Raw genomic sequence first — 1,120,773 nt, forward strand, 5'->3', positions numbered from 1 at the left:
CTCACTTTATGTACCGATTTTTTTATGTGGAACTGTATCAAATGCCTTGGAAAAGTCCAGAGATCCCCGGGTCCAGTCTAGAACTTAGCTCCTCGTAGAAGCTGATCAAATTAGTCTGTAGGACCGATCCCTCATAAATCCATGCTGATTTTGAGTTATAAAGTTATGTACAGTCAGATACTCTAGGATAGCATCTCTAACAAACCCTTTAAATATTTCCCCAACAACTGATGTTAGACTCACAGGTCTGTAGTTTTCGGGATTGCTCTTTGACCCTTGTTAAATATTGGTCCCACATTTGCTATGTGCCAGCCCTGTGGAATAGAACCTGTAATTAAAGGGACATTCCCACATGACAAGAAAATATTATTTTGTCTATTTCAGATACAGTAGATTTGAAAGTCAAGTTGTTTTACTTCTGGAAATTCTGCCCATCTTGGTTTGAAACTCTCTAAATATTGTTTGAACTCCTGCAACATTCTCTATGTGGTCAGCCTGACAGAGATCGACAGAAAGCAACCCACCACCTAAATCAATTTGTCAGTCTGGTACTTTTACCACAGACCGATCAGGTAAACAAAAAAAGTGGAAAAATTTGCCACAAACCTCACCAGGGTGTTAAATACAGCACACACAAGAAACAAGGGAAAAATATGAAATCATTTTATTTCATACGCTACAGTAAATGAAAACATATATAAAAGAGATGTAGAAAACACAGAGCTCCCACCCCCAATAAATACTACATCTTACTATAGACGGGGCAATGGTATTACTGTATTTGCTTCTTTGGAGATGCTTTATTGCTATTCCAGTGGGATCATCCTATGGGCAAACATTTCCATTCCTAGAGGTTTTCTTTTGTCATCGGTCGACACTTGCCACATAATTGGTTGGAAATAAGCCTGTCTTCTGCCCCAGTTTTCCCATCCACCAGGAGTCATTAGAGGCTTCCAAAACTTCAATGGTGTCGTTAGCTTGGAAGCTCAGTTCATCAGACTCTTGGGCTTTGAAGTCATAGAGAGCTTTTACCAGCCGAGTTCTTCTTGGTAGTGATGATGCCTACAAATAAAGATCAGAAAATGAGAAAACTTTCTTATGGATGTTTCGTGGTCGATACTGACATATCTGGTTTAGTACTTCTATTCACCAACTGGTAACACCTAAAATTCAAATGTATTTATAAGTCTCTAACAGAGGGACAGTGTAAAAATTTGTTGCAAGAAATTATCCTCCATAATTGTTGTTGTTGTCCATGTCATAGGTATTGTCCCCACTGACTCAATAATCCATGTAATAGGCACGTTCCCTGCACAAAAACTTAAGGGTGGCCGTGATCTGGCCGCATAATTTGTGGCCGAATCACGGTCTTCATGGTCCAGTCCATGTGGACTGTTATATGTTGGGAAGACTATCCAACACATTAGGGATAGAACATCCAAACGTAAGTATGATATTAGATGCAGATTATTGTTGCACCTCACACAGAATTTTTTCGGAACCAAACACTCACTATCACAGCTAGAATTTCAAGTGCTGGAACAAATACCCCAGAACAGAAAAGGCGGTGATTGAAAATGAGCCCTTCTCAGAAGAGAGGCTTTTTGGTTCCATCAACCGGATACTCTAGCGCCAAAGGGTCTTAACAGAGAATACGAGAGATTGAGTTTCCTAGGTTAATTAATATATGCTGGTGTTAATGTAATCATATTTTACATTGTCCAATACATTACATTGTATATTAACCATCTTCTTTCTTATTTCAGATACGTTAGAACACCAGAAACTGGGCAGGTATATCCTATCACATCTATTCTTTACTCTTTTCTCTTTCTCCCTTACTCCTCTGAACACTATTATACTTACATATTGGCTCCTGCATGTCTCCTTGGTGACTCGCTGGACCGGAAGTACGTTTGGCACAACATCACTTCCGGCTGAGTGGTTGGCAGCATTTTGCAATCCAGAGCCAGGCCATCCATAACAGACACACCACCAACATCATGTTACGTCACCTTCTTTCCTCTATTTCCTCTCCAGCCCCCACAGCGACCACATCATTTTTCTCCATTGCAGAGAGAGGCCTCTCATCCCCAATATGCTCTAACACATTGCACCTGAGGGCTGGCTACTTTTACTTTTACTCTACTTTATGCAATCCGGTGCATGTATATTAATACTGTTTGCCTTATATGAACATTTCTTATGTGTAAATACCTTATTTTACTTTTTTCTTTATATACCTTTAGTGTCTGATGAAGGTCGGATAGACCGAAACGTCATGTGCATTAATTGTGGATTGTTTTATTGAACAATAAATTGGAATATTATTTTTCAATACATTTTTGGAGTGCTGGGTTATTCTGATTTGATTAAATTGGGGGGGTACCCTACCCGCAGCACCCTGTAACCAAAAGGAGTGACGTATACTACATAAAAAATTCATAGATATCTATGGCACCCCAGTAATGAATATACCCCCTCCTCCCAGTATTTAATATACAGCTTCCCCAGTGAGGAATGTATACAGCTCCCAGTAATTAATAAATATATGGCCCCAGTAAATAATATATACAGCCCTCCCCATTAACTAATATACAGCACCCAGTGATGAATATATCAAGCCACCCATTAACTAATATACAGCCCCCCCAGTAACTAATAAATATACAGCCCCCAGTGATGAATATATCCAGCCACCCAATAACAAATATACACCCCCCCAGTATCTAATAAATATACAGCCCCCAGTGATTAATATACCCAGCCCCTAGTAATAAATACATATTCAGCCCCATTAACTAATAAATGCACAGCCCCTCAGTAATGTAATGTATAGCCCCCCCAGTAATTAATAAATGTACAGTCGCAGTAACTAATAAATATACAGCCCAGTAACTAATTAGTATACAGCCCCCCAGTAATTAATAAGTGTACATACCCTTGGAAATTAATAAATATATAGCCCCCAGGGGGGGCATTATACAGTGTGTGTGTGTGGGGGTTATACAGTGTGAGGGGGGGGCGTTATACAGTGAGGGGGGGATGGGCAATATACAGTTCAGGGGGGATTAGCATTATACAGTGTGGGGGGCATATACAGTGCGAGGGGGATGGGCATTATACAGTGTGGGGGTTAAACAGTGTGAGGGGGACAATAAACAGTGCAGGGGGGATAGGCATTATACAGTGCCAGGGGAATGGGCATTATACAGTGTGGGGGCGTAACGATCGCGGTCACACGGTGCACCAAGAAACTAACTTCAGCACTCAGCTGCTGCTACTTGATTGAAGTTGCCCCCCCTCCCACCTTGTTCAAATAAAAAAAAATTGGTGTAAAACGTTTGTACTACGTTTGTGCTGGTTTGTGCAGCTGACATTTTTGTTTGTGCTGTTATCGTTTTAAACATATTAATCTTGTTAATATATCAACAAAATTTTAAAGGTCAAAAGGTCAACCAGCCCCCCCCCCCATATTAACTGAATCAAACAAAACTGGTTTCAAATGTTAGTGCTACGTCTGTGCTGATTTGTGCAGCAAAAATTTTTGTTTGTGCTGCTAACATTTTTAATATATTCATAAATTTTTCCAGAGGTCCAGTTGCACTTGCGTTACAATTCTGGTGGTTTTGCACCAAAAACACTGTCTAAAATGCCTTGCGCCATATTTATCAAGACTTTTAGACATTTTTTTTTTTGGAACTTTCCCGACTTATCTGACTAAGGGGGCATGAAAACTGTGAAAGGGGCGTGGCCTGTAGAAAATCGTCTGTGCGCGGAAAATTCTGGCGCACAGTTTAGATCAACTAAAAGTAGGTCTAAAGTAGTAGCCAACAGTCTTATACTGCACCAAAATTCATAACCGTAGTGATAAATCTAGTGTTTTCCATCTAGAAACTGGCGGAACCTGAGACACTGCGGCAGATTTACTTACCCGGTCCTGTCGTGATCCCACGGTGCATTGTCCGACGAGGATTCGGGTCTGCCGTGATTCACTAGGTCGTGTGTCCAATTTCCTGCATGTGTCGCTTCCGCGCCGAGGTCTGTTTGAGTTCACCTTCTTCTTCCCGGTGCTTGTAAGTGCTTGATCATGCGACACAATTCTAAATGTTAAATCTTGCGCGTTGTCCGAATCCAACGGCCCTCCCCCGATGCTGTCCCCAGTCCCCTGCTGAAGTCCTGTCAGACATGTAAGTACGTATGTGAATTATTAATTTCAAGTGTATATATTGTATTTGCATGTGCATATTGTATATGTTTATTGTACTGCATATGTTTATATCTAAATTGTGTGTATTGCATATATTAATGTGTACATTAATGTGTTTTATATGTTCATGTGTATAATGTGTGCGCCGTATCTGTTCATGTGGAAATTGTGTGTACTGTGTGTTAATATGTTTGGTTTCTATTGTATATTGCATGTATATGTGGATATACATGTATACAGTAACCGGTACCCTGTAACTTGCATTGCTTAGGGTGTGGTCACACATGCCGCTAGCGCACAGGGGATGAGCCTCAGGGTGATGCCACACATGGCATTTTGAATCCGTTTTTGCTCCGTTTTTAAGCAGTCCGTCCAAAAACGCATGCGTTTTTTGAGAAAGCATCTGATTTTACCAATTATTTTAATTAAAACGGGTAAAAAAAGGATGCGTTTTAAAAAAACGCATGCGTTTTTTAATGGACTGCTTAAAAACGGCCCAAAAATGGGTTCAAATCGCCACTTTTCCCACACTATAGTTTTGTCCGTTTTTAATTAAGAGCATTGGAAAAAGCAGACAAAAACTGATGCGTTTTTTAAAGCGTGCATTTTTTAGGAACTGAAAACGAACGACTAAAAACGAGTTCAAAACGCCAGGTGTGCCACCACCCTTAGGCCGTCCCTATTGTTTTTAATGCGTTTGTTTCAAACCACAGTGCAACAGCTGAAGAGAGATTTGCCTAATTAAATTGATGTTAACGTTTACAAAATGCTAATGTTAACACAATGTTAATCATTTAACACATTCCAATGGGTTCCGTCATGATCACAATGTGAAGTAACATTGCTTTTCCATCACTTTTGGCAAAATGAAAACTTAAAGGGGTTGTCCACTTTCAGCGAATATTTGATATTGTTTGTGTAATGAAAAGTTATACAATTTTTCAATCCACTATCTGTATCAATACCTCACAGTTTTCTAGATCTCTGCTCGCTGTCCTTCTATAGAAAGCATCTATGTTAATTCAAGGGAATAGAAATCTGTCCCTGGTCATGTGATGGACATGAAGGTGCATGAGCCGTAATTATCAAATAACTTCTATTACTTTCTGTGATAATAATGGCTCATGCACCTGCATGTGCATCACATCACCATCAACAGGTTTCTATTCACTTGAATTAACATAGATGCTTTCTATAGAAGGACAGCAAGCAGAGATCTAGAAACCTGTGAGGAATTAATATAGAAAGTATATTGGCAAATTGGATAACTTTTTCTTAAAATATCAATTATTTGCTGAAAGTGGATAACCCCTTTAATGTTACATCAGCTTGTGATCACAGTTGGAGACTTTGGATTGCGTCTCAAAATGCACGTTGTTAACGCAGCCATATTGTTGTTCACGGTTAGGGGTAGAAATTTTGCCCTGGGGCCCAGGTGAGTCTAGTTACGCCACTGACGGGCAGTGGAGGAGCTGCTACAGTAACACAGACGGCAGCAGGAGCTTCTCCCTCAGCTCAATACTGCTGAGTGCCGATGCCTCTATCCTCCGAGTGTAGGTTGCCTGCCTCCTGTCTCCTCTGCTTTGGGTCATGTGACTGGAGCCTGTACGGAGTAGCTGAGCTCCGGTCACATAATCTTCCATTGGGCCAGGAGGTACAGCAGTGACATGAAGAGGCTGCAGCTCACGAATCAGACATAGATATTTGAGATGCGGATTTATATGTGCGGCAGATATGCTTGTAGAGGCGTTAATGCATTCTCTATATTGTACAATATATCAGCCCCCCCAGTAACTAATATACAGAACCCCCAAATGCATGTCCAGCCCTCAGTGTACAATATATCAGCCTCCCAGTAACTAATAAACAGCCCCCCAGCGACTAGTATACAGCCCCCCCAGTGACTAATATACCTATTGTACAATATATCAGTCCCCCCATAACTAATATACCCGGGGCATCGCTTGGTAAAAAGATTTGGGACTTGTGCCCTGGATCTTTTGGTCGGAGCCCTGGATCTCCCCTGGATCAGCAGGTCACTGGTCCCGCTGTTCGGGGAGATTTTTCCACTCTCATCCCTATCTGTGTCATCAGGACACCGATACAGATGGATAGTGTAATGGTGCACGGAGCCTTCAGTTGCTCGCAGCACTACACATGAGCAGGAGACGCGATAATGTGACTACATCGCATCTCCTGCTTCATGCAGCTCAATACAGCAGCCGGGAGCAGGAGACGCAATGTGATGAGGTCAACCACCAATCGTCCTGCACAGAAGGGAAGACAGAGGTGAGTATATGAGATTTTTTTTGTTTATTAGTAAACAGTGTGGGTATTTACTTTATAAAGGGGATTACTGTGGACTGGGGGCAGGGCCCCATAGCACAATTCTGAATGGGGCCCAATACTATAAAAATATTTGTATACCCACACGGTTATACACTATACACATAAACACACTGTTGTCCCCTACCTCTCCCCTACATTATTTTTGTAAATGAGTGGATTAGCTGTGTACAGTGGAAGGTGTGCACTGTTATATACATATAATGCAGTACAATGTGTAGCATAATATGTTTATAATATTGCAAATCCACCATTCTTGTGTGTTTCAGGTCGGACACTGTGGCCCCTTGACACTGTGGGCCCCATAGCTGTAGTTATGCCCCTGCTGGGGGCATTACTGTGTGACTGGGAACATTGCTGTGTGACTGGGGGCATTGCTGTATGACTGGGGGCATTGCTGTGTGACTGGGGGCATTTCTGTGGGCAATAATCTGGGCATTACTGGGGAGTTTGGGGGCATCACTAAGGAATGTGGACTTATTTAGAGGGAAGGCACTTTTAGGTAAGGGCTCCTTTCAGTGGGCAATGTTAGGACAGGAACCACAATTGGGGAAGGAGAATTATTAGGAAGGAGAAACCAATGGGGGAGGGGGCCACAATTATGGGGCGTAAAGTGTAGGGTCTTTGAGGGGGCATTCTTTAGTGTTAGGAGTCACAGTGAGATGGAATAAGTGGGGTATACAGGGATTAAGTGGGTGACATTATAGCACATAGGTCCCATTTATGTAACATTTATTGGGAGGGTGGCACAATGGTTGTCATTAAGTGACCTACGAGAGAGGGATAATGTAATGTATGGGACCATATACGAGGATGGTTCATTATAAAATGTGGCTAATGTACAGTGTCTAAACGTGAATGTGGAGTTTAAAGAGGACCTTTCACCAGATTTTGTCCCCCCTGACTAACAATGTATGCTGATAAAGGGTTACAAGTCCCCCTTTCCCCATATCACCTAAAATTAGCTGACATTTTTCTGAAAGAAAAGAATAGTCAGAAATATTAGTGAACCCCACCCCATTATTGTGACTGACAGCTCTGTGTCTCTTCACATCCCTTCTCTGCCTCCTTGTACTGAGGGACGGTCTGCTAATATTCAACTACAGACATATAAAGCTCTATGTAAAGATGGGAAATATTGTGTCAATTTTTTTTCACAGTGCTTTTTTACATTCACGTCATGTGATCAGTGAAATCATCGCTGGCCCTTCAGACTTCTAACAATCGCAAACTGTACTCCAAGTATGTGATTACATGAAATCACAGCAGCCTCCATGGAGGATGGAGAGAAGTAGAAGTCCATGGAGGCTGCTGTGACTTCATGTAGTCAGAAACATGCATGGGGTACAGTTTGTTATTATCAAGAAGGACCCGAGATGATGTCACTCTGGTCAAATGACATGAACTGTGACCAGTAAGGAGGCATAAGGCAGGAGGAGGAGTAGATGGGAGGGACCGGATGATGGCAGGCAGTCTAAGATAAAAGGTGATTTATGTGGATGCAAGGGCACACAATTTTTAATTGTGACAGGTTCCTTTTAATGCTTGTGGGTCATTACTAAGTTTGGGAGCCAAAATCAGGAACGTATACTGCCACAATGTCCCGCATTATAAGTCAATTGTAAAAATGGAATGTCGGGGGCTACCAAGTCACCCGACTAGAATGTCGGCACTGCCAGACCAAGACGCAATCAATTAATGGAGAGGCATGGACACAATACTTGGGGCCGGGTAGATGAGACTGTGTGGGTGGTGCACTGCTGTTTACACCAGATAGAAGATCCATACAAATAAAGACAAGAGATAGCGGCACTCACCCAGGAATCTTCTTTATTCTGCTTTATGCATGTGACAGGGAGGTGCAGTACAAGAAAGACTTCGGCGACGGGCCGTTTCGTGCACTCCTGCGCTTCGTCAAGCCGTATGAGGGACGCCGGTGGAGGCGGGATTATAAACGTCCTCCCTCTGACGTCACTCATGGGGAAATCATGTGATCCAGGAAGTCATGTGATCGGGAACAAACAAAAAAGGGTGTGTGTGGAGGCGTGGGCGGCGCCCGCCCGGGACCGCCAACTGGCCAGTCATGGTGTGGGCGTCGCCACAACGCGTCAACAACCCAACAAAAACGCCCACAGAAAGGAGAAAAAGGAAAAAGGTAAATAAAACATCAACCTATTAGCATCACATGGTTAAAAACTATTTCTTCACAGTGTGATGTATCAAAGAGAGTTACAATAAGCCACATAGCCTGAAATATACCTTATGATGTACCTAGCAGACTATAGGAAAACCGCCATGTCATTTTTATCATTTAGTCCTGCAGGACCTTCTGCTTCAGTCTTAAGGATCCATCTAGCCTCGCATCGGAGGAGTTCCCTATGTCTATCTCCTCCATTGGTGTTCACTGGTACCCTTTCTATCCCTGCAAAGGACAATACATCAGGGTTGCCTGCATGTTCAGCGTGTACATGTTGTATCAGTCTTGGGGATCCTTTACCTGTGATCACCGAGCGATGGTGTTCCCTAAACCTAATGAAGAGAGGTCTGATGGTTTTTCCTACGTAAAATCGTCTGCCGACCCATTGTCGCGGGGATTGGCTCGGTGACTGAATCATTGTCACAATTTTTGGATTGGTTACTCAGACCCATTCTAGCTGATATTCCTTCATATTTGAAGGACACCAACTCGTTCCTACGGGCTGTTGAAGGCATCTCTTGGCGTGAGGACCTCAAGCTCACATCTATCGATGTTGAGAGCTTGTACACTAGGATCCCTCACCAGGAGGGGGTGGAAGCCATTTGCCTTGTTTTACGTAAGACAGAGAAAAGTGAAGCTCTATTGTTTATTCTTACCCACAATTCGTTCCTATTCAATAACCAATGGTTTAATCAAATTACAGGAACGGCAATGGGCACACCTGTTGCATGTACTTTTGCCAATATCTTTTTGGCTGTTTTTGAGAGTAGGTACATTCTAAGCACGGCCAATCCATTTATTAAATATATACATACGTATTTAAGATACGTGGATGATATTTTAATAGCCTGGTCCGGGTCCGAGCACGATTTCAATGGGTTGGTAGACTATCTCAATAAGGGGAATAAGATGAACATGCGCTTCACCAGCATCTTTGGTAATACACACCTTGAATTCTTAGACGTTCAGGTAGATGCGGTACACGACCACATCCAAGTAAGCGGCTTTCGTAAATCCACAGCAACCAACGCATTACTGCACTATGATAGCGCCCACCCAGATCATGTTAAGAGAGCCATCCCCTACGGCCAGTTTGTTCGCCTAAGACGCATTAATGACACACACCAATCTTTTTTGAAACAAGCAGTGGAACTAAGGGACAGACTTAGAGCCAGAGGATACCCCGATGACATCATCGGGAAGGCCTTCGAAAGGGCCTCACACTTAGAGAGGAGTCAACTTATTCATAAGGGACACAATAAGGAACACAAGAGAAATAGATTCACGTTTACCTTTGATTTTGGACCCAATGAGACCAATATCTGAAAAGCCATTCAGAATAATTGGAACATACTAGAAAGAGATCCAGAACTCAAAACACTTACGGCCAACAGACCCATAGTGGCCTTCAGACGCAACCCCACTTTGAAAAACCTCCCCGTCAGAAGTAGATTCGGAGATGATAGGACCACATGGCTAGACAAAGCGACTCCACAAGGTAACTTTCCCTGCCACCACTGTAATTTCTGCAAATTTCATATAAGGGACAAGAGTCTCCAGATAGGAGGTGTCACAACCACTGTCAAATAGTTTATCAGTTGCAAAACAGACCATGTAGTCTATGTCATCTTCTGCCCCTGTAGACGATTTTACGTAGGAAAAACCATCAGACCTCTCTTCATTAGGTTTAGGGAACACCATCGCTCGGTGATCACAGGTAAAGGATCCCCAAGACTGATACAACATGTACACGCTGAACATGCAGGCAACCCTGATGCATTGTCCTTTGCAGGGATAGAAAGGGTACCAGTGAACACCAATGGAGGAGATAGACATAGGGAACTCCTCCGATGCGAGGCTAGATGGATCCTTAAGACTGAAGCAGAAGGTCCTGGAGGACTAAATGATAAAAATGACATGGCGGTTTTCCTATAGTCTGCTAGGTACATCATAAGGTATATTTCAGGCTATGTGGCTTATTGTAACTCTCTTTGATACATCACACTGTGAAGAAATTGTTTTTAACCATGTGATACTAATAGGTTGATGTTTTATTTACCCTTTTTCCTTTTTCTCCTTTCTGTGGGCGTTTTTGTTGGGTTGTTGACGCGTTGTGGCGACGCCCACACCGTGACTGGCCAGTTGGCGGTCCCGGGCGGGCGCCGCCCACGCCTCCACACACACCCTTTTTTGTTTGTTCCCGATCACATGACTTCCTGGATCACATGATTTCCCCATGAGTGACGTCAGAGGGAGGACGTTTATAATCCCGCCTCCACCGGCGTCCCTCATACGGCTTGACGAAGCGCAGGAGTGCGCGAAACGGCCCGTCGCCGAAGTCTTTCTTGTGCTGCACCTCCCTGTCACATGCATAAAGCAGAATAAAGAAGATTCCTGGGTGAGTGCCGCTATCTCTTGTCTTTATTTGTATGGGTCCCGCATTATAAACTGTGGGGGCCACAATGAGGGAAGGGGGTATTATACAGCTCAGGAATCGTAAAGAGGGCTTTTTAAAGAGCGTGTTATACTAGGAAGCATTATTTGTATACTGATACTTAAAAATACTTTTAAAGAGTTTTAGGGGCAGCAGCAGGGTGACACTGTGGGGGCCGTGATGAAGGGACAAGAGGAACTGAATAATATAAGATGTGTTTGTGGTAAATCACACAGGGACGGCATGTTTCTGAAAGAGGAGACATTGATATGCCGCACCCAATGGAGAAGATAGAGAACAGGTACAATGCGAGGACATAACACTGGCGTTCAGTGAATGGAATAGGTAGGGATTTTGCCTCTGTTTCCTGTAACTGTATAAGTACAGTTATTGTTGGTGCAAGAACATGTATGGGGGTTGTGTACAGGAGTGGACACTTCAGAAAATTTGGTACAAATATATTGGGGCCCGTGCCCCGGATCTTTTGCTACCCTAGCAACGCCCCTATAATATGCAGTACCCCCTTAATTCATATCCAGCCCCCAGTGAATAATATATCAGCGCCCAGTAAAGTAATAAAACTTTCCAATTCCCCTGATGCGCAGCAACCACCTCCTCTTCTTTCAGGAAGTTTGGATGCGCTCTGAGACTATGGAAGAGCGGGAACTAATTGCTCCTTAAGTCTAACAGGACAGAGAGCTGGACCATGTAAATGGCCATGTAAATGGCCGAATTGCCCACACTTGGCATGCACCTCAGTAGCCCCCCCCCTATAATCTGGCTCTGTGTATATCCAGTGATGATTGACAAAAAATTGCAGAAAAAGTAAAAATTTGTCAAAAAATCTTGGTTACAATTGACAAAAGGATTTCTTTTCCTTTGCACATTGATAATCCAAGAGCTAGTACTACACTACTGTTCATGAACGTGAAATATTATCATTTTTAAATAAATTGGCAAAATGAGAGAATCTTCTTCTGCTTGTATTACTAAACATATTCAATACCAGAGATACATATGGTACATATGGTACATATGAAGATACATATCTTCAAGACTGGGACTTTCTATACCTGATCTGATATGAATTCTGCTTGTGGAGAATACATCTTATCTATGACATGGGGCATGTCTAGCTATAAATTAACTGCATGGCACCAGTTCATGTGACTAAAATATAATCTGTGTCTGGAGGAAGTTTTTTTGCAACTTTTTACTATCGGTGAAACTTCTGTATTAGAATGTGCACTCCCCCCCCACTTTCTTATTGCAATGTTATTATTATAAGATAATATACACTCACCGGCCACTTTATTAGGTACACCATGCTAGTAATGGGTTGGACCCCCTTTTGCCTTCAGAACTGCCTCAGTTCTTCGTGGCATAGATTCAACAAGGTGCTGGAAGCATTCCTCAGAGATTTCGGTCCATATTGACATGATGGCATCACACAGTTGCTGCAGATTTGTCGTCTGCACATCCATGATGCGAATCTCCCGTTCCACCACATCCCAAAGATGCTCTATTGGATTGAGATCTGGTGACTGTGGAGGCCATTTGAGTACAGTGAACTCATTGTCATGTTCAAGAAACCAGTCTGAGATGATTCCAGCTTTATGACATGGCGCATTATCCTGCTGAAAGTAGCCATCAGATGTTACAGGGTACATTGTGGTCATAAAGGGATGGACATGGTCAGCAACAATACTCAGGTAGGCTGTGGCGTTGCAACGATGCTCAATTGGTACCAAGGGGCCCAAAGAGTGCCAAGAAAATATTCCCCACACCATGACACCACCACCACCAGCCTGAACCGTTGATACAAGGCAGGATGGATCCATGCTTTCATGTTGTTGACGCCAAATTCTGACCCTACCATCCGAATGTCGCAGCAGAAATCGAGACTCATCAGACCAGGCAACGTTTTTCCAATCTGCTACTGTCCAATTTCGATGAGCTTGTGCAAATTGTAGCCTCAGTTTCCTGTTCTTAGCTGAAAGTAGTGGCACCCGGTGTGGTCTTCTGCTGCTGTCGCCCATCTGCCTCAAAGTTCGACGTACTGTACGTTCAGAGATGCTCTTCTGCCTACCTTGGTTGTAACGGGTGGCGATTTGAATCACTGTTACCTTTCTATCAGCTCGAACCAGTCTGCCCATTCTCCTCTGACCTCTGGCATCAACAAGGCATTTCCGCCCACAGAACTGCCACTCACTGGATGTTTTTTCTTTTTCAGACCATTCTCTGGAAACCCTAGAGATGGTTGTGCGTGAAAATCCCAGTAGATCAGCAGTTTCTGAAATACTCAGACCAGCCCTTCTGGCACCAACAACCATGCCACGTTCACAGGCACTCAAATCACCTTTCTTCCCCGTACTGATGCTCGGTTTGAACTGCAGGAGATTGTCTTGACCATGTCTACATGCCTAAATGCACTGAGTTGCCGCCATGTGATTGGCTGATTAGAAATTAAGTGTTAACGAGCAGTTGGACAGGTGTACCTAATAAAGTGGCCGGTGAGTGTATACAATAATGTTCTTGAAAAGTCTAAATTTACAAATTTGCCATCTTTTAATTTATCAGCTGTTGTTGCGGTAGGTACTTTAGCTATTTTGGTTGTCACTACACTTCCACTATTGCATGCAACTGCAGGTGAAGTAGTTAAAACTGTGATAGAAGCTGTTTCGACACAGAGGTAAGAAAGTATTATACAAATATAATTGGATGGCCTGTACTGCCCTCTGTTGGTAGTATTTGATATCTATCAGCTGAAACATTTTCTGTCATTTTCTGTCATGCAGAAAACGCACAAAGTGCACAAAGAATCGATGATTTCAAAGTACACTGCTCAAAAAAATAAAGGGAACACTCAAATAACTGAAGATCTCAATGAATGAAATATTGTCATTGAATATTTTGTTCTGTAAGTTTAATGTGCTGGAAACAAATTCACAAAAAAATCATTAATGGAAATTAAATTTATTGACCGATGGAGGCCTGGATTTGGAGTCACACACAAAATTGGAAAGTGAAAAACACACTACAGGCTGATCCAACTTTGATCTAATGTCATTAAAACTAGTCAAAATGAGTATTGACAATCCTGGTGTTCTCTGGAAAATGCCAAGCATCCTGTATGGTGTTGGGCTGTTAGCACAACCCCCATCTCTGGATGTCGGGCTCTTATACCATCCTCATGGAGTTGGTTTCTAACCATTTGTGCTGACACATGCACATTTGTGGCTGCTGGAGGTCATTGTACAGGGCTCTAGCAGTGCTCCTCCTGTTCCTTCTTGCAAAAAGGTGGAGGTAGAGGTCTTGCTACTTGGTTGTTGCCCTCCTACGGGCCCTCCACATCTCCCAGTGTACTAGCCTGTCTTCTGGTAGCACCTCCAGCCTCTGGAAACTACCAAACAGACACAGCAAACCTTCTTGCCACAGCTCGCATCGATGTGCCATCCTGGATGAGCTGCACTACCTGAGCCACTTCTGTGGGTTGTAGAGTCTGTATCATGCTACCACAAGTGTGAAAGCACTACCAACATTCAAAATTGACCAAAACATCAGCCAGAAAGCATTGTTACTGAGAAGTGGTCTGTGGTTCCCACCTGCAGAACCACAGGTTGATTGTACCTTGCTAATTGCCTGTGTCAACCAGTGTTGCTTCCTAAGTGGACAGTTTGATTTCACAGAAGTTATAACAAAAAAGGTCTCACATGAGGCCTCACTAAGACCCATTGGTCAAAAAGAAAAGTTTGTGTATTAAGACAAAAATCTTTATTTGTATACTTTAAAAAGAAGTAACACAACCGAATAACACTACACAAAAATGATTAAAACTCTACAGTCAATAGAACCCATAATATACAAATTATTTATTACAGGTATGTAATTGTGGCTGGGGTAGTGTGTGTTGTAATGATTTGTTCTTCATTTACTTGGCGTTATATTTTGAGCAGTATATATGTCATTAAGGTTGTATTTCTCATTAGGCACTTGAGGCATCCAGCTATTTAGGGATCATACTCATAGTATGTTTAATATACTACAAGAGAGCCAGCCAGGGGAGCTATACTATAAAGGAACGGTGTAATGGGGTCAATAGTATAAAGGGGTGGGAGCAATGAGACAATTCTTGGCTCATTTGCTCACTGTTGAGTAGAAGCAGCTTTTGAGCTAGTGCAGCCATGAGTCTTCTTGGATGAAACAAGTTTTTCAGACCTGGATTTGGGGATCCTCTTCCTTGCAGATTGTCTACAGTTCCCTCAGGTTGGATGGTGAATGTTGGTGGAAGCTATTTTCTAGTCTCTCCAGAGATGCTCAATTGGGTTTAGGTCAGGGTTCTGCCTGGGGCAGACAGGAATGGTCACAGAGATGTTCTGAAGCCACTGCTTTGTTATTTTAGCTGTGTGCTTAGGGTCATTGTCTTGTTGGGTGGTGAAGCTTTGGCTCAGTCTGACGAGCAGAGCACTCTGGAAGAGGTTTTCATCTAGGATATCTTTGTACTTGGCCGAATTCATCTTTCCTTTAGTTGCAACCCGTTGTCCTGTCTCGCCACCATAAAACATTCCCATAGCATGATGCTGCCACCACCATGTTTCACTGGGATTGTATTTGGCAGGTGATGAGCAGTGCATGGTTTTCTCCACACATACCGCTGGAATTCACACCAAAAAATTAAACCTCTGTCTCCTCATACCAGAGAATCTTATTTCTCATAGTCTGGGAGTCCTTTGTGTGTTTTGTTGCAAACTGTATGCGGCTTTCATATTTCTTACACTGAGGAGAAGCTTCCATCGGCACACAATGCCATAAAGCCCTGACTGATGGAGTGTTCTTTTTTTGCTCATTATTATACACTCTGCACCTCATCTTGACAGAAAAGAACAGAACTGTAGATATTTTTGCTAATTTATTAAACAAGAAAAACTGAAATATCACATGGAATAAGTATTCAGACAGTTTCCTGTGACACTCATATTTAACTCACATGCTGTCCATTTCTTTCTGATTTTCTTTGAGACTGTTCTACACTGTCATTGGAGTTAATTAATGTTTAATTAATACTGATTGGACTCGATTAGGAAAGGCACACACCTCACAGCTCACAGTGCAAGTCAGAGCACATGAAAATCAAGAGGTCTGAAGAACTGCCCAAAGAGTTCAGAGACAGAATTGTGGCATGGCACAGATCTGACCACGGTTACAAAAGAATTTATGAAGTGCTCAAGGTCCCCAAGAGCACAGTGTCCTCCATAATCATTAAATGGAAGAAGTTTGGGACGACCACAACTCTTCCTCGACATGGCCATCCAGCCAAACTTAGCAATAGTGGGAGAGAGGTAAAGAAGAACCCCAGGATCACTGAGGCTGAGCTCCATAGATGCAGTAGGTAGATGGGAGGAAGTTCCACTAGTCAACTATCACTGCAGCCCTCCACCAGTCAGCTCTATGACAGAGTATACCGATGAAGCTTCTCCTCAGTGCTTGGTATTAATTCTAAGCAGTATGTGTGGTGAAAACCAGGCACTGCTCATCACCTGCCAAATACAATCCCAACAGCGAAACTTGCTAGTCCTCAGGCGTATAGTCTGTTGGGCTAACAACTGCTCAAAGGTGGCTAGCAGCCGGAATACAATAAAGTGTATGTGGCCCCTTTAATTGGTGGTTGCTCCTTCCTCTGTCATCTTCATGTATGAGAGGGACGTGCTGGAGGTGGGGCTAGTAATGTGGGTGGTACAAGTGGTGAGCACAAGATTAAATACTTTGAACAGCAGTGACTCGCCCTCTTCTTCATCGGTCCACCCCCCCCCCCTTTAGCATTTTTTTTCCCGTTAACTTTTGTCACAGTAGGCGGATTTCAGGGGTAACACTGGCCTACATGCCTTTAGATTAGGGGGCATACAGGGTATTATCTAGTGTTCTGTAAAATTGAATTGTTAAATGTGTATATATTTGCAACACCCTCGCCGATGCAAGGCAGAGGAGTGGTTGCGAATACGTCCCACCATGTAGCTTTCAGCCTGTGTAGGGTCTGACTAGCCCCACAGCATGTCACTACATCACACTACATAGTCCTTATAGGATACAGGGGAACATTGCAGTGGTAGATCCTGCCTGGCAAGGCAGGAGTTAAGTGTTTTGTCTGATGTAATATGTGTCATCCAATCACATGTGTTACACACTGTCTCTGTAAGCTGAGAGGTAATTGGAGGAGCAGCCACCACCTGACCAGTGGGGAGTAACCAAATCCCTGGCCAGGAATGTTCTAGAGACCAGTTCTACCCAGACCTTGGAGTAACTCCAGTCTAAACTCTATACAGCTAGCATACCAGACCAGAGCAGGAAGAGCCTAGCCCCTGCCTGAAGAGTGGAGCTAATAGCTAAGAGTTAGTGAGGAAAAGGGGTTTCATCCTACCTTTAAGGGTGATACCTGAAGCAACCCAGGACAAGCTGAAGCATCCTATTAGAACACAGCTACCTCCCAGCCTGCCCTCTGCATCCAGGCTGGCGCTCTACCTCCTGTGGCTCCCTCCAACTGCATCTCAGCACTCCACTACTCTGTTAAAGGCACGTTGCTGCGATTCCTGTCGGTTCCAATAAAGAACTGTAAGTTGTTTTTGTTCAACCTCTGCCTCCGTCTGGTCCCTGCTACTACAGCTGCCATCATCACAGGCACCCTGTCCACTACACAGAGACTCATACTCTAGACACCAAAGGGTTGCCCCAGGGAGAACCGCTATAGCAGCCTCTCCCTCATCATTTCTTGCCAACACCACCCTACTGGAGACCTGCCAGGCTGTAGGACAGCCCTCCGGTTCCCCATACCAAGCACCGTGACACTAGCATGCCTCGGCCGCAACCGCCAGCCACTCAGGTACTGTGGGCCCCGGCTGACTCCAGGCCCCCCGAGAAAAGTCTAGGCCCGGTGGGGGGTGTTGCATATTCAAATAATAAAATGGTGTAATTACTTATGGTTTCATAAAGCTGTGGCCGACCCTGAGTTAATCCACAATTGAAAATGGTTAAGCAATGCTTTTCTGTGTTGTTATTTATTTTTGGACTATGCGGTATTAACCCCTTAGCGACGTGTGACGTAATACTACGTCACATGTCAGGGGTGGGTGCATGGAGAGGGCTCACGGGCTGAGCCCTCTCCATAGCTGGTAAGTCACGGGTGTTTTCCCGCTGATCGCCGCCGCCGGCTGCAAAAAGATGGCAGCGTGTGGGCGCCGCCATCTTTCCGAGGATCGTCGCTCTGCGTGACGTCTCCTTCCAGAGACCCGAGGCTACTTCAGGTTAACCTATTCATTACAATGTGCTATGAATAGGGAACTCCGGTCATTTCATCGAGTCCTGTCCTATCAGACCTCCGGTGAAGAAGCATTAGCATCTAGGTGATAATCGAGGATGTCACGTGCCCAGGTATTTCAGAAACCTCAGTTGAGGTCAACTGTTGTTGGTTCCTTGACTAAGGATAAGATGTCTGACAAGGCCATTGTTGACTCTAAGTCCAAGCACTACAAGTCCATTAATCTCGAGTTATGTGGTATACAAAACCCTGAACCTGTGTCTGTTTTGCCCCCTAAGGTGTCTTCTAGTGAGCCAGATTTATTTATTGTCATCTGTGATTATCAGCATCTGGCTCCTGATAACACCCCTGAAGATAAGCTATTTGTACCTACCCAACACCGGGTCATGGTTATGGAGGAATGTCATGGTACTGCACTTGCTGAACATTCTGGAGTCACTGCTACTAGAAATGTGGTTTCTGAATCATATTGGTGGCCTAAATGGTCACATGAAATATATTGCAGTGTGTAGTAATTGTACTAAGGCCAAGGTTTCCAGAGATTGTCCAGTGGAATCCCCTGTTCATCAATCTATTCAGTCTAAACCATGGACACTTGTATATATGAATTTTGTCAAGAATTTGCCTCCTCAGGGAATTTGGGTAGTTGTAGACCTCGTATATAAAACGTGTCATCTCTTTCCACTAGAAAAATTGCCTAATGCCAAGAAATTTGCCACTCTGTTTATTGACAATGTTCTGCATGCGGTACCTGAATCTGTTATTTTTGATCAGGGTGAACCATTTGTATCTGTGAGTTCTGTAAAAAGTTGGGGATACAACTGTCTGGAACACCATCCTGTCATCCTGAGACTGCTGCACAATCTGATCAAGAAAGTTTGCGGGTTGAGCAGTACCTCAGGAACTTTGTATCTGACTGGGGTTACAGATAGACAAGGAAAATCCCAGCACTTCAAGGTAGGTGAAAATCAAGTATTCTTCTTTTATTTAACAAAACATCATTAATAAAGTATAACACGCAATGGGAAAAGGCGTTTCTTCGGCTCCGCCTGAGCCTTCATCAGCTGGCATCTTCCTGGAAAATTATGATTCTTAAACAGGTGAGCGTCCAATGAATGTGTTGCCCTACCGGAACACGTCACCAGTCCGCTGCGTCATCAATCATGTGATCATATCACATGATTTGTCATTAACCATGTGATCGTGTCACGTGATCAGTCTGAATAGACTACAATAGTATCTGCTAGTGCTTGGTTTTTTTCGTCTTGCAGGGAGATGCAATCGGACAATGACACAAGGTATGTGCATAATAATGAAACATTAATGTAAACATAACAACAATTTTTTGGACATTACTGTTTCCAGCATAGTATAAGTAATATTTTACATTTCAGCAACAATTTAAGTACCATATTATCAAAATTGCTACATTGCAACATCTATTGTTAGGAATATTTAGTATAGAAAAAAGGAAAATTAGTAATGACGATCTCTTATCTGGAGACAAAATACATTATTCCACAGGTGTTAGCATGAGGAAAATGAAAAGTTAGTATTGAAAATAGAAAAGTAATGGGTTTTGTTCTATACCATGTCTTCTCTCCCATTGTCAGATGTACTCATGGGTTCAGGAAGACGCCAGCTGATGAAGGCTCAGACGGAGCCGAAAAAAAACGTTTTCCCATTGCGTGTTATACTTTATTAATAATGTTTTGGTAAATAAAAGAAGAATACTTGATTTTCACGTACCTCGAAGTGCCGGGATTTTCCTTGTCTAAGCACTATCTGTCCACGAGCATGAGGCGAAGGTGACCGAGTGCCGAACCATTACAACCAAACAAATGTATCTGACTGGGGTACACATCTAGCTGTTACTGAGTTTGTGTACAATCACCAAGTCTCCCCATCTACCGTCAAGTCCCCATTTCTCTGCAGTTATGGTTTTTTTCCCGTTTTTCTTGTGTGTCTATTGATCCGTCCAGTAATCCGCAGGCAGATGCCGTTGTGTACAGCCTATGTTCTGTTTGGCACAAGCCTGCAAAAATCTCCTAAAGGCCCAAGATCTTATTTTCATGGGAACAGATAGAGCATCTTTAGTTGAGGATTCAGTGACCCCTCATAAAAAGGGGGGGGGGGGTACTGTCAGAACTCGCAAATTGTTCTGATGGCATCAGGTTTCAGGATTTTTGCCAGAAAACCACACCCAGAGCTGTCTGTGATTGACAAGTTCCCTTTCTGATCTTTGGGAAAGCTGGGTGTGTCCTTGAACTTGTTTTGCCTGCAGCTGCGGTTTGAGTGATGGACGGCTGAGCCAGTCAGTGCTGGAGGTAGTCCATTACTGCCTTATATTCTGCCCAGCTCCTTCATTGGTTGCTGGTTATTCAGTCTAATTTGTGTATCTAGTGCTCTTGCCATCTTTGTTTGATATTCTGTGTTTTGACTCCTGCTTTGCCTACCCACCATTCTTTTGCTATATGATTCTCTACCTTTGCTGCCATCTTGGTTTTCACCCTGTTCCGTCCAACTCTGCTTGTCTGTCTGCATCTATTGTTTGTCCCTCCGTGTTGGGTCTCTCCCGGTGTTATCCTGCTTACCTGTCCGCTCCACCATCCAGAGGCTGCCAGACGATGTAAGTCTTCCCTGTCATCTTGTAGGGTCACTCAAGGACCGTCTGTTAGGTTCCTGATAGTGGGTTTGCCCTTGCCATGGCGGTTTATTTACTGTAGGCAGGGACGTCGCAGGCTGAGTACGCCAAAACTTACCTAGTCTGAAAGTTAGCACCAAGCCTGGTTGCTGTTGCTGGGCAGGTACTGACAGAAACATTTGAAGGGATCTGAATCATACAGTATCATACAATATGTAAATGAAAGTACAAACAATATTTTTAATCAAAATGTATGCAAATGCATTAAGCTATAGACATACTGTACATACGTGTACATATACACTCACCTAAGTATATACACATACATAAATTCTAACTGCACATAAACATAAATACAATTACCATACATACACTCAAATTGTACATACACATACACAACCCTAATAAATACAGACTTACACCCAAGTCCTACCCTGTTGCAGCAAAGGTAGTGCTGTCTGCCCTGTAACTATATGAACGGTTTAGAGTGCCAGAGGCCACAAAAATAGCACCATATATGTGATGCAACTATAGAAGGTATAGCATAGGTCTGCATGCAGGGCCCCTGACTGGAAGATTTTTATGCCCCCGCTTTAATGAAATGTCCTGCCGGCTCTGGCAGCGGGACATCACAGTCTAAGGGCCTGTGCGGCACATACATTATGATGTCACACGGCACCGCCGTGTCATACTGATGCGCCCAGGCCAGAAGAGCAGAAGATGTGGCAGGGGAGAAGAAGCAAAAGGTGAGTACAGATTTTATTTTCCTCATATAGGCCGGGGCTTGGCCCCCCCTTTTGATAAGAAAATGGGGGACCCTTGAGCACATTCCCACTAGACCCCGCTGTCTATATGCCATGATGCCCACACAAGTCTATTGCCAGTTAAGCACAATATGTGTGACAATGACCCCAAGTGAGACCAATTCAGGTGTAGTCCATCTAATTGGTGAGCCTCTATATCCAAGGGTTCCATATTTTTAGGACTGTTCTATTATTATCCCAAGAAAAAAAACTCATTGAGGTGGTTAAGCTTATCAATAATTCATTTTATCACTGGAAAATTGGAAATAGAGTCTTTCTCCATTATCAGCAACTGAGGTTAATCGACAGCTTCATAACTTATAAGACTAAGTATTTTGCCGGACTAAGCTGAAAGGAGCCATAAAAAGAGAGACTCAGTTTGGAAGGTAAAATCTACTTGCCATATTTCATTGTATTCTGCATGAACTGCACCCTTAAGGGGTGCAGTTTATGGCAGCAGAACCAATATGACATATTGTGCCCACTTCCTCCCCACATTTTCAACACCCATCTGTCAGAATGAGCCCAATTATTGGAGCAATGCAAGTATTCCAGATCAGTGGAAAAGTAACTTTAAGAAATTTTCTTTGATTTTGACCAGTGCTACATCTTCGTCATGAGGTGGGTTGAGGCTTTGACCTCAGGATGGCACAGTTCAATAAACCAGAGGAGGCAGCATGAGCGAAGTCCTGCTTTTTATGGTCTTCTGAGCATTTAAGATACTGTCATTTGTGCAGCCACAAGGAAAAGAGCATTGTTTTAGGCTTCGTCCTACTTAAGTAAGTCCTTACTTAGCATCGGATTGGAGCCATTGGTAACAGTGGAGGAAACAGACGGGGGAAAGTGGGATACCAAAGGCAATAGGTGATTCTCCAGATATATATTGATTGAGAATTGTACAGTAGAAGTCTGCTCTGGTCATATACCTAGCTCTAAAGCTTGCTAAGTAGGTCATTTAGAAAGAAATCGCTATTGTTTCCCCTGCCATAGTAACAAAATGAATAGACCCCTGGAGTCGACAAAAAAGGAATCTTGTATTGATGAATGGACAGTTTTGAGGACCTTAGAATTCAGAAGTAGATCTATGATTGGTATTAATAATCTATGTTGTTAGACATTGGCACATAGCAGAAATCATCCTGATATAAAACTAAGTTTTTCCATAGGCGCCACCTGAATCCTCTTCTCTTCTCGGGACATGTGCTGGTGATAGTAAGCAAATAGCATTGTTCGGTCCTGACATGTGCAGGTTTGGGAACCTATTGCCACCCACCCATTCCCACTCACATAGGATGAGGAGTGTGCCTCCTATATGTAGTCTGTACAATCTTGTACATGTGCAGTCGTCAGCTACTTTGTATAGGCAGTTTCATTTGTTAGGAAGCAGATCTCTGTGTCAGCGGATGCACTTTTGTTGGACTCTCCGACATTTTCGGGTTTTGCGCGGCTGTGACTGGTATTTAGCAGGGGATTCTGTGCGGCTTTCATGCATCAGAAATCGGGGGGCAGGCCGTTGGACGACAAGAATGATTCGGACTGAGTTCTGGATTTAACTTTCAAATTGTGTCGCACGATCAAGCACTTACATGCACCAGGAAGAAGAAGGTGAACTCCGGCGGACCTAAACGGGGAAGCAACACATGCAGGACATCGGGTGCACGATCTTAGTGAATCGCGGCACAGTGCATGATCGTCGGACAATGTAATTTCTGTGAACTCCTCCGGACGGGTAAGTGAATGTGTCCCTATGTGTGTGATTTGTGCAGTGGGATTTCAACACACAGAAACTAGATGTGGATGACAAAAGGGGTGGAAGGAGAGGAAGGATGACCAAAGGGGTCACTTCCTGGCTCATGAACACCCGACTAACTCAATTTTCACAAACTGCACAGGGGAAATGTCTGGGTGCTAAATGACAGAAGGAAAAAATGGTAGTAGACCGGCACAGCATGGAGACCATCACATGGGTACAATGCCAAACTTTCTTCTTTATTGATTTAAAACGTCACAAACACAGAGAAACAGATGGGTTAACGCGTTTCGACGGAGACCGTCTTAATCATAACCTGCCTGACATCTCAAACCAGCCGCCTTTTAAGCTGATTGGCTGAGTGATGGAGGGGAGGGAACTCCCTCCTTACCTGACGTCACTCCGGGTCCCGGTCGCGCCTCCGAATCACATGATACAACTCCTCCCCTCACGTGACCGGGAGCGCGGCTCGGGACCGAGTAATGAAGGTAAATAAACAATTCATTCAAAACACTTATGAATATGTAAAATGTACAATATACAAATACCTAATGCTATAGTTGAAAACAACAACTATATTAAAAGGCACAAATAAAAATACACTGTTGGGAACAAGGACTGATCTATGTAATGCACCTCACATTAAGCATATACTTCTCAGTTCATAATGCATATATAATGTTGTTGGTACTAAATGAAAAAGGAAGAAATACTCAAAAATGCAACAGTATTAATTGACATGTGGTATTACACACAAATAAGATATCAACGCGACCGCGGCATTTAACATGACTTCTGGGGGTCTTTACCCCATGATCGCCCCCCCCCGCGCCGTTTTCGTGGGGGCCGATCGCTGCTATGGCACCTCTGGGGTCCGATCGGGACCCCAGAGAAGCCTGAAGGCAGTGCCTTTAAGATGGCATCTGTGACGTCATCTTAAAGGCAAAGTGTCAGCCTATGCATCTGCATAGGCTGGCACTGCTAATACCCTGCAATACATCAGTATTGCAGAGTATTATCATGAACAAGCAATCAGATGATTGCTTGTTCATATCCCATGGTGGATCAAGTAAAAAATGTAAAAAAAAATGTTTTTCAATAAAAAAATAACTTTATAAATCACTAAAAATGCCCATAAGCCCCAAAACATATAAAGAGACATATAACGCTCAAAAAAGTATAAATTATAACACAAACCCCACATATATAGTATCACCGCGTCCGTAACAATCCATAGAATAAAACTAAATAACTATTGAACCCATATGATGAACGCCGTAAAAAAAAAAAGGTTAAAAACCTGCCAAAAATTATGATTTTTATCTATTATATCCCACTAAAAATGCTATAAAAAGTGATCAACAAAACATATGTACTCCAGAATGATACGGTTGCAAAGAACAACATGTCCCACAAAAAACAAGCCATCAACCAGCTCTGTAGCCAAAAACGTAACAATGTTATGCTACTTGGAAGACGGCGGTGCAAAAATGAGATTTTTCCCCACATTAGGGTTTTATTTGGCAAATTTAGTAAAACATAAGAAAAAATATTCATGTCTGGTATCCCCGTATACAGTGAACACGAAAAAAAAAAAGGAAAAAATCCAGTACAGAATTGATGCTTTTCTACTCATGACCTCAAAAAAAGTTCCTAAATTTTCAACAATGGGGATACCAACCCCAAAATGGTAACACTGGAAAAAGCATCTCATTGCGCAAAAAAAATGCCATCACATGGCCCAAATAACGGAAAAGCTAAAATTTTATAGCCTTCAAAAGGGGGCATCGAGAAAACTAAAATCCTGGCAGCTGCAGGGCGCTCCTTCTCTTCTGCGCCTCGCTGTGCCCCCATAACACAAGTAATGTCCACATTTTGATTCAATTACTATGAAGATCTCAAGGGGTTAACAATCTTTGTAAATGCTGTTTCTGATAGTTTGTGGAGTGCAGATTTGAAAATGGGTTGGTTATATAGGGGTTTTTTGATGCTAAATATGTAAAATTTAATTTCAAACATTATTTATCCCCAAAATAGTCAATTCTGAAAATACGGAAAATCGCTATTCGATTTGTAGGCCGCGTGACGTCAAAATAAATTATCCAAACATTTCAAAAAATATGAAAATGTAAAGTAGACGAATGGGAAATGTTATTCGGCAAGTTATTTAGGTGGTAAATCTATCTGCCTGAAAACGCGGTGATTTTGAATTTCGAAAAAAATTTTCTTTTTTTTTGTAAATAAACGCAAAACTTATCAGCCAAAATTTACCACTAAAATGAAGTACAACATGTCGGGAAAAAACAATCTCAGAATCGCTTTGATAAGTAACAATGTTCAAAAGTTATAACCATATAAAGAGACGCAGGTCAGAATCCAAAAAATGGGACTGAGCCTTAAGCTGTAAAATGGCTGCGGCCTTAAGGGGTTAATCACACCAATTACCCAAGTAGGTTACAACACCATCCATTTTCACAGTAGTATTTTTTTTTTATTCAGGTTAATGTAGAATGACAATCCAAACAATAAATGCAGAGTTTCGGTCAATATTCATCAGACCTTCCTCAGGCACGGATTGCGAGGCATAGGAGATAAGAAAACACCACCCTACTGGAGACCTGCCAGGCTGTAGGACAGCCCTCCGGTTCCCCATACCAAGCACCGTGACACTAGCATGCCTCGGCCGCAACCGCCAGCCACTCAGGTACTGTGGGCCCCGGCTGACTCCAGGCCCCCCGAGAAAAGTCTAGGCCCGGTGGGGGGTGTTGCATATTCAAATAATAAAATGGTGTAATTACTTATGGTTTCATAAAGCTGTGGCCGACCCTGAGTTAATCCACAATTGAAAATGGTTAAGCAATGCTTTTCTGTGTTGTTATTTATTTTTGGACTATGCGGTATTAACCCCTTAGCGACGTGTGACGTAATACTACGTCACATGTCAGGGGTGGGTGCATGGAGAGGGCTCACGGGCTGAGCCCTCTCCATAGCTGGTAAGTCACGGGTGTTTTCCCGCTGGGCGCCGCCATCTTTCCGAGGATCGTCGCTCTGCGTGACGTCTCCTTCCAGAGACCCGAGGCTACTTCAGGTTAACCTATTCATTACAATGTGCTATGAATAGGGAACTCCGGTCATTTCATCGAGTCCTGTCCTATCAGACCTCCGGTGAAGAAGCATTAGCATCTAGGTGATAATCGAGGATGTCACGTGCCCAGGTATTTCAGAAACCTCAGTTGAGGTCAACTGTTGTTGGTTCCTTGACTAAGGATAAGATGTCTGACAAGGCCATTGTTGACTCTAAGTCCAAGCACTACAAGTCCATTAATCTCGAGTTATGTGGTATACAAAACCCTGAACCTGTGTCTGTTTTGCCCCCTAAGGTGTCTTCTAGTGAGCCAGATTTATTTATTGTCATCTGTGATTATCAGCATCTGGCTCCTGATAACACCCCTGAAGATAAGCTATTTGTACCTACCCAACACCGGGTCATGGTTATGGAGGAATGTCATGGTACTGCACTTGCTGAACATTCTGGAGTCACTGCTACTAGAAATGTGGTTTCTGAATCATATTGGTGGCCTAAATGGTCACATGAAATATGTTGCAGTGTGTAGTAATTGTACTAAGGCCAAGGTTTCCAGAGATTGTCCAGTGGAATCCCCTGTTCATCAATCTATTCAGTCTAAACCATGGACACTTGTATATATGAATTTTGTCAAGAATTTGCCTCCTCAGGTAATTTGGGTAGTTGTAGACCTCGTATATAAAACGTGTCATCTCTTTCCACTAGAAAAATTGCCTAATGCCAAGAAATTTGCCACTCTGTTTATTGACAATGTTCTGCATGCGGTACCTGAATCTGTTATTTTTGATCAGGGTGAACCATTTGTATCTGTGAGTTCTGTAAAAGTTGGGGATACAACTGTCTGGAACACCATCCTGTCATCCTGAGACTGCTGCACAATCTGATCAAGAAAGTTTGCGGGTTGAGCAGTACCTCAGGAACTTTGTATCTGACTGGGGTTATAGATAGACAAGGAAAATCCCAGCACTTCAAGGTAGGTGAAAATCAAGTATTCTTCTTTTATTTAACAAAACATCATTAATAAAGTATAACACGCAATGGGAAAAGGCGTTTCTTCGGCTCCGCCTGAGCCTTCATCAGCTGGCATCTTCCTGGAAAATTATGATTCTTAAACAGGTGAGCGTCCAATGAATGTGTTGCCCTACCGGAACACGTCACCAGTCCGCTGCGTCATCAATCATGTGATCATATCACATGATTTGTCATTAACCATGTGATCGTGTCACGTGATCAGTCTGAATAGACTACAATAGTATCTGCTAGTGCTTGTTTTTTTTCGTCTTGCAGGGAGATGCAATCGGACAATGACACAAGGTATGTGCATAATAATGAAACATTAATGTAAACATAACAACAATTTTTTGGACATTACTGTTTCCAGCATAGTATAAGTAATATTTTACATTTCAGCAACAATTTAAGTACCATATTATCAAAATTGCTACATTGCAACATCTATTGTTAGGAATATTTAGTATAGAAAAAAGGAAAATTAGTAATGACGATCTCTTATCTGGAGACAAAATAAATTATTCCACAGGTGTTAGCATGAGGAAAATGAAAAGTTAGTATTGAAAATAGAAAAGTAATGGGTTTTGTTCTATACCATGTCTTCTCTCCCATTGTCAGATGTACTCATGGGTTCAGGAAGACGCCAGCTGATGAAGGCTCAGACGGAGCCGAAAAAAAACGTTTTCCCATTGCGTGTTATACTTTATTAATAATGTTTTGGTAAATAAAAGAAGAATACTTGATTTTCACGTACCTCGAAGTGCCGGGATTTTCCTTGTCTAAGCACTATCTGTCCACGAGCATGAGGCGAAGGTGACCGAGTGCCGAACCATTACAACCAAACAAATGTATCTGACTGGGGTACACATCTAGCTGTTACTGAGTTTGTGTACAATCACCAAGTCTCCCCATCTACCGTCAAGTCCCCATTTCTCTGCAGTTATGGTTTTTTTCCCGTTTTTCTTGTGTGTCTATTGATCCGTCCAGTAATCCGCAGGCAGATGCCGTTGTGTACAGCCTATGTTCTGTTTGGCACAAGCCTGCAAAAATCTCCTAAAGGCCCAAGATCTTATTTTCATGGGAACAGATAGAGCATCTTTAGTTGAGGATTCAGTGACCCCTCATAAAAAGGGGGGGGGGGGTACTGTCAGAACTCGCAAATTGTTCTGATGGCATCAGGTTTCAGGATTTTTGCCAGAAAACCACACCCAGAGCTGTCTGTGATTGACAAGCTCCCTTTCTGATCTTTGGGAAAGCTGGGTGTGTCCTTGAACTTGTTTTGCCTGCAGCTGCGGTTTGAGTGATGGACGGCTGAGCCAGTCAGTGCTGGAGGTAGTCCATTACTGCCTTATATTCTGCCCAGCTCCTTCATTGGTTGCTGGTTATTCAGTCTAATTTGTGTATCTAGTGCTCTTGCCATCTTTGTTTGATATTCTGTGTTTTGACTCCTGCTTTGCCTACCAACCATTCTTTTGCTATATGATTCTCTACCTTTGCTGCCATCTTGGTTTTCACCCTGTTCCGTCCAACTCTGCTTGTCTGTCTGCATCTATTGTTTGTCCCTCCGTGTTGGGTCTCTCCCGGTGTTATCCTGCTTACCTGTCCGCTCCACCATCCAGAGGCTGCCAGACGATGTAAGTCTTCCCTGTCATCTTGTAGGGTCACTCAAGGACCGTCTGTTAGGTTCCTGATAGTGGGTTTGCCCTTGCCATGGCGGTTTATTTACTGTAGGCAGGGACGTCGCAGGCTGAGTACGCCAAAACTTACCTAGTCTGAAAGTTAGCACCAAGCCTGGTTGCTGTTGCTGGGCAGGTACTGACAGAAACATTTGAAGGGATCTGAATCATACAGTATCATACAATATGTAAATGAAAGTACAAACAATATTTTTAATCAAAATGTATGCAAATGCATTAAGCTATAGACATACTGTACATACGTGTACATATACACTCACCTAAGTATATACACATACATAAATTCTAACTGCACATAAACATAAATACAATTACCATACATACACTCAAATTGTACATACACATACACAACCCTAATAAATACAGACTTACACCCAAGTCCTACCCTGTTGCAGCAAAGGTAGTGCTGTCTGCCCTGTAACTATATGAACGGTTTAGAGTGCCAGAGGCCACAAAAATAGCACCATATATGTGATGCAACTATAGAAGGTATAGCATAGGTCTGCATGCAGGGCCCCTGACTGGAAGATTTTTATGCCCCCGCTTTAATGAAATGTCCTGCCGGCTCTGGCAGCGGGACATCACAGTCTAAGGGCCTGTGCGGCACATACATTATGATGTCACACGGCACCGCCGTGTCATACTGATGCGCCCAGGCCAGAAGAGCAGAAGATGTGGCAGGGGAGAAGAAGCAAAAGGTGAGTACAGATTTTATTTTCCTCATATAGGCCGGGGCTTGGCCCCCCCTTTTGATAAGAAAATGGGGGACCCTTGAGCACATTCCCACTAGACCCCGCTGTCTATATGCCATGATGCCCACACAAGTCTATTGCCAGTTAAGCACAATATGTGTGACAATGACCCCAAGTGAGACCAATTCAGGTGTAGTCCATCTAATTGGTGAGCCTCTATATCCAAGGGTTCCATATTTTTAGGACTGTTCTATTATTATCCCAAGAAAAAAAACTCATTGAGGTGGTTAAGCTTATCAATAATTCATTTTATCACTGGAAAATTGGAAATAGAGTCTTTCTCCATTATCAGCAACTGAGGTTAATCGACAGCTTCATAACTTATAAGACTAAGTATTTTGCCGGACTAAGCTGAAAGGAGCCATAAAAAGAGAGACTCAGTTTGGAAGGTAAAATCTACTTGCCATATTTCATTGTATTCTGCATGAACTGCACCCTTAAGGGGTGCAGTTTATGGCAGCAGAACCAATATGACATATTGTGCCCACTTCCTCCCCACATTTTCAACACCCATCTGTCAGAATGAGCCCAATTATTGGAGCAATGCAAGTATTCCAGATCAGTGGAAAAGTAACTTTAAGAAATTTTCTTTGATTTTGACCAGTGCTACATCTTCGTCATGAGGTGGGTTGAGGCTTTGACCTCAGGATGGCACAGTTCAATAAACCAGAGGAGGCAGCATGAGCGAAGTCCTGCTTTTTATGGTCTTCTGAGCATTTAAGATACTGTCATTTGTGCAGCCACAAGGAAAAGAGCATTGTTTTAGGCTTCGTCCTACTTAAGTAAGTCCTTACTTAGCATCGGATTGGAGCCATTGGTAACAGTGGAGGAAACAGACGGGGGAAAGTGGGATACCAAAGGCAATAGGTGATTCTCCAGATATATATTGATTGAGAATTGTACAGTAGAAGTCTGCTCTGGTCATATACCTAGCTCTAAAGCTTGCTAAGTAGGTCATTTAGAAAGAAATCGCTATTGTTTCCCCTGCCATAGTAACAAAATGAATAGACCCCTGGAGTCGACAAAAAAGGAATCTTGTATTGATGAATGGACAGTTTTGAGGACCTTAGAATTCAGAAGTAGATCTATGATTGGTATTAATAATCTATGTTGTTAGACATTGGCACATAGCAGAAATCATCCTGATATAAAACTAAGTTTTTCCATAGGCGCCACCTGAATCCTCTTCTCTTCTCGGGACATGTGCTGGTGATAGTAAGCAAATAGCATTGTTCGGTCCTGACATGTGCAGGTTTGGGAACCTATTGCCACCCACCCATTCCCACTCACATAGGATGAGGAGTGTGCCTCCTATATGTAGTCTGTACAATCTTGTACATGTGCAGTCGTCAGCTACTTTGTATAGGCAGTTTCATTTGTTAGGAAGCAGATCTCTGTGTCAGCGGATGCACTTTTGTTGGACTCTCCGACATTTTCGGGTTTTGCGCGGCTGTGACTGGTATTTAGCAGGGGATTCTGTGCGGCTTTCATGCATCAGAAATCGGGGGGCAGGCCGTTGGACGACAAGAATGATTCGGACTGAGTTCTGGATTTAACTTTCAAATTGTGTCGCACGATCAAGCACTTACATGCACCAGGAAGAAGAAGGTGAACTCCGGCGGACCTAAACGGGGAAGCAACACATGCAGGACATCGGGTGCACGATCTTAGTGAATCGCGGCACAGTGCATGATCGTCGGACAATGTAATTTCTGTGAACTCCTCCGGACGGGTAAGTGAATGTGTCCCTATGTGTGTGATTTGTGCAGTGGGATTTCAACACACAGAAACTAGATGTGGATGACAAAAGGGGTGGAAGGAGAGGAAGGATGACCAAAGGGGTCACTTCCTGGCTCATGAACACCCGACTAACTCAATTTTCACAAACTGCACAGGGGAAATGTCTGGGTGCTAAATGACAGAAGGAAAAAATGGTAGTAGACCGGCACAGCATGGAGACCATCACATGGGTACAATGCCAAACTTTCTTCTTTATTGATTTAAAACGTCACAAACACAGAGAAACAGATGGGTTAACGCGTTTCGACGGAGACCGTCTTAATCATAACCTGCCTGACATCTCAAACCAGCCGCCTTTTAAGCTGATTGGCTGAGTGATGGAGGGGAGGGAACTCCCTCCTTACCTGACGTCACTCCGGGTCCCGGTCGCGCCTCCGAATCACATGATACAACTCCTCCCCTCACGTGACCGGGAGCGCGGCTCGGGACCGAGTAATGAAGGTAAATAAACAATTCATTCAAAACACTTATGAATATGTAAAATGTACAATATACAAATACCTAATGCTATAGTTGAAAACAACAACTATATTAAAAGGCACAAATAAAAATACACTGTTGGGAACAAGGACTGATCTATGTAATGCACCTCACATTAAGCATATACTTCTCAGTTCATAATGCATATATAATGTTGTTGGTACTAAATGAAAAAGGAAGAAATACTCAAAAATGCAACAGTATTAATTGACATGTGGTATTACACACAAATAAGATATCAACGCGACCGCGGCATTTAACATGACTTCTGGGGGTCTTTACCCCATGATCGCCCCCCCCCGCGCCGTTTTCGTGGGGGCCGATCGCTGCTATGGCACCTCTGGGGTCCGATCGGGACCCCAGAGAAGCCTGAAGGCAGTGCCTTTAAGATGGCATCTGTGACGTCATCTTAAAGGCAAAGTGTCAGCCTATGCATCTGCATAGGCTGGCACTGCTAATACCCTGCAATACATCAGTATTGCAGAGTATTATCATGAACAAGCAATCAGATGATTGCTTGTTCATATCCCATGGTGGATCAAGTAAAAAATGTAAAAAAAAATGTTTTTCAATAAAAAAATAACTTTATAAATCACTAAAAATGCCCATAAGCCCCAAAACATATAAAGAGACATATAACGCTCAAAAAAGTATAAATCATAACACAAACCCCACATATATAGTATCACCGCGTCCGTAACAATCCATAGAATAAAACTAAATAACTATTGAACCCATATGATGAACGCCGTAAAAAAAAAAAGGTTAAAAACCTGCCAAAAATTATGATTTTTATCTATTATATCCCACTAAAAATGCTATAAAAAGTGATCAACAAAACATATGTACTCCAGAATGATACGGTTGCAAAGAACAACATGTCCCACAAAAAACAAGCCATCAACCAGCTCTGTAGCCAAAAACGTAACAATGTTATGCTACTTGGAAGACGGCGGTGCAAAAATGAGATTTTTCCCCACATTAGGGTTTTATTTGGCAAATTTAGTAAAACATAAGAAAAAATATTCATGTCTGGTATCCCCGTATACAGTGAACACGAAAAAAAAAAAGGAAAAAATCCAGTACAGAATTGATGCTTTTCTACTCATGACCTCAAAAAAAGTTCCTAAATTTTCAACAATGGGGATACCAACCCCAAAATGGTAACACTGGAAAAAGCATCTCATTGCGCAAAAAAAATGCCATCACATGGCCCAAATAACGGAAAAGCTAAAATTTTATAGCCTTCAAAAGGGGGCATCGAGAAAACTAAAATCCTGGCAGCTGCAGGGCGCTCCTTCTCTTCTGCGCCTCGCTGTGCCCCCATAACACAAGTAATGTCCACATTTTGATTCAATTACTATGAAGATCTCAAGGGGTTAACAATCTTTGTAAATGCTGTTTCTGATAGTTTGTGGAGTGCAGATTTGAAAATGGGTTGGTTATATAGGGGTTTTTTGATGCTAAATATGTAAAATTTAATTTCAAACATTATTTATCCCCAAAATAGTCAATTCTGAAAATACGGAAAATCGCTATTCGATTTGTAGGCCGCGTGACGTCAAAATAAATTATCCAAACATTTCAAAAAATATGAAAATGTAAAGTAGACGAATGGGAAATGTTATTCGGCAAGTTATTTAGGTGGTAAATCGATCTGCCTGAAAACGCGGTGATTTTGAATTTCGAAAAAAATTTTCTTTTTTTTTGTAAATAAACGCAAAACTTATCAGCCAAAATTTACCATTAAAATGAAGTACAACATGTCGGGAAAAAACAATCTCAGAATCGCTTTGATAAGTAACAGTGTTCAAAAGTTATAACCATATAAAGAGACGCAGGTCAGAATCCAAAAAATGGGACTGAGCCTTAAGCTGTAAAATGGCTGCGTCCTTAAGGGGTTAATCACACCAATTACCCAAGTAGGTTACAACACCATCCATTTTCACAGTAGTATTTTTTTTTTATTCAGGTTAATGTAGAATGACAATCCAAACAATAAATGCAGAGTTTCGGTCAATATTCATCAGACCTTCCTCAGGCACGGATTGCGAGGCATAGGAGATAAGAAAATGTGGTACTATGACGGTCAATTAACCCCTTAAGGACGGAGGGTTTTCCGGCTCATTTCTCGCTCTCCAACTTCAAAAATCCATAACTTTTTCATTTTTACGTGTACAGACCTGTGTGAGGGCTTATTTTGTGCGTAACAAATTTTACTTTCCCGTAATGTTATTTATTTTAACATGCCGTGTACTGCGAAGCTGAAAAAAAATTCCAAATGTGGAAAAATTGAAAAAAACCCGCATGTGCGTCACGTTCTTGTGGGCTCAGTTTTTACGACTTTCACTCTTCGCTCCAAATAACACGCCTACTTTATTCTTTGGTTCGGTGCGATCGCGGTGATACCAAATTTATATAGGTTTTATTGTTTTTTAATACATTTTCAAAAATTAAACGAATGTGTACAAAAAAGAAAAAAATTTTTTTGCCATCTTCTGACGCTAATAACTTTTTCATACTTTGGCGCACGGAAATGTTTGAGGGGTCATTTTTTGCGAAATGAGGCGACGTTTTCATTGCTACCATTTTGAGGTCTGTGTGACATTTTGATCATTTTTTATTTCATTTTTTATGTTATGTAAAAAGGTGTAAAAGTCGCATTTCGGACATTTGGGCGCCATTTCCCGCCTCGGAGGTCACCGCCGGCCGTAACAGTTTTTATATTTTGATAGATCGGGCATTTTGGGACGCGGCGATACCTAATATGTCTGTGATTTTTACTGTTTGTTATGTTTTATATCCGTTCTAGGGAAAGGGGGGTGATTTGAACTTTTAATATTTTATTAATTTTTTTTATTTTTTAAACTTTTTTTTTTCTTTTTTTTTTCACTATTTTTTAGACCATCTAGGGTACAATAACCCTAGATGATCAGATCGCTCCTACCATATACTGCAATACTACAGTATTGCAATATATGGCGTTTTTGCAGGTCTTACATTACAATGAGCCACTGGCTCATTGTAACGAACCTGCATAAACCATGTAGCCTCGTGTCAAGAGAAGACCCGAGGCTACCATGGTAACCGATCGCCGCCCCCCGATGACGTTCGGGGGCGTGGCGATCGAAAAAAAGATGGCGGCGCCCGCGCGCCGCCGTCTTTTAAACGCCGCCCGCGACTTTGCGGGCGGCGTTTAGAGGGTTAATAGCCGCGATCGGTGCAAGCACCGACCGCGGTTATTAGCGGTGGGGGTTTTGTGCAAAATGCAAAAACCCCCACCTCTGTATGAAGAGGACTCAGCCCGTGAGCCCTCTTCATACATCCCTTATACCTCTGCTCCGTAGAGCTACGGCGCAGAGCGTTAAGGGGTTAAAGACAATGTTTTGTTATAGTTAGAGCAGTTATTTACAATACCCTCACAAAACCTCTCCTTTTTTACCTGAGGTTGAGGAGATCCTTCTTTTTGAAGAAACACTAGATTCTATTGAGAGATGAACACGCTTATATTCCCCAAGTTTTGGCCAAATATGATTAAAATTACAAGTGAATCACAATACTTGTTGAGTATTGATGGGTCCTTAGTGCCTAATAATAATAATTCCTTTATTTATCTAACGCTGCACAGATCTTGCCAAATCGGTCCCTGCCCCCAATGGGGCTCACAACCTACCAGTATGTTTTTGAGTGTGGGAGGAAACCCAAGCAAACATGCTAGGGCAGTGATGGCAAACCTTTTAGAGGCCGAGTGCCCAAACTACAACAAAGACCCGCTTATTTATCGCAAAGTGCCAACACAGAAATTTAATTTGTGATTTATACTTCCTTCTCTGTCACAGTTTTCATTGATACCAGCCCCTGAGGACACCAATAAAGCAGAAAATAGTCCCAGGTACAGCTGTCACTTTAATATAGCTCTGTGCACAGCAAGTCCTGGGCTGTCTGACTGCAGGAAGATACCTGGAGTCATCTCTGGTGATGGCCTGAGTGCCCACAGAAAGGGCTCTGAGTGTCACCTCTGGCACCAGTGCCATAGGTTAGCCATCACTGTGCTAGGGCAATGTGAGATGCAACTGTGGCCTGTGTGCCATGCAGCTTCCATGCACATATAATTTGCATGAACCTCACAAAAAAAGCTTAATGGTAAATTTAACCTTTGCTTTTTACCTGAGGTTGAGGAGATTCTTCTTGCTGAAGAAACGCTTGATTCTGTCATGAGAAAAATATAGTTTTACTCCACAAGTTTAACACTGACCAAATACATGTAGCCGCGGGTTACGTACAAGATAAGTTCTGTAGGTTTGTTCTTAACTTGAATTTGTATGTAAGTTGGAACTGTATATTTTATAATTGTAACTCCAGCCAAAACCTTTTTGTCTCTGTGCCAATTGTATTTTAAAAATGTTAGGTGTCATAAGAACCAGGATTAACAATAAATCTTAATTGCAGAAACCTGTGATAAGTGTTACAGCTGAGCATTGTAGCCTGGAGTTAAAGTAAATTACCAGCATCCAGAGGTCCGTTTGTAACTAGGGGTTGTGTGTAAGTTGGGTGTTCTTAAGTAGGGGACCACCTGTATCATTAAAATTACAAATACCGTATATACCGAGTTTTTCAGCACAAAAAATGTGCTGAAAAACTTCACCTAGGCTTATACATGAGTTAATAAAAAAAAATAAACTTGCATACTCACCGTAGGGTGAGTATGTAAGTTTTTTTTTTTTTTCACAGCCCACAGATAAAAAATAAACTTCGGGCTGGCTGGCTGTATACTACAGGGTGCTTGCTGTATACTTGGGGGGGGGGGGGGGGGGCAGGGCTGTGACCAATGCATTTCCCACCCTCAGCTTATACCCGAATAAATAGGTTTTCACAGTTTTTGGATGTAGAATTAGGGGTCTCGGCTTATACTCAAGTCGGCTTATACTTGAGTATATACGGTACATCATGATACTTATTGAATATTGATGTTCCCTTAAGAGGGCATGTCCCGGCTTAGCGCCTAGGGCAACGTGAGCTGTAACTTTGGTCTTGTGTGCCATGCAGGTCCATGCACTTGGCTCTATCATTTTCTTGAGCCCCTACATCTTCTTTATGGGAAGATTAACCTCTGCATTTTACCTGTGGTTGAGCAGTCCCTTCTTCCTGAAGAAACACGTGATTCTGTCGAGAGATGGACACGCTTTTGTAATATTCCACAAGTTTGTTGAGTGACTTGAATTTTTCTGACCATAGGCTGTAGTTTCCTGATTTGTCTCTCATTACTTTGAAATGTTGCACATCTTCCTCGTGTCTATGGGAAAAATACAAATATAAACCAATATCTTACAAACTTTGGGATGAATAAAAGAGCAACAAAAGTTAGAAAAATGACTGTACATATATTTGGCCCTGCCCTAAGCCTTCCCACTACAGTATAATCCTCTCTTTAAAGTTCTTTTTCTATACCCCCTCAAAATAAATTGTCATCTCCCTATTACTTGACCCACTTCTAATTCTCTACTTATTAATATTAACTGATTTTATGTTATTAAAACATTCATCTATCATTTCATTCTTATTTACAAACTTCCTGTGGATGCAAGATAATAAGTGATAATATCCAATATTGAAAACTTGACAATTACCAAACACTAAGCTTGAGAAAGTTTAGACCTATGCAGTCCCAATAATTACCACCAGATGTCTCTCTTTCACAGTAAATAATTTTGGTCAGGAAAAAAAATAATTTTATTTTTTTGAGCATTATCATTATTCATCCTTCATGAACGCAGCCCTGTGATGCATCATGACCCTGTCTCGTTCTATGAACCAGAGTCTTAGATTGATCTGGCAAGGTCACTAGCTTAGGAAGTAGGAGAGTGTTTATTAACTCCTATAGGGCATTAGTAATATAAGACGCTCACGAATGCTTTACCAAGCACTCAAGTGAACTGTATAATAATTCTTATTCGCTTTGCTTTAAGTTTCTGAATCCTTTGAGTCAGCCCGAAGACTGACAAATATCTATCAGCAATGGCCCTGGAAGATATTGGAGTTTGGGAACTCAAATGATGTGGCTCTTACTAACATTATGTAAAAATGTCTGCTTTGTATTTTCTGTTGCAGCATTAAAGCTAGAAATAAATATTAAATAATCAAGATAAAATGTATAAATTGGTTCTCGTATGACCTGACTGAGATGGACAAAGTGGAATTTGTTGTTGTTGACAGTGGCGTTACGAGAATCCCCTGGGACAAAATATTTAACGGGGACCCTACATTAATGCAACAACCCCCCCCTCCAAAACTACCATCAATATGAAAAGAAGCAAAAATCGTATGTATCCTGTGCCAGGAGCAATGATTAGTATCACCTCCATAGAGTAATATTAAGAGTATTGACAATTTACCAATGATAAGGATGTATAAGGCCCAAATAATACCGCTACACCATGACTGCTTCTATAAAATGTTATTAGCACCAACAAATATACTGGCAGTGTACCCCAATATACCACAATGCTGTGAACTGCGCAAAACGGACGTGATTATCCATCATCATAGTTTATCTACCCTTCTATCATAACCCTTCAGAATAATAATACCATGTTGGTTTACCCACGCTGCATACATTCAGTGCACCCTCTGCCCTCTTGTTACTTTAGGGCCCATCTACTTTTTAAGCTAAATGGCCACTTATCTGCTTCCCCCATCAGGTTAGGATTCTCCTTTCCCCTTTAATTTTATTGGTTTCTTTTTCCCCACTGTAGTGTTCCTTTTAAGAATGACTGTCCACTTTCATCTCACTTCCATCTTATCCCAATGTTCTTGCCCCCTTTCTTCTTAAGTGCACCTTTTATTTGCTCACATTCTTAACCCCTTAAAAACATTTCTCTTTTTTGCATTTCCATTTTGCCATTTACATGAGCCGTGCAAGGGCTTGTTTTGTGCGTAACGTATGGTGATGGCATTAAATATTCCATGCTATGTCCAGGGGAAAAAATCTCAAAAGCAGTGAAAAAAGTAAAAAAATGTGGGTGTTGCCAGTGGGTGTTTTTTTGCAATGAGTCCTGCTTGTATGGCGAGGGCTCAGCCCATGAGCCCTTCCCATACTACCTTAAGCCACTTGTGACATACTAATACGTCACAAGCTGATAAGGAGTTTAAAAATTCCTTTTTTTGCCTATATTCTTAATTAAAGCCTCCATTTACACCCATTCTTTATTTATGCCCCCTTTTTCCCCATTGTATCATCATTCATTTTGCCCCGTCTCATTATATCCCCATCTCACTTTGCCCCTTTTTATTCTGCCACCTCTCTTTATACCCCAGATCATCTTGCCCCTTATTATTTTGCCCCTTTTGAATCTGCTGCCGACCATTCTACCCCTTTTCGTTCTGCCCCTTGGTCATTCTGCCCCCCAGTAATTTTGCCCCTTGTCATTATGCCTCTCCATTATGCCCCCTGGTCATTATGCCCGACGGTCATTAAGAAATGGCCCCCTTAGAAGCTTTCATAAACCGCTGAACTGAGGAATAAGGAAGGAATGAAGAGGGAAAAGAAGGGAATAGGAACAGATTTCTTTAAAAAAGTATATTTTTATTGTTTAATGGACTGTTGATTTATGCTATTTTGTTTCACTTTTGTTAAAATTTACTTTTATTATATCTTTATCTTAATAATAATAATTCCTTTATATAGCGCACACAGATTACGCAGCGCTGCACAAAGCAGGTCAAATTGGTCCCTGTCCCCATGGGGCTCACAATTAAAACAACCTAACAGTATGTTTTGGAGTGTGGGAGGAAACCGGAGTACCCGGAGAAAACCCACGCAAACACGGAGAGAACATACAAACTCTTTGCAGATGTTGACCTGGGTGGGAATCGAACCCACGCTACTCACTCAGCCACCGTGCCGCCAACATTAAACACTACAAACCTCCCTGTCAGGGTCCAGCAATGGACAATTCTCCCTCTACACAGTCATAATGGGACATCATTTACTAGGCCCAGACTTTAGGCTTCAGAACAAATTGTAACCCAAGATACCACATTCCCTTCCCTTGGTGGTTCTGTGTAGCTTCTGTAATCCACTATTATAGACTGGCGTCTTGAGGGTAGACTCAAGTTACCAGGTTCAGGCATTGGGACGCTTGCTTTATTCTCCAGTTAACCAAACCCGGCTCAGAACCCACAATGTCACATAAATGTATGATAGATGGCAGTCTCACTTTTCTCTTGGTGATTCCTGGTTTTATGATCATTGGGAAAGGAGAAGTGACTATGAGTGTGTAACTTTATTCTTTCCAAATTGCCACTTGTTGGGTACATCTACCAATCCCTGAAAGAAGATTACTCCCTAAAAAGCTAGATATCTTACAGTTTTACAATTTCTTAGTAGCTTTCAATTGAACAGCTGTAACATGCCTGAAGGTCTAGTTTCTATAGATATATTGCCTAACAACTAGTCTTACAGGCCACATATCCATAGCCACCAACCGGTCTGATCCTGATGGTCCAGACAGGGGAAAAGTTGGAGAAGACAATCATGGTACTTGTTTTACAAAAGTCAAATTTGAGATCCCAAACTCACTTTTTTTTGGGGTGGGGATTAGAAGGAAGAAAATCTATCACGAGTATTATGATTCTCTATACCAAAATATTACATTGCTCTGAAAAAACTTTTATGTGTTTATTTATTTTGTTTTGCAGGAGCTTTATTTTATTTTTTAGAACTAGCATTTTACTTTTATATCTGTTTATAATTGTTTAAATTAAAAGAAAGCGATTACACAGGTTTCTGTATTGTACAGTTTGTCTCCTCTGAGGTGTGGATTTTCCCTGTATGATCAGGAGATGGGATCCCTCCCCCCACAAGGTTTTCTCTGATTCAACCTGAATTTGCCATTAGAGCAGTGCAGTAACCAACTCAAGCTCAGGACAACAGAGAGAACACCAGTAGCCCAACTGAAAAGTTGGAACCATGCTGCGGATTCTATTCTAAGCTTTCAAGTATTGAAATTTCCATTCTACTCCATGCCTCAAACACTAAAATGCAAAAAATATTACAGTAAAACCACTTTACGAGGCTGAGATGATGCATTATGTCAGGTATAAATACTACCACTATAATGATATTGAATAATATTCAAGATATGAATACATATTCATACAAATGAAAACAAAAACAACAAGAAACAAGGACAATAATACAACCATAAAAAAAAGTACAAGATTTTTTTATTTTTTCTTTACTGAGAGAAATTAACTCACCTGCTCATTGTCCTGCTGGTCATAGCAGGAGGGCGCTAACCAGGCAATGGCCAATGAGTGTCTTGGACAAATTGACCAATGAGTGAGGTGGACTCATTATTTAAACCTGACTGGTTCTCCTGCTCACTGCAGTTATTCCTATTGTTTAGTCTTTACGTAGTTTGTCACCTGGGTTGCCAGTGACTACTCTCTTCTCTTGACCTTTGGCCCGATTAGTCTTCTCTTGGTTCAATCCAGCTCTTTCACTGTTTTTACTTTGATGCCTTTCTACATTCTGGTTTGACCTCTGTACTATCCATGTCTGCTGCCAGCAGCTGCCAGGGGAAAGACAGTTTCCTTCACTCAGGGTTTGCTAGCAGTTTCAAGAGGGTTTAGGCAAGGCCCTAGTCTGCAGGGATGTCACCGGGCAAGATTGCTTAGACTCGTCATGTCTGGCAGCTGCTGCCAAGTCTGGTAGAGGATGCGCCTTTTGCTAGACAGATTCTGATAGTACAAGGGGTTACAGTATCATTTTTTTGTGTGTGATTGATGGTTGACTTCTCCTATTGGATTATAGTAACCATAGTATTGACATTTTTTTATTTACAAATTGCGCCTTTAATGGTGTTTTCAATCTTGCCCTAGATCACCACATATAAATATACATACTGTATATGAAATCATCTGTTTTTCTCGTCCACACAGTTTGGCAGCACAGGGAGCATTGCACTTCTATATGGATTTATATTCCTTTCCCTGCACAATTCCCGAGAGTCGGAGAGTTGTTATTGGGGCTTATGTCTTATAGTTGCCCACGCGTTCCAGAATGTGAAGATCACAAGAAGATCTCTTTATAATGAGAAGAGAAGCTGCCTGCTGAGTAGAGTGAAGCAGGGAAGGGATTAACCCTTCTGCTGCCAAAGGGTAAACGCTATTTTGGCGTAGTGTAGATAGAGATTTTACTGTAATCAATTCCAGATGCAGTATTATTTTATATACTGTTTTCAAATCTATGTTTTCATTGTCCAGGGTTCCCACAGGCAGAGAGGCTGCCAGGTCCCAATAGAAAGTATGAACTAGATCCCCACTTATAATGTATTTATTGCACTGGTCTCTTCATATTGAAAAAAGACACAATAGGCATCCCTGAAGGTTTTGGGCACCTTTGGATGCACTCAAATTGCTCCCCTGTCATGGAAAGCATTGTGACATTGAGTTCTACACCTAGTAGGAAATGTGGATTCTAGATAGCAGTGGTATAGAATATAAAGCTAATAGGACAGCTGTGTACAATGGTTGCACAAAGGGTGGAACGTCAATTATAATTTATTACAGCATGGTGATATAGGATACTATTAATTTAGACCCACAGTCAGGTGAGGAGCTGCAGCCATATTACAAGGTTTTATTTGTATCTCCTCATCAGCAATGTCTCTTGTAGATAATTTAGCCAAATTTGCTGGTAATCTCTTATAAAGTTTCTGGATCAACATCAAATATATCTTCAGTAGAGATTTTTTCGAACTGTCAGGATCAGTGGAAGTGGATCCTCTGTACCACTGCAGACGATGACGAAAGCCGACACCCGGGACGGAGTCTAAGTGGCACCTGGTCTTCACCAGAGCCCGCCACAAAGCAGGTTGGACTTGTTGCGGCGTGGTATCACCAGGTCATTCCACTGGCACGACTTTGTCCGCAGTGGCAGCCAAGGCATAGTACAGAATTGTAAGGCAAACTTGTGGTCGGGAACAGGCAGAAGGTTGAGAATGGCAGCACAGGATCAGAGTTGGGGACGTAGCGGTAGGTCAGGACAGGCATCACGGGATCGGAGTCCGGAACGGAATCGAGGTCACAACTGGAAATCAGGATAATCGCAGAGGGCATGAAACAAAGCTTTCTCTTAGGCACAGAAACACAAAGATCCGACAGGGGACACAGGAAGGGGCTGGGAATTTATGAGGGAAGGTGTCAGGCCAGCGCCAATTATCGGCGCACCAACCCTTTAAATCTTTGTGAGCCGGTGCGCGCACGCCCTAGCAGACTGGGACGCACATGCCAGACTGCAGGAGCCACTGAGACCACCGCTGGAGCCAGGAGAGGTGAGTACTCCCGCAGGCAGGCTCTGGTGCACCGGGAGGCACACGGGTGCACCTGCGACCCAAGATACGGGTTGCAGGGGCACCTGTGATACGAACTTCGGGTGTGTACTACGTGACCCAGACATATTGCTGGATTGGTCGTCGTGCAGCCGATCCAGTAAACTGATTCCTCCAACCATAGCTTTGATTGCTCAGGAAGACACCCCTGGCCAATCACAGCCATGGTTAGTAGCTAGGAGTGTCAATTTGCCAGATTGGCTGAATGGCTACCTGCAGATTGGCTACCTCTTACAACTATAAGAGGTAGCGGCTGCCAGAGCAAACACCATTAATTGCTTAAAGCATAGACTTCCATTTATTGTGGCAAAGTGAAGCTTTGCCTACATACAGTATGGTGGAGCTGCAGTATATCCAAGTAATATCCAAACAGCCTTTGGTATGTGTGAGAAACTGAACATTACATTTCCTGATGTCTCTCTTTCTCTCAACTCAATTTCTTTCTATATAAAAGTCTCAATAAAAATGTAGCCATTACAAAAAAATAGGAAGACAGTGCAGTGTGCTTTAAATTAATTCATTAGAGGCAAACGTTGGGGGGCAATGTAGCTGGAAATCTGTCTGGTCTTTAGCTGGCACTTAGCTGTTCACTACTTTTAGCAACTCCAACATTTTCTAGCACTCAATATAATAAATAATGGTAAATATTATTTTCAGGTCTCTACTGTCATATGGGCATAGCCAGGCTGTCTACCTCGGCCCATGTTTATTGGCAAGTGAAATCGCCCTGAAATGATGCTTTACCTTGTCAGATGGGTGACTCTGGGTTTGAGTTGACAACCTTTTTACTTGATTTGCCTCAGCTCTGTGTTGGTCTCTCGGTTTCTCTTGTTTGTTTGTTTCACTGTTCTGTATGTGAACTCAGGGTAGGGACCATCGCCCAGTTGTCTGTGGTTTAGTGCGGGTAGGGTCAGAGGTGTTAGGAAGGGCAGGGCTTGCACTTCCATGTCTTTACATCAGCATTCAAGACCTTATTATTGTGTTGAATGCAACCCAAATAACCATAGAAACTTTGAAGAGCAAAATAGAACTATGTGGAGTCTAAATGATATGACCATAATATAAACCTATAACATACTATGCTTAGGGAAACTAGTCTATAGGCAATACACATTTGATGCTTATTTATGTCCTGAATAAATTAATCCAACCATACAATGTTGGGTCACCCCCTTCAGTCTAATGTGTAGGATCACCTAACTTTTATAAATTGTTAATTGTATTTCATGCTCTAGGTCCTAGGTGGGGAACCTATGGCACTGGTGCCAGAGATGGCACTCGGAGGCATCTCTGTGGGCACACGGGCTATCTCCCAGGCACAGAGTTTGCCAGACATGGCATCTTCCTGCAGTCTCAGGCAGTCCAAGTAGTGCCCTGCTATTTTAAAGTGACCCATCCTGTGCTGCTTGGTCCTGTCCGAAGAGTGAAAAGGTGTCGGATTGGAGCTCAAAGATTCTGGTAGCAATAAGTTTGTTACTGTCTAAATTGCCGTGTTGGCACTTTGGGAAAAGCTAGTGGTTTTTGGGTTTCATTTTGGGCACTCGATCTCTAAAAGGTTCGCCATTACTGCTCTAGGATTTGTAAAGTTATAGAACAAACATACCTGACTGAGATGGAAAATTCCCCTTTGGAGGTTTGACTGGCACGCATGATGAAATATCCAACTTGCTTACTCATCAGTACATTCTCTGCTTCATTACGGGTAAGCTTTTCACAATACCAACTGCCATGTCAGAAGGAGAAGAATATTTATACATATGAAAGATTCCTGTTCATGAATATAGTTTAATTTAGCAAAGATGTTAAAGATGTGTGTGTATATATATATATATATATATATATATATATATATATATATATATATATATATATTATTATACACACACCTACAGATTCAGCAGATCTACTACATCTACAATTCATATATTAACTTTCAAACATTTTGCACATAGATACAGGCGGTCCCCTACTATAGTCCTAGGCTGCAATGATCAGCTGCAAAGTGTCTGTAATGAAGCTTTATTAATAATCCTTGGTCCCATCACAGCAAAAAATGTTTAAACTCCAAATGTCATTGGGGCCAAAATTTTTTTGTCTGGATCTACAATTATAAAATTTCAACTTACATACAAATTCAACTTAAGAACAAACCTCCGGACCCTATCTTGTACGTAACCCGTGGACTGCCTGTATATATTATGTTGCAGCATATTTTAGTTCAGTTTTAAGAAATTCTGCCAATATTCACCAGTATTTTAAAAAGAGGCTTTTCATCCATAATTCACTAATTTAATACATGACACCTAATGATTCATCAAAGTCATAACAAAGCCCATTTTACTGCCTAGGGAATTTCTATTGAAAAGGCATAGAAATACATTTACTGAAATCTGAATTATAATGGATATCCATAGACCGAAATTATGAAATACACTATAAATTGTAGGCCCCTCGTGTGTTTTATACATGGTCCAGCTGTATACCCCTTCACTTTTTTCCTATTCCCATTTGTTAAAGGAAACCTACCATTAGGATGCTACTATCAGAAGTAGACCTAATGGTAGATGCCTCCAGCCTGCCTCTGCACTAATCTGAAATTTCTGGAACCTAACCTAATTTATTACCAAAATATAGTTTTTAAACATAAAAATTAACTGTAGAAGCTACTGGGGTGTGTACTAGCCTAGCCACGCTCCAGTAGCCTCTGCATTTAATTTACATATTACTAAAATAAGTTTTTAAAAAATTAGGTTGGGTTCCAGGATTATTAAATTACTGATGAGGGCAGAGGTGGCAGGAGGAATCTACCATTAGATCTACTTCTGATAGTAGATGCCTCATGGTAGGTTTCCTTTAAAGCACCATTGTCAAACACAAGGCCCGAAGTCCGATGTTATCTGGCTCGCCATTTGTGTCGTCGGGAGCACAGAATAGAGGCAGAATCTGATAATCACCTTTCCTCCTTGCGCACATCACGTGTGCCGGCTCCAGAGCCGGTGCGTACAGTGGAAGAAAGCAGAAGGAAGAAAACGGCCGCTGGCACTGATTCATGGAAGCAAGGCAAGGTGAGTAAAATGTTGTTGTTTTTTCTCTCAGTCGGACAGGAGAGTAGGAGTGCTTGCTTAAGGGAGGGGTGGATAGTGGGGGCACTGTGGCTAATGGGGGGCACTGAAACTGCTGGTGGGGGCATTATGGCTACTGCGGGGCACTGTTACTGCTGATGGGGGCACTGTTACTGCTGATGGGGGCACTGTTGCTGGTAGGGGCACTGTTACTGCTGAAGGGGGCACTGCGGCTACTAGTTTAAAATGAATTTGTCAGCAATGTAAAGCTGTAGACTGTTAGTTAGCAGGGCTAGATAGTTTTGTGTGTTATTAGTGCTGAAGCAGCAGGACTGGTTAGTGCAACACCCTCGCCGATGCAATGGCGAGGGAGGGTTTGCGAATACGTCCCACCTGCATGTAATCACCTTACACTACATGGTCCTGATAGGACATAGCGGTATTGCAGTGGTGAATCCTGCCTGGCAAGGCAGAGGTTAAGTATTTTGTATGATGCAAGATGCTGTTGTCCAATGATATGTGTTACATCCTGTGCTCTGTAAGCTGAGATGTGATTGGAGGAGCAGCCACCACCTGACCAAAGGGAGGTAATAAAACCCCCTGGCCAGGAATGTTCTGGAGATTATTCTAGTAAGGGGAACTCTGAGAGAAGTCTCTCTCAAGAGAGGAGTTCTTTCAGAGAGGATTCTAGTCTAGAGAGATTCTAGTGTAGGAGAATCCTAGAGTGAGTGAGTAATCTCTGTCTAGCCCATACCAGAGCAGGAAGAGCCTAGCCCCTGCCTCTGAAGAGTGGAGTCTAAGACTAGAGTTAGTGTAGTGAGGAAAAGGGGTATCATCTTACCTTTAAAGGTGATACCTGAAGCCCTACAGGACAAGCTGAAGCTTCCTACCAGGACACAGCTGCCTCCCAGCCTGCCCTCTACATCCAGGCTGGTGAACTATCTCCTGAGGCTCCCTCCAACTCACATCTCAGCACTCCATCTACCTGTTAAAGGCACGTTGCTGCGGTTCCTGCCGGTTCAAATAAAGAACTGTAAGTTGTTTTCTTCAACTTCTGTCTCCGTCTGGTCCCTGCTAATACGGCTGCCTTCATCACCGGCACCCTGTCCATCACCCAGAGACTCACACTCGGGACATTAAGGGGTTGCCCCAGGGAGATCCGCTATAGCAGCCGCTCCCTCATCTTTTCTTGCCAACACCACCCTGCTGGAGACCTGCCAGGCGGTAGGACAGCCCTCCGGTTCCCCCGTACCAAGCACCGTGACCATAGCGTGCTTAGGCCGCAACCTCCAGCCACTCCGGTACCGCGGGCCCCGGCTGTCTCCAGGCCCTGGAGAAAAGGTTAGGCCCCGGTGGGGGATGTTGCAAGTGGCGTCACGAACAGGATTGATACTTCTGTGCCTTATTACGGCATTAAAGACTTTCCTTTATTAAAAAGACTGTGCTGCCTAACCCTGCTGCCATCCAGGTTTAGGCCCAAGTAATTGTGTGTTTCTGGATTGAACTGTGGTAATGCTGCCACGTGCTGTCGAGCGCCGCTCCAGCACTCAAGAGGTTAATCCCTGCAAGAACTGTACCAGCTCTGCTACATCCGGCGCTGCCGCGCCTGAAGATTTTTACCTCAGAATACTGTTTCAGCTTGTGCACCAGGGCCTGCTGGTATTCATGCATTCTCACACTCCTTTCCTCTCCAGGGATGAGAGTGGAAAGATTTTGCTTGTACCGTGGGTCCAGAAGAGTGAATACCCAGTAATCGGTGCTGGAATAAATTCTTTGAACGCGAGGGTCACGGGATAGGCAGCCTAGCATGAAATCTGCCATATGCGCCAGAGTCCCAACGTGCAAGAATTCACTCCCCTCACTGGCCTGACTGCCCATTTCCTCCTCCTCCAACTCCTCTTCTTTTGCCCATACACGCTGAACAGTGAAGGACTGAACAATGGTCCGCTCTTCTGTCTCGCCAACATTCTCCTCCTCTTCCTCCACATCCTCCTCCACCTCCTCCGATATGCGCTGAGAAACAGACCTAAGGGTGCTATGGCTATCAACAAGGGAATCTTCTTCCCCCGTCTCTTGTGACGAGCGCAAAGCTTCCGACTTCATGCTGACCAGCGAGTTTTTCAACAGGCCAAGCAGTGGGATGGTGAGGCTGATGATGGCGGCATCGCCACTGACCATCTGTGTTGACTCCTCAAAGTTACTCAGCCCCTGACAGATATCAGACATCCACGTCCACTCCTCAGTGTAGACTTGAGGAAGCTGACTGACATGACTACCAGTTTTGGTGGAAGTTGACATCTGGCAGTCTACAATCGCTCTGCGCTGCTGGTAAACTCTGGATAACATGGTTAATGTTGAAATCCACCTCGTGGGCACGTCGCACAACAGTCGGTGAGCGGGCAGTTGGAGGCGGCGCTGCGCTGCCCTGAGAGTGGCAGCATCTGTGCTGGACTTCCTGAAATGCGCACAGATGCGGCGCACCTTCGTGAGCAAATCAGACAGATTGGGGTATGTCTTGAGGAAACGCTGAACTATGAGATTTAACACATGGGCCAGGCATGGCACATGTGTCTGTCTGCCGAGTTGCAGAGCCGCCACCAGGTTACGGCCGTTGTCACACACAACCATGCCTGGCTTCAGGTTCAGCGGTGCCAGCCACAGATCAGTCTGCGCCGTGATGCCCTGTAGCTCTTGGGTGGTGTACCTTTTATCGCCTAGGCTCAGCAGTTTGAGCACCGCCTGCTGTCGCTTAGCGACGGCACTGCTGCTGTGCCTAGAGCTACCGACTGATGGCGCCATGCCCACGGATGGTAATTCGGAGGAGGAGGTGGAGGAGGGGTGGGAGGAGGAGGAGGCATAGTAGGCCTTTGAGACCTGGACCGAGGTAGGCCCCGCAATCCTCGGTGTCGGCAGTATATGACCAGCCCCAGGGTCAGACTCGGTCCCAGCCTCCACCAAGTTAACCCAATGTGCCGTCAGCGATATATAGTGGCCCTGCCCGGCAGCACTTGTCCACGTGTCCGTGGTCAGGTGGACCTTGTCAGAAACGGCGTTGGTCAGGGCACGGATGATGTTCTCTGACACGTGCTTGTGCAGGGCTGGGACGGCACATTGGGAAAAGTAGCGGCGGCTGGGGACCGAATACCGAGGGGCGGCCGCTGCCATGAGGTTTTGAAAGGCCTCGGTCTCTACCAGCCTATAGGGCAGCATCTCCAGGCTAAGCAACTTGTAGATGTGGACGTTGAGGGCTTGGGCGTGTGGGTGGGTTGCGCTATACTTCCTTTTGCGCTCCAGCGTCTGGGGTATGGAGAGCTGAACGCTGGTGGATGCTGTGGAGGATCGTGGAGGCGAAGATGGGGTTTTCGCATGGGAGGTTTTTGGGCCGTGGTCCTGGGCAGGGGGCTGACTAGCAGATGACACAGGGGAAGGAGCAGTGGTGTGCCCGGCCGGAGGTGAACGGGCTTGATGCCATTGAGTGGGGTGTTTAGCATTCATATGCCCCGGAGGTGAACGGGCTTGATGCCATTGAGTGGGGTGTTTAGCATTCATATGCCACTACTGGTGGTAGTTAAGCTAGTAGTTGTGGAACCCCTGCTGATCCTGGTTTGGCACAGGTTGTACACCACAGTCCGTCGGTCATCCGGTGTTTCTTTAAAGAACCTCCAGAATTCTGAAAATCTAGCCCTCGCTACGGGAGCTTGACTACGGGAAACATTTGGCGCTGATGCACCAGCTCTGGCCCTGCCTCTCCGTCTGGCCCCACCACTGCCTCTTCCAACTTGTTCAGCTATAGGACTCGCCTCCGTCTCAGAAGCACTGTGTTCACCCGGCCTATCAACCCAGCTTGGGTCTGTCACCTCATCATCCTCCGATCCCTCAGTCTGCTCCCCCCTCGGACTCCCCCCTGACAACCGTGTCTCCTCATTGTCCGACACCTCTTTACACACTTCTTCCACTACGTCAATAATGTCATCATCACCCACAGACTGCGACCGGTGGAAACCTGGGCATCGGAAAATTGCTCAGCAGCAACCGGACAAGTGGTTTGTGACTGTGGGAAGGGTCCAGTAAACAGTTCCTCAGAGTATGCCGGTTTAAATGCCAAATTTTGCTGGGAGGGGGCAGACTGCGGGGAAGGAGGCTGAGGTGGAGGAGCTGGAGGAGTGCTGATTTCGGTGACATGGGTGGACTGCGTGGAAGACTGACTGGTGGACAAATGGCTAGAAGCATCACCTCTTCGCACTGTTCTGGCCTCAACAGTGCTTTACCACAAGTCCCAGTAACTTGAGACATGATGAACCTAGTGTAGCTCTGCGGCGTTCCCCTGCTCCCTCATCAGCAGGTGGTGTCTCATCCAGCCCACGTCCACGCCCTCGTCCTCTACCCCTAGCCCTCGGGTTAAACATTTTCCAAATTAAAGTGTAAACTGCTATCGACGTGTAAGGGTACCACGTCATGCTGGGTGGAGTGCAGAGTCTCCTGGCTTGTGATTGGCTCTGTTTATGGCCGCCAAAAATCACAACGGCGGGAGATGCCATTTTCTCAAGCGGGCGAAGTATTCGTCCGAGCAACGAGCAGTTTCGAGTACGCTAATGCTCGAACGAGCATCAAGCTCGGACGAGTATGTTTGCTCATCTCTAGTGCACATACATTTGAGCATTGTTGGGTAGCAGAAGCTTGCACCCACTCTGTGCAGTAAAGTAGCACATGCCCACTGAGAGCAGGTGAAAGAGGTGCCGGGACTGATATGTATGAGGTATATTAAACTGGGTACCATTAATGGACAGCTACCATAAGATAAGATGATGGTAGATGCATAAACTTGCCTCCCCATCCTGTCCCGATTGTCAATAACCCTCTTTGATCATGCGTAGCCGGAGAACAGCAGAGAGCGAGCCGGTAAAGAGCCGGTGACATCACCAATTGTTCGAGCATAGTGTCGCTGTGCCAATCCCCTGGGGTTGTGCATAAATTACTCATCGGTGGAGTCAGGAGGTGCTCAGTAGAGCACCCCAGGCACATTTGTATACATTATAAAGCTTATTTTCTTTGACAGCAGGCCTTTCTAAAGGATAAAAAAGAAGTTATTTAGTTATACACAGTTATATACTTCTCTAATAAATAATGTTCCTAAAATGTAAAAAAATCACCTACTCAATAAAAATAAGCGATCAAACATATGCAAAAACGTATAAAGCTATTTATATAAACAACTATACATATCACATGTGCAGACACATACATGCAGACATATATATATATATATATATATGTGACCCAGTCATGTTCCTACACTTTTCTATTAGGGAATACTCTCTCCTTCTCACGTGTATTTGAGGCGATTAATATTTTTAGTCTATAAACCAGCACACGTTCAGAAAGACATATATACAGGCAGACACACATGCTGGCAGGTTCACATACATAGAGGCAGACAGATACATATACACAAAGACACACATGCATGCATGCAGGCAGACAGACACCGATACATGCACATGCATGCATGCAGACACATGTTGGTACACATAGATGCATGCAGACACACCCAGATACATACAACTAACAAACATACTGACAGGCAGACACATCATCACACATACAATACACTTATTATATTGATCTGTAATACATATCCATACATGTCATCACAAGCCCTGTGGTGTCTGCAGCAAATCCTGGTATCACACAGAGCAGTCTCCACTGTTCCCCACCTCCACCTTTTCGTCCCGATTTCTGAGCTGCCATATTTCAGCTTCTGCATCTCCAAGTGAAGAGGTGATGGGGGTGGGGGGGGGTGGTGGTGGTGGAGGGTGTTAAACTATAATGTACTACCTTCTGCCTCACATAGGGCTCTGAATAGTTAAGATGAGTGGAGGAAGAACAGTTCAGGACACAGCACATCCCCAGTCCTCCAGTGACCTGATGGAAGTAAGTGAAGATGTGCAGAGCAGCTATGATATTGCTCCACAGCATGTGAGGGCCCCTCAGCAGCTCTTTGGGCCCCCGCACTTGCCCAGGTATGCTGGGTGCTGGAGCCTGCCCTGTTTGGGTTATATTATTTAGTATATATGGACATGTTAACAGCTTTTTTAGCCACTCAGTATTGAAACATAACGAATAGCTATGTTAAGATAGAGCAGGTAGTTTGTTATGCCTAGATCCCTTCTAGTGTTTCACACCCCATTCCTAATCTGTGCTACTACTGTATAATGACTTCATCAATACAACATCTGTTTTGAGCAATTCCCCTTTGGCAGGAACTCCACTCTTTAGAAAGTATATCTTTAGAAAGTTTTGAGGGCTTTCTGGCCCTCAAAACTAACTAGCTATTCCTAACCTCATTAATTTTGGAAATATGCCTCCATCATCCAGTGCCATGCTCCCTGTGACTATACCCTAGTACAATTTAAATAGTGCAGTAACCGTAACTTTAGGAGACAACACACATCATAATCATTACAGGACATCTGATATAACAACAATTCTACTTGATGACTGCCAGTTCTGTGTCAATAAAAATTCCTGGCATTTCTTTGTGAATGTTTTGGATTTAGCTCCCCAAACTACAAACCTTGGAGTCTGCATGTCCACGTAGTTTTTTGGAACATATCCCTCATTGCCTCTTAGTTCAGCTTTAAACCAGTTATCATTTGCACCAAGGATCTGTCAAGAAATAAGAAAAAATATCTGTCATCTTCAAAGCCTACTAAAACGAATACATAAAATAATACACCTCAAAATAATTACAAAAGATTTATGAATGTGAAAGCTCCAAAAAATGTTCCTTGGGGGACAAAAAAACTTTGTTGAAAGGGGTAGACCTGGGAAACTATAGTAACAATGTAAGATGAGAATAAACAGCAAGAAAAACACTCCAGGCAGTTGACCTAGGGGAAATATAAGAAGAATTTAGAACATTTTATTCAATGTTGTACCAATCAGATTTAAGTTTCTCAAAGGGTTGGATAATTATTTTAACCCCTTAACGGCATGGCCCTTTTTTGTTTTTTCATATCCATTTTTCACTCCTCACCTTCAAAAACCTTTTTTATTTTTACACATAAAGAGCTCTGTTATGGCTTGTTTTCTGCGTAACAAATTGCACTTCATAGTGATGGCATTGAATATTCCATGCTGTGTACTGGGAAGCAGGAAATAATTTCCAACTGCAGTGAAAATGGTGAAAAATGCATTTGCTCCATTTTCTTGTGGGCTTGGATTTTACAGATGTCACTGTATGCCCGAAATGACATGTTACTTTATTCTTTGGGTCGGTACGATCACGGGGATACCAAATTTAAATAGGTTTCATAATGTTTTCATACATTTACAAAAATGGAAACCTCCTGTACAAAAAAACCCCTTTATTTTACCATCTTCTGGCGCTTATAACTTTTTTGTACTTTGGTGTATGGAGCTGTGGGTGATGTCATTTTTGCGACTAGGACTGAACGACCTTTTGATCACTTTTTATAGAATTTTTTATATTTTTAAAATGGGAAAAAAGTGCCATTTTCGACTTTCAGTGCTATTTTCAGTTACTAGGTTAAACGCAGTGAAAAATGTTATTATTTTTTGATAGATCGGGCATTTACGGACGTGGCAATACCTAATGTGTTTAGGATTTTTACTGTTTTTTTAAATTTATATCAGTTCTAGGGAATTTTTGGTGTTTTTTTTAGACCCCTAAGGTACTTTAACTCTAGGTTGTCTGATCGATCCTACCATATACTGCCATACTACAATATGGCAGTATATAAGGAATTTTCCACCTCATTCATTAAAATGTACAAATCTCACATGAATGGGTTAAAACGAGACAGCCTCTGGTCTTCGGAAGACCCGATGCTGTCATGGCGACCGATGACGTCACGGGAGCGACAATCATCACCAAGATGGAGGTGCCCATCTTTTTGAAGCCGCTGGCAGCTTTGCCGGTGGCGATTGATGGGATAACACCCGTGATCGGTGCTAGCAGAATGCAGCAAAGACTTACCAGCTATGGAGAGGGCTTGGCCCGTGAACCCTCTCCATGTACACGCACATGAAGCGCGCCATACTTTTACAACGCAAATCGGTAAGGGGTTAAGGAGATTTACTTCCCCAGAATAACTGAAGAAGAGAAAATTAATCTAGAAGGCCCTGTTACCAGGGAGGAAATTGAGGGCTTAAAACCCTCAAAGAACACAATGCCAGATCCAAACAGATTTTCTTTTAGCCGTATAAAGTATATGAAAAAGTGGTGGTGCCCCTTCAAAAATGAGATTTGCCAGCTACTGATGTAACTGGCAAATCAATAAATGCAAATAAATGAAAAAAACAAAACTCAATGTTATTAATCACTAAATGGAGCTTAAATAGTGTGCTGTTATAGTTCACAAAATATTATGGGTTTTCTAAAGAAGGCAGAGTTTTCTCCAAGATGGCTAACACAGGATACTGCAACTCCCATGATCCCTCAGTTCTCAGTAACAGCTCCCAGTGATGTCCTGTTCTGTTACCATAGTAATGTTGTGTGTATAAATGTCATTACTACATATTACTTCAGCCTCCCTGAGATGTCTTCCCATCACGATACTGGCATTACTTACTTTGGAATCATCACATACTGTATAATACAGCCAACATCCACCGTTTGTGAAGAGGGCTCAACCCGTGACCCCTCTTCATACATCCTTAACAGCATTTATATTTTCAACATGTATGTCAAAATGCATTTAAGGGTTAAAGCCTTCCTTAGATTTTTATTTTGCCAGGCCATACAACAAACAGGCAGCATATGACATCCTGATCATTCCAGAATGATACTGTCGCAAAGTACAAACTGGCCTGCAAAAAACAAGCCATCAACCAGCTCTGTATCAAAAAAAGTAAAAATGTTATGCCACTTGAAAGAGATTTTTCCCACATTAGGGTTTTATTTGGTAAATTTTGTAAAACACTGGTAAAAGCATCTCATCCCGCAATAAAATTGCCATCACATGGCCCCAATAACGAAAAAGCTAACATTTTATAGCCTACAAAATGAGCCAATGAGGAAACTAAAATCCTGGCAGCTGCTGATCCCTCCTCCTGTTCTGTGCCCCGCTGTGCGTCCATATAACAAGTAACGACCACATGTGCGGCATCTCTGTACTCGAGTGAAACTAGAAAAATTTAAAGATGGGTTTTGTCTTTTCATCTTTTGGAAATGTGTAAATTTTAGAGCTAAATGAACATATAATCGGCAAAATTTGACCATTCTAAAACACCCCTATTTTTATTTAATTACTATGAAGATCTCAAGGGGTTAACAATCTTCCTAAAAGCTGTTTCTGATAGCTTGAAGGGTGCAGATTTGAAAATGGGTGATCATATAGGGGTTTTTTAATGCTAAATATTTAAAATTTTATTCAAAACAGTATTTATCAATTCTGAAAATACAGAAAATCGATATTCGATTTGTAAGTCACATGACATCAAAATTATCCAGACTTTTAAGAAATTATGAAAATGTAAACTAGACTGTCACGTCTGCACCTGCTGTCTCCTCTATCCGTGCTGGTACCATTAGGAGACACTGAGTTTTTCGACATCCTGCAGTCTGAACTAGGCTCTATGGCTGTCTGACCTGATGTCTGCCACTCCCCTCACTGATTCTGTCTGGCAAGAGTTAACACTGTGGAACTGTAATTGCTTGGTCCATCCAGCTGTGGCAGGACCTAGGTTCCCTATAAGTGTCCAGTTTAGCTTTGACTCCTTGCTGGTCAAACTGCTATCTTGCTGTGTTCACTAGCTTCTCTTGCATTCAATAGTTCTGGTTTGTGATCATTACATAGACATACGGTTAATGTTATTCAGCAACTTATTTAGGTGGTAAATCTATCTGCCTGAAAACGCGCTGATTTCCAATTTTCAAAAAATTCATCATTTTTTCATAAGTTTTGCATTTATTTGCAAAAAGAATCAGCCAGAATTTGCCACTAAAATGAAGTACAACATGTGAGGAAAAATCGCTTTGATAAGTAACAGTGTTCAAAAGTTATAAACATAACAAGTGACGCAAGTCAGAATACAAAAAATGGGACTGAGCCTTAAGCTATAAACTGCCTAAGTCCTTAAGGGGTTAAAGGAAATCTACAATCAAAATCCATCATGATAAACTAGGGACACTTGCTCATAGATCCCTGCGGTGTGATTGTGGTAATCATCTTATATTTATTATCAATTTTATGTACTTGCACCCGGTGTTTACCTTCTTTACATTTCAATAAACCAGAAATTGGGAAGCTGGGGGTCATCCAGTGGCTTAGCCCCACTTGCTATGGTTCATTCAAAGACCCCTAGGGTTAAAAACTACGAGATTGGATGAAGAAAACTCACCCTTTTCTTTACTCCACTGATGGTGCTGTTATTCCATATATATTTAATATATTTTAAGTTGTTAAATCGAAACCAGAAATAAAAAACATACTAATGGCACATTTACTAAGAACAGTGCAATCTGCGCTATGTGCAGGTTGTATGTGTATAATGCAGAGTCAGGATTTCTGGCACACGTTCTGCATGAATCTGGCGCCCTCTGCCCTGCCCGACAGAGTGCTCCACTTATTTTTGGTGCACATTTAACATAGGGTGTGCAACACATTTCTGTCATTCTGTCGACTGAGCCCCGGAACGCTCCCATCAATGCAGAAATTTGTGTCACATGATGCCTAGTGCAGCTGTGCCACAAAACAGTCGCGTGTGACTCAATTGTGGCACGGACACTTCTTAAATATCTGTGCAAGAAGTTTGCACCTAAAACAAGTCCGACAGAAAATTGGTGCATGGCCCTTAGTAAATGTGCCCCATAATCTTTCTTTTGTGTGTCTGTAGGATTTGCTCATCTTCACTGCAGCCAGTTGTATTACAGGCGAGTCACATTCAGAAGATTTCTTGCCTCAGTTTTCATAATTATAAGAGCCAAAAGAAAAATCAATGGATCTTTTTAAATGGTTTGGTGGCACTGGAGTCACTGAAATATCCTTGTTGTCTATTCTATGGATGCCCAAGCTCCAGGTGGTTTTCCACATGTGACAATAAAGGCTTTGACTGTGAACGTAATGAGAGTTTTATGTATCACCATTCATTTCTTGATAGAGATTTTTCCTTTTTAAAGGATGTGAAAAGAAGTTGAAGGGTCAAAAAATACCTAATGATTCAGAACCAGAAGAAAAGGGGCAGGTCAGGTGGAACCAAGCTCCTGTCATTTTCAGCTTCTAAACCAAGGGTCATATCATCCTGATTATAAGGATTCCGATCTATTCTTGGCAGAGTGAGATGTGATAACCTTTCCTAGGCAAACAGTTCTGTATTACTTGTATTATTGCTACTGTATATCGCAGCAGATCCACTCTGATTGTCAAGACATCTTGTAGACCTTCCAGAGGAGAAAGATTAACAAATACGAAGCTTTGAATAAAATACTTTGTGAATAGTGTGTGGGTTTTAGTAGACACAACAGGGTCAGTTACTGAATAAAACAGGTCGTAAAATAACAAGTGTGTTTATGTCGAGTCTATTGGATCAGCATACAGGTCCCTGTTCCCAGTCTTAGATAACTGAATGGCAGAATACAAAAAAAAATCCTATTAAGTTACCTTCCCAGAGCACAGAATAACAGCAAGGCCAGTTTATCGGTATCCTCTATGGATTACACAAAGGGTTCTGTCTCTATGTTAATTGACTGAAGCTTTCAGAGCGTGGATGGAGAGGTGAGGAGCTGGCAATTTCATTTTATCCCTGCAGCTATACATTGCTTTGCTCTCCAGGGAAGAAAAAGGCGCAAGGAGGGTAAAACCTGAAATTGTATTTATTTAAAACATTTTGGAGAGAGAACAATCTTGAACTTGCCTCTGTCTAGGGAAATTATAGCAGTTTGGTTACGGAGTCTCATTGTGAGGACCAGCACAAGGCTTGAATATCTGTATAATTTAGAAATGTAAATGTGAAGCAGGAAACTAAAACATAATTTTAGCTGAAGAGAACCATTTTTATCACACAAATCATTCTAAATGAGATTTTAGCTGACTATTCACATGAGTTAGGAGGGACCTCCACTCCTAGATGACAGACACTCCCCCGACAGCAGTTCTATGGGAAGAGGATGATCTGGAATGTCAGATTTCCATGTGCTCACTCCATTTGTCCTACGGTGAGATACACCAACACCAAAGGCGTAACCTCCCCTACCTATTGAGAATACTTTTGCACTCTTTTGGGATGATTTGCCAGTATATCAATGCAATACTTTACATGTTTATTTTCCCTTTAGAGTTATAATCGTATGGGAATCCAAAAGGTTTCTAAGACTTGTGGTAGTGCAAGGTTCAATAAGTTAGTAATAACTAACTGTTAAATTGTTGGTATTTGCTATAAGGAGTGAGATTTGGAATACAGTTTGGGAACGAAAAGGTTTGCCGTAGGAATTGGCCTAAAACATTTGTGAGTAACCTTAAAGGGAACCTGTCAGCAGAAATTGTCCTAACAAAACACTACTAGTATGTCGTCAAGCAGCTGAGCACCTTCTAGATCTATGGTGGCGAACCTATGGCATGGGTGCTAGAGGGAGTACTCAGAGCAATCTCTGTGGGCACCCAGGCCTTTTCCCCTAACACAGAGCTTCAAAGACAAGTTGAGTGACTCTAGGCCTCCTCTTGCAGTTCTGGGTACCCCAGGATATGCCACATACAGTTCTATTTAAAGTATAATCCAAATTTCTCCTACTTTCTAACGTATTGGTATCCTCAAGATGCCAATACAATTAAAAACTGTGGCAGAGGAGTGAGCAATAAGTTGCTGATTAAATAGCCTTGTCGGCACTTTGTGATAAATAAGTGGTTTTTGGTTGTAGTTTGGGCACCTGAACTCTAAAATGTTCACCATCACTGCTCCAGATCATGTCTATTTCATGGCCCATCGCGGTGGCATCATCCAGAAAATCAGCTTTGAAGCGAGATGTAATTTGGTTACATAAAGTCAAGGAGGCGAAAAGTTTAACACTGAAGTCAAGCTCTCCCCACCTCAGAATGCCCTCTTCTCTGTAATTGGTGACTCTGAATCCAGACACATCACTAACCAGATCTCCAGAAGTCTGGTTTAAGATGTCATTCACAGGGCAGGAGGCATTCAGTGGCAGGGAGAGCTTAACTTGAGTGCTGAGCTCTCCGACTCCATTACTTTATACAACCAATTTACATTGCACTTCAAAGTTGATTTTCTGGATGATACCACCAACCTGGGCCATAGGAAAAAGACATGATCTAAAAGCTGCTTCACAACATACTGGTAGTGGTTTAGTAGGTAACTACCATATTTATCGGACTATAAGGCGCACAAAAAAATTGTTTGATCCTCTCAGAAATCAAAGGTGCACCTTATAGTCCAGTGTGCCTTATATATGAACCAGACTTACAGACAACAGCTGCCTTGAACTGTGCACAGGTCATTCATTCTTATAATCAGGTGCGCCTTATAATCCGGTGCGCCTTATATATGAACCTAGACGTTTTAGCAGGCATTTATTGATGGTGCGCCTAATAGTCCTAAAAATACGGTACTTGTCTGTTTCTAAAAGGTACATATATTTCATATATATTTGTCATATATTTCCCAGTGCTTGTCGTTTCTTCTTCCTTTCGTTATTTATTCATATAATCCTTATTATGACTGTTGTACTTAAACAATATTTGAACATGTCAATCTGTATAAGTGCATCTGTTATAAATAGGGCAATGTCTTACCATCTATTATTTGCTCCCAGGTGCCAACATTTAGCGAACATTAGCATCATATATGCTAAAGCTGTAAACTTCACTAATTGGTTTGTGGTTAATTGGCTCAGTCTATTAAAATAATGATTTAAGCACAAAATGGCTTCCTAGGAATTGTAGACAACGGATAATAAATGACTCTTTATGCGAAGTGGCATCAAAATAAGTATAATAAAATAACTTGGTTATTCTCCCACCCCGGCTGATTATTATAAAATGAATCCAATGGAAGTTCAGACAAGAGACGCTCCTTCCATTGATTACTGCATTCGCAAAGAGCAAAAAAGGCGCCCTATTAATTTAGCCAAGTGTAAAAGTAATCATAAGAATAAAAGCAAAACAGATTATGATATCTATTGTGCCTGCTTCAAGGTGGCAAAGATTAACAAGGCTAATTTAAGCTTTTAACATTCAGCGTTCACAGCATAGTTACCATAATAAATATAACACATAAATCATGGCAGTTGTATAGTAAAATCGTGCTTAATGCAAAATCCATTTCCAAGAAAAGATTAGGGACTATTAAAATTGCATACCTTTAAACATAGCATTATATAAGCGTACGCCACGTTAAGGCATTAATAATATATTGTAATGCTTCACAGCAATATGCACAGAAAGGCTTAGGTTGTTTTTATATTTAGATTTTTTTTTATTACCGTTATGGGTGATTTGAAGTTTTCTGTTTTTCTGAAGAAATCACTAGTGCAAGTGTGTGATCCCATTATTTTACTTTATAGGAATTCCTTTTGTATTGTTGTACATGGTGAATATGTTTTAGACAACCATATTTATAATAAATTTGGCCTCACTGTAATCTAGAGATCAGCTTTTATTTCTAGGGAAATTGTTGGCTGCATACAGCAAAGAAATGGAGAGGAAATATGCACTGTTTCACAGCTTACTGCTAGGATAATAATCCTTATTTATATAGCACCATCATATTCTGTAGCGCTTTACAAAGGGGGCACTTACAAATAAAAAACTGCATTACAGAGTAGACACAGTGGAACAATAGGAGTGAGGGCCCTGCTCACAAGAGCTTACAGTCTATGAGGAAGAAGGGATGACACATAAGAGCTTGTATAATGGTCCAGCTATTCTTTATAAGGGAAAAGAATGAGATTATTCAATAAATAAAAATTCTGCTGCTTGAACCAGCCAATATCTTGTATACAGATTCCAGGGTCAAAGAGACGGCAGTGAAGTCTGTAGCCTAGTATCTGGTGTTTGTTGGATAACGGACAGGAGGACACAAGATGGTTTAGTAAAAGAGAGTTTTATGCAGTTAGGGAATGTGATAGGCTTGCCTAAAAAGATAATTTTTAGACCATGTTTGAAGCTTTGGAGGGTGGGGATTAGTCTGAGAGTCATTCTGGGAAGGGCATTCTGGAGAATTGGTGCAGCTCAGGAGAAGTTCTGTACACGTGAGTGAGAGGTTTGATGGAACAGAATACTCTAATATCGCTGGCAGATCAAAGAGCATGGGCTGAATGATAGAGAGGAAAGGTTGGGAGGTGCAACATAATGAGGAGCTTTGTGGATGAGTTTAATTATTTTAAACTGTATTCGGAGTGTTCAGTTACATGCAAAAATTGCCAATTGTAGGTAATCCCCAACCTAAGAACAAGAGACTTACAGACTACTCCTAGTTAAAGATGGACCTCACTGTGACTAAACTTTAACCGCAGGCAGCAATTATGAACTTTAAGAGTTATCAAAGTTATGTACAGTGAAGCTTTATTGTAAAGTGTTCTAATGACAACACAAATTTTGAAAATCCAATTGTCACTGGGAAACATTTTTTTTTTCTGGAATTATACTTACAAAACATACCTGTTCTGACTTGTATAAAATTCATTTTAGGAGTAAATCGACAGAACTTATCTTGTTCATAACCTGGGTACTGCTATAAGGAAATGTAGCCGTAATTGCCACCTCCTGGGGCAAAACTGGTACGTTCGAAAATAACTCATTAGGTATTTAAGAAGTGCCTGAGACACATTTCTGGCACATGCACATTTTTTTCTGGCACACATATTTTTTGGTGCACCCTGCATTGTACACAGGCAAGCACGCTTTTCTCTTAGTAAATGTGCCCCAACGTCGCTCAAAAATTTCAAATTCTTCTATAACGCCTTATAAACCTTTGCCAGGCTGGAGTTTTATTTGAGGCAAAGTTGTGACTTTATATTGTTGTTTGAGCCTTTCATACGTCTACATTTGGAGTCTGCAGTTCTATCAGGTGGAACACGGGAAACTCCGATGCACCGAACTTTGCTATAATAGTTGCACATTATGGTCAAAATATGCAAATGCAGCAAAAAGATGCAAATATTGAAGAAGAAGAAAAAAAGAAAAGCTTAAGATAAATTACCTCCTTGTATCTTTGTTTTGCATCAGTTTTCTAGAAAAAGTGTAAATGGTTTCAGAAAAACCGAACAAAATTGGAAGATACAATTTGAAATGTTGTCTGATGGACATTTTTGCTTAAGGCAAATAGTAAGAAAGTCAATGTAGAAACAGATAAACCCCAATGTACATTAAACATCGCTTCGTTAAAAGTACAGTTTTAGAAAAGTGACATGTCCTCTTACTGATGGGGTTTACGGCTCCAAATCTGGGGACCCCAGTTCCATTTATTGCTGCGTTCAGTAGAAATTGAGTTACCGTATATACCGGCGTATAAGACGACTTTTGAAGACAGAAAAATCTTCTGTCTTCTCTGGGGTCGTCTTATACGCCGGTAATCGTCTTATACGGCGGGTCCCGGTGCATGGAGAGGGCTCACGGGCTGAGCCCTCTCCATAGCCGGTAAGTCTTTGCTGCATATTGCAGCAAAGGCTTACCGGTAACACCCGCGATCAGTGCTAGCACCGATCGCGGGTGTTTGCACAGCGATGGCTGCCGGCAGCCTGAAAAAGCTGCCGGCAGCCTCAAAAAGACATCGGGGCGCATACTCACCCTCCGTTGGCCCCGATGTCCGCGCTGTGCTGTCTTCAGTCTTCCGCGCCGTCTTTATTTTTCTGCTGGGCGCCGCCATGCTTTTCCCTGGGGCGGCGCCTAGTATGACGTCAGCAGCGGCGCGTCATACTAGGCGCCTGCCGGGGAAGATCAATGGCGGCGCCCGGCAGAAGAAAGAAGACGGCGTGGAACACTGAAGACGAGCCGCGCAGACATCGGGGGAGCATCGCAGCACATCGGGGCCACCGGAGGGTGAGTATATAAGTTTTTTTTTTTTTTTTAATGCTGGGCTGGGCTGTATACTACTGGGGGCAGTGCTGTATACTACTGGGGGCAGTGCTGTATACTACTGGGGGCAGTGCTGTATACTACTGGGGGCAGTGCTGTATACTACTGGGGGCTGTGCTGTATACTACCGGGGGCAGTGCTGTATACTACCGGGGGCAGCGTTGTATACTACCGGGGGCAGCGCTGTATACTACCGGGGGCAGTGTTGTATACTACCGGGGGCAGTGCTGTATACTACCGGGGGCTGTGCTGTATACTACCGGGGGGCTGTGCTGTATACTACCGGGGGCTGTGCTGTATACTACCGGGGGCAGTGCTGTATACTACCGGGGGCAGTGCTGTATACTACCGGGGGCAGTGCTGTATACTACTGGCGGCAGTGCTGTATACTACTGGGGGCAGTGCTGTATACTACTGGGGGCAGTGCTGTATACTACCGGGGGCAGTGCTGTATACTACCGGGGGCTGTGCTATATACTACCGGGGGCTGTGCTGTATACTACCGGGGGCAGTGCTGTATACTACCGGGGGCTGTGCTGTATACTACCGGGAGCTGTGCTGTATACTACCGGGGGCTGTGCTGTATACTACCGGGGGCAGTGCTGTATACTACCGGGGGCTGTGCTGTATACTACCGGGGGCTGTGCTGTATACTACCGGGGGCTGTGCTGTATACTACTGGGGCAGTGCTGTATACTACTGGGGGCAGTGCTGTATACTACTGGGGGCAGTGCGGTATACTACTGGGGGCTGTGCTGTATACTACTGGGGGGCTGTGCTGTATACTACTGGGGGCTGTGCTGTATACTACTGGGGGCTGTGCTGTAATGGTAATGTTGCTGTTGTATGCCTTATGTTTATGAGCGACAGTTTTCCTGCTATATACCTGCATGTCATAAGAATTTACATTAAAAAAAGGACCATGTTAAATTCAAATCTGTTTTTTTTTTTAATTTTTACCGGTGTTTTGTATGCGTTGGAAAAGGGGTAGTCTTATACGGCGAATATATCTTAAACTCTATATTTTAAACAGGAAAGTAGGGGGGTCGTCTTATACACCAGGTCGTCTTATACGCCGGAATATACGGTATATTCTGCTAAAGAGGGGTCATGACTATAGTGTATGTGCTGATGGGGAACACTACACTTCATTGCAAATGTCATCCATGAACTCAAGGGTATTATGGGAGCCTGCTGTAGAAGATATTATGGAAGTCTGCTGCATGAGGCCATTCTGTACTGGAGTACAACCCTATTCTGCCTTATAAACGTTTATCCAAAATATACAGCTGCTCCAAATTTCCGGCCAGTTTTGCTGATGTGTGCGTTTTTGTAATTTTTACTAATTTTATTTAAAATTCACTGATACATCTTGTGTCTTTTAAGTTCAACATTTCTTTCCTGAGATGTTAATCTACTTTGTGGATCCCCACAGCCCCTATGTGGAATAATACACTAGGGTGAAAACACTATAAAAAGCAGAAGAAATAAAGGACAGAGGGCAGAATTCTTAATTGGGTTTAGGGGACCATGAATATGCCTTCCCATTTGTGACATTTTTTATACATTTCTGAATAGTTCCAATGAATTGGTATATAATAGGTGAATTGTCTTGTAATGATAGTTATTTTATTGGTTCATTTATTAAGAAATCTAACTAATGCATTTTTACTCACTTAATGGAATTGTACGTATAGATGTATTTAAACATTCATTTTTCATGGTGATGAACCTTTTTTGTAATGCATTCAATACTTTCTAATACATTTTTCATGTTAGACGACTATTCCATTTTATTTAATCTCATCCAATATATTTCTGTGTACTTCTAAATTAATTTTGGACCTGTTTACATATATTTATATTACATTTTTTATTACCTGTACATTCATTATTTTTGATTATTTACATTTAAATATATTATTTGTGTTCCTATGAATTATATTTTTGATACTCCTCCTCTTTTCCATTCTGTTCTGAAATGCTTTTACACCATATTGAATATATTTCTGCTTGAGACCTTGAACTATTATACCATTGGTGGCAAACCTATGGCACGGGTGCCAGAGGTGGCACTCGGAGCCCTCTCTGTGGGCACCCAGGCCATCACCAGAGAGAACACAAGGCATCTTTATGGATTCTCATACAGCCAAGGACTTGCCGCGCTCAGTGCTATCCTAAAGGGGTTGGCAGGAGGTTGAAAAACTTGGCTGCTTCCAAAAACAGCGCCACACCTGAACGTGGTTTGTGTAGGTATTGCAACCCTGCTGGATATAGATAAATGGAGCGGAGTCCCAATACCAGTACGAACCATGGTCAGATGTGGCGCTGTTTTTGGAAGAAATCAATTAAGTTATTCAATCTCTGGACAACTCCCTTACAGCAATAGCGCTGACTGATACTGCTGGAGGGATTGGAAGGGGTGGGCAGATCTGCATTATCATTGTATTTCCGACTCCAGGCCTTCCTGTTCAGGGGAAACCTGAATTTGTCCTCCTTCTTTTTACTGGTTATCCGTATGGTTATCATATCCGTCAGGATACGGATATGATTGAAAATTATGACAGAGAAAGGAGCAAAAAGCTTACTGTTTAAATTGCAATGTTGGCACTTTGCGATAAATAAGTGGCTTTTGCTTGTAGTTTGGGCACTCAGTTTTATAAAAGGTTCGCCATCACTGTATTATACTGTATACAGTATATTGGCATGCATAGCAGAATGATTTAAGAAATCTTATTATTGGCAATAATATGTCACTTCATTGCTGATTTGTGCCTTGTGTACAGTGTTTGATGGTGAATTCCCCTATATCTTCCATTAACTTCATTTTGTAAACAATTTTATCTTATGTTTGTCTCCAATATTGCTTCCAACGTACCAGTATAAAAAATAAGATTGGGAAGTATAAGCTCTCCTTACGTATTGAAGGCGTGGGGACATTTACGGCCATTGCAGCTCCACTGGGGGATTGTGGGGAAATATGCAAATATGTTTTTTCAGTATGGAATAAGAAAAACAGTGCCTCTTCGTTACGTAGTGAGGCAGCTCCCTTGACATCAAGCATGTCCTTCAGTCAGCCTTATGACATGATGGGGGATAAAAGCCAAACCAGTATATCTATTCCAGAAGGAACGGATTCCCAACTGTAGACAGCGCTGTTAATAGAACCGTGATGGAATAGGTTTGCAACATTTTTTAAGACTTTTTAAGATCTGAGAAAGATCAGGTGTGAAGTACATTCACTTCACAGGTTAATCAGTCCAACTCTACCATTCATTCTACCACCAGATTAAGCCAGAAGACCTATTTTTGTAACAATTTTGCCGGAATGGCGGTCCTTTTGAGTCACACGCAGCTCGGCCTTGTGCATAATGCCTTATTAGTTTGGCCCTTATATGTAAGCGATACATTAGTATGTTTTTCATACTTAAACAATGTGGCCATACAAGAAGCAAGCCTTGTATGTTGAGTGATTGGCGAATATTAACATGTGTGCGGTTCCTGAGAACTACCAGGGTCTGGTGTCAGGGCCAGGGTTGGTTTTAGACAAAGTCGGGGGGGGGGGGGGGGGGCTGGACAAAACTAAAAGTGAGGCTCCAAAATAAAACTATTTTATGAACAGTTACATTCAGTAAGTGACTCCCTGTATTCCTGCATAATAATAACACTTAGTAGTTTACCAACAGTAGTGTGGTAAGGGAATGTGTAATATGGGACTGTAGGAGAATTTTATAGGAGCTGATAGATAGATAGAATTATAGATAGATGATAGATAGACGTATGAATATAAAGTCTATATATATATATATAGCTAGATAGATGAGAGAAAATAGATGCATATGAGAGATTGATTGATAGATGGATAGATAATAGATAGGTAGATAAAAATATATAGATAGACAAAAAGCTAGATAGATAAATGGCTAGATAGACAGATATATTGATAGGAAATATACAAATTATGCGCTGGCCCTGGTCAGGGAAAAAGCCTCTGGGTGTCATGGAGCCTAAGCCCTAGTGGTATGGAGGAAAATCCACATTAGACGTATTACTGTTTCCCAGGTATCTCTCCTGGCCAGGGTTAAATGAGGATGCCATTTGGTAGAATCCCCTGTACACACTCCAGAAGGCTGTCAGCAATCCGACTAACCCTGAGCTCATTTTGGGAGATTCATGATCGCTTCTCCAACAATTTTCTGGAGGAGAAGCTAAGCAAATCCCCCCCCCCCCCCCCACGCCCAGTTTCTAGAACCCGCATGCCACTATGGGTGTGTCGGGGCACAGACCGGGAGGTGATCGGGGGTGGACCGGTAGGGTAGGCGGAAGCACAGATGGCCGGCCTTGGCATGAACCCTGGCGGAGACTATAGTAACAGCCTCTGCCAGTTCAGATTTGGTTTAAAGATCAAAACTGGTGGAGTTTCTTAGTGAATATGGGCGCAGGATCACCTGTGGCAGGAAATTTAAGACTGATGTTCTAAAAAACAGTTTTAATGAACTCCACCCCCCCCTCCCCCATAGTGTGGTGGTTTCAGACCTTTGCTTCCCTCACCTGGAGCATACTCTGATATAAACCATGTGTGTTCTAACTGTCTGCTTTGCTAGCTCTCTTTCAGTGATCTTGCTATTCGTTTGTACTTCTGGTTTTTCAATATGGGCTTTCTTTTCTCGACAGTTCTCTTGTGTATCAGAATATGTACTTTACTTGCTATCTTATTGTGACGTGTTGAAATTCTGTTTGTTGTTTGTCTTTGGGTTCACCAAGTAAGCAGGCAGAGGCTCTTTGGGGGCTCAGAATTAGGGCTCACTGCCCTTGTCTGTGTCCTTTCCCTTACAAGAGCATTCTAGAATGTTCTATAGCAGTGGTGGCGAACCTATGGCACTGGTGCCAGAGGTGGCACTCGGAGCCCTTTCTGTGGGCACTCAGGCCATCACCAGAGAGGACTCCAGGTACCTTCCAGCAGTCCCAGATACCCCATGACTTTCTGTGTACAGAGATATTTTAAAGTGAAAGTGCTATCTGGGACTACTGGAGGAGTGGGAAGGTGTGGACGAATCTGGATCATCATTGTAGCGCCAGCTCCAGCCCTGACAATTCTTCCTGTTTATGGGACCCTGGAGGGAAGGTACAATGATCATCCAAATTTCTTCTATTTTATGCTTTATTGGTGTCCTCAGGGGTTGGTATCAATGGAAGCTGTGACAGAGAAGGGAGTATAAATCACAAATTAAATTTCTATGTTGGCACTTTGCGATAAATAAGTGGGTCTTGATTGTAGTTTGGGTACTCAGTCTATAAAAGGTTCCCCATCTATAGTTTAGCCCAATATAGATTAGTTTCTCATTTCTTGGTTGTATCAGGCAATACCATTAGTTAAACAATTAACATATTAATTAAGGACAATTACAACTTTTCACCACTAGATGGTGGCAAAGCACACTTAAACCATTTTAGACTTAGGTCTAGTTGAGGCCTAGTATTCTGGATTAGACCAGAAGCTTTTAAATTTAACCAAATGAGGAATGCTGTTAGAAGGAATGCTCAAGGGTGAACACCACCATAGCCATATTTACTTATTTACTTGTCCACTTTAAGCACATTACACAAACAATAACAATTATTTACTTTACAGAAACGTTATAAAACTTTCAAATATAATTTCTTTATCAATTCTTCATGGTTTTTTAGATATCTGCTTGCTATCATGCAACAAGACGTTTCATTGTTTACTTCCTGTAGATAAACACCAGTTCATGGTCATGTGATGTCACACAGGTGCATGGCTTATTATCATCATGCATGTTTGATTACACTATGGGGCAGATTTATCAAGCAGTCTGAAAGTCAGAATATTTCCAGTTGCCCATGGCAACCAATCACAGCTCAACTTTCATTTCACCAGTGCACATGAATATTTTAAAGGGAAGCTGTGATTGGTTGCCATGGGCAACTGGAAATATTCTGACTTTCAGACTGCTTGATAAATCTGCCCCTATGTGTTACAACCGTTGTCCATGCGACTTGTCTGTGCTGCAGACTTCTCAGCTCTTGCCCCCCACCTTTGTGCTTCTGTACAGATCCTCCATCCTGCTCCTTTACAGAGCTCAGTCTGGTGAGCTGACATCAGTGGGAGAGCGAGGAGCTGTACAACAGCACAAAGGTGGGGGATGCGAGCTGAGGAGTCTGCGGCACAAACAAGTAGTTGCATCCAAACCCCAACTCCTAGGAGTACACAGAGGATTTTATGAAAGTGCAAGGTACAATTATACAATATTGTGTAATATATTGTAATGCTTATATGCTGCAATGCAGCTGTAATGGGCTTGTGTATCCTGTCTTGAGTGAAAATGAGGTCCATGGTGACAGGTTCCCTTTAAACACTGCTCTCTATTCCTTTGAGAACATTTTACTTGTAGTTGTGTGATTTGTTTAGCTCGCTTCTTCATGTATAATAATGTCAAACAGTTGCTGTACTTGCACTCTGACCTAGAGCTCTGTGTTTAAAATGGGTATCATAACCTTTTGGGGGTTTACTGTTTCTTTTTAGAAACAGTTGCGTACTGTCAGCTAAAATTAATTCATGTGAGCCAGTGCGTTATTTCCTTTTATATTTTCTTGTTATATCAGCTTAAAATTGAACGATGGGTCACAAAGTTGATTCCCTGACACAGCCTGGTTCCCTGCCAAGAAATACTCGCGGCGTCTGGTCTATTATTGAATAGTTTTGGCTCTGAAATACATATACTGTTCTGTTCCAAAATGCCAGTACAGGGTAACATCCCTTGCCTTAGTTATAATGGGCCACAACTACACGTGGCTGAGCAGTAATTCACAAGCTGCTCTGTAGCAGCAGCAGCTGAGATCTTGCATTTCCTACAGTCACCTCCAATTTTCCACTTGTCCTGGGTGAACAGTCTGAGTTTTTCAGCGACGCTTATTTATACAGTGGGAGCCTGGGGGCGTGGCCTGATGCCGGACTGAGCGGACGTGCGCCGCGGAGCTCCCGGGACCCGACACCCTATCTCCCTTCCCAGGCAGCCATCCCTCACCTGTGCCACCTCTCTCCTGCTCCGCTGTGCCCCGCGCACCTGCCGCTGTCCACCGGCACCGATCTTGAGGCGGCTGTGGACTCCGCACCGCTCCCCGGCATTCCCCTGCAGCCGGCCACGTGACCAGCGCGGCGGCCCGATCCTAGCCGCCCGGTCCCGCGGCAGGTACACAGCGCTGCTGATCACCGGGGATATCATCCTCCTCCCCTGCAGCCCGGAACAACGCTCCCACCACCGGAGGCACCGTGACAGCTCCAGCCAGCACTGCATCCTGCTGGAGGCGCCATCTTGTGGGACTCCCCTGCGCTGCCTGAGGCCTAGGCGCGCAGGGTTAACCCTGACACTGCCAGACTGAGCCGGGACCAGGTAGGGAAGTAATTCCCCTGTTGCTGCCCACCTCTGCCCTGGGGACCCCTAGTTGTGCAGCCCAGCACTGAGTCCTCCATACTCCCAGTGATCCCCTGCTCCTGGGTTCTGCTTTATATTAACCCTCGCAGTGCCGCTGCAATACTCCACGTGGGTTTGTACTGTATCTCTGCTAATTACTGGACGCTAGGCTCCGCGATTATTTATCACTGGCCCCCCCCTGCCCAGACGCCATGGGTAACCGGAGGAGAACGGCTAAAATGCTCAAAGCAGCGTCTGCGCCTCCATCGGATGATGAATCCGTCCATGAAGATCCTCCATTCCAGTCCCTGGAACCCCTGGACGCGCAGGATTGCTCCACATCCCAAGCAGTTCTTGCGCAGATACAGTCGAATGCTGCTAAAAAGTTGGGGAGATTCTCCCGCACACAGCCCTGCTCTCCTCAGGGGTCCCCAAACTCCTCTCCCTCCCTCTTTGAAGGCTCCCAGAGCCCGCCGCAGCTTGTAAGTTATGAAGAGGGCGATGATCCGCCTGACGCGGCCACGGAGCTGGATCGAAAATTTGCAGAGGTGCTGGCGGCCATTAACGGATGCCAATCCAAACTGGTTACCAAGGTGGATGAGCTGCGACAGGATTTTGTTCTTTTAAGACATGATGTCCACAAAGCCAAAGAGCGAATCACCGAAACTGAACGCAGAATATCTGAGGTGGAGGATGTCCAGAGGCCTATGCCGACACAGATCAGAGAGCTTCAGCGCCAAATGTCTGCATCCATCGACAGAGCTGACGACCTCGAAAACCGCCTGCGACGGAACAACGTCAGAGTGGTTGGCCTCCCCGAAAAAGTGGAGGGGTCTGACCCGGTATCCTTTTTTGAAAATTGGCTCAAAAATATGCTGCCTGCAGATACCTTTTCCCCGTTCTTCACAGTGGAGAGGGCCCATCGTGTGCCATCCCGCCCTGGCCCTCCAGGGGGCAATCCAAGACCCTTCCTGGCCCGGCTGCTGCACTTTAGGGACAGGGACTCTATCCTCAGGGCTGTCCGTACCAAGGGAGAAATCCTCTATGCCAACAGCAGAGTGTCCTTCTACCCTGATTTCTCTGCATCCGTCAGGAAACAGCGAGCACAATTTACTGAGGTCCGTGCCCGTCTCCGTGACAAGGGGTATAAATACTCCATGATGTATCCTTCCAAGCTCCGAATTGTGGACGGACCGAAGACTCGTTTCTTCACCTGCCCAACCGAAGCACTTCACTGGGCTGATGCAGCTCCACGGGCCCCAGCTGGAAGGCCCGCACCTCCTGAGTGACTGGACTCACATATCCTTTTATCTGATATGCAATGACAATGCTGGACTTAGTCCTGATTAGATATTTAGGGGTCCCAGATCACTATTATAGGTTTTTACTATCTGTTTACATACTACGTGCCTCACAAAATGTACCCTGTGACTGATTGCGTTCTATTTTTTGGTCATATCGACCAGTGCGCCACACATGGCACTTTTCCCTCTCCCTCCTCCTCTCCCTCCGCCCTCCTCCCTCTCCCTCCTCCCCCCCTTTCCTGTTACCACTACCTCCCTACGTCTCCCTCCTTTCTCTCCCCCCTCCCCTATCTCCTCTTTGGTTCTCGCAAAATATGGCTGCCTAATAACCTCCTGATCACATATACATTAAGGGTTGAAGGTCCCGGGACAAATGGTGTAGGTTTGTCTTAAGTTAGGGACCACTGTTCTGCTATTTGACTGTTAGTGGGTCTAGGTCTACACTACTGCTGTTAGGGTGTTAGACAGGGGGTTTATATTCTTGGGATTGTTAGTACAGTTCTGGTTATATTTGTTATGCTCACTGTTGTCTGTCTGTCTATGTCTCTGTGGTATGAAAGGATGAATGCTTGGTTGCTCACGTCTCCTTCCCCACACCCCTTTCCCTTCCGCTAAGATGTCTTCACTTAAGGTAATGAGCTGGAATGTGAGGGGACTTAACTCCAAATTCAAGAGGGCTCTGATGTTAGATGTCATTAAGCGTCAGGCCCCCCATATTGTATGTATCCAAGAGACACACCTTACGGGTCAGAAGGTCCTCTCCCTGAAGCGGGCATGGGTGGCTAGAGGTTATCATTCCTCTTACTCTGTCTACGCCAGGGGAGTATCCATACTCATATCCAAAGCGCTTCCCATAGAAGTCATACAGGTAGCACCGGATCACTTTGGCCGTTTTGTGATCGTACATTGTGCCTTGTGGGGCTTTACCTTTACTATAGCGTCTATTTATGTCCCACCTCCCTTTGATCCAGCTGTATTGCACCTAATATCCAGTAAACTTGCTGCTATGCCTCCAAGTCCGATACTCTGCATTGGTGACTTCAATGCTGTCCCTAATCCCTCCTTAGATCGTACAAGTGGTCTGGACACAGGCTCGGTCCGTCTGAATGAGTGGCTCACTTCTCTAGACCTCGCCGATGTTTGGCGTAGTAAACACCCTCAAGAGAGAGAATATTCATTTTATTCCTCTGTTCATAAGAGCTTCTCTCGGATTGATCTGGCCTTTGTTTCCCCAGATATGTTGCCGCACGTTGATCAGGTATCCTATTGCCCGCGCAGTGCATCAGACCACTCCGCCTTGTTCATCAGTCTCCTTATAGGCCCCCCCAGCGACTCCCGCTTATGGCGCCTGCACCCGGCTTGGCTCCTATCCCCAGCGGTCCAGAGTACTGTTAGGGAAGCGCACAGCGAGTTCTGGGACGTACACTCAACTCATCCTGATCCTCTTCTAGTCTGGGACTCGTACAAGTCCTCGGTGCGGGGAGCATTCATGTCGGGGGTAGCTGGCCATAGGAAGTCCTTAAATGCGCAGGAGGAGAGGTTGACCGCTGCACTGGTGACCGCAGAAAAGGAATATCTAGATAAACCTACTCCAGGGAATAAAAAGACTTGGGCTCAGGCGCAGAGGAACCATTTAGCTGTAGCGAAGGAGCGCACCAGCAAGCGCCTGCAAGCCAGGGAAGCGTCCATCTTTGAATTCGGAGATAAAAACGGGAAGCTGCTTGCGTATCTCTCGCGGGCTGAACGTCCTTGTGCTTCCGTTCCCTCTATTATTGATGGTAACGGAGCCTTGATTACAGAACCCCGGGCCATTAACATGGTATTTTATGAATTCTATTCCTCTCTTTACAGCTCCAGATTGTCCGCCTCTTCCGTCGAGATTTCCAGATTCCTTGACAGTCTTCCACTATGGAGGCTCACACCGGCACAGTCTTCGGAGCTTGATGCCCCGCTCTCGGCGGAGGAGGTGGAACTGGCCATCCAATCGTTGCCCCCCGGTAAGACTCCTGGACTTGATGGGCTGGGAGGTGAGTGGTATAGGGATAACTGTGAGACTCTGGTCCCCCTTCTACTTAGCCTGTACTCCGATGCGTTTGACAGCGGTTCCCTCCCCGACTCCATGCGAGAGGCCCTTATTGTAGTTCTTCCCAAGCCTGGCAAGGACCCTCTGCTTCCCGACTCATACCGTCCAATTTCCCTCCTAAACTCAGATGTTAAGATACTAGCAAAAATTCTGGCGACAAGGCTTAACAAAGTAATATTATCATTGGTTCACCCAGACCAGACAGGCTTTATGCCTGGGAGGGGAACTGACATAAATATACAAAGACTACACCTGAACATTGCAGAAGCAGAGCGGTCTCCAGACCCTGGGTTTATATTATCCTTAGACAATTGTAAGGCGTTTGACTCAGTAGAGTGGACATATTTATGGACCCTCCTGCCTAGAATGGGTTTTGGCCCTCGATTTACAGCATTAGTTAAACTACTGTATAATGATCCCAAGGCTAGGGTACGGACTAATCTTAACATCTCACCTACTCTCCCTATGGCCAGGGGCACTAGACAGGGTTGCCCACTATCTCCCCTCCTCTTCGCACTCGCCATTGAACCCCTTGCTGTGGCGATCCGCCACTCTGAGGGCATTAAGGGCATAACTAGAGGTACTATTATTGAGAAGGTATCTCTCTATGCTGATGATACACTTGTATATCTTGGAGATGTGGGCCCCTCTCTGGAATCCCTTCTGTCCTTGATAGAACGCTATGGGGGGTTCTCAGGCCTTCGGGTTAACTGGGACAAATCAGCCCTCTTTCCCTTATCTGATGTAGGGGTACACTCCCTCCCCGTCCCAGTCCAGGTGGTGTCCACCTTTAAATATCTGGGAGTCCAGGTGTCACGCAAGGTCCAGGCATTTACAGAGTTAAACATTACACCCCTGATAACTGCAACTGAATCGCGTCTAAAAGCCTGGTCCACTCTCCCCTTGTCTCTGTACGGGCGTATTAACATATTTAAAATGATTTTTCTTCCAAAATTCTTATACCTTTTTCACGCTTGTCCTATACTGCTTCCAAAGAGCCTGTTTAAACGCATAGACGGCATTCTCAGGTCCTTTTACTGGCAGTGTAGTGCCCCACGATTCAGTTTAGCGCTGCTTCAGGCTCCCAAGGCTAGGGGTGGACTGGCTGCCCCGGATCTGTATCTTTATTACCTGGCTTCCCAGCTAGTATATGCCCAGTGGTGGATAGATATAGACATGGGTAATGCAGCTACTGCACTGGCTGGTGCCCTGGTAGGTTCCTACGAGGCCCTTACAAACTTGCTGTACAGATACAAGTCCCCATCTGATACCCCACTTCCCCTACGTACGGTAGCGGTGTGCTGGCGTAGGGCGCAATCCCTGGTAGAACCGAGCAGCTCTCCCCCTCTCTCGCCCAGGACTCCATTGTGGCTCAATCCGTGGCTTTCTCACTTCCTCTCCCTCCCGGGCTGGACAATGTGGGGGGCGGCGGGGGTGAAATTTGTAGGCCAGCTATTATCTCCGGAAGCAGAATTACTCAGCTTTAACGAAATAAGGGAGAGACATACTGTACCCACTACGGCCAGCTTCCATTACACGCAACTGCGACATGCATTCAAAGCCCAATTCGGCTCCTTCAGCCTGACAGTGAAATTCTCCAAACTAGAGACTCTGATGAGTACCCCGGACCTCCCTAAGCCACTCACTCAGTGCTATGCTCTCCTGCAAGAGCAAAAGTCCAGACCATTTGATAGAGCCCGTGAACGCTGGAGACAGGATATCCCTGACCTGTCAGATGATGACTGGAGGGAGGTCGAACTGTCCTACTTCACATCTGTAGTGAGCGCGAGGGACTTCCTGATCCAATCTAAATTCCTCCATCGAGTATACTTCACCCCTGCTAGACTATTCCGCATGGGAGCAATGCCCAATGATCTTTGCTTTCGCTGTCAGGCTGAAGTCGGATCCTTCCTGCATTGTGTCTGGTCCTGCCCTAGGGTCCATGTCTTCTGGTCCGAAGTGCTGGAGTTCCTAAATGTACACTTTGATTTCCCACGATTACTGTCTCCCTCTGTGTGTCTCCTCGGTATCATAAATGAAGTTATCAATGGCCACTATGACAAAATTTTCTTTAGGTTTGTATTATACTACGCCCGAAAAGTGGTGGTGATGACCTGGAAGGACCAGGAGCCCCCTCCGTTAAAAAGATGGATACTACTTATTAACAGTGTCATTCCCCACTACCGGTCCCTGTATACCAACAGGAAGTGTCCCCAGAAGTTTGATCGCATCTGGTCCAGATGGTGCGCGACTCCCCATACAGCCTTATAATCACATGTGATTTATATTCCTCTCCATGATGAAGGAGACTGAGCGTGCTGGTGTGTGTGTGTGTGTGTGACTGATTGTCTATGTGTCAATAGTTATTTGTGTTGTATCAGGATGTCTGGCTGTAGTATCCTGCTGTCATTTACTGTAATATCCCTCGGTTAGTTTTGAAACGCAGTAAGAACCTGATTGTTACCATGGTTGTTGCTTAATAATCCTGTAATGGGGGGAAAGAAATATGTGACAGACAATCTTGTTCTTCGATTTTGTTTATTTTAATTGTATAAAATTTCAAAATTGCAAAAATAAATTCTTTTAAAAAAAAATACAGTGGGAGCCTACGGAGTAAATGATGGCCTGATTTCTATGACAATCGGAGTAATTGGTTCCTGAGTCAAATGGCAGGAAGTCTACTCTTATTCTTATAGTGTGACATGATTGTGCAGACAATGATATTTTTCTATAGGAACTCTCCTTTAAGTAAACACATTATGTTTTATCTTATGGGATTCCTCCAAATGTCATAATAAATTTGAGAGCAGTAAATAATTTTCCATAAAATGGGTTCCTGGAGCAGTAGGGAATAGAGTGCACATTGAATTGTGTAAGTGCAGAGACGTGCTGCCTGTCTATATATAACCGGATTACACAGTAAACATTCAGTGAAGTACTTAATGCAGAAATCTATTCTTTATGATTATGCTTGATTAGCTTGATATTTTGTTGCACAGCAGACTTGTTAAAAGCAGGTAAAGCTGCCCTTTAGGAGATGGAGATGACTGGAAAAGGCTTTTGCAGTGCATTCTGGGTATTCCAGCAGGTGACAAAGGGTCAGCAGCACAGAGCGAAGTTTTTATTGTGGATGCCTATTTTTGGCACGCTGCAAAACAAGCTTTCTTTTTTGTTGAAATAAACAAACAGTGGATATAATAAGACTAATAAAGACATAACTCAGGGATACAATCTGGAGAGTGAGCCAAAAATTATACAGTTCTCCTAATGAGGCCATCTCCTAAATGCTAAGGTCTTAATAATTTATTAGTTCTAAAATCTGTATGCACATTTTTTATTAAAACAGAGAAGTTTTATAGAGCGTGCAAAATCTATTCTGTATAAATAATATTGAGGATAGATGTAATGATTTTCAATTAGATAGGAAAGACACATCGGCCTAAAGACAACATATTTAGTGTTACCACCAAAGGTACAGTTTGGTACGCTTTTAAAATTGACAGTCCATCCTTATCCAACATAAGTGCAAACACATATGCATTTTGGCCAAGCCCCTCCCCTCCGAGTTTGAATTTTGTTTAAAGATAGGACTGATTCATGAATCTGGCACCTTCTGCATGAAATTTTAATAAACTAAAGATATCTCATGAAATTTCCATCCAAAAAAGAGTTAATAAAAGTCGAAAGAATGTATGGGATTAATTATTTCATTTATTACGGGCCACAGGAGGTAAAAAAATTTAGAAAATTAGAAAATATACCCAGGTAACCCCTTTTAATTGATGAGTTTTATGTACCACAATTATTATGCCATCAAACTCTACAATTTGTCCAATAAAAAACATGCCTAAAAAAAGCATCATATTGATGGAAATAATATTTTTATCACTTTCAAATGTGCAGGGCGCGCCAGATAATTGAATACTGTCCTGGAAGTGTGCACCAGCATTTTTTAGGTGCACCTGTAGCAGACAGTGTCTGCTCAATTTGCTAAGCACTAACACACCCATAGGTGTCTTATCCGCACTGCGCAGTCGCGACACAAAACTGGTGCAGATGCCAGACCTTCTTTTCAGTGCAAATTCAGACATAAAACTTGCACAGCCAGTATTATAGATTGGAATTGGACAGGTTAATTCCCCATCAGAAACCACTGCTAATATTTCAGTAGCAAAAACTGTAATCCTTTGAAAGGGCATTATATACATTTAGGCTGGACAAAGAAGAAAAGGAACTTTAATCAGAGACATCACCTGTGAGGTATTGTATTTTTTATTTTAAAAAAACCACAGGGGTGATGTAGAAATTTAAAATAAAGTATGTTTTCCCTGTTAGGGCCTTTCTTTGTTTTGTGGCTTCTTGGGCATGCTGGAAATCATATTGGTCAAGAGGCCACTGATTAGTGGCAGTGCCGACTGACACTTCCAGCCCAACTATGGGTGTCAGTGTACTAAAGGATGCTATAGTTCTGGATTTGGGTGCCAGAGTGGGCAGGACCTCATTTGCCATGAGGCCAGAAGATCTTGCCTCAGACGGCAAATGGCAAAGCCCTTTTTGATGCGGCAAAATATTGGAATATCATAGTATCATAGTATATAAGGCTGGAAAAAGTCCATCAAGATTCGGGTGCCTTTGGCCGTCCAAATTGCCCACCAGAAATTTCAATCTTATATATATACACTAACCGGCCACTTTATTAGGTACACCTGTCCAATTGCTCGTTAACACTTAATTTCTAATCAGCCAATCACATGGCGGCAACTCAGTGCATTTAGGCATGTAGACATGGTCAAGACAATCTCCTGCAGTTCAAACCGAGCATCAGTATGGGGAAGAAAGGTGATTTGAGTGCCTTTGAACGTGGCATGGTTGTTGGTGCCAGAAGGGCTGGTCTGAGTATTTTAGAAACTGCTGATCTACTGGGATTTTCACACACAATCATCTCTAGGGTTTACAGAGAATGGTCCGAAAAAGAAAAAACATCCAGTGAGCGGCATTTCGGTGGGCGGAAATGCCTTGTTGATGCCAGAGGTCAGAGGAGAATGGGCAGACTGGTTCGAGCTGATAGAAAGGCAACAGTGACTCAAATCGCCACCCGTTACAACCAAGGTAGGCAGAAGAGCATCAGAATTTGGCGTCAACAACATGAAAGCATGGATCCATACTGCCTTGTATCAACGGTTCAGGCTGGTGGTGGTGGTGTCATGATAGAAAGGCAACAGTGACTTAAATCGCCACCCGTTACAACCAAAGTAGGCAGAAGAGCATCTCTGAACGCACTTTGAGGCAGATGGGCTACAGCAGCAGAAGACCACACCGGGTGCCACTCCTTTCAGCTAAGAACAGGAAACTGAGGCTACAATTTGCACAAGCTCATCGAAATTGGACAGTAGAAGATTGGAAAAACTTTGCCTGGTCTGATGAGTCTCGATTTCTGCTGCGACATTCGGATGGTAGGGTCAGAATTTGGCGTCAACAACATGAAAGCATGGACCCATCCTGCCTTGTATCAACGGTTCAGGCTGGTGGTGGTGGTGTCATGGTGTGGGGAATATTTTCTTGGCACTCTTTGGGCCCCTTGGTACCAATTGAGCATCGTTGCAACGCCACAGCCTACCTGATTATTGTTGCTGACCATGTCCTTCCCTTTATGAGCACAATGTACCCAACATCTGATGGCTACTTTCAGCAGGATAATGCGCCATGTCATAAAGCTGGAATCATCTCAGACTGGTTTCTTGAACATGACAATGAGTTCACTGTACTCAAATGGCCTCCACAGTCACCAGATCTCAATCCAATAGAGCATCTTTGGGATGTGGTGGAACGGGAGATTCGCATCATGGATGTGCAGCCGACAAATCTGCGGCAACTGTGTGATACCATCATGTCAATATGGACCAAAATCTCTGAGGAATGCTTCCAGCACCTTGTTGAATCTATGCCACGAAGAATTGAGGCAGTTCTGAAGGCAAAAGGGGGTCCAACCCGTTACTAGCATGGTGTACCTAATAAAGTGGCAGGTGAGTGTATATATATATATATATATATATATATATATTATATATATATAATATATAAAATGTGTGCTACTGCGGTGCCACTGATGCAATTGATATACAGGGTTCGGCTTACTCGCTTGGCTGTCTGGGCCGCTCTTATCTTCTTCCAGTTCTTCTGCCGGGTCACATCTCTGCGCAGGTTCATGTCTCTGCACAGAAGCCGCGGTCCAGCGGAAGAGCCAGAAGATGGACTGCATGAAGGACAGCAGCAACCACGGAGCACAGACTGGATCGAGGTAAGTAGAAGTTATTTGATGCCCAATTATTTATTAGTTACATTTCTGTAGTTTTATTCATATATTAAGCCATATGTGTGTTGGGGAGGGGGGGGGGGGGGTTGTAAATTGAACATGGGGCCAGATATTTATTAAACTGGTAGGGAAGGGATCTACTAATGGAGTCAGAATGTATTAAACTGCAATATGGCGAGATATTTTGATGAATATTTTAATACACATATGGGGCCAGATATTTTATTAAACTGGGGGGGGGGGGGTTATATATGTGGCCAGATATTTATTCAATGGGAGGGGGTCTATATAAGGGGTGAGATATTTATTAAACTGGGGTATCTACATAAGGGGCCAGATATTTAACTGGGGTGTCTATATATAGGGCAATATATTTCTTATATTGAAGGGGGAAATTATACGTTGGGGAAATTATTTAAATGTAAATATTTTTAAACTGAGGGGGGCTGCATATTGAGGGTTCTGTAAATAAATGAATGGATCAGAGGGAGACTATATAAATTATGGGATATATATATATATATATATATATATAATATTATACAGTATAATTTCGTTAGGGGGTGCTTTAGATGTTCATTAGGGTTGCGCTGTATATAAAATCATTAGTGGTTGTATACATTAGGAGGGGGCTGTGTGTAACAATAACAGGGTGTTTCATATTAATTAGAGGATACAATATACTATTTATACGGTGCGTTTGCTTTACGTTTTGAAATGGAATGCAAACACATGGGGCAAAACACATCAGCAAACGCATAGTGGTAGCCTGTGTTTTACATTGTTAATCTAATTGTTGTTATTTATAGAAATAATGTGTAAACAAAAAACATTATTATGGGGGCTTTATGTTAGTGGATCCGGTATTTAAAGGGGTTATCCGAGTTTTAAAAATTACTGAGGGCCAGGCTGGGGTGGGCTAGTTAAACATAATAAACATGTACTTACCTCCTCCGGCGCCACCGATGTCCCGCGCCGTGGTCCCTTCGATCCGTGCCCCTGTTTGTTTACAGGGGCACAGAAGGCGCGCACAGGGAGCTTCCGGTCCGTGATGTGGCCGGCTCCTCCCATCCGTCCCTATCTCTCAGCGTTGTAAGCGCTGGGAGATTGTGTCGTATGGGAACTTCCGGCCGGCCGGAAGCTCCCTGTGCGCCCCTGTATACAAACCGGCGCACAGAGGACATGGACCGCGGTGCAGGACATCGGCAGTGCCCGATGAGTTAAGTAGATGTTTATTATGTTTAACTAGCCCACCCCAGCCCGGCCCTCAGTAATTTTTAAAACTCGGATAACCCCTTTAATCACTACAGGGGTTTCAATATATAATAAATGGGGACACTGTACATGCTACAATTAATTCAAGGGGACTATATATACAGGACCATCAAATGTTATATATATATATACATATATATATATATATATATATATATTTAGAAGTTGACATTATACCGTAATTGACTGTGGTATTTCTACTGTCCCAGTGTAGAGATATGCTGCACTGTGGATGGTATCAGCAGTAATGGCTGGGATAAGTCATGATGAAGTCCTCTTCCTGATGGAGGAGATCAACCTCTATAAGGTACTATTTGCCACCAATGTCTGTGGCAATGACTAACCTACTCATGTGTGTTAGTGAATGTTAGTAAAGTTTTCAGTATTTTCTGATGAAGGTGTTGGCAATTATTTAAACTTTAACATCCATGGTTGATCCAGCTCACAGAGGGTAATGATTATCCTCACCTGGTGCCCAGAAAAAGCCTGAGGATACTACGGGCTGCTACAGCAACTTCAAATGGAAAAAGCATCTGGCACTCACGATTTAGGTGAAGAAATCCTTTTCTTTATTGGTTAAAATCCGATCACAAAATAGAGATCACAAATTCAGGTACATCTTCACCTAAATTGTGAGTGCTGGATGCTTTTTCCATTATTTAAGATTTGTCTATTTATTTGATGAGGCATATAGCAGGGGATCAGGGTTAGGCTGCTTGGGGGGAGGGGGGTGGGGCGCGTTTTAATTTTTTTGCCTCAGGCAGCAAAAAGGCTAGAATCGGTCCTGAGAGCAGGGTGAGCATACTTATATTAAAGGGCTTTAATTAAATTAATGAAAAACCTCAAGATTGTTCTGATAAAGGCCTAAAAAATATATTATGGGGCACATTTACTAAGAATGTTGGAAACTGCACTAAAAGTGCTCTGCCTGTTTATACTGCTATGTGCAACAGATTCTAGTCCCAGTAGTTGGGCTTTGGTTTGGATGCATTTGATGCATCAAAAAAACATGTGGCTTGTCTCTGTTTCTCACTTTTCAGCTCTTGGCCCACGCATGTGTGCTCCTGTACAGCTCCTCCCTCCTGCTCCTTCACAGAGCTCACAGCCTGGTGAGCTGACATCAGTGAGGGAGGAGCTGTACAGGAGCACAAAGGTGGGGGCTGAGAGCTGAGGAGTGAGCGGAACAGACAAGTCACATGTTGTTTTTTTAAATGCATCCAAACCAAAGCCCAACCCCTAGGTCCTTAGTAAAAATGAGATTCCCCTTAACATGTTGACAGAGATAAGACATTCTTGTATGTAGCTCGGAATACATATCATATGCAGATCATGTCAAAGGAATAGAAAGCTGCCTTAACTATAGACATAGGGAATGCAATAAAAATCATTTGCAATATACATTGTATTTTATTCTACAGTTATTTTTTTACTTAGCCCATCTACCTGATACCATTTAAGAATTTGTTAAACATGTAAACTGTACACAACCATCTCCTATTAATAACTTAAAAAAGAAAATAAAAGTCTAACAGCCTAACAATACAAGTAGGGAAAGATATTCTGCCTACTACGTGTTCTCATGGCAATGGGTTTCACCGATGATAAGGAAGTGGGTAAGGTGCGGGAAGATGGTTTATCACTTGTGCTACACTTTATATTTGTATTATTTTATAACTTGACCACAGATAATGCAGTCATGTAGCCTGAAACATTTATATACATAGCTCAATAAGGTTGTCCCTTATTCAGGGCAAATATTCACTTTCTCACCACCCCCAAGTTTGAAGCCTAACTCAAATAATGAGGAAGCTATCCACCACCAACACAGAAGGTCCACCTCATACCCTAACTTGAAGATGCTGGCTGTACTACATCAAACTTTTTCCCACAAACCAAGTTAGGCCCTATGAACAGGATACGGTCTTACTTGGTGATCGGTGGGGATCTCATTGACGAGACCCCCACAGATCACGAGAACAAAGGGTCCAATGGGGTCCAAGGTACCTCATTTGGACCCCTTGTCGTTCTCTGAGATTATTGGAACAGACGGTTGAGCATGACCGTTCTGCTCCATTCATCTCTATGGAGCTGACAGATATCGCCGAGTGCGGTGTTTGGCAATTTTCGTTGCCTTCATTGAGATGTATGCAGCAGGACGGTCATGCGCAGCTGCCTTCTCCATTACTCTCCCGGAGCAACAAGAGCTCCGACTGAATTACCTGGGACCCTATTGGATCCCTAGTTCTTGTGATCTGTGGGGGTTTCATCACTGAGACCACCTGTGGATAGGGCCTAACTTGGTTTGTGAGAAAACCCCCTGTTGACATGCAAAAGTGGCTTAATCCTTAAAACGATTGTCTTAAAATGTCTTTGTCTTTGTATGACCTAAGGTAACAGATCCCTGTTCCTACATGGCTGCATCAGGTGAACTACTTAACTCCCATTGTGTCTCCACTACTTCACAAGTAGTTCCAGAGAGGTTAGTATCCTAAATGTATTCGTCCAAAAGCATATTACAAAAAGGAGATTAAAAACCGTCACATGGAGAGACACCTTTAATGCGCTTCACATGCAGCGGCGTTCTTAGTCATAATGATAGTGAGTCATTCTATGCACAACATTTAAATGATAGTGGAAATTGAAATGAAGTGATACTCCAACTTTTTTCTCTCACAATTACAGGTGAGAGGAAGGAGATTGCAGGAATAATTTGCCAGAAGGTAGGACTGTGTTCACACTTACAGCGATATTAAAGGGCATATAAAAGTGAATATGTCTAATGAACAAATGACCATGCAAAAATGATATAAACATCTGTTTTCAATAAAATGTAACAAAACTATTCTATATTTTAATCTTTTTGGCACACAGGTGAAAATCCAATAAATCCTTTTTCAGTAGAGCATTACTATTTGTTATCAATAAAATGTTGATAAAATGTCTATAACAACAGATGTTGAACTTTTATTGCATCTTATGTTTTCTCTAAATAGATTTAGAATGATCAATAATAACATGTTTTTTCATGTTTTCACCCCTTAAAGGGAACTCTGCAACACTAAATCACTAAGTGGGACAACACCATTGACCCTTTAATTTTAGGCACTGAGTGGATAGAGCACGAATACAACACTTACATTTTCAAAAAGTCGCCCGGCTGACGACCAAAAAAGCCCTTTTTAAATCCACCAGGGCACAAATTAGGTCTATTAAAAATTGACTTTTATTCTATCTGCTTTTAAGGACAGTAACAAGTGCATTAAAAACACAAGTGGACAGCCGGGCGACTTTTTGAAAATTTAAAGGGAACCCGTCACCACATTTTTCACAAATTAAGGTAGTGACAGGTTCCTATAGAGCCCTAGTAACTAACTTACACCTTTATTTTAGCTAAAAATTGTTCCCCTGAGATTCCCATACATTCAACTTTATAGTTTTACCTGGTATCTAAGTATGGCTACAGCGAGTCAAGGTGGGCGTGGCCTCCTCAGGCTAGATCCAGCAGCTCCTCTGCATCCTATATCTGTATGCATTTGAAAACTGTACACCAAGCATATATCTCATGAAATGACAGCATATTGCATCACATGATATCACAGCAACATGCATGCAGAGGAGTAGAGGTCCTTGCAGGCTGCTGTGATTGTTTTATGTGGTCAGATATGTAAATGGGGTACAGTTTGCTAATGTTAAGTAGCTTAAGGAACTGTGATGATGTCACCCTGGTAAAATGACATTGGGCCACACCCCTTTACTCACTCCAAAGATGCATAGATATCAGGCAACAGTATAACTCTGATTTTATGGGGATCTGAAAAACTATTTTTAGCTAAAATAATGATGTCAGATAGTTACTAGGGCACTATAAGAACCTGCCACTACCTGTATTTGTGAAAAACGTGGTGACAGGTTCCTTTTAAGAATGAGCTTAGTTTGGACCATTATGACACGGTAAGACTGGAGATGCTTGTCCCACGTTTAATCATTTGACCATCCAGCAAGTTATTTCATTATAGTAATACCACATTTAACTATTTTTTAAAAGAATTAAAAATAGTAACAAAAATAAATTTATGCTTGTGTTTCTGTTAGTCATAATTATTTTTACCATAAAGGGATTTATGAGGGCTAATCATTTCGAGGGTAGTTTTTATTACTACCATTATGTTTTTTTCCTTTTTTAGAATGCAGGATCAACATGAAAACGGACATTAATGTTTATATGTGATTTTATGGTTTTAAGGTATTAACCTTAAAAATATTGCAGGGAATTTATTAAGACTGGTGGGCCCTCATCGCTCTACACGCTGGATTTATTCTGTTAGTAGGAGGAAATTTCTTCCAGGTTTTCCAGTGGAGACTATAGTGAATACATAGGGAGAGATCGTCCACAAACCTGCCTCACAAAAATGTTAGAAATTGGGATTTTTACAAGAAATCCAGACCAAGCCACTCTAGGGCTTCTGGACCAAGCTCGATCTTTGAAATCTGCCCAGTATCACTATAAGTGGTTAGAACATTCAAATGCTTTAACATATGCCTTGTTGACAAATGCCTTGGTTTGCAGAATATAAAACTCAATTGTTAAGAAATGTGCTTGTTTTTGCATCGCCATATTCTAAAATTTTACAGGACATGCTGTACTTTTTATTGATATCATGTCAGGGTAAATGTTACTTTTTGATCACTTTTTATCCTTTTTTTCATGCGTTTGGATGTGAAAATATTATAATTTTTCATATTTTGTTTTAACCACACAGGTTCAGTATCAATTTCATTTTATTCTATGGGTTGTTACAGACGTGGTGATACCCAATGTGTCGTGTTTTGTGCTGATTTTTCAAGTTTTTTAATGTAAAATTTTATTTTGATATGTTATGGGGCATTAGGGGACCTTTATTTATTTATTTTATTATTTTTTTTTATTTACACTTTTTCAAAAAACTTTAAAACTTTTTTTTCACTGTTTTACTTTGTCCTAGGGTGGGACATGAACAAGTGATCATTTGATCACTTGTTCAATGTAATATACTGCAATACTAATGTATTGCAATCTATTACATAGCCTATGCATTCTACCCGTACTGTCACGTTCCAAGAAAGTGCATTGTTTGACAATAATGCACTGTGCCACTTCTCGCTCAGGTCCGCCGGAGTTCACTTTCTTGTTCCCGAGGTACGTTAGTGCATTGTCTTGTAACATAATTTGAATCTTAAATCCTGCGCTCAGTCCGAATCAGTTGGATCGTATGACGGTCCACCCCCCCCCCCATTTCTGTCGCATGAAAGCCAGCGCAGCTGCGCCACAATTCGAGAGCGTGCGACACAATCCCCAGTTAAATACCTGTCACAACTAACCCAATTTCCCAATGTACATGTACGTCATATTGCGCTAAGGGGTTAATGAAGCACTATGTAAATGTAGTAATAATTGACCCTTGAATTTTTTTAATACATTTCTGCCAGGTTTTCTACTGGTTTTCCAGTAAATACTATAGAAAATACGGAGGGACAGGTCGTCCATGAACCTGCCTCACAAAAATGTTGGAATTTGTCTGAACCCATTGGCTGTGAGCACAAGGTGCCGTAGACATATTACTGATCCTAACAGTTAGAGCTGGGTATTCACTTAAATGAAACTACATCTTCAGCTTTCGGCATCTTGTGTTCAACCTATCAGGCGTATCTCATTGGTTCCCAAGTCACTGGTTGGGTCTGACTGGTTCTGAGCCAAGAATTGACAAAAATGTGTTTTCACTAGTTGACTTTTATGGGAAGTCTGAGATCCTGAGGAGTCTTCTTATTGATGAGTATGTTAAAGGGAAGCATATGTGAGCCTTGCAGCATCTAGAAACAGCAGAAGGATCTCCGCTGGAGAGGAGCCTGGTAGATTTGTGCTGATTGTCTAACTAGCATTAAAAACAAGGGAATTATCTTGTTACTAATTGGAAATCTAGTGATTCTGGCTACATGCATGTTTTCGTTTGGTTATTGTTCTAGTTCCCTTCTGTGCTTCATGCTAGTTTTTGGCAGGAACGGACAACTATTGGAGAAATATCTCCGTGGGCTGTGATATTAATGTGCTATGAGTGATTCCATTGTGAATTTCTGATTCTTGTTGACCTCCCTGCCCAGAACCGAGGCGTGAACTTCTACCGCATACTGTTTTAATTTCTACAAAAAAGATGACAATATAATAGATCCTCTACAAAATATAGGACACATGAAACAACCAGGAATATGTTTTTTGTGTAATATAAAATGAGTCTAAATAAGGGAATCCATAAATAAAAGAAAATACTTCAAAGAATTAAAGAATATACATATAATTTGCCGGTCCAGATTGTAATAATAGTCTTCAAGTAAAGGAAAAGGCGCTTCATGTTGTGTATTAAGTCTTTGTAACTAGCCAATAACTGATTGCACTGACAAGGTCCAGAGACCACTCCGACAATGACAGGCTCCTCTGATGTCACAAAAGATATTTGTATTTCATTAGGTAACAGAGATATATTAGATAATTACTTTTCTCATTAAGTAATTACTTCTATATTAGGCTGATAATAACATAATAGATGTGATGCATCACTTTGATCATTGCCGAGGTTGTAGAGCAAGAAAACAATGCCTGTCGGCTATGTTACCGAGAAAATAAAAGGCAGCTTTTAACCCTTTCACGTATCTCTACTCTTATGACTGTGATTCATAAATAAGATTAATCATTGAGAGACATTTTTGATGGGGAAAAACACAATTTTTCTTTACTCAAAAAATGCACCAGGGCATACCCATTGCTTATTCTGCTTTGTAATAGTTTTTTTTTCTATATACTTTTATTTTTATTACAAGATTGGGTAGCCATCTTCTCACAACAGAGGTCTTACAATATGGATCAGGGGTCAAGAAATGTGTTTTTAATAGGAATATGGCATGAGCTAGCAGAAGAGAGGACATCCTGACATGTGCCTATTGCTATAGTCAATTTTACGTGCCTCAGGCTTGTTGTGATCATCAATTGACATTGCCCATGTAAAAAATCCTGTTTTTTTAACTGGATTTGTTACATGATCCTGTTGACTTATAATAGGTTCTATTAGTTTTCATTATAGTATACGGTACTATTCTTTAGGTCATACTTGTTGAGACTTTTGCATGGCCAAAGCTTTAGGTATCACTGCCTTGAAGGGGTATTTCCATGAAGATTCTTAAATAAACTCAGGATAACAAAATAAGACATTCTCTAACAAAAATATACAAATATAATTCCAACCTGTCTCTCTCAGGCCTGGTATATACAATTTTGGTTGTTCGTGGATATGATCGCAAATCTTCTGACTCTGGTCAGATTCTTCTCATGTATAGCTTCTCTTATCTGCACACTGCAGTGCTCTCTTCCTCCTGCCCCTCCCCCCTGCATTACAAGACCAGCTCAGACACAGGTACTTCCTGCAGCCACCAGCAGTGTGCAGAGACTTACCCTACAAGGTCTATATAGTGTTTTATTGATTAGGTGAGCTAGCTGAGCTGGGTGTGTCATCGTGTTTTATATCTCATAATCTCTCATCTCTAATCTGTCTGATCTCTCTTTTTCTATGTGTCATATACAAGTAGAATATTAAGAAGCAAAATAAAAAGTAGATAAATAGTAAATAAATAAACCCTGAACGATGATAATCTAAGCACATTGTCAGCACACACCATTTTACATCACTGAGGAATCAAATGTCTGCACTAAAACAGTAAAATTTAAAGTAAGGGGTCAAAAATGACCGTTATTGTGGGGGATTAAAATTTAAGAACATTCTTTCATGGGCAAACCCCTTTAAAGTATTCTTTAAGCTAATTATTTAACTAATGTATCTTGTTGGTTAAGTAGAATAACTCAAATGAAATTATAATATTATATATTATACAATATATATTTTGGTTTATTTATAAAATACTATGAAACATATCTTTGTTTAAAAAAATAAAATAAAATACCATATATACTTGAGTATAAGCCGACCTGAGTATAAGCCGAGACCCCTAATTTTAACACAAAAACTGGAAAAATCAATTGACTCCAGTAAAAGCTGAGGGTGGGAAATGCATTGGTCACAGCCTCCCCAGTATATAGCCTGCCAGCCCCCCGTTGTGTATATAGCCTGCCAGCCCCCGATTGTGTATATAGCCTGCCAGCTCCCCGTTGTGTATATAGCCTGCCAGCCCCCCGTTGTGTATATAGCCTTCCAGCCCCCCGTTGTGTATATAGCCTGCCAGCCCCCCGTTGTGTATATAGCCTGCCAGCCCCCATTGTGTATATAGCCTGCCAGCCCCCCATTGTGTATATAGCCTGCCAGCCCCCCGTTGTATACAGCCTGCCAGCCCCCCAGTTGTATACAGCCTGCCAGTACCCTGTTGTATACAGCCTGCCAGCCCCGTGTTTTATACAGCCTGCCAGCCCCCTGTTGTATACAGCCTGCCAGCCCCCTGTTGTATACAGCCTGCCAGCCCCGTGTTTTATACAGCCTGCCAGCCCCCAGTTGTATCCAGCCTGCCAGCCCCCAGTTGTATCCAGCCTGACAGCCCCCAGTTGTATCCAGCCTGCCAGCCCCCAGTTGTATCCAGCCTGCCAGCCCCCAGTTGTATCCAGCCTGCCAGCCCCCAGTTGTATCCAGCCTGCCAGCCCCCAGTTGTATCCAGCCTGCCAGCCCCCAGTTGTATCCAGCCTGCCAGCCCCCAGTTGTATCCAGCCTGCCAGCCCCCAGTTGTATCCAGCCTGCCAGCCCCCAGTTGTATCCAGCCTGCCAGCCCCCAGTTGTATCCAGCCTGCCAGCCCCCAGTTGTATCCAGCCTGCCAGCCCCCAGTTGTATCCAGCCTGCCAGCCCCCTGTTGTATCCAGCCAGTCAGCCCCCCGTTGTATCCAGCCAGCCAGCCCCCCGTTGTATCCAGCCAGTCAGCCCCCCGTTGTATCCAGCCAGTCAGCCCCCCGTTGTATCCAGCCAGCCAGCCCCCCGTTGTATCCAGCCTGCCAGCCCCTTGTTGTATCCAGCCTGCCAGCCCCATGTTGTATCCAGCCTGCCAGCCCCATGTTGTATACAGCCTGCCAGCCCCATGTTGTATACAGCCTGCCAGCCCCATGTTGTATACAGCCTGCCAGCCCCCCGTTGTATACAGCCTGCCTGTCCCCCGTTGTATACAGCCTGCCAGCCCCCCGTTGTATACAGCCAGCCCACAGTAGTAAATAGCCTGCCAGCCCTTAAAAATAATAAACTCAGTACTCACCATTCTGACGGCCCGGGCAGCTTCGCTTCCATCTTCATGTCCGCGGCAGCTGTCTTCAGCGCCTCTTCTTCTTCAGGCCGGCGCTGACGTCACAGTTGTGTTGCTGACGTCACAGTTGTGTGGCGGCCGGGCCGTGTGCTCGGAGATGTTGCGGTCCTAGTGCCGGCCTGAAGAAGAAGAGGCGCTGCAGATGGAGCTGCCGCGGACATGTAGATGGAAGCGGAGCTGCCCGGGCCGTCGGAATGGTGAGTATTGAGTTTAATTTTTTTATATACCCGAGTATAAGCCGAGTGGGGAATTTTTAACACAAAAAACACAAAAAAACTTGGCTTATACTCTAGTATATACGGTAATAGATTGTCTTAGCATGTGTTAGGATGTCATATTGAATCTGATTATTAAATATGCACTATATATTATATCTTATTAGACAAGTCATGTCTATTCTATCCTATCTGTTATCATTTCCAAAGCTAAGTCCACAGGATGGCTAAGCAAGTTCAAGGTTCAGAACAAATGTCTCTTTGCCTTGCTGTGTTCATGTAAGTACAAGAATTCTATTGTATAACATTACATTATAGCTTGTGGCAATTTTAAATACACGCAAGCAGGGTGGTGTATAGTAAAATCTCTCAAAGCTAATAGCTAGTTCAGTTAGTTACATAAATAGAGATTTTTAGAAATGCAGATGTCACCGGGGGGGCCAGGCGAACGCGGTTGGAAGCGTTCGGGTGCTCGGCGGCAAATGAAGTGGGCGGGCCTGTTGACCGCAAATGAAAAGGCCAAGTCAGGCGGCTGCAGATGAGGTGGGCAGACAGGGACAGAGGGATGGCACAGGGGCCCATATTACTGAACATTACCACAGGGAGACCTGAGAAAATTGCTTTATAAATTGTTCAGTTCTAAAATGCCACCTCCACAACTAGCAGGGGGGGCTGCCGCCCTGAGGCGAGATTCTCAACTTGCCTCATGGTCAGCGCGCCCCTGGAAGTGGGTCCCATGTTCTTCAAACTTTGATCTCAGGGCCCAGAACCAGAAGTACCTTTGCAATGCAACAACTGGAAGCTGGAGGGTTTAGTATGTGTTCTTGTTTGTCTTATCTGTTGTCTTTTTTCATATTTGTGAAAAACCACTTTAAGTACTGATGCAGCCACAGGTTTAAAGCAGTTGTGCTACAAATTACAGAGTTAGACCCAATTATCTGATATAGATGGCCCAGCTCAAGGAATGGTCAGCAATATTGTACAGTTGAAACCAGAAGTTTACATACATTATACATACGTATGCACGTTTTAATCACTATCTAACATGAAATCAGAATAAACCTTTCCCATTTTAGGTCAGTTAGGATTACCAAAATTATTTATATTTGCCAAATACCAGAATGAGAGAGAGAGATTTTTAAAGGCATGCATGTGCATGTATATAACATTCGGTGGCAGCAAAGAAGCATGGGTCTTACTGGTGAGGGTTCCGTACCTGAACCCAGAATTTTAAAAATGTATGTTTGGCCGAACCCAAATTTTAACGTGTCCACTCATCATGATCCTGGAGAATAAGAGGAGGAAACACTGTGTTGGCTTTCTGCTTTCTATAGCTTCTTTGAGGGTTCTCCGTTGTGAAACAAATATAATTCTCAATTTCTAAAATAAAAGTTTTTCTACTGCTGTTGGCCTTGTAAATGGTGGTGGAGGGTAGGAATGGATCTGTGTATAGGAATATAGTAATTTTACTTATCTCACTGTATATTTTTTCTTCCATCACCAACATTATAACCCATTAACCCCTTAAGGACGCAGCCATTTTGCAGGTTAAGGCTCAGCCCGATTTTTTGGATTCTGACCTGCGTCGCTTTATATGGTTATAACTTTTGAACACTGTTACTTATCAAAACGATTCTGAGATTGTTTTTTCCCCACATGTTGTACTTCATTTTAGTGGTAAATTTTGGCTGATAAGTTTTGCGTTTATTTACAAAAAAAAAGAAAATATGATAAATTTTTTGAAAAATTTGCCATTTTCGAAATTCAAAATCATTGCGTTTCCAGGCAGATAGATTTACCACCTAAATAAGTTGCTGAATAACATTTCCCATTTGTCTACTTTACATTTTCATAATTTTTGATATGTCTGGATAATTTATTTTGATGTCACGCGGCTTACAAAAAGAATATCGCTTTTCCGGATTTTCAGAATTGACTATTTTGGGGATAAATACAGTTTGGAATGAAATTTTACATATTTAGCATCAAAACCCCCTATATAACCAACCCATTTTCAAATCTGCACCCCTCAAGCTATCAGAAACAGCTTTTACGAAGATTGTTAACCCCTTGAGATCTTCATAGTAATTGAATCAAAATGGAGGTGAAATTTAGAATGGTCAAATTGTTCCCTTATACGTTCATTTAGCACTAAAATTTACACATTTCCAAAATATAAAAAGAGAAAACCCACCATACAATTTGTTCTGCAATTTCTCCTGAGTACAAAGACCCCCCACATGTGGCCGTTACTTGTTTTATGGGCGCACAGCGAGACGCAGAAGGGAAGGAGCGCCCTGCAGCTGCCAGGATTTTAGTTTTCTCGTTGCCCCATTTTGAAGGCTATAAAATTTTCGCTTTTTCGTTATTGGGGCCATGTGATGCCATTTTTTTTGCGCGATGAGATGCTTTTTCCATTGTTACCATTTTGGGGTTGGTATCACCTATTGTTGAAAATTTAGGAACTTTTTTTGAGGGCAGGAGTAGAAAAGCATCAATTCTGTACTGGATTTTTTACTCTTTTTTTTTTGGTGTTCACCGTATAGACTAATAATCATGTTATCTTTATTCTATGGGTCGATACGATTACGGGGATACCAGACTTGAATATATTTTCTTACGTTTTACTAAATTTGTCAAACAAAACCCTAATGTGGGGAAAAATCTATCATTTATGTATTGCCGTCTTCCAAGTGGCATAACATTGTTACTTTTTTGGCTACGGAGCTGGTTGATGGCTTATTTTTTGCGGGACATGTTGTACTTTGCACCAGTATCATGTCGGAGTACACATGGTTTTTTGATCGCATTTTATAGCATTTTTTGTGGGATTGAATAGCTAAAAATCATAATTTTTGGAAGGTTTATAGCAGTTTTTTTTTACGGCGTTTATCGTGGGGGTTCAATAATGATTTACTTTTATTCTACGGGTTGTTACGGACGCGGTGATACTATATATGTGGGGTTTGTGTTATGATTTAGACTTTTTTTTTAGTTATATGTCTCTTTATATGTTTTGGGGGTTTTGGGCATTTTTAGTGATTTATTACTTTATTTTTTTATTGAATAACATTTTTTTTTTTACTTTTTCACTTTTATACCATGGGACATGAACAAGAAATCCTCTGATTGCTTGTTCATGATAATATTCTGCAATACTCATGTATTGCAGAGTATTATCAGTGTCAGCCTATACACTTGCATAGGCTGGCACTGTGCCAGTAAGATGACGTCACAGACGCCATCTTACCGGCAATTCTTGCAGGTAACTCTGGGGTCCAGATCGGACCCCAGAGTTGCTATAGCAACGATCGGCGCCCCCCGAAAACGGTTCGGGGGGGGCGATCGTGGGGGAAAGACCCCCCAGAGGCATGTTAGATGCCGCGGTCGCGCTGACCGCGGCATTTAACGGGTTAAGCACCCGCTATCGGAGTCAACTCCGATCGCGGGTGTTACACTGGGGTGCCGGCTATCAGTCACAGCCGGCACCCCGTGTTTCCCGATGCCGGTTCGGCTCAGATCTTGAGCTGAACCGGCATGGGCTCAGCGTCCGATATATCGGACGCTGAGCGCTAAGTCATTGAGCTCAGCGTCCGATATATCGGACGCTGAGCGTTAACGGGTTAATGAACACATGGTTGTCGATAGGAAAGCAATTTATGCTACTATCGTGAAAGGGTTATTCAGGCCACTTTGTAAAAGCTGTCATTATGCAATGGAGGCTGTCATTGGACATTTTGTATAATTGACACATGACAACTATGAATAGTATATGATGGATGATGGGTGAACATGGCAATTTGAAGTTCTGAGAAAACCCTAGCTCATGTGCAGTGGTTACATTGCAATCTGCCCATAACATCCTGCAAGCTTTGCAGAGTGTCTATTCTATGAATTGCTCGGGTTTAGTCATCTTACAGCTGCTGTATTACTCATAGACCACAAGGAAGCCACACTCTTGACTGAAAGCCACAGCCTCCCTAGACCCCAGCATTAGACGGGGACAGACACAGTAATAACATCACATCTGCAGCTTTCCCTTGGCCTAGTACATAGTACAGCTGACACTCCACTATAAGTTATAAGAGACAGCAACATTCAGATGAGTTGTGTATCTTGTCCACAGTCCGCCATACATTGTATAGTGGTCTTGCTAGGAATTGCAGCACAGCCCTATTTTCTTGATTGGGAACGAAAGACAAATGTGTTCTCCAATGGAGTTTATTTGAGAGCTACAACTCCTTCAAACATCAGTGGGGTGCACAGTTCAAGACCCCAATAATTTTCGTCAAAGTTTTATTGATTGAAATCAGAAAAGGCCTTATAATCAGAACAAAATGTAAACCCATCGCAGGGGGACCATATACAAGTCAATTGTAATTGATGCATAGCCAACTACTGTACCATTCAAAGCAAGAAATATGGGGGAAGGAGAGGGGCAGGGAAGGGGACAGGGGTGTGTGTGTGTAGGAGAATAAACTTGTACAAGTCACAAAATCGTTTCAGGCAGTAATGAAGCATAGACACTGAGTAAGGATATAGATGAGCCATGTTGCCTCATTGGGATAATTAGGGGGATAAGGCCAATGGTCTCTCAAGGATTGGGGAATCTCGTGAAACAATCCACGGGTTCCATACTCCTTTGAGTAATGAGAAAGTGTCTTTCCTAGTTGTCTCAATTCTCACAAACAACATCAGGAGGTTGATTTTATTCTTAACTGCTATAAATGATAGATCAGACATTTTCCATTTTGTCGCTATATGGATTCCGGTTGCTAAACCTATAAATCGGATTAATCGATGTGCCTTGTTCTTGACCTTTGCTGGCTTACCTCCTAGAAGGAGTAGTGATGGAGTCAAACGTGTTGTATTACCAAATAGGGAATGTTTGAGAGTGTTTACAGTATTCCAGAGGGAGGCAACTATAGGGCAGTGCCAACAAATATGAACCATGTAGCTCAGGGCATTACAGCCTCGGAAGCAACTGTTAGGTAGATGAGGGTATAAATTAGCTAGGAGAGCGAGAACATAATACATTCTGTGTAGCAACCAAAGTGAGGTTTCTGTTAATGAAACCCGCTGGCTACCCTTACCAAGATGGAGGCACTGATGTACCACACTAGCTAAGGAGAATTGGCAGCCCACTGTTCCATTAAGCGAGACTTGACATCGGGGTGGGGAGCATTGAAGATGGAGGATAATTTAAGTTTTTTTGTGCCTTATTAGGCGCATATTTAAAAAAATATTTAAAGCTATTTTAAAATTTGTTGTGCAAATCATACCATTGCTTTTCCTAAGCATGGTCAGGATTGGTGTGTTATTGCGCAATTATTTGCGCCCATATAGGTGCAATAGTCTAATAAATCGGGCACAAACATCTGTAAAGAGGCGCAATGTAATGAGAAATGGGGCTCAAAAATGGTGAATTGAGGCATAACATTACGCAGCAAAAAGGCGCAAGACACCAACGGAAAGAAAAGATAAATGACCCCCTAAGTCCACCTTTTGTCCATTCACTTAGGGCATATCAAAGCATTTTCAGGCTTCTGTTCTTGTTAGGGGTACCAATGTTGGACCCCCATTGATCAGATGCTTATCTTGTAGGGGATAAGTGTAATTCCACCCCTATCAGTGCGATACCACCGTTACCATTAGATAGATTAAGTGCATAGGTTCTCCATTCATATTGGGCATTTGAAAGGACTTTCAGGACTCAACACTAGGTACTGCTAGTGGCACAACCACTTTAATAAATTATATCTCATAAAGCAATTTAATTGTACCTAGTTATTTATATGTTAAAAGCTGTTTATGAAAATGTATTTGCTTCTAGGTCCCCATGACAACATTTTTTGTTCCTGCTCTCTTGCAGCTCATTGCTTTTGAAGAATATGGGTTTAATAGCAAATGATCAGAATTAAAATGACATGTTCCTAGCATTTAAATGGTAGTCGATATCTGCCAAATAAGTGAAACAATTGATTAATATGAGATAATAAAACTGTGGCAAAATTGTGAAGGGTTTTTTGCATTTTTTTTTTCAAAAATTGGTTGGTTATTTTGGGTTCTTTTGCGTCAAATTGTGCAGCAAAATGTGCACCAAATTAACAGACTTTTTCAAAGACACTTATACATAGCCCCATGCTGCAACTTATTCAACATTGCCTTTTTGATTGATCTATTGATTTGTGCCAGTTTGATACTTTCTGTTTAGGTGCGCAATTTGTAAAAAAAATAAACTACTCCTGGCTAATGTGCTGAGACTTTCTATGTGTTTTGCGTTTTTGCGTTTGTCACATAACCTCATCCAGAAACAACTTGCCCTCCTCGATTTTGAATTAAAAAAACCCTCCCTACATTGCTTCTTGCACAGCCTCCTTGCATCCTCTTGTGGACTGAGCAATCGATTCTTACGCTTGTGATTATGGACATGTGCAGATAAAGTGGAGTTTGGCGGCGCTTTTCCACTCCTATGTACCACGTCGAGCACAGGAATGGTGGATCATGAAGTGGCGGCAGGTGCGCAAAATCCAGCTCACTGACCAGAAACCCTGTGCTCGATGCAACGCATGAACAGATTAGCAAAAGAATGCATGGAGACAGAGGCAAGAAGCGATGTAAAATGGAGGCAGGGGTTTTTCAATTCAAAATTGAGGAGGACAAGCCGTTTGTGGAGGAGGCATACTTACTTTGAGCCAGGATGACCAAGCCTGGGGACCAGTGACCAGGCAGGGAGCCAGGTAAAGTTTTATATAAGTTATTGTTTAAAATAAAGAATGCAGAATTCTGATAAAAAAACTGTTTTAGGATATGCTTGGTATTGATTTCGGGAACATGGGGGAGCCTAAAACTGCTGTTCTGGTGACAGGTTCCCTCTAAAGAGTCAAAAGCCACTCTAAAAAATCTGATGTGTAGCGGAGCTTTAAATACAGTTTTAGAACTGTCCCTTATGATAAATGACCCCCAGTGTTCATACTCTGTTTTTTACGATTTTTTTTTTTAGGTTGCAGACAGCAAAGCATATACGTCAGCAGGGCACTGGAGTCGATTTTAGACAAATTGTGCGGTAAAAGTCTCAAATTATACATCTGGTAAAAAGCAATAGATTGATCGTAAAAAAATGGGTGAATTTGTCACAGCATGGACTGACAGTGTTATGTGTGAAAAAGTCTGTTAATTTCATGCATGTTTTGGCGCAAAAGGAGAATGTGCCAAAACAACACCAAAAGAAGACCATAAATGTATGGCAAATGATAGATCCCCAGGATTCCTATGATCACACTGAACTTCTATAGTACAAGTGTAGGGTTTCACCTATGTCATATTGAGGATTGTATGTTGTCTCCTGGTCTGGTTATGACATCTGCCATAGAACTTGAAGATCATAAATCTTTGGCAGTAAATTCCTTCTGCATATTACACTTTTGCTGGAATGTCCCTTTAAATTATTAGGATCATTAAATGTCAGTGGTTTATGACTAGTCTCTTTGTATCATCCTTTAATATAAACAAAAACTAGGTCATGTATAAATGTAAATGTATAATATAATTCTGACTTACCTTTAGTACGTCTCCTTTTTTAAAACTGAGCTCATCTTCCCCTGATGCAATAAACTCGTACAGAGCACGGGCCTCCATCCTCAGCTCTGCTAAGAAGTTAAAAAAAAAAAAAAACACAGTCAGTGCAAGTAATAGATAAGACACCTCACGATAAGCCATCAATCTCTGATCGGTGAGTGGTAAAAAACCCAGTGTACCGATCCCCACCATGCCGTCAGATGTTCTGTCCAAGTGTAAATTTAAACTACAGAGCTGGAAGCAATTTGCTCCATCTGCAATTATTGTGATTGCAGTTGAGTATTAGGCCTCTTGCACACTAGCGTTGCGTTTCACGTCAGGGTGCAATGCGTGAAAAACTGACGTTTTTGCTGCGTTTTTGTTTCATTTTTGTTCGCGTTTTTTTGCGTTTTCGTTGCGTTTTTCACGCGCGTTTTTTAAGTCAATGGGACTTTTTCAAAGGGACCAAGGTTCGGGAATAAAATGTTTTATTTAATTGAAAAATAATGTCTTCTGATAAGTTGCAAACATCTGCGATCTATTCTTCACTGTTCCGCGCGCGTGTATTATCTCCCGACAAGTTAGCAGATGTGAAGAACAGTGAAGAATAGAATAAAAACAGTGAACACAGTGAACACAGGATCATTTAAGATAAAAACACATTGCAGAACACAGTGCAGAATAGATTACAGATGTTCGGCACATCTGCTTACTTGTCGGGAGATACGCGCGGAGCGGTGCGAACAAAATAGCATGTGAAGAACAATATATATGTGTGTAAAGAACACATTGCAGATGTTTCCATACATCTGCAATGTCTTCTTCACACATATATATTGTTCTTCACATGCTATTTTGTTCGCACCGCTCCGCGCGTATCTCCCAACAAGTAAGCAGATGTGCCGAACATCTGTAATCTATTCTGCACTGTGTTCTGCACTGTGTTTTTATCTTAAATGATCCTGTGTTCACTGTGTTCACTGTGTTTACTGTTTTTATTCTATTCTTCACTGTTCTTCATTGTGTTTTTTTAATTAAATGATCGTTCGCGAGCAGGGGAAATACTGTTATACTGGTCACCTAGCAACCCTTACGTTTAAAACGCATTGCACTCGCATTGCACTTGCAATGTTTGCGAGTGCAATGCGTTTTTGATACGTCCCCATAGACTTGAATGGGGCGTGAAAAATGCGCGTGAATCGCAAAAATAGAGCATGCTGCGATTTTGACGCGCGTGCAAACGAACGCAAGCACGCGCGTTGAAAACCACGCAAATGGAGAAAGACCCATTGAATACAATGGGACAGAGTGCAATGCGAGTTCTGAGCGTCAAATGCACGCGCAGAACTCGTGCGTGAAAAGTGCCAGTGGAGAAGGGGCCTTAGCCTCTAAACACCACAGCCCTCTTTCATTTTTGGTTTTCCTTTTACTTCCCACTTTCTAAAAGCCATAACTTTTTAAATATTTCCCCAGAGCTTTATGAGGGTTTGTTATCTGGTGCCAAACTTATATTTCCTATTGGCAGCTTTTAAAACTCCATGCAATGTACTGCGAAGCTGGAAAATGTTATAGAAATGCCATGTGGCCATATTCTGACTTCCAGAACTTTGATATACTGCAATGTATTGAGATGTGTAAGGTGTAAGGCCGGCGCCACACAGGGCGCTTTGTCTGCGTTTGCAAACGCAAACGCAGACAAAGTCGCGCCCACCGGGGCGGGCCTCGGCTCGATCGCATCGGCGTTTCTATGGAAACGCCTGCGATCGGGATCGAGCCGCCGGTGTTTTGCGTTAATTTAACGCGAAACACCGGCGGCTCGTTCCCGATCGCAGGCGTTTCCATAGAAACGGCGATTCCACACTTGGGAGTGTGATGCGCTGAACTCGCATCACACTCGCAGCGAGTGCTGGCTATATCACCCGGCCCGAACGCTGCACACCGGAACTGAACTGACATGCGGAGTTCAGTTCCGGTTTGCAGCGTTCGGGCCGGGAGATCTGGGCAGCACTCGCTGCGAGTGCGATACGAGATCAGCGCTTCATACTCGCAAGTGTGGAACGGCATTACTTTTTGCAGAGAGGCTGACATTTTCATTGATACTTGAGACCTGTTTGGACCTTTTGATCAGTAAATATTCTAATTTGTTTATGTGCTGAACAAGGCCCTTGTCACGGGCACACCCATGCTCTTCTCTGTGCCCCTCCATGCCAGCAGTCTGACTATCCGGTGGCGGCTCCTGCGTTCTGGAGCACTCATCGGCTCTGCGAGATTGAAAGGGCCATTGCACCATTAATTGGCACTGGCCACCTGCCACTTAATAACCAGCCTCTTCCCTTATACCCCGCCAAATCTATGTGCCTTGTCCGCTTGTTCCTTGTATCCTGCAATTGTTTGGTAAAATTCTGTTGTGACCTTGGTTCTGTTCCTGACTGCGCTTCTCCGCTGCCTGCCCTGACCTCCTGCTCTGCCTCTGACCTCGATCCTGTGCTTCCTGTCTTGATCTCCTGCACGATTTTGCCTCACGACTCTGTACTTCACCATGGCCACCACCGCGGACAAAGCCGTGCCTGTGAAGCGACCTGGTGGTACCAAGCCACAGAAAGTCCAACCCGCTTTGCGGTGGGCTCTGGTGAAAACCAGATGCCACTTAGAATCCGTTCGTCCACTGTATATAAACAGTATATACTGTATATAAACGGATGCATGACAGTAGAGAGCATTTCATGCATGCAATGTATATGGGAGCTGATGGAAATGGAAGGGTTTTCTATTATTGCCTTTCCTGTTCAATGACTTTCAATTCAAATGAGCTTGATTCTGTTACAATATCTACTGTATACTGAAAGCTTGGTTCTGTAACCATATCCATATAGTGATCTTGATTCTATTATTATATACAGGAGGTCCCCTACTTAAGAACACTCGACTTACATATGACCCCTAGTTACAAACGGACCATTGGATATTGGTAACTTATTGTACTTTAGCCCTAGGCTACAATAAACAGCTGTAACAGTTATCAGAGGTGTCTGTAATGAAGCTTTATTGTCAATCCTGATTCTTATGGCAACCCAACATTTTTAAAATCCAGTTGTCACCGAGACCAAAAAAGTTCTGGCTGGGATTACAATGATAAAATATACAGTTCTCACTTACATACAAATTCAACTTAACAACAAACCTACAGACCCTATCTTGTATGTAACCCAGGGACTGCCTGTATATACAGTAAGCTTTGTTCTGTAACTGTGTCTATACAGTTAACTTGGATGTGTACAGTAAGCTTAGTCATGCAATCCTATCAATAGAGCATGTGTGTGCCTGTTACCATATCTACATGTAAGCTTGGTACTGTTACCATATATATATATACAGTAATCTGGATTTTGTTACTATATCTATACTGTAATCTTGGCTCAGTCACTAAATCTATACAGTAAGTTTGGTTCTGTTACAATATTTATAAAGTAAGCTTGGGTTTTTTTTATCATATCTATACAGTAAGGGTGCATTCACACGACCAGAAATTTGCGACCAGATATTTGCCCCCCATAGATGGCTAGGGCACCAGGGCTCAGTATGGTGAGCACAACGCGCGCCGACCCTAAGTTTGATTAGAAATAGTGTGGAGTATTAACTGGAAAGGATCACTAGACTCTCTCTCACGCATTAGCCGATTAAGCAAAAAACAATGCCATAAACTGAAAAAAAAGTTCAATAAAACAATAAATCCCTCAAATCCCTCAAAAACAGTTCTTACATTCTGTCAACTTATGAACTAACTTATTATTGAGTACATTCATGTGAAATTTTAAGAACAAAATTTTTTCAGGCTCAAAATTCTGATTGTCCATTGATGGTTTTGACATTCATGTTTGTCCTCAAAGCCCTATTAATTTGTAGCAAAGCCACTACGCATAATAATGGTAACGTTTAGCTGCTAGCTGTCACAGATGTTTCTCCTAGTCATGTAGCTGTGCACCTGTTTTACAGCAGAAGGCTGTGTAAGGGGTTAACACATCCTCTATTGCAATATGTAGGACCTGGCTGCTCCGCCACAGAAACTGTGTCATGGGAGAGTATCCGAAAGATCTTTATTCTGTATTCAATTTGTTCCGAAAATGTTTTAAGAACATTGTCCCCTTTCATTAGGGGATGAGTATCTTTGCCTGAGCCCCGGGGCCTAGCAGCAATCTAACCGAACGCCTGGTGCCTGATTAAACAACCATTACTGGCGTCTACTTTCTTCCTTATACTCCCCCCACACCTCCTTTCTTGCATGACTTCTCCAGAAATGTATTTGTGCTCATGAAGACAGCCGGATCCTTTCCCCTGGCTTTGATTAAGAGGCTGAGAAAAGAACGGTTAATGAGCCCGCCCTAACAAGCGCTGATCAGTTTGCTCTGAAATCCTGATGTGTGCACGCTCCACTGAGCCCTCCATGTCTGAGCGAGCTGAAAATGAAAGATTAAAAGAGGCGGGTTTATAGAGCGGCGAACAAAGCCTTTGCTTCTTAGTGTGAGACTGTGCTTACAATACAATAGGATCCATTTACCAAGCCAATTGTTATACCAAAATGATGAAGAGGTAATTGTATCAGGGTATCCAGTTCTCAATATTTGATCCGTCTTTTTATTATTATAATTTGGTGCTCTGATTGGTAACAAAGAGAAATATGGTGCAAATAATACGTTTAGAAAATGTATTTCATACTTGAAAGATAGGATTCCATCACCTGGTTCCAGCAGAATATAGATTGTGCAGGTAAGTTTCTTTAAGCAATATCAAAGGTTTGCATTTGTGCCCTTACAGTGAATAAGCAACCTTTTATTTTTTCATCATATTTTTTTTAATATCCTTCATAAATGACATTTTCAATGCAACCTGCAGCCACCAGTAAGGAGTGATTATTGTATACTATAAATGATAGAGGATCTATCACCAGGATACATGATACAAACTGGATGTATTATTCATTAGATCTCTTAAACTTGATGAACTGGTGTACTTACTTTGAAAATCCATGTTAAAATGGATTGAAAATATCTTGATATTCAACTTAATATTTTATGAGTACAGCTAAGAACTGCCCCAACACGGGTCCAGTGTATATTTGAGCTAAACTCAAACTACATCCACACAGCCTAGAACACTAGGGGGCAGATTTATTTTAGCCTGATATTTTAGTGACTTTTTGAACACATTGGGGTATTTGTGCAATTTTTTGTCCCTTTTTCCAGCAGTTTGCAGGAGTTGACCATATAGCTGTGATCCTGGTTTGTGCCTAATTTGTCTTTGTATTTTTCCTGCTTTCAGATGCTTATGCCTTTTTTTTTTAAATTTGCACCTAATAAGTCTGCATTTGACAAAGAGCCAAAACGACAAAGACAAACGAGAAATACATTTACAAAAGGTGCAAAAAGAACTCAAAGAAGGGGGAAATAAGATAAAAAACCCCCTAGATATTTGCAAATCTCCACCACTAATACACAGCAATGGTGCAAGCACCAATCGCAGGTGTCAACTCTTGATTGGGTGGGTGCTGCCATCTTTGTAAAGATCGTCGCTCCCTGTAACATCATTGGGAAGCGGGCATCAGTTGCCAAAAAATTCAGACCTAAAAATTCAAGTCACTACTTAAATAAACAGTAAAAATCACACATGTTAGGTAATCCACTTCCCAAAATGCCAGATCTATCAAAATATAAGTATGGTTATTTGGAATATAACAGTTATAACAGAAAATGGCGCCCAAATGTCCAAAATGCCACTTTTATATGATTTTGCATCACATAAAATGTTTTTAATAAAGATTGTTCAAAAGGTCGCATAGTCCTCAAAATTGCAAAAAATGAAATTTTTTTTCTATACATTGTTTTCATTTTTGAAAATGTATTAAAACACAATGAAATCTATAAAAATTTGGCATCACCGTGATCGTACCAATCCAAATAATAAAGTAGATGTATCATTTGGAGCGCAAAGTTAAAGTTAGAAAAACTAAGCCCACAAGAAAATGACGCAAATGTGTTTTTTTTCGCAATTTCACTACATTTGGAATTTTTTTCCAGCTTCCCAGTACATGGCATGGAATAATAAATAAAATCACTGAGAAGTTAAATTTGTTGCACAGAAAATATGCACACACAGCTGTGTACACAGAAAAATATAAAAGTTATAGATTTTTGAATTTTGCAAGCAAAGAAATTACGAAAAAAATGGTGCAACACGAAGGGGTTAAAGGAAAACTACCATCAAAATATTTATGGCCTCCTTCCTTCTAAAAGATGAAGTTTCAATACACAATGGGAGGGGGAATTTATCTACGCTCCACTATCACCAAATAGGCTTAGGTCTGGTGTAGAAATATACGGAGCTGTGTCGGCTGTGCCCACCATCACGCCCATCCATGCCCCTTTGGCATGGAGCTGGCGTACAGAGAATAATATTCGTAATTGATTGTGGTTTACTAGTAATTGAGGTTATTTTGGGGCTTCAACATCTGTTTTCTAGCATAAAAGCCCTGATAAATGCCCCTAAAAGTGTCTGGATCTTTGAATAAGTGTCCCTGGTTTATCATGCTTGATTTTGATGGTGCATTTTCTTTTAGGGTGCAGTCACATGTTCAGTTTTTTTTTTCAAATGCAATTTTTAAAGCCAAAAGCAGGTGTGGATCATAAAGGGTTGAGACAAATAATTGAAATGTGCTGGTCCTACTCCTACTTTTACTCTATCCCAAGTTTGGGCATAAAAAACTGCAAGTGAAAAACTGAACGTGTGGCTGCACACTTAGAGAGTTCTGATAAAGTCATCCAAAAAACACTATATTCATCGTTAGTTAAAGGTGGCTCTACAAGTTACTGAGTTTTGGTTTTATTTCATTTTGCCATGTGTTCATATGAGTTTGTATTCACCTAATTTTAAGACCTACTAAGGAGCAAATATTTTTTATTGAGCCCTAATAAAAACCATAAAATTCAGAACTGTCAACTTTCTTTTCTCATGACTGTACATATACATAATATAAGCTTGGTTATATCAGACAAATTCTTGGATCCCTGATTTTGCCTTTTTTGGGAGGTAAAATTGTATAATTGAATTAGAAGTGTTGTTTTTTCGCACATTCGACACCTGACACCTGCTGGATATGTGAAAGAAAATTGTAGCATCACACAAACTCATGTGTGAAGCCAACTAACCAGTACTGGAAACTCTCCAACTTTTTTTATGAGCACTTTGGCCTAGATTAATCAGAAGATGAATAAATGTTGCAGCCATAATAGTTTCAGTCTTACAGCGTGACAAAATGAAACTGGTTAACGTTGGATTAAATGCCAATTGTAGCTGCAGAGCTTTAGTATCTGTGTGAAATTCTCATAGACTCATAATTTATGCCTGGGAGAAAATGGAGATTAAATAGTCATGTAAAGAAAAACAATAGTTTAATTTTTACCATAATGAATACCCAAGCTTTTTATTGCCCTATTGGCATATTAAAGGGATACATTCATATGCTGATATGTAGACATGCACTGGTGCCAGGATTGAAAGAATTTTTTTTACCACCTCTAACAGCAACTTGTGAACTTTTTATAGGTATCAGCCCACTAATGCCACAGCAGTTCTAATTTTCTCTAGCCCCTACCATTCCCAAATACGTATTACCAGCCTCTGCTCAGGCTGAGGCCGGATATAGGCTCAGGATTTCAGATCCACCAAAACAGAGTGTACCCTGTTTCCCCGAAAATAAGACAGTGTCTTATATTAATTTTTGCTCCTAAAGAGGCACTAGGTCTTATTTTCAAGGGATTCTTATTTTTCCAAGAACAAGAATTTACATTTATCGATGAACAAAAAAATCTACTTCTCTTATGACTCTCCAAACTCTGAATTTCATGCTGTATTTCTTGTGACTCCATTTCTATTAGAATCATTGGCCCCAATCTCTCATGTTTAGTAAAAGCACTTTCCATAGATGACCCTTCTTATCCTGGTAGCTGCTGGTATCACAGTTGCAGCACAACAGTCAGTGATTTTATTCCATTAATTCTTCCCCATGTCACAACCTTCTGCAGCATCTAAAAGATCCACTAATACTAATGTATGTCCCGGGGGGAACTGCAGCAATGACTGCCGCTAGGTCTTATTTTCAGGGGAGGCCTTATATTTCTAAGACGGAGCAAAATTGTACTAGGTCGTATTTTCGGGGGATTTCTTATTTTAAGGGAAACAGGGTAGTACTACAGGTAACAGGAGAAAGTATAACCAGCCCTGAGCGAACTGGAAATAAGTAGATAAAGATGGCAGACCCAATTATGAACATAAACAGAATAATTTTAAAAAATGTCAGAAAAAAATGATTACATGTTTTCAAAAGTAGGAAATTTCTGCTGGAAAAAAATCTTTATTGGGTCCCTTCACCACCAAGTGTCAGTCATATTACTGTGCTACCTGTGCACCTCCTCTGGCATATTTCCTTATTTATTAACTGACTGCATGTGAATAATTCCTCTGCAGGTTCCCATTAAGTTTATCTTCACCTCCCACATTGAGCCTTGGCAGTATTATGTGCTTTACAAAAATGCTACTGAGAGACGAGAAATGATGGACTTTTGATAATTTGTTACAAGTGCAGTGCTGCATATGGCACACAATGTAGTATTCATTTTGCTGTATTCACTCATTTCATATAAATTATCATATCATATCATATCTTTCATTTGCAACATACATCTTGAGTTTAGATTAAGGTTTTTTTATTGGGATTCCTTTCTAATAATACCTTATTTTTTTTAAGAAATGGCGAATTGGCAGTTTGCACTTTGAAATGCATTGATTACATTCATAAACAGCAGTCTCATAAACTATGATACATTTACTAAGAACAGTGCAAACTGAATTATGTGCAGTTTGCCTGTGTATAGTGCAGAGAGTGCCAGATTCAGGATTTGTGGTGCACGTTCTTCATGAATCTGGCGCCCTCTGCACCATTTTTTTTGGTGCACCTTTAACATGGGTTGTGCAACACATTTCTGTTGGACTTTGCATGATAAATGTGGCGCAAGGTCCAACTGAGCACTGGAACGCCCATTTCAGTGCCGAATTTTGGGTCGCATCGGGTATAGTGTAGCGTGCGCTGGAATTGTCGTGTGTGCTAGAAATGTGTCTCAGACACTTCTTATATATCTGTGCAAGCAGTTTTCACTGAAAAGGAAGTGCAAAGTCCGCCAGAAAACTGGTGTGCTGTCCTTCGTAAATGTAGGACACTACGTTTTTACAAGTTCCAAGAGACACAGATGTATTCATTTAAAGCACATCCAGCATTGCATTTAAAAAAGGAACCAAACAATAAGAAAACGCATGTGTTTTCAATGCATTCGAAAACGCAACAAAAACGCAACAAAATGCCACGTGTGTCAACAACCTGACCGCTTTTTAAAGTTTATCAGATTCCGCTCCTTTTACCACAGTGGTTCCCTTGGATCTGCACATGTACACTCACTCACATGTACACTCACACTCACCGGCCACTTTATTAGGTACACCATGCTAGTAACGGGTTGGACCCCCTTTTGCCTTCAGAACTGCCTCAATTCTTCGTGGCATAGATTCAACAAGGTGCTGGAAGCATTCCTCAGAGATTTTGGTCCATATTGACATGATGGCATCACACAGATGGCCGCAGATTTGTCGGCTGCACATCCATGATGCGAATCTCCCGTTCCACCACATCCCAAAGATGCTCTATTGGATTGATATCTGGTGACTGTGGAGGCCATTTGAGTACAGTGAACTCATTGTCATGTTCAAGAAACCAGTCTGAGATGATTCCAGCTTTATGACATGGCGCATTATCCTGCTGAAAGTAGCCATCAGATGTTGGGTACATTGTGGTCATAAAGGGATGGACATGGTCAGCAACAATACTCAGGTAGGCTGTGGCGTTGCAACGATGCTCAATTGGTACAAAGGGGCCCAAAGAGTGCCAAGAAAATATTCCCCATACCATGACACCACCACCAGCCTGAACCGTTGATACAAGGCAGGATGGATCCATGCTCGAACCAGTCTGCCCATTCTCCTCTGACCTCTGGCATCAACAAGGCATTTCCGCTCACAGCACTGCCGCTCACTGGATGTTTTTTCTTTTTCGGACCATTCTCTGTAAACCCTAGAGATGGTTGTGCGTGAAAATCCCAGTAGATCAGCAGTTTCTGAAATACTCAGACCAGCCCTTCTGGCACCAACAACCATGCCAAGTTCAAAGGCACTCAAATCACCTTTCTTCCCCATACTGATGCTCGGTTTGAACTGCAGGAGATTGTCTTGACCATGTCTACATGCCTAAATGCACTGATTGGCTGATTAGAAATTAAGTGTTAACGAGCAGTTGGACAGGTGTACCTAATAAAGTGTCTGGTGAGTGTATATTTAGCTGAGTTCACAATAGTTTAAACATGATTAATTACTTTACAAAACCTTGATCTGAAAAAGTAGACAAAATTTGAATGGCACAATAATTACGGTAACATGGCTACACAAATGAAGCGCTGGAAACCTAGCAGAATCACGGAGTTTGGAATGCAGCTTCTGTTAAGAGTAAGTATAAAAGATTTGTAATTTAATACCTTGAATATCATCACTCTGCACATTTGGTTTAGTCCACTAAAAGAATAAAACACAGCTCAGAACTGGAATATTTACTCAGTTTTTACAATCTCTTTTTCAATTATCACTTTCTGGAGATTTAACCTGGCAGGGAGATTTGGCTATTTCTATCTAGTGGCAATTATTTACCGACTGAGATTCAGACACTTCATTAATTTTGGCTTTAAATATCCTATGTGGTTGATAAATCCCTTTAAGTGAGGAGACCAATAAATATCAGTTAAATTAAAAAAAAAAACACTGTGAAGCAATACACATAGCAAATGTGCGGGCTGAAAAATTAATTACAATTTGCAATAGAAAAAAATAAAAAAATTGTGTTTTTTGGCATTTCTTAGGCTGCGGCTGCTCAAACACTTTTTGTAGCTTAACAGCTACAGTCCACAGCTTACTAATTACTATTTACCTATCATTGAAGAGTCTAAAAGGGGCATTCCGAAGAAGACAGGATTCTTAAATATACTCAGGATAAAACAACACATTCTCAAATTCACTGTTATTTCACAGAATTTTGGTTGCCCTAGTATACGACCATAAATATTCTATGATCGGAATTTTCTCATGAATAGCTTTTCTTGTCTGCACACTGCAGTGCTCTCAGCCGTCAGCCCCTCCCCCTGCATTACAAGACCAGATCGGGCACTTCCTGCCGACAAGCAGCGTGCAGAGACTTACTCTACAAGCTACAGACATCTAAGGTGTTTATCTGAGGGAGACTTATAGCAGGGCTGACTCTTTGTGTTATAGGTGAGTTAGTATGTTGAGAAAAGTGTAAAGTACAGTGTTAGCCAGGAAAAATAAAAAAATCTTCTATGATGTTAAATACTTGTGTAAAAACTTAAAGGAAATTTCCATTTGATTTGATACTTTATGAAACAAACATATCTTGAGACTGCTGTAGCTACACTGATGCTGAATCAAATCTTGTTAAATCCCTGTGCTGAGTGGTTTTGCTGATAAAACAGATATAACATTATGATAATGAAGCTCTGTCGCTTCTATGGCTCCTTCAGTGCTTGGTTCAGCACTTCTCCTAGCCCTGAGTTTGATGAGGATGATGTAATCCATGGTTTGTGTCTGAAGGCAGAATAATCAATTGCTGCACCATCCCCCAGCTGCTGTGTATGAGTGATCCAGCTCAGGGTGATTAGTCATGCTTGACTAACCTCCCTTTGTTTAACGTGAATATAAAAATGGGGAGAAAAGAGACACAAGGGGCACTCCTATAGTGTAGTACCCTTTATGAGATTGCAGTAAGTTGGTGTAATGATACACTAACCTGAAGGGGTTGTGCATGAAGGGCACAACACCTCGTTGCGTTTCTATGGAGACTGGATGCCGCTGCCGTGTTCTGTTGCTCTATCCTCCAGTGTTGAATAGGCAGATTCCAGATGATCCACGTCTATGACACCCATGTACGTTGTACGTTCTTTTATAAATAAATCTTATTAAAAAAAAAAATCTTTTTTTATTTATGAAAGTTCCATAAGGATAAAAAAGTATATTTACAACAACGCGGTTTGCACTTGTACCAAGCGCTTTATCAGGTTCAATATACTTTTTTGATCCTTATGATAAGGATAGTCTAACCCAGCTTTCCTAAGATCCTGAATGTTATAATTGTTTTTTTAGCAAAACCCCTGAGCTCATGGATTAACCATGCTGTAGCTAGAGCATTCTCAAGGTATGTTTGCTTCATAATGCATCAAATCAAATGGTAGGTTTCATTCAAGGAATTATACCTTTATTGGCTATTTACACTGAGAGTTTGTACATATGGAGAGACACAATTATGGTAAGCCGGACCAATAAAACAGGAGTTTATGGAGTCATGGTGTGTGTGTGTGTGTGTGTGGGGGGGGGGGGGGGGTTGGGCTAGGATGGCAGCGGTCTGAAGTCGGTCTCTCGTGGGGTTTGAAGTCCATGTAATGGGCCATAACACAAGGCCCCAATATTGCACCTACAAAGGTATTTAACATTATAGAAGATTTATAGGTGACTTAGCAGCGCTGAGATTATCATTGTGTTTTATATCCATCTCATGGATCTCATAATCTCTCATCTCTTTTTTTCTATGTGTCAGATACCAGTAGAATGTTCAAAGCTAAAGAAAAGTGTAGATAAACCTGTATCCTAATAATCTAAGCACATTGTCAGCACACCACAGCATCTCACAGCACAGAGGAATCATGAAGTGTCTGCATAGAGAGTCCCTGCCCAAATTCTGGAATTTTACACTGACCATCACTGAGTTATAGGAGCTAAAACTGCAATAAACTGAGATAAATTGTAACATAAGGGGTTACACATGATCTTTATTCTGTAAACATCACTAGGAGATTAAAATTTGAGAACTTTTCTTCATGGGCAAACCCTTTAATGTATCACAGTGATATAATGGGAGTCCTTACTGATCATCTGTTTGAAGGGGGTCACATTGCATGAACTGTGTGTGATGGGAAACTCACTGTTGACTGCAGCAGCAAATATTTGCACATGACTCTCTCTTATTAGGCTTGTGTCCCTCTTCACACATGTATGTGGGAAGGGTCGGTTTTAGACAACGTAGGATCCTGGGCATATTTAAAAGTGGGGCCCCAAAATAAAACTATTTTATGAACAGTCACAGTCAGTAAGAAGCTCCTTTAGCCCTGCACAATCATTTTGTAGGTTACAGACAGTAGTATGGTAAGGCAATGTGTAATATGGGACTGTTGGAACATTTTATAGAAGACAGATGATAGGTAGATTGATGATAGAAGATAAATATGAAAGGTGATATAGATTTATAGATAGATGATAGATTAATATATGCATAACTCTAAAGTACATTATAGAAATAGATAGCTTGATAGATGATAGATAGATAGGTAGATAGATAATAGAGATAGATCACTTGTTAGATGGATAGAAGATACATAGATAAATAGACCAAATTATAGGGTTCGACCGTGGCACTTAACAGGTGAACTGCCTCAATTGGTGCCAGCACTGACTGTGGCAGTGCTAGGCGGGTGTCAGCTGTGTTATACAGCTGACACCAGCCGTGTATGGAGAGTGCTAAGCCCGTGAGCTCTCTCCATACATTCCCTGCAACAGCACCCAAAGGAAATAAAAGAGATGAGGCATCACTCCTGGAATAGGCTAGTTGTTTATTCACCCAATGTGGAAGGTGTGACGTTTCAGCCCCTCAATGGAGCTATTTTTAAAACACCTAGCCTTTTCCAGGAGTGCTGCCTCATCTCTTTTATTTCCTTTGGCAATCGTTTGCTTACCTTGAGTCCAGTCAGTGGAGGCTTGCACTCACACTGGGACCCTAGTGCCCTCCTTCACAGTGCTGCTCTTCCTTCACAGTTGTACCCTGCAACAGCAGGGTGTAATAGTATGTCCTGCTGTGCAAAGGGGTTAAAATGGGGCAAAAGAAAACAAATGATGTATTTGCCCTAATATATTGTATTCCTGCAATGCATTTTGTGCATACAAAATCTGCTGCATTTGGGACCTATGTGCAGTAGCCCTGAGGTGGTCTTATTACACGTGCGTGCAGGTATAAAACAGTGATGATACAAGATGCTGGACTGTCCGCATTTTGGACAGTTTGAATCTGGATTGTTTTTCCCAAACCTCTAAAGATCCAGTAGAATGCAGCATTTCCACTGAACTGTCCCACAGCTTCATATGTTTAGGCTCATCTCCATTGTTGTTAAGCCGCATAACACTGATATGGATCATCAATCATCCAATCAAAAATTAGCTCCTCATCAGACAGCGCTGGAGAACAAAGGAGGAAGAGAAGCGTATCGGCAACATGCTCACTAGAGCTCAATAAGGCACCTGCTCAGCGTAGCACGGCCAGCCAGCTGTGTAATGCATATTAATTACATGGCTCAGGTGGCCTGTCCCCTTCCTTCTGTGAGTCACCAGGAGCAAGTGGCAATTCTCTCACAGTCTGAGATAACCTGGACAAGTGCATTTGTGTGAGCCAAAAATAACTACACAATCAAAGTCAGATTTTAGATTTAGAAGTAAATGCATTACACAAATAGAAGATGATGTATTTGTGATAAAACCTGAAGTTCAATTATGCATCTGTATATTATAGTGAGCAATGTGAATAGGTTTGTAGTAAAGCACATATGAAACTTAGTTATTTAGTTTTGACAACATGCAAGTTATTTTATCCACACTGCATATTTCTTTCATTTCCTTCTGAAATATAGACATTACAAATAACCTCTAACTTGTCATTGAAACTTGTTCGCTTTTGCCTTCCCATAGCTCAAGAGCAATACGGCTTTCACAGCAGTCCTGTAGATATTGGCAGAATATGCATTGTGGGGAATTGCTCTGGTAGATACCTTGTAGCAGTGCAGGAAGCAGAGACACGGGTTAAAGTCCAAAACAAGTGTTTATTAACATTTCCTTGACAAAACACAAATTCAGCCTTGGCTTAGGCACATACAAAATACAAAATAAACCCTGCCCGGTTGGGCACTGCCTAGTATAATAACAGCACCTAACTATACATGTACCAGGCTGCCTGGCACACGCTCTTTGCCAGCAGAATATCAGGAGGCACTCAGTTACCTTTGCTGTGTGAACATGGTCCAGCCTTCAGCTCTCCAGGTAGTGCCTCACCTACTGCTTCTGGCCTGCAGTCTACATCAGGCTCTAACGAGGTCTGTGACCCCGCACCTGTGGGCTATATAGAAACTCAGGACCGAAGCCCGGATGGAATAGGAGTCCCACTACCAGCCTACCCCTACTCCATAATAAGCAGGCCCAGTACGGACATTACAAAGGTGTCTATGCTAGGTGTCTATGCATTCGTTGCATCTTGTCTCTGTTGTGTCTCCATTTTTTTTCTATTTCGTCTCCATCATGCATCCGTTTAGTCTGCGTGTCCACAAATAAAAAAACGAAGGTATAACATTGCTTTGAAAACATCACACCTGGTTTTGCAGTCTCTTCAGATTTTTTTTTCCCTTCCGTGATCCGCATCCGTGAAAAAAAGTTACATAATTTATTCCATGAACAATGGATCAGTGAAAATACAAGCCAATTAGAAAACACTCATAGAAATCAATGGCTTTATGATGTATCCATGAAAATCACTGGACCAGAGACATTTATAAACGCCAATGTGAAAGAGCCCTAAGACTGTGGAGTCAGACTTTAAACCAGCCATTAATTGGTCATGTTTATACCAGAATTTTCTGCTACACGGTTGGATTATTCTGGCCCATGGGCTAGGCCACGGCCCTTTCCCAGGGCCATACCTTTTTTTCAGACAATTTAGAAAACTGTCTGAAAATGGTCTAAAACCCATAATAAATTTTAGCAAAAATTAGAGCAGAATTCTGGAAGAGACAGGTTGATGTGTCTCCCCCTCTAAGCCACCCTACAGGGGATAGAGCTCTCTGCCTCCAACTCTGTCCAATGTGTAGCAGGCTCTGGTAGTCGCTCTACTATCAGCTGGTTAGCAGGTCTTGCACCCTCATCCATCTCTCAAAAAAGATCTAGCTTACACCATGAACTGGAAAATCCCTTTAAACAAACAGAAGAAGATGCTGAAATATAAACCAATGATCTGATGTTTAGCTTACTTTGGTAACGAAAGTCAGCCAGTACTGGTACACGTCAGACAAGCACTGACCCATTTTCTGGCCTGCCTTGTCACTTTAATAGGTTTGGCAGAGGGTAAGATAATTAGCTTGATTCTGGACAGATTATTCATGATGTATGCATTGTAGATGCCAGTTTTTTCTATTTTCAGGGGGGTTTCCAGCACTGTAAAATGATTCTACAACATTTAAAACAGTACCTACTACTTTCCTGATACTCAAGTAGCTCCGCTCCCGTTCCCTTCACACTCCACCTCAACTGTGTCTCCCGACACCACAGGAAGCATTAGGAGATGCCGTTAAGCCAATCAGTGGCTCGTCAAGCGTTTTTTATGTGGTGTGGACAGAAGAGGTGCCATTGGATTGGTGGTGAGGAGGTAAGTACAATTTTACTGTGCTGCCACCCCGCTCAGCAGACTCGTTCAGGTTCGCCAAGTTTCTGAATCTGAACAACTGGCACCCTTTAAAGGTCGCAGCTGAACCATTTAAAGGTCACGGGCATCTATAATACTAATATGTATGAAACATTTGGTGACTGTCATCCTAGAAGAAATATTTTCTTCTTCCAAGTTTACCTGCAGCAGTAAACACAGTACAAATGAATCCGTGTGCGCTGACTTCATCCTTTTATTTGCACTCATCGCTTGAGCTTGAGTTCATGTGGCAGCTCTCTAAATTAATATCTAAGTGTACCAGCTGCACAAATGAACGAACAGGCCGAATGTGAGGTAAGTCAAATAAAGTTATTGTACAGCAATATAGGAACCTGACACCTTAACTGGGTTATAGGTCATGACTTATTTATAGATCTTTAACTAAATGAAGTTGTAACTTGAAATGAAATTCACTTATGTCAAGAGCGTAAGGAAAATAAAGTTATGCAAGACTGAGCATCAATTTGGATGAATACGCAATTATATACCTCTAAAATATAGAATGGATTTATACGTTGTGTTATTTATTAATCATGGATATATCTGCAAAGCTGGAAACAGAACATACTTGATTTACAATATTAATTCATTGGAGGATGACCAGTAAAACTTAACCCCTTCCCAGCACAGCCCTTTTTCGTTTTTGCATTTTAATTTTTCACTCCCCACCTTCAAAAAACTATAACTTTTTTTATTTTTCCATGTACGGAGCTGTGTGCTTGTTTTCTGCATAACAAATTGCACTTCAAAATGGTGGTATTTTATATTCCAATGCCATGTACTGGGAAGCAGGAAAAAAAAATCCAAATGCAGGGAAATTGGTGAAAAAATGCATTTGCGCCATTTTCTTGTGGGCTTGGATTTCACGGATTTCATTGTATGCCCCAAATGTCATGTCTACTTTATTCTTTGGGTCAGTACAATTGTCATGTCATGTCATTGTCATGCACAATTGGATTGTGGCGCAGCTGCTTTCATGCAACAGAAATTGGGGGGGGGGGGCTTCTTTTCTCCCTCTCCTGTCTCTCCAGCACTGCCAGATTCTATGGGGCTTCAGGGGACCCACAGGTATCAGCTACTAATTTGCTCTAAATGCTCTTAACAGCCCCATGCTCAACGCACACACTATATGGTAACTGTGCCTTTAACACTTTCACGCACTGTGACGGATATATCTGCTGCAGAGCTATGAGCCCTCTTCATACAGAGATGGGCTTTGCTGCATATGGCAGCAAAGACCCATCACTATCACCCGCGGTCGGTGTTTGCACCGATCGCTTGCCACCATATTTCCTCCGATCGCCGCTCCCCCGAACATTATCGGGGGGTCGGGAATCTGTTGCCATGACAGCCTTTGTCAGACCCGAGGCTGAATGGTTTCAGAAGATTCGTTACAATGAACCAATGGCTCCTTGTAATGAATCATGTGCAAAAACTCCATTTACTGTAATACAGTAGTATTGCAGTATATGGTAGGAACGATCTGACTATCTAGGGTTAATGTACCCTAAAGGGTCTAAGAAATAGTGAAAAAAAAAGTTTAAAAAATGTAAAAAATTTATAAAATATTAAAAATTCAAATCACCCCCTTTCCCTAGAACTGGTATAAAACATAATAAACAGTAAAAATTACAAACACATTAGGTATCACCGCGTCCCAAAATGCCTGATCTATCAAAATATAAAAACGGTTATAACCGGCAATGACATCCGAAACGGGTAATGGCGCCAAATGTCCGAAATGAGCAGTGTAATTCAAATTTAGAGGAAGTGTAGAGGGAACAGGTGGTGTAATTTTTTATAGATGCACTGTATAGAGGACAGGGTAAGGTTTAATTCATGTAAAGAGACAGTGTACAGAGGACAGGGGATGTAAGTCATGTATAGAGGACGGGTGGTACAATTTCTGCATAGAGCCACTGTTTAGTGGATGTGGGGACTGTATTAAGAGGGCAGAGGATGTGCTCTATAGAGGCTTTGTATAGGCGAGTTCACTGTATAGATGAAATGTGTCATGCTCTTGGGGTCAGTTGTGATATACGTGGGGGGCACAGTGTGGTATGTTGTGGTGTGGGGGATATATATAATATATGTGGGGTTCACAGTGTGGTAAGTTGTGGTGTGAGGGATATATACACTCACCAACCACTTTATTAGGTACACCTGTCCAACTGCTCGTTAACACTTAATTTCTAATCAGCCAATCACATGGTGGCAACTCAGTGCATTTAGGCATGTAGACATGGTCAAGACAATCTCCTGCAGTTTAAACCGAGCATCAGTATGGGGAAGAAAGGTGATTTGATTGCCTTTGAACGTGGCATGGTTGTTGGTGCCAGAAGGGCTGGTCTGAGTATATCAGAAACTGCTGATCTACTGGGATTTTCACGCACAACCATCTCTAGGGTTTACAGAGAATGGTCTGAAAAAGAAAAAACATCCAGTGAGCGGCAGTTCTGTGGGCGGAAATGCCTTGTTGATGCCAGAGGTCAGAGGAGAATGGGCAGACTGGTTCGAGCTGATAGAAAGGCATCAGTGACTAAAATCGCCACCCGTTACAACCAAGGTAGGCAGAAGAGCATCTCTGAACGCACAGTACGTCGAACTTTGAGGCAGATGGGCTACAGCAACAGAAGACCACACCAGGTGCCACTCCTTTCAGCTAAAAACAGGAAACTGAGGCTACAATTTGCACAAGCTCATCGAAATTGGACAGTAGAAGATTGGAAAAACGTTGCCTGGTCTCGATTTCTGCTGCAACATTCAGATGGTATGGTCAGAATTTGGCATCAACAACATGAAAGCATGGATCCATCCTGCCTTGTATCAACGGTTCAGGCTGGTGGTGGTGGTGTCATGGTGTGGGGAATATTTTCTTGGCACTCTTTGGGCCCCTTGGTACCAATTAAGCATCGTTGCAACGCCACAGCCTACCTGAGTATTGTTGCTGAACATGTCCATCCCTTTATGACCACAATGTACCCAACATCTGATGGCTACTTTCAGCAGGATAATGCGCCATGTCATAAAGCTGGAATCATCTGACTGGTTTCATGAACATGACAATGAGTTCACTGTACTCAAATCGCCTCCACAGTCACCAGATCTCAATCCAATAGAGCATCTTTGGGATGTGGTGGAACGGGAGATTTGCATCATGGATGTGCAGCCGACAAATCTGCGGCAACTGTGTGATGCCATCATGTCAATATGGACCAAAATCTCTGAGGAATGCTTCCAGCACCTTGTTGTATCTATGCCACGAAGAATTGAGGCAGTTCTGAAGGCAAAAGGGGGCCCAACCCGTTACTAGCATGGTGTACCTAATAAAGTGGCCGGTGAGTGTATTTGTATATATATAATGTGAGGGGCACAAAGTGGTTAGTTGTGTGATGGATATATATATGATATATGTGGGGGGCACAGTGTGGTCAGTTGTGGTTTGAGGGGTATATATGATTTATTGGGGGGGGGCACAGTGTGGTCATTTGTGGTGTGAGGGGTATATGTAATATATGTGGGGTCAGTTGTGGTGAGAGGTATATATGTAATATGTGGGGGAACAGTGTGGTCATTTCTATTGTGAGGGGTATGTATGATATATTGGGGGCACAGTGTGGTTAGTTTATGGTGTGAGGGGTATATATTAACATAATTAACATAAATAATAAATTAACATAAAGCATATGAAAAAGAGATGTGCACATTAATAGTCCTCACATAGAAAAGAGCTGGTGAAGCAGTAAGAAGTGCAGCACACACAAGAAGTGGAAGAGAACGGGGGCAGCATATGCAGGACTGGTAGAGAACAGTGCAGCACATGCAGGAATAGCGTATAGTTTAGTACATGTTGTACAGAATGTGGGTTGGTCAAAATTTGGGTACAATGGGTTTGTCCAAATTTTGAGACCAAATTTGGTTCAAGACCTGGACACCAACCCCATTGAAGTCAAAGGGGACCTGACTGTAAAATGGGACTAATAAGGCCAAAGGGCTGAAAAATTGTGGGAATAACGAGTGTAGTTTCCCTGCCAACAATGGGTTAGACAAAGTACTTGAAATAATAACATAACAAGCAAATAACAAAAAAATAATGGTCACAATGGTTAAAGGTGCTCTAGGTGTTCAGACCCAGCTAGTCATAAATCATAGCAGTAAAAGAAACAATGGGAAAACACAAACCCTTCCTCTCACTGCGGTAAAAGGCACTATTGGTGTTCAGACCCAGTCATTCAAATGTGGAATTAAAAAGAATATCTAATAATTTGAAGTTCCTATAATCTGGAATTGACACATTTTTGAATTTGAAGTTTCAGGAATGCAGAATTGCAAAATTTTTAGTTAACATTCTAGGAATATGGAACTTTTTCAGACACTCGCAAAACCAAAATGTGTGGGAATCATGCTTTGTTCGTCTTAATAAATGTTTAGATGTCCATGTTGGTTGTAGAGAGGCAGATCCTCTTCTCCGTGATACGTAGAACAATAGTAGCTGCACACCGTATAATGGGTTGGTGCAAGGCATATAGGCCGAGCTCATGCCAGGTGTCCCATTTTTCCACCCAGAATTTGAAGCAGGAGGACCCATCCCTCAGTACCAAGAGACATGTGAAACAGATAACGATCCATTGTGAGTCACTTTCTGTTTCCTGGTACTACAAGACCCATCCGATGGTGATAGAGATAAAGCAGAAGTGAACCATGCATTGTGGCCACGCTCACTGGAACCAGGACATCCTTGCTTCTCCTCATCTGCATCATATTAAATGGAACCTGCCACCAAATTTTCACAAATACAGCTAGTGACAGGTTCCCTAGGAGCCCTATATTATCACACAGCTCTGATAACTCTGTGATAATACCTGACATCAGATGGGGCATGTTCTGCTTGGCCAAGCCCTCCTATCTACTCTTTTCCATCTACCATACCTCTTCTAAGTATTCAACACTTCAAGTCATGTAATGTCATCTAAGGTCCAGTTACATCTGCAACGTCTACCCAATGTACAGTATGTATCTGATTACAGCATGAAATCACAGCATGCCTCCATGGAGGCATAGGATGCTGTACAAGTCCATGAAGACTTGGGTAAGAGTAGAAATCCATTCAGGCATGCTGTGATTTCATGTGATCAGATACATACATGGGGGTAGATGTTGAAGATGTAACAGGAACTCGGATGACAATAGAGCTCTCTCCTAATGTTCCATATAGCAGTATATCATAGCACTGAGACTTGTCAATCAAGAACAAGGATGCAGGGCAATGTAGCAACCACTGGACTCATATGAGTTTCATATAAGTTTACAAACTGATTTTTTAACATTGCAGCTATGGAGAGGAAACATTTAGGGATAGGGCAATGCTTTTTAATCATAGTTTTTAATGAAGCATGTTCTCTTTAACAATTAATGGGACCTTCAGAGTGGAGTCCACAGCACACCAGAGAGGAATAAATATATTACACTTTTCCTTCTCTGTATTGTGGACACAGCTCGATTGTTTGGCTGCATAGTACCCAAAAGCAATTCACATGATAAACATACTGCAGAACTTAAAGAATATTATCTGTCACCGATGAGTAAAATCCGGGCACAGAAAACGGCATGCAAACATTTGATCTAGGTATTACTGTAGACTATTTACAGACAGAAGCATCTTTAAGATCAAGGTATTATAGATATTCTAGGTATTATATGTAAAGGTTGCCAACACTTTTTCAGTAGCAGTAGGACATTATAAAGGTTATAGATGGAATATAAGAGAAAATATGGTTAATTGTTGACTTGTACACTGAGGTAATGTGGAGGCCACACTGTTAGAATGACCCTACTGCCTAAAGTTGAGGGCACTTAAGGTGCTCTGGATTTTGCTGCATTAATAGATATTGGGGCAGATTTACTTACCCAGTCCAGTCGCGATCCAGTGGCGGGTTCTCTGATGCTGATTCGGGTTCTGCCAGGATTCACTAAGGTCGTGCGACCAATGTCCACTAGGTGTCGCTGCTGCAGTGAAGTCCGCCGGAATTCACCTCCTCCATCTCGGTGTATGTGAGTGCTATTTTTGCGATACAAATTTTTTTTTTAATTCTGCGGTTTTTCCGAATCCGTCAGGTTTTCCGATGGCCACACCCCCTGATTTCTGTCACGCGAAAGCCGGCACCGATGCGCCACATTCCGATCATGTGTGCCAAAATCCCTGGGCAATTCGGCACAAATTGGAAACATTCGGGAAACCCGGCGGAAAAACCCGATTCGGACCCTTAGTAAATGTGCCCCAATGTCTTCTACAAGCAATTTCCTTATAATATGTCACTAAATAGATCAAGAAAAAATTTGCACCAAACTGGACAGATACACAGGTACAGTAGGCTTCAAGTCTATAGCTGCTGGCCTAAAGGGGTTTTGCTCCTTAATCAGATAAGTTTACCTCTAGTACTCACTAGTACCAGTTAACATACAAAATGGGAGGCTGCAATACCTCTGAAAAGCCTATATGATTGTTGTACCCACAGATCTGTGAGTAGGGGGCCAGTACCGTGGACAACTTAAAACTAAAATGGTGATCCAACATCTAGGCAGTGGAAAAAAGTCTCTGTTAAAACATCCTAACTTATTAAGTTTACATTAAAACATGGTGCTGCGACAAGAGGTACTTGGTCTGACACGTTTTTGATGATTCACCTCCTTAGCCCTAGAAATCTGTTATACACCAATTTCCAAGACAATTGGAGCAACATCAGTTTGTCCAAAGGAGATCTCTAAAAATTCAGGTTTGATGTGGTGCCAGAAAATTGGCAGATTTGTACCGAATCAAGAAATAGATTTGAATCTCGATTACAGATCTCTGTAACAGCATAAAAAGGCTCTCTAATAGAAGGTACATTGGGTGACACTAGAAGGTTTTCTTCCATCTGTTGGAGAGCTTATTTTCATATTTTTGGGGTAGAAACATTCAATCTTTTTAAGCAGCACAATAGTTACATCTTCTGCTTCAAAATCACAATATGTAAATGAATAGAATTAAGTATTCTTCCACAACAAACACTGTCACAGTTATATGAGTAGTTCTTACTTGAAAACCAGTGACAGACCTCTCTATGTGTCTTGCCATGTCTCACTCATTCAGAGTAAATCCAGACTCTTGCCAATGTGTTCATTTCTTCTGTAATTGGCACCATAGTGTTTATTGAGTGTCACCAGGAGACAGTAGAGAAAGAAACATCAAGTCTCTTAGGTTCTAATACTCTGGCAGTTGCTCTGTATTTATGGACACAAGGAACTTTGAACACGTTGACAAACTTCTATGTGTATAGTGAAAGAAAACCTCGGGAACGGTGACAGACATTGGCATCTTGAAATTCAGAAAATATGTGTAATACGGATTTTATGTTATAGTGAAGTTGTACAAATAATAGGGTAACCATAAAATATACATGGAAGGATTTCCACCTGCCAGGAAATTTCATTACATTTATTGGAATGGTCATCTCAGTCTAACTGACCAATTTTTCGTCTCTCTACATTTTTGGATTGTGTCCGAGAAGCCTTTATTTGCTGACATCTGTTCAAATGAATTGCTTTGTTTTTAGTTTGGCCATGTAATACCTCCCGGAATAATTGAGGTCAAGCTAACCATCCAAGCTGTATGTACCAGCCGAGTAGTGCCAGTCTCGGGAAAGGGTGGAAACAGCTTGTAAAAAGCGGTTTAATTGATTTTATAACATTTCACCAACTGGCTCCCATCCCAAACCATTAGCAGCAGCATGGGCACCTGTCTATTGCAGAGACTGTATTAGTTAACCCTTCCATGGTTACAATACTCTGGGGATAAGGTTATTTGAAGAGCAGACTAATCCTTTGTTTTAGAGTAAAACATAAATTTAGTTCTTGATGTTCAGTGAGCTGGTGCCTTGTGTGTTGGGTAGTTGAGGATGGCAATGGCAAGGTGTTTAAATACAGTAACAATCGACGGTGAAGAAGCACTCCGTTAAATAAAATAAGTGTTTTTAATTCCACCATAATAATGCATTCTCATGCTTGAGGATGCTTTGATTAAAGAAGCAAAACGTAGCATGACTATGGTGGAATAAAAAACACTTTTATTTTATTCAACGGAGTGCTGCTTCACCGTCGTTTGTTACTGGATTTTGGGGTCGGTGTCGGACCCTTTGAGAAGACTTGAACCCAACTTTTCTATATGCACGGTGATGCTCCACATCTACTCTTTTGAACTTGCTGTGTTTCAATACAAGATGTTTAGATATAGGGCAGCAAACTAAAAATATACTCCCATTATAGAAAATCCTATCAGGAACTAAGGAAAAAGCATCATATCAATATCAGATCTGCTAGTATAAAGAATGAGGATGAGTCCATGGAATATATTTTATGACATTAACTAAGGTACAAATTAGTGCTTCTAGCCACCATGGGGCAAACTAAACCTAGCTAAAAATACACAGTATTAAAATGTGGCAGATTATCAAAATATCTGGATAGTAAACCTGGCATACAGTTTTGGAGCATGGAGTCACTATTTCGACCGTGGCCACTTTACATGGTGTGCAGTATAAATAATGCAGGTAGTATGTTTTGTTACTGAAATGTTTTTATTACAACAATTACAACATATTTAAAAAAAATGTAAAAAAAAATAATCATACAGCATATGTATTAAATAATTACACGTTTTATCAAAATGTGAGTTGTATCACTACAAGAACAATTCAGCTATAAAGGCAACAGTGTAACTCACTAGTCTTTCAGAAAAAAAAATCAATACAATATAAATTTGGTGGTGTTACATGTTACTTCTGAAATAACAGAAGTTGGATATTAGGGCACAATGAGAGTCTCAAACTATGAAGAAATGCTTGGATAATATGAGAAGTCACAGTAAATAGCACGCACTGGTGTCAATACTTGCTGATGGATAAAACAGGATATAGTTACATTATGTTGACTTATTGTAACACTACAAAATTATGTTGTATTGGCTTTTTGGCTTCAAAGAGTCAATCGTTTAGATAAATATTAATCTCTGCGATTACCACATTTCATTCTACTGTCGATAGAATTTCCAGTCATGTACGTCGTCGCTTTATAGGATGATAATATATCAGGGTGGAAGAATATTGGATCTCATTTCTAGGTGATTTAAGTTATATTGTACCAGAGTGTACACCTTTGTATATTATTCTGGTAGGGTCAAATATTTCTTATAGCTTTGTTACTTTAATTTAAGTCAGCGGCGTAACTAGGAGAGACTGGGTGTCAGGATCGTGGCAGTGTATCCTCTGGACTACTGCGGACGTGAGACGACACCTGGGACTGGAGTCTAAATGGAACCCAGTTTTCAAAGCGGGTTGTACTTGCTACAGCGTGGTACCACCAGGTCGTTCCATAGGTGCGACTTTGTCCGCAGTGACGGCCAAGGAAAAGTGCAGAATCGTAAGGCAAGCTTGTGGTTGGGACAGGCAGGAGGTCGAAATAGGCAGCACAGGATCGGTGTTGGTGACATATTGGTAGTTCAGGACAGGCTGCATGGGATCTGAGCGCCAATTATCGACGTGCTGGCCCTTTACATTTTACAGAGTCAGCGCGTGCCATAGGAGTCAGGGACATGCGCAACAAGCCACGGGAGATGCCGCTGGAGCCCGGCGAGATGAGTGAGGCAGCTGGTGCGACCCGAGAGAGTACCCCACCCTTCAGCCTCCCCCCTTTTCTTGGCCTGAAGCAATTTCTGAAGAACACTATGATCCAGAATGTTGTTTTCTAGCTCTCCTCTGGCCCGAACACCTTCCAGTCAGTAAGAAGGATGACAGGTTTCAGGAGGGAGACGTAGAAGGAATTCGGGATGCGCATGGTGGGATGATGGCTTCAGCACCTCAAATGGACCTAGATAGCAAACACAAAGCTTGTAGCTGGGGATCTTCAGCCAGACATATCTAGAAGAAAGCCACACCTTATCACCTGGAGAGAAGACTGGAGGGGACCTGCGTCTATTGTCGGCCTGGGTTTTGGTGTGGGCGGATGCCTGATGTAGAGACTGTCGTGTTTGCTCTCAGATTGACTTGAGATCTTGAACCAATTCCTCCACGGCAGGAACATCCGAAGGCTCAGACAGAGGAAGAGGTGGGCGTGGATGTCGTCCAAAATTCTCCCCAAGGTAGGAGAGAAGACCAATCATCCTGGTAAGCAGAGACAAAGTCCTGTAGATAGCAGCCCAGAGTCTGGTTGACCCTCTCCACTTGACCGTAAGTCTGCAGATGATGATCAAACGAGAAATCCAGTTTAACATGCAGTTGACTGCCAGACCGCCAGAAACTGGAAACAAACTGGACCCCATGGTCTGAGACAATGTGCAGTTGAAGTCCATGTAGCTGGAATATGTGCAGGAAGAACAGGCTGTCAAGACATGGAGCTGACGGCAGACCTGGCAGAGGAACAAAGTGAGACATCTTAGAGAAGCAATCCGTTACCACCCAGATGACTGTATTACCGGAAGAAGATGGGAGATCTGTAATAAAGTCCATGGCTATGTGAGTCCACAGGCAACAAGATGAGCAGACCTGCTGGCTTGACACGCGAAGGCGGGAAAGGCGGCTGACCAGCGGCAATTATCAGCACACTGGCCCATTAAATTTACAGAGCAAGCACGTGCGTGCCCTAGGAGGCGAGTCGAGTGAGGCAGCGGCCCGCACGAAGGTACACGGATGTGCCTACGACCCTGGACATGCGGCACAGGGGCACCCGTGACACTGGGCCATTAGCAGATTTTTGAATTCGCCCCCCCCCCTCCCATTACAAAATATATACAAATTTGCAGACTAACATTTATACACTCATATTTTTTTACCACATTTATAAACTAATCTTCACACACATAAAGCTCTTTAGTCACGCACGACGTTTACACACACACGCAGTGTATGCATTTGCACAGCGTATGCAATTCATCCAGTCCTCTAATCCTAGGTGGTGTAGGAGCCCAAAGATGTGACTTCATGGACTTCATGCAAACCACATGGAGGAAGTACACATCAAGAAGTAGCGATCAGTTATTTCTGTTCTGCCGCTCCTCCCCCAACATTTCTTATCTGGCAGGTCGTATGGGGCCCCGTAGAAGCTGATATGGCTGCTACCACTATAGTTATGACCCTGCCTTTAGTGTTTTTTTCCAAATCTGAAACATTTTCAAATGTTCTTAGTATCTCCTGTTCTTGTTGTTATACTGAACTGCTCATAACTTTTTTTTATTCTATTAAAGTGGAGCTTTGGTTAAGAGACTGTAACCATTTTCATTGGTTATTACTCAGGGATCATCTACAACAGGTAAGTAAAAATGAAAAAAATGTGAAATATTAAAAAAACGAGGCCTTAGGGGGGGGGGGGGGATTTCCAGGAAAACAGGAGCAATATCATTTTAGATTTAATAGATGCTGACCTGAACCAAATCTTTGGCATTGCTTCTATAAACCAAATCTTTGGCGAAGCTTCTATTAACCAAATCTTTGGCGATGCTTCTACGAACCAAATCTTTGGCGATGCTTCTACGAACCAAATCTTTGGTGAAGCTTCTTTGAACCAAATCTTTGATGAGTCTTGCTTCTCCATACAAAAAGTAAAGATATCCTCCAGGTTTTAGTATACACACAGACAGCATATAATTATTCCAGCGAATCAGTGCCAGAGCGGTTATTTGCAGTGTCACTGGCATCATGATTCCCTTTACTGGATTGGTGATACCAGTAACATGGTACGTGATTGTCTGTCTTTATGCAGAGTCTAGGAGGAGAGTGGGAGCACCGGCACAGGATCACTTTTGCAGTAGTGACCTCTTTAAAAACTTATATATCGTACATGCTCCTTGAAGCAGTTGTGCAAGTTCTACATAGAACCCTGTGTTGTATCCATATGGCATCTCATTATATCAATGTTTTCTTCTAAAGCAATATTAACATAAACACATAAATAAATTAAATAAATAGTTCTCTAAGTTTGGAGGCTGTAATATAATACTGTGCGTAAGGCATCATTCTGACAACAGGTCCTATGACACCTCTCTATGTGACTGCTGTGGGTGTGTGTAACAGTATTCATCTGAAAACTAGAAAAAATTCTTGTTATTGCACAACACCTGGGATTAGTCATCATCATCAGCTTTATGGCAGAGAAGGAGGGTTGCAGAATTTCTTATTCCTTACTTACTGGTTGCATAAGATCTGTCGTTATATTATTACGGGGTGTTATGTTGCTTACAGTAATATAAAATCTCCATCTAGTCCATTTATATAAGATACCCATAGAGCCAGCATGCATAAAGTAGGTCAGGAGCGAACCCTTGAAGTTACGAACAAGTCAGTTAAATAATATTAGCATTTTTAGCATTGTGCTTGCCAGTATAAAGTGGTGCAATGATATTCTAAAGCTGTCAAGATGTTTTGTAGAAAGTGTAGTGAGTATTATAATTGGCACTTACTGCTAATCTGTCAATATATATCTGTCGCATAGTGATAAGCGCTCATTATACTGCTAGCTGGATTTAACCCCAAGTCACAGTAAAGTGTGGCTCAAACTCCACTATAGCCATGATATATGGAAATGATGCTGTGCTTTAATGGAAATACAGATTACTATGCTAAATATGCCTATATCAGCATACATTAGATCACATTGCTATTACTACTTACTCTGTTATAACATCTAATTCTTGCAGACAGATGGGAAATCTATCAAACTACAAATTGAGTCAGATTCTCTTTGTCAAAAAATGCTTCATTACTTAGCGGTCTCCAAGATGCCTGCACTAAAATTTAATTATATGTCTATGGCATGAGGCTGCTATATTATTTATTGTTGCTCATTATTTTCCACTTCATCCTATGATTCTAAGATTCCAGTTTTTTTAAACCTATTAATAAGGCAGTGGTTTCCAATCTATGACTCCCCAGAAAATGTAGAACTACAACTCCCAGCTGCAGGTTACCGGGGCATGCTGATGGTTGTGGTTTGCAGATGAGGTCCAATTTACTTAGGTATAAATAGGTGATTTTTATTTATTCAATTTAAAGCGCTGCCTTAAAATACATTTTCCTATCTTTTTTTCCATTGTTCTGCACTTTTACATGTGGATCGTATTTTGAATATCCTGTAGATTCTCTGAAAAGGCTTTTTATGTTTAAAACAAGAAATTAAAAGTATGCTTTGATTTTCCTGGAACTTCTGTGAATTTGCATATAAATTATACAGGATACATTTGCATAAAACCCTGGCACACTCACAATAATAGTAACATTAAGGATCCAATTATTTTGTGACGGCCACAGATTGTCACAGCCTGGCATTTACATCTAAGGTCTCAGGTTAGATTCCAGAGCTGCAATATGTTACATTGTCTTCTAATGTCTCCGTAGTGTGAACTTTGCCAGTGAATGATTGTAGGATTCTTCAAAGTTAGGGATTCATCTTTTTTATATCACCAATTTCTTGCTGTGAAAAGGAATATTGGAATATTTTTTGTAAAAAAAAATTGTGCTAGGCTTTAACATGTACATGACAGGTTTCCAGTAAGGTCAAATTGTCCAAAGTAGAAAAGGAAAATCTTTGGACCAGTAAAGTTTTTATTATGGTAATATTGGACAACCCCTTTAATGCATGGGCATTGCTAGATTTTCCAAGCATTATGCGCCTAGTAGTTTTCTTCTCAGGCTTATAAATGGACCTGGATAAATATCATATTAGATTAGGTTTAAAAAGATCCCGGATCATTAAGTCCAGCCAATAATACTGCAGTTTTGTTTCAGATACAGGCAAATTTTGCTATGTGCCAGCTTTAGATCTGAAGTCACATTAGGTATGTGTGGTGTTGTGGTAAGGGGAGGTGAGCCCTTATACTAATCCCCCCAACTACCCCTTCCTATTTGAAAACCACCCTAAATGACAGCCGCCCATCTGGGTAATGTTCCCTATACCAGTGATTTTCAACCTTTTTAGAGCCGCGGCAAACTTTTTATACTTAGAAAATCCTGGGGCACACCACCAACCAAAATAGCACAAAATGACACTAAAACAGTCCTATTATAAATATAGTTACCGTATTTTCTGCCCTATAGGGCGCACCGGACTATAAGGCGCATTAGTCCGATGCGCCTTATATATGTAATAATTACATATATAAGGCGCATCGGACTATAAGGCGCGGGGTCCGGCGGCCGGGGGCGTGGCGGAGGTCCGGGGGCGTGGCGGAGACCCGACGTGACGCGGCGACGGGACGCGGCGCCGAGACGCGACGCCGAGACGCGACGGGGAACGCGGGAAAGGTGAGCGGAGAAGGTGAGGGGGAGGCGGAGAAGGTGAGGGGGAGGTGGAGGAGGGCAGCGGACCATACTTACATAGGTCCCCGCTACCGGAGACAGCAGATCTCCCGCTGGAGATCTCCGGTAGCGGGGACCTATGTAAGTATGGTCCGCTGCCCTGTGCCCAGCGCCATACATAGGGCGCACCGGACTATAAGGCGCACTTTGGATTTCCACGGAAATCCAATGCTTTTAAGTGCGCCTTATAGTCCGGAAAATACGGTAATAATATAGATTCTAAATTTATTTTACTCACTCAGTGTGAAACCTGGGCCTGTTTCGATAAACACAAAAGGGATATCCTGGCAGGAATGGTGGAAAGACATACACGAAGCTCTTCCTCAACAGTTCTCAGTTTCTCCCTGTTTTTAGTATATGGTGCTGATTATTATGTGGCTCATATACTGCAAAATAAAGGGGTACAATGAGAAGTACTATGGCCATGAGGCCACAGTACAAGTGCCAGCTCATATACTCAGCATATGAGCTAGTACTTGTAGTACTCCAGCCTCATGACTATAGTATTTCTCATTTTACATTTCTCATTGTTATATGTAGTATACTGCTGGAGTACTAAAAGTACCAGCTCATATGCTGAGTATTCTGCCAGCAGTTCATATACTCAGGCAAAATCTCATATAGTCAGCATTATTGGTGGGCATTACCTTGCCAGTGGCCAAATGCGAGAGTCTCTCCTCTCTCAGGATGATGCACCGGCCTCGGTGACGTCATTTTGTCGCGCGAGGTTCAAAGCTTGCGCATTTGTTATTGTACACGTCTCCTACATTGTAAGAAGCCGTGACTGCGCATCGCTGCGCATTGCCGGGAAACAAAACACAGGGGGCACCATAGTTTGGGGAACTTTCCCCGCGGCACACCCGACCATGTGTCGTGGCACACTAGTTTAAAATCAGTCTAAAGGAGCCATTTTGGTGATCTGTCTGGGAGGCAGCTGAGCAAAACCACTCAATGTTGTCCTTCAGAAACACTACAAGCCACAAATGCTTTTATTAGAAAAGCAATTACTGTATATACTCGTGTATAAGCCGAGTTTTTCAGCACAAAAAATGTGCTGAAAAACCTCACTTTGGCTTATATACAAGTCAAGTAAAAAATAAAAAACTTAGTACTCACCCTCCGGTGTCCGGATCGTTGGCGCGGGTCCCGATCTTCAGTGAGAGGCTCCCGATCCTCGGCGTAGTACCAGGCGGCGGCGGCTCCTCTTCTCTCTTCTGACGCGATCTGCCAGTGGGCGCACAATAAGATGCAGCGGTGTCGCGGCTAATGACGTCATCAGCCGCGACACCGCGGTATCATAGTGCGCATCCATGCGATCTGCCGGCTACAGAAGAAAGAAGAGAGAAGAGGAGCCGCCACCGCCTGGTACCGCGCTGAGGATTGGGAGCCTCGCGCTGAAGATCGGGAGCCTCGCGCTGAATATCGGGACCCGAGCCAACGATCCGGACACCGGAGGGTGAGTATTAAGTTTTTTATTTTTTTTATACTCTTGGCAGGGGGCAGGCTGTATACCTTATGGGGGCAGGCTGTATACCTTATGGGGCCAGGCTGTATACCTTATGGGGCCAGGCTGTATACCTTATGGGGGCAGGCTGTATACCTCATGGGGGCAGGCTGTATACCTCATGGGGGCTGGCTGTATACCTCATGGGGGCTGGCTGTATACCTCATGGGGGCTGGCTGTATACCACATGGGGGCTGGCTGTATACTACATGGGGGCTGGTTGGCTGTATACCACATGGGGGCTGGCTGTATACCACATGGGGGCTGGCTAGCTGTATACTACACCCTCGGCTTATACTCGAGTCAATAGGTTTTCCCAGTTTTTGGTGGTAAAATGAGGGATCTCGGCTTATACTTGGGTCGGCTTATACTCGAGTATATACGGGTAGTAGCAATATTCATAGATTTATTATATTTATTACATTAGCACTGACTGTGTAATATAACAATATGTAACTAGTGATTTATTAATTTATATGTAGCTAGAAATACAATCCTGGTATTCTCCTTTCAGATGACACCAGAACTGTAATTCTAGGTTCCAATAATCCATGGCTTATGGTTGTTATAAAACCGAACGGATTATATACATTCTTGGTCACTGAAGTGCCACCTTGTGAGGATGTATATTTCCTTGGCAGCAGTGAAAGGAGCTGGCCGGAGGCTGAAAAACATGACTGCTCTCTTCCAAAAAATAGTTCTACAACTGATCATATTTTGTACTGATATAGGAGCTCAGCTATATAGAAATGAAATATGCTTAGGTCAAATATCACACACAAGTTGTGGCACATGTGGTGCATGTTTTAGAAGAAAGCCGCCATGTTTTCCAGATAACCCCTTTAACTGCCACAATCTATGTTGGTGCTGCAATGGCCATTCACATTGTTTTTAACATGATTAGTCAGGGGCATAATTAGGAAAGGCAGGGCCCCATGGCAGGCTTCTAAATGGGGCTCTTTTCCCACTTAAAATATACATATTTGTATACTCACACATGTGAGTTACAGTCACACATTTATCCACTCATGTGCACACATATAAAGCATATACACACACATATAGTGCCATATAAAAACCTACAAGATATATACACACCACAAACATACACTCACCGGCCATTTTATTAGGTACACCATGCTAGTAACGGGTTGGACCCCCTTTTGCCTTCTGAACTGCCTCAATTCTTCGTGGAATAGATTCAACAAGGTGCTGGAAGCATTCCTCAGAGATTTTGGTCCATATTGACATGATGGCATCACACAGTTGCCGCAGATTTGTCGGCTGCACATCCATGATGCGAATCTCCTGCTCCACCACATCCCAAAGATGCTCTATGGATTGAGATCTGGTGACTGTGGAGACCATTTGAGTAAAGTGAACTCATTGTCATGTTCAAGAAACCAGTCTGAGATGATTCCAGCTTTATGACATGGCACATTATCCTGCTGAAAGTAGCCATCAGATGTTGGGTACATTGTGGTCATAAATTGATGGACATGGTCAGCAACAATACTCAGGTAGGCTGTGGCGTTGCAACGATGTTCAATTGGTACCAAGGGGCCGAAAGAATGCCAAGAAGATATTCCCCACACCATGACACCACCACCACCAGCCTGAACCGTTGATACAAGGCAGGATGGATCCATGCTTCCATGTTGTTGACGCCAAATTCTGACCCTACCATCCGAATGTCGCAGCAGAAATCGAGACTCATCAGACCAGGCAACGTTTTTCCAATCTTCTACTGTCCAATTTCGATGAGATTGTGCAAATTGTAGCCTCAGTTTCCTGTTCTTAGCTGAAAGGAGTGGCACCCGGTGTGGTCTTCTGCTGCTGTAACCCATCTTCCTCAAAGTTCAACGTACTGTGCATTCAGAGATTCTCTTCTGCCTACCTTGGTTGTAACGGGTGGCGATTTGAGTCACTGTTGCCTTTCTATCAGCTCAAACCAGTCTGCCCATTCTCCTCTGACCTCTGGCATCAACAAGGCATTTCCGCCCACAGAACTGCCACTCACTGGATGTTTTTTCTTTTTCGGACCATTCTCTGTAAACCCTAGAGATGGTTGTGCGTGAAAATCCCAGTAGATCAGCAGTTTCTGAAATACTCAGACCAGCCCTTCTGGCACCAACAACCATGCCACGTTCAAAGGCACTCAAATCACCGTTGTTCCCCATACTGATGCTCGGTTTGAACTGCAGGAGATTGTCTTGACCATGTCTACATGCCTAAATGCACTGAGTTGCCGCCATGTGATTGGCTGATTAGAAATTAAGTGTTAACGAGCAGTTGGACAGGTGTACCTAATAAAGTGGCCGGTGAGTGTATACAGTATATACACTTCACAGATACAGCATATATGCATCACATATCATGCTGTACAATGTGCAGTACAATATGTATATAAATGTGCACCACCTCTACTCTTTAGTGTGTCAGGTTGGATTATGAGGTCCCCTGACACTGCAAGCCTCATAGAAGCTGCTATGCCTGCTTCCAGGGCCGGCATCAGCACTGGGCATACCTAGGCAATTGCCAGGCTGAATTTTCAATGCCACCACGTGAGTTCACTGCAAAGGGGCCCACTGGGGCTGACACCCAGGGGCCTACTGAAACCTGGAGCCAACCCTGTCTGCTACCACTGAAGTTATACCTCTGTATCTGGTGTAACATGAGAAGTGGAGTATAGTGGGATATGGGAGCCATGGAGAGTAGACCTGCTTCCGACCTAGCTTTGCAGTTTTAGTATTTATTATTTCACTGTATTTATGAAATTACTTTCCTAAAAAAAAAAGGTACAAGCAGAATTACAGGGGGCCTACTACTGCTAGTATTACTACCATCTGCATAAGTTCCATCAGAGCTTTGTTCCTCAGACTACCAAGCAGCTAAGCTGTGTCACTAACAATGGCTTATGGAGTAGAGCTAAATGTCACCCAAATAGCCATCACTGGAGAAGAGAAATAGCAGGTAACCATCACCCTCGAGGTTGTTGCTTGAACTGAATTTCCTGAATTTCTAAATCTGGACTCGAATTCTGCTGTTCGTTCATCTGTATTTTATCATGTTCCAACTTTGTCACTGAGCCAGTATGATGAGGACCACATCTCTAAGGAGATCAGTGGTCCATACCACTGCAGGAGCCAGAATTTTGGACAATATCCAGACATGATATTTATTCCATGAGAATTTTATGTTAATATGAGAGCAAACAAAAAAGAATATGCAGAACCTCATTAATGACTAATGGGAATGAACAGCACTCCCCTATGTAGCACATACATGTAACCTTGATTGCGTGTATTTATATCCGTATTGCTCCAATTTACAGAAAAAGTTGTATTGCAGGTTGAAAAAGAAAATCATCTTTGCAAAAAAATGATAATGAACTAGAATATTGCTGGAAAATGTGAAACCAGCTACAATGAAAAAAATGCACGCAGATACTGAATAAGATTTGTAATGAATCTTGATGATTTACCTAGCAGATAATTAATATAGAACAATAGATTTGAATTTAATTGATTAAATGACAAGTTTAAGGGCTTTATTATTAGCAAATGGGGTAGATTTATCATTTTTTGTCATCATCATCTGTAATTAATATTGCAGACTTCAGTGCTGAATTGTCAGCTTTTCTGTGTATACTGAGACATGGTCAGCAGAGCTTTCTAGTTACCATTAAAGCCTGGAAAGTGTAATGACAGCTCCTCTGTGCAGCCAAAGTGCATCAACACTACACAAAAAATTAAAGCCTTGTATATATGACAACACCAGCTGAGCATGTCTGACGCACACTGGGAGCAATGCCCACTGGTGCTGCTACAGCACATAGCTCCCAGACAGGCAGAGAAAGTCTGCTCGTAGCCCTGCCCCCGAACACTGCTGTGAGCTGACTGCCTCTGGATGGAGTGATGTGCTGCAGCGTTGCTGCAGAGCATTGCTCCCAACTAGAGACCGCTCTCAGTGACCAGCCTTATAGTCCCATGTAACATACACCTCAGGTACACCAGCAATACAGTCCCATGTCAGCTGGTCGGGTGGGGGGGCCATTGGCCCCCTCCCACCGACCACCCTCCTCACCCCGATCGCCCCCCCCCCTACCCGACCAGCTGACATGGGACTACATGGCTGGTGTACCTGAGGTGTATGTTACATGGGACTGTATGGCTGGTGCGAGCTGAGGTGTATGTTACATGGGACTGTATGGCTGGTGCAAGCTGAGGTGTATGTTACATGGGACTGTATGGCTGGTGTGGCTGAGGTGGATGTTACATGGGACTGCATGGCTGGTGCGGACAGAGGCGTATGTTACATGGGACTGTGTGGCTAGTGCGGGCTGAGGTGTATGTTACATGGGACTGTATGGCTGGTGCGGGCTTAGGTGTATGTAACATGGGACTGTATGGCTGGTGTGGCTGAGGTGTATGTTTTATGGGACTGTATGGCTGGTGCGGACAGAGATGTATGTTACATGGGACTGTGTGTCTGTTGCAGTCTGAGGTGTATGTTACACGGGACTACATGTCTGGTGCAGGCTGAGGTGTATGTTACATGGGACTGTGTGGCTGAGGTGGATGTTACATGGGACTGTGTGTCAGGTGCATTTTACATCCAACTGCATGGCTGATGTGGCTGAGGTGTATGTTACATGGGACTGCATGGCTGGTGCGGACTTTGGTGTATGTTACATGGGACTGTATGGCTGGTACGGACTGAAGTGTATGTTACATGGGACTGTATGGCTGGTGTGGACAGAGGTGTATGTTACATGGGACTGCATGGCTGGTGCAGGCTGAGGTGTATGTTACATGGGACTGTATGGCTGGTGCGGGCTTAGGTGTATGTAACATGGGACTGTATGGCTGGTGTGGCTGAGGTGTATGTTTTATGGGACTGTATGGCTGGTGCGGACAGAGATGTATGTTACATGGGACTGTGTGTCTGTTGCAGTCTGAGGTGTATGTTACACGGGACTACATGTCTGATGCAGGCTGAGGTGTATGTCACATCCAACTGCATGGCTTATGTGGCTGAGGTGTATGTTACCTGGGACTGTATGGCTGGTGCAGGCTGAGATTCATCTTACATGGGGCTGTGTGTCTGGGGGGTGGGGGCTGAGGTTTATGTTACATGGGAGTGTGTGGCTGAGGTGTATATTACATGGGACTGTGTGGATGAGGTGTATATTACATGGGACTGTGTGGCTGAGGTGGATGTTACATGGGACTGCATGGCTGGTTCGGGGTGAGGTGTATGTTACATGGGACTGTGTGGCTCAGGTGGATGTTACATGGGACTGTATGGTTGGTGTGGCTGAGGTAGGTGTTACATGGGACCGTATGTCTGGTGTGGCTGAGAAGTATGCTACAGGGGACTGTATGGCTGGTGGGAACTGTGGTGTATGTTACATGGGACTGCATGTCTGGTCCAGGCTGTGGTATATGTTACATCCAACTGCATGGCTGATGTGGCTGAGGTGTATGTTACATGGGACTGTATAGCTGGTGGGGGCTGAGGTATATGTTACATGGGACTGCGTGGCTGGTGGGGGCTGAGGTGTATGTCACACGGGACTGTGTGGCTGATGTGTATGTTACGTGGGACTGTGTGGCTGAGGTGTATGTTACATGGGACTGTGTGGCTGAGGTGTATTTACATGGGACTGTGTGGCTGAGGTGTATTTACATGGGACTGTGTGGCTGAGGTGGATGTTACATGGGACTGTGTGGCTGAGGTGGATGTTACATGGGACTGTGTCTAGTACGGGCTGGGGTGTCTGTTACCTGTGGCTGTGTGTACATTGTACATTAAATGGGACTGCATGGCTGTGCCAGCTGAGGTGTATGTTACATGGGACTGTGTGGCTGGTGCATGAGAGGTGTATGTTACATGGGACTGCATGGCTGTGCAGGCTGAGGTGTATGTTACATAGGACTGTGTGGCTAGTGCGGGCTGAGGTGTATGTTACATGGGACTTCATGGTTGGTACGGACTGAGGTGTATGTTACCTGGGACTGCGTGTCTGGTAGGGGTTTAGGTGTATGTTACATGGAACTACATATCTGGTAGGGGTGAAGGTACATATAAAGGTCTAATACTGGGTGTGACACAGCTGTATGCAGATGTGTTACTGGGGGCCAGGCAGAAAAGTCGCCGGCAGCAGCGAGTGCGCAGGCGCGGGGACAGTAACGCCCCGCACCGGGCCACTCCCAGCCGGCCACGCCCCCCACTCGGCCGGCCGCGCCCCCCCTTCACGCCCCTTCACGCCCCTTCACGCCCCACTGGCGTGAAGGTGGCGGATTGGGGAAAATAATCGCAAAAGCTAGCAATAAGCTAGCATTTGCGATTATTTCAGGGCCTCTGCGCCACTGGCGGTGCGCAGAGGTCCTGATAAATATCCCCCTATTAGTCTATGGAAAGTTATCTGTCCAGTAAATCTTAATCTTTGCAAATTGGCCATTGAATTTTTAAAAGAACAGCAATAATATTAAATTATTAATTATCTAAATATGAAACTAAAATTAGATATTTCTCTTTTAAGGAGTTCACTAATAAACAACTTTCATCCCAAATTTTCAGCATAAATGATTTTCTGAAAACTTGGAATTCTATTGCTGGGACCCTACAGAACCAAGCATAATAGGCCACATTTATCAAAGTGTTTGTGCCAGTTTTTGGTTTAACTTTCCACTGAAAAGAAAAACTGCTTGCACATGTATCTTTAAATTGTCTGCCCCAGTTTTGTGTCACGACTGCCCTGTGCCTGACAAGACAGAAATAATTTGCACCTAAAGGGCTTGTCAGTGCTTAGTTAGAGTTTGCGCCACATTTATTATTGACGTGCACCACAATTCTGTCTGCCCCACGTTCTGCAAAATAAAAAAGTGCACCGAAGAAAATGGTGCCCACTTCCAGAGCGGTGCAGGGGATGCCAGATTCATGATGAACGTGTTCCAGTTTTGATGAATCTGGCGCACCCAGCATACACCACAGGTAAACTGCACATAGTACAGACTGCTCTAGTTTTGATAATTGTGGGACATTGGGGCACTTGTATCATAGTTTTTCGGCTGCCACTTTTTCATGTTTCCTGTAGTCGGACCTGTATCTTAGGTTTTTCCCCATGTGATGACTTGCCTGTTTAGTCTCATTTTTGCAGCTTTTTGTGTTGTCCAACTTTTTCGTTCCAAATAGCAGCTCCCAAAAGTAAGTCTGGCTCTCGCATACTCTGATTTGGGACAAACATCTGGGCTACAAAGATACATCCGGCCACTGCAATACATACTGGAGGCAGATAACTTTGGTACGCTGCTTGATTCTGCACCTAAAAAGTCTCACAAAAAGTTCTACAAAAAAAGAAAGCAATAAGAGTGATACATGTTGTTAGTGCTTAGATAGTGTTTGTACCTCATTCTAATGATCCAAGTATTTACCTTATCTAATATCATAACACAGTAAACTGGATATAATGGAAATCACAAAGAAGTGGTAAACATGGGTGCTGTTATGGCCACTGGAGGTTATCCTATGGTTACATTCGCAAAATACATAAGCCTGAGAGCTCCTTCAACAAAAATCTGCTGTAGAATATTTGTAGTTTTCTCCATGTGGATATACTGTTACATGTGAGAAAATAAGCCTATAAGAATGTTGCTGTAAACAGAATAGCTGGAGAAAAATGTACATTTTTGTAAAAATACAAAGAATTTTTATTTTTTTTTTATCTAAAGCCGCCCCTCAAATTTTACAACCGAGAAGGACCTAAATGTTAAATCAGTTGGGTGAATGGATTTTCTCATTACTGCTGTTTTACATAGGAGCTGACAAGCACTTATGTGAATGCAATGGAGTGCGCTAATCAGCAATCTGCATTCCATAGCTCATCCTCATGGCTGCATCTTCGGCTCCTATCCCTTCCCTCCCCCTTCTATTTCCTGAGACATTTTGCATACACTAACATATTCTTCTGCCTTGTATTTTCAATCTTCCAGCTCCAGTATGTATACAGAGTATAAGATGCCTTCAAATGTATATACTAATTACAAAAATTAACCTCAAACAACATTTGGGAAATCTGCCAACTGATTAAACAGTCGTGTGTACCGTATGGTGCCAAATAATCATGGTTATAGAGGAAACGCTTAATGATAATTATAGACAGCGCTGCCATTGAAACCTATTTTTCTGTATATAGTCTAGTATTTCAGAGCTTACTCTCTGCAAATTCTTTTTAAAAAACCTATTAATGGAAAGCTGCAGGTTGTGCGGATTATGTGTATAAAACCTGCAACTGACTACAATAAAACCAAATCCAAACTGTGTTTGCTGAATGGGTTCATTAGATAAGTTACCTTCTCGCTTTGGCTTTACAGTAAGGTTAGTGACAATTAACAATAATCTAAATGATGCCAAGATGTTATTTCAATGTTTTCACATACAATGAGACATAAAAATAATAATTTATCTATTAGCTTGGTGTAAAAGATTACATACAGTAATGTGGCTGCTCCATATGAGGGTACAGTTAGCTCTACTCAGGGTCCTACATATAAAATTATATACCAAAAATGAATAATAATAATCTTTATTTATAGAGCGTCATCATATTCCGTAGTGCTAGAACAGTGATGGCTAACCTATGACACGTGTGTCAGTGCTGACACGCGTAGCCATTTTTACTGACACGTGGCTGCCTGAGAGTTAAGTTTCATCCTACATGACCAGGTGCAGTAGCCGGGAAGCTGAGAGATTGCACTGAGCTTCCAGCACTCCCCCCTCCTCCTCCTCCCCCGGGCCAGCCCCTCCCCATGTGTGAGCTGTGCCTAGTGTCTCCAGTCAGCACAGGTATCAGGACGGGGCACAGCAAGAGAGGTGACCCAGCCATACATCCAGGAGGCTCCTCTGCAGCTCCTGATAGCTGTGGAGGGGGAGGGTGGCAGCACAGTCAGAGGCCACATTGCTGCTGCCTTGTGTGATGTCCCAGCAGCTGCCACCTCTACACTGACCATCTCCACAGCAGGGACCAGGGAGAACAACCACTCCCATCATACAGTGAGTAAGGTCAGTGCACTGTATGATAGAAGACAGTCATCAGGGCTTGTGTGTCAGTTTTGTGACGTGCAAGCCCTGAAATAATCGCAACGCCTTGCAAATAGCCAGACATTGTGATTATTTTGCTCCTCATGAGGGAGATGCAGACAGTGGCGCCTGCGCCCTCGCTATAACCTACGGTTAAAGTACCCTAGAAGTTAAATAGTATACATATTTGTTATTTAAACTAAAAATATTACAAAATTATGTTTTTTTGTCAAGGTGACACACCACCCGAGTTATGCTTGGTTTTTTGGCGAATTTTGACACGCCAAGCTAAAAAGGTTGCCCATCACTGTGCTAGAACTTAGCGCTTCATCATATTCTGATGAAGGAGGAGGAATCTGATGAAGCGCTAAGTTTTAGCGCGAAACGCGATATTCCATTTTTGTAATTTTAACTACCTTTGATTATTTTAATGCCATTTGGTTTAAATAAAGAAGAAATATTTTTCAAGCAAGCCAGCGCTTTTTTATGTCCCAAATTGGAGGAGAGGATCAACACAACCCAATTGGATGCTCTTGAACATTGCATACTATTTGCAGGAGAGAGAATAGTGGGACCAGGCAGCGGTTTATAGTATCACTACAGGCTTCAAAAGGTGTTGTGCCCTTGATGCACAACCCTTAGAGGTGAGTGGAATACCACAATATCGATAACTATATTATCAAGGGTAATACCCATAGGGGCGCTCTGTCTCTCTCATTGTTTCTCCACTCTTCTTCTACACCCAGTATATATTTGGCACAGCAGAAAATTTTAACAAATGTATACTCACCTACCATTGCTCTTTTTAACCTCCACCTTGCTCCCATGCTGTTTCTCTCTTCCAGAGTCCTCTTTATGACAATGGCAGTGCCAATAACACCACTGCTTAGTTGAAGGCTAACAGTGTATAAGCCGTGGTAACATTGTGCTGCCTGCATCAGGTAATAAGCAGTTTGTGTGTCTTAAAGATGCACATATTGTTGATTACTATTGGTGGCCAGGACAGTGCCCCACAGAGTGGGAGGCAGTGTGGCACCCTAGTACTGGCCCCGGGTCATAAGCAGCTGGTGCAGTGCAGACAGCATCTTGATCCTGACTTTAAGACATACTGCCTGAGCCCCCTTTCCCACTCCTCCTGGGCCAAGAGCAGCAGGAAGCATCAGAGAGATAATCACAGGCTTCAGTCTACAGCATCTTTATTGCTACCAGAGACTTCTGTAAGTTCGGTACCTCTGCCATGCCATGCAGTGTATAAATGCACAAAAGGTTTGTGATCTTGTAGAGAGAGGCGCTGCTATGTCTAATTTATGACATGGTTGAGTGTTCAAGGCTTCGGACTGAAGCCAAAACGCGTAGTGAATTTACCATTATATTGAAACAACTTGAACACTCAACCGTGTCATAAATTAGACGACGCAGCGCCTCACTCTACGAGATCGCAAACATTTTGTGCATCAGTACTTCTCAACAAGCCGCCTTCTGGGAGAGGGGACAGGAATCTCGTGGCTAGCAGCGTTCCAAAGGATATACCAAGGACCCTGAACAGTTCCCTTCATGATCCAATACGCCCAAAACTTCTGACACCAGGTGAGAGACGAACCATTTGCTCTCTTTTCCATCCGTAAGATTCCACTTGAGTCTATTCGCGCTTTTCTCTCTTTCTCCTCAGAATATCCCATCGTGCACAAGTGAGGACCCACTCACAAAGGCACTCAACCCCAGCCCTTCGTACATGCAGTGTATAAAGAAAGTTCTGTCTGCGGTTGCTCACAGGGCAGGCAGATTCTGTGAATAGAGTAATTTGGACAGCCATGTGTCCCCAAGAGTACCTGAGACCTACTTTTAACCCGCTAAACTAGCAGCATCCTCACGTAGGGTATGACAAGTCCTTTCTAGGATTCTATATTTTATGTGAAATCTTGCCAGTTTGGAGTACTAGATGGGGGGAGGTCAATTTAGACCCTTATACGCTCCATAACAGCTTGAATAATGGTTCTGGTATCATATTGCTATGGGGTAGCTAGTGGGGTAAAAGTAGATAACAGGTTACCTTTAAAAACTCTGACAGTATTTAACCAGTGATGACAATTTCAGACAATGCAAGAACTATTTAATATATAGCAGTTTTCATATATAACACTCAGCACTCAGAACGAGCAGGTACAAAGGAATGGATGAGTACAAAGGCAGCACACCTGTTCATGAGACAAATTACTCTTTTCAGAATACATGTTAACTGAAATTTGGTGGTCGCAAAACTTCTACCATAATCCTCACCACAGAAACCTTAAATGTGATCGGAAAAATTGGAATAGACCAAAGAACAAATGCTATTGAACACTGAGGATGGCGTCTTCAAAAATGTCTTTACTATCTTGTTTTAGTTGATGGCTTCTGACTTTGAACATAGCATGTCCAATAGTTCATGCACACAACAAGTAGGTTCCCTCGGAAATGAGGAAGGAGCTTGGCTCTTTTGCTTCCTACTTTCTATCGTGTTAATGTAGTCACTTGGCTAAAATTATTTTCTGTTTCCACAGTTGTTGAGTGTTAGCCTAATAATTTGCATAACCCTTGAATTTACAGAAATATATGACTAACATGAATAATGCTTACTGTGGGTGCATTGCTACTTGGCTACTGTAGGGGGCAGTGTGACTTTTATCTACATTGTGACTATATTGACTACTTTGGTGGGCCGTGAGACTTGGCTATTGTAGGGGGCATTGTGCCTTGGTTACTGTGGGTGGCACTGTGACTAAATTGGCTTCTGTGGGGCTCCTGTGAATATATTTCTACTGTGGAGGCACTGTATCTACATTGGCTTTTGTGGGGGCACTGTAATTATATTGGCTACTGTGAGGCCTATTATTGGCTATTGTGGGGGCACTGTTCCTATATTGGCTTCTGTGAGCTGAACAGTCTTCAGTTTGTATTATGAAGTTACTAAAATACTTGTTTTGCTAAATCTGCAGATAAATCATGGCTGGAAGAAGCTGACATGGTGGCCAGGTAGATGATAACATAGATAAATTCTCTAATCTAAATTTACAGAAAGTGTTGCTATTACTCAATTTTGTAGCATCTCCCCTGTGATGTGACCCTGTTATCTTCACTTATGAGCCATCCTATTGCGCCAGATTTACCATCCAGCAGCAGACACTGTGATAATTCTGCTGAAATATAAGTCCCGTTTCTATGTAGTAATCTTCTTTCTTTTGCTGTATTTATATAGTAATCTTGGTTCTGGTAACATATATATGCAGTAAGGTTGGTTCTGGTAACATATATATTTTGTAAGATTGGTTCTAGCATTTTCACCAGAAAAAAAGGTTCAGTTATGTCATAGTTTCTATGCAGCAAGTTTTGTCATATTACTGCTTTATGCACTTTGGCCTCAGGGTACTTACTAAGAAAGGAGAATTAAACATGAGATTAGTTCAATGCAAAAAGGAAGGGGGAAGTCACCCTAAAAGAGAGGCACTTAAATTAGGACACAACCTAAGGCCTCATGCACACATATGTGTTTTGGGACTGTGTGCCATGGGGCTAACACACTGCCCCAATACTTTTAATGGGCTCATGCACATGGTCACTGATTCCATAGTACCATGCCAACTGCCTGAGCCGTAAAAGAGCAGGTCCTCACTCACCAATTATAGAAAGGTTGCAAAAAAAGAATAACCTCTGGCTTCTATAAAGTATGACACTATAAAACACTGAAATTTGGGAGGGGTGAGTAGGATTCAATGCTACCATGTCTCATCTGCCACTCACTCTAGCCTTGAGCCAACTACAGCTGGGCCTCCACTGCAGCCTGTCCACTATAGATAGAGTGCCACTGCCAAGTGTGGCCTACCCTCCTGATACAATCAGCTACCACAGGTAACAACCATGGGACATCTTACACCAACAGGCCTTGTGACCTACGAGGCCCCTTTCACCAGGCCCTGTGACCTACCAGGGCCTGTAACCCATCAGTCCCTGTGACCTACCAGGTCCCTCTATCAGGCCCTGTGATCTACCTGGCCCTTCCCACCAGACCCCAGGGCCTACCAGACCCCGCACATCCCAGCAGTATCATCCCATGCCACACCAGGGGATTTTTACCAGCACCAGGCAGCTTGGGATGCTCGTCTGGATGCAAAAGAGCCCTGGTTTCAGGAAGACAAGTGTCACTGAGCACCAAAATTCTGAACAAACAGCCACTTGATAGCGAACAGTAATCAGGCAGCTATGGATCCGGGCGCCATCAGAGCAGCATACAGTGTCCACATGGCTGCAGCAAACAGCGACACTTCGATTTATGCCTGTTAATAATCGCATAAACTATGTAACTTGTGTCTACTGTGCGTTGTTTACCTGTAAACCGTATGTATCCTGTAAATATGTATGAAACCCTGTATTGTGTAATCTATGTATATTTGTATGTATCTGATTAACAAGCAACAAGTAAGGATGGAACTAACTAAAAGGAAGCAGGTATAGTAATTTGTTAATGTCTGTTCCTTGAATGTATTGTAGTGCACTGTCTGTAACATATTCATAACCATAAGCCTGTCAAATGTTTGTAACTATATGCTTGTCACTATGTACAATGAATTCCTCTATCCCCCTCCCCGGGATCAATAAAGTTGTATCGTGTAGCATTATTAAATGGGAACCTCATTAGCAATTTTGCCCCTGCACTTGGAGCACTTTCATTACACCACTGAAAAATAGGGTTACATTTATTCTCACATTTCCAGTAGGAGGAACTAGAAAAGGTTAGGATGGTGGGCTGCGCATTAACTGGGTTAGAGATACCGGCAAAAATCGCCAATAAAAACAGAAGTTGAAACAGAAGTTAGAAGTTTCATGACCTATTTGCATCAGTCTGACACAGATCCTCATGAATTATAGTCAATGAGTGATCTGTGAAAAAAAAAGAATTTTACTAGGACATCCTTCATTTTAACGGATTAGACGTACAGTTCGCCCATGGGCACTGATTTAGTGCTGCCACATGCACATTGCCTTTTTTCACTGTTGTGTGCATCTGCCATAACAGGTTTCTGCAATGGTCAGAATCTTTGTATACAGATTTACAAAAAAATCTCCCAGAATGGTTATTTAGATTGTAATTGTACATAGGTATTTACTGTAGGGTTATTTGGGTTACTTTTAAACAGCTCATTTAGTTTGGCCAGATGTTACTGTAACGTATAGCATGGTGATATTTTTTATGATTTTTCATTATATACGGTCCTTTATTAGATCTAAATGTACTTAAAGAATGTTGTAAGTATTAGAATAGCAAAATCACTTTAAAGACAGGACATGACATCATAATCAACAGATTTCTATTCAGGTAAATGATGTAAGTGCCAATGTATATATTATATTACTCCTGACCCACTACCCTATATCTATCCATCTATCTATCAGATCATTATCTTTTATTCAAAAACCAATAGGACACCTGCTACAGTAAAAGTAGTCTTGTAATCTGATCATATGAACAATGTATACATGTTTCAGAGGAAATTGTGGTTAATATTACAGATCTAGGTGTCTGATAACTTCACATTCCATTATTAATTTCTTTGAAAATCACCAGATCTTTCTAAAACTGTACAAAAACCCATCTAAGTAAATTTGAAAATGTGCCTTTATTTTATAGCAATGAAGGCTCCAAAAAATAGTGCACGTACTAAGTTTTAGCAAGTCGGCAGAAATTAATCCACACATTCAGTTTTTCAGATGCAGTTTTTGGAGCCAAATGCAGGTGTGGATCATATTGGGTTAAGACAAATAATTGCATGGAGCTTCTTCCCCTCCTACTTTTACTCCGTTTCTTGTTAGGGCATCAAAATCTGCATATGAAAAGCTGAATGTGTGGTCGCACACTTGGTGGAGGATAAGCCTCATAACAGTCAGATGGTGCCTCTTTAAGTAGATATGATCAGTATTTCTGCGTTGCTGAGAAGGAGCCAACCCTACTTGTTGACATGAGCAGTTATGCAATTGACATAGCAACTGTTTAATTGGAATAGCAGAAGGGGTCAAGATGAAAAGTGGTGACACCACTCCAATATTATACATTGTCTGAGTGCGAGATTCTGAATAAAGTACAATGAATGCTGCATGATGTGCAAATACTCCTTCACCCCAGCTAGTTTGAGAGCCCACTTGGGCTCAGAAAAATTAGACAGATACTAATTTTCAAAAAACAATCCATGTTATGTTGTCTTTTATGACTTCCTACAATGCACCAAGAGTCTGACTCATATCAAATCTGATGTCAGTCTTGACCCTTGTTAATCATCCTCTGCATTGATTTTTTCCACATGCTTATTAGTTCTGCTGCATTTCTATAAACTCTCGGAGGGTCAGGAGATGTGTGACATACTACTCTTACTTTATAAGCTTAACATAATAAAAATCTCAATATTTCATAAATATATCTGTTTATTACGTTTCTCTTACTGTTTTATTCCCAAAATTCTACTTTCCAGCCTTGAACTTAATGATGGAACTGTAGCATGCCTACTTTTTATATATGTCATGCAAATGAAATGGATAACAGATCTGATATTATTAAAAAACACACATTTGTAAATCAGTGTACATTATGCAGAAATGATGAGACTATTTTAACTACAGCTGTGTTTTTTAATTGATTTTAGCTAGCTTGCAGAGGAACTTGCTGCAGAATATGAAATGTTCACGCTGTGTGGTCTCACTGTACACCATCAAAACAACACTGTCTTTAAAGAAACAGTGTTGATGCTGTTGGGAGCTACGTGACGAATATGGTAAGTTGTATGTAAGGAACATGGTTAAAGGTGCAACTCACCTCTTCGAACTCTAAACTACACATCTCTAGATCGTCGAGATCCATGCCATACAACAAACAGGTTGTGATTTCACCCTACGAATAATCAAGGATTTTCCATGTTCTACTTACTTCAAAATAAGATATCATTATTCCGGAGCAGACACATTTTTAACAGAGCAACTCCCCATATTACCATCCTCTACGAATGCACAATCGTAACATGCTTATTTTCGTGACTCAAACTGCTAGAAATAACACCTTTGTCGTGACTTGAATGTATACTCCACCATAATGCCGAAAACATTATGAAGAAGTATACCTACCAGTCTATGATGGTTTTTAAAGAAGCATAAATAAAGATTCAACATTTTATCAGAGGTGACGGGATCCAAACTTTTGTGGACACACTGCAATCCAACAAGCATTGCCTGCACCTGATCTGCTCATGCTAAAGCGATTAATGAAACTGGTGGCTATGGAATCAAGGGTAAGTGAACTGCGTCTTTTAGTATACAAGTGTAAACGTTTAGACAGGCGTTCCACACTACTAGACTAATAATTCCTTTATATAGCACACACAGATTACGCAGCGCTGCTTGGAGCTTGCCAAAGCAGTCCCTGTCCCACAATCTAATCAACCTACCAGTATGAGTGTGGGAAGAAACCAGAGGACATGGAGGAAACCAGCACAAACACAGAGAGAACATACAAACTCTTTGCAGAGATTGACCTGGATGGGACTTGAAACCAGTAGCCCAGCGCTGCAAGGATATAGTGCACTGAGACACCGTGCTGCCCCTATCTTTCAGTGAATACCAAACTGTAACACAGAAAGCAAAAGACATCAAAATTTGAAGGCTACTAGAATTGATTTCATAGGGGATAGAAAGTAGACCCACAATCATTTCATTTGTGGGTCCAATACTGCAAGTTGATTCACTTTTGTAAAGAAAGGTGGACCTGAAATGATCAGTTATTGATGGCTTTTCTTAATAAGAAACCATAAAAATCTTCGTCTCTTAAATCCCATCAAATTGCAAATAAGTAGATCTTCAAGTCGTCTGATGTTGCGGCCCTATCCCTAGCTCTACATTGTGTCCATGTTGCTATTATCGGGTATTATCTAGTATGTGGTAGGATGTGGCTCCACATTTCATATGGAATGAGAAATTACTACCGGTTATGTAATTAATGAACAAATTATTTTTTCCAGTAATGCAAATCACCGGGAAATCCTGTACATTTTTAGAAGTGGGTCTTGCAGGGTAATTACTAAAAATGACCATATGGGTTGGAACAAAACGTAACTATATATGGATGCATTTATATTGTTGTTTTTAATCTTCGTACCAAAATAAATTTGTCAATAAAGGTCCTTCCATTACCACCTCAGTTGGCTGTACACACTGAATTTTCCATTAGGTTTGTGGGCAGCTTTGTGTTAAACAGCAAATGCTCCTTGAGGATGATGCTATGTCTTAGTTCACAAACAATATATCTATGAAGTAAGTGAGGTGGGTGTTTGCAGTAAATGCTTGCACTCCATTCACACACCTCTTATAAGTTTGTGTGTTGTGAAATACGCTTACCAGAATCCTACCAGAGGGCGATTTATGGTGACAGAACCTTGAAATGTGAGTCTGGTTACTTATAATAATATCAATATTAATGACAATCCCAAACTATTTTATGTTTCCTATAAAATATGAAAATTTATTTGGCAAAGTTGCCGTATGGAAGGCCTAATTCCCACACCTGGGTCTGTTAAAATTCCCTTGTCAAACAAACCATGTTTCATCGATGAATATTCTGTCTGTGTTTTCTAGCCATATATAGATGCCATCCATTTATGGTATGTTTTTCCTGTATTGACTTGTATTAACTTTCTTTGAAAAACAGACAAAAAATAGAACATGCTATAGTTCTTCTTTATATAGTGACACAAACCTAGTCAAAGGCCCTGATCTGTTTGCTCCAGTATTCTGGTGTTTTTTGTACATAAATACATGTGCAAACTGCTTACATATGTACTCATGAAGCTTGTGTGCCAGTATTATGTCGAGGCTGCGGTGATACAGTGCGTCTGACATGATTGTGGTGCACACTGTTAAACTGAGTGCACCAGAAAATGCAATTTGTGTGGAACACTCTGGGACACATTTACTTAGCCCATCACCAGAGTTCACAGAAAGTGCATTGTCCGACTCGAATGCACTGTGCCTCGAATTCACTAAGATCATGCGCCCAATATCATCAGTGTATAATCACCATCTTTTTAGTGGTGCATGTTAGAGCTATGACTTGCAACACAATTTGAAAGTTAAATCCTGCACTCAGTACAAATCAGTTGGATCGTCCGATGGCACCCCTTAATTGTGTTGCATGGAAGCCAGTGCAGAAAACAGTCCAGACGATCCACGTACTCAGCTCTACATCATTTTGGTCAATCCAGATTCCCGTAATTATAGTTCCATGTACCTTTTTGGATGCCATATTTGTAGTTTTGTGTGTAGTTCAAAACCCTGCCCTACACTATTATGGTCCATCCAGGCTTCTGTAGTTGCAGTCTCTGTTACCATTTGGACACCATTTTTGTAGTACGGATTAAAACCACAGAAATTTAATAAGTTATTCATTTTATTAATTGTACATATTTTGTTAGTTTCTACTTATGTTTTTTCTTTGAAGTGTCGTAAACTTTTAATATATATACTGTTTTATGTAAACCCGTGCACCTTAACGAGGATTCACATCGAATTCTCGGCAATCATTGAACAATTCTGTTAAATACAGTGTACAAACGGAGGTAATATACTATACTTTCTAATAAACACATCGTTGGAACGAATCGCGATGGATCTTTTGTGGATCAACGGGAGAATCCAACAGATATCCAGATTGGAGAGACCATTTGCCATTTCACTTTGTTGGTGTTCAGACCGGGACCGCCTCCCTGTGGCAGCGTGCCATTCCTACTACTGCTTGTGTATGTGTTGTGCCATCTGCACAACCCAAGAAGGTAAGTGAAAATCTGCACAATAGCTGCATAAACCCTGGGATAAGCTACACATTGAGCTTGTTCTTGTTCTTTCTTTTTCATGTTTTTATGAAGGTAGATAAACTTTCTCGATGCACCAAATAAATATTAGGTTAAATAAGAAATTAGAAAATTCTGGTATAAAAAGAAAGTTTATATTGTGGCATAATGAAATGACTCCTACATTAATTCACATACAAATAATTCCCAATCTAAGTGTGGGCATTTAGGCACTTTGTCAAAAATATTTTTGCAATAAAAAATATATAATTTGTCTATATAGAATAAGTAAAATCCGAGTCAGCACAATCTTATGGACTCCTAATAAGGAGGGGTGCAGCGCCCACAAAGGTTCTGGCTTGATCCTCTTGTAGCTAAATAAAGTAAAAAGCGGGCAGCACTCCATGGTTCAAAATTTCAAAATAAAAGGTGAACTTTATTGAACAAGTGGCGACGTTTCGGTGTGTGCTTGATGAAGGTGTTACACACCGAAACGTCGCCACTTGTTCAATAAAGTTCACCTTTTATTTTGAAATTTTGAACCATGGAGTGCTGCCCGCTTTTTACTTTATTTAATTTGTCTATATAGTTACCACCAATGATGGACCCTGTATAAATGAGTTAATTACGTTGATGCACAGTTTTTATTTCATTTTGTAAATTGTTTCCCCATTTTTTCATATGGCAGATGTTACATTTTGGGGGTTTTTCCATACTTCATAACACTAGAAAATTGTTGAACTATATGAAACCCATAAGCTTTTTACTAAAATTGTGGTGCCATTTACCTTATATATAAATATATAAATATATTGTGCATACACTTATGGTGCAGAAAAAATAGCATCTAGGTGAAAATACTTTCATATTTGTTACTGCAACATATTTGCGGCACATGAACATAAGATTAGAATTCAGAATGTGAAGAAACCCCGACCAGAAACACCAGACTTGCTGACCAAAATTTAAGTGAGGTTATTTTACAAATCCAAATCTTTTATTGATAGTTCCTCTTAAACAACACATATACATACAATACAATACATCATTGACCTGCACTTCAACACTTTAGCTTCCTCTATTGTACAATGGCCCAGATATATTAAACTAAGTTTTGTGTTGCAGCTGAACTAACAAGATTTCACCTAAAGGGCCATTTAATACAGTGACTTGACAGAATTGTGTTGCATGCTGTATATTAAAAAAAATGGTGCACACTCTCCAATGGTGAATTGTGCACAATATAATTCAAGACTGTGCGCCACTATTCAATAACTTGGCGCACCCTCCACATTCGTCAGTTCAGTTTGCCTAACTTTTGATAAATCTGGCCCAAGACAAAACCGGGATCAACTGTTTAGAAGTGCATATTGATATATATTTCTGGATTTTTTTTCTCATCTTTAAAGCTGGTTAAAGATTGGTTACTTTTTTTCATCTGTGGAGTTTACGCCATTAGAGTGAAGAATATACCCCCTGGTGTATGCATACTGCAATTTGCAGATCACTGCCCTATATGAAAGGAAAACTGCTTGCACATGACTGACCAGTGCTCCATTCAGTTCTGTAGTTTTGCCAAAGATAGCACTGGCTTGGAATGTTGCTCATATGGAACGCACAAGTCATGTTTCATAAGTGGCACAACCCCTATAGACCATCTTCGGAACATCCTTATAGGAACTGCACATGGTCCAACAAATTTACAGAGGTTCAACCATCACAGCTGAAATCAACAAAGCAGTTTACTCTAGTTGTATTGGGTTTGGGATGGCAAACTCAGTCAACACATTCTCCAAGTATGTCAGACTGAACTCTATTGTCAGACTGAGCTATATTGAACCACCCTTTATGTCAGGTGGAAGATGGAGATATTTCTGTTGTATGATCTGTGTGCACTATTTCTTCAATGAACTCATATCCATAGATTACCTAGGCCATGAAAACTACCACTTGTTGTCATCTTATAAGGACTATAACTGTACAAAAATTCCCATAAATAAAATCGGAAACATTGGGGCACATTTACTTACCAGGTCACTCGAGATCTCTGAAAGTGCATTGTCCGTCTATAATGCAGCATGAGGTTATTCACTAAGATCGTGCGCCACAAATCCTGAATGTGTCGTTTCCCTGCACTTATCTGAACATCTTTTTTGTGGTGCATTTTAAACATCGGGCGTGCAACACAATTTAAAAGTTAAATACCACACTCAGCCCAAATCGGTCCGACCATCTGATGGAAAGCCCCCTCATATGAGTCGCATGGAGGCCAGCGCAGCTGTGCCACAAAAAGGTTGCGTGGGACACAATCCCAGCGCAGACACTTCTTAAATAACTGTGCAAGTCGTTTTAGCCTGGAAAAGGTGCTGAGCCTGACAGCAGCACAATGTGCCCCCATGTCTAAAAATGTTGAAGCACTGCATTTGTCTGTGTGCTGGATATATATTTTGTTCATCATGAATGTTATAAATCTTCACATTCACAATATATTGGACAACAGCCTGTAGTATAGCAAATTGTTATCAGTTCACTCTTATATCCATCATAGTAGCAGAAACTTGAAGCCTCCTCCAATTTAAATGAAAACATAAGATTTGCATCCTACCTTGACGGCTACTATCTTATATCTTCTGCATTGAATCCAAGACCTCACGTCTAAGATGAGGACATAGTCTTGCGGAGTCGATTAGATCTCATTGAATGTAGCTTTGAGTTACTTTAAATTTCTCATGTGTAGCATTACCCATGATGACCCAATCATAAGTCGTTTAAACCACACAGGAAATCTCACAGAGATCACAGCACTGAGTGGTTAGAGAATAAACACAAAAGTTAGCACTTTTTCTGTTCTTCCGTAATCCCCAGGCAAACATGCTGCAACAACAGCAACATAACTTACTAGAAGGTATGTTTGGTATATAGCAGATGTATACATACAAAGTAAAAAGATTACAGCTGAATACAAGATGTTTTGTAATTATTTAGGTGATACGTGTCTGATGTAGGGTAGCATGTGGCATCAAGTTTTAAAAGGAAATCAAAATGATGCCATCAAAATTAAATATGATAAAAAATGGACTTTACTCACAGACCCAAGTAACTCGACTGTGGTATTCTTCTTATATCTGTTATCTATGGCCTCCTTCTTTCTAAAAATCAACTTTTAAAATTATACCAATGAGCCAGATGGGCTAAAGAGACATTACCAGATTCCCTTCATGCTGGAGCTTCCCAGGCTGTTACACTGTGCAGGAGCACTTTCCCCTTCCACTTTGAGATTAGCACAGGCAGGAAGAGACAGTGTACTTGAAATTACAGCATGGTGGGGTCTGTTAACACCCCTTTACGGTCCATTTGCATAATTGTAAAAGTGGATTTTAGAAAGAAAGAGGCCATGGTTAACAGATATAGATTACCACTGTCACAGTCCCTGGATCTGTGAATAAGTGTCCCTTTTTGTGCTTGATTTTGATGGAATATTTCCTTTAAATACTATTTCATAAGTTCTGGAAGAAAAATAGTGAGTTTCAAAGTTTCTATACTAATCCGTGCCTAGGAACAGGTCCCATTGTTCTCCTCACTACAGACCAGAGATCACAGCCGCTTGTGCTGGTGTCAGATATCTCTACAGGTGACTTCTGCTTAGAAAAAAGTCCTTTGTACATCAGTTGTTTTGCCACAACACCACACTGCAATACTGCCGGTGCAGTGCCCACCACCTAACTCTCTATGCATTAATATCAAAATCCAAATTTTGTGATAATTTCATCTCTTATGGGGCACTGTTACTTTGAAAAAGTGAAGGACAGCAAAGGAGAAGATGTGATATCACATGCCTTCATTGTATTTCTAGAAGGTCCACAGTGTAATTATTTTCTGCAGTATTGTTATGTGAATGGTCATTTGTGCTTTTTTTGTGTATTTTTGGATGATTCAAATATTTGTTATTAACAATATATACAGTATTTGTGTTTATGATGTTTCAAACTATTTGAGGAAAATTTTGATCTACATTTGGATAAGGTTAAAGGTCCTACAGTGGTGATTTTTTGGTAAAATGTAGGGTCAGGATATGGTTTATTTGGTGAAACTAAACTTATTATTTTCTAAAAAAAAAAAAAAGATTGTAATAAAGGAGCTATTTTGTCTTACACACTTTTTCATATGCTCAATACTTTTCATTTCGCAAGAAGGAAAGGCTGGAAGGCAAAACAAATAGTTTAGGCTTTTCCCAGTGCCCTTTTTAGAGCAAAGCACTGCCCTGACACTGTGTGGTACAGAGACAATTTAGCTTGTGCTTTATACATGTTAGCAATGTATTACTTGTTCATAGAATCTAATGAAGTTTATGAGGAAGTTTATGTACTTTTTTCATACTTTCTATTTCAGATAAAGGGGCTCCCAACTTTATTTGCTCATGGAACCAGTGGAGCATATGTAAATTTACCCAATTACTGGAAAGGAGATTTGGCTTTGGTCTGAGGGGGGGTTAGTGGGAGTAGGGCGATCTGAGGCCTCTAAAAGTATCATGATGCAGGAGCAGTTGCTGACTGAAGTGTCAAGTCCAAGCATCTTCAAATCTTTATATAGTGGCTGCTCTTGAACAACCATGTCGTGGATACTTTGCTTATCATGGCACGCTTGAGGTTTATAAATGCACTTGTGAACTGCTGTATTATTTGACCAAGGTTTCACACCAAGTTGAAACCGAATTGTTTAAATAAACACTAGTGTTGAACAGGCTGAACTGCTAAATATTGTGGGATCCGCACCCACAATCCTGAAGCTGAACGTTCAAGCTTCAGTAATTTATGGAAAGTTAGTTGATTGACTGCTGAGTAGCCAATCAACCAGTGTTTAGTCTCTTAGTAACCATAGCTATGCCTATACTGTGCATGGCTATGATTGGCTAGGTGGGATATGTGGCCCTGTTATATAAAAGGCAGGATCACATTTCCTGCCGCCATTACAGAGGTAAGACCTGTCAGTAAAACATCGTAACTAGAGATGAGCGAACATACTCGTCCGAGCTTGACCCGCTCGAGAAAATGGCATCTCCCGTCGTTGTGATTTTTGGCGACCAGAAACAGAGCCAATCACAAGCCAGGAGACTCCACTCCACGCAGCATGACGTGGTACCCTTACACGTCGATAGCAGTGGTTGGCTGGCCTGATCAGGTGACCCTGGAATAGACTAGCCCCTGCCCGCGCTGCTCGGATCATTCTCTGTCTGGATGTCGCTAGGGAGAGAGCTGCTGCTGGTCAGGGAAAGCGTTAGGGTGTTCTATTAGAATAGTGTTAGGCAGGAGTGATTCTACAAGAACCCAACAGCCCTTCTTAGGGCTACAATAACGTTTTATTTTACTTTTTTTTGCCTGTGGCTGGGCTTGCAGTCATTAGTAGTGCAGCTAGTACCATATTGTGAGGAATTTGCAGGGAGACTTGCTACCGTTGTGTTTAGCTCTTAGTGACACACATATCCACCTTAAACACCGAAGTGGGACAATTTATTAGGGGTTTGATTTGAATTAGGCAGAGTCTGCTGATTTATTTTTTTTATGTTTATTTCTTTTTATAACTCAAAGTAATCTGGCAAAGCAGTGTGCTTTCAGTGTAGGCTAGAAAATAGCCATAGGAGAACCCCAATGGCTTATTTAGGCCTACAATAGCGTTATATTTTCCTTTTTTTTGGTTTGCTTGTGGCTGGGCTTGCTGCCATTAGTAGTGCAGCTAGTACCATATTGTGAGTAATTTGCAGGAAGACTTGCGACCGTTGTGTTTAGCTCTTAGTGACACACATATCCACCTCAAACACCGAAGTGGGACAATTTATTAGGGGTTTGATTTTAATTAGGCACAGTCTGCTGATTTATTTATTTTTTACGTTTATTTCTTTTTATAACTCAAAGTAATTTGGCAAAGCAGTGTGCTTTCAGTGTAGGCTAGAAAATAGCCATAGGAGAACCCCAATGGCTTATTTAGGCCTACAATAGCGTTATATTTTCCTTTTTTTTTGGTTTGCTTGTGGCTGGGCTTGCTGCCATTAGTAGTGCAGCTACACTTGTCCGGTTGCTGCTGAGCTATTTTCCGATGCCCAGGTTTTCCACCGGTCGCAGTCTGTGGGTGATGATGACATTATTGATGTAGTGGAAGAAGTGTGTAAAGAGGTGTCGGACGATGAGGAGACACGGTTGTCAGACAGTGGTGAAGTTGTTGTCAGTGCAGGAAGTCCGAGGGGGGGAGCAGACTGAGGGATCGGAGGATGATGAGGTGACAGACTCAAGCTGGGTTGATAGGCCGGGTGAACACAGTGCTTCTGAGACGGAGGCGAGTCCTATAGCAGAACAGGTTGGAAGAGGCAGTGGTGGGGCCAGACGGAGAGGCAGGGCCAGAGCTGGTGCATCAGCGCCAAATGTTTCCCGTAGTCAAGCTCCCGTGGCGAGGGCTAGATTTTCAGAAGTCTGGAGGTTCTTTAAAGAAACACCGGATGACCGACGGACTGTGGTGTGCAACCTGTGCCACACCAGGATCAGCAGGGGTTCCACCACTACCAGCTTAACTACCACCAGTATGCGCAGGCATATGAATGCTAAACACCCCACTCAATGGCACCAAGCCCGTTCACCTCCGGCCGGGCACACCACTGCTCCTTCCACTGTGTCATCTGCTAGTCAGCCCCCTGCCCAGGACCCCGGCCCAAACACCTCCCGTGCGAAAACCCCATCTTCGCCTCCACGATCCTCCACAGCATCCACCATACCCCAGACGCAGGAGCGAAAAAGGAAGTATAGTGCAACCCACCCACACGCCCAAGCCCTCAACGTCCACATCTCCAAACTGCTTAGCCTGGAGATGCTGCCATATAGGCTGCATGGCGGCGGCCTCCCCTCGGTATTCGGTGCCCAGCCGCCACTAGTTTCCCGATGTGCCGTCCCAGCCATGCACAAGCACGTGTCAGAGAACATCATCCGTGCCCTGACCAACGCCGTTTCTGACAAGGTCCACCTGACCACGGACACGTGGACGAGTGCTGCCGGGCAGGGCCACTATATATCGCTGACGGCACATTGGGTTAACTTGGTGGAGGCTGGGACGAGTCTGACCCTGGGGCTGGTCATATACTGCCGACGCCGAGGATTGCGGGGCCTACCTCGGTCCAGGTCTCAAAGGCCTACTATGCCTCCTCCTCCTCCCACCCCTACTCCACCTCCTCCTCATTACCATCCGTGGGCATGGCGCCATCAGTCGGTAGCTCTAGGCACAGCAGCAGTGCCATCGCTAGGCGACAGCCGGCGGTGCTCAAACTGCTGAGCCTAGGCAATAAAAGGCACACCACCCAAGAGCTATTACAGGGCATCATGGCGCAGACTGATCTGTGGCTGGCACCGCTGAACCTGAAGCCAGGCATGGTTGTGTGTGACAACGGCCGTAACCTTGTGGCGGCTCTGCAACTCAGCCTGGCCCATGTGTTAAATCTCATAGTTCAGCGTTTCCTCAAGACATACCCCAATCTGTCTGATATGCTCACGAAGGTGCGCCGCATCTGTGCGCATTTCAGGAAGTCCAGCACAGATGCTGCCACTCTCAGGGCAGCGCAGCGCCGCCTCCAACTGCCCGCTCACCAACTGTTGTGCGACGTGCCCACGAGGTGGAATTCAACATTAACCATGTTATCCAGAGTTTACCAGCAGCGCGATTGTAGACTGCCAGATGTCAACTTCCACCAGAACTGGTAGTCAGGTCAGTCAGCTTCCTCAAGTCTACAATGAGGAGGTGACGTGGATGTTTGATATCTGTCAGGTGCTGAGTAACTTTGAGGAGTCAACACAGATGGTCAGTGGCGATGCCGCCATCATCAGCCTCACCATCCCGCTGCTTTGCCTGTTGAAAAACTCTCTGGTCAGCATGAAGTCGGAAGCTTTGCGCTCGTCACAAGAGACGGGGGAAGAAGATTCCCTTGTTGATAGCCAAAGCACCCTCAGGTCTGTTTCTCAGCGCATATCGGAGGAGGTGGAGGAGGATGAGGAGGAAGAGGAGGAGAATGTTGGTGAGACAGAAGAGGTGAGCATTGCTCAGTCCTTCACTGTTCAGCGTGTATGGGCAGAAGAAGAGGAGTTGGAGGAGGAGGAAATGGACAGTTAGGCCAGTGAGGGAAGTGAATTGTTGCGTGTTGGGACTCTGGCGCATATGGCAGATTTCATGCTAGGCTGCCTATCCCGTGACCCTCGCGTTCAAAGAATTTATTCCAGCACCAATTACTGGGTAATCACTCTCCTGGACCCACGGTACAAGCAAAATCTTTCCACTCTAATCCCTGTAGAGGAAAGGAGTGTGAGAATGAATGAATACCAGCAGGCCCTGGTGCACAAGCTGAAACAGTATTTCCCTTCTGACAGTGCTAGCAGCAGAGGGCGTACTTCTGCGGGACAAGTAGCGAGGGAGAGTAGGCGAGCAGGCAGCTTGTCCAGCACTGGCAGGGTTACGCTTTACAAGGTCTTTGCCAGTTTTATGTCACCCCAGCAAGACACTGTCACCTGTCCCCAGTCTCGGCAGAGTAGGGCTGATCTTTACAGAAAGATGGTGAGGGAGTACGTAGCTGACCATACCTTCGTCCTAAATGATCACACAGCTCCCTACAACTTCTGGGTTTCAAAGCTGCACATGTGGCACGAACTGGCGCTGTACGCCTTGGAGGTTCTTGCCTGCCCTACTGCTAGTGTGTTGTCTGAGCGGGTTTTCAGTGCAGCTGGTGGCATCATCACCGATAAGCGTACACGCCTGTCGACTGACAGCGCTGACAGGCTGACGTTTATCAAGATGAATAAAGCCTGAATTTCTCAGGATTTCCATTCTCCACCAGGTGAAAGAAGCTCCACCTGAATAATGTATGCACTCCTCCTCCTCATTTTCCTCCTTCTCCTCCTCTTTGTACACTAAAGCAGAGGAAACTGACTATTTTTTGCCAGGCCCAACTGGCTCTAGCTATAGTACTCTATTTATTTAATTTTTCTGGAGGGCCACCTACCCGGTCCTCTGTTTTAAACAATTTTTGGGAGTGCCACATACAGGCACTCAATCTATTTAATTTTTCTGGAGGACCACCTACCTGCTCCTCTGGTTTGAAAACTTTTTTGGACTGCCACATACAGGCACTATCCAAATTTAATTGTCTCCATAGCAGCCTCCACACATCGTCTTTATAGCTGCCTCCACACGTTGTCTCCATTGCTACCTCCACACATCATCTCCATAGCTGCCTCCCAAAGTCGTCCGTATAGCTGCCTCCATACATCGTCCCCTTAGCAAACGAGCTGAGTCAGGCAGAATTTTGGGTTGTTTTCATGGCTTCCACATCAAACTTGTTAACTTTGTCGCCACCCTGCTGTGTTATCCACAAAATATACTGGCAAACTTTTATCATTTACCGATATTATTTCAGTGCTTCTTGCGCTTCTGGTTACATTCCTCTCACCCGCCATAACCCAAACTTATAAGAACACTACTACACTTGATCTTATACAAAAGGTTCTTAGAAGTGCTGTTTGGGGAGGAGCCGAGAGACAGGGGCTTGGACAGGCAAAAGCTGTCAGCTCCATCCCAAGATCCAACTAACATAGTTTTAACTGCAGCACCTTTAATCTACTACTACTACTACCATTTTAGTACTCGCTCATCTCTAATAGATATGAGATAGATATGATATAGATAGCTAGATTTGTGTGTACCTTTTATAGACAGTAGGCCCAGACTTGCAGCTTTATGGTGGTGCTCACAGGCAGGAAGCAATTAGCAGCTGCACAGTGCTCAGCTCTTCTGGTTCTGTTGTTTTTGTGTTCCCCTCCCCTCAGCCAAATCCTGACTAACCAGTGTAAGCATTCTTCACAAAGCAGAGCAGCATCTCCTCCACAGAGCTCCTGGATGCAGGTCACACATCCCTGCTTAACTCAGCCTTAGTGCAGGGAGAACACAGACCCCTGCTGACTGCCGCTTCACCACCAATCAGAGAGAGCTCTGCACAAGGAGCGGGGCTCTTCTCCCCCTGCTGACTGTCGCTTCACCACCAATCAGAGAGAGCTCTGCACAGGGGGCGGGGCTCTTCTCCCCCTGCCATGCTGCCGGCCTCATGTGTGTGATTCGGCCTTGGAGGAGAGCGTCCCACTGGGAACTTTCCCGGAAGATTGTGTGGCCAGTCCACCCCTGCCCCTATGTCACGCTAAGAAGTGCCGCTCTGATGTGATTTTAGTCCACAGTTTCTGCTACAGTTATGTGTCTTTTATGGGTTTCTTGGCCATAACTTTATCATCATGGATTCTCCTTAGGTTTTCTATTGGGATTAGTTCAGGACCATGTGCTGGCCATTTCATTGTTTCAACATTTAATGTTTCAAGGAACTGCTTTACTCATTTCGTTGTGTGACAGTGGGCCTTGTCCTGCATGGTTCTTATTGTTAAAGAAGTTTCTGACACTTGCATTCACTCTAATATGTTGCATTCATTCCCCAAACCAATATACTTCCTCTACCACGTTTTGCTGAGTACTTTAACCCGGGTCTCAGTGTGCGCCGGTTACCATGTGGTAACACATGGTCTGCTGAGCATTGGCTATTATCATGGGTTCAGTTGGGGTTGGAACTTTTCCAATCATTGTTAATGTTGAGTTGCGAGGGCAGGAGATGGGTAATAATAGGATATGGTTTTGGTCAGACAATGTGAGCACAGTGCAGGCCTCACAGAACAGTCTCACATCTAGCTCTTTGCCAGTGCTGGCACTGTTGTGTCACCTAGTTCTCTCTTTTTTAAGTGGTGTAATTTGGAGCCTACAGTAAAAACTCTAGAAACTATCGTAAATAAATGTTTCTACAATTTCATTGCATTTGGAATTTCTTTCCAGACTCCCAGTAACTGGCATGGAAAGTTGTCTCCAGGAAATACATTCCGTCAGACAGAAAACTGAAAAATAAAAAAGTTCTGGATTTTTAAAGACAGGGAGTGAAAATGGAAACAAAGCTACTCTTTGTTTTCAATTCAGGGCTTGTCCTCAGTAGGCAATAGTCACAGTGCTTGCCCCCAGCAGCCAATTGTCTCTGTGCCTGGCCCACAGTAGTCAGAAGTCACAGTGCCTGATCCTAGTACTCATTAGTCTATCCCAAGAATCCAATAGTAACAGTGCTTGCCCAGTAGCCAATAGGCATGGTTTTTGGCCCTAATAGCCAAAATTCACACTTTCAGCCCCAATATCCACAGTGCCTTCCTCCAGTAGTTACTGTGCTTGCACACAGTGGCCAGTAGTAATAGTGTCCTTCTTATGCAGCCATAGAGCTTGCCCCCATTAACCAAGTCACAATGCCTGCCTCCAATCACCAGAAGTTAAAGTGCATGCTCCCAGTAGTAAAAGTGCTTAGTTCCAATGTCACAATGCCTGCTCCCAGTAGTCAGGCTGCTTACCAATAGCAGTCATGGTGTAGTCACAGTCATGGTGCCAACAGTCTTGGTGTTTGCCAACAGTCGTCATAGTGCCTGCCAACAGTAGTCACAATGCCTACCCCAGTAGTCATAGTGCCAGCACCCCATGGTCATAGTGCCAGTCCCCAGTAGTCGCAGTCCTTGCCCCCAGTAGTCAAGGTGCCTGCTTCCAATGTTCATGGTGTTGGCCTACAGTAGTCACAATACTTTTCAACAGGAGTCAAAATGTCTGCCCCCAGTAGTCACAGTGTCTGTCCCAAGTAGTCATAGTGCTTGACCCTAGTATTCACAGATCCAGTCCCTAGTAGTCAAAGTGCCAGCCCCCAGGTGCCAAAGCACCTGTCCCAATAGTCACAGTGCCTGCCCCAAGTAGCCACAGTGCCTGTTCACAGTAGTCACAGTGCATGTTAACATGGTTCACAGTGCATTTTGCCTCCACTTGTCACCATGTTTGCCCCCAGTGCATGTCAACAGTAGCCACAGTTCTCCCCTCAGTTGTTACAGTGCATGTTAATAGGATTCACAGTGCTTTTTTCTCGCAGGAGTTACAGTCCTTGCCCCTAATAGTTACATTGCCTACCCACAGCAGTCACAGTTCTTGCCCCCAATAGTCACAGTCCTTGCCCTAGTATTCACTGTGACTGCCCCCAGCAAGTGTAGTCCTTGCCTCCAGTAGCCAATCGTAAAAAAAATAAATAGAAAAAAAACTTACCTTATTCCTCTCCATATCTTCTTCTCCTGGCGCTTTTTTGCAGGATAAACCATGAAAACAGGACTCAGGAGTCTATGACCTGGCCAAGGCTGACGCATTATTACTTGTTGCTTGTGCCCCATCCAACATCACACAGGCCACATGCAGGCCGCCCATGGGTGGGATAGATAGTTAAAAGCACCCATGCTCTGCTGCAGCAAGCCAGGGGAGGGAGCCAGCACTCTGCCCTGCTTCTCCCGACTCAGTGAGCCAGGGTTGATTACACTCCATAGCCCCTACCATCAGGGCCAGATTATATAGGGTACACCCTGGGCACGATCCCCAGGCGCCCCAAGCACTTTACAGTTAAAAGGGGCCCCCACCAAATGTGGGTGATTTAGGTGGTCCTGTACCCCCATAGACTTCAGTCTATTGCAGAGTGAGGGAACCGCTCTGCCATAAACCATTGGAGGTGCAGCAAGATGGCGGCATAGTGACATCACACACTGCACTGCTAATGCCAGTATCCTGAGACCGTGAGGGAAGAAGATGAGGTCAGCTCACATAGGGGGAATGGAAGAAGGGCTGTATATAGTTATTATAGGGAGGCTGTATATATTATTTATAAGGAGGCAGTATATAGTTATATGGAGGCTGTATATAGTTATTATAAGGAGGCTGAATATAGTTATAGGGAAGCTGTATATAATTATTATAGAAGGCTGTATATAGATATAGGGAGGCTGTATATAGTTGTTATGGAGAGGCTCTATATAGTTATAGGGAGGCTATATATAGTTATAGGGAGGCTGTATATAGTTATTATAGGGGGCTGTATATAGTTATTATATAAAGGCTGGATATAATTATTGAAAGGGGGGCTGTGTATATTATCGGGGGCTTGTATATATTATAGGGGCTGTATATTTTTATTACGCGGGCTGGATATATTATATAGGGCTGGATGTAGGTATTAGGGGGACTGGAAATTTTTATTATGGGAGGGCTGGATATATTTACTAGCAGCAACTGGGGGGAGGGCCCCTACCAGTATGCCCCATGGGGCCTCCACCACCCTTAATCTGGCCCTGCGTACAATGCTACAACAAACTATACTGTTGTGCTTGCACTGTGGGTTAAATGTATTGTTAAGGGAGCACATTGCATCACTTACCTTCTTTACCGGACACGTTCAGCGTGGAAGTATGTATGCTGTACGTGTAAATAAATATATGTCTGCTTCCTGCTGTAAAAATAGTGGAACCCATCACAGGCAATGGAAGATGGATGCAACTGTGTGGCTGCTGAGCATATGCTTTAGAAGGAGCCCCAATGATCTTACTGTATATATATATATGGAGGGACTGTGAACATCTGCAACAGCAAATCACTGGCTGCCACCAAAGCTCCCTCCACCTTCCACTTTCAGGGTAAGGGGCTCCAAAGGAGAAAGTATCACACTCTCTTAGCATAGAGTAGGATATGATGTATTTATTTATGTTCTTCACAGCTGAGGTCTGTATTGTGAGGTTCTTCTTCAGCTGAGGTGAGTATTTTAAGGTTCTAAAGCATGTGAGGTGTGTATTGTGAGGTTTTGCAGCAGCTGCAGTGTATATTTTGAGGTTCTGCATCATTTGAGTATTGTGAGCTTCTGCAGCTGCTGAGGTAAGTATACAGCATCTGAGGTGTGTATTGTGAGGTTCTGTAGCAGCTGAGGTATGTATTGTGAGGTTCTGCAGTTCATAAGTTGTGATTTTAATTCAGTATATATGTCAATTCTCAAGGATGCGCCTGCAACCCAAGACATAGGTCGCAGGGGCACCCGTGACAATCGCCACATATACTGTGCCTGTCTGTGCCCCTCCGTGCCAGCCGCAGCCTCATTTGCCTCTCTGCCTGGTCTGCCGCCTTCTCTTCATCTTGCCAGCTTGTTCTTCCTCCACTTCTTCTGGCTTCATGGTCTCCCTCTGCATATTTTGTCAGACCCAGGGTGTCCAGTTTGTTTCTTGGTTCTGGAGTTCCCTCTGCAGCCAACTACAAGTAAAGCTGGATTTATCCTCTCTATCTAATGGACAAGTAGTGAGAAATGCTATCTAAGCCATTTTGTTTCTGCCCGACAGAACAACTGGTCCATTGAATTGGTCCGATATCTCAAATCCATCTGGGAGCAAATGCGTTAGTCTCTACTCCGGACTGACAGGAAAAGCTTCCTCCATGTCTTTTCTCTTTGTGATAGAGTGTGGCTGTCTTCTAGATGCGTCCTGTTTGTAGCTGAAGATTCCCAGCTACAAATATGGTCCTTGGTTCCTGAGCCCATTTGAGGTGCTGAAGCGCACAACAGTTTTATGGTGCAGCTGCACTAGGCATCATGCAACACAAATCCGGTGCTCAGTCAGATTGTGCGCCAGATTTATCATACACAGTCCGACAGAAGTGTGTCTCAAGCCCCGTGTTAAAGGTGCAGCTCAAAAAAGCTCCATGAAGATCCATGAAGAACGAGTTCCATAAATCGTAATTATGCCGCCCCCTGCACACTACACAGTTTTCACTTCTTTTAGTAAATGTACCCCATAAAGTATTATACTGCACGGCGTACACAGTACACAGCATGAAACAACAGCTCAGATTATGTTGAGGAGAGGAACTGGAAATCAGAATGACAGGACTAGGGATTTCTCAACTTTAATTTCTGCCTCGTACTTCCCCCATGTGGTCAGCAGCTACTAGAACAGATGTATATGTAAGAGTGTATAACTGTGTGAGTATACTAATATGTATATTTTCTGAGGGGTTGGCGGGGTCATTCTGAAGTCCCTAAGGGGCCCTGCCTCTCCTAGTTACACCCCTGTTTCCTTTAATTTACTTCTGTGGCCCTGTCAGAAATAGCTGAGTACAACAAAACCACCTCAAAGGACCACACACAATCAGCTGATTTTACCTGAATAGATTTTTCAACAGCTTTTCTAATATGAACAAGAATTTATAATCACTTAATACAAAGGGATTAGCTAACTATCCAAATTGTCTTAAGCCACTCATGGGGGAGCAATTGTTATAAGGTTCTGATAACGCGTGGAAATGGGGTCATTACCAAAGTAGAGATTTGTTTATTCCAAGGATATTTTTTATTGGACCACATATTAGGCACATGTACAGATATGCAGATACATACAGATGTTCTGTTAAGGTAAATGTGCCGTAATGCGGCTCATATTTCTAAAATGTAAAGAAATATTAATATCCAATAGAATAAAAGATGTCGTCTTAACAAATGGTCTAAAAGTAGATAACAATGACATCATCAAACCCCATTTAACCCCCTGTTCTTTTGATCTTTGGGGGTCTCATCACTGATGCCTCCACCGATCAGCAAGTTAGGCCCTATGCTGTGGAAAGGGCCTAATATGCTTCATAGGAAAAACCCTTTAAAAACAGTTTTCCGCACTAATGTGCAGATTATGCGACACAATTCTGTCGAATCGGTCCAAATTGAGGTGCAGCATTTTGTAGCGAGGCGGACACAGTGAAACCGTGACACAAAACTGGTGTAAACACTTCATAAATAAATAAGCACGCACATTCTTTTCGGTGCAAAGTGAGAGAGAAAACTGGCGCAAACACTTTAACCCCTTCCTGACCCGCGCCATAATAGTATGGCGCGCGGCGGGTGCGGGTGCATGGAGAGGGCTCATGAGCCCAGATATGATAAGATCTTTATAACAGGGAAAGGAGGTATAGTAGAACTGACTGTTTGTGTGTTTGTGTTATAGCTGAGATTGTATTTCATATCTATTTCATGGATCTCATCATCTCTGATCTGTCTCATCTTTCTTTTTCTATGTGTCAGATACTAGTGAATGTTCAGAAGCTAAATAAAAAAATAGAGTTTCCACACACAATCTGGGATCTTACATCACTGACCATCACTGAATTATAGGAGCTAAAACAGGAGTAAAATTGTAAACATCATTAGGGGATTAAACCCCTTACCAACATTGGACGTAGCACTACCTCATGGGCGGCAGGGACTTACACCATTGTGACGTAGTAGTACGTCTTGCTTCCATAAGCAAGTTGGTTCCATAAGCTGCAAGTGTCAGATGTATATTATAGCCGACACCTGTGGCTAGATTCCTCCGACCGCGGGTGTTAACCCCTTACACACTACGGTCACGCATGAGCGTGACCAGAGCCGGATCTACATTGGCGCTCCTGGAGCACTTGCGCCGGGCCCCGGGTTCAGCCCTCTCTCTATGGGGCCCCGGCATCTGGCGCTGTAGATCCGGCCCTGTACACAAGAACATGCTACAGGGGCCCCCGCAGGTATCAGCTGCTAAGTATGGGGCTGCTAAACGCTATTAGCAGCCCCATACTGACACGCACACACTATATGGTACTGTGCCTTTAAGGCACAGATACCATAGAGTGGCAGAAGTACAGGCAGAGCGACCTCTGCCTACACTTTCAGTCCTCCACAGACGGCCGATCTATGACTCATAGATCGCGCCGTCTGTGTCTCCACACTGCAGGGAGATGAAGAGCCTGGATGCAGATCATCCTGTCAGCGCTGCGAGGGATCGTCTGGAAAGGTGAGTGAACTTTTATTATTTTATTGTTTTACAGGGGCCCAGAAAGGAAGATAGAAGATAATTTATATATATTAAGGGGCAAATATATAGTGGAGGGGGGTATTTATATATGGAGGAGGCACTGTATAGGGGACGAGGGGGATGTAATTTATATATAGAAGAGTCACTGTATATGGGGGGTGTATTTTATATATGTTGAGGAGCAAATGTATAGTGGAGGGGGGTTATTTATATAGAGGAGCCACTGTATGGGGAGTGGGGGGTGTAATTTATATAGAGAGGAGCCATTGTATAGGGGACGGGAGAGGGTGTAATAGTGTGGTAGTATTATTCAGTCATGATGCAGTGGTAATGGTAGTGGTGTGGTGGTATTATTCAGTCATGATGCAGTGGTAATGGTAGTGGTGTGGTGGTATTATTCAGTCATGATGCAGTGGTAGTGGTGTGGTGGTATTATTCAGACATGATGCAGTGGTAGTGGTAGCGGTGTGGTAGTATTATTCAGTCATGATGCAGTGGTAATGGTAGTGGTGTGGTGGTATTATTCAGTCATGATGTAGTGGTAATGGTAGGGGTGTGGTGGTATTATTCAGTCATGATGCAGTGGTAATGGTAGTGGTGTGGTGGTATTATTCAGACATGATGCAGAGGTAATGGTAGTGGTGTGGTGGTATTATTCAGACATGATGCAGTGGTAATGGTAGTGGTGTGGCGGTATTATTCAGACATGATGCAGTGGTAATGGTAGTGGTGTGGCGGTATTATTCAGACATGATGCAGTGGTAATGGTAGTGGTGTGGTGGTCAGAGGTTGCATTAACGCCTCACCACGCGTCATAGACGCGTGATGAGGCGCCATTACCCCCCAAAATAATTGCCATGCGTAAAAAAACGCATGGCAATTATTCCCTGTAGCGCGCAGGCTGAGCGGTTCAGCGCGCGCTGCAAATGAGGGAAATGTCTATAGAGCGATCGCTCAGCAGGACACGTGACTCAGTGTCAGGGGCGGGCAGGAGAGACCCGCAGCGAGAGCGCAGGCCCCAGGCGAGGCATGTGGGCAGCGGGCTGCCGCTCCCCGTCCTGCTCCAAATGCTGCCTGCGTTTATGTGATCGACGGGACCGGGTGAGTGTGTGCAGTGTCCTGTGTGAGTGTGCAGTGTCCTGTGTGAGTGTGCAGTGTCCTGTGTGAGTGTGCAGTGTCCTGTGTGCAGTGTCCTGTGTGAGTGTGCAGTGTCCTGTGTGAGTGTGCAGTGTCCTGTGTGAGTGTGCAGTGTCCTGTGTGAGTGTGCAGTGTCTTGTGAGCGTAGTGTGTGTGTGAGTGTGCAGTGTCTTGTGAGCGTAGTGTGTGTGTGTGTGCGCGCAGTGTCTTGTGAGCATAGTGTGTGTGTGCGCAGTGTCCTGTGAGCATAGTGTGTGTGTGCGCAGTGTCCTGTGAGCATAGTGTGCGCAGTGTCCTGTGAGCGTAGTGTGCGCAGTGTCCTGTGAGCGTAGTGTGCGCAGTGTCCTGTGAGCGTAGTGTGCGCAGTGTCCTGTGAGCGTAGTGTGCGCAGTGTCCTGTGAGCGTAGTGTGCGCAGTGTCCTGTGAGCGTAGTGTGCGCAGTGTCCTGTGAGCGTAGTGTGCGCAGTGTCCTGTGAGCGTAGTGTGCGCAGTGTCCTGTGAGCGTAGTGTGCGCAGTGTCCTGTGAGCGTAGTGTGCGCAGTGTCCTGTGAGCGTAGTGTGCGCAGTGTCCTGTGAGCGTAGTGTGCGCAGTGTCCTGTGAGCGTAGTGTGCGCAGTGTCCTGTGAGCGTAGTGTGCGCAGTGTCCTGTGAGCGTAGTGTGCGCAGTGTCCTGTGAGCGTAGTGTGCGCAGTGTCCTGTGAGCGTAGTGTGCGCAGTGTCCTGTGAGCGTAGTGTGCGCAGTGTCCTGTGAGCGTAGTGTGCGCAGTGTCCTGTGAGCGTAGTGTGCGCAGTGTCCTGTGAGCGTAGTGTGCGCAGTGTCCTGTGAGCGTAGTGTGCGCAGTGTCCTGTGAGCGTAGTGTGCGCAGTGTCCTGTGAGCGTAGTGTGCGCAGTGTCCTGTGAGCGTAGTGTGCGCAGTGTCCTGTGAGCGTAGTGTGCGCAGTGTCCTGTGAGCGTAGTGTGCGCAGTGTCCTGTGAGCGTAGTGTGCGCAGTGTCCTGTGAGCGTAGTGTGCGCAGTGTCCTGTGAGCGTAGTGTGCGCAGTGTCCTGTGAGCGTAGTGTGCGCAGTGTCCTGTGAGCGTAGTGTGCGCAGTGTCCTGTGAGCGTAGTGTGCGCAGTGTCCTGTGAGCGTAGTGTGCGCAGTGTCCTGTGAGCGTAGTGTGCGCAGTGTCCTGTGAGCGTAGTGTGCGCAGTGTCCTGTGAGCGTAGTGTGCGCAGTGTCCTGTGAGCGTAGTGTGCGCAGTGTCCTGTGAGCGTAGTGTGCGCAGTGTCCTGTGAGCGTAGTGTGCGTGTGTGTGCAGTGTCCTGTGAGCGTAGTGTGCGCAGTGTCCTGTGAGCGTAGTGTGCGCAGTGTCCTGTGAGCGTAGTGTGCGCAGTGTCCTGTGAGCGTAGTGTGCGCAGTGTCCTGTGAGCGTAGTGTGCGCAGTGTCCTGTGAGCGTAGTGTGCGCAGTGTCCTGTGAGCGTAGTGTGCGCAGTGTCCTGTGAGCGTAGTGTGCGCAGTGTCCTGTGAGCGTAGTGTGCGCAGTGTCCTGTGAGCGTAGTGTGCGCAGTGTCCTGTGAGCGTAGTGTGCGTGTGTGTGCAGTGTCCTGTGAGCGTAGTGTGCGTGTGTGTGCAGTGTCCTGTGAGCGTGTAGTGTGTGTGTGTGTGTGCAGTGTCCTGTGAGCGTGTAGTGTGTGTGTGTGTGTGTGTGCAGTGTCCTGTGAGCGTGTAGTGTGTGTGTGTGTGTGTGTGCAGTGTCCTGTGAGCGTGTAGTGTGTGTGTGTGTGTGTGTGTGTGCAGTGTCCTGTGAGCGTGTAGTGTGTGTGTGTGTGTGTGTGTGCAGTGTCCTGTGAGCGTGTAGTGTGTGTGTGTGTGTGTGTGTGCAGTGTCCTGTGAGCGTGTAGTGTGTGTGTGTGTGTGCAGTGTCCTGTGAGCGTGTAGTGTGTGTGTGTGTGTGTGCAGTGTCCTGTGAGCGTGTAGTGTGTGTGTGCGTGTGTGCAGTGTCCTGTGAGCGTGTAGTGTGTGTGTGTGCGTGCAGTGTCCTGTGAGCGTGCAGTAGTGTGTGTGTGCGTGCAGTGTCCTGTGAGCGTGCAGTAGTGTGTGTGTGCGTGCAGTGTCCTGTGAGCGTGCAGTAGTGTGTGTGAGCGTGCAGTGTCCTGTGAGTGTGCAGTGTCCTGTGAGCGTGCAGTAGTGAGTGTGCAGTGTCCTGTGAGTGTGCAGTGTCCTGTGAGTGTGCAGTGTCCTGTGAGCGTGCAGTAGTGTGTGTGAGTGTGCAGTGTCCTGTGAGCGTGCAGTGTCCTGTGAGCGTGCAGTAGTGTGTGTGTGCGTGCAGTGTCCTGTGAGCGTGCAGTAGTGTGTGTGAGTGTGCAGTGTCCTGTGAGCGTAGTGTGTGTGCAGTGTCCTGTGAGCGTGCAGTGTCCTGTGAGCGTGCAGTAGTGTGTGTGAGTGTGCAGTGTCCTGTGAGCGTAGTGTGTGTGCGCGCTATGTGTGCTATGTGTATTACAGAAATTTTCATACTCCTCAAAAATGGTGAGAGGAGTATTTTTACCCTTCTGGAAAAATGTTAGTGCGACCTCTGGTGGTGGTATTATTCAGACATGATGCAGTGGTAATGGTAGCGGTGTGGTAGTATTATTCAGTCATGATGCAGTGGTAATGGTAGCGGTGTGGTGGTATTATTCAGTCATGATGCAGTGGTAATGGTAGCGGTGGGGCGGTATTATTCAGACATGATGCAGTGGTAATGGTAGTGGTGTGGGGGCACAGTGTGGTCATTTATGGTGTGAGGGGTATATATGATATATGTGGGGTACATTGTGGTCAGTTGTAGTGTGAGGGGTATATATGATATATATGTGGGGGCTCAGTGTGGTCATTTATGGTGTGAGGGGTATATATGAAATATGTGGGGGCGCAGTGTGGTCAGTTGTAGTGTGAGGGGTATGTATGATATATATGTGGGGGCACAGTGTGGTCAGTTGTAGTGTGAGGGGTATATATGATATATGTGGGGGCACAGTGTGGTCAGTTGTAGTGTGAGGGGTATATATCATATATGTGGGGGCACAGTGTGGTCAGTTGTGTTGTAAGGGGTATTTAAATATATGTATATAGGATGATGCAAACCATGTCTGTTTTATAAACCTGCAGAGATGAGTCTTGGCTGCAAGAAGTCTCCCTGAAGATTAGACAGGAGAGAAGAGACAACATCAGGGGCGTCACCTGAGGACTGGTATCTACTATATAGTTACTATATGCTGGTACATACTGGTCTGTCTGTGTAGGTTATTACATAGTATTGCAGTATTATCCAGTCATTATGTAGTGGTGATAATCCTGATGTAATGTTATTATTTGGGCCTGTGCCTGAGGTGTCATTAGTGATATTGCCTTTTGCTTGTGGTGTTCATCAAGTTCATCAATAAATGGAGTTTATATGTGGTAAATCATTGGTAATACTGGTCTGTGTACAAAGTCTTGTGTTCAGTATCAGGATGTTGGTATTTTATTTATGTTGTGGTGATGCTGTGGGTTGCAGTTTCGATGATAGTTTGAATTGGTAACAGTATTGTGGTATCATTATCTGGTAGTAGTATGGCGCTGATATTTGTAATAGGATAACTATGTGGTATCTTTTTTTCACATATATTGTTGTGGAAGGGGGCCCCGCGTTGGCTGCCGAGCTGGGGGGCCCCATCTTAAATGAGGTGCTCCATACTGCTGGGACCCTTAATCTGGCCCTGAGCGTGACATGTAAGGCCCATGTGTCTCTCTCATATTTACCTATCCATCCATCTTTTATCTATCTCTATCTTTCATATATCTATACATCAGTCTCATATCTTTATATCTACATCTACATTTGCCTTTACAAACGCTCAAGGGCGGCATGCTGCCCGATCCACATTTCCAGTGAAATGGCATGTAGATTCTTAGGGACAAACAGTATGGGGGACATTAATCATAGTGGGGTCTCATGTTCGCTTATTTTTGCGCCTGGTTTGTTCTTCTTTTTGGCTCCTGATCTCTGATGGATCTAGTTCTGCCTTAGTAAATGCACTTTGGAATTGTCTCATGTCCGATTCATTTGCGCCTAAATTAGCGCCAAATTTGTCTCAAATTGTTAGATCTCTTTTGTGAACAATAATGAAAGTAGACTGAGAAAAGATGACAGAACGTTCAGGGCTTCATCTCAGCACAAAAACCTATCATTGTGATGTAACTGCAGGGACTAAAAGTTACAGAGATGTTAAAAAATAAAAAATAAACACCAAATTAACGAGATGCGCCAGATTTTTGCGCTAAAAAACCCCTCAAAACATTCTAACAGACTTTGATTAATGTCCCCCTATATTTTTTTAAGAAGAAATTTGCATTGCAGCTTGAAGGCCATGTTAACACAAACTAAATCCACATTTATAATAGATGAAGATATGCCTAAAGAAGTCATTCCCATAATGTGCAGCGCTTTACAAAGTAGTTTATAAAGGCTCCTTATCACAGTGGCACCGAGACATCTTGTTGTCTGTTTTTATATCTTTATTTGTAAAATATGACTACAGGCGGTCCCTTACTTAAGAACACCCGACTTACATATGACCCATAGTTACAAACGGACCTCTGGAGGTTGGTAATTTACTGTACTTTAGCCTTAGGCTACAATAAACAGCTATACCAGGTATCAAAGGTGTCTGCAGTTAAGCTTTATTATTAATCCTGGTTCTTATGATAACCCACATGTTTTAAAATCCAATTGTCACAGAGACCAAAAAATATTTTGGGCGGAGTTACAATGATAAAATATACAGTTCCGACTTACATACAAATTCAACTTAAGAACAAACCTAAAGAACCTATCTTGTACGTAACCCGGGGACTGCCTGTATTTTTACACTTGTGTTGAGGGCTCCTTGACTTTTTATAAAAACTAAGAAAATTGCAATGAAACCTGAGTGCACTGCCACGTTAGCATGTCCTATAATGGCAAGATGGCTTGAACTATGTTTATAAAGAAAGGAATAAAGCAGAGGCCTAAAATAGAGCTTAAATGGGTTTGCACATGAAAGAAAGTTCTCAAATTTGAACCCCTAGTGATTTCTACACTATAAAGATCATTTTTAGCCCCTTTCTTTACAATTTTACTTAGTTTTATTGCTGTTGTTGCTTCTATCACTCAGTGATGGTTAGTGTAAAATTCTAGAGTGTGGACCGGGACTTTCTAAGTAGACACTTTATGATTCCTCTAGTGCTGTGAGTTACAGTGTGCTGACAATGTGCTTAGATAATCAGGGTACAGGGTTTATGTAGACATTTATTTAGCTTCTGAACATTCCACTAGTATCTGACACAAAGAGAGATGAGAAAGATCAGAGATGAGAGATAATGAGATCCATGAGATGCACATAAAACACAATGACACAGTTGAGTCCTGCTGCATTTGAGCTATAACAAACGCTGTCAGCTCTACTAAATTTGAGCTATAGCACACACACAGTGCCCCCCCCCCTCCTAGATAAAGACCCTATCTTGCCTTTAGCTGGTAGAGTAAGTGCATGCTGCTTGCCAGCATGAAGTGTCTGTGAGTGTCTGCAATTGGGGACTACACCAGGACTAATAAGATACAGGTTGGAATTATGTCTGTGAAATGCTGTATTTTTAATAATAACTTTTTAATATAACTTTTTATATATATTTTTTTATTAATAACATTGAATGTGTTATTTTGTTGTCCTGAATATATTTAAAGCAAATCTAACATTTGTTTCCAAGCATTGTGAACCAAACATACCTTGAGAATGCTGTCGCTACACTGATGCAGATACATATCTCGTTTAATCCCTGATCCAAGTGGTCTTGCTAAAAAAACAATTATAAAATTCAAGAACTTGGGAAAGCTGGATTGCATACTGGCTGCTGTTCATAAATACATTACACAGAGCTTCCTGAACTGTCCAGACAGGACAAATCAACCTGAGCTGGATGACTCATAAACAGCAGCTAAGGAATGGTGCAGCGATTGATTACTTCTGCCTGTCAGGGACAACACACTGATTACATCATTCTCTGGAGCAGTGCATAATTAGAGTAAGAGGAGAAGCCTCATTAGGATACTTTTATCACTGTTTTTTTTTCAGAAAAAACACTGAATTAAGGGATTAAACAAGATATGTATCTGCATCAGTATAGCTACAGCATTTCTAAGGCATGTTTGGTTCACAATGCATGAAAAGAAATGGTAGATATCCTTTAAGAATCTTGTGGGAATACCCCTTTAAGCTTTACAATCCATAAGGTCAAACAAACTAAGCCTAAAATTCTACAAAGATGTAGTTGTTCCACATACCCTTCCATTTATGTGCTTATATAACAGAGCACTGTGACATCCTCACAGCAGGTTTCATAAAAAACACCTCTTTTGTTAAGTGGATACATACCCATGCAAAATTTAATTACTGATTTCCCCCTCCCTATCATTTTGCATTTGAAAGGCCTTAAAATCAATTAGTTTTTACAAGGTCTGGCCCTTACAATTTAGCTGGAAAAAGGCAATAAATGACCTGGATAAATAGAACACATAACAGCAAGTAGTGATGGGGTTTTATAGTAAGCTGTTATCTAGCATTATGCAAGCGGATCTTCTCTAAGTGGTCTTTTCAAAACGCTGTCCTCCTTGTGGTGCCATCACCACTTCACGTAAATGTTCGCTCCTGCGGCGCGTTCTTCCCGATTCCAACTGATCTCAGTTTATCAGTGAGCAGTCAGTAATTAAAGCAAATATATTTCTACAATCTAGCAAATTAGTCCAGCTTTGTATCCTAGATTTTCACCTTCAGAACTTTCCCCTCTCATTTACTGTCTGGATAGACTTTGGCATGAGTTCAAGTTGTGCTAGTCATCCTCAAATATCCATTTAATCCTCATGCTTTACTATGAATCATTTATGTTTGTCTATTTGCACATTTCTACTTGAAAACCAGAGCACTGGTTACCAATTACAATGCGTGCTTAAAATGATACGGGATGTCATGTTCAACGTTCATCAAGGTTTATTTCATCTCCGGCTCAGTCTGTGTACCGAAGGATTTAGGGATGTGTCTGTTTGACTCTCTGGGCAGCTTGTATTATTATGTCCCTGGCAGAGTTACAGTCTATAGTTTAAAGAGGTCCAGTGCCAAAAATCAAAATTTATTCTGATGGAAAAGAGACCTTAATTTTTCTGTGGTCCTAAGTTTTCTGTCTGTTTTCTGTTCCTGATGACGCATGCCATTAGTCAGATTCTAACAATATGCAGAACTTAAAGGAAATCTACCAAGGGCACTCAAGCTCCTTCTTTTTAACAACCACTTTTAAAAGTATGCTTATACCTTACCAGAGCCCCTCAGTGTTGTAGCTGTTACATTGGGGCATATTTACTTACCCAGTCCTGTCGCGATCCTGCGGTGCATTGTCCGACGAGGATTCACTAACATCGTGCGTCCGAGTTCCTGCATGTGTCGCTGCTGCGCCGAGGTCCACCGGAGTGTTTGATCTTTCGACATAAATACTTTTTTAAATTCTGCGGTTTGTCTGAATCCGTCAGGTTGTCCAACGGCCCGCCCCCTGATTTCTGTCTTGTGCAAGCCGGTGCCGATGCGACACAATCCGATTGCGTGCGCCAAAATCCCGGGGGAATTCGGTGAAAAACAGAAATATTCGGGAAACCCGACGAAAGTGCGGTTTTCGGACCCTTAGTAAATGAGTCCCAGTGTCTAAACCTAACCCTTGCTCCTGTTTAGCAATTCCTTCTACCTGCTGTAATCTCACAGAAGTTTCAGCAGACAGTGGGAAGGTGGAAGTGTAAAAACCTGTGAATTATCAGCAAAGAAGAACTCTGATAAGGCCCACAGAGCACTTGTGGCTTATAAGCATAATTTTTAAAGTTGCTTTTAGAAGGAAGAAGACCATGGATAATACAAGAAGATAATCACTGTCATAGAGTCAGGATCTATGAGTATGGGCCCCTGGTCTATCATGATTGATTTTGATGGTAGATTTCCTTTAATATTTGCCTCTGAAATTAGAGCTACAGAGATGTATTTTAATGGGTTCCTCATAACTGTAATTTTCAAAAAATCTGAAAAGGGTCATCAGAGACATTTTCTTACAATCGACAATGCTTCAGGACAACAGATTATGGATGCTTAGAATTATGCATATGTAAATTTCAATATCTCTAATAAATTTACCCTTTGACTTCACAGGACCTACTGGACAATTCAGAACCTTTACCAATACATGTTTACAGCACATCTGTCCATGTCAAGGATCGCAGGCACACCCATACCCCTCGGTGTGGCCGCGCTCCCCCGAACCCACACTTACCTCTCCACGATCCTGCTCCCGTCCAGGCTAGGCCGCACGCATGTCCCTGCTCCCACAAGCAGGGACACGATGGCACTCGGAGATTTAAAGGGCCAGCACACCGCTGGTTGGTGCTGGCCACTTCCAGGTTTTCCTTAAAGACCGGTCTGCCGGGATTCACTAAGGTCGTGCGCCCGATATACAGCAGGTGTCATTACTGCGCCGAGGTTTGCGGTCACGACCCCCGATTTCTGTTGCGTGAAAGCCTGCGCCGTTGCGCCACAATCTGATCGCGTGCGCCAAAAACCTGGGGCAATTCAGCGCAAATTGGAAATATTCGGGAAAACCTGACAGAATCCCGGCCACAGGACCCTTCGTAAATGAGCCCCTATGTGTTGTCTGACTAGGCACTAGGCACCTGGGAGTGGCTATAAAGGAGCAGTTCCTCCCCCATCCTTGGGAAACTGCTCCTCCGTGTGTCCTTTTTAAATATATGAAAACGCCCATTATTTGTCTTAGCGTCCCCTGCTCCTCTACAGCCAATCCCGAGTGATGGGTGTTATTGGGAGCACACAATAGGTGTACTGAACACTGTTTCTCTCTGTTCACTCTGTCTCTGCAGATTGGACCTTGTGGCTCTGTAGAAAGACCATGAGGTCTAGAGCTTGTGGTGAGACCATGTGCTCCTCCCTGCCCAGGGATTTTATACTTCCCCTAGTCAGGTGGTAGCATCTCTCCAATCACACTCCAGTTTACAATACAGCCAACTCATTGGTCAATATCTTACACCCACTTAACTATTGCCTGCTCAGGCAGAGGCTACAGCTGCAGATTACCTGAGATCTCCCTGCCTTATCCTTTGGGTGAGTTGCTCAGACTCACTCGATGGATCCAGATAGGTAGAGGGTCTTATTTGCAACTACCACCTTGCCCAAACATTGGCAGGTGTTGCAAATGCTGGCTAAAAAAGACCTTGGTACTGTATTGTATTGGGAATTTGTGCTGTAAAAACTAACTTTATCTGGTGACAAATTCTGCAGTGGTAAGCCATGGCTGGGACAAGTGGACATGTTACTTTGTTCCCAAAGCTCATCATATGTGAGTTGCTAGACACCACTTGAAACAAACCTGTTTCAGGACTGTATTGTAATGACTAACCTTTTAGTGTGGGTGACAATGATATCTGGGAAATGTTACATAATGACAAAAGACTGTTTCAGCCATTGTCATAGACAGGGATTATAAACTGTAAGAGCGGTAACACTCAGCATAAGTGCAGTGAGACACTAGGAAAAGAGGCTTGGTTATTGTTCATGCAAGTAATAATATGCTCTTGAAACTAGATTCTCAAAGTGAGACCCAGGAATTTATTCTAACTGCCATATTGGAGTATGGATTTTCCCGATATGGGTGTAACGTCCGTGCCTGAACATCGCTCTATCCGCAGTTGGCGGAATACATGGCATATTTGTGTGTGAATTGTGGCTTAATTCTTGTGTTTGGATTAACTGAGCAACACCCTGTTCCTTGCATTTTAGTTCTGCCCAGTAAGGGTTATTAGCTTGATGGACAGTATCCTCCATTGTGCTACTGGGGGCGTGTCTGGGATCGGCTTTATATACCTGGCTGCTCCCATCTTACCGGGCTGGTTATTTTGAGTCTGACCTGAGTATACTTGCTTGATCTTGATTTTTACCTGACCTGTGTTTATTCCCGTTTGTTCTTGACCTGTCTCGAATTGTCTGCCTGTATCTGTACCTGACCTGTATATTATCTGCTTGATCTTGACCTGACCTGTGTATATCCTGCCTGTACCTGTATCTGGATCTGATCTGTGATTATCTGCCTGAAGACCTGTATATATCTATTGTTTTGTCCCTGTCTCAGTCCTGTGTTTGTATTCTGTGCACCAGTGTGAACACTGGTCTATTCCTGTATTTCCGTTACCTGTCCGCTCCACCATCCAGCAGCTGTCAGACTAAGTAAGTGTCCCCTGTCCTGTTGTAGGGTAACTTAGGGACCGTCAGTTAGGTTCCTGATAGGCTAATTAGAATTGGCCTTGTGGCATTTTTTGCTTTTTTCTGGATCACCACTGTAGGACAATAGGTTGGACTTTAAAGATTTGCATCTGTATACAACCTAATACTATGCAAAACCTTATATATTTTGTGTACAATTGTGTATTCAAGTATTTTTCTATATAGCTCAGTTAAAGGTAAAGTAAGTTATACTTGCCAAGCACATTCCAAAAGTATGTTTTTAACATTCTTACAAGTATGTATGCAGGTTAAAATAAATTGAGTTCCTAGATCTACGGTGAAAGATATGTGAAAGATCAAACCTCCTCCCTTTAATAACAATCCAAGCTACATATCATGCCTGGAAATGGTTAATATCCACCCAGTCTGAAGTAGAGGAAATCCCCCTGCCCCCCCCCCCACAACAAATCCTGATTACCCTCCTAGAATTAAATATAGAGAACTTAAATATGACCCTATGGCAGTGGTGGCGAACCTATGGCACGGGTGCCAGAGGTGGCACTCGGAGCCCTCTCTTTGGGCACCCAAGCCATAGCCCAGCACAAAATTCACCATTCAGGACTCAAAACCTGAATCAAGGAGGTGTGGACAGAGCTTGATTATCATTGTAGCCTCTTCTCTGGACCCATGATTCATCCTGTCAAGGGGACTTTATAGGGAAACTATAATAACAATCCAAATTTCTCCTTATTTCTCTTGTATTGGTGTCACCAGGGCGCCAATATGTTTGAATCCTGTGAATTACCGTAAATTGGCACTTTGTGAAAAATATCTGGCTTTTGCTTGTAGTTTTGGCACTCAGTGCCTCAAAGGTTCGCCATCACTGCCCTATGGTATATCAATGGTGTTCAGATTTTTTTCCTCTTTATTTAAACAAAATATAACGTCTTCTCCAGCCACTGCTTCCCATTATCCATTGATCCAGTTATTACCCATACTTTGATGGCTACCAAACTCATTATCACCAGGCACTGGAAGGAGGCATACTGCCCTAGCATGAGGTGAACACTAACTGCCTATATGAAAAGTACATCTCTGTACAAGAGAATAGATACCTTAACCCCTTAAGGACGGAGGGTTTTCCGGCTCATTTCTCGCTCTCCAACTTCAAAAATCCATAACTTTTTCATTTTTACGTGTACAGACCTGTGTGAGGGCTTATTTTGTGCGTAACAAATTTTACTTTCCCGTAATGTTATTTATTTTAACATGCCGTGTACTGCGAAGCTGAAAAAAAATTCCAAATGTGGAAAAATTGAAAAAAAACTGCACGTGCGTCACGTTCTTGTGGGCTCAGTTTTTACGACTTTCACTCTTCGCTCCAAATAACACGCCTACTTTATTCTTTGGTTCGGTGCGATCGCGGTGATACCAAATTTATATAGGTTTTATTGTGTTTTAATACATTTTCAAAAATTAAACGAATGTGTACAAAAAAGAAAAAAAATTTTTTGCCATCTTCTGACGCTAATAACTTTTTCATACTTTGGCGCACGGAAATGTGTGAGGGGTCATTTTTTGCGAAATGAGGCGACGTTTTCATTGCTACCATTTTGAGGTCTGTGCGACATTTTGATCATTTTTTATTTCATTTTTTATGTTATGTAAAAAGGTGTAAAAGTCGCATTTCGGACATTTGGGCGCCATTTCCCGCCTCGGAGGTCACCGCCGGCCGTAACCGTTTTTATATTTTGATAGATCGGGCATTTTGGGACGCGGCGATACCTAATATGTCTGTGATTTTTACTGTTTGTTATGTTTTATATCCGTTCTAGGGAAAGGGGGGTGATTTGAACTTTTAATATTTTATTAATTTTTTTTATTTTTTAAACTTTTTTTTTTCTTTTTTTTTTCACTATTTTTTAGACCATCTAGGGTACAATAACCCTAGATGATCAGATCGCTCCTACCATATACTGCAATACTACAGTATTGCAATATATGGCATTTTTGCAGGTCTTACATTACAATGAGCCACTGGCTCATTGTAATGAACCTGCATAAACCATGCAGCCTCGTGTCAAGAGAAGACCCGAGGCTACCATGGTAACCGATCGCCGCCCCCCGATGACGTTCGGGGGCGTGGCGATCGAAAAAAAGATGGCGGCGCCCACGCGCCGCCGTCTTTTAAACGCCGCCCGCGACTTTGCGGGCGGCGTTTAGAGGGTTAATAGCCGCGATCGGTGCAAGCACCGACCGCGGTTATTAGCGGTGGGGGTTTTGTGCAAAATGCAAAAACCCCCACCTCTGTATGAAGAGGACTCAGCCCGTGAGCCCTCTTCATACATCCCTTATACCTCTGCGCCGTAGAGCTACGGCGCAGAGCGTTAAGGGGTTAAATTTTAAAAAGATTGGGATTTATGGATAAATAGTCCTAACTACCAAGTGTAATATATACACTCTCGAGTCTCTCTCGGGTAGTTGTTCAAACTGTTTTCTGTTGTTCTATATTGTATCCTGAATTTGTTTTGTACTGTTATGAACTGTTCAATATAACAGAAAGTGTACTCTTATAAAACTCTGATTTCTCTAAGGCTGCATTCACACTAACATTGCCCGCCGTACCGTAGCATGGCGGGCACAGAGCAGCGCGTGGGGAGAGGAGGAGGGGGAGAGCGCACGGTGCCGTATGGCGTGAAAAAATAGGACATGTCCTATTTTTCACGGGGTCAGGAGCGGTACGGTGCCCCTGTTTATGGGGGATGTATATTGGCCATATATACGTCGGCCGTATATACGTCACCCTTGCGTTAGTGTGAATGCAGCCTTAAGCAGAATTTATTTACAGCAGCAAGAAGATGGCTGAAGACACCATTACAATATATGAAGCCACTATTACAATTTCTGTATATTCTTGAAAACATAATAAAAACCATAAATAAAAATTCAAGCCGCAGATTTAAAACAGAGACTGTTGCACCACGGATATCCTACCTCTATATTAGAGGAGGTGCTTGAGAATGCACGTGGTACCCCTGTCAATAGACGTGCCTAGCATAGCGAGAGTAGCAAGGACACTCACACTAAGGGTAGAGGACGCATGGCTTTCTCGTTTGGCTTTAGTTCACATGAGCGAGCCATATGTTCCACCATTCACAAGAATTGGAAAATCTTGGAAATGGATGACCAACTTTCTGAAGTTACTAGACATAGCCCGTCTCTTAGAAACCAATTAGTCTCCAGCCAATTTTCTACATTTAGTTCTACCTGGTTGCAGACGTGTATTGCAGAAAAATGTAACTTCAAATGTGGATCATGTAATTTTTGCCGCATTAATATGCAAACCAAATTCATTAAATTAGTCAGTACACAACATGAAGTTAAATCTTTCATGAATTGTAGATCCACCTTTGTGGTCTATGTAATTCTGTGCCCTTGTGAGCACTATTATATCGGCAAGACCATCAGAAATTTATTTACCAGATTTCGTGAACAATACAATTCGATAGGCACAGGAAGAGGCTTCCCTCGGTTAATCAATCATGTTAGAGATAGGCATGGAGGTAATCCTAAGGTGTTGAGGTTTGCGGGTCTTCAAAAGGTAGAGGTGGATCCCTAAGGTGGTGACCACCCCAAGATCCTATTACGCCAAGAGGCTAGACTCATTTTGAAATATAGTGCACTAGGTATTATGAGGTTAAATGATAGGAATGACTTGAGTGTTTTTCTATAATTCAACGTAGCGGTTCATCAATTTTTGACGCACCGCATGTATAGTATATGTATTATTTGTAGTAATTGTTCTCTGCATATATCTATACAATATTGTTTCTTACGCTGTTTTTCTGTTCCCATCTTTTGCATGGACTTATTATTATCTTTACCTCATCCTGCCTTCTATCATTACTTGCAATATCGTGCTTGGCATTCTCTATTGCTACTGTAGCCACAGTTTTAGTGACTACTTTTACATAAAATGTTTCTTATTCTAACAGTTCGTTGGTCTTAACACTACCTAATGTATGTCACAGTTTTAGTGACTACTTTTACATAAAATGTTTCTTATTCTAACAGTTCGTTGGTCTTAACACTAGCTAATGTATGTCCCGCAATTCACTAAGATCATGTGCCCGAGTTCCTGCATCCGTCGCTTCTGCGCTGAAGTCCACCGGAGTTCACCTGCTTCTTCCCGGTGCTTGTAAGTGCGTGTCTTGCGACACATTTCTTAATTTAAAATTCTGCGCTTTGTCCGAATCTGTTGGGTTGTCCGACCGCCTGGCCCCTGATTTCTGTCGCCAAAATCCGATCATGTGCGAAAAAATCCTGGGGCCATTCGGCACAAAACGGAAATCGTTGGGAAACCCGACGAAAATGCGCTCTGCGGACCCTTAGTAATGAGCCCCATTGTGTTTTTATGTATGTTGTGTACTGTTACCAAGACAACGTGAACCCGGGGTGGGTATTTTACCTGCACTCCGAGGTCTTGCGAGCTCCAAGGTTTGAGAAAATGCATACTGCTCGAAACGACCCGTCGTCTCTGTGTGGCATGCATCTTCCCTGCTATGTATCCCTACGCACAATAAAGCGTTTTGTTTCCCCGATACCGGTGAGTGCTGTCTTCTTTTCTACTGTTTTGGATTGCTGAGACGCACCACGTGCACCCCGGTTTTGGACCTTGTATATGCCAGTTCACACCTACAGCTGCATCTGCTGGACATTACTCCTTTATGCTGTTTTTGCCTTGGAGAAGGTAGTGCCGGTCACCTTTCTCTTGTTTTCTTATCTTATGCAATGTGAACCTTTGCTTAAAAAATGATGAAGGAATGACTGTCCATGACAGCAAACCAAACAATAGTAACATACAGCATAGTTCTAACAGCTGGTAAAGCAAATACTTTTGTGTCCTACACTAAGATTTGTTTTTCATGTTCTTTTGCTTTTTCAATTTCTCTGACTCTTTTAAGATGTCAAATTTTAAAGTGCATTAATTTTGGACACCGTAATGCACTTATTTATTGCACTCTGCTAATCACATAATTGCACAGGATGAAAGCGCCTCTTTTTCCCTAATGAATGTTTTTTTCTGAGGATTGTCTGACAAGTAGCATAGTGCCACTTGGTAAACATTATTATTTCTTCACAAACCAAGCAAAGAATACCACAAAGCACTCACACATACATAAAAGAGACTCAGTAAATGATGTCACTGTACATTTGCTAATTGTTGGTTTGATGCTAGTAATGAGAGACATTATAATCACATGAAAGTCAGTTTCAAAGTCACAGTCTTCGGTATATATATGTGACACATTGAAGCTGGTGGACCCGTATGAGGTGGTAGCGATCCCGGATATGACTCACAACAGGCAGGATTTGCGTAGCCATACGGCGACGAGTTGATTTCCGAACCTGGCAGTTTCTGCTTACCTGTGGATCACCATGCACCGTCCCGTGATCCCCTTCCATGTCCCGTTAGGAGTGTCTAGGTTCCTTTCCAGTTTCTCGCTGTATAGAGTATTCCCAAAAACAAGATGGCCATGTTGTGTTCTCTTTCTTTTCTACGCATGCCTGTACTTCTGATTCCGATTGCTCAGCGAAGAATAATGGACACAACTCCCTGAACAGGAACATTACTGAGTTGTCTCATGCAAATTATGATTGATACATATGTTAATACATTACTGTGTACCCTTGTTTTTAATTTTTGCACTAGCACTTTGTTCACACAATTTGGTTTGTGGATCGTGCCTCTGTTACCAGCTATGGCGTTGCGGTGGTAACGATGGAGACACGATGGAGTTGCCTCTTAGTGTCCTAAACACTTCAGTTTTTAATTTTATTGGAATATGTAACACTTTATTCACTGTATATGGAGTATATGTTACATTGTATAATGTTTTGTGGATTTATACAAGGTCATTGTTTTACACACGTGTCGGTGATTGTTTCACCGCTATTTAAGTCGGCTGACTTTTAACTCACTATGCTTGAGAATGCCTTGATCGAAAAGGCGAAACGTTGCATTACTATGGTGGAATAAAATTATCTTTATTTAATCCCACGGAGTGCTGCTTCACCGTTGACTGTTACTTGATCTTGGGGTCGGTGTTGGACCCTTTGAGAAGATCTGCACCTGATTGTTCCACATACACAGTGCTGCACCATATCTATTCCTGGACCATATATATATATATATATATATATATATATATATATATATATATATATATATATATATATATATATATATTGTGGGAAATTTGGCCCAGTAGAGTCTGAGGTAGCGGGTTTTTCAAGACAGTGACACGAAAATTCAGTCCAAACAAGTCTCGCCTGCGTTTATTCCAACAGCTGGAACAAAATAAAACAGCCTTCACATACAGGCATCAAAACATGAACAAAATCCTACCTGTCAGGGTGCTAGCTAAACAGAGTTCCTCTAACTCACCACTAAAACATAAAGGATGTCGCTGCTCCCGGCACAGAAGTCAGGGCTGTGTGTGCTCTCCAGCCTTTCTCAGAGCCAACTCTCTCAGCTCTGCTCAGCAGCTTTATGCAGCCTGATTAGGCTGCTCCCACCACCTGTGTCCAAGGTGCTGAGCAACACATCCTCCACATTAAGGCCTAGCATAGTAGGAAAACCCAGGGGAAACATACTTTCCACCCACATGCAAAACTGTTGCATGTAAAAGTGTGTATGTACCAACCCAGTTGTTGAATTCCACTTCTATAATTAACTCGCATTGCACAACAATTTCCCCAATTTCTAGTACAGGTATCATATATATATTGCTCTGTACTGTACTATATACACTACAGACCAAAAGTTTGGACAAACCTTCTCATTCAAAGATTATAAAAATTGTAGATTCACACAGAACGCATCAAAACTATGAAATAACAGATGTAGAATTATATACTTAACAAAAAAAGTGTGAAACAAGTGAAAATATGTCTTATGTTCTATCTAGGTTCTTCAAAGTAACCACCTTTTGCTTTGAGTACCGCTTTACACACTCTTGGCATTTTCTTGATGGGCTTCATTAGGTAGTCACCTGAAATGGTCTTCCAACAGTCTTGAAGGAGTTTCCAGAGATGCTTAGCACTTGTTGGCCCTTTTGCCTTCACTCTGCGGTCCAGCACATCCCAAACCATCTCAATTGGGTTCAGGTCTGGTGACTGTGGAGGCCAGGTCATATAGCATAGCACCCCATTCCTCTCCTTCTTGGTCAAATAGCCCTTACACAGCCTGGAGGTTTTTGGGATCATTGTCCTGTTGAAAAATAAATGGTGGTCCAACTAAACACAAACCAGATGGAATAGCATACTGCTGCAAGATGCTGTGGTAACCATGCTGGTTCAGTATGCCTTCAATTTTGAATAAATCCCCAACAGTGTCAAAGCACCCCCCAGGGCCGCATCTGCCATGAGGCGAGATGAAAATCTCGCTTCAGGCGGCAGATGCCCGATCCTTGATTAGAGCGGCACCCTGGGCGTCTGTAATGTAGGTGATTCGGGCGCTCATTGCCGCCCGAATCACCCACTATGAAATTAATCGCGTCTGTTTCTTTAAGAACCCAGACGCGATTACTATACAGAGCGGAGATGGGACAGGGGGCGTGTGTATGTACGCTGTGACCTGACAGCGTGCACTGCAAGCATCTCCAGCCTGCTGACAGGTTCTCCTGTCCTACCGGCCTCCATGTGCAGCTAACAGCAGTGAGGAGCCATGAGTGAAGCTCCCACTCTCAGGACCTTGTGCAGGGAGACCGGAGGACAGGAGGAGCAGCAGGAGACTGCAGGTGGAGGAGCCCAGGAGTGTGCCGAGCCTCAGGACCTGAAGAGTCACTGGATCCAGCAACACACGTGCAGGCCGGGTGTCGGGTGTCACAGGTTTGCAGGCAGGAGCCTCTGAAATGCTGGCTGTAACCCCTGCTGTGCCAGGGAGCAGTAAAGAACAGAGCTCAGGTACTGACCAGAAGCAGAGGGGCTGGATGTGCTCCAATATCAGGTTGTTAACCCTTGGTGTGTGTATGGAGGCAAAATTTCCCCAAAGATTTTATAAACTCTTTACCTCAACTCTTTGTTTACCTATTGATTTTTGCTCAGCTTTGTATAGATAGGCTGAGGATACTGGTAATTACTATATAATTCACTTGCATCAACTAATCCTCCATCCGCTACTGCTTATTTCACCTGTACAGAATGAACTAATTCAGCTACAAATGGTATTCCTCATAGACTGACCTACTGGTACCTGGTATCCGCTATTGTATATTCCAGCTGTATAGCAACTATATTATGCCCCATGTGCAGAAAGTGAACTAATTCTCTACCAAATACTGTAGATTCCACCTGCATAGACTAAGCTAAGCCTTTATCAGATACGAATAGTATTTTCCATTCTTAGCGACTGAACTAATCTGGTGTCTACTGTATATTCTATCGGTATAGCAGTACGCTTCATCTGCAAAAGATCTTTTTATCAACTACAGGTGGTCCCCTACTTAACACCCGACTTACAGACGACCCCTAGTTACAAACGGACCTCTAGATGTTGGTAAGTTACTGTACTTTAGCCCTAGACTACAATAAACAGCTGTAACAGTTATCACAGGTGTCTGCAACTAAGCGTTATTGTTACTCCTGGTTCTTATGACAACACAACATTTTTAAAATGGGAGTCGGGGGGCAGCATTTTCAATTTTCGCCTCAGGCAGCAAAATGGCTAGAATCGGCCTTGGCACCCCCACACGATCACACCTCCTCCTCCATGCTTCACAGTGGTCGCTGCTGCCCCGAGGTCCCCTGGAGTTCACCTTCTTCTTCCTGGTGCATGTAAGTGCGTGATCTTGCGCCACAAATTGTTTTTTAAATTCTGTGTTTTTTCCGAATCCATTGGGTTGTCCAACAGCCATGCCCCCCGATTTCTGTTGCGTGAAAGCCGGCGCCGATGCGCCACAATCCGATCGCATGCGCCAAAATCCCAGGGCAATTTGGCGCAAAACGGAAATATTCGGGAAACCCGACGAAAGTGCGGCGTTTGGACACTTAGTACATGAGCCCCATTAAAACGAAGCACATATTTCCATTGGTCTAATGTCCATTCCTTGTGTTCTTTAGCCCAAACAAGTCTTCTGCTTGTTGTCTGTCCTTAGTAGTGGTTTCCTAGCGGCTATTTTTACTTTGAAGGCTGCTGCACAGAGTCTCCTCTTACCAGGTGTTGTAGGGATGTGTCTGCTGCTAGAACTCCCTGTGGCACTGTGGATCTGGTCTCTAATCTGAGCTGCTGGTAACCTGCAATTTCTGAGATTGGTGACTCGGATGAACTTATCCTCTCCAGCAGAGGTCACTCTTGGTCTTTCTTTCCTGGGGTGGTCCTCATGTGAGGTAGTTTCTTTGTAGCGCTTCATGGTTTTGCAACTGCAATTGGGGACACTTTCAAAGTTTTCTTAAAGTAATGATGGCCATCATTAGCTCAGCTGCTTTTTTTCAAGCCATAATACAAATTCTAACAGTCTATTCAGTAGGACTATCAGCTGTGTATCCACCTGACTTATAATCTTGCCTTTATAAGGCAAGAAATCCCTCTTATTAAACCTGACAGGGCACCTGTGATGTGAAAACCTTTTCTGGTGACTACCTCTTAAAGCTGGTCAAGAGAATGCCAAGAGTGTGCAAAGCAGTAATCAGAGCAAAAGGTGGTTACTTTGATGAACCTAGAATATAAGACATATTTTCAGATGTTTCATACGTTTTTGTTAAGTATATAATTCCACATGAGTTAATGCATAGTTTTGATGCCTTCATGCCCTTTGATGCATATATATATATATATATATATATATATATATATATATATATATATAATATACACTATGCAGGCAGTCCCATGGTTACATACAAGATAGGATCTTTAGGTTTGTACTTCAGTTGAATTTGTCCCTGTGACAATTAGATTTTCAAAATTTTGTGCATCATGGGATTATTAATAAAGCTTTATTACAGACACCTTACAGGGGATCATTGCAGCCTGGGACTAAAGTCTGTATATAAATTATAACATGGATATTGCTACCACAGGATAATTCAAATACGAAAATAATGAACTCCATTTAACCTATATTAACACTAACACATTTGTTAATTTAACCATGAACCCTATAGAACAAATGAATATTACCATACAGGACAGTAAATATAAGACAGTTAAATTAAGTTAATTTCTGCTGAATAAGAGGATGTTAAGGATTTGCAAGAAATTGGAAAGAAGAAATTCTCTGACAGCCTAAGGTACTTCGGTCCAACACTGACAGCTTATCAATTTATACTGTAAATATACTTATACTTATAATCTGCTTAGAATCTGCTAGCCAGGGAACAGACATTAAACACTTCTACTTTGTTTTACTTGTTTTCATCTCAGACTGGTCACTTGCTGAGTCATGTAACTCTAACCGTAGGACACGTAAAAATGATTTTGGAGGAAATTTATACATAATGGGGCACATTTACTTAACCTGTCCTGTTGTGATCCCCAAGGTGCGTTGTCCGATAAGGTTGAAGTCCGGTGCGATTCACTAAGATCGTGCGCCCGATATCCTGCATGTGTCGCTTCCCCCGCTGAGGTCTGCCTGAGTTCACCATCTTCTTCCTGGTGCATGTAAGTGTGTGTCTGCGACACAATTTTGAAAGTTAAATTCCGCCGTTTGTCCGAATCAGTTGGATTGTCCAACGGTCATGCCCACGATTTGTGTTGCATGAAAGCCGACGGCGATGCACCACAATCCGATCGCATGCGCCAAAAACCCCTGTGCAATTCAGGGAAAATATCCGGGAAACCTGGCGGAAATGCGTCCGAAGGGCCCTTATAGTAAATGTGCCCCAATGTGTGTTTCATTACAAATATCTTATACATGTAGGTATGCAGGGAATATATATTCCGCTACTCACTTCAATCATTCCAAGTATATACAAGGATAAACAGAAAAAGGTGGCTTTTTTACTGTGTCACACATCAATTATGACTTCCATTCCATACCATCGTTTAGTGTCCAAAGGCAGCGGAGAAAGTGTTGAATAGCTTTCAGAAGCAGTAGAGTTTCTGCATACTAGTAAATACACTGATACACATGGTAATATATTTTTCTTTACAGGAGTTCATGTGGGTCATAAACCTAGAAAAATTATTGAGCTGCTCACAGATGAAAAAAGCCTGAAATCAAAGCATGACAAAGCACAACACAGAAAAATGCAAATGTACCTCTGTAGGCCCAAGAGTGTGTACATGCCACAACCTACAGGTGATATTATTTTACAATTGTAAATGACTTTTACTAAGTACTGCTATACATTTAGATTGTAACTTCATAGGATAAGAGAAATAAATTGAATATTTTATATTTAAAGGAAAACTACAGTGTGCTTTTGTGCATTATGAACCAAACATACCTTGAGAATGCTGTAGCTACACTGATACGGAAACATATCTTGTTTAATTCCTGATCCGAGTGGTTTTGTTAAAAAAAACAATTATAAAATTCAGCACCTTTGGAAAGCTGGGTGCCCTGGCTGCTGTACATAAAGACATAAAATGGAGCTTGTCCAGAGAGGACTGAGTCGAATCATCCTGAGTTGAATGACTCTTACTCAGCAGCTGGGTCCAGCAATTGATTACTTCTGCCTGTCAGGGACAACATAGTGATGACATATTCTCGGCTTAATCTAGGCTACAGCAGTGCATATTTAGGGTGAGGAGAGCGCCCTGGCGGCCACAGGAGCAACAGAGCCTCATTATCATAAATTGATCAATGTTTTTTCAGCAAAACCACTCAGTTCAGGGATTAAACAAGATATGTTTCTGCATCAGTGTAGCTACAGCATTCTCAAGGTATGTTTGGTTCATAATGCACAAAAGCAAATGGTAGATTTCCTTTAAGGAAAAATGCACTCCAATCTACAAGAATCATGAACTCCCCCTTACTCCCACAGGGAGCAGCCATCAATCTATCTGCAGATAGGACATTATGGGGGTCATTTATCTTAGGCTTTTCTCTTATATTTGCGACAAAATTTGCAACTTTTTCACTAGCCTAGCAAAGGTAGATGCGCGAAAAAAGTGTTGCTCCTGATATATTATAAAATCCAAATGAAGAAGTGTAAAAACAATCTGCTCACCTCCCCTGCTCTATAATATAGTGTTTGCATATAGGACACTATGAGGCACATTTACTTAACCGGTCCTGTCACGATTCCTGCTGTGCGTTCCCGATGATCATGGACTCCGACGAGATATACTAAGATCATGTGCCCGATATCCTGCATATGTTGCTTCCCCGCTCAGGTCCGCCGGAGTTCACCATCTTCTTTGGTGCAATTGCGCCAAAATCCGATCACGTGCACCACAATACCCTTTTAAATGCAGCACAAATCGGTAATCGTCAGAATATCCGATGTTTGTGCGGTCCGCGGACCCTTAGTAAATGGGCCCCTATGTATAATCTGCTCAGCTCTACCTGCACTTCAACATGCTGCCTGAAGATAGGACACTATGCTCCAAACTAATAAAAGTAAAAAAATTTTGTACATGCCTACTGTATATGTGAAAATCCTACAACTTGTCTTTATTCCCATGGCTAATAACTATTCCTTGAGTCTTTCACAAGCACATGCATGCTTGGTTTTCTCAATGGACTGATTGATGTAAGCCCTTGTGTGATACCTCCGGCCATCTGATTCATTCATACTTCATCTTGGCCTCTCATTCTATGTGTGGATATTTTTCAGAGTGTAGTTTTAGCTAAATGTAAAGTTTTTCTAATACTATTTACCATTGTCCTAGTTCAAATTTAACAGCAAAATGTTATTTTAATCCCCGGGGAATGGAGAAAACACAATCAATTAAGAAACTTGTTTGTCGAAGTATAAATTTGCAATCAAATAAAATAAGACAGATTATAGGTGTTCTCTGATTAGTGTATTTGGATAATCAACTGTATGCCCTACATTACTTAGAGTACACAGAATGTTGTCAAATGAACGTGATATACAGTATTTATTGTCTATTAGTAATGCTGAAAAGAACAATTAATGTCAAAGCAACAGGGGATACTGCAGTCTTGCTATGTAATATTAGGCTTCATTCACATATGGACAGTCTGGGTAAGTTCCTTAGAATTAGATCCTGTTAAACCAAGTCAATTTCTGTAAAATACATTACATAGGTGAGGAAGAGATTTGCAAGACACAAGAATTAAAATACTGTAGTTAATAGAATATAAGATTAGGGACAGTCCAAGATTAGAAAAAAAATGTATTTTTCATAGTTTGCACTTTGCTTGCAGGATAATTAGTGGATTCAGGGCAAAGGTTAAAAAGTTGGAAATATTCCTGAGACAAAGACTTTAAGTACTCCCTCTGTCTACATGTTAAATAAGTAACATTTTTTAAAAGTAATTAATATTATACGCTATGTACAGGATTGGTGATAAAATGACGATTGAGGAGGGTTTGTCTATGGGACACGACACCCACCAATGACACAAGAAAAGGGGATATTGATGCTTCAGTTTAATGGATGTGCATGCACAGTACCTTACCATACAATTCCTATGGATATGAAAGTACAGCAGATAATGCCATTAGACGCCATTCATTTTGGCATCAGGGTCTTGACAAATAATCACACAAGGAAAACCAATGGAAATTTAAGAATATAACAATAAACTACTGTACCAAGCAAGAATGGTAACATAGTCCACGGAAAACAGTATCCAGCTCACCTGCCTCTTATGAGGGCATATCTCGGTGCATGGAGCTCTCCCAAGCCTCCTAAGGGTAAGAATTGTATCAATTAAAGAATAGATCCAGCACTCGGAATTCAATGCAGTTCTTTCAAAATGTATTGATGAAAAGCTCTCACAAATCCAGACATAGGAGCAGATTTACTTACCCAGTCCATTCGCGATCCAGTGGCGCGTTCTCTGCGGTGGATTTGGGTCTTCCGGCGATTCACTAAGGCAGTTCCTCCGACGTCCACCAGGTGCCGCTGCTGCGCTGAAGTCCGCCGAGGTCCGCCGGAGTGCACGATCCATTACCGGGTGAAGGTAAGTGCGTGTCTAACGACCCTTTTTTTTTCAAATGCGGCGGTTTCTCCGAATCCGTCAGGTTTTCGGGGGAATCCCCCCGATTTCCGCCGTGTGCATGCTGGCGCCGATGCGCCACAATCCGATGGTGTGCGCCGAAATCCCAGGGCAATACAGGGAAAATCGGTGCAAAATGGAAAAATTCGGTTAACCTGTCGCAAAAACGCGAATCGGGCCCTTAGTAAATGACCCCAATAGTGTAACGCAGTGTGCCATATTTCGGCAAGTAGCCTTAGTCTTGATGAAGACTAAGGCTGACTTCACACAAACATATGCCCTCCCCTCTCCATAGAGATGCACAGCGTATGGCCATGCGCACAGGGAAAGTTAGGACATGTTCTATCTTTTCCCTGTGTACGGAGTGGTATGGTGCTGCACGTGTCCCGTCTATGGGGAATGCATGTATAACTGCAAGCTTGCCGCAGGGGCATCACTAGGTCAAATGACCTGTGTCCCAAATGTCAGCTGTCCGGGAGGATTTCCCCACTCTCATCGCTAGCTATGTCCTCAGGACCTGCGGAGTCATGAAAGGGGGCTGCAGAAGACATGAAAGGGGGCCGCGGAGGTCATGAAAGGGGGCCGCGGAGGACATGAAAGGGGGCCGTGGAGGACATGAAAGGGGGCCGCGGAGGTGATGAAAGGGGGCTGCGGAGGTCATGAAAGGGGACTGCGGAGGACATGAAAGGGGCCTGCGGAGGACATGAAAGGGGCCTGCGGAGGACATGAAAGGGGGCTGCGGAGGTCATGAAAGGGGGCTGCGGAGGACATGAAAGGGGGCTATGAGGACATGAAAGGGGGCAGTGGAGGATCTTTATTGGGGATATGAGGACATTACAGGGGGTTGCAAAGGACATTACAGGGGGCATTTTTTGTGTCATACGTCTGCCATAGGAGTGCCCGGTATAGTGAGCTTTTTGCGCCACTGTGCCATAGCTGGAAAAGAAACTTTCCGGAAATAACAGTCTGGCTGCACGACTTCATATGGAGAGGGGAGGAGTAAGGAACACTCCCACCTCTTCTTCAGCAGTCCTGGACCAGGTGTAGCTTGCATGTGTGTGTGAAAGGGGCTTTACAGTAAAGGAGAAAAAGTGTTTGAACATAAGAACATAACATTTCTGTGTGGTAAACTCCACAGGGGTGACCCGTGGCTGAAGAGGAGACGTGGTGATGCTGGGCTTAATGGAGAAGATCGAGAAACAACTACACATCACCTTGCGATAGAAGTAATAGGTAGGGATTTCTCCTGTGTTTTCAGTAACTATTAGGTACAGTTGTTATAGGCACAACCACACGTGAAGGGGGTTATGTACAAGATACACTACTGAAAATTTGGTACATATGTATTGGGGCCATGCCCCAGATCTTTTGCAACCCTAGCAATGCCCCTGGCTTGCGGCCATACATACGCCCCCCATACGTTCATGTGAATTTGGCCTAATGCTTCTTGCCGAAACGCGTCAAATTGGAACTGAGTCCATTTTATAGACGGAAATGTCTGGCTGATGAGGTAAAAGACAAGATTCTTCACTTTACATATCAAAGCGGTGCAGAACTTTTAACAGATATATATGCATAGTGCATAGTAAAAACGCATCATCTTTAATTTCTTGTCTAGAGAACTTTTCTAGAAAACCAACGACTAGACACTAAACCACCAGTCACCAGGGACCTTCAGTTTCTAATTTCTATGCACTAAACACCTAAATATTGAACCACAAGTGATAAACCACTATACTTCAGGGAATAGGGCACAAAACCGCAGGAGAAACAACTAGAGATATAGGTTTAGCGTGCATTGCTTTACTACAGCTTACCGAAATCCCCTCTGTGATTTATTTTAGATGGGAAATTTCTTCTTTATAGCATTGCCGAGATGTAGTTATTAGTGTATACGTACATAGTGTAATGGACAGCTGCTTGTGGACCCAATGTGCCACCTTACTCCCAAGTGTTCCCTTATCAAGAACAGTTGGATCATTATACGAGCTCTGATACCTTTTGTGTCACCCCATCATCCTCATAGACTGTAAGCTCTTGCAAGTAGGGCCCTCACTGCATATGACTGTTTGTGCTCACTACAGTATCCAGGGGTGTAAAAAGGAGAAGCAGGGCCCTATAGCAGACTTCTAAATGGGGCCTTTCTTCCCCCTCAGAAAATATACATATTTGTATACTCACCCATTTTAACACTTATATGCACAAATTTCTGCACTAATATTTACACACATCTATACACTTACAGAGATCAGTCCCAGTAGTTGCTGACCGCATTGGGGAAGTACACGGCAGGAATCTGCTGATTCATACTGTATACTGTATGCTGTATACTGTGGAAGATGTGCACTCACAGTGCCTTTATGTCCAGAACACAAACTTCAATGTAGGCAACAATTCCACCTCTCCAGGTAGCTGGTTGGATCTATCTGCAGGCTGTGTGTCTGGACAACATTTCAGATACATGTTCAGGAAAGAAGAACCCCAAAAAGATGTAGAACTTTCCAGCCACAAGGGGCTTTATAAACTTCCCTTAGGAGTGGTCAGTTCAGGTCTTATCTAACCAAGACCTTTGTACAATTTGTTATTAACATTACATCACATTGGTCAACATAAATAACATTTTTCCTTCCCAGGCACAAATTAAGCAGCAGCAATAGCAAATATAGACAGTAGATGGCAGACAGACTGTTTGGGACACATAATACTAACACTAGGACACTGCATCGGGCAGGCCATTGCACCTTTTCTGTCACATGGATTGTCTCTGTTAAAGGGGTATTCCTACAAAGACAAGTTTCTTATATGTACTCAGCATAACAAAATAACACATTCTCTAAGTCCATCCTGTCTCTATCAGTCCTTCTGTATACAATTTCAGTTTCCACTAGACACAACCCTGTAACTTCTCACTTATGTTGGGCAGCCATCTTGGATTTATGTGTGAGATCCCAAAGATGAGATTACTGACTGTAGCCACGCCTCCTGCACTGAGTTCAGAGACACTGACTGATCACATCCTGTCAGCAGAAAGAGAGGCTGCAAACTACAAGCTACAAGGAGATGAGTGATCCGGGGAAAGGAGGAGTGTCACACACAGGGGTGTGGGAGAGTCTCTTAGGGAAGAGTCTTGGACCCTCTGGACTACCGCGGAGGTTGGAGTCGCGGTGGCAGCCAAGGTAATAGATGAAACAGTCCAAGTCTGGGATGACAGCAGGGACAAGGGGAACTCTGGTAACAGTCTGAACCTGGGATGACAGCAGGAACACAGTGGAATACTGGTAACGCTGGTATTGGCTGAAGACACCACTGGGCTGGAACCCTGGAAGGGTAACCCCCTCTTCCTCTCCCTAGTGCCAATGTGTGCCCGCCGTGCTACAGTACGGCGGACACACTTTAGTGTGAATGTAGCCTTAATTAAATGACTAGTAAGAGGGCTGAATATGTATACACCTCCCTCAAAAACAATGTTACACCAACTTACAAAGTCAAAGGTATTAGTAGTGTAGGACAAGAGTTTTGTGCTGTGTCCTACAAGGGACACTGTCCCCAGGTTATACCCACAGGAAGGGTATTAAATATCTTTTATAGCATTCCATCTTTCATGTTAAATCTTGCCTGTTTACCTATAAAGAAAAAGCCAAATGTATATGGAAATGAGCTCTAAAAAGTTAAAGAAAGCCTGAGATTAGTCAATTAGATGATTCTCAAGAATCTAAGATTTCACAAAGAAACATTTTATTATTACTCTTGCTAATAATATGCTATCCATGCGGTCACACCCTAGATGAGGAAATTTTGTGCAAATACTGTGAATTATGATATTATAACCTACATTATAGAATCAATCTTTGAACAGGACAAAATCACAAGTATGAATGTGGATTTGATTTAAAATAAGAGCAAACGAATGGATTTCATGTGACATCAGCTCAGGAAAGAATCTACAAAAATCTGAGTCAAAATGCAGGTAATGAGCTCATTTACTGTCATACATTAGAAATGTCTCATTTACTTTTGTGCAGATTGTCATTTGACACTGAAGACCCTTATTCTCTTTGCTTACTTTTGGACAATGCTAAAAGAAAAGGAAGAAAAAAGAGACAAGATGATGGTACCTTATGTAATACAGCTAGGATAAAAATCAAATAAAAGTAGGTAGTGTAAGTAGGATAGGATTGTTGTCAATGCTGTGTGTGGACTGTGAAGGACCAGATGAAGCGCCCCGTTCAAAACCAAAATGCGTTGTTCCAAACAAGTTTTTATATAACTTTAATCAATGTAGAGATGTGCCAATACAAATAAAACAAGGATTTTTTATCAAGAATTTTTTGCAGTGATCTGTAAGTAGACTCCAGCACCAAGATTACTGTATATACTCAAGTCTAAGCTAACCTAAGCTGTGACTTGACAGGCCCCAGTGCAAAGTCTGGACCAGGCCCCCGGCTATAATCTATGGTTTATAATACTTATGGGCCCCTAAGCCTCTGCCCAGTTGCACTCGCACCCTCTGCACCCCCTCAAGTTACGCCCCTGAACCTGAGTATAAGTCAAGGCCCCTAATTTTACCACAAAATTCTGGGAAAACGTATTGACTCGAATATAAGCCTAAGGTGGGAAATGCATTGGTCACAGTAATGAAAAGCCTACGCAGCCTCGCTACCCATTAATGAAATGCTCTGCAGCTGCCTTCCACAGAAATGAAATGCCCCATGCAGCAACCCCCCAGGAATGAAGTGACCCATGCAGCCTCTCCTAGTAAAGAAATGCCCCATGCAGCAACCCCCCCCCCCAGTAATGAAATGTTTTGCTGCTTCAATACCCCTAATTAACTCTCAACCCCTTATAATGAATAAATGCCCTAAATACCCTTAGCTCCTTATCCACCACATTTCTAAATCACTTCACAACCCCTTCTAAATAATACTCCCATCACCTTCTCTGCACCTGCCCAGCCCCACAGCTACTCACAGCATCCAACTGCAAAGTACAGGCATGTATACAGCCTATTCTTCTAGGTTATGTGATTTGAGACTGTCACATGTCCTGATGATGTAATCACAGGTCCTGTTTCTTACATGTCGGGACAGCAAGAAGTGCACAGGTACTTCTCTCATAGAGATGGGTGAATTGCTTTATCAGCACTTCACTAGATCTAAATTACAGAGGTCAGGATGGTTCGGCAGTGCTGTAAGACTATAAGACGCAGGCACTTTTTAGCAAGATATTTTTACAGGTTGTAATTGGAGATGTGTCCAGCAGCATAACTCCATAAAGTTTCATTTATGTTTCCTTTTAAAAGGGTAATACACCAGAGAGAACAAAATTGATGGTCCAGCCAACATCGGTGATCTTTCAGACTTTTATTTCGTCAAATTCCATTTGTCCACAGTGTTAATCCATAGTTCCTACAAGTTTCGAACGAACTAGTCGTTCTTAGTCATGGAATGTCTGTCTTTGTCCATGTTTGCCCTTTTGAACATTTCCTAGTGGAGACACCTGGGAGGTGGTCGGTTACAAATCAAAGTAACTCGTATCGTATTATATTACTGGCGTCCATAGGAAAATGTACAAGAGGGCAGAACATGCAAGTAATTTATAGTGACAATGCATAATACATATTGATAAATACACTTTGGTACAAAAACACGGGTTAAAAACATATTCATAAATTTGGGAGAAAGAAAACCTCTATCAGTGCTTCCGGTTTCCAGGTGGGGCTCCAGCAAATAAGTCATGTGACGACTTGTGATGGTAATCACGTGATCACGTGATCAAACAAGGAGGGTGAAAGAAGATTGCCTAAGGTGGTCCCTCTACGTCAGTGATTTTCAACCTTTTTTGAGTCGCGGCACACTTTTTATACTTAGAAAATCCTGGGGCACACCAACAACCAAAATAGCACAAAATGACACTAAAACAGTCATAAAAGGCCTCCCTTTACTAATAAAAACCCCCTAGCGGCCTCCCTTTACTAATAAAAACCGCTAGCGGCCTCCCTTTACTAATTAAGAGCCCCTAGCGGCCTCCCTTTACTAATATAAAGACCCTAGCGGCCTCCCTTTACTAATTAAGAGCCCCTAGCGGCCTCCCTTTACTAATATAAAGACCCTAGCGGCCTCCCTTTACTAATTAAGAGCCCCTAGCGGCCTCCCTTTACTAATTAAGAGCCCCTAGCGGCCTCCCTTTACTAATTAAGAGCCCCTAGCGGCCTCCCTTTACTAATTAAGAGCCCCTAGTGGCCTCCCTTTACTAATTAAAAGACCCTAGGGGCCTCCCTTTACTAATTAAAAGGCCCTAGAGGCCCCCCTTTACAAATTAAAAGGCCCTAGAGGCCCTCCTTTACTAATTAAAGGCCCTAGAGGCCCCCCTTTACTAATTAAAAGGCCCTAGAGGCCCCCCTTTACTAATTAAAAGGCCCTAGAGGCCCCCCTTTACTAATTAAAAGGCCCTAGAGGCCCCCCTTTACTAATTAAAAGGCCCTAGAGGCCCCCCTTTACTAATTAAAAGGCCCTAGAGGCCCCCCTTTACTAATTAAAAGGCCCTAGAGTCCTCCTTTACTAATTAAAAGGCCCTAGAGGCCCCCCTTTACTAATTAAAAAGCCCTAGAGGCCTCCCTTTACTAATTAAAAGGCCCTAGAGGCCTCCCTTTACTAATTAAAAGGCCCTAGAGGCCTCCCTTTACTAATTAAAAAGCCCTAGAGGTCCCCCTTTACTAATTAAAAGGCCCTAGAGGCCTCCCTTAACTAATAAAAAGTCCCAGCCTCCCTTTACTAATAAAAAAAAGACCATAGCTGCCTTCCCTATATAAATAATAACCTTATATACTTACCCTTGATGTCTTCTTCCGCGTACCTTCACTCCTAATGGCGATCCATCCACCTTCTGTAGCTCCTGCACCGCGCTCCTCTGATCACGTGACTTACGCGACCTGACGTCAGCGGGGGGCGCGGCCGGACGGGAGTGGGCCGGCGTGGGGCGTTACTGTCCCCGCGCCTGCGCACTCGCTGCTGCTGGCGACTTTTCATACGTGAAAAGTCGCCGGCTTTTTTTTTTTTACGCCCTGCCTGGCGTAGGATAAACGCTGCGCTGCTGGCAGCCCGATACATCAAGCACGAGCGCCAGCGTATGATAAATATCCCCCATTGTCTCTACCCATAAGGATTAAATCTAGAAACACTATCTCTTGTGGGTGACTATTAAAAGTAAAACCTAGATTGTAATTGTTATTGTTGAGATACTCTATAAAGAGTGGTATGGCAGGTACTTTGCCTTTCCAAACTATCAACAGATCGTCTATATACCTGCCATACCACTCCAGAGAGTCAGAGAAGGGATTATCATCTGTAAAGATGAATTGTTCCTCCCACCAAGACAGAATTTCGCTCCCATGCTGACTCCTCTGACCTGTAAAAAAAAATTGTTGTCAAACATAAAATAATTGTGCGTTAGTAAATAAATGCAAACATCCACTATGAACTCCTTCAACTCCGGCTTGTAATCACTATATTTGTTTAGAGGAAATTGTAACGCTTTGACTGCTATCTCATGGGGGATTGAAGTATAAAGTGAGACTACATAACAGCTCAAAAAATAATATTGCTTATTCCATATAATATTCTTCAAGGATGTCAAAACATCGTTGGTGTCCTGTACGCGTTGAACAAGTGGTTGAAGTAGAGAATCAACCCATCCACAAAGGTTTTCATTTAAAGATCCTATGCCAGAGACTATTGGCCTCATTGGTGGAGGTGTAAGGCCCTTGTTTTTGTACCAAAGTGTATTTATCAATATGTATTATGCATTGTCACTATAAATTACTTGCATGTTCTGCCCTCTCGTACATTTTCCTATGGAAGCCAGTAATATAATACGATACGAGTTACTTTGATTTGTAACCGCCCACCTCCCAGGTGTCTCCACTAGGAAATGTTCAAAAGGGCAAACATGGACAAAAACAGACATTCCATGACTAAGAACGACTAGCTCGTTCGAGACGTGTAGGAACTATGGATTAACACTGTGGACAAATGGAATTTGACGAAATAAAAGTCTGAAAGATCACCGATGTTGGCTGGACCATCAATTTTGTTCTCTCCTGTATTGTGCCTATGCAAACAAGGTGGGTGCCGTGCCGACTCCAACGTGATCTCGGAGGTGAGCTGGGATACCTTTCTTTTCTCCTGTTGCTAATACACCAGAGAACTGTCACTTTTTCTCCTTGTTTTACTATAAGTAGGATAGTGGGTATTTAGGGATCCCCCTTTTAAAATACACACACCTTAAATGAGGTTAAATTTTCACGCAGTATATAATATGAATATATCAAGGAAGACTCAGCCCACAGTAAGCTAACTTGTTAATCCACAAAATGTAGCACAGTGGTCAAAAATTTATAAAAAAAATGAAAAGAACTAGGAAAACAGGAGCTTGAACAATGATTGAATCTCTCATGTCCATAATGGATGTTGTATGTAGAAGCCCTTCTTCTACTGCAAGGAGTATTTGAGGCAGTGCTTAAAGCCTGAAATGCATTTACCATTTTAATTGAAAACCCAATGGTGTATTAAGACCTATTTTTTGTCTACAGATGGGTGTCTATGGTTTGGCTGGCATTAATAAAGTAGATAAAAATAAGTTTAAAAATTGTAAAAATAGTTTAAAAATGGCTTAGGTTAGTTGTGTTTAAATTGCTGTTGCAGCATTTCAGAACTATGCACATTTACTAAGAAGAATCTAAATTAAAAAATGTAACTTTTTTGAATATAGAATATCTTCTTTTTATAACATTAGTCAAAGGAAAATATTTTAAAATCTCCTGTCTATAGAGGGCTTGAAGGATGGTTTAGCCGTGTACCATAAGAGATTTCTAGGGCAAGTGAAATGTGAAGTCAATAAAATAAAAAAGCAAATCAGACTCTTCCCTGTTCACTTTCTAAGATAACTTGGTAAAGCAAATTGCATGTTTCTATAGCAACAATGGTGGCTCATTGTAAAGGGGAGATCAGCCCTTCATCTGTGTTCTTTTAACATGCGCTCTATTTCTAGAATAAATATTCTACTGAAGCCTAAAAATATGACTTTTTCCTCTTGAATAACACCTAGCTGAGTATACAAATGATTGCTGTATAGCCAATAACCATTACTAATTCAACCCAGACAGCAGATGTACTTCTTTTTTATGTAAATTTGCTATATGCTAAATATTATTAATATTTATTCATGTCTGGGGATTTTAAAGGGGTCAAATGGTTTACAAAACTCACATAAAGACCCCTAACTTAATGGGGTTTTACAACGAACAAAAGTTTGGCCCTATCCACAGGATAGAGCCTAACCTGCTAAACAATGGGGCTCTCGGTGATAGGTCCCCAACAGATCAAGAAAACGAGGGGATTAATGGAGTCCCACGTTCCTCCATTGGATGCTTCGTCACTTCGTCAGAGCAATGGAGCAGACGGCTGCGCATGACAGTTCTGCTACATTAATCTTTATGGAGCTGACGGAAACTGCAGAGCACCGCACTCACTGATCTCCGACAGCTCCATTGAAATTAATGGAGAAGAACGGTCATGAGAAACCGTCTGCACCATTACTGAGACCCCCACTGATCAGCAAGATAGGCCCTATCCTGTGGATAGGGCCTAAGTTCTGTTTGTAGCAAAACCCCTTTAATGGTGGTGTAGCATCTTTTATTTTTATCCCCTATCCACAGGTTAGGCGATAAAAATCTGGTTGGTTGGGGTTCGACTGCTGGGACCACGAATCAGATCACAAGAACACACTGCATGCAGAGTCCATTCTCACTTATTGAATGAAGCGGTAGGTTGTCCATGTGTCCTCTTCAGCACTCTCCCTGACACTTATGGGAGTGTAGGAGAAAGCCAAGCACCATGCCACTCCCATATTATTCAATGGAGTGATAGGACACATGCTCAACCAACCACTTCATTCAATTAATGAGAACAGGTCCCATGTTCTCGTAAAATGTAATGTTCTGTTCCTGTGATCAGTGGGGGTCCCAGCTGTCGTACCCAACAATGACCAGATTGTTATCCCCTATCCTGTGGATAGGTGGAAACTGTCAAAGTTGGTACAATCCCTTTAAAGTTCATTTGCCTTGCAAATTTTTGAAAAAGGACCATCATTATGAACCATTTATACTATTAATGTATTTTTATGTGGCAGAGGAACCTTATAGGAACGGTTTACCCAGGACCCAGGTGCAACTGCTACTTCTACAACTCATGATATATTTATGCTCTTGTTCAAATACTTTTTATATGAAGTTAATAGGGGAGATCCGCTGTATATGGTCTTCATGTGCTTGCCATAGCTACATGCAGTTCAGAGTTCATTTGCCATCTAAAGATAGCTTATAAGTTGTCTAATAAGATTTTAAAAATGAAAAAGAAAATATGCGTATCATTATAATTCATTGCTGGCCTAACGGTGAGAGGCTAAGTGGCTAAGTTGTGTTAGTTATCTTTATAGATGGAGAATCATCATAGAATCTTTACAACCTATGATAAGAATTGATTGAAGCCTCCATTTTTTTTTTTTTTTAATTTCAGGAGATTTTAGGAGCAAGTAATATTCACAGATTATTTGTAAATAAAACAAAATGCCAAATTCTAAACTCCATCTACAATAATGTTCCTTCGTACCAAACCTCCATCAAAACTACATTAACACTCTTCTTGTTCTTCCAGTAAAACACATTTATTAAGAATTACAATACAATTGACTCTTCAGCAAGTTGTATCTCTAGTGATTTAGTGAAATGGGAAAAAGGGACAAGAGTGCAACACAAAATAAAATGGCTACAATTTAAAATAATGGATTTTGGACACAAGAAGATATTTGTTGAATACAAAATAACAACAAGTGAAATAAAGGGTAATGTGTTTTAGGCAGCAACGGAGGAAATTCAATTCAGAGCCATAATTTGTTGTAATATGACAGTAAACAAACACAGACAAAGGAATACGTAAAATAATGTAGAAAACTGACCTAACTTGCATTAAATATCAGTTGTTAAAAGAATGAAGACAATGGGTCTTATTTACTAAGGGTCCCGCGGCCACATTTCCGTCGGGTTTTCCGACTTTTCGGGGATCACGCCGTCAGGACAGGTTTTTAGAAGCGCATTTTGTCGCATGCAATCGGATTGTGTCGCAATCATGCTGGCTTTCATGTGATAACTTTAAATTTGTGTTGCAAGATCAGGCACTTACATACACTGGGAAGAAGAAGGTGAACTCCGGTGGACCTGATTGGGGAAGCGTCACATGCAGGAAATCGGGTGCACGATCTACGTGAATCGCGGCAGAGTTCATTCTCGTTGGACACTCCGGATTAGGGGAACGTGCAGGACCGGGTAAGTAAATGAGCCCAAATGTACTATGTACTCAGTATCAGTCTGACATCAATCGTATTAAAGGAGCTTTTTCTTCAGGGGTAGGTCAGATGTATTTATCTTTAAGGTCTAAGGCTATATTCACACTGCCGTACGGGGACATATATATGGCTGACGTATATTCAGCTGATATGCATCTCCCATAGACGGCAATGGGCACACGGTGCTCTACGGAAGCATGTCCTATCTTTTCTCAGCATACGGCACCGTGCGCCATATACCTCTATGGAGATCGGTGGGTGCCCCGACGCCGCCGTGTGCCCACCGTGCTACAGTACGGCAAGCAACGGCAGTGTGAATGCGCCCTATGAGTCATACTTTTCATCTTCATGGGGCCTTAGTAGTAACCACCACTACAGAAACATCAACTGCCACATCAAAACAAAAAAAAAGTTTAAACAAATCCCTTAAGGACCAGGCCATTTTCGTATTTTGGTTCTCTATTTATTACAATTCTTATTTATTTTTACATTTACAGAGCTATAAAATGGCTTGTTTTCTGTGTAACAAATTATACTTCCTAGTGACAGTATTTTGTATTCCATGACTAGGAAGCTTGAAAAAATTCCAAATGCTATGCAATGTTAGAGAAAAAGCATTTGCGCCATATTCTTGTGGACACGTCTTTCAGTGTGCGCTCTAAATGACATCTCTACTTTATTCCTTGGGACGGTGCAATCACTGGAATACCAAATATATATAGGTTTTATTAGGTTTTAATGGATTTTAAAAAATTAGATACTTTTGTATAAATTTGATAGATCAGGACTTTTGGGACACGGAGGTACCTTATATGTTTATCATTTTATTTGTTTATTTTTATATCAGTTTTAGTGAAAGGAGAGTGATTTGAAATTTTAGTTTTTTTAACTTTTTTTGTACTACATTTTAGACCACCAAAGGTAATTTAACTCTTGGGGGTCTAATCATTAGTACCATATACTGCAATACCATAATAGAATTTGCCAACAGTGTGCACACTGTTATAGATCCTACCCAATGAAAGGTCCTGGAATCTCATACAGACTGCCATGGAAATGGATCATCACTTCCCATTATCCAACCTAAGATGGCAGCGCCCACACTCCACCGGTGTTTACCTGATGTCAGCAGGTAATTCATTAAAGGGGTTATCCGGGTTTAAAAAATGTTTTATGGCCGGGCTGGGGAGGGCTAGTTAAACATAATAAACATGGACTTACCTCCTCCGGTGCTGCCGATGTCCCATGCCGCGGTCCCTTCGATCCGTGCCCCTGTTTGTTTACAGGGGCATGGAAGCCGCGCACAGGGAGCTTCCGGTCCGCGATGTGGACGGCTCCTCCCATCCGTCCCTATCTCTCAGCATTGTAAGCGCTGGGAAATAGTGCGCATGGGAGCATCTGGCCGGCCGGAAGCTCCCTGTGCGCCGGTGTAATGAAACCGGCGCACAGAGAAGACCGGCCGCGGCGCGGGACATCGGCAGCACCGGAGGAGGTAAGTACATGTTTATTGTGTTTAAATAGCCCTCCCCAGCCCGGCCATAAGAAATTTTTTAAACCCGGATAACCCCTTTAACACCAGCCCTGGCTCCTCTTATCCTATGAGTCTTGGGAAGTTAACACATGAGGTTAGTACTCATGGCTCTGCCATTCTCACCTGCTCAGAGCTGCCAAGTTCTGACCATTATCCGCATTACCAGGGGCTCCTGCACTGGTTAGTTATACTGCTCCTGCCTAGTTGGACTAGACACTCTTGTTTCACATATATCAGTTGCCATCATTTTGCATCAGTTTTTTTTATTACCAAATAAGCTGATGAGACTCATGCAAAGATGCTGGTTCACAGTCAAAAGTAACACCCATTTTTTTTTTTAAAGAAAAGATACCAGATACTCATCATGCTGATAAAGGTGAATTCATGAGTTTCCCTTAATCTGGTGGAATTCTCCTGAAAAAATTCTATGTGGAAATCTATTAAACTTATTTCTGAAAAAATAAATACATACATACAGATACAGCACTGGCGAAGATGTCTGAAAGTGTGTTAATTCAATTAGCTGTGACAGAAAAGGTACTCGCTGTATTCACTAATTCTACAGCATTATCACATCTGGTTAACGGGTCAAACCAGTCATTAGAGATGAACAGACCTGAACTTTCAGTTTGGCGTCTTCAATTCACCAGCTTCGCCTAACCTGTTGCTTCATGGGCTACAGAGCAGCCAATCAGGCAGCTTTTTACTCCCCTGACAACTAGGCATTGGTGTGATTGGCCAGATAATAATTATGTAAATAGAAGAAAGCCTCTTTAAATGAGGGGTCAACACTTAAGACCAGCACATGTCCAGCTATCAAATATTAAAGGGGTTGGCCACTTTCAGTAAATAATTGATATTATTTGTGTAATTAAAAGTTATACCATTTTTCAATATACATTCTGCATCAATTCCTCATGGTTTTCTAGATCTCTGCTTGCTTTGCTTCTATAGAAAGCTTCTCTATTTCCAGTGGATAGAATCTGGCCATGGTGTGTATGGGACATGCAGGTGCAAGAGCCGTTATTATCACACAACTCCTATTACTCACAGTGATAATAACGGCTTGTGCACCTGCATGTCCATCACTCACCAGGGACAGATTTATATCCACTGGAAATAAACTTAGAAGCTTTCAACAGAAGCAAAGCAAGCAGAGATCTAGAAAACCATGAGGAATTAATAAAGTATATTGGAAAATTGTATAACCTTTCCTTACACAAACCATATCGAATATTTGATGAAAGTGGACAACCCCTTTAAATTTGGAAACAGCCATGAAAGCAGCAGTTCAATAATTGATGTATTTTCTTAAACACATTCCCACTAGAGTTGCATTTACAGAACTTCAGTACACTGCAATTGGAGATATTCAGTATAAGAGAAAGCATTCTTGATTACTTCTATTTCCTGCAGGCAACATCCTGTGGTATCACCACAAACTAAAAAAATGTTCATATCATTAAATGAACAATTCAGACGTAGCCTCAGTCTATGCTGTATCGCAATATGCAAGCAAACTCATCATTATGTATAATTATTAAAGATGAATATGCACCAGTATTATAAACACAACTGTTTTTGGCTACTGTATGTGCACACAGCCGATTTATTATCTGCTGGAGTCGGTTTCAAATCCTCACAAACTTCTTTTTTTTTATGTATATGAATGAGGTTCCTGTAAATGGATTCCCGTGGAAAAAGTGGCCGGCTAATATTCAAATTAGGGTTAACCCTTATGAAGATCCCAAGCAGTGCAAACTGCAAATGACAAAATATTGGCCTCAAATTTCTGCTTAGAATATTAATCAAATATCTTAAACAAAGTTTTATTTTCTACTATTTAAGATTTTTTTTTCTACTGTAAACCTATGCTAAAAGGCAGTCTGCTAGGCCACTCCCCCACTTACGCCCCTCCACACCCACTCAGTATGGAGCTGGCATAAATGGTATAATAATAACAATGCCTGGCCATTCACTCGGAATACACCAAATAACTGGCATACAAGCCCTGATAAGTGCTCCCCTGTGGGTGTAAAGGTCATCACAATCCTGCAAACGACAATTTACCTAAAGATGGAAAGTGTCCTACTTAACTATGCAGTTTAAGGGTTAGTTACTCTTACGGATTTGTTCTCTGCTAAAGATATTAGCTAGGGGAGACACTGGCTAAACGAGTGCGGTGCTTTATTAGCTATGAAGTAATGAAATGGTGAGCACTAACTGCAGATATAAATCACATTTCACTGCTCCGGGTATCAGCAGAGGTGGCAATTAGAAGCTAAATAAAGAATATCCTTCAATCCTTTACCTCAATCTCCGTACTAATTATTACTAAGGAAGAAGTCTAGAAGGTTATAACTTTATGTCCGATGGAAGCTCGACCAGAAATTAATCTTTTTAAGTGTTATGCTCAGAAATCACAGAAAAAAGCCACCATTGTCCTTGCATATTTTTGAGTTTAAAACAAAAAAACTGTGCAAGGGCAATCACTAAAGTAGTTAAGGATCCAGAGATAAATGAAAAGGCCTGACTAGACTAGTTTATGTAATACATTTGTAAAGTTAAAGTTAAATGCAGATGTGAATTAAGATATGGATGATGGACATTGAACCTTAAGGCCCCTTCCACACTAGCATTGCATTTCACGTCAGGGTGCAATGCGTGAAAAACTGACTTTTTTGGCTGCGTTTTTGTTCCATTTCTCCTTGGAGTCATTAGCGTTTTTGCGTTTTTCACGCACGTGTTGTTCACGTTTTTCTTGCGTTTTTGGTGCGTTTTTCACACGCGGTTTTTAAATCACATCGTCTTGAATAACGAGAGTCAATGGGAGACTCGATAATTTTTCAAAGGGACCATGGTTCGGGAATAAAATGTGTTATTTAATTGAAAAAGAATGTCTTCTGATAAGTTAGCAGATCTATGCAAACATCTGCAATCTCTTCTTCACTGTTCCCCGTGTATATTATCTCCCGACAAGTTAGCAGATGTGAAGAACAGTGAAGAATAGAATAAAAACAGTGAACACAGTGAACACAAGATCATTTAAGTGAAAAACACAGTGAAGAATAGATTGCAGATGTTCAGCACATCTGGTTACTTGTCGGGAGATACGCGCGGAACGGTGCGAACAAAATAGCATGTGAAGAACAATATATAGGTGTAAAGAACACATTGCAGATGTATGGAAACATCTGCAATGTGTTCTTCACACATTTATATATATATATATATGGTGTTCTTCACATGCTATTTTGTTCACACCGTTCCGCGCGTATCTCCCGACAAGTAAGCAGATGTGCCGAACATCTGCAATCTATTCTTCACTGTGTTTTTCACTTAAATGATCCTGTGTTCACTGTGTTCACAGTTTTTATTCTATTCTTCACTGTTCTTCACTGTATTTTTTTAATTAAATGCTTGATCTCGAGCAGGGGAAATACTCGCTCATCTTTATTCATGCCTTTTGTTCATGTCACCTAGCAACCCATCCGTTTAAAACACATTGCACTCGCATTGCACTTGCAATGCTTGCGAGTGCAATGCGTTTTTGATGCATCTCCATGGGGCGGGAAAATCAACGCATGCACGCGCGTGAAAAAAAACGCAAATGAGGAAAGGCCCATTGGAAACAATGGGACAGAATGCAATGCAAGTTCAGCGCGTCAAAAGCACGCACAGAACTCGCGCGTGAAAAACGCTAGTGTGGAAGGGGCCTCACCATTTCTTTAAACTTGCGTAGGTGTATGCCTGGATATTATAGATGAGCAGGGTCGGACTGGGGTGCCTGGGGCCCACCAGTGAAATTGATTTTGGGGGCCCACCTACTACCACATAGAAATATTCTGGGATGAGGGAAGCAGATCCCCCTCACTGCACCCGTAAAAATACCACAGTTACTTACAGTATAATGTCACCTGGATAAAACAATGTCATACACACTGCCCCTCCCCCCAGATTTTATTAAGGCCCCTGATACACACTGCCATCCCCCCCTCCATATTTTATTAATGCCCCCGCCCCATACATGCTGCCATTCCCTCCGGCATCTAAGGTTTGAGTGCGGTGCACGCACTCAGTGATAGTACTCAAGCGGCTGCTTCCGGCCGCATCGAGTAATATTGCAGCCATTGGCCTCCCATGCAGGGGTGAAGAATTTAAGCCTTTATGCTGCCCGAGGCGAGCCATAGAGAGACCCCCCCCCCATATATGTAATATATAAGGGAGTGTCAGGACCAGATCCATCATATTGGTTTGGTGTGAAAATAAAGCAATGCAAAATGCATACAGCGTACCGCCATGTAGTACAAAATACATACAATGTACCACCATGTTATATAAATACATACAGAGTACCGCCATGTAGTATACAATTCATAAAGTACCGCCATGGAGTACAAAACAGATACAGCCAGGACCGGATTAAGGCCAAGCAATCACTATATACAGCTCCTCCAGCAACCAGTGTATACAGCTCCCCCAGTAACCACTGTATACAGCTCCCCCAGTAACCACTGGATACAGCTCCCCCAGTAACCACTGGATACAGCTCCCCCAGTAACCACTGGATACAGCTCCCCCAGTAACCACTGTATACAGCTCCCCCAGTAACCACTGTATACAGCTCCCCCAGTAACCACTGTATACAGCTCCCCCAGTAACCACTGTATACAGCTCCCCCAGTAACCACTGTATACAGCTCCCCCAGTAACCACTGTATACAGCTCCCCCAGTAACCACTGGATACAGCTCCCCCAGTAACCACTGGATACAGCTCCCCCAGTAACCACTGGATACAGCTCCCCCAGTAACCACTGTATACAGCTCCCCCAGTAACCACTGTATACAGCTCCCCCAGTAACCACTGTATACAGCTCCCCCAGTAACCACTGTATACAGCTCCCCCAGTAACCACTGGATACAGCTCCCCCAGTAACCACTGGATACAGCTCCACCAGTAACCACTGTATACAGCTCCCCCAGCAACCACTATATACAGCTCCCCCAGCAACCACTATATACAGCTCCCCCAGCAATCACTGTATACAGCTCCCCCAGCAACCACTGTATACAGCTCCCCCAGCATTCACTATATACAGCCCCACAGCAACCACTATATACAGCTCCCCCAGCAATCACTATATACAGCTCCCCCAGCAATCACTGTATACAGCTCCCCCAGCAATCACTATATACAGCTCCCCAAGCAACCACTATATACAGCTCCCCCAGCAATCACTATATACAGCTCCCCCAGCAATCACTATATACAGCTCCCCCAGCAATCACTGTATACAGCTCCCCCAGCAATCACTATATACAGCTCCTCCAGCAATCACTATATACAGCTTCCCCAGCAATCACCGTATACAGCTCCCCCAGCAATCACTATACACAGCTCCCCTAGCAATCACTGTATACTGCTCCCCCAGCAACCACTATATACAGATTCCCCAGCAATCACTATATACAGCTCCCCTAGCAATCACTATATACAGCTCCCCTAGCAATCACTGTATACAGCTCCCCCAGTAATCACTGTATATAGCTCCCCCAGCAATCACTGTATACAGCTCCCCCAGCAACCACTATATACAGCTCCCCCAGCAATCACTGTATACTGCTCCCCCAGCAATCACTATATACAGCTCCCCCAGCAATCACTATATACAGCCCCGCCCAGCAATCACTGTATACAGCTCCCCCAGCAATCACTATATACAGCTCCCCCAGCAATCACTATATACAGCTCCTCCAACAATCACTATATACAGCTCCCCCAGCAATCACTATATACAGCTCCCCTAGCAATCACTGTATACAGCTCCCCCAGCAACCACTATATACAGCTCCCCCAGCAATCACTATATACAGATCCCTCAGCAATCACTATATACAGCTTCCCCAGCAATCACCGTATACAGCTCCCCCAGCAATCACTATACACAGCTCCCCAGCAATCACTGTATACAGCTCCCCCAGCAATCAATGTATACAGCTCCCCCAGTAACCACTGTATACAGCTCCCCCAGTAACCACTGTATACAGCTCCCCCAGTAACCACTGTATACAGCTCCCCCAGTAACCACTGTATACAGCTCCCCCAGCAACCACTATATACAGCTTCCCCAGCAATCACTATACACAGCTACGCCAGCAATCACTGTATACAGCTCCCCCAGCAATCACTATATACAGCTCTTCCAGCAATCACTATATACAGCTCCCCCAGCAATCACTGTATACAGCTCCCCCAGCAATCACTATATACAGCTCTTCCAGCAATCACTATATACAGCCCCCCAGCAATCACTATATACAGCTCCCACAGTAATCATTGTATACCACTCCCCAGCAATCACTGTATACAGCTCCCCCAGCAATCACTGTATACAGCTCACCCAGCAACCACTATATACAGCCCCCAGCAATCACTATATACAGCTCCCCCAGCAACCACTATATACAGCTCCCCCAGCAACCACTATATACAGCTCCCCCAGCAACCACTATATAAAGCTCCCCCACAACCACTATATACAGCTCCCCCAGCAACCACTATATACAGCCCCCAACAATCACTGTATACAGCTCCCCCATCAACCACCTTATACAGCTTTCATGTTATACCTGTATATACACACACATATACATATATCACATGTAAAACCTGTATATACACATACATGACACCTATATATATATATATATACACACACACACCTAATACATGTTATACCATTATATACACACACATATAGAACACATTACATCTATATATACAGCTATTACATGTTATCAGTCTATATACAAGCACATGACATGTTGTACATATATATATATACACACACATGACAAAACACACATACACAGGGAAGACACACATATACACATTACACTTACCTGATATCCGGCAGCAGGTCCAGGTCAGGCAGGGGATACATCATGGCAGTGGATGGAGCTGTCATCATCCTCTGTGCAGGAGGCCCGGCTGGTGGGCGGGGCTTCTCCTGTCAGCTCTGCCAGGGCCTGCACCTCCAGGGAGAGCAGCAACAGATTTGAATGTGGTGCTCCCGCGCCTCCACCCCCTCGCTCCTCCTCCCCCTCACTCCTCCTCCTGTTCGCTCCTCTGGCTGCTTCTGTGGTAGTGACACAGGAAGCACTAGCAAGGGCTTCCTGTGTCACAGCAGCGCCGCACAGGAAGTCCTGCGCGGCGCTGTAAGCAATAGTACTTGCATCTGAATGATGCAAGTACTATTGTTAGTAGTAGAGGAGCAGCCTCGATTAAAGGCCCATGCCATAGTGACAGGAGTCGGGGCCCACCGGGGGATTCACCGGCTCCCCGGCGGGCCAGACCGACCCTGTAGATGAGACACATTAGAAATTGGGAATATTAGTCCATTATTCTTTTTAGGGTTCTGTGATATTTAAATTATTTTTTAATCAAATCCTTTTCTTTTTATATCAATCCTTAATAATTGGGGAGAATTATAAATCTACATTAAAATGACAAACTTTTCAGATGGTGAAAGAAATTATAATGTGGAGATTAATGGGATGTGGCATTGGCACGTCTGCATGGCACTACTATTGGTAAAATAGTCAGATATTTGTAACATTTCATATTATAAAGATAAGCCTGTAGCCCAGCAGAATTTATATTATTCAATATTATGCAAATATAGTTCAAAAGGCAATAAATAGGCAAAACACTTTTGACATTTTGTGTGGAAAGGCTATCTTTATTTCTGTATAATTTTGCCTAAGTGAAGAGTTAATTGCTTTGTCCTTGATAAAAAAAAAGAAAGTTACCTAAAGATATTGATGTGTTTAGATTAATATATCAGACTTGCACCCTAAGCAATGCTATTTGCTTGTGCTTCGATACAGCTTTACTTTCTAGTTGACTGTGTGGACCATAATTTATTGTTCCAGAGATTGATCCCATTTTACCTGCTCATATTTACCCTTTACCTCCATCAGCTTCATAAGTTTCAAGAAGGATGCAACAATGTGCTATCACTATGCAGCTGTGAATTGTGGACAACTTGAAGAACTTTACAGGCTTTAACAGCTGTGGTAGAGCTGCTTCTGTAGCTTCTACAGAGAACAACCAGGGAGCCTGAGCCACATGGTCTGGGCCCACTATGCATTCACTGCCAAATTTTGAAGGCAATGCATACAATATATTTCATTGGAGGCATTGCATATATTTAATTTGGATGTGCTACACTTGGTTCTGGTGCTGCATTAAGGTACTGAACTTGGTTCTGTTGCTACAAAGAAAATGTTAGGGATCACAAGGGAGCACGCTATGGGTATGATTGGAACCATTGCCGTCGCTGGTATCAGCGGTGTGCCTCTCCACCGCTATTAACTAAAAGAAGGAGCAATAATGAGGTATACCTGCGCTGGCTGAAAAGAGTGAGTGTATGTGTGTTATAAAAAAAAAGAATTGTGCAAGGGGGAAAGGACTGGACTTCTTAACACTGCGATTATCTCTAAAAAAAGACCAGTTGTCATGTTTTGGTGGAACACTAACCTGTAGCACCACTTCTAGCAGGTTTCCGCGGGTCCAGCAAAATTAATCCAACAGTGTGATTTCTTTGGTCCAGGTTCACACTATAGTCCCCGTTGTAGTCCAAGCAATAGTTGAGCAATAGCGAAGCCCCGTCCGGTAGCTTCGCTAAGTCAGACTAGTAAAAATAGATGTACCGGTGACGTCACCCACAAGGTACAGATGGTCCAGAAGGACAAACAGGAATATCCACCGACGCGTTGTCGAAAGCAACGGCTTTCTTCCTCAGGGTAAGATAAGATAAGGTAAGATAAGGTATACCTTATTATTGGTTCTGTTGCTGTATTTACCTACGGAACCTGGTTCTGGTACTTAATTTACTGTAAGCACCAGTACAAAATTAAGTACCTAATAACCAAGCTTAAGGCATCCAAATGAAATACATACAGTGTCTCCAATGAAAATATATTATATACAGTGCCCTCAGAGAAAAAAACATGCATATATGTAATTTTAAGTAGTGTATGTACACTTTTGGTTTTAATTTACAATACTGCACTTCGTCTTGGCTGTCATCATGGACAAAGTCGCACCTATGGAACAACCTGGTGGTAATAACTGGCGCTGGCCACCCGCCCGTTCTGTTAAATTTCCAGCCCCTTAATGTGTCTCACTTGCCGGATCTTTGTGCCTTGTGCCTTGAGAAAGCTTTGTTCCTGATGGCCGATGCTCGTGTTCTGAATTCCCATTGTGACCCTGGTTCAGTGCCTGAATACGCTCCTTTGCTGCCATGCCCTGACCTCCTTCCTGTCCCCGACTACGATTTTGTTCTGCATCTCTGTACTTGCCGCCACCGCGGACAAAGTCGTGCCTGTGGAAGACCTGGTGGTACTACGCCGCAATAAGTCCAACCCGCTTTGCGGCGGGCTCTGGTGAAAACCGGTACTACTTAGGCTCCGGTCTCAGGTGTTGACTTACATCTTCATCCGTGGTTGCCAGTGGGTCCACTACGCCTGGTGCCTGATAATAGGGCCTAACTTGCTGATGTGTGGGGAACCCCCTGTACCCACCCGTGAACTGTGGGGTCTTATCACTGAGACCCCCACAGATCAGCAAGTTAGACCCTGTCCTGTGGATAGGGCTTAACTTGTTTTGTGGGAAAACTTCCTTTAGCAACCTCACAAACCTACCTCACTAAAGATAGTTTAGGGTAAGGAAAATTATATAGCTGATAAGTGGAGTTTAAAAATGTATTCATCAATTATTATTATTTAACTAACCCTAACATTTTACATTACAGGCAGTCCCCGGGTTACATACAAGATAGGGTCTGGAGGTTTATTCTTAAGTTGAATTTGTATGTAAGTCGAAACTGTATATTTTATAATGGAAGTTCTAGACAATTTTTTTTCTTTTGCCCCAGTGACAATTGGAGTTTCAAAATTTTTGGTGTAATTGGACCAAGAATTATCAATAAAGCTTCATTACAGACATCTTACAGCTGATCATAGCAGTCTGGGACTATAGTAAAGCATCCAGAGAGCTTCACCAGAGGTCACAGTGGGCAGAGGGGTCCGTCTGTAACTATGGGTTGCCTGTAAGTCGGGTGTCCTTAAGTAGGGGACCGCCTGTATATGTATTTTACATTATATTGTTACTTTATTGGATATATAAATCCATTGGTGGGCTCTATGGTTCTCATTGAAGGTTCAGATGTTGTTGTAGATTGGTTTTTAAGTGTCTTTAATGCGGTATTGTTATTTACTTCTCTTGGCAATTAATAGAAGAATGCATTTTTTATAGTTAAAGAGCTTCAGAATGTAAATGTATTCCCAGTCTTAGCTTTTGGATATCTATATTGTACATAGAACATGTAGTTGTGCCAAGAATGATAAGATGTGTACTGCAACCATCACTGGCAGTAATGGTTTATGTTTCCTATTGATCATGTAAACAACTGCAGGTCAATTACAAAGTATACAAAGTAGATAACATTTTTTGTTACACTGACAACCCCTTAACACCGGCAACAGCAAATTATCCTGGCAGCGCTACAAGAATTGTACATTTTGGAAATGATGGAGAAGAGTGGAAGAAATAATATTTACATCTGCTCCTAGAATCTTTCTCCTGCATTTAATCAAAGACATTTCTATGCACATCCTCAGAAGTCTGTGAGCTATGAGCTCTTCCGGGGATTGCATCTGTACAATTTGTCTTGTTTTTATTTTTCCACTTTCCATCAAACACTGCAATTTGACTTCATCAGAGCCTGTTCAGGTGCATTATTAGTAATTAGAGATGAGCGAACATGCTGGTCCGAGCTTGATGCTCGGTCGAGCATTAGGGTACTCGAAACTGCTCGTTACTCGGACGAATACTTCGCCCGCTCGAGAAAATGGCAGCTCCCGCCGTTTTGCTTTTTGGCGGCCAGAAACAGAGCCAATCACAAGCCAGGAGACTCTGCACTCCACCCAGCATGACGTGGTACCCTTACACGTCGATAGCAGTGGTTGGCTGGCCAGATCAGGTGACCCTGGGATAGACTAGCCGCTGGCCGCGCTGCTCGGATCATTCTGTCTCTGGATGCCGCTAGGGAGAGAGCTGCTGCTGCTCAGGGAAAGCGTTAGGGTGTTCTATTAGCTTACTGTTAGGCAGGAGTGATTCTCAAAGAACCCAACAGCCCTTCTTAGGGCTACAATAACGTTCTACTTTTTTTATTTTAATTTGCATCTTTTACCATTTTGTGAGGAATTAGCAGGGGGACTTGCTACCGTTGTGTTTAGCTCTTAGTGGCACACATATCCATAGCAAAGACCGAAGTGGGAAAATTCAGTAGGGGTTGGATTTCTATTAGGCAATAACTCAGTGTCATCTCATCTGGCATAGTACTGTGCTTCCTTTGATACTTGGCTAGAAAATAGCCATAGGAGAATACAAACAGCTTCTTGAAGCCTACAGTAGCGTTCTATATATTTGATTTCTGGTTGATCTGCTGGTGGCTGTAGTTTCTGCAGTGCATGTACTTGCCAATTCTGAGCAATTTGTAGTGAGACTTGCGACCGCTGTGTTCTGCGCTTAGTGGCGCACATATCCATAGCAAAGGCTGAAGTGGCAAAATTCAGTAGGGGTTGGATTTCTATTAGGCAATAACTCAGTGTCATCTCATCTGGCATAGTACTGTGCTTCCTTTGATACTTGGCTAGAAAATAGCCATAGGAGAATACAAACAGCTTCTTGAAGCCTACAGTAGCGTTCTATATATTTGATTTCTGGTTGATCTGCTGGTGGCTGTAGTTTCTGCAGTGCATGTACTTGCCAATTCTGAGCAATTTGTAGTGAGACTTGCGACCGCTGTGTTCTGCGCTTAGTGGCGCACATATCCATAGCAAAGGCTGAAGTGGCAAAATTAAGTAGGGGTTGGATTTCTATTAGGCAATAACTCAGTGTCATCTCATCTGGCATAGTACTGTGCTTCCTTTGATACTTGGCTAGAAAATAGCCATAGGAGAATACAAACAGCTTCTTGAAGCCTACAGTAGCGTTCTATATATTTGATTTCTGGTTGATCTGCTGGTGGCTGTAGTTTCTGCAGTGCATGTACTTGCCAATTCTGAGCAATTTGTAGTGAGACTTGCGACCGCTGTGTTCTGCGCTTAGTGGCGCACATATCCATAGCAAAGGCCGAAGTGGCAAAATTCAGTAGGGGTTGGATTTCTATTAGGCAATAACTCAGTGTCATCTCATCTGGCATAGTACTGTGCTTCCTTTGATACTTGGCTAGAAAATAGCCATAGGAGAATACAAACAGCTTCTTGAAGCCTACAGTAGCGTTCTATATATTTGATTTCTGGTTGATCTGCTGGTGGCTGTAGTTTCTGCAGTGCATGTACTTGCCAATTCTGAGCAATTTGTAGTGGGACTTGCGACCGCTGTGTTCTGCGCTTAGTGGCGCACATATCCATAGCAAAGGCCGAAGTGGCAAAATTCAGTAGGGGTTGGATTTCTATTAGGCAATAACTCAGTGTCATCTCATCTGGCATAGTACTGTGCTTCCTTTGATACTTGGCTAGAAAATAGCCATAGCAATAGGATAGCATTGTTTGGTTTTAAAAACTCAAAAAAAAACAAAAAACACAAAAAAAAAAAAAAAAACACAAAAAAAAACAAAAAAAAGTAAAAAAAAAAATAAAGTTATAACTCTCATTTTAAAAATGTTTAACCCGAGGGCTAGGGGTAGAGGACGAGGGCGGGGACGTGGGCGTCCAACTACTGCAGGGGTCAGAGGCCGTGGTCCTGGGCGGGGTGAGACACCACCTGCTGATGAGGGAGCAGGGGAACGCCGCAGAGCTACACTCCCTAGGTTCATGTCTGAAGTTACTGGGACTCGTGGTAGAGCACTGTTGAGGCCAGAACAGTGCGAACAGGTGATGTCGTGGATTGCTGACAATGCTTCGAGCAATTTGTCCACCACCAGTCAGTCTTCCACGCAGTCCACCCATGTCACCGAAATCGCCACTCCTCCAGCTCCTGCACCTCAGCCTCCTCCCCCCCAGTCTGCCCCCTCCCAGGAAAATTTGGCATTTGAACCGGCATACTCTGAGGAACTGTTTTCTGGACCCTTCCCACAGTCACAAACCACTTGTCCGGTTGCTGCTGAGCAATTTTCCGATGCCCAGGTTTTCCACCAGTCACAGTCTGTGGGTGATGATGACCTTCTTGACGTAGTGGAAGTGTGTAAAGAGGTGTCCGACGATGAGGAGACACGGTTGTCAGACAGTGGGGAAGTTGTTGTCAGGGCAGGAAGTCCGAGGGGGGAGCAGACTGAGGGATCGGAGGATGATGAGGTGACAGACCCAAGCTGGGTTGAGAGGCCGGGTGAACACAGTGCTTCTGAGACGGAGGAGAGTCCTCGACCTGAACAGGTTGGAAGAGGCAGTGGTGGGGCCAGACGGAGAGGCAGGGCCAGAGCTGGTGCATCAGCGCCACTGTCAACTAGTGAAGCTCCCGTGGTGAGGGCTCTTGCGGCGAGGGCTAGATCTTCAGAAGTGTGGAGGTTCTTTAAGGAAACACCGGATGACCGACGGACTGTGGTGTGCAACATTTGCCAAACCAGGCTCAGCAGGGGTTCCACCACTACTAGCTTAACTACCACCAGTATGCGCAGGCATATGAATGCTAAGCACCCCACTCAGTGGCAACAAGCCCGTTCACCTCCGGCCGTGCACACCACTGCTCCTTCCCCTGTGTCAGCTGCTAGTCAGCCCCCTGCCCAGGACCCTGCCACAAAAACCCCATCGTCGCCTCCACGATCCTCCACAGCATCCACCAGCGTTCAGCTCTCCATACCCCAGACGCTGGAGCGGAAACGCAAATATAGTGCAACCCACCCGCACGCCCAAGCCCTTAATGTGCACATCTCCAGATTGCTTAGCCTGGAGATGCTGCCCTATAGGCTAGTAGAGACCGAGGCCTTTCGCAACCTCATGGCGGCGGCCGCCCCTCGGTATTCGGTCCCCAGCCGCCACTACTTTTCCCGATGTGCCGTCCCAGCCCTGCACCAGCACGTGTCAGACAACATCATCCGTGCCCTGACCAACGCCGTTTCTGACAAGGTCCACCTGACCACGGACACGTGGACGAGTGCTGCCGGGCAGGGCCACTATATATCGCTGACGGCACATTGGGTTAACTTGGTGGAGGCTGGGACCGAGTCTGACCCTGGGGCTGCTCATATACTGCCGACGCCGAGGATTGCGGGGCCTACCTCGGTCCAGGTGTTTCAGGCCTACTATGCCTCCTCCTCCTCCCACCCCTCCTCCACCTCCTCCTCCGAACTACCATCCGTGGGCACGGCGCCATCAGTCGGTAGCTCTAGGCACAGCAGCAGTGCCGTCGCTAAGCGACAGCAGGCGGTGCTCAAACTGCTGAGCCTAGGCGACAAAAGGCACACCGCCCAAGAGCTATTACAGGGCATCACGGCGCAGACTGATCTGTGGCTGGCACCGCTGAACCTCAAGCCGGGAATGGTTGTGTGTGACAACGGCCGTAACCTGGTGGCGGCTCTGCAACTCGGCAGACTGACACATGTGCCATGCCTGGCCCATGTGTTAAATCTGATAGTGCAGCGTTTCCTCAAGACATACCCCAATCTGTCTGATTTGCTCACGAAGGTGCGCCGCATCTGTGCGCATTTCAGGAAGTCCAGCCCAGATGCTGCCACTCTCAGGGCAGCGCAGCGCCGCCTCCAACTGCCCGCTCACCGACTGTTGTGCGACGTGCCCACGAGGTGGAATTCAACACTGACCATGTTATCCAGAGTTTACCAGCAGCGCAGAGCGATTGTAGACTGCCAGATGTCAACTTCCACCAGAACTGGTAGTCAGGTCAGTCAGCTTCCTCAAGTCTACAATGAGGAGTGGACGTGGATGTCTGATATCTGTCAGGTGCTGAGTAACTTTGAGGAGTCAACACAGATGGTCAGTGGCGATGCCGCCATCATCAGCCTCACCATCCCGCTGCTTGGCCTGTTGAAAAACTCTCTGGTCAGCATGAAGTCGGAAGCTTTGCGCTCGTCACAAGAGACGGGGGAAGAATATTCCCTTGTTGATAGCCAAAGCACCCTGAGGTCTGTTTCTCAGCGCATATCGGAGGAGGTGGAGGTGGAGGAGGATGAGGAGGAAGAGGAGGAGAATGTTGGCGAGACACAAGAGGGGACCATTGTTGAGTCCTTCACTGTTCAGCGTGTATGGGCAGAAGAAGAGGAGTTGGAGGAGTTGGAGGAGGAGGAAATGGACAGTCAGGCCAGTGAGGGGAGTGAATTCTTACGCGTTGGTACTCTGGCGCATATGGCAGATTTCATGCTAGGCTGCCTATCCCGTGACCCTCGCGTTCAAAGAATTTATTCCAGCACCGATTACTGGGTGTTCACTCTCCTGGACCCACGGTACAAGCAAAATCTTCCCACTCTCATCCCTGGAGAGGAAAGGAGTGTGAGAATGCATGAATACCAGCAGGCCCTGGTGCACAAGCTGAAACAGTATTTCCCTTCTGACAGCGCTAGCGGCAGAGTGCGTAGTTCTGCGGGACAAGTAGCGAGGGAGAGTAGGCGAGCAGGCAGCTTGTCCAGCACTGGCAAGGGTACGCTTTACAAGGCTTTTGCCAGCTTTATGTCACCCCAGCAAGACACTGTCACCTGTCCCCAGTCTCGGCAGAGTAGGGCTGATCTTTACAGAAAGATGGTGAGGGAGTACGTAGCTGACCATACCATCGTCCTAAATGATCACACAGCTCCCTACAACTACTGGGTTTCAAAGCTGGACATGTGGCACGAACTGGCGCTCTACGCCTTGGAGGTTCTTGCCTGCCCTGCCGCTAGCGTCTTGTCCGAGCGGGTTTTCAGTGCAGCTGGTGGCATCATCACCGATAAGCGTACACGCCTGTCGACTGACAGCGCTGACAGGCTGACGCTTATCAAGATGAATAAAGCATGGATTTCTCCTAATTTCCAATCTCCAGCAGGTGAAGGAAGCTCAACCTGAATAATTTATCCACTCCTCCTCCTCCTCCTCATTTTCCTCCTTCTCCTGCTCTTTGTACAGTAAAGCAGAGGAAACTGGCTATTTTTTGACAGGGCCCACTGGCTCTACCTATAGTACTTTATGCATTTAATTTTTCTGGAGGGCCACCTACCCGGTCCTCTGTTTGAAACAATTTTTGTGAGTGCCACATACAGGCACTCAATCTATTCCATTTTTCTGGAGGGCCACCTACCCGGTCCTCTGTTTTAAAAAATTTTTGGGACTGCCACATACAGGCACTCAATCTATTCCATTTTACTGCAGGGCCACCTACCTGCTCCTCTGGTTTGAACAATTTTTGGGACTGCCACATACAGGCACTCAATCTATTCCATTTTACTGCAGGGCCACCTACCTGCTCCTCTGGTTTGAACAATTTTTGGGACTGCCACATACAGGCACTCAATCTATTCCATTTTACTGGAGGGCCACCTACCTGCTCCTCTGGTTTGAAACATTTTTGGGACTGCCACATACAGGCACTCAATCTATTCCATTTTACTGCAGGGCCACCTACCTGCTCCTCTGGTTTGAACAATTTTTGGGACTGCCACATACAGGCACTCAATCTATTCCATTTTACTGGAGGGCCACCTACCTGCTCCTCTGGTTTGAAACATTTTTGGGACTGCCACATACAGGCACTCAATCTATTCCATTTTACTGCAGGGCCACCTACCTGCTCCTCTGGTTTGAACAATTTTTGGGACTGCCACATACAGGCACTCAATCTATTCCATTTTACTGCAGGGCCACCTACCTGCTCCTCTGGTTTGAACAATTTTTGGGACTGCCACATACAGGCACTCAATCTATTCCATTTTACTGCAGGGCCACCTACCTGCTCCTCTGGTTTGAAACATTTTTGGGACTGCCACATACAGGCACTCAATCTATTCCATTTTACTGCAGGGCCACCTACCTGCTCCTCTGGTTTGAACAATTTTTGGGACTGCCACATACAGGCACTCAATCTATTCCATTTTACTGGAGGGCCACCTACCTGCTCCTCTGGTTTGAAACATTTTTGGGACTGCCACATACAGGCACTCAATCTATCCCATTTTACTGGAGGGCCACCTACCTGCTCCTCTGGTTTGAAAAATGTTTGGGACTGCCACATACAGGCACTATCCAAATTAAATTGTCTCCATAGCAGCCTCCACACGTTGTCTCCATTGCTACCTCCAAAAGTCGTCCATATAGCTGCCTCCATACATCGTCCCTTTATCAAACGAGGTGTGTCAGGCAGAAATTTGGGTTGTTTTCATGGATTCCACATCAAAGTTGTTAACTTTGTCGCCACCCTGCTGTGTAATCCCCAAAATATACTGGCAAACTTTTACCATTTAGGGATATTATTTCAGCGCTTCTTGCGCATCTGTTTACATTCCCCTCACCCGGCATATCCTAAACTTATAAGAACGCTACTACACTTGATCTTATACAAAAGGTTCTTAGAAGTGCTGTTTGGGGAGTAGCCTAGAGACAGGGGCTTGGATTGGCGAAAGCTCGCCTGGCAGCGGAACGCCAGCTCCATGCGCATCATGCGCTTCTTGCGCATCTGTTTACATTCCCCTCACCCGCCATATCCCAAACTTATAAGAACGCTACTACACTTAACTTGGTGCAGGCTGGGACCGAGTCTGACCCTGGGGCTGGTCATATACTGCCGACGCAGAGAATTGCGGGGCCTACCTCGGTCCAGGTCTCAAAGGCCTACTATACCTCCTCCCACCCCTCCTCCACCTCCTCCTCCTCCGAATTACCATCCGTGGGCATGGCGCCATCAGTCGGTAGCTCTAGGCACAGCAGCAGTGCCGTCGCTAAGCGACAGCAGGCGGTGCTGAAACTGCTGAGCCTAGGCGATAAAAGGCACACCGCCCAAGAGCTATTACAGGGCATTCCACATCAAAGTTGTTAACTTTGTCGCCACCCTGCTGTGTAATCCCCAAAATATACTTGCAAACTTTTACCATTTAGGGATATTATTTCAGCGCTTCTTGCGCATCTGTTTACATTCCCCTCACCCGGCATATCCTAAACTTATAAGAACGCTACTACACTTGATCTTATACAAAAGGTTCTTAGAAGTGCTGTTTGGGGAGTAGCCTAGAGACAGGGGCTTGGATTGGCGAAAGCTCGCCTGGCAGCGGAGCGCCAGCTCCATGCCAAGATCCAACTAACATAGTTTTAACTGCAGCACCTTTAATCTACTACTAGTTCACTGCCTCCATACATCGTCCCCTTATCAAACGAGCTGTGTCAGGCAGAATTTTGGGTTGTTTTCATGGCTTCCATGTTAACTTTGTCGCCACCCTGCTGTGTAATCCACAAAATATACTGGCAAACTTTTATCATGTACCGATATTATTTGAGCGCTTCTTGCTCACCTCCTTTGGTTCCTCTCTGCCACCCATTGGTTTGAAGCCTGAGTCCATTTAGGGTATGTCGCCATGACACTCTCTAGCCTGCTGCCGCTGCCTCTGCATGCCGTCCCCTATAGTGTCAGGGTCAATTATTGGATGTTTTAGATGCTATCTAGCTTCATTCTGTCACTCTGTCATGGCCATGCTGTTGCCCATAATTTTGGCATAATGGTGCGATTATGCAGCCTCAGAGGCATCCATGCATGCTGCCCCTGCTGTTTCCTGTCCATTTCCGTGGTGTTTCCATCCTTTTCTGAGGTTCCCAGGTGTTTGGCCAAGCTTCCCTGTGCAGAGCCTTGGTCCCCTTGAAAAATGCTCGAGTCTCCCATTGACTTCAATGGGGTTCGTTATTCGAGACGAGCACTCGAGCATCGGGAAAAGTTCGTCTCGAATAACGAGTACCCGAGCATTTTAGTGTTCGCTCATCTCTATTAGTAATGTCTTGTCTACAACATACTGGGATTTCTAGACTACAAAAGCCATGCTACAGAATCAAAGGCAGTCTGTAATCATGGATTTCTCCAAAAATGATACGGCAAGGATCGTCTGCTTTGTTCTTAATGATTTAAATGGATATTCTTATTCTCTCTAGAGTAAAAGTAGTTAAGTGGATATATTATAAATATTTAGCATGTAGAAAGGCCTGCCAGAGTTTTAGGACAGGCTTTATAGTCGTGTTGGATTCTTGCTCTACGGGGCGCTACTGAAATTAATTAAGGACACATTTTCACATGAATCAGGAGAATCAACTTGAAATGTTAGATTATGAAATAGTTGCCCGAGGACGGTATTACGAGTTCACAGTTTAGCTCTGAGAATAGACTGGAAATTATAATGATTGTTTGTTATACTGGTATAGAGAGGAATGTAAAAAGCCTTACAGGGACTTTTTGCAGTTTATTAAGAAAATTGGTGTCATTTAAAGAGCAAAGATTTTATTAAATGGCCTAAGCTTTGAGTTATAGCACACAGAACAAGCGGTACAGTGTGTGCCAGATCCATGAAATATAAATATCAGCAAAAACAAAATCACAAAAAAACTCTCAGCATAGCAGTGAGCAAATAAAACCACAAATTTTAATAGATATGTATTAAAAATAACAACACACCCGGAAAGTGAGTGCACATGAGTGTATCTGCACAATGTATCAATATGAGTATGTCTATGATATCAAATGAAGGGATAATAAAAACACCCCGTTGCCGGTAGTAAGTATTTTGTCGCCACAGTGAAGAATGGATATGAATGCCTAGAGATATGTCGCCACAGATATCTAAAAGATGGCATATGACCAACAAGTAATCAAACGTTATGGTCTTACCAGTCTCGACATATAGTAACTGTGTGGCTGACAATCACGACATTCCTGTAGCTTAATATCCTTGGTACTCAGTACGTAATAGGCAATGAGCTCACTCAGGAAACAAAGAAATTCTTTAGAACGTACCTGTATGTTGCAAGGCAAGGTATAAGGATACGGCAGACATCTACCACTCTCCCAGGACATTACCATAATTTCTGCCTAAAAACCCTGCATCTCCCTTCTACAGGGCAGAAATTATGGTACTGCCCTTGTAACGGCGGGAGCTCTTAACCTGGATGTTAATGCGAGTGGTAGGTGTCTTCCATATCCTTACACCTTGCCTTGCAACATACAGGTACAATCTAAAGAATTTCTTTGTATCTTGTGAGCTCTATTATGTACTGAGTACCACACCGTTATTATTTGTTGAGACTGGTAAGACCACAACGTTTGATTACTTGTTGGTCATATGCCATCTTTTAGATACCTGTGGCGATATATCTCTAAGCGTTCATATGCATTCTTCACTGCTGCGGCAAAATGCTTTTGGTACAGGGCACAGTACATTTTGATTATCCATTCATTTGGTACCATAGACATAGTCATGGGTCCGCGGATCGCACTTTCATAAGATTTTCGAGATTTACGGCGCTGTGACAGGTATTTAACTGGGGATTGTGTTGCACACAATCGGATTTTGGCGCAGCTGCGCTGGCTTTCATGTGACAGAGATCGGGGGTTGTGCCGTCGGATGATCCGAGTGATCCGGACTGAGCGCAGGATTTAAGATTCAAATTGTGTTGCAAGAGAATGCACTTACATTCACCAGGAAGAAGAAGGTGAACTCCGGCAGACCTGAGCGGGGGAAGCGACACATGCAGGACATCGGGCACACGATCTTAGTGAATCACGCCAGAGTGCAGAAACACCCCCTTCAGTGCAGAAATATGTGTCGCATGAAGAATAGTGTAGCCGTGGCACAAAACGGTCACGTGCAAACTTCTGTAAGTGGGACCTCTCTAAGAATATACTACTACACCAGCTACTGCTATCCTGCAGTAATTTGATTTGATACACATCCATATCGTGCATATCCAGAATACAGTGGAAATGCCTTTCTGTTAAACCATGTGTAAAGAGATATCAAGATGCTGTATATCATCATTCAGCTCAAGTTTTGGCACCATAAGCAGAGCTATGCAGCCATGAATACAGTAAGATGGGATCAAATTCACAGAGTTAAGGGCTTGAAACTTTGGTTACAGTTATTTGCAATAAAATTTTGTGATATCTGTTTTCGGTGATAAGAAGACATTGCCAAATACGGTATAATGGAAACTAGTTGTTAGGGGTCAGTATGTAACAAAACCATTATTGGCTAATAGTAACATGTTTTATTTTGTTATATTGTGCTGTACCATTAATTATCATATAAATATATGGGGCAGAAATCTACTTCTTATCCAAGACTATAATAATGCTGATGTACATGATGATAAAAAGAAATATGATGATAAAGAAATGTGCAGTCAAGATGACACCTCTACTTTATTCTTTGGATCAGTATGATAGCAGCAATACCACATTTATATAATTCACTTATGTGTTACTACCATTAAAATAATTCAAAAACTTTGCGTTAAAAAAAAATTGTGTAAGGTGTCATTGTTTGCAGGGTAGGGTGATATTTTCATTGATTTCATTTTGAAAAAGTGGCGTTTCGGACATTAAGACACTAATTAATTCTGTAACAGGATTCATCACCGGGAATAATTGTTTTTATATTTGAATAGATCTGAGATTTTGGGATGTGTGAATACCTATTGGGGCACATTTACTAAGAACAGTTCAAACTGCAGTTTGCTTGTGTAGTGTGCAGGGGGCGCCAAATTTATCATTTCTGATGCCTGTTCTGCATTCTGGCGCTCCCTGTAGTGCTCCGACAGAGTGCACCCCTTTTTTTGGGTGCACCATTAACATGGAGCGTGTGACACAATTCTTTCAGACCTTGCATGTTAAATCTGGTGCACAGTCCCTCTGAGCCCTGGAACACTCCCTTCAGTGCAGAAATATGTGTCACATGAAGAATAGTGTAGCTGTGACACAAAACGGTCACGTGCGACAACGCATATGTTTCATATGTTATCTAGGGAAATGTGGAGGGTGATTTGTAGGAAGGTAATATTTTTCTTTTCTTTTTTCAAACTTTTTACATTCTTTTTTTACTATTATTTCAGCCCTCGTAGGTTCTTGAGGGCTCTGATCACTTATACAAAAAACTGCAATGCAACTGTATCACAGTGTGTCTCACAGCAGCGGACCTGATAGGTGTCATGGTCGGGTTTGATCGGGGACAGCACCAACCGTGGCAGTTCCCGACAGGTGTCAGCTGTGTAATACAGCTGACACCGCTGTGTATGGAGAGGGCTCTTTAATGTCATGGACTTGGTCATGTTTGTATACTCATAGCAGAAAAAATGTATACACAGAAGGCACAGTGGGAAGTCGTTGAAAATAAGCAGTTTAGTTCCTACCATCGGCTGTGGTTACAGATACCAGGGGTGCTGGCCATTTGTAGCAGGTGTGAGGCATCTTCCACTGTTTGGCTCTGGTACTACTACTTCTTTATGGAGCCTAGTTCTGCTGCTGTATTTCTGAGCCTAGTTTCTCGTGATGCATCTCTACATCCTATCTGCATCTTATCTGTATCTTAGATATTATAATTAATTAAGGGGAGGTACTATATTATAATTTTGAGAGACTGTACATATTTTAACTAAAGAGGAGTAGCTGTATATATTAACTCAAGGGGGGAGCTGTTGAGTTCTCTCTAAATTTGGGAGCAGAGTTCATTTGTGAAGCTCTCTGGATGTCTGTAAAGAATTTTTATTGACAAACCTTGTTCCTGTGACACCACAAAATTTTGAAACTCCAATTGTTACTGGGACAAAAAATTTTAGTCTGGAGCTACAATTATACAATATAGCAGCTCAGACATACATACAAATTCAGCTAAAGAACAAATCTAAAGAACCTATGTTGTATGTAACCCAGGAACTGCCTGTACTGCAGGAATGCAGAAATGTCAAATATGTGCTTTCATAGAAATGACTTCTCTGTCAGATTAGTCGCTGTAAACTGGAGCAGTAATTACTTCAATGAAATGTATAATGCTTAATTTGAAGTTTGTCAAAACACAAGACAAATAATAGACATGACAATTCATCTCTGCCTCTCAGCATTGTATATGGTAGTTTTATCCTTTCCTATTATCCTTTTTAGTTTATTTGAACATTAAAAAAAATCTATGCAAATTTCCCTTTGCTACTTTTATCTCTGTTACTTTCTGATGATCGAACAGTTTATAACATGAATTGTTTTGATTGTGGCCCTTGACCAAAATTTCATATCTCCACTAGAGAGCGGTAAGCTAGGCAATGGGGCACATTTATGAAGCTGTCTGAAAGTCAGAATATTTCTAGTTGCCTATGGCAACCAATCACAGCTCCGCTCTACAATATTTATGGGCACTGGTAAAATGAAAGCTGAGCTGTGATTGGTTGCCATGGGCAACTAGAAATATTCTAACTTTCAGACAGCTTTATAAATCTGCCCCAATATATACTTAACTGCTCTACATGGGAAATTGAGCATACCGGACTCAGCACACCTGGCGTGGTGGTTATGATGAACACAGTTTCCTGTGGTTTCAGAACTTCCAAATCTCAGTTAGAGGCATACATAATCCTGCCTTTTATATACAATACCTCCACTCATATGCAAGATAATTTCTTGAAAATATAGGACAGTATTATAGAAGTTAACTACTAAAATACTGCCCCCTGTGTACAAGAAAAAAACTACTGTAATACTGACCAATATGAACAAGAATATAACTACTATAACACTACCCCTATGTACAAGAATATAACTACATTAATACCGCCCCCTATGTACAAGAATATAACTACTATAATACTGCCCCCTATAGTATAACTACTATAACACTACACCTATGTACAAGAATATAACTACTATAATACTGCCCCCTATGTATAAGAATATAACTACTATAACACCACTCCTATGTACAAGAATATAACTACTATAATACTGCCCCCTATGTACAAGAATATAACTACTATAATACTGCCCCCTATGTATAAGAATATAACTACTATAACACCACTCCTATGTACAAGAATATATTGCTATAATACTGCCCCCTATGTACAAATATAACTACCGTGTTTCCCCGAAAGTAAGACAGTGTCTTACATTCTTTTTACCCCCAAAAGTCCCACTATGTCTTACTTTCGGGGTATGTCTTATATTGGAAAAAAATTTAAAATTTTTGTGTCAGGACCAGATCCATCATATTGGTTTGGTGTAAAAATACCGCCATGTAGTATAAAATGCATACAGAATATCGCCATGTAGTATAAAATGCATACAGCGCCCCCCCCCCTGTGTAGTATAAAATACATACAGTGTACCATCATGTAGTATAAAATGCATACAGCGTGCATATACACACACACACACACGCATATACATATATACACACACACGCATATACATATATACACACACACACGCATATACATATATACACACACACGCATATACATATATACACACACACGCATATACATATATACACACACACGCATATACATATATACACACACACGCATATACATATATACACACACACACGCATATACATATATACACACGCATATACATATATACACACGCACACACGCACACACACACGCATATACATATATATACACACACACACATGCATATACATATATACACACACGCATATACATATACTGTACACACACATGCATATACACATATACACACACACGCATATACATATATACACACACACACATGCATATACATATATACACACACACACATGCATATACATATATACACACACATATATATATATAAACACACATATATATATATATATATATATATATATATATATATATATATATATATGCAAAGATAAATACCTTTACTTTCTTTTATGTTCTTGGGGTAAGTGCTGCATCGTCCTGCAGCCGCGGCGGGCGGTTTCAGGCCGGGAGCGAGGGTTGGGGGGGGAAAGAATCGGGATCGCAGGAGGGGGGGGGGGTCGGAGCCAGGAGCCAGCAGTGAGGGTTTGGGGGGGGGGTGAAATTGAGAACTGGGACCGCGGGAGCAGGGTCGGAGCCAGGAGCTTGGGTTAAGAGGAGTGGAGCCGGGACCGCTGGAGCAGGGTCGGAGCCGGGAGCCAGCAGCGAGGGTTTGGGGGGAGGAGGGGGGTTGACAGCCGGGACCACGAGGTCAGAGTCGGGAGCCAGCAGCGAGGGTTTTGGGTTGGGGGAAGTGGAGCCGCTGGCTGCTGCGAGGTCGGAGCCGGGAGCTTGGGTTGGGGGGAATGGAACCGGGACCGCGGGAGGAGCCGAGAGTGGAGCGGGGCACGGTGGGTCAATCAGAGCAGCGGAGGAGTGGCGGAGTGTGGGGGGCAGGAGCGGAGGAATGCGGAGAGCGCAATTATTCAGGGGCGGGAGTGGAGGAGCACGGAGGGAGCGGGGGAGCGGCGGAGTGTGGGGGGCAGGAGCGGAGGTATGCGGAGAGTGTAATTATTCGGAGCCGAGAGTGGAGCGGGGCACGGAGGGTCAATCAGAGCCGAGAGCAGCGGGGGAGCGGCGGAGTGTGGGGGGCAGGAGCGGAGGTATGCGGAGAGCGTAATTATTCAGGGGCGGGAGTGTCGGCCAGCGGCCGGAAGAACGGAGCTGGACAGAGCACTGGAGTGCTGGAAGCACGGTGTCGGCGGCAGCGGGGTTTAGGCGCACGGTGGGGAACTCGGTACCGGCCGGTGGTGAGTGGGAGGACGGTGCTGCCCCCTCGTAGAGCAGGAGGCACGCCGCCTGAGGCGAGATGCTCAACTCGCCTCATGGCAGGTGCGCCCCTGGTTATACAGTGTGAGGGGGGGGGCATTATACAGTGTGGTAGGTTATACAGTGTAAGGGGGGGGCATTATACAGTGTGGGAGGTTATACAGTTTAAGGGGGGGCATTATATAGTGTGGGAGGTTATACATTGTGAGTAGGGGCATTATACAGTGTGGGAGGTTATACAGTGTAAGGGGGGGCATTATACAGTGTGGGAGGTTATACAGTGTAAGGGGGGGCATTATACAGTGTGGGAGGTTATACAGTGTAAGGGGGGGCATTATACAGTGTGGGAGGTTATACATTGTGAGTAGGGGCATTATACAGTGCAGGGGGGGATGGGTGTTTTAACACAAACCATAGAACTGTGCAAGCAAACACACTGACACACACTACATGCATACATTATACATGTAAATAAACATGCACACAATGTTCACATATAGATCAGACATCACACCTACATACACACTACACATAACATACATACTTTTCAGTGTCACTGACTGCAGGGCTGAGTAGAGGCTGGTCCAGGCTGACATGTGCTCCCCTGCTCCCCCTCCAGGTCTGACTGATGTAGCAGAGTTTAGCAGCTACATAGGAGGGGGAGGAGCTGCTCCAGGAACACAGAGGCAGCAGCACACAGCAGGAAGCTTCTCCCTCGGCTCCATGCTGCAGAGTCCAAAGTGTGCAGTGCTGTCTCCTCTCTCCTCATGTGAGCGGAGCCTGCACGGAGTAGCTGAGCTCCGGTTACATAATCTTCTATCCGGCAGGAGCTACAACAGTGACATGAAGAGGCTGCAGCACCCGGCTCCCCTCAGCTCTATCTATGTTTTACTTTCGGGGTACGTCTTACATTAGCCTACCCCACTAAAACACCCACTACGTCTTACTATCGGGGGTGTCTTACTATCGGGGAAACACGGTACTATAATACTGCCCCTATGTACAAGACTATAACTACTATAATACTGCCCCCTATGTACAGGACTATAACTACTATAATACTGCCCCCTATGAACAAGAATATAACTATTATAATACTGCCCCCTATGTGATAACTGGCAGGCTGAGTCCCCTATAAATGACCCCCTAAGTCAGAGAACAGACATGTTTTTTTCTTCTGTGGAACAAGAACCTAAGGTTAATAGAAGAAAAATGGTAGAGTTTGGCTCCCTATCGCAGAGCTGGTCTCCATGGTCTTGGGATTTTAAAACCAAAGGAAGACGGTGTAAACTTTTCAGAGTCACTGCACTATGGCAACTCCTATGCTGCAGGTATCATGCTGAAAGCCCCGCGGGGTCACTGTACACCAAGGGGATGCCGTATTAGGTACCTATTTTGTAAACCCCTCTGCGTCACTGCAAAAACATTGGGGCTCTTTTACTAAGGGTCTGTCGGACGCACTTTCGTCGAGTTTCCCGATGATTTCCGTTTTGCGGCGTATTGTCCCGGGATTTTGGCGCACGTGATCGGATTGTGCCGCATCGGCTTTGGCTTGCATGTGACAGAAATTAGGGGGTGGGCCGTCAATAATCTGACCGATTCAGACAAACCGCGGAATTTAAAAACGCGATTGTGTTGCAAGATCAAGCACTCACATGCATCGGGAAGAAGCAGGTGAACTGCGGCGGACCTCGGCAGGGAAGCGACGGATGCAGGAACTGAAAAAGGGAAAAGGACCAGGAAGTCTAAGCATAGACTGTGTAAAGCTTTCTAACAACCATTACCTGAGGACTGGGAACCAGTTGTGTGGAAGGGGTGGACTCCTGAGGCTGATTCCCATTTTTTTTAATGGCTCAAATCTACTTTTTCCCCAGCCGCAGCAGAATCCTCTCTATCTCAACCCAGTAAGTGTAAAAGATAAGCTGCTACAGCGAGATCTTTGTCTGCAGAATCCTCTCAGGAGGAACAGTACAGGTCTGAGGTGGAGATTTTTCCAGTTCCCAAACCTGGAAACAAGTGGAGACAAGTGATCGACTCAACCTTTCTTAACCAATTTCTAGTAAAGAAAAGGTTCAAGATGGAGTCCATATGGTCGGTCATTGCCATTCTATCAGAAAACAACTTCATGGCAACTGTCAACTTGAAGGATGACTATCTCCTTTTGCCGATACTGAAAAGTCAAAGAAAGTTCCTGAGAGTGGCCATCTAGTAAGGTTAAAAGATTCAACACTTTCAACTCCGGTGTCTACCGTTCAGACTGAGTTCAGCGCCCAGGGTTTCACCAAGGTGACAGTAGTGATGACAGCAGCCCTCAAGATTTACATCATTCCTTATCTGGACAAATGGCTGGTAATCGCTCGAACACAAGAACTTCTTTTGAAGCTTGAGGAGATAACACTCAACATGTTAAGAGATCATGGCTTTATTATCAACCTGGAGAATTCCTCACTATGTTCTTCCACCGAGAAGAAGTTTCTGCCATTCATGATCAACTCATCAAAAAAGACGCTCTATTATCAGACTAATGAGGAATCCGTATCAATTCGCAAAGGAATGTCTGTACTGGGGATGATTACCTCATCAATAGAAGCAGTCCCCTGGGCAAAAGCCCATATGAGGAAGTTGCAGACATCCTTCCTCAATCAATGGTCCAGGTACCCTCAGTCATTAGACAAGAAAATAACTTTTCATCTGGCTGCTATTCTAGAACTGAAGTGGTCAATCCATCCAGTCATTCCTATTGTCCTCTTCACAGATGCATCCAATTGGGGCTGGGGAGCCCATGTGAACAGGCTCTGGGTTCAAAAAGAGTGGACCCAGGCGGAGGACATCCTGTGTAATTTATCAACATGGCTGCTTACACCTTTTTACATCACATAAAAAATGTAATGAAAAGTGATCAAAATGTCGCACAGTCCTCAATATGGTAGCGATGAAAACGTCCGCTCATTTTGCAAAAAATGACATATCATACAGCTCTGTGCACCAAAGTATGAAAAGTTATTAGCGTCAGAAATGGCAAAATTTTCTTTTCCTTTTTCGTACACATTTGTTTAATTTTTGAAAATGTATTAAAATAAAACCTTTATAAATTTGGTATGACCGCGATCGCACCGAACCAAAGGATAAAGTAAGTCGTAAAAACTGAGCCCACATGCACTGTTTTTAAATTTTTCCACATTTGGAATTTTTTTCCTGCTTCCCAGTACACGGCATGTTATATTAAATAACATCACAGGAAAGTTAAATTTATTACACAAAATAAGCCCTCACACAGCTCTGTACACATAAAAATGAAAATGTTATGGATTTTTGAAGGTGGAGAGCAAGAAATGAACAAAAAAAACCTGCGTCCTTAAGGGGTTAAAGGAAACCACGGATCTACCTATTACGGTAGATTGGGTGGTAGGAGCCTCTATTGTTCGTGAGGATAGTATCTGTATCTTTTTCTAACTTTTATTGCCATGATATGCTAATTTTCTAAGGAGGCTACTGGGGCGTGGAGTAGTCGGAGCTGAAGTTACTTGGCGTGCCCCAGTGGCCTCTTTGATCCTCCAACCGGCATATCTTCAGCACACAGCTACAAGGAGCTGCGCACCCTCGTCCGCGAAGCCGGAGTTCTGCTTGCACGGAGATATGCCGGTAGAAGGATCAAAGAGGCTACTGGGGCGTGCTAGTCCATGTCCCATTACATAACTTTAGAAATGCCTGTTTCAGAAGAGTAGGAGCAGTGAACCTGGTGCTGCTACATGTGTGGCTCCAGGACCAGAAGTGAAATCCACCGTTTGTGACAGTTTTATTACATTATTACTTTTGGACACTTACCTCATGCAATAAATATTTTTTATGCTATGGGGTCAGTATGGATCTGCAACATCCCCCACCGGGCCTAGCCTTTTCTCGGGGCCTTGAGTCAGCCGGGGCCCGCAGTACCTGAGTGGCTGGCGGTTGCGGCCTTGGCACGCTAGTGTCACGGTGCTTGGTATGGGGGAACCGGAGGGCTGTCCTACAGCCTGGCAGGTCTCCAGTAGGGTGGTGTTGGCAAGAAATGATGAGGGGGAGGCTGAGGCTGCTATAGCGGATCTCCCTGGGGCAACCCTTTGGTGTCTAGAGTATGAGTCTCTGTGTGGTGGACAGGGTGCCTGTGATGATGGCAGCCGTAGTAGCAGGGACCAGACGGAGGCAGAGGTTGAACAGAAACAACTTACAGTTCTTTATTGGAACCGACAGGAACTTCAGCAACGTGCCTTTAACAGAGTGGTGGAGTACTGAGATGCAGCTGGAGGAAGCCACAGGAGGTAGATCGCCAGCCTGGATGCAGAGGGCAGGCTGGGAGGTAGCTGTGTCCTAATAGGAAGCTTCAGCTTGTCCTGGAGGGCTTCAGGTATCACCCTTGAAAGTAGGATGATACCCCTTTCCTCACTAACTCTAATCTATTAGCTCCACTCTTCAGAGGCAGGGGCTAGGCTCTTCCTGCTCTTATCTGGTATGCTGGCTGAATAGAGTCTAGACTGGGGTGAACCAGTCTGCTTCTTCTGATCTGAGCTAGGCTAAAACTAAACTCTTCTGATGTCCTGCAGACCCTCAGGTCTGACCAGGACTGGTCTCTTCTCCCTCCTGGGAGAGACTCCCCTCCTCTCTCTCCTGAGAGAGACTTCTCTAGAACATTCCTGGCCAGGGGTTTTGTAACTCCTCTGGTCAGGTGGTGGCTGCTCCTCCAATCACATCTCAGCTTACATTAGACAGAATGTAATACAGGTGATTGGATGATAGATCTTACATCATACAAAACACTTAACTCCTGCCCTGCCCTGTGTGATGTGATGACATGCTGTGGGGCTTATTCGCAAGCACTCCTTCGCCATTGCATCGGCGAGAATGTTGCAGATCCAAAATTCTATACCTTTTTGGCACAAAAATTGTGAAAATGTACACATTTTATCCATATACTGAGAGCCTTAAAGGGGTTGTCCACTTTCAGCAAATCCTTGCAGTTTTGTAGATTTCTGCTTGCTGTCCTTCTATAGAAAGCTTCTATGTTTACTTCCAGTGGATAGAAATCTGTCCATTGTCATGTGATGTCACACAGGTGCTCGAGACGTTATTATCACAGAGAATTTAGAGCTGTGTAATACTAACGGCTCCTGCAACTGCGTGATTTCTATGCATTGAAAGTAAACCGAAAAGCTTTCTATAGCAGGACAGCAAGCAGAGATCTAGAAAACGTTGAGGAATTGATACAGAAAGTACCGTATTTTCCGGACTATAAGGCGCACTTAAAAGCCTTGGATTTCCGTAAAAATCCTAAGTGCGCCTTATAGTCCGGTGCGCCCTATGTATGGCGCTGGGCACAGGGCAGCGGACCATACTTACATAGGTCCCTGCTACCGGAGACCGGAGATCTCCAGCGGGAACTGCAGACCACGCGCCATGAACAACTTCTGCCGCGTGGTCTGCAGTTCCCGCTGGAGATCTGCGGTCTCCGGTAGCGGGGACCTATGTAAGTATGGTCTGCTGCCGTCCGCTGCCCTCCTCCACCTTCCCCGCACCTTCCCCGCACCTTCCCCGCGTTCCCCGTCGCGTCTCGGCGTCGCGTCTCAGCGTCGTGTCCCGTCGCGTCCCGTCGGGTCTCCGCCACGCCCCCGGACCTCCGCCACGCCCCCGGACCCCGCGCCTTATAGTCCGATGCGCCTTATATATGTAATTATTACATATATAAGGCGCATCGGACTAGTGCGCCTTATAGTCCGGTGCGGCTTATAAGCCGCAAAATACGGTATATGGGAAAATTTGTAGAATTTTTCCTTACGTACAAAATATCAATTATTTGCTGTAGAAAACCCCTTTAACATTTTTGTTGATTTATTATTGAAAGGACTTTCCCCCTTCACTGTTATTTTAGAATTAATTATTTTTTAACATGTTTTCAAATAAGGTACTCCTAGGTCACTGAGGTCAATGTCATGGTATATCTGCCAAGGTCTTCTTTTTTCATGCACCATCCCTCTACATGATGATTGATAACTCTTTGACAAGAAATCCTCTGCATCATCAGACACATCCCAAGCCTGGTAAGGTCATTTGCTGTTGGAAGATGGGATAGTATAATTTTTTTTTTACCAACTTTTATTTTTTTCTGCAATGACTTTAAAGAAAACATTCATGGAATAGTTTTGCTTTTATTTACTTTTTTGTATATTTTGCTGAGAAGCAAAGATAAGTGTGTGCTACTACACGTCTTCTTATATACCGCATTTATGTATGAAGAAATCATACGGTGATACATAAAGTCATTCATAATTGGTTCTGCATAGATTAAAGTTTGGCCTAATACCAACATACTATAAGAATAAACAGCTAAAACCACTAAGAAAAGAAACAAAACTTCAGTATGATTTATGTGTATTTACCGAGGTGTGACTGCTGATGCCCTTAGATGCTTAAAATAATTTAAGGGATGACTACATATTACAACACAGGGGTTTTTAAGTTAGCTGCTCAGGAAGATTATAGATTTTATTGTATGTTTTTTTTCAAAGTTTATAGCTGTAAACAAGGAGATGAGACGTTGAGGGCAATCACCTGACTTGTCAAGCATAAAACCTAGTTAAACATTTTGACAGCCAATAAATATCCTATGAAGTTCCGAACCGTTTTTGTATCTCAAGGCAACGGCATAAAGTAAGTACATTGTGGTACCATTTCTATGTGGAAAAACCTTAGAGGTGTTCACTCATTTGTGAGTTGTAATTTGTTATCTTGAGTGTTCTTTATTCCCATCATTATCAGTAGATCGTTCAGATACGCCCTTTGAGGAAAAGATTGTTGGTGCCATTGTGATATGTCGTCTATATCAATATTTCTGCAAGAACTGCTATTTTATTTCTGTATAATGCATTAATTTGCAGGGTGTGATGACTGTCTCTCAGGTCAATCATCACGTGTCCAGTACTACATAAGGTGATGTTAGCCATTACAATGCTCTGTGACTCAACTTCTAAAAATATCTACATCAAGAATAGAACAAGGACTTGGAAAAGAAAGTTACATCTACATGGTAGGCTATTACAGTCACAGTGTGGCTATGGGTGGGCAGAGTGGCTATAGGTGGGGGGCAGATCTGACTATGGGGGAGGAGGCAGTGTGCCCTATGGGTGGGGGGCAGTTTGGCTACAGGGGGCAGTTTGCCTCATGGGTAGGGGGATGTGTGGTTATGATGGGCGGGGGGCAGTGTGGCTATAGGGTGGTGGGGGAAATATGCCTTATGGCTGGGGGGGCAGTGTGGCTATGGTGGGCAGGGGACAGTGTGCCTTATTGGTGGGGAGAAGGCAGTGGGGCTATGGGGAAAGGGAGCAGTGTGCCTTATGGGTGGGGGACCAATGTGACTATGGAGGAGGGGGCAGTGCGGCTAAGAGGAGGACAGTGTGGCCATGGGGAGGCAGTGTGGTTACTGAAAGGGAAAGGCCCACTAAGGGGCCCACTAAGTCTCTGTCGCCCAGGGGGCCTACTTAAACCTTGACTGGAGCAATCACAGGGTTCCTTCTCTGGGTAAAAAAAAAAACCTTATATAAAAAACAACCTTGTTTTTAAAGCAATATGCACTAACTCTGTACGCCTTGGAGGTTCTTGCCTCTTTGTCTATCTTTGTTTTTAAAGCAATATGCACTAGAAGTCTCTTGATTAACAGGATGCAGATAGTGATGAGAGTAGGGGAAATGCCCGGACAGTGGGACGAGTATCCTGGTGATCTGGTTCACTGAGCAAATGATCTGTTTCATGTTCCCTGGATCTTTTAACCTAGCGACACCCCTTGTCTGTATATTCCATGCTCACATGAAAATGCCTTCATTGAGAGGGTGAATATAACACTTTTGGTAGAATTAACTTATCTAGGATTTGGAAGGGCTCATACTTTGCTGATATTGTAGCTGATTGTATGTTGAGGCCAGGCTATCCTTCTAGAAGCCTGCACACTATATATTTTTTTAATTTGCTGCACCCAAAACATTTTTTAGTGTTACTTTTTGTGTATCTAAAGGGTTGTGTGGGGCAGAGGAGTACCATGACCTGAGGAGTATCAGAGGAGCAGAATGACCTGAAGCATAGGAGGCAAGACTTGGGGCAACACTAGTATGAATTGCAGAGTTGTGTTTATGGTGTAATATGGAGGAACTAAACTACTTAGATGTCTCAGGATTGTAGTATCGAATAATAATTTGATAATGGTCTCACTGTTCTGAGTCTCATATGAAGTAGTAGTTACACAAAGTAGTTGTCTAAAGTTGTTGGATTAATTCCCTGTGTACTAAGCAGTATGAAACATTAAGCATTTAAATGGGATAACAGCATCTATAACAACCTTTATTATTTTGCCACAGCACAATTCCTTTTTCCTAAGAAAATAAGTGATCAATAAGACAAATCAATTAGGAAATTGCTATAGAAACCAAAGCACGTTGTACGCAGTAAATAAGCTGTGACCTTTAACTTTCATTCAGAACGGAGTCGGCTTTTACAGCCAATTAGTGTACTATGACATATTGGCTACTTTTTATGGATGAATTTTATCTCTGCAAGTTGACTTAAATTGACCTACTCAAGGATGTACTATAGAGTCACATAGTTATATTCCCAAATATGCACTGTCAAGAAGCAAAACGTGACCCGGTTACATCTTATGATACCAGTGTATCTATATACTAGTTATATCTGCAGCCATTTTCAGTGCTTATGTTACAGCAAATACCACTACTACATAATATTAATGTATAAGACAACCTGTTTGTAAGCTGTAGGGCTTAAGGGGCACTTCATGCATCTAGAGGGTATTGGCACATCTGCTGTACAGTTGCATGCAGTGCAGTGTGTGATCACAGCCTTGGAAGTACTTTGATGTTTTTTGTTTGAGTTTGCTGAACTTAACACATTGGGGTTCATTTACTAAGGGTCGGACGGACGCATTTTCGTCGGGTTTCCTGGCGATTTCCGTTTTGTGCCAAATTACCCTGGGATTTTGGTGCACGTGATTGGATTTTGACAGAAATTGGGGGCCAGGCCGTCGGACAACCCGATGGATTCGGACAACGCACAGGATTTAACATTTAGAATTGTGTCGCAAGACATACACTTACAAGCAAGGGGAAGAAGCAGGTGAACTCCGGCGGACCTTGACGCAGAAGCAACGGATGCAGGAACTCGGGTGCATGAGCTTAGTGAATTGCAGCAGACCCGAATCCTCGTCGGAAATCGTGACAGGACCGGGTAAGTAAATCTGCCCCATTGAGCCCTCATCGCTCCTTGACATATTATAACTGAATGGAGTGCTGTAACTTAGCGCTCCATGCAGTAATAGTATGCAAAGGAGCCAATGCCAGTTCAACTCATCACAGGAGCAGAACTGGCACGCCGAAATACGCAAAAAAAATGTTTAAAAATAAAAAATAAACTAAGAAATTAATAAAATGCTCCAAACCCCCAATACATATAAAAGTAGCATAGAAGATTTAAAAAAAAGTGAAAACACCATACAAACCCCCACTTATATGTTATCACCCTATCCATAATGACCTGTACTAAAAACAAAATCATTATTGAAACCGCATGATGAACGGCATAAAAATTAAAAAAAAAAACACAAAGAATTATGAATTTAACCTATGTCTCATATAAAATGCAATAAAAAGTGATCGAAACATAGCTATACCAAAATGCTAATGTTGTAAAGTACAACATGTCCTGCAAAAAAACAATCTCTCAACCAGCTCTGTAGACCAAAAAATAAGTGTTATGCCTCTTGGAAAATGGGAATGATAGATTTTTTTTCCCCCACATTAAGTTTTATTGTACAAAATTTGTAAAAAGTAGGAAAATTATAAAAACTTCACTGTTATTTTACTGACCATAGAATAAAGATATACCTTTGGGTATAAGGTAAACCCAGAAAGAAAAAAAAATTCAAAAATCAATTACAGAATTGATGCTTTTTCTCCCTCTATATAAAAGTTAATACATTGTCATCAATAGGACATAGCAACCCCTAAATAGTATCACTGAAAAATGCATCTTTTCCCATAAAAAAATTAGCCCTCACATGGTAATTTAAAGAAAATCTAAGATCTAAATTAAGTGTGATAAACCAGGAGCTCTTGCTTCTAGATCCAGGCACCACCTGCTCATGACCCAGAGGGGCTCTGGGGGATGTTTTCAGAGCTCCTCAGTGATGTCTTTTTACTTGTTACAATGAGCAGAGTAGGTCTCCCCTCCGCCTGCACATCCTGCTGCTGCTATATTACAGAGGCAGGAGGGAAATGATGAAAACATAATTCAAACATGGGAAATGTAAGTTAGTAACTACATAAACTATCTGTCTGAAAAGCCAATTTTATTTTTAAATAAAGAAACGCAAAACATATCAATTAAACTTTATCACTGAAATGAAGTACAATATTTGATGAAAAAAACATTCTCAAAATTTTAGTAAATGAAAAAGTTCAAACCATATGAAGTGACACATGCCAGATTACAAAAAGACGGCTGAGCCTTAAACTACAACATGCTGCAACCTTAAGAGATTAATAGAACGGCCTACTTTTGTCCTGGTCAACTTCAAACAAACAGAACTTTTTTTTATGTGGGGGACCAGAAAAAATGGCACAGCATAAAAAGGATGATAAAACTATTGTGTAGGTTAGAACAATTGAGAAGACACTAAACATATGCACGTTTTCTTATATTTTGCTACTTTAGCAACAAAAAAAAAATCCTTTGGAGGGAAAATTTATTTAGTTTTGTGTTTCCATATTTTAAGCTATAAATTAGTTCCTACATAAAATGTATATGATTATTTGCAAATTATTGTAGACAGGGCGATGCCAGCACTGGGCATACCTGCCGGGGCAAAGAGCTACTGGGGGGCCCACATAAGGAATCCATGGTGATGTTAACACAATAAAGATAATTTTTAACCCTTTACTTCACAATTGTATTCAGTTTTATTGCCGTTTTAGCTCTTATCACTCAGTGATGGTCAGTGCAAAATTCCAGGGTGTGGGCGGAACTCTGTAAGCAGACACTTCATGATCCATCTAGTTGTGTGTGCTGACAGCATGGTTAGATTATCAGGGTACAGGTTTATATACACTTTCATTTACCCTCTGAACATTGTACTAGTATCTGACACATGACAAAATAGCAAGTAATACTCGTCACTGATAACCATGGTCATACACACAGGACAGTTTAATGGCCCAACGCATCAACGGATAAAAGTATCAAATAGCAAGAAGCCACATTAAATAAAACTTAACTCTTAATCACTATTTACAAAAAAATATATATCAAATTACTTAAGATATTGCACAGACCGGTCAAACTTTGCCTAGTACTTGAGGCAATAAAAAATGTCAATCTATAACATGGCATAATAGCCCTTTTTATGCATCACAGGGAACAGATAGTACATTTGTATATAAGAAGAAATAAATGGTTTTATCTCACCAATCTTCAAGAGGGAGTGTTCCAAGGGTCCAGGTATGGGAAGACCTCTCTTTCCCTATTAGTACTCTGATTCCTACCCCCGTGGTTAGTAGCTCCCAGCCCTTACAAGAGCGGTCCCAAGACTGTCCCTGTCGATACTAATATGCCCTATCTCTAGTCGTATTTGTTAACTAGTCGTATTTGTTAGTATTCCCTACGCGTTTCGTGCATCATTAGATGCACTCTTCAGGGGAAGCTGCAAGAAGTCAAAGAGTGACAATTTCCTGACAATAGTCCTCCTTGCTGGTAGCGAGGGGTTAAGTCAGACTGCGTCGAGGCCAGCAGTGGCCTGCACCCCAGCATAACATAAGACGAGCAGTGGCTTGTCTTGTTTTGACCTATGTTACTTGGCATCAGAAGAGTGGCGTTGGCGCCAGATTACTGCGCACGCACCATAAAACGCAATGTTGGTCCTTCTATTCACCTGCTGCAAGCCTATCACACGGCTTGGCAGCGTATATATTAGATAATGGGAGTTTCTGTATGTTGTGAGTGAGAGTGTGGTTGATAGGACAGCCCACACCTCTGACGTCACCAATGATTATCCCCTCCCTTGCTCCGCCTCTCTGTGTTTTTCATTGGGTAAGGCTGCTAATCATCAGGTAGGTGGGGATAAGAAACTTAACCTCTGTTTTTTATGAGCCACAGTATATGAGGTAACTTATATGGAGAACATCATTTGGAGATATCGTGTTGATTAATCCTAATCCCAAGTGATTCTCCCGAGGGCTATGTAAAGCCATCATTGTGGTTTAGAGCAAAGGCTTGATAATAAAGGCAGTGTTTTACCTACAGCATGACTTATTTTTTTAAAAGAGCAACACAGATGTGCTGATATTAACGGTAAGTATTTCAATTAAGGAATGAACATAAATCAGTATCCCATCTAGACATACAGAGAAGGTATCCTACAGGAAACAGGCATAGTTTAACGTCTTATTCAGGCCATTTGGGGCAACAGAGTCCAGAGTCCACTTGGTTTCACGTTGTAGGATGACCTGTTGTAGGGCAGGCCTGCCGTCTGTGCCCCGCTCATGGCCCTACAGCGTAGAAGTGGCTAGTATATGCAATTATTTCAGGCCTTCTACACCACTGGTGTAGCACAGAGGCCTTGATAAATACGCCCCATTACCTGTCCATACACTCAATCAAACACACAAACAAAATTGAAGACCTGTGCAATGTTGGAATGGGCTACAGGACAATAGGCAAGAAGCTTGGTTAGAAGGCAACAACTGTTGGCACAATTATTAGATTTATTATTAATGGAAGAAACACAATATTTTTCAAGATGCTCCATGAAAAATGCTGTTGGTTAATAATCATTTACTGAATAAACCATTTATCTGCCAACTATGGGCCACATTTATCAAAAATGGTGCAGTCTGTACTATGTGCAGTTTGCCTGTGAAAGGTGCAGAATGGGGCAGATAAATCAAAACGATCGCACGGTCTTCATTAATGTGGTGCATCCTGCGGTGCTCTGGAAGTGTGCATGATTTTTTTTTTGGTGCACTTTGTTAACGCCTCAAAATTGTGGTGCACATCAGTAATAAATGTGGCGCAAACTTCGACTTAGCACTGACACACCTTTTAGGTACAAATTTTTTCTGTGTTATCGTTGCAGTCACAACACAAAACTGGCGCAGACCACTTTATAAATACATGTCCAACCAGTTTACACGTTCTTTTTAACTGGTGCAAACACTTGTGTTAATGTGGGTCTATATGCAATGCAATTTATACATACATATTAACCCCTTAACGACTTGGCCCTTTTTTGTTTTTTCATTTCCATTTTTCACTCCCCACCTTCAAAAATCTATAACTTTTTTATTTTTACACATAAAGAGCTGTGTGATGGCTTTTTTATATTTATATCAGTTCTAGGGAAAGGGGGGTGAATTTTTATGTGATGGCACATTGTAATAATTGGGTTAAAACAAGACAGCCCCAGGTCTTTGGAAGACCCGAGGCTGTCATGGGGACTAATCACTGCTCCCCGATGACATCGCGGGGAGCAACGATCGTCACCAAGATGGCAGCGCCATCATTTTTAGTGCACATATATATCGTTTGACACAATTCTTTCCAGTCACAGTAATAAATATGGTGTGCGGTCCGACTCTGAAGCAGAACGCTTCTTTAGGTGCAGAATTTAGTGGCACATCAGGTATAGTACAGCCGTGCCACAAAACTGGTGCAGCCACTGTATAAATACATGTACAAGTAGTTCCATGCTCTTTTCAGTGCAAAGTCAGACAGAAAAATGGTGCGAACACTTGAATAAATGTGGACCACAGTGTCTGTTCTTACAAATATTCATGATCATCTTGTGCTTTACTTTCTTGAAATGATCTTAAGTAATCATATCCAAGCCATTATGAGTGAGGACAGGAGATTCACATTACAGAACAGAAGGTTTAAGAGTCTCAGTGTGAAGTATTTTAAATCTCTGACTCTAAACTCACTGATGTTGTTTCTCATTGAATGGATTAAGTGTTGCTCTATTCTTCATATAGATATCTTACACTGCCTCTTCACTTACTCTTCCAATATGCTTCACATCAGGGTGCTATTATACAATCACAACGATTTGTACTCTCTTCAAGAATGTATAGACATTCATTTTGATGTAACACGTTTTCTATAGATCAAAGATAAATTATGGATGTCTAGCAGAGGAGATTATTGGGCAGAGATGGTTGTTTCATTAGAAAGGTTCCATTAACATTGGGTGTCTAGTTTATATACATTTACAATCATTTGAGCCTAATCCTACCATGCCTGTGAATGCTATGACTTTCTTCTGGTAACTGTAATTACTTTTCTTATGAGTAGGCTTCCCCTGAGGAGGCTACTCAGTACGTATGGAAACTATCGTAATACTGAAGGCATCTTTACACCCATTACATGGCCTCCTGGAGTGCCAGTCACTTGCTATACACGCTTATAATCAGATGTAATAGATCCCTTTGTACATCTTTTAGAACATTAGGCAGAGTTAAAATAGATTTATAGCTCTATTTCCAATAAAAGGAAATAAATCAATTTGAAAAAAAAAAAAAAAAAATCTTGAAACATTCACGTGCGCTCCTCTGGATATTGATCCTGGTGCTGTCCTTTTCTAGTCATGACACGCCAGGATCACCTAGAAAACACTTATAATTAGGAGCACGGGGACAAGATGGCCAGCACTCTGGGCTTCTAATTATGCATGTGCAACACCCTCGCCGATGCAAGGCAGAGGAGTGGTTGCGAATACGTCCCACCATGTAGCTTGCAGCCTGTGTAGGGTCTGATTAGCCTCACAGCATGTCACTACATAACACTAGATAACACAGATGAACTCTGCAGTGGTAGATCCTGCCTGGTAAGGCAGGAGTTAATTGTTTTGTGTAATGTCATATGTGTCAGCCAATCACATGCGTTACACTCTGTTTCTGTGAGCTGAGATGTAATTGGAGGAGCAACCACCACCTGACCAGGGGGAGTTACTCTGAGGAGTCTGCGCAGCCAGCATACCAGACCAGAGCTTGTGAGCCTAGCCCCTGCCTGAAGAGTGGAACTAATAGCTAGTATAGTGAGGAAAGGGGTATCATCCTACCTTTAAGGGTGATACCTGAAGCAATCCAGGAGAAAGCTGAAGCATCCTTCCAGGACACAGCTACCTCCCAGCCTGCCCTCTGCATCCAGGCTGGTGATCTACATCCTGTGGCTCCCTCTAACTACATCTAAGCAATCTACCATCCTGTTAAGGCACGTTGCTACGGTTCCTGTCGGTTCCAATAAAGAACTGTAAGTTGTTTTTGTTCAACCTCTGCCTCCGTCTGGTCCCTGCTACTGCGGCTGCCATCATCACAGGCACCCTGTCCACTACACAGAGACCCATACTCTAGACACCAAAGGGTTGCCCCAGGGAGATCCGCTATAGCAGCCTCTCCCTCATCATTTCTTGCCAACACCACCCTGCTGGAGACCTGCCAGGCTGTAGGACAGCCCTCCGGTTCCCCATACCAAGCACCGTGACACTAGCGTGCCTAGGCCGCCACTCAGGTACTGCGGGCCCCGGCTGTCTCCAGGCCCCGAGAAAAGGCTAGGCCCCGGTAGGGGATGTTGCACATGCCCTTGCTCCGCCCTCTCCCATGCTGGGAGAGGGAGGTGACGTCACGCGAGGGGCGTGTATTCACGTCACCCCGTTCTCCCTACTCACCAGAGAGATGCAGGGGCGTTTGTAATCAGCAGCCCGGAGCACCGGATATCTTGTCCCTTTACTGCATTTTTATGGTGGAATAAAGTCACTATTTTTCCTAATACGGAGTGCTGCTTCATCGTTGACTACGTTGTGCCTTCACTCTGTGCAGCTAATTATAAGTATCTTCTCTGTGTGATCCCATAGAGGACAGCACCGGGATCAACATCCAGGGGAGTGGAGTGAGTATTTTTTATTTTTTTTGCTTTTTTCAAATGGTTTATTTCCTTTAAATCAAGTTTTTCCTATTTCTAGGAGCTCACTCCAGGTATTTACATTTTTTAACCCCTTAATGGCCTGGCCCTTTTTTGTTTTTTTTATTTCCATTTTTCACTCCCAACAATCACAAATCTAAAACTTTTTTATTTTTCCATGTATAAAGCTGTGTGAGGGCTTCATAGTGATGGTATTTAATATTCCTTGCCATGTACTGGGAAGCGGGAAAAAAATTCCAAATGCAGTGAAAATGGTGAAAAAACGCATTCCCTCAGTTTTCTAGTGGGCTTGGATTTTACCGTTTTCACTGTGCACACCAAATGACGTGTACTTTATTCTTTGGGTTGGTCGGGATAACAAATTTGTATAGGTTTTACAATGTTTTCATTGTAAAAATTCCCGTATTTTTCGGCCTATAAGGCGCACCGGACTATAAGGCGCACCTCTAATAAATACCTGCTAAGACATCTAGGTTCATATATAAGGCGCACTGGAGTATAAGGCGCAGGATCAAATGCAGTACCTTAAAATGACCAGCAGGTGGCAGACCTGTGCACAGTTCTAGCCAGCTACAGTTCCCGGGAAACTTGTCTTCAGCGTGTCAGAGAGCTCCGATCTCAGAGGTATGGGCTTCTGGGGGTTAATGCAGGGTGATGCAGCAGGGGTTAAGGTGTCTCCCTCTGCCCCTTCTCCTTCCCTCCTCAGCCAGGGTGTTATTCCTGTGGGGTTCCCTGTGGCTCCTTTCCCCTGTTACAGGGCTGGCAGGTATGGGGGATTGTTTACTGATGATGATGATTGCCTCGTGGTCGGCAATATGGCGGCTCCGGTCTCTCCGTGCTAGGGGAGGGCAGGATGGGCACAATGTTGGTTGTGGTGCCAGGGCACTTCAGGAGCCAGGGACCCTGTATACTGTGTGGGAAGGTGCACTACATTTCTGGGGATGGAGCTATTAAACACTGGTAAATGTACAGTACATCTTGTCTGTAGTACATTTCTGTATAAGTTCATATATAAGGCCTTTTAAAAAGGATTTTTGGTGCGCCTTATAGGCCGAAAAATACGGTACATTTACAAAAATTAAAACCTCCTGTACAAATTTTTTTTTTTATTTTGTCATCTTCTGGCGCCAATAACTTTTTCATACTTTGGTTTACAGAGCTGTGGGTAGTGTCACCTTTTGTGATGTTTGATGACATTTTCAATACTACAATTTTTAGGACTGTACTACCTTTTGATCACTTTTTATAGAATTTTTAAAAAATGACAAAAAAGTGCCATTTTCAACTTTGGGCACTATTTTCTGTTGCTGGGTTAAACGCAGTGAAAAAATGTTATTATACGATATCAATGATTTATGTTTATGATTTTTATTGTTTATTTATATTTATATGACTTCTAGGGAAAGGGGGGTGATTTGAATTTTTTGGTTTCTTAATATATATTTTTTTTACTTTTTTATTTTTCTTTTTACTTTTTTTCAGACTCCCTAGGGTACATTAACCCTAGGTTGTCAAATTGACAGTATATGGGGATTTTTCTCCTCATTCATTACAATGTGCAAATCACACATTGGAATGAATGGGTTAAAACGAGACAACCTCGGTCTTCGGAAGACCCGAGACTGTCATGGAAACCAATCGCTGCCCCCAATGACATCACGAGGAGCGACAATCCTTACCAAGATCGGCGCAGCAATCTTTTTGAATCTACTGGCGGCAATGGACAGGATAACAACCGCAATCGGTGCTCGCATGGTCTGCGGGTGTTACCCGCAAGTGTTTGCTGCAATGAGCCCTCTCCATGCACCCGCATGGGGGTTGATACCTCTGTACCATGTTATGTATCATACAGATGTCCAAATCTAAATGGCTGTACTCATGGTGGAGCATGTGTCAATCTTTTCTAAACCCACAAAGAGGATAGGAACAGGGATTTTATAGGGTTAAAGATGTTACTCCCAGGAGCAACAGGGGTAACATATCATGGCCCCCGCATGAATGTGCCATTAACCACAGCACATAGAGACTAGTGGTTTGTCTAATAGCTGCTGTGAAAGTAGAGCCCCATTGGAGCCCAATCAACCACCTCTCAAGGGATCCCGCAGCAAGATTTCTACAAGCATAGCCAATGGCACCCTTTCCAAAGCTATTGGCTGAACACTGCAACTTTATTTTGCTTCATAAGGCTCCAGAATTTGGCCAGAATTTTTTTTCTCAGAAATCACATTCAAAGACAAATAAACCATGTCACACTCTAAGCAATTGGATTGTTTGCTGGAAATACATTTTCTCTTCATATGTTCTTTAATAACATATTTCTTAAAATTGTAATTGTCCTGTTAAAAATGTACAGTTTGCAATGTAAGGTGATTTGGAACACTTAACCACCCTAATGGACCAGTGGTTTGGTGTCCTAAATCGTCCTTTAGTCCCTATGTGTCCTCTATTAAAATAAAAAATGTTTATCCTTGTGCCGGTGCTCCTCGTGCATGTGCAGTCCCATAGTCTTTCTGGCCTACTACACCCCCAACTTCACTGTGCATAGACCGTGGTTATAGCGCTTGTACAATGAATTTGGGGGGGGGGGGTACTGCTCTGGTTTCATCAAAATACTACACAGGCGTGGGGAGCACAAGGGACCTAGAGACCCATCTCTAGGTAAGTATAACATTTTTTTTTATATTGCCAAAGGGGAACTACCTAAAGGGCAATTTGGGACACGAAATATGGGCTATAAGGACATGTGGGTGGTTCACTGTCCCAAAATTACTCTAACAGGTTCTCTTTAAATGTTCTAATTATGTTAAAAGATGTCTAGCTTTACTCAAAGTATTTTCCTGCCGAGCATCTCCCCCCTGATGTTCATGTACAAAGAGAAGAAGAAGGCATGAGAGAAAAAGTTAAGCTTTATTAACTACAACAAATGGTTTTGGACATGTCAGAATACTGAAGGTGTTGATGAAATTTAGCAAAATGTGAATACTATCTCACACAGAAATGCAGAAATAAATTAACACCAAGGCAAAGCCTCTATTTCCATGGTGATGATAGATACCAAAGTGTAATAGTTCATCATTTTCTAAGGTTTTCTGACTTTTGATATTATATTTTAAACCAGAAAAGGGATGTCCAGGAGTAAAAAAAAATGTTTTTTTCTTGGAACAGTCTAAAGGGGTTAACTAATACGAATGAAATAATGTAAACAATTGAAATTTAGCTTCATTGAAGTAAATACGGCTGCAGTAATAGGCACAGTCCACAGAACAGAATATGGCTAGTTATTGACAAGTAATTTTATGTTGTATGTGGAGTTAAGTTGGTTAGGGGGAACCTGTCATCAGCAAACCACTACCGGAATATTGTCAAGCAGTATAACACCTTCTAGTTATTGTTTCTTTCATGGTCCGGTGTGGTGGCATCATCCACAAAATCAATTTTAAAGTGGTTTTTAAAGAGGACCTGTCACCCCCGAAAAATACCCCCACCAAATATGTTCCCCCTAATCCTGTTCCCAGCCCCTTTATATTTGTACAATTTTTATTAAAATTTGTGTGTGCAAACATAGTTTTAATCGGCAGTCGGCCGTATTCATGAGGGGGCCAACTGACACACCCCCTTCACACCCCTGTCAGTCAGGGACCTGTATTACGCAATTGTATGTATTGTACAATCGCTGCCAGCTCTATGCGATGCGGTGCGCTGACAGTGGCTGCAGAGGGGCTTATTCACAGCGCCGGTTGACCATTGCAGGATATGCCATATATACTTGAGTTTAAGCCTAGTTTTTCAGCACAAAAAAATGTGCTGAAAACTAGTGATGAGCGAGTATACTCGTCCGAGCTTGATGCTCGGTCGAGTATTAGCATACTCGGACCGGCTCGTTGCTCGGACGAGTATTTGCCCTGCTCGATAACGAGCATTTAATTAAAAAAATAGAAGTGAAGAACAATAAAAAAATACAATTAAAACATTTAATTTAATAGATTAATTGAAGAAAACAGTGAAAGAACACTGCAGAATAGATTGCAGATGTTCGGGAACATCTGCGATCTGTTCCGGAGACACGCGTGCAGAACGGTGTTCTCCGCAATAGTATTTGAAGAACAATATGTGTGAAGAACACATTGCAGATGTTTGGCAACCTCTGCAAGTTGGTCTCCGGAGTTGGTCTCCGGAGTTGGTCTCCTCTGCACGGGTGTCTCCGGAGCAGATCGCAGATGTCCCGGAGACACGCGTGCAGAACGGTGTTCTCCGCAATAGTATTTGAAGAACAATATGTGTGAAGAACAACTTGCAGATGTTTCCAAACATCTGCAAGTTGTTCTCTACACATATTGTTCTTCAAATACTATTGTGGAGAACACCGTTCTGCACGCGTGTCTCCGGAACAGATCGCAGATGTTCCCGAACATCTGCAATCTGTTCTGCACTGTGTTATTTCACAGTGCTCGGTCAGTTTGTAATTTTGCTGAAAAATGCTCGGGTCTCCCATTGATTTCAATGGGGCTCGTTACTCGAAACGAGCACTCGAGCATCGGGAAATGTTCGGTTCGAGTAACGAGCACCCGAGCATTTTAGTGCTTGCTCATCTCTACTGAAAACTCAAACTCGGCTTATACTCGAGTAAAAAATATAGGTTTTACCAGGTTTTTGTGGTAAAATTAGGGGTCTCGGCTTATACTTGGGTTGGCTTATACTCGAGTATACATGGTAATCATTTTTTAAATACTTGGTAAAAAATTTTACATTTTTCCCTTTGATTAAGTTCAGTCATATTAAAAGTTGAAATGAATGAACTTATGAACTTTTAGGTGGACTTAATGAACTTATAAATATTTATTTTTATCGTACATGACAACAGATTAGGATAGTAGAGATGTAAAATGCAAATCTCTACCATCCTAATCTGATATCATGTACACTAAAAATAAATATTTTACGCCCCAGTAGCCTCTTTCGATCCTCCTACTCTGAGATCTGCAGCTGCGCACCCTTGTCTGTACCCTGCATAGACTATGTATGCAGAGCCGGCAGCTGTGCGTACTCGGATCCGAGACCACAGCACACACATCCACAAGTCTGCTCAAACGCAGACTAGTGCGCGCAGCTACCAAGAGGATATACCAGCTACCATATAAAGAAGAAGGATCAAAAGGGGCTACTGGGGCGTGGCGCAGCCCGACTACTCCACGCCCCTCTTTCACTAATTTGCATATTAGGGCAATAAAAGATTTACAAACTTATAGGGCACTGAAGGATTAGCCCTAAAGCCCTAATTTTTGCGTGCTGTGTTCTCGGAGCCGAGTACTCCAATGGCATTTATTAGAGGAACCTGCCAGAGGATCTACCTTAATAGGTAGATCTGAGATGGTAGGTTTCATTTGAATATTTTGATAAATATGCAAAAATCTTAATGTAATAATTTTTGCATTTGCATCTGAAATAGTCATGGGTGGCTTAGGTTGTCTCGTCTTGGTCTCCTTGACAAGTTATCTTTGGTCATGAAGGAAATAAATTGTGCTGCCTGCATCTTATTCAAATCCCCAGTGCTTCACAAAGGTAAGTACAATATAGATAAGTGTTCGAGGCAGAAGAATGAGATCAATTTTCAGCTGAGACACATCAGCTGCTGCCTTTATTCCGCTCTTGATTTATGGTTATTCAAAAGGAGGTTTTAAGACAATCTGCGGATCCATTGACCTGCTGGCTAGCGTTTATCTCTGACAGGTGGAACATACAGTTGCAGCTCCAACCGGCACAAGAGAAACTGCTTCATTTTGATATTGAGATACATATTTCCTTTTCTCTTTACTGCCCAGACAAGGCTGAGCCGCTATGCCATGAAATAAATGACCAACTAGAGGTTAACAAATATCCCTATAAATCAGATGTAGACAGTTATACGAGAAACATCTATTATATTTCACTCTAAGCCATCCTGCTTTATGTCTGATAGGTTCTAAATCTTGAATATAAGAACTATGTAGGAGCCAACCAAGTAACAGAGCTGTAATTCTGACCATTATACCCTAAATCCTTTTTCCTGGAGAGTAATCCAGCTTCTGCCAGATAATTCCCAACACTTGAAAATCTTTGACATTCACAAAAACTAAAAGAAAATGAGTTTTATTTAGGATTATAAATAATAATTTCCATCGGGCTAACAAGAAATTGACCGAAGCAAATTCACAGAACTGAAAAGCTTGCCGGAGGTTATGGACCCCAACATTGTGCACAACAACGGGGGCATAAATGATTTGGGGTAAAAATGTTACATTTCTTTGAATGGATAAGCATGGATAAGAATGGATAAGTACCAAATTTGCGGTGGTATTGCAGTATCTGGAATACAGGAATGTTTTAAAATATTGGTGTTTTCGCATTTCAGATTTTCACTCATTTCCATCCAAAGCTAAACGTTTTAGATTTTTCCCTGTACAGAGCTGTATGAGGGATTATTATCTGTAGGAAGAATTGTAAGGACGCAGGGTTTTTTTGTTCATATTTTTCTCTCTACCTTAAAAAATCCATAACTTGTTCACTTTTCCATGTACAGAGCTGTGTGAGGGCTTATTTTCTGCGTAACAAATTTTACTTCTCAGTGACTTTATTTATTATTCCATTCCATGTATTGGGAAGCTGGAAAAAAATTCCAAATGTGGTAAAACTGGCAAAAAAATTGAGTCACTTTTTGTGGGCTCAGTGTTTACGACTTTCACTGTGCGCTCCAAATGATGTGTCTACTTTGTTCATTGGGTCAGTATGACAGCTATAACAAATTGATATAGGTTTTATTGTGTTCTGATACATTTTCAAAAATTAAACCAATGTGTAGGAAAAAATAGTTTTGCCATTTTCTGACGCTAATAACTTTTTTATAATTTGGTGTATGGAGCTGTGTGAGGTGTAATTTTTTTGAGAAATGGGCTGATGTTTTCATTGCTACCACTTTGAGGACTGAGTGACCTTTTGATAACTTTTTATAAAAAAATTTTGTAATGTAAATGGTTTAAAAGTAGCGTTTTGGACATTTGCGCATTATTTTCCATTATGGGGTTCACTGCCGGGAATGACTATTTTAATATTTTAATAGATTGGGCATATTGAGAGGCGGCAATTTGTTTGTGATTTTGACTGTTTATTACATTTTATATAAGTCGGGTGATTTGAATTAAATTTTTTTTATTTTTTACTATTTTTTTAAAACTTTTTTAAAGCTTTTTGTTTTACTATTTTTAGATCCACTGGCTCATTGTAATGAATATTCAGAAGCCAAACAGCCTAGGGTCTGACAAAGACCCAAGGCTGTCATGGAAACCAATCGCTGCTCGATTGCCGATCATAACAAAGAGGAGGTGGCAGAAGAGTTAATACCCGAGTTAATCGGATTTATCAAGCAATTTGTGACACTTTTTTGCAAAGAGACATTAGAGCTGGAGAAATAGATACAAGATTAATGATCCCCATTGAATGTTCTCCTGGGGTTAGTGTGAAAACTGTAATTCTTGAGGATTTCAAGGGGTGGGCAACTCTCTTACATAAGTTACTCATGTCCTAGAGTTCTGGAGAGTTGAAGAATGCAACCAGAAACTTGCTACACTCACAGCAGTTAGGAGGGGCTGAGGGGCAGATCAGTGAAGAGATCTCACAGCAAATGTGAGGATACACCCCCAAAACTCCAAGTCCAGCTACAATCTTGGAATAGAAAGGCATGTTACAAATGCATACAAAGCTATGATAACACAGCTCTCCAAGGCTACTACTAGGCTATGGTCAAAACTGCAGATAGTCTTCCTTTAAAATAAAACACTGATCGAAATGATGTCATTATTTTGATGTTACATCCCCTTTAAATACATTCATTTAATCAACAATAGGAACGAGTAATAGCCCTCTGAAACCTGATACAAAAATGTTTTTTTTCTTAAATGTTTTGTTTTACTTCTTGCACGCTCTCCTACCATTGTTAGCTCCAGGTAAAGAATAACCTTTATCATACGTTCCCAGCTTGTAGCTTCTGTCAGGGAAAGCAGAATACGTGGAATATGGAGAAAGCAGTTTAATTGTAGTTTTTGAGTCTTTATTGCTCTGTAATGTATCTTTATGGCAAAGCTTTTCAGTTTTACCCTGGAGGAGATGGAAAATTTGGTCTATGACGTTAAGCACAACATAAAAAGCTTAACATTTGATGACCTAATTTGTAGAAATACAGGTAAAAAATTGAAATCTTATGTTAGCCGATGTGGTCATTTCCACATTTCAAACATTTCTGGTCCATATTCCCCCGATGGAAGTCAAAAGATTGTAACAACAACAGACCATTGTTTATATTCAGCCTTAGGCCCCTTCCACACTAGCGAGTGTGATGCGATGAACTCGCATCACACTCGCAACGCAAGCTGCCGGGAACGCAGAGCCCGAACGCTGCACAGCGGGAGTGAACTCAGCATGTCAGTTCACTCCCGCGGTGCAGCGTTCCGGCCGTGCGTTCCCGGCAGCTTGCGTTGCGAGTGTGATGCGAGTTCATCGCATCACACTCGCTAGTGTGGAAGGGGCCTTTACACCCCTATTTGTATGTGAGAACGTTTATAACAAATATAGCTGAATAACACAACAAAGAGCCAAAAGATCTCACACCTAACATAACTACTGGGATTCATACAGCTAAAGCTACTATATTTATATTATTCATATGTGTGGTTGGCCCTTGCTATGCAGAGTGCACCCATCCTTAGCTGAGTCTGACACAGCTGTATTCCCACTTATTGTGGGTGTTGTGCTTGCCAGTCAGTCAAATATAACAGAATTCCCTGAACAGTTTGGAACTCTAAGTTTTATAGTATTGTATCACCACACCAGGCAAGAAGAAATTGCTGCCAGTTTCACCTTAATAAAGAATTTAACTATTTACTTAGTCGTTTGGCCAGTCATTTATATATAAAGGTGCGTACACAGATTGGAACTTGTTTATCTTTTAACTTTATAAAAGTTTTATTAAGTCCAATTCTTTTCTTCTATCACCATTTTCAATGTGACATTGGTTTGGACCAAAAAAATTTGGATGTAAACTGAATCTTTGGAAAAATTCAGTGAAGCTTCTGCGAAGCAAATCTTAGATGTTACACACATCTCTAACAAGAACCATGTAAGAGGCCCAGTTTAAGGTGTACCTAGTATTTACCCTCATATGAATTCCCAGATATAGTGTAGAACAAGTTACCGAAACTTTGACGGCATTTGAAGAGTTAAGACCCGGGCTGTGTGCATTTAAATGCCGGTGGCTTTGACAGCATTCGAAGGGTTAATAGCCGTGATCAGTACCATGAGCAAAGGGTGGTATCCAAACTTTTGTTCCAGGTGATGCTGAACTCGATGAACCTGAACCCTCATAAATAGGCTCATATGGTATGGTAAGTAGTGCCTAGATACTAATAAATGCTACGACAATTAATTAAAAATATAATCTATGAAATATAGAGAAATGATAGTATAAAAGTGAATACATCACAAATATATCACATAAATATCACACTTATTTAATAAGATCCAGGTGAGGCCTCTACCACCTTGGAATACGGGGACCTATAAACATGTATGCTACTGAGGAAGACACAAACACTGTATTTAACCACAATTGCACATACCCATTGCAGAAAACACGTTTATAGATGGCATAGCAGGGGCTAAATTCAAATGGGTATACCTTCTGATCTCTGGCACCAAGAACCATAACTTTAACTTGTGCCACTTTAAAGAGGAAAATCTCCCCTTCAATATTGCACCAGGATTGTGTTACTAGGTGCCACAGAACCAGAGATAATCACTGTTCTGAAGTAACACAGTCAGAAGAGTGATTTGTATATATAGATCCCAATTCCAATTGCATCAGAACCAGTGTTTATAGGTGCCACAGATCAGAAGTATCTGTTTGAAGTTTAACCCCTCCAGTCTGTCAACTGAACACTGAATGGAGAAAGAGCTGCAAGGAAGATAAAGCTAACAGTTTAAAGAAATACATGCACACGAGGGGGGATTTAACCCCTTAACGCTGAAGCCACTTTTCACCTTCCTGACACAGCCCATTTTTTCAAATCTGCCCTGTGTGACTATAAATGGTTATAACTTCGGAACGCTTTAACATATACAAGTGATTTTAAAATTGTTTTCTCGTGACGCTTTGTACTTCATGTTAGTTGAAAAATTTTGGTGTTATGTTTTGCATTTATTTATGAGAAAATCAGATGTTTGGTGAAAATTTGGAAAAATTCTTGATTTTCGAACTTCAAAATGTTCTACTTTTTCCATACATAGTCATAACCGCAAAAAACCATAATAACTAACATTCAGTAAATGTCTAATTTATGTGGACATGGTTTTTTATGCATACTCTTATTTTTGTAGGATGTTATGTGCCTTTGAACGTTAGGTGCGATTTTTCACATTTTCATAAAAAGCGCAAAATCTGCTATTGAGGGACGTGCTCAGGTTTTAAATCACTTTGAGAGGCCTAAATAAAAGTAAAACCCCATAAATTACCCCATTATAGAAACTACACCCCTCAACGTATGTAAAAAAAACTTTTATGAAGTTTATTAACCCTTTAATTGTTTTACAGGGGTTAAAACAAAATCGGATAAAATTTTGAAAGTAAACTTTTTTTGGCTAAATGAATGTGTTTTTCAAAAAATTTACAAATTCTCAGTGGATAAAATACCAAAACGCTCCACAAAATTTGATACCCAATCCCCCCCGCATATAACAATACCCCATATGTGGTGGTAACCTGCTGTATGGGCACACGCCAGGGCATCGAAGGGAAGCTGCGCCATTCAGAGCAGATTATGCATTGTCACTTTTTATTGGCTATACAATCTTTATTTTTTTGGCAATTTGGACATATAAGGGCTTATTTTTTGCGACATGAGATGCACTTTACAAATAATTCATTTTCGTGGGTCATTAGCTTATTGATGAGATTTTATTAACTCTTGAATGTATGGGTGAAAAGAAAATTGTCAATTTTGGTTTACTTTTTTTTCGTATTTTTTGGGGGTCGTACACCGTACACTAAAAATACTATAATATCTTTATTCTACAGATCACTACGATTACGGTGATACCTCATTTATATAGTTTTTCATTTATTTTTACAATTTTACTGGATAAAAACTAATATAGAGGAAATCTCATTTGTTTTTGCATCGCCATCTTTTCGGAGACGTAACTTTAATATTGTTTGGTTGACAGAGCTAGTTTTGGGCTTATTTTTTACGAGTTGAGTTGTTCTTTTCAGTGGTACCATTTTGGCGCACATAACTTTTTTTGATCACTTTTTAGAACATTTTTGTGTAGAGATTTTATGAAAAATGTAAATTTTTGGCATGTTTTACGGGTTTTGTTTTTGCGGCGTTCACCGAGCGGGTCCAATAATGTTTCTGAGTTATTGTACGGATTGTTACGGACGCGTCGATACCAAATATGTGGGGTTTTTTGGCGATTTAGTGTTTTTTTCACTTTATTGCATGTGTATAGGGAATATTTGTGTTTTGGGGACTTTAACTTTATTTAATTAATTATTTTTATTAAAAAATGATTTTATGTAGTGTTTTTAACATTTTTTATTTACTTTGACAGGTTAGCTTGAACAAGTGATCCACTGATCACTTGTTCAAGCTCTTCTTCACATTACACAGTGTAATACAGATGTGCGCATGCTCAGTGTGTTACAGCCGGGTCCTGCCAGAAGGCACGGACCCGGCTCACAGAAGAGGATCGCGCAGCCCCGCGATCGGAGCTGCGGACCCCCCCGGTAAGCGCCGCGGGGGGTCCGATTCTTCTCAAATGCCCCTAGCACGCCGCGGTCAGCGCGACCGCGGCGTGTCAGGGGTTAACACCCGCGATCGGAGAAATCTCCGATCGCGGGTGTTAGAGGCGGGTGTTGGCTATAATATGTAGCCGACACCCGCAGCTTCTGGCGCGGGCTCCGTTCTGGAGCCGGCGCCAGAAGCATGACGTACTATTACCGCATTTTGCGGGAACGCACCTCCCGCCATGCAGTAATAGTACGTCAAATGTCGGGAAGGGGTTAATAGAAGTATGTGGGGTAAAACTTCTAGTTCCCAATGGCAACGACTGGATGCAATGGACAACTAGGCCTGTTCTGCTTTCAGACACTTCTCTCTTTTGCATTTTAGGAAAGGGTAACATATTGATTAGAGATGAGCGAACATACTCGTCCGAGCTTGATGCTCGTTCGAGCATTAGCGTACTCGAAACTGCTCGTTGCTCGGAGGAATACTTCGCCCGCTCGAGAAAATGGCAGCTCCCGCCGTTTTGCTTTTTGGCGGCCAGAAACAGAGCCAATCACAAGCCAGGAGACTCTGCACTCCACCCAGCATGACGTGGTACCCTTACACGTCGATAGCAGTGGTTGGCTGGCCAGATCAGGTGACCCTGGGATAGACTAGCCGCTGCCCGCGCTGCTCGGATCATTCTGTGTCTGGATGCCGCCAGGGAGAGAGCTGCTGCTGGTCAGGGAAAGCGTTAGGGTGTTCTATTAGAATAGTGTTAGGCAGGAGTGATTCAACAAGAACCCAACAGCCCTTCTTAGGGCTACAATAACGTTGTACCTTTTTTTTTTTTGTTTGCTTGTGGCTGGGCTTGCTGGCACTAGTAGTGCAGCTAGTACCATATTGTGAGGAATTTGCAGGGGGACTTGCTACCGTTGTGTTTAGCTCTTAGTGACACACATATCCACCTCAAACACCAAAGTGGGAAAATTTATTAGGGGTTTGATTTCAATAAGGCACAGTCTGCCATTTACTTTTTATTTTACGTTTATTTTTTCATAACTCAGCGTCATCTCATCTGGCATAGCAGTGTGCTTTCATACTTGGCTAGAAAATAGCCATAGGAGAATCCAAACGGCTTACTTACGCCTACAATAGCGTTATATATATTTTATTTCTGGTTGATCTGCTGGTGGCTGTCCTTGCTGCAGTGCATATACTAGCCAATTGTGAGGAATTTGTAGTGAGACTTGCGACCGCTGTGTTTCGCGCTTAGTGACGCACATATCCATCGCAAAGACCGAAGTGGGAAAATTTATTAGGGGTTGGATTTCAATTAGGCACAGTCTGCCAGTTTCTTTTTATTTTACGTTTATTTTTTAATAACTCAGCGTCATCTCATCTGGCATAGCAGTGTGCTTTCATACTTGGCTAGAAAATAGCCATAGGAGAATCCAAACGGCTTACTTATGCCTACAATAGCGTTATATATATTTTATTTCTGGTTGATCTGCTGGTGGCTGTCCTTGCTGCAGTGCATCTACTAGCAAATTGTGAGGAATTTGTAGTGAGACTTGCGACCGTTGTGTTTAGCGCTTAGTGAAGCACATATCCATCGCAAAGACCGAAGTGGGAAAATTTATTAGGGGTTGGATTTCAATTAGGCACAGTCTGCCAGTTTCTTTTTATTTTACGTTTATTTTTTCATAACTCAGCGTCATCTCATCAGTGTGCTTTCATACTTGGCTAGAAAATAGCCAAAGGAGAATCCAAACGGCTTACTTACGCCTACAATAGCGTTATATATATTTTATTTCTGGTTGATCTGCTGGTGGCTGTCCTTGCTGCAGTGCATCTACTAGCAAATTGTGAGGAATTTGTAGTGAGACTTTCGACCGTTGTGTTTAGCACTTAGTGACGCACATATCCATCGCAAAGACCGAAGTGGGAAAATTTATTAGGGGTTGGATTTCAATTAGGCACAGTCTGCCAGTTTCTTTTTATTTTACGTTTATTTTTTCATAACTCAGCGTCATCTCATCAGTGTGCTTTCATACTTGGCTAGAAAATAGCCATAGGAGAATCCAAACTGCTTACTTACGCCTACAATAGCGTTATATATATTTTATTTCTGGTTGATCTGCTGGTGGCTGTCCTTGCTGCAGTGCATCTACTAGCAAATTGTGAGGAATTTGTAGTGAGACTTGCGACCGCTGTGTTTAGCGCTTAGTGACGCACATATCCATCGCAAAGACCGAAGTGGGAAAATTTATTAGGGGTTGGATTTCAATTAGGCACAGTCTGCCATTTCCTTTTTATTGTACGTTTATTTTTTCATAACTCAGCGTCATCTCATCTGGCATAGCAGTGTGCTTTCATACTTGGCTACAAAATAGCCATAGCAATAGGATAGCATCGTTTGGTTTTAAAAACTAAAAAACACAAAAAAAAAAAAAACACAAAACAACAAAAAAAAGTTAAAAAAAAATTAAAGTTATAACTTTCATTTTCAAAATGTTTAACCCAAGGGCTAGGGGTAGAGGACGAGGGCGGGGACGTGGGCGTCCAACTACTGCAGGGGTCAGAGGCCGTGGTCCTGGGCGGGGTGAGACACCACCTGCTGATGAGGGAGCAGGGGAACGCCGCAGAGCTACACTTCCTAGGTTCATGTCTGAAGTTACTGGGACTCGTGGTAGAGCACTGTTGAGGCCAGAACAGTGCGAACAGGTGATGTCGTGGATTGCCGACAATGCTTCGAGCAATTTGTCCACCAGTCAGTCTTCCACGCAGTCCACCCATGTCACCGAAATCGGCACTCCTCCAGCTCCTGCACCTCAGCCTCCTCCCCCCCAGTCTGCCCCCTCCCAGCAAAATTTGCCATTTGAACCGGCATACTCTGAGGAACTGTTTTCTGGACCCTTCCCACAGTCACAAACCACTTGTCCGGTTGCTGCTGAGCAATTTTCCGATGCCCAGGTTTTCCACCAGTCGCAGTCTGTGGGTGATGATGACCTTCTTGACGTAGTGGAAGAAGTGTTTAAAGATGTGTCCGACAGACAGTGGTGAAGTTGTTGTCAGGGCAGGAAGTCCGAGGGGGGAGCAGACTGAGGGATCGGAGGATGATGAGGTGACAGACCCAAGCTGGGTTGAGAGGCCGGGTGAACACAGTGCTTCTGAGACGGAGGAGAGTCCTCGACCAGAACAGGTTGGAAGAGGCAGTGGTGGGGCCAGACGGAGAGGCAGGGCCAGAGCAGGTGCATCAGCGCCAAATGTGTCACGTAGTGAAGCTCCCGTGGCGAGGGCTCCCGCGGCGAGGGCTAGATTTTCAGAAGTCTGGAGGTTCTTTAAGGAAACACCGGATGACCGACGGACTGTGGTGTGCAACCTTTGCCAAACCAGGATCAGCAGGGGTTCCACCACTACTAGCTTAACTACCACCAGTATGCGCAGGCATATGAATGCTAAACACCCCACTCAGTGGCATCAAGCCCGTTCACCTCCGGCCGTGCACACCACTGCTCCTTCCCCTGTGTCAGCTGATAGTCAGCCCCCTGCCCAGGACCCTGGCACAAAAACCCCATCGTCGCCTCCACGATCCTCCACAGCATCCACCAGCGTTCAGCTCTCCATACCCCAGACGCTGGAGCGGAAACGTAAATATAGTGCAACCCACCCGCACGCCCAAGCCCTTAATGTCCACATCTCCAGAGCCTGGAGATGCTGCCCTATAGGCTAGTAGAGACCGAGGCCTTTCGCAACCTCATGGCGGCGGCCGCCCCTCGGTATTCGGTCCCCAGCCGCCACTACTTTTCCCGATGTGCCGTCCCAGCCCTGCACCAGCACGTGTCAGACAACATCATCCGTGCCCTGACCAACGCCGTTTCTGACAAGGTCCACCTGACCACGGACACGTGGACAAGTGCTGCCGGGCAGGGCCACTATATATCGCTGACGGCACATTGGGTTAACTTGGTGGAGGCTGGGACCGAGTCTGACCCTGCGGCTGGTCATATACTGCCGACGCCGAGGATTGCGGGGCCTACCTCGGTCCAGGTCTTTCAGGCCTACTATGCCTCCTCCTCCTCCCACCCCTCCTCCACCTCCTCCTCCGAACTACCATCCGTGGGCATGGCGCCATCAGTCGCTAGCTCTAGGCACAGCAGCAGTGCCGTCGCTAAGCGACAGCAGGCGGTGCTCAAACTGCTGAGCCTAGGCGATAAAAGGCACACCGCCCAAGAACTATTACAGGGCATCACGGCGCAGACTGATCTGTGGCTGGCACCGCTGAACCTGAAGCCAGGCATGGTTGTGTGTGACAACGGCCGTAACCTGGTGGCGGCTCTGCAACTCGGCAGATTGACACATGTGCCATGCCTGGCCCATGTGTTAAATCTGATAGTTCAGCGTTTCCTCAAGACATACCCCAATCTGTCTGATTTGCTCACGAAGGTGCGCCGCATCTGTGCGCATTTCAGGAAGTCCAGCACAGATGCTGCCACTCTCAGGGCAGCGCAGCGCCGCCTCCAACTGCCCGCTCACCGGCTGTTGTGCGACGTGCCCACGAGGTGGAATTCAACATTAACCATGTTATCCAGAGTTTACCAGCAGCGCAGAGCGATTGTAGACTGCCAGATGTCAACTTCCACCAGAACTGGTAGTCAGGTCAGTCAGCTTCCTCAAGTCTACAATGAGGAGTGGACGTGGATGTCTGATATCTGTCAGGTGCTGAGTAACTTTGAGGAGTCAACACAGATGGTCAGTGGCGATGCCGCCATCATCAGCCTCACCATCCCGCTGCTTGGCCTGTTGAAAAACTCTCTGATCAGCATGAAGTCGGAAGCTTTGCGCTCGTCACAAGAGACGGGGGAAGAAGATTCCCTTGTTGATAGCCAAAGCACCCTTAGGTCTGTTTCTCAGCGCATATCGGAGGAGGTGGAGGTGGAGGAGGTGGAGGAGGATGAGGAGGAAGAGGAGGAGAATGTTGGCGAGACACAAGAGGGGACCATTGTTGAGTCCTTCACTGTTCAGCGTGTATGGGCAGAAGAAGAGGAGTTGGAGGAGGAGGAAATGGACAGTCAGGCCAGTGAGGGGAGTGAATTCTTACGCGTTGGTACTCTGGCGCATATGGCAGATTTCATGCTAGGCTGCCTATCCCGTGACCCTCGCGTTCAAAGAATTTATTCCAGCACCGATTACTGGGTATTCACTCTCCTGGACCCACGGTACAAGCAAAATCTTTCCACTCTCATCCCTGGAGAGGAAAGGAGTGTGAGAATGCATGAATACCAGCAGGCCCTGGTGCACAAGCTGAAACACTATTTCCCTTCTGACAGCGCTAGCGGCAGAGTGCGTAGTTCTGCGGGACAAGTAGCAAGGGAGAGTAGGCGAGCAGGCAGCTTGTCCAGCACTGGCAAGGGTACGCTTTACAAGGCTTTTGCCAGCTTTATGTCACCCCAGCAAGACACTGTCACCTGTCCCCAGTCTCCGCAGAGTAGGGCTGATCTTTACAGAAAGATGGTGAGGGAGTACGTAGCTGACCATACCATCGTCCTAAATGATCACACAGCTCCCTACAACTACTGGGTTTCAAAGCTGGACATGTGGCACGAACTGGCGCTGTACGCCTTGGAGGTTCTTGCCTGCCCTGCCGCTAGCGTGTTGTCCGAGCGGGTTTTCAGTGCAGCTGGTGGCATCATCACCGATAAGCGTACACGCCTGTCGACTGACAGCGCTGACAGGCTGACGCTTATTAAGATGAATAAAGCCTGGATTTCTCATAATTTCCAATCTCCACCAGGTGAAGGAAGCTCAACCTGAATAATTTATGCACTCCTCCTCCTCCTCATTTTCCTCCTTCTCCTCCTCTTTGTACACTAAAGCAGAGGAAACTGGCTATTTTTTGACAGGGCCCACTGGCTCTAGCTATAGTACTTTATGCATGTAATTTTTCTGGAGGGCCACCTACCCGGTCCTCTGTTTTAAACAATTTTTGGGAGTGCCACATACAGGCACTCAATCTATTCAATTTTTCTGGAGGGCCACCTACCTGCTCCTCTGGTTTGAAAACTTTTTTGGACTGCCACATACAGGCACTCAATCTATTTCATTTTTCTGGAGGGCCACCTACCTGCTCCTCTGGTTTGAAAACTTTTTTGGACTGCCACATACAGGCACTCAATCTATTTCATTTTTCTGGAGGGCTACCTACCTGCTCCTCTGGTTTGAAAACTTTTTTGGACTGCCACATACAGGCACTCAATCTATTTCATTTTTCTCGAGGGCCACCTACCTGCTCCTCTGGTTTGAAAACTTTTTTGGACTGCCACATACAGGCACTCAATCTATTTCATTTTTCTGGAGGGCCACCTACCTGCTCCTCTGGTTTGAAAACTTTTTTGGACTGCCACATACAGGCACTCAATCTATTTCATTTTTCTGGAGGGCCACCTACCTGCTCCTCTGGTTTGAAATCTTTTTTGGACTGCCACATACAGGCACTATCCAAATTAAATTGTCTCCATAGCAGCCTCCACACGTTGTCTCCATTGCTACCTCCAAAAGTCGTCCATATAGCTGCCTCCATACATCGTCCCCTTATCAAACGAGGTGTGTCAGGCAGAAATTTGGGTTGTTTTCATGGATTCCACATCAAACTTGTTAACTTTGTCGCCACCCTGCTGTGTTATCCACAAGATATATTGGCAAACTTTTATCATTTACCAATATTATTTCAGCGCTTCTTGCGCATCTGTTTACATTCCCCTCACCCGCCATATCCTAAACTTATAAGAACGCTACTACACTTGATCTTATACAAAAGGTTCTTAGAAGTGCTGTTTGGGGAGTAGCCTAGAGACAGGGGCTTGGATTGGCGAAAGCTCGCCTGGCAGCGGAGCGCCAGCTCCATGCCAAGATCCAACTAACATAGTTTTAACTGCAGCACCTTTAATCTACTACTAGTTCACTGCCTCCATACATGGTCCCCTTATCAAACGAGCTGTGTCAGGCAGAATTTTGGGTTGTTTTCATGGCTTCCATGTTAACTTTGTCGCCACCCTGCTGTGTAATCCACAAAATATACTGGCAAACTTTTATCATGTACCGATATTATTTGAGCGCTTCTTGCTCACCTCCTTTGGTTCCTCTCTGCCACCCATTGGTTTGAAGCCTGAGTCCATTTAGGGTATGTCGCCATGCCACTCTCTAGCCTGCCGCTGCTGCCGCTGCCTCTGCATGCCGTCCCCTATAGTGTCAGGGTCAATTATCGGATGTTTTAGATGCTATCTAGCTTCATTCTGTCACTCTGTCATGGCCATGCTGTTGCCCATAATTTTGGCATAATGGTGTGATTAAGCAGCCTCAGAGGCATCCATGCATGCTGCCCCTGCTGTTTCCTGTCCATTTCCGTGGTGTTTCCATCCTTTTCTGAGGTTCCCAGGTGTTTGGCCAAGCTTCCCTGTGCAGAGCCTTGGTCCCCTTGAAAAATGCTTGAGTCTCCCATTGACTTCAATGGGGCTCGTTATTCGAGACGAGCACTCGAGCATCGGGAAAAGTTCGTCTCGAATAACGGGTACCCGAGCATTTTAGTGCTCGCTCATCTCTAATATTGATCCTACACATTTTAACATTTATATTTTTACACTTTTTTAGTTATTTGAAAACTAATTCTATAAACATAGTACTGCTACCAAGTTAAAGTCTTCCAACTACAAGTTTATTTAGCAATTTTGAGAAAATGTGCACAAGAAGATAAGTATTATATCCCAGATGGATCACATCAACCCCAGATATATTAATTGTGGGTACCGTAATATAATTACATTAACAGGTCCAAATGTTCAAAAAAGGGGTTAGAAAGTGGATATCTAAGACACCCCAAATGTAAGCGATTGGGAATATCAATTGTAAAGAATTAAAACCATTTCAAAAATCAGATATAATTCTAGAAGAAATGGTTAATTGTTTAATAAAATAATAATGCTGGATTGACCCACCCCTCCCCCCTTTCTTTTTCTCCATTTCTTCTTTTTATTAAACCCTAGCTGGATAATTGGCCAATTTTTTGGGTTAATAAAAGATTATAATGTGATTATAGATAAAAGTATAAACATATATTCCATGTCTATTTGTAAAAAAATAATTCAATAAAAATATTTTTTTTTTTTTTAAAGTTAAAGTCTCATATGTCATGAATAAAACAAAGTAAAAATTGTCGTGATATGTAAATCTGTACCAAAGATAGAATCATTTAAATAAGAACATAACCAAACTGCAAAAACTGACCTGTACTTTTAGGTACCAATGACCCTTGGTCAAGAAGGATTAATGTGAGCTAAAGAATACTCATTGTACTATATGTATACAGAACAGGAAGCTGCAGCAATGAAGAAAAAAGTGGCCAAATGACATTTTATTACATTTAGAGATGAGTGAGCACTAAAATGCTTGAGTGCTCGTTACTCGAGTCGAACTTTTCCCGATGCTCGAGTGCTTGTATCAAATAACGAACCCCATTGAAGTCAATGGGAGACTCGAGCATTTTTCAATGAAAGAACACATTGAAAGAAAACTGAAGAAGAACACATCGCAGATGTTTGCAGATGTTTTCACTGAAAGAACACATTGAAAGAACACAGTGAAGAACACATTGCAGATGTTTCCGTACATCTGCTAACTTATCGGAAGACACACGCGCCGAACGGTGTTCTTCACAATAGTATGTGAAGAACAATATGTGTGAAGAACACATTGCAGATGTTTCCAGTTAGCAGATGTACGGAAACGTCTGCAATGTGTTCTTCACTGTGTTCTTCACTTAAATGATCCTGTGTTCACTGTTTTCATTGTATTCTTCACTGTTCTTCCTTAAGTAAATGCTCAATCTCGAGCAGGCGAGATACTCGTCCGAGCAACGAGCCGTTTTGAGTACGCTAATGCTCGAACGAGCATCATCTCTAATTACATTGTTTTTAGAAAAGAGTTTACTCAAAACTCTGTCCCATTTTTCAGAAAACCACTGCTGTGTCCCTTTCCAGTTTCCATTCCCCTTCCTGCGGTGTACTTCCAGGATAAATGTCATTTGAGGGACAACCTCTTTAACTCTTCCCTCATTTTACAAGTTTTCAGTACTAGTAACTAGTTAAAGAGGACCTGTCACCTATGAAAAAGGCACTAGTGCTCGCCCATTTTTATCAGTGATAAACTGATAGCTTTATCGGAACCTCTGGATAAAGCTAGCAGACACTGCCGTGCAGTACAATAGGAACTACGGACCGTACACAAAGCGGTCCAGCGTATTCATGGGGGGGCAGGACTAGGAGGCAGTGACTGACGCATGAAGACTGGCAGTCACCGCCATCCTATGAAGTGGGAGGGGCGGTCTAGGGGAAGAAGCAGCACCTCTGACCTCCCCCTCATCCTATTGTACTGCGTGACAGTTTATCACTGCTAAAAATGAGGTAGCGCTAGGAGCTGCTTACCTTAGTAAGCAGCTCCTAGTGCTTGTTTTATGGGTGACAGGTCCTTTATAAAGAAGATTTTTATAAAAATATTGTATTTACCAGAAATTCCCATTTCTTTTTGCCAAAAGTGTCCCAAATTGTTTGATAATTCCCTCTAGACCCCTCTTGTTTAAGTTGTAGTTCCACGATGACATCTAAATCCTCATTACTTCACTTTCTTGCAACATATATCATTTAGTCCAGCTGTGGGAGTTTTTATATTAACATCCATTTTGTATATTTTTTGAGACTTAACCTTGGGTTTGCTGTGTAAAGGATCTTACATTTGAGTGCTTGATTCTCTAACAAATATAGCATTACCTTCATGACCTCCATGTTCCCAAAGTATAAATGTATCTTAAATGTAAACATCTCAGGGAGTAAAGGTGAATTTACATTAGCCTGGAAAATGTAGGGTCATTTTTTTCCATCATCAGCAGATCAAGTCCCCCAGGAAATGTAGCGCTGTAAATATTACTGGGGATCAGACGAGGCAGTATAATCACAGAGAGATCAAAGTCATGCGGAATTTAAGATATTCTTTGCTATTTGATTTTCTCAGTTGCATTGAGTATATGCCAGGATGAGATATGATGAAGCTGCAATGCTACAGAAAATAAGCTTCACTGCACAAGTCTCAGTACTGCAAATGTCAATGAAATTCTGCTCCAAAGTCTCCAGCACAAATAATACAAGTTGTGAAGATTAAGCTTAGAAACTTAGAAGTTGACTTCAGCTGGATGGTGTGCACTAACCGTATCTGGGTTTAGAAGGAATAGAAATTACCATTTATAAACGTTTGCCCAATTTGCAAAGCACTGTCTCCAGAAACGGGAAGAAAAATAATTTACCGTACTATTAATTTGAAAAGTATGTGACTAAGCCACTAACTCTTTGCTGCATGGTCTTCTGAGAAATACGAAGAGTATGAAAAAGTCTGCATGTATTCACTCTTTTACTAGCAGAAAGAGAAGTGAGTTTTAAAGGGAAATATAATATGACCCAAATAAATTAAATTACTTGTATATGCTGTACCAACTACATATTTTACCAGGCTAATGTATTCCATAAAGGTGTTCTTTTGATTGGTTTGGCTGAGATTTGCTTTTAACCTGTGTTGACACAAAGTACAATGACATGCCGCAGAACACGAACCGTGGATTATGCTGACATAGATGTGGCAGGTAGTAGGGAGTTTAAAAAACTGCAGCAATGGGCTAGTATTAACAGGGAGAGAGAGCCCATGGTTATTGGTATAAAGAATACCTATAATTGTGTCCAGTGTGTGTGTGTATATATATATATATATATATATATATATATATATACCATATATTCCGGCGTATAAGACGACCTGGTGTATAAGACGACCCCCCTACTTTCCTGTTTAAAATATAGAGTTTAATATATATTTGCCATTTTCTTGTGGGCTTGGATATTACGGCTTTCACTGAGAGCCCCAAATGACATGTCTACTTTATTCTTTGGGTTGGTACGATTACGTGGATACCAAATTTGTATAGGTTTTATAATGTTTTCATACATTTACAAAAATGAAAACCTCCTGTACAAAAATTATTTTTTTGATTTTGCCAACTTCTGGCGCTAATAACTTTTTTATATTTTGGTGTACGGAGCTGTGGGTGGTGTCATTTTTTTGCGAAATTTGATAATATTTTCAATGATATCATTTTTAGGACTGTACGACCTTTTGATCACTTTTTATAGATTTTTTTATATTTTTCAAAATGGCAAAAAAGTGCCATTTTCGACTTTTGGCGCTATTTTCCGTTACGGGGTTAAACGCATTGAAAAAACGTTATCATATTTTGATAGATCGGGCATTTTCGGACGCGACGATACCTAATGTGTTTATGATTTTTAATGTTTATTTATATTTATGTCAGTTCTAGGGAAAGGGGGGTGATTTTAAATTTTAGGTTTTTTTATTATTATTATTTTTTTTTACTTTTTTTTATTTTTATTTATACTATTTTTCAGACTCCCTAGGGTACTTTAACCCTAGGTTGTCTGATCGATCCTACCATATACTGCCATACTACAGTATGGCAGTATATGGGGATTTTACTCATTCAGCACATTGTAATGAAGGGGTTAAAACGAAATAGCCTCGGGTCTTCGGAAGACCCGAGGCTACCATGGAGACGGATCGCCGATGACGTCACGGGGAGCGGCGATCCCAGGTAAGATGGCGGCGCCCGTGTGCCGCTATCTCTTTGAGGCTGCCGGCAGCTTTGCTGGCAGCCCACGCTGTGAAAACACCCGCGATCGGTGCTAGCACCGATCGCGGGTGTTACCGGTAAGCCTTTGCTGCAATATGCAGCAAAGACTTACTGGCTATGGAGAGGGCTCAGCCCGTGAGCGCTCTCCATGCACCGGGACCCAACCGCGGTCGGGATTACCGGCGTATAAGACGACCCCAGAGAAGACAGACAAAAGTCGTCTTATACGCCGGTATATATATATATATATATATATATATATATATATATACACATAAAAAAATTAATAGCACTGTTAATGAACATTATGTGACCTGTAAACATTATTGTCTAGCAGCCCTCCTCTCTACAGTGTATATCAGTGAGTTTGCTGTTGTCTCACAGCTACTGGGATTACACATTTCTCCTGTGTCTCACTGTTCTGTGTATTATCAGGCCCTTCCAGTGCCCTGAAACCTTATGTACTGCCTTAGAGTCTGACTAATACCCTGCCTTGAAAAATATATACAAAAAAGATAGTTTTAATAAAAATGAGCAACCCTGCTAACAACTGTATTGGACCATTTTATTTATATTTGCTTACAATTTCCTAAAAATACACGCCAGAACTGTGTTTCTAGGAGCCACAGATCAAAAGTAATAACTTTAAGAAAGTCTACTCCCTCCAGTCAGTCAGCTGAAGACTAGAATGGAGAATAAGTTTTCATCCAGCATATATCTGTACTTGGCCGCATTCATCTTTCCTTCAATTGCATCCAGTTGTCGTGTCCCTGCAGCTGAAAGACACCCCATAGCAGGATGCTGCCACCACCATGTGTCACTGTTGAGGTTGTATTTGGCAGGTGATGAGCAGTGCATGGATTTCTCCATACATACCGCTTAGAATTACCCCAAAAAGTTCAATATTTGTCTCATCAGACCAGAGAGTCTTATTTCTCATAGTTTGGGAGTCCTTCAATAGTTTTTTGCACACAATGGGGGTAATTTACTAAGGGCCCGATTAGTGTTTTCTCGACGTGTTACCCGAATATTTTCGATTTGCGCCGCTTTTCCCTGAATTGCCCCAGGTTTTTGGCGCACTCGATCGGATTGTGGCGCATCGGCGCCGGCATGCATGCGATGGAAATCGTGGGCCGTGGCCGAAAAAAAAACCAACGGATTCGGAAAAAACCGTCGCATTAAAAAAAAAAATTGGCGCTCAGCACGCGCTTACCTTCACTCAGCCCGGCTCGGTGTACTCCAGTGCGTTCCGATGCTCTTCAGCGCAGCAGCGCCACCTGGTGGACGTCGGAGGTACTACCTTAATGAATCCTGGCCGGACCCGAATCCACCGCAGAGAATAGCGAATAGGCCGGGTAAGTAAATCTGCCCCAATATGCGGCTTTCATATGTCTTGCACTGAGGAGAGGCTTCCATACATGAGTATAAGCCTATTGTGATAAATGTAGCCGCTATTCATTAATAAAATGTTCAAATCAGAGCCACCTCAAAAATGTACAGCCCCCAATAGTACTCTCTCCTGCCAAGCCCCATAGTAATGTCTCCTGCCCTGCCCCTATGGTAATGTCCCCTGCACCACCCCCATAGTAATGTCCCTAGCGCAGCTCCTATAGTACTGTCTCCTGCAATGCCCCAATAGCAATATCCCCTACAATACTGCCATTTAATGTCCTCTGCAATGCTCCCATTGTAATGTCCCCTGCAATCCTCCCTGCAATGCCCCCATTGTAATGTCCCCTGCAATGCCCCATAAAAATAAAAAAAACTTTTTTATTTTAAGGTCTTTTTGCAGTGGCCCAGGACCGGGTGTTCCATGTCCCGGTGGTTGAGGAACACTGCTCTAAGGGATATAAAAATATAGTGAAACATATTTTTTCAAAACCTTAAAAAAAAAAAAAAAAGTACAAATCATAACTAATATAAAAATAAACAAACAATAAAATACTCATAAACATGTTGGGTAGATCCAAGTCCCAAAAGTCCCAAACTATCAATATATAAAAAGGGTTATTCCGGATTGTATGCATTGTATCCCCTAATGCAAAATAGCACTCAAATGTCTGATGTGCCACTTTTTTTCCAAAATGGTATCAATCTAAATGATATCACCTCCTACAAAGAATGACACAGCTCCATATGCCAAAGTATGAAAATGTTTCATACTGGAAGATAGCAAAATGAAGACTTTTTTTTGTATAAAAGGTTATAACGTTCTATAAACGATTAAAACATAATTAAACCTATGCAATTTTAGAATCCCTGTAATCACACCAAAGAATAAAGGGGCAGTGTCATATGGAGTGTACAGTAAAAGGCATTAAAACAGTGCCCACAAGAAAATGGCACAAAAGCATTTTTTCATCAAGTTCATCAAGCCCCTTATAAAGCTCCATACATGGATAAAAAAGTACTCTGTGAAGATCACTAGTTTAATGGGGTCAAATTTGGCAACAGGTTTCCTTTAACCCCTTTGCCTCAAACCAAAATAATAGTACAGTAAGGGGTTATGGAGAAAGCTCAAGGGGTATATGGAGATAGCCCATAGGCTGAACACTCTCCATACAGACAGTGTTAACTCTTTACATGCAGCAAGAGGAGTCCTGCGTCTATAGGAAATTACAGTTGTCACGGGTGCTCACAGGTGCACCCATGTGCCTCCCTGTGCTTCTGGAGCCTGACCGCAGCCTCACTCACCGTCCCTGGCTCCAGGGAGGCGAGGATGCCCGCACCGGCTCTGTGATATTTAAAGGGCCAGCGAGCCGATGATTGGTGCAGGCCGGCCGCCTGCCCTGATAAATAGCCGTCCCCTTCCTATATCCCCTGCCGGATCTTTGTGCCTCAGAGAAAACTTTCCTGTGTTGTTCCTGAGTTATTTTGATTATCTGTTGTGACCGCGATTCGGTTCCTGACTTTGATTCTCTGCCGCCTGTCCTGACCGTCTGTCTTGTCCCTGACTCCGATCCTGTGCCACCTGTCCTGACCTTCTGCCTGACCACGACTTCACCGCTGCCTTCCGATTCTGTACCTCTGAACCTATAAGTAGAAACAAACAGTTTCTAAGATCACATCTCTGCCCTAACAGCGCTACAAAGCCATATATGATCATTGTTATGTCAAAGACTAAACAACTTCTGTCCATTAAAACTTAAATGATGTGTGTAAGATTAGTCTTTGCTTGTGTGTTAAGCATCTATGTTAAAGGGCATCTACCCCTCAGGCTCATTTCCATACAGTCCATACAGTCCTTCATCCTGGTTGTAGATGCCCTTTAAGCATTTTAAAAGTAAATACATATAAAAATGTTAATGATAATAATGAATATTACAAGCTTCTATTTAAATAGGATTTGACTATACAGTACAGCAGTTGACATTCTAGAATTGCACCTTTGGGAGCAGTTTAAGCATCTATAGCTGTAAGAAGGTAAGTATTTTCTATGATGTGCAGTAAGCAATAGAAATATAGTAGGCTCAATATTTTCTTGTATTTTACTGTCACTTAAGCATATTCTTGCTTTAGTGTATATAGTGCATATGCAATGTTTTCGAAAAATAGAAAAATATTCATGTATCCAATAAACTTTTCTTTTTGCCATTCCAATTTTATCATTATTTTTCTGATATGTGTATGATACATTTGTAAATGTAACATGTGTGCCAAAGCCCCTTTATGCAGAGTGTGGCTTAGGTGGAAATTAATTTTCCTTTGTGTTTTTGTGTGTGAACTGTGGCTTAGGTTGCTTCTGTGTTGGGATTGATTCAGCCACACCCAACTCTCTTCAACCCAGCCCAGTCCAGCAAGAGTTACCAGGGTGATGGACAAGGAATACAGTCAGCTGCTGGGGATGGTGTCCAGGTACTCATTTATATATCTGCCAAGATCCATTACACATTGTTGTTTTCCTAGTCATCTCATACTTTTCCCTGTATTGCATGTTATTACTTTGCTATGCCATGTATCTGACCTCTGCTATGTTTACTCGAGCTATCTAGTAATTCAATTCTGTGCCTTCACCACCATCGTGGTTTTGACCTGTTTGTCCCTCTTTGTGCTTGTGTGTATGCTGGTCAGTCTCTGGCTCCATCTTACCTGTCCACTCCACCATCCAGCAGCTGCCAGATTAAGTAAATTCTCCCAATCATGGCATGTTCCTCGAAGTAGGTTTGCCCTTATCAGGGTGGTATATCTGCTTTAGATAGGGCTGTAACCTGCAAGGACATTGCAGGGAATCTGCCAGCATACTTATTTGGTGTTTCTTAGCGGATCCAGCAGAAAGAAGAAATCTAAGTCGTTTAACTGCAACAAAAAGTGTAGTCAAGTTTATCATAAAATGCTGCCATCAAAAGCAGGCATATTAAACCAGGTACACTTACTCATAAAACCATAGATCTTCTTTAGATTATAGTTTTTATAATGGCCTCCTGCCTTCTAAAACCATGAAGAGCTCTGGGACACAATACCAAAATCCCTCCATGCTGTAACTTCACAGGCTGTTATACTGTGCAGGAACACTTCTCCCCCCTTCCCTTGCACTTACTGCAACTGAAACCCCCCAGGGATTAGCCACCAGCAAATTTAAATCATCTTCTCCCTTCAATCCCCTTATACTTTTGCAGCCTGCTCTGGTCCAGAAACAGTTGTGACTGACATTACTGGCCACCAGTTTTAGTAAGATCGAGTAAGAAGGCAGGGCTTTTTGGAAGGCTGCATTTCATGGATCCCTATCCCTTTTGTCTCCCCTCATTAAACTACCTATAAACAGTCTCCCATGTGTCTGATGTCTGTGAAACAATTGGCATATTGGTTACAATTAGATGGGACACTTTCCAGTTCTGCCAGATTTATCATAGTTGCTAACTCTTCTTAACAAATAAAGTGGATCTAGATGCAATTTGAGTATTTGTTGTCTAATTTTACATAAAAAATGCACTAATGGTTGGGTGCATTTTGGTACACTATATAATTAATCACTCTCTTTTCAGATACAAACCACATTATTTTCAGCAAAGTTGGGGAATGCGTCTTATACATGCTGAATCTGGTGCAATTATTATTTTGGTTATTATTCAGACTTATTCTCTTTAGTAAATCTACATCTTGCTTGTTTACCTCTTATAATAAAGACCGAGGAGTCTCTGTAATATGAGAGTCGCAAGAGGCAAATACTCCCCTTCTCTGTGCGCTTGCATTGTACTTACGGTATATAGAGCAGCATGATCTGTATTTTTCTAAACTCTATTATGCACTATGTATATAATTCCCAACTGACAGTAGAACTCAAGATTCAATTTATGATAAGAATTGACTATGCCAAAGTAGGGCATGGTCTCCTATGTGTGTACCAACAGGCATAACATCTGCTAAAGTATAGAATGTATGCAGTGAACCATTAAATCCATATGATCACGGCATCTCATCATAAAGCAACATAAGTCACAGTCCAACTCACATTTCATAACATATATTATTAATTTGTAACACATGGCTCCTGGGGCATAGGGGACAATGTGAATTGCTGATGGGATCAGAATTTACAAGTGCATATGGTAATAAGGTCATAGACCCAATGACCATTTTCGAAGGGGCCAGGTGTCTTTATTACCCATAACTTTCTCTTTTAGGCAACTGTATAAATGTTCGAGGATTAGAGCGTTGTTTAGGGATTAGAGAACATCTTGGCTGCCAGCATGGATTACATGGATTCACTGCTGGGTAAACAGGTGTCAGATTTATGAAATATCAACTTACAAGTACAAATAGCATATAAGCTTTGAAGAATCTGTTGATTCACTTGAGCTCAAAAGCAAACTGATGGTGAACTGTAATAATATGTCTGTAGTTTGTATTACTATAACTGTACCATAAGCAGGAGCTCAGTGACTTGTTTAAGAACTTGTAACTTCAGGGCATTATAATTACCATATATACTTGAGTATAAGCCGAGTTTTTCAGCGCAATTTTTAAATACCCGGCATATACTCAGGTATCTGGTACTCACCATTCTGACGGCCAGGGCAGCTCCTCTTCATCTTCATGTACACGGCAGGTCTGTGGCAGATCCGTAGTCAGTGCCTCTTCTTTCTTCAAGCCGGTGCCAAGTCAGCAACAGCTCCGTGCGCACGGCCCGTCTGGCGCACTTTGTGATATCAGCAGCACCTGAAGATTAAAGAGGAGCTGCCCGGGCCGTTGGAATGGTGAGTAGTCAGTTTATTTTTTTTACAGGCATACTATTTTCTACAGCGGGCTGGCAGGCTAACTTCTACAGGGGGCTGGCTAAATACTACAGGTTGCTGGCTGGCTTTATACTACGAGGAGCTGGCAGGCTATATACTACAGGAAGCTGGCAAGCTATATACTACAGGAAGTTGTCAGGCTATATACTACAGTGGGCTGGCTATATACTGGGGCTATGATCAATTCATTTCTCATCCTCGGCTTATACTCGAGTCAATATTTTTTTCCACCTTTTTGTGTTAAAATTAGGTGTCTCTGCTTATACTCGGGTCGGCTTATACTGAAGTATATACTTTGCCATCTTTGCACTGTGTCCAGCACTACGGGAGTCTGAACTATTGTGAAGTATTGTTATATGTTTAATGAAAATGTTTTTATTTTTCATATACTTGCTAAATGCTGAAAACTAAGATGAGGCCAGACTATGGATGAAGATTGATAACAGAGCCCTGTGCAGTGAAAGAATGTGGCCTTGGCTGAATAACGATACTGCCCACTACAAGAAGAAACTGCCTTAGTTTCTGCGATTATCATATTATAATTTACTAACCAATGAACTATGGACATTACTTCTTATCTTTAGCTAACCACGCCAGGTCCAGCCCACTGAGGGTTTCTGTAAAAATCTTTTGTGACGGGAATAAAGCATCACATCTGCCTAGTAGTTTGCAGAAGTTAAGATATTATACCATACGTTGTTTGGTCTGATTTCTTCTCCTGAGCTCACCTATGATTGTTATCAGTATTAGAGAATCTGAGGTTGTGTGAACAAGAACAAAACTTGACACTATCCACTATAGACCTTATGCACCAAGGTGGTGAGATGAATGATATATTGTTGTTCTATGAAATTTGATTCAGCCCCTTTCTATAGAGCCCACTTGGCTATAGAGTATATACCCACTTAACCCAATAGCCAAGCCCACACAGATCTGCCATCTTTCACAGCCCATGCAGATCTCTCAGAACTGATATGCAATCTGTCACAGTCTTCCTTTGTTACTTTCCCATTATAGAAGGTACTATTATGTATTGTTCAATCACTTTCTACATTGTTGTGATGTAGCATGATTTTCTGTAAAGAGGACATCTGTGCACAATTTCAGCAGGTATATTGTCACCTGCACTGACCCTGAGCCCACTGACGCTCCCAGACATTACACAGTAATAGTTATATAGGTCAAGATGTGGCATGGTCTAATAATATGCCAAATCCCACTCCCATATCCACTCATCCTTGCCTCTATGTAGAAGAATTGTGGTACAACATCACCATGTCAAAGCCAGGTTTATCCTGCCCTTGTTCTGGCAGTAATAAAATAATATACAATACTATGACAGTCTAGTATCATTGCAGCTTTGTCATCTTTTTGCCACTTTTATGGCTTCTTGTTAGGCCACTCCACCTTCAATAGTTGACAATAGAAGGGGTTGCTTGAAGATTGAAAAACATGGCTGTTTTCTTACAAAAATAATACCAAAGAGAAGAGAAGCTGGTTTTGGAAGAAATCAGCCATGTTTTTCAAACTACCGATAACACCCTTAAAATCATTCAACGAATAACATGCAATACCAACAAGAGACGGCTCAGTGAACACATCTATGTATGCAGTCACATTTATTCAGGTATGGTCTTAGCCCTGTATTACTTAGAACATACATTGTAGTCAAAGCTGCATTCACAATTTTGTAGATAAAAATGAAATTCTTGGTTCAACATTAACATTAAAGGGGTATTCCCATGAAGGCAAAATTATTAATAACATTCAAAATAGAAAAATAACATATTTTGATTTAAAAAATCAAATACTTATAACCTGTCTCCTTCAGTTTCCCATGGATACAACCATAAACTCTTCCTGACTATGGTCAAGCAGGTCTTTCTGTCAGGTTGGATTCCCTCACGTGAACGAGCCCCCCCCTTCGTTCATTCGTGGAGCGGGCTTTATTACTATTGTTTACTTCTGTGTCGCTGTCTCGTGTGTTGGGCACGGGCAGTGACAGAAATTGTGGATACAGCAAAGAAAACAACTGTGTACTACAATGGCTTCCTGTCCATGCATGAGGCGAAGGCAGTTCAGTGCCACACATTTCATCTTTGCTGTAGTTGCTGTCAGTGCCATGTTGACTCTGTTCTCCACTGTTGGCTGCCCCGATCCTGCTATGTGTGGAGAGGGAGAGCCGCCTCTGGCCTGAGAGCAATATGAGCCCAAGCCAGAGGAACAAGTACCAGGACACCATGCTCCTCCCAAACAAGACTGGCATTGGCTGCAGCCCCAAGGACACCGGAACCACTAAGCTGCACCTGCAAGAAATTAGGGGCCACACAGGGGTAGTCATGGGAAAAGGGCAGTGGGCACAGGGGTATGCTCGAGTGGTGGTGGTAATGTGTGGGTGAGATCCCTAGCAGGGTGTGAAAGACCAACGGGACGAGAAAGACCAAGACTCACACTCCCAGCATGGGCCCTCTTGTGGCCGCTGGTGATAGCTGTGAACTGGGGTGGGGGTAGCGATACCTGCGGGGTGGGCAGGGTGGCAATACCTGCCGGTTGGGGGGGCCTCGATACCTGCGGAGTCATCGTCAATGCCCGAGAGGGGGGGGGCTGTGTGGGTGTATATAAGAGGGAGAGCTGCTGAACAGTGTATTAACTAATTTAACTAGTGAGAGTAGCTGTTGTGCTGTATATTATCTGGGGCATTGCTGGCTACAAAGAGATTGGTGGGCTGCTTTGCTACTTTAATATTTAGCAAAGCAATTCCCCATAAATTTAAATGGAACCCTGCACCCCATCATTAATTAATGAATGGGAGTAAAACTAAATTAATAATAGGTGTCATGCTGTATGTAAATTAGTGGGTTCGAATATAAATTAGGAGATTTTATCTATTACACTGTAAGTGACTGTGGTGTTTTTGGGGATGCAGTTCTAGGATGTGCTGCACAGAGCTGAAGATATCTTGTCATAAATTCTGTAGCAATAAGTCATGGGTGTAGAAGTTATTAAAGTTGTGTAACTGATGGAGAAGAATTGTCATCTGAGAGGAACCACCAAGATGAAGACCAGGACAGATCAGAGATAGAAGGTTGAAGCTACAACTGAATTATACAGTGATCTCTATATCTCCCTAATGGCATCTTTGTAGTGTAATCATTTTTTTCCACTGTATTGTAATGTAAAGTATATTCACAGCTGGTATATATTTATGTGTGTGGTGTATTCATTACTGCAATATTATTAGTGTTGTACAGGTGTGTATTATGTGTTTGTTATATTTGCTGTCATTGTATCTGTATTTGTGTAGAGTATACAGAGTGCTGTGTTTATTTATGTTTATTTTGCATGTATAGTGTATGTGTGCATTTGTCTGTGGACACACACACATATATATATGTGTGTGTGTGTTTTGAAGTATTACATGTGGGAAGGGGATGGCATTGTGGGTGTAGGTATATGGGTTCCCACGATTCTAAGTTTGCATTGGGTCCCACTGGATTCTTGGTATGCCACTGCCCACACAGCTGACTTTACACTGAGCTAATGCAGGGACAGGAGCAAAAGCAGGCAAAACTGAGTAAAATTGCAAAGTAAGGAGTTAAAAGTTATCTTTATCATGTTAAGATTAGAGATGAGCGAGCACTAAAATGCTTGGGTACTCGTTATTCGAGACGAACTTTTCCCGATGCTCGAGTGCTCGTCTCGAATAACGAGCCCCATTGAAGTCAATGGGAGACTCGAGCATTTTTCAAGGGGACCAAGGCTCTGCACAGGGAAGCTTGGCCAAACACCTGGAAACCTCAGAAAAGGATGGAAACACCACGGAAATGGACAGGAAACAGCAGGGGCAGCATGCATGGATGCCTCTGAGGCTGCTTAAATGCACCATTATGCCAAAATTATGGGCAACAGCATGGCCATGACAGAGTGACAGAATGAAGCTAGATAGCATCTAAAACATCCAATAATTGACCCTGACACTATAGGGGACGGCATGCAGAGGCAGCGGCAGCAGCGGCAGGCTAGAGAGTGTCATGGCGACATACCCTAAATGGACTCAGGCTTCAAACCAATGGGTGGCAGAGAGGAACCAAAGGAGGTGAGCAAGAAGCGCTCATATAATATTGGTAAATGATAAAAGTTTGCCAGTATATTTTGTGGATTACACAGCAGGGTGGCGACAAAGTTAACAAGTTTGATGTGGAAGCCATGAAAACAACCCAAAATTCTGCCTGACACAGCTCGTTTGATAAGGGGACCATGTATGGAGGCAGTGAACTAGTAGTAGATTAAAGGTGCTGCAGTTAAAACTATGTTAGTTGGATCTTGGGATGGAGCTGGCGCTCCGCTTCCAGGCGAGCTTTCGCCAATCCAAGCCCCTGTCTCTAGGCTACTCCCCAAACAGCACTTCTAAGAACCTTTTGTATAAGATCAAGTGTAGTAGCGTTCTTATAAGTTTGGGATATGGCGGGTGAGGGGAATGTAAACAGATGCGCAAGAAGCGCTGAAATAATATCGGTAAATGATAAAAGTTTGCCAGTATATTTTGTGGATTACACAGCAGGGTGGCGACAAAGTTAACAAGTTTGATGTGGAATGCCCTGTAATAGCTCTTGGGCGGTGTGCCTTTTATCGCCTAGGCTCAGCAGTTTGAGCACCGCCTGCTTTCGCTTAGCGACGGCACTGCTGCTGTGCCTAGAGCTACCGACTGATGGCGCCATGCCCACGGATGGTAATTCGGAGGAGGTGGAGGAGGGGTGGGTGGAGGAGGATGTATAGTAGGCCTTTGAGACCTGGACCGAGGTAGGCCCCGCAATCCTCGGCGTCGGCAGTATATGACCAGCCCCAGGGTCAGACTCGGTCCCAGCCTCCACCAAGTTAAGTGCAGTAGCGTTCTTATAAGTTTGGGATATGGCGGGTGAGGGGAATGTAAACAGATGCGCAAGAAGCGCTGAAATAATATCCGTAAATGGTAAAAGTTTGGCAGTATATTTTGTGGATTACACAGCAGTGTAATCAACAGATGCGCAAGAAGCGCTGAAATAATATCGGTTAATCATTAAAGTTTTCCAGTATATTTTGTGGATAACACAGCAGGGTGGCGACAAAGTTAACAACTTTGATGTGGAATCCATGAAAACAACCCAAATTTCTGCCTGACACACCTCGTTTGATAAGGGGACGATGTATGGAGGCAGCTATATGGACGACTTTTGGAGGTAGCAATGGAGACAACGTGTGGAGGCTGCTATGGAGACAATTTAATTTGGATAGTGCCTGTATGTGGCAGTCCAAAAAAGTTTTCAAACCAGAGGAGCAGGTAGGTGGCCCTCCAGAAAAATGAAATAGATTGAGTGCCTGTATGTGGCAGTCCAAAAATTTTTCAAACCAGAGGAGCAGGTAGGTGGCCCTCGAGAAAAATGAAATAGATTGAGTGCCTGTATGTGGCAGTCCAAAAAAGTTTTCAAACCAGAGGAGCAGGTAGGTGGCCCTCCAGAAAAATGAAATAGATTGAGTGCCTGTATGTGGCAGTCCAAAAAAGTTTTCAAACCAGAGGAGCAGGTAGGTGGCCCTCCAGAAAAATGAAATAGATTGAGTGCCTGTATGTGGCAGTCCAAAAAAGTTTTCAAACCAGAGGAGCAGGTAGGTGGCCCTCCAGAAAAATTGAATAGATTGAGTGCCTGTATGTGGCAGTCCAAAAAAGTTTTCAAACCAGAGGAGCAGGTAGGTGGCCCTCCAGAAAAATGAAATAGATTGAGTGCCTGTATGTGGCAGTCCAAAAAATTTTTCAAACCAGAGGAGCAGGTAGGTGGCCCTCCAGAAAAATGAAATAGATTGAGTGCCTGTATGTGGCAGTCCAAAAAAGTTTTCAAACCAGAGGAGCAGGTAGGTGGCCCTACAGAAAAATGAAATAGATTGAGTGCCTGTATGTGGCAGTCCAAAAAAGTTTTCAAACCAGAGGAGCAGGTAGGTGGCCCTCCAGAAAAATTGAATAGATTGAGTGCCTGTATGTGGCACTCCCAAAAATTGTTTAAAACAGAGGACCAGGTAGGTGGCCCTCCAGAAAAATTAAATGCATAAAGTACTATAGCTAGAGCCAGTGGGCCCTGTCAAAAAATAGCCAGTTTCCTCTGCTTTAGTGTACAAAAAGGAGGAGAAGGAGGAAAATGAGGAGGAGGAGTGCATAAATTATTCAGGTTGAGCTTCCTTCACCTGGTGGAGATTGGAAATTATGAGAAATCCAGGCTTTATTCATCTTAATAAGCGTCAGCCTGTCAGCGCTGTCAGTCGACAGGCGTGTACGCTTATCGGTGATGATGCCACCAGCTGCACTGAAAACCCGCTCGGACAACACGCTAGCGGCAGGGCAGGCAAGAACCTCCAAGGCGTACAGCGCCAGTTCGTGCCACATGTCCAGCTTTGAAACCCAGTAGTTGTAGGGAGCTGTGTGATCATTTAGGACGATGGTATGGTCAGCTACGTACTCCCTCACCATCTTTCTGTAAAGATCAGCCCTACTCTGCCGAGACTGGGGACAGGTGACAGTGTCTTACTGGGGTGACATAAAGCTGGCAAAAGCCTTGTAAAGCGTACCCTTGCCAGTGCTGGACAAGCTGCCTGCTCGCCTACTCTCCCTCGCTACTTGTCCCGCAGAACTACGCACTCTGCCGCTAGCGCTGTCAGAAGGGAAATACTGTTTCAGCTTGTGCACCAGGGCCTGCTGGTATTCATGCATTCTCACACTCCTTTCCTCTCCAGGGATGAGAGTGGAAAGAGTTTTCTTGTACCGTGGGTCCAGGAGAGTGAATACCCAGTAATCGGTGCTGGAATAAATTCTTTGAACGCGAGGGTCACGGGATAGGCAGCCTAGCATGAAATCTGCCATATGCGCCAGAGTACCAACGCGCAAGAATTAACCCCCCTCACTGGCCTGACTCTCCATTTCCTCCTCCTCCAACTCCTCCAACTCCTCTTCTTCTGCCCATACACGCTGAACAGTGAAGGACTGAACAATGGTCCCCTCTTGTGTCTCGCCAACATTCTCCTCCTCTTCCTCCTCATCCTCCTCCACCTCCTCCGATATGCGCTGAGAAACAGACCTAAGGGTGCTTTGGCTATCAACAAGGGAATCTTCTTCCCCCGTCTCTTGTGACGAGCGCAAAGCTTCCGACTTCATGCTGATCAGAGAGTTTTTCAACAGGCCAAGCAGCGGGATGGTGAGGCTGATGATGGCGGCATCGCCACTGACCATCTGTGTTGACTCCTCGAAGTTACTCAGCACCTGACAGATATCAGACATCCACGTCCACTCCTCATTGTAGACTTGAGGAAGCTGACTGACCTGACTACCAGTTCTGGTGGAAGTTGACATCTGGCAGTCTACAATCGCTCTGCGCTGCTGGTAAACTCTGGATAACATGGTTAATGTTGAATTCCATCTCATGGGCACGTTGCACAACAGTCGGTGAGCGGGCAGTTGGAGGCGGCGCTGCGCTGCCCTGAGAGTGGCAGCATCTGTGCCGGACTTCCTGAAATGCGCACAGATGAGGCGCACCTTCGTGAGCAAATCAGACAGATTGGGGTATGTCTTGAGGAAACGCTGAACTATCAGATTTAACACATGGGCCAGGCATGGCACATGTGTCAGTCTGCCGAGTTGCAGAGCCGCCACCAGGTTACGGCCGTTGTCACACACAACCATGCCTGGCTTCAGGTTCATTGGTGCCAGCCACAGATCAGTCTGCGCCGTGATGCCCTGTAATAGTTCTTGGGCGGTGTGCCTTTTATCGCCTAGGCTCAGCAGTTTGAGCACCGCCTGCTGTCGCTAAGCGACGGCACTGCTGCTGTGCCTAGAGCTAGCGACTGATGGCGCCATGCCCACGGATGGTAGTTCGGAGGAGGAGGTGGAGGAGGGGTGGGAGGAGGAGGAGGCATAGTAGGCCTGAAAGACCTGGACTGAGGTAGGCCCCGCAATCCTCGGCATCGGCAGTATATGACCAGCCGCAGGGTCAGACTCGGTCCCAGCCTCCACCAAGTTAACCCAATGTGCCGTCAGCGATATATAGTGGCCCTGCCCGGCAGCACTCGTCCACGTGTCCGTGGTCAGGTGGACCTTGTCAGAAACGGCGTTGGTCAGGGCACGGATGATGTTGTCTGACACGTGCTGGTGCAGGGCTGGGACGGCACATCGGGAAAAGTAGTGGCGGCTGGGGACCGAATACCGAGGGGCGGCCGCCGCCATGAGGTTGCGAAAGGCCTCGGTCTCTACTAGCCTATAGGGCAGCATCTCCAGGCTAAGCAATCTGGAGATGTGGACATTAAGGGCTTGGGCGTGCGGGTGGGTTGCACTATATTTCCTTTTCCGCTCCAGCGTCTGGGGTATGGAGAGCTGAACGCTGGTGGATGCTATGAAGGATCGTGGAGGCGACGATGGGGTTTTTGTGCCAGGGTCCTGGGCAGGGGGCTGACTATCAGCTGACACAGGGGAAGGAGCAGTGGTGTGCACGGCCGGAGGTGAATGGGCTTGGTGCCACTGAGTGGGGTGTTTAGCATTCATATGCCTGCGCATACTGGTGGTAGTTAAGCTAGTAGTGGTGGAACCCCTGCTGATCCTGGTTTGGCAAAGGTTGCACACCACAGTCCGTCGGTCATCCGGTGTTTCCTTAAAGAACCTCCAGACTTCTGAAAATCTAGCCCTCGCCGCGGGAGCCCTCGCCACGGGAGCTTCACTACGTGACACATTTAGCGCTGATGCACCTGCTCTGGCCCTGCCTCTCCGTCTGGCCCCACCACTGCCTCTTCCAACCTGTTCTGGTCGAGGACTCTCCTCCGTCTCAGAAGCACTGTGTTCACCCGGCCTCTCAACCCAGCTTGGGTCTGTCACCTCATCATCCTCCGATCCCTCAGTCTGCTCCCCCCTCGGACTTCCTGCCCTGACAACAACTTCACCACTGTCTGACAACCATGTCTCCTCATCGTCGGACACCTCTTTATACACTTCTTCCACTACGTCAAGAAGGTCATCATCACCCACAGACTGCGACTGGTGGAAAACCTGGGCATCGGAAAATTGCTCAGCAGCAACCGGACAAGTGGTTTTTGACTGTGGGAAGGGTCCAGAAAACAGTTCCTCAGAGTATGCCGGTTCAAATGCCAAATTTTGCTGGGAGGGGGCAGACTGGGGGGGAGGAGGCTGAGGTGCAGGAGCTGGAGGAGTGCCGATTTCGGTGACATGGGTGGACTGCGTGGAAGACTGACTGGTGGACAAATTGCTCGAAGCATTGTCGGCAATCCACGACATCACCTGTTCGCACTGTTCTGGCCTCAACAGTGCTCTACCACGAGTCCCAGTAACTTCAGACATGAACCTAGGGAGTGTAGCTCTGCGGCGTTCCCCTGCTCCCTCATCAGCAGGTGGTGTCTCACCCCGCCCAGGACCACGGCCTCTGACCCCTGCAGTAGTTGGACGCCCACGTACCCGCCCTCGTCCTCTACCCCTAGCCCTCGGGTTAAACATTTTGAAAATGAAAGTTATAACTTTAATTTTTTTTTTACTTTTTTTTGTGTTTTATTTGTGTTTTTTAGTTTTTAAAACCAAACGATGCTATCCTATTGCTATGGCTATTTTCTAGCCAAGTATGAAAGCACACTGCTATGCCAGATGAGATGACGCTGAGTTATGAAAAAATAAACGTAAAATAAAAAGTAAATGGCAGACTGTGCCTAATTGAAATCCAACCCCTAATAAATTGTCCCACTTCGGTCTTTGCGATGGATATGTGCGTCACTAAGCGCTAAACACAACGGTCGCAAGTCTCACTACAAATTCCTCACAATATGGTAGTAGATGCACTACAGCAAGGACAGCCACCAGCAGATCAACCAGAAATAAAATATATAACGCTATTGTAGGCCTAAGTAAGCCATTTGGATTCTCCTATGGCTATTTTCTAGCCAAGTATGAAAGCACACTGCTATGCCAGATGAGATGACGCTGAGTTATTAAAAAAATAAACGTAAAATAAAAAGAAACTGGCAGACTGTGCCTAATTGAAATCCAACCCCTAATAAATTGTCCCACTTCGGTCTTTGCGATGGATATGTGCGTCACTAAGCGCTAAACACAACGGTCGCAAGTCTCACTACAAATTCCTCACAATATGGTAGTAGATGCACTACAGCAAGGACAGCCACCAGCAGATCAACCAGAAATAAAATATATAACGCTATTGTAGGCCTAAGTAAGCCGTTTGGATTCTCCTATGGCTATTTTCTAGCCAAGTATGAAAGCACACTGCTATGCCAGATGAGATGACGCTGAGTTATGAAAAAATAAACGTAAAATAAAAAGAAACTGGCAGACTGTGCCTAATTGAAATCCAACCCCTAATAAATTTTCCCACTTCGGTCTTTGCGATGGATATGTGCGTCACTAAGCGCTAAACACAACGGTCGCAAGTCTCACTACAAATTCCTCACAATATGGTAGTAGATGCACTACAGCAAGGACAGCCACCAGCAGATCAACCAGAAATAAAATATATAACGCTATTGTAGGCCTAAGTAAGCCGTTTGGATTCTCCTATGGCTATTTTCTAGCCAAGTATGAAAGCACACTGCTATGCCAGATGAGATGACGCTGAGTTATGAAAAAATAAACGTAAAATAAAAAGAAACTGGCAGACTGTGCCTAATTGAAATCAAACCCCTAATAAATTGTCCCACTTCGGTCTTTGCGATGGATATGTGCGTCACTAAGCGCTAAACACAACGGTCGCAAGTCTCACTACAAATTCCTCACAATATGGTAGTAGATGCACTACAGCAAGGACAGCCACCAGCAGATCAACCAGAAATAAAATATATAACGCTATTGTAGGCCTAAGTAAGCCGTTTGGATTCTCCTATGGCTATTTTCTAGCCAAGTATGAAAGCACACTGCTATGCCAGATGAGATGACGCTGAGTTATGAAATAATAAACGTAAAATAAAAAGAAACTGGCAGACTGTGCCTAATTGAAATCCAACCCCTAATAAATTGTCCCACTTTGGTGTTTGAGGTGGATATGTGTGTCACTAAGAGCTAAACACAACGGTAGCAAGTCCCCCTGCAAATTCCTCACAATATGGTACTAGCTGTAAATAAAAAAAAAAAAGTATAACGTTATTGTAGCCCTAAGAAGGGCTGTTGGGTTCTTGTAGAATCACTCCTGCCTAACACTATTCTAATAGAACACCCTAACGCTTTCCCTGACCAGCAGCAGCTCTCTCCCTATCGGCATCCAGACACAGAATGATCCGAGCAGCGCGGGCAGCGGCTAGTCTATCCCAGGGTCACCTGATCTGGCCAGCCAACCACTGCTATCGACGTGTAAGGGTACCACGTCATGCTGGGTGGAGTGCAGAGTCTCCTGGCTTGTGATTGGCTCTGTTTCTTGCCGCCAAAAAGCAAAACGGCGGGAGATGCCATTTTCTTGAGCGGGCGAAGTATTCGTCCGAGCAACGAGCAGTTTCGAGTACGCTAATGCTCGAACGAGCATCAAGCTCGGACGAGTATGTTCGCTCATCTCTAGTTAAGATCACTAAGGGATGAAGATTTGAACACTTTCTTTCTTGGGCAAACCCCTTTAAAGTCCTCCCGTAATGCATTATGGGATCTCAGCAAACACGTTTGTGACATGGTCACCAGGGGCACCCTTTATTGTGCAATGTACTGGGCCTGGCACATGTATATCTAAGTGGTCCTGCAATGTTAACCTGCAGGGTACAAAATTGAAGATTTGTATAGTGCTCAGCACATTTTTACACTAACCTGTCACTGTCACTGCTTATAGATGATGACATTTTAAGGTAAATCCAAATACAGTAAGTACACACACAGTATGTGACGTCACCGCAGGAACCACACTTCTTTCTTCTGCTGCTCTCTGCATTTTTTCTGCTTTATAAATATGGATAACCTGTATTGTTGTGTTGCACGTCTTCACATACACAGCTCTGTGCTGATACAATTAATGTTGTAGACTTGTTAGGAATCTGCAGAAGTTCTATTTCTGCTTCTTACCTTTAGTCCAACATCTCCTCCTTTTATCCCTCTGGCAGTCTAATTGCTATAGAAACCATAATCCTGGCCTATGTAACCCATCAGAAATCTGCAGCATACTATTTCTGAAGTTCCCTGCAAGCTGAAGGCAGCATTCATTAAATGTGATCTGTCAACCTGATTTTGCATCTTAGCAAACATATTTCTGTTTCCACAATAGCCTTTGAACCGATTTGTTTTGTTGGTAATGGTTTAACATTTTGTGTGCAAAAGCCGTACAAATTCAGTACTAGGGCAGTTTCTAGGTAATGTACTTCATAGGGCAAATTTTAAAAAAGTGCTCCCCCACTCCAACGTGATTAAGTATATAAAATGCTGCTCATATCAATCCTCCTCAAATAAAAAAATATTATATTCAGTGCTGCCGGATGTATAGATTATATTGTATGCAGCGCCATCCCACTGCATTGGTCTAGACATTGCCTTCCCAGAATTCATTTCACCATTTACAGTGACTCCCTTTTTAATAAAAAAATATATAATATACTTCACATTACAATATATTGCCTGCTATAAATAACTGTAATAGTGTAGTACATAAATACAGCACCAGAACAGAGCTGAATACATAGATACAGCACCAAACAATATACAGAAGTACAGCACCTATACCGTGCTCCATTTCAGAGAGATATTGAAACATACTGTGCCCCATTTCAGAGAGATATAGATATATACTGTGCCGCTTACAAAGAGATATAGATATATACTGTGCCCCCTTACAGAGAGATATAATTATATAATTTGCCCTTTATAGATGGATATAGATATTTACTGTGCCCCAACCCAGTCGCCATATATACACTGTGCCCCCCAACAGGGACACTATATACACACTGTGCCTCCAACACCGACACTATATATACACATAGGGGCTTATTTACTGAGGGTGCTGGATCGCACTTTTGTCAGACTTTGCGCTGTATTTGGGGATTGCACAGCTTTGACAGGTATTTAACAGGGGTTTTCGCTGTGATTGTGTCGCATGCAATCAGATTTTGGTGCAGCTGTGCTGGCTTTCATGCAATAAAAATGGGGGGGGGGCGCCATCTGACGATCCGACTGATTCGAACTGAGCGCAGGACTTAACACTCAAATCATGATGCAAGACAATGCCCTTAGATGCACCAGGAAGAAGAAAGGGAACTCCGTTGGACCTGAGCGGGGAAGCAACACATGCAGGATATCGGGCGCACGATCTTAGTGAATCGCGGCAGAGGGCATTATGCCCAATGCACTTTATGTGGATTGGATAAGTAACATGGTCCCAACATGGACACTATGGGGCAGTTTTATCAAGCTGTCTGAAAGTCAGAATATTTCTAGTTGCCCATGGCAACCAATCACAGCTCCCCTTAAAAATATTCATGAGACTGGTAAAATAGAGATGTGATTGGTTGCCATCTAGAAATATTAGCTTGATAAATCTGCCCCAATATATATTTATGCATCGTGTGCCCCAACACAGACAGTGGGGGTCATTTACTAAGGGCCCAATTTGCGTTTTCCCGACGTGTTACCCATATATTTCCGATTCGCGGCGATTTCCCCTGAATTGGCCAGGGATTTTGGCGCACGCGATCGGATTGTGGCGCATCAGCGCAGGTATGCACACGACGGAAATCGGGGGCGTGGCCGAACGTAAACCCGACGGATTCGGAAAAACTGCCGCATTTAAAACAAAAAATGTGTCGCGGAGCTTGCACTTACCTTCACTAGGAATAGGCCGGTGAACTTGAGTGTGTTCCGATGCTTTTCAGCGCAGCAGCGCCACCTGGTGGACGTCGGAGCAACTGCCTTAATAAATCCCGGCCGGACCCGAATCCAGCACAGAGAACGCGCCGCTGGATCGCGAATGGACCGGGTAAAGTAAATCTGCCCCAATATATATAAATATATATATTAATTAGAAGATACATTGTAATCATTGTAAACTTTTCACAGTTCGGTGTGCGCCTAAAAATTAATTATATACATTTTGAAAAAATGTATTTGTCATCAAAGTTACTCAAAACATGGATTGAGTAAGTCAGGTCAGTTGAAGATTTTTTTGATTCATTTTACAATTTCATGAAAAAGATCTTTTTATGTTTGGACTTGTTTGTCGCTTTTTGTTGGCATTTATCATAGTGGTAAACTCAAAAACACTCAACACTGTTCACTCAAAAACAATCATATAAGCAAGTTATTGGGTTAATTTTATATTTCTCATGTTATTTTTCACGAGAGGTAAAGGTTGCACTCCAATATTTTGATATTTTATCCTCTTAACCACCGGTCAATGTAATGAAAGGTTGTCATCAAGGACTAATGGCCCATGAAAATAGCATCTCGCCCCACAAAAAATGACACCTTAGAAATCTCCATAACCAAAGTATAAAAGAATACAGCAAATTTTTGTATATCCGTGATTATACTGACCTACAGAGTAATGGGGAGGTGTTATTTGGACTACAGAGAGTGAAAGCTATAAAAGTCTATAAGAAAATGGGCAACTGCATATTTTTTTATATTTTTTATATATTATTTATATTTTTTTCAATTTTACCACTTTTTTTTCAGTTTCCAGGTACATTGCAAAGAATATTAAATACTGCCATTAGGAAGCTCAATTGTCCTGCAGATAACCAGACATCATACATATATAAATGAGAAAACCTAAAAGAAGTTGCTTTTGAAAGGAGGGGAATGAAACGCACAAACAAAACTGAGAAGGGCTTAGTTCCTACGCGGTTAATATTTTAATATTTTTGTATTTATTTATGCGAACTGAAGGAAAAAGATTCTCTTTTATGATAAAAATACACTATAGAACTTTCATACTTTTTTGTCAATTTGTAATTTTGTCTAGTGTTGCCTGCTACACATTTGCATACTTCATTGACAAATAAATAGCTTTTTAACCTCAGGAAAATGTTATTGTACTAATGTTCTCTACAGATGTCTTTACCGATTGATCCTTGGGTAAAGGCGTCGAGGATATTCTTGATTTTAGCCTTTTAGAGATTCATTAGGGCTGTAGAGCTTGTCTGACACCTATATGATGGAATTAATATTATTTAGAGATTAGAAGAGTCAGTATGAAAGGGAATCAATGGGAAGGTGTGAATGAGATACAGGGTTAATGTAGTGTGAAAAAAATACACAACTTTCCTAATAAGCCCAGAGAGAACCAGCAAAGCCAGTGATGACTCCATTGATTGCTGAATACGATACATTGTTCCTATCCCACCTTGCTGGAAATGAATAAATATTCTGGATGAGAAGCATTTCACTGCTGAGCAAAAGAGATAAAATAGATAGATGTTTCCAGTTACCTTTGTTTTTTTTAGTTCATCACGTTGCTGATCAAAAGGCATTTGTATTATTTCTTCTCACATTTAGGACAAAATATATTCTGTTATAGAAAATGTGTTATAATCTGATTTAACAGTTTTGTTTACGGGAGTCTATTCCCCAATATAAACATATGACCAAATACAAAAAGAGAGAAAATATCCATTGATGCTTTATTGAAATTTTATAACATGGACAAAAATACAAAAATTACACAGGGTAAAACCCGCACTAAGGCCCTTTCACCCTGCCGTTGCAGGGCGCCCATTTAGCCACAATGGCACCCAGCTGCGGTACAGTGCACTCATATATGTGCCACTGTACCGTACCGCCAGGGCCGCATCTGCCATGAGGCGAGATGAAAATCTCGCCTCAGGCGGCAGAATGCGGGTCCCTGTAAAGGGCGGCGAAATTCGCCGCTCTAAAGTGGGCGATTCGGGCGTCCATTACGCCCGAATCGCCCACCAGCTAAATAAATCGCGCCTGTCTCTTTAAGACACAGGCGCGATTTATATGCGGAGCGACACAGCGCCTTTCCGGCAGCTGCGTCGCTCCGTTCTAATCAGTGACACAGGCGTCATGACGTCATGCGCCTGTGTCACTGTGCGGAGCCGCGGCTCACAGGAGAGACGCTTGAAGACCGGGGCCGCGCGCCGAGGGAGCAGCTGCCTGCAGGTGAGTATGATTTTATTATTTTTCATGTACTGTAACTTATTTTATGTGGGGGAGTGGGGAGGTGTCGTTATTGTGGGAGGGGGGAGGGAATACTGTATACATTATATGTGGCCATAATTGATGTATACTGGGGGGGGCGGTAATACAATACATGGGGCCAGAATTGTTTTATACTGGGGGCGGGGGGGGGGTTGGTTACTGTATATATTGTATGGGTCCAGAATTATTTTATACTGGGGGGGGGGGGTTTGGTTACTGTATATATTGTATTATGGGGCCAGAATTGTTTTATACTGGGGGGGGGGAGGGGGGGGTTACTGTATATATTGTATTATGGGGCCAGAATTGTTTTATACTGGGGGGGGGGGGGTACTGTATATATTTTGTGGGGCCAGAATTGTTTTATACTGGGGGGATGCAGTATATATTATATGGGGCCAGATTCATTTAAACTGGGGGGGGGGGGGGGTATTGTGTATATTATATGGGGCCAGATACATTTAAACTGGGACGGGGGGGTGCTCTATATATTATATGGGGCCAGAATAATTTTATACTGGGGGGCTGTATATATTGTATGAGGCCAGATTATTCTTTTCCTGGCAGGTTATATATTTATATGGGTCCAGATTTCAGCTGGGGGGCTATATATGGGATACAGTATATTACTAAGCTGGGGGCTGTATATGGGATACAGTATATTACTAAGCTGGGGGGCTGTATATGGGGTACAGTATATTACTAAGCTGGGGGATGTATATGGGATACAGTATATTACTAAGCTGGGGGGATATATATGGGATACAGTATATTACTAAGCTGGGGGCTATATATGGGATACAGTATATTACTAAGCTGGGGGCAGTATATGGGATACAGTATATTACTAAGCTGGGGGGATGTATATGGGATACAGTATATTACTAAGCTGGGGGGCTGTATATGGGATACAGTATATTACTAAGCTGGGGGCTGTATATGGGGTACAGTATATTACTAAGCTGGGGGGCTGTATATGGGATACAGTATATTACTAAGCTGGGGGCAGTATATGGGATACAGTATATTACTAAGCTGGGGGGATGTATATGGGATACAGTATATTACTAAGCTGGGGGCAGTATATGGGATACAGTATATTACTAAGCTGGGGGCTGTATATGGGGTACAGTATATTACTAAGCTGGGGGGCTGTATATGGGATACAGTATATTACTAAGCTGGGGGCAGTATATGGGATACAGTATATTACTAAGCTGGGGGGCTGTATATGGGATACAGTATATTACTAAGCTGGGGGCAGTATATGGGATACAGTATATTATTAAGCTGGGGGGATGTATATGGGATACAGTATATTACTAAGCTGGGGGCTGTATATGGGATACAGTATATTACTAAGCTGGGGGCAGTATATGGGATACAGTATATTACTAAGCTGGGGGAATGTATATGGGATACAGTATATTACTAAGCTGGGGGATGTATATGGGATACAGTATATCACTAAGCTGGGGGGCTGTATATCGGGTACAGTATATTACTAAGCTGGGGGATGTATATCAGTATATTACTAAGCTGGGGGGATGTATATGGGATACAGTATATTACTAAGCTGGGGGGCTGTATATCGGGTACAGTATATTACTAAGCTGGGGGGATGTATATGGGATACAGTATATTACTAAGCTGGGGGGCTGTATATCGGGTACAGTATATTACTAAGCTGGGGGGGATGTATATGGGATACAGTATATTACTAAGCTGGGAGGATGTATATGGGATACAGTATATTACTAAGCTGGGGGGCTATATATGGGGTACAGTATATTACTAAGCTGGGGGGATGTATATGGGGTACAGTATATTACTAAGCTGGGGGGCTGTATATAGGATACAGTATATTACTAAGCTGGGGGAGCTGTATATGGGATACAGTATATTACTAAGCTGGGGGGCTGTATATCGGGTACAGTATATTACTAAGCTGGGGGGATGTATACGGGATACAGTATATTACTAAGCTGGGGGGATGTATATGGGGTACAGTATATTACTAAGCTGGGGGGGCTGTATATGGGGTACAGTATATTACTAAGCTGGGGGGCTATATATGGGATACAGTATATTACTAAGCTGGGGGCAGTATATGGGATACAGTATATTACTAAGCTGGGGGATGTATATGGGGTACAGTATATTACTAAGCTGGGGGGCTGTATATGGGATACAGTATATTACTAAGCTGGGAGGCTGTATATGGGATACAGTATATTACTAAGCTGGGGGGATGTATATGGGATACAGTATATTACTAAGCTGGGGGGATGTATATGGGATACAGTATATTACTAAGCTGGGGGGCTGTATATGGGATACAGTATATTACTAAGTTGGGGGATGTATATGGGGTACAGTATATTACTAAGCTGGGGGATGTATATGGGGTACAGTATATTACTAAGCTGGGGGGCTGTATATGGGATACAGTATATTACTAAGCTGGGGGGCTGTATATGTGATACAGTATATTACTAAGCTGGGGGGATGTATATGGGGTACAGTATATTACTAAGCTGGGGGGGGCTGTATATGGGGTACAGTATATTACTAAGCTGGGGGCTGTATATGGGGTACAGTATATTACTAAGCTGGGAGGATGTATATGGGATACAGTATATTACTAAGCTGGGAGGATGTATATGGGATACAGTATATTACTAAGCTGGGGGGCTATATATGGGATACAGTATATTACTAAGCTGGGGGCTGTATATGGGATACAGTATATTACTAAGCTGGGGGCTGTATATGGGATACAGTATATTACTAAGCTGGGGGATGTATATGGGATACAGTATATTACTAAGCTGGGGGGATGTATATGGGGTACAGTATATTACTAAGCTGGGGGCTGTATATGGGGTACAGTATATTACTAAGCTGGGGGATGTATATGGGATACAGTATATTACTAAGCTGGGAGGATGTATATGGGATACAGTATATTACTAAGCTGGGGGCTGTATATGGGATACAGTATATTACTAAGCTGGGAGGATGTATATGGGATACAGTATATTACTAAGCTGGGGGGCTATATATGGGATACAGCATATTACTAAGCTGGGGGGTGTATATGGGATACAGTATATTACTAAGCTGGAGGGCTATTTATGGGATACAGTATATTACTAAACTGGGGGGCTGTATATGGGATACAGTATATTACTAAGCTGGGGGGCTGTATATGGGATACAGTATATTACTAAGCTGGGGGGCTGTATATGGGATACAGTATATTACTAAGCTGGGGGGCTGTATATTAGGGGGTGCTATATATTCACATTGGTCAGGGTTGCAGTGTATGTAAAATCATGTAATATAATAACAGGGTGGGATATATTAGTTATAGGATACCATAGATTACTTTGCATAATTTAAACTAAATGTTAGGGGTCTGTATTAATAAATTGGGGGTGTTGTATATTGATTGGTGCTGTGCCTGCTATAATTCCAGTAGAATATATATAATGAAGGGATGTTTTATAAGTGGGGTAGCGTGCGATCAGTTGTGTTGTGAGGGGTATATATTATTTAGGAGCGCAGTGTTGTTATCCAGGAGACTTTATACTGTAAGTGACTGTGGTATTTTTAGGGACGCCGGGTGGAGATGTGCTGCACGGAGCTGAAGATATCCGGCCATGAATCCAGCAGTGATACGTTATGGATTGGAGAACCCGGAATAAAGTTCTCCTGATGGAAGAAATTGTCATCTATAAGGTACTAGATGCCACTAATGCCTCTCAGATCCTGTAGTCAGTCACACAGTGTCAGGGAGCTGTCTGTAGGGTTGTTACTTGCTAGTAAAGTTTTCCGCATTTACTTAACAGGGAGCGGGGGGGGGGGGGGCAGCATTTTAATATTCGCCTCAGGCAGCAAATATGCTAGAATCGGCCCTGCGTACCGCCCACGGGGAAAAAGATAGAGCATTCTGTAACTTTTCCTATGTTTGCAACCAGGTGCCATGCCTTGCCACGGGAAGGGGTAAGTAGCACTTAACCCTTCTCCTCTCCAGTGCCTTGCTGTATGCTCGCCAAGGCTTCGGAGAGGCAAGCATATGGCAGTGTGAAAGTAGCCTAAAGGACACCTGGGTAACATGGCCATATCAGGTTAACAGTAAAATAGAGATGGGTCACTGCTCATTGGATATATAATATGAATGGTATAAATAAACTGGCAATAAAGAACAATAAATAGTAGCTATACAGCTGTAAGCATATAAACGTGTCACACCAAGGAAATACTTTAGTTCCTTCAGTGAGAGGCTGCGCCGCCCAGTGTCCACCTTAACAAGTTTCAGAACACCACCTTCTTCGAGGGGGTCAGTATATACAGGACTGATACAATGCTCCATGTTCATGAACATTGTAGGGACTGAAGGACTGTAGAATTATGGTAATGTTGAGTGAAGCTCAGTTTTGTAGCAGAGGCCAGGGGTCGTGAATGCCCAGGGCTCCTCCACCAGACCTTCATCTGCTCCAAATTTAACAAGAATCCATAGCATCCTAATCTGTAAGATTAACCTCATCTATTCATTTACAAAAACATTCCAAAGGGGATATACTTATTAAATCTGGATCACGCGTCTCTAAATAATATAGGAAAAATGTAGCAGGAGATTTGACTTGAATGTCATTGAGTTTTTGGGTTGATATTTATTTTCTAAAGATACAAATTGGTTTATAAGTAAAGTGAACAGTTGCAATGTCTGGTGGTTGCTCTTTAAATGCACTTTATTCCACATCATGTTACACCCCCCAAACGGACTCGACCGCACATAAGTATTTATTTTTAATGTCAACTTAAGCGAAGTGAATTAAAATGCGAAAGCGCTACAGCCTGATTGTAATCACTGGGTTCCAGTCAACCGCACACTCTGATTATAAGGGATGGCTTTAGACCTTGTCAATCATTAAAATTGCTCATGTCAAGACGCCTCTCCTCGGATAAATGTAAAGCTGTTTATACATGTAAATACATGTCACTTACATTACTGTCTCAATGTCTTTTTCACGCTTTTTGTCCTTTATTTATTTATAAAGTTAGTCATCACAATTAGCGCACTTATATTCATCTTACTGTTTAATTAATGGTGTCCCATAAATAAATATCAATCAACTATAAGGCAAAATTGACACAAATAGAAGATAACTACAGGACTATTCTTTTGGTTAATATTATGAATGACATTTATTTTGAGATGGATGACTTAACTTAGAGGTTCCAGCCAAGTAAATGGAAAGCATTTTTATGAATTGCTACTGTAAACCCCACATCATCCGACTCCGATCTCCTGATATATCCAGGTACTGCAATACAATATAACCTGCTCCAGATACCATTGGTAGTTTGCATGTAAAGCACAGGAATGCACTTCTCATTATTGTGTGCATTGTCCCTATTCTGTTCCATCACTGTTTGCTTCATCACTGTACTGTGACATTGAAGTGCAACACCCTTACCAATGCATAGGCAAGGTAGTTGTTGCGAATAGTGCCCTCTCTATGTTAGGAGCTGTTAGGGAGATTGATCACCTCTCTAGGAGGTCTCTAAGTACTGTAGAAATTTGTAATTGTAGCTATATCCACTGCCTGGCAAGGCAAGAGTTAACAATGTGACATGTTGTCCAATAAGAATCTGTAAATCTCTATACTATTGAAAAGCAGGCTGGAAGATGATTGGAGAGTACTACCACCTGACCAAGGGAGTATAAAAAAAACCAAGTGGGAGGGAGCACATGGACAGAGTCAGTCTGCAGACTCAGTTAGAGTCAGAACTAGTCAGAGTGAGAGACTCCATCTTGAAGCACATGCCAGCTCAAGCAAACAGAGGAGAGTGCAGCTCCCGCAGCACTGCACCAGCCTGTGTCAAAATACCAGGAAGCAGAGGTGCCTCAGGCCACTGCCTAGCACCCAGGGCAAATCAGGAGACTTCATCCCCAGAGCAGAGGTCCACCATCTGGTCTTAGCTCCATCTTTACCAGCCCAGCCTGAAGCTACTACCAGGCTGTGAGCAAACCTTCCTGTTGACCAGCTATCTACATCAACCTTCCAACTTGCTGAATCTGCTGCCACCATTTGGCCATTGCCCGCTGTTTGATTTTGAACAAAGAACTGGAAGTTTATTTGCACAACGTGCCTCAGTGTAATCCTTGGATCAAGCTGTATCACCACCATGCGCTCCTCAACCTCTATCATCCAGTAACTCTTACAAACACCTCAGGCGTTACCCCAGGGAGAAACCCATTACATCAGCCTCCCCCTCCATATTTCTTGCACACTGCCGGCTCGAGACCTGCCAGCCTGTATGCCCGTCCTCCGGTCCCAATACCAAGTACCGTGACCACAGCATAGCCAAGGCCACATAAACCAGCCACTCCGATATTCTGGTGATTGGCAAAGTTGCTATTTGTCACAACCCCACTTATTAGACATTGGTAGTATAGAGGGATGAGAAACTCTTTTACTGGTCACATTGGACAAGCAACTTGGGGAAGTTTGCATGTAATGGAACAAAATATTAATAACTTGACTAGGCAACTAGGAAATACATGGATCTGCTGGGATCTCATTTAGAATCATTTGTGATCATGTGGCTCTTTTTTGTGACCAGTTATGGAGAACTGAAGATGGTAACCATCTGTTTCCCTCAATAGACATATCTACTACTCTATCCGTCTAAAGTTTGTGGCTTACACTTTTATAATTCTTCTAGGAGATGGTAGAAATATATCTATCTCAGAGCAGTCATTCTTATGGGTAATTAAAATGATTGCCTTTACCAAAACAAAATTTGACACTTACCTACACCTACGCACACTGACAGAAGCCCACACAGATATATAGATACAGTAACAGACAGACTGTGATGTATCTGCTCTGCAGAGCTCTACATATTTAGATAAAAACATTAACACAGTGCATTCACATTTTACCAGCAATATACGGTATTTCTAAATACAAACATAAACTGAAGAAAAAGTTATAAAAATAATGTAAGAAACATTTAAGTATGAAATGAGACTCCTTAGTTAACTCCACTCCTACGCAAAGTCTTGCAAGGTTCCCATCATATAAAATATACACAGGTTTCATCTCTTGTCACAGACAAACCTTAAATAGATTAATTCCTTCTCAAAGCAAAACTATTAATAGACAGATTGTTTTTCATCCATGGAAGTCTTGCATTCATTTTATACTTTTGTGAACATTAGAAATTTTCTCTTAAATGTGCACATGGTGAACTGTAATTTAAAATGGAATATGACACCAAACATTTACAATTTTTTTCTGGGATTTTTTTAATAAAGTTTTGTCTACTTTCCATTTAACTTTTCAAATTAAAAAAAAGTACAATATTCTGCAATATTTTGTTTTACTCTTGCCACTTGATCAATAAAAATAGCCTTAATATTTGGGGGGTTTCATTACAGCATGCACCTCCTTTATATCACACATAATACACAAACAGTAGACATACAACAAGGCGAAGTCAGACAGAGCAGGTCAAAAACCAAAATAGGTACAACATTTAAAAAAAATAGCTCAAAGAATTTGGCTTATCAAGAAACCTTTCCAGTGTAACACATAATTCTGCACATACATGCTGGAGATTACTTTTTGCATTGTGAAAGAGGCATAATAGTGTCCTTCGCAATGCAAAAATGCATCCAAAAACCATCAAAAAGCACAACCAAAAATGCATTAATATAAGCATTCAAAAATGTGGCCTGTGCAGAAAGCCGTTGGCCTGGCCTAAGGCCCTTTGTGACCAATGGAAAAAATCTGTATGGGTGGTCATTAAGGGGTTAAATGGGCTCTTTCAGGAATATTCAAAATACCTCCAGAGTCACAATTAAGTTGAAACAAAAATTTACATTGAATATTGGATTCCTAGGATATAGTCAGATACAGTCAGGGGCGTTGGTAGGATCTTTTGCCCCGAATCTTATGGCTGAGGCCTTAAAGGTCCCGGCTCAGCAGGACTCTTGTTCCACTGTCTGGAAATTTCTCCCCACTCTCAATGGTATTTAAGACCTCAGGGCATAGATATGGATGAGTACTGTAGTGGAGAACAGAGCCGTCAGCTCGAGACACTGACTCCATCACACAGCATCTCCTACTTCAGGCAGCTGACTACAGTGTCGGGAGCAGGAGATATGAGGTGATGACATAGCCGTGCAACGCCCGCAGTGCACAGCAAGAAGCGCAAGGGAAAGGGTATTTTTGTAATGTAGTGTGAGGGAAAGGCACATTGAGGAAGCTGCGGGGGACATTACTAGGGGCACATTACTGGGGGCTGTGGGGACATTACTGGGGCAGATTACTGGGGCTGTGGGGGACATTACTGAGGGCACATTAGTACTGGGGGGCTGTGGAGGACATTACTGGGTGGTGGGGACATTACTGGGGCAGATTACTGGGGCTGTGGGGGACATTACTGAGGGCTGTGAGGAAATTACTGGGAGCTGGGGACAAGTTACTGGAGGCAGTGGGGAAATTACTGGGTACTGTCGGAACATTACAAGGGGCTGTGGGCACATTACTTGTGTGGACTGTGTGGACATTATTGTGGGCTGAAAGTAACATTACTGGGCACCGGGGGGGCATTGCTTGGGCCAGTGGGTGGTATTACTATGAGCTATAGGGACAAAACTAGGGGCTGTGGGGACAAAAAGGGTGCTGTGGGGGACATTATTGGAGGCACATTAGTATTAGGGGCTGTGGAGGACATTACTGGGGGAACATTAGTATGGGTGGTGGGGACATTACTGGGGGCTGTGGGGGACATTACTGGGGGAACATTACAGGGTTCTGTGGGCACATTACTTAGGGCTGTGGGGACAAAACTGGGGGCTGTGGGGACATTACTGGAGGCTGTAGAAGAACAATTACTTAATCACAATTACTGGTAGTAATTAACCCCTTAAGGACGCAGGGTTTTCCCCCTCATTTCTTGCTCTCTACCCTCAAAAATTATTATTATTCCATGCTGTGTATTCGGAAGCTGTAAAAAAATTCCAAATGTGGAAAAAAAACCTGTTCTCGTCACGTTCTTGTGGGCTCAGTTTTTACGACTTTCACCGTGCGCTCCAAATAACACCTCTGCTTTATTCCTTGGTTTGGTACGATCATGGTGATAGCTAATTTATGTAGGTTTACTGCGTTTTGTATAGGTTTATTGCGTTTTAATACATTTTCAAAAACTAATGTGTACGAAAAAGAAAAAAAAATTCTACATCTTATGACGCTGATAACTCATACTTTGGTGTACGGAGCTGTGTGAGGTGTAATTTTTTGCGAAATGTTTACATTGCTACCATTTTGAGGTCTGTTTGACATTTTGGTCACTTTTAATTCCATTTTTTATGTGATGTAAAAATGGCGTAAAAGTCACGTTTCTGACATTAAAATGCCGCCCTCAGATTTGCAAGCACCGACCACGGTTATTAGCTTTGGGGGTTTGCTGCAATATACAATAACCTCCACCTGTGTATAAAGAGGGCTTAGCCCGTACAGCTACGGCGCAGAGCGTAAAGGGGTTAATAGTATCTTCTTCTTTATGCCCGTGGAGGGGGCATTAAGGGGACACGCACAGGGGCAGAGTGGTTGGCACACTGCACACTCTCTAAAGGGTGCAAACATACTCGATTTAATATTCACCAGATTTTAAGCAAAACTATAACAATGTCTAGGTATAAAGGCCAAGACCTGTAAGGAGACCATAGAGGAGCCAGAGGAGCTTAGACCCAGATATAAGGGTCCAGAGAAAGTAGAGAGTGCACTGCCACAGGAACAGGGGGTGCAGAAAAGTGACAGTTTGGGGGCTTGGATCTTAACCCCTTAAGGACGCAGGGTTTTTCGGCTCATTTCTCACTCTCCAACTTCAAAAATCCATAACTTTTTCATTTTTACGTGTACAGACCTGTGTGAAGGCTTATTTTGTGCGTAACAAATTTTACTTTCCCGTAATGTTATTTATTTTAACATGCCGTGTACTGCAAAGCTGAAAAAAAATTCCAAATGTGGAAAAATTTAAAAAATTCACGTCACGTTCTTGTGGGCTGAGTTTTTCACTTTCACTCTTCGCTCCAAATAACACACCTACTTTATTCTTTGGTTCGGTGCGATCGCGGTGATACCAAATTTATATAGGATTTATTGTGTTTTAATACATTTTCAAAAATTAAACGAATGTGTACAAAAAAGAAAAAAATTTTTTTGCCATCTTCTGACGCTAATAACTTTATCATACTTTGGCGCATGTGTGAGGGGTCATTTTTTGCGAAATGAGGCGACATTTTCATTGCTACCATTTTGAGGTCTGTGCGACATTTTGATCATTTTTTTATTTCATTTTTTATGTTATGTAAAAAGGTGTAAAAGTCGCATTTCGGACATTTGGGCGCCATTTCCTGTCTCAAGGGTCACCGCCGCCCGTAACCGTTTTTATATTTTGATAGATCGGGCATTTTGGGACGCGGCGATACCTAATATGTTTGTGATTTTTACTGTTTATTATGTTTTATATCCGTTCTAGGGAAAGGGGGGTGATTTGAACTTTTAATATTTTATTAATTTTTTTTATTTTTTAAACTTTTTTTTTAAATTTTTTTTCACTATTTTTTAGACCATCTAGGGTACATTAACCCTAGATAGTCAGATCGCTCCTACCATATACTGCAATACTTCTGTATTGCAATATATGGCATTTTTGCAGCACATTCATTACAATGAGCCACTGGCTCATTGTAACGAATCTGCAGATGCCAGATAGTCTCGGGTCAAACGAAGACCCGAGGCTACCATGGCAACCGATCGCCGCCCCCCGATGACGTTCGGGGGTGCGGCGATTGTAATAAAGATGGCGGCGCCCGCGCGCCGCTGTCTTTTAAAAGCGGTGGGGGTTTGCTGCAATATGCAACAACCCCCACCTCTGTATGAAGAGGACTCAGCCCGTGAGCCCTCTTCATACACCCCTTATACCTCTGCGCTGTAGGGCTACGGCGCAGAGCGTTAAGGGGTTAAAGATATAGGACTGTATTTCAACAAGTGTAAATGTGCCTCCATTTTATGAAAAAATATACAAAGTTTTCCAGGATGGGACAAGGAAAACCATGCCTCTTTTTACTACCTTGCAAGGCAGCTCTCTTGACATCAAACATAACCTACAAGAGGCCTTATGATATGATGCAGGATTAAAACCAAACCAGTATATCTATTCCAGAAGGAACAGACTCCCAACTATAGACAGCGCTGTTTTGACTTGATTGGGTCTCCTTAGTTATAATAGGACATGTAAAGGTTCTCATGATTAGTCGAGGTATTACATCAAGTGAGGAAAATTTAGTTGAAGAAGTTTTCCTGCAGTGAGCAGGGACCATTGTTTTGCCTGTGGGCGACAGTCAGCAAGCCGAATGCAAGACCCCCTGTTATATGAGGTGGCATCTGAGGGATTAACACGGGTACAATAGTGGCCCATGCAGAGACTTTAGGATGGCGGGTGCCTCGAGTGGCATTCTGCATCTTGAGTTGACTTTCTAGCTGTAGGGTCACAGTGGCTAGTGGTTTAATCCCACCAATCTATGTAGTCTGCTGGCTGGTGTGGTTACCCTGTCACTGTAGCGACAGAAGGGGAGTGTGGATTGGTATAACCCAAGGGCATGATCTCCTGGCTTATAGGTGGTGAATCGGGTGCCCTTGATGTTAAAAGATGGACCAGGAGGCAGGTGCGGTGAACCAACAGGCCAGTTTACTTCAAGCTTACAAATGTCCATAAAATGGAGGTCGGGAAGTAAGAGTTCTCCTTACAGAGACTGCCTATTAAGGCTACCATGTAGGGGTGTCGAGTCTCATAGCCATGGATGCTCCACTAGGGGGATTCTGGGAAAATATGCAAAGTTTTCCAGGAAGGGATAAGGAAAACCACGCCACTTTTAGCGACCTTGACCTATCAAGCATGACCTACAAGAGGCTTTATGACATGATGTGGGATTAAAACCAAACCAGTGGGGCTTATTTAATAAGGGTCCGCGGTCACACTTTTGTCGTATTTTCCGGCGTTTTCAGGATTTGCGCCACTGTGACAAGTCGCAGTGCCGTCACACGATCCGACTGATTCCGACTGAGCGCGGGATTTAACTTTCAAATTGTGTCACAAGATTAAGCACTTACATGCAACAGGAAGAAGAGGGTGAACTCTGGCGGACCTGAGCGGGGAAGCGGCACATGCAGGATAGCAGGCGCACGATCTTAGTGAATCGCAGCAGAGTACATTCCAGTTGGACAATGCACTTTCGGGGGAATGCGTCAACGCGGGTAACTAAATGTGCCCCAGTAGATCTATTCCAGAAGGAACAGACTCCCAGCTGTAGACAGCTCTGTTTCAACATGATTGGGTCTCCTCAGTACAGCGAAGGGAAGTGGTTTGGCTGGGTGAGAGGCTTGTGACGGGAAGGGTCGGGAAGTAAGAGTTCTCCTTACGGAGACTGCCAATTAAGGCCACCATGTATGTGTGTGAAGTCTTATAGCCATGGATGCTCCATTAGGGGGATTCTGGGAATATATCTAAAGTTACTTCACGACACTAGTCACAAGCCTCTCACCCAGCCAAACCAGTTCTGTACTGAGGAGACCCAATCAGGTCGAAACAGTGCCATTTACAGTGAGCCCCACATCACCCAGAAGACTACATAGATTGTTGGGATTAACCAGCTAGCCACTGTGACCCTAACAGCTCTCCAAGTCACCCCAAGAAGCAAAAGGCCACTCGAGAGACCCGTCTACCCATTCCTATTGTGCCCGCGTTAACCCCTCAGCTACCAACTCACGTAACAGGGGTTCCTGCATTTGGCCTGCTGACTGTCGCCCACATGCAAAACAGTGGTCACTGCTTGCTGCACAAGTGCTTCTTCAACTAAATTTGTAATATGTAATACCTCAACTGAGAACCTTTACATGTCCTATTATTAATAAGAAGTGTTTCTAGAAAGTTACTCAATTATGACATTACTAAAAACTTTATTCAACTCTTACTGGGGAAAGTGAGTACAAAGCAGACGCTGCCACACTGAGCTTAGCTCTGAAAGAACAGACTTTATATTACATAAGGGATGTCTGGCCAGTCATGACCTCTCTCCCTATCTGTGATGAGATGCAAACAGTTGCTGACCAGGTCACTAAGTATTGAAAGCTAAATATATATGTATCATCCGCTAAAACTTGGTGAAAGACACTTAAACCCCATTACAGCATTTTGTTATTCTCTTTATTCTGATCATATAATGGAGCAAAACAAACAGATGTGAACATGGCTCAGACTAGGAACTTTTTCACATGGTAAAGATCCTGTTATAGTCAATAGACTCTATTGGGTTTTGTTGGGACCTTTCCACTTACCAGACAATGGTTATGCTTTGTAATGCATAGTTGTATCAAGTCCATCAAAGTGAAATCCATCCTTTACTCTAGCTCTCAGCTATAATCTTTGCTAATAGAGGATAGTCCAGGGTGGAGACACCTACTTTATGATCGACAGGGGTTGTCCACCTGGCAATCAATGCTTACCTCAAATTTCTATTTCTTTTCACGTTTTCTGACAGTACTTTACACCATCCTTATTTGTGTCTTTTACTGGTCCGTTTATCCCTCGTTACTGTCCATCAATATTTCTCTTTCTTTCATCGCCTTTTTCTCCCATCTTTATACCTTTCAGCAAAATCTTGTAAATAATTAAAAAAGAGAAGGAAAATGAGTAGAAAATCCCAGAGAGATGACAGAAGGTTTTAGTTTCCATGACTACGTCTTTCCTGGGGCATGCAGGCTTTATTTTAGCTCTGAGCAGCGGGGGGACAGAATCATAGGGGCAGAGAATCATACAAAACCTCTCTGACTGCTCTGTATACCCCATTTCTCCGACAAACCATTTTAGGAAATATTTAGTGGTGCAATCTCATCAGTCTCTGATGGAAGCAAAATGCTTAGTACAAATAGGGACAATCTGTTGTATACTCAAAGGGCTGAGAGAAAATGTTAATCCACATGTTAGTTTGTGGGAATTGAAAGCCATGTCAATTGTAACTCGCACAGTAATACTCTGACAGATGCATTTCTTGTGTACTGTGTTAGTAAACTTTTACATAAGCAGACATCTTAAGTGGTCCAGAGTGACCACTGTCCCCCCAGTTCTGGTCCGGGGTGTAGGAAAGCCCTATAGCTAGGCTACATTTACTCTTAAACAGGCAGAAAAAGGTAAAAAGAAAAGAGACCAAGTAATGAAAAGGTTATTTAATAATACAACGTAAATGCAGAGTGCAAATCTAAGCTTCTTTACTCTTAGCAGCTGTCACAATTCTGCAAGAACAGGCTTAAAAGCTGAGGTTTGTTTATATCCTGCTTGTCTGTGAATAATGCCATTTCTGCATGAAACATTTTCAACTTTTTACAGTGGTTTTGTAACACATTTACCTAGAATGTTCTTGGCTTCTGATATAAGAGACATGGGAACCTGGTGCGAGATGGTCATTGTACAGTGGAGCATCTGCCTCCCTGAGCACTGATATTTTCCATGTCTGATATTTAGAGATTTTGTTGAAATACGATACAGCCCAATTCGCCAAATTTTTCAAAAAAATTTGATTCGATCCGAATCAAAGCATCATGAATCAGATTAAAAAACAGTTATTTCCTGGCTGCAGAGAGCCAGTAGGGTGTTGTAGAAGGTTGTACCATGTTCAAATATGCATAGGGAGCGTGGTTTGGTCTTCAAACAATGCTGTGTTTTAGTATGACACACACATGACAGCCGCGGCTCTTAGAATCGCTTCACTCTTTAATTCCATGGACACTTCCAGAGGCCAACTTTACCAAATAAGTGAAGCATGAACACAGCCTGACAATGTAAAGTCTGTGCCAGCTCATTTCACTGATCATTTTGCCCTTCTTTTCATCTGGAAATCAATCACAGGATGTTCCAGGGAGACAGCGGTCAATTGGCAGCAGCATGAGTAGGCTGCAGAGTGGCACATGACAAATCCTGTAGGTGGCAGCAACATGGTAGGCCACAGTGTGGCACAATGATAGAGTGTGGAGTCAGCAGCAGCAGAAGGTCAGAGAGTGGCACAATGACAAATTCTGGAGGTGGCAGCAACGTGGTAAGCCAAAGTGTGACACAATGACAGAGTTTGGAGGTAGCAGAAGCAGCAGAAGGAGGTCAGAGAGTAGCACAATGACATATTCTGGAGGTAGCAGCAACATGGTAGGCCACAGTGTGGCACAATGATAGAGCGTGGAGGTGGCAGCAGAAGCAGCAGGAGGTCAGAGAGTGGCACAATGACAAATTTTGGAGGTGGCAGCAACATGGTAGACCACAGTGTGGCACAATGATAGAGCATGGAGGTGGCAGCAGCAGAAGGAGGTCAGAGAGTGGCACAATGACAATTCCGAAGGTGGCAGCAACACGGTAGCCCACAGTGTGGCACAATGATAGAGCGTGGAGGTGGCAGCAGCAGCAAGAGGTCAGAGAGTGGCACAATGACAAATTCTGGAGGTGGTAGCAACATGGTAGGCCACAGAGTGGCACAATGACAAAGTGTGTAGGTGCCAGCAGCAGAAGGTCAGAAAGTGGCACAATGACAGAGTTTGGAGGTGGGTGACAATTCCACCTCAGGCCGAGTGGCAGCATCAGAATAGTGGGTGAGGCAGGCAGTTAGAATCCAGACTCATTTCTCAATGTTTGGGAGAGTCGTCATGGCTGATCTGATTTGATGCATAAGGCATTGGTGTGTTGAAATCCTGGCCGATCCACTCCGGTTTCATCTTGACAAAGGTCAGTCTCTCCACATTACGGGTGGACAAGCTGTTTCTCCTTGGGGTAACGATGGCCCCCACTGCACTAAACCCCCCACTCTGATGCCACACTACTGGCCGGGCATGACAGCTTCTCTACTGCAAACTCCGCAAGTTGCGGCCACACATCAAATTTGGCTGCCCAGTAGTCAAGGGGATCCTCTCACTGGGGTGGTAGAGTGCTGTCCAAGGCTACCCTCATTAGCCTACTGCTCATTAAGGACTCCAGACTTAAGCTGCTGCTGATGGAGCTGCTACTGCTCCTACCCGCTCCTTCCCAGCTCCCCACGGCGACCAACTTTCTGCACAGTATTTCTCTATAATACGCCAGTTGTTCCTTCCTCTCATCAGCCGGAAAAAAGTCACCCAGTTTGGACCGGTAGCAAGGTTCCAAGAGGGTGGGGAGCCAAAAGTCATCTCTATGCCGGATGTGGACTATTTGGATGTCACTAGTTAGGCAAAGCAGCATGCTACGGGCAAGTGACTCTGAGGGACTCCCGGCCTCCATCTCTACTGTATACTGCCATGGTGCTTGTGGCTCATCTGCCTTGTCTTCTACCTCCTCCTGATGCTCCTGCTCCTCCTCTCTTGTCACCTGAGCAGAAAAACCACTAATTTCCCCAGACTCTGCTTGTGCTCCAATGTCCTCCTCCTCCTCCAATTCAGCCCCCACCGTACTCATGTGGCCATGAGATGTAGTTGCCACTTCTCTAGTGCCCTGTCCAGGCAGATTTTACAGCATCAGTTCCAGGACATGAAGCAGTGGAATGACATTATTCATCCCGCAGTCCTGGCGACTGACAAATAACGTAGCCTCTTCAAAGGGCCTGAACAAACAGCAGGTATCACACATGACATTAAAGGTACACAGGTCCGCTTGCAGCATCAAAAAATCATTGCTTTTCTATGTTTATACAGGCGGTCTAACATATTGAGGCTGGAATGCCAACGGGTGGAAACATCACATATCAGCACTTCCTCCGTTTGCCCAGGCAAACCAGATGTAGAACTGTGTGACACCGCTGTGCCCTGCACATGTGGTATTATAGGGCAGCACCTAGACTTGTGGAGGCTGAGGTGGTGGTGCAGAAGGAGGAGAAGACGGACATTGGCGCAGGAGCTGCAGTTTGACAACGCGGAGGAGAAAGCGGCGTCTCCTGTTCAAGTTGTTGGTGTGGCTGGACGGGAAGCACATTCACCCAGTAGTAATAGCTCCACACATCCGTGCTGCCATGCACCTTGGAAGAAACCGATAAGCTCAAGGACTAGCCCACCTTCTGTTCTACATATTTGTGAAGGGCTGGTACTGCCTTTCTGGAAAAAAAATTTCGGCTTGGAAGTCTCCACCTCGGTTCGGAACAAGCCATTAGTTCTCTGAAGGATGCAGAGTCCACTACTTGAAAGGGAGGGACTGCAGTACCAACAACTTGGACAGGAGCACGGTCAGCTACTGCACCATAGAATGGCTGGACACATACAGTTGTCCATTTGTAACCGCCTACTTCAACAACTGCTGGTGCCATGCGTAGCGAGGAGCAGGAGCATCTGGACTGGGAGATGATGTCAAAGGCAAACAGCTCCCTGCGGCAGAGGTGCTGGAGCTTTGACTGGCTGCAATGGCATGTTTGCCACTAGGTGCTGCTGCTGTTGATGTGACGGCAGGATGGACCACCACATCTGAGCCATGTTTCTACCAGTACATTGGATGGTGATGCTGCTTGTGTTGACGTAGGGCCGTGCTGCCAAGTTAGCTCCCTGGCCACACCTCACTTTCTGCCCGCAGATTCTACATATACCCACGCTCGGCTCCTCTGGTGTCTTAACAAAAAACTGCCACACCACCGAGTTGGTGATTTTACCGCCAACACGCTGCCTCGCTGAGCCCATGTGCCACTGCTTACTTGGACCTGCGAACCGGGTTTAGTACCCCACTGCCGTTTGGCTCCTGTCCTCGCACTGCTGCCACCCTGCCGACTCATGGCCACAGTAGCGACTTGCTGCCTGTCGCACAAGCTAACACCCTCTTCTCCCGATGGTGATGATGAAGCACTTTCTTCACCCAGCTCCCAAGTGCGATTGTCTACATGATCATCGATTTGTGATTCCCTGTCACTACTATACTCTTCAACGGTCTCAGTATGCACAGCCTGACTACTTGCAAGTGCCACTCTCCACATCTCTACTTTCCCGCCTACTGCACGAAGGAGCCAATCTCTGCCCCACCTCTTCAGCAGCTGACTGTCCTCAAAGAATTTGTCCTCGCTGTATAGTGGTGCTGAGCCCAGACCACCTAGTAGATCTCTGGCTGAGGGAAATGCACAGGACAGAGGCTGGTTGAGGACAGGTTAGGGCCGCTGAACTGCTCCTGGGCCATGCCAACTAATTGTTGTATCTGACAAACCCACTGACTCTAGGCTGGGGTTGTCAGATGTTATTTGGGAGGAAGTGGATGACCTAGTCAACCAATTGACAACCTTCGGGTTGTTGATCAACACACTGCCGCTAGATGACAACGGCAGTTCTGGCCTCACAGACTGACCCCTGCTGTGACGTCCCCTTACTGTGCTCCGACCTCTGCCTGCTCCCCCTGCCACCTTTCTGTCTGACATAGTGGTTAATCAACTTCATGAATTTGACACGAATTTCTTGCTCTCAACTTCAGCAAAAAAAAAAGGACTGCTATTTGGGGTATACAGATACCCCAAAATGGACACCTTGGAGTTAGAGCAAAAATCACCCCAGCCACTATGTGGATTTGACAAGTTTTTCTTCCTATTCACTTCAGCAACAAAAAGAACTACAATTTTGGGCATACAGATCCCCCACATCGGACACCCCGGGATTGGAGCAGAAATCACTAGAGAAAGCATGTGGATTTAACATAGATTTCTTCCCATTCACTTCAGCAACAAAAAAACTTCAATTTGGGTTATACAGATCCCCCAAAATGGACACCCTGGGATAGGAGCAGAAATCACTACAGAAACTATGTGGATTTTAAACAGATTTTTTTCCTATTCACTTGAGCATTAAAAAAAAAAACCCTGCTATTCGGGGTATACAGATCCCCCAAAACGGGCACCCTGGGACTGGAGCACAAATCACTACAAAAACTATGTGGATTTTACACAGATTTCTTCCTATTCACTTCAGCAACAAAAAAACCTCTGATTTTTGGGGTATACAGATCCCCCAAAACAGACACCCTGGGATTGGAGCAGAAATCACTACAGCACAATACAGTACAAACAGCTAGACGCTGGAGACAGCACATGCAGTGTGAAATGCCGCGATTGGAAATGGCTGCCTGTTTTTATAGGGCTGTGTGACATCACATAAGCCTGCCGGTCACTGCTTACAGGTCTGCACATGTGATCGAGGGTGTTCCTTTCTTCTTCCCAGAGCTCTCTGCCCCATGTAGCACGTTGTGCTCGCGGCCATTTTGGTAATAACGGAGAAAATGTGTTCCCACGAAACTTCGGATCTGTGACGGATTGAATTTTCCCAGAAATTCGGACCGAATTCCGCTTCATTAGAGCCAATTCGCCCATCTCTACTGATATTGATACCCCTCTATGAAAATAGTGGCTGGATTAAATGGTATAGCTATTCTGCACTTGTAGGGAATCCTGCAACTACTATGAGAGACTGCTACAAGTAATGTTGTGTCGACACATTGCTCTACTTGCTTTAAAAGCTGCTTGAATATTTAAATCCTCTGGTCTGTCTGACGAACAGAAAAGCCACAGAGATAGAGTCTTGGCCATTCCTCTTTGCTCTGCTCAAGAGGAATAGAGAAAATGAAGCTTGGGAGTTTAAATATTTTCTGGGTGCAGTTTGTTCTGATTTATATCTGAAGCACAGTGAACAAAACCTGACCACCTCCTCCAGGGATTAAAACAATTGAGAAGAGATTTGCTTAATTACATTGCTCCCAACATTGAATTTTCAATTTGCACACGTTAACACGACTTTAACGCATATGTTAATATAGTGTGAACTAAAGCATGTGTTTTAGTATGTGCTTTTGAAAATGCATGTGTGAACGCACCCCAAATGAGGAGTGACATTACTTCTGCCCACCATAAAGTTTGCATTTTTTAGCAGTTTATTCCTCTGCAAGCTTTGTCTATTATTAATAAGTTGCCCTAGAGAAAGAAAGGGCGGACTAGCTGCTTTATGTGTAAATTAAACCATCACTTTTATTAGGTTTGTGTTAACCCCTTAAGGATGCAGCCAGTTTACAGCTTAAGGGTGATGTCACACGTCCAGTTTTTCAGATGCAGTTTTTGAAGCCAAAAGCAGGTGTGGATCATAATGGGTGAGACAAATAATTGAAAGGTGCTGCTCCTCCTCCTAATTTTACTCCATTCCTGGTTTGGGCAACAAAAACTGTATGTGAAAAACTGAACATGTGACATCACTAGAGATGAGCGAGCACTAAAACCCCATTGAAGTTAATGGGAGACTCCAGTATTTTTCAAGGGGACCAAGGGTCTGCACAGGGAAGCTTGGCCAAACACCTGGAAACCTCAGAAAATAATGGAAACACCACGGAAATGGACAGGAAACAGCAGGGGCAGCATGCATGGCACCATTATGCCAAAAATATGGGCAACAGCATGGCGAGGACAGAGTGACCAAATGAGGCTAGATAGCATCTAAAACATCCAATAATTGACCCTGACACTATAGAAGATGGCATGCAGAGGTAGCGGCAGCAGCGGCAGGCTAGAGAGTGGCATGGCGACATACCCCAAATGGACTCAGGCTTCAAACCAATTAAAAAAATTCCTTTTGGCGAGGATAACGTGTAGCACTGTATGTATCAGTATTTTGCCTGGTTAAGGCGGCAGAGAGGAACCAAAGGAGGTGAGCAAGAAGCGTTGAAATGATTTCCTACGGTATATTTAGTCGATAACACAGCATGGTGGCAACATAGTGACCAAGTTCCATAATGTATCTGGTGAAACACCCAAAAAATGAGCCTGACAGCTCGTTTGATAAGGGGACGACATGTGAAGGGAGCCATGGAGACGACTTCCGTGATTAAGAGCGACAGTATGGGGCATCCATATTGCACTACTATGATTGCAACTTCAGGTCTCCAGCATGGCGGCGACAGATGCGCCGAGTTCCATTATGTATCTGGTGAAACACCTGAAAATTCTGCCTGACACAGCTCGTTTGATAAGGGGATGATGTGCTGTATATCCTCTCGCGCTCCAGCGTCTGGGGTATAGACAGTTGAAAGTTGCGCATGGAGAAATTGGTGGACGCTGTGGAGGATCGTGGAGGCGAAATGGACAGGAAACAGCAGGAGCAGTATGCATGGATGCCTCTGAGACTGCCTAATCTTGGAATGGAGCTGGCGGTCCACTGGCAGGCGAGCTTTCGCCTGTCCAAGCCCCTGTCTCTCGGCTCCTCCCCACCCAAAATGGGCCTGGGGGCCAGAAGCGTTTACTTTGAAAAAATTATAATTTTCAAAGCAGGCGGGGTCATTTGAATATTTCATCTAGGAATAATGGAATAGCATAGCGGTTCTATTTTTAATAGTTTTTTCAGAAATGGTTCCATGATTAAGAGCGACAGTATGGGGCATCCATATTGCGCCGCTGTGATTGCAACTTCAGGTCTCCAGCATGGCGGCGACAGATGCGCCGAGTTCCATTATGTATGTGGTGAAACACCTGAAAATTCTGCATGACACAGCTCGTTTGATAAGGGGATGATGTGCTGTATATCCTCTTGCGCTCCAGCGTCTGGGGTATAGACAGTTGAAAGTTACGCATGGAGACATTGGTAGACGCTGTGGAGGATCGTGGAGGCAGGAAACAGCAGGGGCAGTATGCATGGATGCCTCTGAGGCTGCCTAATCTTGGGATGGAGCTGGCGGTCCGCTGCCAGGCGAGCTTTAGCCTGTCCAAGCCCCTGTCTCTCGGCTCCTCCCCACCCAAAATGGGTCTGGGGGCCAGAACCATTTACTTTGAAAAAATTATAATTTTCAAAGCAGGCGGGGGCTACAAATAGCACTTCTAAGAACCTTTTGTATAAGATCAAGTGTAGTACTGTTCTTATAAGTAATTGGCTTGGTTATGGTGGGTGAGGGGAATGTAAACAGATGAGCAAGAAGCGCTGAAATAATATCAGTAAATGATAAAAGTTTGCCAGTATATTTTGTGGATAACACAGCAGGGTGACGACAAGTTTGATGTGGAAGCCATGAAAACAACCCAAAATTCTGCTTGTTTGCTAAGGGGACGATGTATGGAGGCAGCTATATGGACGACTTTGGGAGGCAGCTATGGAGATGATGTGTGGAGGTAGCAATGGAGACAACGTGTGGAGGCAGCTATAAAGATGATGTGTGGAGGCTACTATGGAGACAATTAAATTTGGATAGTGCCTGTATGTGGCAGTCCAAAAAAGTTTTCAAACCAGAGGAGCAGGTAGGTGGTTCTCCAGAAAAATTGAATAGATTGAGTGCCTGTATGTGGCAGTCCAAAAAAGTTTTCAAACCAGAGGACCGGGTGGGTGACCCTCCAGAAAAATTAAATACATAGAGTATCTGTATGTGGCACTCCCAAAAATTGTTTAAAACAGAGGACCGGGTAGGTGGCCCTCCAGAAAAATTAAATAGATTGAGTGCCTGTATGTGGCAGTCCAAAAAAGTTTTCAAACCAGAGGACCGGGTGGGTGGCCCTCCAGAAAAATTAAATACATAAAGTACTATAGCTAGAGCCAGTTGGCCCTGGCAAAAAAAAGCCAGTTTCCTCTGCTTTAGTGTACAAAGAGGAGGAGAAGGAGGAAAATGAGGAGGAGGAGTGCATACATTATTCAGGTTGAGCTTCTTTCACCTGGTGGAGGATGGAAATCCTGAGAAATCCAGGCTTTATATCTCTTGATAAGCGTCAGCCTGTCAGCGCTGTCAGTTGACAGGCGTGTACGCTTATAAGTGATGATGCCACCAGCTGCACTGAAAACCCGCTCAGACAACACGCTAGCGGCAGGGCAGGCAAGAACCTCCAAGGCGTACAGTGCCCAGCTTTGAAACCCAGTAGTTGTAAGGAGCTGTGTGATTATTTAGGACGATGGTATGGTCAGCATTGTACTCCCTCACCATCTTTCTGTAAAGATCAGCCCTACTCTGCCGAGACTGGAGACTGGGGACAGGTGACAGTGTCTTGCTGGGGTGACATAAAACTGGCAAAGGCCTTGTAAAGCGTACCCCTGCCAGTGCTGGACAAACTGCCTGCTCACCTACTCTCCCTTGCTACTTGTCCCGCACAAGAACGTCCTCTGCCACTAGCGCTGTCAGAAGGGAATTACTGTTTCAGCTTGTGCACCAGGGCCTGCTGGTATATAAGCATTCTCACACTCCTTTCCTCTCCAGGGATGAGAGTGGAAAGATTTTGCTTGTAACTTTGGTCCAGGAGAGTGAATACCCAGTAACCGGTGCTGGAATAAATTCTTTGAACGCGAGGGTCACGGGATAGGCAGCCAGACTGTCCATTTCCTCCTCCTCCAACTCCTCTTCTTCTGCCCATACATGCTGAACAGTGAAGGACTGAGCAGTGCTGCCCTCTTCTGTCTCGCCAACATTCTCCTCCTCTTCCTCCTCATCCTCCTTCACCTCCTCTGATATGCGCTGAGAAACAGACCTGAGGGTGCTTTGGCTACTAACAAGGGAATCTTCTTCCCCCGTCTTTTGTGACGAGCGCAAAGGTTCCGACTTCATGCTGACGAGAGAGTTTTTCAACAGGCAAAGCAGCGGGATGGTGAGGCTGATGATGGCGGCATCGCCACTGACCATCTGTGTTGACTCCTCAAAGTTACTCAGCACCTGACAGATATCAGACATCCACGTCCACTCCTCATTGTAGACTTGAGGAAGCTGACTGACCTGACTACTAGTTCTGGTGGAAGTTGACATCTGGCAGTCTACAATCGCTCTGTGCTGCTGGTAAACTCTGGATAACATGGTTAATGTTGAATTCCACCTCGTGGGCACGTCGCACAACAGTCGGTGAGCGGGCAGTTGGAGGCGGCGCTGCGCTGCCCTGAGAGTGGCAGCATCTGTGCTGGACTTCCTGAAATGCGCAATTTTGTGAGCAAATTAGACAGATTGGGGTATGTCTTGAGGAACCGCTGAACTATGAGATTTAATACATGGGCCAGGCACGGCACATGTGTCAGTCTGCCGAGTTGCAGAGCCGCCACCAGGTTACGGCCGTTGTCACACACAACCATGCCTGGCTTCAGGTTCAGCGGTGCCAGCCACAGATCAGTCTGCGCTGTTATGCCCTGTAATAGCTCTTGGGCGATGTGCCTTTTATCGCCTAGGCTCAGCAGTTTGAGCACCGCCTGCTGTCGCTTAGTGACGGCACTGCTGCTGTGCCTAGAGCTACCGACTGATGGCGCCATGCCCACGGATGGTAATTCGGAGGAGGTGGTGGAGGAGGGTTGGGAGAAGGAGGAGGCATAGTAGGCCTGAGAGACCTGGACCGAGGTAGGCCTTGCAATCCTCGGCTTCGGCAGTATATGACCAGCCCCAGGGTCAGACTCGGTCCCAGCCTCCACCAAGTTAACCCAATGTGCCGTCAGCGATATATAGTGGCCCTACCTGGCAGCACTCGTCCACGTGTCCGTGGTCAGGTGGACCCAGGGGCGCACCTGCCATGAGGCGAGTTGAGATTCTCGCCTCAGGCGGCGCGCCACCTGCTAGATGAGGGGGCGGCGTCAGGCTCCCGTGTGCCGGCACGTCATCAAATCACCCTGCCCGCACATTGCCCCGCGGCCCGCCCATCAGATCGATCAGCCCATCGCATCTTGCCGCATGCCGGCACTTCCCCTTCGCGGCCCGCCCCCAACACATCGCCCCGCGGCCCGCCCAACACATCTCCCCGCATCCCGATACCTACCCCGGCGGCCCGCCCCCAACACGTCCACCCGCGCGCACATGGTCCTGTAGCCCGCCCATCACATCTCCCCGCATGCCGGCACTTCCCCTTCGCGGCCCGCCCCCAACACATCGCCCCGCGGCCCGCCCAACACATCTCCCCGCATCCCGATACCTACCCCGGCGGCCCGCCCCCAACACGTCCACCCGCGCGCACATGGTCCTGTAGCCCGCCCATCACATCTCCCCGCATGCCGGCACTTCAACCCACGGCCCGTCCATCACACACACCTGCCCGCCGGCACTTTCTCCCGCCCGCCAGCACAGGTACCTACCCCAGCCCAAAGCCCCCCGCCCTCCAAATGCCCGCCTGCACATCCTCCTGCCGGCACAGGTACCTGCTCCAGCACTAAGTCCACGCTGGTTCCCCCCAGGCTCCGATTCACCCCCCCCCCTCTCCGGACCGATTCCCACCTAACCCGGCAACCCCCCCCCCCCCTACCCCCTGGAGGACAAGGCCGATGATGAAAGAAGAAAAAAGGTAAGGTAACTTCTATGTATGTTTGTATATGTAAGTATATATGTATGTATAGATGTGTGTTTGTATATATGTATATTCTGTAACTGTATGTGTGTGTATATTTGCTGTATATACTGTTTATATATGTGTATTTGCTGTATGTATAGTCAGTATGTATGTGTGTACATTCAGCGTGCCACCATGTAAAATATACTATATGGCAGCACCCTGTATGTATTATATGCTATATGGCGGCACGCTGTATGTATTATATGGTATATGGGGGCACGCTGTATGTATTATATGGTATATGGCGGCACGCTGTATGTATAATATGGTATATGGCGGCACACTGTATGTATAATATGGTATATGGCGGCACACTGTATGTATTATATGGTATATGGTGGCACGCTGTATGTATTATATGGTATATGGCGGCACGCTGTATGTATAATATGGTATATGGCGGCACGCTGTATGTATTAGATGGTATATGGAGGCACACTGTATGTATAATATGGTATATGGCGGCACGCTGTATGTATAATATGGTATATGGCGGCACGCTGTATATATTATATGGTATATGGCGGCACGCTGTATGTATTGTATGGTATATGGCGGCACGCTGTATGTATTATATGGTATATGGCGGCACGCTGTATGTATTATATGCTATATGGCGGCACGCTGTATGTATTATATGGTATATGGGGGCACGCTGTATGTATTATATGGTATATGGCGGCACGCTGTATGTATAATATGGTATATGGCGGCACACTGTATGTATAATATGGTATATGGCGGCACACTGTATGTATTATATGGTATATGGTGGCACGCTGTATGTATTATATGGTATATGGCGGCACGCTGTATGTATTATATGCTATATGGCGGCACGCTGTATGTATTATATGGTATATGGGGGCACGCTGTATGTATTATATGGTATATGGCGGCACGCTGTATGTATAATATGGTATATGGCGGCACACTGTATGTATAATATGGTATATGGCGGCACACTGTATGTATTATATGGTATATGGTGGCACGCTGTATGTATTATATGGTATATGGCGGCACGCTGTATGTATAATATGGTATATGGCGGCACGCTGTATGTATTAGATGGTATATGGCGGCACGCTGTATGTATAATATGGTATATGGCGGCACGCTGTATATATTATATGGTATATGGCGGCACGCTGTATGTATTGTATGGTATATGGCGGCACGCTGTATGTATTATATGGTATATGACGGCACGCTGTATGTATTGTATGGTATATGGCGGCACGCTGTATGTATAATATGGTATATGGTGGCACGCTGTATGTATAATATGGTATATGGGGGCACGCTGTATATATTATATGGTATATGGCGGCACGCTGTATGTATTGTATGGTATATGGCGGCACGCTGTATGTATTGTATGGTATATGGCGGCACGCTGTATGTATTATATGGTATATGGCGGCACGCTGTATGTATTGTATGGTATATGGCGGCACGCTGTATGTATTGTATGGTATATGGCGGCACGCTGTATGTATTATATGGTATATGGCGGCACGCTGTATGTATTATATACTATATGGGGGCACACTGAATGTATTATATGGTATATGGCGGCACGCTGTATGTATTATATACTATATGGCGGCACACTGTATGTATTATATGGTATATGGCGGCACGCTGTATGTATTATATGGTATGTGGCGGTACGCTGTATTGATTTTATATTATATGGCAGCACGCTGTATGTATTATATGGTATGTGGCGGTACGCTGTATTGATTTTATATTATATGGCAGCACGCTGTATTTTATATTATATGGCAGATTGTTGTATGTATTTTGTGCTTTGTAGTAGCTCGCTGTGTTTATTCTGTAATTCGCGGTAGGATGTTCTATGTATTTTTCATTGCTTTATTTTCACATTAAACCAATATGATAGCGTCTGGTCCTGACACTCCATGATATATTACATATATGGAGTCGGGGGGGGGGGCGTCTTTTTATAGCTCGCCTCAGGCAGCAGAAAGGCTAGGTGCACCCCTGGGTGGACCTTGTCAGAAACGGCGTTGGTCAGGACACGGATGATGTTGTCTGACACGTGCTGGTGCAGGGCTGGGACGGCATATTCGGCTGGGAAACGAATACCGAGGGGTGGCCGCCGCCATAAGGTTGCAAAAGGCCTCGGTCTCTACCAGCCTATAGGGCAGCATCTCCAGGCTAAGTTGTTTGGAGATGTGGTTGTTGAGGGCTTGGGCATGTGGGTGGGTTGCACTGTACTTCCTCTTGCACTCCAGAGTCTGGGGTATGGAGAGCTGAACGCTGCGCATGGAGACATTGGTGGATGCTGTGGAGGATCGTGGAGGCGAAGGTGTGGTTTTCGCATGGGAGGTGTTTGGGCCGGGGTCCTGGGCAGGGGGCTGACTAGCAGAGGCAGCAGATGACACAGGGGAAGGAGCAGTGGTGTGCCCGGCTGGAGGTGAACGGCCTTGGTTCCATTGAGTGGGGTGTTTAGCATTCATATGCCTGCACATACTGGTGGTGGTTAAGCTGGTAGTGGTGGAACCCCTGCTGATCCTGGTGTGGCACAGGTTGCACACCACAGTCCGTCGGTCATCCGGTGTTTCTTTAAAGAACGACCAGACTTCCGAAAATCTAGCCCTCGCCACGGGAGCTTCACTACGTGAAACATTTGGCGCTGATGCACCAGCTCTGGCCCTGCCTCTCCATCTCGCCCCACCACTGCCTCTTCCAACCTGTTCTCGTCGAGGACTCGCCTCCGTCTCAGAAGTACTGTGTTCACCCGGCCTATCAACCAAGCTTGGGTCTGTCACCTCATTATCCTCCGATCCCTCAGTCTGCTCCCCCCTCGGACTTCCTGCCCTGACAACAACTTCACCACTGTCTGACAACCGTGTCTCCTCATCGTCCGACACCTCTTTACACACTTCTTCCACTACGTCAACAATGTCATCATCACCCAGACTGCGACTGGTGGAAAACCTGGGCATCGGAATAGAGCTCAGCAGCAACCGGACAAGTGGTTTGTGACTCTGGGAAGGGTCCAGAAAACAGTTCCTCACAGTATGCCTGTTCAAATGCCAAATTTTCCTGGGAGGGGGCAGACTGGGGGGAAGGAGGCTGAGGTGGAGGAGCTGGAGGAGTGCTGATTTCGGTGACATGGGTGGACTGCGTGGAAGACTGACTGGTGGACAAATGGCTAGAAGCATTGTCCGCAATCCACGAGTTCACTTGTTCGCACTGTTCTGGCCTCAACAGTGCTCTACCACGAGTGCCAGTAACTTGAGACATGAACCTAGGGAGTGTAGCTCTGCAGCATTCCCCTGCTCCCTCATCAGCAGGTGGTGTCTCACCCCGCCCAGGACCACGGCCTCTGACCCCTGCAGTAGTTGGACGCCCACGCCCTCGTCCTCTACCCCTAGCCCTCAGGTTCAACATTTTCAAAATTAAAGTGTAAAATGTAAATTTTTTTTGTGTTTTTTTTTTTAGTTTTTTTGTGTTTTTTTTTTTTTTTTTAACAAAACGATGCTATCCTATTGCTATGGCTAGTTTCTAACCTACACTGACAGTACACAACTGGATTTTGTGCTGTGCCTGATGACTACTAGTGCCAGCAAGGCCAGCCACAAGCAAATCAACAAAAAATAAAATATATAACGCTATTGTAGCGCTAAGAAGGCCTGTTGGGTTCTGGTATGGCTAGTTTCTAGCCTACACTGACAGCACACAACTGGATTTTGTGCTGCGCCTGATGACTTTTAGTTTTGAAAAAAAAAAAATAGGCAGACTGTGCCTAATGCAATCAAACCCCTAATAAATTGTCCCACTTAGGTGTTTGAGATGGATGTGTGTGTCACTAAGAGCTAAATAGAATGTTCGCAAGTCTCCCTGCAAATTCCTCACAATATGGTACTAGCTGCACTACTAGTGCCAGCAAGGCCAGCCACAGGCAAATAAAAAAAAAATAAAATGTATAACGCTATTGTAGCCCTAAGAAGGCCTGTTGGATTCTTGTATGACTTGTAGTTTCTAACCTACACTGACAACACACAACTGGATTTTGTGCTTTGCCTGTGATGACTTTTAGTTTTGAAAAAAAAATTAAAGTAAAAAAAAAACATCGTCAGACTGTGCCTAATTCAATCAAACCCCTAATAAATTGTCCCACTTCGGTGTTTGAGATAGATATGTGTGTCACTAAGAGCTAAATAGAACGTTCCCAAGTCTCCCTGCAAATTCCTCACAATATGGTACTAGCTGCACTACTAGTGCCAGCAAGGCCAGCCACAAGCGAAAAAAAAAAATATATATATATATCGACGTACCACGTCATGCTGGGTGGAGTGCAGAGTCTCCTGGCTTGTGATTGGCTCTGTTTCTGGCCACCAAAAATCAAAACGGCGGGAGATGCCATTTTCTCAAGCTGGCGAAATATTAGCATCAAGCTCGGACGAGTGTGTTCGCTCATCTCTAGACATCACCCTAAGGCTCATCCCTATTTTTTGTTTTCTGACCTGTGTCGCATTATATGGCCATGACTTTTGAACACTGTTACTTATCAAAGCGATTCTGAGAAAGTTTTTTCCTCACATGTTGTACTTCATTTTAGTCATAAATGTTGGCTTATAAGTTTTGCGTTTATTTACAAAAACATTGTAAAAATTAAAAAATTTGCCATTTTTGAAATTCTAAATCATCATGTTATCAATTAACCACCTAAATAAGTTGCTGAATAACATTTTCCATATGTCTAGTTTACATTTTCGTAATTTTTTAAATGTCTGGATAATTTATTTTGATGTTGCGCGGCTTATAAATCGTATATTGATTTTCCGTATTTTCAGAATCTACTATTTTGGGGATAAATACTGTTTTGAATGAAATTTTACATATTTAGCATAAAGCCCCCTATATAATAAACCCATTTTCAAATCTGCACTCCTCAAACTATCAAGAACAGCCTTTAGGAAGATTGTTAACCCCTTGAGATCCTCATAGTAATTATATCAAAATGGAGGTGAAATTTTGAATGGACTGATTTTGTCAGTCATACGTTCATTTAGCCTTAAAATTTACACATTTTCAAAAGATAAAAAGAGAAAACCCACCATACAATTAGTTCTGCAATTTCTCCCTAGTACAGAGACCCCCCGCATGATGCTGTTACTTGTTTTATAGGTGCACAGCGAGGCACAGAAGAAAAGGAGCGCCCTGCAGCTGCCAGGATTTTAGTTTTCTCTTTGGCCCCCTTCGTAGGCTATAAAATTTTCGCTTTTTCAATATTGGGGCAATGTGACAACATTTCTTTTGCAGGATCAGATGCTTTTTCCAGTGTTACCATTTTGGGGTTGGTATCTCCTGTTGTTGAAAATTTATTAACTTTTTGTTTAGGTCAGGAGTAGAAAAGCATCAATTCTGTACTGTATATTTAACTTTTTTTTGGTGTCATGGTATCTTTATTCTATGGGTCAATACGATTATGGGGATACCATAGATGAATATTTTTTCTAATGTTTTACTAAATTTGCCAAATAAAACCCTGATGTGGGGAAAAATCTATCATTTTTGCATTGCCGTCTTCCAAGTGGCATAACATTTTTACTTTTTTGGCTACAGAGCTGTTATATTTTTTTTCTTTTTTTGCGTGACATGTTGTACTTTGCAACAGTCACATTCCGGAGTACATATGTTTTTTTGATCACTTTTTATTGCATTTTTTGTGGGATTCAATAGGTAAAAATCATAATTTTTGGTGGGTTTTTAACAGTTTTTTTTAACGGCGTTCATCGTGTGGGTTCAATAATTATTTATTTTATTCTAAGGGTTGTTATGGATGTGGTGATACTATATATGTGGGGTTTGTGTTATTTAGACTTTTTTGAGCATTATATGTCTCTATATATGTTTTGGGGCTTATGAGCATTTTTATTGCTTTATTCATTTATTTTTTTATTGAACAACATTTTTTTTTTACTTTTTTATTATTTCCACCATGGGACACAAACAAGCAATCATCTGATTGCTTGTTCATGATAATACTCTCCAATACTGATGTATTGCAGGGTATTAGCTGTGTCAGCCAATGTACATGCATAGGCTGACACTGTACCTTTAAGATGACGTCACAGACGCCATCTTTCAGACAGTGCCTACCGGCAACCCTGGGGTCCTGATCGGACCTCGGGGCTGCCGTTGCTATGGTCAGCACCCCCAACAACGGTTCAGGGGGCCAATTGTGGGGGAAAGACCCCCCAAAGGCATGTTAAATGCTGCAGTCGCACTGACCGCAGCATTTAATGGGTTAAACACCCGCGATCTGATTTCAGATTACCGCTGACATCCCGCGACTCCCGATGCCGGCTCCGCTCCGGTGCAGGGCCAGAACGACATCGGCTCAGCGCGTCGGCGCTGAGCGCTAATAGCGGGAGCCCGCGCTGTACTGGTAGGGCGCTAAGCCCTAATGGGTTAAAGAGACTAACTAACGAGACTAACTAAAATAAATGAGGTGGTCAGGATTGGGTTGTAAAACAAATTAAGTAGTACTTACCTTGTCCTGTGGTGAGGCACGGAAGCTCCACTCCGACTACTTCCAGCCGTCTGGGCATTCCCATCCATCACCATGTTCCAGCACCTGATACAGCCCTAGTACAGTGGTCGGGTGAGTGTGCCCAGCCGGCCAGAAGCTGGTCCAAGCGGAAATATGGATTTTTTTGCTAATTTATTAAATAAGAAAGAAATGAAATATCACATGGGGATAAGTATTCAGAAAGTTTGCTGGACACTCATATTTACACTCACATGATGTCCATATTCTTCTGATTCTCGCTGAGATGGTTCTTCTGCTTCATTGTAGTCCAACTGTGTTTAATTAAACTGATTTGGACACACACCTGTCCATTCAAGCCTCACAGTGCTCGGTGTTTGTCAGTGAACATGAAAATCATGAGGTCTAGGGAACTGCCCAAGGAGCTCAGAGACAGAACTGTGGCAAGGCAAACATCTGGCCAAAGAATTTCTGCAGCGTTTAAGGTTCCTAAAAGCACAGTGACCTCCATAATCCTTAAATGGAAGAAGTTTGGGACGATCACAACTCTTCCTTGACCTGGACGTCCAGCCAAACTAAGCAATCTTTGGAGAAGACCCTTGTTAAGAGAGGTAAAGAAGAACCTCAAGATCACTGTGGTTGTGCTCCAGAGATGCATTAGAGAGATGGGAGAAAGTTCCACAAAATCACTGCATCCCTCCACCAGTCAGGGCTTTATGGCAGAGTGTGCCATCAGGAGTCTCTCCACAGTGCAAGACATATGAAAACCTGCAAAAAACACACAAAGGACTACAAGATTCTTTAGTGTGATGTGAAGAGTCTGCCTGCAGTAGCCAGTAGTCAGAGAGCCTTTCCCCAGTAGCTAGTATGGTGGCCTGTGAGCTAAAAGCTCCTGTGCTCTGCTGCATCAAGCCAGGGAGCCAGGGAGTTGCTAAGCTTCTCGGTTGGGCCGGCTGCCATTTTAACAACTAACTCGCCTGAGCTGGGGCACATCCACTCAGGTTGCATGCCAGGGTGATGTGACCACTGTACCACTTCAGGTTGATCACTATAAGATTCCTAGGTGGTCACAATACGATTCTTTGGTCCCCGATCCCATAAAGTAAAAATGCTGAGGTAGTCAAGAAATTTAAGGAACTATAGTGCTTTAGTTCTCACGATCACTTTAAAAATGTTGTGATATTTTTTTCTTGGTCACATACTTCTCCTCCTCAATTTATCATGATTCCACCCTTTCAAAAATGGTTTTGGCCATACAGTCTTTTCTTTGCATTTCACCAGTATTAAATATCACCGGCTTGTTGCATTTCATCTTCCCTGCATCATCACATCTGGTGTTGTCGGCAGGATGGAAACAGACATGGCTAATGACTAAGCTACTTCTGTCCACACCCACAGTGACAAAGGGGGTGATATTGAGCCACCTACCCAAGTTCAACTGGGACAACATTTCTCTAGAAGACTGGAAGTAAAGACTTTAAGGGGACGCTCAATGTGTAATATAGCCGTGCATATGAAAGCAGAAATGGCACTTAGTACACTGAAAGGAAAGGCCCAAAAAACTGATGTTGCATCCAGCACACCAAAGAGAAAGATTTAAGCGGACTGAATTCGCTGTTATGAGTTTAAAGAAATCCTGCTTACCCAAGATGGTATGCTGAGATGTCATAACCAGGAATGTGGGAGAAATACAACTACCAGAGAATGAAGTATTATTATTATTAATGAGGTACTGCAAGGATGAGGGGAAGCAAATGGAGGTCCCTCACAAGGTGCTGTCACATTGCTGTCATGCTGCTGACTTCCAGCGGATGGAGGGGTCCATGCAGTCATTACAGTCTTCATGCCTCTCCCATATCACTAGTTGCCAAAGACACTACCTCCCCCTCCCAAAGACATCTACATTCCCCTTCAACCACTGATGGGAGTGTTTATGATGGAAGGGGGCCCACTCCTGCAGCCAGGTGCACCCTCCATCTACACTTATAGCCCAGTTACTTTTTGTACTACTTCACACATTGGCTTATTTTGTTGTTGAACAATATTAATGCGGAATCTGTTACAAGCTATTTGCCATCCTGCATTAGATTTATCTCATAATAAGACTTGGTGAGGGCTTGATAATTATTAATAATCTGTTATAACACCAGATCTGATAGGGGGTGTATTTCCAAATCACTGTATGTTTTGTTCAAATAATTAGAATCAAGCTGAATTTCGTTATTAATTATGTTCGCCGCTGTGATTTCCCTTGTGACCCAGTTTTCCCAAGACAGTTCAGTGTTTCGCAACTTAAATCTTTTACTTCAGATGCATCTTTTATCACAATTCAGGCTGACACACCTGCAATGACATAATTAATGTGATTAAATAAATATCATTTTATTATAGAATTAGGAGCAAAAATCATTCTGATTGTTATGGAGTAATCATATCTCTCCAGGGCATTTAAGTTTATTTTGAGTAAATTGTGGCCTTAGAGAACATCTAAAAAATAAAATTAGTATTCGTAATTGCTAATTGCTGAGGAGAATTTACAATTACTAATAAACTCTTTTTTGCAATGTTCAAAAACTGTAAGTTCATGGCAGCTTTTTTGAGACAACTTTATATATTTTTATACATTTAAAATACATTTTACTTTGGTTTCTGAAACTCAATATATATCATTTTTTTGCTGTAGCTTGCATGTATTTCATCACATTGCAAGCTGCTTTTTCTGTTTGGAAAACCTATTAAAAACCCTCTTGGCTATATTGCCACCACTCACTGCTTGTGTATGACTTAAGTCATTGTAGATCAATCCTGTTCATAATCACTACCTAACAAGATCACTTCAGAGTATGTAGAAAGTTCTGTTCATATCAGTTTACAGCACAATGGATGTGTGACATCATATAGTGACATCATTAGTGAGTACTCGTACAAGGTGACATATATACAGATACTATAAAACATTGAGTGAAATATCAATTACACTAGAGACTGGTTAAAGAAGCCCATTACAGCTGCAGTGCAAATTTGTCTTTCTGCTTCCTCTAAGCATTTGCATTACAATATAACTGTATGTTATAACTTTCGTTACACCCTGACACAATCCTCTTTGTAGTCCTAGGGGTTGGTCTTTGGTTTGGATGCATTTCAAAAAAATGTAGCTCAGCTCTCAGCCCCCACCTTTGTGCCCCTGCACAGCTCCTCCCTCCTGCTCCTTCACAGAGCTCACAGCCTGGTGAGCTGACATCAGTGGGAGAGGGAGTAGCTGTACAGGAGCACAAAGGTGGGGGCCTGAGGAGTCTGCAGCAAAAAACAAGTCACATGTTGTTTTTTGAAATACATCCAAACCAAAACCAACCCCTAGGAGAACACAGAGGAGTCTGTCAGGATGCTAGGTAAGTTATAAAACAGCATTATATTAGCAGAAAGGCAGATTTGCACTGCAGCTGTAATGGGCTTTTGCAGCCTGTTTTTAATGCCTATTTTTTTTTTCCCAAAAAAGTTCAACCTACCTCAATATACAAAAAAGGATCAAATAGCGATCCTGGAAACTACAGACCCGTAAGTCTAACTGCTGTGGTGGGGTTTGTTAGAGATGCTATCCTGGAGTATCTCACTGTGCACAACCTTATAACCCAGCGTCAGCATGGGTTAATATGAGATAGGTCCTGTCAGACTAATCTGATTGGTTTCTACGAGGAGTTAAGTTCAAGACTGGATCTGGGAGACGCTGTGGATGTTGTATATCTGGACTTTTCAAAGGCATTTGACACGGTGCCACATAAAAGGTTGGTATATAAAATGAGACTGCTGGGAATAGGAGAAAATCTGTGTATTTGGGTAAGTAATTGGCTTAGTGATAGAAAACAGAGGGTGGTCATTAATGGCACATTCTCAGTTTGGGTTGATGTTACCAGTGGAGTGCCACAGGGGTCAGTATTGGGGCCACTTCTTTTTAATATTTTTATTAATGACCTTGTAGTGGGTTTACACAGTCAAGTTTCAATATTTGCAGATGATACTAAGCTGTGTAAAGTAATAAATACTGAGGTCGATAGTTTAGCATTACAGAAGGATTTGTGGAAGCCTGAGGAGTGGGCAGAGAAATGGTTGATGAGGTTTAATGTAGATAAATGTAAAGTTATGCACTTGGGCCATGGAAACAAAAAGTATAATTATGTTCTAAACGGTCAATTACTTAGTAAAACTGGAGCTGAAAAGGACTTGGGGGTATTGGTGGATGGTAAACTTAATTTTAGTGACCAGAGCCAGGCGGCTGCTGCTAAAGCAAATAAAATTATGGGATGTATCAAGAGAGGAATAGATTCTCATGATAAAGACATAGTTTTGCCCTTATACAAATCCCTGGTCAGACCACACATGGAATATTGTGTACAGTTTTGGGCACCAGTGTATAAAAAGGATATAGTAGAGCTGGAACGGGTGCAGAGGAGAGCAACCAGGATTATTAGGGGAATGGGGGGGATTAGACTACACTGACAGATTACAAAATTTGGGATTATTCAGTTTAGAAAAAAGACGACTGAGGGGAGACCTCATTACAATGTACAAATACCTGAACGGACAGTACAAGGATCTCTCCAAAGATCTTTTTATACCTCGGCCTGTGACCAGGACAAGGGGGCATCCTCTACGCCTAGAGGAGAGGCGATTTTACCATCACCATAGACAAAGGTTCTTTACTGTAAGAGCAGTGAGACTATGGAACTCTCTGCCACAGGAGGTTGTTATGGCGGACTCTATGTACATGTTCAAGAGAGGCCTGGATGCCTTTCTGGAGAGAAAAAATATCATGGGTTATGGGGATAAAACATTTATTTAATTCTAAAAGGTTGGACTTGATGGACTTGCGTCTTTTTCCAGCCTTATATACTATGATACTATGATACTATATATATTTTTTTTTGTTGTACAAAGAATAACACCCCAAACAATGAAAGAGAGGTGTGCACAGTGACAGCCCAAAATACAAAGCCGGTAAGAAAGTGGTACACTTGCAATTTTTTGGGATTTGTGCTGCATTTGGAATTTATTCTAGCTTCCTGCAATTTGTCCCCCATATAACAGACCCTCATACAGCCCTGTGAATGAAAAAAATCAGAAAAGGGTCAGGTCGTTAAGGGGTGATCGCAAAGCACAATGTTCACAGAAAGGCATTGCGGATATTGAAGATGAGACACACATAATAGTTGTGCAGCCAGTGTGTCTGAATGTGGATATGTAATATAGCCAGAGAGAAGGAATGGGGAAGAGCTGAGATGATGGATCAGAGACACAGTTTAAGAGAAAAACACTAATGGAGAGGGGCGAGGTGAGGAGCACTCACTCCCCCTCCTCTATTCTGGCCATACACGAATCCAGTCCGCACAAGCATAAGGACATGTGAATGAGGACTAATGACCACCACCCCTCCTCACCATTTCTGTTACATAATAACATTATTTCTCTAATTTTACAGTCCAGAAGTACAGCCCTGCATGTTATTATCTAGAGGACCTTTTTATTATTGTTATTCGGATGAAAGTGAGCAGTTCTGTAATTGTACTACTGCAATATGCAGAAGCGATAGAAATTTCTGGAAGCATTATTTTTAATAATAAAAGGGAATTGATGCACCCAGTAGGAATAAAGTGGTTTCAAAGGTTAAAACTCTTTGAAGTAAAATATAGCAAAACTGACTGAACAGTAAAAATTGTTAAGCAAAGCATTGCCTTACAGATCACTGGTAAGAACTTAAAGGACACCTGTCAGCTAAATAAAACGAACGAGCTGCACATACTAATAAAAGTCTCTCCCTAACCCTCTTCCAGTTATGTCATTGTGAAAATCCTAGCTCTGTCAGAACATACCGAAAATCTCTGCCACACTGTGGCACGTAGTGGTCCGATCGATGGACCTATTTGCCAGTGGTGCAGCGTATTCAAGAGAGGGCAGTATTAGGCCGTCTGAGGGGATGGTGACTGCAGCATCAAGCCTGAGAGGGCCCCACCAGTTTGCACTCAGGAGCCTACACTACCAGCATCAGGGATTGTAAACCAAGTACTGGTGTGTGCTCCTCTGCTAGGAACTGCTCTTCTTAAAGCTTCCTATGCCCTTGTTTTAAAGAAAAAAAAGGCTGTAACAGTATGCAAATGAGTCTGAGGGGCTCCACTCTCCATTAACACCTACGGAGCCCAGAGCCCCTAAGGATCATTTGCATAGTTTTAAAAGCCTTATTTTTCTTAAAAACAAGGGCATAGGAAGCTTTAAGAAGAGCAGTACCTGACAGAGGGCACGCACCAGCATGTCAGTGTGCTAGATTTACAATCTTTGATCCTTGTGGTAGATGTGCTTTAACTTATGATTTGAACATTTCTGTGTGGCCTCATTCTTTATGAGCAGGTCCAGATTAAGGGGATGGCTCATGGGACCCCCACCAAGTGTTGCCAAGTCAGGCAAGTGTTGGCTGTCACATGGCTTCCCAAATTGGCAAACATATGTGAAGGGTTCGGCTCTGGTCTGGCTTTTCTGAACTGGCTGTTAAAACAGCAGCCAGCTGGAGAACCTGTCAGCAGCCATTAGATTGTGTTTATGGCAGAGCTAGAAACAATATGATTTATATTACTGAAGGGGGGGGGCTGTATATATATGTATTACTGGGGACATTTAATATGTATATATACTGGGTGCTGTATATATTTATTAATGGCAACATTTACTTTATTGAAAAAAATTGTGGGGAGGGCCTCTCTAGTTTGCACCCACCACCCTTAATCCAGAACGATTTATGGGTGACCTAATTTCATTGTGTGGTCTTTTGTAGATTTTAAGTAATCTATAGCCAGAGTGGCTCTGCCTGTCACCAACTCCCCCCCCCCCTATAAACTACTGGCCCCTCAGGTAGGGTATTTACTGATATAAAAATTCTCCAACAAAGACAAATTAAAATGAGCAGAGAAGAGCAATGTTTTGCCTGAGATAAGTCAATTGCAGGGGGAGTGTCCAACAACCCTTTTTTGGTTTTATAGGGAAATGCTTTTGGTTACATATTGAAGATTAAATTGTCATCTTCCAGGCTTGTGTTTCTGGGAGCTACACAACCACATATATACCATTTTATTTTTTCCATTACTTAGAGCTTGGTGCCAAACAAGCAAAAATTCAATGCTGCTTTTTTCATGTTTTAAATTTATGGTTGTCACAATGTGACATAAATAACATGATATCTTCTGTGAAATCAACTTGTTCAGTAATGAGTCAATGTTGATGGTGAATCAATTTCTCCTGCTATTTTGCAAATGGAACAGACAAAAGCTAAAAGGAGTGGTTCTGTAGGTGGTGACCACAGACCATTTTTCTGTTCTCTTTTTTTGTTTACTTTTTGGCAGTTGTTACTTTTAGCATAAAGCAGTGTCTACAACCTATAAAAGTTACTTGGGTAGTGCCGCTCAGCTCAGGTAGTGTAGTTGCATGGCACATCAATGCAAGCTGTGGCAAGAAGGTTACATGTGTCTGCTAGCACAGTGTCCAGAGCATGGCGCAGATACAAGGAGACAGGCCATTACATTGGGAGACATGGAGAGGGCAATAACCCAGCAGCAGTACTCTAAGATAGTAATTATAAATAAATAATAATATTATTATACTAATATAGATGTGTCTGCTCAAACTGAGAGAAAGGGGGATATTTATCATACGCTGGCGCTCGTGTGCCGGCGTATGATAGCCCCGCTGCTGAATGTTCCCAGTGGGATACATCAAGAGGCTTCTGCCTCTTGATGTATTGGGGCAGCCGGCTGCGCAGCGTTTATCCCATGAAAAGTCGCCGGCAGCAGCGAGTGCGCCAGCGCGGGGACAGTAACGCCCCCCCCCCCCTTCACGCCCCTCTGACGTGAAGGTGGCGGATCGGGGCAAATAATTGCAAAAGCTAGCAATAAGCTAGCGTTGCGCAGAGGGCCTGATATATATATCCTAAAGACTCAATAAGGGTGGTATGAGGTCTTAACGTCCACAAGTCAGTGTTGTTCTCACAGCTGAACACTTTGCAGGGGAATTGCAATTGCCTTGAACACTAAGATTGGCAGATTCTACATTGGCGCCCTGTGCTCTTCATGGTTGAGAGCAGGTTCATACTGACAAGTTTCACAGTGGAACAGTAATGGAGTGTGGAGGCATTTGTTTGGAGGGCCGCACAGCCCTTCATGTGCTGCCATGAGGTATCCTGACTGCCTTTAGATATCTAAGACCCATTGTGAGAACATATTCAGGTACAGTGGGCCCTGGGTGCCTTCTCATGCATGGCAATGCTAGGGTCATGTGGCTGGAGTGTGTTAGCAGTTCCTGTATGATGAAGGCATTGATGCTATGGACTTTGCTGCCCATATCCCAGAATACAAGTAGGCATCATGTCTCATTTAATCCAGCAACACTACTTGCAACACAGACTGTCCAGGAGTAGTGATGAGCAAACCTGAAATACAAAATCCAAGTTCATACCAAATTTTTCATGTTCTGCCCTCTCAACCCCCAAAGCCAAAAGCTAGTTGATTCATTGTTGAGTAGTCAATCAACCAACTTGCAGCCACTTAGCAACTACAGCTATGTCCTCTTTGGGCATAGAAAATGATTAATGGGGCTTGAGATGTGACTCCACAGTTTAAGAGCAGTGTCAAATGTCCAGATGTCATTAGACTCAGGTGAGCGAGGGAGAGGTTGCTGCTGTTCATATTGTCAGTCATATAGACAAGGACTTCTCCAATACCAACAATCACACTTTTTTCAGGAAGCTGTGGTCATTAGCAACATGTGTGAATCAGAAATAAATGCCCTTTATAAGAAACTGAAAAACTCCATTGAGTTACTGATAGTATTAATTCTGGTCCTGCACGATAGTAGCCTATCAACATTTACATCATGATCCTGCAAAATATATGCCTAGCACTGTCACAACAACTTACTATGTACTTGCAAGTATGGAAACTGTTTGTATGTACATCTGTCATTCAATTAATAAAAACAGAATTGATAAAAACTAGAACGGGAATCTAAGTTGCACCTGGTTTTCACCAGAGCCCGCCACAAAGCGGGTTGGACTTGCTGCGGCAGCGTTCCGCGGGTGCGACTAGCCCGCGATGGCACCAGAGGTCGGGGTAACTTAGCAGGAGACGGTCTCAAGGTCAGGTCCAGGCACAATGTCAGGTCCAATTGACATGTCTACTTTATTCTTTGGGTCAATACGATTACGGGGACCAAATTTTTATAGGTTTTTTAAAATTAAAACCTCCTGTATCATAGTATCATAGTTTATATGGTTGCAAAAAGACACTTGTCCATCAAGTTCAACCAAGGAAGGGAAGGGATTCGATGAGGAAGGGATTTAGGGGAAACAATTCTATATAACATAACAATCAATGTTATTTAGGTGTAAAAAGGCATCTAGACCCTTCTTGAAGCTCTCCCTGCTGTGACCAGCGCCTGAGGCAGGCTATTCCACAGATTGACCGTTCTCATAGTAAAAAAGCCCTGTCGCCTCTGCTGATTAAACCATGATTTCTCCAGACAGTGCCCCCTCGTCTTCTGATTTGGTTTAATCTGAAACAACTTACCACCATATTTTTTGTATGGACCATTCATATATTTATATAAATTAATCATGTCCCTCGTAGTCGGCTCTTTTCCAGACTAAATAAATCTAGTTGTTTTAATATTTCCTCATAACTAAGACCCTCCATACCCCTTATCATTTTTGTGGCTCTACGTTGAACCCTCTCCAGCTCCAGGGCATACTTTTTATGGACCGGTGCCCAGAACTGGACAGCATATTCCAGGTGAGGCCGAACCAATGCCTTACACAGTGGTAATTTTACATTCCTATCACGAGAGTCCATACCACTTTTGATACATGACAAGATCCTACTGGCTTTAGAGGCAGCTGATTGACATTGCATGCTGTTATTCAATTTATGTTCTACTAGTTCCCCCAGGTCCTTCTCAACAAGGGACTCTCCCAGATTTACTCCCCCAAGGACATATTTTGCCTTTGGATTATTAGCCCCCAGGTGCATAACATTACATTTATCCACATTAAACCTCATTTGCCAAGTGGATGACCAAACACTCAGTTTGTCTAAGTCACCCTGCAGCCTATGAACATCCTCCATAGACTGTATTACACTACACAGCTTGTACTACTACTCCCATCCTTCATAGACGGTATTACACTACACAGCTTGGTGCCATCTGCAAAAATAGACACAGTGCTATTAACCCCTTCCCGACATTTGACGTAATAGTACTGCATCGCGGGAGGTGCGTTCCCGCAAAATGCAGTACTATTACGTCATGCTTCTGGCCCCGGCTCCTGAACGGAGCCAGGACCAGAAGCTGCGGGTGTCAGCTACTGAGTTTCATTGCCTTGTCTTACATTTCCACTGAAGTGGGATCAGCCTGAATTGTGATGGTCTGATTTCAAAATCCAAACCTCCAAGGTATATTTATTTTTATTGATCATTTTTATGTTTTATTGTTTTATCAACACACTAGGTAATAATTAAAGAATTGCATTGATTTGGGATGTGGTAATTTTTGGAGCAGGGTATTCCAGGTATAAGCATAATTCATATACAAATGGGTCATTAAAATATAAGCTAATACGTGATTAGTTGTTATTTAAAATGTTGCTCTGGTTAACAGAAAAATATTGGGGACATACACTGTAATAAAGAATGAAAATACTACTGGCCCTTTATGCTACTGTCTGTGGAGCAGACACAGGACAGAAGATGGCTTCTGGTCACATGTCCATATCACATGCTTTGCACCTGCCTGAGCAGGTCATGTGATCACCACTATTTTTGGCTGTAGTGGGTTAGTTGCAGTGCATCCATTTTGGCCAGTGTTGTGGTGAGACATCATCTTAGTGATTGCACGACTCAGACAGGTATTTAACAAGTGTCTGCACTGGAATTGTGTCGCATGCGATAGTTTTTGTCACAGCTGCGCTGGCTTCCATGTGACACAAATCAGGGCACGTGCCGTCAGACAATCCGAATGATTCCGTCTAAGCACGGGATTTAACTTTCAAATTGTGTCACAATACAATGAACTTACATGCACCACGAAGAAAAAGGTGAGCTCCGTCGGACCTTCGTGGGGAAGCGACACATGCACAATATCAGGTGCATGATCTTAGTGAATCGTGGCGGACAATGCACTTTCGGTGAACTCTGCGGACGGGGTAAGTAAATATGCCCCAATGTGTAGTGATGACAATCATTACTATGGTAACACAGCAGGACAGTCTGTTAGATCATCACTGGGAGCAGAGAATAAGAGGGAGGAACTATTACCGAGAACTGAGTAATCATGGGAGTCATAGTTGTAAATGGTGCCCATTTTGGAGATAACTCGAAAGTTTAAAAATCCCATAAAAATTTGTAAATCATAAAAACAAACTATTTAAGCTCTATTTTGTGTTTAATGAGGCTGGGGCTTTTTAACAGAACTTCTATGCCACTAAAGTGGCGTGGAAGACCTAAAGTAATTGCAAATGCTAACATACTGCTAGCACTTGTGATTATTTTCCCTTTTCCACAAGGCATGAAGGGGGCACTTCCAGCTGAGCAGTGGGCTGGCGTGGAGCGTTCCTCAAACATGATAACAACTATTTTTGGAAGCCTAAATCTGGGGTGCGTCCCCAGGACATAGTACAAACTGCAATTTGTGTACAATATACTGCAAAACAAAGCTAATAACTTTGGAGACAGCCGTTAATATGAGAACAGTTTGTTCTGCACCTTTCCTGCTCCCCTTAACCCATGAAGAATGTCCTTTAGTCATCCAGTTAATGATAGTTTATTATCTGTCTTCGTACATTGAACCTTTATGTATCTTTGTACTTTGCTTTTAACATTTTTAAATCCCTGAAGCATGCCATTGCATCTGTGAAGTTTTTATAATTAATTTTTGACTAACCTGTAATGCTCTGAACCATGTTTTTCTATATTATATTCATTTGTAAGGCTACAATGGCAAATGGCAGAGGTAACAAAACATTGTTATTCCGAGAAGTAAGCGCGCAGCCCATGGAAATCTTACAAACAGCAGGAGCGCGTACCGCAATTTTCAGCGGGCCACAACTGAATCAGTAATGAATGCAAATGAGTCATGTGCAAATTTCTGTAAACAATACTATGAAAATAATATTTTGTCTACTGTTGCCTTGGCTCTAGAAAAGTGATTGTAAAAGATCTAAAAGGTTTCATAACCCAAATTACTAGGTAAAAATGGAAGATATCTGGAGTACCGGAAATGGACATTCTTTTAAAAATTTTCTACAAATAATATGATAGTTGCAAACATCATTCTTATTTTGTAGGCACATTTCACTATTGGAATTTATATCTAAAGGGATTTCTGTACCTATATCGCCAATAAGCATATAGAAGCACCTAGACAGTCTCCCCCGACTGTATGTGGTTTCACAATTTTTTCATATTCATTAGGTGAAATTTTCAGAATGTGGCCATAGATGGTGTTGTGTTGTTTACCAAAGCAAAATGTTACAGTAATTTAGGCAAAGTAGTAATCCTGAGCCTCATACTGTCCTACTGTAACTCAGGCCCATTTAACTAAACCAATTTCAAGTTTAGATGGAATCTTCATTCTTTATCTATCAGTATTATGTCATTGAGAACTTTTGTAAAGGGTTTGTCCAAAATTAGGGTGATCACCAGTCTCCTTGGTGACACTTGCATGTATGGCACATGACCCCCTTGGCCAGTGATTCGCTGCAGCAGTCAAATGAATGATATCCTTACTGCAGGGATTACCGGGGGGAAGGGGAGCTAAAAGTAGTTAAAATCCATTTATTGTTCACCTTTTAAACTTCCACCTTAGTTACCTCCGAGATAGATAGGAGGAAGGTCGCACTGCATTTTTGAGCCCTTCAGGGCATATTTTTATTCTCTGTCTAGTGAGGTGTACCACAGCTCTGAAATCTGGGGCCCCAATTATGGATTGCGGTTGGTGGCGACACTTCCCCTGGCTTCCAGACCTCCCCCCAAGGATAATTGATTCTCTTGCTACCTGAACAGCTTTGATTTCTGCAGCTAGTGATCTCCGACAGTCCTCCTGTGGCCTACCACTCGAGAGATGCATCGGCCTGGCATACAGAAGTGGACCAGAGGCCTGCAACCCCACAAAGCTGCCTGTCACCACTCATCAAAGGCCCCCACTGAGAACCCTGGCCTGCACCTTAAAGAAGATACTCCACCATCTGCATGACCTTGAACACATATACTAGGCTGGGGGATTGGACTTAAGCTGCCACAGTAGGTTGAAGGTGTGCCCTGTGCTCCCTTCCCTTCCTGACAGTTACCCACTGAAATAAAGTCATCAAGTCAGTGTGGACGAAGCCAGTTCTTATAACACCCTGGGCAAGGCTTCCCTTCATTCCTTCTGACTAGGCCTTAAACATCTACTGGTGCCTGACTTGCCAGAATCAAGTAAGGCCCTCTGATACACATCCATCAGGTCAGAGGGACCCTCAATTCCAGCTTCTCTTCCACAGTTCTTGACGTCTATGCAGCCTTAAAAGCTCACTAAGCATGATGGAGCTCTAGATGTGACTCCTGGGGGATCCCGTCAATTTGTATATAGAAATTGACTAATCTCCATTGCTACAAATCGGCACCTAAATAGCACCACACAACTCTGTAACTTCTATGGTCTACAAGCAAGTGACTCTCATCATAGTATAAAGCAGAAGAAAGAAGAGTCCACTTAAATTGACAAAACCTTTCCCTGCCAGGGAACTTCTCCAATACGGGTTAATACATGTTCATCAAGGCCCTGCAACAAAACAGCAACCCATACCTCCAGCAGCTTCTGATACTGAATATCTCCCTTTATTAATGGTGACCTGCTTCTTCATGATGCACTGCTGACCCCGGAATCGTCAGGGAGCAACCCAGCTTCCACCAGTACCCCAGAACCTGTTGCTCTAGAGGCCGCTAACCGACATGATCCAGCTCCAGACACTTGTAATACTACAATAGGGGTTATGCCATCCACAGTAACACCTCACCCTTGGAGCAACCCATCCAACTTTTGCTCCCTGGTGAAAACAGGGACAGACCGTATGGTTCCTTTGCAGGCCCTGCTAACAATTTCTACCATTAAAGCCCTGCTAGTGGACTTAAGATCTAATATCACCAACAACATCCAAAAGGCTGCTCAGGGTCTAAGGGCTGAAGTTGTATATTGGAGAGAGGGCATCTCTTGTTGAAAACAAGATGGCTGAAATCAAAGCAGCACACAACGACCTGGTAGACGCAGCTAACAACCTGGAGGAAGAAGTGGACTCTCTTAAGGCGAATATGGTGGACCTGGAGGACCATAATAGGAGAAACAACTTCTGCTTCAGAAGTATCCTCAAGGCAGATAAATCCAAATGTTTGGTGGAATTCCTCACAGATCTCTTCACTGCTTACTCCTTTAGTGACCTCATCATTCATAGGGCTCACCGTCTTCTAAAGCCCAAGTTCCTGCCATCCTACACAATGGGATGCTATAGCCAGTATTCACTTCATCCACATCAAGGAGAAGATAATAGCTGCAGCCTGCGTAGGCAAATAATTGCCTGACCATTTCAAGCATATTACAATCTTTGCACACCTCTCAGCAGCTACCCTGGCCCACAAAAGAGCTATCCAACAAAGTACCACAATCTTCAGAACCAATAACATCTTATACCTTTGGGGATTCCCAGTGAAGCAGATAGTGACGAAGAACGGCATTGAATTCATAGCCAACACTCTGGAGAAAGCCCTTCATCTGTGCAAGGACTTGAATCTTCCATACGAAGAGACCGGCTTTGCCCTCTCTTAGCCGACTCAGGAGGAGGGGTCGATTGTTTCCCGCACTGGCAAGCATCCTCCTCAAACCCAAAGCCCCAATGATTCCACTTAACTGGACTGAGTCAGACAAACTGCTGGTTTATTGGTTTTCCTTTTTAGTGCTTCCACTGATCTAGTGCTGTCATGGCATGTATCATTTAGTTAATTACTTTCCTGGATCCACCAGGGGCAGTGAACTCTTTCTTATTGCTCATTGTTTCTTACTATTTGTCCCTTCAGGATGCACCTGCACGCAAGACTTTCAGACAGCTTGATAAATCTACCCCTATGCATTTTCTTACTACTCTCCTATCCCCTGCATGCTAATTAATGGATGTGAACTGTACCTTTCTAGATGCAATTTTTGGTCACTTGTGGGTATAACTGTGTATGTGTGGTGGTGCCACTCAGATGATGCTGGCTTGGCTAGCCTACAAATTGCTTTGGTAACTTTTACATTTTTGTATTAAAAGTTATGTTTTACATTTCCATCTTGCTTTACTCATAATTAAATATTGGATGGACAGTGTTGGTCATTTTGGGACCCATGTGGAAGGACTAACTGGTTTTGTCAAAGTACCCCTGGGTAAAGTGGTGTACTTGGTAGTCAGTGGTCTCATATGTGTGGCGGGTCATTTGTTACTGTGACCATCTATATGTATATCTTGACTATTACTTGCTCATTTATTATTCATCTGTTTTTTAGTTCAGGTTTTCTTCTTCCCTGCTGAAAATGTATACACCTCTACATTTGTGCTATTTATGTGTGGGTCTAAATCTGGGGGACACCACATCTTACTAAATGATAATTTTGGGGAAGCGTTGATGTGTTTTACTCACTCCAGCAGGTGTGGTGTGCCCATAGCCTTAAAGATACAGTGGCTTTCACAATCTATGATCAGTTTATTGATGACAATTCTTTTGTGTCATGTGAACAATATTGACTATACTTTGGTTGTAGTCTACAGTTCCAACACTAAACAACACACTTTAATTAAGAAACTCCTTGTGAAGGTACAGAAAGTTAGAAAGGGATCTATCATCCCCTAACCATCCCCCACACTTTCTTTTCTAATTGCCATAGATCATACACAAGAATAGATTTTTTCCTTGTAGATAGAGAGACCTTGACCAGAGTGTCGGATGCCAACATTGGTTAGACGACACCCCTATTACTGTGGCTTTCAAGGAGCAATATGACTCCCCACCCAACTCGACCTGGCGTCTAAACAACTATATCCTCAAATACCCTGGTTATGCCTCTGCTACAGTCTCTTCTTCTTAACGATAATAGAGAAGTAGACGACACCACCCTATGGTGTGCTCACAAAACCACGGTTCAAAGCCATTTTATTAAACAGGCTGCTTATGTGAAACTTAAGGAGACACAAATATTTGAGCAATTATTTAATTTGCTTATTCCTGGAATACCTCTTTAAGGATAATCAGATGTTGGATAGTACATGCCGGTTTATAGATCTTGTGGCGACTGTGGAGGCATGTCGGATGCCTTTTCTGTTCCTCACAGTGGATGTGAAGAAGGCATTCATATGTCCAAGTTATGGGTATAAATTGCTCTGTTTCCTAAAATGCACTGTAAGGACTGGTTGTGGAAAGCTGAGGTGGACTGGACCTCCTACCTTACAAATCTCCCCACGCTGAGGACATCTCTTTGTGGCAAAGCCTGTTACAATCTCCTGAATTTCTACCATTTAGATATGAGAATATCCCTCTTTACACCATCCAGCACATTATTCCCTTTTTCAGATTTCTCCTTTTGGATCAGCAAGGGTTGTTCGCAGCACTCCATGAAGGGCCTGTAATAAATACCATACAATGGTTCTGTCCATCCTTAAAGAGGAGCTGTCACCAAGAAATTTGGCACTAGGAGCTGCTTACTAAAGTAAGCAGCTCCTAGTGCTAAAACAAATGCCGTAGTGTTAGAATGATAGCGTTCTCAAAGCTTTGAGAGCGGTCCATCGTTTACATTGAACTCCGCTTTAGTAAGCAGCTCCTAGTGCCGCATTCCTTGGTGACAGGTCCTCTTTAAAGAGTACCTCAGATTATTACAAAAAACTTTTTAGCAATGAAGAGAACTTGTAAATTTAAGAAACATTGTATTTGTTATATCTCATCAAAGAAAAATGTTTGTTTATCCATTTATCAGACTACTTTCCTCCCCCACCTTTACTCAGTATGCTCTTATTAAGAGAGCCCAAAGAGTGGAGGATCTGTAAGCCTCACATGCAGGTTAAGTTACAGTTAACACACAAGTCCAGAAGATGGGCAGGGGCTAAGAGCATGTGCTGGAGTAAGAATGGAGTTAGACATCATCTATGATTCATAACAAGTTACTTAAATCACTTACATGATAAAATAAGACAATAAACCATTAACCATCGAGCAGCAGAATGTTGTTCCATTTCTTCTCTCCCTTTAGCAGTGTCCTCCTCCCTACCATCCTCTCCGTAGACTTTTATGTGTGAAGCTGACAGCCTGCTAACATTGTGTTACAGATTGTATTAAACAGAGTTAATGGAGGGGGCAGAAAAACGGACTGATAGACCTAGAAGATTTTTTCTTTAAGAACATATTTTACAATTTTTTATTTTCACTTGTAACAGTGACCAATTTAACTTCTCATGAAACTATTTTTTACAATATTGTGACATGCAAAGGCCACAATATACAACACATACTCTTTAGTGATTCAATATCATATTTTTTTTTCTTCTTTTAAGGCTCCTCTTCTAGTAAGTGATGTCCATAAGGCTCCTCCTCCAGCCAAGAGAGTAGGTGAGAAATGTAGTCTTTTGGGCTAATGTCGCCTTATGGACATCAAAGGGATTGTCTGACTTTATAAAAAAAAATCTCTAGGTAGGCTGATGGGGTTTACCTTCACCGGTGTTCTTGGTCTCTCTCTTCACTGTCTATCAGAGCCAAGCTCCTGTTTGTTTACAGGCGTAGGTACGAGCAGCTCTGACAACCTCCGCCGTGAATCATGCCCACCCATTCCCTGTCCCAGTGCTGTATCAGGTGAAAGGGGACGGGTGGACATGCCAGGCGGGCGGAAGTTGTCGGAGCCATATGTGCCGGCCACTGTAAGCAGACAGTGGCACAACACCGGCTGACTGTGGCGTGGAGCTTAGGGAAGGTAAGTACACATTTATTTTATTTACAGCCCTCCCCCAGCCAACCTCGAGATTTTTTAATAAAATAAATAAAGTCGGACAACCCCTTAAAGTATAAACATTGAAAAAGTTTCTGGTACATATCAGAAACATGACATGAACATAGCCTTAACCTCTTACATTTCCCTGAATTAGCTTCCATTTCGGAATTATAGCAAATTCTGAGAATTGTGTGAACATAGTCATAAACATACTTCACTTCCCAGAGTACACAGTACACTACACATAGATTTCTGTGAAAGATCCTGTAAAATAAATTTTATTTATTTTCAACAAAGACCAAAAAATAAGTCGTAGAAAAACATTTTGTATTTATTGTGAAATGGTAGATTTCATATGAAAACCCAGTAGTTTGTCAATGGAAAAATTAGAACAGCTAATGGACGCTGCAGTCCAGAAGTCACAAGAGAGATGTTTAGGTGAAATTGCTCCTTCATTTTAGACATAGTAAACGTATCATTTGAAGTTCCTTTTTAAACAAAGGTTTAAAAGGGCTGGTTATATGTCCTGGTGGCTGCGGCTTTTATCTGGATCTGCAGGGAACTGGCGCTCCACGGTGCCAGAGGAGGAAAAGGAGGAGAAGGTTAGCTGAAAGTTATTTACCATCTGAAAACCAGGTTGTTCAAAGCCCTTTATTAAAGAACCGCTGAGTAATGGATCAGAGAGTTTACAGACTAGGCATATGGATGCCATCTTTCAAAATGATCAAAAACATTGACTAACATAACATGTGCTTGAGTGAAGCCTCCCTCTTTAAATTCATTTATCTTAAAAATTGATTTGTAAAGCGCTACGGAATTTGATGGTGCTATATAAATAAAGATTATTATTATTAAAAATAATGTCCTGTCACACCAATAGCCTTTGCAACAATATAATTAGCTGGATGTGGATCTCTTCTTTTTTGGTTTGACTAATGTAAATGTAATTTAGCTCAAGAATTACTCCACTTTTGTCACTCAAATGCCCATGGTGGTAAAAAATTCCCTTAATTTACATTCAACCACATGACTGCCGTATTTAAACCTAAGTACTATAGTAACCATAAAATGTATGTGCCATGCTGTTCAATATAGATGTACAGTATGATGTTATATTTGAGTTGACAATGCCTAACTAGAGTTCACATAGATTCTAGATAGTTGTTAGGATGCATTCTTGTGCAGATTGGTTCACACCTAAGAATCTGTGTCCTCTATAATAAAAGAAATCTAACTTCCTATTATTGTAAGGCCGTCAGGGTTAGAAAGTTTGTGCTCAGAAACGTTAGAAAAATTTGTGTCTAGTAATTTTGCAGCACAATCTTTTACAACCCAACTTTGTGCCTACGTTTGTAAAGTGTGTTCATGCTTCAGATGGAATATGTATAATTATAATAAAAATTTAGAATAGGGGAAGTAAAGCTGTCCTTGGTACTCCATTCTAGTCAATTGGGATCAAATACAGTACCAGGTATAGCGCCTAAGGTCTGCTGATTGCTACCCCAAAATCCTAAGGCTAGTTTCCCAGTATGTGTTTTACGAAAAAAAATAAACAATTAGCATATGCATATCTATAGCAGCCATCATTGTATATGCTCCATTTTTTTTTAAATAAATGTGCTTTCTTAGAAGTACAAAATGTGCTTCATAAAAATATATTTGGATCCTCAATCATTATAAGGGGACCAATTAACTCATTAGCACCCATGTAAATGCAGACAATATATAGTGATCTTATTCCATATTAGGCTTGTGTGCTGCATTTGACAGTGGGCCTACAGAAATAGCTACATCATAAATAACTTCATAACGCAACACCCATCTATCCTGAGACACTGAGAAATAACACTTCCATATTTGGTTGCCTAAATGTTTGAAAAACCGGAACACTACGGAACACTAAAGGTCAAAGTGTAGTATAGCACTCAGACAGCAGCTTTACAGAGTCTCGTATGATACGGACTCTTTGTTTCCATTGGGTTCCAATATCTGCAACCTAGTTTGAAAACGCACAATAGTCCATAGCAGCTATAAGTCCTTCTGCATTATTTCTCCAGGGAGCAGTAGAGACATCATGATTTAGCATATGAATATGATTTTGCAATAGATTGTCAGCAATTTGCTCACACTGTCTAAGAGACCGATCAATAGATGGAGTGACCCTAAGCAAATTCCCTTTATGAAAATTGGTAACACAAGTTGATTGTTTGCATGGGATTCACAAAAAAGAATATTTACTTTTAACCAAAATCAAGGTCATCAACTCTCCTCCACCAAATATTTGTATTGCCACATAAAGATAACTTTTATCATACAAACTCTCAAGAAGTCCCAAGCAAGAGTAAAAATAAAATATGTATATAAATAAAATAATATATATATATGCATTATATATACTATAGTGATAGCCCAAGAGGCTGGTTACAGTACAGCGGTTCTTCCACTTCAGAGCCTGAGAGCTCAGCCAACTTTTACCTCTCATCTCTCCAGTTGCATTGCTTGGCTGGCTCACACAGTGAGGTAATGTAGCGTTTCCTGCTGCTCTGTTTGGGAGCCTTAAGGCTGTTCCCACCCCATAACAGAATGAGAAATCATCCTTCAGGAAACTGACCTGCCACCCACCCAAAAACAAAACATATGAACATAAAAAAAATCTCATCTGTTTCTTCGACTATTATTGCCAAAATCCACATTTCCTGAGACACTACTGGTAGGAATCCCTCTTTCCACAGCAGGTAATTTTGCAGAACTGCTACGACTCTCTTGGTTCTCTGAGGGAGAAGAAGTTTGGTAAAAATCCATCACCCATGATGGCATTGAAAGGAAGCCCTGTGGATCAACTGCGTAAAATTGCTTTGCCCCTCTTACCCTAGAGGAGGCAACAGATAAACTATTTACGCTGCTGCATTTTTTCATGACACCGCCAGGTGGTGTTAAGGAGGGAGGTGGTGAAAAGAGGGAGGTTAGGGATAAACTACTAAAGGTCTCTGAGGGCTCACTTGTTCCTCTTAGGCTTCCTCCAGCCCCTTCTTCATCAGAAGGGTCCATAGAGTCATGAAGAGTACATCCAGGGCTAGTGCTACCACCACTACTATGGCTCCGCTGGTGCCTGCGAACTTTCTGAAGTGCAAAGTTAGGGCGGTTGGTTCTCCTTTGTACCATGGTAAGTGAAGAAATAGGAAGGGTGGTACGATGTGATGTAGGAGCAACTCGGAGATCGGGGAGGTCCAAGGTGCATTGGGGAGAGTCACTAAGATTTAAACTATCCTCTAGAGTTGTCTGCAAGCTATCTTCTGAGGTTGGGCTGCCACTTTCAATGGATGAATTGCTTTCTGTTGTCTGAAATAACAGAAATATCAGCAATTTACTGACATGACAATAAACATTCATTTATGCAGATTTTTCCCTTTTTAGAACAAAACCTACCTGCCTAAGAAGTGAGCAATTGACATCAGGTGAACGTAGTGTTGCCCAAGACTCTGGAGGTGAAAGTTTAGGTAGGCTTTTCTTGAGGACTTGATCTTCTGGATCTTTATCTGTGGTGGGTATAGATGGGTGGAAGAACTCTGCGGGAACTGGTAATAGGGGAATTAATGAGTCTGTTGGACATGGCTGAGAAGTAACTGGAGGAGACAAAATTGAGAATATCAGTTATAAAACATACAGTAGAAAAGCAAAATGAAGCTTATATTATAACTAGTATTGCCTCTTGCATTTGTTTTCGTTCAATGATATGTAGGACTGTGTTCCCATTTAAAGGTTTTTTTATTATTGTTATATAATGTTATTATTTGTTAAATGATCCAATTCCATTTTTAAAGTACATACCAAGACATCCTTTTTTGAATCACCATAGTTCTATTTTTGGTAGAATTGAGGAAATGGTGTTCTACATAACAGCTCAGAAAAAATGAATTTATACATGTGTTTGCTGCATACTGCTTAGTGAGCAGGGAGGAGGGAGAGACAATGTAACAGCCAGTGAAGCTACAGCACAGAGGGGTTCTGGTAACACCCCTAGGAGCCCTTCTGGCTTTTAAACATAATTTTAAAAGTGGTTTTAGAAGTGAGGAAGCCATGGAGAACAAATATAAGACGATTACCACAGTCACAGTGCCTGAATCTGTGAGTGATTGTCCCTGTACATATCTTGACATATTATGGGTCATAAATGTTATTTGTAGCAGCAACTTTTACAAGACAATAGTTGTATTATTAAGTCTGAAGGTATTCTTAAAGGGAGTCTACCACATCCACCAAGTGTAATATTCTACTGGCAGCATGTTGTGGAGAAATGTAAAGTGATTTCCAACATGCCTTTATTAGTTCTGTCCAATATGCCTTTTCCAAGATATTCACTGTTTAATCAGTATGCTAATGAAGCAGTTGGTGCACCAAAGTGGTAAAGTCAACCCCAAAACAATGCTGTTCCTGCCTTAATCACAACCATCTTCTACCAGTGTCACCACATGCTTTTCACAGGACATATCTCTTGCTTATCTGACAAAGGAGGCGAGAAAAGCACTGCTCTGGGTACTAAAGACAGGGCATAGCCGCACCAATTACCTCATTAACATACAGATTTAAACATTTCTCAGAAACCAAATAATGGATGCAAAACTTTTTAAATCAAAGTACAAAATGCTGTCAGCAAATTATAATGCTTGGTACTTTAAAGTTATCTTTGTGTATAATGACCTAATATCTGTAGGGTAGCCTATGGTGAACACTACCGAACCAAGAGAGAAACATGTCAGACCCTTGAATGGGACCCAAAATTATACTTTGCTTTAAGAAAAAAAAATGAGGTGAATCTATTAAGACTGGTGTGACATGCCAGAATCCTTAAGAGGTCCTGACTCCAGAAATCGTCTTATCAGATTTATAGTAAAATTGGCTATTCGTCAAAAAGCTACAAATTACACTTACCTGTTACTGTACCAGTACTGCCCCCAAAATACCACACGCTAGTTTAATCACGTTTTTCCACGAATCGTTGAAAACACTTAATGAATAGTGTGCAATAAAGAGGACCTGTCAGGTCAAATTGGGACCCTACATCAACCACAGGTCCTTATGGATCCCAAATCAACCTTTTTGAAACTTTTATAAAAAACTTAGACGTAAAATCGCTTACACTGAAGTCCAATGAGGCACATCAGACTCACATCGGAAGATCCTGCACTGGCGTATATTATAAAAAATACTATAAATATATACTAAAAAGCACAAAAATACTACATGACAGGTTCCCTTTCAGCACAACCGCTTTTCCCTGCAGGACCTTTAACGACATCATTGAAGTTTGTGGTAATACAGTAGGTCAAGAAATAACTGAACATAATCTTGGTAGTCATTTACTATATTGATATATGATGTTTTGTTTTCAATATGTAACCATTTATTTTTATTTGGTGGTTCCATTATGTTTTGCACAGTTTTTTTATTTTTTATTTTCTTTACCTCACCATATATATTGGCCTGCTGACAACCAAGAAACTAGTGTGCTTTTTAGGTTACTATGCTGTTGTGAAATTCGCTGCTTGTAATATAATTCCTAAAATTAATGGGTGAAGTAACAATAACATTCTACATTTGACCGATATAAAGCCTCGAGGCTCTGCTGCAGAACATCTAGGGTCACATGACCCTAGCCAGAATCTTTGCCATGAATTAAGATGTATAAGATGAATAATACTTTTATTTATTATACTTTTATATCTATCCAGAAATGAAACATGTCAGCTTTTCAGCTTGTAGTCTCAATGTAGGAAAAGAAACCTACTACAAATAACCCAATTTATTCTACAAATAATCCATTGTGCTGTGGTGACTGCAGTGTATTAATTTAGACTCTCAGAGAAAAAGCCTGAAAGGATAGAATCCGTATTATTGTATGTTTGCTGGTCAAAATGCTAGAACATTACATTCGTAGAGAAACATTGTTATCGAAAGGTCAGTGCCACTCCACAAGCATTGTGTTAGTTCTACAATTTGCCTGAAAATGAACAGTCATGTTTTTTATCATAGAAATGCTGGGAATTGAAAAAGCATTTTCCTCTGAAATAAATTCTCTGTACCTGGGCTGCTTTCTTCTTTCAGCCAGCTGTCCCATGAATCTGGAGTTAATGAGACTTTGTCGATCTCACACAGGTAGCGATCAGGTATAGGGGAACCTGGGATGCTAGCAAGTGGGAATAAGTTTTCCCCAAAAACTCCAATCCCCAAAGAATCGGGGCTGTCCTGGCCTTCCTGTGAAAAAGATGCAAATGTCAGAGTTTTGCTTCATGTCAAAAAAATTATTTTGCAAATAGAATAATACAAGTTATGTATTAAAGAAGGTAAAATCTCATGATATCATTTAAGAAAACAACACACACTATAAACCCAAATTTTCAGATTGGGGATTTGCTGTATCTAAAAAGGAGAAAGCCACCGGAAACCAATAATAAAATAATAGCAATGCAAACAGTGTAGAAGTCTAGTGGACCATCTACTGAATCATGAAGAAAAGTCAATCTACAAAGTGTTGTAACAATAGGTTGATTTCTTGCTCCGCATTCTAGTTCATTCTTTAGGTTATGGAAATTGGAGAGAAAAAACAGAAATGTAAACAGTGGCTGTGTCCTACTTAATGGAGTTACAAAATAACAACTTTGCCTAGATAGAGGCAGTAATGCTTTAATATCCATCTACAGGTATCACATAAGTGATATATATAACTATCTCTCTCTCTCTATATATATATATATATATATATATATATATATATATATATATATATATATATAATATAAAAATATAAATAAATGTAGATGTCAGTTAACATAGAATTCGTAGAGTCACATGATGACTATGAGGATGATGAGAGTATATGAAAGTCGCATGACTATCCCTAGTTTTGGGAGGAGATATGGTAATAAGATGTAAGCTACCTCTAGACTCCTTCCTACTGTACATGGCCAAAGGTGAATACAGGCAGTCCCCGGATTAAGTACAAGGTACAAGTACATAGGGTAGTGTGTCCTATTTTTCAAAAAAGTATTGTGAGGAATGCAAAAGTGGGATAAATTTCACAATTCACGGCCCATGAGCCAGTAATTTTCACTTTTTAGTTGCTTGTTAACCAGAAAACTGCTGTACAATGAATGATAAGTGCCCCCCAGTTTGCCAAAGTCAGATTGTGGGCTATAAACATCTGCCATAGACTGCACTATACTACACAGCTTGGTGTTATTAGCAAAAAAAAAAATAGGTACAGTGCTATGGATCCTGTCTCAGATATCATTAATGAATAAGTTAAATAGTAGTGGGCCCAGCGCAGAACCTTGGAGTGCACCACTTATAATTTGTGACCATCACGAGTAGGCATTACTCTCTGGATTTGAACCTTTAACCAATTTTCAATCCAATTGCAGAATATTTCTACTAAACCAACAGACCTTATTTTACCCATTAGGCTTTTTTGACATATATTGTTAAATGCCTTTGTAAAATGTATAGTTCTGTCATGAAGAATGGAATTTTGTGGGACTGGGTCACACAGCAGGTGCAGTGGTACATGCAGCAACAGGTACAGTATTAAGGTGGTAGCAGCTTGGGGTGTGTATGTAGGTGAGCAAAATTGCCGAAGATGTCAATGTTTAATACTTGGCAGACACCAGTCATGACACAAAAAAGTCTTTATGGCAATCTTGTCTGATTAAAAGATATAACTCTAAGCTGTTGGCCCCAAAGCAAAATCTGTACCTGAACCTCAGTATCTTTTTGTATAGGGAAGCTATACCATATGGTTTTCCTTATCTCCAATGTACCCTTCAAGTTCCACTCCTGATGTGATACCTACTTTGTGCTGCAAAGTTATGGAATTTTTTGCTCAGAAAGTGTTTGGTAAAAATCTTTCTTACCAGAGTTGAAGTGGGCGGAGGCTAATGTCTGTCAGTCTATTCCCTCAAGCTGAGGCCAGTTAGCTTGCCCACAGATCCCATGATGCCTTGTGTTCTATCTCAAAGAAATTTAGCATTAAATCCATTCAGTTTCCCCCATGTAAATCCACTGAACACTGTGCACATACAGGATGCATATGGTGACAGCCTGGCAGCTTCCATCACATGAAGGAGCAGGAATCATGAAATAAGTGGAATAAATCATAAGTAAACCAGTTACATGAAATCTATAGCCTGTGTTGTGTGAGCTCTAAGAGTTAATAGCTTATCTGCACGGTGCACAAAGTGCCGACTTCAAGATGGCGAAGGGGAGCAGCATGAGGTGCAGAGAGAGACAAAAAATTTCTGTAGAATCACAGACTGGGATGGAGGGACTGATAGTGAACAGGGGAGATCTTGTACCTCACTATTCTGTGCAGGAGACATCTGTATCTACAGTCTTGAACACTCTTAGTTCTGCTACATACACAAAGAATGCTTTGTCACATGACTTCCTCCTTTGTGAGCAGGGAGCAACAGCCCCTCGGTCCTCCAGGAGTCCGACACATAAACAAACTATGGTTTCACAGGGCTGGATATAACAAAGATTATAGGCAAAGCTGTTTTATGTCCCAAGAGCTACTCATTTGTGGGAAAAAAAACTTTACAGTTGCTTGTTAATTAAATACCTTATTTGCTATATCCCTGATTAATTTGATTGTTTTCTAAAAATCCATCTTTTAATTTTATTATCATTTATATTATTTATGTATTGAGCACCATTAATTCCATTCTTCTGTCCATTCAATATGGGGTTCACATACATTAAATTCAGATAAGATTTAATGCAGGTACAAAATACAAAAACTACATTGATTAGGAGCAAGTGCTAGGAGAGTAGATGGACACACAAAACCTCCAAATGTTTGTATCAGAGTTAGCCAGTACGACCTAAGGGCAAGTACATTTTTATTTTCATACAACACACAGTGACGAACCCAAGAAAATTAAAAGATTAATCTTCCCTTGGCTAGTATTAGGTAACTCACGTATAAACTTCTGGTGAAACCTTCTGAGTGGATTTTAAAAAGAAAAACATCCAATTGATATGGAGCACAGCAGAAAATAAATGAGTTATATTCCCAGTGTACACCTGATGTCAACATATCCTTAGGTTAAAGTATGACACAATGCTGCAGCTAGGAGGGGGTCACTTTCAACATATCAAGTAGCCATTAACCTATTCTATTGCAGTTTGTTAAAGTGGAAGCTGTTTCTATCTACCAGCTATGCATATTAAGGACTGTTTTCTTTAAGGGTAAAAACCAGTATTTAAAAAAAAAATCAGGTTCACGGGCTGTTATACTGTTCAAGGAGGAATTTCCTCTCCCACTGTCTGCTAAAATTCCCTACTGCTGTGAGATTTCAGCAGGCAGAGGGAGGAAAGTGCTAAGGGAGCAGGGAAGGGAAGACAAAGTAAAAGGATGTGAAGCTACAGCACTGAAGGGCTTTGGTAACACCTTCCAGAGCCCTTCTGGATGATTAGCATCATTTTTCAAGTTGATTTTGGAAAGGAGGAGGAAAACAAATATAAGGAGATTACCACAGTTACAGTGTCTGGATCTATGAGTAAGTGTCCCTGTGGGATTTTGAAGGTAGTTTTCCTTTAAAAATGAGTATTATGAAGTGGATTTCATTTGCTATATTATAAGCTGTAATGATTGGAGTTTGCTACCTATGTTCTCTTTTGAATTATAGTACTATGTCAAAAAAGTAACTTAACATTTCTGACAACAATTGTTTTGTATAACCAATTCTTGTGACCCAGTTTTGAAAAATACTCTGGTTAACATGTGGCTGCATCTGTTAGGAAACAGTGTGTTCTTATGAAAGAGATGCACTTTCACAGCAGTAATAAAATACATGTCAAAACAGCAAATGTCAAAACCTCCAAAAACGATCTTGACAGCCAAAGTTTACACTGTGGACACTACCATGAATTCTGAGCCAGGCAAAATCTAGTTCACTTGGACAAACATCGGGGAATGTCTGACTTTAGGGAAATAAGGACAAAGCAGTATAAGCAGTTTATGGTTTACACTTTAAGCAGTTTAAGTCTTCCTGAAAATGAGGAACATATTAAGCCTCATACGTGGGTAATCTTTTCACTGCCAGAGGGTAAGAGATTGAGTACATCCCATCACCAACGCTAGAGCTTTTCAATATAGTATCTACAGAATGCTCACTTGAGTTTGTGATCATTAAGTTTTGCTCTGATTTCATATCGTTTCTTTCCTAATTTTTAATTTAAGAGCATTCAGTTTTATGTCTTTTTCGTATTCAATTCTTTAGAAACTGTGGATCTAAACTAAATCTAAACACACTCAAAAATACAAGGTTGAAGATTCAAGGATACCAGCTTTTTGACCCCTGTTAAATTTACCCAATGCTGTTATGAATTAGTTCTGATTTACTTTTTTTCTTGTCTGTACTAACTGGAACTGCATTGCAGAACAATCTAATCCAGAACAAAGCTGTGAAGAAGCTGTTGTGTGATGTTGCTTTAGGGACATATTTAAAGGACATCTATCACCAGGATTAAGGTCTGTAAACCAACCACACTGACATGCTGGTGTATGCCCCCTCTGGCAGGATCTGCTCTTCTTTAAGCTTTGTATGCACTGGTTTTTAAGAAAAAAAGGTTTTAAAAATCATGCAAATAAGCCTGAGGGGCTCCAGGTTCAATTAACTCCTATGGAGCCCAGGCTCATTTACATAATTTTAAAAGCCTTTTTTGTAGAAACCAGGGCTTAAGAAGCTAAAAGAAAATCAGATCCTTCCAGAGGGGGCACACACCAGTATGTCAGTGAGATTGGTTTAGAGTCCTTCTTCTAGGTGGTAGAGGTCCTTTAAAGGAAATCTACCATCGAAATCAAGCATGATAAATCAGGGACACTTACTCATAGATTCAGGCACCGTGATTGTGGTTCTTATATTTCTTATCCATGGCCTCCTTCCTTCTAAAATCAACTTTTAAAAGTATGCTAATGAGCCGGAGGAGCTACCCAAGCCCCTCTGTGGTCTGGCTTTACAGACAGTTACACTATCTCACCCTCCTCCCTGCTCCCTCAGATCAGAGTAACTGTTGCTGGTTTATCATGCTTGATTTTGATAAAATTTCCTTTAAAAAAATTTTCGTGTGTGACAACTGCCGAAGCAACATTAAAGAGAACCCGTCATGCAAAATAACCCCCTAAACTAAATATATTTTCATAAACTGCCATTAGAGAGCATTGCCTCTATCCCTTGATTGTCCCTCTACATGCCTGTAAACCTAAGCAATGAGGTCCTAAAGCTGTATGCAAATGACCTGTGAAATGTCCAATGAAGCATTAGCATATTCAAGCTGTCCACTCTATTCATGAGTGGGAGGCACAGCCACACCCCCAGTGCATGACTGACAGCCTGTATAATGATGTGAGGCTGTATAATGATGTGAGGCTGTATAATGATGTGAGGCTGTATAATGATGTGAGGCTATATAATGATGTGCTTCCTGGTGCTGGTGGCCACGCCCCCTGCAGCCTGTGTGTGCATGTGTGTGTGTATAGGAGAGATACAACAGCTCCAGGCAGCCATGTTACAGCAGAACATGTCACATTCATGTGTAGCTGATGTCTGTGTCTCTGTATATTAGGAGGATGCAGCATGTCAGCAGATGCAGCAAACACACTAGCCATGCTTTACTATACATTACACACAGACATGAGCAGGGGCAGGAGAGGGGAGGGGTAACAGGGGTGACATCACTGCCTCTGATCATGTGACCAGCCTCATTTATATGATAAAGAATAGATGATTTTACAATGAATAATGTATGAAATAACTATATAAAGGCTGGGATGGGATCCTTGTGAGCTGCTCCAGCAGGTAGTAGTGACAGGACTAGTGACAGAGACCTGATGACAGGTGTCCTTTAAAGATATCAACATATTATTAGTTGTACAAAGCTATGGAAGAGGTTATTTCAAAATGGGACCCTTGGGATATTCCTCTATGAGGGACCCAGGTGACCTAAAATAATATAATACAGTTTTCACTAGAAATATGTTTTTTAATAGTGATTAAAAATTAATTTGAAAGAATATGAAATAATGGAGAAATATTGGAGAAATGCTCACAAGAAATAGCTTTGTAAGCTGATTCCAGAGGTAGATTTTAATATTAAATTCTCTCTGAAGATACAATACGATTGAATGGTGAGGGTGTGAAAATCAGTTTTCTCCCTTAAAGTGAACCTGTCATATTTTTAAACCCTGTAAAATCACAAAAAGTTATTTATATGGCAGCTTTAAAGGACATCTACCACCAGGATGAAAGACTGTATGCAAATACCTAAGGAGCCTGGAGCCCCTCAGGCTCATTTTCATACAGTGCTTCATCCTGGTGACAGATGCCCTTTAATTTGTTCTGAAGGTGCCAGCACTGCATCAGAGGGGAGCATGGGTGGCTAGCTTAGACACACACTCGTGGTACCATAAAGCAGCATATCCGCTATGCACCTGTGACTGTGCCTGGGTGTTCATGTAGGAGAAAGGAAACTGAGCATGGCACATCTAAGAAATGGAAGGGGGCCGGGTGCTCCGCCAAGTGGCCAGCAAGAGGCGGGCCAGGTTGACTGCTTAGTCAAGTTCCCCACCTCCTTGACTGCATTAGAGCAAGGAATATAAGTTCCTTTAAGAGGCATGCAGCAGCGCTGGTCTGTTAGAAAGACACCTTCAACATTAAAGCTGCCAGATAAGGTTCTTTTGTGGTTTTACAGGGTTTTAGGAGATGTCAGGTTCCCTATGACAGAAAGATCAGATAACTACTTGTGTCTGTCACCATTTTAAGGAATTTTCCATTCCTTTTAAAGTTCTATGTATTAGAGAAGTCACTTTTAGGCTACATGCACATGTACATTATTTTTGTCCGTGTGCAATCCACTTTTTCAGCCAGCACACTGACACATTAATTTCAATTGACCTATGCACATGTTTTTGATGGATTCATTTGAAGGCTCTAGAAAACTTAGAGCAGATCCTGTTCCTGTTAGTGTTTGTAGCTGGAGCCTTTCTATAGAAGTCTGTGGAAAAATTACGGATGCCACACGGTTGTCATTTGTGTGCCGTCTGTATTAGCAGATCAGTTTCTAGGTAACGCTATCGTGATCTTTCAATCGTGGGACTAACTAGTGATACCATTTCCCAGCCTTCCATTATTTTTTATGGATCTGCAAACATGGATGACATATGGATGACACACAGGCTGATTTTGTAGATATACAGTATATGGCTCAGCAACGGGTCAATGATTATCATCTCTTAGTCAGATTGGAGTGCAATAAAGCTTTAGAGAACATGTCCTGCATTGCAAGGACAGTCTATTTATTTCAATAATCGCTGTATATCGCTGTTAATGATATGAAGGTCCTTTCCTGTTTTTTCATTTCCATTTTTCACTCCCCACCTTCAAAAATCTATAACTTTTTTATTTTTTACACGTAAGAGCTGTATGATGGCTTGTTTTCTGTGTAACAAATTGCACTGATGGTATTGAATATTCCATGCCATGTATTTGGAAGCAGGAAAAATAATCCAAATGCTTTGAAAATGGTGAAAAAATGCATTTGCACCATTTTCTTGTGGGCTTGGATATTACGGCTTTCACTGAGCGCCCCAAATGACATGTCTACTTTATTCGTTGGGTTGGTGTGATTATGGGGATACCAAACTTGTATAGGGTTTTATGTTTTCATACATTTACAAAAATTAAAACCTCCTGTACAAATATTTTTTTTTTTGATTTTGCCATCTTCTGGCGCTAATAACTTTCAATTATATCATTTTTAGGACTGTATGACCTTTTGATCACTTTTTAGAGATTTTTTTTATATTTTTCAAAATGGCAAAAAAAGTGCATTTTCGACTTTGGGCGCTATTTTCCATTACGTAGTTAAACACAATGAAAATTGTGTGAAATATATTTTTATAGATCTGGCATTTTCGGACGGGTCCATAGTTAATGTGTTTATTATTTCTACTGTTAATTTATATTTATGTCAGTTCTAGGGAAAGGGGGTGATTAGAATTTTTAGGTTTTTTTATTATCATTTTTTTAAACTTTTTTTTTTTATTTTTACTATTTTTCAGACTCCCTAGGGTACTTTAACCCTAGGTTGTCTGATCAATCCTATCATATACTGCCATACTACAGTATGGCAGTATATGGGGATTTTCCTCCTCATTCATTACAATGTGCTATCAGCACATTGTAATGAAGGGGTTAAGACGAAATAACCTTGGGTCTTCGGAAGACCCGATGCTACCATGGCGACGGATCGCCACTCCCCGATGACGTCACAGGGAGCGACGATCCTAGGCTTTGCTGTGATAATACCCGCGATCGGTGCTAGCATCAGCCCCATCGGGTATAACATGTCCTTTCTTGAATTCCCTCATTTATTTGAAATCTTCCCTATTAAGCTAAAAAAAATCTCCTCCAAAATAATGTAAAAATGAGCAGAGAAGAGTCACATCGGACAGCAGAACTGTTCTAGTTTAGAGTTCCTATAAAGAGAATCTACCATTTTTTATGCATTTTGAACCAAACACACCTTGAGAATACTGTAGCTACACTGATGCAGAAATGCAGATACAGAGTGGTTTTGCAATAAAAAAACTATTATAAAACTTGGGAAAGCTGGGTGCAGACTGGCTGGCATACATAAACACATTACTTCCACATGCCTGAAGTGTCCAGACAGGACTAATCAACCTGACATAGATACACAGCATCAGTTTATTACTTCTGCCTTTCAGGGACAACACAGTGATGACGTGTTCTTGGCTTATGTTGGGCAGACTGAAGCAGTGCATAATTCGGGAAAAGAAGAGAGTCGGGGCAGCCAGAGGAGCGTCAGAGCCTCATTATCATAATTTTATAGTTGTTTTTTCAGCAAAACCATTCAGTTCAGGTATTAAACGAGTTATCTTTCTGTATCAGTGTAGCTATAGCATTATTAAGGTAGGTTTGGTTTACAATGAATAAAAGGAAAGGGTAGATTTCCTTTAAAGAAGATATGTCACCAGCATTTTACTAACAATGCCTGCTGATAAAGGGTTACATGTCTTCCCCATATCACCTAAAATTTGCTGCCAGTGAGGCCCTGTACCTTAATTATAGATGTTTTTCTGATATGCAAATTAGCTTTTCTGACCCATGTCTCCTGGCTTTGACTCTTCTGCTCTCCCAGGCTGACAGTAAACCATGCCCCATTATTTTGACTGACAGCTCTGTCTTGTCAAATCACTGTTCTGCCTCCTTGTATTTAGAGACCGTCTGGCAATATTCAACTACAGACATATCAAGCTCTATTGTGTCAATTTTTTACACAGTGCCTTGTGTAACATTCATGTCATGTGGCCATCATCGCAGGTCCTTTAGCCTTCTAACAGTAGCAAACTATACACCATGTAAGTGATGACATGAAAGCACAGTAGTCTACATGGAGGATGGAAAGGAGTAGAAGTCCATGGAGGCTGTTGTGACTTCATGTGGTCAGATCATGTCACTCTGGTCACAAGACATGAACTGCTGAATAGTCATAAGGCATGAGTAGGAGTAGAGGAAAGGGGGGGGACAAACCAAGCAGGACACGCCCCCTCTAATACGAGGTAATATAAGATAAAAGGTGATTTATGTGGATGTAAAGAAAACAATTTTTATCTAAAAGAAGAGTATTAGTTAGTTAATAGGACTCTATAGGAACCTGTCACTGGTTGTATATGTAAAAATGTGGTGACAGGTTCCCTTGAAGAAAAAATGGGGAAAAAAAAATACTAACTGGGTGTCATTTATCTTTAATCTGGACATTTGTGAGTGTCTTTTTTTTTCTTTCTGGTTTTGGACCAAGCATCTAAGTCGCAAATTCTTCTAACCATTCTTCAACCCCTTTTTCCCAGGCCTTTTCAGGTGTGAAGTTTAAGTGTGACTTTTTAGACAGTTTTGCGCCAAAATTGTTACTTTTTTATAAGTCCACATTTGGATCTTAAGATATATGAGATTTAACACTGAAAAAATCTGTTGCAGTGAACATTGCAAGGAGTATAGTAAAACATTTGCAAAGATGAATGACCCCCAGTTTTTAATTCCTGCCACCTGAGTGGCAAAGTAAGAATGCATGAGGAGACTAATACATAGGTAGCAGCAGCTGCTCCCCACCCCGGGACACACCACAGGCTGCTGCAGTAATGGCTAACAAAGGCATTTTTAAGAACAGCATAGCATAGGTTATTGGAACCAGTCATCAGCTAAAAATTACATTCCTGGTGACAAGTTCACTTTAAGTTTGCTCAGCTCATTTACTATACAGGTGACTCATGGAATGTTTTATTATATTACCGTATATACACATGTATAAGCCGAGTTTTTCAGCACAAAAAATGTGCAGAAAAACGTCCCCTCGGCTTATACACGAGTCAATACAAGCACGCCCCAAAATACTTAAAAAATAATAAACTTATATACTCACCCTCCGGTGGCCCCGATGCACGGCGCTGCTCCCCCGATGTCCGCACGGGTCCTCTTCTGGCTTCCGTGCCTGTCGTCTTTTTTTCTCTAACATCGAGCTGGCCGCCATGTTTTTCTCCTGGGCGGCGCCTAGTATGACGTCAGCAGCGGCGCCCGGGAGAGAGCAATGGTGGCGCCCAGCACGATGTTACAGAAGACAGGTGCGGAAGCCAGAAGAGGACCCGCGCGGACATCGGGGGAGCAGCGCTGCACATCAGGGCCACCGGAGGTTGAGTATATAAGTTTTTTTTTTTTTAATGCTGGGCTGTGCTGTATACTACTAGGGCAGGCTGGGCTGTGCTGTCTACTACTAGGGGCTGGCTGGGCTGTTCTGTATACTACTGGGGCAGGCTGGGCTGTGCTGTATACTACTGGGGTAGGCTGGGCAGTGCTGTATACTACTGGGGACAGGCGGGGCAGTGCTGTATACTACTTGGGGCAGTCTGTATACTACTGGGGGCAGGCTGTATACTACTGGGGGCAGGCTGGGGTGGCTGTATACTACTGGGGGCAGGCTGTATACTATAGGGGGCTGGCCGGCTATATACTGGGGGGGGGGGTCTGTGACCAATGCATTTCCCACCCTCGGCTTATACTCGAGTCAATAGGTTTTCCCAGTTTTTGGTGCTAAAATTAGGGATCTCGGCTTATACTCGGGTCGGCTTATACTCGAGTATATATGCTATATAAAAAGTCTCGGTTACTATTTTCTGTAGAGACTGAAAGGTGAAAAAAAAGAAAAGTTTTTGATCTCTGAATGGGGGCTTATTTCTGAGTTGTATTGAACAATTAAAGCAAAGAACGATTTAGTGGGCTGAATACTAATTCCCAGATCACTGGGTGTTCAAGAATACGACTGATGCAAATTTAATTATGAGATAATGCTTTTCCATGTTAAAATTATAACCCATTTCCACAGAGTTTACTGATTAAGGATATTATTTTAAGTGGGGCAAGATTAACCAGCCTGATCAGTACAAGTAGATTTAAGCGCTAAAATGGGCCTCTAATTATGATGTAATTACAGATTGAATCAAATGTATGTACACATTTACCACCAACGCTTGTCGTAATACGCTTTAAACATGTATTGAGCCGGTAATGCTTTATTAATAAAAACCCCTAAGATAAATGATTTAACATTTTAAAGAACAGACATTAAATATTGTTCCAACACAGGCTCTGCAGGACGTTTACCGTAATGCAATATTTCTCTGCAAAAGGGAAGAAATCCATATTGCCAATTTTCTTTCTAATAACGTGCAGGGTTGTTTTTCTGGAAATGTGAATTACTCATGACCTTCAGGAACAGCTGACCTTTGCCATAATTATGAACTGTGTTAACCTTACATTAACTGGAATGACAGATGTGGAGCCCTTGACTGCAGTTATTGGTGTACCCCAATAAGACCCAAAAAGACATGTAAAACAAACTGGCTTAAAAATACTAAGTTATATCAATATAATCAATAATACCACAATACAATGTCTAAATTTTACTGCCATACCATAACGTCATATTACAACGAGATTGCAATGACTGACAAACACCAATTGTTGGTGAGGAAAACCACAAAATTTGAATGGTACTACCATATAGTCACAGTATAGCATAGAAACCACTTAATATACAGTTTGCTTATCATATAGGTAAACACAGTTGTTTTAGTAATAGCTTCAATGATCAAGCATTTTTACCCCCAATACCTCTGAAACCACAATAATGCTCCTTTAGCAAGGAAAGTGCATCTTGTGCAGGGAAAATGCCTACTTTTTCTTCCAAAAAAATAAAAGTCAACCATTAATTTCCCATTAAAAATTGCCTGTTTCTACCCCAGTGCAGTAAGAATTCCTCTCCTTGTTCACTAGAAAATCTCAAAACCTGTCACAAAAAAACTTGCTTACAAACCACACACATTGGGACTTATTTAGTAAGGGTCCCGCGGCCGCATTTCCATCAGGTTTTCCAACGTTTTCGGGGATCGCTCCATTGGGACAGGCATTTGTGCTGCATGCAATCAGATTTTGGCGCATCGCAAGGCTTTCATGCGACAGAAATCAGAGGGCGGGCCGTTGGACGATCCGATGATTATGACTGAGTGCGGGATTTAACGTTTAAATTGTGTTGCAAGATCAAGCATTTACATGCACCAGGAAGAAGAAAGTGAACACCAGCGGACCTGAGTGGGGAAGCGACACATGCAGGAAATCGGGCGCACAATCTTAGTGAATCGCGGCAGATGTGCATTCCGGTCGGACAATGCACTTTCAGGGATCTCGCAGGACAGGTAAGTGAATGTGCCCCATTATCTTTTAGATGTCCTTATACACGTTCAACTTATGCCTTTATCCACTGCTATAATGCCTTTATAGCACTCTTCTAAAAAAGACTTTTATTCATTTATCTCTGTTCTAGTCATGGAGGTGGAAGAGCTGCTGTATAAGGTCAATCTACCCCACCTCACTGATGCCGAGGAGTGAGGTTGATTCCTCTAAATATTGCCAGTCATATTGCCAGTCACTTTCAACTCCCAACTTCCTGAGGGAGTGGCTAATGATATAGCAGAGAAAAGTCACATGCAACCACTGTCTCTCTCTCACACCTGCCTCTCTCCCCATCCACAGGAATTCTCTTCAGCCTCACAGAAGGGGAAAGTAAAGGGAACTGTACATGTCTATAGTTGAATATTGACACATGGTCCCTAAGTACTAGTTCCATACCGGCAGCATGGTATAGCAGTGACACCTGTCAATCAGGAAGAGGGAGGCTTGAACTCAACTGAAGTATACAAACTGATTTTTTAACATTGCAACAATAGAAAGGAACCATTTAGGGCTAAGGGCAATGTTTTTTAATCATAGTTTTTAATGAAATATTTATTTTGGTGAGTTAATTTAAATGGCAGGTTGTTCTATGTACGTTGTTGATTTGTTCTATGTACACAATAATAATCCCCCTTTTGGTGGGCCTTAAAGCCAATAATCCCCTTTAGCTGCTCAGAAGAAGTAAATCTTTTACTCACTTAAACATGATCTAATGATGAATACAGTAAGTAACGTTCCCTTTTTACCTGAAATCCTCAACATTCTCAAAGAATTGTGTGACAATAAGAGACTTGGCTCATCATGTTTTATTATTATTTTTTATATTATGTAAAGAGCCTTCATTTTTCATATGCTGGTAATGGGGAACACTTAAACATCACAATATAACTCCAAGTAAATCAAACTTCTGTGAAATCAAACAGTCCACTTAGGAAACAATGGAGTTTGTCAATGAATTTCACATGTTGTTGTGCAAATGGGATAGACAACAGGTGGAAATTATTGGCAATAAGCAAGACCCACTCAATAAAGGAGTGGTTCTACAGGTCAGTACTAATGCTTTCTGGCTGATGTTTTGGTAAATCTTGAATGTTGGTGGTGCTTTCACACTCGTGGTAGCATGAGACGGACTCTACAACCCACACAAGCGGCTCAGGTAGTGCAGCTCATCCAGGATGGCAAATCAATGTGAGCTGTGGCAAGAAGGTTTGCTGTGTCCCTCAGTGTAGTGTCCAGAGGCTAAAGGTGCTACCAGCAGGCAGGCCTGTAAACCAGGAGACATTGAGGGGAATGTAGGCGGGCAACATCCCAGCAGCAGGACCTCTGCCTTTGTGCAAGCAGGAACAGGAAGAGCACTACCAGAGCACTCCAAAATGACCTCCAGCAGCCACAAATCATCTTGTGTCTGCAAGATGATTGTTGTGGTTTACAAACCAACTCCATGTGGATGGTATGAGGGCCTGACATCCACAGATTGGGTTGTGCTCACAACACAACACTGTTCAGGACGCTTGGCATTTGCCAGAGAACACCATGATTGGCAAATTTGCCACTGGCGCCCTGTGCTCTTCACAGATGAAAGCAGGTTCACACTGAGCACACGTGACAGAGTGACATAGTCTGGAGACTTTGTGGAGAGTGTTCTGCTGCCTGCAACATCCTTCAGCATGACCGGTTTGGCAGTGGGTCAGTAATGGTGTGAAGAGAAATTTCTTTGCCAAAGGTAATCTGCATGCCATTCAGTACTGAGATGAGAACCTCAGACCCCTTGTGAGACCATACGCTGATGCATTTGACCCAGGGTTTCTCCTAATGCAAGACAATGCTAGTCCTCATGTGGCTGAAGTGTGTCAGCAGTTGTTGCAAGATGACGTCATTGAAACTATGGACAGGCCCACTCGTTCCCCAGACCTGAATCCGATTGAGTACATCTTGGACATCATGCCTCACTCCATCCACTCACGTCATGTTGCACCAAAAACTGCCCAGGAGTTGGTGAATGCTTTAGTCCAGGTCTGGGAGGAGATAACTCAGGAGACCATCTGCAACCTCATCAGGAGCATGCTGAGGCATTGTAGGGAGGTCATACAGACACGTGGAGGCCACACACAATACTGAGCCTCATTTTGACATTTTCCACATTAAATCAAAGTTGGATCAGCCTGTAGTTTGTTTTCCAAATGATGATTTTGTTGTCAGCACATTTGTACAGAATAAAGTATTCATTGAGAATATTTTATTCAATCAGGTCTAGGGTGTATTATTGGATTGTTCCCTTAATTTTTTTGAGGAGTGTACATGACAAATAGATTGATAGATATATAGATACCAGCATACATGAGTAAATAAATGTTTTGTGCGTTTTTTACATTTTTAAATAAAATATGACATCAATGTTAAAGATAACGTAGGGAAAGTTTACTATATGTACATATATCTTACTATCTGCTAACCACTACATGTTTTGGTTTTCTCTACAGGAGAAGATTATTGAGAAAGACTTTGCCCTGACAAGGGTAATAATGCAGCATTAACAACGGATAGGCAGAAATCTAGTGCAGCGTATAGAAAAAAAATAAGATGTAATATGAAGAGGTCCACAGTTGTTTTTAGTTCTCAAAAAGCAATTACGGGAAATCTACCATTTGTTTTTATGCATTATGAACCAAACATACCTTGAGAATGCTGTAGCTACACTGATGCAGAAACATATCTTGGTTAATACCTGAACTGAGTGGTTTTGCTGAAAAAACTATTATAAAATTATGTTAATGAGTCTCTGTCTCTCCCGTGGCTGCCCCAGTGCTCTCCTCACCCTATTTATGCAATGCTTCAATGTTATCCCACCCAGCATAAGCCTAGAACGCTGTGTTGTCCCTGCACCATCCCCCAGCTGCTGTGTATGGGTCATCCAGCTCAGGTTGATTAGTCCTGTGTGGATGGTTCAGGCAGCTGTTTTATGTACGGCAGCCAGCCTGCACCCAGCTTTCCCAAGGTCCTGAATTTTATGATTGTTTTTTGAGCAAAACCACTTGGGATTAAACAAGATATGCTTTTGCATCAGTGTAGCTACAGCATTCTCAAGGTATGTTTGGTTCACAATACATAAAAACAAATAGTAGATTTCCTTTAAAAACCCATGAACGTGCTTTGTATCCATACTCAGCTGTTCTTACATACAGTCCAGTATTGGCTATCCATTTAGAGATAATCATAGCTACTAAAATATGGCACATGACCAATGTCTGCCCATAAAAAATACATATTTTCTGTTTTACAGTAGACCTTACATGTCTTCTGCAGATCACTTATCAGCTTTGCTGTATGAACCGGATAAACAAAGTCATCTCATACTCACTGATAAGGACCTGCCTAAACACATGGCATTTTTCAAGTAGTCATCTGACGCCTCATACATTCCTCTATACCTTTCAAAGTTTTTTAAAGCAATGTTTTCTAGTATTCCAATATTCATTACATGTATATGATAGGAACGGTTTTCCATCCCATCTACTGTAACTCAATTTAAAAAAAGTGTTTTGTGCTTCTCCATGGTTTGCGTCAGGAAATATGAATGCTTAGAAATATGGAACAACAGAACAAAACATAATGCATTATAGTTTGTCAAACAAAATATGAAATAAATCTCATCATATAGAAATGTAATAACAAAATATGGAAAATTATGCACCTGTACAGCAATGAACATCCAATATGTTATTGTCATGAAGCCACAAAATGAACACAGTGAAATGAATGGTTATCTAGATGGCACAGATGGGTCTAGCCAAGATATTCTATGTAGATAAGGGAATTTATTAAAATCTCATCTACTTAGAATTGAATTTACACACAAAATATGCTTTTACCTTCATCTCCTTTAACTGACTTGTGACACCTTGTTCTTCTGAACTGAGATCATCAGTCAATACTGAAGAGGACTTGTCAGAGGTTAAAGAAAAGGCCTCCATTTCTGCCAGCTGGACCTAAGCAAAACCATTATTAGTGATATGGATTTGTGAGTTGCCTCGTTCAAACATTTTACTTGTTGCGTCCTGCTTAGCATACAATCTCTGATGAGAGAATTAAGCTTCCAGAAGCTTTAGTTAAATCACCCCTGACTGTTTTGTCTATGGGAGAGCAGGTATTTTATGTTAATCCAATATGCTAATCCTCCGGTGCATGAAGTCAATATAACTCATAAGCAATGCATGGAAGCCAGCAGTGTTGTTTGCAGATAAACCCATTCTAGTACCCGCAGGACTCCGCATCTCTGGAAGAGCGCAGTGGCTTACAATGTTTAGGAACGCAAGGCCAGACTAATCAATACACATTGCTGCAACGTTAATTGGCAATTATGGCAACACTTCCCACATTGCTGCAGTGTTTTCCAATGGACCTCATTTATCAAACAGTGGTATTACATTCCAAAACGACAAGGCTAAATGTGACTAATCAGAATCTATCACCTTTGCTCTATGCCTTTTGGGACACTGCCATTTAACTTGATTGGATTGGCTTCTAAATTTATGCAGGTAACAATATATGTACTTTCTACGGACTAGCCAAGAACTCCAGTGTCTGCACTGCAACAAAAACTTTCAGAAGAATGAAAACTCCTATATTGGTAGAGACAGAACTTCACTTTCAAGGCTCCACTGAGATCAGTAGTGAAAGTAATTTTAGGTCAGGTAAGAACACCTTCTTAATTCCTAAAAATAATGTGTGTAAGCTCTAAGCATTCAGTCTATGTCTAGCAATACACTTCAGATGTTCAGTTGTTCTTCTGTAAAGAAGAATATGTATATATTTGAATGGTCTTGTGGAAATATTCAAGCTTTCAAAACATTAAAGAGGTTTTGTAGCTTTAACACATTCCAACACATAGGATAAGTCACAGTTCGGTTCTTTAAGCAATGGTGGATTGTAACATGGGTTTTTTTGGGGCAGCCATCGGGAGCCAGATGCTCCCGATGAGCCCATTGCTGCCTGAATCACCTATATTATAATCTGGGACCTTTACTGATTTGGCCTGTTCTCCCCGGCAATTATGAACTGTCCGGTTCAGAGAATTTGGCGGTAGCTGGTGCAGTGCTTTACTGCACTGGTGTCTATGGGGGTAATACACTCCCTGCTCTGCCACAGACCGTAGAGCAAACATGACATCGGCAACCTGGTGCAGGCAACGCAGTGACATCACTGCACCTGGAGGCTGCACAGCATGCTAGGAGAACGGGGTAAGGCAAGTATAGTTTTATTTTTGTTATTATTGCTGCACTGAAGACCTACTGAATAAATTAGCTGGATGGAAATTTATACTGGGGGTCTGGAGCTATATACTGGAGGCTGGAGCTATATACTGAGGGGCTAGAGTTATATATATGGGGGTCTGGAGCTATATACTTGGGGTCTAAAGTTATATATTGGGGGTTTAGAGCTGTATATTGGGGGTGCTGGAGCTATATACTGGAGGCTGGAGCTATATACTGAGGGGCTAGAGTTATATATATGGGGGTCTGGAGCTATATGCTGGAGGGCTTGGAAGAATATACTGGGAACTGGATATAGTATATACTGGAGGGTTGGAGATATATAGTAGGGGGCTGGCTATGATATTTAGTGTTGCAAATAAATAACAATAAGGGGGTGCTACATATCACTATGCTGAAAATCATACTATATTACTATATTGATTTACAAGGAGGTGATTTATTGTGTATTTTAGGTATAAGGGATATGCAGTGAATAAATTAATAAATAGGTATGTGGTTGGGGGCCCTATATATTATACAATAAATAGAGGGTGCTGTATATATTATTAATCAAGGGATTATATATTAAATTAAGGGCACACTGTATGTATTATTTAACCCTTACAGGTTTTGCTTTTCTGTTTTTTACTCCCCTCATTCCAAATGCAATCTGCAGGAGAAATTATTGTTATCTGCGGGACAAATTGTACAGTTTTATTGGCACCATTTAATAATCCATGTAGTGTACTAAAAAGCTGGAAAAAATTGAATTTCAGTGAAATTGACAAAAAAACACATTTGCTGCATTCTCTTATGGGCTCTGTTTTTACAGCTGTCATTCTCATACCAAATGAGTCTTCCCCTTTTTTTGGGTATTTACGATCACAGAAATGCCAAATTTATATAGATTTTATTAGGTTTTAGAGGATTTTAAAAAATGTAAATCTTTTGTACAAAAAAATATTTGCCATTTTGCCAAATTCTGATCCAAATAAGTTTTTCACAATTTGGTGTACAGACATATTTTCCGTTGTGTTTACAGCCAGGAATAATCTTTTTGGGCATTTTGGGACGTAATGATGCCTTACATGTTTATAATTTTTGTGTGGGTGGAGAGGAGGGTGATTTAAACTATAGGGTTTTTTAAAAATATTTTTTCACATTTTTTTACTATTATTTCAGACCCACTAGGGCATTGATGGCGAACCGATGGCACACAGAGTCCTCTTTTGTGGGCACCAAGGCCATCATCAGAGAGGACTCCAGGTATCTTCCTGCAGGCCAGGACTTGCTGTGCACAGAGCTATTTTAAAGTGACAGTGCTACCTGGGACTACTGGAGGAGTGGGAAGGTGTGGACAAATCTGGATTATCATTGTAGCTCCTGCTCCGGCCCTGACAATTCTTCCTGCTTAGGGGACCCTGGAGGGAATTTACAATGATCATCCAAATTTCTCCTATTTTCTACTTTATTGGTGTCCTCAGGGTGCTGATATGAATAAAAGGTGTGATGGAGCAAGGAGTATAAATCACAAATTAAATTTCTGTGTTGGCACTTTGCAATAAATAAGTGGGTCTTTGGTTGCAGTCTGCGCACTCTGTCTCTAAAAGGTTCGCCATCACAGGGTACTTAAACCCTGCATAGTCTAATTACTTATACTATATATTACAATACTACTGTATTGCAGTACAGGCAGTCCCCGGGTTACGTACAAGATAGGGTCCGGAGGTTTGTTCTTAAGTTGAATTTGTATGTAAGTCGAAACTGTATATTTTATAATTGTAGATTCAGACAAAAAAAATTTTGGCCCCAGTGACAATTGCAGTTTAAACATTTTTTGCTGTAATGGGACCAAGGATTATCCATAAAGCTTCCTTACAGACACCTTACAGATGATTATTGCATTCTGGGACTATAGTAAAGCATTCAGTAAGCTTCACCAGAGGTCAGAGGATTGTGTCTAACTATGGGTTGTCTGTAAGTCAGGTGTCCTTAAGTAGGGGACCGCCTGTATATAGCAATTTTACTGCCATCTGCTGGCTATTGGAGATCACTATACATGGCAATCCTACGAGTCTCTATGGCAACTGATTGCCACCCTCCGAGGATGTCCCGTCAGGGTCAGCGAACGACCACCCAATATAGCCATGCTCGTCAGCAGTGAGGTGCGGTGGTCAGTTTCCACCATAGCACTTAACAGGTTAACTGTGGCATTAACATAAGGGTGTCAGCTGTATTATACAGTTGACACCTGCTGTGTATGGAGAGAGCTCAGCGAGTGAACTCTTTCAATATACCACACACAGGTCGTAATAGTACATCCTGGTGCACAAAGGGGTTAAAGTGTAACATTTTTTCATGAGGTATAATATAATAATTTCCTATTAATATTAATAATATGGTAGTAATATGGTAAAAGTGTGGTCAGTTGTGGTGTGAGGTGCACTGTGAAGTAACCATATGACCATCTAGTATCCACTGCCCTCTACGTTCCGTACTGGACTCCGCACACCTGAGATTTTTTGATTGACATTTTACCTTTTGGTTAATGCATGCTGTTCCACATAGACCGGTATTGATTTAATTAGCATTATGTGTAGATTGGAAAAATCTAGACGTAAAAATTACTACCTTTACAATACAATTGTACTTTAATTATAGCCTTAAAGGGATTGTCCAAATTAGGTTATTGATGGTCAGCTGATAAAGTAACCTTCTGGAATAGAATCTCCCAGAATAGACAGTGGAGTCCATTAGAATTAGGGTGGCTGCCAGTATCTGCTGATCTGTGGTGGTCTCGTATGTCAGATTATATGCAATATTAATGGTCTATCCTTTGGATAAGCCATCAATATCATTATCCCAGCAAACCTCTTTAGATTGCTTGGCCACTTTACCTCATGTTTTTTGTAATGTGTGTATAAGTGTTGGGGGGGATGCAGGATATTAGGTAATTTATCAATATACACTCACCGGCCACTTTATTAGGTACACCATGCTAGTAACGGGTTGGACCCCCTTTTGCCTTCAGAACTGCCTCAATTCTTCATGGCATAGATTCAACAAGGTGCTGGAAGCATTCCTCAGAGATTTTGGTCCATATTGACATGATGGCATCACACAGTTGCCGCAGATTTGTCGGCTGCACATCCACGATGCGAATCTCCCGTTGCACCACATCCCAAAGATGCTCTATTGGATTGAGAGCTGGTGACTGTGGAGGCCATTTGAGTACAGTGAACTCATTGTCATGTTCAAGAAACCAGTCTGAGATGATTCCAGCTTTATGACATGGCGCATTATCCTGCTGAAAGTAGCCATCAGATGTTGGGTACATTGTGGTTATAAAGGGATGGACATGGTCAGCAACAATACTCAGGTAGGCTGTGGCATTGCAACGATGTTCAATTGGTACCAAGGGGCCCAAAGAGTGCCAAGAAAATATTCCCCACACCATGACACCACCACCACCAGCCTGAACCGTTGATACAAGGCAGGATGGATCCATGCTTTCATGTTGTTGACGCCAAATTCTGACCCTACCATCCAAATGTCGCAGCAGAAATCGAGACTCATCAGACCAGGCAACGTTTTTCCAATCTTCTACTGTCCAATTTCGATGTGCTTGTGCAAATTGTAGCCTCAGTTTTCTGTTCTTAGCTGAAAGGAGTGGCACCCAGTGTGGTCTTCTGCTGCTGTAGCCCATCTGCCTCAAAGTTCGATGTACTGTGCGTTCAGAGATGCTCTTCTGCCTACCTTGGTTGTAACGGGTGGCGATTTGAGTCACTGTTGCCTTTCTATCAGCTCGAACCAGTCTGCCCATTCTCCTCTGACCTCTGGCATCAACAAGGCATTTCCGCCCACAGAACTGCCGCTCACTGGATGTTTTTTCTTTTTCGGACCATTCTCTGTAAACCCTAGAGATGGTTGTGCGTGAAAATCCCAGTAGATCAGCAGTTTCTGAAATACTCAGACCAGCCCTTCTGGCACCAACAACCATGCCACGTTCAAAGGCACTCAAATCACCTTTCTTCCCCATACTGATGCTCGGTTTGAACTGCAGGAGATTGTCTTGACCATGTCTACATGCCTAAATGCACTGAGTTGCAGCCATGTGATTGGCTGATTAGAAATTAAGTGTTAACGAGCAGTTGGACAGGTGTACCTAATAAAGTGGCTGGTGAGTGTACATCTCTTTATACTTCTGCTCTGCTTTATTGATATGTAGTGTGAAGCCTCTGGTCTTTTACCTCATCAGCCAGATATTTCTTACCATAAAATGGCCACAGATGGAGGGTCATGTGATCTCTCTCTGTACATGAACAATCGCCAGTTAGCGATCACATGAGCCTCCATCTGCTTTCATTTTACGGACAGGAATCTCTGGCTGATGAGGTAAAAGACAGTAGGCTTCACTTTAGATATCAAGAAAGCAGTGCAGAACTTCTCGTAGATTTATAGTGGTAAATTACCTAATATCCTGCCTCCCACACATTACAAAAAACATGAGGTTAAGTGGCCAACCCATTTAAAGTCTTTAAACTTACAGATTCACAGTATTTACAGTAAAAGAAGTGCAATATGGGAAAAGCCCAGGAGATAAATTGAATAAATGAACAAAATGTACCCTAAAAATAGAGGAGGGAATTATTGGGAAACCCTTTAACCACACATAGTTATGGGTAAAAAAGGGTTAAATCTGCAATTAATGACCCCCGTTTACAGTTTACAAATAAATCATAAATTTAGGAAAAGTGGAATTTGTTTCACTTCTGTCAGCTAGTTTGCAGAGACTCCATTATATACTGCATGCAGTCTTTTGACATAGATCAATGATCCCCGGGTGAATATCTGTCTCCATTTACTTGTCAAAAAAATTGAGCAGCCTAAATGACACTTGTTTACAGAAACCAGACCCTAAAAACGCTGCACACTTCAATCTCCTGCAGTGTGTAAAATGATTTATCTAGATGTGTGGGGATCAGAAAGCCTTTACATTGTATTGTGCAGCAATGGAGATTGTAAGCTCTGCATAGCAGGAATATCCATTATTTATATCCAATCTATGCTTAGGACAGGCCTGCAGGAACAGGGAGGCTAGATCTGGACAACTGAGGGCTGGTTCAAATTTATATTTCTCATATATAGGAATCCAAGGTAATAACTTAAAAGGATGATATTTCAAGCTTTGCCCTTGGTCCCACTGGTGGATTGTGTGTCTCCGATGGGCCCTAAGCTTTGTTTTGAATTGTTCCATCCTATTTACTATTGGGTAGTGAGATCCCAAGCAGGGACCACCTCTCTAAACATGGACAGCATTCGAAAAAAAGGGGTAGAGGAAGTAGCCCAAAGGTGCTGTAATGGGCTAAATGGACCTCATGCCCTTCTGTTCTGAGTAACAAAATCCAAACACAACTAATTTTATTTTGGTTGTGAGCAGGGGCATAGCTAGTAGAGGCAGGGTCCCATAGCAGACTTCTGAATAGGGTCCCTTCTCCCTTAAAATGTACTTATTACACTCACATATGCACACATATTTATATATATATATATATATATATATATATATATATATATATATATATATACACTCTTACACACATACAGTGCATATACACCTCACATATACACACATACAGATGTACAGCCTATATACACACATACAGTATATACACACCATATACACATACAGCATATTTACATCACAGATACAGACATATAAAGAGATTATACACCTCACATATAAACACATACAAACATACAGTCTATTTATACACATACAGTATATACACACCATGCACCACATACACAAACAGCATATATACATCCCAGATACACACACATATACAAATCACATATATGTTATATAAATATTATACTATACAATATGCCAGGTAGGAAGATGGGGCCACCTGACACCGTGGGCCCCATAGCGTCTGCTACGGCTTCTACCATTGTAGTTACGCCCCTGGCTGGGAGTCTCCATGTTATAAGTAAAAAAACAGACATTTTACGACTCCATGAAGCAGTTTTAGTATAATAAAGGAAACCTAAGTTTCAAAGCTTCATTTACATAAATATTCTCAAAAATGCTTCTCTTAAACAAGATTTTACTATTGCCGTGTTTTCAGCTTATATGAGGGTGGTAAATGTAGCCTATAAATGGAGATGAGAAGACTGTGCTGGGCTCTAGTGAAATATATGTAAATGATCCATGAGCTGATAATAGACATGATTTCGACAGAAAATGTGGAATTCTGGGCAGAGTAATAAAGAAAATAGCATCATTAAGTCACTTGCCATAAAAATGTCAATTCAGGTAACTACGGGTATGACCTTGCTCTGTGTTTCTCAGAAGAAAAATCTCAGTATTTTTGCATGCAATTTCTATAATCAGATATAGCAACTTTTCATGAGCATTTACTTCCTAGTAGTCAAATCTTTTTGATGCACAAAAACATCCATAATTCTACTTTGCTGGCACCGACTTTGCTATGTAAAGACTGATGTTACCCTACTGATATAAAGTACAGCGGAATTTGTTATATTATTCATAATTGGCTTCTAAAATCTATATAAAATATTCATTTCACTAACACTTAGCCCATATCTAGCAGGGAATTAAAAATCTCTTCTCTTTCTGTAGTTTAGGGTAAGTAGTTTTCTTCTATTTGAGGAAGAGGAGTCTGCAGATGTAGTTTTCAGAAGGGACAATTCTCCATATAGTGGAAGCAAAGAGAAGATGTCCCCAGTCTGGACTAGAATCCTTTGGGGTTTCTGTAGGTTGGTGACCACTAAGAAAAAGGTTCGATGGGGATTGTTAGCAACGTTTTTAGCAGGCCAGCACAAAAGATTTACTGTTACAGATTGCAGGCCAAAAGATTTAGGAGGTCATAAGGCAAAAATAGTTCTGTAGATATTGCCAAGTGAAACTTTTGGTAGAGAGTATTGGGCAAAAAAGACTGGTGAAGACTGCGAGGCAAAACTTTAGAGAAGAACATTGGGCACAAGGTTTGGTGAAGCCTACTAAGCAAAATGTTTTGAGCAAAAAGTGGTGAGTGGAGTATTAAGAAGAGAGTAATAGTGAAGACTATTTAGAAAAATATGGAGGAGAGCATTGTAACCCCTATCACAAGGGACCTCTGCATTTATCACAGTTTAATTGTGATTATCTTGCCGTTCCCTGCTGCGAGTTGTAATGTGTCCGTCTTCACTTTTTTATGATGAATACAACAAAATCATGAGATCTTTGATCCGTATAATTGCCATGTAGCCTTTTGTTAAAATCTACCAGTTTAGCAACTTGTTTTATATTAAGGTGTTGAAAAATATTTCTTTTATAAATCCGTTTTCTAGCTTTGGCTTGGAAAAAAAAGATTCTGTAAATAGAACGGTGTGGGCCTGGTTTTATTGTGTTATATTTTCTAGTAGTTAATTCCTAGTAGTTTACAGTGTATTTATATTTTAGCTGTTATTATTGGTTATATCATTATTATTGTTCTCCTATATCCATCGCTATTACATTTCTATCATACAAAATAACTCTTTATAATGAATTTATAAAGTTTAAATTGTATTTTAATACAGTATTTAATGTTCCCTCCTTATTTGTAGGGTTGTATTACACTGCACATAATTGAAATGTTTTATAAAGATAGCTACTTTCTTCTTGCCATTTTAGGGGTAGGATGTTGTATAGGAGGTCCTGCTTTTGGAAGGCACTCTGTAAGCATTGAGCCACTGACAATTAAGGGATTCTTCTTGTTGACCCAGTCTATTAATTTATTTCTGGAAGATTCAAACTGGTCCACCAAAATGAGCTTGGGTTCGAGCATAAACAATTGGACAGAAAAATCAATCCAATGATAACCCAATTTAAAATAATGACATGATAGTGATTTTTTTTCCTTAGGGTTATACCAAAAATCTCTTTATTCATGATATGTTGGGGCTTATTTACTAAGGGTCCGCAGCCACACTTTAGTTTTTTAGTATTTTTGCCGCTGGGGCAGGTATTTAACTGGGGATTGCGTCGCACACGCTGGGATTGCGAGTCAGCTGCACTGGCTTTCATGCGACAGAAATCAGGGGGGCGTGCCGTTGGATGATCCGTCTGCTTCTGACTGAGAGCGAGATTTAAGATTCAAATTGTGTTGCAACACAATGAACTTACATGCACCGTGAATAAGATGGTGAACTCTGGCAGACTTGAGTGGGCAAGCGACACATGCTGGATATCAGGCTCACGATCTTAGTGAATCGCGACACAGTGCATGATTGTCAGACAGTGTACTTTTGTGAACTCCACAGGAGTGGGTAAGTAAATGTGCCCCATTCTGTATGTCCAATATCCAAGAGTACAATGCAATTTGAAGTTGATGAAGGTGTTGCTAGAGGATGGGTCATCAGAATCTGTTTTTCTGGGGTGTTTAAGGTATTCCAACTTGACAACGATCACAGGTTTAGACATTAAGAGGGTCTAGCTGGCAATACCGCATATCGGTAGTTACAGTTACCCGGATGTAACACCCTTTGCAACTTCTGATGATGATGAACATAAAGGGGTATCAATAACTGGATACTCACATTTATTTAATTCATCTGCCAAATAGATACATTTCTTCAATTGAATGTTATTTAAAAATATTTACCTGTGTGAAGATTATTTCCCATAAATGTAGCCATGTTGTCTCTTAGAAATGAGAATGTTGTCCTTGCATATATGAATGCAAATTAATTAATAATTGTAATGAGTGATTTTGAACACAGTTATGTCCATGTGTTTGTGCTAGGTCATTGACCATTTGCCTAAAAATAGATATTGTACAACTCTTTGGATGACTGATGTACTTGTACTCTCAGGCTAGATACTTCCCTCTTACTTGCTATCTTTATTATTAGTTGTTCATTCCAGCCTTATCATCAGCTTTACTTAAAAGACTTATATTACATCATGTGTACTCTTATGTCATCTGTCATGTATTCTTGGCCTGTGAGGGGCAGTCCCAGGACTTCATTATAAATGAACATGATTTGCATTCTCTCTGGGGAATGAGATGGATCACTAAGTAACACGTGTCACCTGTGCCTGTCACTACCCCCAGTGTCTCCCCAAGGGGGTGGGGTTCTATTCTCCCTATTGATCTAATTCTCCCATCCAGATATAACTGGTCATAGTCTTTTCAGCATCAGATACGACAACCTCTGCTGCTGATTGCACATTGTCACAAATAGATTTTGTATTTGACATGTCTGGGAGTAACTGCATATCCCACAGCTGTCCTGTGGTTGTGAACACTAAATCCAAATGATCAGACAAGTCTCTATAGCTCATGTGTGGCCACTACTGGAAGAATAATATAGAAAATGCAGACAACATACCATATAAGAGGTGGAGGCTACCCACAGTCCATTAGCCCTAGTCCAGGGTTCAATGTAGATCCAATAAGAAGGCAAAAAAACGCAGCACAGTACAGGAACAGTTGAACTCAAAAGGAGCTCTTTATTCAATCTAGATGCAACATTTTGATCGCTATATGAACTTTGTCTAGCATGCTTGAAAAAGATTGCACAAGGATCGAATGTTGCATTTGGATGGAATGAAGCACTCCTTTTGAATTCAACCGTTCTTGTGCTGTCGTTCTTTACCTTCTTATTGGCACTAGTGGAAGAATGCGGTGATGATCATATCCAAGGACAACTATCTCGTTTCTAAGGGACAACATTGGAAACTATCTTCACACAGGTATATATTTTTTTAATAACATGCAATTGAAGAAATGTATATACAGTGTATGGCTGATGAATTTAAATAAATGTGGATACCCCTTTAAATCCACAGGGATTGTTTACAACCCCTTTGAAGTAGATGACCAGATCTGTAACTTATTTAAAAGTAAAATGTATCTACATAATGATCATAACATATTAAATAAACTGCTTTCTACTGAGCGCATGTTCCAGCCTATGCTAGATTTCAGAGCTGGATTTGTAATTCGCCTGGTTCTCCCTGGAGAAAGGGGGCAAGTTTGGTATCGAACACATCCCCTGAAAGCTTAGATGGTAGGGAATAGTTGTAGTTTTAAGTATATTGCTAATTATTATAACAAGTTCTATAGAGAAACCAAGCCACAATGGAAAGCTGAGAAGTTTTATTTCTTAAACCTGCAGAATAATGAATGCAGCTCTGGACAATAGTATAAGATGGAAATCAGTGCAAGAAGAGTGCTGTATTCATCGATAATTGTAACATGGCAAGTTGTTTTTTCCTTATCTGTATGATATAGACATTCTGTATATATTAGGTGCATATACTTAAAACCGGATGCATATGGAAGAATTCTTTTTTTGCACTTGTAATCAAAGGAGTCTATACTTTGCATTGCTCAAGTGTTCATTATATCAGCTTAGCAAAACTGAGAAACGATTAGCACAAAAGACAAATGTTACCTCCTGCTTGTCGTGGTTGCACTTTTCACACACTGCAGGGGAGGAATAGTGATGGAAAACCGACCCCGAGAGGTTATCAATGATCATCAGTTCTCCTTCAAATGAATCCTTGATTATTAAGGAAACGCTGTCCAGCCACAAGTTCTCCTAAAAATGATAGAGATTGTAGGCTGTGATTTTCCATTATAATATTCATAAAAAGAAATATAGCATAAAGGAACTGTAAAAGTAAATTCATTGTTTCTAACTTAATTAGAACATAAAGTAATATTGAAAGCCTTGGTTGGGATACAAGGCTGTGACCTCTTCTAATTCTGATATTGAAGGGCTCATTATCTAGCACTGTATACCCACTGATGTTTGCCCGCACGTCAGCCGCGATGGAGAGGATTTGTGACCCCTCCCCTCTCCATTTCATTGCATTAGACACGGCCAGTAACACAGGGAAAGATAGGACATGTCCTATCTTTGTACAAAGTGGTATGGTGCTGCATATGTGCTGTACCATATCGCTCTGTGCGGCCATTGCCTTCTATGGGAGACGCATGTACAGCCGCAAGCTTGCAGCCGTACATACGTCCCCCAAATGGTTGTGCGAATGCGGCCTAAGTGATACCTACTTCCCAGTGTGTAGAAAAGTCTTAAATTGGTACCCAATGCTAAATTAAAGATACAGCTCTGTTAGTATTAGCATTAATGAAGGTCCAAGAGGATGGGTACTTACTTACAGTGATGAATATCCATTCTCAAATATTATATACAGCTGGTCCCCTCCTTAAGAACATCTGACTTACAGACAACCCCTAGTTACAAACGGACCTCTGGATGTTGGTAATTTACTGTACTTTAGCCCTAGACAACAATAAACACCCGTAACAGTTATCAAAGGTGTCTGCAATTAAACTTTAGTGTTAATCCTGTTTGTTATGACAATCCAACATTTTTTAAATCTAATTGCCACAAAGACCAAAAAAATTCTTTCTGGAATTACAATTATAAAATATACATTTCTGACTTACACACAAATTCAACTTAAGAACAAACCTACAGAACCTATCTTGTACGTAACCCGGGGACTGCCTGTAGAGGACTTTTAGCACCTATTTTATATCTATGCATCTTGTTTAAGTGTTGCTTTATGGGTTACTATGCTATGGCTGTAGGTACGCACCCTGATACTGGAATCATTAATAGCTTGTGCTGTAGCTTGATAAGGTTAAAAGTATTGTATGCTTATAGCCAACAAGAACTTGTATGTTATAAGCCTGGACATTAAAAGCAGGGTCATAAGTTAAAAACATTTGAAATTTGAAAATTAAAACATAGAAAATGAAAAGTCCCAAGATTAGTAGGCTACCTGTATGAATAAAGCAGTAAGTTCAGGCACAGAGCACCTCCACTTATTGTATTATACTGGGTTGGATTATCTCCATTATTAAAGGACATCTTCTGGGCTATGAGTACATAGAGCCTGTCCCACCCCCAATTTCATAAATAAAATGTCAGGGAGCCCATGTGTGTGGGAGCGTTTTACTGGATCTGAAAATGTACTGGTGAGTTGCCAAAAATTTTTATATCTGTCTATCCATGAAATATTGTAGGTGATAACCTGCTAACCAAGTCAATAGTTTACATTTAGTGTCAAGAAACACAATACTTTACAGGTGGCACCTGACTTAAGAACACCTGACTTACAGATGACCCCTACTTACAGCCGGACCTCTCTGACCACTGTGATTTCTGGTGCTTTACTTTAGTCCCAGGCTGTAATGATCAGCTGTAAGGTATCTGTCATGACGTTTTATTGATAATCCTTGTTCCCATGACAACACAAAATTTTCAAAATCCAATTGTGACATGGACAAAAAATGTTTTCGTTTGCAGTTGCAATGATAAAAAATACCTGTTCCAACTTACATACAATTTCAACTAAAGACCTAAAGAACCTATCTTGTATGTAGCACAGGGATTGTCTGTAAAATGTAAAGACTTTGTTGTACATTTCTCCATGAGAACTTTCAGATATGTTATAGGAAGTACTTATTTTTCTAAGAAAATATATCCTTCTGATAAACCATTTGGACATATTGTAAACAGAGCAATAATTCTATGGCAGACTGTAATGTATACAACAATTTCACCCCTCTCATTTCCACCAACCATAGAGACTTGTAGGAAGTACAAATTCCTTTAAGAATTCAGCAGATTGTAAGGACACGGTACATGGAAGCTGTAGCTGTAGTTGTAGTTTTACATATGAATTCAGATGTGATGTAGTACATTTTATTGTAAAATGGAAGAGACTAGAGTCAGTGCAGATTTAAAGGGAACCTGTCATCAAGCACAGACACAGTAAACCTTATTCCCCTCTCCCATTGTGCTTCCTCCCACAAACTTTTTTCCTTTTGTCTTTATTGACCGCACGCACTACCACGTGCTCCGCCCACCATCAGTTGGCTCTGATTAAAATGGGGAGAAGATCTGCAATTTTCCACACAGTGATCACTGCTAAATTCAACATGAAAATAAGAAATACCGCATTTTGATAAGAAGAGATGGAGGACTTCCTGTCTGCCCAAGCAGAGATTTAAAGAGACACTGAGCTGTCAGTCAAAAGAAGGATGTGTGGTTCTGGCAGCCCAGAAGAAAACTTTTCTCTTCTCTTCAGAGGTTGACTCAAGTTCACTCTTTTGCATATCATAAAAACAGCTGTAATTAAGGTACAGTGCCTAAGTGGCAGATAATTTAGGTGATATGGCCAGGAATTTTAATCCTTTACCAGCAGAAACTACTACTGTGAGGGGTAAAATTCTGGTGACGGGTCTTCTTTAGGAATTGGAAGTGCATTCTCTAAATAATGCAGGGTGCATGTGAATAGGGTTACTTTGGGTCTACAAGGGACATAGTTGCAGAGGATTAGCTGATGCTGCAGGATATTGTACACAGTAGAAGCAAAGGGAATAAAATTAAACAAATTTCTTCTGGTGGATGCACAAATAAACTGCAGCAAAATAGAACTTTCAGATCAGGTTCATTAAAGCAGAATATATTAGTTTATGCAGAAATTATCTTTTCAATTCTGCTGTAAAACCACTGTAATATCTACTCCCTACAATGGTCGGTTATGGATTCTCAGAAGAATTGATCGTAATATCCATGGCATAATCCATTTGTGTTACATACACTGTGGAAATCTGCAACATAAATTTGATGTGGATATCAAATCCTGTCCCACAGGTATCATAGTATAAAACATGCAGGTCCATAAAGTGCAACCTATAAGAAATAAAGCGGTTGTCTGAGATTTTTTTAAAAAAAACAAAGGTGGCCGTGAGGGCGCGGCCTAAAAAAAATAAACATGTACTTACCTCCCGGCACCCGCTGGGTGTCCAGTGCTGCTATAGCTCCGGTCTGTGTCCCATGTAAACAAAAATGGCCATGGAAGCAGTGCTGCATTCAGCTTCCAGCTGGACCCGACACACACCTGCCCCACAAATACAATGCTGTGAATAGGAAAGGATGGGCATGGCCAGCCATCTCAGCAGGAAGCTGAATGCAGAACTGCTTCTGCGGCCATGTTTGTTTACATGGGGCTCTTACAGTAAAGAATCCCCATCTATGGAGATGGTAGAACCACCTCTCCTCTACCTGCCCCCTTGTCCTGGTCACAGGCCTAGGGATAAAAAGATCTTTGGAATGATCCTTCTACATTGTAATGAGGTTTCCCATCTTTTTTCTAAGCGAATCATGTCAAGTTTAGTGATCAGTCATTGTATTCTAGTCCCCCCACTCCCCTTATAATCTTGGTCGCTGACACTTGGGACTCAATTCATGACTTGCAAGCTCAGCCTTATAATATTTATGCTCCACCATTTACCTGCGCCGGGGAGAAGCACCTCAAATTACGATGCCCCTCTGTAGCTGGTCTTCCTCCTCGTCCACCATTATCGTGAGGAGAAACCGGTGATGCTTGAGAACAAAGGCCATGAGCTAACTCCATTTCAATTTCCGCGTCCAGCTCTGCGTCCTCCTGTGCCTCTTTATTGCTGTCATCCAGGTGCTTCATTAATACTGCAACCACCACATTTATTAGAACAAACTGAGCCGTGAGCACAAAGCTTACAAAGTACAGAGGCGAGATGAATTGTAGGTTGCTCAAGCAGCTGCGGTCATCGTTGGTGCAGTCACGTAATGTATCCTGTTGCAAATCAGAGGAATATGTGAGTTTCCAATGCATTATTACAAATATACAAAACATAAATCCTTTTCCATATCACTATTTTTACTTATTTAAAGGGAAATTGTTACCTATCCTACCCTGTCCAATCTGCTGACAGCTTTATATGGAGGACAAGGAGAGCAATAACAATTTTACAGGCTGCATGAATAAGAAATCCGAATTCGAACACCACCTGGTCTGCAATGGCAGGTCCCCTTGGAAGTGGTACCTTCATCTACGGTGACCTGAGTCCTCTGCACTGAACACATATTGTCAATGCTTGAGGATAGATAGAGTTAGGAAGTTAGCATTATCACTCTTCATGAAGAGGGGATCTCTTCTTTCACCTCTGTGGCGGTAGCCAAAATAATAGATAAGCTAGGTGCTGCTCCAAAAAGTAGAAACTGCATTCATTGGATTTAGATTATATATATTCAAATGATATGCCAGAAATGTCTAAATTGTGAATGTCTATTTAAGTATCTAGAGGCAGGATAGTTTAACAGTTCCCAACAGTAAAACATGGATAAATAAACCTACCATTTTGGAAACCATCTGACAAAAAACAATTGTTTAAAGTGGTGAACGCCATATTAGTTTTCCTTGCACAGACTTATATTTTCTAGAGAGTTATATACTTTCAGCTTTTAGAACATTAAGGCCATAATATTGAACATCTTTAACATTATTTGGCATTCAGATTAGAGTTGCTTCTGCCCAAAGAATGACAAGATATAATGCTCTGGAAGCAAGAGCTCTACTTACAGAGACACGTAGGCATGTGGGACTTATAGCCATTGACGCTCCACTAGGGGATTCTGGGAAAATATGCAAATAGGTTAAACAAATCCATACCTCTTTTAGCTACCTTGTGAGGCAGCTCCCTTGGTATCAAGCATGACCTTCAAGAGTTCTCATAACATGATATGGGATTAAAACCAAACCAGTATATCTATTCTAGAAGGAACAGACTCCCTACTGTAGACAGCGCTGTTTTGACCTGGATAGGACTCTTCAATACAGTGTAGGGAACTGGTTTGGCTGAGTGAATCCCACACCATGTCATAAGGCTTCCTGAAGGTCATGCTTGATGTCAGGAGAGCTGCCTTACAAGGTAGCTAAACAAGACATGGTTTTCCTTACTGGAAAACATATTTGCATATTTTCCAAGATATAATGCTAACATGGAGAGTTATACATTACCTTCATGATTCCATTCCAGTTATCTCCGGTAGAAACTTGAAAAAGAGTCAAGAAAGCCATTCCAAAGTTCTCAAAAGTTGCATGTCTACTCATTCCTTCACATGGATGATCATCATTGCATACTGTATGAAGAAGAGCAAAATGTGGATATAACTCTTTAGTTTCACCCTTCTAGGTTCATTCTCAGAAACCATATTTTTTAAATCGCTTACCAAGTTTCCCAAACAGCTCCACCCCCAGAGCTGCATAGATAAAGAAGAGAAGCATGAAGAGCAGACCCAGGTTTCCCACCTAAAACAAACAAAACAAAAAACAAACATACAACACATAATCATCAAGAAACACATGAAATCACATGACAGTAAGAAATGCAAGTTTAATGTTTTAAGGTAACAAATCCTTTTTCTCTATTTCCCAACAATCTGTAATTTTAGAGAATGTTATGTTTTCATATCAAATGGTCTTCACAGGGCATCAGGGGTGGAACCATGTCAGCTACCCACTCCCACCATAGTTGACATGCATTAAGAAAGAAAGTGTAGAAAGAAATCTGGTGCCTGAGGATTTGAGAAAGGGACAGATCACTGGGAAACGAAAACTCATATCTGCAAGACATCTCTAGAGCTGCACCTATTCTCTGGAATGGCCTGCCCAGGATATCAGACTAATACCCAACCACCAAAGTTTCAAACATGCTCTTAAAACCCATCTCTTAAGGCAAGCCTATAACACTTGCTAATTGCATGGAGTTTTCACCTCTTTTTACTGACCCACCCTATGTCCTCCTCCATGTGTTATCCGGTAACCACCATACACCAAGCTCCAGGCTTATCTGCAGTCCCATTCACCTTGGACTTTGTACATAAGATAGCAGCTGATGGCTGGTTCAAGCAGCAGCACCTCTATTTATTATATTTAATTTAATTTACTTATTCTCTTATGAAGAATGGCTGGACCATTATGAAAGCCGTTTCCCTCTCGTGTCACCCTATTCTTCCTCATAGATTGTTAGCTCTTGCGTGCAGGGATGTCACTCCATTTGTTCTATATGAATGTTTGTGCTCAGTCATGTTTTTTATATTATTTGTATATGTCCCCCATGATTTGTAAAGCGCTACGGAATATGGTGGCGCTATATAAATAAAGTTTATCATTATTATTATGTAAAGTTTTACATGGTAATTAGCTGTAGGTAGCAAATCATAAGAAATGGGGAGCTGAACAAATTGAAGAGCCAAAAAAGCTGCGCAGATTGTGCATATCTGTAGATAGCATGTAATAAAGTAGAGGGGGCTATACAGATGGTACATGGTGTCCTTTCTGCAGACAGTGGGGCACATTTACTAAGAACAGTGCAGTCTGTACTATGTGCAGCTTGCCTGTGTATAATGCAGAGGGCGCCAGATTCAGGATTTCTGGCGCATGTTCTGCATGAATCTGGGGACCCCCTGCAATGCTCCGCACTGCATTTCCATCCGGCTTCCCGACTATTTCTATTTTGCGACGCATTCAACAGGGGTTTTTGGCGCACGCAATCAGATCTTGGCGCAATCGCGGCGACAATCTTGTTGAATCGAAGCAGACTTCATCCTCGTCGGGCAACGCACCTCGGGGATTGCGCAGGGATCGGATAAGTAAATGTGCCCCAGTATATTATCTGCAGGCAGCATGTTATAGAGCAGAGGGATCTGAGCATTTTGTATAATGTCCTATCTGCAGATAACATGTTACAGAGGAGGAGGAGTTGAATTAAGATTGTATATATTGGGTCACATTTATCAAAAACAGCGCCTATTTATGTTCAGAAATTTGTGTTGTGTCGGGTATAGTGCAGCCGCGACACAAATGAGTCACGTGCAACACATATGTGATGCGGACACCTCATAAAAACATGTGCAAGCAGTTTTCATATAAAAGAATGAAAGAAAACTGGCACAGGGGCTTTAGTAAATGTGGCCCATTATGTTCTATTTATCAGTGGCAGGTTATAGAGCAGAAGGAGCTGATATTCAATAGCAATATAATATTATTTTCTGGGATTAGGAATTCAGTGAATGGTCCAATCCATATGCTGCCTGTTGGAATCTCAAACCAAAGAATTTGAATATATTACTTGAAGGGGTTTTCACACGCAGACAAGTTAGGCCATACCCACGGGATAGGGCCTAACTTGCTGAGAACAACTCAGATCGCGAAAACGAGGGGCCCGACTGACACCTCGCTGCTCCCCAGACTAATGGAGGAGACAGCTGCGCATGACTGTTTTGCTCCATTAACGGAAAATTGCCAAGCGCCATGATCACCGATCCCTGTCAGCTCCATAGAGATTAAAGGAGCAGAACGGTCATGCACGGGCGTCTGCTCCATTAGTCTGAGGAGCGGCGAGGGGTCAGTCGGACCCCTGGTTTTTGCGATCTGAGGGGGTTTCAGCACTGAGATAGGGCCTAACTTATCTTCCTGGGAAAACTCCTTTAATCTTGTCCACCACAAATGTAGATCAGTCTTCTCAGTTCCTGTTCTATATCACATACAGATCTGTATCTGAACGTGACAATTTCCTTCTAATTGTCAATTACAGTATTGTGAATGACAACATTATAATGCTGAATACAAATTCCTAGATGACGCTGTTGGCAGGAACTTTAACATAGCTGAAAAAAGATAACTATCACAATCTAATCTAATCACATATTTCCATATTGTGGAGCGTCTTGAAAACACAATCAGACAGGCAAATCATCATCTGCCATAGAGCATGATGCTGCTGGGAATAGAGACAATAGTCCTGCAGCTTCAGTACTGATCAGAGAACAAACAGTAAATAGGACAAGAGGGGAAAGAGTGCAGAAAGGTCTATAAATTGGTAAAAGATGCCGGCGTGTGTAGGGACGGCCCCGGGGATTTATCTAATGCATGAGTGAGAATATGAAGTAAAATCTGCTGGCCCGGTGTAGGAGCGCTCATCTGATTTGAAATCAATATCCTTGTTGTCTTTTTCTTGTTCTCTCCTTAATGATCACCTGCCTAAGATTCCCAAGAATAAGGCTCGCTCAGGGCCAACTCATCCATCAGGAGACTGACATAAATCTCATTACACTTTCTGTCATCCCATACTCTTTAAAATGAAATGCATCTGGAGTTTTCATTGTCAATTATGCTGGTGTGGGGAGCCCTGTTCCCTAAGGGGGAAGAGTATGGCTGATTGGTAGCAATCAATAGTAGATGAAGAGGATTATTGATCTAATAGGTGGCAGCTCCGCTCTGATGACACTGCTGAAATAGGGAACGAAGAAAGCAAAAAAGACTAACAAAGAATCCCAGTCGTCGCGGTCATCCACACAAAATGTACAGCCGTAAAAGGCCACATGACACTAGTTCCACATATTACATAGAAATGTATGGGGAATGCTTCATCATGACATGGCAGTAATGAGTAGTCATACACGGCGCTGTCTAGACTATAGGCACAGAAGAGCAAAAAATAAACTTTTTCTCTCAATGTAAGCTTTGTATATTTGTCATTCCAAAACCTCTCTATGGTAGACATGGTCTATCTACAGGTATCTTTCTTTCTTTATTTCTGTCTCTATGGATCCATAATCGATATTATCTATGAATATTGTCGGTCTTTATAAAATATATACAATCAATATATCAATCTAAAATATAGGAGATCAAAAGGCTGCATCTGCCATTAAGCTCTATGATTTAGGGGATTTCCAAGAATGGGCAGCACAGTGGCTCAGTGGTTAGCACTACAGCCTTGCAGCGCTGGGGTCCCAGGTTCAAGTCCCACCTAGGTCAACATCTGCAAAGAGTTTGCATGCTCTCTCTGTGTTTTCGTATTGTGTGTTTGCAAAACATACTGGTAGGTTGATTAGATTGTGAGCCCCATTGGGGACAGGGGCTGATTTGGCAAGCTCTGTGTAACACTGTGTAATCTGTGTGCGCTATATAAATAAAGGAATTATTTATTTATTATTTAGTTTGCCACATACAGGTGTCTTTCCTTTACATTCCCTCTATATACTCACATATTTGTGTCCAAATATAATCAGTCTTTGAGTACCGTAATTATGGTTCTGTATATTATGAAATATAGTATATAAGTGTGGCCAGATCATGATCTGTGGGGGTCCAATCAGTCAAACCCTCACTGATCATCTTGTTATCCCCTATCCTGTGGTACAACACCTTTAAATGTTACAATGCTTAAACACATAGGAGCCTATTTACTAAGGGCCCCCACGCAGCATTTTCGTCGGGTTTCCCGACTTTTCAGGGATCGCACCGGGGATTGTGTCGCACGCAATCGTATTGTGTCACAATCGTGTCGGCTTTCACACCACACAAATCAGGGGTGGGCCGTCGGACGATTCGATGGATTTGTACTACGCAGAGAATTTAACCTTTAAATTTGTGTCGCAAGCCATGCGCTTACATACACCGGGAAGAAGAAGGTGAACTCCGGTGGACCTGAGCGGGGAAGCGCCACACATGCACGATAGCGGGTGCACTATCTTCATGAATCGCGGCAGAGTTCATCCTCGTCGGACAGTCCGGATCGGGGATCGTGCAGGGACCGGGTAAGTAAATAGTATCACAATTCTTTCTAAATGATCATGTTGAATTCAAGGTAAACCATGTCAATACCAATATAAAACACTAGAAACATCATAAAATAATAAAATGTTGATACCACAAGGTGGTTAGGGAACTGAACTATTCTGGAACACTACAAAACAAGAAACGCCTGGTTCCTGAGGCATGTACGGTATACAATAACATGGTTGCTCTGCTGCAGTATCCCTCTGCAGCAGCACAACATCGGCAAGCTCTGGGCTGCGGTTGCACTGCTTTCTTTTATTTGATACGGCTCATATTATGTTTTCATATCAGCATGTTTTACATAACAACACAAGCAAACATTATCGCTTGCAGAAAAAGTGAAAATCCATAATCTACACTGAGAAATCCACTGTGACACATACTGTAGAATTCCCCTATCAGCTGCTTCCACATTGGGAAACATCATTCATGTTCCTCCAGGAGTGTACATTACATTTATTTACACAATGTTAAAAATTCTCTCCAGTCTGACGATGCTTAGGAAGAACATAACTGTGAAAATGTTCTTAGTCAATGGATCTATAGGGGACAGTTAAAGAGGTTCTCTGATCCATGATAATCTCTGCGTATGAAGTTAGGCAACTCTCAAAAAAAATTCAGGATTGCTGACACACATATTTCATGTCCCAAATTTCTGTTACTAAAATATCAGTTCAGTGAATGTGGTTTCTATTTAGATGAATAAGGGCTCATTCACACAGTCTGTTGCATGCTCACAAAAAAGCATATCCATTTTCAATGGCCCACATTTATCAAAAAGTGCGCAGATTCGTAAAATGTGTCGCATGTTGTTCAAATCTGGCGCTCCCGGGACTGCTCCGGCAGAGTGCACCCACTGTTTTTGGTGCAACTTTGACATAGGACATGCAACACAATTCTGTCAGACATGCCCATAAGGCATCATCCATTGATCAGTTTAGTGTAAGGTCCACAAAAGAAAAAAAGTGATGCTTTACAAAAAATAGGAAAAACACCCGGTTACCGTATCAAGAATCATCTGAGAAAATACAGACTGAACATACAGACCCCTTGTCTTCTATTAAAGTTTGTGGTCTGCAAATGGAAAAAATTGGACAAGCTCCAAATATTTTTCGATAGACCACTAATCCATTAAAAAAAAAAAAACGAAATGAAAATAAAAACATAGGACGATTTATAATCCCTTTCTGAGATGCAAGCCTTAAAATGTCGCAATTTTTGGCTCTTGGTCAGGAATTGTGACTTTTTATCACCCAATGCCACTTCCACAACAAGTGGACATAGAGGGGACGTGGAGGGATGGACAGTGGGTTGGAGATGCTCAGCTTGGCGCATTTGCTATAACTTGGATCCTAATGCAGGCATATGGCAGCATTAAGCGCTGGCATAGACTGTATCACGACAGGCGCTTGATGTTCCCAGTTGTGATAAATGCGGGCCCCCCCCCCCCCACTGTCTAAAAAGGGATAAAAATTATGTGTGAATGAGTTGAGTTTCAGTTAAATTCTGCAACATAATCTGCCAAATTTAAAGGCTTCCTACAGTCACATCCGAGTTAGAACAATTTTTTTCACAGATCACTCAAAGACTACAGATGATCATTGAAAAATGGATGGCAATCCAATGCATATCAGCAGTAAAAAATGGATGAAACCGGGAAAAAAAACAACACCAACAAAAGAGAAATGAAAAAGAAAACATAAGTTTTGTGCAGCCCTAGACATTTTAACCCCTTGCCTCTGAGACTATTTTTCACATTAGTGACTGAGCGTTGCTTAACACGGTCCCATTGTTATCTTCCCAAGTCCCTAATTCCTTAGTTTTGTTATTTTGGAATGCTTAATTTTCTTTTGATGATCTTTTTTTTTACCTGATGTATTCATTTGTGCCATTTTGAGTAAAAAGTTTTTTTTTGCTTTTTATCGTGGTTTTTATAGTATTTACACCTGTTATTATAGAGGCAAATATACCCAATTCCTTTTTAAGAAATTGGAAATCTTTTTTGGTACACGTAGTAGTTATCAAGTAATACCCTTGGTTGCCATGTAGAGTTTGTTGCTGTTGAAAGTTACGTTTGCATAAAAGAGGAACTCATGCCATGCACAATCCCTTAGGTTTTACGCTTCCTATAAACTAAGCCATCTAAAGGGTTAAATAATCAAGAACAACATTTCTAAAACCGTCTCAGATTTTGGCTGAGAAAATGATCTATTGCCTATGCTTGGAGGGAACTTGACTGGATTTATAACAAAATTTGTTTTGAGTTTTTAAAAGGTTGTACATCATAAATCTGACATGCACATCTGAGGAGTTAGTAGGTCAAATGAAAATTGGCATAGGTAGGCAAAAGTCTTATTAAAGCCATAAAGCGACCAATGATAGTGTGTGGTCTTAAGATGTTGTTCCGTAGTCCTCGGTACAATGGAGGTCTGTGCTGTTCAAGGGTGGAAACTTCCCAAACTTTTCAGGACACTCATTTAGTTCCTAGAATTGGAACCAGACTTTCGGGACACACATGGTCTCTGGGTAGTTCAGAAGAGGTTACAGAATATGTTTTATCAAAATAAGAAAGATGACCCGAAAAATAAAGTAGAGATGTCATCTGGAATGAACAGTGAGAGCCATAAAAGGAGAACTCACAAGAAAATGGTGCAAATGTGCTTTTTGGTAAATTTTACCACCCCTTTCCAGTTTGCAGCATAAAAGATCAAATACAGCCACAAGGAAGTACAATTTGTTATGCAAAAAGAAGAACTCAAACAGGAAAAATTTTAAAAAGTTATTTTAAGGGAGGAGAGCAAAAAATGGGAAAGAAAAAATGGCCCCTATTTTAACTCCATCCTGCATCGGTGGGACTGTGTTAGTACGGGTAATGAATGCAGAGTAGGAGGAGGTTCTTAAACTAAAACCAACAGGTCTCAGAGAGGCAGAGGTCTTGCTGGTTGGTAGGTGATCAAATACTTATTTCATGAAATAAAATGCAAACTAAATATTTAAAACTCAACTATCTCTCAAAATTGAACTGTATCTACGATACAAATACCTCTCATACAGGAGATACAGGATACTGGAGACCTCTCCATTCTTTGTAGGTGTAAAAACTTGCAAAATTGGCAGTTTATAAAATACTTCTTTTCCCCACTGTAGATATAGTAGTACAGTAGTTATAGTATCTTGACACAATATTAACATGACCAGCACTAAAGAGAATGCTCAACGGCAAATCTTCTATTACCTTCCTTTATTCCAGTAAAAAATGCATATTCCACCACAAAGGGACAACAGGGTACAAAGAAATACAAGAACTTTCCATTGAGCGTTCTCTTGAGTGCTGGCCCTGTTCATATTGTGTCAAGATACTAGAGCGGCTGTGGTCAGATCCCCTTTCTGTGCACCAAAGGAGTTTCGGGAGGTCCTTTGTTCCAAAAAGGTTCCTTGGTGGGGTGAGCTGGTGTTTTTTCCACCTAGTGTGGACACTTGTATAAAGTACGGTTGTAGTATGGTTGAGAAAAGACATATGTACATCAAGATATCAATGGATTTCTGCAAAGCACATTCCGATATACTAAGCCGATAAACTATACCGATATAGCTAAGTTACAGTGTACTGCACAATTTATGGATCAAGCTGCCCCTAGCTGTGTAAACTGTGCAGATCCAAGCCATGATGATCTTTAAGACCCCCAACAATCTGATATCCTTTCTGATAATCTGATTATCTTGCATAAAATGGCCTTCATTATGGTATCAGTTACAATTGAATCACAAGCACAAATAGGCTGCTATTGTATTGTTTTGCATTCTCAGTAACAAAAGCATAATGTAAGAGACGCTTTCTTTCATGCAAGTCAATTGTAACAGATACTCAATAGAAAAGCTTCTTCTTTCAGTATATATTCTTTTTTGCTCTTCTAAATGAAAAATAATAACGCAAATGTAAATTTAGCCATAAAAAAAAATAACACTTCACATAAAAATGTATTTAAAAATTCAAAAAGAAAGTGGATAATAAAAAAAAACTGTTCATAGATCATCACAGTATCATTTCCATAATCACAGACAAAACATAATATTAATGATAAAACGAGGCCAGGTCTTCATTACCTGCGGCAGTGCCTGAACGACAGTGTCTAGTAGCGCCCTCATCCCCGTTGCCATTTTCAGCAGCTTTAACACTGTAAATTGGAGACCATTGAGAACATAATGTCACTAGAGAGTCTGAAAAGGGACAATGTTACATCTTATAATCTGACAGTTCAATAGTTGATAGTATTTTACCTCCTATTATATCGTTAACCATGTAAGAGTTAAGCGGAAGACATTACAAGGTTAGCTTTATGGCTTTATTACCTCTAGTAATACGTAGTACTCTCATGATGCGGATAATGGTTGGATTGATAGGCAAAGCAGCGTTAATTTCGATTTCTTCCAAAGTGATTCCCATCACAGATAGGAGCACAATGGCCAGATCCAACTGGTTCCACCTTTATAAAATAAAAAAAAATTACATACTTATTATTAATCTGTCTATCTTTCCATTATGAAACAATTTTGTGAAGTTTGCTGTCAGCATTGTCGGCCTCTCCCATATACATCCTACATTTGTATAGAAGTCATAGAGTTGAGATCTATACTAAAGCAACACAAAGACCATGTGTTCTGTGCTAAGAAATGCTGTTTTCTCTGTCTTTGACAAATCCAGTATAAGCCTATGGGTACAAAATAGATTTCAGCCTTGGCAGCAGTACTGTCATATGTGATAGCAAGAAAAGCACATCTGGCAAAGCTATTCTTGACACTAAATTGATAGAAGCCATGACAGTCCCCATTATATGTTTTAGGGTTCCATGCATGCTGTTTAGATCCTTCACACAACACACTCAATATTTCTTTAGGTATGACCATGAACTTAAATAAAGATGCGACTATGACCTACTGAATAAAAAAATTTACAGACATTCTTTGTAATCAAGTGGAAACATCAGAAAGGATAGGACCCTCTCAGTGACCAGAAGCAAGAACTCAGTTTATAAAAACAAGTTTAAGGAATCGTGCCATCACAAACAACCCCTTTTAGAATACAGGTCACCTCGGGTCCACTCAATGACAGATATGTGTCCTGATAGGACATATAAAAAGGATTTTCATCTTAGTATGACCCCCGTCGAGAAGTAGACTGACCCAAATATTAAAGGAAATCTACCACCAGGATCAAGGTTTATAAAACCAAGTGCTTTTAAATGCTGGTGTGTGCCCCCTTTATCATGATCTGTACTTCTTTTAACTTCTTATGCCCTTGATTTTTAAGTAAATATGCTTTAAAAACTATACAAATGAGCTTGAGGGGCTCCAGGCTGCATTAACTTCTATGAAGAGTGGAGCCCTTCAGAATCATATGCATAATTTTTTTAACCTTTTTTTTGTAAAAACAAAGGCATAAAAAGCTAAGAGAAGAGCAGTTCCTGAAAAAGGGGCCACACACGGGCATGTAAGTGTACTTGGTTTAGAATCCATAATCCTGATGGTAGATGTCCTTTAAAGAATGTGAAAAAAAGAGATGGGTACTGGCACCTCACCCACCACTACCAAGGTGTAAACAGCTTTGGTTTAAATCAGGGATCGGTTATATTGATGACCAGGAAAACCAACCAAGGAGCTCCTATATGGTCTTGTAGACATTGAAGATTTGAAAAAAGTTACCACCTACTGGCACTGCTTCCCTGGTGAATAAGGAGTTAATAGATTTCCTTTGATGGAATTTGTAGAGTGTATAGTAATACACCCCATTAACAGTGTCTTAATGACCTCATTCTGAGGTTAACACATGCAGATCCAGAGAAATACCCCATTCCCATATTGAAACATGTAGCATAGCCTTCAATAAGAACCTTTTACTTATTACAATTTCTATGCACTTTCTTCTTCACAGAGACATGAGAACAGCATCAGTAGATTCTGTCAATTTGTCATTTTCTTCACTCTCCGACTGATGACTTTAAAACTCTTGCATCGAATTGATTTTGTTCTTAAAAAGAAATTGTTTTAATAAAATTTAGAAACTGCCTTGTCGAGTTTATGACACTATTTAATAAATGTAGCTAAAAAATTGTAGAACATAAGCCCCGAAACATCCTGATAATTTGCTATTATATAGCGGAGCGTTAAAATTTATGTCAGTGTCAGTCTATGAGCCAGAAACTTCTTCATTTTCCCTCAAGACAGAAAACTATTGAGCGCTAAAAAAAAAAGGACATTATGGTGCAGAGTGTACGCTGATAAAGTGGATCTATGACAGAGGCGGTTATATCATTCCACCCCGGTACTGGACATTGTATTAGATCTCTTAATTAGCAGAGTGATTTCGGTCCAGGTGGAGTACAAAGGTGTGATATCATGTCACGGATTGTCCTGGCAGTGTGTGAAGCTCCGCGGGAAAGGCAGCACCTCGGCAAGCCTTACACGTAACATGCCGAGCTCATCAAACAAGCCCGGGGGGAACTTCACTCACAAATACACCTCAGCTAATTACACTATTCACTAAGACTGGGTCATCATTAAAGGAGTCTGCAAAGTAATGTCTTCCGCTACCCATGTACACCCCGCTGATCAGGAGCACAGATGATTCCAGCTTAATTACACGGCTTCCAGTATCTGCTCTCACATCCGACGTTCCGGTTAGTTAGTATAGGCAATCGATAGGCACTGTCAATAAAGCCAATAAAAACCTAATGATGGTATGAATAAAATATGCCGGGACAGGGTAACCCGATGATGAAAAACACCCAGTTGAATTTCGAAAGTAGTTACAGTTAAATAAGTAACATTATTCTGCCTCTGGGCGGGGGGAAATGTGGGAAAAAAACCTAATGGACTTTATATCTTATAATGGTCAACAACAAACAGCTTGTTAATGGGCATTGTAAGGATAATACGCCAAGAATCTGGATTTACATTTTACTTAATAGCCCATGACGCAGTGATAGCATAGAGCCCACACTACTGAGTAAGCATATATTACACATGACTGCTAGGATTGTAATTTGGTCCTTCTATAGGTACATACATGCATAGTATAGGATTTATTGAGGGAAATTCATCATGAGAGCGGCTTATTAATTTATAAATCTGCTGGCAGTGTTTTTTGCTGCGTGGGTTGTTTGCGACAGTCGCATGAAAAGTCGCCAAAAAATCCCAACAAAAGTTGCAACATAGACCAGGGTGGGGACTGGCGTAAATTTGCACCAAACCTTGTGCCCATACAGAAATCTGCGCCAAATCGCAAATAATAAATTCAGTCGTATTGTAAAAACCAGTCTAGGCAAATAATGATTTTGGTGCAAGCAGGGCTTATGTCAAAGGGACTTTGCACTGTCCTATGTTTATGTGGTGCAATGAAAACTGCGCCAAAACAACACCAAACATAGCCAACACCCCCTCCCTCCCCAGCCACCCCCACCCCACAGTATTTATCTATGCAACATCTAAGGATCTCAGCTAACAGCTGAGCAAGTGAAATATTACAATATGTAACTCCAAAGTATATAAGCACAATACAACGTAATATTCATCTATGTATGGATATATACCATATAATTAATATTGTAATCGATTAGGACAGAAATGACACTAAATAGTTTGTTACTGTATCTTGTGCTTTCCTTTTCTTATTGTAACTTATATATTACAGAAGGGGTTGGCAATCAATCAAATTATTTGTTTAATTCATGCATACAGAGGATTACAATTTGATTTTTATCAGAATAGCAAAGCTAATATCAGAATAGCAAAAGATAATCTTAAAACTGAGGTAGAGTTTACTTTGGGATGGTAATATTATATATATATATATATATATATATATATATATATATATATATATATATATATAATTGCCTTTACAGTTCGACACGCTAGATTGATTGTCTAGCAGCTACAACTCTCTCACTCAATGTAAACCACATACAAGCCAGCTGATCTATAGGTTTAGCAGCGGGAAATGTAATTAGTTGTTTAACTGCTTAACGATTTGGCCATTTTGCACCTTCCTGACACAGTCTACTTCTTTCATACAGCCATAGCACGGGGAGCCTACAGCCACGCCATGTTTTCAGAGGCATAACGTTGGTATTTTTCAGTTGACAGAGATGGTTGACTGCTTATTTTTTTGCGTGATGAGTTGTTCTTCTCAGTGGTATGTGTGTACAGAGTTTTTTGTACCTTATTAGATATCTATATGAAATGTTAATGTTTAGGGGACTTTCGCTTTGAATATTTATTTTTATGAAAAAATTTTATTTACTGTTTAATTTTTTTTCTAACAGGTTGGCTCTGATCGATTGAATTTGAATTTCAATTACAGATAACACACTGTAATACAAACATATTACTGTCTTATTTAACGAATGTTCAATGAGTAAGTTGGATCCTGCCTGGAGGCAGGAACTGACATGTGAGGCCTTCAAGCAGCCACAGAGCAGTCATTGAATCCTAGGCTGCTGTAGTAGGATTGAACCCTCCTGATAAGTGGCATGGGGGGGGGTCCAATCCATAGGGAAAGTGTCCACATTTCCCTTACATGCCACAGCCATGTCTGACTGTGGCTTGTAAGGGGTTTACACAGGCGCGATTGGAGGAGTCTCCAGTCATGGGTTTTAGTGGATTCTGGATGGTGCTGGCTCTGCTCATCAGTCATGTGTCTCATAATTAGCAGCAAGATGTTCTGGCGCTCCGGGTTGCTAATTATGCACGCCCCTGCACCTCCCGCCTCTCGTGTGACGTCACCTCTCTCTCCCAGCATGGGAGAGGTAGGTGCAGTTGTGTGCGTAATTAGCAGCCCGGACCGCCAGATCATCTTGCTGCTAATTCTAAGTTTGTTTTCTAGGTGATCCCAGTGTGTCAAGCTTCGCGATGGACAGTGCTGAGATTAAAGAGGTATTCGCATTTCAGCAAATTAAATTTATTGTTTGTGTGATAAAAACTTATACAATTATCCAATATACTTTCGGTATCAATTCCTCACATATTTCTAGATCTCTGCTTGCTATGGAAAAATCCAACCATGGTCACACAGGTGCATGGCTCGTTAGAACCCACAGCTCTGATTACTCTCTATGATACTAACGAGCTGCGCACCTGTGTGACCATGGTCAGATTCCTGTCCACTGGAAGTAAATATAGAAGCTTCCTATAATAAGCAGAAATGTGAAATATTGATACAGAAAGTATATTGAAAAGTTGTATAACTTTTTAAAATACAAACAATAATATTAATTTGCTAAAATGAGAATACACCTTAAAGGTGAAGAGGAGCGAAGGTGAGTATTACTAGCCTTATTTTGATTTTCAGAGGTTGATTTTCTTTAAAAGGATCGGCGACGTTACTTCATGTTTTATGTAACATGTGGGAAGAATATTAGTTAACTTTTATTATACAGGCGGTCCCCTACTTAAGGACACTCGACTTACAGACAACCCATAGTTACAGACAGACCCCTCTGACCTCTGGTGAAGCTTTCTGAATGTTTTACTAAAATCCAAGACTGCAATAATCAGCTGTAAAGTGTCTGTAATGAAGCTTTATTGATAATCCTTGGTCCCATTACAGCAAAAATTTTTAAAACTTCAATTGTCACTGGGGCCAAAATTTTTTTTGTCTGGATCTACAATTATAAGATATACAGTTTCGACTTACATACAAATTCAACTTAAGAACAAACCTCCGGACCCTATCTTGTACTTAACCCGGGGACTGCCTGTACAATACAATATATTCCTTTGGCAGTTTGTTAGGCCTCATGATTCTTCTTTTCTCTGACATGCACTGTGAGGTCTTATATAGACAGGTGTGTGCCTTTCCTAATCAAGTCCAATCAGTTTCATTAAATACATCTAGACTCCAATTAAGGAGTAGAACCAGTAGATCAGACGGAAATGGACAGTATGTGAGTTATGTGAGTTAAATATGACTTTCACAGCAAAGGGGCTGAATACTTATGACCATATGATATGGAAGTTTTTCCTGCCTAATAAATTAGCAAAAATATCTACTTTTCTGATTTCTGTGAAGTTTTTTTCTCTCATGCAGATTGTACATTGATGAGCTTTTTTGATCTTACCAATTGGCTGCAATGAAACAAAGAGTTAAGCATTTCAAGGAGTCTGAATACTTTCTACTTTCTGTACTCACTGTATATGCTCAGACAAATCTAGTGGGGGGCGGTGATCAGCACAAATATCTGTTTCACAAACACATGGATATCTTTGGAATTGGAAATACTGGTCTAAACAGCTAAATATTTTATAGTGTTTCAGTACTACTCCTACTACCACTAAAACTTGTATTACTACTACTATCATTACACTACAATCAAGAAAATACTCCTAGTGACAAACAGACCTCTCTGCCCACTGTGACCTCTGGTGAGACTCTCTGGATGCTGATTTTTTACCGAACTTTAGCCCCAGGCTGCAATGATCAAGTGTAACAGTTAATAAAGTTGAGTCAATGAAACTTTATTGTTGTCGATCCTTGTTCCCATGACAAGCCAAAAGTATGAAAATTCAATTATCAAAGGGACAAAAAATAATTGTCTGGAGTTACACATAAAAAATATACAAATTCCACTTATGAAAAAAACTACAAAACCTTCTTGTTAGTCACCCGGGACTGGCTCTACATATATATAATATAATAATAAATAAAGCTGTAGGAAGTAAATTTCTGAAATATCAGAAGAATTCTATTTCTAGAAGTCTTGGCTTGCAGTAAAAACACTATTTGACCAATTACTTATGTTTCATAGTAGTAGAAAAATAAAATGTCAACAGAAAACCTCTAGAGGTCACAGCCATCATCTTCTGCCTAGGAAATTTTTACCTGTCGATAAAGGCAGTAAACATGAAATGCACTAATGCTCTCCAGCAGAGGCCTGTGTCCTCCGATACAGAAGAGTGAAGCACAGCAACACAAAATATCCAGTATGAAGTGGAGTACAATACCAGATATTGATCCAGGAAAAAGTCAAAAAGTCTGAAATAACTTCATTTATTTCACACAATAAGATAAATAAGTGGGAAAATACAAACTTGGCTCATCCAAAACTGTCAAAAATCAAATGAATACTTATAGGTTTAAAAACCATTTAGTCTAAACAAATTTTATGAAATAAACTAAAAATAAAGTGTCGGCTATTTTGTCAGATTCTTGCAGGTTGTAGCGCAATTTTTTTGCATAAGTAAATAATGGAATGTGTGATGGAAGGGAAACATGAACTACAAACAAATCAACAAGAATGGATGGTAGAAGGAGGGATTTAGCTATCCGTTGTTCTCTCCCATAAAGGAAAATTACATTTTTGGGTAGAAATGTATGCTAGTATACTAAGAATCCCCATTATTAAAAAGTACTATGGAACCTAGAGGTCACATCTGAATGGAAACACCAGAGCAATTATAAGATAGTAAGACACATGAAGAAATGGCACAATTCCCTGAGCTTCCTCCTCTCAGGCTTTAAGATTTAAAGTCTTTCCTTGGAATACCTCTCACCTTTTCAGAGCTTAAGGGGGTGTTAAAATAAAGAGAACAGATGCTGCCCTGGGATTATTTTTACTCGACTTGCAAGCTACAGTATCTTATGGAAACGCATGTACATGTAGGCATCGTGTTATATAGCTATGCTACAGTTTTTGTAAAATATTCGTAGACCTTTTTGTCATCTACAAATGATTGATATATATGGTAAATTGATATTCATGAAAATTTCATGAATCCAGAAACTGGTGGTCTGGAAATCCACAAAACTCTGTGGAAGAAACAAAGGGTTCAACGTAGATTTTGTAACTGCATTCTCTTCTAATCCATGGCAAACATGATCAATACCATCAATCAGCATGAATATTATCTGGATATTGAAAATTGTTCTGATCATCTCTGCTGAATGCAGTAGCCGTCTTTGCAATGATACTACTACCCTCAGCTACATAATTATACTACTCATATTCAGATGCAGAAAAGTCTTCAAAAATATGATCCCATTCATTCAGAAGAAGTTAAGTGATGGCACCTCCTTTGAGCACTTTAAAGTTTCCTAGCCTATCTAATTTTCTGACATAATTTTGCTGTATATCTGGTTTTCATCACATTTTTGGGTCCAATATTTGGATACAAAACTATAATATCATCTCCTCATAAAACCTTACAACATTTCAGTCCATATGTTCACATAATCACAGACAAACTATTTTTACTGCTCCTTACCTGTCCTTGAAAAAACGTCTAAATCCAAAGGCCACCAACTTCAGCACAGCTTCAAGTACAAATACTGTAGTAAACATATAGTTGCAATACTTCAGTGCGACTTCAAGTGACTAAATAAAAAGGTCAAAGAAACATCATAGTGAAAAACATTTCCCATTATTAAAATGATACTATTTAGTGCAAGATAGGTCCTAAATGAGTGTCATAAACGTGTTCTCATAAGGGTATATTCAAATGAATCCATTATCTCCTGTGTTCTGTTCTAGAATAGGAAAATACTGGGGCCTCTAAAACAAATGTGACTATAGCCTTGTGGAAAGGGATAACATGAAGTAGTTGATTCCCAAATAAAATAGATAATTCACAGTATTGGTTTCTTTGTATGGATTAGAGAAACCTTAAAGGGGTTTTCCCACAAAACCAGTGGCAAGGCCCGACTTGCTGATTGGTGGGGGTCTCCGTGATGAGACCCCACAGATCACAAGAATGAGGGGTCCATATACCCCCTTCAAACCCCTCATCGCTCTCACAGAATGTCAGCTCCATAGAGATAAGCACTTCACGACAGAATCAAGCACGAACCATCATCCCCGAACCAACCGTTCTCCACCTGCTTTTGGGTTTTACACCCAGCCTAATTGTATCATCTTGGTGCATAAGTATCCACCACGGACCTGATGAAGGGGGTAGATCACCCCCAAAACGCGTAGTCCTTTTATTATACCAATAAACCTAACCTTGAACCATACTACCTGTGTCGGACCTATTCGGGCAGCGCGTCTTACACCAACCCGGGTTTTTCTAAACTCTATACCTAGAGATAAACCGGGCAGCCTAGCTATGCGTGATCTGCTACTCTTCTTGGGGACCGATGAAGGGGCCGATGGGGCCCCTTTCTCTAGATCTGTAAGGGTTTCATCACTGAGATCCCCAACATTCCTGTAGATCGGGCCTAACTTGTTTTGTAGGAAAACCCCTTTAAGTGAGCCTGAAGGCTAATGGACCAAGATGCAACTACACCAGTTACACATATTCAGGCTAATGAAATATAATGTTGTTTGTGTAATTAAAAGTTATGCAATGTTCCAAAATACTTTTTATATCAATTCTTCACAGTTTTCTAGATCTCTGCGTACTGTAATTCAAGAGGAAGCCTCTTTGTTTACTTGCTGTGCATAAAAAAACGGTCCATGGTCATGTGATGTTACACAGGTGCACGGCTCATTATTACACAAAGAGCCGTCCACCTGTGATATGACCATGGAGTGGTCTTCATTCACAGGAAGTAAACAATGAAGCTTCATATTGAATGACAGAAAGCAGAGATCTAGAAAACAGAGAAAACTTGATTCAGGAAGTATATTGTGACATTATATGCGTTTTCAGTACACAAATAACATCAATTATTTGCTTAAAGTGGACAACCACTTTAAATAAGCAGAGATTCAAACAAAAAAAATGACAAGCTATACTGAAACTTTTCTATCTCCCCGTACTGTATGACATGCTTTCTTACTTCCTAGGGCCTTCTGATGTTGGAGGATTCCCTTTAATTTCTCCTGAGGGGAGGCAGGGGTTAAACCTTTGCTGCTTGATTCTCAGTGTGGAACGAATTGTGCTCAACGTATCATTAGGGGGTCCTCATTACAATAAATACATTCAAAATCATATCAAGAACACACAAAACATGTTAAATCATATAACTCACCTTTGGTTGACTATAGTGCTCCAACGACATTGTGACAACATTAAGGCAAATTATAATTGTAATGAAAATATCCAAGTAATGGCTTGTACAGACTGAGTGAATTAAGAGACGTGCAGGGCAGTACGTGGCGTAATATGGCAAACGTTGGGCTTCTGTTTAAAGGAAAGCAGAAAAAGACATGTTTAAATGCATTACAGGGCATGAAAAAATGACAAATGGGAAGGTAATTTGAGGAGCAGGACCATGGTCTACTCTATGGCCAGAAGTATATGGAAATATTTCTGTAAAACCTCCAACAATCTTGATAATACTCATCCATGTTACAAAATATATTGAATGATGGAAGAGTATCCCTCAGACTAACCACAATAAAACATTAGAAAGGTTGGTCACAGGAAGTGGGTTTCATGGCCCGGGTGACAGTTTTGTTTGGCATTGGGTAGGCCAGTGCATCCAGATTTCATAGCATGTCTGGCTAATGCAAGATAAATAATTCTTCTACTGTATATACAGTACAGGCGTTCCCCTACTTAAGAACACTCGACTTACATACAACCCCTAGTTACAAACGGACCTCTGTATATTGGTAATTTATTGTACTTTAGTCCTAGGCTACAATAAACAGCTATAACAGTTATCAAATGTGTCTGTAATGAAGCTTTAGTGTTACTCCTGGTTCTTATGACAACCCAACATTTTTAAAATCCAATTGTCACAGAGACCAAAAACGTTCTGACTGGGATTACAATGATAAAATATACAGTTCGGACTTACATACAAATTCAACTTAAGAACAAACCTACAGACCCTATCTTGTATGTAACCCGGGGACTGCCTGTATATCCAAAGAATGGGTTAGGCTGAAAATCCAACAGCATTCTTACCCCTAACATGTGCCATTGAGAATGTATAGTGTCTCCCACATTGCATTACATGAGATAGTTGGTGGTCAATATCTAATGCACATGACAACCTAAACAATTTGAGTTTGCATTCTTTTGTCCATCAGCTATTGATAAATGTGGTTGAAATTGATAAATCCCCAAATTAAAATGACAATCCATATACTTTGGCCATGAAGTCTGGGTGCAAATGACTAACAATTACAGCAAATAATGTATTAAACCAAAATTACACCAATGTATACAAATAAAAGACAGCTGTATAAAGGAACAGAGAGAAAATGCAGTCAGACAGTACATCGAAACTTAGAACTGCTCATTTCAGATCAATCCATTTGCTTTTGTGCTCAGAGAAAGCGTAGACTCCTGCCTGTCGTGGACTAACATTATATATCTCCGGAGACTCTCCTGCACTATCATTATGTCCTGTTGAGTTTGTTGAAGACAAAAATGTCAGGTCAAGGCACCCATAATGACCTGTTCTTGTACATTTCATTCTTCAATTTTAAAATATGTCAGTTTGCTGGATGGACAGTACATTTGCAATTATTACATTTTTAAAAAAAATTTGTAGAAATTTTACACATACATTGAAAATGAAGTATAACTCTGGTTTGCCTTCAGAGTTTTTGTGCATACAATAAGGTAACAACAGGTAACAGCAATAAAATAATTTTTGTACTTGATGGGAATGTAATATTCATAGAATGGCTGAATGTTCTACCAAATTTAGATGTGGACAAACAATACCCACACTCGTACATAGCGATGCGACTATGGGAGGTGCTAAGATTGTCATTGCCCCAGGCCAATGTTGCATGAAGGAGAAAAACCCTTAATTCAAAAAGGTTGGGTTAAAATGTGGATTGAGGGCTCTGTTTAAGAGGAGCTGTCACGTTTCTCTAATATATAAAATATTATTATTAATCATGTATTAACCAAAAATAATATTTATAAATAGAGATGAGCGAACACTAAAATGCTCGGGTACTCGTTATTCGAGACGAACTTTTCCCGATGCTCGAGTGCTCGTCTCGAATAACGAACCCCATTGAAGTCAATGGGAGACTCGAGCATTTTTCAAGGGGACCAAGGCTCTGCACAGGGAAGCTTGGCCAAACACCTGGGAACCTCAGAAAAGGATGGAAACACCACGGAAATGGACAGGAAACAGCAGGGGCAGCATGCATGGATGCCTCTGAGGCTGCTTAATCGCACCATTATGCCGAAATTATGGGCAACAGCATGGCCATGACAGAGTGACAGAATGAAGCTAGATAGCATGTAAAACATCCAATAATTGACCCTGACACTATAGGGGACGGCATGCAGAGGCAGAGGCAGCGGCAGCAGGCTAGAGAGTGGCATGGCGACATACCCTAATTGGACTCAGGCTTCAAACCAATGGGTGTCAGAGAGGAACCAAAGGAGGTGAGCAAGAAGCGCTCAAATAATATCGGTACATGATAAAAGTTTGCCAGTATATTTTGTGGATTACACAGCAGGGTGGCGACAAAGTTAACATGGAAGCCATGAAAACAACCCAAAATTCTGCCTGACACAGCTCGTTTGATAAGGGGACCATGTATGCTTACAGTTCATGCCAGTCGCTGCACTGGCTGCCAGTCTCCTTTCGAATACAGTTTAAAATAATAATAACCCTCATCCATAAAGCTCTGTATAATGCTGCACCCCCCTACCTCTCCTCTCTTATCTCAGTCTATCGCCCAACCCGTGCTCTTAGATCCGCCAGTGATCTTAGATTAACCTCTACCCTAGTGCGGACCTCCCACTCGCGTCTCCAAGACTTCTCTAGAGCTGCACCAATTCTATGGAATGCTCTGCCCTGGACTATCAGACTAATACCTAACCTCCAAAGTTTCAAACGTGCTCTTAAAACCCATTTCTTTAGGCAAGCCTATAACACTCATTAACTGCATGAAGTTTTAACTCTTCTACTAACCCGTCCTGTGTCGTCCTCCCATCTGTTATCCAGCAACCAACAGGCACCAGACTTCTCTGCAGTCCCATTCACCCTGGACCTGGTATATAAGATGACGGCTGAGTGGTTCAAGCGACAGCAATTCCATTTATTATATTTTGTTCTATTCCCTAAGAAGAATGGCTTGACCGTTAAATATTCTTTTACCTCGTGTTACCCCATCATCTTCATAAACCGTAAGCTCTGGCGAGCAGGGACCTCACTCCTGTTGTTCCATACAAATGTTGTGCTCTGTTACAATACATTTGTATTTGTTTCCTATGATTTGTAAAGCGCTACGGAATATGATGGCGCTATATAAATAAAGATTATTATTATTATTATTATGGAGGCAGTGAACTAGTAGTAGATTAAAGGTGCTGCAACTATGTTAGTTGGATCTTGGGATGGAGCTGGCGCTCTGCAGCCAGGCGAGCTTTTGCCAATCCAAGCCCCTGTCTCTAGGCTACTCCCCAAACAGCACTTCTAAGAACCTTTTGTATAAGATCAAGTGTAGTAGCGTTCTTATAAGTTTAGGATATGGCGGGTGAGGGGAATGTAAACAGATGCGCAAGAAGCGCTGAAATAATATCCCTAAATGGTAAAAAATTGCAAGTATATTTTGTGGATTACACAGCAGGGTGGCGACAAAGTTAACAACTTTGATGTGGAATGCCCTGTAATAGCTCTTGGGCGGTGTGCCTTTTATCGCCTAGGCTCAGCAGTTTCAGCACCGCCTGCTGTCGCTTAGCGACGGCACTGCTGCTGTGCCTAGAGCTACCGACTGATGGCGCCATGCCCACGGATGGTAATTCGGAGGAGGTGGAGGAGGGGTGGGAGGAGGTATAGTAGGCCTTTGAGACCTGGACCGAGGTAGGCCCCGCAATTCTCTGCGTCGGCAGTATATGACCAGCCCCAGGGTCAGACTCGGTCCCAGCCTGCACCAAGTTAAGTGTAGTAGCGTTCTTATAAGTTTGGGATATGGCGGGTGAGGGGAATGTAAACAGATGCGCAAGAAGCGCATGATGCGCATGGAGCTGGCGCTCCGCTGCCAGGCGAGCTTTCGCCAATTCAAGCCCCTGTCTCTAGGCTACTCCCCAAACAGCACTTCTAAGAACCTTTTGTATAAGATCAAGTGTAGTAGCGTTCTTATAAGTTTAGGATATGGCGGGTGAGGGGAATGTAAACAGATGCGCAAGAAGCGCTGAAATAATATCCCTAAATGGTAAAAGTTTGCCAGTATATTTTGTGGATAACACAGCAGGGTGGCGACAAAGTTAACAACTTTGATGTGTAATCCATGAAAACAACCCAAATTTCTGCCTGACACACCTCGTTTGATAAAGGGACGATGTATGGAGGCAGCTATATGGACGACTTTTGGAGGTAGCAATGGAGACAACGTGTGGAGGCTGCTATGGAGACAATTTAATTTGGATAGTGCCTGTATGTGGCAGTCCCAAACATTTTTCAAACCAGAGGAGCAGGTAGGTGGCCCTCCAGTAAAATGGAATAGATTGAGTGCCTGTATGTGGCAGTCCCAAAAATGTTTCAAACCAGAGGAGCAGGTAGGTGGCCCTGCAGTAAAATGGAATAGATTGAGTGCCTGTATGTGGCAGTCCCAAAAATTTTTCAAACCAGAGGAGCAGGTAGGTGGCCCTCCAGTAAAATGGAATAGATTGAGTGCCTGTATGTGGCAGTCCCAAAAATGTTTCAAACCAGAGGAGCAGGTAGGTGGCCCTGCAGTAAAATGGAATAGATTGAGTGCCTGTATGTGGCAGTCCCAAAAATGTTTCAAACCAGAGGAGCAGGTAGGTGGCCCTGCAGTAAAATGGAATAGATTGAGTGCCTGTATGTGGCAGTCCCAAAAATGTTTCAAACCAGAGGAGCAGGTAGGTGGCCCTGCAGTAAAATGGAATAGATTGAGTGCCTGTATGTGGCAGTCCCAAAAATTTTTCAAACCAGAGGAGCAGGTAGGTGGCCCTCCAGTAAAATGGAATAGATTGAGTGCCTGTATGTGGCAGTCCCAAAAATGTTTCAAACCAGAGGAGCAGGTAGGTGGCCCTGCAGTAAAATGGAATAGATTGAGTGCCTGTATGTGGCACTCACAAAAATTGTTTCAAACAGAGGACCGGGTAGGTGGCCCTCCAGAAAAATTAAATGCATGAAGTACTATAGCAAGAGCCAGTGGGCCCTGTCAAAAAATAGCCATTTTCCTCTGCTTTACTGTACAAAGAGGAGGAGAAGGAGGAAAATGAGGAGGAGGAGGAGTGGATCAATTATTCAGGTTGAGCTTCCTTCACCTGGTGGAGATTGGAAATTCTGAGAAATCCAGCCTTTATTCATTTTAATAAGCGTCAGCCTGTCAGCGCTGTCAGTCGACAGGCGTGTACGCTTATCGGTGATGATGCCACCAGCTGCACTGAAAACCCGCTCGGACAAGACGCTAGCGGCAGGGCAGGCAAGAACCTCCAAGGCGTACAGCGCCAGTTCGTGCCACATGTCCAGCTTTGAAACCCAGTAGTTGTAGGGAGCTGTGTGATCATTTAGGACGATGGTATGGTCAGCTACGTACTCCCTCACCATCTTTCTGTAAAGATCAGCCCTACTCTGCCGAGACTGGGGACAGGTGACAGTGTCTTGCTGGGGTGACATAAAGCTGGCAAAAGCCTTGTAAAGCGTACCCTTGCCAGTGCTGGACAAGCTGCCTGCTCGCCTACTCTCCCTCGCTACTTGTCCCGCAGAACTACGCACTCTGCCGCTAGCGCTGTCAGAAGGGAAATACTGTTTCAGCTTGTGCACCAGGGCCTGCTGGTATTCATGCATTCTCACACTCCTTTCCTCTGCAGGGATGAGAGTGGAAAGATTTTGCTTGTACCGTGGGTCCAGGAGAGTGAACACCCAGTAATCGGTGCTGGAATAAATTCTTTGAACGCGAGGGTCACGGGATAGGCAGCCTAGCATGAAATCTGCCATATGCGCCAGAGTACCAACGCGTAAGAATTCACTCCCCTCACTGGCCTGACTGTCCATTTCCTCCTCCTCCAACTCCTCCAACTCCTCTTCTTCTGCCCATACACGCTGAACAGTAAAGGACTCAACAATGGTCCCCTCTTGTGTCTCACCAACATTCTCCTCCTCTTCCTCCTCATCCTCCTCCACCTCCACCTCCTCCGATATGCGCTGAGAAACAGACCTGAGGGTGCTTTGGCTATCAACAAGGGAATATTCTTCCCCTGTCTCTTGTGACGAGCGCAAAGCTTCCGACTTCATGCTGACCAGAGAGTTTTTCAACAGGCCAAGCAGCGGGATGGTGAGGCTGATGATGGCGGCATCGCCACTGACCATCTGTGTTGACTCCTCAAAGTTACTCAGCACCTGACAGATATCAGACATCCACGTCCACTCCTCATTGTAGACTTGAGGAAGCTGACTGACCTGACTACCAGTTCTGGTGGAAGTTGACATCTGGCAGTCTACAATCGCTCTGCGCTGCTGGTAAACTCTGGATAACATGGTCAGTGTTGAATTCCACCTCGTGGGCACGTCGCACAACAGTCGGTGAGCGGGCAGTTGGAGGCGGCGCTGCGCTGCCCTGAGAGTGGCAGCATCTGGGCTGGACTTCCTGAAATGCGCACAGATGCGGCGCACCTTCGTGAGCAAATCAGACAGATTGGGGTATGTCTTGAGGAAACGCTGAACTATCAGATTTAACACATGGGCCAGGCATGGCACATGTGTCAGTCTGCCGAGTTGCAGAGCCGCCACCAGGTTACGGCCGTTGTCACACACAACCATTCCCGGCTTGAGGTTCAGCGGTGCCAGCCACAGATCAGTCTGCGCCGTGATGCCCTGTAATAGCTCTTGGGCGGTGTGCCTTTTGTCGCCTAGGCTCAGCAGTTTGAGCACCGCCTGCTGTCGCTTAGCGACGGCACTGCTGCTGTGCCTAGAGCTACCGACTGATGGCGCCGTGCCCACGGATGGTAGTTCGGAGGAGGAGGTGGAGGAGGGGTGGGAGGAGGAGGAGGCATAGTAGGCCTGAAACACCTGGACCGAGGTAGGCCCCGCAATCCTCGGCGTCGGCAGTATATGAGCAGCCCCAGTGTCAGGCTCGGTCCCAGCCTCCACCAAGTTAACCCAATGTGCCGTCAGCGATATATAGTGGCCCTGCCCGGCAGCACTCGTCCACGTGTCCGTGGTCAGGTGGACCTTGTCAGAAACGGCGTTGGTCAGGGCACGGATGATGTTGTCTGACACGTGCTGGTGCAGGGCTGGGACGGCACATCGGGAAAAGTAGTGGCGGCTGGGGACCGAATACCGAGGGGCGGCCGCCGCCATGAGGTTGCGAAAGGCCTCGGTCTCTACTAGCCTATAGGGCAGCATCTCCAGGCTAAGCAATCTGGAGATGTGCACATTAAGGGCTTGGGCGTGCGGGTGGGTTGCACTATATTTGCGTTTCCGCTCCAGCGTCTGGGGTATGGAGAGCTGAACGCTGGTGGATGCTGTGGAGGATCGTGGAGGCGACGATGGGGTTTTTGTGGCAGGGTCCTGGGCAGGGGGCTGACTAGCAGCTGACACAGGGGAAGGAGCAGTGGTGTGCACGGCCGGAGGTGAACGGGCTTGTTGCCACTGAGTGGGGTGTTTAGCATTCATATGCCTGCGCATACTGGTGGTAGTTAAGCTAGTAGTGGTGGAACCCCTGCTGAGCCTGGTTTGGCAAATGTTGCACACCACAGTCCGTCGGTCATCCGGTGTTTCCTTAAAGAACCTCCAGACTTCTGAAGATCTAGCCCTCGCCGCAGGAGCCCTCGCCACGGGAGCTTCACTAGTTGACACATTTGGCGCTGATGCACCAGCTCTGGCCCTGCCTCTCCGTCTGGCCCCACCACTGCCTCTTCCAACCTGTTCTGGTCGAGGACTCTCCTCCGTCTCAGAAGCACTGTGTTCACCCGGCCTCTCAACCCAGCTTGGGTCTGTCACCTCATCATCCTCCTATCCCTCAGTCTGCTCCCCCCTCGGACTTCCTGCCCTGACAACAACTTCCCCACTGTCTGACAACCGTGTCTCCTCATCGTCGGACACCTCTTTACACACTTCCACTACGTCAAGAAGGTCATCATCACCCACAGACTGTGACTGTTGGAAAACCTGGGCATCGGAAAATTGCTCAGCAGCAACCGGACAAGTGGTTTGTGACTGTGGGAAGGGTCCAGAAAACAGTTCCTCAGAGTATGCCGGTTCAAATGCCAAATTTTCCTGGGAGGGGGCAGACTGGGGGGGAGGAGGCTGAGGTGCAGGAGCTGGAGGAGTGGCGATTTCGGTGACATGGGTGGACTGCGTGGAAGACTGACTGGTGGTGGACAAATTGCTCGAAGCATTGTCAGCAATCCACGACATCACCTGTTCGCACTGTTCTGGCCTCAACAGTGCTCTACCACGAGTCCCAGTAACTTCAGACATGAACCTAGGGAGTGTAGCTCTGCGGCGTTCCCCTGCTCCCTCATCAGCAGGTGGTGTCTCACCCCGCCCAGGACCACGGCCTCTGACCCCTGCAGTAGTTGGACGCCCACGTCCCCGCCCTCGTCCTCTACCCCTAGCCCTCGGGTTAAACATTTTTAAAATGAGAGTTATAACTTTATTTTTTTTTTTACTTTTTTTTGTTTTTTTTTGTGTGTTTTTTTTTTTTTTGTGTTTTTTGTTTTTTTTTGAGTTTTTAAAACCAAACAATGCTATCCTATTGCTATGGCTATTTTCTAGCCAAGTATCAAAGCACACTACTATGCCAGATGAGATGACACTGAGTTAGTGCCTAATTGAAATCCAACCCCTACTAAATTTTCCCACTTCGGTCTTTGCTATGGATATGTGCGTCACTAAGCGCAGAACACAGCGGTCGCAAGTCTCACTACAAATTGCTCAGAATTGGCTAGTACATGCACTGCAGAAAGTACAGCCACCAGCAGATCAACCAGAAATCAAATATATAGAACGCTACTGTATGCGTAAGTAAGCTCTTTGTATTCTCCTATGGCTATTTTCTAGCCAAGTATCAAAGCACACTACTGTCAGATGAGATGACACTGAGTTAGTGCCTAATTGAAATCCAACCCCTACTAAATTTTCCCACTTCGGTCTTTGCTATGGATATGTGCGTCACTAAGCGCAGAACACAGCGGTCGCAAGTCTCACTACAAATTGCTCAGAATTGGCTAGTACATGCACTGCAGAAAGTACAGCCACCAGCAGATCAACCAGAAATCAAATATATAGAACGCTACTGTATGCGTAAGTAAGCTCTTTGTATTCTCCTATGGCTATTTTCTAGCCAAGTATCAAAGCACACTACTGTCAGATGAGATGACACTGAGTTAGTGCCTAATTGAAATCCAACCCCTACTAAATTTTCCCACTTCGGTCTTTGCTATGGATATGTGTGCCACTAAGAGCTAAACACAACGGTAGCAAGTCCCCCTGCTAATTCCTCACAAAATGGTACTAGATGCAAATTAAAATAAAAAAAGTAGAACGTTATTGTAGCCCTAAGAAGGGCTGTTGGGTTCTTTGAGAATCACTCCTGCCTAACAGTAAGCTAATAGAACACCCTAACGCTTTCCCTGACCAGCAGCAGCTCTCTCCCTAGCGGCATCCAGACACAGAATGATCCGAGCAGCGCGGGCAGCGGCTAGTCTATCCCAGGGTCACCTGATCTGGCCAGCCAACCACTGCTATCGACGTGTAAGGGTACCACGTCATGCTGGGTGGAGTGCAGAGTCTCCTGGCTTGTGATTGGCTCTGTTTCTGGCCGCCAAAAAGCAAAACGGCGGGAGCTGCCATTTTCTCGAGCGGGCGAAGTATTCGTCCGAGCAACGAGCAGTTTCGAGTACCCTAATGCTCGACCGAGCATCAAGCTCGGATGAGCATGTTCGCTCATCTCTATTTATAAACCTAAAATAAAACAGTATAAAATTATTACTATCAGGCTAAATGTACATGAACATTTGCTGTTTAATGATGCAAACAACAGTTCCCAAGTCAGTTTTTGCAGTCGTGATGTCATGTATGCAACAGTCCATGTGTGGAACCACAAAAAAAAGTTGGTAAATGACTCTTGAAGAGTCACTTGACTGTGTTACATAACAAGTGATCCTCAAATATGAACCACATGCAGATGACACCTGCTTATCATATCTGTGTGGCGTCAGTATTTCTCAAGTTCCCATTGACTTCAGTGGGAAGGCTTGAGCTGCAAACATAGGCAGGAATAGGATCTAATCTTGGTTTTATACAATCTCCTCACTGATCATGTGCATGAACATTGAAATTAATGGGTCAGTATGCCATGCTCAAAAGAAAATGGATAGCACACAGATAAAAATAATGTAAATTTGGATGTAGCTTTATATGACAACAATTAGCAGTAAAGACAGGTAAATCTTTTTTTTTTTAAATAAAATTTAAAAAGTAACATTAACATCAATATTCTTAATTTTTACTACCTTAAAAGAATAAATGAAGTTACTAACTTTACTTATACATCTATTACATCTATGCTAGCATAACTATATCCTCATATTCCTTAAAATTACCCAAGCATAGGGAAAATACTTTGACGTCAAATACATTGACGTGTGTGCTCAGCTTCCGTTGCATGTAACATTGCTTTGAAAACATCACACCTGGTTTTTCAGTCTCTTCAGTGAAAAAAAAACAGACGTTTCATGGTTTTTTTTTGTGGACCCATAGACTTCTATTGCCTTCCGTGATCCGCATCCATGAAAAAAATAGGACAGGTTTTATAATTTTTTTCCATGGACAACGGATCAGTGAAATAATAAGCCAATGTGAAAACACCCATAGAAATGAGGCATCCGTGGAAATCATTGAATGTGAAAGAGCCCTAAAGCTCCAAGCGCTAAACTAAATAAAAAATTTTTTCTATAAGAAGTAAGAAATCTGGATTGTTATGAAATTCCCCTATTATTCTACCCTTAACTGGCCAAGTAAATTGCCAACCGGGTGTTCTGGTCGCTTTCCTATACAGTCTGGTAAAGTCACTGATAATTAGACACTCACTCCACCCATCTGGAAACCCCCCCTCCACCCATCTGGAGATACCCGCTCCACCCATCTGGAAACACCCGCTCCACCCATCTGGAAACACCTGCTCCACCCATCTGGAAACACCCACTCCACCCATCTGGAAACAACCGCTTGGCAATTTAGCGTTCATTCTGTAGGAGGAATAACAAAGGAACAGCTCAAAATAGAGTAGAGGTAAAGAGATCCAGAAACTGTGAATTCATGTGAAATAGAAGCATTTACTAAACAGACAAGCAGGGAGTGTAGACAGGTCCACTTTCAGAGCCTTGATTAGAAATTTCTTAAAAACTAGCAGATAAAATAGACGAATAGGATGTGCAATTTTGTCTGAAAAAAGACACCATGGAAGAAACCAGAATGGACCAAATAATGGTCTATGCCATATATTGGATATTATGGTGAAAGTCAGCTTTGTGGCATAATATAGGACTTTTTGAAACCAACTTTCAGAAAGATTCATCTCTGTTCATAGCTTTTCTCATTTGGTAAAGTTTACATGACCCATAATCTAGAATATCTATTTTTGCATTGTTTTATAAATAATGTAATTTATATATTGCAAAGCAAATTTGAAAGCAAAATTGTAAGTTAAAATGCAAGTGATATAGTCTGAAATTGACCCAAAATGTGTCAGAGCCTGAGGCAACCTTAGTAAAAAAAAATGATAGGAATGATCAGGATGAGCTCAAATGTTCCAGTCAATGTCTGTAAAATTCACTTCTTTTTTTTACTGGTGAGGAAAGTCACCTTGAGACCCTGAGGGGCTAAAAAGTGTCTTTCAACTTCTGGCTCAGAACAACAGGAAAGCTTTTGGAAATGCAAAAATACATCAACGGAATAAAACACTGAGTTGTGGATGAATACAAAAAACACATGAACATGACAATGAACTTGGATAGTTAACCCCATTCACTGCCAGAGAAAGTTTGCAGCTGGTTGCAAATTCCTCCAGAAAGGAAGTGGTTAAGGGTAAAGGGTGGGTAAAATACAACAGAAAATATGCAAATTATTGCATTGTTTTTGCATATGATTACAAGCCACCTTCTTCTTCCCTTGTCTATCTTTCTTCACTCCCCCTTGTAATTCTGCACAATTGTGTATATTCTGTATACCGGGCTTCATGGCAACTTTGACTGCAATAGTATAAGTTTTATGGCCAATTATCACACAGCAAAGCACTAAAGAACAGGGATAAGATTTTGCGCTAATCTGCTTTGGTCACAAATGTTGTTGATGGTGTTATTTGGCCAAATATGAGGTCTGTTAAAGGCTCATAGAGCATGCAGGGATGTGTTACTCATCAAAACCTCTTGCAATAAAGAGGTGACTAGAAAGAAGAACTTTACTGAAAGTCACACCTGTCCACATGTTGTGTCACATCTTAATCCCAATAATTTCAAGGAAGCAGAACTGCAGCACTGAGCACAATGTATGGACAGACATTTATTTTAATTGATTTGGAAGGCAATATTTTTTAATATGCCATCACATTGATATAGTATATGAGTAAACTAAGGTGGGTCCATATATCACAACTACCCTGGGACTACCCATGGCTTGATAAATCAATTAAAAACATGAACATAGCCCATGTAATGTTAGTATCTTGAAATTATACAGTACAAAGTACCCATAGTTTCAACAAGGGATGTTGCCCTTTTGTGAACCCACCAGGCCACATGGCCATTCTAGATTTAGTTTCTTCCTTTGTTCAAGTTAACAGGGTCTACAAACTGAAAGTTAAATGTGCATGGTGGATCATGAACACTAATAGTGGCACTGAAGGAAGGAGGAAGAAGATAGGAAGAAGTTATAGTGCCTACGAACCGACCAAACACTTAGGCTTTTTCTTACTCCTTCGTTTTTTTTCCAGTCGTCTCAATCGCTTCTCCTCTCGCCTTCGAGCCTCTTCTGCTTCTTGATGCTGCCGGCACTTGTGGAAGTTTTCTACTACTACACCCACAAACATGTTTAGTACAAAGAAACTAACTATGAGCAGAAAGGAGATAAAATAGAGTAACATCCAGGGGTTGTTGTTGGTGACGGGCTAGAAAAAAAAGAAAAAGAAACCGTCAAAGATTATTCCCAGCCATTTCCTATTTTTCAGTTTACTTGTGTTAAACAGAAGCTATAAGTGTTTTGTGAATAAACTTCTATAGGAAAACTGTGCATTCTGCATCAAAAAGTAGCTGTAAATAGCATATGTTTGAAAAAAGCTAATACCAAATGTTTCTCAATAAGTTTCAGTTCTTTTTAATTTTTTGGATAAAAATGGCCTTGTGAACAAAACAGTAAGCCAAGTGACTATGCAGGGTATCTATAATACAGTTTGTGAAATATTACAGAAAGATCTGCATTTATCATAAGCAACACTCAATGTCAAGCAGCTGTTGCAAAGGCAGATAAAATGTACCTGGATGGGCATATGGCGGCGTACTGAAGAGGAGGAGGGGTGAGCACTGCTCACTCCTTCCCTCTCCAAAGAAAACAGCGCCGCACGGGGGCGTATATGCAGCCACAAATTTGGGTCTGCACGTACATCCCCCAGACGGTTGTGTGAATGAGACCTAAATTTAACTTCTTCATGCACTAAAGATTAGTGATGAGCGGGTGTCATCAGGGTGCAATGATATTCCCCAAAATGGCAGCACCCTGCTAGTGCCAGCACGCATGGCTGCAGCAATTTAAGTGCAGCTTGTATTACCAGCAGGGGGGAGGGTGGATTGAGACGGTCCCAGACCCAAACCTCTGATGAGGTTAGGGGTCTAGTGTGGGGAACACCAACCTGTAAAGTTTGGTACAAACACAAACTTTACATTTTTTGGTCAGCTCAACACTACTAAAGATAATGCTTAATATATTTTACATTAGGGAATCTTTAAACCTTTTACAAATAACTAAGTTAGTATTATTTTACTTATGATTGAGCACAAATTGCATGCTTGGTATCACTATCCAGTTTTTGTACATTATGATTATTGACTCAGATCAATCTACAAGCAATTACATTTGTTGAAAATTCCCCAAACATCTGGATTTTGGTGACTTCTGGATATTTGTTCGATGCTAAAAACAAAAAGTTGGAGCTGGGGACAAGAAACAGTGCTATGTCCCCCGAATAGATGGACGAGGACCACGTACCACAGACCAGGGCCAAATACCTCTGGTTGATATGGTCTAATTTTCTTTGGTCAATGGAAATGGCCAGCATTAACAGATCCAGGCTTCAATCCTGGAACTCGGACATGACATGAGCCCCAGTTTTACTCAATCCTGTGTCTCTTTGACAGGCAGAAAAAAATCTTTAAACTTTAACTTTAATTGATTTTTCTCTAGTTGAGAAATACATTCTACACTGACCTCATTTTTGGATTGTGTTGGCTTTCATAAAAGAAACCTTTACATTACTCACAATGCCTGACAGAGTAACAAACATGTGATTTTTCCAAGCTGGTCATTGCAAAACATTCATGTCATCTGAAGAAAGCTAAGACACAACACATCCAACATTCATTCACTTCCTCCATCTTAAAATACCTCTGAGCTTGCAGTTGGCTTCTGGCAATCAGTAATGACTACTACTGCATTTCTGGACATGAGTGAATTTAAGAATTGCATTGCTGACATTGTTAAGATCATATACCTGTTGGTCCACAGCGACTGCATCGAGTCCATTATACATGATATTGACCCATCCGTCTTTTGAGGCCAAAACAAAGAGTGACATTAAGGCCTAAAATGAAACAAGACAGTTAAATTATGGATAGACTCCTGTAGACAATATTCAAGTAACATTAAAGGGCTTGTTGTTGTCTCCATATTGATTCAGTTTTTACCTGTCCCAGATTATCAAAGTTGTACTTGTGATGCACCCATTTATAATTGGCAGCTTCACAGTCTGACTTGTTGGTAACATTTCGAACATCTATACCAAGGCAGTAGAAAAATTTACCCTTAAAAAGCTAAAGAGAACAAGAGGAAATAAGTTGATATACTATTATAAGAAGGAATACAGGAATACAATACATTTCAGAAATGCATGCTGTCAAGAAGGAGACCTTTGGTTTTGAAGTCAACTTCTTATAACTAAACTGCAATTCATTGGGGAAAGTGTGGATTTAGAACAGAACATTGAATGTAAGCCCTCTCCCAAAAAAATAATTTTATAAAAAAAGTGTCTCATTAAGTTATGCTCATTCTATAACACACAAATAAAGGGACCTTGAAGCTTATACAGTAAATATTGGCAGTGTATGACCTTTTCTCATCATTGTATATAAACTGGAAATCTCAAAAGGGTATGTTCACACATCACAGAAAATTTGTCAAAATTAATTTGGGCTACACCTCCTATTGATTTCACTGTGAGGCCACTTTTAGGTTTGCTGATGTTCTCTCACAAAATGCAAAAAGCAGATTATGGAAAAAATAAAAAGACTTGACCAAATTCTCCCAGAAAAATTCCCATCAATGAATGGGGATGTATTTTTTGCTGCAGAATCAAGTGGAAAATAATGCCTACATATAAAGGACATCTATCACCAGATAAAGAATGACTGGACCATTGTACAATCTCTTTTACCTCTTGTGTCAACCCCTTCATCCTCATAGAATGTAAGCTCTTGGGCCCTCACTCCTATTGTTCCATATGACTGTTTGTACTCTGTAATGTAATTTTATATTAGTATATGTCCCCTATGATTTGTAAACCGCTACTGAATTTAATGGCACTATATAAATAAAGATTATTATTATTATTATTAAGGATTGGAAACAAAACATTCAGACATGCTGGTGTGTGCACCCTCTAGCTGGATCTACTGTTCTTTTAGTGTTTTATGCCCTTGTTTTTAAGAAAAAATGGCTTTAAAAATGATGCAAATGAGCCTAAGGGGTTCCAGACTCCATTAACTCCTATGGAGTCTGGAGCCCCTCAGGCTCATTTACATATTTCAAGAGCCTTTTTTTTTTGTAAAAATTAGAGCACAAGAAGCTAATAGAAGAGCAGATCTTGCTAGAGGGGGCACACACCAGCATGTCAGTGTGATTGGTTTACAATCCTTGATCTGCTGATAGATGTCCTTTAAGACTATCCCCATTTCCTGATGCATAGTTTATACGGTTGAAAAAAGACACTTGTCCATCAAGTTCAACCAAGGAAGGGTGGGGATTAGATGAGGAAGGGATTTAGGGGAAACAATCCTATATAGCATAACAATCAATATTATTTAGGAGTAAAAAGGCATCTAGACCCTTCTTGAAGCTCTCTGCTGTCCCTGCTGTGACCAGCGCCTGAGGCAGGCTATTCCACAGATCGACAGTTCTCATAGTAAAAAAGCCCTGCAGATTTTTTTATTACCCTTTTTAAACATTTCCCAAATTATTAGCCTTTTACCCACTATGGAGTGATCTCAAAACACATTTTGTAAATTCACACAACTTCTATTGTGCATTAATAGATTAATGCTCATAGAAATGTCAGGGGAATGTACCTGTACCCCAAGGATCCCAAAGATAATGAAGAAGGCACAACAGATGAGGACAATATTTCCGATGGGTTTTAGAGAAGATATCAGCGTTTCGACTACCAGTTTCAGCCCTGGAGCTCGACTGATTACCCTACATAACAGAATACAAGAAACAGGGAGTACAGTTATATTCATCCTTATATTAGTAACAGCAATAATAATCATATACAATTCTACATATTCTAGTCTATATGTATATACTGGATATACAACAGAGGTTTCCAACTGTTTGAGCTTCTGAGCCATTGGTAAAGGGAACCCGTCAGGAGATTCGTGCTGCTTGAAAACAACACATGCTTGATTCAAACCTCATCTCCTCATACTGTACAAGAGGTCCATTACAAGGGGGCCCTTTAAAGATTTCAAGCCACTTGTAGTTCAGATAACATGTACTTTTGTCTATATTGTGATTCATTTATACAGAGGCCCCCACCCTATTCAACACTTCCCAGAGTTGAATCTTAATACAATTTCCTTTCCATTCCCTTTAAATTTGTGGTTGCATAATTTCCTAGAAGCCCTAAATATATCAGCCACCAAAACAAAGATGCGCGCTAGAAAGTGGAGAATGGTTGGTGATATCTATTAACCTTAGAGGTCGTAATGTCCTTAACAGGCGTAGAACCCTCAGAACTCCAAGAATTTTTGCTCCACCAGCAGACGCCACAGAGACCACAATGTCGATTAATGACACAAAGACGAGAAACCCATCCAAAATATTCCAGCTACTGCGGAGATACGCCTGGTCCCCAAAATAAAGTCCCAGGGAAACCACCTGAAGAAAACAATGAAAGTCAGAGCAATAAATTATACTGGAACAGAAAGATAAGAAGAACTTCATTTCCATAAGGAGAGGACAAATATGAATAAATACTTGACTGGCTCTGATTTGAATACACAGACGTACCTTTAATGTCATCTCAGCTACAAAGATTGCGGTAAATATGTAGTTTGATATACTGAGAAAAAGCCTCTCCTGCAAACAATAAGGAAATGTCATTAGCAATAGTGGAAGACGTGAAGATATAAAGGGGTTTTCCAAACTATATATTGTTGGACTATATTTGGGAAAGTCATTGGGGTCATTTATCTTTTTATTTTCTCCTAATTTTCTTTTATTCTTGTAATTTTTTAAACATATTTGATTTGCGCCTGAATTTGTGCCTTTTCCAATGTCAGCTGCGCAAGATTTTTTCAGTGTTGCGCCTGATATATTTTTAAAATCAAAATGTGAACGCATGGGTAAAGTCGCAATTTTGGCACAAATCAAGGTCAAAAAGTTGCAAATAGACTTTACTCCAGATGAGGTGTAGAAAAAACTTTAAAAGAAGTTGAAGAAAAGTTTGAGACTTTTGTGTGATTTTTGTGCAACGTTTTAATAAAAAGTCACAAAAACCCTATAGACACGGCTGCCTCATATATCAACCTCTGCGATAAATCAAACAAGTTCCAAAAGTCGGGAAAAATATATAAAGACACACACAAATGTCCCGGCTAAAGATAAATGACCCCATTGTATCAGTTCTGTTGGGGCTAGATATCCTGCTACTCCAGAGGCCTTATCGTGTTGTGTCCAGATGACTATAGAAACACAAAGAGATGTTAGAATAATTTTTGGCACCCATACCCTTGGGCAGCAACACCATTGACAGACAATCACCCCCCCCCCCCAAATTCCTCAAATAACTACTATTTGTACGATTAAAAACAACAGAATGACAGAAGAGTTATAAAACAAATGTTCTAGAATGATTATATCAAGAGGGTAAGAAAAAGAAAACTGGTCTTGTAAAAGATGTTCACATATAAAGTATGGCAGTAAAGATATCCGTAAGGATTCTTAACAGCATGTTCCAAAAGGGTTAACCTTCCAATCCCTGTCACGGCTTACTGACTTAATCAAGTTATATTACTACAGTCACCGCAATAAGAGGCAGGATGCAGCTTCCAGAATAATAAAGATGATTCTCACCGTACTCTTGTGCTCAATCTGAGGCCTCTCCAGAGCAATAGTGATGCAGTTGAGGAAAATAAATGCGAGGACCACATAGTCGAAAAGCTTGTGTGCAATTATTGTCTGACACATGATGCGAAACCTGCATAGAACGTAGACAGAGGCAATCACAGTTCAATCCAGAGAAGTTGCCTGGAAATGCTACCCCACGACACCGGCCTTTGTGTTAACTCTGCATATAAAATAATAACCATTGTGGCCTCAATACGACAGATAAGCGCTTGCATTATTCCTGTCTGTCTGACCAGATTGAGGATTCAGTGGTTGTTGGATTATATTCAAGCTTATGTCGTGCAATACTCCAGTAATTAAAACTTGGTGCCAGGAAGTTAAATTGCATATTTTGGCTTGCGAGTGGTATAATGAATGATCACATTGTAATATACAGTGATTTTGGTGCCACAACATCCTTGCAGCTGCTGTCCAAGGTCCTGGAAAACCTCTCATGCTTGTAAATTTCTCGCTTTAACTCTGAGCACAGTTATTTCTGCGGTGCGTGAACCTCATCTTATAGTTTCATGGTAGTTAGTGAACTAGAAGGAGTGGAGCATCATGTTCCATGAGGTTTTTATCAAACGGATGAAAGAAAACAGCTACTTAGTTCAATCAGACAGAGCCTCGCCACGTTTTCCAGGGCTGTAATGCATCTATATGTATCTATAACCATAGGAGTCCAGAAATTCTAATCTCAAGACAAAAGTTACTGCAATGATCTCTTTTCTGTAAAATTGCAAAAGATCAGAAAGTTATAGTTTTGAATATTATGCCAATTTGGTTCCGAAATCTTATAGATTCCCCAGTAATAATTTCATGATTTTTGTAGTGTGTGTGAGGAGGGGGGGGGGGGATATGAGGTATTTTACCAATATTCATCTATTAATAGTTATGCACCACTTTCTTGATATGTAAAGTGTAATCTCATGTATTTTACATCACCAGCCAGACATTCCTGTCCAAGAAATGGCCAGAGATGGAGGGTCATGTGAGTTGTGGACAAGAGCAATTGCTCTTGGAGGACCTTATGTTAGTATTCATGGATATCAATGTCCTGGCCGGGCAATTGGTCATGGACAATTATAGATACATTTGTGGCTTCACTTTACATATCAAGGAAGCAAAGTAGAAATTTTAATAGATGTATATTGGTAAACTACCTAATATCCTGCCCCCCACACTTACACACACATTGCAAAAAGCATGAGGCAGCACAGTGGCTTAGTGGTTAGTATTACAGCCTTGCAGCGCTGGAGACCTGGGTTCAAGTCCCAGGGTCAACATCTGCAAAGAGTTTGTATGTTCTCTCAGTGTCTGCGTGGGTTTTCGACGGGTTCTCCGGTTTCCTCCCACACTCTAAAACATACTGGTAGGTTGATTAGATTGTGAGCACCATCGGGTACAGGGACCGATTTGGCAAGCTCAGTGTAGCGCTGCGTAACCTGTGTGCGCTATATAAATAAAGGAATTATTATTATTATGAGGTTATGTGGCCAACCTCTTTAATTTTACAATATATAGAAATATTGTATTTCTTGTGTACATTCAGCATTATTTGCAGCAAGTAATTATTTTGTTTTATTAAAAATGTACAAGTGTCAGAAGAAGTTTAACTGGAGTAACAGCCTTGCTGGTAGAAAGTCAAAGACACTTGTGGAGATAACAAAGTAAAGCACTTGGCTATCTTCTACAGTCACATAAACCAGTAACATTCTCATCCTCAGTGGCTTCACAAAACTTCTAGTTCTTGGGCCCTGCAATTCTTAATTGACATTGGTATTTACTTATGTGATAGAGGCGGCTACCTGTGATTCTCTTCAAACTTTATTGAACTAAAGATCCTGGCTACAACTGCTGCACCACCACTCCATTTTACTTTATCCCATTATTCACAACTCCTCTTCAATGCCAATGCAAACAACAAGGGACTGGATATTCAGTATATTAAGTGTTGCAGTCCTTGTAGTGGTGGCCCCATTACTTAGATATTAACCACCTATTCAGTCATTCACCTATACACTCTTCCAGAAACTCATTCCATCCTTCACTTCCTTCATTCTGGTGAATTTGGAATTATTTCTACTGCTGTTACAATTTCGTAACAAACAGTGCCAATGATTTCAACACCAATATGCTAGTTAGGCTATATAATGTTAAATGGGTAGTCCCAATCTGGAGCAGACAATCTAGTTCACTGGCTACCTGAATAAACAGAATTCATTCCTCAGGATAGTGGGGGCTAGAGAAAAATTCTATCTGTGCCAGATTTAGAATGTAGAATGATTATTAAGAATAAAAAGAATTTGAGTTGGTAGGAGAAGTCAAAGGTCCTCTTTGAAGTATCTTTTCTACCTGCCATTCACAAAGGACAATATTCAAAGGAAGAAGAAGACTTGACCACAACACAACTTGGCTTCCTAAAAAAAAATACACAGCATATAATTCTCACTGTGTTACCTGTTTTGAGGTGAGAAAAGAAATATAGACCAGTCCTCTCGTATTTCACACCAATCTGGCCGATACGCTTCAATCATTTTTCTGATTCGGAAACATAGACTCTGTAAGGAGAAGCAATACTACGTTATGAAGGCATACTACTAAACTTTCCTTCCTTTTTATTTTCACTTAGCATTTTCCAAGTCACCAGTTTACATGTAATTGGAGCTGTCATCTGCTGCCACTATTCAGCAATATGTCATTTCCTTTTGGTAAACTCTGTACATGTCACACTGTTTAGTCTACAATCTCCCAAACACCATTCCCCTCTGCTGTCATCAGTCCCTCTCATGTAAAAACTTGGCAAAGATTCCTTGGAGGAGTAATATCAGTCTGATTATGACAAGTCCAAGATCATGTCTCATTATATCATATATCATGTTATATCATATTAGGCTGCCTTTGATGAATACTTCTACTTCATACTTTTACTTTGAAATCACGATTCACCAGTTGCCTCTGTAACTTTATTGTTAACTGCAACATTACATATTATATACTCTAAGTATATTATTTTCTTAATATACCCATTCAAAAGACAATATTAAAGCAAAACAATATTATATGACCTTTTCTCATTTTTAAATGGAGTTGATGCCTTCACATAAACAGGAGTAACTTGCAGTAGCCTAGTCTGACCACTATAGGGAGACCAGAGCTGTCCTTGTGCCATTCACTGCTCAGAACAACTGGTCTTAAGGTGTTACTAAAGACCTATTATGCATATATCTCATACAAGAAAAGGAAGTGTGCTTTATATGAGCCAAAAAGATCATAAAAATAACAATCTTTATTTCTATCAAAAAAAGAGACAAAACACAGAAACATATATGTTTTAAAGCAATTAAAAAATACAAATACCCCCCTCAAAAAAACGGAAACCGTAGGTCTGGTACCCACCATTTCTAGCCCTAGACATAAAACAGTCTGGTAATTGCAGGTAAATGGATCACAATAGGTAGGCATCCAACACAGGAAAATATTGTATAGGACAGTGATGGCGAACCTTTTAGAGACCGAGTGCCCAATCTACAACCAAAATCCACTTATGTACCGTGAAGTGCCAACATGGCATTTTAAGCAGTAACGTATTGCTACCTGTTCTTCAACATCTTTCAATCGTATCGGCCCCCTAAGGACACCAATTCAGACTCTCATTGTAGCTTCTCTCCAGGGTCTCTCTGTAGAGGAAGAATGAAGGGTCCAGCAGGGGGACCTCAAAAAGATACTACAGCCCTGTCCACACCTTCTCACTTTTCCTGCAGTTCCAAACAGGCAATGAAGTGTCGCTTAGAAATAGCGCTTAGAGCAGCATCTCCAAAGTTGCCTGGGACTGCAGAAAGATCTGGTGAATTTGTTCTTGTCTGATGAACTCTGTCCTGGGGTGATAACCTGAGTGCCCACAGAAATGGCTCTGAGTGCCACCTTTGGCACCCGTGCCATAGGTTCGCCACCACTGGTATAGGATGAACTCATCCCTGGTATCACCTTTCAGATAAGAAGCCACATGAGCTCAAGAGAACTATAACAATTTTGTTAGAAATCAAACATAACACATCATAACAGATGAAAATGTGTAGATCTATGCCCTTTTTGTCTCATATATAGCACACTTCCTTTTCTTGTATAAGATTATTGCATATTAAAGTGTGTGAGCATTATTTGTCATTTAGCTGTGGATACCTTTTCTATTTTTGGACAGTCTATTCTATGCATAGGTTATGTGAATATTCTAGATCTGGGGTATTAAAAAAATTAATGCATACTTACCCCCACTCCAGCTCCTGGTTCCTGTATTACAGCAATACTTGACATTGTACCTGACTTGGAGTCCTAGGAGGTCACAGGACCTGCTTCATCCAATGTGTGGCCTCCTGGAACAACACAGCTAGTGAAAACGGTATTGATTCCCTGTGCAGAGGAGGCCACTCACTGGATGAGGCAAGTTCTCCCAAAGAATTTTTATTTGTTTTTTTTTCTTACCCCAGCCCCCGCACTCTGGGCGTTTTCCACATTCAAAAATAAAGGAAATAATGCCTGATTAACCAGGGACACTTACTCATCGATACAGGCACTGTGACTATGGTAACTTTTAAAATTATTCTAATAATCCGGGGGGGGTCCCTGAAGTAATTTCTCTACAGTAAAGGAAATTTCAACACCCAGTCAGAAGGTGACATGCTCCTTGCACAGTGTAAAAACCTGTGAAGCTGTAGCACGATGGAACTCTAGTAACACCTTCAGAGCCCTTCTGGCTCATTAGCATAATTTTAAAAGTTGATTTTAGAAGAAAGGAGGCCATGGATAACAATTATAAAATGAGGTCCACAGTCCCTCTGACGAGATCTATGAGTAAGTGCCCCTGGTTTGTCATGCTGGATAGATTTCCTTTAACTTTTTTCCAATGCCAGGTTGGGGGATTCCCTCACTGGACAAATATTATTGGTCCCATAGATTGAATCCCTATAAATGTCTAAGGAATAATCCATGTTTTAAATGTATTTTATTTTCGAATACAAAAAGAAAAAAGGAAGGCATCTAATGACAAATAGTTTTATACTGTAAAGTGTTTTTTCACTGCCTTGCCAGAAGTTACTTGTACCATCTGGTACATTTTTTTTCCACCTGTTTGTTCATATGATAATTAATAGTGATAATTAAGAGTCTTATGGTGTACTTGATTGGCTGAAAGACATTTCAGGAAATAATAACATTCAGAGTATTTAATTACATTGTATTAATAATGAAATAAGACCTACATACAGATGTCTTTAGGATATCAGAGTTACAAAATGGTCGTGTTTCAGGGCAATATTTTTTTTCACAATATTGTGTCAAGAAGTGATATGTTTTATATATATCTGTGTGTAGCCACTAGTGGATGTTTTTTTATTTTGCAGCCTTTCAAGGTTTTTGTTAGCTGCTGCTAATATTGTATTGAATGAGAATTAAGAGTCCTTGGCCAAACCAGTGTGTGTGCAGGTATTTGCCAATATTGGCCTTATATACTCATTCTATATAGGAAGTGATCTATGAGGTCCAAACGTATCAAAGTCCAGCTGTGACTGAAACTTCTACTTTCCTGATGGATGTGCTGTGTAAAACAGAATCGTACAATTGTAATTGTTTGCCCTGCCCAAATCCATTTACTTACATAGTCAATCTCTTCTTCTTCCTCTTCCTTGTCTTTACGATTGTTCATCTTGGGGAAAACATCTTTCATGATCTGAGAAGCTTTTCCAGACGTATCATGATATTCTCCGGATGAGCAGGTTATTTTGCTGGGCACCTTGTGATTTGTGTGTAGTCCTGGATGCTCTGGGATATCTGGTGAGCCCTTGTTGTCTAGTGACATAGCCCTCCTGTTTTTTAGACTGGATGATCTTCTGGAATGTATTCTCTCTCTATGGTCCTCTCCTCGAGAAAGTAGAGATTCGTGTTCAGCAGTACATGGTCGGGGTTTTATACTGGGACGTCGGCCTAAGCTGTTCCAGCTGGACCTTCGGCTTCCCCATCCGCCGGTCCTGTTCCAGTGAGGTGGGCGAGTTCCTGCCTGCAAACCACATTAACATGGGTGACAAGCGAGGTCAATGCAAAACATTTAGAGAATTTAAACTTAATTGGCTGTGAAAATAAGCTTGGTTGACTTGTATGTATTGTGTACACCTTTATGTTATGTTTGCATTGTGTTTTTATATACATACTATTGGGGGAATGCAGTATTCTGTATAATACAGTGTCTCCCTTTGGCAACCTCTTATCCCTACTCCCTTTTGATTCGTAAATGTGCAAACAAGCAGTGACGTAAAATGTACCCATTAAAATGTAAAAGTAATTAAAATGTTAAAGTAATAAAAATCTTTATTCTTAAAGGAGACTTGTCATCTCTTCAGACATGTGTTTTGTGTGTCCCAGTATACATTTCATGACCTCATGATGCAATGATGCTGCATTATTTTTTCATACTGGGAACAATTGAAAGATCCCTTCACTGTACACAGCACAACCCTTTCGCTTTAATAGTATTCAAGTAGAAGCCTTATACAGCAGAGGGGAGGGGCTGTGCAGTCCAGCTACAATCCTGAAATACACATCTATTTTTCACAGATATGACTACACAGCCCTCCATGACTGCTACATAACAAAATATGCAATTTACATTGCCTATCGAGGGATTCCCTTTAAACCCAAGGGAAAGGTCGCCTAATTTTACCTGAGCTCTTTGGTCATAAGTTGTCCGGCCTAGTGACATCACACTGCTTTTCCTGCAGTCCATGGCCACAAGCATCTGATCTCTTTGTAAAGAATTCCTGGAAGTGTTCATCATGCCTCCTGCGATCTGCTGACTTGTTATAGGGTTGTTTTCAAGGTGTCCATTTGGAGTCATTGGAACAGCGCAAAACTTTGGATCTAAAAATTGAAGTCAATGTGCTGTCATGTTCATTTATGAGGCACATGATTTACTATAGTTAATACTGTTCAAGTTTTATAATCACAATGGCTGGCAATTGCACAGATGAGAACTGTATATGAGCTGGACAGATGTTTTGTGTTCAAGATCAATGGTCCTTGTAGTACCAGCTGAAGTTCCCCCTTCTGGAGACTACAGGGGCTCTGTTAACGCCCCTAAAGCACTTCAGAATCATTTGCACATTTGCATGAAACAAACATGGACAACAATATAATTAATTTGCTTTAGGTTGGGAGACTAAGTTTAAATGATAGATTTCCTTTGTTTGTGTTGGGGGAAGGATAGTAATTTACCAATATATATGTATTGGAAGTTCTGCACTGCATTCTTGATATGTGAATTGAGACTCCTGTCTTGTACCTCATCAGCCAGACATTCCTGCCCATAAAATGGCCGCAGATGGAGGGTCATGGATCAGGGTCTGACTGTCCATGAGCAATCGCCTATCATGGACAGATCACATGACCCTCCATCTGCGGCCACTTTATGGGCAGGAATATTTGGCTGATGAGGTAAAAGACTGGAGGCTTCACTTTACCTATCAAGTAAGCAGAACTTTTAATAGAGTATATTGGTAAATTACCTTATATCCTACCCCGACACTTACATACATATTGTGAAAAACATGAAGTGCCCAACCCCTTTAAGGATAGACATTGCCGTATTGATTTGTTCTGCCATAATGTATTAATATTGTGATATAAGGCACACAGTCCTGCTGACTCGCCTAATCATAGGACACTTTAATAAGAGCTAAGATCTTATTTTTACCTGACCCAGTCTGAATTTCGCGGTATTTATCACAGTCTTCTATGTTCGAGGAGCTCCTATCTTCATCAGAATATGATCTATTGGCATCACCCTATAAATAAAGAAACTGTAATTAAATATTTAAGATAACATTATTCTACATAATTAATATACACTATATCTTACTACATTTTCATGTCATGTCTGAACAATACAGGTGGATGATCACTGAGGATTTTCCATATTGTATCACATCACTGGCACAATCCTGCATATGTTGTACTGTATGTAAAAATACCATAAGATTACAGTGTAATGTTATGTGCATCTATCTATTGTAGCATAACGTTTGTGTTATTTGCACCCTATGACTTTGGCCGCACTTTACTTGGCTTTCTGTTGCACATTAATTCATCTTTTTTCTTACAATATGGACAGAATATTTATTATCCAATAGAATATTTGATATTTATGTACATTTGTCTTATGTAGTTTGCATACTTTTTCAGAATTTTATTTAGGCCTATTATTTAATGTTCTTTACCATACAGGCTCTACTGGGACCCTTATCAATCAACACTGGAATAGAGTAGCAGTCAAAATATGTGTAGAGAGTCAAGAGCGCTCAGTTTTTCTTAGCCTCTCTCTTTGCCTGTCTCATCGAGATGAATATAGAAGCAATGTGCCAGCATGACCACTGCTCTCAGATGGGGTGACAAACGTACTATTTTTTATGCTAACTGGGAGCTCCAGGACCCCTACACATTCATCACCCATACTTCACAACTTTTGCAGGAGAGAAACCACGCTTTTTGCTTCACCCCTTACTTCACCCCCACATAGTATAATTTCCCCTAAGTGCCTCTCCAGCTTCCCTTCACATTGTGTCCTCCTGCTCCCCATCATACATTTTAAAGGCCCCCCAGCAGCTCACCCACTTATTGTATCCTCCTCTTACTGTGCCCCCAAGCAGTTCCCCATCTTGTTGTGCCCACCGCAGTAGCTCACCCTGCTATTGTACAGCCCCAGCAGCTCCTCCTCACATTTTTCACTACCCAACTGCTCTCCCTTATACCGTGGCCCCCAGCAGCTCAACCACTTATTGTATCCTCCTCTTACTGTGTACCCAAGGACCTCCCCATATTATTGTGCCTACCCCAGTAGCCCCCCCCCTGTAATTGTACAGCCCATCCTCTTATTTTGCACCCCCAGAAATTCCTCCTCTTATTTTTCCCCTGCTAGCAGTTCCCCCTCTTACTTTGTACCCTTCCCCAGTGCCCCCCTCTTATATTGGCCCTAACCCTCCTAATGTGCCCCCAAAGTAAAATAGTAAACAGAGATACTCACCTTTCCCTGTTCCCCCGCAGCAGCTCCTCTCTCTTTCTGTTGTACATAGCAGTAAAACTGGCAGGGAGGGATGGCATCATCACGTAATGTCATCACCTGTCTGCTCTGCTACACACATCAGAATCAGAGGAAAGTGTCTGAAGGAGGTTCCAGCACATACCTCCCGCCAGGGAGGACAAAGCTCAAAAATCAGGACCGTCCCGCTGGATCAGGGATGGTTGTCAGGTATGCTGATCGCCTATCCCCAGGGTAAATAATGGATGGTAATTTGGTATAACCTCTATAATATACAGACACACTGACACAGTTAGCACATACACTATATTACTTTTAGTAATAGTAATCCATAATTACAACTTTCATTAACCTATGTCTTATGCATAAATAACTTCTTCACTTATATTTACTTATCTTTATTTATAAATCTTGAAAAATGCCTGTTCATGGTTGGGAAAGCTCAGTGATATTGTGTCCTTCCCTTTCTCTTAACTGCTGTATGTACTATATTACTTTTGTAGCAATTCTTGGGAAATCACTGCACATACTCCCCGATGGTTATTATCAGACATATGTAAGGCAGTGACCAGTAAACTACATGATTTTATTACCGTACAACCCAATATATATTTTTTATATGTGTTATCCTCCTGTAAAGTCAATTTTTCCTTTACACCAGGATGCCACTGTAATGTGATATAGGAGAATGTGGTCAGAATGCAATGTGGCACAGGACTATTGGAGTACAATATATTGTGGATGTGTTCTAAAATGGGAGAGAAGAATTAATAGAAAACTACCAGACACTTTCCACAGTTGCCTATTGCCACAAGAATAAAAAGCATCAACATGTTTTAATTCAGCTAATATTTTAGGTTAGTAGAATATTTTGTGTATGGGCAACTAGCAGAGCAATGAATGTAATCGTAAGCTCTAAAACAAGCATAGTGTTAAAAAATGAATGGAAACTGTGGTGCAGTAACCCCGCCCAGTAACTACCTGACAAATCCCTTTAAGTATACAAAAGTGATACATACCTGAACAACCAGATCATATTTACAACAAAACAGACTTTTTTAGAAAATGTTTTAAGTACAATACCAGATATTGGCAATGTAAGGGCGAATTCACAAGGTCAGTTACTCATGAAATGTGTTGCATCACATACTGACCCAACTTTTGGAGACCCAATATGCAGCAAAGCTGACAGTGTAAGCATTGCAGTTTCACCTCTGCTGCATATCAGGGAACACTACCAAAAAAGAGGGAGAGCATGTTTCATGCCTTGTAACCACCTTGTTTATATGTTCTATTTTTAAATCGGATCTAATAAACTTTGACTATTTTAGTATTATATGCTCTCCCTCTTTTTTGGTAGTGCTTGCTATTTTGAGCATATGAGTCCTTTGTACTCTTTGTGCCCTGTTGCACTTTTGAGCGCTGTCGTGCCGTTGTGCATTTCTTTCAACCCTCAGCCCAATTTGTTTTCATCACCCCCTGAACTTTTACTAAACCAAAAAAAGAAAAGAGAAAATCATTTAACAAAATTTAATTTTGCTTTTGATTTTAGCCCAATGGCTGACAAAATAAGAAACGCCATTTATAAAAATTGGTATATAATTAAATCAGACCCACAATTGAAGGGAATAGCTGAAAATGGTCCCACTGTAACCTTCAGAAGAAGCAAAACTATCAAAGACTTTGTAGTACGAAGCAGATTCCCAGAGAGAAATAATGAAGGAAATTGGCTAAAAAAGATGACCCCCTTAGGGAACTACAGATGTGGTAGTTGTAACCATTGTTCCCAGATGATTCAGGGTAAAACCCTACAAATAGGAGGTATAGACCATAAAGTAAATTCCTTCATTACATGCAGATTACGCTTTATTGTTTATGCCATTTTTTGCCCATGTGGACATTTCTATATAGGCAAAACTATAAGGACCTTATTTACCCGGTTTAGGGAGCACAAAAACTCCATCATTAACGGTAAAGGTGCTCCGCGCCTAATAGAGCATGTTAGGATTGCACACAATGGCAACCCTGAGATTCTGTCGTTTGCGGGTTTGGAACTAGTGCCTGTCCCGGCACACGGGGGCAATAGACAGAAACAACTTCTTAGAAGAGAGGCATGGTGGATAATAAAAACAGAGGCTCTTGGAGCCCTAGGTCTGAACGACAAAAATGATATGGGGGTTTTCTTATGAGGCGAAAATCTGTCTCGAAAAAAGTTATTACAATTATGTGTTGCCGTGTTTGTATTTTTTAAAAAATCCTTTAATTGTGTTTGGAGAAGAATTTATGAAGTTCCCCCGCACCGTACTATCTGGTAAGAATAGATTGTAGCTCCTTCTTAGGTCCACGTCAGTCTCCTCCCTAGTCACCTTCCCTCCAAAATGTATTGGATATTGTATCCTTCAATCTCCTCCCCAAAGCTGTTGCACCACACCTCCACGCCTTTGTTTTAGATGAAGGACTTTTCCTATTTTTATTAAGTCAGAGCACCATCTGTATTTTTTCCCCCCAGAAAAAAAAATGGACTCTCTATAAAATATTACTGTTAACCCTACATGCTAGAGGGTAACACAAAAAATTGAGGATACAAGCAGTGCCCCTATATCCCTTCTGTCGTCTTCCAGTGATACAATTTGTTTTCATAGGTTTTGTGTGCATATCAGGGAAGCAGAAATTATTGATGCATGAAGTTCTGTCTCCAACAGTGTTGTCAATCCATGATACACCAATCTTCAACTTCCGTGATCACGCACAGTCGAAAATGCTTCTGCAACCTCTTCTATCAGTTATTTCCTGATTGGGATTGGAGTTTATTTGTGACTATTTAACCATGATTTGTGCCAAAATTGCAACTATTTTTATAAATTCACATCTGGATTTGAAAGATATATCAAGAGCAACAAATATTCTTGCACAGCTAACTTTGATAGGCTAGTGGAAGAGTCGCACATATACAAATGTGCCAAAAAAGTGACAAATATAAGTGAAATAAAGGAGAAAACTCTAAGATAAATGATCTTCAGTAAATGCATATGACTATTTCTTTGACAGTTTCATTGGTTATTTGGTTATCTTAGCTTGGACTGCCATTGTGGGCATGCCCCAGTCTTCTGGAGTCAATTTGGAGTCACTCAGAGCCCGAAACTTATAATTCAAGAGCTCTTTCAAACTTGCGTGATTCACATTTGTATGTGTTCCATGATTTTTACAGCTAGTATACTTTCACTGCTTTTTATTTCATTAATCACTCATTCGTGTTTCAAAAATTGGATGTTTTAAAAATTGCACAGAATTTTCTATTTTTTTCCAACATGCAGACCACAGAATGTGTTGCTCCTGATTTATCTTTGGAATCCAGATGTTTAAAAAATGTTGCTCAAAAAAATCTCAACCCCCTCTCCCTGCAGGTGAAGGAAAAAGATTAGAAGGGGATTGTGCTCAGATGCAATGTTTATCACCATCGCTGAAGAAGTTATCAAAGTTCTGTAACTGATGGAATAGAATTGTCATTTGTGAGGAGCCACCAAGATGATGACCAGGACAGATCAGAGGTAGAAGGTCGGAGCTACGACTGAGTTATACAGCAAGTGATCTCCATATCTTCCTTATGGCAGCCCTGGTGTGCAGTAATTTTTTGGTGCTATATATTAATGTGCAGTATATTCCCAGCATTTATAGATTGCTGTGTGCGGTGTATTAGTTACTGCAATATTATTAGTATTATACATGTATGTGGGTATTAGTGTGGGTATATATATTTATCTGCACCTGTATCATAGTATATAAGGCTGGAAAAAGACGCAAGTCCATCAAGTCCATCTAAGAATTAAACAAATGTTTTATCCCCTTAACCCCTGATATCTCTGCTCTCCAGAAAGTCATCCAGGCCTCTCTTGAACATGTACATAGAGTCCGCCATATCAACCTCCTGCGGCAGAGAGTTCCATAGTCTCACTGCTCTTACAGTAAATAATCCTAGTCTATGGCAATAAGCATAGAGGATGCCCCCTTGTCCTGGTCACAGGCCTGTATTTGAGTGTTTGTGTATTTCAATGTGTAACCTATATATATGGTGCTGTCTTTATATATGTGTGCTATACATATATATATAGTGTATGGGGAAAATTTATCAGAAGTGTCTGAGAGCAGAACTGTTCTAGTTGCCGGTGGCAGCCAATCAGAGCTCAACTTTTTCCCACAGCTATTTATGAAATCAAGCCAAGCTCTGATTGGGTTCCATGGTGTCTGCTCTCAGACACTTCTGATAAATCTAAATATGTGTGCATATGTCTGGGGAGCGTATATATGTATATTCTCAAGTATTATGAGCAGGTTGGGGCCGGCAGCAAGTGTTTAGGTATATAGGGGCTCTGATTCTAAGTTTGCACTGGGGCCCACTGGTATCTTGTTACGTCACTGTGTAATCTGCAAACGTGAAAAGAGTAAGAAAACACACCACAGACCCATTTAAAAAAATGGACATAAAAATACACATGAAATTCATGGACAGTATTCTGAGCTTAAAATGTGTGTTTATTAAATATCCCTCATACTTAGCAGTATGGACAATAGGGTCTATATATACTAAATACACACATATATATATTTGATATTTGTTTAAGTTTAAGGTTTAAATAAACAGATTTCAGAATTATGTAATTTCCATCCATTTTGGTTGTTAAAGTAGGGACAAAGTGACTCCTATGACTCAAAGGATGAAGATTATTATTAACTGGATACAGTAAAATGTGGTTGACCCTTGAGTACTAAGCACTCTATGAACAAAGTACTTGACCCTGTCACACAATATAAGACTCCTGTATTCGGCATACCAATAAGGTCATTTTAATATTTTCCACTTAAGCAATTGTGGCCAAGATTTGCTAAAAATGCCGGTGGGAAAAGGGACTGAGCTGTTCCCACATAACATATGGTTGAAACTAATTATAATTAGAGCCTTGTAATTGCTGGCTATTTAAACATTAAATCCTTCTAATGCACATTAATATTCTTGTATGCAGCTGTGCCATCAAGCTTGACTTATATCCCTGAACAACGTGGACACAAGTGTAATGTGTTTAATTAACGATTAGGCCATTCACCACTCAAATCCATATACGCTCATTGACAAAAAATAATGCATCCAGATAGTGATGTCAGATGTCAGAACTAAACATGGGCAGATATGCAAATGAATACAGGTGTGATCTGACTGGACACCAAGACGCAAAAGAACATTTTGCTAGGGGACACTCAGTGAGAGTTTGTTAAATGATGTTTACACTTTGATGATGTATTAAGAAGGGTCTAAGAACGTCCAAATCACCTAACAAATTTTATACTGTGAGGGAACTTCATCCATGAAATACTCCCCAAGAAGCTTGATTCTTGTATCATAAGTAGAAAGTGAATATCAGACTTGTAGTGGCTATAATATTCATTCAGCCCATGGCTCATGGCCGTGTCAATCTGCCCACAGTTGAAAGCAGATGTTATGTGAGGGTATGCACACATGGTGAAAAGGCTCCAGAGAGCTGAAGCAGACCACCAGTAGTGGATTTATAGCTCCTACAGTTTTGCTGTCAATCATCTAGATATATGTCTTATTACACAATCTTGTCTATGGCTGCACCATCTCCAGGTGCTTAGAAGAAGGATATGTGATGTTACAGTTACGCTTCCTGCTATTGACTGCCAGTCATTTGAAATGTTGTTTGAGGAAGCAGAACTGCTCAAGACTGAAAACCTATCATCTTCAGCAACAAATCCAGTATTTTCTTGGAATCCAATGATAGTTCTACGAAGTTTGGCCATGTGACGAGCGCTTCAATTACGCTTGGTCCAACTACTGGGGTGATGACATTCAGAGCCATTTCATACTATCTTGTAATCCTACCCGATGAGGGCTTGGGTCCCTGTGCAAAATGTGCTGTATTATTCAATGAAAACAGTCAAATTTTATTTCTAGAAGTAATGTCTATTTGGATCTTCTGGAAAACCGACCCACCTAGGTCATCGTTCTTACTGCATAATTGATTAACTGTGGGAGGTGTTTTTTTACATTTACATTTCGTTCACTTACTCGCACAAGGAGCTGTCGTTTCTAGTATTTGGCAAAAATCATTCACATGTATAAAGTTTAATTTGAACCAAACAACTTGGTATGTTCTTCAAGTAGACAAAGGAAGAATATGAAGAATATTTTCTTTTACATCATGGAATTAGAATTCCGAGTTCGTTCCACTCCAGATAACATGTAAGACACTTATGCCATGTACAAATAACTAACACTAACTACAATGGGCGAGCTATCATACAGTATATGTTAGGATTGTCATTATGAATGCAACAATGCCTGAACATCTGATCTCCATGTTTACGTCATAGCTAAAGCATGACCTTGCAATCAGTATTACAATAGTAATCTGCATCCTATAAGGTAGGCCAGTGCAATAGAACATGTTGGAATGATGAATAAATGTATTCACTTTATTATTTATGAGAATTGGAGATAAAATAAATACAGCCCCGGTTATGCTTTGAATTAGCATAAGATATACAGTAGAAGTGGCATATTTTAGGAAACATAGAGAGTGGTCCTTAAAATAGTAACGCTTGCTGTTTACATATCATTTGGCAGTGTTCCTTTAAACCTCATTACAAATGGATAGACTGGTTAGGTCAGGAAGTTCTTACAGGCTGTCAAATTATATTTGCGATCCGTATGCTTCAAAGATATAAGCATCTCTCTGCAGATTTGACACTCTTTATAAAATGTTAGACATATGTTTGAAATGGTCCCATCCTCCAACACCTCTTATAGGCTTAGACAGTGCTCAATAAAAACTGCAATAACATTTTACCTCCGCTTGAAATCCTTCAACCAAGATAGCAACCAGAAGATTGAAGAGTACGTAATTCCCAAATGTCATCAAGGCCACAAAGTAGAGGGCAGCCCAAGGAGAGGTACTGGCCATCCCATTATACAGCACCACGTTCCAGTCTTCCTGTGTCAGTATCTAGGGGAAAGTTAAAAGATAGTAAAGTATATTTAGAATGGAAAACCTACACAATTAAATCCTATTAGACTTAAGGCGCCTATAAAAAATAAGACTGACATCGGTTGAACCCTTCAATTTAAGTGGGGCTGGCCAACTATTTCATGTGTGTGGGGTCGACCAGATTTTTAACCAACTTTCAACTTTAAGAACACAGGGAAAGGTAGGTAACTCAATGATGGTATTATACCAAAACCAACATAGGCCAAAGTCTAATAAAGATCAACTCCAAGTAGGAGACCAACCCCATGACATGGTTATGCCTTAACAGGGCATATGGTGTGATGTATACTGCATGTAAATATCGATTGGGTGAAATATGTCTTTGCTTGTCCTAAATTGTTACTGTGTCCTCAAGCTTTATTTAAAAATTATGTAATTTATTTTAAAATTACATAAATTTACACTTAAATAATGTAGTAACAAGAGAAATTGGTTTTTTAAAGTTAACAGAACCTTTAATAACATTTTTTAGTAAAATTATGTTATAAATGAAAGCTGGAAAAATAAAGCAAAGCAAAGACTTTCTCACAAAAAGGTCATGTGTTGTGTCTTACGGTTCTTCTCGATACAATTGAACACATTCTGGCACAGACACATTTATCTTTAAATGAGTAATGCTGAATCATGTTTTTTTTTTAAGCTTGCCATCTCATGTCCCTCTCCAAAAGCTTGTAAAGACGACATATTTACTTAAGTTATAGTCTTTCAATACATACATTGGGGTGATAGCTTTGCGAAACACTGTCCTTATTACATATATGATGATGATGTTGAGATCATAGTCATTTTTACACCAACTTTTATTTTCGTTCTATATATACTTTTCAAAATCGCTTAATTTTATCTTATATATTATATTATTCCGACCTGATGAAGAAGTAAGTCTGGCATCGAAATACATTGTCATTAGAAATGAGTGAATACACTCGTCCGAGCTTGATGCTCGTTTGAGCATTAGTGTACTCGAAACTGCTCATTGCTCGGACGAATATTTCGACAGCTCGAGAAAACGGCATCTCCTGCCGTTTTGATTTTTGGCGGCCAGAAACAGAGCCAATCACAAGCCAGGAGACTCTGCACTCTACCCAGAATGATGTGGTACACGTACATGTCAATAGCAGTGGTTGGCTGTCCAGATCAGGTGACCCTGGAATAGACTAGCCCCTGCCCGCTCTGCTTGGATCATTCTCTGTCTGGATGCCGTTAGGGAGAGAGCTGCTGCTGGTCAGGGATAGCATTAGGGTGTTCTATTAGATTAGTGTTAGGCAGGAGTGATACTACAAGAACCCAACAGCCCTTGTTAGGGCTACAATAGCGTTATATATATATATATATATATATATATATATTTTTTTTTTTTTTATTTGCTTGTGGCTGGGCTTGCTGGCACTAGTAGTGCAGCTAGTACCATATTGGGACGAATTTGCAGGGAGACTTGGGAACGTTCTCTTTAGCTCTTAGTGACACACATATCCATCTCAAACTAAGTGGGACAATTTATTAGGGGTTTGATTGAATTAGGCACAGTCTGCTTTTTCTTTTCTTTTTTTTTTTCCTCAAAATTAAAAGTCATCAGGCAGAGCACAAAATCCTGTTGTGTGCTGTCAGTGTAGGTTAGAAACTAGCCATAGCAATAGGATAGCATCGTTTTGTTAAAAAAACAAAAACACTAAAAAAAATTACAGATTACACTTTAATTTTGAAAATGTTGAACACAAGGGCTAGGGGTAGAGGACGAGGGCGTGGGCGTCCAACTACTGCAGGGGTCAGAGTTGGGGGGTGAGACACCACCTGCTGATGAGGGAGCAGGGGGACGCCGCAGAGCTGCACTCCCTAGGTTCATGTCTCAAGTTACTGGGACTCGTGGTAGTGCACTGTTGAGGCCAGAACAGTGCGAACAGGTGATGTCGTGGATTGCGGACAATGCTTCTAGCCATTTGTCCACCAGTCAGTCTTCCACGCAGTCCACCCATGTCACCGAAATCAGCACTCCTCCAGCTCCTCCACCTCAGCCTCCTTCCCCCCAGTCTGCCCCCTCCCAGGAAAATTTGGCATTGGAACCGGCATACTCTGAGGAACTGTTTTCTGGACCCTTCCCAGAGTCACAAACCACTTGTCCGGTTGCTGCTGAGCTCTTTTCCGATGCCCAGGTTTTCCACCGGTCGCAGTCTGTGGGTGATGATGACATTGTTGACGTAGTGGAAGAAGTGTGTAAAGAGGTGTCGGACGATGAGGAAACACGGTTGTCAGGCAGTGGTGAAGTTGTTGTAAGGGCAGGAAGTCCGAGGGGGGAGCAGACTGAGGGATCGGAGGATGATGAGGTGACAGACCCAAGCTGGGTTGATAGGCCGGGTGAACACAGTGCTTCTGAGACGGAGGCGAGTCCTCGACAAGAACAGATTGGAAGAGGCAGTGGTTGAGCCAGACGAAGAAAGGCAAGGCCAGAGCTGGTGCATCAGCACCAAATGTTTCACGTAGTGAAGCTCCCGTGGCGAGGGCTAGATTTTCGGAAGTCTGGAGGTTCTTTGAGAAACACCGGATGACCGACGGACTGTGGTGTGCAACCTGTGCACACCAGGATCAGCAGGGGTTCCACCACTACCAGCTTAACCACCACCAGTATGCGCAGGCATATGAATGCTAAACACCCCGCTCAATGGAACCAAGGCCGTTCACCTCCGGCCGGGCACACCACTGCTCCTTCCCCTGTGTCATCTGCTGCCTCTGCTAGTCAGCCCCCTGCCCAGGACCCCGGCCCAAACACCTCCCGTACGAAAACCACACCTTCGCCTCCACGATCCTCCACAGCATCCACCAATGTCTCCATGCGCAGCGTTCATCTCTCCATACCCCAGACGCTGGAGCGCAAGAGGAAGTACAGTGCAACCCACCCACACGCCTAAGCCCTCAACGTCCAAATCTCCAAATTACTTAGCCTAGAGATGCTGCCCTATAGGCTGGTAGAGACCAAGGCCTATCGCAACCTCATGGCGGCGGCCTCCCCTCGGTATTCGTTCCCAGCCGCCACTTTTCCCGATGTGCCGTCCCAGCCCTGCACCAGAACGTGTCAGACAACATCATCCGTGCTGTGACCAATGCCGTTTCTGACATGGTCCACCTGACCACAGACACGTGGACGAGTGCTGCCGGGTAGGGCCACTATATATCGCTGATGGCACATTGGGTTAACTTGGTGGAAGCTGGGACTGAGTCTGACCCTGAGGCTGCTCATATACTGCCAACGCCGAGGATTGCGGGCCTACCTCGGTCCAGGTCTCTCAGGCCTACTATGCCTCCTCCTCCTCCCACCCCTCCTCCACCTCCTCCTCCGAATTACCATCCGTGGGCATGGCGCCATCAGTCGGTAGCTCAAGGCACAGCAGCAGTGCCGTCGCAAAGCGACAGCAGGCGGTGCTCAAACTGCTGAGCCTAGGCGATAAAAGGCACACCGCCCAAGAGCTATTACAGGGCATCACGGCGCAGACTGATCTGTGGCTGGTACCGCTGAACCTGAAGCCAGGCATGGTTGTGTGTGACAACGGCCGTAACCTGGTGGCGGCTCTGCAACTCGGCAGACTGACACATGTGCCCATGTGTTAAATCTCATAGTTCAGCGGTTCCTCAAGACATACCCCAATCTGTCTAATTTGCTCACGAAGGTGCGCCACATCTGTGCGCATTTCAGGAAGTCCAGCACAGATGCTGCCACTCTCAGGGCAGCGCAGCGCCCCCTCCAACTGCTCGCTCACTGACTCTTGTGCGACGTGCCCACGAGGTGGAATTCAACATTAACCATGTTATCCAAAGTTTACCAGCAGCGCAGAGCGATTGTAGACTGCCAGATGTCAATTTCCACCAGAACTGGTAGTCAGGTCAGTCAGCTTCCTCAAGTTTACAATGAGGAGTGGACGTGGATGTCTGATATCTGTCAGGTGCTGAGTAACGTTGAGGAGTCAACCCAGATGGTCAGTGGCGATGCCGCCATCATCAGCCTCACCATCCCGCTGCTTGGCCTGTTGAAAAACTCTCTGGTCAGCATGAAGTCAGAAGCTTTGCGCTCGTCACAAGAGACGGGGGAAGAAGATTCCCTTGTTGATAGCCAAAGCACCCTCAGGTCTGTTTCTCAGTGCATATCGGAGGAGGTGGAGGAGAATGTTGGCGAGACAGAAGAGGGGAGTCCTTCACAGTTCAGCGTGTATGGGCAGAAGAAGAGGAGTTGGAGGAGTTGGAGGAGGAGGAAATGGACAGTCAGGCCAGCGAGGGGAGTAAATTCTTGCGAGTTGGGACTCTGGCGCATTTGGCAGATTTCATGCTAGGCTGCCTATCCCTTGACCCTCGTGTTCAAAGAATTTATTCCACCATCGATTACTGGGTATTCACTCTCCTGGACCCACGGTACAAGCATAATCTTTCCACTCTCATCCCTGGAGAGGAAAGGAGTGTGAGAATGCATGAATACTAGCAGGCCCTGGTGCACAAGCTGAAACAGTATTTCCCTTCTGACAGCGCTAGCGGCAGAGGGCGTACTTCTGCGGGTCAAGTAGCGAGGGAGAGTAGGCAAGCAGGCAGCTTGTCCAGCACTGGCAGGGGTACGCTTTACAAGGCCTTTGCCAGTTTTATGTCACCCCAGCAAGACACTGTCACCTGTCCCCAGTCTCAGCAGAGTAGGGCTGATCTTTACAGAAAGATGGTGAGGGAGTACGTAGCTGACCATACCATCGTCCTAAATGATCACACAGCTCCCTACAACTACTGGGTTTCAATGTTTCAATGCTTCCACATCAAACTTGTTAACTTTGTCGCCACCCTGCTGTGTTATCCACAAAATATACTGGCAAACTTTTATCATTTACCGATATAATTTCAGCGCTTCTTGCGCATCTGTTTACATTCCCCTCACCCGCCATAACCAAAACTTATAAGAACAGTACTACACTTGATCTTATACAAAAGGTTCTTAGAAGTGCTGTTTGTAGCCCCCGCCTGCTTTGAAAATTATAATTTTTTCAAAGTAAACGCTTCTGGCACCCGGCCCATTTTGGGTGGGGAGGAGCCGAGAGACAGGGGCTTGGACAGGCGAAAGCTCGCCTGGCAGCGGACCACCAGCTCCATCCCAAGATCCAACTAACATAGTTTTAACTGCAGCACCTTTAATCTACTACTACTTTACTGCCTCCATACATCGTCCCCTTATCAAACGAGCTGTGTCAGGCAGAATTTTTGGGTGTTTCACCAGATACATAATGCAACTCGGCCCATCTGTCACCGCCATGCTGGAGACCTGAAGTTGCAATCATAGCAGCTCAATATGGATGCCCCATACTGTCGCTCTTAATCATGGAACCATTTCCGAAAAAACAATTAAAAATAGAACCGCTATGCTATTCCATTATTCCTAGATGAAATATTCAAACGACCCCGCCTGCTTTGAAAATTATAATCTTTTCAAAGTAAACGCTTCTGGCCCCCAGGCCCATTTTGAGTGGGGAGGAGCTGAGAGACAGGGGCTTGGACAGGCGAAAGCTCGCCTGGCAGCGGACCGCCAGCTCCATTCCAAGATCCAACTAACATAGTTTTAGCTGCAGCACCTTTAATCTACTACTACTTTACTGCCTCCATACATCGTCCCCTTATCAAACGAGCTATGTCAGGCAGAATTTTTGGCTGTTTCACCAGATACATAATGGAACTCGGCCCATTTGTCGTCGCCATGTTGAAGACCTGAAGTTGCAATCATAGCAGCGCAATATGGATGCCCCATACTGTCGCTCTTAATCATGGAAGTCGTCTCCATGGCTGTCTCCACATGTCCTCCCCTTATCAAACTAGCTTGGTCAGGCTCATTTTTCGGGTGTTTCACCAGATACCTTATGGAACTTGGTCACTATGTTGCCACCATGCTGTGTTATCGACTAAATATACCGTCAACCTTTTGTTCACATAGGAAATCATTTCAGCGCTTTTTGCTCACCTCATTTGGTTCCTCTCTGCCACCCATTGGTTTAAAGCCTGAGTCCATTTGGGGTATGTCGCCATGCCACTCTCTAGCCTGCCGCTGCTGCCTCTGCATGCCGTCTTCTATAGTGTCAGGGTCAATTATTGGATGTTTTAGATGCTATCTAGCCTCATTCGGCCACTCTGTCATCGCCATGCTGTTGCCCATAATTTTGGCATAATGGTGCGATTAAGCAGCCTCAGAGGCATCCATGCATGCTGCCCCTGCTGTTTCCTGTCCATTTCCGTGGTGTTTCCATCATTTTCTGAGGTTTCAAGGTGTTTGGCCAAGCTTCCCTGTGCAGACCCTTGGTCCCCTTGAAAAATGCTCGAGTCTTCCATTGACTTCAATGAGGCTCGTTATTCGAAATGAGCACTCGAGCATCTGGAAAAGTTTGTCTCAAATAACAAGCACCCGAGCATTTTAGTGCTTGCTCATCTCTAATTGTCATTCATCTTAATCCAATAAATATTTAGAGTCAAATCATCCTTCTGTGTATCTATGTTGACCTGAAAGAACACAATCATATGCTTTTTTTTTTTTTTGCCAATACCATTTAAGGTTTTTTTCGGGTTATATCCTGAAACCAGGGTGGTTTACGCATCGGTTAGGTGAATCCATCAAGGAAACAAGATCAACAAGCTCCCTTTTCTTTTTTCCTGTTCCCTATTAATTTCTCAAGTGGCACCTGCTGCAATATTTTGGACTCCTATTTCTGCAGCAACATATATAATGAGAAAATATCCTTCATCCTTGTACTTGGTAGAAGGAATCACGTCTTTCCCCTTTCCATGGTTACAGTTTCAACACCCAATAAGATGAAAAATTTACTGAAATATATTCGATAACATGATGTAGACATCTGGAAGCTTGGATAGATTCCTATGGAGCATATGCCAAATTACCATCTATCCAAATTATCTCCACATGCAGAAAACAAATATATTACTTGATGGACTGTTTCACTAATGAGCAGTCATCAAAAAGGATTTCAGAAAAAAAAAGCATAAGTTTATGGTATTATGAAGGCAGTGTATTTAAGTAGAAGCATTCAGTGTTTATTTCCTCATTTCAAAAATGTATTTAAATGAAAGCCAATGACAGTGGTGGGTATACCCCCACAAAATATGTCAATATCTCAATAACCTGTCATGTGGCCTTGACAATCAATTATATCTTGACATCTTGGCAGCTCTTGGGTCATAGTGATCCTCATGTACAGTTATGAACCTTTTCATGGGATTCAGCTCTGGAGAAAGTGTAGGCCACTCAATTTTCGATATCATAGTCTCCTGAAGACACTCCGTAATGATGCAAATTTTATGAGTTGGCACATTGTCATCCAATTGTGTTGTTGATGCAGAGGTACAATAACATGCTCACATTTTACACCAAAGGCTTGTCTGTTGACAATAGAGGCTGAAGCATAGAGCTCTCCTTAACGTATCCAATTTCATCGATGGCCATTATTTCTGCACTGCACAAATCGACTTTCATCAGTGGTCTCTCAACTAGCCTAGATCGTCCAAGAGGCAAGAAGAAGACTGAGACTAGTGGTGTGGTACCCCTGCAGGTCATCTAGCTAAATGTGTATAGAGCATTCATCATCTAGATTCTCAGGGCATTGTTCACCATTAAGTGGTTATAACTGTAGAATTTGTTCAAAGGACATCCACTTCAATGCCATTCTGTGACTCTTCCAGTCTCTGCTGATGACATTATGTGACACTCTAATCTCAATGGCCCCCTCTGTCTGAGAACATCATACTTAAACGCTTGCAAGGGCAATGTGCTATTGATCAATTGTTAGATGTTATCTTGGACTTATGATGTCAAAAAGTAAACAGTATGATCAGAAGGACTGTTTAAATACCTATTTTTAACTGAACCACAAAATTTCACATAAAGGACATCAACATCACATCACATTCCTAACTTTTTTTTGAATATTGCTGTTGCGTAGCTGGCGCAGCATTACTTCTTTATGTTATCCCTAGAATGCATGACCTTAAAAATCTACACTTTTACATACCTGGGGCCTTTTAGGCCCGTGTGCAAATAACATGGAATAACTCAAATAAAAATACTTTTCAAAGTTTATTTGAAAAAATGCAAAGTAAGGATGGAACTCGGAACTCGGCCCATCTGTCGGCCCACTAGTACTGGTGTCTGCCGGGAGGGTATCTGTAATGGATCTGACCTCCTGGTGTCCCCAGCTAAGGCTGGTAAAATCCGGGCATTCCGGCAGCCTTAACTGGAGTTACCAAGAGATCATATCCATTATGGATCCCCTCCAAGCAGACACTAGCGCTAGTGAGAATGCATCCTAAGATGTGAATAATTCAAAACATTTTGTGCAAAAAAAACCCAAAGTAACTGAACGGGCTTAAAACGCCCAATATACTCATTTGATATAACTCTGTATAATAATGGTTTTTTGTCTAAAAGTTTTTTTTATATAAAAGTTGCAGTAAACATGCTGCAGGAATTTCCCTTTTCAAAGTTTCCTTTTCGAATTTACTAATAACCGCAAAATCTTTCACATGTTATCTGTTCGGAAGAATGATCCTTGCAGGCATTTTGTCCACAAGTGGTACAGACACGCTCCGATTTCCTGTCCTTCTTTGCTGGACAAATGTAACATCGCTTTCTTTTTTATCTCTTGGCTCTGGATGTTCCTGAAAACGTATACCACATCTGATCTTAGCTTACAGAAAATCTCTCTTTTGGACAAGAAATGTGGAATTCCTACAGTTCCTTGAGCAACTCTTACAATATTATTTGATGGGGTGCATCCAAGAACCCTAGGAGTACTGTCCCAAAAAACATTTGTTTTGGATGTTCTGGTTGTACGTTCTGCTGGATCCATTTCTTCTTCATCATCTGAAGAATCACTCAATGATGAAGTAGGGACATTAGCTGGTGGCATGTACTCTTCATCAGACAAAGAAAGTTCACTATCTTCATCACTATCAAAAATTATGTAGACTCTGCCATTGTAACCTTAGAAGTCAGTAAACTATAATGAAAAAAAATTATTACAATAGGGGTTGTAGACTCTTTGTTAGGCCCCTTCCACACTAGCGTTGCATTTCACATCAGGGTTCAATGCGTGAAAAACTGACGTTTTTGGCTGCGTTTTTGTTCCATTTTTCCTTGGAGTAATTAGCGTTTTTGCGTTTTTCACGCGCGTGTTGTTAGCGTTTTTTTTTGCGTTTTCGGCGCGTTTTTCACGCGCGAGTCAATGGGAGACTCGAGCATTTTTCAAAGGGACCATGGTTTGGGATTAAAATGTGTTATTTAATTGAAAAATAATGTCTTCTGATAAGTTGCAAACATCTGCGATCTATTCTTCACTGTTCCCCGTGTATATTATCTCCCGACAAGTTAGCAGATGTGAAGAACAGTGAAGAATAGAATAAAAACAGTGAACACAGTGAACACAGTGACCACAGGATCATTTAAGAGAAAAACACAGTGCAGAACACAGTGCAGAATAGATTACAGATGTTCGGCACATCTGCTTACTTGTCGGGAGATACGCGCGGAACGGTGCGCCCAAAATAGCATGTGAAGAACAATATATATGTGTGTAAAGAACACATTGCAGATGTTTAAATACATCTGCAATGTGTTCTTCACACATATATATTGTTCTTCACATGCTATTTTGGGCGCACCGTTCCGCGTGTATCTCCCGACAAGTAAGCAGATGTGCCGAACATCTGTAATCTATTCTGCACTGTGTTCTGCACTGTGTTTTTCTCTTAAATGATCCTGTGTTCACTGTGTTCACTGTTTTTATTCTATTCTTCACTGTTCTTCATTGTGTTTTTTTAATTAAATGATCGTTCTCGAGCAGGGGAAATACTGTTATTCTGGTCACCTAGCAACCCTTACGTTTAAAACGCATTGCACTCGCATTGCACTTGCAATGATTGCGAGTGCAATGCGTTCTTGATGCATCTCCATAGACTTGAATGGGGCGGGAAAAACGCGCGTGACACGCAAAAGTAGAGCATGCTGCGATTTTGACGCGCGTGAAAACGAACGCAAGCACGCGCGTGAAAACCAACGCTAATGAAGAAATACCCATTGAATACAATGGGACAGAGTGCAATGCAAGTTCTGCGCGTCAAATGCACACGCAGAACTCGCGCGTGAAAAACGCCAGTGTGGAAGGGGCCTTAGTGTCTGTGCACTTCACCTGTCTCACCTTCAGCAGGTCACCACTTTCTTTTATGTGAAGTGGAAATCTTTGGATTTTTGGAGCTCAGAGTTTCTTTTTCAAGAAACAAGAAAGCTGACTCCTTCCTCCTTCCTGTTCAGGAACTATGATGATGTCAAAGACGCATGACATCATGAGGTAGCCTCCTTCCCAAGATCACATGACCATGTAGTCAGGCACAATCCACACTCTGCGCAGCAACAGCGGAGTCATAAAGACTAAGGCTACATTCACACGACCGCATGGGGGACGTATATACGGCCAATATACGTCCCCCATAGATGGCAATGGGCGCATGGCGCACTACGGGAGCATGCGGCACCGTACCACTCCATACCCGGGAAAAAGATAGGACATGTCCTATTATTTCCCGTAATACGGCACCGTGCGCCATGTATCCCTATGGAGAGGGGCGGGGGTGAGTTGCGCTCACCTCTTCCCTCCACACGCTGCCGTTGCCCTGCTACGGTACGGCGGGCAACGGCAGTGTGAATGCAGCCTAAGTCACAGTTTTCCCCAGCAACAGAAAAGACAAAAAAACTTAGGATCACATGTAAACCTAGTACGGGCCTAAAAGGCCCCAGGTATGTAAATATGGGGTATTCACAAAAAACAGTTATTATACCGAAATGCCTGTAACTAGAGATGAGCGAACACTAAAATGCTCGGGTACTCGTTATTCGAGACGAACTTTTCCCGATGCTCGAGTGCTCGTCTCGAATAACGAACCCCATTGAAGTCAATGGGAGACTCGAGCATTTTTCAAGGGGACCAAGGCTCTGCACAGGGAAGCTTGGCCAAACACCTGGGAACCTCAGAAAAGGATGGAAACACCACGGAAATGGACAGGAAACAGCAGGGGCAGCATGCATGGATGCCTCTGAGGCTGCCTAATCGCACCATTATGCCAAAATTATGGGCAACAGCATGGCCATGACAGAGTGACAGAATGAAGCTAGATAGCATCTAAAACATCCAATAATTGACCCTGACACTATAGGGGACGGCATGCAGAGGCAGCGGCAGCAGGCTAGAGAGTGTCATGGCGACATACCCTAAATGGACTCAGGCTTCAAACCAATGGGTGGCAGAGAGGAACCAAAGGAGGTGAGCAAGAAGCGCTCAAATAATATCGGTACATGATAAAAGTTTGCCAGTATATTTTGTGGATTACACAGCAGGGTGGCGACAAAGTTAACATGGAAGCCATGAAAACAACCCAAAATTCTGCCTGACACAGCTCGTTTGATAAGGGGACCATGTATGGAGGCAGTGAACTAGTAGTAGATTAAAGGTGCTGCAGTTAAAACTATGTTAGTTGGATCTTGGCATGGAGCTGGCGCTCCACTGCCAGGCGAGCTTTCGCCAATCCAAGCCCCTGTCTATAGGCTACTCCCCAAACAGCACTTCTAAGAACCTTTTGTATAAGATCAAGTGTAGTAGCGTTCTTATAAGTTTAGGATATGGCGGGTGAGGGGAATGTAAACAGATGCGCAAGAAGCGCTGAAATAATATCCCTAAATGGTAAAAGTTTGCAAGTATATTTTGTGGATTACACAGCAGGGTGGCGACAAAGTTAACAACTTTGATGTGGAATGCCCTGTAATAGCTCTTGGGCGGTGTGCCTTTTATCGCCTAGGCTCAGCAGTTTCAGCACCGCCTGCTGTCGCTTAGCGACGGCACTGCTGCTGTGCCTAGAGCTACCGACTGATGGCGCCATGCCCACGGATGGTAATTCGGAGGAGGAGGAGGTGGAGGAGGGGTGGGAGGAGGTATAGTAGGCCTTTGAGACCTGGACCGAGGTAGGCCCCGCAATTCTCTGCGTCGGCAGTATATGACCAGCCCCAGGGTCAGACTCGGTCCCAGCCTGCACCAAGTTAAGTGTAGTAGCGTTCTTATAAGTTTGGGATATGGCGGGTGAGGGGAATGTAAACAGATGCGCAAGAAGCGCATGATGCGCATGGAGCTGGCGTTCCGCTGCCAGGCGAGCTTTCGCCAATCCAAGCCCCTGTCTCTAGGCTACTCCCCAAACAGCACTTCTAAGAACCTTTTGTATAAGATCAACTGTAGTAGCGTTCTTATAAGTTTAGGATATGCCGGGTGAGGGGAATGTAAACAGATGCGCAAGAAGCGCTGAAATAATATCCCTAAATGGTAAAAGTTTGCCAGTATATTTTGTGGATAACACAGCAGGGTGGCGACAAAGTTAACAACTTTGATGTGGAATCCATGAAAACAACCCAAATTTCTGCCTGACACACCTCGTTTGATAAAGGGACGATGTATGGAGGCAGCTATATGGACGACTTTTGGAGGTAGCAATGGAGACAACGTGTGGAGGCTGCTATGGAGACAATTTAATTTGGATAGTGCCTGTATGTGGCAGTCCCAAACATTTTTCAAACCAGAGGAGCAGGTAGGTGGCCCTCCAGTAAAATGGGATAGATTGAGTGCCTGTATGTGGCAGTCCCAAAAATGTTTCAAACCAGAGGAGCAGGTAGGTGGCCCTCCAGTAAAATGGAATAGATTGAGTGCCTGTATGTGGCAGTCCCAAAAATTGTTCAAACCAGAGGAGCAGGTAGGTGGCCCTGCAGTAAAATGGAATAGATTGAGTGCCTGTATGTGGCAGTCCCAAAAATTGTTCAAACCAGAGGAGCAGGTAGGTGGCCCTGCAGTAAAATGGAATAGATTGAGTGCCTGTATGTGGCAGTCCCAAAAATGTTTCAAACCAGAGGAGCAGGTAGGTGGCCCTCCAGTAAAATGGAATAGATTGAGTGCCTGTATGTGGCAGTCCCAAAAATTGTTCAAACCAGAGGAGCAGGTAGGTGGCCCTGCAGTAAAATGGAATAGATTGAGTGCCTGTATGTGGCAGTCCCAAAAATGTTTCAAACCAGAGGAGCAGGTAGGTGGCCCTCCAGTAAAATGGAATAGATTGAGTGCCTGTATGTGGCAGTCCCAAAAATTGTTCAAACCAGAGGAGCAGGTAGGTGGCCCTGCAGTAAAATGGAATAGATTGAGTGCCTGTATGTGGCAGTCCCAAAAATGTTTCAAACCAGAGGAGCAGGTAGGTGGCCCTCCAGTAAAATGGAATAGATTGAGTGCCTGTATGTGGCAGTCCCAAAAATTGTTCAAACCAGAGGAGCAGGTAGGTGGCCCTGCAGTAAAATGGAATAGATTGAGTGCCTGTATGTGGCAGTCCCAAAAATGTTTCAAACCAGAGGAGCAGGTAGGTGGCCCTCCAGTAAAATGGGATAGATTGAGTGCCTGTATGTGGCAGTCCCAAAAATGTTTCAAACCAGAGGAGCAGGTAGGTGGCCCTCCAGTAAAATGGAATAGATTGAGTGCCTGTATGTGGCAGTCCCAAAAATTCTTCAAACCAGAGGAGCAGGTAGGTGGGCCCTCCAGTAAAATGGAATAGATTGAGTGCCTGTATGTGGCAGTCCCAAAAATTGTTCAAACCAGAGGAGCAGGTAGGTGGCCCTGCAGTAAAATGGAATAGATTGAGTGCCTGTATGTGGCAGTCACAAAAATTGTTCAAACCAGAGGAGCAGGTAGGTGGCCCTGCAGTAAAATGGAATAGATTGAGTGCCTGTATGTGGCAGTCCCAAAAATGTTTCAAACCAGAGGAGCAGGTAGGTGGCCCTCCAGTAAAATGGAATAGATTGAGTGCCTGTATGTGGCAGTCCCAAAAATTGTTCAAACCAGAGGAGCAGGTAGGTGGCCCTGCAGTAAAATGGAATAGATTGAGTGCCTGTATGTGGCAGTCCCAAAAATTGTTCAAACCAGAGGAGCAGGTAGGTGGCCCTGCAGTAAAATGGAATAGATTGAGTGCCTGTATGTGGCAGTCCCAAAAATTGTTCAAACCAGAGGAGCAGGTAGGTGGCCCTGCAGTAAAATGGAATAGATTGAGTGCCTGTATGTGGCAGTCCCAAAAATGTTTCAAACCAGAGGAGCAGGTAGGTGGCCCTCCAGTAAAATGGAATAGATTGAGTGCCTGTATGTGGCAGTCCCAAAAATTGTTCAAACCAGAGGAGCAGGTAGGTGGCCCTGCAGTAAAATGGAATAGATTGAGTGCCTGTATGTGGCAGTCCCAAAAATGTTTCAAACCAGAGGAGCAGGTAGGTGGCCCTCCAGTAAAATGGAATAGATTGAGTGCCTGTATGTGGCAGTCCCAAAAATTGTTCAAACCAGAGGAGCAGGTAGGTGGCCCTGCAGTAAAATGGAATAGATTGAGTGCCTGTATGTGGCAGTCCCAAAAATGTTTCAAACCAGAGGAGCAGGTAGGTGGCCCTCCAGTAAAATGGAATAGATTGAGTGCCTGTATGTGGCAGTCCCAAAAATTTTTTAAAACAGAGGACCGGGTAGGTGGCCCTCCAGAAAAATGGAATAGATTGAGTGCCTGTATGTGGCACTCACAAAAATTGTTTCAAACAGAGGACCGGGTAGGTGGCCCTCCAGAAAAATTAAATGCATGAAGTACTATAGCAAGAGCCAGTGGGCCCTGTCAAAAAATAGCCATTTTCCTCTGCTTTACTGTACAAAGAGGAGGAGAAGGAGGAGAAGGAGGAAAATGAGGAGGAGGAGGAGGAGTGGATCAATTATTCAGGTTGAGCTTCCTTCACCTGGTGGAGATTGGAAATTCTGAGAAATCCAGCCTTTATTCATTTTAATAAGCGTCAGCCTGTCAGCGCTGTCAGTCGACAGGCGTGTACGCTTATCGGTGATGATGCCACCAGCTGCACTGAAAACCCGCTCGGACAAGACGCTAGCGGCAGGGCAGGCAAGAACCTCCAAGGCGTACAGCGCCAGTTCGTGCCACATGTCCAGCTTTGAAACCCAGTAGTTGTAGGGAGCTGTGTGATCATTTAGGACGATGGTATGGTCAGCTACGTACTCCCTCACCATCTTTCTGTAAAGATCAGCCCTACTCTGCCGAGACTGGGGACAGGTGACAGTGTCTTGCTGGGGTGACATAAAGCTGGCAAAAGCCTTGTAAAGCGTACCCTTGCCAGTGCTGGACAAGCTGCCTGCTCGCCTACTCTCCCTCGCTACTTGTCCCGCAGAACTACGCACTCTGCCGCTAGCGCTGTGCACCAGGGCCTGCTGGTATTCATGCATTCTCACACTCCTTTCCTCTCCAGGGATGAGAGTGGGAAGATTTTGCTTGTACCGTGGGTCCAGGAGAGTGAACACCCAGTAATCGGTGCTGGAATAAATTCTTTGAACGCGAGGGTCACGGGATAGGCAGCCTAGCATGAAATCTGCCATATGCGCCAGAGTACCAACGCGTAAGAATTCACTCCCCTCACTGGCCTGACTGTCCATTTCCTCCTCCTCCAACTCCTCCAACTCATCTTCTTCTGCCCATACACGCTGAACAGTGAAGGACTCAACAATGGTCCCCTCTTGTGTCTCGCCAACATTCTCCTCCTCTTCCTCCTCATCCTCCTCCACCTCCACCTCCTCCGATATGCGCTGAGAAACAGACCTCAGGGTGCTTTGGCTATCAACAAGGGAATATTCTTCCCCCGTCTCTTGTGACGAGCGCAAAGCTTCCGACTTCATGCTGACCAGAGAGTTTTTCAACAGGCCAAGCAGCGGGATGGTGAGGCTGATGATGGCGGCATCGCCACTGACCATCTGTGTTGACTCCTCAAAGTTACTCAGCACCTGACAGATATCAGACATCCACGTCCACTCCTCATTGTAGACTTGAGGAAGCTGACTGACCTGACTACCAGTTCTGGTGGAAGTTGACATCTGGCAGTCTACAATCGCTCTGCGCTGCTGGTAAACTCTGGATAACATGGTCAGTGTTGAATTCCACCTCGTGGGCACGTCGCACAACAGTCGGTGAGCGGGCAGTTGGAGGCGGCGCTGCGCTGCCCTGAGAGTGGCAGCATCTGGGCTGGACTTCCTGAAATGCGCACAGATGCGGCGCACCTTCGTGAGCAAATCAGACAGATTGGGGTATGTCTTGAGGAAACGCTGCACTATCAGATTTAACACATGGGCCAGGCATGGCACATGTGTCAGTCTGCCGAGTTGCAGAGCCGCCACCAGGTTACGGCCGTTGTCACACACAACCATTCCCGGCTTGAGGTTCAGCGGTGCCAGCCACAGATCAGTCTGCGCCGTGATGCCCTGTAATAGCTCTTGGGCGGTGTGCCTTTTGTCGCCTAGGCTCAGCAGTTTGAGCACCGCCTGCTGTCGCTTAGCGACGGCACTGCTGCTGTGCCTAGAGCTACCGACTGATGGCGCCGTGCCCACGGATGGTAGTTCGGAGGAGGAGGTGGAGGAGGGGTGGGAGGAGGAGGAGGCATAGTAGGCCTGAAACACCTGGACCGAGGTAGGCCCCGCAATCCTCGGCGTCGGCAGTATATGAGCAGCCCCAGGGTCAGACTCGGTCCCAGCCTCCACCAAGTTAACCCAATGTGCCGTCAGCGATATATAGTGGCCCTGCCCGGCAGCACTCGTCCACGTGTCCGTGGTCAGGTGGACCTTGTCAGAAACGGCGTTGGTCAGGGCACGGATGATGTTGTCTGACACGTGCTGGTGCAGGGCTGGGACGGCACATCGGGAAAAGTAGTGGCGGCTGGGGACCGAATACCGAGGGGCGGCCGCCGCCATGAGGTTGCGAAAGGCCTCGGTCTCTACTAGCCTATAGGGCAGCATCTCCAGGCTAAGCAATCTGGAGATGTGCACATTAAGGGCTTGGGCGTGCGGGTGGGTTGCACTATATTTGCGTTTCCGCTCCAGCGTCTGGGGTATGGAGAGCTGAACGCTGGTGGATGCTGTGGAGGATCGTGGAGGCGACGATGGGGTTTTTGTGCCAGGGTCCTGGGCAGGGGGCTGACTAGCAGCTGACACAGGGGAAGGAGCAGTGGTGTGCACGGCCGGAGGTGAACGGGCTTGTTGCCACTGAGTGGGGTGCTTAGCATTCATATGCCTGCGCATACTGGTGGTAGTTAAGCTAGTAGTGGTGGAACCCCTGCTGAGCCTGGTTTGGCAAATGTTGCACACCACAGTCCGTCGGTCATCCGGTGTTTCCTTAAAGAACCTCCACACTTCTGAAGATCTAGCCCTCGCCGCAAGAGCCCTCACCACGGGAGCTTCACTAGTTGACAGTGGCGCTGATGCACCAGCTCTGGCCCTGCCTCTCCGTCTGACCCCACCACTGCCTCTTCCAACCTGTTCAGGTCGAGGACTCTCCTCCGTCTCAGAAGCACTGTGTTCACCCGGCCTCTCAACCCAGCTTGGGTCTGTCACCTCATCATCCTCCGATCCCTCAGTCTGCTCCCCCCTCGGACTTCCTGCCCTGACAACAACTTCCCCACTGTCTGACAACCGTGTCTCCTCATCGTCGGACACCTCTTTACACACTTCCACTACGTCAAGAAGGTCATCATCACCCACAGACTGTGACTGGTGGAAAACCTGGGCATCGGAAAATTGCTCAGCAGCAACCGGACAAGTGGTTTGTGACTGTGGGAAGGGTCCAGAAAACAGTTCCTCAGAGTATGCCGGTTCAAATGCCAAATTTTCCTGGGAGGGGGCAGACTGGGGGGGAGGAGGCTGAGGTGCAGGAGCTGGAGGAGTGGGGATTTCGGTGACATGGGTGGACTGCGTGGAAGACTGACTGGTGGTGGACAAATTGCTCGAAGCATTGTCAGCAATCCACGACATCACCTGTTCGCACTGTTCTGGCCTCAACAGTGCTCTACCACGAGTCCCAGTAACTTCAGACATGAACCTAGGGAGTGTAGCTCTGCGGCGTTCCCCTGCTCCCTCATCAGCAGGTGGTGTCTCACCCCGCCCAGGACCACGGCCTCTGACCCCTGCAGTAGTTGGACGCCCACGTCCCCGCCCTCGTCCTCTACCCCTAGCCCTCGGGTTAAACATTTTTAAAATGAGAGTTATAACTTTTTTTTTTTTTTTACTTCTTTTTTTTTTTTTTTGTGTTTTTTTGTGTTTTTTTTTTTTTTTGTGCTTTTTTTTTTGTTTTGAGTTTTTAAAACCAAACAATCCTATCCTATTGCTATGGCTATTTTCTAGCCAAGTATCAAAGGAAGCACACTACTATGCCAGATGAGATGACACTAAGTTAGTGCCTAATAGAAATCCAACCCCTACTGAATTTTGCCACTTCGGCCTTTGCTATGGATATGTGCGCCACTAAGCGCAGAACACAGCGGTCGCAAGTCTCACTACAAATTGCTCAGAATTGGCAAGTACATGCACTGCAGAAACTACAGCCACCAGCAGATCAACCAGAAATCAAATATATAGAACGCTACTGTAGGCTTCAAGAAGCTGTTTGTATTCTCCTATGGCTATTTTCTAGCCAAGTATCAAAGGAAGCACACTACTATGCCAGATGAGATGACACTGAGTTATTGCCTAATAGAAATCCAACCCCTACTGAATTTTGCCACTTCGGCCTTTGCTATGGATATGTGCGCCACTAAGCGCAGAACACAGCGGTCGCAAGTCTCACTACAAATTGCTCAGAATTGGCAAGTACATGCACTGCAGAAACTACAGCCACCAGCAGATCAACCAGAAATCAAATATATAGAACGCTACTGTAGGCTTCAAGAAGCTGTTTGTATTCTCCTATGGCTATTTTCTAGCCAAGTATCAAAGGAAGCACACTACTATGCCAGATGAGATGACACTGAGTTATTGCCTAATAGAAATCCAACCCCTACTGAATTTTGCCACTTCGGCCTTTGCTATGGATATGTGCGCCACTAAGCGCAGAACACAGCGGTCGCAAGTCTCACTACAAATTGCTCAGAATTGGCAAGTACATGCACTGCAGAAACTACAGCCACCAGCAGATCAACCAGAAATCAAATATATAGAACGCTACTGTAGGCTTCAAGAAGCTGTTTGTATTCTCCTATGGCTATTTTCTAGCCAAGTATCAAAGGAAGCACACTACTATGCCAGATGAGATGACACTGAGTTATTGCCTAATAGAAATCCAACCCCTACTGAATTTTCCCACTTCGGTCTTTGCTATGGATATGTGTGCCACTAAGAGCTAAACACAACGGTAGCAAGTCCCCCTGCTAATTCCTCACAAAATGGTAAAAGATGCAAATTAAAATAAAAAAAGTAGAACGTTATTGTAGCCCTAAGAAGGGCTGTTGGGTTCTTTGAGAATCACTCCTGCCTAACAGTAAGCTAATAGAACACCCTAACGCTTTCCCTGACCAGCAGCAGCTCTCTCCCTAGCGGCATCCAGAGACAGAATGATCCGAGCAGCGCGGCCAGCGGCTAGTCTATCCCAGGGTCACCTGATCTGGCCAGCCAACCACTGCTATCGACGTGTAAGGGTACCACGTCATGCTGGGTGGAGTGCAGAGTCTCCTGGCTTGTGATTGGCTCTGTTTCTGGCCGCCAAAAAGCAAAACGGCGGGAGCTGCCATTTTCTCGAGCGGGCGAAGTATTCGTCCGAGTAACGAGCAGTTTCGAGTACCCTAATGCTCGACCGAGCATCAAGCTCGGACGAGCATGTTCGCTCATCTCTACCTGTAACATAAAAATATATGAACAACTGGAAATGACTAACAACTATATAACTGAGGAATACCTAGAGTTTCAGAATTCTAACTAAAGTAATCTTGCAGTAAAAAGAAAACAACTAACAGGGCGGGCCTGCGAGGCCCCAGGTATGCATTCTAGGGTTATACATTACAAAAAACAACTAGCCCATTTTACCTTGTATTCTTCATCACAGATTGTAAGCTCTGGTCCCATACTTATTGTATCAACCTATTACTATTTTTTAACTCTGGAATGTCTCATCTTGTATGTATATGCATCCCATTACCTATAAATAAATAGCATTTTTTCCTTCTATCTATGCTTTTTTGCTGCGTGATATGCTGCAGCATGTTACATTATGCAGACTTTGAATTATTGTAAAATAATTTCCGTGTAAAATTGAGTATAAGCCGAGGCCCCTAATTTTGAACAAATAAATGGGAAAACTTATTGACTTGAGTATAAGTCTAGAGTAGGAAATGCATTGGTCACAGCCTCCCTGAGTAATGAAATGCCCAGCAGCCTCCCCTATAATGAAAAGCCCTGCAACAGCCTCCCAAATAATGAATTGTCCTGCAGTTGCTCCTCAAATAACAAAATGCCCTGCAGCAGCCTCCCAAATAATGAAATGTCCTGCAGTAGCTCCTCAAATAACAAAATGCCCTGCAGTGCCCTATTAATGAAATGCCCATGCAGCCCCCTAAATAATAAAATGCCCTGCAGCCCCCCATTAATGAAATGCTGTGCAGTAAATAAATAAATGTGGCAAATAACAAATTGTAATTAGCCAATATATATTTACATAATTTGCCTTCTCTTTTCTCCCTTAACATATGTCGAAATAAATACATGGCTTAAGATCAGGATACATTGCCACGTTTTTTTTGTTCTGAAAAAAGAAATGTATTTATTTTATATATGACAAAACAGCTGTTGAAATCTGCCAACTGGAATTTAATTCCTTTACAATGTGCTTTAATGCAGATTTAATGAATTTGTACCGTACACACAGAATATATGAACAATGTAGACAATGCTAGTAATTAAACTGTTGTAGCAAAATAATTTGGTAAATTACCTCTGCAACTTCATTAGCTCAAAAGGTTAGAAAAACATCAAAAGAAATAAAGCAACAAGCGGGTGAAAATGGCAAGTTAAATGTTGTCTGCAGATAACATCCATGATAGCGCTTTACTTAACATTCATCTATGGAAGCAATCTATTGGGAACACATTCTTTTATTGTACTAATGTATTTAGCCAGCCCCTGTAGTATATAGCCTACCAGCCACCTGTAGTATATAGCATGCCAGCCCCTGTAGTATATAGCCACCCCCTGTAGTATATAGCCAGCCAGCCCTCTGTAGTATATAGTCTGCCATCCCACGTAGTGTATAGCCTGCCAGCCCCTGTAGTATATAGCCTGCCAGCCCCTGTAGTATATAGACTGCCAGCTCCCTCTAGTATATAGCCCGCCAGCCCCTGCCCCCAATATAATGCCTGTAGGAAAAAAATAAAAGTGTAATCACTTTCCGAAGCCCCACAGGCAGGTTCTCTTCCATATATTGATGTTCGGACATCGACTCAGTGTTCCCGCGCGGTCCATCACAGGCACCATGACGTCAGCCACTCGCTGACATCATAGTGTGTGCCGATGCTGGCGCAAACATTAGAAAGCCAGCGTGCAGCTGACGTCACGATCACTGTGACGGCCCGCATTGGAAGAGGACCCCTGCCGAGGTAGGGAAGAAACGGGGAGGGGCAAAAGTTGAGTACACTTTTTGGTTTTTCAGTTAGGGTTTTTCAGCACATTTCTTTATTCTGAAAAACTCAGTTTATACTGGGGTATATACAGTAACTTGTTGTATGGTTGTCAAAAGGGATGGTCTTTCATTTAAAGGGGTTGTCCACTTTCAGCAAACAATTGATATTTCTTTGTGTAAGGAAAAATTATAAAAAGAATTTTTATAAAAAAAAGTTTCAGCACACCGTAAAAGGTGATAAGTGCTCACGCACTGCTTAATAGTTTGTGAAGCTACAGCACAGAGGGGCTCTAGGGACAACCCCCACATATATATTCTAGCTCATTAGCAAAGTTTAAAAAGTTGATTTTAGAAGGAAGGAGGCCATAAATAACAAATACTATATAAGACTACCATAGTCACAGTGCCTGGATCTAATATTAAGTGCCCCTGGTTTATCATAGAGAAAATAAAGAAAGCTGCAAAGTCCAATAAAAGTTTTATTCCTTTCCTTTAAAAACAGCATCTTCGAGCAAACCAATAGAATACAAGTGGTATGACTGCCTCCCACCTATATGTTTCAGACATAATAAAGGCCTTATTCTTGGCACAGAGAACTACTAGATCTATTTCTACACCAGGTCCTACCACGTGTGAAAAGTTGCTGGGTGCAGTGAGTGCACTGCCTCAGGGTCAGGGACAGGAATGCCCAAGGCTGGACCATTCCCCTGCCAATGGCGCCCCCTTCATGCCCACCCCACCTGGTGTGGAAGTGGCAGAAAGGTGAAAATAATCTGGCAATACACTAGCATTTGTAGAAGTCCTGATAGAGCTTTTGATTTCATGTATTCGATATCCTCAGAAATTACTTATGCCAATTTTTCTCTAACCATAGGAAAAATATAGAAAGATTAGGTATTTCTTTAGGTTTTATAGTGCACATTCAATATTCCAGACTCATACGTGGCATTCTACCAGTAGACAATGATGTTTTTACTACTGAATCCCCTGGTACCAGATGTGAAAGATGTTCTGAAGCCAAAATCTGTAATCAGTTTCCCAGATCATGTTACTTCTGGGCAGTTGTACTCATGTACAGAATGTTTTTGAATATTTCAGAGGTTGTGTCAAACAGTTGAGCTTTTCTAATTGTCCATTTATTGCAGCTGCTTACCCACAAGCTATTTTTGGGGAAGGTCCCAGAAAATGGAGCTCAGAATATAATCACACTGTCCTTCAAGGATAAAACTAGTGCTGAAGTGATTGAATATTATTGTTACAGAACAGAACTGAACAGAAAGGTGCAGCTCATGCACATATTGCAATAATCATAACTTGGTGCAGGATGAACAGGTTTAGTGTCAGTATCAACATTAAATCCTATTCTGAAAGTGGTAGCCGCCTATATATAAAAATGCAGCTTGTTGTGCATTTCAATACAGTTTAAAAAATAGAACGCAAAATATGACATTAAGCTAGACATTAAAATTAATCTACCACCTCCCAAACATTCCTGTCAGAACTCACTGTATTGCCCTACAGTATTCTTCATGGGAACAGGTTTCAGGCTCCTGTGTTTGAAAACCATAGATGTGGCTTGAGTGATGGATGACTCAACCAGTCAGCTGCTAGGGGCGGCGTCTACTATTCCCTTTTTATTCTGCCCAGTTCCATCAAAGAATGCTGGTTCATCTGCAGTCTTTTAACACTTGTGTCTTGCTATAATTACTATTTCTGCTACTTGCTTTGCTTTTCTGTGTATCAGACCTCTGCTTGTTCACTGCTTTTTCCTCACATCGCTTGTTCTGTCTTCTATGTTGTTTTGTCCCTCTGTGTTTGTCATCTTTGCTGTTCACCCAGTAATTGCAGCGGACATTGACCAAGAATCCCAAACCACTAGGGTTTGCAGGTTGCAGGTGAGTTTAGGGCTTACATCCCTTCTCTACTGTGATAATACCTTTATTCTGCAAGAAAGTCCCAGAGTTATAAAGAAAATTAACTTTGAAGATGTACTGTAGATGAGCTGATTTGTACACCCAGTGTGTTGATATAGCTCCTGGAGCACCACTCTGCCACAACGTCCCCTCTTTCAACTGTTTGGCACCACCCAGGCCCCCTCTCACTACTCCATTCCTCCGGATATAGACAGAGGGTGGGGTGTATCTGCAATGCTTCAATTGCTGAGACCAGACAATGCTATCTGCCCTATGACAGCAGATAAGAAGCATTGTGAGAGGACCTGGGAAGCAGCAAACAGTTAGACGAGTTGGATGGAACAGTAAAGTAGTAGTCATGGAGACAGGTCATGGCTCCAGGTGCAGGAGCAATTTCAAATACCATTATATTTTTTTAAATGTTAATTTCTTTATAATCTACCAGCTTGTACATAGCTAGGTAGACTCCCTTTGAGAGTTTATCGGATTAATTTAAGAAAGGTTAAAACAAGCAGTAAGTTCCAGTAATGACATCTTGATCCTGTCCATTTCTAGTCCTGAAGAAAAAACATTTTGGGTCAGGTGACCCCAGCAGCCAATCACCAGCCTCAGAAATTGCTTGACTGCTGAGGATAGACAGTCAGATGATATTTGAGGACTGGTCACCATTGAGGTCAGTTATTGGTTCCAGTATCGACACTCCTATTGCTAGAATATCTAGAATTTTCTGGTTTCATCTTGTGTTTTACAAGTATTTCTCACTGAATCTCATTTGTGGGGTAAATCATCTCGCACAAAGCTCCTTATATTCGAGCCTCAGCTTTATTGCACTTGTGACTTCACATTAACACAATATTCTATCTACCATGGGCTGTTAACCACCTCCTGCTTCCATACATCTACCTGATTTTATGTAGACTTCAAAACCTCTCAGGCGTTTATTAATATGCACAGAATTTCAAGCATTTCACATAAATGGTGCAGTATAAAAATGCATTATCTGACAGTTATAGAAGCACAGACACAGAAAAACAGCTTGTCAGGTAGACAGTGGATTTGGGTACATTCCAAATTTTTAATGATTTTCTATTAGAGTTAGAGAAGAAAGGTAGAAGATGCATTTATATGGTATTACAAGTAGACCATTTTAAAAATGGTTGAGAATTCAGGCACAACTTTGATAGTTGCTCTTGGCGTCAGAAGTGTAGGATGTTGACGTCATTTAATATCTAACAACTTGGTAAATACATTGGTTGAAACTGATAAAAATTGACTGTTAAGAAAGGAAAAAAATGAAAACTACAGTACAAATTTAGTATGTATAAATTTGAACAGGATTTTTTTTATTTCTAATGTTTTGCGCTCTAAAATCAACAGTTAAAGAACTTCTACGACCAGGATGAAGGACTGTATGCAAATGAGCCTGAGGGGCTCCAGGCCACATGAGCCCCTCAGGCTCATTTGCATACAGTCCTTCATCCTGGTGGTAGATGCCTTTAACTTACCACTTTTTCATGAGAATTAGACTTTCCTCTGCAATAGTGGAACAGTTGAAACGCATCTTGGAAAAAAATCTAAAATTTTTGCATTGCCGTCTACAGAGCTGGTTGATGGCTCATTTTTTGCGGGAGATGTTGTGGAGTACATATGTTTTTTTGATCATTTTTTATTGCAATTTTTGTGGGATTGAATAGGTAAAAATCATAATTTTTGGAGGGTTTATAACAGTTTTTTAACGGCTTTCATTGTGTGGGTTCAATAATGATTTACTTTTATTCTACGGGTTGTTACGTACGCGGTGATACTATATATGTGGCGTTTGTTATGATTTAGACCTTTTTTTGCGTTATATGTCTCTTTATATGTTTTGGAGCTTATGGGCATTTTTATTGATTTCTAACTTTATTTTTTATTGAATAACATTTTTTTTTCACTTTTTTTTACAGTTTCCACCATGGGACATGAACAAGCAATCATCTGCAATAATCATGTATTAGCTGACACTCTGCCAGTAAGATGACGTCACAGACGCCATCTTACTGGCAGTCCTTGAAGGTAACTCTGGGGTCCAGATCGGACCCCAGAGTTGCTATAACAATGATCGACGCCCCCAAAAGCGACTCGGGGGAGGGGGGGGGCGATCGTGGGGAAAGACCCCCTCAGAAGCCAAGTTAAATCCCTCGGGTTAACCCGAGTGCCGGCACCCCGTGTATTAGTTACAGCTGGCACCCCGTGTTTCCCGATGCTGGTTCGGCTCAGATCTTGAGCTGAACCGGCATCGGCTCAGCGTCCGATATATCGGATGCTTAGCATTAAGGGGTTAATCAAAGATTTGTGGACTAAAAGTATATTTTGGATTGCACCTCCTTTTCCCAGCTAAGTAGGAATATTACATTTCAAATTGTGATGATTTACACTGTACTTATTGCATACAATAATAATTTCAAAGGGTTCTCTAACTTAACCTTTTAAAGGGGTTTTCCCATGAAAGAAAATCCTCAAATCTCAATATCCCCTAGTGATTTTAACAAAATAAAGATTATTTTAACCCTTGACTTTACAATTTTACTCAGTTTTATTGGTGTTGTACCTCCAATCATTCAGTGAAGGTCAGTGTAAAATTCCAAAAGAGTGGGCAGGGCCTCTCTAAGCAGACACATTATGATCTATCTAGTTCTGTGAGCTGAAAATGTGGTAAGATTATCAGGGTACAAGGTTTATATACATGTTTATTTACCTCCTGAACTTTGTACTATTATCTGACACATTGAAAGAGAGAGAGATTAGACAGATGAGAGATGATGAGATTCATGACATGTTTATTACACACAATAACACTCTGTCATGACTGCTACATATCTGCTCTCACACTATCACATCTGCTGTGCCTGCCTCCCCAGATAAAGAACTTATCTGCCTGGAGCTTTTGGTTTTTCTCTCCGCACAATGTGCTGTGATGTGATCTGTCTGCAGGCAGTAAGTGAGTATCTGTGAGCTCGTTCTGGAATGCAAGGGTGGGGGCCAGAGGCAGAGAGGAGTACATGCAGCGTCAGAGAGTAGAACAAGCTTCCCCGACCCCAAGTCAGAAGATAGTGTTGGAAACCAAGGACAAATGAAATTGTGTACACCAGGACTAATAGATACATGTTGGACTTATATATGTGAAATGCTGTATTTTTGTTAATAACAGTGAATTAAAGAATGTGTTATTTTGTTAACCTGTTTATATTTAAGAAACTTGTCTTGGTCGGAATATGCCTTTATCCCCTTAACGCTACGGCGCAGAGGTATAAGGGATGTATGAAGAGGGCTCACGGGCTGAGTCCTCTTCATACAAAGGTGGGGGTTATTGCATTTTGCAGAAAACCCCCACCGCTAATAACCGTGGTCGGTGCTTGCACCGATCGCAGCTATTAACCATCTTTTTTTACGATCTTTTTTACGATCACCGCGCCCCCGAACGTCATCGGGGGCGTCGATCGGTTACCATGGTAGCCTCGGGTCTTCTTTTGACACGAGGCTACATGGCTTATGCAGGTTCGTTACAATGAGCCAGTGGCTCATTGTAATGTATGACCTGCAAAAATGCCATATATTGCAATACAGAAGTATTGCAGTATATGGTAGGAGCGATCTGACCATCTAGGGTTAATGTACCCTAGATGGTCTAAAAAATAGTGGAAAAAAAAGAAAAAAAAAAGTTAATAAAATATTAAAAATTCAAATCACCCCCCTTTCCCTAGAACGGATATAAAACATAATAAACAGTAAAAATCACAAACATATTAGGTATCGCCGCGTCCCAAAATGCCAGATCTATCAAAATATAAAAACGGTTACGGACGGTGGTGACCTCCGAGACGGGAAATGGCGCCCAAATGTCCGAAATGCGACTTTTACACCTTTTTACATAACATAAAAAATTAAATAAAAAATGATCAAAATGTCGCACAGACCTCAAAATGGTAGCATTGAAAACGTCACCTCATTTCGCAAAAAATGACCCCTCACACATCTCCGTGCGCCAAATTATGAAAATTTTTTTCTTTTTTGTACACATTCATTTAATTTTTGAAAATGTATTAAAACACAATAAAACCTATATAAATTTGGTATCACCGCAATCGCACCGAACCAAAGAATAAAGTAGGCATGTTATTTGGAGCGAAGAGTGAAAGTCGTAAAAACTGAGCCCACAAGAACGTGAGGCTCAATTTTTCCACATTTGGAATTTTTTTTCAGCTTCGCAGTACACGGCATGTTAAAATAAATAACATTACGGGAAAGTAAAATTTGTTACGCACAAAATAAGCCCTCACACAGGTCTGTACACGTAAAAATGAAAAAGTTATGGATTTTTGAATTTGGAGAGCGAGAAATGAGCCGTAAAACCCTGCGTCCTTAAGGGGTTAATGACTTGGCCATTTTGCACCTTCCTGACACGACCCTTTTTTGTAAAATATGATATATCACTTTATTTGATAATAACTTTGAAATACATTAATATATCCGGGTGATTTTGAGATAGTTTTTTGTGACGCATTAGGGGACATGTATTATCATATCTGCGCCTAAAAAATGCCGGGATCCTTCGTGTTTTTGGGTGCAGAATTGTTGCTGATCATTTACAATGAGTTTGCGCCAGAAAGAACAGATGTTTCCGAGCTGAAAATGTGGTAAAATTATCAGGGTACAAGGTTTATATACATGTTTATTTACCTCCTGAACTTTGTACTATTATCTGACACATTGAAAGAGAGAGAGATTAGACAGATGAGAGATGATGAGATTCATGACATGTTTATTACACACAATAACACTCTGTCATGACTGCTACATATCTGCTCTCACACTATCACATCTGCTGTGCCTGCCTCCCCAGATAAAGAACTTATCTGCCTGGAGCTTTTGGTTTTTCTCTCCGCACAATGTGCTGTGATGTGATCTGTCTGCAGGCAGTAAGTGAGTATCTGTGAGCTCGTTCTGGAATGCAAGGGTGGGGGCCAGAGGCAGAGAGGAGTACATGCAGCGTCAGAGAGTAGAACAAGCTTCCCCGACCCCAAGTCAGAAGATAGTGTTGGAAACCAAGGACAAATGAAATTGTGTACACCAGGACTAATAGATACATGTTGGACTTATATATGTGAAATGCTGTATTTTTGTTAATAACAGTGAATTAAAGAATGTGTTATTTTGTTAACCTGTTTATATTTAAGAAACTTGTCTTGGTCGGAATATGCCTTTATCCCCTTAACGCTACGGCGCAGAGGTATAAGGGATGTATGAAGAGGGCTCACGGGCTGAGTCCTCTTCATACAAAGGTGGGGGTTATTGCATTTTGCAGAAAACCCCCACCGCTAATAACCGTGGTCGGTGCTTGCACCGATCGCAGCTATTAACCATCTTTTTTACGATCTTTTTTACGATCACCGCGCCCCCGAACGTCATCGGGGGCGTCGATCGGTTACCATGGTAGCCTCGGGTCTTCTTTTGACACGAGGCTACATGGCTTATGCAGGTTCGTTACAATGAGCCAGTGGCTCATTGTAATGTATGACCTGCAAAAATGCCATATATTGCAATACAGAAGTATTGCAGTATATGGTAGGAGCGATCTGACCATCTAGGGTTAATGTACCCTAGATGGTCTAAAAAATAGTGGAAAAAAAAGAAAAAAAAAAGTTAATAAAATATTAAAAATTCAAATCACCCCCCTTTCCCTAGAACGGATATAAAACATAATAAACAGTAAAAATCACAAACATATTAGGTATCGCCGCGTCCCAAAATGCCAGATCTATCAAAATATAAAAACGGTTACGGACGGTGGTGCCCTCCGAGACGGGAAATGGCGCCCAAATGTCCGAAATGCGACTTTTACACCTTTTTACATAACATAAAAAATTAAATAAAAAATGATCAAAATGTCGCACAGACCTCAAAATGGTAGCATTGAAAACGTCACCTCATTTCGCAAAAAATGACCCCTCACACATCTCCGTGCGCCAAATTATGAAAATTTTTTTCTTTTTTGTACACATTCATTTAATTTTTGAAAATGTATTAAAACACAATAAAACCTATATAAATTTGGTATCACCGCAAATGCACCGAACCAAAGAATAAAGTAGGCATGTTATTTGGAGCGAAGCGTGAAAGTCGTAAAAACTGAGCCCACAAGAACGTGAGGCTCAATTTTTCCACATTTGGAATTTTTTTTCAGCTTCGCAGTACACGGCATGTTAAAATAAATAACATTACGGGAAAGTAAAATTTGTTACGCACAAAATAAGCCCTCACACAGGTCTGTACACGTAAAAATGAAAAAGTTATGGATTTTTGAAGTTGGAGAGCGAGAAATGAGCCGTAAAACCCTGCGTCCTTAAGGGGTTAATGACTTGGCCATTTTGCACCTTCCTGACACGACCCTTTTTTGTAAAATATGATATATCACTTTATTTGATAATAACTTTGAAATACATTAATATATCCGGGTGATTTTGAGATAGTTTTTTGTGACGCATTAGGGGACATGTATTATCATATCTGCGCCTAAAAAATGCCGGGATCCTTCGTGTTTTTGGGTGCAGAATTGTTGCTGATCATTTACAATGAGTTTGCGCCAGAAAGAACAGATGTTTCCGACTATCCCGACTCCTCTGTCTTTTTTTACCGCAAGTGGGCATGGCCTTACTTTCCCACATTATTTGTCACATTTATGTGTATCTTATCTGCATTTTTTTAAACAATATCTTCATTGAACACTAAAATTTGTGCCTTCACAAGGGGTTAAAAAGGAAAATGCATCTCAAAATGTTTGGTGCAATTCCTCCTGAATATGCCAATGCCCATTTTGTCACTGTGCACAGGGTGGAACTTGGAAGAGAAGGAACGTTGTACCGTTTTTTGAGGACAAAAATGGCTTTTTTTTACGTGTCAGGATGCATTTGGAGAGCCCTAGTGGCACCAAAACAGAGGAGAACCTCAACAAGTCACATAATTGTGTAAAGTAAACCACTTGGGGAATTTAGCAAAGTGTAATATGTGTATTTGCCCCTACAGGTGTATAATTCAATTAGGCCCCAAAAAGGAAAACGGTGAAAATTTTCCCAGAAAAGCCACTTTTACCCCAAATTTGTTTGAGCCACAAGGGATAAAAGATGAAACAAAACCCCCTAAAATTTGTAAAACTATTTCTCCTTAATATAAAATTGTCCCAAGTGTGTATATAAAATGTACACAGTACAGGGAAAAGGGGGGATGTTTATCTTTTGGAAGCCAAATTTGGAAGAAATCTTTTACACGTGTCAGGATGCATTTTTAAAGCCCTAGTGTTACCAAAACAGAGGAGAACCCTTATAAGTGACAACATTTTGAAAAGTACACCCCTTGGAGAATTCAGCTAGGTGTAATATGAGTATTTGCCCCTACAGATGTATGATCAAATTAGGCCCCAAAAAGGAAAAAAAGTGAAAATTTCACTTTTACCCCTAAGTTTTCTAAGCAATAAGGGATAATATATGAAACAACCTCCCAAAATGTGAAAGACTATTTCTCCCAGGTGTAGAATGACCCCAGATGTGTATATAAAATGTTGTATGAGCCAGAAATCCTTTACATGTGTCAGGATGCATTTGGAGAGCCCTAGTAGTAGAAAACAGAGTAGTACCCAAAAAGTGACCCCAATTTTGGAAAGCGCATCCCTTGGAGAATTTAGCAAGGTGGTATGGTGAGCATTTTGAACATACAGGAGGTTTTTCAAATATGATGTGCAATGGATGCCCAAGATAGAAATTGCAATTAATTTTGTAAAGTTTGGTGGCCATTATGTGATGCCCAGTTTATGCCCCTATGAAATGTCAGGTCTCTGATTAGGCAGCCATGTTTCCTAAGGTGGAAAGCAACATGTAATCCTAAACACTGGCCAGAAAACACAACAGGGCTCCACAATCATATTGCTCCATGTGTATTTGAGCAGAATTAGGAGAATTACAAAGGATGTGCTAACAATTTCAGAGATTGGAGGAGAAATAGAAAACCTAAAAAAAAAATAAAACCAAGTGACCCTAGTTAGCAAAATACACCCCTAAAGGAAATCATCAAGGGCTATAGGGAGCATTTTGGTTATAATAATTAATTTTATCGCAATGAATTCACAACAAAAGTTAGGCATAGGTAGAGGAATATACCAGGGTACCTTCTTACATTTTATTATTCAGGAGTTATACGGTATGACCTAAAGCACTCTTTCATGCAGAGGCCAGGTTTGTCAGGGCAGTTCTCACAAAGATATATAGTGTCCTTCATAACCTCTCTTTTGGAACATCTTTTTGAGTCCTTCCTTTGGTAGCAGTCTGGGGGACTTCACCAGGAAAATGTTGCCCTTGCACAACACAGGGGACATCTAATCCAGAGGGATTAGCTTTTGAAAATGGAGGAATGATACAGCATGGTCTGCATATTGGAACAGCACGTAAGAGTTGTACGGGGGCACCTATACAATGTACACAGCCAGTGTTTTGTACCATATCATTGTTTTCTGTGGGGCACTGTACTGCTTCAGCACATAATCTGACAGATTAACCCCATGTGTTTATTGTAAGACAGGATGCAGTCTGGCCTGGGGGCTCATACAGGGTTAAGGGTGCTGGAGTCCCCATGAATTGTGGTCAGAACAAGTTTTGTCATTGACCATAGTTGATCAACATCATGTTCTGATTGTTGAGTGCTTTGATGTAAGATGGCATCTGAGTTGCTGCCCAACAGGGGATCCTCTATGGTTTTTGCGCACAATGCCATATGCTACAGTACCTCTGTGGTTACCCTTAGGCCCCTTCCACACTAGCGAGTGTGATGCGATGAACTCGCATCACACTCGCAACGCAAGCTGCCGGGAACGCACGGCCCGAACGCTGCACCGCGGGAGTGAACTCAGCATGTCAGTTCACTCCCGCGGTGCAGGGTTCGGGCCGTGCATTCCCGGCAGCTTGCGTTGCGAGTGTGATGCAAGTTCATCGCATCACACTCGCTAGTGTGGAAGAGGCCTTATCCAGAAGTGGGTGCACCAAATCCCACACAAGCTTCCCAGTAACTCCCAGGGGGAGGTCCTCGGCCAGAACGCACATGCGTTTCCAGAGAAACCTTCCCCTGTGCGCTAGCGTCGCGTTATGACGGACGCCTAGCGGTACGTGTGACCGCGGCCTAAGGGTGGTGAACAAACCGGGTCACACCTGAGATAGCAAGGTACAGAATTGCATACACAATTAGTAACAGTACAGGGACCAAATCTAGGAATCTAGACATGCAGCAGTAAAGCTATAAAGCACGAGCAATAGAGCTAGCAAAAAAATATAACCAGCCCAGAGGATAGCACACACTGGGGGGACATGTATCACTCCTATTGCTTTCTTTTTCCTTTTTTTGTGCAACTTTTTGTGAGACTTTTTGCGTTTTCAACATTTTAGGTGCAGGATCAAGCAGCGCACCAAAGTCAGCTGCCTCCGGGATGTAATGCAATGGCCGGATTTATCTTTATAGCCCAGATGTTTGTTCAACTTGTGAGACTTTTGGGCTCGGAAATTGTCCCATTCTTTCACCTAATAAATTCCAAAACAGAGCATGCTAGACCCAGACTTACTTTTAGGAGCTACACTTTGGGACTAAAATATCTGACAGCACAAAAAGTCACAATAGTGAGACTAAACAGGCAACTCATCACACGTATCAAGGGAAAAACTTAAGATACATTGCAATGATTTAGTAGGACAACTTCAGGAAACTTGAAAAAGTGGCAGCTGAAAAGCTATGAGACATGTGCTCCACAGGGTTGTTTTTAGAGTAGGTCATGTGCTTCAGGTGAATGGGGCAGAACCCTGTGAGTCTGAGCATATTAACCCTTGCTGGACCAGGGCAAAGCTAGCAAAGAGTTAGGTGTGGTAGATTCAATCAGCAGCCCAGCTACTAGAGCAGTGTTCAGACTGCCAACTGAAGTAAACCAGAAAAATTCAGCATGACCATATGAACTGGGGAAGACCCAAATGTAACAGTGGGTGTTTTCTGCGTTATACCTTAAAGAGGATTTCATGGCTTTAATAGTCAGGTCAGTAAAAAAAACGTGCTGGAAGAGTATTGCAGTTTATTGTATCAGATTTCTGACCCCCTGGAGTTTATTTACCCTAGACCTAAAACATTGTAAAAAAATTAAAAAATAAAATAGCCTAAAGTGGCAAATCACCTCCTATCACTTGTAAATAAATATAAATAAACAAACATAATCATGAACATGTTATGTATTGTATTGCCATGTCCCAAAATGCCTGTTCTGTTAAAATATAGAAATTATTATTCCCTGTGGTAAAAAAAAAAAGAAACTTTTAAATATTCAGATTGTCACTTTTTAACCATTCTACATACATATACACTCACCGGCCACTTTATTAGGTACACCATGCTAGTAACGGGTTGGACCCCCTTTTGCCTTCAGAACTGCTTCAATTCTTCGTGGCATAGATTCAACAAGGTGCTGGAAGCATTCCTCAGAGATTTTGGTCCATATTGACATGATGGCATCACACAGTTGCCGCAGATTTGTCGGCTGCACATCCATGATGCGAATCTCCCGTTCCACCACATCCCAAAGATGCTCTATTGGATTGAGATCTGGTGACTGTGGAGGCCATTTGAGTACAGTGAACTCATTGTCATGTTCAAGAAACCAGTCAGAGATGATTCCAGCTTTATGACATGGTGCATTATCCTGCTGAAAGTAGCCATCAGATGTTGGGTACATTGTGGTCATAAAAGGATGGACATGGTCAGCAACAATACTCAGGCTGTGGCGTTGCAATGATGCTCAATTGGTACCAAGGGGCCAAAAGAGTGCCAAGAAAATATTCCCCACACCATGACACCACCACCACCAGCCTGAACCGTTGATACAAGGCAGGATGGATCCATGCTTTCATGTTGTTGACGCCAAATTCTGACCCTACCATCCGAATGTCGCAGCAGAAATCGAGACTCATCAGACCAGGCAACGTTTTTCCAATCTTCTACTGTCCAATTTCGATGAGCTTGTGCAAATTGTAGCCTCAGTTTCCTGTTCTTAGCTGAAAGGAGTGGCACCCGGTGTGGTCTTCTGCTGCTGTAGCCCATCTGCCTCAAAGTTCGATGTACTGTGCGTTCAGAGATGCTCTTCTGCCTACCTTGGTTGTAACGGGTGGCGATTTGAGTCACTGTTGCCTTTCTATCAGCTCAAACCAGTCTGCCCATTCTCCTCTGACCATTCTCTGTAAACCCTAGAGATGGTTGTGCGTGAAAATCCCAGTAGATCAGCAGTTTCTGAAATACTCAGACCAGCCCCTCTGGCACCAACAACCATGCCACGTTCAAAGGCACTCAAATCACCTTTCTTCCCCATACTGATGCTCGGTTTGAACTGCAGGAGATTGTCTTGACCATGTCTACATGCCTAAATGCAATGAGTTGCCGCCATGTGATTGGCTGATTGGAAATTAAGTGTTAACGAGCAGTTGGACAGGTGTACCTAATAAAGTGGCTGGTGAGTGTATATAAATATGAATAAAAAGTGATCTAAACTCACCAAAATGGTGAAACTAAAAATGACAGCTCGTTGGACAAAAAGTGACACCTTACCCAGCTCTGTACATGGCAGCTCAGAAAATTGCAATGCAGGAAACTTTTTAAAAAAATTTAAGCAGAAACAATATAAATGTGGTATCTCCGTGATCATACAGGCCCAAACAATAAAGGGGAGGTGCCATTTGGATCTCATATTAAATGCCATAAATACAAAGCTCCTAAGAATATGGTGCAACTGGGTTTTTTTGTACTGCTTCCTGGTACATACTGTAGAAAATTAAATAAACCAGGTAGTACAATTTGTCTCAAAGATAAAAGAAGTTAAAGAGAGAAATAAAAATGTTATGGAAGAAAGGGAATCAAAATAAAGATGCACAAATAAAGAAGGGCCAGGCCCTAAAGGGCATCTAAAACCAAGATGAAGGACTGTATGCAAATAAGCCTGAGGAGCTCAGGGTCCATAGACGTTAATGGAGCCTGGAGCCCCTCAGGCACATTTGCATACAGTCTTTCATCCTGGTGGTAGATGCCCTTTAAAGTAAATTTAAATCAAGCATCAACAAACCAGGGGCTCTTATGTTTGTTATCCATGGCCTCCTTTTAAATTCAACTTTTAAAATTATGAGAGCCAGAAGGGCTACTGAGGAGGTTCCCAGAGAACCTCCGCGCTGCTGATTCGCCGGCTGCTACAGTGTTCAAAGAACACTTTCTCCAGTATGTGCTTAAACGTCCTCTGCTGCAGTAGGATTACATCAGGCAGAGGTAGGGGGAAGTACTGAGCAGTCGCAGAGGGGGGACAGTCTGTGAATCTGCAGAGCAGAGGGACCCTGGTAACACCGCAGAGCCCTTCTGGCTCATTAGTATAATTTTAAAAGTTGATTTTGGAAGGAAGAAGGTCAAGGATAACAAATGTAAGAAGATTACCACATTCACAATGCTTGGATCTATGCATAAGTGTTCCTGGTTAATCCGTGCTTGATTTTGATGGTAGATTTCCTTTAAAGAGAACCCGTCATGCAAAATAACCCCCCTAATCTAAATAGATTTTCATAAACTGCCATTGGAGAGCATTGCCTCTATCCCTTCATTGTCCCTCTACATGCCTGTAAACCTAAGAAATGAGGTCCTAAAGCTGTATGCAAATGACCTGTGAAATGTCCAATGAGTCATTAGCATATTCAAGCTGTCCACCTTATTCATGAGTGGGAGGTACAGCCACACCCCCAGTGCTTGACTGACAGCCTCTACAATGATGTGATGTATAATGATGTGAGGTATAATGGTGTAATGGCTCCTCCATGTGCTTGCTGCTGGCCACACCCCCTGCAGCCTGTGTGTGTATAAGAGAGATACAACAGCTCCAGGCTGCAGCCATGTTATAGCAGAACATGTCAGGTACTTGTGTGGCTGATGTCTGTGTCTCTGTGTATTAGGAGGATGCAGCATGTCAGCAGATACAGCACACACACTAGCAATGCTTTACTATATATTACACACAGACCTGAGCAGGGAGAGGAGAGGGGAGGGGTAACAGGGGTGACATCACTGCCTCTGACCATGTGACCAGCCTCATTTACATAATAAAGAAAAGATGATTTTACAATGATTAATGTATGAATTGACTAGATAAAAACTGGGATGGGATCCTTGTGAGATGCTCCAACAGGTAGTAGTGACAGGACTAGTGACACAGACCTGATGACAGGTGTCCTTTAAGGATATAACACCATTTTTTGGACAGTTCATCAAGAAGGTATGGTTAAGGTGAACAGTGGTGTGGCTCATCAGAAAAGGGCATGGTTTGAAAAGCAGTTTATCTTTTGCACAAATTTGTCCAAATGATATGTTGTTTAAAGCCTTAAACACCACATTTATTGAGGGTTTAACACCATCGTTAGGCAGTTTTTTCTGACTTGTTACAAAAGGGAGATTGTCCACTTCAAAGCGGGTGTGTCCATGTGCCAGAAAGTTCCATTTTGTGGCACATCCAATAGACCGACTAACAGGAGGTGCACAGTACAACTCGCCAGGCTTACACCAGATTAATTATCCAGATTCAGACACAATGAGTAATTTGCTTCAGCAGCGAACTGTCTAGTCCTACTCTGTATTGGTCTAAAATCTTACACATTAATAAATCTCCCCCATCGGGCACCAGTCTTGATCTTCCCCTACTGATACCAGATATATTAAGAGTCTCCATTACCCAAGGTCAGAGTGTACTGCCCCTTCAAGCTCATGGTGGGGGTGGGGGATGTAAAAATGGCCAGAAATTGCAACGTCTTCCTGCTTTGTACACTGGTTTTCTGATTAAATATGACCGAAAAAAGATTTGTCCATTAATGTCAGCCAAAAAGGTGAAAAGATGTTTGAACACAAAGCTATATAATTACATCAATATCACACTGATGGCCATTTTATTGGGACCAATTAAACCTGCAGAACCATATAATGAATGCTACACAACCCCATACACATTTTAGGGAGGTGGGACGCCACCAGGCACAGGCGTTATCGTCTTGCATGGGCCAGGGAACATGCATGCTGGAAAAAGGAAAAGTGGGTCTCAGTGTTGTTTCACATTGAGTAGAAATTATGGTCACTAAAGATATTTGAGTTGTCATGTGGTTATGCATCAGTATTGTTTGTGTTAGAGTTTGTCCAAGCACCTCATGGACAACATTGCTCCAGCTCACCAGGGTTGCATCATCAGGGAACAGGTCCTGGAAACTGGGATATCTCCAATGAAGTGGCCTACACTTTCTCCAGATCTAAATCACATTTCAAATCTATGGGAATAGCTGATTTGCCTTGTAGAGGCGTGTAATATTGTAAGCCATAACCTCAGTGACATAAGGGTCAACCTTCAAGAAGATTCGAAGGCAATGCCTTAGCAGACTCAACTTGTAAACAGCATTAAACATCATTGCCAAGCTGTAACTGATCCTTAAATTTTGTGTAATAAACTCGCCATTATTGGCTTTGATTTCAATTAAATGTTTGTGATAATAAAAACACTATTGCAATTACTACTGTAATGCTCTTCTTTCATGAAATAATATCATTATGGTGTGAACTTTTTACGTATTCCATAAACTCCAGTGTTACAAATGTATATTTTCATTTGAAGTTCATAAAACATGCTCACTGTAGGCAAAAATGGTGCTGAAAATGTTGAAGCCATGAGAGGTGGCCACACAGTAAGTAACTTCAATGAATGGAGCCAGCAATATGTTGATTCCCAATAGAAGCAATTTTTTTAGTTTTTTTTTTTTAATTTGTGACTATACTGTATCCTTACGGAAAAATTCTAATTTCTATAATATTTAATGCCCATCTTCATCATGGTTACTAAAGATGTGCTTCAGATCTGCAGAATTTGTTGTTCTGATCAACAATAGTAGTTGACTCGAGGTGGGAAATGGTATACTTTACATGAATTTGTAGAGCAATCACAACAGCAGATTTCTAGGAACTAACCTGAAAGACTGTAACAATGGCCCAGAGTAAAGAGTCAAAGTTTTTCCGGTCAGGTACAGTATCTCCAGAGTCTGTTCTAAGACTAAATTTACATCCAAAAATATGCATCCCAAGAATACTGCAAAAAGAAAAAAAAACATTGTTATAGTGCTACCTTTAAAAATACAATAAAAATGTATTGCATTTACCCTGCATTAGTAAAGTCTAACACGCCAATGATTGTTTGCAGGTGTATGCAGGTACGACGGGGGGTATTTATGGGGTCTGGTGACCCAAAGGGCACTTCAACCCCTGAGGAAGTCCCCGTCCGGGGACGGAACGCATGGGGAGCCTTCCCTTTCCAATCCACCGACTGAATCACCCTGATTTTGGACAGTATGGGACCTTGTTCTACATAGTCTTCCGGTCTTACTGACTTGTAATGTATGGGAACCAGACACACATGCTCTTTTTGACTTATTAGTAAGTACAATAGGGACAGCACATTGCTCTCTTATACCATTGCGATACTTATATCATTGTGATACTTATACTAGAGCTTGTGTTGTGTTCATACATATATACCGCCTGCTTGATTAACGTAGTAACAGAGGTGATTCTTATATCCATTTCTTGTTGGTGGAGGAAATGGTTTGTTGGACTGCCTTACGTGGCAGTACCAACTGCATGTTCTGATATGTACTTAGTACATTTTTAAATGTTTCTATAATGTACATCATTCCTATGTTGGGTGATTTGTGTATTGACCCCCATTTTTGAATAAAGATTTATTTGTATTGTCATATGGCACATTCTCTTCTCTTTATATTCATGCATTGCAATATATGTGCCGACAGATTTTGTGTACACTGAAGGTTGTGCTAGGTCCTTCATATAACTTTCTAACATTAAAAACCCATCATGATAAACAAGGGACACTTACACATAGATCCAGGCGCTGTCACTGTGGTAATCTTCTTATATTTGTTATCCATGACCTCCTTCCTTCTAAAATCAATGTTTATGCTAATGAAGGACTACCTGAAGGACTACTCTAGCCCCTCTGTGATCTGGCTTTACAGACTGTTACACTGTCTCACTCTCCCCCTGTTTATTGCACAAGTACCAGTTGTTTGTTATTGAGGCTTGTAAGATAAGAAAATTCTTATTGATGTGGGATACCACTTTTATCAGTTTAATTATGTTAGAAAAGTGTTTCTGGCATCATTTGTAAACATTCTTCAATGTAAAACATATCAAAGCTAACATTTTATCAAATTACCGACAGTCGCTGGATATAGCGGAATTAGTAGTAAAATATCCTCATTGTGTGAAAGACTTAATCATTATTTTCCTGTCCTTTGCCAATTGCTGAGAATGGACCTGACAGGGTTTCCTGCTACACTGGGGGGAATGTATTAAGACGAGCACATCATATGCCAGTCTTGATACTCCCCACACCTGAGCATGAAACGCCAGAATTACTAAAAAGTTCTGGCCTCTTAGTAATTTCTGTGCACAAATTACACAGTAAATTGAATCTAGGCCACTTCCAGCCTGGCTTAGATGTCAGCTACACCCTGCACCAGTATACTGGCACAGGCCATAATAATTTAAGCGGGTCTGTCTCCATCCTTTCTAGCCCTGGAAAAGTTGTAATTCTTGGCTATGTGCCAGGAATTGTGACTTTTCCATGCTTTGTACACCAAACCCCTGGCATACAAGATGATACACTTCCCTTCTGCTCATGTCTGAAAGTAGAAAGGTGCCAAAAACTCAGACAGAGAAGATCTTTTCGGTATTAAAGTATATTACAGAGTGTGCCACTTTCATTTGCACTATTCATTTCTGAAATAATTAAAAAATGCTTAATAGGTTAAAAAGTCTTTAAAAGATTTATGCTGTAGATGTGATAGTTATACATTTCTAGATATTACATAAAAAATAGCTATTTTTTTTTACCTGAAAATGAAGATGAAGAGCATGAGTAACATGCAGAATGTGGCCACATTGTCCATGGTCTTCATCAGGACCACTAGCTGCCTCCTCAGCGCAGGCATAAATCGCACAAGTTTCAGCACCCGCAGGAGGCGAAAAGTTCTCAAAACTGACAGGCCACCGTCATTCTGCCCTATAATCTCCCAGACGCTAGGGAAAAGATACCAGCAGTTATTAAGAGCAATTAGTAGAAAATGTGAGGATTAGACTAGAAATGAACCAATATACATTCCTCAACTTCTCTCTTAAGTTCTGCTTGGATGAGATACTAACTCAGTAATTATAGTGATTTTCAAGGCAGTGAACGAAAGAAGCAAGTTATCGCAGCAATGGCCGATTACACAAGATGTAGACATTAATAATGTTGGGGAATATGAATTGTAAATGATTATTATAGAGAAAAAAAGACTTAATGATTCCTACTTATACATATTTCATAACTAAAAACCCTGTTCTTCAACATGGCTGCTTCTGAGTTTGAAGGGTCTTGTTCTATGTGTGAAAACATCTAATTACAGGCAGGAAAAAAGGCAGAAGGAAAATGATGAAGGCAGTGATAGCAAATGACTGCAACAAGAAAGATAACAGAAGATAACAGAATACATGAAAGCTTAGACATGGTAACGCAAACAAGTGAAGGAGATTGGAAGAGGGAGATATAATGAAAATGGTCCAAAGAATGTCTCATAGAATAAAGAACACACACTGCAAAAAATAGTATAAAATATATTATAAAACGGAATATATCAGACAGGGTGATGCCGGCCATTCATTTAGCTCCTATAATTCTCTGTACTCCATAAAGGGGTAAAATCTTGAAAGTTTTCTCAACTAGGGGAGACCTTGGCTCATATTGCTCAGTTGAGAACAGATTGCAATCTGGCACATCAGATCTTTTTTTCCCCCCAATGTCTTTTGGAGAGTTATAAAATCACCAGATATTTTAAACTTTTGTAAAACATAATAAAAAGAAAAGGGGTGTGCAAAATTATTCAGCCCCCTTAAGTGCCACCTTTTGCTGTGATTACAGCTGCAAGTACTTGGGGTATCAGGTCTCTATCCGTTTGGCACATCGAGAGACTGAAATTCTTGCCCATTCTTCCTTGGAAAACAGCTGGAGCGCAGTTGGATGGAGAGCGTTTGTGGACAGAAGTTTTCAGCTCTGTCCACAGATTCTTGATTGGATTCAGGTCTGGACTGTGACTTGGCCATTCTAACCTGGATAAGTTTATTTGTGCTTTATGTTTGGGACTATTGTCTTGTTGGAAGAAAAATCTCCATCCCTGTCTCAGGTCTTTTGCTGACTCCAACATTTTTTCTTCCAGAATGGTCCTGTATTTGGCTCCATCCATCTTTCCATTAATTTTAACCATCTTCCCTGTCCCTGCTGAAGAAAAGCCCAAACCATTATGCTGCCATGTGTTCAGGGTGATGAGGTGTGTTGCTTTTATGCCAAACATACTGTTTGACATTGTGGCCAAAAAGCTCAATTTTGGTTTCATCTTCTTCCAAAACAAGATTTTTTATGGATATCTTTGAGAAATGGCTTTCCTCTTGCCACTCTTCCATAAAGGCCGGATTTGTGCAGTGTATGACTGATTGTTGTCCTACAGAAACACTCTCCTACCTTAGCTGTAGGTCACTGCAGTTCATCCAGAGTGATCATGGACCTCTTGGCTGCATCTCTGATCAGTCTTCTCCTGGGTCTTGGTAGATTTGCAATGGTCTGTTACTCCTTCCATTTAAATCTAATCGCTTGCACAGTGCTCCTTGGGATATTTAAAGTGTGTAAAATACTGTATTTTTGCATCCAAATCCGGCTTTAAACTTCTCCACAAAAGTATCACAGATCTGCCTGGTGTGTTCCTTGGTCTTTATGATGCAGAACATTTTTACAAAAGTTTAAATACATTTTGTTCCACTTCACAATTGTGTTCCACTTGTTGTCTATTCTTCACCAAAATACAATTTTATATCTTTTTGTTTGAAGCATGAAATGTGGCAAAAGGTAGAAATTTTCAAGGGGGCCGAATACATTTCATTTCAGTTCAATTCAGTTCTTTTTCACTGATCAGTGGTCAGTTTAGTACCTGTTCTTTTTTGTGTTCACTGACAACATTGGATCAGTGAAAAAAAAACTGAAGTGTGAAAGAGCTCATTGAAAAGAATGGCTCAGTAAGACATCAGAGAAAAATCACTGAAGCCAGGAAGAGAAAAGCAATCTGTATGTGTCCATAAGGGAAAAATTTGTTCAGTGAAAAATGACTGATGTGAAAATCAACATCAATGTAATGTCTACCCTTGCGTCGTTTTTGTCCGGTAAATTGTAGCAGGTTTTGTCAGTAAATTGTAGTGACATTTTATTAAACTACTACTACAACTAATAATAATAAATTGAATACAGTTTTCCGACCTGAAAATATTGCGAACATAAGAAACAAAGAATAGGTAACTAGTATCAAAATGGTGGATGAAGAAGCCAAGTATGATATAATTCAAGAATAACCCAACCAATCAGCTGTTTATCAGCATCTAAACAGAGCATTAAACAGTTTGTGTAGTGGTCAGGTTGGGTCACTGCAAATCAGCTCCCAATCATATGAATAGGAGTTAAGCTGCAATTACTTGGTTCAGCTACTTCTCTCTGTTTATCAACTGCTGAGCAAAGCTGATATATGGGGTGCTGGATATCATACCCAAAGAAATCTCACTTTTACGACTTATCTTAGTATAGGTTATAATTTAGGGTTAGAAAGACCATATAACCAAACATATGTCTATCAAAAAGTATTAAAGAGAATTTCTGGTCCATGGTCCAATTTTAGGAAGATTGGCTGGAACTAATGTATGGTGCAGGGTCTCATGGTGGACACCTGCTGATCTTTTACTGGTGGTCATTTAGGAGTATATATCATCAGCATTCAAATTAGCCTTGGAACCTAAAATCCCCTTTAATTTATCTAAGTTCCACATAACACTAATATACAAACTCATTCCCATTATATATACACAGTGGAGGCTGCATTTCATGGAAACTCAATCAATATACTAGAAGTGAACAGCATGTCTGAACCTCGGCAGATTTTAGCAGCAGGTACAGTACTTCCACTGATTACATTAATACTGTAGATGATTCTCTAGTTCCTAGAAATAACAGCACATTAGGGAAATTGTTCCTGAAACGGGGAAATAAATGTGGCATAAAATAAGTAATACCTGATAATGACTATGATGCCATCAAAGATGTTATATGGGTTTCTCAAATAGTCAAAAAGACCAAAAGCAGAAAGTTTCAGCATCATTTCCAGAGCAAACATGCTGGTGAAGACAATGTTGCTGATCTCAAGGATATTGGTGAGTTCCTCTGGCTGTAGGAAGAGACAAATACATTAGCATATATTATATAGTGATATTATATGAATAATAGTGCTAGCGCTTTCTTTAGTTTTAATGGGAAAAGCTGTGGTCAAAATCCATAAAATTATTTCATTTCAAGCATATTCAGCTGTTGAGAATGTAGAATAAAGGCCCGTATACCATTAGAACAGTAGCTTGACCTCTAAGCAAGTGGTCACTGAATCTTGAGGCTACAACTATGAAGATAGAAAAACCTTTAGTTCCCTATGACTACATGTAAAGCTATAACTGAGGGAGTTTAGTGAATACATGATTCTAGGTTATGCCGTCAATATCTAATTGTTGTGGGTCTGTTTAATGTGAACTCAAGATCTTAACATAACACAGTGCCAGTTTGCATCTCCTTGGCACAGCCTTTCAGAGGAGCCTTTAAGGGGTATTCCAGGAATACTCAAATGGGCCATTAAAGTATAAGATAATATGAAATTAGTTATTTATTAAAATTTTGCTCCCCTTAGCAGAAAAATGTTGTGGACATACAACATAATGGAGAACTAAAATGCTGCTGGTCCTTTATACAGTCCTGTGACTTTGGAGGAGGAACAGGACAGAAGATGGCAGCTGGTCACATGTCCACATCACATGTACTATGGTAATAAGCAGGATAGCCTGTTAGATCACCACTGGGAGCAGCTGTCCCTGAAAACTGTAGGCTCATGGGAGTTGTAATTTTAGATGCTGGCCATCTTGGAGACTATTCTGGTTACTTTAGAGAGCCCAAATTTTGTAAATCACAAAAGTAAACTATTTTTTTTTATTGAAAATGCATATTTTAATAATCCATACCATTACAATTTTTTTTAAATGATACAAAGTTTTCAAATTCTTAAATAAATTCTCACATATCATCTTCATAAATTACAATTAATATACCCTATTTTCCTATTTCCTCATCCCCTTACTACCCCAATATCAGGTTTATTAAATCTGTATTAGTCTTAGACCACTTCCATTGTTTTGCTTTGCTTAATATAACAAAGATCATGGTCCCCCGAATGGTGACAAAGAATGTTAAGATGATTACAAGCACATAACAGTTCTACTTAGTGGAGAAGAACTCACTTTCTGTACTGGCAACATCGCACATTTTGGCTGCTTTTCTGAAACCTCTAAAGCTGCAGAAAGTGTTTTTTTTAATTATATGTTTTTGTAACCTTTCATGTTTTTATGCCCTTTTCACAGGTTTCTTGAAGGCTATTCTGATAAAAAATGCCACGACTGATGTGTTAAAATATTTTAAAAAAAAGAAACCACCAAATGCTAAATGTGTATTCATTTGTTTCTATGAATAAACATCATTCAACTACATTGCTTGAAAAAAATAACGAGGAAAAAAACTGCTACAACAAGCACCTACGAGGTGTTAACAGAGGAGTAATGTGTGCTTGAGCATTTGTGGAGTAAATGGAACAAGATTTTTATACAGAAATGGCAGATATTCCATAAATAATCGTAAATGCTAGCAATGATTTTTCCCTTTCCGCCACTCTTATGCTAGGGAGGCGTGATAGCCCACCCGATCAAAGGTATCTGACTACACTGGATGTGCGACAGGGCTACCATACATTGACGCACGAGCCAACTGTGAGCCAACTAGTCCAACATCAGGAGAACTTAACACGTAGAACAGCAAGGGGCTGCACGTCTGCTCAGATTGATATTCAGAAAGGCCTTCTTTATTTAAATTGATTTACAGTTTAAACATTTTATACACGTAGAAATACTATTGGGTGCATAATTATTGGCTACTGGGGGATGCATGATTATTGAATAGTTGGTGTAGCACGACTACTGGTTACAAGGGTTGCTTAAATATTTGACTGTTTCACTACCAGAAAGGATTAGAATCTGTACGTTGCATCAATGTACAGTAATGTGACAGACATATTTACAATTAATCAAACTTTTTGAAGAAAATTCAGAAAAGTGGCCACATTGAATTGATGCTTAGTCATCTCTTAACATTAGCCGTGTTGCTTTGGAGGTAGAGAAGGATTGGGAATTTGTTATTTATAATTAGGAAGGTATATGCATGTGGAGAGTTTAGAGGATTTTCAAAGTATTATTGTACCTTTTGTGTCTTTTCTTTATTAATCACAGTTTGGAATTGCAATTTCAAAGTTTAATCCTTTTTTTTGCATTCTCAATGCTTTTTTTTATTTATAAAATTTTCAAAAATACAAATAAGTTTAGAAAAAAGGTACACAATAGTATTTTTCAAAAATATCAATGAGCGTAAAAAAATCAAACGTTTGTATCCTTTGCGCACCACCCAAATAAACCCATACTGGGAGCACCCTAGGAGGAGGGGAGACACAATTAATCACAAAATAAACTAGTGCCTTTTAAATACTCTTATGCTTCTTTATCATTCGCCCACCCTTCCATAAATATCATATAAAAAACTGAGGTGGGTCAGTGTCATAGCCAGTGCCTAATCAGACATTTACTGGACAAAGGAACTAGAACAGGTGCCAAGTAAGCAGTGGCACTAGATTGGCAGAGTTTTTGTACTATTTCTGTTTACCGTGGGCTGTAACCATAATAGATGCTAGAATGTTAACACTGTATTAAATGATTCCATCCTTATCAGCTGGTCACAATCTCCTGGTGTGATTCCGTAGAATGATTTGTAAGAAAAATAGTAACAGACATGCCGGGTCTTGAAAAGTTCTCAAATTCCCATACACATAAAGAGCAGACTCGCTTGTGCATCCTGATTAAGAATGGGTTTGTGCCAGCTAGAGGTACAAGCAAAAATCTCCATTGTTAGTAATCTGACATTTCATTGGGGGTGTGGCCAACCGTTCCATCCTGTCTATGGATGGAGTAAAGGAGTTTGACATAATGGAGTGGGGGTTCCAATGTAAAGCCATAAAAGCGGAGGGGATGGTTTCATACTCTTTTTTTCTATGACCAGGAAGCTGCATTCAGCTTCCGGCTGGACCCGACAACCTTCCGGCCCCCATACACAATGCTGTGTATAGGGACGGATAGGCGTACCCTGCCACGGCCGGCCGGAAGCTGAATGCAGCGCTGCTCTGGCGGCCATGTTTGTTTACATGGCGCCCGGACCGGAGCGACAGCAGCCCTGGATACCGGAGGGCACCGGAAGGTAAGTACAGCTTTATTGTTTTAGGCAGCCCGCTCCCGGCCACATATATATATTTTTTTTTTAAACTCGGACAACCCCTTTAAGGTCTTGGAGAAGGAGGAAAGTTTTGGATATCTGGGAGTAGATGCGTCTGAAAACCTTGGCAAATTTATTGAATTAAATGTTGTGCTGTTGATATGGAACAGAGGAATATGGAGAAGAGGGTTGTCACCTGGAACAGGATGGCATTTTCTAGGGCTGATTAGATATGGTACCCTCTAAACATGAGCCCAATAATTATCCCACCAAATATATTTAGAAGTATAGAGGGGATAAGAGCTGATCTTGAGTGGGGGGAGTAGGGGATCAAGATTAAAAATATCATCTCTTTATTACCTTAAAGAACAGGATGGGGAGGGTGGGTGGAGTAAGGCTGTTGTGTGTGATACAAATCTTTTCATTCCATTCAATTAATCGATTTACATGTCAATGTTATATTGGACTATTAATAGTGTTTATATGTATAGTGATTTTTGTAATAAAGTTTGAATTTAAAAAAGGAACAATGAAGTTGCAACTTGCAAGAAACTTCCATAAAACATGTTGACATTGAAATCTATGGCTAGTGAGTCAAGGAAGTGTATGACAAGCCTGGAGGGGTTTGGGTGCTCTACAGTCTAGCTCTGTGCTGGTGTGATACTGAAATCAGCAAAACTGTGTGCACAGACCCTGCATGACAGCACATGAAGCGATAACAGGTTAATATTACAGATTAGTAGTTTTTTTTTATTGTGCTACTGCAAGATGCTAGCTGAGGTTCTGTGTTCTCCTTTAGAAACAGTGCTTTAAGGGGAGAATGTGTCCCTAAGGCCTCCTTCGCAAAGAGTTTTTTTAAATTGCATGTATTTGTCTGTAGCTTATAGCAATTTTAGTTTGTGTGCTTTTGTTTGCCTTTTTTAGGCATTTTTTAAAGTTTATAGTAAAACATAAAACATGACAGTGTACTGTGATGCTGTAATATTGCTTATATGAAGGCAAAGATTTTAATTAGTAAAGACTGGGTCCCATAGCAAACTTGTCTTGAGCCTCTTCTACATAAGTGTGAGCATCACAAGCTGAAATGCTCATTGGGGCACATTTTACTTACGATGTCGCTCGAGTTCACTGAAAGTGCATTGTCCGTCTATAATGCACTGTGCAGCGATTTACTAAGATCGTGTAACGGAAATCATGAATGTGTCGCTTCCCTGCTCAGGTCCGACAGAGTTCACCATCTTTTTTGTGGTGCATCTTTAACATAGGGCGTGGGACTCAGTATGAATCAGTAAAACCGCCCAACATAACGCTCCCTAATTTGTTTCACATGGAAGCCAACACAGCTGTGCCACAAAAGGATTGTGTACATCACAATCTCAGCGGACACATCTTAAATACCTGTGTAAGCCGTTTTAGCCATGAAGAATGGGAACAGCCCAGCTAAAGTGCGTCACAAAGCCCTTAGTAAATGTGCCCCATTGTTTCATGCGTGTCTCCTATGAGTGCCCATACACAACCCATCCTTGCGGTTTAAATTACACAAAATTAGCACTAAGTAAATTTAAACAATAGTAAATACGCGCACCACTTGAAGATTAATGCAACCCTCCAGTATTTTTTTTGTCATGTTGGACAACTAACCCTTTTACTTTAATTACCAAAAAGCAGTAATTCCTTTGCTATCCTCCTCAGTTTAGTACATCACAGCAGCAATCTGTCATGTTTTTAATCTCCTCATTCTGTGCTGATTTTCTCCATGAACTCATTGTTCGTTTGCACAAAAAACTTGAATGAAACTGCTGATGGAATGAAGGGGCTGCTGCTCTTTGCTCTATCTGAGGGAAAGGGAAATCATGTGATAGCTTCAGTTTCTGTAGCTATTAAAAAAGCCTTGTGCTCAAAGCCACATTGAGATTTAGTCCTCAGGGGGGTATACTGTAATAAATCAGGGGGAGGGTGAAATAAGCCCTCTTAACTAAGGTCTCTGAACTTTGTAGCTGAAACTTGTGTTGAGTTCCTTTAATGTCTGTGTCTCCCTCTAACAACTTAACAGCTCCGCCCTCCTCACAAGAAGTAGATAATTTTCTGGAAGGAGTAACCAGTAATCGGTCACGCTGCTAATGGCAGAGGTAGGTCTGATTGCTTAACAGTGATACAAGTAAATTTGTGCTCAGCTTTAAAGGTTAGCAGCTAATTAACAACAGGTCTACTATTTGACATCAATTAAACTCTTAGGTTCCTTATCTAATTAAATTATTTATCCCTCCAGTGTCAATATTGTTTACATATGAAACATCCCATGTGCTCCCCCCAAATATAAAAAGGTTAGTAGATCTATTACTATACAGTGGATTGAGATGTATACACCCCAGCTGTGAAAGCTTATACCTACAAGGTCACGATTAAGAATCAATTTTCTGTTTACAAATGCCTCATAGTGGGGTATCTTTACTGCAAATATTTATTGTATGTTGTACTGATATATCAATTTCCAGTATCTTATAACACTTTTAAATATGTGTACTGCTTTAATCTCTATATATTTTTTATATATATATATATTATTGTTCTTTTCCACCTATTAATCTATATGCATTTATACTTTCATAATAGTATAACAACCTTATGTATTTATATATATAATGGAATAGAACTTGATACAATGTTTCTACACATTACAGAAGCTTATGGACCTGAAGAAGGGGTAAATCCGCCCCGAAACGCGCTGTCCTACCTGTTTAATCTAGTCTTTTATGTAAACCAGTTGTGACAATAAATGCTCATTATCTATTATACAAATTTACTTGTATTACTGTTAAGCAATCAGACCTACCTCTGCCATTAGCAGCGCGACTGATTACTGGTTACTCCTTCCAGAAAATTAGCTGTTACTTTCAGGGTTTCCTCCCTGTTAACCAGAGGACGCAGCAGCTCTTGTCAAACTACATCTCTGAGATTCCCATTCACACAATCCAGAAAGGCCCTCATTCAAAAACATCACCTTCCCACACCCATGAAGCGCGGTGTGACCCGCTAAAAACTAGTTCTCCTCACAAGAAGACCCTGCCCTTGAATGTGCACATAGAAAGAGCAGCGCTTCATTCTGAAGAACATGAAGCGGCTCAGTCTTGATTGAAACAGAGAATAAAGTAGCACTAATAAAATGGGACAAGTCTTTGTCTCATTTCTATTCAACTACACATGATTCTTCTGTAATTGTATGTGCCTATGGGTTCAATAGTCTATAACACATAATAGGGGTAGTACAGGAGCTCACCTGTATCCTATCAGTCCCTCATACAAGGTCTGGGAATGGAAGGATGACACAGGGAGTAGGCCCTCATGCTTAAAGCTGCCCGTACCTGATAGCCGCATGAGCCCTAATGGTAAGGGACTACTAGCTGGTCTCACAACAGAGAGAGCAAACAAACTACAAAATCACAGAAACAGCCAAGGTCAGGACACCAGAAAAAAACTTTTTTATCACTTCCCCTCAGTGTACGTTCACACGTTGAAGTTAAAACTGCATCGCAATCAGCTTTGAGGTGGTTTTAGGTGCAGTTTTGTCAATTGAACAGGAGAAAGACATGAACTGAACTAGTGAATGACATTTGTGGAGCAGGTTTCCCCTTCAAAATCAAATTCACTTGTTCACTTCATGTCTTTCACCTGTTCAACTGACAAAACTGCACCTAAAACCACCTCAAAGCTGATTGCGATGCAGTATGAACGCACCCTCATGCTTCATGACTTTAATCCTCTGCAGCCACCATCCAAGCCCCTGATTACACAATACTTTAACCCTTTACATATTGCAGCAAAAATACACCGGTAACACCTGCTGTCAATTTTAGCACCAATTGCGGATGTAAACATTTTAATTGCCACCGGCTAGTCCGTCCATGGCAGTCAAAAGCTGGTGGTGCGTGTGCGCCCTCATATTGGACTCAATCATCGCTCCCCATGACGTCATCGGGGAGCGAAAATCATGACAGCATTGGGTCTTTATAAGAACTGGGGCTGTGTAATTACAAAAGATCTGTTACAATGTGCTACAGTGTTACATTGTAACAGATAATTTACAAAAATTCCATATACAGGCAGTCCCCTGAACTTATAGGCGACCCCTAGTTACAAATGGCCCTTTAAATGTTGGTAATTTACTGTACTTTATCCCTAGGCTACAATGATCAGCTGTAACAGTTATTAAAGGTGACTGCAATTAAGCTTTATTATTAATCCTGGTTCCTATGAAAACACAATATTTTCAAAATCCATCACAGAGACCAAAAGAATTCTGGCTGAAGTTACAATTATAAAATATACATTTCAGACTTACATACAAATTCAACTTAAGAACAAACCAAAAGAACCTATCTTGTACGTAACCCTGGGACTGTATGTACTGCCATACTGTAGTATGACAGTATATGGTAGGATTACCAGGTAACCCAGGGTTAAAGTACCCTAAGGGGTCTGAAAAATAGTCACAATGAAGTAAACGCCCTTTGCTAACACCGATCACAGGCTTAACCCTTCAAATCACTTCCCTTTCCCTAGAAGTCATATAAATATAAATAAACAGTAAAAATCATAAACATATTAAGGTCCAAAAATGCCCGATCTATTAAAATATAATAACAGGTTTTGATGGCACTTCTTTGCCATTTTGAAAAATATAAAAAATTCAATAAAAATGGATCAAAAGGTTGCAGAGTCCTAAAAATAGAAGCATTAAAAACATCATTAAAAGTCTCAAAAAATGACACCACCCACAGCTCTGTACACCAAAGTATGAAAAATTATGAAAAAGCACCAGAAGACAGCAACAGTTTTGTACAGGAGATTTTAATTTTTGTACATTATAAAACCTATACAAATTTGTTATCTCAGTGATTGTACTGACTCTAAGGCCCCTTCCACACTAGCGAGTGTGATGCGATGAACGATGCATTTTCACTGCATTTAGAATTTTTTTCCCACTTCCTACTATGCAGTATAGAATATAAAATACCATCACTATGAAGTGAAATTTGTTATGTAGAAAACAAGCTGTCACAGAGCTGTCACAAGTTATAGATTTTAGAAGGTGGGGAGTGAAAATTAAAGACACAAAAACGAAAAAAGGGCCTGGTCCTTAAGGAGATGCACAATAGAGGAGATGCATCATTTGGGAAGCACAAAGAAACCTGTAAAAACTAAGCCCACAGGAAAATGGTGCAAATGTGTTTTTTCACCAAATTCACATTTGAAATTTTTTTGCCCACTTCACAGTACATTCCTTGGTATACTAAATACTGTCAATTTGAAGTAAAGTTTGATTTTTGAAGGTGTGAAAAATGTAAACACAAAAACAAAAAAGGGCCAATTCGTTAACCCAAGGGGTTAATTACAGAGCAAGGACATTATTAACCCCTATTACTTACAAAGGACAGACTATACTGCTTACTATATAGACTGTGTATGTACAGACTATGCCGAGCTCAGTAAATTTCTTAAGTTCTCAGTGGACTGTCTGCTAATACAACACATCAGGAAGTACGGGCAGCAACTGCAGGCTCAGGTCTAGGGAAAAGCTAGGCAGAAGTTTCTCTCCTGAGAAAAATTTTCACACGTAGCCAAGAATTTAATAACCTCGTAGTATGGGCATCATAGGAATCCAATATAGAAGAATAGAAAAAGGAATTAAAAATTATTATGAAATCCTGAGGTATCTTTAAAGGGGTTTTCCCACAAACTAAACTTTAGTTTTTGGGAAAACCCCTTTAAGGATAATTCCCATGTGTTTACTCCTACAAGGACTCCTTCTGGCCAGCTCCAGAAGAGGAGGACTATGAAGGGAGTCTTGTATACCCTAATGCTGTGCATATTTCACTTAGGGTCCTTCTTGACATCTCGCGCTCCATTAAAGCCACTCTGGCTGCTGCATTGGTAGCCACGGGCATTATAGAAACCCACTTTTCCGGATAATGTCATTATTACAATTGTTCACTGCTTATGTATACAGTTACTGAGAATGTTTGTGTTACTAATTAAGGGGATTGATTATAGATCATTTAGCAGCTTTTATCTTTACATTTACACCTTGATGTGATGAGAAGACAAGCTGTGAATGGTGCTAAAGCCTATTGTAGTAAATAATATACATTAACCAACGTCTACATAACAGTTACAAGAAGAGTGCGTCATTTTGCCAATATTTTTGCTTAAAGGGATCTTATTGAGTCATTCCTGCTGCTGCAATATACAAGTAGATCTACTATATCTAAGAGAAGGATATCATGGAAAATAGATGAACAATGTGAAATGCTGTATATCTTCCTATGTCAAGATTAAGTATCTTATTTGTGTGTATAATGTGTTTACTTTGAGGTGCTAATTTTGGGATACATACGCATTTACGTCCCCATAGACAGCAATAGCGGCCCGGCGGTACAGTGCCACCGATCTGCGCCATACACCATAAAAAGATCTTTTTGCGAGTGTGCGGCTATGTGCCGCTGTTTCCTATGGATGGAGGAGGGGTCACCTCCTCCTCACCTCCAGCACTTGGCGGTTGGCATACTGCGTGTGAATGTACCCTAATATATACATTACAGTCAGGATATCTTGACTTTGTTTTAATAACAAAATGAAGATTCCATCATTGTAGAAGTCACAATTACAAAACAAGAAGAACAAGAGCATGGATCATTTTGTGATAAGTCTCTAGTTTATCTAATAACCCATTGGACTTCTCATTGTTCCAGTATAGTATTTCACCTTCATATTAATGTAACAGTCTACTGTCTCCTGTCACTAGCCTTATTCTCATTAACAAAGCGCCAAACTTTTTTTTTTCCCTTTGCTAATTAGTCTTGCAGTTTAACAACCCTGAACAAATTAAATTAATCTCCTTGGTTTCCAAATTAATTTTCTCTTTCATTCTCCCTCAGTGAAATTTGATGATACTTAAGCTTGTACGAATCTTTCTCAAACACATTTACGATTTAAATCTGCAAAAACCTTTAAAAGCTTCCATAATAGGAAGGAGAAGTACATCCCCCGAAAACCAGAGAATGACTATATACTTTATTCCGGACAAAAAGAGGAGAGAAGGCCACAGCATCCAATATGATGAAAAAAGGTTAAACCTTTATTCACACAGGCATAGAAAAAAGTGCAACGTTTCGATTCACAATGAATCTTTATCCCGACCATCACATCCCATGATCATGTCATAAAGCAGAATTACTGTAAACATGGAACCACTTTGAGCTTCTGTTATGGCCTATGTAAGCTTAAATGGTCACTATCTTATTAGCCAACTTTGCATGTCTGAATAATATTGTAGAATATTAGAAACTTTGGAATATATCTCTTCACATAAGTGTGCTGCTTTTTTAAATTACTTGGACTACTGCTATCCTCCCTTATTTTCTTCCTAATCCAATTTTTCCTTTGAAAATATGCTGAATTTTGTCTTGCCAACAAGATGGACAGAAGCTCACAAGGTTTCAGATTACACATAAGCTCTATTCAGAGGAAAGAAGGAGGCCTGAAACAGGCCTGAAAACGATTGCTAAAGACCTCAGAGTGTAAATGTGTTAAAACATGAAGATTATAAGGTAGATCATGACCATATACACTGTTATCCATCATATTCACATAATGGACCATGAATCACTACAACGTTTAGGTATGTCTCCATCTACATGGTGATGCTTCACAAGAATTGTGCAATGTTTGATTAACATACTATCTAATGTGTATATGTGTCTTATATGAGTTCTTTACTTTATGCATAAATGTATGTAAAATTCTATAAGAAACCTTTACAACAATTTACAACAATTCAGGGCATAACATAGACCTCCCCCTATGGGTAGTGATGTAAACAAGTTTACAAGTTGCAAACAAGTTGTAACATCTATAGATCACATATGTAGATCAAAAAGATATGGGAAAGTTATAGATAGTCTAACGGATCTTTGCATGTCCCGAAAACACAACCACCCTCGTGTGGAGATGCATAATGGATGTGGCTTATTTACATTAATACTTCTGGAAAACACGGGTTTGTTGGTTAATGTAAACCCTGAGGTCATGGTTGTTGATACCATTACATGTTAAATGATATTTTTGCAAATAATGCAGAAGGAGACCCTCCCCTTTAATACTGGCAGAACATGGGATCCAGGTAACAGGATAGATTTCTCATTGAGATGGTCTTCTTGGATTCAAAAGTTATTAAATATTCCTAATGGATCATCAAAAGTTTTTTCAAACCATTTTCATTCTTGTGACCTAAACCCACAGATTGAAATATTTCCAGGCTGTCAGATTCTTTCGGATATATGTTTGAATCAGGCTATTGCATGGGGCTCAGAAAACACCTTTACATCACATTCCACAATACTGATAAAATGAAAGACTTTTAAATTATAATAATTTGACATATTGAAGAAATATTCAGGTTTCCTGTCTGTAATATAAAGAATTATATCTCTCAGCCAAGCCTTCAATAGCCGCACTAACCTTGGCTTAGAGATGATCTTGAAATATGAGGGCAGACATATTGTGTTGTAGGTAATTACAGCTGAATAACATGCAATGATAAGAAATGAGCGGGAGCAGGGAACTATGGAATTGCACTGAGCTAATGACAGTATCACTGAAAACACAACCAGATGCTAAATGGAGGTGACAATTTTCACTTCCTGTTACTGGATGAGATCTGTTTGATACTAAATAATGAAAAACACTGGAGGTTATTTATACGGAATGAATCTTCAAGAGTGTATACATATCCCTGTGTATCCTGTTATAAATAACAGATAAAGCCTGAAGAAAATAGGAAAAAACATTATATTTTGTGTATGTATGCATCTGTCAGCTCATTGTCTACATTTTCTCCATATATAAATCAAAAGTCAGAGAAAAACTACATGAATGAGGAGAATGACCGTACTCAATAGAGTAACATAGATTAACTGCTTTTCTATAAAATGTGTAATTAAAAAAAAAAAGGGTAACTGTAAAGTTACTAACAAAATATAGTTTTTGCACAGCTGGAGAGAGCCTCTGATAACAATTCTAACAATACCTGTATATTCTAGCGTCTTCCTAGTCTGAGATATATATCGGGTATATTTGGGATTATATTCAGATTTAGCTATTCCTGATGTGGTTGGGCACTTGTGACATCAGCGCGGGGCAATGAAGCCAGAACAGGGCAGCATATTTGTAATTGGCCGATCTGAAGCATGTGATGATTCACATGCTTGTGACACCACTGACGGTCTCTTGTCAGAACACTAGTACAGGAGGTCCCCTACTTAAGAACACTCAACTTACATACAACCCCTAGTTACAAACGGACCTCTTCATGTTGGTAATTTATTGTACTTTAGTCCTAGGCTACAATAATCAGCTGTAACAGTTATCAAATGTGTCTGTAATTCAGCTTTAGTGTTAATATTGATTCTTATGACAACCAAACATTTTTAAAATCGAATTGTCACAGAGACCAAAAAAGTTCTGGTTGGGATTACAATGATAAAATATACAGTTCCAACTTACATACAAATTCAACTTAAGAACAAACCTACAGACCCTATCTTGTATGTAACCCGGGGACTGCCTGTACTTTAAAATGATGTTTGTAATTGGACTACCTGAAGCACGTGGTGATTTACATGCTTGTGAGATCACTACAGGTCCCACAGCCCCTTTCAACAAGCCTCCTGTCATCTCTAGCTGTACTATGCGGTTTCCCATGGCAACCAGAAAGCATAGCGAATGGAGATTAGCCTGGGGGCAAGTTAAAACCTCCACTAGCTGCCATTTGCTCAGCCGGGCTATGGCCAGGCAAGCACACTTTGGGGCAGATTTATCAAGCTGTCTGAAAGTCAGAATATTTCTAGTTGCCCATGGCAACCAATCACAGCTTAGCTTTCATTTTAACAGTGCTCATTAATATTTTAAAGGGGAGCTGTGATTGGTTGCCATGGGCAACTAGAAATATTCTAACTTTCAGACAGCTTGATAAATCTGCCCCATTGTGTGAAAGGAGCCTTATTCCAGTGGCAAAAAAAAAACAAGCTGGATGACTCCTATTCTTGTGATGGATAATGTTGCCTATGCAAATCCCAAATGCAAAGCCGACTCACAATTAGGAGATGAGTGGGCAATGCTAATGCCCCCACTGAATGCAGTATGGGGGACTTCTTCTCTGTCTTTCTTTAACGACCCACCGCAATTTTAGATCTAGAAGAGGGTAGCAAGTGGGCAGATAAGAATGGACTGGCAGCATGAACTATTTAGATACCTGGCATCTCTTTGGTTTCAACAGGAGTTTCTTCTTTTTTTATTTTAAAGAGTACTCATGCCTGTACATGGTACACAGAAGCTTAATATAATCTTCTTTTGGCAAATGCTTCAAGCAAATCCATCACCAGAATAAAGGATTGCACACCAAGCACACTGACATGCAGGTGTTTGCCAATTCTGGCCGGATCCACTATTCTTAAAGCCTCTTATAACCTTGTTTTTAAGAAAAAATTGCCTTTTTTGTTAAAACAAAGGCATAAGAAGCTAAAATAAGAGCGGATCCTGCCAGCGAGGACACACCCCATTATGTCATTGTGCTTGGTTTATGGTCCTTTATCCTGGTGGTAGATGTCCTTTAAATAATTGCCAAACGCATAGCCTAATAGAAAGCCTGTCAGTGCTGCGCTGATAGCATAATCCATTGCATTGTAAAATGTGAAGCTGTGAAGCTGCAGCAGGTATTGGACCATAACCATTTACGGTCAACTCCGATATGAATAGGTCAAAACCAGTTATAAAAGTCATAACTCCAGATTTGAATGGAGTAACCATCTATAAAGGGGCTAGAAAACCATTTTTAACTGTTTGGACAGAGAAACTATCTGACAACTTAATTTTATTTTTTATTTTGCATAGAAGAATAGACAATACAGTGATGCTCCAACAGCTACACACAGGGTGCTAGTTAACTGAGATAATAAACTTAATAGTTCCCTGTCTAGTCATGACTTTAGCGGGCAATGGACTAGTCGAAGAAAACTTGATACTGATCTGTGGCTATTAACACAGTAAAACGTGCAGTACTCTTTTCTTAATATGCAGGAAGCCATACGCCACTTGTTACCGTACCTCCTTAATGTCCGTTATAATTGCTGTTTCCTAAACCATTAAATACCTTTCAGCTGCATCAATGACTATTATTTTAGAAAGGTGGCATTTGTTTTCTGGAATGCATAGGTGTTGGTTTTACCACTGCTCCTGTCACTTTTTCTGTCAATTCTTCCCAGTCTAACATTCATCTGGTAATTTGGTCCTAATAGGCTATTAATCACCTGTCACTGCGATCCCACTGAGATGGAATGTGCAGCGGCAGAGACAAGCGGAGAGGTGGAGATAAGAGGAAAGCCTGGCACAGAGCGGCAGGAGGAGGCGGCACACACAGGCAAACAAATAAATGAGCAGATTGCAAGGAAAAAACTCCTCGTTCTCTCTCGTTACGAGAGACGAGCTGGTGATCAGAGGGTTGGGGGCTCCTTAGGGTTATTTCACCCCTTAGTATAAGAAGCACAATGCATATTCAACAGTCATGGACAAATCCAATCATTCCTCTGCCAGGTATAGAAATAAGTCTTTAGCTTTTACAGTTTTTCTGTCTACCTTCTGCAATTATCATCTATCCTATGTTTTTAAGAAAAAAAAATTGTTAAAAGTTTGATAATGTGGAAATGAAGTAAACTAAATTTTCTGGACTTGGACAGTGTTTATGACAGATATGTAACTATTTAGGGGCCTTAAAAAAGTTGAATGGGTTTGTTTTTTTTTATAACTTCCATTGGTGTAAAAATAACAATCTTATAGTTCTGGTCACTGCAAGCCACAAAGGCTGTACGACGACTAAGCGGTGACTTTGTACCGACAGCACCCACAGAGTACAGGCTGCCATCTTTATAAGGGGTAGAGGGGGAGTTCTGTTCACATGAAGTCACTGCTGATCCTCTATATATAAAAAAAAGTTCGACTGAGACACCAGAGTGGACCAGAGGTAAGGACCCAAGTATAAGTTGTTTGTAAATTTTACATTATATGAGCCACATAAAAACTCAAATGAAGAGGACATTGTGCTATCTTTACCAATTTTACCAAACTGAATTCTGTATTATGTGTTCCTTAGCTGATTGCAGAAAATTTAGGATTTTTCTCTAGCCATTTTCTCCACTTAATAACTCAATTTTTAACCCCTTAATAACCCACACAATAATATTATTGTATATGGAGAGGGCTCATAGTCAGGATTATGAAGCAAACCCAGATAACACCCGGGCACCAATAGTACGTGTTAACAATTTAAGTGCAACCATGGCAATGAAATTATGTCGGCACCATCTTGGATCATCATCGCCATCCCCCAACCTCTCCCCCCGGGAGGAACTCATGAAGCTAATTGACCCAGGTCAGTTGCTATGACAGGTGGGACCTTTGCTGAGGATCAAAGTAAGTTCTGCCTTTGGCAGGGTCTGACACAGAATCAGTGAATTGCCGATATACTGCAATATAGCAGTACTTCAAAATATAGTGATAGGAAACTCTAGAGTTCAAGTACATTAGGGGGCCTAAAAAAATTGTAAAAATAAATATTTTTTTAACTCTGCTTTTCCTGGAAGGGTAATAAAAATAACCAAACAGAATCATGTACATGGTAGGTATACCTGTGTACAAAAATATAAAAATGATTGTCCAATTCTGTGAACCATGTAACAGAAAAAAACATTCAAATGACCTAATCCCCACTTTTGGCTAGAGCAAAGATTTCAGCCCTATCATACACCATGGTCAGTTTACAACTGCTAGCACTTCTCTACCTATAGTTGCTGGTGTTTAAAAGTTAAAGTATATAGATAACCTATTGTGCATGAGCAATTACTTGTAAATAAGGACATCAAAATAACTGTTTGTAAATTGCTAACATCTATATAAAAACCCATACATAAATACAATCGGATTGTTCACAATTCAGTATGCTTCCTAATTTCACAATGTTGGTCATATGCTGTTCTGAGGGGAACAATGGAGGACCAGCATTATAACACTGGCGGAGTCTGAAGAGGTAAGTAATGTTTTTGGATGTTTTCTGCTCCAGAGAGTTTACATACAGGTGACAGTTTCATAAATCGAACCTGTCAACAGAAATATCATTTTTAGCCGGTGAGAGGTTTCAATGGCCTTTGAATGGTGATTTTTTTTTTAAAGTTTATAAAACTGTAGTTCACATTACCTGGCTCCCTGCCAGCAGTGTGTGGTGAGGCATTTTTAAAATCAGTAAATCATAGGCTATTGGAACCTGTCACCAGGTAAAAAATAACATTCATGGTGACTGGTTTTCTTTAAGTAGAGCAGTACAATATATATTTTTTTTGTATAAAAAGTTCTAGAATTTTCCAATATACTCTATATATCAAATCTTCATGGTTTACTAGATTTCGGTTTTATATAATTCTACATGAAGCTTTATTGTTTACTTCCTGTGGATAAAAAACAATCCATGGTCTTGTGATGTCACACAGGTGCATGGCTCGTTATAGCACACACCTCTGATTACTCTGTGAAAATGAGCAGTGCACCTGTGTGACATCACATGGCCAAGGACTGTAAACAAAGCAGTTTCGGGTCTGTAGGAAGTGCCGGCGGCGTCATGCTCGTACGGCCGCGCGCAGCGCCGAAGCTGCTTCGGGTCTGTTCATCAAAATTTGTTTAAACCGCGATTTAGCGGTTTAAAACACTAGCAAAGGTAAGCTCCGGCACCAGCTCGCCCTGAGCTGGTGCCCGGTGTTTACATCTAATACCTACCATCAGCAGTGGTAGGTTTCCTTTAAGGAATTAATACAGAAAGTAAATTTTAAAAAATGTATACATTTTCAATACACAAACAATATCAATTAAAGGAGTATTCTCGTCTGGGCATTCACATTCAGTTTCATTAGTCTGCCATATGGAAACATTTCTTCAATTAGATGTTATTAAAAAAAATGTTCCTGTGTGAAGATAATTTTTCATAAATGTCGTCATGTTGTCTCTTAGAAACAAGATAGCTTCCTCGGATACGGCCACCTCTGGTGGAGTGAGTGCACAAAGAAACAAAAGGTTATTGTATATAAAATGTCCAGGAGTTACTACATGTCGCACAGCCACCCTGTGGTAATGATTGCTGAATCCTGGTGGTCCAGCAGGACTTTATAGTGCAAGTCTGACCACCGCTGCCAGAGTGTGACGTGGTCGTATCCGAGGAAGCTATCTGGTTTCTAAGGGACAACATGACTACATTTATGAGAAATTATCTTCACACAGGAACATTTTTTTAATTAACATCCAATTGAAGAAATGTTTACTTAAGGCAAATTAATTTAATTAAATGTAAATGCCCAGATGGGAATACCCCTTTAATGATAAAATAGGACAACGCCTTTAATATACAAGAACTTATCTAATATCTTTCATATTACAAGAAATTTGCATGCAATTCATTACAGAGTTGTCCAACTCAAAACTAGTTCACCATATGAAAATTTCTTAAAAAGTTGGTCATATCTGGGCATATCAAGGCAAGATGAAAGGTCAGAAAGGTCACAATGCTCCAGTGTCATTTTATTGACAGTGTCAATGCAGAATGAAGTAAGGAAAGGAAGTAATTGATTAGTGAAGGGCAATTCCACATAGCAAAAATGATGCAAATGAGACTAAGAGCTCGAGGCTCCATAGGTCTTAATGGAGCCTGGAGCCCCTAAGGCTCATTCTCATCATTTTTAAAGCTTTTTTCCTTAAAAAGCAGGGCATATAAAGATTTAAGAAGAGCAGATCATTTCAGTTAACAGTATGTCAGTGTGCTTGGTTTACAATCCTACATCCTGGTGGTTGATGTCCTTTAAAAAGTAAAGAGGGTTCAAACTCTGCTATAGTGGGCTAGGTGGACTTTTCTACAGTTCTTTACTTTTTGGATAGGGAATCTGATTTGTAATAAGGCGTATGAGAAATTACATTCATTTGTTGCCACTTTAAATGTATTTGTAATAAAGACCATTTACAATATACTACAACATGTAACAGTAGACAAGTCACCAAAACAGACCACAGGAAAAGCAAGGAAATACAATTCTCCTGGGGTCTCTTATCAGTCTCTTATTATATACACCGTGGGGAAGTAACTTGTAATCTGCTAATGGATTTGAAGGGCAACATTTTATATTTTTGACCTTAAAGTGATTTCTGCTCTACATTTATGTTTAATCCATTTTCCGCAGTACCGACCTTTTTCTTATGTTGTCATTATGGACTCTAGGGCTGTGCACGTGAGTAAAAAAAAACTTTTACAAATTGACCTCATGTATTGTATAGTAAAAATTAAAAGTGACATGTAAAATGAATATAAAAAAGGTAGTATTTATAAGTCACATGACAAAAATGCTGTGTAATAATTCAACTTTTTATTGCTCTGACAATTTCCCTGTTCATATGTTATTGATATCATGTTCTAGATTTCAGGATTAAACATTTCAGAATCTATATACTGCCCTACAATGTCCTGGTATATAGTTCTGTGCAGCGCTGCGTAATCTGTAGGCGCTATATAAATAAAGAATTATTATTATTATTATTATTATATCAATATTTAGCTTTCACCACTTGCTTGAGAAATCTGTCATTAGATTGTATTGCATTGATCGTCTATCGCTGTCCATGGTGCTGAAAGCAGACATTGCTGAGTATATCACTACATTACCTTGTAACGGAGATGAATAATAACCATATATCTACAAAATATGCATGTGTCCTTCCTTCCCTGTCCTATTGGCTGGATACATTTGGATATGTATCACAATTTAAGTTTCTTTTTACCTTTTCTGTAAATTATATTTTATATCTGTCTTGTTTCTCTAAACCACCATGATAGCTCCCCCCAGCTCTCCCCCACTATGCGGGGGAATTAGTAATAGTTTAGCAAAACCTTAAGAACAGCAGAACAATAATCTAAGGAGTCAGCAAAGACTGTGCTATGGACAAGATAGATTTACATCACAAACTCAAACATCCCTCTACAGGGTCCTCCAGGGATCAAATGGCAGAATCACTTAACTGCTTTGTATTTTATTAAAGATCCTTAAAATAGCCCTTATGGGACTTGTCAGGCCTGTGATATGGTATTGCAGTGCACTATGTCTTTGAGCCCTCTCCACATGAGCGTTTAATCCTTTAGCCCGGAAAAACACATAATTAAATTGCAATTAACTTTACTTAAGACAATATGTAGCCACCTGACTCACCTGCTCATGATGCTCGATGCCCATACTGATGGTGTTCACAAGGATAGCTATCATGATTCCACGGTTAAAATACTTGCTGTCCACTATGCCTCGGAGCTTCACACGGATTTCTACACAGAGTCTCTCACAAAAACCCTCATCGCCATCTTCCTCTGCCTCTTTGTCAAGCTCTGTCATGCTGCCACCACTTTCCTTCTCGCTGACCTGTGTCTCCTCTTGACTTGATTTGTTGCTTTCTGGTGCTGAGAGTTTTCGTCCATCTTCCCATGTACTTTTGGTACATTGAGGGCAGTTTGAAAGGTCCGATGTTAACGTCATTGCAATGGGTTGTACAATAGCATGAGGGGTATAATCCAATTGACTGTGCTTCTGACATACCCCTAAGAATAGAAAAAAGTCAGTTACTGGTACAGTCTTAGTTAGACCTAACTCTTGGGGCACATTGCTACAGTCAGCATGGTGCCGACAGTCAATAAGCTTTCTATGGAAACCTTCTTTCCCCTTCACATTAATACACCACTGTCCAGTATTTAAAGGGAATTATTATGCTTATCAAGCTATTTTCAGTACCTCATTGGACTTGGACTTGGGATGACTTGAATATCAATGAATCTCTAACATTTAGTTGTGGGCACTGGTTGAAATATAACTTTCAATGCATATGCTAATTAGCTTCTGAAGTCAGAAGGGAGGAGTGCATGTATAAGAAGTCATGCTCTCCTGATAACTCTGCTCCTTTACTCAGCCCCCGCTGCCTGACATAATTGCTTGACTTCATTGAAATTTCATGCAAGCATCAATTCAAGAGCTGGAGAATGTTTAATGATGCAAAAAAATGATACACTGTTATGTAAGAAACTTTGTCCTGCCTGCATTGCACATGCGCGGGAGTCCTGTAACATTGGTGACTTGAATGGACCACGGGCCATGATAGACAGAAGGGGCAAATTCAGGCCTTGGAGAGTTTGACCTCTTACATAACCTTTCCACCCTTTAATTCAAATAACTAATTAAATCATTCATATTCAAGAAATATATCCATGCTAAAGTTTTCCCAAGATCTTTGAGGTAGTGGGGAAAATCATGCTAACAGGTTTCCTTTATTTTCTCAACTGATCAGAAATGGTGTCATGATGGTTGCCATTTCCACAAGTGAAGTTGAAGGCCAATATTTAGTACGGCTGTCCTTTTATATGCATCAAATGTATTATTTACCCCTACACATCTTTATAAATAGGTATAGTATGTACAGTATATGTAATTGAGTGTGCTCTAACTCCAGTGGACCGTTGCCTGTGGCTCCACTCATGTGCCGCTGATAATATTAAAATACTGCCTGCCTCTTTATTTTACCAAACGGGTTGCACACGGGACCGTAGAAAGTATGGCTTAGTGTGTGAGAGCATAACAAGATATGGAGATATGTTCTAGTTTTAGAATCAACGTCAAGCACACATCTAAAATGCTTGTTAATGTGAATAGAGCCTAACTTTGTGTATCCAGTGAGTTTAACCAGCTAAAAGGTTAAACTCGTTATGCCAAAGCCCCAAAGGTCCACCTCCCCCCCCCTTAATGGTCCAGCTCGATTGCCATCAGTCCTGCATGTGAATAATAAATGAAAAAGAATCTTTTTTTTTTGTCTTTAACCCCTTAACAATGTCTGAAAGTGTTAAGCAAACACCCACTAGCAACTCCCGTCATTGGAACTAGCTTTGCCAGCAGCGTAAAAAAACAGGGGAAATCTGGTCATGCACAGACCTGACGCTATCTGGTTTTAACCCTTCTATTACAATGTGCGATTTGCACATTGTAATTGATGATGTGGAAAAACTCCAAACTGTAGTATGGCAGTATATGGTAGGATCAATCAGACAACCTATGGTTAAAGAACCCTAGAGGGTCTGAAAAATAGTAAAAAAATAAAAAAAAAGTTTTGAAAAAATATTTTAAAAACCCCTAAAAATTATAATCACTTCCCTTTCCGTAGAACTGATATAAATAAACTGTTAAAATCATAAACAAAATGTCTGATCTATCAAAATATAATAATGGTTATTCCTGGCGTTTAACCCCGTACTAGAAAATAGCGGCCAAAGTTGGAAATGACACTTTTTCGCCATTTTGCAATATATAATAAATGTCATCAAAAGGTCGTATGGTACTAAAAATGGTAGCATTGAAAATCCCATCTCATCTTGCAAAAAAGGACACCACATCATACAGCTCTGTACACCGAAATATTAAAAAGTTATTAGCGCCAGAAGATGGCAAAATGAATAATTTTTTTTGTACAGATCTCAATTATTGTAAATGTATGAAAACATTATAAAACCTATATAGATTTGGTATCCCCGTGATCACACTGACCCAAAGAATAAAGGAGACATGTTATTTGGGGTGCACAGTGAAAGCTGTAAAATCCAAGCTCACAAGAAAATGGTACGCTTTTGCTATTTTCACCAATTTCACTGCACTTGGAATTTTTTCCCGCTTCCCAGTACACAGCGTGGAATATTGAATACCGTCACTATGAAGTGCAATTTGTTATGCAGAAGACAAGCCATCACACAGCTCTCTACATGGAAAAATAAAAAAATGTTTTTGAAGGTGGGGAGGAAAAAAGAAAACTCAATAACAAAAAAGGCCTGATCACTAAGGGGTTAAACCTGAAAAATTAGAAGGTTGTTGGTCATGACCCCCTCCAAATCACAGTCCTGATCATAAATTTTTATTCAAACAAGCAATCTAATAAAATTGCAACTTTTTAGTAGAATACAAATACTACATTGCTCCCCCAAAATTTAAAAGAATGCTGCTCTCACAAATGCTACCTCTGAACTTGAGGTGTTGTTAATATGTGCAACAAGCTCAACTCAATGAAGTCTAAGAATTAAAACACACATTAGCAATAAAATTAAATTTACCATCAAATTCAAACACGATAAACCAGGAATTTACGCATAGATCCAGCCACTGTGACTCTGGTGATCATCTTATATTTGTTATCCATGGCCTCCTTTCTTCTATTTCAACTTTTAAAATTATGCTCATGAGCCTGTAGGCCTGGGGTGTTACACATGCCCCTATGTGCTGAAGATTCACAGTCTTACAGTGTTACATCCCCCTTCCACTGTGTGCTGAAACTTCCTCTCCTGCAGTGAGATAACATCAGGCAGAGGAGGGGGTTAGTGCTGAGGGGGTAGGGGTAACAGCCTTCAAAGCTACAGCACGGAGAGGCTATGATAATACCCCTCACAGCCTCATTGGCTCATCATTTTAAATGTTGATTTTAGAAAAACAGAGGAAGTTTCAGCAAAAAATGGAAGGGGGATGTAACACTGTAAGTCTGTGAATCTTTAGCACATTAGCAAAATTTTAAAAGTTGATTTAAAAGGAAGGATAGCCTGGATATCAAATAAAAGAAGATTTCCACAGTCACAGTGCCTGGAAGTAAATGCCCCTGGTTTATAATGCTTGATTTTTAGGGTAGATCTTCATTATAGGGGGTTTCAAATAAAATTGCAGTGTTTTTAAAATAACACAGCCAGTTGTAATGAAATAGCTAGTTCTTTTTTATTTTTGAGTTCTGTTCTTCTAAAGTTTTTGACAAAACTCTTATTTGAAATATTCTAAAATGTAAATGTAATACACTGAAACATAATAATATGATAAAATAATAATCAGCAGTAGAATTGGAAGTATCTTCCAGTGTTGCGGCAGGCAGCAGAATTAATGTGCTTCTTACTGAACTGTTCCCTCTCGGTGCTGCCCTTTTTGTCAGCGAAGTTTGATACCTTTGTGTGTTTATCATTTTATCTCCTAATGTTCTGATTAGAATTAATAGATGATAATGTTGGACCTGACAAGGGAATGTACCTTGAAGTTCATCCTATCACATTTAATGGCATTTGGAGACTACTGAACATTTGGAAACCTTGTTGCAATAATTCATTTTAGCACGGGACCTTTTTAGTAACATCTCTGTTTATAGCATAAAAGAACTAGACAGTTCCAGAAATGATGGCAAAATGTCTTTTACTGTTATTATTCCGTTAACCCATAACAGACAGGGGCGTAATGATCGCAGTCACAGGGGGTGTGACCGCAACTGGATACAAAGCTGGAGGGAACCTGCTTTTGCCAGCCAGCAGATCACAGGTCCACCAGGAGGGAGGGAATATCAATGTGTCTTTAAGACACACATAACAATTGATTACCAGAGCAGCACAGGTAGAGACACGTCAGTACTGGGGCACATTTACTTACCCGTCCGAGTTGCGATCCCCAATCCAGACTGTCCGACGATGATACACTGTGCCGTGATTCACGTAGATCCTGCACCCCATATCCTACATGTGTCGTTCCCCGCTTAGGTCTGCTGGAGTTCACCTTACTTCACGAAGCATTCGTGCGAAACGCGCGTTGGGGTGTATCCTTTGGCTTTCCCCTGAAGTGTCCAGTGTCCATCCATTATGTTTTCGGGTAAGTGTGCAATAGTACTGTGATGTTCTTTTACCAGCACTGAATGGTACCTTCAGTGTTGTGTATGGTGTAATTATCCTTTACTGCACTACTGCCACTTTTTGCCCAAGTGTATTTAACTCTAATATTATGACTATATTATATGTACTTTTCACTATATGATTTAGACCTTGGACTCACGGGGGTGGCCACTGGTCTCCTGTATTGCCCTCTTTCCATCTGGGGCTACTTGTGTCCCCTTTATATGATATTTACAATTTTTCCCACTTGGGGATTATATATGCTGTAATTTTGTATTTTCAATAAAGATTATTTTATTTTATACAATTGAATCTACTGTTCCTCTGGTTCTCTTTTTTGGCATTTACAGATGTCATAATACTGATTATTTCACTAGCCCCAAAAGGGGAAATGAAATCCCTTGTACAGGCAGTCCCCTACTTAGGAACACCCGACTTACAGACAACACCTAGTTACAAACAGTCAACTGGATATTAGTAATTTACTGTACTGTAGCCCTAGGCTACAATAAACAGCTCTTACAGTTATTAAAGGTGTCTGCAATGAAGCTGTATTGTTAATCCTGGTTCATATGACAATCCAATTGTCACTGAGACAAAAAACAATCTGGCTGGGGCTACAATTATGAAATATACAGTTCTGACTTACATACAAATTCAACTTAAGAACAAACCTATAGACCCTATCTTGTATGTAACCCGGGGACTGCCTGTACATTATACTGCAATATTTCTTAATTCATCACATGGTTGAGAAGCCTAGTGGTCTGTGTTTGTCCTCATGGTGCATGAGAACTCTTGGTACCCCACATTTATATTGTTGGAAATAAGAGCAGTGGAAAAGAAAAAGTCAGCATCTAAGGGGTCCAAACAATGTTATTTCATGTTATTTTCCTTCATTCTACATGGCATTTCACTTTCTACGTAATAAACCAAGCCAACATTTAGTCTCTGAAAAATACAGCAAGGAGAAGCAGCAGGATAAGAATAAGAATAAGCAGCTAAGAATTGTAGCTTCAGCTGCTTGTTGGTGAAACTACAGTCCTGCTGAGCCTCTGAAACTAGTTGAGTTATATACCATTGGTGAAAGATAGAAGCTTTTGTGCCTTTTCAAAATAATAGTTTTCGAGTATAGAAGCATTTATATAGACACACTGCTCAGTCCCGGGAAGCCCTTTTAATTTCTTTGTGTTTTATCTCTTAAAGAAGACCTTTCACAAGCTCCAACAACTCCAATTTTTTATATTTTTTAATAAGTGATGATTTTGGAAATTTTCAGGATTCCTGGCGCTGTGACAGCTATTTAGATGGGGATTGTGTCACACGCGATCGGATTTTGGCGCAGTGGCGCCGGCTTTCATGAGATTTCAGAAATCGGGGCGGGCCGTCGGACTAAGCTTGGGATTTAATATTCAAATTGTATCGCAACCAATCTACTTACATACACCGGGAAGAAGAAGGTGATCTCCGGCCGATGTTTTTGGGGAAGCGACACATGCAGGAAATCAGGCACACAATCTTAGTGAATTGTGGCACAGTGCATTCTCGTTGGACAATGCACTTTGGGTGAACTCCATCAGCCGAGTAAGTAAATGTGCCCCAATTTGTTAGGATATGCCAGCTGCCCAGTACCCACTCACATGACTATAATTTGGGTGCCAAAACTAAGAGCACAAATTGCTAGGGAGTAGTGGGCCAAGAGAAAAAATATCAATTACACCAGATCAGTTGAATATTAAAGATGCAGAGTTGAAGTTGATGGCAGTGGTGAAGGGTCCTCTAGCTAGCCGTGCTAGCATTTATGATTGAAAACATTACAGGGTATTAAAGCCTTTAAGTGTGAAGATTTATTTGGCAATATCAAAATATGGATTTAGGAGTTAAAGGCTAAATTCATATGGGTTCCTTTTTTAAGTGGTTCTGCAGCAGACAGAGTGTGTGTGTTATAAGGTTCTGCAGATGAGATATATATACTTCAAAATCTGTCTTCTTGTGGAATGTAAAGTTGATGGCTATACGGTAGCAGATTTGGACAATTTACTTCCATAGCAATGAGCAATGCTGTGCTACAGCCACAACAAAATGCACAGTGCTGTGCCCAAAGGAGATGCTTAACTCAAATTTAGTTCAAAGAGTATGTCAAAAAAAAAAAATCATAAAGAGACAAGCTTAGAATTAAATTAGAAACAAAATCCATAATCACCTGTCAGGAGAGGCCCAATAGCTGTAATGGGGGTTCTCTCTGCTTACATATCATATTCTGTCTGCTGATGTCATGTTCATTGTATATGCCAATCTCTGGCCTTGAGGTAAGAGTTCTCCTTATGGAGAGTTTGACAGTTAAGGCCGCCTTATAGGCGTGTGGAGACTTATAGCCATTGATACTCCACCAGCGAATTCCAAAATTGGTCATCTCCCCATAAGGAGAACTCTTACTCCCTGACCCTAGTCAGAAGCCTCTCACTCACCCAAATCAGCTACCTACGCTGTACTGAGGAGACCCAAACAGGTCGAAACATTGCTGTCTACAGTTGGGAGTCTGTTTCTCATGGAATAGATATACTGGTATGGACTGATCCCACATCATGTTATTAGGCTTCTTGTAAGCCATGCTTGGAGTTAAGGGGGCTTTCAAGGTAGCAACATGAGGCATTGTTTTCCATTTCCCACCTTGGAAAGCATATGTGTATATTACCCAGAATCTCTGGCCATGGCAGTCACACGCTGTTCATGAAAAAAAACAACTGCTGGGGCCACAGATTGTGTGTTACGAGAGCAGTACCAAATATCCTGAATGGCACTGGGCTGGTGTGATATGCAGAATCATGAGAAGCAACAACTAAACACAAAGCATTGTGCCTTAAGGAAACACTTACCTCATATTTAGTGAAAGGGGTATTCTTAGAATCAGAGAAAAATTTCTCACAGGGGACAGCTTTTAAATAAACAAAACAAAAGTGTTGCTATGTTTTAATGTGCTCCAATGCGCCAATCCCTGTCCTCAGTGGTCAAGTGCTGTCCATTCAAACATAGCTAGACATCACGTGTACAGTATACATGAATTTAGGCTTCTGGTCACTTGGCATCAGAGGCAAGTCAAGGGTATGTCTGTTTGTTCAAGTTACAACTCTTTTTCCATTTGTTCATAATGGGAGACCTATCAATCCAGCAGCACCTGGTAGGGAGAGTATGGAGTGCACAGCTATTCTAAAACTATAAGGGGATTCATCACAAGTTATGAGCGTTTTTTTGCACAATTTTTAATTCGGTGTAAAGGGATTTATCACAGCTCCAATTGAAATGACGTGTGTATTTTTACAAATTGTGGAAAATTGCACAATTACGGACATGCAGAATTTGGAAAAAAAATGCATGTTACTATCGGTGTTTTGGAGTTGTGATGAACCACCCCCATAACTGCTCTTAAGCATAGAAGCTTTTGAAAGGTAGACATAACTATAATGAGAAGCTATAATGCCTATCTGTTTTTTTATACAGCCTGTGGCTAGATCGCCATGAATTCATTAACCGGTTCAATTTACTACGCTTTCTTTATGAATTGACTTTATCACAAAATAAATTCAATATCATTTCACAACACACTAGAAAAAACTTTGACTCACTACAGATCAACTATGCAGCCAGACATAAACACAAAAGGGACGGTTATTATTTGGAACCATTTTTTAAAAGAAGCTGGCCATCTCAGGATATGGTGAGCCAAGAGAAAAGGTAAGGAAGGACACACTTGTATTTATATTATTGCTCAAAACTTTTTTAAAGGAGTTTTCTGAGAATTTTACATTGATGACTTTAGAATACGTCAGTATTTTAGTAGACCCATCCCCTGGCATCCATGATGATCATCTGATCAATGTGGTTGCACTGGAGTTGGATCTCTGATATTATAGCAAACATTTTTAAGGATGAGACATCAATAGTCAAGGCTCAGAATTCCTTTAATCTGCATTTTTAGATTTAGGCATTGCCTTTAGTAGCAAAGTTGCCTTTAGAAAGAGTGTGTCCATTTCTCCTGCTTTTCCCATGAGATTCTTACACAACTGGTGCTGTTCTTTTCCGTTGATACCCAGCTTTGTGTTGTTGAGCTCCATTCGACTCTGTCTCCGGCTTTGAAGGCTGGTGTAAAGCCCGATTGTACGACGCTTGGCCTTTCGAAGAATGTGGCAGACATATTGAAAGATCTCTTCATAACAATCCCCAGGCTCGGCATAACTAGCGACTGTGCTAGAGGATAAGTACAAAGCCCTCTGCTCCTGCATCAGCTGGTGCTCTCTTTGCTTGGTCTCTGAGAACTGAGTGGCTATAACAACTAGGCACAAATTGATCATGAAAAATGATCCAACCTGCGGAAAAAAGCAAAACAGTATTACTATACTCAACAAGATGCATATTCAGATATTCATGTAGACAATCATAGTAGTTGGTCCTAACTCTTTGTTATCAAGTATTTTTTTGAGGTTAATAATTTAGAAAATCTTTATCACTATCTTAGTATAATTTGTGGTTTTCTTCTTTGGTCATGAGACTACATAAGTCACTGTCCACTTTCTAGGTAAATACTAGTTACAACATATGATAAAGAAAATACCAGAAATTGTACAAATATGGTAAAACTTAATATACCCCAATGATTTTTTATTAAATAATGAAATACAAACAAAAATAAAGACCTGGAAGACTAATTGATAATAATAGAAGTAAGCAGAAGTAAGCAGAAAGTCAAGAATCTGTTATTGTAATAGATATGTAGAAAGTATCTAAGTATATTACTAATTTCGAAAAAACTGAGGATATAATGGAAGCCATAACATAGTTGTGAATTTCATCGGTTTTTGTCAAAAGGTAATGTTTTCCCTGCACATTCTGAAATTGGGAGTTCTAATTGGACAATATTATAATATGCTGGCTTACTCCATTGCCGATATTCAATCTGAAAAAAATTCTTGTACCACATAAAGGAACAGTACTATGTAACATAGAGGTCTACTATAGTCACTCTAGCAGTTCTGAGAACATAATCATGAATCATGATACACAAAATGCAGTGCACTTTGTCAGACATTTATCACTGGGACCAAGACTGAATTTTAGAGTAAAAGTCTAAAGACCTCTCATTTCTCTTCCTTGCATGATTGCACTGAAGCAGGGTATAGAGAGAGAACACTGAAAGTGGCTTTAAAAAGTACATTCATGATCTGATCATCATGTGGAAAAATTTCTCCAAGCCCCATAGTCATTGGTATCCAGTGCCGGACTGGTGTTCCTTGGGCCCAACAGATAAAATTATTCTGGGGGCCCAACGCTCATCAACCCTAAAAAATAAACCCTTGTACCCTTCAAATTTAGATTTCTTCTGCCAGACCTCTAGGGTCGTGTATTGGGCTAGAGTCTGGGCCCACTGGAGGATCCTCTGGTTCTCTGGTGGGCTAGTCAAACACTGTTGGTAGCATTGAATGCCGACATGATGTTACAAGAGAAAAAATATAGGGCTTATGTAACGGCATAACTTGATGGGGTTCAGATTGTTTATTACAAGTGAGTCTCATGTCTCTTATTGGTTTCATATAATTTTTGAGCATAGGTTCCTATTGCTAGGACTATAGTGGCAAAACCAAAACAATCATAAAGCGAGGGGTGTTGGCATAGGATTTCTTGTCACAGATCACCCCCCGCTGTTTACATACAATACAACCAAAATTTTGAATAGAATACAAAAAAATTTAAGTCAAGTAAGTGCCAGACAGATAAATTTTATTATATTAACAAATAAACAGCAATACAAAAACAGCAATAAAAGTATAAAAACAGAGAGTGCCAAATGATCATAAAGTCATAAACTAATTGAGGAAATCAGACCTTGTACATAGATTATGGTGTAAATCAGAGCCAAAATGGAGATCCCATAACTAAAGGGGAAACGTTAAACCTCATATGGAGCTAGCACTGAAGCATAGTTACATATACCAGTAAAGCAGGCACACGCTGTACACCCCGAAACGTGTTTCGCAAGTAGCTTTCTCAAGGTGAGTGTCTAGAGTAGAACTGGGTGAGATTATATATGGGAATCCACCAATAAGCAGAAACATGAATTATAATTGTATACACATGTGTGCCCAAGCGATGTGGGCAGTTTGGAGAGAGCGGGCTGGAAGGCAAGGATCGCGAGACACCGTGACATATCACGGAAGTCCGAAGTATCGCGAGATCTCGGCTGCAGCATCGGGAATAGGATGCGCATGCTCAGTGCCTCCGCAAGACGTCGGACTAGAAATAATTCAGCGCAGCCGCAATATAAAGGAAGGGGATTACAGGTAAGTATTAATAAACAATCGAGAGCAGGGAATGCCATATAATCAGATTTGTAGAACTACAGTGGTCAGTCAAAGGAGGATACCTGATTGTGTAATGTATATAATATGCAAATGATGCTGGCAATAAAACAGCATGACCGTAATAAAGTGAAAAGTGCATCAATCACGACATGATGTTTCAAGAGAAAAAATATAGGGCTTATGTAACGGCATAACTTGATGGGGTTCAGATTGTACAATTAAAAGTGAGTGTCATGTCTCTTATTGGTTTCATATAATTTTTGAGCATAGGTTCCTATTGCTAGGACTATAGTGGGTTCTAACAGGGGGTCCGAGCCATTAGACATTCATCTCCTATCAGCAATGCATGCAATGCATCTGGGACATCAATCTGAAGAAGCTTAAATTAATTATTTTATTATTATTCTCATTTTAGCTAGATACATAGATAGAGTGTTAAATGGTGTGCAGGGTGTTATGATTGATGGCCTACACCTGCTTCTCCACATTGATTAGCTGTTCAATCCATTAAAACATGGGGCAGGCTACTGGAAACAGTTGGTCCCATGCTCCCTTAAGAGGTCTGAAATTTTACCTATAGCCTAGACTGTCAGACTCCACGATCAGACATTGATGGCCATCAATCACAATTCAAGGACAACCCCAGTAAACTGCATGTATTTCGCCAACCATTGCAATCCTTTTTTTACATGGAATAACGGCCTGCAGCAGCTGAAGAGTAGTTATTGCATCTGGATGCAGAATGCTATTGTACATTCCGTATTTATAGGTTTACTATAAGACAAGAATTGTGCTCCTCCATACACCCCTTCTCAAGCTCCATTTCAGTGTTTGTAGAATGTAACCACACGCCACACTATTCCGCTGAGTGTCAGCTGTTTGACCTCTCTCGGGCTCATTAGTGTGGGTCTGTTTGGTGCAGAGTCAAACTGTTAGGAAGCTAAATAGCAGGTAACTAAAACAGTTACAAGATAGTGATGTTCGCCTCTGCAGAAACACACAGCATGTGGAATCACAGTAGGTCAGGAAAAGCTCCTCATTACACCCACTGCTATGTTTAGATTTCTTTTGTTTTACAATGTAACATTTGAAAGCATCTTTTATGGGAATCGGTAAACAACATTTACAGGCTTTTGGGTGAATTTAGAGAGATTTCATTTCCTCAGCTGGATATTATTGCGTAGTTGCTGACTGCTATTTACGCTATATCTATCACCTCCAAGTCCAGTTTCTAGGGGAAACGAGCAGTATATACACAGCGAAGGTTAGATGTTACATACAGTATTTCTGTAGGGACTCTACTTCTGCAGTAATCCAATGAAAAACACATAAATATTTCACAAGTACCCAGTCAATGATATTTTATGTTTAGTATCTTACTCCAGGCACAACCACAATAAAACCTCGATAGATGCAGGAAGGGTGAGAGCAGGCTATAACTGCGGAGGAGGCATTCGGAGTGCAGGGGGCACTCCTGAAGACCTTCTTCAGCTCTGTAGTAATATCAGCCATATTCTTTGGTGTAGCCTTTTGGGGATGCAGCATCTCTGCTAGGGAGAGGAAAGGAGCAGACTGGACAAACTGATAAAAAAAAGCCATCTGGATCCTGGGGGGTCCTCATGACACAGTGCAAGTGGTAGCTGTGAGGAGGACACTGGGGCACATTTACTTACCCGGCCCTGTTGCGATCCAGCGGCGCGTTCTCCGTCAAGGATTCGGGTCTTCTGGTGATTCACTAAGGTAGTGCGCCCGATGTCCACCAGGTGTTGCTGCTGCGCCGAGGTCCGCCGGAGTTTACCATCATATCCTGGGTGCATGTAAGCGCGTGTCAAGCGACACATTTTTTAAATTAAATACCGTGTTTTTTCCGAATCTGACGGCCACGCACCCCCATTTACGTTGCATGCATGCCGGCGCCGATGCACCACAATCCAATTGCGTGCGCCAAAAACCCGGGGCAATTCTGGGAAAAACGGCGCAAATCGGTAGTATTTGGGAAACTCAACGAAAAATAGCGATTCGGGCCCTTAGTAAATGACCCCCACTGTGTAAGTTGAAATCTCTTCTGGAGAATAGCTCTCATCCCATGCATGGATTTTGATGGTAGATTTTCTTTAAGCAACAGATCATATGCAGTTGCTTGTAGCCCATATGACATCAGGCAACATGTCTATAGAAAATGACCTAAAGCACCGCAGATCCGGGATGGAATTGAATCTGCTCTATAATTTGTGGTGTGGTCGATTGGTTAGTTCACAGTGTCCTACTGCACCATGAACATGCCCATGAGCTAGTTTGTGCAAAGACTCACAGCCTCTGCACATAGTCATGTGTATGAGGCTTTAAAGAGAACCCTCAAGTACAGTATGTAATACTATATACACTCACTGGCCACTTTATTAGGTACACCTGTCCAACTGCTCGTTAACACTTAATTTCTAATTTCAGCCAATCACATGGCGGCAACTCAGTGCATTTAGGCATGTAGACATGGTCAAGACAATCTCCTGCAGTTCAAACCAAGCATCAGTATGAGGAAGAAAGGTGATTTGAGGCCTTTGAACGTGGCATGGTTGTTGGTGCCAGAAGGGCTGGTCTGAGTATTTCAGAAACTGCTGATCTACTGGGATTTTCACGCACAACCATCTCTAGGGTTTACAGAGAATGGTCCGAAAAAGAAAAAACATCCAGTGAGCGGCAGTTCTGTGGGCGGAAATGCCTTGTTGATGCCAGAGGTCAGAGGAGAATGGGCAGACTGGTTCCAGCTGATAGAAAGGCAACAGTGACTCAAATCGCCACCCGTTACAACCAAGGTAAGCAGAAGAGCATCTCTGAACGCACAGTACGTCGAACTTTGAGGCAGATGGGCTACAGCAGCAGAAGACCACACCGGGTGCCACTCCTTTCAGCTAAGAACAGGAAACTGAGGCTACAATTTGCACAAGCTCATCGAAATTGGACAGTAGAAGATTGGAAAAACGTTGCCTGGTCTGATGAGTCTCGATTTCTGCTGCGACATTCGGATGGTAGGGTCAGAATTTGGCGTCAACAACATGAAAGCATGGATCCATCCTGCCTTGTATCAACGGTTCAGGCTGGTGGTGGTGGTGTCATGGTGTGGGGAATATTTTCTTGGCACTCTTTGGGTCCCTTGGTACCAATTGAGCATCGTTGCAAAGCCACAGCCTACCTGAGTATTGTTGCTGACCATGTCCATCCCTTTATGACCACAATGTACCCAACATCTGATGGCTACTTTCAGCAGGATAATGCGCCATGTCATAAAGCTGGAATCATCTCAGACTGGTTTCTTGAACATGACAATAAGTTCACTGTACTCAAATGGCCTCCACAGTCACCAGATCTCAATCCAATAGAGCATCTTTGGGATGTGGTGGATCATCATGGATGTGCAGCCGACAAATCTGCGGCAACTGTGTGATGCCATCATGTCAATATGGACCAAAATCTCTGAGGAATGCTTCCAGCACCTTGTTGAATCTATGCCACGAAGAATTGAAGCAGTTCTGAAGGCAAAAGGGGGTCCAACCTGTTACTAGCATGGTGTACCTAATAAAGTGGCCGGTGAGTGTACATGCCATTGCCTATGTAAAAAAAAAATTAATCTAAAAAATAATCACCTCCAAAGTAATATACGAATTAGCTGAAATGAGTCTCATTTTGCTTGAAATGAGTCACAATGAGAGGAATGAGAGAGAATCAGTGTATAGAACTTATTTTGTGTAGGAAATTGAACACTTTTGAAAAGGGTATACTAGGAAAGGTTTTTCCATACCCTACCTGGGGTGTTGTTAGTTTACTGGTAAATGCTGTTGACAGATTCCCTCTAAAGGAAGCCTACTAGTACTAGCCCTACCATAGAAAGATGTAGACAGTGTTAAATTTTACCACTGGAGAGCCGTGTGATCATACCTTTGTGTGAAAAATGTATATATTATTGCTGGATTGTAGATTGACATAGAGAACCCAAAATACCCAAAAATATCTGAAAGCATAAAAACCTTACGGGACTGTAGTCACAAGGGGAGTCAATCACCAAAAGATTTATAGATGACTATGATGCTGGACAATGACGTAGTATCTTACGGACCGTAGTGTTTTATACAGTAAACTCTGTTTTACTTACTATGATCAGGAGAATGAAGTAGATAAAGTTGTAGAAGGAGTGTGCATCCATGACATAATACATGATCTCTACCCAGCCCTCTAACGTAATGACCTAGAAGAGAGAAAACAGTAGTGAATACACCAATATTTAATTTTAAAATTTCAAGTATTAATCATTTTCATTATTTATTTACTGTGCATTATTATCACTTAAATTATTGGTTAAAAGACTCCACCTGGAATATGACAATCCAAGCATAACCAATGTTATCAAAATTAATGGCACCCTTATGTGGATTGGTGTTGCTGGTGCGACAAACATTGTAGTATTGGTTCCAGTTGACACACATGCCGCTGACATTGAACTCCTGACGGATGGAATTGTAGTAATAATAGTCCTCTTTATCCAAGCAGCATTCATGTCCCCGATCTCTAAGGGGTGGGATCTCATGACACCCCATGATTCCATTGTCCCCAGATAATGAACAAATAAATGGCATTTCATCATCTTCTTCTGGCTGGTAATAAGGTGGCAATGTGATATCACCTTGTCTGAAAGAAAAATTCAAATATGACAAATGATAATCTGTAGAAAAGCACACAATAATGCATCGAAACTATCCACAAGGATGTACTGTCCAGTGACTACCAACATACTAGGTATTCTAAACATTACTTGACTGCTATATCAGTCTTAAAGGGGTTGACCACATTACTTAATTTTTTTGTAATATGTGTGTACGTGTGGCATAATATCAGGTAATTTACCAATATTCATATATTAGAAGTTCTACACCACTTTATTGATATGTAAAGTAAAGCCCCTCGTCAAAAAATGACTTTTGCCTCATCAGCTGCCGTCACTGTCCATAAAATGACCGTAAATGGAGGTTCATGTTCATGTAGCTTTTCATGATCAACCTACCTTCCAGGTTCTTGTAATAGCATTCATAAATACATGATTAAAGGACATCTACCACAAGAATCAAGGATTGTAAACCAAGTGCACTTACATGCTGGTGTGTGCCCCCTCTGGCCTAAGCTTTAAATGCCATAGCTATAGCTGTTAATTGAGCCTGAAGTTGATCAGACACACTTACATAATTTTTGAAACCTATTATGTAAAAACAAGGGCATAAGAAGCTCCAAAAAGAGTGAATCCTGCCAGAGGGGGCACCCTGTGTGCTTGGTTTACAATCCCTGATCTTGGTGGTAGATTTGAGAATTTTCTTCCGTGGGAAAACTCCTTTAAGGTCCTGGAAGGGATTTTAGTCATGGATAGTTGGAATCAAATGATCCAAAAGACGTCAGTGGTGCAGTACATTTGATAGATGTAAGTAATAGTAAATTAACTAGTACCCCTACCACCCACAGTTACACACACATAACAGAAACATTGGGTAAACTTGCTAGCCCCTCAACGGATTTGCCGCCACCACATTTTTATTCCTCTTAACTAAGGTGGCATGGTTAGAGATCATTGAAGGACATGAGATTCCCATTCTTATAAATGCTGGGGATCTCTAGCCACAAGTTAATTCTCACTTTTTTTTTCAATTGATTCATTTTATAGAACTTTAGGTGTTCAGTTAAGTTTATACAACCTACTCTGTATTTGGCACAAACATCAAGATAAGTCCCCTTTACCACCAGCCAATCCCCCTTGACAGACCTAAGGGTAACTAATTGTGTACTTTCCCATAGTTCTAGATCAAGAACATTAGTTTCTGTAAATCTTATTTTAAAGTGACTTCCAATATGACTCTTTTCTTGTTCTATTTTTCAATAATGGTCACCACATCATAATTTGTTTCGGCAAATGGCAGTAGGTTTGTAAATAAACTAAATTAAACTTTGGCTGCCTCTATAATTTCTAATTAAGACTAAGTGCACATGCCTCTATATACAGTACAGCATCTGCTGCCTGCTTTCAGACTAAAATCTCCTAGAAGACCAATGAGTCATAATGGGGTTTTTTAGATATAGTTATACATGCATTAACTAAAACCAGAAAACTTTTCATGTCTCAGACACTGGTTACATAGAGCCAACAACAAATATTCCTGTACACACAAGGCCAAGCTGTCACAAAGAGATCTACGCTACTGTAGTTAAAGGGGTATTCTAGGAATAAACATAATTCATATTTAAATGAGTCATTAAAATATAACCTAATATGTAATTAGTTATTATTTAAAATTTAGCTCTCCTTAGCAAAAAAATGTTGAAGGCATACACTAAAATGCTGTCCTTTAATGAAACCATTGATTTTGTCCTAGTGGAGCAAACACGGGACAGGGGAGGGCTGGTGGTCAACTGTCCACATCACATGTCCTGCCCCTGCCTGTGCAGGTCATGTGATCATCAAAATGTTCAGCTGCAGTTGGTTGCTTGCACTAAGTTTGATATCACTGAGAGGGCAGGGCCTGTCATGATTATGGGGCAGTGCCATCAGGGCGCAGAGGCCCTGAAATAACCGCAAATGCTAGCCTATTGCTAGCATTAGCGACTATTTGCCACAATCCGCCACCTTCATGCCAGTGGGGTGTGAAGGGGTGTGAAGGGGCGTGAAGGGGGGGGCGGGGCCGGACAAGCGGAGGGCATGGCCGTCCGGGAGTGGCCCGGCATGGGGCATTACTGTTCCTGTGCTGATGCACTCGCTGCCGCCGCTGACTTTTGAGTTGCCGGCTGCACTTATTTCTACATGCGGCACAGCCTCCTGCCCCGATACATCAAGAGGCTTGCACCTCTTGATGTAACCCGCTGCAAATATCATCATACGCTGGTGCATGAGCGCTAGCATGTGATAAATGTCCCCCATTGTCTCTATCCCTTCATTGTCCCTCTACATGCCTGTAAACTTAAGTATACAAATGACCTGTGAGTTGTCCAATGAGTCATTATCATATTCATGTTGTGTGGCTTATTCATGATTGGGAGGCACAGCCACACCCTCAGTGCTTGACTGACAGTCTGTATAATGGTATGAGGAATAATGGTGTAATGTCTCCTCCATGTGCTTCCTGGTGCTGGCGCCCCCTGCAGCCTGTGTGTATGAGATACTCCTATACACATGACTGACAGCCTATATAATGATGTTAGGTACAATGGTGTAATGGCTCCTCCATGTGCTTCCTTGTGCTGGCGCCCGCTGCAGCCTGTGTGTGTATAGGAGAGATACAACAGCTCCAGGCAGCCATGTTATAGCAGAACATGTCAGATTCATGTGTGGCTGATGTCTGTGTAACACACATGTGTTTTAGGAGGGAGAGCACAGCATGTAAGCAGATAAAGCACAGACATGAGCAGGGGGAGGAGAGGGGAAGGAGAACAGGGGTGACATCACTGCCTCTGACCATGTGACCAGCCTCATTTACATAGTAAAGAAAAGATGATTTTACAATGATCAATGTATGAATTGACTAGATAGAGGCTGTAATGGATCCTTGTGGGCTGCTCCAACAGGTAGAGGTGACAGAACAAGTGACACAGACCTGATAACAGGTGTCCTTTAATGGTGGAGAAATATGGAGGTATGTGTGCGAGTGAAAAGCTGCTATTCCATGTAAATCTTCCACAGCTCGTCCAATTGCAATGTTCAGCTGAGTCCCATTGATTTAAGTTCGGTGCTCGGAGCCCAGGCTGCCTGGACTGAAGCCATAAAACTCAACAGCATAAAAAGATGGGTCCCAGCGCCGCAGTTAAAAATTATAACTCCGTTTATTCGAACATCTTAAAATGCAAAGACATGACTATCTGTACCTAACAGCTGATGCGTTTTGGGCAAAAGAAGTATTACATGCCATTAATCACTAGCTATGATTAAGGGTATGTAATACTTCTTTTGCCCGAAACGCATCAGCTGTTAGGTACAGATAGTCATGTCTTTGCATTTAAGATGTTCAAATAAAGGAAACTATAATTTTTAACTGCGGAGCTGGGACTCATCTCTTCTATTTGCGCTGATAAATAATTGTGGCATCATCTATTGTAAGAAGTGGATGCAATGATGGTGTAATCCTGTCTGTGATCTACATGAGGCGACTGCTACAGGAAATCCCTCACATAATTAGTAACTGTTAGTCTAAAGCTTCCAGCACACGACAAATGGAGTTTCATGGGATGCAGACAACGGTCCATTGAACCATTGTTTGATGCCCGGGTGTCATTGGTAAGCCTGGTACAATACTAACATACAGTTGGCTGGTGCACAGGTTGTGACGCCCATGAGCCCATAGAAACAAATAGGGACGTGCTAGCAAGCTCCCTTACAAAATTCATGTTCATGTGCATGAGCCCCAATATTGTGCCCACTTCCCTCTATTAAAATTATTACTTGTTAAATAGAAATAGTGACATTGAAAGATTTTTTTAAAAAGCAGTTAAAGTTTTCATGTTTAAAACTTTATTAAAAAGGTTAGTTTCTGATGACACCTTCACCATTTAAATAAGTTATGATTTTTTTCCATATGCCCACCCCTTGTGAGGGGACTTAAGAAGTATACTGCCTTCTTTTCTTTTTTTTTTTAGTTTACTTTTAATTTTTTTTCAAAAATTATTAAATAATAAGGATTATGATAATGATTTAAAATGATATGGTATTTGTAAAAAGAGCTACCTGCTAAGCTTTCTAAAAACAGAAGCTGTGCTATTTCCATTAAAGTGTCCTGGCCCTTTTTTGTGTTTCAATTTTTTGCTCCTCACTTTCAAAATTCCATCCCCTTTTTATATATACCGGCGTATAAGACGACTTTTGAAGACAGAAAAATCTTCTGTCTTCTCTGGGGTCGTCTTATACGCCGGTAATCGTCTTATACGCCGGTAATGACGGCGTATAAGACGATCGCGGTCGGATCGCGATGCATGGAGAGGGCTCACGGGCTGAGCCCTCTCCATAGCCGGTAAGTCTTTGCTGCATATTGCAGCAAAGGCTTACCGGTAACACCCGCGATCGGTGCTAGCACCGATCGCGGGTGTTTTCACAGCGATGGCTGCCGGCAAAGCTGCCGGCAGCCTCAAAAAGATGCGCATGGGACATACTCACCGCGCCGTCTTCTTTCTTCTGCTAGGCGCCGCCATGTTTTTCCCCGGGGCGGCGCCTAGTATGACTTCAGCAGCGGCGCGTCATACTAGGCGCCTGCCGGGGAAGATCAATGGCGGCGTGGAACACTGAAGACGAGCCGCGCGAACATCGGGGGCCACCGGAGGGTGAGTATATAAGTTTATTTATTTTTTTAATGCTGTGCTGTATACTACTGGGGGCAGTGCTGTATACTACTGGGGGCAGTGCTGTATACTACTGGGGGCAGTGCTGTATACTACTGGGGGCAGTGCTGTATACTACTGGGGGCAGTGCTGTATACTACTGGGGGCAGTGCTGTATACTACTGGGGGCCGTGCTGTATACTACTGGGGGCCGTGCTGTATACTTCTGGGGGCCGTGCTGTATACTACTGGGGGCCGTGCTGTATACTACTGGGGGCAGTGCTGTATACTACTGGGGGCAGTGCTGTATACTACTGGGGGCAGTGCTGTATACTACTGGGGCAGTGCTGTATACTACTGGGGGCCGTGCTGTATACTACTGGAGGCCGTGCTGTATACTACTGGGGGCCGTGCTGTATACTACTGGGGGCCGTGCTGTATACTACTGGGGGCAGTGCTGTATACTACTGGGGGCAGTGCTGTATACTACTGGGGGCAGTGCTGTATACTACTGAGGGCTGTGCTGTATACTACTGGGGGCTGTGCTGTATACTACTGGGGGCTGTGCTGTATACTACTGGGGGCAGTGCTGTATACTACTGGGGGCTGTGCTGTATACTACTGGGGGCTGTGCTGTATACTACTAGGGGCTGTGCTGTATACTACTGGGGGATGTGCTGTATACTACTGGGGGCTGTGCTGTAATGGTAATGTTGTTGTTGTATGCCTTATGTTTATGAGCGACAGTTTTCCTGCTATATACCTGCATGTCATAAGAATTTAAATTAAAAAAAAGGACCATGTTAAATTCAAATCTGTTTTTTTTTAAATTTTTACCGGTGTTTTGTATGCATTGGAAAAGGGGTAGTCTTATACGGCGAATATATCTTAAATTTTTATGAAATTTTTATGAGTTGCGAAAAAAAGTGGTGGTTTGGTCATTTGGGCCACTACGGGGTTCACCAAAGTGAATAACAGTTTTATATTCTTTTTTTTTTCTAGTTTGTAGAGAGACTTTTTTTTCCACAAAATACACGTATAAAATACTTATAACAGTTATACAGTGTTCATCACAACACAGTAAATCAATATGCCATACAATTTTCACCCCTAGCCCACCCCACCCCTTTACTTTATTATAAGACAACATTAATAAGAGGAAAAAAAAGAAACCTCAACAGGGGCCTATCTCCTCCCCCTTCCGATGGAACCCTGCTGGAGCTGGTTAGGAAAAAAAAATTATTATGACTTTTTAGACCTTTTGGGACACAGCAAATATGATTTTTTTTTGTTTTTATATTCTTTTATAGGAGTTCTAGGGAAAGGGTTGGATTTAAACGTTTAGGTGCAGTATTGCAGTAAATGGCAGTTTGGCTAGCGATCTCTAATTGTCTGCCACTGGGAACCAGAGACCAGGCTAAAAGACATGCCTGGGAGTCAAGCATAGATGACCCCGATGACCTCATGATGAGGCGATCAAATCCAAGATTGTGGCATGCATCCCTGCCAAGGGCATTAAAATGGTTAACACCCTGTATGGAGAGGGTTCTGCATGTGAGCACTCACAATACCTGCTTCCGGAAGCTGTGCTGTATTAGGAGGGCACACATTGGGAACGGGTAAAGTACTGTGTTTTCTGCCCCAAGTCCATTAGCTGCACCTGTGGGCTATAAAGGATAGACTCTCCCACACAAAGATGTCCAAGCAAAGACTTCAAGCTTGCTAGAGTTCTGCTAAGGAATATGCTGTGTATTTATGTTCCTGTTGTATCCATCAGCTTGTTTCTTGAACTTCTCCATCTGCCTGTCCTGACTTGTTGCATAAACTTAATTTTGCAAGAACTCTACATGGCCTGACCATGGATTCTCTGCTTGTCCCCCTGTATCAAGCTTCTTTGCCATCTACTCCCCCTGTGCCAGCCAACACCAGCGCCAAGCCAGACTTGTGGTACTGTGGGTCCACAAACTGTTGTCCATTACACTTAGCTTTACTGTAAATATTGGTAGAGCATGCGGAGTGTCATCTCATTGCCATTATCATGCACAGAGTATAAGAAATTTCTCAGGAGCATAATAAGAACAGAGGTTTGAGTATGAACTAAGCTTTACACATATGTTCTTCAGCAGTAAATGAGTAGCTTAAACAAGCTGGTTTCTGATTTGCTTTAATGCCACATTTTGACTGTGGCAAGGGGGCAGGGATTAAATTCTGCATCGGAATCTGCACCACACAATACAGACATGCTGCAGCATCAAAATCCATAGCGAAAATCCATTTCTGCTGAACATTTTGAACACGGCCTCTGGATGGAATTTTAGTCTTTCAGCTACTAAAGAGCAAAAGGATGTGGAAAAACGCAACCTACCCTTATGATAAAAGAAAAGATGTACTGTAGTGTGTTTTATATTTCACTATAAACTTAATTATTGACATTCTGGGAAAAAAAAACATTCCAATGAAATGTACTAAAGACAGACTATGGAAAAAACGGAAATAAAGTTGAAATCATGCCATTACATAAAAATCTCCTAAATTTGTAATTAACATAGATATTTGGTTTTTGAGCCTTTTCTGCATCTTAAATCTTTAGATATGTCTGTGGTTAGTGTTCTTGTGCTGTGCCTGTAGCATGCAATGTGTGTCTTTACTTGACTTTAGAGTAGTTTCGACTAGACAGTGTGTTGCCATGAGTTATCATATTTATCCCTGAGCTCAGATAATGAACACTGATTTCTTAATAGCTTTTATAATCAGCTAGCTGCACCGCACCGGCTGATAGGAAGACAAGTATAGACACAGTTTTCATCCATTAATGATAATAGAGGTAATATTCCCAGAAATAGCTCACTGGAGGCAACATGCACAAACAACTATGGACTACATTTGGGGTTTTCAGTATTAAGGTTTTTATTTTTTTCTTTCCATATCCAGGTATTTAAACTTTTGTAATTAATGGGAAAATGATACAAAATTTTAAATCCTATATATAGACTGTATAGGCAGAAGGCATTTTCAAATTTGCCTCAAAATAAAGTATTTGCCATTTTAGTAAACTGTAGAGATTTACTTTGCAAAATCAGGATTTTTTTTCTCAATTTGTGCCACAGAATTACTGTATATGGCATGTGCCAAATTTATTATGTACCATGCTTTAATAATACTAAGGCTGGGAAAAGTGTTATAAAAATTATAAAAGAAGGAGTTTTATACCCCCACAAAAATACTCGTCTGAACAAATCAAGTGGAGGCATAAGGAAGAGGAAATATATTTAAAAAATAAATGATAAATGTGTCAAAACTTGTGCAGCATAAGATGCATTTCCCACAAGTTAAAGGGCATCTACCACCAGACTGAAGGACTGTATGCAAATGAACCTAAGTGGTTCTAGGATCAATAGGTATTAATGGAGCCTGGAGGCTCCAACAATTCTTCTTTTACCTGGTGGTAGATTTTAACCTGCCAGGTGTCTCAGGTGTCTAGGTAAAAGACATTGATATCTTATCTTTAGGATAGGTCATCAATATTGAATCAGTGGGGGTCCTACACCCCAACTTATCACCTTTATTTTGTTACTGCAGATTAAAGACACAGGCCCATTCACTTTGTGGAACTAAACCAAAACCAGTCAACCTGATGGACAGACATGACATAACAGGAAAGCTTTTAATGTAAGTTTGTGTGTTTGCTATTGTTTCAAGCCCTTAGATTACTGTGGATGACTACATTTACATTATCTCGGTTAATCTTCCTTTATATTGGTGTCCTTCATTCGATAGTTGGAGCACTTTTACTGTGAAATGATAAAAATTCCTCAAGATAAAGTCCTACTTATACTTTAAAGGTGCAAAAGAAATACACTGAATCAGAACAACCTGACCCCACACAAACTCAATTATACAACCATTGTATTATAAAATAATCACAGACTTTATAGACTTACATAGTAAAGTTTTCTTCTAAGAAGCATCGATTACGAAGTAGTCCAGCCCAAAGCTGCACCCCAATGATTCCGAAAATGAAGAAGACAAAAAAACACAGAAGAAGGACATTTCCCAGCATAGGCAATGTATCCAGCAGCAAGTTTACCAGGATCCTCATACCTGAAAAGGAGCACAAGGAAAAAAACAGCAGAAATGGAAGAATAATTGTGAAGGATTATGTAAAAATAGCATGACAAAGACAAAAACAAGAACAGCATGGGGCAAAGGTGACATGAAGGGGAATGAAAGATGCTCACGGCTAGTAAATAGTTTACGTACATAGGGAAAAGGGAACAGAAACAAAAGAATAAACCCGGATGATGGAATGTTGCAGCAAAAACAAAGGTAGTTCCTCCCATCAGAATGCATACAATAAATGTCTCCCATGCATACAACATAAGATGAACAGAGCAGATGAAAAACAATGACTCAATCACAAGACAGATGAGAAAATTGAACACATCCAAGACGCCACAATATGTCTTTAAAGGGGTTCTACACTTTGGATAATCCCTACTTGATAGACCCCTTGACATATTATAATACTGTGTAGAAGAAGTAGTATTCATAAGAGTGCCACAATCTCTTCCAGCAGCTGATCGGTGGGAGTGGTGTCAGATCTGACAATGACCACCTACCCTAAGTTTATTTTTTTCAACCTGGAATGCACTTTTAAGCTTAACAAATTTTTATTGAATAATTATTGAACTCAAGTAGTTGCCGAGTAGTTGGAAAAGCTCTATGTAACTGCTGATTGATAAAGCAATAGGATAAAGATTATGAAGAGAAGTTGTCCTCTATAAACAAATAATTACAGTATTTTTCGGACTACAAGGCGCACCGGAGTATAAGGCGCACCATCAATAAATGCCTGCTAAAACGTCTAGGTTCATATATAAGGCGTACTGGACTATAAGGCTCACCTGATTATAAGGATTAATGACCAGCAGGTGGCAGACCTGTGCACAGTTCAAGGCAGTTGTTGTCTGTAAGTAGGTTATATATATAAGGCGCACTGGACTATAAGGTGCACCTTTGATTTCTGAGAAAATCTAAGGATTTTTTGTGCGCCTTATAGTATGAAAAATACGGTACATAATAATACAGTACATTAAAAATAGGATTTCAATAAATATAATTTGTATACAGTATATGCATTAATCTAACTTAAAGGGGTTTGCCCATGACATTTCTCAAATTTTAATCTCCTAGTGATCTTTACACAAGAAATATAATTTATAACCCTCTTACTCAGTTTTATTGCTGTTTTTGCTCCTATAACTCAGTGATGGTCCAAAGTGTGGGTGGGCACTAGCTGAGCAGATACATGATTCATCTGTGCTATGAGATGCTGTGTGCTGACAATGTGCTTTGAATATCAGTGTTTAATTTAATCTACACTTTTATTTCACTTCTGAACATTCTACTAGTACCATTGAAAAAAGGGATGAGACAGGTCAGAAAGGAGAGATTATTGGATCCATGAGATAGATATTAAACACAATGACACTCTTAGCTCTGCTAACTCAACTATACCACATACAGAGAGTCAGCACTGCCATATACCTCCCTCCTAGATAAAGCTCTTATCTGTCTGTAGCTTGTAGAGGAAGTCTCTGCACACTTCTGCTTGCCAGCGCGAAGTCCCTGTGTTTGAGCTGGTCTCGTAACACAGGGGGAGGCGGCAGGAGGCAGAGAGCAGTGCATCATGCAGACAAGAGAAGTTATTCATGAGAAGACTCCGACCAGAGTCAGAAGATTTAGCCAGCAGTGCACGGATGCCACTATCTTGGCTTTGATTGTATATAAATATAAATACGGTAAACAGCAAAAATCGTAAAAAAAAGTTAGATGTTGTCCAATCCCAAAATCCATCTGTCAAAATATAATTATGGTTATTCACCATTTTGCAACATTTAAAAAATGTAATCAAAAGTTAATCAAAAGGTTTTACAGTCCTCAAAATTGTAGCATTGAAAATATAATCTCAAGTCACAAAAAATGAAACCACACAGCATGTGCACTGATTATTTTAGTACAGGAGGTTTTAATTTTTGTAAATGTATGAAAAGATTGTAAAACCTGGTATCCCCATGATTGTAAATAAAAGAATAATGTAGACATATCATTTGGGGCTCACAGTGAAAGCCTTAAAATCCAAGCCTACAAGAAAATTGTACAAATGCGTTTTTTCACCAATTTGAATGCATTTGGAATTATTTTCCCACTTCCCAGTACACGGCATGGAATATTAAATACTGTCACTATAAAGTATAATTGGTTGTGCAGAGAACAGACCCTCATACAGCTCTTTACATGGACAAAATAAAAAAGTTATAGATTTTTAAAGGCTGAGAGTAAAAAATGAAAATTCAAAAATGAAAAAGGGCCTGGTTGTTAAGGGGTTAAAGAATGATTTCTAAAATGTATTGGACATTTCTGTAACTTTCCATTGCACATAAATAACATAAAATTTCTAAAACTGACTCACCCTTAGTTATCTGCAACATGTATGAAAAGGTTTACAGTGTAATTCAGATTTCATAATGATTTTTACTAAATTGACATATGTGATTCCCTGTTTAAAAACAAGAGAACAATGCCTATTTTTTGTCGTTTGTACATTTTTCTTTTTTAAGCTCCTTGTCAGAAATCTACCTTAGAGTCAACAGTGAAATGGGCAGAGTATAACCTTTTCCTGTCTTTGCCCTAAAGCTTAGTTATAAACTGATTTCACTTTCTATGTTTTCTCCCATATAGTAACTCCAGTGAGCAGTATCTTGGAGAGAAGAGATTGGGTGTGAAGGGTTGCTGCAAAGGAGTCTATAACATAGCTTGAGGTGCAAAGAGTGAAAAAGAGTTCTGAAGAATCACAGTGGGATGAATGGATGAATAAATACATCAGTATACATCAGTATATGAGGAAATATGATGTCTAAGGTGCTATATCTTTTTGGTCTTAGACCAAAGACTGTCACTGATATTTCTTATATTATGATATAGTGATTCCTCATAAATCTAATTACTTTAGCTGGGTTCACAGTCATAAACTACCTATTTTACAGCACCTACATGGAAATAAGACAAAATTATTAAAAAAAAAAATCTATTGTTTTTTCCTTCCTCGTTAAATGAAAATACATGGATATAACTACTAACAATGGGACTGTAGGTCCTGATATCATCTAATTGGACCATTTTCTTGCTAATGTACAGTTTAGGGAACCAAAAGAATGAAAACAAAGGCAGGAGGAGAGTGCAATGTCCTTAGAGCAGGGGCAGGACATATTTGTCATGGTGGTCAGATAAGAGCAAAAGGAAGATAAGGAAGGCATAAGGAGGAAAAGATAAAATATGAGGGGAGCAAAAAATAAAAGGACAAACAAGTCCTTTATGCAAAATGTGTGTGGTAGAAGGTCATCCGTATGAAGGAAAGAACAATTAGTGGCACAGACTGTGATATTTACCACTGGGTCCAACAAGGAAATCCTGGTCTAAAGTAGTCCAGGGGCATGGTCAAATGTGTCAGAAGTGCCAAAATGGAGGTCCAAGTTTTTCAACAGCCCAGGACCTATGATCTATTTAACCCACACTGTCCCACATTATAGTAACTTATATCACATTGCAGTAGTTTGGTATCTGGAGCTGTTGTTACAAATTTTATGCAATTGGGCTTTGTGCCGATCTTGTAATTTACCATGTAATATAACCCTGGATGCCGCAGTAGGAAAATAAAAACACAAATAAAACTAATAAGAAAGATCAAACACAGCAACCTATAATAATGGATATAAATGTTTGTTCTGCTAACACATTTTAAGTGACTATGATTTATAGGTAACTCTGAGCAACGGGGAGCTGTTTGTTTTAGTGAGGACTCTAAAACATGGAATGTTTTGCTGGTCCTGCTTGTTCTAGAAGTTTATTAAGGGCAAGGAAACGAATTAGGGCATAGATAAGAGTTGTGGTTAGAATATTGTATAAGGCAGCTAAGCAAATTGACACATCGATATATAGGAGATAGGATTAATTCTGACTTAACGCATTGCTGTAGTAAAGTAGCTATTTATCATTGGAAAATTATGTTTAAATAGTTATTCCAGGTTTAACAAATTGATGACCATGCAGGATTTCCCAGAATTGGGATTGGTTACGATTTCATCATATTTTAATTTATATGTATTAATTGTAATATCATAACCTTTGAGCCTTCTAGATAAAGATTAGAGCAAGAGAGAGCTTATCACATGTAGTTCATATGGCTAAACTTCATTAACATTTCAAGGGTGATAAACAGTTGTCTGTTATTTAGCGAAACAATAGATGGTAGTTCCTTTAGTCAATGAACTTTCCGGTTGTGAGAAAATGCTCCTAGAAGCAGTGAATTCCATGATTTTCTATCAATCATCTGAAGAATCTCTTGGAAGTTACTAGAAGCCAAACATAATGCACCAATGGGAATTGGCCAAGTAGCCTGTTGGTCCTTTCTGGATCATCTAAACAAATACATATATATAGAGAGAGAGGGTTTCAAGCTCTAAAGGAGAGAGAAGAAGGAAGGAAAAGGGACAGGATGAAAGGAGGACAGAAGGATAACATCAGGAGTATGCCAGAAAGACCAAACAAGAGGCTTTAGAACAAAAAGGTTTTCTTGCTGAGCATCTTGTTTCATGCAGGATCCAATAAGGAGAGGTATAAATGTAACTTTATCTGCGAGGGACAAAGGCTCGAACAGGTTATTGAACCTCAAAGAATATTTATAATAATATTCTTAAAACCAATCTTTTGGATTGTTGATGAATTTTAGATTCATGAGACCTGCCAACCCCTCCATTTACCTGCCACAGTGTCTGACAATTGGTTGCCTGCCACCAATTGCCTGTTTCACAGATCAGTGACGTAAAATTCATTCATGACATTACCACAGTCCATCTCAATCCCATTTGAGAGAATATGGTGGAGCTGTAGTACCAAGTGCTTGGTAATACCACTTTGATCAGTTGAGCATCATGGCCCCTTCATTTCAAGGATCGTAGACAACTACTTTAACTACAATATTTGTAAAATTTAGAGGGTAGAAAGTGATCATGTATTATCCGCACTGTCCCTATAGTGTATGAGTTATTACGAGAATACATTTCATTCATTCACTACGTTGGTAAACAGATGGTTACGTTTCCAAATGTCATTAATCTGGCAACTTTCTTTGTGCAGAAATGGGCTCAATAATTTTTGATTCTGCTTTAGAGCTCAAACTCTGTTGTCTTACAATCCACCAGAAGGATAATGTTTAGTGTTACTATCATATGAAAAGCTCTTGTCTGTTTAATGTCGGGGACTTTCTAATTTACTAATTAGGATTTTAGAAACTGGTAATTATCTAACAATGGGAGGGGGATAGAAAGAAGAACTAATTGGAATTCTGCAAGTCTTTTTGAGCCATTGGATGATCTACAATTTTTATTTATATCACCAGAAATTGCTTAAATCTCTATATTATATCCAAAGGCTGGAATTGCCCGTTATAACAACAGGACTGGAAATATGATGTATATGATTTACACCACCACAATGTTTTCAATCCATCTCTTCCAGTATATATTATTAAGAAAAGCAAGTTAATAATTTGTCGACTGTATATAGTATCCTAATACAATCCATTAAAAGGTAGCATAACCTGCACTAAATCAATATTCTCAAGGATTTGCAGCAGCGCTGGACGTTCTTCCTTATTGTACATTCCCAACTTTGAGTACAGAGAGCAGAAGAAGATTAATTGGCATTCATGAATAAGAATCACGAAGCGCTGGCAATGAGCCATCTCGTTGCCCAAATCATCAGTATTATCACATAAAGACTTTTTATGAACTTACTCTTAGTCTGTGAAGTCTCTATCATTCAGCCCGAGTCTGACAGAAAGAGGGCTAGTCATTCCAAGAAGTAACAGCTTCATACATAAGAAGAAATTCTTTCTAATCAAGGTCAGAATTAAATAATGTAAAATGTGGTCTATTGGCTGCGGAATAGTAATTTAACTTTGCCTCAGCTACTGATACACTCCTTTCAATCTATTAATTTTATTAGATCCTCTCTATAATTTGTATTACCCTTGAGTCATGACCACAACGAGACAATCATAAATTAGATCATGCTATAGGGAGGGCAAAAATCATAAAGAAAATTTCCAAGACTTCAACAAGTACATTTCCAGAAGCTCCCTGATTTCAAAGCTAGAGCAATAGTACTGTTTTTTGTAATATGTGTGTATAAGTGTGGGGGGCAGGATATTAGGTAATTTACCAATATACATCTATTAAAAGCGCTATACTGCTTTCTTGATATGTACGCCTCCTGTTTTTTTACCTCAACGGCCAGATATTCCTGTCCATGAAATGGCCGCAGATAGAGGTTCATGTGATCTCGAACTGTCCATGACCAATCATGAAAATAAGATTAAGGTCCTTGCAGGGAGGTTTCTGGATAGTTAGAGGTAAAAGACACTTTACATATCAAGAAAGTGGTGCAGAACATTTAATAAATATATATTGCTAAATTACCTAATATTCTGCTCTCAACACTTACAGAAACATTCCAAAAACATGAGGTAAAGTGGCCAACCCCTTTAAGTGATCTGGTCCTACGAGACCAGAAGTAAAGATGTCACAGACAGTTTGCTCATAATGTCTGTGTCTGTGTTTATTTCAGATAAGATAGGTAAAATGGGTAAAGGGTGGAAGGGTTAAAAGGAGTTTTCAAGCACCCATGGTGTTGGGGCCAGTGTAAACAAAATGAAAATACATACTAACATTGCTCTAGTTCCAATACTTCCAGTTTTGTGCCTGTTTCTGACTGGAAGTTCCAGGCAGGTTATGAGACCCGCTTCCTCCATTGAGTTGGCCTCCTCAAACACAGGACGTTAATTCTGTTTTCTTGGGGACTTCACTTTCTGAATGAAGGAGGACTAAGAAGTACCAATTCAACATGGGAGAAGGGAGCTATAATCATAGAAAACCCATTTAAAGTAATGTCTGTAAATGGTCATCATGTTTAAAGCTGCCATATTGGATCAAGGATATTTTAATTAATTAATTTAATTTTGCAATTTTTGCAAAAAAGACGAGAATTGCTGCAATCAAATATACAATGGGGCACATTTACTAAAAAAAGTCGGAAACTTCACTAAAAGTGTTTTTTTGGGACTGAGAGCTAGCACCCCCCCTAATTTGTGTCGCATGGAGGCAACCGCAGCTTCCCCACAAAAGGGTCGCGTGTGGCACAATAGCAGTGGAATGTGTTGTCCATGGTGCTGAGCACAGATCTGAAGGAATTGGAACCCATTGCTAGGAAATTGCATGAGAATCTATGGAGGATCTGTGTTGATAACTTTTCAACCATTTGAGATATTGCAAACCTTTGATATAGTGTACTACATAACCACCCCCCCTACATCTTTTCAATGGATGGGCTGGTCCTCTGATTAATCTTCCATTCAGTATGTGTTTATGTAGAAGTCGTGTCATTTTGTAGAGTAATGCCATCCTTGTTCAACGTATTTGAAAATATGAACCCATGCTGTAAATCTATAGAGCTAAATATTGTGCATTTATTCACAGACATATATTCCAGGATGGCGGCATAAGGAGGTGTATTTTATGTACAGTCCTCACTTGCAATGCATGGAGTGTTAAATGATCTGTTACCAGCAGATTGTGCTTCACAGCATATGTTTAATAAAGCTGTATATGTAACAAGAAATTAATGATATAATAGCCAGATCGGAGCCTCGGCTCTACCCACTCACTTTTTAAATATACACTTTTATGTGGATGAAATCCTCTAATAAGCTTTTCCGTACTTTCTAAATAATGCATAACTTTTTGTTTTATATTACAAACAGCCTGAAAATATGCACAGGAAAGTCTTTCTTTTTTTCTTACTACAGAATTATTGCATAGCTTTTCTGATAAATAACAAGTTTACTTTGTTTTCCATTAAAGAGGTCTTCCCAACTAAGTTTTCTGTGGGACATCCTGTAGATACTTCGTAAATGTCTAGTCTACACTGGTCCAACCTCTAAAAGTGGGTGTCAGCAACCTTCATATACAGCCTACAGTTTAACACATAAAGACGTCTCTCTATGCTCATTTCAAAGGAAAACAGAAAGAATATAGAAAAAAACAGTGCATATATATGTGCAGAATATCTGGAAAACAATGGGGCTTATTTACTAAGGGTCCCGCGGACGCATTTCCGTCGGGTTTTCCCACTTTTTGGTGGATCGTGCCACCAGGACAGGGATTAAGAAGGACATTGTGTCGCAACATGATAGAATTTTGGCGCAATGATGCACTTATATGCACTGGGAAGAAGAAGGTGAACTCCGGCGGACCTGAGCGGGGAGCGACACATGCAGGATTTCGGGCGCATGCTTGTAGTGAATCGCAGCACAATCCATGTTTGTTGGACATTCAGTATTGGGGATCACGACGTGGACAGGTAAGTAAATGTGCCCCAATATGTATGCTGTACGTAGAAATACAGGTTTAGGTGTGTGCTCACTTTCTATTGGTTTTCAGAATGTCACAACCACACTTAAGGTATTGTTTATACTGTTTATCCGGGGCAGCCAGCAAAGGCCCCACTTCCCGAAGTCTTGACTTGGGGGCAGGTAGTTAATGGTGCAAATCCATGTATTGCAACTTTAATAGAAAAATATCTACTTCTAGGAGCTTCTCTGTTTTAAAAAATAACTTTTTCTTAGTATAAGACAGTAGTCATCTAAACAAAGCTTAACTATATGCTTATTTTTCCATTCTATTTTTAATTTCACCAAGAATAATATTAAGTACAATAAAAACATTTTTTTTTATTTCACCAAGTACAATATTATATGCAATGGCGATGCTATATACACGGCTAGCTACCAGAAAAGGCCAATAAGTTTTATGAAAGATCAGCAGTTCAGAAAAATAGCTGTTTTGCCACATAACCCTGAATCATGAGTTTGTCGGCATGGCTTTACTTTCCTGTTATGCAGTCAGTCTCCCTGCTAAGCCCTTGGCTGCCAGAGCAAATCCTTTTCTTCTGTGATAACAAGCAAATCAGTGGAGACTGAAAGATTAAATTGAAACTGATAGAGATGGACAGAAAAAAGAAAGACAAGACAAGAACGAGAGTCGGGAAGGGACAAGTAAGGAGATGAAGGAAAGCAAAGGTTTGAGAAACGTGCTATATAGAAGATACAGGAAATTATGACTTATACGAGAAAAACTTATTCTGGAAAGGAATGAAACGGTAAAATCAAAGATGGGAGTTATGGAGAAAGACATTCACTATATTGGTTTTCTTCATGAAGGGGTTGTCCGACAAATAGTAAATATAGGAAAACATTAGACAAATAAGGAATCTGTGCCAACTATCTTTGTCATATGTATGGGACAGGTAGAGCAGCTGTCGGACAGGTGGTGGTGGGAGCACTGTATGCCACCTGTCTAGTAACATCTGTCAGATTGAAAGGGATTCTGTACCCTGATGTTCTGTGTACATGGAGCTTGCTAGCTAATTAAATCTCTAAAGTTGATTACCCTATTATGATTTGGGCACCATCCTGTAGGCATCATTCGAAAGTAATACAGCAAAAGTTTGAACTAGTTGGGTCGTTGAAAGAATGAACCAGTGTTAATGTAGAAGGTCATTCCTGCTTCATGTGACATCAACATTTCTGCTCTGTAACTTGTTACTCTAGTCAGGTTACATAGTCTACCAGGAATTTATAAAGTCCATCTCCGGTCTTATCATTGGTTCAAGTCAATTCCAATTTCCAATACAGCAAATGCTAAATTATTACAAAGTACTGTACGGACAACATATATATATTTTTTTTAAGTATTAAAATGTAAATTAACCTCTTGCTGCTTTGTGCCATACTAGTGATTCTGGCTAATAGCAGTCGATTTTTTCGATTTGTAAGCCATGAGGCCGTGTGAATTTTGAAAATGGCATATTTTTTAAAAAATTCATAATTTAAAAAAAAAATGAATAAATATATGCAACACTTATCAGCCGAATTTTACTACTAAAATGAAGTACAGCATGTGCCACTAAAAAAATCGCTTTGATTTTAAAAGTGTTCAAAACTTAACCATATAAAGCGAAGCATGTCAGAATATGAAAAATAAGGCTTAGCCCTAAGCTATAAATTGGCTATGTCCTGAAGGGGATACTTTTCAATCGAGAAATTGACCACACTAGAATGCCATCACCTTTGGTTTATACTGGGAACAGATGTTATCCAAAGATTGTTATCCATTGTACTTTTTGTGGTTTTCATTAAGTTCGGAATCTAATGCCCAGGCCTTCCAAAGTTTTCAACATTGCTGTTTTAGTGACCCTTTGCAAAATGCGATTTTGCCAAAAAAATACAACTTATTCAGAGATGCCCATCCACATAAGAGCAAAGTTGTTAAACCTTCTGATTTAGGCAAGACTGGTCAACTATCTAATGTATTGGTGTTTGGGCATATTGCACCACTATTACAGGAGACTGGCAGCGGTCTAGTCTCCTTCTTATTGAAACATCTGAGAACTGAATGTGCCTGGTTATAAAGAAGATGGGTGAATAGATATTTCAGATGAATGGACAGCTATCGAATGTGTTTACCCGCCTTCAGTCGTCTCTTGATATAAGTGGCAGCTACTTGAAAAAGCAACTCATAAGATCAGGACTGGTCCCCCCTTCCATATTGGCTGCACCATTGTCTGCCTACACCTCGTCACTGGATCTCTTGGCCGTGTCCATTGTGCACCAAAATATTTATCTTCTTATTAATAACAATCCATCTGTATTGAACTTTAATCAGCATTGGCATGCTGATGGAGAAGGTGATTTCACCTACAAGGTCACATGTGCTGTTTATGTGTAACCGGACAACTCACTAGTTCTCTATCATTATCTAAATATTTTTGTGCTCTGTTGATCTCAAACTTGTTAGATCTCTTCCAACTTCCCTGTTTGTTTTGTGGAAGGCAAAAGCAGCTGAAGTGTTTTATTCAGATACAATATAACAATCACTGTGTATGGCAGCTTTTGACATTTTGTAAAATACATGTTTAGTCTCTGTGCAACAATCCATAAAGTACTGGTCACACTTCATGAAAATAAAGGGCAAAAATAAACTTGATAAAAATGTCAGTATTGTTGAAAATGTTTAATTAAGCATCACCGTTACAAAGACTGACACCTATACTTATTCATTCATATGCCTAACTACACTACTAGACATTCTATTACGTTTTGGCTATGGTGGGTGTACAGCTGTCTCAAGTAATAGATTTTGAGAAGCACTTACTTTCTCCACCACTGTATTTTTATTCAAATCATATTGCGTACAAAATTTTAGTCTAATATAAAAAACATTTGCCTTTTCTTTGTCCAACTATAGTGCAAGATTGTGTAAAAATAATTGAAATACTCTTACTAGCCAGCAGTCCCCATTCAGGGATCGGTCATCATTGTAGCCAATGTCTAGTATCAGTACATACTAATTCTATGGCATATCATTAACTAACCACAACAGTAATAAAACGGTTTAAGTTGGACAATTCCTTTAAAGGTTAGCCCTCATGAACATTGATTTTTCACAGTGGGTGAGCTTAGAAAGCAGTAATCAATAAATCACATTATGTTGAGATTTATCAACTGGTGTTCATCAGTTTTGTGGTGGCAACAGTTTTCAAAAACAGTCACATTGTGGTTTTTGGAACTCTTGCTGTAAAAAAAATATTGTACAGGAAATTAAACGCCACTTAGACATAAGAGCAGATTGTAACAACTGTAGTAAACTACCGCAGTGTGCAAGGCCAGGTTTAAAAAGTTGCAATGCCACTCCAGTCCCTATCTATAGTATGTGAAGAAATTATGAACTGGAAACTGGGACACACCAAAAAACACACCCATGTTTGTATTTCTTATATCCCAAGTAGCCTTCTTGGTTATACATGAATAACATGCCCAAGTCCATGGGCGGACATGTGAGGCTGGCGTCCCATTTTGTACTTTTGATATGCACATTTTTATATTCATTTTGTGAGTGTATTGTATTTGAATAAATTATAAAGCTATCCATACGCGTATTTCTCCCAGTAATTCATCACCAGGAATACAGGCAATTAAGGAAGAGTAAAAACTCAATGGTGTTGGTCTAAATGGTGGCCTATTTTTTATCAGGGGGTCTGTGGAGTTGTGCTGATCATCGACAGGAGATACAAAGTATCAAACAACGGTTGCTGGTGGACATTGGATCAGAGAAGACATATAGAAAATCTTTGGAGCTCCGGTCAGAGTAAAAAAAAACAACTATTTTTCTCTTTTATTATTTTATGGAGTGGGGAGCACTGTTGGGGATATTTCATTAACGGGGGATTACTTCTGGGGATCTTGTGTTGAGTGGGCTCAGCTGGGAAAATTGTATTGGGTAGGGGGCTTTGCTGGGGACATTTCGTTGTGTGGGGGGAGCAATGCTGGGGATGTTTCATTGGAGGGAGCACTGCTGGGGACGTTGCATTAGGGGTCTCTGCTGCTGACATTTCAGTGAAAAGCCCAAAGACAAGGGGATTTTTGGGGGGAAAACAGGGGTAATCAAGACATTAGAGGGCTACAGAAAAAGGTGCACTAGAGTGTGGAAAAAAAAAATTTTCAATGACCATGGTAACAGGGTTACCCAGACCCACTCTCTAGAAAAAATTTTTTTAGGTGCAGCTGCTCCCCAGATACAAAAAGGTTGGGGAACACTGAGCTAAAGGAAGCTGCACGATCACATTTACAATCACTAAGTTTTGCACAGCTGCTCCCTGTGACTCATGGAACGTCATGGATTAGGATTTGAGTCTAAATTTTTACCACACACTTTACAAAATACACTTATTAACCACTATCTACAGGACCCATTGTCTGGAGGCTACTGTGGCATGTGGCAAGAAACGAATCACAACTCAGCTTCTAGCAATAAATCACAGTTCTTTTTTGCCACATGTCATTAATATGAGCTCAGATGCCTACAGCTCTGCCTGCGACTGGAGTATCAATGTGATTGAGGTAATATGTGAGGTGATATGAGGTAATATGAGATAAATATTCTCAATTCTGATGCTTATATAAACTGTGATTCTCAAGTCACATCCAGAGCTGCAGTCTTATCCTTGCCATTATATACTTCTGTCACATCCAGAGCTGCCATCATCTATCTATCAGATGACTGCAGCTCTTGATGTGACTGAAATATCAATCTGCCATTATCATTCTTAGTAGCTTATGTGTGAGGTAATATGTTTTCAATTTTGACAGAATTTGTTCAATTGATTCTTTTCAAGAGTTGGAACTGCCAAAAACATGTTTGTCTTTGCACTAGAAGGAAAAAACGAAAAATGTTGTTTATCAAAAGGATCTTGAATAGTGAGTTGCAGATAAAGTACTATTACCTGGAAAGTTATTTTGTGTTGTTGCATGTAAGATTTGAAATGCTTCTATTATAGTTTGATTTTTCATGATAAAATATCTGTCTTTGATATGTGATATATGTGCAATATATGTTTTTGTTAAGCCATTCGATTTTGTTATAGCTAAGAGCAGTTATTTACTATCCTGGGCAATGCCAGGGGCTACAGCTAGTCTTTAACCCCTTAACGCTCTGCGCCGTAGCTCTACGGCGCAGAGGTATAAGGGATGTATGAAGACGGCTCACGGGCTGAGTCCTCTTCATACAGAGGTGGGGGTTTTTGCATTTTGCACAAAACCCCCACCGCTAATAACCGCGGTCGGTGCTTGCACCGATCGCGGCTATTAACCCCCTAAACGCCGCCGGCAAAGTCGCCGGTGGCGTTTAAAAGACGGCGGCGCGCGGGAGCCGCCACCTTTTTTTCGATCGCCACGCTCCCGAACGTCATCAGGGGGCGGCGATCGGTTGCCATGGTAGCCTCGTGTCTTCTTTTGACACGAGGCTATCTGGCAGCTGCATATTCGTTACAATGAGCCAGTGGCTCATTGTAATGAATGTGCTGCAAAAATGCCATATATTGCAATACAGAAGTATTGCAGTATATGGTAGCAGCGATCTGACCATCTAGGGTTAATGTACCCTAGATGGTCTAAAAGATGTTGAAAAAAAAAAGAAAAAAAAAAGTTTAAAAAAGAAAAAAAATTAATAAAATATTAAAAGTTCAAATCACCCCCCTTTCCCTAGAACGGATATAAAACATAACAAACAGTAAAAATCACAGACATATTAGGTATCGCCGCGTCCCAAAATGCCCGATCTATCAAAATATAAAAACGGTTACGGCCGGCGGTGACCTCCGAGGCGGGAAATTGCGCCCAAATGTCCGAAATGCGACTTTTACACAACATAAAAAATGAAATAAAAAATGATCAAAATGTCGCACAGACCTCAAAATGGTAGCAATGAAAACGTCGCCTCATTTCGCAAAAAATGACCCCTCACACATCTCCGTGCGCCAAAGTATGAAAAAGTTATTAGCGTCAGAAGATGGCAAAAATTTTTTTTTCTTTTTTGTACACATTCGTTTAATTTTGAAAATGTATTAAAACACAATAAAACCTGTATAAATTTGGTATCACCGCGATCGCACCAAACCAAAGAATAAAGTAGGCGTGTTATTTGGAGCGAAGAGTGAAAGTCGTAAAAACTGAGCCCACAAGAATGTGACGCACGTGCGGTTTTTTTTCAATTTTTCCACATTTGGAATTTTTTTTCAGCTTCGCAGTACACGGCATGTTAAAATAAATAACATTATGGGAAAGTAAAATTTGTTACGCACAAAATAAGCCCTCACACAGGTCTGTACACGGAAAAATTTATGGATTTTTGAAGTTGGAGAGCGAGAAATGAGGCGAAAAACCCTCCGTCCTTAAGGGGTTAATAAGAGGTGCATAGATCTTGTTTATATATGTACTACATTTTGATAAAGCCTTCTATAATCTAGAATGGGAGCTGAGATGCAATAACACAGCCTTACCACTACCCTATGAATGGAGCTCCTTTATATCACTTGGAACAGACGGAATAAGCGGATGATAAGGTGGCCTAGGAGGTCATCACTCTACAGTAAGAATAAAAAAATTCTTCTTGCACAAATTAAAATAATATTCATTGTTCATTGTATTCAATCATTTGAAATAAATTTACCAACTGTAAATAATGTTTAAAATGAACGCCATGTTCAAAACTAGTCCATTTTTTACATATTTGTAACTATTTTGTATCAATAATTTATTAAAACTAAAGTAAAGATACCGTCACAGAGTAGACACAAATTGAACCTACCTCAACAAACATAAATCCAGTATATTTAGTTCTATAAAGGCTAAAATGTCACAGACTGCCTAATGGCATCAAACATAAGAAAATAAAGAGACACGACAGAGAATATATGCATTGATGTGAGCTTTAAAGAGTTTACCTCAGTGCTTATAATTGACCAAAGGAAGGAACAAAAAGAGCATCAACTGAGGGAATCTGACATGAATTATAAAGATATCCTATCAGTCAGTTCCTTGCAATGCCGTTGCCACAAGCACTTTTCATTAGCGTCTGACAGCAAGAGTATTCACTCATGTTGACAAACCTCCTGCAGCGTCCCAAGCTGTGTCAGGTTTATCCTTTTTTTTCCTGTTTATTTTCGGAAGAGTAAACTTGGCCTCTTTTTCTAATGGTAACAAGTTTAGAGGAAGTACAAACTCTTTGAAATGGTTTTCTCTGATCTTTTCCTCAGGGATTTCCAGCAAACACTTAGATCAAAAACTAAGAGGGAATAATGCTTTGATGAGTACCCACCAGTGTTTACAGAAGGATATCAGAGTTTGTCGGAGTAACTTGTATGGCCTAGTGATGGATCTAAATCTATTAAGAGCTTAATACTGATACTAGATGAGAGTTGTTGTTTAGTCAGTGGTGTTAAAGGAAACAATTATTGTCCTCTGCTAAAAATCTTATGTCTCTTTACAGATGTCCGTGTCCTAAAGGAGCTCGTAAGTCAGGTTCTTCACCGCACATTCGGACGGTTCCTCCCTTATTCTTTACAAATAGTTTCATAATAAACTTTCAAATACTTATACTTACCTCTGCCCTTGTCTATGCTCTAGAGAGGCTCCTCCCATCACCACCATCCTCTGTTGGCTGCAGCCAGAAGCTGTAATGGGTACTAAACATTCATGCAAAACTCTGCTAATCCTTTTGTATATCAACAAATGTTGACAATGACAGAAGGAACTGCACAAGGAGGTAAGAACCAATTTAAAAAATTTTTTTCCCCACCTGGGGCCTAAAGTAAAAAAAAAAAAATCCTTTAAGATGTTACAATATGATATTAAATTGGTTTTATGAGAAAATGGAGCACTTAACTGAGAAAGATGTTGAAAAAGGTTGGAACATCTTAAAACCCAGAAACCAAAGAGCTGTGTGATGGCTTGTTTTCTGCTTAACAAATTGAATGGAGCTGTGGGGGGACTCATTTTGTGCGACTTTTGATGATGTTGCTACTATTTTTAGTACTAAATGATCTTTTGATCAGTTTTTATAGAATTTTTTATATTTTTTCAAAATGGCAAAAAAGTGGCAAAAAAAGTTATTATTTTTTGATAGATTGGGCATTTTTGGATGCAGCGATACCTAATGTGTTTATGATTTTTACTGTTTATTTATATTTCCAGGGAAAGGGGGTGATTTGAGTTTTTATGTTTTTTTATTATAATTTTTTTTTCAGACCTCCCGAGGGTACTTTAACCCTAAGTTGTCTGATCAATCCTACCATATACTGCCATACTACAGTATGGCAGTATATGGGGATTTTCCACCTCATTCATTAAAATGTGCAAATTGAACATTGTAATGAATAGTTATAACGAAGACCCGAAGCTGTCATGGCAACCAATCACTGCTCCATGATAACGTCATGGGGAGCAAAAATCGCCCATGTGCTGCTATCTTTTTGAAGCCACCGACAGCTTTGCTGGCAGGGACCAGTGGGATTACACTCGCGATCGGTGCTAGAACCAATTGCTAGTGTTACTGGTAAGTCTTTGCTGCAGCATGCAGCAAAGACTTACCAGCTATGGAGAGGGCTCACCCCGTGACTAATTTATGAACATATCAAAGGTGAATAATGCCATGAGATAAATATCTAGTCCTAAAAGGTGTGAGAAATATTACTGAATTTTATGTTTTTGCACATACTACCATTTTATTTATAAACCAAGTGCACTAAAAGGAGCAAGAAACCTAACAAATATTATTATATATTGAAAGAGTGCTGCCAGTGGCTTTCAAGTAAAATTAGTAGATATGCAAATGTTACTGGAAGTTCTCAGAGCCAGAAATGATTGACATAAACAAAACATGTTCTGTTATAAAGCATAGAAAAAATATTGCATTTTAACAATTAACCTATTATCTTTTAAATATTCTAATATCCAAGACGGAACTAAAACTACGAAACACTAAATGTAGGTTACTATGTACAAAGCAAGCTTTCAGTTTTCAAATAATAATAAGTACATTATCGTGTGTAGGTCCTACATGCAAAATCATTTGTGTATCTGGTCTTAAAAGGCTTTTCCAATCTAACAATATTGACAAATTCTAAAGAGATGTCATAAATCTGGTATTCTACGGATCATGGAAAATACAATGGGAGTTGGGACAGGGATAAGCAAAAAATAAAACCTAAATAAATAACTTATAAGATCTACTTACCCAGCTTTTGCTCCCTGTTCCAGCTTTGGTGCAATCTTCAGTTCCCTGACACTATTCACAGGGCTAGAAGTTTTGCAAAACATGGCCCAAGAGTTGCGGCCAATCAGTGGCCTTAGTGGGACCTGATGACATATGATAACTGGCATCATTTGGGTCCCGGAGGCTCCTGATTGGTTCTGTAACCCCTAATAGTTCCAACCCAACCTCCAGTGCCGGACAAGCAAAGACCAACATGATGCTGGAAAAGGGAGCCAGTGCAGGTTTAGTAGAGGGCTTTCCCTTACCCTTCTTCTTCAATATAGGACTGCTATAAATCCATTATCCAGTGATCCCTATAGCTAAGCCATTCTTAGTTAAAAGTAATTTGGAAGAAGCAGAACAACTCAATTTTCTATGTGGCTGAATCATTATTTTACTTCTGATAAGCTTATTCATATAATCAGGAGCTAATCTACAGTAACCCGATCTGACCACTACACAGAGAATGGCGCTGTTCACTCCCAGGTCCATTCTCTGTGTATAATCTACTGAGACTAGCTGACAGCTGGGGAATGATGGATGTTGTACCCCACTAATCGGATAATAAGCACCTACAATATTCATATTTTAGTCCAGAAAACACCTGTGATATAATGTTAGGTCATAAATCGTCATAAATTGTCATAAATTGTCATAAATCTTTAAGTGGTACATAGTGCTATTGTCACGATTGAGGAAATACTAGACATACAATTACAGTATGTAGAAGATGTTATGAATTCATGGCTATACTAACAGAGACAAATGCTTCAGGGTGATTAATTCTAGTGACTAAACGGCAGATTAAAGCAGTGAAGAGCTTTTTATGTTCGTGCGGAACCACACGTAAGCAATCAAACTCCAGATGATACCTTTACATTGTGCTAATTAAATATGTATAAGACAGGATATTCAAGAGAAACTCACTTTACATGGTCAGATGCCTTCAAAGTGTGAAACATTGCCGTGTAGGTTTAATTAAAGGCAAAATTATAAAATGAAGGTATAAGAAAAAGTGAGGCGGGCATACATCGTGAGAGCAGTGGTGCTAGAAGGACCATGACCTAGCAAAGTTAGCAAATTTAATGGAGGATTGAGAGGAACGAGGTGCCCCGAGTATTCCAGGAAACTAGTAGGTGTTAGAAGAATGACATGTAATCAGATAATGGATGAGAGAAATTGAATGAAATTACAAAACCTGCAAAACTATCTAAGCCTAGCATATAACAATACTTAATAATAATAATAATAATAGCTCCTTTATTTATATAGCACACAGATTCCGCAGGAATGCACAGAACTTGCCAAATTGGTCCCTTTTCCCATGGGACTCACAATCTAATCTACCAGTATGTTTCTGGAGTGTGGGAGATAAACGGAAGACCCAGAGGAAACCCACGCAAACACAGAGAGAACATACAAACTCTTTGCAGATGTTGACCTGGATGGGATTTGAACCCAGGATCCCAGCGCTGCAAGGCTGTAGTGCTAACAACTTTAGCTCAACTTTTCCTATTTAAGCTATTCCACAACATGTAACTAAAAAGAAATTGATATCCTAATTGAAAATATCTTTTTCTAGTAAACCAAAATTATCACCAGATCAAATACAGATTAAGTATTTAGTTTGCCCCCAGTTGTGCAAGTTCTCCCTGTAATTGACATCAACTATAAGAGACAACATGTGAAAACAAATCCAGAAAATCACATTGTCTGATTTTTAAAGAAATTGGCAAATTATGATGGAAAATAAGTATTTGGTCACCTAAAAATAAGTTAGATTTCTGGCTCTCAGAGACTTGTAACTTTTTCTTTAAGATGCTCCTCTGTCTTTCATTCATTACCTGTAGTAATTACTGCTGTAATCGGTATATAAGACACCAGCTCTGTTACAGAATTAGTGAATCAATATAAATGTTATATGAAGGTTACATTAAAGGGGTTTTCCCACCAATCAAGTCAGGTCCTATCCACAGGATAGGGGGGCTTGGGGGGATGATACAAATTGATATTGCTGGGTGACCTAACAAACACCCTGATTGTTTTTCATGTATATGTTGTATGTGTATATATCACAATATATATAACTATATGACCAATCAGGACAGACCACATTATAGTCTATGGCTGCAATGTGGATAAGAGGGTCATTATTGGGTCGCCAATAAGGTAGGAACACCAGGAACTAAGAAGCCGTGTCACATAGCTGTGTAGAAGGAAGACGGCTGGATGGTACATATGATCATATCATTAGAGCTTTAATATTCTGTAAAATTATTTTAAATGTTTTTGTGTGATTTTATATGTTTAGTGTAGTGTAGTCTATACATTGTTGGGGTTTATGTCTGTTATTTCAATGTAATGCATGCTAGTTTAAAACATTATAAGGAGACATATAAGTGTTTACCCTGTGATCTAAGATGACGTGACATTGTTTTTGGAGCTCATTGATGCAGTTCTGAATTCTTGAAAGCCCTTTAGAGCTGTAGGTATCCACATGTTCTAACATATGAATACAGCCATCTATAAAATAGGGTAATAGTCCACATCCTCAAACAGTCACACTCAAAACTCCAGTATGTTGAAGACCAAAGAGACGTCAAAGGACACTACTACCCTGTTAAAACACACACCTCAGCCCTGTAATTAAATATATGCCCATCCCTTTTTAGCTGCTACCTCCAAGTAGTATTGCACAAGGTGCTATCATCAATGTTCAAGCAGTGAAGCGGTGTAACCCAAATATCACCAGCACAGTAGCACTCATACCATTGTGCCCACCACTAAGACTTCTTTTTTTATAACTATGCACACTATAGATAACAATTCATACATTGGTTTTTGACATGAGGTGGAATAAACTTGGCTAGGTAATATAAAGTGTAACACATTTATAAGCTATTATCATTAAAAGACTGGATATCTAGTCATCATTGTCTACTAATTACACAGGATGAACAAAATCTTAGAGATTTCCTCTTAAACTGATATTACTTTGTGGTGGTGTGGTAAAATGCATACTGTCAGGGCAAAGTGAAGTCCTTTAACCCCTTAACGCTGAAGCCACTTTTCACCTTCCTGACACTGGCCATTTTTTCAAATCTGCCCTGTGTCACTATAAGTGGTTATAACTTTGGAAGGCTTTAACATCTCCAAGTGATTTTAAAATTGTTTTCTCGTGACACTTTGTACTTCATGTTAGTTTAAAAATTTTGGTGGTATGTTTTGCATTTATTTATGAGAAAATCAGATATTTGGTGAAAATTTGGAAAAATTCTTGATTTTCGAACTTCAAAATGTTCTACTTTTTCCATACATAGTCATAACCGCAAAAAAACTTAATAACTAACATTCACCAAATGTCTCCTTTGTACCTCCGTGGTTTTTTATGCATACTCTTATTTTTGTAGGATGTTATGGGCCTTTGAACGTTAGGTGCAATTTTTCACATTTTCCTAAAAAACGCAAAATCCTGCTATTGAGGGACCTGCTCAGGTTTGAAATCACTTTGAGAGGCCTAAATAAAAGTAAAACCCCATAAATTACTCCATTATAGAAACTACACCCCTCACCGTACGTGAAACAACTTTTATGAAGTTTGTTAACCCTTTAATTGTTTTACAGGGCTTGAAACAAAATCGGATGCAATTTTGAAAATAATTTTTTTTTGGCTAATTGAATGTGTTTTTCATAAAATGTACAAATTCTCTGTGGATAAAATACCAAAACGCTCCACAAAGTTTGTTACCCAATCCCTCCCGCGTATAACAATCCCCCATATGTGGTGGTAACCTGCTGTATGGGCACACGCCAGGGCATCGAAGGGAAGCTGCACCATTCAGAGCAGATTATGCATTGTCCCTTTTTATTGGCTATAGAATCTTTATTTTTTTGGCAATTTGGACATATAAGGGCTTATTTTCTGCGACATGAGATGCACTTTACAAATACTTCATTTTAGTGGGTCATTAGCTTATTGATTAGATTTTATTAACTCTTGAATGTATGGGTGAAAAGAAAATTGTCAATTTTGGTTTACTTTCTTTTCATATTTTTTTGGGGTCGTACACCATACACTAAAAATACTATGATATTTTCATTCTATAGATCACTACGATTACAGTGATACCTCATTTATATCGTTCACATTTATTTTTACAATTTTACTGGATAAAAACTAATATAGAGGAAATCTCATTTGTTTTTGCATTGCCATTGACATAACTTTAATATTTTTTTGTTGACAGAGCTAGTTTAGGGCTTATTTTTTACATGTTGAGTTGAGTTCAGTGGTACTATTTTTGCGCACATAACTTTTTATGATCACTTTTTAGAACATTTTTGTGTAGATATTTTATGAAAAATATACATTTTTGGCGTGTTTTTCGGGTTTTGTTTTTACGGCGTTCACCGAGCGGGTCCAATAATGTTTCTCAGTTATTGTACGAATTGTTTCGGACGCGGCGATACCAAATATGTGGGGTTTTTTTGGTGATTTTGTGTTTTTTTTTTCACTTTATTGCATGTGTATAGGGAATATTTGTGTTTAGGGGACTTTAACTTTATTTAACCGGTTAAGGACCGGACCCTTTCCTGTTTTTTCATGTCCATTTTTCACTCCCCACCTTCAAAAATCTATAACTTTTTTATTTTTACACATAAAGAGCTGTGTGACGGCTTGTTTTCTGCATAACAAATTGCACTTCATAGTGATGGTATTAAATATTCCATGCCATGTACTCGGAAGCGGGAAAAAAAATCCAAATGCAGTGAAAATGGTGAAAAAACGCATTTGCGCCATTTTCTTGTGGGCTTGGATATTACGTCTTTCACTGAGCGCCCCAAATGACATGTCTACTTTATTCTTTGGGTCGGTACGATTAAGGGGATACCAAATTTGTATAGGTTTTATAATGTTTTCATACATTTACAAAAATTAAAACCTCCTGTACAAAAATTATTTTTTTCATTTTGCCAACTTCTGGCGCTAATAACTTTTTTATACTTTGGTGTAATTTTTTGCGAAATTTGATAATATTTTCAATTATATCATTTTTAGGACTGTACGACCTTTTGATCACTTCTTATAGATTTTTTTTATATTTTTCAAAATGGCAAAAAAGTGCCATTTTCGACTTTGGGCGCTATTTTCCGGTTCTAGTAAGGTTCTAGGAATGCAGTGCAAATTAGTCATGCTCCTCCCTTCAGACCCTTCACCATGCATTATTCAATGAATTAGCTTTGACTTTTGTATTCCTGCAAGAGGACTGTATATGTGACTGTGTATTTTCCTGAAAGGATTTCCAACTGTCTTGATTCGGAATACGATAGGAAAGTTGATGACCAACCTGGCCATGGGCCCTTTTTCTTATCCGACCCTCATACAATGTCAATTTAAAAAAAAACGTTTATTACTTCTCAGGAACACTGCTTTGTTTTTAGTAGTGCTATGAAACAGTCCCAGTTCTTTTTACATACATCCAAGTTTTGAACTAGTCAACCCCCAAAGTTGTGAGCAAAGTTGGAGACATATCTACGGTATAAGCATGAGATAAATATTTGTGATACAGTATTTATTAACCAAAGATGTTAAAAGGCTTTTGATAAAGTATTGTGATAAAGCTTAGGATAATTGCCAGATAAAATAGGTTGGCCTTTGTTATCAGAACCACAGAAGAGATAGAAGGAATCTGTTTGGCTCATCAACAATGGGGGTCATTTACTAAGGGCCGATTTGCGTTTTTGCGACGTGATACTCGAATTTTCCGTTTTGCGCCGATTTTCCCTGTATTGCCCCGGGATTCCAGTGCACGCGATCGGATTGTGGCCCATCGGCGCCGGCATGCACGCAACGGAAATCGTGGGGCGTGGCCGCAAAAAAAAACGACGGATTCAGAAAAACCGCCACATTTTTTTAAAAAAAAGTGTCGCTCGACACACGCTTACCTTCATCCAGGATGGCTTGGTGAACTCCAGTGCATTCCGATGCTCTTCAGCGCAGCAGCGACACCTGGTGGATGTCAGAGGAACTGCCTTAGTGAATCCCGGCCGGACCCGAATCCACCGCAGAGAACGCGCCGCTGGATCGCGAATGAACCTGGTAAGTAAATCTGCCCCAATATCTTTTAGCACTACTTGAACTAATGTCTTCAAAGACAAGCAACTGTACTTCTCAGAGGAAATTCTATTTCTGTGTGAGAAATGGTAGTTTGTCACAGTGGTGACATAAAGATATTCTAAAACCACTCAGGCGTTTCACCATCAATAACCCCAATACAAGCCTAGAAGCTGCAGCCATGTGAGTTGAACCTCATTTGTGGGGAAAATGTTTGAGGGGGTTTATTAAAGAGGCTATCCAGGAGTATCTATCTATACATAACCTTATAACCCAGCATCAAAATGGATTTATGAGGGACTGGTCCTGTCAGACTAATCTGATTGGCTTCTAGGAGGAAAGTCTAGTCTGGACCTTGGGGGAGGCTGTGGATGTTGTCTATCTGGACTTTGCTAAGGCATTTGATACATTGCCACATAAAAGGTTGGTACATAAATTAGACTGCTGGGACTAGGAAAATCTGTGTATTTGGGTTAGAAATTGGTTTAGTGATATAAAACAGAGGATCATCATTAATACCACATTCTCAGATTGGGTTGAAGTTACCAGTGGGGTGACACAGGGGACAGTATTGGGCAGCCTCCTTTTTAATATTTTTATTGACAACCTCATAGGGGGTTTACACAGCACAGTTGCAATATTTGCAGATGATTCTGCAGAAGAAGATAGTATAATATTACAAAGGGATTTGGGGGATTGGATGAAAAATGGATGATGGGGTTTAATGTAGATAAATGTAAAGTTATGCACATGGGAACATGGAACCAAAAAGTACAATAATGTCAATTACTTGCTAAAACTGCAACTGAAAAACAATTGGGGGTACTGGTGGATGGTAAACTTAATTTTAGTGACCAGAGCCAGGCAGCTGCTAATAAAAAAAATACAATTATGGGATGTATCAATAGAGGAATAGATTCTCATGATAAGAACATAGTTTTGATCTTATACAAATCTCTGGTCAGACCAAGCATGGAATAATGTGTTCAGTTTTGAGCACCAGTGTATAAAAAGGACATAGTAGAATTGGAATGGGTGCAGTGGAGAGCAACCAAGCTTATTAACCTCTTCCCAATGCAACATAATAGTGCTGCTCAGTCGAAAGTGACTTGCCGACCCGCGCAGAACTATTACATCATGATTCTGGCCAAGATTCACAAGCGGGTCTGGTGCCAGAAGCTGTGTGTGTCAGCTTTATATTACAGCTGACACCCACAATTGGAGAGAATAAAAATGGCCTGGGTGTGCAAGGAGAATGCAGCTACCTTCTACCCCTTGATTGGCTATATACTACAGGGGGACTGGTTCGCTATATACTACAGGGGGTGGCTGACTATATACTACAGGGGGCTGGCTATATACTACTGGGATCTTCCAAAAAGTATCCAAAGCACCAGCATTCAGCACATCCTATTGGAGCTATATACAATATGAGGAAAGATATGTCTAAAATACTTTCTCTTTAATACAAACCATAAAAAACATAAACAAGACCAGTATATGTAGCTACATACAGATGATAAATTAATTACCCAATCCACAATAAAAAGGAATATGCGGTATAAGATATTGCTTATGAGATCTTATTCCGTTGTAGGTAACTGTTCACATTCCAATCACCAAAAATTCATAGTGTTTTTAAAAGTCACATAGCATAAAGTATGAGTAGCCCCAACTATTTCTATTTTTGCATCTTACTACTGGGATCTTGCTGGCTATATACTGGGAGGCTGTGACCAATGCATTTCCCACCCTCAACTTATACTCGGGTCAATAGATTTTCCCAGTTTTTGGTGGTAAAATTAGAGGCCTTGGCTTATACTTGGGTTTGCTTATACCCAAGTATATATGGTATATAAAATCTGAAATTTTTCTGAAAAAAATCTGAAATTTAAAAAAATAATAATTTTTCAGAATTTTCCCAAATTTTTATAAAGAAATGCAAAGCACATGAACCAAATTTGAGCCATATCAAATAACCATGAAGTACAAGAAAGCAATATCAAATCACCTGGATATGTTAAAAATTTATAACCACTTGTAGTGGCAAGCGGGGGCGTGGCTAGGGTGGTAAAAGATCCGGGGCATGGGCCCCAATGCATATGTATCACATTTTAAGTAATGCCCCCGCTCCTGTACATAACCCCTCACATTTGGTTGTGCCAATAACAACTTTACTGAGGTTTTATACAGCTACAGAAACACAGGAGAATTCCCTACTTGTTCCCTCCAGTGACTGCGGGTGATGTGTCCTTCATCTTTTCCATTAGGCCCAGCATCACCACGTCTTGTTCCTTATTGTCCCTTCATCTTGGTTCCCTGACAGCGTTATCCTGCTGCTGCCCCTAACAATCTCACCCAAATACTGTAAGGCTGCGTTCACACGTTTGTCTTGCATTAAAACAAAACCAGGGGCTGGTTACTCATCACATGTGTTTCAGTGGAAAATATATGAGATCAAACCGAGTAGAGGCCTGTCCTAGTGTTACATGTGAACTTGCCCCAAGAAATGTGCCCCACACAGTTACCCCAGTAATGTGCCCCATGCAGTTACCCCTGGTAATGTCTCCCACACAGCTACCCACAGTAATGTCCCCCTACAGCCCCCCAGTCATGTGCCCCACAGCCCCCAGTAATATCCACTTCACAGCCCCAGTAATGTCCACCACACAGCCCTAGCAATGTCCCCCACACAGCCCCCTAGTAATATCCCTCATACATCCCCCCAGTAATGTCCCCCACACAGCCCCCAGTAAGTGATGTGCCCACACAGCCCCCCAGTAAGTAATGTGCCCACACAGCCCCCCAGTAAATAATGTGCCCACACAGCCCCCCAGTAAGTAATGTGCCCACACAGCTCCCCAGTAAGTAATGTGTCCACACAGCCCCCCAGTAAATAATGTGCCCACACAGCCCCCAGTAAATGTGCCCACACAGACCACCAGAAATTAATCTGCCCACACATCCGCCCAGAAAGTAATGTTCCCACACAGCCCCACAGTATGTAATGTTCCCACACAGCCCCTCAGTAAGTAATGTTCCCGCACAACCCCCTAGTAAGTATTGTGCCCATACAACACCCCAGAAAGTAATGTGCCCGCACAGCCCACCCAGTAAATAGTGTGTCCACACAGCCCCCTAGTAAGTAATGTGCCCACACAGCACCCCAGTAACTAATATGCTCATACAGCACCCCAGAAATGTCCCACACACAGTCCCCCTGCAGTAATGTGCCCACACAGCACCTGAGGACACAGATCCTGATGAGAGAGGGGAGGAGGCCCAGGCAGCGGGGCAGATGTCCTGCTGACCCGGGGAGATCCATGGCTCCAGAATCTTATTTCCTATGATACCTACAGTCCTATGAATCAAAGAGGTACGTTGACCTGTCTTTCGTGGATTAATGGAGAAGTTTCCTGTGACCTTGAGTGAAAAAAAACCTGAGTGAATGACCATGTTATTGATTCCCTTATATGTTTACCATCTATTAAGGGTTCTGAGAGGGGCCATGTGTGACACCAAGTTCTTCAATTGTCAAACATGAGAACAATTTTGATCCTGGTTAACAGAAATGTTCCCCGATATGAGGAAGTCAGTCTCCACAAAGGATGACCTCAGTTACATGTCTAATTAATGTTTTACATTTTGACTTTCCTCACCCTAATGCCCTGGAAAGACTGATAGCAAGTCCTATATGATCCTTACCACAAACCAGCCTAACCCAAAGCATTAATTTGTGTGGAGAAACAGTAATTGCTCTCCACCAGGTAACTACCTTTGCATGGTAAAGTGCCTTCAAAAATATAACCTCTTATTCCCAATTCATAAAGGAATATTAAAATTGCTTGTATTACAGCCAAAACTATTGGGGTGGTAGAGGAAGAGGTCGTGGCTAGGCCCTGGTGCTAGATGACCCTAAGGGCCCTTCCACCAGAGAAGTAGACATCAGAATAACCTACTAAAATCCACAGGTGGGTAATAAATGAATGATTAGTGAGGGTTGAATCACTAAAGTTATACAATTATAGTCATCTTTTACTGGAAGGAAAGCCCTTGCTTGTGACTTTCTGCAGTCATAATGACAATGTGAATAAAAATTATTGCCCTGAATAGCATTCCCACCATGAATGATGCAATTTTTTCAGGTGTAGTCATCCATCTCTGTCTTATGGTTATTTTTTTTTTTTGTGAGAACTTAGCTACAGTTGAAATTTCTATATCTCATTGATGTCAACGGAGGCAGAATATGGTCTGAAACAAGGTCCCAGACTTGCTGCATTTCTTTGTGTCAATCATGAAAGATTACAGAGGGAAATCAGATGGAAGGCCTATTTTTTATTATCATGACGCTCTGATATTTCAGAAGCGACCGTCAAAGGAAGATCGACTAAGTATACACAGAACATAGAATAAAACACAGACGTCTCTGGTGTGTCAGAATGTTTAAATGATTCGTGTCAAGCAAAGGTCATGTCCACATAAAAGAAAACCGGTTTTATAGACTGTAACACAGTGCTGGGAGCCAATGAATATTCAAAGGTCGTACCCAGGTAGGCAGAAGCCTGAGAGCTATCCATCTTCTGTCTCTGCACTTATTTATGAAATGCATTTCCAAAGTAATTCTCGAAAATTGAAAATCTGACTGTTCTGGGTGAAGACTTTTCAAAGGTTGCACAAGTCAGAGTCTTATCAACGGTCCATACTAGTCTGTTCTACAGTTCCAAGTTCCTTCCTTGTTAGTAATTGATATATCTTCTGTGCAATTACGCTGTGCAAGGTCCAATTAATATTCCTGATGTTCCCTGTCTTAGGTACTATATATAGAACATACAGACATTGCATACACTTTCACAGAGCGATTGATTACATTACAGGAACTGGGATATTATATCCTGTGTCAGGAAGCGTTGATCAACCTTTCTTTACTGCAAATGTAACCTTTATACATAACGTTCAGAACAGACAGAAGAACAAATCAACTCTATGGAGCTATATAATGCATATAGGATGAGACATTTGTGCAGCATTATAATAGGATTTCGTGAAGCATTCTGCATGGTTCATGTTATAAAAATATTTCATAGTGATACAATTCTGGGTTAATAGATGGGGGCAAACAAGTCTCGGGCTCATCTCTACTCAAGTTATGGAAAATATAAGGGGGAAATAGTTTAAGTATTTCTGCACTGTGACAATATAATTTCCTTAGGCTGTGATACGTTTTATGTTTTGTTCCTTTGTTGTGATGTCACATGGTGACCATTTTTTAAATATATTTTCCTATGATATCATAAGGTTAAGGTGGGATTGTGATGTGCTTTATTCTATTCTGTACAATAACCGGCATAGTCTAAACTTGCTGTTGAAGACAGTCATGATGGAATGGGTCCCACGTCTACAATTTATTTTACAGAATATTGATAAACTTTATGTATGAGGTCCAGTTCAAACTTGTATAAGGGCTTTCCGTTACACTCATCATTTTAGGAGAATGCAATGAAAGCAAAACAGAAGATCTACCATTTCTCATAGATTTCAGTTGACCTTCTATTACCCTCCATTATGCTGCCCACAGCACCTGGCTAACACATATGTAAGCTTAGCCTAAAAGTGATAAACTTTTACAAAGATGTTCTACCAAACTATTGTGGACCTGTCCAGATATCAAATGACAATAACCAGCTTGTTAAAACAAAATGTGCTGAAAAACCCAAACTTGGCTTATACTCGAGTAAAAAAAAATATATCAAAACTCACCTTTCTGGCTTGCCCCGCTGCTGGCTATATACTGGGGCAGGGGGCTGGCTATATACTAGGGCAGGGGGCTGGCAAGCTATATATTGGGGGGCAGGTGCTGGCTATGTACTATGGGGCAGGGTCCAGCAGGCTATATACTGGGGAGGCTATGACCAATGCATTTCCCACCCTCGGCTTATACTCGAGTCAATAGGTTTTCCCAGGTTTTTGTGGTAAAATTAGGGGCCCTCAGCTTATACTTGGGTCGGCGTATACTCAAGTATATACGCTAGTTTTATTATATTGTGCCACCAAGTTTTATTCTATATGTGGAAATATGTTCCCACCCTGTGATTGTGTCGGAGATTTCACTGAAACATTTTTGCACGCCACAATATTGTATTGATTTAGTTTCATAATATATTGGAGTTCTCAATCATATTTAAGGCTGGGGTGTAATTTTATTTTGGGGTAGAAAAGCATAGAAGACTATGCATTTTACTTGCCATAAACAACTGAAGTCTGACTGTTTCCAAGATTAGCAGGTTAAATGTAAAGGGATTAGACACACAACTAAATTGAAGGTTAAAGCAGGACATGCCATGTCAAAACCTATATAATGGCAGCTGAAGACATCCTAATCTTCTGGGATAAGGCTTTGTCTTTCTAATTTTTTTATACACTTGAGGGTCCAAACAATCATTCTCTCGGGTTGTTTCGTGGTTTTCAGCAGTGTCACATAGGATGTAATCATGTGTCTGGAGACATGTGCAGGTCTCATTAGAGCTCCATTGTGTGCTGATCATTCTCTAGTGACTGGAGTACCATCCTCATCATGATGAGAGCATCTCTAATACCTCTGTAATAGACTGCATTAAGCCTGTAACTATTCAGTCCAAGATATAAAAGCCTCTACAGCATTGCAAGTGATCTGCTAACTCTACAAGTTAATTGAACTTTTTATCCTGACCTAACTAAATCAGAAATGGAAACCCTTAGAAAACTTATTCACTGTCTGCTTGAACACTATAAGAAATCCTTTCTAGCCTTTGCAGAGAAGTTTTATATCTAACCTTGTAAATCTGTAAAATTGTCATAAAAGTCGTTTTTAGAAAAGTAAATGTCTTGAAATTGATACAAGCTATAGTTCTTTATGCAGTCCTTGCTACAACATGACAATGGTGGTTCCCACACCCAGCATATAAGGCCTCTTTCACAATAACGTGTGCTTGCCTGGCTTTAGCCAGGGCAACCGCATGGCAGTGATGGAGGGGAGAGTGCTGCTCACACCTCCCCTCTCCAGAGGGAGTTGTGTGGCCTACCCATACTTATGGGGAAGGTAGAGACTGCTATGTCTTCCCTCCTTTCCCCCCGATACCGTACGGCATTGTAGGCAATATGTATCTCTCATTGAATAGCAAGGGAACATTTGCAACCCATACTACAATGGTACAGTATGGGTTGCATAAGGCCGTTTCACACCTTTGTGTGAATCCACCATAAGCTTGGCAACTACCATTATTTATTATTTGTCATCACCCCTCCAGAACCGCCAACAGAATCCCCTACACCCTCCTCAACTGAGTGAGGTCTGAATGGGGAGAGGGACGCAAGGATCAGACATGTTGAAATTAATTTCCCAGCATCATCCCCCAGGGATCCACATGTACCCATTCCTGGCAAATCTAAAGAAGATTAATTTAAACATACCATGTTTGCCTTTATGAGTACTCTGTTAGTATTGAAAACCTATACCCAAGTCTAACATTTTACATATTCTCTCCTCCATTCATTTAGCCATCAAAACTTAAGTACTGATGAATCTGCACATTTTATTAAATTTCCTAATGTGAACATTGTAATAAATAGTAAAGACTACTTAATACACAGTAAAGATACTACTTACTGTATACCCCTCTTCCCTGCCCCATCATCAAAAGTCTCATTAATGTCCTTAATGGCTTCAGAGGGAAAATTTACTAAAAATGATGGTGTGACATGTCCTGCCACATGTGTCATATTGATATGGGAAAGTTGTTGCTCTAGTCTCTGGCCAACTAAATTTTAAACTAGAATATTTGATATTTCATCACTGAATTCCTAAGTCTGAATATAGGGTTGGGAAGTAAGAGTTCTCCTTGTGGAGACATTGCCATTTAAGGCCACTTTGCAGGTGTATGGAGACTTACAGCCATTGAAACTCCACTGGGGGATTCAGGGAAATATGCGAATACTTTTTCCAGGATAAAATAAGGAAAACATTGCCATTCCCTACACTGTACTGAAGAGATACAGAGACACCGAAACAGTCCCATCTCATTCGGCTTCATGAGAGTCATGATGTTAAGGGAGCTGCCAGGGCAGTTAAAGGCAGTTAAGGCAGTTAAAAGAGGAAATGTTTTTCTTATCCCCTTCTGGATAAACATTTTTGCATATTTCCCAGAATCCCTGAGTGGAACCTCAATGGCTGTAATTCTCCACATGCCTGCAAGGTAGCCAGGTCTTGATAAGGAGAACTCTTACATTTCGACCTTAGTCAAAAGCCTTTCACTCAGATAAGAAACAGTGCTGTTTACAGTTTTGAATCTATTCCTTTTGGAAAAGATAAACTGGTTTGGCTTTAATCCAGCATTATTTAATTTGGCTACTTGAAAGTCATGATTGATGGGAAGAGGGCTGCCTTACAAGGTGGCTAGAAAGAGGATATGTTTCCGTTATCCCATCCTGGAAAACATATTTGAATATTTCCCAGAGTCTGAATATGCTATTTAATACAACAACTTATTCACTAATGCAGCTTCATGTCAATAAATTCTAGATGCTTTGTCTTATCCCACTCCAGTCCACTTATTGGAAGCTGTCCAAGATCCATCTACTGGTTGCCTTAAGTTCTTGAATCCGAGCAATAACTATTTTTGGCTATGATGACCTATTATATTTCGACTTGGTGGTCTCACTTCATGAGAATGATTGATAGTTTCTACATTTATATAACTCTTCTTTTGGATTAATGCTTTATGGTACAAAACCACTGATATTAATGCCACTGTAGAATCTATGGTTTTATGACTTCATATTATATACCCTACATCCGTGGTGGCGAACCTATGGCACGGGTGCCAGAGGCGGCACTCGGAGCCCTTTTTGTGGGCACCCGGACCATCGCCCCAGCACACCAGACAGGACTCAAAGAATCTTCCTACAGTTCCAAGCAACTTAAAAGATGCTGCTTTCAGTCATGTTTTGATACTTACTTCGCTACTTGGGACTGTAGGAAGAGGGAGAATTAGACAGGGTCGAATTATTTTTGGAGGACCTCCTACTGGCCCCATGATTCTCTATGTACAGAGGGGAACTGGAAACAAGCTAAAATTATGAAACTTTTCCATCTTTCTACTGTGTTGCTGTCCTCAAGAGGCCAATATGATTGAAAGTTGTGGAACCAGGAACAATAAGTTACTGCTTTAATTTTTGGTTGGCACCTCATGATAAATAAGCAGGGTTTTGGGTTACAGTTTGGGCACTCGGCTGCTAAAAGATTCGCCAACATTGCCCTACATGATGTTGATGAAATTCCATAATAAAAATAATTAAATAAAAAATAGAATGTTTTGAAGCAGTGAAAACAACCAGCCAAGAGAAACATTAAGGTACATAAAAGAATCAAGCACTTACGTGACACAATTGGACGAGGACGCATGGAATGGGCAGGGCTTAGTAACAAAGGCAAGCCGCTGATTGGCCGGAGAAAGACAGGCGATGGGATGGAGAGCTAAAGGCGGAATTGCCCCTGAGAGAAGAAGTACAGTATGGACAGACAGACAGTACAATAATACAGATAGAGGGGTGGAACATGTAGTGGATTCCATTAGCTCTTAGTCTGAACAACCTAGTTAATACACATACTGTAGCAAGAATAATTGTCAAAGTTATAAAGGGGTGTGAATTGATCCCTTATAAAACTAGGTTCAATATTACCATAATGAAAAGTATGTATATATGCAGACATAGAGCTAAAGGTGGTCCCAAACACAGATAAGACATCCTCATATTCCACCAGCCTCTCACCCACAACAAAAACAAATGAAAACTTTAGAGATATCTGGGAACAAAAACATAAGGAAATTTAGGACTTTCCAGTCTACAATTCCCATAATGCTCCAACAAGGCAAACATGAAGAATATGTTGGGAGCTGCTTTTAAGTAGTGACTGAAAAGGCACACAATACCATACCTAGGGCAGAAAAGGACACTTACTGGGCACTCGGTTGATGGCCTTCAGAGGTCTGAGAACTCTCACAGTACGAATAGCAGACAAGTTAATATTTTGGAGATCCAGGGAATACTCCACCATCCTGAAATTAATAGAGAGTATAGTTAAAGCTAAATCGGGTTCTTTCAAAATGCACTATAAAAACAACAGTTACCTAAACAAATCAAAAAAGTTATTTGAGAAATGCAGTTGGAAGTTCCTTAACACTGGTTACTGATTTTATACGATAGACTGTATACCCCAAACTCTAAATGCTTGCAACCAATATCTGTTCTGGCTATTGGTTAAACAGTGGCTGTAGTACAAACCCATACACTGTCCAGTGGCTTTGAATGGTACTGCAGCTCTTTTCATTTCCTTTAAAGTCCTGCTCCTCAATATTTATGTTAGTCAGAAGACACCTTTAAGTTGGGGGCCCACAATGCCAAATTAATGCATGTGGATTTATGTCCATTTATATTAGTTGAATATTAGGACATTGTGAAAACACATGTAGGTATGTGCGCGCTGCCCCTATGTCTACAATGGATAGATGTACAATTTAGGGTTTTTATTTGAATACCGGACAGCAACAAGGCACTTATTATTTATAGACAATTGTGCCGATTGTGGCTAACAGGGGAAGTGAGCATCCCACTGCACGCCTGAGTATGTATGCTGCAGCTCACTTTGAACACCCACATTTCCATTTGCAATTACCCTCTAGTACTACTCTCAATCGAGGGCGCCATGTGACAATCCTTTTTATTTCATTTATATTAGTGGGATGTGGATATATTTTATACAAATTCCATCCACATACTGCTAAAAAAAAGCTGTACAAATGACCAAAACATGTCAATTGTTGCAGTGGTCATAAGTTGCAGATTTCAAGATTTAACTTTGCCCCGTGCCACAGGTAAATCACAACAGCAGCCTGCCATTTTGGCTGACATTTCGGATCGTTACCCAAAATAAATCCCCAGACTTAAAAAAAAACAAAACACAGAAATATTTAGATGTACAGTACTTTTAAAGTGGACATACTGAGCTATAATTGTCAACAACAGTTTAGAAATCCATAACCTTTCAGGTATAGTTTCTTCTGTACTTCTTGTCACATCCTGTTGTTCAGAATGTTCAACTACTGCTTACAAATGTGTTTGTCTAAAAAGAAACTTTTACATCAAAATGTCCAAACTGATTGTAGACCCATAGTAAATTGTAGATGTTGTATTCAAGTATACTTTTATTTGTCTGCAGTGATGTATACAGACATGTAATTGGACAAATTGGCAGGATAGTTGTTCTCTCTGGTAATAAATGGCACTTTTCTCCACAACAGTAGTCACGATGAATGTAACATTCACTCTATTTATATAAAAGAGTAAGAGTAATCTTCATAAATATAAAAAAAAACAATCTGAATTGTTCAATATCTTATAACATGATGATTATAATACAATGAATATTGTATTTTCTAATTGGAATAGTAATTTGTGGTTTTATTTTTTACCTGAAATTGCATTTTGATTGAATTTTCTTGTGATGAGAGGGATCTCATATATACCATAAACTGATAACTTCCGTGTATGGTAAGCCATTTAGACATGTAAATAATAACTTACTTTACTGAAAAATTGACTCCAAAATCATTAGTCTACCTTGGATTAGGTTTTAATAGGGGCATAAACATAAATTTACCGGTAGATTAATTTCATGGCTTGGTAGGATTCAATAGTTTATTAACACACAGACCCCACCCTTGAAATATTGTTAACCTTTGTTGATCCCCCCTAGATGACTACACATAAGGTAGATCTGGGGCACAATGAGTGCAGTGTGCCAACATTTGCAAATATACATTTAACCCCAAAAACTACCGTAGTAAAATGTTTGATGAATCCAACCATTATATTATTGAAGTCTGAAGTCTGAAGTCTGAAGACAGTCTGAAGACAGCAGAAGAAAATGTGTCATTGGCACTGTTATGGGCTCAAGCTCCCTACACCCAATATGCCAGGTGCATGAGACCTCAATGTATTCCATAGCACCAAATTACATTGAATGTTAAGCACAGCCATATCATTCACCTTACTTATAAAACAGTCACACTACACATGGAAAAAGAGAGTTTCCCCTCTAGAAACTACAGGTCCTTCCTGACCTTTCCATTGGGCTGAAAGTATCTATGTACCCATTCGGGTTCGGCTGGGCAACCCAAACAATTCGCTGGATTGGCAGCCATACAGCCAATCTGGAAAATTAATGAGCCTAGCAACTAGCCATGGCTATGGTTGGATTAATCTCTAGTCATGAGATTCCAAACCTTTCAAGACAAAATAATTAACAGATCATAATTGCAATGAATTGGTTTAATGAGAAATTAAGGTCTAAATAGACATGTGGTTGTAAAGGTGACAGAAGATGGAAGACCCCATGGTATAGAGACAATATGGAAGAAAAAAGTGTCTACAATCTACAATATAAAATACTACACCATAATCTGTGAAATAGTGCAATAGACAATACTACTACCAGATGTGTCAACCATCATTTGTTATGGGGATTATTTATCAGTGTATGATGTATCATGTGCCAGATACATCAGGAGGCTCTAGTAGCCGACATTGCCCATTGGACAGGCAGCCAAACTCTGCCTGGCTTAGAATTGCATTTTACCTGCACCTGTTCAAGGGTCTTCATACCCTTCCATGTCCACTTAAAGGGGCATAAAGGGGGAAATAATTCAGAGAAAAAAATGTCATGCCTTATATGCCAAAAAACTGGCATATAATCCCTGATAAATATCCCCATATACAGTACGTTACAGATTTTAGATCCAGCAAAAGCTGAAAATGTGATGGATGAAGATACTTATAGATATTTGTTTGTTAAAAATCCTGTTACTCCAGTGTTGTATATTTTGCCATAATTACATAAAAATTTGAATAATCCCCCTGGGAGAACAATTGTTGCTAGTACATAATCTATTTTATCGAATGTAGCAACTTTTCTTGATAAGGCGTTAAGACAACTTGATATTGAAGGTGCTTCCTATATGCATGATACATCCGATTTCTTGTTAAAATTTGTGGAGGTTGAGTTATCTGGGTACATTAACTTTACCGTTACAGGCAGTCCCCGGATTACGTACAACATAGGTTCTGTAGGTTTGTTCTTAAGTTGAATTTGTATGTAAGTCGGAACTGTGTATTTTATAATTTAAGAATATAAGAATTTTTTTGGTCTCTGTGACTACTGGATTTTAAAAATGTTGGGTTGTTATAAGGACCAGGATTAACAATAAAGCTTAATTGCAGAAACCTTTGACAACTGTTACAGCTGATTATTGTAGCCTGGAAGTAAAGCACAATAAATTAACAATAACCAGAGGTCCATTTGTAACTAGGGGTCACCTGTAAGTCAGGTGTTCTTAAGTACATACATCGATTATACATCGATTAACCACAGACAGGTCTGTTCAAACTTAATTGCAGAATTCAAATTATTCAGAGAAAAGTGTGAAGTTCCTTTTTTCGATTTATTGGATCTGGTTCTGAATAATAATTACTAATAAATAATAATTACTTCTTATATTCCTACAGTGTCACGGAATAGCGATGGGTGCCACGTACGCTAGTATTTACATGACCAATCTAGAGGAGGGTTACAATCAATGTGTCCCACTTTGCCAGGGTTGTGAAGTGGTGGAGATACATAGACGACATTTTTCTCCTCTGGGTGGGTATAGATTGTGAATTCCAATATTTTTTTGCTTTTTTAAATCAAATTGATGATAATGTCAAATTTACTATGGTTGAGTCGAATAATAAAATATAAAATTGGATGTGTTGATTTCTCTAGAAGGATCTAATATCAATACTATTGTATATACTAAACCTACTGTAAATCAGATATTGAGATTTGAAAGTTCTCGTCCGAGGTCTATGGTCAACTTTTTGCCTTTTAGTCAACTTCTGCGTGTAAAGAGAATAGTGAGTAATCAGGAGTATTTAGTCTTCCAGTTTGAAAAAATGTCAAACAAATTCTTAGAAAGAGGATACCCTAAGGATATTGTCACTCGGAATAGAAGAAAGGCTGAAATATGCAACAAAACAGATGTCAGAGTCAATAATGAACAGAGTTTCAAAAGAATACCCTTTATATCTACTTTTACTAATGAAAGCCAACAATTTGCTAACATAATATGTAAACACTGGCCATTATTGAGTAGTAGCAATCCATAAATACAGGAATGTACTCATCCTCCTCTTTTTTCATATAAGAGATCAAAAAATATTAGAGACTATTTAGTCTCGGCTGATGACGGATCTTTTAAAAAAATTGAAACAAAGTATACTTACAGGTAGACAACGGAAGGGCGGCTTCCCCTGCCTATCCTGCATAAATAGTTCTATGATGCTTATAGAGGAAAGATTTATACATCCAACAACTAGGGAATCATTCTCAATTAGACATTATGTCACGTGCTACAGCACTTATGTACTATATGTTCTTACCTGCCCCTGTAACCTCTTATATTTAGGGGAAACTACATGGGATTTGAAAACAAGGATCAATTGTCATCGATACACTATATCAGTGATGGCAAACCTTTTAGAGACCGAGTGCCCAAACTACAACAAAGACCCGCTTATTTATCGCAAAGTGCCAACACAGAAATTTAATTTGTGATTTATACTCCCTTCTCTGTCACAGTTTTCATTGATACCAGCACCTGAGGCACCAATAAAGCAGAAAATAGTACAGCTAAATAGCTCTGTGCACAGCAAGTCCTGGGCTGTCTGGGACTGCAGGAAGATACCTGGAGTCCTCTCTGGTGATGGCCTGAGTGTCCACAGAAAGGGCTCTTAGTGCCACCTCTGGCACCAGTGCCATAGGCTCGCCATCACTGCCCTATATGATCTAAAAGAAAGGATTTGCCTATTTCTGAACATTTTTTTGAAGCAAAACACACAGAGGTCCGATTACGTTTTTGTATAATTGATCATACCCCTCCCCCTTAGGAGAGGCGGGGACGCACAAGCATGAGATCCCGTTGAAACCTTTTTGTGTGACATATTAGAAGGCATTTTCTACTATTTAGGAGGGGTTTTTTTAGAATGGGAGGCAGCATAGATATTATAGACTCTGCTACTGTCAAAATGTGGTGTGATGTGTGGTTTTGTCCCATTGGCCTTTATACGCAGGGCTGAGTGATTTGTGGGTTTTTCCTACTCTGATCCCTTGATTCTTACTGCATATGAGACTGTTCACTGTTATATAGGGACTGCTCCAAAGCAGGATTTCCTGTTCACTTGCCTGTTGCTTGAGAAAGGCTTCAGTTGAAGCTGATATGTAGCACTATGGAATAAAGTCCACTGATATTTTTCACAACTTTGGAGTGCTGCCATTACTTTCTTTTATTTCTATGTGGAATTTCATCAGGTTCAATTGGTGTGCAACCTTATGTTATTATATATATATAATATTATTAATCCCAATCAAGTGTAATTTAAGACTTTGGCCCAGATTTATTAAAGCCCCAGCACCAGTTTTCTGTCGGACTTTGCACCTTCTTTCATGTGCAAACTGCTTGCACATGTACAGTATTTAAGATGTACAGTATTTAAGAAGTGTCTGAGACATATTTGTGGCGCATTCTGCACTGAAATGTGGCGTTCTGGTGCTCATTTGGACCACACACCACATTTAACATGCAAAGTCCGACAGAAGTGTGGCACACGCCTAAAAAAATGGTGCACGGTGTCAGACCAGTGCAGAGGGCACCAGTTTCATAAAGAACGTGCGCCACAATTCATGAATGTGGCGCACCCTGCACACTACACAGGTAAACTGCACCTAGTGAATGTGGGCCTTTAGGTTTTTGTGTTCTGTTTTTTTGGGGGCAGTTGGTTTCTGATAAATGCGAGGAAAAAGATCTCTGTCCAAAAAATGCCTTCTTTTAAATTGCCACAGCACCATATTGTAGGAGTTAAACTGGACAGACATTGAAAGACAAAGAGCACTTATAAAAATAGATGTCCTGCAAAGAATCAAGCAACACAATACCTATCTGAGATAAAGAATCATATTGACACTTTGTTATGCTTTTCCCCAAGGGCTCCTTGGTTTTTTTGTCCTAAGTCTAAATCCACATTTCGGTACATTTAATAGCGTAGACATGTGATAGACGCCGTCACCCCAGCAGCAATGCTTTCTCCTCTTTTGGAATTGAATTCGACCATGGCAGCATTTTACAATCCAACTGTAGTTACTCCCTTTGTATATTTGTCCCTTGAAATGTGAGGAGGTTCGGCGGCTTTGCCTGATGCTGCAAATGGCAGGTTGCCCCTTATACAAAAAGAACATTCATGTTTAAATTTACAGCTATTTAACCATTCCCATTGTGATGCATTGAATGCCCAGCACCAGCCATTCTTCACCCTCTGATTAACTGGCACCACCTGCTATTGTAGGCTTTGGATTGATTCTACGGTCACATCTTGCTAATTCACGGCTCCAGCTCCTTCATTTCCTATTTTAGGAAAAAGAGCGGTTTTGTCGTCAAATGCATAACATTAAAGTAGTCGCGTGACATATTTGATAAGGAAATAAAATTTTCCAATCAAGTATTTCTTCGTTTTGAAACAATAATCCAATTGTTGGACTAGTTCTATTGCTCCAAATGGCTTCAATTAATTTTCAGGAGAGGATGTGGGGCGCTTGCTTATCTATATTGATGCACGGCTCTAATGAAGGGAAGACACAGAGAATATGGTACCGATAACTGTACCTGCAGCTGCACTCTCATATTGTCCTCCAGTGTCATGTAATTACTTTTTGTCTGACACATACCATATCTTCTGTAATATGCATACTCAGATTGTTTTATACTCTATACAAAATATTTTTTCGCTGACATTGAGCTGCTAAGGTACATGCTGTACACGGTGATGTATTTGCTTGTATCTACCAACTAAGATATTTATTGAAGGATGATTCATCTCTTGGGGACATGGATTTCTACTACCTGTTATCTAGATGAATATGTGGTGGTGAGGAATGAGATATACACAAATAGCTGAAAATAGATGTCTCTTCAAAGGGAACCTGTCATCAGGAGCCCTTTCTCTGGCTCCCTCATATGTCCTCATAGATGATAGTACATGTTGCCAAATTGGTTTTACAGTAAACGTGGCTTTTTCTTATAAGAAGATACATTGGATAAAATTTTATCTTTCTGTATGCAGAGCTATGTCCCTAGTCCCATGGCAGTGGCCAATGAGGAGTGGGGCAGACATGTATGGCATCCTGAGATGGAAAGAAACAGGGTGGGGGAGGAGATATGGGGGGACCTGGGAGGTTTTTTATAACTTGAAATCCATGCATGATGGAGGAGTTTCCCGAGGGTGGGGTGGGGGGGATCACTCCTCACAAGAAAGGTAAACTTTGATCTAATTTATCTTATTATAATAACTATATAAAACTATTTGGCAATATGTACACTATTCTCTATGGGGACATGGGGGAGCCAGAAAAAGGGCTCCTAATGACAGGTTTCCTTTAAAGGTACCAGGTTTTCATGTTTTCCCCTTTACAAAAGATAGGGAATAACAAACTGAACAGTAGGGACCACCACCGATAATGAGTACTGGACCCCTCAGTGATCTGGGTAATGGGTCTCTGTTCTCAGCTATAGGTGGAGCACCAGCTATAGGTGAGCTCTGCCGCTCAATTCAGAAATATGGGAGTGTCATAAATTACAAAGCACAGCATTCAGCCCACCCCCGATTTGTGTCTCATGAAAGCCGGCACGATGCACCAAAATCCCCTTCTAAATCCCTGTTCCAGAAAACGTTGGAAAACTCGACGGAAATGCGGCCGCAGGACCCTTAGTAAATAAGCCCCAATATTTCAGAACAGTACTCCGGGGCCCCGCCACTTGCCTGGGTTAGCTGACGCCGGGCCTGCTTAGGAAGCTAAACATCTGGTGTCCAACACATCTTTACTTGTACTTGTCGAGAGAAGGTAAGGAAGGGAGACAAAGCGGTAGCTGGTCATTATACAGTCTTTATTTACAGAAATTTTAGCTGAAGATATTTTCTGCCTAACTGAAACTCATCTAAAAATCTCTTTGGATAGGATATGGGGATTAGCTTATTGTCAATGGAGCCTAAAACCTAAAAAGATCTTAAACATAGAAAATTTAGCAAAATTTTGCAACCCTGGTTTTCTCCGATGCTTATTGTCAATACATAGAATTGGCAATGCTGAAACACAACACAGATTCTGAGGTATAAAAAGGAGACAATACGCAGATGCTCTCTAATCCAATATATCGATACAGACAAATATGACATTGTAAGCATATTATGACCTAGTAATACCAGGCCTTCTCCAAATGTTTACACTGCAGGTTCATATATAATACAGAACAAGCCATGTGTTCTTTACATTAAATCAGAATCTGAATTCAGTTACAATGACAGAAAAAGTTTCTGTTGCTAAAGTGGTGTGAACAGGTTCATAAATAAGTGAACACATTACTATGTGTATGGTGTTTTCTATAAGGTATAAAAGCTACATTAATATGAATTCCCCGCGCACACTCCGAGAGAAAGCTCCTTGTTTCCCTTCACCTTTATAAAGGCTGGTAATGCATTTTTAAAATGCCTTTGACACCTCTCACAGGCTGCATGATGAATCTGTGGCTTCTTTATCACTCGTAGGGTGTCCTCAAGGGCTATGGAGGAACTTAGTCTGCAATTACCGCCCATGATGTTCCAAGTGTCTAGTTTCATTCTTCAAGCTGACTGTATGTTCCTGCGCCGTAGTGAAGCATACCTAGGAAGTCAGGAAGAAGCAGGTAGCACTGATAACTGACCTAAGCAGACAGCTCATTACATCTGGATGAGAGCGGCTCCAGCAGGCAGAAGCCCTCCGACACCGCTTACAGCAACCCAGCAGCGACTCCAGAGAATTAACACTGCCCATACTTGCCTCAGTAGAAAATCACTTTGTGCTATCTTCTTCAAGTAGACAAAAAGCAACAACATTTACTGCAGAACTAAATTTTCCAGTAAATGATTATGGTCTTATTTAGAATAATACATGATTGGGGTTGGGTCATAATCAAGTCGGTCAGAACCATTGTTGCTCTAATCATCCTGGAAATTTGCATATTGTCTCTTCTAGTCCTCTAGAAATGTTTTTTTTTTTTTTAAATAAAAAGCACCTTTCACATTGCATTTATTTGAAGGAATTTTAAAAAGAATTTCCTTCGCCCCAACCCCACTCCCTAGGCTCTAGGATGAATGACAGTATTAGTTAATCATTATTTTGAAATATTCGTCCAAAACACATCATGAAAAAATTTCATTTCATTTGGTGCCTGAAAAATGCCAGATTCATACCAAATCTATGAAACAATTTATAGATTTTCTATATAGATTTTCACTGAAATGCATGGGGTAGTAAACGCACACCATGGGGGACATTTATCAGGGCTCGTAAGTCAGTTTCTATTTTAAGTCACCTCCATGCCAAGTGGGCGTGAGGGGGCGTGACAGACGGCAGAGTGGGCTGCACACTCTCCACTGTCTGGGACTGTTTTAGCCTCAATTGCCAATGATAATGTCACAATGACCAGACAGATTTGTACACCGGCACAGTCAGCCAGCAGATACATCAGGGGGCCAGAGCCCCCATGTGTTTTGCAGGCCGAGCACCACCACATTGGGTTTGAATTGTGTTTTAAAATGCTATGGCCTCTAAGAGCTGTTTTTATGAAGTCGGATATTTTGCAAGTCCAAAGGAGTTGGAAGTCTTTAGAAGTGGGATCTTCCATTCAGTATCTGCTTTCCTTATTTGTGTATGGATTGGTGGATTACAGATTACATAGCAGCTTTCATATGGGCTTATCACTTCAGAAGAAGATTTTTTAAATAAAATATACAAAAATGGTCAAAATCAGAACTTTTCATTTATAAAATTAAAAAATGTAAAATTTGTATTGGGTCCACCTTATATTGATGGAGGCTATTAAAGGGGTTATCCGGGTTTTAAAAATAACTGAGGCCCGGGCTTGGGAGTGCTATTTAAAAATAATAAACCTGTACTTACCTTGTCTGGCGCCGCCGATGTCCCGCGCCGCGGCCGGCCTTCTCTGTGCGCCGGTTTCATTACAAGGGCGCACAGGGAGCTTCCGGTCGTCCGGAAGCTCCCATCCGACACCATCTCTCAGCGCTTACAACGCTGAGAAATAGGGACAAATGGGAGGAGCCGGCCACATCGCGGACCGGAAGCTCCTTGTGCGCGGCTTCCGTGCTCCTGTAAACAAACAGGGGCACAGAATGAAGGGACCACGGCGTGGAACATCGGCGGCGCTGGAGGAGGTAAGTACATGTTTATTATGTTTAAAGAGAACCCGTCATGCAAAATAACCCCCCTAAACTAAAGATATTTTCATAAACTGCCATTAGAGAGCATTGCCTCTATCCCTTCATTGTCCCTCTACATGCCTGTAAACCTAAGCAATGAGGTCCTAAAGCTGTATGCAAATGACCTGTGAAATGTCCAATGAAGCATTAGCATATTCAAGCTGCCCACTCTATTCATGAGTGGGAGGAATAGCCACACCCCCAGTGCATGACTGACAGCCTGTATAATGATTAAAAATTGGATTTTGGCTGCACACTTAATCAAGTATTCGATGCAGGTGCACTGGAGAGGGTCCCAATCCCATATAGTGTAAGAAAATCTTGGACTCCAGTCACACTGTATAGGTTGCAGGGAGTTTTTTATTAATACAAACTATTATACGTGACGTTTCGGTCAACAATAGACCTTTATCAAACTCAGTCTGTAAAGTGGAATCAGTAAAGGGAGGTATGCTTGTAGCAATGTAGCGCTGCCCAGAAGGAATAGCGGTCTGTGCCGCTTAGTGGAGTGTGGCGCCACACTCCACTAAGCGGCACAGACCGCTATTCCTTCTGGGCAGCGCTACATTGCTACAAGCATACCTCCCTTTACTGATTCCACTTTACAGACTGAGTTTGATAAAGGTCTATTGTTGACCGAAACGTCACGTATAATAGTTTGTATTAATAAAAAACTCCCTGCAACCTATACAGTGTGACTGGAGTCCAAGATTTTCTAGCCTGTATAATGATGTGAGGGCTGTATAATGATGTGCTTCCTGGTGCTGGTGGCCACGCCCCCTGCAGCCTGTGTGTGCATGTGTGTGTGTTTAGGAGAGATACAGCAGCTCCAGGCAGCCATGTTACAGCAGAACATGTCAGATTCATGTGTAGCTGATGTCTGTGTCTCCCACCTGTATATTAGGAGGATGCAGCATGTCAGCAGATGCAGCACACACTAGCCATGCTTTACTATATATTACACACAGACATGAGCAGGGGGAGGAGAGGGGAGGGGTAACAGGGGTGACATCACTGCCTCTGACCATGTGACCAGCCTCATTTACATGATAAAAAATATGTGATTTTACAATGAATAATGTATGAAATAACTAGATAAAGGCTGGGATGGGATCCTTGTGAGCTGCTCCAACAGGTAGAGGTGACAGGACAAGTGACACAGACCTGATGACAGGTGTCCTTTAAATAGCCCTCCCCAGCCCGGCCATAAGAAATTTTTAAAACCCAGATAACCCCTTTAAGCCGTAAAGTGTAACCGTCATTTCAGAACATTTTTTATATTGTGTGCAAGAGGGTGTGTCAAACATTTTTCTAATATACTATATTTACAAATTCTGCTTGGTATGTACAAAAAGTCAAGCCATCCCTCCCATAGAGAACTGTATTCCAGCCTGTACAGTGTTCTCTTTATCCCTTCACTTTTAGGTTGATCTTTGAAAATAATGCTCATAGCATACTACAGCCAAAGAGAGATCAGAAAGGGTTAACATCCACAGCTGTATAACAAATAAGTGAGAAGAGAGAGATCAGTCTTCAATCTGGTAGACAGATTTGCCTTAGCAACGTAGAAGTAACATTGTAACTCGGAGCACATTGCAGTCTGTTTCTTTACAAACTAAGCAGAATTGCTAAATAAAGTACATCCGAAAAATGTTTACAACACCCTTCCCCCACACACAATATCAAAAATCTGAAATGATGGTTACTCTTTAACTGCCTTAAGCTTTACAACAGTTTTTTACAATCGTTTAAAAAAGATAGGGATAGAATTTCTGGCCACGATCAGAAAGATAACACTTTTGCTTAACATATAATTTTGTAATAACCTATAGAGCAAATCTGTTCATACTGGAAATGGCCAATCAAGACAAATACTGAGCAGAGATATTCTATACCAGCTTCTTTTGTAACTATTTATATTATCTCCAACAACTCCTTTAAGAGGGGGATTTAAAGAAACATTCGGTAAGGCACATTATTATTCATTATACCATGATCAGGATACATTTGCATAAAGCTTGAAAACCCTTTTAAGTTATGTAAAATATATTGAACTGCTAGAAGCCAGAACAATGCATGTGATAAATTCTTTAAAGTGTGCAATAGAAATGTATTTGCTTTCCTGAGATTTTCCGCAGCGGCTCTTCCCAAATACAGACTTGACTGGTTAGTAGTATTTCTGAATTCTGTTTCTCAGGGGAATTAACAACATCTACCTGTACATATAGTGAATGTAATGCATAGAATTCATTTTCTGTACAAAGTCTCTTAACCTCCAGGTGAGTGATGTGTGCGCTTTGAGGTGGTAATTGACAGCTATGGGGAGCAGATGCAGCATATTGAAAACAAGGAAAAAAAATTAAAAAGTGTCTGCTCCCCCACAGTTCATATAACTCATGCCACGATGGTGGTGATCCGGTCTGATCACAGAAAAAGAGAGCATATTGAAAAACAAGGAGGATTCATCGGCATCAGGTAAGGGGAAGTGAATACAAATACAAAACTTTTATTGGGGAAACATTAAAAGCGATAATTCCATGAAAGAGCAGGTGACTAGAGATGAGCGAACATGCTCGTCCGAGCTTGATGCTCGGTCGAGCATTAGGGTACTCGAAACTGCTCGTTACTCGGACGAATACTTCGCCCGCTCGAGAAAATGGCAGCTCCCGCCGTTTTGCTTTTTGGCGGCCAGAAACAGAGCCAATCACAAGCCAGGAGACTCTGCACTCCACCCAGCATGACGTGGTACCCTTACACGTCGATAGCAGTGGTTGGCTGGCCAGATCAGGTGACCCTGGGATAGACTAGCCGCTGGCCGCGCTGCTCGGATCATTCTGTCTCTGGATGCCGCTAGGGAGAGAGCTGCTGCTGGTCAGGGAAAGCGTTAGGGTGTTCTATTAGCTTACTGTTAGGCAGGAGTGATTCTCAAAGAACCCAACAGCCCTTCTTAGGGCTACAATAACGTTCTACTTTTTTTATTTTAATTTGCATCTTTTACCATTTTGTGAGGAATTAGCAGGGGGACTTGCTACCGTTGTGTTTAGCTCTTAGTGGCACACATATCCATAGCAAAGACCGAAGTGGCAAAATTCAGTAGGGGTTGGATTTCTATTAGGCAATAACTCAGTGTCATCTCATCTGGCATAGTAGTGTGCTTCCTTTGATACTTGGCTAGAAAATAGCCATAGGAGAATACAAACAGCTTCTTGAAGCCTACAGTAGCGTTCTATATATTTGATTTCTGGTTGATCTGCTGGTGGCTGTAGTTTCTGCAGTGCATGTACTTGCCAATTCTGAGCAATTTGTAGTGAGACTTGCGACCGCTGTGTTCTGCGCTTAGTGGCGCACATATCCATAGCAAAGGCCGAAGTGGCAAAATTCAGTAGGGGTTGGATTTCTATTAGGCAATAACTCAGTGTCATCTCATCTGGCATAGTAGTGTGCTTCCTTTGATACTTGGCTAGAAAATAGCCATAGGAGAATACAAACAGCTTCTTGAAGCCTACAGTAGCGTTCTATATATTTGATTTCTGGTTGATCTGCTGGTGGCTGTAGTTTCTGCAGTGCATGTACTTGCCAATTCTGAGCAATTTGTAGTGAGACTTGCGACCGCTGTGTTCTGCGCTTAGTGGCGCACATATCCATAGCAAAGGCCGAAGTGGCAAAATTCAGTAGGGGTTGGATTTCTATTAGGCAATAACTCAGTGTCATCTCATCTGGCATAGTAGTGTGCTTCCTTTGATACTTGGCTAGAAAATAGCCATAGGAGAATACAAACAGCTTCTTGAAGCCTACAGTAGCGTTCTATATATTTGATTTCTGGTTGATCTGCTGGTGGCTGTAGTTTCTGCAGTGCATGTACTTGCCAATTCTGAGCAATTTGTAGTGAGACTTGCGACCGCTGTGTTCTGCGCTTAGTGGCGCACATATCCATAGCAAAGGCCGAAGTGGCAAAATTCAGTAGGGGTTGGATTTCTATTAGGCAATAACTCAGTGTCATCTCATCTGGCATAGTAGTGTGCTTCCTTTGATACTTGGCTAGAAAATAGCCATAGGAGAATACAAACAGCTTCTTGAAGCCTACAGTAGCGTTCTATATATTTGATTTCTGGTTGATCTGCTGGTGGCTGTAGTTTCTGCAGTGCATGTACTTGCCAATTCTGAGCAATTTGTAGTGAGACTTGCGACCGCTGTGTTCTGCGCTTAGTGGCGCACATATCCATAGCAAAGGCCGAAGTGGCAAAATTCAGTAGGGGTTGGATTTCTATTAGGCAATAACTCAGTGTCATCTCATCTGGCATAGTAGTGTGCTTCCTTTGATACTTGGCTAGAAAATAGCCATAGGAGAATACAAACAGCTTCTTGAAGCCTACAGTAGCGTTCTATATATTTGATTTCTGGTTGATCTGCTGGTGGCTGTAGTTTCTGCAGTGCATGTACTTGCCAATTCTGAGCAATTTGTAGTGAGACTTGCGACCGCTGTGTTCTGCGCTTAGTGGCGCACATATCCATAGCAAAGGCCGAAGTGGCAAAATTCAGTAGGGGTTGGATTTCTATTAGGCAATAACTCAGTGTCATCTCATCTGGCATAGTAGTGTGCTTCCTTTGATACTTGGCTAGAAAATAGCCATAGGAGAATACAAACAGCTTCTTGAAGCCTACAGTAGCGTTCTATATATTTGATTTCTGGTTGATCTGCTGGTGGCTGTAGTTTCTGCAGTGCATGTACTTGCCAATTCTGAGCAATTTGTAGTGAGACTTGCGACCGCTGTGTTCTGCGCTTAGTGGCGCACATATCCATAGCAAAGGCCGAAGTGGCAAAATTCAGTAGGGGTTGGATTTCTATTAGGCAATAACTCAGTGTCATCTCATCTGGCATAGTAGTGTGCTTCCTTTGATACTTGGCTAGAAAATAGCCATAGGAGAATACAAACAGCTTCTTGAAGCCTACAGTAGCGTTCTATATATTTGATTTCTGGTTGATCTGCTGGTGGCTGTAGTTTCTGCAGTGCATGTACTTGCCAATTCTGAGCAATTTGTAGTGAGACTTGCGACCGCTGTGTTCTGCGCTTAGTGGCGCACATATCCATAGCAAAGGCCGAAGTGGCAAAATTCAGTAGGGGTTGGATTTCTATTAGGCAATAACTCAGTGTCATCTCATCTGGCATAGTAGTGTGCTTCCTTTGATACTTGGCTAGAAAATAGCCATAGGAGAATACAAACAGCTTCTTGAAGCCTACAGTAGCGTTCTATATATTTGATTTCTGGTTGATCTGCTGGTGGCTGTAGTTTCTGCAGTGCATGTACTTGCCAATTCTGAGCAATTTGTAGTGAGACTTGCGACCGCTGTGTTCTGCGCTTAGTGGCGCACATATCCATAGCAAAGGCCGAAGTGGCAAAATTCAGTAGGGGTTGGATTTCTATTAGGCAATAACTCAGTGTCATCTCATCTGGCATAGTAGTGTGCTTCCTTTGATACTTGGCTAGAAAATAGCCATAGCAATAGGATAGGATTGTTTGGTTTTAAAAACTCAAAAAAAAACAAAAAACACAAAAAAAAAAAAAAAACACAAAAAAACACCAAAAAAAACAAAAAGAAGTAAAAAAAAAAAAAAAGTTATAACTCTCATTTTAAAAATGTTTAACCCGAGGGCTAGGGGTAGAGGACGAGGGCGGGGACGTGGGCGTCCAACTACTGCAGGGGTCAGAGGCCGTGGTCCTGGGCGGGGTGAGACACCACCTGCTGATGAGGGAGCAGGGGAACGCCGCAGAGCTACACTCCCTAGGTTCATGTCTGAAGTTACTGGGACTCGTGGTAGAGCACTGTTGAGGCCAGAACAGTGCGAACAGGTGATGTCGTGGATTGCTGACAATGCTTCGAGCAATTTGTCCACCACCAGTCAGTCTTCCACGCAGTCCACCCATGTCACCGAAATCCCCACTCCTCCAGCTCCTGCACCTCAGCCTCCTCCCCCCCAGTCTGCCCCCTCCCAGGAAAATTTGGCATTTGAACCGGCATACTCTGAGGAACTGTTTTCTGGACCCTTCCCACAGTCACAAACCACTTGTCCGGTTGCTGCTGAGCAATTTTCCGATGCCCAGGTTTTCCACCAGTCACAGTCTGTGGGTGATGATGACCTTCTTGACGTAGTGGAAGTGTGTAAAGAGGTGTCCGACGATGAGGAGACACGGTTGTCAGACAGTGGGGAAGTTGTTGTCAGGGCAGGAAGTCCGAGGGGGGAGCAGACTGAGGGATCGGAGGATGATGAGGTGACAGACCCAAGCTGGGTTGAGAGGCCGGGTGAACACAGTGCTTCTGAGACGGAGGAGAGTCCTCGACCTGAACAGGTTGGAAGAGGCAGTGGTGGGGCCAGACGGAGAGGCAGGGCCAGAGCTGGTGCATCAGCGCCACTGTCAACTAGTGAAGCTCCCGTGGTGAGGGCTCTTGCGGCGAGGGCTAGATCTTCAGAAGTGTGGAGGTTCTTTAAGGAAACACCGGATGACCGACGGACTGTGGTGTGCAACATTTGCCAAACCAGGCTCAGCAGGGGTTCCACCACTACTAGCTTAACTACCACCAGTATGCGCAGGCATATGAATGCTAAGCACCCCACTCAGTGGCAACAAGCCCGTTCACCTCCGGCCGTGCACACCACTGCTCCTTCCCCTGTGTCAGCTGCTAGTCAGCCCCCTGCCCAGGACCCTGGCACAAAAACCCCATCGTCGCCTCCACGATCCTCCACAGCATCCACCAGCGTTCAGCTCTCCATACCCCAGACGCTGGAGCGGAAACGCAAATATAGTGCAACCCACCCGCACGCCCAAGCCCTTAATGTGCACATCTCCAGATTGCTTAGCCTGGAGATGCTGCCCTATAGGCTAGTAGAGACCGAGGCCTTTCGCAACCTCATGGCGGCGGCCGCCCCTCGGTATTCGGTCCCCAGCCGCCACTACTTTTCCCGATGTGCCGTCCCAGCCCTGCACCAGCACGTGTCAGACAACATCATCCGTGCCCTGACCAACGCCGTTTCTGACAAGGTCCACCTGACCACGGACACGTGGATGAGTGCTGCCGGGCAGGGCCACTATATATCGCTGACGGCACATTGGGTTAACTTGGTGGAGGCTGGGACCGAGTCTGACCCTGGGGCTGCTCATATACTGCCGACGCCGAGGATTGCGGGGCCTACCTCGGTCCAGGTGTTTCAGGCCTACTATGCCTCCTCCTCCTCCCACCCCTCCTCCACCTCCTCCTCCGAACTACCATCCGTGGGCACGGCGCCATCAGTCGGTAGCTCTAGGCACAGCAGCAGTGCCGTCGCTAAGCGACAGCAGGCGGTGCTCAAACTGCTGAGCCTAGGCGACAAAAGGCACACCGCCCAAGAGCTATTACAGGGCATCACGGCGCAGACTGATCTGTGGCTGGCACCGCTGAACCTCAAGCCGGGAATGGTTGTGTGTGACAACGGCCGTAACCTGGTGGCGGCTCTGCAACTCGGCAGACTGACACATGTGCCATGCCTGGCCCATGTGTTAAATCTGATAGTGCAGCGTTTCCTCAAGACATACCCCAATCTGTTTGATTTGCTCACGAAGGTGCGCCGCATCTGTGCGCATTTCAGGAAGTCCAGCCCAGATGCTGCCACTCTCAGGGCAGCGCAGCGCCGCCTCCAACTGCCCGCTCACCGACTGTTGTGCGACGTGCCCACGAGGTGGAATTCAACACTGACCATGTTATCCAGAGTTTACCAGCAGCGCAGAGCGATTGTAGACTGCCAGATGTCAACTTCCACCAGAACTGGTAGTCAGGTCAGTCAGCTTCCTCAAGTCTACAATGAGGAGTGGACGTGGATGTCTGATATCTGTCAGGTGCTGAGTAACTTTGAGGAGTCAACACAGATGGTCAGTGGCGATGCCGCCATCATCAGCCTCACCATCCCGCTGCTTGGCCTGTTGAAAAACTCTCTGGTCAGCATGAAGTCGGAAGCTTTGCGCTCGTCACAAGAGACGGGGGAAGAATATTCCCTTGTTGATAGCCAAAGCACCCTGAGGTCTGTTTCTCAGCGCATATCGGAGGAGGTGGAGGTGGAGGAGGATGAGGAGGAAGAGGAGGAGAATGTTGGCGAGACACAAGAGGGGACCATTGTTGAGTCCTTCACTGTTCAGCGTGTATGGGCAGAAGAAGAGGAGTTGGAGGAGTTGGAGGAGGAGGAAATGGACAGTCAGGCCAGTGAGGGGAGTGAATTCTTACGCGTTGGTACTCTGGCGCATATGGCAGATTTCATGCTAGGCTGCCTATCCCGTGACCCTCGCGTTCAAAGAATTTATTCCAGCACCGATTACTGGGTGTTCACTCTCCTGGACCCACGGTACAAGCAAAATCTTCCCACTCTCATCCCTGGAGAGGAAAGGAGTGTGAGAATGCATGAATACCAGCAGGCCCTGGTGCACAAGCTGAAACAGTATTTCCCTTCTGACTGCGCTAGCGGCAGAGTGCGTAGTTCTGCGGGACAAGTAGCGAGGGAGAGTAGGCGAGCAGGCAGCTTGTCCAGCACTGGCAAGGGTACGCTTTACAAGGCTTTTGCCAGCTTTATGTCACCCCAGCAAGACACTGTCACCTGTCCCCAGTCTCGGCAGAGTAGGGCTGATCTTTACAGAAAGATGGTGAGGGAGTACGTAGCTGACCATACCATCGTCCTAAATGATCACACAGCTCCCTACAACTACTGGGTTTCAAAGCTGGACATGTGGCACGAACTGGCGCTGTACGCCTTGGAGGTTCTTGCCTGCCCTGCCGCTAGCGTCTTGTCCGAGCGGGTTTTCAGTGCAGCTGGTGGCATCATCACCGATAAGCGTACACGCCTGTCGACTGACAGCGCTGACAGGCTGACGCTTATTAAAATGAATAAAGGCTGGATTTCTCAGAATTTCCAATCTCCACCAGGTGAAGGAAGCTCAACCTGAATAATTGATCCACTCCTCCTCCTCCTCCTCATTTTCCTCCTTCTCCTCCTCTTTGTACAGTAAAGCAGAGGAAAATGGCTATTTTTTGACAGGGCCCACTGGCTCTTGCTATAGTACTTCATGCATTTAATTTTTCTGGAGGGCCACCTACCCGGTCCTCTGTTTGAAACAATTTTTGTGAGTGCCACATACAGGCACTCAATCTATTCCATTTTTCTGGAGGGCCACCTACCCGGTCCTCTGTTTTAAAAAATTTTTGGGACTGCCACATACAGGCACTCAATCTATTCCATTTTACTGCAGGGCCACCTACCTGCTCCTCTGGTTTGAACAATTTTTGGGACTGCCACATACAGGCACTCAATCTATTCCATTTTACTGGAGGGCCACCTACCTGCTCCTCTGGTTTGAAACATTTTTGGGACTGCCACATACAGGCACTCAATCTATTCCATTTTACTGCAGGGCCACCTACCTGCTCCTCTGGTTTGAACAATTTTTGGGACTGCCACATACAGGCACTCAATCTATTCCATTTTACTGCAGGGCCACCTACCTGCTCCTCTGGTTTGAACAATTTTTGGGACTGCCACATACAGGCACTCAATCTATTCCATTTTACTGGAGGGCCACCTACCTGCTCCTCTGGTTTGAAACATTTTTGGGACTGCCACATACAGGCACTCAATCTATCCCATTTTACTGGAGGGCCACCTACCTGCTCCTCTGGTTTGAAAAATGTTTGGGACTGCCACATACAGGCACTATCCAAATTAAATTGTCTCCATAGCAGCCTCCACACGTTGTCTCCATTGCTACCTCCAAAAGTCGTCCATATAGCTGCCTCCATACATCGTCCCTTTATCAAACGAGGTGTGTCAGGCAGAAATTTGGGTTGTTTTCATGGATTCCACATCAAAGTTGTTAACTTTGTCGCCACCCTGCTGTGTTATCCACAAAATATACTGGCAAACTTTTACCATTTAGGGATATTATTTCAGCGCTTCTTGCGCATCTGTTTACATTCCCCTCACCCGGCATATCCTAAACTTATAAGAACGCTACTACACTTGATCTTATACAAAAGGTTCTTAGAAGTGCTGTTTGGGGAGTAGCCTAGAGACAGGGGCTTGGATTGGCGAAAGCTCGCCTGGCAGCGGAACGCCAGCTCCATGCGCATCATTCGCTTCTTGCGCATCTGTTTACATTCCCCTCACCCGCCATATCCCAAACTTATAAGAACGCTACTACACTTAACTTGGTGCAGGCTGGGACCGAGTCTGACCCTGGGGCTGGTCATATACTGCCGACGCAGAGAATTGCGGGGCCTACCTCGGTCCAGGTCTCAAAGGCCTACTATACCTCCTCCCACCCCTCCTCCACCTCCTCCTCCTCCGAATTACCATCCGTGGGCATGGCGCCATCAGTCGGTAGCTCTAGGCACAGCAGCAGTGCCGTCGCTAAGCGACAGCAGGCGGTGCTGAAACTGCTGAGCCTAGGCGATAAAAGGCACACCGCCCAAGAGCTATTACAGGGCATTCCACATCAAAGTTGTTAACTTTGTCGCCACCCTGCTGTGTAATCCCCAAAATATACTTGCAAACTTTTACCATTTAGGGATATTATTTCAGCGCTTCTTGCGCATCTGTTTACATTCCCCTCACCCGCCATATCCTAAACTTATAAGAACGCTACTACACTTGATCTTATACAAAAGGTTCTTAGAAGTGCTGTTTGGGGAGTAGCCTATAGACAGGGGCTTGGATTGGCGAAAGCTCGCCTGGCAGCGGAGCGCCAGCTCCATGCCAAGATCCAACTAACATAGTTTTAACTGCAGCACCTTTAATCTACTACTAGTTCACTGCCTCCATACATGGTCCCCTTATCAAACGAGCTGTGTCAGGCAGAATTTTGGGTTGTTTTCATGGCTTCCATGTTAACTTTGTCGCCACCCTGCTGTGTAATCCACAAAATATACTGGCAAACTTTTATCATGTACCGATATTATTTGAGCGCTTCTTGCTCACCTCCTTTGGTTCCTCTCTGCCACCCATTGGTTTGAAGCCTGAGTCCATTTAGGGTATGTCGCCATGACACTCTCTAGCCTGCTGCCGCTGCCTCTGCATGCCGTCCCCTATAGTGTCAGGGTCAATTATTGGATGTTTTAGATGCTATCTAGCTTCATTCTGTCACTCTGTCATGGCCATGCTGTTGCCCATAATTTTGGCATAATGGTGCGATTATGCAGCCTCAGAGGCATCCATGCATGCTGCCCCTGCTGTTTCCTGTCCATTTCCGTGGTGTTTCCATCCTTTTCTGAGGTTCCCAGGTGTTTGGCCAAGCTTCCCTGTGCAGAGCCTTGGTCCCCTTGAAAAATGCTCGAGTCTCCCATTGACTTCAATGGGGTTCGTTATTCGAGACGAGCACTCGAGCATCGGGAAAAGTTCGTCTCGAATAACGAGTACCCGAGCATTTTAGTGTTCGCTCATCTCTACAGGTGACGCGTTTCTGACAGTATGGGTCCTTATTCATATCTAAACTAGAGTATATCTGGAAAAGGGAGGAAATGCGTCAGACGCACCCCTTCCACTCCAGACTGCAGGTAATTACATAAAAAGCGAAACTAAACACAGCCCCCGACGAGCACATATGTCGCTCGGCAGGAGTGAGAACCCGGTGATGCCACTGTCCATATTAGCACAGTGACATCTCCTGGAACACCCTGCTCATGTACACTCCTCCCCCCAGACGTATCCGACTATATAGGCATTCAGTGGGATACATCTGTGTCATACAATGTGAGGACACCTCGGAATCCAACTGATGTGTCCTTACAACATATGACACAAAGCATGAAGAGAACCCAGCCTAAGATATGTATAAATAACTGGTAATTTAGTTGAACACTGCTTAATAAGTTAAATTGGTTTTGCTACTTTGGAGGCTACAGTATCACAGCCCAGGGATACCGCCAGCAATATAGCCAAGGTATCATAGCAGTTCAATCAAAAATTTCTCATAATTTAAGACCCAGGCATTGTGTATTTTTTTGGAATACAAATATTCCACCATAAAATGTTCAAAATAAAAAGATCCATATTATCAAATAATATATCATGTGACTATTGCTAGATCAAACCTTACTCTCCCCAATTTTTTCCTTAGGAGAGGAGCTAACTTGTATGTCACTGGAGAACCCCTTCAAGATATGATTTAAGCTTTCCAGACCTAATATCCCGCCTCCTGAGGGATACACCTGTTGAGGCAACCATAAGCGGCTCAGTTTTGAAATATAAATGTATTTTATTTCACAGTCCTGCTGCTACTAACACCACACACACACACAGATCTCCAGAGCTGCTCTAAAACACTGTCTGAAGTTTGGGTGGTCAAAACTGCTGGTTGACCCTAGGCAACTGGACATTGTCAAATATATCAGTAAGGTAGATGAAACACAAGACCTAGTTCTGGGGAGGGTCCTGTATTAAGCAAAGTATATCTGATGACCAGGGCCGCATCTGCCATGAGGTGAGATGAAAATCTCGCCTCGGGCGGCAGAATGCGGACCTCTTTAAAAGCGGCATTTTGCCCTCCACGTGAATCGCACCTGTCTCTTTAAGAAACAGGTGCGATTTATGTGTGGAGCGACACAGCGCCTTTCCGGCTGCTGGCGTCGCTCCGTACAGTGCAGTGACACAGGCGGCTGATGATGACGTAACGCCGCCTGTGTCACTCAGCGGAGCCGCGGCTGCCAGGAGAGGCGCCTGAAGACGGGAGCCGCGCGCCGTGGGACCACCCTGCCCGTGGGTAAGTAGAAGTTTTATTATTTTTACTGTCTAATCAATTAAATGTGGCCATATATATATTAGGGGGCGATTACTCCGGTAACGGGGGGCAGGGGGGGGAGGGTTCTAGTGGTACTAGTATATCTTCTGTATATGCTTATATGAGGCCAGTGTACATTTATAAAGGGCCAGATCCATTTTTTCGTGGGGAAGGGGGGGGGCTGCTGTATATATTTATATGGGGGGCCAGATTCTGTTTATTCTGGGGGGGCTGTATATATTTATATGGGGGGCCAGATTCCGTTTATTCTGGGGGGGGCTGTATATATTTATGAGGGGCCAAATTCTTATTACACTGGGGGGGGGCTGTATATATTTATATTGGGGGCCAGATGCTGTTTATTCTGGGGGGGGGGGCTGTATATATTTATGTGGGGGGGCCGTATTCTGTTTTTTCTGTGGAGCTGTATATATTTATATGGGGGGGGGCCGTATTCTGTTTATTCTGGGGGAGGGCTGCATATATTTATATGGGGGACCGTACTCTGTTTATTCTGGGGGGCTGTATATATTTATATGGGGCCGGATACTGTTTATACTGGGGGGGGCCTATAAAAATAAAATATATATATATTCATTAGGGGATGCTATATATTTACATTAATCAGGGTAGCACTCTATATAAATTCACATGTAACATAATAACAGGGTGGGATATATTAGTTATAGGATACCATACTTAGGATTACTTTGCATCATGTAAACCAAATGTTAAGGTTCTGTATTAATAAATTGGGGGTGTTGTATATTGATGTGCTGTGCATGCTATAATTCCAGTAGAATATATATAATGAAGGGATGTTTTATATGTGGGGAGAGTGCGGTCAGTTGTGTTGTGAGGGGTATGTACTTCATACTGTAAGTGACTGTGGTATTTTTAGGGACGCCGGGTGGAGATGCTGCACGGAGCTGAAGATATCCGGCCGTGAATTCAGCAGTGATACGTCATGGATTGGAGAACCCGGAATAAAGTCCTCCTGATGGAAGAGATTGTCATCTATAAGGTACTAGATGCCATTAATGCCTCTCAGAACCTGTAGTCAGTCACACAGTGTCAGGGAGCTGTCTGTAGGGAAATTACTTGGTAGTAAAGTTTTCAGCATTTACTGAACAGGGAGTGGGGGGGGGGGCAGCATTTTAATATTCGCCTCAGGCAGCAAATATGCTAGAATCGGCCCTGCTGATGACAACAGCAATCGGCCCTACAGTCCATTTAAGAAGACTACATATGTATTTAAAGAACTGAATACTGGGGCAATGTAGTTAACCAGCAATGGCCAGATGGGGGATACAGAGCATCGTAGGTGGGTACCATGACACCATGTGACAAAAACCCTACACACATGATCTGGAAGTTTTGTGCTAGGAAGTTGTATTGAGCACATATTTGATGAACTGTAGACTTGCATATATTAGCAGGAATTAGCAGTCAATCCAATAAAAGATTGTAGAATAAGATAATAGATTATATTTTAGAGAGTGATCTTGAGTCATCATGATTCATGGCATCCAGTTATTTCCTCTCTGTGGATCTTTCCTGCTCCCTGAAAAATCTTCCGTAGCTTCCAATTATGACTGGACTGAATGAAGTGGACATGGCTAATGCGAACATATTATCTCTCAACATCTTTCTTTGACTTTGCAAGGTGCAGGATTGCACCGAGTAGTGAAATACAGCTTATTTTGTAGAGATTCAGTCGACCGAAAATAGAAAAAATAAACCAAAAAAGAAACCCATAATCTGAAACCAAATCTTTATTTTCCACAGCTGAACCCTGCTGTAGCCTTGACCTGGTATGAAAGCGCATCCTGATTTTAATAATGTTCATAAATGATAGAACATCCTCCCCTACCACTTATAACTGACGGAGACGTAGACTAAAGCTATTGTTCTTCTCGCTGAAGTAGGTTAATAGGGTCCCTGTTGCTTACACTACATCTTGTAGTCAGTTCAATTTAACTCTTTACTAGACATCGAAAATCCATTAAAATCGGTCATCAGACTGTAACGTGTGGGTGCTGTGCTTAAGCAGAAATACATGTGCACTTGCATTTAACTCCCGCGGAGAGATATTTTTATCCTCTATCTGTAAGCATCCACGCCGTAGAAAGGGAAATTTTTAGCAGCGACATTAACCATACAAAGGGAGGAAAATGACGGAATAAAAATAGCAATTTTTTGTTTGTTGCTTTGTTTTACTTTTCCTTTGTTTTATATTAAATGTACTATCCAGAGGGACAACTTATTAGGATTGGCCTATAACTTTCTCAAATGAACATTCCAGTTAAAAATGTGGTTTGCATTTGTATCTCCTACTCTTATACTGTTCAGACCTTGTGACCCTGTTACTTACTAACACTACATTATTATTACTACACACTATCCACTACTACATATTTAACAATTTGTAGCTAACTCTGTAACTCCATGACTCCAAAGCTGTCAAAAGAAACCTGTCATACGGATTTCACATTTTTAACTAATGACAGGTTCCCATAGCCTTTTTAATACTAGCACATACACTCACCGGCCACTTTATTAGGTACACCATGCTAGTAACGGGTTGGACCCCCTTTTGCCTTCAGAACTTCCTCAATTCTTCGTGGCATAGATTCAACAAGGTGCTAGAAGCATTCCTCAGAGATTTTGGTCCATATTGACATGATGGCATCACACAGTTGCCGCAGATTTGTCGGCTGCACATCCATGATGCGAATCTCCCGTTCCACCACATCCCAAAGATGCTCTATTGGATAGAGATCTGGTGACTGTGGAGGCCATTTGAGTACAGTGAACTCATTGTCATGTTCAAGAAACCAGTCTGAGATGATTCCAGCTTTATGACATGGCGCATTATCCTGCTGAAAGTAGCCATCAGATGTTACAGGGTACATTGTGGTCATAAAGGGATGGACATGGTCAGCAACAATACTCAGGTAGGCTGTGGCGTTGCAACGATGCTCAATTGGTACCAAGGGGCCCAAAGAGTGCCAAGAAAATATTCCCCACACCATGACACCACCACCACCAGCCTGAACCGTTGATACAAGGCAGGATGGATCCATGCTTTCATGTTGTTGACGCCAAATTCTGACCCTACCATCCGAATGTCGCAGCAGAAATTGAGACTCATCAGACCAGGAAACGTTTTTCCAATCTTCTACTGTCCAATTTCGATGAGCTTGTGCAAATTGTAGCCTCAGTTTCCCGTTCTTAGCTGAAAGGAGTGGCACCCGGTGTGGTCTTCTGCTGCTGTAGCTCATCTGCCTCAAAGTTCGACGTACTGTGCATTCAGAGGTGCTCTTCTGCCTACCTTGGTTGTAACGGGTGGCGATTTGAGTCACTGTTGCCTTTCTATCAGCTCGAATCAGTCTGCCCATTCTCCTCTGACCTCTGGCATCAACAAGGCATTTCCGCCCACAGAACTGCCGCTCACTGGATGTTTTTTCTTTTTTGGACCATTCTCTGTAAAGCCTAGAGATGGTTGTGCGTGAAAATCCCAGTAGATGAGCAGTTTCTGAAATACTCAGACCAGCCCTTCTGGCACCCACAACCATGCCACGTTCAAAGGCACTCAAATCACCTTTCTTCCCCATACTGATGGTCAAGACAATCTCCTGCAGTTAAAATCGAGCATGTCTACATGCCTAAAGGCACTGAGTTGCCGCCCTGTGATTGGCTGATTAGAAATTAAGTGTTAAGAAGCAGTTGGACAGGTGTACCTAATAAAGTGGCCAGTGAGTGTATTTTGTGATTAGTATAAAGGGTATACCCTGCTTCCTGCCAGCCAGGGGAGATGCAGGGCCCCATAGCAGACTTCTGAATAAAAATATACATATTTGTATACTCACACATTTATACACATACACACATTTATAAAATTATGCACACACATTTATGCACTGATATATACATTTATGCACTTATACTTGTCCCAGTAGCTGTTGACCACAAGGGGGAAGTACACGGCAGGAATTAGAAATGAGAGATGAGCTTCTTTTCTGAGCTGCCAATTCCTGCTGTTTACTGTGGAAGATGTGCACTGTTATATTACATATTCTGCTGCACATCCTCCATTATTTAGTGTGACAAGTCGGATAACGTGGCCCCTGACATTGTGGGCCCCATAGCAGATGCCATGGCTGCTACTGCTGTAGTTACTCCTCTGCTGCCAGAAAACTGTAACTGAGTATTGAAGCGTCTGTGCAATACTGCAATTTCAGTGTCATCACCATCATTCCTCTGCTCTTCTATCTATCCCTACCCCTCTCCTCCTCATATGGACTTAAGTTGACCCTGCGCTCCAACCAAATCTCTGTCAGATCATGTTTTCAGGAGGGAGGAACAGCTAGAAGAGTGGAGATTAGATGACAAAAATGACACAGGGACTCAAACGTCCCCATGACCCGATGCAGATAGCTGTCAGGATCTTATGCTGTATAAGGTGCATCATAACATATATATAATAGTGCACATCCTCCATTCTTTAGTGTTTCAGGTCAGATGTCGGGTCCCCCTGACACTGCGGGCCCAATAGCAGCTGCTATGGCTGCTACCACTGTAGTTACGCCCCAGTTACCAGCAAACTGTATCGCGTCTTGGAGGCATCTGTGCAATACTGCAGTTCCAGTGTCATCGTCATCTTTCCCCTCCAAACAAATCATGTCTGCAAGAGCGAGGCAGGAAGAGTTAGCAGAGTGGAGAGTAGATAATGATGACAACAACAACACAGGGACTCGCACTACCCCATGACTTGATGCAGATAGCTGACAGGGTCACAGGTATACATTTATATACCTTTAAACGTGAGTGGAAGCAGTAATGTTAATTATAAAAACTGTTTGGGAATTAGTACAAAAAAGTCTATGGGAACCTGTCATTATGTGAAAATGTGTAATCCTGGTGACAGGTTCCCTTTAAATATCTTTTCCTTCACATAAATGCCAAGGGATGTTTTACATCAAAAATATATCCATAATCCCTGGTGCCCAGTTATCAGCCTACAGAGGAAAACTCCCTATTGTAGCATCAAGTGTTGTTCTGTGGGTTTATTTCCTTTAATGAATATTAAGTGGTTCAGCACAGAACTCCTCTGTGGCTATGGAAGCATATGCCTTAGCTGTGGTCTAATAGAGATCAGCAGGAAATCTCTGTCACAGCATCATTCAAGTAAATAAAAGTGAAGGGGGATTTTTTTTCCCATGGCTTCAACCAAAAGCTGAATTTATAGATTTTGCCTCACATGACCTTTTAACACTAGACAACAGCAGACCAATTACAGCCGATAGGATGCTCCATAACAGAAATTGATACATATCCTTTCCCAGTGTTTCATTCCACCGCATCATCAGCCAACCTTCAAAAAGAAGCCCAAAAATCCTGTTCCCCAGAATCTCGTTCCTGTATTTGATAATATTTTATTGCCTGTAAGGGTGATTATATGCGCCACCCATAGAGAGAGGGCCAACCTCAGATGAGCTTTATTCATCCCCAGTTCTGCATACAAGCAATTATATTCAAAGGATATTATGCAACTTAGTAGTTACTGTCAGCCGTAGAACATTGAATCATTCATACCTATTCCTTATTGTTATAGTCCTATAGTCAAAACAGTTTGATGAAAATTTTTTAAAATCCTCATGATAATGTGACTTTTTTCAGATTTAGAATTGCAGATTTAGAATTTATGACAAAATAAGGAAATATTTGGTGCCTAATAACTCTGACATGGGTATTCCATCCACTATCTCTGACCGGATGCTAGTGCAGCGCCGTGCAAAGCCAGATCCATGACTTTTAAAAGTTGCATGGTCACTCCAGCCCCCCTGATGTGCTGTTACTTTTGGTGAACTTTGCACCTTTTTGTGCTTTTTCGAAAGAAAAATCCCAGACACATATAAGCGCATAAGAACATTTATTAAAGAGTCAAAGCCGCTTTAATAATAATCGGTCCCTGTCCCTAATGGGGCTCACAATCTAATCAACCTACCAGTATGTTTTGGAGTCTTGGGAGGAAATCGGAGGACCCACACAAATATGGAGAGAACATACATGGAGGACCCCTGTGCTGCAAGGTAGAAGTGCTTCCCACTCAGCCACCATGCTGCCCATACACTTTAATGAATCTGATGAGCAGCGGTGATCCAGAGACAGACATAGAACTGTCCCAAGAAGCTGGTCTATGCAGGGATGGGTTATGTACTACACAGTACATAGGTATTGGGTAGAGATAAGTATATTAGTCTGGCCCTCTAAAAGCATTCCAATTTCTCATGTGACTCCATAGGAAAATGAATTGCCACTGGTGTATTCAGTACACATAATATGGACCATAATGCATCTGTATTTCCTGGACTGAATACTGCCCTGGAAACCCAAACTTCTTTAATCTTATTATTCTATAATGCTAAAGGGTCCCTTCCCACATTGTGACTACAGCTCCATACTTTAATATTGGGGGCTTTATCCTGGTAGTCATCATATTAGATGATTATGAGTCTGGAGCCTGGGACCCATAGCAGTGCTCAGTCTGGGAATTAAGGATACAATGGGGCACATTTACTTACCCGGTCCATTCGCGTTCCAGCGGCGGCTTCTCGGACGAGCGTTCAGGTCTTCCGGCGATTCATGAAGGTCCTGCGCCCAATGTCCACCAGGTGTCGCTGCTGCGCCGAGGTCCGTCGGAGTTCACTGATCTCTTCCTGGTGCATGTAAGTATGGCTCGTGCGACCAATTTTTTTTTTAAAATACGGCGGTTTTTCCGAATCCGTCGGGTTTTCCCACGACCACGCCCCCCGATTTCCATTGCATGCAATGGAATCCGATCGTGTGCGCCAAAATCACGGCGGAATTCGGCGCAAAACTGAAAAAATACCAAAACCTGACGGAAAAGCGCGAATCGGGCCGTTAATAAATGTGCCCCAATGTGTCCCATATTTTGTAAATTTTATTTCTGCCACATATATCCGCACAATTGTTTTGTAACTTGTGTCTATCAATTGCCTTACTCCCCCATTTACTGTCTACTTTGTCACCTACCAACATTGGCTAAGTGATGGAAGCTCCTCTTTAAATTGTAGAATTCATCAATTGCAGTCAATTCAAGAGCATGATTGCGCACAATACTAGAATACAGTACAAAAAGTATAAAAAAAATACCGAATGACTGAGCATTTTAGCAACACAAGTAATGAATGATTGCAACAGGAATATGTTGTTTGATATTTACTATTCTGATTTTGGTATTGGCACTGCTACTGAGACTGCTAAAAAATGAATTATAGCCATGGTGACTCGTATAAGTCAGAGCCTTGTGTTTGGCTGCTAGGTCTCCTGCATGAAAGTTCAAGAAGGTTTCCAACAACTGGCATGACACTTAAGTTTATATGTTATATTATGGAAAAATCCCCTGCCAACACAGAATTTAGATACATTTTTCATGTTAATTTGGCTAAAGTATCCATGGGAGGAAAGTTGACAATCGTTTCCTTTTAGAAATCTGCAATGCAGTCCTCATATCCATGACATTAGTTTTCACAAATCTCCCCAAAAAGGTCAATGATTCCTCCTTGACATAGTAGGAATGAACTTCTAATTTCCCCTGTTAAATTGGAAAAGCATAACGGCAATAGTGACATCACTGCGGAAATGTAATTATAACCAGTACAGTCATTGTCTTTATTCTAAAGTCTCCAGATTCTTACAAAGATGCAATTCTTAGAAATCAGAGACACAACGTGTCCTAAGCTCACAGTAATTAGCATTGTTCTAACGGCAATGCATGCGGAATCTATTCTGACAACTGGAGGGCCTAACTCAGCAGTTCATGTCAAAGCCACTTACTTCACATCTCACCACTGCTTCATAACTCTGGAAAAAAAAGGAGACCGCTAATGAATGTAACACAGAGGGACAGCGCAAAGAGGGCCTTTATACCACTGCGTAATAATGACTTCACCAGGGATAGATGAATATAAAAGCACAGGGAATAAATAACACATTTTAGCTAATTAAAATTAACTTTTAACACTGGAAATTCAGAAAAAGATTTGTTTTATCAAAATTGTATCTATACTTAAAACATACCTGGTGTTCACTTATTAATAGGGGGGTTTATAGTACTGAATGAAGCACCAGTATGCATGCTCGACCTGACCTTTCATTAGAGAGCGTGAGACCCCCATTCTCATAAATGTTGGGTCTTGTGATAAGTTAGAGTCCCTGGAGAACATCCTTCTTATCCCTTAAATTGTGATTAGGAGATAACAATCAATGTTGGTACAACGCCTTTAAAGAGCAACTTGAGTAATCTTTCATCAAACTTTGCAGCAATCAGTAGTCCGGTGTGTAGACAAGCAGTAACACAATTTCTGGACAATATGTGACCTGTTAATTTAATTTTCCAGACTTTGCTCCTATGACTCATTGCTAAACCTCCCTCTCAAAAAGCCTTACACACAATCTGACACCTCAGTGAGCATCTGTCCATCCTGCTAAATTCAAAAGCAGATTAGAAAGGAGCAGAGTTAATAAGAGCCAAAGTAAGTGAGGTAAGTACTTTACTCTAATGAAAGTAAGTATTTAGCGCCCTTTAAATTATTCACTCTTTGTTTGATTGCAGCCAATTGGTAAGATCAAAAAAGCGCAGCCTGTTTGCTGTGACACTAATATTTAAATCGCATGCTCTCCATTTCCTTCTGAGCCTTCTTGAGAAGGTTCTACCCCTTCATTGGAGTCCAGCTTGATTATGAAAGGCACAGACCTGAAGACCTAACAGCTCACAGTGCATGTCAGAGCACATGAGAATCAAGAGGACTGAGCAACTGCCCAAGGAGTTCAGAAACAGAATTGTGATAAGGCACAGATCTGACCAAGGTTACAAAAGAATTTCTTCAGCACAGTTTCCTAAGACCACAGTGGCCTCCATAATCCTTGAATGGAAGAGGTTTGGGATGACCACAAATCTTCCTCGACCTGGCCTTCTAGCAAAACTAAGCAATCATGAGAAAAGAGCCTTGGTAAGAGAGGTAAAGAAGAACCACCCAATCACTGTGGCTGAGTTCCAGAGATGCAGTAGTAAGATCAGAGAAAGCTTCACAAAGTAAACTGCAGCCCTCAACCAGTTGGGGCTTTATGGCATAGTGTGCCGATGGAAGCCTCCCCTCAGTGCAGGACACATGAAAGCCTGCATGCAGTTAGCAAAAATCCACACAAAGCACTATAAGAATTAAGATTAAGGTGTTAATTCTAAGAGATGTGTATGGAAAAAACTAGGCACAGCTCATCACCTGCCAAATACAATCCCATCAGTGAAACATGGTGGTGGCAGCATCAGGCTATGGGGTCTTTTTCAGCTGCAGGGAGAGGACAACTAGTTGCACTTGAAGGAAAGATGAATGTGGCCAAGTACAAAGATACTCTGGATGAAAATCTTTTCCACAGGACCTCAGACTGGACCTGAGATTCACCTTCCAACAAGACAATGACCATAAGCACGAAGGTAAAATAGCAAAGCAGGGGCTTCAGAACATCTCTGTGACCATTCCTGACTGGCACAGCCAGAGCCCGGACCTAAACCCAATTGAGCATCTCTGGAGAGATTTGAAAATGGCTTCCACCAATGTTCAGCATCCAACCGGAGGGAATGGGAGAGGATCTGCAATGAGGAATGGCGGAGAATCCCCAAATCTAGGTGTGAAAAAGTTGTTGCATCAAGGAGAATCATAGCTGTACTAGCTCTACCCTAGCTCAATACTGAGCTAAGGGTCTGAATACTTATGACCATGTGATATTTCAATTTTTATTGTTTAATAAATTAGAAAAAATATCTACATTTCTGTCAAGATGGGGTGCAGAGTGTACATTAATAAGCTAAAAACAAACTTTTTGAGATAACCAATTGTCTGCAATGAAACAAAGAGTGAAATATTTAAAGGGGTCTGAATACTTTCCGTATCCACTGTTTATCAGAAATTTTTCTTACAGAAGCAGTTGCTTCATATCTTTAATTTAGGAACGGTTTTAATGGCAATCAAAAAACCATCATTGTAAGTTACTTCTCTGATTTAACACTCCCCAGTTTCAAGACACATTTATGACAGTGTATTAAGAAATAGACAGAAGTATGTCATGCTTGGGAGGGTTGCCTTGAGAAAGAAGAATGGGATATCAAAGAATATTTTTGCACACTGCACACTAAGCTAACAACTAGACTTCTTGGATAACGACCTTTGGACAGATAAGATGTGCTAGGTCATAATTCACAGAGCCATGTTGGTGGAAAAATCCAATCCAGCATACTCATACAACTCATACCGACTACAGAGCATGGTGGTAGAGGGTTAATGACTTGGTATCTTTTGCAGTCACAGAGTCTAGTCAACTTGCAGTCTTTGAGTTGACCAAAATCTTGTCCCAAACTAGTTAATATATCATCTCGAACAAACTTGTCAATTTACAAGAGAATAATCTAAAAAGAAAAGTCTTCTTTCCAAGTGAAAAACGTGTCACCAGATTTTACCCCATTAAACTAATGCCCCCCCCCCCTTTATCTAGGGTAAGGGTTGTCCTACTTTTTTTTGTTACTTATAACAAATCTCCTTCAGAATCATGTGACAATGAGCAGCAAAGAGTCATATTTATATTATATGAGTCAAGTGTAGAGGCAGTAGGGGCAGTGTCATTTCAGATGCACCTATCTCTGGTTCTTAGTACCTAAAACATGCTGCTAGTTTCATATTAAAGGAGTATTCCAGGTACAGGCAGTCCCCGGGTTACATACAAGATAGGGTCTGTAGGTTTGTTCTTAAGTTGAATTTGTATGTAAGTCGGAACTGTATATTTTATCATTGTAACCCCAGACAGAACTTTTTTGGTCTCTGTGACAATTGGATTTTAAACATGTTGGGTTGTCATAAGAATCAATATTAACAATAAAGCTTCATTACAGACACCTGTGATAACTGTTACAGCTGATCATTGTAGCCTAAGGCTAAAGTACAATAAATTACCAATATCCAGAGGTCCGTTTGTAACTAGGGGTCGTATGTAAGTCGAGTGTTCGTAAGTAAGGGACCGCCTGTATATGTATAATTCATATTCAAATGGATCATTAAAATATAAGTGAATATGTAATTAGTTGTTATTTGAAATTTTGCTCCACTAAGCAGAAAAATGTTGTGGTCATAGACTATAATGAAGAATTAAAATAAATTTATCTTGGTCCTATTAACAGTCCAGTGGGGCAGATTTACTTACCCGGTCCATTCGCGATCCAGCGGCGCGTTCTCTGCGGAGGATTTGGGTCCGTCTGGGATTCACTAAGGCAGTTCCTCCAACGTCCACCAGGTGTCGCTGCTGCGCTGAAGCAGGTAGGCGCGTGTCAAGCGACACTTTTTTTTTAAAAAATGCGGCGTTTTTTCCAAATCCGTTGGGTTTTCGTACGACCACGCCTGCGTGCATGACGGCGTGCGCCAAAATCCCGGTGCAATTCAGGAAAAATCGTCGCAAATCGGAAATATTCGGGTAACACGCCGGGAATACGCGAATCGGGCCCTTAGTGAATGACCCCCATTGAGTTTGTTCCTGTGGAGGAGACACAGGACAGAAGATGGCTGCCAGGCATATGTCTGTTACATTATCACTTTGAGCACAGCATAAGAGGTAGGAGCGGTTACTAAGAACTATGAGATCATGGGACTTCTAGCATCCTGTGGCGGCCATCTTGGAGATAACCCTGGCTCCTGTGTCTCAGATTCTGTAGATCAAAGATGATATTCTTATCTTTAATATAACACCAAAACCATGTTCTTAAGAACTATAGAACTGAAGATAGGGGCATTTGAATTAAAACTACAACAAGCTATAAACTTAACTCATCCTTGGCAAAATACAACTCTCCTTTGCTCATTTTCATATGACTTTGGATATACTTTTTAATGTGCAAGATTTCATATAAAAGAGGGAAATCACATTCCATACTCAACCGAAGGGGACTAGTAAAAAAAAGTTTAATGGGGTAAAATGTGGGGACAGGTTCCCTTAAATATTCTTAAAGGAAATCTACTAGAGATGAGCGAGCACTAAAATGCTCGAGTGCTCGTTATTCGAGACGAACTTTTCCAGATGCTCGAGTGCTCGTCTCGAATAACGAGCCCCATTGAAGTCAATGGGAGACTCGAGCATTTTTCAAAGGGACCATGGTTCGGGAATAAAATGTGTTAATTAATTGAAAAAGAATGTCTTCTGATAAGTTAGCAGATGTATACTAACATCTGCAATCTATTCTTCACTGTTCCGCGCGTATATTATCTCCCGACAAGTTAGCAGATGTGAAAAACAGTGAAGAATAGAATAAAAACAGTGACCACAGGATCATTTAAGTGAAAAACACAGTGAAGAATAGATTGCAGATGTTCGGCACATCTGCTTACTTGTCGGGAGATACGCTGTCCCGGGATCCGCTGCTCTTCTTCCACTGAAGTCTCCCCGATGTCTCCGTGCTGCTCCCCGATGTCTCCTTGCCGCTGCCCGATGTCTCCGTGCCGATGCCCCATGTCTCCGTGCTGCCGCTGCCCCATGTCTCCGTGCCGATGCCCCATGTCTCCATGCTGCCGCTGCCCCATGTCTCCGTGCCGATGCCCCATGTCTCCATGCTGCCGCTGCCCCATGTCTCCGTGCCGATGCCCCATGTATCCATGCTGCCGCTGCCCCATGTCTCCGTGCCTATGCCCCATGTATCCATGCTGCCGCTGCCCCATGTCTCCGTGCCGCTGCCCCATGTCTCCGTGCTGCCGCTGCCCCATGTCTCCGTGCCGATGCCCCATGTCTCCATGCTGCCGCTGCCCCATGTCTCTGTGCCGCTGCCCCATGTCTCCGTGCTGCCGCTGCCCCATGTCTCTGTGCCGCTGCCCCATGTCTCCATGCTGCCGCTGCCCCATGTCTCCGTGCCGATGCCCCATGTCTCCGTGCTGCCGCTGCCCCATGTCTCCGTGCCGATGCCCCATGTCTCCATGCTGCCGCTGCCCCATGTCTCCGTGCCGCTGCCCCATGTCTCCGTGCTGCCGCTGCCCCATGTCTCCGTGCCGATGCCCCATGTCTCCGTGCTGCCCCTGCCCCATGTCTCTGTGCTGCTGCCGCTGCCCCATGTCTCTGTGCTGCTGCCCCTGCCCCATGTCTCCGTGCTGCTGCCGATGCCCCATGTCTCTGTGCTGCTGCCGCTGCCCCATGTCTCCGTGCCGCCTCTGCCCCCGTGTCTCTGTGCTGCTCCCCGGTGTCTCTGTGCTGCTCCCCGGTGTCTCTGTGCTGCTCCCCGGTGTCTCTGTGCTGCTCCCCGGTGTCTCTGTCCTGCTCACCGTGTTCTGCAATGTCTTCTTCACACATATATATTGTTCTTCACATACTATTTTGTTCGCACCGTTCCGCGCGTATCTCCCGACAAGTAAGCAGATGTGCCGAACATCTGTAATCTATTCTTCACTGTGTTTTTCACTGTGTTTTTCACTTAAATGATCCTGTGTTCACTGTGTTCACTGTTTTTATTCTATTCTTCATTGTTCTTCACTGTGTTTTTTTATTTAAATGCTCGATCTCGAGCAGGGGAAATACTCGTCCGAGCAACGAGCCGTTTCGAGTACCTTAATACTCGAACGAGCATCAAGCTCGGACGAGTATACTCGCTCATCTCTAAAATCTAACAGTCTGTTAAAAATAAGCAAATGAGCCTCAGGGGCCTCTGGCTACATCACAGAACCCCCTTTGTCTCTGTTGTCTGCAAACTGTCCATGCCTTTATTCGGCCCTCTGGCTGTTGAGGGAGGAGGCGGGCACAAATGCTGAACAGAGGCATGAATAATTAGTAGACAGGGGCTTCTGTGATGTTGCCTGGGGCCCCTGAGGCTCATTTAAATAGTTTTTTTTCCTGAAAAATTAAGCTAATAGAAGCAAAAAGAAGCACAAATCCTGTTTCATGACGCACACACCAGCATGTAAATGTGTTTGGTTTAGAAGCACTGCACCCATGATGTAGATTTCCTCTAACAGATAGGAGCATAAACATATATCCACAAACCTCAATAAACTGCAGCAATGTCACAAAGAAAAGTGGGTCAGAATCCCTCCATGTCATAGACTGATAAAACCATCCAGGAAACAATAGCTGTGAGTCATTCCTGTAAAGGTGGCTCTACAAGTTATTGATTCATGGGGGCACTTCGGTTTTCACACATGCCTTTTTATTTTAGCTTCATTTTTGATAAAAAGGATACATGGGATCTGGTTAGTGCGTTCTTCTACTGAGGAGGCATTCATCATGTTGTTTTTATAATATTCTGAAATGTAAAATGATGGAATTGGAAGAGGGTGGACTTTCTTGTGATCTATGGCTGTACATATATATATATATATATATATATATATATATGTAACATCATTAATTAATTCAGACCTGGGATTCTTTCCCCGCTTGCTGGCACTAGGTGATGATGCTGGCAGAGATGTTTCCATAGCAACCAAATATTTTTAGTGACAAAAAATGTGAACCGTTGAAATGCGTGGGGTGGAAAGAGGAAAGGAGCTTCCCTATACCACAGTTAGACATCTTAGTTCAACTGTGTCGTCTCTCTTCGCATGGTAGCAGCTGCTACGACGTTTCCCATCCTTTTCCTGCTTAGATACATCTGAACATGTCTGTGCTCAATCTTCCTTTCACACATTCATGCCATTCCACATGAGTGCGCACGCGCTTTGTGCGCTCAGCTCTGGGAGACTTGTTGGCTCCTGGCATCAAAGGAGTTAATGGGCCAACTGGAGGGCATTCACTCATGATGTAAATATGGCATGGAAACCTCATCTACATAACGATGGGAGAACAGAGAAAAAGCTGCAAGCGCCTCCTAGGTTCTATCTGGACTTATAAGATACGGCAGTGTACCTTATTTGGGAACAATTTGCATAGGCCAAGTACTTTTTAGGTTTGTGAATAAGGAGGTAATAATATGGCACCCGCTCCATTCATGTTTGTTTCAGATGTACTTTCATGCATTATTAATGTGATACCAGGCGCTGAGAATTATGTCTGTATACATTGTTTGGAACCTGTAGGATAATGCATAGAGTTACATAGGAACATTGTACCTGTTCCCTACAGATGCGTCCACATTTGGCTTCATTAAACCAAAATAATACAAAACCAGAGACTTTCTGTAACTCACAGCACAACCACTAGGTGTCTGCACATAGAGGGATACAGGACATGCATCTAATCAAGGGGTATGGGTGAGACCATGGGCACATCAAGGGATGTATGGAGCCTAGGGAAAATACATGTGTAATATTGGAGACTCCGAGCTGCATGAAGCTACTATTACTTATTGTAACATATATTAACCCTTAGTGGGAGCAGCCTTTCAAAAACCCATAAATTACATTTTTCCATTTACAGAGACATATGTGGGTTTGTTTTCTGTTCATTTTAGCGGCACCATTTAATATCTCATGCAATGTACTGTTAAGGTGGAAGAATCAAAATGTGATGAAACTAAAAAAAATAAATAAAAACTGAACTTTGTTTTCATAGTTTTTACTGTGCAATCCAAATGACATATCCCCTTTATTCTTTGGGTCACCCAATCACACAGATAATAAATTTGTTTTTCAGGGATGCCTCTGGCAGTCTGTAATAATGTTGGCTAAGTGACCTCAACATCAGCCCCTGCCAATGATAGAGCATTGGAGGCTGTTACCAATTTAGGAGCTGCAGATGCTTTCAGCCGTAGCAAGTTAGAGGAAGGTAATGATAGGTATCTGCTGCAGGGGCGTAACTACAGTGGTAGCAGCCATAGCAGCTGCTATGGGGCCCCAGCATCCAGGAAATGGGTGTGTATATGCTGTATGTCTGTATATGGTATTGTATGTATGTGTGTATTATATATTGCTTTATGTACGTATATATGGTATATATATACTGCGTGTGATTGTGACTCACATGAGTGAGTATAAGACTATGTATATTTTTTAGGGGGAAGGGTGGCCCCATTCAGAAGTCTGCTATGGGGTCCAGCCTCTTCCAGTTATACCCCTGGTCTGCTGTATTTTACAGCCTACACCTGTACTCTACGTATGATTCAGCCTATGATGAAAGTCTGTCCAGTTAACCCATGTCTAGAACGGTCAAAGACCTCAATTATTGGAGCCAGGAGTAGGGAAGGTACACTTTTTTGTCAACGTGGCTCAGAATTACTGCAGACCTCTTTAATACAATTTGGTTAAGGACTTCAATCTGGTACATTAATGCAATCTACCGTTCAAACCGTTGGAAACGCAATGGTTCACATTACAAGTAGTAGGTGGCCAAACACATAGGGGCACATTTACTTACCCGGTCCATTCGCGATCCCGCAGCACGTTGTCCGATGCTGTTTTGGGTCTGCCGGACTTCACTAAGGTCCGTGCGCCCGATATCCAGCAGGTGTCACTGCTGCGCCGGAGTGCTGATCTTGTGACACAAATTCTTTTTTAAATTATGCGGTTTTTCAGAATCCGTTGGGTTATCCGATGGCCACGCCCCCGATTTCTGGCACCGATGCGACGCAATTTGATCACATGCGCCAGAATCCCGGGGCAATTCGACACAAATCGGAAATATTCGGGAAACCCAATGAAAGTGCAGTGACTATGAGCCCCATAGTCACTGCATAGCACCAACTTCCCAACCAAGTTAACTTTGTGGTTGTATTTTCACTGCAGAAAGTACGGTAGCTAGTTATTCTCTCCTTATAGTACCAGATTATATTAGATAAAATATAGATGCAGATCTATTATAGGCAGTCTATAACCCAATAGCAGTGGTCTTTGACAACAAGGAAATGGTCATTTGCAAAACCAATTACCACTCAATGTTAAAACTGCCATCAGTCACTGTCAACGCAGTCACATGTAGTATTTGTATGATGCCGGGGATTGGCTGCAATAAATGTGAATTGGTCTTCAATGTCATTGCGGGGTACTGTATATAGAGGCAGATGCAGAGCTAACAGCTTCTAAAGGAACCAGTCAAGTGTGAACTGTAACCAAGATATAACACAATCTTGGGCCCTTGATACAGTATCAAGTATCACATGGCTCGAGGGTCCCATGCAGAGTCTAGTGCAGTGGTGGCGAACCTATGGCACGGGTGCCAGAGGTGGCACTCAAAGCCCTTTCTGTGGGCACCCGGGCCACCACCACAGGACACCAGACAGGACTCAAAGAATCTTCCTGCAGTTCCAAGCAACTTAAAAGATGCGGCTTTCAGTCATATTTTGATACTGACTTCGCTACTTTGGACTGTAGGAAGAGGGAGAATTAGACAGGGTCAAATTATTTTTGGAGGACCTCCTGCTGGCCCCACAATTCTCTGTGTACAGAGGGAAACTGGAAAGAAGCTAAAATGATGGAAATTTTCCATCTTTCTACTGTGTTGTTGTCCTCAGGAGGCCAAAATGATAGAAAGTTGTTGAACAGGGGGCAATAAGTTACTGCTTTAATTTTTGGTTGGCACCACGCGATAAATAAGGGGGGGTTTGGGGTTGCAGTTTGGGCACTCGGCCTCTAAAAGGTTTGCCATCACTGGTCTAGTGCTATCCGTCTTCACTTTTCTAGCAGTAGTAGTAGCGACCAGAGCTGTCACCCTGAATACTGCAGGATTTCACATAAAAGGGAGGTAATTCTAGAAAATGACATTTCATACCCTATCTGAGGGGGCGGATCATTTAATGGGGTAAAACCTGGTGACAAGTTCCTAATAATGACTCTTATATAACCATTTTCCATGTGTCCCAGGTAGACTACAAACACATGTAATTTAGGAAAGAAGAGTGTCAAGTACTTCCCCCCAGAAAATCTCAATCAAAATGAAGTAGTTAAATGAATTGCCAAGTAACAGGGCAACAAAGGAAGGATAACAAGAAGATTAAGGACTTTATTATTTCCATTCATGTTATTTGTTCACAAGACAATGATCTGATTCATCTATGATCTCTGTTCTAATGTCTCATTAATCCTAAATCACAGATAGGCAAACAACAGTGTTATAACAGATATGCAGAGAAGAGTAGCTGGGGAGCCTTAGGAGTCAAGTGGGCAGTGGGCACTTATGCATACAAAAATGGCTGGAAATCAGCACGTATGACCCCTCAACACAACTATTTTTTTTTCTTGGTATTATATTCTAAAAGCCATATCTTTTGGGGGGATTTTCATGTAGCTAAAAAATGGAACCTGTCAGGGTAATTTGGGGCAATAAATCACCCACAGTTCCTTATGCCCATAAGGACCTCTACACCAAGTGAAACCGTAGTAGTACACCCTGACTTCACACAGCATGCGCCGTGGGTACAGCACATGCACAGTGAGGCCGGACCTGTAGTTGGTTTAGGGGCCCAAATCGGTGTGACAGTTTCTCTTTAAAGAACTTGACCAGCAGGAGGCTCGATTGCTAGTATAATACACCCAAATGTATTGGTCAACAAGAATCTTATTAGACCCTGATTCTGGAGGGAGCCAAGGTGAAAATAAAGTTTGCAGATATAGGCATTCATTAGGGTCACTAATTATACCCTTCAAAGACTTTATAGGGCCACATAGGGTCAGACCTCATTGATGCAGAAGTCACCATTTACTGAGACATCTAAGGGGTTAGTCAGCAAACTCACATGATGCAGATTGGTACCTCTTGTCAATTTCTGTGCTGACCCATTTTGCATCATGTGATTATTGTGTCATTTATAAAGGTACATAATCAACATCAGATTTTTCACATACAATTCCATGCAAAAATCTTCATTCCTGCCCGGTGTGCAGATGACCTTAAACATTGTGCCACTTTTTCGACCCAACTCTGACTTTACATACAGTATATATAAACCGAAATATGACTCCCAGCAAGTGATTTGTATGTTTTTTATGGTAGGATCCAAGATACGCAGACATTTTCCGTGCAGCCTATTCTGCATCAGTGCGTGTCCCTGCTCCTTTGTGTGGCATTTATCTAAATGAATATTGTCAGAATAGAAAAAAAACAGATGGAATGATCAGAAAATAAAGGTTGCAGGTAATAAAAGCTAAATAATCCACCAGCTGATACACTATGCGTCAAAGAGCAGAGACATGAAGGCTTGTAAGGTTCTGTAGCAGTAACTGGGAGATTTAACCCCTATATCACCGGTAGGCCCTTTCCTCAGTAACACTCTGTGCAGACAACACTCTATGCTACGCTCAATACTCTATCAAACTGCTTAGTCCTTCTGGTTCAATGCTTCATTATGCTAATTTATACTTGTTTTCTCTGAATGTACTCTTTGCAGGTGCCTCTAGCGACAAGATGGTTTCCGAAGTCTATAAAAAGCAAAAGCTGAAAGGTTTAAAAATCCAAGTATATGAAGCCGTACTGGCACATTAGACACTGCTGTCCTTTAGCTGTAGGCCACTTTAGCTCCATCATTAGCCTAATCTCTTGTATTACTCCTTCTGAGAATTAGCATCTGTGGGTTTTCATCCCATTGACTTGTCGAGAGAGTTGTCACTTAATAATAACTCTGACCTGCTATCTCTCGTGCCGCAACTGCATTGTTTTTGCTTCTGCTGCCTCCTGTTGTCACTTTCGACAGGATTTTCTCTTGTTTTGCCTCCTGCTGTTTTCACTTCATTGTTATTTATTAATGTGTATCTATCTGTATTGGGTCCAAGACAGCATACGTTTTCTGTTCTCAGTTGGATGTAACAGCTTGCAGCAGCCAATAATCTATTCTGGTGCAGGACTTTAAGGACTGCAGAGGTCTCTACATCCCATAAATTATGAAGAGACCTCTCCATGGCTCCGGTGCTCCAAAAAGCTTCCCGAGATTAAAAAGCAGGGATCATCTTTATTTTTGAGAGTGTTGGACTGATGACAATGAACTTGCTTGGTCTGGCTGTTGTTTGGAGTAAGGAATAAGATAGAAAGAGAAACCGTGGCCATCCAGATTATCTCCGCTTTAATGATTTAATGTCAAAGTACTTTGCTGGAGCGGAGGACTGCAGTGCAGATCCCTTTGTATCAAGGCAAAGCATGAGTGAGATCAATCCTTGCTGAAGAATTCTATAGATATTTTATTTATCATATTGTTTTAAAATCCTTTCTCGTTTTACATATAATCACATCATCCGGCAATAAGACACACTTACCCTAAAAATCACACATCTTCTTATCAAAACCACATCACCTTAAAGGAAACCCATCACCAGGATTTTCATCACTAAAATAATAGAACCTTTCACTTTTTACTTTAAAACTCATCTACTCACTTCAGCACCACTATCTTGGGCTGGGCTCATAGGGCCATATCTACTTACCCTTCCGGAGGAGTTCACTGAAAGTGCATTTTCTGACGATAATGCACTGTGCCGCGATTCACTAAGATCGTGCACCCAATTTCCTGCATGTTTCGCCTGTCAGGTCTGACAGAGTTCACCTTCTGCTTCATGGTGCATGTAAGTGCAGTGGATTGCGACACAATTTGAATGTTAAATTCTGCGCTCAGTCCGAGTCAGTCAGATCGTCCAATGGCCCGCCCCCCCCCCAATTTCTGTTGCATAATAGCCAGCGCATGCGACATAATCCCATGCTAAATACGTGTCACAGCCGTGCAATCCCCAAAAATGATATAACATCCCACTAAAGTGCGGCCGCAGACCCTTAGTAACTAAGCCCCATAAAATGATGTGATTCTGGTGTAATTTATGTAAAGTATGGATGCTATGGAGATGTAGGAAGTTAAAAAAAAACATAGATGGGAATATTATCTGGATCTGTTTTTATTTGCCAGCATCGCTGTCCTACATAAAAGAGAATGGTGATTTTCAACTTAAAAGCACCAGAACCATGGTTGCAGGTGCTATGGAGCCCAAGATTCAATCATCTGAGTGACCCTTCTACGCCAGCATCACATTGATTTTTTTAAAGTTAATCCCTTATCAAGATACCAACTCAAACTAACTAACTGCAAATTAAGGCTATACCCACACGTCCGGCTGCTCCTTCCATTCCAAAAGATAACATTAGAATTATGCAAATCAGGATGAATTGCTTTGAGGGGTGTTAGCAGAGGTTTTCAGGGCTCTACAGTAATAACAACAACCCCCAGTTTCACTTTCATTTACTTGACTCCTGGGTCCAACAAGATGTGAAGCCAGAGCCTTGAGGTGTGGTGCCATATATAGCAGAATCTTTGCCTTATCGGTCCCACTGCACAGCTTCCTATCTCACTGCTATAAGGAGTCCTTAAGGCATCTCCCGCCGTATCTTTCTTTTCACAGCCACGCTCACTGATAGGGATAAGAAAAGGGGAGGGAGCAGGATGAGCCATAACTCTCCTGCTATAGATCCTCCTAGTCAACTGAGCTCAGATATGTAAACAAAGAAGCAAGGAGTCTGTACACAGCACACAAAGTAAGTATCAGTACTGCTAAAAAACTTAATGAGCACTGAGGGATTATCCACAAGGCAGTAAAGGCATATGGGTAATTTATGTAAAAGCGTGGCCAACCTCTTTAATGTTGATCTTGACTAAACCTACAATATATCTATAAGGGTCACACAGTGGGGAGTTTTTTCAGCAAAACTACTTAATTTTAATCTTGTAGGCCCTGGCTGTCAATCAGTACTGTGGACAAAGACTACATTTTCATAGCAGTTTTTACCTCCCTAGGTATATACAACATATCGTATACTTATACAGTTGTTAAGGCTGAAATTAAAATGAAATATACAGGTAGACAACAGAGGATAAGATTTAGTATCCTGCATCAACTTTTTCTGAATTTATTACAATAGGTAACAAGTATAGACGGGCTAGATTACACCCCCGCGTGGCTTACAGCTACAGTTAAAAGGGCAATTAATGATAAAAAGAGGGCATTCAAAAAATATAAAATACCAAAATCTGTAAGAAGGAAATAAAATCAGCCAAAATACAAAATTAAAGACAGGTGGTCAAGATGGCAAAACGAACCCTATGAAATTATAGAGAGTATATCAATGTGAAAAAAATGGGTCAGAACAGGTTGGACCTAGAGATGAGCGAGCACTAAAATGCTCGGGTACTCGTTATTCGAGACGAACTTTTCCCGATGCTCGAGTGCTCGTCTCGAATAACGAGCCCCATTGAAGTCAATGGGAGACTCGAGCATTTTTCAAGGGGACCAAGGCTCTGCACAGGGAAGCTTGGCCAAACACCTGGGAACCTCAGAAAAGGATGGAAACACCACGGAAATGGACAGGAAACAGCAGGGGCAGCATGCATGGATGCCTCTGAGGCTGCTTAATCGCACCATTATGCCAAAATTATGGGCAACAGCATGGCCATGACAGAGTGACAGAATGAAGCTAGATAGCATCTAAAACATCCAATAATTGACCCTGACACTATAGGGGACGGCATGCAGAGGCAGCGGCAGCAGCGGCAGGCTAGAGAGTGGCATGGCGACATACCCTAAATGGACTCAGGCTTCAAATCAATGGGTGGCAGAGAGGAACCAAAGGAGGTGAGCAAGAAGCGCTCAAATAATATCGGTACATGATAAAAGTTTGCCAGTATATTTTGTGGATTACACAGCAGTGTGGCAACAAAGTTAACATGGAAGCCATGAAAACAACCCAAAATTCTGCCTGACACAGCTCGTTTGATAAGGGGACCATGTATGGAGGCAGTGAACTAGTAGTAGATTAAAGGTTCTGCAGTTAAAACTATGTTAGTTGGATCTTGGCATGGAGCTGGCGCTCCGCTGCCAGGCGAGCTTTCGCCAATCCAAGCCCCTGTCTCTAGGCTACTCCCCAAACAGCACTTCTAAGAACCTTTTGTATAAGATCAAGTGTAATAGCGTTCTTATAAGTTTAGGATATGGCGGGTGAGGGGAATGGAAACAGATGCGCAAGAAGCGCTGAAATAATATTGGTAAATGATAAAAGTTTGCCAGTATATTTTGTGGATTACACAGCAGGGTGGCGACAAAGTTAACAAGTTTGTTGTGGAAGCCATGAAAACAACCCAAAATTCTGCCTGACAAAGCTCGTTTGATAAGGGGACCATGTATGGAGGCAGTGAACTAGTAGTAGATTAAAGGTGCTGCAGTTAAAACTATGTTAGTTGGATCTTGGCATGGAGCTGGCGCTCCGCTGCCAGGCGAGCTTTCGCCAATCCAAGCCCGTGTCTCTAGGCTACTCCCCAAACAGCACTTCTAAGAACCTTTTGTATAAGATCAAGTGTAGTAGCGTTCTTATAAGTTTAGGATATGGCGGGTGAGGGGAATGGAAACAGAAGCGCAAGAAGCGCTGAAATAATATTGGTAAATGATAAAAGTTTGCCAGTATATTTTGTGGATAACACAGCTGGGTGGCGACAAAGTTAACAACTTTGATGTGGAATCCATGAAAACAACCCAAATTTCTGCCTGACACACCTCGTTTGATAAAGGGACGATGTATGGAGGCAGCTATATGGACGACTTTTGGAGGTAGCAATGGAGACAACGTGTGGAGGCTGCTATGGAGACAATTTAATTTGGATAGTGCCTGTATGTGGCAGTCCAAAAAAGTTTTCAAACCAGAGGAGCAGGTAGGTGGCCCTCCAGAAAAATGGAATAGATTGAGTGCCTGTATGTGGCAGTCCAAAAAAGTTTTCAAACCAGAGGAGCAGGTAGGTGGCCCTCCAGAAAAATGGAATAGATTGAGTGCCTGTATGTGGCAGTCCAAAAAAGTTTTCAAACCAGAGGAGCAGGTAGGTGGCCCTCCAGAAAAATGGAATAGATTGAGTGCCTGTATGTGGCAGTCCAAAAAAGTTTTCAAACCAGAGGAGCAGGTAGGTGGCCCTCCAGAAAAATGGAATAGATTGAGTGCCTGTATGTGGCAGTCCAAAAAAGTTTTCAAACCAGAGGAGCAGGTAGGTGGCCCTCCAGAAAAATGGAATAGATTGAGTGCCTGTATGTGGCAGTCCAAAAAAGTTTTCAAACCAGAGGAGCAGGTAGGTGGCCCTCCAGAAAAATGGAATAGATTGAGTGCCTGTATGTGGCAGTCCAAAAAAGTTTTCAAACCAGAGGAGCAGGTAGGTGGCCCTCCAGAAAAATGGAATAGATTGAGTGCCTGTATGTGGCAGTCCAAAAAAGTTTTCAAACCAGAGGAGCAGGTAGGTGGCCCTCCAGAAAAATTGAATAGATTGAGTGCCTGTATGTGGCACTCACAAAAATTGTTTAAAACAGAGGACCGGGTCGGTGGCCCTCCAGAAAAATTAAATGCATAAAGTACTATAGCTAGAGCCAGTGGGCCCTGTCAAAAAATAGCCAGTTTCCTCTGCTTTACTGTACAAAGAGGAGGAGAAGGAGGAAAATGAGGAGGAGGAGGAGTGGATAAATTATTCAGGTTGAGCTTCCTTCACCTGGTGGAGATTGGAAATTATGAGAAATCCAGGCTTTATTCATCTTAATAAGCGTCAGCCTGTCAGCGCTGTCAGTCGACAGGCGTGTACGCTTATCAGTGATGATGCCACCAGCTGCACTGAAAACCCGCTCGGACAAGACGCTAGCGGCAGGGCAGGCAAGAACCTCCAAGGCGTACAGCGCCAGTTCGTGCCACATGTCCAGCTTTGAAACCCAGTAGTTGTAGGGAGCTGTGTGATCATTTAGGACGATGGTATGGTCAGCTACGTACTCCCTCACCATCTTTCTGTAAAGATCAGCCCTACTCTGCCGAGACTGGGGACAGGTGACAGTGTCTTGCTGGGGTGACATAAAGCTGGCAAAAGCCTTGTAAAGCGTACCCTTGCCAGTGCTGGACAAGCTGCCTGCTCGCCTACTCTCCCTCGCTACTTGTCCCGCAGAACTACGCACTCTGCCGCTAGCGCTGTCAGAAGGGAAATACTGTTTCAGCTTGTGCACCAGGGCCTGCTGGTATTCATGCATTCTCACACTCCTTTCCTCTCCAGGGATGAGAGTGGAAAGATTTTGCTTGTACCGTGGGTCCAGGAGAGTGAACACCCAGTAATCGGTGCTGGAATAAATTCTTTGAACGCGAGGGTCACGGGATAGGCAGCCTAGCATGAAATCTGCCATATGCGCCAGAGTACCAACGCGTAAGAATTCACTCCCCTCACTGGCCTGACTGTCCATTTCCTCCTCCTCCAACTCCTCCAACTCCTCTTCTTCTGCCCATATACGCTGAACAGTGAAGGACTCAACAATGGTCCCCTCTTGTGTCTCGCCAACATTCTCCTCCTCTTCCTCCTCATCCTCCTCCACCTCCACCTCCTCCGATATGCGCTGAGAAACAGACCTAAGGGTGCTTTGGCTATCAACAAGGGAATCTTCTTCCCCCGTCTCTTGTGACGAGCGCAAAGCTTCCGACTTCATGCTGATCAGAGATTTTTTCAACAGGCCAAGCAGCGGGATGGTGAGGCTGATGATGGCGGCATCGCCACTGACCATCTGTGTTGACTCCTCAAAGTTACTCAGCACCTGACAGATATCAGACATCCACGTCCACTCCTCATTGTAGACTTGAGGAAGCTGACTGACCTGACTACCAGTTCTGGTGGAAGTTGACATCTGGCAGTCTACAATCGCTCTGCGCTGCTGGTAAACTCTGGATAACATGGTCAGTGTTGAATTCCACCTCGTGGGCACGTCGCACAACAGTCGGTGAGCGGGCAGTTGGAGGCAGCGCTGAGAGTGGCAGCATCTGTGCTGGACTTCCTGAAATGCGCACAGATGCGGCGCACCTTCGTGAGCAAATCAGACAGATTGGGGTATGTCTTGAGGAAACGCTGAACTATCAGATTTAACACATGGGCCAGGCATGGCACATGTGTCAGTCTGCCGAGTTGCAGAGCCGCCACCAGGTTACGGCCGTTGTCACACACAACCATGCCTGGCTTCAGGTTCAGCGGTGCCAGCCACAGATCAGTCTGCGCCGTGATGCCCTGTAATAGTTCTTGGGCGGTGTGCCTTTTATCGCCTAGGCTCATCAGTTTGAGCACCGCCTGCTGTCGCTTAGCGACGGCACTGCTGCTGTGCCTAGAGCTACCGACTGATGGCGCCATGCCCACGGATGGTAGTTCGGAGGAGGAGGTGGAGGAGGGGTGGGAGGAGGAGGAGGCATAGTAGGCCTGAAACACCTGGACCGAGGTAGGCCCCGCAATCCTTGGCGTCGGCAGTATATGACCAGCCGCAGGGTCAGACTCGGTCCCAGCCTCCACCAAGTTAACCCAATGTGCCGTCAGCGATATATAGTGGCCCTGCCCGGCAGCACTCGTCCACGAGTCCGTGGTCAGGTGGACCTTGTCAGAAACGGCGTTGGTCAGGGCACGGATGATGTTGTCTGACACGTGCTGGTGCAGGGCTGGGACGGCACATCGGGAAAAGTAGTGGCGGCTGGGGACCGAATACCGAGGGGCGGCCGCCGCCATGAGGTTGCGAAAGGCCTCGGTCTCTACTAGCCTATAGGGCAGCATCTCCAGGCTGAGCAATCTGGAGATGTGGACATTAAGGGCTTGGGCGTGCGGGTGGGTTGCACTATATTTGCGTTTCCGCTCCAGCGTCTGGGGTATGGAGAGCTGAACGCTGGTGGATGCTGTGGAGGATCGTGGAGGCGACGATGGGGTTTTTGTGGCAGGGTCCTGGGCAGGGGGCTGACTATCAGCTGACACAGGGGAAGGAGCAGTGGTGTGCACGGCCGGAGGTGAACGGGCTTGTTGCCACTGAGTGGGGTGTTTAGCATTCATATGCCTGCGCATACTGGTGGTAGTTAAGCTATTAGTGGTGGAACCCCTGCTGATCCTGGTTTGGCAAATGTTGCACACCACAGTCCGTCGGTCATCCGGTGTTTCCTTAAAGAACCTCCAGACTTCTGAAAATCTAGCCCTCGCCGCAGGAGCCCTCGCCACGGGAGCTTCACTAGTTGACACATTTGGCGCTGATGCACCAGGTCTGGCCCTGCCTCTCCGTCTGGCCCCACCACTGCCTCTTCCAACCTGTTCTGGTCGAGGACTCTCCTCCGTCTCAGAAGCACTGTGTTCACCCGGCCTATCAACCCAGCTTGGGTCTGTCACCTCATCATCCTCCGATCCCTCAGTCTGCTCCCCCCTCGGACTTCCTGCCCTGACAACAACTTCCCCACTGTCTGACAACCGTGTCTCCTCATCGTCGGACACCTCTTTACACACTTCTTCCACTACGTCAAGAAGGTCATCATCACCCACAGACTGCGACTGGTGGAAAACCTGGGCATCGGAAAATTGCTCAGCAGCAACCGAACAAGTGGTTTGTGACTGTGGGAAGGGTCCAGAAAACAGTTCCTCAGAGTATGCCGGTTCAAATGCCAAATTTTCCTGGGAGGGGGCAGACTGGGGGGAGGAGGCTGAGGTGCAGGAGCTGGAGGAGTGCCGATTTCGGTGACATGGGTGGACTGCGTGGAAGACTGACTGGTGGACAAATTGCTCGAAGCATTGTCGGCAATCCACGACATCACCTGTTCGCACTGTTCTGGCCTCAACAGTGCTCTACCACGAGTCCCAGTAACTTCAGACATGAACCTAGGGAGTAAAGCTCTGCGGCGTTCCCCTGCTCCCTCATCAGCAGGTGGTGTCTCACCCCGCCCAGGACCACGGCCTCTGATTCCTGCAGTAGTTGGACGCCCACGCCCCCGCCCTCGTCCTCTACCCCTAGCCCTCGGGTTAAACATTTTGAAAATGAAAGTTATAACTTTAATTTTTTTTTTACTTTTTTTTGTGTTTTTTTGTGTTTTTTAGTTTTTTTTTGTGTTTTTTAGTTTTTAAAACCAAACAATGCTATCCTATTGCTATGGCTATTTTCTAGCCAAGTATGAAAGCACACTGCTATGCCAGATGAGATGACGCTGAGTTATGAAAAAATAAACGTAAAATAAAAAGGAAATGGCAGACTGTGCCTAATTGAAATCCAACCCCTAATAAATTTTCCCACTTCGGTCTTTGCGATGGATATGTGCGTCTCTAAGCGCAAAACACAGCGGTCGCAAGTCTCACTACAAATTGCTCACAATTTGCTAGTAGATGCACTGCAGCAAGGACAGCCACCAGCAGATCAACCAGAAATCAAATATATATAACGCTACTGTAGGCGTAAGTAAGCCGTTTGGATTCTCCTATGGCTATTTTCTAGCCAAGTATGAAAGCACACTGCTATGCCAGATGAGATGACGCTGAGTTATTAAAAAAATAAACGTAAAATAAAAAGAAACTGCCAGACTGTGCCTAATTGAAATCCAACCCCTAATAAATTTTCCCACTTCGGTCTTTGCGATGGATATGTGCGTCACTAAGCGCAAAACACAGCGGTCACAACTCTCACTACAAATTGCTCACAATTTGCTAGTAGATGCACTGCAACAAGGACAGCCACCAGCAGATCAACCAGAAATCAAATATATATAACGCTACTGTAGGCGTAAGTAAGCCGTTTGGATTCTCCTATGGCTATTTTCTAGCCAAGTATGAAAGCACACTGATGAGATGACGCTGAGTTATGAAAAAATAAACGTAAAATAAAAAGAAACTGCCAGACTGTGCCTAATTGAAATCCAACCCCTAATAAATTTTCCCACTTCGGTCTTTGCGATGGATATGTGCGTCACTAAGGGCAAAACACAGCGGTCGCAACTCTCACTACAAATTGCTCACAATTTGCTAGTAGATGCACTGCAGCAAGGACAGCCACCAGCAGGTCAACCAGAAATCAAATATATATAACGCTACTGTAGGCGTAAGTAAGCCGTTTGGATTCTCCTATGGCTATTTTCCAGCCAAGTATGAAAGCACACTGATGAGATGACGCTGAGTTATGAAAAAATAAACGTAAAATAAAAAGAAACTGCCAGACTGTGCCTAATTGAAATCCAACCCCTAATAAATTTTCCCACTTCGGTCTTTGCGATGGATATGTGCGTCACTAAGCGCAAAACACAGCGGTCGCAACTCTCACTACAAATTGCTCACAATTTGCTAGTAGATGCACTGCAGCAAGGACAGCCACCAGCAGATCAACCAGAAATCAAATATATATAACGCTACTGTAGGCGTAAGTAAGCCGTTTGGATTCTCCTATGGCTATTTTCTAGCCAAGTATGAAAGCACACTGATGAGATGACGCTGAGTTATGAAAAAATAAACGTAAAATAAAAAGTAAATGGCAGACTGTGCCTAATTGAAATCAAACCCCTAATAAATTTTCCCACTTTGGTGTTTGAGGTGGATATGTGTGTCACTAAGAGCTAAACACAACGGTAGCAAGTCCCCCTGCAAATTCCTCACAATATGGTACTAGCTGCACTACTAGTGCCAGCAAGCCCAGCCACAAGCAAACAAAAAAAAAAAAGTATAACGTTATTGTAGCCCTAAGAAGGGCTGTTGGGTTCTTGTTGAATCACTCCTGCCTAACACTATTCTAATAGAACACCCTAACGCTTTCCCTGACCAGCAGCAGCTCTCTCCCTAGCGGCATCCAGACACAGAATGATCCGAGCAGCGCAGGCAGCGGCTAGTCTATCCCAGGGTCACCTGATCTGGCCAGCCAACCACTGCTATCGACGTGTAAGGGTACCACGTCATGCTGGGTGGAGTGCAGATTCTCCTGGCTTGTGATTGGCTCTGTTTCTGGCCGCCAAAAAGCAAAACGGCGGGAGCTGCCATTTTCTCGAGCGGGCGAAGTATTCGTCCGAGCAACGAGCAGTTTCGAGTACGCTAATGCTCGAACGAGCATCAAGTTTGGACGAGTATGTTCGCTCATCTCTAGTTGGACCCCTTTATTCTGAAAATGGGGAAATGGTGACTGGAGACCAAGAGAAGGCGGAGATACTTAATAGGTTTTTTAGCTCCGTTTATACAATAGAAGAAAGAACTTCTGACGTGGGTGATGCCAGTGCGGGTCGTGCATCCTGTAATATACTAGACTGGAGACCTAATGTGTCTGTGATTTTTACTATTTATTATATTTTATATCAGTTCTAGGGAAAGGGGGGTGATTTGAACTTTTAATATTTTATTATTTTTTTACATTTTTTAAACTTTTTTTTTTCTTTTTTTCCCACTATTTGAGAGGAACCTCTAGGGTACATTAACCCTAGATGGTCAGATCGCTCCTGCCATATACTGCAATACAACTGTATCGCAGTATATGGCATTTCTGCACACTATACATTACAATGAGCCACAGGCTCATTGTAATGGATATGCAGAAGCCATGTAGCCTCGGGTCAAACGAAGACCCGAGGGTACCATGGCAACCGATCGCCGCCCCCCGATGACGTTCAGGGGAGCGGCGATCGGAGGTAAGATGGCAGCCAGCATGGGTTTATTAAGGATATAAGTTGTCAGACTAACCTGATCTGCTTTTATGAAGAGGTGAGCAGATGCCTGGATGGAGGAGCAGCTGTGGATATTGTGTTCTGCAAAGGGCATTTGACACTGTCCCTCATAGACGTCTGATGGGTAAAATAAGGTCTATTTGTTTGGCAGGAATCATTTGCAGTTGGATTGAAAACTAATGAAGGATTGTATCCACAGAGTTGTGGTCAATGATTCCTACTCAGAATGGTCACCAGTTATGAGTGGTGTACCCCAGGGTTCTGTGCTTTGCCCACTACCATTTAATACTAACATAATATTAATGATATAGAGGTAGCACTGTGTCTGATGGCACCAAGCTGTGTCATGTTATACAGCCTATGGAGGATGTTCATAGGCTGCAGGGTGACTTGGACAAACTGAGTGTTTGGTCATCCACTTGGCAAATGAGGTTTAATGTGGATAAATGTAATGTTATGCACCTGGGAGCTAATGATCCAAAGGCAAAATATGTCCTTGGGGGAGTAAATCTGGGAGAGTCCCTTGTTGAGAAGGACCTGGGGGTACTAGTAGATTATAAATAAAATAACAGCATGCAATGTCAATCAGCGGCCTCTAAAGCCAGCAAGATCTTGTCATGTATCAAAAGTGGTATAGACTCTCGGGATAGGGATGTAATATTACCACTGTACAAGGCATTGGTTCGGCCTCACCTGGAACATGCTGTCCAGTTCGGGGCACTGGTCTATAAAAAGGGATGCCCTGGAGTAGGAGAGGGTTCAACGTAGAGCCACAAAAATGATAAGGGGTATGGAAGGTCTCAGTTATGAGGAAAGATTAAAACAACTAGATTTATTTAATCTGGAAAAGAGACGACTACGAGGCGACACGATTACTTTATATAAATACATGAATGGTCCATACAAAATATATGGTGGTAAATTGTTAAAGATTAAATTGTTCCAGATTTCTCCATCTGGAGAAATCAAGGTTTAATGACCAGAGGTGGCATGGCTTTTTTACAATCTGTGGAATAGCCTGCCTCAGGCGCTGGTCACAGCAGGGACAGCAGAGAGCTTCAAGAAGGGTCTAGATGCCTTTTTACACCTAAATAAAATTGATGGTTATGTTATATAGAATTGTTTCCCCTAAATCCCTTTCTCATCCAATCCCTTCCCTTCCTTGGTTGAAATTGATGGACATGTATCTTTTTCCAACCATATAAACTATGATACTATGAACTTCTTTGATAAATTTGGTGCTAGCTGAAGCAATCACCTAACTGTAGATAACAACAAATACCCCTTTATGGGCATGTAGCGATTTCTAAACAATGACTTGGTTACCTATATACTATATACCAGCGGATGTGATTGGTACATCAGACAGGATTTATTTGCTCATACTATGATTTATTTTTCCCTGTACTCCTTTTGACTCTCTTCCGGAAATTTCTGCTTATCGCGCTGCCTAATTCATTGTGCGTATTCTTTTCCTGGTATGAAATGCCGTCTTAACAGAAACAAATTATGCAGGTGAGGAAAGAGATAGGCGATCGAGAGCAGAGACACAGACAGAGCTCAGTCTTTGTATCCAGCTCCATTCACAGAGGCTTAGGTGAATTGGATAAAAACATTGTTAAAGTAATACCATGGATATAATAACCTTTTTTGTACCTCAGCCGTATAATGGCCGACACTGACAGAGAGGTAGATGTATCATCCCATGTGCACAAGGAGTATAAATTGGTTACTATGACATAAATGACAAAGCTGCTATGTGAATTCACATTAAAATTCATTTTGCCACAGCCTGTGGTCCTTAGAGAAGCAAGAATATCTTTCATTTGACTTACTGTTATAGGTGGCATGTAGATCAAACAGCACCAGGATTAAGGTAAAGAAGAGTGGAGGTGAGTATTTATAGTTTTTTATGTACATGGTTGATTTTCTTTAAATCGCAAGTGAACACTCGATATGACAATAATTGTGAATAGACCGCAGGTCATGATAGAAACTATTCTCCTTATGGAGAGGTTGCCATTAAAGGCCACCTTTGAAGGTACAATCTTAAAAGACTTAAAAGAAACCTACCACAAAGGAATCTAATCTAGTCATTTTATTTTTACTAATACTAGAACCCAAAGTTTTTAAAAATGGAATAAAGTAATATGTGAATTACCTGCAGAGGCTACTGGGGCATGGAGTAGCCTAGTCGGCAAATGCTACTCCACGCCTCAGTAGCCTTTGCAGTCCCACCTCCTAGTGTGTCGTCATGCTTGATGCTGTACACAAGCATCATCCATGCTGTTGGCTTTCTATGGAGCTACTGCGCAGTCTCCTGTGCCAAGTTGAGCAAAGAGCATGCACATACATAGTGAAGAGCACACATGCGCCTCTTTGCTCAACGAGAGACAGGAGCATAAACCTTAGCTCCATAGAAAGTCATCGGCATGGCTGGTCCTTGCGTGCAGCCGCAAGAGAACTCGCTAGAAGGTGGGAGTGCAAAGGCTATTGTGGTGTGGAGTAGCTTTTGCTGGTCAGGCTACTCCATGCCCCAGTAGCCTCTGCAGGTAATTTACATATTACTTTCTTAAGGTATTTTTGAAACGTTAGGATAGGGTCTAGGATTAGTAAAAGAAGGATTAGGGCAAAGCCAGGCAGGAGAAATCTACCAGCAGATCTACTTCTGATGGTATATTCCTCATGTGGATTCTGAGAAATATGCAAATATGTTTTTCAGATGTAATATGGAAAAAATTGCTTCAAATCTACCTTGAAGGCAAACCCTTAACATCAAAAAGCCCAGAGACATAATTTAGGATAATAGCCAAACCAGTCCCCTACACTGCGCTGACGAGATGCAAAAACATTGAAACAGTGCTGTCCATTATTGGGAATAGATATATTGGTTTGGTTATTTTATATTTAATTAAGAATTAAAGTACTTTAAATCTGCAATTTTCAGTACTGAGCCTTATAATAGAATGACACTAATTCTGTAGGGGTTTTCTTTGCAGCAGTCAAGATGTTTTTGCATCTCGTCAGCACAGTGTATGGAACTGGTTAGGCTATTATCCTAAGTTATGTCACTGGGCTTTTTGATGTTAAGCATTACACTAGATTATGACACCTCTATAGAAATCACCATCATTAGATCCATTACTGACAGTAGATGATGTCACTGCTTGTGTACACCTCCTATCTGCTCTTAGAACAGCCAGAAATCTCTCCCACGGACCACAATGAGGCACATAACAGAGTAGGGGAGATGCTCAGGATAGAAAGAAGAAAATAAATCTACAATTTAAAAATATTAGAAAAAGTGAGATAGAAAGAAAAAATAAAAAACAAATCTAACTGATCCACTATGTATTGCTTGCCCTGTTAATGCGCCAATTTGGCTTAAAAACAATATTCAGAGATATATGGGCCAATGATTATATTAAACAACTAAACAGTAACACAGCCAGAATGGAAATTACTAATGGCAGCTGCTGGCCATTGGGAATCTGGAATTGTACATAAAAATGTAGGTCAGATGCCACCCAATGAAAAAACACATTATAAAATGAAGTCATTTATTCTAAATGACAGTACATGATTAAAGTAAGAATTATTAGGAAAATGTTATGACTGGTTGGTCATGAGGTCATGATATCCAGCTACTATATATTCTGTGTGTTATTTTATTTTTAGCGAATTATTATTATGTTATAGTGTTACTTCAATTTGGTATAAACCTGAGAAAATCTATCATCAAAATCAAGCATGAAAAATCAGGGAACTTACTCATAGATCAAGGCATTGTGACTGTGGTAATCTTCTGAGAGGGGAATTGCTTCTACACAGTGTAACAGCCTGTGAAGCCACAGTTTGGAGGAACTCTAGTAACGCCCCTCAGAGCAGTTGTGGCTTATTAGCATTATTTAAAAAGTTGATTATATTAGGAAGGAGGCTGTGGATAACAAATATAAGAAAATTACCACAGTAGTGCGGCCTGGTTTTATGAGTAAGTGTCCCTGGTTTATGATGCTTATTTTTGATGGTAGATTTCCTTTCAAGTGAATATATCTCATCATAGTGGTAAAAGTAGTGGTTTTTAGAGAGATTTGTTGGAGCCAGGGTCGTAGGGTTGGGCACAGATGTTGGATGCAAGTGAAGGTACAAGGCACAGAAAAATAGGGAAGTGGCAGGAGGCAGGGGTGGACTGGGAACTTAAAGTGGCCCTGGAAAAAAATGAAAAAGTGGCCCCATTCTGTGAGTGGAGTCAAAATAAGTAGGCGTGACCATGTGATGTGGGTGGAGTTACTAAATTCCACAGGAACTGTTTATAAATGGTGTATACCAACATGTACAGAGCAGAGAAAGAAACTCATATGGCCTCCCTTATACAGGGATAAAGCTTCCTTTTTAAAAGAACACAACTTAATACTGACTTACATATATATATACAGAAAAACTACTACAATACCTTCTCCGATAAACAAAAATGTGACTACTATAATACTGCCCCTAAGTAAAATATATTTTAATACTGCCTCCTATGTACAAGAATATAACTACTATGATACTGCCCCCTACGTACAAGAATATAACTACTATAATACTGCCTCCTATGTACAAGAATATAACTACTATAATACTGCCCCCTATGTACAAGAATATAACTACTATAATACTGCCCTCTATGTACAAGAATATAACTACAGGCAGTCCCCGGGTTACATACAAGATAGGGTCTGTAGGTTTGTTCTTAAGTTGAATTTGTATGTAAGTCGGAACTGTATATTTTATCATTGTAATCCCAGCAAGAACTTTTTTTGGTCTCTGTGACAATTGAATTTTAAAAATGTTGGGTTGTCATAAGAACCAGGATCAACACTAAAGCTTCATTACAGACACCTGTGATAACTGTTACAGCTGATCATTGTAGCCTAGGACAAAAGTACAATAAATTACCAATATCCAGAGGTCAGTTTGTAACTAGGGGTTGTATGTAAGTCGAGTGTTCTTAAGTAGGGGACCGCCTGTACTATAATACTGCCTCCTATGCACAAGAATATAACTACTATAATACTGCCCCCTGTGTACAAGAATATAACTACTATAATACTGCCCTCTATGTACAAGAATATAACTACTATAATACTGCCCCCTATGTACAAGAATATAACTACTATAATACTGCCCCCTAAGTACAAGAATATAACTACTATAATACTGCCTCCTATGCACAAGAATATAACTACTATAATACTGCCCCCTGTGTACAAGAATATACCTACTAAAATACTGTCCCCTATGTACAGGAATATAACTAAAATAATACTGCCCCTATGTACGAAAATAAAACTACTATTATATTGCTCTCTATGTACAAGAATATAACTACTATAATGCTGCCCCTATGTACAAGAATATAACTACTATAATGCTGCTTCCTATGAACAAGAATATAACTATTATGCCATATAACATTGCCAGCCCCCCTAGTTTAAAGCTAGCCCGCCAGAATACAGCCAGACCCCTGTATTTAGCCAGCCCCCACTGTATATAGCCAGACAGCCCCCCCAATACTGTATATAGCAAGCCATTTCCCCCAGTATACAGCCACCCATTGTATATAGCCATCCAGTCCCCCTTAATATTGCAGGCCAGCCCCCCTATATATAGCCAGACAGGCCCCCCCAATATACAGCTAGCCCCGCCCCTGTATATTGCCAGCCAGTCCCCCAGTATACAGCCAGCCCCTCCTTTATATAGCCAAACGGCCCCCCCTAGTATACAGCCAACCAGTCCTCCCAGTATACAGCCAGCCCCCCCAGTATATAGCCCGACACCCCCGCTAGTGTACAGCCAGCCTCCCCTGTATATAGCCAGACAGCCCCCCAGTATATGGCCAGCCAGTCCCCACAGTATACAGCCAGTCAGAACTCCCCAGCGATTAGCCAGCCCGCCCCCCTCCCCCCTGTATACAGCCAGCCAGTCCCCTGCCCAACACATTAAATTAATAAACAATGCACTCAAATTTCCACCGCTTCGGGGACTCACAGACTATGACATCAGCTGAGTGCCGACATCGTAGTCTGTGTGACGACGGCGCACATGGAGCTGTCGTTGACAGCTGGACTGCATCAGTGGAGCTGTGGGGGAGCGTTGGAAAGGTGAGTACTTGTTTTGGGTTTTTTTTGGACCGGCTGCAGACCAGTCCCATATCGGCCGCAGACCAGTCCCAGATCAGCCACAGACCAGTCCCAGATTTGCCCATTGGCTCCAGAGAGATCGTCCCCCCGGGATTTCTTCCAGTGGGTCATATGGCACGAGTTTGTTGCAGCATCGGACCACTTTTCTGGATAAAATCCAGTAGGTATGTATGCAAATGGTTAAAAGAGAATAAATGGGGCAACTTTGTGATGACTACATCCAAGACAAGGATCAGTGTTGGAATATAAAAATGTATTATTATTTTTTAAATTGTAAGACAACGCGTCTACATTGGGTCAAATATACAACGACTATCTGACGTTGTGTCATCTGGCGAGTCAGAGGAGGTAATTTACTAAGGGCCTGATTTGCGTTTTCGCACGTGTTACCCGAATTTTTCCGATTTGCGCCGATTTTCCCTGAATTGCCCTGGGTTTTTGGTGCACGCGATCGGATTTTGGTGCATCGGCGCCAGAATGCACGCGATGGAATTCGGGGGATGTGGCCGAACGAAAACCCGACAGATTCGGAAAAACTGCCGCATTTTTTAAAAAAAAGTGTCGCTGGACACACGCTTACTTTCACCCAGGGTAGGATCGTGAACTCCGGCGGACCTCGGTGGACTTCAGCGCAGCAGCGACACCTGGTGGACGTCGGAGGAAGTGCCTTATTGAATCGCCGGAAGACCCGAATCCACCGCAGAGAACGCGCCGCTGGATTGCGAATGGACCGGATAAGTATATCTGCCCCAGAGTGTCACAAAGTTACACCATTTTTTCTCTTTTACCCATTTGCATATATGTTATCATGAAGCACAGCTGAAACTGAAATTTGACATAAATAGTCGAATCATAGGTTTTTACCCTGTTCAGTACTGCAATGATCATGCTGCATGATGCTGTCTGGTATTAAGTATAATATACAGTGTCCATTAAAGCAATTTCTAAAATATGTAGTGACAAGAGCATTCCAGTTGCTCCATAACAAGCACTGTGCTATACATTGTACAGTGGCTATTTTTGGTATTGCACTTTAATGAGTTCGAAGAGGCCATGTGTTATATGGATGCGAAGATGGAGCACCACAATTGCGTAAAGCAGCTGATTGGTGGAGTGCTGGATGTCATATTTTCACTTTCATGTACATCTGCACTTGGTATGTAAAAATATCTGCTGGGAATTATGTGGTGGTTTCCACAAGAAATATGCAAAAAAGAATAATTTGCTGCAATTGACATGTAACAGACTCAAGATCCACTAATCAAGATTTAGAAGACAAAACCAGGAATGGGTCAAAAACATGATAGAGATAGAGATACAGATCCGTAACCACCACTGTAGCAGCGACAGTGCCAATGGAGCCTAGGAGGAGGAGCAGCCAAAGACATTGGCACAATAATAATGAAGGATGGTCAGAATTACTGTATGCATCCTTATGAAGGTTAAATGGAACCTGTTATCAGAAATTGACCGAATAAACCACTACCAGAGTATTGTCAAGCAGTTTAACACCTTCTAGTTATGGTTTGTTTCATGGTCCAGGGTGATGACATCATCCAGAAAATCAACTTTGGAGTGAGATGTAAATTGGTTGTGTAAAGTCAAGGAGAAGGAGAGAGCAACACTGAAGGCTCTGAAAGCCTCCTCTGTGACTGACGTCATGCTTCAGACTTCAGCAGATCTGGTTTAGGATGTTTCTTGATGCAGGACAGTCAATTACAATGAAGGAGGCTTTCTGAGAAAGATACTGCATGACTTCAGTGTTAAAATCTCCGCCTCCTTGACTTTATACAACCAGTTTACATCTCACTTCAAAGTAGATTTTCTTAATGGTTCCACCACACTGGGTCATGAAAGAAACATGATCTGGAAGGTGTTCAACTGCTTGATAACATACTGTTAGTGGTTTATTAGGTCAATTTCTGCTGACAGGTTCCCTTTAATGCATGCAATTATCTCTATTTTCCAGCTCTACTTGCTATTGCTTACATAATGGGTACAGCCTGGCAATGCATTTACCTCAACAAACAGGAACGGACACCCATAGGCTGCAATCTTGAGAAATCCTTATTGTGCTGTGATATTCTTTCACACCAAGACAGCGCCCTCTGACCCATGCTTGACAATGATATCCAATGTCTGAAGGTTGTTGCACGTAGAGAAATACAAAACATTTTTTGGCCATGCCTTTCTTACTAAACAGCTCTTTTTTCCAAATCAAGTCATGAATTGTAATATTCAGGGTCACTTTCTTTGTGCCTCACATGCCTTATTATTTGTACAGTAGAAATCTTATGATGGGAGATGGTAAAATCAACTCATTGGCTTCCAGCTTTGAAGCAGATCGCTGTTATTAACATTTGGTAGAATCAGTAGAGAGAAGACATTTTAAAGCTTATCTCATGCTTAGATATTGAAGAATACAGGTTTAGGTTAAACATAGAATAGCATAAAAAGACGCTTTGGAACATTTTCTCACTGGTGGTTTATTATAATGTAGTTCAGAGTTATAATGCTGTTATTTGTTGAAAATTATTTCTACAGGTATATTAGATGGTAGGGTGGGCAGGTAGACCCTCACTGAGAACTGTGCAATACATGTGTATAGGATATGGGGGAATGATCAGGAATGGGGAATGAGAATTACAAATGAAAAATATAAAATACTTTGTCTAAAGGATCAAGTGTGAAGAAGGGGTATACAATGAATTAATCCTTCATTTGAGAACTGTGAATCTGTGGAATAGCAGCGCTCAGGAGCAGGTCACAGCAGAGACAGAAGAGAGCTCCATAAAAGGCCTAGATGATTTACAACAAATCAAAAATGATGGTTCTGTTAATAAGTAGAATTGTGCTCCTTTAGCTCCTTTTCCTTTCTTGGTTGAACTTGATGAACGTATGTCTTTTTTTTATTAACTGTATCAACTATGTAACCATATATATTTATTTACTAAGAAGCTCTGCATTAGTCCATTTATATTTTTCCTTGGTTCACTCTGTTCTGAATGTCACCTTCATTACAATCATGCCTTAAACCATAAGAAGTAACATACCTGCTCAATAAATTCAATTTGAGATACTAAAGTATTTACTTACCCCGCCATTACGATGAAGAAATCTAATCTATTCCATGTGTCTCCAAGGTAACACTTCTTCCCAAAAATCCCCAAGGCCACCATCTTAACTACCATCTCCATTGCAAAGAATATAAAGATGAAGTCATCAAAAACCTGTCGTATTTGGAGGAAAAAAAGGATTAAAAAATAAGCAAAATATTCTGTTATATTTGTAACATAAAGTTGTGTAACGATTCAGGATCTGAAAAACATTGGGTGACAAAACAGAAGTAAAACACTTGCGATGTTCTCCATATCTTTTCATATAATTTTGGAGAAACAACAGAAAAATTCCTATTAGTTGACAAATGCAGAATTACTACCAGTACTGTATGGTTAATTTTGGGGCTCCACAGTTTGTACACTACTTAAGAGTTTTTCCCTTTCATATATTGGCAGTATAAACACCTTTCCGATGTGCTCTGTAATAGTGTGGTGTACCAGGAAGGTAGTTCCAGACCCATCACTGTATTACTACAGCACGCAGTATCGCAGCCGTCACCGTATGGAGCAAGTGTCAGCTGTATATTGAAGTAGATGCCTCCATTCATGAATGTTTACCCCTGACACTCCATGGCCAAGTATGACTATGATGTGTAAGGGTATTGTGCCTCTTCTTCCCCTGGATCCCAACTCCCCAGTGCAGCTTAACGGGGGGATCTGATCGATGAGTTCGATGAGTGCCCCGGGGCTGTCCACAGCCTTGTGCTGTGAGCACTTCCTGCTGTATTCTAATTGTGATTAGAATTGTAATTGTCCATGACAGATTACAGAGGGTAGCCTTTAAGGCTCATTAACATAGTTTTAAAAGTTGTTTTTAGAAGGAAGGAGGATATGGATAACAAATATAAGATTACTACAGTCACAGAGCCAGGATCGGTGAGGGTTCCTGGTGTCAGGTTCGCTAGGGAGATTGCTGGGACTTCTGGTTCTTCTGGTGGTACCAGCAGCGTTCTCCGAACCCCGGCGCGTATCCGCGCAAACTCCACCTCTCGTCCTGGGCAGCGGCTGCTAAGATCTCGCGCTGTCTAGGAGTGGCTGGGACTTTGAACCTCTGCTTGGTGCTTGGTTGTTTCTGCACCATGAGGGGTTAATTCCCAGATGCTGTCCAGCACCTATCAGGTTCTGGAGGTGGAGTTCTGGCTGCATAATTTGCAGCTTCACTAGTCACCAGTGCCAGTGTTTGAAAATCCCTTTCTCCACCTGGTTGCTGCTAGTTTGTATTGCTCTGTATCTGTATCTATATTGTTGCTAACTCGGCTAGTTTTGGACTTTGACTCTTGCTTACTGATTCTGCTTTTGACGTACCCTCTAGTTGTGACTCCGGCTTGTTTACTATTCTTTTATGTTTTTATGTTTGTCAGTCTGTTTGTGTTCCCCTTCCCACACTTACCCAGAATATTTCGAGTCTTCAAGTAGTCGCCCCACGGTTTAGCGTGGGGGGGCTATAGGAAGGGACAGAGGTTGGGGCAAGCTCAGGGCACACTATCCCCTGTCTTTTGTGTACCAATCCTAACAGAAACACTGGCCACACATAGGTCTGCATCCTGTATCCGACCTGCTACATTCTCTCCTTCCATGGAGCCTTTGTCAGCTGTGGTCGCTCAGGTCCAGACCCTAACTCAGCTTGTTCAGGATCTAGCTTCCCGTCTCCAAATTCAGGAATCTATGCAGGTTCCACGGCAGACATCACCGCAGGATCCACTGCCACCCATGCCTGAACCTAAGGTTCCTCTCCCTGACGTGTTTTTTGGTGACCGTAAGAAATTTTTTTCATTTCGGGAGGGCTGTAAACTTTACTTTTCTTTACGCCCTCGTTCATCGGGCACAGAGATTCAAAGGGTGGGCGTGGTAATTTCCCTGTTGCGTGGGGATCCGCAAAATTGGGCTTTTTCTCTCCCACCTGACTCTCCATCCCGTTCTTCTCTTGACGCTTTTTTTTCTGCTTTAGGCCAGATTTATGACGAACCTGACCGCCGAGCACTTGCAGTTTCCCACCTTAGATCTCTGTGTCAGGGAAAACGGACAGCAGAAGATTATTGTGCCCAGTTCAGACAGTATGTGACTGACTCTCAATGGAATGACTGCGCCCTAAAAGACCAATTTATGTCCGGACTGTCAGACAGAGTACAGGATTTAGTCTTGGCTTATGCCGAGCCTCAGACATTAGATGATGCTATGACTCTGGTCATCCGAGTTGATCGTCGCCTAAGATCCAGGCGATCACCTCGGGTGTCCTCGGACTGTCAGCCAGCGGCCAGTCCGTCTCCAGGTAGTCCAGAATTGGAATCCATGGAGCTGGATAGCATCTCTCCTGCACAGCGGAAGCAACATCGAATAAGACGCCATCTTTGTTTCTACTGTGGAAGTCCTGATCATCAGATCAACACCTGTTCCAAGAGGCAGCAGCAGGAAAACTTCCGCTCCTAAGCAGTAGTCGGGGGGACTGCTTAGGAGCTCAGGTACTCCCTATTGTGTCTAGAATGTATTTACCTTGTACGGTTAAGTTTCAGTCTGTTTCCTGCACTGGTCGCGCCTTTTTGGATTCAGGTGCTGCGACTAATTTAATCGATTATAATTTTGTCTCTCAGTTTTGCATGTCATTGATTCCATTGTCCACTCCTATCCAGATGTCGGGTGCGGATTTGACCCCTCTACAGGCAGGGTTGATCAAATTCCGAACCCCGCAGATAAAGCTTATGGTAGGAGCTATGCATGAAGAATGGTGTTCTTTTCTAGTTATGGAAAACCTGTCTGAAAATGTCATTCTTGGTCTACCCTGGCTCCGGATCCATAATCCGGTAATTAATTGGGAAACTCTGGAGCTGGTTCATTGGGGTCCTCTCTGTAAGGAGCACCTGACCAGAGTTTCACTATGTACAGTAGTGACGGAAGATCAGGGTCTTCCAGGTTTTCTCTCGGACTACTCAGATGTGTTTTCAAAACCCTTGTCCCAAGTCCTTCCTCCTCACAGGGAGTTTGATTGTAAAATTGACCTTCTTCCTGATGCTAGATTGCCAAAGGGTCGTATATATAACTTGTTGGTACCAGAACGGGAGGCACTGAAGAGTTATATTGATGAGAGTTTGGCAATCGGACATATTCGTCCCTCTGAGTCGCCCACTGGGGCCGGGTTCTTTTTTGTGGAGAAAAAAGATGGTGGTTTACGGCCGTGTATTGACTATCGAGAATTAAATAAGATAACGGTAAAAAACTCAGGTCCCCTCCCCTTGATCCCGGATCTCTTAAATCAGGTTTCTGGGGCCCAAGTTTTCTCTAAATTAGATCTCAGAGGGGCTTATAACCTGATTCGGGTCCGAGAAGGGGATGAGTGGAAAACCGCATTTAATACACCTTTGGGGCACTTTGAATACCTGGTTATGCCCTTTGGTTTGAGTAATGCCCCAGCGGTTTTTCAAGGCTTTATGAACTCCATCTTTCATGATTACATCGGTGTGTTTATCGTGGTGTATCTAGACGATATTTTGATTTTTTCTCCTGATATGGTTTCTCACCAGCAACATCTCCGCCAAGTACTTACCAGGTTGCGCAAAAACCACCTCTTCGCTAAGCTGGAAAAGTGTGTTTTTTGCGTCCAGAAGGTTTCCTTCTTAGGTTATGTTGTGACTCCCTCTGATGTACAGATGGATCCGAGTAAGGTTCAGGCGCTCACGGACTGGCTTCGGCCTACCAATCTTAAGGCCCTACAACGATTTTTAGGTTTCGCTAACTATTATCGGAACTTTATAAAGAACTTTTCTGTGATCGCCAAACCCCTCACGGATCTAACCCGTAAGGGTGCTGATCCAAACAACTGGTCTCCTGCCGCTTGCTCAGCGTTTGAAACTTTAAAAGCGGCATTCTCGTCAGCCCCAGTTTTGGTTCAACCTGACCTCTCTCTACCGTTTGTTGTGGAGGTTGATGCCTCTGAGGTAGGAGTAGGTGCAGTGTTGTCTCAGGGGTCCTCCACTCTCACCAGACTTAGGCCCTGTGCATATTTCTCTAGAAAGTTTTCCTCTTGTGAGAGGAATTATGATATTGGTAATCGAGAGCTCCTTGCCATTAAGTGGGCATTTGAAGTCTGGCGACACTTTTTGGAAGGAGCTCTTCATCCGATAACTGTGCTCACAGATCATAAGAACTTAGTATATTTGGATACTGCTAAGCGTTTGAACTCACGTCAGGCTAGGTGGGCCTTGTTTTTCTCTCGCTTTAATTTTGTGGTCACCTACCGACCTGGGTCAAAAAATGTGAAGGCTGATGCCTTGTCCCGTAGCTTCGGGACTCCTGAGCTTCCAGCGACTACGGACAGTAATATTTTGTCTCCAGGTGTTGTGTTGGCAGCTGTCTCCTCCCACCTCTCCTCTCAAATTTTAGCAGGACAAAAATCTGCACCCAAAGACCTTCCGGAAGGCAAATTATTTGTTCCTCTTTCTTGTCGTTTGAGAGTGTTGGAGGAGACGCATTGCTCAGTATTGGCAGGTCATCCGGGAATGCGGAGTACCTTGGATCTCTTAAAGAGAAGTTACTGGTGGCCTCACATGACTAAGGATGTGCACGCATTTGTCCAAGCCTGTCAGGTCTGTGCGCGAGGAAAGACTCCCAGGAGACGTCCTGAGGGGCCTCTTCTTCCGCTTCCAGTTCCCACCAGGCCATGGTCTAAAGTGTCAATGGATTTTGTCACTGATCTGCCAGCATCTCAAGGCTATACAGTGATTTGGGTGGTAGTGGACCGTTTCTCCAAGATGGGACACTTTGTTCCATTAAAAAAGTTACCTTCAGCTGAAGAATTGGCTGATTTGTTTATACAGAACATTGTACGCCTCCATGGTATACCAGATGATATTGTGTCAGATAGGGGCGTACAATTTGTTTCCAAATTTTGGCGAGCATTTTGTTCTAGACTGGAAGTTAATCTGTCGTTCTCCTCAGCGTTTCATCCTGAGTCTAATGGTCAGTCCGAGAGAATGAATCAGGAGATGATTCAATATCTGCGACTCTTTGTCTCGGACAGTCAGGACCAGTGGGTGAAATTCCTTCCGTTGGCAGAATTTGCTATTAATAACCACTGTAGTTCGTCCACACAGGTATCTCCGTTTTTCTGCAATTATGGTTTTCATCCACGTTTCTCTTTTTCATCTGTGCCTGTCTCTAATATTCCTCGAGCGGAAGCCATTACATCCAAGTTGCGCTCGCTCTGGTCACAAGTTCGGGAGAATATTCAGAGGGCACAAAATTCTATGGTCCAACAAACTGGAAGAAGGCGCACTAAATCTGATACGTTTGTGGTGGGGGATAAAGTGTGGTTATCTACTAAAAACCTTAAATTGAAGGTCCCCTCTTTGAAGTTTGCGCCCAGGTTTGTGGGTCCGTTTGTTGTTACTCATATTGTTAACCCGGTTTCTTTCAAGATTACACTTCCAGCAGGGTGGCGGGTCCATAACACCTTCCATAAGAGTCTTCTGAAGCGCTATGTTGAGCCTGTTTTGCCTCTTTCTGACCCTCCTTCTCCATCTATTGTGGAGGGGAATCTGGAATTTGAGGTGGAAAAGGTGGTGAATTCCAGATGGGTAGGTAACTCCCTGCAGTACCTGGTCCATTGGAAAGGTTTTGGTCCTGAGGATAGGTCTTGGGTTCCGGCTAGAGATGTTCATGCTCCACGGTTACTCAGGTTATTTCATCAGACCTACCCTCAGAAGCCATCTTTAAGATCTAGGGGTCCGAAGGCCCCCCGTCAGGGGGGGGGTACTGTCAGGTTCGCTAGGGAGATTGCTGGGACTTCTGGTTCTTCTGGTGGTACCAGCAGCGTTCTCCGAACCCCGGCGCGTATCCGCGCAAACTCCACCTCTCGTCCTGGGCAGCGGCTGCTAAGATCTCGCGCTGTCTAGGAGTGGCTGGGACTTTGAACCTCTGCTTGGTGCTTGGTTGTTTCTGCACCATGAGGGGTTAATTCCCAGATGCTGTCCAGCACCTATCAGGTTCTGGAGGTGGAGTTCTGGCTGCATAATTTGCAGCTTCACTAGTCACCAGTGCCAGTGTTTGAAAATCCCTTTCTCCACCTGGTTGCTGCTAGTTTGTATTGCTCTGTATCTGTATCTATATTGTTGCTAACTCGGCTAGTTTTGGACTTTGACTCTTGCTTACTGATTCTGCTTTTGACGTACCCTCTAGTTGTGACTCCGGCTTGTTTACTATTCTTTTATGTTTTTATGTTTGTCAGTCTGTTTGTGTTCCCCTTCCCACACTTACCCAGAATATTTCGAGTCTTCAAGTAGTCGCCCCACGGTTTAGCGTGGGGGGGCTATAGGAAGGGACAGAGGTTGGGGCAAGCTCAGGGCACACTATCCCCTGTCTTTTGTGTACCAATCCTAACACCTGGTTTATTATGATGGATTTTAATGGTAGAATAGGCTTTGTCACCAATTTTCACTTAGCTTTGATGATTATGGTATACTCAGTTTTGAAATCCATGTCAGAATATAACCAATAAGGGATTTATCACATGGCATGTTAATGCATCCAGTGTATTTATAGGCTGAACTAAACTTCATCTTCAATTAGGACAGTATGAGAGCAGATAACAGCTGACAGGACATTTTTAGCTACACTCATTTTACAGATTGAGTTTAGCTCCTGAACACATCGGTCACATAAACTCATACAGTAAAATCTGAAAAAATTATTAGTCATTGTAATAGACTAAACCAGGCAGCCTTATTGGTTCGAAGAGATTTATTGCATAATGTATCCAGTATAATTTGCAAACTCTGATGACTGAATGACTGATGACTGCACGTTATGCATATTTAAAATTTTAATACCTGATGTGGCTCAACACCAATGGTCATCTTTGACTACGGCTCCCATGCTACAAAAGGCTGGAAACCTTTGCTGTAGACAATAATGCATGTAATGATTGACAGTTCAGCGTATGCATTGTATGTATTAAAAGAAGAACTTACTTGAAGAATTTGGCAACGGTCAGAGGAACAGTCAACATCTTCACAGGGTTGGAACATTCCCAAAGTCACACAGTTCAGGAGGATTACCATCATGCTCAAACACTCGAACCACGTAAAAGATGGATGGTTAAGGAAAATTATGAGGCTCTCAAATTGGAAATTCATCTTAATGACATACCATTAAAATTAAGAACATTCATATATTCATTATACTCTACACCAGTGCTTTTCAACCTTTTTTGAGCCGCGGCACACTTTTTATACTTAGAAAATCCTGGGGCACACCACCAACAAAAATAGCACAAAATGACACTAAAACAGTCATATTATACATATCGTTAATAATATAGATTCTAAATTTATTTTACTCAGTGTTAAATCTGGGCCTGTTTGGATAAACACAAAAGGGATATCCTGGCAGGAATGGTGGAAAGACACACACGAAGCTCTTCCCCAACAGTTCTCAGTTTCTCCCTGCTTTTAGTATATGGTGCTGATCATTATGTGGCTCATATATGCGAGAGTCTCATTATGTGGCAAATGCGAGAGTCTCTCCGCTCTCAGGATGATGCGCCGCCTTGATGATGTCATTTTGTCGCGCGAGGGTCAAAGCTTGCGCATGTGTTATTGTACACGTCTCCTACATTGTAATAAGCCGTGACTGCGCATCGCTGCGCATTGCCGGGAAACAAAACATAGGAGGCACCATAGTTTGGGGAACTTTCCCCGCGGCACACCCGACCATGTGTCGCGGCACACTAGTGTGCCACGGCACACTGGTTGAAAATCACTGCTCTACACCATGCAGTAAAATCGTTCTGTTTTATTACCAGCATACAAGCATTATGTTTTTTACCATACGATGGAAATTTTCACTACTATTTTGGCCTTAAAACTGTAACAAATCCTTTGAGTTCTTGGATGAGTTGAATGAAGAGACTGCATTGTTCAGATAAGACTGCCTACCAAGCACACCACCATACAGAAAGCAGCGGGTGTGGTAGAGATGTTAAATGTTGAACCCTGAAATTTATCACCTATTGTAAGGATAAGCAAAACTTTTTTAAAACACGGACATCCATTTTAAAGAAAATACATAACTTTCAGCAAGTTTTGGAGTATGCAATGAAAGAAATGTACATTACTCTGATTTATTTTTCCATTAGTGAAACTGTTAAGACAATGAAGAGATGAAGGCCTTGAACTTGCCCAGAGCCTCTGTCCCTACCTATCTTCCAGGCAAATGGGGTAAAAAAACCAAGATGGTGGCAAGGTACAGAATCGTAAGGTAAATAATAGTCAATAACAAAGCAATAACAGCAATAAGCTGCTGAGTAATTACTCAGCAATTAGCTGAGTAATAGATAAAGTAGTGCTAGTAGCAAGAGGTCGATACAAAAAGCCCTGACTGTCAGGAGTAAGTATAAAATGTATGTAGCTCACAGATGCTGCCCTAACCACTGATAGGATCAGCCATCCAACACCTGAAATACATATCCAGCTCCAAGTCCAATATTGAGCTTTGTCATGACCCTATGATCACGATGTATAGAGCGTCGTACGATGTACTAAAACGATTCACTAAACTATATATGACATTAGTTTAAAGGGGTTGTCGACTTTTAGCAAATAATTAATATTGTTTTTGTAAAGAAAAGTTATAAAATTTCCAATATACTTTCTGTCACGAACCCGACTCACCGGAGTTACCACACGGGGATAACTACTCTAAGCTCCCAAACTTCCACAAAATGCCATCCCATCGCTACATTTACTCCGCGCAATCTTGTCACCCAGTCCACACTGCCACCACCTACAAGTTACTTACGCAAAGAAGGCCGTAGGCACCTCAACCACACAGACAATGCACCCTGATAAGTTACACACCATATGCACTCATTACTTATACGATATTACAATGATAAATTCACACAGAACATGCAATCGCTTACTACATGGACTATGCTAAAAATGACCTCTGGTAACGTAATTCCCTTCAGAGACTCAGAATCTTTAAGGCTACAAGCAGAGACTTATTAAAAGAACAATTTAATTTATATAAAAAATGTAGTACCCTCAAATAATAAAATTGTCAGATAAAATGAAAAAGATTTTTAAAAATACACATACGATATTTACAAACAGTTAGTAAAAGGGAAACAAAAAACTCTTGCTAGTGAAATAGGAAGACATTCTTTTGCCCGAGGACAGGGCATAGACATCGATCCAGTCTTCTAGTGTTATAGAGTCCCCCAGACTGAACAACAACATGTGGCTCCTTCACTAATTTAAACACAGGGGCATTTTGACCGCCACCCCTGGCTGTGATGTCACTGTGAGGGGGAGTTTTTCTATCCCCCTCCCATCAGTGAGGTACTTTTTGGGTCTGGGTTTTTATCAAAACCCCATAACTTTTGATTGGAAGATGGCACAATTGTGCCATTGCTTCCAACCAAACAGGTACGTTATTCCCATTAACCCCATAACAAACTCGGGGTGTCTTAGCCTAATATCAGGGGTGTTCTGCTATTGGCTGCCTTCCCCTGGAGCTAAAATTCTGATTTTCGCTCCAGGAGTGTGTCTAGACCGCATAACTGTCCTGTGTAACTGGGGGCCCACAATTATGAATTATGCCCCAGTTATGGACAGCTATGATATTCCCATTGTCTAGGTTTTGGAGGGAAAACCAGAGTCTGCTGGTTCTTTCACCCCCTCCCTTACTGAACCACTCTGGCCTAAGGTGTTAATTTTGTCACCTGGGGAAGTGCACATTTCTCTAATCAAACAGACTCCCTGGAGTGTGGAGATGCACTGCCCAGTGCCTCTTCCTGGCTGGTTGTAAAACTGGTCAAATGAAGTCTAATGACTCGGAATAGGACAGAATGAAACTCCACAAAAAAAACCAAATATAATAAAAATAAAACAAACTGTAGAGTGGTAATATTATTATCACACTTGCAGTATCAATTCCTCATAGTTTCTAGATCTCTGGTTGCTGTCCTTCTATAGAAAGTTTCTATGTTTATTAAGTGGATAGAAATCTGTCCCTGGTCATGTGATGGACACGCAGGTGCATGAGTCGTTATTATCACAGAGAGTTATCAGAGTATAATATTGTGCATCTGTGTGACATCACATGACCATGGACAGATTTTTATCCACTGAAAGTATACATAAAAGCTTTCTATAATAAGACAGCAAGCAGAGATCTAGAAAACTAGATAAATTGATACAGAATGTATATTGGAAAGATGTATAACTTTTCCTTACTCAAGTCATATCAATTATTTGCTGAAGGTGGACAACCCCTTTAAGTATCAAAGTGTATTATTTTTATTGTTTCCTGTGTATCAGAAGCCTCCAGTTCTCAGATTCTAAACGCTGTTATTCTAAAAACACTTTAAAACATATAATTGTTAATTAATGGGATTCTTAAATTAAAACTTTACTTCCACAAATTGTTTGGTTTTTAGAATATGAAATTATGTTGTCAACATCTATCTGATTGAGCTAGCGATAGCCTTTCTCATTGTGTCAGAGCTTATGCAATTACAAAGTTAATTGGTTCTAACTGGATTTCTTTTGCCGTCTTCTAATCGCTGGCAACTGCCCAAAAACATTTAATGTTTCTGCTGTAAAATATGGGAAGTAAATAAAGGAGAAACTTTAAGACCTTGTCCTGGCAGCAACTATTTTTCATAGTGTTTAAAACATTCCATTTTATTTTCACTCTCTTTCTGCCTATGGACAACTAAAAGAGCACCCCATAGCTTATAGGGATCTGGGCTATTTATGGTGGGTTTCCGGGTTTCTATGTACTATGTTTTATTTTCTACAGAGTTTATGTAAAAATGTTTAAATCTTCTCTCTGATGGTTCAGAAATCTTTACTTCGCTTAGCAAAAACTTTTCTATCTATTCTTTTCCCGGTGACCTTGCAATAACAGCTAGTCTGGGGAGGCGCAGCTGCAGGAGGAGAGCATCAGCAGGCAAGCTGCAAATACTACCAGAGAAAAGCAGTACATACTAATGTGCATGAAATTATAAGGGATTTGACATATACAAACTATTTTATGACTATTGCTCTGCAGGTTTAGACATTTTACAGTGAGAAATACACTACCTACTTACCTCCAACACCTACCCAACTTGAAAGGGCAACAAGACAAAAACCAGGTCACTGGATGTTCCACTGCTGGGACCTCCATTCTGTCATCCAAGCAACCTCCATAAAGCACCATCATAGAGGAAACATTACACTGCCCTTTCACATAATTGGGTTGTCTATGTCAGTGAAAGACAATGAACTCAAGAAATTTTCCAAGGGACCCCCATTTACCTTTTTAATGTATGACCTTACAAAATCTTAATTTGGTAAATAAAATGGATTTTCAAACTGGACAACTGTCAGAATTTAAACTGGCGGCCTTTAGTCGGTTCTCTACCACTGTGCTTTGTGGCTTGATTGTTATACCTGTCTTTTTGTAGTTGGCGTTTCTGGATTACGTGCTGGTGTTTTTAGGTCTCAGCGGTGTTGATTTGTGTTATCCTATCAGGAGTGGCCGGGCTCCATTTAAGGCTGGTTTTGTCATTCAGTATTTACTAGGTATTGTTGCATCTGCATCTTATCCCTGGCTCTGTTCTGTTGGAACTTTCTAGTAGCTTGTTTCTTTGTCTGTGGTGAGAGATTCTGAAGTTTGTCTGTTCTCTTGTATGCACTCACCACTTTCCTGTCTGTCCCCCTTTGTCTGTGTTTATGTAATAGTGAGTGCCATGTGGATCTGCTCTGGTTGTTACCCTTTATTTCTGTCCTCCCTATTGCCCTCCTACTTGTATTCAGTCTCGGTTATGTTTTTGTGTAGGAGATTGCTAGTTCTCCAAGTTTTACTTGCAGGAATCTTTTCGCTAGGGGGACCCAAATTTGTATTACATCAGACCCTGGTATCCTTAGAACTAGCCCGGGTAAGCTGACCATCACCGGCAGGCAGGGACTAGCTTAACCATAGAAAAAGGGACAGTTTTCCCTTCCCTGTAACCAATATGTAGAATCAAGTGTAGGGAGTGCAGGACAGTCATCCAGATGCAAATCAACAAATAAACTATAAGAACATCCTATACCACGGAGTGCCGTAAGCTCACTGGCCTCGGACACCCCTTGTATCATGTGTCATGTGTCATAGGTCTAGTTGGTCTTAAGATACCTGTGTTGGTTGTTTTCTCTTATATTATACAGTAGTTTCTAATGTTGGTTGCTTTTTTTAAATTAAATTTGTAATATTTGTATGAAATGTTGATGGAAGTTTATGTTACCACGGTATAATTCTGCCATTATGTCAATGTAACAAAGAACTGATATTCACCGTAAGTTGGTGTTTAAAACCGAATATCGTGTACTGTAAATGTGTTTTCTTGATTCCAATTAGCTAAACATATTCAAGAACACTGCATTATAGGAACAATGCCAATTCCCCCGTTTCCACCACAGAGCCTTGAGAAAATATAACATGTAAAAAAAAACAACAATCAGCTTTGCTATTACTCATTTCTAAGCAGTTGCCACAGTAGAACAAAAGTTTGAGCCCTTTTACTATACAATGATTAATGGAGAATCTTTGGCTGGTCTGAGGACATAAGGAACGATTAGCTAGTGCTTTCCCTATTCTGTCTTGCAAACTCTGACTTCTTTAGTGTCATTTTTATAGCAGTTAATAAAGAGAATCAATCACTATACCCACAACTTAGTGGAAGAGGAATTTAACTTAGTCAGGGAAGACCCTGTATTATAACTTAAAGCTTACTTTATGTATATTTTGGCTACATTTTGTTTTTACCAATGGATATAGAGGAATTAAAAAAAGAAATTAAGCAAGTTTGTAAATAAACTATGGGGGAGATTTATCAAGTGCCTGAGCGCTGATTGTGGGGTCTCCTCTTATGTCTTGGACTTTATTTATTTATATTTGTTAGTATATCTAGTAGATGTGTTCCTATACCACTTTTATATGATACTCAGGTAGCCCTTGTTTTGTGATATACAACTGTATTTTGTTGTCTATGTAATGTAATGATATATCTGATGTACTTATCCTGTGTGTATGGGGATCCTTGAGATATTACTATGTGTAGGGGAACCCCTATATGACAGATGAGTCTTACCATGGACCATGGGCAGAACCTTTGTAATTGCATATATATATTATAATGTGTTTGTTGTGCAACTATGAGCTAATAATAGTGATTTTAGTTTATTGGGTGTGTAGAGTGCTATTGTGTCATTGTTCTTGTTGTTTAGGTTTTTATTATTTCAGTTTCCTCCTTCTTTCATACATTTGGTAGCTTAGACAGAACTAAGGAGTACTGCATAACTGCACAATCAGACTTCACAGAGTTTGCTTTGGTATTACTGTATAACTAAATTGAAAATACAAAGGTACTATTCAGTTATACAAGACCTCCATATATAACACTTGGGAGTAGGACCCTACTCCTATGTTGTGTTGGTCCTCCTGAATTCAATTGTAACAGATTTTTTTTATTTTAGTAACTAACATTTATAACTACTTTGTACAGTCATTCATCTATCCACTGATCAATTTGAATGTTTGTTTTTGTATTGGTATATATACTATGATAATAGAAATTAATTACAATTAGTCATAAACATAAACTTAGTTTTTTATTTTTATCTGTAATAAATTTGCATGGTAATTCTAAAATCTGATACTGCAAGCCTAATTATTTAGTGCCAATGTAGTGTATACAGCTGGTCCCCTACTTAAGGACAGACGACCCCTAGTTAAAGACCGACCCCTCTGCCCCCCATGACCTCTGGTGAAGCTCTCTGAATGCTTTACTAAAGTCCTAGATTGCAATAATCAGCTGTAAAGTGTCTGTAATGAAGATTTATTCATAATCCTTGGTCCCATTACACCAAAAAAAATTGAAACTCCAATTGGCATTGGGGCAAAAAAAGAAAAAATTGTCTAGAACTACAATTATAAAATATACAGTTTCGACTTACATACAAATTCAACTTAAGAACAAACCTGTGGACCCTATCTTGTACGTAACCCAGGGACTGCCTGTATAGTATTGGACACTAGGGGGAATGTGTTTATACTTTTTTTTAGCCATAACTTTTCTGAAATTGTCCCATTCTAAGAGACAATTAAAGCATATTCAGCTTTTTCAGCCCCAACACTTGCAGGGTTTATGAAACCCTCTCCTGCAAGTGAAGATTTGGGAGTGTTTTATGTAACTTTATGTCATTGTTTAACATTTTTGACTACATCCAGCTAATACTATTGGAATCTAGAGACAAACATTAACAGCCAAACAGAATTTTCTGTCTTTAGCTGAAGTATTTGGGAAGATTCACATTATTGTATCTCTGCTTACAGATACATGTATTTTGTCATACTCAGTTATCCAACACCCCATCATTTTTAGGTTCTATCTCCTACCATTGACCTCAATGTGCAGATCTGTCACAGCTGCCTCTCCACGCGAGGGAACGTAAGACATGCTGTTTTTAACTACTACCTTTCACATGTCTCCGCTTTGCTCTTTCATTTCACTTCTTTTTACTGTTCCCACATTTTAGTCTCTTCATAACCAAATTATAGTTTTGTCGTAGGCTAAAAACAATATATTAGTGACCTATTTGCAGCACATAGAGCCATTACCGATTAAATGTATCCACATCTCCATATTAAAATTCCCCATGACTGTATTTTTCCTGGCAGCTCTATTTCTTTTATGACTCACTGCATATTTTGGTTCCATAATACATTTTACTTTTGTTTGCTTTATTTTTTAACTCCGGGTAAGTAAATATGTGATTCATATAATGTCATTAATATACGATGATATTAAATGTTAGTATAGCCAGCAATTCACAATATTACAGCCTCTCCATTACAGAATAGCAAATTGGAAAAGATTATACTAAACATTCATGTTTACAATTTGGAGACGGCCAGCTCCTTACAATGCAGGACCAAGATGGATATTAGATGGATTTTTAGTTCCTTAAAGGACATCTACCACCAGGATGAAGGATTATAAACCAAGCACACTAGCATGCTGGTGTGTACCCCCTCTGGCAGGATCTGCTGCTTTAAGCTTCCTATGCCCTGGTTTTTATGGAAAAAAAGGCTTTAAAAATTATGCAAATGAGCCTGAGGGGCTCAAGACTTCTTTAATCTATGGATTAATCTATGAAGCCTACAGCCCCATAGGCTCACTTGTTTTGTAGAAACCAGGACATAAGAAGTTAAAAGAAGAGCGGATCCTCAGAATGGCACACACCAGTAGGTCACTATAGTGTCCTCCATTTACAACCCTTTATCCTGGTGGTAGATTTCCTTTAAATGTATGTGTTAGGTGTCATGCACACAACCGTAAATGGGGGCAGTAAGTTACCTGCAGAAACTGCCGCTAGCTCATGGCCCCCCACTGACCTCTGTTACTCACAGTAAGAGCACCACGAACAAGCCAGATGGCCATGGCGCAAGGTAAAGAGCAGGTCGGGAACTTTGAATGGACATGGTAGGGTGTCAGCCGAGCCGCTAGCAAGGGCACATGGCCCATAGTTAACGGCCTGGATTAGGCACATGGTCGTGTGCATGTAACCTTATGCATATAGACCTTTGGAGTTGCGTTACACAAAATAACATGATCTTGTTACAGCTCACAATAACACAATGGGGGTCATTTACTAAGGGTCGAGGGCACACTTTTGTTGAACTGTGCACCTTTTTCGGGGCTAAAACGGCTTGCACAGGTAATTAATAAGTGTGTACGCCTGGATTGTGGTGCATAAAATCCTTCTGTGTCGTATGTGCGCTGGCTTCCATGTGACACAAATTAGTGGGCGTGTTATCAGACTGTCCAACTGATTCGGACTGGGCGCGTATTTAACTTTTAAATTGTGTTGCAAGCCCTAGCCCTAAGATGCACCACTAAAAAGATGGTGAACTCTGTCGGACCTGAGTGGGGAAGCGACACATTCATGATTTCTGGTGCATGATCTTAGTGAATCACCGCATGCTGTATTATAGTTGGACAATGCACTTTCTGTGAACTCCAGTGACCGGGAAAGTAAACGTGTCCCAATTTGATATGCAAATTATGCTATTTATGTTATTATGTCATAATATTGTGTGGAATTAGTTGCATGAGAAATTGCATTAGCTAACAGGCTTTGGCAGCATATTAATATTCATAACCGATCCATAGGTCATCAATATCAGATTGCTAGGCACATTTGGCACTCCTAACAGTCAGCTCTCAGATCCAGGGGTTGCCTATGAACCTGATATTACATAAACATTTAATATGAATAAGCCCAATCTCTATAAAATCACAATTTAAAGTACACATTTGCCCATCCTTGCATCTCCTCATTCCATTTCAGCCAATATTGTAATATCTTTAATATCAGGTAATATTTTTACCCCTTTAAGATATTTTGGCATGTTACTACTTGACCTAATACATTCTCTAGAAGTTCACTATAAGGAAGCAGAAGTAAATAATTCTTCCTAATTCATTAAATAGTCAGAGAGAAGTTAGTCTTTAATAAATTAATAGCGTGGAGAGTTGATCGCCACCTGAGGCTGGAAGTAGCACAGGCTGCTTAACATATTAATAGCAGACAAACAGGAGACAAGCGCTAGATCTTTATCCCAACTGTGAACATTCCAGATTAAAAAGCAGACATTTATTATTAAATTTTTTGTTGTTTTTTTTACATATCCATCAAAAATATGAAAAGAGTGTTCTTCCCCAACTCCACATCACTAACAATAAGAGCCTATGATGAGGTACAGTACAGCTAGTTGAGTCTATTATAGAGGTATATTTAGCAGACTCACAATTATTATGTAATGGGAACACTGGACTCCAGGATGTAAGACAAGACAGTGAACCTTAGAACTCCAGCCCTACAACAGCCCTGCCTGTTCAGTAATCCGGCAGAGATAGCAAATAAGGCACAAAATCGCAAATACAAAGTCAAGAACAAAAGCCAAATACCAGAAACCAGAAGTACAGAAGTAGAGCAAATAGAACTAGCAAGAAAATATAAGAGGGCCTTATGCAAAGGCCAGTCAGCAGGTTACTGACTAGGCTTCTAGCACCATAACAGTCCAAGAAAAGGGCTTAAAAGTAAGTTGTGGATCAGCTACATTTTACAACTTTGAAAATAAATATAAAGTAATATTTGCATGTAGCTGTATAGTGGAAGATGTCATGAAAATATTTTACTGGTGGACCAAAGTCATTCCAGTCCAACACTGTTATTACCTACTTTCCATATTCAGAACTTTTCGCTTGGCTGTACTTTATTTTTGCTCAATTATGGCAAAGCTGTGATCTGTGACTATATTTTAGCTAAAGATCCCACAGAGACCCTGATACAGTTTGAGATCTATTCCCTCTTATTGCCCCCACTCTCATGTTATGAGCAGCACCCACTTTCCTAAACAATGGTTTCTATTTTATTATGGCCAGTAAAATTACATGTATATGACTATATTTACAGGCGAATGAGACTCACTAAGGTAGAGCCTGGACAATCACATTAAGTCTAGAATAACATGTTCTGTAGAAGTTAAACCTATGCACTTTAGGTAGAATAAAGAGACAAGCCCTGCTCCTGTTCATGCACTCTCAATTTTTGTGACACTGTGACAGTTTCCATTGTTTCTTTCTTCAGTCATGTTCATTGGGAATTTATTATTTATTTATTTATTATTCTGCTTGCAAATAGGAACACTGTTTTCCGCTACAGTGATAGCGGTTAAAAAAAGCGGTTACTTTTTTTTAGCTTTATTTTTGAAATGGAAAATGTAGGTGTTCCCTGAAATAAGATATTACACAACTCTAAAAAGGTTGGAAACCCAGATCTGTTGAGATGTTAACCGTATTCAGTCAAAGTAGGATCCAGAGGAAATACATCTTCATTATATACCAGGGACTGTGTTACTGAACAGTTGCCTATTCAATTCATCCATACTTTGATAACTATGCATTCTAACATGTTTAAGTGGTTCCCATTTTACTTAGTAATCGTTAATATGCCTTCATGTTTTGATCATGAGCTCTTTTCATGGAGGTGCAGCTTGGAGCTGCTGAAACCAAATACAAATATTCACCATTGCCCCAACTAAAATGTAATATCTACAGGTCTCCTCCTGTAGGAGAGAGATATCTGCTTCCTAAGGCTCCCCGGTCCAACCACACACAGTACACACTCACTAAGATACCACTTGATTCCTGACGGCTTTACACAAATTTTACCAGGTTAAGTACAATATTGGTGACCTAATATGGCAGTGGTGGCGAACCTATGGCACTGGTACCATATTTTCACACTTATTTTGCTACTTGGGACTATAGGAAGAGGGGGAATGTATAGACAGGGCTGAATTAGCTTTGGAGGACCTCCTGCTGGCCCCACAATTCTCTGTGTGCGGAGGGACAGTGGAAAGAAGCTAAAATGATGCAAATTTTCCATCTTACTACTCAGGAGGCCAATATGATTTAAAGTTGTTGAAGAACAGGGAGCAACAAGGTAATGCTTTAATTTTTGGTTGGCACCTCGCGATAAATAAGGGCAGTTTTGGGTTGCTTTTTGGGTACTCGGCTGCTAAAAGGTTCGCCATCAATGTAATAGGGTCTTGTACTAACTTCATTACATTTTTGTAAAAGTGCCCAATCCCTTAAAAGTAAATGGAACAGAGCGGATTTAATTGCACAGGACTTCAAGTTTCTAGATGTGTATAACAACACTACCTCAGGTGACATGTGCATAGAAATATATTCTTTAATTGGAATCTGTTTTGAGGATTTAGACCTACGTGTATCCCCAAGGCTGATATAAAATAGAGTAGTTTGCTCAGGACGTTTTCATGAGACTACTGTTATCAGAAGGTCAAGCAAGGATCCCGCTAACGGAATCTACCTCATCTCCGCCGCGTGAAATCTGTCATGGTCTCTTACATCTTGCCAGGGCTACTTGCCTCTTTTAATACATAACACCTTAATACAGCATTAGCCTTGTTTGACCCAAATTCACTCTAGCATACTGAACAAGCATAAATGCATTGCCAAATAATTTTGCATTACATAACATGTATTCAGCGTATGATAGCGTGCCGAAAGCTGTTAATTGTGATATGATGCCCCTTTTTGAGAAGTCTAAAAATAAAATAAAATTAGTAAATCACCTTGATCCCCCATTACTAATGGCCAGAGACATTACAAGCACCATTCTAATTATCAATAATTCTTTTTGATGGATTAATATTGATGAATTGCTTATAAATATAGAGATATTAAATCTGTATAATCTGATGAGAATTGCAGGAATATTACAAAAAGTGCGGTACTATGCACCAATCATCATCCACAAATACTTTCAACTGATGCATACACAGAAGTGCAAAGCTAGAAATACCCAGATTTGCTCTGTGCTACAATGGTACAATATAAACAGTATATCTAATGTCTCATTCAGGACAGGACAGGAAAGGGATAATGAGCCCTAGCACGGAATCCACCAAACCGTCCCTGCTTACTTAAAGGGGTATTCCGGGAATATGAACGTCTGATACAAAAACCCATGATGGTTTAAATAAATGAATGTAACAAAACTCAATGTCATTAGTCACAAAATGGAGCTTAATTAGTTTGATTTTATGGTTCACAAAATTTTATATAAATAAAGTAGGTGGAGTTATCACCAAGATGGCCGACACTAGAAACTACAAGTCCCAAGATCCTTAAGTTCTAAGTAACTCCTCCTACCTCTTATGCTCTGCTCCCAGGGATGATCTAACAGGTTTTCTTGCACTGTTACTATAGTAATGATGTGTAACTGCCATCACCAAAACACTAGCCATACTGGATGTACTGCAACCAACCGACTACAGCCAAACATAGTGGTGATCACATGACCTGCCCAGGCTCTTGCAGGACCACCTCAAAGGTCACAACAACAGAAGAGTCAAGGTCCAAATATTGATCAATCCAAACAGCAACAAACTCACAGACTGGGAACCAGGTCAGGAGGGGGTTTTATCTGGGTAGTAATCCGCTGAAGACAGTAGCAAGACAAATCTTAGGGTTTTAACCCCTGCAGTCTTTGATTCTCATACTGCCAGCTTTAGAAATGACAGAAATCTATCCAGAAGACCACCCCTTTGAGAAGACCCCTTCCCTAAAAGATTTTATTTCAGAGACTGATTTTTATTCCATTATAGAAGAGATAAGCTGTCTCTCCTCTGCTTTATTCTAATTGGTGATGGAGAAGGAGGGTTGGTTACATACATGAATTACTTTATTTATAATTCTTATCGGACAAAACCACAACTTGTTTCGGGGATGTAAAGTACCTCTTTTTCAAGAGGAATAATTTTTTGTGGACAAATTAAATAATGAAGCAATATAATAAAGCTGGACAGTGGGATCAGAACTTGATAAAAATGATAGGTAATTTAGAAAGGTAGTATAATAATAAGATATTGGATGAGAGGAGTCAACAATACTTCTGACTTAATACACAGGTGGAATTCAATTGATATATATGAATGAATAGATAGAAAAATAAACATAAAAAATATAAATAAATTAATATGATTGTACACTTATAGCGCTACTGCAATGGATCTATTCTATATTCTTATTAGGTTTTTGGTAATATATTGTCGTGTTACCACAATCCAGTTTTCCTTATGGAAGGAGAATGATGTTCCCATATCTGGATCTTCACTGTGGAACTTTAAAATAATAGCAACGATTCACTAGGTCTCTTGGCATTAATTTCTATATCTACATTATGCATTTTTTACAATGCTCACAACCTGAGGACTTATTTGCCTCCAGCATGTTGTAACAATGTACTGCTATCTTAAATGACCATCCAAATGACTAGTAATGAAATAAACATAAATAAATAAAGATGGAAACTGCGTCCATTTTAAGTGCAGCAAATAGCCACCAATAAAAAATTAGCTTTCAGTAATCTCATTTTCAGTAATGTGATCACAACTAATGTTCTGCGTCCATCATTCTTGTGCTGGCTCTCGGTAACAGTGTGTGGATGTCAGCACCATGGATAGCTCAGCACACTCAACTGTGCCCTTGAAAGACTTCACCCCTAAGTAATGCAACTATAATGGAGGACAATAAATATTTGTCTTCTATATCAGTTATATAACATCATTCCCATCACTGGAGACTACAAATTGAAAACTGTGTATTGTTAACTTCAGTATAGTAATAGGTATATGTACATATAGACACAAGCAATCTGTAAAATGAAATATACAATGTAAATCCTTGGCCAAGAAATAACATCTTTTCTCCAAGATAATTAACCTGTTGTGTTCTGACCCTAAGAAACATGTCTAGGAACTAAGAACTTTGCCCCACTTTATGTTCACCCATTTATTTAATGGAAAGTGGCAAAACCTATGCAGCCTCTTTTTAAATAAAGTTTTTGGCCAGAACATAGTTTTTGTAATATAAAACTTGATACATATATAATGTAAACAAGTAAATTCTAGTTGTTTGCAGCCACAATTGGATATTCTTGAAGATCAGCTTTTTGTATAGTTTAATAGGTGTTGATTCACGGATTCTGCCTCTGTTTTTTTCTGATTCTAAGAAATCAGATTTAAAGGGGTTGTCCTGGCTTAACAAAATACTATATATCTGGCCTTGTTGGGTAAAACAAAAAAAAACAACTTATTCTTACCTCCTCTAGTTACATCAGTGTCGTAAGTGGTGTGAATAAAAAAACAACTTATTCTTACCTCCTCTAGTTACATCAGTGTCGTAAGTGGTGTGAATAAAAAAAAAACTTATTCTTACCTCCTCTAGTTACATCAGTGTCATGCCCCTGTTTATTTACAGAGGTAGCCGTTCCCTTTCTACTACTTCCGGTCACCTGATACATCATTGAATCTTATGATGTATCAGGTTCATGGAAGCGGATAGATGGGACTTCCTGCCTGCATTATATATTTTTTTAATTTTTACAGCCTCCTCCCCCAGGCAGAATAAACCATAACTTTAAAGCCCAAAAACCCCTTTAATTTTGGAACCCATCTTTTGGTGGGTCCTGGTAGAGTGTCAAATTATTCTGCAATATCTACTATATGATTAACCTTCAACTTGTTACCCCTACTTCCTGCTTGTGATAGGCTTCTCACTGTCAGCTCTTACAAGTAGGAGTAAAGCTGCATCTCAAAGGATACAATGAAGAGTCAAGGGAGTTACTTAACATTATAACTACTATATGAACACCTTCTATTGCTCTAAGATTTTACATATGGTAGAGGTGATATTTTGGTATCCCAATGCGTTGATCATTTGCACATTGGGGCACATTTACCTACCCGGCCACTGGTGTTCACAAAGATTGTGCGTCCGATTTCCTGCATGTGCCGCTTCCCCGATCAGGTCCGTCGGAGTTCACCATCTTCCTCCCGGTGTATGTAAGTGCTTGGATTGTGACACAATTTTTAAGATAAATCCTGCGTTTTGTCCGAATCCGTCAGATCGTCCGACGGCCTGCCTTCTGATTTGTGTCACATGAAAGCCAGCGCGATTGCTACACAATACGATCGCGTGCAACTCAATCCCCTTCTAAATGCCTGGCGACGTGATCCACGAAAAGTCAGAAAACCTGACGGAAATGCGTCCAGGGGACCCTTAGTAAATAAGCCCCATTGACTTTGTATTGTTCCTGAGATGCTAATAAAAGAAGACTACTTTTACATTTACCCTGGTGGCTTCTCATGAGTGCTGAGTATTCTTCACTTTTTCCATTTTTGGGATCCTCCGGCTGTCTTTCTAACTACATGCACCCAGGCTGATAACAGAGGATTGTGAACTCCATACATTTTGGTGACCTGAATTCACACCTATCAGGTGTTAGACACTATTTTTGATATTTTTGGTAATCCCCTATTGATGGAACATACAAATTAATATGGATAGTGGAACTGGGTAACAAGGTGTCTTCTAACTTTGAGCAGGGATTAAACATGGTGTCATCCCCTAGTTCCAAGGTCAGCAAAACATTGTAAAGAGACACAGTAAAGACCAACCTCATGACTACACAGGAAAGCAAACTCTGGACTTGTAGTCAGACCAATAATCACATGCCCCATTTGTTCCTTATAAGAAGTTTAAAATCTATATGTATGTAACTGTGCTAGGATGAAACTGAGTAAACAGCCAGAATATTCTTTATTAAGAAGCATAATAAAGAGTTCTCCTTTAAGTAACACAATACATAAAGCTGTGGACTGGAAGGCCATTTCTTAAAAGATTAAGTACATCTGATGGCATCTACTGATATATTAAATACAGTTTGCCCTGGCCTGCCAGAATCAAACAGTATCTTATTCTTTAGCACTGGGTACCCAGGAGTTATGCCAGAAATATCACAGACCATCACCTTGTGACCAGACAAGGAACAGAGCCAGAGATCATTCACGGTTCAGTCTTTGTTTTAACCAGCCCAGGGCTGTGAGCAGATGGTATCTCAGATGGATAGAACAACCAGGGAGTAGCAAGTCAGCACAGGGCACATCAGAGCAAGAACTTCATCGTGTTTACACTTGTTTGGGCAGATATATTGCCTAAGTAAAAAGATTTCCCAGAGAGGACAGTCTCTGCGAGGGTCAGACTGATTAAGATGGGCAGATTCTGTGTCGTTCTGGGAGTGCAGGTATTCTCCTGTGGTACGAGTTACAGTTTCTGATTGTACAAATAGACCCTGATGAGTTTCTGCATGTTTTCTGTCAGTCCTGATTTATGAGGTCTTTCCTCACGTTCTGGAAAGATTTGCATTTCAATTTCCATTAGCTGGAACATTCCCTGGTTACTTTGCAGTATCTTCAGTGAAATGTTCCTGTGCTTTCGGATTGGTTATCATAAAGGTTGGCACACACTGGGCACTGCAGGAGTGCTGGCACTGCTCTCTGGAGCTATAAGCTGCTTTACCGAATCTGGAGCCATGCTGGAAATGAGAGGAGCAACAAGACAATTTACAATAAAACAGTGGGGATCTTATATCTTGTTATCTCCACATTTGGCATCGCAACATTTGACATGAAGGCCTTGTATTTGTTAATTAACATCTTTCTACTATATGTTTCTGGATCACAGATTCTGCCCTTCCCCTGTGAGCTGTCACCGCCATGTTACGTGTCGGCTCAAAAACCCAATCCAATCCAATATAATGGACTCCAATCATTCAAAAAGATGTAGTAAGGATACTATAAATGAGGATATATAAGGATACTACAAAGATGAGGAAGGATTCAGGTCCATCAACCTATAATGCTACATTTTTGGTCAAGAGGAAGGTAACACATCCCGTAACCCTGCCAATCATCATTGCATCACAGTATAGATATAGTATGGCTACTATTAACCAATATTAAGTTGCTCTCTTGCTAGCTTCAATTTAGACAAAGTATGCCAAGGGTTAATGTTCTTATATCGAGACTCAATGTTAGGGATCATGCAGATTGCTGAGCCATGTGCACAAAGGATGTACAAAGCTGCATAGTCTCTATGGACCACCTTACACAACATATGCCATATGTATGGAGATATTCTCCCCTGAAAGGATTGCACATATGGAGTCTGCTGGAACATGCTCTAATTTGTTTTCTGTCACGCTGAGAGATACAGTGGAACCCCCATTAGGGTTGTACCTCGCCTTTCTGCTGCTTGAGACGAAAAGGCTAATGGTGCCCCTATGTGCATTGTGGTGTGAGTATATGATACATTACATAATGATCACATTTTAAATCTGCAGTTTGTTATTTGCAAAATGCAATTCTTTAGCACCATCACCATGCATGGTTAGTCTTGCTATGCCTGACAAACAACTGTCCAAGTGCAAATCCAAGAATAACCTAACAAATGAGCATAATATACAATAGTATCACACACATTCAGGTAAATACAGATGGAATAAAATAAGGAGGGATGGAAAGAAAGACAACAAAATAAACTCAGGCACTGGACTAGACCCTGAAATTCAGACCCACACCCAAAAATAATTCACTAAATAAATTCAAACCCCAAAATAAAACATAAAAATGCAATTCCTACCTGAACCAAATTTTTTAACAGCTTTGAGATTTTGGATAAGATGAAAATATTGAGGGTCTATTATTATGAAAGTTCATCAGTACATGAGGGAAGGAGTAAGATGGATAAGCTCTAACTATCTCTTGTCTATGTTTTACTACTATTTGATTTATTTCTCCTTAGTGATAAACTCTGTAGATCAATCAGCTCTATTCTCTTCTTCTGGAGCTTTGTGACCCAGATACATTATTTTGCACTATTCTCCTGCAAACAATTCTACTGCCCCACGTTGGCCTAGATTTCATGACACAGTTGCTTTGTTAGTAAATATCTTTATGTCACTGCGCACATTATCATCATCATAACATAGTATTTCATAATAGAAGTGATACTCTATAACATGGGTAAAAGATAATACATTTTTAAAAAATAGCTTGAGGGAGGTTACAAGCTTGAGACAAAAACCACAGCACATGAGAGTGACTCGGTAAGGTTGAAAATATACCAATTTATATAACTACATTGTTGATCCGTAGTAAAACATAATAGAATATTTTAAGATGAACACCAATTATTCCATATTGGGGGAAAATTCTTTTCCCACTCCAAATGAGAAAGTAAGAAAAATCCTTGGATCATACCCAGTGGCTGCTTACACTATTATCTACTACACAGTATAAAAAAATGTGGCTGCTTTCTACTAAGAACAGCGCCACACCTGTTCATAGGTTGTGCGAGGTATTGCAGTTCATTTTTACATCAACAGAGCTCAGGTGCAGTAAAGCATTCATGCTTTTTGAATCCTGAAAAGTCCTTTAAATAAACCACTATATGAGCTCTGCCACCTCTACTTATTCCAGGTTACTAGAGGGAGTCACAACTAAGTCCTCTGCTTATTAGTTGCGCATATCTTCAAGGGAAGTTTGGATTAAATTGAAATGTCTTATGTTTAGGATTGTTTATAATACCGTTCCCAAACTTTCTCGAGGTGCCACTCACCTTTTAGTGAGACTCTTTGGGAACCACCAATACCATACATACAGTATTTCCTAAAAAATAAAATCACAGTAGACTATAACAGTCTATAATGCCTGATCCAGATATGTGGGTTAGTAATCTATAAGTTTTAGCACAAATAAAGTTACATGTAACCCACACCTGGGATGACCCACAATTGGTTGATGCCCCAGTAAGTTGGAATTTTACTGGTAAAGGGCCATTACATGTCAGTATAAAAGTGCTCTTTTTGTTGTTTTATACCATATTTTTCTTGACAAATCGCTTTAATACAATGTCTTACAATATCTCCCATCAGTACATTCATCATTCCTAGGCATTGATATGACTGTAGCTGTTTATCTCTGAGCTGAATGCCATTATCAAGTAGCATTAGTCATATTGCGTCTTATCTCTAAAAAAACTCAATTTAGCATGACTAAGCCTTTGAAATTTACATATCTCAGTTTGGACCACCCAACCCTGTGCTGTACCTATACTTTATCTGCAGGGAACTTAGCAGTGTTAGAACCAAGGATGAGATGAATAATAGTTTACACTAAAAGGCATCCAGCCTTTATTCCGCATGAGGGAAGTTTCTGTAGGCCCCACGTGGAGGCTTCTCTGCGGGTGGCAATTATTCTGTTCAGTGGGCAGAAGCCTAATCCAACCTTTGCTCCCTCATCCCTGTTCCTTCCTCTACTTCTGTTCTCGTTGAAATAAAAAGGAAATCCAAATTAGTCCATCCATGTATATCTATACAACAATGGATAGATAAATATGAAATAAAAACATATAGAGAGTTAGATATTGTAGATAGATAAATGCTTTACTGTGATAGATTATATTTATTAATATTATACCGTAATTATCTTAATATTATGTTTTGTACTTGTGTGCCATGTGTACATTTATCTATTTGCCTTAAGGTTTATCTATCTATTGCTAAAACAATATTGGTCTTCAAACCACTTCTTTGGTAGCTACTTAGTCATTCAAGTAAAAGTTGTGGGTTAAGTGAGCATACTGTAAATTGAGCTGCAAAGTCACACTCCCTATGAACATGTTGTCGAAAAAAGAAGATATGTCTTTCGACTCCCAGGCAACCCTCTAATCCCCTTTCTGGCCATATATCATACATGTACAGCAGCTTGTAGTGTGACCGCCTGCGGATCTGTTATATAATTAATAGACTACTCCCCCCCCTGATGATCTTAGATCATCTGCTGTACGGAAGCCTACAAGGGCCATGGGGAATCAATCATACAAGAGACCTTTAATGACTGTTAGAAGTGGACAATATAAAAAGAAATACATCAATATATACCAATGATGCAATAGTAAAGTTAAAAACATCTCCAAAATTAGAAAGTCTGCTCCCATCAAAAGGTGTAGACATCCCATAACCCACATGTACAGCATGTGATATTTGGAATGATACCAATATTCACTTAGGCAGATAGTGCCTGAACATGGATTTAAAGCAGCACATCATTTGTTTTTAATTCAGTGAATACTAGTGAGTATTATTTTTATTAAAAAAGTTTACTTCACAAATTCCTTTCACAACTGTCACACAGTTACAATAGAGAGGATGAATGCACAGCTTCCCTGACTGTATACCGTCTCTGGCCTGTGTGACACAGTCAGGGGTTTGTTGTTGGATGGGAGGTATTATCCTCTCAGCTTGTGTTGCTCAGAGTAATGCAGCAAGCTGAAATCAAGCACCGGACCAAACTTCAAGCTCCGGTCCAAACCGGGTTTTCAGGGTGTTCCAGCTAACAAAGCTGAGCTGGAAGTGTGCACAAGGAGGGAGAGGCTTGTTCCAAGAGCAAACACGTGTCCTGTCTAGGAAGACAGGTTGGCTTTATTTGGACTTTAAACGGACTAAGTGCTATACAGCATTTTCTGCAAGGTGTGAACTTACACCAATAATTTGGACTATTTGTGAAGACCCTGCTTCTGGGTGAGAAGGCCAAGCCTGGTCTGTATGTTTATGTTTTAACCAAGCATGAAGACAATGCTGGATTTTTTGTTCCATTTGTTTTGTGGTGTGAATAAACACTGAACTGAACTGAGAACTGTCTCTTTCCCTCTGTCTGCGACCGCTACCTAGCTTATACCTGAGCAATACCCCACAATTGGTGGCTTGGAGCGGGCAAAACGCAGTGAGGGTGGTGCAAAACCGGAGTTTTTTCTGGGCACCATTGCATGTCGTGGATTAAACCTGCAAAGTTTCAGCTAGCATCACCGGACAAGATGGAGGAGCTGATTAAACAACTTGTGCAAGCTAATGTTCAACAGCAGATGGCACACTCTGAGGCTATGCAGGCCCAGCAACAGACTAACGACTTACTGCTACAACAAATAAAGGCGCTGCGTGAGACTCCAACAGTGGTGACCCAGCTACAGCCTGCGGCCAGAGAGAGAGTCCGAACTGCGCTGAGAAAGCTGACAGCGGAGGATGACGTAGAGGCCTTCCTGGCGGTGTTCGAGAGAACGGCAGAGCGTGAGGGGCTGCAGCATGACCAGTGGGCTGAAGTGGTGGCCCCGTTCCTGACTGGCGATGCGTTAAAGGCATATTTTGACCTCACTCAGGAGGATGCCCTGGACTACAAGAAGTTGAAAGGTGAGATCCTGGCACGCATGGGAGTCAATGTTTATGTGCGGGCCCAACGTGTATATCAGTGGGGGTTTGTGGAATCCCGAGCTGCCAGGTCTCAAGCTTATGACCTACTGCACCTGGTAAAAAGATGGCTTCAGCCTGAGACTTTAACCCCAGCCCAAATAGTGGAAAGGGTGGTGGTAGACCGTTTTGTGCGCACTCTGCCGGTTGCCATTCAGTGCTGGGTAGGTCAAGGTGACCCAGGTAATTTAGACCAGCTGGTTGGTCTGGTCGAACGTTATATAGCCACCCAGGACTTTGTGCGGGACTGTACCCCTACGCGTAAGCCACCCCGTCCCTCACCCCCACTTGCAGTGACTGAGGAAAAGCCCCGACCTTCTGCTGGGAGTAGCTCCCCAACGATGTCCAAACAACGTTCCACAAAGATTCGGGAGATCCCCACACTCCGCTGTTGGCGCTGTCATGTCCTGGGACATATGGCTGCAAATTGCCCCTTGGCCTCCGAACCTATGGACTGTGGGTACGCTCGCCGTACTTCCTTCTATGCACGGCCTGTATGTACCGCTGACGTCCTGGATGCAGGTAGGGCACCTCCCATGTGCCCAGTGTCCGTTGATGGGTGCAGGGCTAATGCATTACTTGACTCAGGGAGCCTAGTGACCATAGTACGGGATACCCTGGCGCTACCCTCTCAGTTCACTAGTCGCAAGGTTCGAGTTTTGTGTATTCATGGAGACTTAAAAGATTATCCAACCGCACTGGTGGTCATAAAAACACCTGCTGGGAGGAAAGTCCACGAGGTGGCAGTAGCATCAAATCTGCCCTATGACCTAATTATAGGAAGAGACTTTCCATTATTCTCTGCACTATGGCCATCGTTACTGCATGTCAGTCCCCAGGGGTCAGGGAGAGCAATAGCTGAAGGTCATGTTCCAGACCTAGAACCAGAACCTTGGGAACCCGAGGCGGAAGGGCCAGCGGTAGGGGTGACCGCCACTTCGGTGGATGATGGGGAGACACTACCAATGAATGTAATGGTTGGGGAAGTAGAGGACTTGCCGCCAGGCCCTGAATTGTCAGAATTAAACGTCTCTGGTGACAATTTTGGTACGGCGCAACTCCGGGACCAGACTCTGTCCCGAGCCTGGGGGAATGTGTTAATGGTTGAAGGTGAGCCACAACAACCAGGAGCTGAGGCAGTTTTTCCTCGTTTTGTGGTTCACCATAATTTACTGTATCGGGTCACCCAACTACGGGGTGAGAAGGTTGAACAATTAATAGTGCCTCAGGCATATCGTAGGATGGTACTGGATCTTGCTCACCAACATGTTTTAGGTGGACACCTTGGGCCGCAGAAAACCCAGGACCGTATACTACAGCGATTTTACTGGCCCAGTGTGTTCAAAGAGGTGGAAGAGTTTTGTAAGTCCTGTCCGACCTGTCAAATAACTAGCCCCCAGCAGCACTTCCGCAGTCCCCTAGTACCCCTCCCAATTATCGAGGTACCTTTTGAGAGAATTGCCATGGACCTTGTGGGTCCAGTACCTAAATCTGCTAGGGGTCACCAACATATTTTAGTTGTCCTTGACTACGCAACCCGGTATCCAGAAGCAGTACCACTGCGTCATACCTCTGCCAAACTTATAGCTAAGGAGTTAATGGAGATGTTTTCAAGGGTTGGGATACCTAAGGAGATTCTGACAGACCAGGGGACTCCCTTCATGTCGAAGGTCATGAAGGAACTCTGCAAGTTGCTGGGGATTAAACAGTTAAGGACTTCAGTTTACCACCCCCAAACAGACGGCCTGGTGGAGAGATTTAATCAAACTTTGAAAAATATGCTGAAAAGAGCAGTGTCCAAGGATGGAAGGGACTGGGATCTGCTTCTGCCCTATCTTATGTTCGCAGTGCGAGAGGTGCCCCAGGCCTCTACTGGGTTCTCGCCCTTTGAATTACTATATGGCAGACATCCCCGAGGTTTGCTGGACGTGGCCAAAGAGGCATGGGAGCAACAACCCACTCCGCATAAGAGTGTCATTGAATATGTCACTAAGATGCAGGAGCGGATGGAGACAGTGTTGCCCCTTGTCAGGGAACATATGGAGGCGGCTCAGCGAGCCCAGAGTCAGGTCTACAATAGAGTAGCTAAGGTGCGGAGCTTTAACCCAGGAGACAGAGTCTTGGTTTTAGTACCAACGGTAGACAGTAAGTTCCTCGCAAGGTGGCAAGGCCCTTACGAAATTCTGGAAAAGGTAAGCAATGTAAATTACAAGGTACATCAGCCAGGGCGACGGAAGCCAGAGCAGGTCTACCATGTCAATTTGCTAAAGCCTTGGAGAGATAGGGAGACCTGCGTTGGGAGCACCCCGCAGCCGGTATGTTTAGGGGAAGGGAAACCAGTACCTCCAACTGTTCCCGGGGAAGCGGTTGCCACAGTGCACATTGCTGACAGCCTTTCCCCTAAACAGGCTCAAGAGGCCAAGGAGTTCATTAGTCGGAACACGGACGTGTTCTCTGACCTCCCTGGACGTACTTCCGTAATCCAACATGACATTGTCACGGAGCCCCAGGCAAAAGTCCGGCTAAAGCCGTACCGGGTGCCCGAAGCTCGGCGACAAGCCATCACGGAGGAAGTACAGTTGATGCTGCGGCTGGACGTAATTGAAGAGTCAAGAAGTGAGTGGGCAAGCCCAATAGTTTTGATACCCAAACCAGATGGGACGCTACGTTTCTGTAACGATTTTCGTAAACTGAACGAAGTATCCAAATTTGATGCTTATCCCATGCCCCGGGTGGACGAGCTAATTGAGCGCTTAGGACAGGCCAGGTATTTTTCTACCTTGGACCTCACTAAAGGGTACTGGCAAGTGCCCTTGACGGAGGCTGCCAAGGAGAAAACTGCCTTTATCACACCTGAGGGCCTATTTCAGTATAAAGTGTTACCCTTTGGCCTGCATGGCGCCCCGGCCACGTTCCAGCGTTTAATGGACATTGTGCTTCGTCCACATCGGCGTTACGCGTCAGCGTACCTCGATGATATTGTCATTTTCAGTGCTGACTGGGAGAGTCATCTGGCAAAAGTGCAGGCTGTAGTAGACTCCCTCCGTAGGGCCGGGCTAACTGCTAACCCAAAGAAATGTGCCATAGGGCTAGAGGAGGCACGGTACTTGGGCTATATCATTGGGCGTGGAGTCATCAAACCCCAGATGAATAAGGTAGAGGCAATACGGAGTTGGCCACGACCTGTCACCACCAGGCAAATAAAGTCATTCCTGGGGATGGTGGGGTATTATATGAGATTTATTCCCCATTTTGCTACTGTAGCGGCTCCATTGACAGGGCTCCTGAAGGGACGTAAGACAGTGATGGTTCGCTGGAATGACCAAGCGGAGAAGGCTTTTTCCGCTTTGAAGTCGGCCTTGTGCGGGTCACCAGTCCTGGTGACACCCGACTTCAACAGGGAATTTGTAGTACAGACCGATGCCTCTGAAGTGGGCCTCGGTGCTGTACTATCTCAGGAAGTTAATGGGGAAGAGCATCCTGTTGGGTTCCTGAGTCGCAAGCTCACCCCAGCCGAAACCAGGTACAGTATAGTGGAGAGAGAGTGCCTAGCCATCAAGTGGGCACTCGAGTCTCTCCGCTATTATCTGTTGGGGAGGAAGTTCCGACTGGTGACTGACCATTCACCTCTCAAGTGGATGAGCCAGGCCAAGGAGAGGAATGCTCGGGTCACCAGATGGTTCTTGTCTCTACAGAACTTCAAATTCACAGTGGAACACAGAGCAGGCCGGCTACAGGGGAATGCAGATGCCCTGTCCCGGGTGCACTGTCTGGCGAGTGTTCATCCCCTCAAGGTTGAACAAAGGGAGGGGGTATGTGACACAGTCAGGGGTTTGTTGTTGGATGGGAGGTATTATCCTCTCAGCTTGTGTTGCTCAGAGTAATGCAGCAAGCTGAAATCAAGCACCGGACCAAACTTCAAGCTCCGGTCCAAACCGGGTTTTCAGGGTGTTCCAGCTAACAAAGCTGAGCTGGAAGTGTGCACAAGGAGGGAGAGGCTTGTTCCAAGAGCAAACACGTGTCTTGTCTAGGAAGACAGGTTGGCTTTATTTGGACTTTAAACGGACTAAGTGCTATACAGCATTTTCTGCAAGGTGTGAACTTACACCAATAATTTGGACTATTTGTGAAGACCCTGCTTCTGGGTGAGAAGGCCAAGCCTGGTCTGTATGTTTATGTTTTAACCAAGCATGAAGACAATGCTGGATTTTTTGTTCCATTTGTTTTGTGGTGTGAATAAACACTGAACTGAACTGAGAACTGTCTCTTTCCCTCTGTCTGCGACCGCTACCTAGCTTATACCTGAGCAATACCCCACACCTGTCAAAAATCACTGCTTGATATTTCATGTGGCTCTGGTGTTTTGTGTTTCATTTTTTGCCATAAACCCTGGGTTTGCAAATATTAATTAACTTATACTAGCCATGGGGCCAGCTGATTTTAATTGAAGGGTTGCATTTCACAACGCCATAAACACCAAATCATTTGCGATGCACAACATTCACTGTGATAAAATCTTATTTAATTGTCCTGAAAAGCTATCCAACCTGGTCACACAAATATCACTGTCACGTCTCAGTCAATGCTTGACTGAGAGGTAGGTGTGAAAACTCCTGTTCTGGACTCTAGTTGACTGATGTCTGCTCTGCTGTTTGGCTTCCACTCGCATTCTGAATTGGTAGCATTTGCTTATTTTATTGTTTGTGATTTTGTCCTGATGCACTCTCCTGGTTTGCACTGTTTTTGCGCCATTTTTGCGATTAAACACCAAACTAGCCGCGCAGCAAAAATAACCAGCTTTCCCTCATCTATCTTTCCAATTCCAGATGTTTTGCTGCGCCTAATGTTATTGATCACTTGCAACGTTTTCATTTAGGCGCAAAAACGGGCGCAAAAACACTCCAGCCCGAAGGTGGCGTTAACTGAGAAGAAAGCACTGAGCCCCTTTGCAGAACAGCTCATTTCTAGCAGCAAAGCTCAGCCAGACACTGGAACATATAATAGATACATTAGATACTCTGCAGACAGGAGCTGCAGACTCTATTTACAGTTCATCACCTTCTATTTACAAAATATTCTGCAAAACGCTAAGCTCACAGCAAGAGCTGAGAACTTTGCAGAATGTTGCAGATACGACATACAAGTGTCCCCCATGTAATTCTGCACAGAATCACCAGTGTATCTGAGGGGGATACTGTGGAGAATTACAGGGGTGCAGCAGGAGACCAGCACTGGGGGATCCCCTCCAGGAGAAGCCACTGCTGAGGAGGTCACTGGGTGCAGGGTGTCACACACCTGGGTGCTGCTGTGAGTGTTATCTTCATTCTGGGCTGTGACAGAAGCAGAGAGGAGCTTGTAGCAGGATCACATGTAAGTGTCTGAATCTAACATTGCGCCTAAACTGCGCCAAAATTGCACTTAAACTGTTTTAAAGTAAAGTGATTAATAAGAGGCAGAAAATATACTTATCATAGATGGATGTAGCTTGTGATAATTCTGGCAAAACAGTGCGCCAGAATTTAGGCGCAACTACTACACTTAGGCGCACAAAAGTGATAAATGTGGCCCAAGGTTCATTAGACCATAGTGGCCTACATAATCCTTAAATGGAAGAAGTTTGAAACAACCACAAGTCTTCCTTGACCTGGCAGTCCAGACAAACTAAGCAATGGTTGGAAAAGAGCCTTGATGAGAGATGTAAAGAAGAACTCCAAATTCACTGGGGCTGTGCTGTGAAGATAGCAGGGATAGGTATATGGGAGAAAGTTCCACAAAGTCAACTATCACTGCAGCCTTCTACCAGTCAGGGTTTTATTGCCAACTCTCAGACTATAAGAAATAAAATTCTCTGGTCTGATGAGACAAAGATTGATCTTTTTGGTGTTAATTCTAAGTAGTATGTGTGGAGAAACCAGGCTCTGCTCATCACCTGCCAAATACAATCCCAAAAGTGTAACATGGTGGTGACAGCATCATGCTACAGGCCTGCTTTTCAGCTGAACAGACAGGAAGAATGATTGCAATTGAAGGAAAGATGAATGCAGCCAAGTCAGAGACACTGTGGATGAAAACTTCCAGAGTGTTCTGGATCTCAGAATGGGCCAAAGGTTCCAACAAGACAATGAACCTAAGCACACAGCTAAAATAACAAAGCAGTGACTTCAGAACAACTCTGTGACCATTCTTGACTGGCCCAGACAGAGCCCTGACCTAAACCCAATTGAGTAGTGCTGTAGAGACTTAAAAATGCCACCAATGTTCACCATCCAACCTGAGGGAACTGGAGAGGATCTGCAAGGAAGAATGGCAAGGGATCTCCAAATCCAGGTATGAAAATTTTTTTGTATCATTCCCAAGAAGACTCATGGCTGTGCTAGCTCAAAAGGTGCTTCTACTCAATACTAAGCAAATGCTGTAAATTAGTATGACCATGTGATATTACAGTTTTTCTTGTTTGATAAATAAGCAAAAATATCTACAGATGGGGTGCAGATTGTACATTAATGAGAAAAATAAACTAATTTTTCGATCTTACCAATTTGCTGCAATGAAATATTTAAAAAAGGTCTGAATACTTTCCATACCCACTGTATTTTCTTCCAGTTCTGGAACATTTAAAGCAACAAAAATAAACAATAGAAAAAAGAAAAAGTTTTTCAGCTCACCTATAAAAACGTGTAGATGGCAATTCGTGGCTGCACGGACACCTGGGTTGGGGAGCCAGTAAGTAATAGCAGAAGAAAAAAGTGTAGTCCAGCTTTGTTGTAATCATGTGACTCCTTCTCATGCTTAAATAGTCTCAACTTATTCCATGCATTAGGCTACGACTAAGGGCGTTTTCTCGCCCGAAACGCATCAGTTTCTTTTTCATGGACGTCCTATGATGTTTTTAACATGTCATTTTTTCTAAATAAAGTGGAGTTTTAACCTATATTTTTGCCTTTCGTTGGAAGCTGGACTACACTTTTTTCTTCTGCCAAAAATAAACAATATTAACTTTTATTTCAAATAAAAATGAAAAAATAGGATTGACATGAAAGTGTCAGCATGTAAATATATTATATATTCTTTTCTGCAATACTTTACAATATACTGTACTTCACTAGTGGTCAGTCTCTTGAAATAAAACTATGGTGAAGATGTGCTGGAATGTGTGGAAGGAACCTATCATTAGGAAGAGCGCCATGAAGCTTTATACTCAGCCATGCATTGCTCCATATGGAAAAAGTTATTCAAATCAAAGGGTAATGATCCAGAAACAGCTGTCCATATAAGTGTTCCATTTGGCTTGCAAAAGAGTCCCAAGGCCTGTCTAATGTGCCGGACATTGACTTATTGAATAGCTTCCTCCCAACAGGTGTCGCAAGAAAAATTGAAAGGACCTGAACAAATGATTATCTTTGCAGGCCCTGGCCCTGTATACTTAAGCCTTTCGCAAATAAAAACTTGACTGCCATAATTTTACCTACATAATTTTTTTACTGTTTTGCAGTATCTACTAGTATTTTATTCCTAAAAACATTGTAGTCTGCATCAGCAGTCAACTGCTTAGATCCTATAGACCTCTACAAACATGTCACATCTACAAGTCCGCAATTATTTAGAAAAATAAGACGGCCTTCCGCAGCTATGACATCTACCGTTACTTAATAAACATAGTCAGCAAAGAATAAAAAGTGGCTTCAATTTATTCCAAGATCAATGCTCTGTAGCATCTCTCCCATATGAGTGTTAATACAAGGGCATATGATGATGGCTCCTCAATCTGAATTCACCAAGGACACAGATGGGCACCTAATTGCCCTCATCAGGGGGTGGATTTAGTGCAAACACTGGCGAAGGTTATATTGCCCTGATATGGCTGATAACACATCCCCTCCATCCCCCCATCTTTATGAGTATTGAACTGCTAGGTTGTTATCAGCAGAAGCCCGATGCAAGCAAAGTTACAATTAAACCAATAACTAACTCCCATTTCAGGGTGAACTATAAACCGCACATAAACACAAATCAAACCCAATTATCATCTTCCCAATGAATCACTAGCCCTCAATTTAAATGAGACATGAATTACTCAAGCATCATGCATTAACGTTAAAGAGCTGGAAATGACAATACAATACACTCCATCCATCACAATGTTGAAATGGTTATCCTAACAGGCTTTATTCACACATAATTTAATCAGAATACCATTATAATACCATTATACAGATTGCTGTATGTGACGAGACAGGCCAAACGAAAACCCATGCATATACCCATGGACGAGAAAGGATTAAATAGAAAGCAAATGGCACAGCCAAAGACCAAATTATGGAGCAGCTACATGAAAGGTGCAAAGAGACGACCCCATGACCTCTAGTGAGGTCACCATTCAAGGGTCACATGTATTCTGCTGCTCTGTGTAATAGAGAGATGCTGCTCATTTTCTTCATAACAATCAATAGCCTTAGATTCATGCACCTGGGACCTGCTGGGATCCTATTGAGGTCCATTGCTAATAAGGGAGGTAAAAGAAGGCTCCTGGGAGCAATTGTCATATATTTGGTACTTGCGTGGACATGTCTGGCTCAAATTAAAGGATAGTGTGAAAAAATTTGAGAATATGAATATGTCAACTGAAGTGAATATAAATTTACTTTAGTTCCAATCAAATGAATAGAGGGGATATATGCTCCTGAATACATGTAGCTGTAATTTTTGTTCAAGAACATAAGAACAATGGGAAACTGACCACAAATATGTACTGTATGAGAACATTTGAACTGCAATACCAAGTACAACTTCAATACAGTGTAAGGTGTCACGCTCCGTAAGAGATCTTATCACATGTATGAACTGGTGCTGGATGTCATCACATCCTTCATCAACAATTTAACATTGACGGCTTTTTAATTTGAGAAAAGCAATGGATGGCCACAAAAAGACATAATTAGCAGACATGTTCATGACTACCACGTGCCACAGAATTACTGTATTTTGGGGAAAACCAGAATGTTCAAGATGAGGTTCAGCCATTGGCCAACATTTATTAAAGCCCTGCACCAGTTTTTGACGGACATTTGCAACACATTTGTGTTACGACACAAAATTCTGCACATAAAGGGGTGTTCCAGTGCACAGTCAGAGTTTCATGTAGTGTCCAACAGAAATGTGTCACGCGCTCTATGTTAAAGGCGCAGCAAAAAAAAAAAAAGTCAGTGCATTCTGCTGGTCTACTGGTGTTTAACCCCTTAACGACCTGGCCCATTTTAGTTTTTTCACTTCCATTTTTCACTCACCACCTTAAAAAAATCTGTAACTTTTATATTTTTCCACATAAAGAGCTGTGTGACAGCTTGTTTTCTGCGTAAAAAATTGCACTTCATAGTGACGGTATTTAATATTCCCTCCATGTACTGGGAAGCAGGATAAAAGAGTTCCAAATGCAGTGAAAATGGTGAAAAAACACATTTGCAACGTTTTCTTGTGGGCTTGGATTTTATGGATTTCACTGTGCGCCACAAATGACATGTCTACTTTATTCTTTGGGTCGGTACGATTGCGGGAATACAAAATTTGTATAGGTTTTATAATGTTTTCATACATTTACAAAAATGAAAACCTCCTGTACAAAATTTTTTGGGGGGATTTTGTCATCTTCTGGCGCCAATAACTTTTTCATACTTTGGTGTACAGAGCTTTGAGTAGTGTCATTTTTTGTGAGTTTAGATGGCGTTTTCATTGCTATAATTTTTAGGACTGTACGGCCTTTTGATCACTTTTTATTATTTTTTTTATATTTTTCAAAATGGCAAAAAAGTGCCATTTTCGACTTTGGGCACTATTTTCCGTTACGGGGTTAAACGCAGTGAAAAACTGTTATTATATTTTGATAGATTGGGCAGTTTTGGACGCGGCGATACCTAATGTGTTTATGATTTCTACTGTTTATTAATATTTATATCAGTTTTGAATTTTTAGGTATTTTTATTATAATTTTTTTTTTAAACTTTTTTTTATTTTCACTTTTAATATTTTTCAGACTCCCTAGGGTACTTTAACCCTAGGTTGTCTGATCGATCCTATCATTTACTGCCATACTACAGTATGGCAATATATGGGTATTTTACTCCTCATTCATTACAATGTGCACATTGTAATGAATGGGTTAAAACGAGACAGCTTCGGGCCTTCGTGAGACCCAAAGCTGGCAATTGATCGCCGCTCCCCGTGACGTCATCGGGGAGTGACGATCCGTGGCACCGTCATCTTTTTGAAGCTTTGCTAGCACCGATCGCGGGTGTTACCGGTAATCCTTTGCTGAAATATGCACCAAAGACTTACTGGCTATGGAGAGGGCTCGTTCCGCAAGCCCTCTCCATGCACCGGGACCCGGCGCACATCGGGAAGGGGTTAAACCAGTTTTTATTGCTTTTTACACAACATAATTAAAACAAGCATACAGTACATATGTGCCAGTGGCTCTGATTACATTAACATACATATTTTAATGACAGAGTATGGCTGGACATAACAAAAAATAAAAGATTTTAAAAAGTTACCATAAAAACAGGGCCTAGATCTAGTAAGTGAATGTGCTAAATGTGGGCCACTGCGTATCCCTCTTATTTATAATACAGGATTTGGTGACTTGGATGCCCCCATGACTTGGGGCAGTTTGCTGGCAGAGAGTGCATACTTTTAAACGCTTATAAAATAGCGCTGAAGCATAAATGTCAATGCGAGATTCTGATAACAGGGTAAACGGTTAAGACTGAACTGGATATCACAGGGAACTAGAAATCGCAGGAGACAGAAAAAACATTAACCAGCAAGGAGTTAAGGCTAAACTGGGCACTTATAGAAAACTAGGCTCAGCCTCAGGTGGAAGGAGCCAGCAATTACAGCTCCAGAGTATTAACACAGAATTGCAAGACAGAATCTGAGGGGTGTGGCAGACATTAAGGCACAGTTCACACACATATTACCGCCACCTACAGATAGTGCAGCGTTTTGGCACAGACGTGACATTAGTTCTTTGCCTCCATGAGACACAGCACCGTACATTTTGTAGTGGTAGTGTTTGGCATTACACCTCAGTCCCATTTAGTTGACTGGGAAAGAAATCCAAACATGCCATGTGATAATGACATGACAAGCCTATGAAGTGGGGACAGGGCACATTGGGGCACAGTTGCTAAGGGCTTTGTGCCAGTTTTCACTTTGCACGTTCTTTTAGGTCCAAACTGCTTATACAGGTATTTAAGAAGTGCCACAGTGCCATTAGTTACCCATTCAAGAAAGACTCCTGGGTCCTGGGGACATATTGACCACAGCCCAGGACCCAGGAGTCTTTCTTGAATGGATAACTAATCTCTATATGGTGATGTACACTGAGCACGATTTCAACATGGCCATGGTGCCATAATGATTTTTATGTTGAAAGAGTAATGTTTACCCATTAGTATTTATATACATATTTTGCACTTGCACTTTTTTCTGCAATATATTTCCTTGGTTTCAATCGGGCTGGATGGCAACATAGTCTATTTTGGAGTACCATCACTGATGTTTTTTAATAGGTGTGTTATTCATATCTTTTTTCTTAATAAAGTATTGATTTAATTGGACCTGAATACTCTTGATTCTTTTTTGGTTTTATATTTCTATGCAAAAAGTTGATCATACAGATTTATAGAAGGGACACATGTGTGTCAGCCTGTCTATATATAACATGTGCCTGTAATAATTAGTTGAGTACTATTTTCATCTTATACAGTACATATGGGCACTTCATGGTCCTACCACTCTTATTCTGTGAATATGGACAAAGTTCAGCATTGTTTTTCCTATTTTTTTCAAGTCTCCAATTTTTGTGTCTATCATAATTGACAGCAATGTTAAATAAAACCAGAATAACCCCTATATTGATGCAAGAGTGCCGCATGGTGCCTTGATGATTGTAACCTTGATTCTGGTAGTAAACAGTCGGTACCTTTATAACCTAAGTGCTACGTTTCAGACCACCTAAATATTACAGTCCGAAACGCGTAGATCTGGTGGCTATGGTTGTGCAATATGTGAACTTGCGTTTTTAAGCATTATGGAATACATTTCTTGGTTTTATGAAGACATTGCGAGTGCTGGAATATCTGCTTTTTTTTTTGCTTACAAGACTATTTTGGCTGGCTGACAGCACAGCTTGATTCCTTGCACCGTGAAGTTGGACGTCTAATATGCTGGGAACCCACACCTGAGTGAGCGGATTCTTTTGTCTGTAGATACTGCCTCAACAGGCAAGGGTTAAGTATTGTAAGATTGTCATTTAATGATATTCCTTTATGAGTTATTTTGCCCAACGTTGCCTCCGTCTGATCCCTGGATACAGCTGTATCACCACCACGGGTTCCACATTCATTACCCAGGAACATATATTACAGACTCTAAGGGGGTTGCCGCAGGGAAAACCAGTACCTCAGCCTCTCCCTCCATCTTTCCTGTACACACCACCTGCTGGAGACCTGCCAGGCTGTAGGACAGCCCTTTGGTCCCCATACCGTGTCTTCAGCGTGCCTAGGCTGCAACCGCCAGCCACTCCGGTATTCTGGGCCCAGGCTGCCTCCAGGCCCCGGTGGGGGATGTTGCACTAGCATATTGCTAGCATTTGCGATTATCACCCCTTTTCCGCTAGGGTCGTGAAGGGGGGCACGGCCAGCAGGGGAGTGGGCTGGCGGGGGACATTCCTGTCCCTATGCCGGTGCACTAGCTGCAGCCAGGTAAGGCCTAGTTTAGAAATAAGACAGCCAGATGGTTGTGCCAGAAAGGTGGCGGGGCTAGCATACACCAAAGCATGACAAATAACCCCCAATTTTTTACTTTTAAAATAGAACCCCTTAATAAAAATAACATGTATTGCTGACTAGTACATGGCAGAAAAGAGACGGTACATCTGATATATTTTGCTCCCTCAATGGCAGAACATTAGTAATGTAAGCAATACAGAGGTTTCCTTCACTATTGCTACATGTGCCAGATCAAAGTAGATCGTTATTACTCTATTGAGAGACATCTAATTAAATTGTCTCTGCAAGCATCTTCATAGAACAGAATTGCCACTTGGATTTTTTTTTTTTATAAATTACATTGAAAGCCTCCATCCTCCAAGGCAGGATTCCTTGTTTTCTTATCTTGATCCTCTGGGCAGTACAGTGTCTAATCATGTACACAGTGAACATCCCCAGGGCACACAAACACACATGGCCTCCCCAGCCGTCCCTCTGTTGTTTTCTGCCCTTAAAGCTTCTACAGGCACAGAAAAAGTTGCTCTTTTATCTACTGAAAGCCAATGTAGGGCATACTTTTATCACTGGCCATGCTGTATCTTATAAAATCTCCAGTGACTGAAGCATGGACTGTGTGACATTATGTAGCATGCTATGTCATACAGAGACAAGGCTTTGCTTTTTTTCCTTTTATTTATATAGGCTGCTTAATTCTTAAAATAACACCACTCATTTCCGCAGGTTATATGTGGTATTGCAGATCAACCTACGCTATTCTGACACTTTGATAGAAAATGACTATAAAAGCAGGGCATATTCTTTACCTGCTGCTCCAATCAGTTTAAAGGAACAGGACCCCCATTCTTATGAATGATAGGGGTTTGGCCAGTCGGACCGACCACAGACAGGAATGCGAACGATTTCAGAAACAAACCTAAGAAAATCATTCTAATGGCAGAGACCAAATTTATCATTAAGAGGAAATTATTATTTCCTGACCCCATCTGGTAATCGGACAGAACTGAAGTTTTGTTTCAGGCTCTTTACCCCATAGCTACTTTTAGGCCAACTCGCTTTAGTCGTAACTATCGTAAAAGGATCTAAAATGTGTCCTAAAACTCACACGTGACTTTGATGAGCGACTAACTTGCATCCGGCTTGCGGAACATTTGGAACTGAACTCAGCATGTCAGTTCAGTTCCAGTATCTGAGCGCTCAGGCTAGAGATTCCGGCAAGCACACAAGGCAAGTTTTATATGAGTTAATAGCATCAGACATGCAGGTGGGTTTTAGGCCTTAAGCATTTTTACAAGGTACTTAATACTTTTTTGATTCTGCCTTACATGTTGTGGTCTACATAGAAGTTTTTTATTTTATAGCTCCCCTCACTTTATGCAATTGCCAGATCTTGGGGGAGCATGTTCTACAACTCAAAAGTTCAGACACGGATGGATTAAGACTGACTGGGTCCTGGGCTGTATGAATATTATAGCCCATACAAGTCTGAAATTCACTTCTTACATAGAATCAAACTACTTGGGGAATGGAGGCACTTCCCTTCTTCCCTGGAGGAGCTTTAGAGGTCCTAAAATGTCTCTTGTGTACATCTGTATTGAGAGCAGAAAGAGTGATATTAGGAGATGAGATGTATGAGGGTGAAGGCCCCTCCCTTTAAAAAAAATGGTGGGTGATTTGGGCCCCTTAGAAGTCTTGGCTTCGGTTTACCGCCCAAATATTATAATCCTCTACTGTACCAACAGTGAAGTATTGCTTCAGACCTTTAAAGAAAATGGCTTTAAAGGGTATTTTCCCATATAAGCTATTTATGACATATCTACAGGATATAACGTATCATATATATGATTGATCAATCCCATAGAGTTGAAAATAGAGAGGATGAATATGCGCAGCACATTCTCTATTCAGACTGGCTGCAGGAAAGGGTAAGCAGACCTCCGTTCCGAAGATGGGTGGGGGTTCCACATTCATCATCTTTTTATAACATCATTAACCCCTTAAGGACGCAGGGTTTTCAGCTCATTTCTCGCTCTCCAACTTCAAAAATCCATAACTTTTTAATTTTTCCGTGTACAGACCTGTGTGAGGGCTTATTTTGTGCATAACAAATTTTACTTTCCCGTAATGTTATTTATTTTAACATTCCGTGTACTGCGAAGCTGAAAAAAAATTCCAAATGTGGAAAAATTGAAAAAAAAAACGCACGTGCGTCATGTTCTTGTGGGCTCAGTTTTTACGACTTTCACTCTTCGCTCCAAATAACACGCCTACTTTATTCTTTGGTTCGGTGCAATCGCGGTGATACCAAATTTATATAGGTTTTATTGTGTTTTAATACATTTTCAAAAATTAAACGAATGTGTACAAAAAAGAAAAAAAAATTTTGCCATCTTCTGATGCTAATAACTTTTTCATACTTTTGCGCACGGAGATGTGTGAGGGGTCATTTTTTGCGAAATGAGGCGACGTTTTCATTGCTACCATTTTGAGGTCTGTGCGACATTTTTATTTCATTTTTTATGTTATGTAAAAAGGTGTAAAAGTCGCATTTCGGACATTTGGGCGCCATTTCCCGCCTCGGAGGTCACCGCCGCCTGTAACCGTTTTTATATTTTGATAGATCGGGCAATTTGGGACGCGGCGATACCTAATATGTTTGTGATTTTTACTGTTTATTATGTTTTATATCCGTTCTAGGGAAAGGGGGGTGATTTGAACTTTTAATATTTTATTAATTTTTTTTATTTTTTAAACTTTTTTTTTTATTTTTTTTTTCACTATCTTTTAGACCATCTAGGGTACATTAACCCTAGAGGGTCAGATCGCTGCTACCATATACTGCAATACTTCTGTATTGCAATATATGGCATTTTTGCAGCACATTCATTACAATGAGCCACTGGCTCATTGTAACGAATCTGCAGCTGCCAGATAGCCTCGTGTCAAAAGAAGACACGAGGCTACCATGGCAACCGATCGCCGCCCCCCGATGACGCAGCACATTCATTACAATGAGCCACTGGCTCATTGTAACGAATCTGCAGCTGCCAGATAGCCTCGTGTCAAAAGAAGACACGAGGCTACCATGGCAACCGATCGCCGCCCCCCGCCCGCGCGCCGCTGTCTTTTAAATGCCGCCGGCGGCTTTGCCGGCGGCAACGGGGGGGGGGGGGGGTTAATAGCCGCGATCGGTTATAGCACCGACCGCGGTTATTAGCGGTGGGGGTTTTATGCATTTTGCAAAAACCCCCACCTTTGTATGAAGAGGACTCAGCCCGTGAGCCCTCTTCATACATCCCTTATACCTCTGCGCCGTAGAGCTACGGCGCAGAGCGTTAAGGGGTTAAGGTATATATGTTTGATAGGAAACCCCCTTTAATCATAAGCAATTATGATGCTAGAGTTACAAGAGGACAAGTTATCAAGATGAGGTTTTTGATCTGATCCCTTTTTCCTCCTCCTTATTCCATTAGTGGACACTAAGGTTAGGTTAAAAGACCAGGGTTGGCGCCAGCACCAGTCATACCTGGGCAAGTTTCGGGGCCTGGAGCTGCTGGGTGGGGGGCCCACACGGCCAAATCTCAGTGCCCAGCAGCCTTGCAGTGCCTGGGGAGGGGTAAGGGTGCTGTATAAAATATAACCCATGAGGGGGCTGTATGTATTATAACCTATGAGGGGGTCATATATAAAATAACCATGGTGGGTCCTTTTGGGATGATAAACTAGGGAATATTTTAATGCTGGCATGTAAGTTCACTGCAGCAAAGGGGTCTACTGAGGCTCTGTTGCCCAGGGGTCTACTGGAACCTGGAGCCGGCCCTGTAACACAGTATTATTATATGGGGGCCTCCAACTTTTAACACATATTATTTGGACCAATACCGGTCCAGGTCTAATGTCCCCTCTATGAAGTCCACTGAGTGAATCTTAAACTTACTCCTAAGCAGGGGCATAACTTGAGGGGGTGCAGAGGTTTTGGTCGCACCCGGTCCCAAGGGGTTTAGGGGGCAGTTACTTTGTCACTATCCCATATGAGAAGACTATTACTATAAACCGTACATTATAGTCGGGCCTGGCAACGACTTTGCACTGGGGCCCATCAGCTTCTACTTATGCCACTGCTCCTAAGCAATTAGTTCTTTCATACTTGTGTTGTTATTTCTGGAATGTCATAATAGCATACTGCATGACAAGGATTTGGAGAAAAGAAAGACTTCCAGTAGGTCTTTGGCTTGAACATAACCTAGGGGCAGCCATTATTGCAGTAATGGCATGCTCCACAAACATGACTGTGCCATGCGAATATCTACATAACATACAGTATAGACCAAAAGTTTGGACACACCTTCTCATTCAAAGAGTTATCTGTATTTTCATGACTATAAAAATTAAAGATTCACACTGAAGGCATCAAAACTATGAATTAACACATGTGGAATTATATACTTAAAGGGGTTGTCCGAGTTTTGAAAAAGAAATATATGTGGCCGGGAGCGGGCTGCCTAAAACAATAAAGCTGTACTTACCTTCCGGTGCCCTCCCGTATCCAGCGCTGCCGTCGCTCCGGTCCGGGCGCCATGTAAACAAACATGGCCGCCGGAGCAGCGCTGCATTCAGCTTCCGGCCGGACACGACAACCTTCCGGCCCCCATACACAATGCTGTGTATAGGGACGGATAGGCGGACCGGGCCACGGCCGGCCGGAAGCTGAATGCTGAATGGATATCGGAGGGCACCGGAAGGTAAGTACAGCTTTATTATTTTAGGCAGCCCGCTCCCGGCCACATATATATATATTTTTTTAAACTCGGACATCCTCTTTAACAAAAAAGTGTGAAACAACTGAAAATGTGTCTTATATTCTAGGTTCTTCAAAGTAGCCACCTTTTGAAGGTATACTGAACCAGTATGGTTACCACAGTATCTTGCAGCAGCATGCTATTCTATCTGGTTTGCGTTGAGTTGGACCATCATTTATTTTTCAACAGGACAATGACCCCAAACACACCTCCAGGCTGTGTTAGGGCTATCTGACCAAAAAGGAGAGTGATGGGGTGGTACACCAGATCACCTGGCCTCCACTGTCACCAGACCTGAACCCAATCAAGATGGTTTGGGGTGAGCTGGACCGCAGAGTGACGGCAAAAGGGCCAACAAGTGCTAAGCATCTCTGGGAACTCCTTCAAGACGGTTGAAGACCATTTCAGGTGACTACCTCTTGAAGCTTATCAAGAGAATGCCAAGAGTGTGCAAATCAGTAATCAAAGCAAGCTAAAGGTGGCTACTTTGAATAACTTAGAATATAAGACAAATTTTCAGTTGTTTCACACTTTTTTGTTAAGTATATAATTCCACATGTGTTAATTCCATCAAGTGCTACAAAGAAACTGGCTCACATGAGGACTCTCCTAGGAAAGGAAGACCAAGAGTTACCCCTGCTGCTGAGGGTACGTTCATCCAAATCATCCGCTGCGGTCTGTCTCATCTGTGCACCGGTTTGTTTACAAGAATGCACAAGGAGCTTCTGTCCGGAACCTCCCATCCGACACCATCTCGCAGCGCTTACAATGCTGAGAGATAGGGATGGATGGGAGGAGCTGGCCACATCGCGGACTGGAAGTTCCCTGTGTGCGGCTTCCGTGCCCCTGTAAACAAACAGGGGCACAGACCAAATGGAGTGCGGTGCGGGTCATCGGCGGCGCCGGAGGAGGTAAGTACACGTTTATTATTTTTAAATAGCTTGCCCAAGCCCGGTTCTAAGTAATTTTTTATAACTGGATAACCCCTTTAAGGTCAGGGAGTAAGAGTCCTCCTTACAGAGACTTTGTTAATTTATGCCCTTTATGACCAAGGGTTATTATACATTAGATTTTGGCCTCCACAAGGTAAGCTTTTATTAGCTCCATACCACCATTATTTAGCTGTAGATTCATATTCAAAATTATATTTTATTTAAATTAGCCAAATTTTGTACATTTCCTGTTTCAATTTGGACCCATCAACTTGAAGTAGACGTGTTAATCAATCTGTCCATCATCTAAAGATAAATCCTGTTAAAAAGATGCGTATGAAATAGTGCATGTGATATTCTCAGGCTGTTATTTTATTTCCATGTGCAGGAGTTTAGTCATTTTCAGAATACAGAATACAGCTGCATGTTTAATTTACCAGAACAGCATTTGCTCATGAAAAAAATATAATGATCACTATAAATGGAAAATAGCATAGAAAATGAGTAAACATGCACTAAATGGGAAACTTGCATAATTCCAAACAAAATGTCAAAAAGTATGCCCATCGTCAACATGACAGTTGCAGTATTTATTAGGGAGGATATTCAACAGGCTAAAAAAAAGTTTGTCTATTTTGGATGACCCCTCTTTTTATGCTCTAAGAATCAATGGAGAAGAGGTTAAAGCCATAACCAAAAACGCTTGTAGATATGGAGAACAGCAGGCAGCAACTTTCAAAGAGGAGCAAAATCTCACCAAGGGAGGACAATGGCATTAACTGATAAAGGACTTATTACCTTAATAAGTAATAACTAATGATCCAGGATGGATTGGTGCTACTTGACCATTTTTGCTTCCTTTACAGCACCAACGATGTACCCATCCATCCAGATGACCAGAGGGATCACTGGTGTAAGTGGTCTTGTCTTATACACTGCTCACATCAGCAAGGAGAACCGGAGTGGTGGAGGTTTGTAAGGCGAGTAATGAATATTTTACATTATATTGCTCTAAAAAATTCCAACCAAGGGGTTGCTACAGCTTACAGTGAAAGCTGAGGTGGTATATAGTCCAGAGTAATTCAGGACAATGGCCCACTTCCAATGTTATCGCCAGAGCTTCATACCGGGCTATCCAAGTCTTTTTAATAAAAGCTTGGACCATGTTAGGTTTCATCTGGTGCTCCCTATTCTTTCCAAGACATGTTAGCATCTTTCAGAGGGTAGTACGGTCCACTAAATCTTCTACAACCAAATTATATGTCAATCAGTCTCAGCTCCTTTTGATCTATAACATGATGCCCACAAATTGTACTGTATATTTAAAGAAAATCTATCATCAAAATCAAGCTTGATAAACACTTACTCATAGATTCAGGCACTGTTACTGTGGTAATCTTCTTATGCATGTCTCACACAACTCCCTGCTATTTTCCTCCTCCTTCTACCTTTGTAATCTAGCAGCAGCAGGAAGTTCAGGGGGAGGGGAGACCTACTCTGCTTATTGTAACACTCTGTGAAGGTAACACCCCCAGAGCCCTTCAGGCTCATTAGCAGAATAAAGAAAGTTGATTTTAGAAGGAAGGAGGCCATGGATGACAAATATGAGAATATGTTCACAGTTACAGTGGCTGGATCACTCTATAAGTCAGTGTCCATTGTTTATAATGCTTGATTTTGATGGTAGATTTCCTTTAATATGGTAGGTTTTAAAATGATCGTCACATAACAATAGTCCTGATAGATTTAAAGCTGGACATCCGATAGGTGCCATGTTTCAATATCACATACTGAAGTAACTAAGAATTTTGAGATCCATTAGTGATAGCAACCAATGGCCTTGAGTTGTAATTCTGGGCTCAAGCACACAGATTTTGTGCCTTTTTGCCCCTTTTGCACCTTTTGCACCTTGGTGGGGGCTTCCTAGGCAGCCAATTTTAATTATAACTTGCTCCGCAAAACCGGTGCAGCTTATGGATGAAATCTGCTACTGGTCGGTGCTATTGTAAATTTTAAATTCCAGAGCATGACGGCTTCACTGGAATTAGTTTTAGTAAATCCAGAGTGTCATGTGCTGAATGCACCGACTCTTAAGACTGGTTCACAACATGCCAGTCTTAATACAATTTGTCTTGGGCTATCAGTTTAGTGCACAGGTCTTATACAAGGTGAACAACCCCTTTAATTAGAAATAACAACTGACAGTCATATTGGCATTTCCGATACAAGACCTGGCATAAGATCTATACATTTATACACTCATGTAATTGCTGTGAACAAGGGTAAAACTAAATTGCTGTTATCTGTAGATGCCTTTGTTAAATAAAGTACAAAGGAAAACTTTAGGAAGTGCTATAGGAAGGAAGAGATGAGTGCTATTTATATGTTGATGAGAGCTCCTCTGTAAGTGCCTAAGGAAATTGGAAAATTCGATTATGCCGTTATGCTGCACACACCATTATCCTCCGCAGAACGGCACAATAAAGTCAGTTTATATCATGAGCTGACTTTTATAGCGCAGCTACAAGCGATCACGTTATGGCGCACTACTATTCCTAAAATGACAAATTATGAGCAATATTTATACAATATTCTCATATTTAAGGGTTGTGATGCATTGTAGTGTCATCTATATCATAAAATCAATGCCTGCCACACGTTATTGTGAAAAAGGCACAAATTAAAGTGTGGAGAATGAATCAAAACTCTGTAACGGCATGAATTGCTGTAGTTTATGCTCTGAATTCTTCCTTCCTCTGGGGAAACGTATGGGTCTGATGAATATAGCAGAAGAAGAAGATGGTAATTTTGAAAACTAAAAGGAAAATTATTTGATTTTTATTTATAAATGTTAATCAGATCAGATGAAATATTTATAAACTAAGCTTATTACCGTTATATACATTTATACAAATAAATGTAAATTGTATCTTTCTACCATAACTGTGTCCAACCTGAAACCTGTTCAGTTTAATGGTACCCTATTATATAATATAAAGTTTTTTATTATGTTCACCTATAGACTGCAAGGATATCAGGACATTCCAGAAGGGAAAACCCCAGCCATCCAAATTAAAGGGGGGGCTATTTAAAAATAATAAAGGTGTACTTACCTCCTCCAGCACCGCTGATGTCCCGCGCCACGGTCCGTTTGATCCGTGCCCCTGTTTGTTTACAGGGGCACAGAAGCCGGGCACAAGGAACTTCCGGCGATGTGGCCGGCTCCTCCGTCCCTATCTCTCAGTGTTGTAAGCGCTCCTGTAAACATACCGGCGCACAGATGAGACGGACCACGGCGTGGGACATCAGCAGTGCTGGAGGAGGTAATAACACGTTTGTTATTTTTAAATAGCCCTCCCCAGCCTGGCCCTAAGTAAATTTTTACACCCGGATAACCCCTTTAATAAAGCACCATCACATCTGCATGCCAGAAGCTCTATTCACATCAATGTAGCTGTGAAAGATCAGGCATGCACAACATTATGTCACTCAGTAAGGATATAGGCAGGTTTGTACTTAAGTTAAAATTGTATGTACATCGGAACAGGTATATTTTATAATTGTAGCTCCAGAAAAAACTTTTTTTTGTCCCTGTGACAATTGGATTTTCCAAATTTTATTCTGTCATGGGAACAAAGATTAGTGGTAAAGCATCATTACAGACATTTTTCAGGTGATTATTGCAGCCTGGGACGAAACTAAAGCATCCAGAGAGATTCACCAGAGGTCAAAGTGGGTAGTGAGGTTCGTCTGTAACTAGGGTTCATATGTAATTCGGGTGCCCTTAAGTACTTAAGTATACTAAGTATGTCCTTAAGTCCATCTTAGTCATATCATCTTGATCTTACCTGGCCCTTAGACATCACATTGATATTTGCGCAGCAAGCTTTGGGGAGATGCCACAAAAGTAGTGAAGTATTATATAAATGATCAAACAATCACATTTTCACATTCCCTTATGCGCGAGGATAAAAGTGGTGTCATGTTTTAAGAATATAAAATAGTATTCAAAACATAAAACTTTGTCCTTTTCTTAATTAACCGGAAAAAAATTATAATAAAAATGTAATATTATCATTAATGTCACCATTAAATTTGATGACAATTTGCAACTTGCAAAAAACAAGCCCTCACAAAATTCCATTGAATATGGCAACACAAAGTAGTAAAACAAAACATAAACTGTATATAAATTTAGTATTGCTGTAACTGTACTAATCTGCAGTAAAAAGCTAACTTTTAAGTTAACATCGATAAGGAATGTTAGCTGAACCTGTTAATTGCAGCAGAACCATTTAGCTATTCCATGTTTTTCTGAGGACATTAAAGATGTCTATAGGGGCGGCCTGGGAAATTAAAGTGGCTATGTAAGAAATCTAAAAGTGGCCTGAGTGGGCAGACAAATCAACCATAGCAACATTGGTGGAAGGTGGTCAATATATCATTTTTATATCAAATATATCATATATCATACATATGTAATGATGTACTGCAGCAGTCATGGTGTGTATTGTGATGTTCTGAAGAAGCTGAGGTGTGTATCATTACATTCTACAGCAGCTGAGGTGTTAATGCAATTAATGCAGTAGCTGAGACGTGTATAATAAGGCTGTGCAGCAGCTGAGGTATTGGGAGGTTCTTCAGCAGTTCAGGTGTGTTTTATAATGTTTTATAGCAGCTGAGGTGTGTATTAAGATGTTCTGCATCAGCTGACAATATTTGTGATGAGGTTCTGAAGCCCCCGTGGTGTGTACTGAGAGGTTCTTCAGTGGTTGAAATCCGTATTATGATGTTCTGTAGCATTTGAGTTGAGTATTACGAGTTTTGCAGCAGTGGTGTAGCCTATGAGGTAATGTGGCAAGTGGTGGTGTCCAAATACAGTCACTTCACTCCATGAAGTAGCAGGTTGTAGTCTGGTTATGATCCTGACACATCATCAATAGGGGCCCTTACATCTCCTGTCTGTTGTCTCCACGGACAATGACCAGGAGGCCCTGATTAGTGGAGCAGCAGAACTCTGCTGATCTGAGCAGCAGATGGGTTCCTCTCCTTCTCCCACTCAGTTTTAACCTAGCTAGGCATCGGCCTACTAGTTATATTATATTGCCAGTTAACCTTTGGATGTGAAGGAAAAGAATGATCGGGCTGATGAATTTCAACATGCCCAATACTTTTGTTCTTCTCATTCAGAAAAGTCCTGTAGAGTCTTCTCTTGTAGAGTATTTTTATTTTCCATCCAACTAAGGCTGGTGCCACACGTGCAACTTTGTTTGCGTTTGCAAACGCAGATAAAGTCGCACCCACCGGGGCGGGCCGCAGCCCGATCGCAACAGCGTTCCAATGGAAACGCCTGCGACTGGGAACAAGTGGGCGGTGCTTTGCATCAAATTAATGATGGTGGGTGCGGCACGTGTGGCACCAGCCTAAGGAAGTCTAAGCAGCTGTTACCAGATTGTGTGTGACACGAATATCCCTCTTTGAAATAAAGACTTTGTAAAGATTTTAAAGACAAGATAATGGCTTTCTAGCTTATGATTTGTCAGAAGCCTATTTCTTACAGATAATCTCAAACTTGGAGGAGGTAGGTGTACACATAACTCCTTTCTTTATCCTTTTTGCAGCTGTTAATGTTTCATAACCAATTTGCTATATACCTAAAATAAGCACAAGACTGTAGTTCAGACCAGTTCGTTTCAACATGCGTAACTTGAGGGGGTGCAGAGGGTGCGGTCGCACCCGCGCCCGAGAGGCATAGGGGGCCCAAAAGGTCTCACTTTCCCATATGAAAAGGCTAGTACTATAAACCATACATTATAGTCGGGGCCTGGCAAAGACTTTGCACTGGGGCCCATCAGCTTCTAGTTATGCCACTGGATCTATCGCTATTAGAGATGAGCGAGTATACTCGTCCGAGCTTGATGCTCGTTCGAGTATTAAGGTGCTCGAAACGGCTCGTTGCTCGGACGAGTATTTCCCCTGCTCGAGATCGAGCATTTAATTAAAAAAACACAGTGAAGAACAATGAAGAATAGAATAAAAACAGTGAACACAGGATCATTTAAGTGAAAAACACAGTGAAAAACACAGTGAAGAATAGATTACAGATGTTCGGCACATCTGCTTACTTGTCGGGAGATAGGCGCGGAACGGTGCGAACAAAATAGTATGTGAAGAACAATATATATGTGTGAAGAACACATTGCAGAACACGGTGAGCAGCACAGAGACAACGAGGAGCAGCACAGAGACACCGGGGAGCAGCACAGAGACACCGGGGAGCAGCACGGAGACATGGGGCAGCGGCAGCACGGAGACATGGGTCAGCGGCAGCATGGAGACATCAGGCAGCGGCACGGAGCGGCACGGAGACATCGGGGCACAGAGACATCGGGGCACGGAGACATCGGGGAGCGGCGGGGAGCCGCACGGAGACATCGTTGCACGGAGACATCGGGGAGCGGCACGGAGACATCGGGGCACGGAGACATCGGGGCACGGAGACATCGGGGCACGGAGACATCAGGGCACGGAGACAGCGGGGCACGGAGACAGCGGGGCACGGAGACATCGGGGCACGGAGACAGCGGGGCACGGAGACATCGGGGCACGGAGAGAGCGGGGCACGGAGACAGCGGGGCACGGAGACAGCGGGGCACGGAGACAGCGGGGCACGGAGACAGCGGGGCACGGAGACAGCGGGGCACGGAGACAGCGGGGCACGGAGACAGCGGGGAGCGGCGGGGAGCCGCACGGAGACATCGTTGCACGGAGACATCGGGGAGCGGCACGGAGCGGCACGGAGACATCGGGGCACGGAGACATCGGGGCACGGAGACAGCGGGGCACGGAGACAGCGGGGCACGGAGACAGCGGGGCACGGAGACAGCGGGGCACGGAGACATCGGGGCACGGAGACAGCGGGGCACGGAGACAGCGGGGCACGGAGACAGCGGGGCACGGAGACAGCGGGGCACGGAGACAGCGTATCTCCCGACAAGTAAGCAGATGTGCCGAACATCTGCAATCTATTCTTCACTGTGTTTTTCACTTAAATGATCCTATTCTTCACTGTTCTTCACATCTGCTAACTTGTCGGGAGATAATATACGCGCGGAACAGTGAAGAATAGATTGCAGATGTTTGCATACATCTGCTAACTTATCAGAAGACATTCTTTTTCAATTAATTAACACATTTTATTCCCGAACCATGGTCCCTTTGAAAAATGCTCGAGTCTCCCATTGACTTCAATGGGGCTCGTTATTCGAGACGAGCACTCAAGCATCTGGAAAAGTTCGTCTCGAATAACGAGCACTCGAGCATTTTAGTGCTCGCTCATCTCTAATCGCTATCTTTCCTATGAGTAGGTCTACAAAATCAAATTCAGGTAAAATGGCCAAATACTTGATGAACTAGTGCTGCATTCACTCATTTAGTTCATACTTTTGGTTACACTTACTATTTGTTAGAATATTTGCAAAGTTTAATGATTTAATAATGGTCTGTAAAGGGCAATTGCTGTATCAATGTAATAATGACTACATTCCTGTATTCCCTATTTACAATGTGTTATTTAAGAAAAGTATTAAACACATTTCAACAAATTATGCCCCAAGTACTTATGTTGTAGAAATAGGGGAGTGGGCTAATAAGAGAATTTGAATCCCCAATACTACTTCCTCCGAGTAGCAGAAAAACAATGCATTATTATTGCTCCACATAAGTCCATGTTAGTCAGATATTCTATTAAATTTATGATCACATTATAAAAAAAAAACATCTAAAATAGACTCACATAATATGAAGAAGCCCCCTATAATAGAGCTTCCTTCTCAAGGTCACAGATTTGTAGCATATGCCAAGCTTCCTCCTGGTACATACCGTCATCTGGGGCACTCTGTCTTGTAGCGTTTAGTCATGGATTCCTGCCAAAATTAAAATTCATGTTGCTTCTCACTGTCTCCAAACAGGTGCTGCCATGTTAACACCATACCACCTGATACTATGATAGACACAAACTGTACATAACAGATGCTGGATGATCAAATAGGGCATCCTATACCCAATCTGTGTTTGGGGCGAAAATGATGCAGCATAATAATTATTATTATTATTTTATGTACCCAAAGAAATCCAAGGCTGTACACAAATATATTGTCAGTTAAAGTATATGTTTATATGATAACAAATCTAAAACCACATAAAAAAAGAGCAAAAAGAGCAACAACACACAGACAATACAAAGTCCACCCAAGGTCACAATGTATACTAACAAAATATATGTGGAGACTCACTCCTACTACAATGAACCAATAGCCAAATCTCCTAATATATATCAGGCACATGTTTCGCATAGGACACTTTTTCAAGGGTATCCTTGACAAAGCGTCCTACACAAAACACGTGTTGGGGATCGGCTCCCTTGATCTGTATCCATATACTTTCATACTGCACTCTTGCTCAGCCCTGTATGGCTTTGTCCACGGAGGAGGATTTCTGCTGATATACAGTAGGGGATCTGGCTCTTGGATTCAGTGTAGTAGGAGTTAGTCTCCACATATATTTTGTTAGTATATATTGTGACCATGTGGGCCCTGTATTTTCTGTGTGTGTGCGTTGTTCCTCTTTTTTATGTGTTTTTTATTTTGGCTCGAGATTTGTTAAGAAATAAACATATACTTTTAATGACAATGTATTTGTGCGCTGTCTTGGATTTCTTTGTTTGGGTACATGATTTAGTGTTGAAATTCTTGGGTTTATTTTACACTGAGTTATATATGTCCATTGCTCAGCATTATAGATATTTGTTATTATTTTACATGCATCTAAGTCTGGTTTCATATCATAGAATATGAACCATATTATATATGTAGTTCACAAACACATGAAGAGATTACCATATACAAGGACCCCCATTGAACAGAGGATTCTGACTTCCTAAGGGAACCAAGACAGAAGAACAGGATTGTCCGACGACCCGCCCCCTGATTTCTGCCACATGAAAGCCAGCGCAGCTGCACCAAGAACCGATCGCGTGGGACACAATCCCAGTGCAGACCCCTGTTAAATACCTGACAAAGCCGCGCAAAACCCAAAAACAGCACAAAGTCCGACGAAAGTGAGCGGCGTGACCCTTAGTGAATAATGTCCTTCTAGTTTTATTTTCAGTGTCAGAATCCTTTGGCTATCCTTTGCTGATCTAATATTGATAACTGTCTTATGGATAGATAAGGAGTCAAGGGCCCCTAGGGTTTTCATATATTAGTTTAGTCCACATGGTACGTTTTTCAATAAATTATTGTTATATTAAAAAGATGACTGGAGGTTGACTACAATCTCTATCAGATCTAAAACAAATGTATCCGTATATACAGGCAGTCCCCGGGTTACATGCAAGATAGGGTCTGTAGGTTTGTTCTTAAGTTGCATTTGTATGTAAGTCGGAACTGTATATTTTATCATTGTAATCACAGCCAGAACTTTTTTGGTCTCTGCGACAATTGGATTTTAAAAATGTTGGGTTCTCATAAGAACCAGAATTAACAATAAAGCTTCATTACAGACACCTGTGATAACTGTTATAGCTGTTTATTGTAGCCTAGGACCAAAGTACAATAAATTACCAATATCCAGTGGTCCGTTTGTAACTAGGGGTCGTATGCAAGTCGAGTGTTCTTAAATAGGGGACCACCTGTATATCACATTTAATATATAGCAAAACTAGCATAATATTAAGAGTAATAAAATTACAACCCAAAAGTACCTCCGTTTTGTATTGCAATTTTATTACACTTATTCTCTTTTTATGGTAAACATAACATTTGTTGTATTTCTATATATGTACATGATTCTATGATCTGATGAAGGAGGTGGTACACATCTGAAACTCATCATCAACAATAAATTATTGACAAACTTTTAGTGTGGACTCATCTTATTTATGTAATACCTACCGATGAAGTTTTCTCTGTGGTTTCAGTTCAAGCCAAGTGTAACTCTCCCATTCGCACATGGAAGCAGACTACAAGGTGCACCTCATTAGGGCATACAACAAGGTTCTAGTACAGAGACCCACACGTTAGCCTACACTTTAGGGCTCTTTCACATTAGAGTTGATTTCCAGGGATGTCTCACATAGCTATTGATTGCTATGCATATTTTCACATTGGCTTGTATTTTCAGTGATCTTTTTTACATGGAAAAAAATTAAGAAACATGTTTTCACAGATGCAGATTACGGAAGACAAAAAAAAGTCTATGGGTGTGCAAAAAAATGGAATGAAGCATCCAGGTTTTTTTTTTAACTGATGAGGCTGAAAAACCAGATGTGATGTTTTCCAAGCAATGTTAAACCTTCAGGCTTTTTTGCAGGCACCGAGACAAAGCGTAAGTGAAAACGGAGACAAAACTGATCTATTATTAACGCACATGCAGTACTAATCCATTGTGGGGAAAATATTGGAAGGGTTAGAAAAAGATTATATACCGGAGTATGTGACATCAAATAGTATTATAAGTGACAACCAGCATGGGGTTACTAAGGTTAGAAGTTGTCAGACTAACCTGATCTGCTTCTATGAAGAGGTGAGCAGATGCCTGGATGGAGGAGCAGCTGTGGATATTGTGTTCTTGGACTTTGTAAAGGCATTTGACACTGCCCCTCATAGACGCCTGATGGGTAAAATAAGGTCTATTGGTTTGGCAGGAAGCATTTGCAATAGGATTGAGAACTGGCTGATTTTATTATTAATGTTATAGAGGTAGGAATTAATAGCACTGTGTCTATTTTTGCAGATGACACCAAGCTGTGTAGTGTAATAGAGTCTATGGTGGTAAGTTGTTTCATATTAAATCAAATCAAAAGACGAGGGGGCACTGTCTCCGTTTGGAGAAATCAAGGTTTAATCCCCGGAGGCGACAGGGCTTTTTTACTATGAGAACTGTCAATCTGTGCAATAGCCTGCCTCAGGCGCTGGTCACAGCAGGGACAGCGGAGAGCTTCAAGAAGGGTCTAGATGCCTTTTTACAAGTAAATAACATTGATTGTTATGTTATATAGAATTGTTTCCCCTAAATCCCTTCCTCATGCAATCCTTTCCCTTCCTTGGTTGAACTTGATGGACAAGTGTCTTTTTTCAATCATATAAACTATGATACTATTCCAATGTGAAAGACCCCTGAGGGTGAAAATGTGGTGCTCAAATGACCTAACAGTTCTACCTCAGGGGAGCGTCATCTCGTCCATATTGGGTATCTTTTGGATACAGTAGGACATTGCTCATACACAAATGGAAAATTCCTTACATGCTCATCTCAACTACGTAGAAAAAAACAGCCCCCACAGTTTTATAAACCCTGCAATGTAATAGTTGCAAAATCTCAGTAATCCCAGTAATGTGTAATGACATAGACAAAAGACATCCAACTATGGTCTTCTAGAGGGCCATTGTTAAAATGACCAGATGACAAGTCCATAGAAGCCCATTACTAGGAAGATGAGATACAATTGTCGTATACTCCATGTCAGAGAACATACATCAATTATTTCTGCTCAACCTCTTCTGTTGTTCTGCTCTCAGTTCGATTCCAGGCAAGCTTCTAGCCTGAGATTATTTACCTTGAAGTGCAGCGGAGTACACACATACAACCTCTAGAATAATTACTTGAGGTGTGACGTTTAGATTTCTTCTCTTCTGAGCCAAGATATCTTTAATGATCAGGGAAGATCCAATCTACTTGGATAATTGCATGAACTGTCAGTCAGATAAATAAAACAACTGTTCATCTTTGATCTCTACCTTTGACAGACGAGGCTGACGGCTGTCTCCATCCTTTTGTTTTTAAATAGCTATATAATCATATTTCTCACAGTGGTAAGTTATGTGCTATACAGGATCAGCATCTAATTGACACAGTCCCATTTCATCTCAGTTAATTGTGCTTTAATTGCACCGGAACTGCCAAATATGGTGGCAAAGTAAAGAATGCAGATATAACAAGATATAAGATCAGATGTGTCAGTATGGACGGACATGCTTATTTTTTAGATCAGACCCAGATGCAAGCAATGCTATATGTTTGCAAATTCCTTACAAGGGCACATTTTAAAGGTATTTATACAGTTATCACTGCACTACCCCTGCCCCGCAGACTCTAAGTAATAGTGGGACAGTGGAGGTGCTAACAGGTAATATACAGGTGCCTAACCTGTACCAATATACAAAAAGGGATTGAAATGAAAAAAATCTACCACCAACTCAAACTGTAAACCAGATATACAGTAAAAATGTTTATTGGATTTAAAACTGGAACATCAGATATACAGTAAAAATGTTTATTGGATTTAAAACTGGAACATATGAGTAGCATACAATTCTATGTTCAAAGTGGGAGAACGTATAAATATATAAAAAATATATATATACCTAAATCTTTACTTCAATTCCATGATGTATAAAATGTGATCTATGTAAACTAAGTAAACATATCTCATTAAATGCATTTAAAGTCACAGGCTGGGCGAGGGGTAGGGTGGCACTGAAGGGCCCAAGTGCCCACCTCTACAAAAAGTGTGAAACTGATTAAAAATGATGATATATATGAAAAAAATTAAAAAAAAATACCATGGATTATAAAATATGGATTGTAAACTCATAAATCTATATATGTTCGTGAAAAAGCACATTTTAAAGGCCCTTCAATCTCAATATGAGCCTGTCATCTTAAAATGGTGTGTGATCTTTAGGTGGAATGTTATAGAGCAGGAAGAGATCCCGGATTCGTGGACAAGTGTGAGCAGCTACAAGGAGTTGCACGATGAAGATGGTTTGGAGGCGGATCAGCCCTGGCTACGCTGCGCCCCCAGTAGCCTCTTTGGTCAATTAGCATATTAGAGCAATTAAAAATTGCTCTAAAGCAGTGATTTTCAACCTTTTTTGAGCCGCGGCACACTTTTTATACTTAGAAAATCCTGGGGCACAACACCAACCAAAATAGCACAAAATGACACTAAAACAGTCATATTATACATATAGTTAACAATATAGATTCTAAATTTATTTTACTCACTCAGTAAATGAGTGTGAAACCTCTTCCTCAACAGTTCTCAGTTTCTCCCTGTTTTTAGTATATGGTGCTGATTATTATGTGGCTCATATACTGAAAAATAAAGGGGTACAATGAGAAGTACTATGGCCATGAGGCCAGAGTACAAGTGCCAGCTCATATACTCAGCATATGAGCTGGTACTTGTAGTACTCCAGCCTCATGACTATAGTATTTCTCATTTTACATCGCTCCGCATTGCCAGGAAACAAAACACAGGGGGCACCATAGTTTAGGGAACTTTCCCCGCGGCACACCCGACCATGTCCTCTAAAGGACTAAAGGATAGTCCAAAAAAGGGCTATCCTAATATAGATTAGATGAACCTGCCACTGGATCTACCTTAATAGGTCGATCAGGGGAGGTAAGTTTCCTTTCATCCTTGCTTCACATTTATTACATTGTCCAATGCAGATGTTGCGATAACGTCTGTATACATGTCTTAGACAAATATACAGGAAATTTTACTTATTTAAAAAAGCCCTGTACTGATAAATTTACACAGAACTTTTCTCTCCCTCTTGGGCAGTGAGCTGTCCTTTCACGGCCCAATGTAAGGTCCTCTGACCGTAGCAGTGTTCCTGTCACATGACCTTATACAGCAGCCGGGAGGAGCCATGTGTGCACATGCACCTGTACTGTGACAGGGGTTGATATGATCAATCCCATGTCACAGCAGCCCCAGTCTCATACTGAGCGCTGTGGGAAGTGAATACCATGCAGGGAATATGCCATGTGCATCCTCGGCAAAAAATACTCCTAAAGATTGGTAAAATAAATATTATTAGCCTTCTGAATAAATGTTAGTGCGACCTCTTGTCCAATGTATATTCTGTGCTCACAGCAGAGGCTACATAAAGTTAAGTTTGAGTTTTTACTACAATTTTTTGGGATCTACTCCTAAAACGATTGCACTTTGATCAAAAACATCAAAGCCAGAAATTGGCTGACAAGAAGAAATTGGGATATATTACAGCTCATTACTTAGTAGTACTATGCATTATGTTTCTTAATTGGATTTTTTATAATATTCAGTCATTTAAGTATTTACCTTCTCTTAACTCAGGGCATTAGTCATGACTGTAAAACCTAGATAGAAGGGTGCAGGAATTTGGGATCAGATGACCCTGTCTGACATCATCAGGAGTAGAGAAGGACTAAAGCCAACGCTGCATTTCTATTCCACTCCAGTAAAAGGTTTTCATTTTATGAAAGCTGCTGTTAACCGACTCTTAATCCTCAGCGGGTTTAGAGAAATAGGGATTATCTCTCTCCATTTACATCCAACTTTTCCTCTTCAACCAGCCCATCTCTGCGTGCCAAGATCTGCTGTACTCCTACTTTTAACCCATTGTTTTCTAGAAACCACTTTTCTTAGACTTGTATACATTCTACAGATGTATACGGCCTTGTAGCGTTCACATATTTCTGATAATTTGCACCAGAAAATGAGAAATACTTGATACATAAAAAGACGCATTTATAATTTTAGGAAAGGTGGATGATATACAGAATGTGATGTGATGAGATATTAATGCATATCCAGCTTTTTCCAGAACCTTCTACAACTATGAATCAGCTGAATTGATGACAACATAAAGCAACATTAAAAGAGGACATGGAGAATTGCAGACATATAGTTGCTTTTTATAATAGTTTGGTCATTTTGGTTTACATTCAGCCAGCAAGGACAAGTAAATGGATAAAAGAGGACATAAGAGAGCAATTTATCACTAAAATATTACCCCTTTATAAAAGGAACAATGTTAACGCTCTAGCAAAAGTAAAAATCACAGAGCCGTTTTATGAGGGTCTCAAGCCAAATGTTACATTTTATATGCTGCAATGTGTGTTAATAGCCACTTAGTGACCACTGGATGGAGTGCAAACAAGTAGGTTCTACTTGTGATTTAGATAAATAAACCTTCATACAAGATCATGAAAGTTTAGTTTTATCTTAGCCAAATGTAATTTCTTTTATGTTGAAATAGCTGAGTGTGGAAGAAAGACCTGATGCTTCCGTTCACGCATCATAGAGGGTAGGTTTTAGGTAGAATAGTGGGTGCTGGATAGTGCCATTCTAGATCACATAATAAGGAGCCTGTCACTGAGGTGTATTAAGAAATAGGCTGAAGACAGTAAAAGCTTTCCAAACTGGCATTATTCATACACAGTGTAGGGGCTCTGCATGACTCTTTATGCATGTTCTTTGTTCCTAGTTTTTTGCTGGAGTGCAGTTCTGTAGATCAGTCTCCTGGATGGGAACTATACCAGGGTGTAAAGTTCTGCCATAAGCCAATTGATTAACAGCTCAGCAGCCTATCTTACTAGTTTATGTGTGTGCACACAGTTCTATGGGAGTGCTAGAGCGCTGCTACAATCAGCTATTGGGGTGAACCACTGGGTTTATGTTCTCTTGACTAGGTCATTTGGTTCTCTTGCTACTTGTCTTACTTATGATTTTGTATCTTGGCGCTATCTTGTTTTTCTGGGCTGACTGGTATGTAGGAACAGAGCTCACTTCTTCTGTGTCCTGAGATTTCTTGTATTTTCAGAATTTGTTCTTTATTCTCTATGTTTATCTAACAACTATTCCTCCTGTATAGTCCCTGCTGAATAGATCAGTAAAGTTACCTATACATTTTAAATAGCTAACCCATTTGAACATATGTTACTCCTAATCCGAATGCGATAAGGCATACTGAGACCTAACATTATGTACTCGACACTGCTGTCGAGGAAGGCTCAGATCAATTCCATGAACACAGAATTGATCAATAACCAGTATTGAGAATACGAAATGTGCAAATGTAAATCTGCTGAATTATGACTTAGGTGGAGTTTACACTTTTTCCCTCCATTGTAAGTATATATCAGGAGGATTTCTAACTTATTTACAATAGAGGACTGCAAAGTATCTTACTGTTTAAGAATACTGTAGGAAAAATCTACTTGTTCAGCCCCTCTCTTCTTAAAATAGAGGCAGGGTGAACCACAGAAGTACACAGAAGCTCCCTTCTGCTATAACTATGCATATATAGACAGTTGCCTCACCAGGACAGAGCAAGGGTTTCCATAAATTGGAGGCTGGGGATGGAAATCAAACAGTTTCATCCTTATCTGATATGTTATTAGGCCTCTGTTAGGTGTGCCCACATGGCTACGGCCAGACACACATCGGACACAATGGAAAAGAAGAGACGTTAGCGCTGCGCATCTCCTAGAGAATCTCTCTATACAGAACAGTGCTGCATGCCGTGCTTACGGCCAAAAATAAAGCATGTTCTATCCTTTTTGTGGCCACACAACGTCTGCTCACCGTACCGTGCCCTGGCAACATGGGGGACAAATATACGGCCGTATATACGTCCCCCATATGTTTGTGTGCATGGGCCCTGAAACAGAGACCTTGTGGGAGATTATAGGAGAATCTGAGGTAAAACTGCTCTAGTTGGCCATTGAAACCAAAGCTCCGCTTTAATTTTATAAATAGCTATGGGAAAATGAAAGCTAAACTCTGATTGGTTACCATGGTCAACTAGAACTGTTCTGCTCCCAGATACTTCTGATAAATCTCCCCCAACTTGTCTTCAGGCAGCAAAAAAAGTAAGTTGACTATTTCAACTATCTGCCTACAGAATAATGTTTTGTCATATGTCTGACATTATTAGGGGAACTTATTAATGTGTCAATGGCTCCAACAATGCAGGGCTCGACAATGTGATTATGAATTCTAGTTCAGTGGAAGATTGCCGGGTTCTATTAGACCTGGTTTTAGGTGGTCGAAATTGTGCGCCACAATGTCATGGTGAAGAGTGAATCCATTCTTGTGTCACTAACAATAATGAAGTTCTGTCATTAGAGTATAGTATTTTGAAAATGTTTGTTATATACACCCATTACCAATTTTGCCAGGTTCTCAATAAATTGACAGTTTCCTTTTACAGTTGTCAATGGCAACATGCTGCTTAGCGGCCATGTAAGCAGGGTGGTATCACAGTAGATGGGAAAAGAGTAGAGATGAGCGAACATGCTCGTCCGAGCTTGATGCTCGGTCGAGCATTAGCGTACTCGAAACTGCTCGTTGCTCGGACGAATACTTCGCCCGCTCGAGAAAATGGCAGCTCCCGCCGTTTTGCTTTTTGGCGGCCAGAAACAGAGCCAATCACAAGCCAGGAGACTCTGCACTCCACCCAGCATGACGTGGTACCCTTACACGTCGATAGCAGTGGTTGGCTGGCCAGATCAGGTGACCCTGGGATAGACTAGCCGCTGCCCGCGCTGCTCGGATCATTCTGTGTCTGGATGCCGCTAGGGAGAGAGCTGCTGATGGTCAGGGAAAGCGTTAGGGTGTTCTATTAGCTTACTGTTAGGCAGGAGTGATTCTCCAAGAACCCAACAGCCCTTCTTAGGGCTACAATAACGTTCTACTTTTTTTTTTTTTATTTGCATCTAGTACCATTTTGTGAGGAATTAGCAGGGGGACTTGCTACCGTTGTGTTTAGCTCTTAGTGACACACATATCCACCTCAAACACCAAAGTGGGAAAATTTAGTAGGGGTTGGATTTCAATTAGGCACAGTCTGCCATTTTTCCTTTTTTATTTTACGTTTATTTTGTTTAATAACTCAGTGTCATCTCATCTTGCATAGTAGTGTGCTTTCATACTTGGCTAGAAAATAGCCATAGGAGAATCCAAACGGCTTACGCCTACAGTAGCGTTATATATTTGATTTCTGGTTGATCTGCTGGTGGCTGTACTTGCTGCAGTGCATCTACTAGCCAATTGTCAGCAATTTGTAGTGAGACTTGCGACCGCTGTGTTTTGCGCTTAGTGACGCACATATCCATTGCAAAGACCGAAGTGGGAAAATTTAGTAGGGGTTGGATTTCAATTAGGCACAGTCTGCCATTTGTCCTTTTTTATTTTACGTTTATTTTGTTTAATAACTCAGCGTCATCTCATCTGGCATAGTAGTGTGCTTTCATACTTGGCTAGAAAATAGCCATAGGAGAATCCAAACGGCTTACGCCTACAATAGCGTTATATATTTGATTTCTGGTTGATCTGCTGGTGGCTGTACTTGCTGCAGTGCATCTACTAGCCAATTGTGAGCAATTTGTAGTGAGACTTGCGACCGCTGTGTTTTGCGCTTAGTGACGCACATATCCATTGCAAAGACCGAAGTGGGAAAATTTAGTAGGGGTTGGATTTCAATTAGGCACAGTCTGCCATTTGTCCTTTTTTATTTTACGTTTATTTTGTTTAATAACTCAGCGTCATCTCATCTGGCATAGTAGTGTGCTTTCATACTTGGCCAGAAAATAGCCATAGGAGAATCCAAACGGCTTACGCCTACAGTAGCGTTATATATTTGATTTCTGGTTGATCTGCTGGTGGCTGTACTTGCTGCAGTGCATGTACTAGCCAATTCTGAGCAATTTGTAGTGAGACTTGCGACCGCTGTGTTTTGCGCTTAGTGACGCACATATCCATAGCAAAGACCGAAGTGGGAAAATTTAGTAGGGGTTGGATTTCAATTAGGCACAGTCTGCCATTTGTCCTTTTTTATTTTACGTTTATTTTGTTTAATAACTCAGCGTCATCTCATCTGGCATAGTAGTGTGCTTTCATACTTGGCTAGAAAATAGCCATAGGAGAATCCAAACGGCTTACGCCTACAGTAGCGTTATATATTTGATTTCTGGTTGATCTGCTGGTGGCTGTACTTGCTGCAGTGCATCTACTAGCCAATTCTGAGCAATTTGTAGTGAGACTTGCGACCGCTGTGTTTTGCGCTTAGTGACGCACATATCCATAGCAAAGACCGAAGTGGGAAAATTTAGTAGGGGTTGGATTTCAATTAGGCACAGTCTGCCATTTGTCCTTTTTTATTTTACGTTTATTTTGTTTAATAACTCAGTGTCATCTCATCTGGCATAGTAGTGTGCTTTCATACTTGGCTAGAAAATAGCCATAGCAATAGGATAGCATCGTTTGGTTTTAAAAACTCAAAAACACAAAAAAAACAAAAAAAACAAAAAAAAACAAAAAACACAAAGAAAAACAAAAAACACAAAAAAAAGTAAAAAAAAAATTAAAGTTATAACTCTCATTTTAAAAATGTTTAACCCGAGGGGCTAGGGGTAGAGGACGAGGGCGGGGACGTGGGCGTCCAACTACTGCAGGGGTCAGAGGCCGTGGTGCTGGGCGGGGTGAGACACCACCTGCTTATGAGGGAGCAGGGGAACGCCGCAGAGCTACACTCCCTAGGTTCATGTCTGAAGTTACTGGGACTCGTGGTAGAGCACTGTTGAGGCCAGAACAGTGCGAACAGGTGATGTCGTGGATTGCTGGCAATGCTTCGAGCAATTTGTCCACCAGTCAGTCTTCCACGCAGTCCACCCATGTCACCGAAATCGCCACTCCTCCAGCTCCTGCACCTCAGCCTCCTCCCCCCCAGTCTGCCCCCTCCCAGGAAAATTTGGCATTTGAACCGGCATACTCTGAGGAACTGTTTTCTGGACCCATCCCACAGTCACAAACCACTTGTCCGGTTGCTGCTGAGCAATTTTCCGATGCCCAGGATTTCCACCAGTCACAGTCTGTGGGTGATGATGACCTTCTTGACGTAGTGGAAGTGTGTAAAGAGGTGTCCGACGATGAGGAGACACGGTTGTCAGACAGTGGGGAAGTTGTTGTCAGGGCAGGAAGTCCGAGGGGGGAGCAGACTGAGGGATCGGAGGATGATGAGGTGACAGACCCAAGCTGGGTTGAGAGGCCGGGTGAACACAGTGCTTCTGAGACGGAGGAGAGTCCTCGACCAGAACAGGTTGGAAGAGGCAGTGGTGGGGCCAGACGGAGAGGCAGGGCCAGAGCTGGTGCATCAGCGCCAAATGTGTCAACTAGTGAAGCTCCCGTGGTGAGGGCTCTTGCGGCGAGGGCTAGATCTTCAGAAGTCTGGAGGTTCTTTAAGGAAACACCGGATGACCGACGGACTGTGGTGTGCAACATTTGCCAAACCAGGCTCAGCAGGGGTTCCACCACTACTAGCTTAACTACCACCAGTATGCGCAGGCATATGAATGCTAAACACCCCACTCAGTGGCAACAAGCCCGTTCACCTCCGGCCGTGCACACCACTGCTCCTTCCCCTGTGTCAGCTGATAGTCAGCCCCCTGCCCAGGACCCTGCCACAAAAACCCCATCGTCGCCTCCACGATCCTCCACAGCATCCACCAGCGTTCAGCTCTCCATACCCCAGACGCTGGAGCGGAAACGCAAATATAGTGCAACCCACCCGCACGCCCAAGCCCTTAATGTGCACATCTCCAGATTGCTTAGCCTGGAGATGCTGCCCTATAGGCTAGTAGAGACCGAGGCCTTTCGCAACCTCATGGCGGCGGCCGCCCCTCGGTATTCGGTCCCCAGCCGCCACTACTTTTCCCGATGTGCCGTCCCAGCCCTGCACCAGCACGTGTCAGACAACATCACCCGTGCCCTGACCAACGCCGTTTCTGACAAGGTCCACCTGACCACGGACACGTGGACGAGTGCTGCCGGGCAGGGCCACTATATATCGCTGACGGCACATTGGGTTAACTTGGTGGAGGCTGGGACCGAGTCTGACCCTGGGGCTGGTCATATACTGCCAACACCGAGGATTGCGGGGCCTACCTCGGTCCAGGTGTTTCAGGCCTACTATGCCTCCTCCTCCTCCCACCCCTCCTCCACCTCCTCCTCCGAACTACCATCCGTGGGCACGGCGCCATCAGTCGGTAGCTCTAGGCACAGCAGCAGTGCCGTCGCTAAGCGACAGCAGGCGGTGCTCAAACTGCTGAGCCTAGGCGACAAAAGGCACACCGCCCAAGAGCTATTACAGGGCATCACGGCGCAGACTGATCTGTGGCTGGCACCGCTGAACCTGAAGCCAGGCATGGTTGTGTGTGACAACGGCCGTAACCTGGTGGCGGCTCTGCAACTCGGCAGACTGACACATGTGCCATGCCTGGCCCATGTGTTAAATCTGATAGTTCAGCGTTTCCTCAAGACATACCCCAATCTGTCTGATTTGCTCACGAAGGTGCGCCGCATCTGTGCGTATTTAAGGAAGTCCAGCCCAGATGCTGCCACTCTCAGGGCAGCGCAGCGCCGCCTCCAACTGCCCGCTCACCGACTGTTGTGCGACGTGCCCACGAGGTGGAATTCAACACTGACCATGTTATCCAGAGTTTACCAGCAGCGCAGAGCGATTGTAGACTGCCAGATGTCAACTTCCACCAGAAGTGGTTGTCAGGTCAGTCAGCTTCCTCAAGTCTACAATGAGGAGTGGACGTGGATGTCTGATATCTGTCAGGTGCTGAGTAACTTTGAGGAGTCAACACAGATGGTCAGTGGCGATGCCGCCATCATCAGCCTCACCATCCCGCTGCTTGGCCTGTTGAAAAACTCTCTGATCAGCATGAAGTCGGAAGCTTTGCGCTCATCACAAGAGACGGGGGAAGAAGATTCCCTTGTTGATAGCCAAAGCACCCTCAGGTCTGTTTCTCAGCGCATATCGGAGGAGGTGGAGGTGGAGGAGGATGAGGAGGAAGAGGAGGAGAATGTTGGCGAGACACAAGAGGGGACCATTGTTGAGTCCTTCACTGTTGAGCGTGTATGGGCAGAAGAAGAGGAGTTGGAGGAGTTGGAGGAGGAGGAAATGGACAGTCAGGCCAGTGAGGGGAGTGAATTCTTACGCGTTGGTACTCTGGCGCATATGGCAGATTTCATGCTAGGCTGCCTATCCCGTGACCCTCGCGTTCAAAGAATTTATTCCAGCACCGATTACTGGGTGTTCACTCTCCTGGACCCACGGTACAAGCAAAATCTTTCCACTCTCATCCCTGCAGAGGAAAGGAGTGTGAGAATGCATGAATACCAGCAGGCCCTGGTGCACAAGCTAAAACAGTATTTCCCTTCTGACAGCGCTAGCGGCAGAGTGCGTAGTTCTGCGGGACAAGTAGCGAGGGAGAGTAGGCGAGCAGGCAGCTTGTCCAGCACTGGCAAGGGTACGCTTTACAAGGCTTTTGCCAGCTTTATGTCACCCCAGCAAGACACTGTCACCTGTCCCCAGTCTCGGCAGAGTAGGGCTGATCTTTACAGAAAGATGGTGAGGGAGTACGTAGCTGACCATACCATCGTCCTAAATGATCACACAGCTCCCTACAACTACTGGGTTTCAAAGCTGGACATGTGGCACGAACTGGCGCTGTACGCCTTGGAGGTTCTTGCCTGCCCTGCCGCTAGCGTCTTGTCCGAGCGGGTTTTCAGTGCAGCTGGTGGCATCATCACAGATAAGCGTACACGCCTGTCGACTGACAGCGCTGACAGGCTGACGCTTATTAAAATGAATAAAGGCTGGATTTCTCAGAATTTCCAATCTCCACCAGGTGAAGGAAGCTCAACCTGAATAATTGATCCACTCCTCCTCCTCCTCATTTTCCTCCTTCTCCTCCTCTTTGTACAGTAAAGCAGAGGAAACTGGCTATTTTTTGACAGGGCCCACTGGCTCTTGCTATAGTACTTTATGCATTTAATTTTTCTGGAGGGCCACCTACCCGGTCCTCTGTTTGAAACAATTTTTGTGAGTGCCACATACAGGCACTCAATCTATTCCATTTTTCTGGAGGGCCACCTACCCGGTCCTCTGTTTTAAAAAATTTTTGGGACTGCCACATACAGGCACTCAATCTATTCCATTTTACTGGAGGGCCACCTACCTGCTCCTCTGGTTTGAAAAATTTTTGGGACTGCCACATACAGGCACTCAATCTATTCCATTTTTCTGGAGGGCCACCTACCTGCTCTTCTGGTTTGAAACATTTTTGGGACTGCCACATACAGGCACTCAATCTATTCCATTTTTCTGGAGGGACACCTACCTGCTCCTCTGGTTTGAAAACTTTTTGGGACTGCCACATACAGGCACTCAATCTATTCCATTTTACTGGAGGGCCACCTACCTGCTCCTCTGGTTTGAAACATTTTTGGGACTGCCACATACAGGCACTCAATCTATTCCATTTTTCTGGAGGGACACCTACCTGCTCCTCTGGTTTGAAAACTTTTTGGGACTGCCACATACAGGCACTCAATCTATTCCATTTTTCTGGAGGGACACCTACCTGCTCCTCTGGTTTGAAAACTTTTTGGGACTGCCACATACAGGCACTATCCAAATTAAATTGTCTCCATAGCAGCCTCCACACGTTGTCTCCATTGCTACCTCCAAAAGTCGTCCATATAGCTGCCTCCATACATCCTCCCCTTATCAAACGAGGTGTGTCAGGCAGAAATTTGGGTTGTTTTCATGGATTCCACATCAAAGTTGTTAACTTTGTCGCCACCCTGCTGTGTTATCCACAAAATATACTGGCAAACTTTTATGATTAACCGATATTATTTCAGCGCTTCTTGCGCAGCTGTTTACATTCCCCTCACCCGCCATATCCTAAACTTATAAGAACGCTACTACACTTGATCTTATACAAAAGGTTCTTAGAAGTGCTGTTTGGGGAGTAGCCTAGAGACAGGGGCTTGGATTGGCGAAAGCTCGCCTGGCAGCGGAGCGCCAGCTCCATGCCAAGATCCAACTAACATAGTTTTAACTGCAGCACCTTTAATCTACTACTAGTTCACTGCCTCCATACATGGTCCCCTTATCAAACGAGCTGTGTCAGGCAGAATTTTGGGTTGTTTTCATGGCTTCCATGTTAACTTTGTCGCCACCCTGCTGTGTAATCCACAAAATATACTGGCAAACTTTTATCATGTACCGATATTATTTGAGCGCTTCTTGCTCACCTCCTTTGGTTCCTCTCTGCCACCCATTGGTTTGAAGCCTGAGTCCATTTAGGGTATGTCGCCATGACACTCTCTAGCCTGCTGCCGCTGCCTCTGCATGCCGTCCCCTATAGTGTCAGGGTCAATTATTGGATGTTTTAGATGCTATCTAGCTTCATTCTGTCACTCTGTCATGGCCATGCTGTTGCCCATAATTTTGGCATAATGTTGCGATTATGCAGCCTCAGAGGCATCCATGCATGCTGCCCTTGCTGTTTCCTGTCCATTTCCGTGGTGTTTCCATCCTTTTCTGAGGTTCCCAGGTGTTTGGCCAAGCTTCCCTGTGCAGAGCCTTGGTCCCCTTGAAAAATGCTCGAGTCTCCCATTGACTTCAATGGGGTTCGTTATTCGAGACGAGCACTCGAGCATCGGGAAAAGTTCGTCTCGAATAACGAGTACCCGAGCATTTTAGTGTTCGCTCATCTCTAGAAAAGAGCATATGAATACAGACTGCTAGTATCTGGTTAAATAAGCATAAGCCTGTTCTGCTTACAGAGCTGCTTGTTGACAACTGTAAAATATAGGTACTGGGGAAACTCGGTGATTGGTGTATTTTACAAACTTTTTCAAAGTGCTATGCTCTAATGACAGAAGTCCATTAATGTCAGTGACACAGCTCATTTAACTACAATCAGAAGACTAGTAATGCTGCAGGAAGTCTCTTTGGCCACCATCTTTCTCAAAAGAAATAAGTTTAAAGCAAATGTTAAGCTGCTCTATATCTTCTTTATGAAGCTAATGTGAGGATGGAGTAGAAAGTGCAACATGTGATTGAAAACATAATTACCAATAAACATATCTGCAGGTGTGTTTAATCAATGTGCATAATATATCATCTATTCCATCTATTACAACTACTCTACTCTCTAGTATATACAGTGGTGTAACTAGGAGAGGCTGGGCCCCATAGCAGGCTTTCCACTTAAAAATATACACATTTCTATACTCATACATGCAAGTTACAATCAAACATTTATATACTCATGCACACACATATAGAGCATATACACACATAGAATATATATACTCATAAATACTATATACAGACACCATACGCCGTATACATATACAGCATATACACATCACGGATGCAGCATATATACATATTAAGCTGTTCAATGTGTTGTACAAAATATATACTGAACCCCTTTGCTGAAGCCCCTAATTTTACCACCAAAAACGGGGAAAACCTATTGACTCGAGTATAAGCCGAGGGTGGGAAATGCATTGGTCACAGCCTCCCAGTATATAACCAGCAAGCATCCAGTAGTATACAGCCAGCCCCCTTTAGTATACAGCCAGCCCCCTGTAGTATACAGCCAGCCAGCCCCCTGTAAAATACAGCCAGCCAGCCCTCTTTAGTAGCCAGCCAGCCCCCTTTAGTAGCCAGCCCCCTTTATTCACAAGCTAGACCCCAGCAGTATAAACCCAGCCCACTTTAGTAGCCAGTAAGCCCCCAGTATTCCCAGCACATAAAAAATAAACTTACATACTCAACTTCTGCCCCCCCCCCCCCCATGCACACCACGACTCCACTCCTGTCTTCTGTCTGCTGTAACACCCGGCAGAGCCATGGCCACGGGCTCTGCCGGCCAGCGCACACTATGACGCCATGAGCGGTGACACCACAGCATGACCTCAGCTCTGCCGGCTGTTACAGTAGAGAGAAAATAGAAGAGAAACCGTGAGGATGGGAGCATTGCAGAGAAGACAGAAGAGAAGCCACGGCTTGCATTGGGGGGGGGGGGGGGGCGAGAAGGTGAGTATGTAAATTTATTTTTTATTGACTCGTTTATAAGCCGAAGTGAGTTTTTCAGCACATTTTTTGTGATGAAAAACTCGGCTTATACACAAGCATATACTTAAGCATCAGATCAGATGACGGGGCCTCCTGACATTGCTAGCCCGATAGCGGCTGCCCTGGCTGCTACCACTGTAGTTACACCCCTGCATATATATTGTTTAAAGAGACTTTCAAAATCCAGAAATCTTCATGTAAAGGACTCTATAAATACAATAGAGATTACACTTATAATACCGTGTTGTAGAAAGTGAAAACAATCTAAAGTTCTATTATATAAAGGGGTCACAGCATGGTTCTTCAGTCCCCTGGGTTCTTGCTTTTTTGCATCTACTACTACATTTACCTAAATGATTGGACGATGAGGCAGAGCACAGTTGTCTCTGAAGTCAGTTTCTTCTTTATAATTTTAGCATTTCCATACAATTCCAGGGATATTATTATAGAGCTGCTGCATTTCAGGAAGAAGTAGTTGACAATGTCTAGATAAATACACAGTTTTGTGACATACAGGGGCAAATTTACTTACCCGGCCCATTCGCGATCCAGCGGCGCGTTCTCTGCTCTGGATTCGGGTCCGGCCGGGATTCATGAAGGTAGTTCCTCCGCCGTCCACCAGGTGGCGCTGCTGCGCTGAAAATCATCTCCACGCGCCGGAATGCACCACCTCGGACCAGGTGAAGGTAAGCGGTCACCAAGCTTTTTCGGGTTTTAAATGCGGCGGTTTTTCCGAATACGTCGGGTTTTCGTTCGGCCACGCCCCCCGATTTCCGTCGCGCGCATGCCGGCGCCGATGGCCACAATCCGATCGCGTGCGACACAATCCCGGGGCAATTCAGGTACAATCGGCGCAAATCGGAAATATTCGGGTAACACGTCGGGAAAACGCGATTCGGGCCCTTAGTAAATGACCCCCACAGTGTCTTATGTTTATTGTTGTAAAATACCTGCTTGTGGGCCCTATCCAGAATAATGTACACTTGCGTCACTAAAGCCCCATTTCCAACATTTTTCTGCCCTGCCCCAACATATTTACTGTAGTCTATTCCAGAAATCTTCTCCAGTTCAATAGTGCAACTATTTTATTCTGCTTGAATTGGATGTTTCCAGTGTTAAATAGAGGTTGGAGCCTATTAGTAAATCCGGCATGCAGTGCACTGGTGGGTGAAAAATTAAGGCTGGCATTCAGTACATCAGTCTTCATAAATTCACCCCGCCATTTTCTCGGAGACCCCAAGAGTCCATGTTCCAATATGTGCCATCATATATGTTTGGTGAGGACAGAACATTGATGCCATTCACACTCTTTCGGTACCACAAAAATCTCAGAAAGCTCTAAAAATCCTTCTATGCACACATGTAAATAAAGAGAAAGCTTTTTTTATAACCTGCACCTTTACAAGATTTGTGCTTTAGGTTTAGAGCTTCTTTAATATGTTATAAAAAGCATCATTAGCTTTATTACTTTATTCTCACAGCTGTGAAACATTCAAAGAATATTTGAAATGACATCAATAGGATTACACAGGCAGGTACGTGAGGTTGTCTCATTGAAGTGAGCAATGCCCATTCAGTGAGCATCCATCCCAGAGCTATAAGGATTCTGGGAAATCCCCCTTGGGCTGAGAGCATGAGTGACCCAAAAAAGGAAGAAAGTTTGCCTACTCTGCTCTGGCTCCTGGTTCTAGCATTACTATGATCTTTGGGTCTTTGACATAGATGGAAGAGGAAGTGGTGTCCTACTGATTGGTCAAAGTGAGATCTGTGACCCCTGGCACTTCTGGCTGAACTATCAGTGCTGAAGACTGGGAGACCACCTTGACCCTGGAACCAGAAGTTGTAGCAGGGTAAGTAGACCCCTGCCCTGATCCCAGGGGGTTACTAGAATATTTAGAAAGCTGGCACAGAAGGAATGGGAAATGGAGCCCTGGGGTTTATTAAGGCTACTGATTGGTCAAAGTAGGTCCTGTGACCACCAACACTTCCGGCCGAGACATCAGTGCAGAAGACTGGGGGGCTACCTTGACAGGAGTTGTAGCAGGGTAAGTAATCCCCTACACTTGCCCCAAGAGGTTAACCAGGAGTCACAGAAAACCCCTTAAACTTTTTTGAGTCTAACTTCTCCTGAGCACTACATTAATCTCTGCTACAGACATTGTAATGGTCCCCATTATATTGCCCAACATACATGCAGGCACTGCTTGGAAATGCCTGCTCAGCCTATCACTGACTAGGGCAGGTAACTGATGTGCCTCAAGATTGATTAAAGGATCATATCCAGACATTTTCTGTATGTTGAGAAAACAGCATTAATGTGGGCATCCCCAGAACAAGAACGATTGGGGATCAGTGAGAGAGGAGTCTTATTTTGCTGTATTGCCACAAAGCTTCCATTTCTATATGCTGAAAGGTTATGCCTCTTTAGCTTTAATATTTACAAGACTTACATAGAAATAAAGAGATTTAGTGGTACAGTACTTATTAGTTTTAACAATATAAAGGTGCAGACAGTGTTAGCTAGCAGCCCTGGAAATCTGTGTAATCATACATTTGTGGGTGTTGTTAGTAGCAGCATCACTGTAAAAAAATTATATTCCAGGATTGTAGCTGGATTTGGAGTACACATGTGCAAGATCACTTCACTGAACACAGCACTGCCCTCAGATGTGTTAGGTTTCTGGTTAGATATTACTTCAGATGTGATGGAGCAGAGATCTAATAACACAGCAGTATGATGAGACTCCCCCAGTGCTGCAAGTTCAGCTACAATTTTGGAATATAAATCAATTTTTCACTGTTCAGCTAATACTTGCAAGGAACACAAAGGTATGGTCTTATTTTTAACATGTAAAAAATTATATTTTTCATAACCTAAAACATATTTTGCTTCTTTCTTTAAAATTTAAATTGTCCTAATATAATCTATAAACAATGAAAACATATTTTACATCAGAATTTGTATTGCTTTCCTACAAATACATTGAAGATTTTAGACAGGAATAATATTCCTCAGTCTCAATTTTTCTCATTTTCTCTCTAGGCTCCCTTTGATTTGCCTCAGAACAACAACAACAACGTTGAATTCTGAGATTATTTTGTCACAATACAGCAAGCAGCCATTTTCACAAAACAGAAAGGAACAATGGTCAATGATGCCTGTGACAGCTGTATTCTTACACAGTGCAAGAGTAGTTGACCTGCAGCGCAGCCACCATGATCAGATAGACAAATCGACATTGCTGTACTCTTCAGAGCATGTCAGCAATGCATGATGAACTATGTTATTCTGCATTCTTCACAAAGTATAGAGTATGACAACGGACTACTGCACCATTATTCAATGCTCAGATCTGTTAGGAAACGAAAGGAATAAACTCTATCCAGAAGAAATAGATGAAGGCTATAATTCATTCAGTTATTTGGATCATTTAAAGGATATGTATAAAGGGATATTCCAGCCGAATCTTGTTGCCTATCCGCAGCACGAATGCTAAACGCTAGATTAATGGTGTCTAACTGCTAGGACCGCTACAGCATGATACAGACGATGCAGCAAGAATGGATGTGGCTGGGGTGGCTGAACTGTCCCTCTATTATATCTCTGTAGAGGGGGTGGTTGGAACCACCCAAGTGTTCTATGACATGAAAATAACTGTAAAGTAAAACAGGGAAAAGGGTTGGCTAGTTTTACTGTTATTCTCTTTGAACAGGATAGAACATAGGTTCAGATTGATGGCGTCCAATTGATTGTAGACCTTATTGATTCCATAAAAAGGGGTTCACTTCACCCATAAGGTCACTGCTGCATCCTTTATCATCTCATTGCTCTTGGGTATGTCCAATGCTTTCTTCCAAAGTTTCACCGTTTTTTAACCAGGACTGCCAAAGCGTCAGACACTTTTGATTAATCTCCCTCCATTATCTTGTAACAATCCATTTCTGTCTACACGAGAAAACTGCAGTAATTTGCGCCTGAAGTACCATGTGCCAGATGTACCAAAGATTTTAGACCACTTTTGACAGTTTTTTTTCTCCTCCAAAAAAGGGTCTTCTCCTCAGTAACTAGGGGGCATGGTGGACAGAAAATAGCCTGTGTGCCAGAAAATGCAATATTATGGTGCAGCAAATTAGACCAACTAATAGGAGATGCAAAGTCTTATAGGAGTCACACCAGTCTTATACTGCACCAGATTAATCATCAGACATCAGACACAATGGTTAATCTGTTGCAGCAGAGATTTGTCTAGTTCGACACTGCACTGGTCTAAAAATGGGCACATCAATACATCTCTCATGGCCTTGCACAGTTGCACATGTTAAATGCCAGTCTTAAAATTGCCCTTAACAGTGCTTAGTAGACTCGGGCGCCAGGTCAGTCTATGCCCTATTCTCTGCCCCGCCATGCCCAAAGTGGCGTGCAGGGCTGAAAACACCCCAAACTGGTGGAGAAAGCACAATAAATCTCCCCTATACCTTCTTTATAGACGGTACATCCATATGGTACCATTGACAACTCTTTATGTACTTTACATGCATGTCGCCCCACCCCTGATATTGTTTAGCATTCGTACCACGTCTCATGTTTCCAAACAGAGGTACCTGAATCTTAACCTTGAAAAACCCCTGCTAATCCAAGGCCGACTCTGACCTGAAGCCGAGGGATATTAATTGACTCAGTAATGAAAGTCTTCCTCGCACTTATCTATCTCCAATCCCTTAATTCACTTACAGTGACCTGTGAACAGCTATATGGGTAATGTAATTCTTTTCCGTAATACAATCAGCTGCTACAATTTAATTTACCTCCCCCAATAACATAATTGTTTTACAAATTTTAGTGAGGGTGAATGAACAAAATAAAGATTAAATCCTATAACTTACAGCTGACACCAATACCAATGAGGGCAGGGAGACCCCCTGAAAGGACAATTAATGTCACAAAGCTTTCTGGGTATGTGCCAATAAAACCTGCCTTGTGCAGTAAATGTAGTAGGAAGAGAAACCATGAGAAGCCGTCATTAAGCTGCATTGTTAACTTATTAAATGCAATGTGATTTCTAGGTTTATATAAATGAAAATTATGTACTAATTGGAACAAGAAGAGATCTAGCGTTCATTAACAGTTTTTATTTAAGGCTCCCCTTAAGTAATCTGGCTATAATGGCCAGATTCAGAGGCGTAGCTACCTGGGTGGAATCACCATTCATGATTATTGTTCATAACCGCATTAAAAAAATGACCTCAGCCCGGGGCTCTCACTGCCCGTGTGGTACTGCTAGTAGTACACCCTGGCTTCACTGCACAAGTGCTGTGTGTGTGCAGCATATACTATGAAGCCGGAGTAGTACACGCTGACTCCAGTGCACAAGCAGACACAGCCTGCACTATGAGTGTTCCTGCTTCATTAAAGCATTGAAAGAGGAGGCACCAAGAGCTCCCGTTAATTATAAATACCCATTAGGATTTGTGGGACCCCAAACAGGGTCTCTAACAAATTTAAGTTGCTGCTGATAGAAGTGGCAGAAGCTGGTAGAAGCGGCACTGGTCAGAGGGAAGAGACCGGAAATGTGTACAGAGATACAGTCAATTATAAGTCATTACATTGTTATATCCTTTTACTAAGGAGGGCTGAGGATAACCACTATATTGTCACTGTATGGTGGAATACTATTACACCTTGATTGGGGGCCCACCAAATGCTTACTAAGTTTGGGGAGGAGGCTATGTCTAGGAAGAGTCCTTCTTAAAGGGAACCTGTCACCAGAAGTAAGAATTTTACTGGTGGCAGGTCTGAATAGGCCTTGCATAATACATGACACCCTGATTGACAGCTCTGCTCCCCTTCGTTCCCATAATATCTCCTTATATAGATTGCCTGCGCAGTGAGCCATGTACCCTGGCACATGCACAGTTCGCTGCTTAGCGGCTTGATGCACTCAGCAGCAAACTGTGCATGCGTGAAGTCTCTGCCTACTTCAACTAGGCAGCGCTCAGGTATGCAAACTCGGTACCTATACAGAAATAACCGAATAATCAGCTCTGAGCAGAGAATTATGCTAATGAGGAGGCAAGCATTGGGATTTGAAATGCAGCATCTCCCCAGGACTTGACTAGGACTTTTGGCAGAGAGCCAGGTAAACTATATAAGGGGATATTATGGGAACAGAGGGGAGCAGAGCTTTCAATTAGGGTGTCATATAATGTACTATGCAAGGCCTATTCAGACCTGTCACCAGTAAAATTCTGACTTCTGGTGACAGGTTCCCTTTAAGTTCTACTGATCACCAATACACAGTGGGGTCTATGTTAAATTAAATTACCACAGGTGAATTACCACATGGTTTCAAATCATCTCAAAGATGATCAATATGAGGCTTCATGCACAGTGACATCCGTGTGCTGAATTTTTCCTCAGAAAAGGGAATACTAACACATTCATTTAATTAGACCTATGCAGATGAATGTCTTTCAGTGATTTGTACAATACTGATGCCCCATGAATGACACACAGGTGTCATCTAAATGCTGTCTATATTTGCCCTAAAATGGGATAATTAGTGTCAGTCCTATACAGTTATTTGCCTTTCCTTGGATTAACAGCGTAAACCCCAGTTCACACTTGTATCAGAGCTTTCCATTACACTCTTTGTTTTAGTAGAGCGTAATGAAAACTAAAAACAGAAGATTTTCCATTCACCTTCTGTTCCCTGTAGACTTCAATTTATGGAAGGTTACTTTCCGTAACGATTCTGTTATCAATAGCTGAAAAAAAGACATGGGATGTTCTTCTATATTTTCCACTATTTAGTAATGAGAATGGAACCTGCTGAGTACAGATCTGAGCTAAACCTAACATTTCAGGTTCAGACTTCATATCCAAGACTTAGGACGGCGCCGTGTCCGTAACGCGTTAGAAATAAGAAACAATGATGTTGATTTTAACATGACTGAGTGTTAATAACGTTGAAAGCTTTGAAACCCCTAAAAGTCAATAAATGGATTGTGCTGTTTTCATTGAACCAAATAATAATCTTCATTTGTATGGTGCCATCATATTCTGTCGCACTTGACAAATCATTGTCCTGTGTTTCCCGTGTATGTAACTTTACAACTATGTACGTTTTATGAGGACCTTCTATTCTATTGCTGGTTATGTTGTACAGTATAAAGCCGTCATTAATGTGCTCCAATTCACTTCAATGCATTGAACACTTTTTAATTCAGCTGTAAAATAGCTACAAATAAATATATATCATTGGCCTTGAGAGGTATGAGAATTCTCTAAACTGCATTAATTTTTTTGCCTACCTATATTATCATTTAGATCATTCCCATTTGATTCTGGCCTTGGTTAATATTCAGAAAGTCTTCTGATTTCCCTATTGTTAGTGATTTCTGAAACTTTATTATGAGATTCTATGCTACTATTTTCACTGGACAATACATGTAATAAATTAATTGATTGCAATGTCAAGAAGGGACATTATTGAAAAGAAAAAGCAGATATACATTTACCTTTAAATTGAATATCATAAAATACATATTGGGGCTCATTCAATAAGGGTCCGCGGAGTGCATTTTCATCGGGTTTCCCGACGATTTCCATTTTACGACCAATTGGCACGGGATTTCAGCACACGCGATTGGATTTTGGCGCATCAGCACCGGCTTCCACGCGACAGAAATGGGGGGGCGGGCCATCGGACGACCTGACCGATTCAAACAACGCACAGGATTTGACATTTAGAATTGTGTCGAAAGACACGCACTTACAAGCACTGGGAAGAAGCAGGTGAACTCTGGCGGACCTCGGCGGGGAAGTGACAGATGCAGGAACACGGGCGCACGATCTTAGTGAATTGTGAAAGACCAGAATCCTTGTCAGACAACGCGTCGCAGGATCGCGACAGGACCGGGTAAGTAAATAAGTAAATCTGCCCCATTGGATGTTATTTATCATATGCTGATGCATAGGGAATCTACTGACAGGCCTGAACAGGTGCAAGTTATAGCTAGTGCACATGCGCGTTGGCAGGTACCCCACTTTGGTCCACTTCCAAGCAGGGCACGCCCCCTTTCCCACCCCTCCATTTCAAGTCGGCGTGAGGGTGGAAGGGGAATATTAATCCCAGTTACTAGGGTTTCACAAGGAACTACAATTATGTCAGGGCTTGTACACCAAAAAAGGTCTATTACCCCTGATAAATCTCTACAATTAAATTGTAACAGCTACAGAAAAAGTCCAAGATAACAAATATTATATGTTCTCTATATTTTACTGTGATTCACTGCTTTTTTTGGTTATATTGATAATCATAATAGACTTTCCGTTTATACCGGAAACAATAGCGCAGAAGCCTGCAGTGTTTTTTCAGAATGAGATCACAAACACCTACTAAAATTTTCTTTTAAAATTATGCAAATGAGCCTGAGGAGCTCTGGACTCAATGAACAGCTATGGAGCCCTGAACCACTTAGCCTAATTTTCACAATTTTTAATTTTTTTTTATTTTTTTTTTTGTAAAACCAAGAGCATAAGAAGCTAAAATAAGAGCAGATCCTTTCAGAGGGGACACACACCAGCATTTGAGTGTTTTTGGTTTGCAATCCTTGATACTGGTGGTAGATTTACTTTAAATAATATAAAAGAGCAGTATGCATCTTTATAAAATATGTTTAAAATTTGCTTACAATGCAATTGGTCTTCTTCATTGTAGGAGAGACCTAGAAAAAGTCTTCAGTTCCCTGCGGCACCCTGAATTGGCTCACTTTGCAATGCAAATGTATAAGTCCTGAATAGGGGACCAATGGGGCATTTAAGAATGGATTTGCTAAACCAGACAACCCCTTTAAGGTTTACATTATAAGGGGAGATCACTGCTGTGTATGCTTAAAATTCAGGACTTCAACTTTTCCTTCTCCGCTAATGAATTTACTTATGTAACATAGTGTAAAATGGATACTGTATGAATATATTATTCCGTATTGTCACTTTAAACATGCACTTCCATTATCTTGATGGCAGCTAATTTTCCTATAGATGAAATGAAGGAGGGCTGAAAATATATTTTGCCCAGAGCAACCTACAGTATATGTATATATATCTTCCATGCAGAATTGCTATATTGATGGTATTATTCGGCAGCACTGCTCATGAGAGGAGAATTGAGCCATGACTGAGACAGGCACAGAAATGTACATTCTCACTTCTGCCAGAAATTTTGAAGCATCTGTCAATGTGTAGAATTGTGCAAGTTCCTCCACAATGAGAACTATTGAGGCACATCATCTAAGTAATGGAAAGAAATACTTCTCATTTAAGTTGCTGGAAATTTTCGAGCACCATGACAGTGCTGTGTTCAGTCTCACACAATTTAGCCAAGGTAATATTAAAATATGTAAATGAAAAGCAAATGCATTATAGTCTTGCCATTTGTTGAATGGCTAATAGACACAGGGAACATGTTATTAATAATTCAATGAGTTGAGATAATGATGATTCATACAGGTAAAACATTTTTTTTACAATAAGTCAAGACCTGCTTCTTCTGTACATTGTAAAAGTTTACCTGTCTTTTACATACAGTATGTTGTACCTCATTACTAAGGGGAAGAGGGAGCCCTGGGAGAGGGAGGTACAAATGGGACTCTGTATAGGGGGATGTAACAAGGGGAAGAGAGGGCCCTGGAGAGGGGGAAGTGCCGTTGTATAAAACGGGGTAGCATTGTGAAGGCTCTCCATAAAGAGGGCATCACTGACTGTATAAACAGGCACAACATAAAGGAACAGAGGCAAAAGAAGGGTCATTGTGTAAAGGTGTAGACAGACTCACTGTATAGGGCCATTGGATGAGGATGGAGGTTGTTTTATAGTAGGAGGGTTCTATATAGAAGGGAGGCACAGTATAAGAGGGCAGTGCTGTATAGAAGAGGACACAGTATAGCAAGTAGGTGGTCTGTAACTGAGGGGGACTGATGTAAAGTGGTGGGTCAGGAGAGGGTGCTGTTTAATGGGGTTATCCGTATAGAAGGGAGTATGGAAGAGCAGGAGAGAGGTGCTTTATGTAAAATTATGGGGGGCGCTGTTAAAATAATGAGTGAGGGAGGCACTGTAAAGTAAAGGGGATCATTGTAACTGTAATATTATTGGTCATAGGCTACAAGTCTTTAATTTTGAAACATTATGCCTTTAGTATCAGTATTTTAAAAATATACGGATAGTGGTGTGTGGGGGGGGGGATTAGGGGATATTTTGGTTGGGGGTGGGCAGACCTGACACTTGGTATGGGGCCCAAGGATTTCTAAGTATGCCCGTGATAGCAATGTCCAGAGTCTTGTGCAGGTGTCAAGATGATTTCATCTAACCATCTGTGACATTCCTCAGGAGTTGAGACTAACAATAATTATTAAATTAGCTTAGGAAAGAAGAAATATTCACCCATATTTTTTTAAATTTACTGACAAACCCAAGTCTCAGGTCACATCACAGGGTGCATTTATGCTAGAAAGCCTCACAATAAAGTTCATAAACCACCCACCTCCTACGTAAGTTGGCGCCTCTATGCTAAATTGTACTGTCTTAGCTCACTCTCTTTCACTGCCATTAGCTATACTTTTCTTACTCATGTTTAATAAGAAGACAAATAGGTGCCCGTCTACACAAATCCCTCAATCCCTCAATTTAGAAACCTAAATTAAAGATTACCCAATTAGCTATAAGATTACCATATATACTCGAGTATAAACCGTGTTTTTCAGCACAATTTTTGTGCTGAAAGCTCCCCACTCAGGGGGCTGGCTATATACAACAGGGGGCTGGCTGGCTATATAGTACATGGAGCTGGCTGGCTATATAGTACAGGGGGCTAGCTGGCTATATACTACTGGGTCAATAGGTTTTCACAATTTTTGGTGGTAAAATTAGGGGCCGCGGCTTATACTTGGGTCAGCTTATACTCGAGTATATACAATACTTAAAATGGACATTGGAAACGCTATCTCTTCAGAAACTTAAATTCCTTAGGTTCCTCTCTTCTCTGGTTGCTTTCACCCCTGTGAATGTTAACCATTCCTGCTCTCTCAATGGCTGTAGTATGCTATGAGTAGTATATTCAAACATCAAGCTGAAAGTACATGGATTAATCCTCACTAATATTAAAAGTTATCGCCAATGATGCTTATGCTTTAAGTATTCACCAAATTTATTTAACATTATTCAACGTTTGATAAACTTGCCACACATCACAGCAATGCATTTTCTCCATGATAAATGAGCTCATAGTGATCATGGCACTGTCTATTTGCAGCTAGAAAGTTCTCTGCACATGTTCTTTCTATATGTTTCGGCCCTATATCATCATTTATTTCAGCATATCTCCCTGAAAGGAGATGCTCGCAGCAGTGCACTTTACTGCAGTAAATAAATAATTTATTTACATATATTGTATTACACCCATTAGTATGAAAAGTGATGCACGACTAAAAGCTGCTAGTAAATTGGCTAATATAAAAGATAGAGCACCGGCTCGCCTAATAGATGTTGAAACACCCGATGCTGGTTAGAGGAATTTATGAATCTTGTGACATATCAGTTAGATATTTCAGGTCTCATCTGCATAAAATTCTCATGTAATGTACAATCTTATTTTTACATATTAAATACAGAAATATGACTGTCTACAGAGTGGAACATACAGTTCCAATCAATATTACATCTAGAAACAATAAAAACAATGCAGGGTATTGGCAGAAAGTAGAGGTAATATCGACCGTAAATTAGGCTGCAGAAATGGAAGTAAATAGGAAAATGTAGGATTGTCACATCCAGATGTCAGAAGGAGAAAGTACAATTCTATGTCTCTGGCACGACAATGTCAGTGGAAGCCAACAAATTAAGGTGTTTGCCAAGCTACAAGTAATATAGACAGGGAAGTAAAGAGCTGAGTCCTGAATCCTGATGGGTCTTAACCCCTTATCGACCTGGCCCTTTTTCGTTTTTGCATTTCCATTTTTCACTTCCCACCATCAAAATCAAATTATTTTTCCATGTTAAGAGCTGTGTGATGGCTTGTTTTCTGCGTAACAAATTGAACTTCATAGTGATGGTATTTATTATTCCATGCCATGTACTGGGAAGAGGGAAAAAAATTCCAAATGCAGTGAAATTGGTGAAAAAACCTGATTGCGCCTTTTCTTGTGGGTTTGGATTTTACGGCTTTCACTGTGCGCCCCAAATGACATGTCAACTTTATTTTTTGGGTTGGAGCGATCACGGAGATAACAAATTTGTATAGGTTTTATAATGTTTTCATACATTTACAAAAACTAAAACCTCCTGTACAAAAAGTATTTTTTGGATTTTGTCATCTTCTGGTGCTAATAACTTTTTTATACTTCATTGTACAGAGCTGTGGGTTGTGTAATTTTTTGCGAATTTTAATGACTATTTCAATGCTTCCATTTTTAGAACTGTATGGCCTTTTCACTTTTTATAGAATTTTTTATATTTTTCAAAATGGCATAAAAGTGCCATTTTCAACTTAGGGTGCTTCATTTACGGGGTTAAACACAGTAAAAAACCATTATTATTTTAATAGATTGGGCATTTTGGGATGCAGCAATACCTAATGTGTTTATGATTTTTACTTTTTACTTTATATTTATATGACTTGAATGTTTAGATTTTTTAATATAATTTATGTTTTTAAACTTTTATAAATTTTTACAATTTTTAAGACCTCCTGGGGTACGTTAATCTTAGGTTGTCTGATTAATCGACAATATACTGCCGTATATGGCATATATGCCAGTATATGGGGATTTTCCTCCTCTTTCATTACAATTTGTGAATCACACATTGTAATGAATAGGTTAAATCCAGAGCCTCGAGTCTTCTGAAGGCCCGACGCTCTGCTAGCAATGGATAAACGCCAACCCCCCCCCCCTTCCCTTTCAATGATGTCATGGGGAACAATGATCTTCTCCATCAATTCTGGATATTACCAGTAAGTGTTTTCTGCAGCAAATACTAACCAGCTATAGAGAGGGCTACGCCTGTGAGCCCTCTCCAAGCATCCACAGCCGACGTACGCCGTACTATTATGGGGTGAGTCGGGAAGGGGTTAACAGAGAAGGCATAAACTATGTCTGAAAGCCAGAGGCGTCCTATACATACAAGTGGTCTTTCTCTGCATTACATGTTTCATAGCTGTGTATTATTGTAAATGACCAACACACTGGATAATTTCAAGCATATATTTACATATTTCACATTTATACATATATTTAATGGCTTGCCAAGTGAATGGTGTTACATATGGAGTCTGTTACCCATAGCAAGCAAACATTCTCTCTATAGAAACAAATTTGGCAAGTGATCAGATGAATATCACAATGAATCAAATTGCATGATGGTAGCATGATAGTAGCAGGATTACCCATTTTGATGTGCATTAAAATTGTAGCATTTTCCAAATGACCAGCAGCAACCTCCACTCAATGACATGACCAGCAGCAACCTCCACTCAATGACATGACCAGCAGCCGCCTCCACTCAATAAAATGACCAGCAGTAGCTTTCCCTGATTATTATAATGACCAACAGCAGCCTCCCCTGAATAATAAAATGACCAGCAGCAGCCTCCCGTGAATAATAAAATGACCAGCAGCAGCCTCAGTTGAGTAATAAAATGACCAGCAGCGGCCTCCCCTCAATAATAAGATGTCTAGCAGCAGTCTTTACTAATAAATTATAAATTAGCAGTCACATGGTCAGTTTATTTTTTAAACTTAGTTATTAACCTCCCTCACTCTGGCTTCCTCTTCTCCCGTTCCGTGCAGTAGTTCCCTTCCCCGTGCCCTGTCTCAACCTCTTACGTTACACTGCTGGACACATGCACACATATACTTGCACAGACATAAGCAGACACCTATATATAAATATGCATGCATAAACATGCTAGACTCACACAAAAGCACATATATTCAGACACATGCAGGCACTTTATTCATTTAGTCATACAAATATCATACATACTTACCAGTAGTGAAGTCATGTATGCATTCTTCTTAGTAGACCTGGCTATTGCAGCTTGGGGAAGAGGGCTAGAGGGGGTTGCCCCTCCTCTCTATTCAGTGACCCAACTTGCAGAATGAAAAGAGATGAGAGAGGGAGTGTGGACTGTGCTTTATATGACCCTGTACACAGGATACACGGGTACCGTAGCTTCAGGTCAGCTGGCAGGGAACCCTCCATCAGCGGGGACTGGAGATAGATCCTTCCCTGCATGTCAAGGGGCCCAGGATGAAGGGAAAGATATTGGGGCACATTTATGAAAAACAAAGTGCAAACTGTATTACAAAGTATCTTATGTTCACTTCATTTATGACATTTTTTATACTGGTGGTATACCTTACATAATAAAACAACCCCCAAATGTAGAAAAACAGAATGTCACTGATCCAACTACATTGTATTCTTTAGAAGCTACCATAAATTTGTCCTCATTTAGCCATAAAACTATGAGATGCCTACTCTTTGATAAAAAAAATAGTTTGAGTCTTTGGATCCTGGTCACGGGATGTGGGATGCAGTGGAGACCCAGGAGCAGGGGATCAAGGAGAGGCGAGTAAGGCTATGTTGAAGGCCTAACATACACCCATTTTAGAAATGTAGCTCCCTAGAAAACCATTTACCACCTTACTGTTAAGTGAATTCTATATTATTCACAACTTAGGTGTATTATTATTTTCATTCTGGATTTTAAGTCATTGCCTTTCAATATGTGGAATATTACTAGGATTAATTTTTTTAACGGAATTTAACTTTAAGCTTGCTCCAGTGTCTTTATTCTAACCTCTCTGCTTAGCAGAGACGGCTAATACAGATTAATTACAGTCACTAGATGCCACCAATTACATTCGCAGGTGAAATTATGCAAAGAAAGCTCTGCCTGTCATGTAAAGGGGCCTGCCTGGCAATCAGGGGATTAACAGCTCTAGATGAGAAAAGACGAACACTATTTCATCCAAAAAGGTCGCTGTCCGTGGTTCCAGAGCTCATTCCTGCATAGCTTCTCCTAAAACATCCTGAGTTTGTGTTTGCTGCAAACTGAATTATTAACATTATGAGCACAAAATATATTAAGCTGCAGTAGCACTTTTAGGTACACACACTCTTATGAAATATGAAAAGACTCCATGGGGTGGGGAGTTCAAAAAAGGGGACATGATGCAGCACCAGAAATAAACTCCATGGGACATGATGCTACAACAGAAGGCTGCTCTTAGAACACAGTGCGCTTTGAACACATTATTAGTGCAATACATAGTGGATTATGCACATTTTATTTAAATCACCAGCCCCACACATAAACACACTGAGAATTTAACAAATTTTGCCCTCAATACATTCAATTAACCTGATTTTTCCACATTCTCCACATATTTCTTGTTCCATTAATTTCCTCGCACTCTTCTCTTGCTCCTCTTATTATTGAATATCTTCAAACCTCTTTGAATGAAACAGCAGGTAGCACTATACCTGGCTGATATATAAGCATTAGATTGTCTTTATAATGTGCCCTGCCAGCTGAGACAGAACTAAATGTCCCAGCTAGAGATGAGATTATGCATTTGGCAAGTTTGCAGTCATGCCATTTGCAGAATGATGGGAATATCTGTTGCCGTTACTTAACATAATCAAACCAAGGTGCCAAGGACTTTGTTTTGAGATTTCAAACTCCATTCATGCAAAGACAAATCCCTCCACTGATATTTGGCTGCAACTTTAAAGATTGTTTTGCCCACTATTATACTTCATATACAGGAGTGCAATTATTTTTGCATTATATGATACCTTGTAACATATGTGGCATACTCCTCATATCAAGGTATCATCAAGCTTCTAATTTTCCTACCTGTAGGATCTCTGTAGATTTTGTGTTGTGAAAAGAACTAAAATCTGTCTTGTAAAAATAGTAGAGGGGAGGGGGATCACAGCTATATTATCTCTTCCTATATTCTGAGACTGAATGCTGTGAGAGAGGAGGGAAAGCAGCATGGGGAAAAGAACGGATTGGCTTAGAACATATGGACACCTCCCTCCAGTAGGACCCTATCAAATCTTCTGGAAAAATATATAGCATATTTTTAAAAAATTAAGGAAACTGTACAATGTGTAATCTGTGCTTAACTGTTTTCCTACAGATAATACATAACTATAATTGTCTAAAAAAGTAAGCTTGTGGGTGTTACCAGTTGCATGTATATCTGTACAAAAATGGACAATAACCAGTGGTTGTAAGGCTCCAGGGGTAATGGACCCACTGGACCACTGCGGACGATGACGTAAGCCAACACCTGGGAATGGAGTCTAAGTGATAAGTGGCAAAGCAGGTTGGACTTGTTGCGGCGTGGTACCACCAGGTCGTTACACAGGTCTTTGACCGCGGTTGCAGCCAAAGCGAGGTACAAAGACGTTGAACAGAATCGTAGTTGGAGACAGGCAGGAGGTCATGACGAGCAGCACGGGATCAAAGTCGGGGATGTAGCAACAGGTCAAGACAGGCAGCAGAGGAGCGTAGTCAGGAATGGAACCAGGGTCACAACGTGAAATCACAATAACAGCGCAGGGAATAGGAACAAAGCTAGGAAACAGGGACGTATGTGCACGGCCGGAGGACAGGGAACATGAATGGGGACAGGTGACAGGTGACAGGTACGGGCGCCGCGCTTGAGAGGAGTGAGGGGCACGGGTGAGCCCGCGACCTGAGATATGAATTTATGGGAGCACTCGTGACAGTTGTCAGTTTAATAAATTTCTAGGAGGTATAACACTCGTATAACACTCAACTGAATGGTTATTTAATGGGTAATACAACTATTTAATGTAAAAAAAAAATCACAAGGGGTGACAGCTCCTCTTTTACCTTTTCTTAAAAATCATCCATAACTAGATGAAAAACATAAAATCAATATGAAGCCTCTCGTCTTTGTAATGCATTTGTAAGTACAAGCAATTAGCTGGGGCCAAGCAGTCAAGATAACATTAATTAAAAACGCAGATGCCAATAATTCAGTTTTTTCAGCTGTCTTCCTGTTAAGTGTTGATATTATATTGTTTCGTAATATGCCTTTAAGGCACCAGTCATGTGGATATGCTGGATGTCTAACACCTTCTGCCTACAGTAGAGTGTCTTTCCCTTTAAGCCATCCATCCCACAGTCTCACAGCGGGAATCTACACATTCTGTAAATCTTTCTCTAGAATAATAAATCCGTGCCTCCCATAAATCTCTGCATTTTGTCTTCAATTTCTCTCCTCTTTTGTTTCCATCCCTCAACCTTACGCGTTCCTTCTTATCAGAAGCACTTACACTCATTTCATTAGCAGAAAAAAAACCATCCCTGGCCTCTTTCCCATCTTGGCGCTGCTGCTGGATGCGGAGACAATGCTGCTGTAATCTGAATAGAGTCCTTCACAATGAACTTCAACACAGTACAAAAATACGAAACCGAGGAGAAAAGTGAGAGTATAATATGAGGGAACAACAAGCCGAGCAATGAGCAGACTGAAAAATAATAGAAATTCATTAATGTAGAAGTACAAAGGAGGCACTTAAGATGTCTACGAGTCCTGCACAAGCCTTTTCACTGTCACTGCAACTGACTCTAAATGATGTGCTGCCAAATAATGCTACATTGTCAGAATTAGCAGCCCCAAATGCAATGTATTCTGGCATATAGCACCTTTCCATATCTGCTGGACATAATAGACAAATAATTAGCCACATATGGTATTATTTGTCCCAAACAGATTAGTTGGATCTTCCTTTCAGGAATGCTGAGACATGGGCTCATATAGATGACTGTTTTTGGTGCACCACATTCCGGGTGCATTCTGCTGTTTGTCGGAACTACTACTGCATCATTGGGATTGATCCCATGTTGTGCAATTATGTTTTACAGTATGATGCATGAAAGGTGATACATTTTACACATCACTAGAGAGGAATAGATTCTCATGATAAAGACATAGTTTTGCCCTTCTACAAACACTGGTCAGACCACACATGGAATATTGTGTACGGGTTTGGGACCCAGTGGATAAAAAGCACATAGTCAAACTGGAACGGGTGCAGAGGAGAGCAACCAATATTATTAGGGGAATGGGGGAACTAGAATACAATGATAGATTACTAAACTTGGAGTTATTTAGCTTAGAAAAAAGACTTAAGGGATACCTCATTATAAATATCTGAATGGTCAGTACAAGGATCTATCCACATATCTTGTTATACCTAGGCCTGTGACAAGGACAAGGGGGCATCCTCTACGCCTAGAGAAGAGGCGATTTTACCATCAACATAGACAAAGGTACTTTACTGTAAGAGCAGTGAGACTATGGAACTCTCTGCCGCAGGAGGTTGTTATGGTGGACTCCATGTGAATTTCCCCACTGTGGGACTAATAAAGGATTATCTTATCTTATCTTATGTACATGTTCAAGAGATGCCTGGATGCCTAAACCCAGAATGAAGACATATGGGCAAAATAATGAATTTTAATCAATATTACAACAAGAGTAGTCCACAGTCTAAAATCAGGGTCCTTATGTGATCCAGTAGGTTTCCCAGAGAGATATAATCGTAAAATTTAAAAGGGATGTGGGGCACTCACCCCTTACCCTATCCTGTTAGCAGGGGCTCATAACTATAGGTTATGTCTATGTTATTAGGAAATAAAAAAAAACTTTATTGACTTTTACCTTTCTTTGTTCTACTTTTGGCAGGTAAAACTGCCTCTATAAGCAGACCCTGGACGATTTCCTTTGAGTTTCCTGCCCATCCTGGTATCACCAGGAAACATATGGAGATTTATGACTGGTCTATTTATCTCTACCTTGGCCCCAAAGTCTAATTAGGATTTGTAAATTAGGAATTTAGAGAGATAAACTGCAAACAATAAAATATGTATATTTTTGTACTATTACCAGTACTATATTTCTAGCTCAGAACACTGCAGAAAGACATTAACAAGTTCTGACACCTTGCCTCTAAACCGTTATTTAACTCTTTCTGCTTCTGTACCATTTTTCCCTAGCTCTCCACTGCTCTCTCCTTACCCCTGCACTGCTCTCTCCTTACCTCTGCATTGCTCTCTCCTTACCCATGCATTGCTCTCTTCTTACCCCTGCACTGCTCTCTCCTTACCTCTGCGCTGCTCTCTCCTTACCTCTGCGCTGCTCTCTCCTTACCCCTGCACTACTCTCTCCTTACCCCTGCGCTGCTCTCTCCTTACCCCTGCACTACTCTCTCCTTACCCCTGCACTACTCTCTCCTTACCCCTGCACTGCTCTCTTCTTACCTCTGCACTGCTCTCTCCTTACCCCTGCACTACTCTCTCCTTACCCCTGCATTGCTCTCTCCTTACCCCTGCACTGCTCTCTCCTTACCCCTGCACTGCTCTCTCCTTACCTCTGCACTGCTCTCTTCTTACCCCTGCACTGCTCTCTTCTTACCCCTGCACTGCTCTCTCCTCCCCTTTGCACTGCTCTCTCCTCAACTCTGCACTGCTCTCTCCTTACCCCTGCGCTGCTCTCTCCCCCCCTTTGCACTGCTCTCTCCTTACCCCTGCACTGCTCTCTCCTTACCTCTGCACTGCTCTCTGCTTACCCCTAAACTGCTCTCTCCTTACCTCTGCACTGCTCTCTTCTTACCCCTGAACTGCTCTCTCCTTACCCCTGCACTGCTCTCTCCTTACCCCTGCACTACTCTCTCCTTACCCCTGCATTGCTCTCTCCTTACCCCTGCACTGCTCTCTCCTTACCTCTGCACTGCTCTCTCCTTACCCCTGCACTGCTCTCTCCTTACCTCTGCACTGCTCTCTTCTTACCCCTGAACTGCTCTCTCCTTACCCCTGCACTGCTCTCTCCTTACCCCTGCACTGCTCTCTCCTTACCTCTGCACTGCTCTCTCCCTCTCCTTACTGCTGAACCACTCTCTACCTGACCCTGCAACGCAGCAGCAGGGATGTTTGTGTGTATTTTTTTGTAGCAGGACTGTATGTATGCAAATATTTGTAGCAGTAGCGTGTATGCTAAAAGAATATTAAATGCAATTTGTTTATTTAAATTTTTGCTCCTTTTCAGTTTGCTAGTCAAGCGGGTGGACCTATTTAGTAATGGACAGTGTTTCTTGTAGGTCAATGCATTGCTGCTAATAGGTAAGTAGGACGACCTACTGCTACGCTCAAAACTTATTTTTCAGCAAAACCATACATTTGAATCTGCTCTATAACAGGGTTTTTTTCTACAATAACATTGATAATGATTTTATCTTACCCAGAAGGAGAGAAAGAAGGTGACATTTAAAGCTTTATTAGGTGGGCTTTATATGCCATATCATGGTAGTAAAAATGTCTATACTAATATATATATATATATATATATATATATATATATATATATATATATATATATATAATTTAGAATTTTTCTTCATTTTCTCAAAAAACCTGGGAATGTGTTATCAGTTATTAGCCTTTGTGTGCTACCTGCAGTGAGACAGCAGCTGCTAATCTGGAGTAATATGGATAAAACTGCTATTTTTCTTTCAACTTAGTGAGCTTAGAGCGCAAGAAAAATATGTTTGCGTGCACTGGAAATATCCCTTTGAAGCCAAGTGACAGACGTACTCAGTAGGAAGGATACATCTCGGCTTAACACACGAAGTTATACATAAAGTGGGTTGAGTTTGAATATTTCTCAGCACAGCATATATAAGACAGAAGCCTCCTTGCTATGCGCTAAGGAATAAGATGTTACCGACACAGCAGGAGCCCGTTCTGCTTACCCATGTAATGATAGGTCCTCCTGAAGGAGATCATTAGGGCAGCTACTGTATGGCCCAACTGTGAAAAAACTGTCACAGATCAAGAGTGTGTTCGGATGTCATTTTTCCAGTTCACTTGCACAACACATTTCGATGGAGGAAACAATTTCAGAAGCTTTAGTGGCTACCATTAGCATTAGCGAATCTATTCACTGATTCAAAGATTTTATATGAATCTGGGGCCTTTAAGGGCTCCTGATCGAATCCCAAATATTTTTTGATTCTCCTTAGGTGAATGTTGTATACACTGTAATAATGGAAGTCTAATTACTTTGGATGGTCTCCATTATTGTGCACCATGTCCATAAGGCTTCCAATATTATTGTTTTAGTGAACAGTGAAAATTAAACATTTGTAAAAATTAACTAGACGACATGAGGGGGGGGGGGTATACCAATTTCCAGGAAAATTAAAGCAACATCGGATTGGACCAAATTTCAGCAAAACTTCACTGAAGCATATCTTGAATGATGCACTGACTGATCTTTAGCTAATAAAATGTTATTTTTGTATCACAGAGAACCCCCCGAAAGGACTCCAATTTCCAATAATTCCAAATAATTCAACTCAGTGTCACAACAACCCAACAAAATCTTTGAAATGCTGCAGTTCACAACACAGCCACTAGGCACTGTAATGTGTGAATGGTGCCGAGCAGATCATGCTCTAATCAGAATATAACATAGTTATTTAGACATCTATTATGTTCTTTTCTGACACAGGTACGATTCAGCAGAAGGATCTGGTGGATAAGAACTCTATAGCTGAGAAAGTAGCTTAATGAAATGTGTCAGGATTTACTACTCTTTTATTGTTAGGTCTGATGCATTTGTATTGAGTGACATCTCCCTCTGTTCAGCAATAAGTATGTCCTTATCATCAATGATCCGTGTCTGGCTGTAGCTGCTTGGCATGTGGATCCATCAGTAAGCCACTTTTACTGGATAATTCCTATATATATATATAAATATACAGTATAGTTTGGACACACCTTCTCATTCAGAGTTTTCTGTATTTCCATGACTATACAAATTGTAGATTCACACTGTAGGCATCAAAACAATGAATTAACACGTGGAATTATATACTTAACAAAAAGTGTGAAACAACTGAAAATATGTATTATATTCTAGGTACTTTTGCTTTGATTACTGCTCTGGACACTCTTGCCATTCTCTGATGAGCTTCAAAAGGTCAGTCAGTCCGAAAAATTGGGAAAGTATCCCCAAGTGCTACATCAATCGCTACAAAGAAACAAGGAAAGGAAGAGCAGGAGTCACCTCTGCTGCAGAGGATAAGTTCATCCGAGTCACCAGCCTCAGAAATCACAGGTTAACAGCAGTTCAGATTAGAGACCAGGTCAATGCCACAGGGAGTTCTAGCAGCAGACACATCTCTACAACACCTGGTAAGAGGAGACTGTGTGCAGCAGCCTCCATGGTAAAATAGCTGCTAGGAAACCACTACTAAGGACAGACAACAAGCACAAGAGACTTGTTTGGGCTAAAGAACACAAGGAATGCACATTAGACCAGTGGAAATCTGTGCTTTGGTCTGATGAATCCAAATTTGAGATCTTTGGTTACAACCACCGTGTCTTTGTGCAATGTAGAAAAGATGAACGAAAGGACTCTACATGCCTGGTGACCACCAGGAAGCATGGAGGAGGAGGTGTGATGGTGTGGGGGTGCTTTGCTAATGAGACTGTTGGGGATTTATTAAGAATTGAAGGAATACTGAACCAGCATGGTTACCACAGCATCTTACAGCCACATGCTATTCCATCTGGTTTGTGTTTAGTTGGACCATCATTTATTTTTCAACAGGACAATGATCCCAAACACCTCCAGGCAGTGTTAGGGCTACCTGACCAAGAAGGAGAGTAATGGGGTCCTACACCAGATGACCTGGTTTCCACAGTCACTAGACCTGAACCCAATCGAGATGGTTTGGGGTGAGCTGGACCACAGAGTGAAGGCAAAAGGGCCAACAAGTGCTAAACATCTCTGGGAACTCCTTCAAGACTGTTGGAAGACCATTTCAGGTGTTTATGTAGTTTATTTTAAGTCAATTAAAGCATGACAAATAAGAGAAAAGAATTACCTTATAACCTTAGTTAAATCCTTTCTGGATTTTTAAAACCTCCTGGATTGGATTAATCTGTCACATTGGATTAGTAATTTGGCTGAAGTGTGAATATGTGTCTATTGAAACCAGCTATCCACAGTGTGAATAGAAACCACTATCACGGCTACTAAAATGATTGGTTAGGTGAAAGCACTTACTTATACCTGACAGAAATAAAACTAATAGTGTGTACTGAAGCATTTTGGGATTGATAGAAGACCAAAGATGGAATGGAAAGCATTATCGAAAAATCAAGTAAGCAGAAAATGTACAGTATATTGGAAGTGCAGACTGAGATATAAAGTCATATTGGGGTGCAATGATGGATAGTTATGTTTTCACTGGAGGTTTTATTGAATTTCGAGATTGACACAGTTCTGTGCCATTCGGCTAAATGCAGATGAAGGTCTTCCTGCTGAATTTTCCATTGTCCTATTGAAGCCAGTGAGATAAAAGTAATAACACCAAGTCAGCATGCAACAACAAGAAAGCACGTCCCACTTCTCAAATCAGATTTAGCAATATGATAAACACATGAGATGCAGTCTGGGGGAGGATGAATCTGCTGAAAATCAGTGAAACATAAGCAGAAGAAATGACAGTACCCAGGGGCTGAGTGGAGACCAAGCAGAAGTGGTAATGTGTTTCTATTCGCCCAGGTCCATGCATCTTTCTAGGTGCAGCCTCAGATGTGAGCGCACATTTCCATAATCCATTTTGAAATGTTGTCTTAGGTTATTTGCAGACCCACTTGTTTTTAGGATCATTGAACATGTTAAGATATGGATTTCATAGTCATGCATCATTTCTGTTGTATGCAAATATCTCACTGGGTCTATTTTCCACATGTAGAAATATTCATGTTGAGTTTACGGATTGTTCATAGCCCGGTATCTGATCATTTATGTCTGTATTTTGTCTGAAAGGTGAACATTTATCTCTGCATTTTCTCTCCATGCAGGGGCAGTTGTGTGAAGTTGCGATTCAGAAGAATTCATTGAGCTGTGTAAAGTGCTGCAGTTGAATCTGTCACTCAATAGACTAGACAGTCACTTCAAACAAATCAATGGGGATTCTTAGGTTATTTCTATGGAGTGATGAATAATTTTGCAAAGCTCTGAACCCATAGAAGCTTTATGTTGCAACTTGAAAATGACTGGTCACCCAGTTTTGGGATCCTAAACAAACTATAGGTCCATATGGACCTGTAGTTTAGGGTCCCAAAACAGCTTTTATAAGCTCTTGCCATGAAAATGCAACATCCCCCACTGGGGCCTAGCTTTTTTCTTGGGGCCAGGAGTCAGCCGGGGGCCAGAATGCCAGAGTGGCTGGCGATTGCGGCCTTGGGCATGCTGATGTCATGGTGCTTAGTATGGGGACAGGAGTGCTGCGTCCATACTGTCTCCAGCAGGTGGTGTGTGCAAGCAATAAAGAGGGAGAGGCTGATGTACTGGTTCTCCCTTGGGGCAACCCTTGAGTGTCTGTAAGATAAGTCCCTGGGTAATGGCTGGGGAAGCCCGTGGTGGTAGACAGGGTTCAGACAGAGGCAAAGTTGTACAAATCAACTCATGGTTCTCTATTGAACAACAGGTGGCAGGCAACGGGCAAAAACGGTCAAACAGCAGATTCGGATTCTGGTAATGAAGTGGTCGTGGATAGTGGTCCACAGGAGTGATGCACCAGCCTGATGAGCTGTGTCCAAACTGTGGAAGCTGCAGCTCTGGATTAGAGTCTCCTGACTCTGTTCCTGGGATTTGTTTCTGTGACAGCACTCAAGGTGTGCTGAACACTGACTTTCTCTTCACTCTGTGATTATAGTCTGGACTAAGACGATGTGCTCCCCCTGCACAAGGGTTTAATACTCCCCCTACACAAGGGTTTAATACTCCCCCTGGTCAGGTGGTAGCACCTCTCCAATCACACTCCAGTTTACAATACAGCCAACTCATTGGTTAATTACTTACACATAGATAACTATTGCCTTTCAGGCTGTAATTACAAATTCTCTCATGTTACAACTCCCGACATGGAAAGGGACACTTTCACAACACCTACCTAACCCTTTGCATCTGGGAGGGTGTTGCAGGAGCAATATAAAAAAAATAAACAAATATATTTATCTAGATGCGAGAACAATCCACATCTGAAGTTCTCGCTGCGCACCTCCTTTTATTACAACACCAGCTTCATTGCACATGTACTGTACCCATGACGCATGCGCAGTGAAACCCGGGATGCACATGTGCAGCATTTATTTCTATAACAGGTCCTACCTGGCATAGAAATATTCAGTGCACCATGCCCCCCACTCACTACTCCCCTTGGCAGGAGGCTGGCATTATATTGGAAATAATCGCAAGTGCTGAGGGATCACCAGGTATTCACAATGATTTCAGGGCTCAGAAAACTGGTGTAGAAACCCTGATAAATAACCCCCACAGATTTATCCAATCTACAGGTAGCATTTTATAGAGGTTGCTCTATAGTTTAGTTTTGAATACTTTGTGTTATATAAATGTAAATTCTGGTCCTTCTATTCTTAGGAGTCTAGTGGAAAGTCCCATTCATTGTTTCATAGTGTGCCATGTATTCATGTGTATACAGAATACAGAAAAATGCACCATTATACAAAAATACATTTTATAAAACGAAATATTAAAGTGATCCTTGTAATTTATTCACAACCCGCGTATCAGACATCATGTTCAATGTGACAGGATCTCTTAGCTTAAAAACCTTTTTGTTGGCTAACACATTTTGCCTTACCGCACAGATGCCCTGACTATGGTTCACTATCCAAAGACAGGTATATATGAGCAGCAGATCCCTCAGGGATGAAAGAAGATTAAAGGTTAATCACATGGAGGTTTCCTAACCTCTTGGAAAATCCCCTTGTGCAATATTGAGTCTAAAGCTCTTAATATGTCCTCCTGTGAGGATAACTCTGGACTCGTTCATTGTAGACTGGTCTGCACTTGTATGGTTAATAACATGGCAATAGTAATGATAAAGGAAAAAAATGATTTTACCAATACCAGACTGAGAATTTTTATGCATCTCCATAATTATATGCACCAGGGTTTTTTTTTTATCACTGGACATATATAAAACCCATCAGAAACTACATGGACTATGCCAGTCATTTCCTATCTGTTCCAGGAACTTGACCACAAGCACGTTATTAATTTTCTGCTGTTCTTACCATGTGATTTATTGGCAGGAAAATTTGACAAAGAAGTTTTTAGTGAGCACCCCCTCCTACCTTAAACACCAGTCAACCTGATAATAAGATCTGAAAGTGAAATTATACTAATAGATGGTTAGAAAGGGGATAGAATGGTCCTTACAGTTTATTAATGAAGTTTAAAAGCGACAGAGAATTGCAGGTAACAAATCCCTTCAATAGCGCTGCAATTTTCACAGCTGGATCTGATACGCTAACAACTATTTTAGATTTATGATACCTTAATCCAGTCTCGGAGTTTATTTCGTGCAGGTTTATTTTTCAGGAAAGGAAATACTTGTTTTCCGTATCCTATTAATGACAAGTTGAAACGAGCAAGTTTCTGCTTACAACAATGTAATGAGGTCGGCAAAAGTGGTAGAAAAGGTACAATTACATACAGATCCTAATGAATTCTATCAGGTTGACAACTAATTTGGACAAATTACCAATGTATACTGTACAAAGCACAGTGCAGAAGAATACTCTATTCTAGAAAAAGAAAAAAAACAAGTATAAAACCAACAGGAAAAATGCAGATGTACCAAATAATGAAATAAACACAATATAGGAACATAACAGAATGTTCAGAAGGAATCTTATCTGTAAACTGATCATTTAGAGATCTACTACTACATACACCAAGGTCATCCTCTGGAGCATAAAATACAGGGAAAATAAACATTCATCTATCCAGCCCCCATATGTACAGGGGTTGATTTGGCCAGCTCTGTGTAGCGCTGCGGAATCTGTTTGTGCTATATAAATAAAGGAATTAATTGCATTTCATCCAGGCACTATCCTTTCAGTTTAATTGGTTTGATATTTTTTGTTTTCATCACACTTAGAGTATGGAGAACTATATGAAAATATGATAACTTAAAAAACACCGGGCATCACATGCAGTGTAACTCTCAGCCAGTCAGTATCAGTGAACACACTGACTGCTTTTCCACATCAGTTATTGTATAGTTGACCTAGATTAAAAATAAAAATAAAAAATTTAAATCACTCCCTAGAACACATCTAAAAAATAAATGTTAAATGAAATTGCCCCATCCCAAAATATCTGATCTTTTCACATATAAAAACTATTATCCCTGGCGGTGAACCCCTGTAGTGGAAAATAGTACCTAAATTTCCAATAAAATGTTAATAAAAATTGATCAAAAGGTCGTATAATTTTCGAATGGTATCAATGAAAACGTCATCCCATTCCCCAAACAATGACATCTTACACAGCTCCGGCCACTGAAGTATAAAAAAAAAGTTACAGGTGTCAAAATATGGCGAAGCAAGGCATTTTTTTAATGCAAGTTTTTCAATTTTTTTTCAAAGGTATTAAGACATTACTCAACTATATAAATTTGGTATCATTGTACTGATCACAGTGAATAACAAAGAGGTTTCATCTCAGTCTCACATTGTAAGCTGTACAAATAAAGTTCATCAGAATATGGAGCAAGTGTGTTTTTCTTACCAATTTTTTTTCCAGCTTCTGAATACATGGCACAGAAAATTAAATGGTGGCACTAGAAAATAAATTTGTCTTGCATATAACAAGCCAACATATAGCTTTGTGAATGAAAAAGATAGTTATGTTTTTAAGGAAAAAAAACGTAAAAAATATGCAAATGAGCTCAAGGGGCTCCAGTGTTTATTAACACCTATGGAGCCTGAGGGGCTCCGAGCTCAGTTTTAGCCCCTTCCCAACGTCAGGTGAGCGTGCATGGAGAGGGCTCACGGGCCGAGCCCTTTCCATAGCTGGTAAGTCTTTGCTGCATATTGCTCTAAAGTGGGCGATTCGGGGGTCCATTAACGCCCGAATCACCCACCAGCTAAATAAATCGCGCCTGTCTCTTTAAGACACAGGCGTGATTTATATGCGGAGCGACGCAGCGCCTTTCCGGCTCGTAGAAGAGCCGCGTGAAGACGGGAGCCGCGCCGAGGGAGTAGCTGCCTGCAGGTGAGTAGGATTTTTATTATTTTTCATGTATTTAATTAATTAAATGTGGCTAGGGGGGGGGGGGGCGCTATATATATCATATGGGGCCAGAATTATTTTATACTGGGGGGGGGGGTGATGGAATGCTATGTATTTTATTTGGGGCTATAATTATTTTATACTGGGGGGATGCTATATATATATTATCTGGGGCTATACCGTAATTATTTTATACTGGGGGGATGCTATAGATATTATTTGGGGCTATAATTATTTTATACTAGGGGGGTGCTGGATATATTAAATGGGGCCATAATTATGTTATACTGGGGGGGGTTCTGTATATTTTATTTGGGGATTTGGGGCTATAATTATTTTATACTGGGGGGGGACGCTATAGATATTATTTGGGGCTATAATTATTTTATACTGGGGGGATGCTATACATATTATTTGGGGCTATAATTATTTTATACTGGGGGGATGCTATAGATATTATTTGGGGCTATAATTATTTTATACTGGGGGGGATGCTATAGATATTATTTGGGGCTATAATTATTTTATTTAATTTTAATATTCTCCTCAGGCAGCAAATATGCTAGAATCAGCCCTGCCCTACTGGTACCATTCGCTATCAGTGCCAGCACCGGCAAAGCTGCTGTTGGCTTAAAAAAATGGCGGCGCATGGGCGCCATCTTGATGGAGGTCGTCGCTCCATGTGACATCATCGAGGAGCGGCGATCGGTCAACATGACATCCTCAGGTCTTCCAAGTCTTCGCTTTAACCCATTGATTACAATGTACGAGTGTGATCAAAAGGTCATACAATTCTAAAAATTGTAGCATTGAAAAAGATCATCAAAAGTTACAAAAATGACACCACCAAAGCTCTGTATATCAAAGTGTGAAAAAGTTATTAGCGTCAGAAATGGAGCCAGAAGTTGGCAGAAGACGGCAAAATGATTTTTTTTTATACTGGAGGTTTTAATTTTTGTAAATGTACGAAAACATTGTAAACCTATACAAACTTTGTATCCCCATGATCGTACCAACCAAAATAATAAATTAGACATGTAATTTGCGACGCACTGTGAAATCCGTAAATCCAACCCCACAAGAAAACGGCACAAATGCGTCTTTTCACCAATTTCACTGCATTTGGATTTTTTCCCACTTTTAAGTACACAACATAGAATATTAAATGCCGTCACTATGAAGTGCAATTTGTTACACAGAATTTGCATCACAGAGCTCTGTACATGGAAAAGTAAAAAAGTTATAGATTTTTGAAGGTGGGGAGTAAAAAATGAAAAAATGAAAAAGGGCCTTGGCGGGAAGGGGTTAAAAGCCTTTTTGTGTAAAAACCAGGGCATACAAAGCTAATAGAATAGCAGATCCTGGCAGAGATGGAACACACCAGCATGTAAGTGTGCTTGGTTTACAATCCTTCATCCTGGTGGTAGATGTCCTTTGAAGTTAATGGAGTAAAGATGGTGTAAGATGTATGAAAAAAATAAGGGTATGTATTTATGTGGCCCACCATGGGATCTAAGTGTCTGACTCTATAAGGCCCTACTACACACAGTTGTTCCTACTTTTTGCCCTAATAGCCTCAACTTGGAGCCGCAGCCCTAAATTACTGCCGCCCTGACTAGATCCTAACCCTGGGGTAAAACCATCGCTATTCTTTCTCCTAGGTATATGGTAGGAGTGCAGGCAACAAATGGCAAATAAAGCATCACTTAGTCACGATTATCCCGAATCTTGCCTAGGTGATGGTGGTTGACAGTAGAGAACCATATCAGGTGAAAAAACTTATAGCACAAATTGTTTGAAGAGATCCAGATGATTAAACCTATAAAAAGATGTAGAGTTGGGGTTGTTAAAGGTGGGGAAAGGTTCTCCTTAAAGGAGGTTTAAAGAGAGCTTTAAATAGAACTGCTATTTTCTAAATGATAACCCCCTGATGATGAATTTATTACCACCAATGCAGTAGCTCAATCACCCTAATATCCACAAAAGGCAATGGAAAATGTAGTAGAAAGATTACATTACTGTGTACCTGCTGACATTGATCAACCTTCACCACTCTAATGTCAATATCTTAAGCCAAAAGGGAAAAAGTTGCAGTTTTTAAAATAAAAAAACATTTAGAGATGCTCAGTTGAGGGTCTATATCGGTGTGACAAAGCTCTCTGAAATTACTCCTTTTGCCCCTTCCTTGCTACTTTGTTTTTGCTGGAGCAAGGTAGTGCAGATCAGATCCCCTTGTAAAGAACCACAACTTGGTGTCAGCAGCCTCTCTATTCAGGGAATGTGTATGCACACTGTCCTTTGAGTGTGCTGAGGTGCAGTGCTAATCTGATTCAGGAGTGGTGTCCAGTCACTCCATAGATTCCTGTCTGGCTAGTATGCAGGTGCCTGCTATTCACTTTCTTTCTGGCTCCTTGGTAGTATTCTGAGTTTCTGCTGTGTTTGCTGTGATTCTGACCTTTTGCATGAACCTTGACTATTCTTCTGTCTCAATATTTTGTACCTCAACATCTTGGATTTTAACCTGGTTTGTCTGCCTTCACCTACTTTCCTTGGTTGTGTTAGTCTGTCTTACTGTTCTGTGCACTTTTGCGGCATGTCAGAACTTTGCCAATTTGACTAATTAAAAATACTCAATAAAAACAGAATTTTGCTAGAATGTGACTCCACGAAAAGTCTGAACAAAATCTGTAAATATGCTTCAAGTCACCTTATCTTGGTGTCTTCAGAAACTATGATGTATGGCTGGTTCACCAGAGATCCAATAACTGCGAATATGATGGTAGTTATACGCCTCATGAAAGACAACCCAAAGTTTGTGAAATGCTGTGCCTATAATAAGTAGGGTCAGAAGTACAGAAACAGCCATAAATAAGTATAAAAACAAAGATTGTCTTCTAAAATGGGAAATGTTTTCACCAGAGGAAAAGTTGTTGAATTTATTTGTAGTTTTTCTATTCTTGGTTTAATTATAGAGAAGCTCTTGGCAGTGTCAGTTTAGCAGAATTCCCTCTAGCGCAGGATTAGATGTGATTTAAGTGTACTGTTTAATATATCCATGTATTGGTGCCTAAATGCAAAAAGAAAATATACGCCAAGTGTTCAATTACTTTAGGACACAACAAAAGCGTGTTTCAAATATTGCTTGCCATCTTTGTGATTTGCTTCTTGATGTTTATATTAATCTTTTTGTGCGACACACCAGTAGAAATTGCCAGTTCCTTTTATGCGCTGAAGAGCTTTAGAAGAGCAGGAAATTAGAGAAAGGGAGGGGAGAGAGGAAGATTTTGTATCCTTTTTAATAGGCAAAATAGGAGCATTGCTAAAGTGCATCTGTGGAAATGGACATTTTATGGAATGAACCAATATTTGCAAAAATAAGGTATAAGATGGATCACATTATGCACATGATCTTGCTTGATACAGCTGCAGATTGAACAACTACTAATACACAATATTAATATAATATATAATGTGCAATCTTTTTCTTCTTAATCAACAGTTGTAATTTGTACAATTTTTACATTCAGCTTAGGCTGCAAACTATTTTTTGGTCATAAAGGATCAACTTACTCCAAAAAGATGCCAAAGAGGTCAAAATATTTCATAAAAACCTGTTCATTATGGTTAACTGGAATTAGAAATACATTTTATTTGTTTTCTCAAGGTTTGTTCAGCCTCTATTCTGTACCACACAGAAGTAAATGTGGGCCTAGAAGGCAGTTTTATCACAAATCCCATAATGTTATGCAGCTGCCTCTCTCTTATTGGCCTTCCCAGAATTCTACATCGCCTTCAGCATCTCCTTACACCTGCTGCGTTGAAATAGTAGTACTGTGCTGTGCCCATATATACAGCATAGGAGTAGTAGTAGTACTGTGCACATACATATAGGATAAAAGTAGTAGTTCTGTACAATAGGAGTGATAGTGTTGTCATGCTGCTGCTAATGTGTTTCTAGAGCAGGACTGCTAGATGCACTGTATCCCCTCTACACACCCGCTAATATGTCCTGTGCATGTCTGCCCCATCCCCTACCCCTGGCCCAAAGAGAGAACTAAAGTGCCATTTAATCACCACCACCTCCCCAGCACCTATACCCCTTCTGGCTCAGACTACACCTGAAATAGTAGCAGCCGCTCTGTCACTTTACTTCACAGGCTGCCGCCCAGCTGGAATGTAACACACATGCTTTTTAATTGTCGGACCAGTGGAAGAAGCTTCAGACGCTGTCCCTGCACACAGACAGCGTCCAGAGCTATATCAGACATTCTGGTTTCCTGAGGTTGATGGCCACCTAAATGATGATCCAGCACGTCCACGATGCAAGGAGTGATGAGGCCAGCGGAGAAGTCTGTTTAGGTATGCCCAGAAGAGTGGTGCCCTCTTTAGCATTTTATTTTTTCTGCGCATGATCGCCAGGGAAGGTGCTGGATGGAAACAGACACCAGCAGGGGGAGCTATTAAGATTTTGAGAAGCATTTTTTGAAGAAAAAAGGCATATTTTTTAATAAATGTCAAAGTTGAAATTTCTGTTTTAAATGTATTTAAGTAATTTGTATAAATTTGATATGGTGGCATAACCTCTTTAAAGGAAATATATCATTTTATTTCATGCATTATGAAGCAAACATACCTTGAGAATGCTGTAGCTACACTGATGCAGAAGCATATCTTGTTTAACCCTGAGCTGAATGGTTTTGCCGAAAAAAAATTTATAAAATAATGTTGCTCCTGTGCTGGGGCTTGGCTCTTCTGCTTTCCCATTAAAGGGAACATGTCATCAGAAATTGACCTAATAAGCCACTACCAGTATGTTGCAAAGCAGCTGAGCAGCTTCCAAATTGTGTTTCTTTTATGACCCAGTGTGGTGACATCATCCAGAAAATAAACTTTCTGATATACTGGTAGTAATTTATTAGGCCAATTGCTGATGACGGGTTCCCTTTAAGTATGATGTGCAGGTTTCCCAGAGAATGATGTAATCACTGTGTTGTGCTCGACAGGCAGAAGTAATCAATCGCTGCACCATCCCCCAGCTGCTGTGTATGAGTGATCCAGCTCAGTCCATTCTGGACAGTTCAGAAAGCTCCATGTAACATGCAGACTGAATGCAATCCAGCTTTCCCAAGATCCTGAATGTCATAAAAGTGTTTTCAGCAATACCACTCAGCTCAGGGATTAAACAAGATATGGACCTGCATTAGTGTAGCTACAGCATTCTCAATATATGTTTGGTTTATAATACATGAAATCAAATGGTAAATGTCCTTTAAGCAACCAGGTATATTACCTAATTTTGAAATTACCTGTCTAAATGGGGAGTGGGTTTAAGGGGAAAAGTCAGACAACATTCATAAAAAATCTTTTCACACACATTTTTGATCCTACTGTAAGAATGGTGACCATGCTTATGTTAGAGTCCAGACCATATTAGATAACTAGAATCCCCCATTAAGTCTGTCCTTGGTGCATCTTAACGGTTGGTGCCCCATATGGTTGCATGGAGGCAGCAATAATGTTCATTGCACTTTTTATTGGAATTCTTGTTTTGCTACTTTTTTGTAATATTTGTTTTTTTTTCTGTATATTTACCATCTGTATTTTTTTTAAAAACTCAGCTTCAGCATGTGGCTCCAAAAATCCAGGACACAGTTTAATATATTTTATGAGAGAAACATTGTTTGTTACGTAGCCCCAGTCAAAGTTGTTCTATATTGTTCAGGGAATAAGTGAAGTCTCAGAATTCTGTGCAGAAGTTATCTTGTTGGCAGCTTCTCCAGATTTACTCATCTCAAAAGAAAATTTCACACTGTGTTTTCCGACCCCTTTCCATATTTGTCATACAGATTTCTTATTCTTATTTATTTTTCTGCTGACTAGAAGAATTAGCTTTGGAAATGATTTCCTTGTCATTTGTAGGTTTCAGGTGACAAGTCATCAATCCAGACTGCCGCTACATGTTATACAGTAAACAGCTTCTGCACCCTCCGCAATCTGATTTGATTCCCAGCAAGGCGTCTGTTCTAAAGCTGAACCCCAGGAGATCCTAACCATTTTCACATTTTTCTACTACTTTTGTTTGGATGGTAAACTACACACACAATACATTGTACCATTATGTAATTCCCTTTAAAATAGTTGTATACTCGAGTATAAGCCTGGTTTTTCCGCGCAAAAAAATGTGCTGAAAACCCAAACTCGGCTTATACTCGAGTAAAAAAAAAATAGGTTTTACCAGGTTTTTGTGGTAAAATTAGGGGCCTCGGCTTATACTTGAGTCGGCTTATACTCGAGTGTATATGGTATTCAAATGATCATATACAGTATTTGGCACCATGTAAATCCATTAAACATGATAAAAAGGAAAAAAATAAACCCTCTTCTGAAGAAGCGGTTTAGCACAGATATAAAAAAATTACTGCTGTATGTGTCATTGATACAAAATTAATTGAAAATACACAAACCCTTCAATGGGGTTTGAACACACAAAAAAACATTGATGCAACAAGGCACAAGTATTAAAGCACATTATGATTGTAAAATAATTTGTGAAATATACGCCAGTTCCTGGATAGTATTGATGTCAACTCTTGCTCACCAGCACTGAAGGTGGGTAAAGAGAACCTGTAATCAGAAATTGGCTTAATAAACAATTACCAGTATGTTGTCTACCAGCTTTACACCTTCCAGATCATGTTTCTTTCATGGCCCAACTTGGTTTCATCATCCACAAAATCAACTTTGAAGTGAGATGTAAATTGGAGGTGGAGAGTTTAACACAGAAGTCAAGTTCTCCCCACCTCAGAACACCTCCCCCCTGTGATTGACATCATGCACAGGACTTCTGGAGATCTGGTATATGACTTCCTCTTGGAGCCGGACCTTCAATTAGAATAAAGGTGGGGTTCTGAGAAAGGGATAGCTTGAAGTCAGTGTTAAAATCTCCACCTCCTTGACTATTTACAACCAATTTATACTCACTTCAAAGTTGATTTTCTGGATGATGCCACCACACAGGACCATGAAAGAAACAAAAGGTATTCAGCTGCTTGACAACATACTGGTAGTTTGTTAGGTCAATTTCTGCTGACAGGTTCCCTTTAAGACTGCTGTGCCCTTGATATGTATGGCACATTGATGCTATTGTGCCACCTTCTTTATAATTCATTAGGGCACATTATATAATAACAACAAAAAGTTGACTAGATTTAATTCACTGTACGCCCAAAATGAGATGTTTATTTTATTCTTTGGGTCAGTATTATCAGGGGGATACCAAATTTGTATAGGTTTTATTGTGTTTTCATACATTTCAAAAAATTAAAACCTCCTGTTTCCAATGCTACCATTTTGACTTTAAGGCCTTTTTATCATTGTTTATTGAATTTTTTATGTTCTTCAAAATGGTAAAAAAGTGGTCCTTTCGACTTTGGCCACTATTTTTCGTTACGGGGTTAAACCCTGGGAATAACCATTATTATATTTTGATAGATCGGACATTTTGGGATGCGTCGAAACCTAATATGTTTATGATTTTTACTGTTTATTTATATTTATATCATTTGTAGGGTGTGATTTGAATTTTTATGTTTTTTTAATTTAATTTTTTTTTAAAACTTTCTTGATTTTATTTTTTAATGTTTTTCAGACAACTTGGATACTTTAACCCTAGGTCGTCTGATTGATCCTACCATATACTGACATACTACTATATGCAGTATAACACAAAACAACATCAAGTTTATTCAGGTCCTGTTAGGGTTGGGTAACACAGAAGATAGGGGATAGTGTGCCCTGAGCTTGTCCCAACCTCTGTCCCTTCCTATAGCCCCCCCCACGCTAAACCGTGGGGCGACTACTCGAAATACACTGGATAAGTGTGGGAAGGGAAACACAAACAGACAGACAAACATAAAACACAAAACAATGGAAAACTATCCGGAGTCACAACAAGAGGGTATGTCAAGAGCAAAATCAGTAAGCAAAGAGTCAATGTCAAAGACTAGCCGAGGTCACAACAATTCAGACACAGAGCAAGTCAAACCTAATGCAGAGAGCAAGTGATGAAAGGGAATTCAAACACTGGCACAGGTGACTAGTGAAGCTGCAATTTATACAGCCAGAATCCCACCTCCAGAACCTGATAGGAGCTGGACAACTTCTGGGAATTAACCCCTCATGATGCAGAACAACCAGGCATCATGCAGAGGTACCACAAGTCCCAGCAGTTCCGAACACAACTCCTAGACAGCGCGAGATCTTAGCAGCCGCTGCCCGGGACGAGAGGTGGAGTTTGCGCGGATACGTGCCGGGGGTCGGAGAACGCTGCTGGCAGCAGCAGAAGAACCAGAAGTCCCAGCATTCTCCCTAGCGAACCTGACAGATCCAACAAATCAATATTTTATTAGGAAATCACATTAAAATACATAACAGTAATAGTTAAAAGCGTCAAGAATAGAACTCCAACAAGACTATACAGGCGGTCCCCTACTTAAGGACACCCGACTTACAGACAACCCATAGTTACAGACGGACCCCTCTGCCCACTGTGACCTCTGGTGAAGCTCTCTGGATGCTTTACTATAGTCCCAGACTGCAATGAATAGCTGTAAGATGCCTGTAATGAAGCTTTATTGATAATTCTTGGTCCAATTACACCAAAAATTTTGAAACTCCAATTGTCACTGGGGCAAAAGAAAAAAAAATGTCTAGAACTTCCATTATAAAATATACAGTTTCGACTTACATACAAATTCAACTTCAGAACAAACCTCCAGACCCTATCTTGTATGTAACCCGGGGACTGCCTGTATTGCCATCTGACCTAAGTGTTGCCAAGGAGTACAATTCGAAATATATAAGTGCATAGTGCGTGTAAACTTTTTAATGGGTAAACATTACTAGGAATTAACTTATTGATATCTCATAAAAGCAATAAATGCAACACAATGTCCATGTTTTAGTTACGCCTAGTATATACAATCATTTAAAAGCTAATTTCACATACCCATTAAAATAACTCCTGGATGCAAAGCCATTATTTCCCAACGCGCGTTTCGTGTTACCCACCCTTCCTCAGGGGGCACACTATTTGGCAAATAACGCTGCAATGTCTGCATTTTCTATGTGCTTGTATGTCTTCATGAACTTTTAAACAAGATGAAATAAATTTCTACGTTTTACAAATCCTCCCGGACTGTTGTATGAAGCTGGACCTACACTTATCTCTAAATAAAATCATATGAATAATGCCAGACAGGGGTGTAACTAAGAGAGGCTTCTGAATAGGGCCTCTCTTTCCACTCAAAACACTATACAAATGTACAGCATACATACACACATACAGCATAATACAGTATACATACACAACATACAATGTATACAAATGCAGCATATATTCATCACATATATAAATCACATGTATGTTATATAAATATTATGCTTTACAATGTGCAACATTACAGGCAGTCCCCGGGTTACATACAAGATAGGGTCTGGAGGTTTGTTCTTAAGTTGAATTTGTATGTAAGTCGAAACTGTATATTTTATAATGGAAGTTCTAGACAATTTTTTTTCTTTTGCCCCAGTGACAATTGGAGTTTCAAAATTTTTGGTGTAATTGGACCAAGAATTATCAATAAAGCTTCATTACAGACATCTTACAGCTGATCATTGCAGTCTGGGACTATAGTAAAGCATCCAGAGAGCTTCACCGGAGGTCACAGTGGGCAGAGGGGTCCGTCTGTAACTATGGGTTGTCTGTAAGTCGGGTGTCCTTAAGTAGGGGACCGCCTGTATATCTATATAATGATGCACATCCTCCACTCTTTAGTGTGTCAGGTTGGATGATGGGGCCCCCTGACACTGTGAGCCCCATACCAGCTGCTACTACTATAGTTATTCCCCTGAAGCCAGACTTATGATACATGTGGCCCATTGCATCTTGTGAAAGGCTCAGCACTAGAGCCAAAATGTTGCTGCTAACATGGAATAAATCCACTTGATCACTTTACATCCTTGGAGTGCTGCTATCATTTGTTTTTTCTTTTTACTGTATTTGGAGGAGGTTTTGCCTGGCCCTGAATAGCGTGCACCCACAACCTTTTTTGGCAACTACTGTGCTGTTGAAGATTTTCCTTTTGTACAGTAGATTGATACAGATTATGATCACTACCCCATAAAAAACATTCTTAAGCTCTTATAGTTTTGACAGTTTAATAGTTAAATCCTAGCATTGAGAATATACAATTGTTTTAAGCTTTATTTAAAAAAGAAACAAAATAATGTCTAAACATTTCTGCAAATTGTATTAGCAATATGAATTAAATTTAATCTGAAAATACTGTTCCGTACCCATGTGTAACATGAATCTCTAGAGTTATTAATTACAGATGGAATAGCTCATTACAGTTAGCAAAGTGCCGTGACTCAGGATTATCTTGAAGTATTCAATAACATGATTTGACATTTTAGTTTAAGTAAATCAAAGTATTGTTGTTAAAAATTATCAGCTACCCATAACATAGGTGAGGATTTGAGTCCAGTTTACTCAGTCTCAATTCCAAGTACCAACACTGTGCTATAAACAGCAGAATGCTGGGTAGAAAGTGTGTCCCTGGACAACCCCCTTTCATTTATTTTTTTTCCCTTTTTTCTGTCTTTTTTTAGACTTTTTTTGGCGTATTGCAATTTATGTGCCTTTTGAGGATTTTTGGAAATGTGCACTGAAGTTCAACAGACACTCATTTATCGTCAATAAGACACATTTCTCTTCTATTTCACTATTTATGTTCTAAATGTCGCAAAAGACATTAAGCTTTTCAAGCTTTTAGAAAAGGGAAAGCAGTGACTTGAGACATTTGTGCGACATTTTTGAGACATTTGTAACAAATGTAGCAAAAAAATGTTTTTTAAAAACCCCATTTAAAGGGGTATTGCCATCTGGGCATTCACATTAAATTAAATTCAGTTGCCATATGTAAACATTTCTTCAATTGGATTTAAAAAAATGTTCCTGTGTAAAGACAATTTCTCATAAATGTAGTCATACAGTCCTTTAGAAACGAGATGGCTTCCTCAGATACGGCCACCTCACATTTTGGCAGCGGTGGCCAGACATGCGCTATTGAGCCCTGACTGACCACACGGATTCAGCATTCATTACTACAGGACGGCTGTGGGAACTCCTTGGACATTTAATATTCATAAACTTTTGGTTTCCTTGTGCAATCACTCCAGCAGAGGTGGCCGTATCCAAGGACACAGTCTTCTTTCTAAGGGACCATATCACTATATTTATGAGGTATTATATTCACACAGGAACATTTTTTAATAACATCTAATTGAAGAAATGTTTATATATGGCAGATTAATTGAACTGAATGTGAATGCCCAGACGAGAATACCCCTATAACTCCAGGAAAAAGTGAGATTGATAAAATCCAAAACAAACAGAGATACGATAAATGACCCTCAAAGTGTTATAAATCTAAACTTGCTGAAAACAACATACAGTATGTTATTATCAAGATAGTCTCAAAGAGAATAGCTAGATTAAAAAAAATAATAAAATAATGCTCTTAGAAAAATATGATAGAAACTTCAGAATATGCAGGGAGGTCTTTCTTTCCTGAACTATTGTATGTTATGCTTGAAGCTCTTCTTTCAAAGCTCTAAAGCAGACCATTACCTTCCTAACCATGAGGCTGCACAGCCCAATGTAGCTGCCAAACATCTGTGAGATGAAAAATGTAAACTATTTTTGCATATTAATAAGTCAGGAATCCTTAAAGGATCTACTAATAATCATCTAAAGCAAAGATCATTTTATGTCACTTCCTTCTTTCTTTGTATACATGGCATGGCAGAGAGAGTGGATTAATATAAGACTACATAATATATTAGACTACATACAAATACGGTATGTTAGTAATCTGTAACCATGGATACATACATAAGCATATGAGAGGCTGGCCTTTTTAACCTCTAATACTTTAATGCAGAGGTCACCAAGAAGTCGAAAGGCCCCTTTTCACATTGGCCGTGTGTGGACGGCCACAAGTTTGATGGATATATGTCCACATACAAGGCTATAAGAGCCCCGCGGCAGTACTGGTACCATACCATGCACAGAAAAAAGATAGAGCATGTGCTATATGTCCCCTTGTACTAGGCCGGGTTCTGTGCTTCACTATGGAGAGGGGAGTCCCCTCCTCCTCTCTAGCGTGCTGCCGTATGCTCGCCTGGCATAGGTTAAGTGTGAAAGTAGCCTTAAAGGGCTATTCCAGGAATCAGCATAATTCATATACAAATGGGTTCTTATGTATAAGAGAATATGTAATTAGTTGTTATTTAAAATTTTTCTCCACTTAGCAGAAAAATGTGGTGACATAGACTGTAATGTGGAATTAAAATGCTACTGGCCCTTTAATCAGTCTGTTTATTTCATACATGTGGAGCAGATGCAGAACAGAAGATGGCCGCTGGTCACATGTCCGCATCACATGTCCTACACCTGCACCTGGGCAGGTCATGTGATCACCACTATATTTGGCTGTAGTCAGATGGTTGCGGTGCCACCAGTGTGACCAATGTTGTGGTGAGACGTGAGGCAATGTGCAGTGATGGCAGTTATACATCATTACTATGGTAACAGAGCAGGACAGTCTGTTACATCATCACTGGGAGCAGAGCATAAGAGTTAGGAGGAGTTACTGAGAACTAAAGCATCATGGAACTTGTAGATCTTGGTGATAACTCTGCTTTAGAGAGGCAATAACATTTTGGGAATCATAAAATCAAACTATTTTGTGACCAATGACATTGTCATATTCATTTATTTATATCATCATGGGTTTTTGTATCAGACGTTCATATTCCCGGAATACCCCTTTAACCTGTATATACAGTAAACATTTTATGGGGTATATTCAAATGGCTGGCACTGGAGTCGATACTGGTTGAAAACTATTTCTAAAAGCCAACCACCTTCACTAAATTGCTCCCATTTCTTTGGAAGGATTGGAAACATTTGGACATCTATTTAAGTTTCCCATGAGCAGCCAAAACATGATTGCGAGGTGCCAGTGTGTTTGCATGTTAGCCAGGGACTAATCATGTGTGGACACGAATAGCAAAGTTCTGATTCTTACCAAACCATTTAAATTTTGGGACTGGGTCCAGGTTTGGCTCCCCCTCCCCCCTATGCCAGTAACGCCTGTGAATGGCGCTGGCTCTGCTTATGGGTGTTTACTTTTTCGATCCCACGGCATTTAAATGGCTAAGCCCCACGCAGCGGCACGATCATGCTGGCGGTGCAGGCAGGGCTGCCATTTTGAGAAGAACTGTTGCTCCCCGGTGATGTCCTAACTATCCATACCACAATGTGGCATGCACTGCTGTAAGGAGGCCAGTCTTAAAATTCCCCCTTATGGGCGGTCCTGCGCCAATACTCACCAAGAGGCTCTGGCCCCTGGTAATCCAGGTTGAACTAGCAGAGGTTTTTGCTATAGTCTCCGCCAGAACTCCAATGGAGACTAAAGTAAATGTAGCGGGCCAGGCCCCCGCCCCCGACACCCCCATAGTGGCATGAGGATTGTAGAAACACAAAACACAAAAAGTAGTGGGGATGGGGAAATTTAATGTGGTTTCTCCACCAGTAAACTGCCAGAGAAATCATATTACCGTATATACTTGAGTATAAGCCGACCCGAGTATAAGCCGAGACCCCTAATTTTACCACCAAAAACTGGGAAAAACTATTGAATCGAGTATAAGCCGAGGGTGGGAAATGCATTGGTCACAGACCCCCCCAGTATATAGCCAACCAGCCCCCTATAGTATACAGCGAGCCCAGCCTGCCCCCAGTAGTATACAGCTTGCCCCCAGTAGTATACAGCCTGCCCTTAGTAGTATACAGACTGCCCCCAGTAGTATACAGCCTGCCCCCAGTAGTATACAGCTTGCCCCCAGTAGTATACAGCCTGCCCCCAGTAGTATACAGCTGGCCCCCAGTAGTATACAGCCTGCCCCCAGTAGTATACAGCCTGTCCCCAGTAGTATACAGTTTGCCCCCAGTAGTATACAGCCTGCCTTCAGTGGTATACAGCCTACCCCCAGTAGTATACAGCTTGCCCCCAGCATTAAAAAAAAATAAACTTATATACTCACTTTCCGGTGGCCCCGATGTGCAGCGCTGCTCCCCCGATGTCCGCGCCGCTTGTCTTCAGGCTTCCACGCCGTTTGTCTTCAGGCTTCCGCGCCCGTCTTCTTTCCTCTGCTGGGCGCCGCCATTGCTAACTCCCGGCCGGCGCCTAGTATGACGCGCCGCTGCTGACGTCATACTAGGCGCCGCCCAGGGGAAAGACATGGAGGCTCCCAGCAGAAGAAAGAAGACGGGCGCAGACACCTGAAGACAAGCGGCGCGGACATCGGGGGAGCAGCGCTGCACATCGGGGCCACCGGAGGGTGAGTATATAAGTTTATTATTTTTTAAGTATTTTTTACTCTTCATAGCTGGATATTGACTCGTGTATAAGCCGAGGTGACGTTTTTCAGCACATTTTTTTGTGCTGAAAAACTCGGCTTATACACGAGTATACACGGTAAGTTTGGGCCCTTATGTCTACATAATCCAAACAATAAATATATATTGTTAACTTCCAAGAGAATTATAATATCAGACTACAAATGGATAGTGACTATTGTTTTTAAGAACTTAATATACAGCTGTTTTCTATTCGCTGAATTTATCTAGGGATTCTTTAGTAGTGTCAGTGTGCAGCATGGCTTATATATGCAGCCTTATTTATTGCAGATAAATAGATATATAGTGGATCTGTATTGTCAGTAATCTTAGTACATGAGCATGAAAGTCCCTCAGTGAAATCCATTAATCAGCTTGTTGGTAAAAAAAAATAATCGTTGCATTAAATCATCTCAAGTTACATGTGATTAATCCCTAATACTGATCTATCTGCATCAGCACAGTAGTCCTTGTTGTGGTTTTATAAAGAACACAGAGAGAGTGCCATAAAAGGGTTCCTGCAGACACCAACTGGCGCATATTAGGTATGGAAGTAATAAATTCATGGGTTTCAACTGGATCCAATTCTTAGTACCACACTAAAAGTCTTGGAGGCTACAAAACCTGTTTCTGATGCATGTGGTAAGAAGTCTTCAGTAATGCTTACCTTGATATTCTTATTCAACATATTACTTACTGCTAACAATTCATTATTAACAAATTAAGAGCTCCAGAACATTGAGGAAGTTTAAGAAAAAAGTTACAATCAGCATATTTTCCTATAAACACCTTAAATTTTACAGAAGAATATTAAGGCTTTACTTTAAACTGTTTCCTGGAGCTCCATCTGGGGATATCTACCATATATACTCGAGTATAAGCCTAGTTTTTCAGCACAAAAAATGTGCTGAAAACCCAAACTTGGCTTATACTCGAGTAAAAAAATAAATAAATCAAACTCCCCTTTCTGGCTTCCCCCACTGCTGGCTATATACTGGGGCAGGGAGCTGGCTATACACTGGGGAATATGGACTGGCAGGCTATATCCTTGGGGGCAGGTGCTGACTATATACTATGTGGCAGGGTCCGGCAGGGTATATACTGGGAAGGCTGTGACCAATGCATTTCCCACCCTCGGCTTATACTCGAGTCAATACGTTTTCCCAAGTTTTGTGGTAAAATAAGGGGCCTCGGCTTATACTTGGGTCGGCTTATACTCAAGAATATACAGTAATTCTGCCTCCATCCAAGCCTCTTTTCAATATATAAGTTGCCCATATACCTACCAGGGCTTTTAACTGCGGGTCATCCTTGACTGTTTAGGGGCATTTTTAGGCCTTTTGGCACCCAAGGCCCATCGGTTTACTGACTGGTAATGGGGTGCAGATGCACTGTTATATACTTCTATTCCGGAGGAGATGACTCCTTGTCCTTTTTTATTTTTCCATGTAAAGAGCTGTATGTGGACTTGTTTTCTGCATAACAAATTGCACTTCATAGTGATGGAATTTAATATTCCATGTTGTGTACTGGGAAGCAGGAAAAAAAATTCAAATGCATTCACTATGGGTAGTGTCATTTTTAATGATGTTTTCAATGCTGCCATTTTTAGGACTGTACTGCCTTTTGGTCAGTTTTATTGAATTTTTTATATTTTTCAAAATGGCAAAAAATCCTAAGGATTGTCACTGACCAATGACATCACAGAACCAGTGCCACTTAAAGAGTTAACACTTAAGATTGGTGCCAGAACCAATTGTGGGTGTTATTGGTGAGAGTGAGCTTGAATACTGAACTTCTGGCTGAAATCTGGGTTCAGGGTTGGGGACCTGAACACTGCGGTTTTGGGTCTGCGGAGCCTGCTGATGGGAAAACTGCTAGAAAGTGCAGAATGTATTTCATATAATGGTTTGTAATAATTAATATATAAAACAGATCGTGCATAAAAGATACTGGGAATATTTTGGCTAATGATGTAATATTTTATTTACTGGTCAATCACATTTTATCACAAAAGGGTTTTACTCCATTAAAATACTAGCAGGTAGGGTATGAAATGTCCTATCTAGTATGTGAGGTTTTTAGAGAGTGTCACATCTGATGCCCCCATCGATAGCACCTACAAACATTATTTTTAATATCACAAAAAAGTAACTCCCATGTCAGATAATCAGATCTTTCAGATTGTTTGTGGTTCTATGAGTTACAGAATCGGACGTACAGGCAGTTACAAAATAGCCAGGGGGGTGGGAGTAGTTTAATGGAGTAAAATCTGGTGACAGATTGCCTTTAAAGCTGACATAAATACACAGGGAAATATTCTGTAATCAATATTCCTTGGCAGATGTATCAATAATGTTAAACGGTTTTGCAGCTACTGTATGTAAAAGATTTCAGTAATAGAGTGACATCTTAGACATATTCATTTCAGCCATCCACAGGCCAGGTTAAATGCAGTAAGCACTCCATTATGAAACAATCACAATCTCTGTGCCAGGTCTTATCTGTCACATATGTTGTCCACTCATTTAACAAAAAAACGGTTTTTCTGTAATACACTTGTCACTAATAATGTAATAACCAATATCATCGGTTTTAATGGCAAAAGTGCCCTAGGTATCAAAAGAGTTTTTAAAAAATTATCATTCCACCACAGAAGTTTACTACATTTACCAGTACAGGCATTAACCCCTTTTCCGTAGTATGTCATGTCAGCAGTGGCTTGCCGACGTGGGACGTACTATTATGTCCTGCTTCTGGCTCCAACTTCTGAACTCTTTAGTGCCAGAATCTGCAGCAATTGCAAATTCCTTTCGATCGCGGGTGTTAACTCCTTAACAAGCCATGGTCAATCATGAATGTGGAATTGTATCAGACCCCCCCCCCCCCACACGCCATTTACCAGGGGGGTTTCCGATCCACCAATGGCAGTTAATAAAGTTTTTTTAAATAAATATAATTATAAGTTAAAGTCCCCTAAACAACACAAAATCACAAAAATAACCCCACATATTTGGTATTGCTGCGTCCATAACGATCTGTACAATAAATTAGAAACATTATTGGATCTACTCGGTGTACACCCTAATAAAAAAACAAAAACTGTACATTTGTCATATTGTCATAAAATCCCTTCACAAAAATGTTGTCAAAAGTGATTAAAAAAAGTTATATGAGCCAAAATGAAACCACTAAAAAGAACAACTCAAGGCATAAAATTAAGCCCTAAACAAACTCTGTCAACCAAAAATATATCACCATAATCAAAGTGATCTATAGAATACAGAATATTGGGGCTCGTTTACTAAGGGTCCGCGGACCACATTTTTGCCGGGTTTCCTGGTGATTTCTGATTTGCGCTGCATTAAAAAGGGGTTTTTGGCACACGCGATCGGATTGTGTCTTATTGGCGCCGGCTTGCATGCGACACAAATCGGGGGGCGTGGCCGTCGGACAACCCGACGGATTCGGACAAACCGTGGAATTTAAAAAGGAAATTGTGTCGCAACATCAGCACTCACATACACCGGGAAGAACAAGGTGAACTCTGACAGACCTCAGAGTGGGAAGCGACACATGCAGGAAATTGGACGCATGATCTTAGTGAATCGCGGAAGACCCGAATCCTCATCGGACAATGCGCGACAGGGAACGGGACGGGTAAGTAAATGTATCCCTTTATGTTACAGTGAAGGGCCCCAAGAAATTCAAAAAACTGGAAACCAGAATTGATTATTTTCTTTTTCTCCATACATTCAAGAGTTAATAAAATCTGAATAGGGCAACTTCCCTTCAATGCCCTGGCGTGTGCCCATACAGCAGGTTACCACCACATATGGGGTATTGTTATACTCGGAAGGGATTGGGTATCAAACTTTGCAGATAATTTTGGTATTTTCTCCCCTGAGAGTGTGTACATTTTTGCATCATTACATTAATTAAAATGTAAAAATTGCAACCGCTTTTGTTTTAACCCTTGTAAAACAATTAAGGGTTAACAAATTTCATAAAAATTCTTTTACATACGTTGAGGGTTGCAGTTTCTACAATGGGATAATTTTTGGAGTTTTACTGTTTTTTCATCAACTCCTTCTACAAGCTATAACTTTTATATTTTTCAGTCACTATAGCTGCATGTGGTCTTGTTTTAATTTGGGAAGGGGCAACTTGTTTGGTGGGAAACTCCCTTTACAGAGTTGTACTTACCCTGTTAAAGTTTACTGTTTGCCATTGGGAGTGACCTTACTATCATCATGCCATCATATCATCATACTCTAAACTGCTCGTTGCTCGGACGAATACTTCGCACGCTCGAGAAAATGGCATCTCCCGCCGTTTAGCTTTTTGGCGGCCAGAAACAGAGCCAATCACAAGCCAGGAGACTCTGCACTCCACCCAGCATGACGTGGTACCCTTACACGTCGATAGCAGTGCTTGGCTGGCCAGATCAGGTGACCCTGGAATAGACTAGCCCCTGCCCGCAATGCTCGTATCATTCTCTGTCTGGATGCTGCTAGGGAGAGAGCTGCTGCTGGTCAGGGAAAGCGTTAGGGTGTTCTATTAGAATAGTGTTAGGCAGGAGTGATTCTACAAGAACCCAACAGCCCTTCTTAGGCCTACAATAACGTTATACATTTTTTTTTTTAATTTGCTTGTGGCTGGGCTTGCTGGCACTAGTAGTGCAGCTAGTACCATATTGTGAGGAATTTGCAGGGGGACTTGCTACCGTTGTGTTTAGCTCTTAGTGACACACATATCCACCTCAAACACCAAAGTGGGACAATTTATTAGGGGTTTGATTAGAATTAGGCAGAGTCTGCTGATTTATTTATTTTTTTACCTTTATTTCATTTTATAGCTCAAACTCATCTTGCAAAGCAGTGTGCTTTCATTGTAGGCTACAAAATAGCCATAGGAGAACCCCAACGGCTTACTTAGGCCTACAATAGCGTTATATTTTCCTTTTTTTGTTTGCTTGTGGCTGGGCTTGCTGGCATTAGTAGTGCAGCTAGTACCATATTGTGAGGAATTTGCTGGGAGACCTGCGACCGTTGTGTTTAGCTCTTAGTGACATGCATATCCACCTCAAACACCGAAGTGGGACAATTTATTAGGGGTTTGATTAGAATTAGGCAGAGTCTGCTGATTTATTTTTTTTTTACCTTTATTTCATTTTATAGCTCAAAGTCATCAGGCACAGCACAAAATCCAGTTGTGTGCTGTCAGTGTAGGTTAGAAACTAGCCATAGCAATAGGATAGCATCGTTTTGTTAAAAAAAAATTAAAATGAAAAAAAATAAACACACAAAAAAAAAAAAATTAAAGTTTACACTTTAATTTGGAAAATGTTTAACCCGAGGGCTAGGGGTAGAGGACGAGGGCGTGGACGTGGGCGTCCAACTACTGCAGGGGTCAGAGGCCGTGGTCCTGGGCGGGGTGAGACACCACCTGCTGATGAGGGAGCAGGGGAACGCCGCAGAGCTACACTCCCTAGGTTCATCATGTCTCAAGTTACTGGGACTCGTGGTAGAGCACTGTTGAGGCCAGAACAGTGCGAACAGGTGATGTCGTGGATTGCAGACAATGCTTCTAGCCATTTGTCCACCAGTCAGTCTTCCACGCAGTCCACCCAGGTCACCGAAATCAGCACTCCTCCAGCTCCTCCACCTCAGCCTCCTTCCCCCCAGTCTGCCCCCTCCCAGCAAAATTTGGCATTTGAACCGGCATACTCTGAGGAACTGTTTTCTGGACCCTTCCCACAGTTACAAACCACTTGTCCGGTTGCTGCTGAGCAATTTTCCGATGCCCAGGTTTTCCACCAGTCGCAGTCTGTGGGTGATGATGACATTATTGACATAGTGGAAGAAGTGTGTAAAGAGGTGTCGGACGATGAGGAGACACAGTTGTCAGACAGTGGTGAAGTTGTTGTCAGGGCAGGAAGTCCGAGGGGGGAGCAGACTGAGGGATCGGAGGATGATGAGGTGACAGACCCAAGCTGGGTTGATAGGCCGGGTGAACACAGTGCTTCTGAGACGGAGGCGAGTCCTATAGCAGAACAGGTTGGAAGAGGCAGTGGTGGGGCCAGACGGAGAGGCAGGGCCAGAGCTGGTGCATCAGCGCCAAATGTTGCCCGTAGTCAAGCTCCCGTGGCGAAGGCTAGATTTTCAGAAGTCTGGAGGTTCTTTAAAGAAAGAAACACCGGACGGCCGACGGACTGTGGTGTGCAACCTTTGCCAAACCAGGATCAGCAGGGGTTCCACCACTACTAGCTTAACTACCACCAGTATGCGCAGGCATATGAATGCTAAACACCCCACTCAATGGCACCAAGCCCGTTCACCTCTGGCCGTGCACACCACTGCTCCTTCCCCTGTGTCATCTGCTAGTCAGCCCCCTGCCCAGGACCACGGCCCAAACACCTCCCGTGCGAAAACCCCATCTTCGCCTCCACGATCCTCCACAGCATCCACCAGCGTTCAGCTCTCCATACCCCAGACGCTGGAGCGCAAAAGGAAGTATAGCGCAACCCACCCACACGCCCAAGCCCTCAACGTCCACATCTCCAAGTTGCTTAGCCTGGAGATGCTGCCCTATAGGCTGGTAGAGACCGAGGCCTTTCGAAACCTCATGGCGGCGGCCGCCCCTCGGTATTCGGTCCCCAGCCGCCACTACTTTTCCCGATGTGCCGTCCCAGCCCTGCACAAGCACGTGTCAGAGAGCATCATCCGTGCCCTGACCAACGCCGTTTCTGACAAGGTCCACCTGACCACGGACACGTGGACGAGTGCTGCCGGGCAGGGCCACTATATATCGCTGACGGCAAATTGGGTTAACTTGGTGGAGGCTGGGACCGAGTCTGACCCTGGGGCTGCTCATATACTGCCGACGCCGAGGATTGCGGGGCCTACCTCGGTCGAGGTCTCAAAGGCCTACTATGCCTCCTCCTCCTCCCACCCCTTTTCCACCTCCTCCTCCTCCGAATTACCATCCGTGGGCATGGCGCCATCAGTCGATAGCTCTAGGCACAGCAGCAGTGCCATCGCTAAGCGACAGCAGGCGGTGCTCAAACTGCTGAGCCTAGGCGATAAAAGGCACACCGCCCAAGAGCTATTACAGGGCATCACGGCGCAGACTGATCTGTGGCTGGCACCGCTGAACCTGAAGCCAGGCATGGTTGTGTGTGACAACGGCCGTAACCTGGTGACAACGGCCTGGCCCATGTGTTAAATCTCATAGTTCAGTGTTTCCTCAAGACATACCCCAATCTGTCTGATTTGCTCACGAAGGTGCGCCGCATCTGTGCGCATTTCAGGAAGTCCAGCACAGATGCTGCCACTCTCAGGGCAGCGCAGCTCCGCCTCCAACTGGCCGCTCACCGACTGTTGTGCGCCGTGCCCACGAGGTGGAATTCAACATTAACCATGTTATCCAGAGTTTACCAGCAGCGCAGAGCGATTGTAGACTGCCAGATGTCAACTTCCACCAGAACTGGTAGTCAGGTCAGTCAGCTTCCTCAAGTCCTCAGGCCGCTGCTTGGCCTGTTGAAAAACTCTCTGGTCAGCATGAAGTCGGAAGCTTTGCGCTCGTCACAAGAGACGGGGGAAGAAGATTCCCTTGTTGATAGCCAAAGCACCCATAGGTCTGTTTCTCAGCGCATATCGGAGGAGGTGGAGGAGGATGAGGAGGAAGAGGAGGAGAATGTTGGCGAGACAGAAGAGGGGACCATTGTTCAGTCCTTCACTGTTCAGCGTGTATGGGCAGAAGAAGAGGAGTTGGAGGAGTTGGAGGAGGAGGAAATGGGCAGTCAGGCCAGTGAGGGGAGTGAATTCTTGCGCGTTGGGACTCTGGCACATATGGCAGATTTCATGCTAGGCTGCCTATCCCGTGACCCTCGCGTTCAAAGAATTTATTCCAGCACCGATTACTGGGTATTCACTCTCCTGGACCCACGGTACAAGCAAAATCTTTCCACTCTCATCCCTGGAGAGGAAAGGAGTGTGAGAATGCATGAATACCAGCAGGCCCTGGTGCACAAGCTGAAACAGTAATAGCGCTAGCGGCAGAGGGCGTACTTCTGCGGGACAAGTAGTGAGGGAGAGTAGGCGAGCAGGCAGCTTTTCCAGCACTGGCAGGGGTACGCTTTACAAGGCCTTTGCCAGTTTTATGTTACCCCAGCAAAACACTGTCACCTGTCCCCAGTCTCGGCAGAGTAGGGCTGATCTTTACAGAAAGATGGTGAGGGAGTACGTAGCTGACCATACCATCGTCCTAAATGATCACACAGCTCCCTACAACTACTGGGTTTCAAAGCTGGACATGTGGCACGAACTGGCGCTGTATGCCTTGGAGGTTCTTGCCTGCCCTGCCGCTAGCGTGTTGTCCGAGCGGGTTTTCAGTGCAGCTGGTGGCATCATCACCGATAAGCGTACACGCCTGTCGACTGATAGTGCTGACAGGCTGACGCTTATCAAGATGAATAAAGCCTGGATTTCTCCGGATTTTCATTCTCCACCAGGTGAAAGAAGCTCAACCTGAATAATGTATGCACTCCTCCTCCTCATTGTCCTCCTTCTCCTCCTCTTTGTACACTAAAGCATAGGAAACTGGCTAATTTTTGCCAGGGCCAACTGGCTCTAGCTATAGTACTCTATGTATTTGATTTTTCTGGAGGGCCACCTACCCGGTCCTCTGTTTTAAGCAATTTTTGGGAGTGCCACATACAGGCACTCAATCTATTTAATTTTTCTGGAGGACCACCTACCTGCTCCTCTGGTTTGAAAACTTTTTTGGACTGCCACATACAGGCACTCAATTTATTTAATTTTTCTGGAGGACCACCTACCTGCTCCTCTGGTTTGAAAAATTTTTTGGACTGCCGCATACAGGCACTATCCAAATTAAATTGTCTCCATAGCAGCCTCCACATGTCGTCTTTTTAGCTGGCTCCACACGTTGTCTCCATTGCTACCTCCACACGTCATCGCCATAGCTGCCTCCATACATTGTCCCCTTATCAAACGAACTGTGTCGGGCAGAATTTTGGGTTGTTTTCATGGCTTCCACATCAAACTTGTTAACTTTGTCGCCACCCTGCTGTGTAATCCACAAAATATACTGGCAAACTTTTATCATTTACCAATATTATTTCAGCGCTTCTTGCGCATCTGTTTACATTCCCCTCACCCGCCATATCCCAAACTTATAAGAACGCTACTACACTTGATCTTATACAAAAGGTTCTTAGAAGTGCTGTTTGGGGAGTAGCCTAGAGACAGGGGCTCGGATTGGCGAAAGCTCGCCTGGCAGCGGAGCGCCAGCTCCATCTCAAGATCCAACTAACATAGTTTTAACTGCAGCACCTTTAATCTACTACTAGTTCACTGCCTCCATACATCGTCCCCTTATCAAACGAGCTGTGTCAGGCAGAATTTTGGGTTGTTTTCATGGCTTCCACATCAAACTTGTTAACTTTGTCGCCACCCTGCTGTGTAATCCACAAAATATACTGGCAAACTTTTATCATTTACCAATATTATTTCAGCGCTTCTTGCGCATCTGTTTACATTCCCCTCACCCGCCATATCCTAAACTTATAAGAATGCTACTACACTTGATTTTATACAAAAGGTTCTTAGAAGTGCTGTTTGGGGAGTAGCCTAGAGACAGGGGCTTGGATTGGCGAAAGCTTGTCTGGCAGCGGAGCGCCAGCTCCATCTCAAGATCCAACTAACATAGTTTTAACTGCAGCACCTTTAATCTTCTACTAGTTCACTGCCTCCATACATCGTCCCCTTATCAAACGAGCTGTGTCAGGCAGAATTTTCAGGTGTTTCACCAGATACATAGTGGAACTCGGCCCATCTGTCGCCGCCATGCTGGAGACCTGAAGTTGCAATCATAGCAGCGCAATATGGATGCCCCATACTGTCGCTCTTAATCATGGAACCATTTCCGTAAAAACAATTAAAAATAGAACCACTATGCTATTCCATTATTCCTAGGTGAAATATTCAAACGACCCGGCCTGATTTGAAAATTATAATTTTTTCAAAGTAAACGCTTCTGGCCCCCAGGCCCATTTTGGGTGGGGAGGAGCTGACAGACAGGGGCTTGGACAGGCGAAAGCTCGCCTGGCAGTGGACCGCCAGCTCCATCCCAAGATTAGGCAGCCTCAGAGGCATCCATGCATGTTGCCCCTGCTGTTTCCTGTCCATTTTGCCTCCACGATCCTCCACAGCGTCCACCAATGTCTCGTTTCAACTCTCTATACCCCAGACGCTGGAGCACGAGAGGATATGCAGCACATCATCCCCTTATCAAACGAGCTGTGTCAGGCAGAATTTTCAGGTGTTTCACCAGATACATAGTGGAACTCGGCCCATCTGTCGCCGCCTTGCTGGAGACCTGAGTTGCAATCATAGCAGCGCAATATGAATGCCCCATACTGTCGCTCTTAATCATGGAAGTCGTCTCCATGGCTGCCTCCACATGTCGTCCCCTTATCAAAAGAGCTGTGTCAGGCTCATTTTTCGGGTGTTTCACCAGATACGTTATGGAACTTGGTCACTATGTCGCCACCATGCTGTGTTATCGACTAAATATACCGTCAACCTTTTGTTCACATAGGAAATCATTTCACCTCCTTTGGTGAAACCTGAGTCCATTTAGGGTATGTCGCCATGAGACTCTCTAGCCTGCCGCTGCCTCTGCATGCCGTCCCCTATAGTGTCAGGGTCAATTATTGGATGTTTTAGATGCTATCTAGCCTCATTCGGTCACTCTGTCATGGCCATGCTGTTGCCCATAATTTTGGCATAATGGTGCGATTAAGCAGCCTCAGAGGCATCCATGCATGCTGCCCCTGCTGTTTCCTGTCCATTTCCGTGGTGTTTCCATCCTTTTCTGAGGTTCCCAGGTGTTTGGCCAAGCTTCCCTGTGCAGAGCCTTGGTCCCCTTGAAAAAAGCTCGAGTCTCCCATTGACTTCAATGGGGCTCGTTATTTGAGACGAGCACTCGAGCATCGGGAAAAGTTCGTCTCGAATAACGAGTACCCGAGCATTTTAGTGCTCGCTCATCTCTAATGCCCACCTTTAAGAACACCACTCCCATGTGTAAGGCGTGTATCACCACATCCCTCCAACTACTGATGGGAGTGGTCCATCAGATAGAAGTCAGCAGGACACGGGATGTTACTGGAAGCCCTGAGTCCAGGATCATGTGATCAACAGCAACAGTATATTTTAGCAGGGTAAGTATAATGTAGGTGAGCCTATTGGGGTTGTATACCCTGGTATAGTTTAGTATAAGTGGTCAGTTCTAGATAGCAACTTAATGACTTCACTCATGTCTGAAAATGGTAGCACAAGCTACTACTAAGGAAACAGTGATGTTCCTGGCTACACACGAGTCTTACAACTTGAGCAAAGGTGCACTCTATAATTTATTACTACAGAGCTATTGCATTAGGATGAAAACAGGAAGGAACATGATGGAGATCAAAAGTAATGCAACCTTCAAGCCATTGTGGTTCATCAGTCTCTTCTTCACTGTCCTCACACTTACAGTCTCTGTCTTATTATGAAAGGACAGCCCTCAGGGTTTTCTTGATTCTCATGTATTACTTTAATTAATTTAAAACCATGCATAATTCAATGATGATTACCAGAGCAGTTTATAAAATTCGTATAAGTGTGAAACTGAAAAGAATTATCTTCACAAAGTCTTTTTTACATGGTTTATGGGCATTCAAAACGCTGGTGACAAATGACAATCACTTGTTTAAAGTACATACAATCAAATTTTGCCACAAAAAATGTTTTTAGAATTGTCTTTATAAGGAAGTGCTCTGGTAAAGAATATTGTTGACACTGTGGGGGAATGTATCAGTACTTCCACACCAGTCTTTTGCATAGAAGCACTGAAATAATGGCAATTTCGTGTGCACTGCAAGAAATTGTGATTATTTTTGCAGTTACGCCACCTCCACCCCATGTTGGCATGGAGGGGCTCAGCTGCCGGGGAAGTGAGCCAGCACTGTATGGAGCATTCCTGTCCCATGCCTACATACCATAAATCTGTGAAATTATGCAAATATGCAAGTACACCAGGTGGGACCTGGTCCTCTGCGGCGCTGCCGCCATACAGATAAATCAAGAGGCTTGTATCTGTCATGATGGGGGGGAATGACCCTTCCAAAATACCGCCGCACGAGCGCAAGTATACGATAAATTCCCCCCGGTTTGTCACAATTTAGGAGAGAGGTGTCTCTATACTGTCTGGCACAGTCCAATCATTGATGGCTGTAAAGAAATACTCCCCTCCAGGGAAATAGAAGAACCCGATTGTCAAAAAATCCGATCAGGACCTCCATCAATTTCCATCCATCTACCATCAACTTTTAATGCTAATGAGCCTGTAGGGTTCCTGGTGGTGTTACCAGAGCCTCTCCATGCTGCAGATTGACAGGTTGTCAAAGCGTGTAAGGAGTACTTCCCTCCTTCCCACAATGTGCTGAAACTTCCACTGCTGCTGTAAGATTACATGAAGCCAAGGGATTGCTGAGGAAGGGGGTGAGACTGTGTAACAGCCTGTAAAGCTAAAGCCCTATGGGCTAATTAGCATAATTTTGAAAGTTGATTTTAGAAGGAAGACAAATATAAGATTTCCACTGTCATGGTGCCTGGATCTATGAGTAAGTAGGTTTCTCATGCTTAATTTTGATGGTAGATTTACTTTAGGTAACTGCATATAGTTTGTCCTGTTGAAAGGATTAAAAAAGCTCCGGTGTTGTCTGTCAATCTGCGCTGAAGCATTTCACCAGAGATTTCATCCTCTCTGCAGAAGGGAAAATAGGCACAAGTATTTTGTATTTTAATGTAAATATTAAAAAATGATAACATAAAAGCATGTGCCTTTTTCAAAAAATAAACCTTTATTTCTCACATTTGCAATGCTTTTCAGGGCTCAATGTAAACTCATTGGGGCAGATGTGTCAAAAGTGTTGTAAGGTAAGTCAGTGCACAGTTAGATGAGGCAGTCTAGATGCTAGATGATAAATCTGGAATAGTTTTAGACTGTCTAGTTGTATTTTGCACCTCCTATTAGTTAGCATTTTTCCTGCAAAGGCTCACCCCTTTTTGAAGGCTATGCCCCTTTTGACATACCAGTAATAAATGTGTCTTAAATCCATGATAAATGTGGCACTCATTGTAAGTGCAAATTAAGACAGAATTCTGTTGTCTGATAAATCTGCCCAATTGTGTGAACCCAACGACAGTGGTTGAATGTGCCAAATCAAACATTTTTATTTTGTTTTACAATAAGTCTACAATCTTCTCACCATTATGCCTTTACTAAAACTTCATCTCTCCACCAACTGGACATGTTGACTTCCAATCAGACAAATAATCAGAACCGGAGGAGGTTTATGTCCTAGTTGCCCCCAACAGATACAACTTTAACATGATGATTGAATCCGTGTAAAGAGACACTTCTAATTTGCATATGTTTTTACGTGCAGTAAGGTAGCAATAAAATTTATATATAGGAATTTAATATTGTGTTATCATTTTAAGGTGGTTGTGTTAGCGAACGGCTCGAAATCCATTATATAAAACACCTTTAAAGTAGAGTTAATAGGAAATAAACTATATAATAGGATTAATGCCACCACTTGCTATAACCTGCCACTGAAGTAATATATACCTGGGGCCACAGATCATCTAGAAAGGCCCATTATGTTAAAGAGAAGCTAATGACAGTGCCACAATCCTGCCAACCTTTAATCACACACAGGAACTCATCAAAATGAAAATCAGAAGCCAGCGGTAAATAAGGGATGGAGAAATATCCAACACCGGTATTAAAAGATTTCCTAACATTCCCTGTCTTTCTGTCTCGTGCTTCAGCATTACCGGCTTTTCTGCAAGGAGCATGAGAGTTGGGGTGATTTTCTTTGTAGATTTACTGATCCCAAAGCAGCAGCAAAGATCGCTGTATACTAAATTTATGTTGACAGAACAGCCTCTATATTTTACTGTAGGAGGTTGATGACCGAGTTGTGAAATTTTTTTTTCTTTTTTGCTCTGCACACAAATTACGGTGAAATCACATCACTTACACAATGCCATTAAGTTTAGTAGCACAGAGGCAAATTATTTCTGCTGTTTGTACTCTCTCGCTGTAAAAAAGTACGGTAGCGTTCCTAAACTATGTCGCTTTTTCACTCTTAGTAAAAGTAGCCAAGTAAATTGAGATAAATGTACAGATGGACGAGGCACAGGTGCACAGCGCTGGGTAGGGAGTAGGGAAGAAGCAGGACATCTTTGTAATGAAATCCATTTTTCTATTCCAGTGCTGGGAGGAAAATATGCAGATGTGTTTTCTGGAGTGGGCACGTCAATTGGCTTCTAGTAAGTGATAATGTATGGTGAGCTGTGTTTCAAGGTAGCGATGAGGCAAAGTTTTACATATATCACCCTGTAAATTGTAAGTGCATCTTTTGTTCCCAGAATCCCCAGCGGAGCATGCATGACTTTTAAGTCTCTATTTGCCGGCAAATGTGGCTCTCGAAAGAAAAATCTCCATAAGGAGTTTAGTTTCTTCCCTGGCCATCATTCAAAGCTTTCATGGCTTCATCCAATGATGGAAAGTAGAGATGAGCGAGCACTAAAATGCTCGGGTACTCGTTATTCGAGACGAACTTTTCCCGATGCTCGAGTGCTCGTCTCGAATCACGAGCCCCATTGAAGTCAATGGGAGACTCGAGCATTTTTCAAGGGGACCAAGGCTCTGCACAGGGAAGCTTGGCCAAACACCTGGGAACCTCAGAAAAGGATGGAAACACCACGGAAATGGACAGGAAACAGCAGGGGCAGCATGCATGGATGCCTCTGAGGCTGCTTAATCGCACCATTATGCCAAAATTATGGGCAACAGCATGGCCATGACAGAGTGACAGAATGAAGCTAGATAGCATGTAAAACATCCAATAATTGACCTTGACACTATAGGGGACGGCATGCAGAGGCAGCGGCAGCAGCGGCAGGCTAGAGAGTGGCATGGCGACATACTCTAAATGGACTCAGGCTTCAAACCAATGGGTGGCAGAGAGGAACCAAAGGAGGTGAGCAAGAAGCGCTCAAATAATATCGGTACATGATAAAAGTTTGCCAGTATATTTTGTGGATTACACAGCAGGGTGGCGACAAAGTTAACATGGAAGCCATGAAAACAACCCAAAATTCTGCCTGACACAGCTCGTTTGATAAGGGAACCATGTATGGAGGCAGTGAACTAGTAGTAGATTAAAGGTGCTGCAGTTAAAACTATGTTAGTTGGATCTTGGCATGGAGCTGGCGCTCCGCTGCCAGGCGAGCTTTCGCCAATCCAAGCCCCTGTCTCTAGGCTACTCCCCAAACAGCACTTCTAAGAACCTTTTGTATAAGATCAAGTGTAGTAGCGTTCTTATAAGTTTGGGATATGGCGGGTGAGGGGAATGTAAACAGATGCGCAAGAAGCGCATGATGCGCATGGAGCTGGCGCTCCGCTGCCAGGTGAGCTTTCGCCAATCCAAGCCCCTGTCTCTAGGCTACTCCCCAAACAGCACTTCTAAGAACCTTTTGTATAAGATCAAGTGTAGTAGCGTTCTTATAAGTTTAGGATATGGCGGGTGAGGGGAATGTAAACAGATGCGCAAGAAGCGCTGAAATAATATCGGTAAATGATAAAAGTTTGCAAGTATATTTTGTGGATTACACAGCAGGGTGGCGACAAAGTTAACAAGTTTGATGTGGAATGCCCTCTAATAGCTCTTGGACGGTGTGCCTTTTATCGCCTAGGCTCAGCAGTTTGAGCACCGCCTGCTGTCGCTTAGCGATGGCACTGCTGTTGTGCCTAGAGCTACCGACTGATGGCGCCATGGCCACGGATGGTAATTCGGAGGAGGAGGAGGTGGAGGAGGGGTGGGAGGAGGAGGAGGTATACTAGACCTTTGAGACCTGGACCGAGGTAGGCCCCGCAATTCTCTGCGTCGGCAGTATATGACCAGCCCCAGGGTCAGACTCGGTCCCAGCCTGCACCAAGTTAAGTGTAGTAGCGGTCTTATAAGTTTGGGATATGGCGGGTGAGGGGAATGTAAACAGATGCGCAAGAAGCGCATGATGCGCATGGAGCTGGCGCTCCGCTGCCAGGCGAGCTTTCGCCAATCCAAGCCCCTGTCTCTAGGCTACTCCCCAAACAGCACTTCTAAGAACCTTTTGTATAAGATCAAGTGTAGTAGCGTTCTTATAAGTTTAGGATATGGCGGGTGAGGGGAATGTAAACAGAAGCGCTGAAATAATATTGGTAAATGATAAAAGTTTGCCAGTATATTTTGTGGATAACACAGCAGGGTGGCGACAAAGTTAACAACTTTGATGTGGAATCCATGAAAACAACCCAAATTTCTGCCTGACACACCTCGTTTGATAAGGGGACGATGTATGGAGGCAGCTATATGGACGACTTTTGGAGGTAGCAATGGAGACAACGTGTGGAGGCTGCTATGGAGACAATTTAATTTGGATAGTGCCTGTATGTGGCAGTCCAAAAAAGTTTTCAAACCAGAGGAGCAGGTAGGTGGCCCTCCAGAAAAATGAAATAGATTGAGTGCCTGTATGTGGCAGTCCAAAAAAGTTTTCAAACCAGAGGAGCGGGTAGGTGGCCATCCAAAAAAATGAAATAGATTGAGTGCCTGTATGTGGCAGTCCAAAAAAGTTTTCAAACCAGAGGAGCAGGTAGGTGGCCCTCCAGTAAAATGGAATAGATTGAGTGCCTGTATGTGGCAGACGGCAGTCCAAAAAAGTTTTCAAACCAGAGGAGCGGGTAGGTGGCCCTCCAGAAAAATTGAATAGATTGAGTGCCTGTATGTGGCAGTCCAAAAAACTTTTCAAACCAGAGGAGCAGGTAGGTGGCCCTCCAGTAAAATGGAATAGATTGAGTGCCTGTATGTGGCAGTCCAAAAAAGTTTTCAAACCAGAGGAGCAGGTAGGTGGCCCTCCAGAAAAATTGAATAGATTGAGTGCCTGTATGTGGCACTCCCAAAAATTGTTTAAAACAGAGGACCGGGTAGGTGGCCCTCCAGAAAAATTAAATGCATAAAGTACTATAGCTAGAGCCAGTGGGCCCTGTCTAAAAATAGCCAGTTTCCTCTGCTTTACTGTACAAAGAGGAGGAGAAGGAGGAAAATGAGGAGGAGGAGGAGTGGATAAATTATTCAGGTTGAGCTTCCTTCACCTGGTGGAGATTGGAAATTATGAGAAATCCAGGCTTTATTCATCTTAATAAGCGTCAGCCTGTCAGCGCTGTCAGTCGACAGGCGTGTACGCTTATCGGTGATGATGCCACCAGCTGCACTGAAAACCCGCTCGGACAAGACGCTAGCGGCAGGGCAGGCAAGAACCTCCAAGGCGTACAGCGCCAGTTCGTGCCACATGTCCAGCTTTGAAACCCAGTAGTTGTAGGGAGCTGTGTGATCATTTAGGACGATGGTATGGTCAGCTACATACTCCCTCACCATCTTTCTGTAAAGATCAGCCCTACTCTGCCGAGACTGGGGACAGGTGACAGTGTCTTGCTGGGGTGACATAAAGCTGGCAAAAGCCTTGTAAAGCGTACCCTTGCCAGTGCTGGACAAGCTGCCTGCTCGCCTACTCTCCCTCGCTACTTGTCCCGCAGAACTACGCACTCTGCCGCTAGCGCTGTCAGAAGGGAAATACTGTTTCAGCTTGTGAACCAGGGCCTGCTGGTATTCATGCATTCTCACACTCCTTTCCTCTCCAGGGATGAGAGTGGAAAGATTTTGCTTCTACCGTGGGTCCAGGAGAGTGAACACCCAGTAATCGGTGCTGGAATAAATTCTTTGAACGCGAGGGTCACGGGATAGGCAGCCTAGCATGAAATCTGCCATATGCGCCAGAGTACCAACGCGTAAGAATTCACTCCCCTCACTGGCCTGACTGTCCATTTCCTCCTCCTCCAACTCCTCCAACTCCTCTTCTTCTGCCCATACACGCTGAACAGTGAAGGACTCAACAATGGTCCCCTCTTGTGTCTCGCCAACATTCTCCTCCTCTTCCTCCTCATCCTCCTCCACCTCCACCTCCTCCGATATGCGCTGAGAAACAGACCTAAGGGTGCTTTGGCTATCAACAAGGGAATCTTCTTCCCCCGTCTCTTGTGACGAGCGCAAAGCTTCCGACTTCATGCTGATCAGAGAGTTTTTCAACAGGCCAAGCAGCGGGATGGTGAGGCTGATGATGGCGGCATCGCCACTGACCATCTGTGTTGACTCCTCAAAGTTACTCAGCACCTGACAGATATCAGACATCCACGTCCACTCCTCATTGTAGACTTGAGGAAGCTGACTGACCTGACTACCAGTTCTGGTGGAAGTTGACATCTGGCAGTCTACAATCGCTCGGCGCTGCTGGTAAACTCTGGATAACATGGTCAGTGTTGAATTCCACCTCGTGGGCACGTCGCACAACAGTCGGTGAGCGGGCAGTTGGAGGCGGCGCTGCGCTGCCCTGAGAGTGGCAGCATCTGTGCTGGACTTCCTGAAATGCGCACAGATGCGGCGCACCTTCGTGAGCAAATCAGACAGATTGGGGTATGTCTTGAGGAAACGCTGAACTATCAGATTTAACACATGGGCCAGGCATGGCACATGTGTCAGTCTGCCGAGTTGCAGAGCCGCCACCAGGTTACGGCCGTTGTCACACACAACCATGCCTGGCTTCAGGTTCAGCGGTGCCAGCCACAGATCAGTCTGCGCCGTGATGCCCTGTAATAGTTCTTGGGCGGTGTGCCTTTTATCGCCTAGGCTCAGCAGTTTGAGCACCGCCTGCTGTCGCTTAGCGACGGCACTGCTGCTGTGCCTAGAGCTACCGACTGATGGCGCCATGCCCACGGATGGCAGTTCGGAGGAGGAGGTGGAGGAGGGGTGGGAGGAGGAGGAGGCATAGTAGGCCTGAAACACCTGGACCGAGGTAGGCCCCGCAATCCTCGGCGTCGGCAGTATATGACCAGCCGCAGGGTCAGACTCGGTCCCAGCCTCCACCAAGTTAACCCAATGTGCCGTCAGCGATATATAGTGGCCCTGCCCGGCAGCACTCGTCCACGTGTCCGTGGTCAGGTGGACCTTGTCAGAAACGGCGTTGGTCAGGGCACGGATGATGTTGTCTGACACGTGCTGGTGCAGGGCTGGGACGGCACATCGGGAAAAGTAGTGGCGGCTGGGGACCGAATACCGAGGGGCGGCCGCTGCCATGAGGTTGCGAAAGGCCTCGGTCTCTACTAGCCTATAGGGCAGCATCTCCAGGCTAAGCAATCTGGAGATGTGGACATTAAGGGCTTGGGCGTGCGGGTGGGTTGCACTATATTTGCGTTTCCGCTCCAACGTCTGGGGTATGGAGAGCTGAACGCTGGTGGATGCTGTGGAGGATCGTGGAGGCGACGATGGGGTTTTTGTGGAAGGGTCCTGGGCAGGGGGCTGACTATCAGCTGACACAGGGGAAGGAGCAGTGGTGTGCACGGCCGGAGGTGAACGGGCTTGTTGCCACTGAGTGGGGTGTTTAGCATTCATATGCCTGCGCATACTGGTGGTAGTTAAGCTAGTAGTGGTGGAACCCCTGCTGATCCTGGTTTGGCAAATGTTGCACACCACAGTCCGTCGGTCATCCGGTGTTTCCTTAAAGAACCTCCAGACTTCTGAAAATCTAGCCCTCGCCGCAAGAGCCCTCGCCACGGGAGCTTCACTAGTTGACACATTTGGCGCTGATGCACCAGCTCTGGCCCTGCCTCTCCGTCTGGCCCCACCACTGCCTCTTCCAACCTGTTCTGGTCGAGGACTCTCCTCTGTCTCAGAAGCACTGTGTTCACCCGGCCTATCAACCCAGCTTGGGTCTGTCACCTCATCATCCTCCGATCCCTCAGTCTGCTCCCCCCTCGGACTTCCTGCCCTGACAACAACTTCCCCACTGTCTGACAACCGTGTCTCCTCATCGTCGGACACCTCTTTAGACACTTCTTCCACTACGTCAAGAAGGTCATCATCACCCACAGACTGCGACTGGTGGAAAACCTAGGCATCGGAAAATTGCTCAGCAGCAACCGGACAAGTGGTTTGTGAGTGTGGGAAGGGTCCAGAAAACAGTTCCTCAGAGTATGCCGGTTCAAATGGCAAATTTTCCTGGGAGGGGGCAGACTGGGGGGGAGGAGGCTGAGGTGCAGGAGCTGGAGGAGTGCCGATTTCGGTGACATGGGTAGACTGCGTGGAAGACTGACTGGTGGACAAATTGCTCGAAGCATTGTCGGCAATCCACGACATCACCTGTTCGCACTGTTCTGGCCTCAACAGTGCTCTACCACGAGTCCCAGTAACTTCAGACATGAACCTAGGGAGTGTAGCTCTGCGGCGTTCCCCTGCTCCCTCATAAGCAGGTGGTGTCTCACCCCGCCCAGGACCACGGCCTCTGACCCCTGCAGTAGTTGGACGCCCACGTCCCCGCCCTCGTCCTCTACCCCTAGCCCTCGGGTTAAACATTTTGAAAATGAGAGTTATAACTTTAATTTTTTCTTAACTTTTTTTTGTGTTTTTTTGTTTTTTTTTTGTGTTTTTTAGTTTTTAAAACCAAACGATGCTATCCTATTGCTATGGCTATTTTCTAGCCAAGTATGAAAGCACACTACTATGCCAGATGAGATGACGCTGAGTTATTAAACAAAATAAACGTAAAATGAAAAAGGAAATGGCAGACTGTGCCTAATTGAAATCCAACCCCTAATAAATTTTCCCACTTCGGTCTTTGCAATGGATATGTGCGTCACTAAGCGCAAAACACAGCGGTCGCAAGTCTCACTACAAATTGCTCACAATTTGCTAGTAGATGCACTGCAGCAAGTTCAGCCACCAGCAGATCAACCAGAAATCAAATATATAACGCTACTGTAGGCGTAAGTAAGCCGTTTGGATTCTCCTATGGCTATTTTCTAGCCAAGTATGAAAGCACACTACTATGCAAGATGAGATGACACTGAGTTATTAAAAAAATAAACGTAAAATAAAAAGTAAATGGCAGACTGTGCCTAATTGAAATCAAACCCCTAATAAATTTTCCCACTTTGGTGTTTGAGGGGGATATGTGCGTCACTAAGAGCTAAACACAACGGTAGCAAGTTTCCCTGCAAATTCCTCACAATATGGTACTAGCTGCAAATAAAAAAAAAAAGTATAACGTTATTGTAGCCCTAAGAAGGGCTGTTGGGTTCTTGGAGAATCACTCCTGCCTAACAGTAAGCTAATAGAACACCCTAACGCTTTCCCTGACCAGCAGCAGCTCTCTCCCTAGCGGCATCCAGACACAGAATGATCCGAGCAGCGCGGGCAGCGGCTAGTCTATCCCAGGGTCACCTGATCTGGCCAGCCAACCACTGCTATCGACGTGTAAGGGTACCACGTCATGCTGGGTGGAGTGCAGAGTCTCCTGGCTTGTGATTGGCTCTGTTTCTGGCCGCCAAAAAGCAAAACGGCGGGAGCTGCCATTTTCTCGAGCGGGCGAAGTATTCGTCCGAGCAACGAGCAGTTTCGAGTACCCTAATGCTCGACCGAGCATCAAGCTCGGACGAGCATGTTCGCTCATCTCTAATGGAAAGCAACAATGTTCGGAGGCCCCTACATTTATAACCATCACACTACACAATTATTTCCAATCTGCAATGGGGTTATAAAAAATAAATCTCTGAAAAAGATGGTGACGCCTTGGCGCAAGGCATTGTATAGACAACAATAACAACTAGTAGCCTTTATTTAAAGATCAATTTCCATCTCAGATTCTCAGCATTTCTAATCCTGGGACAGATCTATTTGCATGACACTCCCTAGTTTGTCTCAGAGTAAACTATAAGCTGCATATAAGTACGATATAGGGTCTAACTGCTAGGGGAAAAGTTATCTTCTCTCATGGCCATTGATGCAGAGAGCTGGAAAGACGCTAATGCCATAAATGACTGATTTCTGCAAGTCCCATAGCTGAGTAGTGCCCCCCATCTGCACAATAAGGAATGCATATATATAAATGCTATTTGCAGGATATATTTGTGACACTTGTATGATAACAATGTTATCCTCTTTGTACATTGTTCCTTTTGATTATTTTCTCTTAATTTATATAATTGTGATGTCCCTGCACACCATTGTAACACTTGACCTTTAGTTGAAATGTTGCTAGAGATGGAATCAGAAACACATTTTTGGCACAATCCTGCCATTTTTTTTTTTGGTTATAAATAAATATAGAGAGGAATACAAATGAAAATCCCATAGATATCCATCAAGTGACTCTGCTTTAAGATACAGTACACCCAACAAAATAGGGAAAAATTCTAAAATATCATAACATAAGACAGTTTCAGTCGATACCCTACTATTTAAATATCAGATAGAAAAGAGAACTAATCTGGAGCTGTACTTTTATTCTAATCTGAAGGTGCCGTCTGTCTGTGTCCACTTTCTGTAATTATTTTGCCATTTGCCTGAAGTTAAAAATACCTCACTCCCTATAATCAATCACAGAAAATTTCACTCCGTGGACTAATCAATTAGCGGCCAAACACACCTATTGCTATAATGACTCTAAAAACAAAAGGGCCCAGCAAGGTAATCAATCATCACAAACACAGCTATTGATTCCTCCCGCCTTTGACAATTGCCCACATGTTGACGAGATGTAATTAAATAGATTATCAGTTATTGCCTTAACACCATCAGTGCGGGCGGCCAGGCACCAAACCACACAATGCAGAAGAAGGCAGGCAAACAAGCCAACAGCAAGGAGGGGTTAATGGGACTATTTCTGGTTAACACATTTTCCATGAGCAGGGTACAACAAGACTGCAAAGTGTGTTAAGAAAGAACACTTCATATGGTTTCCTAAATGATAAACAGCCTCCCCACAGCTCTGCCTTTACGCTAGAAACACACTGATCGCTTTTCAATCTGGCAACAATTATGGGAAGGTAAGTGCCAGTAAATGAGGTTATCTAAAGATCACCCAATCTCGTAGACTCTAGGGCTGTCTGCTCATGTAAAAACCTTGATCAGTTTTTTTTTTCTTGAATTTCTGAGTTTTCAATTCAGTTTTTGAAACCAACGAGTGAATCATAAAGACAAAGTGTAAAAGGCATAAAAGTGTTTTATCCACCCCTGGCATTGACTTCAAAAATGTGCATAACAAGCCTGAACATAAGCAAGAATCGTACAGCCAACTATATAATCATATAACTAGATAATCAATAGCTGTCCCTTGTGATTTCTATCTCCTGCACATCCAGTGTTCTAACCCTGCCAAAAACATTAAGGATGCCATCCACCAGGATGAAAGATTGTAAACCAAGCACACTGACATACTGGTGTAAGCCCCCTCTGGGGCTGCTCTTCTCTTAGCTTCTTATGTCCTGTTTTTTCACAAATAAAATTATGCAAATAAGACTGAGGGGCTCCAGGCTCCAATGGTGTTAATTGACCCTTCAAACTCATTAGCATAATAAAAAAAATCTTAAAAACAAGGGCTTAGGAAGCTTGAAGAAGAGTAGATCCTGCCAGAGGGGCACACACCAGTATGTCAGTGTGCTTGGTGTACAATCCTTCATCCTGGTAGGAGATGTCCTTTAAGTAAAATTGTTATTCCAGATAACAGAAATGTAGAAGATATTAGACCTAAGGGCATTTAAAGATATTACAAGAAAAGAAGACAAAAAATATGTCCGTAGTGCAATTGGTGCTCTATAAAATAATATGGAAATTTATTCAGACTACTTCTGGTGATAAATAATTTGTGTAAACTTCGAAAAAAGCAATAGTAAAAATTAATATAACAAACTTTGTAATATATCTTTTTAGAGCAAAGTGCTTCCTTTTCCACTTACTTTGGCTCTTATAATTCTCCCTTATTCCTTCCTAATTTGAGTTTAAAGAAAACATTTCAGGATCATCACTAACTGGCTCTCCTGAAGTCTTCTACATGATGTTATTCACAGCAGAGGAGCTGATATGCAGTGAGGAGAGCTTTACTTCAGTTCAAATCTTTCCAGCTCTTGGACTTTATACAATCAACATTTACATCTCACCACAAAGTTGATGCACCAACACTGGAACATGAACTGGAAGGTGTTAAGCTGCCTGAAAACATGCTACCAAGAGGTACAGTAGCTTACCAAGATATAAGGCTACACAGAAGCTTTACTGTATGTGGTGGGGAGAGGAAGCAGCGAGTCACAGCACTTAGATCTGGACCCAACAGTTCTGCCGTAACTGGAAAGCAGAGATTTAGGCTACATGCACACTGACGTATGCCAGCTTGGCTAAAGCCGGACAGGCATACATCAGCCGCGATGGAGAGGAGGAGGGGTAACCACTCCCCTCTCCATAGTGATCCATTGCGCACGGCCAGTAAAACAGGGAAAGATAGGACATGTCCTATCTTTTCCCCCTGTGCGGCACCATAACGCTCCGTGCGGCCATTGCTTTCTATGTGGGACGCATGTACGGTCACAAGCTTGCATAAGTCCCCATACAGTTGTGTGAATGTAGCCTTAGAGTGTAAAGAGTAGAGCTGTCTGAAAAATTACTTAATGACCAGAAACAGTGTTATTTCTCATGCACACACCCTGGACTGATTGAAATGATTGTCTGAATTGTCCATAATATTTATAATCACACCATTGGTATTGAAATATAATGAAACAGCCTTCCAACTTGTTTGGTCACACTGATAAGATTGTGGCAATTTGAGCAGTGCTCACCTGTCAATGTCCTACAGGAAGCAGATGATGGCCAACTGCCCTTTGTTTGCAGCCCTCAAAATGCACACAGTCGTGATCGTTAGCACATGTATCTCCATAGAATCAAGTATAAATTAATCCCACTACTGCTAAGCAACTGATGCTTGGCAAGAGATCTCCTACAAAGACTGACTCTCTGGCTGTAGTGTCCCTAGATTAACACCAGATCTGCACAATGGTTATCCCTATTCAATGTGGGCTGATGAGCACTAAACTTATCTGCTGGCTGTTCCGTACAAAATCTGCATTCAAAAATAGCCTGTACTTATTTACTTTACCTTATATGCATGGCTGAATAAACCTAATTCACGAAAAAAATTTGACCTGCTGAAATCCATTGGACACCAACACTAGTGGTAGAAGAATCCTGAAGAGGTGAATCCTAGGTGGGCAAGGTGTCTGGCATTTTTAATGCCTATATACGTGATTTTAACCTCCATTTGTGAGTACATTAATAAATGTTTTTATTTCCTTGCTTTGGTGATCTGCACAATCCGATTGCTTTTCTGTGTAGGATCTACAGCTGACCTCAGACACGAGGGGGGGAATCTCTCGATGGTGCTCTACATAGGAAGCGAAAAAGGAATAGAAGACCATTGAGGAATCTAAGATTCTTGACCTCAAAACGCTGGTGAGATCGTTCTTTGTAACAGTATTTAACAATTTATTGAGGAGTAGAGCAGTGACTTTTTGTAGACTTTTGGCTATTTCGGGAGTGTGCCTGGTCAGTAGCTCTGTCGTTTAACCCCTACCCCCCAGCATTTTATTACAATATTATTTCTATACTATTTTTAAAAAAAATAGTTGAACCTTTTTACTCTCTCTTTGAGACTGGGGTTTTTTAGCATCCCAATTTTTTGTCTAACGTTCAGACTACAATACCCTATACACAAGAATATTCAATATAGAAGGCATCCCGTTGACAGCTACTCGTTGAAGAAGACGGATTCTATCCTAATATTTCTTAAGGAAGAAAATGTCAGGAAAAGATATGTGCAATAAAAGAAAGCATTCTCTGTATTACAACTGAATCTAGCAGTCATTACACAAAAAGCCTTGTTTTTCCTGAAGAAAACGGTTTCCTCAGCGATAATACCTGCCTTCTGCTTCCAAACATTGGGGGTCATTTACTAACGGCCCGATTCGCGTTTTCCCGACGTGTTACCCGAATATTTCCGATTTGCGCCGCTTGTACATGAATTGCCCCGGGTTTTTGGCGCACGCGATCGGATTGTGGCGCATCGGGGCCGGCATGCGCGCGACAGAAATGGGGGGGGCGTGGCCGAATGAAAACCCGACGTATTCGGAAAAACCGCCGCATTTAAAAACCGAAATGTGTCGCTTGGGAAGCGCTCACCTTCACCTGCTATGGGATGGTGCATTCCGGGGCGTTAAGATTATTTTCGGCGCAGCAGCGCCACCTGGTGGACGGCGGAGGAACTACCTTCTTAAATCCCAGCCGGACCCGAATCCTGTGCAGAGAACGCGCCGCTGGATCGCGAATGGGCCGGGTAAGTAAATCTGCCCCATTGTGTCTGACAATCAGATAGGAACATGTACCCTGCTCTCCTGAACTACAAGATAAGGCTTTAGTGAAATTCTTCTGAAAGAAGCAATATTGATTTAAATGTTGTTCACTGCAGAGCAAAGATCATCCAAATGTTGAGCAGGCACCTGTAACGTTGCTCCATCTGCTCCACTTTACCATAATCTGTATAGAAATGTTCTGTGGAGGCTGCGGGGAGAACATTATTTATGTATCACAATGAGTGCATTGTATTTGTTGTGTTATGCAGCAACTTGCAATTACATAAGTAACAATAAGATGCATATTCTAAATAATATATCATCGCAGGGAATACGTTTCTGGAAGTCTACATATTTTGGTATAATTAACCACTTGATGAGTGGCATGCCGCAGCCTTCAATGACAACAACATTTTTGGCTTTTTCACAGTCATACTCTATCGAGAACCGATAGAACTGAATGTTTTAGTATGCTGGTTAAGGGCAGATGCACATTATTGTATGCCCTCTGTTTTACATGGCCAGTTTTTGCAAGGTTTGTGAGCAGGTAGCCTCAGTGCTTAAAGGAAATATACCATAAAATCAGGCATGGTAAACCAGGGACTCTTACTCATAGATCCAGGCATATTGACATTTTTGTTCTGAAAAACTCATCTTATACTCAAGTATATATGGTTCGTCTACGGGAGTTATGCAGACACTGTGGCCAGTGATTACCTTAGAGAGAGACGCATGCATGCAATAAGATCACTGAAATTCCAGCTAAACCAACAAGGGCCACAGGGGGTAAGCCCTTAACTCACTAACTCTTGTCAGACCTTCTGCACAGCAGTGAGTAAATAAAATATAATAATAATTATAAAAGGTAAAATATCTTAACCACAATGTCAATGTATGACAAGAGATCTATGGCAAGACAAAAAAAGGACTTTACTGGTGGTGTCCACATAAAACATATACAGGCAGTATATAATTGTGTTCTTAAGTTAGAATTTGTATGTAAGTCGGGCATGTATACTTTAGATTTGTAACCCCAGCCAAAATTTCTTTGGTCTCAGTGACAATTGAATTTTTAAACTGTTGGATTGCCATAAGAACCAGGATTAACAATAAAGATTCATTACAGTCACCTGTGATAACTGTTATAGCTGATTATTGTAGCCCAAGGCTAAAGTACAGTAAATTATCAACATCCAGAGGTCCGTTTGCAAATAGGGGTCGTCTGTAAGTCAGGTGTTCTTAAATAGGGGACCACCTGTAGCTAGTGACACATGAGATTGAATGAGATGGTATTTTCTCTTACCATTAAAGATTTTGATAACAATTATTCTGACACTGCTCCGTTCGCTGTCATGACTAGGACATAGGGGACAAGGAGCTCTCACAATGTAGTTGCTGATGTGGAGACGTGTCTGTATGTTACAGCAGGGGGTTTTAAATCAGGTAAGAGAAACCCTTGTACTATCCCTGGCACCCAAAAAAAGAGGTCCTGCCCTTACAAGGGCAGTACCAATCTCTATCCCCTAATTCAAACACTCTGCATCCCCCCTCCCTGATGCGTTTCCTCTCATACGGGATTCATCAGGAGGGACAGCAGTGAAATGCTATACTTGAATATAGGGGGCACTTCTATTAAGGAAAGCCCAAGGGGTGTATACAAAGGTGAACTCAGATTTCAGGTCACCCACCAGGTACCCTGTACAGGAAAGCGGCTAACAATCCCTATGCGGTTGTATAGGTCTTTATAGATTTTTTCCTTACCTCTTGTCATATATGTATTGACATTGTGGTTAAGATATTTAATATTTTATATATTCCTCCATGTATTATTACAATAAGATCACTGAACACAATCATGAGACCCTGGGCCCATAAGGTAAGCAGTTCATACACTACCCATATACATAGTATTATTGAACATAGACAATGCAGAACTGGAGGGGATAGTCTAGATAGGGAAAGTGGGTTTAGTTTTGCCAATATTGCAATATACTACGCATATATAGAGATAAGTACAACATTATTGTATAGTAAAGTCTCATTGAGGATTAGTAAGTGATTACATATGGTTTATTTACTTCAAGTATATGACTATCCTATTTCCATATTTACTCATATTTATTTATGTGCGCCAAAATATGTGTAAACACAGATGTAAATGTACTTGAAATAAGTATGTGTGTTATTAACACCTGTCTACATTTCTCCCTATCTTACTTCTGTCTGGTGGCTCCATAGAAAATTGAACTGAGACGTTAATTTTTGGCAGGATACAAACAGCCTCTTGTTTTCACCAAAGATAGCGTCATACAGACAAACAGCGGCAGCAATTTTTTTTTGTACACTTTATCAATCCTTATGAATTATACCCAGTGTTTACCAAATTACAAATTACAGAAAGAAAGATATAAAAAAAATCTTGGTGCGTTAATCACAAAACAGAGTCGTTATCGTCTATAAGAACATTATTAACCTCTGTGCTCAATTTCAATTAGGGAAAGGATACAAGGGAAGTACATCTTGAAGACACGTAGAATCTGCCAGTCACTCTGACTGCTCTAGTCATTAAAATTGCAAATGGAAAATCGTAAGAACTTTTTATGAAATTGAACATCTGTGCCCGTTCAGTGCCATCCTCTACCCTTAATGTACTGAGGTCCATAAATGTTACTGTAGGACAGCAGCCACTTGTAACCCCAAGTGTGGGTAAACATATAAGTGGGTGCACATCATGTAAAGATCCTAGTTGCCAAAATCGACTTCAATGCAGTAATGGAAAAAAGCAGCAGCACTCAAAGGTAATTCAATGAGTCAGTAGTTTCTTTTTATTCATCAGAGGTATGCTGCAACGTTTTGACCACAAGCATGTAATGTACTATATAATATGTACTGCTGACTGTGATTTTGTACTTAGTTCTGTCTTGCACTAGACTTAACACTACCTTTTATTACTCCTGGCTGTTTTAATTGAGTCCCACCACACCCATCTGTCTCCTGTTGACTTTGTTGTGGGCTGCTGATGGTTAACTAGCTCTGATTGATAGATACCTCCTCCACCCACATTCCTCCCATGCTAGACTGGTTTGTCAGGGACAGCCCCAATTACTTTCTTGACAATGACTCTGATATTTCATAAGAGGATTGTCTGCCTACTGTCCGGTGCTTGTTAAAAGTCTTCTTTGGAGCTTGCTAGCATTTTCTGGACTTCTGTATTATTTGTTCCTTTGCTCCTGCTAGTCTTCTGACCATACATTTGCCTCTTGATTATGTACTGATGTTTCCTCTCTGTGTCTTCACTTTGATATAGAAAGGGAAGATTGACTGTCAGGAACACATACTGTCTAGGGTAGAATAGGCAAGTAGGTAGGGACAGCTGGATGATTCCAGTTTTAAAGCTACTTGTATCTGCCCTTCTTCTATCTTATAGTTTATTCCCAAACAGCAACATCAGCGGTAGGCTGGAGTCCTTAGTGGTGTTCTACTGTAGCTTCACAGTACATAATATAACATATTAACCTAATGTTGCCTCCAGTCAGTCCAGAAAAAGACAGAAAACATTGCCCAGATGTGGAAGTAGATGGCTTCATTCACGCAAAAAGAAAATATTGTAAATTAAAAAATTCCCAAATCATTCTTTATTTATGAACTGGCCGCATGTGGAGGAGGTACATGATATTGTAGATCACTTGTATGGTACAAGTGATCTACAATATCATGTACCTCCTCCACATTTTTGTGCCAATACTGCAATACAGACATTTATTGTTGACTTACTTGATGCTGTTTGAACTACAACTTCCCACATTCCTACTGACAGAAACTGTGTGTGTGTTTCTTTCATTGTAAGCCTACCCTGCCATTGAATAACTGGCTACAACTTCTTTTACACAGAACATATGCTAAGTGCAAGAAATGTTTCATGCAAGACAATGAACAACTGGTATGTGCTACTTCACCAGTGAAAATATGCTATACATTGTCAATGTTTCTTGCAAATGTATGCAAAAGTTAAAATAGCTGTATGTACTTTAGGTGCTACTTTGTTGTAGAAAATACACTGAGCATCACTGCAGCGACAAGGCATTTTGGTACCCTAGGAGGACACGAATATGAAACCAGTCCCTCCTTCAGTAAAATTTTGCCACCGTTCCCATGTATGGGCACCTCACCTATTTGTATGAACTTATGCACACAGCCTTAGTTTCTATGGCCAAATATATGAGCCTGGGTCACAAGACTGGGAGCCCAGCAGCATGTTCAGTTGGCAGAGTCATACGCTAATGACACAGAGACCTCCAATAAACGAACACAGAGCTGCTGTTTGTGGCCTGTGATATGTATACATTTACCGTATGTGCTGGAGGCCTAAAACTAAAACCAAGCATTATATATATGTACAGTATATACACAATATACACTCACCGGCCACTTTATTAGGTACACCATGCTTTTGCCTTCAGAACTGCCTCAATTCTTCGTGGCATAGATTCAACAAGGTGCTGGAAGCATTCCTCAGAGATTTTGGTCCATATTGACATGATGGCATCACACAGTTGCCGCAGATTTGTGGGCTGCACATCCATGATGCGAATCTCCCATTACACCACATCCCAAAGATGCTCTATTGGATTGAGATCTGGTGACTGTGGAGGCCATTTGAGTACAGTGAACTCATTGTCATGTTCAAGAAACCAGTCTGAGATGATTCCAACTTTATGACATGGCGCATTATCCTGCTGAAAGTAGCCATCAGATGTTGGGTACATTGTGGTCATAAAGGGATGGACATGGTCAGCAACAATACTCAGGTAGGCTGTGGCATTGCAACGATGCTCAATTGGTACCAAGGGGCTCAAAGAGTGCCAAGAAAATATTCCCTACACCATGACACCACCACCACCAGCCTGAACCGTTGATACAAGGCAGGATGGATCCATGCTTTCATGTTGTTGACTCCAAATTCTGACCCTACCATCCGAATGTCGCAGCAGAAATCGAGACTCATCAGACCAGGCAACGTTTTTCCAATCTTCTACTGTCCAATTTTGATGAGCTTGTGCAAATTGTAGCCTCAGTTTCCTGTTCTTAGCTGAAAGGAGTGGCACCCGGTGTGGTCTTCTGCTGCTGTAGTCCATCTGTCTCAAAGTTCGACGTACTGTGCGTTCAGAGATGCTCTTCTGCCTACCTTGGTTGTAACGGGTGGCGATTTGAATCACTGTTGCCTTTCTATCAGCTCGAACCAGTCTGCCCATTCTCCTTTGACTTCTGGCATCAACAAGGCATTTCCGCCTACAGAACTGCCGCTCACAGGATGTTTTTTCTTTTTCGGACCATTCTCTGTAAACCCTAGAGATGGTTGTGCGTGAAAATCCCAGTAGATCCGCAGTTTCTGAAATACTCAGACCAGCCCTTCTGGCACCAACAACCATGCCACGTTCAAAGGCACTCAAATCACCTTTCTTCCCCATACTGATGCTCGGTTTAAACTGCAGGAGATTGTCTTGACCATGTCTACATGCCTAAATGCACTGAGTTGCCGCCATGTGATTGGCTGATTAGAAATTAAGTGTTAACAAGCAGTTGGACAGGTGTACCTAATAAAGTGGCAGGTGAGTGTATATATATATATAATGTACAGTATATACACAATATATATATATATATTGATTCTAAGATTTCGGGCATGCGTGCATCCTCTGAGGTATCGCGGTATCTTGTGGTACTTGAGTGATGCTGAGGTCATCAGGGATGGACGTCATCTATCGATGCCCTCAGTGGCTTGAGGCATCCAATCATGATGAGGTAAGATACTTTACTGGGCGTGCATTAAATGTTTTGGAACCAATTACCTCATAAAGATAGGGCATGCGAGCAACTCCCCTTACACTGTGAACCACTTAGGATGACCCTCTTGAACACCCATTGGTCATCACAGTGGTCAATAACATAGCAGTAAGTAACTTGAGGCTGCATCGCAATTCATTGGTGTGTTTTTACAGGTAGTCCCACCCCAAAGTCATATATCCTCACCTAGGCTCCTCCTACAAACCATTAGCCCCGATCCCCTGATGACGCTGGGTTTCCAGCAAAACATGTCGGGGGGGCTACTGTTTGGTTTTTAATTTGACTTGTTTGAGGCCACTATAGCGAAGGGTCACTGCAGAGACCCGCTCACACATGTATAGGCTGAGCGAATACTCAGCACTGCTAATGATATTAGGGTAAATAGTGGCCTCATACCTGCAGATTTTAATACACAGTGTGATTAACTACTTACTACCTTTTATTTCTATAGACTTAATAAAAGTAATGTTTTAGGCCTGACCGATAAGGCTCTATCCTGTCTCAGGACAGATTTGTAAATAGATATATATATATATATATATACAGGCGGTCCCCTACTTAAGAACACCTGACTTACATACGACCCCTAGTTACAAACGGACCTCTGGATTTTGGTAATTTACTGTACTTTAGTCCTAGGCTACAATGATCAGCTGTTACAGTTATCAATGGTGCCTGTAGTTAATATTTATAGTTAATCCTTGTTCTTATGACAATACAACATTTTAAAAATCCAATTGCCACAGAGACCAAAAAAATTTTGACTGGGGTTACAATAATAAAGTATACGGTTCTGACTTACATACAACTCAACTTAAGAACAAACCTACAGACCCTATCTTTTATGTTACCCAGGGACTGCCTGTATATATATATATATTACAGTACTATGGAATGTTTCTCAAAAGTGGCATGAGTGGTAAGAGTTGTCTGGGAGATAATTTATTTTATATATCCATCACCACTGGGCGCTCTGTTTATATACAGAATACATACATAGGTACTCGCACGCCAGCTACAGTTTGAAATTGCAGCTGCAGTAGGTGCAGTAGGTTTATTACCCCCAGAGCCATATATAAAAAATGAATCCCATAAGAATAGCAACAAAACATTTTAACCCCCCTCCTCCACTGACAACACATAAGCTTCCCACTCTCCTCTGACAACAAACATACCCCTCCAACTCTGACAATATCCAAGGTTCCTCCTCCTCCACTGACAACACATAAGCTTCCCACTCTCCTCTTACAACAAACATACCCCTCCAGCTCTGACAATATCCAAGGTTCCTCCTCCTCCTCCACTGACAACACACAAGCTTTCTCTCCCCCACTGACAACACACACCCATTCCCCCATTGACAACGCACAAGCTCCCCCTCACCGACAACACATAAACCTCCTCCCGCAGTGACAACACACATCCCCCACTGACACCATCCAAGCTCCCCCTCACTTACAACACACTCCCATCCCCCATTTATACCAGAGCTGTATTTGATGTGCTGGTTTTAGCTGACTTGCCCTGCCTAAAACAGTGAAGTGATATTGAATATCCTAATATCTTTCTCCCTTTAATCAGTCTTCTCTTTCTTTTCACTTGGCCCAATCACTTCCCCTATACTGTAATGACTGACAATGCTAAGGTGCTGGCTGATTGTCCCACCTTAACACAATAAAGCAAAGTGGCCCGACTGAAATGCCTCATATCTCTCCCCTTGTTCTCTCTTTAATCAGTCTTCTCATTTTCCCGTTCAGTGAGAAATAGAATAAAAAATTTGGGGGCATTTCAAGCAAATTTGGGTTTGTAAAAAGCAGTTCACTTTTCTCTACTAAGAGCAGCACAGTCATTAAATGCATTGACAATGACTATACAATACTGTATTGCCCTCCTATATATATACGCCTATATGTGTTTATTTATTGTGCTAGATGCCATCACAGATGTAAATCCAGGTAGTTCCGTAGCAATTTAAAAAAAAATGTATAAAAATATAGATTTAGAGAAAAATAATCTATATGAGATATTTTATCTGCAACTACTATCCCATTTACAAAGTCACCAAGGTTTCATTTGTCTTTGATTTCCCGAGGGTTTATTTGACAACCACTCCAAATAGGTAATACAGCTACCGACTCTTGATATAGATCATTATTCCCATATAAACCATAGGCTACAGCTGATTATCTGATGTGTATCTCAAGTTGTCATTCAGTATAGTACAAAACTGCCAATCACATGTCAAACCTCCTTGTCTTTGTGTTTTCTGAAGACACCTTAATGGCTTCCTTGGCCAGCAGAGATTTTGTCTGGGATTAGATATAAGTTACAGTATTTTTGGATGTGTTTGTTTTATTTTTATACAAAATAGTTGACATTGTCTAATACCCCTGGGCTTCTCACCACCATGTTTCTGTTTTTTATTATGTTTAATTATAATTTTTACTGTTAACGTTCCAATCCTTTTTTGATTTGGATCTATAATTTGATATCCCCCTGCCTCATTTCTTCTTCACTCCTTTGCTGCTGTTGTTCTCCTATTCTTCACAGTTGGGATTATTTTTCTTATTTTTCTCTTTTCAGTGCCCTAACTTTTCAACCAAAAAGGTTCTTGTGTTCACCAAGTGACAGTGGGCTTTTATCATGCCTCCATGACAACCAGTAGTACTAACAAAAGCTAATCCTTATGGGTTAAGTGTTATATCTTCTCCTCCAGGTGCGCTGTCCCAGGTGCTGAAAGGTGGTGGCTCCTGGGAGACTAGGACAATCTACTATTCACTGCTGCCTTTGTCAAACAAAAGCTTCTATAGACTGTTGTGAAACCATGTAGATCCATTAGCCTGGAATTTCCAGGAATATATTTTCAGGATCACAGATGCAGTTTAGATCTTTCAGTTCCTCCTACTCTGTACCTCAATGTGAGCAATGCAAGTCTGTGTTAAAGCTAAAAGCATATTACTGATCAAAGTCAAGGTGCAAGCTTTTACAATTGAGTGTTTGATGCTAACTTATTTTCTTGGCTTTAGCTTAATGGGTTTTTAGAAATAAAATACAAAAATATGTACTTTCATAGTGCCATAGGTAGGTTGGTAATTCAGAAATGATATCATAAACAGCATTAGGCGATCACTGCAACCAACATTTAGCCTCAGTGGTGCCTACATGAACCCCATGTGATCACTCATGCTAGTGATTGGCTACAAAAGTTGCATGATATGAATGCTGCAGGACCATAAGGGACCTCAAGAGCTGCAGCCGGGAATGGAACAAGTATCAGTTATGTTTGGTTTTATCACATTACTAAGGGTCTGCACACCGCATTTTCTGCTATATTTGCGCTGCATTTAACAGGGGGTTTTGGCGCACACGATCAGATTTTGGTGCAATCGGACAACCCGACTGATTCGAACTTAGCGCAGGATTTAAAATTCAAATTGTGTTGCAAGACATGCACTCACATACATCAGGAGGAAGAAGTTGAACTGAGTTGACCTCAGCGGGGAAGCGACACATTCAGGATATGGGGCGCACGATCTTAGTGAATCGTGCCAAACTTCATCCTCATCGGACAACGCACCTTGGGGATGGCGACAGGACCAGGTAAGTAAATGTGCCCCATTAAAATACCGGGTCATAACCTTTAACCCTTTCACGACCTGGCCTTTTTTTGTTTTTTCATTTTCATTTTTTACTCCCCATGATCAAAAATCCATGACTTTTTTATTTTTCCATGTACAGAGCTGTGTGGCGGCTTATTTTCTGCGTAACAACTTGCACTTCATAGAGATGGTATTGAATATTCCATGCCGTATACTAGGAAGCGGGAAAAAAAATCCAAATGCAGTGAAATTGGTAAAAAAACGCATTTGTGCCGTCTTCTTGTGGGCTTGGATCTTACGGATTTCACTGTGCGTCCCAAATGACATGTCTACTTTATTCTTTGGGTCGGTGCAATTACGGGGTACCAAATTTATATAGGTTTTATAATGTTTTCATTAAAAAAATTAAAACCTCCTGTACAAAAATTTTGGGGGGGATTTTGCCATCTTCTGGCGCTAATAAATTTTTTATACTTTGGTGTACTGAGCTGTGGGTGGTGTTGTTTTTTGCGGATTTTGATGATGTTTACAATGATATCAATTTTAGGACTGTTCGACCTTGTGATCACTTTTTATAGAATTTTTAAATTTTTTTAAATGACAAAAAAAGTGCCATTTTCGACTTTGGGCACGATTTTCCGTTACGGGATTAAACGCAGTGAAAAACCGTTATTATATTTTGATAGATCAGGCATTTTCGGACACGGCGATACCTAATGTGTTTATGATTTTTACTGTTTATTTATATTTATATCAGTTCTAGGGAAAGGGGGGTGATTTGAGTTTTTAGGGTTTTTTATTATAACTTTTTTTAATTTTTATTTTTAGTACTTTTCAGACTCCCTAGGGTACTTTAACCCTAGGGTGTCTGCACGATCCTATCATATACTGCCATACTACAGTATGGCAGTATATGGGGATTTTACTACTCATACATTACAATGTGCTGATAGCACATTGTAATGCATGGGTTAACCCGAAGTAGCCTCGGGTCTTCGTGAGATCCGAGGTTACCATGGCGACGGATCGTCGCTCCCCGATGACGTCACGGGGAGCGGCGATCCTCGAAAAGATGGCGGCGCCCACGCGCCGCCAACCTTTTGAAGCCACCGGCAGCATTGCCGGCGGCGATCGAGGTGAAAACACCCGCGATCGGTGCTAGCAGACAAAGACTTACCGGCTATGGAGAGGGCTCAGCACGTGAGCCCTCTCCATGCACCCGCGGCCGACCCGTGACGTGCTATTACGTCACGGGTCGTGAACGGGTTAAAGGAAATCTACCATTTGTTTTTATGCATTGGGAACCAAACATACTTCTGTGCATAAAAGAGCTACCTGAACAGTCTAGACAGGACTAATCAACCTGACCTGGATGACTCATACACAGCAGCTGGGGGATGGTGCAGCGATTGAGTACTTCTGCCTGTCAGGGACAACACAGTGAGAATGTATTCTTAGCTTAGGCTGGTGGGACAAGGCTGAAGTAGTGCATAATTAGGGTGAGTAGAAGTGCTGAGGCAGCTCCAGTAGACACAGAACACAGAACAAGATATGTTTCTGCATCACTGTAGCTACAGCATTCTCAAGATACATTTGGTTCATTGCTTAAAAGCAAATGGTAGTTTTCCTTTAAGAATATTGCTACATCTTATTTTTTTTCTCCACATCTCATTTTTTCTCTTTTTACCACTATCCATAAACATATTCTTAAGCTATAGATTTGCAATAACTAAGTGGAGTAGAAGTCAAAAAGAATTGTCATTGTGAATAAGCTTTAACACCAACAACAATCCATATGGGACTTTTATAGATTTATTATACTACTGACGAAGCGGGATGATAGCACTACTGCTATCTATTATCTATTACATGGGCACAGATAAAAAAAAGACATGGCGCACAACATCTCTGGATGGCCTTCTTGGTTCAGGCATTTGGCTCAAAATTCACATGCACAAAGTATGTGATGCCATCAATTCCAGTTAGATGGAGAACCAATGCTGGAACCAAGACATAAACACATATAATATTTAATTATTATATTTTAAAAAGAGAACCCTTAAAGGGACACCATCTCCTTCTTTTAACCAACTAAACTATTAGCAGCATTATGTAGGGTATGATCCTTTCTAGAATCCCCTCTTTGTGTGAAAACTCTCCTGTATATCAATAAAAAATATAATTTAAAGTCAGGTGAAAATGAGTATAAAGAGATTTATTCTGCCTGAGATGAGTCAAGTTTAGTGACTATAGTGGGAGTGTCACTACTATCTATAGTTCTATAGTAGATTTTGAAGTGCAGCTCACATTTCCAGCTATGTGTATCGCAGGTTCTGTAGATCACAGAACGGCTAGCTTAAAAGTTCTAGGTACTATAGAACTGTATATAGTGTCATCTGATGTGACTCTCCTCCTGCAGCCTCTAAATATGACTATATTCAGCTCAATTTATCATCACCTTGGAAGAGATTTCTTATGGTAAATAATTCAAATTTCACATAAAGATGGAATATTAGAAAAGATATTTCGTGCCCTACCTAAATCTGCTGCTAGTATCTGGTGACAGTTTCCCTTTGAAGAGTAACTGTCAGAGATATTTTTTTTATTGTATGGGGACATTTTTATTACATACTAAATTAAGGGATTCAGGTTAGGCTACATTCAGCACTGCTCAACCCCGCACCTCTCCATAGTGACGTATGGTGCACGGTGCCAAATTCTGGGGAAAGATTGGACATGTCCTATCTTTCTCCCGGCTATGAGATGGTATGGCGCCATGCGTGTGGGGAACATATATACATCAGACGTTTATACCTCCCCCATACAGTTGTCTGAATGTAGCCTTAGTTTGTAAAGAAACAGATTGCAAACTGCCCCCTAGTAGTAGTGTAACTTCTCTGTTGTCAAGGCAGATCTGTCTACCAGGATGAAGACAGGTCATCCCTCTTTTGTTTCCACAACAGAATGCTTACACTGTCTGCTCTCCCCCTGGCTGCAGTATGCTAGGAGCATTATTTTCAAACATCAAGCTTCACGTGAAGGTTAATCCTCACTGTCCAGAACTATTAGTTTCGTATTGCCCCTATACTAGACACTATTGCAGACCAATTCCATGACTAGATGTGTCACATTTCCATCCCAAACACATTAATTCAAGACCATTGCCTTTGTGGATGTGCCCTTTTTCCTAAATGTAGCAGGTTGATATTTCTATGGAGACCAAGAAGGAAAAACACTGCACTGCGTCTTGGAGTGACAGCAGAGTCTTCAGGGTCTTTGAGTCAAGTAGCAGCTGTAACCACCTTTGCCCTGGTTTCCTAGGACAGTAATTGCATCGAAAGTTATCACCATAAAGTGAATATGGGTTATCTTATCTTATAAAAGAGACAATAATTAAATATTGTGGCAGATGTGACAGATGTTGTGGTTTGCTAAATAGATGTAAATAAATAATTTTGGATGTTTTACAAGGGAGAATATTATTGATGATATTCAAAGTAGCACTCTGGGAATTTGGATATACAATGCTAACACATCATCAGTTTTCTAGCATTGCTATATGATTCATTCTATGCTTGACAGGATCCATGTAGACCAGGACAGATCTCTATGCCCCTCTAGTTTATTTTTATGTCTATCCAATAATTCTAAGGATATCTTATCTTCCTTTACCTGCCATGCAGGTAAGTACATTTTATAAAACATATTTACCTGTCATATTTTGCTTGTCTTTTCTATAGGTGTATGCTGTAAGCAGGTTCTCTTTGGGAATTCTACTAGATGTAGGAGTACACTGCTGTTTTCTACTGCCTGGTTTATAGAGATGATAGAATTAAACTTATAACAAGCAGGAGGAAAAATAGACAGGCCCAAGCTGCATATTCTGAGACTCTGAAATTGGAGCTAGAGGAGCATTTACCTAATACACTGCTTAAAAAAAATAAAGTATACATTCAATAACACATCCTAGATCTGAATGAATGAAATATTCTCATTGAATACTATGTTCTGTACAAAGTTGAATGTGCTGACAACAAAATCACAAAAGTCATCAATGGAAATCAAATTTATTAACCAATGGAGGCTTGGAATTGGAGTCACCCAAAAAATTAAAGTGGAAAAACACACTACAGACTGATCCAACTTTGATGTAATGTCCGTAAAGCAAGACAAATGCGGCTCAGTATTGTGTGTGGCCTCCACGTGCCTGTATGACCTCCCTACAATGCCTTACCATTCTCCTGAGGAGATTGTGGATGGTCTCCTGAGTTATCTCCTCCCAGACCTGGACTAAAGCATTCACCAACTCCTGGGCAGTCTGTGGTACAACATGACATTGGTGGATGGAGTGAGACGTGAAGTCCCAGATGTGCTCAATCGTATTCAGGTCTGGGGAATGCATAGGCCAGTCCATAGATTTAATGCCTTCATCTTGCGTGAAGTGCAGACACACTCCAGCCACATGAGGTCTAGCATTGTCCTGCATTAGGAGGAACCCAGGTCCAACCGCACCAGCATATGGTCTCACAAGGGGTCTGAGGACCTCATGTAAATACTTTTTGGCAGTCAGGCTACCTCTGGAGGCCTGTGCGCTCCTCCAAAGAAATACCACCTCACACCGCTGACCCACCATCAAACCGGTCATGCTAAAGGATGTTGGAGGCAGCAAATCACTCCCCATGGCATCTCCAGACCTTGTCAAGTCTGTCACATGTGCTCAGTGTGAACCTGCATTCATTTGTGAAGAGCACACAGCACCAGTGGTGAATTAGCCGATCCTAGTGTTCTCTGGAAATGCCAAGGGTCCTGCTTGGTGTTGGGCTCTGAGCATAACCTCCATCTGTGGATGCCAGGCTCTCATTCTATCCACATGGAGTCATTTTGTAACTGTTTCTACAGAAACATGCACATTTTTGGCCTGCTGGAGGTCATTTTGCAGGGCTCTGGCAGTACTCTTTCTGTTCCTCGTGTACAAAGGCAGAGAAAGCAGTACTGCTGCTGGGTTGTTGTCCTCCTACGGCCCCCTCCGCTTTTCCCGATGTACTGGCCTGTCTCCTGGTAGCACCTCCAGCCTCTGAACATTACGCTGACAGACACTGCAAATCTTCTTGCCACAACTCGCATCGATTGTAACATCCTGGACGAGCTGCACATGTGTGGGTTTCAGAGGCATTGTATGAAGGTCATACAGGCACGTGCAGGCCACGCATGATACCGAGTCTCATTTTGTCTTGTTTTGTGGGGGACTCCAAATCCAGGTCTCTATTAGTTAATAAATTTGATTTCCATTGATGATTTTTTTGGTGTTTTTTTTTTGTCAGGACGTTCAACTTGTACAGTACCATTTTATTCATTCAGATCCAGTATGTGTTATTTGAGCGTTCCCTTTAATTTTTGAGCAGTGTATATACGGGACTCTGCATATTCTATTTATGGCAGGAAAAAGTCTTATAGGGTGGTTGGGGTTCCAACATGGAAACTAAGGGAAGGCGGGAACCAAAATGGCAACCAATGACAACGCATAAATTCTACATCAACTAACAGGGTAGTTACTTTGTTATGAAAGGTGATTGCAAATAAAATCATGGTAAATACTAATTAGTTCCTAGAAAAATGTATTTGAACATTTCCTGGTGGTATCATATCACTAGCCACTTGGATCATACAGTTATAAGCAGCAGCATAGGCAAATGTACTTATAGAACAGGAACCTTGCAGAACCTTAGTAAGTCTAGATAGGTTTCTTAGTGCCATCCAAGTCAAGAGTAATTATCAGATTTAGCTTAGGATGAGGAATACCAGGCATTCTGCCCAAAGGTGCAAAATATACAAGATCCATATCTTACATAGCAATAATCGTGAGAATAGAGGGACCTGAGTGCCCTTTTTATGTAGTACTGCACATGCATACTGCCACCCTTTTCAAAGTCAGTCGAATTGCTGGAGTACTGTATTTGGCTTTGTTCAACTCCCACTATCAGCGGTGGCAAAGGTGTTAACGTTGGGGTGCAAGCTTGAGTCGAACCTGGACCAAAACTTTTAATTAACATCGTGGGTGGGTCTGGGGAACCCAAACCTGCAAAGGCCTCTCAACACTGCTAACAATTTATAATGGGAAAACGCTTAAAGTTTTTTCCACTTTCTCAATTTTTTCAGCCGCCCCCCCCTCCTGCACAGCTGTTTTATTTCACAATATAGGGAAGATTTACATACCCTTCCCTGCACAATCCCCGAGGTGTGTTCCCAGACGAGAATGCACAGCTGCAGTGATTCACTACCAGCGTGCGCCCGATATCCTGCATGTGTCGCTTCCCCATCAGGTCCACCGGAGTTCACCTTCTTCTTCCCACTGTATGTAAGTGCTTGGCTTGCGACGCAATTTAAATGTTAAATCCTGTGGTTTGTCTGAATCAGTTGGACCGTCTGACAGCCTGTCCCCCGATTTCTGTCGCATGAAAGCCGGCGCCAAAATCTGATTTTGTGCAACACAATCCCCGGCGCAATCCCTTAAAAGTCTGGAAACCCGCGAAAATGCGGCCGCCCGACCCTTTGTAAATAAGTCCATATGTGTTGTCCTTATACATCCTCACTCTTGCATTGCTAAAAGATCCCTACAGTATATTCATTTCAATAAAACATACAGAACATTGTAAACAGCGTAAGGCACCAGTATGCCCAAGTTATTGTCAAGATACAGAAAAAAAATGTCTCATTTTGTTTTTAAGTTTGCTTCAATGCATCCTGATTTCCACTGAGTCACAACGAATTATAGCTGTCGTACATTGTGCAAAATCTGCTTTTGAAAGCTGATGCCCACTAATGAAAAGAACTGGAATAAATAGATTTCTTATCACTGCCTTGAAACTCGAGGTGTCTGAGGCATTTAAGCTTAGACAGAGGTTTATGATAGTTCATCTAAGGTATGACATCTGCAAATTTACCATTTATAGCCGTCATTTGTTGAAGAGGCTCAACACAAAAACTACTTCAGAAATGTGAAAAAAACATATATGTGTTATACCAGAGAGAACAAACTGTGCCAATCATGTGACAGGTCCTGCTAGAAGAATGGCCGTATCTCCTGTTATACAATGTAAAATATCACCAGTTTTGCAGACTGACAACTGTAATCCCACACTTCAGCTTTACAAGAGAGCAAGAGGAGCTGCGTATTCTCCCCAGACGAAAAGGCAGAATTATTTGTACTGGACAAAAATAATCCACAGTAAAATAACTGACAAGAGATCTGCACTTATTATTATTCTTTCATTTCTGTTATGTATAAAGCAATTTTATCCTTATATCTTCAGGTCATGGACCAACAGGATTCCTTAGTACTGACAGCATATAAATACCCTGTTTTCACCGTAGTTACAGTATGAGAAATTGTATTCCACCATTTATATAGAAGAAATAACAATTTAGCACACATACCTCTGCACTGTACATTTGTTTTGATGCAGCCAAGGCTTGCTTTCACTATAAGAACCTGTCACCAGCTGGGTGATGTCATATAAGGTCCTTTACACTTTAAATTTGCTAAATGTACCCTATGTATGTATCTGATCACACAAAATGACAGCCTACATGGACTTCTACTCCTCTCTATGGAGACATGATGGTGTATGTCAGTGGTGGCGAACTTATGGCACGGGTGCCAGAGGTGGCACTCAGAGCCCTTTCTGTGGGCACCCAGGCCTTCACCTCAACAGAGAGTTTGCTAGATAGGACTCAGGGCTTCCTCCTGTGGTCCAATACAGACCAGGATATGCCATGCTCAGCACTATTTTAAAGCAACTTCCTTGGGTGCCAGTACTACAGGAGGAATTAGAAAGTGTGGATAGAGATGGATTGTCATTGGAGCTCCTGCTCTTGGTGCCCTGATTCTTCCTCTTCAGGGGACCCTAGAGAAAAGCTACAATCCAATGTTCTCCATCTTTCTTTTGTATTGGTGAACTCAGGACGCCCATATGATTAAAACCGGTTATACAGCAGGGATCAATAAGATACTGCTTATATTGTCATGTTGGCACTTTGCAACATATATGTGGCTTTTGGTTGTAGCTTGGGCACTCTGTCTCCAAAAGGTTCGCCATCACTGGTGTATGTGATCAGATACATACATAGGGTACATTTTCAAATGTAAAGTATATAGGACCTTAGATGACACAACATTTCCTTTAAGTAAACAGAGCTTTATAAGTCTGTAGTAATATAATGGCAGACGGTCCCCATGTACAAGAATGCAGGGCATTGATTTAAAGAGACACAGAGCTGTCAGTCAAAATAAGGGTGTGTGGCTCACTGACATCTTGGAAGAAAACAGAGAGTCACATTTTTCAATAAAAGAGTCAAGTACTCTAATTTGCATATCACAAACATGGCCATGATTAAAGTACAGAGCATGAGATCCACAATCCCGTCAGAAAGAATGTAAAAGCGAAGTGGAGATATCCATGTGTTCAGTTTATGTGTTATCACAAAACACAGAAGACAGAGATAAACACCAGGACCGCAGCAAAGTGGCTACAAGTGGGACCAGTTTACAGCGGCATCATAGCTAAACATACATCCTACAATATGTAAACCATCCTGACTTTATATTTTAAGATGTGAAAATCTTTTCTTAATAAAATGCTTTAATTATAAAAGGAAAAAAAGTCCAACCAAGAGAAATATAAGTCTCCTCTAAAAGGATATACAAATTAAATCACTTGCCACAAAGCTAGAGCAGCTGAACCCCAACTGACTACCCAAAGCTTAATAATGATTTATGTCCGAGCAACATCCACAGTGCCATGTATTCTTGTCAGTTGTCAAACTTGCCTCTGTACTAGACTGTCAAGCAAGGAATATTAATATAATAATAATAATAATATACATGAAAGAGGAAATACAATGAAATATGAAAGTAAATGGTACGATGGTTGGATGTAGGAAATTTGGTGTTTTTTAATTTAATCATTTTTATTGTTACTTTTGGTCTTATAACGTATGTATTTTGGATTTAGGGGTATGAACTGTAACTATTTTATCTTTACTATATCATAAAACTAAGCCATGCAATAATATTCAAACAAATTAGTTAGGTTTTCATTGGTAAGTTGTAAAATACAAAAAACAATGGTAATGTATAAAATCTGGAAAAGAACTTCCAAATAAATGTAAGCTTAATTACTAAGTCCTTCCTTCATTAGATCTTTGCAATAACTAATCTCTTTTCTGTGGCAGAATGTCTATTTTGGCAACTGAAGATAGTAAAATTTCCCACAATATCCCTTATGGGACCTTCACTTCATTCCTGTCCAAATGTCAGAAATTTTGATTGGTTGTTTTCCTGTTGTGGGGCCAATACTGGCCATCCATATAAAGGAAGAGGTAGTGAGTAGAGATGAGCGAGTATACTCGTCCAAGCTTGATGCTCGTTCGAGTATTAAGGTACTCGAAACGGCTCGTTGCTCGGACGAGTATTTCCCCTGCTCGAGATCGAGCATTTAATTAAAAAAACACAGTGAAGAACAATGAAGAATAGAATAAAAACAGTGACTACAGGATCATTTAAGTGAAAAAGACAGTGAAGAACACAGTGAAGAATAGACATCGGGCAGCACGGCGGAGACAGACATCGGGCAGCACGGCGGAGACAGACATCGGGCAGCACGGGGGAGACAGACATCGGGCAGCACGGGGGAGACAGACATCGGGCAGCACGGGGGACACAGACATCGGGCAGCACGGGGGACACAGACATCGGGCAGCACGGGGGACACAGACATCGGGCAGCACGGGGGAGACAGACATCGGGCAGCACGGGGGAGACATACATCGGGCAGCACGGGGGAGACAGACATCGGGCAGCACGGGGGAGACAGACATCGGGCAGCACGGGGGAGACAGACATCGGGCAGCACGGGGGACACAGACATCGGGCAGCACGGGGGAGACACACATCGGGAAGCACGGGGAGACTTCAGTGGAAGAAGAGGAGCGGATCCCGGGACAGCGTATCACCCCGACAAGTAAGCAGATGTGCAGAACATCTGTAATCTATTCTTCACTGTGTTTTTCACTGCGTTTTCACTTAAATCATCCTGTGTTCACTGTTTTTATTCTATTCTTCACTGTTCTTCACATCTGTTAACTTGTCGGGAGATAATATACGCACGGAACAGTGAAGAATAGATTGCAGATGTTTGCATACATCTGATCACTTATCAGAAGACATTCTTTTTCAATTAAATAACACATTTTATTCCTGAGCCATGGTCCCTTTGAAAAATGCTCGGGTCTCCCATTGACTTCAATGGGGCTCGTTATTCGAGACGAGCACTCGAGCATCTGGAAAAGTTTGTCTCGAATAACGAGCACCCGAGCATTTTAGTGCTCGCTCATCTCTAGTAGTGAGCACTGTGCTGACTGGCTTTGTGCAGATCTCTTCAGAGCAATGATGAACTCTATCATATCATTAAGTAGAGGAAGCCACAACACTCGTAGAGTTGAAAAGTCAATAAAGAGTAGACAAAAATCCACCGGTATACTACACTACCATATATTAAAAGATCAGAAGTCGGTGCTGGCAGCTGATGATCCAGGTACCTGAACCCAACGTCAATTCATTTAGTATAGGAAGCCACAGCACTTATAGAGTTGAAAAAGTAATTTGGTTTTCTTTATAAACCAGAGCATGTTTACAAGCAACGTTTCAATTCACAAAGAATCTTCATCAAGCCTGATAAAGACTGGATCATCACCAACTTCTGACATTTCAATATACGGTAGTGTTGTATACCAGTGGATTGCTCTCTATTCTGTGAAATAAATACTAATCCCCTATAAAGTCACTGTAAATCAAACCAAGACAATAAATAAAGTAACAAAATTATAGGAAACAATAGGTCATCTCTACCTCCTTGACCACTAGAGATCTTAGTGACAACTCAATTCCTTTCTCATCATATTCTGCTAGTTATTAAAATAAGATGTAGATACTAATCTAGTCCATTTTGTAAAATTATAAAGCCCAGAGATTGTGAAATAAGTGAGTGTGTAAATAAGTGACTAAAATCCCATTTTTTAAAAAATACAAGCAACGGCATGCCCCAATAAGATCATATTAAATTGATGGAGGTAAAAACCTTCTTTGAACATATTTGACAAAGTACAACATCAAAAAGCCCACTAAATGTCACTCTGTAAAAGGAAGGTTATTAGAGATGAGCGAACATGCTCGTCCGAGCTTGATGCTCGTTCGAGTATTAAGGTACTCGAGACGGCTCGTTGCTCGGACGAGTATTTCCCCTGCTCGAGATCGAGCATTTAATTAAAAAAACACAGTGAAGAACAATGAAGAATAGAATAAAAACAGTGAACACAGTGAACACAGGATCATTTAAGTGAAAAACACAGTGAAGAACACAGTGAAGAATAGATTACAGATGTTCGGCACATCTGCTTACTTGTCGGAAGATACGCGCGGAACGGTGCGAACAAAATAGTATGTGAAGAACAATATATATGTGTGAAGAACACATTGCAGAACACGGTGAGCAGCACAGAGACAACGGGGAGCAGCACAGAGACACCGGGGAGCAGCACAGAGACACCGGGGAGCAGCACGGAGACATGGGGCAGCGGCAGCACGAAGACATGGGGCAGCGGCAGCACGGAGACATCAGGCAGCGGCACGGAGCGGCACGGAGACATGGGGCACGGAGACATGGGCACGGAGAGCAGCGGGGCACGGAGAGCAGCGGGGCACGGAGACATGGGGCACGGAGACATGGGCACGGAGAGCAGCGGGGCACGGAGAGCAGCGGGGCACGGAGACATGGGGCACGGAGACATGGGGCACGGAGAGCAGCGGGGCACGGAGACATGGGCACGGAGAGCAGCGGGGCACAGAGAGCAGCGGGGCACAGAGAGCAGCGGGGCACGGAGAGCAGCGGGGCACGGAGAGCAGCGGGGCATGGAGACATGGGGCACGGAGACATGGGGCACGGAGACATGGGGCACGGAGACATGGGGCACGGAGAGCAGCGGGGCACGGAGAGCAGCGGGGCACGGAGAGCAGCGGGGCACGGGACAGCGTATCTCCCGACAAGTAAGCAGATGTGCAGAACATCTGTAATCTATTCTTCACTGTGTTTTTCACTTAAATGATCTTGTGTTCACTGTTTTTATTCTATTCCTCACTGTTCTTCACATCTGTTAACTTGTCGGGAGATAATATACGCGCGGAACAGTGAAGAATAGATTGCAGATGTTTGCATACATCTGATCACTTATCAGAAGACATTCTTTTTCAATTAATTAACACATTTTATTCCCGAACCATGGTCCCTTTGAAAAATGCTCGAGTCTCCCATTGACTTCAATGGGGCTCGTTATTCGAGACGAGCACTCGAGCATCTGGAAAAGTTCGTCTCGAATAACGAGCACTCGAGCATTTTAGTGCTCGCTCATCTCTAAAGGTTATCTCTTAAATCCTCCACTAAATCAAATGCATGAAAAATTCTCAGAGTTAAGAAGAGAAAGGTGTTAATTTGCTGAACTCATTTAAATGACATGTCTATTGTAGTGACACTTAATGAGCCATGCCACATCTATCCCCACAGCAGGGAGCCCATCTCTCCCATCTCAGCTCACTCCAAGAAACTCCATGCAAGTCGTCTCAAGTTTAATCAGAGTTTTGTTTCTTATTTTCTTGCTGCACTGCTGAGAAGTATGACATTTTCACACAAGCTTTATATGATTCATTGATTTTAAAATAAAACACATTTGTCAGTTCGAGTGAATACCTGTCACCCAAAAATTTAGATCATACATTTAAGTTTGTGAGACAAAACTTATAACCTGATAGCACAACAAGGCTGCCTATTACAAACTTACAATAAAATATTTAGAAATAAAATATTCCTAATATGAAATTTGAGATATCTCGTAATATAGAGGGAACCTGACACTTTTTTTTAAATAAGAAAACAAGACCCCCAACATAGGGTCATCAATACAAACATTAGGTCTGTGAACCGCAGGAGAGAGGGAAAGGGAAAGGAAGGGGTATGGAAGAGAAAGAAAGGGAGAAGTTCTATCAGGTCACTAGGTTCCATTGAATTCCGAATAGCAACTCCAGTTCTCTTCAGCCGTTAGCGGGATGCTTTTCCAGCTTAAAGGTCGAAATCCATAAGGTATTGGCTGGTAGAATGACAGCCTGGCAGGATAGTTTTATCCAGTTCTGGGGAAAGGACAGGAGGGGGGGAGGTAGAGGGAAAACACATAATATAATTAACACAAAACAAAACCAAAGAATCATGGCACTTGCTCATCATCTCATCCCCAGAGGTTACGCCACCCCCACCCCAGCCCAGGCATGATGTATTATACGATGTTACCACATTCATATATTAGATTACAACTAGCACACTAATAAAACTTTCCCAAGTGGTGAAAAAAGATTGTACTCGCTTTTCCCTACTCAGGGAGGCTTCTATCCAGTCCATATGCATTATATATGTGAGATTATCCAAAAACAGTCTGAAAGGGGGCGCTCTAGGGCTGAGCCAGGTTTGGAGGATGCTTTTACAACCAGCTGCTACTATTGCTGTCAGTAATCTCTGACACCCTCTGGTACAAGGTTGAGTTTCTGCGTTTACATACTCAAAGATGGCCCACAGAGGGTCCCTAGGGTCATAATTTGTAAGATATTTATTAGCAAAGTCACCTGACACTTTTTTGATCTTTATTGGATTTTTCAAAGATTTGAACGGAGGTTTCCCACTAACACTTATACACGATCCATAACAGGAGGTGATTAGTTTTCTGTGTTAATGGAATGGTACTGAGTATGTGTGTCCTTAACTCTATACACTTTTACAGGACCACTCATCAATAACGTCAGTGAAGCTTCAATTGTCTATTGCTTTCAATTGCTCTGATTAAGGGACCCCTTCATGATATTCACTTGGGAAACTATTAGTTGGACTTCCAAATTAGCATTAGTGAAATACAACCTTTAATTATGCAAGTAGACATTTTCTTAATTGTTTAGGTTGGTGTTACTGACTGTAAAACTCTAGGATACAGTAGCTACCATTAGCTTTGCAGACTAGTCCCTGAGAATTTAAGTGCCACATGTTTTAAAAGTCTCCACACAATAACATAGTCACCAGATGTCCCCAGAGTTAGACATCTAGTGATGAGATACAGACAATAGAAGAACCTAGAAATAAGGACTCAGTCCTTTTGTAGCACCATGTCAGAGGATAAAAAGTGACTTATAGTAATCATCAAAACTAATGGATTGTCTATGTACCGAAAAGTCCGCCAAAATGAAGATGCGTTTGCTGCCTGCACTGAAGAATCAATATTTTCATATAATGTTCAGCCAGCAAAAATAGTCATAATTACATTAGAGACCAAACCAATAACTGGGTGGCGGTCCCTATCCTGGTTATGTGCACAGTACAGTAGTCAAGCAAAGAGACAAGACAGACAACTAGGCAAAGTCAAATAAGTCCAACTAAGATCACAGCAATGTAAAGAATATAGAATCTCAAAGACCTGGTTAGATGAGCCTAAACAAGTATGTGTAGATGGGTCAAGGAGGAATATATGGAGTGACTGGACACCACCCCAGAAGCTGTGGGACTGCACACATATTCCCAGCTCAGACAGGTTGATGACTTGTCAACCAGCCCTCCACCTGGGTGTAGTGCTCTTCCAGGAAAACTGCTAAGCTAATTCTGACACAGTACCCACACACAAAAATGTCCGGACTATGAAAGTCTCAAAATAAGTTTCCAGGCTGAGTGAAGTGTGGGTATAATACTAATTTTAATATTATTGGTATCAGACATGTGTAGCCATGTAACACATCACCTACCGATAGACAGCCATGTTACACTTCACTCGGTATCTATTGAAATCTTCAGTAAAATAGTAACAATAAATATTTGTTTCCACCATTAGCCCTAGTAAGTTGTTTCATGGATGTGTCCTGTGTGCCAGCCAAACACATATACTGTATGTAACCTCAATGCTTACTCAATGGTAAGGAATATGATTACTCTAGATGAATATTACAACTCAACTGAAAAACCTAGATTGACATTACATAACAGAAGAAAGGTCTTTATATCCCATATTAACTATGGATGGTGTGTGTAAAATAAATCTGTAATCCACATATTATTGTTTCTTGAACCAGACAACACAGCAGGAATATGCCACCTATAGCTCATCTTATACAGGGCTGACATGAGCTCTATGAATGAAACTCAGAATTCACAGCTGCTTCAGAATCTCATAAATCACACCTTAGCTACAGCAGAACCTCATAATCCGTTTGTAATATAAAACATTATATTACCATATTTTTTAGACTGTAAGGCGCACCGGATTATAAGGCGCACCATCAATAAATGCCTGCTAAAACGTCTAGGTTCATATATAAGGCGCACCTGATTATAAGGCGCACCTGACTATAAGGATGAATGACCAGCAGGTGGCAGATCTGTGCACAGTTCAGGCAGCTGTTTGTAAGTAGGTTCATATATAACAGTGATGGCGAACCTTTGAGAGACTGAGTGCCCAAACTGCAAACCAACGCCAACGTTTCTATCACAAGGTGCCAACACACAAATTTAGCCCAATGGGGCCACAATACCACCTAACAATAAGACAAATAATACTGCCATATGATGCTGCCACCTTTATAAGCACATAAATAGCATCATTCTGGTAATAAAGACTATAGAAAGGCCAATGTTACCAATAGTATTGCTGTACTATGCTATACAAATATAGTGATGAATATCATATTACTGCCATTCAGTGAGGAAAATTACCGCCATATACTGATTACATTACCCCCATACAGTGACAGTAGTCCTGAGTAGTTGCAGGGACTAGGGGACTGTGGTAAGTTAGCTTGCTCATGGACCAAATATTGCCATCTTTATCCCCTTTTTGTTTTTGCGTTTCCATTTTTTACTCCCCACCGTGAAAGAGCTCTGCGTAAAAAATTGCACTTCATAGTGATGGTATTTAATATCTAATTCCCTGTACTGGGAAGTGGTAAAAAATTCCAAATGCACTAAAATTGGTTAAAAAAAATGCCTTTGTGACATATTCTTGTGGGCTTGGATTTTACAGTTTCCACTGTGCACCCCAAACGACTCTACTTTTTTCTGTGGGTCAGTACAATCACAGAGATAATATATTTATATAGGTATTAATAATGTTTGTATACATTTACAAAAATTAAAACCTCATGTACTAAAAAAAAAAAAAAAAAAAGTCATTTTGCCATCGTCTGGTGCAAATTTTTTGGGTGCTTTTTCATACTTTGGTGTACGGAGTTGTGTGTGGTGTAATTTTTTGTGATATGAGATGCGCTTTCAGTGCTACCATTTTGAGGACTGTACAACCATTTGACCACTTTTCATAACATTTTATTACATGTTGCAAAATAGCAAAAAAGTGGCATTTTGGGAGGTGGTTTGTAGGGCAAAGTGGTTGTGGGGTGGATGCACAGGTGGATTTTGGATCACCCATATGAGAGCTGTCTGTGGCCATATATACACTTGCCTCTGTCCACAGCGCTCATCACCTGCACGACCCGGCCAGTGATGCAGCATAGCACCCGGTTACATTGTGCATAGGGTGCTTATTGTAGGGTTGTCCTGGCTTCACTGGCCGATTTGTGCAGGTGATGAGCACTTCAGATACAGGCAATGTGGCCAAAGCTGTCATACAGGGGGATTTGGGACACTAAACCACAAGTATAGAGATGAGCGAGCACTAAAATGCTCGGGTACTCGTTATTCGAGACGAACTTTTCCCGATGCTCGAGTGCTCGTCTCGAATAACGAACCCCATTGAAGTCAATGGGAGACTCGAGCATTTTTCAAGGGGACCAAGGCTCTGCACAGGGAAGCTTGGCCAAACACCTGGGAACCTCAGAAAAGGATGGAAACACCACGGAAATGGACAGGAAACAGCAGGGGCAGCATGCATGGATGCCTCTGAGGCTGCTTAATCGCACCATTATGCCAAAATTATGGGCAACAGCATGGCCATGACAGAGTGACAGAATGAAGCTAGATAGCATCTAAAACATCCAATAATTGACCCTGACACTATAGGGGACGGCATGCAGAGGCAGCGGCAGCAGGCTAGAGAGTGGCATGGCGACATACCCTAAATGGACTCAGGCTTCAAACCAATGGGTGGCAGAGAGGAACCAAAGGAGGTGAGCAAGAAGCGCTCAAATAATATCGGTACATGATAAAAGTTTGCCAGTATATTTTGTGGATTACACAGCAGGGTGGCGACAAAGTTAACATGGAAGCCATGAAAACAACCCAAAATTCTGCCTGACACAGCTCGTTTGATAAGGGGACCATGTATGGAGGCAGTGAACTAGTAGTAGATTAAAGGTGCTGCAGTTAAAACTATGTTAGTTGGATCTTGGCATGGAGTTGGCGCTCCGCTGCCAGGCGAGCTTTCGCCAATCCAAGCCCCTGTCTCTAGGCTACTCCCCAAACAGCACTTCTAAGAACCTTTTGTATAAGATCAAGTGTAGTAGCGTTCTTATAAGTTTAGGATATGGCGGGTGAGGGGAATGTAAACAGATGCGCAAGAAGCGCTGAAATAATATTGGTAAATGATAAAAGTTTATTAGTATATTTTGTGGATAACACAGCTGGGTGGCGACAAAGTTAACAACTTTGATGTGGAATCCATGAAAACAACCCAAATTTCTGCCTGACACACCTCGTTTGATAAAGGGACGATGTATGGAGGCAGCTATATGGACGACTTTTGGAGGTAGCAATGGAGACAACGTGTGGAGGCTGCTATGGAGACAATTTAATTTGGATAGTGCCTGTATGTGGCAGTCCCAAAAATTTTTCAAACCAGAGGAGCAGGTAGGTGGCCCTCCAGAAAAATAGAATAGATTGAGTGCCTGTATGTGGCAGTCCCAAAAAGTTTTCAAACCAGAGGAGCAGGTAGGTGGCCCTCCAGAAAAATAGAATAGATTGAGTGCCTGTATGTGGCAGTCCCAAAAAGTTTTCAAACCAGAGGAGCAGGTAGGTGGCCCTCCAGAAAAATTGAATAGATTGAGTGCCTGTATGTGGCACTCCCAAAAATTGTTTAAAACAGAGGACCGGGTCGGTGGCCCTCCAGAAAAATTAAATGCATAAAGTACTATAGCTAGAGCCAGTGGGCCCTGTCAAAAAATAGCCAGTTTCCTCTGCTTTACTGTACAAAGAGGAGGAGAAGGAGGAAAATGAGGAGGAGGAGGAGTGGATCAATTATTCAGGTTGAGCTTCCTTCACCTGGTGGAGATTGGAAATTATGAGAAATCCAGGCTTTATTCATCTTAATAAGCGTCAGCCTGTCAGCGCTGTCAGTCGACAGGCGTGTACGCTTATCGGTGATGATGCCACCAGCTGCACTGAAAACCCGCTCGGACAAGACGCTAGCGGCAGGGCAGGCAAGAACCTCCAAGGCGTACAGCGCCAGTTCGTGCCACATGTCCAGCTTTGAAACCCAGTAGTTGTAGGGAGCTGTGTGATCATTTAGGACGATGGTATGGTCAGCTACGTACTCCCTCACCATCTTTCTGTAAAGATCAGCCCTACTCTGCCGAGACTGGGGACAGGTGACAGTGTCTTGCTGGGGTGACATAAAGCTGGCAAAAGCCTTGTAAAGCGTACCCTTGCCAGTGCTGGACAAGCTGCCTGCTCGCCTACTCTCCCTCGCTACTTGTCCCGCAGAACTACGCACTCTGCCGCTAGCGCTGTCAGAAGGGAAATACTGTTTCAGCTTGTGAACCAGGGCCTGCTGGTATTCATGCATTCTCACACTCCTTTCCTCTGCAGGGATGAGAGTGGAAAGATTTTGCTTGTACCGTGGGTCCAGGAGAGTGAACACCCAGTAATCGGTGCTGGAATAAATTCTTTGAACGCGAGGGTCACGGGATAGGCAGCCTAGCATGAAATCTGCCATATGCGCCAGAGTACCAACGCGTAAGAATTCACTCCCCTCACTGGCCTGACTGTCCATTTCCTCCTCCTCCAACTCCTCCAACTCCTCTTCTTCTGCCCATACACGCTGAACAGTGAAGGACTCAACAATGGTCCCCTCTTGTGTCTCGCCAACATTCTCCTCCTCTTCCTCCTCATCCTCCTCCACCTCCACCTCCTCCGATATGCGCTGAGAAACAGACCTAAGGGTGCTTTGGCTATCAACAAGGGAATCTTCTTCCCCCGTCTCTTGTGACGAGCGCAAAGCTTCCGACTTCATGCTGATCAGAGAGTTTTTCAACAGGCCAAGCAGCGGGATGGTGAGGCTGATGATGGCGGCATCGCCACTGACCATCTGTGTTGACTCCTCAAAGTTACTCAGCACCTGACAGATATCAGACATCCACGTCCACTCCTCATTGTAGACTTGAGGAAGCTGACTGACCTGACTACCAGTTCTGGTGGAAGTTGACATCTGGCAGTCTACAATGGCTCGGCGCTGCTGGTAAACTCTGGATAACATGGTCAGTGTTGAATTCCACCTCGTGGGCACGTCGCACAACAGTCGGTGAGCGGGCAGTTGGAGGCGGCGCTGCGCTGCCCTGAGAGTGGCAGCATCTGTGCTGGACTTCCTGAAATGCGCACAGATGCGGCGCACCTTCGTGAGCAAATCTGACAGATTGGGGTATGTCTTGAGGAAACGCTGAACTATCAGATTTAACACATGGGCCAGGCATGGCACATGTGTCAGTCTGCCGAGTTGCAGAGCCGCCACCAGGTTACGGCCGTTGTCACACACAACCATGCCTGGCTTCAGGTTCAGCGGTGCCAGCCACAGATCAGTCTGCGCCGTGATGCCCTGTAATAGCTCTTGGGCGGTGTGCCTTTTATCGCCTAGGCTCAGCAGTTTGAGCACCGCCTGCTGTCGCTTAGCAACGGCACTGCTGCTGTGCCTAGAGCTACCGACTGATGGCGCCGTGCCCACGGATGGTAGTTCGGAGGAGGAGGTGGAGGAGGGGTGGGAGGAGGAGGAGGCATAGTAGGCCTGAAACACCTGGACCGAGGTAGGCCCCGCAATCCTCGGCGTCGGCAGTATATGACCAGCCCCAGGGTCAGACTCGGTCCCAGCCTCCACCAAGTTAACCCAATGTGCCGTCAGCGATATATAGTGGCCCTGCCCGGCAGCACTCGTCCACGTGTCCGTGGTCAGGTGGACCTTGTCAGAAACGGCGTTGGTCAGGGCACGGGTGATGTTGTCTGACACGTGCTGGTGCAGGGCTGGGACGGCACATCGGGAAAAGTAGTGGCGGCTGGGGACCGAATACCGAGGGGCGGCCGCCGCCATGAGGTTGCGAAAGGCCTCGGTCTCTACTAGCCTATAGGGCAGCATCTCCAGGCTAAGCAATCTGGAGATGTGCACATTAAGGGCTTGGGCGTGCGGGTGGGTTGCACTATATTTGCGTTTCCGCTCCAGCGTCTGGGGTATGGAGAGCTGAACGCTGGTGGATGCTGTGGAGGATCGTGGAGGCGACGATGGGGTTTTTGTGGCAGGGTCCTGGGCAGGGGGCTGACTATCAGCTGACACAGGGGAAGGAGCAGTGGTGTGCACGGCCGGAGGTGAACGGGCTTGTTGCCACTGAGTGGGGTGTTTAGCATTCATATGCCTGCGCATACTGGTGGTAGTTAAGCTATTAGTGGTGGAACCCCTGCTGAGCCTGGTTTGGCAAATGTTGCACACCACAGTCCGTCGGTCATCCGGTGTTTCCTTAAAGAACCTCCAGACTTCTGAAGATCTAGCCCTCGCCGCAAGAGCCCTCGCCACGGGAGCTTCACTAGTTGACACATTTGGCGCTGATGCACCAGCTCTGGCCCTGCCTCTCCGTCTGGCCCCACCACTGCCTCTTCCAACCTGTTCTGGTCGAGGACTCTCCTCCGTCTCAGAAGCACTGTGTTCACCCGGCCTCTCAACCCAGCTTGGGTCTGTCACCTCATCATCCTCCGATCCCTCAGTCTGCTCCCCCCTCGGACTTCCTGCCCTGACAACAACTTCCCCACTGTCTGACAACCGTGTCTCCTCATCATCGGACACCTCTTTACACACTTCCACTACGTCAAGAAGGTCATCATCACCCACAGACTGTGACTGGTGGAAAACCTGGGCATCGGAAAATTGCTCAGCAGCAACCGGACAAGTGGTTTGTGACTGTGGGAAGGGTCCAGAAAACAGTTCCTCAGAGTATGCCGGTTCAAATGCCAAATTTTCCTGGGAGGGGGCAGACTGGGGGGGAGGAGGCTGAGGTGCAGGAGCTGGAGGAGTGGCGATTTCGGTGACATGGGTGGACTGCGTGGAAGACTGACTGGTGGACAAATTGCTCGAAGCATTGTCAGCAATCCACGACATCACCTGTTCGCACTGTTCTGGCCTCAACAGTGCTCTACCACGAGTCCCAGTAACTTCAGACATGAACCTAGGGAGTGTAGCTCTGCGGCGTTCCCCTGCTCCCTCATAAGCAGGTGGTGTCTCACCCCGGCCAGGACCACGGCCTCTGACCCCTGCAGTAGTTGGACGCCCACGTCCCCGCCCTCGTCCTCTACCCCTAGCCCTCGGGTTAAACATTTTTAAAATGAGAGTTATAGCTTTAATTTTTTTTTAACTTTTTTTTGTGTTTTTTTTTTTTTTTTGTGTTTTTGAGTTTTTAAAACCAAACAATGCTATCCTATTGCTATGGCTATTTTCTAGCCAAGTATGAAAGCACACTACTATGCCAGATGAGATGACACCGAGTTATTAAACAAAATAAACGTAAAATAAAAAAGGACAAATGGCAGACTGTGCCTAATTGAAATCCAACCCCTACTAAATTTTCCCACTTCGGTCTTTGCAATGGATATGTGCGTCACTAAGCGCAAAACACAGCGGTCGCAAGTCTCACTACAAATTGCTCACAATTGGCTAGTAGATGCACTGCAGCAAGTACAGCCACCAGCAGATCAACCAGAAATCAAATATATAACGCTACTGTAGGCGTAAGCCGTTTGGATTCTCCTATGGCTATTTTCTAGCCAAGTATGAAAGCACACTACTATGCCAGATGAGATGACGCTGAGTTATTAAACAAAATAAACGTAAAATAAAAAAGGACAAATGGCAGACTGTGCCTAATTGAAATCCAACCCCTACTAAATTTTCCCACTTCGGTCTTTGCAATGGATATGTGCGTCACTAAGCGCAAAACACAGCGGTCGCAAGTCTCACTACAAATTGCTGACAATTGGCTAGTAGATGCACTGCAGCAAGTACAGCCACCAGCAGATCAACCAGAAATCAAATATATAACGCTACTGTAGGCGTAAGCCGTTTGGATTCTCCTATGGCTATTTTCTAGCCAAGTATGAAAGCACACTACTATGCCAGATGAGATGACGCTGAGTTATTAAACAAAATAAACGTAAAATAAAAAAGGACAAATGGCAGACTGTGCCTAATTGAAATCCAACCCCTACTAAATTTTCCCACTTCGGTCTTTGCAATGGATATGTGCGTCACTAAGCGCAAAACACAGCGGTCGCAAGTCTCACTACAAATTGCTGACAATTTGCTAGTAGATGCACTGCAGCAAGTACAGCCACCAGCAGATCAACCAGAAATCAAATATATAACGCTACTGTAGGCGTAAGCCGTTTGGATTCTCCTATGGCTATTTTCTAGCCAAGTATGAAAGCACACTACTATGCCAGATGAGATGACGCTGAGTTATTAAACAAAATAAACGTAAAATAAAAAAGGACAAATGGCAGACTGTGCCTAATTGAAATCCAACCCCTACTAAATTTTCCCACTTCAGTCTTTGCAATGGATATGTGCGTCACTAAGCGCAAAACACAGCGGTCGCAAGTCTCACTACAAATTGCTCACAATTGGCTAGTAGATGCACTGCAGCAAGTACAGCCACCAGCAGATCAACCAGAAATCAAATATACAACGCTACTGTCGGCGTAAGCCGTTTGGATTCTCCTATGGCTATTTTCTAGCCAAGTATGAAAGCACACTACTATGCCAGATGAGATGACACTGAGTTATTAAACAAAATAAACGTAAAATAAAAAAGGAAAAATGGCAGACTGTGCCTAATTGAAATCCAACCCCTACTAAATTTTCCCACTTTGGTGTTTGAGGTGGATATGTGTGCCACTAAGAGCTAAACACAACGGTAGCAAGTCCCCCTGCTAATTCCTCACAAAATGGTACTAGATGCAAATAAAAAAAAAAAAAAGTAGAACGTTATTGTAGCCCTAAGAAGGGCTGTTGGGTTCTTGGAGAATCACTCCTGCCTAACAGTAAGCTAATAGAACACCCTAACGCTTTCCCTGACCAGCAGCAGCTCTCTCCCTAGCGGCATCCAGACACAGAATGATCCGAGCAGCGCGGGCAGCGGCTAGTCTATCCCAGGGTCACCTGATCTGGCCAGCCAACCACTGCTATCGACGTGTAAGGGTACCACGTCATGCTGGGTGGAGTGCAGAGTCTCCTGGCTTGTGATTGGCTCTGTTTCTGGACGCCAAAAAGCAAAACGGCGGGAGCTGCCATTTTTTCGAGTACGCTAATGCTCGAACGAGCATCAAGCTCGGACGAGCATGTTCGCTCATCTCTACACAAGTATGTATAGTTGGTTTAGTGTCCCTTGCCAGGACCTCTGTAAGTGTGCACATGTGTGTGAGCAGCCCCAGCAGCTCCTGACCTCGTATCACTGCTCTGCTCTGCTCTGCTGCTGTCAGCTCTGTTCTGTGAGCTGCCTCACTCAGTTCTCTTCCCAATGTTTCCCGGGCTGAAGAGGAGGAGGGGTGGGCACTGACACTGATCGGCTGCTCTTGTCTCACTAAGGCATCACTAGTGAGAGCAGAGCCGATCAGTTTCAGGCTGCAGTGGCTGCCGGAGCTCCGACTTTGATGAGACCGGGGAGATGGTACGCGTGCCTGCAGAGAGGGCTTTGCGTGCCCTCTCTGGCACGCGTGCCATAGGTTCGCCACCGCTGATATATAAGGTGTACTGGACTATAAGGTGCACCTTTGATTTCTGAGAAAAGGATTTTTTCTGCGCCTTATAGCCCAAAAAATATGGTACACACCACCGCTTCTAATGGTCCTCATTACATACAAATCTTCTGCTAGACAACACTAAATTACCTAAGTTGCTGCACAACCTAATAAAGCAAACTAGCATAGTTTATTTTGTTATCCTCTGTTGTGCCCAATGCGATCAACTTGATCAAAGCCCTAACTGAACTTATGGGGGAACGTTATAGAGGGAAGGAATTATATCTCATATAATTTTCATGCTAATATTATGGGACATGAGAGGATACTATAGTACAAAAAATCCTTATTCCGTTTGCAGTAAAATTAGTAGAATGATTGATGGTATATACAGCCCTCAAGGGTAGCGCTACCTATTAATTCCAGACCCCAAATTACAAATATTCCTATTTATGCAAAAATAAATTAGCCCCCACCCCTCCAACTAATGAAATATTCCCTTCAGGAATTTAAAAGAGCTACATGACAGCCCCCGTGGGAGCCATCATTAGCTGTGATGAGCAGCAATGGATATAGACCAAAAAAAAATCACAACTGGACAATAGATTTAACTTGTAAAATCCCTGTCCACTGCAGCTGACATATGTATACCAATACTCCCCTGATAATGCATTTAATGATTAACAAGTGAACAAATTGTTTTGGGGCCTTTTCTGCCGTATATTGTCAAATAAAGCCTAAAATAGAAGAGGAAAAAAAAAATCATCTTCAGTAAGCTGAACATTCTGCCAACATGACATTCCCTTAAAAATGTCCAGCTCTCCAAGGAATAGCTTCTGAAACAAATTTGCTGGGTAAATGAACATTGTGCCTTAATCTCTGGAAAACAATAAGTAGAAAAAAAAAATAACAGGCAGAAAAATGTGCCGGGTGAACAGATGGCTTCAATACAGGAGCATTGTGCTGAGCTGTGGCCCTGTGTCACATGACATAGATAGAGAATGACAGGAACAGACAAGTGACAGGCTACGGAAGGGACAGGTGACAGGACTCAGGGGAAGCAGCCGAGGGAAGCTGGTGACTGAGTAAACAGAAGACGTAGAAAGCATTGTGTACAGGCAACAGAAAGAACTGTGCTTCTCTTTTATTGTAGAGAGGGGCAAGGGGTGAAGAGGCGCACTGCTCAGATGTCCTGTGTCTCCATCCAATAACATGAATCCTTACTTAAACACAGAATCATTGCTTGGTGCCGGCTTGCATGAGTCACGCAAATAATTCCGTAAATTAGAATCCAAGTAATTTTTCCTTATTGCAGTTTCATTTTGTATTGGCGATCAACCTGGTGTTATCCATACCAACAATTTATGGTAAACACAGGAAAGGGTTAACAAGTTGGATGTTTTTCAGGATCAGTGGTCCATTTTGCAATCTGTATGTTCCTTGTGTCATCCATTTGTTATCCATTTTTGGAGGTTGCAAGTTATGTCACTATCTTTACCCAACGTCTTGAAGGGTCACATAATTGTGTTACCTGTCTTCAAATACAGACAGCATAAGGATACAATTTGACATCGGCATGCAATTCGTTGTTTTTGCATTCACATTTACCCTTACACATTTTCTTTGGCCTCCACACAGATACATAAAAGCCATGCAAATAAAAGCCATGTTCATAAGCATTCATCCATTGAAATGAATGCCAGTGTGCCGTCAGTTAAAAACCGGCTAGCGCATTACCTAAAAGCAATTCTGGATTTCATAAATCTCGAAGCAAGGTCACACTATATGCTCCAGTTTCTACATATATATTTCATTTACACTCCCTATATGCGAAAGATACAACAAGGCTGCAGTTTTAAAAATCAAGCATATTACATAAAGATTGGCCAAAAATATAAAAAAGTTTTGCCAAATTCACAAAATAACTTTACTATAAAGTGAAGGATAGTTGTGACTCATCTATATATTTCAAAAATGAATGGATGCAGGAGCAGAAGTTGCACCTGGTTCCTGGAGTCTCATGGGCATCGAAGGTTCCTCTGCCACAAAAGGAGGTTTCAGTATTAAAATATTATACATGGATATCCAGTTTCAGATTTGGATCTGGTCCCATACTTATCAGAATGCTAAAAAGCATTACACTTCAGCACTATAAATGAGATTCCCGTTAAAAATTGTAACTTGCATAAATAGTGAAGCCTTTAAGTAATAATATTAATGGAAATTACCTGTAGGAAGTGACCTGCTTAGGAATTGTTAATCAAACTCATTGACACTTTACTTATAAGAACCCTGTCACCGGGAATGTAATTTTTAGCTGGTGACTGGTTCCTCACTTTAACATGAGATTGGTGAGAGAAGAGTAAAAGGGGGAAAAAGTCATGATTTTTATTTTAGCTAGCAGTAAGCCCCAACAGTTACAACTTTTTAAGCCAGAAACAATCACAAAGGTCCTAGGATGCTATAAATAGTGGAGTCAGGAGGTATATCTGAAAGCTGCTGGGTCCGAATTCAAAATCGACACCATCTCCCAACTTTATTGTGATGTTCATAGTACCAGTCTCCAAATGATCCCTTATATCCTCTCCAAGACGTCCACCCTCAAGCTACTTCACGGAATGAAGGAAATCTTCATGTGAGTTTTTTTCTTCCTTTTGTCTTAGCATTCCACTCAAAGAGCAGTCAAGGTGAGGGAATAGTGGCTACTATATTTTGACAAATAATCCCCCCTCCGTGATCTGATATTCCACATAATGCTATTTACAGAGACCTTCTGCCGGGCCCAGAGCTGCTTGGGGGCCCACATAAGGCTGTACATAAGGAATCCATGGGGGAGAGGGGAGACTGTATTTAATTAATCCATAGGTTGTGAGGGGGTATATATAAAAAAAACCATGAGGGGGCTGTTTGCTATGATAAACTAAGGAACAGGAGACTGTTTTAGTTTTTGAATTTTTAATGCCGCCACGTGAGTTCACTGCAGAGGGGCCTACAAGGCTCTGTCACCCAGGTGCCTACTCAAACCTGGAGCCGACCCTGTTAAATCTCTGAAGGGTACCAAGGGGTATCAACAAACTATTACCATATTTTCATAACTAATCCATGCCCCAAGATAAGAAAACACTAAGTACACCTCTGTCAATAGTACAGTTCTACCTCATATATATCTTGAAATGACACCTAATTCTTGAGTCTTACTGTTCTTGTTACATACATATACAACAAAGATAAGCATCGGGGACACAGTGAACTCACTTCTTGGATGCATACAGTATAAATGAAGGGATGATAGGCTGAATCCTACAGGAACATATCCTTCAAAATAGAACAAGCATATGAAATGTGCACATATCATGTATGCTGGATTCTTCAGGGTTAAATGATGGCACTTTTGCCTTTGGGAATATAGCTAAAACGTTGAATTTACAATGGAGACACACGTTATAAATATGTAAACAACTGAAGATTAAATATTCAGAGCTACCGGGTGTAACATACAAGGGGAAGAGAAGCAGAATCTGAAACTACTGTATAGGCAGTGGAGAGATATGGGGTGATGAAGACCTGTTCACACGAGGTGAATACTACTTGGATGTGTATGATTATTAACAGACTAAATATAGTATGAAATCAGTAAAAGTGTAGAGGCTTTTCCATCATACATATCAGTATAGCAGTCTTCAGAAGGACCTGTCACTAACAGTAATTTTCATCATTGTAATATGTGCATATGATTAGCCTCCTTTCAGGGCAATTATTGAAGTTAGTTTAAAAAACCACTTATGCTCTTTACGGTCAAGTGGGTGGTCCCCGGAGGTCTCTTCCAGTTTAGGACTGCCCACATGACTAGCATATTACGTATTCATGTTAGTGATGCTGATTGCCCAGGAAGGGTGAGGACTATAGAGAAAACTAGAACTTTAGTGAAACTAGTAACAGGGCGAGATGTGCCCTTCAGAGGAAGTCTGTAAGATGCTTTCTGCCCATTTAATCAATAAAAGAGCCAAGTAAAGGATAAAGATTTGTCCTCTGAAGGGGCATAGAAAAACAAACAGAGAATTGCCCTGAGGGGAAAGCTCAGACTGTTCTCTGACCATTGCCGCGACCTTGGTGTTTATTGACTGCTCCAGCAATGTCTTCCATCAATGCAAAGTCATAGGACAACACTGTCCTTGATCACGACGGATCAGGAATGGGACAGGTTATGAGAGAGGGAGCACTTAACTGGCTTGGGACTGCCCACTGAGAAACATATTTGCATATGTCATAATGGCTTTATTTCTCTGTTATTATAACTGACAGGTATTTTTTGTTTGTGTAGGTCCCATAGCTGGTGCTGCTTTTGGTTTTATAATAATAATAATTCCTTTATTTCTATAGCGTACACAGATTACGCAGCGCTGCATAGAGCTTGCCAAATCAGTCCCTGTCTCCAATGGGGCTCACAATCTAATCAACCTACCAGTATATTTTGGGAGGAAACCGGAGGACCCGGAGGAAACCCACGCAAACACGGAGAGAACATACAAACTCTTTGCAGATGTTGACCCTGGGACTTGAACCCAGGTCCCCAGAAAACCTTATTGCTTTTCAAATAATGTATTAAACAAACATGGAACAGCTTTCACTGTAGTTTTTTCCATAACTGTCTCAGGTATATGGTGTCTTACTGAGTCCCTAGTAATTCTATACTATACGATATATTATGATTAAAGATACAATTTTACAACATAAAAGCACTGGCATAAATCTACAGTACAGCAGGACTTCTCTATTGATGTTAAATGACAGCTCTGTACATACAGTATCGTATGCCACATGAATGAAGAATTAGTGTTAGAAGTTGCCATAAACGGCAAGATGAAAAAAATTGTGAAATTTATCTAAACCTAAGTGAAGCACCTTCAAGGTAAATGTATACAGCTCAGGCTAAATGTGTCAATCTAAAATGACACTGTCACAATCGGAGACTAACAATAGCTAAAACCCTACAAGTGATTTCATGGTAGAGACAGGAGACCTCTTATTTGCATCTGGATCTTATATCTAGCATCTGAACAGCTTCTGACCAAAGGTGATCCTCTTTCGATCACAGATGGCCTCCTGAGAGCCAATACTCGCAGTAGTCTAAATAGTTAGTGGTAGCTGTCATCATCAATCTCATGTGTGCAGCATGGCCAGTTTTATATTAACCAATGTCATCATTCACCCTGAGGCAGCTCACTGATATGTATGAGCCCAGTTCATATGATTTCTTATGCATAATGTCAGCACTAGTAATACAATAAAACATTACGCTTTAAATACTCTCTAATGTGGTATATCACATTAGAATAGATTGTAATTCCTCCATTCACCTAGATTATTCCTTGTGCACAGTAACAACATGCAGTCATGAATCCAAAGAGGATTCATCAGTAATCCCTCTATTGCTAGAAAGTCATACAAATAATTACACATATCAAAGGCTGATTGCTTCTAGTATGCTATAGAACGCCTACCACTATTCGGGACTAAGACCTGTTTTTGTGTCTGTTCCTTTGCCTGGTCTTTGATTTTTCATGATTGTGTCTCATTCCGATACCAAATACAGTTTTGCAGAGCAGAAAGCATATTATTATGCATTGACCTAGCTTTGGAAATAATCACATACTCTATAATATGGTGCTCGTTTGAAAGATTAAAGGGGGGTTTCGGGGCTAAAAATATTGACTATCAAACTTATATAGGTCATTAACATCCGATTGATTAGGGTCTGACACCTGACACTTCCATCAATCAATTGTTCTTAGAATATAGTACAATGAAAATAAAACAGTGTAGTGGCCAGACCTCATTACTGAAGAATAATTCCTCTTTACTTAAAGGGGTTGAGTTTTATTACATATCCACAGGATATAACGTCTATACGTGCTGCACTTATTTGGAGAATGGAGGTCCACTGGCTGACCCACTCCTTGTGTCTGTTATAGTAATAAGCATGAACAGCCACTCTCCATTCAAGTCTATCGGAAATATCGGAAAATATATATTTTATAGTTGTAGTTCCAGACAATTTTTATATTTTTGCCCCAATGACAATTGGAGTTTCAAAATTTTTTGTAATGAAACCAAGGATTATCAATAAAGCTTCATTACAGACACCTTACAGCTGATCATTGCAGTCTGGGACTATAGTAACATCCAGAGAGCTTCACCAGAGGTCACAGTGGGCAGAGAGGTCCGTCTTTAACTAGGGGTCGTCTCTAAGTTAGGTGTCCTTAAGTAGGGGACTGTCTGTAATTGAGTCTAGACACATTTTGAGTTTGCACATATATTTATTTTGTCTCTGTGCCGTAATTGTGTCACAGCTGCATTTTGTCCGACACTTTTTAAAACTGTGCACCTAAAGGGGCGTGGTAGTGAGTGCACAGCATGAAATGCACCAAAAAAAACCGTCAGAAAAACCCGATGCAGTGTTCCAGTTTTAATATATCTTGGCCAACGTATATACATGCAGAAAAATATACATCTACCTATAAGGGAGTGTTTGTAATAATATTTTGTCATGCCATTATACAATACTAATAAACTTAATATAGTTCTTAATTTATCTTAATCCAAAACATGTTTCAAAGCCACCGAAAGAGTTAAAATATCTTTGGCCGGCAAAATGGCTCTCCTCCTGGTCTACAAACAATTCTCCCAGAAAAAGAAGAGAATTTCAGGTATAAAAAAGGCTAAGGCCCCCGCTCAATGCTCTCCCCCGTAGGGATTGGGATAATGCCTCTGAAAGGTATCTATTGTATCAGTGTTTATGGACTAAACAGAATGCATGAACCTGAACTCAGTGCTGAGGAAAGATCAGCTGTTCCCTTTATATCTTTTCTATTCTCTTCCCGCTGGATCTATTATATCCTATCCTTCCACTAAGGCAGAGAGTGAGCCTGAAATGTCAGCAGAGATGGGGAGAGACAGTAGGGTAGCAGAAGTCAGAGGGAGATACGAGGGAGGGAGAGGAGAAGTGGATTCAGGAGAAAGGTAACCATTAAAAGAGGTGGAGAGAACACAAAAGATTTATCATGGGAAATTAGAAAAGGTCATAATATTTGTCTGCAATTAATTTATTAATAGAGGAGAATACATTAAAGAAATTTTCTAGAATAGGAGGCATTCCATGAAATATGCAGAACATATGACTCACCTGATAAACCCTCCCAGCTGCTCTTGAGAACCCTGCTGGTGTTGGTTGATGTGACATGCAGTACATGGGTTGATGGTACTGCAGTCACTGGGCTCAGCAGTCTCCTGCCATAAATATCAACATCATTACTGAGTCCAGTGATTGGCTACTGCGGGAAAATGCACCATTAGAAAGCACAAGAGCATCTGCATAGAAGTGGAAGAAGATTTAACAGGTTTTCTGAAGACTCTTTAAAAATCAAGTTTAGGCCCCATTCACACGACAGTCGAGGCAACATATATCTCAACATAAATATACGTCCCCCATAGACGGCTACGGCATCCAGGCTCAGTACAGCGAGCTCACCATTCCAAGCCGTGGTCACAAAAAAGATAGAGCGTGCTCTATCTTTGGGCGTAAGGAAGGTTGTGAGGCTTTTTACTATTTTTCAGACTCCCTTGCGTACTTTAACCCTTGGTTGTCTGATTTATCCCATCATATACTGTGTGGCAGTATATGGGGATTTTGCACACCATCTATTACAATGTGCAAATCGCACATTGTAATAGATAGCCTAAAACATGATATCCTCGGATCTTTGTGTAACCCGAGCCTGTCATGCCAATGGATCACCCGGTGAGTATGAAGAGGGCTCAGCCCGTGAGCCCGCTTCATACTCCCCTAAAAGCAACAGGACGTACAGTAATGTCTTTTTGCGTTATGGGGTTAAGGATTCAAAAGTCCTCATAGACCCCTCACTATATATCTGTCCTAAATATTTCCTCCCTCTACCTATCCACTCTTTATAACACCACATTTTTCCCCCATTAACTGCCATGTTAATAAGGGAGTTACCTCTAACCATTTTTTAATATTTAATATATTTTTCATCTTCCACCAACAGAATATAGAAGTGTCAATCACCCTATTTTAATTTCTTTAGTGAAACCTGTCTCAATAAGTTCTACTAAACTTAATTCCTTATCCTCAAATTCAAAATGGCTTACAAAAGCCCTTGTTATTTCCTTTGGCGTGTTCTTCAAATTAATATACTGAATACACGATCCCTGCATCATGTACCAATTGGTAAATTATGTGAAATTTAATAAAAGTAAAATATCCACATGCATATCCTGTCCACAAATTATATCAGGTAGCCAGGAAGAATTCAAATAAATTTTCCATTACTTTTGCCAAGAAATAATTCCATATTATATTGATTCTGATAATTTAATGGAGGACACAGATTCAGTAAATGTCAGCAGTACAAGTTTCTCCTTGAGAATTTGTAATATTTTACTTCGGACATTGTTTAATCCCTAATTGATTCTCCATTATGTGAAAATGTGAAGTCTAGAATAAAAACAAGGACAACATTTACATTTTCTTATGGGCATGGACCTACTTTGACAGGATTAATGGATTCACATGCTTTTACCATAAACGGTTGGATCCAAAAAAAAAGTACCCAAAGCCTAATATGTCACAATGGATAAAAATATATTATGATATCATTAAGCCCAGTGGCGGATCTTCATATAGGCGGTTTGAGCGGAAGAAGATGGAGCCGCAGGCCGGGAGAAGAAGATTTTTTTCAAGAGGGCCCTGCTGTCTGTGGACATTTCTTTAAAGGGAGGGCGGGCCTTTATGTGAAGAGGGGCATGTTATTAAATGGGGGCTCTGTTGTGGAAAATTCATTAAAGGGAGACTCTGCTGTGTACATTTATGTAAAGGGGGACACTGCTGTGGACATTTCTGTAACGGGGCATCTGCTGTGGAAATTTCATTAGAGTAGCTTTGCTGGGTCTATGTATATAAACTGAGGAGAGGCTTGTGCAGTGCTGGGGCTATGTATATAAACTGAGGGGCCTGTGCAGTGCTGGGGCTATGTATATAAACTGAGGAGGACCTGTGCAGTGCGGGGGCTATGTATATATACTGAGGAGGGGCCTGTGCAGTGCAGGGGCTATGTATATATAATAAGGAACCTGTGCAGTACTGGGGCTATGTATATATACTGAGGGGCCTGTGCAGTGCTGGGGCTATGTATATATACTGAGGGACCTGTGCAGTGCAGGGGCTATGTATATATAATAAGGAACCTGTGCAGTGCAGGGGCTATGTATATATAATAAGGAACCTGTGCAGTACTGGGGCTATGTATATATACTGAGGGGCCTGTGCAGTGCAGGGGCTATGTATATATACTGAGGAACCTGTGCAGTGCAGGGGCTATGTATATATACTGAGGAACCTGTGCAGTGCAGGGGCTATGTATATATACTGAGGAACCTGTGCAGTGCAGGGGCTATGTATATATACTGAGGAACCTGTGCAGTGCAGGGGCTATGTATATATACTGAGGAACCTGTGCAGTGCAGGGGCTATGTATATATACTGAGGGACCTGTGCAGTGCTGGAACTATGTATATACTGAGGTACCTGTGCAGTGCTGGGGCTATGTATATATACTTAGGGGGGGGATATAGGCTATATACCGAGGACGAACATGCAGTGCTAAAGCTATCTATATACAGAGTACAGGAATGTTGGGTCAAACTTATAATGGGAAACTGGGGCTCCAAAAATCCTAGTGGCGGCCCTACTGTATGTTACCACTTTATAATAACCAGCACAATACAACACTTACCTAATAGATAACACAAAGACTGTAAAGAAAACCTAGCAGGGGCAAGCAGCGAAGAACTTTGTGGTAAAATAGTAGAACTATTCAGACCTTTGCAAGGACTCTATTGGGTTTGTACTTGATTGAGACATGTGAATTCATGCTATTAACACAGCACTGGCTTCCATCCAGTCTTAGCCCACTCTTTTCTTGTTTTGGACTAGAAAATCAATAGTTGCTACTGAGTTTCTCGTTACCCCTGTTCCAATAAAACTGTCAAGTCGTAGAGGTAAATCTTCTGATTAAAAATTCCAGGTACTAGTAAAAACAGTGCACTGAAATGTTATCCCGAGCTGCCTGCCGTTCACAAGCACATGGCTTTATTATTCTACCAGTGTCAATTACAATAGCAGGCTGCCGAAGTCTGGGCCTATTGTTACTTGTCAGTAGAACTATTTAATTGGGTGAGCGACGCCGCCATCATCCAGCACTGTACTTACATACTGTGCCATCCATCTACGGCTTTGGACTTGTTAATACGACACATGTGAGTGTGATGCTGCTTTAGTTCTCCTTTATCGTTGTTGAGGCATGGTAGACGTTATATATGTTCATTTGTACTAGGTAATTACCCTTTTGGTAAGGGAAGGGTTACAGTTGGCGTTTACAAAATATTTGCCCTGTCGCATTCCGTTGAAACTGGTTGCCATGGAAACTGTTTCTCGCTGAAGTCCATTTTTGTGGTGACTCATTTTCTTTTGTATCCCTATCCCATCCCAACATCTCGAGAGAGTCGTGAAAGGGAAATGTATCCATTCTGAACTTTTAGCTCTGACAAAAGAGTGTGCACCATGTCAGACTAAGTAGTCATGTCTGCCCACCCAAATACTACAGTAAGCTACACTACAGAATAATAAATGTATATATATATATATATATATATATATATATATATATATGTATTATACACTAATCAGCTATAGCATTAAAACTATGTATCATAACCAGCATTAGACCGGTGGCACACGTGGCGTTTTGAACCCGTTTTTAAGCAGTCTGTTAAAACGGGACTGGATAGGACAAGTAATTGGCTTAGTGATAGAAAATAGAGGGTCGTCATTAATGGCACATTCTCAGATTGGGTTGACGTTACCAGTGGAGTGCCACAGGGGTCATTATTGGGGCCACTATTTAAAATATTTTTATTAATGACCTTGTAGTGGGTTTACACAGTCAAGTTTCAATATTTGCAGATGATACTAAGCTGTGTAAAGTAATAAATACTGAGGTTGATAGTTTAGCATTACATAGGGATTTGTGGAAGCTTGAGAAGTGGGCAGAGAAATGGTTGATGAGGTTTAATGTAGATAAATGTAAAGTTATGCACTTGGGCCATGGAAACAAAAAGTATAATTATGTTCTAAACAGTCAATTACTTGGTAAAACTGGAGCTGAAAAGGACTTGGGGGTATTGGTGGGTGGTAAACTTAATTTTAGTGACCAGAGCCAGGCGGCTGCTGCTAAGGCAAATAAAATTATGGGATGTACCAAGAGAGGAATAGATTCTCATGATAAAGACATAGTTTTGCCCTTATACAAATCCCTGGTCAGACCATACATGGAATACTGTGTACAGTTTTGAGCATCAGTGTATAAAAAGGATATAGTAGAGCTGGAACGGGTGCAGAGGAGAGCAACCAGGATTATTAGGGGAATGCAATCACAGATTAAAAAACTTGGGATTATTCAGTTTAGAAAAAAGACGACTGAGGGTAGACCTCATTACAATGTACAAATACCTGAACGGGCAGTACAAGGATCTCTCCAAAGATCTTTTTATACCTCGGCCTGTGACCAGGACAAGGGGGCATCCTCTCTAGAGGAGAGGCGATGCTACCATCAACATAGACAAAGGTTCTTTACTGTAAGAGCAGTGAGACTGTGGAACTCTCTGCCGCAGGAAGTTGTTATGGCAGACTCTATGTACATGTTCAAGAGAGGCCTTTCTGGAGAGAAAAAATATCACGGGTTATGGGGATAAAACATGTATTTAATTCTTAAAGGTTGGACTTGATGTGTTTGTCAATGCAATGTAAATGCATGCGTTAACGTGTGTTAAAAGAGTTGCATTTTGTAAATGCAAATGTTAACAGCTGTTTAATTGGTTGTTGCAATATGCTTTGAAACACATGCATTAAACGCTATTATTAGTTCTCCTTTACACATTCATGTCCGTATGTGCTGTCCTGGTCCATCCATATTCTACACTATACAGATCTTGTGATCTTGTTACCTGTATGTTCTTCTCCTTCCCCCTGTGTCCTCTTCCCAGCCCTGGTTCCCCTATGTTTTATTGTTTTGAATGATACAGAAGCTAGCTATGTATCAAAAAAATTATGTTTTCCTATGTTTATCAGACAATGAAACCTTTTGTTTTTCAGACCAATAAAACTAAAATTTTCTCTTAGAGGGGTTTTCTCACAAAGAAAAAAATTCAACAGCAGGGCAGCAACATAATCAGGGGCATAACTACAGTGGTAGCATCCATAGCAACTGCTATGAGGCCCACAGTGTCAGGGGGCCCCATCATCTAACCTGACAAACTAAAGAATGGAAGATGAACCCCATTATATACATATTATGCTGCACATTCTACAACATAATATATGTATAACATAATATGTGTATGACATATATGTGATATATATTTCTGTATTATGCTCTATATGTGTACTGTGTATACTGTGTTACTGTAACTCACATTTGTGAGCATATAAATATGTATATTTTTTAAGGAGGAAGGAGGGCCCCATTCAGAGATCTGCTGTGGGGCCATGCCTCCAAAAGTTACGCCACTAAACATAATACAATACATCATTATTTACTGCCCCCTACACCCCAACTGCTCAGCTTATAATGCCCTAGGTCACTGCTACTGTACGTGACTCCCTGGGAGATTTTGCATGATTAGGTATTAAGACTTATTATCCTTCCTATGAGGATAGCCAAGCACAAAGTAGCACTAGAATTTGGTGTGTAAACAAGCTGTTGACACTTAGGTGTACACTCACTTTATTCACTTTTCATTGACAAGAACCACATTGCACATGATCTGAGCCTTAAAATCAAATTGGGATAAGCATTAAAACCTTTCCTGACTATTTGCATAACCCCAGAGGAAAATAAAAGATGAAGAGATATAAATGTCAGCGTCTCTTCCTGGGGGAGATGGAGTATATAGACTCAATGCCGGAGCAGGAGGTGTAAACGTTGCAGTCTTTGATGACACTCTTTTGATCATAAAAATCAGAGGAAAGACGGAGCATCCTTTTGAATCACGGAGAACAAAGGTCTTTTTATAAAAGCAAACCACAGGGCTATTTGGTTTCACGAAGCTAACATTTAGCTGCTCTAGATATCCCCAGTGTGACATCACATATGATGTCGTCACATCATCTTCATTTCTTGAGACCAACGTTTAGCTTCCCTGTAATGTCTGTAGCCTGTCATTCTAAATGTATCATAGCTACACCCATAACCATCAGTCATGCAACCAAATTAATGTGTTTTGGCGCACGTTAAATATGTTAATTTTAGGAAAAACACACCACCAAAATGAACCCTCCAGGACACCCCTCATCCTAGGAGTCGGTGGCAAAATAGTATTGTAGAAGCATTTTTATTGGTCAACTTACCGTAATAAGAATTCAAGCTAAATGAGTGTTAATAACCACATAGGAGAAGAAAAACAGGAGTTGCACACTGAAACACCAGACTGCTTCTCTGATTTCTCTAGAATAACAAACCAACCTGCTATGAGTGTGAAAAGAATCATTTACAGTAGGGAAATCAGTTAATGCTTTTTAAAGGGAACCTATTATTGAGAGGACCCTCAGGTAGGGTATGCAATGTGCTTTTTAGAATTCCATTGTTTATTTGAAATCTCACTTACCAATTAAATAAATCTCCTACAAAGTCATGTGAAAATGAGCAGAGAAGAGTCATATTTGCCTGAGACGAGTCACGTTTGGAGGCTGCTAGGGGACGCTCCTATTTGCACATTATAAAGTACAAAGTGTGTCCACTTGGTACCACCCACTAGCTGCCACGGCGGTTGATAAATTCCCTGTTTTGCTGAAAATCAGACACCACCTTAAAATAAGACCTAGGTCCATTATTTTCAGGCTTGGGAAGCCTCCGCTGAAAATAAGCGAAATACATTGCTACAGCTCCCCCACCAATACATTAATATTAGCAGATCATTTAGATACTACAAGAGGCTGTGACAAGGGTGAAAAATTCATGGGATAAATGTGCTACGAGCAGCTACCCGGACAAGAAGGCAAGGCCAACGATTCCAATAGAAATTGAGTCATAAGAAATTCAGTTTGTAGATTAATTTGTATAAGGCTTCACATTGGCAATTTTTTTCACATCAGTGATTTCTCACTGAACCCATTTTGGCTTATGGACACATACAGATTGCTTTTCTCTTCCTGGCTTCAGTGATGCCTTACTGACCCATGCTATTCAATGTTTTTTTTTTCACTGGTCAGTGGTGAGGTTAGAACCTGTTCCTTTTGTGTTCACTGACACCATTGTCAGTGGAAAAAAACTGAAGTGTAAAAAAGCCGACTGAATAGAATGGGTCAGTAAGATATCAGAGAAAAATCACTGAAAACAGAAAGAGAAAACCAATCTGTATGTGTCCATAAGCCAACTAATGTGAAAATAATTTGAATCCACCCTAAGGCTACATTCACACAATGTATGCCCGCCGTACCGTAGTACGGCGGGCATACATTGGTGCCGGCGATGCTCATCCCCCGTCCCTCTCTATAGGAATACACAGTGCACAGTGCCGTATTCCATAGAAAGATAGGACTTGTCCTATGTTTCTACGAGCTATGGAACGTGCGGCACCGCACCGCTCCTGTACGGCACCGAGAGGCCATAGAAGTGTATGGGGGACGTATATATGCTGGCACTCACCAATCTTCGAAATTCTTCAGTCTTTATTGCATGAAAATACTAACATAATGGAATGTTAGGAATGCTGATAGCCCAATGAGGCAACAGCCGTTTCATCCGAACGGATAAGGCGCGAGTGAAGCTCGGAATGGCCGTCGCCTCTTTGAGCTATCAGCGTTCCTAACTCCGTCCCTTAAGTTTGTTCAAAGTTTTATTTATTTTCATGCAATAAAGACGGAAGATTTTAGTAGATTGGTGAGTGCCATCGAACCTTTTCCTTCTTCTACTGAACATGCAATAACATATATTTGTTTATGTATTTTTATTAATACTTTAATTTTAAAAAAAATGTTGCTTTTTGATGATAAATTCTGGGATTGCTATAAAGTACCAAAGATTGCTGTCAGGGGCGGAGTAAGACTGCCATGGGATGATCAATATTAAAGCCCCTGGTACTAGAATCAGCTTCTTGGGGACTGGAGGATGCATCCCTTCTACCTGCTTTCAATCTGTACAAACTGTTTAGTATGTACTATAATATTTTAAGATGAAAGAAGATCTCAGATTCATATTGACCTAAAAGACTGGGAATCTCTGAAGAAGTATACAGAGATAAACGGCCCAAATGGAGATTGTACACATTCACTCCTGAATATTATTGACAGTAGTAACCACATCAGATCATCAGTAAGACTAACAAAGCAGCAGATGCAAATAAACAGCTGACTACTCAGGCAAAGCTGAATAAATAGCAAATAAAAAATTACATTATTAAATATTAGCGGCTTTGTGGTCGTCTATTAAATACACACAAACAACATGACTGTATCAAGAATAAAATATGTAATGCAATTATAGTTCAGAACAAAGACACTTACTATACAGACTCTCCTACTGCTACTGCAATCATTACTGTTCGCAACGCCTAAAATCTATAGAAAAAAAATCGAGCTTGAATGAGCTATTCCAACAGTTATAGGAAACTGGTCCCAGTGCAGAATTATCTGATTAACTTCATACAGCAAACAGAACAACTGAAAGGGCCCGTATCTCACATAACTTAAATATCCCTCAAACTTTGACATTTATGTTTTTCTTTTTCTTTAAACCTCGGGAGAAAATTAACAATGTCATTGCAGATGCATAAATGGCATTATATAGCATTTAGATACAACTAAGCTTTAGACAAGTTCTTTGCCATATTCTTTCCCAATGTTTGTCATCTCCTTGTGGCAAAGAGTCGAAATTTTCCAAAACAAATCATTTTTAATATTAAACATTTATGTAAGTAATTAGTAAATTAGTTTTTAGAAAAATAAAACCTTTCTTACACCTTATTTGGCAATAAGAATAATTCCTCGGGTCAGTGTCTCAGGGCAATTTAGGGCAGTACAATGGAGACAATTTCTCAATTGTCTAATCTCCTATATTGGTATAAAATAATACATTCGTCTAGACCTAGAGAATCCAACATGTTAAAGCAAACCTGTCACCAGGAATGTCATTTTTAGCTGGTGACAGGTTCCAATAGCTTATGCCTGTGCTATGGCTTTATGCCCGCAGAGTGTGGTGTGTTCTACGGTGTTTGGGGAGGCAACTGCACTAGTGTGCCATCTGTGTGTTTGTGTCTCAGTCTCCTCATGTATTATTCCTCTACTCCACACCATAACCCCTTGACTCTCCTGCCTGCTCAATGCACATGACAGGTGGGGAGGGGAGAAGGAGCTGGATGAGTGTGGATGTGATTCTGTCACCCCCCCCCCTCTTTCCTTCATTACTCGCCATACACTGCTGGCAGGGACACAGGTAATGTGAAATAAAGTTTTATAAAGTACCGAAATGATTCAGAATGCTGAGAAAGGCATTTTTAAAATTAGCATAGCATAGGTTATTGGAGCCTGTCATCAGCTAAAAATCACATTCCTTTTGACAGGTTAGCTTTAAGCCACACTCCTGGGTACAAAAACATGTTAAATATACATATATATATATATATATATATATTTCAAAATCTTCCTGTGTTCTGAAGTGAACCTGAACTAGTTCTATTATGTGAACTGTTATTCAAAGCTGAGAACAGTTTTCTGATTTTCATATAATGAAGTTGTTGAACTACATCATCACTTTTTATGCCTCTCATGATATCATTGGCCTTAGCAGAAGTGATCTGACAACACTATTTACAGTTTGGTCGAAAGTTGACTAATATTCCAAAAACAAGAACACAAAAATTACCTGTTGGAATCATCTTTCATGTTAGATTAATTCTTGGAAATTAATGACAAACTTTTTGGTATCAATGAGATTAGATGCTGAGGTGAATAACCTAGAATGCCATTTTTGGACATATCAGATCCCCAATGTACTGTTATTTCTTAGGTTCTGCTTAAATGACTCATCTACTTGGTGTAACCCTATTGGTAAACTTTCAAGAAACAATCATAACAGAAAACAGATCAAAATGTTTGCCAAAATACTGCAAAGAGGATATGGATTACAAACCACTTTGATGCACCAGTATCTCAGTGTTGTGGTCTGTTTGAGGCAGAAGAATACCACAGGGGCCAAATCTGGGTATGGCACATCCAAATCAGTTTGTGAGCCCCCTTCTTCTGCAGCAGGGGCATCCTGGGAAAATGTTGAATGTTGTTCTGTAACTCCAAGGTCACCAGTATCAACCCTTTGTATCCTAGAGCTCGGAGATTGTGAGACTGGTTGCCAAGCCGTAGAAGGCGAGGAAGGACCTGATACCGACTGTTCCATACTATAAGGAAACACCTAAAAAAAAACAAAGAACAAAAGGTGAGTGATATGTGACAGATGAAATATGCTGTACCTATTTTTTTTTATAGCAGACTGTAATATTCAGACATCTTATGGATAAGGTGGGAATTGTTTTTATGGAATACATGTAATAAATACCTAATACTGAAGGCACTTGATACACTATTCAATATAAATACATGTTCAGTGTTAAGGCCGGTGTCATAAGGGGAAAGACAGAATAAAACCAAGACAAAAGATATCACGGCACAGTATTTACCGTATATATCCAAAAATATATAGTACTGAAATATTTATTGTACAACAACAATTACCTAAAGAATGTTCTTTTAATGTACTTTATGTATTTGGATATATAATTACTGTGCCGTGGTATCTTTTGTCTTGGTTTTATGCAGCACATGTTTTCATATATACAGTCTAAAATCTCTTCAAAAAGACAATGAATTAGCCAAAGCGGTTGTTACATGAAGACAACCCATGTCAACATACAGTATATTATAATGGAAGATGTGGAAACACAAGAAGGTAGCTTAACCGTCAAGCATATTTTGGCTTCAACAGCAGCTTGATAACTAGAAGTGTCCTATCATGGCTCATATCCCTGGTCTAGAGATGTCCTAATACTGCTTGCCTCTAGTTCATGTGACCTTTGGGTGTGGGATTTTTGAATTTCTATTTGCTGCTATGTAAGTTGGCATTCTCTGTCTATGACTATATCGGGTATGATGAAAGACCATAATGTAGTGGTCTGAAACGCGTTACTCTTTGTTTCTTTGTGCACATTTTTTATGTGTTTTTTGCCTTATGTCTTTTGTTTACTATGTGTTTTAATGGATTGATTCAATACACAGATTTTTTTACCATTTTACTAAGCTGCTGCCCAAGGCTTCTACTATTTTTCAACTTTTCATATCTTACTTGGGACCGGACCAAGCTATTTCCTGGGCGAGCACAACACCTTACTTCCCGAGGACATGGGTGAGCAAACACTTTAACAATTTTTTCATATTTTCAATTTATTTCTCAGGACTGCTGTTGTGTCTTTGCTCCCCTACATTGTAATTTTCCATATACTAGGGTTAGTGATATACACTTTTTTCCTCGGGATTGTTTACAGACTGTCAACGTACATTGTTTAACCTATTTTTCTTTTTTGATAATTAAATACTTTTCTACTTCAGATTTATAACATCTTTTTTTTTTTTTTGATTCATTGATTGGTCACTTTTCTAGCTTCTAATATGCAACAAATGAGTAACAACAACATGAATACTGTAGATTTCATGAACGACCCGCATCGTCTTACGAAAGCTAAGTTAATCTTTTCACAATCGGACTCGACACCTGACACTGATAATGAAACTTGGAGCTTGTGAAGGGAACTTGAAAAATCAATGTCTACTCACCTAAGATTATGGTGGGATTCTTTTCTATGGTGGGAAAAGAGAATGATCCCAATGGGTCTAAGGATCTGTAAATTTCCCACAGCTTTTTATAATCAGGATTTTAAGACGCGGAGCAACCAAATTCTGTCGAACTGTTCATTACAACTTTTGTCTTTAATCATTGAACAGGAACGCAACAGTCTACACAGTGTCCAAAAAACATTGAGACATTGACATTGCAACTTAAACAACAAACTTCCACCAACTCTTTTGATTACATTTTTTAAACAAATCCAAGAACAACTGGATAATCAAGAAACAACAATCATGGAAAAGAAAAAATCCAAAGGAGAAAACCTCGCTCCATCTTAAGGAAACAGACCAATAAGAAACGCTGAACAAGTAAGGTGAAATTTTTATCCACAGATAATGAATCAGATTTTAATTTTGAAGAGTCAAATGTTGAGAATAACACTACCACTAGAATGGAAACACAATCAAAAAATGATCAGTCAACCCCCATCCTGGGGCACACAAAAAAAAAACAAGATGAGAGGGGAGGAACTACCAAAAACTCAGTATGTCACAAAACAAACAAAAACAAGAATAAAGAAGAATTTATCAGCTTGCATTCTCACCTTTGACCAATTGCAACTGTTATCCAAGGGCCTAAGTTATGCACTGTGTAAATACATGGATCTTTTTACAAATGTGTGTGATGTTAACAAATTTGTCCAGTCCCTCACGGTTAAAAAAACATTTTTTCCACTAACAAAATGCGTACCCAGTGACTGATAAAACTACCATGCTAAAGCTCAATGAATTAGGGAATAATGTGTTTCCTGCCAACATGCAATTTCATGAACAATGTACCTTGTTCCAGCTTATGAGTTTACAAGACATCAACTTTAGTAATTCCTTTTCAAATTGTGAATATATGGATACTTGCTCTGCTGCTTAATACAAGAATACTACCTTCTACCCCATCAACTCCCGTACTCCTGAGATGGACTTTTTCCAAGAGGTGGTAGAGAGGGATTTGAAGGTTTTATATTCTAACATTGTCAAATTATTCTGTGAGTTGGTAGAGACAATCTGTGAACAACATGCCATTATGGTGCTACCATAGGCACCTTTATAATGTCCGTACTGGGCCTGCTTATTATAGAGTAGGGGTAGGCTGATAGTGGGACTCCTACTCCATCCAGGCTTCGGTCCTGGGTTTCTGTATAGGTGCGGGTCACAGACCTCGTTTGAGCCTGATGTTGACTGCAGGCCAGAAGCAGTAGGAGAGGCACTACCTGGAGAGCTGAAGGCTGGACCGTGTTCACACAGCAAAGGTAACTGAGTACTTCCTGATATTCTGCTGGCCAAGAGTGTGTGCCAGGCAGCCTGGTACATGTATAGTTAGGTGCTGTTATTGTATTAGGCAGTGCTCAGCCGGGCAGGGTTTATTTTGTATTTTGCATGCCAAGCCAAGGCTGAATTTGTGTTTTGACAAAGAAGTGTGAATAAACACTTGATTTTGGACTTTAACCCTGCGTGTGTCCCTGCTTCCTGCACTGCTACAAGGCATCTACCAGAGAAATTCCCCACAATGGACAAACGTGGAGGTGATCGCAATAAGAAATTATTTATGCAGGAGGTTAAATGGACACTTACCTCAGAGACATGCTTAGAGACTTATATCAAGAAATGATTTGACTTGCATATACTGAGGTCTTGTATGGTTTAGTATTTTCCCTTTTGGAACTGTAGCCTCTGTCCGCCCCCTTTAGAAGTGGCCTATCATGGCTCATGTCCCTGCTCTATAGATGTCCAATTACTCCAGGAAATATGACCGTGAGGGCAGGATTTTTGAATTTCTCTTTGCTGCTATTGAAGTTGGCGTTCTCTGCCTGAGTATATTGGGTATGAATAAGGACCATAATGTAGCATTTTCAAACGCGTTACCCTTTGTTTCATTGTGCACATTTTTTATGTGTTTTTTTCTTATGTCTTTTGTTCACTATGATTTTAATGGATTGATTCAATAAACTGATTTTTTACCATTTTACTAAGCTGGAGCCAAATTTTTCATTATTACTCTTACTTACTGCTGTAGCTACACTGACACAGAAACATATACTGATCATCTTGAACATTTCATACCTTAATGCCTGATCTGAGTGGTTTTGCTCAAAAAACAATATTAAAATTCAGGACCTTGGGAAAGTTGGGTGCATATTGACTGCTGTGTTTCAAGGAGCTTCTTTAACTGTCCAGACAGGACTAATCAACCTGAGCTGGACTCATACACACCAGCTAGGGAATAGTACAGTGATTGATTACTTCTTGATTACTGCCACAGGGCCTCATTATCATAATCTTATCATTTTTTTTCAGCAAAACTACTCAGCTCAGGGATTAAACAAGATATGTTTCTTCATCAGTGTAGCTACAGCATTCTCAAGGTATGTTTGGTTAACAATACATAAAAACAAATGGTAGATTTCTTTTCAAGGCATTTGTCCTTCAAATTCAACTAAGGGTGCATTCACAGATGCGGGATTCATCTTTCGTTACCCATAGACCTTCAATCGTAATTTTTTTTGGCTATTAACTATGGGAGGTCTAACTTGCTGAACTCAGGTGTAAACTTAGACAAAAAATTATATTTCCAGTAATATTTTGTAATGTTTTTTGTTCTATGAAATCAAAGTAACCTAAACTAAAGCTATCCTCTGTTATTGCTGTGACAATCTCCCGAGCTGTTAGATTAACCATTTCTTGATAAAGAAACTTTGATGCTTCTGAAGATTAAACCTTTCTCCCTCATTATATCATCAATATCTTCAAGTCCAATTAAATTCATCCAAATAATTTCTTTATGTATTTTAAGCTATATATAGGTACCGTATATACTCCAGTATAAGCCAACCCGAGTATAAGCCCCCTGTGGTGTATAGCCAGCCTGCCCCCAATAGTATATAGCCAGCCAGCCCCCAGATGTATATAGCCAGCCAGCCCCCAGTAGTATTTAGCCAGCCCCTAGTAGTATATAGACAGCAAGCCCCCAGTAGTATACAGCCATCCCCATGTATTATACAGCCAGCCAGCCCCATGTATTATACAGCCAGCCCCATGTATTATACAGCCAGCCCCATGTAGTATACAGCCAGCCAGCCCCATGTAGTATACAGCCAGCCCCATTTAGTATACAGCCAGCCAGCATGCACATAAAGCAAGAACATAAAAAACACCCCCAAACCTACATAACTTTGGTCCCGATACCCGGCACAGCTCCCTGATGTTCCTGTCCCTGCAGTTCCTCTTCTTTCTTCTTCTTGCTCTATTAGCCGGCAGAGACGCGTCCACCTGATCTTCTGGCCGACGCGCACTATGACGTCATCGGCGGCGACACATCTTTGCTGGCTAATAGAGCAGAAAGAAGAAAGGAGAGGAGCTGCGCCAAGGATCGGGCATGCCGGTGGGTCAGTATCTAAGTTTATTTTTTTATTGACTTGTGTATAAACCGAGGGGAGGTTTTTCAGCACATTTTTTGTGCTGAAAAACTCGGCTTATACATGAGTATATATGGTAAGTTAATAGATGAAAACATAGTAATACAATGAATACATATCTAGTACAATATTTATATTTTCCATACATAGATGCCCTACTGACATCACTGTATAGGTGTCTGTTCCTATACAATGCAACCTGTGTTATAAATAATGTGTCATAGCTAGGGGTCCTATATAGATTTTTCTTTGGGTCAAGTTGTGCCTATGATGAAAATTGTCACAATTAGGTTGTTAGAAAGCTAAGCTCAATTAAAAATCCATTTGTTATGTTCCAGAAATGTTTTTAAGCAAGTTCCTGTACACAAGACAAATACCACCTTTAATATATAGGACTAATAATCTGAAGGATGAATAGACCCAATCCTGGACTATTCAAACAAGTGGAAACCCAAAAAAGAACCATTAAAAAGAAAGATTTTTTTCCAACAATGAAGCCACAATTTTACTTACAATCAAAATGACTAAATGTTTAGGTTGGGGGTTCGATAATTTTTACTAATTGATCATTTACACCCGCCTTGAACATGATTTCTGGAGCACTGATAGAAGGGAGGTAGGAACAAACCTTCTTAGTCGATATATATATGATGAATTGTAACCCAACAGCATGATAACCATAAAAATGAGGACAAAGCCACATACTAAAACCATTTCTACTGTGTAGTGTGGGAAACATTTCAAAGATCCTTTCTCTCGCAGTTTACTGAAATAATAAGCCATGTTCTATTTATTTTCCTCCCTAAAAATTTCAATAAAAAAACCAACAGATGTAGCAAAACAAGTAACAGCAAAATGTTCTGTGAGCACTTTGAACGCTGCCCCTTTGGTCATTTTCTAAATAATAGATTCACCTGCTAAGACTGGCACAGGGCTTTAGTTCAACATGTTCCTTCCCTGCTACTTAACTGCACATAATCAGATAGCTAAATATAAGAGAGGCCTTATAAATATTTATGATGAGAGTTTACATGAGAGCAGAACAAAATAAATTGCTTGAAGTAACATCCATTGTCTGCAACCAAATACATTATGTCATTTATGTGTCACATTTCCAAACAATGTGGATGACGGGTTTATCACTCCTACTATTTGCTGCTTGATTATATTGAATTATATTGATTTTGTTTTGAATGCAGTTGGCAAATGAGTTTTTGAAGTTTAGTCATAACTACATTTTTGGATAACTTCTTAGGATAAGCTGAATATGGTGTGTACATGAGGAGTAACGCCATTTTTACACATCATATCCAAAATCTGTATATTTATCTAGAAGCTATCCAATGTCACCAGTTTCAAACACTTATTAGAAGGGCACTCGATATATAAAAAATTTGATTCCCCCCACCTCACGCCTGGAAGGGGAAAATACAGGGTCAACTTTAGTATCACTGGACATTTTTTTGTTTTTCATTTTGATGCATATTTCTCGTGATATCTCCATTTTTTAACATTTTTTTACCCATTTAGATTTTTGGCAATTACAGTGCCATCTATCAATGAAAATGACTTGAATCGTAGATTGAATGAATGTGATTTTTCCTGAGGAATCCAAATCTGCAAAAAAAAAAAATCAGTTTTACATTCTGCTGGCTCTATATCTGATTCTCAGTATACAGCTAGTAAGCAAGCTAACACTAACATTTGAAACTTCCAAAATTTGGTTTGTTTTTTTTAGAGGTTTTCTTGTATACAGTTTAATCAGGGATTTTAGTAACAATTTATGTATATATAATTTCCAGATATAATTCCAACCTATCTCTATCAGTCCTGGTGTACACCATTTCAGTTGCCCCTAGACACAACCCTGTAACTTCTGACTTAGGGTCGGGCCGCCATCTTGGATTCCTATGTGATGGCCTAACCAACCTTAGCCTTACTGTGTCCATTTATAAATTTGTGTTCTATACAGATGTTGTCTTTTACCATGTCTGATGAAGAGACCTGAGTAATCTCAACAGCTTGCAATTATTATCTTTTTTAGTTAGTCAATGAAAGGTATTATCAACTAAGGAATCTCAACTCATCTTCTTAACCACTAGCTAACACAGTACAAGGCATCTTTAAGCTTTACTAGATTAAACTTGCTCCCTCAGTTAGGAAATTTTATATGCTTACCCTATTAAAAAATCACTTTCAAAGCCCTGTGAAAATGAGTAGAAAAGAGTCACATTTGCATGAGATAAGTCAGTTTTAGAGAGAGTGTCATCTTTCAGACATCAGAAGCATGGTTCTACATATTATAGAACCAATTAAATAGCCATCTAAAGTGAAGCTTTTCACATGACTTCAGAGATTTTTACAGATTTAAACAGGTGAGATTTCACATAAACAAGGAAATTTAGACAGGACATTTCACGCCCTACCTAAAGGCCATTATAAAATGGGGTCCCATGCTTTGACCTTGAGGCTACCTGTGCAAGGTTAATGCAGTTTCATGAGTAGAAAAACAATAATCCCTTAAACCATTGTTTGTATCCTGTATGTCATCTGCAGATGAGCTGTGTCCATGCGCTGATGACAATTGAAAAACACAGCTCAAGCCACAAACTCGGGCAGGAATAGGACCTGTTCCATCTTTTGTGTGTTAGACATTCAGCTCCTGAACATGACCATGAAATTGTCATCTGTGGGCATGAGCTGATAGAAGTAAATAGAGACATGAGCTAGCCGCAGAAATAACAACTAGCATACATCCTAAAACAATAACCATGTAGATTTAGTCAGAGGTCAGAGGGAGCTTTACTAACGGACCCTTCTCTTATGATCAGGTGAGCTTCCGACCAGGCCATCAATTAGTCTTGGAGTAATATTTCTGTGGACCAAATGAGAAACTTTGGGTTGGACTGTCTCACCGAAGTATTCTGTTGCATTTAAGTCCCATTGAAGACAACCCAGTTTAGCAGAAACTGTGGTCTGTTTCTTAGTGGTTGATAATAGGTGGTCCCCCGAATAATCTACAACTATTCATTCTATAACACTAGGGGAAATTGTTGGGGACTTGTCCCTTACCTATGCAAAACATGGCCCTCAACTTTTAACTGTATCAGAGGACATATTATTAACAAGGTCTGTTGGTATAAATGTGTTGTTCAATAGTTCCAAAATCAATCAGAAATTGTGACATGTATCCTTATATGTAGGAAAACTCATTATGTATTGTCAGGCTTAGAGGTTGTGGATCCTCTGAACCACTGCGGACGATGGCACAAGCCACTACCTGGGACCGGAGTCTAAGTGGCACCCGGTTTTCACCAGAGCCCGCCGCAAAGCGGGTTGCACTTGCTGCGGCGTGGTACCACCAGGTCGTTCCACAGGCGTGACTTGTCCGCAGTGGCAGCCAAGGTCGAGGTACAGAATCGGCAGGCAATCTCGTAGTCGGGGTCAGGCAGGAGGTCAGGACGGGCAGCACAGGTTCGTAGTCAGAGTCGTAGCAACAGGTCAGCGCAGGCGGAAAGGAGCGTAGTCAGAAACGGAACTGGGGTCACAACAGGAAATCTCAAGAACAGCACAAGGCATCAAATACAGCTTTCTCTAGGGCGCAAGGCACAAAGATCCGGCAAGGGTAACAGGAAGTGGCAGGGTTAAATAGTTTAAGGGGAAAGGACCAGCACCAATTAGTGGCGCGCTGGCCCTTTAAATTTGCAGAACTTGCCGCGCGCGCACCCTAGCTGTCGGGGACGCGCGCGCACAGCCGAAGGGGACGGAGCAGCTGCGTACGGAGCCGATGACGGCAGGGCAGGAGCCGGGACCCGTGAGTAGCGCTTGCGGCGCACTGGCGGGGGACCGACAGCACGGGTGAGCCCGCGATCCGCGACGGGGATTGCGGGACCACCCGTGACATGTATCAGGGAAAAGAGTAATTTGCCTATCCTTTAATTCCACATTGCTGAGCAGAGAACTTCAGTCTCTGTGAATTTTACTTTTGTTCTAAAGTCAAATGAAATCTTGGATCACTAAAAGCTGAATTTAATTAAAAGTGATTACAAATCTAATGACATCTGCCAAAAATCACCCCTACCCGGAGCCAAATGACGCCATGGGAATAAAGGAAGACTAAGAAGTGAGCGAAATCAAAATAAAAGAAGACGCAAAGAGAGGTAGGGTATTTGCGTTCAAAGTGATAAATATCTATATAATATTCTTCAGAGGGGACAAATCAAATCAACATTTTTCGGTATTTGCAGCCTGTTCTAAATATGAATGCAGGCATATGGCATAGTAATAATCAATGTTAGTACACTAATATGCAACTATTCATATCAGCAGTAACCAGGGTACAACTAATCGTTCAATACTACATTCTATGTTGAGGGATGGAGGTGAATTTATGTATTTTATTTTTTGTTTTTCTTATGTTATTTTTTGTTTCAATTGTTGAATTGCAGGGTTATTTTTTGCAGCTTTCACTAAAGAGAAGTTTACCACGTACTGGGAAACCAGGTTTACACCTAATTTGTGTTATGTGTTTACCTGGTTACAGATATGAATGCATGGTTTTGTGACTATTTGCAAAAAAGGGAAATTGAACATTTGTACCAAAAAGGGAAAAGTTAAAAAGGTGCTCTCCCTGACCCCCTTCCCGATTTGCAACTTACTTGTAATTCTTCTTGTTTGGACAATAACATGAAAAAATTAAAGGACGGACAAGAAGAGACAAGTAGAGCAGATTCAGCGTTTAGGACAGTGAGCCCTAAAGCTAGAAGTAGCAAGACCTCCCTACTTACTTACCTATCCTACTCTAGATGGTAGGCAACAACTGTTGCAAGTTCTAAAGAGAGTTGATAACAAGCACTGGGAAATGGACAGACAATCCTCCCGTGAGTTATCAGGGTCCTGATTCAGAAAGTGATTGGACCATTCCCCTGACATCCAGATAAACCAGACTCCAGGGCGGGAATGTGAGTGATTGAGGCAATGAAAGGGTCAGGCAAACACTTCAGCAGATCCTATTTTTCTGTGGACCCTATGCATCAGTCACATATACCAGTGAATAATAAGTGAAGCGCATGTTTGGACATACAAATCAGTCACACAACTATTATATTACACATAAGATAAACTTCACAACATCATGCACCTCAGATATTTACCATGACGTCATGCACATCAAATACATGGTACAGAGACATAAGACATTTGCAGCACATAACATATGGTATATACATATAAAACACAGAAGCACATAAGATATATACATACCATGTCACACACGTTCATTAGATATCACGCATCATTTCACTTCTCTCTGGGTAGCTACACAAACTAGAAAGGCTGCCTTTCCACACTAGAGTATCGGCAGCTCTGTAAGATCAAACAAAGAGCAACAACTACTAAAATAGACATTGTATATGGCGTAATAAAGCATGATTATATCTGTGTCCCAATGTGTTTGACTTTACATGAAGTATCCGAACAGGCCCCAATATTAAAGAAGTCACAAAAAATTTTGTTGGCTAAATTTATTTTTATTAATGGCCTTGTAGTGGGTTTACACAGTCAAGTTTCAATATTTGCAGATGATACTAAGCTCTGTAAAGTTAGTAATACTGAGGTTGATAGTTTAGCATTACAGATGGATTTGTGGAAGCTTAAGGATTGGACAGAGAAATGGCTGATGTAGATACATGTAAAGTTATGCACTTGGGCCGTGGAAACAAAAAGTATAATGATGTTCTAAACAGTCAATTACTTGGGAAAACTGGAGCTGAAAAAGACTGGGGGGTATTGGTGGATGGTAAACTTAATTTTAGTGACCAGAGCCAGGCAGCTGCTGCTAAAGCGAATACAACTATGGGATGTATCAAGAGAGGAATAGATTCTCATGATAAAGACACAGTTTTGCCCTTATACAAATCCCTGGTCAGACCACACATGGAATATTGTGTACACTATATTTTGGGCACCAGTGTCTAAAAAGGACATAGTAGAACTAGAACGGATGCAGAGAAGAGCAACCAAGATTATTAGGGGAATGGCGGGATTATTCAGTTTAGAAAAAATATGAAGATCTCATTACAATGTACAAATACCAAATACCTGAACGGACAGTACAAGGATCTCTCTAAAGATCTTTTTATACCTAGGCCTGTGACCAGGACAAGGGGGCATCCTCTACGCCTAGAGGAGAGGCGATTCTACCATCACTATAGACAAAGGTTCTTTACTGTAAGAGCAGTGAGACTGTGGAACTCTCTACCGCAGGAGGTTGTTATGGCGGACTCTATGTACATGTTCAAGAGAGGCCAGGATGACTTTCTGGAGAGAAAAAATATCACGGGTTATGGGGAAAAAATATTTGTTTAATTCTTAAAGGTTGGACTTGAGGGACTGTTTCCAGACTTACAGTATATACCATGAAACTATGATAGCTGGGATGTAAGATAAAAGCATAAGTACAAAGCTGAGCAAATCTCAATGTAGGTTTTTTTTTGCTGTAAATTCGTTGACAGATGTGTTAGAAGGTCCTGTGAGGAATGAAAATTATGTGTGGGATGCTATTGGCTAATGTTGGTAATGAACAGACCCGTTCAGTTACCTAAATAGGTAGCTATGAAAAGACCCAGGACCAGGATGGGTAATAAAATAGTAAATAATTAACATTGTATAGTAGCTTTTTATGCAAAAATCTGTTTTTAGAAGTCCACAGTTGGTTATATACCAATTCCAATTGATTCACTCAACTCTACCCATAAGCCGGTGTGCAATTACTCACCAACTATTGAAAATTTTTGATACAAATTATATAAAGTAGCACTACTCCAGCTTGTGATAAAAATGGACGTTGTAATATTTTAATATGCCAACAGAAAGGCCGCATTAACACACCCGTAGGGGGCATAGAGGGGAATGCGGCCTAATACTGTTTTACAACGTGAAAGCAAAAGGGTGTGTTCACACTTAGCAGGGCTGATGCAGTTTTAAACCACAATTCTCACTTTGAAATCTAGTTTTGAGTATGCAAGTGAAAATGATTTTTCTAATTTAGGGCTCACAGTGGGATTACGATATTCTGAAATATTTTATTCTGATACACAAAGCAGGCATATTTAGTTCTTGCAATTGCAAATGGTAAATATTCACATCATTTTTTTTAAACAATATAATCAGCAGCATTTACTATGGGGGGACATCCATAGATGATGTCATTAGAGTGCTATACCCGGTAGGACAGTCATGGAAACTTTCCAGGATATGGGTTTTTCCAGTATTTATACAGTCTATTCCTACTTCCTGTTTAGTTTTAGTTTACGGAACCATTTGTTATTAGCTATTGTATTACAACCTATAAACATATCATGTACCAATTTTTCTTTCAAAAAAGGCCCCCTATAAGCAGATAAATAGACATGATGTAACAATCCAGCTGCAATATATGTAATACATGGCACACCATCAGAATACTCATCACTAATCCCTTTGCCTTTTCAAGCCCCATAAAAAAAATCAATGATTTATACAGATCCCATAAAATAACTGTATACACAAATTCATTCTCAATAACAGAGAAAGAACCCATAAATGTGACATGTATTTTTACAACATTGGCTGCAATATGCTTTACTATATTAAACTCACTGTAAAGCTCCTTCAAGCGACAGCCGCCTCCGTGTAAATAATGATATGCACACCCATGTAGACAAGTGATGTCTATGTGATTCCTTGGCATCTCCTAGATGCCAAGGAAACACTATTTTAAAATTCTTACATTACAGCCACTGACTATATATTCTCCATCGATAAGTTTAACAAAATAAGAATTGATAGAGTGGAATGCTATTAATATATCTGGTATATCTTGGGAGGCCTGTCACCAAGAGAAAAGGTTGTTCATAAGTGCAAAACACAGCAGATTGTTAAAGTAGAATTTGTAGCCAAAATGAATATGGCTTATTTGGACTTCAGAATGTAGCCATTTTGTATATTAGAAGCAAAAATATTATCTCACTATTGATATTTTAGATCCTCAGCATATTCTCCATATATTGCAATATATATATGTATATGCTATATATATGTTTAAAGGACACCTGTCATCAGGAGACCCATTTTTAGCACTCCCCCAGTCCCCACAGAGCATAGTACATACAATGCCAAAGTGTTTTTGTATACAAAATAGGTTTTACAGAAAAAAGATATGTTATATAGCACCTTTCTATACCATGTGCTGTGTGACTAGGCACTAGTCACCTGAGAGTGGATGGAAAGGAGCATTTTCCCTCCCTCCCTTGGGAAACTGCTCCTCCATGTGTCCTTTTCAAATATATGAAAACACCCATCACTTGGCTTAGCAACACCCCCTGCTCCTCTACAGCCAATCCCGAGTGAGGGGAGTTATTCATTTATTTAAAAAGGGTGGGGGGAAACTGCTCCTTTCCAGCCACTCCCAGGGGACAAGTGCCTAGTCACACAGCAGATGCTAATGAAAGGTAAAATATAACAGATCTTTTTTTTCTGTAAAACCTATTTTTTATAAAAAAAAAACACTTTGGAAGTGTATGTACTATGCTCTGTGGGGACTGGGGGGTGCTAAAAATGAGTCTCCTGGTGACAGGTTCCCTTTAAAGTACCCCAGGGGTCCTCAAAAATAGTTTAAAAAATGAAAAAAATAATTCTAATCATTCCCCTTCCCATAGGATTGATTAAAAAAAAGATAATTGAACAAATAAAATTATAAATCCCCATCTTGATCTATCAAAATATAAAACATGGTTTATCAGGTGGTGAACCCCATAAGGTAGAAAAGACATCTGGAAAACCCCAAGGTGACTGGGAAAGAGATGAGGGAAAAAAAGGAAACATAGGTACATGCTCTGGCTCCCAGTTCTAATGTCGCCCATGTGCTTGCCTTTTTGCAACTCCAAAGTTTCAGGAGGTCAGGAGCAATATTTCAGCCAATGAATGGCCTCTCATTGATGGAAGCAGGTCCCATGACCCACCAGAAAATGCAAGTACCTGTGCTTCACCGAAACTAGAAACCAGAAAAGGGCAAGTATGCTTAAATTTTTCCTACCACTGCCCCAGCTTCCCAGGTGTTCAACAGATTCCTTTTAACACCTTTACTCATGGTCATACTGGCCCACCGGTGCCAACATGGCGCCATGGCTAGGGGCCTATCTAACCCATCAGAGGTCTTTAAATGTACTCTATGCGGCCTGAATTCGGCTGCTCAAGTACCATGCCTGCATCTGAAAGTTACAGACAATGGCATCTATGCAGATTCCATTGTCAATGGGAGATTGTGACGCCGTTGGGAGACTTCCCCGGTGCATGTGGCTCTCTGACCTCAGATGCGTGGCCGTGTTATAACATCATAGGATTGTGGGGCACTATGGAATTACAAAAATATGGCACTATGTTCTATGAAAAGTTTGGGAGGCCTAAATTTTAAGTATTATTTATATAAAAAATAATAATTTGTGGGTCTACATGTAAAATAATAATATGGGGGGGGGTATATATAGTAATTATTTTAGGGAGGGCCTAAATATATATATCAATTTGGGGGCTATATGTGAATTAATAATTTAGAGAGACTGTATCTAAATAATGAATCAAATAAAATGGGGCACTAAATATAGATTAACCCTTACAGGACCCTTGCATTTTTACATTTCTGTTTTTATTCCCCTCATTCCAAAAGCAACAACATTTTTTATTTTTACCTATACAAAGATGTGTGAGGGCATGTTATCTGCGGGACAAATTGTACTTTTTAGTGGCTCTATATAATATTCCTTGTAATGTACTGGCTTAAAAAGCTTAAAAAAAGTGCAGTGAAATTGACAAAAAAACACATTTGTAGCATTTTCTTGCAGGCTCCGTTTTTATGGCTTTCATTCTGTGCTCCTTATTTATAGGGGTTATGTCCCCATAGTTTATTTATTTAATAAAGTTGAAGGCATTTAAATAGTTACCTTTGCCATAAATATTTATTACAAATTATTTTACAATTGTCTTTAATTGTCGTAGCTGCGCGCCCTCTTCTGACGAATCTGCTGTCTGCGCAGAACAGCACGCCCGCGCGGTCACTGCTGCGAAGCCTGAGCTGCACAGGCACGGGCCTGCTGTTCTGCGCAGACAGCAGATTCGTCGGACGAGGGCGCACAGCTACGAGGAGCTGTGCACTGAAGATTTTCGGTAGGAGGAGAAAAAAGGCTACTGGGGCGTGGAGTAGCCGCGCCGTGTAACCTCCACGCCCCAGTAGCCACATAAGAAAATTTGCATATAGGGATAATAAAACTTATCAAAAAAGTGCGGGATGTGTGTATTAGCCCTTAAAAGGGCTACCCTTACGTCCTATTGATACACCTACCACCCGATCTACCTTTATAGGTAGATTTGTGGTGGTAGGTTCCCTTTAAACTTATTTATGGCTCCCCCTACGGGTTGCTCTAACTGTCCTCTTGTTTTCCTCTGCTGGCCGAACATGCGCAGAGGATTCATCTCCTGCAGCTTCTTGTACACTGAGGATTCCTCCGCCTGCTGGCCGCATCACTCCTCTCCATCTTCAATCACTGTCACATCCAATCAGGTGTCCCTTCTCCTTTGCCAGGCTGTGAGAGGCTGCATGCTGTATCCTGTCTTTGATGTAGCAGAGCCAGCACTGCTCCACAGTGTGGGCAGGCCAGCCAGGGCGCTGGAGCAGTCAGCCCGTTATCACAGACATCAGGACTGCTGTGTCCTGCACTGCCCACCCCATCACACACCTCAGCCAGGACAAGAGAGAAGAGGCAGAGGCTGCCAGCACAGGCTCAACCCAGCAAGAGCAGCTGTGCTGGAGCAGGAGGAATGGCAGAGGCTGCATTGCAAGGAGGCAATAATGGCAGGTATGGTTAGTGCTGCAGGGGCTGTCATTATGCTAAATATACAGTATAGGTTCCCTGCAGAGTCTAATGACTAATGCTAGGGAAAGTCCACAAAGCAAAAATGAAAAAGATAGATGTATAATCCAAGGTTACCTCTTAGCAGTGCTCCCTCTGCCCCTGTGTTAGATCCAGCAGTACTGCAGGATCTTATGGGTTAACACTAGAGATGAGCGAACATGCTCGTCCGAGCTTGATGCTCGGTCGAGCATTAGGGTACTCGAAACTGCTCGTTGCTCGGACGAATACTTTGCCCGCTCGAGAAAATGGCAGCTCCCGCCGTTTTGCTTTTTGGCGGCCAGAAACAGAGCCAATCACAAGCCAGGAGACTCTGCACTCCACCCAGCATGACGTGGTACCCTTACACGTCGATAGCAGTGGTTGGCTGGCCAGATCAGGTGACCCTGGGATAGACTAGCCGCTGGCCGCGCTGCTCGGATCATTCTGTCTCTGGATGCCGCTAGGGAGAGAGCTGCTGCTGGTCAGGGAAAGCGTTAGGGTGTTCTATTAGCTTACTGTTAGGCAGGAGTGATTCTCAAAGAACCCAACAGCCCTTCTTAGGGCTACAATAACGTTCTACTTTTTTTATTTTAATTTGCATCTTTTACCATTTTGTGAGGAATTAGCAGGGGGACTTGCTACCGTTGTGTTTAGCTCTTAGTGGCACACATATCCATAGCAAAGGCTGAAGTGGCAAAATTCAGTAGGGGTTGGATTTCTATTAGGCAATAACTCAGTGTCATCTCATCTGGCATAGTAGTGTGCTTCCTTTGATACTTGGCTAGAAAATAGCCATAGGAGAATACAAATAGCTTCTTGAAGCCTACAGTAGCGTTCTATATATTTGATTTCTGGTTGATCTGCTGGTGGCTGTAGTTTCTGCAGTGCATGTACTTGCCAATTCTGAGCAATTTGTAGTGAGACTTGCGACCGCTGTGTTCTGCGCTTAGTGGCGCACATATCCATAGCAAAGGCTGAAGTGGCAAAATTCAGTAGGGGTTGGATTTCTATTAGGCAATAACTCAGTGTCATCTCATCTGGCATAGTAGTGTGCTTCCTTTGATACTTGGCTAGAAAATAGCCATAGGAGAATACAAATAGCTTCTTGAAGCCTACAGTAGCGTTCTATATATTTGATTTCTGGTTGATCTGCTGGTGGCTGTAGTTTCTGCAGTGCATGTACTTGCCAATTCTGAGCAATTTGTAGTGAGACTTGCGACCGCTGTGTTCTGCGCTTAGTGGCGCACATATCCATAGCAAAGGCTGAAGTGGGAAAATTCAGTAGGGGTTGGATTTCTATTAGGCAATAACTCAGTGTCATCTCATCTGGCATAGTAGTGTGCTTCCTTTGATACTTGGCTAGAAAATAGCCATAGGAGAATACAAATAGCTTCTTGAAGCCTACAGTAGCGTTCTATATATTTGATTTCTGGTTGATCTGCTGGTGGCTGTAGTTTCTGCAGTGCATGTACTTGCCAATTCTGAGCAATTTGTAGTGAGACTTGCGACCGCTGTGTTCTGCGCTTAGTGGCGCACATATCCATAGCAAAGGCTGAAGTGGCAAAATTCAGTAGGGGTTGGATTTCTATTAGGCAATAACTCAGTGTCATCTCATCTGGCATAGTAGTGTGCTTCCTTTGATACTTGGCTAGAAAATAGCCATAGCAATAGGATAGGATTGTTTGGTTCTAAAAACTCAAAAAAAAACAAAAAACACAAAAAAAAACAAAAAACACAAAAAAACACACAAAAAAAAAAAAAAAAGTAAAAAAAAAAAAAAAGTTATAACTCTCATTTTAAAAATGTTTAACCCCAGGGCTAGGGGTAGAGGACGAGGGCGGGGACGTGGGCGTCCAACTACTGCAGGGGTCAGAGGCCGTGGTCCTGGGCGGGGTGAGACACCACCTGCTGATGAGGGAGCAGGGGAACGCCGCAGAGCTACACTCCCTAGGTTCATGTCTGAAGTTACTGGGACTCGTGGTAGAGCACTGTTGAGGCCAGAACAGTGCGAACAGGTGATGTCGTGGATTGCTGACAATGCTTCGAGCAATTTGTCCACCACCAGTCAGTCTTCCACGCAGTCCACCCATGTCACCGAAATCCCCACTCCTCCAGCTCCTGCACCTCAGCCTCCTCCCCCCCAGTCTGCCCCCTCCCAGGAAAATTTGCCATTTGAACCGGCATACTCTGAGGAACTGTTTTCTGGACCCTTCCCACAGTCACAAACCACTTGTCCGGTTGCTGCTGAGCAATTTTCCGATGCCCAGGTTTTCCACCAGTCACAGTCTGTGGGTGATGATGACCTTCTTGACGTAGTGGAAGTGTGTAAAGAGGTGTCCGACGATGAGGAGACACGGTTGTCAGACAGTGGGGAAGTTGTTGTCAGGGCAGGAAGTCCGAGGGGGGAGCAGACTGAGGGATCGGAGGATGATGAGGTGACAGACCCAAGCTGGGTTGAGAGGCCGGGTGAACACAGTGCTTCTGAGACGGAGGAGAGTCCTCGACCTGAACAGGTTGGAAGAGGCAGTGGTGGGGCCAGACGGAGAGGCAGGGCCAGAGCTGGTGCATCAGCGCCACTGTCAACTAGTGAAGCTCCCGTGGTGAGGGCTCTTGCGGCGAGGGCTAGATCTTCAGAAGTGTGGAGGTTCTTTAAGGAAACACCGGATGACCGACGGACTGTGGTGTGCAACATTTGCCAAACCAGGCTCAGCAGGGGTTCCACCACTACTAGCTTAACTACCACCAGTATGCGCAGGCATATGAATGCTAAGCACCCCACTCAGTGGCAACAAGCCCGTTCACCTCCGGCCGTGCACACCACTGCTCCTTCCCCTGTGTCAGCTGCTAGTCAGCCCCCTGCCCAGGACCCTGGCCCAAAAACCCCATCGTCGCCTCCACGATCCTCCACAGCATCCACCAGCGTTCAGCTCTCCATACCCCAGACGCTGGAGCGGAAACGCAAATATAGTGCAACCCACCCGCACGCCCAAGCCCTTAATGTGCACATCTCCAGATTGCTTAGCCTGGAGATGCTGCCCTATAGGCTAGTAGAGACCGAGGCCTTTCGCAACCTCATGGCGGCGGCCGCCCCTCGGTATTCGGTCCCCAGCCGCCACTACTTTTCCCGATGTGCCGTCCCAGCCCTGCACCAGCACGTGTCAGACAACATCATCCGTGCCCTGACCAACGCCGTTTCTGACAAGGTCCACCTGACCACGGACACGTGGACGAGTGCTGCCGGGCAGGGCCACTATATATCGCTGACGGCACATTGGGTTAACTTGGTGGAGGCTGGGACCGAGACTGACCCTGGGGCTGCTCATATACTGCCGACGCCGAGGATTGCGGGGCCTACCTCGGTCCAGGTGTTTCAGGCCTACTATGCCTCCTCCTCCTCCCACCCCTCCTCCACCTCCTCCTCCGAACTACCATCCGTGGGCACGGCGCCATCAGTCGGTAGCTCTAGGCACAGCAGCAGTGCCGTCGCTAAGCGACAGCAGGCGGTGCTCAAACTGCTGAGCCTAGGCGACAAAAGGCACACCGCCCAAGAGCTATTACAGGGCATCACGGCGCAGACTGATCTGTGGCTGGCACCGCTGAACCTCAAGCCGGGAATGGTTGTGTGTGACAACGGCCGTAACCTGGTGGCGGCTCTGCAACTCGGCAGACTGACACATGTGCCATGCCTGGCCCATGTGTTAAATCTGATAGTGCAGCGTTTCCTCAAGACATACCCCAATCTGTCTGATTTGCTCACGAAGGTGCGCCGCATCTGTGCGCATTTCAGGAAGTCCAGCCCAGATGCTGCCACTCTCAGGGCAGCGCAGCGCCGCCTCCAACTGCCCGCTCACCGACTGTTGTGCGACGTGCCCACGAGGTGGAATTCAACACTGACCATGTTATCCAGAGTTTACCAGCAGCGCAGAGCGATTGTAGACTGCCAGATGTCAACTTCCACCAGAACTGGTAGTCAGGTCAGTCAGCTTCCTCAAGTCTACAATGAGGAGTGGACGTGGATGTCTGATATCTGTCAGGTGCTGAGTAACTTTGAGGAGTCAACACAGATGGTCAGTGGCGATGCCGCCATCATCAGCCTCACCATCCCGCTGCTTGGCCTGTTGAAAAACTCTCTGGTCAGCATGAAGTCGGAAGCTTTGCGCTCGTCACAAGAGACGGGGGAAGAATATTCCCTTGTTGATAGCCAAAGCACCCTGAGGTCTGTTTCTCAGCGCATATCGGAGGAGGTGGAGGTGGAGGAGGATGAGGAGGAAGAGGAGGAGAATGTTGGCGAGACACAAGAGGGGACCATTGTTGAGTCCTTCACTGTTCAGCGTGTATGGGCAGAAGAAGAGGAGTTGGAGGAGTTGGAGGAGGAGGAAATGGACAGTCAGGCCAGTGAGGGGAGTGAATTCTTACGCGTTGGTACTCTGGCGCATATGGCAGATTTCATGCTAGGCTGCCTATCCCGTGACCCTCGCGTTCAAAGAATTTATTCCAGCACCGATTACTGGGTGTTCACTCTCCTGGACCCACGGTACAAGCAAAATCTTGCCACTCTCATCCCTGCAGAGGAAAGGAGTGTGAGAATGCATGAATACCAGCAGGCCCTGGTGCACAAGCTGAAACAGTATTTCCCTTCTGACAGCGCTAGCGGCAGAGTGCGTAGTTCTGCGGGACAAGTAGCGAGGGAGAGTAGGCGAGCAGGCAGCTTGTCCAGCACTGGCAAGGGTACGCTTTACAAGGCTTTTGCCAGCTTTATGTCACCCCAGCAAGACACTGTCACCTGTCCCCAGTCTCGGCAGAGTAGGGCTGATCTTTACAGAAAGATGGTGAGGGAGTACGTAGCTGACCATACCATCGTCCTAAATGATCACACAGCTCCCTACAACTACTGGGTTTCAAAGCTGGACATGTGGCACGAACTGGCGCTGTACGCCTTGGAGGTTCTTGCCTGCCCTGCCGCTAGCGTCTTGTCCGAGCGGGTTTTCAGTGCAGCTGGTGGCATCATCACCGATAAGCGTACACGCCTGTCGACTGACAGCGCTGACAGGCTGACGCTTATTAAAATGAATAAAGGCTGGATTTCTCAGAATTTCCAATCTCCACCAGGTGAAGGAAGCTCAACCTGAATAATTGATCCACTCCTCCTCCTCCTCCTCATTTTCCTCCTTCTCCTCCTCTTTGTACAGTAAAGCAGAGGAAAATGGCTATTTTTTGACAGGGCCCACTGGCTCTTGCTATACTTCATGCATTTAATTTTTCTGGAGGGCCACCTACCCGGTCCTCTGTTTGAAACAATTTTTGTGAGTGCCACATACAGGCACTCAATCTATTCCATTTTTCTGGAGGGCCACCTACCCGGTCCTCTGGTTTGAACAATTTTTGGGACTGCCACATACAGGCACTCAATCTATTCCATTTTACTGGAGGGCCACCTACCTGCTCCTCTGGTTTGAAGAATTTTTGGGACTGCCACATACAGGCACTCAATCTATTCCATTTTACTGGAGGGCCACCTACCTGCTCCTCTGGTTTGAAACATTTTTGGGACTGCCACATACAGGCACTCAATCTATTCCATTTTACTGCAGGGCCACCTACCTGCTCCTCTGGTTTGAAGAATTTTTGGGACTGCCACATACAGGCACTCAATCTATTCCATTTTACTGGAGGGCCACCTACCTGCTCCTCTGGTTTGAAGAATTTTTGGGACTGCCACATACAGGCACTCAATCTATTCCATTTTACTGCAGGGCCACCTACCTGCTCCTCTGGTTTGAAGAATTTTTGGGACTGCCACATACAGGCACTCAATCTATTCCATTTTACTGGAGGGCCACCTACCTGCTCCTCTGGTTTGAAGAATTTTTGGGACTGCCACATACAGGCACTCAATCTATTCCATTTTACTGCAGGGCCACCTACCTGCTCCTCTGGTTTGAACAATTTTTGGGACTGCCACATACAGGCACTCAATCTATTCCATTTTACTGGAGGGCCACCTACCTGCTCCTCTGGTTTGAAACATTTTTGGGACTGCCACATACAGGCACTCAATCTATCCCATTTTACTGGAGGGCCACCTACCTGCTCCTCTGGTTTGAAACATTTTTGGGACTGCCACATACAGGCACTCAATCTATTCCATTTTACTGCAGGGCCACCTACCTGCTCCTCTGGTTTGAACAATTTTTGGGACTGCCACATACAGGCACTCAATCTATTCCATTTTACTGGAGGGCCACCTACCTGCTCCTCTGGTTTGAACAATTTTTGGGACTGCCACATACAGGCACTCAATCTATCCCATTTTACTGGAGGGCCACCTACCTGCTCCTCTGGTTTGAAAAATGTTTGGGACTGCCACATACAGGCACTATCCAAATTAAATTGTCTCCATAGCAGCCTCCACACGTTGTCTCCATTGCTACCTCCAAAAGTCGTCCATATAGCTGCCTCCATACATCGTCCCTTTATCAAACGAGGTGTGTCAGGCAGAAATTTGGGTTGTTTTCATGGATTCCACATCAAAGTTGTTAACTTTGTCGCCACCCTGCTGTGTAATCCACAAAATATACTTGCAAACTTTTACCATTTAGGGATATTATTTCAGCGCTTCTTGCGCATCTGTTTACATTCCCCTCACCCGCCATATCCTAAACTTATAAGAACGCTACTACACTTGATCTTATACAAAAGTGCTGTTTGGGGAGTAGCCTAGAGACAGGGGCTTGGATTTGCGAAAGCTCGCCTGGCAGCGGAGCGCCAGCTCCATGCGCATCATGCGCTTCTTGCGCATCTGTTTACATTCCCCTCACCCGGCATATCCTAAACTTATAAGAACGCTACTACACTTGATCTTATACAAAAGTGCTGTTTGGGGAGTAGCCTAGAGACAGGGGCTTGGATTTGCGAAAGCTCGCCTGGCAGCGGAGCGCCAGCTCCATGCGCATCATGCGCTTCTTGCGCATCTGTTTACATTCCCCTCACCCGGCATATCCTAAACTTATAAGAACGCTACTACACTTGATCTTATACAAAAGTGCTGTTTGGGGAGTAGCCTAGAGACAGGGGCTTGGATTGGCGAAAGCTCGCCTGGCAGCGGAGCGCCAGCTCCATGCGCATCATGCGCTTCTTGCGTATCTGTTTACATTCCCCTCACCCGGCATATCCTAAACTTATAAGAACGCTACTACACTTGATCTTATACAAAAGTGCTGTTTGGGGAGTAGCCTAGAGACAGGGGCTTGGATTGGCGAAAGCTCGCCTGGCAGCGGAGCGCCAGCTCCATGCCAAGATCCAACTAACATAGTTTTAACTGCAGCACCTTTAATCTACTACTAGTTCACTGCCTCCATACATGGTCCCCTTATCAAACGAGCTGTGTCAGGCAGAATTTTGGGTTGTTTTCATGGCTTCCATGTTAACTTTGTCGCCACCCTGCTGTGTAATCCACAAAATATACTGGCAAACTTTTATCATGTACCGATATTATTTGAGCACTTCTTGCTCACCTCCTTTGGTTCCTCTCTGCCACCCATTGGTTTGAAGCCTGAGTCCATTTAGGGTATGTCGCCATGACACTCTCTAGCCTGCTGCCGCTGCCTCTGCATGCCGTCCCCTATAGTGTCAGGGTCAATTATTGCATGTTTTAGATGCTATCTAGCTTCATTCTGTCACTCTGTCATGGCCATGCTGTTGCCCATAATTTTGGCATAATGGTGCGTTTAAGCAGCCTCAGAGGCATCCATGCATGCTGCCCCTGCTGTTTCCTGTCCATTTCCGTGGTGTTTCCATCCTTTTCTGAGGTTCCCAGGTGTTTGGCCAAGCTTCCCTGTGCAGAGCCTTGGTCCCCTTGAAAAATGCTCGAGTCTCCCATTGACTTCAATGGGGTTCGTTATTCGAGACGAGCACTCGAGCATCGGGAAAAGTTCGTCTCGAATAACGAGTACCCGAGCATTTTAGTGTTCGCTCATCTCTAGTTAACACCTCCCCCATAATTCCTTGGAGCTGCCATTACACTGAGTTGCATGATATGACAACTCTGCAGTCGGCACATGGAGAAGAAGGGAGGGAATAAAAGTTATATCATGGATCCATTCTGCTAATTTCAGAAGCATGGCACGTTTTTGTGTATGTATATGTGAGTATGTATGTTACATCAGTGTGTTCATACAATCAATGTATTGTATATGTGATTATGTCATACATGAGTGCGTCCCTCTGTGTGGTGTATGACAGTATTGTGAATTCCTGCGCACAGTGTCATCTGCAAGATCCTGGTGATGGAACTAATATAATCATGCCCCTAAAAATAGCCCTCATACTGAGCGCAGGGCCCCTAAATGCCAGGAGATCCCTTGATGTCAGTGATGTAATCACATTGAGTCCCCTGTGAAAAGCTGTATCACCATCAAGGGCGCCCCATCTATCTACCAGGGACACACACTACAGACTCTAAGGGTTGCCCCAGGGAGAACCAGTACATCAGCCTCTCCCTCTATATCATTTCTTGCATACACCACCTGCTGGAGATCTGCTAGGCTGTAGGACAGCCCTCTGGTCCCCATACCAAGCACCGTGACACTAGCGTGCCTAGGCCCCAACCGCCAGCCACTCCGGTATTCTGGGCCCCGGCTGTCTCCAGGCCCCAAGAAAAGGCTAGCCCCGGTGGTGGATGTTGCACAGTGATGTACTGCTGGGCTAAACAATGTAGTGCTAGATGTAGTTACAAAGCATTATGGGACTTGTGGTAAAACTGCCTCACTCACTGCTGGGTATGCACCCACATTTACTTCTGTGTGACACAGAATAGGGCTCGAGCAAACATCAAGGAAGCAAATACAAGGGATATTTTACTCAAGTTAACCATTACTTGTATGTTATTATCTGAATAATAAACTATAATAAACCGTATAAACTATGAATATTTTAATCATTTTGAGAGTTGTAAATTAAATAGGTTCATGGCATAACCCCTTTAAGCCTTGCATACGCTGTTGCCAGGAACTGGATCAGGGACAGCTATAACTGTGATGTCACAGCTGAGCAACTGTATACAAACAGAAACCAGCAGTGACGGGAGGCGCAGCACTGTACCGGATCACCAGGGGGAGGAAAGTATATACATTATAAAATAATTTATTTATGTATATTATGAAATTAATTGGTGGGATACAACATTACAGTATTTATTCTGGGTTCAAAAAATGAAGAAAATACGGTGTCACCTAAACAATTTTTGCGTATATTGTACCAATGGGGTAATTAGTCCATTAGGTATAGCTATGATGATTATCACAGAATTTTATTTTTCCTCTTGGCTTTATCCAGCTACAATTTTCCTTATGCAGACCACACAATTAGGTCAGGAAGCTACTGGGTGATGTGATATCCTACTCATGCCCCATAACAGATTGCTGCTATACATTGGAAATCAGGCCTCCAGCATAGTGTCCTTTGTCAGAGGCATTCTGAGACTTGTAGGAAATAGGGCTGATGTTATATTGATCTCAGACAGGTGGGGAGCAAAAAATTAACGGAAAACGCTTTGACGCGAAGGGGTTAACAGATCTGCAATCAGAAGCTTGAATACAATTTTTAAAGGATAAAGTTGTTAATTATTGAGATAAATCTTTATTGCTTTCCAAATATGCATTATAAGTTCCACCTGTAGGACTGGTACTCTATTTTTTTATTTAATGCTGTAGAAGATCTAGTTCAGTCTAAATGCTTCAAGCCTATTATACAATTATAAATTAGGCATCCCTATGAATTCAAGCCTAGGTGGATGTGACACCAAGAACACTGGGCCTAAAGACATATATACATATATATATACAGAATTTGCTAACTCTACTTAATCTGATAACAATGGAATTAAAGCAGCAAGTATAACATATCTAAGATAATGCAGCTACACCGGGGCACTCATATACTTGCCCCTAATGTTTCATGCCAGTTCAGCCCCTGGGTAATTTCAATTCACTCCACAATTATGTTCTGCTTTCTGCTTGCCGATACTGTTGCTGACTTCTGCTGCTTCTGTTATTTTTTGCTTTCTGCATCAGCTGGTAGTGTTTTGCCTGTTAATTATTATTGACACCGATGAGGGTTAACTAGGAAGAGATGTCACTTTTTTCTTTCTGTATTTCTGTCTTTCAGTCCATTAGTTAGAATGGAAAATTGTAAGGGGATTAGTTGACAAGAAGAATTCTCCACTCAGTTTTAGTTTTATTTTTGCAATTTGCAGCAATACTTCCTTATTGCAGTATACAGCAATGAATGAACACTTAATATAAAAGTAACTGATACAGCAATTACTATCAATCCATTGAGGTCCCTCATGGCAGGTATAACATCCCGTGTACATTCAGGCCTTTCTACCAATTAAAGTTTCCAGATAAATCACGTTATATCTTAGGACGATTTGAATGCACATGAGGCAGATTTACCAATATTGTTGCAAGGACATGTCCTGGTACTATGCAAAGTGGTCATTAATTCAACTTATTGATATTTCCCCAGTGGTGATGTATGCAGTATTTCATGTAGGTTGTTAAAAGGTGGTTCCTGGAAATATATTCTTTCACTACATGAAGGTGCTTCTATTAAAGGGATTTTTGGAAGGAAACATGGTATTTCTAAATGGATCTAAAGTGATTTAATGATCCCCATGTTACTTCTGTACTGTTGTCCCCAATGGCTTGTACTTTCTGGACATGTTTTTGTTATTCATATTTTAACTTTTATTATTGAAAGTATAAGAACTAGACACACAGTTATAAGACAGTGAGGTGACAAATAATCACTCAAAACAAGGCCATTACAGGTATGTAACAATTACAGATAGCAACTGTTTCAGACAGAATGGAAAAGAAAGAAAGAGAGAGAGAGAGAAAGAAAGAAAGAGAGAGAGAAAGAAAGAAAGAAAGAAAGAGAGAAGGAAAGAAAGAAAGAAAGAAAGAAAGAGAGAAGGAAAGAAAGAAAGAAAGAGAGAAGGAAAGAAAGAAAGAAAGAAAGAAAGAAAGAAAGAAGGAAAGAAAGAAAGAAAGAAAGAAAGAAAGAAAGAAAGAAAGAAAGAAAGAAAGAAAGAGAGAAGGAAAGAAAGAGAGAAGGAAAGAAAGAGAGAAGGAAAGAAAGAAAAAACACACAAGGAGACCGGAATTTTCCGGACATTTCTTGACACACAGAAAGTGTTTGGAAATATCTGCTCAGCCAATCACTGGCTGCAGCATTGACCAACCTCAGCAAGGGAATGGCTGTGTCTTGTGTGTTAGAAGCACTGATGTACTTCAGCTTTTAATGGGTGCAGAGAGGAATATGTTCATTTATTTTTCTAACCCACTCTGCTGTCCCCAAGGGCCCATGTACAGACCCTTTATAGCTTTCTGCAGAGTCCTTGTACTGGCTACTAAAGGGGGCTTGTCTGGCTACTAAAGGGGGCTGGCTGTATACTACTCGGGGCTTGCTGGCTATATACTGGGAGGCTGTGACCAATGCAATTCTCACCCTCGGCTTATACTTGAGTCAATAGGTTTTCCCATGTTTTGGTGGTAAAATTAGGGGCCTCGGCTTATACCTGGGCTGGCTTGTACTTGAGTACATACGTTACTTCAGCTTTTAATGGATGCAGTGAGGAATATGTTCATTTATTTTTCTAACCCACTCTGCTGTCCCCAATGGCCCATGTACAGACTCTTTATAGCTTTCTGCAGAGTCCCTGTATCTGTAAGTGACATACTGTACGATCAGAATAAGTAAATGTTTAGTGCTTATTATCATTTGACCATATCTTCCAATTGCAGTTCCTTTTTAAGTGTAAAAGTCAATATGAGATGACATATTAATTATTTTGATTACAAAGCTATTTCCTCCTCATATAGATCAGGTACCATCCATACAATGACCATATGGTTCATATACATCTAACCTGTCAATGGAAAAGGAGCTCTATACATACTTTACTCTAGATGAGTCCTCTGTAAATTGATACATCTTATGCTAGAATTCCACAATTTCATTTTGATTGAAACTTTGGGCAGCCTAACCAACACTAAGCAGTCATCTTGCCACATCTGTATTTAGACTACAGATAAAAAGATCAGAAACAATTTAGTTCCAAGAGGTTTCAATGTTCTTTCTTTTTAATGCCAATAATAAAAAAAAAATGCCATCGCTGCCAATATGCTGCAGTAACAAAGATCAGAAAAAAGACTCAACGTGAAATTCGGGTTGTAGTGATTAATAAATAACCATGTTGTCTGCACAAAGTGAGAGGTTCAAAAACCACACACATACGGCTTCATCTGTTAAAGGAGGTCTGTCTAACACATTTTAGATTGAGATTTAAAGCTCAGCGCTTGAGAAAAATCTTAAAGGAAACCTGTCAGCAGAAACTGATCTAATAAACCACTCACAGTATCTTGTCATGCATCCTAATGTCTTTGAGATTACATTTCTTTCATGGCTCAGTGTGGTGACATACTCCATAGAATCAACTTTTAAGTGTAAATTGGTTGTATAAAGTCAAGGAGACATAAAGATTAGTACTGAAGTCAATCTCTTCCTACCTCAGAATGGCTCATTTGCTATGTATAACGCCCTTATGTTCAGAGTCATCACAAACCGTCTCTTTTGAAAGGTGTTTTGATACTTACTTACTGGTAATGGTATATTAGGTTAATTTCTGCTGATAGGTTCCCTTTAAGGAGAACTGCATCTTTCTAGGGTTAAAGAGTACCTAAACTTTGAACAAAGTTTGAAAAAACTAATAGTCCAAAATATGTTTATTATTTTTGCTTGTCCTGGGGTGTTGACTTGTTTTATTTACATATCTTAGAGGGTGATATATCAGACATGTGCCTTCTTTTTAAAAAGTCCCAGATTCTTCTGCAAACTCCTTCTAAACTTTTGCCTACACCTGGAGTTTATTTGCATCAAGTGTGTGCCATTTTACCACAATTTGTGCCAAAACTGCAACTTTTTTTATGCACCCACATCTGGATTCTAAAGATATATCAGATGCAACACAAAAAAATTAGCATTGCTAACTTTGCTAGACGAGTAGAAAAGTCACAAAAGTCTGTTGCATATATGCACATTCACCCAAAAAAGTCATAAATATAAAAAAGAAAAAATAGCCAAAGATAAATGACCTTGAAAATAGTTTATTAGAGAATGGCAACCTCCAAGAACCAAAGCAAAGGCAGAGAACCCTGCTACCATAAGGTTGGGTTTATTTTTAATTTGGATTCTCATCAACAAGCCAAATAAAATCAATGAGGTAGAAACATTATTTTTTGGCAAATACTTTATCAAAGTATCCCTCATCTTTTTAATGAGAGGATCAGATTGGGTTAAAAGGAACCTGTTTTTCGGACTCCCCCATGTCCCCAGAATAGTGTGCACATCGCTAAGGTGTTTTTTAAAAATAATATAACTAGCTTTTTCTGATAAAAAGAAAAGTTGGATGAAAGTTTACCCTCCTCTGTGCAGAGCAGTGACCCATGTCCCATGGGAGTGGCCAGAGAGAAGTGGTCCCCCCACCCTTCACCCTCAAAAAACTAAAACTGCTCCATCATGTGTCTATTTCAAATTAAAAAGCACCCATAATCCTCCTATTTGAAGTAGGGTGAGGGGAAAGCACTCCTCACTGGCAACTCCCATGGAACATTGCTTTGCTCTTTTGATCAACACAATCACATGCAGCGATTTACCACACTCATAGTATGTGGAAGTGATCTTCAGTCACATGCATCTGCTGCTTTCTGGGACTGTTCGTTTTAAAAATTACATCTCTTAATTATTTAGGATTCTAAAAGGACAAAAAGTCTAGTTTCAACACTTGAAAATTACCCTGTGTTTCTGAAAAAAAGACATCTCCGAAAATAAAACCTAGTGTGATTTCTTTCAAGCTTAGAAATATAAGGCCTCCCCTAAAAATAAAACCGAGCAGCAGTCATTGTTACCTGGAAAAAAAGCAATCACGAAGGTGCTAAACATGAGACATTGGCAAATGATTCTAATAGAAATGGAGTTACAAGAAATTCAGCATGAAATTCAGAATTTGTCGAGTAATAAGGATGTTAGAGGAGTTGTTGACATGATGGTCCTTAAAATAAAAAAATGTTGCTTTTTGTAATTACTGGGATTGGTAAATGTACCATAGATTGTTGTACATGGAAATAGGATTCACAAGACTTTCTTAATGGAATTCAGATGTTTATGCTGATTCATGTGAGGGCATGACTACAATTTTGTTAGGATCATTGGTAGTGGATCCTCTTGACCACCGCGGACGATGATGTAAGGTGACACCTGGGACCGGAGTCTAAGTGGCACCAGGTTTTCACCAGAGCCCACTATAAAGCGGGTTGGACTTGCTGAGGCGTGGTACCACCATGTCGTTCCACAGGTGCGACTTTGTCCATGGTGGCAGCCAAGGCGAAGAACAGAATCGTGAGGCAGAAGCGTGGAAGAAGGTCAAGACAGGAACACACAGGATCAGAGTCAGGGACATAGCGGAAAGGTCAGGACGGGCAGCACAGGAGCCAGGTCAGGAACGGAATCAAGGTCACAACGGGAAATCAGGATAATCGCACAGGGCATCAGGAAAGCTTTCTCTAAGGCTATGAGGCACAAAGATTCATCAGGGGACACAGGAAGGGGCTGGAATTTAAATAGAATTGTGCGCTAGCCCTTTAATTTTGTGGAAGCCGGCGTGCACACGCCCTACGAGGCGGGGGTGCATGCACCGCACGGCTGGAGTCAGCACTGGATGGCGGCGAGGTAAGTGAATCGTCAAGGGACCGCAGCAGCGAAGAAGGGCATGGGTGCACCTGTGACCAGGGAGATGGGTCGTAGGAGCACTAGTGACAAGTATATTAATAAATGTATATTTTTTGTTCATTGAAGATCCCCTAAAAATAAGTCTTAGTGTCTCTTTACGAGCAAAAATTAATGTAGGACACTGTCTTTGTGCAATATTTTATTGCCCCACTGCATGTATAATAAATAAAATTTTTAAAAATTAAGCAATCGTACAAATTCTCTTTTATAAACATATCCTTCTGTTCTGTTTCCAGATCTTATGCAGATCTAAATGTCTCCATAATTAGAGACAACAATAAAAACCCTCTGTAGTCTGATCCTACTTTTTTTTTACTAAAAGTACTGCGTTTGAGCAAGAAGAAGGGGACAGGTAGACAAGATAATGACACCAATGTTAAATTCTATTAAGTGTGTGTCAGAAGGATTAAATCTAAATATGTTAAATATGTGCTGTATACTTTTACATTATGGTACATAACTTTACCAATTGCATGCTTGTACTAAATTGTACTTGAATAATAAAAGAAACTTGAAAGTTCCTAGGAATGAATCCTTTTTCTAGCAAGATTTTTCAAAGTCCCCAAAACCCGCTGTGATAAACAGTAAATTACAAATGAATTTTGCAGGTATGCTTGTATGAACAGTTCAGAGATGTCTCGGCTCTAGAGAGAAGGGTTTCTGTTCACTTTACTACTTCTAAATTATAGATTTGCATGGTTGGAATTTAAAATAGCACAGAGACTGATTTATATTAAATAATCATGAATTTCCAAAACTTACAACCCTCCTTCTTTGCTCTCCCTGATCTTCACTTTAAAGTGATTTTTTTGGAGACGCTTCCCTTTTCGTCAGTGGCAGGACCTTAAATTTTCGTCATCTCACATTTCCCAGTCTTAGTATTACAGCTACATCAATGAACTGTGAAAATGTTTTTTGCTGAACATACAATTGCTGAAAATGTTATATTAAAATATATGTTCCAGCCTGAGATTGGGGAAAATGGTGTTAGAAGAGAACAATAAAACAATTAACATGTATTTAATTCAGAATGTATTGTTATCTGTGACCTTTTGGTGTCACATATGACACAATTATTAGGAGGCACAGTAAGGCCTTTCACTGAAAAGTATAGTATACATGTTTCCTTGGGGGCCACATGGTTACACCATTTTGGCTCTCAGTTCCCACGTTTCTCAGTTACTTCAGTTTTCCTTGCTTACAGTGGCCAAAATGAGTGGCCTCCACAGATCTGGGAACATCTCTTCCATCTTCCAGGAGACTTCATTTCATATGTCATTCTGTGGTCTATGGAGGTCATCGTTGGCAAAAACAGTTCCCATGACCCCCTAAAATTCTTGAGAAGTAATGGAGAAATGCGGGAGCCAGCAAGGGATAACAATATTATTTTTTTTCATTCTGGCCCGGGTCCCCTTGGCAGTGTGTCCTGAAAAGGTAATTTTTTTTTAGGAATCTAGAAAACCCCTTCAAGGACACGCTCCCCAGTTAAGAATATTAGAAGAAAATTACATTTGGGCAAATTTCCAAAGCCTTTCTAATATTATACCTAGATCAAGTCCACAGATGTACCAAATATATCACAGTTGGGCAGCTTTATCAGAAAGTCAGAGAGTGCAAAGTTGGACAGACAGATGTATCAAAGCATTTGATGCTAGATGATCAATGTGGCATAGTTTAAGGCATATTGCCCACAAGAGAGTTTTATGTGTGCAGCTCTGCATTGTGTGCATGCTGAAACCTCGGGCCCGAATGCCCATAAACCAGAACTGAACTGACATGCGGAGGTAAGTTATGGTTTAGGAGCATCTAATGTAACTTTGCACCTCCTCTTGGTACACAAAAAACAGCATTTTTGCAGTTTTTACTTTTAATCACAATTAAGGCTTTGTCCCTTTAGCCCTAGACAACATCTCTTTTACCGAAGTCATACCTTTTTGGCTCATGGGGCACAAATGTGTCTAAACACTGTCTGAAATATTTTGATAAATGTGGTGCAAGTTGTTTAAGACAGACTTTCTGTAGGGTCCAAATTGCAACAGAATTGTGTTGCAGGCGGGCTAGATAAATCTGCCCCAGTTTCTACACTATGATAAATTTGGTCTCATTTTCTTGTAAACCCCACCCCTTGATGTAAGGCTAGTTTGCTATAAAAGTGTGAATTTTGAAGTGTTGGAAGAAACTGTGTTAAAAGGAAATGTTCCAGTTAAGATTTCTGCAACTTCCAGCCATCCGCGGTGGAATTTATAGCAAAAAGTAAAATATTTAGTTCCAAGTCAATAACAGTTCTGTGAAAGCAACCTGCCCAGTTATCAATCAACACTGATTGTGCATTAATTTCTTCTGCTGTTGTGCAAATGGAACAGACAACAGGTGCAAGTTAGCAAGGAAACCCTTATAAAGTGGAGGAGGTTCTGTAGGTGGTGACCACAGACCATTTCTCTGTTCTCATAATTTTTGGCTGCAGTTTGGTCACGTTTGCATTGCTCTCACCCCTAGATTTAATGAAGCGGTGTCTACAACCCACAGAAGTTGCTCAGGTTTCGGCTAAAATAAGCCTTTGTCAAATACGTCTACCGCTGTAAGAAGAAAGTAAGAAAGAAGTCTGGCATTTATGTGTCTGTAGTGCTGCATGGTATTACATGTCTGTGCTTGTGGATGGTGCTCTGAGAGTGGTAGACGTATTTGACAGTTTGAACCCACCAACCCTTTCTCCAGCCTTCAAGTCCATGTCCCCATATTTAGCCAACTTGCACCTTCATTCCCACTTCTATAATCAGCCAGCACTTTGTGACTTCTTATCTTGCCTGAAATCCCATGCCCCCCCCCCCCCTTTAACTGCCTGGACTTCCATGTCCATCTCTTTCTCCAGCCTCCACCTTCCATCAGCCTTTACAGTCATTTTTCCCTATGTATTTCTCCTCAGTACAGTCTCCAAATGCATGTAGATGTTATTCACTAGTGGACCTACATGCCCTGCAATGATGTTTCCCATTGGTTAAGGCCACAAAGCGATTTAGCAGATGGCAATAGGTCCATGACTCCAAATATGGCAGTCAAAAAAAATCCCTAGATCAATGTCCCATCCCAAGAATCTTCTGCTCAACCTCCACCAACATGACATTCAAAATCATGTAAATCTCTACTCTCTATGTGCTCTCTATGTCTAGTGGGTCATTCCATAATAGAAGAATGCTTGTGATTTATTTGCAAGGACCACCGATTAGAACGGAAAAAGCAAGAATTTTAACTATATAAGTTGAATATTTTTTTCCCAATACTATATTTTAGACTTTCTCAGAATATTGTATTTCAGATCAGAAAGGATATTTACCCTGAAAAATAGAAGAAAACACAGGCCGTGCACCTAGTGCAATATGGTAATTAGGAGGATTAAGTTTTGACTGTGATATCTGCTCAGCTTGAGGCACCTTGTGTCTTATGCATTAAAGCAGATATCAAAGGTCTTGCCTTGGTTTATGCAGATTGGGTATGCTGTGTCTTCCCGAAATCTGGTACTGGGTTGTGCCTGATGGAGAAATTACATGCATAAGATAACGAAAAAAAAAACGTTTGGTGCAAGACGTGCTGCCCGTAATTATGTCGATGTGACACAAATATCTTAGATTGAAATTTTATTCATGAAGAAAATGGACTACACATTTTGGGGGTGGTCCACCCCCTTCATCAGGTCCGTGAATAGTACTCTGGAGGGAAGAAATTGAGGACCAGAAGAAAGCCGTATCTAGTATTCCAGACAATTAGCTAATATTCCGGAGTGAAATGTCTGCTTGGCTTACCAATCTACTAGACACGGCCTTACGGCTGGTCCTCAATTTCTTCCCTCCAGAGTACAGTTCACAAACCTGATTTTGGGGTGGACCACCCCCAAAACGCGTAGTCCATTATCTTTATGAATAAATTTTCAATCTAAGAAATTTGTGTTGCATGGACCTAATTACGGGCGGCGCCTCTTGCACCAACCCGTTTTTTTCATTATCTTATCCATGTGATCTTTACCCTGACATGTTCCCTTTAAACCCTAAATTGCTCGTTTACATTCATGGCTTTTTTTGAAGCTCAATCAGTGCTTCTTAGGATGCACCTTTTGACCCTAATGTTATGGATAATTGGGCGGATTTATCAAGACTGGGCACATCGTGTGGCAATCTTGACATTCCCACCACCGGAGCACAATGCACCAGGATATAGTAAATTTGTGCACTTGTCGTGAGGGTGGCATAGTATGCCATGAAAATGGCATACAAGCAATGATACATGACCCCCCCCATTGACAATATCTGTAACAGATTAGTTTTCAGAATGCTTTTTATGGGTGTAGGATGACAAGTTGCCATGTACTGTATTCTACTCATGATGATGAATAGATATTTGTTACTACCTAAAATAAATCTTTTTTCCAGAGTTCTGCAATTGATGTACGGTAGATAAAAATCCACAGGGGCTGGCATCACAAGAATATTATTTTGTACCATTTTAAAATTTGATAGATTTTATAATGACCCCTGCCTCTGTCCACTCCCCAGTGTCACTAGACTGAAGGAAAGGATGCCACCTGTGTAAATGAACGTGCTGGAACACTCATAATATCGTGTTGCTGGAGCCCTCCGTACAAGTGCATGTGTATTGTGTAACACTGTGTTAATAAGATGTTAACAGCTTCACAGCCCATTGGAGAGACAAAAAGGTGTCAAATGTTCTGCAAAGTATGTTCCTGTCAGATTGTGACCATTGCTCTTTCAGGATGTGCAGCAATTCCTATGATGTGCAACGGTCTTAATTTATCAAAATGAATCAACAATTCTGCAAATATGCAGGCAGATACAGAAAGGTATATACTGAAATGTAGAGATAGACTAGCAATCTGTAGAGCCAGGGAGGGCTTTAAATATCACTGGTTGGGTGATTTCTTCTAAACTGAAGTCAATAGAAAAAGATTAATAATGTCAGGTCCTTTATAGAGGAATATATTCACTCACATCATACTGATGGGCCATAGACCCATAGAACATACCAGAAAGGGGCGTATTCTGCAATTATATTAATATCATCATCTATATAGTCTATCTAACCAACTCTCAGACTATGTCATACTTTTCTACATATCTGTCTCTCTAACTATCTAAAGATATTTTAATCTTTGTATCTCTCTTACTACCTAACAACATATTATCTCTTTATCTTTTCATACATGTGAGTATACTATCTATCGCTCTATCCTTTCTTTTGACTTCTCCTCAGTATCATCCATCTGTATACTTATAAATCTATGTAATATCTTTCCATCAATCAATGTTTCTATAATCTAAATCTCTTTATATTTGTATAACATATATCTAGGTATAGGTCCTTTCATCTAACAATTATTAAAATATTAATTCTCATGTACCAGCAGCTTTTACTACACATTTGGAGGCCGATGTCTTGGTGTACCTGTATGTGTGTACCTCTAGGACCCATTAATCTTTGCTAACCTTCTATATCAATATTTCATATTCTGAATACCTGCAGGATTTCCCTTTCCATCTGCCTATTTGTCCATCCCTCCATCTGAGTATCTCATGATCTCTATCTTCAAACCTAAATTTGTGTTCATGTAAAGGCCAACACCAATAAATCCTCATCACATAGACATTAGAAGAGGCACATCCAGGGTCTCTTTGTTTTGCTCCGATTTTCCACCATCTGCTTCTACAGACATTTGTTGGTTACACAGACACAAGAGAAAAGGGGGAGGAGATACCTGGGACATGTCTCATCATATGGCAACACAACTTGTCACATTTAATAAGATTAATTACTAAGCCTACATTGAATTCTAGGGAACCAATGGAAAACAAATTATGGGAGTATGATGGGGATTGGAGTCTGTTGGTTCACTTCATTATCCATTACCTATATGATGTACAAGAGCCTCTCACCATAACTTTATTTAATTCATAGACCTTCATGGATGGACCCTATTTTTTCATGCAATCTGGCCTCCTCCTTTATCTACATCTTATAGTATCTCTGTAATTTATAGGCATTTTCGTCTTTTATACAAGTCATATATATCTATAAAATATCATATTCCTATTATTAGCTCTTATTCTATCAATTAATTGATGCCAGAAGCAAGGTGAACAAGAAGGTATGTTCAGCATGGGAGCACATCCACTGAGCTCATTAGACTCTCGCTTGGTTGCTTTTAATTGCTACAAATTGGCACATTTTCAGGCTTTTCTTTTCTTTTTTTTTAAACTGTAAACTTAAGTTACGGCTTAGAAGCACTGCAGCACCAAATAGGTCAAAACGATCTATATAAGCAATTATACACTGCAACATGTTGTCTAGTGGTAACCCTTTATAAGGCAAGTTTGTTCTAACTCCAAGATGTTGGGAGATTGTCAGCTCTTAAGAATCGGGCTAATGTGTTCTGTTTGACCTTGACTAGTAGACACAACCAACAAAGAGCAAACAACACATAAGTTGGGTAAAATATACAAAGTAGATATGTACAGCCCTAATATAAACACATTATAGACTCAGTGTAGTGTTGTTAAAGTTGCCTGTTGTTAACTCTGTCCTTAACTCTATGTGCAATTTAGGTTGCAACATCTTGTAATGCTGTCCCTGAAATTTCCCCATTACAAAGTCATTATCAGCCTAATCTTCAGCGCTAGTCTCTCAAGTCTTATTAGTAGGATAGAATCAGTGATATAATTTCCACTGTGGTCAACATGTCCTCTACACACAATTCACCTCAATACCCTTTATAATACCATTTAACCATTTGTTTCCTTCTCCTGCTCCTGTCATAGCTGTTTCTTTGAACACACTATATTTTGGTACAAAAGTGAAGCAAAGTAGCTTGTCCCTCTGCACCAACTGTGTCATACTGAATCACAAGTCGATCATTTCTTCAATATCTATAGACAAAATAGGCATTAGTCCAAGCAAACGACTGATGACGATGCTCCAATTCAGTAAACGCAATGCATTTGTCAAAGTTAGCCAGCTACATGTCCACCATTGACGGTCAAATGAACTAGCATATTCATGTACATTTTGGGTTTTACTGATGTGTACAATCCAAAGTGTTTTTTGAGTGAGACGAGTAAGCAGATTGTTCAAAGGTAGAATACTTCTTAGTTGATTCATATCTACGACTGATCAAAGCCTGTCTAAGCCCAGCTGTGTTGTACGCTGTCCACATCAAAGGCTACAGAATCCTAAGAAGATTATCTACCACTGTATATCAATGAAAACAGAACCATGTGTCTGTTTCAGGTCAAGTGGATCAATTCAGTAGAAAGCCCACTGTAGCTGCTACATCTCCTAGTACAGAAACTGTCTATGTTGTCAAGGAAAACTCATGGTAGGTCAAGAGTTAACAGGAGCAATGCACATCGGAGTAAATACCTGAGAATATCATCAACCAAAATGTAAAAATGAAAGGTCGTACTGGATGGATAGGTGTCTTTTATCATCTGAACTTCTAATGCAACCTGTATGTAGACTATTTGCCCCAAAGGTGGTGACACAGTGAAGGTATACTCTATGGTCAACAAACAACCAAAAACATCTACTCCAAAAACATGCCAAATCCTCAGGTGATGCTAAAAGTAAATACATGAAAGTTTGATCTTTCCACCCAAGGCATACAGACAATCTCTGACTTACCTTTGCATGGGCGAGAATCCTTGCAGTCAATTTCTCCTGGAGGGTGATATAAGCTTTCTGTAGAAGGTGAATATCAACCCGACAATTCAATTGCTGCAAAACACCCCATCCTTGATCATTCTATCTCTAGTTTTGGTTAGATACACAGATTGTCCTCCTGGGAATAAGGAATTAAGATGTCTTAATCTGCACACACTGATATCTCTCAGTGTTTTCTTTCAAAGCTCTTCGGTGGCAGAATAATGAAGTAGAAATTTCTTTCTGCTCCAAACCAATGAGCGGTATCCAATGAGGGAATAAAACAGAGGTGAGATGTGTTGCTTCTTCCCTGGGTATCTCTCCCTTTGCCTCTCACATGCGATCTCAGGCTTTTTTTTCGGTGTGGAGGACAGAGAGAACGAGAAAGCGGAGGATGAGAGAGGGAGAAGGACAGATGAATAGCCAGAGACAACAGTGACACCAGATGTCTGCAGGGAAGTGCTACATTTTCAGGAATACAAGCGAGAGCACTAAGGATCATCGCATGTGCTTGTCTGTTTGTCTGGAGTCAATGTGTGCTGGTTAGTTTCTTGGTGATCACAAGACATGGAGATTGGGTAGCAAGTTAAATTAGACATTTGTTTATAGCTCGCCTGCTGCAATGTCTTCAGGAAAGGTTAATGCACAAAGGATAACTTGCTCCATCCTGAGCCGCTCTTCTTCCGCAACAGTGATCTGATACTTCCACTGGTGGCACCTGTTCTGCATGTGCATCCCTGTCTCTTTAAGGGTGAATGGAGGGAGAGTCTACGGCAAGCTTCCCATCACAAGGAAGAGTTAATCTGATTCCTCACTGGTCCATTAGCATGCAAGCAGAGGAGGAGGAGGGGAGATACCTTCAATAGGACATTATTTTATCGTATTTGAATAATAATTAATTCTCGACTTCTATATTGACTGAGCTGGAAAGTTGGCTTAATTTAGAGTGACTTAACTATATCTTATGTGTATTGATGAATGAATGCTGTTCGCATGTTCTGTTCATGTCCCAGTTACACCATTTTAATCATTTACTTTAAAAACATATGCAGATTACCTACTATCTAAAACCGAAGTATGACTAACTATAACTTATAGGAAAATGTTATTTTGTACCCTGCTTAATAGACAGAGGATGGAATATGTGCACAGCACTGCAGAATATATTATTGCAATAAACATAAATGGAAATACATGTAGGTAGACATATAGTATACAGGGGCAGAATTGAGTTGGTCACTTACCTCTTTACTGTAATACTTTATCACTCTATACTATACTGCATTACTTCTTCATCCTGAAAACTCTAAATAATGCAGTAAGTTAGCCTGCAGTCCTATATAAAACCACATATAAAATGTGCAAAATATATAAGACCACATAAAAATTTGCAACATTCACTCTTCTACAACTTATCAATAATTTGAAATAAATAAATGAATAAGTTGCATTTTTTGCAAGTTGTGCATGTTTTTCTAAATTTAGAAGGATGAAGGTATAATAGATAGGGGCGAGTGTATGCTATGTATACAGAGAGAAGGGGGATGGTCGCTAATCTGCCAGTGCAGTAATACCGGTTTGAATAGACTAGCTGCTACAGAGGTTTGAGGAAATCATCTGTGTCCTGTGTACATCATTGTTATACATATTAACTGTTTGTTACATGGCTGTGGATGCACTGCATGATCTGAGCATAGATGTTAATGTAGTGTATTATTTCCCCACCACCTCTCCGTATTGATCGATGGAACAGTGCATGGCACTAGTTTAACATATTACTCATTCTGGGAAAAACAAACTGTATAAATAAACTATTATAATCAGGCAGGATTGCAGACGTTTTTCAGCGCATGGATACTCTAAAATGATCATATAATAATTGGGGAGGGGGGGGTTAAGCAGTTCATACACAGTATATTGTTGTATTTCTGCTTCAGATCAAGTGCGGGAATAGAAGCATGACATTTGTGCTGTGAATAGAATCAGGTGCACAAGAAGGTCAAGTACAAAAGGGCTTCTTACAGTTTCATCATAAGAGGAGGGAAATGGTTCCTTATTAAAAATGTATGCGCAGGAGATAAATATGCAAAACAGACATTTGTGTGGAGCACAAGTATACAAAATACGGAGAAACAGAGATGAAGGAGGCTTTTTCCCAGATTACGAATTAGGGTTGAGCTAAATGGTTGTTAGAAATACCATTTTTCTACTGCAACTTCTATGTGGCAGTCTTCACTGCAGTACTTGAATTCTGTTCATAATCAAGTTCAAGTTCCTAACATAAGGTGTAGGGAGTAGGTAACATAGGCAGCAGACAACCCTCTGCCACATAAGCAGATCAAGTATTATTTAACCCCAGAAAGGGGAATAATTTTGTGCAATGGCATCTATCGTTAAAGGGTTATTCCCACAAAAACAAGTTTCTTATATGTACTCAGGATAACAAAATAATACATTCTCTAATTTACTGTTATTGTTACTGTTACAAAAATGCAGCATTTTACAGATATAATTCCAACCTGTCTTTATCAGTCCTGAAATACAGAAGAGAAAAAAAGGTATACACAGCGCAGGCAATATGAGATCAATATTCATAGGGTCACAAAGTGACAATACATTGGTAACATAAAATGGCATAGGTAGAGCTGCTACAGAACACCTGATATCCGCTAACAGGCAAAGATAACGGACAGTTGCAATTGTGGTTGGGTAAAAAATCAGGCTAATGTCGCGCTGCTCAGGTTCAACAAAGCCTTTATTTCAATAGAGGTGGATAGAGTCCACCTCTATCGAAATAAGCGCTTTGTTGAACCTGAGCAGCGCGACATTAGCCTGATTTTCTATCAGTCCTGGTGTACTCAATATCCATTGCCCCTAGAGACGACCCTGTAACTTCTGACTTTAGGGTCGGGCCGCCATCTCGTATTTCTGTGTGAGGCCTTGCTTGCTGAGTTTCTGTGTCTTTATGCTCTGAGCCTGTAGTCATGCCCCCGCAAGGAGCTCAGAGACACTCACTGATTCACTTCCTGCCAGCACATCCTGAACAGAGAGGCTGCAAACTACAAGGAGATAAGTGATCCGAGGGAAGGGGGAGGCAGGCACATATCCATGAGAACAGAGATGTAGCAGAGCTCTCAACCCTTTTCATCTTTCTTTCTATGTGTCAGTGTGTTAGTACAATATCAGAAGCCAAATGAAAGTAATCTAACCACATTGATAATCTAACCACATTGTCAACTCACAAAACTAGATGGATCATAATGGGGCAGCTTTATCAAGTGTCTGAAAGTCATAATATTCCCAGTTGCCCATGGCAACCAAACAGAGTTCAGCTTTCATTTTACCAGTGCTCATGAATATTTTAAAATACTTTGGAAATATTCTGACTTTCAGACACTTGATAAAACTGCCCCAATGTGTCTACTTAGAGAGTTTGTGTCTGAGGTTTTGCACTGAGCAGCCTAGGGAGTGATAGGAGCTAAAACAGCAATAAATCTGTGTAACATTGTAAAGTAAGGGGTTAAAATGATCTTTATTGTGTTAACATGACTAGAGATGTGAGAATTTTTTTTCATGGGAATACCCCTACGTAGCCATAATAGAGGAATAACAGAAGGATGCCTGGTGCAAAGTTCTATGAACATTGTTTCTGAAGGGCCGTTACAAGTAGGCATGAGTGGACCCAAACCACAATTTTCTGCGACATTTTGTCTGTGACAAACATTGCAGGTTTAGGTCCTGAAACTCAAACCGGGACTTCAGCCAGAAGATCAGGTTTGAATTCGGACTCACCCCCAACAGCAACACCTGTACTCAATACTGGCCGCGATCACAGGTGTTAACACTTTTAAGTGCCAATGGTAAATTCTACATTTTTCCTAGGATTGTCACACCCTGATGATGCCAGGGCTTTGCCAGCAACATTTAAAGCCATGATCATTGCCAGCACCGATTGCGGATCTTACTGGCGAGTTAAGGTTTGGGTACCTGAACCAACCTCTTCTAGGTTCAGCCGAAATCGGCAAACACCAACCTGAATGTGTCTGTTCATCACAAGTTGCAAGTTAATTCAGGACACTGTTGGACAATATGTGACGGTTAACCACCATGTTCATTCATATTATACTTTATGCAACACTTACTAAACTCATTGGGGCACATTTACTTACCCGGCTGATGACGTTCCCGAAATACAGAGTGTCCAACGATCATGCACTCCGGCACGATTCACAAAGATCGTGCGCTCGATTTCCTGCGTCTGTTGCTTCCACGCTCAGGTCCACCGGAGTTCACCTTCTTGTTCCTGGTGTATGTAAGTGCATGTTTTGCAACACAATTTTAAAGTTAAATCCTGCGCTCAGTCCCATGGCCCGCCCCCCCATTTCTGTCGCATGAAAGTCGGCGCCATTCCGATCTCTTGCGACAAAATCCTTTTCTAAATAGCTGTCACAGAGGCACAAATCCCAAAAATTTCTAAAAGCCAACGAAAGTGCGAACTGCGGGACCCTTAGTAAATAAGCCCTATTGAGTTATGTTGTTTATTACCATATATTTTCGCAAAAAATAAAGCAACTTCAGTCCTTCTTCCAGTTGATAAAATCTGTATTGTTTGCTGTAGTAAATGCAGTTAGTCAGCCAACAAGTAACACCTCCATGTCTCAAGAATTGATAGTTATGAAAACTTTACCTTTTTTGCTGATAAAGTAGGTTTATGGCACAAACACAAGTGTTCCATTCTGTTTGGATGTGGACAGACTCCTGCATCCCTACATGACATTTTATTATTCTACTGTTTACAACCCCTGGAAGTAGTCAAGAGGCTCTTACAAAGGCCAATTTTCTGTGAATCAACTGACTTATTTAACTAATTACTGTAAATTATTAGTTCAAAAACTACAACATAGATAAATGATACTATTCTGTCTGGAACACATTTTCCAAACAATGTTTCCAAAATCATCTAAAGTCCTAAGTATTTTTAGCATGAAAGTAGTACTGCCCTATAATGATATTGTTGACATGGCACAGCGACCTTTCAAATATTTCATACTAAGGGGATCAAATGCTGACATCCCCAGCTATTGCTTATATTAACCCTTAAACAATGCGTGAAGTACTAGTACATGTGTTATAGGAGTAGGGTGAGGGCTCATGGGTGGGTACAAGCTGGGTCTTTGCTACATATTGAAAGTTTTAGCACCAATCACAGGTGTCAACCCTTTGATTGCCGCCAGTAGTGGCGGCGCGTGGGCGCTGCTATATTGGTATAATCATTGCTCCCCATGACGTCATCTGGAGCATTGATCAGGTGCCATGACGGCCTGGAGTCTTTATAAGACTTCAGGACCTGTCATTGCTAAAGATTTGTAACAGTGTGCCAGTGGCACACCTTCACAAATCCATTGCAATTTCTCCAATACAGTAGTATTGTAGTATTTGGTAGTTTTTTTTCCTATTTTCAGACAACCCAGGGTTAACGTACTGTAGGGTGTCTGAAAATAGGAAAAAAACCCCTAAAAGTTCAAATTACCTCCCCTTTGTCTAGAACTGATATAAAAATAAACAAATAAAATCATAAGCTTGTACATCCCAAAGTTCTAATCTTTGAAAATAATAATGGTTATTCCCAGCGTTGAAGGCAGAAATGGGAAAAAGCGCCTCAATATCAGAAACACCACTTTTTGCCATTTTGCAACTTATAAAATTTTTATAAAGTGATCACACAGTCAGCTCTCCTCGCATTGCCCCATACACTGAAGTATGAAAACGTTACTGGCGTCAGAAGATGGCAAAATAAGGAATTTCTTTTTTCATACCCAAGGTTTTAATGTTGTAAAACAGAATAAAACCAATTTAACCCCTACGGGACTCAGCCTCTTTTGGCCTTAAGGACGCAGCCCCATTTTTCAAATCTGCCCTGTGTCACTATAAGTGGTTATAGCTTTGGAACGCTATGAGATATCCAGGGGATTTTGAGACTGTTTTCTCGTGACACATTGTACTTCAAATTAGTTTAAAAATTTGGATGAAATCTTTTGCGTTTAGTTATGAAAAAAAACTAAATTTGCCAAAAATTTGGAAAAATTCTTTATTTTCAACATTCTAAATTCTCTACTTTTGATGCAGACAGTCATAGCACCCAAATAAATTCATAACTTACATTTCCCAAATGTCTGCTTTATGTTGGCATGGTTTTTTAAGATTCCACATATTTTACTAGAATATTATGAGGCTCAGAATTTAGGTATCATTTTTCACATTTTTTGTACAATCACCAAAACCTGTATTTAGATGGACCTGCTCAACTTGTAATTGACACTGAGAGGCCTAAATAATAGTGAGACTCATAAATTACCCCATTATGGAAACTACACCCCTCAATGTATGAAAAACCACTTTAAAGAAGTTTGTTTACCCTTTAGGTGTTTTATAGAGGTTAAAACAAAATGGAGGTGCAGTCTGCAAATTGTAATATTTTTTGACAATACACTCATTTTGGGTGGAAAATTAAACATTTACAATGGATTAAATGAAAAAAGGCTCCACAAAGTTTGTTACCCAATCTCTCCCGAGTACATGGATACCCCATATGTGGTGGTAACCTGCTGTATGGGCGCACGGCCGGGCATAGGAGGGAAGGAGCCGCCATCCAGATCAGATTTGCTATGTCACATTGTACAGGCTATAATTTTTTTCTTTTTTTAATGTGGACCTATAGCGGCTTATTTATTTTGCTACATGAGATGCACTTTTCCGGTACGTAATTTTGGGGAATCTATAGCTAATTGGTGAGATTTTATTAACTCTTTGATGGTGGAGGAAAATAAAATCATCACTTTTTAGGAAGATTTTTTTTTTTTTTTTGGCCGTTTACCATACCATAAAAATAGTATATTATTTTTATTCTATGGGTCGCCATGATTACAAAAAGACCTCATTTATATAGATTTTTTATTTTTTCCCATTTTACTGAATAAAAACCAATTTGGAGAAAATCTTGTTCATTTTAGCATCACCATCTTTTCATATGTATAACTTTTTTATTTTTTTCGGTTGACAAATCTAGTTAGGGGCTTATTTTTTGCGAGAAGAGTTGTTCTTTTTAGTGGGCTTATTCTTGAGTGCATAACATTTTTATATCACTTTTTAGAGCATTTTTTATAGGGTATGCGTTTTTTTTCTACAGCGTTTACAGTGCAGGTCCAGTAATGATTCTGTTTTATTATACAGATTGTTACGGACGCGGTAATACCAAATATGCAGGGTTTTTTTGTGTTTTTTATACTTTGTTAAGTGTTTTTATAGGAAAGTGACATTTTAGGGGCTTATATTTTAATGTATTTATTTTTTATTTATTCTAATGTATTAACTTTAGTGTTTTTGACTTTTTTTTACTTATACTTACTTGAACTTGAACCAGTGATGCTCTGATCGCTGGTTCAAGTTCAATACACTGCTCTACAATACTATTTTATTGTAGAGCAGTGTAATCTGTCTGGCATGCAGGCGCATGCTCAGACAGTTTACAGTCAGACCTGGAAGGGTCTGACTGCCAGGGAGATCAGGCAGCCCCGGGGCACATGCCAGTCCTCGGAGCTGCCCAGAAGAGGATCGGATCCCACGGTAAGCGGCACGGGGGATCCGATCCACAGCGCAAGACAGCTGACAGCCGCTGCTTCTGGTGCCGGCTCCGTTTGTGCGCTAAGTATCTAGCCCCGGGGACGTACTATAACGTCCTGGTGTGCCTAGGGGTTAAATATGATTTCATTTATTTGTCATTTGGGATGCACAATGAAAGACGTAAAAACTCAAAAAAGGCCACAAAAATGACGCTTTTCAATGATTTCCCATTTCCCAATACACACCATGGAATATTAAATATCACTATGAAGTATATTTGTTAAGCACAGAAAAAGCCCTCACATAGCTCTATAAATGTAAAAATAAAAAAGTAATTTTTGAAGTTATGAAGTGAAAAATGGAAACACAAAAACAAAAAAGGGCCTGGTCCTTAAGGGTTAATGCCCATTGCTTGGATTTATAGCCATAAGATACTCTGTACTCTCCATCAATGATTGAATAGACCTACACCAAACCCCACAGACTCAGCTGACTTAAATATAAAACTTATATGACAGTATAAGAGGGTCAGGGAATCAGAGTTGTCCTTATGGAGACTTTGCCAATTAAGGCAGCTTTCCAGGCGTGTGGACAATTGCCAATAATGCTCCACTAGAGCCCCTCATTTCCTAACCCAGTTCCCTCCACTGTACTGAAGAGACTCAACCACTTCCAAACAGTGCTGTCTACAGTTAAGAATCTGTTTCTTCTGGAAGACATATACAGGTTTGGCTTCAATCCCAGATCATGTCATTATGTTTCCTGAAAATCATGCTTGATGGTAAGGGAGCTGCCTTACAGGGTAGCAAATGAGGCATGGTTTTCCTTGTCTAATCCTCAATAACGTATTTCCCGGAATCTCCTAGTGGAACATCAATGGCTATAAGTCTCCACATGCCTGCAAGGCAGCCTTAATTGGCAAAGTCTCTGTGAGTAGAACTCTTATTGCCTGACACTATCAGACCTGAGAATTGATTATAAACTAGCACCCATTGTTTTTATATTATAACACAATATGGGCATTTCTATTAGTTTTTTCTTCTTTTTTTCTTTTTTATTTGTGACTTTTACTTGTACAGCAAAGTGATATTCTGAATCTGTAGAATCCAGATCACAAAATTTTGAGCAATTGCTGAAAAAAATCGGATTTTTGTGCAAATAAACACGACTTCTGAGAAGGCTTAAGAAAAAAATTCAGCAAAAATCAGCAAAAGAATTTGTGACTCTTATGTGGCTTTTTAAGAAAAACCAACACACTCAGATGCCATATTTATCAACCGCTTAAACAAATAAAACAAACCCAAATCCCCGCCCCCCCCCCCTTCAAAAAACCCTCAAATTTCCAGACTAAAGATAAATGATTATCAGGGATTTAAAGAAGGTGTTCACAAAATGTAATTTGCATACTTTAAAAACTGTTTACCTGAATTTTTGGAATTGGAATTTTTTTGTCCATTGCCAACAATTCTTTTGAATTATAATTATTGTTGTCAATAATTCTATTGGACAATAAAATAATCAGGCAATTTTCTATCATTTGGGTGGTCCTGGACCAGTTTTACACTCCGGTATTCATTGGACACTAAAGAGGTTAGGGGGTTGTCTGGCTTTAGGTATTTTTTTACATATATGGGCCGGGGTTATAAAAATATTAAAGAGCACATACTCACCGTTTCAGGTGCTACTCTTGAGCACAGAGCTACCCATCTCTTTGAGATGAAAAAACATCTATTAATTCAACAGTAATACAAAATTTTTGTAACAGCAACCTCGCCAGTATATGTTGTACGTAACACTGTACTAACAATAGAATGAAGGAAATTTTTTTAGTTAAAATTAATTCACTCCAATTCACTTATTCAGGCACATACTAATGTTCAGACATTACAAGACATGAGATGTTCAAACATCATGGAACATGAGATACCAACACAATGTTGTAGATGTAAAATGCTCTGGAAAATGAAACCATATAAAATTAACATTTAGGTATGTCAGCGTAAAATTACCAAATTGGGTAAATGATTACTATCACACCTCCTCAGTTTACAGTAATTGTGCATCATAGAGATAATGACTCCTCAATATGCCATTTTACTACCAGAAGCACTCTGCAATCAGTTGCTAATGTCTTCCATAATAAGCAACAAAAAAAATTGGAATAGATTTTCGTAGGATGGAACAATATGGCTTACACCCATAGAGCAGATTGGCTAATCTTGCTTTCCAATCTTATTTAAATGGATTATGAATTTGGTTCATTGTAAAACTAACTACCACCTTTTACCACCTACTAGTTGAGTAACAAAAAAGTGGCACACATCTTCAGACAAAGCCATTTCCTGCTGCACCTAAATAAGACAGCAGTCTGATAACCTAGAGAGCTGTAGCTCTGTTATAACAGTGAACCTTCCCAACACAAAATTACATTGGTGGTCATATATTGAGGGATGTATGTGGAGGGGCTTGCTTTCTGCATAATAAAATTGCACTTTATAGTAACAGTATTTAATATTCCAGGCCGTGTAATGGGAAGCGGGAAAAAAATTCCAAATGCAGTGAAATTGGTGAAAAATGCATTTGCGCCATTTTCTTGTGGGCTTGAATTTTACAGCTTTCCCTGTGCACCCCAAGAGACTTGTCAACGTCATTCTTTGAGTTGGTGCGATCACGGGGATACCAAATATAGGTTTTATAATGTTTTCATGCATTGACAAAAATTAAAACCTCTCACAGAGATGTGAGTGGTGTCATTTTTTGCGATCTTTTATTAAGTTTTCAATGTTATAATTTTAAGGACTGTATAACCTTTGATCACTTTTTATTGAATTTTTAATATTTTTCAAAATGGCATTATTGACTTTGAGTGCTATTTTCCGTTTCAAGGTAAAACGCCAGGAAAAACTGTTATAATATACGCAGCAAATGCCCACCTTGTATGGAGAGGGCGCAGCCCGTGAGCCTTCTCCATACAGGGGGAGCCGACATGTGACGTACAGATACGTCACATGTCAGCAAGGGGTTAAGGGATAGCAACTCAGTTTTGAGCTTGCTCATTTTGCCTTGCGTTTCTTAGTGGCTTGTGGAAATAGGTGGAGTTTAAGCAAGCGGATTTTAAAAAAGGAGGAATTCACATAACTGTAAGTAATCTACATTTTATCATCTCTTGATTTAAATACTCTTCACAGTTTTTTTTAACAAGGCTATGGCTAGCAAGATTGGTGGTATGCTCCAGTGCACACTCTGCCATATGTATGCACTGCTGGAGGAGGAGTTCCAGGGTGAATACCGCTGCAACAGATGTACCCATATTTTTCATCTCGAAGATATTGCATGTCTGTGCACAATTGACAATCTTGAGAGGAAGTGGTTGTAGGAGACTCTGTAATCAGGGAGGAGGATAGAAGAATTTGTCTCCAAGACCGCATCAACCAAATGGCTGTCTCCCTGGTGCCAGGGTTTGGCATGTGGTGAAAAGGGTGGATAAATTACTGAGAGGGTCTGGGGATGACCCAGATGTCATGGTGCATATCGGAAACAATGACGGAATAGATGGTTGGTGGAGGAGCTTGAAGAATCATTTTAAAGAATTAGATTCAAAGCTTAGGGAAGGACCTCCAAGGTAGTATTCTCTGGAATACTACCTGTGCCATGCGCTACACAGAGAAGAAAGCAGGAGCTCAGGGAGTTGAATGCATGGCTCAGATCCTGGTGTAGAGCAGAGGGATTTCGGTTCCTAGAGCACTGAGCTGACTTTTCATCGGGGTACAAGCTGTTTTCCACAGATAACTTGCACCTAAATAGAATGGGGGCTGCTGTGCTTGGGGAGAAGATCCTAGCAGTGGTGGTGGAGTATAGGGGACAGTCTATGTTTGTGAGAGTAAGGCAGTGGATAGGGAGATACACAAGTTACAAAACAATAGTGAGGATGTATGTGCCAGTAAAATTACTAGAAATCAAATAAATAACCGTGGTAAATTAAAGTGGATGTTCACAAATGGTAGAAGTATCACAAGCAAAATGGGTGAGCTTCGGTATTAGAGGAACATTTAGATTTAGTTGGTGTAGCGGAGACATGGCTCAATGCATCACATGATTGGGGTATTAATATTCAAGGTTTTACACTATTTCAGGAAGTTAGGGCAAATAGGAGGGGAGGTGGTGTATGTCTGTATGTCAGAAGAGACTTTAAGGGGGGCATGTCCAGATGCCAAGAGGAGAAGCCGCGTGTTCGCTTGGGTCTGTCTCCCGACGGTCCCAAGAGCCACATTATAGCAGCCTGCCTCTTTGTCATGGGCAACAAGCGAAAGACCAAGCCCTCCGCTACCTCCCCGGATCCCTCCGGTGTGTCACAAGCCCCCAGAGAGGATTTCTCCGGCAGAGAGACGTGGGCCTCCTCTGTCAAGATGGCGCCGCCGCATGCAGAAGCGCTGCACGCTCAGGACTTACCATTGCTCCTGGCTGCAGGCAGCCGTGTACTCTCCTCACAAGGCCCACCAGGAAGCTTGCTACAGCCTTCGGTGTTGGGTCAGCTCCAGCCAAACTCATCTACCACTCACCATAGCTCTGCAGCTCCTATCATGGGGCAAGGTAGGCCCTTCCATGAGACCCTGCTGCAACCTCCGGCACTGACTTCCACCCTCACGGAGCCACATGCACAGCAGGGGGAGCCCACCTCATAATCAGTGGAGCCAGCCAAGTGCAACTCCAGGGCCCCAGGCACCCCTCCAGCAGCTTCTCATAGATCTGCCCCCCTTCAGGGCCTGTGGGCCTACTACCAAATGTACATGCAGTGGCTGTTTCTTCTACCCAGTCTCCTACCCTTCAGCCCTTACCACAGAGGGGTCCTGTCTCAAAAAGGCATGTAAACAGTGGCCCTGATCCGGATGCAGCAGAATATGCTGCTACCCCGCATGCCCTGTGGTCATCATCACCCCATTGATGCTGGTCCCCTACTTCTGATGGGTCATTTGCCACATAACCTCCTTCTCAACCACCTGTGGTTTGGTGGATGCACATACGCCAATTACCTACTAAGTTGGACTTTCAAGTTCTGATATTGGAAGTCAAGGAGACATGTAAACCGGCTATAGCTGAAGTACGTAAAGATATACAATTGGTCGCTCAAGGTGTGGATATGCTGGAGGTCAGGTCAACCATTCAGCAGCATGCAAAGCCATTGATGTGCTCCATAACCATGTCATGTCTCAGGAAGAGACAATTCAAGAGCTACAGTCTCATATTGAGGACTTAGACAATAGGTGTGCCAGAGGCCACGGGTTCAGAGAACATATTTACTATCCTACAGAGACTTTTTAACTCTACTCTGGACAATCCTTCTGACACTCTCAATATGGACCGTGCACATAGGGAGCCACGCCCCAAATCAGCTTCCAACTGTCCCAGGGACATTATTTGCTGTGTGACTGACTTCTTGCTTAAAGAGGAAATAATGACAAAAGCCAGACGTATGTGATATGTAGATTATCAGGGTGTGCAGGTCCACCTATTTCAGGACCGCTCCTGGGTAACAGAGCCCTACACCCTCTACTGACAACCTTGCAAGAATATCTCGTATTGTTGGGGCTTCCCCTTCAGCCTCAGTGCTGTAGAGATGGAGTCACTGCAACTCTTTGCAGCCCCAAAGACCTCCCGGATTTCTGGAAGACACTGGACATTCTGACTCCAACAACCACGCAAATGGAATTCACCCCTTCAATTCCTCCACTTCCACCAACGTGGCAACGGGTTCCCACTTGCGGATGAGGACACCGCACCCCAGCTCTGGAGAGCTCTTCAACTCCTTCTCAGTGAGCACAACCTTTGCCACGCTGAGTAAACAGTGACTGGGCTTCTTTCCTTCTTTCTGATATTTCATGTTCTTTCCCTTCCTTTTCCTCTCCCCTTCCTTTTATAGCGTAAATGTGATGTCCTTTTCTTTCTTACTAGAGGTAGGCATTACCATTATGCATCCTTAGCAACCGCCAAGGAGCGGGCTGCATTAAAGTCCACACTCCCGGAGACTTTCATGACCCCCATGATGGGCGTGCACAATGCTTTGGGGATATCCCTACTTTGAGGGGTGCCCCCTTTGCATTGCGAAAGAAATCTATGTACGCTGGTCGGCTGGGACTTGACTAGGAACCACATCAGTTAGGTCCCCCTAGAGGTCTAAGCTACAGTACTGTTTTACTTTTCTTTTTACAAAGTTATTTTCTTGTTTTCTTAAGTTACTTTTGCTCTGTTATATTCCCTAAGTTTGATTCCTGTCTCTTTGAGGTACAACCGATGGACAATGAAGTAGAAGCTTGGCACAGAAATACAGGGGTTTTACTAGGACAAACCCCTGTGTTCCAGTAAGGTTACACTGATAACCACCACCTAATAAACCTTCTAAAATGGTGAGACTATCGTTGATGAATGTTAAAGGCCTTAATTCAAATAGTAAGCACCACTTATTGTTACAGGAGCTGAAGATGTTATCCCCAGATATAGCATTCTTACAGGAGACTCACCTTTCTGAGTCAGGCTCCTGCAGTTTGTGAGACGTCAATACCCACAGGCTTTTCTAGCGTGTTTTCAATCCAAAAAAGCAGGGGTCGCAATCCTGGTCTCTCATACATGCCCCCTTACAGTCTCCAACTCTCTATCCGATCCAGCCGGCAGGTAGATTATCTTGCAAGGTTCGCTGAGCGGTCTTCCTATAGTACTTTGTAATATATATGCACCAAATTTGAGTGTAGAGACAGACTCTCAATCCCGGGTCATCCGTCAACATGACTCGGAGAGCAGTCATCCTGACAGCCAGGACATATTCTTTCTATTCTTCGCCTCATAATACATACACATGCATTGACTACTTTTTTGGTGATATCTCTATTGTCAGAACTTTGGGTACATCCTCCCAAGCACCAATTAGCTGGTCAGACCAGCTTCATCTTACTCGACCTTAGCTTCATCTCCCCCCTGCCCACCCACTGCACTGGAAATAGAGATGAGCGAGCACTAAAATGCTCGGGTACTCGTTATTCGAGACGAACTTTTCCCGATGCTCGAGTGCTCGTTTCGAGTAACGAGCCCCATTGAAGTCAATGGGAGACTCGAGCATTTTTCAAGGGGACCAAGGCTCTGCACAGGGAAGCTTGGCCAAACACCTGGGAACCTCAGAAAAGGATGGAAACACCACGGAAATGGACAGGAAACAGCAGGGGCAGCATGCATGGATGCCTCTGAGGCTGCTTAATCGCACCATTATGCCAAAATTATGGGCAACAGCATGGCCATGACAGAGTGACAGAATGAAGCTAGATAGCATCTAAAACATCCAATAATTGACCCTGACACTATAGGGGACGGCATGCAGAGGCAGCGGCAGCAGCGGCAGGCTAGAGAGTGGCATGGCGACATACCCTAAATGGACTCAGGCTTCAAACCAATGGGTGGCAGAGAGGAACCAAAGGAGGTGAGCAAGAAGCGCTCAAATAATATCGGTACATGATAAAAGTTTGCCAGTATATTTTGTGGATTACACAGCAGGGTGGCGACAAAGTTAACAAGTTTGATGTGGAAGCCATGAAAACAACCCAAAATTCTGCCTGACACAGCTCATTTGATAAGGGGACCATGTATGGAGGCAGTGAACTAGTAGTAGATTAAAGGTGCTGCAGTTAAAACTATGTTAGTTGGATCTTGGCATGGAGCTGGCGCTCTGCTGCCAGGCGAGCTTTCGCCAATCCAAGCCCCTGTCTCTAGGCTACTCCCCAAACAGCACTTCTAAGAACCTTTTGTATAAGATCAAGTGTAGTAGCGTTCTTATAAGTTTGGGATATGGCGGGTGAGGGGAATGTAAACATCTGCGCAAGAAGCGCTGAAATAATATCCGTAAATGAAAAAAGTTTTCCAGTATATTTTGTGGCTTACACAGCACGGTGGCGACAAAGTTAACAAGTTTGATGTGGAATGCCCTGTAATAGCTCTTGGGCGGTGTGCCTTTTATCACCTAGGCTCAGCAGTTTGAGCACCGCCTGCTGTCGCTTAGCGACGGCACTGCTGCTGTGCCTAGAGCTACCGACTGATGGCGCCATGCCCACGGATGGTAATTCGGAGGAGGAGGAGGTGGAGGAGGGGTGGGAGGAGGAGGAGGCATAGTAGGCCTGAAACACCTGGACCGAGGTAGGCCCCGCAATCCTCGGCGTCGGCAGTATATGACCAGCCCCAGGGTCAGACTCGGTCCCAGCCTGCACCAAGTTAAGTGTAGTAGCGTTCTTATAAGTTTGAAATATGGCGGGTGAGGGGAATGTAAACAGATGCGCAAGAAGCGCTGAAATAATATCCGTAAATGTTAAAAGTTTGCCAGTATATTTTGAGGATTACACAGCAGGGTGGCGACAAAGTTAACAAGTTTGTTGTGGAAGCCATGAAAACAACCCAAAATTCTGCCTGACACAGCACGTTTGATAAGGCGGCCATGTATGGAGGCAGTGAACTAGTAGTAGATTAAAGGTGCTGCAGTTAAAACTATGTTAGTTGGTTCTTGGCATGGAGCTGGCGCTCCGCTGCCAGGCGAGCTTTCGCCAATCCAAGCCCCTGTCTCTAGGCTACTCCCCAAACAGCACTTCTAAGAACCTTTTGTATAAGATCAAGTGTAGTAGCGTTCTTATAAGTTTGGGATATGGCGGGTGAGGGGAATGTAAACATCTGCGCAAGAAGCGCTGAAATAATATCCGTAAATGGTAAAAGTTTGCCAGTGTATTTTGTGGATAACACAGCAGGGTGGCGACAAAGTTAACAACTTTGATGTGGAATCCATGAAAACAACCCAAATTTCGGCCTGACACACCTCGTTTGATAAAGGGACGATGTATGGAGGCAGCTATATGGACGACTTTTGGAGGTAGCAATGGAGACAACGTGTGGAGGCTGCTATGGAGACAATTCAATTTGGATAGTGCCTGTATGTGGCAGTCCAAAAAAGTTTTCAAACCAGAGGAGCAGGTAGGTGGCCCTCCATAAAAATGGAATAGATTGAGTGCCTGTATGTGGCAGTCCAAAAAAGTTTTCAAACCAGAGGAGCAGGTAGGTGGCCCTCCATAAAAATGGAATAGATTGAGTGCCTGTATGTGGCAGTCCAAAAAAGTTTTCAAACCAGAGGAGCAGGTAGGTGGCCCTCCATAAAAATGGAATAGATTGAGTGCCTGTATGTGGCACTCCCAAAAATTGTTTAAAACAGAGGACCGGGTCGGTGGCCCTCCAGAAAAATTAAATGCACAAAGTACTATAGCTAGAGCCAGTGGGCCCTGTCAAAAAATAGCCAGTTTCCTCTGCTTTACTGTACAAAGAGGAGGAGAAGGAGGAAAATGAGGAGGAGGAGGAGTGGATAAATTATTCAGGTTGAGCTTCCTTCACCTGGTGGAGATTGGAAATTAGGAGAAATCCAGGCTTTATTCATCTTGATAAGCGTCAGCCTGTCAGCGCTGTCAGTCGACAGGCGTGTACGCTTATCGGTGATGATGCCACCAGCTGCACTGAAAACCCGCTCGGACAAGACGCTAGCGGCAGGGCAGGCAAGAACCTCCAAGACGTACAGCGCCAGTTCGTGCCACATGTCCAGCTTTGAAACCCAGTAGTTGTAGGGAGCTGTGTGATCATTTAGGACGATGGTATGGTCAGCTACGTACTCCCTCACCATTTTTCTGTAAAGATCAGCCCTACTCTGCCGAGACTGGGGACAGGTGACAGTGTCTTGCTGGGGTGACATAAAGCTGGCAAAAGCCTTGTAAAGCGTACCCTTGCCAGTGCTGGACAAGCTGCCTGCTCGCCTACTGTCCCTCGCTACTTGTCCCGCAGAACTACGCACTCTGCCGCTAGCGCTGTCAGAAGGGAAATACTGTTTCAGCTTGTGCACCAGGGCCTGCTGGTATTCATGCATTCTCACACTCCTTTCCTCTCCAGGGATGAGAGTGGAAAGATTTTGCTTGTACCGTGGGTCCAGGAGAGTGAACACCCAGTAATCGGTGCTGGAATAAATTCTTTGAACGCGATGGTCACGGGATAGGCAGCCTAGCATGAAATCTGCCATATGCGCCAGAGTACCAACGCGTAAGAATTCACTCCCCTCACTGGCCTGACTGTCCATTTCCTCCTCCTCCAACTCCTCCAACTCCTCTTCTTCTGCCCATACACGCTCAACAGTGAAGGACTCAACAATGGTCCCCTCTTGTGTCTCGCCAACATTCTCCTCCTCTTCCTCCTCATCCTCCTCCACCTCCACCTCCTCCGATATGCGCTGAGAAACAGACCTAAGGGTGCTTTGGCTATCAACAAGGGAATCTTCTTCCCCCGTCTCTTGTGAGGAGCGCAAAGCTTCCGACTTCATGCTGACCAGAGAGTTTTTCAACAGGCCAAGCAGCGGGATGGTGAGGCTGATGATGGCGGCATCGCCACTGACCATCTGTGTTGACTCCTCAAAGTTACTCAGCACCTGACAGATATCAGACATCCACGTCCACTCCTCATTGTAGACTTGAGGAAGCTGACTGACCTGACTACCAGTTCTGGTGGAAGTTGACATCTGGCAGTCTACAATCGCTCGGCGCTGCTGGTAAACTCTGGATAACATGGTCAGTGTTGAATTCCACCTCGTGGGCACGTCGCACAACAGTCGGTGAGCGGGCAGTTGGAGGCGGCGCTGCGCTGCCCTGAGAGTGGCAGCATCTGTGCTGGACTTCCTGAAATGCGCACAGATGCGGCGCACCTTCGTGAGCAAATCAGACAGATTGGGGTATGTCTTGAGGAAACGCTGAACTATCAGATTTAACACATGGGCCAGGCATGGCACATGTGTCAGTCTGCCGAGTTGCAGAGCCGCCACCAGGTTACGGCCGTTGTCACACACAACCATGCCTGGCTTCAGGTTCAGCGGTGCCAGCCACAGATCAGTCTGCGCCGTGATGCCCTGTAATAGTTCTTGGGCGGTGTGCCTTTTATCGCCTAGGCTCAGCAGTTTGAGCACCGCCTGCTGTCGCTTAGCGACGGCACTGCTGCTGTGCCTAGAGCTACCGAATGATGGCGCCATGTCCACGGATGGTCGTTCGGAGGAGGAGGTGGAGGAGGGGTGGGAGGAGGAGGAGGCATAGTAGGCCTGAAACACCTGGACCGAGGTAGGCCCCGCAATCCTCGGCGTCGGCAGTATATGACCAGCCGCAGGGTCAGACTCGGTCCCAGCCTCCACCAAGTTAACCCAATGTGCCGTCAGCGATATATAGTGGCCCTGCCCGGCAGCACTCGTCCACGTGTCCGTGGTCAGGTGGACCTTGTCAGAAACGGCGTTGGTCAGGGCACGGATTATGTTGTCTGACACGTGCTGGTGCAGGGCTGGGACGGCACATCGGGAAAAGTAGTGGCGGCTGGGGACCGAATACCGAGGGGCGGCCGCCGCCATAAGGCTGCGAAAGGCCTCGGTCTCTACTAGCCTATAGGGCAGCATCTCCAGGCTTAGCAATCTGGAGATGTGCACATTAAGGGCTTGGGCGTGCGGGTGGGTTGCACTATATTTGCGTTTCCGCTCCAGCGTCTGGGGTATGGAGAGCTGAACGCTGGTGGATGCTGTGGAGGATCGTGGAGGCGACGATGGGGTTTTTGTGGCAGGGTCCTGGGCAGGGGGCTGACTATCAGCTGACAGGGGAAGGAGCAGTGGTGTGCACGGCCGGAGGTGAACGCGCTTGTTGCCACTGAGTGGGGTGTTTAGCATTCATATGCCTGCGCATACTGGTGGTAGTTAAGCTATTAGTGGTGGAACCCCTGCTGATCCTGGTTTGGCAAATGTGGCACACCACAGTCCGTCGGTCATCCGGTGTTTCCTTAAAGAACCTCCAGACTTCTGAAAATCTAGCCCTCGCCGCAGGAGCCCTCGCCACGGGAGCTTCACTAGTTGACACATTTGGCGCTGATGCACCAGCTCTGGCCCTGCCTCTCCGTCTGGCCCCACCACTGCCTCTTCCAACCTGTTCTGGTCGAGGACTCTCCTCCGTCTCAGAAGCACTGTGTTCACCCGGCCTCTCAACCCAGCTTGGGTCTGTCACCTCATCATCCTCCGATCCCTCAGTCTGCTCCCCCCTCGGACTTCCTGCCCTGACAACAACTTCCCCACTGTCTGACAACCGTGTCTCCTCATCGTCGGACACCTCTTTACACACTTCTTCCAGTACGTCAACAAGGTCATCATCACCCACAGACTGCGACTGGTGGAAAACCTGGGCATCGGAAAATTGCTCATCAGCAACCGGACAAGTGGTTTGTGACTGTGGGAAGGGTCCAGAAAACAGTTCCTCAGAGTATGCCGGTTCAAATGGCAAATTTTGCTGGGAGGGGGCAGACTGGGGGGGAGGAGGCTGAGGTGCAGGAGCTGGAGGAGTGCCGATTTCGGTGACATGGGTGGACTGCGTGGAAGACTGACTGGTGGACAAATTGCTCGAAGCATTGTCGGCAATCCACGACATCACCTGTTCGCACTGTTCTGGCCTCAACAGTGCTCTACCACGAGTCCCAGTAACTTCAGACATGAACCTAGGGAGTATAGCTCTGCGGCGTTCCCCTGCTCCCTCATAAGCAGGTGGTGTCTCACCCCGCCCAGGAAAACGGCCTCTGACCCCTGCAGTAGTTGGACGCCCACGTCCCCGCCCTCGTCCTCTACCCCTAGCCCTCGGGTTAAACATTTTGAAAATGAGAGTTATAACTTTAATTTTTTTTTTAACTTTTTTTTGTGTTTTTTTTTTTTTTTGTGTGTGTTTTTTAGTTTTTAAAACCAAACGATGCTATCCTATTGCTATGGCTATTTTCTAGCCAAGTATGAAAGCACACTGCTATGCCAGATGAGATGACGCTGAGTTATTAAAAAAATAAACGTAAAATAAAAAAGGAAATGGCAGACTGTGCCTAATTGAAATCCAACCCCGGGCCCTAATAAATTTTCCCACTTCGGTCTTTGCGATGGATATGTGCGTCACTAAGCGCAAAACACAGTGGTCGCAAGTCTCACTCCAAATTGCTCACAATTTGCTAGTAGATGCACTGCAGCAACTACAGCCACCAGCAGATCAACCAGAAATCAAATATATATAACGCTACTGTAGGCGTAAGTAAGCCGTTTGGATTCTCCTATGGCTATTTTCTAGCCAAGTATTAAAGCACACTACTATGCCAGATGAGATGACGCTGAGTTATGAAAAAAATAAACGTAAAATAAAAAAGGAAATGGCAGACTGTGCCTAATTGAAATCCAACCCCGGGCCCTAATAAATTTTCCCACTTCGGTCTTTGCGATGGATATGTGCGTCACTAAGCGCAAAACACAGTGGTCGCAAGTCTCACTCCAAATTGCTCACAATTTGCTAGTAGATGCACTGCAGCAACTACAGCCACCAGCAGATCAACCAGAAATCAAATATATATAACGCTACTGTAGGCGTAAGTAAGCCGTTTGGATTCTCCTATGGCTATTTTCTAGCCAAGTATTAAAGCACACTACTATGCCAGATGAGATGACGCTGAGTTATGAAAAAAATAAACGTAAAATAAAAAAGGAAATGGCAGACTGTGCCTAATTGAAATCCAACCCCGGGCCCTAATAAATTTTCCCACTTCGGTCTTTGCGATGGATATGTGCGTCACTAAGCGCAAAACACAGTGGTCGCAAGTCTCACTCCAAATTGCTCACAATTTGCTAGTAGATGCACTGCAGCAAGTACAGCCACCAGCAGATCAACCAGAAATAATATATATATAACGCTACTGTAGGCGTAAGTAAGCCGTTTGGATTCTCCTATGGCTATTTTCTAGCCAAGTATTAAAGCACACTACTATGCCAGATGAGATGACGCTGAGTTATGAAAAAAATAAACGTAAAATAAAAAAGGAAATTGCAGACTGTGCCTAATTGAAATCCAACCCCGGGCCCTAATAAATTTTCCCACTTCGGTCTTTGCGATGGATATGTGCGTCACTAAGCGCAAAACACAGTGGTCGCAAGTCTCACTCCAAATTGCTCACAATTTGCTAGTAGATGCACTGCAGCAACTACAGCCACCAGCAGATCAACCAGAAATCAAATATATATAACGCTACTGTAGGCGTAAGTAAGCCGTTTGGATTCTCCTATGGCTATTTTCTAGCCAAGTATTAAAGCACACTACTATGCAAGATGAGATGACACTGAGTTATTAAAAAAATAAACGTAAAATAAAAAGAAACTGGCAGACTGTGCCTAATTGAAATCAAACCCCTAATAAATTTTCCCACTTTGGTGTTTGAGGTGGATATGTGTGTCACTAAGAGCTAAACACAACGGTAGCAAGTCCCCCTGCAAATTCCTCACAATATGGTACTAGCTGCACTACTAGTGCCAGCAAGCCCAGCCACAAGCAAATAAAAAAAAAAAGTATAACGTTATTGTAGCCCTAAGAAGGGCTGTTGGGTTGTTGTAGAATCACTCCTGCCTAACAGTAAGCTAATAGAACACCCTAACGCTTTCCCTGACCAGCAGCAGCTCTCTCCCTAGCGGCATCCAGACAGAGAATGATCCGAGCAGCGCGGGCAGCGGCTAGTCTATCCCAGGTTCACCTGATCTGGCCAGCCAACCACTGCTATCGACGTGTAAGGGTACCACGTCATGCTGGGTGGAGTGCAGAGTCTCCTGGCTTGTGATTGGCTCTGTTTCTGGCCGCCAAAAAGCAAAACGGCGGGAGCTGCCATTTTCTCGAGCGGGCGAAACACTCGTCCGAGCAACGAGCAGTTACGAGTACGCTAATGCTCGATCGAGCATCAAGCTCGGACGAGTATGTTCGCTCATCTCTAACTGGAAACTTAACGAAATTGTGCTATCCGATCCACACTGCACCAATGCTTATTTCACTATTTTGCAGAAAACACCCCTACTGCTCCCTCACATGCAATTCTGCGGGAGGCACATAAGGCTGTGATCCATGGGGATTGTATCTCAGTTGCATCTCAGAAAAAAGCTGTTAATTCAAGCAGTTCAGATACATTGTGAGAAGGAACTTTGTTCCCTGGAGTCTCATCTTACAGCAAGCCTGTCATTTAGATTGCTGAGACGGGTGGTTGATGCTAGGGCTAGACTATGTGAGCATTTACTTATGAGTAGTGATAAACTCCTCCATTACTCTTGCAGACATTTTTATGAATACGGCAATAAGGCGCATACCCTACTCGCCAAATAATTATGAACCCAGACAGCTAATAATAACCCCTATGGTGTTAAAGACTCCTCTGGGGTAACTCAGTATGACACAACAAAGTTAGCCCAAATCTTTGAGGATTTCTACCAGACTACCCAGAACAAACAGATCAACTTTGCAAATACTTAGCTGACTGCAACCTCCCTTCTCTTCCTTCAGAGGCACTGAACAACTTGAACCAAGATATAACTATAGAAGAACTATCAGACGTGGTGAAAGCCCTGCCCAATGGCAAGACCCCCGGGCCAGATGGTTTCACCTATATATATTACAAAACTCACTGAGACGTTCTACTCCCCCACATTGTTTAGCTGTACAATGCCTTTATTGGGGGAATGCCCATACCTGACACTATGCTAATCTCATACATAACTGTACTCCCCAAAACGGGTAAGGACCTACTGGTTTGTGCTAGCTATAGGCCAATAGCCCTTCTTAATTCGGATTTAAAAGTTTTCACTAAAATGCTAGCAGACAGGCTAAACCACTGGCTCCCCCAGCTGGTCCATAAGCATCAAGTGGGCTTTGTCAGATTTCGCCAAGCCGGAGACAATACATGAAGGGCAGCTGATCTCCTGGAAGTCATTAGACATCAGGGAAAACAGGCACTTTTCCTTAGCCTTGATGCCGAAAAGGCATTTGATCGATTAGACTGGAGCTTTATGTTTGCTACCCTTCAATGCTTTGGGCTTCGGGGGCCCTTTTCTACAAGCTCTTAGGGCATTATAGTCTAATCCACGCGCAGTAGTACGTCTACCACACGCCCATTCGTCCTCTTTCCCCATACGGAATGGCACACGTCAGGGTCGTCCACTCTCCCAACTGTTGTATTTCATGAGCATAGAGCCTCTAGAGGTATATATTAGGACAATATCGGTGCGTAATACCTGATTTAAAATCATAACAGATGGACTGAGATAGAGAAACTATGGCTAGCTCCTTTTTACCCAACTACTCTAATATGGAGTCCTGTATCAGAGGTGACCCCTCCTTCCTTTTCAGAGCCTATACAATTTACGAGGGAAATTTGGATTAAATGGAGCATCACCGTTCACCGTTGATCCCGGTCCTTTTAACCCTGCACCTCCCCGATAGTGTGTCCACTGCAGGGTTTAAACCTTGGTTTCATGTCTGGAAATTTCAGATAAAAATCTTTATAGATGCCCATACAAGACAAATCCTTCCATACTCTACGTTGGTAGATAGGCATCCCGAACTGGCAGGAGGGCTTTTCTGCTATCAGCAAATAAGACGTTACATATTGACTACTATAGGTCCAGAGACAGTTCCGAGGCCCACCCCTTTTGAGTTACTATGCGGCAGTGGCCCATCCACCATGTGCCTGATCTCTAGTATCTATGACATTCTTAATTCCCCCATGATCCCTGACCTTCTGACAGATAAATATGTGGATAAGTGGGAATCTTGGCTAGGCAGAAGCCTCTCAAGGGAGTGATGGCAGATCATTTGGGCTAGAGCCAAAAAATCCTCTGTTAATACTCTTTATAAGGAGAATCAAATTAAAATCCTTATGAACTGGTATGACACTCCAGAATTGCTCCACAAATTTAACCCTGGCATTCCTGATACATGCTGGCTTTGCAATGCAGCAGGGGGCTCCCTCATGCACATATTCTGGGATTGCCCAATGTGCAGTTAGACAATTAGCGATAGAATTACTAGACCTGGATATCCCCCTAGATCCTGCGGTATACTTACTCAACCTATTGCTGCCAAATGCCTAGTCTACTTATTCTGGAAGAAACCCCTCCACTCAGCCCTCCACTTTGGATTTATACACCCGAATTAAAGATATGAGGTTAATGGAACATCTGACTGCCAAAGTGAATATCAAATGGATACGTTTGAAGTGGTGTGGTCCACTTGGGAACGCATGTTCCCTGATAGTAGTGTTGACTGCTCAGTTTATTCCTCCCATTAAGTGCCATGAGTGAGACAGGAATACCAGTTTTATGTTCAAGTTTTTGTTTATTGAGGTTATATACTTTATATTCTGATATCTGCAAACAAGCTGACACATATTGGGGGTCATTTACTAAGGGCCGATTCGCGTTTTCCCGACGTGTTACCCGAATATTTCCGATTTGCGCCGATTGTACCTGAATTGCCCCGGGATTTTGGCGCACGCGATCGGATTGTGGCGCATCGGCGCTGGCATGCACGCACCGGAAATCGGGGGGCGTGGCCGAACGAAAACCCGACGTATTCGGAAAAACCGCCGCATTTAATAACCGAAAATGTGTAGCTTGGGAAGCGCTTACCTTCACCTGGTCCGGCTCGGTGTATTGCAGCGCGATCAGATGCATTTCAGCGCAGCAGCGCCACCTGGTGGACGGCGGAGGAACTGCCATCATAAATCCCGTCCAGACCCGAATCCAGTTCAGAGAACGCGCCGCTGTATCGCGAATGGGCCGGGTAAGTAAATCTGCCCCATTCTGTCTTTGTGAGTGGTCCTCCTGCTGTGACAGGAGTGAAGGCCCTAACTTGTACTTCCTTTTCGCCCTTGTTAAGGGCTGATGCTTATGTGAAATTTATTCTGAAAATCAAAATAAAGAGTTGATCAGTGAGGACACTGAAATTTTGTGGGTTGAGATTCAAAGTCAGGAGAGCTTTCAGAAAATTATATTTGGTGTAATTTATAGACCCCCCAATTTTTCTGAGGAAATAGATAGTCACCTACAGGGTGACTTGGACATACTGAGTGTTTAGTCATTCACTTGACAAATGATGTTCAATGTGGATAATTGTAAGGTTATGCACCTGGGGGCTAATAATCCACATACAACATGTGTCCTTTGGGGGGGGGGGGGGGTTAAATCTGGGAGAGTCCCTTGTTGAGAAGGACCTGGGTGTACTAGTATCATAGATTAAATAACAGCATGCAATGCAAATCAGCTGCCTCTAGAGTCAGCAAAATCTTGTCATGGTATGGACTCTCGGGATAGGGATGTAATATTACCACTGTACAAGGCATTGGTTTGACCTCACCTGGGATATGCCGTCCAGGTGTTGGAACCAGTCCATAAAAAGGGGTACACAGGGTCTAAGCAATGAGGAACGATTAAAATAACTAGATTTATTAAGTCACAAAAAGAGATGAGGGGACATGATTAATTTATATAAATATATGAATGACCCATACAAAAAATATGGTGCAAAGTTGTTTAAGGTTAAATCAAATCAAAAGACAAGGGGGCACTGTCTCCATCTGGAGAAAACAAAGTTTAATCACCAGAGGTGACAAGGCTTATTTTACTATGAGAACTGTCATCGTAAGGACAGCAGAGAGCTTCAAGAAGGGCCCAGATGCCTTTTTACATTGATGGTTATGTTATATAGAATTTTTCCCCTAAATCCCTTCCTCATCCATTCCCTTACTTGGTTGAACTTGATGGACATGTGTCTTTTTTCAACTATATAAACAAAGTAAAGTTCTAGACTGGACCTGGGAGATGCTGTGGATGTGGTGTATCTGGACTTTTCCAAGGCATTTGACACAGTGCCGCATAAAAGGGTGGTATGCAACATAAGACTGCTGGGACTGGGGTAAAATCTGTACTTGGGTAAGTAATTGGTTTAGTGATAGAAAACAGAGGGTCGTCATTAATGGTATATTCTCAGATTGGGTTGAAGTTAACAGTGCAATGCCACAGGATTCAGTATTGGGGCCACTTCTTTTTCATTTTTTTTACTAATGACCTTATAGAGCAGTGGCTCTCAACCTGTGGGTCGGGACCCCAGCGGGAGTCGAATGACCAAAACCGGGGGTCATCTAAAGCCATCGGAGCTGCAATTTTACTGTGTTTTTACTGCAAGTTACATGGTTTGGGGTCACCACAGCATGAGGAACTGTATTGCGGGGTCACAGCATTAGAAAGATTGAGAACCACTGTTATAGAGGGTTTACACAGCTTCAATATTAGCAGATGATACTTAACTCTATAAAGTAATTATTACCAAGGCCTATAGTATAACTTAACAGAGGGATTTGTGGAAACTGAAGGAATGGGCAGAGAAAAGGCAGATAAGGTTTATTGTGGATAAGTGTAAAGTCATGCACTTGGGTTGAGGAAATTAAAATTATAGTTATATTTTAAAGGGTAACTTGATGGGGAAAAAGACTTGGGGAAATTAGTGGAAAGTAAACTTAATTTAAGTGACCAGAGCCAGGCAGCTGCTGCTTAAGCAAATAAAATTATAGGATGTATCAAGTGAGGGATATATTCTCATGGTAAGGACATAGTTTTGCCCTTCTACAAATCAGACAGCGCATGGAATACTGTGTATAGTTTTCGGAACCAGTGTATAAAAAGGACATAGTACAAATGGAACAGGGGCAGAGGAGAGAAACCAAGATTATTAGGGGAATGGGGGGGGGGAAGTTTTTTGAAAACCCATCCGTTTTGACAGGTTTTACCAATTAACTTAATTAAAACTGGTCAAAAACGGATGTGTTTTTAAACGCATGCGTTTTTTAACGGACTTTAAAAAACAGACCAAAAACGGGTTCAAAATGTCATGTGTGCTGCCGACCTTATTTAGGATACTATGAAGCCTGTAAAGATTTGGATTGTGGAAGGAGGAGAAACCCAGAAATACCTTGTCCTAAAAGGGTTTAAGGGTTTTTATCTATGCTCCAACATTCACTCAAGTTGGGACAATTGCAGTATTTATTGGAGGTTTAACTTTTACATAAAGACAATGGCATGAACACAAGCACAACAAAGTAGATATCTGCCATGACATGAACAATCAAGAAACATGTAAGCCCAAATAGGCACCTCTTTTAACTAAATATAAAATCTTTTTCTTTTATTTAATCAATGCTAGCCATCCATTTTTTTCATCCAGATTGTGTTTCCCTGTAGCTCTAAAATTCAGTAAAGATTTCAGAGTAAAAAAGAAGAAGAGGAAGAAATGAGAAAGGATAATAACCCTCAAAGTAAGAGGATAAATAAGAACTTTGCTTAATAAGATGATTACAAAGTTTCTTACTGTCGCTTGTTCTATTGATTCATACATAGTTTGTTGAAAAGTTACCGACCATTTAAACATGTGTCTAGAATGCCTTTATCCCATCTCTTCCATCCATAAGAATTTATAGAAGGGAAATACATGACTAGATGGTGCCCTCTAAGGTAGTTTAATTGGATACCTGAGGGCACCCTTACCTACATGCTAAAGGTGGAGGCTTCCTAAGGTTCTCTTTGTACAAAGGCTTTAAAGGGAACCCGTCACCACTATTTTCACAAATACAGGTAATGGCAGGTTCCTATAGAGCTCTAGTAACTATCTGACTGCTTGTAGCCAAAAGTAGTTTCCCTCATATCCCCATAAAATCAGAGCCTGGTATCTATGCAGCTTTGGAGCGAGTCCAGGGGGCGTGGTCTAATGTCATGTGACCAGGGTGACATCATCAAAGGTCCTTAAGCTACTTAATATGAAAACTATACCCCATGTACATATCTGACCACATAAATCAATCACAGCAGCCTGCATGGACTTCTACTCCTCTCCATGCAGGCTGCTGTGAGTTCATGTGATACAATATGCTGTGATCTCATGACATATATGCTTAGTGTACAGCTCCTTATGCTACAAAAGCAATAGGACCTGCGATGATGTCACCCTGGTCACATGACATTATAGCAGCATACAGCAATAGGGATGGAGAGAAGCTGCTGGACTCAGCCCGAGGAGGCCACACCCACCTGGACTCGCTGTGGCCATGCTTACTTACCAACTAAGGTAAAACTATAAAGTTGAATATATGGGAATCTCAGGGGAATAATTTTTAGCTACAAGCAGGGTGTCACATAGTAACTAGAGCTCTATAGGAACCTGTCACGACCTGTATTTGTGAAAATAGTGGTGACGGGTTCCCTTTAATGTTTTCTGAAGATTTGGCTGTCCAACAGTCACACTTCATATGCTAGACTTCAATATATAACAAAGTATAGCCAGAAGATGGTGCGGGTCCAGTCCATCTCCTGGTTTTACTGTATCCATAAGAAATTGTCATCTAGTAGTACAGGATAAGAGAACTGAGGTCTTGAATACAATATGTTAGCATTTAATAATTCTCCATGAATATCACAATTTCCAGTAGCTAAGAATATAACATGATGTCTTAGTTATTCCAATGTTTACTCACAAATTCCCAACCCAGACAGTGGTTGTCTTTGTTGTGTATGGGCATCAGGTACACACCAGAAGCCATGCCAAAACCATTCTCAAATGTGTCTTTCTTCTGTATTATTTTTTTTATGCCCTGAAATATTTTATTAATATTCTGTGTGATGGATTACAGACATTCACATTTTCAAATGTCTTTGAATTGCAAGAAGTTTCCTTCAGGGGGATAGAACACAATTCAATTTAGCCATGCATGAATCAGGAGCTGATGTTACAGAGACCCTGAAGGTCTAAGAAGAAGAAGGAGTGAAAAAAGAAAGATAGGACAGAGAAGAAAATTAGAGGAATGTAATTTAAGGACTGACTACAGCTCTATGACACATTGGAGAAAATTTAAAGAGTACCTGTCACTGCAAACAAAACATTCCAAACCCTCCTCAGGCAGATGTAGAGTAGATGAAATGTAGTTAGACATGTGTCTAACCGGGATGAGATTGAGCCACCACAGTACCAAACATTGAAAGCCCATGTGCTGAGAACAAGACTAGGAAATATGCAAATATGTTTTCCAGATTGGATTAGGGAAAACCTAGCCTCAAAGCTACCTTTGAGGCTCCTTTAACATCAAACATGACTTACTCAGGAAGCCGAGTAACATGAAGAGGGATAATAGCCAAATGAGTATATCTATTCCAAAAGGAACAGACTAAACCAAATGTAATGCGGTTTGGGGATGTAGGGCATCCCCAACATCTCCACCTTGCTTTGGCTTTCTTATGTTTGTGTCCGATTGTGCAAGACTCTGAGGGCTGTTAACAGCTCTGTGGAAAAGTCCATGTCTCACTTATTCCTCCTACCCCTCTCCTATACAGCATGAGATGTAACCAATGGGATAGCTCCTTCCCTTAAAATGCATCTTTGAAAGCCAAAGACTATTCACAAGCTCTTCTGAACTTCCAGACATCGCCAAGGACACGACCAAGTGGGTCCTCTCATCATTCATTGATACCCGCAACTTGAGCAACACTCCCTATTGTCCCAGGTGCCACTGTTAGGAGGAAACTTAAAGACTCTGTACTCAGAAAAATACATGGCATACAACACCATACTTTATACATTTATCCAGGGCACCCACATCTTTGGGGTTATCCAGGACTCTTGCCGGCTTATATACCATTTTAGGTACACTATCTAGATGCCTCTGTCTATCTTTGAGTGCCACCATAAAGTCCTCAGCAACCTGTGGGAGTATGCAATCACAAGTAGACAGGGAGTCAACGAAGAAGAGGAGATGCGAATAGGAATCCTCTCCACTCTGCTTCTTCTGGAGGATGACACCTGGGAACCTCAGAAAAGGATGGAAACACCACGGAAATGGACAGGAAACAGCAGGGGCAGCATGCATGGATGCCTCTGAGGCTGCTTAATCGCACCATTATGCCAAAATTATGGGCAACAGCATGGCCATGACAGAGTGACAGAATGAAGCTAGATAGCATCTAAAACATCCAATAATTGACCCTGACACTATAGGGGACGGCATGCAGAGGCAGCGGCAGCAGCGGCAGGCTGGAGAGTGGCATGGCGACATACCCTAAATGGACTCAGGCTTCAAACCAATGGGTGGCAGAGAGGAACCAAAGGAGGTGAGCAAGAAGCGCTCAAATAATATCGGTACATGATAAAAGTTTGCCAGTATATTTTGTGGATTACACAGCAGGGTGGCGACAAAGTTAACATGGAAGCCATAAAAACAATCCAAAATTCTGCCTGACACAGCTCATTTGATAAGGGGACCATGTATGGAGGCAGTGAACTAGTAGTAGATTAAAGGTGCTGCAGTTAAAACTATGTTAGTTGGATCTTGGCATGGAGCTGGCGCTCCGCTGCCAGGCGAGCTTTCGCCAATCCAAGCCCCTGTCTCTAGGCTACTCCCCAAACAGCACTTCTAAGAACCTTTTGTATAAGATCAAGTGTAGTAGCGTTCTTATAAGTTTGGGATATGGCGGGTGAGGGGAATGTAAACAGATGCGCAAGAAGCGCTGAAATAATATCCGTAAATGGTAAAAGTTTGCCAGTGTATTTTGTGGATAACACAGCAGGGTGGCGACAAAGTTAACAACTTTGATGTGGAATCCATAAAAACAACCAAATTTCGGCCTGGCACACCTCGTTTGATAAAGGGACGATGTATGGAGGCAGCTATATGGACGACTTTTGGAGGTAGCAATGGAGACAACGTGTGGAGGCTGCTATGGAGACAATTCAATTTGGATAGTGCCTGTATGTGGCAGTCCAAAAAAGTTTTCAAACCAGAGGAGCAGGTAGGTGGCCCTCCAGAAAAATGGAATAGATTGAGTGCCTGTATGTGGCAGTCCAAAAAAGTTTTCAAACCAGAGGAGCAGGTAGGTGGGCCTCCAGAAAAATGGAATAGATTGAGTGCCTGTATGTGGCAGTCCAAAAAAGTTTTCAAACCAGAGGAGCAGGTAGGTGGCCCTCCAGAAAAATTGAATAGATTGAGTGCCTGTATGTGGCAGTCCAAAAAAGTTTTCAAACCAGAGGAGCAGGTAGGTGGCCCTCCAGAAAAATGGAATAGATTTAGTGCCTGTATGTGGCAGTCCAAAAAAGTTTTCAAACCAGAGGAGCAGGTAGGTGGCCCTCCAGAAAAATGGAATAGATTGAGTGCCTGTATGTGGCAGTCCAAAAAAGTTTTCAAACCAGAGGAGCAGGTAGGTGGCCCTCCAGAAAAATGGAATAGATTGAGTGCCTGTATGTGGCAGTCCAAAAAAGTTTTCAAACCAGAGGAGCAGGTAGGTGGCCCTCCAGAAAAATTGAATAGATTGAGTGCCTGTATGTGGCACTCCCAAAAATTGTTTAAAACAGAGGACCGGGTCGGTGGCCCTCCATAAAAATTAAATGCATAAAGTACTATAGCTAGAGCCAGTGGGCCCTGTCAAAAAATAGCCAGTTTCCTCTGCTTTACTGTACAAAGAGGAGGAGAAGGAGGAAAATGAGGAGGAGGAGGAGTGGATAAATTATTCAGGTTGAGCTTCCTTCACCTGGTGGAGATTGGAAATTAGGAGAAATCCAGGCTTTATTCATCTTGATAAGCGTCAGCCTGTCAGCGCTGTCAGTCGACAGGCGTGTACGCTTATCGGTGATGATGCCACCAGCTGCACTGAAAACCCGCTCGGACAAGACGCTAGCGGCAGGGCAGGCAAGAACCTCCAAGGCGTACAGCGCCAGTTCGTGCCACATGTCCAGCTTTGAAACCCAGTAGTTGTAGGGAGCTGTGTGATCATTTAGGACGATGGTATGGTCAGCTACGTACTCCCTCACCATCTTTCTGTAAAGATCAGCCCTACTCTGCCGAGACTGGGGACAGGTGACAGTGTCTTGCTGGGGTGACATAAAGCTGGCAAAAGCCTTGTAAAGCGTACCCTTGCCAGTGCTGGACAAGCTGCCTGCTCGCCTACTCTCCCTCGCTACTTGTCCCGCAGAACTACGCACTCTGCCGCTAGCGCTGTCAGAAGGGAAATACTGTTTCAGCTTGTGCACCAGGGCCTGCTGGTATTCATGCATTCTCACACTCCTTTCCTCTCCAGGGATGAGAGTGGAAAGATTTTGCTTGTACCGTGGGTCCAGGAGAGTGAACACCCAGTAATCGGTGCTGGAATAAATTCTTTGAACGCGAAGGTCACGGGATAGGCAGCCTAGCATGAAATCTGCCATATGCGCCAGAGTACCAACGCGTAAGAATTCACTCCCCTCACTGGCCTGACTGTCCATTTCCTCCTCCTCCAACTCCTCCAACTCCTCTTCTTCTGCCCATACACGCTCAACAGTGAAGGACTCAACAATGGTCCCCTCTTGTGTCTCGCCAACATTCTCATCCTCTTCCTCCTCATCCTCCTCCACCTCCACCTCCTCCGATATGCGCTGAGAAACAGACCTAAGGGTGCTTTGGCTATCAACAAGGGAATCTTCTTCCCCCGTCTCTTGTGAGGAGCGCAAAGCTTCCGACTTCATGCTGACCAGAGAGTTTTTCAACAGGCCAAGCAGCGGGATGGTGAGGCTGATGATGGCGGCATCGCCACTGACCATCTGTGTTGACTCCTCAAAGTTACTCAGCACCTGACAGATATCAGACATCCACGTCCACTCCTCATTGTAGACTTGAGGAAGCTGACTGACCTGACTACCAGTTCTGGTGGAAGTTGACATCTGGCAGTCTACAATCGCTCGGCGCTGCTGGTAAACTCTGGATAACATGGTCAGTGTTGAATTCCACCTCGTGGGCACGTCGCACAACAGTCGGTGAGCGGGCAGTTGGAGGCGGCGCTGCGCTGCCCTGAGAGTGGCAGCATCTGTGCTGGACTTCCTGAAATGCGCACAGATGCGGCGCACCTTCGTGAGCAAATCAGACAGATTGGGGTATGTCTTGAGGAAACGCTGAACTATCAGATTTAACACATGGGCCAGGCATGGCACATGTGTCAGTCTGCCGAGTTGCAGAGCCGCCACCAGGTTACGGCCGTTGTCACACACAACCATGCCTGGCTTCAGGTTCAGCGGTGCCAGCCACAGATCAGTCTGCGCCGTGATGCCCTGTAATAGTTCTTGGGCGGTGTGCCTTTTATCGCCTAGGCTCAGCAGTTTGAGCACCGCCTGCTGTCGCTTAGCGACGGCACTGCTGCTGTGCCTAGAGCTACCGACTGATGGCGCCATGCCCACGGATGGTCGTTCGGAGGAGGAGGTGGAGGAGGGGTGGGAGGAGGAGGAGGCATAGTAGGCCTGAAACACCTGGACCGAGGTAGGCCCCGCAATCCTCGGCGTCGGCAGTATATGACCAGCCGCAGGGTCAGACTCGGTCCCAGCCTCCACCAAGTTAACCCAATGTGCCGTCAGTGATATATAGTGGCCCTGCCCGGCAGCACTCGTCCACGTGTCCGTGGTCAGGTGGACCTTGTCAGAAACGGCGTTGGTCAGGGCACGGATTATGTTGTCTGACACGTGCTGGTGCAGGGCTGGGACGGCACATCGGGAAAAGTAGTGGCGGCTGGGGACCGAATACCGAGGGGCGGCCGCCGCCATAAGGCTGCGAAAGGCCTCGGTCTCTACTAGCCTATAGGGCAGCATCTCCAGGCTTAGCAATCTGGAGATGTGCACATTAAGGGCTTGGGCGTGCGGGTGGGTTGCACTATATTTGCGTTTCCGCTCCAGCGTCTGGGGTATGGAGAGCTGAACGCTGGTGGATGCTGTGGAGGATCGTGGAGGCGACGATGGGGTTTTTGTGGCAGGGTCCTGGGCAGGGGGCTGACTATCAGCTGACACAGGGGAAGGAGCAGTGGTGTGCACGGCCGGAGGTGAACGCGCTTGTTGCCACTGAGTGGGGTGTTTAGCATTCATATGCCTGCGCATACTGGTGGTAGTTAAGCTATTAGTGGTGGAACCCCTGCTGATCCTGGTTTGGCAAATGTGGCACACCACAGTCCGTCGGTCATCCGGTGTTTCCTTAAAGAACCTCCAGACTTCTGAAAATCTAGCCCTCGCCGCAGGAGCCCTCGCCACGGGAGCTTCACTAGTTGACACATTTGGCGCTGATGCACCAGCTCTGGCCCTGCCTCTCCGTCTGGCCCCACCACTGCCTCTTCCAACCTGTTCTGGTCGAGGACTCTCCTCCGTCTCAGAAGCACTGTGTTCACCCGGCCTCTCAACCCAGCTTGGGTCTGTCACCTCATCATCCTCCGATCCCTCAGTCTGCTCCCCCCTCGGACTTCCTGCCCTGACAACAACTTCCCCACTGTCTGACAACCGTGTCTCCTCATCGTCGGACACCTCTTTACACACTTCTTCCAGTACGTCAACAAGGTCATCATCACCCACAGACTGCGACTGGTGGAAAACCTGGGCATCGGAAAATTGCTCATCAGCAACCGGACAAGTGGTTTGTGACTGTGGGAAGGGTCCAGAAAACAGTTCCTCAGAGTATGCCGGTTCAAATGGCAAATTTTGCTGGGAGGGGGCAGACTGGGGGGGAGGAGGCTGAGGTGCAGGAGCTGGAGGAGTGCCGATTTCGGTGACATGGGTGGACTGCGTGGAAGACTGACTGGTGGACAAATTGCTCGAAGCATTGTCGGCAATCCACGACATCACCTGTTCGCACTGTTCTGGCCTCAACAGTGCTCTACCACGAGTCCCAGTAACTTCAGACATGAACCTAGGGAGTATAGCTCTGCGGCGTTCCCCTGCTCCCTCATAAGCAGGTGGTGTCTCACCCCGCCCAGGAAAACGGCCTCTGACCCCTGCAGTAGTTGGACGCCCACGTCCCCGCCCTCGTCCTCTACCCCTAGCCCTCGGGTTAAACATTTTGAAAATGAGAGTTATAACTTTAATTTTTTTTTTTACTTTTTTTTGTGTTTTTTTTTTTTTTGTGTGTTTTTTAGTTTTTAAAACCAAACGATGCTATCCTATTGCTATGGCTATTTTCTAGCCAAGTATGAAAGCACACTGCTATGCCAGATGAGATGACGCTGAGTTATTAAAAAAATAAACGTAAAATAAAAAAGGAAATGGCAGACTGTGCCTAATTGAAATCCAACCCCGGGCCCTAATAAATTTTCCCACTTCGGTCTTTGCGATGGATATGTGCGTCACTAAGCGCAAAACACAGTGGTCGCAAGTCTCACTCCAAATTGCTCACAATTTGCTAGTAGATGCACTGCAGCAACTACAGCCACCAGCAGATCAACCAGAAATCAAATATATATAACGCTACTGTAGGCGTAAGTAAGCCGTTTGGATTCTCCTATGGCTATTTTCTAGCCAAGTATTAAAGCACACTACTATGCCAGATGAGATGACGCTGAGTTATGAAAAAAATAAACGTAAAATAAAAAAGGAAATGGCAGACTGTGCCTAATTGAAATCCAACCCCGGGCCCTAATAAATTTTCCTACTTCGGTCTTTGCGATGGATATGTGCGTCACTAAGCGCAAAACACAGTGGTCGCAAGTCTCACTCCAAATTGCTCACAATTTGCTAGTAGATGCACTGCAGCAACTACAGCCACCAGCAGATCAACCAGAAATCAAATACATATAACGCTACTGTAGGCGTAAGTAAGCCGTTTGGATTCTCCTATGGCTATTTTCTAGCCAAGTATTAAAGCACACTACTATGCCAGATGAGATGACGCTGAGTTATGAAAAAATAAACGTAAAATAAAAAAGGAAATGGCAGACTGTGCCTAATTGAAATACAACCCCGGGCCCTAATAAATTTTCCCACTTCGGTCTTTGCGATGGATATGTGCGTCACTAAGCGCAAAACACAGTGGTCGCAAGTCTCACTCCAAATTGCTCACAATTTGCTAGTAGATGCACTGCAGCAACTACAGCCACCAGCAGATCAACCAGAAATCAAATATATATAACGCTACTGTAGGCGTAAGTAAGCCGTTTGGATTCTCCTATGGCTATTTTCTAGCCAAGTATTAAAGCACACTACTATGCAAGATGAGATGACACTGAGTTATTAAAAAAATAAACGTAAAATAAAAAGAAACTGGCAGACTGTGCCTAATTGAAATCAAACCCCTAATAAATTTTCCCACTTTGGTGTTTGAGGTGGATATGTGTGTCACTAAGAGCTAAACACAACGGTAGCAAGTCCCCCTGCTAATTCCTCACAATATGGTACTAGCTGCACTACTAGTGCCAGCAAGCCCAGCCACAAGCAAATAAAAAAAAAAAGTATAACGTTATTGTAGCCCTAAGAAGGGCTGTTGGGTTGTTGTAGAATCACTCCTGCCTAACAGTAAGCTAATAGAACACCCTAACGCTTTCCCTGACCAGCTCTCTCCCTAGCGGCATCCAGACAGAGAATGATCCGAGCAGCGCGGGCAGCGGCTAGTCTATCCCAGGGTCACCTGATCTGGCCAGCCAACCACTGCTATCGACGTGTAAGGGTACCACGTCATGCTGGGTGGAGTGCAGAGTCTCCTGGCTTGTGATTGGCTCTGTTTCTGGCCGCCAAAAAGCAAAACGGCGGGAGCTGCCATTTTCTCGAGCGGGCGAAATACTCGTCCGAGCAACGAGCAGTTACGAGTACGCTAATGCTCGATCGAGCATCAAGCTCGGACGAGTATGTTCGCTCATCTCTAGTAACAATGTACAAGGAGGTCACAATTCCCCATTGGGCTGCCTCTAGCCAAGATACAAGATGAGATACAGCTGGTCATATACATTGCTACGTTAATGTACGGTAAGGCACATTTGACGACAGATATTGCAGTTTCTCTTGTAGATCTTGAACACTCGTAGGCTGCATTCACATGAACATATGTAAAACCATATATACACATAGAATATGGCCCCATTCACTTCACTGGGTAATATGGACATCCATATGCACGGTGGTATTACCCCACCGTACTGTACCGTACCGTAAGCAAGACACATAAAAATATAGAGCATGTCCTATATTCCCATGTATTCCCGTTCCGTATACCCCATAGAAGTCTATGCGAGCATGTAAAATACGGATTGCATACATGCTTCATACAGTTGTGCACCATATGACGCTGTATATAGGCATAATATCAAGAACAAGTGGGAGATGCATTCTGTCAGCCAGCCAATAGTCAGCCATCCATCATTTTCCAGCGCACCGTATTTTATACAGATACAGTGACATACGTGCACATACAATAAATATATATTCATATATAGGATTCATACAGCACGGAAATACAGGAATAGAGAAATCACACATCCATGTGAATGCAGCCTTAGGGTAGATTCCCCATTAGGTCCCTATTACGTCCCTGTGAAAGTACCCTTAGTCGATATCCCAGCTGGTTCCATAAATGTTGGCGATAAATCTGGTGACCATGAAAGCCAAGTGTTGCAATCTGTAGAGATATTCTGAGGAAATTCTTGATGTGTATGGATGAACGATAGGAACGTTTCCCCCGCCAACAAGTGAATAGATGTATCATGCAGGATGTTCCCCTTATATTATAACTGGGTGTGACTGACAGTCCTATATAATGGCTCTCCAGATCATGACATCAGCCATATAATGGTAATAGTACATCAAATGCAGCAATCACCATAAGACCTCCATATGTGAACCCATTATCATCAGACTCAAGTCCATGTCAACAGATTCCAGCCCAAAGCAGTCCCGGTTTCTCATATACAACACTACTTGAAGGCAATGGTGTCTACTTGTCTTTTTATCTCTGTGAGTGTTTTTGTTTGTTTGTTTTTTTGTTGTCGATGTAACATTTCTTTGTCAGAAACTTTGTGTTGCTCTCTTCCTGTTATTGCCCCTAGAAATCTGTGCATTAATTGATATGTGGGTGTTACAAGTTAAGGATGTGTCTAAGGTTGTGTTTAATAATATAAACATTTAATAATTGCAGCTGTAGATACTGCCTGGCAAGGCAATAGTTAACTGGTGTATGGAATTATCTAATGATGTGTCTGTTATGCATTCTGGAAGGTGATTGGAGAGGTGCTACCACCTGCCCAGGCGGAGTACAAAAACCCCTGCTGGGTAAGAGCACATGGTCAGACCTCATGGTTCAGTTCTGTGAGTGAGAGACTCCATCTTGGAGTCAGGTCTTATCCCAAGGAGAGTGGGCAGCACACCTTCAGTGCTGCCACAGCCATTATTTCCAGGAACTTCTAGTGCCTAAGGCCTACTGCGTAGCACCCAGGGCAAGTACGGAGCCCAGAACTGCAGCTTCCCCTACTTGGACTAAGTTCAATCTGAACCAGCCCAGCCTGCATCTAGTATTAGGCTGTGTGCACCTTTCCTGCGGACCAACTCTCTATGACCTTTCCCGCCTAAAGAATCTGCTGTTATCATTTTGCCCGTTGCCAGAACTGTAAGTTGATTTGCACAACATTGCCTCCGTCTGATCCCTGGATATGACTGCAAACCACCACGAGCTTCCCAATCCATCACCCAGGGACTCATCCTACAGACACCTCAGGGGTTGCCCCAGGGAGAAAACACTTCATCAGCCTCTCCCTCCATATGTCTTGCACACACCACCTGCTGGAGACCTGCCAGGCTGTAGGTCAGCCCTCCGGTCCCCATACTAAGCACTGTGACCACAGCATGCCCAAGGCCGCACTAGCCAGCCACTCTGGTATTCTGGGTTCCGGCTGCCTCCAGGCCACCAAGAAAAGGCTAGGCCCCGGTGGGGGATGTTGCAGAATTATTTCAGTAGTTTATGAAAGCAGCATGTGGCGAGTCCCTGGAAGGGGGAAAGGGTAGCACCTGCAGCCTGTGTGTCTGTATCTCCTCATGCATTCTTCCTCTACTCCACACTATCCCCCACCCCTTGCTCAATGCACATAACAGGAAGTGGGAGGGGGGAAACATGCACTCACAGGCTTCAGGTGCCCCCTTTCCGGGACTCACTACACTTAACTTATATAAACTACTTAAATGATTCAAAATGATGACAAAAGCATTTTTAAAATCAGCATTGCATAAGCTATTGGAACCTGACACCAGCCAAAAATTTCTGGTGAAAGGTTCCCGATAAGGCTCTATATAAGGTCATTGATTTTGCATTGCCTTCTATTGAAAGGGGATGTCAAGGATTACAAAGTATCTGGGCAGCAACAGGTTCTGCCATAAAAATCAAAAACAAAAGAACCAATAACTACTTCTGGTTTCTCTTTGTATACAGACATCATCGTCACTGGCATTGACAGTAATAGAGAGAGGTAAGTAAAAGCTTTTTGTTTTGTTTTTTTATACACCTCCTCCTGCTGTTCATACATGTATCTATTATGAACAACCCCTTGAAGTACAGTTGAAAAAAATAATTGGTCCTCTTGGGGCATTTGCCATTTTCACACTTCTTGTACCCTGACCCTGCAGGCACACAGTATATATGGAATTGAGGGTGCCAAATAAAAAAAAAAAAGACTTCCTTTCAGGCCACCAAGCATTTACATGGAATTTCACACAATGCGCTTCTAAATAAGCTGAGTATTAGAGACGTTCTGAGAATCTGCATGCATCCTTTCCTTCCAAATTACTTTCATCCAACACTGTCAGTGTAAAAAATTGAGTTTGTTTTGCTGACAAAGAGGAAGATTTTAGATGCAAAGCAATTGTGTCATACAGAAGTATCAGCACTAGTCACATACATAATATATAGGTGTTTTAAATAAATCAAGACAGCAAGTCAAAATCAAACAAGCTGCTGGGCTAACTCAAGGGAACTGCCAGGAAACAGAGAAATAAAAATTGAGAACAAATATAAAAAAGGAAATATTATAAATAGTAATGCACTGACTTCCGAAGGTTATACGGAGGCTAATAAATAAAATAATCTAGGATTATGGTATGTCCAAAATAGAAAAACATTCCAGCCATATGTTATTTCCAGCATAGACATTAACCTCTTAACGCTCAGCATCCGATATATCGGACGCTGAGCTCAGTGACTTGAGCCGAACCGGCATCGAGAAACACGGGGTGCCGGCTGTGACTGATAGCCGGCACCCCAGTGTAACACCCGCGATCGGAGTTGTCATCGCGACCGCGGCATCTAACATGCATCTGGGGTGTCTTTCCCCCACGATCGCCCCCCCCGAATCATTTTCGGGGGGCACTGATCATTGCTACGGTATCACTGGGGTCCGATCTGGACCCCAGTGTTACCTGCAGGAACTGCCGGTAAGATGGCGTCTGTGACGTCATCTTACTGGCAGAGTGCCACCCTATGCAAGTGCATAGGCTGACACTGATAATGCCCTGCAATACATAAGTATTGCAGGGTATTATTATGAACAAGCAATCAGATGATTGCTTGTTCATTTCCCATGGTGGAAAAAGTGAAAAAGTAAAAAAAAAAATTATTCAATAAAAAAATAAAGTAATAAATCACCAAAAATGCCCAAAAGCCCCAAAACATATAAAGAGACATATAACTAAAAAAAAAAGTCTAAATCATAACACAAACCCCACATATATAGTATCACCGCGTCCGTAACAACCCGTAGAATAAAAATAAATAATTATTGAACCCGCACGATGAACGCCGTAAAAGAAAACTGTTATAAACCCTCCAAAAATTATGATTTTTACCTATTCAATCCCACAAAAAAATGCTATAAAAAGTGATCAAAAAAACATATGTACTCTAGAATGATACTGGTGCAAAGTACAACGTGTCCCGCAAAAAACAAGCCATCAACCAGCTCCGTAGCCAAAAACGTAACAAAGTTATGCCACTTGGAAGATGGCAATACAAAAATGATAGATTTTTCCCCACAATAGGGTTTTATTTTACAAATTTAGTAAAACGCAAGAAAATATATTCGTGTCTGGTATCCCCGTTATCGTATCGACCCATAGAATGAAGATAATATGATTATTAGTCTATACGGTGAACACCACAAAAAAAAAAAAGTAAAAAAACCAGTAGAGAATTGATGCTTTTCTACTCCTGCTCTCAAAAAGAAGTTCCTAAATTTTCAACAATAGGTGATACCAACCCCAAAATGGTAACATTGGAAAAAGCATCTCATCCCGCAAAAAAAAAAATGCCGTCACATGGCCCTAATAGCGCAAAAGCGAAAATTTTACAGCCTTCAAAAGAGGCCAATGAGGAAAGTAAAATCCTGGCAGCTGCAGGGCGCTTCTTCCCTTCTGCGCCTCACTGTGTGCCCATAAAACAAGTCACAGCCACATGTGGGGGGGTCTCTGCACTCGGGAGAAATTGTAGAACAAATTGTATGGTGGGTTTTGTATTTTTGTCTTTTGGAAATGTGTAAATTTTAGGGCTAAATGAACGTATAACCGGCACAATTTGACTATTCTAAATTTCGTCTCCATTTTGATGTAATTACTATGAAGATCTCAAGGGGTTAACAATCTTCGTAAAATCTGTTTCTGATAGCTTGAGGGGTGCAGATTTGAAATTGGGTTGGTTATATGGGGGGTTTTGATGCTAAATATGTAAATTTTCATTCAAAACTGTATTTATCCCCAAAATAGTCAATTCTGAAAATCCGGAAAAGCGCTATTCGATTTGTAAGCCACGTGACATCAAAATAAATTATCCAGACATTTCAAAAATGGTGAAAATGTAAAGTAGACATATGGGAAATGTTATTCAACAATTTATTTAGGTGGTACATCTATCTGCCTGAAAACGCAATGATTTCAAATTTCAAAAATGGCAAATTTATCAGAAAATTCATCATATTTTCTTTTTTTTTGTAAATAAACGCAAAACTTATCAGCCAAAATTTACCACTAAAATGAAGTACAACATGTGGGGAAAAAACAATCTCAGAATTGTTTTGATAAGTAACAGTGTTCAAAAGTTATAACCATATAAAGCAACGCATGTCAGAATCCAAAAAATGGGACTGAGCCTTAAGCTGTAAAATGGCTGCGTCCTTAAGGGGTTAATGACAGAAAGAGATACAGGTGCCACCTTTCAGTCCTCACCAGTAGTAAGAATAGGGATCAGACAAACGCCATCCTGTTACCAGCTGCCACATCTGGCCACTAAATGACTTACATTCTGTATTTTTTACAGTTTCCCCCTCTGCAGGCTCTCAAAGATTCTCAGTTTTCTCCCCGGCTTATCAAATACGACCCATTGACAGCAACATTTATGAATGTTTGGGGAAAGGTCTTTTATCTGGCACCCAACTTTGTGTTTTCACTGTGATTTTATATTGTGGAGAACAGTTTTAAAGGACACCTGTCATCAGGTCTGTGTCACTAGGCCTGTCACTACTATCTGTTGGAGCAGCTCACAAGGATCCCATCCCAGCCTTATCCTAGTCAATTCATACATTAATCATTGCAAAATCATCTTTCCTTTATTATGTAAATGAGGCTGGTCACATGGTCAGAGGCAGTGATGTCACCCCTGTTACCCCTCCCCTCTCCTCCCCCTGCTCATGTCTGTGTGTAATGTATAGTAAAGCATTGCTGGTGTCTGTGCCACATCTGCTGACATGCTCTCCCTCCTAATACACATGTGTGAGACACAGACATCAGCTACACAAGTATCTGACATGTTCTGCTATAACATGGCCGCCTGGAGCTGTTATATCTCGCATACACACACAGGCTGCAGGGGGCGTGGCCACCAGCACCAGGAAGCACATCATTATACAGCCTCACATCATTATACAGGCTGTCAGTCATGTGTATAGGAGTATCTCATACACACACAGGCTGCAGGGGGTGCCAGCACCAGGAAGCACATGGAGGAGCCATTACACCATTATACCTCACATCATTATACAGCAGTGATGGGCAACCTTTTGAGCTTGGTGTGTCAAAATTTGCCAAAAAACCGAGCATAACTCGGGTGGTGTGTCACCTTGACAAAAAAACATAATTTTATGATATTTATAGTTTAAATAACAAATATGTATAATTATTTAACTTCTAGGGTACTTTAACCGTAGGTTGTCTGATTGATCCAACCATGTACTGCCATACTACAGTATGCCAGTATATGGGGATTTTCCACATCATCTATTATTATATGCAATTCGCACATTGTAATAGATCGGTTACAATCAGACAAGTGTGGAAAAGATTAGTAATCTGCAAACTTTCAGTCATGAAAAATCACAGGTTATAGTGAGGGTGCAGGCGCCGCTGTTCGCATCTCTCTCATGCCCTCTCTGCATGGAGAAGGCGTGAGGAGCAAAATAATCGCAATGTCTGGTAATTTGCAAGGCGTTGTGATTATTTCAGGGCTTGTACGTCACAAAACTGACACACAAGCCTTGATGACTGTCTTCTATCATACAGTCACTGACATTACTTACTGTATGATGGGAGAGGTTGTCCTCCCTGGTCCCTGCTGTGGAGATGGTCATTGTAGAGGTGGCAGCTGCTGGGACAACACACAGGGCAGCAGCGATGTGGCAGCGGTGTGACTGTGCTGCCACCCTCCCCCCACCACAACTATCAGGAGCTGCAGAGGAGTCTCCCTGGTTTACGGCCGGGTCACCTCTCCTGCTGTGCCCCGTGCTGATACCTGTGCTGACTGGAGACACAAGGCACAGCTCACACATGGGGAGGGGCCGGCCCGGGGGAGGAGGAGTAGGGGGGAGTGTTGGGAGCTCAGTGCAATCTCTCAGCCTCCTGGTCATGTAGGATGAAACGAAACTCTCAGGCAGCCGCATGTCAGTGAAAATGGCTACGCGTGTCAGCAGTGACACGCGTGTCATAGGTTAGCCATCACTGTTATACAGGTTGTCAGTCAAGCACTGGGGTTGTGGCTGTGCCTCCCACTCATGAATAAGCTGGACAGTTTGAATATGCTAATGACTCATTGGACATTTCACAGGTCATTTGCATACAGCTTTAGGACCTCATTGCTAAGGTTTACAGGCATGTAGAGGGACAATGAAGGAATAGAGGCAATGCTTTCTAATGGCAGTTTATGAAAATATATTTAGTTTAGGGGGTTATTTTGCCTGACGGGTTCTATTTAATGTATTTGGAGCATGGTAAGGCTGGGTTCACAGCTCGTTTTTCTCATGTCTATGGACACGACAGATGCACATGTATGTGTATGCCTGTATCCTTATTTTGTTTTGCTTGAGGAAAATGTGGGCTGCTACGTTTTTCATGTCCTTTTGAAAAACAAAAGCAAAACGTATCCAATTTTATTTTACATTGGCGTCTATGGAAGTCATATGGAAGCCCAAATGTTGATCTTAAAATTCTCCATCTTGGAGGGAAAAAAAAGTATACGTTTATGCCAATGTGTGTGAGGGATCAAAAAGAAGGGAAGTAAAAAAAACCTAGACATGTGACCAAAATTACGTTGCAGCATACAGCTTATGGATGCAAAAAACGAGATGTGAACCACATAGCCTAAAAAGAAAAAATAAGCATCAGAAATGTCAAACCACATTTAGAAAGGGATTTTGAAGTTGGCAGACGAGCTTTTTGTTGGTTTTATTATGTGCCAAAAATTTTGCCAAAATGCATCATGAAACTAGAAATGTAGGAAAGTATCGGGATTCAAAAGAGGTTATCATCGCTATTTATCTATAAAAGTTTTGTGGTGCTGTAAAACTGAGTAAAAGCATTATTGAAATAAGTACGGTAATTGCAGCAAAACAGATTTGACAATAACAAGGAACAAGAGACAGAGTTAAGTTTGTTTCACACAGACTTATCTTACAATAACAGTAGATATTCAGCAATCCCCAAATGTATCCCACAGTGACAGCTAGTGTCATGTGTATGAACTGCTCTTTGACGCTGAATATTAATACAGGGAGAAGAGCTCATTACTACTCAGCGATGTGCAGCTTTTTTACCGGTGTAGAGCTTTTATATGCATGGAAATGTGTGTCAATATACTATACACATGTGTGTTTATGTATATTATATACACACACAATGGGGGGATCAATGCTTCTACGGTGTAGTAGCACTAAAATAATCGTAATATCTTGCAACTATCCCACCTGGTGTAGTTGTGCCCAGCGGCACAGCTGCCCGATAGATGAGGACCAAGCCTCTAATTAATTATGCATTCTAAAAAATTTTTATAGTGATTTAAAGATAGATATCCGAGGACAAGTTCACGAATTGCGTTTCAGAGGCGTTTAAAAACGCCTCCGAAACACATTTGGATGCGCCCATAGAATATACATATCAATATACAGGTATTACCGACTTAAAGACACAGGAATTCTGACCTCTGGTGAAGCTCTCTGAATGCTTTCCGTTAAGGTGCGACTGCACGTTCAATTTTTCACATGCAGTTTTTGATGCCCAAACCAGGTGTGCAGTAAAAGTAGGAGGAGCAACATCTTTCAATAATTTGTCTCAGCCCACTATCATCCGCACCTGCTTTTGGCTCCAAAAACAGCATCTGAAAAACTGAACTTAGTCCCAGGCTGCAATGATCATTTGTAAGTGACTGTAATGAAGCCTTGAATTGATAATTCTTGCTCCTGCAAGCACAAAATTTGAAAATCCAATTATAAGAGGGGCAACAAAATTTTTGGTCTGGAGTAACAATAATAAAATATACTATTTTACATCGGGCGCAGGACCTTCATGTATCGCCGGAAGACCCGAACGCTCGTCCGAGAAGCCGCAGCTGGAACGCGAATGGACCGGGTAAGTAAATGTGCCCCATTAAATTAGGAACATTAAAGGGGTTTGCCCATGAAAGAAAGTGATAAAATTTTAATCTCCTAGTGATGTTTACACAATAAAGATCATATTTGCCTAATTACTTACAATTTTACTCAGTTTTATTGCTGTTTTAGCTCCTATAACTCAATGATGGTCAGTGTAAAATTCCAGAGTGTGGCCAGGGACTCTCTAAGCAGACACTTCATGAGATGCTGTGTGCTGACAATGTGCTTATATTATTATGGTTCAAGGTTTATCTACACTTTCATTTAGCTTATGAACATTCACTAGTATCTGACACATAGAATAAGAGAGATAAGACAGATCAGAGATGAGAGATGATGACATCCAGGAGATGGATATAACACACCATGACACTCTCAGTTCTGTTAACTTACCTATAACACACACAGAGTCAGCTCTGCCATAAGCCTCCCACTGGATAAAGACCTCATCTGTCTGTAGCTAGAAGAGTAAGTATCTGTATGCAGCTTGCCGGAAGTAAGTGCCTTTGTTTGAGCTGTCTGAGCTGGTCCAGTAATGCAGGTGGGAGGGGTAGGACGCAGAGAGCACTGCAGCCGTGCAGACAAGAGAAGCTATTAATGAGAAGAATCCAACCATAGTCAGAAGATTTACAGGTTATCCAAAGGCAACCAAAATGATAAAAACCAGGACTTGAAAATGTTTCCATGGAGGAGCTGAAACGTTGTAGGTTTCTCATTGTAGGTGAATAAACCACTTGTGTGGTTACATAAATACACCTACTCTGTGATAGCCTCAGGGTTCTGTTAAAAGCATAGAGAACTGTTGTGGCAAAGTTTAAAGTCAGATTTGGATACAAAATGATTTCACAAACTTTAAACATCCCAAGGAACACTGTGCAAGCAATCATATGGAAATGGAAGGAGTATCAGACAACTGAAAATCGACCAAGACCCTGCCGTACCTCTAAACTTTCATCTCAAACAAGGAGAAGACTGATCAGAGATGCATCCAATAAATTTCGTTTCACTTCACAATTGTGTCCAACTTGTTGATTCTTCAACAACAAAAAATTACTATTTTATATCTTTATATTTGAAGACTTAAATGTGGCAAAAGGTAGAAAAGTTCAAGGGGGCTGAATACTTTCACAAGGCGCTATATATCTGTGAATCTGTGAAATGCTGTATTTTAGTTACTAAGGCCCATTCTACACTTGCGTTGCAGATCACGTCAGAGTTTGATCAGGGTTTGGTCAGTGAAAAACTGACATTTTTTATCAGAGTTCAATCAGTTTTCAGTCAGAGCTTGTTCAGTGTCTCAGTTTTTCACTCGCATTTTTAATGCAATTTCAATGCGTTTTTCACACGCAGATATAATGAGCGTGAAAAGGACTCAGGACTGAGGTCTATCTTTTCTATGGCAATTGATGCGTGAAAAACGCATTGCACTTGCATGTGTCTCAAAGTGCAATGCGTTTTTGATGCGTCTCCATGGACTCCGTAGAGCATGCTGAGATTTAAACGCGTTTAAAAAAATAAAGAGCATGTGTGCATGAAAAAATAGCAAGTCTGAAAAAAAAAATGAATTAAAATGGGGCAGAATGCAATGCAAGTTGTGCGCATCAAAAGTATGCGCAGAACACGCGCATGAAAAACGCAAGTGTAGAAGGGGCCTATCAGTGAATAAGAGAATGTGTTATTTTGCTATCCTGAGTATATTTAATGGAAACCTACTTCGAGGAATCTTCCATCAGAAGTAGATCTGGTGGCAGATTGCTCCTGCCTGCCTATGCTCTTATCGGTAATTTAATATTCCTGGAACCTAACCCAACCTTAATTATTAAAAATTGCATTTTAGTTATATGTAAATTAAATTCCAAGACTACTGGGGCCCCTGGAAACTTTGCAGTTAATTTACACATTGCTAAAATAAAGTTTTAGTTGGTAGGTAGGAGGAACCTACCAGCAGATCTACTTCTGATGGTAGATTTCTCACAGTAGTTTTCCTTTAAGAAGCTTGTCTTCATAGGAATTCTTCTTTAAATAATTTAGAGACTGATTAATGTGTCTGAGAGCAGAACTGCTGTGGTTGCTCATGGCAACCAACCATAGCTCATCTTTCATTATCCCACAGCTCAATGAAGTTGAACTCTTATTGGTTGCCATGTGCAACAAGAACATTTCTGCTCTCAGAAACTAACGATAAATCACCCCCCTTGTGTAAGGAGAAACCCTTGTAGAAATACCATTTAATGATTCCCCTGATGACGAAGGTTTATGCTCTGCCGATGGCCCAACACAGCTTCATAGAGTATTCCATTGCAACCAACAATGTCCAGCAGCTACATCATCACTAGAACCAGGGGTGTAACTACTGGGGTAGCAGCCATAGCTGTTTCAGGGCCCGCTGTGTCAGGGGGCTCAGCCATCCAACCTGACACACGAAAGAATAGTGCACCATTATATACAATATAATCCTGTGGCCTCTAAGAAGACTACCTACTTGTGTACTTGTGTATGCTGTATGTGTATAAATGTAATATGTGTGTTTACAGTATGTTTGTGTGTGTATATGCTCTATATGTGCATATGCAATGTGTAATGTAAAGGTGCTGTTTAGCAATCTTGACATTTTACCAGACCAGATTTTACAAGTGAAAGCCGCTGAACATTGCTGACAATATAAAAAATGCGCATATAAAATCCACCATGCGGACGCCAGTCTCGCTAGTTCGCCCGACCCAGGGTTTCGCTACCACGCCCTGGAAGAAGCCGTGGTAGCGAAACCCTGGGTCGGGCGAACTAGCGAGACTGGCGTCCGCATGGTGGGTTTTATATGCGCATTTTTTCCTTTTCCTTTGTGAGTATGTTTTATCTGAATAAATTTTAATCTGTTTGAACATACTGCACTATTGCTGCTTAAATCTCTTCTGTAGTAGCCCTACATTTATTGAGGGGTTACAAGATATAAGAAAACGCAGCTGGACTGTCTGAACAGTGGTCTATCCTCATCCAAATATCGCTTGTGTGGAACTGCACTAGAAAAGTTTCCAAGAGGGAAAGTGGAACAAAATTGTGGATTCGCTAAAGGATATACAAGAAGACATAAAAGGAGCTCCGGTCAGACTTTTTATTTTTACCTTCCTGTTTTCACCAGTAAATCATCACCATCTTGGCAGCGAGTTATGATTAAAAGTGAGTTTTTTTGTGTTCCTGTGCTCTGTTGAACCTCACCACCACAGCTCTCCTACACACCAGCCAAGGACTACTACCATGGAGTGCCACAGGGGAATTACACCATAGTGCAGACTATCCTTAAAATCTACCCCATACTTAAAGGAAATATTAGACACTTGTGACCTGCCTTCCAGCTCCCTTGCCTCTCTCCCTACCAGTGTCTGCTGAAATTCAGGGCAGCACATACTCTCTGCTGCAAGATTAGAGAGGGGGCAGTGGTGAGGTAGAAGGAAGACAATCACATGTGCTTCGTGGGACGTGTAACAGCCAATGAACCCACTCTGGCAACTCCCCTCAAAGCACTTGTGCTTGATTTTAAAAAAGATAAAGTTAACTTCATGAGTAAAGTGCAGATACATAACTCCTAATGAATAGGGTGAGAGCTGTAAGGCTTGTACGCTATTTTTGTAAAAAAGAATCAGCACATACACGTTGGTCAAGCAAGACTCAACAAGACATAGGAGTAGGCTCCATCGACACGTCCGCAAGAGAGCTAGCCACAAAAATAGCAGCTATTTCATTACCGCCATAGAAGGTTGCATCTTTCATTTCAAAACACCATGTGTGACTGCACCCCAAGGCTGCGATCATATTAAGCGTTTTCATTGTGAACAGAAAAATTGGTAAAAACGCATCATCAAAAGCATGTGTAGAAACGCTAATTAGTAGGAACATGTATGTTACGGGATTAGTGGTAATTAAGTCCTCTTCCTGACGGAGCAGATCATCACCTGTAAGGACTGTGTCACTGACTGACTACTAGTGTGTGAGGAAGTAGGAGTTCTCCTTATGCACTGTGTCATAAATTATAGATTAAAATGCCCCTCTTTGCCGGTTATATGTTGAGAGGAAATCAACGGGCATACTCCGTCTGCGCAACTTCAAATTTTTATCCTGGCCAGCTTCGAAAGCGAAGTTGCACAGGCACGAGTGTGCCTGTGCAATTTTTGGCAACAAATTTTTGCTCAATATTTGGCAACAAATTTTTGCTCAATTTTTGGCAACAAATCTGTGATAAGCATCCTCTAATAGTCCTGGGGTGTCAAGCACCAAGGATTTCAGCGTTGGGGAGCCAAGGAAATAGCTAATTCCACCACTGGCTCAACATTTATTAATGGTGTTTGATATTGTTGGAATTTGTTAATTTATGCTGGGAAATGCGGTGGGCTGATCTACTTCTCAGGAGACCCTTAGGAGAAGATATGACATAATTTGGAAATAAGTCCCCAACTTTCCACCTTCATTTATGAGTAGCCACGCCCTTCTCAAATGACCATAGGGGCGGAATAGGTGGTTAGTTTAAAGTAACATGTCACCATTCAATTGGGGTCTGTCCGTGGACATGCATGAGTTTGCAGGGCAGTCCAAAGTTTTTTATTGGTTTCTCCACTGAGGATCTCTATGCCAATCCAATTTGCCTTTTCTTTATTTTACCCCTTTTTATTTTACTGTTTGCTTTTATGTATGTCTGTTATTTTACCATTTTTGTAACTAGTAAGCATTGCCTATTTTGCATATTAAATAGTTTAATAAGTTTTCCTTGTGCTCTCTATGTTCCCATAACTCTGGAGAAGTGAATTCCCACAAAGGTGTTACCTTGTGTGTGTCTGTGTGCTAGCTGTAGCTGTAGGCAGTGTGTGTCCAGATTAAATGTACGGTGAAAAGTAGGGGACCTAGAAGAGTGTGTATCTGGGTGTACGTGTGAAGTCCATTTGTGGGCGTCTGGTAAGCCATAATTACAAGTGGTGGCAGCTGTGAGAAGTGTGACTGTATCTGGAAGCAGAGTGGCTCTGTGCAGTAGTGTTCCATAAATTTAACAAAAAACTGCCATTGGCAGAAAGAAGTTACCCATATCCGGACAAAGAATGTAATTATTTAAATCATTAAACCTCACTTTTATTATTCATAAATCATAAAACTACAGTAGCGTTGCTACTGGGTGCTCGATGTAGAAGTGTTTAAAAACAGTCAGCCTACACACTTTTCCATCCAGTAGCAACGCTACTTTAGTTTTATGATTTATGAATCATAAAAGTGATGTTTAATGATTTAAATAATTACATTCGTTGTTCGGATACGGGTAACTTCTTTCTGCCAATGGCAGTTTTGTGTTAAATTTAGTGAATATTCCCTGCCATGACAATAGGTCAAATTTTTTGTAATATATGTAGCTTTCCATAGGCACTTTCCTTGGGCTGTGCATGCGTTGGTTTCCCTGACATAAGAATTGAGTTGACTGGGTTTGCTGTGTGCAAGGGGAGTAGAAATTAGCACAAGGACACCATTTTGAATGAGTGGGCAGAGCTTAAAGGCTAATATGCTAGGTTCCCTGGCGTAAGTGCACTCCATGCTTGGAATCCGGTGGGGGGTTCATGACAGAGAGTTTGCCAATTAAGACTGCCTTATAGACGTGTGAAGACTTATAACTATTGATACTCCACTAGGGGATTGCTGTAAATATGCAAATGTGTTTTCCAGGGTAGGAAAAGAAAAACAACTCTTTTCACTACCTTGAAAAGATGCCCCCTTAATACCGCATGACTTACAAGAAGTCCAATGACATCATGTGGGACTAAGCCAATCCAGTATATCTATTCCAGAAAAATCAGAAGGGGCTGCCTTTCAAGATAGCAAAAAGAGACATTGTTTTCCTTTTCTCACCATGGAAAATGTATTTGCTCTTATATGTACTTATGTGTGAGACAGCATCATCCCGTGTAGTGCCAGTTATAAGTAATGTGCTCAGCATCTTCTGATCAGGTTGTGGGTACTTTTTAAAGACTTGTCTAGAAATTCAGTCACACCATAACAAGTATAGCAGGGGAGCAGTAGTGAAGTTTTTACTTCAGGCAGCAAAAAGGCCAAAATCTGTGCTGGTCACACCACCACCCCAGAGGCCAACGCAACAGTAGGAAAAACAGATAAAGGCAGAGAGGGCCAGCCTCAAAGCCATTCATTAGGGGCGTAAAATGAGGGGGTGCAGAGGTTACAATTGCAACTGTCCCCAAGAGGCTTAGGGGGCCCATAAGGTGTCACTTTCCCCTAGGAAAAGACTAGTACTATAAACCATACATTATAGTCGGGGATCCAATAAAAATACAAATAAAAATTCAAACGAATGCAGCACCTTATCCGTGGGAAGAGCTCAACCAACGGTCCCGGATTCTAATATTCTATTATAGTCGGGGGCCTGGCACAGACTTTGCCCTCGGGCCATCAGATTCAAGATACACCACTGCCAGTCATACTGGCAGGGAAAGTCAGTGGACTGCTAGTCAGGGGACTGAAGAGCTGCAGTGAATGGTGATTTGAGCCATCTATCCCATGTTATGTGGAACTCCTATTCCTTTTTCCTGTGGCTAAAGATCTATTTCTTGCGGGGAAGGCGAGCATTAACAGATTTCCCCCAGTCATAGAGAATCAGGGAATGAGACGACATCCAAAATCATGTCAATGTTTTGGTAGCACAATAAAGTGTTTCATTAATATGTTGCTGCTCAGTGGCAGATATATCTGAGAGATGGGGTGACAGACCAGCACGGCATGGATACATTCCCCCTCTAACATCACAGGACAGATTTGATTAGTCCTGTGATGTTCCATTGGTAAATCTGTACAATGGTTGTTGTGTAGGAGGTAGTAGTGCACGCCATATTTGGAGCAGTCAGTTGTGCACGCCATATTTGGAGGAGTCAGTAGTGCACGCCATTTTTGGAAGAGTCAGTAATGCATGCAGTGGTTGTTGGAGGTAGTATTGCACACCCTATTTGGAGGAGGGAGTAGTACACGCAGTGGTTGTTGGAGGTAGTAGTGCACAGCGTATTTGGAGGAGGGAGTAGTGTGCCAGAGAAAATCATGAAACGTAAAACTTATACCGCATTGGAGGCGTATAGTTTTGTTGCCCTTTGATAAAGAATTTGCCAGTGGGGACGAGTGTCTATTCTATTTGTCATCCTCATCATCTCATAATGACCTAGAGGAACTCCCGAGAAGACACCTTAAGAATGAAGAAGTGCCTGGGGCTTCTGACACCACGTGAGTGACTCCCAGTAACTATGTTACTGATTAACTCAAGTCCCTGATTTTACGTCCAGTCCTGGGAGACAGAGACACGTTGGCATAGTACTACTTATAGGACTGGTAAAAAATCCTGCAATCAGGTACTATTGGAGCACAGACATATTGTACCATGCACAGACGTTCCACATGACCATGAGCAGGATGCTCTTTGAAACCATTCATAAGTTTTTTAATTATGCCGACCATACATAGTGCCAGACCAGATATGATTGTTTATATAAGGTCAGGCCTATCATAGACCACTTGAGTCCCCTCGTACATTTTAAAGGGAGACTTCATCTATGCCATCTGGCCAAATAAGAGGGCAAGGCATGGCGTGAAGACGTATAAGCTGTGTGAGAGTTCATCAGGGTACACATACAAATACAGAGTGTATGAAGAGAAGGACTCAGGAATAGTGCCACCAGAATGCCCCCCTTCCTGGGAATTGCTGAAAAGTAGTTTGACATTTGATGCACCAACTACTGGACAAGGACTACCGTGACAATTTTTACACTAGCACTGTTCAAGATCCTCACTTTCAGAAAAACTGCGGCATGCGGCACTGGTAGAAGAAATCAGAGAGTTCTCCTGAAGATGCTGCTGGGAGAAAAACTCAGAAGGCAAGAGAGTCGGCACATTTGAAAAATTGGCAATAATTTGGCAATAATGGTTGACCCAATGAGGACCCTGAAGAAAAATAAGGAACTAAAACAAAGTCTGAAGAATTTGCTACATCGTCGGACAAAATTATGGTGGAACCGGTTTCCCCCGGAGAACTATAACTCTAAGAACATGGTCCCAAGGGGACTGCGCATGCAAATATCTCCGTCTTTTGGCCTGGATGACCTTTCTTTCTGCACACTTATGGAGGAGATTTGCTCATTGACACTTATACAACTGATAATCGAACAAAATACCAAGCAACTGGAGAAATTGGATAAGGAAATCGGTGAGTTGGAGTCACAGGTAAAACTGCTGTTTTCTACTACTGAAATTGAAACATTCACCACGGAGATGGATGAGCTGTTTAAGCTGTGGGAGAAACAAATTAAAAAACAAAAAATGAGGAAATTTCAACGAATTCAAAAGATGTGACCCTCAGTAGGATTTATAAATGGAAAATCACCAGATTAGGCTCCCATAATCGCAGTCCCTTCATGTCTTCTCTATCATCCTTGGGTGGTGACTCCCAATCATCCACTGAAGGCTCGGGTTCGAGACCAAGGAGAGGTAACAAGAGTATATTCGAACCCTATCAGCGACAACAACCCAAGAGATGGGCCCGTGGTGATGCTGACAGGGAAACAAAAAACTCCACTAACCTATCCAATATTGAACTAACTAAAACCAACTTGAAGTCTTAGGTCTAGGTTTATCTTTTTCCCCTACTGACCAGTTTGACTGTTTTACAGATATAAAGGATCTCAATCTTTTCGCACGCAAACTTGCTTTTAAAAAGATTTTTCAAGATAAGGAGGCATCTATTCTTCCTAGTGACCGCAAGCATTTGGCCCTTCAAGCCTTGGAGGACCTGCTGGCAGAACAGGATGAGACTAGCGTCAAAGGTACTAGCCCCCCCCCTCTTTACAACCATGCTCCAAAAACTTTCCCATACTTTCCACCTTTCCCAATATTGATCTATTTGTGAAACTTGTATCACAGGAATTCAAACAAATACCTAGGATGGGTGACAGCAGTAACTGCACTATGGTACAACAAAAAGCGATCATGGAGCTAGGTAAGATGACAAATGTAGTGATCAAACCATCCGATAAGGGTGGGAATGTTGTCCTGTGGCAGACTCACGAATATGAGAAAGAAGCATTTCGTCAGCTCAGGGACAGTTCTTGTTACGACTGACATTTAACCCTTGATGAAGTCCTGGGATGAATTAAATGGGATTCTTAAGCAGGCAGTTGACAATAGTGTTTTACAAGAGAAACAAGTCGATATGTTGGTTCCTAACTTCCCTAAAATATTGTCTTTCTACTTGCTTCCTAAGGTGCATAAACGCCTGATAATCCACTAGGACGCCCAATCGTGTCAGGAATGGAAAGTCTCTGTGAACCAATATGTAATCAATTTTTACTTACGCCCATTGGTAGAGACATTACCATCATATCTTAAGGACACTACTGATGCCTTGAAGAAGTTTGAAGGTCTTCACCTCGACCCCGATATGCTAATTGTAACATGTGATGTTGAGTGGCTATACACTTCTATCCGTCATGTTGACAGTATACATTGGGATTTTGATAGGAATTTTGCCACTCTACTATTGCGTCCACTGGAATTTGCTCTCCTGCATAATTTTTTTTATGTTCAAAGACCTACTCTACCTTCAGCTCCAAGGAACGGCGATGGGGGTAGCATGTGCCTCTTCATACGCCAACCTGTTCCTTGGGCTGTGGGAAAGAGGTCTTCATTACCATTAACATTTTGGTTGACAATGTCTACCTGTACGCAAGATACATAGACGATATCATCATGATTTGGCGTGAAAGTGAAAATGAACTTTGTGAGTTTATCCAGGGTTTAAACCAAAATTATTAAGCTAACATACAAAGCTGGAAGACATAAGATGGAGTTTGTGGACATTTTGTTTGATGTTAATGATGTTGGCAATGTTTCTTCTACTGTTTTCAGGAAGGAAACGTCTACCAACAGCCCATTACATGCAAGTTCCTCCCACCCTCAGAAATTGATAGAAAGCATCCCAGTGGGCCAATTTTTATGAATACGGACACTGTGCTCGAATGATGTGGATTTTGAGAAACAATCTCAGGATCTACAACAGAGGTTCCGCAAACCTGAGAAGGTACTCAGAGCGGGCTCAAGAAGAGCTATGATAGAGATAAGCGCACCAAAAGGGAGGACCTCCTACGCTCCAAACCCCGGCCGAAGGGTACTGACAACAAAAAGGTGAGATTTGTCACTATGTACAACTCACAGTGGGCCAGGGTTAAAGTGGTTCTGTCCAAATATTGGCCACTACTTAAGATTGACCGTACGTTGCAAGATTTTGTACAGAGCAGTCCATTGGTAACCTCCAAAAACTTGAAAGACCATTTGGTCTGTAGTATCTATACTGGCCAGACTTCTTGTAATGTGTTTGGATCAAGGAGACCAAGATGGGGATGTCGTCCGTGTGGGGAATGTTTGGCTTGTGCCAATGTTCGATTCTAGTAGACGACGCCAGTACGAAATTACACATGCCATTACTTGTACCACCAAGGGAGTCATACACTCTTCTTCATTATTCCTTTCTTCTTGTCCCACGTCCCTTCTTCTTTCCCCCTCCCCCCGGGTCATTGTCCTGTGTTCCTTGTATCCTCTTCTCCATTTTTTGGGTCTTTTTAATTACTTTTAACCCTTTTGTTGTTTATGTGTTTAGTCTATATTTATTATTATTATTTTGTATCCGCCTTTATTTTTAACATTTAATTTTTTGTGCCTTTCACGATTTTTCCTCTTTTTTGCAGAGATCCCTGACTTGAATGTTTATCTGGCTGGCATACTGCCCTACTTACTAACTATTTTATTGTCCTCATGCACCATGTGGTCACCTTGCACTGGGTTTCACTTTCTTCACGTTTGTTTCACTTTTAGTTTTTGTCCACATATATTTTATTTATTATATCCCATTCTGTAGCTTGATGGCTTGATGGCAGCAGATTGCTGTGAGGCAATCAAAACTACTCAAATATGCGTCTTGCTTGTCTGGTGATTAGACATGCCCCCCCCACACACACACACACACACACACACTCCATATTTTTACTTCTGACTCTCAATTTGGGCTCAGCTTTTATTTTTCGTGCACTTTTCCTGCACTTCTAGTCTCCTAATACCTATTTGTGGTGCAAGTTTTGGTGGATATTTACACCAACAAAAAGAAAGTTTACCTAACTTCTAACCCCTTCCTAGATGTTGAGTGTCATTTCTCATGCCCATTTTTTCCTCTTAAGGTATGCCAAATACTTAAGGACCAGGCACCACAATTAGAGAAGGGCGAATCGATTCTAATGAAGTGGAATTTGGTCCGAATTTCAGAAAAATTTGATTTGTCACAAATCCGAAGTTTCTGGTGATTTGTGGGAACAAAGTTTTTTTTTCTCCTTTATTACCAAATGGGCATGAGCACAAGAAGAAAGGAACACCCTCGCTCACATGTGGAGACCTGTAATCCAATCAGCGACCGGCAGGCTTATGTGATGTCACACAGCCCTTTCCAAGTTGTTGGAACTGCAGGCCCTCTGTTTCCAAGTTGTGTACTCTGCACCCTTCAGAGAACTAATGGCTTTTGCCGAACCAAGGTGGAGAGTTCCAAGCCGAAATATCTTTTCCAAAAAGGCAGAGCCAGCCCTTCACAAATATGTAGAACAGAAGGTAGGCCAGTCCTTGAGCTTATCGGTTTCTCCCATGCTGCATGGCAGCACGGACATGTGAAGCTGTAACTACAGCCAGTACATTTCCTTTACGACCCACTTGGTGAATGTGCTTTCCGCCAAGCCAAACCAACAACTTGAATAAGAGACGCCGCCTTCTCCTCCACGTTGTCAAACTGCTTGTCTTGCGCCAATGTCTTCCTCCTTCTCCATCACCACAAGTCTAAGTGCTGATCCATCATACCACATGTGCAGTTCACAGAGATGTCACACAGTTCTACACCTGGTTTGCCTGGGCAAACAAAGTCTCAAAAGGAGAGGAACTGCTCTGCATCATGCAACTAGAAATCAATGTGTGGCTTTCTCCGCAACAACTGCAAATCGGAACCGTGGTGGAATATGGTGTTCGTGCTGCACCGAGGAGGAATGGTCCATGTGCCCTGCATGGTGCACGTGTTCAATCTGGTTGTCAACAGGTTCCTGAAGTCTTCTACCCATCTGCGAGACATTCTAAAAATAGCCAGGAAACTGTGCATGGACTTCAGCCATTCTTAGAAAAGCCAAGCACACCCTCCTCAAGTTGTCGCGGCAGAACAGCCTCCCCCAACATAGGCTGATATGCAATGTTTCCACCCGTTGGAATTCCAGCCTCCATATGTTAGACCGCCTGTATGAACAGAGAAAAGTTATTAATGATTTTTTGATGATGCAAGCAGACAGGAGTACTCCCCTGTCTAACTTTAATGTCAGCCACTGGCAGCTCATGCGTGACACCTGCCGTTTGCTCAGGCCCTTTAAAGTGGCCACGTTATTAGTGAGTCGCCAGGACTGCAGGATGAATAACATCATTCCAGTGCTTTATGTCCTGGAACTCATGCTGCAAAATCTGTCTGGTCAGGGCACTGGAGAAGTGTCGAATACATCTCATGGCCACATGAGTACGGTGGGGGCTGAACTGGAGGAGGAGGAGGACATTGGAGCACAAGCAGAGTCTGGTGAAATTAGTGGTTTTTCTACTCAGGTGACAGGAGAGAAGGAGCAGTAGCATCCGGAGGAGATGGAGATGGAGGCGGGGAATCCCTTAGAGCCACTTGCGCAGATGGCCCGCAGCATGCTCATTTGCCTAACTTTGATTTGACTTTTTTACAGCTGCCGATAGTGAGGAACAACTGGAGAGAGTACTATAGAGAAGTACTGTGCAGAAAGTTGCCCGCTGCCTATGTGCGCCATTGTTCATCCTCTGTCAGGTCTGACCAGGGGATTCCTGGCAGTCACGTACTACTGCCACAGTTGCTGTGGGAAGATGGGGGGGAAGGGGGTAGGAGCAGCAGCTTAAGTCTGGAGTCCTTAATGAGCAGCTTTCTTCACCCGCCTACTGAGGAGGGTAGCCTGAAGCAGGACATGGAGCAGACCCACACTCAGAGAGTGTGTTGCCAAATTCCATAGTATAGTTCACACGTTCTCAGCGGTGGCTCCTTACTGAGACAATGAGCATCCGCTGAGAACATGTGAACTATACTATGGACTTTGGCAACACACTCTGAAGTTTGGTGATGTACTGATGCCTTTATGTCTTGTTTACATATTATGAAAAGATAAAGATTGATTAATGCATTCTATGATCTATTGAAAAATGCTGCAATGCTGCAAGGAGTGAGAGCCTTGTAGAAAGTAGACCGGTGTTCACACGTTCACCTAATATTCAGAGCACTAACGTGCCTTTTTGTTTTGATTGAAAAAGGACACTGACAAATGAAAAGAAGGGCAAAATGATCAGTGACGTCAATGCAAAATTACTGCCGACACCTTCTCCACTCTTTTAAGGGGTTTCTACATGTATCGCGTTTAACAGAACAGGTTCTGTAGTAATCTATGGAATCATCTGATGTCAGTGTATAAAGAATGCACTTTTTGATGTTATAGTGGGATTTTGGCCCTCAGCTCGGTCCTTTAAAGCTGGCACAGACGTTACCTTGTCGCGGAGATATTTCCCTGGTATATCAACAATTGCTTGTAGCATACCATAAAAAATTGCCACTGACATTTCGCTCTAGGTGAGAGAACGATCTGTGATCCCTGTCAGAGGATCAATGGGCAATGTTACGTGCCTGGACGCCCGATTAGCCCCCTATTGAGATGCATAGGCTCTCCCAGTTAATTTTATGTCATAGAACGTATAAGACCCGGGTATGGCTACATACATTGGGAATACAAGGGGATGACCGGTGGTTCTAGGTCTTAGTAAAACTGTGTACAGTGTTGAATTTCTTGCTACCTGTACAGGGTGTATTCTGGGTCTTGTTGACAAAACCCATCTCTGGATTCAAACCTCTCCTCCTATGCTGCAAGTGAAAATAAGAGTATAAAAGTGAATAAAATACTTACACTGGAGAAAGTTGTATATCTTAAGAGAAAGCAGAAAGAAAGTATGAGCAGATTTGAAGTCCGTGGCTAGACTCTCTCTCGGGTCTACATCTAAACAGAACCATGTATGTAGTAGATTTCCTTTCCCAGTGATAAACCCTGTGGAATGTGTGTATCCGCATGTACTGCTATGTATGATTATTTCTTCTTGTGATCCCACACTGTGTATATTAATTGTATGTTTTGCGCATTCCATTGTACTGCGCAGCTCTTGGTGGGGTGGGGCGGCTGTACTTGTCTGCTGTTGTTAAAACTGCAAAATATTTAATAAAAAAGATTCAATGTAAAAGATTAAAATAATGGAATCTCCAATGTGTCTGACCTTGCCTCTGCTCCCATTCTTATTGGGACAGACAGTCCCCTGAGCCCATGCAGGGGATTTATCAAACTCTTAGGGTGCTGGCATAGTGGTGTTTTGAACCTGGTTTTAGGCCATTTTTAACCCCTTAACGCTCTGCGCCGTAGCTCTACAGCGCAGAGGTATAAGGAGTGTATGAAGAGGGCTCACGGGCTGAGTCCTCTTCATACAGAGGTGGGGGTTGTTGCATATTGCAGCAAACCCCCGCCGCTAATGACCGCGGTCAGTGCTTGCACCGATTGCGGCTATTAACCCTTTCAACGCCGCCAGCGAAGTGGACGGCGCCGCCATCTTTATTACGATCGCCGCGCCCCCGAACGTCATCGGGGGGCGGCAATCGGTTGCCATGGTAGCCTCGGGTCTTCGTTTGACCCGAGACTATCTGGCATCTGCAGATTCGTTACAATGAGCCAGTGGCTCATTGTAATGAATGTGCTGCAAAAATGCCATATATTGCAATACAGAAGTATTGCAGTATGTGGTAGGAGCGATCTGACCATCTAGGGTTAATGTACCCTAGATGGTCTAAGATATAGTGGGAAAAAAAAGAAAAAAAAAGTTTAAAAAATAAAAAAAATTAATAAAATATTAAAAAATTCAAATCACCCCCCTTTCCCTAGAACTGATATAAAACATAATAAACAGTAAAAATCACAAACATATTAGGTATCGCCGCATCCCAAAATGCCCGATCTATCAAAATCTAAAAACGGTTACGGCCGGCGGTGACCTCCGAGGCGGGAAATGGTGCCCAAATGTCCGAAATGCGACTTTTACACCTTTTTACATCACATAAAAAATTTAATTAAAAATGATCAAAATGTCGCACAGACCTGCGTCCTTAAGGGGTTAAGCAGTCTGTTAAAAACGCATGCGTTTTTGACAGTTTTTCCCACTTATCTTAGTTAAGATAATTGAAAACCGGACAAAAGCATTCAAAAAATGGATGTGTTTTCAAAAATGCATGCGGTTTTTAACGGAGTGCTTTAAAACGGTCTCAAAATGCTACGTGTGCCACCACCCTTAGGTTTTTTCTTTTTCTGCACTTTTTTAGTGTTTCTGCACCTTTTTGTGACTTTTGCTTTCTTTTTACAAAGTTTGCCAGTGTTGTGCCTGATTTGTCATTAGTTTTCATATGTTTGTGTGTATAAAAATGTTGAAATTAAAAAGTTGCAAAAAAAAAAAATTGCTTAAACACTCCAGCTCACTACTGGCGCCTTTCATGGCAATCAGGGGTAACTAAGGCTAGTGCCACAACGCAGACAAAGCCGCACCCACCGGGGCGTTGCATCGTCCTGCGATCGGGAATAAGCCGCCAGTGTTTTGCGTTAATTTAATGCAAAACACCGGCGGCTCATTCCCGATCACAGGCGTTTCCATAGAAACGCCGATGCAATCGGGCCGCGGCCCGCCCCGGTGGGTGAGGCTTCGTCTGCAAAGGCAGACAAAGCGGTGCGTGTGGCACCAGCCTTCGGGTGATGCCACACATGGCATTTTGAAACCGTTTTTGGTCCATTTTTAAGCACTGCATTAAAAAACGCATGCGTTAAGAAACGCATCCGTTTTTTAAAAACGCATGTCTTTTTTGAAAATGCGTCCATTTTGGTCTGTTTTTTATTGTGCAAATTCGGAAAACCTGTCAAAAACGGAAGCATTTTTTAACGCATGCAGTTTTTAACAGATTGCTTAAAAATGGACCAAAAACAGTTTCAAAACGCCATGTGTGGCATCACCCTTAGGGTGCGTTCACACGTTGCTTTTTGACCTGCGTTTTCATTGCATTTGAAACGCATTACAACAACTGAGGAGAGGTGATTTGCCTAATTACATCACTGTTAGCATTTCTGTTTACAAAAGCATAGTAAACAAGATGTTAACGCATGTGTTAACAACGCGTTAACGTATACATTTTGTTAACACATGTGTTAATATTGTATTCACAAACGTAAACAGTAATGTAATTAGGCAAATTACCTCTCACCAGCTGTTGTAATGCGTTTCAAACGCAATGAAAACGCAACCAAAATGCAACGTGTGAACGCGCCCTCAAAGGTTCATAAAAAGCATTTTCCTTTGCTTTCTTCAGAATTTTTGTTGTACTTGGGTACTAGAACTATCTGATGATTCTATGCTTTAGGGCGCTGTCCCACGTTGCGTTTGCAAACGCAGACGCAGACCAAACCACGCCCACCGGGGCGGTCCGATCGCATCGGTGTTTCTATGGAAACGCCTGCGATTGGGAACGAGCCACGCAGGCGTTTCCATAGAAAAACACCGATGCGATCGGACCGCGGACCGCCCCGGTGGGCGCGGTTTGGTCTGCGTCTGCGTTTGCAAACGCAACGTGGGACAGCGCCCTTAGGGTGGTGTTACACATGTCGTTGACCCCATATTTAGTCCGTTATTAGTCATGCTTAACTCAACTGTTTTTGTCCGTTTTTAATTGGGAAAACCGAACAAAAATGGACAAAAACGGATGAGTTTTCAAAAAAGATAAATAAGGCTGGAAAAAAAAAACCCAGTGCAAATAAGCACCAGAAAAATAAAAACTATGATAAATGCCCCTTCATTTTTTTGCTGCAACATCACTACTTATGTGCCAATATCCCTCTCATCCGCCAGCTTGGCAAACTTATTGGGGTGAATTAGATCAGGACTAGACTCCCTCTACCCCGCCGTGTACATGTTACCCAACTATTTGCACCCTCACTCTGCACCTCCATACTTCCATCCCCACACCCATCTTCCCCAGGAGCAGCAAACTTCACTCCATATTGTCAATTGCTCTCAGCCGTGGGTGCAGTCACACGTTGCGTTAAACGCATGCGTATAAAAACGGATTGCAATGGATGAAGAGTGATTTGCCTAATTAAACAGCTGTTAACACATGTGTTTACAATACGCAACCATAAACGCATTGTTAACGCATGCGTTTTGTAAACACAAGTGTTAACAGCTGTTTAATTAGGCAAATCTCTCTTCAGCTGTTGCAGTGCGTTTTTAAACGCATGCAGTAAACGCGACGTGTGACCACACCCTCAGTTCCAGATGACCAAATTTTATATACCCCACACAGCAATTATGTCCCCAGAATGGCTGCTCAAGGAAAGCATACATGGCGCAGGATGTACAATGTGTAGCAATGCCACTTATTGAGTCCATTGTTCTAATGGAGAATAAAAGTAAAACAAAAGGATTGAAGGTGAAGACACACGTGGAGTTTTTAGGCAGTTTTTGGGCCGTTTTTAGTTAAAACGCATGCGTTTTTGTCCATTTATAATTGTATAAATTCAGAAAAACAGACAAAAAGGCATGAGTTTTCAAAAAACAAATGCGCTTTTTAACAATCTGAAAACGCAACTAAAAAGGGCCCAAAAACGCCACGTGTGTCTTCACCCTTAGCAAAGTAGAATGCTTTTCAGGTTTAGATTTTTTTTCCCTCTGTAACAAATTCTGGCTTCAAAACCACCAGACAAAGTCATCACAGAAGTATATAAAGGCTGGTGATTAGATAGCCACGCCCTGCAATTAATTAGGCAGCACCTGTGCTATCCTGTCTAGCTAAGTTAGGGTGAAGACACACATGGCGTTTTTGGGGCGTTTTTACTAAGTGCGTTTTCAGATCGTTAAAAAACGCATCCGTTTTTTAAAAACGCATCCGTTTTTTAAAAACGCATGTGTTTTTTGAAAACGCATGCAGTTTTGTCCGTTTTTCAGAAATTGCGCAATGAAAAACGGACAAAAACGCATGCATTTTCAAAAAACGCAAGCGTTTTTAAAAAACGGATGCGTTTTTTAACGCATGCGTTTTTAACGATCTGAAAACGCACTTAGTAAAAACGGCCCAAAAACGCCATGTGTGTCTTCACCCTTAGGCTACATTCACACTGCCGTTGCCCGCCCGTACCGTACCGTAGCGGGCAATGGCAGTGCACGGGGAGAGGAGGTGGAGGTGAGCGCAGCTCACCCCAGCCCCTCTCCATAGGAATTAATGGCGCACGGCGCCGTATGTCGGCAAAAGATAGGACAGGTCCTATCTTTTTCCAGGTACGGAGCGGTACGGTGCCGCACGTGTGCGGCACCGTACCGCTTCCGTAGGGCGCCGTGCGCCCATTGACGTTTATAGAGGACGTATATCGGCCGTATATACGTCCTCCATACATTAGTGTGAATATAGCCTCAGGGCGCGTTCACACGTTGCGTTTTGACCTGCGTTTTCATTGCGTTAGAAACGCATATACAACAGCTGAGGAGAGGTTATTTGCCTAATCACATCCCTGTTAACGTTTCCATTTACAAAACGCATCGTAAACGCAATGTTAACGCATGCGTTAACATTGCATTTACAAACGTAAACGCCAATGTAATTAGGCAAATCACCTCTCATCAGCTGTTGTACATGCGTTTCAAACGCAATGAAAACGCGACCAAAACGCAACGTGTGAACGCGCCCTCAGTGATGTCAGACCTGCCGTCTTGGCTGGGTTTGCAAACGCAAGCCAAGCCACACTCACCGGGACGGGATCGCATCAGTGTTTTTATGGAAAAGCCTGCAATCGGGAACGAGCTGCCGGTGTTTTGCGTTAATTTAACGCAAAACACCGGCGGCTCGTTTCCGTAGAAACGCCGATGCGATCGGGCCTGCTTGCAAGTTTACATTGGTGAATCGCGCCGGACTTCATTTTCGTTGCACCACCCGGGCGCGTTCAGACATTGCGCTTTGGTTGCGTTTTCATTGTGTTTAAAATGCATTACAACAGCTGAGGAGAGGTTGATTTGCCTAATTACATTACTATTTACATTTGTTAACGCGATGTTAACGCATGCGTTAACAAAAACGCATGTGTTAACACGTAATAACATCGCTTTTACAATGGGTTTTGTAAACGCAAATGTTGGCCAGACGCGGCCAAGGCATTTGATTCAGTAGAATCTCCCCGCTCCATATATGGACTTTTCAGATATCTTCTCGGAGAAGAAATCGGAGACTCTGCCAACACACCGGCCCTATGATTGCCCTGCAGACCTGTTGCTGGGCACGTCTCCACCACAGGGTCGGGTGTATCCCCTGTCAGTACCTGAAACCAAGGCTATGTCGGCTTATTTTAAGGAGAAACTTCAGAAGGGGTTCATACATAAGTCCTCTACTGCTGCTGGTGCTGGATTCTTCTTTGTGGCCAAGGAGGATGGTTCTCTCTGCCTGTGCATTGATTATTGAGGTCTTAATAAAGTTACCGTGAAGAACCACTACCTCTAATCACAGAACTCTTCGACCACCTTCGTTGTTCACCGAGTTGGACCTATGGGGAGCATATAATCTTATCTGCATCTGTGAATGTGATGAATGGAAGAATGCCTTCAATACTTGTGATGGGCACTTCCAGTATCTGGTCATACCCTTTGGACTCTGTAATGCACCGGCCATATTTCAAGAGTTTGTCAATGACATTTTCAGAGACTTGCTTTACACCTGCGTCGTGGTCTACTTGAATCATATCCTGTTTTTTCGCTATGGAACTTGGACCCCATCAGGTCCAAGTACGACAAGTTCTCAGTAGCTTAAGGAATAATCGCCTATATGCCAAGCTCAAGAAGTGCCAGTTCCACCAAAAGAGTCTTCCATTCCTTGGGTATATCATCTCTAACAAGGGTCTACACATGGATCCCGCAAAGTTGTCTATGGTACTTCAGTGGCTCGCCCAGTAGGACTTCGTGCTATCCGGAGATTCCTGGGCTTCTGTAACTACTACAAGCAGTTCATACCGCATTTTTCCTCTCTTGTGTCTCCCATTGTGGCAATGATTAAGAAAAATGCTGGTTCAAGACATCAAGTCCATCTGGGAACAAATGTGTCAGTCTATACTTCAGGCATCCGCCCACACCAAAGTCCAGGCAGACAAGAGACGAAGGTCTCCTCCAGTCTTCTCTCTGGGTGATAAAGTGTGGCTGTCTTCTAGATATGTCCGGCTGAAGTTTCCCAGGTCCAAACCTGGTCCTTGTTTCCTGTGTCCATTTGAGTTGCTGAAGTGCATCAATCCTGTGTGCCTCTGTGTGCCCCTCCGGGCCAGCTGCAGCCTTACTTACCTCTCTGCGCTCCAGCAGCATCTCCCACACCTCGGCATTTGCTCCCCTGCCTCCTAGGGCGCGTGCGCACAGCTCTGTAAAATTTAAGGGGCCCCTAGTTGGCACTGGCCAGCCGCTGGCCTGTTGCAGAGCTGGCTTCTTCCTGTACTGGATCTTCTTACCTTGTGCCTTAGAGAAAGTTTGTCTCCCATTCTTAGTGTGTTTAGTGTGAATTTCTGTTGTGACTCTGATTCCGTTCCAGACTACTCTCCTCTGCTGCCAGAGCTGACCTTCTGCTTTGTTCATGACTATTTTCCCGTGCCGCCTGTCTTGACATACATCCTGTCCACGACTCAGCCTTACGTTTCTGTACTTCGTCTTGGCCACCTCCGTGAGTAAAGTCGTGTCTGTGGAGTGACCTGGTGGTATCCTGCCGCAGAAAGTCATACCCAGAGTAGTGGGCTCTGGTGGAAACCGGGTGCCACTTAGACTCCACTCCCATATGTCGGCTTACATCAGCACTCACGGTGGTACAGTGGGTCTATTACCCCTGATCCTGACAACAAGTTTTTCTTCCTATTTCCTTTGGGTCACCCAGTAACCATAGACATTCAATCCCTCAGTTGGTCCAAAGAAATCATTTATGCATTGCCTCCATTGCCTTTGATCCCAAGCGTCCAGCGGAAAATTTTGGACGAGAAAGGGATTCTTCCATTCTGACCTTGTCGGCTTGGTTCTCACTAGCATTATTTCTGTCGAGAGGCAGATTTTGGAAACTTCCTTTTCAACCAGACCTGCTTCTCCAGAGAGGATTCTACTATCCACATCTCCATCCTCTACACTTCATGGCCTGTAGGCTGAGTGGAACAACCTGACGCAAGCAGGCTTATCAGAAACCGTGATAAAAACAACCTTTCAGTCTATAACCATATCTGGTGCATCGACAAGCGTTGGTGTGAATCTTGAAACTCATCCTCAGAAACACTACCTTCTGTACTTCAATTTCTACAGGAAGGATTTAATAATAATCTTATTTATAACACACTCAAGGTTCATTTCACAGCAATCAATGCACAACTGGAATCAAGATTCTCCAGCAACTCCATTATTGTCGGTTCTTTAAAGTTATGAGAAACCCAAGACCTGATCTTCCTCTGCTCTAACATTAGTACTTCAAGCCTTGAAAGGCTCCATTTGAACCCTTGCAAGAAGCCAGTCTTAAAAGGGTTTCCATGAAAACATTATTCTTGGTAGCAATTACTACAGCAAAAAGAATTGGAGAACTCCATGCACCTCCAAGGACCTGTACCTTATGATACTTCTGGATTGCATTATTCTTCGTCCCAGTCCACAATTTATCACTAATGTGGCCTCCTCGGCAAACCTGCATCAAGAAGTCTACCTTCCTACTTTTTTCTCAGATCCTTCGAAAGAACTCTTCATATGTTGGATGTCAGTAGAGTGGTATTATGATATCTAGATGCCACAAGCACCCCAGAGCAGACTACAATACAGTGCACAAACAAGACAATAATACTACTGTAATACTGCCCCCTATGTAGAGGAATATAACTGCTATAATACTGCCCCCAATGTACAAGAATATAACTACTATAATACTGCCCCCAATGTACAAGAATATAACTACTATAATACTGCCCCTATGTACAAGAATAGAACTACCTAATACTGCCTCCTGGAGACGAGGTTGTGCATGGTTTGAGCCCCTGAAACCTTTTGATGTCTGAAGATAGCCCAGAATGGGGCCACCCTGTGTTGGGAAGCTCCCCAAGCAATGCCAAGGCTCCAATGCCTAATCTAGCAAACAAGAACCAGCCAGCCCTAGCAGGAGATGTTAATCCCAAAGTTTCACATGTTCAGTTTTCAGATGCCATTTTGGATGTCAAATAAGGAATGGAGTGAAAAAAGAGGAGTCGTACCTTTTAATGATGTGTTCTCACACTTTATGATCCACACCTGCTTTTGGCATCCTCAAGGAACAAATGTCAGTAGTGCAAATTCCAGTAAGAAAGTCTGTGTGCGATAAAAAAGTGGTAACAAGTAAGAAGCTGATGAGCAAAGTAAAAGTGCCTGAAAGTCCAAAGGAAAGTACCATCCACAGTATACGGCAAACTCCATCCCAGGCCCCAGGTCCACAAACCACCTCCACTCCGGACAGGCTGAGGAGGACATCCCTGGAGAGACAGATGATCCAGGAGAACCGGCAGCAGTAAGTCATGTTACCATCTGAGCACCAAATGGAGGAATGCAAGCTGTGAAGGAGACCAAAGCAGTAATGAGGGAAGACCCAAAGGTGCCAGACCCCTGGCCACCAGTGTCACCTCTGCAAGACATACGAGACCCAGTCGTCCATCGGGAGATTCTGACCCTAGAGCAGTGACAGCAACCTGAGCAGAGAAATCAGGACTGTGCTGCGCAAGGGGTTAATACTTATACAGTGTCGGACTGGAGTACCTTGGACCCACCAGAGAAAATCTTTTTTGGGGCCCACCTTTCATGTAAATAGAAGACTGCTCAAATAATAAACACTAGCTAACCCGGACCGGATTGGCCCCCTTAACCCCTTAACGACATTGCCTTTTTTAGTTTTTTCACTTCCATTTTTCACTCACCAACTTCAAAAATCTATAACTTTTTTATTTTTCCACATAAAGAGCTGTGTTATGGCTTATTTTCTGCGTAACAAATTGCACTTCATATTGACGGTATTTAATATTCCATGGCGTGTACTGGGAAGCAGGAAAAAAATTCCAAATGCAGTGAAAATGGTGAAAAAACACATTTGTGACGGTTTCTTGTGGGCTTGGATTTTACAGCTTTCACTCTGCGTCCCAAATGACATGTCTACTTTATTATTTGGGTCGGTACGATCACGTGGATACCACATTTGTATAGGTTTTATAATGTTTTCAGACATTTGAAAAAAATTAAAACCTCCTGTACAAAATTATTTTTTTTTATTTTGCCATCTTCTGGGGCCAATAACTTTTTCATACTTTGGTGTACGGATCTGTGGATAGTGTCATTTTTTGCGAATTTTGATGGAGTTTTCATTACTATAATTTTTGGGACTGTGTGACCTTTTGATCACTTTTTATTAATTTTTTTATTTTTTTCAAAATGGCAAAAAAATGCCATCTTCGACTTTGGACGCTATTTTCCGTTACGGGGTTAAACGTAGTAAAAAAACTTTATTATATTTTGATAGATCAGGCATTTTCGGACGCGGCGATACCTAATGTGTTTATGATTTTTACTGTTTATTTATTTTTATATCAGTTCTAGGGAAAGGGGGGTGATTTGAATTTTTAGGTTTTTTTTATTATAATTTTTTTTTTTAAACTTTTTTTTATTTTTACTTTTACTATTTTTCAGACTCCCTAGGGTACTCTAACCCTAGGTAGTCTGATCGATCCTATCATATACTGCCATACTACAGTATGGCAGTATATGTGGATTTTACTCCCCATGCATTACAATGTGCAATTAGCACATTGTAATGCATGGGTTAAAACGAAGTAGCCTCGGGTATTCGGAACACCCGAGGCTACCATGGCGACGGATCGCCGCTCCCCGTGACGTTGGGGAGCGGCGATCCACGACAAGATGGCGGCGCCCATGCGGCACCATCTCTTTGAAGCCGCCGGCAGCACCGATCGCGGGTGTTACCGGTAAGCCTTCGCGAGTCTTCTCCATGCACCGGGACCCGGCGCGCGCCGTACTAGTCGGGAAGGGGTTAAAACCGCATACCCCAAATATAAATAACCACACAGAAACCATTGCTTAACCATTATCAATTGTGGGTTGACTCGGGGTCGGCCACAGCTTTATTGAAACCATTGATAATTTAACCATTTCTTTGTTTGAATATATACACACTTTTAACCATTCCACTTTACATAACACCAGATAACACCCTGTATGCCTGCTATATGTAAGGGCATGTAGGGCAGTGTTACCCCTAAAAAAACACCGCTGTGACAAAAAATATACGAAAACGATATAAAAGGAGGGAAAACCGATGAAAAAGAGGCTGAGTCTCTGCTATTCACAATATTTAAGCATGTGCCCACCTCTTGTACCGCCCACGTTACTAGCCATGCCCCCAGCACATCCCTCTGATGAATAAAGATGAGAGAGGGTAGAGCAACCTCCAATTAAAGGGGCCACACACCTTTTATTGTATGCAGACTACTAGCCACCTTTGAGCAGTCATTATCAGGAACCAGGTATCATCCAGCCTCGCGATGTATGAATCTGGATGATAAATATGTTGTAGTAACAATAAATAATTCTTTATATAGCGCACACAGATTACGCAGCGCTGTACAGAACTTGTCACATCAGTCCCTGTCCCCATGGAGCTCACAATCTAATCAACCTACCAGTATGTTTTGGAGTGTGGGAGGAAACCGGAGGAATCGTACACAAACACGGAGAGAACATACAAACTCTTTGCAGATGTTGACCTGGGTGGGACTAGAACCCAGGACTCCAGCGCTGCAAGGCAGAAGTGCTACCCACTCAGCCACCGTATAAGTCTTTTTAGTATAAATTTTAACCTTCTATTAGTTGGCTTAGATTACGTCAAAAAATAAGCCTGAGTAAAACTAACTAGTACTGAGACACAGCCCCTTTAGTCATTTAAGTTGCACTGCAAAGCTCAGTACACAAATACAGTACCAGAACCATATAAAATACAACATTTGTACATTGCCAACGACAAAATTTGTCATAACGACACAGGTGACATTACTGTACTGCATCGCTGGGGAAACATCCTATGAAGCCCTTCACTTTATTACATTTGCCAATAACAGTGCCCAACAGTAGGCAACTTTAAAATGCTGACTCCACTGTATTGGGTATTGTAAAGGTGTGAAGGTGAACAATGCTCTCACAATAGCCAATCTAATCACAGTAGCATCACCAATATAGTGACTATGTCCCCACAGTAAGAAATTTAGCAATGAAGTCAGAATCTTAATGGTGCCATCACAGTAGTCATTGTAGTAATTGTGTGCATACAGTAGCCATATGATTAATGCTGGCCCCACTATAGCCAACATAGTAACCATGTCCCCAAAATAACCATTATAGACATGAGGTACCCAACAGTAGCCAATTAAATAACAGTGCCCCCAATGTAGCCACTATAGTAAGTTTTCCCTCAGCTGTTAAAACTTTACAGTGCCCCCAAAGTAGCCAAGATAGCCACCGGATCCCCTTAGTAATAAATATATCTCAGAGCCCCTCACAGCAACCATTACAGCCCCCCCTTCCCTCACAGCATATGTTCCAAGCCCCCCCCCCCCCCACAGCATCCATTCCAAAGCCCCCACAGCATCTATTACAGCCCCCCTCCATCCCCTTCCCCCCACAGCATCCATTACAGGGCCCCCCATCCCCCCCACACATCCATTACAGGGCCCCCATTCCCCTTCCCCCCACAGAATCCATTACAGGGCCCCCCTCCCCCTCCCTCTCCCCCCACAGCATCCATTACAGGGCCCCCCATCCCCCTCCCCTCACAGCATCCATTACAGGGCCCCCCATTCCCCTACCCCCACAGCATTCATTACAGGGCCCCCCATCCCCCTCCCCCCACAGCATCCATTACAGGGCCCCCCATCCCCCTGCCCCCACAGCATCCATGACAGGGCCCCTCCCCCACAGCATCCATTACAGGGACCCCCATCCCCACACGGCATCCATTACAAGGCCCCCTACCCCCATAGCATCCATGATAAGGCCTTCCATACCCCCTCCCCCCATAGCATCCATTACAGGGCCCCCCATTCCCCCTCCAAAGCACCCATTACAAGGCCCCCTCCCCCCACTGCATCCATTACAGGCCCCCTCCCCCATAGCATCCATTACAGCCCCCCCATAGCATCCAATACACCATCCGCCAGTGCTTGATCGTAGACACTGTTTTACTGTGTAAGTGTCAGGACTCGGGGCCCACCGGAGGTTTCTCCAGTGCTCCGCTGGGCCAGTCCGACGCTGTACTTATGTGTCTGACATTGCTGATGTCTCTGTGTGTCTCAGCTGAGGAATCATCTTGGGTGCAATCTAGGGCAGCTGGTGACACTGATGTTGATACTGTGGATGGAGAGGGACAAATTCATACCTCCCAACATTTGTGAAAACGAAAGAGGGACAAAATGGCGGCACGCGTAGCGGCGATCCCCCTAAGCCACACCCCCAATCACTCCCTGGCCACGCCCCAAATTTTAGCCATATTAAAATAATAAAAATCATCTCAATAAAAAAAAATAAAAATTATCCTCATTGGGATTTGAACCCAGAACCTGCAGTGTCCATGTACAATAATAACACAGCGCCTCAACCAACTGAGCTATAACCTCTGAGATTAACAAGGTGGATAATTTTGGTAACTAAGAACTATGACTATATACTGCCTTGGTATATAGGGAGGGATCTTCTCAGATTATTGTAATTATTGAGACTATTATTATTATTATGGAGATTATTATTATTATTATTATTATTATTATTATTATTATTATTGAGATCATTATTATTATTTTTACCATTATTAATAATCATCTCCATAATAATAAAAATAATAAAATTTATAATAATAATAATAGTCTCAATAATTACAATAATAATCTCTGAGAAGATCCCTCTCTATATATCAGTGCATTAGTCTGTGTCACAGTGTAAATGGCAGATAACACTTCTTAGTTACCAGAAATCCTCAGCTCTGTATCACTGGGCTTATAGCTCAGTTAGTTAAGCTCCTGTCTATGGTGCACAAGGTCCCAGGTTCGAATCTCAGCCTGGCCAAAACTTTATGTAATTTAACCCCTTAAGGACGCAGGGTATTTTTGCTAATTTCTCGCTCTCCATCTTCAAAAATCCATAACTTTTTCATTTTTCCGTGTACAGAGCTGTGTGAGGGCTTATTTTGTGCGTAACAAATTTTACTTTCCCATGATGTTATTTATTATTCCATGCCATGTAGTGGGAAGCCGCAAAAAAATTCCAAATGTGGAAAAATTGAAAAAAACTGCATGTGCGTCATGTTCTTGTGGGCTCAGTTTTTACGACTTTCACTCTGCGCTCCAAATAACAACTCTACTTTATTCTTTGGTTCGGTACAATCGCGGTGATACCAAATTTATATAGGTTTTATTGCGTTTTAATACATTTTCAAAAATTAAACGAATGTGTACAAAAAAGGAAAAAAAATTTTTGCCATCTTCTGACGCTAATAACTTTTTCATACTTTGGCGCATGGAGCTGTGTGAGGTGTCATTTTTTGCGAAATGAGCCGAAGTTCTCATTGCTACCATTTTGAGGACTGTGCGACATTTGGATCATTTTTTATTACATTTTTTATGTCATCTAAAAAGGTGTAAAAGTCGCGTTTTGGACATTTGGGCGCCATTTGCCGTTCCGGAGGTCACCGCCGTCAATAACCGTTTTTATATTTTGATAGATCGGGCATTTTGGGACGCGGCGATACCTAATGTGTCTGTGATTTTTACTATTTATTATATTTTATATCAGTTCTAGGGAAAGGGGGGTGATTTGAACTTTTAATATTTTATTATTTTTTTACATTTTTTAAACTTTTTTTTTTCTTTTTTTTTCCACTATTTCTTAGACCATCTAGTGTAAATTAACCCTAGATGGTCTGATTGCTCCTGCCATATACTGCAATACTACTGTATCGCAGTATATGGCATTTCTGCTCACTATACATTACAATGAGCCACAGGCTCATTGTAATGAATATGCAGAAGCCATGTATCCTCGGGTCAAACGAAGACCCGAGGTTACCATGGCAACCGATCGCCGCCCCCCGATGACGTTCGGGGGAGCGGCGATCGGAGGTAAGATGGCGGCGCCCATGCGCCGCCAAATTTAAAGTGCCGCCGGCGACTTTGCCGGCGGCAAAGAAAAGGTTAACACCCGCGATCGGTGCAAGCACCGACCGCGGGTGATAGCGATGGGTCTTTGCTGCGATATGCAGCAAAGCCCATCTCTGTATGAAGAAGGCTCAGCCCGTGAGCCTTCTTCATACACCCTTCATAGCTCCGTGGCGGATATATCCGTCACGGAGCGTGAAGGGGTTAATTATATAAAGAGCTTGTGTCTGGGGAAGCCCTGGAGTCCATATATGGACAGATCTGACTGATCTGACCTGATGACGTGGTCCCTGCTCTCTCCTCTAAGCCGACACTTCTCTGAAAAGGATTCCCTCCCGATGTCTGCTCTGGGGAACCCTAGGAGATGCAGTGACCATATATGGACAGATGCTGATCTGAAGCTAATGACGTGGTCCCTGCTCTCTCCGCTAAGCCGACACTTCTCTGAAAAGGATTCCCTCCCGATGTCTGTAGAAGCCATTCTGTACTGTGAGTTCAGACTTTCAAAGTATTTACTCTGCGGACACAGCGCCGGGACCTGGGGGGAGAATCCGTGACAATATCATAGCTGCCCGTGACGCGGGGCAGAGGTACGAAAAACGGGAAAGTCCCGTCAAAATCGGGACGGTTGGGAGCTTTGACAAATTACAGCTGATGAGTTCCCCCTCTTCCCCCACAGGCAGCAGAGCCCCATGGTCTCGGTAATCAGAAGCCCCATGGTCTTGGTGGTCAGCAACCCCCATAGTATGAACATACATAGTCCACAGCCCACGCATACCCCACAGCAGGACATGGGTCAGACATCTGGGAATGCTTGCAGTTGTGGTTCCCCATTTTTCTCCTTTAAAATCAGTTACACTGACCAGGCGTTTAAGAAGAGAAATGTTGGAAGGTTTAGACACAGAGAGGTTAATGAAGATCTACCTGACAGGAAGCATGTGGTTAGGAACATGGTGTGTAACCTGATGGGTTTCCCGCCTGCCGACATCTTGGCTGTAATAAACTTTCCAGACAGACAAGTGTATTATATTAACTTCAAGCTCATGTCTAAATCTGGATAAATTCAGGGGGCAGAATAAGTTCAGTTTTATTCCCATCTCCAAGCCCGATACAGCAGTGTCACCTTCATTTTATGGAATGAGTCTGCCCCCCTCTGGAGACATTGCATTCTCATGTCAGACCTGACCAAGACCAGGAATGAAGATGTAATCTGGACCAGGGGGTGGAGGGTCCTGTTAGATTGCATCAACATCAGAAAATCACCAATCACCATTGCCAATTCCTTCTTTATCAGTAGAGAGGATGCCTTAATGCTGGTCAGTCCAGGCTATGTTCCAGGTGTGGAGATCAGGTCATGTAGCAAGTAACTGCACAGGAGTTTTTCAAATCTTCCCTGTGTCACTATAAGTGCTTACGACTTTGGAACGTTATAAGATATCCAGGGGATTTTGAGATCTAGGGGATATTGAGGTCTAAATTCTCTACTTTTGAAGCAGAACAGTCATATCACCCAAATTATTCATAACTTACATTTCCCAAATGTTTGCTTATGTTGGATGGTTTTTTAACATTCCACATATTTTACTAGAATGTTATGAGGCTTAGAATTTGGGTGCCATTTTTCCAATTTTTTGGAATATCACCAAAGCCTGTATTTAGAGGGACCTGTTCAGCTTTCGAATGACTGTGAAAGGCCCAAATAATAGCAAGACTCGTAAATTACCCCATTATGGAAACTACACCCCCTCAACATATCAAAAACCACTTTTAAGAAGTTTGTTAACCCTTTAGGTGTTTTATAGGGGTTAAAACAAAATGGAGGCGCAGTCTGCAAATTGTAATATTTTTGAGAATGCATTCATTTTGATACCAAATATGTGGGGGTTTTGTGTATTTTATTAAATTTTACTGAATAAAAGCTTATTTGGAGAATGTTCATTTTAGCATCACCATGTTTTCAAAAGCATAACTTTTTTTATTTTTTGGCTGCTGAATCTGGTTAAGGGCTTATTTTTGCAAAAAGAGTTGTTCTTTTGAGTGGTCTTATTTTAGAGTGCACAACTCTTTTTATCACTTTTAAGAGCATTTTTTAAAGGGTATTATAAAAATGATCTTTTTGCGGAGCCTTTTTTGCAGGTGGGGGGGGGCGGGTTCTGATGTTTACCGTGTGGATCCAGTAATGATTCTGTTTTATTATACAGATTGGTACGGACGCAGCAATACCAAATTAATGGGGGGGTTGGATTTGTGCTTTTTATAATTTATTAAGTGTTTGTATGGGGAAGTGATATTTTAGGGGCTTATATATATTTTTTTTATTAATTCTAATGTTTAAACTTTATTTTTTTATAACTTTATTTTCCTTATACAAACTTGAACCAGCAAATAAAGTAAATAAAGCACACTTACATGCTGGTATGTGCCCCACTTGGCAGGATCCACTTTTCTTTAAAGAGGACCTGTCACCCTGGAAAACCCACCCACCAAATGTGCCCCCATAATCGTCCCCCCAGCCCCTTTCTCCCTAGCCATTTTTATTTTAAATTTATGTGCAGTAAATTTATTTAAACGGATTGAACCTCTTACTAAATAAAAGGTCGGATCGTGTATCCATTCATTAGGGGGCGTGCCGACACACCCCCAGCACGCCCCAGCCAGCGGTCACATTACAAAAAATTTTGTTTTAACCCCTATAAAACAATTAAAGGGTTAACAGACTTCATAAAAGTTGTTTTACGTATGTTGAGGGGAGGGGTGTAGTTTTTATAATGGGGTAATTAAATTAAAATTTAAAAATTGCACACAATTTTGTTTTAACCCCTATAAAACAATTAAAGGCTTAACAGACTTCATAAAAGTTGTTTTACGTTCGTTGAGGGGTGTAGTTTTTATAATGGGGTAATTTATGGCATATTACTATTATTTAGGCCTCTCAAAATGACTTGAAATCTGAGCAGGTCCCTCAATAGCAGGATTTGGGGGTTTTTTATGAAAATGTGAAAAAATGCACCTAAAGTTCAAAGCCCCATAACCGCATACAAAAATGTGAGGATGTATAAAAAACCATGTCAAAATAAAGCAGACATTCTGTTTATGTTTAGTTATCAAGTATTTTTGCTGTTATGACTGTTATACGGCGTGGCCAGTAGCCTAGCACAACATCTTAAGGGATCTCCCTGATAAGGATCTGATGGAAGGTACTGACGTTCCAGATGATCAACATGAGGTGGAGACACTATTAACTGGGTCAGTATATACAGTGCCAGAGACCCTAGACATGAGTGGTACTGCCCCGGACCACCCAGTGGCAGAAGGAGATAAGGAGCTAAAGCAGCCAGTGCCCATCCCTGCCCCGGCACATGCCACTGGAGATAATAACATTGTCATTACATACATATAGGTAGGTATTATCTAATATCAAGGTGGAAAACATACCTTCTCTAAGTGAAACATACCCTATTCTGTTTGGAAGTGGCGTGCCGAACAGCTAAATAAAATTATATATTAAAAACATATACATTTATCTTCATAAAACAAAAATAATAAAAGGCAGTGCAACATAACTGAGTACTTTGAAACATAACTGAGTACTAGAAATAAAAGTCAAATACAAGACCAGGATTCCAAAGTAGAGCAGACAAAATCCGGTTTGTAAAGACCAGAACCATGCCCAGGTATACAAGCAATTTAATATAGTATGAATTCCAGCGTGGAATTCATATCCTCCACGTGCAGAAGACTGGGTCTGCGTTTCAATGTGGAACGCACATCCACCAAGTACAGAAGCCCATGTTGGATAAATAGGCAGTCAAGGCCAGATGGACACATTTTTCAATATGAAATGCACGTCCAGCAAGTACGGATGCCCAATTTGGACAAAATGGCTGGCGGAACCTGGCTGCATGTATTAGTGTTTTACTGTGGCACACACATTTTTGAATACAGAGGTCCAAATAGGCAAAAAGATCTGTGAGGAAGTATTATTCAAATATACACCGAGCCAATATCACCCAGATAAAATAAACCTAGGTAAGTTCAATTAAATTTAAAGGGGTATTCCCCCAAAGACAAGTTTCTTATATGTACTCAGGGTAACAAAATAACACATTCTCTATTTCACTGTTATTAATAAAAATGCTGCATTTCACTGATATAAGTCCAACCTGTCCCTATCAGTCCTGCTGTACACAATTTCAGTTGCCTCTAGACATGACCCTGTAACTTCTGACTTGGGCTCTGCTGCCATCTTGGATTTCTGTGTGAGATCGTGGAGCTAAGATTTCTGTCTCTTTCTGCTGTGTGCCTGTATCCCCCTTCCTCCTCCCCCAGAGACTCTCCCATCCTGCCAGAAGATTGTGACCAGAGAGAGAGGCTGCAAACTACAAGCTACAAGGAGATAAGTGATCCGGGGGAAGGGGGAGGCAGGCACATATGTGTGAGATGTAGTAGTGTTCACAGTGTAATAGTGTAAAAGTCTGTCAGCACTCTACCGCGCCCAATATCCTGCATGTGTCGCTTCCCGGAGTTCACCTTCTTCTTCCTGGTGCATGTAAGTGCATTGCGACACAATTTGAAAGTTAAATCCCGCGCTCAGTCCAAATCAGACGGATCGTCAGATGGCACGCCCCCCGTTTCTGTTGCATGGCAGCCAGCGCATCAGCGCCACAATCCTATTGCGTGCAACAGAATCCCAGCACAAACCGCTATTAAATACCTGTAAAAGCTGTGCAAATCCCGAAAACCATGAACAGTCCCGCGAAAGTGCGATCCTCGACCTTTAGTAAATAAGCCCCTATGTGTCAGTGTGTTAGTACAATGTCAGAAGCCAGATGAAAGTGTACAGTATATACAACTGTACGCTGATAATCTAACCACATTGTCACCCCACAGAACTAGATGGAGCATAATGTGAGTCCCTGCCCACACCCTGGAATTTTGCACTGAGCAGCCTAGGAGCTAAAACAAGCAATAAAACTGAGTAAAATTGTAAAGAAAGGGGTTAAAATTATCTTTATTGTGTTAAAATCACTAGGGAATTGAAATGTGAGAATTTTCTTTTGTAGGAAAACCCCTTTAATAAGTCACCCTAGTTTATTATGCTTGATTTTAATGGTAGATGGACATTAGTGGGAAATAGATTTATGGTTCAACAATTCCAAATAAATAACAGTTTAAAATTTAAAATCAGCTGAAACTTTTACACCTGAGGAACTATCACCTTTACCATACAAATTATTCTCTTCTCCTCACTCTCAGCATAGCACAGCATGAATTGATGTGTGTCAGACAGCCCCTACTTAGAGCAAAAAAAAATGTATAACCTGTAGTATATCATACATAATGTTAGAAGGTTGTATTGAGGATTCCCTATTACATAGGCCATAGAAATGGATGGTCCACAAACCTTTGATTAGCTTCACACACATGAGGTATAATGCACCCTGGGGCACATCTCCTTGTTTTTTCTTGTTATAATCATTAAAAACCTGCTTCAGCAATTGTCCTGAAAAAGATAATGAGCACAAAAGCAGAATTGAGTGACAAAAAGAATACCTATGACTACTGACAAGTACTGGGCTAGGCTTTATCCATCTGCTTTTTCTTTATTATATAGAATTATATATCATATATTTATAATCTTTTAATTTATAATTCATTTATTTCTAATCTTTTAAGTACGTAAGTCTTTGTAAATAATGACACTTCATTAAAATGTTTTATTTTATTATACATTTTTAGTTTTAGTTTTTCTGCTGCCCTGTATGGAAAAATAAACTGCATAAAAACAGAGACCAAAAAAAATTGTCTGGAACTACAATTATAAAATATACAGTTTCAACTTGCATACAAATTCAACAACTTAAGAACAAACCTACAGAGCCTATACCCTTTATTCCATCAATAAAAATAGTTAATTACTGCACTTTCAGGTAGCCACCACTAGGAGGAGATTTTTTTACAGCATTCAGTTGAATAGAAGCTGTATTAATTACTATGTAGTGAGCTCCCCCTAGTGGTGGCTAAGGCCAATTTGATGTCTTTGGATTGTATAAAGGGAATTTATCAATATACTGTACTAAATAATAATTATAATAATAATTCCTTTATTTATATGGCACACACAGATTATTCAGCGCTACACAAAGCTTGCTAAAATAAACTGTATTTAAACACATAGTCTGGTATCCAGAATGCTTTTAAAAAAAAGAAAAACATTCAGATATATAAGCTTTGTTTGTGATGCCAATGCCACACCCATTGTGAACAGGATATTCATATTCCATGTATAGGACCAATTTAATCCACCTTTGATGGAACATCTTGTGTCAGAGCAGTAGGAAGGGACATAGATTACTAATCCTGGTCTGTCAAGTGCCCCGGGGCTGCTCGATGTTCTTGACAGTCAGATCCCTTCCGGGTCTGACTGTAAACTGTCCACACATGCTCTACAATGAATTAGTATTGTAGAGCAGTGTACTGAACTTAAACCAGCAATCAAGTTTGTAGAAGTAAAAAAAAGTGAAAAACACTTAAGTTTAAACATTAGAGTAAATAAAAAACAAAATAAAAATATAAGCCCCTAAAATGTCACTTTCCCATAAAAACACTTAATAAAGTCTAACAGACATACAAAAAACACCACATATTTGGTATTTCCGCATCCGTAACAATCTGTATAATAAAACAGAATTGTTACTGGACCTGTACGGTAAACTCTGGGGGGGGGGGCAAAAAACGTTCTGAAAAAAGATAATTTTTAATGAATACCTTTTTTTTAAAAATGCTATTAAAGTGATAAAAAAGAAAGTAATTCACTCTAAAATAATACCACTAAAAGAAAAACTCTTCTCGCAAAAAATAAGACCTTAACCAGATTTGTCAGCAAAAAAAAATAAAAAAAGTTATGCACATGAAAAGGTGGTGATGCTAAAATTAACAAGATTTTCTCCAAATTAGCTTTTATTCAGTAAAATTGAATGGAATACACAAAACCCCCACATATTTGGTATCACTGCGTCTGTGACAATCTGCATAATAAAATAGAATAGTTATTGGACCCTCACAGTGAACCCCATAAAAAACAACTCCAAAAAACGATCTAAAAAAAGATAATTTTTAATTAATACCCTTTAAGAAAATGCTCTAAAAAGTGATTAAAAAATGTTATGCGATCTAAAATAAGACCATTAAAAAGAACAAAGCTTCTTGCAAAAAATAAGCCCTTATATAAGCCCAGATTTTTCAGTCGAAAAGTAAAAAAGCTATGCATATAAAAGATGGTGATGCTAAAATTAACAACATTTTCGCCAAATTACTTTTTATTCAATAAAAATGGGGTAAGAATAAAAACAATATATAAATTAGGTATTTTCATGGTCGTGGCAACTCATAGAATAAATATAATATACTATTTTTATGGTATGGTAAAGGGCCCAAAAAAACCCAAAAAAAATCTTCCTGAAAATTGATGGCTTTCAATTCCTCCTTTAACAAAGAATCAATAATAATCTCACCAATTAGCTATAGCTGCCCCTATACCAGAAAAGTGCATCTCATTTGGCAAAAAAATAAGGCCCTTTAGGTCCACATTAAATAAAGAAAAAAAATTATAGCCTGTACAATGTGACATAGCAAATCTGATCTGGATGGCGCATCCTTTCATTCTATGCCCGGCCGTGCACCCATACAGCAGGTTACCACCACATATAGAGTATCCGTGTACTCGGGAGGAATTGGGTATCAAAATTTGTGGAGCCTTTATTCATTTAATCCATTGTAAATGTTTAATTTTCCACCCAAAATGAATGTATTGTCCAAAAATATTACAATTTATAGATGGCGTCTCCATTTTGTTTTAACCCCTATAAAACACCTAAAGATTTAACAAACTTCTGAAAAGTGCCTTTTCATACATTGAGGGGTGTAGTTTCCATAATGGGGTAAGTTACAAGTCTAGCTAATATTTTGGCCTCTCACAGTCAATTAGAAGTTGAGGAGTTCCATCTAAATACGGGTTTTGGGGATTTTTCTATAAAATGTGAAAAATGATACCTAAATTCTGAGCCTCATAACATTCTAGTAAAATCTGGGGAATGTTAAAGAACCATCCAACATAAAGCAGACATTTAGGAAATATAAGTTATGAATTTATTTGGGTGCTATGACTGCATCTATACCTGCATCAAAAGTAGAGAATTTAGAACTAAACACAAAAGATATCATCCAAATTTTTAAACTAATTTGAAGTACAATGTGTCACGAGAAAACAATCTCAAAATCCCCTAGATATCTCATAGCGTTTCAAAGCTATAACCATTTATAGTGACACAGGCCAGATTTGAAAATGGGACCACGCCCTGAAGGCCAAAATAGGCTGAGTCCCGAAAGAGTTAATGGGGGATTGAGTCACACGCGATCGGATTGTGGCGCAGCTGTGTTGGCTTTCATGCAAAAGAAATCTGGGGGCGTGCCATCAAACGATCTGACTGATTCGGCCTGAGCGTGGGATTTAACTTTTAAATTCTGTCGCAAGATCAAGCACTTACATACACTAGGAACAAGAAGGTGAACTCCAGTGGACCTGAGCGGGGAAGCGACAAATGCAGGATATCGGGCGCACGCTGGTAGGGAATCACGCCAGAGTGCATGATCGTCGGACAATGCACTTTCAGGACAGGTATGATGTCAATATATACTTGCTGCAGGTATCAATGAAATTGTTGTCAAAGGCTCTCTCCAGCTGTGCTAAAAGAATTCTTGTCAAGTAACTTTACAATTAGGCTTTAATGCTTACAGGGCTTGTGGTAGCTAGGATTTTTATTACAAAAGGACTTTTGTTTTACATGAATTCCATCATTTCCTTAAAAATATGTCTTGTGTTTGCATCCGCTGATGTATCCCTCTGTAACAGTGCTTTGGCTTTCTTGTCTTGAAATAAAACAAAGGTCTTATTTTTTTAAACCTTTCCTGCTACTAATGGAGACTAGGCCATTCTCTGCTTGGCATGGAAGAGGAAAAGCCAGGAAGCAGTATAGATAATAGGGAAAGAAGAGGCTTTTCCTGAGTAACTTCCCATATCTGTTTCAGAGGATATACTTATGTGCAGACAAAGGAGTGGAAGACAATTAAGACAATCAAGCATTCCCTTTCCACTTAGAATGAAGCAGTTCAAGTGTCTCAACTGGATCTGCTATATAAAAGCCGTAGTAAATACCATTTTCACAGTTGGGTTCTTCTTTAGCTCCAGGCACATCCACAGCCATTTACACATTAAGCCCCTGTGTGTGTCCATGCCCTGAGCTGTAGACCATTTGCAAACAACTTTTATAGATCCAAGAATATTTCAAGTAACATTTGTAGTTTTGCCAAGGTGCTTAACCTCGCTTGTTGTACATGGATTTGCAGCCGGTACATATTGCACATTGCTGAGACCCGGCACAATACAACATGCAATATGAAATGAAAAAGACCAATTTGTAAATCACAGCAAATACCGTCATTTTGATCCAATATTAAAAACTTAGGCCATGTACAATAAAAAAGAATTATCCGTCTAAAAAGAAGTCAACCCTAAAAGGGTCAACCCTAAAATCAATCCATATCCAATACAAAGAAAATATGATCAATTTAAAATCTATCATGAGCTTGTCAAATGACTGAATAAGACCAAATAGTTACCCACTAAACCATTGCATATTGCTCACAAAAAATGAGGGACACCAGCAATGCGACCACGACCACAGAACCCCCAGGAAGCATTTCACCATCGTCTACATTCCCTGAACACAGACACAAACATATTTTCCACATGTGAGCAAGTTGTGATTTTTCCGGCTTGTTTACATCCTCATGAATCTATGGGCTCAAACACACAGCTGAGGATTTCACAGGCCCGTGTATAAGCCTAGTGCCACTGAGAAAAAAACTCAGAGCCCACTTTTGTGAACCTATGCCTTAGAAAATACTGAAGAGACACTGACCACAAAAGCAGACAAAAGCTAAAAATCATTTGTGTGCAGGTAGTCGCAATGGGGCACATTTACTTACAAGTTCACACGTTTCCCTGAAAGTACACTGCCGTCTATAATGCCGCGTGTGGCGATTCACTAAGATCGTGCGCCAGAAATCATGAATCAGTCGCTTCCCTGCACAGGCCTGACAGAGTTCACCATCTTTTTTGTGGTTCACCTTTAACATAGGGTGTGTGACGCAATTTGAAAGTTAAATATGGTGCTCGGTCCGAATCAGTCTGGCCGTCTGCCGGCACGCCCCCTTTATTTGTGTCGCATGGAAGCCAGCGCAGCTGCGCCACAAAAGGGTCACGTGCGGCACAATCCCAGCGCAGATTGAAGATCCAACAGCTATGAAGGACGTGCACGGTCTGACAAAAGTGCACAGTGCAACCCTTAGTACATGAGCCCCAATGAGCCCCAATTCCTGCATGGTTCAGTTTTTCACCCAGTTGTTATGAAGTGAACCTCAGCAGAGTGATACCATTCTATGTCCCTACAATTACAGTGAACCCTTGAAACTACAAGATATCTAGACTACCATATGTGAGAGCTGGCATACAGCTAATGACTTCATTATGCTATATACAGAGAGAGCAGCATCCATTAACAGTGCCCTTCACCTAAACAGTTATAGATATTTAGAGGTATACAAAGCTCCGGGACATCAAGGGACAGTATTACAGGGGACTTAGTAACAATGCTTTAGATTCGTCTGACCTGGGCTCCACAAGTCTTGTAGCTGTACATTATAAATGTATTGTCCTGCTGTACCCTGGAGAGCTGCAGTATGTCTAAAGCTGAAATATGTGTGAAACAGCGGTAAGCACCAAGAGTTCTGATTTATTCTAACATGTGACAGTCTGTCAAGCTTGTTGCTCCTTCACTCATATGCTGTTGAGGAAGAACAGAATGGCGTTCACTAAACTGCATGTCAATAAGCCTCATTCTTCCTCTACAGCGGATTACATTTAGGATCAACACGTGTATAATTGTCATACTCCTAAGTTAGTAATTGATGTCCATTTACATGAAAATGGCATGGAAAGGTAAATTTTTGGGCATACAATAAATGAGTCATACCCCGGAGGATGAAGTTTTTTATTTGTTTCGTGTAATTGAGGGTTAACATTGCAGCACTGTGCTGGCACTTTCACACCCGATGCAAATACAATAATATAAATGCTGAATGGTCAATGATCATATATAGAACATGACTCCTTCCCATCCATCATTTCATTTGAGCAATCAGCAGGAGCTTTTAGTTCCCCTATGTGAAGATAGATCCGTGTGTTCTGTTGGAGAATCATAGAGGTGGGCTGTTATCTAGAATGATGCGTTCTAACTATAGAACTGGAGGCTTATGTAAGGATTGTGTGAGTCATAGTTACTCTCAGGATTTCAGATCTGTCTCCACACAGACAAGCATTTGCTTGCATTCTCCCTGCCGTTCTATAAACATTTTGATATCTTTGTACTATTCTCCATCTTATTTTTAAGGGTATTCTGCATCCTCTGAGCTGTGTGTATTTTTGACATGTTATTGTGCCCTTTACGTATCTTCTCAGCATAGCTAGAGATAATAGCTAAAACTCATCTGATAACTATTTTTTTCTCTCTGTGTATTGGAAAATCTTGTTTTATAGAGATATTAAATAATTCTAAATCCTGAATGATATATATATATACCACAAAGGGGCCAGGGACCTAAAAAAGGAATTAAAATTTTCATTAGTGTTTCTACGTGTAATCTGTATAAATAATTGATAAATGACTTAGTAGCAGAAATTTCCATACCCATAAAAACAGCAACATAGATTTCTGTTTATAGCAAAATGATAAAATATGCTCTAAAGTCCAGGTGAATTTTGCAACATGTGAATTTCCTTGAAGATCTAGTACATACATTTAATTTTTTTCTGGTTATTTTTAATTTAGAATAACCTACAGATGTAACGGTTCTGATATTTGCTCTGTTTATTTAAAGTGAATAAGAACAGCCAAAGAATGCAAACAGCATAGAGCAACATGGTGAGTTACGCTATTAGCAGGCAGTCTGGTTAACCACTGCTACATTATTATTTATTGCAGATGACCAAATCACAGTTATGGGCATTGTCGTTGAAATGTCATCTGTCTCTGAAGGCTTGCATTGTGTCTGTTATGCCAATCATCATATCATAATATTAAAGGAAACCTACCACTTTGGGTAGGGCTTATAAGCTGGACATGCCGTGCACCAGCTCAGGGTGAGCTATTGCCGGCGCTTATCTCCGTTATGTTTTTAAACAGTTTGAAAGTGTTAACAGTTTATTAATGTTTATATCCTTACTAGCTTCCCTGCACCGGGGTCCGCGCTCAGCGCACCATGCGCGCTACCACTTCCTATTCAGATGCACGGCCGCGCGCATAGTGCGCCGAGCGCGGACCCTGGTGCGGGGAAGATAGTAAGGATATAAACATTAATAAACTGTTAAAACACTTTCAAACTGTTTAAAAACATAACGGAGATAAGCGTCGGCACCAGATCACCCTGAGCTGGTGCACGGCATGTCCAGCTTATAAGCCCTACCCGAAGTGGTAGGTTTCCTTTAACACAATACTGTAGAAAGACAGTCATAGAGATGCCATTTCTTGGGCTAGCCTAAAACATATCCTTTATTTAAAAGTGACTAATATAAAGTAGTTCTCTAGTGAATCAAAAATGGATACTACAGCAAAGCTATATAGAGAGTCTGATCATTTTATGGAAATATACAGGGTGACAATACCAGGAAATTACTCAATGTGGGGACTTTTATGCATCAGCATAAGCCTCCAACAAATGGGGATAAGTATGCTAACCATACACATTATAAAGCCTGTTCAGCCACTAGATATCTCACCCATGAACACGCTTAGCTTCACCAGCTGAGTGAATATGTATATAATAGAAGGATACCTGTAACACTGAAGCTGCCTCTTTTATCCAATGTTGGACTGCCTGCAAGCAAATGTGATGCTGAGTTAAAAATTTTGTGATGTCTGTGACCATCTTAAAAGATATTGAGAAAATAAGGCAGTCTCAAGTAACTTTCAAGAATTAGTAAAGATAAATAAACTAGGCAGGCAAGAAAAATGAGACAAAAGACACAGTCATCGTTTCCTAATGCAACTGTTAAGAATATATCTCCATCATTTCTACCTAAGATAAGAAGTGCAGGGGCAACCGTAGCAGCTAGGGCCCGCAATGCCGTTCTCCCGGGTCCCATCCCTTCCTGCTAACAGGGGTACCCAGGCATAGCAACAGCACAGCGCCAGCAGCCAGTTACATGCAATATAATGGGGCCCACCCACGCCTCATTTGCCTGCCTAATACCACAGCGGTGCTTGTCACCCACCGCCACAGACACCCACACTCCTGCCGAAAATGCAAAGTCCTTCTATATGTGTGTATATATATATATATACACATATATATATATACACTCACCGGCCACTTTATTAGGTACACCTGTCCAACTGCTCGTTAACACTTAATTTCTAATCAGCCAATCACATGGCGGCAATTCAGTGCATTTAGGCATGTAGACATGGTCAAGACAATCTCCTGCAGTTCAAACCGAGCATCAGTATGGGGAAGAAAGGTGATTTGAGAGCCTTTGAACGTGGCATGGTTGTTGGTGCCAGAAGGGCTGGTCTGAGTATTTCAGAAACTGCTGATCTATTGGGATTTTCACGCACAACCATCTCTAGGGTTTATAGAGAATGGTCTGAAAAAGAAAAAACCTCCAGTGAGCGGCAGTTCTGTGGGCGGAAATGCCTTGTTGATGATAGAGGTCAGAGGAGAATGGGCAGACTGGTTCAAGCTGATAGAAAGGCAACAGTGACTCAAATCGCCACCCGTTACAACCAAGGTAGGCAGAAGAGCATCTCTGAACGCACAGTACGTCGAACTTTGAGGCAGATGGGCTACAGCAGCAGAAGACCACACCGGGTGCCACTCCTTTCAGCTAAGAACAGGAAACTGAGGCTACAATTTGCACAAGCTCATCGAAATTGGACAGTAGAAGATTGGAAAAATGTTGCCTGGTCTGATGAGTCTCGATTTCTGCTGCAACATTCGGATGGTAGGGTCAGAATTTGGCGTCAACAACATGAAAGCATGGATCCATCCTGCCTTGTATCAACGGTTCAGGCTGGTGGTGGTGGTGTCATGGTGTGGGGAATATTTTCTTGGCACTCTTTGGGCCCCTTGGTACCAATTGAGCATCGTTGCAACGCCACAGCCTACCTGAGTATTGTTGTTGACCATGTCCATCCCTTTATGACCACAATGTACCCAACATCTGATGGCTACTTTCAGCAGGATAATGCGCCATGTCATAAAGCTGGAATCATCTCAGACTGGTTTCTTGAACATGACAATGAGTTCACTGTACTCAAATGGCCTCCACAGTCACCAGATCTCAATCCAATACAGCATCTTTGGGTGTGGTGGAACGGGAGATTCGCATCATGGATGTGCAGACGACAAATCTGCAGCAACTGTGTGATGCCATCATGTCAATATGGACCAAAATCTCTGAGGAATGCTTCCAGCACCTTGTTGAATATATGCCACGAAGAATTGAGGCAGTTCTGAAGGCAAAAGGGGGTCCAACCCGTTACTAGCATGATGTACCTAATAAAGTGGCCGGTGAGTGTATATATATAATCTTTGAAATCCAGATGCTGATGTTTTAAAAAGTTGCTGATTTTTGAGCAAAAAAAAAAGCTCCACTCTCCTGCTGGTGTAGGTAGAGATAACGTAGACATTAGGGCTTTGTGTGACTTTTTTTGAAGTAGCAAAAATCCAACATACTTACATGCCAGTTAATCAAACAAGCCCAAAAAGCAAGCTTGTATTGTATTCAATTCTATTTGCTACTTCCTACCCCCCATGACAGTGGGACAGACCGGGACTGTACTTCTCAGTCCAGGATGGTTATGAAGTATGAAACATTGTGTACTGTACAGTAACAACACAGTTCATTTGCAAAGTTTACACATGTAGCCTAGTGTACTAATTCTTTTTCATTATTGATCTACTTAAAATATAGTATATTATTTGAATGAATTGTCTGCTACATATCCCACATAGGTTTGTAAAAAAATACAATTAATGAGCCATTATAAGTTAGTCGATTAATAGAATAATATGTATTATATAATTAGATGAACCAAAGGAGGTTAGATAGAGTCAGAGCAAATCCTACTTAGCAGCTATGTTACAGTATAAGGCTACATTCAGAGGGCCGTATGCGGGACATATGTAGGGCCAACTTATATATGTGATCTATACATCCCCCATAGGCGGTAATGGGCACACGGCGCCGTACAGGATCATTATGGTGCCGCACACATGCGGCACCATACCATCCTGTAGCCGGGAGAAAGATAGGACATGTCCTATCTTCCCCGTAATATGGCGCCATGCACCATATATTGCTTTGGAGAGGGGCTGGGGCGCCAACGTGCTATGGTACGGCAGGCACACGTTCATGTGAATGTAGCCTAATGAGAATGTTCAAATATATAAGTAAATATATTTTTTTTCACACCTTTTGTTTACTTTTCATCAACCTTCTTCTATTTTGTGCCAAAACAAATATCGTTGTGGTTTTGAGGTCACATGATATAGAAATATAGTAATATCCAATAAAATTTTCTGTTCTGCTTCTTTTCTGACACTTTTTAGGCACACTATATGATCAACCTTTTTATCTGTTGTTAGAGCCATATGAAGAGTTCTTTTTGGCAAGTTTAGTCAAGTTTGCATTAGTACCATTTTGGGGTACATATTGCTTTTTTTTACCCACGTTATGAACTAAAACAGCTATTTTAGCATTGTTTTTTCATTTTTATTTTCTACATTGTCTACAGTTCATTACTAACAGGATTGTTAGGGACAACTGAGTGCATATTTTATTTTTTTCTTATCATAAGAAAGTATTTATTTGGAAACATTCTATTATTTATTTCATACATATTTTTCAAGTCCCTATTGAGAATTTTATCCTTCGGGAGTTTAATTATTACTTAATACTTGTAATACATGTGTATTGCAGTGTATTATGCTTGAGACCAAAGAGTTGCTAGGCAACCTATCAGGTTTACTATCAAGACCTAATAGGTTTTGTAAGAAAGAAATCATATAGACCATTGTTTGTCTTTTGATCCGGATGCCAACCCTATAAGAATTGCTACTTTGGGAACTAGAGTAAGTTAAATATCTAATTTTGAAGAGGGATTTGAACCTAACATTTTTATCGAGATTTTATGTGTGCCATAGCATTTCGTTATCTGAAAAGTATGGAATCAACAATTGAAATTACACCACAGTTGGGTTTAATAAATACCCAAAAAAGCTTAGAAAAGCCGAAGAAAGGAATTCTGAATACAATAGGTAAGTATGATTATTTAAAATATCATTACAATACTTGTAATACAAATGGATCATAGGTCATATAACATGAATGGCCATATCACAAAAAGGGTAGAAATGTAAAAAAAAATCACCTTTATTGTAGTATAATATCTAATCTTGCATTATTCATTTATCCTGAGCCAAACATTTTTCTGAGATTCTTCTTATGGACTAGGTTCGGGAAAACATAGAAAGTGTGTGTAGACTGATAGAGACAAATAGAGGAAAAGAGGGGTGATCATGGAGGACATAGGTGACAGAAAGGAATCTTTTAGATGTAACTAAATTGATGGATCCCACCTAATAGCCCTAGTAAACGCTAGGCATTAATTACTATGTCACCTAAAGCCCTAAACAGCTGCCACCCCGACCGGGACCTGTCCCTGGGATAACAAATACCTATAATCCCTTGATATAAGTGTGGGATTAAAGCACGGAGCAAAAAAAAGGTTTAAAGTACGGTATGTAAGCATAAGTCATAAGGTCCCATGACATGTTTCGCCCAAGGAAGTGTTTTCAGGGCTCATTAGGGAAATGGATTTTGACCCCAAATTATGTAGTAGATAACACAGAACAAGGTTAAGGAAAACGTATCTTGCAGAAAGAAGGACCCACTGATTCATTGCTCTGGATCTTAAGGGGAAAGGGGAGCATAAACTTGTAGCTCTCCCTCAGCAGATGATATAACCATTGCTACCTAGTGATAACTGGATCGTTCTTGGATTTCTGGAAGATACGTTTTCCTTATCTTCATGCTGTGTTATCTAATACGTGATTTGGAGTCAAAATCCATTCTTTTGATGAGCTCCAAAAACACTTCCTTGGGCAAATCATGTCAGGTCTGGACCTTATAACTTCTTTTGCTTATATATGTTAACCTTTTTTATGCACCACTTACTTGTATAAGAGGATAACAGGGGTGGCAGCTGTTTAGGGCTGTGGCCCCGTGTTGAGGCTTTAGGTGACATCGTAATTAATGCCTATGGTTTACTAGGGCTAGTAGGTGCGATCCATCAATGTGGATATATCTAAAAGATTTCTTTCTGTCACCTATGTCCTCCATGATCACCCCTCTTTTTTTCTCTATATGTATCTATCAATCTACGCACTTTCTCTATGTCTTCCTAGACCTAGTCCATGTCACGGTGCTCCTGCGACTCATGTTTCGGGTTGCAGACGCACCTGGGTTCCAACGTGTGGCCCCTCTCACCGGCAGCCTCGCTTACCTAGTCGCCCTCCAGCAACAGTCTCCTCACTTCAGTGTATGCATCCCTGCTTCCTAGGGTGTGCATGCGCCGGTCGTCTGAAATTTAAAGGGCAAGCGCACCGCTAATTAGCGCTGCCCACCTGACAACCTATAAGTGCTCAACCTCAACCAATCAAGAGAAAACTGTATTCCAAGCCCTTTGCAATTATCCCGATATCCCGTTGTGGCCTCAGTTCCGTTCCTGTCTCCGATTCCGTGCTGTCTTACCTGACCAACCCCATGTCCCCGACTCTTGCCTGTCCCCGACCACGAGTTTGCCTTACTATTCTTTACTATGCCTTGGCCGCCACTGCGGACAAAGTTGCATCTGTGGAATGACCTGGTGGTACCACGCCACAACAAGTCCAACCTGCTTTGTAGCGGGCTCTGGGGAAAACAGGGTACCACTTAGACTCCGGTCCCACATGTCGGCTTACGTCATCGTCCGCAGTGGTACAGAAGATCCACTACCACTGATCCTGACAGTTTATAAGAAGAATCTCAGAAAAATGTTTGGCTTGGGAAAAATAAATGATGCAAGATTAGATATTATACTACGATAGAGGTGATTTTTTTACATTTCTACCCTTTTTGTGATATGGCAATTCGTGTTATATTATAAGACACTGGCATGGTCGGCTTTAGCCTACGGGCAAATGTATTCAGAATTCCTATTCCCCTGTATCCCCTATTGAAAGATCTAGAGGCTACGGGATAACAAGGTGATCAGTGAGGGACCTACTGCTGGGACCCCCACTGTAGGTCCCACCATGCAATTTAGAGGATCCTGTTCTCGCTAAGGAGTTGAATGGCAGTGCGTGCGTTCTACTGATCTATTATATGGGATACCCAAATGCCATGTTTTTTATGACTCACAGTTGGAGCAAAAGGAATTCAGTAGTAAGTAAAAATGATTTTTCTGCATTCCCAACTAGATATGATTGCAAGGATGGGTCACACATAATATGAACTATGCCAGTATGTCTATCATATTTATATAAAACATAAAATATATTATTTGAACATTTCACATTTGTTTACCAAGATAAAATGGTGTTTCTAGGTCAGGTGCATGGTGTTTATGAACAAATTGCCCTTTTTTCCTTGGAAATAAAGAAATGTACTTTCATTATTGTCAGAACATCTAAAGCAATGACAAATACACTCTGCCGTAAATAGTGGTTTCTAAATAAAGTGAGATTGCAAATTGAGTTGCTTTAGTTCTAATTGGGTACAAGAGAGAGAATATGTGCAGAGAGAAAATAAATCTAGTGTTTCTCCCACCTCATCTAAAGATTTTTTACCCAACAAGTTGTGGTATTGACTGAATTTCTGTGTATCAGCAAATAAAACAAATAGCGCCATGATCTGACTTAAAGGAGCTATCACACACGGGAGAAAAAAGGACAGTTCAATGTCACTAATACGCAGTCGGGAGTTAATTTGGTAATGGATTACCAAGACTATTCAATACAAGGTAAGGCTGCATGCACACTGCCGTGAGCCCCCCCGTGCAGCGCGGGGAGAGGAGGAGGAGGTGAGCGCAGCTCACCCCCGCCCCTCTCCATAGCGATGTATGGCCGCGGCGCCGTAATACGGGATAAGATAGAACATGTCCTATTTTTTTCCGGGCTATGGAGCAGTATCGTACCGCTCCCGTAGGGCGCCGCGAGCCCATAGAAGTGTATGGGGGACGTATATCGGCCGCATAGTGTGAATGCAGCCTAAGAGGGGAGTTTTTTTCAGATCCTAATTTATCAAGGTTGGATTTCATTAATCGTTCCATCATTTATCTATAAAATAGATTTATATCATCTATATTATCAATCTTACAGTATTGGCACCAGGTAATTTATATAGTTCTACATAAAAGTAAGACATTTCTAGTTATTTCTCAAGAGCATATGGATAACTGTTTCCCAGTCCCAAAATAAATCCTTGTGGCGCCTTATTAGATCACATGAAAATTGATCTGCTTTGATCCGTTGCTATGACAGCCAAGATCCCCCCAAAGGATCCCATAGCTGTCACAGTACAATCTGACAGGGTCCACTATATTCACAATATACTGCAATACAGATGTATAGCAATGTGTTGTATAAGTGTTCAGACCTCCTAGGAAACCCTAAAATGGGCAAAAAAAAATTGTAATATGAAAAAAAAACAAAACAAAACAAAATATTGCATTTTTAATCTTAATCTTTTAAGATTATTTTAATAAACTTAGATATTGGGATGTCCCAAAAATGCTTTCAAAATAATTTAATTTAAAGGAAACCGACCATCAGAAATCTAACTATTAAGCTAGATCTGATGGTATGTGGCTAGTAAAAAGCTAAGCACTAATCTATTTTTACCTAATCATAAAATACTTCCTAAACCTAACTACACTTTATCTAGCTAATGTGCTAATTATCAGCAGAGACTCCCGGGGCATGGATTAGCCATTGCTCTCACTGCCTGGAGAGGCTAATCCCCGCCCCAGTAGCCTCTGCCGGTAATTAGCATAATAGTTAGCAAAATGTAGTCTAGTTTAGGAAGTATTTTAGGATTAGGTTAATAAAGATTAGGGCTTAGCATGTTACTAGCCAATTACCATCCGATCTAGCTTAATAAGTAGATTTATGATGGTAAGTTTTCTTTATATAGGATTTGTCATTTGGGACATTGTAGAAACCAAAACTAATAAGAAAATGTTGCAACTGCACCAATATTTTGTCAATTTTGTCCTACATTTGTGAAATTTTTTTCTAGTTTTCCAATACATCACACAGAATAATAAATACTGACACTAGAAAGCACAATTCAATTTGTAAATTCCCTGCCATCCAAGTGCCATGGATGTGTAGTCCTAGCTGGTGTTTCTAAAATACTCTACATAGTTCATATACCATAATGCATGTTCTCACAGTTATGACTTCATGTAGGACATGGGACTTCAGCAATCAGACTACATCACTGCTAGACAAGATTGGATTTTAATGACTTATATACATAGAAGTTGGTAAAAAAATTTTAAAGAAAATGAGAGTGTTTCTAAATCTTTACAAAAAAATTTCTTTATAATATTTTTACCTCCCCCTTCCCTTGTTATGATCACATCCATCCATAGACATCCACAGTTCAGACCATTGTAGCCTAGTGAGAGGGGAAGGAGTAGAAGGACAAGCAGAAATGAGAGCAGACAGTCCAATACAGAGTATTTTTATCTCCTGGAAAAGCTGTACAAAGTTTTACCCTATGAATTTAGACTGTACACTGCCATTCTTTCCTTATCATTCCTCTTGGTTCATTATGTAAAATGTAAACATACACTCACCGGCCACTTTATTAGGTACACCTGTCCAACTGGCGGCAAATCAATGCATTTAGGCATGTAGACATGGTCAAGACAATCTCCTGCAGTTCAAACCGAGCATCAGTATGGGGAAGAAAGGTGATTTGAGTGCCTTTGAACGTGGCATGGTTGTTAGTGCAGGAAGGGCTGGTCTGAGTATTTTAGAAACTGCTGATCTACTGGGATTTTCACGCACAACCATCACTAGGGTTTACAGAGAATGGTCCGAAAAATAAAAAACATCCAGTGAGCGGCAGTTCTGTGGGCGGAAATGCCTTGTTGATGCCAGAGGTCGGAGGAGAATGGGCAGACTGGTTCGAGCTGATAGAAAGGCAACAGTGACTCAAATCGCCACCCGTTACAACCAAGGTAGGCAGAAGAGCATCTCTGAACGCACAGTACGTCGAACTTTGAGGCAGATGGGATACAGCAGCAGAAGACCACACCGGGTGCCACTCCTTTCAGCTAAGAACAGGAAACTGAGGCTACAATTTGCACAAGCTCATCGAAATTGGACAGTAGAAGATTGGAAAAACGTTGCCTGGTCTGAGGAGTCTCGATTTCTGCTGCGACATTCAGATGGTAGGGTCAGAATTTGGCGTCAACAACATGAAAGCATGGATCCATCCTGCCTTGTATCAACGGTTCAGGCTGGTGGTGGTGGTGCCATGGTGTGGGGAATATTTTCTTGGCACTCTTTGGGCCCCTCGGTACCAATTGAGCATTGTTGCAATGCCACAGCCTACCTGAGTATTGTTGCTGACCATGTCCATCCCTTTATGACTACAATGTACCCAACATCTGATGGCTACTTTCAGCAGGATAATGCGCCATGTCATAAAGCTGGAATCATCTCAGACTGGTTTCTTGAACATGACAATGAGTTCACTGTACTCAAATGGCCTCCACAGTCACCAGATCTCAATCCAATAGAGCATCTTTGGGATGTGGTGGATCATCATGGATGTGCAGCCGACAAATCTGCGGCAACTGTGTGATGCCATCATGTCAATATGGACCAAAATCTCTGAGGAATGCTTCCAGCACCTTGTTGAATCTATGCAACGAAGAATTGAGGCAGTTCTGAAGGCAAAAGGGGGTCCAACCCGTTACTAGCATGGTGTACCTAATAAAGTGGCCGGTGAGTGTATGTTCCAAGATGACCGGCCTGGAAACACTAACATGAATTCAAACTCTATTTTTTCTCTCCATCTTTCCTTGGCTTCACAATTCAAAGAGTATTTCCTTTGGGCTGGATAATATTTCCTCTGATAATGCTAGATAATGGATGACCTTGATGCTGTATTAATGCATAGGGTTTGATGTTCTCTATACAGATTAATAGTTCTTTATCTTTCATCTTTCTTTTATTGTGTCCTGATATGAAAAATTATGCTCTAAGATGAATATATTTATCTACAGGCATCTATCTATTGGCCGACATATGAATTGCATATTACAATATTGTAGTGAATTGGTTTCATGAGAACTGTCCGTGCCAATTGACGACAATTATCCATACAACGTAAGACTTGCTAAAAAATTAATTCAATGGATAAAGCAAAACTTCTGGCATGTTCTGGCAAGTTCAAACAGAACTTCTTCTAAACAGGTGAAATGCATATGATATCTTGCTCTTGTCATCAAATACAGTTCATGTTCTTCTGAACGTGCATGCCATACAGCATAAAACCTCAGAATATTAATTATGTTATTTGTAGGGGGCTCCACATATCATTTTTGTTCTAATACCATTTTCAATCAACCGATTCCACTAATTTAATAATTTTTCTGCATGCGGTGCTGAAGGAAAATTGCTGCACTAATTTTACCTCTACTTCTGATGAGTCACAGCATGTTGACTTGTTCTTTACAATCTCAGCTGTACAAAAATTCATTGGCAGATCCTTTATTCCATTAACAGTACTTGTGTTATAAAGTAGCAATTCTAAACATCAAATTTGAGCTTTTTGTAAAAAACAGGGATTCAATGCTATGTGCTATAAAAAACATTGAATTGATGCTTCAACTTACTATTTTATTAATAGAATTTTCCAATTTATTTTAGTTATTTTCTATATGGGTAGTTTCTTCAGTCCTGATGGGCGAGTCGATTTGTACGAAGTTTAATTCGATACGAATTTCACAGAAAATTAGATTCATCACGAATCCAAAGTTTACACTGATTCGTGTGAACAAAGTTTTTTTTTCCACAACGTGTTACATGGGGCAGAGAAATCTGGGAAGGAGAAAGAGACACCCTCGATGACATCTGCAGACGTGTAACCCAATAAGCGACTGGAAGGCTTATGTGATATCACATAGCCCTATAAAAACCAGCCATTGTCTCGGCACTTCACACTGCATGTGCTATCTATAGCGTCCAGTTGCTTCTACTGTACTGTTCTGTAGAGATTTCTGCTCCAATCCTAGGGTGTGCATTTAGGGTATACCCAAAATGGCAGTTCTTTTTTGTTACTGAAGCCACTAGGAAGAAATCTGTTTCATATCCGCACAGCTGCTGTAGGGATTTCTGCTCCTCCCCCAAGGTGTCCATTGTGGGGTATCTGTATAACGCAAATTCCCATACTTTTGTGTTGCTAAAGTTGAGAGGAAGAAATATGTGTCAAATCCACATAGTCGATTAACCACTATGTCAGACAGAAAGGTGGCGCAGGCAGAGGTCGCAGCACAGTAAGGGGACGTTGCAGCAGGGGTGACTCTGTGAGGCCAGAACTGCCATTGTCATTTAGCGACAGTGTGTTGATCAAAAACCAAAAGGTTGTTGATTGGTTTACTAGGTCACCCAATTCCTCAAATATAACATCTGACAACCCCAGCTAAGAGTCTGTGGGTTCATCAGATACAATTAGTTGCCATGGCCCAGAAGCAGGTCAGCGGCCCTGACCTGTCCTCAACCAGACTTTGTCCTGGTGATTTCCCTCACCCAGAGAGCTACTAGGTGGCCTGGGCTATACAGCAAGGACAAAGTGTTTGAGGACAGTCAGCATCTGCTTGGCAGTGAAGAAGTGGGGCAGACAGCAACAACTTCGTGCAGTGGGCAGGCTGTGCATATTGACACCGTTAAGGAAAATAGCAGTGACAGGGAAACGCAAATTGACGATGATGTAGCTGATCACACTTGGGAGCCGAGTGTAGCAAGGGATACATCATCGTCGGGCAAAGAGAGAGTCAGCTTGCACGTCCGTCAGCAGAGCAGGCAGCAAGTCGATACTGTGGCCATGAGTCAGCAGAGTGGCAGCAGTGCGAGGACGGGAGCCAAACTGCCGCGGGGTACAATCCCCGCTTTGAAAGTCCAAGTAAGCGGTGATACATGGGGTCAGTGAGGCAGCGGCATTAGTAGTCATTCAGTGCTGGCAGTGAAATCACCACCTCGGCGGTGTGGCAGTTTTTTGTTAAGACACCAGAGGAGTCGAGCGTATGTAAATATAGAATCTGCGGGCAGAATTCTACACATGCAGCGTCACCATCCAATGGCCTGGGAGAGCCGTGGAACAGATGTGGAGGTCCATCCTGCCGCCACAGCAACAGCAACTAGTGCAACACATGCCATTTCAGCCAGTCAAGGCTCCAGCACCTCTGCCGAAGGAGGCGGTTTGTCTTTGACATCATCTCCCAATCCAGATGCTCCTGCTCCTCGCTATGCATGGCGCCAGCAGTCGTTGAGCTAGATGATTACAAAGAGACAACTGGATGCGTCCAGCCATCCTAAGTTGCAGTAGCTGCCCATGCTCTTGTCCTAGTTGTTGGTACTGCAGTCTCTCCCTTTCTAAGTCGTGGACTCTGCACCCTTCAGAGCAGTTATGGCTTGTGTCAAACCGAGATGGAGAATTCCAAGCCACAATTTCTTGTCCAAAAAGACAATGCCAGCTCTTCACAAATATGTAGAACCGAAGGTGCGCCAGTCCTTGAGCTTATCTGTTTCTTCCAAGGTGCAGGGCAGCATGGACGTGTGGAACTGTAACTACGGAAAAGGGCCAGAACATGTCCTTTATAGCCCACTGGGTTTATGTTCTTCCCGCGCAGCCAAGAGATGCAGCATTCTCCTCCACGTTGTCAAACTGTTGCTCCTGGGCCAGTGCCCGCCTCCTCCTTCTCCACCACCACCTCAGCCTCCACAATCTAAGTGCTTCTCCATCATACAACATGTGCAGGGCACACCGGTGTCATGCAGTTGTACACCTGGTTTGCCTGGGCGAATTATGTCACATAAGGGAGGTACTGCTCCATGTCAAGCAACTAGAAATCAATGTGTGGCTTTCTCCGCGAAAACTGAAAATCGGAATCATGCACCCATCTGCAAGACATTCAAAAAATGGCCAGAAAACTATGCATGCACTTCTTACAAAGCCAAGCACACGCTCCTCGAGTTGTAGCGTCAGAATGGCCTCCCCCAACATAGTCTAATATGTGATGTTTCCACTCGTTGGAAATCCAGCCTCCATATGTTAGGCCACCTGTATGGTCAGACCGTGTGTCTGGTCAGGGCATTGGCGAAGTGGAGACTACATCTCATGGCCACATGAATCCGGTGGGGGCTGAACTGGAGGAGGAGGACATTGGAGCACAAGCAGAGTCTGGTGAAATCAGTTGTTTTTCAACTGAGGTGACAAGAGAGGAGGGGCAGGAGCATCCGGAGGAGGTAGAAGATGAGGCAGATGACCCAGAAGCACCGTGGCAGTATACAGTGGAGATGGAGACAGGGAGTCCCTCAGATTCACTTGCGCAGATGGCCCGCAGCATGCTGCTTTGCCTAACTAGTGACAGCCAAATAGTCAACATCCGGCATAGGGTTGACCTTTGACTCTCCACCTTTGTGCGCCATTGTCCATCCTCTGTCAAGTCTTACCAAGGGATTCCAGGCAGTGATCGCTCACATACTACTGCCACGGCTGCTGTGGGGAGATGGGGGGGTAGGAGCAGTAGTAGCTCCATCAGCAGCAGCTTAAGTCTGGAGTCCTTAATGAGCTACTTCCTTCACCTGCCTAGTGAGGAGCAGCAGGACATGGAGCAGACCCTGTACCAGCAGGTGGTGGCCTACTTGGACAGCACTTTACCACCCCAGGTAGAGGATCCCCTGGACTACTGGGCAACCAAACTTGATGTGTGGCCGCAATTTGTGGAGTTTGCAGTAGAGAAGCTGTCCTGCCCGGCCAGTAGTGTGGCATCAGAGTGGGTGTTCAGTGCGGCGGGGGCCATCGTTACCCCAGGGAGAACCCACTTGTCCACCCATAATGTGGAGAAACTGACCTTTGTCAAGATGAACCAGGCTTGGATCGGCCCGGATTTCAACTCACCAATGGACCTTATCCATCAGATTAGATCAGCCATGACGCCTCCCCCAAAACGTTGAGAAATGAGTCTGGATTCTAACTACCTGCCTCAGCCACTATTCTGATGCTGCCAGTTGCTCCATATGCCTCCTACCGTCTTTACCAGGGACTGGAATTGTCCGCCACCTCCACACTTTATCATTGTGCCACTCTGTGGGCTCCTGCTGCTGCTGACGCCACCTCTACGCTCTATCATTGTGCCACTCTGTGGCTTTCCATGTTGCTGCCACATCCACACTGTCATTGTGCCACTCTGGGGCCCACTCATGCTGCTGCCAACTGACCGCTGTCTCCCTGGAACACCCTGTGATTTCCATAATGCTGTTTTCACCCTCCACCGCTCTATGACGTTGCCACTATGTTTAGAAGGAATGAAAAGCCTCAGGATTGATAGCCAAAAGCAGGAGTAGGTACAGAACATAGAGGACAGGCAAATATCCCATTTACTGGTCATCTCTGTTTTGGATGCACTCCTGTTTGTTTTTGACTTTAGCAATACTGATGATGGATTATTGACCGATTAAAAGCGGACACTAATGAAATGAAGGGTGAATCGGGTCGAACCAAATTTCAACAAATTCGCCCATCTCTAGTATTGAGGCCTCCTGAACTCAAACATATTTTTTGACTGTGTGCAATGCGTTGTTTCAACGACACCCACATGTCCCGGTTTATTTCTAGGATTTCCACTGGTCTGTTTGTGAGCCAACTGCTCAGGCAAAAATTATTATAAAAATTATTGAGGAGTATCTATATCTGCCTGTGTTTGTGGCTCAGGCAGTCTCTTCTCCTGTCATTGATGTGTGGGTGGACCTCATATGCCAATGACACACAGGTTGCAAACAATTGACCAAAGGCCCATTTTTGTTTAGCAGACCTAAGGGTAAAGCACTACATTGTTAGATATCCATATATGTAGTTGATAATAATGGTTAAGTCTAATTTGGAGTCCTTGATAGTTAAAAGGGGATCTCAACTATATAACACATTTGATTGATTTTTTCTTAAAGCGGTTCGTGAGGGTCCGACTGCAGGGACCCCCAGCAATCTGAAGAATGGAGGCTCTGTTTCTACTAATGGTTGAACAACACAATGAGAATGTGCCCTGCTATTCCATGCAATAGTATTGAAATATTGGAAACTGGCAAGCACAGCACATCTCTGTCTCTCCCATAGACAGTGAAAGGAAGTGTTGGAGATGTCCCAACGCTATGCTTGCCAATTTCCATTACTGCCATATAATTGAATGAAGTGTTTTGCTCCAACATTTAGTTAGAATAGAACCCCCATTCTCCAGATTGCTGGGGTCCCAGCAGTTGGACCATCACTGATCAGCTTGACAGGTGATACCTGGCATAGTTGGCACAACCTATTTAAAACCATTTATTAATTATTGGGGGGCAGCTATAGCTTGTGGGACAACCATAAACCTGGGATTTCCACAGCCTTAGGCTATATTCACACTGCCATTGCCCGCCCGTACCGTACCGGGCAACGGCAGTGCACGGGGAGAGGAGGAGGAGGTGAGCGCAGCTCACCCCCGCCCCTCTCCATAGAGATGCATGGTGCACGGCGCCGTATTACGGTAAAAGATAGGACAGTCCTATCTTTTTCCCGGGTACGGAGTGGTACGGTGCCGCACGTGTGCACCGTACCGCTCCCGTAGGGCGCCGTGCGCCCATTGCTGTCTATGGAGGACGTATATCGGCCATATATATGTCGGCCGTATATATACGTCCTCCATACAGTAGTGTGAATGTAGCCTTATGTATTAAATTTCTAACTATGGTCTTACGCTTAGTAACTAGGTATATTTATTTATTTAGCAATTTTTATATGTGTTAGTGGAAAAAGTGTACAAAACTGCTCCAATTTATTCTTTGTATAGAAAAAAAAACTTATCAGTGATTTTGAATAAAAAATGTGTGCATCAATGTCCCTGATTAACAAAGGAAAACATGTTGGGTGAGTTTAAACATAAGTCCTTCAGTTGTGTGTAAAATTAGAAATGATCACCTTCTCCCCCCAAATTACAGTGCCTTGCAAAAGTATTCGGCCCCCTTGAACTTTTCAGGCTTCAAACTTGAACTTTTCAGGCTTTTCGGTCACATTTCAGGCTTCAAACATAAAGATATAAAATTGTAAATTTTTGGTGAAGAACTACGACAAGTGGGACACAATTGTGAAGTGGAACAAAATGTTTTGGATATTTTAAACTTTTGTAAAAAAAACTTTTGTAAAAAAAGTGGGGCATGCAATAATATTCTGCCCCCTTAAGTTAACACTTTATAGTGACACCTTTTGCTGCGATTACAGCTGCAAGTCGCTTGGGGTAGGATGCTCTCAGTTTTGCACATTGAGAGACTGAAATTCTTGCCCATTCTTCCTTGGAAAACAGCTTGAGCTCAGTGAGGTTGGGATTCAAGTCTGGACTTTGACTTGACTTCTTGACTTCTAACCCCTGGATATATTTATTTTTGAACCATTCCATTGTAGATTTTGCTTTATGTTTGGAATCATTGTCTTGTTGGAATATAAATCTCCGTCCCAGTCTCAGTCTTCTACTAAAATGGTCCTGTGTTTAGCTCCATCAATTTCCGCATCAATTTTAACCATCTTCCCTGTTCCTCCTGAAGTAAAGAAGGCCCACACCAAGATGCTGCCACCACCATCTTTGACAGTCTGGATGGAGTGTTCAGGGTGATGAGCTGTGTAACTTTTATGCCAAACATATAGTTTGGCGTTGTGGCCAAAAATTTGGGTTTCATCTGACCAGAGCACCTTCTTCCACATGTTCGGTTTATCTCCCAGGTGGCTTGTACCAAACTTTAAATTAGACTTTTTATGAAGAGCTTTGAAAAATGGTTTTCTTATTGCCACTCTTCAATAAAGGCCAGTTTGTACGCCAGAAGGCAGTGTATGACTGATTGTTGTCCTAAGGACAGACTTTTCCACCTCAGCTGTGGATCTTTGCAGTTCATCCAGAGTAATCATGGGCCCTTGGCTGCATCTCTAATCTTACCTCGTTTGAGATTAAAGTTTAGAAGGACGGCTGGGTCTTGGTAGATTTTCAGCAGTCTTATACTCCTTCCATTTCAATATGATTACTTGCACAGTGCTCCTTGGGATGTTTAACCCCTTAAGGATGCAGCCATTTTACAGCTTAGGGCTCAGTCCCATTTTTTGGATTTTGACATGGGTCTCTTTATAGGGTTATAACTAGAGATGAGCGAACATACTCGTCCGAGCTTGATGCTCGTTCGAGCATTAGCGTACTCGAAACTGCTCGTTGCTCGGACGAATACTTCGCCCGCTCGAGAAAATGGCATCTCCCGCCGTTTTGCTTTTTGGCGGCCAGAAACAGAGCCAATCACAAGCCAGGAGACTCTGCACTCCACCCAGCATGACGTGGTACCCTTACACGTCGATAGCAGTGGTTGGCTGGCCAGATCAGGTGACCTTGGAATAGACTAGCCCCTGCCTGCGCTGCTCGGATCATTCTGTGTCTGGATGCCGCTAGGGAGAGAGCTGCTGCTGGTCAGGGAAAGTGTTCTATTAGAATAGTGTTAGGCAGGAGTGATTCTACAAGAACCCAACAGCCCTTCTTAGGGCTACAATAACGTTATACATTTTTTTTTTTTATTTGCAGCTAGTACCATATTGTGAGGAATTTGCAGGGGGACTTGCTACCGTTGTGTTTAGCTCTTAGTGACACACATATCCACCTCAAACACCAAAGTGGGACAATTTATTAGGGGTTTGATTTCAATTAGGCACAGTCTGCCAGTTTCTTTTTATTTTACGTTTATTTTTTCATAACTCAGCGTCATCTCATCTGGCATAGCAGTGTGCTTTCATACTTGGCTAGAAAATAGCCATAGGAGAATCCAAACGGCTTACTTACGCCTACAAATGCGTTATATATTTTATTTCTGGTTGATCTGCTGGTGGCTGTCCTTGCTGTAGTGCATCTACTACCATATTGTGAGGAATTTGTAGTGAGACTTGGGACCGTTGTGTTTAGCGCTTAGTGACGCACATATCCATCGCAAAGACCGAAGTGGGACAATTTATTAGGGGTTTGATTTCAATTAGGCACAGTCTGCCAGTTTCTTTTTATTTTAAGTTTATTTTTTCATAACTCAGCGTCATCTCATCTGGCATAGCAGTGTGCTTTCATACTTGGCTAGAAAATAGCCATAGGAGAATCCAAACGGCTTACTTAGGCCTACAATAGCGTTATATATTTTATTTCTGGTTGATCTGCTGGTGGCTGTCCTTGCTGTAGTGCATCTACTACCATATTGTGAGGAATTTGTAGTGAGACTTGCGACCGTTGTGTTTAGCGCTTAGTGACGCACATATCCATCGCAAAGACCGAAGTGGGAAAATTTATTAGGGGTTGGATTTCAATTAGGCACAGTCTGCCAGTTTCTTTTTATTTTACGTTTATTTTTTTAATAACTCAGCGTCATCTCATCTGGCATAGCAGTGTGCTTTCATACTTGGCTAGAAAATAGCCATAGGAGAATCCAAACAGCTTACTTAGGCCTACAATAGCGTTATATATTTTATTTCTGGTTGATCTGCTGGTGGCTGTCCTTGCTGTAGTGCATCTACTACCATATTGTGAGGAATTTGTAGTGAGACTTGCGACCGTTGTGTTTAGCGCTTAGTGACGCACATATCCATCGCAAAGACCGAAGTGGGACAATTTATTAGGGGTTTGATTTCAATTAGGCACAGTCTGCCAGTTTCTTTTTATTTTACGTTTATTTTTTCATAACTCAGCGTCATCTCATCTGGCATAGCAGTGTGCTTTCATACTTGGCTAGAAAATAGCCATAGGAGAATCCAAACGGCTTACTTAGGCCTACAATAGTGTTATATATTTTATTTCTGGTTGATCTGCTGGTGGCTGTCCTTGCTGTAGTGCATCTACTACCATATTGTGAGGAATTTGTAGTGAGACTTGCGACCGTTGTGTTTAGCGCTTAGTGACGCACATATCCATCGCAAAGACCGAAGTGGGACAATTTATTAGGGGTTGGATTTCAATTAGGCACAGTCTGCCAGTTTCTTTTTATTTTACGTTTATTTTTTTAATAACTCAGCGTCATCTCATCTGGCATAGCAGTGTGCTTTCATACTTGGCTAGAAAATAGCCATAGGAGAATCCAAACGGCTTACTTAGGCCTACAATAGCGTTATATATTTTATTTATGGTTGATCTGCTGGTGGCTGTCCTTGCTGTAGTGCATCTACTACCATATTGTGAGGAATTTGTAGTGAGACTTGCGACCGTTGTGTTTAGCGCTCAGTGACGCACATATCCATCGCAAAGACCGAAGTGGGACAATTTATTAGGGGTTTGATTTCAATTAGGCACAGTCTGCCAGTTTCTTTTTATTTTACGTTTATTTTTTTAATAACTCAGCGTCATCTCATCTGGCATAGCAGTGTGCTTTCATACTTGGCTAGAAAATAGCCATAAGAGAATCCAAACGGCTTACTTAGGCCTACAATAGCGTTATATATTTTATTTCTGGTTGATCTGCTGGTGGCTGTCCTTGCTGTAGTGCATCTACTACCATATTGTGAGGAATTTGTAGTGAGACTTGCGACCGTTGTGTTTAGCGCTTAGTGACGCACATATCCATTGCAAAGACCGAAGTGGGACAATTTATTAGGGGTTTGATTTCAATTAGGCACAGTCTGCCAGTTTCTTTTTATTTTACGTTTATTTTTTTAATAACTCAGCGTCATCTCATCTGGCATAGCAGTGTGCTTTCATACTTGGCTAGAAAATAGCCATAAGAGAATCCAAACGGCTTACTTAGGCCTACAATAGCGTTATATATTTTATTTCTGGTTGATCTGCTGGTGGCTGTCCTTGCTGTAGTGCATCTACTACCATATTGTGAGGAATTTGTAGTGAGACTTGCGACCGTTGTGTTTAGCGCTTAGTGACGCACATATCCATTGCAAAGACCGAAGTGGGACAATTTATTAGGGGTTTAATTTCAATTAGGCACAGTCTGCCAGTTTCTTTTTATTTTACGTTTATTTTTTCATAACTCAGCGTCATCTCATCTGGCATAGCAGTGTGCTTTCATACTTGGCTAGAAAATAGCCATAGGAGAATCCAAACTGCTTACTTAGGCCTACAATAGCGTTATATATTTTATTTCTGGTTGATCTGCTGGTGGCTGTCCTTGCTGTAGTGCATCTACTACCATATTGTGAGGAATTTGTAGTGAGACTTGCGACCGTTGTGTTTAGCGCTTAGTGACGCACATATCCATCGCAAAGACCGAAGTGGGACAATTTATTAGGGGTTGGATTTCAATTAGGCACAGTCTGCCAGTTTCTTTTTATTTTACGTTTATTTTTTCATAACTCAGCGTCATCTCATCTGGCATAGCAGTGTGCTTTCATCCTTGGCTAGAAAATAGCCATAGGAGAATCCAAACGGCTTACTTAGGCCTACAATAGCGTTATATATTTTATTTCTGGTTGATCTGCTGGTGGCTGTCCTTGCTGTAGTGCATCTACTACCATATTGTGAGGAATTTGTAGTGAGACTTGCGACCGTTGTGTTTAGCGCTTAGTGACGCACATATCCATTGCAAAGACCGAAGTGGGACAATTTATTAGGGGTTTAATTTCAATTAGGCACAGTCTGCCAGTTTCTTTTTATTTTACGTTTATTTTTTCATAACTCAGCGTCATCTCATCTGGCATAGCAGTGTGCTTTCATACTTGGCTAGAAAATAGCCATAGGAGAATCCAAACTGCTTACTTAGGCCTACAATAGCGTTATATATTTTATTTCTGGTTGATCTGCTGGTGGCTGTCCTTGCTGTAGTGCATCTACTACCATATTGTGAGGAATTTGTAGTGAGACTTGCGACCGTTGTGTTTAGCGCTTAGTGACGCACATATCCATCGCAAAGACCGAAGTGGGACAATTTATTAGGGGTTGGATTTCAATTAGGCACAGTCTGCCATTTACTTTTTATTTTACGTTTATTTTTTCATAACTCAGCGTCATCTCATCTGGCATAGCAGTGTGCTTTCATCCTTGGCTAGAAAATAGCCATAGGAGAATCCAAACGGCTTACTTAGGCCTACAATAGCGTTATATATTTTATTTCTGGTTGATCTGCTGGTGGCTGTCCTTGCTGTAGTGCATCTACTACCATATTGTGAGGAATTTGTAGTGAGACTTGCGACCGTTGTGTTTAGCGCTTAGTGACGCACATATCCATCGCAAAGACCGAAGTGGGACAATTTATTAGGGGTTTGATTTCAATTAGGCACAGTCTGCCAGTTTCTTTTTATTTTACGTTTATTTTTTTAATAACTCAGCGTCATCTCATCTGGCATAGCAGTGTGCTTTCATACTTGGCTAGAAAATAGCCATAGGAGAATCCAAACGGCTTACTTAGGCCTACAATAGCGTTATATATTTTATTTCTGGTTGATCTGCTGGTGGCTGTCCTTGCTGTAGTGCATCTACTACCATATTGTGAGGAATTTGTAGTGAGACTTGCGACCGTTGTGTTTAGCGCTTAGTGACGCACATATCCATCGCAAAGACCGAAGTGGGACAATTTATTAGGGGTTTGATTTCAATTAGGCACAGTCTGCCAGTTTCTTTTTATTTTACGTTTATTTTTTCATAACTCAGCGTCATCTCATCTGGCATAGCAGTGTGCTTTCATACTTGGCTAGAAAATAGCCATAGGAGAATCCAAACGGCTTACTTAGGCCTACAATAGCGTTATATATTTTATTTCTGGTTGATCTGCTGGTGGCTGTCCTTGCTGTAGTGCATCTACTACCATATTGTGAGGAATTTGTAGTGAGACTTGCGACCGTTGTGTTTAGCGCTCAGTGACGCACATATCCATCGCAAAGACCGAAGTGGGACAATTTATTAGGGGTTTGATTTCAATTAGGCACAGTCTGCCAGTTTCTTTTTATTTTACGTTTATTTTTTTAATAACTCAGCGTCATCTCATCTGGCATAGCAGTGTGCTTTCATACTTGGCTAGAAAATAGCCATAAGAGAATCCAAACGGCTTACTTAGGCCTACAATAGCGTTATATATTTTATTTCTGGTTGATCTGCTGGTGGCTGTCCTTGCTGTAGTGCATCTACTACCATATTGTGAGGAATTTGTAGTGAGACTTGCGACCGTTGTGTTTAGCGCTTAGTGACGCACATATCCATTGCAAAGACCGAAGTGGGACAATTTATTAGGGGTTTGATTTCAATTAGGCACAGTCTGCCAGTTTCTTTTTATTTTACGTTTATTTTTTCATAACTCAGCGTCATCTCATCTGGCATAGCAGTGTGCTTTCATACTTGGCTAGAAAATAGCCATAGGAGAATCCAAACTGCTTACTTAGGCCTACAATAGCGTTATATATTTTATTTCTGGTTGATCTGCTGGTGGCTGTCCTTGCTGTAGTGCATCTACTACCATATTGTGAGGAATTTGTAGTGAGACTTGCGACCGTTGTGTTTAGCGCTTAGTGACGCACATATCCATCGCAAAGACCGAAGTGGGACAATTTATTAGGGGTTGGATTTCAATTAGGCACAGTCTGCCATTTACTTTTTATTTTACGTTTATTTTTTCATAACTCAGCGTCATCTCATCTGGCATAGCAGTGTGCTTTCATACTTGGCTAGAAAATAGCCATAGGAGAATCCAAACGGCTTACTTAGGCCTACAATAGCGTTATATATTTTATTTCTGGTTGATCTGCTGGTGGCTGTCCTTGCTGTAGTGCATCTACTACCATATTGTGAGGAATTTGTAGTGAGACTTGCGACCGTTGTGTTTAGCGCTTAGTGACGCACATATCCATCGCAAAGACCGAAGTGGGACAATTTATTAGGGGTTTGATTTCAATTAGGCACAGTCTGCCAGTTTCTTTTTATTTTACGTTTATTTTTTTAATAACTCAGCGTCATCTCATCTGGCATAGCAGTGTGCTTTCATACTTGGCTAGAAAATAGCCATAAGAGAATCCAAACGGCTTACTTAGGCCTACAATAGCGTTATATATTTTATTTCTGGTTGATCTGCTGGTGGCTGTCCTTGCTGTAGTGCATCTACTACCATATTGTGAGGAATTTGTAGTGAGACTTGCGACCGTTGTGTTTAGCGCTTAGTGACGCACATATCCATTGCAAAGACCGAAGTGGGACAATTTATTAGGGGTTTGATTTCAATTAGGCACAGTCTGCCAGTTTCTTTTTATTTTACGTTTATTTTTTCATAACTCAGCGTCATCTCATCTGGCATAGCAGTGTGCTTTCATACTTGGCTAGAAAATAGCCATAGGAGAATCCAAACTGCTTACTTAGGCCTACAATAGCGTTATATATTTTATTTCTGGTTGATCTGCTGGTGGCTGTCCTTGCTGTAGTGCATCTACTACCATATTGTGAGGAATTTGTAGTGAGACTTGCGACCGTTGTGTTTAGCGCTTAGTGACGCACATATCCATCGCAAAGACCGAAGTGGGACAATTTATTAGGGGTTGGATTTCAATTAGGCACAGTCTGCCATTTACTTTTTATTTTACGTTTATTTTTTCATAACTCAGCGTCATCTCATCTGGCATAGCAGTGTGCTTTCATACTTGGCTAGAAAATAGCCATAGGAGAATCCAAACGGCTTACTTAGGCCTACAATAGCGTTATATATTTTATTTCTGGTTGATCTGCTGGTGGCTGTCCTTGCTGTAGTGCATCTACTACCATATTGTGAGGAATTTGTAGTGAGACTTGCGACCGTTGTGTTTAGCGCTTAGTGACGCACATATCCATCGCAAAGACCGAAGTGGGACAATTTATTAGGGGTTGGATTTCAATTAGGCACAGTCTGCCATTTACTTTTTATTTTACGTTTATTTTTTCATAACTCAGCGTCATCTCATCTGGCATAGCAGTGTGCTTTCATAGTTGGCTAAAAAATAGCCATAGCAATAGGATAGCATCGTTTGGTTTTAAAAACTAAAAAACACAAAAAAAAAAACCACAAAAAAACACAAAAAAAAGTAAAAAAAAAATTAAAGTTATAACTCTCATTTTCAAAATGTTTAACCCGAGGGCTAGGGGTAGAGGACGAGGGCGTGGACGTGGGCGTCCAACTACTGCAGGGGTCAGAGGCCGTGGTCCTGGGCGGGGTGAGACACCACCTGCTGATGAGGGAGCAGGGGAACGCCGCAGAGCTACACTTCCTAGGTTCATGTCTGAAGTTACTGGAACTCGTGGTAGAGCACTGTTGAGGCCAGAACAGTGCGAACAGGTGATGTCGTGGATTGCCGACAATGCTTCGAGCAATTTGTCCACCAGTCAGTCTTCCACGCAGTCCACCCATGTCACCGAAATCGGCACTCCTCCAGCTCCTGCACCTCAGCCTCCTCCCCCCCCAGTCTGCCCCCTCCCAGGAAAATTTGGCATTTGAACCGGCATACTCTGAGGAACTGTTTTCTGGACCCTTCCCACAGTCACAAACCACTTGTCCGGTTGCTGCTGAGCATTTTTCCGATGCCCAGGTTTTCCACCAGTCGCAGTCTGTGGGTGATGATGACCTTCTTGACGTAGTGGAAGAAGTGTGTAAAGAGGTGTCGGACGATGAGGAGACACGGTTGTCAGACAGTGGTGAAGTTGTTTTCAGGGCAGGAAGTCCGAGGGGGGAGCAGACTGAGGGATCGGAGGATGATGAGGTGACAGACCCAAGCTGGTTTGAGAGGCCGGGTGAACACAGTGCTTCTGAGACGGAGGAGAGTCCTCGACCAGAACAGGTTGGAAGAGGCAGTGGTGGGGCCAGACGGAGAGGCAGGGCCAGAGCTGGTGCATCAGCGCCAAATGTGTCACGTAGTGAAGCTCCCGTGGCGAGGGCTATATTTTCAGAAGTCTGGAGGATCTTTAAGGAAACACCGGATGACCGACGGACTGTGGTGTGCAACCTTTGCCAAACCAGGATCAGCAGGGGTTCCACCACTACTAGCTTAACTACCACCAGTATGCGCAGGCATATGAATGCTAAACACCCCACTCAGTGGCACCAAGCCCGTTCACCTCCGGCCGTGCACACCACTGCTCCTTCCCCTGTGTCAGCTGATAGTCAGCCCCCTGCCCAGGACCCTGGCACAAAAACCCACAGCATCCACAGCATCCACCAGCGTTCAGCTCTCCATACCCCAGACGCTGGAGCGGAAAAGGAAATATAGTGCAACCCACCCGCACGCCCAAGCCCTTAATGTCCACATCTCCAGATTGCTTAGCCTGGAGATGCTGCCCTATAGGCTAGTAGAGACCGAGGCCTTTCGCAACCTCATGGCGGCGGCCGCCCCTCGGTATTCGGTCCCCAGCCGCCACTACTTTTCCCGATGTGCCATCCCAGCCCTGCACCAGCACGTGTCAGACAACATCATCCGTGCCCTGACCAACGCCGTTTCTGACAAGGTCCACCTGACCACGGACACGTGGACGAGTGCTGCCAGGCAGGGCCACTATATATCGCTGACGGCACATTGGGTTAACTTGGTGGAGGCTGGGACCGAGTCTGACCCTGCGGCTGGTCATATACTGCCGACGCCGAGGATTGCGGGGCCTACCTCGGTCCAGGTCTTTCAGGCCTACTATGCCTCCTCCTCCTCCCACCCCTCCTCCACCTCCTCCTCCGAACTACCATCCGTGGGCATGGCGCCATCAGTCGCTAGCTCTAGGCACAGCAGCAGTGCCGTCGCTAAGCGACAGCAGGCGGTGCTCAAACTGCTGAGCCTAGGCGATAAAAGGCACACCGCCCAAGAACTATTACAGGGCATCACGGCGCAGACTGATCTGTGGCTGGCATCGCTGAACCTGAAGCCAGGCATGGTTGTGTGTGACAACGGCCGTAACCTGGTGGCGGCTCTGCAACTCGGCAGACTGACACATGTGCCATGCCTGGCTCATGTGTTAAATCTGATAATTCAGCGTTTCCTCAAGACATACCCCAATCTGTCTGATTTGCTCACGAAGGTGCGCCGCATCTGTGCGCATTTCAGGAAGTCCAGCACAGATGCTGCCACTCTCAGGGCAGCGCAGCGCCGCCTCCAACTGCCCGCTCACCGACTGTTGTGCGACGTGCCCACGAGGTGGAATTCAACATTAACCATGTTATCCAGAGTTTACCAGCAGCGCAGAGCAATTGTAGACTGCCAGATGTCAACTTCCACCAGAACTGGTAGTCAGGTCAGTCAGCTTCCTCAAGTCTACAATGAGGAGTGGACGTGGATGTCTGATATCTGTCAGGTGCTGAGTAACTTCGAGGAGTCAACACAGATGGTCAGTGGCGATGCCGCCATCATCAGCCTCACCATCCCGCTGCTTGGCCTGTTGAAAAACTCTCTGATCAGCATGAAGTCGGAAGCTTTGCGCTCGTCACAAGAGACGGGGGAAGAAGATTCCCTTGTTGATAGCCAAAGCAACCTCAGGTCTGTTTCTCAGCGCATATCGGAGGAGGTGGAGGAGGATGAGGAGGAAGAGGAGGAGAATGTTGGCGAGACACAAGAGGGGACCATTGTTCAGTCCTTCACTGTTCAGCGTGTATGGGCAGAAGAAGAGGAGTTGGAGGAGTTGGAGGAGGAGGAAATGGAGAGTCAGGCCAGTGAGGGGAGTGAATTCTTGCGCGTTGGTACTCTGGCGCATATGGCAGATTTCATGCTAGGTTGCCTATCCCGTGACCCTCGCGTTCAAAGAATTTATTCCAGCACCGATTACTGGGTATTCACTCTCCTGGACCCACGGTACAAGCAAAATCTTTCCACTCTCATCCCTGGAGAGGAAAGGAGTGTGAGAATGCATGAATACCAGCAGGCCCTGGTGCACAAGCTGAAACAGTATTTCCCTTCTGACAGCGCCAGCGGCAGAGTGCGTAGTTCTGCAGGACAAGTAGCGAGGGAGAGTAGGCGAGCAGGCAGCTTGTCCAGCACTGGCAAGGGTACGCTTTACAAGGCTTTTGCCAGCTTTATGTCACCCCAGCAAGACACTGTCACCTGTCCCCAGTCTCGGCAGAGTAGGGCTGATCTTTACAGAAAGATGGTGAGGGAGTATGTAGCTGACCATACCATCGTCCTAAATGATCACACAGCTCCCTACAACTACTGGGTTTCAAAGCTGGACATGTGGCACGAACTGGCGCTGTACGCCTTGGAGGTTCTTGCCTGCCCTGCCGCTAGCGTGTTGTCCGAGCGGGTTTTCAGTGCAGCTGGTGGCATTATCACCGATAAGCGTACACGCCTGTCGACTGACAGCGCTGACAGGCTGACGCTTATTAAGATGAATAAAGCCTGGATTTCTCATAATTTCCAATCTCCACCAGGTGAAGGAAGCTCAACCTGAATAATTTATGCACTCCTCCTCCTCATTTTCCTCCTTCTCCTCCTCTTTGTACACTAAAGCAGAGGAAACTGGCTATTTTTTGACAGGGCCCACTGGCTCTAGCTATAGTACTTTATGCATTTAATTTTTCTGGAGGGCCACCTATCCGGTCCTCTGTTTTAAACAATTTTTGGGAGTGCCACATACAGGCATTCAATCTATTAAATTTTTCTGGAGGGCCACCTACCTGCTCCTCTGGTTTGAAAACTTTTTTGGACTGCCACATACAGGCACTCAATCTATTTCATATTTCTGGAGGGCCACCTACCTGCTCCTCTGGTTTGAAAACTTTTTTGGACTGCCACATACAGGCACTCAATCTATTTCATTTTTCTGGAGGGCCACCTACCTGCTCCTCTGGTTTGAAAACTTTTTTGGACTGCCACATACAGGCACTATCCAAATTAAATTGTCTCCATAGCAGCCTCCACACGTTGTCTCCATTGCTACCTCCAAAAGTCGTCCATATAGCTGCCTCCATACATCGTCCCCTTATCAAACGAGGTGTGTCAGGCAGAAATTTGGGTTGTTTTCATGGATTCCACATCAAAGTTGTTAACTTTGTCGCCACCCTGCTGTGTTATCCACAAAATATACTGGCAAACTTTAATGATTAACCGATATTATTTCAGCGCTTCTTGCGCATCTGTTGATTACACTGCTGTGTAATCCACAAAATATACTGCCAAACTTTTACCATTTACGGATATTATTTCAGCGCTTCTTGCGCATCTGTTTACATTCCCCTCACCCGCCATATCCCAAACTTATAAGAACGCTACTACACTTAACTTGGTGGAGGCTGGGACCAAGTCTGACCCTGGGGCTGGTCATATACTGCCGACGCCGAGGATTGCGGGGCCTACCTCGGTCCAGGTCTCAAAGGCCTACTATACCTCCTCCTCCTCCCACCCCTTTTCCACCTCCTCCTCCTCCGAATTACCATCCGTGGGCATGGCGCCATCAGTCGGTAGCTCTAGGCACAGCAGCAGTGGCGTCGCCAAGCGACAGCAGGCGGTGCTCAAACTGCTGAGCCTAGGCGATAAAAGGCACACCGCCCAAGAGCTATTACAGGGCATTCCACATCAAACTTGTTAACTTTGTCGCCACCCTGCTGTGTAATCCACAAAATATACTGGCAAACTTTTATCATTTACAGATATTATTTCAGCGCTTCTTGCGCATCTGTTTACATTCCCCTCACCCGCCATATCCCAAACTTATAAGAACGCTACTACACTTGATCTTATACAAAAGGTTCTTAGAAGTGCTGTTTGGGGAGTAGCCTAGAGACAGGGGCTTGGATTGGCGAAAGCTCGCCTGGAAGCGGAGCTCCAGCTCCATCCCAAGATCCAACTAACATAGTTTTAACTGCAGCACCTTTAATCTACTACTAGTTCACTGCCTCCATACATGGTCCCCTTATCAAACGAGCTGTGTCAGGCAGAATTTTGGATTGTTTTCATGGCTTCCATGTTAACTTTGTCGCCACCCTGCTGTGTAATCCACAAAATATACTGGCAAACTTTTATCATGTACCGATATTATTTGAGCGCTTCTTGCTCACCTCCTTTGGTTCCTCTCTGCCACCCATTGGTTTGAAGCCTGAGTCCATTTAGGGTATGTCGCCATGCCACTCTCTAGCCTGCCGCTGCTGCCGCTGCCTCTGCATGCCGTCCCCTATAGTGTCAGGGTCAATTATTGGATGTTTTAGATGCTATCTAGCTTCATTCTGTCACTCTGTCATGGCCATGCTGTTGCCCATAATTTTGGCATAATGGTGCGTTTAAGCAGCCTCAGAGGCATCCATGCATGCTGCCCCTGCTGTTTCCTGTCCATTTCCGTGGTGTTTCCATCCTTTTCTGAGGTTTCCAGGTGTTTGGCCAAGCTTCCCTGTGCAGAGCCTTGGTCCCCTTGAAGAATGCTCGAGTCTCCCATTGACTTCAATGGGGCTCGTTATTCGAGACGAGCACTCGAGCATCGGGAAAAGTTCGTCTCGAATACCGAGTACCCGAGCATTTTAGTGCTCGCTCATCTCTAGTTATAACTTTTGAACTCTGTTACTTATCAAAGCTATTCTGATATTGTTTTTTCTCCACATGTTGTACTTCATTGTAGTGGTAAAAGTTGGCTGATAAGTTTTGTGTTTATTTGCAAAGAAAAAGAAAAAATGATAAATTTTTTTTAAAAAATTGCCATTTTGGAAATTCAAAATCATCACGTTTTTTTTTTTTTAGATTTACCACACAAATAAGTTGCTGAATAACATTTCCCATATGTCTACTTTACATTTTCATCATTTTTGAAATGTCTGGATCATTTATTTTGATGTCACGCGGCTTACAAATAGAATAGAGATTTTCTGTATTTTCAGAATTTACTATTTTGGGGATAAATACTGTTTTGAATGAAAATTTTAATATTTAGCATTAAAACCACACACAAAATCAACCCATTTTCAAATCTGAACCCCACAAATTATCAGAAACAGCTTTTAGGAAGATTGTTAAGCCCTTGAGATCTTCATAGTAATTTAATCAAAATGGAGGTGAAATTTAGAATGGTCAAATTTTGTCGGTTATACGTTCATAAAACCAAAAAAGGAGGGACCTGCAGATGCCAGGATTTTAGTTTCCTCATTGGCCCATTTTGTAGGTTATAAAATTTTCGCTTTTTCGTTATTGGGGCCATGTGACAGCATTTTTTTTTTTGCGGGACAAGATGCTTTCTCCAGTGTTACCATTTTGGGGTTGGTATCCCCTATTGTTGAAAATTTAGGGACTTTTTTGAGGTCAGGAGTACAAAAGCATCAATTCTGTATTGAATTTTTAACTTTTTTTTTTTTAGTTGATGGCTTGTTTTGAGTGTTATATTTCTCTTTAGATGTTATGGGGCTTATGGATATTTTTATTGATTTATTACTTTATTTTTTTACTATTTCCACCATGGGACATGAACAAGCAATGATCTGATTGCTTGTTCCTGTTAATACTCTGCAATACTGATGTATAGCAGGGTATTAGCGGTCCTGTGCCTTTAAGATGACGTCATAGACGGGTTAAAGTATGTGAAATATTTTTGGATCAAAATCCTGCTTATTCAGAACAGTATCATGGACCTGCCTGGTATGTTCCTTGGTCTTCATAATGCTCTCTGTGCTTTAAACAGAACCCTGAAGCCCCTTCCACACTGGCGTTTTTCACGCGCGAGTTCTGCGCGTGCATTTGACGTGCAGAACTTGCATTGCACTCTGTCCCATTGTATTCAATGGGTCTTTCTTCATTAGCGTTGGTTTTCACGCGCGTGCTTGCGTTCGTTTTTTCACGCCCCATTCAAGTCTATGGAGATGCATCAAGAACGCATTGCACTCGCAATCATTGCGAGTGCAATGCGTTTTAAACGTAAGGGTTGCTAGGTGACCAGAATAACAGTATTTCCCGAACGATCGCGAACGATCATTTAATTTAAAAAACACAGGAACACAGTGAAGAACAATATATATGTGTGAAGAAGACAATGCAGATGTATTTAAACATCTGCAATTTGTTCTTCACACACATATATATTGTTCTTCACATGCTATTTTGGGCGCACCGTTCCGCGCGTATCTCCCGACAAGTAAGCAGATGTGCCGAACATCTGTAATCTATTCTTCACTGTGTTCTGCACTGTGTTTTTCTCTTAAATGATCCTGTGTTCACTGTTTTTATTCTATTCTTCACTGTTCTTCACATCTGCTAACTTGTCGGGAGATAATATACACGGGGAACAGTGAAGAATAGATCGCAGATGTTTGCAACTTATCAGAAGACATTATTTTTCAATTAAATAACACATTTTAATCCCAAACCATGGTCCCTTTGAAAAATGCTCGAGTCTCCCATTGACTCGCGCGTGAAAAATGCGCCGAAAACGCAAAAAAAACGCGCGTGAAAAACGCAAAAACGCTAATTACTCCAAGGAAAAATGGAACAAAAACGCAGCCAAAAACGTCAGTTTTTCACGCATTGCACCCTGACGTGAAATGCAACGCTAGTGTGGAAGGGGCCTGAGACTATCACAGCGCAGGTATATTTATACGGAGACTTGATTACACTACACACAAGTGAATTATATTTATCATCATCAGTCCTTTAGGACTATATTGGATAATTCAGAGATCCTCACTGAACATGAGCATGCTGCACTGAAAGTAAAGGCCAAATAATATTGCAAGCCCCACTTTTCAGTTTATTATTTTTTTACAAAAGTTTAAAATATCCAATAAATTTTGTTCCACTTCACAATTATGTCCCACTTGTTAAAGCCAAAAGGCAAAGGGTAGAAAAGTTCAACGGATCCGAAAAGTTTCACGTTACACATTATAGTTCTTGTCCAATTATACATAATAATAAAGATTCATTTATGAAGTAATTTAACTATACTGAACTCAGTACACATGGGTAGACACAATGAGACATTCGTGGCTTATGTTATTACTCAGTATGTCTTCTCGATTTAGATTTATCATCCTCTGATGTTAAAAGATGTTTTATAAACTGGGGTAGCTTAATTTTGTGGTCCCATGTAATTTGTTTTCCTCAAAAGCTAATCATGACGATCAGGGTTTACTTTCTAAGCATACTGCATTTAATGCCTGTCAATTGCAGTAAGTTCATCACAGAACCACCAAGCGCTGAACTGTCACAATGATAGTCCTCAGTCATGACAACTGTATCACCGATAGGGTTCTCCAAAAGAAATGTCATTGTGTATATCCTGGATGATTGAACATGTATTATTGCATACATTTCAGGTACATGAAAGTACATGATGCCTTCAAGCACATTTCTTCTTAGGAAACATCTGCTAAGGATGTGAGACTGCGGACGCTTCTATCACATGAAATTAAATTCCATCTCTGAAGAACCTTGTCTAGATAAGGCAAGACCACATAAGATACATTGAGGGAGATTTATTAGGTCATTTTTTCCAGAGCGCTGGAAAAAATGCTTTCCACCACATAAATCAAGGCTAGACCTTTTTTCAGCACTTTGGTACGTGGCCTGTGAAAATGGGGTGTGGTCCTCGAAAGAATGGAATGGGAAAATAGGTTGTGCACCAAAAAATTGTGGTGCACAATTTATACTAACTCAATGAAGGTGTAAAGTAGAACACAACTGTTTCAAACTGTGTCAGAATCTTAAATCACAGTAATAAATCTGGCGCAGCAAAAAAATTGTGTTGTCTGTCTTTGCACTGGCAGACCCTGTGCCATATTGTTACATCCAGGGGTGTATTCAGACAGCCATGGGCCCTGGGCTGTATGAATATTACAGCTCCTGCAAGTCTGGGATTAACACTTCCTACATATAGTACTAGAATCCAGCTCCTTGGAGAATGTGTTTCAGGACCCTTTGGGGACCTTCAAAGATGCTGAAATTGCTCTTGTGTGCATTGAGAGCAGGAACAGATGTACAAGGATTTTATGGGTGAAGGTCCTTCTCAGTATAATATTTGGTCTGTGCTTTGGGTAGTCATGGTCCCCCTAGAAGGCTTGGGCCCCGGGCTACCGCCCAAACAACCTGTATTATCATCCACTACTGGATACATCTCCCTCGTTGTTTTCCAATTATTTTTAATGTGTTTGTGGTTTTATACCTATAGATAAATCCATTTAAAGGAATCCATCCAAATTCTCATAGCTTATCCTGAAAATTTTGCTGAGTTTTAGTCTCATAGCAAGTCAATGTTTTATTCTCAATAATAAATGTAGAATAAGTTTAGGAACATAACTTCGGCCAGGGGCGGACTGGCCATAGTACCCACCGGGAATTTTCCCGGTGGGCCGGTCGGTCCTGGGCCGGTGTGGGGCCGGTGCGGAGCTCGTCCGGGGCCGGTCCGCACTCCCTCCCTCCCTTCAACTTTTCATCTAATCTATAGTACCTGCATCGTACGATGCAGGTACTATAGATTAGTACACAGACGCAGCGCAGCACTGCTGCTTCTGCGTCTGTGTATACACTCAGTGGAGGAGCGCTGACACCTACCAGATGTCAGCCTGCCTCCATGTAGCTCCGCGGCTTGATGTGAGAGGCGCGGAGCAGTGACGTCACTATCCTGCGCCTCTACACCAAGCTGCTGAAGACCGGGAACGAGACGAACCTGCGCCATAGAGGTGAGTATTATGGGGTTTTTTTTGTTTAAATTCTAGAATTGGGACATTAAATCTTTATCTTTATGGGGGGTGACATTATTCTTTATGTGGGGCTGGCAGGGGGCATAAATTATATGTCTGGGGCGGGGCATTATTCTTTATGTGGGGCTGGCAGGGGGCATAAATTATATGTCTGGGGCGGGGGGGGGACATTATTATTTATCTGGGGCGGGGGGGGACATTATTCTTTATCTGGGGCTGGCAGGGGGCATAAATTATATGTCTGGGGCGGGGGCGGGACATTATTATTTATCTGGGGCGGGGGGGGACATTATTCTTTATCTGGGGCTGGCAGGGGGCATAAATTATATGTCTGGGGCGGGGGGGACATTATTATTTATCTGGGACGGGGGGGACATTATTCTTTATCTGGGGCGGGGGGGACATTATTCTTTATCTGGGGCGGGGTGGGGGACATTATTCTTTATCTGGGGCGGGGGGGACATTATTCTTTATTTGGGGCTGGCAGAGGGCATTGATTATATGTCTGAGGGGGGGGGGCATTATTCTATATCTGGGGTAGGCTGGGGCCATTAATTCTATGTCTGGGGTAGGCTGGGGCCATTAATTCTATGTCTGGGGCAGGCTGGGGCCATTAATTCTATGTCTGGGATGGGCTGGGGCCATTAATTCTATGTCTGGGGAAGGCTGGGGGCATTCATTTTATGTCTGGCGAAGGCTGGGGCCATTATTATTACGCCTGGGTCATAGTCGGAGCTCTATCAATACTGGGGTGTTTGTGGGGGGGGGGGGGGTTAAGGGGGTTAAAGGAGAGAAAGAAGAAATAAAATATCCTATACTATTACAGTATGTTACATTATGGGGCACTATTTGTGTGGTGCTAATATTTCAGGGGGCTCTATTACAGTATTTGGGGCACAGTATTGGTGGTAGCAGAAGAAGGGACAATGGGAAAGTGCAGAACATAAGACGTCTGTGTGGTAAACTCTGCAGGAAAGCTGTGTACCTGGAGGAAGAGACAAGGTGATGATGGAACTATTGGAAAAGATGAGGAACGAGCACAATCCGAGGAGACGTCACCTGATGTCACTGGATGCAATAGGTGAGGATCTCTCATGTGTTTTTTGTAGCTGTATATGATAAATACTGATTTTTTTCATGTTCTCTTCTGTTTATATATGTAGTATTATAGTAGTTCTATTCTTGTACATAGGGAGCAGTATTATAGTAGTTCTATTCTTGTACATAGGGGGCAGTATTATAGTAGTTATATTCCTGTACATAGGGGGCAGTATTATAGTAGTTATATTCCTGTACATAGCGGGCAGTATTATAGTAGTTATATTCTTGTACATAGAGAGCAGTATTATAGTAGTTATATTCTTGTACATAGCGGGCAGTATTATAGTAGTTATATTCTTGTACATAGAGAGCAGTATTATAGTAGTTATATTCTTGTACATAGGGGCAGTATTATAGTAGTTATATTCTTGTACATAGGGGGCAGTATTATAGTAGTTATATTCCTGTACATAGCGGGCAGTATTATAGTAGTTATATTCTTGTACATAGGGGGCAGTATTATAGTAGTTATATTCTTGTACATAGAGAGCAGTATTATAGTAGTTATATTCTTGTACATAGGGGGCAGTATTATAGTAGTTCTATTCTTGTACATAGGGGGCAGTATTATAGTAGTTATATTCCTGTACATAGCGGGCAGTATTATAGTAGTTCTATTCTTGCACATAGAGAGCAGTATTATAGTAGTTATATTCTTGTACATAGGGGGCAGTATTATAGTAGTTATATTCTTGTACATAGGGGGCAGTATTATAGTAGTTATATTCTTGTACATAGGGGGCAGTATTATAGTAGTTCTATTCTTGTACATAGGAGGCAGTATTATAGTAGTTATATTCCTGTACATAGAGGGCAGTATTATAGTAGTTATATTCTTGTACATAGGGGGCAGTATTACAGTAGTTATATTCTTGTACATAGGGGGAAGTATTATAGTAGTTATATTCTTGTACATGGGTGGCAGTATTATAGTAGTTATATTCTTGTACATAGAGGGCAGTATTATAGTAGTTATATTCCTGTACATAGGGGGCAGTATTATAGTAGTTATATTCTTGTACATGGGTGGCAGTATTATAGTAGTTATATTCCTGTACATAGGGGGCAGTATTATAGTAGTTATATTCCTGTACATAGGGGGCAGTATTATAGTAGTTATATTCCTGTACATAGGGGGCAGTATTATAGTAGTTATATTCTTGTACATGGGTGGCAGTATTATAGTAGTTATATTCCTGTACATAGGGGGCAGTATTATAGTAGTTATATTCTTGTACATAGGGGGCAGTATTATAGTAGTTATATTCTTGTACATAGGGGGCAGTATTACAGTAGTTATATTCTTGTACATAGGGGGCAGTATTACAGTAGTTATATTCTTGTACATGGGTGGCAGTATTATAGTAGTTATATTCCTGTACATAGGGGGCAGTATTATAGTAGTTATATTCCTGTACATAGGGGGCAGTATTATAGTAGTTATATTCTTGTACATGGGTGGCAGTATTATAGTAGTTATATTCCTGTACATAGGGGGCAGTATTATAGTAGTTATATTCTTGTACATAGGGGGCAGTATTATAGTAGTTATATTCTTGTACATAGGGGGCAGTATTACAGTAGTTATATTCTTGTACATAGGGGGCAGTATTACAGTAGTTATACTCTTGTACTTAGGGGGCAGTATTATAGTAGTTATATTCTTGTACATAGGGGCAGTATTATAGTAGTTGGCTTGTATATGGGAGAAGGTATTGTAGTAGTTTTATTTTGTATATAGAAGGCAGGATTGAATGTGTTATTGTAGCAATATTCTTGTACATAGGAGGCAGTATCAATATATTCTTTCTCTGAATTGTACATGTATGGCACAGGGGAAAGGTATTTAAGGCTTATCGGGTCGTGTGTTTGCATCATTTACTGATCGACAGGTCACATTCTTTGCACATTAAATTCACTTAATGCAAAACAAGAACATTTTTTCCAGTAATGCCATCTACCAACAATTTGTCTGTTATAACCCCATCCACATTATCTGACCACACCCACTTGTTTTGACTCCTCCCATAAAATGGGGCCACTTTTATAGTTTTTTCCAGGGCCATTTTAAATTCCCAGTCCGCCCCTGACTTCGGCTGTTTGTCAACTCCTGCTCACGCGTGTTTTGAACGTAGTTCCTGTCTCTGAGTTTTTGCAGTGAGTTAACAAATATAGTGAGTTCTGTCTGATAGCTCCTATTTGCCTAGTTTGCTTCTCGTTGGTATAACTTAGTCTTGTAGGCCTCACTCCTGAAAGCTTTAAGTTGTTTGTTTATAATGTTCACTGATTCTTAGTGCTAGTGCTGTTCATGTTCATATATTTAGGGGTGACTGGTATTGGGGCCAGTGTTAATTGATAGAGTGACAGTAGGTAAATAAGCAGAATTAAAGAAATTAAGGATTTATTTTTCTTCTCCATCACCTACACAAAAAACCCCACAAGACTGGTGTAGCAAATGAGTTCAGTTTCCAGGAAATTAATGCTGTAATCAGTTGCCTGTTACTAAGCTGAAATGGGTTGCATTTGTGGTTGTGACCATACTCTCCATGAGAATGTGAATTCTAGTGCCACTTTAGTTGCAAAAAGCAATATAAGACACTGGGGGTCATTTACTAAGGGCCCGAATCGTGTTTTTCCGCCAGTTTACCCGAATATTACCGTTTTGCGCCGATTTTCCCTGAATTGCCCAGGGTTTTTGGCGCACGCAATCGGATTGTGGCGCATCGGCGCCGGCATGCACGGGACGGAAATCGCAGGGCGTAGCCATAAGAAAACCCGACGGATTCTGAAAAACTGCCGTATTAAAAAAAAAAAAAAAGTGTCGCCTGACACTCGCTTAACTGCACCCAGCAATGGATCGTGAACTCCGATGGACTTCAGCGCAGGAGCAACACCTGGTGGACATTGGGCACACTACCTTAGTGGATCGCTGGAAGACTCGAATCCTCCACAGAGAACGCGCTGCTGGATCGCGACAGGACCGGGTAAGTAAATCTGCCCCACTGTCTATTTACGAGGAAACATGGTATTATATTTACTTCCAAAACTTAGTCACAAGCCTCTCACTCAGCTAAACCTGTTTCCTACACTGTACTGACGAGATGCAAATAAATTGAAACATTGCTGCCTACAGTTGTGCATCTGTTTCTTATGGAATAGATATACTGGTTTGACTTTCTGATAAAGAATCCCTTAGTGGAGTATCAATGACTGAAAGTCTCCACACATCTGCAGAGTCTAATCCTAAGAAGTCCTCTTACTTCCCGAACATGCTTCACTTTATTCATACATAGGTGAGTTCAACCATTGCTGCCTATACTTATTATAACCATTCAGGAACATATTACATAAGATCTCTCGAGTTCTGTCTCCCTCCCTTGCTCTTACCTCGGGAGGAGCATCTGCTCCACATTTCACAGCCTATCTGCCAGCAACAGCAACAGCAATCTGAGGCACCACTGACAGAGGAGAAAGGCTGCTGAATAGCAGTAAAAGTTGCAACATTCAGGCATCTAATCCAATTGCAGAATGGCTTAATATTGCATGTCCTACAACATATCAAAAGTTTTAAATGATGGTTACTCTTTAAGTCTTCCAAGTAGTTTGTATACCAGTTGAATCACATTCCTATTCCTAGATGGGTGGACATTGTTTCTAGTGTATTATTTATTGATTTGTGCCAACATATTCTACAGTGATATTATCAATCACATCAGTCCTAATCATCATATTCCTAATGAGGCTCACAATCTAATTTTCCTATCTTAGACACACATACTGAAACTTTGTAATAGGAAGTCATATTCATCGTTATATGAATAAAACCATTTTTTCACGGTTCCGAGATAGAGGCTTTTCCAGAACAATTTGCGATAGAGCTAAAAGAATAGCCAACACTAAATCCCATTCACATTATATAGCACATAAGGTTTCCCATGCACATACCATTATGAACAAACCTGTTTTCTATACTCAGTTTAGTTCACAATATCATCTTATTACATTCATAATCAAGAAACATTTGCCTATTTTGGAATGTGATCAGACCATAGAAAAATCTTGGCTTAAGGCATTGCCTGCATCTCTACAGGGGCTCCCATCTAGGCCCGGGCCCTCTCTCCACTGTAGTGGTGGCAGCAGATGTAATATCTGCATGTTTATTCATAGGACCACTTCTTTTACATAAACTGCAAACAATAAAACTTTTAAAATACATTGTTATATGAATTGTGAAAACACCTTTGTCGTGTACCTTGTAGAGTCCACTAGATGCCGACTTCGGTATGTGGGTTGTAATTTTAGAAAATTAAAAGATCGCCTGTTAGAACTTATTTTAGGAGTGGGTTGGATACTGTCAGTTGCGGCGCACACAACAGTTTGGAATAACTCATCAAATAGGATGAGGGAAAACGTTTATTACTTGTCTCGGAACACAACGCCAAAAACGATGTAGCTACTGGGAGAGATATCGTTTCTCCCACGCTGCAGTCTCACATCACTTGAGAAAGGAGTCTTTGACACTCCAAAATGCGTTGTGTTCTGAGACAAGTAATAAACGTTTACCCTCATCCTATTTGACGAGTTATTCCAAACAGTTTTGTGCGCCGCAACTGACAGTATCCAACCCACTCCTCCATACCATGATCCTGACCGTCCTGGCAAACGTGTCTCGATATCCACTGTCTAAAGGCAGCACCCTCAACAGTCCTCACCAATATACCACTAAGCGTTAACTAGCACTGTGCCTAATACAGCACAACCACATCTGGTGAGCCTCTTTCCAATTCTTCTTTCCAATTCTTCTGCACCACCAACCCTGTTCGAACAATAATACTACTCTATGAGCGCTGTCCGGTCTTCCCTTGTCTGCCTTTCTACCCTCTTAGAACTTATTTTAGGGGAGAATCCAAAAACCTTATTAGGAAACCCACAATTTAACAGGTGTCTCCAAACACTTCCGTGACCAACATCAAAATAACATGTTCTCAATGAGAGTGAGTGCAATAGATTATGTCCCTGTGAACAAGAGAGATGGTGAGAGGGTTAAAGCCCTGCACATGAGAGAAGCATAATGGATGTTGCTACTAGATAGCCGTACTCCACTTGGATAGAATTCAAAAGCAATATTTTATTATATATTTAATAACCTTTTGCTATTATCTACTATGAATTTGTATGAACTTCTGGCATTTTTATTCCTTTTTTGGATTGATATGTTTTGCCATCCCAGGACCAAGTGATTTGTTTCGGCCAGGTGATGAGTGGGAGAGATTAATTTCTTCTTTCTTCCGTCCTCTTGACATGTTCGCCAGTGCAAACTGAGCTATAAATAAGTACCCATGATAAACGGTCTGAAACGCGTCACCTGCTTTTTTTCCCTTATGTGAACACAGTTTTTATCTTTTTCATAATAAAGCCTTGAACCTGTTTAATTTAATTTGTCTGTTGCTGAAGGATTTCCTATAAAACAATCAATGTTGCCCATAAGAAGATTGTAACCCAGCACTGTAAAGCAACAATGCAAACACGAGAGATTTTGTGGTACCCTTGTACTTACAGTACTACAGTATATCATAACTACTTATTGTATGCTTAGGGCACCCTATATCGTAGATGGGGTTATACTGTTCATCTATAAGCTTTAGAATTTGCCCAAAGGCTTTTTTGTTTTCCATTCTACTTGTACAAATTCACAACACAACATTTTTATAGTCTCTTTGGCTCTTCATACTTAATGCAAATTCACATTATATTTTGGGATATGGCAGATGTTCTGGATCCAAGAGAAATATAAGGTGGTCAACCAGTAAGTTTGCAGAATTCATTACCATTCTTAAAGATAATGACAGCCAAGTAACATTCTTAAAGATAATGACAGTCAAGTAACTGGAACTCAAGTTGCTTTATCTCATCGTTAATTATAAGATGATGAAAACTTTAGCTACATGTTATACTGAGAAAATCACAGAAAATCACAGATTGTGAGATACCAGTATGAGAAAGAAATAATGAGCGAATTTCAGCGAAGTACACACATAGGTGAGAACAAATCATGTGGACAGTTAAAAATATAAAATTATATATTTTATATATATATATATATATATATATATATATATATATATATATATACTTCATATATATGTATTTGATGAAGATTTTGAAACATTCAGTATTAAAGGGAACCTGTCACCAGGGACCTCATTTTTCACTAAAGACAGATTGTAAAAGCCCATAACACCTGCAGTGCAAATCTGCCTTTCTGCCTTTTCTAAGCATTTGCATTACAATATAATTGCGTGTTATAACTTACTCTTGTATCCTGACAAAATCCTGGGGTAGTCACAGAGGCTAAGTTTTGGTTTGGATGCATTTCAAAAAACATGTGGCTTGTCTGTTACTCCCTCCTCAGAGGCTTGGCCCCCACCTTTGTGCTCCTGTCTAGCTCCACCTCCTGCTTCTTCTCAGAGGTCACAGCCTGGTCAGTCTGGCATCAGTGGGGGAGGGACAAGCTGTACAGGAGCACAAACCTGGAGACAGGTCACATGTTGTTTTTTGAAATGCATGCAAACCAAAGTCCAGCCCCTGTGACTACCCCAGGATTTTGTCAGGATGCAAGAGCAAGTTATAACACACAATTATATTGTAATGCTTAGAAAAGGCAGAGAGGCAGATGTGCACTGCAGGTGTAATGGGCTTTTACAATCTGTCTTTAGTGAAAAATGAGGTCCTTGGTGACAGGTTCCCTTTAATGATAATATCCTAAACAACAAGTTGGTCTAAAATGTATTGTTTCCCTAGGTTTATAAATAAAAAATAGTTGTAATGGCCAGACACAAACAAAGCCCTAATACTGAGCCCCCCAAACTGTTGGTGTCTGCTAATTGGGTCCACCCTAAACAGTAGCCGATAACTGGGTGCCGTTCCTATGCCAAGTGTGAACACGTAACAAGACTGACAAACAAACAAATAACATAAACTGGAGGTCAACAATCTGAGTCACAACTAGATAACAAATACAGTACAAAATGAAAAAGGATAGTAGAACGGTCGGGAAATTAACAAATATTTAAAAAGCAGGAGGAGCAAGAGAAGCAGAATGAAGATAACAGAGAAAAACATAGCTGTACAGACTAATACAGGGAAAATGGCTGCACACAGATCTAAAATCAGTTCACAAGGCGAAAGAGAGGCAGAAGTCAGAAAGTGTGCAAGCCTTAACCTTTACTGGTCCAGAGCATAGGTTGCAGTTTTCCAGCTCTCAGCAGTAGAGCACAGTTCAGACTGCAGAGAGAAAAGCACTGAGGAATTCAGTGCCTTCTCCGCTGAACAACAGAAGATGTGGCACAGCTGTAACAGTAGAATTGTTGAGGTCTTATTGACATCTGTTCTGTATCCAAATATGTGTCCTTTCCACAGTTCTTACCTTGATATTAGTCCAGACCATTTTTTTTAATATAATCATTTAGGCTCGCTCCACACAAATGCATGCAGCCTGGGCCGTATATTGGCCCAATCCCGCAGAATGCACACTGGATCTATTCCATCCCTTTAACAGAGCTTTACTTATATATGATTCAGTGTTGACTTCTGACCTGACATTGCCTGTGATACGCTCCACTAATAATGTGTTTTATTTGTAATGCACCATGACCTATTAACTTCTTTAGCAGGTTAAAAAGTGTTTTTTTTTTATTAACGTTAACCCTCTGACTGAAGACATCAAGGGACCAGTTTTTTTGTTTTCCTATAAAAATATCCTCATTGCAGATTATCAAGGTCAAAACTAAATGAATGTAGTGTGCAGGGTTTGTTAGAGCCCTTGGCATTGAAATTCTACCTTCATCCAACCAATATTTCCTGTAAAGAAAAATAAAATCCTATTAATCCTTTTGAGAATAGCCAGAAATAAAATACGAGAAAATGGTTTATCTCTCAAGAGATGAAATAAATTGTGAAGAAATAAAGACTTCTAAATAAAGTTATCTAAGAGAAGGGAAATTCTACTCGACAGACTCAAACACTTTCTCTGTATTACTGATAAACAATTCCTTTAAGGCCTACCCGTACTGTACCGTTTTTATATGGGCAGCATGCAACCACATTTGTTTCAATGGGCAATAAGTTCATCCTAAAGCTTGTAAAAATATAACAGACATGATTTCTCCAATCCCGTATTTTTGTACAATATCAATGTGCATATATGTGATGTTTTTCATATAGGTTTTAATTTTTGCAAATGTACGAAAACATTATAAAACTTTACAAATGTGGTATCCCCTTGATTGCACCAATCCAAAGAATTAAGTAGACATGTCATTAGAAAAGCATAGTGAAAGTGGTAAAATCCAAGGTCACAAGAAAATGGTGCAAAAGCGTTTTTTTCACCATTTTCACTGCATTTGGAATTATTTCCGGCTTCCCAGTACACGACATGGAATATTAAATGCCACTACTACAAAGTGCAATTTGTTAGGTAGTAGACAAGCCCTCATACAGATCTTTACATGGGAAAATAAAAAAGTTATTGATTTTTTAAGGTGGGGAGTAAAAAATGGAAACGCAAAAACAAAAAAGGGCCTAGGCGTTAAGGGGTTAAAACTTTCCCTAAGGCTTCTATAGGGCTTACATACAGGAGAAAATGCTCTATATTTTTTATCTCTTGTGCACAGTACGGTGGACAAAACATCCATTAAAATTAATGTTCCTGTATGCTATCCATATGTACAGTATTACAGTACGAGAATGTTTTAATATGTTTGTGTGAAAGAGAAAATGGCCATATTCTCACTAAGTATATCACTTCAGAGCTTGTGTGCCACAGCCAGGGCTGCCTTGCAGTATGTGATCCCCGGAAAGTTCGGTAGTTTCATTCTGGTTCTACTGTGCAATCATTTATTTTTTCAAACAACATATTTCTGACATACTTCATCCAATCCCTCACTGTTGGCTGTTGGTGGTTTATTTTCTACCCATTTACACATTATAACTTATAACCCAAAAATTAATTTATTTATCCTCCATTTATGATCACCCATAATTTCTATCCCAGGGCTGCCAAGTATACACATTATAGGATCCATGGGTACAATTATGTTCACACACATTTTTATTACTTTAAGGATCTCCAAAATGATGACAGCTCAATAATCAGCATCACTCACAATAGCAACAAATAAGAGAAGTCCTTTAGTGTTTCTGGCCATTATTAAGATCGGACCCAATATTACAGAAATATATCCCAACACATCCTGGGATAGCAGCTTGCAGATCCAAAAACCTACGGGATATAGTGTTTAAAAGCCATTACGAAAAGAAAGGCAGCCACAGATACCAAAGGCCCCAAATGGGGATGTAAACGCTGTGGCCTTTGTGTGGCGCGCCCTAATATCATTAAGACAGAGACCTTTACAGACTTTGTAAAGGGCCAAAGGACGCACAAAATTACACATGCCATAACATGTAAGACAAGGGAGGTGGTACTGTATATCACGCCACATGACATTGTGATCTGATCTATATAGGTTTGACCACTAGGGAATTAAAAATAAGGGTACACGAACAAGTACAGGACATTTCGGCAGCAGGTGACCCAGAATTTTGTACTAATGAACTCCCAATAGCCAGACACTTTAAAGATCAGCATGCATGCAATCCAAAATGTCTTCGTATCTGCAGTATTGATCATATTAGAAGTGACATCAAAGGAGGCCTAGTAGCACAAAAATTAGCAGAATGTGAAACAAGATGGATCTGAACTCTGAAAACATTGAATCCACTGAGCCTCAATGAGACCCTGAGCTACGCACTATTTCTCTGACCTACGACCTGGGCTACAATGGGTTTTTAATTTGTATATGAGATCATTTTTATTGAATGTTCACTTAACATTTTCTTTTTATTTAGTGGGTTCTGTAAAACATGATCATACTAGGACATGAGCATATGGAATCAGTTTAAAGTGTCTACAAGCACTCAGAGTAGTATCAAACACAACATAAATGAGAAGGATTGCCGGAATATGAGATCATCATCGAACGCAACCCTTAGCAAACATGTCAACATGTCTTTTATTTATTTTTATCCTTATTTATTTGTTATAGTTTCGATGGTATTGTGATATGTAGATTAAATGAAGATAGAGGTATCATTTTCTTTAGGTAGAGTTATCTATAAATACACAATTGGCACAATTTACTTACCTGGTTCGCGGAATTCCCAGAAAGTGCATTGTCCGACGATAATGCACTCTGCCACGATTCAATAAGATCGTGCACCCAATATCCTGCATGTGTCGCTGCGCCGCTAAGGTCCAACGGAGTTCACCTTCTTCTTTCTGGTTTATTGTCTTGCAACACAATTTGAACGTTAAATCCCGCGCTCAGTCCAAATGGTGCCCCACGATCCACGATTTCTGTCACATGACAGGCAGTGCAGCTGCGACAAAAACCGCTGTGTGCGACACAATCCCAGCGCAGACACCTGTTAAACCGCGCAAATTCCCAAAACGGTTCAAAATTCTACAAAAGTGCGATCTGTGACCCTTAGTAAATAAGCCTAAATATCTGAGAGGGAATGATTAATGTCTATATGTCTGGTGGAGACACTGGTTTTACACAATTCTATCCATATTAAACATCGGAGTAACCTCATCTGTCTCCACTGGACGTTCTGACATGTCCCCTATATAGGTTATTCTTCGCCTCATTAATATTATACACTTATTTGGTCACTTTCTATGGTAAACTTGCAGACGCTGGATAAAAATCTGACACCTTGTCACATATATTGTATATACATTATTAACACTATGGCACCATCATTTATTTTGGACGTATTTTTTAATGTATTTTTTGGCTTTACTTACTTGTATTATATACATATGTGGTAGATATATAAAAGAGAAACTTTTCCCATGATTTTCTCATGATTTTACATAAACCATGCACTTTATTAGCACTTATGCACTTTTACACACAAGGTATGTTTAGTCACACCTTCAGGGTGATCACTCACCTACATTTTTGTATATTCCTTTGTATAGGATAGGGTACTACCGAAACACCATATAGTAACAATGTGGAATGGTATTATTGTACCACACTTGGTATTGAATTTAGAAATATTGTATGTTATAAGTGAATCATTGTTATGAATGTATATTTAATTATGTGGTTTCCATGCACAATATCGGTAATTAATTTTCAACAAGAACTGTATAATCATTGACAGTGTGCATAATGAGGTAATATGTCATAATTATGCTTTGTATATTTGTTACAACTATGTAGACGGTGATACAACTATCTATTTCTATCGCCAATGCTCCTGCCAATAATCCATTATCGTAATAAAGGAATGCAATGCATTCAATGACCTCTCACCTATTGGAGAGTCCGCTTGGGTGTGCATGCATGTGGTGGGACATGCCCCCTGGTGACGTGATCCTATGCCTGCCATGATGTGTCCCACAGTGACGATTAGATCACGTGATGGGTCATGTAGATGGAGGGGGGGGGGGGCGGGCAGGGGTGTGCTCCTCTCAGATGACGTGCGTCCAATAATAACATTCGGAACCCAACATTGTTATTAGTTATAATAGGTGGGTGAGTGATTTTGCAATTGGTCAGCGGATGTATAAAACCGCAGTATAGTCAGACAAGAATATCTCCCCAGACGAAAGCTATTGCTGAAACGCGTGTCGGGGAAGTTTGTGGTAGACAACAGGTAACCTAATGACAATAGGTATAACACTTACTCTTGATTGACTGTTATTGTATGTATACTAGAGGTGGGTTCTAGCAAGATTAGCACTAAACACTTTTTTGTATACTCAACCCTGGGTTATAGTAGGACCAGTACCAAGCACTTTCTGTAGTATCAACCCAGTGTTTGGAAACTGATAAATGAGGTGGGTGTAGAATGGAAGGAGGGGCCATCTAGAGCAGATTTGCATTGTCATATTGTACAGGCTATAATTTTTTTTCTTTTTGTATTGTATATGCATAGGAGCTTATTTTTTGCCACATGAGATGTACTTTTCTGGTGCATAATTTTGGCATCTATAGATAATTAATGAGATTTTATTAACTCTTTGTTGGTGAAGGTAATGAAAATCATCAATTTTTGGTAAGATTATTTAGCTTTTCTTTTGGCCGTTCATGGGTTTTGGGTATGGGTTTTTTAATTTTTCCCACTGCTCTGATTGCTGGTTCAAGTCTAATACAGTGCTCTACAATACTTATTTATTGTAGTGCATTGTAAACTATCTGCGCACGCATAAGTTTACAGTCAGACCCAAAGGGGTAAAAAAAGCCAGGGACGTCGGGCAGCCCCGGGACACCTGGCAGACATTGGGGCTGCCCTGAAGAGATTCGGATCCCTGGTAAGCGGCCCCGGGGGTCCGATCCATAAGGGGAAAACCCTTACATGCCACGGTCAAACGTGACATATAAGCGGTTAACATGGTGTTACCTGTAATATAAAACTGAAACCCACTGCTTCTGGTGCCGACTCCCCACATGAGCCGGTGACAGAAGCTGGACGTAATATCACGTCCCGGAGTGGTAAGAATCTACCAGCAAGTATGTACAATTAAGTCAATTAATACATGTGTACACAAATAAAGTGTTGGTATTTCATGCCTATACCTCACCACAGTGTTATAATCCTTCAATATCAGCTCTTCATAATCTAAATACTTCTCCCAAACTCCTGAAAATTGCCAATCCATCATCTTACTGATCTGTGCTGACAACAACAAATATAATTTTAGATCAGGAATGCTGAGACCTCCTTTACAAATACTCCTTTTTATGACCTCTAATTGGATTCTAGGCTTCTTCCCTCTGCACACCAATTTGGTAAACATATCATCCATTGTCTTAAAGATCTTGGAGTCTATCCATACAGTAAATATATTATTTTATATATTGGGGAGGTTCTAAATTTTTCTATAATTGTTTTCTTAGCTTGAATATCCCTTTTAAATACAATTTGTAACTAGAAGATGGACTACATTCCGAGTGGTATATGATAAATGCCTTCAGTAAATGTATTTATGGGCTATAGTAGACATTTCTAGGGATTCAGAACACGTTTCTAGTAAATGCATAGGCAGTGTTATGCCTAATTACACATACACAGATATGTAGCAAATCTTTTAATACTTTATTTTCACAAGACTTAATGAGGTGAATTAATCCACTACTTACATTATAAAAGGAGAGTTATATCACAGCACTTAATCTGTTGTATGTCTTCTGTTATGCCAGTCCAGTCAGTTCCTATGCATTACGTTTTTTTCATCTAACATTCACATGCTCTATCCATGTATTTGCATTTTTGAATTAATTGGCATATCCTGAAAAAAATCCTGGATCAATACAAGTGTACATTGTTAATTAAAACCTTGCATTCTAATGGACAACAATGATTGAATTAGACCTCCTAATATCTGAGCATTGCACTAGGGACAGACATGAACATCTTGCTTATTATGCAAATGCTGTCTTACATCAAAGTTTTCTGACAAGTCTATTGGGTTTATCTATAAGTCTTATTTTAAGGAAAACTAAGATCAAGAAAAGACATTTAGTGCTTAAAGAGTAACCATCATTTAAAAAAAAATGATATGTTGTAGGACAGGAAACTGTAAGCCCTTTTGTAATTGTAAGTGCATTTTCACCTTTAGGACACTAATTTTTCAAATCTACCTGTGTCACAATATGCAGTTATAACTTTGGAAAGCTTTATCTTACTGAGTTCATTTTCAGAATGTTTTTTTCATGACATGTTATTTTAAAATAAATTTGGTGAAAATTTTGAAAAATGTTCTAATTTTCCAGATTTCTTTAAAACTACGCCCCTCAAAGTATTCCAAACAGCCTTTGTTCAGCTTGTTAACACTTTGAGAATCTCACAAGAATTAAAACAAAATGGAGATAACCCTCTATTCAGAATTTAAAAATTTTGACAATTAAATGATTATTTAGTCCTTAATTTTATATGTTTATGCAGGATAAAATGAGAAAACTCATCTCAGATTTTGTTGCGCAGTTTCTTACCAGTAGGGCGATACTTCTCATGTCAGTGTAAACTACGTTAGGGGCACACAGCAGAGCGCTGAACAGAAGGAGCCATTGAGCTGTTAGAGGGTAGATTTTGAGGACGCTGTTTTCCTGTGTCATTATATATTTGAAAAGTTCCTGAGCTACGCAAATAAATGATCCTATTTTGGAAACTAAACCACACAGAGAATTTATCAAGATTTATGCTGAGCTTTTTACCACCAATGTAAAGTATTTACATTGGGTAGTATAAGTGAAGTTTTTTTTCCCAAAAACCTTGCTTTGGATATTTTTTTATTTTTAGAAGGGGTTAAAGAAGTAATTGCACCCCATAGTTTGTTACCCAGTTTCTCCTGAATGCAGTAATATCCCACATGTGACCAGAAGCTGCTGTATGGGCTTGGAAGGGAAGGAGCTCTGCTCTGATATAATAGAGCAATAAAAACCTCTAAATTGTGGACATATTTTAAAAACTAGACACCTCAAGGATTGCAGTAACACTATATTAGGGGGCGCAATACCCTGTTGTTTAAGCTTTATTTTTTTAGGGGGGGTGCAAAAAAAATCTATTCGGCAATTGATTTTTACATTTTTGTTTTTTATATACCAAATTAAATAGATAACATGTTACTTATGTTCTATAGGTCAGTATGATTTACATTTATAAAATCGACTGCATTCACTAGAAAATAATTTATCAATCCACTAACTCCATTAATCCCCTTCCCTCTGGTACCGCACTCTGTTCACTCTCTTCCTTTGAGAGTGTCCAGGCTTCTTTCCTCTGCTCACTCTACTACCTGCATCAATGACCTCATCCCCTCACATCTTGTACAGTCCCTCTTCCCAGCAGTCACTTCTCACCTCAATGAAATCTTCAATCTCTCTCTCTCTCTCTCTTCGTGTGTCTTTCCCTCATCTTTCAAGCATGCTATTGTCACTGCTATTGTTACTAAAGAAACCTTCTCTGGACCCATCCAGTGCTGCTTACTACCGACAGGTTTCTAATCTCCCTTTCATTGCCAAACTCTTAAAACGTCTGGTCTATTCTCGACTTTCTCGTTTTCTCTCAGCTAACTCCCTCCTTAACCCCCAACAATCTGGTTTCCGCTCTATGCACTCTACTGAAACTGCTCTTACTAAAGTCTCCGATGATCTCCTGACTGCTAAATCCAAAGGTGACTTTACGCTCCCCATTGTTCTGGATCTCTCGGCAGCATTTGACATGGTGGATCACCAGCTCCTCAGGATGCTTCACTTCATTGGCCTGAATGAAACTGTACTCTCTTGGTTTTCTTCCTATCTCTCTGACCGGACTTTCAGCGTTTCCTTTCCTGGATCTCTCTTCTTCGGTTCATCTTTCTGTTCGGGTTCCTCCTGCTCAGTCCTAGGTCCTCTTCCCTTCTCCCTCTATACTACCCCCATTGGAAAAACCATCAGCAGATTTGGTTTCCAATATCATCTTTATGCTGATGATACCAACTATATACTGCAAATAACATTACCCCTGGCCTAATCCTGAACACTAGTGATTGTCTCTCTGCTGTCTCTACCATCATGTCCTCTCTCTTCCTGAAACTTAATCTTCCTAAGATCGAACTTCTTGTCTTTCCACCATCCACTAACATTTATCCTAACCTCTCTATCTCAGTCAGTGGAGTCACCAAAGCCTTGATACAGCAGGCCCGCTGTCTTGAGGTTGTGCTGGACTCCGACCTCTCCTTTGAATCACACATTCAATCTCTTGCTCGCTCTTGCCGAATGCATCTCAGAAACATCTCTAGAATCCGCCCATTTCTCACATTTAAAACTGTAAAATGCTAACTGTTGCTCTGATTCATTTTCGTCTAGACTACTGTAACTCTCTACTAACCGGTCTTCCAGTCACCGAACTCTCTCCTCTCCAATTTATACATCATGCATCTTTCAGACCTTAATTCGAACCTCCCACTCGTGTCTCCAAGACTTCTCTAAAGCTGCACCCATTCTATGCAATGCTCTGCCCCGGACTATCAAACTCCAAAGTTTCAAACATGCTCTTAATACCCATCTCTTTAGGCAGGCATCTAACACTTGTTTACTGCATGTGGTTTTAACTCTGTTTACTAACCCATCCTGTGTCCTCCTCCCATCTGTTATCCAGCAACCAGCAGACACCAAGCTTCAGGCTTCACTGCAGTCCAATTCACCTTGGACTTTGTATATAAGATGACAGCTGATGACTGGGTCAAATGACAGCATTTCTATTTATCATATTATATTTTGTTCTATTCCCTTATGAAGAATGGCTGGACCATTATATAAGCTTTTTACCCCTTGTGTCACCCCATTCTTCCTCCTAGACTGTAAGTTCTTGCGAGCAGGGACCTCACTCCATTTCTTCCATATGAATGTTTATGCTCTGTCATGTCATTATATTTGTATTTGTCCCCTATAATTTGTAAAGCGCTATGGAATATGATGGCGCTATATAAATAAAGCAATCATTAACAAAAAAGCTCTGTAACGTGTGACTCCTAGTGTGTACACCGGTCTAAAAATAAGGGCTCTCATAACCCCTCCAACAAGCGTTTAAAGACATATGACCGGAGTCAGCAATATAAATCAATCTTTCTTTATATCCAAAAAGCGTGAAAAGACATAAAACACCAGTACATCACCAAATCTTCGGCAAACAGTGTCAATTGTCCATAGAATAGTAGCACGCTAGGAGATCATGGACTTTCACTGAGCAGCCGACGCCCATATGGTCTCGTGTGACGTTTCGGAGGTGTGTCCTCCTTCCTCAGACATGCGTGATACTAGGTAAGTGGAGATTTAAATACTTTCTTAATACTTATAGTTATACAACTATAAGTATTAAGAAAGTATTTAAATATTTAAGTATTTATACAACTATAAGTATTAAGAAAGTATTTAAATCTCAACTTACCTAGTATCACGCATGTCTGAGGAAGGAGGACACACCTCCGAAACGTCACACGAGACCATATGGGCGTCGGCTGCTCAGTGAAAGTCCATGATCTCCTAGCGTGCTACTATTCTATGGACAATTGACACTGTTTGCCGAAGATTTGGTGATGTACTGGTGTTTTATGTCTTTTCACACTTTTTGGATATAAAGAAAGATTGATTTATATTGCTGACTCTAGTCATATGTCTTTAAACGCTATATAAATAAAGATCATTATTATTTATACAGCTTTTTTATGTTTGACTTGTTCTACAAAATAAAAACTCATTTGGAGAGAAAAATCCCTTGCTTTGCCATTTGTCAGGATCAGTGGTAGTAGATCTTCTGAACCACCGTGGACGATGACATAAAATGACACCTAGGACTGGAGTCTAAGTGGTACCAGATTTTCACCAGAGCCCGCCGCAAAGCAGGTTGGACATTTTGCAGATTGGCACCACCAGGTCATTCCACAGGTGCGACTTTGTCCGCGATGGTGACCAAGGCGTAGAAAGAAATCGTGGTCGGGGACACGCAGGAGGTGGAGACAGACAGCACAGGGAGTTGGGACGTAGCAATAGGTCAAGGCAGCGGAGGAGCGTAGTCAGGAACGGAACTGGGGTCACAGCGGGAAATCACAATAACAACACAGAGCATGGAACACAGCTTTCTCTAGGGCACAAGGCACGAAGATCTGGCAGGGAACACAGGTAGGGTCTGGAATTTATCAGGGAGGTGACTGGCCAGCACCAAATATCAGCATGCTGGCCTGGAGCGCAGGCATAGCGGAGGCTGCCGCTGGAGCCGGGGAAGGTAAGTTTCTAGCTGGGACACACGGAGGTACACGGGTGCGCCTGTGATCCACAATATAGGTCTATAGGTCGCAGGTGCATCTGTGACACCGTCTACTAAGCGGCGTTATATTTTTATTATTTTGTTTACTCAGCTGTTTTAGGGTAAGTGTGACTTTTTGATCACTTTTTATGATGTTTTTTTGTTTGGTTGGATGTGCAAAAATCATAATTTTTGTTGTGTTTTTTATTTATTTTTTGAAGGCATTGACAAGTTCAGTAAGGATTTTATTTTATTGTAAAGTTTGTTTAGGACGTGGCGATTCCCAATATGTGCTGTTGTTGATGCTTGGTGATATTTTATTGTGTTTGGGAGTTTTCCGCTTTATTTCGTATCAATTTTTTTTTATTAAGCTTTTTTTTTTTTACTTTTTATTAAGCTTTATTTTGTTCATCATCTGATGACTACTAATACAAATACAAATTAATACATTGCCATATTGATGTATGGCAGTGTATTATACCAGTCAGCCTATGCACATGCATAGGCTGACAACCACACCTCTGGGTCCGGCATGGCAGTAATGTAAGGCAGCTCTCAGGTGTCCTTCAATGACCATAGACGATTGATCACTGGAAGGAGAGGTGGATCACCCCTTTAGTGCTGTGGTCATGTTTGACCACAGCGCCTATCAAGTTAAATAGCTGGGATCACAACTATCCCTGAGGGTGCGTTCACTTGTGGTGTTTTGGATGCGTCAAAATGTGTGCATCAGACGGGAAGGGTTTTTCTTCATTGCTGTAAATGTAAGCAGCTGACAAAATGTTTACACAGCTGCTTACACTTACAGCAATGAACAAAAAAGCTTCCAGTCGCAGAACGCCTTGCAACATCCTGAGAGAAAGCTCTTCTGCGATTTATCTGCGTTCCAGTGTCTCCTGCGATTTACCTGCGTTCCTATGTCTCCTGCGTTCCTGTGTCTCCAGCCTCCCTGAGTCCTGTGTTCCTGTGTTACCTGACCTCCTCCGTGTTCCTGTGTTACCTGCGCTCCTCCGTGTTCCTGTGTACCAGTGTTCCTCCGTGCTGCTGTCCTGTGTTCTGTGTTCCCGTACCCATCTGCTTGGACCTCCTGTTGCTGAGCCCGGATCGGACTCTGACATTGTATCTCTGCCGCCTGTCCTGACCCTGTGCCTGGACTTTGACCTCGAGATTGTCTGCCGTCTCTGTACCTCGACCTTGGCCACCACTGCAGACAAGTCACGCCTAAGGAACGACCTGGTGGTACCACGCCGCAGCTTGTCTAACCCGCTTTGCGGCGGGCTCTGGTGAAAACCGGGTGCAACTTAGACTCCGGTCCCAGGTAGTGGCTTGTGTCATCATCTGCGGTGGTCCAGAGGATCCACACCTGCAAGCCTGACAGGAAGAACAACTGCAACTATAACTCTATAGATAGAACTGTGCAGGATTCTTATTGACAATCTGCCATCTATTCCATGCTGCCTAAAACAATCCTGATAGGTTTCCTGAATACAGAGATCTATGGTTACTGCAAGCTCCAATATTTCAGAGAAAAAGAGATAACAAGGGGAAGCGTGTGAGAGGTCTCTCCCATCAGTTTATCTCCACCTGCATTGGTTTGATGAACATGTCACTTTCTATATGTTTGTGTTTCATTTGGTAACCTTGTAACATTCAAATTTAGTAGTAAAACCAGCATAAGTAACATATAAAATAAGTAAATACAGCTTAAAACAGCATATTCCTTGATACGATTAAGAGACTATAATAGGTTGTTTCTAGAATGTAGATAGGGGCCTGGATATCTCATCACACCTCATGTTCCTATACAATTTCTTATATCCTATTAAATACATTGAACCTTGTTAACGATATCAGAGATACCCGGGAGGGAGCGTGAAGATTCTTCAGCTGACCGAAAGTGAGTAATAATTATTCACTGCCACTTTAAAATGCGCAATGAGGAAAGGCAGACAAATCAATTCCAGAAAGTGGATAAGCGAAGTTATTGACAAATATGTCACTTCTCATAAAAACCTTTATTTATACTCAAATTGCAGTAACCTCATTACTTTTAAGATGTAAAGTCCTGGCATGTATAGCTTCAGATAGCTCTGTAGCATAAAGAGAGGGTGTAATACAAGGATAGCATGGTAAAAACAATACAAAGCTCTTTCATAGAGAGAGGACACAGAGGGGCACATTTACTATGGATATTTACCATGAACATTGCTGTTCTTTTGTGTCACAGCTGCACTATTCTACACGTGACACAAATTTAATTACTGAAATAGGCATTCTGGTGTACAACCCGCAGAAGGGTGTTGCATGCCCTACGTTAAAGGAGCAACATAAAACAGTTGACCTGCATTTTAACACCCAAAAAATGACTGTAAAATGGAGGTATTAAGGGATAGAGAGCTGAAAAATGGTGGTAATACCAGGACAGTTGCCCTGACAAAAAAGGGCAAGGAAAAGTAATTAAAATACTAACATAAAAAAAATTATAACAAAGATATAATAAAAATAAATTTCATTAAAAAATAATTTAAAAAATGCTGCCAGTGTCATTGAGGTGCTTTGGGTGTTCAAACCCAGTTATTCTCATAGCATTAAAAGCAGTTATTGGAAAACCACAAACCCTTCCTCTCACTGCAGTTAAAGGGACATTCCGGAAATGAGAACCTCTGATACAAACACCGCTACTCCTATAAATTAATTAATACAATATTAAAGAATGTCCTTAATCAGGGCCGGATTAAGGCTGGTGGGGGCCCCTGGGCGTAAAATCTGGTGGAGGCCCCCACTGAGTGTAGCGTACATACACGTCCTCATGCTAACTATCCACTATCATACAGCCGCCTCGCCCCCAGTAACACAGCTACATACAGCCGCCTCGCCCCCAGTAACACAGCTACATACAGCCGCCTGGCCCCCAGTAACACAGCTACACACAGCCTCCTCACCCCCAGTAACACAGCTACACACAGCCGCCTCGCCCCCAGTAATACAGCTACACACAGCCGCCTCGCCCCCAGTAACACAGCTACACACAGCCGCCTCGCCCCCAGTAATACAGCTACATACAGCCGCCTCATGCCCAGTAACACAGCTACATACAGCCGCCTCTCCCCCAGTAACACAGCTACATACAGCCGCCTCGCCCCCAGTAACACAGCTACACACAGCCGCCTCGTCCCCAGTAACACAGCTACATACAGCCGCCTGGCCCCCAGTAACACAGCTACATACAGCCGCCTGGCCCCCAGTAACACAGCTACATACAGCCGCCTGGCCCCCAGTAACACAGCTACATACAGCCGCCTGGCCCCCAGTAACACAGCTACATACAGCCGCCTGGCCCCCAGTAACACAGCTACATACAGCCACCTCATCCCCAGTAACACAGCTACATACAGCCGCCTGGCCCCCAGTAACACAGCTACATACAGCCGCCTCATCCCCAGTAATACAGCTACATACAACCGCCTCGCCCCCAGTAACACAGCTACATACAGCCGCCTGGCCCCCAGTAACACAGCTACACACAGCCGCCTGGCCCCCAGTAACACCGCTACATACAGCCGCCTCGCCCCCAGTAACACCGCTACATACAGCCGCCTCGCCCCCAGTAACACCGCTACATACAGCCGCCTCATCCCTAGTAACACAGCTACATACAGCCGCCTCACCCCCAGTAACACAGCTACATACAGCCGCCTCACCCCCAGTAACACAGCTACATACAGCCGCCTCACCCCCAGTAACACAGCTACATACAGCCGCCTCACCCCCAGTAACACAGCTACGCGGTCCCAGGTAACAAATACACCAGCTACGCGGTCCCAGGTAACAAATACACCATCCACGCCGTCCCAGGTAACATATACACCATCCACGCCGTCCCAGGTAACGTGTACACCATCCACGCCGTCCCAGGTAACGTGTACACCATCCACGCCGTCCCAGGTAACGTGTGCACCATCCTCGCCGTCCCAGGTAACGTGTACACCATCCACGCCGTCTTAGGTAACGTGTACACCATCCACACCATCCCAAGTAACGTGTACACCATCCCAGGTAATGTGTACACCATCCACACCGTCCCAGGTAACGTGTACACCATCCATGCGGTCCCATGTATACAACCACTTACCTGTAAGTTCTCTCTTCACCACGTGTAGTTTGTTGTCACAGCACCTCAACTTCCTGCACTGAGAGGAGACTTCACAGGAGACCCTGCCCTTTCATGTGACATCACAGTTTCCCAACTCCACTAAACACACTAGCAAGGTATTTGGGGGGGGGGGCGCGATCGCGGCGGGGGGAGGGGGCGATCGCGGGGGGGGGGCGATCGCGGGGGGGGGGGGGGCGATCGCAGGGGGGGTATAACATGAGAGGGGGGGCAGCCTGTCTGGGCACTGCAAGCTGTCTCTAGCTGGGAGCGATGCAGGGGGAGGGAGCGATGCAGGGGGAGGGCGCGATCCCGGGGGGGGGGTTTGTTATGATCGCAGGGGGAGTGGAATATGAGAGGGGGTGGCGCGGTCACAGGAGCAGCCTGTTTGGTCACTGCAAGCTGTCTCGTCTCTAGCTGGGAGCGATGCTCTGCAGCAGCGCATCGCTCTATGCTTAAGCAGTCAGCTCACAGCATTGTTTGGGGTCAGGGCTGCGAGAGTGACAGCTCGCAGTCTGGGAGCGGGAGCAGCACACATTGCATAAACCAACATAGAAATATCTGACTGACAGTGTCAGACATGCTCAGTTGGTGGGGGCCCCCTGGGGGGGCAAGGTGGTGGGGGCCCCGGGGCTAGAGCCCCAGGAGCCCCGCCTATAATCCGGCCCTGTCCTTAATCATAAAATTTATCTCAAAGATCGCCACCACAGGATACTAAAACTCCCATGATCCCTCAGTTCTCATAGCTCCTCGATTTACTGCTCCGCTCCTGCTCACCTCTGAGGTGATATTCTAGTAGACTGTTGTAACGTTCGTGCCCAAATGTCACATTATCCGAGTTGGCAGAATAGATAGCGTTTATTTATGTGTGAACTGTGGCTTACTGCTTGTGCAACACCCTCGCCGATGCAATGGCGAAGGAGTGCTTGCGAATACGTCCCAAAGCATGTCATTACATCACACAGGGGACATTGCAGTGGTAGCTCCTGCCTGGCAAGGCAGGAGTTAAGTGTTTTGTATGATGCAAGATCTGTCGTCCAATCACTTGTATTGCATTCTATCTAATGTAAGCTGAGATGTAATTGGAGGAGCAGCCACCACCTGACCAGAGGAGTTACAAAACCCCTGGCCAGGAATGTTCTAGAGGAGTCTCTCCCAGGAGGGAGAAGAGACCAGTCCTGGTCAGACCTGAGGGTCTGCAGGACATCAGAAGAGTTTAGATTTAGCCTAGCTCAGATCAGAAGAAGCAGACTGGGTTACCCCAGTCCAGACTCTATTCAGCCAGCATACCAGATAAGAGCAGGAAGAGCCTAGCCCCTGCCTCTGAAGAGTGGAGCTAATAGATTAGAGTTAGTGAGGAAAGGGGTATCATCCTACCTTCAAGGGTGATACCTGAAGCAACCCAGGACAAGCTGAAGCTTCCTATTAGGACACAGCTACCTCCCAGCCTGCCCTCTGCATCCAGGCTGGCGATCTACCTCCTGTGGCTTCCTCCAGCTGCATCTCAGTACTCCACCATTCTGTTAAAGGCACGTTGCTGCGGTTCCTGTCGGTTCCAATAAAGAACTGTAAGTTGTTTTTGTTCAACCTCTGCCTCCGTCTGGTCCCTGCTACTACAGCTGCCATCATCACCGGCACCCTGTCCACCACACAGAGACTCATACTCTAGACACTAAAGGGTTGCCCCAGGGAGATCCGCTATAGCCGCCTCTCCCTCATCATTTCTTGCCAACACCACCCTGCTGGAGACCTGCCAGGCTGTAGGACAGCCCTCCGGTTCCCCATACCAAGCACCGTGACACTAGCGTGCCTAGGCTGCAACCGCCAGCCACTCAGGTACTGCGGGCCCCGGCTGACTCCAGGCCCCGAGAAAAGGCTAGGCCCCGGTGGGGGATGTTGCACTTGTGTTTGGATTAACTGAGCCACACCCTGCTCCTTGCATCTGTGTATATTCCGCCTGTACCTGTATCTTGACCTGACCTGTTTATACCTGCCTGTAGACCTGCATATATCTGTTGTTTGTCACTGTCTCAGACCTGTGTTAGCATTTTGTGCACCAGTGTGAACACTGGTATATTCCTGTATTCTGATTACCTGTCCGCTCCACCATCCAGCAGCTGCCAGACGAAGTAAGTTTTCCCTGTCATTTTGTAGGGTCGCTCATAGACCGTCAATTAGGTTTCTGAAAGTGGGTTCGCTATTGCCAGGGCGGTATATCTGCTTTAGGCAGGGCCTTAGCCCGCAGGAACGTTGCAGGGTGAGTTTGCCTCCACTTACCTAGTCTGGCAGCTAGCGTCAAGCCTGGTTGTGGTTGCGCGGTTTGCTGGACAGGCGCTGACAACAGTCCTTATCTGCTATCACAGTAATGAAAACTGCACTATTCTCTCACCCACGGTATCTGTGTCTGTAACTGCAACACTACGTCAGCCTTATTTATATGGCAAAAATAAAAATAAAATACAATTTGACCGGAGCTCTCATGTCTCTTGAGATCTCTACCAATTCTTTCCAATGTTCAAAAGTTTTCACTGCTGTAACTGTTTTACTTTTGGAAAGTTTCGACATAGAATAAGACACCATAAGACTCCCACGTCTAGTCAGACACTACATCTCCTGCACTGTGTTTCTGTAAAATCATACCTACCAGAAGCAACTCTCTAGACACTACCTTGAGAGCAATGATCATATGACATGCCAAAACAGGTGCAGCACATGTGATATAGGCATGTGCCCCAGCTCAGAGACAGACATCTTTTTTCCTGTTCCTCACACACTGGAACAAAGGCATAGTAAATAAAGGCCCAGTAACATTTTTCACAACATTACATTGTATGTCCACTGCATTTTTCTGCTAAGGGAAGCAACAATTTTAATAACTACATATTAGCTTATATTTGACCCATTTGAAATTATGCTTATTCATGCAATAACCCTTCAAAGGTGCTCTGGGCATTCAGACCCAGTAATTCTTTCTGCGGTTAAGAAGCAATGGGAAAACCACAAACCCTACTTCTCACTGCAGTGTTTGACCGCTTCATGTTTGAATTCAGCGAATGCAGTATTTGACTATTTAAATTTTCAATTCACGGAATGTATAATTTGACAATTGAAAGTTTAAATTCTGGTAATGAAAAATTTGACTATTTCAAGTTTGAATCCAGCAAATGCAGTATTTGACAATTTCATTTTTAAATCATGCTTATGCGGGACGATTTCAATTTCATGCACAGAACACTTGACGCAGGCAGCACCGCACCTGCACGGTATCTGGCCACTTTTCCCACCCAGAACTTGAACAGAGAGAACCCATCCTTCAATACTAGAAGATATATTTATTGACAGCTAAGCCAAGAGGATGTCCACTTTGCTTGTAGAGAAGTGGATCCTCTTGTCGGTGATGAAACCACCGTAGGTGCTGACCATGCTCTCTGAAAGCAAATTTGCCTGTAAGGCATAGAGGACTCTATCCATGTATCCAATTGCTTCAACTAGAAATTGAACAAAGAGGTTCCATCCTTCAATATCAGGAGACATGTGGACAGATAATGTTCCACCATGTGAGTCACAGTCTTCCTCCTGGTACTGGCCAGGAAACTTTGTACCATACCATATACGTGTGTCAACCTGGTTCGACCAAAAGCTGCTGCAAATTTCCTACTGTTGTCGCATACCATCTTGCCGGGCTTGAGGTTCAGCCGAAAGAATACAAGCATATCTGGTGGGGGCATTTCAGGTGCACTTCCAATCTAACATTGAGGGCTCAGTGGGTGGGGTCACCAAAGCAGGAGAGACAATGGACCATCTCTGAAGGGAGGGTTAGCATGGTCGCTACGTGAAACACCCTGTTCAATTCTCTGCGACATCTACTAGTGAAAGGGAGTGCCTGATTATTCCCATTGCATCTTCTATGGCGATGAGAAGAAGGGAGAAACTATGCTCCTCTCCTGGAGACTACAGACACATGCATCATTCATTACAGTTTCCCTGAAAATGTTGGAGTCTTTGCTGTTTTCTTTGATGGATTATATTCTGTGTAGATTTGATAAGATCTCAATGGAGGATGACGACTATTCAAGGGCCAAATCTGTTTTACTAATGACAGTGAAACATGCACGCTGTGTCATTGATTTACTGACAAGCTCTAGCTCAGGGGTTGTTGCAGGCCTGAGAAAACAAGAAGCAGGATAAGAAGCTTTGTCAGTATCTTAAAACCCTTGGATACAGCAATCAAGACAGTTATGCTTGTCCTCCTTGGCATCATATTAACCCTAGAGTACCCACCACACCAGAGAGGAATCAGTAAATAATCTTTCCCCCTCTCTGTATTGTGGACACAGCTCAATTTGGCTGTGTAGTAACCAGAAGCGATCGATGTGATAAACATAATGCAAAAACCATCTAAGGCTACTCACCTGCGCTCCTCTTCATCTTGATCCCGGCCCTTGTCTACGCTAAGCTTGACATGCATGATGCATGTATTTGTGTGTGCTATTCTGTGGCAACTCTACCTTTCTGAAGCAAGTATTCATGTGCACTATTCTATGATAACATTACTTTGCTAATGCACGTATTCAGGTCCACTATTCTATGACAACACTACTTTTCTAATGCACATATTAATGTGTGCTATTCTATGACAAGACTACCTTTCTGCAGAACTTATGTGTGTGTGCTATTCTAATACAACTAGAGATGAGTGAGCACTAAGATGCTCGAATGCTCGTTATTCGAGTCAAGCTTTTTTCGATGCTCGAGTGCTCATTTCGATTGACGAACCCCATTGAAGTCAATGGGAGACTCAAGCATTTTTCAAGGGGACCAAGGCTCTGCACAGGGAAGCTTGGCCAAAAACCTGGAAACCTCAGAAAATGATGGAAACACCATGGAAATGGACAGGACAGAGCAGGAGCAGCATGCATGAATGCCTCTGAGGCTGACTAATCGCACCATTGTGCCAAAATTATGGGCAACAGCATGGCGATGACAGTGTGACCGAGTGAGGCGAGATAGCATCTAAAACACCCAATAGTTGACCCTGACACTATAGGGGACGGCATGCGGAGGCAGTGGCAGCAGCGGCAGGCTAGAGAGTGGCATGGCGACATACCCCAAATGGACTCAGGCTTCAAACCAATTTAAAAAATTCCTTTTGGCGAGGATAGCGTGTAGTATTTGGCCTGGTTATGGCGGCAGAGAGGAACCAAAGAAGGTGAGCAAGAAGCGCTGAAATGATTTCCTATGTGAACAAAAGATTGACGGTATCTTTAGTCGATAACACAGCATGGTGGCAACAGAGTGACCAAGTTCCATAACGTATCTGGTGAAACACCTGTAAAATGAGCCTGACACAGCTCGTTTGCTAAGAAGACGACATGTGGAGGCAGCTATGCAGACGACTTTTGGAGCTAGCTATGGAGACGACATGTGGTGGCAGCTAGTGAGACAACGTGTGGAGGCAGCTATGGAGACGACATGTGGAGACTGCTATGGAGACAATGTGTGGAGGCAGCTATGCAGACGGCGTATGGAGGCTGCTTGGAGACTGCGTCTGGAGGCTGCTATGGAGAGAACGTGTGGAGGCAGCTATCGAGACCACATATGGAGACAACGTGTAGAGACATGTGGGATGGGGGACGCCCACTCAGTCATACAGCTTTGCATCCATTGTCAAAATGACTGACCCATATAAAACACCAGAAAATCACAGCCGGTAAAGCACCCGAAAATGTAGCCTGACACAGCTCATCCAGACAGTAATTAGGGGTAATAGAGGATATAAAACATAACCTTTAATTAATAATTATGTAAAACCGCATCCAAGTTGATGCAAAAATCGTAATATTAAAAACACCTATACGAAATACTACATAGTGCGGAAATGTGCAATCAAGTCTTAATCGTCCACTGAATCACCACCTGCATTAAAAGGTAACTTTGTCACCACCTGCATTTAAAGGTAACCATATCCTACCGTGATTCAGACGTCTTTGGTGATGATGGGCTGGGTTGACAGGGGCATATGGACCTATACTGTCCCTATAGACCCCCTCAAGACTCCTGCCCTAACAAGGGCAGTCCACAGCTGTCCTTAATGTAAAGTACGCATGCCCCCTGTATTGTGCCACCTTCCCTGACGCGTTTCGTCTTACGACTCTTCAGAGGGATTTTTAAGAGGACTCGCCGTCTGTTTTAGGCTAAGGCTGAGTCCGGCATAAAGTGGCATGTACCTGGAACCACTTAGATGTACGCTAAACCGTGGAGAGGTAAATGCCTGCTAGCCCACAGTCCTGGTGGTGGACTCATGAACATATTATGCAGGCTGACTGGCTAATCGCGCCAGATAGATGGCACTTCCGCCTTTTTAACCTATTGCCCCACCCCTTGTGGACGGTCACACCTCCCCTCTACGGATTTGTCCTATTGGTAGATCCTGGTGCGCTGTAGTTGATACACCGGACAGCAGTGTAAACAGCCAAGACTCGGTATGAGAGGGTGGTGCGCATGCGTCAATACTTTGATGCGGCGGAGAAGGAAAATAGACGCGTCTCCATGGAGACGCTTGTGAGCCCGTCCCTTAACAGGCGTGGTATCCACTTGTGATGGCAGGTAACCCAGACAGGTAAGAGATGGGCTGAGTAGCCCTGAGTGGCGCTATGGGAAATTCAATATAGCGCTAAAGCAAGGTAGATGGATAGATTACTCAAATTCTACATGCCGGGCAAACATCAAATAACTTAACTTAAAGCGAGGGGTTGACCCGCTATGTTGTAAACACGGGGAGAAACCCTTCTATCCTTATGTATTACAAGTGTAATACACAGCTCATTGCTAAGGAGACGACGTGTGGAGGCTGCTATGTAGACGACGTGTAGAGGCAGTGGGGACGGTTATGGCACCCGAGGTGAACGTAAGGAGGTGAGAAAAGAGGAGTGAAAAGATAGATTTTAGAGGTAAAAGGTTATTGTAGTAGATTAAAGTTGCTGCAGTTAAAACGATGTTAGGGGAAGGAGCAGTGGTGGGCCCGGCCGGAGGTGAACGGCCTTGGTTCCATTGAGTAGGGTGTTTAGCACTCATATGCCTGCGCATACTGGTGGTGGTTAAGCTAGTAGTGGTGGAATCCTGCTGATCCTGGTGTGGCACAGGTTGCACAACCTCCAGACTTGAGAACATCTAGCCCTCGCCACGGGAGCTTCACTACGTGAAACATTTGGCGCTGATGCACCAGCTCTGGCCCTTCCTCTCCGTCTGGCCCCACCACTGACTCTTCCAACCTGTTCTCATGTAGGACTCGCCTCCGTCACAGAAGCACTGTCTTCACCCGGCCTATCAACCCAGTTTGGATCTGTCACCTCATCATCCTCCAATCCCTCAGTCTGCTCCCCCCTCAGACTTCCTGCCCTGAAACCAACTTCTCCACTGTCTGACAACCGTGTCTCCTCATCGTCCGACATCTGTTTACACACTTCTTACACTACATCAATAATGTCATCATCACCCACAGACTGCAACCGTTAGAAAACCTGGGCATCGGAAAAGATCTCAGCAGCAACCTGAGAAGTGGTTTGTGACTCTGGAAAGGGTCCTCAGAGTATGCCGGATCAAATTCCAAATTTTCCTGGGGAAGACTGGGGGGAAGGAGGTTGAGGAGTGCTCACTTCGGTAACATGTGTGGTCTGCGTGGAAGACTGACTGGTGGACAAATGACTTGAAGCATTGTCCGCAATCCACAACATCACCTGTTTGCACTGTTGTGGCCTCAACAGTGCTCTACCACGAGCCCCAGCAAGTTGAGACATGAAGCTAGGGAGTGTAGCTCTGCGGTGTTCCCCTGCGCCCTCATCAGCAGGTAGTGTCTCACCCCGCCCAGGACCCCGGCCTCTGAACCCTGCAGTAATTGGATGCCCACGCCCTTGTCCTCTACCCTTAGCCCTTAGGTTCAACATTTTCCAAATAAAAGTCTATTTTATAGACAAAAGAGAAATATAAACTGTAAATATTTTTGGTAATTTTTTTTTTATGTTTGTTTTTTTTTTTTATTTATAGAAGAACAAAACATGCAGATGAAGTCAGACAGCAACCTCAGAAGATGATTGCTGTGGCTAGTTTCTAACCAACACAGACAATTTTTTTTAAATGTCCCGGTATTGATGTGAACAAAAGACTGTATTTGATTACGCCACACGTGACGTACAGTACGCTTCACCGGCAGAGAGAATGTGAATTGGGATTTCTGGAGACTAGCTTGCTAAACAGTAGCAGGCACAACCGTTCAACTACAGTAGACAAAATTTGATTGCTATAACGGAGATTTACCACGCCAAAAGAAAATTAAAAGTTTTTATAACTTTTTTTTGTTTTTTTTTAATTTCTTTATGAACGAAACACGCAAAGGAAATCAGAAAGCAAACTGAAATGCGGATTGCTGAATGTCCCGGTACTAATGTGAACAAAAAAACGTATTAGATTACACCACACATGACGTACAATATGCTTCACCGGCAGAGGATTGGGATTTCTGGAGACTAGCTTGCTAAACAGTAGCAGGCAGACTAAGCCAGATGAAATTGCATTTGCACCACTGACAGCACACAAAAGGATTTTGTGCTGTGACTATCACTTTTGAAAAAAAAAAAAAAAAAAAAAAAAATCGGCAGACTGTGTCTAATTCAATCAAACCCCCAATAAATTGTCCCACTTAGCTGTTTGAAATGGATATGTGTGTCACTAAGAGCCAAAAATAACGTTTGCAAGTCTCCCAACAAATTCGTAGCAAGCCCAGCCACAAGCAAATATAAAAAAAATAAAATAACACTATTGTAGCCCTAAGAAGGGCTGTTGGGCTTTTGTAGAATCAATCCTGCCTAACACTAATCTAATAGAACAGCCTAACGCTATCCCTGACCAGCAGCAGCGGCTCTCTCCCTAACGGCATCCAGACAGAGAATGATCCGAGCACCGCGGGCAGTGGCTAGTATATTCCAGGGTCACCTGATCAGGCCAGCCAACCACTGCTATCGACATGTAAGTGTACCACGTGATGCTGGGTGTACTGCAGAGTCTTGCTTGTGATTGGCTCTGTTTCTGGCCGCCAAAAATCAAAACGGCGGGAGATGCCATTTTCTCGAGCTGGCGAAATATTCGTCTGGGCAACGAGCAGTTGCGAGTATGCTAATGTTCGAATGAGCATCAAGCTCGGACGAGTATGTTCGCTCATCTTTACACATGTCCCATCTTTCTCCTGGCTACAGAATGATACGGTGCGACACGTGTGATGTACCGCACCGCTCCCGTATGGCGGCGTGCGCCTCTTGCCGTCTTTGGGGGACATATATACGGCCCACTTATGGCCGTGTGAATGTAGCCTAACACTGTATTACTGTATGATGAAAATAGTAAAAAGACTGATTGTGTAAGGTAACATCAATGCAATACGAAGACTAATACAGTAAGGTGACAGTGACATAAATATGTCTAAGACTAGTAGTAACAATGAAGCTTGCAAATACTTTTTGGACTGGTAGTGTAGGGTAATACTTATACAAATACTACTAAGACCAGCAATGGAAGAAAACAGTGATCTAAATAGGTCTATGACTGATAGTGTAAGTTATCAGTGGTGCAAATACTTCTAAAACTGGTAGTGTAAGCTAGCACATACAAAAACTACTAAGGATAGTACTGTAAGGTGACTGTGATGCAAATAGGTCTATGACTGGTATTGTAAAGTAGCAATGATGTAAATACTTCTAAAACTGGTAGTGTATGTTAACACCAATGCAAATACTGCTAAGACTAGTAATGTATGTAAACAGTAAGGAAGTTATAAGATGGGTAGTTTAACATTACACTGTATGATACTGAAACTGCAAATAGTAGTAACTATAGACATAACATGTTACATCATTACTCCATGCTTGAAGCAGCTCCAATTTCTAAATCTGCTTTCCACACACTAAAAGGCAACAGGATATTGTTGAATTTGAAGAAGTAAGTCCTCCTAGATAATCCATCCCCACTGAGTGAACCATTAACCTGCTCGCAGTTAATAACTGTGCATTCTATATTAATTGAATGAAACATTTGATGCCAGAGAAAAGAGGGCGATACAGAGACTCTTAATTATCTCTCCTCGGCAGATGCTGCAGCTCTTGTTATGTCTGTGCTAGCGCTGAGAGGCACTTGTGTCCTGCCGTTCCCTGATATAATGTTATAATTTATTTTGTTGCAAAGCCATGTGTCAAGAGCGAGCCTAAAGTATCAGCATAAAGTGGTACATGCAGACAGGAGGATTAGTCAGTAGATGTTAGTCTCCATCAGCATCAACACTCTTCCCACATACATTTTCATAGAGGTGCTTGATTTTGCTATTCCATACATTTATATACATATTTTATGGTTTAAAAAATGGTTTCATTGAGGGCTGTTATTATATAAAGGGAAATAACTGTGTGAATAACTGTGATGAAGGATCACATTCCTGTTATATAAAGCACTGCAAATTGTACAGTAGTGAGAGTACCAAGGGTGTAATAATCGCAATCACAGGAGGTGCGACTGCAAGGATAGGGGACCTCACCTATGATCCTCTTCATCTCTCCAGCATTAGAGAGAGAGGTGTCGGCCGTGCATAATTTACAGCCTGGAGAGACGGACATCTTGTCCCCCCGCTCCGTGCTGCTAATTATAACTTTCTTTTCTAGATGATTCCGGGATGTCTTGTCAAGACTAGTAGAGGACAGGGCCCGGGATCACCTAGAAAATAAACTTATAATTAGCAGCACAGGCTAGATGTCCGTCACTCTGAACTGTTAATTATGCACGCCCCGCACCTCTCTCTGCCATGCTGTGAGGCGGAGGTGACGTCATGCTAGGTTTTTTTTTATGTTTTTGAGGTGGTTGGTTTCTGTTAAGTGCTTGCCACATTTGCTAAAGTTCAAAAATATATTCTTGCTGTAGCTGGATTCCACTGAAGCATAGATTTCTTTTCGCCTTCAGTGGGTAAAATGTACTGTGAAAAGGCCTGAAGTGAGAAGTATCACTAAAACAGTGCAAATGCGAGCAGTGGGAAAGAAATCTAGCGATAGTCTTTTTTTACTTTTGTGGGAAGCAACATAAAATAAGAATAACACATCTAAAAAAAAAACAGTTAGTAAACAAACATGAGAGTGTACAAATATATATATTTTTTAAGGAGAAAGGGGCACCCCATTCAGAAGTATGGGGCCCTGCCTCTCCTAGTTACGCCCCGGCATAATAATGAACACTAATTAAAGCTCTCTTTAGGGATAACACTTGTATATCACAAAGCTAAAAACGTTATTTTGCACACTTTCTTTATACACCATTTCAAACTATAAACTAATATTAACCCCTAATGAACAGGCCCTTTTTCATTTTTGCATTTTCATTTTCACACAGTATTTCATATATTTACATATTTAATAAGTGGGCAAAAAATTCCAAAAGCAGTAAGATTGGTGAAAAAATGTATTTGCGCCACCAAATTTATATAGGCTTTATAATATTTTCATAAAATTAAAAAAAAAAATCTTCTGGTGCTAATAACTTTTTTATATTCTGGTGTATGAAGCTGTGTGTGGTGTCATTTTTGCAACTTTTGATGACACTTTCAATGCTACCATTTTAAGGACACAGAAACACAGTTATTCGTGGTGCACAGTTTGCCCCTTAAAGGAAACCTACCACTTGTAGTGGCAGGTTTCTGATGGCAATACCGAGCACCAGCTCAGGGTGAGCTGGTGCCGGAGCTTATTTTAGTTAGTGTTTTAAACCGCGGTATCGCGGTTTAAAACACTTTTTAAACGTTGTAGCCGGCGCAGGCAGGTACGCGCTCGGCGCTTACCGTGCACGCGGCTCTCATTCACTTCCTATGTAGCCGCGCGCACGGTAAGCGCCGAGCGCGTACCTGCCTGCGCCGGCTATAACCCCCTAAACTAAATATATTTTCATAAACTGCCATTAGAGAGCATTGCCTCTATCCCTTCATTGTCCCTCTACATGCCTGTAAACCTAAGCAATGAGGTCCTAAAGCTGTATGCAAATGACCTGTGAAATGTCCAATGAAGCATTAGCATATTCAAGCTGTCCACTCTATTCATGAGTGGGAGGTACAGCCACACCCCCAGTGCTTGACTGACAGCCGGTATAATGATGTGAGGCTGTATAATGATGTGCTTCATGGTGCTGGTGGCCGCGCCTCCTGCAGCCTGTGTGTGTATGTGTGTGTGTATAGGAGAGATACAATAGCTCCAGGCAGCCATGTTATAGCAGAACATGTCAGATTCACATGTAGCTGATGTCTGTGTCTCTCACATGTGTATTAGGAGGATGCAGCATGTCAGCAGATGCAGCACACACACTAGCCATGCTTTACTATACATTACACACAGACATGAGCAGGGGGAGGGGTAACAGCGGTGACATCACTGCCTCTGACCATGTGATCAGCCTCATTTATATGATAAAGAAAAGATGATTTTACAATGATTAATGGATGAAATAACTAGATAAAGGCTGGGATGGGATCCTTGTGAGCTGCTCCAACAGGTAGAGGTGACAGGAATAGTGGCAGAGACCTGATGACAGGTGTCTTTTAATGAATAAAAGCTGGAGACAGGTTCTGTTTAATGATTCTGTTCTGTCTATAATAAACCTGTAATTCTTGTTATTTTTTCTGCGATACCATTTAAAGTGGACCTTTCACCACCTCCACCTTTTCTACTCTTTGCATTCTTTATTAGGTTTTGTTTTGCTAATTCCGTTACACCTTTTTTTTTTCCTGAACTCCCCCCTCCCTTGTCGAGTAGGCTAGAATATCAATGGTTGATCCTGGGCTATAGTGAATAGCCTGGCACCAGCCATATGTCTGTATATCCTTTCTAGTACATTTGGTGCAAAACTAATGGCATCAATTGCTCGAAAATGGTGGGGGCTAGAGAAGAAATTCCAACTTTGGATTTTGAGAAGATGCTAAGAGTTTCCCTTAAATAGTTACATACTGTACTATTCCAAGATCTATAAACCCCAGACACATTCAGTTCAACAAGACATCTAATTTTCAGAGTAATAAGATGTCAGAGCTTATAAAAAAAAACAAAAAAAAACAATTAAAAAAAACAATGGGGCACATTTACTTAGGCTTTGCGCCAGTTTTCTATCGGACTTTGCACTTTGCTCAGTCGGACCGTGCGCCAGATTTAACATGCAAAGTCTGTCACATGCCCTATGTTAAAGGTGCACCACAAAAATGTTGGGCCAGTGCAGGAAAGCGCCAGATTCATGATTTCTGGTGCACGTTCTTAATGAATCTGCTGCCCCATACATTGTACACATACAAATCCCTTTTAGTGAAGTTTGCACTAATCTTAGTAAATGTGCCCCAATATGAGTAAGATTTCATACCTTATTGTTCATCAGTGATCAGTGGCAAGTCTCATTAGACATAATGGGGCACATTTACTAAGGGTCCACGGACCGCAATTCCATCGGGTTTTCCTGAATATTTCCATTTTGCTGCGTTTTGCGGCAAATTGCCACAGGTTTTTGCTGCATGCAATCGGATTGTGGCGCATCAGCGCCGGCTTGCGCGCAGAATTGGGGGGGCGTGGCCGTCAGACAACCCGACGGATTTGGAAAAACCATGGAATTTAAAAAATGAAATGTGTTGCAAGATCACACACTCAAATGCATAAGGAAGAAGAAGTTGAACTCCAGCGGACCTCGGTGCAGAAGCGACACCTGCAGGAAAATTGAATCGCGCCGGACCCAAATCCTCATAGGACAGGATCGCGACAGGACCAAGTAAGTAAATTTGCCCCAATGTTGTTCATATTGTTGGGGAGTAACCATTTCTGGACTACTAAACACTACCCCTACATTGTCTTACTGTATACCTACATTGATTTCTGTATTTGCCCTTCTACTTGATTTTACCTACTCGCCTGTTTCTTTATATTCTGTATATTTATTTGCCTTGATTTCTATCCCATACTATCCTGTATATGGCTTTGACCCCTGCCTGTCTCTGTCTACTCTTTAGTTTTATCAACTCTACTGCCAATCAGTAACTACTTTGGGGATAGCGATCTTGGATCTTACCTGGTAAGTCCAAACTAATATCCTGGAGTCAATGGTGATCAATAGGATCTGCACTTTAGTTAGTGTCAGACTAGTGTCATTCTGCCATCATACCGGAATCCTATTTGTCCCCCAGAGCAGGTAAAATAGAATTACAAATGTACATTTGGATATGTTATAAATTCCTGCCTTTAGTCTATAAGTAAAATTTTCTACATAAAAGTAAGATCTAAACTAGTGTCAATTACATAACTATACTGTGTATAAAATTTTACCCTTTTATGGAGTTTATTAATTTTTTTAGCCTTTCATTTTCCTGTAGTCATTTTTCATATGGTTTATTAAGCTGATTCAGTATGTAGAATTGCATCTGCATGAATTTGTTTAAACCCTAGCCACATGAGGTTAATGTTATATCAACAACAGCGATGGCTCATTTATCAAAATCTTTTATGGAAAGTGAGTGTAATTATGTGTATTACCACCATTATTTTATGAAAATGAGATTTTTTGCCCAATATTAGCCCAACCTCATTTATCAAAACTGTGTTGAAACAAATGTCATAGCAACCAGTCTAAACAGAGATTTGAGGTTTCTAGAAACGTTTATGAAATAAAAGCTGATCTTTGGTTGCCTTAATAATAATAAATAAGGTCCCACATATATAAGCTTGAGCTACAATAACACATCAAGCTTATGGGTTACAAATTTACTGACAGGTAGCAAACATATGGGTGTAGCCCATCAGCCGGGGGAGGCCATGTGCTCAGACAAAGGGAACAGTTAGTGATGAATAAGACGTACAATTTTATATATATTGACTATGTTTTAGTAGAGAACTGTGTCTATCATTTAACCTTTCACAGCAGAATTTATTTTTTTTATTTGTGTTATTCCACGATATCATAGTTCACATTATTCCTGTTGTAAATTATCATCATACTGGGACATATTTCTGTTTATTAACTTTGTACTGTGACATTACTGTGTGCATTTCCTCTGTACTGTGACATCATGGTGTGTATTATCTATATACTGTGACAGCACTGTGTGTATTATTCCTGTAATATGACAACCCTGTGTGTATTATCAGTGTATTGTAACAAATTGTTTATTATTTCTGTATTGTGACATCACTGTGTGTATTATCCCTGTACTGTGTCATCACTTTGTATATTGTCCATATAATGTGACATCACTGCGTGCATTATCCCTGTACTGTGACATCACTGTGTGCATTACCTCTGTACTGTTAAATCACTGTGTGTATTATCCCTGTACTGTGACATCAACATAAGAAAAATCCCTTTACTATGACGTTACTGTAATAAACCTTTCAAGAGGTCCCAATATATGTTTAGGGGCCCCATTATTACTATAATAATGTGAATACCTGCTGAACTGACCTGAAGATATCTGATCAGCAGTGGGGCACGGAAACATCCATAGATCACAGGAAGAAGACAGCAACATGATAAGCAGAATCACAGTATCACAGTATCACAGTATATAAGGCTGGAAAAAGACGCAAGTCCATCAAGTCTAACCTTAAAGAATTAAATAAATGTTTTATCCCCATAACCCGTGATATTTTTTCTCTCCAGAAAGGCATCCAGGCCTCTCTTGAACATGTACATAGAGTCCGCCATAACAACCTACTGCGGCAGAGAGTTCCATAGTCTCACTGCTCTTACAGTAAAGAACCTTTTGTCTATGTTGATGGTAGAATCGCCTCGCCTCTAGGCGCAGAGGATGCCCCCTTGTCCTGGTCACAGGCCTAGGTATAAAAAGACCTTTTATGTGGCACAGTGTCAAATGCCTTTGAAAAGTCCAGATATACAACATCCACAGCGTCTCCCAGATCCAGTCTTGAACTTACCTCCTTGTAGAAACCGAATCAGATTAGTCTGACAGGACCAATCTCTCATAAACCCATGCTGACGCTGGGTTATAAGGTTGTGCACAGTGAGATACTCCAGGATAGCATCTCTAACAAACCCCACCACAGCAGTTAGACTCACGGGTCTGTAGTTTCCAGGATCGCTATTTGATTTTTTTTTGTATATTGGTACAACATTTGCTAGGCGCCAGTCCTGTGGAACATAACCAGTCCTCAGTGAATCTTCAAATATTAAAAATAACGGTCTGTCTATCACGGTACATAGTTCATGCAGAACCCGAGGGTGTATGCCATCTGGCCCCGGTGATTTATCTATCTTAGTGCTTGCGAGGCGGCGCTGTACCTATTCCTGGGTTAAACTGTTGACATTCCAAAAAGAATTTACATTATTCCTCATTGTGTCTTCCACCAGGGGATTTTCCTGGGTAAAGACAGTTGAGAAGACGCATTCAGTAGATTGGCCCTTTCCTCATCTCCTTCCACCATGACCCCCATGTTATTTCTAAGGGGACCCACACTCTCTGTTTTTAGTTTCTTATCATTTATATACTTGAAAAATAATTTGGGATAATTTTGTTCTCCCTGGCAATTTTTCTCTCAGTCTCTATTTTTGCAGCCTTTATCTGCTTTTTACAGGATTTATTTTTCTCTCTATAATCCTGTAATGCCTCATCGCTACCTTCACGTTTTAGCACCTTAAACGCCTTATCTTTCTTGCTTATTGCTTTCCTTACAAGACTAGTTAGCCACATTGGCTGTTTCTTGTTCCTTTTATGCTTTTTCCCATATGGTATGTGTTTCTCAAAGGACTTTTTCAGAATATATGAGAAAAAGTCCCATTTTTTGGGGGGGCTTTTGTCTTTGAGAACATTATCCCAGTCTATGCCTTTAAGGTCTTCCCTTAGTTGCTGAAAATTTGCCCTCCTGAAGTTTAGAGTGTTGATGGCCCTTCCCTAACGTTCTTAGTAAACCGTAGTACAAAATCAATGATATTATGATCACTATTCCCCAGGTTCCCCCTAACCTGTAGTTTTGATACCCTATCAGGTCTGTTGGTTAGGATAAGGCCCAGCAGTGCCCCCCCCTCTTGTTGGCTCCAGGACTATTTGCGACAGGTAATTGTCTTTTGTTGTTGACAAGAACCTGCTACCTTTGAAGGACCTGCATGTTTCTGCCCCCCAGTCAATATCTGGTTAATTGAAGTCCCCCATGATAAGTACTTCACCATGCTTTGAAGCCGCATCCATTTCACTTATCAGCATTTCCTCTGCTGCCTCCAATATATTTGGAGCCTTATAACAAACCCCTAGTAATATTTTATTATTCTTTTTCCCTCCCCTTATCTCCACCCATAGGGACTCCACATTTGCTTTTGCGTTACCGATGTCATCTCGCATGACAGGCATGAGGCAAGAATTCACAAATAAACTAACCCCTTCCCCTCTTTTATTTATACGATCCTTTCTAAAAAAGACTATAACCATCTATAGTAACCGCCCAGTCATAGCTACTGTCCAGCCATGTCTCGCTGATACCCACTATATCATATTTCCGCTCCAACATCAATAGTTCCAGTTCCTCCATTTTGTTTGTGAGGCTTCTTGCATTTGTGTACATACACTTTATATGGTTTTCCCTGTCCGCATTCCTTTTGTTCTTATTCTCCAATCTCATTCCAGCCCCCCTTCTTCCCCCATGGACTATGACTCTTCCCAGCTCTCTATCTACACTGTCTATTTGCCCTGCACAAATGTAGTTGCCCTCCCCCCAGGTCTCTAGTTTAAACACTCCAACCTTCTAGCCATTTTTTCCCAAAAAAATAGCTGCACCCTCCCCATTGAGGTGCAGCCCATCCCTACTGTAGAGCCTGTAGCCGACAGAGAAGTCAGCCCAGTTCTCCATGAACCCAAAACCCTCCTTCCTACACCAACTTTTGAGCCACTTATTTACCTCCCTGATCTCCCGCTGCCTTTCTGGTGTGGCACGTGGTACAGGCAGTATTTCGGGGAAAACTACCTTTGAGGTCCTTCCACCTACCTCTTACTTTGTCATTAGTGCCAATGTGGACCATGACTGCTGGTTCCTCACCAGCCCCTCCCAGTAATCTGTCAACCCGATCCGCAACATGCCGAACCCGAGCACCCGGCAAACAACACACTGTTTGGTATGCACTGTCTTTGTGACAGATTGCCCTGTGTGTTCCCCTAATAATGTAATCTCCCACTACCAGCACCTGTCTGACCTTGCCTGTGCTCCCATTACCCTTCTTACTGGAGCAGACAGTCCCCTGGTTGCTAGAGGCCACGTCTTGCTGCAGCATTGCTACCCCAGAGCTGATATCCCCCTCATCCGCCAGCCTGGCAAACTTATTGGGGTGCACCAGATCAGGACTAGACTCCCTACAACTTTTCCCTCTACCCCGCCTTCTACATGTTACCCAACTAGCTGCCCCCTCACTCTGCACCTCCATACTTCCCTCCCCACACCCATCTTCCCCAGAGAGTTTGTGCTCCAGGAGCAGCAAACTTCGCTCCATATTGTCAATTGCCCGCAGCCTTGAAACTTGCTCATTTAGATCAATTTTCACACACCCCACACAGCAGTATTCCCCCTCGAATGGCTGTTCAAGGAAAGCATACATGGCACAGGATGTACACTGTGTAGCAATGGCACTTATGGAGTCCATTGTTCTAATGGGGATTACAATAGAAATATGCACGGAAAGAAGAATTTACAGTCAAAGTAACACAAAATACAGCAGTTACCTGCTGACTTAAGTCCCTTAAACCTAAGTCACACTTAGGACTCTGCACACACTTCGGATCAATGCACACTCGCCACCAAGCTCACACACTCGCTTTTCTGATGCTTTTTTAAAGGTAATTTGCCACAAAACTCTGCTGAGCTCACTACAATCCATTGTTAAAAATGGCAGGATCACAATGGATGGATCAGTGTACTTTCATGAGGGGTGCAGGGTTCTGAAGCAGGCAACCAATACAGAGAAAATAAAAAGGTTTGAAATCTTATATGTTGGATGAAGAAATGCTGGCGCTGTCAGGGCTCCAAGCCTACAGACAAGTTCCCTTTAACATGTTTAATACAGTATTGCAGAAAATATGCTAATGATTTTTCTTGTGTTAAAGGGGTTTTCCCAGGTTAGACCTGAGACCCCCACCGATCAGCAAGTTAGGTCTTATCCACAAGATAGAGCTTAACTTATTTCCTGGGAAAACCCCTTTAAGTAAAAAAGTTTCAGTGAGAATTATATTTTGCTGCATCTCTAGTGATAAAATTGAAAGATTAAAGGGATTGTCCCACAAAATGCTTTATCCAAAACACACCACCCGTGTCCACAGTGCACACAGCTAGAGTCCTGTCCCTAGGGATTCACGAGCTGATCAGGTTTGTATGTTTTTAGCCTAAGGCTGTATTCTTCTATATTCTTCTTGGCTAATGTCCAAACATTTCCTTGTGGCCACACTGCGCCACTGCTAGAGTGCAGCTACCTCTCTCGGCATTAGAGCGCAACAGTCTGAATACCGGCAAGAGATCGATCCCTGATATCCCGTTCTTGCAGACTCTGACCTGATGAAGACACCGATACGGTGTTGAAACGCATTGTCAAAAAAAATAATAACTATAAAAACTCTAACATCTAACTCTGGAAGTAGCGTGTCAATCAATTCTACCCCTTACTTTTTTTTTTACTCGCATATTCTTTCTGGACTACCATCCAGATCCGGGGCTTGATGCTGCAACTCCACCTTAACCTGACCATTACCCCGCTATTCCACTATTGTGCACATACTTCTAGCCGCCCGGCTCAAAAACAAATCCTTTAACATTGTTCACTCTAACCCTAGTATCAGTGGAAGTATAGTGGTAGTATGTTTGTACTTAAGCTTCTAATGGAACAATATGAAGATATATTAACGACGGGTCTGGTTATTTTTAGTCTGCCATTAAGGTGATGCCACACAAGTTACGTGTTTGGATTTTAAGATTTTGATTAATTAATATGTTACTTATACATTCATGATCCTTGAGCCTCTCTGTACATCTCTCCCCTGCAAATGACCTTGGCAATACCCAGAGATAAACTTAGCGCCTGGAAAAAGATCTATATCATTGCCTAATGCTGAAATAAGAGCGTCTTCCATCTCTGTTGTAGAGACGGAATTGAAGGTGTCATTAGATTAGCTCTTTTTGTCTTCACACATCTTATAGATGCAGTTATTAATGAGATGGATTAATTAATCATTACTGTCCAATGCAGTCAGTGTCATCTGAGGGACATCATTAGAAGCTTCCTAATCTCTGACACCACCGCACTTCTTGAAGTTCCACTGTATGATTACATAATAGACCAGATTGTTATAGAAGGGATTGAATGCATGACTCCCTTATTCTTCACATCTACTGTCAGCACCTGCCCAGCAAACCGCGCAACCACAACCAGGCTTGGCGCCTGCTGTCAGACTAGGTAAGTGGTGGCGAACTCACCCTGCGACGTCCCTGCGGGCTAAGGCCCTGCCTAAAGCAGATAAACCGCCCTTATAAGGGCGAACCCACTATCAGGAACCTAACTGACGGTCCCTGAGAAACCCTACAAGATGACAGGAAGACTTACTTCGTCTGGCAGCTGCTGGATGGTGGAGCGGACAGGTAACCAGAATACAGGAATAGACCAGTGTTCACACTGGTGCACAGAATACTAACACAGGACTGAGACAGGGAAAGCTGGATAACACTAGGAGGTAAACGATACTGAGGGACAAACAACAGATACAGGACTACAGACGGGTTATACACAGGTCGGGTCAATATCAGGAGATGTATACAGGTCAGGTAAAGATCAAACAGATAAAATACAGGTCAGGTTCAGATACAGGTGCAGACAGAATATACACAGGTCAGGTCAAGATCGAACGGGTTATATACAGATCAAAACCAAGATGGCTGCAAAGGTCAATACTACCTCACACCAGAACTCACACCAGACGAGGGTGAAATTTGATCATGGGTACGTGCAATATTTCCTTTCCAGCTCTTATGCATTAAGATATTGTAACAATGTCAATGGATATTTGCAATATGCGTCTTTGTATTATCATGCAATAGGACCAGACACAAGCATTTGTCCTTTTTACAGGCAGTATAGTAAGGAGTGTATTCTTGGAGGATGCCATTTGGACTTTACATGTTCTGTGCACTTTATAGTACTTGACGCTTTCTCTGCAAACAGCAATAGTGTCATTTTTTATATCTGCCCCCATATGCACTACGCACCTTAAAAACAAAAATATTTTACTACTGCCCCCTATTAAGAGCCCTATTGTCACTTATCTACATTTCAGTTTTTCATTGTTCTGTGTAATATTTTTGATATTGTAAGTAGGAACCAGTCCCATGCATCACCCTGTATCATCTGGTTGTAGTGTCCTTGTTTCCCTTAATCAGATCAATCTGTTACCAGTTTTTTAAATATTTGTCTATGATTTATTATTTAATAAAGATGAATTTTTTTCATACTTCGGGCAAATTGGCTTTATTGTTCTTTAGATAGGTTTTTTATGGTTGCAAAGGTACAGAATCTGATACAAAACACAGAATACCAAACAAGATAGCAAGAGCACTAGATACACAGGTAGGATTTAAAAAATAACCAGCAAGGTATGATGGGAATGGGCAGGTATATTAGGCCGTTCCCGGACACGCCTCCAGCAGCACACTGGGGAACTGTCCATCAGGCTAGTAACCCTTGCTGGGAAGGACTAAATGCAAGGAGCAGGGTGTGGCTCAGCCAATCCAAACATAAACACTGAGCCACAGTTCACACACAAATAAACGCCATCTATTCTGCCAACTGCAGATAATGCGACGTTCAGGAACGGACGTTACATCTAACAGCATAGACACAATGGCGATACCATAGACTAATGATTGAAAGAAAAGAGCTAAAGACAGATATATATAGCCAATATTGCGAGCAAGAAGCTAGGAAGAAATTTCTTAAATATTTATGAATATTTAAGTTACTCAGTCATCACTTTCAAACACTGCATAGTTGGATCTCTTGGGAAAGAGGGAGCTGCCACGATCACCAGAGGTCAACATTAGGATCCATGCTAGATGAAAGTCATTACCACAAGTGCACCTTCTAAAATTGAATATTTATGCAAATGTCAGAAAGACTATGGAGATATAAAGCACAGTGTATGCTCAATTATTCTCCAGTCATGAGACTGGAAGCTTAGGCTCTATTAACTGCTTGGAAGCCAAAAGCATGTCCATGCCACCTCATGGAGATGCTACTTACAGTTAGAGATGGGCGAATTTGTTGAAATTCGATTTGATTCGATTCGACCCGGTTCGCAGACTTTTTCGAAAAAGTTTGATTAGACCCGAATCGAATCATGATGAATCACATTAAAAACAGGTATTTCCTGGCTGCAGAGAGCCTGTAGGGTATTGTAGAACATTGTGCCATGCTTAAATATGCATAGGGAGCGTGGTTTGGTCTAAAAACAATGCTGTGTTTTAGTATGACACGCACATGACAGCCGCTGCTCTTAGAATCGCTTCACTCTTCAATTCCATGGGCACTTACAGAGGCCAACTTCACCAAATAAGTGAAGCGGGAACGCAGCCTGACAAGGTAACATCTGTTCCAGCTTGAAAGGACTGAGTTGAGGGCCAATATCCCACTATAACATCAAAGAGTGCACTCTTTTAACACTGACATCAGATGATTCCATAGATGATGACAAAACCTGTTCTGTTAAATGCTGATACATGTAGAAACCTCCCAAAAGAGTGAAGAGGGTGTCGACAGTAATTTTGCACCAATGTCACTGATCATTTTGCCCTTCTTTTCATCCTTTCAGTGTCCTCTTTCAATCGTTCATTAATCCATCAGTATTGCTAAAGCCAAAAACAAACAAGAGTAGATCCAGAACAGAGATGAGCAGTAAATGGGATATTTCCATGTTCTCTGTGTTCTGTATCCACTCCTGATTTTCAAATCCTGAAGCTTTTCATCCTTCTGACAGATGAAGAGTACAAGGAAAGTGGAGGACCAATATAAAACTTAGCTTTTAATGCTAAATATCCTTAAAAATGTTAAATACAAAAATAGATGTGTCAGTTACCAGTGTTCGTGAGGATGATTCCGTATAATGGGTGTAGGCACCGATGATGCAGAGTGGCACTCACAATTTTCTGGGTATATGTGGTTCTGCAGAGGTTATCCCATTGCGGGATGCCGAATGTCATGCAGAAAAGATACCGTCTGTGATAATGTATCGATGCTTAAAGAAGATGTGTGGTGCGGAAACTCCGAGAGAATGAGACAATGGTAAGAAGGGGTGGGGGTGGGGCACTCCAGGGTGTAGAGTGCGGGGTACCCTATAAGACCCTAGTATTAAAGATGAGTGGTCCCTGTCCGACCCTTCGAACCTCGCCACGGAGCCGCAGCCCTAGATGGCTGCCACCCCGTCTGGAGCCTATCCCTACCAACGGCCCTCTGACCCTAATACAGGGGAGGGGGGAGGAGGGGGGGAAGGAGGTGTCCAGAAATGAGTCTCTCGTGATGCAACAAGTACCCGACCTATCTAGAGGGGAAAGATAGATGTGTCCTCTATTGTGAAAATGGTGGGTATTAATGGCAATAGGAAGGTAAAAAATGTGTAGCTGCAGGGTCACATCTGGTCTTGAGAACCCTACATGTCATGTTTCGCCTCTTCAATTGGGCTCATCAGGGGCAAAAGGAGACCAGAATAACCTGCTTCAAAAGCCTATATAGGCAAAATGGTGTTAAATAATCTTGAGATAAATTAGGGCAGTGGCCGGATCAAGAGGGTCCGTTCCAAAGAATGGTTGGCATGGACCATAGGTTCCCTGGACTTAGAAACGCCAGATGCTGCGCTTAGCGTCCGGCGTGGTGCCCAAGATGTCAGTGGGACACATGAGGCATAATGGAGCACATTTTTTACCTGCCTATTGCCATTAATACCCACCATTTTCACAATAGAGGACACATCTATCTTTCCCCTCTAGATAGGTCGGGTACTTGTTGCATCACGAGAGACTCATTTCTGGACACCTCCTTCCCCCCCTCCTCCCCCATCCCCTGTATTAGGGTCAGAGGGCCGTTGGTAGGGATAGGCTCCAGACGGGGCGGCAGCCATCTAGGGCTGTGGCTCCGTGGCGAGGTTCGAAGGGTCGGACAGGGACCACTCATCTTTAATACTAGGGTCTTATAGGGTACCCCGCACTCTACACCCTGGAGTGCCCCACCCCCACCCCTTCTTACCATTGTCTCATTCTCTCGGAGTTTCCGCACAACATCTTCTTTAAGCATCAATACATTATCACAGACGGTATCTTTTCTGCATGACATTCGGCATCCCGCAATGGGATAACCTCTGCAGAACCACATATACCCAGAAAATTGTGAGTGCCACTCTGCATCATCGGTGCCTACACCCATTATACGGCATCATCCTCACGAACACTGGTAACTGACACATCTATTTTTGTATTTAACATTTTTAAGGATATTTTGCATTAAAAGCTAAGTTTTATATTGGTCCTCCACTTTCCTTGTACTCTTTGTTATACCTACCAAGTGGGGTTTAGGAGGGGGTATACACCACCCTCCTTTTCGTATGTATTTTCTTCTGACAGATGAAATGAAGGGGAAAACCAAAAATAGTGGAAATGTCATAGAGTGGTGGAGGGTGAAAACAGCATTATGGAAATCACAGAGTGTTCCAGGGAGACAGCAGTCAGTTGGCAGCAGCATGATAAGGCCACAGAGTGGCACATTGACAGATTATGGAGGTGGCAGCAACATCGTAGGCCACAGAGTGACACAATGGGGCAGATTTACTTACCCGGTCCATTCGCGATCTAGTGGCGCGTTCTCTGCGGTGGATTCGGGTCTGGCCGGGATTAACTAAGGTAGTTCCTCCGACGTCCACAAGGTGGCGCTGCTGTGCTAAATGCCCTGAAATTCACCGGCCTTTTCCTAGTGAAGGTAAGTGCAATTTTCGCAACACATTTTTTGTTAAATGCGTCGGTTTTTCCGAATCCGTCGGGTTTTCGTTCGGCCACGCACCCCGATTTCCGTCACGTGCATGCCGGCGCCGATGCGCCACAATCCGATCGCGTGCGCCAAAATCCCGGGGCAATTCAGGGAAAATCGGTGCAAATCGGAAATATTTGGGTAACACGTCGGGAAACCACGAATCGGGCCCTTAGTAAATGATTAATGACGCCATATGCATCATCCATTACAATTTCCATAAAAATATTATGTCTTTGCCAAAAAACTACTTCAAAGGTGGCAGTGGCAGCAGCAGCAGCGGCATGAGGTCAGAGAGTGGCACAATGACAAATTATTTAGGTGGCAACAACATGGTAGGCCACAGTGTGGCACAATGTTAGAGCGTGGAGGCAGCAGTGGCGTCAGCAGCAGTAGGAGGTCAGAGAGTGGCTCAATGACAAATTCTGGAGCTGGCAGCCGCATGGTAGGCCACAGTGTGGCACAATGTTAGAGCGCGGAGGCAGCAGTGGCAGCAGCAGCAGGAGGTCAGAGAGTGGCACAATGAAAAATTCGGAAGGGGGCAGCAACATGGTAGGCCACAGTGTGGCACAATGTTAGAGTGTGGAGGCGGCAGGGGCAGCACCAGCAGGAGGTCAGATAGTGGCACAATTACAAATTCTGGAGGTGGCAGCAACATGGTAGGCCACAGAGTGCCACAATGATAGAGCGTGGAGGTGGCAGGAGCAGGAGGAGGTCAGAAAGTGGTACAATGACAGAGTGAGGACAATTCCAGTCCCTGGTAAAGATGGTGGGAGGCAGATGGAGCAACTGGCAGCAGATGTGTGGCATCAGGCATGTGGCAGCATCAGAATAGTGGCAGGTAGTTAGAAACCAAACTTATTTCTCAATGTTTGGGGGAGGCGTCATGGCTGATCTAATCTGATGCATAAGGCAATGGTGTGTTGAAATCCTGGCCGATCCTGGAGTGGTAGAGTGCTGTCCAAGTAGGCCACCATCTGCTGGCACAGGGTCTGCTCCATGTCCTGCTGCTGCTGGTGGTGGCTGCCCTCCTCACTAGACGAGTGAAGGAAGCTGCTCATTAAGGACTCCAGACTTAAGCTGCTGCTGATGGAGCTGCTACCGCTCCTACCCCCCAATTTCCCCATAGCAACCGTGGCAGTAGTACATGAGCGATGACTGCCAGGAATCCCCTGGTCAAACCTGACAGAGGATGGACAATGGCGCACATAGCCAGTGGCCAACTGTCTGCAGAGTATATCTCTATAGTATGCCAGTTTTTCCTCCATCTCGCCAACTGGAAAAAAGGCACCCATTTTTGACTGGTAGTGAGGGTCCAAGAGGGTGGAGAGCCAAAAGTCATCCCTATGCCAGATGTTGACTATTCGGCTGTCACTAGTTAGGCAAAGCAGCATGCTGCGGGCCATCTGCGCAGGTGACTCTGAGGGACTCTCGGACATCTCGACTGCATACTGCCACAGTGCTTCTGGGTCATCTGCCTCGTCTTCTACCTCCTCCGGATGCTCTTGCTCCTCCTCCTCCCCTCCTGTCAATTGAGTAGAAAAACCAATAATTTCACCAGACTCTTGTGCTCCAAAGTCCTCCTCCTCCTCCACCTCCACCTCCTCCAGTTCAGCCCCCACCGGACTCATTTGGCCATGAGATGTAGTTGCCACTTCTCCAGTGCCCTGACCAGACAGATTTTGCAGCATCTGTTACAGGACATGAAGCAGTGGAATGACATTATTCATCCCACAGTCATGGCGACTGACAAATAACGTGGCCTCTTCAAAGGGCATGAGCAAACGGCAGGTGTCACCCATGAGCTGCCAGTGGCTGACAACAAAGTTACACAGGTGAGTACTCCTGTCCGCTTGCATCATCAAAAAATCATTAATGGCTTTTCTCTGTTCATACAGACAGTCTAACATATGGAGGCTGGAATTCGATCGGGTGGAAACATTGCATATCAGCCTATGCTGGGGGAGGCCGTTCTGCCGCTGCAACTTAAGGAGGGTGTAGTTGGCTTTGTAAGAATGGCTGAACTGTTTGATCAATCCGAGGGTATGATTTATTCTTATCGATGCGAGGTGGCTTTATTACATGTATTTTACTGTTGTATTCTTATGTGGGCAGAACGTAGGGGAATAGCTCTGGAGCCCTGCTTTGTACTGTCAGGTGCCCAGTAATTGTTTCAACATACTTGTTGCACTTTTTAAGTGGTTTAAACCCCTTCCCGACATTTGATGTAATAGTACTGCATGGCGGGAGGTGCGTTCCCGCAAAATGCAGTACTATTACGTCAAGCCTCTGGCCCCGGCTCCGTTCACCCGCCTCTAACACCCGCAATCGGAGTGTTAGGGGCATTTCACAAGAATCGGACACCATGAAGTACAATGTGTCATGAGAAAACAATTTTAAAATCACTAGGCTATGTTAAAGCGTTTCAAAGTTATAACCATTTATAGTGACACAGGGCAGATTTGAAAAAATGGGCCATGTCAGGAAGGTGAAAAGTGGCTTCGGCATTAAGGGGTTAATCTCTTGTGTGTGGTGTATCATGTTTAATAAAGATTGTTAAAGATTTCTATATTTTTGGTCTTATGCTGCATTGCTTTTTTCTTGTACATTTAACGTTAGCTCCCTGGCCACGCTTCACTTTCTGCCCGCAGATTCGACATACACATACTCGGCTCCTCTGGTGTCTTAACAAAAAACACCACCGAGAAGGGGATTTTACCGCCAACACTCTGTACTGAGTGACTACTACCGCGGCTGCCTCGTTGAGTCCTTGTGCCACAGCTTACTTGGACCTGCAAATCGGGATTTGTATACCGCAACCGTTCCCGTCCTCGCACTGCTGCCACCCTGCTGACTCACGGCCGCAGTAGCGACTTGCTGCCTGCTCCGCTGCCAGACACGCAAGCTGACCTCTTTGCCCGACGATGAGGAATCCCTTGCTACACCCGACTCAAAGTGCGATCAGCTACATCATCGTCAATTTGCATTTCCCTGTCACTGCTATTACCCTCGACGGTGTCTGTATTCACAGCCACAGACACTCTGTAATTGGACTGAAAATCACTCTATAAACTATGTGGATTTGACATGTATTTCTTGCTCTCAACTTTAGCAACAAAAGACTATTGTAATTTGCGTTATACAGATGCCCCAAAACGCACACCCTGTGAGAGAAGCAGAAATCACTACAGCAGCTGTGTGGATATGAAACATATTTCTTCCTAGTCACTTCAGTAACAAAAAAGAACTGCTATTTGGGGTATACAGATCCCCCTAAGCGCACACCCTGGGAGAGGAGCAGAAATCACTACAGCACCCATTTGGCTAAAATGGGCCTAAATCAGCCTAAACTTCGTATTTGTGACGAATCGAATTTTCTGTGAAATTTGTATCGAATTCCACTTCGTTCTAATCGATTTGCTCATCTCTACTTACAGTATATTTGTCAATGTACTTCATTTGTTTTTACTGTATAGGATACCTGGCTTTTCTTCCATTTTGGAAATGTATTCCGCAAAAAACATATTAAAGAAGGTATACATTTTTAACTTTGAGAGTCTGCTTATCTCAAGACAAGGAAATGAGGATTAGTAGTAGCGGCTTACACATGAAGTATGACTTCCCTTTAACGACTGGGCATGCTCCTGATGATATGGTGGATGTTCTCCATGGATCTCTTTCCAGATCTGGCATCAGTCAACTCCTAGAAGTCTGTAATGCAATGTGGCATTAGTGGATGGAGCTAGATAAGCTAAATTGGATTCAAGTATGGGGAACAGGCAGGCCAGTCCATAGCATCAATGCAGAAACTGCTTACACACTACAGCAACATGAGGTCTAGCACTGCCATGCATCAGAAGGAACCCAAAACCCACTGTACCTGAATATGGCCTTACAATGGGTCTGAGGATCACATCTCGGTACCTAATGGCAGTCAAGGTACCTCTCAAAGTACCCTTGAAGGAAATTCCTCTCCACACCATTACTGACCCACTACCAAACCAGCCATGCTAGAGGATATTGCAGGCAGCAAAACATTCTCCACAGCATATCCAGACACTGTCACGTCTATCATATGTGCTCCGTGTGAACCTGCTCTCACCTGTGAGCACAGGGCACAAATGTTGATATGTTAATCTTGTAGTTCTCTGGCAAATGCTAATTGCAGTGAGCACACCATTGACTTGGGGATGTTGGGCCCTCATAACAACTCCATGTTTCTGCAATTGTAACCAAAAAAACTGCTAAAAGGATAAGAGAGCCAAGAGAATTTGATTTACACTCAGTTTTTATTCATAACTGGACATGTTTATCTTAAAGAAGTGTTTTTGACTTGGGGTAACATTGGGTTCTTTAAGTGTTCCCTTTATTTTCTTGTACAGTGTACCTCCAGATAATACAATCTAAGCCTTCATCAGCCATTTTTTTTACTCCACATGAATTGGATCTGATGTGCTTAGCTATCAGGAACTATTCATAGTATCATGGTATCATCAGGTTCAACCAAGGAAGGGAAGGGATTGGATAAGGAAGGGATTTAGGGGAAATAATTCTATATAACATAACCATAAATGTTATTTATGTATAAAAAAGCATCTAGACCTTTCTTGAAGCTCTCTGCTGTCCCTGCTGTGATCAGTGCCTGAGGCAGGCTATTGCACAGATTGACAGTTCTGATACTGTACAAAAAGCCCTGTCGCCTCTGGTGATTAAACCTTAGTTTCTCCAGAGATAGTGCCCCCTCGTCTTTTGCTTTGATTTATTCTGAAACAATTGACCACCATATTTTTTGTATGGACCATTCATATATTTATATAAATTAATCATGTCCCTCGTAGTCGTCTCTTTTTCAGACTAAATAAATCTAGTTGTTTTAATCTTTCCTCATAACGGAGACCCTCCATACCCTTTATCATTTTTGTGGCTCTATGTTGAACCCTCTCCAGCTACAGGACATCCTTTTTATGGACCGGTGCCCAGAACTGGACAGCATATTCCAGGTGAGGCCAAACCAATGCCTTGTACAGTGATAATATTACATCCCTATCCCGAGTCCATACCACTTTTGATACATGACAAGATCCTTCTGGCTTTAGAGGCAGCTGATTGACATTACATTCTGTTATTCAATTTATTATGAACAAGTACCCCGAGGTCCTTCTCAACAAGGAATTATAAACCTCCAGGTGCATGACCTTACATTTATCCACATTGAACCTCATCTGCCAAGTGGATGACCAAACACTCAGTTTGTCCAAGTCACCCTGCAGCCTATGAACATCCTCCATAGACTGTATTACAATACACAGCTTGGTGTCTTCTGCAAAAATAGACACAATGCTATTAATTCCTACCTCTATAACATTATTAAATATATTAAATAGTAGTGGGCCAAGCGCAGAACACTGGGGTACACCACTCATAACTGGTGACCATTCCGAGTAGGAATCATTGACCACAACTCTCTGGATACATTCTTCAGCCAATTTTCAATCCAATTGCAAATTATTCCTGCCAAATCAATAGACCTTATTTTACCCATCAGGCGTCTATGAGGGGCAGTGTCAAATGCCTTTGCAAAGTCCAAGAACACAATATCCACAGCAGCTCCTCTGTCCAGGGATCTGCTTACCTCTTCATAGAAGCAGATCAGGTTAGTCTGACAACTTTTATTCTCAGTAAACCCATGCGGTCTGTCACATATTATACTATTTGCTGTCACATACTCCACTATATAGTTTTTTACTAACCCTTCCAATTTTTCCCCCACACTGGCATTTTGGACAATCTCTGCATTGTTAGAAATCACAAGGTCCAACAATGCATCACCTATTGTGGGATCTTCTACAAGCTGCACCATAAAATTATCCTGCAGAAAGTTGACAAAATGTCTCCTCTTCACAGATGAAGAAGAGCCCTGATCCCAATTTATATTTGGAAAGTTAAAGTCTCCCATTATCTCTACTGTCCCCTACTGTGCAGCCCGCTACATCTTTTTATATTGGTGAGCCTTTTTTCCTCAGAGATGTTAGGGGGTCTGTAGATTACACCAAAAATAATTTTCTAAACGCTCTCCTGGTTTTGCATTTCAATCCACAAAGTTTAATCCTCCTCACACTCTTCAGAGACCACACTCTTCTCATTCATAATTGCTTTTAAAGGGCACCTACCACCCTGATTCTACCTATAAAGGTAGAAGGGGTGGTAGGTGGATGGATGGAACGTGAGGATAGCCCTTTTTTTGCAGAACGCAGGGGACCCGGACGAGGGCGCGCAGCTACCAGGAGCTGCGCGCCGAAGATTACCTGGTAGGCGGAGTAACGTGGCTAATGGGGTGTGGAGTAGCCGCGACTAGTAGCCTCATGTCCGGCTACTCCACACCCCAGTACCCGCATAAAAAAAATTAGCATATAGCTGCAATAAAGTTTTCTAAAAGACACCCAGGACGTGGGGATTAGCCCAAAAAAGGGCTCTCCTCACGTCCCATCCATCCACCTACCACCCCTTCTACCTTTATAGGTAGAATCGGGGTGGTAGGTTCCCTTTAAGTCTCTTCTGACATACAGACATACAACACCTCCTCTCCTATTTGCCCTGTCTTTCCAAAAGAGTGTAAAACTTTGCATATTAACACCCCAATCATGCAATGCATCAAGCCATGTCTGTCACAGTCTATGGGAATAGTCCCTTGGGACTAAAGTCAGTGGACTCCCTGGACCACTGCAGGAGATAACGTGGACTCCTGGTCCTCGCCAGAGCCCACCGCAGAGCGGGATGGTCTTGCTGCGGTGGGGAGTCATCAATTCCACGGGTGTGACTAGGCCCGCGGTGGCAGCCAAGGTAAGGACACAGGGCAGGCAGGACCACGGGAAGGCTGGACCTCGGGAAGGCAGGACATCGGGATGGCAGGACCTCGGGATGGCAGGACCTCGGATGGATGGCTGGCAGGACCTTGGGTGGACAGCTGGCAGAACCTCAGATGGACAGCTGGCAGGACCTCGGATGACCACTAGGATACCAGACCGCCACAGGATAACCGGGCCGCCACAGGGTTACAAGACCACCACAGGGTTACAGGACCCCCACAGGATTGGAACACGGGAACACCACGGGAACACCACAGGAACACGGGAACATGGAGGCGTCTGGAAACGCTCAGGAAACTCGGAGGCTTTCTCTTCAGTAGAATGACTTGAAGATCCGGCAGGGGATGCGGGGAGTCGCCAGGCTATTTAGCAGAGCCAGGATGCCAGCGCCAATAAGGAAGACACTGGCCCTTTAAATTCCTGAAGAGTCGTGCGCGCCCTAGCATCGGGAGCATGCGGCCTCAGTAGGAAGCAGGAGCGCGGCCTTGGAGGATGCCGGCGTGGGACCAGGATGGGATCACCGTGGAGTCTGGAGCCAGGTGAGGTGAGTATGGACCTGGGGGAGTGGGTACCATGGCAGCAGGCACAGGCGCACCCGCGATCCGTACCGAGGATTGCGGGTGTAACCATGACAATGTCTCTGCTACACCAACAACATCTAACTGTTCCTCTAATACCAGAGCCTCAAGCTCGCTTATTTTGCACGTGATAACCTCACAAACCTTGTTTTGTAACTTGTGGATCTCCTTATCCACTGCCTTAGACCCCCATACACCACCCACTTCACCACCCACCAACATAACCTGTCCCCTCTCTGACCTGTCTACCTCTTTTATGTCTTCCTTTTCCTACTCCCCAGATCCTAGATTAAATATTCCGCCACCCATGCTAAGATCTTCTTCCCCAGCAACGCAGCCCCCCTTCCATTTAGGTGCAAGTTATCGGCGGAAAACAGCTTGTACCCCAATGAAAATTCAGCCCAGTGCTCTAGGAACCCAAATCCCTCTGCTCTACACCAGGATCTGAACCATGCATTTAACTACCTGAGCTCCCGCTGTGTGTTTTGTGTAGCGCATGGCACGGGTAGCCTTATTCTTTAAAACTATTCTTCAGGCATCTCAAGCTACCATCTATTCTGTCATTGGTACCAACATGGGCCACGACAGCTGGGTCATCCCCAGCTCCCCCAGTAATTTATCCACCCTTTCCACCACATGCCGATCTCTAGATGCCAGATCTCTAACACGAGCTTCCAGTAGAAAAATATGGGCACATATGTTGAAGCGGTTTTCACCCTGGAACTCCTGCTCCAGCAGTGTACACATATGGCAGAGTGTGCACTGGAGCATACCACCAACCTTGCCAGCCAAATCATAGTTACAAAACTGTGAGGAGTATATAAATAAAAATATATAAAATGAGGATTGCTTGGGAATCCTCTTTTTCAAACTCCACTTGTTTCCACTCCACTTATCCTCACAAGCCACTTAGAACCACAAGCCAAAATGAGCAAGCTCAAAACTGGCTTCCACTCAATTTATCAGGTGAAAACACTAATCCCTCTTCCCAATTAGCAGACCAGGCAAAGAAAGGGGAAAAAAAGCTATTTACCGTATATACCGGCGTATAAGACGACTTTTGAAGACTGAAAAATCTTCAGTCTGGTCTGGGGTCGTCTTATACGCCAGTAATGTTTCTTCTCACCTTTTCCGCGATCCACCGAAGCTCCGCTCCTACACTCCGGCCGCCGGTGACAGCTCCGTGGGTGCCGGCGTCGCAGAGAATATGACGGCGGCACGCGGCTGACGTCATATTCTGTGAGCCGCCAGCGCTCGATGAGCTGTCACCGCCGGCCGGAGTGTAGCAGCGGAGCTTCGGTGGATCGCGGGAAAGGTGAGAAGCTGTTGTATTATTAATGTGCCAAGCAGTCTGGCTATATAGAGGGGGAGGAGGCAGGATGCAAACTGGGGGGCCGGCATTCTGCACAATTGGGGGGCCGCCAGGCTGTATAATAGCTGGCTGTATACTGGGGGGGGGCAGTTTGGCTATATACAGGGGGGCTGGCTGTATACTGAGGGTACAGGCTGGCAATATACAGGGGGAGCTGGCTGTTGGAAAAGGGGTAGTCTTATATGGCGAATATATCTTAAACTCTATATTTTTAACAGGAAAGTAGGGGGTCGTCTTATACACCAGGTCATCTTATACACCGGAATATACGGTAATTTTTTAAGCAGTCCGTTAAAAATCACGTATTTTAAAAACGCATGCATTTTTTAAAACGCACCCATTTTTTCAGTTTTTGTCAGTTTTTCCCCAAGTATGATAATTATGGTAATTGGGAGAAGCAGACAAAAATGGAAACGCAGGAAAGGTAGGAGAGCTATATATGTATTGCATCTCTTATGTCTTAATTTCTTTTCTCTGAGCTGCTCCACATGAAAGACGGTTTACAGAGAACAGCAAGTTGTGGACTGGTCATCAGACTGGCACAACTACCACAATAAAAGGGATCAAAGTATTTGAATTGAACTGAGCTAAGAGTGGAAAGAAGTTATGCCAAAAGGTGTCTGTGAGCTCCTTTAAATTTTAAGGGCACTTCATTTTTGTTGTGTACTTGACTAGGGACCGAGATTGATTTGCTCACAGATGCTGAATAAGTTGGTACAACATAAGCGACAAGAAATGAAGGAAAGTATTCTGATCAGAAAATATAAGCTACAGGCAGACATTGACTATTCTAGTACAGGCTTCTCTACAATATTCAGCATGCATCACTAACTTTAACTAACATGTCCAAGCAATATAAACAAGTGCAGGACCACAATCAGAAATATGGGGAACATTCCGACAGTGCATGAATTTAAATGAACTTCCTCCCTGCTGGTGAGATACTGACCACAGTCAATAGAGAGCAAATAACTAACAGCATGTAATCATGTATGCAAGACACCACAATGGTCTTAGAAGTGAGTTCTAATATTGATTGCATCCTAAGAGGAAATATAGATTTAATATACACTGTATGGGCAAAAGCATTGAGACTGCTACACATTACTTTTACAGATTTTAAGAACTCCCATTCTAAATCCATTAGGAATACATTTAGAGCTGCATGGTCCTTCTATTTGGCTAAACAGTTTCCACTCTTCTAGGAAAGCTTTCGAGAAGATTATGGAGTTTGTTTTTTGCATATTCATCCAAAACTTTATTTGGTCTGACACTGATGTTGGATGAATGGACAGGACCTCTCATTTTTCTGCTGGCATTTTAAGGCTGAGAAATTAAAGGCTGGAGTCTGTTCTATGACCCATGTCAATCCTGGTACTGACCTTTTTTCCCGTTTCATAGTATCATAGTATATAAGGCTGGAAAAAGATGCAAGTCCATCAAGTCCATCCTTTAAGAATTACATAAATGCTTTTTCCCCATAAACGGTGATATTTTTTCTCTCCAGAAAGGCATCCAGGCCTCTCTTGAACATGTACATAGAGTCGGCCATAACAACCTCCTGCGGCAGAGAGTTCCATAGTCTCACTGCTCTAACAGTAAAGAACCTTTGTCTATGTTGATGGTAGAATCGCCTCTCCTCTAGGCGTAGAGCCCCTCTTGTCCTGGTCACAGGCCTAGGTACAAAAAGATCTTTGGAAAGACCCTTGTACTGTCCGTTCAGGTATTTGTACATTGTAATGAGGTCTCCCCTCAGCCATCTTTTTTCTGAACTGAATAATCACAAATTTTGTATTCTGTCATTGTGATAAGTGCCAGGGGGAAGATCACACTGAACAGAAAGGGTCTTCCTCAAATTTTACCCATAAAATTGAAAGCATACTGTCCAAAAATGTCTTGCAATATGGAAGTATTGACTGTCTTCTGAAATACAACCCCATTATCCTTCCTAAATCAAACTTAGGCACAATGTTACTTACAGTCCATCACCTTTAGTCATGTTGCTAGATTTCTCTCTGCTTTGGTACAGGTTTAGTTTGCATAGATATGTTCTGCCTGTTAAAGCTTGCATATTATATGTATGTTTATGAAAAAATAAAAATAAGTTTAAAAAAAACTTAGGCACAATGCAGTCAGGAAGGTGGTTTTCTCTTCACATTCTCCAAACCAAGACTAGAGTAGCAGGAATCATCACTGCACATAACAGGTTTCCATTGCCTAGAGTTCAGATGAGGGATTGTGCTTTACACTGCTGCATCTTGTGCTTAGCATTGTGCTTACAGATGCAAGACTTGCATGCAAATGATCAGCCACTAAACCTATATTACAAAACCAATAGAGTCAAAAAATTTTGGGCGACTTTTTTGAACTTCAGAAGCTGTGCCCATTATGAGAACAATTAACAAAACATAAGCCCCTGATGTAGGGGGCTGAAAAATTGTCTGGTTTAGAGTTTATAATGATCTAAAGTTTGTTTGAACTAAACATATTAAATGGAGACTGTCAGGTTCGCTGGAGAGAATGCTGGTACTTCTGGTTCTTCTGGTGGTGCTAGCAGTGTTCTCCAACCTCCAGCGCGTATCCGCGAAAACTCCTCCTCTCGTCCCGGGCAGCGGCTGCTAAGATCTCGCGCTGTCTAGGAGTTGTGTTCTGAACTGCTGACTTGTGGTACCTCTGCATGGTGCCTGCTATTGTGCTTGGTTATTCTGCAACATGAGGGGTTAATTCTCAGTAGTTGTCCAGCTCCTATCAGGTTCTGGAGGTGGGGTTCTGGCTGCATAAATTGCAGCCTCACTAGTCACCTGTGCCAGTGTTTGAAATCCCTTCTCCACTCGCTCAGCATTAGGTTTGACTTGCTCTGTATCTGTATCGTTGTTGACCTCGGCTCGTTTTTGACATTGACTCTTTGCTTACTGATTTTGCTCTTGACGTACCCTCTCGTTGTTACTCCGGCTAGTTTACTATTCTTTTGTGTTTTATGTTTGTCAGTCTGTGTGTGTTTCCCTTCCCACAATTATCAGTGTATTTCGAGTCTTCAAGTAGTCGCCCCACGGTTTAGCGTGGGGGGGCTATAGGAAGGGACAGTGGTTGGGGCAAGCTCAGGGCACACTATCCCCTGTCTTTTGTGTTACCCAATCCTAACAGAGACATTTACTATATAGATTTATTACCAGAACAAAGCTTACTACATAAATATGTTACCAAAACCAAGATTACAACATAGAAACAATGGAACCAAGCATACTACATAGATACAATACTAAAATCAAGAATTCTACATAGATAAAGCACCAGAACCAAGGTTACTAAATAGATACAGTACCAGGACGAGGATTTTTGAATAGATACACAACCGCTCAGATAATTTTGTGTTTTCATACTTTTTTTTTTTCAAATGAGTGGCAAAATGAATATAAAATATAGTCCAGACAATGACAATGTTTGAAAGATTTTTTTTCATTTGAAATAATAATTCTCTCCTTAAAACTTAGCTTTTGTCAAAAAATGTTTCCTTTGCTGCAATTTCAGCATTGAAGAGCTTTGGCATTCTAGCTGTTAATTAACTGAGGTAATCTGGACAAATTTCATACCATGCTTCCATGCTTGATGGGCACTTTTTACGTACCATACGTTCTACCTGCTCCCACAACCGCTCAATGGGGTTGAGATCTGGTGACTGGGCAGGCCACTCCATTACAGATAGGATAGCGGCTGCCTGTTTCTTCCCTAAATAGTTCATGCATAATTTGGAGGTATGCTTCGAGTCATTGTCCCGTGTAGGATGAAATTGGCTCCAAAGAAGCACTGTCCACAAGATATGGCATGGTGTTGCTAAACTGCCTTTCTTATTCAAAATCTATTTGACCTTGTACACTCTACACTCCCACTTTACCAGCACCAAAGCAACCCCAGACCCATCACATTTACTCCACCATGACACATGGTGTCAGGTACTCTTCCAACATATTTTCAGTTGTTCTGCATCTCACAAATGTTCTTCTGTGTGATCCAAACACTTCAAACTTAGATTAGTCTGTACATAACCCTTTGTTTCAATCTTCCTCTGTCCAATGTCCGTGTCTCAGATATAGATTTTTCTTTGCCATTATGCCGTGTAGGCTACCATCCTGGAGTTGCCTCTTTACTGTAGAGGTTGATGCCAGCATTTGGTGGGCACTATTTAATGATTCTGACAGTTGAGGACATGTGAGGTGTCTGTTTCTGAAACTAGAGACTCTAATGTACTTGCCTTGTTGCTTAGTTGTGCAGCGGAGCCTCCTGCTTTTCTTTATGCTCTGGTTAGAGCCTGTTTGTGCTCTCCACTGTTGCATGGAATTGCCTACATTTTTTAAAAAACAAGAATAGGCTGATGAGTTTCACATAAGAGTTCTTTTTTTTTGGCCATTGTGAGAATTTCATGGAGCAAACAAATGTGATGTTCCAGATTCTCAACCAGCTCAAAGGTCAGTTATATACATTCTCTAATCAGCCAAACTGTTTTCAGCTGTGCTAGCATACTTGAACAACGATTTTCTAAACATCCATTAGGCTTCTTACACAGTTAGCAAACACAATGGGGCAGATTTGAAAAGCTGTCTGAAAGTCAGAATATTTCTTGCTGCCCTTGGCAACCAATCACAGCTCAGCTTTCATTTTACCAGCAAATATTTTAAAAGGGAGCTGTGATTGGTTGCCATGGGCAATTGGAAATATTCTGACTTTCAGACAGCTTGATAAATCTGCCCCAATGTACCATTAAACCACTGGAGTGGGCATTTGAACACCTATATAGATATTGCATTAAAAACCAGACAACTGCAGCTTGAATTGTCATTTACCACATTAACAATGTCTAGAGTGCAATTATGATTCAATTAATGTTAGCTTCATTGAAAGAATATGTGATTTTCTTTCAAAAATAAGGAAATTTCTAAGTAACCCCAAAGCAATAGTCTACCTTACCAGAACTAAAGGTTACTAAATAGATATGCTACCAGAACCAAGGTTACTAAATAGATAATTTTAAAAACCAAACTACATGAGAGATACCACACCGGAACCAAGCTTATTACCTAGACACAGGACCAGAACCAATCTTACTGTATAGATTCAAAATCAGAAACAAGCCTTAAACTGCCCCTGATTTATCACACCATATGATGTTGGAGGACAGGACTGACATAGTAAAAGACTGTTTCCATGTAAGTCACCCTCATCTGAGAAGGTGACAGCACAGGGGAGATGATTTACCCTCTTGCAAGATTTATAAAAAGATAAACTCAAAAGTGATACATTGTCAATGTTTCTGACACAGAGATGTGAACATAGCCTTACATGCAATTTTTTAGCAGTGTAAACACATCCTTAAACACTAGTAGACCTAAAACCTTACATTGCGCCTAAAAATAGTCCCACTTTATTTATACTTTTATTACTTTTATTTCAAGCTATGACCTCCAAGTTATTAAATAATACACATTATGGCATTCACTATCTTGCTAGCTCTACCTTCAATTTTACTATTCATTCTATTTTATATTATCTTTATGTTGCAATGGTTCAATAATATATACTTTTTTATATATATGAATTCTTTATTCTTTTTTCTTTTTATGGTATTTTCTTGTTTGTGCTGCTAGCCTTGTGTCTTGTTACGTAGCTGATGCCCCCTCCACTAAACACATATCAGCTCTGTATGTTGCATACCCCTGACCTCTGTCTATCATACCTGCCTGACCTTGCACTGCCGCAACACACTCAACACAGCAGGAGAAAGAATGGGAGTGACAACCTGTCAGATGTTATCATGGGGCTGATGCAAGGTGGGAAGGCAGCAATTGGACAGGACCCCAGCTGCAAGAATAAACTCATCTGTTCCAGGGCAAGGAGAGATGATAGGCTTGCTCTCATTAGGTTCTTACGTCTCCTCTCAGTACTCAGTGAGGCTAGCAAATTGACTGTTGTAAGATGCTGTAATATCAGCATGGGACTCTAAACCAGTAAACCCTTTCAGTAACAGACAGAATCTTACTCCATAGATAGAAATGGTCGGGTAAGGCCAGCTGTGCTTTCGTTGTAAGATCTTTTTTCCAAACTTGTGTGATTGGCAATGAGATCCAATGGTCAGGACAGCTGCCTCTGGTGGTTTTCTCCATCTAAGTGCAGAGATCATGCTGTCTAACAGATGTGTCTCTCAGCAGTCACATACAGGAGGGGTTTGTCTTTCATGCTGTAGTTAAACACATGATCTCCCTCCATGATCAATGACTGATGGCTGGTTTATCAGTAGAGAATTACAGTACTGAAACTGGATTTATCTTGCATCATGAAGGGAAAGGCTAAATTTATGCCATTTGGTCTTCATTTATCATAAAATCTGATAAAATTTCCTATGGCATGAGCCTGCCTGCTTAGACTTCAATAGCAAACATTTGCAACTATAGTGTCTTGCTGGTGTACATTTGACGTGATTATTATTAATGTCCTCATAGAGCAAGGGTGTGCAGACCCTAAAATCGCCCACAACGCCTGTCACCTACCTAACAAAGCTTGCAAAGCCTAATTGTAAGGGACAGACACAGTATCAAGGTGACTCCAGTATGGATTTCAGGACAAGTACAGGGTTCCAGAAACAAGCAGCAGTGCAGACAGGATAAGGGATCAGGTACATGTTTGGGATACACAGGTTTCCGGCTCAGGTTAGGAGTACACAGAGGGTAGTAGCAAGTAATCGGTACACAAGGTTTGGGCTCAGGCTGGGTGTACACTGGGTTCCGACTCAGGCTGGGGGCACACAGCGTGCAGGAAAACAGACACAGCTCACAAAGGAAACAGTACCTAGAACTGATAAAACTGAGCATTAGTTATTTATCCATCTCCCGCCCCTAGCACATAGGGAGTTACACAGGGTTACGGCTCATGCTTGGGGTACACAGGGTTACAATTAAGGCAAAATACACAGGGTTCCAGTTGTGACTGGGAGTTCACGGGCTTCTGGCTCAGACAGGATGAACATGGTTCCAGATCAGGTTAGGGGTCCACTGGGAGCAGGAAAACCACAGAAGTCAGAAGTACCAAAGGTGACAGAAGAAACAGTAACCAGCCCTGTACATTAGCTATTTATGGATCCCCTGGATGCCGCCCCCAGCAATTAACTGGCTAGGCCCTGAATTACTCAACCCCCAGCTGAGAAATACAGAGAGCTTAGACAATGACAGCATGAACAAATTCAGAATTGAGCAGCCAAAATCCAAACTGATTATTCCAATAATGCTTAAATAGACTTTGGTTTTTATTTGTTAATGTTGTCTAAGTTTTAATGTTATTCCATATTCACAGAAGAGGGGTCTGCCTCCCTGAGCCTCCAATAATCACAAGACTATAGGTTCCATTCTGCCAAGTTTATGAAGCGGGAGGTGAAGCTTGCACCCTGACACTTCATTAATTGTTTATGGGATTGCCAGTAAGTGTTCTGCTGTTTTATCTATCACCAATCATCTGTTCCTAAATATCAAGGATATTGTGTAGTCTTATGGGACTATATCCTAACAGGAGTAAAATAACAGTATTTTAAGCTTATTTCATTAGTTGTATATATTCTAAAGCACATAGTAAAAATGTAAATGAGCTATATGAAAAAAAGAACACTGATCAAAATTAGAGAACACTTTAAGAAACTTGCAAGTTTTTGATGTTAATGGTACCTAGTGCCAATTCCCTTAATTATCTGACAAATCTTATTTAACTGGCAACCTAACTTCCAAACAATCCAAAGTGACTGAAACCCTCCAGCAGCAGAGAGTCCAGATGAAGGCCAAAGGGGTGCCCCTATCAGCCATAGCAAGAGTTAGCAAAAGTTGATAGTTCCCAGTCTGTGTGATGTTGTAATGCAATATAGTAGAAATCAAACTCATTCAAGTCCCACAAAAGACAAGAGAACAAGGTAATACAGAGAATCTCCATTGTTAATCATTTCAACACTGCAGAAGGAATTGTTCACTAGTTCAGCAATGACCAGGCACAATCGGTCTTAATATACAATGTTTAAGAGCATTTGGACTAATAGCCCACACTGCAATTACCAAACCTCTCATTAGCAGAAATAATCAAAATGCTATATTCCCCTCTACTGGGGAGCGTGTTGTTTGGGAAAAGTAGAAGTGGTTAATTTTAGTGATGACGGTCAGAGACAGTCACTGAAAGAGACGGTCAGAGAAAGAGAAGGTCAGAGATAGAGACAGAGACAGTGACAGTCAGAGACAGAGAGATACAGAGAAAGTGAGACAGAGAGAGAGAGATACATATAAAACATTTTTTATTAACCCATTCTGTTTTTTCATAGCTAAGAGCAGTTATTTCCTATCCCAGTCAACGCCAAGATCTACAGCTAGTTGAAAGTAAAACTAGATTGATAATGTTACAGTGCATGGAAAAAAGTTGAATAATTCAAGCCCGAGTGTTTTTTTTTTTTTTTGCATCTTTTTCATAATGTGACTGACACATGTAATGATTACATCACCTGTAAAATTACCTTTAAATGTAAAATGAGTCCAGAAGATTTGCCTAGAAGATTTTGATGAGGGGTTATGAAGTGAGATGAAGGGTTTTATTGGTAGAGTGTTTGATATATGGATTCCTATGGATCCAAATGTGCGCTTGCTGATTTTTGTTGAAGGTTTGGAGGTAATAGTTGATGATGATCAAGGTTTTGTATCATGTTAAAAAGCGTACCACAAGGCACTGGCTAAATGTGCACTGCCAAGGATAAGAGAGCTGGTGGTGTTGTTGAATCATACTATTTGGGTGGAGATGAAGATCTATATATGAAATAGTGGTCTGTGAAATCATTTGAAAAACATTGGACTAAGTGGTTTGAAATCTGGGGTGGCAGCAGAGGAGTTGGGGCGTGGACGTGGGGCTTGGTTGGTTTGGGTAAATGGCAACAGGTATGTCCAGACTATTGGCTGTGGTGTTATATTTAAATTAATAATTTACTTTCAGCTGTGACTTTCTTGCATTTATTATTGTATATGACACATGCTGGGTATGTAAAATAAGGTTGACTTATTAAAAAAAGAAATCAAAATCTATATACACCCTGAATTAATCCTTTACATTTTTAATTCCTAATTCCTTATAATAGACTTTATTTAATATAAAATGTAAATAGACAAAAGTTGTTGAGACCCAGGATGTTATAACATTGTAGAGTCGATTAACTCTGATTATTTGATGCCGCATTCTTGATCAGTGTAGAGACATTTATTGCACATGTATGGTGAATAGAGACATAAATCAAAGAATCACTTCTCTTATCATCATCCTTAGAAATAGGTATCTTACAGCATATTATTTATTGAGACCTTTCAATGTCCCCGGTGAGCTCTCTTGCATAACCTTCAGAAAAACATAGTGTGGGGGATGTGTTAATTTTTACTGTAAACACCAGTTTAATAAGAAAAAAAAAGTCCACAGAAAAATGCTAAAATGTTCAAAAATGTTATGTTCCCAGGAAGATTGTAAAAGTTTATTCACAAGACCGATAATGGCGTGATAAAGGTCAGAATCGTTACTATACCATGGTTATCTGTCAGACTTGTGTTGTCTTATGTTCTTTTAGTGATGTTGATAGAGGTAAATAATTGATTCATCAAATGGGTCATAACTTGTTGCAATGTGTACAGTCTATCCATCATACATTATTTACAAATGGAAACATAATACTGTACATGTGTAACCAGAGCCTAGGCAAAAAAAAAACAATTATCAGTTTGTTAACCCCTTAAGGACACAGCCATTTTGTAGCTTAAGGCTCAGCCCGATTTTTTGGATTCTGACTTGCTTCGCTTTATATGGTTATAACTTTTGAACACTGTTACTTATCAAAGCGATTCTGAGACTGTTTTTCCCCCACATGTTGTACTTCATTTTAGTGGTAAATTTTGGCTGATAAGTTTTGCGTTTATTTACAAAAAAAAAGAAAATATGATAAATTTTTTGAAACAATTTTCGAAATTCTAAATCATTGCGTTTTCAGGCAGATAGATTTACCACCTAAATAAGTTGCTGAATAACATTTCCCATTTGTCTACTTTACATTTTCATAATTTCTGAAATGTCTGGATAATTTATTTTGATGTCACGCGGCTTACAAATAGAATATCGCTTTTCCGGATTTTCAGAATTGACTATTTTGGGGATAAATACAGTTTTGAATGAAATTTTACATATTTAGCATCAAAACTCCCTATATAATCTACCCATTTTCAAATCTGCACCCCTCAAGCTATCAGAAACAGCTTTTACGAAGATTGTTAACCCCTTGAGATCTTCATAGTAATTGAATCAAAATGGAGGTGAAATTTAGAATGGTCATATTGTTCCCTTATACGTTCATTTAGCACTAAAATTTACACATTTCCAAAATATAAAAAGAGAAAACCCACCATAAAATTTGTTCTGCAATTTCTCCTGAGTACAAAGACCCCCCACATGTGGCTGTGACTTGTTTTATGGGGGCACAGCGAGGCGCAGAAGGGAAGGAGGGCGCTGCAGCTGCCAGGATTTTAGTTTCCTCATTGGCCCCTTTTGAAGGCTATAAAATTTTCGCTTTTTCGTTATTGGGGCCATGTGACGGCATTTTTTTTGCGGGATGAGATGCTTTTTCCATTGTTACCATTTTGGGGTTGGTATCACCTATTGTTGAAAATTTAGGAACTTTTTTTGAGGGCAGGAGTAGAAAAGCATCAATTCTGTACTGGATTTTTTACTTTTTTTTTTTTGGTGTTCACCGTATAGACTAATAATCATGTTATCTTTATTCTATGGGTTGATACGATTACGGGGATATCAGACATGAATATTATTTCTTACGTTTTACTAAATTTGTCAAACAAAACCCTAATTTGGGGAAAAATCTATCATTTATGTATTGCCGTCTTCCAAGTGGCATAACATTGTTACTTTTTTGGCTACGGAGCTGGTTGATGGCGTGTTTTTTGCGGGACATGTTGTACTTTGCACCAGTATCATGTCTGAGTACATATGGCTTTTTGATCGCATTTTATAGCATTTTTTGTGGGATTGAAAAGGTAAAAATCATAATTTTTGGAGGGTTTATAACAGTTTTTTTTTACGGCGTTTATCGTGGGGGTTCAATAATGATTTACTTTTATTCTACGGGTTGTTACGGACGCGGTGATACTATATATGTGGGGTTTGTGTTATGATTTAGACTTTTTTTTTAGTTATATGTCTCTTTATATGTTTTGGGGGTTTGGGGCATTTTCAGTGATTTATGACTTTATTTTTTTATTGAATAACTTTTTTTTTTTACTTTTTCACTTTTATACCATGGGACATGAACAAGCAATCATCTGATTGCTTCTTCATGATAATATTCTGCAATACTGATGTATTGCAGAGTATTATCAGTGTCAGCCTATACACTTGCATAGGCTGGCACTGTGCCAGTAAGATGACGTCACAGACGCCATCTTACCGGCAATTCTTGCAAGTAACTCTGGGGTCCAGATCGGACCCCAGAGTTGCTATAGCAACGATCGGCGCCCCCCGAAAACGGTTCGGGGGGGCCGATCGTGGGGGAAAGACCCCCCAGATGCAGGTTAGATGCCGCGGTCGCGCTGACCGCGGCATTTAACGGGTTAAGGACCCGCGATCGGAGACAACTCCGATCGCGGGTGTTACACTGGGGTGCCGGCTATTAGTTACAGCCGGCACCCCGTGTTTCCCAATGCCGGTTCGGCTCTGATCCGAACCGGCATGGCGGATATATCCACCACTGAGCGCTAAGTCACTGCGGGGGGCGTGAAGGGGTTAAAGGAAACCTACCACTTGAAGTGGCAGGTTTCAGATGGAAATACCGAGCACCAGCTCAGGCTGAGCTGGTGCCGGAGCTGATTTTTGTTAGTGTTTTAAACCGCTGTATTGCGGTTTAAAACACTTTTTAAACTTTATAGCCGGCGCAGGGAGGTACACGTTCGGCGCTTACCATGCGCGCGACCACAAAGGAAGTAAAGGAGAGCCGCGCGCATGGTAAGCGCCGAGCGTGTACCTCCCTGCGCCGGCTATAGAGTTTAAAAAGTGTTTTAAACCGCAATACAGCGGTTTAAAACACTAACAAAAATCAGCTCCGGTTCCAGCTCCGACACCCTGAGCTGGTGCTCGGTATTTCCATCTGAAACCTGCCACTTCAAGTGTTAGGTTTCCTTTAATTCTTAAATTCTTGGTATATGGTGAAAACAATACTAAAACTTCCCACCTGTAGTGGAAACAAGCTCATATTAACTCATATATTTTATTAAATGTGCATTTAAAAACAACAATAAACATCAAAATTCTATTATCAACCCGGTATATAAATGTAGGTATAAGCATCTATATAGCAAGTCACCCCATCATCTACCTGTGACATGGTTTTAAGGGATAAACACGTACCATAGGGTATTAAACATAGCAGATCCCATCATGTACAATGTACAACTTGCGGCAAAACAGGCTTAGATCCTCTTACCAGTTCTGATGTGCGCTGCCACTTGATTACAGTGTTTCTACTGCAACAACCCCCACCAGGGTCTAGTCTTTTCTTGGGGCCTGGAAGCAGCCGGGGCCCAGAATACCGGAGTGGCTGGAGGTTGCGGCCTAGGCACGCTGATGTCACGGTGCTTGGTATGGGGTCCGGAGGGCTGTCCTACAGCTTGGCAGGTCTCCAGCAGGTGGTGTGTGCAAGAAATATAGAGGGAGAGGCTGATGTACTGGTTCTCCCTGGGGCAACCCCTTAGTCTCTGTAATATATGTCCCTGAGTAATGGATGGGGAGCCCGTGATGGTGATACAGCTGTATCCAGGGAACAGACGGAGGCAGCGTTGTGCAAAATAACTCACGGTTGTTTATTAGAACAACTGCAGGAAATGGTCTTGAAACAGATGCCGGATTACTAGAGAGATTCTGGATTACTGGAGTGTTCATGGAGAATGTCCTCAGGGATAGATTCACCAACTTGGAAGAAAATGCATGCTGGGATGAAGCTGTGTCAAGATGTGAATACTGCAGGTTGTCCTGGTATTAGCTGTGTGTCTGTGCACAGACACCGTCTCTTGTCACTCTGTGTGTTCTAGTAGGTGTAGTAGGTGTGCTCTCATGGGAGAGCTTGGACCTAAGAGCTCAAGAGGTATGTCCTAAGAGCAGCCCAAAAAATACTTGAACCAACTGTGTAATCCAATCCAATACTTTATATAAATCTTTGGATGACAAATATAGACATAAGGCATATAAATACTTCACCAGTTTCTGGCTCAATATGCTGAAGTCCACGATTAAAAGTCCACGCTATGTAACCTGGTTCACTGAGACGCTGAACGCCCGGTGTGTCCTATGATGTTTCGGAGGTAACCCCTCCTTCCTCAAACATCTAAGAGCAGACCTGTGGTAAAATAACTTTTGCTCCTCCCTGTCCAGGGGTTTTGTTAACTCCTGGTCGGTGGTGGCTCACTGTCCAATCACACTCCAGTTCGCATAAAGGAATACAATTGGATGACATATCACACATCTTTTAACCCTTGCCTGCACAGGCAGTATCTACAGCTGCTGATGCCTAACATTGACTGCATTATCCCCAAGGCAAGTTGTGCAGGCTCACCTGCTGGGAAGATACAAATAAAGGGCCTCATTCGCAAACACTCCTCTGCCCATGCGTTGGCAGGGGTGTTGCATACCCCCTTGGCAATTAAAAGAGCCACCCATGACTCAGCTATGGACCAGATGGGTAAAGGATAACCAACGCTGGCCAGCAGCATATGGCCTCCAGAGGGTCCATGCACATGACAGCAGGTCGGGGTGTGGATGGTAAAGGTTGCACTTACTGGAAGTGCTGGCTATGTGCAGTTTAGGGCACAAGCCGCCCACAGTCCTGGCTACAGGCACCCGGGTTGGTGTCGGACTGGGTACACAAAAATACAATGAAAGTAATACAGCTGGTAGCTAATGCCCTTAAACCAACTGTTGATGAGGGAAAGGTGTGGTGTCATGTCCTGTGGTCCACTCCTTGCACCAAGGTCTGACAATTTGTTCGCAAACACTTCGTCCATGGCAACAATATAATGCACATAAATAGTATATGCGGTGTATAAAATACAGTTTACCTGCTGTCTGATGGTCTTACCCTTGAGTATGACATCTAGGTGTTCCTAGGTGAACACCCCCGGTCTCCTAAAGACCTGCGGTTTACAGAAGCCATAACATACAAAGCTTTGGTTTGAGGTGTAAGCCTGTGGTGAGGATTTACATACAAAAGACGGTCTGACACAGCCTTGGCTACAGTCCTGCAGAGCCCACCAAGATATTGGGGCACATTTACTAGGGTCCGCGGACCACATTTCCGTCGGGTTTTCTGAATATCTCCGATTTGCGCCACATTTTTTGGCGCTCGCAATCGGATTTAGCCGCCGACTTTCATGCGACACAAATCAAGGGGTGTGGCCATCGGACTGAGTTTAAAATTCAAATTATGTTGCAAAACATGCACTCACATACACTGGGAACCCCGGCGGACCTCAACAGGGAAGCAACACATGCAGGATATCGGGCACACGATCTTGGTGAATCACACCAGACTTCATTCTCGTCGGTCAGTCCGGATCGGGGATTGCGACAGGCCCAGGTAAGTAAATGTGCCCCGTTATATGCAAACTTACTGACAATACTATGGCAGTTGTGCAATCATAAGAAACGCACATTGGCTTAGGCAGTCCAATGAGTTAATGACTTAAACATTATAAACGTTGCATAAACTGGCTACTCGTGGTAGCATAACATCAATGTCCATTTCCTGTAAAGAAAGGCATAAATAGCATACATATGAAAATGGCAACTTTTCCCTTGTAGAGGATGGCTATGAGTCTCTCAGACGGCTTTCCAGAAAAAGTCCATGGTCTGGGTGCTCCTTTATAAATGTGGTGACTCTGCGTCAGCAGAGGTGGGTGCTAACATAGCACATGTGGATTAAAGTTCAAGAAAAGTCTCTTGGCTTGTAATAAATAGGGGAAGAGTCCAAGGAAAGTCTCGTGCTCTATAGGTTATATGGGTGCAGCCCAACTGAGAGAAACATAGCAAAACATATAAACAATGTAGCAAAGTACCTGTTAGGGGCTACAGCCCATCAGAGATTATTTACTGTCTTTGAGAGCAATAGCAGAATTTGGGAACAGATCAGGCTCCCGTGGAGAAGTATTAGCTGGCTGGAGATACCCAGTGGCAGCTTCAGGAACTGCAGGCTCCTCAGCATCCTCCTGACATTCAGGGGGAGGGGCGTTGTTCTCAGGGGTGTCAGCTACTCCAGCCGGTGGCTTAACAGAGCCTAGGACCATTGACGGGTACAAACACAGGTAATTAGGGGTCTGCGGCAGCGCCGTAACTTCCTCCAGCTCCACATCTTCTGGAGCCGGGTCATCACCTCACTGGTAGGCAGTTGCCTGGTGATGATCTTTAGACGAAGCCCTCGGATGGGGCTCATCTGCTGGGCCATCCCCCTACACAGAGGACCTTCGGGATCAGTCTGCACTTGCAGCGGGAGAGGTGGCCGGGGTACTCCCCTGTACCAGGCCTGGCCCATGGATGGCAATGGGACCCATGCTGACAAAATACTGTCAATGGGGCACTCAAGTGGGTCACCGCCAGGGAACTCGCAGCCCGGGAAGGAGCAGAAGACTCTGGCCAGACATCGTCTTCAAAAAGTTCTGCATAGGACCCAATTCCTTCTCCTCTGGATCCGAGATACGGATGACACCAGCCGCTCAAGGTCCGCAAAGACCTTCCTGCAGGGAGAACTCGATCCACTCACCCTCAGGTTGTGGAGTCGCTCTGTCAGATCAGGCTTCTTGACGGACCGGCGAGGAATGAAGACATCCTGTCTGCTGTAGCCCCGCTGTTGGTCAAAGCAGCAGACCTGATCGGTAGTCCAGTTTTACTGGACCCAGGCGCCCTCTTTGGAGCGGCCTGCCATGAACTGCTGGCCCACCTTCTCCTGCCGTCGCTAGTCCAAGACAACTCGGAGATGCCGGCAGAGAGCCTTACCTCGACCCCGAGGCGGGGAAGCCGGTGCTGCGGGCTGTTTCTCCAGGACAGGCTCGAGCTTTGCAGGTGGGCAGGCAGGTGCTGGAACTAGAGCAAGAACAGCCAGAGAATCAGCAACAGCAGCAGGAACAGTGAGATTGTCGGCAGCTGCAGTAGGCCCAAGCACCGGCTCGGGAGCAGGAATCCACGTGGGCCAGGGGTACTAGCATGGTAGCCCGGGGAGGCAGCAGGAACAGCCCGGGTAGTGCCTGACGCTCATTCACCGATTGGAGGTAGGTCATAATGACTGAAGCCTAGGCCCAGACATGGTGCAGACATCTCTGCACAGAATCTCCAGAAACTCTGGCCTTGCGATGAAGTGTGGCAGGAAGTCCGCTTCGCCAGAGGGTGGAGTCAAAGTCTTTCCTGCCGAGGGCTGTGGGGGGTTCTATTTTCTGCGGTGCCACAGCAGGCTGGGTTCGCGCATCTCTCGCATGGGTGGAGCTTGGTGAGTCACCTGGATTTCCCGCCAGTGAGGGTTTTTCACAGTATGGTGATACCCTAAGGGGTATCCTTATTTCAAGAGATGCCCGCTATTTTCTAAAATACATGTCTACCATAATCCCTCTGATGAATCCAAAGAAGGAGGAAATGCGTCTGGGAGGGGGGATGCTGGGTGTTTAAAAGAGTACCAAAAGATACTGCCCTTGTAAGGACGGGAGCTTTGAAATTCCTGGGTGATAGGAACAAGAATAGGTGTTTTGTGCCAATCCCACCATTTGTCCCACCCTATCCAGGTACGTGCTGTAATACAGCCAAGGCTCCCAGCCGGTCACGTACTAGGTAACACAAGGTTCGTGTGGCGGACTGGTAGAAACATTGGTAGAAACACCGTAATCAACTGGCAGTGCACATCAGAACTGGTAAGAGGATCTAAGCATGTTTTACCGCAAGTTGTACATTGTACATGACGAGATCTGCTATGTTTAATACGCTATGGTATGTGTTTATGCTTTAAAACCATGTCACAGGTAAATGATGGTGTGACGCTTATACCTACATATATCTCTGGTTGAAAATAGAATTTTGATGTTTATTGTTTTTTATAAATGCAGATTTAATAAAATATATAAATTTTATATGTTCACTGCTATGCTGGTAGATACCCACCTGTAGTGGTTGAACTTTTAAAGGGATAGTGGTTGTATTGATGTTCCACATTCAGTTTCTTAAAGTGACTCATCTCAGACAAAATTTTACTCTTCTCTGCTCGCCTTCACATGAAATTGGACAAGAATTTTTTTTAAACCAGTAAGAGTCCCTTTAAACCCAATTTGTGGAAAACCAACACTACAAATGATCCATCTTAAGATCTTCAGGATAAGGTGTTCAGTAATATTGAAATATCACTTTCATATGTTTGGTTAGAGCTTGTATACCCCCTTTAAATATCCAGAATATTTTATTTACAGAAAACTGGGTTCAAGTCCCATCCAGGTCGACATCTGCAAAGAGTTTGGATGTTCTCTCGCTGTTTGTGTGGGTTTCCTCCGGGTCCTCCCGTTTCCTCCCATACTTCAAAATATACTGGTAGGTTGATTAGATTGTGAGCCCGATGGGGAAAGGGACTGGTTAGGTAAGCTCTGTGCAGTGCTGTGTAATCTGTGTGTGCTATGCAAATAAAGAAATTATTATTATTACAGATAAACTGCATATTAGGGAATAATGGTCTTTTAAAGTGGTCTACTACATGCTCATAATCCTTATCATTGCATTCTATTATTATTTAACCCTTTATAAGAGTTAAATACCTTTGTTGTTTTTCCCGAAATGTCTAACTAATTTCGCTTCACTTCTTTCCGTTGTCAATTGTCAAATATGTGTAAGGACATCCGCCAGTGACAGTTCTCACAATTTATTCATATATTTCCAGAAAGAATAAAATAGAAATGACATTAAATAGAGTTTAAAGAAAAGCTCCTTTGGAATTATAAATTCATAGGGTTTTTAGTAAAAAGACATGTCATGAGAGGTGACAAATTTAATACAAAACAAACACAGCTACATATTGCAGAGGTGGCAGTCAAAAACACAATAAAAAGCTAAATAAATGAGAAAATTAGTTGTTTCCATAGTAAAGGTCTTGTAAGACGTAAAACACTGACACCTTTTGTTCTATTTTCTGGTCCATGCTTACAAATATTGTTTGAGGAACTGTTCAGTTCATCATGTTATTATTTTCCTGTGAAAGTGAGGCGGTTAACATCTCTTCGGGAGCCTCCAACGTGAGGTTAATTCTGTCTACTGAGGAACAGAGTAAATAAAGTGTCAGATGTTATATGTCCACAGGAGAGAGTTTGCAAGGCAGAGGGATTGTGATAGGATGTGATGGGGGCAGGTACAGGTTCACACGGCCACTGTCTCTCTCCATCATCTGCACAGGAAGCCATCTAATGAGAACACAATTACTCCATACAGTCTAAAGCCTCCTCGTGTGGCTCTGCACTTTTTATGCATATGCATGTGTGTTACTATAATTACGTATGTGATTTTTCTGAGTATGTGTGTGTGACTAGGCTGCTGCATAATGAATGTAAATTTATATTAGCATACGTTTCAAGTACTGTAATATGTTGCATTATCATCTTTCTAATGAGTAAACAGAGAAGGGGGCATTTACAGTATCAAAACTTTCCCATTTTTTTGCGTTGATGCCCATCCATTTATAGCAAAAGAAGATGTGAGTAGATATTACATAGTGTCCTATATGCAGGCAGCATATTATGGAGCATGAGTAGCAGGGCAGATGGTACAAGAAGCTGGTTGTATAATAGGAGGAGCTGAGCATATTGTACATAGTGTCCTTGCCAAGGTTTTGGCATTGGGATTCTATGCTATCAGTACACAACTGCTTGGAGGTGGTTTAGTCTCCCAAAGTTGTACATCTCAGCTCTGCCAGCCCAGGATGTAATTCATGTTCCCCTCCCGACCATACATTGGCCTTCCAGCCCACACCTACACAGTTTGCAGCGAGCTGGCAATGTCACTGGCTATGCTTACATTTTTTTTCCTTTACAAAAAAACCTTCCAAAAAGTGACCAAAAAAGCTATGTACGCCAAAATGGTGCCACTGAAAAGGGCAACTCAACACCTAAATAAAAAGCCCTAAACCAGTTCTGTCAACCAAAAAATATTAATGTTATGTCTCCAAAAAGATGGCAATACGAAAATAGAGATTTTCTTTATATTAGTTTTTCTTCAGTAAAATTGCAAAAATATATTTAAAAAAAAACTATATGAATGAGGTATCACCATAGCCATTCTGATCTATAGAATGAAGATAATATATTATTTTTATGGTACGGCCCCAAAAAAATACAAAAAGGAAACCAAAATTGACAATTTTCTTTTCCTCCATACATTCAAGAGTTAATAAAATCATCAAAGCTAAAGACCCACTAAAATTAGGTATTTGTAAATTGCATCTAATGTCACAGAAAATAAGCCCCAATATGTTCAAATTGCCAAAAATATAAAGATTGTAGAGCCATTAACCCCTGAAGAACCTGGCCCTTTTGGGATTACCATATTTTGCCATATTCTGGCGCTACAACTTTTTCATACTTTGAGCTGTGGGTGGTGTAATTTTTTGCAACTTTTGAATGCTTCTATTTTTTGGACTGTATGGCCTTTTGATCACTTTTTATAGATTTTTTTATCTTTTTCAAAATGGTAAAAAAGTGCCATTTTCGACTTTAAGCACTATTTTCCTTTACGGGGTTAAACACAGTGAAAAAATGTCATTATATTTTGATAAATCGGGCATTTTGGGATGCTGCAATACCTAACATGTTTATGATTTTTAGTGTTTATTTATATGACTTCTGCGGAAAGGAGGCAATTTGAATTTTTAAGTTTTTTTAATATTATTTTTTTAAACTTTTTTTATATTATTTTTTTTTTACTATTTTTCAGACCCCTTAGGTACTTAAACCCTAGGTTGTCTGATTGATCATACCATATACTTTCATACTACAGTTTGGCAGTATATGGGGATTTTCCACCTCATTCATTACAATGTGCAAATCACACATTGTAATGAATAGGTTAAAACCAGACCAAAGACCCGAGGCTGTCATGGCAACCGATCGCCGATGATCTCCACCAAAGTGTCGGCACAAGTGTCGCCATCTTTTTGAAGCCAATTGCAGGTGTTACTGGTCAGCCAGTGTGCCCTCTCCATTCACCTGCAGCTGACGCGTGACCTACTAGTACGTCACACTTCGTTAAGGGGTTAAAAAGTGACAATGCAAATCTGCTCTGAATGTGCACCTTCCCATGGCTTGAGCAGTTTGCCACCACATATGAGGTATTGTTATACTCGGGAGAGATTGGGTATCAAACTTTGTGGAGTGTTTTGGTATTATATCCACTGAGAATGTGTACATTTTTTTTTAAAAAATACATTCATTTAGCCAAAAATTTTAAAATTTCAAAATTGCACATGAGTTTGCTTTAAAAACCTGTAAAACAAGTAAATGTTGTTTTAAATACGTTGAGGGGTGCAGTTTCTATAATGGGGTAATTTATGGGGTTTTACTATTATTTAGGCCTCTCGAAGTGACTTAAAATCTGAGCAGGTCCCTCAAATCCCATTACATCTTATAAAAATGAGAGTATGCATAAAAAAATCATGTGGACATCAACAAACATGAAGTATAAAGTGTCACAAGAAAATAATTACAAAATCACTTTGATATGTTAAAGCGTTCCAAAGTTATAACCACTTACAGTGGGTTAAATCCATATTGTAGGTGATAATAGTAACTTTGACCTATACTAAAGAAAAATGTTTGGGGCCTGGAGTAGCCGGAGTTGAGGCTACAGGGCGCGGCTACTGCGCAGAACAGTAGGCCCGCAGCTGGGCGGTCACTGCTCCAAAGCTGGAGCTGCGCAGCCGCTGGCCTCTTGTTATGCGCATACGCAGGCGGCAGGTTTCGCAGACAACGGCACGCAGCTACAAGAAGCTGCGCGCCAAAGATTTCTGGTAGGAGGATCAAAGAGGCTACTGGGGCGTGCAGTAGCCGTGCCATGTAGCCTCAGCTCCAGCTACTCCACACCCCAGTAGCCTCTCTAGAAACTTTACATATTAGGGAATTAAAAGTTTGTAAAAGATTGCGGGGACGTGAGGATTATCACTGAAAAGGGCTATCCTCACGTCCTATAGATGCACCTACCACCCGATCTACCTTTATAGGTAGAACCGTGGTTGTAGGTTCCCTTTAAATATTCTAAAAATCAGTAAAGAGATAAACTTTAGCCACTAATCTTTGGACTTTCAGGGTTTTAAAAGCAGAAAAATAGTAAAGAAAAGCATTTTTCCTTTATTTTGTATATTGAACTATCTTTTATCGCATGCACTTTTAATTTCTGAAATTAAATGATTTGAAGGTTTACTTACTCTTAGCAGTATTTACATTTTTGGACAGCCCCCTAGACCAGTGATGGCTAACCTATGGCACTGGTGCCAGAGGTGGCACTCAGAGCCCTTTCTGTGGGCACTCAGGCCATTACCAGAGATAACTCCAAGTATCTTCCTGCAGTCCCAGACAGCCCAGGACTTGCTGTGCACAGAGCTATATTAAAGTGACAGCTCTACCTGGGACTATTTTCTGCTTTATTGGTGTCCTCAGGTGCTGGTATCAATGAAAACTGTGACAGAGCAGGGAGTATAAATCACAAATAGAATTTCTGTGTTGGCACTTTGCAATAAATAAGCGGGTCTTTGTTGTAGTTTGGGCACTCGGTCTCTAAAAGGTTCGCCATCACTGCCCTAGACTGTCATGGTCAAACGACTATACCCAGTTGTCAATTTATTTCAATGTTTCTATTAATGCAAAGCTTGGAAATCTAAAATTGTCATTTTATGGCAAGTTAAAGTATATACTAAAGGACACATGTGAGGAGAATCTTAAAGGCATTCATTTCCTTTCCATGCTGACATATATCTCAGCAAGAAAAAAAAGTCATAAATTGGATGAGGCATGAGTGAATCGCTGTAAATATGTATTTTAGTCAGTGCGCACAGTGTCAGACCAGGCTGCTTGCACTGACTGCTCTCATACTAATGCGATTTGCTTTGCCCCCTATGAATATAGTTAGAGAAGTAGGAGATATTTATTGTAGTTTATCTCATGCTGGCTAGCGACGTGTTTGGAGTATTGAGAGATGGGATTTTCACCTCTATTTCTGGCAGTATTTGTAGCATTGTGTATTGTCAGATTCAGCCTTGTCTTCTGAAAAAAATGAAACATTATTCTTGTAACAAGCAGCAATAATTCTTCACAGTTATTGCCAATGAAAAACTGTAGTTGTGACTTCAGGCTAAAGATGCTCATGCAGCATGATAGTATTTTATGAAATATGGTTACAAAAGACATCACTTCAGATCTATCTTTTTCCAGCTAAAAATGGACACAAATCATAAATTTACTTCAGTCCTTCGTGTGATTGAATTTAAACTTATAGTATAATAACTTACAGGGGTTTACCGTTCCTGAGTTGTTCCTTTTTGTGGAGGATGAAAATTTGCGACTGGCTCTGGCATGACCAGTGAGAAGTAAGACCCCTAAGTCCAAGTACAGGAGGCGTAATAAAGTATGTGCAAGACCAGGAGCAGGGAAGCAGTGTTTGATGAGAAACATCAGGGGTTTTCCCCATGTAGACTACATATGACATAACCACAGGATAATAGATACAGATCCTATCCAAAATAGAGGTCCACAGACCACCATCCCGTAGAGTGTACATGCCCCTCACCATCCATTTACCTCTCAGAGAGAGTATAAGCTTAGTGCTCCCGTTGCTTTAAATGCGTGGCACACACTCCGTTCATCCCAACTGCGGGAAGTGGATCAGTGGACCTCTGTTACTGTGATAGGTTAGGGGCCAGAGGGTAGAGTTATCTAAATTGTCTAAATGGGAAACCCCAATTTAAGGAAAAGAGACATATGCAAGTCATTGCAAAGTAGCCATTGGAGGGAAATATGCATACCGGGGGCTGTGATAGCCTAGAAAGAGCAAGAACAAATGGATTCTCAAATGGATACTTATTGTCTTAAGTTACTAAGGTATGTCAGAAATCAGGCTTCAATACAAGTTTGCTTTGCTTTAAGTGCGTTTCGATGTGACAGCCAGAATCTCCTTGGACAATGTCTTGGAAAATGCTGGGATGATTTCTTTTCATAGTTACCTTTTGGGGTTTATTCTAGAGATGAGCGAACATGCTCGTCCGAGCTTGATGCTCGGTCGAGCATTAGGGTACTCGAAACTGCTCGTTGCTCGGACGAATACTTTGCCCGCTCGAGAAAATGGCAGCTCCCGCCGTTTTGCTTTTTGGCGGCCAGAAACAGAGCCAATCACAAGCCAGGAGACTCTGCACTCCACCCAGCATGACGTGGTACCCTTACACGTCGATAGCAGTGGTTGGCTGGCCAGATCAGGTGACCCTGGGATAGACTAGCCGCTGGCCGCGCTGCTCGGATCATTCTGTCTCTGGATGCCGCTAGGGAGAGAGCTGCTGCTGGTCAGGGAAAGCGTTAGGGTGTTCTATTAGCTTACTGTTAGGCAGGAGTGATTCTCAAAGAACCCAACAGCCCTTCTTAGGGCTACAATAACGTTCTACTTTTTTTATTTTAATTTGCATCTTTTACCATTTTGTGAGGAATTAGCAGGGGGACTTGCTACCGTTGTGTTTAGCTCTTAGTGGCACACATATCCATAGCAAAGGCTGAAGTGGCAAAATTCAGTAGGGGTTGGATTTCTATTAGGCAATAACTCAGTGTCATCTCATCTGGCATAGTAGTGTGCTTCCTTTGATACTTGGCTAGAAAATAGCCATAGGAGAATACAAATAGCTTCTTGAAGCCTACAGTAGCGTTCTATATATTTGATTTCTGGTTGATCTGCTGGTGGCTGTAGTTTCTGCAGTGCATGTACTTGCCAATTCTGAGCAATTTGTAGTGAGACTTGCGACCGCTGTGTTCTGCGCTTAGTGGCGCACATATCCATAGCAAAGGCTGAAGTGGCAAAATTCAGTAGGGGTTGGATTTCTATTAGGCAATAACTCAGTGTCATCTCATCTGGCATAGTAGTGTGCTTCCTTTGATACTTGGCTAGAAAATAGCCATAGGAGAATACAAATAGCTTCTTGAAGCCTACAGTAGCGTTCTATATATTTGATTTCTGGTTGATCTGCTGGTGGCTGTAGTTTCTGCAGTGCATGTACTTGCCAATTCTGAGCAATTTGTAGTGAGACTTGCGACCGCTGTGTTCTGCGCTTAGTGGCGCACATATCCATAGCAAAGGCTGAAGTGGCAAAATTCAGTAGGGGTTGGATTTCTATTAGGCAATAACTCAGTGTCATCTCATCTGGCATAGTAGTGTGCTTCCTTTGATACTTGGCTAGAAAATAGCCATAGGAGAATACAAATAGCTTCTTGAAGCCTACAGTAGCGTTCTATATATTTGATTTCTGGTTGATCTGCTGGTGGCTGTAGTTTCTGCAGTGCATGTACTTGCCAATTCTGAGCAATTTGTAGTGAGACTTGCGACCGCTGTGTTCTGCGCTTAGTGGCGCACATATCCATAGCAAAGGCTGAAGTGGCAAAATTCAGTAGGGGTTGGATTTCTATTAGGCAATAACTCAGTGTCATCTCATCTGGCATAGTAGTGTGCTTCCTTTGATACTTGGCTAGAAAATAGCCATAGCAATAGGATAGGATTGTTTGGTTCTAAAAACTCAAAAAAAAACAAAAAACACAAAAAAAAACAAAAAACACAAAAAAACACACAAAAAAAAAAAAAAAAAGTAAAAAAAAAAAAAAAAGTTATAACTCTCATTTTAAAAATGTTTAACCCCAGGGCTAGGGGTAGAGGACGAGGGCGGGGACGTGGGCGTCCAACTACTGCAGGGGTCAGAGGCCGTGGTCCTGGGCGGGGTGAGACACCACCTGCTGATGAGGGAGCAGGGGAACGCCGCAGAGCTACACTCCCTAGGTTCATGTCTGAAGTTACTGGGACTCGTGGTAGAGCACTGTTGAGGCCAGAACAGTGCGAACAGGTGATGTCGTGGATTGCTGACAATGCTTCGAGCAATTTGTCCACCACCAGTCAGTCTTCCACGCAGTCCACCCATGTCACCGAAATCCCCACTCCTCCAGCTCCTGCACCTCAGCCTCCTCCCCCCCAGTCTGCCCCCTCCCAGGAAAATTTGCCATTTGAACCGGCATACTCTGAGGAACTGTTTTCTGGACCCTTCCCACAGTCACAAACCACTTGTCCGGTTGCTGCTGAGCAATTTTCCGATGCCCAGGTTTTCCACCAGTCACAGTCTGTGGGTGATGATGACCTTCTTGACGTAGTGGAAGTGTGTAAAGAGGTGTCCGACGATGAGGAGACACGGTTGTCAGACAGTGGGGAAGTTGTTGTCAGGGCAGGAAGTCCGAGGGGGGAGCAGACTGAGGGATCGGAGGATGATGAGGTGACAGACCCAAGCTGGGTTGAGAGGCCGGGTGAACACAGTGCTTCTGAGACGGAGGAGAGTCCTCGACCTGAACAGGTTGGAAGAGGCAGTGGTGGGGCCAGACGGAGAGGCAGGGCCAGAGCTGGTGCATCAGCGCCACTGTCAACTAGTGAAGCTCCCGTGGTGAGGGCTCTTGCGGCGAGGGCTAGATCTTCAGAAGTGTGGAGGTTCTTTAAGGAAACACCGGATGACCGACGGACTGTGGTGTGCAACATTTGCCAAACCAGGCTCAGCAGGGGTTCCACCACTACTAGCTTAACTACCACCAGTATGCGCAGGCATATGAATGCTAAGCACCCCACTCAGTGGCAACAAGCCCGTTCACCTCCGGCCGTGCACACCACTGCTCCTTCCCCTGTGTCAGCTGCTAGTCAGCCCCCTGCCCAGGACCCTGGCCCAAAAACCCCATCGTCGCCTCCACGATCCTCCACAGCATCCACCAGCGTTCAGCTCTCCATACCCCAGACGCTGGAGCGGAAACGCAAATATAGTGCAACCCACCCGCACGCCCAAGCCCTTAATGTGCACATCTCCAGATTGCTTAGCCTGGAGATGCTGCCCTATAGGCTAGTAGAGACCGAGGCCTTTCGCAACCTCATGGCGGCGGCCGCCCCTCGGTATTCGGTCCCCAGCCGCCACTACTTTTCCCGATGTGCCGTCCCAGCCCTGCACCAGCACGTGTCAGACAACATCATCCGTGCCCTGACCAACGCCGTTTCTGACAAGGTCCACCTGACCACGGACACGTGGACGAGTGCTGCCGGGCAGGGCCACTATATATCGCTGACGGCACATTGGGTTAACTTGGTGGAGGCTGGGACCGAGACTGACCCTGGGGCTGCTCATATACTGCCGACGCCGAGGATTGCGGGGCCTACCTCGGTCCAGGTGTTTCAGGCCTACTATGCCTCCTCCTCCTCCCACCCCTCCTCCACCTCCTCCTCCGAACTACCATCCGTGGGCACGGCGCCATCAGTCGGTAGCTCTAGGCACAGCAGCAGTGCCGTCGCTAAGCGACAGCAGGCGGTGCTCAAACTGCTGAGCCTAGGCGACAAAAGGCACACCGCCCAAGAGCTATTACAGGGCATCACGGCGCAGACTGATCTGTGGCTGGCACCGCTGAACCTCAAGCCGGGAATGGTTGTGTGTGACAACGGCCGTAACCTGGTGGCGGCTCTGCAACTCGGCAGACTGACACATGTGCCATGCCTGGCCCATGTGTTAAATCTGATAGTGCAGCGTTTCCTCAAGACATACCCCAATCTGTCTGATTTGCTCACGAAGGTGCGCCGCATCTGTGCGCATTTCAGGAAGTCCAGCCCAGATGCTGCCACTCTCAGGGCAGCGCAGCGCCGCCTCCAACTGCCCGCTCACCGACTGTTGTGCGACGTGCCCACGAGGTGGAATTCAACACTGACCATGTTATCCAGAGTTTACCAGCAGCGCAGAGCGATTGTAGACTGCCAGATGTCAACTTCCACCAGAACTGGTAGTCAGGTCAGTCAGCTTCCTCAAGTCTACAATGAGGAGTGGACGTGGATGTCTGATATCTGTCAGGTGCTGAGTAACTTTGAGGAGTCAACACAGATGGTCAGTGGCGATGCCGCCATCATCAGCCTCACCATCCCGCTGCTTGGCCTGTTGAAAAACTCTCTGGTCAGCATGAAGTCGGAAGCTTTGCGCTCGTCACAAGAGACGGGGGAAGAATATTCCCTTGTTGATAGCCAAAGCACCCTGAGGTCTGTTTCTCAGCGCATATCGGAGGAGGTGGAGGTGGAGGAGGATGAGGAGGAAGAGGAGGAGAATGTTGGCGAGACACAAGAGGGGACCATTGTTGAGTCCTTCACTGTTCAGCGTGTATGGGCAGAAGAAGAGGAGTTGGAGGAGTTGGAGGAGGAGGAAATGGACAGTCAGGCCAGTGAGGGGAGTGAATTCTTACGCGTTGGTACTCTGGCGCATATGGCAGATTTCATGCTAGGCTGCCTATCCCGTGACCCTCGCGTTCAAAGAATTTATTCCAGCACCGATTACTGGGTGTTCACTCTCCTGGACCCACGGTACAAGCAAAATCTTGCCACTCTCATCCCTGCAGAGGAAAGGAGTGTGAGAATGCATGAATACCAGCAGGCCCTGGTGCACAAGCTGAAACAGTATTTCCCTTCTGACAGCGCTAGCGGCAGAGTGCGTAGTTCTGCGGGACAAGTAGCGAGGGAGAGTAGGCGAGCAGGCAGCTTGTCCAGCACTGGCAAGGGTACGCTTTACAAGGCTTTTGCCAGCTTTATGTCACCCCAGCAAGACACTGTCACCTGTCCCCAGTCTCGGCAGAGTAGGGCTGATCTTTACAGAAAGATGGTGAGGGAGTACGTAGCTGACCATACCATCGTCCTAAATGATCACACAGCTCCCTACAACTACTGGGTTTCAAAGCTGGACATGTGGCACGAACTGGCGCTGTACGCCTTGGAGGTTCTTGCCTGCCCTGCCGCTAGCGTCTTGTCCGAGCGGGTTTTCAGTGCAGCTGGTGGCATCATCACCGATAAGCGTACACGCCTGTCGACTGACAGCGCTGACAGGCTGACGCTTATTAAAATGAATAAAGGCTGGATTTCTCAGAATTTCCAATCTCCACCAGGTGAAGGAAGCTCAACCTGAATAATTGATCCACTCCTCCTCCTCCTCCTCATTTTCCTCCTTCTCCTCCTCTTTGTACAGTAAAGCAGAGGAAAATGGCTATTTTTTGACAGGGCCCACTGGCTCTTGCTATACTTCATGCATTTAATTTTTCTGGAGGGCCACCTACCCGGTCCTCTGTTTGAAACAATTTTTGTGAGTGCCACATACAGGCACTCAATCTATTCCATTTTTCTGGAGGGCCACCTACCCGGTCCTCTGGTTTGAACAATTTTTGGGACTGCCACATACAGGCACTCAATCTATTCCATTTTACTGGAGGGCCACCTACCTGCTCCTCTGGTTTGAAACATTTTTGGGACTGCCACATACAGGCACTCAATCTATCCCATTTTACTGGAGGGCCACCTACCTGCTCCTCTGGTTTGAAACATTTTTGGGACTGCCACATACAGGCACTCAATCTATTCCATTTTACTGCAGGGCCACCTACCTGCTCCTCTGGTTTGAACAATTTTTGGGACTGCCACATACAGGCACTCAATCTATTCCATTTTACTGGAGGGCCACCTACCTGCTCCTCTGGTTTGAACAATTTTTGGGACTGCCACATACAGGCACTCAATCTATCCCATTTTACTGGAGGGCCACCTACCTGCTCCTCTGGTTTGAAAAATGTTTGGGACTGCCACATACAGGCACTATCCAAATTAAATTGTCTCCATAGCAGCCTCCACACGTTGTCTCCATTGCTACCTCCAAAAGTCGTCCATATAGCTGCCTCCATACATCGTCCCTTTATCAAACGAGGTGTGTCAGGCAGAAATTTGGGTTGTTTTCATGGATTCCACATCAAAGTTGTTAACTTTGTCGCCACCCTGCTGTGTAATCCACAAAATATACTTGCAAACTTTTACCATTTAGGGATATTATTTCAGCGCTTCTTGCGCATCTGTTTACATTCCCCTCACCCGCCATATCCTAAACTTATAAGAATGCTACTACACTTGATCTTATACAAAAGTGCTGTTTGGGGAGTAGCCTAGAGACAGGGGCTTGGATTTGCGAAAGCTCGCCTGGCAGCGGAGCGCCAGCTCCATGCGCATCATGCGCTTCTTGCGCATCTGTTTACATTCCCCTCACCCGGCATATCCTAAACTTATAAGAACGCTACTACACTTGATCTTATACAAAAGTGCTGTTTGGGGAGTAGCCTAGAGACAGGGGCTTGGATTTGCGAAAGCTCGCCTGGCAGCGGAGCGCCAGCTCCATGCGCATCATGCGCTTCTTGCGCATCTGTTTACATTCCCCTCACCCGGCATATCCTAAACTTATAAGAACGCTACTACACTTGATCTTATACAAAAGTGCTGTTTGGGGAGTAGCCTAGAGACAGGGGCTTGGATTGGCGAAAGCTCGCCTGGCAGCGGAGCGCCAGCTCCATGCGCATCATGCGCTTCTTGCGTATCTGTTTACATTCCCCTCACCCGGCATATCCTAAACTTATAAGAACGCTACTACACTTGATCTTATACAAAAGTGCTGTTTGGGGAGTAGCCTAGAGACAGGGGCTTGGATTGGCGAAAGCTCGCCTGGCAGCGGAGCGCCAGCTCCATGCCAAGATCCAACTAACATAGTTTTAACTGCAGCACCTTTAATCTACTACTAGTTCACTGCCTCCATACATGGTCCCCTTATCAAACGAGCTGTGTCAGGCAGAATTTTGGGTTGTTTTCATGGCTTCCATGTTAACTTTGTCGCCACCCTGCTGTGTAATCCACAAAATATACTGGCAAACTTTTATCATGTACCGATATTATTTGAGCACTTCTTGCTCACCTCCTTTGGTTCCTCTCTGCCACCCATTGGTTTGAAGCCTGAGTCCATTTAGGGTATGTCGCCATGACACTCTCTAGCCTGCTGCCGCTGCCTCTGCATGCCGTCCCCTATAGTGTCAGGGTCAATTATTGCATGTTTTAGATGCTATCTAGCTTCATTCTGTCACTCTGTCATGGCCATGCTGTTGCCCATAATTTTGGCATAATGGTGCGTTTAAGCAGCCTCAGAGGCATCCATGCATGCTGCCCCTGCTGTTTCCTGTCCATTTCCGTGGTGTTTCCATCCTTTTCTGAGGTTCCCAGGTGTTTGGCCAAGCTTCCCTGTGCAGAGCCTTGGTCCCCTTGAAAAATGCTCGAGTCTCCCATTGACTTCAATGGGGTTCGTTATTCGAGACGAGCACTCGAGCATCGGGAAAAGTTCGTCTCGAATAACGAGTACCCGAGCATTTTAGTGTTCGCTCATCTCTAGTTTATTCTAAAGAGGTTAAGATATTTTATTGCCAGTAAGCAGTTTTCATATTATTCAATAGAGATCAGGGGAGACCATTCATACAACCCAAAAAAGATCTCACTTTTTAACCAATGTGCAAGGCTATTACCAATGTCATTGTCATCTTATTACCACTAGTGGAGATTTATGATGACAGAATGACAGCTACTGTACTGCTGTACACTACATAAAGTGACACATTAGAACACAGAATTGATTTATGTGCATAAAAGAAAGCACAAAATAGCAGATTACTCTCCCTAAAGACACTTCTAGCTGACAATTACTGTTAGCAACACATAAAAGGTGATTTAGTTTGATGTATATTATTAATTAATATGGGGATATAGATGTTGTAATAATGCATATTACTTTTCAAGAGTGTAATATATCTTTATATTCATAGTAATTCATTAAAATCAACAGTGAATCAAGGATAGACAAAATGAATGTCCGGTGGAGGCCTGGGGGAGACATAATGCCTATGTAGCAGGGTGAACCGGGTCTATCCTATCTACAAAGGGGCAGAGATTTATGTAAAATATTTATTGTCAGTTGTGACTTGAAGACGTTTCACGTATGTTGGGCATGCATCCAAATTATCCGGAATTTAGCTGGACATTCCATATTTTTTTTCTTTCCGTTGTCCCAGATTATTTTGGATTAATACCTAATACCTCCACCCTCTCAGGATGCTGATATAAAATTAAAAACAAAAATGTGGGTCTAGTTGCAAATAATGCCAAGTCCACATGTCGTAAAAGCTATACAACAAAGGGGTAAAAGTTCAGTGTATATATGGAACAAAATATTTTATTGGTTTACATAGTTAAATACACAATACATAGAAGATAGGGTTAAAACACTTAGAAAGCAGACAAATCTGGACACAGTGGAAACAAACATACTCCCTGGCAGAAATAAGGTGCGAATATCAAAGGTAATGTACCTACAGGAAAGCAGCTTCAACATGTCAATGTCAATATAAATGGTAAAAGTACAAAATAATGGATATGAAGCTGAGATGTAGTACAAACAATGTTGAAGAAACAATATGAGTGCAAAAGAATTAGATAGGTAACATTACCACTGAGTTGTAGATAACCAAATGTCAGGGAGGGGATGCAGAGGCCCCACGCGTATCATAAGTTAGAATTTCAAATAATTGGGTATAAAAAGTGGGGGTTAAATGAATGGGGTGCATTAAAAGTGTGGGGCTACATGGAAAGGGTTATTGGCAGTTGTTGGGTCACCTTTTGGGGGCACAGGATAGGAAGAATCGTACAGTGTAGGCCACTGAAAGGGGTCATTAATTAGTGTGCAGGTCATTAAGGGGAGTATCATACCGTGTGGGCAAACAAGGAGTGTTTTAAAGCACAGGGTAAGGGTCCTGGCCCAGAACATAACATTTTTCCTGAAGTTGCATAACATTCTGCAACTTTGGTTCTAACTATGTAAGTTGAGAGGTACACTATAATGTGTATGTGTACGCTGGTCTAGTGTATGAGTGGTGTGCACATGGCATGCACCTACCATGTAAATGAGATGTGCATTTTACATGTAAGTGACTTCTGTCAAGTGTTTAAAACCGCTCAACCACAACCAGGCTTGGCGCTAGCTGTCAGACTAGGTAAGTGGTGGCGAACTCACCCTGCGATGTCCCTGCGGGCTAAGGCCCTGCCTAAAGCAGATAAACCGCCCTGATAAGGAACCCACTATCAGGAACCTAACTGACGGTCCCTGAGTGACCCTACAAGATGACAGGGAAAACTTAATTCATCTGGCAGCTGCTGGATGGTGGAGCGGACAGGTAAACGAAATACAGATATAGGTCAGTGTTCACACTGGTGCACAGAATACTAACACAGGTCTGAGACAGGGAAAGTGGGATAACACTAGGAGGTAAACGATCCTGAGGGACAAACAACAGATACAGGAAGACAGCAGGGATATACACAGGTCAGGTCAAGCAGATTATATACAGGTCAGGTCAGGTCAAGATAAAAGGGGTTATATATAGGTCAGGTCAAGATCAAACGGGTTATATACAGGTCAGGTTCAGATACAGACAGACAAGTGGAGACAAACAAACCAGGTAAAAACCAAGATGGCTGCAAAGGTAAAGAATCAGATACAAAACACAGAATACCAAATACCAGATAGCAAGAGCACTAGATACACAGGTAAGACTTGAAAAATAACCAGCCTGGTAGATGGGAATAGGCAGGTATATAAGGCCGTTCCCGGACATGCCTCCAGCAGCACACTGGGGAACTGTCCATCAGGCTAGTAACCCTAGGGCTAAAATGCAAGGAGCAGGGTGTGGCTCAGCCAATCTAAACATAAACACTAAGCCACAGTTCACATACAAATAAACGCCAGCTATTCTGCCAATTGCAGATAGAGCAACGCTCAGGCATGGACATTACAACGGCTTTATGCAATGAACAAATAAAAAAAGTTCCTTTCTTAATGGAAATTATGTGACATACATCTAAATGGTTACCAACTTTTAGATAGAGGCAATAGGTTTTCAATGGCAATCAAGGCTGCCAATGGCTTTATCCACCAAATCTTGAGCTGATTTTTATTGCACGACAACTTGCGCATTGTATATATATATATATATATATATATATATACACACACAGTTTTGAGAATGATACAAATGTTCCTTTTTACAAAGTCTACTGCATCAGGTTTTATAATGGCAATTTGCATGTATTCCAGAATGTTATAAAGAGTGATCAGCTTGTTGAGGACAGGGCTGGAGATCAATCTGTCATGGTTAAGTAAGAATCCCACCACTGGACACTTTAAAAGGAGACTGGTGCTTGGCATCATTGTTTTTCTTCTGTTGACCATGTTTATCTCTGAAGAAACACGTGCAGTCATCATTGCACTGCACAAAACTGGCCTAACAGGGAAGAATATCACAGAAATATTGCACCTCAGTCAACAATCTATCGCATCATCAAGGAATTCAAGGAGAGAGGTTCCATTGTTGCTAGAAAGGCTCCAGGGCAGGCGCCCAAGAAGGACCAGCAAGCGCCGGGACCGTCTCTTAAAAGTGTTTCAGCTTCAAGATTGGGCTACCAGCAGTGCAGAGCTTGCTCAGGAATGGCAGCAGGCAGGTGTGAGTGCATCTGCATGCACTGTGAGGCAGAGTCTCTTGGAGCAAGGCCTGGGAGTGGACTGCTGTGGACTGGGGTAAAGTCATTTTCTCTGATGAATCCCCTTTCCGATTGTTTGGAACATCTGGAAAACAGTTTGTTCGGAGAAGACAAGGTGAGCGATACCACCAGTCTTGTCTCATGCCAACTGTAAAGCATCCTGCAATTATTCATGTGTGGGGCGGCTTCTCAGCCAAGGGAATCGGCTCTCTCACAGTCTTGCCTAAAAACACATCCATGAATAACTATGGAGAATGTCCTCCAAGAGCAACTTCTCCCAACCGTCCAAGAGCAGTTGGTCAATCATCAAGAGATGGGTGGACAAACAAAAACCAACAAATTGTGACAAAATGCAAGCATTGATTGTGCAAAAATGGACGGCTATCAGTCAGGATTTGGTCCAGAAGGTGATTGAGAGCTGCCAGGGAGAATTGCAGAGGTCCTGAAGAAGAAGGGTTAACATTGCAAACATTGACTTGCTGCATTAACTCCTTCTAACTGTCAATAAAAGCTTTTGTTACTCATAATATGATTGTACTTGTATTTCTGTATGTGATAAAAACATCTGACAAACCAGAGGGCAACAGATCATGTGAAAATATAATACTTATGTCATTCTCAAAACTTATGACCATGACTGTATATGTCCAGTGATGCATAATGTCCAGAAGAGAGATGTTTATGCGTTTCTCACAATGCCCTTACACAAAATATACAGAGATAATGACACAGAGCATAGCAGGGATTTAAATACATAAATTGGAGCCAAAAATCCAAGCAGAGGGAGGACATTAAGAAATACATGAATACATGGATTCATGTACATGGATATTAACGTAATAAAAATATGATGCTTTAACACAAAATCTACATAAATTAGAGTCACCATTTTGTAAATAACATTTGTAAAATTAAAACAACTAGAAACAAGGGGCTGAGGTATCGGGTATCCAAATAGCAAAATCAGCAGAGCGGAAGTACCTGTGAGGGCGCATTCACACAATGCGTTGCGTTTTTGACGCATTCCACTGGCTTCAGCCTTGATCACATGCTAAGGTAACATTGCGTTTTAGCAGATGCAGTGGAAATGCAATGTAATCTTAGCATGTAATCAGGGCTGAAGCCAGTGGAATGCATCAAAAATGTGACACACAATGCGATGCAACGCATCGTGTGAATGCGCCATCAGCTAATTGTCCCGATAACGTGTAAACAATTAGCAGTGAGGGCAGATGGGACCGGATGCCACAGAATGGATATAGTGTCAGACTTTTTAAAAGTAATATTAATACGTCACCAAAGCTAAAATGTAATTGTAAGAAACACAATAATCACTTACTTATTGCAAAGCTGACATACCCTGGTCTTTTCCTGGGCAAATAGTCCGGATGCTGTATGGTTTTCTACAAAAGATGTAAATTCCATCCCTATTATCTCATTCTGAAGATGAGCCTCATATTTAGGGGGGAACTTTATTATCCAACTTACCGGTACTTTGTTTTCCCACTGAGTAAAAGCAGACTAACAGAAATAGCAATGTTTGTGTGATCTCAAACTAAGCAGTGACCATTCACAGAATTGAAATCAGATGCATATTCACAACAGGAGTGGGAAATCTGCAGCCTGACCCCTACCCCTACATTGTAGCAAATTAATTTTGTATTAAATGGACTTTTGTGGTATATGGTAATGTACAGAAACTAGTTTTGTGTATGTTTTATGCCATAAAATACATGCAATGGGATTTAAAGCTTCTTCATAGCTTTTAAAGGGGTTTTCCAGTTTGACAATATTGATGTCACCTGAACTGGTCATCAATCATATATGTCAGGGTGCAGTCACATGTACTGCTAGCTCTGCATTTACAAGCACAGCGCTGGCGCAGGGCACCATGCCTCGGCCTGATCTCTTTAGCATTTCCAGGAAAACACATGCGATTGTTTACCAATTGCATGCGTGTCACTGGCCGCGGTCACGCGTACCGCTAGGAGTCCGTTCATAACGCGACGCTAGCACACAGGGGGCGGTCCTCGGACCGAACGCACATACCAATCACATGCATTTCCCTGGAATGCATGCATTAGGCTGGTGCCACACGCACCGCTTTGTCTGCATTTGAAAACGCAGACAAAGCCGCACCTACCGGGGCGGGCCGTGGCCCGATCGCATCGCCTGCATTCGGGAACAAGCCGCCGGTGTTTTGCGTTAATTTAATGCAAAACAACGACGGCTTGTTCCCGATTGCAGGGGTTTCCATAGAAACGCTGATGCGATCGGGCCGCGGCCCGCCCCGGTAGGCGTGGCTTTGTCTGCGTTTGGCACCGGCCTTAACAAAACACATGCATTAAAATTGTGTTTACAGTGCGTTTTGTAAACGGAAATGTTAACATTAATGTAATTAGGCAAATCACCTTATCTCAGTTGCTGTAATGCGTTTTAAAATGCAATGAAAACACGACCAAAGCGCAACCTGCCCTGTGAACCCGCCCTAAGAGTTCTCAGACCTTCACTAATAAGATATTGAAGACTTAATCTAAGTGCTCTTTTACATTGGTGTTGGTGATCAGCCTCGCGCATCTATTGCATTTTGTCTCCGTTGTGTCTCCATTTTTCTTCTGTTTTGTCACTGTGATTTATCTGTTTTGTCTCCATGTCTGCAAAAACACTGAAGGTTTGAAATTGCTTTTAAAACATCAAACCTTGTTTTTCAGCCCTATCAGTAAAAATAACGCATGTTTAATTTTTTTTTTGTCGGACCCATAGACTTCTATTGCCTTCCGTGATCCGCATCAATGAAAAAAATAGGACATGTTTCATAATTTTTTTCTACGGACAACTGATCAGTGATAACACAGGCCAATGTGAATACACCCTCAGAAATCAATGGCTTTTTGAGGCATCCATGGAAATCAATGAACCACGGATGTGAAAAACAACGCCAATGTGAAAGAGCCCTAACACTAAGCCATCTATAGTGTAAATTTACAAAATGTCAACCAATCAGATCCACAACTGCCAATACAAAATGTGTGCTGATGAGACAATTTCCAGATAACTTTTATTTAAATCAGAAAATATCTTGGTATGAGAATCAAAGAGGATGGAGGTGTCCATGAAGTTTGAAGTGTCTACATGCCCCCTCCATGATAACCACTCCCATATCAGTGGTTGGAGGGTATGAATACATTTGCTGCTGACCATTGCAGCCCTTCACTGGCCTGAGTAGCTTAAATAATCACATCTGACAGTCTTTTAGTATGTATACAAATTGACACCCAATTATGGGAGCCTCAGTGCTGTAATAGAATATAAAAGCAATTTAGCAGAAGTTCTTTTTTAATTTACAGCCTCCACTCCTGCTGATCACATAATTTTTTTTGATGGTGGATTATAGTACACATGATTACCCAGGCCAGTCCCGTATACATGTGCAACATCCCCCACTGGGTGAGGAGGAAGCCAGGGTCCTGACTACCAGAGTGGCTGGCGATGTAGCTTTGTATCAGGAGCAAAGGCCTTGTCCACAGCCTGGCAGATCTCCTGCAGGTGGTGTGTGCAAGAAAATGGAGGGAGAGAGGTAGCTGGCTCGGTCAGCAGAAAGATGGTTGGCTGCTCACAGCCTGGTAAAGTTAGGCTGGGCTGGAAGGGATGGACTGAAGTTCTGATGTGGACCTCTGTTCTGGGCCTAGTCTCCTCTGACTGGCCAAGGTGTCAGGCAGGTGGCCTGTGGCACCTCTGCTTCCTGCTCTGGAACAATGACTCTGCAGCCCTGAGCTGCACACTCGTTTCTGACTCAGCAACCCTGACCAAGACTGACCATGTGCTCCCACCCACAAGGGGTAGCAAGCACACTGTCCGACCAGCTCACTCCTTCCTTAAAGCAAATGAACAGTGTTTAATTAGATAATACAGTTAATTTATGACATCCCAGGCAGAATCTTACAGTTACCAAGCATGGGAGGTGATCAGGCTCACCAGGTAGCTAATGACATGGAGAGGGACACTTTAGAAGCACCTTTAACTCTTTGCATCGGCAGGGATGTTGCATATGCACAATCATGCCTGTCCAGTATACTTGCACACCCATCTAGTATACATTTACATCCATACCCATACAATATACATGCACATCCAGGTTCATATGCACACCCACGCCTGTCTTGTAAACATGTGCATCCACTACACATGCACACCCCTGCCCATCCAGTAACCATGCACAACCCCATCTGTCCACTATACATGCAAACCCAGGCATGTCCAGTACATATGTACATTTACGCCCATCTAGTATACATGTACAACCCGTACACAATCATGTCTGTCCAATATAAATGTACACATTCCTTTCCAGTACACATGCACAACCACACCCATCCAGTATACATGCACACCCATGCACATTTCCTGTATACATGCACAGCCAGGCACATCCAGTACATATGCACACTCATGCCCTTCTAGTATTCATGCACACCCTCTCTCATCCAGTATGCATGAACAATCATGTCCATCCAGTATATATGCACACACATGCCCATCCATTATACATGCACACCCACAACCATCCATTATAAAAGCACACCCACAACCATCCATTATAAAAGCACACCCAGGCAAGTCCAGTTCCCATAAACACCCAAGCATGTTCAATACACCCAAGAAGGTCCAATACACATGCAGGTGAACATATATATATATATATATGTTTTCCTTCTATGTTGTCTCTGTAGCCTTGGGTAGCACAGAGTTCAGAGAAACCTTAGCACTGTGAGGCTCTAACATGGACTAGCTATTTCACCTTAACAGTCACTGCAGCTCTCAGCACTTTTCTCCCCCATCTACGTGACTTGACTATACTAATACCCTGAGAGAGCTCCAGCAGAAACACAAGGTTGGACAGGAGCCTTAGAATCTGACCTAAGAAGTCCATGACAGAGTACACCCACATGGCCTCTGTATTCAGCTTCTCGCCACCCCAACGACACAAATATACTTAATGGGAGGAGGGGGAGCACCTAAGGAGGAAGAGCAGACAGTGCAGTTAGGGGAAGGGGCAGAGCTGTGGTTAGGTACTATGAGTTCTCCTGCATCGGGTCATATAACATTCACACAGTGCTGGCAGCCCAGAAGGTCCTGAACCACATCAATTTCCTACAATATCTGCCTATTAATAGAAGAGATTATGTGTGTGTACCCTCAGACTAACCATACCCATCTCCCACCTAAGACCTGGGGAGGGAGGATTCTCGAGAATTGTACCATACACAATTTTTATTTTGTAAATAACATTTTCCTGCTTCCAGGTAGCTGACCCTCCCCTTCTACTGGCCACCCTAGGCACTGCACCTTCAGTGCAAAGTCGACAATACTGTCCACTTCAATGACATTATACAACCAATTTACAGCGTGCTTCACAGTTGATTTTCTGCATGATGCCACAAATCTAGGCCATGTAATAAACATGATTTGTGGTTTATTAGTTCAATTTCTGCTGACAGGTTGAATTTAAAATGTGTTCTCAGAGGGAGTGTTCTTATCAGTCCCTATGGGGGAGCCTAAAGCATCCGTATGCAACGTCCCTGCCAATGCGCATGGCAGAGGAGTAGTTGCGAATAAGCCCTTTTACCACCCAGTACATATAGAGGTAATTGTGCAGTGGTAGCTACTGCCTGGACAGGCAAGGGTTAAAATGTATTTTGTGTGATCAGCCATCACACATGTTCTGATACATGACAATATTAACTGGAGTGTGATTGGAGAAGGAGATCACCTGACCAGGGATTAACTAAACCCTTATTCAGGGGAGGAGTTTCCGTTTTCAGGTCCAGCTCTGCTAGTGAGCAGAGGTGTTTCCTTCAAGCTCTCTTACCAGAGAGACCTCAGAGCTCGTGCTCTGACCACAGGCCTCCTAGACCTAAGCAGCTCTACAGAGTGTCAGTCCACCTTCAGGGCTAACACTGAACCATTTCAGGCATGGTGCATCCAGGCTGGTGAACAAACTCCTGTGGTTCCCTTTCCAAGAGCACTCCCAGTATCCTACCTCTGTAAGGAATCGTTAAGCATGTTGCCTGCTGTCTCTGTTGGATCACATAAAGAACTTTAAGTTATTTTTTTGCACAACGTTGCCTACAGCCCGTCCCTGCTACAGCTGTAACACCAAGGGCGCCCCATCCATCTACCAGGGACACATACTAAGGGCTGCCCCAGGGAGAATCAGTACCACAGCCTCTCCCTCCTTATCATTTCTTGCATACACCACCTGCTGGAGACCTGCCAGGCTGTAGGACAGCCCTCTGGTCCCCCTTTGGCCCTGGCTGCCTCTAGGCCCCAAAAAAGGGCTAGGCCCTGGTGGGGGATGCTGCACTTACATGCTTGATCTCTGGATGGCCACCCTTGAACTGGGGCAAACCGTCATCACATTAGCCCTGGGCACTGGACTAGCTTGTGGGTTTGCATTTTTTGAGCCTATGATATAAAATCAGGCCCATGAATGGCTTCTGCAAAAGCTTAGAGTGATGTGAGCCGGTTTCTACACTTTTATTCTGAATTTTATGTGTGCATTTCCAATTCCCACTTGTAGCAGCATGTTAGATAGTGATTCACTGACTCTTTGGCTTCTGTTGCCAGGAAGCATACTGCTTTTATGTCACTGTCCTCTTTTGATGCCTGCTAATTTTACTGGATTTTTTTTTCTAATTGTGATTTGAATAAAACTTATATTTCATTGAGGAACTGTACCTGTAACCCTTTCTAGTATTCGAACCTAAAAATCCTTTTAAGATGGGGCGATCATATTTAGAAAAATGTAACAGTTTTTTTGTGAAATATATCAAAAAGTAACTAACAATAGAAGGAAAAACAATGTGACAATAAGTAGCAGCTGCAGAGTTCACGGTGTACTGCAGCCTGTCATGGAGTACCCCAGTGGTTGGATGAAAGCATGTCTCTCTGTGATGTGAAATTCAGACAGATCTGCAGAGATCCCCGACATCGGCTCCACTAAGGGTATGACTAAAGTAGCAATGTGTCCCTCAGGCTCCTGGTTACCTGCTAGTTGTATGTAGAACGCTGCGCGTCGCATGTTGCGTTGACTCATTCTGTATCAGATCTATTTTATGCAATGTATCTAATCCCCTGGCAGTGCGTTGCTTTAATTTTTTATCCTAATTCCACAACCATTAAAATGCAAATGTGAATTTGTGCAAGTCCTTGTTGTCACGGCAACACTTAGGGGGCAGGGAAAAGCATTTCTTATATTCCCTATGGCCAAATATCAAGTTATTGATGAAATCTTTTTCCACAGGGGCAAATAACAGAATCAGAATCCATTCCACACTGATTTGTCGTCAATCTCCACGACTTAGTCTCACTTGCTTTTCAATTAAAGTATTTTCCTTTTTTTTACTATAAGTTAATCCTCATTTGAAGGAATGGTATTATGGTGGGTACCCTATACAGTTATCAATCTTTGTGCAGGGAATAGCATTACAGATAGGAAATGTAGTTTATCAGTGATGTCACCTAAATGTCTACAATATGTTACACATACAATAAAAACAAGAATTTAATATACAATTTGTATAAAACAGCACAGATAAGAACTAGAGTGATTTCACCCATTCTGTTGTCTATAGGAATTATAAGGGATACAAAATATTAACATTAACCCCTTGCCTCCTCTACAGCCCTTTTCCGTTGTTATAGCTCCATAAGCTATGGCTTTTTTTCTGCTTACAGAGGGTTTATTTTCTGCAGGATGAATTGAATTTTCTAGCGTTAGTATTTAATATTTCATGCAATGCACTGGGAAGTTGAAATAAATGCAGTGAAATAGAGAGAAAAATGCATTTGCGCCATTTTTTAGCGGGTTCTGTTTTAATGGCTTTCACCGTGCACTCTACTTATAAGAAGAAAAGGTGTGTGTGTGAAAGTAGTGTGCAACCGGACGTGTGTAAGCAGGGCTGTAGAGTTGGTAAGCCAAACTTCCTCAATTTCCATAACTCCAACTTAATCTTCAGCCCCACCAATATTGTCATTGGCTCCATCTGCACAGACCTGTTACCCTGATAACTGTAGTAAATCTAAGATGAGAGCATATGTAAATAATATTTCCAGGATGGGATAAGGAAAACCACACCTCTTCTAGCTACCTTGTAAGGCAGCTCCCTTGACATCAAGCATGACCATTAGGAAGCCTTATGACATGATACAGGATTAAAACCAAACCAGTATATCTATTCCAGAAGGAACAGATTCCCAGCAGGCATTCCTTCCAAATTCATTCCTTTTTCCTCTGATCTGAAGTGGAGGAGATATTCTACTAAGCATGTACATAAGTTGCAGCGCACATTAATCTCAACTAAAAGCCTGGAAGAGGGATGCACAACCTGCGGGCAACAGCCATATACAGCTTAAAGGGGTTTTCCCGCAAATTCAAGTTAGGTCCTATCCACAGGTCCTATCCCCAGTGATGAGACCCCCACAGATAACAAAAACGAGTGGTTCAATGGGGTCCCACGTACCTCACTTGGACCCCCGCATGAGCAGAACGGTCAGCGAGTTAGGCCCTATCCTGTGTGTTGCATCTTAGTGTGCACCGGTGGGCAGAGCGCATGGACGCTTCTCTCTGTCCGTTCTGCTAGAGAAGTGAAGAGAAGAAGAAAGAGGAGCATCGGAAGGTGAGTATGGAAGTTTATTTTTTTACACTGCGGGGCTGCAGGGCATTTCAATGATGGGACTGCAGGGCATTTCAGTAGGGGGTCTGCAGAGTATATCATTAATATGGGGCTGCAGGGCATTTCATTAATGGGGGTTAGAGCATTTCACTAATAGGGGGCTGCCGGGCATTTCATTAATAGGGAGACTGCAGAGCATTTCATAAATGGGGGGCTGCAGGGCATTTCATTAGGGGGCTGCAGAGCATTTCAGTAGGTGTTCTGCAGAGCATTTCATTACAAATGGGGGCTGCATCAGCATTTCATTTCTGGGGGAGACTGATGGGCATTAAATTACTGGGTGTAGGCTGTGACTAATGCATTTTTTTTACCTTAGGCTTATACTCAACTCAATACATTCTCCCAGTTATTTGTGGTAAAATTAGAGGCTTATACTCCATTCAGCTTATACTTGATTAGATACGGTAAATAAATTATGGATAAATTTGTTATATATAGTTAGATAGATATCAGAGAACATAGATGAAATTTTATGTTGGTGTTGGTTGTGTCTGGCAGGAACATCTGGTTAATAGGGGTGTTAGCATATACTGTTAGATACATATGACATATAGATTAATCAATTGATTATAAAACGATTTATAAAACTTAAAGGGGTATTCCCACAAAGACAAGTTTCTTATATGTTCTCAGCACAACAAAATAACACATTCTCTAATTCACTGTTATTAACAAATATGCAGCATTTCACAGATAAGTCTGTCTGTCTGTAGCCATGACCCCTGCATGGAGTTCAGAGACACTGACTGTCCTGTCAGCACATGGTGAGCAGAGAGAGAGATTGCAAACTCAAAAGAGATAAGTGATCTGGGGGAAGGAAGAGACAGGCACATGTCTGTGAGATGTAGCAGAGCTCACATTGTAACAGTGTAATGGTCTATCAGCCTCTGTGTAATAGGCATCTCATGCATCTCTGATCTGTCTCATCCTTCTCTCTGTCAGAAGCCAGATGAAAGTGTAACTACATTATGACCCCACAGAACTAGATGGGTCATACAGTAATGTGTCTGCTTAGAGAGGCCCCGCCCACACACTGGGATTTTACACGGAGCAGCATAGAAAGTGATAGGAGCTAAAACAGTAAAAAAGAGTAACATTGTAAAGTAAGGGGTAAAAATGATCTTTATTGTCTGAACATCAGTAGGGGATTGAAATGTGAGAATTTTCTTTCATGTGAAAACCCCTTCAACACATTTGCCATAATTAATGTTCAGTAAATGCTATTAACTGAAAGCAAAGTGTCTGTTATCTTAACCATTAAACACTATGGTATTTACAGATAGTAATGGGGAAATTTATTATGTCTTTTCTGACAGTTTTCTGTTGGAGAAGGCATACAAATTGCCCCATCTCCACCACTTCTGGGGCTTTTCGACCCTGCTCGCCACTTTATGTGTCATCTTAGAGCCAGAGCCACTTAGTGGATCCAAATGCCAAAGGAATGGTAGTGGGAATTTTAAGACTGGAGTTTAAATTGTTTTAAACTGAAGTAAATAAATTACAATGTTGATGGTAGTGTGTACTGAGCCTAATTGGTACATATTATATGGGGGAAGATTTTGGTGCATGATTTCGGCCATGCCCCCCTTGTCGTGCTGAATATATCAAGATGCGAAGTCCTAATGATGTTTTTGGCAGGCCGCATGGCCGCTGGGCAAAACTTTGCCACGCCCATTATGGTGTAGTTTGCTGGTTTTTCAAAAGAATGGAATCACAGCATATCATATCACATGAAATCACAGCAACCTGCATAGAGAGGAGTAGAGGTCCATGCAGGCTGCTGTGATTTTATGTGATCAGATATATGCAGGGGGACAGTTTGCTTATGTTAAGAGGTTAAATGACCTGTGAAAATTTCACCCGGGTCACATGACATTAGACTACACCCCTCAACTCGTTCTATAGATACCTAGATTCCAGTTTATAAAACTGATGTTATGGGGATCTAAGGGAAAACATTTTTAGATAAAAGAAGGGTATCATATAGTTTCTAGGGCTCTATAGGAACCCATCACTAGCTGTATTTTTTGAAAATTGTGGTGACAGGTTCCCTTTAAAATGTTGCCAAAATCACTAAAGCCCAAACACCACATGTATCAATAAGAAAAAACTGCTAAGATACATCTGACCCGCAGGCAGCCGGGGTTCAGAATACCGGAGTGAGTGGCGGTTTGCGGCCTAGGCACGCTGTGGTCACGGTGCTTGGTATGGGGACCGGAGGGCTGTCCCACAGCCTGGCAGGTGTCCAGCGGGTGGTGTGCGCAAGAAATTGTAGAGAGGGAGAGGTTGATGTACTGAATCTCCCTGGGGCAACCCCTTAATGTCCGTAGTATAAGTCCCTGGATGATAGATGGGGCGCACTTGATGGTGACAGCCGTAGCAGGGACCAGACGGAGGCAACGTTGTGCAAAAATTACTTACAGTTCTTTATTCAAACCAACAGACGGCACCGCACCAAACGATTCTGTACAGAGGCCAGATTGTTAGATAGTCCGGATTACTGGAGAGTGGTCATAGAGAGTGAACCTCTGGGGTTTGTTCACCAGCCTGGTTGTAGGTGCAGACTGGGATGTAGCTGTGTCCAATGCTGGAAGCTGCAGCTTTAATCCTGGGTGTTCTGTGTGTGTGGGCACTAGAGGTGTGCACCACACGCTGTCTCTGATCACTCAGTCATCTGATGGATGTGCTGTCTAGGAGAGCTGGGTTCCTAGAGCTTGTGCTCTAAGAAGTTTCTTGAACTCAAGACCTTGCTGCAAAGAGGTCTTGCCCCTTCCTGTCCAGGGGTTTTGTTAATCCCTGGTCAGGTGGTCTCACTCTCCAATCACACTCCAGTTACAAAGGTGGAACATCATTGGATGATAACAATATCAAATACAGATTTAACCCTTGCCTGTTTAGGCAGAATCTACAGCTGCTAATTACCTCTATCTATATCTAACTATATGACCTTGAAGTGAGTTGTACAGGCTCACCTACTGGGGACACACAGACAAAGGGGCTTATTCGCAACTACTCCTCTGCCTATGCATCGGCAGGGTTGTTGCACATGTTATAGAGCAAGTAGAGCTGAGCAGATTGTACATGGTTTCCCATTATTGAAATGATAACGTTGAACTGTATCCAAGTCTATAGTGTTTTTTTGTATGTTGTATCAACTCCCAGAAACGCTCTTTAATATGTACAGAATTATTTGCAAGTTAGTTCCAGCCCTCCAGTTTGATATTTAAATGAGTTATGTTAGATGGAAGGAATCTGACTAAGATCTACTTTCTATATTATTTTGCATGATTGCAGTCAGCAACGTATTAATAAATCTGAAGCTGTGCATGAACTGTATCTGCAGCTGTGAAGCGTGATTATCATTTTCGAGTGGCGACAGATTGTGACTTTTAACCCACGTCTGCATGACAAAAACATTTCAGGGAACTCAAAAGCTGTGCCAAGGCTCCACCTTTATCCTAAATACATGAAAATGAAGCTGCTGTAGCTGGTTTACTGCAGATATTTTCCATACTAGGCGACTCTCTTGTGTATTCGGTTTGTAATGCAGTGGATTACAGCAAAGTTAAATGAGGTTTTAATGTGGTAATGTAAAAGAGCGACCACAATGATAGAAAAGTAGATATCCAGCACTGGTTGAAGACTCTTATCCATCAGAAATTAAAGCTTTATTCCATCATTAAAAATCTGTGCTTACAACAGAGAACAGAACATGCACCTGGACTAGCACGGCCACATTTTGGCTTCGCCTTTCTCAAAGTCCATGGTGGTCCATGTTTTGTTCTCTGCTGTATGCATGGCTTTTTAATGATGGAATAAAGCTTTAACTTTTTATGGATAAGAGTCTTCGACCAGCGCTAGATATTCACTCCTTCTATAATTTTAGTTGAGATGATTCCTGGAACAGACATATAGAAAGACTTCCTTGCTCGGTGACCTATACTGCTTTTACACGAATGATGGCGAGTGAGAAGGTTTGTTTTCTGCGTAACAAACTGCACTTTATAGTGATGGTATTGAATATTCCATGCCATGTACTGGGAAGCGGGAAAAAAATTCCAAATGCAGTGAAAATGGTGAAAAAATGCATTTGCACCGTTTTCGTGTGGGCTTGGATTTTACGGCTTTCACTGTGTACCTCAAATGACATGTCTACTTTATTCTATGGGTCAGTACGATTATGGTGATACCAAATTTTTAAGGGTTTTATAATGTTTCATACATTTACAAAAATTAAAACCTTCTGTACAATTTTTTTATTTATACTGAGTGGGCACATGCAGGGACTGTCTATATACTGAGTGGGCACATGCAAGGGCTGTCTATATACTGAGTAGGCACATGCAGGGGCTATCTATATACTGAGTTGTCACATGTAGGAGCTATCTATATACTGAGTAGGCACATGCAAGGGCTGTCTATATACTGAGTGGGCACATGCAGGGGCTGTCTATATACTGAGCGGGCACGTGCAGGGGCTGTCTATATACTGAGTTGTCACATGTAGGAGCTATCTATATACTGAGTGGGCACATGCAAGGGCTGTCTATATACTGAGTAGGCACATGCAGGGGCTATCTATATACTGAGTTGTCACATGTAGGAGCTATCTATATACTGAGTAGGCACATGCAAGGGCTGTCTATATACTGAGTGGGCACATGCAGGGGCTGTCTATATACTGAGTGTGCACATGCAGGGGCTGTCTATATACTGAGTAGGCACGTGCAGGGGCTGACTATATACTGAGTAGGCACGTGCAGGGGCTGTCTATATACTGAGTGGGCACATGCGGGGGCTGTCTATATACTGAGTAGGCTTGTGCAGGGGCTGTCTATATATTGAGTAGGCACGTGCAAGGGCTGTCTATATACTGAGTAGGCACGTGTAGGGGCTGTCTATATACTGAGTGGTCACATGCAGGGGCTGTCTATATACTGAGCAGGCACGTGCAGGGGCTGTCTATTTACTGAGCAGGCACGTGCAGGGGCTGTCTATATACTGAGTGGGCACATGCAGGGGCTGTCTATATAGTGAAGACCATTAAAGTACATGCATATTGAAGTACTGATTTGACCAGTGAATGGAAATGCAACAACAGATGCTGCTTAGGTGGGTGGGACAATTTTTTTGTATATTTTTGAGATATTATTGTCATTGAGCTGTACTGTTTCCAAACTCACAAAATGACCTCTTGTTCCAGGATCAAGCGCATGTTGCTATGGTGCTAATAGAAAGCCCACATGGGAGCTTCTGTTTCAGTAGCTAAAAATGCATGGCGGAGACATTTAACATTTTCTAAATGTACATTTTCTGTGGACATAACCTTTAAGAAAGTCTTTTCTTTGTTCCTACAGTGATTCAAATAAGCCTGTGCAGTATTTTTCTGCATGCATTATTTAGGGCTGTCACTGTGTGAGTCACATTTAACTCTGCCCCTTTCACCGTGTGTTATCCATGTGATTATGTTGTCTTACAAATAATGAATGCCAAATTCTTCTGGGAGCACTCTCTAAATTATGTAGACTGCTCAAATTTGAATGAGATGTCTTAATAAAAGTGGGATTAATTGATATAAAATCCCATTTGTTATCAAGCAAAAACTGCATTTCATTTATCGTGGTATTTTGGGGCTAAAATCCATTATCATTACTCAACTGGTTCTTAATAAAGAACTCCCTTGTGCATCTATGTCATGCATGGGTTAATTCTTAATATGTGCTAAAATTAAAGCCTGAACCTTTGTGAACCTTTGCCAACTTCTCTTTTTTTTCTTTTCTGCATTTTGTTTCTAATAAAGAGACCAAAATAATTTCGGGTTGTATTAATGTACCAGATAGTTTGCATATATGGCTATACAAAGCTTAGTTCTCCTGTTACTTTCTTACTATCATCTGTAAAATTCAGATGCTCATCTCTCTTTATCTCTTCAGCTACAAACTCCCGCAAGTCTTGTAGCTCAGCCACACACCCCTTTTATCTCACAGCAGACAACTCAGTTTGATCCAGCAAGTCCTACTGCTCTCCTCCCTTAGCCATACCCCCTTCACCTCTGAGTGTAACACTCAGTCACTTCTCAATATTTCCTCTCCATAAACGTTTGAGGAGGGCTTCAAGTCCGGCTACAAATACATGTGTGCCCACACAAGGAGGCAACAGTACCACTGCTGCTAGGATTTATAGAATTTTATGCTGAGCCCCCTCAACCGTCAGCCTGTAAGGGACGGGAAGAAGAAAAGTAGAATACAGTAGAACGTAAAACTTACTATTGCTGTTATTGTTTTATCCCCAAAAACAAATTTATTGTAAGTTCTATGCCCTTCAGCACCATCATCTGTTTGTGGAGAGCCGCTGAGGATGCTCTTATAACATACCCATCTGTCTCAAGTCAACTCTGTTTTGCAACCAGTTTATCCGCTATTCAGGCCCAGATTAAGACTGGTGGGTGCCCCTGGGCGCAAAATCTGGTGGGGCCCCCATTGATTGTAGTCCAGACAGGACAGGGAACAGCAATCGCTATATACTGCTCCCCAGCAACAACTATATACAGTCCCCCAGTAATCACTGTATATAGCTTCCAGTAAGCACTATATACAGCTCCCAAGTAATCACTATATTCAACTCCCCAGCAATCACTATATACAGCCCCCAAGAAATCAATATACAGCTCCCAGCAACCACCATATACAGCTCCCAAGCAATCACTATATAGAGCTCCCCCAGCAATCATTATATACAGCTCCCAGTATTCACTATATACGGCCCGCCAGCAATCACTGTATACAGCTTCCAGTAATCACTATATAAAGTCCCCCGGCAATCACTATATACAGCTCCCCCAGCAATCACTGTATACAGCTTCCCCAGCAATCACTATATACAGCCCCCAGCAATCACTATATACTGACCCCGGTAATCATTATATACAGCCCCCAGCAATCACTATATACAGCTCCCCCAGCAATCACTATATACAGCTTCCCCAGCAATCACTATATACTGACCCCGGTAATCATTATATACAGCCCACAGCAATCACTATATAGAGCTTCCCCAGAAATCATTATATACAGCTCCCCCCACAATCACTATATACAGCGCCCAGTATTCACTATATACAGCCCCCCCCCAGTAATCACTGTATACAGCTTTCAGTAATCACTATATACTGCTCCCCAGTAATCACTATATTCAGCTCCCAGCAATCACTATATACAGCCCCCCCAGCAATCACTGTATACAGCTCCCAGTAATCACTATATACAGTCCCCCAACAATCCCTATATACAGCTCCCCCAGCAATCAGTATATACAGCTCCCTCAGCAATCAGTATATACAGCTCCTCCCGCAATCACTATATACAGCTCCTCCCGCAATCACTATATACAGCTTCCCCAGCAATCACTATATACTGCCCCAGTAATCATTATATACAGCCCCCCAGCAATCACTATATAAAGCTTCCCCAGCAATCATTATATACTGCTCCCCCCACAATCACTGTATACAGCTCCCAGTAAATCACTATATACAGGTCCCAGTAATCATTATATACAGCCCCCCAGTAATCACTATATACAGCCCCCAGTAATCACCATATACAGCCCCCAGCAATCACTATATTCTGACCCCGGTAATCATTATATATAGCCCCCAGCAATCACTATATAGAGCTTCCCCAGAAATCACTATATACTGCTCCCCAGTAATCACTATATTCAGCTCCCAGTAATCACTATATGCAGCCCCCCAGCAATCACTGTATACAGCTCCCAGTAATCACTATATACAGTCCACCAGCAATCCCTATGTATAGCTCCCCCAGCAATCAGTATATACAGCTCCCCCAGAAATCAGTATATACAGCTCCCCCAGCAATCACCATATACAGCTCCTCCCGCAATCACTATATACAGCTCCCTCAGCAATCACTACATACTGCCCCAGTAATCATTATATACAGCCCCCCAGCAATCACTATATAGAGCTTCCCCAGCAATCATTATATACTGCTCCACCACAATCACTATATACAGCTCCCAGTAATCACTATATACAGGCCCCCCCAGCAATCACTGTATACAGCTCCCAGTAAATCACTATATACAGGTCCCAGTAATCATTATATACAGCTCCCCCAGCTATCACTATATACAGCTCCCCCAGCTATCACTATATACAGCCCCTAGTAATCACCATATGCAGCCCCCTAGCAATCACTATACACAGCCCCACAGCAATCACTATATACAGCCCCCAGCAATCACTATATACAGCCCCCAGCAATCACTATATACAGCCCCCCAGTTATCACTATAAAGAGCCCCCCAGCAATCACTATATACAGCCTCGAACATTACCTATATAGTCCCACAGCATTAACTATATACAGCCCTCCTATAATAACTATATACAGTCCCTTAGAACTATATACAATCCCCCTATAACTAGGAAGAAAGAAACGATGTCCGCGCTTCAGGGATAACCAGGTAAAAATCAATTCTTTATTTTCATATTCTTTATAAAATCCATATTAGGCAAACTTGTACACGTGTGGTGGCCCAGGTGGTTTTTCCACCTGGGCCACCACACGTGTACAAGTTTGCCTAATATGGATTTTATAAAGAATATGAAAATAAAGAATTGATTTTTACCTGGTTATCCCTGAAGCGCGGACATCGTTTCTTTCTTCCTGGAATATGTGCCTGCGGTCCGTGGGGCTTTCTTGATGCATCTCGCGCTGGGAATCAGTGGAGTCGGAAGGTGAGCAGGAACTTTCTGCAACTTCTTTTTTAATCCCCCTATAACTATATACAGTCCCACTATAATAACCATATGCAGTGCCACTATAATAACTATATACGTCCTCATATAATAACTATATACTGTCCCCCTATAATAACTATATACAGTCCCCCTTTAATAAATATATATAGTCCCCTATAATAACTATTTACAGTCCTCCTATAACAACTATATGCAGTCCCAGGTAAAATAATAAAATTGTACTCACCTTCCATCGTTCCCCCATTGCGCGCTGACCTCCTTCCCTTCCCTCGTAGTGTCAGGATGTTAGTGATTCGGAGGTGTACCAAGAGGCGGTGCCCTGCTTTGATTATCTCTGATCATCTATGGCAGTGTAGGGAACTCAAATACAGTGTGGCCGATTCGGGCGGTCGCATGGGGGCCCCTTTAAAGGCAAAGTGGTGTGGGCCCCAGGCATGCGCCCCGCACCCTCCCCCTTATAATACGGCCCGGCCACTATTATAGAGGTAATATTTCCCCACTCACATTTCTGCCCTGACTGATATTGTGGAAGCCAATCCAATAATTTTTTGGACCGGGGCTGGGAATCGCATTAAAGGTTTTGTTGACTATTGCTCTTTTCTTGCTATAGTCTTATTATGAGCTAGTGAGCATTCCTTTTGACCACTGTATCTTGGATTCTTTGACCCTTTGCCTGTTTTCTAATTATCCATTTGTCTACCAATTATGTATTGCATTTGTCCTCCTGGTACTGAACCATATCTTGCCATCTTCTCTGTAGTGTTTGTTTTGTCCTGTTATTGTCTCCTTGTTTGCCCTTTTGCACAGGAAAGGAACATCAACCAATTGTCACCTAGTCTTAGGGCTCCCTGTCATTCTCTACCCTTCCTGTCCATCCAGAGACTGTTTTTAACCCTGCATAACATATATCATGGTTATCCATGGTTATTAGCTGAAAAGTAAGCAGCGCCAAATTTACAGTATCAAAATTACGACGGTTGTATTGCTGATCTTTTGACATTCCCTCCCAGATAGAGATCATGAAAAATAATTAATTTAAAATATCTACTTAAAATGGTGCCATTAAACACTTATGGTGCATCTTGTTCCAGAAAAAAAAAACCTCTTTCAGAGTTACATCAATAGAAAAATAAAAGCTCTTGGACGTGAAAATGAATATTCATAAATTCATAATTAATCTTTCTTGTATTGGTGGCAATAAATATATAGGCAAATATTCAGTTTTAGAGACTATTGCACTATAGTAAACACCACGGGGGGCTGTTTCACTGACCATTGCTTGTATTTTGTATAGAAATATTGATTCCTACTTTTCTAGTTGTCGCTAGAATTTCTAATTAATCAATATACTTTATAGATTTGTGTTAAATTTACATAGCAAAGATTACAGTACATAAGAAAGAACATGGTAAAAGTAATGGCAGCTATGGATGGATACACAAAGTCTATATGACAAGGACGTCTGCTTTGTTCAGCATCAGGTGAGTGGAATAGAGCACAGAAAAAGGAATGACATGGGGGATTAGCTTGTGTTCCTGCTGAGAGCTCATTGCCTTCATCTGCTCACCAGCAGGAACATTCTGACTGTGGCATGTGTTACCTGGATTTACAATATCAAACTCTGATTTTCAATATCACAAAGAGTTGGGTGCAAATCATGCAAATTATTTATACAGCAAAGCAAACATTTGTGGTCCAGCACTTGATGGTTGGTGTAGAATTCATTCTTTAATTCAGAAATATAGCCTCAGTGAAGAAGCTCAACCAACGCGTTTTGACAATTAAGTTTTAGTCACAGTCTCCTATTAATATTGCACCTATCATATTCACTGTATGGGGTTTTTTTACATTTTTCAGCCTGTGGTCGAATTTTCCTTCCTCTAAGAATGTCCATCTACGAATCAGAGTACGAGTATCTCTAAGACACCAGAATGCCTGTGAATGGACAGCACATAAAGGATTAGTTCACACATAATTCTTTTAGAAGAGATTTTTTTTTAGACTCTCTACGCTTCAAAATCTGTTCCAACAAACACCAGTGGAGAGGTGGGGACTCAAGGGATAGCAAACATTCAGCTGGTGAGGTGGAGGGGTGAACAAAAATAAATGTTAGTTCACTGAAAATATATGCAGTATTAAGTTATGTCTCCTATAATAAATATGCTTCACTGAAAGTATGGAGGCATTTTAAAGGGAACCTGTCACCAGGGACCTCATTTTTCACTAAAGACAGATTGTAAAAGCCCATGACACCTGCAGTGCAAATCTGCCTTTCTGCCTTTTCTAAGCATTTGCATTACAATATAATTGTTTGTTATAACTTACTCTTGCATCCTGACAAAATTCTGGGGTAGTCACAGGGGCTGGACTTTGGTTTGCATGCATTTGAAAATACAACATGTGACCTGTTTGAGTTGCAGGCTGTCTCCATGTTTGTGCTCCTGTACAGCTTGTCCTTCCCCCACTGATGCCAGACTGACCAGGCTGTGACCTCTGAGAAGAAGCAGGAGGTGGAGCTATACAGGAGCACAAAGGTGGGGGCCAAGCTCTGAGGAGTGGGTAACACAGACAAGCCACATGTTGTTTTTCAAAATGCATCCAAACCAAAGTCCAGCCCCTGTGACTATCCCAGGATTTTGTCAGGGAGCAAGGTAAGTTGAAAATTTGCCGGCTGCGTTTAATTCTATGCCAGGCCCTTAAAAAACACAGCGCAGCAGCCTGCCCGATACATCAATAGGTAGAAGCCTCTTGATGTATCGCCCTGCAAAAATGTAGTGGTGGGGCTATCATATGCTGGCACGCGAGTGACAACATATGATAAATACCCCCACTGTCTCTAGGTGTACATCTGCACCATATTGATGCTAGCTGTATGGTGCGCCAATGGCAGGGGGTGCCACCACTGGCCACCAATACTGTATAAACCTAAATAGCCAATGATAGCCCAGATGAGTTATGGCATTAATAAAACGTGTTGGGTCTATACATCAGGGTATTCGGCGTATGTCTATCTAGCTAGGGCTCCAATACAATAGCTATGATGCCAATACAAGGCATGAAACATGTCCTATCTTTCTCCTGGCTATGGGGCGGTATGGTGCCACAAGTGTGCTGCACCATTCCACTCCCGTGCGGTGCCATGCGCCCATTGCCATCTATGGGGGACGTATATACATCCCCCATACGGTTGTGTGAATATAGCCTAAGGCAGAGTAAGCTATCCAGGTCGGCAACAGTGGGAATAACCAAATCGTAATCAAAATAGAGAAGTCAAAACACAAGCAAGAGATCAGAAACCAATAGGTAGACTAAGTAAAAGAAGCGCTAGTGTGAACACGGCTAAATAGCAGTTTGACTACCAAGCAGTGAAGGCTCAGCTGGAAACTTATAGAGAGTAGGCCCTGCCAAAGGTGGAAGGAACAATCAATTACAGGTCCACAGACTTAACTCTTGCAGGACAGAAGCAGAGTGCAAAGTGAGGGGTATGGCAGATGCAACACCCTCGCCGATGCAATGGCGAAGGAGTGCTTGCGAATACGTCCCACAGCATGTCATCACATCACACATGGGACATTGCAGTGGTAGCTCCTGCCCGGCAAGGCAGGAGTTAAGTGTTTTGTATGTAAGATCTGTCATCCAATCACCTGTATTGCATTCTGTCTAATGTAAGCTGAGATGTAATTGGAGGAGCAGCCACCACCTGACCAGAGGAGTTACAAAACCCCTGGCCAGGAATGTTCTAGAGAAGTCTCTCTCAGGAGAGAGAGGAGAGAGAGTCTCTCCCTGGAGGGAGAAGAGACCAGTCCTGGTCAGACCTGAGGGTCTGCAGGACATCAGCTAGAGCTTAGATTTAGCCTAGCTCAGATCAGAAGAAACAGACTGGGTTACCCCAATCCAGACTCTATTCAGCCAGCATACCAGATAAGAGCAGGAAGAGCCTAGCCCCTGCCTCTGAAGAGTGGAGCTAATAGATTAGAGTTAGTGAGGAAAGGGGTATCATCCTACCTTCAAGGGTGATACCTGAAGCACTCCAGGACAAGCTGAAGCTTCCTATTAGGACACAGCTACCTCTCAGCCTGCCCTCTGCATCCAGGCTGGCGATCTACCTCCTGTGGCTTCCTCTAGCTGCATCTCAGTACTCCACCATTCTGTTAAAGGCACGTTGCTGAAGTTCCTGTCGGTTCCAATAAAGAACTGTAAGTTGTTTTTGTTCAACCTCTGCCTCCGTCTGGTCCCTGCTACTACGGCTGCCCTCATCACAGGCACCCTGTCCACCACACAGAGACTTATACTCGAGACACCAAAGGGTTGCCCCAGGGAGATCCGCTATAGCAGCCTCTCCCTCATCATTTCTTGCCAACACCACCCTACTGGAGACCTGCCAGGCTGTAGGACAGCCCTCCGGTTCCCCCATACCAAGCACCGTGACACTAGCGTGCCTAGGCCGCAACCGCCAGCCGCTCAGGTACTGCGGGCCCCGGCTGACTCCAGGCCCCGAGAAAAGGCTAGGCCCCTGTGGGGGATGTTGGTAAGTCAGCCACTAGAACGCAGTTCAGACTTCCGGGTGTGAAAAAACTCAACGTTTCCTAAATCTGACAGAGGAGGAAGCAGACACAGATGAGAGGGTTATTTCTCTTGTTACCAAAACAGGCCCTTCGATAATCCCTATGTCTCTACCAGTATATACTTGATTCAAACATTTTTTTAAAAAATTATTATTATTTTACAACAGTATCATAGTAGAATAACATACAGTCTGTGTCTCCTGGGCCACATTTACACTGCATTATATATAAACGAACAGAGTGTAAAGCTGAGTACCATAGTGCTTTAACAAAGATCACCAAGTTATTTGCTTGTAATTTCTCTGAACATTTGGACTAAAGCTCATGAGACCTTAAAGTACATATAGTGTAATACCTAGGGGAAGACTGTAATAGAAAAAGAAAAAAAAGAGAAAATTATGTAACAGAATATACAAAGAAAAATATAATGTAAATGATTTAAACATTTTACTGTGTGTACAGGCAGTCCTGTTGACTTTGTATGTAAGTCGGAACTATATATTTTTTAATTGTATCTCCAGAGAAGTTTTTATTAAATAAAACTTCATTACAGACACCTTACAGCTGATCATTGCAGCCTGGGACTATAGTCACATCCAGAGAGCTTTACCAGACGTCACATGTGGCAGAGGGGTCCATCTGTAACTAGTGGTTGTCTGTAAGTCGGATGTCCTTAAGTAGGGGACCACCTCTTTATTTGTTTTGTTTGTGTGTCTGTCCTTGCTAGCTACAGACCCCTTTTTTATTAATTTCTAAATAAATGTCAAGTTTCATTCTATTTAAAATGTCTCCATACTTTCAGTGAAGCATGAATAATTGTTATCTTTGAGTCATTACATAAAGTTAGGTTTCATTGGGTCGCATGGCAGAAATATTGCAGAGAACATCACGCATACCATTTTGCCACCAACCTCTTTAATTTTCTGACACTAACCTAACATTTACAAGGTTACTTACCACATTCTCCTTATCCTTTACAGATCTTCACTTTGATAAGTCAGAGGTAAATGCCATTTCATTTTCACCAGACACACTCCACGGTGGCTTCAATATCAACCATCAATAAAAGGAAAAGACACAAGCGGAAAATAAAATTATTAAGAGGAGCAGCAAGAGTTGCCCTTACAACAGAACACAGAGTTGCCCAGTTTGACTTCTAATAAAATCAGATGAAAAAAGTTGCCATGGATCAGGTCAGATGGGTCATAGAGAAATTTCTCCTTTCATCCATGTAATACGGCATGAAAAATATATTCTCTTCCCCTATGCTCAGTGTTTAACTGAAAGATACTTTTGCTTCAGCTGTTAAATCTCCCTTTATAAACAGCACTGTATGTTTCCAATAACGGTGTTTGTCCTCTATAAGTGATGTTCACTTAAAATATACGTTCCATTGATTTCAATAGAAAAATCACACCCACACTGTGTACATAATGTGTCTCACACTATTATGGAAATCTAAGAGTCATAAGTGTGAAGATTCGCAGAAGTGTGAACTGAGAAATTGTTGCAAGAATCCAAGAATGAGCCTTTTTTTCTGCTGAAGATTTCACATTGGATTGTAAGGATCCATATTAAATCACAGATCACAGCGGCCAATCTTGTAAGGTAAATTAGTCACATACAGGTTTCAATTCTTCATGCCTCAACAAATTTTAAATTGTTAGTAGACAACATTAATAGATATTAGATAGAGACATGGTTATAAACATATATCCATATGGGCTTCCAATCATCAGACGTTTTAGTCCCAAGACTTTCATGAAAAAAATCTTGTATTGAATCCTTGGATTAGTATTTGGAGTACCAAAATTGTTGAATTTTTTTTTAACTTTTTCAAAATAAAAAGATATGGAAATTTTTTATGCACTATAAAGTGGTACTCATGAGGACTACAAGTCATCCTACAAAAACCAAGCCCACATACAACTCAGTGAACATACAGAATATGATGAAAATATGGGTAGCCGGAAGTGTTTGGGTTGTTCAGGATATGAAATAGACCAGACTTATTGAGCAGATTCAAACGTAGAGACAAGACATCTTATGGCATCCAGCTTGTACTATAAGCAGCTGACTGATAGAATATACCAAATGGTTTTGATGCATCAAAACAGTGGAAGACTTGGATTAACACAACGTAATGCACCACATAGCAATTCCATTAAACCTTTCCAAATGGTTCTAACTTACTGATTCATACTACTAGATAAAAAATATAACTTTAGACAAATAGCTTTATTTGAAAACTGTTTACTGCCAAATGTAGCTGTCGCCTAGACAGAATCCTTAAAATAAGCCAACAATATAGAGTATATACGGTATAATTTGTGGCATCAGATGTAGAACAGAAAAATACAATATAATATTGACTTGTTAGCGAACAGCAGTAAATTAGTTAAGTCACTACAGGTCTACAGCTCCCAATGGGAAGAAATACCCAGATTAGCTTCTGACCCTAAAACCTTCCCAAGCTGTGCATGTATTAAATCCTAAAACCCACTGGGAACAGTTCCAAACAGACTCGGCATCCTATGATTTTGCTTGTACAAAGAGGCTGGCAAACCATTCCTCAATTTTATTAGGCAATGAAATCCCAGAGGGGATAATATATCTTTTGTTCTATAAATTATGCTATATATAGTATAGGAAACATCTTAGGTATTACAAATGTTTGTGCAGGCTATAATAAAGCATAAAAAGAGCATTCACATGGATATCACTGCTAGCAGGGTCAGACTGGGGAGCCTAGGGCCCACCAATGAAACTGATTCTTGGGCCCACCTACTGCTACATGGAAATAATACCTTAAGTCATATTCTTAAGTCATGTTTACAGAATGTGTTTTCATTGCATCAGGCAAAAATGCATCACAAATCTCTTTAGATGTATTTTGAGGTGCATTTTTCCCAATGTGTTTGCAATGTTTTTTAAAATGCAATGCAAACACATAATGTGAACACAGCCTGAGGCCCATGTGCACACAATGCTATTGACTTGCAATTTTAAATGTATTTCAGATTGAATCTCCCCCCTGAATACATTTGTGTTTAGACCTCAATGCTTGTGTTCGGTAAGTGGTAACATGTTTTGCCGAGTTAAAAAAAAACAAACATATGTGTTGCTACTTATGCAACGCAAGCATTTAGGTGTAAACACGTCTGCGTTCAGGGTATTCTCCCTTCATATTGTGGCCCACTTCAACTCCCCCCTCATAATGTGGGCCCCTTCTCTTTAAAAAATAAACACCACATACTTTCCTGTTCCCCAGCGGCTCTCATCTTCTCAGGAGTCATGATATCCTCACGCGGCGCCTACCGGCCACAGCGATGAGGCAGAAAGCCAACAGCTCTCTGCAGCATCTTGTTATTCAACTCTCTTCAACAGAGTTGAAGTTCTGACACAGACAGCAGGGGGTGGATTCAGCGGCGGAAGGGTTGGGGGTCATTGTCCAGCAAGGGGAGGATCTAAAAGGCGTCAGGTCCCTCTGGTGCTTTCACCGGTACACCGATGGTTCACTCTGACCCTGACTGCAAGTGTACATCAGCTTACAGCCTCTGCCAACAGCCAACACCATTGTGCTGGAAACACAACTGTGTAAAAATAATGTATACTTATACTTATCTAATTTCACCTCTGGTCCCTCCCCATGCTACATTGAAATATCCAAATTTAAATTTGTAAACTAAAAACATAATAGCACTCTAAACATCAGTAACAAAGTTGATAGCAAGAGTAGATAATGTTTATGTTTTATCCTAAACTCCATTAGTACAATTAAAGGGATTTATGCTTCTGTATGACAGCCTGTATGTAGGTGTAACTCACAAGCCTTTCACTGAGGCTATCAACACCTTTGTGCAAGAAATCCAATGACCAAACATGGTGCTATAGTAAAATAATTTACACTCAGCTGTTTTTTTTTTGTCTCAGTAAGTTTTACTCGTCATGCATTCATAAATCATCACTTCCAAACTGCATACTCTTTTACATCGTCTGGGGGATGTTCCCTAGCACCGGTTGCAAGTTATCTACTTTCTAATGGATCTCTCCTGTGCATGCCCTCTGCACTCCCTCCTTTCCCCAGTCACACTGTATAGCTACAATGTCAGTAGATAGTGGAAGAAGATGCTTCCGTCTCCCTGATATTCAGAGACTGAGAGACAAAATATTTTCTAAAAACTGCTAAACATCAGAGAGGAGAGACTGAGCAGTGAGTGAGAGTTACATATGGTAAGGAGAGGCATGACTGAGATAAAATGTAGAAGACTGTGCTGTCTGCTGTGAGATAGGAGGGGAGTGGAGGAGACTGAGGGAGGGATTTAGCTGTGTCCACTCAGCTTTCTGCTGTGAGATGAGAAGGGGTTTGGCTGAGCTGTAGGACCTGCTGGAGCTTGTCGCTGGGGCTCTTGCATAAGGGGAGATATGTAGTTAGTCATCTGAATCTTATTCAGAGGGTTTTCATTCCTATTTGTAAAATGAATTTAGACTATTTACAAATAAAATAGGCAAAAAACAAAGAAAACAAAGATGTACATAGCCTTTAAATCTTGCACAGTCACCAATTCACATACGCCAGTCAATAAAAAAGAGCCTATACCTTCATATACAAAGTCCAAATATGAACCAATGGAACTATTTCTTTTATCTGATACATAAAACTGTACCATACAAATAGCATGGACCGTTTTCTTTTTTTTCTCATGTCCTGTCAGGTCACAATAATATACAACATGCTAAATTTTCATAGAAATCAAGGTTACAAGGCTGTTCCCAGCTTTTAATGTGAGGTTCAGCCCAAATATTTGCTTGAACTGTGATAATAGAGCCAGCCATTGAGGCATCGCTATGCTTTGGCTGACCTCCCGAAGCAGCTACATCCTGGAGTCTGAGGTCACTCGTGTGATTCTGGAATGGAAAGACTAGTGTGTTTCTAATATTCTTTGCTGTAACAGCCTACATTACACAATCTCTTATTCATTTACTTTACTGGCATCAAAGGTGATAACACCACATTGACTAGTGCTCATGCGAGGCTATGCAATATTCATAATCTACTGGGGATTTGCAGTCTATGTCAGGGTTGGTTGCATAGTTAGAAGTTCAACAAACATCACAGATGACATTGCATTTGAGTAAGCAAAGTTTGAACATCCTCATGTCTACACCTCTCTCAGTAACAGTAATCTCTCGCTATTCTGCTCCCACATCACAACTGGAATTCAACATAACAAAGTCAAACATTAAAATTAATAAATTCTTAAAGGCACATACATTACAATATTACAACCCAATCTTGTATGCGTTAAAGGAAATCTCCTTTTTTGTGTCCACAGTAAATATTGCTCTCATCATTAAAAGGATCTGTTGCCACCTCTGACTTCTGTCTTGGTAAAACGTGGATGTTCCTATGAAATAATCTTTCTGTTTTCCTCTTTTTCTCTTCTCCTATGTTGTATCTTTTAAAAATCAATTGCTATCTAATATGATACACACAGTACACAAAATATAAGTTTCTTCTTTGCCACCACCACTGCTTCCAATCACAATTCAATCAAATATAACACAGATATTACATTCATAGGCTCCATTCACACGGGCTGTGTGGGGACATATATCTGTGTATCCTCCATGGCAACCCCGTGGCGGTACCGCGCTACACAGGAGTGGCACCGTACCGTACACGGAGAGAGTGTTTGTGCCCGTGTGCCGCTATTTCTTATGGAAAGGGGAGGGGTGAGCAGAGCTCATTCACAGCGTGCCGACATGTGCTCGCCCGGGCTATGGCCAGGGAGCACACATTAATGACGAGATATAACCATATATGAAATTTTGTTAAAATTTTCAACTCTAGCAACAATTCTGTGACATAGCTGACATATTGGGGCTTATTTACTAAGGGTCCAAGGACGCACTTTAGTCGGACTTTCCGATGTTTTCGGGGTTTGCAAGGCTATGACAGGTATTTAACAGGGGATTGTGTCGCACGCGATCAGACTTTCATGTGACAGAAATCGGGGGACGCGCAGTCAGACGATCTGACTGATTCGGACTGAGCACGGGATTTTACTTTCAAATTGTGTCGCAAGCCCAAGCACTTACATGTACCAAGAAGAAAAAGGTGAACTCCATCGGAGTGACACATGCAGGTTATCGGGCGCACAATCTTAGTGAATCACGGCAGAGTTTGTGATCGTCGGATGATTGGTTGGCTTTTTCTTCTTTTTTGCGGCATATTTTTGCAACTTTATTTTTCTTTTTTTCACCAAAGACAACCTCCTTCATAGTTCTCCATTGTCTAGCTTTCTGCAGTGTACCCTGACTTATCTATTGATTCCACATTAAAGTTGCACATTTTTGCAAAAAGTCAAAAACTCATACCTTTTCTTGTCAGGTGTAGGAATGCAGTTTTTTACTTTTTGGGAACAGTTTGTGACTTTTGTCCTACAATTTGCAAAATCACTAAAAACCTTAACTCAGATGTATTAAAATAGCAAAACCTCCAAGACACATGTGACCAGCAGAAAAAGAAAAAAAAAGAAAGGAGCATAAATCCAAGACATGTATCCCTGTGTAACTAGGGTGGGGTGGTAGTGTTTGGGTTGGCTCTTTGTTTTATGGTATTATAAATTTTTATTACAATCTTGATTGATTAAACATAGTGCACATTGTTTAGATTTACTTTTGCATGATTTATCTGGGTAAAGGTTGTCCATTGGGACATTTTTTTTATTTTAAAGGGCACCTACCACCACAAATCTACCTATAAAGGTAGATTGGGTGGTAGGTGCATCAATGGGACGTGAGGATAGCCCTTTTAAGGGCTAATCCTCACGTCCCCTCACTTTTTTGGTAACTTTTATTCCATATATATTTAAATTTACTTATGTGGCTACCGGGGCGTGGAGTAGCCGCATATGAGATTACATGAGGCGGCTACTCCACGCCCCGGTACCCACTTTACCCCTCCTACTCACCCATCTTCGGCGCGCAGCTCCGCGTAGCTGCGCGCCCTCGTCCGGCGACCCTGCCGTCTGCGCATGCGCAGAAGAGCAGGCCCGCGCCTGTTTCGGAGCAGTGACCGCGCAGGCGCGGGCCTGCTCTTCTGCGCATGCGCAGACGGCAGGGTCGCCGGACGAGGGCGCGCAGCTACGCGGAGCTGCGCGCCGAAGATGGGTGAGTAGGAGGGGTAAAGTGGGTACCGGGGCGTGGAGTAGCCGCCTCATGTAATCTCATATGCGGCTACTCCACGCCCCGGTAGCCACATAAGTAAATTTAAATATATATGGAATAAAAGTTACCAAAAAAGTGAGGGGACGTGAGGATTAGCCCTTAAAAGGTCTATCCTCACGTCCCATTGATGCACCTACCACCCAATCTACCTTTATAGGTAGATTTGTGGTGGTAGGTTTCCTTTAAAGGTGCTTTAGTAAATATGTTCCAATAATTTTGCTCTCCCCATTTTATTTAGACCACAAAAAAGGTCAAGGTTGCAAAATTACAAAAATTTCTCTTTTGAGTACAGGTTGCAAATTTAGTAGGTGTTTACTAGCTATACTGCTCTCAATGGACTGAAAATACATTTTTTGAAGATATAATTAGATATAGACACATGTCTGTGGGTCAGCTTTACTCTGGGACAGGAATAACCACATGTCAACATGTGCCTTTATATTGAGGTAGAGTACTTTAACAGTTCTATAAGAAATTCCTTAGTCATTTCAGTACACAGTCCTGCCTGGCTGTGCAGAAGGAATTTGTTTTTATTCATATCTTGTATGGCATAAAACTGTTGTAATAGGCATGATAAATGCCCCCATGTGCTTTTGTTAATGTATTTATATGCTTAACTATAAATTGTAATAAAAAAGATTTTAAATGTTTACATTCATTTTTTCTGTTTCCTATTACCTTTTGCTGATTATTATTTTTACGAAAACAAAAGCAGGAATATTTTTAAAAAGTTCTCTGATAATAAGTGATTATATTCTTGGATTATCTGGCTACTCTGCCCCATTTCTAAGAGACGATGAAATAAATATGTGATGATCCATCCACGTGGACCTTAGTCGATTATGTTGCTGAACACCAGCTCTTTCCATAAACGCCATCCTGTAATCATACACTTGACGAAGGTGAGAAAAGAAATAGTCTGAAGATCATATCCATTGTGCAAAGAAGAGAGGAATAAAATACCAGGCAGCCACCTGGCAAGAGTGAATGAATGAGAGAAGAAGAGACAATAAAAAGCAATCAATTAAGAGGAGGGGAGAGGGAGCAAGGCGAGAGAAAACAAGTGAATCGTGGCGGCATCACAAACAGCTTTGGTTTTTCAATTTCTAAGCATTGGAGCGGTGGAAAACACAATCAGATGCGCTTCAAGCACGTAGATGCGAAATTCTAACCAAACAGCCTGAGGGTTTTGCAGTCCAAATCTCAAACAATTATAATGAGTAGTGTTTACTATGCCTCATGTCTCTGAGTACTTTACTTCAAGTCCTTCAGTTGATGCAAGTTTTCCTCACCTTCACCTCTGGTGGTCCCTTCTTTATTTTGGCATGGCAAAAGTTGGATGTTAAAAACACCCCTTCAATGAACTCCTTATAGATCTACAGGCACCGGCATCGGTGGCTCACGTATGGTTTCCTAAAGAAGACTTGTAAGCCCTGAGTACTATATGGAATCCACCACGGTTTGGATATGTCCTGACCAACTTACAGTGAAATCTTATCGGTATACTACCTAGTTTCTCATAAAACTTATAACATGCAGTGTGTATTGCATGAAAAGATAAAAATAATTAATCTCCTTCTTTGGGTTTATAGATACCCTAAGACCCGTTCCACACTTGCGAATGTGATGTGATGAACTTGCATCACACTAGCAACGCTTGATGCCCGGATCTCCTGGCCCAAACGCTGCAAACCGGAACTGAACTCAACATGCCAGTTCAGTTCCGGTTAGCAACGTTCAGATCCGGGCAGCACGTGTTGCTAATGTGATGCGAGTTCACCTCTAATAAAAAAAAGGGCAAACAAAATACCCCAATGAAAAAAATTAAATAAGTCTAAAACCCAGTAATAGTAAAAAGAGACATGCACAAATGTCCTGAGTGAAGATAAATGACCCCCAAAGATTAAAATTTTAGTTTACTGTTTTGCCTTGTCTTGTACTATGACATAACTGTTCTGTTTCAGTAAATATTCAATATAAAAATACTATCTTTGAAAGGGAAATTGTCAACACGCTTGACTATACAAAACTGTAGACCGCGTTAGGTAGAAGTGGAGAGTTATGCAACTATACCTTGGTGTACTGTGATAAATACATTTATATTCCAGGATTGTAGCTGAACTTAGAGCACTTAGAGCACACTGGTGTGTGAGATCTCATCAAAGAACACAGCACAGCCTGTGGGAGATTACCCCCTTATTGTATTGTCTATAAAAGAGTGTGTACATTATGACATAGGTAATATTCAATTATCAGTTATCAATTGTTATGTGATAATAACGAGATGACATTGCTGAACTTGTCCAAGTATACACAGCAAAGCAGCACATTTTTGTATCTATTTTTACAGGTGGGATAAGGTAGATTTATGCCTGCACTACACTTTCAACAAAAACACTGTGGGCGTAAGTAAGGTTTATTACGCCTGTTCTTGATGACAGGTTCCCTTTAAATAATATACAATTTTCTGATATTACATTCCATTTAAAAAGAAAATCTTTGACATGGCTGTCTTTTGTTCCCCGCACTGTCATCCTATCTTACGTTGTACATTGTTCTAGAGGTAAAATATTATTAGCTGGCTGCATTCTCTCAGTTTGTACATTTTGCTTCCACTGCCCTAATTCCACACAAACTTTAATTAAGGATTTGTTCGTGCTTCACAAAAGAAATTTGCAGGAGTGGAGCAAAAATAATTTCCTTTCCAATCAATGTTGTTTGTGTTAGAATATTAAAACTTAAATACTTTCATTGTGAATCAAAATCCAGTTACCCCGATTTAACAAGCAACTTGCAAAGTTTTTGTTCTCCAGAATTAAATTATTTTAATATATTAATTCATTGATTACTTCTTGCTTTATGCTCAGCACCTCCTGTGAGCAAGTTTATAGACACAAATCCTAGAGCTATTCAACAAATATGAGAAATCTATACAGCACAGCAATATCAGCTTTTTGCTTTGTGCCTACTCAAAGTAATGTTCGCTTTTCCTGATATTACTACACATTTGTCACACATTGGGGCTCATTTACTAAGGGTGCGCGAACAAATGTCGGATATTCCGATGATTACCATTTTGCGCCGCATTTAAAAGTGGATTGTGGCGCACATGATCGAATTTTGGCACATCAGCGCTGGCTTTCACACGACACAAATTGAGGGGTGGGCTGTCAGACGATCCGACGGATTCGGACTGAGCGCAGGATTTAACATTTAAATTGTGTTGCAAGACAATGCACTCACATACACTGGGAAGAAGTAGGTGAACTCCGGCGGACCTCAGCGGGGAAATGACATATGCAGGATATCGGGCGCATGATCCTCGTGAATCGCACCGGACTTCATCTTCATCGGACCGTCCGGATCGGGGATCGCAACAGGACCGGGTAAGTAAATGTGCCCCATTGTGTACTACATATCTGAAAAGTATAGATTCTCTTAGTTGCACTTATTGAAGAACTGGTTCCACCCTTAACATCAATTGTTGCAACCAAATACAGCCTATTACATTAAAGTTTAGTTAAAACATTTTTATTTTTGTATTTTTGTATGGTGTACATATGGTGTATGTGCAGAGGCACATACAGCATCCAATGGAGCCTACAAGTCAATTCTTATGGGATTGTACTAGACTCAAGCCATAATATGTATACAGGCGGTCCCGTACTTAAGAACACTCGACTTACATATGACCCCTAGTTACAAACGGACCTCTGGATATTGGTAATTTATTGTACTTTAGTCTGTAATGAAGCTTTAGTGTTAATATTGATTCTTATTACAACCCAACATTGTAGCAAGACGTGGCCTCTAGCAACCAGGGGACTGTCTGCTCCAGTAAGAAGGGTAATGGGAGCACAGGCAAGGTCAGACAGGTGCTGGTAGTGGGAAATTCGATTATTAGGGGAACACACAGGGCAATCTGTCACAAAGACCGTGCATACCGAACAGTGTGTTGTTTGCCGGGTGCTCGGGTTCGACATGTTGCGGATCGGGTTGACAGATTACTGGGAGGGGCTGGTGAGGAACCAGCGGTCATGGTCCACATTGGCACTAATGACAAAGTAAGAAGTAGGTGGAAGGTCCTTAAAAATGATTTCAGGGATTTAGGCCATGAGCTCAGGGCAAGGACCTCAAAGGTAGTTTTCTCCGAAATACTGCCTGTACCACATGCAACACCAGAAAGGCAGCGGGAGATCAGGGAGGTAAATAAGTGGCTCTAAAGTTGGTGTAGGAAGGAGGGTTTTGGGTTCATGGAGAACTGGGCTGACTTTTCTGTCGACTACAGGCTCTACAGTAGGGATGGGCTGCACCTCAATGGGGAGGGTGCAGCTGTTTTGGTGGAAAAAATGGCTAGAAGGTTGGAGGAGTGTTTAAACTAGAGACCTGGGGGGAGGGCAAGTACACTTGTGCAGGGCAAATAGACAGTGTAGATAGAGAGCTGGGAAGAGTCATAGTCCATGGGGGAGGAAGGGGGGCTGGAATGAGATTGGGGAATAAGGACAAAAGGAATACGGACAGGGAAAACCATATAAAGTGTATGTACACAAATGCCAGAAGCCTCACAAACAAAATGGAGGAACTGGAACTCTTGATGTTGGAGCAGAAATATGATATAGTGGGTATCAGCGAGACATGGCTGGACAGTAGCTATGACTGGGCTGTTACTATAGATGGTTATAGTCTTTTTAGAAAGGATCGTATAAATAAAAAAGGGGGAGGGGTTTGTTTATATGTGAATTCTTGCCTCAAGCCTGTCCTGCGGGATGACATCAGTGACGCAAATGCAAGCGTGGAGTCCCTATGGGTGGAGATAAGGGGATGGAAAAAGAATAATAAAATATTACTAGGGGTTTGTTATAAGGCTCCAAATATAATGGAGGCAGCAGAGGAAATGCTGATAAGTGAAATGGATGTGGCTTCAAAGCAAAGTGAAGTACTTATCATGGGGGACTTCAATTACCCAGCTATTGACTGGGGGACAATCAAAGGCAGCAGGTTCTTGTCAAACAAACAAAAGACAATTACCTGTCGCAACTAGTCCTGGAGCCAACAAGAGGGGCGGCACTGCTGGACCTTATCCTTACCAACAGACCTGATAGGGTATCAAAACTACAGGTTGGGGGGAACCTGGGGAATAGTGATCATAATATCATTGATTTTGTATTACGCTTTACTAAGAGCGTTAGTGAATGGGCAACCAACACTCTAAACTTCAGGAGGGCAAATTTTCTGCAACTAAGGGAAGACCTTAAAGGCATAGACTGGGATAATGTTCTCAAAGACAAAAGCCCCCCCCCCCAAAAAAAATGGGACTTTTTCTCATATATTCTGAAAAAGTCCTGTGAGAAACACATAGCTTATGGGAAAAAGCATAAAAGGAACAAGAAAAAGCCTATGTGGCTAACTAGTCTCGTAAGGAAGGCAATAAGCGAGAAAGATAAAGCGTTTAAGGTAAACGTAAAGGTAGCGATGAGGCTTTACATGATTATAGAGATAAAAATAAATCCTGTAAAAAGCAGATAAAGGCTGCAAAAATAGAGACAGAGAAATATTGCCAGGGAGAGCAAAAATAATCCCAAATTATTTTTCAAGTATATAAATGATAAGAAACTAAAACAGAGAGTGTGGGTCCTGTGAGGCACTGAAGGGGTTAACTGTGGATGGGCGGTATGTTTCCCCTAGGTTTTGCTATTATGCAAGGCCTTAGTGCTGAGGTTTGTGTCCAGCACCTTGGACACAGGTGGTGGGAACAGCCCAATCAGCCTAATAAAACCGCTCAGCAGAGCTGGAAGTCTTGTCTCTCTGGAAGGAGGCTGGAGAGCACGCAGCCTTGACCTCTGTGCCTGGAGAAACGAAAAGTGTTTTGTTAGTGGTCAGAAAACCATTGTTTAGTTAGCACCCTGACGGGTAGGATATTATTTTGTTTTTGATGCCTGAATGTAAAGGCTGTTTTATTTTGTTCCTGCTGAAAAAAACACAGGCTAGACCTGTTTTGGACTGTACTTTGGTGTCACTGTCGTGAACTGCATCACAGCACCCCGCTACCACGGTCTCTACTGGGCCAAACCCTCCACATATGGTGCTTCGGATTGCGGGCAGTTCAAAAGACACACACCAGAAAGGCTCGCTACATCCTGCAACAGTGCATGGCCTGGGTGAAAGCAGCAGGCAAATTACAGGATACAGCCAAGATGGAGGACTTTATTAAATACCTGCAAGAGGAGGCCAGAGCTAATCGGCAGCAGCAGCAGGCCATGCTCCAGCAGCAGGAGGAGAGGTCCCGCCAGCAGCAAGCCATGTTTCAGCAACAGGAGGAGAGGTTCCGTCAGCAGCAGGAAGAGTCCCGGGCTGATCGGCAGCTGCAGCAAGCCATGCTCCAGCAACAGCGGGAAGAGTCCCGAGCCATGTTCCAGCTGATGATGGAAAAGTTTTCTGGCGTTATGGCAGCACCACAAGCGACGACTACTGAGGGGTCCCATACTGGTTTGCAAGGGTACCCGGTTGTCCAGCATTCTGCACAGGCTGCAGTACAAAAGGCTTTACAAAAGATGACGACGACCGACGACGTGGAGGCGTATCTCACTGTGTTCGAGCGAGTAGCTGAGCGAGAGGAGTTACCAGCTGAGCAGTGGGCAGATGTCCTGGCACCGTTCCTGACAGGCGAGTCGCAGAAGGCTTACTACGACCTGAGTGAAACGGAGGCCCGTGAGTACCCCCAGCTAAAGGCGGAGATTCTGGCTCGTCTTGGGGTCACCGTTCAAGTTCGCTCCAGCCGGGTCCACCAGTGGGCTTACTCAGAAAAACTACCCCCACGCTCCCAAATGCATGACCTGATCCATCTTGTCCGGAAGTGGTTACAACCAGAGGACTGCACCCCAGCACAGATGGTAGAGAGAGTGGTTCTCGACAAGTTCGCCCGTTCTCCATTTTAAATTCCATTAAAATATTGCTAGGGAGCTGTTCCAGGTGTTCTCACGCACAGGCCTCCCCAAGGAAATCTTGACTGACCAGGGTACCCAATTCATGTCTAGGGTAATGAAGGAGATGTGTAAGTTACTGCAGGTTAAACAGCTCCGCACCTCTGTGTATCATCCTCAGACAGATGGCCTGGTCGAGAGGTTTAATAAGACCTTGAAGGGGATGCTAAAGAGGGTGGTCAGCAAAGATGGGAAGGACTGGAATTGTTTGTTGCCCTATTTGATGTTTGCCATACGTGAAGTTCCCCAGTCCTCCACGGGTTTCTCACCCTTTGAGCTGTTATATGGCTGTTCCCCACATGGGCTTTTGGATGTAGCCAAGGAGACCTGGGAACAGGAGAGGACCCCCCACCGTAGTGTGATAGAACACGTCTCCCTTATGCAGGACCGCATAGCGGCGGTAATGCCCCTTGTAAAGGAGCACATGACAAGGGCACAAGAGGCCCAGTCTAGGGTCTACAATAGGTCAGCCAGACTCAGGACGTTTAACCCAGGCGACAGAGTGCTAGTTCTGGTGCCCACCGTTTAGAGCAAGTTCTTGGCAAAATGGCAAGGACCATATGAGGTCATGGAGAAAGTGGGGGAGGTAACCTACAAGGTATCTCAGCCGGGGAGGAGGAAACCCGAACAGATATACCACGTGAACCTCCTAAAGCCATGGAGGAAAAGAGAGTCCCTGATGGCCGTGGGAGTAGAAAAAGCGTCTGTCCCCAAGAAGGGGACACCGGAGGTAGGTGTACCCGATGCCAAGGTGCCTGAAGTACGGATCTCGGAGTCCCTCTCCAGGGCCCAGATTCAGGAAGCGAAGGAGTTTGTGCTCCGAAATGTGGATGTGTTCTCTAAGTTACCGGGATGTACTTCAGTCATCAAGCAAGACATCGTAACCGAACCCCACATCCGGGTACACCAAAAACCCTACCGGGTCCCCGAAGCTTGCCATTTCCGAAGAAGTCAGGCAGATGTTAGACCTGGGGGTTATCGAGGAGTCTAAAAGTGACTGGTCGAGTCCTATTGTGTTGATTCCCAAACCTGATGGTTCCCTACGGTTCTGCGATGATTTTAGGAAGTTGAACGAGGTGTCCAAATTTGATTCTTATCCCATGCCCAGGGTTGACGAGTTGATAGAACGACTTGGACAGGCTAGGTTCTTCTCCACCCTTGACCTGACGAAAGGGTATTGGCAGGTACCCCTTACTGACAGGGCCAAAGAGAAGACCGCTTTTGTTACTCCTGATGGGCTTTTTCAGTACGTGGTACTCCCCTTTGGGCTACATGGGGCTCCCGCCATATTCCAGAGGTTAATGGATCTCGTGCTAAAACCTCACCGGAGATATGCCTCGGCCTACCTGGATGACATCATAGTTTATAGTACCGATTGGGAGAGTCACCTGGCCAAGGTGCAAGCAGTGGTAGACTCCCTGAGGGCTGCAGGGTTGACAGCGAACCCCCAAAAATGTGCACTGGGTCTGGAAGAGGCCCGTTACCTGGGGTACCGTATTGGGCGAGGTGTCATCAAACCCCAAGTAAATAAAGTAGAGGCGATCCAGCAGTGGCCACGACCTATGAGCAAGAAGCAAGTGAGGGCTTTCCTAGGCATAGTGGGCTATTATCGCCGATTTATCCCCGATTTTGCTACCATAGCGGCACCCCTGACTGACCTGACCAAGGGTAGCAGGGCGGTGATGGTAAAGTGGAGTGAAGAGGCTGAGGGGGCGTTTCAGCGACTTAAGACGGTTTTGTGCGAGGGACCGGTACTGATCACCCCTAACTTCACCAAGACCTTTATTGTGCAGACTGACGCTTCTGACGTGGGCTTAGGGGCTGTCCTGTCCCAAGTAGTGGAGGGTGAGGAACATCCTGTGACATTCCTGAGCTGCAAGCTCACACCTCCTGAAAAAAACTATAGCATAGTTGAGAGGGAGTGCTTGGCGATAAAATGGGCTCTGGAATCCCTGAGGTATTACTTGGTAGGGCGACAGTTTACACTAGTGACCGATCACTCTCCCCTCACCTGGATGAGTCAGGCCAAAGAGAGGAGCGCCAGGGTCACAAGGTGGTTCCTAATGTTGCAGAATTTCAAATTCACGGTGGAACATCGAGCAGGAAAGCTGCATGGGAATGCCGATGCCCTGTCTCGTACCCACTGTCACTGTCTGATGGCCAAAAGTGTTCGCCCCCACAGGGTCAAACAGAGGGGGAGGGTATGTGAGACACTGAAGGGGTTAACTGTGGATGGGCGGTATGTTTCCCCTAGGTTTTGCTATTATGCAAGGCCTTAGTGCTGAGGTTTGTGTCCAGCACCTTGGACACAGGTGGTGGGAACAGCCCAATCAGCCTAATAAAACCGCTCAGCAGAGCTGGAAGTCTTGTCTCTCTGGAAGGAGGCTGGAGAGCACGCAGCCTTGACCTCTGTGCCTGGAGCAACGAAAAGTGTTTTGTTAGTGGTGAGTCAGAAAACCATTGTTTAGTTAGCACCCTGACGGGTAGGATATTATTTTGTTTTTGATGCCTGAATGTAAAGGCTGTTTTATTTTGTTCCTGCTGAAATAAACACAGGCTAGACCTGTTTTGGACTGTACTTTGGTGTCACTGTCGTGAACTGCATCACACACCACGGTCTCTACTGGGCCAAACCCCCCACAGTCCCCTTAGAAATAACATGGGGGTCATGGTGGAAGGAGATGAGGAAAGGGCCAATCTACTGAATGTCGCCTTCTCAACTGTCTTTACCCAGGAAAATCCCCTGGTGGAAGACACAATGAGGAATAATGTAAATTATTTTTGGAATGTCAACAGTTTAACCCAGGAAGAGGTACGGCGCCACCTCGCAACCACTAAGATAGATAAATCACCGGGGCCAGATGGCATACACCCCCGGGTTCTGCATGAACTATGTACCGTGATAGACAGACCGTTATTTTTAATATTTGAAGATTCACTGAGGACTGGTTATGTTCCACAGGACTGGCGCATAGCAAATGTGGTACCAATATACAAAAAGGATCAAATAGCGATCCTGGAAACTACAGACCCGTGAGTCTAACTTCTGTGGTGGGGAAAATATTTAAGGGTTTGTTAGAGATGCTATCCTTTAGTATCTCACTGTGCACAACCTTATAACCCAGCGTCAGCATGGGTTTATGAGAGATCGGTCCTGTCAGACTAATCTGATTGGTAAGTTCAAGACTGGATCTGGGAGACGCTGTGGATGTTGTATATCTGGACTTTTCAAAGGCATTTGACACAGTGCCACATAAAAGGTTGATATATAAAATGAGACTGCTGGGAACAGGAGAAAATCTGTGTATTTGGGTAAGTAATTGGCTTAGTGATAGAAAACAGAGGGTCGTCATTAATGGCACATTCTCAGATTGGGTTGACGTTACCAGTGGAGTGCCACAGGGGTCAGTATTGGGGCCACTTCTTTTTAATATTTTTATTAATGACCTAGTGCAGTGATGGCAAAGCTTTTAGAGGCCGAGTGCCCAAACTACAACAAAGACCCACTTATTTATCTCAAAGTGCCAACACAGAAATGTAATTTATGATTTATACTCCCTCCTCTGTCATAGTTTTCATTGATAGCAGCACCTGAGGCACCAATAAAGCAGAAAATAGTCCCAGGTACAGCTGTCACTTTAAAATAGCTCTGTGCACAGCAAGTCCTGGGCTGTCTGGTATTGCAGGAAGATACCTGGAGTCATCTCTGGTGATGGCCTGAGTGCCCACAGAATGGGCTCCGAGTGCCACCTCTGGCACCAGTGCCATAGGTTAGCCATCACTGACCTAGTGGGTTTACACAGTCAAGTTTCAATATTTGCAGATGATACTAAGCTGTGTAAAGTAATAAATACTGAGGTCGATAGTTTAGCATTACAGAGGGATTTGTGGAAGCTTGAGGAGTGGGCAGAGAAATGGTTGATGAGGTTTAATGTAGATAAATGTAAAGTTATGCACTTGGGCCATGGAAACAAAAAGTATAATTATGTTCTAAACGGTCAATTACTTAGTAAAACTGGAGCTGAAAAGGACTTGGGGGTATTGGTGGATGGTAAACTTAATTTTAGTGACCAGAGCCAGGCGGCTGCTGCTAAAGCAAATACAATTATGGGATGTATCAAGAGAGGAATAGATTCTCATGATAAAGACATAGTTTTGCCCTTATACAAATCCCTGGTCAGACCACACATGGAATATTGTGTACAGTTTTGGGCACCAGTGTATAAAAAGGATATAGTAGAGCTGGAACGGGTGCAGAGGAGAGCAACCAGGATTATTAGGGGAATGGGGGAACTAGAATACACTGACAGATTACAAAATTTGGGATTATTCAGTTTAGAAAAAAGACGACTGAGGGGGGACCTCATTACAATGTACAAATACCTGAACGGACAGTACAAGGATCTCTCCAAAGATCTTTTTATACCTAGGCCTGTGACCAGGACAAGGGGGCATCCTCTACGCCTAGAGGAGAGGCGATTTTACCATCAACATAGACAAAGGTTCTTTACTGTAAGAGCAGTGAGACTGTGGAACTCTCTGCCACAGGAGGTTGTTATGGCGGACTCTATGTACATGTTCAGGGGGGCCTGGATGCCTTTCTGGAGAGAAAAAATATCACGGGTTATGGGGATAAAACTTTTAATTCTTAAAGGTTGGACTTGATGGACGTCTTTTTCCAGCCTTATATACTATGATACTATGATTTTTAAAATCCAATTGTCACAGAGTCCAAAAAAGTTCTGTCTGGAATTACAATGATAAAATATACAGTTCCGACTTACATACAAATTCAACTTAAGAACAAACCTACAGACCCTATCTTGTATGTAACCCGGGGACTGCCTGTACTTATAAGGCAAGGTCATGTCCTCACCACCTTGAACACTGCTATTGCTGCTGTCTTAACCAATTTCATCTTCTTTCAGTATTGCCACATTCTCTTCATGAGACAAATCTCCTACTTAACAGACAGAGTCTAGTGGTCCATTCAGGAATACCAGTCCTAGGAGCGATGAGGATACAACAAAGGGTGCACCAGCTTCCTCATTAGCATATGGATTTAAATGGTCATTTTTCAGAAATGGCACAAATAATAGAAATAATATTAGTATCTTTTAAATCATAGTTCATTTCTCATGAAGAGGTAGTAGGCTCGCTTTAAAAGTGGGATATACATATATCCTGGCTGATGGGAGGGTGCCAAAAGAGAGGGCATAATCCAAAGTAAGATTGGTCCTGTGCTATCATCATCTGTGCATCCCCTTAGGACATGTAAATCTTTTTATCAACACTAACTGCACACATATTATATTCAGAATTTCAGTTTTCATATTTTAGTGTGAAAGAAACAAAAATGGTGGCTGCGGTCTCTTGATCATGGATCATCTCCAACAATAAGACAATAAGAGGCTTCTTCAGTAATATTCTCTAGGTATTCCTAAACCCCATTTTAGTGTCAAGTAACAACTCACATGAAATGGGAAAGAACGCAGCTTAGCATTTGGCCTGAATTATTTTTAAATGAAATGTGAAAAATAATATAGCTCCACTCATGCATGTGGCTTTTACATAACATATTATTTACCCATGTGGCACTACTGGCTGAGCTCCAGATCGTGCATGCAAATTCACAGAGGCCACTGCATAAGTCATATGTCTTTAGCAAGCAGGAAACAAAAGGATGCTTATAAAGATCTAAAATCTGCGAGTGTAAAAATGTACAATATATTTCCAAAGTTCTTACACTTTGTATAAGTGAACGATACCTTTGGGTATGGTGCCCACCTTCCTTCTTTTCTATAATCTCCCCCTCATATTTTGGCCCATCATCTCCTCCTCATATTGTGGACCCTCACTCTGTGTGCCCCCGTCATCTTGTGGCCCCTAATATTATGCCACCCTTACCCCCCATATTGTGGCCCCTTATCCTATGGGGCTCTGTCCTGGCGGTTCTTATCTCTTCTTCTTCCTCTGCTACTACCGTGTGCAGTGCTGGCAGATGACATCTTCACATCACTCTTGCTGGCCTTTACACACCGCTGCATCTGGGGAACAGTTTTGATACAGAGAGCTGATAGTTCTCTGCAACCTTATATCATTCATATAACTCTTTGTCCAGAGGAGCAGGTAGAGGTAAAGTGCTGACACAATGGGAAACAGGGGCGGAGCCAAAAGGTGTCAGGGCCCACTGGTGTTTTCACCCATTCACCGGTGGGTCAGTCTAACCCTGGGTATAAATAATAAATTCTGCTTTCTGTTATTCAAATGCTTGATTACACCTAATGCTAAGCAATGCTACATTGGAGCTCTTCATCTATACCTGACCAAATTAAATACCCACCCTTAAACATCCTAAATATCATAGTAAGTGGTCTGTAAATGTATGCAATTTCTTTTGAAGTTTGCCTGCACATGTAATAATAATAATAATAATATGGTTTTCTTTGAAGGCCTTTGATGTTTCCTAATTCATTCTAGTGTCTATCGTATGTTGGAGGCTGTGTTAATTCTAAGGCTTGTCTTAAAGGACATCTACAACCAGGATGAGGAATTTTAAACCAAGCACACTGTACCCCCTCTGGCAGGATCCTCTATTCTTTTAGTTTATTATGACCTGGTTTTTACGAAAACAGGCTTTTAAAAATTATGCAAATGGACCGGAGGGGCTCCACAGCTGTGGAGTACAGAGCCCCTAAGGCTCATTGGCATAATTTTGAAAGCCTTTTTTTGTAAAAACCAGGGCATAAAAAGCTAAAACAAGAGTGTGTCCTGCCAAAGGGGCACACACACTAGCATGTCAATGTGGTTGTTTTACAATCCTTCATCCTGGTGGTAAATGTCTTTTTACCACTTACCGCCCCATACCATAGTACAGTGGTGGCGAACCTGTGGCACGGGTGCCAGAGGTGGCACTCAGGGCCCTTTCTGTGGGCACCCAGGCCTTCACCCCAGCACAGAATTAGATGTGACTCAAGGCTTCCTCCTGTAGCCCAAGACAGCCATGGACAAGCAATGCTCAGCGCTATTTTAAAGAGACAACCTCCTTGGCTGTCAGGACTACACGAGAAGCGAGAAGGTGTAGACAGAGATGGATTATCATCGAAGCTCCTGCTCTTCAGGGGACCCTGGAAGGAATCCAAATTTCTCCATCATTTTTCTATTGTATTGGTGTCCTCAGGACGCCAACACGGATTGATACAGCTGGGATCAATAGGTTACTGCATAAATTGTCATGTTGGCACTTTGAGACATAAAAATAGGTTTTGGCACTCTGTCTCTAAAAGGTTCGCCATCACTGACATAGTATATCATCCGAGGTGACTATTGGTTAACATGAAATGTTGTAATAGTACTGAAAGAAGATTTTGACAACTACAAGTCTGTCATCACCTATACTATAACATTTACAAATTATTTATCCCATAAGGAAAACAAAATAAAATCTGAAAATAAAATTTAAGAAATTGATTATTTTTTATCCAAAGGTTTTACAGAGAATAAAAATGACAGTTTATCCTGACAGTGATAAAAAAAATGTGATTTTGGGATGTGACAATAAAAAACAAAAAGTGTCAGATTCCTTTGGTTTGCATCTTCAAGGTTCACTACGCACTTTTTTGAGCTATAAAATATTTGTTTTTCCGTTAATGTTGCCATATGAGGTCTTATTATTTGCAGAATGAGATGCATTTTTTAGTGGTACTATTTTGGGGTAGCTGTGCCCTATTGCTCACAATTTATAAAAAAAAATTTCTGGAGGGGTTACAGAAAAAATGTCAACGCTGTTGTTGATTTTTTACTTTTTTTTGTGTTCACCATATACCCCAAGTAATATGTTAAATTTATTCAACAGGTCAGTACAATTACCGTGATACCAAGTTTCTATATTTTTAAGTTTTACTAATTTTGTTACATAAAACTTCTTAATTTTTTTATCACCATTTACCAAGTACCAATTTTTCATCTATATTGCTGGATGAGCTTGATTTTTTCAGGACATGTTCTACTTTACAACTGTACCATTTTTGAATTGATACTTTTTTTGATAATTTTTTATTGCTTTTATGTGGGACTAGTTTTGGTAGGTTTTTAAAATTATTTTGTACGGTGTTCATTGTGGAGTTTGTATGGTCATTTTCATTTTCCTATTGTATATATAACTGTACTATGTAAAGGGTCTTTGGGGGCTTTTTGAATAATTTATTAGTTCATTTTGATTTACATTTTTTGATACATAGAATTGATACATATAGTAATATGTATATAGCAACCTGGGCCCTGATAAAAAAATAGCACTCTGGTGACAAGTTCCCTTTGATAGATGAAGAGTATACATTAAACTCCTGAGCTCCCTCTATTGGTGGCCACCAATAAATTATTATTTAACTCCTATTCAGGGGATTTACAACCATGTATCAACGAAAAGGAACCCTACTTTTTAAAGCATAATAAAAAACTAATCAGGACAAAACATTGTATCTAAAAGGTAGCCATAGAAAGGCATGGACTTTGTGGGAATGGACCTTATGATAACATTTCTTTTTTCACTTGTTTGCTTATTAACCCCTTCACGCTCCGTGGCGGATATATCCGCCACGGAGCGCAGTGACTTAGCGCTCAGTGGTGGATATATCCGCCACAGCGCTTATGCCGGCTCGGCTCTGGATCAGAGCCGAACCGGCATCGGGAGACACGGGGTGCCGGCTGTAACTAATAGCCGGCACCCCAGTGTAACACCCGCGATCGGAGTTGTTTCCGATCGCGGGTGCTTAACCCGTTAAATGCCGCTGTCAGCGCGACCGCGGCATCTAACATGCATCTGGGGGATCTTTCCCCCACGATCGCCCCCCCCCGAACCGTTTTCGGGGGGCGCCGATCGTTGCTATAGTAACTCTGGGGTCCGATCTGGACCCCAGAGTTACTTGCAAGAATTGCCGGTAAGATGGCGTCTGTGACGTCATCTTACTGGCACAGTGCCAGCCTATGCAAGTGTATAGGCTGACACTGATAATACTCTGCAATACATCAGTATTGCAGAATATTATCATGAAGAAGCAATCAGATGATTGCTTCTTCATGTCCCATGGTATAAAAGTGAAAAAGTTAAAAAAAAAAAAAAAAAAAAAAAGTTATTCAATAAAAAAATAAAGTCATAAATCACTAAAAATGCCCCAAACCCCCAAAACATATAAAGAGACATATAACTCAAAAAAAAGTCTAAATCATAACACAAACCCCACATATATAGTATCACCGCGTCCGTAACAACCCGTAGAATAAAAGTAAATCATTATTGAACACCCACGATAAACGCCGTAAAATAAAACTGTTATAAACCCTCCAAAAATTATGATTTTTACCTTTTCAATCCCACAAAAAATGCTATAAAATGCGATCAAAAAACCATATGTACTCAGACATGATACTGGTGCAAAGTACAACATGTCCCGCAAAAAACAAGCCATCAACCAGCTCCGTAGCCAAAAAAGTAACAATGTTATGCCACTTGGAAGACGGCAATACATAAATGATAGATTTTTCCCCACATTAGGGTTTTGTTTGACAAATTTAGTAAAACGTAAGAAAATATATTCATGTCTGGTATCCCCGTAATCGTATCGACCCATAGAATAAAGATAACATGATTATTAGTCTATACGGTGAACACCAAAAAAAAAAAAAAGTAAAAAATCCAGTACAGAATTGATGCTTTTCTACTCCTGCCCTCAAAAAAAGTTCCTAAATTTTCAACAATAGGTGATACTAACCCCAAAATGGTAACAATGGAAAAAGCATCTCGTCCCGCAAAAAAAAAATGCTGTCACATGGCCCCAATACCGAAAAAGCGAAAATTTTATAGCCTTCAAAAGGGGCCAATGAGGAAACTAAAATCCTGGCAGCTGCAGCGCCCTCCTTCCCTTCTGCACCTCGCTGTGCCCCCATAAAACAAGTCACAGCCACATGTGGGGGGTCTTTGTACTCAGGAGAAATTGCAGAACAAATTGTATGGTGGGTTTTCTCTTTTTATATTTTGGAAATGTGTAAATTTTAGTGCTAAATGAACGTATAAGGGAACAATATGACCATTCTAAATTTCACCTCCATTTTGATTCAATTACTATGAAGATCTCAAGGGGTTAACAATCTTCGTAAAAGCTGTTTCTGATAGTTTGAGGGGTGCAGATTTGAAAATGTGTAGATTATATAGGGGGTTTTGATGCTAAATATGTAAAATTTCAAATCCGGAAAAGCGATATTCTATTTGTAAGCCGCGTAACATCAAAATAAATTATCCAGACATTTCAAAAATTATGAAAATGTAAAGTAGACAAATGGGAAATGTTATTTAGCAACTTATTTAGGTGGTAAATCTATCTGCCTGAAAACGCAATGATTTAGAATTTCGAAAATGGCAAATTTTTCAAAAAATTTATCATATTTTCTTTTTTTTTTGTAAATAAACGCAAAACTTATCAGCCAAAATTTACCACTAAAATGAAGTACAACATGTGGGGAAAAAAACAATCTCAGAATCGCTTTGATAAGTAACAGTGTTCAAAAGTTATAACCATATAAAGCGAAGCAAGTCAGAATCCAAAAAAATCGGGCTGAGCCTTAAGCTACAAAATGGCTGCGTCCTTAAGGGGTTAAATAATTTTAGTTGTTTCCATTTCCTGTGGATTCATAGCAACCATGGGGAATGACTAGTTAAATGGCAATTATTGTGGAGTATCTGTATATAGTATAGAATTTTCTCTTTTGCCATTTTCATCCATTTCATAACCTGATCTAATTGTCTTACTATTTCCCTCTACGGACTGTGTAATTCATAGACGTTGTATGTGGATGACCTTTCCAAACCTCTGCACTGGCTTTCATTCATGTAAGCATAAACAAAAAGATTCTCCTTTCCTTTATAGCTCTACTAGGATTGTCGGCCTCTTCCACATATATAAACCATCATTAAATGCTCCTTCATTGCCTGCTGTAAAATAAAATGCATTGAATTTGACTCTTCACCCCAGTGACCCTAAGGTAACTTTATGAGACCTGTCACAAAATTATAACTAGGTCTCCGCTGAATCATATTTAGAGCACATAATGGGATCTAGCTTTAAATTAGAGCCATGGAATAGCATGAAGATGGGTGAGCGGTGCTCTTCTTATAGCTTCCCTTTGCATGGAGAGAAAGCACTCTGTCACCCCTTATTATCTGACTAGAGCATCATTCATACATGGTATTTCATAACCTGGGCTCCAAAGAGACATCTGTTACAGAGCAAAATGAAAATACTGTTTTCTTTTATTGCAGAAAGGTTCATGCAACGGATCTGCTATACCAAATACAGTTCATGCACAACGTGGCGCTGCTTTTCAAAAACACCTTCAAATTTCTAATGTAGGTCTCAAAAACAATCAAATGATGTCTTTTTATCCTAGAGTGATATTCCTGCATATTGCTGACCCATATGTATGAGGCCTAGTGCCTGCAGAAACGGACACAAATCCCACAGGTACTGTACAGTAGTTTCCTGGAAATTTGAATATCTGTGTATTAAATTTGGACTTGATGTTGCATCTCTGCCGTCTGCCCTGACCCTGTGCCTGGACCTGAACACGACACTGTCTCCTGCTAAGGTACCTCGACCTCAGGTGTCACCGCGGGCTAGTCCCGACTGTGGAACGACCTGGTGGTACCCTGCCGCAGCAAGTCCATCCCGCTTTGCAGCGGGCTCTGGTGAATTTAAAGTGCCGCTTAGACTCCCAGGTCCCAGGTGTCAGCTAGTACCACATTCCGTGGTGGTCCAGTAGATCCACGCATCCTGAATCCTGACAACCATTTAATGAACCTAATATCTGCAGAGATATATGCAGAGTAAAAAATTGCTTTGTTTTCATAAATGTGCCATTGAAGTGACAAATGAAATCAACCAAACCTCATGCCACTGGGGACAAACACCCCAAAATCTTTATGAGGCTTATTCCGGGTATGGCAATATCCCATATGTGGCAATAATCTGCAGGATGGAGGCACAGCAGGGCTCAAAATGGAATAACTGGCATTTGGAACACAGACATTTTAATTTTTTTTCTATTTGGCACTATGAAGCATTGGAAGATGCCAATAGGGACCATTAACCCCTTACCTGTGTGACGTATTAGTACGTCACATGCCGGGTCCCAGTGCATGGAGAGGGCTCGCGGGCCGAGCCCTCTCCATAGCCAGTAAGACTTTGCTGCATATTGTAGCAAAGGCTTACCGGTAACACCCGCGATTTTTTGCTGGCATGTGTTTTCCTGCTAATCGCAACCAACAAAGCTGCCAGCTTTGATGTCATTGGGGAGCGGTGATCCGTCGCCATGGTAGGGTCAGGTCTCACGAAGACCCGAAGCTACTTCGGCTTAACCCATGCATTACAATCAGCACATTGTAATGAATGGGGAGTAAAATCCCCATATATTGCCATACTGTAATATGGCAGTATATGATAGGATCGTACAGAGTCTGAAAAATAGTAAAATTAAAAAAAGTTTTAAAAAAATTATAATAAAAAAACCTAAAAATTCAAATCACCCCCCCCTTTCCCTAGAACTGATATTAATATAAATTAACAGTAAAAATCATAAACACATTAGGTATCGCCGTGTCCGAAAATGCCCTATCAAAATATGATAACGGTTTTTCACTGCGTTTAGCCCCGTAACGGAAAATCGCGCCCAAAGTCGAAAATGGCACTTTTTTTGCCATTTAAAAAAAATAAAAAATTCTATAAAAAGTGATCACGTTGTAAACGTCATCAAAATCTGCAAAAAACAACACCATCCACAGCTCCATACACCAAAGTATAAAAAAGTTATTAGGCCCAGAAGATGGAAAAATCCCCCAAAAAATTTTTGTACAGGTTTTAATTTTTTTAAATGTATGAAAACATTATAAAACCTATATAAATTTGTTATCCCCGTAATTGTACTGACCCAAAGAATAAAGTAGACATGTCATTTGGGGCATACAGTGAAATCCGTATTTTTGAATGCGGGAGTGAAAAAGGAAAACGCAAACATGAAAAAGGGCTGCTGCGGGAAGGGGTTAAAGTAGAAACCCCTAAGAACAACTACACCCCTCCATGAAAGATTCTTCCATACATAGTCCTGGTTTTTCTGGGCATGTTTCACAATGTTTCACAATGGTAAATGGTGTCCTTTTGCCTTTTTTGGAGCACACCCTGCACCTTTTTTGTGTCCTTCCCTTCTGGGCAGTTTGGGGAACTTTTCCTGGAAAGTGCTGCCCTGATACAATACGTGATGTGGCCTCGCTTCCAGAAATGCTGGCACTACCCCCTTCCTGGTCTCCAAAAAGAAAGTCCTTTATCACCACCTCTTTATATTCCAGGAAAGTTTCCCTCTGGCCTGTACATCAATATAACACGTAAAAATTATATAGTGCTATCTGAATGATGTGCCTGGCCAGCTTCTTGTACCACACCCTTGATTTCCACATGGCATTGTTTGGCTAATGCACCTGGATTAATAGGTCAACCCCTTCTGTGAACTTGTTATAATCCAGTATGCAGTCAGGTGTGGAGGTTTCTGTACTAGTAACTCGATACTGGGACAGTGGTACTGGTGTGCCCATGTATTGTGGTTAATACAAGGACCTCTCTCTTGTCCTTGTACTTAACACACAGTACAGAGTTGCTGCATAGTGCCCTGCCCTTGTGCATTCTAGTGTGTTGCCCAAGCAGGGATTTAGGGAGACCTCTCTGATTTCTGTGTACAGTGCACTTGAACATTGTAGTGCTGGTGTAGAAATTGTCCAGGCAGAGGTGGTAGCCCTGGTCCAGCAGTGGGTGCACCAAATCCCACACTATCTTTGCAGCCAGGAAAGGGGGCATTCTGAGGGCACTATAGTGGTGCCCTTCCCTTCAAATACCCTGAACTTGTATATGTACTTTCGCACAGCTTATACACATTTACGCCATACCTTGACCCTTATTGGGCAGGTACTGGCGGAATTGAAGTCTCTCTTTAAAATGTACCAGGGACTCGTCTGTGGCCACGTGTTTTGCCGGGGCTTTTACCTGGGTAAACTTGGCACTGAAGTGGTCTAATATGGGCCTGACCTTAAACAATCATAACTGGGATCATCTCTGGGTGCGCATGGTGTAATGCATAATCTTATGGATGACTTTATACCGCATCCTGCTCATCGCCATGCGGAACATCTGGGGCAGATTTATCAAGTGTCTGAAAGTCAGAATATTTCTAGTTTCCCATGGCAACCAATCACAGCTCCCGTTTAAAATATTCATGAGCACTGGTAAAATGAAAGCCGAGCTGTGATTAGTTGCCACGGGCAACTACAACTATTCTGACTTTCAGACACTTGATAAATCTGCCCCAATGTCTGTTCTCCAGTAGTCCTTGATTTTATGGGGCTTGTGAAGAAACCATCAAAGTATTATGCCCCAATACTTCTCCATCTCTGCTGTAGTGACAGGGGTCCACCTGTAGGGTTGTGAATAAAATGAAGTGGGGGTTTCAGACAATATTAATAGATTTGTCTGGACTACAATTAAATTCAATAGCTCATCATAAAAAAATACTTTAAAAAATCCACAGCTCTGCCGTGTCAAATTTAATTCCATGTTGGCCCAAACCGTCTGGGACCTGAGGGTTATAATTATCTGGGGCTACCTTTGTGGGGTCAGTGGAAGCTCCATACAATTCTCCCCCAGAAGACGAGGAAGAGGAGAGGTAGAAGGGGACATCATCCCCACTATCTGACTCTGTTTAGGTTAGGCATTGTGTGTATTGGCATGAAGATTTGCCATGTGTCAAATCAACAGATCATCTGGAACATGTGCAGATAATTTAAGACCAGTTTTCTCATAAAGCATTAATAAAACTGAATTACCGCATCTACTCAAGTATAATCCGACTCGAGTATAAGCCGAGATATCTAATTTTAACTAAAAAAAAAAAAACTGAAAAAAAAATGACTTGAGTATAAGCCAAAGGTAGGAAATGCATTTGTCCTAGCCTGCCCCCAGTATACAGCCTGCCAGCCCCTGTCCCCCAGTATACAGCCTGCCAGCCCGTCCCCCAGTAAGCGGCCTACCAGCCCGTCCCCCAGTAAACGGCCTACCAGCCCCTGTCCCCCAGTATATCACTGAAAAATCAAATGAAAAATGAATGGATTTGGTTGCAATATAAAAATTATAAAACAAATTAGGAGATTTTTTTTTATTACACTTCCAAGAATCATAAAGTATTTTTTTTTTTAAAGAAAACCCCCTTTTAGGCAATGATATGCTGTAAATGAATCTAACCTTATCACAAGGACACCTCACAATGCAGAATAAATAACTTTAATAGATTCATGCAATGAAATGAAACCGTCTTAGCTGCCAGTATTTCGCTCCCAACACTTTGATTAATGTGACACACAGTCCCAGTCCCCAAGCAGGACTTACCTTAATCACAATCTTCCTGAGTAATAACATAGGAGATTACCTTTATTTCCTGACTTTATTTGGGGGTTGGTTATGAAAAAAATTATCCAATATTGTGGAATGAAAAGTGAAACTTGGAACTTTGATCCATGACTTTTTTCCCCATATTGTGGATAATAGAAGGTATAGTTGTGATGTTTGCTATAAACAAAGCAGAAAAAAAACTGAGAACTAATCAATAGACATGATAATTCACACAGGGCCGGTTGTAGACAAAGTGGGGCCCTGGGCAAAACTAAAAGTGGGGCCCCAAAATAAAACTATTTTATGACCAGTCACAGTCAGTAAGACCCCAGTATGGTAAAACAAACTGTAATTTTGGAGAATTTTATAGGAGATAGATGATAAGGAGATTGATGGGCAGCATGGTGGCTCAGTGGTTAGCACTACAGCCTTGCAGCGCTGGTCAACATCTGCAAAGAGTTTTTATGTTCTCTATGTGTCTGCGTGGGTTTCCTCCGGGTCCCCCGGTTTCCTCCTACACTCCAAAAAATTACTGGTAGGTTGATTAGACTGTGAGGCCCATTTGGGAGAGGGACCGATATTTTCTGAAAGCAGACACTTGCCCCATTTTCAAAATTGCATTTGATTCGAACTGAAACATTTTACAAAAAAATACTTAAAATTTGACTTTGATGGCAACAAATGTGCTCCAAACAGAAAATATTTACCTTCACATCTCCTGTAATAGATGGACATGTGTAGAGTTCACAAATGTCCCACATTGATCTGTTCACATAAATAAATCCACTAAAAGTGTAATAACTAGATATCTTTTTTCAGCTAGAAATTTTTACAGTCACAACCTGCAAAATATATCAATAAAACAGAATAAAAAGTAAAGGCGCCATAAAACCTACAGAATTTTGAAAGCAGACAACCAGGCGATGCATTTGGCAGTTAACATTCAAAATTTCCTCTAAAATATGTACAAATCCAGATACTTATAAAGAAAATATACTTTCCTAAAACAGTAAGATGTGAGGAGATCATACATACCCCACACCAATATACTGTATTCACCAAAATATGCAGCAAATGGAACTGCAGAAAATTCACACAGATGTATCATTGTATGTTCCTTACACAATGGTCACCCAAATAAATAACTATATATCAATAAACCCCTCTAATGAGATAATAAAGTCACGTTTAGATTTGCGCCATTGTATTAAACGCACAATAACAGAACCCTCCGCGCTTCATAAGAATATGAGTGAGAACGTCATAACATAGGTGTAAGTAATGGAGGATGGTGAGAAATAAAAACTTTATTCCAGAACATGTGTGTATGGTTTTGGTGTTACATATAACTTTATGGACATGTTCTGGGTCGCGGTGTTAATATATAATAGCGACATCAGGCGAAGAGGATCGAATGTGCATCGTATCAGTCAATTTTCCCAACAAAAAAAACTATCACAAAGTAAAAGGGAATAAGAGAGAAAGTGTGTTCTCAGATAGTTCTGGATGGAGAAGGGTTAAAAACATAAACATTAGTTGATATTATCCCTTCTCAAAATGTAGTAACATATAAAGTGAATATTTCCATTATCTGTGAGGTGCAGCAGCTCCTGTGTCCACCAAATGCTCCCTGCAGTCTGATGGCTAAGAATCTGGAGGGGGGGACACTTCAGGGGGCTGTACCTCTGGCTCTGTGACACATAGAACCTCACTTCTTTTTTCTTATGGAAGAAGAGAGTCTCCTGAATCTAAATTTGTGTTACTAAGTTTTAGGAAAATGGAGATAATAACTGTTAAACTGCCATTGGGAGTGATTTTTATATATAAAAATGGTACCTGATATTCTCACTTTAAACCTGAATATCTCTGGATCCATAGCACCTAGAAACAAAATTCAAGATTCCTTTGAAAGAAGAGATTCTCTCCTTTCAAGGGGCCCTGGGCAATTGCCACCTTTGCCTACCCATAGCGCCGGCCCTGAATTCACAAAAAGTCATATGCACACAGCCAAATTATAGGTTAAATCTGAAAATGGTCAAAATAGAAAATATGGAATCATACTGTGCCATCAAATGAAAATTACTTTGAATACTGCAAAAATTACCTAAAAGATATGTGTGGCTTATTGGCAGGCCACATGTGGTGGCTACTATGTTATAACTATGTAGCTATAACTATGATGCAGCAATATTAGAGCAGAGACCACAATCAGAATATTTATTTGTACATACCTCCAGCTGTCAGTTTGTGACTTGTTTAAGCCTAAATCCTGCTACCAGCCTCCCTGGTAAGTCCTGTACTTTGGATATATTCCCTTTTATAGAACTATGCGCTCTGCATATAAACTGATACATTCTACTATTTCCATTTATAAACATATATCTCTATCAACCTTCCAGTTCTTATATATTCCTAATCCCCCTATTTCTATACTTGTAGCTCCTACGTATTCTTATTTCCCCTTATTTACATGACTGATGTATTGTCCCCTATCCCCCCACCATATGATTTTCTATTTACTGTCCATTTATAATTATATGGATTCTTTTATCTATTTATTGTTAATTAAAATTTTTATTCATATTCTACCTTAAAGTATGTACTGTATATACTTGAGTATAAGCAGATCTGAATATAAGCGAGGTACACACTTTTACCACAATTATAACACAAACCCCACATATATAGTATCACCACTTCCGTAACAACCCGTTGAATAAAAGTAAATAATTATTGAACCTGCAAGATGAACACTGCTAAAAAAAAAAAATGTTAAAAACTCGCCAAAAATGATGATTTTTACCTATTGAATCCCACACAAAATGGAAAAAACCATATGTACTCCAGAATAATGCTGTTGCAAAGTACATGTCTCGCAAAGAACAAGCCATCAACCAGATTCATAGCCAAAAAAGTAAAAATGTTATGCCACTTGGAAGCCTGCGATGCAAAAATGATAGATTTTTCCCCACATTAGGGTTTTGGAAATGTGTAAATTTTAGGTTTAAATAAACGTATAACCAACAAAATTTGACCATTCTAAATTTCACCTCCATTTTGATTCAATTACTATGAAGATCTCAAGGGGTTAATAATCTTCCTAAAAGCTGTTTCTGATAGGTTGAGAGGTGCAGATTTGAAAATGGGTTGTTTATATAGGGGTTTTTATGTTAAATATGAAAAATTTCATTCAAAACTGTATTTATCCCCAAAATAGTCAATTTGATATTTGATTTGTAAGCCGCGTGACATCAAAATAAATTATCTAGACATTACAAAAATTATGAAAATGTAAAGTAGACATATAGGAAATGTTATTCAGCAAGTTATTTAGGCGGTAAATATATCTGCCTGAAAACGCAATGATTTCGAATTTCAAAAATGGCAAATTTAAAAAAAAAATTCTTCATGTTTTCGTTTTTTTTTTGGAAATAAATCAGCCAAAACTTACCACTAAAATGAAGCGCAACATGTGGGGGGGGGGGAAATCTCAGAATCGTTTTAAGTGACAGTGTTCAAAAGTTATAACCATATAAAGCGACGCAGGTCTGAATCCAAAAAAATAGGGCTGAGCCTTAAGCTATAAACTGGCTGCGTCCTTGAGGGGTTAATATGAGCTCTGAGCTATGATTGGGTGCTATAGGCAATGAGTAGAAGGCAACTTATGTGTGAGGCAAGATGGATAGGAATACAGATAATGGGGAAAATTCCCTGAGGTAAAAACTGTTAGTTGCCCATGGAAACCAATAAGATGTAATTTTATAAACAGCTGTGCAAAAAGGAAACTTGAGCTCTGATTGGTTACCATGAGCAACTAGAGCAGTTCTGTTCTCAGACACTTCTGATTAATCCCCCCATAGACACAGACAGTCACTGAAATGAGACTGCCGGCAACAGACAGTCACTGAAATGAGACTGCCGGCGACAGACTCCAACAACCCTGAAATTTTACAATGACCATCACTGAGTATGGGCAGGTAAGTGGAAATGTCATAATCCCTGTAGTGCTATCAGATGCTGTGTCCTGTAAATGTGCTTAGATTATCAGGGTACAGGGTTTATCTACACTTTTATTTAGCTGCTGAACATTCAACTAACATCTGACATATACTAGAAAAAGAGACACGAGACAAATCAGACATGAGAGATGAGATAAGAGAAGCTATTCATGAGAAGAATCCGACCAGAGCCAGAAGATTTACAGTCGTATCCAGGCACAACCAAAATTGCAAACGCCAGGACTGATAGAGACAGGTTTGAATTATATCTATGAAATGCTGTATTTTTGTTAATAGCAGTGAATTAGAGAA

General features: G+C 42.2%; 2 protein-coding genes and 3 long non-coding RNA genes across 7 annotated transcripts; 3 read left to right on the forward strand and 2 right to left on the reverse strand.

The window, feature by feature from the left end:
- Positions 1-681: 681 nt before the first annotated feature.
- On the reverse strand, positions 682-153,808 carry GRAP2 (GRB2 related adaptor protein 2). 2 transcript variants are annotated; one of them, XM_072128061.1, is made up of 7 exons: positions 153,675-153,808; positions 99,524-99,609; positions 53,548-53,639; positions 45,515-45,634; positions 37,640-37,811; positions 36,686-36,727; positions 682-1,062 (listed from the first exon to the last, which is right to left on the reverse strand). In XM_072128061.1, the coding sequence occupies exons 2-7, from the start codon at positions 99,599-99,601 to the stop codon at positions 865-867; spliced, it is 702 nt and encodes a 233-aa protein (XP_071984162.1). In that variant the 5' UTR covers positions 99,602-99,609; positions 153,675-153,808; the 3' UTR covers positions 682-864. The 2 variants fall into 2 exon arrangements, with proteins under 2 accessions (XP_071984162.1, XP_071984161.1); XM_072128060.1 differs by having other exon boundaries at positions 99,524-99,612; positions 153,675-153,807.
- On the forward strand, positions 30,146-58,477 carry LOC140104489 (uncharacterized). The gene is made up of 3 exons (XR_011850337.1): positions 30,146-30,184; positions 52,825-52,904; positions 58,117-58,477. It is a non-coding gene; the product is annotated as an uncharacterized lncRNA (long non-coding RNA).
- Positions 153,809-167,704: 13,896 nt separating the features above from the next.
- LOC140104893 (uncharacterized) lies at positions 167,705-194,635 on the forward strand. Its single transcript, XR_011850444.1, has 5 exons — positions 167,705-167,811; positions 172,099-172,180; positions 189,810-189,930; positions 190,424-190,570; positions 194,547-194,635. It is a non-coding gene; the product is annotated as an uncharacterized lncRNA (long non-coding RNA).
- A 148,715-nt stretch (positions 194,636-343,350) lies between these two features.
- Positions 343,351-853,991, reverse strand: CACNA1I (calcium voltage-gated channel subunit alpha1 I). 2 transcript variants are annotated; one of them, XM_072127724.1, is made up of 37 exons: positions 853,199-853,991; positions 814,557-814,843; positions 628,535-628,646; positions 621,553-621,686; positions 558,623-558,720; positions 524,692-524,851; positions 515,782-516,097; positions 515,565-515,657; positions 509,122-509,428; positions 500,563-500,942; positions 480,889-481,040; positions 477,637-477,822; positions 475,696-475,813; positions 436,964-437,119; positions 428,763-428,853; positions 427,734-427,930; positions 426,675-427,073; positions 423,482-423,582; positions 420,989-421,112; positions 419,924-419,992; positions 419,607-419,791; positions 418,981-419,107; positions 417,325-417,450; positions 417,132-417,221; positions 415,343-415,535; positions 402,506-402,657; positions 400,798-400,907; positions 392,890-393,023; positions 392,644-392,714; positions 384,144-384,222; positions 383,932-384,053; positions 382,387-382,707; positions 378,510-378,656; positions 366,678-366,794; positions 350,029-350,200; positions 347,375-347,571; positions 343,351-347,287 (listed from the first exon to the last, which is right to left on the reverse strand). In XM_072127724.1, exons 2-37 carry the CDS (start codon positions 814,826-814,828, stop codon positions 346,604-346,606), a joined length of 6,492 nt encoding a protein of 2,163 aa, XP_071983825.1. In that variant the 5' UTR covers positions 814,829-814,843; positions 853,199-853,991; the 3' UTR covers positions 343,351-346,603. The 2 variants fall into 2 exon arrangements, with proteins under 2 accessions (XP_071983825.1, XP_071983826.1); XM_072127725.1 differs by lacking the exon at positions 366,678-366,794.
- LOC140104260 (uncharacterized) lies at positions 499,541-527,603 on the forward strand. The gene is made up of 3 exons (XR_011850283.1): positions 499,541-499,590; positions 524,330-524,419; positions 527,492-527,603. It is a non-coding gene; the product is annotated as an uncharacterized lncRNA (long non-coding RNA).
- Positions 853,992-1,120,773: the final 266,782 nt, after the last annotated feature.

The sequence above is a fragment of the Engystomops pustulosus genome, chromosome 10 (assembly GCF_040894005.1).
Source record: "Engystomops pustulosus chromosome 10, aEngPut4.maternal, whole genome shotgun sequence".
Taxonomy (NCBI): Eukaryota; Metazoa; Chordata; class Amphibia; order Anura; family Leptodactylidae; genus Engystomops; species Engystomops pustulosus.

Excerpts from the sequence above, each read along its gene's own strand:
- GRAP2 (XM_072128061.1), bottom strand. The coding sequence starts at position 99,601 with ATGGAGGCCCGTGCTCTGTACGAGTTTATTGCATCAGGGGAAGATGAG. Across the intron at positions 45,635-53,547 it reads GTGGACATGCAGACTCCAAG|TTGGTATTGTGAAAAGCTTA; the intron begins GTTTGTAGTTTG and ends CTGACATGGCAG. Across the intron at positions 36,728-37,639 it reads AAGGGACTGCTCAACCACAG|AATCAAGCGTTTCTTCAGCA; the intron begins GTAAAATGCAGA and ends TTCTCATGACAG.
- CACNA1I (XM_072127724.1), bottom strand. The coding sequence starts at position 814,828 with ATGGAACAGTCGGTATCAGGTCCTTCCTCGCCTTCTACGGCTTGGCAA. Across the intron at positions 515,658-515,781 it reads CTTGGATTGTCATATTCCAG|GTCATTACGTTAGAGGGCTG; the intron begins GTGGAGTCTTTT and ends TCTCTCTTCTAG. Across the intron at positions 475,814-477,636 it reads CTCTTCATCTTCATTTTCAG|TATTCTTGGGATGCATATTT; the intron begins GTAAAAAAAAAT and ends TTCTTTTTGCAG.